Here is a 1,073,259-nt window from a genome sequence, read left to right as displayed (position 1 = left end):
AGCAAGAGAGGGAAGCAGGAAGAAGGCAGAACTGGAGGGGCCATCACCAGCAGGGCGGAGACCGTGAGTGGCCCTGTGGGTGGCTTGGGGCTGTTTAAGCCCACCTGCCCCCTCTAGGTTCTGGGCCAGCTGAGAACCAACAGGAGGATGAGGAAGCAGGGACTGTATCGTTTTCCTTGGTGCATCAGACCCAAGAGCCCTAGTCCAAAGCTTCCAGAACAGCTGAGTTGGAAGATGTTGTTCAGTGTGTTTTCGGTCAGAAAAGTCTGCAAGGATGGTCCACCACTTTCCCCAGCTGCCGCTGGACATAGGTTTCCAGCAGGTGACGGCCAGTGGTAAGAGCTGCACCCTCGCCGGCCAGTGCAATGGGAGGAGACTGCCCATGAGCCCATCTCCCCGGGCAAGCAGAAGAAGAATGGGCACCAGGCCCACACCGAAAACCCAGGCTTGAGACCTGGCCCAGGCATGGCTCCCACAGGAGGTGGAGAAGTGAATCAGCGTAGCATCGATTTCCAGCTCTCGCTCTCTGCCTCTCTCTGTTCTGAGCACCTGGGGTCCTTACAATAGTACCGTGAGATCCTTCCTAATCCCTACTCTACAGATGGGGAAACCGAGGCAGGAGGAAAGGTGACCCAGCTGGGAATGTCAGACAAAAGATCTAAAGCCTGCCCTCTGCATTTGGATAAGGGGCATTGTCCCACGGGAGCCTGCCTGAGCAAGCCTGCCTGAGACCCCTGGGCAGAGCTTGGGCTCAGATCATTCTAAGACCAGACCAGCGGCTCCCTGACCTCGCCGTCCAGAGAATCATCTGTTTGTGCGGACAGTCAGGGACACTCCCCGCTGTGCCAGTGATGGCAGCAGCCAGTTGTGTCCTGCATGGGGAGGACTTCGTCCCAGGCCAGGAGGCCTGGCCTTGTGGTACTGAGGTCACTTCCGGTCACACTTAGCTCATGAGGCTCCCTAGATGGCCCACCCGTCCCAGGGGCGCTGAGGTACCCTGATAGTCAGGCTTCCGTACGGGCTGGGTAGGGTCTTCCTGGCCCAGCCCTGCTCTCTCCTCCTAACCCCACTGCTCTCAGCTGTCCCCAGGCCTCCTCCAAGGCCGCCACCCTCCTTTCCAGACCCCTCCCTTACATCACCTCCACCCTTGTCATTGCCCCTATAGAGGGAAACCTGTCTACTACACAAGTGAAAGCTGGGTCATTCCAGAAGTCAGTTTCCCTCAACCCCTGGATCCATGATCTCCCCCTCCCCAACCCCCACCTTCCAGAGTGGAAGAAACCCTGGTGTTGGGTAAGTCATCACCAGGGCTGAGTGATCACAAACTGGCCCGGTTCCTGGCCCACGGGCTGAGACGGTGCGTTCCCAAGTGTAAGAGCACTTCTGACAAATTAAATGAGGGAGATCAGTGCCTCCCCGGTGACTGCCAGGCTGCAGGCTGTTATGGAGCCAGCTTTCATGAATAATAGAAGCTGCCTTTTCTCCTGTCTGCAGCCTGAGTCCCGTGAACCTTCCTCAGTGGCACGTCGTTTCTGAGCGCTCCACACAGCAAGTGTGGCCTCCGAAGCGTGCCTCCTGCCTCCAGTGCCCCAAATACCTCCCTGACCTGATACCCACGCACCACATCATTCTTCCAGTTTGTCCCATGCTCAGGGGTCTGCAGCAGCTGTCTGCAGTGCAGGCTGGACTGTGCCCGCCCCTGCCTGGAGACCTCACCATGGGGACTTCTGTGGCCTGTCTTCTGATTCCTTCATGGGCACCATCTGGCCACTGATCCCTTCTCCAGACTCTTCTTTACCTCTCCCTGTCTGGCACTCTTGTTTCTTGACCGGCATCTTCGCATCTCCCTCCCAAACTCATGTCCACCAAGTTGGTGATGCCATCCAACCATCTCACCCTCTGTCGCCCCCTTCTCCTCCTGCCTTCAATCTTTCCCAGCATCAGGGTCTTTTCCAATGAGTTGGCTTTTCACATCAAGTGGCCAAAGTATTGGAGCTTCAGCTTCAGCATCAGTCCTTCCAATGAGGAAACTGAGGCTCAGAGAAGTTAAGTAAATGGCCCAAGAGCATGCAGCTATTAACTGACAGGCTAGGATTCAGACCAAAGCCCACGTGTGCATCCTTTGTAATTGTCATGTACAATTGCATGTCGGGTGTGGGGCTAGGAGTTTCATTAATACACCCTTTATCATCTACTTAACTAGCACCCATTATATAAATGAGCAAACTGAGGCTCAGAAACACTAAGTAACTCACCTACAGTCACATGACTGCTTAGCAGAGGTGCTGGGATTGCAGCCCAGGACTACCAAGCTCTAAACCCAAGCACTCCCCAGGGTCCAGCACCCTGCTTCCTCCTTAACTGCCCCACACGAGGCTCAAATTCAGCAACACTGAGTGACGTCTGTTACATGATCATTTCATGATAAAGAGCCCAAGGGATGACTACGTATTGGCACAAGCTTTTAAGTGAATCGTTTTCTTATGTGAAGATGGGACAACTTAGGGACTCCCCTGATGGAACAGCGGATAAGAATCTGCCCACCAATGCAGGGGACATGGGTTCGATCCCTAATCTGGGAAGATCCCACATGCTGTGGGCAGCTGAGCCCGCACACCACAACTACTGAGCCTGTGCTCTAGAGCCCGGGAGCCGCAACTACTGAAGCCCATGCGCCTAGAGCCCGTGCCCCACAAGAGACACCGCCACAGTGAGAAGCCCACGTACCCCAACGAAGAGTAGCCCCTGCTCACGGCAACTAGAGAAAAGCCCACAAAAAGCAATGAAGACCCAGCACAGCTAAAAATAAACAAATAAATCTTAAAAAAAGATGCACAACTTACGGTGGTTGTGGTTTAGTCACTAACTTGTGTCCGACTCCTGCAATGCAATGGGCTGTAGCCCGCCAGGCTCCTCTGTCCATGGGATTTTCCAAGCAAGAATACTGGAGTGGGCTGTCATTTCCTTCTCCAGGGGATCTTACTCACCCAGGAATCGAACCTGCATCTCCTGCATTGCAGACGGATTCTTTACCAACTGAGCTATCAGGGAAGCTTGTTACCCACCAAAGATGAACCCTGAATGAACGTGTGCGTGAGTGGGTGCACATTCAATCAATGGCATTCATCACAGCCCAGAATCAGAGTGATGTCGGTGGTACAGAGGACCTTGGAGACCAGACAGTCTGACGTAAGGGGATATATTTAGGGTTTCCCCCACAGCCCCTTCCTCTTCTCTGCTGGCTGCCCCACCCTCTGATTGTCTGCATCTCCTCTTCCAGGTGCTCCCGAATGCTGATGCCCTCAGGTTCCTGTAAAGAGCAAGTTGGGCTCTCTTTGCTTCTCTGCCTCAGCACCCCCTCCCCATTGATGGGCAGTGAGTCTTCAAAACCAAAATTACCTTTCAAGGAGGCTACTGAGGTTCCGAGCAGCTCGAAGACTTGCCAAGGTCATACAGGTGTCAGAGCTGGGTTTCAAGAGATGATTGTTATCACTCAGATTTATGCTTTCTCCAAACACCAAGCCACCACATTAACTTGATAGACCAGTGTTTGCAAAGGCACCAAGCAGAGCGGGAGAATGACATGCTTAGGACCAGCTGGGAAGTGGTTCTTTTCCTACTATGCCACGTGCATGAAGGAGACAGAAGACAGTGCATGCAAGTGGTTGTTGGTTTTGGGGGGAGATGGACTGACACTTTTTTTTTCCTTTCAACATTATAAGACTGTTATCCCTTTGTGTTTTTTTTGGCTTCCATTATTTTGGGTAAGTAGTTATCTGTAAGTCTTACTGTTTTTTTTTTTAATAGATTTATTAATTTTATTATTATTATTTTTTGGACATGACACATAGCTGATGAGATACTAGCTCCCCAACCAGGGATCAGATGCATGCCTTCAGCAGCCAGAGCACAGAGTCCTAACCACTGGACCACTGGGGATTCCCTGTAAGTCTTATTGTTATTCCCCAGAATATGACGTTTGTTTTCTATGTTTGCTTTTAAGATTTTATTTTAACAGTAAGTTTTCAGCAGCTTGGTAGGCAGCCTCTGAGAAGACCCCCAATGATCCCTGCTTCCTGGTGTTTCCACCCTGTGTGGTCGCCTCCCATTGCCTGTGGGCTGGGCCTCCTGACTTGCTTCTGATAGAACACAGTGGAGTTACTGGACGTTCACTGCTGGTGAAATGTGTGGCTTCCATCTCAGGGGCTCTGGGGCAAGTCAGCTGCTGTGTTGTGAGTGGCCCTGTGCAGGCCTGGCATCTGTGAGGAATGTGGCCTTCGAGAAGCCATTGGAGTGACATGGAAACAGGTCATCCGCCATCAAACCAGCACGTCAAACCTCGGCCCCAGCCAACAGCCTGGTTGCGACTTTGCGAGAGACCTTGAACCAGAGGTGCCTGGTTGGGCTGTGCTAGATTGCTAACTCACCAAAATGGTGAGAGAAGGAATGTAAGTTTTGTTTTTTTTTTAAATTTTTTGGCCAATTGGCATGTGGGATCTTAGTTCCTTGACCAGGAATCAAACCCACATCCCTTGCATTGGAAGCACAGAGTCTTAACCACTGAATGGCCAGGGAAATCCCACTGTATGTTGTTTTAAACTGCTAGGCTTCAGGGTCATTTGTTACGAAGCGATACATGACCCGTGTGAGAGCCCTGTGGGTTTTCAGCTTTGGTGACTCACACCACATCCTAACATGGGCTTGGATTTCTCATTGCTGCCTAGTTGCCACAGGGGACCTCTGCTCCCTCTGGGTCTCAGAATTTAGGAAGACTGCGTCAAAAGTGCCATGGAGTAATGATGACCCTATATGCGAGACAGCAAAAGAGACACAGATATAAAGAACAGACTTTTGGACTCTGTGGAAGAAGGTGAGGGTGGGATGATCTGAGAGAATAGCATTGAAACATGTATATTACCATATGTGAAATGGATCGCCAGTCCAGGTTCGATGCATGAGACAGTGCACTCGGAGACAGTGCACTGGGACGACCCTGAGGGATGGGATGGGGAGACGGGTGGGAGGGGGGTTCAGGATGGGGGACACATGTACACCCATGGCTGATTCATGTCAATGTATGGCAAAAACCACCACACTATGGAAAAGTAGCCTCCAATTAAAATAAATAGATTAATTTTTAAAAAGTGCCATGGAAATGTAGCTTACCTTAAATTTACTTCCTCAAGAGATATATTAGTGGAAGAATCTGGAAGACGTCTAGGGTCACTAACTACCTATGATAGCCCTTCACAGTATCAAACTAGGTCAGGAGCTTCTACAAGGCAACCACCTTGGACACTGGGCAGGGTAGTACATGACTGGAGTGTCTCTAGCAGAGTGTGGCTGGGAAAGGAGGCCAGGAAGGGCAGCAGGGCCAGCAAGCCCACTGGTGGGTTGGCCTGCCTTTGGCCCACTGCCTAGAACAGAACTGAGTCGGGCGTTGAAGCACAGCAATGAGTAAGACACGCTCTGTTTCTATCTTCAAGTTTTTGTGCAAGCGGCAAGTGAGTGATGTGAACCAAGTAGAATCGTGGTGACTGCCAGAAAGAAGTACAGGCTATGAATGTACATATGGGGGAGGGGACCTAGTACTTGTTTTTTATGGTTTCATAAGAAATAATCACAAATGTAGCAGCTTAACGTAACCCATGTTTTTAAACTCAGTTTCTGTGGGTCGGAGTTTATCCCATTTTAGGTGGGTTCTCAGCTCAGCGCTCATCAGGCTTCACTCAACGCTTCGGCAAGGATGTGTCCTCCCCTGGAGGCTTCACCAGCGAAGAGTCCCTGCCAAGCTCCTTCAGGTTGGCACCTGGATTCATTTCCACGGGACTGCCTGGCTGGATCCCAGCTCTTTGTTGGCTGGAGGCGGTCCCCAGGTCTTAGCACCATCCAACCATCTCCAGGTGGGCTTCTTCAGAGGCCCTCTCATAGCACAGCCTATACATAGAGCCTCTCCCTATTGTCTAAGATGCGTTCTTTTTTTTTTTTTTAATAAATCTTTATCGGAGTATAGGTGGTTTACAATGCTGTTAGCTTCTGCTATACAGCAAAGTCATTTGGTTATACATGTATGTATATCCAGTCTTCTTTTTTTTAGCTTTTCCCCCCATATAAGTCATTACAGAGTACTCAGTAGAGTTCCCTGTGCTATAGAGTAGGTATCTATTAGTTATCTATTATATATATATATATATATATATATATATATATATATATTAGTATGGCATCACCGACTCAATGGACATCAGTTTGAGTAAACTCCAGGAATTGGTGATGGACAAGGAGGCCTGGCATGCTACAGTCCCTGGGGTCGCAAAGAGTCAGACACAACTGTGGATGGTTTAAAGCCTGGGAGAGTCTGAGATTTCCCAATAGGAGAGTCTATACCAGAGCCATGGGCCACCTTAATACCCCAGCATGGAGAGATTGGGCAGAGAAGGGGTGTCAACTCCAGAGAAGCTGCCGGTGGTGGGGGTTTAGTCACTAAATTGTGTCCAACTCTTGCAACCCAACGGACTATAGCTGTGGCCCCTCTGTCCATGAGATTCTCCAGGCAAGAATCCTAGAATGGGCTGCCATTTCCTTCTCCAGGGGATCTTCCCAACCCAGGGATCGAACCCAGGTCTCCCGAACTGCAGGTGGATTCGTTACCAGCTGAGCCACAAGGGAAGCCCAAGAATACTGGACCGGGTAGCCTATCCCTTCTCCAGTGGGTCTCCCAACCCAGGAATGGAACCCGGGTCTCCTGCATTGCAGGTGGATTCTTTATCGACTGAGCTACCAGGGAGGAGCCGCCAGTGACCTAGAGGAAAAGGGGGCGTCCCAGGATACTCAAGATCAAAGGCGGTGAGGACAGAGGTTTTATGGATGACTGGTACTTGGACTTACGGGGTGCCATGCAGGGCGAGGAGAGTGCTTCAGGTGGGGAAGAGCGTAGGAACAAAAGCTTTGTGGGAGGAAGGGGAAAGAGCTCTGTTCAGAGCACCAGTTTTGTGACTTCAAGTGACCTTTAGAAATCTCCGATCCTATCTGCGGGAGGTCTTTGAGGGCCAAATTTGCCTCTACTCCATTCTAACCACACATCTTTGGGGCTTCAAAAATGTAGCTCAGTTGGTAAAGAGTCTGACTGCACTGCAGGAGACCTGGGTTCGGGAAGACCCCCTGGAGAAGGAAATGGCAACCCACTCCAGTATTCTTGCCTGGAGAATCCCATGGACAGAGGAGCCTGGCTGGCTCCAGTCTATGGAGTTGCAAGAGTTGGACATGTCTGAGCAACTTTAGCACACTTGGTTTGGGGGCCAGGAGGTCTTCCTCCTTAGGCCTCAGTTTCCCTTTCTGTAAAGAAGGCCATCCTAAATGAAATCAGTCCTGTATTCATTGGAAGGACTGATCCTGAAGCTGAAGCTCCAACACTTTGGCCACATGATGTGAAGAAATGACTCATTGGAAAAGACCCTGATGCTGGGAAAGGTTGAAGGCGGGAGGAGAAGGGGACGACAGAGGAGATGGTTGGATGGCATTATCGACTCAATGGACATGACTTTGAGCAAGCTCCGGGAGTTGGTGATGGACAGGGAGGCCTGGCGAGCTGCAGTCCATGGGGTCGCAAAGAGTCGGACACGACTGAGCGACTGAGCTGAACTGAAAGAGGACCAATTCCATAAACTTGAGTTCCGGGTTTGGTATGGCCACGGTCTCACTGAGTGGACCCCGGGTGGACTTGACGCCCGGCCATCCCGGGTCGGAGCTGGGTGGGCCGAGGTTGCGGGAGCTCTCGGTGCGGGGAGCCCCGCAGCCCCGCCCCGGAGCGGCCCCGCCCCACCTCCCTTTGTTTCCGTAGGCCCCGCCCACCGCGGCCAGCTCCCTCCCTATTGGTTGGGGGGCGGGCCCCGAACGCCGGGGAGCCGCCGGGGGCGGGGCGTCGTGGCGCGGGCGGGGCGAGTGCGCCTGCGCGGAGCTCGAGCCCGGTCGCAGCCTCTCGGCGGCCGCTGCTCCTGAGGAGCCGGAGCGCTAGCCCGAGCGGGGACCGGCTGAGGCGGCTGCAAGGCGGCCCCGCCCCGGGGCTCCATTGTTGCGGCGGCGGCGGCTCTGCCGGCTACTCGGCTCCGCCTGGCTCGGCCAGGGCGGCCTCCGACTAGGAGCGATCGCTGCCCCAGCGGCGGCCTGAGGTGAGGCGGCGGGCGGCGGGCGGCGGGGCCGGGCCGGGCGGAGGGCCTCCCCGGCGGACACGGGCTCCGGGGCTGGGAGAGGGTCTCTCGGCCGGGCGGCGGTCCCGGGAGGTAGGGGGGATCCTTGGGAATCAGGGGTCCCAGAGCCGGGTGGGGTCCAGGGCGGGGCAGGGGTCTCGAGTCGGGCTGGAGTCCCGGAGCCGGACTGGGGTCCCCGAGCCGGACAGGGGTCCCCAGGGCCAGACTGGAGTCCCAGAGCCAGACTGGGGTCCCGGGGCCGGACTGGGGTTCCAGGGCCGGACGGGGATCCCCAGGGTCGAACTGGGGTCCAAGAGTCGGGCGGGGGTCCCCAGGGCCGGACTGGGGTCCCAGAGCCAGCCTGGGGTCCCGGGGCCGGAGGGGGACCCAGTTGGGCGGGGGTCTCGAGTCGGGTGTGAGTCCTAGGGCCGGACGGGGCTCCCGGGGCCGGACTGGGGTCCCAGGCAACAGGGGTCTCCGAAAAGGCAGGAGTCCCAGGCCGGGCGAGGGTCCCAGGGCCGGATTGGGGTCCCGGGCCGGGCGGGGGTCTCAGGGCCGGACTGGGGTCCCAGGCGGCAGGGGTCTCCGAGAAGGCAGGGATCCCAGGAGCCGGACGGGGGTCCCTCTCTGGGTGTGGCACATCCGAGCGGGGCGCCGCGGGGTCGCTTGCCCGAGATGTCGGCCGCCGCCGCCCTGAGCGCCAAGTGCGGACAGGGAAGCGGAGCGGGACCGACCGCCGCGCGTCTGGGCGCCGGGCATTGTTTCGGCCTCGGGGTGGCTCCGAGGGGGCTCCGCGCCCCCTGGGACTCCGCGGGGATCGGCCGGTGATGCCCCCCGCGCGGGGTCCTGGTCATCCTGAGGGCGGGGACACTGCCTCGGTCCCCGCTCCCTCCCTAGGGTGGCTGGCTCGCGTGGTGTGTCGCCCGAAGGCAGCTCTGGGTGGGCCCTCGCACGAGGGGATCCCGGACATCCTGGGAGTGGGAAACTGTCTTTGTCCCCGCACCCCCCCACCCCACCCCCGCCCCTTACCTCCACAGGGTGACTGGCTCGCAGTGTCTCACCGAGGGTAACTGCGTGGACCGCCGATCGTAGGGATTCTGGTCACTCCGAGAGTGAGGGGCTCTGAGTGTTTGAGGGTCACCGAGGGTGGCTCCGCGTGGACCCGTGCGCGCAGTGTCTTGGCCACCCTGCGAGTTGGGGGGCTGTGCCCCGTCCCTACCCCTCCCCTCCCTGAACCCCCGCGGCTTGTGGGGGTGTGATCGGCCCGGGGACACGCTCCCCTTTTCCCACAACAGTGCGTGCGCGCGCGTGTGTCTTAGGGGGGTTCCATGTGTCGACGGGTGTCCCTGCGCGGGGAGCGGCGCCCGTCGGGCTGTAACGGGCTTGTATGTGGGGGAGAAGCATTTGGCCCGAGTCGGACAGCTGAGCCGCTCGTTTATTTATTGTCTCCTTTGCCGTGTGAACAGAAGCGGCTGCACTGGCCCAGGAACCCGCCCCTCGCCCAGCCCCGGTCCCCGGGGAGCGCGGGGCTGTCACTGCGCCGCCGGGGGACCGCGCGTCGGGGCTGCGGCCGGAGTTTCCTGCTGGGGCGCGAGACTCGGCCGGCCGGGCGGGAGCCGGCTCTGATTGGAGGGAGCCTGGTCCCTCTGCCCGGCGCTTCTTGATTTCTTCCGTTAGGATTGGGAAGAAGAAGAAAAAAAAAAAAAAAGTCTGGAAAGCCAGATTTAACTTTGCAGCTCTCAGCGCCTGGAGAGTGGAAGAAAACTTTCCCAAGAATTTGGCGGGCTGGAGAGTGCGTTTGAAGGAGGGGAATCCACACCCGCGGAATGAGGCCAAGGCAGTTACAGTTAGGTCAGGTTTACGCAAGGAATAGAGGGGGTGAGGCTGTGGGTCATTCGTTTTACCCTTGTGTGAAAACACCTATTATGTTCCAGGAGAAGTGATTCTTTTCCCCTGGGGAATGCAGTGTCTAACAGGTCAGTCTTTTGCCTTTTCAAGAGCATCCTGGTCTAAGATAGGAAACTGTGCTATAGGCACAAGCAACTGTAATATCCAAATGGAAATTATCTGTGAAGGGACAGGGTATAAATAACAGAAATGCAAGATGGACAAGTGGCCATAACTGCAGCTGTCGCTGTTACCAAGTCCAGACAGCCGGCTGGCCTTTAACGCGGCCTGTCTCCGCTCACTCTCCCGTCTCCCCCATGCACCCGGCGGGCTTCCAGCTTCGTTTGCCCGTTCTTAGAGTATCAGTTTAGGTGACCGTTTCTTTCTCAAGGCTCCCCTGACATCTTCTCGTCCTGCCCTCTGAGAGCCGTGGTCCTCAAGGACAGAGTGGTTCGCTGCAGTACCCAGAGAGAATGAGGTCTGTCTGAACGAGAGGCCCCTTTTCTCCATCCCGGATCCAAGTCTTTCCTGTGATTTAAAATCTGCAGTTCCTCAACTCTCCTAAGGACTTTCAGATGAACAGTTGCTATTACTGAATTTGTTGCACAGTGTGGAGTACTTGAATTTATTTGGTCTGAGTCTGGCTCTGGAATGAAGCTGCTGTTTGTTCCTGCAAAACCACTGGGCTTCAGTTTCCTCACCTTCGAGGGTTTTAAACTAGGTAAGAACTTTGTCAGCCCTAAACCTTTAATTCTTTCAACCGAATACAGCAGAGGAAAGTTGTCTCAGTGGCAGTGGTATAAATAATGGAGATCCTTTAAAATGTAGGTTTCTAAAGTGAAAGTTTTGTTTTTTGTTTCTTTCCACAAAGTTTAGTTGTGGGTGTATTCTTTGTCTCAGGGTTGAAAGACACTGTCTATGATGGAAGCTTTGGCAACTACTTAATACTGTCTTGCATAGTCTTCATAATTGCATTTTACTTGCAACATCTGTGCTCTGTCAAATTGGTTTGAAGTTTTCCTTAATGAAGTTGTTGGGTTCAGATCTCTTGGCAGGAGTATGTTGCTGATCTTTTGAGTGTCATACGAAGTCGGCCAACTGCAGGCTTTTTTATGCCCCAGTCTCTCACAGAGATTTTATTTTTTTAATTTTATTTCCTGTTGCGGTATAGCTGATTTAACAATGTTGTGGTAGTTTCAGGCGAACATTGAAGGGACTCAGCCATGCATACACATATATCCATTCTGCCCCAAACCCCTCTCCCATCCAGGCTGGCACATAACATTGAGCAGGGTTCCGTGTGCTATTGAACAGTATTCTGTGTGCTATATAAGAGGTCCTTGTTGGTTATCCATTTTAAATATAGCAGTGTGTACATGACCTTCCCAAAGTCCCTAACTATCCCTTCCCTCCAGCAACCATAAGTTCATTTTCTTAGTCTGTGAGTCTCTTTCTAACGGAGATTTTAATTTGGAGAGTATGGAACCAGTGAACATGGGGAGTACCTTGAGTGGGTGTTTGTGGCTTTGTATAATGGATTAAAACATAGTTTAAAATGATTAGTTGCAAAGTTGCATCATGTTAAATGACCTATAAAGCTTCAATTCTAAAGAATATAGTAATTAGTCCTTAAAAATATTAATCTCCCTTCCAATTTATGTTTGGCAAGATGGGAATTTGATGTGCTTGATTCTTTCAAAGCCACATGTCTGTTGTTGAAAGGATAAACAGTTTTCTCTGCTATTCTTATTTGGGTGATTACAGGAATACAACATAGTTGGTAGCTGTTTGGTCAAGAAGTGATGCCACCAAATTATATTTTCATGTTAAGTAGCATTTTTTGTCTTTATTTTGATTTGCAGCCTTTAATTAATATAGCATATTAAAAAGTGCATTGTTTTATATATGTATGCACTCCACATGGTTTGTTTTGTTCCCTGGTGGCTCAGATGGTAAAGAATCTGTCTGCAATAAGGGAGACCCGAGTTTGATCCCTGGGTCAGGAAGATCCCCTGGAGAAGGGAATGGCTACTCTCTCCAGTATCCTTGCCTGGAGAATCCCAGGGACAGAGGAGCCTGCCGGGCTACAGTGCATGGGGTCACAAAGATTCGGACATGACTTAGCGATGAAGCACACACATGTTTTGGGAGCAGTCTTTAGAAATGCAAATGGGTTTTCTTTGCGGTTTTCTTAGATTGTCTTAATGTTTTCACTGAAAACTAGTTGCTACTTGTTCTGCAGGCAGGGCTGGTTTTTATATGGATTAGATGAAGAGGCAGCTTTCAGAGAAGAGGTCGCCTGGGGATGGAGGAGGTAGCATTGAGCTGTGCTTTTGGCGGTCATTCCTACTGTTCTTCACTGGAAGAAGACGGTTGACCGGCTCTTCCCTGGAGGCCTAATTAGAGTGCTGACTTAGCCTCACCTTAAAGAACTGATGGTGCTCCCCCCTTTTTTAGTTTATGATATTCTCTAAATCATCTTGTTTAAGCATTCTTTTTTTAGAGCTAGAAGTTCAGAGAGAAACTTTTTTCTTAAGCTATATAAATCTAAGTCTTTGCTGTTACCCGCTCCCCTCCCGCACCCCGCCTGCATCCCACATCAGCTACCAAATGGATTTTTCTTCTTGGTTTTTCCGTTTTAAAGATCTTATCATATATATGCCTATTATTACAGGCTACATCAAAGCCGTTTTGAATGCTGACAGGATGTCATATGAATAATATATTCAAGATAACTTACTCCAGTACTTTTGCACAGGAAGCTTGGCCCCAGGAAGGCTTTTGTTAAGGTCAATTACTTTCTTGAACTTTAGTTTCCCTCCCTAGCGGAAGAGATTGTCCTGAGGATAAAATGAAATCCTGTATATAACAGGATTTTGTAAGGTGTAAAATATGTTGCCAAGGATTAAAAGATAATGCTTCATTAAGAATGTAATGAGTCTGTTTTTTTTTTTTAAACTCCAATGTTTAATATACAGATGGTCCATAACATGAAGGATATCAGGCAACTTCTTGTAGGATTGTTTTCTATCTTTAATTGGCCAGTGTTGTTTGATATCTTAGCCTTTTGAGGGAACATCCAATTCAAGTTTCAGAGATGTTACTCTTTTTAAAGTAAGGCTATGGAACGCGCAGACTGTAGCCCTTAACGGTCTCTGTCTTGTGTCCCTCTCGTGTTCATGTTCCTGTGAGCCTTCCTTTTATGAAGCCTGATGGCTGGGCATTCCCGTTCCTAAGGGACCTGTCTTGAGGTTGGGAAAGGCAGGAGGCGTTGCCAGGTCACAATCAACGAGAGTTCACGTCTGCAATGCCCTGGAGTGCAAGCTGCGGGAGTCAGGGGGAACCTGACCTCAGCCCCCTGGCGTCCTCGGGCCTTCTCGCCTCATGGCACCTTGGAGACTGCAGGGTTTCCTGCCCACCAGGCGAGGCTGCCTTTCCCTTCCTCTCCCTCTCCCTCCTGCCCTTTCTTCCTCTCCCCCAGCTCTGAGTATCTCTGATGCCCCAGGCACTGGCAGGAGGCAAATACAAGGGCTGATAAAACACAGCACTGGTCCACAAAGCCTGTAGACACGGGGGTAAGTGACACTGTCACACAGCCTGACAGACGTGCGCCCAGAGTACCTGTGGTGTTCCTGCGGGCAGGCGACCTGTGGAGACTGGAAGGTGGGACCCAGTGCCTCACTGGAGGAGAGCTGGAGGCTTGTAGTGTAGTGGGAGAGGCAGACCTGGGTGCGACCCAGTGCGGGTAGTAGGTGCTGCCAGGGGTCTGCCAGAGAGTCTGGGGGCCAGGGCGCATTCTGCTGCTGCTGCTGCTAAGTCGCTTCAGTCGTGTCTGGCTCTGTGCGCCCCTATAGACGGTGCCCACCAGGCTCCCCCGTCCCTGGGATTCTCCAGGCAAGAACACTGGAGTGGGTTGCCATTTCCTTCTCCAGTGCATGAAAGTGGAAAGTGAAAGTGAAGTCGTTCAGTCGTGTCCGACTCTTCCTGACCCCATGGACTGCAGCCTCCCAGCCTCCTCCGTCCATGGGACTTTCCAGGCAAAAGCACTGGAGTGGGGTGCCATTGCCTTCTCCCAGGGCACACACAGTCCCACATTTATTCTCCTCTGTGGTGTTCGGAGTTCATTAGGTAAGACAGGCAACGGAAGGTTTACAACTTAAAGAAAAGGCAGTGAGTTACCCGAAGCCTGGACCTGAAGTAGACATTCTGGAGAGCTTATAATTTCCCACATCTGCATGTATCAGAACAAGTCTGTGATCTCTGTTGTTTTGGATGGAGTATGACCATTCCTTTGCTTTTTTTTTTGGCTGTACAGCATGTAGGATTTAAGTTCCCCAACCAGGGATCAAACTTGTGCCCCTTGCAGGGGAAGTGTGGAGTCTTAACCATTGGACCACCATGGAAGCCCCCATTCCTATCTTTTGATTTAAGGAAGTCAGTTGACTCTTGCTGAATGTCGAGGATGCGGCAGACACTGACGGGTGTTTTCACATATATGGCTGCATGGCTTTCCTCCGCTGCCGTAACAAATTGCCCCAAACTGAGTGGCTTAAAACAACACAGATTTATTATCCTACAGTAGATTAGAGGTCTAACTTGGGTCTCATCAGGCAAAAAACAAGGTGTCTGCAAGGCTGTGTTCACTACTGGAGAATCTGACGGACAGCTGCTTGCAAGCTCATTCACATTGTCCATCAAATATAGTTGCTGCCACCTGTCGGCCTGAGGCCTGTTTCCTTGCTGGCCGCCGGCTGGGAGGCTGCCCCCAGCTCCTAGGGGCGTCTGTCTGGGACCCTGTCTGAGGTCTGTAGCAAAGTGCTTTTTGCCAGGTAATGTGACATACTCACAGGGCCCAGGGATTAGCACGTGGTCATCTTGGGAAATCATTATTCTGCCTCCAACAATTACCCAATCCATTTATGACAACATCCAGTGACACTGTTATTATTGCCCTCAGTTCACAAATAAATAAAAGGCATCTGTATTTTAAGCAAATTGTTAGGACCATCAAGATTCCAGTTAAATGACAAGACAGTTCATCTGACTCACCCTTGAGCTGATGGTGGGGTTTAGAGCAGCAGGTCAGTGAGAAAGCAGCAGAGTAAATTTTGTGTTTTGGAGTATTTAAATGGATGGGCTGCTCTGATTATAGAAGTTTTGCCAAGAAGTCATTAAAGTAATTCCTCTGTTGGAAAAAACAGCCACGTGGGGGATTTGGGATGTGAAGGACTTTTCCTCTTGGGGTGAAGAGTGCACAATTCCATGTCCGGTTCTCCAGTGGAAACAGCTGAGTTGACCCAATGGGGATTCACGTTCCTGAACTTCAGAGCATCTGTTTCAAGATTGCAGCAAACCCAGGAAACAGAGTTCATACTTTCAGTGATGGTTTGAAGTGAGGTGCGTCTTGTGGTCAAGGAAGCAACAGGTGATGGTCACGAGCCTTTAAGACCAAGCATGACCTCATGGGGTCCCAAAGTCAGACACGACTTAGGGACTGAACAGCAACATGATCTTGTTTGTTTATGCTGCTGTTCACTTGCAAAGCCGTGTCTGACTCTTTGTGACCCCATGGACTGTAGCACGCCAGGCTCTCTGTCCTTCACTATCTCCTGGAATTTGATCATGTAGGTGTTTTTAATAGTTTTTCATTATATATATATTTTTTCCTTCTATAAGAAATCAGAATCTAGAATCCTAAGGCATTTTAACTCAGCCTTCAGGAATTTACTGACTGCCTGATACCCTGTGCAGAAACGTTGTGTGTCTTTGTCTGTGTGTATGTGTGCTGGGGGGAGGATTTATAGCTCTCTGTTCTTTTTTGAAGGCGTTGGATTCCAGAAAGTTTAAGAACACACTGCTTAATCTGATATTCTTGCCGGTTAAGTATCAGATTTTGTTTAAAAATGAAATACCCCATTTTAAACAGAGTTACACAGACGCATAGTTTTAAGAGTCAAAAGTTCTACAGGACTTAAAACAAAAACCCAGCAGTCACCCACCCCACCCTTCTCCACCCTGATTCCCGTCCCCCGAGGCCTCCCGCTTCAGTGTTTTAGCTGTTTCTTCCAGATTTTGTGTGAGACTTCCTGCTTAGGAAGAAGACAATTTGGGTCACCTATTCCCTCCTCTCACCACCCACATCTCTTTCCTCTGTCCCCTCAGTATAATTACGTTAAAGGTTTTGGTTAAATATTCAGCAGTACCCATTATGATTATGGAAACATTATTCACAGCTGAGATATATTGACTGTTTTGCTTACAGTTCCCTTCTTTTATGGTTTTTACCTTTTTTTCTAGAGTTGAGACTTGCCCTGCTTTGTTTTGCTTAGTTTTCTGTGCTGAAAACTAAGCCTCTCAAAGTGTAAATCTCCCCTGTGTAGGTCCACACACAGCAAGCAATGTTCCATTCTGTCCTTTTATTAGGATGATTGTGTCTGAACCTCTCACCCACCTGGTGGTGGTTTAGTTGCTTAGTTGTGTCCAACTCTGCGACCCTTTGGACTGTAGCCCTCCAGGTCCTCTGTCTATGAGATTTCCCTGGCAAGAATACTGGAGTGGGTTGCCATTATCCTCCTCTGGGGGATCCTCCTGACCCAGGGATCGAACCTGCGTCTCCTCTGTCTCCTGAACTGCAGACAGATTCTGCTGAGCAATACCCAGGTTCAGGGAAGCCCTGATTTTCTCTAAATTGGTTGCTTCCCAGGCCTGCTGCACATTCCCTGTTGCCCTGAGAATTTCTTTCACCTCTTTCCCAAATAAGATGCCGCCTTTTTAAAAGTTTTCTCTCTTGTTTTGGTTGAGCATGTTCAGCAGCAGCTTTCTAAGAAGTAATTTTTTTTTTTTTGAAAGCTTCTAAGGAAATGGCAACCCATGCCAATACTCTTGCCTGGAGAATCCCTTGGACAGAGGAGCTTGGCGGACTACAGTCCACGGGGTCGTGGAGCCGGACATGACTGAGCGACTGACGCACATGATGTTGGAACATTGTATGCTCGTGTTTGGTGGACAGTTTGGCTGAGTGTAGAATCCTGGGGTAGAAATCATTTTCCTGCGGAGTTTGGAAGACGCCGTTCAGTTGACTTTCAATGTCAAGGTGGCGGTCGATGTGCCCAGAGCCATGCCTTTGCTTGTGACCTGTGTCTTCCTCTGCGTAAATCCTGCAGGCTGCTGCTCGCGTTTGCAGATGGCATGGCGGCCGTGCCGAGACGCGGGCTTCGTGTCGGCCACTATGCTGGGAACCAGGAGGACCTCTTCCGCCTGTGGACTCCTGTCCTCCAGCCTGACTGTCCCTCAGGACTCCTCTTTTCCCATTCCTTTGTCTTTTGTTTTCCCACTGGGGAGATTTCTCCAACTTCTCTAAAGCCTTCTTTGAATTTTGTGTTGCCATGATTATTTCAATTTCAAGAGCCCTTCAAAGTCCCTGAAAATATTAAAAAAAATAAAAATACCATCTTTCCTTGTTTCAAGGATGGTGGTCAGGGGTTTCATTACACCCTGCATCCTGGAGGAAAGGTTTGTCTTTTCATGGCTTTTCAGCTTGATTATCTAATAAAACCCAAAGGATCTGAGAGTAGTTTCATCACACTGCTGTAGTTTGAAGGGAAATTTTTCCGTTCGGCCCATTGTTTATTGTATAATATGGAGAAAAGACTTAGCTTTTGGTCCTTGGTGGTATTAGATTATTTTTTGTTTTTTTGCCACACTCTGAGTCATACGGGATCTCACTTCCCCCACCAGGGATCGAACTTACAACCCCTTCAGTGGAACGCAGAGTCCTAACCGTTGGACCACCAAGGAAGTCCCTAGAAGATGGCTTTTGTATGTCTTCAGATACCTCCGTTGAGAACATTTCTTTTCCCCCCATGCCCAGGCTGTGGCTGACTCTGCCATCTGCTCTGTGCACTTAAGACTGTGCACTCTGATTCCTGTGAGAACCTGCCAGCAGTGGGTTCAGAGTTTGGAATCCTGTTTCCTTTTACTTGACCCGAGTGCTCAAGGCATATGCAGTCTCTGCGGGCAGTAGCATTGAGGAGCCTCCTTTTTTGGGTTATATTAATACTTGACTCATAGTTTATCAAGAAAAGGAATAAGAAGTAGTAATAATGGTGGATTCTTGCTCTGGACATTAAATTGCGGTGTGACAGATGAGAGTTTTTTTTTTTCCTTTCGGCCATGCTGTATGGTTTGTGGGATCTTATTTCCCCAGCAGCAGTGAAAGCTCAGAGTCCTAACCACCGAGCAGCCAGGGAATTCCCAAACGAGGGGCATTGTTAGCCATGGTAGCTAGACTTCCCTGGTGGCTCAGATGGTACAGCGTCTGCCAATGACTCAGGAGACCCAGGTTTAATCCCTGGGTCAGGAAGATCTGGAGAAGAAAATGGCAACCCACTCTAGTATTCTTGCCTGGACTATCCCATGGACGGAGGAGCCTGGTAGGCTACAGTCCATGGGATCACAAACAGTCAGACATGACTAACTTCACTTTCAGGTAGAGCTAGGTTTGAGGTTGTCATCTAGCGTGGACCTTTCTGTCAGGAAGTTATAGAAGTGACTTCTTGGGAACAGGACAGGATGCCTTCTAGGGGACGTTTGAGGAACAGCTTTGTGATGGATGTCCAAGACAAAGACTACATCTGAAAGTCGTTTTGGAGCCCTACTTTTTGAATAATTTTGAAACCCATAAAGGGTTTGCCTAAACATTTGCAGCATGTGATTCTGAATTAATTTAACTATGAGAGTCAGGGGTGGTTCTTGGGGACATGGGGCATGTTGCTTTCTTTTAAAATCCTGTCTTCCCAATGAATACAGATTTGTGTGTTGGGCAGTTGTAAGTGATTGAGTTTTTTCTCCAGATGGATCATTTGAGCCTTCCTGTGCTTAAAGTGTGACCCACTGTCTTAGTTTGTCCAGGTTGCTGTAACAGAACACGTAGACCGGGTGCTTTCTGAACAACAGGAATTTCCTTCTCGCCATTCTGCAGGCTGGGAGTCTGAGCTCAAGGTGCAGGCAGATTCTGTGTCCAGTGAGGACCTGCGTCCTGGCTCACAGGCAGCACCTCTGGCCGTGTCCGCATATGGTGGAGGGACACAGGCGCTGACTGGGGTCTCTTTTCTGAGGGAACTAATCCCCTCCAGGGATACCCCACCCTCATGACCTAATCACCTCCCAGAGGCCCCACTCCTCTAATACTGAGACACTGGGGCTAGGTTTCAACATATGAAGTCTGAGAGGACATGGACATTCGGTCTGTTGGACCCTCTGAGAAGTTCAGACGTGCTGTGTCTTCAGGATGCGTGTGTGCTAAGTCGCTTCAGTCGTGTCCGACTCTTTGCGACCCCATGGGCTGTGGCCCGCCAGACTCCTCTGTCCATGGGATTCTCAGGCAGGAATACTGGAGTGGGTTACCGTGTCCTCCCCCAGGGGATCTTCCTGACCCAGGGATGGAACCCCAGTCTCCTGCAGCTCCTGCACTGCACGTGGATTCTTTGCCACCGGGCCACCGGGGAAGCCGAGGCTTCATAGTGAGCGAGACTCAGTGGTCCCGAAAGGCCAGCGCTGCCTTTTGGAGTCTGAGATGGCACCCCCATCACGGCTGGCACTGTGTGCTGAGCGCTTACTATGTCTGAGGCACAGGGCCAGGCACTTTCCGCCTGTATCCCTTTTAACCTTTTCAGCAGCTCTTGGGGAGGTAATGTCCTCCTTTTGCAGTTGACAAAATGAGGCAAAGACTCACAGAGGCTAGAGTTCACAGTACTGTATTGTACGTTTAAAAGTTGCTGAGAGAGTAGATCGTAAGTGTTCCCATTACAAGAAAAAAAAAAATTGTAACTGCGTGTGGTGACTGATGCTAGGAGACTTACCGTGGTCCTCTCACAGTAGACGCAGTGTCAAGTGGTTAGGTCGTCAGCCTCAAATTAACAATGCTGGTGGTTACTTCGAGGTAAAAACGATGAGGTGAAGAGACAGAGAGGAACTTGCTCAAGATCATGAAGGAGGTGGGATTCCAGCGCCAACGCCAGGGCCGTGACGAGCGTGCGGCCCGGCCTCTTCGTTTGTTAGGACGTTCTGGTGGCCCACACCCAGGGGACCGGCGTGCCTGAGAGCTGTTCTCAGGTGGCCCCTCAGGACACAGCAGGGGGCAGAGCCAGCCCCGACGGGCAGGCCAGCCGCTGTTGCTGCTGTTGGCCCACCTGGCGGGTCTTCAGTGCCTGTGCCCCCGCCTCCCTTCCCTCCCCCGTTCAGTGGCCCAGAGGGTCTGTGTGCAGGGGTCCTTGCCCTGGTGGCTCCCAAAGCCGCACACATCGGGAGGGGCCGTGTACAGAGGCTGACCGTAGAGGCGAGACAGATGCCGTTAGGGAGGGCCGCGCAAGATGCTGGGGTTTCGGAAGGTGGGCGAAGGGACCACCGAGCGGTGGTCCTGTGGGGGACCTTGCAGGGGGCATTGGCTTTCCACAGCGGTACTGAAGATTCCAGCCACCCTGTCTCACTTGGATGTCTTTTCCTGAAATCTCTGTTTCTTAGAGCAGAAAAAGGCATCATCTCTGCACTGCTTATTTCTGAGTCCAGTTTTGGACATTCAGCAGGTTGCAGGTGCCTGGGCTGGACAGAGGAGCCTGCATCTCCCACCTGGCGGGACAGCTGGCGGATGTGGTACAGAGGTGTGTCAACGTGGCCTGGGTCCGGGCCTCTAGCTGCCCAAAGACGGCTGCCACCAGGGCTCAGAGAGTGTTCCCTGGAAAAGACAAGGCACAGAATAGTCAGCGTGTCCCCAGGACGACAGAAGGGTGGACAGATGGCCTCCTGGACAGAAGGCTGCTGTGACTGACTCCCACGCTGCCTGCTGTCTGAGACTGAGCCATCCTTTGTACCACAGTGGAAGGCGCTTCCAAGACCCCTGACGTCCTGGTGGTCTGTCCACATCGCCTGAGCCTCAGGGAGGGTGGCACCGCAGGCCCCCAGACTGACTCTGAAGAGGATTTCAGAGTTAATCAAGTCTACTGGGGATACAAGCGTGGGGTGGTGCAGAAAAACCACTTTCGTATCACGGCTCATGTAGCATGAGTTAGAAGCGTCTCATACCCAGGTGAAAAATGGAAACAAATCCTGTCCTTGGGTTGCAGTGGATACCACTGTGACTGTGTGAATGAAAGGTTTCGGGCATGGGGACCACCAGCTGCTGTTGGGGCATCTTGTGTTTCCCCCTGTGGGGGAAGGTGGGCCAGGAGGGGGGGCCCCACCCTTGCTGAGCACCCAGTACTCGCCAGCTGTCTTACAGAAGTGTCCCCTATAATATAGTTTTAGAGGTAAGTATTTTTGATGAAGATAAAGATGGAGGCATAGAGATGTTAAAGTTGCTCAAGGTCACATAATTACAAGTGAAGAAAATGAAATGCTTGATGAACTCAGGGGTTTGACCTCAAAAGCCCTTGATCTTTCCCAGACACTTGGTTACTTCCCTGGATAGCAGAGTCGTGACTCAAAGCTCCAGAAAGTGAGGTTTTGTGGAAAGAGGGCCCCGCGGACATGAGGTCTCTCCAGACTTGGAATCTGCCACATTGGGCTCCTAAATTAGGGACTGACCATCTGGAGCGAAGCCCCTGGTTTAAGATTTTTCTTTGCGGAAGTAGACGGAGACCAACCACATGAAAGAGGCGAAGGCTATGTATTCAGAGCTGGCTCATGGCAAAGGGGTTGGCCTCCGCCACTGGTGCTTGGCAGAGGCTCGGAGGAGGGCGCGAGGTTCTTAGTGGAGAAAAGGGGGCTCAGGGTCCCTGGAGGAGCTGGGGCGCTGCAGGGTCTCTGGAGGAGTGTCCAGATGACTGTTCAGGGGGCAGGTAGGTTGGTCCTGAGTTGGAAGCAGGACAGAGATTAGGAAGGCCATTAGATATTGGTCTGGTCCTGGCCGATTGTCACGGGGGCTGCTGTCTGGCTTCCTGGGTCGTCACTGAAGACAGCAGTCTGCCCTCCTGAAGGTCTGGCTCGCAGCAGGCTGGCTGGCTGGGCTGGCAGCTGCAGGCTGAGGGTCAGAGCTCTGCTTTTGCACGGTCTGGCCACTGTCACTGTATACTATCTTTCATCTTTCTCTTCTTGTTAGAAATATTAAAAAATTAGACGACTTCCCCAGTGGTCAGTGGTTAAGATCTGCCTGCCAAAGCAGGGGACACAGGTTCAATCCCTGGTCCAGGAAGACCCCACATGTTGCAGAGCAGCTAAGCCCGTGGGCCGTGACTGCTGAGCCTGCGCTCAGTGAAACCGAAGCAGAAAGCAGCTAAGTTGCTTGCCCAAGTTCTTGGCGTTATTTCTGAGAGACAGCGCCCTGCTAGTTTCAGGAAGTGTTTATTGAACACATCCTCTGTAATGGGTGCTGTCCTGAAATTGCATTTAGGGATGGGGTACAGGGCAAAAGACCCAAGTTTGATCCCTGGGTTGGGAAGATCCCTGGAGGAGGGCATGGCAACCCACGCCAGTATTCTTGCCTGGAGAATCCCATGGACGGAGGAGCCTGGCGGGCTGCAGTCCATGGGGTCACCAAGGGTTGGACGCGACAGAGCAGCTGACACTCACTTTCACACAGGGGGAGCAGTCCACGTGCACCTGACCTGCTCCTGGAAGGAGGGAGGGGCCCTGTGGGGAGCAGAGGGAGGGGTCTCTGGACAATGCACGTGGCTTTGATGTTCCTGCAGCCTGATCTGAGGCCCAGTTCTTGCAGGGATGCTTCCCAGAGAGCCTTGATTGTGATTTTGGCTCACCTGAGACTGAAAGTGAACGTCGCTCAGTCGCGTCCGACTCTCTGCGACCCCATGGACTATGTAGTCCGTGGTATTCTCCAGGCCAGAATACTGGAGTGGGTAGCCTCTCCCTTCTCCAGGGCATCTTCCCAACCCAGGAATCAAACCCAGGCCTCCCGCATTGCAGGCGGGTTCTTCACCATGAGCCACCAGGGAAGCCGGGCCTGAGTGGCCTTCAGTGTAAACAGCCTGAGTGGCGGCCTTGGAGCTGCTGCCCCCAGCTGGCCCGCTGCCGCCCGCCAACGCCCGTGGGGGCGCCGCAGGGCCTGGAGTGCTGAGCCTGCACGCGGCTCAGTGGGCGTCGCGTAGCGCGTGGACTTGATGCTGGTTGTGATGGATCCGACTTGTGCGCTCTTTCCCACTTGGAAGCGGGTTTACCCGTGTCCTGGTTTTGCTCCGAGGCCGCAGGGTCAGAGCAGGGCCTGGCAGTTTGCTGGCTGACACACATGTTGAGTGCTCAGTTGCTCAGTCGTGTCCGACTCTGCGACCCCAGGGACTGCAGCCCGCCAGGCTCCTCTGTCCATGGGATTCTCCAGGGAAGAGTACTGGAGTGGGTCACCATTTCCTCCTGCAGGGGATCTTCCAGACCAGGGCTTGAACCTGGGTCTCCCGTATTGCAGGCGGATTCCTTACTGCTGAGCCACCACGGGAGCCCGTGCTGTACGTGTGCAAGCAGAGAGCTTTGGACAGGGTGGCAAGAGGCAGTGCCGAGTGCCATGGGCTCATTGGTTGTAAACGTTCCTGCAACAGCGGCATCAGACTGACAGAGCGGCAGAGCTTTCTGCTCTGTGCTTCCTCTGCTCTTGCCAAGTTTTATTTGGGTGTCTCCTATATAGAAGGCATGACTTCAGCTTTTGTTACCAAGTAGTTGTAGCAGTTGGTACCTCCTCTGTGGGTCACTTTTTGTTCTGCGGTTTCTTTAAGGAAATTGTAACTCTCCTGCCCAAATCACCTGTCTGATTGAAGGTGTTGCTGATTTCTGAGCACCTTGGGAGGCGTGTTCTGGGGGAGGAAGCATTCCTGTGTGTTTGGTGGTCTCTGGTGACTGTCCAGGTCAACAGGGTCTGTAATGTGTTGTCTGAAGCCCCTGCCCACCCTCTGCCTCCCCTTCCTTCTCTGTCCTTCTCCCTGTTTTCTTTTCTTTCTTTTAAAATATTTTTTTTACTAAAAATTGAGCAAGTATTTTGGTTTCCTTCATTTGCTCTTCTTTGCTAATTGCATGTTGAGTGAGCCCGAGGAAATGAGCAAGATTTTACTTCCCTTCAATGATGATAACAGCTACTTTTAACCGAGAGGTGGACCGTGTGCCGGGCATTGAGAGGTGGCTTTTAATCCTCACACTCAGCCAGCTGGGATAGATGGTGCTCACCCCCAGTTAATTGGGAGGGGGATTAGCTCAGAGAGCTTGAGGCACCCTCCCAAAGTCACACAGCCAGGAAGTGGCAAAGCAGAATCAAACACAGGTTGTCTGTGTAGACGGATGGTCTGATTCAAAATGGGCTTATAACTCGTGGAGGCCATAGAGCTGAACTTAGGTCGGAATGGCCCTGACATAGTTGCCTTTATGTATTTTTATTATCGACAGATGTTTACTTAAAGTAAACTTCCTTGCCTTCAATAAATATGGAGTATTTGAAGGCTTGTATTTCAGTCTTGCATTTTATACTTTAGGTTTGCCGTTGATACACATGTTATTACTCAGTCACAGGGCTTTATAGTGATGACCTTTCCCCGACATCTGCTAAGTCGCTTCAGTCATGTCCAACTCTGAGCAATCCTATGGACTGTAGCCCACCAGGGTCCTCTGTCCATGGGATTCTCTAGGCAAGAATCCTGGAGTGAGTTGCCATTTCCTCCTCCAAGGGATATTCCAGACCCAGGGATCAAACCCACATCTCTTATATCTCCTGCATTGGCAGGCAAGCTCTTTAGCGCAGTACCACCTGGGAAGCCCAGTGGGAAATGAATCCCTAATTAATAGACACACATGCTAATTGTTTTAATTGTTACACATTTTAGCTGTTGCTTAGGCTTTGCTTGTGACTCATGTCAACAGGATCTGCTGTCATAGGTAGAAATCAGAATATTAAGCAAAGAATACTTACGGTTTCCAAACTTTCAAACTGGACATTTTACATTGTTCAGTATATAATTAGAATTAAAGCTTTACAAAAGAATACTTACTGTAATATAGATGATGAACCAGCATGATTTTTAATTTCATTAAACATGGAGCTGGTTGCCTGGAGCACTTAGACATCCACAGGCCAGGGGAAAAAAAAATGAACTTTGATCTCAGCCTCACACCTTATACAAAAATTAGCTCAAAATGGACCACAGCCTTAAATGTAAAATGTAAAACTATTAAACTCTGAGGAAAAAAGAAACAAAACAGAAAATCTTTAAGGTTTGTGCTCGGTTGCTCAGTCATGTCCGACTCTTTGTGACTCCATGGACTGTAGCCCACTGGGCTTCTCTGTCCATGGGATTTCCCAGGCAATAATCCTGAAGGAAATCAGCCCTGAATATTCGTTGGAAGGACTGATGCTGAAGCTGAAGCTCCAATACATTAGCCACCTGATGTGAAGAACTGACTCATTGGAAAAGACGCTGATGCTGGGAAAGATTGAAGGCGGGAGAAGGGGACGACAGAGGATGAGATGGTTGGATGGCATCACTGACTCAATGGACATATGTTTGAGCAAACTCCAGGAGATAGCAAAGGACAGGGAAGCCTGGCGTGCTGCAGTTCATGGGGTCACAAAGAGTTGGACATGACTGAGTGACTGAACTGAACTGAATACTGGAGGGTTGCCATTTCCTCCTCCAGGGGATCTTCCCAGCCCAAAGATCGAACCCAAGTTTCCTGCGTCTCCTGCGTTGGCAGGTGGGTTCTTTATCACTGTGCCACCTGGGAAGCCCTGTAAGGTTTAGGGCTAAGCAAAACATTCTTATTTGGACTTGATCCTGAAAGCACAACCCAGAAAAGGAAAACCTGATACATTGGACTCCATCAGGATTGAAACTTTTGCTCTGCTGAAGATTCTACCAGTGGGAAAAGGGAAGGGTGTGGGGAGAGAAAAGGGAAGGGTGGGAACTGAGAGGGGCAAACTACTCTTACATAAAAAAATCATAAAATAAGCTACAAGGATATATTGTAGAGCACAGAAAATACAGCCAGTGTTTTGTGATAGCTTTAAATGGAGCACAGTTATACAGCATTGAATCACTATGTTGTATATCTGAAAACTAATTTAATACTGTAAATCAACTATCCTTTAATAAAAATAAACCAGTTAATCAAACATGCCATCTTCCTGTGTAGAGGAAGAAACAAAAGACTGTGTTAAGAGGTTGAAAAGACAAGCTATGGACCAGGAGAAAATATTTACAAACCACGTATGTGATAAAGGACTAGTATTTAGAATATATATATTAAAAAAGAACTCTCAAAATTCAGCAGTAACATAAACAATCTAAATAGAAAAGACATGAAGAGACATTTCATTAAAGAGGATGAGAAGTAAACACATGAAAATATCTTGACTATCATTAACCATCGGGGAAATGCTGGTTAAGACTGCAGTGAGGTATTACTGCACACCTCCATGAACTGGCTAAAATAAAAAATTGACCCCACCAAATGCTGATGAGGATTCAGAAAAACTGGGTCATCCATGGCTGATGGGAACGTAAAGTAGTGTAACCAGTCTGGAGAACAGTTTGGCAGTTTCTTAAAAGAAAAAAGCAAAACACACATGTCGGATAGTTAGGGAGTTTGGATGGACAGGTACTCACTGCTATATGTAAAACGGATAACCAACAGGGACCTACTATATAACACAGGGAGATCCGCTCAATATTCTGTAACAGGATAAATGGGAAAAGAAATGGAAAAGAAACTGAAAAAGAGTAGACACATGTCTGTGTAAGTGAATTGCTTTACTGCACACCTGAAACCAACACAGCATTGGTAATCAACTCTCCTCCGATATTAAAAAGAAAACTAAAAACTAAACGTGCAACTGCCGCGGGACTCAGCACTTACACTTTGGGGCCAATTTATCCAGAGAGACAAGGACTTAGGTTCACACAGAAACCTGAGCGTGAATGTTCACGGCAACTTTGTTCATAATACCCAGAAATTGGAGACAACCCAGATGTTTTCAGGGGCTTAGTAGGTTTAAGGGATATGGTACATCCAATCCCATGGAACATAGCTCTGCAGTAAAAATAAATGAATTAATATATATAACAACCTGTGTGAATCTCCAGAGAATTGTTTTTCATTCAGTTGCTAAGTCGTGTCCGACTCTTTGCGACCCCATGGACTGTAGCACGCCAGGCTTCTCTGTCCTCCACTATCTTCTGGAGTTTGTTCAAACTCATGGCCATTCAGTCGGTGATGCTATCCAACCATCTCATCCTCTGCCACCCCCTTCTTTTGCCTTCAGTCTTTCCCAGCATTGGGGTCTGTCCCGTGAGTCTGCCCTTCATATCAGGTGGCCAAAGTATTGGAGCTTCAGCTTTAGCAACAGTCCTTCCAGTGAATATTTAGGATTGATTTCCTTTAGGATTGACTGCTTTGATCTCCTTGCTGTCCAGAGAATTATACTGAGTGAAAAAGAAAGCCAACTCCCGAAGTTTACACAGTGTGTGAGTCCATTTATATAGCATTCTTGAAATTACAGAATTGTATAAATGGTGAGCAAATTAGTGGGCTAGAGGTTAAGAAGGGAGGAGGAGGCGGGCAGGGAGGGGAGTGATTATCAAAGGGCGATGTGAGGAATCCTTGTGGTGCTGAAAGTGGCCTCTATTTTGACTGTTTTGATGCCAGCATCCTGGTGTGAGATTGTACTATGGTTTTGTAAGATGTTACCACTGGGAGAAAATAGGTAAAGAATATATGGAATTAGGGGCTTCCCTGGTGGCTCAGATGGTAAAGAATCTGCCTGCAATGCAGGAGACCTAGGTTTGATTCCTGGGTTGGGAAGATTCCCTGGAGTAGGGAACGGCAACCCGTTCCAATATTCTTGCCTGGAGATTTCCATAGACAGAGGAGCCTGGCAGACTACAGTCCACGGGGTTGTAAGTCAGACACGACTTAGCAACTAACACTTTATATGGGATTAGGGACTTCCCTATTGGTCCAGTGGTTAAGACTCTGTGTTCCCAGTGCAGGGGACCTGGGTTCGATCCCTGATTGGGGAGCTAGATCCCACACGCCAAAACTCAGATCTTGAGGGCCACAGCTAAGACCTGATGCAGCCAAATAAATATTTTTTAAAAGATCATATGGGATTATATATGTTTGTTTAACTGAATCACTTTGCTGTACACATGAGACTAACACATAAATATTATGAGTCAACAATGCTCCAATATAAAATAAAGATTAGAAAAGAGTATATGGGATTTCTTCTTTCTTATAATTACATGTAAGTCTACAGTTACTTCAAAGTAAAAAAGTTTAATAAAAATATGCTAGTTGCTAAGCATTCAGTTGATTGTTATTTGCTGGAGAACTCTTCTAGAGGAATTTAAGACCTTTTGGCTTTTCGAGAATCTTTATGATTCTTCTGAGATTTTACATGCCCATTATAGAGAAATCAAACAATGCAGAAAAGTGCACATGTGAATGTTTTTTAAAAAAACTCACCCTAATCCCATCCTTTGGAGATCACCATCAACTTGAAGGTGAAAGTTGCTCAGTCGTGTCCGACTCTTTGTGACCCCTGGACCATACAGTCCATGGAATTCTCCAGGCAGTATACTGAAGTGGATGGCTGTTCCCTTCTCCAGGGGATCTTCCCAACCCCGGAATCAAACCCAGGTCTCCCATACTGCAGGTGGATTCTTTACCAGCTGAGCCACAAGGGAAGCCCAAGAATTCTGGAGTGGGTAGCCTATCCCTTCTCCAGGGTATCTTTTCCAACCCACCACCATGACAGTCTTCAGGAGGAAATACTCTAAGTATTTCCTTCACACACATTCAGTTTGCTTTCCCTCTGAAGAGTGCCATGGCAGTGCATACCCTCATTTTTATATCAGGAAGCCAAAGCTCAGAGAATTTGGGTGACTTGATCACGGGCGCACACTGACTTAATGGCAGAGTTGGCTCCTCAGTGTTAAGACCCTTCCTAATACCTTGCCTGGGGCAGCCCTGCCCTTCTCCTTGTCCCTTGGAGCAGCTGTTCTCCAAGTGTGGTGGTCCTCCAGCCAGCACGCCTCTGTCACTTGGGAGCTTGTTACAAATGCAAATTATCATGCCCCCACCTCTGGAATCAGCATTTTTCTTTTTTGCCTTGCTGTGCGGCATGTGGGATCTTAGTTCCCTGATGAGGGATTGAACCTGCAGCTCCTGCACTGGAAGCTTGGCATCTTAACCACTGGACCACCAGGGCAGTCCCTTGAAGTCATAGTTTCTGTTTTGCTGAGGCCTCTGAATGGTTCTGAGGATCCTCTGCAGGACTGAAGGTGCTTTGCCTTGACAGTGGTGTTTGAACAGCAGGTTGGTGCGCATTAAGCAGACGTGTGCATGACCTCTCACCACGGCTTCTGCTGCTCCTTCCCTGCACTACTTCTGCTGAGATTCATGCATCGTCTGGTCATTTGTCTCCCCCATTCAGTTCTGAGCTCCCTGCTGTGTGAGCTCCCGGGGCTCTGCAGGGCTCTGCAGCTCCTATGTCCAGGCACTCAGAGTCACTGACTAAATAAAAGAGCTGGTGAACTTGACATTGGATTGATTGCTCAGTTTCTGTCCCAGCCCCTGGTGTCTGGATGGTCGCTTCTGCTGAGTTCACTCCTTGCTTTTCTTCCCTCCTCCCTTCCACAGTTTCAGGGGTCTAGTCTGCTCTGTGCTGGACTTTGGAAATAAAAAATGATCTAGTGGGTTGCTATATTTAAAGTGGATAACCAACAAGGACATACTGTACACCATATGGACTCTGCTCAGTGTTAGGTGGCAGCCTGGGTGGGAAGGGGTCTGGGGGAGGATGGATACGTATGCATATATGGATGAGTCTCTTCGCTGTTCACCTGAAACTGTCAACATTTGTTTCTTAATTGGCTTATACCCCAACACAAGATAAAAAAAATGGTTGAATGTTAAAAAATGACTATGTCCCTCAACTGGAGTTGCTTCTGCAGCTCAAGTCCAACCTCTTCCCCGTCTCTCTTCCAGATCCGACTCCCCTGCCCGGTTTGTTTTTACTGAGTTAATGCATCCTTACTCATTCGTTGCTCAGACTAGACCCCTCCATGGTTCTTACTCTCCTTTCACCTCTGGGTCTAATTAGACCTCATTGTACATTTCTTGCATGTGTATTTTTTTCTCTCTCTAGTCTTGCTGTTTCGGCTCTGGGCTAGAACCTCACTGTGTTGCATTTGAATCGTTGTAATAAACATTGAATACTTTCTGTATTTCATTTTCCACATTGCCCCTAGGATGATCTTTCCAAAACACAAATGAATTCTGTTCGCCTATGCAACCAGCTCAGCAAGGGTGCACGTTTTGTTAGAAATGTTATTACCTATCTTTGGGCATCCCAAGGACTCTAGGGAGACAAAGCTGCTCGTCTGTAAGGCCAGGGCGGATCCTGGGAGGGCCCCGTGGGATGCTGGCGGCAGCGCTGACGCTGCGGAGGCCTCTCCTCGCGGCTCTGGTCCGCGCTGGCTGTCGCTGCAGAAGTTCCTCCTCCATGTCTCTGCGTTTTGGTTTCATTCTCCCAAGAGAGGGGTGTGATGAAACCTCCTGGCCGATCACACACAGGGCTGCAGGGAGGAGCAGATGAGATGCGTGGAGGCGAAGCTCTGCAGTCTGTTAAGGCGTTTGCATGCTGTGGGGGTGACGTGGTGTAAACAGCGTTTCTGGAATAATTGAAAGCCCGGTCGTAGGTCTGCCTCAGGACGCCAGCGGGTCCTTGTGTGTGGTGGTTGACGGGGCACCGCCCACCGCCACCCAGCGCAGCACTAGGGTCTCTCTATTGCGGAGGTACAGCTGCCCGGGGACGTCCCTCCCCCACCCACAGCCTGGAAAGGAGGCTCTTTCCTGCCTGTATTTGTTGGCACCAGCTCAGCGCCTTAGGGACCGAACGCGCAGGGAGAGCCGTGAAGAGAGTTCACCGCCCACTCGGCAGTCCGCCTGCAGCCCACGGTCGGGAAGGACCGGGGGACCGGGCAGGCAGTCACTTCCTGGTAACTTGCCAAAGCCTTTCTCAACCCATCTGCTCACAGAAGTGACCCGCATAAAAAGTAAAAGATCTGCTGGAGACAGATGGACTGGATTAGTCCGGTACATTTATGGCTTTTGCGGCCTCAGAACAGCCTGTGACAGAGCTGCCAGGATCTAATAGCTTTCTGGGGAGGGCTGGGTCAGCCAAGGGGCTGGAGAGGGCGGGGGGGCCGTCCACACCCTGCGGCTCTGGCCTGGCCCTGGTCCCTGGAAAACGATGCCTAGGAGGGGTCTCTCAAGTCCGTTTCTTAACCTCCTTAGGCTGTGGTGACTTTCGTCCGCAGCAGCCACCCACAGCAAAGGGCTTGTCTGAGGGTCAGCCAGGGCAGCGTGGCGACACATGGGCGTGGAGAAGGCCTGCAGGAGACGGGCTGGGATCGGCGGCAGTGAGGAGCGTTAGGCACATGGAAGGCAGCCAGGCGTCTGAGGGACGGATGAATGGCTGAATGCATGGATGATAACCCCTCCGCTCTTGGGTCAGGACTCAGAGCACGTGCGTCCCGCTGACCCCGGCTACTAAGTAGCCTGGTTGCTTATTCTCTGCTTTCACTTGTGACGGCTTAAGAATGGGCAAAGTCCTTTGGTTATTTTTCTGGTCAGTGGCGGAAATTCCTTTTTATCACTCCTAGGCTCTGGAGGTGACTCCTGTCTTTTCATACTCGACCCTCTCGTTCAGCTGGTGGCCACCCTGAGACCAGACAGGACAATGGATGTTCCTAAGGTGACGCTGCTCATTGGCCCTGGGGCCAGGACTAGGGCTTAGGTGTCCCTGATAGCTCAGCCGATGCTGGGGAAGATTGAGGGCAGGAGGAGAAGGGGACAACGGAAGATGAGATGGTTGGATGGCATCACCGACTCAGTGGATGTGAGTTTGAGCAAGCTCCGGGAGTTGGTGATGGACAGGGAGGCCTGGCGTGCTGCAGTCCATGGGGTCGCAGAGTTGGACATGACTGAGCGACTGAACTGAACTGAACTGAACTGATAGCTCAGTTGGTAAAGAATCTGCTGCAATGCAGGAGATTCCTGGGTTGGGAAGATCTGCTGCAGAAGGGATAGGCTATCTACTTCACTATTCTTGGGCTTTTCTTGTGGCTCAGCTGGTAAAGAAGTCTACAGTGCGGGAGACCTGGGTTCGATCCCTGGGTTGGGAAGATCCCCTGGAGAAGGGAAAGGCTACCCACTCCGGTATTCTGGCCTGGAGAGTTCCACGGATTGTATATAGTCCATGGGGTCGCACAGAGTCGGACACGACTGAGCGCCTTTCACTCACTAGGACTGGAGTCCTCAGTCCGTTGAGCCCCAGCTGCTCTTTTTTCTATATTGTGTGAGTTTTCAGTTTCCATCCTTGACAATGAGGTAAACCTAAGACGCCCTGTGCTCTTTAGAGGGGAGGGTGCACTTCCAGGATGGAAAATGGCCCAGACTTGAATTTGTCTTTCATGCAGCTTTCTCGTGGCTCAGAGTTGATCCCTGGCTACTGATAGGGAACATAAAGGAAGTTGTTTTGTGTGTACACTTTCACCGGAGTCTTTTTTCACCTGGGAGTTTATTTGGTTTGGACTGGAATAAATCTCTGGAATTGGTTTCTTTATTCCAGAGGCACAGAGAACTGTACACTCTTTTCTAGGGCATTGAGCCAGACTTGTCTCACTCTGCCTCGTTCCCTCGTGCCTAGAGTTTCAGTGAGTGTTGGTGAACTGGCGGCAGTGTGCGAGGGCTGGGCTGTGGGTGGCAGCCCTCCTCCTCCACTGGAGGGTGTGTGCTCACTACACACCTGCTGGAATAGAATCCCTGGGAGTGAGCTTTGGCGCCGGTGTCCAAGGTGAGGGGAGTCCCAGGTAATGCAAGCGTCTTCTGCTTTCATCAGCTTAGAAGGGTTTGGGGTACTTTTGGGGTGACCAAGAATATTGTGCAAATAGATGTGGAAATTACATAAATGCTGCATCCTGATGGCTCAGATGGTAAAGAATCCTCTTGCAGTGCGGGAGACCCAGGTTTCATCCCCGGGTTGGGAAGATCCCATGGAGAAGGAAATGGCTACCCACTCCAATATTTTTGACTGTAGAATCCCATGGACGGAGGAGCCTGGCGGGCTACAGTCCCTGAGATCACAAAGAGTCAGACGCGGCTGAGCGACTAACACTTGCGCTGTTTTCACTGTTCACATCCTGTTAGTACTTACTGTGGGTATGTCCGTCAGCCCCTCAGTTATGCTGGGGGTCATCTACCCATCCTTCTTTCTCCTCGTGGAAAAACGCGATGACAGCTGGTTACGCAGAGCCAGAGCAAGTCTAGTCTGAGTGGCCTCGAACGACTTGGGGAGTCTAGTGCTGTGTCGGTATTTGTTGCCCCCTGTCTGCTCCAGCTCTGTGCCCAGCAGCTGATAAACGTTGCCTCTGAGCAAGGCCTGTAGAGGCCGGCTGCCTGGCTCTTGCTGATGAGCCGTGAGGTTTGGGGAAGGCTGTAAGACGCGTCTGAAGCTCGCTTTCAGGCAGGAGCCACTGTCATCTCACAGGACGGTTTGAGGTTCAAGTGCAAACGCATATAAAGCGCGCAGTTCAGCGCCCCTACCAGCACACAGCAAGTGTTCGGGAGCGTTGCCAGCAACTAATTGCATCACAGAGTTTTTCTTTCTTATTAGTTGTTTTTTTTAATCGTTTAGATTTTCAGTGTACGTATTCAAAGCTAATACATTTGTCAGAGATGGTTCATCCTTAGCCTTTGAACTCAAGGTTTCTTTAGCTCTAACTTGTGGAGTGAACTCAGGTATCAGCCCCGTGAACACCTTGCCTCCAGTACTGCAGCCAAGGGATTGACACCTGGAGCCCTCCTCTGAAAGCTGGTTTTAATGTTTGCGTGATGGGTCCTGGAGCTCCATTTGTTTCTTTGGTTTCTTCCTGGACACTCCTCTGCGGTGAGTTCGGGGACCCGGGGATGGTTTCCTCGCGGCCTCATTAGTAGCCTTAGGGGATGTGAGCTCACGCTAGAGGGAGCGCTGAGGTGCTGTTATTTATGTGTTAGGCGCTTCCTGTGGCCCCCTGTGCCTTTTCTTCTTAGCTGTCTCCCATCAAACTGATATTGTTTTCATCTGTTCCTCGACTGTGCTCAGTCGCTCAGTCCCGTCCCACTCTTTGCAACCCCACGGACTGAAGCCCCCCAGGCTCTTCTGTCCATGGGATTTTCTGTGCAAGAATACTGGAGTGGGTCGCCATTTCCTCCTCCAGGGATCTTCCCAACCCAGGGATCGAATCCACATCTCCCGTGTCTCCTGCCTTGACAGGCGGATTCTTTACCGCTGAGCCACCAGGGCGTCCCCACCCTTTCCCCATTAGACTCGAAGTTCTGTTTGAACCAGGACTCTGGTTGTTGCTGTCAGTGCCACATCCTCCTCACTTAGCAATATCTAGCACCTAGGAAGTGCTCACTAAGTGTTTGCTAATGCTAAGTCGCTTCAGTTGTGTCCGACTCTGTGACCCCATAGACGGCAGCCCACCAGGCTCCACCATTCCTGGGATTCTCCAGGCAAGAACACTGGAGTGGGTTGCCATTTCCTTCTCCAATGCATGAAAGAGAAAAGTGAAAGGGAAGTCGCTCAGTCGTGTCCGACTCTTAGCGACCCCATGGACTGCAGCCCACCAGGCTCCTCTGTCCATGGATTTTCCAGGCAAGAGTACTGGAGGGGGTGCCATTGCCTTCTCCACACTAAGTGTTTAGCAAATGGTAATACAGCAGAACGCAGGCTAAATCCACACGGTAACATTAAGCTACGTGGTATGAAATCTGCATTGACTCAATTTAGTACATCAGTTTTGTCGATGCCAGTTGAAAATGTTTTAGTAGCTAACGTAGTTCAGTAATCATTTATTGAGTGTTATATGGGCATTGGGGCTCGAAGGACAGTATCTGATCCCTGCCTTCGTGGACAGTGGCCTGGTGGGGTGGATGGACACATGGCCTTGATAGAAGATGGTCAGTGTTAAGATAATGGGGCGTACACCGTGTGCCCTTGGAACAGAGGGTAGCTGCTGCTGCTGCTGCTGCTAAGTTGCTTTAGTCGTGTCTGACTCTGTGCAGCCCCATAGACGGCAGCCCACCAGGCTCCACTGTCCACAGGATTCTGCAGGCAAGAATACTGGAGTGGGTTGCCCTTTCCTTTTCCAAACGGAGGGTAGGGTTTGTGCTTTATTAACACAGGTTAAGAAGTCCAAAGAATTGAAGTCACTTGTTACGTACTCATGCTTTTATATGTGATAGGAAGCACCTCCCTTGGAGTCTGTGCTAAATAAACTCTCAAATGGCTTTAGTGTGGATTGCATGGCTTTTGCCCAGGCCTCATTTTCCTTTCCTTCATTATGAAAAAAAAAAACAACAAAAACAAAAACGCAGGCTGGCGTTGCTGCAGGAGCTTGGACCAGAGCTTGGCGAGGAGGTTTTGGTTCCGGCTCTGTCACTAACCCTATTTACTTCCTTTTCCTGGGCGCCACATCCCACAGCCGTACCAGGAGGGTTGGGCCAGGTGATGTCGAGGGCTCTTTGAGTTCTGACTCTGAGACTGACCATTTCAATCCGTCTTCCTCGGGAGCAGAGAAAGAACAAAGCAGTTTGGGAATCGTTTACCTGTGTTCCTGGGACTTTGCAGCCTGATTTTGGGGGAAGGTGGCTGTCAGTTTGCTCAGGGAGAGGCATCAGCCGATCGTCTGCTCGGTGCTCTGCGAGGGGCCCTCAGTGTGTATTAACTCCCTGGTGTGAGTGGAGGCAGCTGCGAGGAGGGAGCACCCCGAGTGCTGAAGGTGATGCTGAGCGCGGTGATGGGGAACCCCGGGGATGTCTTCCGAGAGTCCGTCTTCAGGATCCCACCCTGCATGGCAACTCTGCTTTCAGCACAGGAAGTGGAGGGTTTTCACTTGACATCCGGATGCTCTTTCATCTTCGCTCCAGGAGTGAGCACATGATAGTTGTCGAGTCTAGCGGCAGCAATTCCCTTCTCTGCTCAGCCCTGCTCTAAGTTTGGGTGACTTGAGACCCTTGGAAGAGATAAAACTGGGTCTTGCATATCCGCTTGCTTCTCTCTTGGAGAACTCGGAGGGAATGACATAGCGTGCACTGTGGGCGTCCGGCCCGAGACCCCAGCTGTAGGCCATGTTGCTTTCGGTCGGGGGCGAAGGTGGGAGGAAAAGGCTGTCATCCTCTAACTCGGTTTTTACATGGTTGTTTTTAACGGTAATCATGGTGCCTTAAGTTTATGTTTTGCTTCATAGTTCACTAGGAATTTTTAAATCCATTAGCTCATTTTATCCACTCAGCTGTTCTGTGAAAAAGGCAAGTTCGTGCCTTCTGTTTTCCGATGACTTCACTGTGGCTCGCGGAACCTGAGCGCCTTGACCAAGGTCATGGGTTGAGCTAGCAGCTGGGCTGGGAGTAGATCTCGGGCCTCTGGGGACCCTGTTCCTCCCTTGCTGACACGGTGGTGCTCAGGACACGTTCGGGGTAGCCTTCTCTGGACCCCTTACATCTGGGGAATTTCAGTTCATTTCGGAGCCTTGAGATGGCCTGTCCTCTGCCCTCTTTCTCCCCGAGGCGTGGGCATTCTTGAAAACCTAGGCTGACCTTGTGTATGTGTTTGGGGTGGTTTTGAACCTTCTGAATGGACTGTCCTCCAGGAGGGACCCCTGTGCCCACTCCACACTCGTTAGAGCTTGACCTGAACATCCCTCTCATTATGGGAATGGGGTGTGGTGTGTGCTGGGTGCGTTTCGTTTTGATTCAGGCTAGTGAGGGCCAGAGCTGAAGCCGCTAATGCGGTCAGCGAGCTGTCTTACAGGCATGGGGTAGATACGTCCCCTCCCACTTTGGGCACCCGAGGGCGAAGCCAGGCCACGTTCGTGGGTGTCGTCTTGGCGGTGCTGCTTGCTGTCTGGGTCACAGTCTGTGTGCGGTGCTGAGCCCGAGGTAGAGAGGCCGGCAGAGGTGGCAATCTGGAGAAGGACATGTCAGTCACAGGAGTTTTAGCAGAAGACATGTGCAAAAGAAACCTTTTCAGAAGAGTGGGCCTGGGGTTAATTTCAGCTCTGAGGACCACTGTGTGCCCAGAGGGCCTTGGGGTTTCCCTGTGACAGAGGGACTTGATTCGATGCTGCGTGACCGTGTTCACTTTTCCCTGGACCTTTCTCCCGAATGGAGTGGGTTTTTCTCTCAGAGTCACACTGCCTGTCTGACAAGTCTTAATGGTAATTCTGTGGGCTGATCTCCCGCTTGTTCAACCCAAAGGACGACCTGCCAAGAACCATACTCACAGCTTTTCGGCTCTGGGAACTGGATTTGGGTTCCCGCTCTACTGCCCGAGGGAGAGGGTCACTTTTTGAGCTGAGAAATGACACGTGTCTTCATCCTGCTCCTTTCTCGTTGCTGTTCCACGTCCCTCGGTGGGCACCTGTTCTCGCTTTTAGGCGCCGAGGGGGCTGTGTGCGCAGACAGTGAGGAGTCAAATGTCCTGGGTAACATGCCGCTGGAGCCTGTTTTACCCCACCCAGCTCTCGGAATTTGGATAAGTCACCCGGAGTCTTGGGGCCACCTTCCTTTTCTGTGATGCTTTCCTCGAAGGGTATTTGCAAGAATCGATGAGGTAATCCTTGTGAAAGTGCTTTGTCCTTTTTTTAAAAAAAATTGAAGTATCGGATGATATATCAGTTTCAGATGTGCAGCGTCGTGATTCAGTATGTTTATAGATGACACTTCACGAAAAGTTACTACAAGATAATGGCTCCAATTCCCTGCCCTGTGTGCTTCTCCATTTTGGAAGCTCTCGAGCCTGTGTGTGTTACTGAAGCAGATGGAGTTGGCTGGGCTCTGGGAACGTGGGTCTCAGGCTGGCCCTCTGTCCTGCTGGCGGCAGTGCCCTCCTGGGCCCCGGCCGGGGTGCAGATGGCATGTGCTGTGTGGCACGTGGCCGACTCTCTGCGACCCCATGGACTGTAGCCGGCAGGCTCATCTGTCCACGGGGCTCTCCAGGCAAGAATACGCAGTGGGCTGCCATGCCCTCCTCCAGGGGATGTTCCTGACCCAGGGATCCAAGCCACGTCTCCTGCATTGGCAGGCGGATGCTTTACTACTGAGCCGCCGGGGAAGCCCTGAACACCTGCTTTCCTTCTGGGAGCCCGGGTTTGATGTGCCAGGCAGAGCGGGCCCATGTGGCCAGCCCGCAGTCAGACCCCTGGCACCGGGTCTCCGCGGGCTTCCCGTGGTCGGGGGGAGGGGAGCGTCACACGTGTTGTCGCTGTGTGGCTCCACAGGGGGGCTCCTGGGAGCTCGCGCCTGGTCTCCCCTGGGTCTCGCCCTCTGCGCCCTGTGGCTTGCCCACGCTGCCTTGTACCTTCCTGCTGTGATAAACCACAGCTCTGGGGGACGCCCCTGATGGAGCAGTGACTGAGACTCAACGCTTCCACGGGAAGGGGGCACCGGTTCGATCCCTGGTTGGAGACCTAAGGCCCCACATGCTGCACAGCGTGACCAGTTTAAGAGAGAACGAAACAAAAGCCCCGCAGCTCTTGAGTGTGTCTGTCTGTTGCCCTTTGAGTCCTCCCAGCTGACCATCGAGCCTGGGGGTGTTTGTGGGGACCCTTGACAAGAGGTCCTTTTCTAAGCTTTAGTAAGTATGTATATATTTTAAAAAATAAAATGGATATTGTATATTTTTGAGATCTCTTTTATTCAACAAGTACCAGTGAGCATTTTTATCATATCACGAAAACATTCTTTCAGAATGTGATTTATAATTGTCTCAAATTGCGACTTAAAGACATTAGAAACGTGACGTTTACAATTCACAGCGCCGTTATAAGTCATGAAAATGCTTGTTTGTAGAGCTGGGTGTGCATCTCTGATGATTTTCCTGGAACATGGTTCTGGGAGTGAGAAGATGGCAGGACGTGACCGTGGTCTGATCGCCGAGCCACACTGTTCATGGCAAAGGTGGTCTCCGCCCACATCCTCGTGCGCAGTGTGCAGGGGCGGCCCGCTTCCTGCGCCCTCACTGATGCCGTCTGATCATTTGAAGCCGTGGCTTGTCGATCTGACACGTAAGACGGTGTGTTTTACTTTGCGTTTTTGAGCGTCAGCGAGGCTGAATGGTTCATCGCGCGTTTGTGGCTCCTTTTTCTGACTTGTTTGTGCGGACCTTTTGGACGGAGAGTGGTGGACTCTTCCAGCTCCTGCTCAGATGTTTTCTGGCTCTTAGTCTGGGCTGTGGCAGGGATCTCCGAGACGGAAGGCCCTGCACCCACCCTCTGCTGTGTCTGCCGCAGGCCTGCAGACCGCGGCCGGTGCTGAGGAAGTGGGCTCTGGTTATGATAGAAGGCACGGCACCTTCAGCAACCGACGTGAGCGCCGTCCGAGCCGATGGAGCAGGGACACGCAGGAAGCAGGGAGTACCCGAGGGCAGGCTGTGGGTGCCTCGGGCCGCTGCCTCCTGTTCCTCACGTGGCCCCAGAGACCGGCCTTCTCGTGCCGTCTGTCTGACAGCCCTCTGATTTGGCCCGTTGTCGTTTGCTGTCATCACGGCAGCAGTGGCTGAAGGCACAGCTTGGCTTAATCTGAACATTTGGGTGTTTGTGCTATTTATAAACAATTAGAACAGGCGTGGAAGCCTCTTTACCGCAAGCTGGCAAATGCAGCAAAACAGGGACCGTCTGTTACCCCGTCTGCATGGGCGCGGGCACAAAGCAGTCACACAGGCACACACACATCTACCCATATTTAAATGTTTCTCATAAAAAAAAAAAAGGCCTTCAGCCATCGGCCATATGGTGTAGAGACTCTGCTTTGAAATGCACAACTTGGGCTATAAGACACCTGAAATCCGAAGCCGTCTTAGAACCTTGCCCTAATGTGATGGGTCCCATCCCTGTTCAGCAGACACACACTTCTCCCACCGTTTTGAGGAGGAAGGGTGGAGGGGAGGAGAGTGTCACCTCACAAAGGCTTTGGTTTCAGTCTGTCTGTCCCTCCCCCGGTGCCTGTTCCCTATGTATATTTCATGACATGAGCCTTCCCGTGCGGTGGACACATCCCTTCTCCTCTTTCCTGCTGCACTTTTTTTCTGGAGAATTTCTCACTCTCTAAGGTGTCGTTTGGTTTGTCTGTCTCCTCCTTCTCACCTCTGCCAAGGCCGAGATGACTGTCTCTTGCGTTCACTTGCTCTGTCACCAGGGCCCAGCATGTGGATTAATCAATACTTGTTGAATGGATGGGCTGAAAAACCTGTTCTTCCTTCTGCCACGTCATGACACACACTTTTGGCCAAAGCTGTCTGAAAGGGAACGGGGAGAGTGTCAGCAGCTTTGGTTGTGCGGGTGGCTGCCAACGGCTTTTCACCCCAGCTCTGTCACCTGGAGGAAGGCATGGGGCTGGAGTGCAGTCACGGAGACGGGCCCTGCAGGAGATCAGCCAAGAGTCCCAGCTTCTCACGGAGGGATGCGGTGCTGCCGTGTGTGCTATATGAAGAGCTGCTGGAGCCTAGAATCCCAGACTGACAAATTCCTGGGCAGATAAGAGCAAAGCTTGGGGCACAAGCATGTGATTTGCCCAGGGTCACTCAGGTAGATCACCGGGCTGTCCCAGGTGGCACAGTGCTAAAGAATCTGCCTGCCAATGCATGAGATGCCAGAGATGTGGGTTCCATCCCTGGGTCGGGAAGATTCCCCTGGAGAAGGAAATGGCAACCCACTGCAGTATTCTTGCCTGGAGAATCCCATGGACAGAGGAGCCTGGTGGGCTACAGTCTATGGGGTCCCAGAGAGTCGGACACGACTGAGCACACACACACACACACACACACACACACACACACACACACACACGCCCAGGTAGAGCTGGGATCAGTACCTCTGCCTGTCTTCCCAGAGCCTGTTTAACTGCTCACCACACATCCTGTTTGCTGCTGAAGCCATCTGCCTCGACTCTGAATCTGTAACAGCAAGGGAGAGACCGTTCTCTGGTGTCACACACGCAGGGGAAAACAAATAACCCAGCGGATAAAATGCTGTTCACAAGTCCTGTGTCCTGAGAGCGTGGCCGTTCTTCACAATGCTTTTATATTTCACAGTGCCTGTCGTTTTCTCCTGAATTTTGTAAACCAAGTAAGACCAGAGAAGATGTTGGAAGAACAGTAACTTAGGAAAAAAAAAAATCAATCAAACCAGGGAGTTACAGTTTCTCTTTTATATTCTCCATCCAGAACTTCAGGCTCCTGTGTCAGGAAGGGCTCGGAGCTGGTGAGGAGCAGCTCTGTGTGGCCGGGCGTTATACACCATTTTAGAATAACAGACGCAGCCACGACCCTGCCCTTTAACAGCGGGCTTATTAATTTTGAATTTGAATGACGGGGGAGCAGATGGTGCGGTGGGTGTGGATTTAGGCCTTTGGCCATCTGTAGGGTTTGGGGTCTGAGACTGGCTGCACCCCTCCCCCGCCAACAGCTGAGCTCTGTCTCATCTCTTCCTGGTCCAGAGGGGTTGCTCCTCTAGCAGTTGGTAAGGTCAGGTTGCTGATTGTTTTGGAAGCATCAGAGTTTATTTGCACCACCCAGATTCTGAAGCCGAGCTGTCGAAAGGTTGTCTTCTCTGTTGTCCTTCAAATCTGGGTGATGTTTTTGTTTAATTACAGAAGCACACACAAGCGGTCTTTCATCGTGCATCGTGTGTATTATTGATGTGAATGAGAGGTGAGCCCTGCTGCAGAGGCCCTGGGACTTGCTTACACGGAAGCGCGACACTTCTTGCATGATTGGATGTTTCTAAACGGTTACCCAGCACGACCCTGCACGCCAGAGACGCCCATTTATTAAAGAGATCTCCTGTTTTGTCTTGAGTTAAGCGTTTACTTCAGTGTTTAGAAAAAAGAGTAACAGAGCTACACCATTCAACCTGAAGGAGCGTGCACGTTCCCTGCCTCTCTCTCGAGGTTGGACGGCTCAGTCATCAGAGGTCCTCTCCTGCCTGCCCAGCCGTCCTGCCCGCCTTCCCTTCCCTCCTTCTTCCCCCTCTGCTCTCTCATCGGGGTGACGGCCCCGAGGCCCGGCAGGACTGCAGCCTGAGGCGTGGTGTTGCTGCGGCTCCTGCTGACCCAGCAGAGGTCAGCTTTGCCGCTGCCACAGTGAGGTCCTCCTGTAGCCTGGGAATTGTATCATTCCGCAAAAGGAGAGATGAAGGTGGTGGGAACAGGGACCTCTTCGTCCCTTGTGCTGGGTATTTTAACCGTGGCGAAAGCCTTGGAAAAGTCAGTGATATCTGAAACTGGATGTCGGAAGGAAGTCAGGGACGGGCATGAGAACAGAGAAGCTTCCATTGTAACAGGTGCATCAGTTGCACTACACGAGCCCCGCTTCCACCTCCCTCAAGGCAGACTCGGACAGACGGCTCCCTCACATCTCACTTGTGAATTTGCCTCGAAAGCGTATAACGTTACCTGACTGTGTTTGTGCTTGAAGAGTGGGCCTCAGACTGCATTTAACACAGAGGTTTGCTCTTGCTACAAGGGAGACGCTTCTGTGTACCAGCTGGGAGGTGAGTACTGAAATCTGGGCCAGTAGCTGGGATGGTGGAGCTAGATGGCACCAAGGTCACCGTGTCCAGCCTGTCCCATCTGGATGAGTCAGAAACAGGACCAGAGAAGCGAATTTGCCTTTGACCCTGATGCCTGCTCACGGTAGCACTGGAGCCAGGCTGCGTCTGGAGCTGTTGCTCTGCCCGTGACGCGCGCCTCCTCCCATTCCTGCATAATGTCACCCCGTCGTCCAGTCTCTTGTTCTGATGAATTGGTGCGTCCTTGCCATGTAACAGCAGGCCCGAGTTGAAGTGTGGCAGTGTGTACACAATTATGAAGGCTTGTACAGTTTTAAAAGTTGTGCTTACAGTTTCTTTTTTTAAAAAAAACAAGCACATTTATTTATTTATTTGGCTGTGTTGTGACGTGTGGGCCCCCTGCCTAGGGAGCGTAGAGTCTTAGCCGCTGGACCACCGAGGACGTCCTTGCCTATCGTTTCTTGCTGGTTGCCAGGCATTCTTTCAGAAGGGACTTCTGTGTGGCATATTTATATTTCTTTTCGAAGGCAACTTTGGTTAGAACCTCCTCAGAGGGAGTGGGGGCAGGTGGCCCTTGGTGACGGCTGCCCGCCTTGCGGGCAGACGTGAAGTCATCGTTCCCTGAGGGGGACCTGCTTTCCTGTCCTCATCCCGCCCCGCGCTTGACTCAGTCTGTGTTGGTCTCCTAGCATCTGGCCATTTCTGGCCACGTCTGGGTCTCCTCCCTTATTTTAGCACACGCTTTCAGGGGCCGGAAATCGATGGCCAGTTAGCTCAGACATCCCCGTGAAGGACGGTTTGCTGAGTAAACTGGAGCGGAGGCGTTGATTCGGAGTGTCGGTGCTCTGGTTCTCTGACGGGTGGGCCGGGAGGCGTTTGGCCGCGTGGCGTTTGGCCGCGTGTTCTTCCGCGCTTCTTCCTCCTCGCAGCGTTCCAGATTTTGGGAGCCATCCTTGTAATTGCCACGAATGTCATTCTCGAAGGTCTAGGAAGTCAGGACTTATTCAGTGTTAATTTCATATCGAGAGCTCATTCCTGGCCAAGTGTGTCAGTTAGCTGGTCCCTGGCAGCCTTGTGGGAGGCGTTTGCTATGGCTCAGGCGTACGGGAGTTTGAAGGCAGTTTAAGCCACGAATAACTGAGACACAGCCAGGTACTTTTTGGCTGTGTCATTTACTAATCACTGTTAGGCTTCTTGATCAGGCCTGTTGAATTCTTGAGCCCTCCTGCACTCTAAACACACACACGCGCGCACACACACACGCGCACACACACACACACTCAAACACGCACACACACACGCTTTTTTTTTTTAAGAAGACCATAGCCCCTGTGGTGGCCACTGTCAGTCAGGCCCCTGTTTGCTGTCTCTGGTTCAGAAGCATCCCAAGCCCAGGGCTCCTTCTGTTTTTCTCCCTTCCCTGGCATCACCGGCCAGCCTGCCTCTGCCCTGGGGATGGCATGGGCGGAGGGGGGGATTCCGTCAGAGACTGGGGCTCGTTCGGGGTATATTCGGTTTGTTAATGATGAGATTTATTCTGTGCCGGGAACTCACAAGTGTGCTGAGTAGAGTGGGGCATGTTTCGACTTCTGCCCTTCTTAGGGAGGGGGTGCTTGTGAACCCTTGCTTCCAACAAGAGAACACGGCTTGCGTATCTGCTGCGCGTTTCGTATCCCCTTCCTGCATGGTGACTGACAGCTGTTCTTGTCCTCGTTACTCGCTCAGCCACCGCTTCTTGAGCTGCACGCACGTTCCTGTCGCGGTCGGTGCTCTGTGAGGCTCTAGGACCAACCCTTAGGAGACGGCTGGTCAGGGAGCCGATCTGTGTGCTGGTTGGAGCTTTGTGAGTGCTGTGCCAGGAACGCCCTCAGGTGCAAGACAGCTCGTGGGTCACTTCAGGAGGTTCCGCATCTTATCAGCCTGACTCCGTAGCTCTGCCCCCCCTGTAAGATGCTCATCACATTGCTTAAAAATTCTCTGCTGTGTATCTCCTTTCCATTCAGTTGAGAACCGTGTAAGGATAGACTGTTGGCTATGAATACTTTTTTTCTTTAATATTCCCACTGCCAAGCACAGAAAGAAAGTCAAGGGCTCATTAATGTTTCATGAAAAAAGGGATGGGCTTAATGGGGGTTGTCCCCGGGTTGGCTGGGGGGAGACCGGGTGGGTTCACAGAGGGAGACTGGGTTTTGGTTTTCCTTTTACACCTCTTTTATTTGAAATAAGTCAGACTTACGGAACAGGTGCAAAAACAGTGCACAGAATTCTTGTAAGCTCTTCGCCCAGATTCTCCAAACATTTTATGACATTTGCTCCTTCTCTGTCTGTCTGTGTTTTCCTTAAATGTTTGAGGGTGGAGGACAGAGTACAGGGGTGGGGGGCAGAGCTGGAAGAGACGAGCTGAGCTGCGAGCCTTTCTGGGGTGAGAAGGGGGCCTGGTTGGAGTTTTCTGTCCTTAGGTCAGTTGTTTATCCTTCCTGAGAGTTTTCTGTTTATGAAATGACAGTGTCAATCATGCAGATTACATTGTTGTTAATGTTTCTGAATGATGTGTTTGGAAGAACAGTTCCCGTTAGGTTTATTGATGTTTCACAGAGTATGGGAGGGAAACTAGACTCAGTTTCTCTGGAGGAGGAAGATCTGTGGTTTATTGAGAGCTTACTGTGTGCTGTGAATGCTCTGTATCTTTGTTGAATCCTTATAACTCCCTTTAAGGTGGCTGCTGCTGCTGCTAAGTCGCTTCAGTCGTGTCCGACTCTGTGCAACCCCATAGACAGCAGCCCACCAGGCTCTGCTGTCCCTGGGATTCTCCAGGCAAGAACACTGGAGTGGGTTGCCATTTCCTTCTCCAATGCATGAAAGTGAAAAGTGAAAGTGAAGTCGCTCAGTCGTGTCCAACTCTTAGTGACCCTATGGCCTGCAGCCTACCAGGCTCCTCTGCCCATGGGATTTTCCAGGCAAGAGTACTGGAGTGGGGTGCCATTTCCTTCTCCAGTTTCCTTGACTGATGGTCTGCAATTCAGCACAGCTGGCCGGGGTCAAGGGAGAGGTTTAAGATGCGCTGTGGTTGCAGAGCTTTAGAAGGGCCGAGAAGGAAAGCCGGCATGCCAAGGTGTCACCATTTCCGTCTGTCACTGGGACAGTTCTGGGGACAAGTAGGCTGTTGAGTTTGCCCACTGGGAAGGTCTAAAGTCTTAGAGGTTCTGTTAGCCTCCGGGAAGCCTCTGCCTCCACTGTACCCACCAGATCCAAGGGTCTATTTTCACATGACTTAATTAAGTCAAGCTTTTTAAATTCACATCAAATAGTGGCCGCAGAGATGCAGTTAATCTAGTGGGAAGTGTGACACAGTGGCGTTTCATGGGAAACAGCTCTCGTCTCCATTGTGCCAAACATGATGTCTCACAGCTGGCAGCGCGGCCTGGTGGCCCTGGGCCCCCCTACTCCGCCCCGCTTCCGGAGTCAGCGGCTTTCTTACCCTGGACTCTCGCTGCTTCCTCCTCCCCGGGGCCTGCTGTTCCCGTGGTCACTCTGGACATCTGCGGAGCCTTAGTGTTCCGACTGGGCAGCTCGTGGCCTCAGCATGGGCTGGCAGGGAGGGCAGGCTTTCATTCTTCTTTGAGAGGCCTCCGTGTCTTTTGAGAAATGGAGTGTTCCTGCCTTAGCAGTAAACAAGGCCATCGCAGTCCTCAGCGATTCTGGCCCTCCGAATGTGAATTTCGCGATCCTAAGGGGACAGAGGAGCCTGGTGGGCTGCAGTCCATGGGGTCGCTAGGAGTCGGACATGACTGAGCGACTTCACTTTCACTTTTCACTTTCATGCATTGGAGAAGGAAATGGCAACCCACTCCAGTGTTCTTGCCTGGAGAAGCCCAGGGACGGGGGAGCCTGGTGGGCTGCCGTCTATGGGGTCACAGAGAGTCGGACACGGCTGAAGTGACTTAGCAGCAGCAGCAGCATTGGAGAAGGAAATGGCAACCCACTCCAGTGATCTTACCTGGAGAATCCCAGGGACGGGGGAGCCTGGTGGGCTGCCGTCTATGGGGTCGCACAGAGTCAGACACAACTGATGCGACTTAGCAGCAGCAGCAGCAGTAAGGGTGCTCAGGAAGGAGACAGATCCCTGCCATCAGGCAGCAGAGAGCACTGAGGATCGCAGGGTGTGAAAATCACAGGACACTGGCCCAGACTGCTGAGACACGGACATAGAAGGAGTGGCTTCAGTGAGCCCACTCTGGCATCGTTCCACACACAGAAAAACGCTAACTTCCTCAACTTGGGATACCTGGTTTTCTTTAATTAACCATAATCTTTTGATGTCCAGACTACCTGCCCTTTGTTGTAAGACTTCTATATAACCTGGCTCCTCCCCCTCGCCTCCTCAGAGCAGTTCTCTCAGCATCACTTGAGAGATGCTGTCTCCCGGACTTGAAGTCCTAAGAATTTCCACCGAATAAAACACATAACTCTCAACTTTTAGGTTGTGACTGGTGAGTCAGCACTGTCTAAGTGATGCTTCCCTATTTGGGGATGGTGCCAGGGCCCCTTTTGTGCCCAGTGGACTGAATGGGCACCGTCTCCAAGGGCTTTAAGGCAGGGTGGTGTCACAGGAAGCACCTAGACACAGGTGTGCCATCAGCTGGACTCGAGTCTGGAAGTCCCTGTTCCTTCCAGGGCTTCTAAGGCTACATCTGTGACCCCAGAGCTGCAGGGGAGAAGCACCTGTGGTGAGCATTCCACCAGGAGGGTGACAGACACACGTGTTCGCGAACGCTTCATTTCCTCTCTGCCTCGGTGTGACGCTGACCTTGGAAGGGATGCCGACAGAGGATGCAGGCCTGGGGGCCGGGGCTGGCTCCTCCCCTTCGCCCCCGGCCTGGTCTTTGCTTCCTCAGCAGGGTCTTTGGGAACCAGGGCAGCACGTGGTCTCCCCCCATGCCTGATGGAGAGGGTCCATGAACTCCTGTACTAGACGTCTCCCTCTGACCTTGCCCGCTGTAGGGTCTCTGTCATCTCTGGGAGGAGCCAGAGCTGGTTGGGGTGCTCCTTCCTCCCAGGTGTGTGGGCTGAGCTCATCCACCTCACCAGTGACATGTGGAGAAAGCCTGTGGTGGTTTCAACGAGGCCACGTTATCCGTTCAGTCTTCCTTTCCTTTCCCCTTTGTTGTTATTCCTTCCTCTGATTAGAAGGAAAACTCGTTCAGGCATAAAGGTGCAGTGCAGCTTTATGGTCGTGGAGAGAACTTGGTTCATTAGCGCTTTCTGAGTCTTTGCCTGAGACTGAAACTTGCTTCCATCCCTGCAGAGGCAGAGCTAGCTCTCTGTATGCTAGTCCAGTCCAGGGTTCTCACTCCTGGCTGTTGCTGCTGGGTGGCAGAATCTTTTCTTAAAATTCCATTTACCTGGATTTTCTTAAAACTTCACATATCAAAGCGTGATCACATAAAATACACACAGCGTCTTCTAATTTTACTTCACCTTGACTAGTTAGGGTTGTTTTTTTTTCTCTTATTCTTAATTCTCCACCTCTAACTCTTCAGCCCAGAGTTCCAAGCTATGAAGACAGAGGAATCAGCTGCTCAGACCGAGGCAGCCGCTGCTTTCTGTTACTGCAGATTACTTTTGCTGGTTCTAGAATTTCCTAAAAATGGGATCATGCAAGTCTGCCTTTTTGTGTGCCTCACTGTTCACTTATGTCCTTCTTTTAGGTGGGACCATGCAAGTGTGCCTCTGCGTCTTGCCCCGTCCTCTTACGTCCTTCTTTGAGATTCACCCGAGTTATGCAATTGGGTAGTGTGTTTCTGTTTTTGCTAAGAAATATTCCATCGTATGAGTACTTTGTTATTTGTGACCCGTATGTTTGTTGCTGGTTGTTATTTGTTGTTACCCACATGTTTCTTATTGGTTATTTAGCTTGTGTGCAGTTATTGGTTATTATGAGTAGAGCTGCTGTTTTTGTGTAGACCTGTGCACTAATTTCTTCTGGGTAGATACCTTCCAGGGGAATTCCTGGGTCAAACAGTAAATGTCTGTTCAGTTTTCTAAGAAACTGCCAGCTATTCTGGGACGTTGTACCACACGGACCCCCTGCAGGAAAGCTAGGGTTCTGCTGCCAAGGTTTGCTATGAGCCGTCTTCTGAATTCTGGTCATTCTGGTAGACGTATAAGGGCATCTCGCTGTGATTTAAATTTGCATTAACCCGATGATTAGTGAGTATATATGCAGATGCATATGAAATAAACAACTTCAGTGAGGATTCATAACCCTGTCTCTCTGATCTGTCCAGACACAATGCCACACGGGTTGGTTGTTGTAGGTGGAACTGAGCCTTGACACGAGGGGACTTGGGGTCTCCAACACGGCTTTTTTCTCTCCAGTGTTGGCTGTTCTAATCTGTTTAATTTTTGTGTATTTTACAGTCATCCCTGCAATACAGTTTTTCTAAAAAAAAAAGCTGCTGGGATTGTGTTGAGTCTATAGATTAATTTGGGGGAGAACCTCTCAAATGGATGCTTATAGTATCTCTCCTTTTGCTCGGCTCTTCACCAAGTGTTCTCAGCAGGACTTCACAGTTGTCAGTTTATAGGTCTCACACACGTTTTGCTAAGTTTATCCTTAAGTATTTCCTGTATTTTACTGCTATGAATAGTACTGGTTTTTCTTTTTCTTTCAATTATCAGTGTTCCTTGCCTAGTGAGGAGTTTTCCTGTTTTATAGAGAAGCTGACAAATAAGTAGACAGGTGAGGGGCATTCCCTCTCCACTGAGTCGGTTTGGGGAAGGCTTTGCGGAGGTGACGTTTGGTTGCACCTACAGAAATCTCAGTTGGAGGAGAAGGTGAGTGCCAGGGGCAAGGGTGTTGCAGAAAGTGGCACTGCCGAGGGCGGGCAGGAGCACAGGGAAAGCTCTGAGAATGAGAGGCAGCTGGATCAGGCCTCCCTGAAGCGCGAGCAGTGGAGTGTGGCAGGTGGTGAGCTTATAAGGACACCGGGGCCAGATTCACAGGGGTTTACTGCTGCACAAGGTTAGAACTTTATTCAGTGAGCACTTGGGAGTCCTTGCATGTTTATGAGCTTGGAAAATGAGCTGTTTTTTTTTCATTTTTGTATAAAAGTTGTGGTAAAATATATATAATGTAAAATGTACCGTTCTAGCCATTTTGAAGTTTCTAGTTCAGCGGTGTTAACTGCATTCACTTTGCTGTGTGGCCATCACCGCCACCATCTCCAGGGCTTTCCCATTTCCCAACTGAAACTCCACATCCGCTGAACACTAACCTTCCCCGCCTTCCCCCAGCTCCTGGCAACCACCGTCCTACCTACTGTCTCGAGGAGTTTGACTCCTCTGGGGCCTCACCTGAGTGGAATCCTAGGTGCTTGTCCTCTCTTGACTGGCTTATTAACTGAGCTTGGTACCCTCAAGGTTCACCCCTGTTGTAACATGTGTCAGAAGTTCCTTTTTTTCTTTTTTTTTTGAGGGCTGCATGGTGCATGGATGTTAGTTCCCTGACTAGGGATCGAACCTGTAACCCTTGCAGTGGCACTCGGAGTCTTAACGCCTGGGCCACCGGGAGGTCCAGAAGCTCCTTCCTTTTAAAGGCTGAGTCCTGTTTCACTGTGGCCGATTTTCATTTCATCCATTGGTGGACGCTTGTGTTGTTTCCACCTTTTCGCTATTGTTAGAAAGCAGAGGACCCCAGAGAGCAGGGATTAGGAGCAAGAAACGCTGACCTAAATTTCTCTGTGGAAGCTTTCTTCATAGTACCCACCATCATTTCTGGCTGTTTTTATTTATTTGCATACTGTTTTTCTTTCCAACATGAATGTTAAGATTGTGTTTGTTTTGCTTATCATTGCATGCTCTATAATTAGGTACTCAAGTATTTTTGCGAGTTGTTTTAGTAAATATTTTTTAAAAATCTTATAATAAGTAGAGCACTTTTTATAATCTTTTAATTGTAAGCTAATGTAGAGCAAATGTAATGGTTTGCGTTTTTCTCATCCACCCTTTTGCTGTCTCTTCGTGTTCTCTTGGTTGAGAACAGCCCTTCCTGCCCCAGCCTCTCCCTGTGCCTTTTCATCCTCAGTGCCGCTGCCAGAACGGGCTGCCTTTCCAAAGATGGAGCTCGATCGATGGCACTTTTCCTGACAACTCGGGACTCTCATGAGCCCAGGTGTTTATCTGCTGCTCTAGATTGCGATTCTTGGATGTCAGAGACTTGCCTTTGAACACATCGACTATAGTGTCTTAATCAAGGTCACATTTAACAACTTATTACTGAATTAAATTGAACTGATGTAAGTGGAATGAAAATATACACTCTTGATAGCATGTTTAAAACTCTTCTCAGCAACCAGCTTGATTTTTGTCAAGTCTCATATCAACTTAGGAATCAGGCTTCATGAATCAGAAAATCTGGTTCCTACGATGTCGTCAGGGTACACACATTAACATGATTAATTAAAAAACAAATCTAGGGTTTGTCTTTTGCTTTCTTCAAAACAATAGCTGGATATTTTTATTAGGGCTTTCATAATCCATCCCTGTATTAATCTGACCCTTAAGAATCACGATAATTTCTGGAGAGAAGGTATCCTGTGGATTTTTATACTGATGCCTTAGGGAGCTTCTTGCCCGCTGTGTATAATCCAGAAGGGAAGAGTCTTAGGACTCAGAACATACATACACGCACCTCCTCCTTTAAAGACACAGACTTTGTTCTGGGATATTGACAAATGTTTTAAAGATTCAGAATCTGTGCTGAAACCAAGCCCTCGTTGCCCTGAGTCCAGTTCCGACACTGTGACAAGTGGAGTAGGGACCTTATTTATTGACTTTCTCTTTGCAGACTCAGATTAAACTAGTACCCTCGATTGGATGTCCCTGAACTCAGAGGCCTTCCTCTATTCACAGCAGCTTCTGGAATCTCCACTGTGGTCTTGCCAAGCAGCCCAGGACTGTTATTATCCCCACGTTCTAGACGAGGGCACCGGGAGTCACAGAAGCTTAGTGGTCTATGCTCAGAGTCACCCGGTTACTCAAACAGCGGTCAGCTAGGGTTTGAGGGAATTTTAGACGTGGTCTGGCCGGGGGAAAACTTTCCAGCCAGACAGCATCTAAAGTGGTGCTGCTTTTCTGAGATTTCTCAGCTCAACCTTTGGGCAGCCCATTTAGATTATCTGCAGAGGCTGTGGAAATATTTGGAAGAGTCTGCATGAGGAGTCTCAACTGCAGCCCTATAAGGGAAAATATGCAAGTGCTCTGCTGAGCGCTGGCCCCTTGGCTTCGGTGCCACCGTTGTGTCCCCCGAGCCCCCCCGCGTGTTCTCCTGTGGTGTCAATGCGGCCTGAGCAGCGCAGACCCCGACCAGGAGATGCCTAGACTGCCTGAGAAGGCGAGCTTGCCAGAATCGTTCCTGCCCTGCCTTCCAGACTGTCCATAGGCGGTGTAGTCACTGACTATGAGAAGGCAATCCGTGGTATTTTTCCCTGCAACTGTCTCTTCAAATCTTAGGAATTTTGTCTGTTATGGAGATCTGGAAACGAGCAGGTGAATTAATCCACCAAACACATACTGAGGATCCTGCATTGTTCTAGCTCCCATGTCAGGCGTGTGCTCAGCATTCTAGGTAGAGAGAGAGGTCACACACGGTCCCTGACTTCAGCCTGCCTCGTGTCGGGTGAAGAGAGGGACGGATTAACCGTGGTCACAGCATACGGTGGGGGGTGCTCGCAGTGCAGGTGGGCTGGGGAATCCAAGGATAGATAGGTAAGAGGTGGCTGGTAAAAGGGGTGTGTGGGGGGAGGGACAGGGACACCCAGGGTTCAGGCGCAGCGCAGCAGTGTGAGCCGAGGTCCAGGGCAAAAGCAAGCCTGGTTTATGTGGGAAGTGAGTCATTCAGAAGAGCTGTGGGTGAGGGGTGGGGAAAACCGAGTCTGGAAAAATAAGCAGGGGCTAGTTCAGATTCTGCTACAAGGTCAGGAGAAGTCATTGAAAAGAAGAACGTAGGGGGGCATTTTCCGAGGCGCCTCCGGTGTTGCCCAGTGGTCCTTAGAGAGAGGGGTGAGGTGGGCCTTTGTGAAACCAGTGCTCCAGGGTCCCGACTGTGGACCCAGCCCCCGGAGACAGTCTTCGTGAAGGGCAGGTGTGTGGCTGCCCAGGCATTCTCAGCCGCACCCCCCTCCCCCCTCAGGAGTTTATGGGATGCGCTGTCTGTATGAGTTCTGTGCAGGGCGGGTGGAGGAGATGAGGTCCCTAGTTTGGTCCTTACCCTGGAGGCTCAGACTTTTATCTTCTTACAGGCTCATCAGTCGGCCTTTTCTTCTACATCTGATTTTGAGTCATAGTTAGAAAACTTTTTCCCACACCAAGGTTATAAAGGAATTTGCTTGCTATTTTTTTCTGGGACTTGAATGATTTCATTTTTCATAGTTAGATTCTAAAGTATCTTTAGCCTTTTTTCTTATGTCTGATGTAAGTGTTTGATTTTATCTTTTTTTTAATCCCCCCAAATGGTTACTAGTTGTCCTGACACCAATTTTTATTTTAAGAGGTCCATCTTTCCCCACTGATTTGACATACTGTCTTTATCACAGGCTGTATGTCTATGAAGCCTATGATACATAGGCTATCCTATGGGTCTGTTCCTGGACCTTCTGTTCCATACTGTGGATCTTATTGGAATTTGTGTATCAGTATAATACCATTTAAATGATAGAACTTTTCTGTTATGCTTTAGTAGAGGATATGGCTGACCCCCTTCATTGTCTTAGACATCTCTTATTTTTCCCTATAAATCTTAGAATTGATTTGTCTAGTTTGAGACACAAAAGAACATTTGTTACATGTGTATTGGGCTTGCATTAAATTTACCTGATAACTTGGAATGAACTGACGTCTTTGTGATGTTAAGTTTTCTGTCCAAAGGCAAGGGGCGCTTTCTGTTTGCTCAGGTTACTCCTTTGTCTTTCAGACGAGCTTTGAAATTTTCCTTATGTCAGCTTTATGTAAGGTAAATTAAGTATTTTATGTTTTAAGTCACCTTTTAAAATGGAATTTTCTCTTCTATTTATATCTTATTGTTTGGTATAAAATATTAGTGTTGGTCACTCAGTCGTGTCCGACTCTTTGCAACCCCATGGACTGTAACCTGCCGGGCTCCTCTGTCCATGGGGATTCTCCAGGCAAGAATGCTGGAGTGGATTGCCATTCCCTTCTCCAGAGGATCTTCCTGACCCAGAGATTGAATCCGGTCTCCTGCATTGCAGGTGGAATGCTATGCAAAAGCAACAGTTTTGAATATCCTACTTGATTAACATTTTTCGGTCACAGTTTTGCCTTTTATCGTGGATTCTTTCCTGTTCTCTAGGCATGCTTTCGTATCAGCTGTGCACAGAGACAATTTTATTCTTTTCCATTCTTAAGTTTCTGATTCCATTGACTAATATTCCAACGCAGTGTTAAAAGCGGTAGAAGAAATGGGCTTCCTTGACTTGTTTGTGACCTTACTGGGAATGCCCGGAGTGTCTCCTCATTAAGGAAGATGTAGTTTTTGTTGTGTGCTGATGTCTTAAGTCTGTTTGGGCTGCTGGAACAAAATAGCACATACAGGGTGGCTTACAGACAACAGAAATGAGTTTCTCATGGATCTGGAGGCTGGATGGCCAAGGTCAGGGTGCCTGCCTGGTCGAATCCTGATGAAGGGCCTCATCTGGGTTGCAAATGGCTGACTTTTCACTGTGACCTCACATGGTACAAGGGGCAAGAGCGCTTTCTTGAGTCTCTTTTGTAAGGTCACTCGTCCTGTTTGTGGGGGCTCCAGCCACAGGACCCGATCACCTCCCAAAGGCCCTGCCTCCTAATATCATCGCACTGGGGGTTAGGTTTCAGCAGAATTGGAAAGGGGGCACAAGCATTCGGCCTATGACAGTTACTGTGTGTATTTTATCAAACTAAGGCAGTATGTATCAATTCCCATTTTATTGGCTGAAGTCAGGACTGCGTGTTGAGTTTTCCTGAAGGCACTGTCATCCTCTATGGGGAGGATCCTCTGGTCTCATTAGGTCTGTTAGTCGTGAGTGGCATCAGCAGCTCTTCTAATGTGGAGCCGTCCTCGCTCCTGGAACGGACTTCTTCTGGTCATGTGTGCTATTAAGGTGTTGTGTTGGTTTCTGTTTGCTAATATTTTATTTAGGAGTTTTGCATTGATATTTGTAAGTAAGGTTGGCCTTTAGTTTTCTTTTTGGTGTTATCTGCATCAGGGTTAGGCATCGTTTTTATACCTGGTCCTAAAGAAAGAAAGGGTTGGAAAATTGTTTATCTGTTTCCATCCTTTGGAAAAATGTATGTAGTAATCTTGATGGTTAAGCTTTGGTACAATTCCCCTGTAAAACCATCTGGGTCTTGTGCTTTTTTTGTGAGGCTAGTTCTTTGTTAACTTTCTTTGCTTCCTCTATGGAAATTGGCCTGCATAAGGTTTCTGTAACGATTTGGTAAATTTTGTTCTTTTCTGTGAAATTGTCTATTTCACTTAGTTTCAGATCTGTTTGCGTATGTACATAGTAGTCTTTCGAGACTTTTCTTACACCGTGTGTAGGTATTTAAGGACTTCCTAGTTTTAGAAGATAAGGAAGTTGCGGGTTGTGTCCCTTGAAGTGTTCGTGGAGCCCGAGGCTTAGAGTGGCGCTCTGCTAACACGAGCGCATGCTGCAGTGGAGCGCGAGGCTTAGAGTGGCGCTCTGCTGGCACGAGCGCATGCTGCAGTGGAGCCCGAGGCTTAGAGTGGCGCTCTGCTGGCACGAGCACATGCTGCAGTGGAGCGCGAGGCTTAGAGTGGCGCTCTGCTGGCACGAGCACATGCTGCAGTGGAGCGCGAGGCTTAGAGTGGCGCTCTGCTGGCACGAGCACATGCTGCAGTGGAGCGCGAGGCTTAGAGTGGCGCTCTGCTAACACGAGCGCATGCTGCAGTGGAGCGCGAGGCTTAGAGTGGCGCTCTGCTAACACGAGCGCATGCTGCAGTGGAGCGCGAGGCTTAGAGTGGCGCTCTGCTGGCACGAGCACATGCTGCAGTGGAGCGCGAGGCTTAGAGTGGCGCTCTGCTGGCACGAGCACATGCTGCAGTGGAGCGCGAGGCTTAGAGTGGCGCTCTGCTGGCACGAGCACATGCTGCAGTAACAGTAAGGGCTGCCATTGGTGAGACACCGCCCCCGTGTGGGTGTCAGTGCACTTCATCCTCATTACAGTCCTGGGATACATAAGAATCATCTCATTTGAAGGATGACATAATTTGGGGGAGTTACCCACTTTTCAAAAACAGAAATAGACTCACAGACATAGAAAACAAACTTATGGTTACCAAAGGGGAAAGGGAGGGAGGAAGGATAAATTAGTAGTTTGGGATTAAAATGTGCACACTACGATATATAAAATCAGTAACTAATAAGGACCTACCGTGTAGCACAGGGAACTATATTCAATATCCCATAATGAACCATAATGGAAAGTAATCCAAAAAAGGACACACGTACATATATGACTGAATCAGTCTGCTGAGGCTAACAGCATTGTGAATCAACATTTCAATAACATCTTTTTCTTTTATTTCATGGCCATCGCTGCTCAGCAGGCCAGGCTTGTCTCAGGTCATCCACGGCGTGATTATCGTGAAATAGTCGGAGCAGGGCCTTTGAGTCAGAGCTGCGTTCAGACTTGTCCTGCTCCATTCCAGCTGTGTGGCTGTTAGCATATTGTTACCTGGAGGAGGGCCTCAGACACTTATTTACTTCATAACCTTAGGCCACCTCTGAGCCTCAGTTTCTTCGCCTATAAAATGGGGTGAGACCAGTTTCCACCTCCTGGGATTGTTGGGAGCCTGCATGAAGTCATGCATGTAAAGGGGCTAGAACAGTGTCCAGTGCCTGTGACTGCCGTGTCAGGGAACAAATGGGCCCTGGCCTCTGGTCCCCCTGTCTGTGGAGCCGAGTGAGTCTTTACAGCATTATTGTGAGAATTAAAGTGTCCCACGTAGATGCTGAGAACAATGCCTTTCACGCGACAGGTTCTCAGAAAGCACTCCTTCCCCTACTTTGTCCGTCACTCGCCCATCAACAATTCTTGCGTGGTTTCTTCGTGGCCTGTGCTGCTAGGCAGCTGTAAGGTGCTGGGAGATAAGCAGAGCATAAAGCCTGCTCCTAACCAGCTGACTTGCTATTTTGAGGAAAAAACAAATCTTAAGGTCAGTCAGCGCCTGGTTATCGGTGCAGCGGTTGAGAGGAAAGAATTTAGTGCCTTGGGAGGGTTTGAGTTGGGAGGAGCTTACTGGGGATGTTGAATTAGAGAAGGCTAGGGGAGAGGGGGTTTGAAGGGCCTGTTAAGGGTACATGTGGTTTGTTCCGTCTGTGGGAGATCCTAGATATGTGGAACTTTTCTAATGGTTTCGAGTCTAATCTGGGAATGTTTTGCATTCTGAGGTGCAAAAAAGAGCTTTGCTTTGAGAATCTTTTGGATGCAGTTTCAGGTGAAAAGAAAACCACGCAGTAGCTTAGTAAACAATGAAATGAAAATTTATGAGAAGGACGCAGGTATCTCAGGCAATTCACGTGCAGCCCAGGCTCACAGGTAACTGAAAAATTCCAGGACGGTCTCAGGAATCTATCCTGCGCCCTGTCTGCCTGGCGCATCCTCTCTCTTGCCTCTGAATGTCTGCGTGTCCTCTTCAGGGTGTAACTTCATTCTTTCTTCCTCTGTTAATGACTTTCACTCTCTGGCACGAATGTGCCTAAGCATGGCAGCTCCGTAGCTCCTGAGTTCACATGTCTTCAGTTCAAGAGATCGAAACTGGCTAAGAGTTCCTAGTCCCAGGCGAGATGTACAGAGGGAAGACTGACCAGCTTGAGCTAGGGTGGTCCAGCTATTATGACCTGGGAGCGGGGTTGGGGGCTGGTCTGCTGGGCCCGGTGGTATAGGTGCTGTTCAGAGTCCAGCTTGTAGTTGAGGGTGCTGTTGTCTGCAGGGCATGGACTGGGCAGGATCCCAGTGGTGATTCCAGGAAACCCCCAGCCCTGCAATGGATCCCCGAGGGGAGCTCTGTGAAAGCAGCACAGGGAGATGGGTTAGGGCAGGTGCTGTCTTTAGTCCTCCAGATATTTTGATGCTGCTAGACAAAACCCCAGGGAAGAATTGCAGGATAAATATGATTTGGCAAATGCGAGAGAGGCATTTTTGATAAAGGAGTATACAGATGGTGATGAAGAGTGGGTACTGCCAGCGTAACATAGATCCATAAACATTTTTAACATTTTTTGCTTATAGCTATTGGCAGCCCTTCAATTTCCGGGCAAGGTTGATTTTGTTTGTATTGTGGTAAAATAAACAGATACTTTGCCTACCTAATGTGAAGAGCTGACTCAACAGAAAAGACCCTGATGCTGGGAAAGATTGAGGGCAGGAGGAGAAGGGGACGACAGAGGATGAGATGGTTGGATGGCATCTCCTACTCACTGGACATGGGTTTGAGCAAGCTCCAGGAGACAGTGGAGGACAGGGAAGCCTGGCGTGCTGCAGTCCATGGGGTTGCAAAGAGCTGGACACGACTTAGTGACTGAACAGCACATGTAACATCCATTTTCCCATTTTAAGCCTTTTTGAGTATATAATTCAGTGTCATTACAGGTGTTCACAAGTGTGTGACTGTGAGCACCATCCATCACCAGAACTTTCATCCTGCCCACCTGTAGCTCTGTCCCCATCGACACTGACTCTCCATCCCCTCCCCCAGCACCTGGTACCCACTATCTTCCTTTCTCTTTGAGTTCTGGGCTTCCCTGGTGGCTCAGTGGTAAAGAATCCGCCTACAACGCAGGAGACACAGGAGACGCAGGTTCGATCCCTGGGTAGGGAAAATCCCCTGGAGGAGGGCATGGCAACCCATTTCAGTATTCTTTCCTGGTAAATCCCATGGACAGAGGAGCCTGGCGGACCACAGTCCATGGGGTCACAAAAAAGTCAGACATGACTTTGCAACTAAACACCAACAGCTTGTTTAACAGCTGTTTGACAGCTCTGGGGACCTCGTATACGTATAAGTGGGATCAGGCAGTATTCGTCCTTTTGTGACTGGCTTACCTCACTTGGCATAATGTCCTCAGAGTTCACCCATGGTGTAGCATGTGTCAGACTTTCCTTTCTTTTTCAGGCTGAATCATTTATCATTGTAAGAATGAACCACATTTTGTTTTTCCACTCACCCATTGATGGACATTGGGCTAGTTTCCACATATTTGGCTATTATGATTAATACTGGCAGCCCTTTGTTTCTGAAGTATAGATGAGATTGTTTTCTACTTAGAATCATCAGGAAATTGTCTTCCTGATGAAAAAGACCTTAAAGGCTGGCTTCTTCCAGCCACTTCATTTCATGGAGGGGAAATCAGGAAAAGGGAGCCACCGAGCACACACCTTGCCTACCCTGAACTCATTTGCCATTTCTCTGCCCACTTATCTAAAATGATGGGAACTTTGGCAGCTAAGAGTGGCCTCAGTTAAGATCCTTTTTTCTGGAGGGTGTTGTAGACTTCAGTAGATTTGGGAAGAATCCCATTGACCAGTGGTTCTTGAACTTTTTTGCTTAGGACTTTTTGGTTTCAAAATATGTGTCAAGAATCCCAAAGAGCTTTTTTTTATTTGTGTGGTTATATCTGTGGCTATTTATCATACTAGAATTTAAGTCTGGAAGATTTTTGAGATATTAAAAGCAGAGACATTACTTTGCCAACAAAGGTTTGTCTAGTCAAGGCTATGGTTTTTCCTGTGGTCATGTATGGATGTGAGAGTTGGACTGTGAAGAAGGCTGAGCACCGAAGAATTGATGCTTTTGAACTGTGGTGTTGAAGAAGACTCTTGAGAGTCCCTGGGACTGCAAGGAGATCCAACCAGTCCATTCTGAAGGAGATCAGCCCTGGGATTTCTTTGGAAGGAATGACGCTAAAGCTGAAACTCCAGTACTTTGGCCATCTCATGTGAAGAGTTGACTCATTGGAAAAGACTCTGATGCTGGGAGGGATTGGGGGCAAGAGGAGAAGGGGACGACAGAGGATGAGATGGCTGGATGGCATCACTGACTCGATGGACGTGAGTCTGAGTGAACTCCGGGAGTTGGTGATGGACAGGGAGGCCTGGTGTGCTGCGATTCATGGGGTCGCAAAGAGTAGGACATGACTGAGCGACTGATCTGATCTGATTAATATATTTATGCAAAGTAACTGCATTTACCAAAGTGATATAGTGTGTGGAAGAGTGACATTGTTTATGTTTCTGCAAGTATCTTCAGGATCTGGCTTAATGGAAGAAAGCTGGATTCTTGTGTCTGCGTCTGCATTTTGTTTGTTATGAACCATTGTTTTGGTGGAAGTACATAAAGATAGCCTGGCCTCACACAGATATGTACTCGGAAAACTGCAGAATATTTTAGTACCTTTCCAGAAAGTTGTGAGTATTCTTTGACACTGCACTGAAACTCAGCAAGTGGTAGTTTCTTAATGGTTTGTGGCAATGTGGACTCTGATGCTGTATCAGAGAGCACTTACTCTCAGTTATTGCTGTTCAGTTGCTAAGTCATGTCCGACTCCTTGCGACCCCATGGGCTGCAGCCCACCAGGCTTCCCTGTCCTTCACCATCTCCCGGAGTTTGCTGAGACTGATATCCATTGAGTCGGTGATTTCTCTGTTACATGAGGATATTTCAGCTTATTCTGCACCTTACTTGTATCTTTACCCACACATGATTTTATGACATGATGGTTTCCTGAGTTGCGTAGATCTTCCGAATGTGGACACACTGCATTATACACCAGGAGATCACGTTCCTCGGTGTCATTCCTAATCTCACTGGAAAAGTCTCTGTTGGGAAGCCATCATGCTCCTGGTGGTGGATGCCTGTGTTTGAAATTCTTATTTTCACCTGGAAGCGCAAATTGTATCCTTGGCAACAAATGCTGTCATTGTTTACCTGGACGTGATGAGGTTTGTTCATTTTTGAGGAAATGTTGGTCACATTCTCAGGTCTGGATAATTGTGGTTCGTCTCTCATTTCTTCTTCGGTGCTGCACGAAGACAGTGGCTCTGTGTAACTCGCGGCTCAGACGCTTGTCACGCGTTCTTCCTGCTTCATCACACAGCATATTAAAAAGGTTTCCTCCAGGGCCGAGATCTAATAACAGCAGTGATCTTTACTGCTTCATCAAAGGCGCTCTTAAGTGAAAGTAGCATCCTGTAAATTTTATTTATTTTTACTGCTAGTGTGTAAGTGAAGAATATATCGACCGAGAGTCCAGTTGGGTGTCACTGCTTTGATTTGCACTAAGATGCCGACAGCTTACCCTCCCCTTCACTTGCGCTGTTAGTGCAGGAAATAGTGAACGATGACACAGTGTTGTGAGAATAGTTTGACCTCGCAGATGCCCTGAAAGAACGCTGGTGTCTCTCAGAGGTTCACATCGTGGGGTGAAGCTCGCTGACGTCAGCCCTGCGGTCCAGTCCTGTGGGAGTCAGAGGGAGACTCTGCTTTAACCCTAGAAACGAAAGGCATGGCGGAAGTCAGGACTTGAGCTGCCATCGCGGTCCTCCCGGCACCCTTGTAACTAAACGCGCTCAGTCTTCCTGGGGAGGGAGCCAGCCCTGCAGAAGCACAGGGTTGCATGTTGAGTTTCTGAAACCACGTCCTAGTGGTTGTCTGAAAGCTATTTGGCATTTTAAACTCCCGTCTATCCTCCTGGACACTGAAATTTAATATCATGCAGTTAACACCAAATGATGGTGTCAGGCTCTCGGGTCGTGACTCCATCTGTTGGCAATGTGGCTTTGGAGCTCCTCCCAGCCGAATACCGTCGCCTCAGAGCAGGGAGCGACCAAGGAGCAATCGGTCTAGAAGATGATGCATGCGTCTCTGAGACGACCTGCGTTCAGCTCATTTGTTTTTCATGTTGGAAAACCAGAGTCGTCCATCGAGCTAAACACAGAGTGCTTTGAGTAAAACCCTGCGCTCATATTTTGACATTTGCAAATCGATGGGTCTCACAGTACCCTTCTCTCCTCTCCTTTATTTTCAGCAATGGAAGAGTTAATAGTTGAACTTCGTCTCTTTCTTGAACTCCTGGACCACGAGTATCTCACCTCAACTGTCAGGGAGAAAAAGGCAGTCATCACAGACATCCTGCTGAGGATACAGTCGTCCAGAGGTATGTCCCTCTCAGACTTCTGGTCTGTCTTCTTCCAGTCTCTTTTGGCCTCAAGTGCTAAGTCGCTTCAGTCGTGACCGACTCTTCTGCGACCCCATGGACCGTTACCCCCCAGGCTCCTCTGTCCGTAAGGGTTCCCAGGCAAAGATGCTGGAGTGGGTTGTCGTTTCCTTCTCCAGGGGATCTTCCCAATCCCGGGATCAAACCCTTGTCTCTTATGTCTCCTGCATTGACAGGCGGGTTCTTTACCACTAGTAACACCTTTTTGCCTCTAAGCCATCCTTAATTCTCATCTTTCTAGACCACATTCATGAATGAATCTATTTACTCCTCAGGTTTTCATCGAAGGCTTTACTATGTGCCAGGGTCTGTGTGAGTCTCTGGGTTTGGAAAGATAAAGCCTTTAAGGAGTTAATGGAATAGTAGGTTCATTGTGGGGGTCCCTAAAATCACCCAACATTGGGAGATTTGCTAGGACTCAGCATGGAGTTGTATTTTCTCATGGCTGGGATTCATCACAGAGGTTGTAAGGACACCCAGACAGGTTATAAAAGAAAAAGACTTCGGCCGAGTCTGGAGGGTTCCACGCACAGGCTTCCTCGTGCTCCTCCTCTCACGAGGCTCACACAGATCGCACTGTCTCCTCAGCGGCAAAAATGCAGCTGCCCGTGTGTCATGCTTCTATTCCGGGAAGCTCACTGGAGACTCAGTGCCCAAGGACTTTCCTGGGGGCTGGCCACATAGGCACCCTCTGCCTGGCACATACCCAAATCGCAGACTCGCAGGAGGGGAGGTTTGTTGGTCAGGGTTCCCTGGAGGAACAGAACCCACAGAGCTACCGAGTGAGATGGAAAGATCTGGGATAGGGTTGGCTCGTGTGGCCTCAGAGGCTGAGCAGTGACACAACTGCCCTCTGCAGGTTTGAGGCCCAGGAAAGCGGGTGGTGTAATTACCAGACTGTAATTCAGTCCAAGTCCGAAGGTCCGAGAAGGGGCGGTGGGGGCGGGAGGGTTGCTGCCCGTGTGCGTCCTGATCAGGGCAGCAGGAGCACCAGTGTCTGAAGGCAGGAGAAGACGGACGACTTGGCTCCAGCCCAGAGGGTGTGTCCACTCTTCCTCGGCCTTTCTGTTGTGTTCAGATTCTCAGCACACTGGAGGACGTCCACTCGCACGGGGAGGACCATCCTCTTTGCTCAGTTCTCCAAGTCAGATGCTCATCTCTCCCAGAAACATTCTCTCAGAAGCGCCCGGGATAGCATTCTGCCAGCTCTCTGAGCGCCCCTGAGCCCATCAGGTTGGCACACGGTGAGCCATCGCAGCCGGTGCTTGGCATCGATTGTGTTGTTTGCTCAGTCTAGGCACCAACGTTAGGTCAACCTCATCAATTAGGCAGTGTTGGAAACGCTTCTGAAATTCACGTTCCCCAATGCCAGCCAAGGGCACAGACTTGCCCGCAGGCCCTGGTAAAGACAGCAGGCTCAGGCCTGTTGTGTCCCCACTTTGGTGCGCGGTGGGTAAGACAGAGTAGCGAGGAGAGAACGTCCGTGTTAGGAGAGCACCCGAGAGGCGGATGCCCCCAGACCCGCTTAGTGAGAGAGAGTGAGTGGGGTAGGGGCCGGGGGCAGTTCCTGGGGGGGATATGGGGTTAGAATCTTGAAGGCAGGAGATACCTGGATGAAATGTGGAGGTTTACTGTAAACAGCTTCACTGAGATATAATTCCCATGCCATGCACTTCAGCCATCTAAATGTGCAGTTCTTTGCTTTTTAGTGTGCAAAGCCATGATTTGACAAAGATTGGCATTCCAGAAAGTTCTGCTGCTCAGTCTGGGCGGTGGGCTCAAGGATCTGGTAACAGGTGGAATGAGAGCTGCCTGAGTCTCTGAGACGGAAGTGCAGGATGAGCACGGTGTTTTGGGGTCAGTCAGATTGAAAGGGCCAGTAGGATGGAGAGAGAGCTCCATGTGCTCAGTCGTGGGATTGAGCTGAGAGAGACTGCTGTGCAGTCATTTGGGCTTTGCTCTCTGTCTCTGCCCATCACCCAGGCTGTGACCTTGAGCAAGTTACTTAACATGTCAATGCCCAGTCTCCACCCCTGTGGAAAAAAGGGGTAGCAGCATCTACCTCAGAGGGATGTTGTGCGGATTGACAAGATGATATAAAACTTCCAAAGATTGCCTGGCACGGCAGATAATGAGTAACTGTTGATTTTTATCTCCTACTCTTGCTTTTGCTGGTAGAGGCAACATGTCTCTCAGCCTCATCTCTTCTGTGTACGCCCGTGGGTCGGTCACCTGAGACCACTGGTCTGAACCGGCCGCAGTTTGGGCCTCCTGCCTCTGGAGTTGCTGTCTGCTCCCCCTGGTTTCCCTTCCTCTCTTCCTCTGCTCAGTGGGTTCCAACACCCTTTCCCTCCCTGCTTTGTTCTAGATGTAGAATACCTTTCCCCATACTTTCCAATTCACTGATTTTCTCTTCAGCTCTTTATTCTGCTTAAAACTCATCCACTGATTGTTTTGGCAGTAGAATTTCCATTCATCCTTTATCTTTCTTTTTTTCTTTTTTTTACTGTTTCCAGTCCTCTGCTAAGATTCTGGTCTTTGTTGTAGCTTCTGCAGCTCGGGGACTTTGTCTTTTCCCAGCCTGTGACATCGTGCTCAACCCCGTATAGGTGATCATTGAGCAGTTTTTTTCTAGGTCTAGGAAGTTGAGCCCTTGCATGTAAAGTGCACTGGGCCCAAATTAGCGCCTTCCGGTTCCCTGCTCCCCACATCTCCTGAGAGTCAAGCATACATATGTTTGTCTTCCCAACTTGAATACGCTGGCCTGAAGGTATGAGAGTGTGTCAGTCTTGTCAGCAGCGAGCAAGTCTGTTAACAGCATCCAGCCCCAGGAGGGTGCTCAATGCAGACTCACTGATTCCCAGGGAAGCGTCTGCCCCCTCGGTACGTGGGTAAGCACTAACCTGGGCAGGAGTTCAGGAGAGGCTGCTCTCCTTGAGAGACCGCCCGGCCTAGGGAAGGATGTCCACTTTGGTACCAGCTCCATTGTTCTTCCTGTCCGTGTTCTACTTAAGCGCTGTAACCTTTTTTTTTTCTTTTGGTCCAGCTGTAGATCTTTCACCTGTAGAATGAGGCAGAAGAATACTTACCTTGCAGGACTGTTGTAAAGGATTAGGGAAAGTAAATATTTGTGATGTGTTCAGTGTGGGGTCAAGGAGGTGGCAGCTTGCTCCTCTTCCTCATCCAGTTTAGTTCAGTTCAGTTGCTCAGTTGTGTCCAACTCTTTGTGACCCCATGGACTGCAGCCCACCATGCTTCCCTGTCCATCACCAACTCCCAGAGCTCGTTTAAACTCATGTCCGTTGAGTCACTGATGCAATCCAACCATCTCATCCTCTGTCATCCCCTTCTTCCCCTGCCCTCAATCTTTCCCAGCATTAGAGTCTTTTCAGATGAGTCAGTTATTCGAATCACGTGGCCAAAGTATTGGAGTTTTAACTTCAGCATCAGTCCTTCCAATGAATATTCAGGACTGATCTCCTTTAGGATGGACTGGTTGGATCTCCTTGCAGTCCAAGGGACTTTCAAGAGTCTTTTCCAACACCACAGTTCAAAAGCATCAATTCTTCAGGGCTCAGCTTTCTTTATAGTTCAACTCTCACATCCATATGGGCTTCCCTTATGGCTCAACTGGTAAAGAATCTGCCTGCAATGTGAGAGACCTGGATTGGGAAGATTCCCTAGAGAAGGGAACAGCTACCCACTCCAGTATCCTGGGCTGGAGAATTCCATGGACTATATAGTCCGTGGGGTCACAAAGAGTTGGACACGACTGAGTGACTTTCATTTTCTTTCACATCCATACATGACTACTGGAAAAACCACAGCTTTGACTAGACGGACTTTTGTTGGCAAAGTAATGTCTGTGCTTTTTAATGCTTTCTAGATTGGTCATAGCTAGTCTTCCAAGGAGCAAGCCTTCCTCATCCTCATTTGTGCTTTTGGTGCAGGTTTTGAAGTGAAGGATCATGCCACAAAGCCGGAGACCCCTAGCAGCCTGCCGGCCCCTCCCCAGATGCCTTTGCCCGAGATCCCACAGCCGTGGCTGGTGAGTGCAAGACCCACCATTAACTTTGTCAGAGTCCACATGTACGCATTAATATATAGTATCTGTTTTCCTCTTTCCGACTTAGTCACAGACTCTGAGTTCATCCATGTCTCTGCAAATGACCCAGTTTCATTCGTTTTTATGGCTGAGTAATATGCCATGGTATCTACATACCACATTGGTATAGATAGTGTGATATATGAAGCAGAAATAGAGATGCAGTCTTGGAGAATGGGCATATGGACACCAAGGGGGAAGGGGGTGGGTGAACTGGGAGGTTGGAACTGACATGTGCAGTTCTCTGCTACGTCCCTATTTATAAGTAGCTAACTGAGGAGAGGCTGCCGCACAGCACAGGCAGCTCCACTCCATGCTCTGTGGGACCTAAAGTGGGAAAGAAATCCAGAAAAACAGCGGACAGAGTCCCAAGGACGGGGGAGCCTGGTGGGCTGCCGTCTCTGGGGTCGCACAGGTTGGACACGACTGAAGCAACTTAGCAGCAGCAGCAGCTGATTCACTTTGCTGTACAGTGGAAACTAACAGCATTGTAAAGCAAGTATACTTCAATTAAAAAAAAAAAAAAAAGTCCCACAATCAGGAGAATCACTGGACACCTGGGTTATTTTTGGTTCCAGGGCAGGTGATAAAAGCCTGATTCTGCAAGAAAAGAGGCCTTGGTTTGCTCAGGGCATGCCTGTGAGTGTGTTTTGGGGAGCTAGTAATGGTTAAGTGGGAGGCTGTAGGTGTGGCCTTCCCATAGGAGGCTGCTGGGCCTCTGAAAATTGCTGGAGCTACAGGTCCATGGAAATCTGTTCTTAAATCGGATTAAAAAAAAAATCAGATGATTTATCAGCAAAATAATGGCAGTAGAGCCTAGTGACATGCCCGTCTCTGCGTTAGCTCTGAGTTTGAATATCCGTAGCCTGAAACTTCAATATTCACTGTTATGCTTCTTTCTGGGATTAAATATCCTTTTTTTTTTCCTCCAGAAGAAAAATATGTACATAGTCCAGGAATGTGTATTTTATTTGATTTTCTGCATTCAAAATTTGTTTTGGAATTCTCTGGCTACTTTTGTGATCTGGGGATATTCATGTTTGCCATTTTTCATGCCCCACTCAGCTTTTTCTGCCTTTTGCTATTTTCTAATTTGCTTACTCAGGAAAATTAGGCTCTCATTCAAAATTAGAGCAGTATCAGTTACCTAGCAACTCTTTTCCTAATGTTTGCTTTCTGTATGAATCATCTTATCATCTGTCCAGCCAGAGAAGAGCTGCAGGAAGACAGGGCCACAGCCTGTTTGTTTTGTCCCTGCCTGGGTCCCAGCACAGGGCCAGTGTCCTGTGGGCGCTCCGTGATGATCACTGGAGAGGGGACGGAAGGAGCTCGGCACTCACTGGGTCCCTACCACATGTCACAGGGCACGCTTATTCCTTTTCCACTTACAATTTCATTTAATCCATACAACCTGACCTCAGAGAACCCTGCAACACCTCTGAACACGTGAACAGTGTGTATATCCACTTTACAGAAAAGGAAATGTGGATCCACTGGCAAAGGGACAGCCCAAGGTTAGGAGGAAAGGCAAAAGCAGATTTTTATAACCTATTCTTTTGATTTCAAATCCAGCCTTTTCTCAATAATACTGTCAGTATCTGTGGAAGTGAGGCAGCAAAACCAACGTGAGCACTCACAAGCATTCACAGACGGAGAAGGTTTTGTCAGGAACCACGAGCCTGCTTCTGCATTGGGTGCTGAGGAGGCAGCAGGGTCCAGGGCACAGACGGGAGTGTGGCTGCCTGCTTCCAGGTACCAGCCTGACACTCGCTGTGTGGGTTCAGACTGTAGCTTTCACGTCTCCGTGTCTGAGAGGCCTCATTCTAAAACGAGTGTGCTGATGGCATCACCAGCTCGATGGACATGAGTTTGAGAAGCTCCGGGAGTTGGTGAGGGACAGGGAAGGCTGCTGCGCTGCAGTCCATGGGGTTGCAAAGAGTCGGACACAACTGAGTGGCTGAACTGAACTGAACTGAAGAGTACTTAGTGAGATTGTTGTGAAACTGAAAAGAGTTGGTGTGCCTCAAGTGCTTGGAATATCTACCTTGCATCTATTAAGCCCTGTGCAAGAGCCGGCTGTTACTGCGTAGGGCATTGCTTCTTAAAATTTCAGGGAACTTGTTAAAGTGAGCATTCTGGGCTTCCTTGGTGGCTCAGTGGTGAAGAATCCACCTGCCCAGTGCAGGAGACATGGGTTCAATCCCTGGTCTGGGAAGATCCCGCTTGCTGCAGAGCAACTAAGCCCGTGTGACATGACTGCTGAGCCTGTGCTCTAGAGCCTGGGAGCCACGACTGCTGAGCCTGCGTTCCAGAGCCTGGGAGCCACAGCTGCTGAGCCCGTGCTCCGGAGCCCGGGAGCCTCGACTGCTGAGCCTGCGCTCCGGAGCCCCGGAGCCTCGACTGCTGAGCCTGTGCTCCAGAGCCCGGGAACCACGACTGCTGAGCCTGCATTCCAGAGCCCGGGAGCCACAGCTGCTGAGCCCGCGCTCCGGAGCCCGGGAGCCGCGACTGCTGAGCCCGCGCTCCGGAGCCCGGGAGCCGCGACTGCTGAGCCCGCGCTCCGGAGCCCGGGAGCCGCGACTGCTGAGCCTGCGCTCCGGAGCCCGGGAGCCGCGACTGCTGAGCCTGCATTCCAGAGCCTGGGAGCCACAGCTGCTGAGCCTGTGCTCTGGAGCCCGGGAGCCTCGACTGCTGAGCCTATGCTCCAGAGCCCGGGAGCCGCGACTGCTGAGCCCGTGCTCCGGAGCCGGGGAGCTGCAACTCTGAGCCTGTGCTCTAGAGCCTGAGAGCAACAACTACTGAAGCCTGTGTGCCCTAGAACTTGTGCTCCACAACACGAGTATATTCCTGGTGGTTTTTCAGGGCATTTGTTACTCAGCAAGTAAGCCCGTCATTCCGTAAACGGCGTTTGGTGAGTTGGCTTCTGTCCAGTTGGTCATGTGCAGTTGGCACGTTGACTTCCAGGAGATTTGGCTGGTGGGAAAGTAGAGATGCGGTGGGTAGGAGTCTATGCCAGGCAGAGAGCGTATCATAAATTAAAGCACAAGCCCAAGAAAAAGACCCTGAAAGACTGAAGCCTGCAGACCCCTCTGTGTGGCTGAGTGATAGGGTTTGGGTGGCTCGTCTGTGCGTGAGGCTGGAACACACTGTGGCAGGGGTCAAACCTTGAGGGGCCGTGGGCCTGCCTGCAGAGCAGATCAGACCACCCTTAGAGCAGCTCTAAGTGACCGAGGGGGTCTGTTTCTAATGTAAGACTTGGGGCGCTCCCACCTGGTGTCATTTCATTCACTTGAGCCACAGTTGCATCTTCAACTCTTTTAAAAATGGCACATATCAAAGGAATACTGCCTTTTATCACAACTCTGTGTGTTCTGACCTCTGAGAAATGAGTCCTTTTCTCTTTTTCGCCCTTTTAGTGTTGAACATCGCTTTTTGCAATTGTTATTGTCTCTTGATGTCCTTTTTTCCTGGACATTCGAGAGGCTGGGCAGGCAGGCGGGGTCACATTGGCCACTTTTCTGAGCACACTTAGCATCCCATCACCCCCCCATTTCAGGCCTGACAGGCCCGTAACTGAGGGCCCTCACCTGGCTCTGTGAGGCCCTCTTGGGCATCAGCGCTCCTCTTTGGTTGGCTGACACCTAAGTGGGCACCACCCTCCCCAACAGGATGTGGCAGAGACCAGATGGGCCTCTATGCCCTACAGCTGGTGAATTACACTCAGGTGATAGAAGTGAAAGGGAGGGGAGGGCGGGATCCAGTGGGCCTCTAAAATTTATCCATCTGGGGTAATTGCAGCTTTATGCCTATTGATCAGCAGTGCTTCCTTTTGGCATTCTCCTCATTGCACTAGATTTTCACCTTCTGAAGATGGTGTGTGTTCTTCTCCTTTGTGTTCCTCACGTTGCAAAGCAGAAAATGGGACGACCGCTCAAGGTCAGGGCCGCATCAAAAAGCCCGCCTTGTCACGCTGATGATCCTTCTATACAGGAAGGGAGCAGTGCATGTTTCTCTTTTGCCCTTAGAGTCAACACGGCTGCAGCCCAGGGTCCCTGGATGAGCCGGTGACCCCCTCAGTATGGCCTGTAGGTCAGGCGGTGGGAGTGTGGGTGTGTGCTCTTCGAATTCAGATCTGCTCTCAACCCTTGAGGTCACAGGGCGGGGTGCAGTGTCTTTACAGCCCCTCCAGCTCCCTTGCTCTCCGGGGGGGACTGGAGCAAGCCAAAGTATGCATATGCATCATGAAAACATTTCTGGGAAGGGCCGCGCTTTTCAGCAGATTCTGGGTTTTGTTTCACACTGAGAGCTGTGCAGCTGTCAAAGGCCCGGTCCTTAGTACAGCCGGTGCAGAGGGGGCATCTGTGAAGGCGGCCCGGTCGTCCGGAAATGGGTCCCATCTGTGTTGACATTGGCCGCCCAGCCCTCCAGCCAGGGCTGATCCAGACCACTGGGGATTGTGCTTCCTGCCCTCCCCTCCTCCGCTCCAGAGTAGCAGGGGGTCCTCGGACAGGGAGACCTCACACTTCCCTGCTGAGCGAGGAGAGCAGGGCACGCTCCTCTGGGGGCTGCAGACGATACGGATGATACCTCATCAAGGCATTTTCCAGAAATGTTTTTATTTGCTCACTTGAGTGGTCACTCCAGTGTTCTTGCCTGGAGAAGTCCATGGACAGAAGAGCCTGCTGGACTACAGCCCACGGGATCGCAAAGAGTCGAACGCGACTGAGTGACTACATGGTACTTAGATGGGAGTGTGTGCGTGTGCGCTCAGTTGTGTCTGACGTGTTGTGACCCCATGAATTGTAGCCCACCAGGCTCCTCTGTCCATGGGATTTCCCAAGCAAGAATACTGGAGTGAATTGAAAGAGACACATGTACCCCAGTGTTCACTGCACAATAGCCAGGACACGGAAGCAACCTGGATGTCCATCGGCAGGTGAATGGATAAGAAAGCTGTGGCACACATACACAACGGAGGATTACTCAGCTATAACAAAGAATGCATCTGAGTCAGTTCTAGTGAGGTGGAGGAAACTGGAGCCTATTATACAGAGTGAAGTAAGCCAGAAAGAGAAACACCAATACAGTATGCTGCTGCTGCTGCTGCTGCGTCGCTTCAGTCGTGTCCAACTCTGTGCGACCCCATAGACGGCAGCCCACCAGGCTCCCCCGTCCCTGGGATTCTCCAGGCAAGAACACTGGAGTGGGTTGCCATTGCTTTCTCCAATGCATGAAAGTGAAAAGTGAAAGTGAAGTCGTTTAGTCATGTCCAACTCTTAGGGACCCCATGGACTGCAGCCTACCAGGCTCCTCTGTCCACGGGAGTTTCCAGGCAAGAGTACTGGAGTGGGGTGCCATTGCCTTCTCCCCAGTACAGTATATTAACACATTATATGGAATTTAGAAATACGGTGATGACAACCCTGTATGCAAGACAGCAAAAGAGACACAGATGTAAAGAACAGACTTTTGGACTATGTGGGAGAAGGCGAGGGTGGGACAATGTAGGAGAACAGCATTGAAATGTGTATATTACCATACATAAACTAGGTGATGCGTGCAAATTCAATGCATGAAGCAGGACACCCAAGGCTGGTGCTTTGAGACAACCCAGAGGGATGGGGTGGAGAGGGAGGTGGGAGGGGGCATCGGGCACTCATGGCTGATTCATGTCGATGTATGGCAAAACCCACAATATTGTAAAGTAGTTAGCCTCCAATTAAAAAAAAAAATGACTATTGGAGTGAGTTGCCATTTCCTCCTCCAGGGGATCTTCTTGACCCAGGGATTGAACCCGCGTTGACAGGTGGATTCTTTACCACTGAGCCACTGGGAAAGCCCCATTTAGATTGGGTAGAAGATAGCAATTTAGTGTTTTGATGTCTTTAGGCCAGACCCTGTGTAAATATGACTTATTATGCCAACAGGTAATAGGTCATTTTTTTTTATTATGGTAAAACATACGTAACACAGACTTGATCATTTCAATCATTGGTCAGTGTCCCATTTAGTGGTGTGAGAGTTTATTTTCTTGGGGTCCAAAATCACTGCCGATGGTGACTGCAGCCATGAAATTAAAAGACACTTCCTCCTAGGAAGAAAAGCTATAACCAACCTAGACAGCATATTAAAAAGCAGAGACATTACTTTGCCGACAAAGGTCCGTCCAGTCAAAGCTATGGTTTTTCCAGTAGTCGTGTATGGATGTGAGAATTGGGCTGTAAAGAAAGCTAAGCGCTGAAGAATTGATGCTTTTGAACTGTGGTGTTGGAGAAGACTCTTGAGAGTCCCTTGGACTGCAAGGAGATCCAACCAGTCCATCCTAAAGGAAATCAGTCCTGAATATTCATTGGAAGGACTGATGCTGAAGCTGAAACTCCAGTACTTTGGCTACCTGTTGTGAAGAACTGACTCATTGAAAAAGACTCTGATACTGGGAAAGATTGAAGGCAGGAGGAGAAGAGGGTGAAAGAGGATGAGATGGTTGGCTGGCCATCACCGACTTGATGGACATGAGTTTGAGCAAGCTCTGGGAGTTGGTGATGGACAGGGAAGCCTGGCGTGCTGCAGTCCATGGGGTCACAAAGAGTCGGACACGACTGAGTGACTGAACTGAACTGAGTTTAGTTGTGTAAAGTCCATACATATTGTCGTGCAGCCCTTAACATGATCTATCTCCAGAACTTTTCATCTTTCCAGACTGAAAGCCTGTCCCCAGTGAACAGGGCTCCCCTCCCCCAGCCCCAGGAGCCAGCATTCTAGTTCCTGTTTCTCGGAAACTGAGGTTTTAGTCCCAGCCCCTACCACCTGGCTGGATGGCATTTCGTCCTTCCTAAAGTACTTTCACAGCAACTTCGTTTTCTGTGTTTGACAGATGGGATCATGAGATTCTTTGAGATTATTATGAGAAAATTAGTTATTTTACCAGTTGCAGACTGGAGACTAAGCCTGAGATTTAAAACAAAATCATTTAATTCCCAGGGAAGTCAGATGTGATCCTTCTGGTGGATGTGACCCATCCGTTTCTTTTCTCCTTGTCTCTTGAAAACCTCAGAGTTTGGCGTCGCGTCTCATCCCTACAGCATCTTCATCATGGATCTATCCCGTGTCCTGTTGGCATGGCCGGAGGACTCTTCCCCCCTCCCTGCCTCGTGGTGGAGGAGGAGCGGACAAGAAAGTGGCTTCACGGCCTCTCATTCTGAGTTGTTTGTAAATAAAACTTGAGAAAATACGCGTGGATGATTTCCCAGTGTTTTCTCAAGTGCTGTTTGAATGCAAATTAAATAGTGATCAGAAGGGAATGGGTTGTCATTTGGATAAAAAAAAAAAACTTTTACTTTACCAAGAAGAGTACCTGCTCAAAATTCTTTTTTTTGAAAAGTTTTTAAATTTTTTTGGCTCTGCTGAGCAGCACACAGGACCGTAGTTCCCTGAGCAGGGATTGAACCCATGCCCCCTGCAGTGGCAGCATGGAGTCTTACCCACTGGATCGCCAGGGAAGTCCCATACTCGAAATTCTTTACGTTGGCCTTGAAACCATGTTTTGCAGTTTAGACCTTAAACTTTTGTTCCCTGTTGACAGTCATGAAGCTTAGCTGAAGCTGTGGAGTGCTGTCCTCGTGCCGGCGGAAAAGGGTTTTGCCAATGCATGGCTCTAGCGTGGGCCCTCTTCTCTTCTGTCAGATCCTATCTTTGGGCTGCTACTGAAGAGTCCACCTGCCAGTAAAAGAGATGCAGGAGACACGAGTTCAGTTCCTGGGTCGGGAAAATCCCCTGGAGAAGGAAGTGGCAACCTCCTCCAATATTCTTGCCTGGGAAATCCCACAGACAGAGGAGCCTGGCGGGCTACAGCCCATGCGGGGGTCACGGAGAGTCGGGCACACTGAGCCTGCACAGCCTCGCACACTTGTTCTTCCCGACGTGTGTGTGCTGGGCCCATCACACAACTTCACTTGAGATTTTAATCACCGTAACCAGAAGGACAGAATCTGGACGTACCCCTGTGTGGATAGAATTAAACTCAGAAAGAGATTCCACATTCTCAGGGGTTTTTCTCTGCTGAAGTCAGGTCTTCTGGTTCACTGGCCTATCTGGTACAAGGGCCTGAGTGATAAATTGGGGCTGGCGGAGGGGAAGGTGGTGGGGCGGGAAAGTGCAGTAGGGGAGAGAGGGGAGCGGAGGAGTGGGAGTGGAGACAGAGGCAGCGCAGATGCGTCTTCCTCCCGAGGGGACGAGAGGGCAGATGCCACGGAGCTGCAGGGGCTGGAAGCCTCAGGTTGCGCCCAGCGACCCTGAAGGCTGGCTGCTTTCCCTGCGTCTTACGTGGCTCGGCCACCACAGCGGTAGGTGTCCGGGCCTTGGTCCTGACACGGGGATGCATTCTTACTGCTGCAGTGCCCACCAGCTGGCTTCTCCTCCTCCACAAAGCAGCTCGGCTGCACCAGGGACGCTGGGCGACGTCTATCATCCCCTGAGCCTCAGTTTCCTTGTTTCCAAAATTATATTGAAAACACTAACCTCTCAGAGTTGTCTTCTGAACAAGAAAAAAAGATACAGAAAGTCTTCCAGAACAGCGTGTGGCACACAGAAGGCAGTCTGTGAATAGTAGTTAATATTGTTATTTTGCTGAAATAATAGCAAAATAATCATTGTATTTGTGCCATCTTGTTGTCGTTCAGTCACTCAGTCGTGGCCAACTCTTTGCGACCCCATGGACTGCAGGCAGCACACCAGTCTTCCCTGTCCTTCACCATCTCCTGGAGCTTGCTCAAACTCATCTCCATCGAGTCGACGATGCCATCCAGTCATCTCATCCTCTGTCCTCCCTTCTGCTCTCAGTCTTTCCCAGCATCGGGACTTTTTCCAGTGAGTTGGCTCTTCACACCAGGTGGCCAAAGTATTGGAGCTTCAGCTTCAGCATCAGTCCTTCTTCAGGGTTGATCTCCTTTAGGATGGGCTGGCTTCCTCTCCTTGCAGTCCAAGGGCCTCTCAGGAGTCTCCTCCAGCAAGGCCAGTGACTTGTGAGCTGCCGGAAGGATCTGAAGGACGCCTTCCCCTTGAAGGCAGTGGCGCTAAGCCGTGGCCCTCGCCGTCTTCTCTGCCTCTTCCCGCATCTGCCCTGTGACAGACACACCGTCACTCTGCCCGTGTCTGTAGCCCCGGAGGTGGAAGTTCACGGATCAGTGGCATTTGGGGGTGGAGCTTGAGATCCTCTTTGGAGAGGCAGGGTGCTTCTCTAGAAATATTATTTTTTGAGGAGTGTGATTTCAAAATGCACGTTTGTGTTTTTTTTCTTTTTAAAACAATAGTATACAGAAAATTCAGTGGACTTCCCTGGCCAGCCCGTGGTTATAACACTGTGCACTTCCAATGCAGGGGTCACGGGTTCAGTTCCTGGTCAGAGAACTACGCAAGGTACTGCTTAAAAAACAAAAGCAAGCAAGCAAACAAACAAAAAAACCCCCAAAGAAAATTCAAGCTCTACAGATGTGCATGAAACAGCCGTAACCTTGTGTTAGCATTTTGGGGAGTGACCCGTCTTTGTGTAGAGGTCCGCATAAGCACAGCTCCGATAGGCTAACAGGCACCTGTTTTCTTTCATGTAACAGCATCCAGTAGAGACTTTTCAAGTAAGTGACTGCAGGTGTGCACCGTCTTCCTTTTAAATGGCTGTGCGTGGATGTGTTGGAACACCTGAACAGTCTCATCTCAAGGAATATTTTGATTGCTTTTAAATTTGGAGGGAAAAACTTTTATTGAACATCCTTAAATGTTTTTGCTCATATGACCAGTTGACCTTCTTAGCATGTATTTCTATAAGTAGAATCGTGGATTTAGGGGCATACGTGTGGAGAGCTTGTGTGGAGTGCACACCAGCAGGGTCTGAGAGTCCGCTGAGAAGTCTCATTAGCTGAGTGCCGGCTCCTACCTCACGCACCTTAGCAGCCCTGGAAAGGAGGAGTGTGCTGTGCTAATTGATGAGTGTTTGATTCAGCCATTGGTAATGCTTTCCCAGAACATGAATAATTCCACTGTTTCAACACACTAAGAGGAAGCTGAAGCATTCTCATTTCATTAATAAAAACACTCAGGGACTCAAACAGCCATCTACTAAAAGCACCGAGCGGAGATGTTTAACCCTCCTGTGGACTTCTGTTCTGACCTCGCCCAGGGAGGATCGGGTATCAGGTTCCGCTGTCAGCACCACCCCTCGGGGACCTGGATGTGGTCCAGCATGAGAGCCCAGGGTGACGGCTGGTGGGCAGCAGCCTGGGGAGGGGCGTGTGCAGGGGGACCAGGGCCAGGACACTGCCTTCAAGGACGGGGCAGGGTGCTGTGCGGATGACCTGGAGTGAATTATCTCTCTTCATCTCCGAGAGGAAGGAGTGGGTTGAGCCCACAGTGGCGATTAGTCATTCGCAAAGGACTTCTTGGCTTCAGGCTTGAGTTACAGGGGAAAAAAAAAAAGGTGGAGTTTCGTGTTCTATGGGGTCATTGTTCTCCTTGGAAGCTGAACTTGGTTGCCCTTCAGTTTGGGGCCTCTGTTCTCCTCCATTCCCAGTGACATCTTTCCTGTTTGTTTATAGGATATAGGTGGTGTGAACTAGTTAGGAAAGGGGAAGAGAGTGAATAGGAATCTGAAAAAGGTCACTGCTGGGCAGACCCGGGCTTGAAGACCCCAGCTTGTCACGAAGCAGCGTCTGGTTTTGAGCAGATGTTTTTAGACACTGAGCCTCCCTCTCGGTGTCTGTGAAACGTAAGGTGATGTGGTGTTGGCCTTGCAGGGTCCCCGCACGGATGGCCGATGCAGCTTATAACCAGGGCCGCGGCTGCTCGGGGTGGTGCCAGCAGACAGCAGGTGTTGCTGCGTGTTGAATTTCCAGCCCTTCTGTCTCTGTTGTTCTGAGGTCCATGAGGGAGGGATGGAAGCAGCAGATTCTACACGTGTTCATGGGAGGAAGAGCTGGGTCTGCTTTAGTGTTGCCGGGCACGTTTGAGAGACCGGTGCTTCAGCTGGTCTAGCTAGAATTTGGATGGGCCTGAGCCTGCCAGCTTTCCATGTTGTGAAGTTACGGCTTCGAAAGCAGCCTGCCTGTCTCAGAGTCTGTCAAGGAACTGCGATGGGACTGGGTTGAGTGGTGAGCAGATACCTTCTCCAGAGAATAACGTGCAGTTTCTTTTAGAGCTGGCTTGTGGGTGATTTCCTCTTCCCTTTCTTTGTGAGTTACCCTGACACACAGGAGGGGTTTGGTGAGATAGAGGGCACACACGCTCATCTTTTCAGTTGCCACGTAATGAGCACTGCTCTGAGATGTGCACGGGCGATCTGAACCATCTCTGTGCCCCCCAGGGGTCTCCGGTGTGGGTGGTCCTAGGAGGAGGAAGTCAGCCTGGGGACCCGGGCCGGTCAGTGGTGTGGGGTGGGCCGTTGGGTGGAGGGGAGGAGAGATACCCGTCTCTGCTCTGGGGAGGGCTCTGCAAGGGCCAGTGACTGCAGCCTCTGCCTGAGTTTGTGTCTGGTGGTGGCTGGCAAGTGGCATCGATTGAGCGGCGTGGCCAGGGCCAGGCAGAAGGTGGTCGTGGGCAGGCGAGCAGTGGAGACCCCGCCAGGAGCCGAACTTTGGAAACTCTTTGTAGGATGATGTTATTTTTCGGTGGAGACATTACAGAGGAGAGAGGCATGTGCCCGCGGACGCCTGTTAGGTCAAACTCCAGAATTCTCTTCTAACTCTGGTGCTCTGTTGTTTTTCCTCCCTTCGCTCAGCCACCCGACAATGGGCCGCCACCGCTCCCAACGTCCTCTCTCCCGGAAGGCTACTACGAGGAGGCCGTGCCCCTGAGTCCCGGGAAAGCTCCGGAGTACATCACCTCAAGTGAGTGCCTCCTGTCCGGCCGGGCTGTTAGGGAGCCCCCCGTTTCCTGGGGTAAAGGGGAGTTGGAGCATACCCAGCAGCATGGGAGTTTAGAGTCAGGAGATCCTGAACCCAAGGGAGGGAATACAGGAAGGGCTTTGAGAAGTCTAAGGTGTCCTCTACATACCTGGGGTAATTTCAGATGGTTGTCCTTTTTTGTGACTCAAAATTAGTGAAATCCCGTTGCCATGGGAACATGTCTCAGCTAGTGAAATGTGTTCCCTTTGGTCAGAAGGGGGTGGCCTTTTGAGGCATGTGCCCATGGGGTCCCCGCCGGCTTGACCAGGGCGCATCCCTTGGAGGCTGCATTCATGGTGCCGCCAGGAGGGCATGTCTACAAGATACATACAAAACAAGCAGATGTATCATAGCTGTTTGTTTCGTTTTTAAATTTATTTCTTGTTCAAGTATGGTCAAATTACAGTGCTGTGTTAACTGCTGCTATACAGTGAAGTGACTCCGTTATGTCCTTTTTCATATTCATTCCTGTTAGGGTTTATCACAGGATATTGGGTAGAGTTCCCTGTGCTGTGCAGTAGGACCTTGCTGTTTATCTTTTCCCTATATAACCAGTTTACATCTGCTAACCCCAAGCTCCCAATCCAGCCCTCTCCCACCCCTACCCCCTTGGCCACCACCAGCCTGTTCTCTGAGTCCCTGCTTCTGTTGCTGTTTCACTGAGAGGTTCGTTTGTGCCATCTTCTACATTCCACATGTAAGTGATATCGTGTGGTCTTCGTCCTTCTCTGTCTGACTTAGTTCACTTAGTAGGATAATCTCTGTGTCCACCCATGCTGCTGCGAATAGTGTCATTTTGTGCTTTTTATGGCTGAGTAGTGTTCCATTGAATATGTGCTGCAGCTTCTTTGTCCACTCACCTGTTGACCGACATTCAGGTTGTTTCCTGTGTCTTTTCTTTTCCTTCATTCATACAGGTTTTACCAGAATGTTTTTGCCTAAGTTAGGGCTGTCATGACACGGCTGTTCTCTTCCTGCTGGGGACTCAGAAGTGCCTCTTTATTGGCAGCCAACTTTCACATTCACAGAAAGAAGGACATGCTGGCATTGAACACCTTTTTGGAGTGATGTCTAGAGTTTGTTTCTAGAGCTTTGGCTTTATTTCTCCCCCTCATACTCTGGAGTCTGTATAGTCAAAGCTATGGTTTTTCCAGTAGTCATGTATGGATGTGAGAGTCAAACCATAAAGGAGACTGAGCACCAAAGAACTGATGCTTTTGAACTGTGGTGTTGGAGAAGACTCTTGAGAGTCCCTTGGACAGCAAGGAGATCAAACCAGTCCATCCTAAAGGAAATCAGTCCTGGATATTCATTGGAAGAACTGATGCTGAAGCTCTAATACTTTGGCAAAGAAGTGACTCATTGGAAGAGACCCTGATGCTGGGAAAGATTGAACGCAGGAGAAGGGGACAACAGAGGATGAGATGGTTGGATGGCATCATCGACTCAATGGACATGAGCTTGAGTAAGCTCCGGGAGTTGGTGAAGGACAGGGAAGCCTGGCGCTACAGTCCACGGAGTGCAAAGAGTCGGACATAACTGAGCGACTGAACAACAACAAAAAGTGCTCTGGCGGCAGTATGTGTCGTCTCATAATGAGGCAGACGTGGCCTCTCCGAGTGTGCTGACTTAGGGAACCCAACTTGCCTTTCCCATAAACATGGATAAAATGGGAGTGAAAGAGTATTAACTCGTATCATAGAGAGACTCCCCTTGCCTGTCACCCCACTTCCGCTGTTTTCAGACATGATCTCCTTCATCCTCGCCATCTGCCTGCCACCGGAAGTCTCTGCTTCATGCAGACTTGGGCTTTGCCATCGTTCTCTCCCCTGGCAGCGCGCAAGCAGAGCCATTAGAGCAAAGCGGAATCTAGCTTGCTTGTTAGCAGAAGATCCCCTTGGGATGTTTTGTGAACATGAAGAGAGACACGCAGAAGCCAGGCGGGCTGGACTCCAAGGCCCAGGGGCCTTTCCTGCTCACTCACGCCTGCTCTCTCTGGAAACTTCCTACAAAGGCTCAGCCCAGCATCAGTAGGTCCTCATTGTTCTGAATGAGGTCTGAGTGAGAGAAGGGATTGTTCTCATGAGAGGGCTGTGAAATCTTGGGTCTTGAGATCTGGAGATTAAATATTTTAGAACCATTTGGCAAAAATGCATTTAAATCATTTCTTAAGCGTCAACTGCCTAAGGAGGTAGTAAATTAAGTAGAAAACACAGAAAAGTTAAATGGCTTGTTCATTGGATCCCTTTCTTTCTGAGAGCAGAGAATAAAGAACAAAAACATCTTGATGAGGGTATTTCCCAGCTCTGGGGACATTTGGTCCCAGCTGTCTCCCGCCTCCACTCCCCCTTCCTCCAACATGCTTTCAAGACTAGAAATTGATAGTCTTTTTGTTTCACCTGTGGGAGCCTGTGGTTATTTTCAGTCCAAGAATCCCCACCTGACTGGTGTGTCATGTCCTGAGTTGCTGACAGGCAGGCCCCTTGGGTTGAGCTAATTCCAAGGAAACAGTCATGGAAGGACTGCTGCTTGGGGAGACAGCGGGTCAGCAGAGCTCACACAGTGGGCTTCTTAACCCAAGCGTCTGTGGCCGAACCCTGGCTGCAGGCGTGGACCCCTCCCAGTGGACCCGTGGCAGGGGGCTGAGTCCGGGTCTGGCCAGGGTCACACACCCCTCACTTATTGTGGACTTGGGGAAACTTTTTTGGGCTTTATGTCATGTCCGGTTTGTCAGAGAAGCAGGACCATGATGAGTGTTGTAGAGTGAGGGGTGTGTGGTAGACACGAGACCCTGTGCAGTTGTGGGAACCCGGGAAGATGAGTGTTATAGGGCCAGCTGTCATCAAGGAGAGCTGGGCGAAGCCTGGGGGCAAGGAAGGTTGCTGGAAACCTCCTCTGCCTCTCACCTCCCCACACAGGGGCCCTGCATGAGAGGCTGGACCATGGCTCCACAGAGCTGCATGCCTAGCAGTCTCTTAACCTGCCCGTGTACTGGCAGCTGCTTCCCCGTTTGCCTTCCAGGTCATTCACAAACTTCCCGTGTGGCCAGTCCTAACCTAGAGGCATCCAGGGAGGGGAATTTAGGGGAATGCTGAGTTGATACAGTGTGAAAAGCACCACTGTTGGTCTTGGCTTGGTTTGGTATCCACGCACCTCTCTTTACCACGGTGAATTTCCAAACAAAGACAGGAGCAGAGTCATGGTTCAGTCTAACACAATTCAGCTGCGGCCAGAAACTCCCCAACTCCCCCAGAGGATACAGTGTCCTCTGTCCACTTTGGGTGACACTGTTCTCTCATAGCCAAGTTACGCTCTCCCCCTTGAGTGACTGTAACTGTTGGGCCTGATGGAGCCCGATGGAGGTGATGGAGCCCAGTGGAGATGATGCAGTTTGATGGAGCCCGATGGGGATGATGGAGCTGGATGGAGGTGATAGAGCCTGATGGGGATGATGTAACCCAATGGAGGATGATGGAGCCAGATGGAGGTGATGGAGATGATGGAGCTGGATGGAAGTGATGGAACCTGATGGAGGTGATGGAGCAGAGATGATGGAGCCTGATGGAGATGATGGAGCCAGATGGGATGGAACCAGATGGGGATGATGGAGCCCGATGGGGATGATGGAGATGATGGAGCCAGATGGGGATGATGGAGCCCGATAGAGAGGCACCTTCTCTGGTGTGATGCTGCATGCTCCTTGGTGGGTGGGATGACCCAGAGCCCAAGTGGGGCAACTTGGGTTGGTGGGAATGTGATCAAACTTTTAGACTCTCCTGGGGGTATTGGAGAGACAAAGCCATTTCCTGAAAATGATCGGGTTCTCATCGTCTTCAAAATCCCCCCTGGGAGAGCGTGCCAAAGGCTTCTGTGTCATTGTCTGAAACGGTTGAGCCGAGAAGCAGAAGCACCTCAAGGCGGCACGGGAGATTCACTCCAGGGCCTGGGCCTCACGTGATGTGGAGCTGCTGAAGGAGTCAGCGGGAGGCTATCCCCCAATGTGTGGAAGGAGATCTGGACTCAGTGGCAGAGGTGTGGATGCATCATTGGTGACTCTGTGCCCTCCTGCCCAACTCCATGTTTTTCTTCACTTTGCACAGGGTCCTCATTACCTCCTCACCAAATCATAAATTCCAGCGCCAACAGTGGACTCCTTGATGTCCTGTTTCAGCCTCCAGGAGGTACCCTGGACTCTGCTGGGAGACCGCCCAAGAGACTGATGTGTTGTCCTGCGTGCTCAGACTCTTAGTCCCAACTGCTTGGTTTGCGAAGTTGGCTGACATTCTTCTAGCATGATTCCGTCTGTCCTGCTCTCTCAGCAGAAGGCGGGTCATGAACTCACTGTCTTTTCAATGAGTGGACCTAAACCCGTGGACCTCAACCCATCCTCCCCTTGATGCGAAGGGCGGCCAGGGCATGGTTTGCTCGTTCAGTTCATAATCAGAATCAGCCAAAACCGTCTTCCTTCGTCAGGATGTGGTCTTGGGTGAGTCACCTGCTCTGCCGGCATCACCCTTCCCTCCCTCTGAGATAAGGACACAACTGTGCACCCACCTCCGGGCGGCTGAGAGGACCAGCGAGGCAGGGCGTGTGCCCGCGAAGCCAGCCTCCTCTTCTCACAGCTTTATCCCACAGCGTGCAAATAAAAATATAAAAAGTACTGCCTGGGGGCTTCCCTGGTGGCTCAGTGGTAAAGAACCCGCCTGCCAATGCAGGAGACACGGGTTTAATCTCTGATCCAGGAAGATCCCACGTCCCACGGAGCATCTAAGCCAGTGCTCCACGACTACTGAAGCCCATGCACCCTAGAGCCCATGCTCCTCAACAAGAGAAGCCTCCGCAGTGAGAAGCCTGCTCGCCACAGCTAGAGAAAAGCCTGCAGAGCACCAAAGACCCAACATGGCCAAAAATAAATCAATAAAATTATTTAGCAAAAAACACTGCCTGACACATTGGAAGTGCTCATTGAATATTTCTTGCCTGAATGAAATGAAATCTCCCCATCGCTGGTTGATTTAGCCCTTCATTCTCTTGTTGACTTGTTCACTCAGTGTTTACTGAATTTGATATTCTAGAAAGTGAGTTAAGCACTGAGGGTTTCGTGGCCCCCCAAGCGGCCATGAACATGGTCTTTCTAGGATAAAACAGGACTTGATCTGCTGCCCGACTGAAATCTGTCAGCAAGCCTTGGACCGTGGAGTAGCTCGTGGTCTTTCACAGGTTCATGCTTTCTTTCCTGGGCCCTATGTTCCAACCACACTAAAATTAAAAAAAAAAAAAAAAGCTTTTATTATAAAATGCATTTGTCAAAAAGCGCATAAAATATGAATTTATGCTTAATGACTCTCCATAAAATGGGACACCTAAGTGCCACCACCAGGTCAAGAAGGAGCACTGTCAGCCCCGGAAGCCCCTGCCTCCTCTTGACAGCCTCCTCCCCGCAAGGGTCAGCCCGGCTTGGCTTCGATGACAGTGACGTAAATTCTGTTGAAAAGCACATGGCTCGCCGCTGTTTGCGTAGTGTTCTATATTTTTCTTTGCTTTTGCAAGTCGTGTTCCTTCTCCTAGACTCTCCTGTCTGGTCGGCGCCATCTCATAAGCAGTGGAGGCTGATGGCTTTGTCCAGCCTCCCCTGTGTGCCGTGTGCACGGCCCTCTGGTCGCCTGCCTGTCTGAGTACTCGAAGTGTGGATCTGGAGACCAGTTTTATTTAACTTGAGTTAATATTTGAATTTAAATGGCCACCGTGGCTGCCATGTGAACAGAACTGTTGGGTAGATGTAGATGGTGGCATATGGGGGGTGGGGGTGAGTGTGCGCTTGCACATGTGTGTGTGTTACTGTGGGGAAAGGAGTGCAGAGAAGGAGGAGAAAGGCCTTGACTGAAGCAGCACGGCAGGGGAGCCTGAACTCTTCTCTCCATGGTGGTCTGTAACCTGGATCCTTCAGGCGCTCGAATCCCCCAGCCCCACACGCCTCTTGGCAGAGCATCCTTCCCACCATCACGACAGACGCCTCCTAACTGTCATCCCGGCTTTAGCCCACTCTCCCTGCCATCGCCAGAGTTACCTCTAGGGTCAGTCACCCTAGTCTAGACTAGTCACCCTAGTCTCTTCCGTAAAATTCTCCCCTGACTTCTTTATTAGGATTTAAAAGTTAAACCATCAATCACTCTATTCCCCGCCTCCCTTATTAAATAATTCTTTGCAAGAAAGTTAACATACACGCATGTCTCCTGATTACAGATTACAGTCCAGTTTCCAGCGAGTTCTATTCTGTAAAGGGTCGGCCAGTTCTTGTGCATCCAGTTGCTTCAGCCACAGATTCTCCTTATCTATCCTTCATTCCTCATTGAGGTGTTCACTCCTCACATGTATTATGAAAAGCAAATGCATTCCAGATGTGTCTGGGGTTGAGGGAATGCTGAGGTGAATCAGACACTGCCTCCGGGACCTTTCGATCCAGCAGGGCTGAAGCGATCAGGATCACGGACAGTCACTCGTGTTGATTCATCATTTTTAAGATGCCATCCATCCTTCTGAGGGCTTTGCATTTAAGTCGATCTAACAGTGCTCCGGATGGCGATGGCAGCATCGACTCAATGGACATGAGTTTGAGCCACACCTCTGGGAGATTATGAACGACAGGGGGTGTCATGTGCTCCGTTTCATGGGGTTGCAAAGAGTCGGACTAAGTGACTGAACAACAAACAAGTTCTCCCTTCTGCACATATGTATCACTTGCTCTGTGCCAGGCCCTTTGCGAAGCACTGGGACAGTCCCATCCAGCAAGGGGGTTTCCCTTCCTGCAGGGGAGACAGCTTGAGGCGGGACAGACAGACAGGGGTGGCAACACAGCGGCAAGTTGTGTGCTGAGTGTGGGGTGGATCCGAGGGGGTCGCCGCACCTGCACCTGAGCTCAGGCTGCCGTAACGCAATATCATCCGCTGGGTGGCAAAACGGTCCTTTTTATGTTCTCAGAGTTGTGTAGTCTTGAAGCCAAGATCAGGGCTCCAATGTGCTCAGCTTGTGGTGAGCGCTCTCTTCCTGGTGTGCAGGTGGCTGCCTTCTCGTCCTCACATGGCAGGGAGAGAGAACTCCAGGTCTCCCTCTTCCTCTTCTCAGTGGATTCGGACCCACTCACATAACCTCGTTTAACCATAATTACCTCCTAAAAGTCCTGTCTCCAAATACAGTAACATTGGGGTTGGAGCTTCAGCACATGAATGTGGGGGGCTCCCAGTTCAGTCTACAGCCGTCAGGGCTGGAGAGCCAGGGAGGGCTTCATGAGTTAAATCCTAAGTGATGAGCATATATCCAGGCAAGGGTAGGAGATGGAGTGGGATGAACAGGGAGCCTGGGTGAGAGCTGTGTGTGCACAGACCCTGAGGAAAGGAAAACGGGCTCCCGTGGGGACCCTGCAGACAACCCGGTATATAAGTGTTGACGCTCTGCAGAGTAGGAGGGGCGGGTGGACATCTGTGACAACCCCCAGGGTGGCCTGACTGAGAGGGGTGGTCTGGGTCTGGATCTTGAACCTTAAGAAGGGTTGGTGTGTGTGGTGATGCCCGGAGGAAGGAAGGCATTGCAGACTTGAAAGAACTTTTAAAAATATATTTATTTATTTGGTTTCCTTGAGTCTTTGGTTGCAGTGCATGGGCTCCCGAATAGCTGAAGGCTCTGGAGCACACAGGCTCAGCAGCTGTGGGGCATTGGCTTGCTTGCCTCTTGGCATGTGGGATCCTAGTTCCCCAAACAGGGATCACACTCAGGTTTCCAGCATTGGAAGGTGAATTCTAAATCACTGGACCACCAGGGAAGTCCTGAAAGAACTTTCACATCGAGGTGTGGGTGGGAGTTTCCTTTGGCAAAACCCATTGTTGAGTAGGGGTCATGGCACCCAGCGAGAATGTGGCGAGGATTTAACAGTGTGGGGCCTGCAGGTGCCGAAGTAGTTTTTATAAATGCAGAATTCTTAGTCACTTCATTTGAAAACTCTTTGTTGGGTTTCTACTACCCAAGTCTGAGTTATTTTCCCCCTAGTTTTGCCAGTTGGTGTTTTCCAAGCACCCTGAATGCTGAAACCCCTCCTCATTTACAAATAAAATGATGGAGCCCACAGGTCGTCCTCAAGATAAGGTTTTTGCTCACTTTTATTTCTCATCTTTGACAGATTATGACTCGGATGCGATGAGTAGCTCTTACGAATCCTACGATGAGGAGGAGGAGGATGGGAAGGGGAAGAAGACGCGGCACCAGTGGCCTTCGGAGGAAGCCTCCATGGACCTGGTGAAGGACGCCAAGATCTGTGCCTTCCTGCTGCGGAAGAAGCGCTTCGGGCAGTGGACCAAGCTACTCTGCGTCATCAAAGACACCAAACTACTGGTAAAGCCTCGCCACTCGGTTCTCTCTTGTGTAGAGTCGGTGAGGCGCAGTGGGCCATCTAACCGGGCGGAACCTATACCCAGGCGACATTCACATTGGTGGACACAGAGGGAGCAGCCTCGCCACTCGGTTCTCTTGTATAGAGTCGGTGAGGCGCAGTGGGCCATCTAACCGGGCGGAACCTATACCCGGGCGACATTCACACTGGTGGACACAGGGAGCTGAAGCGCTGGCCCGTGACCGGCCGTCAGCAGGCCTGGCTGAGGCTCCCGTGCCTTTAACGCCCTTTTCTTGCCAGCTCCCTAAGCACTCAGCGGGCAAAACCATCCCCGCCTCGGGCCAGCGTCTGCGGCTCGTGTCAGGGGAAATGCACGCTGCTGGAGCTTGCCAGACGTCGCAGGATGGATTTTCTCATTTGTAGTGAGTCAGTGAATTCCTCAAAGCCAGGTCATCGAAGGCGGACGGGCAGGCCAGGCGAGGTCTGGGGGACGGTGCCCAGGAAAGGAAATTCTTTTGGAGAGCTAAAGGCTGACTCTTTTTTCTTTTTTTGTAACTCAGGGAGGCAGACTAGAAAGAGTAAGTAGCAGAGGAGCGGGGGCAGGAGGACACACACCCTTTGCTGCAGGCGCCAGGCCACCGGGGAGCCTAGAGGGGAAGCCAGAGCCTTTGCCACGCATCCTCTGTCCCTCCTCCCTGCTTCCTTCCCAGCTTCAGAAATCACGGTTGGTTGTTGGCATTAAGAATGTTAGACTCTGCTTTTGTATTTTGTTTTTCCTTCAAATGAACCTTGGGGAACAAAAATCACTAAAAATTCTATCATTAAAACAACACGTGAGGGTGTATGGTTCTGTATCTCACTTTTCAGTGGAGCAGATAACCTCCCTTTAAAAAAAACAGTCTCATCTGTGAATTATGGGAATCTTATTTTACTAGATTCTTAGGACATAGTATGTTTTTTGATTCATGGTTTTGTAAAAAAAAAAAACAAAAAACTTTTTTTTAAGCAATGAGAATACATTTGTTTTTTTTCCACATGTGTGGCCTGAATTTCTCCCAAATTTAGACTATGCCAAAAAATGATTATGCCACGGGGGAATTTTAAAGTAAAGAACGAAAGAAAAAAAGATTAAAAAGATTAATATGGTCCGTATTTACAATCTGACATAATGGCTGCAAGATGTGGATATGTTATATAAACGCTTTAAAAATACACAGTTGGCTCTTGTGTAAAGGGCTTCCCTAGTGGCTTAGCTGGTAAACAATCTGTCTGCAATGCAGGAGACCTGGGTTCGATCTCTGGGTTGGGAAGATTCCCTGCAGAAGGGAAAGGCTACCCACTCCTGTATTCTGGCCTGGAGAATTCCAGGGACTGTATAGTCCATGGGGTCGCAAAGAATCAGACACTTGACTGAGCGACTTTCACTTCACTTCTCATGTAAAAGAAGTTTTAGAGCACGCTGTGGGAAGCCTGTGGTTGGAGTAGGGTCAGTAGTTGTCAGAGGTGCTGAGTCCACCCTTGGTCCCAGCCCCCGGCCCCAGCCCCTTCTCTTCCTGTCTCTTCCTTCCCTCACTCCTCATCTGCTTCTTCCATCACTTACCAGGTTTCCCATCTTCCAAACCGGGATGATGATACCATTTAGAGTAGCTGTAAATATTTAAGAAGGGATGAATGGAAAGCCATGCAAAAGCACTGTCTTTGATGAAATGCAGAATCAAAGTTTTGTTATGAAACTTTTTCATTCAAAATGACCTACGATCCAACTGCCCAGATTACTCCTGTTGACACTGAAAAAAAAAAAAAATCAACAGTGTTAAAAGCAAGTACTCTCTAAGTGTCACAGAACAGAAAGCTGTAAACGGAAAACGAAACAGCAGCCTTTTCCCCTAAATGCCCTCAGTGTGTTTTCCCACGGGCGCCACCATGACGAGCTTCTTTGAATGTCCTTCCAGAACCCGTTTGTCTCTGCGCCCAGGCAGCTCTCTCATGGGCACTGAGATGTGCCCAGACCCCTTCAGTGCTCTCCCGTGGACCCTGCACTCAACTGGAAGGCGCAGCTTGGCAGACGTTTCTGTCTATTAAATGCTGATATGTATACTCTTCATAAAATGATTCATCTGTGTTTCAGAAAGAGTAGGGATGAGATAGGTAGACATGAAATGAGGTAAATTGCCGTGTATCCAGGATGCTGTGTGCCCACGCTAGAGAAAATCTAATACATTCATGTCACCTGTAGAGGATGCTCCGCTAGAACATAAGATCCATCAGGACTTGACACCCCGCCGAGGCACGTCCCGGTGCTGGTTAACTCTGCTGAGTTACGAGCAGGTGTGTGTGCGCGTGCACAGAGGTGCGGTCTGGGTATACAGCGGGGCTCTGTGTGTGCTTCCCCGGATCTTCAGGGGCTCCAGCCTCCGAGCATCTCTGCCCTTCAGCTGGACCTCCAGGTGCTTCTCCAGCGCTGCTTCCACTGTGCCATAAAGGACTTCCTTATACCCTTACTCTGATCTCTCCTGTCCATCACAGTGCTACAAAAGTTCCAAGGACCAGCAACCTCAGATGGAACTGCCGCTGCAAGGTTGCAACATTACCTATATCCCGAAAGACAGCAAAAAGAAGAAGCACGAACTGAAAATCACCCAGCAGGGCACAGACCCGCTTGTCCTCGCCGTCCAGAGCAAGGAGCAGGCTGAGCAGTGGCTGAAGGTAACTTGTTGCTTTTGTTTCTGAGCCAGTTTCCTTCCCAAACCTCTTCCTGAGATCTGTTAGTTTTTGTTTAATGTGCATTTTTTTATGCAAGCACAGGCAAGCAGTGGATTAACCTGTCTTTGATGTCTTGAATATTCTGATTACTTTGAGGTTAATCATTTTAAATTTTGTCTTCAAAAGGGCATTCTGCCTCCTGTTTGCAATCTACTTCTAGAACTTTCTCTTTTGGCTTGGTTTTATCATTTTGCTTTGTCATGTCCGAAGTGAAGTGTTAGTTGCTCAGTTGTATCTGACTCTTGTGACCCCATGGACTGTAGCCTACCAGGCTCCTCTGTCCATGGAATTCTCCAGGCAAGGATACAGGAGTGGGTTGCCATTTCCTCCTCCAGGGGATTGAACCTGGGTCTCCTGCATTGCAAGCAGATGAGCCTTTACCGTCTGAGCCACCAGGGAAGCCCATCGTGTCTGGATGTAGTTTTTTTTTTTTTCCCCTGCTCAGGTTTCCCTGGTCCTTTTAAATCTGTGGATTTAAGTTTTTTCAAAGTTTTGGGAAAAGTTTTCAGCCATTTCCCTTAAAATATAACTGCCCCATTCCCTTCCCTCTCCCAAATAATTTAAATATATGTTAGACTTTTCCACTATTTTCTACTTTTATCTTCTCTTTTCGTTTCTTATCCTTAGTTTCCCTCTTTAGTCGTGTTAATTTTTTTCTTGTTACTTTCCAGATCACTGTTTCTGTCTTCAGCTGTATCTAATCTGCTAGTAAGTTTGCTCTTGTTCACCGGGTTCTTTATTTTGTCTATGGTAGTTTTCAATTCTGGAATTTCTAGTTGTTTCCTTTTTAGGAACTTTTGTTTGGCTTTTCTCTCCATGACAAGCACATACAGGCATGCTTCTTTTGACTGTGGTTTCGGTTGAGTTTGGACCTGGGTCTGTAACCTACGGTTCCTTTTCTTGTGTATGTCATTTTGTCTTCTTGTCAGGGTATCTGATGATCATGCTGGTCATTATATTAACATTTGGAAAAAAAAATATTGTAGTACATTTTTATGTCAGCTCTGCTGAAGGATAATTCAAATATCCTACAGTTCATCCTTTTAAAGTATGAATCATTGGTTTTCAGTTGATTCATAGAGTTGTGCAGCTATCAACATAATCTAATTTCAGAACGTTTTCATCAGCCCAAAGAGAAACGCTGTCCTTACTGTGTTAGCAGTCACTTCCCCTAACCCCAGCCCCAGCCAACTACTCATCCGCTCTCCATCCCTATAGATTTGCCTGTTCTCAGCATTTCCTGTAAACACACTCATGCGATATGTACCCTTTTGCGGCTGTCTTCCTTACTCAGCATGATGTTTTTAGATTCATCCACATTGTATCTGTATCACTCTGTCTTTCCCTCTTGGTGCTTTTTGTGTCTTTTCTAAGAAACCATTGTTTAATCCAAGGCCTGAAAGATTTATAACTATATTTTCCTCTAATAGTTTTGTAGTGTTAGCTTTTAAATTTAGTCTGTGGTCCATTTTGCTTTCATCTTTGGTTATACTGTGAAGGAGGGCTTTAGTCTCAGTCTTTTTCTTGTGGCATCCAGTTGTCCCTCTAGAAATAACTGGATTCTTAGCACAGGGCTTCCTTTCTTGGAGAGCATTTGCATTTGCCTGTGGCACAAGCTTTGCTAGGCACTAGGTCTCCAAAAGCAGTTTAATCTAATTTCAGAGCTTGAGATTTTTCAGAGCCCTCCAGATGACCTGAAGTCAGGCTGTAGTCCATTAAAAGGCAGGCTTATATTTATTTTAGTCTTACTCCAGCTCCTAATCTTGGGGTCCTACTCTTAAAGGTAGGGCTCCCCAGGTGACTCAGTGGTAAAGAATCCACCTGCCAAGGCAAGAGATGCAGGTTTGATCCCTGGATTGGGAAGATCCACTGGAGAAGGAAGTGGCCGCCCACTCCAGTCTTCTTGCCTAAGAAATCCCAAGGACAGAGGAGCCTGACAGTCCGTGAGGTCACAAAAGAGTCAGACGTGGCTTAGCAACTAAACAACAACTCAAGTGTGGGGTTTCGCCAGGGACCTGTCCTTTCTGTGCCCCAGACCCAAGCTTTTGGTTCCCGTTCCTCCAGATCTGCCAGAGTACTAGCTGGCTCCTCAGCTACCTCCTCTGGGAGCAGCAAAGGCAGTCCTAGCTGCTGGCTTGCCTCTCAGTATTTCCATCTACCTCTGGATCATGGCCGGGTAATTCCACACTATGCTCATAGCTGTTCTCTGCTTTTAGGAAGAGGCTGTGTGTATTTCATCTTGCTTTCCTGATGGTCTTTATCGGGGGATTGGTCCACACCTTCTAGTCCGTCATTGCCTGATAGTACTTGCTATGAAGAAAAAGACTGGGACGGGCTGGGAAAGCTTAATGAGACATTTTATAACGCTGCTTTTGTAATAAGATGCCAGCGCCCATTAAACCCAGAGCCCTACTTCCCTCTCCTCCCCTGGAAAAGCATAAGGCCAGACTCTGCAATGACAACAGTGATCATTTCTGCTGGGGCAGCGCACACAGATGTGGCTTTTCGCATGTCTGTAATTTGGGAGATGGAGCAGAGCATTTGTTTTTTTTAATGGGAGTCCTGTGATCGAGAGTTCCGGCTGCTGAGTTTGCTTCGCCTTCCAGACACAGAACCTAATATGTCACATGTCAACCCCTGCTGTTACCAAAGTACTTTTCCATCGTCAACAAAGCTGCCCAAAAAGGTTGTTACTTTTAGCCATTTCATTTTACAGGTGAGGTACTGAGTCCCAGATACACACAATGGCACACCAGTCAACCTGTGATGGAGCCAGGAGTGGACTTCAGAATTTCCTGACTTCATTTTCATCTTCGTTCTGCTGGGCCATCTGACAATTTGCCATTTTCTTTTCTTATTCCTGACTTCTGGGTTCTTAGCACCATTCCTTCATTAAGGAGGGAAAGAATGAGGAAATAGATGAAAAGCCTAATTTTGATTCTGTTTTCTTCACCTGGTTACCTGTATCTGGCCTTCTGCATCTCTGTGTTTACCTGTTTCTTAGGGGAGAACCGAGAAAGGATGCTCTGAAACCTAAGCTTTCTTCTCTTTTCACTCTGTTCTCACAGTTTGTTGACTGTTTAATGCGCACCGAGTCATAGCTCCCTTCTTAGTCACACTGGTCTGGTGTGAAATCAGAGTTCACTGGGTTTTACTACTTCATCGGGAAATAATATTGAGCTGACCGTGCTGCTCACAAACACGCAACTAAAGACAAAACTTTTTCAAGAAGTCAGATGCTAATGGAGTGAAACAACCTTACATCTATTTCACCAATGTGAAATACAGTTCAGGGTACTTAGCCAACTGCAGAGTGATGACTCTGGCAGTGGAAGTTGCATTGCAAGGACTTTTTAGCATTTGCTCATGTTTCTTTAAAAAGAAGTAAACACGTGGTAACTTACCTTTTCCTTAAGGATTTACCTTAATTACTCCATTTAATGTTTGTGTGTCACTCCCATTGCATGTTATAATACAGGAACCTAGGAAGTCTTGATTAGAAATGAAAGTCAGATGACAAAACTAGTTTTAATCAGATACAAAATTTTAATTTTTAAAACCAGCAGAGCTCTTGGATGGAGAAGGAAATGGCAACCCACTCCAGTATTCTTGCCTGGAGAATCCCAGGGATGGGGGAGCCTGGTGGGCTCCCGTCTATGGGGTTGCATAGGGTCGGACACGACTGAAGTGACTTAGCAGCAGCAACAGCAGAGATCTGGGATGATTTAGTTTAGTTTCATCCAGATATTGTCTTTAGATTGGCTGCCTTTTCCAAATCATCTGGAATTTAAAACAACAGAGATTTCTAATGATTTGGTGCCTAAGAATGTTTTCTTTTTAGTTTATGTCTTTTACCCCTTTTAAAATCCCCAAAGCCACAGGTATACTTGAAACATGCCTCCCCTATTAATTCTCTCTCCCTCTTCCAAGATAACTTTTATCTAGAATTTGGTCTTTATTATTATTATCTAGGTATGCTTTGCTGCTAAGTCACTTCAGTGGTGTCCGACTCTGTGTGACCGCATAGACGGCAGCCCACCAGGCTTCCCTGTCCCTGGGATTCTCTAGGCAAGAACACTGGAGTGGGTTGCCATTTCCTTCTCCAATGCATGAAAGTAAAAAGTGAAAGTGAAGTCGCTTTTACTTACACATGTACATACTCATAAACGAGGGGCAATATTATTTTTCATGTTTAAACTTTCTGCGTAAATGGCTCCAGCCTGCACGTGTCTCTCCGCCAGCTTTCTTCACTCAGCTGTTTGTTTGCACACTCTTGCTATCTTGGACCGTGTTCAGTGCGTGTTCTCACGCATGTCCCCTGGTCTGGGAGTCCTGGTTTCTCCAGGATGGGGACCATCTATTGGAATTGCTGAGTTTGGTATATGCTCATCTTCACCGTTACTGGAGCTTGGCAGGTTGTTTTCCAGGCTCCTGTGTATAATTGAGCCTCCTCCAGCGATGTGTGAGAGAAATCATTTTGTGTGTGTCCTTTCAGAGTTTCTTTGTACGTGTGCAAGCAAATAGAAATGCAGATTTCAATTCCCACCCTCCCACCCTCATAAAAAGGGTATATTCTGCACCTAGTCTTTTTTTTCCCCCCTAAATAATTTCGAGATTTTTTTTCCAAATTAAAGAATAGAACACTTCCTTTTTTCTCTCTTACACTACATAGCATTTCACTTTATAAACAGAATATGCTTAAAAAAAATCTGCCTCCATTTATGGATATTGGATTGTTGTCATCTTTTGATGTGACAGAGTTCTGTAATATTTATCCTGTGTCCACAGCATCTCACACTTCTGCTAGTCTGTAGGCTAAATTTCCAAAGAGAGTAATTATTTGTATGGAGGTTACAAGCATTTGTAATTTTGAGATACAGATGAACTACTCTTCATAGGAGGTTTACCGGTTCAGCTTCCCACCAACAGTATGTGTGCGCCTCTTTCCCCACTGTCTTGCAGCAGAGCATGTTACCAGCCTTTGAATTTTTGCCAGCCTGGGAGGGGAAAATGATATCTCATCTAGTTTTAATCTGCATTTATTGTCTTATGAATGGCATGGAGCATCTTTTTATAGAGTTTAAGAGCCTATGGCTATGTTACTGTTTCTGTGAACTGTCTGTTTATATCCTTGGGCCTCTTTGTAGATATCCTGCTCAGAAATCTCTTTTTAAGGAAACTCCCGATTCTGGAGGCCAAGCCAGGTTTGGTAGCCACAGCTCTAGCTCAGCCTGCTAATTTTCACTTGGATAGAAGTTCTCACGGAAGAAGCAGGGTTTGAGAGCACAAGTAAGCTCTCAGTCAGGTAGGCTGTGAAGGTAAATAGCATTCCATAGCCATTTTCACTAAAGTGTTATTTGGTTCTTATAATTGCTTCTGAAATTCATCATAATAAATATAAAAAAGGCAGGAGGGAGAAGAGGGTGAGCTAGTCCTGCACAGAGCGTGTGTCACTAGAGGGCTGACGGGAGCCTGACCCGGAGTTGTGATCTCAGCTCCAGCAGCCTCTTGCTGAATGTCTCAGGTGAGCTACTTGACTTCTCAAAACATAGAGTTTTCTCATCTATGAAATGAGAGGGGTGGAAAGGAGTATTTCCTTTTGGAGTTGTGGTGAGGATACAGCCATATGAAAATGAAAGTGTTAGTCTGACTCTTTGTGACCCCATGGACTATAGCCTCTGTCCACGGAATTCTCCAGGCAAGAACACTGGAATGGGTTGCCATTCCCTTCTCCAGGGGATCTTCTCAACCCAGGGATTGAACCCCAGGTCTCTTGCATTGCAGGCAGATTCTTTACTGTCTGAGCCACCAGCTTAAGACCTAAATTATTTAGAAGAGCACCTCGCCTGTATGAGCACGTATGTACGTGTGAGCTGCTCTTGGTGGTGGTGGTGTTAATCGATTTACAAGCTCCTGCTGACGTCAGGTTGGAAGTCAGGATGACAGAGGATGTTTTCCGGGGCCAGAGCTGCAAGCGTCCTCCTCCCTTCCTCCTGCCCTCCTTTGTCCAGACCTGCAGGGAGGCCAGGAAGCACTATCCTCCCGTGTTCCCTCAGACGGGACACCATGTGCCAATCATCTGCCACATCCCCTATTGCAAAATAAACTAATAAACATCCCAAACAGTCCTTAAATAGTTTATACCAAAGATAATTTTTTAAAAAAATTTGCCTACTCTGGATCTTTCTTGGTTGCCGCGTGCAAGATCTTTTTTTAGTTGTGGCATGTGAACTCTGAATTGTGGCATGTGGGATCTAGTTCCCTGAGCAAGGATGGCCCCCTGTGTTGGGAGCATGAAGTCTTAGCCACTGGACCACCAGGGAAGTCCCCAAAGAGAATGTTCAAAGGAAGTTGTCTGCACTGTAGACCCCGCTGACCTTTTCTGATGAGAATCTGTGAGACTTCTAGTGCTGACTTTGGTATAAATTTGGTGTTAATTTCATCCACCCTTTTCTTGCTCTTTCCCCCAAATCCCTGCTGGGCAGCATTGTCCTGTTCTTACAGCATTTCCTGATCTCTGGCTGCTTTAGAGGAATATAGTTGAGAAGAGTTTTCACCATGATTTAATGTGCTATGAGAGTATCGTGGTTTTGCCAGAGTTCTCAAGGAGAATCACAACATGGTTTATTGTATACATCAGCTCAGAGAACCCCGTCCTGTATGTCCTTTAATGAAGGTCTTTCAGGACTTTCTGGTGGCCCAGTGGTTAAGACTACCTTGCAATGCAGTGGGTGTGGGTTCAATCCCTGGTCAGGAAGCTAAGATCATCCCACATGCCTTTCAGTCAAAAATCCAAAACAAGCAACAGACGCAGTATTGTAAGAAATTCATTTGTGGTGGTTCAGTCTGTATGTCGTATCCAACTTGTGACCCTGTGGACTGCAGCACGCCGTGCCTCCCTGTCCCTCACAATCTCGCGGAGTTTGCCCAAGTTCATGTCCATTGAATCGGTGATGCCATCCCACCATCTCATCCTCTGCTGCCCTCTTCTCCTTTTGCCTTCAGTCTTTCCCAGCATCAGCGTCTTTTCCAATGAGTCAGCTGTTCACATCAATAGAGACTTAAAATAATGAAAAGTAAAATAAAAAGTTGAAAAATGTAGCATTAAAAAAAAATGGAAAAAAGAAAAGTCTTTGTGTTCACCCACGATCTCCCCTTTCTTTATTTCTTCTTGAAGTAGGGCCTCCATGTTAGTGTCTTCATTTTCACTCTGAAGAAATTACTAAAATGCAGTTATTTCTAACAGAGCAGATCTTCCTGAAACAACTCCTTTCAGCTTTGACTGGAAACGTCTTTATTTCACGTTAACTCTTTGTGGAAAGTTAGCCACCACTTATATCAATTGTACCTTTGAGTGTGATGTGTCTTTTTTTTCTGTGACTTCTTTTTTTTTTTTTAAACTTTACAATATTGTATTGGTTTTGCCAAATATCGAAATGAATCCGCCACAGGTATACATGTGTTCCCCATCCTGAACCCTCCTCCCTCCTCCCTCCCCATACCCTCCCTCTGGGTCATCCCAGTGCACCAGCCCCAAGCATCCAGTATCATGCATCGAACCTGGACTGGTGACTCGTTTCATACATGATATTATACATGCTTCAATGCCATTCTCCCAAATCTTCCCACCCTCTCCCTCTCCCACAGAGTCCATAAGACTGTTCTATACATCAGTGTCTCTTTTGCTGTCTCGTACACAGGGTTATTGTTACCATCTTTCTAAATTCCATATATATGCGTTAGTATACTGTATTGGTGTTTTTCTTTCTGGCTTACTTCACTCTGTATGATAGGCTCCAGTTTCATCCACCTCATTAGAACTGATTCAAATGTATTCTTTTTAATGGCTGAGTAATATTCCATTGTGTATATGTACCACGGCTTTCTTATCCATTCATCTGCTGATGGACATCTAGGTTGCTTCCATGTCCTGGCTATTATAAACAGTGCTGCGATGAACATTGGGGTACACGTGTCTTCTTTTAAGATTTGTTTGATCTTTGCTTTTTATCAGTTGACGATGATGTGTCTGGGTATAGCTCTATAGGTTGTAATCTTTCTCAGTGTTTGAGCTTTTTTGTTGTTCTGTGGGTTGAGGTCTTTCAGCAGTTTTGCACCATTTGGGGCTATGTCTCTTCAAGTGTTTTTCTGCCTCATTTTTTTCTCTCCTCCTGTAGTATGTGTTAGGTCACTGGGAATAGCCCAGGGATTTTTGGATACTCTGTTCTATTCTCTTCATTCTCCCGTGTATTTTGGGGTGGGTATTTAGCTTTACCTCTCCTCGAGTTTAGTGGTCCTTTGCTCCTCTGTGTCTAGTGTGCTTTTAAGCCCATCTCATGAATTATTCTTTTGTAACGTCCCATTTTTCATTTCTAGCATTTTTCTTAAAAAAAAAAAAAAATAGTTTTCATCTCTCTTCTGAAATTCCCTATGTCTTCACACATGTTGTATACCTTTTTCATGATCTCTTTTGACTTGCTATCATAGTTATTTTAAAGTCTCTTGTAATTTTAATGTTTGATTCATCTCTAGGACTACTTGTATTGAATTTATCTCTTGAGTTTACATCCTATTTCATGTGCTTTGTGTAAAAGAACAGTAAAGACGGAAGTAAATACTACTTCCTCCAGAAAAGGGTGTGTCCCGTCTCCTGTTTGCTGCCCGTAGGTGGGCTGCCTGAGTCTCACCTGCAGTGGAGGCAGATCTGGACTGGGGGCTGCAGCTCTGCTTTGACTCACGTTGTTACTGTTGTCACATGTTTTCAGGGCTGGTTCTGGAATTTTCCATCATCGTGCCTCAAGTTCTGAGCTGTCATGGGAGTCTGGAGCTCTCTGTGTGCTACAAACACAGGGCGGTGTTCTGGACCGCCCTGTTTTCCTCTTTGGCTTGACGAAGGCTAGCTCTTTGGTTTGCTGGGGTCTCCTCTCTGTTCTTCAGTTGGGCCTCTGGCCTCCCATGCCTTGGGAGGAATCTTTCTGTCCTGGTGTGTCTCTAGCTTTTGCAGGTTGGCTGCCTTGCACTCTGGGAGAGCCCAGGTCTCTCTGGAGGAGGGGATCGTCTTCACTGCTGCTGTGAAGCAGCTGCCTTGCACTTGGCCAAAGTCCCGTGTGTCTCGGGGGACATCCCTGAACTCAGCTTCTTTGGCTCTAGCCTTCCTGGCTGTTCTTACGCACTCAGTACAGAAGCAAGGGAAGGAGGTGGAGGTGGGTATAGACTTGTTCTGTCACTGCATCGCCTTGAGTTTTAAACGGTTATGCCAGCCTTCATGTGGCTGCTTGCCCTTCCCTGGTGGCTCAGCTGGTAAAGAATCCGCTTGCAGTGCAGGAGACCTGGGTTCGATCCCTGGGTTGGAAAGATCCCCTGGAGGAAGGCATGGCAACCCACTCCAGTACTCTGGCCTAGAGAATCCCATGGACTGTATAGGCCATGGAGTCACAGAGTCAAACACGACTGAGTGACTTTCACTTCACTCAGTCATGTGGCTGCTAGAAATTTTCTGGTTTCTCCTCCACCTCCCTGTGGTAGGTCCCCTCCTCCTGCTGTTCTGCCATTTGTGAGGCAGCTGGGGTCACTTCCTTCTTAAGAAGGACTCTTCACTTTTGAGAACTTATCTCACTTAGGCTTCTTTGTATCCTCAATGCTTTAGTGAGTTAAAAAAATGCTACAATTTTTTTTACAAAACATTATCCACACTGCTTCATCAAAGTGAAAGTGATGGCCTGTGTGCCTTTTTTGTGGCAACAGAGGTCAGGAGACCCTGTGCTGCGTTTTTATTCGTCAGTCTTGCCAGAAGTTTATCCATTTTATTAGTTCTTTCAGAAAAACCCCCAATTTTTCCACTGTTGATTTTTCTCTATGGCACTATTGCTTTCTATTTTATTAAGTTCTCTTCTTTCACTTTGTTTTGGCTTAATTTTCTACAATTATCCAAGTTTCTTGAATTGTATACTTAGAAAATTAATTGTTAGCCTTTATATATTTATTTATTTAAAGCTACGCATTTCCATCTAAGCACAATTTTAGCTACATCCTCAATTTTGATTTTTTGTGTTTTTTATCATTTAATTTAAAATATTTTCTAATTTCTCTTGTGAGTCCCCTTTTTAGTAATGGTTTATTTGGGAATATATAGCTGAGCTTCCAAGTATTGAGTGATTTTTAAAAAAATTTATCTAATTGTTTTAAATTTCTAGTTTAATTCCACACTAGTCCCAGAACTTTTTATGGTTTCACAAAGTAGACGTTTTGTAGACTTGACTTACTGCTCAGCATGTGCTCAGTTTCGGTATGCGTTCTATGTCTGCTTGAAAGGGGCGTGTATTATACATTTGCTGGGTGTACTCTTCTGTAGATGGTTATTCGATCACAGTCATGAATTGTCATGTGAAGATCTTCTACATCCTTACTAATTTATTTTTTATGAGTTACTCCAAGGGAGAGATGTGGGAATATCTACCGGTTTGATTATGAATTTATCTATTTGTCTTTATTATTTTCTTCAGTTTTTGCTTAATATTTTTGAGGCTGTGTTCTTTGTTACATACAGAATTTAAATGGCTATATTTCATTTCAGTTCAGTTCAGTCGCTCAGTCGTGTCCGACTCTTTGCGACCCCATGAATCGCAGCACACCAGGCCTCCCTGTCCATCACCAACTCCCGGAGTTCACTCAGACTCACGTCCATCGAGTCAGTGATGCCATCCAGCCATCTCACCCTCTGTCGTCCCCTTCTCCTCCTGCCCCCAATCCCTTCCAGCATCAGAGTTTTTTCCAATGAGTCAACTCTTCGCATGAGGTGGCCAAAGTACTGGAGTTTCAGCTTTAGCATCATTCCTTCCAAAGAAATCCCAGGGCTGATCTCCTTTAGAATGGACTGGTTGGATCTCCTTGCAGTCCAAGGGACTCTCAAGAGTCTTCTCCAACACCACAGTTCAAAAGTATCAATTCTTTGGCGCTCCAGCCTTCTTCATAGTCCAACTCTCACATCCATACATGACCACAGGAAAAACCATAGCCTTGACTAGATGGACCTTTGTTGGCAAAGTAATGTCTCTGCTTTTGAATACGCTATCTAGGTTGGTCATAACTTTCCTTCCAAGGAGTAAGCGTCTTTTAATTTCATGGCTGCAGTCACCATCTGTAGTGATTTCCACTGTCTCCCCATCTATTTCCCATGAAGTGATGGGACTGGATGCCATGATCTTCGTTTTCTGAATGTTGAGCTTTAAGCCAACTTTTTTACTCTCCACTTTCACTTTCATCAAGAGGCTTTTTAGTTCCTCTTCACTTTCTGCCATTAGGGTGGTGTCATCTGCATGTCTGAGGTTATTGATATTTCTCCCAGCAATCTTGATTCCAGCTTGTGTTTTTCCAGTCCAGCGTTTCTCATGATGTACTCTGCATAGAAGTTAAATAAGCAGGGTGACAATATACAGCCTTGACGTACTCCTTTTCCTATTTGGAACCAGTCTGTTGTTCCATGTCCAGTTCTAACTGTTGCTTCCTGACATGCATACAAATTTCTCAAGAGGCAGATCAGGTGTTCTGGTATTCTGATCTCTTTCAGAATTTTCCACAGTTTATTGTGATCCACACAGTCAAAGGCTTTGGCATAGTCAAGAAAGCAGAAATAGATGTTTTTCTGGAACTCTCTTGCTTTTTTGATGATCCAGCAGATGTTGGCAATTTGATCTCTGGTTCCTCTGCCTTTTCTAAAACCAGCTTGAACATCAGGAAGTTCATGGTTCACGTATTGCTGAAGCCTGGCTTGGAGAATTTTGAGCATTACTTTACTAGCGTGTGAGATGAGTGCAATTGTGTGGTAGTTTGAGCATTCTTTGGCATTGCCTTTCTTTGGGATTGGAATGAAAACTGCCCTTTTCCAGTCCTGTGGCCACTGCTGAGTTTTCCAAATTTGCTGGCATATTGAGTGCAGCACTTTCACAGCATCATCTTTCAGGATTTGAAATAGCTCAACTGGAATTCCATCACCTCCACTAGCTTTGTTCATAGTGATGCTTTCTAAGGCCCACTTGACTTCACATTCCAGGATGTCTGGCTCTAGGTGAGTGATCACACCATCGTGATTATCTGGGTCGTGAAGATCTTTTTTGTACAGTTCTTCTGTGTATTCTTTCCACCTCTTCTTAATATCTTGTGCTTCTGTTAGGTCCATACCATTTCTGTCCTTTATCGAGCCCATCTTTGCATGAAATGTCTCCTTGGTATCTCTAATTTTCTTGAAGAGATCTCTAGTCTTTCCCATTCTGTTGTTTTCCTCTATTTCTTTGCATTGATCGCTGAAGAAGGCTTTCTTATCTCTTCTTGCTATTCTTTGGAACTCTGCATTCACATGCTTATATCTTTCCTTTTCTCCTTTGCTTTTCGTTTTTCTTCTTTTCACAGCTATTTGTAAGGCCTCCCCAGACAGCCATTTTGCTTTTTTGCATTTCTTTTCCACGGGGATGGTTTTGATCCCTATCTCCTGTACAATGCCACGAACCTCATTCCATAGTTCATCAGGCACTCTATCTATCAGATCTAGGCCTTTAAATCTATTTCTCACTTCCACTGTATAATCATAAGGGATTTGATTGAGGTCATACCTGAATGGTCTAGTGGTTTTCCCTACTTTCTTCAATTTCAGTCTGAATTTGGCAATAAGGAGTTCATGGTCTGAGCCACAGTCAGCTCCTGGTCTTGTTTTTGCTGACTGAATAGAGCTTCTCCATCTTTGGCTGCAAAGAATATAATCAATCTGATTTCGGTGTTGACCGTCTGGTGATGTCCATGTATAGAGTCTTCTCTTGTGTTGTTGGAAGAGGGTGTTTGTTATGACCAGTGCATTTTCTTGGCAAAACTCTATTAGTCTTTTACTGGGAGTTAAAACCCGAAATGTTGTTCTTTCAGTTGTTTCTTGCTTAAAGAATTGCTCTCCGATTAATCTGTAGATTAACAATCTTCCCTAATGGTACCTTTTTGATGAACAGAACTTGTTAAATCTGAAATCCGCCATATCACGTCTTTACTTCTGTTGTTGCTTGTTGTTTATTTGCTAAGTCATGTCCGACTCTTTGTCCAACAGTATCGTGCCAGACTCCTCTGTCCATGGGAGTTCCCAGGCAAGAATCCTGGGGTGGGTTGCCATGTCCTTCTGCAGGGGACCTTCCCTAGCCAGGAATCGAACCCGCATCTCTTGTGTTTCCTGCGTTGGCAGGTGATTCTTTACCACTGAGCCACCGGGTAAATCCTTTTTTTACTGGTATAGTCCGTGCCTTTTGCATTCTGCCCCCCAAATTTTAGCATATCCCAAGTCATCGCGATAGAACCTGTGTTTTCTTCCAGAAGTTTTCTGGCTCTGTCCGTTTAGGTCTCTGATCCCTATGTTTTGGTTCTCCTGTACAGGATGAGATGTGGGAGTCAAGATTCACCGTCTTACGTATGTATAGTCAGCTGTCTTAGAACCACTGAGACAGCAGCTTCCGCGACTGGGGACGCGCTGCTCGTGCATGTGCGAGCCCTACTGGGCTCTGCGTGCTGCCTCCTCAGTCTGTTTGTGCGGCCACAGGCCAGTGCCACTGCGTCTTGCTTGTTGCATCTGTAGAGAGAGCCTTGAAATCCGCTATCATGTGGGTTCCAGCATGGTTCTCTGTTTTTCTAAATGATTAAAAACTTTGAAATCATGTTTTTATGTGTAAAAAAGTCAGGCTGTCATCCTAGTTTTTAATATCACCTTGTCAAGGCCACATCTTTGTGCTTGAAGCAGATGTTTTTTCCTTAAAAGAACTGTCATACAAGGAGCAGTGCGTGTTAATCTTGATGACAGCCGGTTAGAACGACAGAAGAGTGAGTGGAAAGCCTGGAAATCTGGAGTGTGTTCTAAGAATGCCTTTAACTCATTATGATATTTTCGGTCACACAATTTTCCCATTTATCTGTCAAGTGGAAGTTATTCTGATCAGAATGATCAAAAAGCTAGCATGGAAAAGGTATATAAATGCCCCCTTAGAATTATAATAAACAATTTAAATATATGATTTATTGGCATCACCTCTTAGGATTCCTTGCGTGAAAAGCTCTAAGAACTCTCTTACTTGAATTACTTTATAAAACAAATGTCAATTTCCCTTATTAATATAAACTCCTATTCTCCCATCTTGTCCTAAACCTTTCATCCCAGGCCTTCAGTATTTTGAAAGATGGCTTCAGTACGTCACACACATCCCTCTGTCAGGAATGAGAAGCCGGGGCCTGTGTTTGGCCAGGACATGACTTGACAGAAACTCCTTCAAGGGTAGCTGCCAAATCTGTTTCTCTCCTTTCGGTCTGCAACTTCCATTACCAACAACTCTTGCCAAAGTTAAATTTGTGTGTGTGTGTGTGTGTGTGTGTGTGTGTACAGATGTTGAAAACATGAGCCATCTTGTAGGGGTCAGTCAGAAGACAAGAGCCAATATTCCCAGAAATGGAGTGGTCAGGTTTCCTACAAAAATGTGCAGAGATTGTGTTTCTGAAGATGAGGGTTCAAGTTAAAAGCAAACAAAAATACCACAGAACATATAACAATTTGTTTTTCTTTTTTTGAAGGATTTGTAATTCTGAATTTGGATCCAGTTCCCTTAAATACTTATTGAACTTCCCTCTAAACGTGGCTGTTCCCGAAGAAGTATATTAATATAAAAACCTCCTTTGCAGCTATTAAAAAAAAATAGGTCAATAAACCCTTTATTTAGAACTTCTGAATTAACTCTGCAGGGGCAGCATGGCAGTACATAGCAATCAGAGCAGAAAGTTCCATGAAGCTATAACCTGAAAGAATCCGACCGTTTGCTGAAATCTGTGGAAACAAAGACCGGCCTCTGCCCGTGGGTCTTCTCCGCAGTGTCTTCCTCTGTGCCTGGGAGGATAGTCATGAATAATTCCTATTGTTAGATACTTTCCCGATGCTGAGAGGCCACAGGGAATCCCATGCAGCCCAGGTGCCGGGACCCCTCTGGCCTACCAGAGCTGCCTCCATCCGCTCCCTCTGCGGGGACAGTTTAGGTTCAGGAAGGGGAACCTGAAGGCGGGAGAACAGGCGTGCTTGGCCTGTGCGGTGTTGTGAGCGCGCAGACTCTGGGCTGGCTTCCTCAGGAGAGGCTCCCGTGAGTTACCTTCGATGGCTCAGTAACTGCCTCTGGCTGCAGGGGTCCAGAGACCCCTCGGCTCCTCAGACCTCTGTTTGATGGAGAAACAGGGCCTGGTAATGGGACAGGAGTGAGCGGAGGGGACGGCCAGGGACCAGGAGAGAGTGGGAGGGAGTCAGCGAGGCTGCGGTGTTGGCGATGCAGACGTGGCTTCTAGTTGATGCGCGCTCTCTCTTTCTCTTTTTTTTTTAAAAAGACTTCCCAGCTGCCTGAGGATTTTAGGAATCTGCATGGAGGACCGGGAAAACTGTCATGAGGCTTTACTTACCTCCTGTGGTGGTCTAGTCTCTTGCCTTCTGTTTTTCATTCACACCTTTTTTTTTTTCTCATAGAGAACTTCAAGTCCAGTTTATCTCTTCATTCCCTTCTCTTTTTTTTTTTCCTCTCAACAAACTCTTTTTTTTTAGTTGCTGTTACACATTAGGCATTGGGAAAACCAACCTGAGTGAGGCGGAGCCCCTTCTTTGAAAATGAGCCCAGCTTTAATAGAGGAAGCAGACCAGCGGGTTCATGATGCCCGTGACCAGGCCCTGAGTGTAGCACGTGGCCGCCCGTGCCCGTGGAGGGACAGCTGCACCGCGTCCCACGCAGGAGGGTCTGAACAGGCTTCCTGGTCACGTGGGAACTGGGCCGCCCTGGAAGGGTGAGTCCTATTCAGCCAAGAGGGGAGCACACCTCCCTGGGAGACCCCTGAGGTCTAACTGGAGCTGTGTTGATCCTCCACCTTTGGAAAAAAAAGAAAGAAAAAAAGACAGTTGTGTTTTGCATAAAACCTTTTGCCAGGGATAGATTTCTACAGGTTATGCTTTGCGGAGTTTAGCCTTTTAGTGTGAACTGAGTCCCTCAAGACCCTCAGGGTGTGTGTACAAATGGACACGCGTTCACGTCTGTACCGCTTGGATGGAGGAAGAGCGCACGCCGGCTGTGTCGTGAGCTGTTGTGGTGGCCGTCGCTTTCCGCACATTCTAGGTGGGGGGTGAGGCTCACAGGGAGGCTCTGCTATGTGTCTGGAGCCCACTGGGGGTGGGGCTGGGCTGGGATTCAGCCCTTGCTCCTGTCGGACAGGAGCCCGGGAGTTTCCTTTGCTGCAGTGATGTTGGCGTTGGTGAGTGCAGTCACGTCTCAGCGTGGATGAATACACGTGCAGGCGCTGGCTGAGCACCCAGGGTCACATTTTCTCTTACTCCAACCATAAGGACAAGACAGGTCGTCTTTCTCCAGAGGAAAGAAAAAGTCTCATCCTTAGATCAAGAGAGCTTGTTCCTTGTCAGCTGAAGGCATGATAAGCAAGGAAGTGGAGGACTAAAGACTCAGTGCAAAGATAGCAAAATTAGCATGAAACAGCCAAACTGAGGGAACCTTCCCGCCAGAGACGTTCAGGAGGGACAAGTCAGCTGCTTGGTGCACCTGTGCTGGTTTCCACACGTGAGACTCAGCAAGGAAACATCGGCGGCGAGCTCTCTGGTTTCTTCTCTTTCTTTTTTCCTGTTGTAGTCTCTGGTGTGGATTTCACCCCCGTTGCTTTTTCATAAAGCAGCTGAGCGGCGGGATGGCTGGAGACACCGTCCCAGCCTCCCCTCAGCTCCTGGCTCCAGTCCCAACCCCAGAGCAAGTCGAGGGAATCTGAATGTGTCTGCTGGGACCCTGTTGCAGAGTTCCTATACAGATAGCTGGGAGTCTGGCATTGCTGTTTTTCTTTTTTTTTTGCTCAGAAGGCACTTGGGTTGAACTCAGGTTGCATCTTAGCTCCAAAAGGAATAGTAGAGGTTTTGAAAGCTGTGTCTGCTAGCTCCTCATTCACAGGCGGGTATGTTGCACCAGGCCAGGAGCTTGTCTGTCTGGTTTCTTGTGTGTCCTCAGTGATCAGAGCACCTTGCAGGAGCTTAGGGAGGACGGACGGGACAGGGATGGCTGCGGGGTGGCTGTGGTCGGCGGTAGGTGCCACACGTGGCCCTCACACCTGAGGGTCTGAGCTGGGAGCCCTTCCTGAGCTCAGCGTGAACGGTACGGGTGTGGCAGTGACGGCGGAGGTGACCGCAGCCACCGCGTCTTCCCTGTATTGGTACACACGCAGGTGCTGCCTGAGGCATTTTGCATACAGGGTCACATTTGCTCTTAATTCAACCGCAAATACAAGACAGGTCATGTTGACAGACCTTTGTTTGCTAGTGAGGACCCTGAGGTCAGAGAGGGTGCGACTTGGCCACTCCTGCTGTGCTTGCCTCGCAGATGGGTCCGCAGGCGCCTTCTCAGACTCTTAGTGCTTATCTTCCCTGCTTCTCCAGACCCCAGCCGCCCCCTGGCTCTGCAGAGCCCCTCCTCAGGGGTCCCCTCTAGCCATGCCCACCCACAGTCTCTCCGCCTCTCTCACAGACACTCCTCCTCCAGGCAGCCTTTGCTGGGCTGTCCTGCTCAGCTTCCTTCCTCCCTCCCTCCTGCTCCCTGCTCCTGGAAAGTGTGCTGTCCTGCTTGGCTTCCGGCTTCCGAGTCCACTGCAGCTGGACTCTTGTAGCCACTCCCCTCCTTTGGCTCCATCCTGTGTACTGACCGTGTATCTTCCCCGAATCTCTGCCCTGCTTTATCTCCCCCTGCCCCACCCCAGATGTGCCCCCTCTAGAGCCGTGAGCACCAGCCTCAGCAATGGCTCCCGGGGTCCTGCTGGCCTCTCCTGGCCCATCTCCCCACACGGCACTCTGGGTTTTCCGTAAACTCTTCATGTCTACACTTTGCACCTCGTTCCCACTGCCTGGAGCCTTTTCTACCGGTTCTTCCCATGACCACGTCCTCTGGCCTTTTAGCTCAGCTTGCATCTCACATGTCATCCCAGGAAGGCCTCCCTTGATCTGAATCAGCCGCCCCTTCCTGTTAAAGACCGTTTTCTATTCTTCGTAGCGTTGGCGACTGTCTTACTTCACCTTCACTTCTTGGGCGATACTCATAGTTTGCTGTGATATCTAACTTTTACTGGAGTGGAAGCCCCATGAGGGCAGGACTCTCCTGTACATCATTCCCTTCTGTATCCCAGAACCTCTGTTGTTTTCAGGATGGTCTAGACATTTGGCAAATGATGAATGAATGTGTGGGGCTTCCCTGGTGACTCAGTCGATAAAGAATCTGCCTGCCAATGCAGGAATCCTGGGTTCAATCCACGGGTGGGGAAGATCCAAAGGAGAAGGAAATGGCAACCCCCTCCAGTATTCTTGCCTGGAGAATCTCCATGGACAGAATGACTGAGTGAGAGAAGGAACAAATTTATGCCTGGCCTCCCGAGGCTTAACTCCAGATGGCTCCGACCCTCGAGTTTTTCCGCCGCGCCTCTCGCCTCCGCTTCGACCCTCGTGTGAGCATCTCTGCCATTCTGCACTTGCCACAGGTGGTCAGAGAGATCTACAGCGGCTGCAGCGGGCCCGCCGAGCCGGAGTGCCCTCCCCCGCCGAGCTCCCCGGTGCACAAGGTGGAGCTGGAGAAGGTAAGGGGTGTGCTTCTTTCCAGGAATTAACCTTGCGGCTGATTTAGGCCTTCCTGAAAGTTTTAACAGCACCTCTGAGAATTTCAGCATTTCTAGTTGAAAAACAAAAAGAAAAAAAACAACAACAATGCACCCCTGCTGTGCCTCTGCCTGCCAGGTGGGAAGCGTAGGTCAGCTGCTCCACTGGCCACGTGGTCTTCATCCTCTCCAGCAGTAGATGCAGGAAAGGGCTGTGAAGGTGTCACAGGCCGCTGCCTGTAACACAGCAGCGTGCGATCAGCGGGCAGCTCCGTGTTCTTCTGGAATACGGCAGGTGCTTCCCGAGTGTCCCCTCCCAGAGGCTTATTCCCCACAGACAGGTTACAACCCGCCATGCCTGCTGTCTTTCCCTGATGGTGTTCTGACAACATCCCCACCACCCACAATCCCAGCTCTTCCTCTCAGCCCATACAGTGCAAAGGAAACCAGAAGTCAACCCACAGACTGGGGTAAGACATGTGCAAAAGACATCTGAGCGAGGACTTGCGTTCAGAACAGATAAAGAAGTCTCAGAAGTCAGTATGAACCAAAAATCCAATACGAATACAGATAAAGGTTTTAATAGATGTTTCCCTAAGGATGATGACCCTTCAGGGTCCCTTGGACAGCAAGGAGACCACACCAGTCAGTCCTAAAGGAAATCCACCCTGAATATTCATTGGAAGGACCGATGCGAAAGCTGAAGTGCTGATACCGTGGTCACCTGATGGCCACAGTTTGCCCGTATGTGCAAAGACCCCGTGTCCACGGCGAGCCCCAGCTTCCTGCCCCGTGGTGTTCTGTTGGTGGCCTGCCTCCCAGGAGCATCCTGAGCCCTCCCTGTTGACCCCTGCCCCACCTGTGGACAGTTCCTTTCTGTCTACTCTTGTGGCCAGGGCTCTCTAGAGAAACAGAACCAAAGAGTCTGTGTGTGTGTATATACATACACATATTTTATATGTATTATAAAATATAATTTAAATATAAAATTCTACACGCAGATGAGAGACTCATTGTGAGCAACTGGCTCAGATGATTATGGAGCCAGGTTAGGATGGTGTGGCTTGGTGAGGGAAATAGTTTATGTACTCCTAATATTTTTTCAAAATTTTTGGCCAGAAAAAGTGATGTGGTATGTGTCAGTGTAAGCTCAGTGAGCTTTTCCTTTGTTCTTTTGATGTTTTTAAAGCCTTTGTGGCAAACCAACCAGATAGTCTGTGTTATAGCTGAGCCCTAACCATCTCCAGATTATTGGAACGTGGCCCACATTTTCTTTCATTTTTGAGATAACATTTGGCTGATCCACGATACATCACTTGGTCAGTGTGGCCATGGGAAGGTAACTTAATCTTTTTATCCTCACAGAAACTGTCTTCAGAGAGACCGAGTTCAGATGGTGAGGGTGTTGCAGAAAATGGAATTGCTATGTGTAATGGAAAAGAACAAGGTGAGTTCTGCTCGTGCCAAAAATATATAAACCAAAAAAAAAAACCCAACTCCAAAACAGAAGCATGACGACCAGGTCTGTAAGTGCTTATTATGTAGCAATGTCCTCAGTGATTCAGTGATGCACGTGTCAGCGCCCCGGCTTACACAGACAGGAACCCAGAGGGCTCCCTGTGGTCGGCACTGTCTCTCCGGGTCTTCATTTTAGTGCCGCCAAGCCTTGGTCTAGGCATTCTCTTTTTGTCTGGGTATGTTCCCTGCATGAATTTATTGTATTGTATCTTTTTTTCTGGGGTTCGGGGTGGGCGCCGTGCCGCCTGGCTTATGGGCTCTTAGTTCCCATCTGAACCAAGACTGAACCTGGCCCCTGGCAGTGAAAGTGCCCGCGTTCTAACCACTGGGCAGCCAGGGAGCTCCCTGGGCCTCCTGTTTTACTGCATGACTCACAGCAGGCTACTTCCTCACTTGATTTATCACTGGGACAGATTTGCATCAGGGGCGGGGTGCCGGCATCTCGCTGGGAGACGTGGTTGGGGAGCGGGGGAACCTCATGTAAGTGGAATAGTCTAGCGTTTGTCCTTTTGTGGCTGGTAATTTGGCGTGGCATGGCGTCTTCAGGGCTCATCCCCGTTGCGGCAGGCACAGGACTCCCTTCCTTGTTAAGGTTGGGCAGAATTCCCTTGTGTGGGTGGATCACGTCTCCTTCTCCATTCATTCACCGATGGACATTTCGGTGGCTTCCACCTTTGGGCTATTGTCAGTAATGCTGCTGTGGGAATGGGGGTACAAATACTGATTTTTACTTTTTCCCTAAAGTCAACTTTATAAAGGTGTAAGTTACACATTGTCATATTCAGCCTTTTTGGCATATGACAGACACATACATGTAACCTGCATCGCAATCAAGAGGCAGAACACGGCTGTCACCCCCAAGATGTTCCCTGGCAACCACTGACCTGTTTGCTGTCTGGGAAGCGGAATCGTACGGGGTGCAGCCTTCTGGGTCTGGCTTCTCACTCTGGGTATTGCGATTGGGGCGGATCCACGAGCTGACTCAGTTGTCTGTTCTTTATCTAGGCTGAGAGGATTCCATTATGGATGGGCCAGTTAGGTATGCACTTCCCGACTGGAGAATAGCAGGGTGGTTTCCGGGTTTGAGCGGTTTATGAGTGAGGCTGTTGCAGACGTCCACAGCAGGCTTTTGTGTGAGCGTGTAAGGTCTTCACTTCTCTAGGCTGATGCCTCGGGTGGGGCTCTGCGGCCGCTGGCACTCATGCCTCCTCACCAGCCTTCTGTTGTCATCTTCATTTTGTTCTTTTTACTTTGGCCATTTTAATAAGTGCTGTGTAATTGTGCCTTTAGAATGCATTTTCCTGTGACAACAATGTTGAACATTTTTTAATAATTTTTTGCCTACTGTGTGTTGTCTTTAGTTGTTGTTGCTCAGTCGCTCAGTCGTGTCCCGCTCTTTGCGAGCCCATGGATGGCAGCACGCCAGGCTTCCCTGTCCTTCACTGTCTGCTGGAGCTCGTGCAAACCCACGTCCATCGAGTCAGCGCTGCCATCCAGCCATCTCATCCTCCGTCGCCCCCTTCTCCTCCTGCCCTCACTCTTTCCCAGCATCGGGGTCTTTTCCTGTAAGTCAGCTCTTCACATCAGGTGACCATAGTACTAGAGCTTCATCTTCCACATCAGTCCTTCCAGTGAATATTCAGGGTTGATTTCCTTTAGGACTGACTGGTTTGATCTCCTTGCTGTCCAAGGGACTCTGAAGAGTCATCATCCTTGGGGAAACATCTATTAAAACCTTTATCTGTATTCTTATTGGATTTTTGGTTCATACTGACTTCTGAGACTTCTTTATCTATTCTGAACACAAGTCCTCTTTCAGACGTCCTTTGCACACGTCTTACCCCAGTCTGTGGGTTGACTTCTGGTTTCCTTTGCACTGTGTGGGCTGAGAGGAAGAGCTGGGTTTGTGGTGGGGGGAATGTCTTCCCTGTGCACGGCCAGCCCTGTCTCTGCTCCCCAGGTGAGCGGCTCCACCAGCCCGGCTCGCCGCACTCTGTCACCGGGGCAGGGGACTGGGGCACAGACGTCTCCTGGCTCAGAAAGGAAGTCGCCGCAAACGGAAGAGCAGTCCACACCATTAAGAGTCTTGGAGCCCAGATCGTCTGGGCTGTTTTGATATGTCACAGTTTACCCCAAAGGGTCATGATCTCTGCCTCAGCCCACGAGATTTTCTAACTCCATTGTTTCTGTGTGTAATTTTAGTTCTTTGCGTCGGAAGTTGTTCGGTGGAAGGTATCATCTCTGTCTTCACAGGGCACATTATGTGTCATCAGAGCCAGGAAAGCTGTCTTTAAGTTGTGCCCTGAAATTGGACAGCGTGCAATCTCAGGGTTCCTGTTCAGACGCCAAGGCTCAGTGGGCACTGCTGTGGCTGGTCTCTTTCCTCGTTTGCCATTTCCTCCCCTAGTGTCCCTGCCTGAAATTAGGTTCTGCAGAATGATATCTTATGTCTGGACATACGGATCAGTGCCTGTGTCTGCATCTGACGGTCTCGTTTCCTTTTAACAGGACCAGCCTTCTCTGCTCTGTCAAGGTGACCTTGGTTCAGACACTTCTGCCTGGCATGGAACTTTGCATATAGTCAGACCCCCAGTGGATAACCACTGAAGGAAGCTAATAGCTTAAGTACATTCTGACCTGCTCCCCGAGCTTTTATCCTTGCTGCACACTCTTGGCCAATTTGCACTTGAGAAATTCCAATAAAGCCCCTTTGATCCCAGCCATGTGTCAGCTCAGACAGATTTCTCTGCTGGCTGCGTGGAGGAAATTCCGAACTCCTGCAGCTTCCCCAGAATGTTAGACTCTCAGCTGAACACGGACACAAGCCAGACTCTGTGACCAGAGCCATAGGGATTGACTCTAAACTCTGGTGGCTTCTTTCCAGGTGTCAGGCCCCGGCATGTAATGAACCAGTGCGGTGTGATTTTGGGTAAATTAGTAGAGTTGCTACTGATACTGCAGCTGACGTGAGAAAAGAGAATTGAGTCCCTGGGGCTGATCTGTGTGGGAGCGACGGTTGTCCCTAACTAGCCCTGCACGCGTTTACCATTTAATCACGGGCTAACGAGTCTGTTGGTGGACTTAGCAAGTGCTAAGTCGCTTCAGTCATGTCCAACTCTCTGAGACCCCATGGACTGTAGCCCACCAGGCTCTTCTGTCCATGGAATTCTCCAGGCAGGAATACTGGAGTGGATTGCCATGCCCTCCTTAGGGGATCTTCCCAACCTAGGGATCGAACCCACATCTCTTAAGTCTCCTGCACTGGGAGGTGGGTTCTTTACCTCTAGCGCCACCTGGGAAGCCCCCAGGTGGCATTATGGTAAAGCAAGTGAATAGTCTGATGGCATTAGCCCCATGTCCCCATTCCTCCCACCTGACTAAATGTCAGAACACCTAGACTCACTGGTATGGGTACCAGAGACCCGCCTGGGCTTACGGCACTTATGGCTGTAACATGCTGTCAGCGCCCCCTCCCCGCTCCCTTCCGCAGCTTCACAGTGCCGCTGTCTGGACTGTCCCTCCTCCACAAGGTCTGAGTGGAGAGTTCTGAGTTGTTAGGTTTTTCTTCGTAACTCTACTATGTGAATACCATCCACATATTCTTGTTCTATCAACATATTCTCCCGTTTCTACAGCTTTGGCTTTTTCTTCCAATGATGGCCTCCCTTCTGCTTTTGCAAAAACAAAACAAACAAAAAAATCAATCCATGGGCTTTCAGAGAATTAAAGGTCCTTGCTAACGTCTTTTCTTTGTAGTCGAGTCCAGCAAGAGCTTTCCCAACAGTAGCAAATCCTCATCAGATTGCAAGTCAGTCTGACGATTCAGCTTTCTCACGCATCACCTAGCAGGGAATGACTGATTCACGCTCCCGAGCTTTGCAGAAGGCGCCTTCTGAGCACAGAGCGCCCTCGCTGAGAGGACCTAATCAAAGCTTAGCTTGAGTGGGACTCTGGTCAGAGATGGTCTCGACGCTCTTGAGAAACCACGAAGAAGGGTCACCCACTGCCGCTTTCACTTTGGGTTTGGTAGAACTGAAATCAGTGGTTTGGGCATTGCAACCAGGGATTCCATGTCTGACGGCAGCTGGGGAGGGGCTGTGCCTTCAGATCGGGAGATGGAAGCAGGTTCCTGGTGCTTTATTTTACAGGGGGTTGCGTGCGGTGGGAGAGCATAAGGAGGGGTCAGAGTGACCACCCCGTCTTCTGTGTTTCTAACATGACCTGGTCCGTGTGAGATAGCACAGATGTGCTTGTCTTAGCCCAGGCTGCCTGCCGTAATGAGATGCCACAGGCCGTGCAGCTTAAACGACAGAGATGCATTTCTCACAGTCCCGGAGGCCGGAAGCCCAGGATCCAGGTGCCGTCGTGGCTGCCGGTGTTGGCTGCCGGTCGTGGCCCCCTTGCTGGCTTGCAGATGGCCATCCCCTCACTGGGTCCTCAAGCGGCCTTGCCCCCCATCCCACGAGGACACCAATCCTGTCGGACCAGGGCCCCACCCTTAGACCTCACCTAACCGTCAGTGCTTCCTGAGGGGCCCGTGTCCAAATACAGCTGCACGGGGGTTAGGGCTTCCCATGTGGGAGACATGGGAGACGCAGCCATTGTCCATCGTGCCGTTCACGCTGTAGTGTGGCTTCTTGCTCAACTACATTGTAACTCCTCCTGCCTTCAGACGCTGTTAACTGTCCCTTCTTCCTGGAGAAGAAATCAGGGTTCAAGCACAGGGACTGACCTCAGGGACCTCCCTGAGTCAGGGCGGGGAGAGGGGAAAAGGGACACGGAGCCCCGAGGAGGCTGGGCCTGGCCGTTACGCACATGGGGTGGGTGGCAGGGTGGAACCTAGAAGGGGGGCCCTCTGCCCCACTGAGCGGCCGGCGTGGGGGAAGGAAGTAGCGAGTGCCTCCACTTTTAGAGGGCGGGTGTAGTAATCAGGCCGACGGTTTATGGTCTCACATCCGAGTCCTCTTTCTCTGCGGATCCCGTGTGGTTGTGTGTGCTCCATCTCTGTGGGCAGAGGAATGCTTGAAGGAATGCTTGACTTGCGTTGCCTTTTCAAAGGGTCTGTGCCACCTTCTGGGTTACAGATAGCGAGATGAGGGGTCCTCCTGGAGAGGCCTGGTAAGGGGCTGTTGGGAGGGGTCTCGGGAGTCAGTGATGGCGTCTGGCCTTGATGCCCTGGGGGCCTCTGGGGCCCTCCCAGCTCATCCACACTGAGCGAGGCTGTACCTGACCCGCCTGGAGGCTCGGTGTCCTGTGAGGCCCTCGGCGGCTGTACCTGACCCGCCTGGAGGCTCGGTGTCCTGTGAGGCCCTCGGCGGCTCCAGGGTCAGACACAGAATAGCCCCCGGTGACGGCTCACTTCCCAGAGGTGCTGTCGGTCCTGGAGGATCCTCTTTGTCCACCCCGGTCTGCACCTGGTCCCCACCCTGTGATTCTGTTGGAGGTTGTGGACCAAGCCCGCAGGGGCTGGAGAGAGCAGATGGCCGGTGTGGGTCAGGCACGGGAGAGCAGCCGGTGGCCGGCGCTCAGTCTGCTGGGGGGCCCGGGGCTGTGGTCAGCCAGGCACGTCGGTCCTCACGCACAGCCGCTGGGTCTCGGGCCCTGCCCCTACCCGCCATCACTTACCAAACTGTGGGTTCAGAGTGGCTGGATCTTCCAGTTTTCCAGGGGAAGCCAGAGGTCATCTTTGTGCAAAACAGTCATGAGTTTTATGCGTACAACTGAGCCCTGCCAGCCAGACAGAACCCACAGGGCTGGGGCTGGGATGCGAGCCCGACAGGTTGGCGAGGGGCTGGCCGAGGCTCCCCGAGGACCGCCCCCTCCACCTGCCAGGCCGCGCCCTGTGCCGCCCAGGATGTGGGCGTCCAGCCTGCCTTCTGTCCCTTCTGGCGTCACAGGCTCTACGAGAGCTGATGCTCTTCCCGCCCGGACGGCTCTGCCCGGGGTTTCTGCACAGACGCAGCCTTGTGTTTAGCTCCTGACTGCTCGGTCCCTCTGCTGCGTAACCCTGCCTCAGGTCTACAGAGGCCTTGCCATTGTGAAGCCTCCCCCAGGGGTGTGTGTGGGTGTGTACACGTGTGTGTGAGCTCGTGTGTGCATGCTCATCCCCCTCTAGAACACAAGCTTCCTGGGAGCTCCTGTTTGTGCTGTGTTTTCTAGACTCTAGAATCGCAGACACAAAGCAGGTACTCGATGAGTGAAAATTCGGGGAAAGAAAGTTGGCCACGATGCATGCTTTATTTTGATTTTTTTTTTTTTCTCCATTAAAGTCTACCATTGAAACATGCCTTTTTGTCATTATCTTTTTTCTTCACAGTTAAGAGGAAAAAAAGTTCCAAATCAGAGGCCAAGGGAACTGTGTCTAAAGTCACTGGGAAAAAAATCACCAAGATCATCGGTTTGGGAAAGAAAAAGCCGTCGACGGACGAGCAGACCTCCTCGGCAGAGGAAGACGTGCCGACGTGTGGTGAGACAGGGGCGGGGGGCTGTATTACCAGATCCGCCCCTTCCCTGAGCACGGAGACCCTCTGCGGGTGACCTCTGTATTGCGTTCATCTGAGTCTCGTTGGTTGGGATTGTGATCGGTTAAGCTGAGGGAACGGATTACATTTTCACTGCTATTTTTTTTTAATTTATTTTTTTTACACTGCTTATTAATGAAGCCCTTGCAAGGGTTTGAGATGAGACCTCTGAGGTTCTCTCAAGGTGAAAAACAGAGTCTCTGTTTGATCCCACGAGGCTCTCCCAAATTCCTTTTAAGTGGCTTTAGAGGGAAATGTGTGTGTGTGCGGCTGGCCAGCAGAGGTGTGCCAGGTATGTAAATACGTCTACACAATCCCCAGCGGCTCCCCACTTAGCCTGAAGTCCTGCAACTCAGCTTTCAAGGAACGCTCTGCGCCTCAGACTCAGTCGGGCTGGCTGACCCCGCTCCCCTCGCCGGTCTTGGTCCAGTAAGAGGTCTCTGGGCAGCCCTTGTTGGCGAGGCTGGGGCTCCCCTCACCGGTCTTGGTTCAGTAAGGGGTCTCTGGGCAGCCCTTGTTGGTGAGGCCGGGGCTCCCCCCACCGGTCTTGGTCCAGTAAGGGGTCTCTGGGCAGCCCTTATTGGCGAGGCCGGGGAAGCACCAGGGAGGTGGTGGTGATGGCTGAGACTCCCCTACTGCCCCTGCTCGGCTGGGCCAGGGCACGGGAGAGGAATCTGCAGAGAAAACCATATCCGGTCTAGTGGCAGAGGGCTGGCCTGAAGCAAGGAGTCAGAGACAAGTGTGTGATGTCTGGCTTGTGGTCACAAACCCGAGGGGGAGCCAGGTCAGCCACGGGAGAGTCTGGTGGGGACGTGGCCTGGATGGGACAGTGTCGGGGACCATCTCCCTGCAGAAGTGGGACTGTCCGTGTGGTGTTTCCTAGGCAACCACGCTCCCGAGAGTTAGGCGACTCTTCTACGTGGAAAGTCTTCAGAGGCTGAAAGGTAGACATTCGCTCTTTAAGAAAACGGAGAGTGAGCTGTGCTTTTCAGTGGCCGCGGCTCATGGGCTGCTGTCCCTCAGGGCCAGCGCTGCGACGCCTGTGTGCGTGCTCCCTGTTCCACCCTCTCTCCCTCTCTGGCCGAGCCTCTCCTGTCCAGGTGTCAGGTTATTTGGTGATGCCAGGAGATAAACAGCTCTTAGATGCTGCCCATTGGTGCCCAAGTTGGGCCCCACACACACAAAGATGAGTTTATTCAGCTGATACCCCATCCTAGGGCGTGGCTTGTGCTGAGAGGGCGGTGTGAGCCCGGAGCCGTGTTGGTCGGGAGGAAGGGTTGATTGTGGAGCATGGGGCAGGTAGACTTGGGGTGGGGGTGCCTCCCGAGGGGCGGGCAGGGTGGGTTCACAACTTCCCCCTGACTTTCACAGGCATTGTCCTGAGAAGTCGTGATACACAGGAAGCCCCTGGGCCGTTGTGCAGAAGTGAGTGTGGAGCGGAAGACAGCGGGCAGGCAGTGGTGGGGCCTCCCGGGGTGGAGGCGTCATCTCGGGGAGGCCCCCATGAAGTGGCTGCTTGTGGGTTGAGCTGGGAGGGGAGGTGGTGACCCCAAAAGGAGACCAGGGGTCTGGGAGCGCCGTGCACACAGAGGTCCTGGCTTGGCCCTCGTCGGACAGTCGGGTCACAGAAGCGAGCGCACTGACCCACGTTCTTTGCACGGAGCACAGCCGCCCTGCAGAAGCTAAGCCAGCGGGCAGAGCTCGCGGAAGGATGCGGGGAGGGGGCATTGTTGGTGCCAGGGCCATGCCCTCTGCCTTCCTGGAGCAGCTCACAGCCCTAGCGGCTGGGCTGGTTTCCTCTTACATTGGCCACTGGAGCCATGATGGGAATTCGGGGTTAAGGTGGGAAACGGGAATTCTTCAACAAAAGGGGATTACTATTTTAGCTTTGTGTTTTTTTTTTGTTGTTGTTCTCAAAACTGCTCTAGACCAGTGGAGGAAAGAGAGGTTCTTTCATGAGAAATGTTCGTATGGAAGGGGACTTGGCCACTTGAGGTCCAGGCCGCTCGCTGTGTGGGAGGACGCTGAGCTGAGGAAGGCTGTGGAGCTCGTCCTGAGCCACCCAGGAGCTGGGGGCAGGACAGGGCTGGCCCGCGGGCCTGTCTTGCAGCCCAGGTCTGCCCTGCCCCTCCTGCCCCTCCCAGGGCTTGCCACCTTCGTGACTTCTGTTAACAGCTGGGGGGGTGGGGGGGAGGGGCGTGCTGGACGGCGCAGTTGCGGTGAGGCAGTCGTGGGGGTCTATAGCCCGTGTGGGTTTCCACCAGGCTCTGAGTGGACACCTGTCACCTGTACTAAGGGAACACTCTGTCCACATGGTCTTAAAATGATCATGCAGTTCTTGGCTGGGCCAGGGCACAGGAGAGGACTCTGCACAGAAACCCAGGGGGAGAGTGACTGTGTACCATGATGTTAGAACAGCTGCAAGCCCTCAGGCAGGAGAAGCTGCTGGATGAAGGCTCCCCGCCCAGCCTGCCCGAGGAGACTGCGCAGCTGCTGTCCTTGCCAGCAGGAAGGGTGGGGCCGTTCCGGGGACAGGGGACACTCCTGGGGAGGGGGCGACTGGGAGCTGAATTGAGATCTCTTCCCTGGCCTCTGGGTGCACCAGAGGAATGCCCGCGGTTAGGAGAGGGTCCTCTGCAGGTCCACACTGCCTGGCTGGCCGCGCCCCCGGCTCTGCCCGACCCAGCCAGCTCTCCCTCCCCCTCAGTCGGTGGGCGCTATGCCAGCATCAGCCAGGCCTGCTCCACCAGCAGTCACTCAGCCAAGCTGGTCCAAGACAGGCACGTGGCCCCCGAGCAAAGACTGCCGTGTCCTTTGCTTGCCCGTCTCCAGCGCTCAGGGTTCCAGCGTCGTCGTCACTGTGTAAGCTCAGCTGTGGTTCCCAGGAGATGTGCGTTTCGCGTCTTTCTTTCTTCCCCACCCCTTTTCTGTCTGTCTGGGCCAGCCCCCAGGCCTCTCAGCTGTCCACCTTCTCCTCCTCTGGACCCCTGCAGGCCACCCAGCGAGAGTTTTGAACCCTTGGACTAATGATGCTAATCGCGTCATCCTGTGCTGAGTCAGCTGAGGGCCTCTGACAATCTTGTCTCGGTTGGATTTTCCAGCTTTTCCCTCTAAGTTACTAGATGAAGATGCAGGTTGAATTCACCCCCCCCCCCCACCCAGTTTTGTCCCCAGTACCGAGCAAAGAGCCGGGGATACAGCACCTCAGTAAACACTTGTAGACCGAATAATTACCGTAAGCAAATTGCAGATTCTCTGAGCCTCGGGTTCTCTTCCTGTGAAATGGGCTCATACTCAAAATTACTTTGTTTTCCTTAAAATTGAAGGTAAAATTATGAAACATTAGGCACATTGCCTACTTCACAATTTACGCTCAGTGCATGGTCTCCATTATTCATGTGTTCACCTGAAAAAGCCTAAGCAGGCCGACATAGTCAGCCAGGTAGATGACTGACGCAGATAATGTCTGCACTAGGAACACAGAGACTGATGCGAGGGAAGGGCCCCAGGTGCCAGGATGGAGGCCTTCCTGGAGGCAGTGTAGCCTGGACAAGTTGGAGGGACTTCCTGGTTATTTCTCAGGCCCCTCCCAACTCTAATGTTCAGTGACTCTGATGTTTTCAGCAAGAGTTGTCGGTGGATATGCAGGAAGGTTATATGTCTCACTTTTTATCGTAATCCAGGCACAAAAGATCAGGCAACATTCAGTGAGGGAGAGGGAGGCAGGAGGCATTCTTGGCGTCTGTCACCACGTCAGGGGCGTCTGGAGCTCTTGGGCCCGTGTGCCCCCTGGAGGGCACACGCTTGGGGTGGAGGGAAGGTTCTGGCGTCAGTGTCTGTGGGGCCAGGGTCAGCTGTTGGCAGCGTCTGGACGTCGGGTCTCCCCTTCCGCCCTCCCTCTGGCAGCCCTTGTTGCTCCTCGACTGCCCTGTTCCCCCCTGCCAGTTACAGATGGAGGCCTGCGGAGATGAGAGGAGCAGTGGAAGTCCCCACAGACGTGTGCCCATAGCACAGAGGTCCCCTGGGCAGCACCACCCTTCCCCGTCCTAGAGAAGGAGGCAGTGGACCCTGGCCCCCCTTCAGCCAGGCCTCCTGCCTGCCCTTCTGCAGCGGCTGGGACTCAGGAGCCTCCTGGTCCGCGCACAGCGGGATGCGCGGGTGCCTGCAGCTGCCCCCTCCTCCTGAGCCCGAAGCTGTGCCTGTTGGGTCAGCCTCAGGCCGTCATGGAACTGCGCGCACGCTTGCCACCACGCTCTTATAAACAGCCTTCAAGAGTTCTTTCTTCAGGATTCGGAGCAAAGACAGTCTCAAAACATCAAACGGAACTTTGCAAATTGTTCAGATACAGTAACTTCTCACCATGACATGATAAGTGGGAACAAACAAGCAAGAAAAATCAAAGGATTCTGGCATTGCCTTACCAGCAGGGCACTGAAGTGACCAAGGCCAGCCTGTGCCCGGCCCTGGCTGCTCCTTGGTGCCCCCTGGTGGCGGGTGTCTGCTCGGGCTGACCGTCTCGGGGTGGACAGGTCCTGTGTTGGCAGCAATCCTGTCACAGACTGGCCGTGTGTGTGTATGTGCACGTGTATGCTCTGTGTGTGTGTGCATGTGCTGTGTGTGTGTGTGTGTGTGTGGTGGAGTGGGGGGCTGGCAGTGATCCCATCACAGACTGGCCGTGTGTGTGTGTCTGTCTGTCTGCCTGCCTGTCTGTGTGTGTGGGGGTGGTGTGTGTGTGTGTGTGTGAGGGGGGAGTGGGAAGAAGACTCTTAGGGGACACGGGGCCTGCCCTCTGGCTCCAGAGGCCTCAGATGGGCCGCCTGCCGTGTCCCTGCGTGGCCTCTCCCCACGCAGGAAGTAGGAATGAGGGCCGCCTCTTGGGAGCAGCCGGTGAGCCTGGCGGGGAGGCCACGAGCCAGATGTGGGCTCGTTTCCGTGGCGCTTGCTGTTTACAGAGACAGGCCTCTTACCCACTTTGGTTCTCATTTCACTTTTCCCTTTTGGGCACTGTAACTAAAGATGAGGAAGGCGTTAAAATATGGTAATTGCCTGTGAAGTCACGCTCTAAATAAAGTGTGAATCTGCCCAGCGTAATCATTCCTCCTGTGACTCGCATGTTGAGAAATTCACAGCATGTGGTGACTCGGTCAGGGAAGGCGGGCCCCTCCGCCGCTCCACGGGTTGGGTCGTTCTCTTGGCAGGCCGGGCCATGCTCAGAAGCTGCGGCACGCCGCACACACACACCTCCCCAGCCCTGCGCCGGGACAGGTGCGCCCGTGCGGTGATTCTAAACTCCTGAGGATTCTAAGCCCCGTGGAAGGCCAGAGGAGTCCTGGCACTGCTCCTGGCAAGCCAGACGTGCCTAAAGTCCTCCAGAAACTTTTCACTTCTCTTCCTTCACCGTCCCTCCCCGCCATCTTCTGCGTCAAGGCCAGGTCCCTACAATAGCGTCTGAGGTTTCCTGTGATCAGGTTCCTAGACGTCCCAAGTCTCAGTTTGCCGTGCTCCCCGCTTCTCCAGGCCTGAGGAGCTCCCCACACCTCCCAAGGCCCAGGTGAGAACATGCCCTGGCTACATGTGAGCCTGCACTCTGTTGGCCCCGGGGTGGCGGGGTGACTGCGCCCCCCCAGTGCCCTGCGCCCCAGAGCCCTTGCAAACGTGTGCCCAGGCAGGCTCAGGCAGCTGAGCTGCCCCAGGCTTCAGCTTATTTCTTCTTAATCACACACACTGTCCTGCTGTCCGTCGGCCATCCTGTGTATCCATTCACACCCGAACGCACACACAGTGGATCCAATTGGCAGCTGTTTCCATACAAGTCCAAAGACAGGCCTTCAGCGTGATTGATGACTTATAGGTGATATCAGGGAGACAGTAAATAGTTCTAATAGCCACCCCTTGGATGTTCGGGTATTATGTCTGACTGTGTGTTTTTAAGGAGAGCTTACAAAAGAATGTGTGTGAGAACCGGGCCGCTTAACAAATACTGCTTTCCAGATGAAAACTGAAGCTCTTTCTCTGCCATCTTTGGCTCTCTGAAGAACCTCAGGTGGGTCTTTGCTGGGAGGCCGTGAACAGGATCAGGCATGACCTCCCTCCTCCCCTTTGTGAACTCTGCTTCCCCAGCCTGTCTTCACGCCCCTTCAGTGTGTAAAATATAGGGGGCTTTGAGTCCCAGGCCCTTGAGCTGGGACTCGCTTCTCCATTTTCTCTGTAATTTTACAGATATGGCAGCTCGTGTCGCAAAACTGAGGTTTCAGTTCCCGGCGCCCTTTAGGGTAATATACTGGGAGAACTGGCATCACATTCAGGAATGTGGACCTTTAAGTACTGTTAAGTGTCTCCCCAGTAAACTCTCCGAGCAATTATTTATAGTAATATTTATATGGAAAATAGGAAGCACCATTCTGGGCCCTGAAAATATGTTTGGTTTTTTATTTTCCTTTGGTTTTTGCCTTTATAGTGTTGATCCATTGCTAACAAAGGGTGTAAGGTGTCGAAGAGAAAAGAAGCAAAAAGCATGGTCCAAATTGCCTTTGGGAAGACATTTAAAAATAACGGGGGTCAGAAAGGATGTATTTATTGAAAGTCTATCTATTTGTTTCTTGGCTGTGCTAGGTCTTCAGTGCTTTGTGCAGGCTTTCTCCAGTTGCGGCGAGCAGGGATGCCCTTCGTGCAGTGCGGGGGCTTCCCATGCCGGTGGCTTCTCGTGGAGGTGGCTTCTCGTGGCAGCGTTGCCTGAGAGCACCTTCTCTCATTGCAGAGCACGGGCTCTGGGCGCTCAGATGTCAGCAGTTGCAGCACGCGGTCTCGGTAGTTGCGGTGCGCAGGCTCGGTTGTTTATGGCACACGGGCTCAGCCGCGCTCGGGCACGTGGAGTCTTCCCAGAGCAGGGAATGAACCTGTGTCCCCTGCACTGGCAGGCGGATTCTTAACCACTGCACCACCAAGGAAGGACCCTCTTTTTTGAGTTGTGCATGTGTGATTGTGCATGTGTGTTTACATATGTGTGCACATGTGTGTGTGTGTGTGTATGTGTGTGTATGAGTTGAGAGCAGCCGGATAACCTAAGGAACCCTTGATTCTCTTCTTCCTCCTTGACCTGCCTTCCGCGTGCTGCTTCCCTCGCTGCCTCCCTCTCGCAGGCACAGTCCTGTGGACGGGTTAGAAGTCGCTGCCACCCGGTGATATCTGTTTTTCGTTCCTTGCTGCTTGTAGAAAAATGCATTGTATGTTTGTGGCGAATGAAAATGATGGGTTACTAGTGTTTGAGGAGATTAAAACATGACAAGAGCTCTTGTAATTCCACCCCATTCCATCCGTACTGCGCTGATACAGGGCAGCCCCAGAGACGTGGATGGCGGGCTTCCACGTGCGTCAGACCCAGGCCCTCAGACCTCAGCAGATCCTCCCATCAGAGGGCCGAGGAAGGGTGTGTCTGTTCTCTGGGCAGGAGTCTCATCCTGAAGACCTGCGGTCATTTGCTGGAATCCTCCAGCGGTGGGGAGCTCACCACCTCCCCAGGCCGCCTGTTGCCTGGAAAGCTTCCCTTTGCAGATAGTTTCATTCCTCGTGGGAAGCCGGAATCCGCCACCCGGGGCTTTTCCCTAGCTGTGTCCTTTGCAGCTTACTTGGAATGAACCCGGACACTTTCCTGGGTGAGGCCCCTTAGCTTTTTGAGGACAGCTGTGTGGCCTCATCCCCTCTCTCCTTCCACCCACCGATGCCTCAGCGAGCTGTCACACACCTGGTCGGGCTCCGGGGTCCCGAAGGCATCCGGGAGCTGGTGCTCAGCCACATCATGCAGTGCGGAGTGTCGGGCTCCGGGGAGGTCTGGGCTGTCCCGGCCCCTGGAGCTGATGGGAGCGGTCGCCTCGTGGTGGTGGCCCCTCTCGTCCCAGCAGCCTGCGCTTGCGGTGTGCGGCATGCGGGGCTTGTTCTCTCCTCACTGATGCCTCAGGCATGTCTGTCCCAGGGACTGACGGCCGCTCTCCCTGCAGGCTCCCTGGTTCCTTCCCTCCTCGGGGGCCTCCCTCCCGGGGTGCTGATGGCGGCTCTCCGTGCAGGCTCCCTGGTTCCTTCCCTCCTCGGGGGCCTCCTTCCTGGGGGGCTGATGGCCGCTCTCCTTGCAGGCTCCCTGTTTCCTTCCCTCCTCGGGGGCCTCCCTCCCAGGGACTGACGGCCGCTCTCCGTGCAGGCTCCCTGGTTCTTTCCCTCCTCGGGCGCCTCCCTCCTATCAGGCTGATGGCCGCTGTCCTTGGTTGCAGGCTACCTGAACGTGCTTTCCAACAGCCGCTGGCGGGAGCGCTGGTGCCGAGTCAAGGACAACAAGCTCATCCTGCACAAGGACAGGGCCGACCTGAAGACGCACATCGCCTCCATCCCGCTGCGTGGCTGCGAGGTCATCCCAGGCCTGGACTCCAAGCACCCGCTGACCTTCCGGCTGCTTCGCAATGGCCAGGAGGTGGCCGTGTTGGAGGTAGGGACCAGTTGCAGGGAAAGGCAATTAAAACTAATTTCTTCTTTACACACTAAAAGCTTTCATTTTTAAAATTTAAAATTTTTGTTTCTGGTCTATTATTATTTTCTGCTTCTCTATTAATTCAAATATTTTTTTCCTTTGTTTTTTTTTTCCACTTAGCATTAACATGAATAAGCTACAAAGATACACACAAATCTGTATACATATGTATACATACATATGTGTACACACATATATGTATACATAAATAGAGTGTAGAATTTCCAGTGTATGTGTAAGTATATTTATGTTGTACAGTCGATAGAAATAAGGATTTTTTGGATTTGGTAAAATGGCCAATGTGTGTTCAAAATTAATCAGTGTGTGTGTTAGTCGCTTAGTCGTGTCCAACTATTTGCGACCCCACGGACCATTGTCCGCCAGGCTCCTGTGTCCAGGCTCCTCTGTCAATGGAATTCTCCAGGCAAGAATACTGGAATGGGTTGCCAGTCCCTTCTCCAGGGGATCTTCCCAACCAAGGAGTCGAACGCAGGTCTCCTGCTTGGCACCCAGATTCTTTACCCTCTGAGCCACCAGGGAAGCCCAATCAGATGCAGAGCCAGATTCTAAATGGCTGCAGTGATGCTGGCCAGTGGAGGAAGTGGCCAGTTAGCCAACCTAGAAGGTCTTGGTAGGAGATAGGAGTTTGTTTCAGAGACTGCTTTTTTGGGGGGCGTGAGGGCAAAAAATGATTAACATCATAGTTCTTCCTCCCACGAGCTCCTTGCCCGATGGTTTGGATGGGTTGAGGTCATAGGTCAAAGGTCCGAGCCCACCGCGGTGGCTGACCTCACAGAAGGGAAGCAGGCCTGGCTGGGGCTGGGGTGTCTGGGCCCCAGTCTTGGTTCTGTTGCAGACTGTGATCACAACCCAATCTGCTTTTCTCTCTTGGCTTCTTTATTTGTCTGAAACGAGCACCAGGCTATGGTTGGTGTGCTTGGTGAGCATTTATACGGGCTGAACGCTGCGGGGCGGATGGCGGCAGAAAAAAGCTGAAAGCGTAAATGAGGAACCTGTACTCTTGGTGTGGAGCAACGCAGGTGTCCCATGAGAGCCTGGGCAGCGGGTCTGACGGGAGTGCGAGGTCAGGAAGGCGTGGGCTGGCGCACGCTGGGTTCAGGGGTGGAAAGGGAGCCTCTGGCCTGGACTCCGGGTGGAGACAGGAGGCCCCGGGGCGGGGCGGGGCAGGGAGGGGCTGGGTGAGCAGGACCCTGTCTGTCTCTGCTCCCCGCCCTGCATGTGCAGCCTCATGTCCCCGCAAGATGGTGGTTGTGTTTCATTGTTTTTCCCTATTCTAGGTGTGGAAGCAAACACACACACTCAGAAAAGTAACCACGCTCAGCGTTCCAGCATAAGCAGAGTCTGCCTGAATCAGTTAAGGAAATGCAGTGATGCAGGCAGTAAAATCGTATTCTGTACACTTTCTAAGACCATTTTATCCGAACTTCTGAGAGAAAGTTGTGAGCACAGTACACATAATTCCACGCACCCTTTACCCACAGCCCCAGATACCAACATGCTGCCACGTTTGGTATCTCTTGCATGGTCTCTCCCACCTCTCTTTTCTCTCTGTATGTTTTTTCAGGACCTTTGACAGACATGTTGCCCCTCTTTCCCTAAACACTTCAGGGTGAATTTGCTAAAAAACGAGAGCATTCCTTTACCAAAACCACTCCGTAATCATCAAAACCAGGGAATTCACCCTCACGCAATACAATCATCTGACTCACAGATTTTAATCAGATTCCCCCGGTTGTCCCAGTGATGTCCCTTGTGAGCAGAAGGAAACGCCGGGTGGTACTGCCCTGGGCTGCAGTCTCTTTGGCTTTCTCTGTCTGGTTTCATGACATTGATACTGGGCATGGTACAGAGCAGTTATCATGTAGAAGATCCCTCAGTCTGGGGATGTCTGCTGTTTTCATGGACATTTGCATGTGGGGTCGGCACGCTTGGCAGGGCCCGTGGAAGCAGTGGTGCGGTGTGCAGGACAGCCGTCAGTCTGCCCCGCGACTGGTGTTAACTCTGAGCCTGTGGGCGGGTCGTCTGCACGGCTTCCCCACCGCAGAGTTGCTGTGTTTCCCGTTTGTCTTTAACAAGCTTCTTGTGGGAAGATTCTTTGAGATGTCCTACCACGCACAGTTTTCCCCGCTGACTTTCAGCATTGGAGAGTAAGTCTTGCCTGAAGCAGTTGCTAAGTGACTTCCTAATTCCATTATTCCCTGAACATTTGGTAGTTGGTCTCTACTGTCAGGGAGATTTCCCTTCCTCTCATTTAATTAGTCACAATTTCATTCACTCATGTATGTTTATATATCAGCAAGGGGTCAGAGATTATTGTTCTAATCACTGAGTATAATCCTTTGTTGTCGGGATTTATCCTGGTCAGATTAACAGAGTTGGTCAGTGGAAAGCCCTTCCAGCTATATGACCTCTGCTGTGTCCCTGAAATAGACACTGAAGCTCCCGTCGTTCTGTGAGCTCCTTCCTCATATTATGATGCACCAAGATATTCCAGGCTCATCTCGGACTTTTCCCACCCCAGGCCTGTTGGAATCAGCCACGGTCCAGAGAGCTCTAGGGGACTCCTCCTGGTGGATGGTAGTACTTAGAAGCCAGCATCTGGGTGGCAGGTGTGCTCAAAGTTACTGGGGTGTCGTAGGAAACTGTGTGTATATTTATACGTACATGTGTTCAGGCATGTTTGTTACACGTATTACACACATGCATATGTATGTGTACACGTGTAGTAGTGGTAATAGTGTGAGTTGCTCAGCTGTGCTCAGCTCTTTGTGACCCCATGGACTGTAGCCCGCCAGGCTCCTCTGTCCATGGAATTCTCCAGGCAAGAATACTAGAGTGGGTTGCATTCCCTTCTCCAGGGGATCTTCCTGACCCAGGGATCAAACCCCGGTCTCCTGCATTGCAGGCGGAGTCTTTACCATCTGAGCCACCAGGGAAGCCCATATATGTTTACACTCACATCTCTACCTGAAAGTGAAAGTGAAAGGTGCTCAGTCGTTTCCGACTCTGCGACCCCATGGACTATTCAGTCCATGGAATTTTCCAGGCCAGAATACTGGAGTGGGTAGCCTTTCCCTTCTCCAGGATATTGTCCCAACTCAGGGATTGAACCCAGGTCTCCCGTATCGCAGGCAGATTCTTTTCCAGCTGAGCCACCAGGGAAGCCCAATCTCTACCTATTTATCCACTAAAAGCCACAAGATCGTAACTAGTGTTTTAAATTCAGTATATTATATCCACTATATCCACTGAGATAGTTGTTAAAAGTCTGAGGAAATTTCTGAAAATGAACAATGAGGAAAATAGTTAAGAGTGTAATAGTATCCACAACATCTTAGATATTGTATTAAAATGCTTTTAAAAATGCTTAGATGAAATAGTTATGGATGCATGGCTAGAGGATCAGTCACAGATATTCTTGACATAGAAGGGGAAGAGCAGAAGACCAGTGAAGAGAACCTATTTGTGATTTCTTTCTAGTAACCAGGTGTTCATTTCAGCTTAGCAGACGTTGGTTACATCCTGCTCTCTGCGAGGCACACAGTTGGGACCCCTTCACTCTGTCTGGTGGCCGCATACGACACTGGCCAGGCGTGGTCTGTCGCTTGAACAGCATCGCTGACCAACTCCATCGGCACACAGTCCCTCCTCAAGCGCTCCTCCCCTGAGAGGTTGTGTGCCCACCGCGGGGTATATGTGCTTGCCTGTGCTCTGATCCATGTTCAACTCGTCCAGGTTACGGTGTTGAAAACCCACTTTTCTTTAAGTGTTTAGGCTCAACTCATACATCTTTCTTTATATAAAAATTCTGTAAGTTTTACAAAAACTTTAAAAAATTATTTTTCTTTCACATTCAGGTACCTCATAACTCTGTTTCCCATAAACTTTAAACATTGCTCCCATATTTGATTAACGAAAGTATTTAGACATTTGAAATGCTAGTATGAACGTCACGTAATTGACCTTCTGAATCACATAACAGGGGCAGCTTAGAATTTTAATGCACTGAATCTTGAAGATCTATTTCAGACTTGTAAATCAGGCAGATGACATTTGGGGAGCATTTGAAATATCCTAAAAAAAAAAAAAAAAATAGCATGCACAAAGCAGCCCAGTGCTCGTCAACACAACTACACCTGTGTCCACACAGCTACTGTGAAAATGGAGGTGGGTGATTTACTGTGCCGTCCAGTTGGGGGATAGAATTGGTACTGCAGGCGCACGCCAGAGACCACAACAGGGGCTCCTGGTCAGCAACGTGGATGCCACAGTGGCCGAGGCCTGACACGCTGTCCAGGTCAGGCGCCTGTGGCTGGAGAGGCTCCTCCTGCTGCCCGGCTTTTATTGCCAAACTCAGGAGGCTTTCTAAACAGCTTCCTGTGGCTGAGATTTACATAATCCCATTAGCTTCTACGTCTTACACCCTAGTGCCTTTCCCCAAAATAATTGGGAGGCCTTTAGTACCTCTGGTTTTTATTTCCCGGGGCATAATCATGGTGCAGCTTCTGCATTCAGGCCTCGCGTGAAGGCGGGGTTGATCCCGTGGCGCGGGCGGTGACTGCGTCGTCGCCGCCGTCCGCGTCTGCACACGCCCCGTGTTAAGCGCCTCTCCTGTCGTGTTGTCGCTTTACTGACACTTTATGAAAGTGTGAAAACCATACTGTTACATAAAATGCTCTTTCCGCCTCTTCCCCTCACCAGGCATCTTCTTCTGAAGACATGGGCAGATGGATTGGGATTCTGCTGGCTGAGACAGGGTCCTCGACAGACCCTGGGGCCCTGCACTATGACTACATAGACGTGGAGATGTCCGCGAACGTCATTCAGACGGCCAAGCAGACCTTCTGGTAAGGTCCTCTGCCGTGAGAAACGGCACTGAAGTTAAACAACTTTATTCTTTTCCCTAATTTTTCCCCTTTTATGTAAGTATATAGCTTTAAAGGGGGAAAAAAAGAAAGACAACTGAAGACTCTTCTTTTCTGTATTAATGCAGATTTTGGTGAAATATTTGTCATTTCAACCATCTGTGTTTTCTATTAGAACAGGGTTTGGCAAGCTTTTTGTGCAAAAGGCATGACAGTAACATTTTTGGCTTTGCAGACCAAATGTTAAAACTGCTCAGCTCTGCCACTGCGGTCACACACATAAATGAATGGACATGGCTGCGTGCCAATAAAACTTTATTTGCACACACAGGCAGTGGGCCATATCTGACCCATGGACTGTAGTCTGCTGACCCCTGTATTAGGGAAACAGTTCTATAAAGCAGAAATAATTCTCCTTATTGTATAAGTAAGGACTGCATTTTCAAAGCCATCAATCATATACTTTTAAAACTTCAGTGTGATTTTTTTTTTTTAAGGGCTGTTATGTATAAAAACATTTAAACAATGAGTATTTCTTTCACATAATCATGGCCAGGATAATTAATGCAGCAGTTCTCAAAGTATGGTCCACAGACCACTGTGGGTATTCAAAACCCTTTTTAGGCAGTCCCAAAGGTCAAAACTGTTCCCATAATGACACTAAGAAATTATTCTTCTTCTTTGCATTTCCATCAGTGATGCAGAAGGAACCAGGGGCAGGGGGGTAAATTGGCAGGTACCTTAGTACTGTCTTAAGTGGTCGCTTAACAAGGTGCTGTGACCATGGTCAGCACCATGCCTTTGTAGCAAAAGAAGGTGGTGGGTTCACTTGAGACGTCCATGGTCAAGCATTGAAATTCTTCCTGTTTCTGTGAAGGGCCAGAGAGTAGATATTTTTTATTAACGCTCTTGGGTCCACGTCTTTTTGACATTTATGAGACGTGGCAGGCAGGACACACAAGCGCTTTATTGACTGAACTGTCGTGTTGTCCTGAGGAAACGCTCTTATGTGACAGAGTCACGAACTCAGCAGCTCCTCCCCAGCCCATCACCTTTTTTTTCTGTTTTTACCGGAAAGAACAATTCACAGGTGAACTGTTGTTATTCAGACGTAGGCATTTGCAGACACTTTTTCGAAAATGAACTGAGCGAGCGTCTCATCTCGAGGAAGGTGGCTGGCAGTGTTTGTTGCCTGCAATGGAGTTGAACTTTCACTGAGAATTGAGAACTCTAGGTGCGTTCCGTCTTCCACTTCGAGCCGACGTCTTCCCAGTACTCAGGCTTTTGTGATAACGTTGGTGGTGATGTTAAGTGTGATATCTGATATTATGTAATGAAGTGTGTGCATTTGGAAGGTCTGCGTCAGTCATGCACAGGTCAAACGTCCCTCCCACAAGCAAGATAAGTGAATGGGTGTTCATGTCAAAGCTGACAGCAAGTTCACTGATACAGTCTCAGATTCTACATGGCAACGAATCATTAAGAAATTACCACTCGTTGAGTTTTGGTGTAGTATCAAAAAATATCTTCCATGACCTGGAAAAGCTGTTAAAATACACCTCACTTTTCCAACTAAATATCTGTAGGAGGCTGGATTTTCTTTGCCTACTTCAACCAAAACAACATATTGCAACTGATTCAATGCAGAAACAAATTTGATAATCCATTGTCTTCTACTGAGCCAGACATGGAATAGATTTACAAGCATATCAAACAGTACCATTTTTCCCACTTAAAAAAATTTTTAAAAGGTATCGTTAACATTCATAAAAATATGTTGAAATACAGTGGATTTACTGCTGTTGTATTTGAACGAATAAAGGTGAACACATTCCTGAGTTTCAGTTGCAAGTGCCGTCAGCCTCGGTAGTGAACACCCACGTAAACCAAAGCTCTTCCGCGTCTTCAGTAGGGTGGAACATGGTGTAGAGACTTAAGATGCAGGAGGATGCTCGTCTGCTGGAACACGTCTGTGAAAGGAAAACACGGCTGGTTCCTGTTTCGTGCTGTGCAGAGCAGGGGTCGGGCACCCTTTTCTGTGAAGGGCAAGTCAGCGGGCACGTTCAGCTTTGCAGAAAGTATTCACCAGCACGACCACCCCCCTTTGTCACCATGCTCAGCTCCCCGCGTCGGGCAAAAGCAGCAGGGCGGTCCTGGAACCAGTGGACATGGTCACTCCTGGCAGGGGTTTGCTGGGTCCTTTGTGTAAAGTGATGCCCTGTGAGGTTATGCTGAAAGGAGCACCGGGCCAGGAAGAAGGGACCTGGGTTCTGTCCTGCCGCAGCAGGTACCAAACGGAAAGGTTTGAGACATGTCCGTCCTAACCTGTCAGCGTCCAGCTTCTTTTTGTAGAACACAGAGTTTAGGTAACGTGATATCTGAAACGTGGGGCTCTCGTAGCTCTGATCCCTGGATTCCCACTTCTGTCTCTCTTGTCCTTGGAGAATCTGGACTGGGACTCAAGGGAGGAGGATTGAAACAGAGCAGGTGATGAAGTTGTATGATCAGCAAGTAACGATAAACATACCAACAACTTGGCAAGCCCACCTGGGCCTCGAAGACTCTGAAACCCTTTGAGTAGGAAGAAGATAAACGCAGATATTTGCACTATTTGTCTGTTTAACATCAACACCACCATCTAACTTTCCCACACAAGTGGTGTTTGTGGGGGACTTGAGCAGTCTTGAATGGGGTTGTGGGATGAACGTTAACTTAATGCTTGGCTAGGGGGCTCAGTAAAGTAAAGATAACGTCAGCCTGTATTAGGAATCAGGCTTCCCTGGTGGCTCCTTGGTAAAGAATCTGCCTGCAGTGCAGGAGACCTGGGTTCGATTCCTGGGTCAGGGAGATCCTCTGGAGAAGGAAATGGCAACCCACTCCGATATCCTTGCCTGGAGAATTCCATGGAGAGAGGAGCCTGGTGGGCTACAGTCTGTGGGGTCACAAAGAATTGGACACGACTGAGCAATTGAGCATGCACTTGTTAGGAATCAAGCCACCATGTTCCACCCAACTAAGGTAAACGGCCTTGACAAAATGAGTTAATCCTATACAACTTTACCGGAAAACCTCCAGGAACGTTAGAGGATTTCTGAAGTCAGACCACGTGTACTGTCTCATCTCTGTTGTTTGAAAACCAGAGTGACAGTGATCAAGTGCTCACTGTTCTGTCCATTCTTGTTATTTTTTTTCTGATAATAAGATTCTAATTAGGAAAGTGTAAGTAAATTACAGTGAGTCTCCTAATTGTATAGTAAATAAAGCACATTTAAAGTTGCTTCTAAGGAAGCGTAATATCCTTAAGTCCAGTTTTGCACAATCCGCACATCTAGAGTGACATAAAAGAAAGGAGTTCATGGTCGTTAACTGTACCGTTTGGACGTTATTAGTTTCAAAAAGCCTCTCATGAGTCTACATGTAACTACAACAATAATAAGCAAACTGATAACAACATTTAAGAGAAACCTTGATGAAAAATATTTCCCCTAGGACCCAGATGAGTGGAATATTCATCTGAACCAAATATGAGAAGGTCACATTTTCGAAAAAGGAACATAGAGTGAAATTTTGAAAATTGATTTATTAAAAATATGCACAAGTTTATGGCTGCAAGAATCTTTGCCGCCCCATTAAAATCTTTATTGGACATGTCACTTAGCAGTAAAGTTTATTTTTATTTATTAGTTTTCTGTTAAACCTTCTGTAACAATTAAGAGAGAAGAGATTTAACAGGGAAACCGTGTTCAAAATATAAAATATGGTAGCCTGCCAGTGTAATAAATAATCTAAGATTAATTTCTGCCTTTATGTAATTGGCAGCTAGTTAGCAAATCTTTTCGAGGTCATTAGGGGAATATTGGGGGCATTAATTATGTCTGGAGAAAGGACAATGATATATTTTGGGAAGAGGCAGTAGAGGAAAGAATAGTAGTGTGAGGTCTCCTGGAAGTGGTCTGTTTGAGTATTAGTAGCGGTAAGGGGTCGAAGCATGCCTTTCTGTGGCCTGTTTTTAAATAGGACACAATATGCTGCTGCTGCTGCATCGCTTCAGTTGTGTCCGACTCTGTGCGACCCCATAGACGGCAGCCCACCAGGCTCTCCCATCCCTGGGAGTCTCCAGGCAAGAACACTGGGGTGGGCTGCCATTTCCTTCCATGGGAGTCTCCAGGCAAGAACACTGGGGTGGGCTGCCATTTCCTTCCATGGGAGTCTCCAGGCAAGAACACTGGGGTGGGTTGCCATTTCCTTCTCCAATGCGTGAAAGTGAAAGTGAAGTTGCTCAGTCGTGTCCGACTCTTCGCAACCCCATGGACTGCAGCCCACCAGGCTCCTCCATCCATGGGAGTTTCCAGGCAAGAGGACTGGAGTGGGGTGCCATTGCCTTCTCCGAAGACCCAATATAGAGGATATATGATAGAAGGCAGATGCTCTGAAGGTCTCTTCTGGAAGTCGTTCCACGTCGTGCTGGGCAGGAGCCGTGAGAGAGCTGAGCAGCAGTGGCGATGCTGAGAGCTGCGGGCCAGCGGGACACGGAGAGGGCGCAGACAGGCCGGCGGGAGGCCGCCGCCGCGAGCCGCCCTCCCAGCTGCGTCCCCGGAGACCTCACTCCAAAGTGCAGCTCCTGAGAGCACAGGCGAACCTTGAGAGCGTTAAGGCATCGTGAGAAGACGATGCATTCTGGAGACGGCTGGTGGTGCTGGCCGTACAGCAAGGCGAACGTGCCTGGGGCCCCGGAACGGGCACTGAAAGGTGCTTCAGCTGGTAGCATTTCTGTTGTGTGCACTTTACATATATATATACATTACGTATATATACACACACATTATAGATATATTATATATATATATAGACACCTCCCAGGGGCCCTAGTGGCAAAGAACTGGCCTGCAAATGCAGGAGACACGCGTTTAATCCCTGGGTCAGGAAGATCCCCTGGAGGAGGACATGGCAACCGCCTCCAGGATTCTTGCCTGCAGAATCACCATGGACCAAGGAGCCTGGCGGGCTACAGTCCATAGTGACTGAGCATGCACATGTATTTCTGTGTCTTACGTTTTGGGTTTAACAAGTGGCATGTGGCCTCTCGTCTCATTTTTATGTTTCTATGTGGCCAACAGTGGATTGCAGGAAGAGTGTCTGGTCAAAAGGCGAGGGACCTCGTATTTGGTCTTGGATCCCAGAGACCTAGCTGGGGGGCCCAGGTCCCCCTCCGAGAGATGACGGGCAGCCTGGCTGGTGGCCGAGGTCTCTTCCAGCTGGGACAGGACATCCTGTGTGTCTGTGGCCTCCCGTTAGGTCCTGTGGATCAGAAGTGACCTGCTGGTGTCTGCTCCTAGTGAGCGAGCTTCTGCCCCCCCCTCCCCCGTCGTGGTCCACGCTCCCTCCTGGCATCTGTGCCCAGTGGGGGCCATGCAGGGGCCGGAGCGCGGAGGCCCAGACCAGGCAGGAGACAGCCCCTGGGCAGGGCGTCTGTCTAGAGCAAGGAACAGCCCTGCAGTGCTCACAGAATTGGAGCACATCGGGCCACAGACAACCCGTGGGGCTGGGGTGGTCATCCTGTGGCCTGCCTCTCATCACCAGCCCTTCACTCCAAAATACCCTCTAATGGGGTGTTTAAACCAGAAAACGTTAAATGTGTATCTGAAAGCAAATCCAATCTGTCTTTCTTGTATTCTGTTTTTCCTATACATTGTTATTTCGTCGCTAAGTCCCGTCCGCCTCTTTTGCAACGCCATGGACTGTAGCCCGCCAGGTTCCTCTGTCCACGGGATTTCCAGAATACTGGGGTGGGTTGCCATTTCCTTCTCCAGGGGATCTCTCTGACCCAGGGCTTGAACCCATGTCTCCTGCATCTTTTCCTAAATATACGTTAAAGTATTTTAAGTACAGAACAATCATATGCATTTTTGTGTCAGGGAAAGAGTTACTTGTGAGATGGCTGTGTGCCCCGGGTGGGACTCGCTGTGCGTTCTGTGTTCTCCCAGCAGAGGGCAGCACTGCACCCGAGCCGCCGCCCGCGCTCAGGGGGTGGGTGGGAAATGCAGGTTTAACCCCAGGGCGGATCCTGTACAGCCCCTTCCTCTCATTCTCTCAGCAGCCAGGAATCCCAGGGCAGCTTTGTCTGAGAGGCAGGTCTCCCCTTCCCACTTATTGCCCACAGCTTTGCTCCTTTGCCCTGTTTTTTAAATTTACCATAGAAGTGTAAGATCCCAAGAAAAAGCAAAATTTGAAAAAACAGATTTTTTGTTTTGTTTTAAATTTCAGGCTATCTTAGGTTTTCCTGTTGGGAAAATTGGAGAATCTCCAGGGTAGTTCTTCCCTCGGCATTGAGGTTTTTCACTTGTACCACCAACAGACCGTTCACACGTTCCTTCCTTCCCTGCTTCCTTCATTCGTATTTGTTGAGCAGCCTTTATCTGCTGGCTGTCACCCCGGCACATGAGGAATAGAGCTGGTAGAGGCCGTGTCCTCCTGAAGCTGAGGTTCTAGTGGGGAAGGCGGACATCACTGTGTCACATGTCAGGGGATGATTAGTGGTAGGAAGGAGCAGGGACAGCAGAGAGGTGCAGAGGGGGAAGGGGACACACTTTACTTGGGGTGATTGGGAAAGAGGGGTCTCAGAGCTGCTGGCAGAGAGCCACTGGGAGCCTGGGGTGAAGAGCAGGGGGGGCGGGGGGCGCGGGGAGTGGGCTTGGTGCTCGGAGCCTCGCAAGTCACTAGCACGCGTGTGGGTCTCCCGAGGGCTGGGGGTGGCCGCCCTCAGGCCCCCAGAAGTTCGGGGCGGGGAGGGCGGGGGGGGGACAGACTCTCAAGGAGGGAGCAAAGCTCAAGAAAGGCTGTGGGATGGGCGCTCTAAGGCGCTTCTAGAACAAGGTCCATGAACTTGCCCTGAGAAGGGCCAGAGAGGAGATACTTCGGTTTTGCAGGCCAGATGGTCTCTGCCTTCCAGAATTACCAGGCTCATGAAAAAGGCATGTGGAGAAAAAGGAGACATAGTTTATCAGCGAAGGGTCCTGGTAAATAAAGGTGTTCCGGTCAAGCTTTATGGGCAGAAGCAGGCTGAGCCCCTGCTATAAACTGCTGAACGCCGGGTTATTTGTGGCACACCAGGCGTGTGCAGGGCCGCTTTCCGAGTCCCCGGCAGGCTCGTCCCCGGTCTCTGCTGCAGTCCCAGGCACAGATGACGTCCCATCCTGCAGGTGAGGGTCCCCCTGATGGCTGTAGAACACCCGGTCCTGCCCGGGTCCTGACGTTTCTCCACCCGCAGCCGCGGACAGAGCCCAGGCACCCGTCAGCGCCCCGGGAGGCTCGGTCATCCTCCGCAGGGTCGTAACCCGCTTCCTCTCTTTCAGCTTCATGAACCGGCGTGTTCTGTCCACTAACCCCTACGTGGGGAGCACCTCCAACGGCTACGCGCACCCCAGCGGGACGGCGCTTCACTACGATGACGTGCCCTGCATCAGCGGCTCGGTGAGTGTGGCGGGCAGAGCTGGGGGTGGGCTGTGCTGGAAGGCGGGCGCCCGCAGGTCCCTGTGACTTCCCCTCCTTTTGGCCTAAATGAGAGAGGCAGGATGAAGACCACACCCCACCTCTCTCGTGTTTGACACCCCATTTACCTTAATCCACGTGTGAACACGAGGGTCATTGGCCCCAGGAGCCGGTTTGTCATTCGCATCAATGCCGTTAGCCAAACACCATCGGAAATCTCCATCAAAAGGGAGACGTTGCCGCGGGGTAATGACCAAATCGCTGGCTTCGGACACCTTCCCGCATCCTCAGGGTAGCTGGCCTCCGAGTAGCTGGGACTCCCATCAGTGGAGAAGCCGGCCGGCCGGCCTGGCCTGCAAGGCCGTGTTCGAGTGTGGATTGAGATGAAAGGGGCTCCATATTAGGTCATGAAGGTCATGAAGGTCAGGGTGTAGGCAGGCTTGGGGATCCCGTCCCAGCTGCAGAGCCCCAAAATAGGGAGTCTGGACTGAGTCCAGGGTGGTCTGGGGTGGGCGGGACACAAGTCCTGTCCCACCCATCAGGCCCGGCCATTCGCCCCCTTGCCCCCCATCCCCACTGCACCTTCAGCTGGGGTCTCCAGGACTGGAGGGGCTCTGGTGCGTGCTGTGGCCGTAGCCGCCCGCCCTGCAGAGCGGGGGCCAGGAGCTCGGGGAAAGCCCGTGATGGCCCCACAGGAGCGGGTCCCAGGCCAGGCACTGGGCCCTTTCCCAGGAGGCCCGGCTCTTGGGGTCCACTTGCTAGTCTTGGGGGAGCCTTCCCCACCGTTGTAGACCAACCGCGTGGGACAGTCTGCTCCTCTCAGCCTCTGGCCTCAGCCCCAGATGTTTTGAGAACACGCAGCCCTGCCTCTGTCTCGCTGCCTCAAGGCCCCCTTGTGAACCTTGCCCCCAGAGGGGTTTCTCCCAGGGCGCATGGTGGGCAGAGTGGTGTAGAGAAAGCCAGGACCTCCACAGATGCTTGCCTGGGCCCCCCGTCCCCGCGCTCCAGTTAATGCCACGCAGGTTCGGGCACCCCAGGAACGAGCACAGCTCCCGCTGTCCCGGAGCTGAGAGGCTGCCGGCTCCCAGACTCCGCACCGAGGAGGCACTTGTGCCCGCGCGTCGCTAGGCAGGTGGAGTGAGTGATGGAGCATCCTGCGTTCAGGCTTCCCATTCCCTTGCCTAAGGGCTCCTTGGAGATCAGGCCTCTCTTTAGACTGTCGTGCCCTTTCCTGGGCGCAGTAACCAGGCCCTCTCTTTTGGAGGTGCCCTCACTCCTCAGTTTGACAAAGTTCATACTTTTGAGCCACGATACCTGCCGTTTTAGCCGTGTTTCAATTTCAGTGATTCTTTCCCTTCGCGTCTCCCCGAGGCCCAGGTGAACGTGCATCTCGAAAAGGAGCTTCTGACGGGCGCTCACGCACTTTTAACCTGCAGGTGCTGTGAGCTTGTTTTCCAAGTTTTCTATGTGACCTAATCCTTTGGTATTTTAGGAAGAGGATGGTCCCGTCTAGACCATCTTAATAACCTGGGACAAATATATGCTAGGTTGTCATTATGAAACACTCACATCCACGTTTATCTGCATGTATTGTTATTTTTAGATTATAGATGAGTCCCCAGCACACAAAAATAGACACACTGAAGTGACTGCAGCGGAACAAAAACATTCCTACAGTGAAATTTTAAGCCTTTTCTATTTTTATAACAAAAGGCCGTAATTGCATTCTGGCAGAAAGGAACTCTGCCAGGATATAAAAATAGACTAAAATAAGTATAGTACATGAATTAATATTTTCTCTCTCTCTCTTTTTTTTTTTAAATGCAAAGCAATTTATAAAGACCTTTAAAACTTAAACGAATCTGGCCGTGGTTGTGAGTTTGGGTTTTAATTTATACTTTAATGTCCATGTTCTAAAGTGGCTTGTAGCTATTTAAATCCTTTGTATAAAGGTTTCCACTGAAGTAGTGCCATTGTATCAATTAATAGTTTGAAGCATCCTGTTTTCTATGGTGATTGGATTTCTTTCTTGTAACAGCCTGTGATTTTGGCCATTGCGCTTTCTTCAGGCCTAACCAAGTATGGGATGCGGGGGATGTTGGCAGTCATGTGACCCACAGAGCGTACACCCGAAGCCCGCATGGCAAGCTTGGGAGGGTCCGCGGGTGGTCTGCGCCCAGCCCCTCCTGGCCTGGGGGGGCCTGAGGTGCAGATGCTTGAGGGCCGTGTAGTTACGGGCACGGCCGTTCGCTCCGGCTCTGCCTCCTACAGCTCCGCCTGAGCTCTGTGCCTTAGTCTCCCCTACTTTGTAAGATTCCTGGCAGAATTCTGTGCATTGTACATCAGTTTTACTGTGAAATAAGATAAAGTGCTTGCTGGGATCTTAAATGCACTATTGACCAGGGGATTTTTTTCAGAAACCAACGCCTGTCACCGGTAATCTGTTGTGTAAGTGACTATTGATATGTCTCCCGTCAGCAATGCTCGGGTGATGAAGGACGTATTAACACGTCTCTGATCAAGAAGTTAATACATTTTCTCAGGAGAACCAGAGCCCCTGATCTCCGGATGGACCCCAGTTCAGCATCCTTTTCCTTAAATCACTTTGTTCTTGCTTCCTGGATCAGGAGGACTTCCAAAACCCAGTTCTTTAAAGACATGTCAGTTTTGTTTTTTTATCCCCCCAACCCCACTTTAACAAACAAAACAAAACAAAAATATCATTAGCCAATAACCCTGGGAACAATTTAAGGAAAATCTTAAGTCCCCAAAGGTAGAAAGGCTCTTCTGAATCGGTTCACCTAGTCGGGGGTGTGTGTGTGTGTGTGTGTGTGTGTGTGTGTGTGTGTGTTGCTGACAACAGCGTGGGGCATGCACGCGTGTTCCGGGGTGCTTGCTAATAACATCTCTTGTGCTCTGCTTCCTGCGGCCGGGGCGCCAACTAACCACGCGCTGTGTGTGTTCCAGTGGGGCCCCGACGACGACGTTTCCGCGCCCCGCGGCCGAGGCCTGGGAGAAGAGGCGCTCTATGATAACGCCGTCCTGTACGATAACTTGCCGTCTCCGAAAATCTTTGCTCGCTACCCTCCCGCTGACAGGAAGGCTGCTAGGCCGTCTCCTGACAGGCTGTCCTGTAACCACTACAAACACCCCGCCTCCTCCGGCCTGCCCTCCTCCCCGTCTGTCACTAACACCTCTTCTGTGGGGAGGGCGTCTCTCGGGCTCAGCTCACAGGTACAGCACCCCCATTCTGTCGTCTCCTCAAGTCTCTCAGGCACGCTTCTCCTGCAGGGCCGGGCGGCGACAGAGTATCCGCCGGCTCGCCGTCACTGAGTCCCATCGGGCAGAGCGCAGTCTTCCCCTCAACTAGAGTGTGATCTGCAAATGCTCTCGGCGTCCGGCCACCCAGGGACGGGTTACAAGAGACGCAGAGCTTTAACCATCTTATGTACCAGCCCGACTAGTTCAGGGGGCTGCCCTGGGGACTCAGAGGTCAAGAATCTGCCTGCAATGCAGGAGACCTGGGTTCAGTCCCTGGGTCGGGAAGGTCCTCTTGGAGAAGGAAATGGCAACCCACTCCAAGTATTCTTGCCTGGAGAATCCCACGGACAGAGGAGCCTGGCGGGCTGCGGTCCATGGGGTCGTAAAGAGTCGGACACGACTTATTGACTAAGCAGCAACTACGAGCCCCTGGCTGCGTTGTTTGTCTTTTGCCTGCGCCCCCCTCTCTCTCCATTCAAAGTTCCCCAGGGAATTTTGTGAGTTTTGGGGATTAAAGGCAAAGTATTAAAGAGGATAGGGCAGTGGGTTTTCAGATTTCTGAGCTGCGGTTTCCTTTCCTGTGTTTTGGTTGCGTGAACTTGAGGAAGGGTGGGCTCTACTGGCAGCTGCTTTCAGGCCTTAAAGCAGGATTGACCCCAGGATTGCAGTAGGCTCCCGTCAGGAGTGTAGGAGTGTACTCCCTAAAATGGAGTAGGTAATAAGGCTCTTGGATCATCACTGAGTGGTCCGGAATCTTGACACTGAGCGACTGTCCATCCCACACCTGATATGTGTGGAACACTGTGGCGTTTCAGTGTGAACAGTAATCTTGTGTTGCATTTAAACTAAGATCCAAGCGGTGCCTGGAAGAGTGCTCTACAAACATAAAGCACAGGACCACATTTTAAACTATTTTCTTTTCCCTCCAGTGTTTGGGGTAATCTTGAGAAAATGATGAATGCCAAGTAAGATCCTAGAATTTCAGAGTGTGATAGTTTATAGTGGTTCTTCCAAACCTGCTCTTTTTATCAGTTACATAGGGAGATTTCTGTGTTTTATTTCTAACAATAGCTAGAGATGCTGATTCACTGAGTCTGAGGGCCCAGTCCAGTGTATCTTCAAACATAAGTACTTACATAGAAAGTTTTTTTATGAGTGAAAGTGATGTGAAAGTCACTCAGTTGTGTCCGACTCTTTGCCACCCCATGGACTGTACAGTCCATGGAATTCTCCAGGCCACAAGACTGGAGTGGGTAGCCTTTCCCTTCTCCAGGGGATCTTCCCAACCCTGTGATCGAACCCAGGTCTCCCGCATGGCAGGCGGATTCTTTAGCAGCTGAGCTACCAGGGAAGCCCCTGATACTTACGAGCACTTAGGTAAAAAGTCTCACAGGTCACATGCTTGACTTATTAGGTGAAGGTATTGACCTGTCTTTTTATTGGTATTGGAGTTCACTTTGGTAAAAACGATGGGACAAAATATCGTATCTTACTGTATCAGTGTCCCCTGATTAGTTTGGAATCACTTGACATGTGGTTCATTTGTGTTTCGTTTTTGTTCATGTTACTTTCAAGGGGGCAGCACGTTTGCAAGCCGCTTACCTTCAGTCTCCGTGCCCTCATTTGGCCGTTTGGTGGGCCCGCTACCCTTAACACACACCTGCCGTCCGGGCTCTCGGTGTGGGCGCTGTGTCGTTTAAGCTTTTTAGGAGCCCTGTGGGTGGCATCCGTGTCTTTACGTTTTCAAATGAGCACGCAGGCTCAGAATGCGTTCATGAAGCGCTCAACACCTCCTAAATGATGGAGTGGGAATTCGAAGCCCCGCCCCGGCCCCCCGCAAACCCAGGCCCCCAGCAGTAAGAAACGTGCGTATGGAGGCGCCTGGGCAGACGTGTGCTGTCAGCCTGACCGTCTAACTAGATCCATGGCCCAGCTAAGGTGCGCACACATCCCTTGAGCAGAATGCAGGGTTGGCCTGCACCCATCAAAGAAGTAGGGATACATTGAATTATTCTAAAATCCTGTAGTGAGTTAAAATGCAATTCATACTGTTCCTGTATTTAGCTTCTTCTGCTTCCTTCCTCAGACCCCATGAGCGAATCAAACGGTAGTTATTTATCCAGTTAGGACATCAGTATAAAGCCCTGGGAGCTGAAGACTTAAGTGCACATGGTCTGCTGCTTCCCCAAAGACCATTCCTCCACAGTAAAAGCTGCTTATCCTTGGAAGCAGACTGTCGGTAACCTCAGCCCAGTGCCCTCAGAAACCCACAGTCTGTGCCAGTGTCTTGATCGGCGTACGCCACCTCCCGGTAGAAATGGGTAACTTTGGCGCACTCCAACTGAGGACATCCTAGGGTTCCCTGTTTGCTCCGAACCTCGGTGCTAGAACCTTCTTAGCCGCTCCAGGAAGTTCACAGCCGTCCAATGTTGGGAAGCCAGACCGGTGTCTACTAAACACCTGCACTTTTTTTCTGTCTGTGCTACATTCAAAAGAGTCAGAGACTGAAACAGTTGACTGCAAAAAACCCCAGAAGTGTTCGCTTGCTTTTCATTCTCCCACATGTTTATTTCCACAGTCGAAGGGTAAGAAGCCCCCCGTGGCCTCCAATGGCGTCATGGGCAAAGGCAAGGCTCCGAGCGGGCAACAGAAAAAGGCTGACTCGGCGGCTGGCGTGAAGCGGACACCTTCGAGTAAGTCGACCCTTCCGTCTCCCATGTTCTGGCTTTGGGTGCAGCATGCAGAGCTGGGGCTGCGTGGCTGTCTCCCTTCCCACCTGGGAAGGTGGAGAGTGCCAGGTCTTGCGGGGGGCGGGGTGGGCAATTGGAGAGAGAGATCCGTTCACACCCAGATCCTTCCTTGTCTGCTGGGTTGCAGAATGGCCGTGACTTTTAACCTGGCTCTTAGGCTGCTGCATACACAAGCAGACAGAGCTGGTTCAGCTGTAGACTTGCTTCTGGGTTCGGAAGGTGGTGCTGCTGTGAGGGGTCCTGGTCAGTGGGTCAGACTCCTCCGTCGGTGTCCCCAGTCTACCGGGTGAGCCGCTTGGGTTGAGTCTCAAGCTGTCTGAGCTCAGTCTCTGTGTGTGGGAGGCATAGAAACGGTCAGCCGGGGCCTCTGGCTGAAACCAGAGGGTAGCGTGTGTCCCTCAGACCGCAGGAGCCTTTCAGGGTCTGTAAGGCGTCCTGCTCCCCCCACCCCACTGTGCTCTCTCTCCTGCCGTGTCGTCCCCCCGGCCCCACCCTGGATCGGGGCGGTGGCATCGTCCACCCCACTGTGCGAGTGTAGACGCAGGTTCAGGGAGTTGATGAGGCTCCCCGAGGTCTCCCCGAACCCGTGCATGGACCGGGTTTCCAGGCTGCAGATCCGGCAGGGGCTGGACTGAGCAGAGGAGCCCGCCTGCGCCCAGCATCCTTCGTGATCCACAGACGCGTGCCTCCAGGGCCTTGGTCGGCGTACGCATTTGTATTTGCTTCAGACCTGGCTGTGTTGGATCACTCTTCATCCAGCCAAGTCGGGCAGGGGCTGCAGACGGAAGACCAGGCGGTGGGCGCCCGGGGTTCTGTCCCTGAGGGTCCCGCAGGCAGACACTGCTCCAGATAGGCCTCAGCACGGGCTCTCAGCAGGCCCTGGAGTGCCTCGCTGAATGTGGGCCTGTTGGGGAAGTTTCCCTGGGAGGAACGTGGGAGTTAAGAGCTCAGTCTGACATGGCCACCTGGGAAGCCGGGCTGACACGTTCTGAGCTGGGCTCGGCGTAGCTCCCTCAAGGTAGTAGCCCCAACTCCACGTGACTCGGCACCTGGCTGCTGACCACGCTGAGTGCCGGGGGCTTGATTTCAGACTCAGCACGCGGCAGGTGAGACGGGGCTTCGTGCTTGGCTTCGGGTGTGCACGGGCCCACTGTCATTGCGGGGGGCTCGCAGCGCCTGCCCTGGGGAAGCTCGGGCCTCCCGTACGTCAGCTCCCCGGCTCTGCCCTTCTCCTCAGACACGGTCTCACTCCCCCGCTGGGCCTCCTCATCGTCACTTGTTTAAAGTGCTCTTTCTGACCTCGTTTTCCGGGCAGATCTTATTTCCCTCACGCAGTCAGGTGTTCTTACAGTGTCTTAGGCCCTCCTGGGGAGGGGCAGGTGGGGACAGAGTAGCATATCTGCAGTCCCCTGTGCTGCAGGGCCTGGGCGCAGGAAATGTGCCTCCTCCATCTCTCAGCACCCGCTCCTGTTCTGTTTCCCAATCGCTCTCCTTATTTCACGAGGCCTTCGGTAGGGAATCCTTGCTACCTTTGGTGACATCCAGTGATGAAAAAAGAGAAATTGCAGTCTGTTTTTGCCACGTCAGCCTGTTGCATTGCATCCCGGATGGCATTTATTTCACGGGGACCAAATGATGCGGGAGGCAGTAGGCGACTGTACACAGCTTTGTCAGGAAACAGCTTAGATCGGAAACGAGCCGGCTGAGTTTGGACTGCGCTCTATTTGTAGAATATGCGGTATCCACGCTCCCGAGAGCAGTGCTTTTCTTTCAAGCCTTTTTAAGATTTTTCTTTTTGATGTGGGCCATTTTAAAAGTCTATATTGAGTGTCTTACAATATTGCTTCTGTTTTATGTTGCGGTTTTCTGATCCTGAGACGCGTGGGATCTTTGCTCCCCAAACAGGGATTGAAGGGCCCCCCTACATTGGAAGGCGATGCCTTAAGCCCTGGACCACCAGGGGAGCCCCTTGCGTTTCAGGTTGTTGACTTGGTCATTCTCACGCTGTGATCCTTTTAATATCATCCTCTGGGGCAGGGAGGGGGGCGTTGGTGTGGGTTTTTAGTGAGGGGAAGATTGAGCCCAGATTGATGGCTGTGTACCTGCTTCCGTAATGCAGTTTCATGCGGGCACCATGGTTTGCCTTGCAAGAGCTGGTGAATGCTGGGTTTAGGAGCGGCACTAGAAGTGGCTGGAAAGGGCTCACCGTTGCCTGGGAGGGTGGACAGGGCTCTGGGGACTCCGATATCGCTGACCGGGATGAGAGCTGCCGGGGAGCATCCACCACCGCCCGGGCATCACGTGGTCCTGTCAGAGGGTGGAGTTTAGTAGGCATTGATTGTGTTGGTTTTTTTTTAACGCACAAGGTAGGCTTTAGCACTTCTGCTTTATGGGGGGTGAAGCTGAGGCTCCGGGAGACTAATTGCTGGCCCACAGTCATCACCTCTTCCCTCGTCCACTGCCTTCATTATTGAGCATGACACCCCTTTCCTCCCCCACGGCTTCTCCCCAGAAGTCATTTCCAGTTTAGTAACAGTGTCAGACATGCAAGTAAACCACTGTGGTGTCTCGTGGGACGTGAGTGCCCAAGGGCGGGGGTGCGGGGGCCCTGAGTTGTCAGGTGTGAGCGGTTAGCTTCAGGGGCATCGGAAGACCCTGGGAGCTACAGAATTGTTCCATCGCTCGGTCATGTTCCAGTCTGCGACCCCATGGACTGCAGCACGCCAGGCTTCCCTGTCCTTCACTGTCTCCCGGGGCCTGCTCAAAGTCATGTCCTTTGAGTCGGTGATGCCATCCAACCATCTCATCCTCTGTTGTCCCCTTCTCCTCCCACCTTCAATCTTTCCCAGCATCAGGGTCTTTTCCAATGAGTCAGCTCTTCACATCAAGTAGCCAAAGTATTGGAGTTTCAGCTTCAGCATCAGTCCTTCCAATGAGTATTCAGGACTGATCTCCTTTAGGATGGACTGGTTGGATCTCCTTGCTGTCCAAGGGACTCTCGAGAGTCTTCTCACAGAACTGTGAGCCCTGACTATTCTGGTAAGGCAGCGTAATTAGGGGAGACGAGCACAGGCGCAGGGCCTAACGTGATACTAGCTGGTGTGAGGTTGGCCAAGCCTCTCAATTGTCCTTAAGGCTAGTTTCCTCTCTGCTCAGTTTTCCGCTCTGTGTTTAATGAGCATTTATTTACCTAGTGCTCATTCTGTGCTTGCTCAGAGTTCTGATGAGTGTTAATTTACCCCTCAAAACAACCCTGTGAGGGCGTCCCTGGTGGCTCAGCGGTGAAGAATCCACCTTACAAGGCAGGAGACACAGGAGACTCCGATTCCATCCCTGGGTCGGGAAGATCCCGGGAGGAGGAAATGGCACCCCACTCCAGTATTCTTGTCTGGAGATTCCCATGGACGCAGGGAGCCTGGTGGGCTACGGTCCACGGGGTCACAGAGTCAGACACGACTGAACGACTACAAACAGCCACCACCCTGTGAACTGCCCCTCTCGCTCCCCCCGTCGCACAGGTGAGGAAACGGGCGCAGAGCGAGGCAGTGCCTTGTGGAGCCACACAGCACGGGCGGCAAGTTGGGAGCCCCTCCCAGGCCGTCGGGCTCCAGACGCGGCTCTGCGTGCCCCTTCCCTCTCTCACGAGTCCACGTGCCAGCAGATCCCTGTTGTGCGCTCTGTGCACGCAGGGCGGCCCTGCCACTCCTGCAGGGGCACAGGTGCCGGCAGAGCCGGTAGAAGCGCCAGCAGCGCCGTAGTCAGGCTCAGACGTGACGCTGAGAGCGCTGCGGGCACCGGGAGATTATTTCTGGCGCCGAGAGACCCCTCTTCTCAGATGGCAGAACGTTTGGTTCACTCTCGACCTTACTGAAGAGTATACGTGGCATCCTGTCTCAATGGGAGGAGTTAAAGAAATTTCCTAATATCCTTTTCTTTTTTTTTGCCTTTTCGTACTGTCCCTGGGGTCGCAAAGAGTCGGACATGACTGAGTGATTTTGAACCGAACATCCTGTTTTCATCTTTGAAATTCGTTTCAAAGAATATCGGATCATCGGAACCAGTCACTTTTCTGTTTGGTTCAAACCCGTCCTATTCTTTTTTCTCGTTAGATTAGCAAAATGACTCGCTTTGAGTTTATTTTATGGAGCTGGTGGACTAAACGGGCTTTATGAATTGGCCCGTCATCTGCTTGGTTAAACCTAATTTCCTACCGACGCTTTCTTGTTTGAAAGATGCCGACCAGTACAAATATGGCAAGAACCGGGTGGAAGCAGATGCCAAGCGGCTGCAGGCCAAAGAGGAGGAGCTGCTGAAGAGGCGGGAGGGCCTGCGAGACAGGCTGGCCCAGCTGCGCAAGGAGAGGAAGGGGCTGAGGGCGGCCATCGAAGTGAACACCGGTACGCGGGGCCCCTTCTGCAGGGCCAGCGCCTCCACACAGGGTCTGCCCCTCACCAGGCTCTCGTCCTTCCACGCGGTGCTTCTCGCAGTTCGGAAGCCTTGCTGGAAGCCCGGGGCGGGGGCCACGGTGTGGAGTAAGGACCAGGCAGGACGGGGCCCCCTGGCTGGGGCCCGGGTGGGTGCCGGGAGCTGTCCCAGCCTCGGGTGCTGACGGTCGGGTTGTCGGGGGCATGAGCCCCAGGGCTCCAGAGCTCTGGTCCCTGGCTGTGACGGCTGTCTCAGCAGGAGGACACGTCGTCCACAGAAGCCCAGGTGGGAGGCCCCCTGTGGGGCTGGAAGGGGCCCCCTGTTCCCTGCAGAGGGACCAGCGAGCGCGGGGAGGTGGCGCACTTGCGGATGGTATCTGGGAAGAGCCCAGGGGGACGGGAGCAACCCCGGGGGGTCAGGGAGGAGGAGGACACCCCTGTGTGGACTGCAGCCCGTCTGTCTCTAGGTCAGGCCTGTTGTCAGGCCTCCTGTAGGTCAGGCCTCCTCCCCGGGGGAGCTGGGCGAGCAGTGCCTGGCTCTGGGGTGGGTGCTGCAAAAACGTCTGTCCTCTCCGCTCAGGGCTGAGTCTGATCCTGGGGCGAGGATGACGCTGTCAGCTGTGATCCTTTGGCCTCGGGTCAGGGGTAGGGGTGAGGAGGAGGGACGCAGAGACCAGGGTGGTTTGGAGGGGAAGCTCCTGCTCTCCATCGGCGTCTGCGCTGGAGGAGCTGGCGGACGTGCAGCAGTTAGTAGGCAGCTCCAGCCATCCCTGACTTTGTGCCTAGGTGATTTTTTTAAGCAGGAAAGCGCTTTCAGAGCTTAAAGGATGGGAGGCCGGTGTGTGCCGGTCTGAGACAGCCTGTAGGAGGGGCAGGAGGGTGAGATGCACCCCCCTCAACCCTGGGACAGGGAAAGGGATCAGAGGCTCAGGCAGAGACCTGAACGGGAGCCCCCAGGTCAGCAGGACGGGAGGAGAGTCCTTCGCTCCGTGTTTCCAGTTTGCAGGTTAGTGAAGGTGCGGACAGATTAGACCAGCTTCGGGCCTGGGAGAAGAGAGCCTTCATGTGCTGCCAGGCGCCAGGCTGGGGCCTGCCCATCAGTTGGTCAATCCTTGGAGTCAGTTTCCTCATCTGTGCAATGGGCGCATTATCTGCCCTCCCATGTCACCACGACACATTTCAAATAAGATAAATACAGCGAATGTGCCGTATTCCATGGGGATGTGAGCTGTATTATATTTTGAGCACAGGGGCAAATAAGATGACTCGAGTAGAAAAAAATGAGAACAGAAAAATATTCAGACGTTTCAAGTCAGTGACACCTTTGGGAGCCACCTAGTCCAAATTCCTCAGTTTAAAATGAGGGTATTGAGGTCCAGGCCCCAAATTCCTGCCATTTGTGAGCATCAAGGTCTTCTACTTCCCAGTCCATATTCTCCCAGCTGCATGAAGGGGGGCGTTTGGGAAGGGACCCTGTTCCTTTCAGGAACTGCTGGATTGGAGTTTGGTGGGAAAGACTCTAGTTGGGTGGGGAGCAAGAACCCCAGGATTGGGCCGAGCGCCTCGCAGGGGGTCCCGAACGTCCGTCCTCGGATGCTTGGAAGTATTTGCCTTCAGCTGGAGCAGTAGTGTTCCTCTGGGATTCCAGGCAGGAAGACCCAGGTGGTCCTGGAAGAGAAGCTGAAGAAGCTGGAGGAGGAGTGTAAGCAGAAGGAGACGGAGCGCGTCAACCTGGAGCTGGAGCTGACGGAGGTCAAGGAGAGCCTCAAGAAGGCGCTGGCCGGCGGCATCACCCTGGGGCTGGCCATCGAGCCCCGCTCAGGGACGTCCAGCCCACAGGTACAGTCCACCCGCTCCCCGGGAGAGGGGCCGGGCATGCTCTCCCAGGTTGCGACTCATCCCTGTGCCCCAGCGTCAGCTTCGCCAAGACACAGCTCACGTGCCCGCCCGAAACAGGTTCCTTGGCTGTGTTTCAAGGTCACGGACCCTGAATTTTTTCTTCTCTGTCTCACTGAACTTTTTTTCAAAGGTGGTGGAAACCCCAAGTTGTTTTCTTCCCTTTGGCAACATCTGAGTACAATATTGGGTTGGTCAGGTTTTTTCTGTGTGACGTCATGTCTCTGGGTGCCGATCGCTGCTCTCGGTGTTTGGGGTGACCCCACGTTCTGGGGTCCTCCCTTCCTCTCGAGGGTCTCCCACTCAGCCCCCTCTTGTCAGCTCTCCTTCCCTGTGCCCTACCTCGGGTCTGCTCCTCTCTCTGGAGGGCCCCTCCTGGGACCCCAGAGCTGCCATCTGCCCGCGTGCGGCTCTCTGCCTTGTCCCCACCCTGACCACAGCCTGGGAACAGTGGCTGCCATGAGGCGCACCTGTCCTGGGGGAGGGCACGGGCTGCCTCCCTCAGAGCCCAGCTCGGCTTCCCAGGGGGTGGACGGAGCGGCTCCCTCCTCCCCACCCCACCCCTCAGCCAGAGTGGCCTTTGAAGGCATTTCCAAGTGAAGGAAAACGTGGGGAAAGCTGGCTGCAGCCCCTGGAGGGGGGGGTTCTCAGCGACCCCTGGGAATGGTCACTGAAGCACTGTCCTCCTAAAATGACGTTCTATGCGATCTAACTAGTGTTCTACATCCCACGTTACGCAGCGAGCACAGGGCGGTCAGTCCTTGAGACCTCGTTTGGGGAAGGACAGCAAATTACAGGAGCAGCTTGCGATCTCACTGGGGACCAGGTGACCTCAGGTTCGCTCCGCTGCATCTCAGGACTTGCTCTGACCTGTGGAGACCGTGCTGTAAGCGGTCAGGCATCCTCCAGATTGGACTGTGGCCACTACCGGGAGGGGCACCCCGTGGCTTCAGCATCAGCCCTTCCAGTACATGTCCAGGGTTGGTTTCCTTTAGGATTGACTGCACGGAGCTCCTTGCGGTCCCAAGAGGCTCTCCAGAGTCCTCTCCAGCACCACCACACAAGAGCATCAGTTCTTCGCTTGTCATTTTTGCCTATTTCCCAAGCCCGTTTTCTGCATCAAACATTTCCCTCATGGAAAATACTGTGGACCTGGAACCCGCACCTCACCTAGCGCCTCCTCTTTCTGTTAACAGTCTCCGGTTTTCAGGCATCGGACTCTGGAGAACTCGCCCATGTCCAGCTGTGAGACCAGCGACGCAGAGGGCCCAGTGCCTGTGAACAGTGCGGCCGTCCTGAAGAAGAGCCGGCCGGCCCCCGGCAACTCGCCCTGCCGGGGCCATGTGCTGCGGAAGGCCAAGGTGAGCGCCCACCCCGCCCGCTGGGGGAGCGGCAGTGCTGAAGGGGAGCAGGTATCCTGGGGGGCGGCGACCCCAGCGCCGATGCAGGCAGGAGGGGTGGGGGCACTTCAGCGCTGAGTTTGTTGGGGATGGTGGGGGCTGAGGAGCTAAGCATGGTCTCCTCATCCGGTTCTACAGCTTCTGTATATTAGATACTGTTCCACAAGTATCTTCCCAGTTCTTTTCTAAAGTCAGACCCTCCTTCAGGAAGCCGTCCTTTCAGAGTCAGGAACGGCCAAGACCTGGTCTCTAGGCCCACGCCATCTGTTGTCAGGAAAGTCTGCAGCTCTGGTTCTGCCTCCTGGCTTCTTCTGACTTGTATCTTCATTGATGAAGCAGAGATTGGCCAGGTGACCAACGGGATCCTTAAAACAAAAAAAAAAAGTCCAGGTGTGCTCTTCTCCAACCCCTCCCCGGCCTCCCCACCCTCACCCCATAAACCTCTGCCCGAGGGGCCATCCTGTCGTGCCTTTCAGCTGTTCGCTGGCACTGCCCACTGAAAAGTTTTGATGCCAAACTTAAAATCTCAGAAAATTAAACAACAAAAAAACTATAGATTATCAAAGTACACAGTCCTGGATGGTGTAGCTGACAGTGTGTGCTGTGGAAGCATCCTGCTTGGTCCAGTCACCCTGCTTCATCCGGACGAGTTTCATCTGTCCCGACGAACGTGGAGGCCGGCCGCCCTCCCCTCTCTCCCTGGGACCCTCTCCGAGCTGCTGTCACCTTTGTTCTCTGGCGGTTTTGGAGCCCAGGGCAGATCGGCTGGGAGATACTGTTTTCTGGAAAGTGGGTCTGGTGTTTGATGAGAGCCGGAGTTTTGAGCACCGGCCGCTCGCTGCTGCGTTCACGGGCGGGTCCGTGACGGTGGCGGTTATAAACAGCATCTGCGCTGTCTGCCTTCATAGCACACGCGTTCGACCGAGCCTGTGTGTGTTGGTAAATTTGGGGAAAAGAACGATTGTGTGCCATTGGTTACTTTGCTTCAGTTCAGTTCAATCGCTCAGTTGTGTCCAACTCTGCAACCCCATGGACTGCAGCATGCCAGGCTTCCCTGTCCATCACCAACTCCCAGAGCTTACTCAAACTCACATCCATCAAGTCGGTGATGCCATCCAGCCATCTCCTCCTGTCCCCTTCTCCTCCTGCCTTCCATCTTTCCTTGGCATCTGTTAAGTATCCTTAGTTTGCAGAGGAATATGTTTTGCCTGAGAGATATTTAGAATCGAGCTGTCCCATAAAGTCCCCCTAATTATTTGCAGAAGGGAAATGCGATAAAAATATTCCCTTTTTTTTCTTTACTGTCAAAGAAACCAGTGTATTACGGTTCTGTAGCTGCAGCCTCTGGAAGGCTCCGTCTCGCGGGCCTGCCCTCGCCATGCAGTTGCCCGTGCTCTGCGCGTCCCCCTCACAATAAACGTAACCTGTGTGGTTTTGGCTGCAGCAGACGCACAGCTGGCCACTCAGACCAGCCCAGGGCCTCCCTGACGGAATGGGGTTGAGCGGGGTTTTCCCGAGACTCCCGAGCATAGTGACTGGGGAGCTGTGGCTGGGGGAAAGGGGTGGTGGCCCGGCCCGGCCGCTGGGAGCGTCCGTCCACCTGTGAGTGCATCGCACGTGTGGTCTCTGCTCCCACCGTGGCCTTTCTTTCTGGGACTCCTCTGACTCATCCTGGGTTCTCATCGAGAATTGTCATCCCAGGCAGTGTTCCTAGGGTAATGCCCGACTCCCGAAGAGGGCTGCTCTGAGTGTGAGAGGGTGTGCCCACGAAGGCTGGGGAGTGGCAGGTCGCCCGTCACGGGGTTTCCCAGTGTGAGGAGGGCTGACGGGCCCCGACGTCCAGCTCTGGGCAGCCGCATCCTCCCCGTCTGGGCATCAGCGCATGCGGGAGGTGGCCTGGCCTGCCCCGGCCCCAGGCGTGCCCTGTGGACCTGTACATACCCCCTGTCCCCTCACTTGGCAGGAATGGGAGCTGAAGAACGGGACATAGAGCCGGAGGATGCCCGGTTCTCGCAGCGTTGAGTGGCCGCCCTGCGACTGCGCTCCGGTGCCAGGACCCGGGCCCACCGCGCATATCCTCTCTACTGTATAATGGTTCCCTGTAAAGAGATTTACTTGTAACTCTTTGGCTTCCAACTTCATTTGTGAAAAGACGGCAAGGGGTGGAAGGTGGGGAGCCTCCCCCTCCGGCAGATGAAGAAGCCACAGCTTCCAGCCCAGGTAGACGGCGGCTTCCACCCGTCCCCGCCCCTCCAGACCGAAGACCCGCAGGGACCTCGACGCAGACACGCTCTGCACGCTGGGCGCAGCGTGGGCCTCCGGCTGCCTGCTGCTCGGCCAGGCACCCTGGGGACACCCCAGCCACCCCCCCATTGCCCCCTGAGTCTCACAAGCGCCTCCCCCACACCTGGTAAAGTCACCACCGAGCTATGCTGTGAAGCAGTTTCTATCTGTTTTTACGAACATTTTACGAACAGATGATTTTGTCACCAGGACACTCTCCTTTAGGCCTTAAGGAAACGTCCTCTCTGTGTCCTGGGTTGCACCTAGCGCCCAGGGCTTGCCAGAGCTTCTGGGCCATGTTTTGTTAATGGTCTGTTCCGCTTTGCAAGGGCGGCAGAGGGTCTTGGTGCTTCACGTTGTGTGTGTCCTTTCCTGCTTTTTCCAGCATCCACGCCCCATCGACCCCCTCAGAGCCGGCGTGTGGTCTCAGAGCCCTGGGTGGCCTCAGGCTGACAGTCACACTCGTTCCCCAGGGGCCTGGCTTCCAGGCAGGGCCTCTTGCAGCATCCCTGTCTGCCTCCTGTGGGATGCTTCTGGAGCCTGAGACGTGACGGGGACAGGCCTGTCCACAGGTGGAGGTCATCTGGGTCTGAGGACCAGGCCAGCCCTCCCATCTGCAGACGGACCTCTCAGGAATACTCCTTGTGGGAAGCGTGGCCACTGCCCAGGACAGCCTTAGTCACCCTGGAGCCCCCTGCACGCTGACCGAAGGACCAGTCACATGCGTGCACGGGCTCTCTGCCCCCCGCCGCCGGAGCGGGCCTGGCGTCCGCTGCCCCACGGGTGTTTGTCGTCAGATACAGGAGCGGTAAGCGAGCAGGCAGCGTCCTGTGACCACGTCCTGGTGCTCACATTTTCTGCAGGCCACACGGTCAAGGTTGCTGTCGCCAGCAGGGTCAGAGTGGCCCCCGAGGCTGGCACGGGCCCTGGCTGGCTTTACCGACTAGAGCAGGGCAATGGTCTTGGTGCCTAGGAATTTCACAGCAGAACCGGAAGCTGTTTACCTGGACCATGTGAAGTCACTCAGTCGTGTTTGACTCTTTGCGATCTCATGGACTGTAACCTACCAGGCTCCTCTATCCATGGGATTTTATAGGCAAGAGTACTGGAGTGGGTTGTCATTACCTTCTCCAGGGGATCTTCCCGACCCAGGGATCGAACCCAGGTCTCTCGCCTTGCAGGCAGACTCTTCACCATCCGAGCCATCAGGGAAGCCTGTTTCCCCGGAGTCCACCTGAAAAGCCTGGATTTCTCGCAAAGCCGGCTGTCTGGTCTGCAAGCTGCTGCCTGGCGCCCAACGCTCAGGTTCATCCTTCGTAGTTGATACAGCAGGTGGGGCGCGTCTCACCCGCACCTGTGACCCCGCCCCCGGAAAGCCAGGTGGGAAGCGAGGAGCCCATCTCCCCAGTGCTGCCACCCCCCCGGCTCTCCCGTCCATGCAGGAGGCGGGACCACATGGCATCATATGAAGCTGAGCTTCCATAAACTGTGAGCTGCTGTAGATTCTCACTGCCTTGCGGTCAAATGAACGTTCTCTGTCGTGGCTCTCCGGCTCCTCTGATTGGTAGCCAACTTTGTCCAAGATGGTGGTCAGACTTCAACTGTTACTGAGAAGGGAAAAGGTGATCTTATCCTGGTGCAGGTGGGCAGAGTCAACCAGCAGTGGGCCGGCTGGCAGCGGTCACCGCAACCATCTCTGTGGGTCGCACCTGAGGACAGCGGTTGATACCAGAGGCAGGATTTGGGCCCTGGTATTTAGACTCCCGGTTATGTATTTCCTGCCTAAAAAACCCACGTTTTTAAATTCACTTTCACAACCATAAGCCTTTTAAAGAGAATGGAGGATTCAACCCTGTCTTGTTCCCCGAAGCCACGTAAAACGGGCCCCGTGGGGGTCAAGGCTGCCGGCGTCGGGCTGTGTGATGTCGTGTGTGTCCCTCGACATCTTAGATTCGATCAGAAAGTTAAGGCATTTGCTTCAAAATAAGTTATTTATTTGTATATGTTCAGTAAGTATAGGTTTTAATTTATATCTGTACATATTAGACACACCGTGGACATCCTGTCAGAATCCTGGCAGCGACAGCGATCTCTGTAGCCCACCCGAAACGTGCCCCAGGGGGCTGCCCCCTCGCCCCGGGGGAGACCAGGAGGCAGTGGTGACCGAGCCAGCCTCGGGGGACAGGCAGCCGGCCTGGACCCTTGCTCTGGGGTGCAGGCCCCCATCCCCTGGGAGAAGCGGATCCTTGGGCCATGTCCCCATCCCTCCAACAGACAGTCATGGTCACAGAGTGCTCGACAAATAGGATCCTGACCGAAATGAGATGAACGTGGTGGCCGGACCAGAGCCCTGGTGTGAGACGGTCCCCTCCCTGGGGTCTCAAGGTCCTTCCCTTAGGGTGGGGCGACCATCAGCCTCTCAGGCTTCTGTTCCTGGCTGTGTTTTGGCAAGGGTTCATCAACCTTGAAAATCCTTTCATTTTCACGTTTTTATGAAGTGAAGTGAAAGTCGCTCAGTCGTGTCCGCCTGTTTGCGACCCCATGGACTATACAGTCCATGGGATTCTCCAGGCCAGAATACTGGAGTCGGGTAGCCTCTCCCTTTTCCAGGGGATCTTCTCAACCCAGGGATGGAACCCAGGTCTCCTGCATTGCAGGCGGATTCTTTACCAGCTGAGCCACCAGGGAAGCCCAAGGATACTGGGGTGGGCAGCCTATACTACATTTCTATAGAGTTTTCATTCATTCACCAACCTCTTGCACAGACATAGAGGGCACGCCACGTCACCCTCGACGTGGGCTCAGGAGGTGGAGAGGGCCGCTCCTCCCAGGCACTGAGGGTCGAGCAGGGCCAGTCTGTGGGTCTGAGGAGCCAGCGGTGGCCCTGCCTCCCGACAGCCGTCTGCGGGAGCCTGGCGGGCGGGGCACCCGCACACGCATCTCCCCAGGCCCTCCTCCCGGGGACCGTGGAGAACCAGTCATGGCCCCTCGGTTCGCACACCTTGGCTTTGTCCAGCTGGACCGTCCCCTTGTCCATCTCCCCGGTCCCTGAGCTAGTTTGGGGTGTTTTCGTGAAAACCCAGATGACTCTGATGGGCTGGAGACATGCCAACTCGAAAAAATCTGTCACAGAAAGTGAAAGGCGTGTGTCCTGGCCCTGGAGGCCGGCCCCCCAGCGAGGGGTTTCAGGCTCCTGTTCACTGAGACAGACTGCTGGGCTTGTGTTTCCCAGGGGAGGGCGCAGGGCCGAAGCTGGGCTGGGCCCGAGGGTTGTGGGCAGAATGCTGTTGTCTGCGGCCCCAGCCTTTCTTTCCCGAAGAGTACGTGTCAGCACCCTGTTTGGAAGGAAATGTAAAGTTTGCCCACGGGCAGCCTTCTCTGATTATTCACCAGCATCTGTCCTGGGACTGGAGCCTTTGCAGCCTGGCCCAGGGACAGGCACTCGGGCAGGGCCTCCCCAACATGTCTGTACCCCAGCCCGGCCGCTCCGCCCAGCGACAGCTCCTCCAGGAGCCAGCAGGACGCCCGGGCGCCTCCACCTCCGCTCAGCAACACTTCAGTATTAAACTCTTGCCTTTCTCTCCTCCCCCCCCCCCCCAAATTAAGGTTTTTTAATGCAAAAATAGTAATTTCAGACCATGGCCCAGTTTTAAAGAGGGTATTTTGTTGTTCTTGTTGTCCTTACTGTCTTCTTTTTATCCCCACGATGGACTGGGTTGATACTGTGAAATAAACTAGAAATAAATTAACATTTTCATTCCCCCACCCACACACACACATACACATACTACACACAGCTCAGCATCCCAAAAAAAGAAGCAGCCTCCTGGTGGGCCCCAAGCTGTAGCAGGACTGCCTGTCCTGTGTCCTTGGTGAAGACGAGAGAGCTCATGCGCAGGGAATGTTGGCCTCACGTGCACCCCATCTTTTGTGAAATAATCCAGTTATGTCCTTCCAGATAAACCCAGCTTGGCAGCAGACAAGCATCACCAGGTATTTCTATTCATTGCCATGGAAGAAACTTTCCAGATAGAATCATCAGATCATATTTCTTAGGGACCAGAGGTGTTTTTAATAAGATAATCTTTGATTTTTTTTTTTCTAAAAAGAAAGGAAACACTAACTTTAAACTTTAACATCAACTTTTAAATTATGCGTGTTCAGCGTTAATTGACCATGGCTGTGAGTTGTAAGATGTTTTCATATTAAGAATGTAATTATTTCCTTATTGTATTTTTTAAAAGCTAAAGTCATATTTAAAATTCTCTTTGAAACAGGCAAGAAACGGGAAAGGTTTTTTTTAATTAAATATGTTGGCAATGTCCATTTTAAATAACTGTAAATATATTTTCACTGTTTCACCATGTATTTAATTCATAAAGTAAAAAAAAAATTTATCAGAAGAGACTCACATTGGAAATACTCATTTTCAGTCCATTTGCCCGATTTTGTAATAGCTTCACTTGACTTTTCTGCTTTGCTATGGATTTTCTACAGTTTTACACGGTGTAGCCCGCAGACTGGCGCCCTCGGGCGTGCCATCTTTGTGTATGCTAATAAACTCGACTCTCCCAATCCAGCCTCCGTGTCTTGACTGACTTGGTTAGTGGGCGGACGGGAAGGACTGTCCAGTGGATGGAGTTTTACCAACAAGGCATTTTGCTTTCCGGGGCTTCCCTGGTGGCTCGGATGGTAAAGAAAGTGCCTGCAATGCAGGAGACCCAGGTTTGATCCCTGGGTCGGGAAGATCCCCTGAAGAAGGAAATGGAAACCCACTCCAGTATTCTTGCCTGGAGAATCCCCATGGACAGAGGAGCCTGGTGGGCTACAGTTCATGGGGTTGTGAAGACTTGGACATGACTGAATAAGACTAACGCTTTCATTTTGCTGGCCGGGTTGAGAAGTGGTATAAGGAGGGGTCGAGGTGGGGCATGTGTTTTGTTTCTTTGGCAAAAATCTTTCATGAAAGAAGCACAGTGCTTTTAGTAGCTTTTAGCCCAAGGACCCAAATACTCGGATCAGGCAGCATCTGTGTCCCTTCTGAACGCAGCTCTGTGCCCGGCGCCAGAAACAGGGCCGATGGGAAGTGACTCTGGTTCTCAGGGTGCCTGCTCCAGCCAGGGAGACAGTCATGTCCGCAGTGTGGAGTATTCCAGAACCACAGGAGAAGGAGCAGCTGCCTTTAAGGTTGCTGCATTTGGTGGTGGGGTTTGCAGGGCTTCCCTTGTGGCTCAGCGGGTAAAGATTCCGCCCGCAATGTGGGAGACCTGGCTTCAATCGCTGGGTTGGGAAGATCCCCTGGAGAAGGGAAAGGCTACCCACTCCAGTATTCTGGCCTGGAGAATTCCATGGACTATATAGTCCATGGGGTCGCAAAGAGTCAGACACGACTGAGTGACTTTGACTTTTGCAGGGTGGGTATTTGAGCTGGGTTGTGGTGTTTAAAAAGGAGTTCAGCAGGGGGAGAGGGGCACCACAGGAGACCGTGGTGGCGGGTGAGCGCAGGTCCAGAGAGTGGGCGGGATCAGGCAGCGGGCCTCCTGTCTGCAGATGGGGGTTGGGGCGGGGCCTCTGTGGAGAGCATCCAAGCCTTTTGGTGGAGTGGGGGGGATGGCCAGGTTTCTGGTTTTAGAAAGACCACTGCCAGGGGGAGGGCAGGCGCGTGTGGCGCTCTGACCTCAGGGCCAGGAGCAGAAGGGCCACTGCCGGTGCACAGCCCACTGAGGGCTGATGGAGCTCAGACGGAGGAGCCCCTAGGGCTGGCCAACCTGCCGCCTGACATGGAACCCAGGGGAACAGAGCTTGGCCAGAGTGGCAAGAACAAAGTGTCAGCTTGGGCTCTGCAGGACGCCTGGGTCACCGAGGAGGGGTGGCCTGTGTCTCTGTGTGACTCGGAGACCCAAGTCATCACCCACCAGGACCCAACCTTTCAGGACTTTTTTTTTAGCCAGGCCATGCATGCAGCATACGGGATCCTAGTTCCCCGACCAGGGCTTGAACCCACACCCCTGAGTTAGAACTGTGGCGTCTAAACCACTGGACCACCAGTGAAGTCCCTGGACCCCCTTTCAGAGGTCAAGGATCAGGTGACCCGGGGGGGCCTCCTTCACCTTCACTCTCCCCTCCCTGGGACTGGGCTGGGTATTGTGCCCCTGATAATGAGGGCCCTTCCTGTGCTAGAAGGAAGCAACCGCCCTGAGTCAGGTAAGCTCACTTCTCCAGGCCCCCTTAAACGACAGGAAGGTGATGGCCCGCATGCTCTCAGCTGGCCTCTGCCCTCCAAGCCGTCCGCCAGGGCAGTCCTCTGCCCACCGTTCGCTGTCCAACGGCGGCGGGTGGTTCTGCTCGGCGAGGGGCCCGGTTAAGCTTCATTAGAACCGACTTTAACTGATGCTTTTTCCTCTGGCTTGCACATGGGCCATGTCCTGGCAGGCTTGCAAACGCGAAGGAAGTGCCTCTTTCATCTCTTTTAAAACTCAGCAAAAGGGACCCCAGAGTTCTTGGTTTTGCTTTCTACAACCAACGGAGACAAACTTGGGGACAGTTATACCTCCAGCTATAATTCTGGGAGCAGGTGACAGGAAGCCCTGATCGGCATAAATCAGGAGCCCGGCTCTTTAAGGGGAGGCAGGGAAAACGTGAGCTGCTGTCTGTGACCCAGGAACTTTTATGATGGGGACTTCATCAATTTTACGATGCTGTTAAAAATGACTATCTTTTCAGGGACCAGTTAGCCAGAAAACAGAGCAGGAGGCAAGTAGGGATGATGAAGCAGGTCAGGCGGACTTACCTCCAGGCCTGGGGGTCGGTCCTGGACACTGAGAAGTCAGTGTGGCCTGGGACAGCCCGCACGCCCAGGGGTGGAGGGCAGGGCATTGGAGATTGCCTTGTTCTGAGGCTTTGACAGCTGGGGCCTTGCTGACCCTGGAGGCACGGCCCTTCCCGGGACCACTCAATTCTTCGAGACATCGCCCGCAAACACCGCCCTCACGTGTGCAGCGACCCGTCCAGAGTCCACACCCCAGCCACCTCCTCTATGAGGTTCATATGCTCCGGGACCACTATCCCCTGACTTCATCGCCCCCGGGCCGGGTGCCACCCTGGTCCCAGAGTCTGCCGAGATTACTCAGGCCAGCCCAGCCCCTTTCCTTCCTGTGAAACTGCAGTGAATGAAGGCGCTTGTCCTCATCTCCCCCTGCCTCTGGCTCCTGACTGGCTCCAGGCCTGGCCCGGCCTGACGTGGTGCCGCCTTACGGGGAACGGGGACTGTGACAGACTTACCTCCTGACCCGCCCCGCAGCCCCCGTACTGGGCGATGATAAAACCTACGGTTTGAACACCCCAGTTTGTGGGAAAGGCTCGCTGAGTATCGTGTGATGGGAGATGCCCGTCCGTGAAACGTCCTACAGCCTCCGTAAGACTCTCGTCAAATGGAAATCCTTTCCTCCGTGGGTTCTCTTTCCAGCAGGATAAACACTGTCCTTTACTTCAACTGATCATGCATTCATTTCCTCATTCGGGGACGGTTTACTGAAACCCCCACGGCGCCTGGGGCCCTGGAGACGCAGAACTCTATAAACATGACTGTCAGCACCGGCTCCTCACCAGAGCCGGTGATGGACGCGTGTGTGACCCGGGCGACCTCGCTAATAAACACGTAATTATAAATGGTGAGATGCCACGAAGACACTCCCCCGCCACCGCCCCGTCTTCTGGTGGCGACAGACTCCAGCCACGGCCAACCCTCCATGGGAGGCACCAAAGACCCATCCCCACCCCTCTGGATCAGGGGACTCAGGGGTCCCCGGGGACACTCCCATACCGACCCTGGGAGGATGGGGGTTCCCGGCACAGGGGGTGTTTCTTGAAAAACTCTGTGTTGGCCGCTGAGAACAGGAGCCATCTCCCCCGAACCTGGGCCAGATGAAGGCGACTCTGGAGGAGGAGAGCCCAGGAGGTGTTTGGTGTGATTCACTGATCCCGGTGTCCCTAGGTTTGGGGTCACGGACATGCCACTAAGTTCTCAACTTGGCCTCTGTGGATCAAGCCATAAACACTGCTGGGCCTGGCGGTTCAAGACTGACTGGAGTCACCGCGACAGTGGGGAGCATTGTTGCTGCCTCTCAGATCTAGACGGTCACACACCCGGAGCCCCCAGAGCCCAGGGGAGCTTGCAGCCGTGACGCCTGATGCCAACCTGAGTCTGTAAGGGGCTTCGCCCCCAACCTCCCCACGGGTGTGCACGCAGCACGCGGGCAGAGGCAGTGCTGGGGCTGGGCGGGGAGCCCGCACACTCTGCGGGTGGTGGACACTGGCTCCCACCCCAGGCAGGTTCCTGGGGATCCCCAGTGCCATGGAGGCCCCCCTGCCAGAACCGGGGTCCTGGGGTTGAGAGTTTGGCGGAGCTTCGGCCTCTGCCTGGGTCAGAGGGTTTCTGCTGTGATGGCTCCTGACAGCGTTGGGGATACAGCCCGGTCCACAGGACGCATCTCCTCCTGGTTTCCAGACCCAGCGGTTCCCAGGGCAGGGACCCCGCCCCCCAACTCCATCAAAAGTTCTCTTCCTCCTAAAACAGTAAACAAAGCAGTCTTAGGCCCCAGAGGAACTGCAGGCCGCCATCCAGGACCTGGGAGCCGCAGGGCGGGGGCTCCGCCCACAGCCCCGCCGGGTTCTCCTGAGTTTTTCCGCCTGAGGGCCGGAGGTGAGCGCCCGGCAGCTGCTGGTGCAGTCGTGCCACTTCCTGTGGAATACGCATGGCTCCCAGCCTATTAAAAAGCAGAGACATCACTTTGTCAACAAAGGTCCCTCTAGTCAAGGCTATGGTTTCTCCAGTGGTCATGTATGGATGTGAGAGTTGGACTATAAAGAAAGCTGAGCACCGAAGAACTGATGCTTTTGAACTGTGGTGTTGGAGAAGACTCTTGAGAGTCCCTTGGACTGCAGGGAGATCCAACCAGTCCATCCTAAAGGAGATCAGTCCTGAATATTCACTGAAAGGACTGATGTTGAAGCTGAAGCTCCAGTACTCTGGCCACCTGATTCGAAGAGCCAACTCATTGGAAAAGACCCTGATGCTAGGAAAGATTGAGGGCAGGAGGAGAAGGGGACGACAGAGGATGGGAAGGTTGGGTGGCATCACCAGCTCAATGGGCATGAGTTTGAACAAACTCAGGAAGATGGTGAAGGACGAGGAAGCCTGGTGTGCTGCAGTCCATGTGGTCACAAAGAGTTGGACAGCTTCATGGTGGCTCAGTTGGTTAAGAGTCTGCCTGCAATGCAGGAGACCTGGGCTCAATCCCTGGGTTGGGAAGACCCCCTGGAGGAGGAAATGGCAACCCACTCCAGTATTCTTGCCTGGAGAATTCCATGAACAGAGGAGCCTGGTGGGCTAGAGTCCATGAGGTCCAAAGAGTTGGACACGACAGAGTGACTAACCTTCATTTTGTTCATTTCATTTAGCCACTGAACCACCCAGTGCCTGGGAGGCAGGTGATCCTTTTTGCTCTATGCCTATTGGTGAAGTTGCTCCCACCTGGCAGGAAGCAGCTGCCCTCACAGGTCTAGGCAAATGCTCCAGCTCTTTCTAAGCAGCCAGGGAGGCTGGCTTCTCCTCCTCCAGAACTCCAGCACCTTCAACCATGCTGGTCAGGTCTGGCGGGGAGAAAACAGCAGGTCCTCTCCACGCCTTGGTGGGACGCAGGTGACCAGCTGCCCTGGACGCGGCACATACAGAGGGTTTCAGAAAGGGCGCCGGAGGCATGTGTGACCGTGGACGGGCTGGTGACGAGCAAGTCGGGAACTGTCTTTGAAACGCCTTGGTCTTTGGCACGAAAGCGGGCAGCTCTGGAGAACTTGACCAGAAGCTGCTTGAATCTCAGGAACTGCTTGAAAGTTCCCAGCAGCCACCCGAGTCTACGGCAGCAAACAAAAGGCCTCCAACCGCGCGTCCATCACACGGCTACCTGTAGCCACCTCCCCAGAGGATGGCGCCCAGATCTGTCTGAATCCGCACCCCTGCCTCTTCTTGGCCAGATAGCACCTCTGCCCCAGCTTCTCAGGACACCTTCCACGGGGACATGAGTGATGCCGGGGGGAGGTGGATGACCGTCAGGCACGTGGGACGGCGGAACAAAGACAGGGATGCCACGTCACCCCGTGGGTCACTCCCGTCTCGACGCCAAAAGCAGAAGGCGCAGAGCCAGTCTGAGCGCCAGATCCCGCCGTGCAACTGTCCTTAAGCCCACCCCGAGCCTCGGGCCTCAGGGAGGTGCTCGGGAATCTTGCGGCTTCTTGCTCTCTTCTGTCTGCACGTCTCTTACCATGAACACTTACCTGGTCCGGAGGCGGCCGCCAGCCCCGCCTGCCTCCCAAAGTGCCCACCGAGGGGCGCTGGCTTTTGAATCACCTCTTCAGTTCAGTTCAGTCAGTCATATCCGACTCTTTGCGACCCCACGGACTGCAGCACGCCAGGCCTCCCTCACCAACTCCCGGAGTTTATTCAAACTCATGTCCATCGAGTCGGTGATGCCATCCAGCCATCTCATCCTCTGTCGTCCCCTTCTCCTCCTGCCTTCAATCTCTCCCAGCATCAGGGTCTTTTCAGATGAGTCAGCTCTTTGCATCAGGTGGCCAACCAATCCTTGGTTGATAGAAAGATGTCTTTGGGGGTATTTTTCCTGTGAAAGGTGCCCGGATCTTACAGTTTTGAACGCTTTCAAATCTACGTGAGCCCTTCTACTTTCCATATGAATGAGTCACACCCAGACTGAGCCCGGTCAGCACAGTCCCTGTACTTACCTCCCAGGCTCAGTCCTGCCCATCCCGCTCCTGGTAAGTATTCTGCGTATTTTGTGTAGACTTTGTAAGACTTTTTAATCTTTATGGTTCAATTCCTGACCTTCTTACAGGATGGACTTTGTCCTGATCCTGCGTAGGCCTTTTAACCTGCAGGTCCTGACTTTCTCCAGCTCGTGAGTGTGCACCAATTCCCAAGGAAGCCTGTGTTGAATGGGAGAGCTCTCTCCATCTCCCACAAGGCTTTTATTGACTCCATTCCCCATTCCTTTGTTATTTTTAGAGATAGGTAATCTCCTCTTCAGCCTTCTGCTCTCTATTACTTTCAATGCAAATAGATGCTAATTCCGCTCCTCCCTTTTCACTCTCCTGCCTTACCTCCCTCCAGTGGCGTCCCCGCCTCCTCAGCCTGTATCTCTTGTCTGGTCTCAAAAAGGCCACATCTTCTGACATTTCACACTGAGACATGACGCATACAGTCTCTAAAATTTCCTCCAGGTTCCTTTAATAAGCTCTTCTGCGCCAACCACGCTTCTCTCTGAACCTGCAGGGCAGGCCTCCAGGGGTCTCAGATGCAGGATTGTTCTTTGGGCCCCTTGAGGCTGTGGTTGTATTTCTTTCCAGTTATTTATCCTCGAATGAAGAGCACTCCCTCCAGACCAAGCGTTTTCTGGTTCACGAGCTCATGTCCTGTCTCCCCTCGCTGCATTCTTTGCTGCTGGGGGAACCCTCCTTTTGCACATTAATCCTAAAGGCAGCATGATGTTGCCCCAGACAAATCACGAGCGTCTAGCTGACCATCACCGTGTGTGCACCTCTGGAACTGACCTCCATCTGAGGTTAGGGCTGCAGGCTGAGCATTGAGTTTGGCATCATCATCAGCTCTCTGTGGTGGTTCTGTCCCAAATGCAGGGACGTGTGGTGACCCCGCCTCCTGCTTGAAAGTGCAGTAGCACGTGGCTGAGGATTAAGGCAGTGAGCTATATAGGGGTTCCTCCTGGGATGTCCATGTGACCTGACCAGCACGTCTAGACTTTATGAGAGGAAGATGTCCAGGCTGGAGCTGCTGCAGCCATTTTGTAGCCTGAGGTCGCCTTGGTGGCTCTGTTCCCGAGCAGTGGCCTGTGGCTTGGAGAAACAGAGCCACACCGGAGGGTCTCCACGGAGCACTGTGACGCCGACCTCCCATGAGACTTCCACCCTGCTGGAGAGCTTAACAACTTCCTTAGTCAATCTACTTTCTCACCGTCCCGATAAAATTTCACACCTTCTCCTGTTTCCCTGGCTCCCTTCCCTCTTCTCACTTTTGGGGATGACCTCACTTGTAACTTCCCTGAGAACGTGGAGCAGCTGGAAGAGAAGCTTCCAACCCAGGTGCTTCTGAGCCCTTCTGTTCCCCAGGGCCAGGGGTCCCCACTCCCACCTGATCTGACCCTCTGCTCACACTCAGGCTCGGGCCCCTCACCCCTCAGTTAGCATCTATATGCCCCACGCCTTGCTGCCCGGCATCCCCTGCTCTCCCTCCTGCTTTTTCTGTCTCCAGGTCTATTAACTCATCCCGTCCACACACCGCCTTAGCTGCTGCCCCGGCTCTCTGTCCTTGAGTTGCCAGGAAATTCTAGAGCACATCATTCCGTGCTTTGGCTGTCCAGTGCTTCACCTCCTGTGAGTCCCTCGACTGGCTCCCAGGAGGCCTCTGTCCTCACGCCCGCCTGCGATCTGTCCCCTTGATGCCGGGAGCCGGCATATTGCATATTGAGTGCAGCACTTTCCACAGCATCATCTTTCAGGATCTGGAATAGCTCAACTAGAATTCTATCACTGCCGGGAGCCAGCGTGAGGCACCCCACCCATGGCAAAGGTCATGAGGAAGGAGGCTCGGCACATGCAAAGGCGGGATCGAGCCTCAGGAGTCCCCCTGGAAATTCTCGAGCATCTACCCCCAAAACCAGAGTCTGCCTACTTTCTGCTTTGTGCTTTCACCTACACCTCTAACTTTATGGGGGGCTGTCCCCCACTACCTCTCTCTGAAAAAAGAGTTAGCTTACAGCTCCAGTTAATAACTCCTGGGTGTGACAGTGTTTAACCTACAAACTCCTTTGGAAGTCCTCTAGCCTGCCTGAATAGGTTTTTCTGGCCACATGTGATTGTTCAGAGCCTCCCAACTGTGAGAGGCAGGAGATGTTCTAAACTGTCTAAACACAGATTCCTTTGAGTAGTTAAAAGATTGATTAGAAATTGTATTGGTGAAGGGTTTTTCACTTATTGGGCCAATGTTTGCTGCCAAGTCTCCATACTCCTTACCTACTGTGTCCTTGGCAGTGTATTGATTGATATAATGGGTGTATAGAAATGTAAGTAGTAGCCTCAGTGTTTGTAACCTTGGACCCTTGAGTTAATTCTTTTCTTGATTGAGCCCACCTCACCTTTGCCCTATAGGAATGCAGCTTTGTCCAGTGCTTTTCTGGAGGCTGGTGCCTGACTTTGGAATAATCACCTTTAGAGAAAGATAAGTTTCTTAAAATGTTAACAGGCCTGCGGGCCAGAAGATGATGTAATTCACCTGAACTTTTGCATATGATAAGTTTGAAAGCCTGGCTTCAATTAGGACCAGGAACTGCTGTCCTTGCATGACTCCACCCCTTCCCCCATTATCCTCTATGCACAACTTAAGGTATAAAAACTACTTTGGAAAATAAAGTGCGGGCCTTGTTCACTGAAACTTGGTCTCCCCATGTCGCTCTCTCTCTCAAATTCTGGCTGAGTCTCCATCTGGAGCGTGGAACCCGCCATGCTTGCTAATTATGCCTGGGCTTCTAAGATCCGACCAGGGAGGCCTCAGTGTCTCCTCTCCTTCGGGAGAACGGAAGGACGCCTGCGGCCTACGTAAGTGGTGCAAACTTCTTGTCTTGAAGTTTTATTGGTCTCCCGCGTAAACCAAGCTACTCAGCCTCTTTTCTCCACTGAATTTTCCTACTGAGCTATTCTTATTCTATTACTCTTTATATCTTTAATTAATAATCTAATTGAAGCTATTGTATCCTGATCCTCGCCGACGCCGCTTCGAATACCCTGGATCAGCCAGGGCTGGACCCCGGCACCTTGACTCACCCTCTGGGCAGTCTCTGCACGGCTGACTCAGCCCCACTCTGAAGCACCCTTCATGTAGGACACAGTGGCCTCCCCCGCCTGCAGAAGCACTGTGGTCAGCAGAGGGCCTGGGCTGCCCAGTGATGTCGGGCTGAACCCCAACTCTAGATTGCTTTATGCCTCGCTGCCCTTGACTCTGGGGTGGGGATGTTGGCACCTGTCTCTGGGCTTGCTGCCAGCCCGGTTCACGGCTATGTGTGGGAAGTGCCTGCCTTGGACCCGATACACGGCAGAGACTGAGTGGGAGCCGCCGTCATCCCTGTGGTCACCTTGGCTCATGGTCCTGATGGCGGCAGGGGGATCCTGCTGGACCGCTGACAGGGCCAAGCACCGGCGCCGTAATCTGTGGGCTGCAAACCACGAGTGTGGTCCTTTGTCCCCGCGCAGAGCCAGGGCGGATTTTGGAATGAAGTGCCGTCTGCTGAGCTAGTACTGCCGGCTTAGCAACCTCATCATAACATCACACCAGTGCCAGGGGGTCATGGGCACGGGCCGTTAAGACGCCTGGGCTGGTGCACGCACTGCCTGCAGCTGGCAACTCTGAGCTCAAGGAGCTGCAAAGTCCCCTGGGCCTCACGGGCCCAGGTTGTGGGAATGAGGCCATGGAGGGTGGGCCATGCGCAGCCAGGAGAGGGGTGGCCGGGAGTGGCCGGGCCCACCCTGGTCAGCACGTCCCGTTGGAAACAGCAGTGCGGGGTGATCACTCCCACAGCCCGAGGCTTGGGTGAAGGTTTCACGCCAAATGGAATTGGGATGAGCAGGGGCCAAGGGCAGCTGCCCAAGAGCCTCCACCCCGGCCCCCACCACATTAGCAGGGTGGGCGCGTCTGGCCGCTCTCTTTGCCGCTGAGCTCGGAGGTCGGGGGTGGGGGGGCGGTTTCCTCCTTCAGCTGGTCCTGCTGAGTCAACAGCAACTACACACAGAGGCTACTCACTGCCCCCAGGGGCCCCCCCGCCCCTTCAGGAAGAAGGGAGCTGCTGAGGGCCCGGCTGGGGCTGGACACAGCGCGGGACACTGTGATTGGGTCTGGATCAGGTCTGAAGTGGGGCCTCAGGTGGGAGCCGCCCGCGAGCTCAGCCTGGAGGCGCGAGGTCAGCGCCGGCTGGTCCACGTTCAGCTGTGATCGCGACCGCTTTCAGCTCTGTGGCCGAGGCCTGGTCTGCCACTGGTGACGCTTTCTGTGTCGGACGCGGGAGGGCCCACCCTGCAGCATGCGCCTGGCTGGGCCAAGGGGTCGGGGCCGCTGTGCCCTCTCTCAGCTCGGTGGGGTCCTTCTCGTAGGGGTCCTGACCCTGACTCCCCACCAGAATGGGTGTTGGTCTCGACAGCAGCCTCTGTGCCTCCTGGGGGACGTGTCACCACGTGCCGGGGCGTCTTCTGTGGGGATCCCGGGGCCTTGCTGCTGAGGAAGGAGGTGATGGTCCCTTCTCGGAGATCCCACCTGAGTAGGGGCTGCTCCTCCAAACTCCGAGTCGCTTGCTGGCCCTGCGGCTGCACCCCTTTCCACCCCTCGCCCCCTGGTAGGGAAGGAGGCCTCCAAGTCCTTGGAAGTGAAACTCTGCTGTTGACGATGCAAAGCTGTTTGGGTTTCTGCGGGGACCGGCCAACAGTCTTACCGACCGAGCTGGAGGGACGAGCACAGCAGATCCTCGGAGTATTTTTCCTCCTCTGATTCTGATTTGTCGATGGCTCTGCGTGTTTCCGTCAGTCCCTCCGAGGTTCGTGGCTACCTGGTGACTCTGGACGCCAGACTTGGTGTCTTCGGTCAAAGTCAACTCGAGTCCACCTGGAATTTGGGGCTTTGCTGGAGTGTTAGAGCCACGCCTCTTATTTGAGCTAAAAATAACTTTCTCTGCCAGCGCCGCCATCTCCCTGTCTGTGGACAGGGGACACGCGGACCTGCACGGCCACAGGAGCTCAGGTGTGGTCACAGCACCCGCACTCGTAGCCGCCGCGGGCCACGTTTGTGTCCTCTTGGTCTGAGCAGGAGGCCGGCCTGGCTGTGCCCGGGGCCGTCCCAGGGACCATGGCCCCGCATGACTCCCCCGCACCCCCGCCTGGCCCTCCGTTCAGGAAGGGGCTCCAGATAGATCAACATGGGAGCTGCACACGTCTAATCACACCCGCTGGCCTCTCCGGGGGAGGCCCCCGACAAAACCCCGCACGCCAAGAGCTGGGGATCGCGATCCGCCAGCAGAGCAGCAGGGTCCTCACTCCCCCAGGCCTGGCACGTATACACGGACACCTGCTTGTGCGCCGTGGGCGCCAGCCCTTGAGTCCCCTGTCTGTCTCTCCTCTCATAGCACACATCACACACAGGCATGGACACACAGACGCAAATACAGGCACGACACACGTTCTCACAGACACAGACACAAAGTGCGCACACACACACAAATACATACACAGATACAAGTATACACACAGACCCACACATGCACAAAGACACAAGGAAGTGCAAACAGACACACACACAAATATATACACACACAGACACAAATACAGGCACATACATTCACGTGCACACACACACGCACACTCACGCACACACGCACACACACACAGCATACTCACACACACACGCGCACGCACATACACACTCACACACACACATACTTACACACACACACATACAGCACACTCACACACACGCACACACACATGCACACACTCACACACGTGCACACACACAGCACACTCACACGCACGCACACTCACACACTCACACACACTCACATGCACACAGCACACTCACACATATGCACATTCACACACTCACACACACACATACATGTGCACTCACACATATGCACACTCACACACATACACACACACACACACTCACACAGTCCTCTCCAGCCTCCCCACAGCATCCCCACCCTGGATGGCCCCGGCTCTATCCTGCAAATGCACACACTCTCACACACACACACACATACACACACACACACTCCTTTTGCCTCCCCGCCCTGCATGGCCGCGGCTCTGGCCTGCTTCCCACGCGTCCTCTCCTTCCTCATCCTGGAGACCTGGCTCCCACAGGGCCGCCAGCCCTCCCCTCCTGGTTGGGCCCTGCAATCATTGTCAGAGTCCCCACAGCTCCGGGGTCTCCTTTGGGCCCTAGGGGCGTGTCCTGTTCACTCGGCTCCAGCCTAGGGTCCGGCCCCGGTCCCGGGGGCACAAGATCTGGCCAGAAGGCTTTGAGGATATTGACGACACTGAACTCCATGTGCTGTGGTCCAGAGAAGGAAGGGGTGTGCCTGTGAGTCTGCGTGAGAGCTGTGTGTGTTGTGTGTCTCTGTGTGCAAGTATATCAATGTGTGTCTGTGTGAGTGTGTCTGTATGAGTGTGCGTGTGCATGGAGGTGGTGATCTGACCACATCAGGGCTTCCTCTATCTACTCCTGGCTCCTCGGTCTCCTCAAAGACAAGTGGGTGGCATTTCAGGGACCAGGGGCTTCCGTTCAGCTGGGGTGCACCTCCAGGCCCTCAACCCCTGGCCTCTGCACCCCACTGGGCAAACGGAGTGTGCTCCAGGGCCCCTCGCTGGCCACTGGGGGAGAAGTGAGGCGACCCATGTGAGGGCGTGGTGGCATCATTGCTTTGCAGGTGGCACATCTGGGTCCAGCGACCGAGATGGCCAACGTCACGGCACCCTCCCCCCCAAAGTGCAGAGACCCCTGGCCCGCCCCAGCCTCCGTGACACCACAGTTCTGGGGCCCTGGGTGTGTGTTTAGGGGAACATTGACAAATAGCTTCGTAATAAGGCAAACACCGATCGTATGCATTTAATCTTTGTTAAAAGCATCACAAATGATTTATTGATTTTTAAAAAGGAAAAATAAGAAAGAATTTATCGCATCTCTGTTATGTGCATATAGAAGTGTGGGCTCGATCCAGCTGAATGAGATGTTAGCGGTCCAAGCCCAGCCCGCTCTTCCCAGGGGCCCGTGAGTACCTGTACGGCAAAGACGCAGGACCTCAAAACGTGGAACCAGATAAACCCAGACCTACGTGTGGATCTACATGGTTATGGGGACGGAAACGTATTCAGTTATAGATGCCAACTTATTCCCAGGCTCTTGGGTCCGCATACCCAAAATGCTCTTCATAGAAATGATGACATAAAATACAAGAACACAAATAGCTAAAGGGAAGCCCTATCGCATCAGCAAGACAATGCAGCTGAGGGTCAGGAGGTCACAGAGGCATCATCACCGGGAAGCACTGCTGAGCTGCGTCCAGGGGGCTCCCTGCTGACCTTGACCTGGGACCTGGCCGGCGCTGAAGGTGTCTGACCCTGGAATGAGGCTCACGGGCTGGGTGGGGGTGGATGGCAGGACGCGGGGTTCCCTAAGGGTCTTTGGAGACTGCAGGCAGGCTGGCGGAGGCAGATGCCCTGAGAACCCAGCCTCTCCCTGCAGCGCCCCGCAACTCCCGCACTTCCCCGAGGAGGGTGTGGAGGACGCTGGCACAGCCAGCGGCTCAGCTGGGTGGGCTGCAGCAAGGGGAGGGGGCGCCTCTGCTGCCCTCCCAGCAATCTGCAGCGACCCCTTCTGAGCCGGTCTCAGACCCCATTTGCAACACATGGGGCTGGACGCCAGGGTCGCCCCCTCCCGCGTGCGGGAGCTGCTCTGGGGGTGCGGATGACCCTCTGCAGGCCGCCTTTCTTTTCTGTGGAAGCGGGCTAAGGCTTCCCACCGCCCCAGGCTTCATCCTGGGCTCCTCCTCGCAGCCAGCGGGGTCCTAGCCTGGGATCTGGGGTGTCCCCACCTCTGGGAGGACGCTCTGGCCACCGAGAGCCCAGGTGGGAGGGGAGGGGATGCTGACTTCCAGTTTCAAGGCAAAAGGTGAAACCCCGCCCCTAGATGCTCCCAGAGTCCCTGACTCTAGTCATCGGTGAGCGAGGGGGGTCAAACTGTGTGGGAAGTGCAGGGTGGAGGGGGGCTGGCTCCCGGGGCACCTCTGTGGCCCCCTTGCTGTGTGTGACCCTGGGGCAGCCACTCCCTCTCTGGGCCTCCGTGGCTCTGTCTTTAAGACAAGGTGGGCACCACTTGTCGCCCTTCGCGCTCTGCCTTTCTACCCTCTCCTGGTTCCTGGGTCTCTACACGGCTCCCTCTAGAAATGAGGAATCGCAAAGCACTGGGCATCTGTCTCGGCCGATCCTGGGCAAGAAGCCTGCACATGGGCCAGCCGTGGGGTGGGGGCGCTGGATCCCTTGGAGGGCGGGGCTGGGGGAGCTTTGCTTTTTTTTGGGAGGTGGGGCAGGAGAGAAGGCTGCCAGTGGGGGCGGAGGAGCATTCCTGGGCTTTCGGCAAGGGGGTTCCCAAGAACGGGGGCTACTGCCTGGCAATAAAAAGAGAAAACTTCCCCACCAAAAAAACCGCAAATGGCTACCTAGAGAGGTATTTACATCATCTCTGCAGGTTAAAAAGAGGAAGGGGAGCATGGAGGGAGGCCTGGAGGGTGGCTTGAGGGGGACCCTGCAGCAGGCTTTCCGGATTCTGGAGGGGGTGTGCACGACCCCCCGCAGAGGGACGGGCGTGGGAGCGGTGGGAGCTGCCCTCCTGGGGGTTCCGAGGAAGAAAGTGGTGGCGTTCCTCCGGGGGACAGGAGCCCACGATGCGGGTGATGGAGGCGGAGATGGGTGGGTGGGGGGTCTGCGTTTCTGAGAGTCCAGCAGGCTCACCCCCCAGCCTCAGGGGGCCCGGCCTCGCCTATGAGAAGTCAGGCCTCCTCGCCGGAGTGACGGGGTGTGGGCTGACAGTGTCCAGAGTTGGGGGCCGGGGCGAGGCGGGGCGGGCTTGAGCTGGACGGGGCGGGGGCAGCTGTCGGCTGGCGTGGACGCGGCGGGAGGAGGAGGAGGCTTTCCCGAGGTCTCCGCGGGGGTGCGGGTCCCACCCCGAGCCGAGGGGCGCGTGTGGTCCTGGGCCCTCCGCGGGGGATGAGCGTTCCGGGCGCGGCCGCCGCGGCCTCAGCTCACCAGGTAGCTGTGCATCTCCCGGGAGCTGACGCTCAGGACGACGCCCGAGTGGTTCCCTGGAGGAGAGACCGCCGTGAGCGCGCGGCCGGCCCAGCGGCGCGGGACAGGGGCGGCGGTGTGCGGGCGCGGTGCGTGCACGGTGTGCGGCTCCGCCGACGTGCGGGGCATCCCGAGCTTCCTCCCGCCGTGCGGGTCGTGCCTGGACGCGGGTGCGGAGGCGGTGGGGTGGCCGGGTGACTGAGGGCGGGTCTCTCGGTGCCGGCACAAGCAGTGGACCCAGGGGGCCTCGGGGGTGAGGCCGCGCCCGCCACCCGCCCCCACCGCCCCCACTGACCTGCAGAGGGGGCCGGCCCCGGCATCAGCAGCAGGGGGAGGTAGGCGGGGCTCTGTCCCCCCCTGGCAGGGGCCACTGCAGGGCGGCCCGACGAGGCCCCGGGCGGCGGCGGGAGAGAGAAGGGCACAGGGCACCGTCAGAAACGCAGGGGTCCACCAGGGTCCCGGGCGGGGCCGCGTCCTGAGACCCCCGGGGAGTAGAGGCGTGGCCGCTGGCCGCTGGCCGCTTGGAGCCCCCACCTCCCAGGCGCATCCAGACCGAGCGGCCCAGAGGTTCCAGCGGGGCAGTGGGGGCCACGGGGCCGTGAGCCGCACCGGGCTTTGGGTCCAAGGTCAGCCACCTGTCCACTGGGCCGCCTGGGTGGGCGACGTCACCTCTGAACCTCACTTCTAGCCGATTAAAAGGTGGGGACCGCGATTCCGCCTCCCACAGTCCCAGGGACACGGCAGATACAGGTTGAGGGGATAAAAGAGCAGCGAAGACACAACCCCTTCCCCCCAGGTGGCAGCTTCCTCGGGCCCCACTGGGGACGTCACAGCACCCCAGGGGCGGGGCGTGCAGGGCAGGTGGGGTGCAGAGCGACTGTTAAGGGTCGGGGGAGCTGGGGCCCCAGGGTCTGGACTCCATCCAGCCCCTGGACTCCCCACCAGCTGTGTGGCCCTGGCCCCGGGCCAGTCCAGGTCTCAGCTCTGAAAAGGAGCGCCCCTGCTGGGCTATAGAGGAAGCGATGCCGGCTGGAGCACTCAGTGCTCATGCAGCTGGGAGCATTCAGCATTCACGTGGTCTGGAGCACTCGGCGCTCAGGCCACCGGGTGGGCGGTTCCAGTACTCAGGCGGGACTCAGGGCTCCCGGGCCTCAGTCTCCCCATGGGTTGAGGAGGGAGTGGAGATGGGGCTTGCTCTCCCATCAGAGTGTGTGTCTCCCCCAAAGATGGACAGACTGTGGTCACCTCAACCACAGAGTCAGAACCAAGGGGCAGCAGTGACGGCCAGGCTGTCCCCTCCCTGGTCTCCACAGCGCAGAGGCCGCAGGCGGGCGCTGGGTGGACGGTGCAGCGGGCTGAGCCGGCTGCTGCGTTATCACTGGCAGAAGCTTTGACATGGTGGGGCTCAGCCCACGAATGCCAGCTCATGAGAGGCCCCAAGAGAGAACCGGAGGTGAACACAGACCCCCACCCCCAGAGGAGGCCACTAAGTGGGCAGCTGCTCTGTCCTCCCCCCTGGCCACTGGGGGGAGGCAATGGGGTCACGAAACAGAGATGCTGTGCAAACTGTAAAGGGCTGTGCACAGGTGGTTATGTCGTGTGCGCACGGCCAAGGGCATCGTCATCCCAGTGACGGGAGGGATGCCGGGAGCGTGGAGGGGGTGACTGTGGGGAGAGGACCCCGGGACCCCCCAGAACACAGCAGCTTTGCCATAGAAGCCAGCGCTCCTGTCTGCCCCACCCCTCAGGGGACTGTGGGGACAGGCGTCTGGGGTCCCGGTCCACTGGCAGCCCCAGGGGACTCCTGCCATCATCTGTCAGAAGGAGAGGACCCAGGGTAGGGCCCACCCAGCCCCAGGCCTGGTGGTGGTGGTGGAGGGGCTCCCGGCGGAGGGGGTGTTGGGGGCGGGCGTTACCTAGAGTCTGTGGGTGGAGCTCATCCTCTATGAACTCCTCACCCTGGATGGCGCTCTGCACACCCTGGCTGTGGCTCACGGGGCTTGTCATTTCCTGCTCCTTCTCGTTGTGCATCTGGGCATACACGGTCCTGCCGGGGCGTTTCCTGCAAAGCGGGGGGTGGTGGGTGGCAGGGAGATCAGGGCTCTGCCTGGGACGCCTGTCCCTGGAGGCCCCCAGCCCACCCTTCTGTGCGGTGTTCTCATCGCTCCTGGATCTGCCTCCTGTGCCACCTCTGCGCCATGCCACCTCCTCCAGGAAGCCCTCCGTCCTGTGAGCTCCCACAGCTCTGGGTTTGCCTCTGCCCCGTCAAGGACTGTCCATCTGTCTCCCCTGAGGCGTGCTGCAGGGAGAGGGTGTTTCTTTATCTCTTTCAGGTCCCTGTCACCCATCACCTCCAGGTTCTGATCAGGTCAGCAGGCGTGTGTTTCCACAAGGCATGCGATGCTGACAGGCTCTGAGAGGTGTTTGCTGAGCCCTGCCCAGGCCCTGGGGCGTCCTCTAGTGCCCATCCTCTCCAGGGCAGAGGGAAAGGAGATGGAGGGCACAGCCCCCCTCTGCCTCAGCTGGGACTGGGCTCAGGGCCCTGGGCCGGGCTCCTTCGTGTGTGACGCCCACTTAGTTGGAGTAAAACTCCAAAGGATGCATGGTTCCACTTTACAGATGAGGAAACTGAGGCTCAGTGGGAGGGTGGGCTTCCTCAGAGCCACCATCGGCAATTCGCCAACAGCGGCAGTTCTCTGGAAATACTGAGATGGCAGGATGCACATTCAGGCCCCGGGGGTGGGTTGGGTCATGATGGGCCCCAGGGGAATATAGCACTCTGAGACTTAGGAACTGCTTGTTATGCAGGCAGGCCCAGCCCAGGCTGACGGCTGCACCAGCTAGGAAAGTCCAGCTCCCCACAAAGCTTAAAGCGTCCGGACAAATGGCGCACTTCTGTCCATCTGTTCTGCTTTCTTCCCCAGGTGGACACCAGTGCTCTAGGGGGGCACACTCACCCCCAGAACTGTGCTCCGTCCACGGTTTCCATGGTAACCACCTCCCATGATTAATTCAGAAATAAGCCCTCAGAGCGCTGGGTGAGCCCAGCGGTCACACCCTTGCCTCTCCTGGGGCCAGCTCCTGGGCTGGGCTCAAGGTCTTCCCTTCCCCCCCGCCCCCTCTGGAGACAAGGTGCCTTTGGGACTATTTACACTGGGCGCCATAAATCTGGAGCAACTCATGGGAGCTGCACTCTGGGCCTCGGGGGGTCTGAAGATGGCAATGTAAAGAGACTGGAATCCTGCCCCTTTCATGCCTGACCGGCCAGGCCTGCCTTCTGCTGCCTGGGTAACTCCTGCCACCCTGCAGTTCTCAGGAGCCCTTCATTTGGGCTCAGTCACATCGGTCGTGTCCGACTCTTTGTGACTTTATGGGCTGTAGCCTGCCAGGCTCCTCTGTCCGTGGGATCCTCCAGGCAGGAGTACTGCAGTGGGTTACCCTGGGAGAAGCCCAAATTTGCCCCGACTAAGGTCTGAGGGGAAAGAGAAGGGGGTGGGGGCCCAAACCCCGAGTCCAGCCGGTGCCTCCAGCACAGCTCTAACCTGGGAGGCAGCGTCTCACCCGTCCTCTCTGCAGCCTCTCAGGACTCACCCTCTAACAGCCTGCCTCAGCCAGGCCAGGGCCGGGAGGTTTTCACAAGGTTCCAACTAAACACATCACGGTAAGAAGGGAGACGTGCTCAGGACAATGTGTGCAGGCGACAGGGCCCTGCCTCTGCACCTGCCTGCTTCTTCTTCTTCCCTTTTTCCTGCCTCCCTCCTGATTGGTCCCCTTTTACAGATGGGGAAACTGAGGTCCAGGGAGGGGAAGAGACTGGCCAGAGCCGCAGACTGGATGGCGAGCTGGTCTGGGAGGCTGACCCAGCCCTGCTACAGTCTGGGCTGCCCCGCAGGTCGGGAGGGTGGGTCGCCCAGTGTGAATGGTCCTGGAGCACAGAGACCCAGCAGAGTCCTGGGCGCAGGAGGGACCCTTGGCCTCCAAGGAGCAGGAGCCGGAGGGTCAGGATGTCTCCAGACTGTTCCCAATGGTGACCCTGAGCTAGGAGACCCTGAGGCCACTGGAGTCGAACCAGCCAGATGGGGTGTGACGCGGGGGTCGGATCTCACAGCTGGATTTGCAGGGCATGAGTCTGGCCTTTGTGTCCATCCCCAGGCCCCGTATCCGGGTAAGATCAGATTCTCCAGCCCCTTCGAAGGCGCCCATGAATAATCCTGGCACTGCGGGCTATTAAACCCATTTTACAGATGAGGATCGAGGTCAGAGGGGAGGAGGCACCACAGCCCCTCTGATGACCGCACACTGAGCTTGCCACCCACTCAGCCTCATCCTGAGCCCCTGCCTGCTCCCACCCTGGGTGTCACTACCCCACCCTGACTCCTCCCCAAAAGAAGCTGGAGTCCAACCCCCCACCTTGCTGTGGGGCGCCTGGCACAGGCAACTCTGGCTCAAGCTCGTGGAGGGAAGGGTGGCTTGTGAGCGCTGGGGGGAGCATGGGTGGTGGAGGACACAGCCTGGGGTCAGATCCTCACTGCTCAGCTATGTTGCTCTGGGACAATCGCTTGACCTCTCTGAGCCTGGGTTTCCTCATCTGTAAAATGGGTGTGGGGAGCAGAGGGGAGGATCGGGTGGAAGACGCTCCCTGGCTTGTGAGTGGCTGGCTGCCCTCAGGGACCGAGATGACTCAGGACCAGCATGCGGGTCCAGACGAGGCCCCCTCCCTGTCCCGTGGCCCATCAAGGGCACAGTCCCAGCCCTCTGTGGCCCTCCGGCCCTGCCCGCATGCCCTGTGAGCCCAGGGAGGCCAGGCGGCCTTGCCTTTTGAACTTGTACAGGATGAAGGCCCCGACCGCGAAGAGCCCGCTGACGAAGAGGATCGCCACTGCCCAGTAGCCGCCTCCGCCTCCCAGGCTGGGGAAATCTGTGGGCAGAATGGCCTGTGAGTGCTCAGAGTGGGAAGCGGCCACCCCTGGAACCTGGGACCCCACTGGGTAAAACCTGGCCCTGGTCCTTCGCCCCCTAGAAAGTGGACACAGCTCCATCCAGACCGATGCTGGCACGGACATGCGTCTTCACGGAGCAGAAAGCGGCCCTTCAGCTCCTGCCAAGATTCTTGCCCCAGAGCGGGGAGGAGAGTCCGTGGTGGGCCTGGGGGCAGAGTGCATCTGAGACCCTGCGTGCGTGCTCAGTTGCTTCAGTCACGTCTGACTCTGTGACCCCATGGACTGTAGCCCACCAGGCTCGTCTGTCCAAGTGATTCTCCAGGCAAGAATGCTGGAGCGGGGTGCCATGCCCTCCTCCGGGGGCCTTCCTGACTCAGGGATCGAACCCAGGTCTCTTACGTCTCCTTCACTGGCAGGTGGGTTCTTTACCACTGGCACCACCTGGGAAGCCCAATCTGAGACCCTAAATGATGTAAATTAAAGCAAGAGCTCTATGCGTCCATGGAGAGGGCAGCAAGGCTGACCAGGATTTAACTGAAGACGACCACCCGGCCAGGAGGGACATGTGGTCAGCAGAGGGGCCCCCTCTGCCCCCAGTGTACCCAGTAGCCAGCGTCGTCTGAGGGGCCTGGACGCCCGCCCATCCCATCTTGCAGAGGCGAGCCCGGCCCGGGCCCTCACCTGTGTCCACGTCCCTCATGGCCACCACGACCCGGACCCCACCGCGCAGGAGGAAGCTGATCTTCTGTGCGTTCAGCACCTGCTGGATGGCCGTGAGTCTCTGAAAGCACAGAGCGGGGGAGTGAGGGGTGTCTTCAGGGTCCCAGCAGGGGGAGTGGGAGAGCTGAGCAGACGTCCGCCCTGACCCTCTGGGGTCAGGGGGCTGGGGGGGGCCCTCTCCGGGTCTCAGTCACCCCATCTATAAAATGGGAATGCTAGCCACCAACCAACTCTCACCAAGAACCTCTGAAGGGACACAAGGTGATCCAAGCGTGGCCCTGCCCTCAGAGAGCTCCGGCTTTAGTAGGGACCACGGAGTGTGGTAATCCAGGGATGTCCAGGAGGCCCCCGACCCCAGAAGTAATCAGGGGAGGCTTCTTGGAGGTGGAAGATCAAGAAGAGGACAAGGCAGGGTCAGGGCAGGTGACCCAGGCATGCGAGTGACCCCACACCTGAGGCCGAGAACTCCCAGGGGTGGTGTTGCAAGATCGTGGGGTGGAGGAGGGGCAGTGGGCCTCTGGGCCACCCTACTGGTTTGGGAATTCACAAGCGGGGAGTTTCTGGGGCTCAGAAGGGACTCAATCAGCCCACATGGGTGTCAGGTGTCACCCTTCTGCACAGTTAGGGGCAGAGGTGCTGGGGAAGTAGGCCCCCAGGGATGGCAGTCCCATGGCTCCGCTCCTGGGACCTCTGGGCGGGGGACATTCCCTGGGGACTCTGGCCGAGCCTCAGCAGCATTTTGGCCTCTGGGACTCGGCTCCTGTTCACAGAATGAGGGTGCTGGCTTGGCCTGTCGCTTACACAGCTCCCCACCTGGAGGATCTGGGAAGCACCTGATTCTGCTGCTTGAACCAAGAACAGAAAGGTGCCAATACATGAATGGTTGCCAGGGGCTGGGGGCGGGGGCGGTGGGTGACAGCTGGTGGGGGCGGGGTTTCCTTTGGGAGGAGTTGGTAATAGTGGTCCCATGGCTATGAATATATTAAAAACCACTGAATGGTACACTTTACAAAAGTAAACGTTATCTTAAAGTAAAAAGAAGAATCAGAACCGCAGCCAAGCTCTGGACTAGTCGCGGGCACCGATGCCCACGCAGACGGTCTGGAGAGAGTGACCAGCGCTGAGGCGGGGCTGCAGCACGGCTTGCAGGACCCCTGAGGGTGGGTGGTAGTGCCCATTTTACAGACGAGGGAAGCGAGGCTCAGTGAGACCCCTGCCAGGAAGCACAGTGTGGGCATGGTGCCCACCCCCGCTCTGGCTGCAGGGCCGTGCTCGAGCCACGCCCGGGTGGCCTCCGGGTGGACCCTTGACTGTGCCAGCCTGACCCACAGCCCTTCCCGAAGGGCATCCACATCTGAACCCGGGGCTCCCAACCACGCCCCAGGCTCTCGGCACCTCTCTGTCCTCAGGTCATCGTGAGAATTCGTACAAGCATCTCGCATGGTGCCCCGAGACCTGAGCTCTGCACACAGCAGACTCCCCAGGATTGGCTGCTGGCAGTGGACGGGTGTGCGGCTAAGGCTTCTCCCTTACTTTGGGCACATGATTTACTCTGAGCACTCAGGACACTGGGGGAAGTTCAGTTCAGTCGCTCAGTCGTGTCTGACTCTGTGACCCCAAGGACTGCAGCGCGCCAGGCCTCCCTGTCCATCACCAGCTCCTGGAGTCCACCCAAACCCATGTCCATCGAGATGGTGATGCCATCCAACCCTCTCATCCTCTGTCGTCCCCTCTCCTCCTGCCCTCAGTCTTTCCCAGCATCAGGGTCTTTTCCAGTGAGTCAGCTCTAACCATCAGGTGACCAAAGTATTGGAGTTTCAGCTTCAGCATCAGTCCTTCCAATGAATATTCAGGACTGGTTTCCTTTAGGATGGACTGGTTGGATCTCCTTGCAGTCCAAGGGACTCTCAAGAGTCTTCTCCAACAGCACAGTTCAAAAGCATCAATTCTTTGGTGCTCACCTTTCTTATAGTCCAAATCTCACATCCATATGTGACTACTGGAAAAACCTAGCCTTCCTTAGATGGACCTTTGTTGTCTAAGGAATGTCTCTGCTTTTTAATATGCTGTCTAGGTTGGTTATAACTTTCCTTCCAAGGAGTAAGCGTCTTTTAATTTCATGGCTGCAGTCACCATCTGCAGTGATTTTGGAGCCCCCAAAATAAAATCTCTCACTGTTTCCCCATCTATTTGCCATGAAGTGATGGGACCGGATGCCATGATCTTCGTTTTCTGAATGTTGAGCTTTAAGCCAACTTTTTCACTCTCCTCTTTTACTTTCATCAAGAGGCTCTTTAGTTCTTCTTCACTTTCTGCCGTAAGGGTGGTGTCATCTGCATATCTGAGATTACTGATATTTCTCCCAGCAATCTTGATACCAGCTTGTGCTTCTTCCAGACCAGTGTTTCTCATGATGTACTCTGCATGGAAGTTAAATAAGCAGGGTGACAATATACAGCCTTGATGTACTCCTTTTCCTATTTGGAACCAGACTGTTGTTCCATGTCCAGTTCGAACTGTGGCTTCCTGACCTGCATACAGGTTTCTCATGAGGGAATGGGGGGAGTACCCTGCAGTTTACTCCGAGTACCCACGATGCTGGGGGAGTACTTTGTGGTTCACTCTAGCACTCAGAGTCTTTTCCAATGAGTCAACTCTTCACATGAGGTGGCCAAAGTACTGGAGTTTCAGCTTTTTTGCTGTGCTTCATGGGGTCGCAAAGAGTTGGACATGACTGAGCGACTGAACTGAACTAGCACTCAGGACAATGGGGAGAGTACCCCTTGGTTTACTCTGAGCACTCAGCACAATGGGGGCAGTACCCCCACCTCCTTTCCTTCCAACCCTCACTCTAAAGTGCCCCCAGTGGGTGCAGCCTCCGAGCCAAGTGCTGGCAGCCGGGACCCATGCAGTCTTCCCCAACCTTCACCCAGCCTCTACTCTCAGATCCTCATCTGAGAAGTGGGTCAATGACTCTCAACCAGCTGCTGACCAACGTCCGGAGACACCTATCATCAGGGCTCAGGCTTGGCTGGGAGCCCCGGGTTCAGATGTGGATGCCCTTCAGGAAGGGCTGTGGGTCAGGCCGGCACAGTCAAGGGTCCACCCGGAGGCCTCCCGGGCATGGCTCGAGCACGGCTCTGCAGCCAGAGCGGTGGTGGGCACCATGCCTACACTGTGCATCCTGGTGGGGGTCTCACTGAGCCTCACCCCCTCGTCTGTAAAATGGGGGCTACCACCCACACACAGGGGTGCTGCGGGCCGTGCTACAGCCCCGCCTCAGCATTGGTTACTCTCTCCAGACCATCTGCACGGGCATCTGTGTCCACAACTAGTCCAGAGCTTGGCTGCGGTTCTGATTCTTCTCTTTTTTTGAGATATTTACTTTTGTAAAGTGTACCATTCGGTGGTTTTTAGTATATATTCACAGTCACGTGATCACTACTACCGTTTAACTCCTCCCAAAGGAACCTTTCTATCCTCCCAGGGCAAACCCTGCCCCACCAGCAGTCACCCCCCTGCCCCCCCAGCCCCTGGCAACCACTCCTGTGTGGTCTCTGTGGATTTGCCAATTCAGACATTTCATATAAATGGCGTTGCACATCAATGGCTTTTTGTGACCGTCTTCTTTCATTTTGCATCATGCTTGGGTTCACCCAAGTTGCAGCCTGGATCAGAATGTCACTCCTGTTCGTGGCTGAGTAATGTTCCGCTGTGTGTCTGGGCCACCTCCTCCTTGCCCAATCGTCTGCGGGTGGGCATTTGGGTTGCTTCTGCTTTGGGTTCACGGACACTCATGCATGAGTGTGTGTGTACACACACACTTTTACTTCTTTTTGGTACATCCCTGGAGGGTGAAGCTGCCGTGTTATATGGTAGCTTCGTGTTTGAAGATCTGCCAGACAGCTTCTATGGCGGCTGCACCATTTCCCGTTCCATCTCAGCAGTGAACGAGGGGCCAAGTTTCTCCACGTCCTCATCCACACTCGTCACTGTCTGCTTGCTGTGGGATTACAGCTGCCCTGGAAGGCGTGAAGGGCTTCCCTTTCACCTTTCAGTCCCAATCCTAGTTGGATGTCCTGAAACCAGGTCCCGGAGTCCCCTGGGTGGTGCTCACCCCTTGTAGCGAGGCTGGGGTGGTGCGACCAGGTCCAGCCAAAGAAATGGGAGTGAAATTGGCACGTGCCCGTTGAGGGGCTGGTCCAGCCCGGTGCCCTGGCCCCCCGCACTCCTCCACCACCGTGATGCTGAGGTAGCCACAGAGGGGAGGAGGGACAGTGATTGGTGAGAGATAAACCTTTCCATGATGAAGAGTGACTGAGGTCCCCGTGCTTGTTGGGTATCACCATCAGACCCTACGCCATGCGGGGGGCACCCGGCCCAGCGGCCGCGGGAGGTACCTTGTCACTGGTGAGGCTCCTTTTCCTCGTGGGCCTGGGAGGGGGCAGGAGCACGTGCAGGTCGGCCAAGGTGGGCAGCCCCGGCTTTACCACCGTCACCATCAGCTCCTCAGGGATGCTGGTCTCCTGCGGGGACACAGAGCCCCTGCGATGCACCAGCGTGCCTCCTCTGTCCCCGGCCATGCTCCAGAGCCCCCGCGATCACTCCCCAACCCCGCGTGACCTGTCCTAGTCTTGGCCGTTCTTGACCCCTGCCCGGCATGGGGGTGGCCCCAGCACCCTTTGGCGTCATCGTCCACCTCCTGCATCCCTGCTCTCCTGGGCCCTCAGCCTTTTGTCCCCACCACGCTGTCTGCTTGCCCAGGGCTGCCCCCCTTCAGCTCAGTTCTCCCACCGCCTCTAGATGAGCAGACCCCTCCCTCGCTTGCTGTCCTCCCAGGCATCAGGGCTCCTGACCACGCAGCTCCCTCAACCCACAAAGCTCTGCTTCCGGGAAGTCCCACCCCATGCACATCCATCTGGCAAACTCCTATTCACCCTTCAGTGCCCAAGACAATACTGCCCAAATTCTTAATGGGCCAAAGGGAGGCACGGCCACAGTGAGCGTCAGCCTGGGACAACCCTGGATGACTCTAGGGGGCTGGGCTTTCTCCCACTGGGGGATCAGGGGCCTCGAGTGCCCTGTGCCCACCCTGCCTTTGTCTTCCGTGAGCTCCCTGATGGTAGACACCACAGAGACTTGTCTCTCTGTCTCCTGTATCCAGCAGTGAGTAAATGGAATCACTTTAAAGAGATTCTGGACCATTGGAGGAGGGCAACTGTGTCTCGTGCAAACAGCTGGTGCTCACTAGATGTGCATGGAGCATGCAGCCCTGCCCCTCCCCCACAAGAGGATGCTCCGACCCCATGTCCCCCAGGGCCAGGTGAAAGGATCCTAAGTGGCTTCCAAGCACTGTTGTTGGCGGACCCAAAGGACAGATAATTAGGATGCAGGGCAGCCTGCCCGTCCCGCCTGTCCCCTGCCGTGAGGACTCAGGCCCCCGCCCCCCACTTCCCCTGCCGTGAGGACTCGGGCCCCCGCCCCCCACTTCCCCGGGGTACCCACAACGCGTAAGAAGGGCGGCGGCTCTGCCACGGGCGGGCCGGGTACCTTGGAGAGGAGCCGGGACACCACGAGGCCAACGTCTTCCCTCCACTCGGGGGTGTTGGGGTTGTGAGCGTCCAGGTCCTTGGAAAACTGCAGAGGCACGACCTGAAATTGATCTGGAAAGAGGCGGAGTCGGGAGAGTGTTGCCGCCCTGTTCCCTTCACAGCTGGGGCCACACCCCCTGGCTGGTCCAGGGCTGGCCCTGGGGGTGGATCCTGCCGCCCACCGTGTCCTAGCAGCTGCCCCCGGCAGGGCCCACTGCACTGCGGCCGTTTAATAATAATAATAATAACAACAACAACGGTGATGATGATGAGGCCAGCGGTGCTGACCTGGGAGGGAGAGCCAAGCCTGCTCTGTGACTTCCCCATCAACCCTCGAGGACACACAAGCTTGGCCTTCCGTCTCCCAGGGATCCACGGAGTTTGACCGGGCTGTCCCCCCACCAGAATAAGAGTCCCTGGAGAGCAGAGTCCACCCGCCCCCCGCCCCCACCTTCTCTTTCCTCTCAAATTCCCCAGGGCCCCCAACTCAGACACCTCTTCTAAACCAACAAGCAGCAGGTGGTGAAAGAAAGACCCAGCCCTGGGAGCCTCAGAGTGAACTGTCCTCTCTCCATTTAGCTCCTGAGCCTCGGTTTCCTCATTTGTAAAGTGGGAGGGGGCTCTGCAAGGGTGAGCACTCAAAGGGACAGGTGCCTCGTGAACGTGCAGCATGGGTGGAGGTGAGTGTTTCAAGGCCCCAGGCTCGGGGCGCGGTGCCCACAGGCTCGGGAGTGAGCAATGACCAAGGGCTGCCCCCTGAATACTTAACTGATGGCTGCTGTCCATGCAGATGCTGTTCTTACAGCAAAATGAGCTTTTTATCAGGGTGATAAAGAGGGGAACGTGGCCCTGGGTGGTGGGACGCTTCCATTCTGAGGACTAATTTTCAGTTGCAACTGTCTCCTGGGGGCGAGGCTCAGAGCCTCCCAGCAGGGAATAGATAAATGGGACACAGATTCAGAGCAGGACTCCCAACAAAGTCAATATCCCATGTCCTTTGAGATAGAATCGCGTGACAGTCCTCAGATGTCAGGGTGCTGAGGACAGGTGCCTGCGGGCGGGTGGGGGCGAGGGGAGGGAGAGCTGGTGCCCAGTCCCAGCTCTGTCCCCTGATGCGTGACCTCGCCAAGCCCCTCAGCGGCATCGTCACTTGTGTCGTGTGGGGCCCGTGAGTGCCCCGTGCATAGGAGTCATCAGTGTTTATTTTACAGATGGCGAAACCAAGGCCGGGGAGCCCAGAGGTGTCGGAGACAAGGTGTCACCTCCGTCCAGCCGGGGCCACTCCGGGGTGACCGGCGCCTCGGTGGGTAACCTCCTGCCTGGCCCGACCCTGAGCTCCCAGGAAGGAGAAGCTGCGCTGCTTGCCGCGGTGGGGGAGAGGGCACTCACCCAGCACGCGGACCACCTTGGAGTCCTGCAGCACGGAGGTCCCGCAGGCAGCCTGCACCGTCACCCGCACGTCCCCCGGGTCCCCAAACCGCGTCGTCACAGAGTTCTCCAGGGACAGGCGGGGCTGCAGGCACAAGTGGGGCTCAGGACGGGGCCGGAGAGCTGGCTCCACGGGAGCCTGCTGAGAGCGCCCGGGGGGCGTGGGGAGGTACCCCCAGAGAGACACCTGGACCTGAGAGCTCCCCAGCACAGACACGCATCTCCCAGGGCCTCCTGCCCTCCAGAGGCACCGAGACCCCCTGTGTGGATGGTGTCGAAGGCCCAGCTGCTAGGCTGGGCGTCCCTCACCTTCCTGCCGCAGCCCAAGCTCAGCTGGGCTGTAGTACCTTCATGCTCAGACCCCAGGGCCTGGCTCAGCACCCACCCCATGGGGTGGGGCACCCACGTCGATCGTGGGGTCCGCACTATGACCTCGGGCCTTGCAGATGGGAAGACAGAGGCTCAAGGAGGCACAGTGACTCTCCAAGAGCTCAGCTGGAGGTGGCTGACTTGCCGCTCGAATCCGGAACCCGAGCACCTTCCTCACCCATCCCCGTGTTCCAGAACCACAGTCCTGAGCCCTGAGCCCCGCCCAGGCTGGGCCCTTGGCCGCTGTCTCAGGGGGCTGCAGGGCTGCCATTTGCTGAACGAGCAAAGGATCCCCTTTGGGTCTTGGGGTCCCTCCCCCCAGGCTAAGGGGCAGCCTTGTCCACAAAGGTCCTCAGGACCTCCCACCAGGCATCTGTCTTCGGTTCCCCATGGCTCACAGGACACAACCCACAACCTGGGTGATGCTTCTGAGGTCGGGCTCAGCCCAGGGACCCCCTCCTCCATGAAGCCCTCCCTAATCACCTCCACTCTGAAACTAGAAATGATCTGTCCCCTTCCTCTGACACTTGTCACACCCTAACTCAGGTCACCTACTCTGTTCACACGTCTTCCCCAGGAAAGAGAATGGTCTGGTCTGATCTGATTCACCACGTGTCCACCACACTCAGACACAGCCGGACCCTGAGCAGATAGACGCTCAGGGTGGCGGGAGGGCTGGTGTGCACCCGCCTCACCTTCATGGTGCCGCATGCTCTGTCCTGCCCGGTACAGAGGGTGGGATCTGCCCCACGCTCCACCCCAGATGGGAGCCTGTGGGGAGGAGGGGCCTCCAGGGGCCGGGCCTGCGTACCTGCAGGCTGTGGCCGATCCACCAGTAGAAGACGGTGAGGTTGGGGTTCAGGGGCAGCAGCACGGCCGTAAGGTTCACCTCCTGGTTGACGCCGATGACAGGAACCACTTCCAGGTAGAGGGCCTGCAGGGGGGCTGCAGGGGCCACACAAAGGTTATGGGTCAGAGGGCATCAGGGCACTGGCCATGTCACAGGTTGCTATTGGTCACTGTCACCATCAACCTCATCACCACCACCAACACCTCTACCGCCATCATCCCTACATCCACCATCAGCCCCACTAGAAACACTACCACTTTCATCACCACCATCACCATCCCCACCATCCCCACCATCCCCACCATCATCACCACAATCATCCCCATCATCACCATCAGCACCACCATCACCATCCCCATCATCACCATTAGCACCATCATCACCATCCTCATCATCACCATCAGCACCATCATCACCATTCCCATCATCACCATCAGCACCACCATCACCATCCTCATCATCACCATCAGCACCATCATCACCATCCCCATCATCACCATCAGCACCATCATCACCATCCCCATCATCACCATCAGCACCATCATCACCATCAGCACCATCATCACCATTCCCATCATCACCATCAGCACCACCATCACCATCCTCATCATCACCATCAGCACCATCATCACCATCCCCATCATCACCATCAGCACCATCATCACCATCCCCATCATCACCATCAGCACCATCATCACCATCAGCACCATCATCACCATTCCCATCATCACCATCAGCACCACCATCACCATCCTCATCATCACCATCAGCACCATCATCACCATCCCCATCATCACCATCAGCACCATCATCACCATCCCCATCATCACCATCAGCACCACCATCACCATCCTCATCATCACCATCAGCACCATCATCACCATCCCCATCATCACCATCAGCACCATCATCACCATCCCCATCATCACCATCAGCACCATCATCACCATCCCCATCATCACCATCAGCACCATCATCACCATCCCCATCATCACCATCAGCACCATCATCACCATCAGCACCATCATCACCATTCCCATCATCACCATCAGCACCACCATCACCATCCTCATCATCACCATCAGCACCATCATCACCATCCCCATCATCACCATCAGCACCATCATCACCATCCCCATCATCACCATCAGCACCATCATCACCATCAGCACCATCATCACCATTCCCATCATCACCATCAGCACCACCATCACCATCCTCATCATCACCATCAGCACCATCATCACCATCCCCATCATCACCATCAGCACCATCATCACCATCCCCATCATCACCATCAGCACCATCATCACCATCCTCATCATCACCATCAGCACCATCATCACCATCCCCATCATCACCATCAGCACCATCATCACCATTCCCATCATCACCATCAGCACCATCATCACCATCCCCATCATCACCATCAGCAGCAGCAGCAGCCCCATCACCACCATTGTTAGCATCACATCATCATCTCTATCATGACCACTATCACCACCACCACCATCATCTCTATCATGACCATCATCACCACCACCATCCCCACCACCATCGTCACCACCAACCGCGCTGTTGCACAAGCCACCGTGGGTGTGGCCTCCAGCCCCGCCTGGCGGCCTCCCTGCCCCTGGGCCCCCCGTGCTTCCCCAAGGACAGCTTTCTCACAGGGAGCCGCCCTGGGCCTGGCGGGGGCGATGGGCTCACCGGTGACCTGGACAAACAGCACTGCCTCGTCGTGCCCCGCCACGTTCTCTGCCCTGACGGACACGCGGTAGACGCCGGGGCTCTCGTAGCGGTGCCGGATGGGCTCCTCGGTCAGCGTGAGGTTCACGTACATGGCCTTGAAGCCGTCCCCCAGGTCCACCTGGTACTTGGTGGTCAGGACATCACCCTGTAAGACACACCAGAGGGCTGCTTAGGACCTGGCCGCAGAGCTGGGAGCCAGTGATGGGCCATTCACTGGCTTGTTCATTCATTCCCCCACTCCTTTTTTTCCTGAAAGCGAGCTCCCCGGGGACCCCAGGGAACCAGGTCTGTTCTATCCTTGCCCCCCACCCAGCCTGGAGGACAGGGCTCAGACCAAAAGAAGAGGATGGAAATGGTAGCCAGGGCCAGGTCTGCATTTCAGAAAGATGACCCAACCGCTGAGGCAGAGAGGCGTCAGCTCAGATGAGGTCAGGGAGGCCTGAGCCAGGGACCTCGGAGGCAGGGAGAGGCCCCCCACCTGCTGCACAGTTTAAGGAACAGGGAGATGTGCGTGCATAAAACTCTTAGTCTCCTAGGAAATTACAAAACAAAACAAAATGTTATCCTCCCCTCTGATGCTGTGATTCCTGCATTTTCTTTTATCTTCTCACTCTACGTGGTGCCAGGAGTGATGCTCGGGGGCACGCGCTCTATGCAGGGAGGGGGTCCCACATCTGTCACCCCTCCCCGGCATCTCCTCACCCACACGAGCCGTCTAATCACCCATCTAATCCCCACCACGAACATCGCCCTTCCAATAACCGTGCTTTCCTCATAGAGTCTTGGGAAAGGAAATTGAGGAAGCAAACAGGAACTTTTTCAACTTCGTGGCAAGAATGAGTTCTTCAGTTACTTCAGGTCCTCTCTCCCCATCACCTCCCTATCATATCTTCCTGCCACCCCTCTGCCCGCTGGGGGAACACCCAGGAAACCGTGTCCTAGGGGTCAGGAATGAAACATGACCATCATTAACTGTTTAGCGATGCTCTTGGTTTACACCTGCCAAACCCTAGAACTTGACAGAGAACCTTTATGTAAACTACGTTCATTCACCTTTCTTCACAAATACGGTGGAAAAAGTTGGATCACCCCTCCCCCATCCACACGCACTTGGAACCTCAGAACGTGACCGTATTTGGAAATAGGGTCTTTGCGGATGTAATTAGTTAACTCGAGGTCACATGGAATTAGAACAGGATCTAAGTTCAATGGCTGGGTCTTTATCAGAAAGAGGAGCGGCTCTGAGACACAGAAAGGAAGCCAGGGGACAACAGAGGCTGGAGGGGGTTCAGGCCTCGCCCAGGGCTGCCCGGAGCCCCCAGGAGCTGAGAGGTGAGGGAGGAGCCCCTTCCAGAGGGAGCACCGGAGCCCCCAGGAGCTGAGAGGTGAGGGAGGACACCCTTCCAGAGGGAGCACTGGAGCCCCCAGGAGCTGAGAGGCGAGGGAGGACCCCCTTCCAGAGGGAGCACAGCCCTGCTGACACTTTGAGTTTGGACTTCCAGCCTCCAGAGCTCTTGAGATGAGAAATCTCTGATATTTCAAGCCGCCCAGTCTGTGGCCACTGTCGTGATGGCCTCGGGGACCTCACACAAGTTTGTTCTATGACCCCCATTTTATAGGGTGAAGGACTGAGGCTCTGTAAGTCCAGAACCTGCAGGCTGGCTTGCGGTCAGGGCTCTCTCTGTTTTCAGGCAGCCTCGCAGATGGGGGTGGTCTCAAGGTCAACTTGCTCCAGGAGGGAGGGGTCTGCATGCAGCTTCCTGGGGGAAGAAGGGGCCTCTGGCTGAGTCTGGACGTGTGGCTTTGATGGGCAGGAGCCACACCACCTGGGGATGCTGCCTGTGAGCAGCTAAGAGGGTGTGTTTTAACTTCTGAAACACTTCCCTTGGTTAAAACACTTTATCACAGGGACTTCCTTGGCGGTCCAGTGGTTAAGACTCAGCACTTCCACCACTGGGGCCACAGGTTCGATCCCTGGTTGGGGAACTAAGATCCCATGTGCCATGTGGTATGGGTAAAAAATAAATAAATAAAAATAACCCTACCTTGTCAGCCTGAGCATCTCAACGAGAGAGTAGCCCCTGCTTGCCTCAACTAAGAGCCCTCACAGCAACAAAGACCCAGCACAGCCAAAATAAATAAGTAAAATTATATTAAAAATAATAATAATAATAAAAACCTTGTCATAATCAGGAAGGTAATAGTGGCAGTGTAAGAAAAAACAAAAAGGCAGAGAAGTAGCTAGAAAGGAAAAATGGTGATGTCAGCACAACACCCATCACCCACAGCGTAGTGTTTCCATGCAGACCTGTGTGTGTGTGTGTGTGTGTATTCCTGAGTGCTTCAAAAACACTCAGAAGTCTCATGCTGAGCCAACTGCCAATTCACATGTAATTGTCAAGGATATAACACAGAGAGACCCATGTTTGCAGTCTCCATGCGAACATCTTGCAGAACACGTATCATGGCTTGGAATCCACAGTGACTCAGCCATGATTCAGTCACCCCTGGGGTCCCTAGGGCTGCCCGCTCACACCCAGACGTGCCTCTCCGTCACATCCCCGACTCCGTGGGGTTAGAACCTCTAACCTGTTCTCCATTTCTACAATTTCGTTATTTGGGGAATATCCTCTGAGTAGAATCGCTGGGATTAGCTTTCTCATTCAGTATAATTCTCTGCAGATTTGCCCAAGCTGTGGTGTAGAGCCTGTTCCTTCTTACTTCAGAGCACTGCCCTTGGGATGGATGTACCAGCTCACCTCACATTTATCCACTCGTTCGTCGAGGACATCTGGCTGTCTCCCGTTTCTGGCTCTTATGAAGAAAGCTGCTGTGAACCTTGGTGTATACAGGTTTTCCTGTGAACCTCTTTGTTTCCCTGGGATAAAGGCCCATGAGTCTGGGATAAAGGCCCATGAGACTGCTGAGTCTCATGGATGTTGCATGCTTAGTTTTTAAGGAAATGACCAACTTTCCCAGAGCGGCTGTACCACTTCACGTCCATGTCAGCCATGCAGGAGGGACCCAGTTTCTCTGCATCCTCACCAGTGTTTGGTGGGACCACCATCCTTCATGTTAGTCATTCCTGTAGGCGCACAGGGACCCTCTTTACGCTGCATTGCCCTGATGGTTAAGGATGCTGAGCATGGTTCCCTGTGCTTCTTTGCCGTTCTCTTCGGGAACACGTTTCTCCATGTCTTCTGCTCATCTTCTGGTTGCTTGTCCTCTTACGGTTGGGTTCTGAGTCATCTTTATATATTCCAGGTACTAGTCCTTGTTGGATACGGTTTGTAATTATTTTCTCTGTGGTCGTCTTTTCACCTTCTCAGGCTCTGTCACAGATGAAACGTGTCGTATTCTGATGAAGTCCAGTTTATCACACTTCATTCGTGGATGGTGCTTATGGTGTCAATGCTAAGAACTCTGTCTAGCCCTAGAGCACAGGTTATTTCCCCTGCCTTTTTTCTACAAGCTTCACAGGTTTCCATTTAAGGCTGTGATCAACTTTGAGTCAACTCTGCATCAGGCATGAGGTTCGTTTTCACCGGCTCCTCGTTTGTTGACGCCCGTCCTTCCTTCGCTGAAATGCTTTTGCACCTGGGCCAGAATCAGCCGGACCCATCTATGTGGGTCTGTTTCTGGGTTCCCCATCAGATCTTATGTTTGGTTCTAAGATCTTCACAGAACTTGGATTCCTAAATCCAGGGCTGTTTCCACACCTGGACTGGGTGAGTATGTCTATGGCTGTGTACGAATGCGAGTGCGTGGTCACGTGTGAACATGTGTAAGTGTCCGTGTGTGTGTGTGTGTGAGAACAGGAGTGTTCACCAGTGCGTGTACCCACTCCAACCTTGCGCCCACTCCTTCCCAAGGCTTCGACGCGGGAGCCAGTGGCCTGTTCCGGACAGTGGAGGGCAAAGGACTCTCTTCCAAGAGCATCTTTCTGCTGTTCCCTCACCTCCGCCCCTGCAGGCGAGGGTCCCAGCCTGCTGGGACAGTGGGCTGCCACGCGTGTCCTGTCCTGGGTCTGGATGGAGCATCCCAGCAGTGACTAGCTGCTGGGAGTCTGGGCTCTAGAGGGCAGCAGGTGGCCATGTTTCCTGCAAGTCAGTCCTGGAGCTCTGGGTGGCAGGTGGGTCCCCTCTGAGAGTCCCCTCGAGGGTCTGCACAGGGGGCTGCACCCTCCTCTGCAGTGAACAGAGCCTCCCCCCCGCCCCCGCACACACACACACACACACACACACACACACCGCCCCAGGGTTGCCCAAGGCTGAAGCGTGACTCTCAGGGCCAGGCTCAATCATCGCAGGGCCAGCAGGTTGATGCACCCTCGGGTCAGGTCTGGGGGCTGCAAACCAGGAGGTGTCCACACGGAGCCCCCTGGCCTGGACCCAACGCCAGCTCTGTGCAGCCTCAGGTGGGTGGCTGCGCCTGTCTGAGCCTCGGCCTCCCCAGCCATAAAGCCGGCTGGTGGGAGCACAGCCCGTGGGCAGGCGAGGATGGAGGGGAACGCGCCCACGCAGGCACCCACGCATTCAGTTCTTCACACGGGACCAGAGCCCCCGCTTTCCAGCATCAGAGACTGCATCGGGTTCCCCGGTCCCACCTGGGCAGGCATGGACGGACATCTTCTGCACGGAGCCCCCTCAGTTCGCTCAGTACGTTTGTTAACTGAAGCCCGCAGTACTCGAGAGCTGTGAGCCGGGGGCTGGGGTCCCGGGTGGGAAGAGGGGGCTCTGCACCCCTTTGTGCTTTCCTGTCTGCTTGTGAGTGTTTTTAGTTTCTATATTTGGATTTTCTACAATGAGCATTTGTTACATCTATAATCAGAAAAATAAGCACATGCATATTAGTTTAAATAGACTCAGTTCAGCTCAGTTCAGTCACTCAATCGTGTCCGACTCTTTGCGACCCCATGAATCGCAGCACGCCAGGCCTCCCTGTCCATCACCAACTCCCGGAGTTCACCCAGACTCACGTCCATCAAGTCAGTGATGCCATCCAGCCATCTCATCCTCTGTCGTCCCCTTCTCCTCCTGCCCCCAATCCCTCCCAGCATCAGAGTCTTTTCCAATGAGTCAACTCTTCGCATGAGGTGGGCAAAGTACTGGAGTTTCAGCTTTAGCATCATTCCTTCCAAAGAAATTCCAGGGCTGATCTCCTTCAGAATGGACTGGTTGGATCTCCTTGCAGTCCAAGGGACTCTCAAGAGTCTTCTCCAACACCACAGTTCAAAAGCATCAATTCTTCGGTGCTCAGCCTTCTTCATAGTCCAACTCTCACATCCATACATGACCACAGGAAAAACCATAGCCCTGACTAGACGGACCTTTGTTGGCAAAGTAATGTCTCTGCTTTGGGAATAAATTAACAGTGGTCACCTTGAGAGAATAAGATTTTGGGTGACATTTATATCCTTGTGTTTTTAATGTGTTTCCCCAGTGTTCTACAATGAGTATATATGTTCTTAAAATCAGGAAAAAAAGTAACACTTATACTAAAAAAAGAAAGAAATACTAGGAGACAGGGAGGAAATTTATATGTTTATGTGTGTGTGTGTGTGTTAGTTGCTAAGTCATGTCCAACTCTTTGCAATCCATGGACTGTAGCCCACTAGGCTCCTCTGTCCATGGGATTCTCCAGGCAAGAATACTGGTGTGGGTTGTCATTCCTTTCTCCAGGGGATCTTCCCATCCCAGGGATCGAACTCAGGTCTGCCATACTGCAAGCAGATTCTTTACCACCTGAGCCACCTGGGAAGCCCCGCATAATATATGTGTGTGTGTATACATATACACATATATGAAATATTTCTATATCCGTCCATATATATTTGTATCTATGTCATCCATTACCTATCAATGATTTTTTTCATTAATCTATATCTATTTATCATTTATATCTATCTATCTATCTATGCATCACTATGAACAAAGCTAGTGGAGGTGATGGAATTCCAGCTGAGCTATTTCACATCCTGAAAGATGATGCTGTGAAAGTGCTGCACTCAATATGCCAGCAAATTTGGAAACCTCAGCAGTGGCTACGGCACTGCTGAAAAGGATCAGTTTTCATCCCAATCCCAAAGAAAGGCAACGCCAAAGAACGCCCAAACTACCGCACAATTGCACTCATCTCGCACGCTAGCAAAGTAATGCTCAAAATTCTCCAAGCCAGGCTTCAATAGTACGTTAATGGAGAACTTCCAGGTGTTCAAGCTGGATTTAGAAAAGGCAGGGGAACCAGAGATTAAATTGCCAACATCCATTGGATCATATAAAAAGCAAGAGAATTCCAGGAAAACATCTACTTCTGCTTCATTGACTATGCTAAAGCCTTGACTGTGTGGATCACAACAAACTATGGAAAATTCTTAAAGAGATGGGAATACCAGACCACCTGACCTGCCTCCTGAGAAATCTGTAAGAGGGACAAGAAGCAACCGATAGAACTGGACATGGAACAACAGACTGGTTCCAATTTGGAAAGGAGTACATCAAGGCTGTATATTGTTACCCTGCTTATTTAACTCATGCAGAGTATGTCATGCAAAATGCTGGGCTGGAGGAAGCACAAGCTGGAATCAAGATTGCTGGGAGAAATCTCAATAAACTCAGATATGCAGATGACACCACCCTTATGGCAGAAAGTGAAGAGGAACTAAAGAGCCTCTTAATGAAAGTGAAAGAGGAGAGTGAAAAAGCTGACTTAAAACTCAACATTCAACAAATGAAGATCATGGCATCCGGTCCCATCACTTCATGGCAAATAGATGGGGGAAACAATGGAAACAGAGACAGACTTTATATTTGGGGGCTCCAAAATCACTGCAGATGATGACTGCAGTCATGAAATTAAAAGATGCTTGCTTCTTGGAAGGGAAGCCATGATCAACCTAGACAGCATATTAAAAAGCAGAGATATTACTTTGCCAACAAAGGTTTGTCTAGACAAAGCTATGGTTTTTTCCAATAGTCGTGTATGGATGTGAGAGTTGGACCATAAAGAAAGCTGAAGAATTGATGCTTTTCAACTGTGGTGTTGGGGAGGACTCTTGAGAGTCCCTTGGATTGCAAGAAGATCCAACCAGTCCACCCTAAAGGAAATTAGTCCTGAATATTCATTGGAAGGACTGATGCTGACGCTGAAGCTCCAATACTTTGGCCACCTGATGCAAAGAACGGACTCATTGGAAAAGAGCCTGATGCTAGGAAAGATTGAAGGTAGGAGGAGAAAGGGATGACAGAGGATGAGATGGTTGGATGGCATCACCAACTCCATGGACATGGGTTTGGGTAGACTCCAGGAGTTGGTGATGGACACGGAAGCCTGGCATGCTGCAGTCCATGTGGTCACAAAGAGTTGGACATGACTAAGCAATTGAACTGAACTGATTTATCTGCCTATCACCTATTACAGAATTTGTGTTGGCTATGAGATTATAAAGTAATAATTTTTTTTTAAACTGCCTGTTTTTCTTAAGATTCCAAATTCACTATCAGTATAATGAGAGGTTTAAAACATTCTATTGCTGCTCACGGGAATGAATGAATCTGACATCACCATGCTGTCAACACCCAGGCAGACATGTTTGAAGCCCCTCTCCCTGGACCTGAGCTGGCAGCTCGCTGCTCCATTGCCCCTGCCCTCCACTCTCTCCCGAGTTTTCCATTTCATTGCTTCAGTGCTGGTCTGGACCTGGGCAGGGGTCTCCAGCGCACTGTTACCGCCCGCAGTCTGGAAACGCTGGTCCAGATGACTCCGCACTCCAGGACTCCGAGGGGGAGAGGACGCCGCCCACCGCCCCGTCTGCCCGGCCGAAGCGGCCCCTCACCTGCTCCTGCCGCACCACGAACAGGACGTCCTCCCCGGGCCGCACGGCCACCGCCTCGCCGCGGATGCTGATCTGCAGGCCCCGCGGAGGCAGGAGCGGGCACTGCAGCCGCACGGGGCTCTGCCGCGGGTCCACGCCGCCCTCGCACACGTTGGACACCAGCTTCCGGTACCTGCGGCCAGAAGGCGGGTCAGCGTCCGCCCGGACGGGCCGGGCCGGGGCGGGGCGGGGCCTGGTGCCCGGCTGACAGCTTCAGTAGCCGCGCGGGGGCTTTGGCGTGTCACCCCCGCGCTTCAACCCCCTCCCTCTTCCTGACTCCGTCTGTTTGCGCTTTCTGCCCCATTTTGGAGCTGGGGAAACTGAGGCTCAGAGAAGGGAATGAACTCTAATGGCAGGACCGCGGCCCTCACTGGTCCGAGCGTGTTCTCACGATGCTGAGAGTGGTTGTTGCTGGGGGACGACTAGAGGAGCCGGAATGGATACTGCAACTTTGCTGGGAAACGTGGTCCTGGGAAGACAGAGTGCCCCGGAGGGGCTGGGACTTCCCGATGACGCGCCACGTGGCCGTGGGCAAGCACAGTCCCACAGGAGGCCTCCTCCTCTTACACGGATGGACTGGGGCCAGACGACACCCGATTCACCAGCTCATTTATGCAACGCGAATTGACTGAGCATCTGCTACACGCCCGGTGCGAGGGCCGAGGTCATCCCTCGCAGCCCCTGCCCTTTGCGGAGAGGACTGTCCAGTGGGAAGGCAGCCCTCACCAAACCACCCCCCACATCAAAGCAACATTACGACCGTGACAGTATGGGGAAGGGGCTGCACCCGGGGCTGTGCTCCCCAAGAACGGGGCTTTCAGCTGGAGCAGAAGGTGGGCAGGAGAGTGAAGAGTGTCCTGGGCAGTGGAAACGGTGTGTGCCAAGGCCCTGTGGTTGGGGGGGTGCAGGTGTGAGATGAGGGTGGGGAGGGGCTGGCGGGGAGAGCCTCACGCGCTCTAGTAAACTTTTAGGGCCTCCCTAGTAGCTCAGTGGTAAAGAATCCACCTGCCAATGCAGGAGACGTGGGTTCAGTCCCTGGATCAGGAAGATCCCCTGGAGGAAGAAATGGCAACCCACTCCAGTACTCTTGCCTGGAGAGTCCCAGGGACAGAGGAGCCTGGCGGGCTGCAGTCTGTGCTGTTGCACAACGTCAGACATGACTCAGCGACTAAGCGATAACAACAAACTCTTAGGAGGCATTAGGAAAACCCTGCTAGGGAGGCACGGATTGTTATCATGCAAAGATGCGTGTGGTTAGTTGGGAAGAAAATACCCTCCCTAAGAGCCACCCTCCCACAGCCCCTTGGCATCCAGAGTGTGCAGATGGTGTGAAATGAAAGCCTTTGCCCTTGGTATGGGTCCTGACTCTGACATTTCAGACAAGAGTCCCTGCTTGCCAAGCCCTGGAGCAGCTGCCGTGGCTCCCTGATGGAGGGAGGGACGGACGATAGATGGATGATGGGTGAATTGTTGGAGGGACGGGAGGATGAACGGATGGCGGGCGAGTGAGTGGAAGAATAAAGAGATAGATGGATAGATGGATGGATGGGTGGATGGATGGGTGGATGGATGAATGCAGGATGGATGGGGAATACACAGATAGATGATTGGATGATTGGATGATGATGGATGGATGGGTGGGTGGATGATGGATGGATGAGGAATACACAGATAGATGACTGGATGATTGGATAGATAGATGGATGATGGATGTATGGGTGGATGGATAGATGATGGATGGATGATGGATGGATGGATGCTGGATGGATGCTGGATGGATGGATGGGGAATACACAGATGACTGGATAATTGGATGGATAGATGGATGATGGATGGATGGGTGGACAGATGGGTGGATGGATGAATGAATGAAGGATGGATGGGGAATACACGGGTGATTGGATGATTGGATGGATAGAGGGATGATGGATGGATGGAGAATACACAGATAGATGATTGGATGGATGGATGGATGGATAGGTGGATGATGGACAGATGGGTGGATGGATGAATGGATGATGGATGGATGAGGAACACATGGGTAGATGATTGGATGACTGGCTGGACGGATGATGGGATTTATGCTGCTGAGGTCCAAGCCTGCAGTCTCTGGCCCTACTTCTTGCTTCTTCAGGCTCTGTCCTGCCCCATCCCCAGAGGCAGCAACCAGGCTTGTCTAATAAGTCCATAGGCAGTTCACTCCCTCTCAGAACTTCCCCTCAGGGACACAGAGACCTTTACGATGAAGCTTGCTTAGGACCTGTGGAGTGGCGGGCTCCCAGCTGTTACACATAGAACGCTGTTATAGTTTGATCCCTGAGACGCAGCACGCTCAGCCTCTGCAGAGGGAAGGAGGTCCCACCTGCGGAGCACTTCCCTCCCCCTCACGCACAGCGTGTGTTCATCACACCACACACCGAGGGACACACCATGTGTCAGAAAGCTTAGTCCAGTCCAGGGGACAGCTGGGTGAGCGTGACAATAACTGGGGACGTTCTATTCCCACAGAGTAAGCTCGGGTCCCAGGGTGAGTCAGGGAAGGCTTCCTGAAGGAGGCACCATTCAAGCTGAGACCTAAAGGGAGTGTGACTATCTCTGGCCCAGCTCAGGCCTGGCTTGCTCAGGGTTGGCAGATGGGGAGGGGCTTTGGCACTGCAGGGGCTCAGGGGGCCAGGGAGGCAGTTTCCTTCTCTGGGTACAGCGGGTATGAGCGCCAAGGCTGGGGACCTCCTTGCTTTCTGTTTGGAGCCGGCTCAGGGTGTCTCTTCTCCCTGATGCTGACCCATCTGGGCTCCGAATGGAGAGCCCTGGCCGGGGGCAGAGTCTGGGTGACTTGCAGGAGCCCCAGCGCAAAGGGCGGTCAGCCCTGATTTCTCTCTCCCTGACTCCACGCGAGGAGCCGTGGGCACCAGGTGGGAAAGGCAGGGGTTACCATGGTTCTGCCCCGTGCGACTCACCCGAGACTGCTGGTGTAGGTCTGGCCCAGGACACAGTCGTCAGGGGGCGACAGGGGGTTAAACCAGAAGTTGGCAAAGCACTTGTTGGCATCGGACTCCGAGGAGGGGGCGCGCTCAAATCCATAGTCACTGGGAGGAGGAAGACACGGCGGTCAGGAGACGGGCAGTGGCGGGGGTGCGAGCCAGCCCAGGGTAGGTGCCCCACAGCAAGGACACACAGAGGCAGATCCACAGGCCCTGTCCCAGAGGGGAGAAGGACTGAAAGCTGATGGTTACGTTCCGGGTGAGAAGGGATGCAAAGGGGATTCTGGGAAATTACAGCGGAGCACTGAACCCAGCCTGGGCATCCTGGAGGGCTGCCTGGAGGAGGTAGCTGACTCTCAATGGAAGATCAAGAGAGAACCAGGGGAGGAGGGGGAAGGGCACTGCAGGTGGGGTCCAGCCCCTTCAGCGCCAGAGCCGGGAGACGCAGGTGGGAATGGCAGGACAAGGAAGGGCGAGGATGGCTGGGGAGGGAGCCAGCTTCCAGAACTCGGACATTCTCATGTGGGTGGTGGGCAAGCACAGGAGTCCTTGAGCGGGGCGGCGGGGCGGGGGGTGGTCAGGGGGTTTCCAGGCAGGTCTCTGGATGGTGGAGGGGGTTGCTGGCTGCCCTGGCTCCCCATGCTGCCCTCCGTCTTCCTCTGTGTTCCTGCCCTCCTGGGAGCAGGCCGCCCCTGCCGGCTTGGAAAGGACACCCACGGATTCTTGAATGTGGGCCGGACCGGGTGGCTGGGTGATCGGGCCCAGAATAAGGGGGCCGTGCTGGAGCGCGGCTCTCAGGTTGCCCGCAGGGCGGCGGCCACGGGGTCACTCAAGCAGCACCCCCCCACCCCCCACCCACCCCCAGGGCTGGGGCAGAGTGGGACCCTCACCAGAGGAAGTCCGAGGCCCGGCACGGGCACACGCGGGCCGTGAGCGCTGCCGTGAAGCTGCGGCCCGTGACGCACCAGGACGCGGGCTTCCTCCTGCGGAAGCTCCTCTGCTGGCCCATGACGCAGCGGTCACCCTGCGGGGGGACGCGGGGTGAGGGGCCGCCCCGCTGTGGCTCCCACTGCTGGTCTGGCCCGTTCCTTATTCCCCCGGCCCAGGTGGGCATCGGGGCAGGAAATCGGGGCCCAGGGGCAGGGCTGTGTGTGTGCCTGACGCTGACCCGGGGCAGCCCAGCCCCTGTCCAACCCCCCAGCACTCACTGAGTGCTGTGTACCTGGCCCTGCTGGGCTCTGAGGGGGCCTCAGGCCCCGGAAGAGAGGCCCCGTGCAATCCTCAGGCCCGAGGGTTTCAGGTGGGCCCTGTGAGGCTGGGACGAGCCACAGCCTCCAGGCCTCAGGGGCCACACAGCAGGTGTTCAGCCAACAATCTGAGCAGGACACACCGGTGTGAACAGGCACTACGCAGATACAGCTGTGGGCACCCCCCAACCCCAGCGATTCTGGGCCCCTCCACTCTGAAATCCTGAGCACCCAACCCGAACTGCAGCGGAAGACCATTTCTGGTCCTCACGTATTCCCCTCCGTGTGAATATTCCTCATTTTGCTGTAGGAAGTTTTGTGTGTCTGAGATTACGGCGTGGGGGCTGTCCCAGATCATTGGTGTTACCCAGTGTGTGATACCTGAGCCCTGCTACCTTCCCTCCATCCTGCAAATCCGGGACCCCGAGCACAGCTGGCTTCGGGCTGGGTCGGGCCCGTGCCCCTGTGCCCCTGGGTGTACCCGCAGACCCTGGCTCAGGCCGCCCAGAAGGGCCAGCACGCCCAACTGGAGGACCCACATCCGGGGGAGGCCGGCAGCCTGGCAGGACGGGGTTTGCGGGCAGAGGGGGTGCCCTGCGCGGGGCCGGGCCCACCTGCAGGTTGGTGAGGTCCCAGGAGCTGTAGTCATCCTCGCCGCACTGCCTGGAGAACCAGGGCCGGAAGTCCACCTTGACCAGCTCCCAGTCCGAGCGGAAGCTGATGTGGCCGAAGACGCTGGGGAGGGAAGGAGGGGGCGGGAAACCGCCTTGGTCCAGCCAGCCCCCCAGGCGCCCCCCAGTCCCCTGCGGCTTCCACCCACACTTTCCCAGTGGGTCCAGCGGTCTCTCCCCTGCCCCCGCCGGGCAGCCCCAGGATGGACCCTGCACTGGGCTGGGCAGGCTGCAGGCCTATGGGCATCAGCATCAAGCGTTCCCACCGCCATCGCCCGTTATCTACGTCTTGTGGATGGCGCTGCTGTGGGCCATCCCAGGTGCCCCCCACGGACGAGGACGCGGGCACAGTGGGGTCAGGAGCCCGGCCCTCCCTCAGTGGCCAGGCTGGTCCTGGCAGAACTGTTTCTCAGGATGACTCGTGGTCGGGTGTCTGCGTTCTGTGCTGTCTGGCTTCTCCCCGCCCGCGTCCCTGCCTCTGTCGGCCTGTCCATACCAGGGGGCTCATGCGGCAGAAACCCAGCTCCCTCTGCATAGCTGGGCCACAGAATTTCCCCCCAAGCAGACCGGACAATCCATGGAGAGGTAGGGAGTCATCCCCCGGCTCAGAGCGGGCTGGGAGCAGTGTGTTTGCATGCTGCTTGGTCTAAATCCTCACCACAGCCCACTTTACAGAAAGGAAAACTGAGGCACAGAGAGGCTGCATAGCTTGCTTAAGGTCACACAGCATGTTTGTGCCACTTCTTGGCCCACAGCTGTCATGAGTGCCTATCATGCGATGCCCAGATCCCTCGCTCTCCGAGAAGGCTGCTGCTTAAGGGGTTTCCTCCCAGCACCTCACACTTGGGCTCCAGAAGCCCAGCCTGCACTTCTCTGGTCCTTCTCCAGTTCACCCTATAGGACCCCGGCCATATTACCAGAGGTTGAGTGCCTGGATGGAGGAGCTGATGTACTCACTCCGGCCTTGGTCCCCATTCCAGGCTCACGGGTAGGAGCTGGATACTTGGGGAAGTCAGTTGTGGTCTAAAGGGCACAAACCCCAATCTAGGAGGGTCGTTGAGAAGGGTCCTGGAGTGTTTTCTGGGGGACATGATGGCTGGCTCTGCATATCTGAGGCTGATACCGGAAGAGGAGTTCTGGCTCCAAAGGACACCTCGGAGCCAGACAAGCCTGGGTTGACACCTGTTTACTTGTCTGTGACCTTTGGCATGTCCATTCCTCTCTGTACCTCAGTTTCCTTGGCTTTAAGATGGGGACAATGACACTGGGCTTTTGGGACCCATGGTGGATTGGCGATGGTTTGTGTAGGACGCTTGGTTGTAGAAGGTTCATAGACACACATGCACACCCACACTCACTCTTACACACACACCCCCGACACACATGCTCGGAGGTCCTCACACGCACACACATTACCTCCTTGCCCCAACCGTCCCCAGAAGCAGATACTGTGATCTTTACTTCACAGACGAGACCCCGAGCCTCTACAGGGGCCTCTTCTGGTCCTTGCAGCCTCCCTCTGCCTTGGCCTGGCTCCCCGCTCTGTGGTCCACCTCCCCGTCCGGGGCTCTGAGAGGCCTGATCGCTCTCCACCTTCCTGCCTTCCTTCCTGCCTGCCCACGGGCAGCCCTGGTATCTGGAGACACCCTGCGGTCCTCCTTCCAGCCTGAGCCTCTCACCCAATCGTGTTCAGCTGCCATAATCTATCCTGCTTTTCTGCTACCCGAGGCGTGAGCTCCCCCGTCACCCCAGCCTGGGCCTCTCCTGCTGCTGGTGGACGTGGCCCAGCATGGACCAAATGGCCCGCTTCTCCTCCACTTGGTCCAGCAGCTCTCAGAGGGGCTCCCGACAGAGAGGTCGTGGGCGGCCCAAATGGGGGTGATGACGGTGGTCATGAAGGTGTCCCGCTGGTCCGCTGTCCTGACTCCCATCCTGGCGGGGACAGTCCCCTCCCTGGGAGTCTCACTACATGGGGACTGTCTGCCACGGCAACCCCATCTCCCAAGCAGAGCCAGCTGGGTTGTTACTTAAATGGGGCATGAGGGTCTTAGCTCATTGAAGGGATGTCCTTAAGGGACATCTTCACTCCAGTACTCCAGCCTGGAGAACTCCATGGACTGAACAGTCCATGGGGTCGCAAAGAGTCGGACAGGAATGAGCGACTTTCACTCACTCACCCACTCCAGGCCCTCCACAGCCTGAGCCTGTCTCCCGCTCTTCTGGAAGCCGTGTTATGATGGAGGTGACCGCAGCGGTGACTGCCGGTGTGTCCTCTGCCCCTGCCAGACACCCGCCCCCCCATCCACTCCTCCTCACCACCCCAGGGGGCGTGCTGTTAGTATTCCCACCTTACTGACAAGGAGACTGAGGCCAGGGACCCCTCAGGATGGCACGGCCGTGGCCCACCTCCTGGGGAGCGGGATCAGTCTCCCAGCTGGTGGCTTTGGGGCTCTGATGCCTGGCCCGGGAAACACGCACTGGCTGGAGTGTGACCACCGCGAACTCCTGCGCGGGCTGCCCAAGCCCCACCTGGGAAGTCTCTGAAAAGAGGCTGGTTCACTTGATCTAACTAATCCCCTCCGTGTCTCTGAAGTCCTGCCTTTTATGAAGCCTAAACGTTCAGCTCATACTTTGAGAAATAGCTGGCATCTGGCTAACTCTGAGTTTTAGGAAGTTAGTGCCTTTAATGTGTGTGTGAAAGTGAAAGTGTTAATCACTCAGTCGTGTCCGAGAGTAGGTACTCATTCCCTTCTCCAGGGGCTCTTCCTGACCCAGGGATCGGACTGGCGTCTCCCACATCACAGGCAGATTCTTTACCATTGGAATCACCTTCTGAAAGTCGGAAAGTGAAAAATCACTCCAGTCATGTTCGACTCTTTGTGACCCCATGGACTATACAGTCCATGGAATTCTCCAGGCCAGAATACTGGAGTGGGTAGCCTTTCCCTTCTCCTGGGGATCTTCCCAACCCAGGGATCAAACCTAGGTTGCCCTCATTGCAGGTGGATTCTTTACCAGCTGAGCCACAAGGGAAGCTCAAGAATACTGAAGTGGGTAGCCTTTCCCTCCTCCAGCGGATCTTCCTGATCCATCACCTTCACCATCGACAGAATCACAATCTCAAAGGGCCAAGTGGGCAGTGATCCAGGGCTGACCCTTGCCTCTTAGTCCCACCCCTCACCAACCCAGTGATCCTGGGCAGATGACAGATGTTCTTGGTTAGGGAAGAGTGGCCACCTCCCAGTGGCAGAGGGTGAGAGGACGCAGAGGATGGTAAGAGACAAGGAGGCGGGTGTGACGATGGGGGTGAGAGTGGGGAGGATGGGGAGGGAGGCGGGGGGCAGTGCTGAACCCGCCTAGAGCAGCAGGGCCTGAGGGGCCCTCCGCCACGGCCCGCCTGGGGTTCGGCTCTGACCTGCCTGCCCACCTCCCGTGGGCACTCACGTCATGACCAGCGTCTCGTCCCCTGGCTCACTCAGCAGCCCATCCACAAACACGGAGGTGCTGGTGAAGTTGTGCGTGCTCCAGGTGAGGCCCTCGTCCACGCTGAACCTGCCAAGAGAAGGGGCAGCTGGGGACAGTCTGCGTCCAGGGCCAGCTGCCTTGTCAGGCCCAGCCCTGCCCACGCCCAGGGACCAGAGCTGTCGAGCTGAGGCGGCTGGGCGAACTGGCAGGGGCAGTGACCAACCCCAGGGCCAGTCCAGTGTCCCCAGCGCGACTGGGCCCCTGCCCTCACACTCTCATAGGACGGCAGCCACCTGCCAGCACCAGGTGGCACCCATGTCTGCTCAGGGACACTACAGTCAAGGAGCCCTGGGGGTGTGGCCTGAGATCCCCTGGATTGCCGTTATCCAGGTCTTGGAAACATCCAGGTCAGCCCTCCCCAGTGCCCAAGCCCAGCCCAGGGTCTGCAGGGTCACGTGTGGGAGCTTATGCCCCCAGGGTGGCGTATCAGTGTTGCCAGCTTGCCATGCAGAAAGATCTTTTTTAGACTAGAGTGATACTGGTTTCCTGACAGCTCCCTGGGCTCTGCCTCCCAAGTCCACAGTTCATGCCTGCCCTCACGTCCCCACAACAGCCCTTCACACATCTGAAGCTGATGCCAAACCCACTCTGGCCTGGACACACACAGCCGGCTTCCCTGTCTGGCCTCCACCTATCTAATTCAGGTCCATCCCGAAAAGTCGCCTCCTCTGGGAAGCCTTCCCTGCTCTCCCAGGAGGAGGGGCGGGTAGGGGCATCCTCACAGCCCCAGGCCTCCCTCTGGCCCACCCGACCACACTGGGTTGTCATTCCCCACCCCTTGTCTCCCCAGGCCTGGCAGCAAGCAGCTATCAGCAGCATGGGTGGGGGTGGGGGTGGGGGGGTGGTGAGGGGGGGGTGGTGGTGGGTGCTGGGGAGTGGGGTGTGGGTGGTGGCAGTGGGTGGTGGGAGAGGGTGCTGGTGGTAGGCAGGGTGATGGTGGGGGGTGGGGGGTGGACACTGTGCAGAGCCTGGCACTAACCCCCTTGGCGGGGTCTGGTGCCTTCGTCCTGGGGTCCTGCACGGGGGCCATCCTGGGGAATGCTCCGAGGGGTTCCCAAGTGGAGAGGACGGGACCCCGCCGCACTCAGCGCTGGGCACCCAGGGACTTACTTGAGGATCTTCAGGGGGATGGAGGTGTCCTTGATGGCCACGATCACGCCGCCGTGGTCCAGGTAGAGAATGTGGTGCTCCTCCTCGAACACCTGTAGCAGACCGTGGGCGGGGCTCTGAGGGCAGGACCCGGGGAGGGCTTGGAGGGCTTTCAGGGCCAGGGGTTGCTCTCCCAGGGATGGAACTGCCCACACGCTGGCTGGGGGGCTGCAGCAGAGTCCAGCTCCCTGAGGCAGGGCTGGTCAGAGGGCTCCTGCTGTCCCCAGGCCATCCCCTCCTTCCCCCAACCACCCAGACTCAGTACGTGTGGGATGAATGGCATGAATGCAAGCTGATGGCAATTTCTAGACCACTGACCAGAGAGCAAAATGCAAATAAACACTGCAAGTGTTTCTGCCTACAGGAAAACTCAGGCAGCACAAAGGCCAGCAACGTGAGGATGAGAAAGAAACTGTAGAATTTAGGAAAGCATTTAGGATAAGCATCCACTGGTAAAAGCAAACCTCTATTTATCATTGACTCAGTTCATGTGCCACCTCCTTCAGGAAGCCCTCCCAGATGCCACGCTGGGTGGGTGTGGGGAGTCTCTGGGCCCCCTGTCCCAGGGCTTACTGCATGAACTTGTCATTGTTTTCTCCAGCCAGGGACCTCCTCAAAGGCCCAGTCTGCCTCTGAGTCCTCTCTGTGGCCCAGTACTGGCTCAGCTCATGGCTGGAGGTGCCAGGGCTCAGGAAGTGTGTGTGGGATACATGAATGAGTGAGTGAGTGAGTGAATGAATCCCCACCAAGTCCTTAAGGGACAAAATGTCGAGAGACCTGGATAGGGCTCTCACAGGAGGAAACACCTCTGGTGGCCAGGGGGGCATAGCCCCAAATGTGCTCACAACCCTCACATGTGGTCAGACTCCCCATCTTCATACCCGCCTCCCACAAGGACAAGCAGGGGCATTTGCCCTGTCTACCCACTGGGGAGACGGGTGCCTCCCAGTCTCCCCATGGGAGCCCCACAGGCAATTCCACCCTCATTAGTAGGGACTTGGAAATCAGGCGACTCCAACCCCATGCAGCCATGAAATTAAAAGACTCTTGTTCCTTGGAAAGAAAGCTATGCCCAACCTAGACAGCATATTAAAAAGCAGAAACATCACTATGCCAACAAAGGTCCATCTAGTCAAAGCCATGGTTTTTCCAGTAGTCATGTATGGATGTGAGAGTTGGACTATAAAGAAAGCTGAGCGCTGAAGAATTAATGCTTTTGAACTGTGGTGTTGGAGAAGACTCACTTTGGCCCTGATGTGAAGCGCAGACTCATTGGAAAAGACCCTAATGCTGGGAAAGATTGAAGGCAGGAGGAGAAAGGGGATGACAGAGGATGAGATGGTTGGATGGCATCACCGACTGGATGGGCGAGTTTGAGCAAATTCTGGGAGATGGTGAGGGACAGGGAAGCCTGGGGTGCTGCAATCCATGGGGGTCTCAAAGAATCAGACACGACTTAGCAACTGAACTACAAAACAGCGCCCACAGGGAACCCGAGGGTCTGCGCATCCGTTGCTCTGGTCTTCTGCACCGTGAACAGTCAGCGGTCCCCCAACCCCACGCCCCGTCTTTCCCACTTCCCTGACACCCTGAGCTCTGGAGGGTGCTCCTTAAATGTTTTCTGGCTATTTGGGGATCATTCCAGGGAAGTCCTATTTTAAAAATATGCCCCTTTAGCAGTGTATATGCTGTCATTTGTAATTCACATACCCAGAGTTTTGTGGTAGAGACATCTCATGGCATCCTTGACAAGCCAGCCTGAGCTCTCCAGGTCTTCCTGCCTTTTTCCCACCCTGACCTCTGCCTCCTGCTTGCCTCCCACTGCAGTAAACTCCCCGCCTCTGACACAAGGGCGCCCCCTACTCTGTCAGGCACCCGGGCACTCCTGCACCCTCCTGTGCCCCCCACCCGGTACCCTCCTCCCATCACCATGGCTCAGCCCTAAACCGACGTTCTCCCACTTAATTCTGACAAGTTTCCAAGTTTGAAGCCTAAGCAAACGGCTTGCCAACAGTGGCCACTGTGAAAATACCTATGGTCAGTTTCTACAAAATACATCTCTCTGTTTCACCAGGTCTATTAAATCTAATAAGCTGGGGCCAGGGTGGGGGTGGTTTCTGTAATAAATGGACAGGCAGTGACCTTTAAGAGAGTTTTAGACATATCTCACTAGTTTTAGTGAAACAGAAATATTATAACATAATAAATCTCTTTTGCCCTTTTCAAAATTCCTAGTTTTTTGCATATTATTAAAAAAAAATGCCAGGACTTTAAACCAGGGTGCAGGTGAGCTCTGCACTCTGAGGATTCACGTCTTTGTCCAGAGCAGTAGCTGGGAGGAGTCTGTTAAGTGGGGGGCTCAGAGGTGCAAAAATCAACTTGAAAATAGAGCTGCTTCCATCCTCAGGAAGGGGAGACACAGACGAAAATTTAGTGCATTTTCTTAAGCGCTTAAGGTAGAAATTGCCACTCCATGAAGTCGGCAGACCACGTGAGGCTTTTTTTTTTTTTCTTTCTGGAAAGAAACAGCAAGTGCAGGGGGTCCGAGCCTCTCCTGGGGCGAGTGCTTGGGTTTGGCTGGATGCCCCGGCGTCAGACCATCAGCCACCCTGCTCCGTGGGACACCCTTTGGACAGCAGCCCCCACCAATCTAGTCTGAGACTCTGAGTCGCGTGCTGGGGTAGCGCTGACGGGCCCTCACAATGTGAACCCCCACCCGCCCCCAGCCCAGGGGGCCGTTTCCTGCATAACTGCTGTCTCCTGATTCTTGTCATTTTCCTGTTTTTCTTTTCTCAGGCGCACTGAACATCAGATCACCACCCCGTGGATGTGCCCGAGGGACCCTGAACCACACTCACCGCGACCCCCCCAAACCTGCTCCTCCCCATTTCTCCTTTCTCTCCCAAGTCTCTGCCATCCACCCAGCAGCTGCCCCTGCAGGACCCCGGGCCTGGTCTGTGGCCCCCATGTCCTGCTCTCGGGGAGTCTCCGTGTGCCTTCCTGCCGGGACAGCGCCTCCACCCCATCCCTGGCGGTTATTCCGTTTGGGTTGACGTTCAGGGTAGCCTGACCGTGGGGAGATGTGTCAGACCACGAATCCTCCAGGAGTGGTGCTGCAAGAGCAGCAGGAGGTGGGGGCCAGCCGGGCCTGGGCCCTCTTTTCCCCGATGGTGACGTAACTCCTAAAGGGAGCGGTGTCCAGCCGCTCAGGCCGGGGCAGAAACAGCAGCGTGTCTCAGAGCTCCTCCAGGAGGGAGGGGCTGAGAACAGACACGTCTCTGGGGGCCCCGGTGCGGTGAGCCCCTTCCTGCCACCTTACCTGCCGCCAGGTGTGGCCGCAGTCCGACGTGATGTACATTTCCTCTTTATATTCCACCAGCTGGGAGCCCAGGTTACCTGGTCCAGAAGAGAAGAGATGGAGCTGCTCTTAGGACTGGCCATTCTTCCACTGACCGAGGTCTGAGCACAGCTGGGGTCCCAAACCAGGGCTGGTGGTGGATGGGCCCTGGGTCTACGCCACCAAAGCCACCAGCGGACGCGCCTTCCGCCCTCCTGGGTGCCGACAGGCCTGCAGTCACCACTGCGGGTCCTAGTCTGCGCGGTAAAGGGTTAACTTTGCCCAGAGAAAGCCGGCCTCAGGCAGCTCCGGCAGAGCCCAGGTGCAGGCAGAGCGTGGGGGCCTCAGGAGACCCACGGGTGAGGAGCGGGGTTCAGGAACAAGAAGCGTGGCTGGGGACCACGCGGGCCAGGGGAGCAGCGTGTGGACCCGGCAGCCCGTGATGGGCTTTAAACTGGGGCAGGACATGGCTGGGTCTACATTTGGAGGTAGCCCCTGGGGGATGGGTAAGGGGAGGCCAGAGGCAGGTCCGGGCAGCGTGGGGCTGTCCAGGTGTGAGGCTGGGTAAGCATATAGTAGGTGCTCATTAAGCATCCATCAGGGGGCCGTTTGGAGGATGGGGAAGTGGGCGCCAAGTCAGCTGGGCGACCAACAGGCTCCTCCTGGGTCCTGGTTCACCTGACCCTATACCAGGCTGGCAGGTGGGTCACCAGCCTTGAGGGGGCCTCTGCGGGGCTAGGACTTAATCTGGGGGTGCTGCTGAGTGGGGGCAAAGAATCTCCGCTTAGTATCCAAGGTGACTGCAGTTTGAAGACCAGGAGGCTTGGCCGAGTGGACTCTGACAGGAAGAACTTAGGTCACCTGGAGGACACAGCTCCAGGATGGTCACGGCGGCCTCGGAACTGAGCTGGATGACCCCAGACAGCCTCCTGGGAAGGGGCTCGGACAGCAGAATTTTCTGACATATCAGATTTCACAGGCTTCTGCTCTGACCACGTGGTGATCGTGCGGGAGCCAGGGACCTGAGCTTCCTTCCAGGATGAAGGGACCTGCTTTGAGGACACGGCAGCCCTTCTGGACTCTTCCTGGAGCCCCAGAGGCCCCTGACCCGGCAACCTGAGCAGCCTTATCCACATGGTGCCCTCAGGAGCGGCTCCTCCAGAGCCAAGTGTAGATGTCAGTGGAAAGTCCCAAGGGAGAGGGGCCGTTCTCAGAGAGATGAGGCAAAGCCAGTTCAAGCAGAGCAGCTGAGGGCTTGTGTGCCTGCCTATTTTTTTGAGGTCCAACCAACATCTAGATCATCCATCCATCCTTCATCAATTTATTATCCATCCATCCATCCTTCATCAATTTATTATCCATCCACCCTTCATTTATTATCTATCCATTCATCCATCCTTTATCAATTTATTATCCATCCATCCATCCTTCATCAATTTATTATCCATACACCCTTCATTAATTTATCATCCATCCATCATCCTTCCATCCCCTCGTCTCTTCTTCATCAGTTCCACCCCTCCCCCTCCCCCTGCACTTATGCATCAGCATCTGTTGAGTGCCTGCTCTCTCCCCAGCTTTGTGCTATGCTGCAGGGGGTGCCAGCTGAGCAACCACGGCCCTGGCTCCCAGGGACCTCTCCTCCTAGCCAGGGAAGAAGGACGCCCTGCAACCGGGGCAGGGCCGAGGATGCCTGGGATCCTGGGGAACCGTGAAAGCAGAGAAGGGAAAGCTAATGGACCCACGAAGGAGGGGAATCCAGGAGCGATTCCTGCAGGAAGCGACCTCTGCCCCTTGCCTCGAAAGACGAATGCCACTGGCCAAGCGACAGGGGCAGGTGTGCCAGGCAGTGGGCCGGGTCTTGGCGATGGCAGCGAGGTGGGAGGGGAGGTTGGTCAGGGGAACTGGGGCAGAGGGGCAGGTGCCGAGCTGGGTTCCCTTCTACCTGCCCGGCCACCACAAGGCACTCAGGAAAAGCTGCTGAGAGCAGTCAGGGGGGTGACGGAATGAAGGCAACAGCTGGGGGTTAAGGGGGTGGGCAGAGGACGGAAGGGGCGCCCTTTATCTCCACCCCCCCCAGTCCTTCCAGACACCAACAGAGACGCCGGGACCCGTGCATCCAATACCTAAGCCGTGCAGCAAAGGCTGCGGGGTCAGCACAACCTCACAGGCAGATTTGCCGCCCGTGGTTTCAGGGGGAGTGATGTCTGTCTTTTAAGTGACACGATCTGTTTTCCTTGCTTCGTCTACCAAGGCTGTCAGGCTGCCAGTCACCTAACAGGCACCGGGGCGGGGGGCGGGACATCGGGGGACATCAGAGGACACGTCCACAGGCCATCAGAGCGGAGGGCTCTGCAGGAGCTCGGAGGCTGAGGCCCTCACGATAGGGAGGGGAAACTGAGGCCCAGGGGACGTCCCCGGTGCTGCGTCCCCTCCTGGCTGCTCTGGGCTCTCCTTGGGCCTCCTCCCCCTACAGCCCAGCCTCTCTGCCCTGCGTCCATGCTCTCAGGGCCTGGTATACAGTAAGCGCTCCCTGAATGCATGTTTCCTTTCTGACCTTGGCCCGCAGCTTGCAGAGTGGCCAAGACCTCAGGGCCTGAACAGAGCAGAAGCGCTACAAAGATCCACCCCCATGCCCTCTTGGCTGAGGAGCAAGGCGACCTGGACCAGGAGGCAGGGCTCCTACTGGGGACCCCGGGGGCTCTTCCCAACACAGAGAGGACGGGGGTGCTCCGAGCTCCCTGTCACGGCCCCTCAAGGTTTTCCCGGCCACAGGACTCCCCAGGCACTGTGTCCAGGAGGTGTCTGCGCCTTTGCTCTGCGTGGCCCTGAGGATTCACCCCCGGACGCGGAGCCGGAAGCAGCGTGTGCTGCGTGGGGGGCCTGGGACCCGGCAGGGTGGCTCCGGGAGGCGCAATGCCCACCCTACAGCAAGAGCTCGGGAAGGGCCGAGTCTGAACCGGACTGGCACCCTCAGTCCAGACCACGCATCTGTGTTGTGCTGCCTCCTTAGAAGCTCGTCCCCTTGACGCGGCCCAGTCGGGGACAGAACGTTCCAGTTGGCACCCTGGCCTGCTGCGCTTATTTCTGGGTTCACCCTCTGAGGCTGCTTCTTGACCCTGGCGGTTAGAAGCCAGTGTTCCCATCTTTGCTTCTTAAATTCTCCTTTCCTGACCTCACTGGAGTCACCGCTGTGGGTCTAGCCTCTCGTCCACGGTCCCGGAGGACAGGCTCCCAGCAGAAGGCACCTGGCATGGAGCCCGGCTCAAGGGCGGTGGTGCCCAGGTGCTGTCTAAGCGATAGGGAGAGCTGTGGAAACACGCCTGGCATCCGCCGAACTCCAGAGAGGTCGTTCTCTCTTTCTGCAGTTAAGGATGCTGAGGTTCGGAGGTACCAGTCACGCCCAGAGCCCAGCAGCTGGAAGCGGCAGAAGAGGGGTGTGTGGCAGCCTCTGCCTGTCCCAGGGTGAGGGGTGAGTGATGGGAGATCCGCGCAGAGGCTCCCTGGAAACAGACAGCCATCACCCCCGGCTGCCTTGGGCGACTCAGCCCAGACGGGGCCCTCATTTGGACCCACTGCTCCTGCCACGTTGCCCAGCCCATGGGGGGCCACCAGTGGGAAGCTGGTCCCTGCTTAGTGGCGGCGACGGGGCCCGAGGGAGCCCAGCTCACTCCACCTTCCCTCTCTGGTCCTCTGTTCCCAACAGACACCCAGGGCTGGCTGGGGGATGTAAAAGAATTCACACCTTGGTTGGCCCACATTGTACGGATGGCTCCATCTCCATCTCGGGAAAGCCGTGGCGAGGTTAAAAAGCCGTGGAATGAAGTATAAATGCAGCATCCTGCCCCTGGGCGGGGACAGTGAGGGGAGGGAGGGAGGGGCAGAGGGAGGCAGCCACCCACCCCCTGCGCTCCCCCTTCTGTGACTCTCACACGGTGAAGCGAAGCTCCTGCAGATCCTTGCAGCTTCCCTGGGGGCTGGAATGCTTGTCCTGAGCTTTCAAAGACTTTTGAGTGCTGGGAACATTTGAAACTGTGCCTTCTGCACCTTTGGTCAAGAATTTGAGGTTTCAAGCCATCACGAACGTGCATTTTAAATACACCGTTGCCTTCGGGTCCAGGGACCTGAGTCCACAAGACCGAGGGTGCCTGACACAGGTGGCCTGACCCCTCTGTGTGGGAGCTGGTACCCCACGAGTGGCACTGAAATCGAAGCTGATGCGCATTTTTGTCATTGACACCCATCCGTCAGTCATGGAAGCAGGTGGACCCCGCCCCAGTTGCAGCCACTGACTAAGACCCCTGGGGCACAGATGGGCAGAAGGAGGCCCAGAAGCTGAAAGCTCTTCCTTGCTGTCATCTCTGTCTGGTTGTATCACTCGCCACCCCTCACTGGAACCCCCTGGCTCCAGGATAACATGAGATGCCCATCCTGACCACCAAGGTCTCCTGCCTCCTGAGGTGCACAGTGCCCACAGGGGTCTCACCTCCCGGCCTGTTTGTGGGTTCTGATTGGGTCATTCTGAGAAGCATATTCCCTCCTCTGGAAGGACAGCCCTGTCGCCTCAACACGGCCATTCACTCATTCATTGGCTCACTCACTCATTCATTCACTCTCTCATTCACTCTCTCAGTCACTTATTCATTCATTACTCACTTATTCATTCCATCACTCCTTCATTCACTTATTCATTCATTTACTCATTCATTCATTCACTCACTCATTCACTCATTCATTACCACACTCATTCATTCACTCATTAACTTACTCACTCCTTCATTCACTCACTCATTCACTTATTCATTAATTCACTCATTCATTCATTCACTCTCATTCCTTCACTCATTCATCACTTACTCATTCACTTATTCACTCACTTACTTATTCATTCATTTACTCACTCATTCACTTATTCATTCACTCATTCATTAGCTTACTCACTCATTCATTCACTCTCTCACACACAGCCGCCAGGCTGGGATACATCTGCTGAAGGGTCAGATGCGTCATCCAGCCCAGGGTCTGGGGTCCAAATTCTCCAGGCTGCAGCTGGTGCTGGAGCAGAAAGAGGGATAGAGCCCCGGGTTCAGGCAGCCATGAGCCCTGGCCCAAGCCTTGGCAGTCCCTGCTCTGTGACGGGGCAGAGACACTGTCTCTCTGACTGCCACACGCCCCATCCACACCTGGGTGTGCCCAGCCCCAGCCTGGCCCTTCTGCCCCCAGGACCAGTGGCCAGCTGGTGGGCCTGCTCCAGAGTCTTGCTCTCTGCAGTTTCAAGGGGCACAGCAGCCCTCCCAGGGCAGGGGACTTCCTTTCCCAGAGGAGCCTGGCGTGGGTCTCAAGCTTCAGGAGGACACCTTGCAAGTTGCGAGCAAGTTTTCCCTCTCCTCAGGTTCATTACCTCCTCTGTGAAGTGGGGGTGCTGACCTCTCAGGGTCACGGTGGTGATGAGAGGGGTTCAGGGCCTGGCAGGGGAGAAATGGCCACCATGGCAACTGTGGACAGAGCGTCAGGGCTGAGCTGCTGAGAGCTGGTGAGGCTGTCCCCTCTCTGAAGGGTAAAAGGGAAGCCAGACGCCAGCCGCTGCCTGGCAGTGGACTTTTAAAACGTGATTTTATTTGCAATGATTCTTCTAACTCACATAAACCTTATTTTAGAGTTTTATTTGATCGGCACACATTTAGTGACCCCTGAATAAGTTTCTAGTTTAATGGGGTAGACAGACACAATCACAACGTATGTTTCTTTTTCCCCTTATGTAAGTTGTATACGTGTCTTTCTCTTCCAACTAGAAACTCCTTTAGGGAGCAATAACTATCAACCATGATACAGATTATCCTTCCATCCACTCACCCATCCATCCTTCCATGTACTCATTCACCATTTTGTTTTCCATCCTTCAATCGGGCCATTGGACTATTATTCTTTCAACTATTCAAGTATCCTTTGACCCATCCTGCCACCCACCCATGCATCCATCTTTCCATTCATCCATCCATCTGTTCTTCCCTTGGTCATCCACCCATCTATCCATCTTTCCATACATCTATCCATCCGTCCATCCATCCTTCCATTAGTCATTCATCCACCACCTATATTTGTGCTTCCATCCATCTATCCATCCATCCATTCATCCATCCATCCATCTGTCCATCCATCCATCCAGTCATTTAGTTAACACCTATCATTTGCCCACTCTGGACCATGCAGACATCCCTCGGGGGGAGGTGCCAAGAAACCTGGGCTTCCTGGGGATGCTATGGCACTGTCCCAGTGGACACACCATGGCCCCAGGCCTGTGACCGCCAAGTCCCACCCCTGAGCCTGGAGCTCCGCGCAGGCAGCGAGGCTCCCGCGGTCTGACCGCGGAGGCAGCGTCCCACCTGCGCCCGTGACCAGGCTCCCGCGGTCTGACCGCACAGACGGCGTCCTCCCTGCGCCCGTGACCGGGCTCCCTGCGCCCGTGACCAGGCTCCCGCGGTCTGACCGCACAGACGGCGTCCTCCCTGCGCCCGTGACCGGGCTCCCTGCGCCCGTGACCAGGCTCCCGCGGTCTGACGGCACAGGCGGCGTCCTACCTGCGCCGGTGACCAGGCTCCCTCGGTCCGACCGCGGAGGCAGCGTCCTCCCTGCGCCCGTGACCGGGCTCCCGCGGTCTGACCGCACAGGCGGCGTCCTCCCTGCGCCCGTGACTGGGCTCCCGCGGTCGGACCGCGGAGGCAGTGTCCTACCTGTGCCCGTGAGCGGGCTCCCGCAGCCTGACCGCACAGGCGGCTTCCTCCCTGCACCCGTGAGCAGTCCCGCGGCCTGACCGCACAGGCGGCGTCCTACCTGCGCCCGTGAGCAGGCCGGGGGCGCTGTCCTTGGTGTGCACCGTGCCCGACACGTAGGGGTTGTCTGCCCAGCGCAGGTGCAGGTGCAGGTGGCAGTCGGGCTGTAAGGGAGACAGGGAGTCGCGGTCAGCGCCTGGGGGGAGCAGTGGCCCGAGAAAAAGCAGGGCCCAGGCAGAGCGCAGCCCCGTGGGGGCTGGGCGGGAAGGCAGGGCCAGGGTGTTTTAGAGGAGTGGGAGGAAGGTGGGGAGGAGGCTTGGAGGCTGACCCCTGGGTGAAGGTCCGCAGGTCGGGGCCAGGTGGGCTTCTCCAGGGGAGGGGACTCCCGGCCCCGGTGCTGGAGGGTGGGTTCCCCAAAGTGGCTCCTGAGTGCAGAGCTGGGCCACAAAACGGGACTCCAGGAGCCTGCACGACCCATGGCCACATTCATCCACCCAGAACCTTCACTGGGGGCCTCTCAGGTGACCATGGGCATCAGGGGATAGCTGTGGGCAGCCCGTAAACTCCATGTCCTCTGGGAGAGGCAGGCGGTACGGTGGGTGTGTTAGAGCCCAGGTTACTCTCGAACATCAGCAGAGTACATCAGGGACGCAGCCTGGCGGGTGCCCTGGCAGAAGGGGCAGAAACACTGGCTGTTGGAAGCACTCCAGCACACCTCACGTCGCTTGGTGGCCACCTCTGGGCCAGCACCGAGCCACACGCTTCACGAGGTGCGTGTCACGGAACTCTCTCAGCACCCGTCCTGCCATCCCCTCTGTGCTGACAGGGAAACCGAGGCAGAGTGTGTTTAAGCAACTTCCCATGGCTGGGGCTGCCTGGTTCAAAGTCCACACTGTGAAACCTGCAGGTGGGACAGGGGGTCTGGCACTTCCAGGCAAACCAGGCTGGTGGCCCCCAGAACGAGGAAGCACCAGCTGTTTCTTGTCCAGCATCGTCAGACCCCCCCATCTGTCTTTGCCCCAGCTGCCTGCGCCCCGCCTCCCTACTCTGCTGAGATGGTAGAGGCCAAGCCAGCTCCCTGGGGTGGGACTGGGGGGCCCAGGGGAGTAGACGAGTGGAAAGGATGTATCCTCTGGACTGACCCTCCTGAGTCTCCCCAGGCCTCGGTGACTCACGAGCCCCACCAGCCCTCGGTCACATCTGTGTAGAACACAAAACCACAGGACCTAGGATGAGGCCCCAGGTCTCCATGCAGCTCCCCCTAGGCCACCAGACACGACACCAGGGAGTGACCTGCCAGCCACCAGCCAGGACTGCCGCTCACCCCTCCCAGGGTCATTCCATACTCTACCATCTACCGAAATCCATCTGAGAGATCTCTCTTTTCTCTACATTTAATGTTGCTTTAACACTTTCTTCTGGCCCGTGAACTGCGTACGTTTTATACAGATTATCCAAAGTTAAAAATCAAAGCGATCAATAAATTGGATATTGATCCGGGCCAAGTGCCCAGGGCCTGATCCAGTGGGAGAGGAGCTTGATTGGTCTGTGCCAGAGTTTTAAAATATATATTAGGTTCATCACACCCTGTATGATTTCATTCATCGTAAGTGTCCAGAGCAGGGAAGTCTATAGACAGGAAGTGGACTTCAGGGCAAGGCGTGGGGTGGGGAGAATGGGGTTGGTGACTAAAGGTTATAGGGTTTCTTTTTGAGTCTAAAGTGGACCGTGCTGATGGGCGCACAGCTCTGTGAAGATTCCAGAAACCACTGAATTGTCACCCTTTAAATGGGTGAATTGTATGGGATGTGACCCGCATCTCAGTCAAGCTGCTAAAAAATAAAGTAATATGTGGCAAATGAGCTGGAAGAGCCCCATTTTTAAAGCAGACTTGGTGGGCTAGAGACCCTCCCCAGGGCAGCCTGAAGTTGGCAGGGCCCCGTGGGCGGGTAGCTTGGTCACTGAGTACCCCCAGATGGGAGCCCCCCAGAGAAGGGGAATGCTTGGCTGAGCAGGATATACTTGACCCTCTGTGGCAGGTTAAGCTGCAGCCTGATCTGGATTTCTCCTGGTTTCTTATAACTGAGAAGCAGGTTGGTGACCTAACACTTTGGGGCACCTTCAGCCCCCTCTCCCCAGCGGGGAGGGTGTGTCTGGGGGAGGGGTGCCCATGACCTCTGTGAGCAGGGCCAGTCTCCAGCTGCAGAAGGAAGCTTGAGGCAGGAGGAGAAGGCACCTCGGCAGGGACATGGCCCGCCCTGCTGTGTCCATGGACACGCTCCTGGGCTGAGAAGGTCCGGCCCAGGCACGGCCCTGTTCTGACGCCCCAGGAGTCCCGGGTGCCAGGTCCTGGGTGAAGTAGCCATGCTCCCCAGCTTGCAGCCAGCCTTCTGCACGTCCCCTGACGCTCTGTGCTCACAGTATCACTATCTCTGGGAGTGGTGAGGCCTGACTTCCCTTTCCCATCCCCAGCCCACTGAGGCTCTGTCTTAACTGCTGGACGCTTGATGGGGGCACAGATAGAACACTCCTCAGGGGTCCCTGTGGTCATGAGTGGCCCACAGGACCCTGGCAGGGCTGTGGTCCCCTTTTGAGCCACACAGGTCCTTCCAGCAGGTCCTGGATCTGCTGGGGGCGCCCTGCCGGGGGTCTGACTCACTGACACAAGGCCCAGCCGTGTCTGCACTGAGCGGATGAAGGGATGGCAGGCCTGGAGAGGCCGACCCGCAGGGCCCTCAGCACCTGCACGTGTGACGGGAGGGGACGCACCGGGCACCAGGCTGCTCTCGAAGCGCAGAGTTAGACACGGCGGGGTCCTCCAGGGCCACCGAGGGCACAGGTGGGAAGACCTCAAGGGCAGGCTGGTGCCAGGGGAGGCGGTGCTGAGCGCCCAGTCCTGAAGAGTGGGCCTGGGTACCTGCAGGGCCTGGGTGGGTGTGACGGGCTGAGGGGGCAGCACCACGCTGCCCCTAGATACTCCTTTCTTGGCCCCTCCACACGCGGGAGCCAGCTGGTGCCCTAAAGGGGTGTCCATCAGAGACTGTCGGCTGGCTGGAAGGCCACGCTGCTGGCTGCTGTGAGCAAGGGGACCTGCTCACCTGCGCACGCCACCACTCGCTCAGCCAGTGTCTGAGAAGAGTGGCCACGGACAGCAAAATGGACAGGTTTTCATTCTGAGCCCAAAGGTCAAGAGAGGCAAAACCACCTCCAAGGGCAACTGAGCATCTGAAAACAGGCCTGATCCATGCTTGCCTGTTAAAGAGTCCCCTTCAGAATTTGCTCTGTGGCTCAGGAAACTCAAACAGGGGCTCTGCATCAACCTAGAGGGGTGGGATGAGGCAGGAGACGGGAGGGAGGTTCAAAAGGGAGGGGATATATGTACACCTATGGCTGATTCGTGTTGAGGTTTGACAGAAAACATCAAAATTCTGTAAAGCAGTTATCCTTCAGTTAAAAAAAAAAAAAAAAAGACTCCTTCACTTCCCTGTCACTAGAAGGTCATCTTCCCAGCCAGAGAACTGGTCATATGACCCAGGAAAATCTTTCTGACCCAGAGTTAAAAGAAAAACAGAAGACTCAGAAATCCCACGTGTCGGGATCCCCAGCGGAACTTTTTAACGTGACTGTTAGCCAAAGGACGGGGAAGAAAAATGCCTGATGCCGTCACTCCTGAGCGACGCGGTTGCAGGTGTAACTTACTCCCCTTTCTATACATTCCTGCATTTTCCAGGTATTCTGCAATAAGCAGGAATCACTTTTCCGATGAGAAGTAAAACCTCAAGCGCAGCCAGCCCTGTGCATTGAGAGTCTGCACAGCTGAGTGAAGAACACAGTCAGAGAACAGACCCAGGAGGAGGGCCGTGCGGACACCGCCCCGCACGCCCCGCCCACGGCCGCCAGGGTTGCACATGCAGGGGACGCCGGGGAGCCGGGGCCGCGGCTCCTGCCTTTCGGGCCCAGCTGGGCATCCCGATGCTTGTCCTCCTTCCGCTGTGCCCATCGGGCTCTTGGCCTGACTGCCTGCGGCCACGCACTTACCAGCTGGCTCCCAGTTTTATTATTTTAAGGCCGGGGCATAAATCTCGAAAGGTTATCTCCTTGCTGAGCTGCTTAATTGCAGACAAGAATCTATTCTTAGCGAAAACTTGCTTTGACAGATTAATATGGCTTAACTTTGTCGACGATGATACAAAAATTAGCCCTTTCACAGCAATTCTGTTCTCAGAAGCTCTTTTACAAGTGGCAGGTAATTAATCCTCCCTGTAGGTCGACAGGTGCTATTATCCCTTGTTGCTAGCTGGAGGGGGCTTATGCAGAGGCCAAGCGGAGCCCCCTAGTTGGTGAGGTCAGGGAGCGAGGACCTGAGGCTCTGCCCGGAGGGCGCAGAGCCCCACCTGGTCCTGGGGGGCGGTCACTGGCTGGTCAGGTGGGGTGCCTACCATCTTGAGGGGCCCTGCAGAGATCCAGGCAGGTCCCAAGAGGGCAGAACTGCTTGCTGTTTTGTGTATTGATGTATTCCCAACACCCAGAAGAGTGCCTTTCCATAATAGGTCCCGGTACATGTTTGTTGAATGAATATTCATGGAAAACAGGCACCATTGCTCTTTCTGTTTACAGAGGCACAGCAATGGATGGGGCCCCTGACTGTGAGGAGCTTCCAGTCAAGGCCAGTGGGAAACAGAAGCATGTTTCCCAGGGAAGGCTTCTCTGTAGAGGGGACATGCAGACAGGGTTTGCAGGTGTCAATAGGAGTTCACTGAACAAAGAGGAAAAGCCTTCCCCCATCCCCAAGGCAGCCAAGACACAGGGGCAGCCTACACTCATATTCATGTAGAAAGGCACCCTTGGAAGATCAGGGTCAGCTTGGAGATCATGAGATTTGGACTACGTCCTGGCCCCTTCTCTTATCCAGTCCCCGCCCCCAATTCCACAGGCAGAGTGTGCTGCTTGGCCCTTGACACTGGCCAACAGGGCTTAGCAAGTGCAGCACAAGCAGGCTTGCAACGTTCTTGCAATGTTTCTGCTCATCCTCCTGCACCTCTGCTATTGCCCAGAGCGTGACTGGGCTGGTCCCAGGAGGAGGATGCCAGATCCCTTCCTAAATCATAACCCCTGGGTGTGTGAGCGAGCCCAGCCTCTCGCAGATCTGAAAGAGTGAGTGCTGTTGGGGTGGTTTGTTACACAGCACCGTTGTGACCAGAGCTGACCAAGACACTCCCCTCTCTGACCTCTTTGTAAAGCAAGGAGTTTCTTCCTGCCTTCTCCACCACATCCAGAGAAACAGGTGGTTCAGTCTCTCAGATCCCCTTCTCAGACGTCAGCGTCTCTGACCCCGGATCCTGCAGTCGCGCCCGGTGCCCACCCCAGGGAAGGTGTGCCGTGAGAGGGCACTCACAGGCTTGCAGTCGGTTGGTTTCCCGTTCATGTCCGTGCTGGGAGGCCTCAGGTAACCCCAGTCTCGGCCCTTGTTGTAGGTTATGAGGGTCACCACCTTCCCGTTGACTTTCTGGTTTGCCAGGAAGACTCCTTTCACCCCTCGGACCTGGGACGGAAGCACAAGAAGGATGGTAAACGCCTGCCCGGCCCCTTGTGAGAGCTCTGTGTGCAAGGCCTCGTTTGTCCCGGACAACAGCCCTGAGCCAAGGCTGGCGTACACCCTGGAGGTTAGTGGGGCTCAGGGCACAAGGGAGCAGAGATGCAGTGTGAGCTCTGACTGGGAGATGGCTCTGTCTGCCCCCACTTTCCAAGTGCACTTCACGACACCGAGCTGTCCTCCCAGGTCCAGCCTCTGCTGCCAGACGGCGAGCAGAGCCCTGGTCCTTGACATGCGTGCACATCTTGGTCACCCCGTCTTTAGCCAGGGCTCCTGACTCAGAGTCCCAGTCCCTCGCCTCCTTCCCAGGGGACCCACAGGGCCTGGACCAGTGGAGTTGCTCTGGGCTTCCCTCCAGGGACTTCATCAGCTCAGCCCCACAGGAGGTTGCCACAGGAGGTTGGGGTAGGGGTCCATGCTGGTCCCAGCCTGCCCTGGACGAGGGTCAAATTTCCCCATGCCCCCTTTCTCAGGGTTCCTGGGGGGCCCAGGGAGGTGACCCACACACATGCCATAGTCAGTCACTGAGTCAGCTCATAAGAAATGGTCAAGCATCAGCAATTCCCAGTTGTTCAACCTACTGATTCTACAGAGATGAGTTTTTCTGGCAAATTCCTTGTGTGTGGAGGCCTGGGACCCAGTAACTGAGGCCCACTGGTGTGGCCTGAGTTCCTTGGAGCCCCCGTGGGCCTGAAGCAGCCTTTGCTGCTCTATAAATAGCATGAACCCAGGGCAACTGAGGCACGGAGTTACAGGATTTATCTGGAGTTCCCTGACCAAAGATGAAGCTCAGGGCAACAGTGATAATTCACAGTAAGTGCCTTCTGCGTGGCGGTCAAGGGAGTCAACAAGCGCCACTGCATTAAATTCTCAGACTCCACGAGATCGCCGCTTTCCTAGGCCTCCGTGGCAAGGGCCCGACAGGTGGGGAGCAGGCCGGGGAGGCGCTGAAGACTCTGAGTGAATGGTGTGCATGTTTCCTGTGGCTTCCGCGACAGGCGACAGGCGGATGGGGCTTAAACTTACAAGATCGTGTGACAGCTCTGGGGGCCGGGAGCCCAGCAGGAGTAAGTCCCACGGGCTGAGAGAAAGCTGTTGGGGGCCGGTTTGTCCTGGAGGCTCCAGGGAGACGCCGGGTCCTTGCCTTTCCCAGTGTCTAGAGGCACCGGAGGTGCTTGGCTTGCAGCCCCTCCGCCATCTTCAGCCAGTCATACAGCAGCTCCTTGGCCATTCTTCCATGATTCCTGGCCATTCTTCCGTGATTCTGTGTGCTTTTCTGTTCCCTTCTGCTCCTTCCACTCACGAGGACTCCTGAGATTGCAGTGGGCCTCGTGCAAAACGCTGGAAACTCTTCCCATCTTCTGTCTGCCAAGTCCATCCCCCTTTGCCTGTGTCTCTTAATAGGAGGCTGCTGTCTGGGATGGCAATGGCGGTCTGGCCCTCACTCCACAGATGATGCTTCAGGGATGGTCTTTCTTGGGGACGACCCGGGGGAGGAGGACCATGGCCCCTTCTCTCTCACTCGTGGTGACGTCACTCTGTCTCGGGCCCATCTGAGCATCGCTCGGGGGCAGGCTGCTGGGTCCAGACGCCTTCCCTGATGTCCCAGGGGCAGATTCGGTGCTGATTTGCCCAGTGATGGCTTGATGGAAAGTGCTCTTTTATATCCCAACTGGTCTCCATGAAAACACTCAGCAGTAAATAACCTAGACCCTCCTGTCCCAGAGAGGTAGGAGCAGGCCAAGTCTCCCTGGGGTGGGTCTGATCAGCTGAGCGCCAGGTTCCAAAGCTGACATGCCCGCTCCACGTGCCCACCCTTCTCACGGCTGTGCTCGATTCCTGGGGCTGACATGACAAAGCATCACAAAGTGGGAGGGGGCGGGGCTCAAACAACAGAAATTCGGTTTCCTCACAGTTGGGAAGCCGGAGGTCCACGATCAAGGCACTGGCAGGGTGGTCCTCTCTCTGAAATTTCTCAGGGAGGCTCCTTCCTCATCTCCTCCAGCTTCAGGGGTCTCCAGGTGTTCTCTGCTTGGTCTTCATGGACCCTTCTCTCTGTGTGTCCGTGTCTCCTCTTCTGATCCTTATAAGGACACTTGTCATGGGTTTAGGACCCAACACAAGCTCATCTCAAGACCCTTCACTTAGTGACGCTGCAAAGATCCTTTTCCCGAAGAAGCTCAAGTTCATGGCCTCGATGTGGTTTTACCTTTTTTTGGGGGGGGGGGGTTCACATTCAGCCCATTACAATGGCTGTCTCCTAGCTGTGGTCAGGACTTCTCAGGGTCAGGGCACAGGACTGGGGAACCCCATGAAAGTGTTAGTCACTCAGTCGTGTCCGACTCTTTGAGATTCCATGAACTGCAGCCCACCAGGCTCCTCAGTCCATGGGCTTCTCCAGGTAAGAATACTGGAGTGGGTAGCCATTCCCTTCTCCAACCTAGGGATCTTCCCAACCTAGGGATCAAACCTAGGTCTCCTGCATTGCAGGCAGTTTCTTTATCATCTTGAGCCACCAGAGAAGCCCCCATATCCCGCTTCCTAACTCAAGCTTCAACACAAGGAGGCCCCCAGAGAAGGGCTGTCATTTGGTCTAGAACCAGGACACCTCCCCCCGACCCCTGCCCACCCCGAGTAGTGGTGTGAGTTCACGGCCCTTCAAAGTCCAGGCCTCTCGGGGCCGTGTTTGTCTGTGATGTCTTGGACAAGACATTTTTCCTGGATCTGCCATTAGATGAGTGATAACCACGGAGATGGTGCAACTGGCACACGTGTAGACTCTCTAGGCCAGGCCTTCCCCACACACGATCTTGAATCCCCAGAAAGGGCCACTGCTGTGAAAACTGTCGAGAGCTCGCTGAGTAAGTGCTCAATGGAAACACAGGCCTCCTTCTGTGCCTCCAATTGGCACAGAAACCCTCTGAGGAAGGTATTACTGTCATCCTCGTTTCACTACGAGGAAACCGAAGCACAGAGAGGTTAAGCAACCTCCCTGAGGTCACACAGCAAATACATATCAGAACTGGGATTTGAGCCCAGGCAGTGGGGCTCCAGAGCTGTGCTCGTAACCACTACCCATGACTCACTTTAGGTGGATTTCAGAGAAGCCAAGTCACTTAGGAGGAGGCCCAGCTTTGGGGCTGGCCACGTGAGCTCCCTCCAGTGCCCCTGGCCTCTCACTGCCTGGTCCTTGGCATGAATTGCTGTTTCCTGGTTCCTCAAGCCTGGCTAACTTCAGCTTGGCCTTAAATCCATCCACATCCCTTCCTCCAGGAAGCACTCCCTGACCCCCATCCGTGCTGGCTAACTGCGCTCACGGTGTTCTCTAGATGCTGACTCACAGGGTGGGAATCACTGTCGGGGGGCTGATCTTCCTGTAGAGTATGAAATTCTGGGAGAAGTGGTCTACTCCTCCCTGCATCCTGGGGATGGGGCCTGGAGCTGGGCGTGTGCTACAGGCGGTACGGATACCCACAGAGGGCCAGGCCGTCCTGCGTGTAACTGCGGTGTCTGCGGTGCCCTCATCCTGAGTCAATGACATGCCCTTCCTGCCTGTAACTTTTAGCAAATGGCCCTAAGCCGTGGGCTGTGTCCAGCTGGGGCGGTAAACCCACAAATGGGTTCTCACTGTAAACCAATGCTTACATTCATCACTTCCTTGGAGAAGGCGGTCCGTGCTGCTGTTGACAACTGAGAGATGGAGGCTGCAGCCCCGGCTCTGTCCGGGAGGCCTGCTCCCACCTCAGCTGACCGGCTGTGTCTGCTTAAGGCTTGGCTGGCCACCCATGGGACTCTCTCTCCAGCCCGGCAGGGACAGCAGAGTCTGGCAGGCCCACCACCAGCATCTACTATGAAAACACACTGTCCAGGGGCTCCCCGAGGAAGGAGCTTAATGGTGAATGACCGAGGGAGGGAGTGCTGGCCAGGAGGGTGGACAGAGCCTGGGACGACAGACCGGGACTGGTCCTGGTTTTCTCACTTCCTCCCCAAGTACCTGGGCAGGCTGCCTACCCTGTCTGAGCCTCTGGTTCCTTACCTGTAAATCAGCTGAGGGAGCCCCTCCCTGGCTCTGGTGCGGACAAGGATACAAGAGGTGGCCCTGCAAGGCCGGGTCCCAGTTGGGCCGTTGTGGGTGTGGGGCTGACATTTATGGAATCCAAGCACATGGGAGCCAGGAGCCCCAGTTCAGAGCCTCTGACCTGATCAGGTCAGCCCCTCAGCATCACGCAACAAGAGCACGTGGAGGCTTAAATGGGACACAGATGGGGTGGGACCCCCAGGGAGGGCACTGGGGGATCTGGGAATCTCAGGCAGGGAGGCCCCAACCCCCAGTCTCAGAGACAAGAGCTGCAGGGCCAGGGCGGAGATAGGAAGCTAGAGAGAGCCGGACAGAGTGAGATACACAGAGCGGGGCTGAGACCAGTCCTGGGTGGGGGGAGGCAGCGAGGCCAGCAATGGGATGGCCCCACCCTCTGTCCCTCAGCCTGTTTTCGTGCAATGGCGCTCAAGGCACGCATGGCTCTGCAGATGACGGCTGACGAGTAAGTTGATGGTGGGGACGGCTAACCTGAACCTCAACTCAGCAACATGTCATCCCCACAAAAGAATTCCATTCTTCTCATGAGCAGTGTTACACAGTGCTCCTTGACTAGATTTTGAATTTCACCACAAACAGCGAGTTTTCTCTCTTGCTCTGAAAGTACCTGCATGGTATCCTCTAGATCTGCAAAGCCTGAATTAGGGCATTTTTGTAGGGTGAGATGGGGGCCAGGGTGGGAGTGGGAGGAGTCGGGGCGGGAGTGGGTGGAGCCGGGGAGGGACTGGGAGGAGTCGGGCCGGAGTGGGTGGAGCCGGGCAGAGTGGGAGGAGCCGGGGAGGGAGTGAGAGGAGTCGGGTGGTAGTGGGTGGAGCTGGGCAGAGTGGGAGGAGCTGGGGAGGGAGTGGGAGGAGTCGGGTGGGAGTGGGTGGAGCCGGGAAGGGAGTGGGAGGAGTCGGGCAGGAGTAGGCGGAGCCGGGCAGGAGTGGGAGGAACTGGGGCGGGAGTGGGAGGGTTTAGGTGGGAGTGGGAGGGGCAGGAGAGGGAGTGGGAGGGGCCGGGGCGGACGTGGGCGGAATCAGGGTGGGAGGAGCTGGGCATGAGTGGGAGGAGCCAGGTGGGAGTGGGCGGAGCTGGGGCAGGAGTGGGAGGGGCTGGGGCAGGAGTGGGAGGGGCCAGGGGGAGTGGGCGGAGCCTGGGCTGTGGGCCCGAGACGCCCCTCAGGTCCCACCTCCAGGATGTCGATGACCACGCTCTCCTCTGCTTGCCGTGAGCTGCGCACATCCTCCAGCACCAGTGAGTAGCGCACGCCGCGCGTGTCCGACTGGTATAGGTTGTAGGTGTCGGTCTGGTACCACTCCTGCACGGCCACGAACACCTGGCTCTCGTCCGTGCTGATGACCTGCAGATCCTGGGGGCGTGGGGGAGCGGGGTCAGTGCGGGCTGGGGGCCGGTGCGGGGGAGGGAAGCTGGCCTGGGCGTGGGGGGTAGGGGGATGGGGCAGGCCTGGGGGGAGGGGTGGGGGTTGGCTACAGCCCTCTTGGCGTCAGGCTGACCTAGATTTTCATCCCGGCTCTGCCCGCAGTGCTCTGTGGCCGTAGACAAGTCCCTTTACCTCTCTGGGCCTCCGTTCTCCCAGCTTCAAAATGGGGGTCATGTTCCCACCCTCCACGTTGGGTGGGGGGGCTGCCCAGGCACTGGGTGGGGCGTAGTGACACCTCCCCCCACCCCCTGCCCCTGCCATGCCATCTGCCTGCTTGTCCCTGCAGTTAGGAGGAGGCTGAGACTCCTATGCACCGCAGACCATCACCCCTGGGAGGCGGGGACTGGTCTCATTTGGGCCCCTCCCCGACCCCATCCTGAGGATCAGATAAGCTACATGTCAGTTCACTCACTCAGCACGTGTTCATTAAGTGCCTGCTGTGTGCCAGGCGCTGTGCTAGGCCCTGGGCCCCGCTGGGGACCCACCCTGGTCTCTGCCCTCCGGGTTGTACACTGGGAAGGAGGGCTGGATTAATTCGCTTCAGCCTCATTCCCAGGGCCTCCTCGATGGCCTGCTACATACAGAGAGCTGCCCTTTACCCACAGTTCCTCCAGGCCAGGACACCCCTGCCCTTGGCCCTCCCGCTGGACACACAGCCAACAAGGCCTGTGCAGGGCAGTGGGCGGCTCGGGGCCTGGCGGGAGCTGAGGGCAGGCACCTGGCCAGCAGGCGGGCAGGAGGCCTGACCTGAGAAGGTCAGCGGCCGAGGCCGAAGCCCACCTGGAGCAGGACACCTGGCAACTCTTGAGTGGGCCAGGCACCCCCTCTCAGGATTTGTTCCGGATTTGACAATTCAGAATAATAATAATAAAAAAAAATCCACAGTCGAATGAAAAGGAAGAAGAAACCCAGGGCTAAGCTGAATTTCTTGTTTTCCTTTTCACTCCCAGCCAGCGCCAAACGCTGCGTGGGAGCCACATGAAAAGGCATCTGAACAGGCCTGTTTCAAAGCCATAACGAGCTTTTATGCTGCAGCCTCTCCAGTTTGCCTTCTATCACTCCTAGACTTTTATTGTCCCTCTGGCGGCGGAGCTTCCAAGATCCAGGAGCCGAGGACAGATGGCAGAGGGGGCGGGGCAACGCTGGTCACGACCGCTGGTCCGCCCACCACGGCCAGTGTAGTTTGGGGGTTCTCTTCCCTTTACAGACCTTCAATCTGGTGAGGCCGCCTGGGCAGGGTGCAGGCTGGTGGTGGCCCCTCCCCTCCTGTCTGTTCCCACCCCCACCTCCCGGTGCTGTGCAGCCAAAAAAAAAGGGCTTTGCAAAAAAGAGGGGGCAGTGCTGTGAAACCTGCGATGCACCTCCCTCCCAGGGACAGCCCTGCAGCGCACCGGGGTCCTGGCCTGTGGACCCCAGCAGCTCACAGCCAGGGAGGGCTTACAGAGTCAGGGTCACAGGCCTGGCGGTTCCCTCTGTGAGATGGGACAGCAGGGTGATGGGGAGTTGGAGGGCTGCGCCTGAAGCCTGGGAAGTGGGGCATCTCTGCTCCTCTCGCCCACCTCCCCTCTCCTATTTCTCCATGCTAGGCCGCGGTGTCCTCCCGGGTATCGCTAATCCTGCAGCCCGGCACGAGAAAACCCTCTATCGGCCCGAGGTTCCGAGCTCACGCAGCGCCCCGCATCCGTCACACGGGGGCTGATCAGTATTTACTGCTATCACCTTCATTCTGACTTTGTCTTCCCCACACCCAGGTACATGTTTACAAAACCTGAGTAAATGTTTACTAGAACTTGGGAAATAAAGGAAAATGTATAAAGGGAGTAAAAGTTGCCTGTAGTACTGCTCCTAGAGAGACCTGGTATTAATATTTAAAAATGTTTACTTCTGGGCTTGTTCCCAAATGTGATTCATATATACTTTCTCAAGTATGGTTGGTAGCTTGCTCTTGCGTGTTCTATGAGGAGCATGTTTCTCTGTTGTTACAATTATTTATAAACACCACTTTTGGTGACTGCATGATATTCCCTTTTGTGGATGTACCATATTTCACTGAATATTTCCCCACTGGTGAGCTTTTTAGCATCTCCAGCATGATGTGCAAAACAGTCATAAACATTCCCAGACACAGATCTCTGTGCTCTCTGTATTTCCACAACATAAATCTAAAAAGGGAAATTGCTGCATCTGAGAGAAGGAACATTTTTAAAGTTCTTGTTACATTATGTTCCTTTCCCCCAAGCAGAGCTAGAGGGCGCTGGTTTCTCTCCACGCACTGAGACCAGTCTTTTAAAAATCCTTGGTGTTTAGAGAGTGATAAATAATATACAATTTTTCCCTTAAATTATTCATATTATTCTTCTTTTAAAAGGAAAGTTAGAAGCAGAGACATTTGTTAACTCCATTTCTAAACAAAAGACATTAAAATATCACACATATGTATATGTGTTTCCATGTGTGTATATACTTATATGGGCTTCCCAGGTGGCTCAGTGGTAAAGGGTCTGTCTGCCAATGCATGAGATGCAGGAGAGATTCCTGGGTGGGGAAGATCCCCTGGAAGAGGAAATGGCAACCCACTCCAGTATTCTTGCCTGGAAAATCCCATAGACAGAGGAGCCTGGCCAGGTACAGTCCATGGAGTCACAAAGAGTCTATGGGGTCACAAAGGACATGACTGAGAGACTGAGCATGCACGTGCGCGGGCACACACACACACACATATCCATATGTCTGGGGAAATATGTGGAAACATCAGAGTTGCCAGTGTTTGTTATCAGGTAGAATTACGTTTGATTATAAGTAATATAAACTGCAAAGTGACTCAAATGAGATAGAAACTCATTTTTCCCCAAATGTAAAAGGATTCCAGAGGTAGAGATCCCAGTGTAGAAGCTGGAATCACCAGGGACAGAGTCACCAGGAACAGAGGCTCCTTCTGAGTCACCATCCCACTGCCCAATTCTGCCCCATCTACTGATGGTCCGAGATGATTGCTAGAGCTCCAGCCAGCCATCTTGTCAATGTGTAAGGCAAAAGGAGGGAGAGAGGAAAGAGGAGGGAAAGGCTAGTCTTTAAAATAGGGCTCTGAGAAGTCTCCCAGACCTGATGATTCCACTTAATCTCATTGGCCAGATTTCAGAAATGACCACATGTAGCTGCAAGGGAAGCTGTAAAATTTAGTCCCAGCTGGGAAGCAAGGCACCAGCTAAGATTTAGGCTTTGTTAAACTAAGATGAAGAATAAGAATGAATATACAATTAACAAAGTTAGTGGAGGTGATGGAGTTCCAGCTGAGCTATTTAAGATCCTAAAAGATGATGCTGTTAAAGTGCTGCACTCAACATGTCAGCAAATTTGGAAAACTCAGCAGTGGCTACAGGACTGCAAAAGGTCAGTCTTCATTCCAATCCCAAAGAAAGGCAATGCCAAAGAATGTTCAAATTACCATACAGTTGTGCTCATTTCACATGCTAGTAAGGTAATGCTCAAAACCCTTCAAGCTAGGCTTTAGCAGTATGTGAACTGAGAACTTCCAGATGTATCAGCTGGATTTAGAAGAAGCAGAGGAACCAGAGATAAAATTGCCAACATCCATTGGATCAGAAAGAAAGCAAAGGAATTCCAGAAAAACATTTTCTTCTGCTTCATTGACGACACTAAAGCCTTTGACTGTGTGGATCACAACAAACTGTGGAAAGTTCTTAAAGAGATGGGACTACCAGACCACCTTACCTGCCTCCTGAGAAACCTGTTTGTGGGTCCAGAAGCAATGTTAGAACCAGACATGGAACAACATACTGGTTAAAAATTGGGAAAGGAGTATATCAAAGCTGTATACTGTCACCCTGTTTATTTAATTTCTATGCAGAGTACATCATGTGAAATGCCAGGCTGGATGAATCACAAGCTGGAATCAAGATTGCTGGGAGAAATATCAACTACCTTAAATATGGAGATGATGCTGCTCTAATGGCAGAAAGTGAAGAGGAACGAAAGAGCCTCTTGATGAAGGTGAAAGCGGAGAGTGAAAAAGGTGACTTAAAACTCAACATTCAAAAAACTTATATCATGGCATCCGGTCCCATTACTTCCTGGCAAATAGATGGGGGGAAAAGTGGAAGCAGTGACAGATTTTATTTTCTTGGGCTCCAAAATCACTGTGGATGGTGACTTCAGCCATGAAATTAAAAGATGCTTGCTCTTTGGAAGGAAAGGTATGACAAAATTAGACAACATCTTAAAAAGCAGAGACATCCCTTTGCCAACAAAGGTCTGTGGAGCCAAGGCTATGGTTTTCCCAGTGGTCATATACCGATGTGACAGCTGGACCCCGAGGGAGGCTGAGCATGAAAGAGCTGATGCTTTCACACTGCGGTGCTGGAGAAGACTCTTGAGAGTTCCTTGGACAGCGTGGAGATCCAACCAGTCCATCCTAAAGGAAATCAGTCCTGAATATTCATTGGAAGGACCGATGCTGAAGCTGAAGCTCCAATACTTTGGCCACCTGATGTGAAGAGCTGACATTTGAAAAGACCCTGATGCTGCGAAAGATTGAGTGCAGGAGGAGAAGGGGTGACAGAGGATAAGGTTGTTGGATAGCATCACTGACTCAGTGGACATGAGTGTGAGCAAATTCCAGGACATAGTGGAGGACAGGGAAGCCTGGTGACTGCAGTCCATGGGGTTGCAAGGAGTTGGACACAAATGAGCGAGTGAACAACAAGAGTTCCTACAACAGTTGCCTTGAGGAATGAAGTGAGGTGGTCATGGAAAGGAGGAATGGAGTGGTAAACAGGTAGAGATGGTATATATATTTGCATTATTCCATTAGTTGTAGTGAAACCATTTTAAAGAAGTACTTTTGGAAAGCTTAAAAACATTTTAGTAAGAATGACAGGGGAAATTTCCTCATAGATTTTTACTTAAAATTTAAGGAACAGCTGAATGAAGCAACATTGTCACCAAATTCTTTCAGCACTTGGAAGACTGCAGCTCACTTCCTTCTGGCCTCCAAGGTTCCTGTAACAAATCTCCCTAGAATCTCACTGATGACCCTGTGTGTGATGAGTGACTTCTCTCTTGCCGCTTTCAGGATTCTTTCTTTGTGTTTCCACAGCTTGAGTATAACGTCTTGGTGTGGAACTCTTCGTGTTTATGCTACTTGGAGCTCACCAAGCTTTTAAAGATCTTGATAGTTATGTTTTTCATCAGTTTTAAGGAAGTTTCGGGCTTTCAAATAATTCCTCTGCCCCTTTCTCTCTTTCTTCTTCCTCTGGGACTTCCATAGTTCATATATTGGCTTACTTGATGATGGCCCACAGGTCTCTTAGATGGTCTTCACTCTTCTTCACTTTTTTTTTTCTTTCTGTCCCTCAGGTTTTATCATTTCAATTGTCCCATCTTCAAAGTTCTCTGATTCTTTCTTCTATTTGCTCAAATCTGTTTTTGAATCTCTCTAGTGGATTTTCCATTTCAATTATTGTTCCTTTCAGCTTCAGGATTTCTTTATGGTTCCACGTGTTCTATCTATTTTTTGGTATGGGACACTTTAGAGATACTGTGGGTTCAGTTCCAGACCACCCCCTAAATCAAACATCACAATAAAGTGAGTCACACAGATTGCTCTGGTTTCTCAGTGTATATAAAAGTTACAGTCACACTATACTGTAATCTCTAAGTGCACAATAGCATTACGTCTTACAAAATGTATATACCTTAGCTAAAAAGTACTTTATTGTTAAAAAATGGGTAACCACCATCTTAGATTTCAGTGAGTCCTAATCTTTTTGCTGGTGGAGGGTCTGAACTGGATGTTGGCAGGTGCTGTGTGATCAGAGTGGTGGTTCTGGCAACTTCTTAGAATAAGACAACGATGAACAATGCCGCATCTATTCACTCTTCCCTTTTTGAATAATTCCTCTATAGAATGCAATGCTGTTTGATAGCATTTACCCACAGTAGACTTCTTTCAAAATTGGTGTCAATCCTCTCAAACTCTGCCATCGCCCCATCAACTAAGCTTGTGTAACATCTAAATCCTTTGCTGTAATTTCAGCAATCTTCACAGCATCTTCACCAGGAGTAAATTCCATCCAAGAAATCCCTTTCTTTGCTCGTCCATAAGGGGCACTTCCTCATTCCTTGAAGTTTTATCATGAGCTTGCAGAAATTCAGTCACATCTTCCAGCTCCACTTCTAATTCTGGTTCTCTTGCTGGTTCTACCACATCTGTAGTTACTTCCTCCTTTGCAGTCTTAACCCTTTCAAAGTCATCCATGAGGGTTGGACTCCACTTCTTCCAAACTCCTGTTGATGTTGACACTTTGACCTCTTCTCATGAATCACAAATGTTCTTAATGGCATCTAGAATGGCAGATCCTTCCTAGAAGGTCTTCGATGGACTTTGCCCAGATTCATCAGAGGAATCACTGTCTATAGCAGTTATAGCCTTGTGAGCTGTATTTATTAAATATTAAGACTTGAAAGTTGAAATCCCTCCTGGATGCATGAGCTGCAGAATGCACACTGTGTCAGCAGGTGTGAAACCAACATGCTGACATTAATCTCACTGTATATCCCATCAGAGCTCGTGGGAGCCAGGTGCACTGTCAAATGAGCAGTGATAGTTTGAAAGGAATCTTTCTCTGAGCACTAGGTCTCAAGAGTGGGGCTAAAATAGGCAGTAAACCATATTGTAAGTAGATACGCTGTCATTCAGGCTTTGTTTCATTTACAGAACACAGGCAGAGTAGATTTATCATGATTCCTAAGGGCCCTAACATTTTCAGAATGGTAAATGAGCACTGGCTTCAACTTCAAGTCATCAGCTTCATTAGCCCCTCCTAACAAGAGAGTCAGTCAGTCCTTGGAAGCTTTGCTGCCAGGCATTGACTTTTCCTCTCTACCTATGAAAGTCATCTTTCATAGGCATCTTCTGTAGATGATCCATAGATGTATATAGATATGTATATAGATGTATATCCATAGATCCAGGCATCCATAGATGGCATCTTCTTCCAACAGAGGCTGTATGTCTACAATGAAAATTCGTTGTTTACTGTAGCCGCCTTCATTAATAACCTTAGTCGTATCTGGATAACTTGTGGCAGCTTCTATTAGCACATTAGCACTTGCTTTGTCACTTTGCACTATGATGTTATGGAGGCGGCTTCTTTCCTTAAACCTCATGAACCAATCTCTGCCAGCTTCAGACTTTTCTTCTGCAGCTTCCTCACCTCTCAGCCTTCATAGAATTGAGGAGAGTTAGCACTTTCCTTGGGCTCCGCCTACAATGTGGGAGGCCTGGGTTTGACCCCTGGGTTGGGAAGATCCCCTGGAGGAGGGCGTAGCAATCCACCTTGGTATCCTTGCCTGGAGAATCCCCGTGGACAGAGGAACCTGGGATTGCAAAGAGTCTGACATGACTGAGCTACTTAGCACAGCACAGTGCTTTGTTCTGGGTTTAGGCTTTGTTTAATGGAATGTTGTGGTTGGTGTGATCTTCTATCCAGATGATTCAGACTTTCTCCATATCAGTGATAAGGCTGTTTGGTTTTCTCCATATCAGTGATAAGGCTGATTGTTCATGTGTTCATAGGAGTAGCACTTTTAATTTCCTTCAAGAACTTTTCCTTTCAATTCACAACCTGCTGTTTGCTGTAAAAGTCCTGACTTTCAGCCTGTCTTGGATTTCAACAAGTCTTCCTCACTAAGTGTAATCATTTCTAGGTTTTAATTTAAAGTGAAAGAAGTGTGACTCTTCCTTTCACTGGAACACTTAGAGGCCATTGTAATGTCAATTTTGTATGTCTGAGGGAACAGGGAGGTCAGAGGAGAAGGACAAAGATTGGGGAATGGCTGCTCAGTGGAGCAGTCAAAACGCACATAATGTTTATCAATTAAGTTGGCTCCAAGCAATTATAGCAGTCACATCAAAAGTCACTGATCATAATGAATATGGTAAGAATGAAAAGGTTTGAAATATTGTGAGATTTATCAAAATATGATGCAAAGACAAAAAGCAAATGCTGTTGGAAAAATGGCCCAATACACTGGCTCCACGCAGGGTTGCCACAAACTTATAACTTGTTAAAAAGAATGCAGTATCTGCTAGGTGCAATAAAACGAGGTATGCTTGTATTTCTAATTCATGAGCACACTGCTTTCCTGACTGTCTCCCCGTTTCTTTTACTTCTTTGAGCATCTTGAAGGCAGTTACATTAAAGTCTTTGTCTTGTACATCTGCCGTCTGGCCTTTCTCAGAGGCTGCTTCTGCTGGTGTTCTCCCCTTTGAACGGATGGCCCCTGCTTTGCTTGCCTTGTAATCTCCTTGCTGTTGAAAACCGGATATTGCAATCTAATAATGCAGGAACTCTGGAAATCAGATTTCCTCCCCTCTCCAGGGTTTGCTGGCTTTTTTGTTTGTTTTTTATTTTGATTTTATTGCTGCAGGCTGTGTGTGTCTTGGGAATCAGCCTGAGGTGTAAACTGAAGTTCTCCTCAAGTCTTGTCTGAGCGTGAGCTTTTTCCTGGGCATGCTTCGTGACTTTCTACATCCCTCCATATGGCTGTTGCTTCTGAATGTCCTCATCCTTAAATGGTTGTTCAGTTGTTGAGTCATATATGAATCTTTGTGACCCCATGGACTGCAGTATGTCAGGCTCCCCTGTCCTTCACTATCTCCTGGAGCTTGCTCAAATTCATGTCCATTGAGTTGGTGATGCCATCTGATCATCTCATCCTCTGTCCTTAAATGTTGGCTCCCAAAAGGGAAAAGAAGAAAAATAAATGTGGGGATGAGGGTGGAAACAGGCTCTGGCTGTAAGACCAGCAGAACCCTATGGGGCCTTCCCAGGACAGGCCCTTCCCCCGTATCCTCTGCTTTAGGTCCTCTCTGAAGGACCTAGATAATAGTGTCTGATGTACAATTCCTGAGTTGTTTTAAAGATGCTGAAACCACCACCAAGTGGAAGAAATTAAGTGCTTCATGATCAGGAGCACATAGTCCCAGACCTACTGGTGCCCAGGGATTAGCATCATGAATCCTGCAAGCTGTGTGTCCACGGCTCCAGGAACATGTGCATGGATGCTATCCTGTGGCTGAGGGAGAGGTCGGGAGAGATGTTTAGCTGCTACCTTGGGAAGAGCCAAAACTGTGGAAATTAATGACTTACCTTCCAAGCCTTCCCCTGGAAGCTGCAAGCCTTGGAACAGGCCAGGAGTTCCAAAATCACTACATTAGGAGGGTTCTGCCAGTGTGGTTGTTGGCCTAAGTGAGAAGAAGGACTCCGTGCTTCCACCCCACCCTCTTCCCTGACGTCACTTTCTCCTTTATTCCTACACTTTATGGATTTTATTTCATGTGAACATATTACAGATAAAAGACTATTTCACTTTAAAGTAAATTTGCATTCACTTTATGCTTATGAATGTTTTTATAGAATCAGTGGTTATTTGGATTTTTCCTCTCTTTTGTCTGTTTATAGCCTTTGCCTTCTTTTTTTTCTTTCTCTTTTTTCTCTTTTTTTTCTCTTGAGTATTTTTTTAAAATCTCTACAAGTAAACAATTTAAGCAAAGAATGCTGACAAATATAATAAAAACTGTTTACCCATTTTAGTTTTCAGAGATAGGTGAATTAAAACGACAGAATGAGGCCATTTATACCTTTTTAAGTAGAAGGAAGATAGAATTGATACAACACAAAATCTGGCGAAGCCATGTTAAAACAGGCCTATTCTAACTTTGCTGGTGGCAAGGTGGAACACTTTTAGAAACCAACTAAGCTCCACAAATATTTATATCCTTGGTCCAGAAATTCTTCTTAGACTAACTTGTGAAAATAAAAAAATAAATACCTGTGAGCGCAAATATATTCCTAGCAGCACAGTTTATAACTACGAAATATGGAAACAACCCAAATGCCTACACAACAGGAGTCTGGCTTGGCAGAACAAGGCACGGTCTCATTAGTTGAAAGTTTTGCCGTCATTTAAAAGGGGCTATCATGTATCATTCGGGAAAAATTCTCCCAAGACATTGTCATGTGAAAGCCAGGCTGCAGACAGAGTGACTGAGATAACGCAGCTGCAGAAAAGTCACTTTGGCTTGGGGCCAGGGACCAGAGGTAGTCAAACAGGGCTGGGGGAGGGCAGGGAGGGAAGGAGGTGGGGAGGACGTGGTGAGTTCCCCTCGGCTCTGATTTCTGTTGTTTTCATGATGTTACTTGGGCCATTAATGAAAGAAAAAAAAAAAAAAGATGGGAATGGTTTGAGTGGAGGAAAGAGGCAAGAGTCACAAATTCACCATATAACAACAAAATCTGATTAGGAAATTCAGTCAGGTAGCTCTCCACGTTGTTGGTGGGAACACGGGATCTGGCTGTTCTCCTGAATTTGGTGGAGCGGAAGCAGCCTGCTGCTTGGATGGGCAGTGTGCTCACAAGACCATATGTGGTCTTGGGACACCCCACCCTGGGCTCGGGGTTGGGGCATGATCCCTGAGAGCAGCCTGACTTGTGCATCACTCCCAACCCCCGGCCCATCACCGGTCCTGGGCAGGACTCCTGAGTGAGCTTAGGGACACTTAGCGCCAATACGAATGCCACCCCATGAGGAGGTCCTCAGTCATCCTTTGAAGCTGGGTGATAGGAACGATGGCCTCCTCTCACTTGGCCCCCACCCTCTGCCCTCCAGCCAGGTCTCTCGGGCCCCAGAGCTTTTGCACCTGCACCGTCCCACCCGTGAACAGCTTTCCCCCAGCCTTCGGGCTTCAGAGCAAACACTCCACTCAGGGAAGCTTCCCCCATCCTCTGTCATTCTCTGGCTTTGCCTCTTATCCCCTTTCAGCACACACCACAGCCGGCAATTATTCCACACATTTGTCTGCCTGACTTTCTGCCTGTTTCCTCTGAAAACCCAGCCAGGGAAGGAATTTGAGGTGTCTGACTCACAGCTGTAGAGTCAGTTCCCAGTTTATATGCGATGCTCAGTAAGCGTGTGGGTGAGGAAAGGCTGCTTCTATCTGTGTTTCTGAATTATGCACAGGGAGTGAAAACATCCTCCGGAGGGGGATGTGGCCGGAGGCTGGTCTCAGACCCCCGCACCCTCGACCTCAGTGTGAAATGTGCTTCGGCTTCTTACCAGCTGTGTGACTTCAGACAGGATACTTAGCCTCTCTGATCTTCAGTCACTTCCTTTGTAAAATTGGAATGCCATACCAGCAGGGAGGGGACTGTGGAGTTCACTCTGAAACAGGGCGGGGGCAGTGTCTGGGCAGCCTCCACGTCCCCTCTTCTTTGCTTTGCCAGGACTTGCCTGGTGGCTCAGATGATAAAGAATCTGTCTGCAATGCAGGAGACCCAGGTTCGATCCCTGGGTCAGGGAGATCCCCTGGAGAAGGGAATGGCAACCCAGTCTAGTATTCTTGTCTGGAGAATCCCATGGACAGAGGACTCTGGCGGGCTACAGTCCATGGGGTCACAAAGAGTCAGACACGACTGACCAACTCATACACACATACACACAAGGGGAAGAAAGTAGCATTAATTGAGCACCTACTGCGTACTAGGCACCATAGCAGACAGCTGGAATGCAGTGGTGAATAAAACAGAAACTGCGCCCCAGCCCCAGAAACTCCAGATGAAAGCAGGAGATGGACACAGGGCCTTCCTCACACCCTGAATGCCAGGAAAGAGAAGCCTAAGGTGTGAGCAGGACCAGCCTGGAGGCTCAATGGGAGGAGATACTCCTCTGAAACATCACATGTGCGGGAGTCTGGGGAAAAGGAAGAACAGGCAGAGGAAGGAGCATGGTGGAGGCCCTAGGACAGGATGCAGCTGGGCACATGCAAGGGTGGGGTGGAGGCGGAGGGGAGTCATTGCAGGAAGCAAGGCCGCCTCGCTCTTGTCCATCCTGAGCTGGCCATCACCAGGCACCTGCAGGCCCCCAAGTCCATGCAGGCTCAGGACACAGCTCAGGGCCAGGTGGAACAGGAACCCACTCTTACCTTTGGCAATGCATACTTTGGCAGCTTCATCAGGGCAAATTCATTGCGACGGTAAGAGATGTAGTATTTGGTCTGGTTTGCTGTGGTTGCCTAACAGGAGGGGGAAAAATACTTTTAAGGGGCTAGGTTTCCAGTTAAGCCAGATCTTCATGAATGAAAAACTACACGTTGTATTTCAGCTGGTGAAAATGCCCTTTTAAATTGTTTACATGTGCTTTGCCTGAATTAGACTCCTATTCATCCTTCAGAGCCCCATACCAAATGCCCCACCTCTGGGAAGTCTTCCTCCACCTCCCTTGGTTAGAACTAATCTCCTTCCCTTGTGCTCTTTCAGCACTTTGCTTCCCTATATCTGAGTTGCAGTACAAGGCAAAGAAAATTCTGTTCCCCAGAACTTCTTTTAGTGAGAATACTTGGTGAGCTGCTGAGTGGAGGAAGAGACAGGACAGAGGTAAGCTCAAGTCACACAAGATGCCACCAAAACACAAGGCAAGAGAAGCAACACGACAGGTAGGACTCCTGGGATGCCACATGTGTGACACAAGATAGTTCATCAGCATCAAGACCAGCAGCTCCACGAGCTGTGGTCACTTCCACTTTACAGATGAGAAAAGTGAGGTCCAGAGCTGGAGTAACTTGTCTCCCATGGGAGAGAATGGAAGAGCCAGGAAAAGAGCGGCGTTTGCTTCTTTGGGGGAAGGGGCACGTGGAGAGGAGGGAGAGGGAAAGAGGAGCAAGGGGGCAAACAGGCGATGGGAGACGGATTGGGCCAGGAGCTGGACAGAGCCCTGTGGCCCCTGACCTCAGCCCCTAGCCAGGCGCACCTCTCCCGTCTGACGCAGACAGTGTCACCAGCGGCAGACCAGGCCTCTGCGACAGAGCTGAGAGCGGTCACGATCACGCCTGAGCACCGCCAAGGCTGAGCACAGGGGTGGCTCCTTCACCCACCGCAACTCAGCTTCTTTAGCCCCCACTTCTAGACCTGGCCCCTGAGCTGTCTGATCATGGTGCCCCCTGCTTCCTTACAGCACCCCAGTCCTCCCTGAGCCCCCTCCCATGGCCCACCCTTGGCCTGGCCAGGCTTCCCAGCACCTCTAACCAAGCCCCCACCCCCACCCAGGGCCCCCTGCTGCACAAGGACCAGCCCAGCCCGTTCAGCCACAGCTGTGCCCCCAGGGTCTCAGGCTGGGGTGCTGGCGGACCAAGCAGTGTTTCGAAAACACTCCATGTGGGATTGATTGTCAAAGAAGCTGATGCCACTGTTGCTCCAACACTCAGCAGATGTTTGAGAAATGCAGTGGGAGGTGCTGAGTACAGACCTGGAGCACACCCTCCCTGCAGACTGCAGGGTCTACGGTAAATAGTAAAGCATGCCAGTGTGGCCTGGGCTGCAAAGAAGGAAGGGAGAGAGAGCTGGGGGCATTCCAAGGAGGCGATCAGCGGGCCTGAAGTAGGTGGAAGCCAAGGAAGGCTTCCTGGAGGAGGGGGTACATGACAGAGAATGGGAAGAGGAGGTGGAGAAGGGGCCGTGAGCACCCCAAGCCCAGGGAAGAGCACGTGCAAACAGATAGAAGGCATGGGAGGCTGAGGGGCTTCAGCAGTGGGTGAAGGAGAGTGAGAGCAGGGCTGGTGGTGGCAGGAGCCTCTTACTGACTGCCCTAATGGGGGCCGTGACACACCCTGCCAGTTCCAGCCCCCGCTCCACAGGAGGTGTTGGTCCACTCTGCTGGGGTGATGAAGTGTCTCTGAGATGGGGGAGCCTTCAGTGGAGAGAACGCCCAGCCAGTGCCCTTAGGGACCATCTCCATTACAGCCTGTGGTATTGTCCCCTGGGATCCTAGCAGGCAGAACAGGGGCCAGTGGATGAGAGTAGAGGAAACACTTTATCTCACTGCTGTAAGGACATTTCCAAAGATTTGGGTTGTTTCGGAGGGGATGGGCTGTTTTGAAAGGAGTAAGTTCCTCATCAGTGGAAGTAATCAAGAAGTGGTATGACCAGCTGCTCCCTGGAGTTTCTGGACAGTCAGATCACACGGTTTTTGAGGGTGGTCCCAACTGTGATCTGAGTGCCAGGCAGCAGGGCTTGGTCCCTGGGCTGTGGACAGCTGATGCCCAGTAGCCAAGAACAATGACCAGAAACAACCCATATCAACTCAAAGCCACCAGAACCAGATGGAGCAGCACGGGTTCGGGCTTGGGGGCCCTGAGCTGTGGGAGGGTCCTGGGGGGCAGAAGGGAGAAGGAGCGGATGGCAGCCCTGTGCCAGCGCTCTGGCCTTGTGGGGTTCGGGGGGGCGCCTCACCACAGGGGCAGTAGGAACTGAAGCAGGTAGCGCTTGAAGGTAAAGTAGCCGTTTTATGGCTTCCTGTTGGAGTGATTCCATTTCCCCCAGAGTGGCTTATATTCCACATCACCTCCTGCCCATTTCCAGGAGCCCCAGAAGCAAGCGCACCTTCACGAAGACGTAATCGTCCTGCACGGTCAGAGAGCCCTGGTCGATGGGGCCCGCGAAGGGCGTCGTCCGTGCGTTATCGGAGCAGTTGTGGATCTGGCAGGTGACGTAGCGAAAACCTGCAGGGGATAAGAGGCAGCCACGCAGGGCATGAAATCTCAAAACACCCAGACGCTAGCTGACGGAGTCAGACGCAGCCCCAGACATGATGAAGTGCCGAACCTTCTCGCTCCATCTGTGTTCCGATACCACCGACGCGGATGTTGTTTGTGGGTCTGAATTTTAAAGGGCTGGACCTGCGATTACCACAGCTGCTGCTGAGTGGGGATAGGGGGGCGGCTCTGTGCCTGGCGCTCTCCTGGGAGGGGCTCTTTCGATCCTCAGGACCATACTGTGGGGGGGGGGGGTCCCATCTTCCAGATGCAGAAACTGAGGCTGAGCGAGGTTAGAGACTTGTCTACTCAGGGCCACCCGGCCGGCCTCCAGGCTTTTCCCAAAGAAAGGCTCCATGGAACACAGCTACGTCTGCGTGTTTACGCATCACACACAGCGCCTTCACACTACCATGGTGGTCATGGGCAGCGTAGGCCACATGGCCAGCCAAGCTGAAACGTTTACCAGCTGGCCTTGATGGGAAGCGTTTGATGACCCTGGGCTAAAGTCGTGCAGGAGAGCACAGCTGTGTGAGTGCAGGACTAGGTCCACATTCTGCCCCGTCCACCCTCTGCTCCTGGCTTAGGCTACCCACAGACACACCACCTATACATCCCTGGACACCTGGATCCCCTCTCTGGGGGAGGGGCCACAGAGCAACCCCCAGAGACGTGGGCAGGAGATCCCCACACAACCCCCAGCCACTGGCCTTCCCCGGGCCCAGCGGGTGTGTGGTCACCAGGGAAGGGAGAGTCCAGGGCCACAGTGCCCGTCACGGCTGGGACCCCTCCCGCCCTCCAGACGTCTCTCCACTCACACCCAATCAAGAGGTGGGTGTGAGCAGGGACTCAGGGGGTTCTTTCCCCACTAGATTTAGGCAAACCCTTTCACCCTTTTTGAAACACCTATGGTTGAGTAAATTGAACACCAGCTTTGCCTGGAGATTCCCGTTTCCATCAAGCCCTCTGTCTCTGGGATGGGGGGCCCCAGGGAGTTGCCTGGAGCCTCTGCCCTGGGGACTCATCTCTCCCACGTGTGGGCAGGAGCAGAATTAACCACAGGGGCCAAATGGAGCCCAGCCAGGTGCTCAGAGACATCAGCACCTTTGGGGGCATATCCTGCCCACGGCCTGGGGTAGTTGGGCAGCACGGAGAGTGCCAGGGGGCCAGGCTGGGGGCTGGAAGCCCTGCCCTAACTCACCAGCAGGGGCCCCTGAAACAGTGCGCACAGTAGGCTCGCAATCAGCCATGGCTATGCCACAGCCCGATTCCTCTAGAACCACATCCTTCTCCCCTCTAAACGGGCCAGTCACTCCCTGTGGTCAACACTGAATATCCTGTCATGGGCTTGCCTGGCTGGGCATGCTGTGGAGTCGAACCCAGGCCAGACTCAGTGGACCGTCTGCTCACTCACCCACTCACTCATTCGCTCACTCACTCACCCACTCATTCAGCCATGCATTCGTCCGCTCATTTGCTCACTCATGTCACGATGGTCAGGTCCTCCCTGCTCCAGCTCTACCGCCAGCAAGACAGACAAAGACCACCTCTCACGGCGCTGACGGTCTGTGCAGTGGGAGAAGGGCTGATCCATAGCCCTTGCTAATCTCTGTGGCGTAAACCACTCTGTGGAGCCCCTCTGAGGCTGCCGAGGTGAAGTTTCTGACCACGGGGCTGAGAAGGGAGGTGGGCGCTTGGCTCTCATGAACAAGCCCCAGGGGACAGGAGTGACCGTCGTCCTGCCCACAGCCTGCACTGTCACCCCAGCGTCCTTCCGGGGACGGGGCCCAGCCTTCCCGCAGGGGCAATGGCAGGGGGCAGGTGACCTTGGGGAATGGTCAGTAGCTCAGGCTGGCTGGAGGGTAGGTGGGGGTGGCCAGTGCAGGGGGTCCTAAAGGCCGGGATTCTGTGCCACCAAGCTCGGCGGGATGGGGTTCTGGTGGGACTCCCAGGCCAGGGTGGCTGGGAGCAGGGGGTGATTTGGGATTTTTGCATGGAGGGTGGCAGGGCTGGGGTCTGCACCGGCTCCAGACCCCATGACTGAGCTCAAGAAGTGAAGCAGAAGCAACAGTAACACTGCCCTGCTCCCTGCAGGACAGGGGCTGGGGGCGTCCAGGGAAGAGCCAAGGGCTTGGACGTGGTCAGGGGACCCCCCGCCACTTGATGACCCATGCCGCCCCAGGCTGAGCACTACGCGTGGGACCCATTCCACAGAGAAGGATGCTGAGGGCGGGGAGCTGAGGTCACTTCCAGGGTCACCTGGCTGCCACATAGAGGGCTGGGAGCTCCCTCCAGAGCTTCGGTCACCAGCCAGGACTCCGGTGCCTGGCACTGAACCCGCCCTCCATGTACTACGTCCCCCCCAGGGACAGCAGCTTGCACTTGTCGGCACCCACTGTAGGTGAAGGGTGGCCCTGCCCAGGTCTGCATGCCAGTAGAAACCAAGGAGGTCCTGCCAGGCAAGGGGCAGGGCTGGGTCTTGTCCACCTGTGGGTCCTCAGCAGGGTCAGCCCTGGGCCTGGTCCACAGGGGGCTCAGCCAGTGTTTGTTGAGTGAAGACACAACCTGTAGGTCCTACTGGCTGTGATGTTCTAGAACCGTCCATGGTTCTGTCGGCAGTGAGCACAGAGGACCTTCCTCATAACAGGCATGGCCTCTGGGCTCATCTGCCAGGAAGGCTCCTGCCCCCTGGAGGCGGGGGGAGCCATCAGAGTCCCTGCCTCACCTCAACACCCAGTAAGTGCAGGGCGGGGATCGGGGCTGAGAAATGGGGAAGCACTCAGTGCTCAGAGGCCAGAACAAATCGCCCTCTTAATAGACTTTTCCACTGGAGTGGAGCTCCTTGACTTCGATTTATCCCTGGCTGGAAAACAAGCACATTTAAAAATTATGCCACATCGCAACACAGCGAGGTCAGCTGTTCAGGGCCAGTCGCCAAGGACAAGGGCGGCCGAGCCTGCCATGGGGTGAGCACTCGGGGTCCCTGGCTCCTACGTCCTCCCTGCTTACCTCCTCCGAGGTCCTGGGCCTCCAGGTGGACCAAGTCAGGGTCAGCGTCCACCCCAGACACAGCCCTGGAAAAGAACGGCAAAGGTTGGCTTTGGAAACAAAGCCCCCAAGCCCTTCCTCCTGGGCCTGTCTGCTGCCAGAACCCCTGGGAGCCTCGTGGCCTCCTGGGTCTGAGGCTCAGAGGGCACGGCCCTCCCCCAGAGCCCAGCTGCTCCTGGGACGCCGACGGAGCCTCCACCTCTGCCTTGCTGGGCATTCTTCCGTTTACAGTGGTTTAGAGAAGACTTGTGCATCCATGTCTGTACATGTGTGTATGCATGTGTGTGTGCACATGTGTGTTAGTGATCGAAATGATCTTAGGAGGCAGGAGAGGCCTGAGAATATCACCCTAGTTTCAGGGCTTCCCTGATAGCTCAGTTGGTAAAGAATCCGCCTGCAATGCAGGAGACCCCGGTTTGATTCCTGGGTCGGGAAGATCCGCTGGAGAAGGGATAGGATAACCACTCCAGTATTCTTGGGCTTCCCTGGTGGCTCAGCTGGTAAAGAATCCGCCTGCAATGAGGGAGACCTGGGTTCAATCCCTGGGTTGGGAAGATGCCCTGGAGAAGGGAAAGGCGACCCACTCCAGTATTCGGGCCTGGAGAATTCCAAGGCCTATACAGTCCATGGGGTTGCAAAGAGTCAGACACGACTGGACCAGGGGTTCAGGCAGCACAGCGGGGACCGTGGCTGGTGACGACGAGGGCTCAACGAGAGTGCTCAACGAGGGCTGAGAACGGGAGGAAGACGTGTCACAGGGACTGGGCTACATCCTCCATGGGAGGCAAGGCCAGTGCCGACTCCTGCCTGCCCAGCACGGGCACCCAGGAGGTGAAGTGCAGGTTTTCCACCTGAAAGGACACTTCGGGGTGATGTGCTGTGGTTCAGTGTTTCCCAGATTTTACTGGTTCCCCGTGTCAACTGGACGGTCACCTTCTGTCTGTCCACCCCCTTTAGAACCTTCTGTCTACTTCAGCCATCTCTTAGGCGAGAACACCCAGGAGGTCGTGGGTGTGATGAGCTGACTGCATCTGTTATAATGTGCATTCCAGACGATATGACCATTCCAAAGGCGTCCCCCGGCTGACCCTCTCACGGACACCGACCTGGTTGGTGCAGCACATTTACTTTGCCGAAGGGCAGACTGAGAATCTGACGCAGAGTCTCACTGCATCAGCGTGTCATAGCGGCACCACTCAGTGCTGCGGACAGGCACCCCCACGGCCCCTCCAGGCCAGTGAGACATCCCTACAGAGCACTCAGCTCCCACTGCTGGCAGCCCCTGGCCTCAAGCTGGCCCCTCAGTTCTCAACCCAATGCCCAGCAGGCTTGGTGCTGGGGTCCCTGAGCACTTCGTCTCCTCCGGGGCCAGGTGGTCCCCGCTGGACACGTGAAATCCACAGATGCTCTGGGTGGTGGGAAGTGCAGTCAGAGTGTTTCAGTGTGGGATCCAGCATCAATCACGCCGACCCTCCGGACAGTCTCGAGTGCAAGGCGAAGTGTTGATTTAGGCTTGCTGAACAGGCCATCTGTAAGCTCCTTGGGAGGAGGTCTCCTGCCTGACATTTTCCTCTCTTTTCTGAATAAAGTTAGACATTGTTCCCTACCAGGAGCGCTGACAGGTCCTCGGCTCAGCAGAGGAAGTTTAGTTTGACCATCCGTCATCTGTGAATGGGGTAATGACACCCGGCCTGTGGCTTGCTCACTCATTCACTCACTCATTCACTTTCTCATGCACTCACTCATTTATCTCACTTTTCATTCATCCATTCATTCCCTCTCTCATTCCCTCTCTCTCTCCACCGGAGTCTCTCCCCTCCCACTTCCCAGTGGGCCCACGCACCAGGCCCAGCAACAGGCTGGGAGCACGATGACCCTGAGGTCCCTGCCCCTAGAAACCCTCAACCACGGGTCTTGAAAGACCACGTGAACCTCTGCACTTACACAGCTCAGATGGAGCCTGGCTCCCTGCGGGAAGGGACAAGTGTTGCCCCCTAGACCTTCTTGTTTGTCAAGGTCCCCAAAGCTGGTGTCTGGGGAAGGCCCTCGGTCTGCTGTTTGGAAACAGCAGTTGCTTGAGAAGACCTGTGGCTGAGCAAGCTGTTGGAAAAGTCCATAGCTCTGGGAGCCTGGGGAGTTGACAGTTACTAAGGAAAGCTCTGATGCAAACAATTCCGCTGAACCCTCAAGACGCCCACCACCTGCCTCCAGGGCTGCAGTGGTCATCCCCTCACCTCCCCTCAGGACAGAGGCCCTGCCTCTTGCCGCCCACCTGGCAGGCACTGGAGCTCATGGAAGAGGAAGGCTGAGGCTTTATGGGTGGACCCGGGCCGAAGTGCCAAGGCCAACTTGGAAATGCCTGGGGAATGCAGGAAAGCAGACTGCTTGGCAGAGCGGCCAGTGGCATGCCCACGGGCCACAAGCAGAAGCAGCTATGGCCTGGGGCTGCTGCTTCCGGGCGGTGTGACTGAGGACACGTGCCCTGGCCCCTCTCCACTTCACCCTCTGTAACATGAAGGGGAGACAGTCGGGGCTGTTGTGTGGATTTCATAAGATGATGCACTTGGACCCATGGTCGGTGCCTGGTGGATGGTCAGTGTTCACAACGTGGCTGCTGCTGGGAGGCCCTCACGATTCTTTCCCAGTGCCATTTAGAGACTAGCAGGGAGGTGATGAGCCAGAGTCATCACGGTCCCAAAACACAGTAGGTCTCCCAGTCCCTGGCCATGGCCCCCGGAGGTCAATCTAATGAGCTCACTTGCTTAAGCGTCTCAAAACATGAAGGTCTTAGAACATGGGGCTTTGGCAATTCCCGCTGTCAGGTCAGAGACAGAAACTTGGGGAAGAAATCATTTGACTTGCCAGAGATAACAACGTGTCCGAATGAGCACAAACTCTGCTTTCAGTGTCTGTGGGCCGCTTCTCTTGGTGATCCCAGAGGTCTCCCTGGGACTGGACGCATCAGTGGAGCGGCCAGCTCTGCTAATCTCCCAGGCCACCAGCTCAGGGACCGCCCCTCCCTGACACCGCCCCCTCCTAGCCCCTGCCCTCCTCCTGACCCCTCCCACCTCCTAGCCCCTCACCTCCTCCTGACCCTCCCAGCTTCTGATCCCTCCCTCCTCCTGGCCTCTCCCCTCCTCCTGACCCCTCCCACCTCCTCCTGATCCCTCCCAGCTTCTGATCCCTCTCTCCTCCTGGCCTCTCCCCTCCTCATGACCCCTCCCTCCTCCTGACCCCTCCCTCCTCATGACCCCTCCCACCTACTAGCCCCTCCCCTCTCCTAACCCCTCCTACCTCCTAGCCCCTCCCCTCCTCCTGACCCTCCCCTCCTGACCCCTCCAACCTCCTGACCCCTCCCCTCCTCCCAGCTTTTCCCCACCTCCTGACCCCTCCCCACTTCCTTGAGCCCATGTTGACAGGAATGACAAGGCCTGACACTGGCGCCCTAGTTTCTGAGGAAGACCCGGGCCCTCGCTAGGGCAGCCATGTGGTGGAAGGCGCACCGACAGGCCATTGCTCCAGGGGAGAGACCAAGGCTTCCCTTCTGCGGCCTGTGGCCCTATGTCAGCCAGCTAGTTCCTGGTCCTGACTGGCATGAAGACACTGAAGAGGCAGGGGGGTGGGCAGGGAGTTGTTTCCACGTGTTTGTCCTGAGGAAACAGGATTGTGGCCTGGCGGGGAGTCCATGCGTTAGTGTGTGGCCCAAATGACATGCGAAGCAGAGAACACGAGTGTGTGTGTGCGAACACGTCCACACTCAGGAATCACACCTTGGTAGAAAGAGCTTGTCTCTCTGTGCACTTCTAGAGGCTGCGGGAACCCCGTGCTCAGCTCCCCTTCCCTCTGCCCGTGGACCTCGGCCAAGTCTCATCTTCCGTGGGCCTCACTCGCTCTCTCATCCAACAAGCATTTCCTGAGCACCGGAGCCCCATTGCTGGGGCAGTGAGACCAGAGAGTTTCCTACGCAGACCGATTTTGATCAGCTCCCAAGAGATGACAGAAATGGGGAGGGGGCCGGGGCGCTGGCTGGGGCTGCACAGCCCGGCAGTTAGTCAGGGGCTGAGTCAAGACCAGGCCAGGGGGAGGGAGGGGGCAAGAGAGGAGGGAGGGGGAAGGGGAGGCAGTGGAGGGAGGCAGAGGAGAGGAGGAAGGAGGCAGAGGGGATGAGGGAGGGGGCAGGGGAGGAGGGAGGGGGCAGAGAAGAGGAGGGAGGGGGCAGTGGGGTGGAGGCAGGGAGCAGAGGGGAGGAGGGAGGAGGCAGAGGGGAGGAGGGAGGGGGCATGGGAGGAGGGAAGGGGCAGAGAAGAGGAGGGAGGGGGCATGGGAGGCAGTGGGAGGGGCAGTGGGGAGGAGGGGGGGGAATGGGGAGGAGGCAGGGGGCAGAGGGGAAGAGGGAGGGGGCAGGGGAGGAGGGAGGGGCAGAGAAGAGGAGGGAGGGGGCACGGGAGGAGGGAGGGGGCGGTGGGGAGGAGGGAGGGGGCAGGACAGACCTGCCGAGCGTGGGTACTGTGCCAGGGTTATGGGCATTAACGCCCCCATCTACTGTCGAGGAAGCGGAGGCCCAGAGAGGGAGACTCACACGTAAACAAACACACGTGGCCTGGGAACACTGAGCCCCAGCCCTCGGCTGTTTCTGACACCGCCCAGCAGAGCAGAGAGGGTGCCCTGGAGGCCCCCCGGGGTGAGGAGGGCAGGGCTGGGGGCCCCCGGGTCCCGTGGGGCGCGCTCACCAGAACACGTGGTCTTTGGTCGCTCGCTCCTGCAGAAGGGTCCACTTCCTCCCCAGGTCAGACGACACGTAGAGCTTTAGGGCAGAAGGAGCAGAGAGGGAGGTCTGGTTATGACCGAGGAGCAAGCCTCTTCCTAGAGGCCCGTCTGCCCTGGACGCGGAGCGCCCCGTGGAGGCGGGTCAGGGGAGTGGGGAGGGCAGGCCCTGCAGACCAGTCTCCAAGAGGCAGAAGGTCCGGTGGGAACTCCACACCCGGCCGTTCTTGACCCCAGGCCGCTGGGAGGACCCTAGAGACGGCGGGTGGGGGTGTGCGTGGCAGAGGTCCTGGGCGCAGCGTGTCGGGGCACAGGCACGTGGGAGGGACCTGAAGGTCCCTTAAGCTCTCCTGGTGGGTGGGCGCTGGGGAGGAGGGGCAGGAAGGAGAGCCGGTCAGTGCAGCAACGACAGCAGCCCCTCTGCAGGCTGGCTGGGGCCTTGACCGCCGCAGTGACCCAGGGCCTGCGCTTAGGGTTCATGCTCTGCAATCACTGACTCCAAAGACCCAATCCTTTCAACTTTGAACTTGAGGTTTCGTGAGTGAAGCCAGGTGGAACAATGAGCTGACGTGGGGCTCGGGGTCCCTGGGGGGAGTGTTGGGCCCACCATTCTCCTGGACAGAGCTGCCTGGGGCGAGGCGGAGACCACAGGAGCCAGCACCCCATGCCCCGCTGATCCGTCCTGGGTCCACCCACACTGTCAGTCTGGGTGCCTGGACCTCTTTGCCCCCTTGCCAACAGTGGCTCTGAACGCTGCAGATCCTATAACTGCCTGGACGAGAAACTTCTGGAAAACGTTCCTTCTGTCTTTCCCACAGCTGCAGAAAAGCAGACAAGCTCCTGCATGAGTGCTTCCTCCTTGCCAAGAGCATCTCCAAACTTCCTAACCTCGGGGACTTGTGAGAAGACACCCCACTTCTTGGTGGCTGTCCCTGCTGTGAACATCCCCAAGAGCCTCCAGAGAGTCACTCTGAATGGTCGTCTGACGGACACACTGTGACCCTGGCAACAATCGTGAACACTTGTTCCTTTTTTTTTTTTTAAGATTGATTACTCCAGTTATTTTTCAAGTGTCTTCAAGTTTTTGGTACATTTTAAAAAATAATTTTATTTATTTATTTTTGGCTGTGCTGGGCCTTCATTGCTTCCTGGGCTTTTATTTAGTTGCGGCGAGCAGGGGCCACCGTCCCGTTGTGACACGGGGGCTTCTCATGGTGGGGGCTTCTCTTGCTGCAGAGCGCGGGTTCTGGTGTGCAGGGGCTTCAGGAGTTGTGGCATTGAGCTCCGTAGTCTTGGTTCCTGGTCTCTAGGGCACAAGCTCAATAGGTGTGGTGCACAGGCTTAGTCCTCACGGCACGTGGGATCTTTCCCTAACCGGGGATCGAACCTGCATCTCCTGCATTGGCAAGTGGCTTCTTTACCATGGAGCCACCAGGGAAGCCTGGTCCTTTTTCATAAACAAAACTTGGGAGTTGCTCAGCTACTCTCCTCTGCTCTCACCTGCAGGGAGAGAACGCCCAGTCTGCGAGGTTTTCTTGCCCAGTCTGTGAGGTTTTCTTACCGGAAGAAGCTGAGAGTCTGCATCTTAGTCGGTCTCCCACTCAGTGCTGGTCGCCCCCACCAGCTACCCCTCCAGGGCTTCCCAGCCCTGGGCTACCTAGAACCAGAGGCCCTTTTGCACCTTCCTCAATAGGCTCCCATTGTATTCAACCCTCGCTCTTTTCCGGGTCCATCTCCTTCCTCTCTCTTGCCTCTTGGCCTTCACACGTGCTGACCCCTCCACCTGGAACAGCCCTCCTCCCCTCTCCTGCCCCCAGGCTGACTCCTCTCCCTGAGGGCAGTCTCCCTTTACCATCTGCAAATTGAGAGAGCGTGGCTCAGATCCTCAGGCAGTCTAAGTGAATGAAAAAGGAGACGGTAGCTGTCAGTTTCCGGCTGCAGGTTATGAAACCCCCAGCTTAATGGATGGTGGGCTTGTTTCCATCGCTGCCGACGCTTCTGTGTTTATGACACCTGCCCGGAACTTTATGAAGGCTTTCCAATTTGCTCTCGTGGGAGGTGATTTCATAGTGCACAACCAGTCGCTGCAGAAATAGAACGTTTCTGCTGAGTAAAAGACCAATACCAGTGAATACACAAGAATAAACACATCAGGGAGGTCCTAGTTACCACAGCTAAAACCCGCATGGCAGCATCCTGGGGACAAGCAGTCTTGCTCTCGATGGATGCTTCAAGAAACAGAGTGGAATGGTAGCATGTGCTGATCTGACGTAAAGATGAAACTGAGTGGGAGTCAGGACGAGGGAGAAATAAAGGAGAAGGAGCGGGAGGAGGGCGGAGGGAAGGTGCGCCGTGTGCCGGGGGTCTCACGCAATTCTCAGAACCCGGCGTTCAGCAGCAGGTTGGACGTATGGTTGGAACTCAGCATCCTTTTCTCCCTTGCTGTACGGTACCTGGTCATGCCGCAAAGGCTGCAAAGCTGAAATTCAACGTTGCTCAGACTCCCTCGAAGCTAGACTTCTGGGTCAGACAGACGCACCGTGCAACGCAGACGCAGTCTGGCCTTTTGCCATGGAATCAGTTCCCTGCGGCCTTGGCCATCTATTTATTGAAATACACTTTTGATGTTCATGTCAGCTGTACAGTGCAGTAATTTTTATATATATATATAATTTGTTTATAAATAATGTATATAATTTTTTATATACATTCCCTTTCCCTTCTCCAGGGGATCTTCCCAACCCAGGGAATCGAACCCAGGTCTCCCGCATTGCAGGCAGATTCATTACCAGCTGAGCCACCAGGGAAGCCCAATGTATATAATAATATATAATAAATAATATATATATGTTTTATATATATATGTTCTTTGCTTCTCAGATTCTTTTCCTTATGAGTTATTACCAAATGCGAGGATGGTTCCCTGTACTATGCAGTAGCTTCTTCTGGTTTATTTATATATAGTAATGTGCACACGTTAGGCTTCCCAGGTGGTGCCAGTGGTAAAGAACCTGCCTTCCAATGCAGGAAGCGTAAGAGGTGTGGGTTTGATCCCTGGGTTGGGAAGATCCCACGGAGATGGGCATGGCAAGCCACTCCAGTATTCTTGCCTGGAGAATTCCACGGACAGAGGAGCCTGGTGGGCTACAGTCTATAGGGTCGCAAAGAGTCGGACACGACTGAAGCGACTTTGCATGCAGTGTCTGTGTGTTAATCGCAACCTCCTAATTTATTCTTCCTCCTTCAGTAACCATAAGTTTCTTTTCTATGTCTGTGGGTCTATTTCTGCTTTGTAAATAGATTTATTCGCACCTTTATTTTTAGATTCCACATGTCCGTGCTGCCATATGGTACTTGTCTTTCTCTGGCTTACTTCGTATGATAATCTCTAGATCCATCCATGTTTTTGCAAATGGCATTCTGTCATTCTCTCTTACTGCTGAGTAATATTCCATTGTGTGTATGGACCGCGTCTTCTCCATCCACCCCTCTGCTGATGGCCAGTCAGGCTGCTTCTATGTCCCGGCTCCTGCAGACTGTGCTGTAGTGAGCGCTGGGATGCACGTGTCTTTTCAAATTACGGTGTTCTCTGGATATATGCCGGGGAGTGGGATTGCTGGATCACGTGGTAACTGTTTTGCTGGCCAACAAGGTCATGGGGACATGCTTGGCATCCATCCTCCGGTTCTGGGGGCTGGAGGGGCATTTGTGGCGGAGGCAGCCGCAGGACCAATCACTGGCTTTGTGGACGTTCCCAGGCAGTGTGCGCTGCGGCAGTGATGACTTCCGATGCCTGGACCCCAGCATCAGCTGCGTGTTCTTGACCTTGGTGACCCCAGCAGAGCTCCTGGTACCCCGCCTTCCCCTGCTGGTCCAGGTCCTCAGGCTTCTGGGAGGATCCTTGGGAGTCTGGTCTGAAGCCCCCCTTCCAGAGTCCCAGCAGTTTAGAGAGGACCCAATTGCCCTAAATCCTAAATCCTTTTTCTACTAAAATATCCAGAGTGAGGCCTCTTTCCTGCCTGAGCCCCATCAGACACAAAGGTCGGAGCAAAAACAAACATACTCAGAGCTATAAGATTCTCACTGCTTACAAAGCTGTTCTCCTGACCACAGAGCCCCCTCATCCCTTCTTAGGAGAGCTCTTGTCTGCCCCACCACCAACCCCTGGAGGATTACTGGGGCTCATTTTCCTTTCTTTTCTTGTGCGATTATCTTTGTTGCTCAGAAGTTCTATTAAAAAGTAAACTTACATCCTGACTCATTCTCTAAGCACCTGTTCAACCCCTCCTCCAGGCAGGCTTCCCTGATTGGCCAAGGTGTCTTTTCTCCTCTACTAAGTTGTCAATCCTAAAGGAGATCAGTCATGAATATTCATTAGAAGGACTGATGTTGAAGCTGAAACTCCAGTCTTTGGCCACCTGATATGAAGAGCTGACTCATTTGAAAAGACCCTGATGCTGGGAAAGATTGAAGGTGGGAGGAGAAGGGGACAACAGAGGATGAGATGGTTGGATAGCATCACCATATCAATGAATGGTGAGTTTGAACAAGCTCTGGGAGTTGGTGATGGACAGGGAGGCCTGGTGTACTGCAGTCCATGGGGTTGCAAAGAGTTGGACACAACTGAACTGAACTGAACTGAAGTTTCCGGAAGGCAGTCTCATGCTCAGACCAATTTCTCACAGTGCTGGGAAGCGAGGAGGTTCTTGACAGGAAGCAGAATAAAACATAAGAGTGGGTCTATTGATGTTTTAGAGGTTAAGTGCCCAGGGCTCTGTCTGTAAGCGGGTCTGAGGCTCAAGCGGAAGGAAACAGACTGGTCAGTGTCATACCAGGGGTCCCTAGCGAGCTGACATGGGGGCCAGGCTGTCCGGCTCTGATATCCTTTTGATCCCAGGAGCCTAATGCAATTTGCTGAGCCTTGAAAGAAAAACCACTGCCTTTGGATCTCACCCAGGGAGCCTGTCCAGGATCCAAATAGGGTAGCCTCAGTGACGCAGTAAAGGAGGGAACTAGAAATAGGGAGTTAGGGCAGTCTGAGCAGGGGAAGAGGGTCTGTCTGCTAGAGGAGGCGGCAGGCATCTGAGCGGGGAGGGACGGGGAGAAAGCAGAGGAAGGTATTTGATTCTGTAGATATCTGTAAGCCCCATGTGAGCCGGATACTGATGTCCAGCCTGCGGTCCACATGCCTTTGGCATGTGACTTGCTTTGCCCGTGGGAGGGGATGTGATGTTTTCCAGGTATAAGGAGACACATGAAGGTCCCCGTGTGGCTTCCTCTGCCCCTCTGCCACGAGACTAGCATGTCCGCAAGTAACCACTGATTCCAGAACTAGAGACCCGAACCCTGCCCAGGAGCCACGACTAGCCAGTCCCAGCCAAGCCCGCCAGGACCCCCACTGACTCACAGACCCGGGAATGAGAAAGAATGCTTGCTGCTGGAGCCGTGGAGCTCTGGGGCTGTGTGTTCCTCAGCACTAGAGCAGCAGACGCCTGCCTACCACACCAGGTCTGTGGGCATCAAAGTCAACGTTGTCCGCCCACGCCATCCGGCTTCTGGGGAGTTACGAGCTTCCTGAACCCCGAAGCCTAAAAAGCCGAAAGCCCTGCTATCACTCTTATTGATGTCCTCAAATTCCTCATTCCCTTTACAACCACAACGAAGCCTGTCTTCTCCCCCTTTTCTTTCCTGATAGTCACAAAAAAGAACCAAAGAAAATAACTGAGATTTCAGCTCCATTAATTTTTCAGGGCACCATAAATTAAAGACCAATTGCAATGCAGTGGATTTCTGCAGGGAAATAAGTCCCTGTGATTGTGCTTTAGTCTAATTACATGGAAAGCTAAGTAGTGCTATTAATACCCCAGAGCACATGCTGTCCCAAAGGAGAGGACCCGGAGCAGAGGCAGCCCGCCAGGCCAGGGAATTTCAGGGACATCCCGAACTTCAGGCAGTCAGCGAGGACCAGGTCTTGGCACGAGACTTGCTTTGCCCAGTGGTGTGTGAGTGGGTGTGATGTATTCCAGGCCAAAGCAGACACACTAAATTGAGGACTACCAAGGAGGCCAGGTCCTGTAGACAGCCATGGCTCAGGCCAGACAAGAAGCTTCATTTGGAGGTCCCTGACCATGGTGGTCCCTACTGGTAGAAATCCATTCATTCATTCGTCCAACTGCCATTGATGCATCTACATCATCATCCACCCCCATGCATCCATCCTTCCATCCATCCACCATCCATCCTCCCACCCACCTATCCATCCACCCATCCATCCACCTACCCACCATCCATCCACCCCCATGCATCCATCCTTCCATCCATCCACCATCCATCCTCCCACCCACCTATCCATTCACCCATCCATCCACCCACCCACCCACCATCCATCTACCCCTATGCATCCATCCTTCCATCTATCCACTTATCCATCCTCCCATCCATCCATCCACCCACTACCATCCATCCATCCCTATGCACCCATCCTTCCATCCATCCACCTATCCATCCACCTTCCATCTACCCACACACCCACCCATCTAGCCACCCATCCACCCACCGATCCATCCATCCATCCACCCATCCATCCACCCATCCACCCATCCATCCAGTCATCTGCCCACTGATCTATCCACTGATCCACCATCCATCCATCCACCATCCATCCTCCCACCCACCTATCCATTCACCCATCCATCCATCCACCCACCCACCATCCATCCACCCCTATGCATCCATCCTTCCATCCATCCACCTATCCATCCACCTTGCATCTACCCACACACCCACCCATCTAGCCACCCATCCACCCATCCATCCACCCATCTGCCCACTGATGCATCCACCCATCCACTCATCCATCTATCCACCCATCCATCCACCCATCCACCCACCCATCCATCGCCCTTCCTTCTATTCCTCATTCATTATTTCCAGCCAGGAACTTGAGATAAAATTGTGAAAGAAATGGCCAGGCATAGCCCCACCCTCAAAGAGCTTACCTCAAGTGTGTGTGTAATGTACAGACAATAATCAAATAATGACACAAATATTTAATCGTGCATTGTGACTCGTCCTTGGAAAGAGAGTCAGTCACTGGAATCTGGAAGAGTGTGGAATGGTGAGTCCCAGGCAGGTCTGGGGGCACCCAAGGAAGCTTCTGACCCAGATAGCTTCCATCTGCTCCAGACCCGGGCTCTGCCTTTTCCACACTTTTCCAACCCTGGGAGCTGGCCTGTGTAGGAGGCATCCACAGGCCCCTTCTCCCTGGCTTCTGGTGGGATTCAGCTCACAGGAAACTGAGGACAGGAGGAGAGGGATGGGTACCAGGACTCCTGTTCTCCGACTGCCCACACACACAATTTCTCGGGGCTGAGTGACTCTCCCCAGGGCCAGCCTCCTCCCCAGCCCTTTTGCCACAATGGGGTGCCAGGCCTCCTATCGGGCAAGGTGGTTGGCTGAAAAGTGAAAGTGAAAGTCTCTCAGTCGTGTCCGACTCTTTGCGACCCCATGGACTATACAGTCCATGGGATTCTCCAGGCCAGAATACTGGAGTGGGTAGCCTATCCCTTCTCCAGGGGATCTTCCTAACTCAGGGATGGAACCAGGGTCTCCTGCATTGCAGGCAGATTCTTTACCAACTGAGCAATCAGGGAAGGCTGAAAAGGTCCCCCTCAAAATATCTGTCAGAATCCCTGGAAGCTGTGAAAGGGACCTTATGGACCGAAAAAGGACTTTGCGGTCAATTCAGTGAAGATGCTTAGATGGGAAGGGTGGTCTGGATTATCCAGGTGGGGCAGAGGGAACTCACACACACACACACACGGCAACGTGAAGACGGAACAGGAAGAGTTGAAGACGCTGCCTTTGAAGCTCAGCGTGACTCGCCACCAGCCACAGAATTCCAGAAGCTGGTGGAGGCGAGGGAGCCTCCAGGGGGAGAGTCACCCCACAGACCCCGTGACTTTGGCCTCATGAAACTGATTTGGGGCCTTTGGCCAATACACTTTTGTTGTTTTAAGCTGTCAGGTTTGTGGTTATTCCTTACGGTGTCTGTAGGAACCCGACCCAGGCCTCTCCTCCAGGGGCTCTCAGCCCACCCCCTCCCAGCCCCGGAGTCTCCCACCACACCCAGGCTGGCCCTGAAGAGAGCCCCTCACCATGTACTCCTCAGTCACCCGTGAAGGTGCCCTGGGCTCCTGCAGCCCTGCTGGACTGCCCTCAGAGGAGAGGATGCTGGTTTGGGGTCAGAAAGACAATTCCCTCTCCTGGTGAAGGTGGAAGAGGCTTCCAGGAGGAGGGAAGGGCCTGGGGTGGGAGGGTATGTGGAATGTTCTGGAAGTGGAGGGAGGCCCAACGGCTGGAGTGTGCTGGGGGGCAGAGTGGAGGGTCCTTATAATTATCCACTGTCCATCAACCATCTCGTGAGCCTGTTGTACCTCACCTCCATCCCACCGGCTCTCACTTGAACCCATGAACTTCTGAGGGGCACCTGACCACTCAGCCCTGGGGAGCAGGGGCTGAGGGGGTCCCCTACCCCAGCCCCGGGGAGCAGGGGGTGATGGGGTCCCAGACCCCAGCCCTGGGGAGCAGCAGGTGATGGGGTCCCTGACCCCAGCCCTGGGGAGCAGGGGCAGAGGGCGTTCCCAACCTCGGGGAGCAGCGGGTGATGGGGTCCCTGACCCCAGCCCCAGGGAGCAGGGGCTGAGGGGGTCCCCGACCCCAGTCCTGGGGAGCAGGGGGTGAGGGGGTCCCCGACCCCAGTCCTGGGGAGCAGGGGCTGAGGGGATTCCTGACCTCAGCGCCGGGAGCAGGGGTGATGGGGTCCTGGCTCCAACCCCGGGGAGCAGAGGTGATGGGGTCCCGGCCCCAGCCCCGCGGAGCCCTCCTGCTGCCCAGGGCTGCCGGGTCCCGGGTGATGGGAAGGCTCCCTGCCCTCTGGGCTGCCCGGGCGGCTCACCTTGCCCTCCTTTGTGTAGGCCAGCACCTTGTCCTCCTCCCGGGGGTGGAAGATGAGCGTCTCCACGGAGAAGGGGACAAGCTGCTTCTGGAAGGTGGCGCCCTCGTCCGCGCTGAGGAACAGGCTCTGGTCCCGGTCGCTGAGCGAGGAGCTCACGAGGATGATCTGAAAGACACGGATCAGGAGAAGCGTCTGCACTCTGGGGAGCCACTGCCTGCAGCGGGCTCCCCGCAGCCCCCAGAGGCAACCGGCCCAGGCGACACCTGACTCCAGACTTCCCGCCTGCAGAGCCCGGACGGCAGATTCCTGCGGTTCGAAGCCCTGTTTGTGTACGGCCGCCCCAGGACACTGACTTGTCCAGTGAGAGCTCTGCAAGGGCTGGGGCAGGGGGTGGGGAGGGCCCGGAGGAGGCTTATTGTGAAGAGCGTCGGGAGCAGGGGCCGTGTGCGAGGCTGCCTCGTCCTAGCTGGAGGCTTCGGGGTGGAGTCAGAGCCCACCCTCCGTATTCTCTCCCTGACCTCAAGCCCAGCATTGGATCGCGCTGAGATGACGGGAGATGCATACGTCTTAGAGTGGCTCCGATTCCACTCCGGCGTGAAACTGATGGCAAGGCGCCCCCCGAAAGGACGAGGGGCACCTCCACCATGCGCACCCCCCAGCCCCCACCCCGCGAGGTCCCTTCACATTTGCTTTCCTTCCAGGTTCCTCTTCTCACAGGTACAAGCCCTGCTGGGCTGTGTGTGAGGATTGTCTCCTCCGTCACAGAAAGGTCAGGACAGGCCAGCCAAGGGTCAGAACAGGGCGGCCCTGGGGCCACTGGGCAGAATGACAGGGCCTTGCAGAGGGACTCATGCGTGCCTGGTGCCTCAGAAGGTCGACCAGCTGAGACTGAGTCAGGAGCACCGGAACCCAGGGTGAGGGGCTGGGAGCCACGTGGTCCTGCCCCCTCCCCCCAGCACCGTGGCCCCACCTCCTGCTCCATCAGAAGAGCCATTCCTACGCACGGACCTTGGAGAAACTTCATGGCTCTTCACAGCCCCAGGAGATGCCAACACCCATATGGGGGTCCTAGGACCCTCCCGACTGCCTCCCTCCCAGCCTCACGTGCGGCCTGGCCTTGCCTGGCAAGGTCCACACCCCCACCCATGTCCCTTTCCACCTCGGTGCACACCCTGGGATGGCCTTCCTCCCCAGGCTGGTTGGCGCTCCTGCTGCAAGGCTGCTGGGGGCCCAGGACTTGTCCTCAACACACTCACCCCATTTCATGGAAGAGGCCTCCTGCACGGGGACTGCGGCCTTGTCGGGTCAGGGGTACATCTGTGGAGGTCACTACTGATGCCCTCCCCTCCCCAACCCCGCAGGGCCTGGGCGTTCCACACGCAGCATGAATGAGTGAGTGAATGAATGAGGGAGGGAATGAATGAATGAGGGGAGGAATGAAGGAACTATGTGTCGGTGGAGCAGGGGGCTGGGCACACACACTCCGTCTTTGGATCAGTTCACTTCAGTTCAGTTCAGTCACTCAATCGTGTCCGACTCTTTGCGACCCCATGAATCGCAGCACGCCAGGCCTCCCTGTCCATCACCAACTCCTGGAGTTCACTCAAACTCATGTCCATCGAGTCACTGATGCCATCCAGCCATCTCATCCTCTGTCGTCCCCTTCTCCTCCTGCCCCCAATCCCTCCCAGCATCAGGGTCTTTTCCAATGAGTCAACTCTTCACATGAGGTGGCCAAAGTACTGGAGTTTCAGCTTTAGCATCATTCCTTCCAAAGAACACCCAGGGCTGATCTCCTTCAGAATGGACTGGTTGGATCTCCTTGCAGTCCAAGGGACTCTCAAGAGTCTTCTCCAACACCACAGTTCAAAAGCATCAATTCTTCAGCGCTCAGCTTTCTTCACAGTCCAACTCTCACATCCATACATGACCACTGGAAAAACCATAGCCTTGACTAGACAGACCTTTGATAACCCAGCTCAAATTCCATGCCTGTGTGACCAGCACCCTCTGTGGCTCAGTCTCCTTGTCTGTAAAATGGGAAATGACAGGGTGCCCGACACCGTGAGCCCACCATGGAGGTCTAATATGAACGCAACCAGCCGGCCTGTATTACCATTCCTCGTGGCGACTGTCCTTGGGTCGCTGTCCCCTCTGCTTGGCAGGTGGGAGGACTGAGGGGAGGTGGGCTCCTGTGGTCACAGAGCCATGCTGGGTAGGGCCAGGGTTAGTGGCGATTCCACACAGGGTGGGGTTTTAGCTGGGCTGGAGCCGGCAGCCTGGTTGGGACTAGCCTGGCCCAAGATGAGCTCAGCTTTCCCTGGGAGGGAACCCTAACCCCCAGAATGACTTTCCCAAACCCCGACATGCCTCTGGAAGACAACAAAGCACGTGGAGCATAAATCAATGAGCTGCACAAAACTCCTGTTTCTTGTGAACAAAGGATACATCGGTGTGTTCTTTCTTTCCAAGGAAACCTTACTGGGCTCCTAGGTGAGGTCATTCACCTTCAGCAGAAAGCCTTCTGTCCCCCCAGCAAGCAGAGGGGCATGGAGCCTGATTCCTTGGTGACTCCGATCCCTGAAAGGTGGACACACGTGCTTGGAGATGTTCTTCATGGTGTGGTTTACATGCAGGAAAAATAGGAGCCGGTGGCGGAATGGTTGGGGGAGCCAGAGAGCATGTACAGATGTGTCCATGGTGTTTAGTGACAAGAGAACTAATGCACTCACACACGAAAAAGCAGGACATTATAAGCAAGTTCAGTTTCCGTACATTTCCCATTGACAAAATTGTAAGGCAGTATATAATAGTTTTGTCATGGTAGGTGTAGAAAAGTAAGTGTAATTTTGTCAGTGGAAAATGCATAGAAAGAAGGGTGGAAGGATTATTACTCAGCCATAAAAAAGAAGGAAACTTGGCATTTGTGACAACACGGATGGACTTGGAGGGCATTATGCTAAGTGCAATAAGTCGGATGGAGAAAGCAAATACCGTGTGATCTCACTTATATGTGGAATCTACAAAGAAAAAGGAAAAAAAAAAAGCTCATAGATACAGAGAAGAGACTGGTGGTAGCAGAGGTGGGGGATTGGGGATGGGCAAAATGGGTGGATGGGGTCAAAAGGTACAAACGTCCGGTTATAAGATGAAGAAGCCCTGGGGAGGGACTGCAGCACGCTGAGAACAGCCAACAAAACTCTACTGCATGTTTGAAAGTTGCTAAGAGAGTAGATCTTAAAAGTTTCATCACACAAAAGAATTCTGTAACCGTGTGTGGTGACCAACGTCACCTAGAATTGTGGTTATCATTTCACAATGCGAACAAATTTTATTATGTCGCACACCTGAAACTAACATTGCTTGTCAGTTACAGCTCTGTTTTAAAAAAGAGAAAGGAGAGAAACACAGGGATTATTAATAGTGGTTAGTCTTAAGTGGTGGGGTTAAGATTTCTTTTTAATTTGAAATAAACTTTTTAGTTTAGAATAGTTTGATATTTTTGAAGATTTTTTTTTGATGTGGACCATTTTTACAGTCTGTGTTGAATTTGTTACAATATCACTTCTGTTTTAGGCATGCGGGATCATCTTAGCCCCCCAACCAGGGATTGAACCTGCACCCCCTACATTGGAAGGCAAAGTCTCAACCACTGGACTGCCAGGGAAGTCTCAAACAGTTTTAGATTGATGGAAAAGCTGCAAAGATAGTACAGGACATTCCCACACAACGCATGCCCCGCTTCCTCTATTATTAACGGCCAGCATCAACATTATACGTTTGTCACAATAAGGACCCAACATTGATACATCGGTCGTATCTAAACCACACACTGCATTTCACACGTTTTCCCACTGATGTCTTTCTCTGTCCCTGTGCCAGGTTCCCACGTGACACTCAGTTGCCACTTCTCCTCGGGCTCCTCTAAGCTGTGACATTTTCTCAGACTTCCCTTGCTGTTGATGACCTTGGCGGTTTTGAGGAAGACTGGCTGGATATTTTGTAATTGTGTCTCCATTTGGGTTTGTCTGCTGTTTTTCTCTTGCTGATGCTGGGGTTCTGGGTTTGAGGGAAAAAGAGCCGGGGGGTGGGGGAGGTTCTATGTTCCCTGATCACAGGGGTAGGGACCTAACTCCTTTTGCTCCCTCCAGTATTCAGCACATGCCTGACCCCGAGCTGTGGGTCAACCCAGGCCTACGGGATGAAGGAGCTCACACATGCCTCCTTGAATGAGCAATTCCAGCTCACTCTGTGACTCCTCAGGAAACTGTTTGCTTGCTCTTCTCCTCTGGGTAGAAAACATCCCTGGGGATATTTAAGTTGCCTGGGGAGCAGAAATCATAAATAATCTCATTCACTTATTCCTGCTCACCACTCAGAATTTATATGTCAGTGAAGGCTCATTCATTCATTCATTCCTCCATGGTTAAAAGCTGCAGGATTTTAACCTAAATCATGCAAGAATTTAGGTTGCCCAGGGTTTACGGGAGCAGAGCAGGGGATGTCGGATTCAAGTGCAGAACAAAAGGAGGTCTTCGGGAGGAGGCGACGCCCAGATGAGCTTAGAAGAATGAACGGAAATTTGATCCAGACCTGGGGAAGGGGGTTCTCAGACAGAGAGGCCAGCAGGACGGAAGACAAGCAGATGGGGGTCCCTGCTGAGACCGTTCATGTCCTCCTCCCACCTCTGTGTACAGTTCCCTCTGGCTAGAACGCACAGCAGGACCGAGATCCCCCACCCTCTCGACCTCACCACTGGCAATGAAGAATCAGATTTCCCGATTTTTTAAATGTCACAAAATCCATGTGTGATAAAATGAAAAGTTTTGAAATTTTCTGAGCCTGGAATTCTGGGCAACTTCAACAAAGCTGAATGTTTCTCATTTATTTTTCATGTCCCTGCTTTGCAGGTGCCCCCAGCATGAGTTTAGCCTGTTTTTATCATGGGACATCCTCCGTCTTTTCCAGTGCTTCTCCAATACCTCTTCATTCGGCACAGCTAATTTCGAAGGTCACCTCCTCCAGGAAGACGTCCATGATATACATCCTCCAACAGAGTTTTTCTCATCCCTCCTCTGCCCCTTGCCCAGCATCTCATGTGTTCATTTGCTCCAGTCTAACATTCCTAGGGTTCTCTCTGTGAGTCTGCCTTTCCCTCCAGGTGAGGAGGCTGTGCAGCCTGGCAGGGCCCAGTCCTCATCCTTGCCATTCAGCCCAGAGGATGGGTGTTGGCATTCCCACACAGAATGAAGTCCCTGGGCACAGGGTCGCCTCTCCGTGACAGCCCTCAGTTACAGCTAAGGCCCTGTTCATGGTGTCACCCAGGCGGAAGGAAAAGGAACCTGAGAAAGTGATTCTGGCCAGGGCCCCAGCAATCTGGATCACGGGCTATTTTTGGCCTTGGAGTGGGACAAGCCAGGAAAGACAGGGGAAGAAGAAAGTGCTGACAAGGAAAGGATTATTGGAGCAAAGAAAACAAATCAATTAGCATTGTGCAGAGAGGAGGCTGGCAGATTGTTCCTCCAAATTGGGAACCAGACTATTTTCAATGGTATATTTTCACTGGTTACTATTCTGGGGAAACATATGGTACCCGAGCGAGGTTCTGGGGGCCCACAAGGCTGGATGCCTCAAAATCAGAGGCAACTCAGTTAAAGGGAATTATCTGATAGATTCACTGGACTAACAGCCAGCCCACATGAAGCCTGAGTTTCAGGGTCTAATTGGCCAGGCCACGTACATGGTGCAAGCATGGAGCTCCTTGTTCAAAGAGAATCAGGAATTTCAAGATGGGACCAGTAGAGCATCAGACCAAGCATGGATTCTCCTGTGATGGCTTGGGTCACACACCCACAGAGTGGACTCTTCCCAAAGCTATTCGGTTAATAAGTGCCAGGATCAGTGGTAGCAGCATCCTTGGAGACTGTCAGACTCGTGGTGCCTTGGCCCCACGGGGACCTGCATTTTCATGGCCCCTGGTGAGTCCCAGGCGCCCTCCCCTGGGTGGCGGGTGGGGTGGGGTGCTGCCTTAGGCTGCAGCTCCTGCTCGTTTCGGCCCTGTGCCCAACTCCAAGCACGCTGGCGGACCTGGCCTCTGCTCCCCACCAAGTGATGAGGAAATAACCAGGTGCCCTAGAGCCCTGCTCTCAGCCACTCCGATGCTGCCCCGCAGGATGGAGGCACCCACGACAGCCCCGGAGTCCAGGGAGGCCACGCCGCTCATGGAACACGGAGGCCACAGCAGAGGCCTGCCTGCACAGGGGCAGTGTAGGCTCTGGAGGCCTCACCCCTCCAGAGCTGGAGGTGAGGAGCTGGCCTCACCCCTCCTTTGCTCCTGCGAGGCGTGCAACCTTGGGCAAATCACTTCACGTCTCTGAGCCTGTTTCCTCCTCTGTAAAATGAAGATAGGGTTCCCATGGCAGAGGTGACTGGAAGAGATAAAGGAAGCAAAGTGCATAACAGACTGAGATGACAGCGGGTTTATTCTCGTGGCATTTTATTCTAAATAAGCTTGGTTCACCAAGCACCTCCTTGGGTCAAGGCCCTGGCGCTGAGGCAGCTCACAGGCGGCGGTGAGAAGGCCAGCACAGGAAGCGCACGGCTCCCTCCCATCAGGAAACTCCAGGACAGACGAGGACAAAGGCCAGCAAGCTGTCCCCAGGGCGACGAGCACTTTCTCTAAGGGGCGGGAGTTAGGCCAGGGCATGTGGGTTTGACTCCCTCCCTAACTGTGTACCCTGAGCTGCCCTTGCCCCAGCCCAGGCCTGGCCTGGGGTCGAGGGCTTCCTGGAGGTGACGTCACCTGAGTTGGGTCTTGAAGGATGAATAGGAGTTCACCAGGGGAAGCAGTGATGGTGGAGTTCGGGGGAACAGCACATTGATGCTGAGCGGGAATGACAGGGCCCTTATTTTGAAGAGAGTCCCCTGCTTGGGGATTTGGTTTTCGGTCACATTATTGACATGTGCTTTATTGGATATGCTCCAAGTAGGCTGGACATTGGCGGGTCGGTCGACCAGATTTGCTCCCCTGCATAGGATTTGTGGTAGAAATGGGGTGGGGGGAGGCCTGACACTGGGCAGTGGGCACAGAGGAGGGCCAGTCCAGTGCAGGACACAAACACAAGCCACTGTGACGTGGAGTGACAGGAGCTGGCCTGCAGCATGGGTGTGGGTGGAGAGAGCTCCCTGTGGTCCACTGCAGGCGAGGGGGGCATGGAGCTGGGGTGCTTGTCTCCCCAAGTTCCCCAGGCCTGCAGCCTCTGTGCCTCCCCCAGAGCCCCTGTCTGTGTTAAAACAGATCGATTAGCTCTCTCCGCCAGGATGTTCTGGGTGGGAAGCCTGCAAAGCGACCTGGCCTCGGAGGCCTGAAAATTAACAACCCTTCTGTTATTTCCCTGCCAAGCCCCGCAGGTGTCTCCAGGGTCCCACTCACATCTGGTTGGAGAGACGCAGGAAGTACTAAGCAGGGCAGCTCTGGGGCGGTGCAGAGATGAGCAGCAGGGGCAGGTGGGGGTGGTGTGAATCGCTGACTGCACTTAGTGGTCACCGCAGACCTGCTAAGCTTAGGTGTGATCATCCCCATTTCTCAGGTGGGGAAGCTGAGGCCAGAGAGGCCTTGCGGAAGATTGTGCTGTCAGCCGGGTTTGCACCCAGCACTTCCCTGCATCATTCATCCACACCACCTCATGACCAGTGATGTGACTGCATCAGCCTGGAACGTGGAAACGACATGAGGTAATGGGCTTGGAAGGGTCTAGACAGATTCGCTCCCCGTCCCCCACCACTGCTCCAAAGACTATTAGGCATGGCTTCCAGACAGCAGTTCACTCCTGAATTTGGGGGATTTCTGATCCCACAGGAAGAAGAGGAAGGCTGGGATGGTGGGGGAGGCAGGCTTTCTGTCCATCTTCATCTTTGTTTCCCCTGCTTGGTCCACCATCTATTCTCTGAGGCCATTCTGCACCCATTCAGTTGTGCCAGACCCCAGGCTGGGAGATGAATCTCACAGGACCCTGGCCCCCAGGGAGCCCACAGCAGGTGAGGGAAGCTGTTGAATGATGTGAGCCGTGCACTGGGACAGGCGACCCTGAGAAGGGGCTGGGATGGAGGCTGTCCGGAAAGTGTCCATGGAGGCAAGCTGTGTGCTCCCAGCAGGAGCGGGTCAGCGTCGGTCAAGTGCAGAGAGGTCCTCCAGGAAGGGCAGAATGTGCAAGACGCTGATGTGGGCCTACCACGACCAGGTCAGGAGGTTTCCCTGAACCTGGCACCCTGGACGCCCTTCTGGGGCCCTTTGACATGGGCCTGCCCCTCCCTGCCTGCGTGGATCGTGTCCACCTGGCCTCCTGCTCAGACCTGCCCTGCCTGAGTCAGCCCTGCATGATCCACTGTGGTCCACCTGCCAAGTCGCCGCCTCTGGTGCCCTGCTGGGCTTCCATTCCCCCATCTCCTCCAAAAGGTGGTGCCAACATCCCAGTCTGCCTTGCAGCGTTAACCCTAGCTCTGAAACCTTGAGTTAAAAAAGGAAAACAAACAGCACCCAGAAACTGGTTCTTACCTCTGCCAGAGCTCTGGCTGGGTATGCCACTGATCTTGGGTTTCCCTTCAGACTCTTTATCAAGGAGAAGACTTGTTTTTCATCTTCTCTTTACCAAGTGGAGCCCTCAGAGGCTTCCCTCTGCATCCCCGGGGATGGGGGTCCTCAGGAAATTACCTTCCTATTTAAAACGCAATTGTCCAATGCATTCCTTGCCAGACAGTTGCGCCCAGCTGGGGACACAGAAAACTGGGCTTTGACGCCCGGAGAGGCAGACAGAGGAGATAAACAGATACAGCAGCATCCACCCCCTGGGTCTCAAATTAGAATCTGTGCAGAGCATCTTACATACGCCGGTGTGAGTCATCATGAGCGAGAATAACTCTGCTACCCGGCGAGGAGAATGCGCGGATGAATGCCTCTCGCTGGGCTATTCAGCACACACTCGGATTGCTACCCAGGGTGTTGGCAGAAAGTCACTCCACATGACGGCTTTCAGTCTGGGGGGCGCCGAGAGAATGCAGAGCCTGGCAGAGATGCCGCTCTGCTCGGTAACCTTGGGCTCATCTCTCTCCTCACCTTCAACTCAGAAACAATCGTCTGTTCTGGGCTGAGGTCCTAAATTAGGCACCACGTGTGAAACTGTGGCAGAAATAGAAGGGCTCTTCATGGCTTTTGTGCTTTCTTAAGCCAGAAAGTAGGAAGTGACAGGCAACCCGCTCCAGTATCCTTGGCTGGAGAATTCCCTGGACAGAGGAGCCTTTGCTGGCTACAGTCCACGGGGTCGCAAAGAGTCAAATACGAGGGAGCACGCAGGCAACTAGAAAGATCTATTCTTGAAGAAGTCACAAATCATTGGAATTTGTGCAAATATAAGTCTACGGTGCTATGTCCCTGCTTGAAACCCTCAGAGCCTCTCCTGCCGGGGCTCCTGGGTCTGCTGTTCATGACTTGCCCTGGTGACCTCACCTGGCTGACTTTACTCCCCCTCCCCGGCCCAGGTCCAGCCATCAGACCACATCCACATCCCCAGATGTCCGCTGCACCTTCACACTCCTTTTCCCTGGGAAGCCCTGGCTGTCTTCTCTCTGACCGCAGTGAGGAGGCGGGCCTGGAGGGGGCAGGCAGAGGCTGAGTAGAAGGATTCAGGGGTTATCAGCTGAGATACGCTGGTGGCCTGGGCTAGGGCAGATGTCATGCAACTGGAGGGGAGAGGGCGGGTGACCGTGACATTTCATGGTCAGAGTTCAGTGGGTTTGGTGAAGGAAATAGATGGAGAAATAACGGAACCCTAAGCGCGTGGCTCGGGCGGGCGTGTGGACCTGAGGACCAGCCAGTGGCGGGGAGGGCTGGCTTTGGGGATGAAGAGGGGCCCAGGGTGAGCCTCACGCTGGGGCTGGGCTTCCTGAGGGTCACCCCAGATGGATAGAGGAGCTCGGGGTTAGAACTCGGGGTGAGTTCAGCAGAGAAACCTGCCCTGGGGTAGGCCTTTGGAAGGTCCGCGCTCAGATGTGTGACTGGGGGTCCTGGGAGTGGAGGACCCTCCCAAGGAGTGAGAAATGAACTGGCCAAGGATAGGGACCAGATAGACCTCCGCAGAGGGGAGCCTACGGGGAGAGCCCTTCCCCTGGGCCTTACGGCTGAGGGGGAGAGACAGGGAGTAAAACAAATGCAGGAACACGATGATTCAGATAGTGAGACGCACCATGAGAAAAGTAAAATCAGGTGATTAAACGACTGTATGTATATACATGTGTCCATGTGTATATACACACATGAGCTTGTATGCATGTATGACCATGAGAAAAATAAAATCAGGTGATTAGACGACTGTATGTGTATACATGTGTCCATGTGTATATACACACAAAAACTTGTATGTATATATGACACACAGGCATTCATATACATATGTATAAAGAGATACATACACATGAATATGGGCTTCCCCAGAGGCACAGATGGTAAAGAATCTGCCTGCCATGCAGGAGACCCGGGTTTGATCCCTGAGTTAGGAAGATCTCCTGGAGAAGGGAATGGCAACCCACTCCAGTACTATCGCCTGGAGAATTCCATGGACAGAGGAGCCTGGTGGGCTACAGCCCATGGGGTCGCACAGAGTCGGAGGCGACTAAGGGACTAACACACGTGAATGAACATCTATGGAAAGGTGAATGAAGCAGTCCAGAAGGACAGAAGCACTCCTTCCGCTTGCTTCTACTTCCGTTCTTACCATGTCATGGTTACCTAAGATGGGAAAGGTACTCAGTACATATCTGTGGGATCAACAGATACATTTTCATAAATTAATATTTTAAGATGAAAGTGTGATAAATGTGCAATCAGAAAAGAACAATATATACTTTACGAAAAGAATTGGCTTGTGGGCAAAGGCCTAAGAATGTATGTTCAGTTCTCTATCGAGTAAACAAGATAGGAAGATAATTTTTTTAAATGAAGGTTTACTTCTAGAAAAATCATGAACAGTTATTAATATGTTAAATTCAGTTGTATTTCCTTCTCTCTCTCTGCCTAGCATCCAACCATCATCCATCCATCCATCTATCATCCATCCATCCACCATGCATGCATCCAACCAACCATCATCCATCCATCCATCCATCCATCTATCCATCCATCTTCCACCTATCCACCCATCCATCCATCATCTACCCTTCCATCTATCCATCCATCATCCATCCATCCACCATCCATCTATCCATCCATCATCCACCTATCCACCCACCCACCCATCCGTCATCTACCCATCCTTCTATCCATCCATCATTCATCCATCCACCTAGCCATTCATTCAATCTTCCTTCCTTCCTTCCCTCCCTCCCTCCCTTTCTGCCTCCTTCCCTCTTCCAATTCACTAGTCATCCTCCATCCATCAACCCATTACAAATGGCTTTGGGGAGGGAGTGCCACACACTCTGAGCCCTGTGCACTCTTTAGCCACCGGCTGTAACCATCATCATGCAGCTCAACCCTCAACCCACCCCTCTTGACGTGGGCACCAGTGGCTTGTGCCTCCCAGTCTTGTCTCTGCATAAAGTTGAACTCCATCAAGTAGGGGTGAGGAAGCAAAAGGGAGATAACATTTACTGAACATGAACTCTGCGCTGCCCCGGCTCCCCTGGTGGCTCAGCTGGTAAAGAATGTGCCTGCAATGTGGGAGACCTGGGTTCGATCCCTGGGGTTGGGAAGATTCCCCGGAGAAGGGAATGGCTACTCACTCCAGTATTCTGGCCTGGAGAATTCCGTGGACTGTATGGTCCGTGGGGGTCACAAAGAGTCGGGCACGACGGAGCGACTTTCACTTCACTTTGCTCTGGGCCCTGCACTCGGCACCAGCCTTTTATCATCTTATTTTCACAACAGCCACGAGGCGGGAGGGGTTTTTGTTTCTATTTTAAAGACAGAAACAGGAGCCCAGAGGGGTGAAATGAGCCGCTCCAGCCCGCACCGTCTGCCTGCCTCTGCCCTGACACGGAGCTGACTCTGGTGCTGAGAACCCTTGTCCTGCTTCTGTGTCGAGATCGACAAGCATCTAGCACAATTTAGTAAAGCATCCGCTCAAACACAATTACAGAATTGATTGTCAGGAAAGGATTGGTTCAGTTTTAATTACCAGCTTGACAATCACTGAAATGCCAAGAAACATCCCCAAGAACATCTGTAAATTGAATGGAGGGGCAGACCTTTTCCCTTTGGCTGGACGCTGACTTGGAAGATCTCGTGTCTGATCAATAATAACCAGATAAGGCGAACCTATTGCAGGACCTATAACAACAACTCGTTGCCAATATTTTAGAGCCGAGGCTTATATATACAATCTTATCTGTAGCATTCGGGAAATATGAGGCCCCCATCTCCCCCGTAATTATTGATGATCTGAGTTCTCTAAAGGGGCTGACGCTGAGGCTCTGGAGTGAGTAGGGTGTAATAGTTCTGTTTGGCTGTCTGAGGATGTTTTGCAGACAAAGCTAAAAAGCCTGCCTGCTGGGCAGAGGGTGGCGGACTGTTAATTCTCTGGAGTGACTGTGTTTGGGAAAATTGTCTTTTATCAGGACAGTTGTATTAACAATGCATGGTTAGATCTGAGAACAATTTGCTCATTCATCTGCCCCTAACTGAACAGTAGAATGCGAGGGAATGATCTCCGTACCTTCTCGGGGTACGTTTTCCATGCTGGCTTGGGCAGCCTCCAGGGTACAGATGATAGCATTTGACTGTGGAGTGACTGTGAAATCTCCAAAGGCTCTCTCTTCCAGTATTTGTGATTAGAGACCAAGATTATTACTGCCATGCTTGTTGGGGAAAGCATGGCCAAAGCCATGTCCATCAGTGCAGGGACTGTTGATGTTCTGTGCTCGTAGAAGCCAGTAAGGACAGAGCAGAAAGGAGCAGTATTGTAGCTTCCTCGTATCTGTGGGAGGAAATTGACTACCAGGGAAGCCCCAGTCAATGGCCTGGAGCAGAAATCACCTGGATCATGGTTTTCCTGAATGAAACACTCCTGCCTCATGTGGACTGGATAACAGCGTTGGCAATAATCCTCAGTCAGTTCAGTCGCTCAGTCGTGTCCAACTCTTTGCGACCCCATGGACTGCAGCACGCCAGGTCTCCCTGTCTTTCAGCAACTCCTGGAGTTTGCTCAAACTCATGTCCATCGAGTCGGTGATGCCATCCAATCATCTCATCCTCTGTCATCCCCTTCTCCTCCCGCCCTCAATCTTTCCCAGCATCAGGGTCTTTTCCAATGAGTCAGTTCTTCTCATCAGGTGGCCAAAGTATTGGAGTTTCAGCTTCAGGATCAGTCCTTCCAATGAATATTTAGGGCTGATTTCCTATAGGATGGACTGGTTGGATCTCCTTGCAGTCCAAGGGACTCTCAAGCATGTTCTCCAACACCACAGTTCAAAAACATCAATTCTTCAGCACTCAGCTTTCTTTATGGTCTGATTCTCACATCCATATGTGACCACTGGATAAACCATAGCTTTGATTGGATGGACTTTTGTCCACAAAGTAGTGAGCCATGCTGTGTAGGGCCACCCAAGACGGATGGGTCATTGTGGAGAGTTCTGACAAAACGTGGTCCACTGGAGAAAGGAATGGCAAGCCACTTCAGAATTCTTGCCTTGAGAGTCCCATGAACAGTGTGAAAAGGCAAAAAGTAATCCTATGTGGCCTTTGTCAAGCACTTACTGTGTGCCGGGCGCTGTACTGAATACTCGACTCATGTTTTCAACAATCCTCTGATGAGGTGGGTGCTGTTATTATCCCTGTTTGCCGGATGAAGTGAATCCTAGAGAAGGCAGTGACCTCTCAGGTCACATGGTGGGAGCTGACCCAAGATGCAACCCAGGCAGCTTCCTTCCCACACACTGCAAAGATGGGGGGAGCATGTTGCCGACGTTAGGGGGTACAGGCTACAGAGATGAGGGGTGCACGCTGCAGACATGGTGGGGGCGCTCATGGCCCTTCCCTTGGTCTTTGCTTGTGCATCACAGAACCCATGTCGGCCAGTGATGAGGACAGAGGAAGCACAGCCGAGATGTCCTTGCCTTCATGGAGCACACCATCCAGCGATGAGATGGTGACCAAAGAAGCCCATAAATGAGCGGTCATGGACTCTGAGCAGGGCCCCAGCACTCGACGACAGGGTGGGGGTGGGGAGAGGGCCTGGCAAGAACACAGAGAGAGAGAGTCGGCTGGGTCCAGCAGGAAGGGATGGGGAGGCGGGAGATGGGGAAGACAGGACCACAGGAAACGTGGAGAAGGGAGACTTGGGGGCTGGATGCCCACTGGGTGGGGCAACAGGGAGCCTCCTGCCTGGGGTGCTGGGAGGAAGCAGTGAGCCACGTAGACCTGGGTCTGCCCTGGTGGCACTGATGGACTTTGAAGGAGAAAAGCCTGGGGAGGAGACTGAGAAGTGGGCACAGAGGTGAGATGAGAGCAGAGAGCACAGGGCCAGGGGGGCCTGGGCCCGAGGCAGGGGGGATGGGGGCAGCTCAGACAGGGCAGGATGGAGCAAGCACCACGACTGGTGCAGGTGGGGTGTCCCTGTCACAGGTGGGTGTCCCTGGGCACCACTGACTGTCACAGGTGGGTGTCCCTGGGCACCATGACGGTCACAGGCGGGTGTCCCTGGGCACCATGACGGTCACAGGCGGGTGTTGTTGGGTAACACTGACTGTTACAAATGGGGTGTCCTGAGGCACCAATGACTGTCACAGACAGGGTCCTGGGGGCCCTGGTGTCCTTGGGGGAGGGGCGATGCAGAGACGGTGCCATCTGCCCCCCTTCTTTCTGTCTCTTGACCATGTGCCATCAGGCATCAGTGAATCTTTCTGCCCCTTCGGGACAGGGAGTGGCCCTGGGGGCTGGCCCACAGCCCCTCTCAGAACAGACGCCTCGTAAGCGGTGGGTGAATTGAGCAAACTCTCGGCGATGATGGGAGACACCAGTCATCTGTCTTGTCAGTTTCTTCTCCTCCATCCGCAGATGAATGATGGTTTAATTAAAGTTCCCAGGGCAGCAGCCCTGCACCAGCGGACTCCCGAGGGCTTGGGATCACGTGGAGACCGAGGGGAGCCCAGGCGCTGATCTCCCGTAGGAGCCGTCAGTGTCCATGTTTCTGGATGGACAAGTGTGGACGTCCATCCTGCACGAAGGCTCCCAGAACCCTCCCCATGGCCCTCAAGGTGGAGGCCTGGCTGTACCTGTCCCGTAGGCACAGACCAGGGACAGTGGGGGTGGGGGGCAGATCCAGCCCTTCCTGTTGCTCAAGACGCAGAGATACCCAGAAATAGGTGGCCCAGGCCGAGTCGCAGAGCCTCAGAGCTGACTGCAGCCCCAGCTGAACTGGCATAGTCTCTAATGATGGAAGTGCTGTGACTAGCCCCTGTCCCTCTGCTGGACACCACGTGACAAGGCGGGGGGTCCCAGGGGGTCCCGCCTCACTCACTGGACCAGCATGCTTTCTGATGCTGAATCGCCACGGTAACACCCCTTTCCCCTTTCTTGGTTACCTCCGGAGACGACGGGCTCCCTACCTCACTGACTGTGCATTTGTTTTTAAAACAAGCTCAACCCTACAGACACACAACAAAGAGCTCGGGAGTCTGGCAGAGCTGCACTGACTTCTGGCCATGCATGTACGGCAGCGTGGCCTGAATCAGTTCAGCGGCCCTGGGGTCCCAGAGCCCACCCTTCAAGAAGGAGTGGCAACCCCCCCATCCTTGCTCCCCTGTCTGGTCTGTCCTTCCACTCGAGCCTCGGGATGAGGAGGGAGGGTGGGTGATGGGAGGAGGCCTTGGGAGGAGCATGGTGGTCCCGACCTTCCCCTGTAGCTGCTCTGTGGGCATCTCTCACTTGAGAGTTGACCTGGGTGAGGGGCTGCACTCAGGGGAGGGGGTGAGTATTTCCTACTCAGGTCAGAATGTCATTAAAATGCCCCAGCATCCCTGATCACAGACCCGCTGTCACACGTGCCGCTGTGACGATGTACAGCCCTCACCTAGCCAGGCAGCACTCGTGGCGATAACAGTCATCATGGCACTAATAGTAAGAGTAACTGCCCCGTGGACACCCGGTCCTGGCAGACGCTGCTCTGAGTGCTTCATCTGTGATCATTCGCTGGTCCCCCCTCCCAGAAGCGGCTCTGTCGTTGTCTCCAGTTTCCCCTGAAGTTAACCCCTTGCCCTGAGGTCTCCCAGCTCACGTGAGGCCGAGCTGGTGACAGGGACGTTCCAGGCCACTACGCCGAGCTGCCTTCTCTGATCTGATCTATTGATAGGATTTCTGTATAAGATTTTGTTCAGCAAAAAGTACTGACGTTTAAAAAAGAGACATATTTCCCCATGCTTGGTTCTGTCCAATCGTCCACCGTGCAACACTCACACACACACACACACATACACAGACACACACACACACACACACCACCTTATAAACCAGGGGAAGGAGCATTTAAGGAAAGCTTCTTGGGGAGAACTGAGGAGAAGATTGCTCTGCTCCACGTAGGGAGCACCGACCATGGGTGGGTTCTGGGCTGGGCAGACTGCCCTCATCTCTGCTGGACTGGCCACCCCACCCAGGGCAGACACAACCGCTCCCCCCCACACTGGGGAGGCGCTTGAGGTTCAGAGGACCTGGGGGTCTCTTCCGCACACTGGTCAGAGCTGAGGGGACCCAGATCTGTGTGTCTGTCCCATCCACAGCCAGTTACCTCCCTCTCTGCTGGCCACCGCCCGTCGGGGTCTCCTGCTGGTGGACTAACTACAGGGGTGGCAGACAGGAGAAGGACGGGGGACAGGGACCGCTCAGGGTGGCCTGGGATCCTCGGAGCATCCTCCTGGGTGAGAAGCAGGTGAGCCGGCGATGAGCTGTGCCAGGACCTTCAGTCCCGGCCGGCTCCTGGCCAGCCCCCAGACCTGGACTTCAGCATCTCACCTGTAGGAGAGGGCAGAGGCCTCTCGCCCTGCCAACCTCAGGCCGGCCTGTGGGGCCGAGACAAAGCCAGCTGCATCACAGCGTCAAGCTCGTAACACTCGCCTGTCCAGACGGCGCCCTGAGCCTCACGGCTGATGATGTGTTCAGTCCCAGACCTGGTGTTGGCCACCAACAGCTCACAGCTCAGCCCTTTCCGAGAAAACTGCCCGCAGTCTACGGGGGCCTCAGCCTGGAGATTTACACCCTCCGCTGGAGGACCCCAGACAGTGCCCCATGGACAGGGGAAGGCTGCCCCCACCTCAAGGAGGAGCACCTCTGAGCTGACCGTGGACCCCGCCTGGCCAGGCTCGGCCTGAGGGCACATCCCTCCTCATCCACTTCTTCCTTTGGCTCATCTCCCAGAGCCCCCGCTCAGGGTCATGTGCACCCAATCCCTGCCTCAGGCTCTGCTTCTGGGAACCTGATCTAAGGCTGCTGCCTTCTCTCCAAGCCATGGGCTCTGGAGGCGGGGCCAGGTCTGGGAGAGCGGGGACCAGCCATGCTGTCCCCTTGGGTCTGGCACGCAGCAGGAAGGACTCCTCAGACATGGGTTGCAGGAAGCAATCAGGACCCTTTGTGAAAATTTGGGTTCATAAGAGGCCAAAAAGCGCCAGAGACCAGTGTCTATGGGGTGGGATCTGGAAAATCTTTGCTGTCAGCAGAAGTTCAGGTGAAATGCCTCACATTCTTAACACTGTGTGTGTGTGTGTGTGTGTGTGTTAGCCGCTCAGTCGTGTCTGACTCTAGCTTGCCAGGCCCCTCTGTCCATGGGATTTCCTGGGCAGGAATACTGGAGTGGGTTGCCATCCCTTCACCAGGGGATCTTCCCTACCCAGGGATCAAACCTAGGTCTCCCACATCACAGGCAGATTCTTCACCATCTGAGTCACCACCATGGAAAACAGCAAACAGTGGTGGTGTGAGAGGGGCTGGTCTGGGAAAGGTCTTCTCCAACCAACTCCATCCTCCCAGCAGCTGGAGTGGTTTTGGTGTTGGGAAGGGCCCCATGGTTCCCAGCACTGGGGCAGGGGAGCCCTCCCCATCCGTGGAGTGGGGGAGAGTCAGGATCGGGGGAAGTGGAGGAGGCACTGACAGTCTGCTGAGACCACTTTTATTTTTCTCGGTGTGACGTCCTGACATGGCTGTAAAATCACATACACACATAAACACGTGAACGCACACACACGCAAGTACGTTCCTAAAAGTGGCCCCTGACACGGATGCATGATGACATCTGAGCGCAGCTGGACACTTGCTCTTGGCAGAGCCCCCGGACACCCTTGGGACAGTGGCAGGGAAATCTCACTAGCTGGTTTCACGCGGGGACTTGGGACCCAGAGGGCACATCGCCGAGTCCAAACGCCTCACTTTACAGTCAGCGACACTAGCGTCCTAGGAGCGGGGGCCACCTCCCCACGGCCCACAGGGCTGAGCCAAGGCGCCGGCTGCCTGATGCTGAGTCCAGGACAGGAGACTCCGCCCCATCTCTGAGCATGGACTCGGGAGGTGCCTGGTCAGAGTGAGGTCCTGCTGGCCCGAAGCTTCCAGTCTATTCTAAGAGAAATGCCTGCTAGAGGCATGAGGGTGGCTTGGGCTGGAGTGCCCACCTTGGGGTGGGACTTGGACGGGGCAGTGCGGTTTGGATGCATCAACATAGAACTTGATATGGGTGGTGAGGCAGAGGGGTCAAGAGTGACCCCAAAGCTTTTGGCCCAACTAGGGGTGGCCCCTTGTTCTGGATGCTTACTCCTTGGAAGAAAAGCTATGACCAACCTAGACAGCATATTAAAAAGCAGAGACATTACTTTGCCAACAAAGGTCCGTGTAGTCAAGGCTATGGTTTTTCCAATAGTCATGTATGGATGTGAGAGTTGGACTATAAAGAAAGCTGAGCGCTGAAGAACTGATGCTTTTCAACTGTGGTGTTGAAGACTCTTGAGAGTCCCTTGGACTGCAAGATCAAATCAGTCCATCCTGAAGAAAATAAGTCCTAAATATTCACTGGAAGAACTGGTGTTAAAGCTGAAACTCCAATACTTTGGCCACCTGATGTAAAGAGCTGACTCATTGGAAAAGACCCTGATGCTGGGAAAGACTGAAGGCAGGAGGAGAAGGGGATAACAGAGGATGAGATGGTTGGATGGCATCACCAACTCAATGGACATGAGTTTGAGCAAGGTCTGGGAAATGGTGATGAACAGGGAGGCCTGGCATGCTGCAGTCCATGGGGTCACAAAGTCGGACACTACTGAGCAACTGAACTGAATTGAACTGAACTTCTTCTGGAGAGGCAAAGGGTGGTGTTCTGACCACAGCTGATGGCTTGGAGATGCCTGTTAGTGATGCCCTGCAGGGGTCGTGTAGGCCACAGCAGATATGAGTGTGGAATCTGCAGGAGATGCCAGGGTGGTGGTATGTAGGGGGTAAGTATGGTATGTGAAGTCGTAAGACCAGGTGGGATTGGGAAGAGAGAGGGAAGAGACTTGGCATTGGGGAACATCCCGCCCCACTGCTGTAAATTCCAGAGGGAAGGTGAGCTGAGAAGGTGAGCAGAGCTGCTCAGGAGGCCAGTAGGCGGTGAGTCTCCCCTTTGACAGGTGAGGAGACTGAGACCCAGCCCCAGAAACACAGGTGGGACAGCGGAGCCAGATTGTGAACTCAGAGTCCTTAATCATGAACTTCAGAACATTTAAGCATTCCTTAGAATGCCCTACCCTCTTCTGGGTGGTCAACACCTATACATCCTTCAAGGGCCAACTTAAAAATCCCCTCGTCTACGAAACACTCCTTGCTCCCTCCGGTGCCCAGTTCCCCACTGTGGTTCCACAGAAGCTTAGTCACACCTCTACTTTAGAACTTAGCCCACCTCAGGATCATGGTTCATGAGCCCCCTGGGCCGTGAGCTCCTTGAGGTCAAGGAATGGGCTCTGTTTCCACCTTCTTCCCTCGACTTGCCCAGAAACTCAGCATTTGAGGGGTTCTCTGAAAGCTTGAGGGCTTGTTGAATGGATGGATGGATAGAGGGATGAATGAGTGAGTGGGTGGGTAGGTGGATGTGTGGATAGGTGTTCAGGCGGATAAAAGGGTGGATTTAATAGTGGATAAACACATGGAGAAGGAAATGGCAACCCACTCCAGTGTTCTTGCCTGGAGAATCCCAGGGACGGGGGAGCCTGGTGGGCTGCCGTCTATGGGGTCGCACAGAGTCGGACACGACTGAAGCGACTTAGCAGCAGTAGCAGCAGCAAACATATGGGTAAGTGGCTAGTTGAATGGATGGGTGAGTGGATGACAGATACATGGATGGATGGATGGATGACTATAGAGACAAATGGCCCATGGATGGGTGGATGGATGGATATATGGATGGGTGGGTAGGTGTATGGGTAGGTGATGAATGGGACCATGAATGGACAGATAAATATACAGGTAAGTGGCACTTGGATCGGCAGTTGGATGGATGAGTAGATGGTTGGATGGATGAATGCAGGCATGATATAAAGACAACAAAATTTGTAGTCAAGATATTTAAAATCCTGTCCTAGCCTCACTCTTGTGAGCTGCCTGGCAAGAATCACACATTTCCTATTGCTGGTCCCTTGGCTCCTCACCTTTCACACGGAGAGGGTGACCACTTGTCTGTCTGCTGGGACTCTGTGAGGCTCACAGTGGCCAGGAGAGTGGCTCAGGGATGGCACTGGGCCATGTACATGTGAGGCGGCCCCCAGGAACCTGGCAGAGTATGCACCACCGTGGAGTTCTCTTTGCCAGAAATCACCTCCAAAACGTACATCGAGGGAGCATAATTTCCACATGGCTGGTTTTAAAACCAAGTAATTAAATGGTTTTACAGTCAGTTTTTAAAACAAGCTCTTTAAGTTATGAGTATAAAGCATGTCCCTATAATAGCCAAGTTGTTCTGTTTTGTGATTTCTATTGCAATGGATTTTATAATTAGCAGGAAAAAAAAAATCTATCCAGGGCTGAGGCCACTCCACTGAACTTGATTTTTGGCTTCGTGTAATCTAGCCAACACACAGAGGTGGGGCTCCCTCGGGTCTTGGCCCATGTCGAGGCCTGTGGGGGTGTGAGGTGTAGGGGGTGACTGACGCAGATATAGGACCGCCCACCTAGGATGGAGGGAAGCCAGGGTTATGGCTGTGTGCATGTGTGTGTTCCTGTAGGTGTGAGTGGGAGGTGCTCAGAGGAGGGGGAGTGCAAGGAAGCCTCCTAATGAAGGTTATATCCCCAGAACCTACAGTAGTGCCAGGTAAGCCTCTGAAAAATAGTATTGAGAGGGAGGAGGAGTAGATGGATGGATGGGTGGATGGATGGGCAAGTGGATGGGTGGATGGTTGCGTGGGTGAATGGATGGATGCATGGATGGATGGGTGGATGGATGAGTGGATAGATGGATGGGTTGGTGGATGAATGAATAGGTGAGTGGATGAATGTGTGAATGGATGAATGGTTGGATGGGTAAATGGATGGATGGAGGGATGAATGGGTAAATGGATGGGTGGATGGATGGGTAGATAAATGGATAGGTGGATGGGTGGGTGGGTGGGTGGAGGGATGAGCAGATGAATTGCAAGTTTCAGGATGGCAGGGCCCAGATCCACCATCTAAGGCCTCCTACCTGAGCAGTGAGTAGCAGTTTGTACTAAGAAATCAGTGAGAATGTACAGAATTGGAGGAATTCCTAATTTGCCAGTTTCTGAGATATTTCCGCAAGCAGTGTTCCCAAGGATCATTTCTGGAAAACTGGGTTGCATTGCTCATTTGGTCCTAAACACCCCTCTTCTGTGATGCTAACCTCAGAGGCATCCTTCCACTGGGGCCAGTGTCCCTTAGTTCCTGAATGTGTTTTGGCACACTCCTATGAGCGGGGCTGAGTTGCCTCTCTGACTGGGTGGCCTGGGCTTGCCTTGCTGCACAACCATGACCAGCTGGGTCCAAAAAAAGAAAGTCTATCATGGTTTCCACTGTTTCCTTGATGGAGAGGTGTGTGTTAGCACACACAGGGAATCAATAAGTACATTTTAAATCCTGTTGTATTTTCAAGGCAGCTGACACAGCCTGAGATCCCTGATGTTTGTCTATTCATTCAGCAAACAGTCCCTCTGCCCCAAATGCTAGGTTCCCCTTCAGCGCCTAAGTGGCCCCAGTGTCCTGGGCCCGGCCAGGCCTGGGACCCTGAGTGCCTGGTAGGCAGCGTCTGCGGCATCTCGGCAGGAGGGAGGGGTGGGGAGGGAGGCCTCGCCTTCGGGAGAAGGAGCGCTGGCCCAGGGGCAGTGCTGCTGGCCTTGGTCCCGGCTCGCTTGAAGAAGGGCTCCTCCCTCCGCCTCCTCCCTCTCTCTTCCTCCCCTCCTCCCTTCCCCTCCCTCCTCTCCCCTCCTCTCCCCCCTCCGAGAGTTACAGCTTTCATTATTTCAGGTGCCTACTGTGGGGGCAGGCCCGTACCAGGGCTTAACTTGTATTATCTCCTCGTCTTGGCAGCTCCCCGCAGGGTGGGATTAAAGGCATCATGGATGGGAAGGTACACGGCAAATTGGAAATTGCTGTAGTGATGTGACGGGTTATTACCGATATTGCTTTCTGCCAACAGAACAGGCCTTGATGGAGAGGTGAGGTGTGGGGTGGGCAGAGGCGGGGGGGTACCCTGCCGAGACCTGAACACGCTGGCCCAGCCACTCCTTTGCAGGATTCAGGGGAGGATGGGGACCCCAGAGCAGGTCTGGTTCTTGGGAGATTCAGGTGAAAGCTTGGGGGCTGTGACCACACACTCCCCTCCCCAGCCCGGCATGTGAGGGGATGCACAGTCACTCTGCGGGGGACATCAAGGTGACTCAGGTCGAAGCCTGTCCCCGAGGAGATGGAGAAAGCCCTGTCTGCTCTCCCAGCACTGGCCATGGACCGGGCAGGGGGCAGCAGGAAGGCATGGCTGGCAGAAGCCCTAGGGGAGTGAACGAGGGGGCATCTCTGCCCCACCCCCAGGCTCCACACCCGCTCTTCCCTCCCAGGCCTTCTCCCTGCAGCCTCCACGAAACCGTCTCGGGTTCCTGTTCTGTCCCATCTGGACGAGCTCTTTATTTCATAACAAAACTCCAACATTCTGGCTGCAGCCACTCACATGGGCCTCCAGCCCAGCCTTCTCCTGGGCAGCCCGGGACCAGGCTTGGTGACCCTGCTCTGAAAGGACCAGAGAGTCACCCTTTTGGCCTGCAGGCCACACAGCCTCCATCCTTGCTTCTCATGGACGGACATGGCCTGGGAGCAGCCATGGCAGCTGATGGACAGATGGGGAAAACCCCGCAGCTGCGTGGAGCAGAACATCCGTTCACACGTCGGGAACGATGAGCACTCTTTAAAGTGTTAAAACCATTTAAATTGTTGTCCAACCATTTGGAGAAATAACCGGGCACGTCCTGATTTCCAGGGGCCGTCCCTCTGGAGGGATGCCGACGGGCAGGGCAGTGATGCCCTCTGCTCCAAGCATGCACGTGGACGAATGAAAGCCCTGCAGACAGAAAACACTGCCATTCTGTGGGCCCAGCTGGGCTCCCAAGGGGACTGGAGGGTGAGGGGGACCCCACGAACAGGAGGTCCCGGGCTTGTCCGAGTGCCCTGCCCCTGCCTACCCCAGCCCAGACTTGGCCCCAGTCACCCTGGCTCCGTGGTCCTCGTTCCTCTGGATTTTGCTGACCTCCAAGCTCCCAGCTTCAATGCTCCTGCCTCCCCGCAGTGCTAGGACCCACTGGACCCAGGCGGCTCACACAGGGTGCCAGGTGGCCACTCTCTCTGGTCCTGAGACGTGGTGCCCTTTGGAGAGAACCGTCACCCAGTCTCAGGGTGTCTGTGTTTTCCCTGGCATGAGCAGCAGGGGGAGCGGGACACTTACATGGGTAGGGCGCTGAGCTCCTTGGGGCCCCCGGCCCTCCCGCACCCACACGTGTGCACGTGTGTGTGGCCAGGTGCCCAGTGACGAGAAGTCCTTCCAAACCACCGGGAACAGAAGGACGGCCTGAATCAGCAGCTCAGAAAGCCCACTCTAGGGCCAGCATCCCTGGGCACCAGGAGCTCTGCATCCCTCCCACGCCTCCCCACTCGAGACAGTGCCCGTCAGGGCCCCCCCCCCCGCAGGAATGCGAGCGTCTCCTCACCTGGGCGGGGCCTGTGCGGGCAGGGATCCTGGACCTCCATGGCTGAGACCCCAAGGGGGCCTGACGGGGTGCTGGACGGGCTGCCGGGCAGTGAGCACCGAGTGTGTCCCTACACACACACACACGTTACACATGACACACCCCTGCACACACACCACACACCACACACACACCACACACACACACATTACACATAACACACACATGCACACACACCACACACACATGTTACACACCACACACCACACACAAATACACACACGTTACACATAACACACACACATTACAGATAACACACATCTGAACACACACCACACACTACACACACATGGACACACACCATACACCACACACAGTGCATGTACACACATCACACACACCTCACATAAACACACACACCATACATCACACACACACACACTATACACACACACATACACACCACACACCTCATATGCACACAAACATTACACACATACACACCACACACACATCATATATACACATTACACCACACACACACACACACACACACACAGTCCCCTTGGTCTGCAATTTTACGGCACTCGGGAACCTTAGGGACCCTGCAGTCACCCATCCACAGGAGAAAGGACCTCAGTTGTGGCCTGAGTGCTTCCCAGACAAGAACAGGCTGCTGGTCAGCTTCAACTCTGCAAACAAGTCAGGAAACGCAGCCTGCGGGCCTCATTCTGAGCGCCAGCCGAGCAGAGGGGAGGAGGGCGCAGAGGGGTGCAGACAGTGCCAAGGCAGGATGAAGCCCCATGCCCTCAGCCCCTGCCCTCACGCCCTCACATAGGGGGCGTCTCAGCACCACCCACCCAATGTCTGGGGGGTACCCAGGGGGGCCTGGGTGGTGGGGCGGGCTGGGAACCCGACTCCCAAAATTTTCTTCTCCAACAAGTCCCCACTTGACAACAGCTAATTGCATCTTTTGAACACACTAGCACTCAGTCCTTTCAGAGCTGGTAAGATTTCCAAAAAAAGTCCCTGACACCATGAACTTGACTTAGCATGTCTTGCGCTAATTAGTCTGGGGGCCCCACGGAGGCGGTCCAGGGAGAGGGCATTAGCGGGCTGATCATCAGCTTCATGATTGGAAAACGAGCCCAGGGATGATTATGGTCAAAAATTCATTGGACTATTCGCCCGGAGCACAATTGCCAAGTAATGAAGGAAATCAGATTCCAGGTTGCATTAGCCAAAAATGAAACACAAAGCGAGAGGCAGACAGCATTTGCGCTCGGAGACTGATGGACCCCATCCAAACAGGCTGCGGGGAGAAGACGCTGACCAGTGAGGCTCCAAAGACATGTCACCAAGAGCTCACCCTCCTGGCTCGGCTCATCTCACCTCCCCAAGCTTATCCTTAGCTGATGGGGGTTGGGGGGTGGAACATAAACAGTCCCTGACCCTTCCTCAGGCCCGTGTCCATGCTCAGGGCCACTCTGGCCCTGAGGCTTCCATTCTGATCATTTACCTGCCAGGCCCTGGGCCAAGGACACAGAGCAGGACATGGTCCCTGCCTCCAGAAGCCCTTTATAACACAGAGCAGGAGGTGGGGGGAAGGATGAGGAGAGGAAGCCCAGAGGTCTAGGGAAAAACCTAGAAGGGAGGCATCTGAGTCTGTGGGGTTATCAGGGAGGCTTCCTGGAAGTGGCGACAGCCGAGGTGGGTGCTGAAGACTAAGACTTCACCGAGGGGAACAGAGGATGGGGTGAGCAGGGCAGCCCGCCAGGATGACCAGGCGGTGGGAAGGCATGCATGGCGCATAGTGGTTGCCCGGGCAGGTCTGCAGGCTGGAGGGGCCCTGTGTCTAGACTTTCAGCTCCCATCACAATCTGTGAGAACGGAAGCCTTGTGTAGGAAGCACTGGAGTGGAGTGTTTGGGGAGGGCCATGAATGGAGAGGCTGTGAATGGGTGGGGCCAGTGGCTTTGAAGCAGGGCGGGGACGTGGTCAGATCTGGTTCTGGAGCAGGCCTGGCACCTAGAGGGTGGCTTATGGGCAGCTGCTAGCCCAGGGTGCAAGACCTCCCATCTCATCCTCCCTGCCTGTCTCCCTGAGTGGCCCCTGGCAGGCTCCAGCCTTGACCTTCTAATCAACAGAGTGAGCATGGGGATCAATGCTGCCTTGAGATCCCAACTGCTCTGTGATCCTAGTGATGCAGGGTGGCCCAGTGGAGAGAGCCAGAGAGACTTTGCTGGAATCTCAGACCCACCTGCAATTGGATAGAGCTGCCTTGAGAAATGGAGAAGGCAATGGTACCCCACCCCAGTACTCTTGCCTGGAAAATCCCATGGACGGAGGAGCCTGGTAGGCTGCAGTCCCTGGGGTCATGAAGAGTCGGACACAACTGAGCGGTTTCCCTTTCACTTTTCACTTTCATGCATTGGAGAAGGAAATGGCAACCCACTCCAGTGTTCTTGCCTGGAGAATCCCAGGGATGGGGGAGCCTGGTGGGCTGCCGTCTATGCGGTCACACAGAGTAGGACACAACTGAAGCGACTTAGCAGCAGCAGCAGCCTTGAGAAAAAGTCCCTTCCTTCTCCGACCTCCAGTTTTGTCTGTGAGGCCAGGGTCTAAATTCCTGGCACCTAGGACTGTTGTTGGAGTTGTGGTGTTGGAGAAGACTCTTGAGCGTCCCTTGGACTGCAAGGAGATCCAACCAGTCCATTCTAAAGAAATCAGCCCTGAATATTCATTGGAAGGACTGATGCTTAAACTGAAGCTCCAATCCTTTGGCCACCTGATGCGAAGAACTGACTCATTGGAAAAGACCCTGATGCTGGGGAAGATTGAAGGTGGGAGGAGAAGGGGACGATAGAGGGTGAGATGGCTGGATGGCATCACTGACTCAATGGATATGAGTTTGAGTAGTCTCCAAGAGTTGGTGATGGACAGGGAGGCGTGGCCTGCTGCAGTCCACGGGGTTGCAAAGAGTCAGAAACGATTGAGTGACTGAACTGAACTGAACTGAGGACCGTCGTTAAAGAGGAGATGAGGTCATCCCTGCAACATCAAGCATCCAGGAGTGCTTAGAGCCAAAGAAGGAGGGGCAGGAGAATGGAGGGCTTCCTGGAGGAAGTGACACAGGCTGAACTGGGAGGAGGGGACAGTCCATAACGCAAGACTTCTCCCAGGTGACCTCTCCACCTCACCCTGAGGACTCCAGAGCAGAGCGCGTCTTCCAAAATGAACTCATTTAAATGCTGGACACAAATTTCTTTTCTTTGCTGAAAGGTCAATGAAAGATACAAATGAACTCCAGAAACTCAGAAAGAGCGCTTTTGAGGATGGCAGCCCAAGTCTTTCTAAGTGCAAATCTGTGGCCAGACCACACAGTCAATTAAAATACCGAAGTCAAAAGCTAACAGCAGGGCTTTTCATCAGCAAACAGGTGACAGGGAGATGGATCCTGGTCTTGGGGCTCGTGGGCACTAAACTGGATGCTCATAGTTGGATAGCTTCAGAGGAAAACTCAGGGGCTTCCCTGGCGTACAGTGGATAAGACTCTGCCTGCCAATGCAGGGGGACGCGGGTTCGATCCCTGGTCCGGGAAGACTCTACATGCCATGGAGCAACCGGAGCCTGTGGGCCACAACTGCTGAAGCCCCCACAGCTCTAAAGCTTGTGCTCTGCAACGTGAGACGCCGTGGCCATGAGAAGCCTGCTCACCACAACCAGAGAAAGCCCAGCACAGCAGCAAAGGCCCAGTGCAGCCAGAGATTAATCAATTTAAAAAATATATCTTATATATATATATATTTAATTTATAAATGGGCTTCTCTTGTGGCCCAGATGGTAAAGGATCTGCCTGCAATGCGGGAAAACCTGTGTTCTATCCCTGAGTTGGGAAGATCCCCTGGAGGAAGGCACGGCAACCCAGTCTAGTAGTCTTGCCTGGAGAATCCCATGAATAGAGAGCCTGGTGGGCTATAGTTCATGAGGTTGCAAAGAGTCAGACACGATCATGTGACTAAGCGCACAATTTATATATATTTAATTTATTTATATATATAAAGGAAAGCTCACTATGGAGAATGATTCACCAGTGGCAGCTCCAGCCTCATCCCATTTATTCAGAAATGCAGTCAAGGGGTCCCCAACAGCCCTGGGGGCCCCCATAACATTTTGATGGAGGGTGTGACTACAGATGTCAATATACGCAGTGGATGCTACGCTTGCGGTCATGATCAACAGCTCAGCCCTCCCATCCTGGCAGCGCCGCTGCGTGCCGTGCCCACTCTGCAGAAGGCGGGATGAAGTAGGGACAAATGGGGCAGGGCCAGTGGAGCCCAAAGAGACAGCCCCAAGGACACACATGTCCCTGTGCTGGGGAAGGTGCAGAAGCTACGCCCTGTTAGAAGTCCGCCACCAGAAAGGCACCCTGGAAAATTCTGAGAGGAGTGAGTGAATCTTACAAAGCAACCGCTCTGAGCAAAAAGCCAAGAGTCAGACCAAGCCGCAGGCATGCCAGGGAACCGTCTCAGCTTGAGTGACAACCGCTGGGGCCTTGAGGCCACAGGGACAATCCTTTAATAAATACTAGAGAAATGCAATCCATAGTCAAATGGGTTTGAATGGATATCGTCCATGGCTAGAAAGACCCAAGCACTCTTCTCCAAAAGGCCATAAAGTGCAAATTGTTCCGTGATTTAAAGCGGCTCCTCATTGGAATAACTCAACTGCTGCTCAGCTTAAAGAGTCATAAGATCTTTATATCCAAGCCACTGAAACTCAGCTTTAAAGAGTAAATTATTATGGAGACGGGCTGGTCCGTGGGAATGGAAATGGACTGGCCCAAGTTCAAGGGCTTGAGATTAAAGGAGCACTTGCATAGCTGGTGCCCCCTCTCTGGCCTGAGGGGGCCCCACGCTCCTCGCCCTGGCACCCTCTGTGTGTGCCATCTGTGACTTGCTTGATGTAGGTCCCCGGACCATCTCTGCCAAGATCACCTGCTGGAGGACTGTCTGTGGGCTTTTGAGCTTGTTCTGCTGCCTGACCACCCACTAGCGGCAGCTTCCTGGCCATGTAAGGGGAGTCTATGTGATCTAACTGTGCATTCCCCACCCCAACCCTGACTTTGGCCCCCCCAGGATGGACACGGAGAGGCGCACGTGTTTTACAAACATGTGACAAATGGAACTGAACAGAGAGCAGAGGCTTGTGTGAAGTAGCAGGTTTTCCTGAAAAGTCCACCTGGGGAGACATCATTTGACTGGCAGGATGGCGCACTGAATGACGTCAAATTCCTCACTACGTGAACAACAGCCAAGCTTAATGCACCTTAAAGGATTTAAAAGGGCATCACTGAGCTGGCAAGGACATGGGGAGTTTTAGAGGTCAAAACGCAAAGCGTTCATGGGGTGGCTTAGAGCCAGCCTTCCTTAGTGGATCTGCCACATCCTGGAGGGACAGGTTCCAGAGCTGTAGCCATTCTCCTCCTCTTTCTAATGATAAAACCCTCAACCTTCAGCTAGACATAGGACCACACTTCTTAGACTCCCCTGAAGCTTGGGGTGACTATATGACTATGTTTGACCCAAGAACATGAGTAGAAGTGCTGTGTGAAGCACTGGAAAGTGTCCTTAAAGTGACAGCATGTTGTTCTTCACTCCCTTTCTCCTTCCCAAAAATTGGAATATGGACGCAATGGCTGGCATTGCAGCAGCCACTCTGGACTGTGAGGGACCTTGAATGAAGCATGAAGATGAAACCTGAATCCCTTATGCTGAGGATAATCAAACCAGCCCTGCAAAGACCACTGCCAGATTTATTGGTCATGAGAGAGAAACAGACTAGTAAACACCTATCCTAGTTAAGTCATGCTGCTTTGAGTTTGTATGGTAGTATTTATGCCTGAAATGAATTCTAGCACAATGGGAGACCTTGGGTGTCTGTTTTGATGGCTGCATGAGAGGAGGCGATCAGGAGACAAAGCCCAGAAAGGGAATCCAGTGAGAAGCCCTCTGCCCAAAGCTGGGACCCCAGAGGGCTATGTCTTTGGTGTAAGGGTTAGAGAGAAAATGATGATGTAGAAAAAAAATCTGGCCCATCTTTATCTGGTCCCTGGGAAGAAGAGTCAAGTGCATGCAAACACACACACACGAGAGACACACACCCATCTCAGGCAAGATCATGGCTAGACAGATAAAAGTTCACTAATTTAGTGATAAAAGTTTCAATTTACAAGAAAGATAAAACAATATGTAATATTCTAATCTCAGAATATAGCCTGAAAATAAATAAAAGTTGAGAGGACTACAAGCAAAAAAGTCACAAATCTACATTCACTGTAGAAATTTCGCACATCTCTCTCAACAATCAGTAGGCAAGTAGACAAAAAAAATCAGTGAGTCTATAGGAGATTCAAACGACAGTTTAAACAAGCTTGATCCAAGTATATGTTCGGGGTGCTCTAACCAACTGGGGAACACCGTTCTTTGGGGGAACTTAGGGAACGTCCAGCGGAATATACCACACACTGTGTCAAAAAGCAAGTTTCTACTGATTTAAAGGACTTGTGCAGGCCGCATGCTCTGTGGGGCCACCTGGGTGGATGGCAGAACAACGGCTGCCCAGAGACGGCTGGGCTGTAATCCTCGGAACCAGTAAGGACGTTGCCTTTCACGGACAAAGGGACTTCGCACGTGAGATTACATAGAAGAGCTTGAGATGGAAAATATCCTGGATTATCTGGGTGGGCCTCATACAATCACAAGTGTCCTTACGAGAAGGAGGCTGGAGGGTCAGAGTGTCCGTGGAAGCGGAGGGTCTGAATCAAGTTGGAGATGCTCTATTCCTGGCTTTGAAGATGAGGAAGCAGCCACAAGACAAGGAATGCAGCTAGAGGCTGGAGAGGGTCAGGAACAGAGTCTCCGCTAGAGTCCGTGCAAGGGGCGCGGCCCCATAAACGCCATGATATTAGCTCACTGAAACCCATTTCGGATGTTTGGCCTCGAGACTGTGAAAGAAGAGATTCCTAATGTTTCAGCCACCACCTTTGCATTGAGGTGCCGTGGCCGCTACCGGAAACTCATGCCATCACGTTAGCCACCGACGAAAGAAGGACGGTTACAGGGATTTCCCCGGCGGTCCAGCGGTTAAGACTCTGTGCTCCCACTGCAGAGGATGCAGGATGGATCTCTGGGCGGGGAACTAGGACCCTGCATGTCAGCAAAGCGGCCAAAAAAGAAAGAAAGAAAGGTTGCACAAAACCCTCATACTCGTAAACACGCAGGAAGCCTTCCCTGGCTCTCACTGACGTTCTTAGAACGATGTCTAAGCTCTAGAGCAAGCGCCCGGCTCTCCCCACAACCTGGCCCCTGCCCATCCTGCCCCCTCTCGAATCTCCCAGCTGTTCCCCATCAACATTCAGAGGGAGCAGGGAGCAGCCCTGGGCAGTACCGGACTCACAGGCAGTGTTGCCAGAGGGAACTGTGCCCGTATGAGGTGGGTGCAATTTGCGGGGCCGCCTGGGGACAGACAAGCCAGAGCAGTAAAGGAATCCACCACCTGGGCGATCTTTGGGGTGTGCGGCTTGGGGTCTGGGGTGACTCAGTGTTGAAGGCTCCAGTGTCACACCTGACTCCGCCTGGTGCCTGCCACACCCCCAGCCCGTGGACATGTCCTCCGAGATCCACGTGCGAGGGCAGGCGGGCCGGCTGGGGTGAGGACGGGCATCCCCAAGGCTGCTGAGGGAACCACCCGTGCCAAGTGCAGACAGCCTGGCTCGGTGCCTGGCGCTGGGACATCAGTCACTTTCCTGGTCACATGTGCTGCTCAGAGGCCACGCCGACCCCCTCCCAGCCCCGGCTGGCTAGGTTAGCAGCAGCTGAAGGGCTACGGCGGGCATTCTGGAGTCAGGATGATTCTACTCAGCAACTCACGTGCCCCGAGGGCCTGGGGGTTGGTGCTAGGCCTGGGCTCCCAGGCCAGCATCGGGCCCACTCTGCAGAAGGAAGCTTCATCCTCTCCTGACTAAGCCTGTTCCCCACGGAAGACGGGTCTCAGCGAGGCTTCTCCCAGCTAGCTGCCTTCCTCGCGCTGCGCTTCAGTCCAGGCATCTGCAAGAGCATCCGTGTGGGGCCACAGCAAAGCCAGGGCGGCCCAGGCCCCTCGGGGGCAGGGTTTCCACACAGGGCCAGCCATGACAGGACTTCTTTTCCGTCTGACAGAGGAAGCCAGCCCCCAGGCCCAGCCCCGTGTGACAGTTCCCCCATGACACTTTGTCATGACTCCTTGGGGGCTCCTCCTGGGGTTCTCCAAATGCAAAGAGCTGTGCCCCTTACTCTGAACCCCCAGAGTCCGGTGAGCCCCTCACCACTTGAATAGGGTAGCTTAAGGAGTCTCTCCACTCAGAGAGTGAGCCCCTGCATTCCGCCACAGGCGGGATTAGACTGGCCCCAGGGGTCCCCCGACACCTGTCTCAGCTGTCCCCCCCAGGGGGGGTTGCTGCATGGTGCCTGGTGTCAGGACCTGCTATAACTCTGGGTGGTGAGGGTGTGGATGAGAGAGAGCCCAGCATGGTCCCAAATGCCCATGGAGGCAGGGATGACTGAGCAGAGATGCATCCACTCCCGTGATCCCGGAGCTCCTGGAGCAGGCCCCCCTCTCAACGGCTCCCCAAAGGCAGGCAGGCTTCCTCCTGGGACATCCTTTTAAGATTACATTAAAAAAAAGTTAACAAGCTTGTCTGGGTGGGTGGGGCTGGAAATGGGTTAGTGCACAAAAGAAGAGAAAATTTGAAAGAACGGGTTCTTCCAGGCCAATTTACCCATAATTGGGTATCTTTTTGAGCCTGCTAATTAAACAGCGTTTTTCCCGGAGTCAAAGAGTAGAGTCTTGGCAGAGAAGGGGACTTTGAAGACAGAATGGGCAAGTCCCTACAAAGAGCCACCTGAGCCGAGAGCACCGTCTGGGGCAACAGAGAAAAGACGCTGCCCTCCGGAGACACAGTCGTAAGCCACACCCCCTGCCTTCAGCATCTTCCCGGGTCCCTCTGCACCCTCTTCTCTCCCAGAAAACGGTCCTCGAACACCTCCCACTGCACACTTCTGCGCCAGGCTCACAAACCCACTCTTTAATGTACTTGATTTCTGCTAATCCAGCATGGAGTTGTTGTACGTTTTCTGAAAGCAGCAGAACTGATGAAAAGGTGCCACGTGCTCCTGAGTCAGATCCGAGAGCAGGGACTCTGCGCGTGCCAATGAAGAGTCTCATTTGCGGCCTTACAGCCCGAATGAGTGCCTGCCACTTCCTGCAGCAGTAACGCACGATGGGGAGAGGTGGGAAGGGCAGCTGCTGGGCACTTGTGCGTCCCCCCAGACCCAGGGAGGGCAGTGCAGACTCTAGACCACGACCCTGAGGGCAGACACTGGCCTCCGCGCCTGGTGCACCAAGAAATATCCAAGGGTAGCCTGGCGCTGGCATCTAGAAGTGTGTAGTGCGCATCTGTGAGAGTGCAGATTAAACAGACCCACCGCCCACCCGTATCCGGCAGTGTAGACATGAGGAAGCCACCGAATCCTGGCGTCCAGGTACTGCGGTGGAGCAAGTCTTAATCCGTCTTCCTCCCAGTTTCCTGATGCACACACAGGTCCTAAAATCTGGGAAATCTCCAGGGTGATGAGAGTGTCTTTTGTATGCTGATGACACCGTGGGTGGCTGGTGGCCCCTGGATAGCTTCAGGATGGAGGCTCATCAGCAAACAGGTGAGATTAGAAGGTCCAAACTGACAGCCTCCCCCCACACTTGTCTTCAGCAAAGGGAGAGCTAGAGCTTCAGTTCAATAACCAAGGGTCAGTGATGGAAGCCATCAGACCATGTAGTAAAACCTCCACACAACCCCTAGAATGGGTCTCCAAAGCTTCCTGGCTGGCGAACCAGCATCTCCCATGCAGGTGCTAGGAGGGTGATGCTCCCAGAGAGGGCGTGGAAGCCCCGCATGCACCCTCACGCCACCTTGCCCCGTGCAGCTCTTCCCCTGCCTGTCCTGAGTGCAATCTTGTGTAACAAGCCAGCAGGAGTGAGTGAGGCTCCGGCCTGCTCTGTGATTTGTTCTAGCACGTCCTCGGCCCAGGTGGGGGTGGTGGGAACCCCCCGGGATTCATAGCAGATCCATCAGGAGCACAGGCCTGGAGGGTTGGGGGCCGCTTCCTGGGACTGAGCCCTTAACCTTTGGTCTCTGCTGACCCCAGGTAACCACGCAGAACTGAACTGGAGAGGCAAGAGGAGGGGTCGGGGCGGGGTCGTGCATTAGGAGACGCGTTGATCTGGTACATTTGTGTCTCGTCCCCTTTAGTCTTCAAAACAGGTGCAGGAAGCTGCCACTGCCATCGTCCTGGTTTTTCAGAGGAGGAAACTGAGGCAGCTGGACGATGCATGCTTAGATGACAGATGGCTGATGGGGGAGGATCAGAGCCCAGGGCACCTCTGAGATGCTCAGAACTGCACCCGGCACCCCCGTGCGGGCCGGTACTGGAGAGGCAGGCCCCCAACACCCCAGATCAGCGCCTCTTCCATGACTCCCGAGAGAGACCAGCAGGGCTCCGTTTATTCTGTAATTGATGAAAGTGCATTCACTTCACTGCCCACTCGAGGCCACGTGCAGATCCTGTTGCAGCAATGACCATTCGTGTTTGTGAATCCCATAGCCACCGAGCTGAACAACTGAACCTGTTTGGCCAACAGGGAAACTGAGGCACAGGGAGACTGAAGCTTGGGGCCAAAGTGTTTCCCCAAGGCGCATGGCTGGCAGCGTCCACACTGGGACAGGGGCCCAGCACCCTTGATCTGGACAATCCATCCAGCCCTCTTGAAGGCAGGAACTGAGTGTCTTTATTTTGGTATCTCCTGGTCTTTCCCAGCGGTGCTAGTGGTAAAGAACCCGCCTGCCAGTGCAGGAGACATAAGACATGTGAGTTCAGTCCCTGGATCTGGACAATCCCCTGGAGAAGGAAATGGCAACCCATTCCAGTATCCTTGCCTGGAAAATGCCCATGGACAGAGGAGCCTGGTGGACTACAGTCCACGGGTCACAAAGACTCGGATACGCCTGACGCAACTTGGCATACTGAAGCACGGTCTTTCCAGCTCCACGCAGATGAGCATGCTCAAGACGGGCCTAATAACGGAATGAATTAAAAACCACCTCCAAGTGGAGAATGTCTGGATGGTTCCAGTTTGGGCTGCCTTTCATTATGAGCAGTGTTCCTCCGAACGGTATCTTCTCCGCACAGGCTCCCAAGAGGGCAGAGGAGTCACTGCCGTTGACGGGGCTACCCGTCATGGCAGCATTTTTCATGTGAAATTGGGGGATTTCTGCACAGTAGGTTACAATGTCTCAGCTGCAGGTTCCTGTGCTAATTGGTGAATGGCTCCCGCCTGTTTCCGCAGAGTCTGCTCTTGTTTCTGTGGTCCACCTGGGGCCGCCCCCGCTCACAGGCGCCCTCGGTGTGGCCCGGTTTCTGCATGGCTCTGAGCACCAGCATCGCCTGGAACTGAGCTGCTCTTTAAAGGACCACGGAGGCCGCCAGGGGCGAAGGTGGCAGAGCCGACCCTCGGAGGCCGAGAGGCTGGGGACCAGAGAGAGCACTGGACAGCTGGTGCACTTATTGCCCCTGATGAGTCCATTTGCAGTGACATCAGCTGGTGTTTTTGCCCCTTGATTATAGGCACCTGAAGCAGACGGCGTTTTCCCACAACCTGCAGGGACATTGCCCATCTCACCCGATCCTGTCAGCAGGACCAGTCACAGGAAGCCTTGCGTGTCTATCTGGGCCTCTTGGGAAGCTCAGAAATGTTCCCTCTCAAAACACAGCCACCAGGACACCCAGACCAACGCAGAGGTCACGTGTAAGTGTGTCTGCGTTCCTGCGGAAGTCCGGCTGAGCTCTCAGCCAACTGCCAGCATCAACGGAGGAACCAACCTGGACGTCCAGCCCAGGACATTGAGCCTTCAGGTGAGAGCAGCCCAGCCAACATCCACCCTAAACCACACTGGAGACTCAAGTAAGAGCCTCGCAGCTGAGCCTAGGCAATGCACAGAACCCTGGGAGATAAGGATAAATGAGTGTTTAAGCCTGAGTTCTGGGGGACTTTGTTATGCAGTGGTACAGAACCAGAGCAACCCCTGGAAACTGGCATTACTTTCAAGTGCGGAAAATTCTAACATTTACTGTACACTCACCAGGGTGGCTCAGATGGTAGAGTCTGCCTGCAATGCAGGAGACTCGAGTTCAATCCCTGGGTCAGGAAGATCCCCTGGAGAAGGGAATGGCTATCCACTCTAGTATACTTGCCAGGAGCATCCCAGGGACAGAGGAGCCTGGCTGGCTATAGTCTATGGGGTCACAAAGAGTTGGACACAACTGAGTAACTAACACACTTCACGAGGAACCAGACATTCTGTTTGGTGGTTTATGTCATTCATTCACTCCCTCATTCAACAAATCCTCACAATATCATGAAATCAGCGTTATGTTTTAGAAACGACAGGTAGGTTTTGCGGCAAATTCAGGCTGAAGTCCCAGCGGCTTGACGCATTGAAGATTTATGTCTCTGATGTGCAGTGTCAGTCCAGACTCTGCTCCACACAGCCATGCCGGGATCCGGGCTCTGGAGCCCTTGGCCTTCTCAGCTGTCAGACAGGGAGGGAGGCTGGAGATTTGCATGTGGGCTTCTCACGGCGTATCACTTCCCCAGCCTCCCACAAGGCCACACCTGCTCTGTGGGTCTGGGGAGCGCCCATGCCCACACAGCTTAAGGAAAGGTGAAGTGGAAGTAATCTACCCCGGATCTTCTTCGGCTTTATGTGGGGACGGGAGGGACACCCAGGCTGGGGAGACCAAGTTCATGGCTGCGGTCAAGGCGTTACTGAGTCGGTGGTAGAATAGACCTATTTGGCTTGATACACCACCAGGGCCTCTGGGTACAGCTGGAGTTTTTCTTTTTTTTAAAAAAAAGATGCTCATTAGAGTAGCAACAGAGGGATGAAAGCCGCCAGTTGGTGGAGCCCACAAAAATAATGACCAGGACCGGCTGCTGTAAACACCAGAGCCCGGAGGGAATGAAAGGGGCTTTGTTGAGAGGTCTAAAGCAGATGCTGGTCCTTTGAAACCGTAAAGAGGAGAAGCTCAAGGCTGCGTGCTATGCTTAAAAGCCTCGAGCATGACAGCCCGGCGGCTTCCCGGGTGCTCGACCAATTTAAAGGAGGTTTTTTTCTCCCCCTCACCCGCGGCCTGCTGGGGTTTTCCGTTTGTCCGCTGAAATGGCCCCATAGAAACCTTTGAGGAGGTCTCGAATGCCTTTTGGAGGCTGACACAGAGGCACAGAGAAGTGTAACCGCTGTTCCAAGTGACCCAGATAAGTGCAGACAGGGCTGGAGGAGGGCAGCGGGCGTCGGTAGGAGACCCACCCACCCGTCCACGTGGTCAGAGGCCGCGGGGCTGCAGGCCTGCACCCGAACTCCGGGGCTTTAGGGCGGCTCCAGAAAGCCCTCTGGGGTGGGGCGGGGTGTGGAGCTGGGATCGGCTTTGCTTCAAAGCTAACACTTCCTCCCCCAACGACATCTTCAGTCCTCATGAGCCAGCTGCCCGAGGGAGCGGCTGAGCGTTGACCAGGCTGGACGCTCAGGCCCACAGAGGCTCCCAAAGTCAGTACGGGGGTCTGCTCCTGCCCAGTCCAGGGCCAGGAATGTCCTGTATTAATGGCTGAGCTTGGGCCTCGCGAGCTGTGCCAACGGCTCTCCCACCTGAAGCCTTCCAGTGGCTCCTCCTGAGATGCCCCCTGGACCAGATGGAGCTGAGGTTCCGCCAGCCTCGGAGGAAGAGAACTGCCCCCCCCCGCCACCCAGCTCAGGGACTCCAGACAGCTCCAGGCTGGGCTGCAAGACGGGGCGACAGCTGTACGTGTGAGTTGGAGAGAAGCCTTAGGCTGTGGACACACACCACACACGCAGGAAGTGGGAGCAGGAAGGAGAAAGGGAGGGAGAGACTCCAGATGGTTTGGAAGGGGGAGGAGGGAGGAAGTGGAGGTCGGAGGGGAGAGCCAGTTGGAAGGATGGAGGCAGGAAGGACAGACAGGGTGGGTCCAGTCCTGGCTTCCCGGCTGTGTGCCTGGGGGCTCCCTGAACCTGCCCCCCGGCAGAGAGTGGGCCTGGGCATGACGCATCAGCAAGTGTGCCACGGGGTCAGAAAACGTGGCTATCTGCACCAGCCCTGCATGACCCCTATTTGGTTTAAACCACTGGCAAGCTGCAAAGACATTTTCTACATTTTAAAGACAATGAACTTTTTGGTTGCTGAGGGAAGGCCTAGTTAGGGACTTTGGGAAGGTTATGCACACACTGCTGTATTTAAAATGGGTAACCAGCAAGGACCTATTGCATAGCACAGGGACTGTAGCCCACCAGGCTCCTCTGTCCATGGGATTCTCCAGTCAAGAATACTGGAGTGGGTTGCCATGCCCTTCTCCAGGGGATCTTCCCCACCCAGGGATCAAACCCAGGTCTCCCGCACTGCGGGCAGATTCTTTACCATTTGAGCTTCCCCAGGAAGCCCATTGCACAGGGAACTCTGCTAATGTTGCGTGCTAGCCTGGATGCGAGGGCGTTGGGGGAGAATGATACATGTATATGCATGGCTGAGTCCCTTTGCTGCTCACCAGAAACTACCAGAACATTCTTAATGGGCTAACCCCAATACAAAATAAAAGGGTTAAAGTTTGGGGAAAAATAAAGATGAGAAAGTTAAATCGTATAAACAGAGTGATGCCTTAGCGCCCTAACTCTTCCCTAACAAATGGCCACAAGCGAAGAGGCTTAAGACCAGACACATTTATTATTTTACGGGTCCAGTGGTCAGAGGTCGAACACAGGGCTCACGGAAGTAACGTCAAGCTGTGCGCAGGGCTGGTTCCTGCTGGAAGCTCTGGGGAGCTTTCTTGCCTTTTCCAGCTCCCAGGGGTGCCTGCATTCCTTGGCTCATGGCCCCTTCCTCCATCTTCAAATCCAGCCACTCTTCCAAGTCACTTCTCCCCACACCAGGCTCAGAAAGCATTTCTGCTTTTAAGGGCCAGTGTGACAGGATGGGGTCACCAGGATCCTCTGGGACCGCCCTTCTGCTAGGTCAGGTGGCTCAGGCACAGGCTCCGGGGAGAGGGGCCTTGACTCTGCCTTCCAAGGTGGGCTCTACAAACAGTGTGTAAAGATGAAGCCAAAGGCCAAGCAGCTGTGCTCAAGCGGAGGCTGGTTTTCTGCTCATAAACCTTCAGGTGGGAAGGGGGCGTGGGACCCGATTCAGCTGGGCTAACCTCCTGTGGGCAGGGCATGAGGCTTGGAGCTCAAGTGAAATCCACCAACTCCTTTCTATGGGTATTTGCGGCGAGCCTTTCCTGTGCCGGGACACAGTTAGGCAACCATCGTCCTGTGCCCCTGCTGGAGCTCGGTGACCTCTGTGCATCTGACAAGTGAAGGGAGGTCTCCAGGGCAGGGCTGGGGTCTCAGGATGAGGTGGCTCTGAGCCCACACCATTCCTTAGCAGCAGCGTGACCTTGCCAATTTGTTTCCCTCTCAGTTGCCACATCTCAAAAGTGGGTACCTTTATCTACCTCCTTCATCCACGCATTTGGAGGTGACAAGGCACGCGGCAATGATCCACAATGTACCCAGGGCCCCACGCCCCAGGACCTGCGAGGAGAGTCAAGTCCCTGGACTCCCGGGTCAGCGGAGCGTGTTCATAAGCCCTTTCCTCCTTGGAGTCAACAAATAACAAGGAGAATCCAGTTGGCAAGATTGAAAGCACAGCCATGAATATGCATGACTCATTGAGTAATCAAACACCCGGAATCCTTTCCAGAAGAAGGGATCGCAGCTTAATTTTCCACGACAGACTTAAATTCAAATTAGTCATTATTTAATGTTGGGACAAATCACAGCAGAAGGACATATTTTCAGTTTAATGTTTCTTTGTTAACAAGCGTGGCCGATTCCCCGACAGGATGTATATGCCCCGGTAACGCTGGGTTTCTTTTTCTCGTTCTACTTGTGCTGAAGAGCTGTGTCCTTGAAACAGCGGTGGACGGCCAGTCCCATTCTTGGCTTCCTTGTACCGACATCCTGCCAATGTCAGGATGTGTTTCCTCTCTCCTCCAGAGACATCATCGCTTCCCACCCACCCCGGTGCCGAATCTCCTTCTTTGTCTCCAGACACACCCAGACCGTCTGGGTTCAGGTCCTGCCCTGCCATTTCTCAGCCGTGTGACTTTAGCTGTATTACTTAACCTCTCTGAGTCTCAGTTTCCTCATCTGTAGAAGGGGGATGATGGTAGTTCCTACTGCCCAGGTCACCGTGAGGATTGCAACATGCAAGATGCTTAGAAAGGTGCTCATCCAAAGGTCACACCCACGGTGGTTCAGTCGCTAAGTCGTGTCCGACTTATCACGAGCCCATGGACTATAGCCCACCAGGCTCCTCTGTCCATGAGATTTTCCAGGCAAGAATACTGGAGTGAGTTGCCGTTTCCTTCTCCAGGGGATCTTTCCTACCCAGGGATTGAAGCTGGGTGTCCTGCTTTGCGGGCGGATTCTTTACCGACTGAGCCCCCAGGGAAGCCCATGTGTCGCCTCTAAATGTCACCATTAGCATCATGCTGCTCTTGTTATTATCACTAATACAGCCAGCCACCAAGACCACACCTTCTATGCCGAAGGCTCGCTCAGCCTCTCCACACTCATTCATTGTCAATTTCCCTGGGCTATTGCGCTGGCCCAGATGGCCTCTCAGATGGAAAATGTGGGCTCACCAGGAGGAGCTAAGACTCTGCAATGGGCTTTCGGGGCCCTCAAAGCCTCACCCTGCCCTGCAGAAGGGCTCACCCCCCACCCTCTGTGCACTAGACTCCCTGGAAGGCCCACCATCTCCCAAACAGGCTACGCTCTTTCAGTTCTCTGAGGCTTTGCACACACTGTTCCCTGGGCTCTCAATGCTTATCCACTTATGTCTGAATTATGAGTGACCCCCAGAGAAGCAATTCTGGGTCCTCTGTGAAGTGTCCCAACGCTGGCTGAGTTAGTCGCCAGCCCCTCTGGGCATGGAGAGAAAAAGAACAGAACAAAGTGAAAGCAGAATAATACAGAAATCTTGCCCACACCACTGTCTGAGCGTTTACTACACTGTGTTATAGATGGATGGATGGGTAGATGGATGGGTGGATGGATGGGTGGATGGATGGATGCAAGGGTGGATGGGTGAATGGATGGATGGATGGGTGGATGGATGGATGGATGAATGGATGGATGGGTGGATGGATGGATGGATGGGTGGGTGGGTGGGTGGGTAGGTGGATGGATGGGTGGGTGGGTGGCTGGATGGGTGGGTGGGTGGATGGATGGGTGGATGGGTGGGTGGGTGGATGGATGGATGGATGGTGGATGCGTGGATGGATGGGTGGATGGATGTATGGATGTATGGGTGGATGGATGTATGGATGGATGGGTGGATGGATGGGTGGGTGGATGGATGGATGGATGGATGGATGGGTAGATGGATGGGTGGGTGGATGGATGGATGGATGGACGGGTGGGTGGATGGATGGACGGGTGGGTGGATGGATGGATGGATGGATGGGTGGATGGATGGATGGATGGGTGGGTGGATGGATGGATGGATGGATGGGTGGATGGATAGATGGTTGGGTGGGTGGATGGATAGATGGTTGGGTGGGTGGATGGATGGATGGATGGGTGGGTGGGTGGATGGATAGGTGGATGGATGGATGGATGGGTGGATGGATGGATGGTTGGGTGGGTGGATGGATGGATGGGTGGATGGATGGATGGGTGGGTGGATGGATGGATGGATGGGTGGGTGGATGGATGGATGGATGGGTGGGTGGATGGATGGTTGGGTGGGTGAATGGATGGATGGGTGGGTGGGTGGATGGATAGATGGTTGGGTGGGTGGATGGATGGATGGATGGGTGGGTGGGTGGATGGATAGGTGGATGGATGGATGGATGGGTGGATGGATGGATGGTTGGGTGGGTGGATGGATGGATGGGTGGATGGATGGATGGGTGGGTGGATGGATGGATGGATGGGTGGGTGGATGGATGGACGGGTGGGTGGATGGATGGATGGATGGATGGGTGGATGGATGGATGGATGGGTGGGTGGATGGATGGATGGATGGATGGGTGGATGGATGGGTGGATGGATGGGTGGATGGATGGTTGGATGAATGGGTGGATGCATGGATGGATGCATGGATGGATGGATGGGTGGATGGATGGATGGATGGGTGGATGGATGGGTGGGTGGATGGGTGGATGGATGGGTGGATGGATGGATGGATGGATGGGTGGATGGATGGATGGACGGATGGATGGATGGACGGATGGATGGATGGATGGGTGGATGGACGGACAGATGGATCGGTGGATGGATGGATGGATGGGTAGATAGATGGATGGATGGGTAGATGGATGGATGGATGGATGGGTGGATGGATGGATGGGCGGGTGGATGGATGGATGGATGGATGGGTGGATGGATGGATGGATGGTTGGATGGATGGTTGGATGAATGGGTGGATGCATGGATGGATGCATGGATGGATGGATGGGTGGATGGATGGATGGATGGGTGGATGGATGGGTGGGTGGATGGGTGGATGGATGGATGGACGGATGGATGGATGGACAGATGGATGGATGGATGGGTGGATGGATGGATGGATGGATGGGTGGATGAATGGATGGGTGGATGGATGGATGGATGCATGCATGGATGGGTGGATGGATGCGTGGATGGATGGATATGTAACCATCTTCTCTACCAGGTCCTTCTCCAAGGCAAGAGCCTTAAGTAGTCTCTCCCTGAAGTCACGTCTGATACCAATATTCCAAGGTGGAAAACAAATGCCTTTACAATAATTTTTATACACAGCTACTGTTGAGTGTCTGTGGGTAAGACAAGCCCTGGCAAGTCCCCTGAAATGCAGTCAGAAGTGGGTCCATACCACAGAGGAAACCTCAGTCCTCTGGGTAGCATTCAGCAGATTCCCAAGCTGGGAACCCAGGTGTTGTTTCCTTAGTACCAACTTGACCCTAAAATCTCTGGGAAGCTGGTTCCTGGGGCCCCTAAATGTGCAGGGGCCACAGTGGACCCCAAGACCTACTCCCAGAGCCTAGTGACCCTGGGAGACATGGAGAGATTTCCACATAAAAGGGGCCACCTACTAAGAGTCCAAGTTAAAACACAGCCTTTCAGTTCAGTTCAGTTCAGTTGCTCAGTCATGTCCGACTCTTCATAACCCCATGGACTGCAGCATGCAAGGCCTCCCTGTCCATCACCAACTCCTGGAGCTTACTCAAACTCATGTCCATCGATTCAGTGATGCCATCCAACCATTGCACCCTCTGTCATCCCCTTCTTCTCCTGCCCTCAATCTTTCTCAGCATCAGGGTCTTTTCCAGTGAGTCAGTTCTTCGCAACAGGTGGCCAAAGTATTGGAGTTTCAACTTCAACATCAGTTCTTCCAATGAATGTTCAGGACTGATTTTCTTTAGGATGGACTGGCTGGATCTCCTTGCAGTCCAAGGGACTCTCTAGAGTCTTCTCCAACACCACAGTTCAAAAGCATCAATTCTTCGGTGCTCAGCTTTCTTTACAGCCCAACTCTCACATCCATACATGACTACTGGAAAAACCATAGCTTTGACTAGACAGACCTTTGTTGGCAAAGTAATGTCTCTGCTTTTTAATATGCTGTCTAGGTTGGTCATAGCTTTTCTTCCAAGGAGCAAGAGTCTTTTAATTTCATGGCTGCAGTCACCATCTGCAGTGATTTTGGAGCCCCCCGCAAAATAAAGTCCCTCACTGTTTCCACCGTTTCCCCATCTATTTCCCATGAAGTGATGGGACCAGATGCCATGATCTTAGTTTTCTGAATGAAGAGTTTTAAGCCAACTTTTTCACTCTCTTCTTTCACTTTCATCAAGAGGCTCTTTAGTTCTTCACTTTCTGCCATGAGGGTGGTGTCACACACAGCCTTTCCTTCTAATAAAAAACAAACCAGCAGCCACACGTTCCATCAACCTATAGAACCCGAGGCCAGCTTCACCTGGGACGTCTCGCAGCCCCAGGCCGCGCCCGGCAGGACACTTGAAAAATGGGCCATCGGTGCAGCATGGCCGTCCACCCGGGAGGACGCTTCCACCCATCAGCCCGGTCCTCGTGCAGGGAGACCGGCTGGGCGGGCGTGCTCACGTTCCTGCCCATTCGCTCCTCTCTCTGGGGACCCCGGACGGAGGACAGAGGACATTGTAGGCTGTCAGACAGACAGGAAAACTCTGTCCCTGGGGGCTGTGACAAATCCTTCGGGGCCGCTTCTTACAGTTAAAGAAATTGGTTTTAAAGGCCTGATAAAGTGCATTCTGTTGTTACAGAAAAGCAATCCATCTTCGTGCGTTGTTGCGACTGAGATGACAAATTGATTCTTTTAAAAAATGCCTGCCCTGTCTCCCCGAGGACAGTCCAGCTCATCAGAACACGGTCCTCGGGAGATGGGGACAAGTGTTCCCAGCCAGCTCTGCTCTGAGGGCTCCTGACCCGGGTGGGGTGGGGTCTTCTGAGCCAAAGAGGTTATCCTGAGAGCCCATGGGGCAGAGTGTCCCAGACTGGCCACTTCTTGGTTTCAGAGTGATGGGGAGACAGGGAAGAGACTGAAGCCCAGCCTGCAGGGGCACCCACCTTCTGCGAGTGCCAGATGGGGTGCCGGGTTGTGGTGACTCCAAGCAGTTACAGCAGAGTGGGTCTCTATGGAAACCCTTCAGGCAACCGCCTGGGGCCTCACCAACCCACCATCCCATGGACCAAGTCCCAGCTTGAGCCAGCCATCTGTCAGTCTTACCCTAAGCCTGGCAGTGGTCCTGTAGCCAGCAAGGTCCCCACTGTCAGAAGAGGGGACCAGGCTCAGCCCGAGGTCACAGAGCAGCTGAGCAGGTGGCAGTGACCTACAACCCGTAAACCCTTGGCCTGCCTCCTCTTCCAACCCTGACCCCCACCATGATCCAGAAACCCCACGTCGGAGAGCAGAGGCCATCCAGCCACCACCCAAGGCCAGACACACATCTATGGTATCCTTCTGAGGGGTTGCCCGGCCTCGGCTTGTACGTCTCTTGAGACAGGGCGTTCACTCCCTGCTGGCACCCCCATCCCATCTCTGAACACCTGTAGCTGCTCAGGGACTGTTCCTCTTTTCTGGTTGAGATCTGCTTCTCCGTCGCGCCCAGACATCTTCCCCTAGTTCAAAACAGAGTGGCCTTCGGAGGGAGAGCTTGGACCCTGAATGCCTCATGCTGGGTTCAAAGCCCTCCGCTACCATTTATTTCTGGAGAAGACTCTTGAGAGTCCCTTGGATAGCAAGGAGATCAAACCAGTCAATCCTGAAGGAAATAAATCCTGAATATTCATTGGAAGGACTGATCCTGAAGCCGAAACTCCAATACTTTGGCCACCTGATGTGAAGAGCTGACTTATTGGAAGAGACCCTGATGCTGGGAAAGATTGAAGGTGGGAGGAGAAGAAGGGGACAACAGAGGATGAGATGGTTGGATGGCATCACTGACTCGATGGACATGAGTTGAGCAAACTCCAGGAAATGGTGAAGGACAGGGAAGCCTGGAATGCTGCAGTCCATGGAGTCATGAAGAGTCAGACACGACTGAGCAACTGAACAATAGGTACTGCTGTTCATCACAGAGGCCTCTGTCATTACACTGAGCTTCAAAGGCCTTTGGCATTTTTTGAGAATAATGTATATCTGAGATATAAATCCCCAAACAATTAAAAACAAGCAAATGTTCAAAGCATTTAGGGTAGCACAGTTCATGAAAGCCAGAAGGAGAAAGAACCTACGTGTCCATCAGTGGATAAGTGGACACACAAAATGCAGCACATTGGTGCCAGCGGGATATTACTCAGTCCTCACAAGAAATAAAGCTGTGACCCTCGCTACGATACGTGCTCAGTCGCTCAGTCGTGTCCAACTCTTTGTGACCCCATGGACTGTGACCTGCCAGGCTCCTCTATCCATGGGGTTCTCCAGGCAAGAATACTGGAGGGGGCTGCCATGCCCTGGGATTGAACCCACCCTCTCATGCCTTCTGCATTGGCAGGCGGTGTCTTATCCACGAAGCCACCGGGGGAGCCTTGCTACAGTACAGAGAGGCTCAAAAGCCTGCCGCTAAATGAAAGAAGCCAGATGCCCTAGGCCACATACTCTATGACTCCATTGCTCCATGAGGTCTAGAACAGGCAGACAGATCCAGAGACACAGAAAGCCGATGACTGGCTGCTGGTGGTCCGAGGGGGTGCTTCCAGAGTGCCTGTCCGTCTGGGGAGATGAATGTTTCTTGGAACTAAATACAAATGGTGACTGCCCAACACCGGGAAAGTATGAAATGCCACAGAATTGTTCACCTGAAAGGGTTAATTGTACGTTATGTGAATTTCGTCTCAACTTTAAAACATATTATAGCAATAGTGATAGCAGAAGATCTAGTCGTTTCTTTCCAGTTAGAAGAAACACACGTCAATTACTGATGAGATAGGAAAAATATAAAGTGGAAAATAAAAACAAACAGAATATGTTCATAAATTTGGGCATTTCCCTTTTGCCTGTTTGCTTTGTACACGTATTTTACTTTTGGTAAATTAGGAGATGGACATACACACGTTTGGTGGCTCAGATGGTAAAGAATCTGCCTGCAGTGTGGGAGACCCAGGTTCGATTCCTTGGTCAGGAAGATCACCTGGAGAAGGAAATGGCAAACCACTCCAATGTTCTGGCCTGGAAAATCCCATGGACGGAGGAGCCTGGCAGTCTACAGCTCATGGGGTCCCAAAGGGTTGGACGCGACTGAGCGACTTCACTTCCATACACACATTTGGTTTCAACGTTTTCACTCGGGTACCTCCCTGGGGTCTCAAACATTCTTTGAAACATGCTTCTAAGCAACTGGACGCTTGGCCCTGGTGTGGACGCTGCGTAAACTATTTACCTTAGAGGGGCTGTGATGAGCCGACATCACCTTCTCCAGGGCAGTGTCCAGTGCCAGGGCCCTTGCCATCTGCACGGGACGCAGGCCACTTGGTCACCTGCCGGCGACCTGCACGGGGGCAGCGGGGGATGGGGGTGGGGGGAACAGCAGAAGCGGGGCTGGAGTCAGCCGGAACGGACCCCGGTCTGTGGCACTGCCCCTCTTCACAGTCAAGGAGGCTTTTCTGAGAAGGGGACCTGAGACTGGCTCACTTGAGACTCTAGATAAACCACTCACCTGCTTTTTCACCGCAATTTTCACCCCTCCCAAGACCTGGGGCCAGGAGAGGGTCTGAGTCTCTGAGCACTTCCTGTTTGTCTCCAAGGGCTGAGTGTCACTTGCCATTTTGATAATTTTTTTATCTCTAAGTGTGGCCTCGCCAGCTTTGGCAACGTCAGCTGAGCAGCCAGGGGGTGGGGTGGGCCTTGTCGCTTTCCCTCTGGGAGAATGGCGGAGGCCTGGGGTGTGGGGTGAGGGGAACATACCGAGTACCCTGCAGAGCTGGGGACCAGATTCCCGCCCTTGCTTTGGGTTGCAAGAGAAGATTTCTCCTAGCCACTCTGTATTTTATACAAGAAATACAGGAGGTATTTGAGCTTTGTTCTAAGGCGTGGCCCAGTAGAGTCCCCATCACAACCATGAGAAGCAGCAACCATCCTTGTCCTCATTATACACGTGAGGCAACTGGGCTCAGAGAGGTGAAGGGACTGGCCCAAGGTCACACGGCAGAGCCAGAGCTCACAGGAGCCCGAGGCTGTGCAGCTCCCTCCTTAACCTTGCGGGGCCCGGGCTTCCACCCCACCCCGGAGTTCTGACGGCCGCCAGGGGACTCGCGGCAGACATACACAGCACACGAGCAAGCTGTCGCGTTCTGCACACCGCCTGCGCTCAGATGCTGCCTTTGTAAGCTTCCTGGCTGTCAGGGGGCGCCCCCGCCCTGCAGCTTCCCCGTCCTCGTCCTCGCTGTTGTGACGGGGACCATAATGTTATGCAGAAAGGAAAGCTTGGGGACTTTTTAATTGCCTGCAATTAATTATCTGCAGAACGGCGTGAAACAACAGGAAGAGCGAGGCAGATGGGGAGACGCTGGCCGTATTTTTTCCTTCTTTTTTTTGTCAGGGAACAGAACCGGGACTGAGAGTCAGGGCTCTGGGCTCCCAGCCCCTGGCTGACCCCTTGTGTGGGCGTGACCGTCTCAGAGACCCCATCTCTTTATGGGGAAATGGGGTCAAGAAGCCTGCTCTCCGGCCCAGCGCAGAGGTCCTGGTATTACCGTAGGCATCGGGGCTCAGCTGCAGTGCTCTGTGGGCGGATCTCAGAGCCTGGGCACAGATGGGGCCTGGGGACCTTCCCAGACTTTCCGATTCAGCCCCATCAGGAATGGCAGGGCCACTTGGCTATAGTTTTGCCTCATCCCGAGCACGGAGCCACACCCTCCCATCAGACTCTCTTGTGCTAAGTCTCCAGGTGACAGAAGCCCCCTGGGAGCAGGTTACCACAGCCGGATGAGGTGGGGGGCTCTGATAAGGGGGTCTGCTGCAACTTGACAACAGGCAGATGGCACCACAGGGGGCAGGGCACGCGGCATTCATGACTTCTTGTGAATTCTCCAAGACCAGAGAGGAGGACACACGTCAAGGAGAGGTGACCCCACTGGCGGAGCTGTGGGCACCACGGAACAGGGCTTCCAAGGTTGAGACCGCCCTGCCAGGGCCCCGAGGACTGGGGCTCCTCAGATCCAAGCGGACAGCGGGTGAGGCTGGGCAAGCCCACGCCTCCCTTCTGCCCAGGGGTGACGTTCTCCTCCATCAAAGCTGGGGGAATAGAAAAATAGGAGGAAAAACCCAGCATGGTGCTTGTGAAAGAAAGCCACGGCTGAGTTCAAGAAATACTATCCCGAAAAGTCAGAAAAAGACCTTCTCTCTGAAGAGGACTTGCCTCCAAACCCTGAGTAAAATGGGAGGAAAGTTCTGCTGGCATCCTCGGGAGGATGTGGGAACAAAGAGGGGACTGAAAGGAAGCTCTCAGGGCAAGAGTGGGATTAAAATTGTCGGGGTAGGGGTGGGGGTGGGGGATGGTGAATGGGCAGCAGAGAAAGCGCATGTCAGAAAAGAATCGGGGACGTTCAGAGATGCTCGTGAAACCCCCTAGACGGTGGCAGAAAAAGGCACACAGAAAATTAACAGGAGAGGAAAACGGCCTTAACGATCAGAGTCGTCGGAGGTGGGGCCAGGCGGGGGACTTCTCTGGCGGTCCAGTGACTAAGACTCTGTGCTTTCCCTGCAGGCCGCCCGAGTTCCACCCCGGTCAGTAAAGTAGACCCCACATGCCGCAGCGAAGGGTTCCCATGCTGCAACCACAGATCCCGTGTACTGCAACCGAGTTCAAAGAGCCCATGTGCCACAGCTAAGGCCCGGTGCAGCCAAGTCAGTAAATACATTTTTAAAGAGGTTAGAGCCCAGGATCTATCCTCAAAACTGTAAGAGTTCCCGAGGAAGCAGTCAGAACACGTGTAAAAGAGCAATCACCAAAGTGTGTTAGTTACTCAGTGTCTGACTCTTTGTGACCCCACGGACTGTGGCCCACCAGGCTCCTCTGTCCATAAGATTCTCCAGGCAAGAATACTGGAGTGGGCTGCCATTTCTTCCTCCAATCACCGAGGACAAAGAAAAAATCTTACGGTTGGAGTGGCTCAGCTTGGCCAGGACCAGGTGTTGAGAGGATGCCAATGGCAGGCCCATCCTTGTGAATGAAGACATTTAACTGTATGCAGAGTGAACATCAGGCCAAATAAATGAACAATCAGATCGGGATAAGGCACCCCTGTAACTCTAAGTATCAAGCAAGCCGAGTACCCCCTTCCGATGCTTGAGACAAAAGGGCTGACTCAAAAATCTATATTCACAAGCTGTCATTCAGTAGAATCCCGAAAAGAAACTCTCAGAACACATGACCAACACCCGGAGTCAGAGCAACCTGGTTCTGTCGCCGCCGCTGTGCTCGTGGGCTTCCCTGGTGGCTCAGTGGCAGGCTGCCTGCCGACGCAGCACACTTGGGTTTGATCCCCAGGTCTGGAAGTTCCCCTGGAGAAGGAAATGGCAGCCCACTCCAGCATTCTGACCTGGAGAATTACAGAGGAGCCTGGCGGGCTACAGTCTACGGGGTCACGAAGAGTCGGACGCTGCTGAGTGCACGCGCGCACACACGCACGCGCACACACACACACACACTGTCCTGTGCCTTGTCAGCACGACCCCCACACTCATCCTGACACAGTCTTCAGGGTGCTTTCCTGACGACCCAGAGACGAGGGGAAGCCATGCACCTATGCGGCGGTCTTCACCACTGCAGCAAATATGATGATAAAACCATCGGACGTGCTGCCGGGGATTCTTGAATGCAAAGACATCTGGTGAGAAAGGCATAACTCAACGGCCACCATCTGCATGCTGTGTCTACCATCCCCGGGGTCCCCTGAGAGTCTGTTCTGGAGTTTCAGCCGTGCCTGGGCCATGGACAGATGAGAGAAGGGCTTTGCCTGATGCAGGGAGGAGGCCGTCCTATGAGAGTCCTCCTTCTCTGGCCGCTACGACCGTGCTCGCTTCCACGAGCTGGCCCAGACCCCTCCTCTGAAGCCCGATGGCTTTGCGGTGCTGCTGCCGGAATGTGACCCCATGGGGAGTGACCATTCAGCCAAACGCTCCATCTTCCTGAGAGACCCCACGACCCCACCTCAGGGAGATGCAAGAGGCTCCACAGCCCCTTATCTCCATTTTCTGCTGCAAAAAAAAAATTGTGGCCCCAAAAGGAAGAAATTACTTTTCTTCAGTTTCACGCTCTCAGATCTTTGCATCCCTCCTCCCGATGCTCTCGCCCATCAGAGAAAGCAATCTTTGAGGACCTGTGATGTATCGGAAGAGAATGTTGCCATTTCTTTCCCTTTTGGCGTGGGCACGTGGAGAGGCTAAGGGGTTCAGAGAAACCCAATAAGATACTGGCGATAAGGGCACCTCCCTCTGTGTTTCACCACGCGCGTTCCTTATTTTGACACCGCCCTCCCCACCCCGGCGCTGGCATCAGAGGCTATAAACAGAAACCACATCATGAGGCATGATGTCAAACGATATTGATGTTCTCAGCTCCACTGGCTGACGGCAGTGTTTATTTCACTCTGGAAACCTCACGCCCGTCTGTTGGGGCCACGGAGCTGTGATGCTCTCAGAACTCTGGCTGCCAGCCTTCCCGGGCACAGATTTCCTCCCTCCAGTGAAGCTCAGCCGTGGTTCTGTGGTTTTGGCCTTGGGTTGGGGAGGGGAGGCAGCACACGCTCTCGTTGGCACTCTTTGTTTCTACTGGGGAGGCGGCCTTGTTCCTTGGCTTAGGAGCGGCAGAGAGACTGAAAGGGCCCAAGTTGTCCTCGTTTATGTCACCCCACGACCCCGGGCAAGTCCTCTGTGTTCTCCAGACCCCAGCATGCCTCCTGTAAGATGAGGGCTGACGCTCGGGGGTGTGTCTAAGTTTCCGGTCCAGGACTCAATGCTGATGAAGCATCTCTTTCAGCCTGCCATGGCAGGCATGCTTCTTTTGCTGACATGTTACTCTCTGTTTCCAGAGTTTGGTGTGCGATGGACGCAGATCCCGGCTGTGGGGTCAGGAGATGGTGCCTCCTGATTTCTAACTCCGCTTTATCTGTGTTCTCTTCCTGCCCAGCTCAGAGGCCATGGGAATGCCCATTTTCTTGTCACTGATAAGAAGGAATTCCCACTCCTGATCAGCAAGTGACTTGTTACTATTAACACTTTATTCCGCTGGCATCTCTGGAACACCTGCCATGTGATAGACACCATGTTAGGAGCCAGCATATGGATTGTGAATTAAGAGGAAGATACTGCCGCTACGCCAACATTCGTGTGTTAGAGTCAGCAAAGCGCGTCCACAGACACTGTCTCAGTCCTCACGACATCCATGTCTGGAGCAGGTCTTATGAATCCTACTTCACAAATGAAGATGTGAGGAAACAGAGACATCAGGGATGCTCAGAAGACACTGGATATCAGAGGCAGAATCCAGGGCTTCTGGCCCCAGACCCTGTCCTCTCTGTGCTGTATCTAGGCTGTGGATGACACTGACCACATACGAGCCTCAAGTGGGCAAGGACTCCTGGTCTGAGGGTGAAGCCCAGGGCATAGCTCTGCTTTGCTCTTGTATGGTGAGTGACCTGTGTCAAATTGAGCCCATGTTTTTATTTATTTATTTTTAACTGAAGGATAATTGCTTTACCATATTGTGTTGGTTTCTGCCATTCATCAATACGAATTAGCCATAGGTGTACATCTGTCCCCTCCCTCTTGAACACCCCTCACACCCCACACCCAACCCCACCCCTCTAGGTTGTCGCAGAGCCCCAGTTTGAGCTCCCTAAGTCATAGAGCACATTCCCACTGGCTATCTATTTTACACATGGTAGTGTACATGTTTGGGCTTCCCCAGTGACTCAGATGGTAAAGAATCTGCCTGCAATGCAGGAGATGCAGGTTCCATCCTTGGGTCGGGAAGATCCCCTGGAGGAGCGCATGGCAACCACTCCAGTATTCTCGCCTGGAGAATCCCATAGATGGAAGAGCCTCGTGGGCTACAGTCCTTGGGACTGCAAAGAGTCGAACACGCCTGAAGTGACTTAGCATGCACGCACGCACATGCACAGTGTAAATGTTTCCATGCTACTTTCTCTGTCTGTCCCACCCTCTCCCTCCTCCTCCTCTCCACCCCATGTCCCAACCTTTTACGTCCTCTAGAGCCTGGAGAGAAGGGCTGGGATTCATAATAATGTCTTATCCAGAGCAGGCCACCGTGATGCCTGCCCACTCCCAAAGGCAAGCTCTCCAGTGGTGCCCCTCACATGCTCAGGAAAGGAAGGCTCGATGCTCTGGGATCATTTCAGACATTTGGACCCACCTGAGGTGTGTCACGGGCTCGGGATGGTGAGGGGCAGCTGTGCTGGGCCTTTCCACACCCCCTCATCTTCCCACTGGGCAGCTGCCATCCCAGGCTGATCTGGCATTGATCTGCCTGCTGTCCCGGGCAGAGGTGTTTCTGGGCAGTTCTCTGGAGCCCGGTTACATTTGCCAAGGTCATGAACACAGAGCCAGTTGTCATCACAGTAGATGTGTATCGAGCATCTGCTACGTGACGGAGGCCACACGATTGATGGATGAGCCCAGAGTGGGCAGGGGCCTGCCCTGAGGGCAACACCTTGTGTAGGGAGGGCAGTGAAGTGGGGCCTGGGTGATGGTGTTCAGCAGGACCACTCGGACTGCGTCTAGACTAAAGCCACAGCTGTGATTGCTGATGGAACTGACTCGCCCAGGCAGCAGGTTTCAGTGTGGCCGGGGGTGGGCGGGGTGTGGGCTCAAACAGGCTGCACACCCTCTTGCTGGACACGGCATACCCATAGAGGGGAAAGTGGAAAGACATCAACTTTGTCTCGGGGGTCTTCCAGTCTCAATCTTCTGTGATCCTTTCATCTCTAACAACACTCTACACAACAACGCAAAACCACCTAGATGCCCAGCTGCCTGGTGATGGGTAAGTGACCCACGGTGTATGCACGGTTTCTTTAGCCGTTTTGTGTAAGGGACTGTGGAAAGCAGTGTGGTGCAATGGTAAGACCATGGCCTTTGCCATCAGACATCTACGATTCAAAACCATCTCTGCCCCTGAATGAGCTGTGTGATCTAGGGCAATTCACTGACTCTCTCTGAACTGCAGTTTCAAGATCTGTAAAATTAGAAATAATAACATTTTCATGTCAAAGTTCTTTTGTGCATCAGAATCAATGTTTATAAATACCTGATATCATGTTCAGTGCATGTCTCCAATAAACAGCTGTAAAAATGGCTATGTCATCATTATCTAAGTCACAGGCTATTCTGAAGAATTTAAAATGATGCTTACAAAGCATTCTTAATAATGTGGAGAAAAATTACAAAATGAAAATTCAGAGTATAAAAGTGTCTCAGCAACCTACTAAAGATTCCTAGAAGAAAGACAAGAAGGAAATATATCAAGGTACTGCAAGAAGATACCTCCGGGGTGGGTTTATAGGTAGCATGCTTCTTTCAGTATTTGAGTTGTCTTTGTGAGCAAGCATGCAGAGGTGACGCAAGAGACTCAGATTCAGGAGGGGTTTCGGGCAGTGGAATCCATGCTTAGTGTAGGAGGACTTGACTGGGTCTCTGAGGGCACAAATCAAGTGTCACAGAGGCTTGGCTGGGTCAGCACCACGGAGAGCACCCAGGGCAGCCCAGACGCTGCTTGGCTTGGGGCTCCTGGCTCTGTTTGTTGAATCTCTGGTGACCAGGTGCAACCACCGTTAGGCGGGCTCTCTGCTCCTAGCAGGGGCTTCTGCGCCCCCAATGTCATATCAGCCAAGAAGGAGACAGATGACTTGTTTCCTCTTTAGGACAGAGTCGGCTATGGTCTTTGGTTGAAAGATCACTGCCTTTGGTTTAACGTTCTGTTTTACACATAACAATAAGGTGAGGAGAAGCACATACTGCCAGAAATCCTATTTTCTCACATCCTGATCAAGAAGGATATTACCACTGGGGCTGCCTTAGCTTTTTCCTATGGAAGAACTAAAAAGGGCATCAATTATTTAAGTCTGCTTTTCATTAAAAGACTGAACACCTTTTCATAGGTTTATTAAAATTTGTTATTTTTTGTACATTGCCTTATAAGCATCTTTTTCCATAAAATATCTTTTTGTGACTTTATTAAAAATTTAAGGACATGTGAAGGCCAAAACACTTTGGTGTTGGCAGATCTGGGTTCAAGCCTCAGGTTCACCCTCTCTCACTGGATAAACTTGAGCAAATCCCTTCTCTGGGTCTCAGTTTCCTCACCTGTAAAGAGGTGACATGTTTTTCCTCGTAGGCCGTTGTAAAGATTCGAGTATAAAACAAAGATTATATAAGGCTTTCCTAGTGGCTAAGTAGTAAAGAATTCCCCTGCTAATTCAGGAGACTTGGGTCCAACCATCCCTGGGTCAGGAAGTTGCCCTGGAGAAAGAAATGGCAACCCACTCCTGTATTCTTGCCTGGGAAATCCCACAGACAGAGGAGCCTGGCGGGCTTCAGTCCATGAGGTCGCAAAAGAGCTGGACACGACTTAGTGACTGAACAACTACAATGTACAACTCAGTGCATCAGTATTAATGACACTCGGGCGCGGCCTCCCCGCATCCTGCACCTCCTAAAGCCGGCCCGTAGCTCTCCAACACCATGCGAGAAATTCTCCTCCTCAGGAGTTTGGCATTTATGCTTTTGCCACACTTGGCTCCTACCCAAAATGAGTAGACTTTAGAGACGGTCGGTCCCTCCAATAAGACTTTCTATGGGAGAAATTTAGAAGGTCAAGAATTTTGGAAAGAAGTAGGTAAATACGCAAAGTAATTTCTATCTGCTGGGGGAAAAAAAATACTACTTGTTGAGTTGTATAGAAAATGACAAGTTAGACCTACCTGCCCTGAATTGGAAGGGTTTGCGTTAAGCCTGGGTTTTGGAAACATGGCTGACAGGGTGAACCAGTTTAACCAAACCTTCATTTACACACCTTCATAAGCACACACATCTAACTGCACAAACAAGTCATACCCAGAAACGTGAGGTTTAAGTCACTACCATCTTCCAGGAAGTATGAATTTGAGTAGGGTTCCAGGACTGGGGGAAGCTTTGAGACCAAATACCACACTTCTTCCACTTTATAGATGATGAAGGTCAGGCCCAGAGAGGTTGCCTGGCTTGGCCAAGGTCACGTGCCTGTCGCCGAGCTGGAACCCGCACCCAGCCTCTCTGCTAGGTCTGAGCCCCCCGGCATGCACTCTCGTCTCTGCTTGCCTTTAGACACACTTCAGATGTAGGGGAACTAAACACTCCCTTGAGCATATGATAAAAATTAAGAAAACTCATCAACCAACTCGAGCTGAGCGGACAAATTAACTGGAAGTAATTGTGATAGATAATTTGGTTGTAATTCACAGGCGCAGACGTGAGCTGCTGGCTGCTTACTGAGAACCCTTCAAAGTGCTTCTATAAGGCGCCCCTTCATCGGCCTGCCCGCCTGACTCCCCCTATCGGTCCCTCCTGCCTCATCCATATGCCCACCTGAGCTTATCTTATTCCACCTGTATGCCACCTAAGTGTATCTAGATGCCCACCTGACTTCACCTGTCTGTTCAGCTGAGCTCATCTCTATCTTTACCTGACTTCACCTGTCTGCCCACCTGACTTCACCTGCCTGCCCACTTCAAGCTGGTACCAGGAGATGCAAGGTGCCCATCTCTAAGGCACTCAGTCCTCCTTCCTTACATCTGTCACCTTCCTTCACCCCTTTCTGCTCTGGGAAAATGCAGCAAGCTCCTACCTGAACCCACTTGTAGCTTACCACCTCCCCCTGAGCCTTCTTGCATCAGAGCCAGGGTCTGTCCAGAGTAGGAGCCCGATTCCACCAGGCCTCTGCCTGCACCTTTCATTCCTGAAACCTAACACACACAGCAGACGGGCTGCCAGAGGACCACTTCTGTCCTCATGGGGCTTCAATGGTGGTGATGTTTCATGTGAATGTCCACAAAGCTGATTTCTCTTGTAACCTCAGAAGACTGTGGCGACCAGATGCATTCCCTGGTCAAGACTGAATGGAGCTGAGTAGCTGCAGTCTCAGGAGGGGCACGCACAAGGTCACAGTCCCTGCTGGCGCCATGAGCCAGGCCGACTCCATTTAGCAGCCCCATAGCCTCTGGAGCTGGCAGCCTCCAGCTCCCAGGACCGAGCCTCAACTCCTTGCCTTGCTGTTCCAGGCCCTTCCTCTCTGACGCTTGCTCCATTGTGCAGATGTTGCTCTCCCTCTCCACCCCTCCGTGGCTACACCTTACAAATGTGTCCCTCTGGCCCTACTTCTCAAATAAGCAAGCCTTTGTACACAAGCTCTTCAGATCATTGTCTGGCCAACTCCTATTCATCCCTCAATGCCCAGCACAAATGTCACCTCTGTGGTAGGATTCATGCCAGGTGGGATCTGACCTCTTTTCCATCACATGGGCTTGGCACCCAGGAGGCACTCATCTGATTGGCCCTTTCCTAATGCTTTTTTTTTTTTCCCCCTAATGCTTTTTTTTTGATGAATCCAAGCAGAAGCTAATATTACTTGATGAAGTTTACTCATTTTCTGAAAAGAGCTCCCCAGAAATGGTTGCTGAAAGGAAGCTCATAATTTAGAAGGAAATTTTTCATTAATAGAGCCCTACTGACTTGTTACTATGTGTAGGCAACCGACTCCTCCCAGTGACTCACAGAGCCTGGAAGCGTGGTTTCTCTTCGCTGCTCCGGTGCTTCAGCTGAGCTCAGGGTTCAACCTTGCCCCTCCAAAGTCGCCACAGCCTAATACACAGCTGTGCACCAGTCATTAAAATCTTGTCTCTTCATTGAGATGTAACTCCCCAACCCCGGAAAGGTGACAGTCCCAACTTCATCAATTCACAAGCCAATGGAGCTTTTCAAAAACCTAATTTCTCAGTTATGAACTCAGATCATTCATTTGTCAAATTGCTGGACAGAAGCAGAAACAGACAGTTTACCTTTCTCACCACACAGCAAGCAGTAGGCCATCAACACGTCAGCATCAGACACGGCCGCTGGCTTGATTCAGCTCAGAAAACAAGGCGGGCATGAGTTCACCTTCCCAGAGACGATGTGTAAACACCCCGCTTAATTCACGGGATAAACAAGAGCGAGGTCAGCGCTGTCCAATCCAGACGTGCCCGCGTGGCTGAACAATCATGGTCTCGATTTAACTTAACTGTAATTAATCTAAACTTAATTTTAAAAACTGACACTTGCTTCAGCTACTGGAAAACTCAAGTATCTTTGGAGCAACTCAGGCAGGCAAATCCACCTTTTCAACTGCAAATTTTATGATCTCTAAATATAGATCAAGTCTTTCCAATGAAAATTTAGAGGCTGAATCGAGATGCACTGTCAGAATAAAATAAAAACTGGATTCCAAAGAGTTAGCATGAGGAAAAGAGTGTCAAGGATCTCCTTGGTTACTTTACATCAGTTATTCATTGACATGATAATATTGCCTTAAATAAAATAGACTATTAAAATCAACTTCACTGTTTCTCCTTACTTTTCAAGTGTAGCTATTAGAAAATCTGAAATTTTGTATGTGGCTGGTGTGACATGTCTATGGACTGAGCTCCTTGGAACTGGGATGGGGAATGTGGACGGACACCTTCCTTTAACAAGAGAGCAGCTACAGCTGGCTCTGAGGACCGGCTCCCTCACCCAGGGTCTCCAGTGGAGGCTCAGGCTCCCTGCTCCAGGTCCAGGACCTGGGGGTGGGGCATCTCCCCAGGAATCCTCTGACTTCCGACTCTGTCTTGCCTCCCCCACTTGAAGGTCAGACAGCAGGACTCTCAAACATCAGAAATGTGCACAGCTGTTCAGCCCAGGCCTGGGAAGAGCCATCCACAGACACGAGACGGCCGTGATTCCATCTTTATGAGACGAGCGAGCTGACGAGAAAGCCTTGCAGGACAGGAGTGCCCACTCTGGGTGCCCTGGAGGGCAGCGGGCAGCAGCATGGCCCAAAGCATTTTTCACATGAACACGACCATCTCCTGGAACTCAGGCAATGAAGCTAGAGGTCCTCCTGCTAATGGGGACTGACCTTTCAGAGTCCTGAGCTGGGGGAAAGGGCCACTCTGCCTCCTCAGTAAGTGGCCCCCCATGTCTGTCTCTCCTTTAATGGAACGCAGTCCAGCTGCTGCCCCGCCCCGGCTTCTGCATCTCGCATGTGGGTCAGGGCTGTTGGGAACCACGATGACCAGCTTGCGGCCGGGGCAAGGGAGCCGGAGAATTTCATCTCACTCCTTAAGACCTGAATATAAACGACTTCCTGCTCTCCAAGTGAAGACATGTGTTTGGCTCTAAACATCCAAGCTCATGATACCATTCCCGATGAGGCCCCCTCCTCCCTCAGTCCATCCCTGAGGCGGGTAGGAAGGTCACCAAGGTCATCCATGGGGAGAAGGGTGGAAAAGCCACCAGGTACATCCTGTCACAGGAGCCGTGAAGGGACAGAGCCCTCCCGAGCTTGGATCGTACCCAAGCTTTCCTCACTCCCAAGCTTCGGGGAAAATGGGCTGAGAACAAGGAAACACACAGATAAGATCCAGTTGGGCCTGTGCAGCCGTGAATGCTGAACCAGTGGAACAGAACTTGCGAATACATGACCCGAGGATATGGAGGGCCAGCATCTGCACGTGGTCCTGGAACCAATTCCCCACAGATGCCGAGGGATGACTGTAATTTCCAAACTCAAAGCGCACTTTGAAGAAAACGCAGCCATGCAAAAATACTGGAAAGAAACGGGAGGAGAGGTCGGGGGCCATTTTAGACAGTTTTCTGCCAAAGTAAGACTTTGGAAGAGACAGAAAAGGGGCTGAGAAGGAGGGTCTGTGAGAACCTTGGAGACGATAGGCCCTGAGCAGAGGGAGTGAGTTGCAGTGAGCCAAGCCTGTGCTTCCCAGGCACAGCCAGGAGGTCACGGGACCCTGGTGAGCATGGAACACACGGCCCTGGGGGCCAGGACAGCAGTTTGACATTTATCCGGTATGTGTCAGTTAAGAGTTCAGAAGCCTGAAGCCACCGGGGCACCGGGCAGCTGGCAGCCTGGCTGGGGCGCTTACGTGTAGCTTCCAATCAGATGCTTTGCAGGAAGATTTCCCTTTGGGAACTTCTCGATGGTCCAATGGTTAAGAGCCTGCCTGCCAATGCAGGGGACACAGGTTCGGTCCCTGGTCTGGCAAGATCCCACATGCCACAGGCCAACCAAGCCCGTGTGCCACGACCACTGAGCCCGTGCACCTTAGAGCCTGTACCCTGCAACGAGAGACGCTGCCATGATGAGAAGGCTACACATCACACCTAGAGAGAAGTCCCACTCGCTGCAGCTAGAGAAAGCCCGTGTGCAGCACCAAACACCCAGTACAGCCAATATTTATAAATAAATAAAATAAATAAATAATAAATACAAATACAAATAAATAAAAATAAGACCTTGCCTTGGTCCTTGTAATTTCTTGAGGCTGGGGATGGGTGTACAAGAAACTAATAGAACTCTGCTTATGCTCATTTGATCTGAAGAGTAAAGAAGAAATTGGCTTTTCTAACTGGGTTGACAATGTCACTGCCATTCTACCTGCCTTGACACCCGCGGTGACCAGGGTCTTACCTCTGTGACCTGTTGACATTGACTTGCTGAGAGGTGTCCCAGAACTTGACTTTATAAAGACAGCACCCTTCACTAAGGGTGTAACAGGATGGGCACGCGTGTGAATTTGCTGAAGTCAGATGAGTATTTCGCAAACAAGGAGCTTTCAAGAGCCAATGAACTTGAAGATGAATTCTGAGTTTGTCTTTTACCAAAAGACACAAGTTCCAGATGAGGACTGCAGGCAGGCTGTTATCACTCCTGGGCTTACTTAGCTCGTGTTTTCAAAAGGGAATCAACGCAGGCAACTTACTCCCTCAAATCAAGAGTAGCTTGAATAATAAGGGAGAAAATATCTCCTTTCTGAAGAGACTGGGGCTGAAGGAGGAGCACTGGATGTTTGGCAGTATTTCCAGTGTTATAAAATGACGTGCATTGCTTACGAAATCTCTCAAAGTTGCAGACCTTACATTCTCAGAAATGAAAGCATCTAACCTGTGTGGAAACCTTCCAAAAGCGTTCAGCATGTGTTTCAGCCCATTTGTTAAAAACGTGAAAAATCCAACATTTATCAGTGGGCTTGCTGTGCAGAAGGGAGGGCCGGAAGGCTGCCCGCTTCCTGGTGGGGGTGGTGTTCCCTCACTCTGGGGAGGAGCCTTCGCCCCACCCCTGGACCTGCGGGAGGACGCTGCTTCCCTGGGCCATCCACCTATTCAGCCCGCAGTCACTGGGAGGACAGCTGGATGGCCACACGGGCCCCGGGCCTGGCAGGGATGGCACCCACCGTGAACCAGACCAACACGGTGGCCCTGAGCCCAGGGAGCAGATGGGCTGGAGGGAGACACAGAAGGAGCCTCACTGTCCTTTCAAGAGACGGAACAGGAGCACATAGGGCCCCAAGGAGGGACCAGGCTGGGTCAGGCTCCGGAAGGCTGCCCAGAGAAGGTGGTTTCTTCTGAGAGGACAGCTGAGGGTGTGCAGAGGCGGCTGAGAGGGGAGGATGCAGGGATCATGGTCCCCAGGCCGGCCTGACGCGGTCAAGGCCCTGACTTAAAGGCAGAGGCTGGAGCTCAAAGTGGGATGGTGGCAGGAAGCTCAGAGAGGGTGGAGCTCAAGGTTGGTTCTGGGCAGAAACGCTCCAGCCCGGGGGGTGACAATCAGACCTGCATGGGAACCTGTGGACACACCCTGCCAGGCCCTCCTGTGGTGGCCAGACCACGCCCAGTGCCCGATGGTCCGGGCTCATAGGCAGCCTCACTGCACTGGGTGAGGGAGGCTGAGAGACCCCTGAAGAGCAGTGACAGGACGGCCCATCACTGGTGGGACCCAGGAGGCCAGCTGGCTGCGCTTGGTCACAGGAGAAGCTTCCACCACTGATGAAATTCACCATTATTAACACAGCCTGCGGGCTCCGGTGTGTCCGACTCTTGGCGATCCCGCAGACGGCAGCCTGTTCTCTGTTCATGGGATTTTCCCGGCAAGAATACTGGAGTGGGTTGCCATTTCCTTCTCCAAACTAACGCTCGGTGAGCATAACTTCGTGCTGGGCCTCGTTTGGGGATGAGGCTTTGAAGCGGTCTCCCTGGGGGGCCATCCTCCCCACAGTGAGTCCCGCTGGCTGGCACAGAGCCCCACCCCCGCCCCCAGCTCTCAGCCCAGGTCTCTTCTGTAGCCCCGCCCCACCCCCATCACTCCGACCATCTTCTGCCGCTCCTTTCTCCTTCCATCTCACTCTGGGCTGCTGTGACGGGTCCCCCGATGTCCCCCACCTCGTTCATCTCAGATCCATCCCAACCACCTGCAGGGGCCCGGCCCAGAGCTACCATCAGCAGTCCCGGGGTGACCGGAAATTCCAGACCCAGGCTGGTCCAGGGATCCGCTCTGCACCTTTGCCCTGGCCATGCTGACCCCTGGGATCCCTTCCCGACTCCCCACCTGGCCCAAGTCTCCTCCATCATGGTCTAGCTTCAAGGCTATCTTTCAAAGCTACCAAAGACCTCTTCCTGTGTCTGCCTCTCTCAAGCCTGGGTCTGCATCTGCTCCATCTCCGTGTCTGCAGAACCCCTCTAGGCACAGAGGTGATGCACAGAGAGCATTTGCTGAAAAAAAACTAAAAGAACATATAATGCAAAAGCTCTTTGCCATTCTCTCTGCTTCCTGAGCAAACAGGATACATCCTTTTCATAAATACGGGATGCTCCAGCTCGGGCGATGGGGATCGTGGCTGGTTAAAGCCACGAGCACAGATTTCCAGGGAAAGCAGCCTCCAGCCTCACCTCTGAGGTCTCCCTGATGCTGCCTTGGAATGCAAGGGGGGCGGCCGGCACCTGGGACCCAGCCCTTCCTCCCAGCCAGGCTGCACAGGTGGCAAGTAAACTCACCGCCTTGCTTGTTCAAACAAATCCCCTCAGGAATGTTGGCCTCATTATCACTGCTCCCCCACCCTGCCCACCTTTGGAGGCTGGCTTCCTGCACCTGAGAAAACCTCGCCTTCTGAAAGAAAGCAGGAGCTTCCGGGGGACCAGAGGTACCGGTGTCAAAGCACAGCCGACGTGCAGACTGAAGGGAAGGACAGAAGGAGTGATAGGAAAGGCACCTCCAGGTCGCAGTGCCTCTCTGCATGCCCATCCCTGCCGCTCACATCCCCAGGGACCCCACAGCCCTCCCCGTCTTCAGGAAAGCAGGTGGGCCCACAGGGTGGTGTAGGGGGCTCAGAGATCAGATCCCCTCCCCCCAAGAACAGGGAAGAGTAGGGGGCTGGCTTTCTGGGGGTGCCTCCCCAGCCCGCACAGGAGGAAGACCAGGGTGGGCGTTGAGTGGTGACTGGCAGCCCCTGCAGAGGGTGTTGGAGGGTCTGAGTTCTTGGAGCACCTGCAGAGCCTGGCGATGGCCCAGGGCTCCCCGCTTTGTGGACACGCACGTTTGCTGCCCGCCTGTCCCAGGCTCCACTGGCCACTGCTTTACGAGCCCATAAATCGGGACTCCACTGGAGGCAGGCCGCTTCTCATCCATTACTTACTGACATCCCCTCCACAGCCATTGAAACCAAATTAATGAATTTCGCCACTCCCTCTGGCTGGCTTTATCAATAACACCTTAGACCAGGCAATCAGCATTTAGAACCGGGGTGGGATCTGGCGGGTGGGTGGAGGGCTGCTTTCATCCCTGTAGCAGCAAGCGCACCCCTCCCTCCTGGAAACAGGCTGCTTGCTCCTGTGCCCACCGGCAGAGCTGGAGAACAAAGCACCTTGTCCCCCCCGGCTAACAGATCACCCCCATTGTCGTTAAAAGCCACATCCATCAGGGTGGGGACAAGGAGGTCCCGGAGTGGCTGCATCCATCCTGGGGCCCAGAGAGGACAATTTACTTGCCCGGGAGCCGTTAGGCCGCGCCTCGCTGCTTGCGTAACATATCACTCCACCCGCCCTGGACCACTGCCCAGGGGTAGAGGGGAGTGCCTTGTCCCCGCCACGAGGTGGGCTTGAGAAAGTCAAAATGACCTTGAGGAGCCTGGTTGAGTCTCCACAAAGGAAGGAGCATCCTGTTGTGTGCGCAAGACACGCACATCTCACAAACGGAGCATTCCCTCTGTCGACAGCATGTCTGCGTGTCCGTGTGCTACGGACACGTGTAACACTGTGTGTGTACACTCATGCCGGTGTACAACGCAGGGAGTGACGGCCGGGATGAAAGGTAGATTCTTTTGTCCCCCAGAATCTTACAGCATCGATTCGTTAAGCTCCAGCCTCATGCTCAGCAGGTGGGGGCTCCCTGTGTGACCATCACCCTGGGGGGGCTCTGAGGGCAGAGAGTCTGGGTGGAGCCCCTCACCACACCTGGGCACTGGTTCCCTGGGGCAGTGGCGGGCAGAAACCGCGAAGCGCCTCAGCTGCTCTTTAATTTAAATAGTTAGGGAAAACAATTACTAATTAATTCATTAAATTTAAATAATCAGGGATAAATTCTAGACAATTTATGCAGACATTCTGCCCTCAAGGGGAGGGGCCCCTTAGGTACGGGCTTCCCTTCCGAACGTGGGGAACTATCCTCAGCGTTTTGTGATAACCTATAAGGGAAAAGAGTCTGAAGAGGGATGTGTGTATGTGACTGAATCGTTGTGCTGTACACCCGAAACCAACACCACACTGCAAATCAGCTACGTGTTGCTGTTGCTGTTGCTGTTAGTCGCTTCAGTCGTGTTTGACTCTTTGATACGCTATGGACTGTGGCCCTTCAGGCTCCTCTGTCCGTGGGACTCTCCAGGCAAGAGTACTGGAGTGGGTTGCCATGCCCTCCTCCAGGGGATCTTCCTGACCCGGGGATGGAACCCGGGTCTCCTGCATTGCAGGCAGATTCTTTACCGTCTGAGCCACCGGTTGGGATATAGCCACCCAACTATACTTAATTTAAAAAACTGAAATGATAGTAAAAGTGCGTCACCTACATAAGAAAGACAGGATAGAAAGACAGCACAAAATAGAGAGAAACTAAAACAAAAAACAAACAGAGAGGAAGTTTACAGCCTGAAACCTGAGAACAGCACCTTGGCCAGCTGATTAGGGTGAACGTCCACAGTGACAGGCCGTGCTGGCTGTATCTACCTCCACACGACGTGGTGAGAAGGACCCTTTACCTGTGGGCTTCCTCCCCCAAACCTGTAACCCAAGTCTAACATTAAAAAAAAAACAAAAACAGTCCCTATCGAGGCACATTTAAAAAAAAGACCCCCCCAGTACTCTTCAGAAATGTCAAGATCATTAGAAACAAGGAAAGTCCAAGAAGCTGTCGCTCTCCAGAAGTACGCAAGACCTGACAACTGAATGCAACATGATTCCACGTGGGATCCTGCACAGAATAAGTGAGCGGGAGCACTCAGTCGCTCAGCCGTGGCCGGCCGACTCTTTGCGACCCCATGGACTGGAGCCCACCAAGCTGCCCTGTCCATGGGATTCTCCAGGGAAGAACACTGGAGTGGGTTGCCATGCCCTCCTCCAGGGGATCTTCCCAACCCGGGGATTGAACCCGCATCTCCTGTATTGGCAGGTGGACCAGTGTGCCACCTGGGAAACCCCAGGTAGAATAAAAGCATTAGGTAGAAACCAAGGAAATCTGAATGCAGTGTCAAGTTTTGTTAACAACGCATCAGTACTGGTTCTTTATTTGTGGCAGATGTACAGTAGCAACCAAAGATATTAATAACAGAGGAAGCTCTATATTGTCTATACAAATTTTCCAGTAAGTTTAAAACTGCTACAAAATTTTAAAAACATGCACTGAAAAATAACAGTGGGTGATGAAGACATCAGTGCTGGGTGTGAACCTCGGCTCAGGTGCTTCCTAGCTCGGGTGAGGAGTGGGGTGACCAAGAAGTCAACAGCCACTAGCCACCCATGGGCCTATGGCTCCCAAAGCTCTCACAGGGCATGCTGGACCAGGCGATAGGGTTCCCTGGTGGCTCAGATGGTCAAGAGTCTGCCTGCACTGCAGGAGACTGGGGTTTGATCCCTGGGTCAGGAAGATCCCCTGGAGAAGGAAATGGCAACGCATTCCAGTGTTCTTGCCTGGAAAATCCCATGGATGGAGGAGCCTGGCGAGCTACAGTCCAGGGGGGTCATAGAGAGTCGGACACGACTGAGCGACTAACGCACACGGTTGACTGAGCGACAGCACGTGCGTCCCTTCCTGGCTGAGAGCTGAGAACCGGGTGGCTTTAGACTTTCTGAGTGGGGAATGGATTTGTGTTGAACGACTGAGACTTGTGGGTTGCTGGTCTGCACAGCAGCTGGTGTGAATTACTCCAAGCTCACCCCCCTGTGCAACCTCTGCTGGGCATTTCCCTCTGCATTAGATGGTGGTGAAGACAGGAATGTTCGGTGGCACTCTAGGCTCAGTAAATGATAAGGGTTACCATCTTCACCATCACCCCATCATCACCATCATCATATCTTCACCATCTTCATCATCACCAGTCCCTCATCATCATCATTGTCACTTTCTGAAGAAGATGCGGCCCATGGCCTTTGTCCCCAGCACGGGCAAGCCTCTCACCTTTCCATTAGCCTCCGAGCAGGGTGGGAGCTCCCGTCTTGGGGGCAAGCCAGGAAGCTGTTGCGAAGCTGTTCTTCTTCAGGGACTAGCTGTTCATTTTTAAAATCCTGTCTCATCAATCCTCCGTCAGAGGAAACAAATGTGGCCTGAGCAGGCAGGGCCCCCACAGGGTCCAGAGATGTCAGCCCCCCCTCCGCCCTCCCTCTGAACTCACGGCAGCAAACAAACAAGCCGTCAGAGTGACGTGGCTCCAGAGCCTGCCGGGGCACTGCGTTGTGATGGAAGGAGGGGTGGGCCACTCCCCAAGGTCAGGTCCCGTGATTAAGAGTGGGGAGGCTGCCGGGAAGTTGGGGTGCCCTCTCTTAATTGTAGGGACCACTTGCTTCTTCTTTCTAGAACGCTTAGTGTAACAGTGGCCGTGGCCTGGGTTCCCGTCTACAAAGGGTTTCACGCAGCCTGACGTTACGGAGACCAGCGCGGGAGGAAGGCCTCTGAGGGCGCGTTCCCTTCTCAGCAGGTAGCTCAGGCAGCCCCCTCCCCTCCAGGGCCACGGTGTCCTCATTTGTGAAATGGGAACACTGCCACCCATGACCAACGACACTGTGAATAACGTGCCCAAACTCCTGCGTCAGAGTCCTAACCCCCAGCACCCCAGGACTGGGCCTGATACACAGACAGGGTCTTTACGGAGGGAGCCAAGGGGAGAGGAAGTCATTACGGTGGGCCCGGATCCAACATGACTGGTGTCCTTATACACAGAGGCAATTTGAACACAGACGGGCCCACAGGGAGGAGGCCGTGTGAAGACAGAGGCGGAGATCAGGGTGATGTTTCTAGATGCCAAGGAATGAGAGTTAGCCAGCAGACGCCCAGAAGCTGGGACACATGGGAGGGACCCTCCCCTGTAGCCTCAGAGTGAAAGTGTTAGTGAAACTGTTAGTTGCTCAGTCGTGTCCAACTCTTTGAGACCCCATGGATTGCAGCCCACCAGGCTCCGCTGTCCATGGGGATTCTCCAGGCAAGAATACTGGAGTGGGTTGCCATGCCCTCCTCCAGCGAATCTTCCCGACCCAGGGATTGAACCAGGGTCTCCTACATTGCAGGTGGATTCTTTACCCTCTGAGCCACCAGGGAAGCCCAAGGAATGGCAGACATTACCAGCAGACCCCCAGAAGCTGGGAGAGGCAGGAAGGACCCTCCCCTGGAGCCTCGAGGGAGCAGAGAGCCCTGCCCACACCTTGATTTTGGATTTCTGACCTCGAGACCATGAGAGAAGACATTTCTGCTGCTTACACCCCGATCTGTGGTGGTTCCTTACAGCAGCCCCAGGACGTGAACAGAGGATCCTGGCAACAAACAGCCCCTCTGTGCAGGCGGGCAGGCTCCCGCCTCTGCCTCCCACTCTCCTGCCCCTCCCAGCCCTTCTCCTTTTTCCTCCCCACCATGACTTTTCATGTGTGCCAGCTGTCCTGCAGGGGCGGGAACCTCGGCCACTGTGACACACACAGGGATGTAATAGATGACCATTCACTGCCTAGCCCTGGCTTCATCTGGACGACGAGCAGATGAGGGGCTGTGGGGAGCACGGGTCCACGTACTTGTGGGCACCCCTTCTCAGGAGGACCTCAGAGAGGGCTCTGTGCAAGGCAGCTGGCTTGTTCTCATGGAACCATCAGTTCAGAGACAGGGGAATGAGACAGGGCTTCTTGGAGTAGGACACGGCCATCTGTGATCTCCCCCCAACATGTCAGAGCCCCTCCATGGACAGCTGCCCCTGACAGGGCTATGAGGGTCCAGTGACTCCGAGGATGCTTGGCCAAGTGAGGGCTCTATAAATGGGCCTCCTCGTTTCTGAGCACCCTGCATTTTCCAGAACGCTCTGATGGATGAGGCTGCATTCATTCATCAGGTATTTGTTATGTGCCTTCTTTCTGCTAAAGACAATCTCCCGTTCCAGGGACACAGGAATGAAAAACCCCTTGTTCTCACCATTGAAAGGTGACAATCCGCTAAAACAAGTGTTTTTAAGGAGAGCATTTGCTGAGCGCAAACTCTGTTTAGTGAAACAAAGCACAGTTTCACATAATCATCTCTTTTCATCCTCGAATGAAAGTCGCTCAGTCGTGTCCGACTCTTTGCGACCCCACACAGTCCACGGGATTCTCCAGGCCAGAATACTGAAGTGGGTAGCCTTTCCCTTCTCCAGGGGATCTCCCCAGACCAGGGACTGAAACCAGGTCCCTCGCATTTACACTTGTCAGTAAGGCTCAAAAGCTTGGATCTCCCCGCTTCATCCTCGAACCATCAACCAAGGGAAGAGACAGAAAAATCTCCTATTCATGGATGGCAAACAGCCTCAGTCATGAGGCTTACCCGACTCCCCTGCCCCAAGCTGGACAGAGGACGGCAGAGACTTGAGGCCAGGGCCGCAGCCCCACAGCCGTCCATGCGCAGGACACCACTGGCCAACAAGTTCTCGGCAAAGCAGAGATGAAGCTTTCCCCGCGCCCACCAAGAAGTACCCTAAGAGCTTTAAGCTAATACCTTATGCGGTTTCTCTGGCAGGTTTCTTTCTACTAAAGCAAAAACATCAACTTGTGGGGTAGGGGGGTGGGAAGCAAAGAAGAAACGTTATCAAATAAATTAAGCTGACACTTTACCTTTCACAAAGTAATTTCTAACAAGCACCATTTCACTGGAATTAGGATGTTTACATTTTAGCCAAATTGTTCCCACTTGCGTTGCTTAGCGATAGTCAAAAGCAACAAGGTGTTTCTGTATTGACAACAGTTTAAAAAACGAGCAGACAGTTTTGGATTCAAGAACACTGTCAGCGAACCTCAGATAAACAAGCCTGGACCTGTGCTGGTTTCGGGAGAGAGAAGAAGCTCATTCTGCTTAGACCAGAAACTGCAGGACTGAGCTTCTAGCCGAGCTGTGTGTTAGAGGCAGTGAGCACCCCGTCAGCGGAAGTATGTCTGCCGGGCTCCTCTGTCCATGGGATTCTCCAGGCAAGAATACTGGAATGGGTTGCCATTGCCTTCTCCAGGGGATCTTCTTGATCCAAGGATTGAACCTGTGTCTCTTGCATCTCCTGCATTGGCAGGCAGGTTCTTCACCACTAGCATCGCCTGGGAAGCCCACACTGGAGCAGGCTGAGCCCTAAATCCAGTGGCCATGGCCTCATAGGAGGGGCGGGTTGAGACACAGACACGCAGGGGGAGAAGCCATGTGACAACAGCAGAGGTTGGAGGGTGGCGGCCACAAGCCAAGGTTTGCTGACGCCACCAGAAGCCGGGAGAGGTGAAGAAGCCTTTCTCCCCAGAGAGTCTGGAGGGCACATGGCCCTACCAACACCTGAATTCCAGGCTTCTGGCCTCCAGAGCTGTGCAAGAATACATTTCTGTTGTTTTTAAGCCACCCAGATTGTGGTACTTGGCTACAGCAGTCATGGGAAACAGGTACTGGTTATATATTAAAACAATACAAATCAAAACAAAGAGAGTGAGAGAAATATGCAGTGCAGACCATGTGTGCCCCACAAAGCCATCACTATTCAATCTTTCATAGAAAAAGTTTGCCCACCTCTGTTCTTGAGTAAAACCAAGCTCGCTATCCACACCACAGCCTCAGGGCTCGCTGGCCTCCCAGCCCCATCCTGGGCCACCTCCTCCTCTCTGCCCCTGTCCCTCTGGCCCCAGGGCCTTTGCACAGGCAACTGATCACAGCTGACACACCACTTCCCCAGCACAACCCTCTCTTGTCAGGTGCTCCCAAAGTGGGGCCAAGTGATTTGCTATGTGGTCACAGGGGTAATTAAGTACAAGTAACAGTGAGTGATGAGTTAAAATTGATGATTAATTGTAATTAATCAGGCAATTGTGGAGTCAATGCTTCTACACTAGGCTGTCAACTCCATGAGGCAGGAGCTAAGCCATCAGTACCCACCATAGTGCTCTGGGCAGGTTAAATAAGCCCTTTAGATACAGTTGTGGGAGGGAGGGAAGGAGAGGGGGGAGGGGGGACGAAGGAGGAGGGAGGGGGAGAAGAAGGAGGATGGAAGGGGAGGGGGGAGGAGAAGGAGGGAGGTGGCGGGGGAGAGAGGGAGGGAGTTAGAGAAAGTCGTTCAGTTGTGTCCGACTCTTTGCCACCCTGTGGACTATACAGTCCATGGGATTCTCCAGGCCAGAATACTGGAGTGGGTAGCCATTCCCTTCTCCAGGGGATCTTCCCAACCCAGGAATCGAACAGGGGGTCTCCTGCATTGCAGCTGGATTCTTTACCAGCTGAGCTACCAGGGAAGCCACAGAGAGGGAGAGATACGGAGGAACCTAATTTCAGAAGCTCCGAGTCTCGAAGCTGAAGCTCCAATCCTTTGGTCACCTGATGCGAAGAGCTGACTCATTGGAAAAGACCCTGATGCTGGGAAAGATTGAAGGCGGGAGGAGAAGGGGACGACAGAGGATGAGATGGTTGGATGGCATCACCAACTCGATGGACATGAGTTTGAGCAAGCTCCTTGAGTTGGTGAAGGACAGGGAGGCCTGGCGTGCTGCAGGCCATGGGGTCGCAAAGCGTCGGACACGACTGAGCGACTCAGCAACTACAGCAACAGCCGTAGCTGCGGGCCTGACCCTGGCTTCCTACCTGGCTGGAGACTCACGTGAACCTCGGATTCGAGAGCTGCATGGAGCTCTAGTTCCCAGGTCTTGATGGCTCTGTGGGACTGTATACAAGATGGAGCAAATTTGAACCGAGTGGCAGGAGGCGCCCACTCTGGTCCAGGCTCCCACGGGGCCCCCACATTTACCACACACCAGCTGTTGTTTTGGGAGACAGGTTTTAAGTCACCCTGACTTGGGCAAGGAAGGTGGAGGGGATGCAGCTAAAACAAACAAACAAACAAACAAAAAAGTATGCCTGAGGCAATCTGGGAGAGCTTCAGGGGGGAAGTGACATTCAAATTGTTCACCGGGTGGGCTGGGAAAAAAAAGCTAGACAAGAAGCAGAGTCTGAGGTCCTGTCCAAACACCCACCCCTGCCAACCATTAACTGCTGTCTTGGAAAACGGCAGCCAAATCCACCTGGCTTCTCCCAGCCACTAACTGGGAGGGCTCGCTCCATCTTGCTTGGCAAACCTCCCTTTCTCTAACGGCCAAGGCTGCATCTTTAACCCACTACGAGTCTCTGTCGATAAGGAAACAAGGGTCTGACTCTGAGAGATGATCCACATGCTCGCAGGGACTCATGACCAAGGGGACTAACATCAAAAGGAGACTGAGATACTCCCGCCCCTTGGCATAAGCTTGCAGAAGAGCCAGAAGGAGGCACCAGCTCGAGGGCCTCGGCCAGCCACAGGGCTGCACGTGCCCCAGCCCTCACAGCTTCCTTCCTCCCTCTGAATCTGGCTGTGCTGTTGTGGGCGCAGGAAGAGCCCCATGATATTCGGGGTGCACGCTGCACACTGGGCATTGCCTGGGAGGCTGTGCATGGTGAATTCTTTCCTCCACCCCTCCCAGTGGCTCACGGAATGAGCGCTGGGATCCCCTCTTTAAAGGTGGGGACCAAGCCACCAGCCACCAGGGAGTGGACACACAGCCTCCGTCTGCCCGATCGTGGGGTCCACTGCCTTTCTTCCCACGACCACCCTCCCTCCAGCCAAATGAATTACCTTTCAGGTGAAGACCAACTCATCACTCTCCCGTCCCCCCCACCCCCACCCTCAGCTGTTATGTTCTTCATGGCTCTGTGGCCAGTGGAGTAAATAAAGACAACCAAATCCAGACAGTCTGCCTGGAGCTCCCCAGTCCTGGCCGTCCAGACAGGGATGAGTGAGACAGGACAAACAGATCGATAAAGGTAATTATGAGCCCTTTGGTGGGCTCGGCCGCCAGCATCTTTCCTGCAGTGCTCAGCTGCCAGGATGGGAGCGTTTGTCAGACCATCACACGTCCCTGGAGTCCCGGCCAGCCTTCCACAGAGGCCTTCAGTCCCGCTGGCCTGTCACCAACATGCATCAGAAGGATAGTCAGCCCCGCGCCTGCTTCCTAACCGGAAGGGCTGGGAACGAAGCCCGGCTCAACAGCGTCTGCGGTGCAGCCACAGGTCGCATCTCCTGACCACAGGTGACGGCGGCTGTAGATGTTGTTAAGGTTACTGGGTACCAGCCACTGGGCTAAGCCCGTGTGGGGCAGCTCGTTCCTCTCCTACAACCATCGGGGGGAGGGCACTGCTATCAGCCCCATTTTACAGATGAGGAGACTGAGGCACAGAGCGGATGGGAAGTCCTCCGAGCTGGCACTACGGGTTCCAACCCAGGCCCTTCGTCCTGTGCCACCTCCCAAGGCCTTGAAGCTCCAAGGTGATCGCCTACCTGGGCCTTCCCCATGCCATTCTTGGGCCTCTCTGCCTGTTAGAGACTGCCTGTCCCCCCAGCCCCGGGTGTTCCCTGGGCTCTAGAGTCCCCTGGGCACACCCTGCCCTCTGTCGGTCATGACAGTGGCTTGGGGCATCCACCAGGCTGGTGGCAGCTTCATTCCACTTCAATCCAGCTTCGCAGAGCTAGACCATCTCACCGGAGTCAGAGACAAACGAGGCCTGCCTAGGTCCGTGCAGAGCTCATAGTGGCTGCAAGGGGGACTCAGAGAACACTGGTGGGTTCAGGGACCACCAGCCTTCGTGGAGGAAGGGTCCGCAGGCTGGGCTTTGAGGACCGAGCAGAGTTCAGCAGGGAGGAGGGGAGACTGAGGGCAGAGAGCCCCAGAGACCCACCTTCCCGCCTGGCAGCTGGGACGGCAAGACACAGAGGAGAGATGGCTTCGAATGTGCAGAACCCGGGAAAACTGGCGTCAAGGCCAGGGGAGGCTTGAGCCTTGGCTGATCAAAGGGTGAGGGCAGGGCGGTGCAGAGGAGGACAGAGGAGAGCCCTGAGGTTGAGTCCTGTGGGGGCTGGAGGACATCAGCCTGGAATCTCGGGGACAGGCTGGGGCGGGGGGTGATGAGCTATGTGTGGGGCCAGCGAACTCCCCTCTGGAGTCTGCAAGCCAGTCCCAGAGCTGCCTGGTCAGTCAGTTTAGTCACTCAGTCGTGTCCAACTCTTTGCGACCCCATGGACTGCAGCATGCCAGGCCTCCCTGTCCATCACCAACTCCTGGAGTTCACTCAAACTCTTGTCCATTGAGTCGGTAATGCCATCCAACCATCTCATCCTCTTATCCTCCCACTTTCAGTCTCTCCCAGCATCAGGGTCTTTTCAACTGAGTTAGCTCTTCGCATCAGGTGGCCAAAGTATTGGAGTTTCAGCTTCAGCATCAGTCTTTCCAATGATTATTCAGGACTGGTTTCCTTTAGGATGGACTCGCAGTCCAAGGGACTCTCAAGATTCTTCTCCAGCACTACAGTCCAAAAGCATCAGTTCTTTGACACTTTATGGTCCAACTCTCACATCCATACATGACCACTGGAGAAACCATAGCCTTGACTAGATGGATCTTTGTTGGCAAAGTAATGTCTCTGCTTTTGAATATGCTATCTAGGTTGGTCATAACTTTCCTTCCAAGGAGTAAGCGTCTTTTAATTTCATGGCTGCAGTCACCATCTGCAGTGATTTTGGAGCCCAAGAAAATAAGTCTGTCACTGTTTCCATTGTTTCCCCATCTATTTGCCACGAAGTGATGGGACCAGATGCCAAGATCTTAGTTTTCTGAATGTTGAGCTTTAAGCCAACTTTTTCACTCTCCTCTTTCACGTTCATCAAGAGGCTCTTTGGTTCCTCTTCACTTTCTGCCACAAGGGTGCTGCCTGGGGAAGATGCCAAATGTCCCTGCAGACCCTGTGACAGGCGGGCGGGGCCACACTCACGTGAGCTCGTGCCCAAGTCGTGCTGCCAAATGCCCAAGGTCACGGCCCCACTCAGGGAGCTGGATACCCCTGCAGCTCTGCTCTGAGAGCTGGGTTCTCCCCCGTTGCCTGGGAGAGGGGTCCTCTCTCTGCGAGTGGCCAGTTCATCTGGTTTCCCTCAGTCTGAAGTTCTAGCTGCAGGCTTGTGCCCAGGGCCACTTGGCGACCTTTGGAGACATGTTTGGCCAACACCCAGGGCAGCGGTGCTGCTGGCATCTAGTGGGCAGAGCCCGAGAACGCTCCTAAGCACCTCGCAGTGCTGCACTGGACGGTGCCCTGCCCGCATCACAGAACCACCAGCCCCAGTGTCAACGGCGCCAAGGCTGAGAGAGCCAGTCCAAGGACATGTCTCCAAAAGGGCTTGTTTATCCCTCCGGCTCCCGTTGAAGCATCTCTGGTCACCTTGGCCGGCTGGAGAGAGAGTGTTCCAGCAGCCCAAGGCAGTCTTGGGGAGGTGGGGGCCGTGGTCAGGTGCCAGGGCCCCTCCTTCCTCCACCCCCACCATCTGCTCTGCTGCTGCAGGAAACCAGAGCCTTTTCCAGGGCCCCATCTGGCTGGACCCCGGTTCCATTGCTTATCTTCTCTGGGTCTGTAAGCAAGTCATCGCCTCCCTGAGCCTCTCTTTCCTTGTCTGGTTGTAGAATGAAATGTGCTAATGATACAAAGTGCTTAGAATGTGGCCAACGGGAGCTACAAAGTAATGCTCAAAATTCTCCAAGCCAGGCCTCAACAGTAGGTGAACTGTGAACTTCCAGATGTTCAAGCTGGGTTTAGAAAAGGCAGAGGAACCAGAGATCAAATCACCAACATCCGTTGGATCATCAAAAAAGTGAGAGAGTTCCAGAAAAACATCTACTTCTGCTTTATTGACTATGCCAAAGCCTTTGACTGTGTGGATCACAATAAAGTTGTGGAAAATTCTTCAAGAAATAGGAATGCCAGATCACCTGACCTGCCTCCTGAGAAATCTGTATACAGGTCAAGAAGCAACAGTTAGAACTGGACATGGAACAACAGACTGGTTCCAAATCGGGAAAGGAGTATGTCAAGGCTGTATATTGTCACCCTGCTTATTTAACTTTTATGCAGAGTACATCATGTGAAATGCTGGGCTGGAGGAAGCCCAAGCTGGAATCAAGATTGCCGGGAGAAATATCAATAACCTCTGATATGCAGATGACACCACTCTTATGGCAGAAAGTGAAGAGGAACCAAAGATCCTCTTGATGAAAGTGAAAGAGGAGAGTGAAAAAATTGGCTTAAAACTCAACATTCAGAAAACTAAGGTCATGGCATCTGGTCCCATCACTTCATGGCAAATAGATGGGGAAACAATAGAAACAGTGGTAGACTTTATTTTGGGGGGCTCCCAAATCACTACAGGTGGTGACTGCAGCCATTAAATTAAAAGACTCTTGCTCCTTGGAAGAAAAGCTATGACCAACCTAGACAGCATATTAAAAAGCAGAGACATTACTTTGCCAACAAAGGTCTGTCTAGTCAAAGCTATATGGTTTTTCTAGTAGTCATGTATGGATGTGAGAGATGGACCATAAAGAAAGCTGAACACCAAAGAACTGATGCTTTTGAACTGTGGTGTTGGAGAAGACTCTTAAAAGTCCCTTGGACTGCAAGGAGAGCCAACCAGTCCATCTAAAGGAAATCAGTCCTGAACATACATTGGAAGGACTGATGCTAAAGCTGAAGCTCCAATATTTTGGCCACCTGGTGCAAAGAACTGACTCATTTGAAAACACCCTGATGCTGGGAAACATTGAAGGCGGGAGGAGAGGGCACTACAGGGGATGAGATGGTTGGATGGCATCACTGACTCGATGGACATGAGTTTGTGTAAGCTCTGGGAGTTGGTGATGGACAGGGAGGCCTGGCGTGCTGCAGTCCATGGGGTCACAGAGTTGGACACAACTGAGTGACTGAACTGAACTGAACCAAATGGGAGCTACTCTTCATCCAACACCAGCCACTGGGCTTCCAGCTCCAGTCCTTCCCCAAACAAGGCATCACCGGGACTGGGGAGGGGAGGGGCGGCATCACATATACCAGGGCTCAGCACCCACCACCACTTCCTCCAGAGGAGCCCCAGGACCCCTGTGCTTTTCCCAGAGGCGTCTGCAAAGCACGGGGCTTTGAACGGCTCATCCACAGGAGGACGGAGCCTTTCTAAACGTGCTTGACATGGGAAAAGCACTCGGTAAATATTCACTGGGTGAACAAATGATTATCATTATGATAATAGAATCTAGCCCAGAGCAGTTAATCCAATTCTCAGGCTTCATGCTTGGCTATTAATCTCTATCTACTTAATCAGTGTGATGAAGAGTCCTCACATTGCCAGGACGCTCTACAGTCTGTAAAGCACAGACAGTCTTCAAAGCCTTTCCTGGTCTTTATGTCATTTGTATCTAACAACAGGCAGAAGCCAGAACAATGTCACCCACCCCAATTTACAGATGAATTAATTGAGGCTCAGATACGAGAAAAGATCTGCATCCTCCACATCCCCACCGTCTGTCCAGTTGGGTGATGCATCTGAGGTCAGTGTAAGAGGAAGAAAGATGGAAAAGACCTCGAACCCTCTCTGGGACAATGACTAATGGAGTGATTGATTGATTGATTTGCTGATTGAACTAAATGAGTGAATTCCGTGACTGTAAGGATATCAATGGTAAGTTTCATATACAGATAGTTTCGAGTCCCTGCAAACACTTAGGAGCACCAGTTTATTCATGCATCTTTGATAAACTAATGCAGTCTGTTCTTATCTACTCCTTGTCAAGCCCCACCCCCAAGGCGAGCCAGACCCAAGGTGGGCATTTTGCCCTCTGAGCCGTCACACAGGCACTTCTTGCCAGGATGCTGAGTACCCTTTCTCCTTTTCAGTCTCTGAGTGACCCTTCAAAATCCTCATGAGTCGTCCCTTCTCTGGGAAGCCTCTTACCCAATCCCTGACCCCTACAGACAAGGCAGATTAAACAGCCCCTCCTCTGTGCCCCTATGGGAGGACTTCATCATGACAACTGCCCCCCACCGCATGTCACGTTTGCACACTCGTCTCTCCATTGAGCGTAGAGTCCCTCAGTGGTATGCCTGGCACAGGTGAAGTGGGAGAAATGGGGGATGGATAGGATGGATGGATGGAAACAAAGAAGGAAGAGATGGAGGGAGGGAGGGAAGATATCTGGGTGGATGGAAGGCTAGAAGGATAGAGGGGTGGATGAACAGATGGATGGGTGGGTGGGTAGGTGGGTGGTGAATGAATGGATGGATGAAAGGATGAATGGGTAGATGGGTGGGTGGATGGATGGAAAATCCAAGGAATGTATGGGTGAGTGGATGGGCGGCTGGATGTGTGGGCAAATGGATGGTTGGATGTTGGGTGGGTAGGCGGATGGATGGATAGTGGTTGGATGGGTGGATGGAAAAATCACTAGATGGATGGATGTGTGGATGATGGATGGGTGCATGGATGGTTGGATGGGTGGGTGGATGGATGTTGGGTGGATAGGTGTTGGATGGGTGGATGGATGGATGAGTGGATGGATGGGTGGATGGATGGATGGGTGGACGGATGGGTGGGTGGTGGATGGGTGCATGGATGGTTGGATGGGTGGGTGGATGGATGTTGGGTGGATGAGTGGATGGATGGGTGGATGGATGGATGGATGGGTGTCTGGATAGATGGAAAACCCAAAGAATGTATGGGTGATTGGATGGGTGGATGGATGGGTGGGCAAATGGATGAATGGTATTGGGTGGTTAGGTGGATAGATGGATGGATGGATGGATGGTGGTTGGATGGGTGGATGGATGGATGTTGGGTGGATGGATGGATGTTGGGTGGATGGATGGATGAGTGGATGGATAGATGGATGGATGGATGGATGGAAAAGTCAATAGATGTATGGATATGTGGATAGATGGATGGGTGCATGGATGGTTGGGTGGGTGGGTGGATGAACAGCAAACTATGGAGCCTAATTTTGTGACTGTATGTTCTTGAACTCTTCTTCCTGTGAAGACTGGACTTGTGTAGATTTGCAATCAGCCTAGGACCAGGTCTTGGTCTCCTCTCTCTTTGCACAGTGTCTAGATCAATCCATCAGCTATGGACAAGGCATCTTCCTCTTTTGGTTCTCCACATCCCCTCTGGGAGAATTAATCTGTGCCCAAGTTCTAGCTGACACTTTCTACACGAGAGCCTCCAGCCCAACCCTTCCTCCAAGCTTCTCACTCACACACCCAAATGCCTGCTTCCCACTTGGACTTCTCAAGGTTCTCCAAAATCAACATGCCCCAGAGAAAATTCATTATTTTCACCACAAACCCACTCCTACCCCAGCATTTTCCCCTTCTGAGGGGTGACCCCATTGTTCCCATTGCTGAAGGCTGAAGACCACAGTGCAGACCTCCATCACCCTTCACCTGGACAAAAGCAGTGGCCTCCAGCTGGGCCTCCTTCCTATCCCACCAGAGCCGACTTTTCAGATAGAATCTCAATGTTGGCACCCTCTGTTTAGCAGAGACTGTGCCCAGAAGCTGTAGCCAATTCAGAGGCACTCTTCACTAGTGGGCAGTTACATGTGTGTGTGAGTGCTCAGGTGCTCAGTCATGTTCAACTCTTTACGACCCTGTGAACTGTAGCCAGCCAGGCTCCTCTGTCCATGGAATTCTCCAGGCAAGAATACTGAGTGGGTTGCCACTTCCTCGTCCAGGGGATCTTTCCAACCCAGGGATCAAACTCTTGTCTCCTGAGTCTCCCTCATTGGCAGGCAAAGTCTTTATCACTGTGACACCTCGGAAGCCCACACTAATTACAAGCCATCTCATCTATTTTTTTTGAACACTTTCCCCAGATAACTCTGCCTCTGCTGCCTTCCACCACGCTGGCCTTTCTCCAGCTCTCTCAGCCTCAGGACCTTGGCACCTGCTATTTCCTTCCCATTTTCCACCTGCTTCACTCCTGCTTTGGATCTTGGCTCAAGTGCCACTTTTGCAGGGAGGACTCCCCAGGACCCTCTACCAGAGAGACTTCTCTTTGTTTATTTTTTAAATGTACTTATTTGTCTGCAGTGGGTCTTAGTTGCAGCGCGCTGGATCCTTTTGATGTGGTACACGGGCTCGGTAGATGTAGCACACGGGCTCCAGAGCACAGGGGCTCAGCAGTTCCACCACATGTGGGATCGTAGTTCCCTGATCAGGGATCAAGCCCAAGTCCCCTGCATTGCAAGATGGGTTCTTTACCACTGGGCCACCAGGGAAGTCCCTACCAGAGCGACTTTGAAAGCGATGTGTTCTAACACTGTGCATTTCCTCCACTAACAGTTCATTTGAGTCACTGTCTCTGCCTCAGGGGAAGGAGATGGTGGATGGTGTCTCTTTTGTTCCCTTTCTGATCTCCAGCGCTAACTACCTGATGGATGGGTGAGAACCATGTGTGTGTGTGTGTGTGTGTGTGTGTCTGTGTGTGTGTGTTTGACTCACCCAGTCGTGTCTGACTCTTTGCAACCCCATGGACTGCAGCCCACCAGGCTCCTCTTCCATGGGATTCTCCAGGCAAGAACACTGGAGTGGGTTGCCATTCCCTTCTCCAGGGGACCTTCCCAACCCAGGAATTGAACCCGGGTCTCCTGCACTGCAGGCGGATTCTTTACCATCTGAGCCAACAGGGAAGCCTGAGAACTGGGTGCTTTCTCCAAATGTTGGCTTTGGCTGGCTTTGGGCACCAGTGAATGGACCCTTGCCCCCACCCCAGATCCTCCCCGCCACCTGCCTGGCCAGGGTGGTGGGGGCGCCATTGTCTTTCTCTGGGTCCCGCCAGCCCACGCAGGTGTGTGGGGAGTCCCCCTGGGCGTCTGCTAGCGAGCGCCATCAGAACCCTGCCCAGTGTAAACCATTCCCAGACAATTTCAAAGAGGATTATACCTAACTGCTCCTTGGGAAAGTGGCCATTAAAATGAGACAGGTTAATAGCGATCCACTCACACAGCCAGAGGTTCTGGAATGATCTGTCTCAGGCAATTACCATCACTTTAATGCCCAGGATGGGTTTATCCTGAAGGGGTCCTGGGCAGGTCATCTGCGTGTTTTCGATCTCAACTCCTGCTTCCAGGAGAGGCCTAAACAGGACCCGCACCTGGATGATACTTCTCCATCCTCCCCATGTGATGAGCTTGGTGACGGGCCAGGCCGAGCAGGACACTCCAGGCAGAGTCACAGCTGTGATGGCGTCTCCGCAATGTCCCCTGAGTCTTAGCACCTCGGCCTCCAGGCACTTAGCTTGCATTCCTCACACCTGTCCCCACACACCTGTCCCCACACACCTGTCCCCACACACCTGTCCCCGCACGCCTGTCTCCACACACCTGTCCCCACACACCTGTCTCTACACACCTGTCCCCACACACCTGTCCCTAGACACCTGTTTCCACACACCTGTCCCTAAACACCTGTCCCCACACACCTGTCCCCACACACCTGTCCCCACACACCTGTTTCTACACTTCAGTCCCCACACACCTGTCTCCACACACCTGTCCCCACACACCTGTCTCCACACACCTGTCCCCACACACCTGTCCCCACACACCTGTCTCCACACACCTGTCCCTACACACCTGTCCCCACACACCTGTCCCCACACACCTGTCTCCACACACCTGTCCCCACACACCTGTCCCCACACACCTGTCTCCACACACCTGTCCTCACATACCAGTGCATTTATGTCATGACCCTTTCTCGAGTGCCCCAGCCCTCCCTTCTCTCCCTGTGTGGCCAGCTCAGCCCGCATGGTATTTCTCTCAGGGACCTGGCCTGCCTTGGGACTCCCACACTCTCTGCAAACCTCTATGTTGGCACTTAACTCTGTGTCTCTGCCATGTATCCGAATGCCCTGCTGTCTCCACAAGCATGTGCAAGCACTCGAGTTTTTCATCTCCTCCTTCAAGATTTGATCTTTGCTTTGGAGAAAATCCTTCCTCATAACAGGGTCAGGAAAACATCCTCCTGCTTTATCTTCTAGGCGTTTTCTGGGTTTGCCTTCTTTGTACAGTGCCTAAACCACTAGGAATGAATGATCTGTAGTGGGCGTGGGGGTTCAGTCTCATTTCTTGTCAAGGGCATCCTCAACTTCCCTGCCACCATTTAAAACATGCCACCCCTTCCCTTGCCAACCACGGGCCTGAGGTTTCTGTACGTTATTTACATCTGTCTCCAGGCACTGGTTCAGCCACATCGGTCAACTTGTCTTTCCAAAATGCCAATCATTGTGATAATTCTGGGTATTTCCAGTGAAGCAAGGCACCCGCTTTGCCCTTCAGGGCTGCTGAGCCTTCTCTGGCTGCTCTTGGTCCTCTGGCTGCTCCTTGATTTGTTGTTCAGTTGCTCGTCGTGTCTGCCTCTGCAGCTGCAGCACGTGCTCATCTCCACATCGGCTGCTTAGGTTCAAACAGAACAAAACACCCCGAACCTATTGGTATTTAATGTAGAAGTGCCTTGTCTCCAGATGTATTTGAAAAGAATTGGCTTCTCTGCTAAACTGATTTTCCCCCATCAACACAGTATAGTCCTCCTTCATTGGCATCTTCTTAAGCGTGTTTCAATAACATTCAATAATTTGTCCATAAAAAACATGTCCTGAGGACAAGGCAGACATCTTTTTCATCTTCCTATTTCCACATATTCTAAATTGTGTACCTCTAACTACTTCAAGGAGGGTTGTTAAGTTAATTTGGGGACTTAAAACCTTAATGGCAGAATGTCTAGCAACAGAAAGTAGGCTGAAGCTGAGGTAGAAAGGGTTTGATGGGCTCCTTCTCCTAGCCCCTCTAATAATATCATAATGTCATTCACTGGTGTCATCTACCCATCCACGATAACAAACATCTTTCACACTTTACAGCTTGCAAAGCATCTCCAAGCTCACAGTATTCAACCCTCCAACATCAGAACCTATCAGGTGAGACCCCAGGAGTATTTTAAAGCAGGTGCGTTTCCCCCTTGACATCTTCTGTCCATGGTCCATCCCTCCCAGGAGGCCGAGTGCTCCCCTTGGAGGATCAGGGGCAAGGAGTCAGTGTCTGCTGCATGGTCACGAGGGACGTGTGTTCATATTTGCCATCTTGTCCTACGCAGCTCCTTGCTGTGTCATGCGCTTATATCTTTTGCCACATGGTGGTTCTACTTGCATTTCCCTTCTCCAGCAAAGTGAGCAATAAACTTCCTGATTTGAAACTTTAAAGAAAGATTCTTTTAAGTTTCTAAAAAATATTCTTCAACTTACGTTTTCCCAACTACCAAAATAAGGAATGAAGCATGGCTTTGGCTTCTGTCAATGTCTGGACAGGAGTCCAGAAGCTTCTTTTCCACTTTCATCTTCCTCCCCTAACTTTCCCAACAGAAGGCATGTGTGCTGAGTGTCTTAAGTCATGTCTGACTCTTTTCAACCCCACGGACTGTAGCCCGCCAGGCTCCTCTGCCCTTGGCCCTTGGGATTCTCCAGGCAAGAATACTGGAGTGGGTAGCTGTGCCCTCCTCCAGGGGATCTTCCTGACCCAGGGATCGAACTCGTGTCTCATGTCTCCTGCATTGGCAGGCGGTTCTTTACCTCTAGCACCCCCTGGCAGGCCCAACATACATCATAGTCCTTATTAATATTAACCAGATTTTGGATGATAGCTTTTTTTTTCCAAAAAATATATTTTTGACATGTGCGCTTGGCTTCCATCCAGTGTCACGGCATCTATTGAAGCTGAACCTGCTGTTTACCTGCCTCAGTCCTGCTCCTGGGTTTCTGTGCCAGACCTTCTCTGCCTTCAACACCCCTGAGCGTAACGCAACCCTCTGCTGCCAGAATGCCTTTTCTGGCGTTTTCCTTTCAAGACAGATGCCTGGCCCTCTAAGCTAGATGCCTCCGTATTCCCTAAAGCTACAAATGACAGCTGAGGTGCCGATAAAATCCTGAGGTCACAGCTTTTCTGTCCTTATCTGCAGACCCTGAAATCCATTCTGTTATTTTGAAATGTAATATTAGAAAGCATGTCTGTAATGGCCTGCTTCTTATTCTTTCATAAAGAGCTTTTCTTTCTTGAGAAAAATGACATTTTGCCCTCATAATTAAATAAAACAAGGCAGAATGGGAGGTAGGCTTAACAAGCACTTTTTAAAAAATTTCATTCAAGAATTTGCCCTCTCCACCCACCCCAGCCTCATCTATGATCACTGCTTATGGGCCTGTCGCTCTGAATTTTTATTTGAAAACACCTGCGGCTCTCAGGCTGGCCCTCTCTCCCCTCCTCTGTCTGGCATCTTCCTTCTTTTCTTTCTTAAAGCCTCTTCCTTCTGATGCCCATTTTGTCTCGAGCCTCTTCATTGGTGAGAACCCCTTGAGTCGGTTTCCCTGCTCTTTCGGGCCTCTGAAACACCCTTCGCCAGTCATTGAAATTCTGGGATCTCACAAGTGTTCCTCAACACCCTCACACCCATCCCACTTCTTCCTCCTTTCCAGGAGCTGCATATCATCACGGTCCTTTGTCCTAAGCGTCCCACTTCCATCCACAGTGACTGCCCTATGGGGACTGCGCACCGCAGGGAGTCAACGCCCCACAATGGCCCCCACACCCCTTCCTGCCTTATAGGCTGTGTGAGCACGGGGGTTTGGGGGGTGGGAACGGCCTTGGCCGGGATGCCCACCCAGCAGGGCTTTTGATGAGGGGTTTCCCAACCTCTTGCTGGTGGGCAGGACCACTCTGGTTCCTGAACTTGCTGCTGAGTGGGAGCTCACAGGTCCTAGCTTAGTCTCCATCTCTGGCAGTTTATCTATGCTCCGTCTTCCTAGTCAGTTTAGCGAGAACTTGAGAAAGCTGGGGCAGGGTCGGACGCTGCTTTGTCCGAGAAATCAGTGCCGTGGTCTAGAGATGCCCCTGCCCTGGTTTTATTTTTATTAAATAAAATAACTTTTATTTGACTAAAACCCCAACCAGGTTTGATCTTTTGGGCCACACAGTGCAGTATGTGGGATCTTAGTTCCCTGACCAGGAATCGAACCTGCGCCCTTTGTGTCGTAAGCGTGGAATCTTAACCACCAGGGAAGTCCCAGCCACCCAGGTTTTAGCACAAGATCACCTTCCTCGCCTTGGTGAAAGTGCCGGTGCCCGGGGGGAGCAAGGACGCCTTCCTGGAATCTTCATCTTCCACACAGAGGCCAGAAAAAGAACAGGTCAACTCAGAGGCCAGAAACCCCAGCGATATCACACATGCTGCTGAAGACCCTTAGAAATGACTGTGCTGGACTCACGTGGGCCCTCGCTCTAGGGGAGAAAAGACATGTATTTCTTTTCCCGACAACCACGTTTTGTTAAAAGTATCGCAGGACTTTGGAGGACATAAAGGCTGATTTATGTGGGACAAATAACTATTTAATTGCTGTCTAATTACATGACAATTAGAATTCCTATTGCGGCCGTGTCCTTAGGTATCTATTTATGGGCTGCGTGAGGCCGCTACAGCGCCCGCAGCCATTAAGAACACCAGGAACTGCGGAGCAGGCAGGGCTGCCGGCTACAGAGTATAATTACCCATGTAATGATTCTCCTATACCCGAGTAATTACAGGCTGGTATTATTTGTGTATTACCATTTATTCACACACCTAATCACAGTCTCCTTTCACTAACTGGGACTTGGCCCAGGAAGCGCTGATCAATTTTTTAAAAATAACATAAAAATCATCTGATGAGAAGCTTGGCTATCAGGCTCCCTTGTGTTCACAAGGGGAGGCGGCCAACATCTGCAGGGAGGGAGCTGGGAATCCACACCTGACATCAAGTTCATGGTGGCAAAGTCCACCCAGTCCAACCATGACCCAAGAGACAAGGACACTGCCCTGGGCATGGTGTCCACTTGGGTGGGCTCTTTGCTGCTGCGTGGGGCCGTGGCCTCTGCATGGTGCCTCTCTGCAGGTCGTGGCCCTTGTTACCCTCTGGTCCAGCACATACGATGCCTCCTGTGTTAGGACTGCCCATTTCCATGTCTGTTGGCTCTCCTGGGCTTTGAGACTCACCTTGGCCCAGGCCTAGAGGGGCTTTATTCTTTTCAGCAGTGCCTGGTGTTGAATTCTGAGCCAGACTTGGGGGTCTGTGTACCCACCAAACCAGGATGGAGGGACAGGCCTCACAGAGCTCTGGCCCAAAATCCCATTTATGAAAGCAATCATTTCTCAGGGTGGGAAGGGGGGAATGTTCTGAGAGATGCAGACGAGTAAGATCAAAGGTATTTTCCCTTGAGAATTTCAATCCCATTTTTTACAGGTCTATCCAGCATCTTTTAAATGGCCAGCTCAAAGCAACCAAGGGGGTGACCCAAAAACCTCAGGAATAGGGTAGCCAGAAAGAGGGGCCGAGTCATTGGCAGTCGCTACACCTGTTAGTGCAATTAACAGAGCTCAACTTTGAATCAGGCATCCCAGGCTGCCGTCCATATTGTGAGGAGGAGTTGCTGCCTCCCACCACCACCAGGCCCATGCCCCAGCCCTGTTCATCAGCAGATTCATGTTGGTGCTACATTTGATTCACCCCAGGCTTTGCGAACCAACCCTAGAGCTCACTCTCTCTGTCCATCCCATCCCGCCTTTCATAGCCAGCTTCCCTGTGCCCCTGGCGCTGGAGCTGATGTGTACATTCTAGTCAGTCCCCAGGGGCCTGTGACGTGGTTGTCCTGGGCAGGCCTAGGGGCAAAGATGGGTAAGCCATGGTGTGGGCCTGGAGGAGCCTTCGCCCATCTGGGGAAGATGGATGAGATGCACCCCGACGATGAGCTCTGTGCAGGCAGCGGGCTGTGAGTGTGCGTAGGAAGGAACAGGCATTAACTGAGCACCTACTATGCACCTGGCCAGGTGCTGGGCCCTTCCCAAACTCTACCATAGTCTTCCCTTCCTGTGCAGAGAACAACGGGCCCCATTGAGGACACAGGGTCTCGAGAGGCCAGTGGCTGCCAAAATTCACCCCACAGCAGTGAGAGCAGGGGAAGGGACCAGTGACAGGTAGATTACCAATGCCCTTAGTTCTGGCCTGGGTTCAGGGTCTGCTGGCATGGGGATCCCCCCAGCTCCTCACCCAAAGCCTCCCAGCTGCACTGGGGTCCACATCAGGAACACGGCAGGCAGGGCTCTTCCACAGGAAGGCAAGCTGGCTGAAAAGTCTAGCTGTGAGGTCTTTCTTTCAAGCTAAAAATATATACTTACTGCTGTGTTTAAAGAGACAGGAAGAGAGAGTTTGAGGCTTGAAAGAAAAATCCTCAAAAAAGGAATGACTTTTTAAACAGTATAGTTAGAAGTGACTCAACAGGAGCAATATCAGTAAATGCTGGTGGACATGGGCACAAGGCTGTTCTAGCTTTTACCTGCTCTTAAAAAACCTCACCTACCTGGCTGGAGACTCATCTTTTCCTCACTGTATTCCATCCTGGGTGGGCTGACCCCGCCTCTCAGAGAACACATGACCAGACCTGGCCAATCAGAGCACAAGCTCCCTCTGGCCACACCCACTGCTTCAGGACCAGGTCACACGATCCCAGCCCAGCCAATGAGAGTCTTCCCTGGGATCTGTGCTGAAACTACTTGGAAAAGGACCCCTGCTCCTTCTGAGATGTGGTGCTACAGATCATATGTGTCTGGGGTGGCCAGAGATCATTTGTTCTGCCAAACAGCCAAATGGTGCCTAGGACTGAAGTTGGGCTCCAGGAGAGCAAAATTAAGAAGTGGGGAGACAGACACTGAGTCCTAATGTCACTATTAAAGGTCCTGGATCAAACTGTGCCTGAAGGAAGATCTACCCTTGGTCTTCACAGTTACATAAGCCAAAGTGTTGCTCTTCCTGTTTAAGTGACTTCATATTCAGTTCAGTTCAGTCGCTCAGTCGTGTCCGATTCTTTGTGACCCTATGAATTGCAGCACGCCAGGCCTTCCTGTCCATCACCAACTCCCGGAGTTCACCCAAACCCATGTCCATCGAGTCAGTGATGCCATCCAGCCATCTCATCCTCTGTCATCCCCTTCTCCTCCTGCCCCCAATCCCTCCCAGCATCAGGGTCTTTTCCAATGAGTCAACTCTTTGCATGAGGTGGCCGAAGTACTGGAGTTTCAGCTTTAGCATCATTCCTTCCAAAGAACACCCAGGGCTGATCTCCTTTAGGATGGACTGGTTGGATCTCCTTGCAGTCCAAGGGACTCTCAAGAGTCTTCTCCAACACCACAGTTCAAAAGCATCAATTCGTTGGTGCTCAGCTTTCTTCACAGTCCAACTCTCACATCCATACATGACCACAGGAAAAACCATAGCCTTGACTAGACAGACCTTTATTGACAAAGTAATGTCTCTGCTTTTTAATATGCCATCTAGGTTGGTCATAACTTATCTTTCAAGGAGTAAATGTCTTTTAATTTCATAGCCGCAGTCACCATCTGCAGTGATTTTGGAGCCCCCCCAAAATAAAGTCTGACACTGTTTCCACTGTTTCCCCATCTATTTCCCATGAAGTGATGGGACCAGATGCCATAACCTTAATTTTCTGAATGTTGAGTTTTAAGCCAACTTTTTCACTCTCCTCTTTCACTTTCATCAAGAGGCTTTTTAGTTCCTCTTCACTTTCTGCCATAAGGGTGGTGTCATCTGCATATCTGAGGTTATTGGTATTTCTCCCAGCAATCTTGATTCCAGCTTGTGCTTCTTCCAGCCCAGCGTTTCTCATGATGTACTCTGCATAGAAGTTAAATAAGCAGGGTGACAATATACAGCCTTGACGTACTCCTTTTCCTATTTGGAACCAGTCTGCTGTTCCATGTCCAGTTCTAACTGTTGCTTCCTGACTTGCATATAGGTTTCTCAAGAGGCAGGTCAGGTGGCCTGGTATTCCCATCTCTTTCAGAATTTTCCACAGTTTATTGTGAGCCACACAGTCAAAGGCTCTGGCACAGTCAATAAAGCAGAAATAGATGTTTTTCTGGAACTCTCTTGCTTTTTCCATGATCTAGCGGATGTTGGCAATTTGATCTCTGGTTCCTCTGCCTTTGCTAAAGCCAGCTTGAACATCTGGAAGTTCACAGTTCACATATTGCTGAAGCCTGGCTTGGAGAATTTTGAGCATTACTTTACTAGCATGTGAGATGAGTGCAATTGTGTGGTAGTTTGAGCATTCTTTGGCATTGCCTTTCTTTGGGATTGGAATGAAAACTGACCTTTTCCAGTCCTGTGGCCACTGCTGAGTTTTCCAAATTTGCTGGCATATTGAGTGCAGCACTTTCACAGCATCATCTTTCAGGATTAATATATTTTTACTATTATCATTTTTTTAGTTTTTAAATTTTTTTATTTTTAAGTCCTTTATTGCTCCTTTAATTTTCATTTTTATAACTTACTGTTACCTTGAAAGAAAAAACTTAGTTTTAAAGCAAATTTCATATATATTTTTTATAATTTTTGTGATTTTTTTTTAATATTGTATTTTTGAGAGTCTAACCTCTATGCAAAGAGTTGACTCATTGGAAAAGACTCTGATGCTGGGAGGGATTGGGGGCAGGAGAAGAAGGGGACAACAGAGGATGAGATGGCTGGATGGCATCACTGACTCGATGGACATGAGTCTGAGTGAACTCCGGGAGTTGGTGATGGACAGGAAGGCCTGGCGTGCTGCAATTCATGGGGTCGCAAAGAGTCGGACATGATGAGCCACTGAATTGAACTGAACCTCTACTCTAGATTTTTAATCTTTGCTTTTTGTTATTTTTTGTCCAAGGAGTGGTGGCTGCGTGGGCGCAGGAGGGCCTAGAGGAGCTACTCCACATTCAAGGTCAGGAGGGGCGGCAGTGAAGAGATACTCCTCATCCAAGGTAAGAAGCAGCGGCTGCGCTTTGCTGGAGCAGCCGTGAAGAGATACCCCATGTCCACGGTAAGAGAAACCCAAGTAAGATGGTAGGTGTTGCAAGAGGGCATCAGAGGGCAGACACACTGAAACCATAATCACAGAAAACTAGTCAATCTAATCACACTAGGACCACAGCCTTGTCTAACTCAATGAAACTAAGCCATGCCCTGTGGGGCCACCCAAGACGGGCGGGTCATGGTGGAGAGATCTGACAGAATGTGGTCCACTGAAGAAGGGAATGGCAAACCACTTCAGTATTCTTGCCTTGAGAACCCCATGAACAGTATGAAAAGGCAAAATGATAGGATACTGAAAGAGGAACTCCCCAGGTCAGTAGGTGCCCAATATGCTACTGGAGATCAGTGGAGAAATAACTCCAGAAAGAATGAAGGGATGGAGCCAAAGCAAAAACAATACCCACTTGTTGATGTGACTGGTGATAGAAGCAAGGTCCGATGCTGTAACGAGCAATATTGCATAGGAACCTGGAATGTTAGGTCTATGAATCAAGGCAAATTGGAAGTGGTCAAACAGGAGATGGCAAGAGTTAACATCAACATTCTAGGAATTAGCAAACTAAAATGGACTGGAATGGGTGAATTTAACTCAGATGACCATTATATCTACTACTGCAGGCAGGAATCCCTCAGAAGAAATGGAGAAGCCATCATGGTCAAAAAAAGAGTCCAAAATGCAGTACTTGGATGCAATCTCAAAAACGACAGAATGATCTTTGTTAGTTTCCAAGGCAAACCATTCAATACCACAGTAATTCAAGTCTATGCCCCAACCAGTAAGACTGAAGAAGCTGAAGTTGAATGGTTCTATGAAGACCTACAAGACCTTTTAGAACTAACACTCAAGAAAGATGTCCTTTTCATTATAGGGGACTGGAATGCAAAAGTAGGAAGTCAAGAAACACCTGGAGTAACAGGCAAATTTGGCCTTGGAATACGGAATGAAGCAGGGCAAAGGCTAATAGAGTTTTGCCAAGAGAACGCACTGGTCATAACAAACACCCTCTTCCAACAACACAAGAGAAGACTCTATACATGGACATCACCAGATGGTCAACACCGAAATCAGATTGATTATATTCTTTGCAGCCAAAGATGGAGAAGCTCTATACAGTCAGCAAAAAGAAAACTGGGAGCTGACTGTGGCTCAGATCATGAACTCCTTATTGCCAAATTCAGACTTAAATTGAAGAAAGTAGGGAAAACCACTAGACCTTTCAGGTATGACCTAAATCAAATCCCTTATGATTATATAGTGGAAGTGAGTAATAGATTTAAGGGACTAGATCTGATAGATAGAGTGCCTGATGAACTATGGGCTGAGGTTTGTAACATTGTACAGGAGACAAGGATCAAGACCATCCCCATGGAAAAGAAATGCAAAAAAGCAAAATGCCTGTCTGGGGAGGCCTTACAAATAGCTGTGAAAAGAAGAGAAGCAAAAAGCAAAGGAGAAAAGGAAAGATATAAGCATCTGAATGCAGAGTTCCAAAGAATAGCAAGAACAGATAAGAAAGCCTTCTTCAGCAATCAATGCAAAAAAATAGAGGAAAACAACAGAATGGGAAAGACTAGAGATCTCTTCAAGAAAATTAGAGATACCAAGGGAACATTTCATGCAAAGATGGGCTCATTAAAGGACAGAAATGGTATGGACCTAACAGAAGCAGAAGATATTAAGAAGAGATGGCAAGAATACACAGAAGAACTGTACAAAAAAGATCTTCACGACCCAGATAATCACAATGGTGTGATCACTGACCTAGAGCCAGACATCCTGGAATGTGAAGTCAAGTGGGCCTTAGAAAGCATCACTATGAACAAAGCTAATGGAGGTGATAGAATTCCAGTTGAGCTATTTCAAATCCTGAAAGACTTCATATTACTTGGAATCAAATTAGTCCTAACTAATACAGCATGGGGGGAGGGGGGCAGGGCAGGTATTTATTTGGTGGCTGATTTGTCAAAGGAAGACAAGTAGAACAGAAAACACTAGAAATGGAAGGCTTCTCAAGGGTCATATAGAAACAGCTGCCCTGTGACATGGGAGCTGCCACTCTATCACTCCAGCACCCAAGCCTGACACCACGGACTGGTCAGGCCTCCTTCCTGCCGCACAAATGTGGCCCCAAGTCCTTCCCATAAAGACTTCCAGGGAGTGATGTAGGTAGGGGGTGATGTCCTAACTCACGTCTAGTTCAGAGGGAGGTGAAGCGGCTTGTCCCATTCTCCCTGCTAATCTAATCCCTGAAAGTACAGGAGACACTTCATTCCTTTGGTTGAAATCTTCCCTTGTGTCTAACGATTTCTCAGCCACACCTCTTGGATAAGCCACATGACTTGCCGGATTCCTGGAAACCGGAGTATTTGTATATAAGCGGAGGAAGGGCACGACTGTAAATTCCAGAACACAACTGCCAAAGCTGGGTGACAGGCAGATACCGAAGACATGCCTACAAAGCACTTGCCCTGGGCTCCCCTCTGCTGGCCCTCCCGACAGAGCCAGGAGCAGGGGGGACACGGTAAGAAGCTCTGCCCGGGTGGGGTCCAGCCGTGCCGTGCCTCCACACTATCCTGACCCTGAAGAATCCGTCCATCCCTCTGAGCTGCTGGCTGCTCACCTGTCCGTGGTCGCCTGTGGCTCAGCCCCTGTGTGGCTTCAGTGGATAACAGTCAGCGTCACCAAAACTGCTCCTGGGGTTGCCAACGGGATCGGTGCCACACCCCATGCCCAGCACCCCAGAAAGCACCTTGTGAATCTTCGCAGAAGCCCCTGATGACAGCGCCCGCTTCGCCAGCCGTGCTCAGAGGGGCTCAGGAAAATTTCCCAAGCCCCAGTTCTGCCTGGACCACCTGTGTCTCCACTGCCAAGACATCAGGGGGCCTCACCTTCCTCTCTCCAGGGCTGCTGTAAATGCCCGCTGCCTGAGGCAGCACCACCATGCCCATCATCACCACCAGCGTCCCCACAGACACAGGCCTGCCCATGGTCCCCTGTCCGGTCCCCACATTGCAAAGCTCCTTCCATTCTGAGGAGAAGCCCTTGAACCCTCACCCACTGTCAATGAGACTAAAAGGACGTGAAGCACCCTGGGGCCCCATGGAACCCCATGGTATTGGCTCTCCACAAGCACAGACATGATGGTGTTCCTGGTCCCCACCAACTCAGGGGCCTCGAGACCCCAGGACCCTGGGACTCTAATGCCTGAGTTCCCTGCCGTTGCTGTGGCCAATTACTACAGCCTCAGGACTTAAAATAACACAGGTGTATTGTCTTCAGTTCTGGAGGTCTGAGTCCAGGTGTGAGCAGGGCTGGTTCCTTTCTGGAGGCTCCAGGGGAGAATCCACTCCCAGCCTTTCCCAGCTCCTAGAGAAGCCTGCGGTCCTTGGCTCGCGGCCCCTCCCATCTTCAAAGCCAGCAGCATAACATCTTCCAGTCTCCCAGCTCCCTTCTCTCCTGACTACCCCCAGTCCTCCCACTCTGTGACCATCTGCTTCCCTTGTTACTTCTCCTCCTCTGATCCTCCTGCCTCCTCTTATAAGGATTAGTGTGACAACAGGGATTATCCAGGATAATCTCCCAACCTCAATTCTTAGCTTAATCACCTCTGCACAGTCCTCTTGGCCATGAGAAGTAAGGTATTCACAGGTCCGGAGGATTAGGGCTTGAACATCTTTGGCGGTCATGTTTTGACCCTAGCAAGGGGATGGAGAGGTGCCGTCTATCCTCACCACTTTAGGAGAGGCGGAACTCAGGAGCATGGGGAAGGGCCTGAGCTGGAAGGGAGTGCCCCTTCTGATGGCCAGTTGGTCAGCAGGCAGGAGCCTCTGGGCATGAGATGAGGCTGGGAGGCAGACAGCCTGGGTTTCACATGAAGAACGATAGGTCAGGTGCCCCGGCAGAGCTGAGCTCAGGAAGCTGAGGGACACAGGTCGGAGGGGACTGGAGTCATGAGGCAGCCGCTGGGGTGAACCAGGCAAGAGGAAGGGTAGCTCGGGAGGGGGTGACAGAGGAAGTGGAGAGAGGCCCAGGGCACTCACGAGCGTCCACGATGGGCAGGGTGTAGAGGGTAAGGAAGATGGCAGTGCTAACGACCACTCTCGGGGTTCTGCTTATGTGCCCGAGCTGACACATTACAGCAGGAGCCGATCTTGTAGCCTTGGGGTGGAGACACGGCAGTGGTTTGGGGAGGTGTGGACCCAGTACCGGTGCTAAATAAATGAATAAATAAAAGATAGCAGAAGCTGATGCTCTTGTTTATCAAGGGCCTCCTTGTTGGGATTGGGTTTCCCTCCCCCAGAAATCACATTCAATTTTAAGCCGCTTTTACCAGGCTATGGCCCGTCAAGCTTCCTAAGAGCCCACACCGCACAAGGACAAACTCTTCGCCCGCGTCTCTTTTCTGAGCATTTGTCTTTGAAGGGGAGAGAGATGAAATTCAGGCTGCAGCCAACAGCTGATCAGAAGCAGTTTTCTTAAGCGCTGATTCTTAATGGGGAAGCTGATTGGGGCACCAAGGGGAGCTAGGATGGGGTCTGTGCTCTTCAGAAGGCTCACACCAGTGCCCTCAGCCGGGGGCAGCATCTCCTCCTCCACCAGACACAGGACACAGTGCCTGACCTTCAGTGCCATGCAGCGTGCGCGGGCCCCCTCGGCAGCCCTGGGGCATGAGAGAAATAAACCATCGCCTCCTCTCCCACCCAAAGGACAGCACTGTCCATCATGTCCTGCGTCTTGAGCCAGCCAGGGCTTCTGTCACCGCAATGGAGACCACATCCAGTACAGAGACGCAGGACCACAATGGACTGGTGAGGGGGGGTGTCTACACCACCCACGAAGAGAAAGGAGCTTTCCCATTCTAGGGCTCCCTCTGGGCAGGCTGGAGGTGCAGCTGAGCAATGCCCCCTCTTTCTGGCATCCGAGATGGGGGAGAAACAGCAGGGCCAAGGGGGAGGCAGGCACTGGATTGAGCGTCCACCCCTGTTGGCTGACCTGGAGGCCAAGGCTCTCAAGGCGTCTGAGCTCCACGGGATGGTGATCAGCTGCCTCCCAGGGGCTCTGAGATGTGGCAACGCTGATTCTGGGCCAGCCAAAGGTGCACACCCTGGTTGGCCCTGAAGGCAGAGCCACCCAAAGCCTTTAATTTATCAAGGAAGGCCGGCAGGTCCAGCAAACACCAGGGCCTCCCAGGGCCTGCAGCAATGAAAGAGTAGACTCATGTAATGTGGGCCCCTGAGAAACATGTCCAAACCCTGGTCAGCACCCCATCACCTTGCCTGTGGGCCCCTGTTTTCTCATCTCTAACGCGGTGGCCACAATCACTGCTTTGGGGATGCTGCTGTGCCCTTGGGTGACCCAACGTGTCTCCCAGCCCAGCCTTTCTCCCCCTCACTCCACCAGCCTGGAAGGACAGACACGTGAGCATGGGGAGCACTGAGCAGAGCACCGCAGGTGTGCATCAGGAGGTCCCTGGAACCTGCGAACCCGGATGGAGTCCCTGACACACAGGTGGCCAGCCGCCAAGATGCACCCGGATGGCCTTTTTGATACACTCGAGTTGAGCTGTGGCTGTGGCTTTTGGGGTCTTAGACTCTGCATCACCTGCAGGAGAGAGAATAAATCCAGGATCCCTTTCCTTCTCTGTTTATTAGCTCCAGAGGCCAGAGCCCAGGAGGCATGTTTTCTGAGAAGGCTTTTTTCCTTTTCTCTCCTCTCTTCTGACAATAATCTACTGGTTTCAGGAGGGCATCATTTTCCACACATTAGCTGGAGATTTGAGGGCTTCACTCCATGTCTGAGATGGAAGCTCAGTGCACCGTCAGGCCCAATTGAGCTATTTTTCTCCTGGACGGGACGGGATGCCTGGCGCTCCAGGGAAATGGAGACCATCGCTGATTGGAAGCGAAGGCCTGTTTACCTCCAGGTCTACTTCCCCCTGCCTTGCAGGCCCTAAAACCTGGCTTGTTTTCCTACCAGGCAGGGGCTCCTACTCCTGGTAACTGGCCTCTGGGATCTGGCACCAAGCCGGGGCAGGGGGTGATGCCTGGGGACCACAGGGGGTTTCCAGGAGCCTTGACTTTGTTCTCAGAGAGCCGAGGGGGGTGGGGATGAATACACCACCCTGCTGGCCTCATCTTGTAAGCTGAGGCTGACCAGAGAACTCTGGAACAGGAAGGAGGGCTGGGAGGCCTGCCCAGGCTGAGGGGGGCCCCCTGAGAGATACCCCCCAGAATCAGAACCACAAGGGGCACACATGACTATTCTGTACCATGAGCCCTGATCACTGCCTCCCACTCCGGCCTGGCCAACCTGAGGGCATCCTGTGTATCACCTCTGGATGCCATGGGCATCAGAGGATGCCTATGGATTCAGCCTTCCCATCCTGGGCTCTTCATATGCCCCCTAAGGCCTGCCACCTCTCCAGGGCCCTCCCGTGTCCCTGTTAACCCACTGCTCAGACCAGAAGGCTGGGGCATCTTCTAAACACAACACATCTCCTGACTGTGTCCTTGTCTTCCCCGTGAACCTGCCCACCTAGGTTCAGCCTCTTTATCACTCAGCTGGCCCCCACCAGTGTTGGAGCCACACAGATGCCCATCAGATGGCTGGATGAGTGAGTGGATGGGTGGGTGGATGGATGGGGAATGGATAGACAGGTGGATGGGTGGGTGGTTGGGTGGGTGGGGGAATGGATGGATGGGTGCCTGGATGGATGCATGGATGGGTGGGTGGATGGATGGGTGCCTGGATGAATGCATGGATGGGTGTGGATGGATGGGTGGGTGGGTGGGTGGATGGATAAATGGGTGGGTGGGTGGGTGAATGGATAGATGGGTGGCTGGATGAATGCATGGATGGGTGGATGAATGGGTGAGTGGGTGAATGGACAGATGGGTGCCTGAATGAATGGATAGATGGGTGGGTGAATGGATGGGTGGGTGGCTGGATGGGTGGGTGGATGGATGGGTGAGTGGATGGATGGGTGAGTGAATGGATGAATGCATGGATGGGTGGGTGGGTGAATGGATGGATGGGTGGGTGGGTGAATGGATGGATGGGTGGGTGGGGAATGTATAGATGGGTGGATGGATGAATGGGTGGATGGATGGGTGGGTGAATGGATGGATGGGTGGGTGGGGAATGGATAGATGAGTGGATGGATGGGTGGATGGATGGGTGGGTGGATGGATGGGTGGGTGAATGGATGGATGGGTAGGTGGGGAATGGATAGATGGGTGGATGGATGGGTGGATGGATGGGTGGGTGGATGGATGGGTGGGTGAATGGATGGATGGGTAGGTGGGGAATGGATAGATGGGTGGATGGATGGGTGGGTGAATGGATGGGTGGGTGGCTGGATGAATGCATGGATGGATGGGTGGGTAGGCAGGTAGATGGGTGGAGAGTGGCTCTCCCTCAGTCCACTCCAGTCTCCCCACCACAGCAAAAGAGCTTTCTTAAAAAACAGGCAAACCAGCACATCTGATCTCATCCTGAGGACTCCTCCAGTCTCGCCCTTGAGAACAGCCTGCTCAGATGGTCCCGGGGGGCCTGGTCCCCCAACGGGTGGCCTGCAGGCATCCTGCCTGGAGAGCGCTCTCTGGACATGACTCACTTTGCAAGTAAGCAGGAGCACAGGGCACCATGAACACTCCCTGGGCGGCAAGCATCTGCAGACCTGCCCACCTCCCACCCCAGAGAACCGATGCCGCTGGCACCTAGTCCCTCTCCACCCCCACCCCTGGTGGAGCACACTCACTCCAAGGGAGCACCTGGTGGCTGCCGAGGGGTTTCTCATGGAGGTGGCAGCCCCCGGCCTGGCGCAGGTGGCAGCCCCCGGCCTGGCGCAGGTCCAGAGTGGCAGCCTGAGTGTAAGCACTGCCCGCGAGGGTGCCACAGCGGGGTGCCCACATCCCTACACTGCGGCAGGCCGCAGACACGGGTGTGGCCAGTTCTGCAGCTCCCCAGGACAGGCGCGGACACCCCTGAGCTTGCCGCCTGAAGCTCAGTGTGCATCTCAAGCCCATTTCCTGACAACAAGGAGATGGCGGGTCCTCCCAGGTTGATGGGAGGACAGAGCAGGGGTCCAGGCTCAGGCCTGAGAGCGCCGTCAGAAAGATGCAGAGTGACGCGGTTGGTCCTCCCACAGTCCCGTGGCGCGAGCACTGTGCCCGCAGGCCACGCACTGGCCTGGCTCGGTGGAGGGGCACCAGCCCCTGGCGCTGTCCAACACAGACGCAGCATCCTTACCACAGGGGCCAGCACTGTGCTACCCTGTGAGTTTCCTATGACCCCCAATTACACCCCAGAGAGCCAGGACAGGGAGATGCTGGCAAGCAAACCCCCTCAAGCCGGGTTCCCCCCCAACTCTGTGCCTCAGCCCTTTCTGGTCAGATGCTTCTGTGGAACAGGGAGATGCTGGTCAACACTCAGGAGATTTCAAAACAACAGCCACACAACCCATCTCAATGAGAGGAGGAACAAAATGAAGGCCTGATGCTTAGCACAGTCTTTTTTTTTTTTTTTTTTTGCACAGTCTTTAAAACACTGGAGCATACCTGGGCTTCCAAGCTCCCGGAAACAACCTCTGATTGACTATCTGGCATGGAGGTGGGGGTCTGGGGCGGGGGGTGGTGCAGCCGGCATGCCTTGGGTCTGCTGCTCTTAATGTGGTCAGGTCAGGCAGAGATCGCCCCACCTCGGAGTCCTCTGAGTGACAGCAGGAAGGTCTGCGAACGGCCAAGGCCATGGGACGGGGCTAATCTCGGCTCCCTCCTGAGGGCAGACCCCCACCGTGCACTGCGGAGGCCACAATGAAGAAGCAAGACAAGGGAACTGAGCCAGGAGCTCAGCTGCGAGAAGGGGGCGGGGTTCATGCCAGAAAAGGATGGAGCCTCCGCGGCAGGGAGGGGCGGGGCCTCTGTGCTAGAGGGGCGGGGCCTCCAGGTAAGTGGGCGGGGCGTGCATTCCAGGATGGGGCGGGGTCTCTACAGCGGGAAGGGTCTCTATACCAGCGAGGGGGCTCAGAGTTGGAGACCAGGTCTGGGACAAAACCCCAAGTATTTGAGGAGAGATAGAGACAGAGGCTGGAGAAGGACCTGGCAACCCACTCCAGTATTCTTGCCTGGGAAACCCCATGGGCAGAGAAGCCTGGCCGGCTACGGTCTAGGGGTCGCAAAGAGCCGGACATGACCGAAGCCACAAAACAACTGTTAACAAGAGACAGAGGCGGAGATGGAGAGACAGAGCGTGCCTATTACCTGTCCTACACGTGTGTCCTTAGAGGAGACCCTGGACCTGTTGGTTCCTTCGCCTGTGAGATGACGTACAAGCCCTTACTTTACAGGGGGTTGCAGGGATCAGAGGTAGCCTACATAAAACTCCTAATACGAGGCCTGCTACATCAGGGGCCTTCGGAACTTATGCCATTCTTCAGGACGACCAGTCTTTTCCCAGCCATGGTTTGTACTCTGCGACACCGAGTTTCTCGAGAGAGAGATTTGTGGCCTGATTCATTTCCATCCTGAGTGCCTGGCCCGTGGCAGTTTCTCAGGACGTCTCGGGTGAGTGAGCAGAATGAACAAGTAGATGAATTGATGGAGATCTTGTCCTGACCCCGTGCTTCCCAAAGGAGGAGCCACGGCCCCAGGAGGGCACCTGCTGGTGGCTGGGCCAGGGGTCCTGAGGCTTAAAACCACAGCCTTCTCCTGGGTCATCAGGTTAACAGAGATTTTTTTGTTGAAAGTGTGTGTGTCTCTGTGTGTGATTTTAGCATTCAAACCAGCGCTGATACATCATGAAGTAAAGTGAAAATTCACATGAATTTTTAATATAAACCATGACACTTGAAAGCAATTCCATGTCCCGGCCAGCTCCCCCTGGGCTGTGACTGCCCACCCTCTCGCCCTGACAAGGGGTTCTCCGGGCCGAGTCAGAAACACGCTGCTAGTCCAAAGCCAAATCAGGAATTCAGGCAGCACAGAAGGCATATGGGAACACTGAGGGATCCTCAGGGCCCCGGGGCCTCAGGCCATGCCATGACAATGGTAGAATGTCGTGCCCATGGGCATCAAGGCGGGAGCTCTGGTTATACTACAGGCAAGACAAAAATAAAAGGATATTCATTTTGTAAGACAGCTTGCAAAGTGGTCTCTTAAGGAGCTATAAAGTGCTGCTTAGTCTGTAATTGTTGCTAAATGGACTCCTTATAGCATTCACATCTTCCTGCAAAACCTATCCATTGCCAGTAACTGCAGAGGTAGCCCCTCCACGCACGCTCACGCAGGCGCCCCTGCAAATAAAGGACCTGATCTTTTCCCAGATCAGACTCACGCTGGGGTAACCTCTTGCACTGGAAGGGCTCACTTTGGGCCCTGTTCTTATTCCTCCCACAGAAATGCAGCAGCAAGAGAGGTTCGGTCTCCCAGGGTTCCACCAGAGCCTCAAAGGTTCAAGAAGGTTTGCACTGTCTGTCCAGCTCGCCTCCGTATCCCAGGGCCCAGCAAGGTGTTTAATCTGCATCTGATATCTGCAGCAGGTACTTAAACTACATCTGGTATCTGTACCACATAGTAGGTGCTTCATCTGAATCTGATATCTATACAATTGGACCAAGGGTTCTCACTCTCCAGCACCAAGCTTGTCGCCTGGCGCATAGTAGGACCTCAACCCACATCTGCTGAATGGATGGGGCTTGGTGTTGAGATGGAGCATGGAGACCTGGTGGAACTTGCCCCCTGTGGAGGAGAAGCCAGCACACGCGGTGGACAGAGCAGAGTCTGGGCTCTGCCCACGGGGATCTCACTCCCCACCTGCTGCTCCTCCGCGGGGAGGAGCCCAGGAGAGTCCAGAATGCTGGAGCTGGGAGGGGCTTTGGAGAACCCCTAGTGCAACCTCCTCATCTTACAGAAGGGGAAACTGATGCCTGAAGGAGAAATGGGATCTTCCAGAGTCACTCAGCTCAGCTGTGGTCAGATGGGGTCTGGTCCAGCCACCGCACATTACTGACACCCCCACCTCCAGCAAAGTGGGCTGGGCTGGGCTTGCACCGACATGGGTACCCCTATCTGCTCCCGGGAACTTTGCTGCAGGGTGCCCGGTGAGCTCGAGGGTGTGATAGAGCGTGCTCTGGCATCCAGCAGAACTGGATTCGAACCTTGCTCAATGCCAAGTACAGACACAATATGTTTACTGCATCGGTGACAGCTGAGCTACCCCACCAGCTGGGTGACCTGGACAGCTCGCCCAGCTTCCCGCGAGTCTCTGTTTTCTCATCTGAGCAGTACAGGTGATGATGCAAACCCCCAAGTCATGCCCCACGTCCAAGCAAATAAATGACGACTATTGACATCCGGTTCTGCACCAGGGCCTGGCGTGCTCTGCACGATTGCCAGGGCGTGGCTGAGGAGCAGGGAAGCTACAGAGCGAATGCATGAATGCAATGGTAAGAGGACGTTTCTGCTTTTCCTGACGGGGCCCCACCCCAGCCCCAGTCCAGCCCATTGCTCCCGTGTTTCCTGAGAATGGGCTGAGTGCTAAGGGTGGTGTGCAGTGTGCCTGGGCTGCCTGGCGACCCCTAGGACCACCCTTCAGAAGAGCGCAGACCAGCACGTGGCCCCCACGTCTGTCCCCTACCCTCACGGATCCCTGTGGCTTCCGGCTCTTCGTCTGACATGGTCTCACATCAGCCTTTTCTGTAACAGCGACTGCGGTTTTCTGCTTCCCGTGTTTCCTGAGAACGAGCTGAGCGCTAAGGCTGTGCACTGAACACACACGGCGACATCACAGGTGGCAGACGCTGGGGAGGGGACGCCTTCGGGAGCTGTCCATCAGTGTACACCGTGAGGGGCAGTAAAATGAGCGAGGTGCTTTCTGCATTCGCTTGGCACGTCTCCCCGTTAAGAGATGAGACACCTGGGGACCTCCCTGATGTCCCCTGGCTGGGGGGTCATGTCAGAGCTGGAATGAGGACAGGGGTCCCCAGTCTATGCTGCTCCCTGGACCCCCTCACATTCAGGTGGCCCCAGGCAACCCCAGGAAGGAGCCCCAGGCCTCACACACAAAGGCCCTTTCCGGGTGGTTGGGGGCTGTCGCCCAGCACACCACGGGCCCTCCACACCTGCTCTCCCAGGTGCAGGGGGAATCCGGGGATCAGAAAAAACTACGAGGCAATGGCATCTGTTCAGCAGGACCAGCTGCTGCTTGTGATGCTCACTCATTCATTCATTCATTCCTTCAACATCAGCTGAGTGCTTGTGCGGGGCACAGGTCTACCCCCAGCGGTATTTCCAGGCTAAATTCTCAAATACCCTCTCAAGGGCATCACCGATGAGTGTTCTCCTTTTCTCTAAACATGCAGATTTCTCTCTGCCTGCACCCCTGTCCAGATGTTGTTTGCAGAGGAGAGTCTGCTTCGTGCCCCAGTTGGAGCCCACCCACCCACCCTCCATCTGCCCGAGCCCCCAGGGGGCCAGCATGCATGCCTCAGTCCTGGTGCCCTTGGCCTGCTCGGATGCCCCATCTGAAGCCCCCTTGCTGAGTTCCTGCCCATTGTCTCATTAACGCCCACCCCACTGCCTTTGCCCTGGCCGCTGCTGCACGCAGGCCAGGGTCTGTCTGTCCTTCCTGCTGTAGGCCTGGCTCTACATGAAGCCTCCCCTGACCTCCCAGCCTCGGAGACGCCCTGCTGCATGCCTGCACAGTTGCCTCTGCCTGTCTCGTTTCCAAAGGTGGACACAGCCCTTGGGGCCAGCCCTGGAGCCATGATCACACCCCAGCTGGCGAGGCACAGTGGGGTCTCCTCTCACAGGGACCATGAACAGCAGCTTGGGGATGGCTTCAGGGCCAGGCTGGCCAGACAGACAGAACTTTGGGGATGCAAAGGGGATGAGTGGCGTGACCTCCTGTGTCCACTGCTGCCTAGAGTCTAGAGGTGGATGGGGCTCTCCAGCCTGGGTCAGCACCAGCCCCCAGGAGCCCTCCTTGGCCTCGCGTCTGAATCACAGTGACCCCAGGAAGAAAGAAGACAGCAGGCAGGAGGCAGGGTGTCTGTCCTTGCCTGTCCCAGCACTCAGCTCTCGTGGCCGATGAAGGGCCTCCTCGCTCCACACGCTGTTGTGCCCAGGCGTATCCCTCGCTGACCACCCCCCAAGAGGGCCCTGCGGCTCAGAGGGTGGGGGCAGCCCTCAGGAAAGGCGAGCTGCTCACAGCAGAATGAGGGTTTGATTCCAGCTGTCTTCTTACCAAGCTGGGCTGGAGTCGGACAGGGGATGAAGAGCTCTCGGGGGCAGGTGGGGCTGAGCTGTGGATGCTGTGAGTGGGGTAGTGGGTGGGGGTCACTCCCTCCCACTCACTGTCATTCCTCCACAAAGGAAACTCCCAGCTTTGGAGCCGGGTGAGGCTGGGGTCAAGCCCACGTCTCCCGCCACCAGCTGTGTGATGATCGGGTGGTAGCCTCACCTTCCCCTCAGTTTTCTGCCCTGGAAAATGGGATACTAACCCCTCCTTCCCAGGAAAAGAGTGAGACCATGCATGTGAGGACCCCAGGCAGGGTCTAGGGAGACTCAGGCACGGGTGAAACCAGCCCCTTGCCTTTCTCTCTTCAGTCCCGAGTCCCCTCCAGGTGCCAGTGTCCCCATGGACATGCCCCCTCCCCCCAGCAGCCCTCCCCACCTCCGCATTCCAATTCTGTCCATCAAGAAACCTTTACAGCAGTAAAAGTCAAGGAAAGGGGAGGGGGGACGACCTGCAGAAAGCTGACATCACATTAAAAGGTGCCACCAAGATGACCTGGACACCCCCAGCAAATGGCCACGCACACCAGTTCTCATGTTCTGTTAAACCCCGCAGAGGGGCCTTGGTCCCTGCAGAACCTGCCAAGTGCACGCACACACCGACTCCTCTGGGCCCTGTAACCCACCACGAGTTTAGCCATCACACCCTCCAGTGCCCTCCGCATGGAGTCCTCTGGCACCTATGACTCCCTTCCTGGGATGTCCTCAGCCTACACAGGCCTTCCCAGGCTTTACGCTGCTCCGCGCTGTCCATTAAGTCACCGTCAGAGCACCTATCCGTGCTGTGGGCCGCCCTTGTGTGAGCAAGCGTCAGGCTCTGTGTTCTAGTCCCCAGTGCGGGGTTACACCCCATTCCCCAGGAGGTGCCTGGCCTGTCCAGGCCCCTCTCTGTGACACGGATCTGTTTCTCTGGAGGGAGTCAAGCATGCAAACAGCTGGGGCACACCCGCGCTGCTTCCTCTGACTCATTCTGGGGTCCCAAGGGGGCCAGGAGGCAACCCTGGCTTTGCAAAAGCCCAAGTTCTCTTAGAACTTGGCATGAGTGCCAGTACCTGGAAATGCCAAGTTCCCTGACCCGCACCCAGGCAGAGAGCAGAGTCAGGAGACTCTCTTAGACCAAGTAAACAGGAAGTAAAGTTCAGATGAAAAACCAAATCAACAACAACAAAAAAGGCAGGAGATCCGACTGTTTTTCGCTGCTTTGCCAGGACTCCAGACCAGAAAGACTCTTTCTCCTGTCTAGAGCAGTCACTACACCCCCCCAACCCCCACTCTGCCTGGATGGAGGCTGGCCCAGGGCAGGGGCAGACACAGACATCAGGACAACCTTCCCTGCCCCCAGGCCCAGCCGCTGTTTTAAACCCCTTCGTCCAAATGAACGCAGGTGGAAGAGCGAAGGGAGACAGAGAGCTGGGAGGTAGACACCTCACTTCAGGGCCCGAGAGGAGCAAGGTGACACCTGCCCCCACCGCCTGCCATGCCCAGAGGTGGCGGGTGCAGCACCTACCTTCCTCTTGTTGGTCGGGCAGATGTAGAAGTTGTCGATGACAGTGGTGATGCCAGGCTGGAGGGTGAGCTTGGTGTAGGACGTCCCGAAATCCGACGACCTGGGGGGACAGGACGACTGCTGTCAGCAACGGGTCCCTGCCACGCCTGTGTGTACTGATGGTGTCCGGCACAGGCTGTGTGCCAGGGGTCTCTGGGGACGCCCAGGACTCGCCCAGCTCTGTCTTCCAGCGAGCCACCTGCCCTGGGCATTCCACAGTGTCCCACCCTCTCCACGGTCTGTGCGAGTTCTACCGTGGCTGCATCACTCTCGTTAGGAAGGGTCTCGCAGGTCCTGGCCACATTGTTTTGATTCCTCAGAAAACCCTGACAGATTATGTCCCTATGTCCATCTTGCAGAGGGCCAGAGGGGATCTGTTCCTGCCTGAAATCACTCAGCTAACAGGTGGCCAACTCAGGACGTGCATACTAGCCCGCGCACGAACAGCTGGAGTCCTGTTTGTTCTACAGAAGGTCCCCGCCACCCTGAGTCCTGTCTGCTTGTCCATTTCCCTTTCTGGACCATGAGTTCCTCCAGGGAGCTGCACCCTCCTCCCTGACCACGTGCACCCCCAGGGCCCCTGGGAATCAGACCCCTGTCCTCGAGCCAGCTGGTGGGCGTCAGCACCCGCTCTACTCAGCAGGGCCTGGGGGCCAATCCCTCCTGCCCAGGGGCCCATATTCCTGTCTGTAAGGCAAGGGCTGCAGGAAGGAACCTCCGAGCTCTAACCTCTGCCCAGAGTAGCCACAGCAGCGGAAGAGATACACCCACCAAGGGCGATTTCATAGCAGCCAGCACATCGGGACACAGAATTAATCCTATGTCGAAACTCAGCACCCTCAGCTGAGCTCAGCTCAGGGACCCTGGGCCCAGTGCTCCTTGGAACCAGCCAGTTAAAACGTGCAGTGACCACAGAGCCCGAGGCACCGTCCAACCCGGGCGGCACTTTCCACCCTCTCCCTAAACCGACATGTGGAGTCCCAGAGTCCTCAGTTTCTCCCAGAGTATCCAGTCTTCTGACCGGTCAGGAAGTTCACCTCGAGGTGGGGACAATGACAGGAGCGGGCCCAGGGCTGCTGAGGCCTGCTGAGGACTGCTGGGCTGCCACCCCTTGGACCTGTCCATCTGATCACCACTGAGACAGGCTTGGACGGAGCAGAGCTCCAGGGCTGAGGGCGGCCGATCCCAGCTATTGATGGGGCCTGTGTGGGGCCTGGGCTGCAGGTGGCCAGGGCAGCCCCTTGCCCTCTCTGGACTCATCGAAGGGCTGGGTCGGGCTATGAGTCTCAGGCTCCCCCAGTGTGGCTGGGGTCCAGGGGGAGGCTGGAGCTGCCCAGGGTGAGTGCCCCACCCCACCTGCAGTGCTGTGGCTCCATCCCATCATAGTACATCCTCACCTTTCTACAGGGATGTACCTCCTCCCTGCCTCTTCCCTAAGCCTGCCCTTTCCCTGAGGCTCCAGGAAGATGGGTCATGTTTATGGCCCTGGTGCTCAGTGGCCCCTTGTCCCCAGAGGCCTGAGGTCACAAGGTCCTTCCCCAGGCTAGGACAGAAAGCAGCCCCTGTGCCCCCTGACTCCCGGGAACTCCAGCAGGGGCTGCCCTCTCCCCAGTCTCCTTCCCCCAACAGGATCCTCTGACTCTCTACCCACTCCCCTCCCCAGGTATCATTAGGGAAGCACTTACTCTCAACACCTTGGAGAATCGATTTTCCTTGGGAAGGAGGAAGCTGGAGGCCCATTATGGGAGGAATCGATTTAAAGACCCAGGAAATTCCAGAACCCCCAGGGAAACAAACAGCTGTGCTTGGAAGCTCATGCCTGGCAACCTCCAGCCTCTTGATCCCCTCCCCTCTCCCTCCCACCCCCGACAAGCCACCTCTAAGACCTGTGAAAGGCTCTGCCTTCCAGACACTTGGGTGTCCACCCTTCCCTCCGTCCAGACGCCCCAGCCCAGCTGCCTCCCTTCCCCCATCTGTGGCCACAGCAGCCTGTTCACTCCTGCTCACTCAAGGGTGCCTGCTGGTGTGAGCCCTCAGCAGGGAGAGAGTGGGGCCCAGGCCCTGCAGCCTGGGAATCTGTATTCTATCAGGGCCCGGGGAGGTGGCTGATAAAAAAGCAAAAACACAGCTCTGTCAAAGGAGACAAGGACTGGGAAGAAGCATAAACAGGGTGGGGGACAGAAGGGGCAGTAGAGTGCTGTCTCAGAGCGTGGCAGGGAAGGCCCCTCAGACACTGGGCTGAGATGGGAAGGAAGAAAGAGAGGGTGCTACGTGCCAGCTACAGACACCAAGGACTGCCAGCGACCCCCAGGAGCTCAGAGAGGGAGGGAAGGAACAGATTTCCCCTAGATCCTCCAAGAGGACCCAACCCTTCCAACACCCAGAACCCAGGCTTCCAGTCTCCAGACCGTGGACAACAGTTTCCATTGTCTAAAGGCAGTATGGTACTTAATATGACAACCCCAGAAGCTAGCACTGTTCCAGGTAGACGGAGGTGCAGGCGCAAAGGCCCAAGGACAGGGCCTCCTCCCCTCTCTGGACAGGGAAGGAGGGGCCTGCTCAGAGCAGAGTCCAGCTGTGAAGCATCAGGAATGCCTCAGCCTACAGGACAATGCAATCCAATTCCCCAAACGGCCATTAGCACCAAGTTCCAGGCCACTTGCCAGGGGCGGGGCATCGGTTCATTCATTCATTCACTCTTTCATTTAACTCTTTTCTTTTATTTTGTTCAGTTCTTTTATGCTGTAAACTTCACACTAGGACTGGGAAGTGAAGTTTCTGTATTCAAGTCCATTCCCACCACACGTTTATTGCACATCTACTATGTGCTAGTCACTCCATCCCCTGGTGAGTAGGACAGACACTGCCCTGCCCTGTGGGGATGGCAAGCTGGCTGGTGAGACAGAGAGAGCAGACAGATGGACACATCCAGAGAACCTTGGGAGACTCTAAGGGGGGACGTCACCCCGCTCAAGGCCAGGAGCCATGCTCATCCCCATCTCAGGGCCAGGGGGCATGCTCAGCTCCCATGCCACCCTCAGTTCGGTTCAGGTCCGTCACTCAGTCGTGTCTGACTCTTTGCGACACCATGGACTGCAGCACGCCAGGCTTCCCTGTCTATCACCAACTCCAGGAGCTTACTCAAACTCACGTCCATCAAGTCAGTGATGCCATCCAACCATCTCATCCTCTGAGACCCCCTTCTCCTCCCACCTTCAATTTTTCCCAGCATTAGAGTCTTTTCAAATGAGTCAGTTCTTTGCATCAAGTGGCCAAAGTATTGGAGTTTCAGCTTTAGCATCAGTTCTTCCAATGAATATTCAGGACTGATTTCCTTTAGGATGGACTAGTTGGATCTCTTTGCAGTTCAAGGGACTCTCAAGAGTCTTCTCCAACACCACAGTTCAAAAGCAACAATTCTTCAGTGCTCAGCTTTCTTTATAGCCCAACTCTCACATCCATACATGACCACTGGAAAAACCATAGCTTTGACTAGATGGACCTTTGTTGGCAAAGTAATGGCTCTGCTTTTTAATATGTTGTCTAGGTTGGTCATAGCTTTTCTTCCAAGGAGCAAGTGTCTTAATTTCATGGGTGCAGTCACCATCTGCAGTGATTTTGAAGCCCCCCAAAACATACAGCCTGTCACTGTTTCCATTGTTTCCCCATCTATTTGCCATGAAGTGCTGGGACCAGATGCCATGATCTTAGTTTTCTAAATGTTGAGTTTTAAGCCAACTTTTACACTCTCCTCTTTCACTTTCATTAAGAGGCTCTTTAGTTCTTTTTCACTTTCTGCCATAAGGGTGGTTTCATCAGCATATCTGAGGTTATTGATATTTCTCCCAGCGATCTTCACTGCCCAGCCAATCCACAGATCCCCCATTTTGTCAACTGTTCCTCCTGAATTATTTACATTTCACCCCAACACCACCAGCACTCCACCCAGGCCCTCTTCATCTCCCATTGTCCTTGAGGGGGTCCCAGTGGATAATGGGATCAGAGGAGGAGGAGGCCAGTGCTGACTGGGTGGCTGGTGATCCTCAAGGCGGGGCGAGGGTTGGGGGGGCGGTGAATGAATTTCCAGTAGCTGCTGTAACAAATTACCAGAAACTTAGAGACTTACAACAAGACACATCCATTATTATGCAGCTCAGGAGATCAAAAGTCCAAAATGGTTTTCTGGGCTAAAACCAGGAACACCTGCTGGAAGGTTCGGGGTGGGCGCAATCCATTTCTTTGCCTTTTCCAGCTTCCAGAGGCCTCCTGCACTCCTGGGCTCATGGCCCCACCTCCATCTTCAAAATAGATGCCTCCAGTCTCTGCTTCCATAGTCAAATTGCCTTCAACTACAGTACGAGTTCTCTCTTACTCCTATGATGAAGACCCTTGGGATTACACAGGGCTCACACAGATCATCCAGGATAATCTCCCCACATTCTTTTTTTGTCCAAGCCACTTGGCTTGTGGGATCTTTGTTTTTGGATCAGAGATTGAACCCAGGCCCCTGGCAGTGAAAGTGGCCTAACCACTGGACCACCAGGGAACTCCCTGCCTGTCTCTCCATCTCATCACACCTGCAAAGTCCCCTTTGCCATGTGACGTATCCACAGGCTTCAAGGATTAGGATGTGGTATCTTTGAGGGTTCCTGGAGGAGGAAATGGCAACCCACTCCAGTATTCTTGCCTGGGAAATCCCACGGACAGAGGAGCCCAGTGGGCCTCAGTCCATGGGATGGCCAAGAGTCAGACATGACTGAGCACACACAGAAACAGCAACAGTCTTTGGGAGGTGTTACTTCTTCTTCCCCGAGTGGACATTTGAGCCAGGTCTTGGGTACCATGAGAAGCAGGGTGAGCAGCTGGAGGGGCTACTGTGGATCACGAGAGATGACAGGGCCAGGGACTGAAGAGGTGGACAGACCAGGCGTGAATGGCCCCAGACGCCACAGAGAGCCTGGACCTGCCCTGCATTACAGGCACCACTTAGTAGATTGAAAGAATGCAAAAGATTTCATATAATGTCATATTGGTTTCCGTACCAAGTTGCTTCAGTCGTGTCCGACTCTTTGCAACCCTATGGACTGTAGCCCGCCGGGCTCCTCCATCCGTGGGATTTCCCAGGCAAGAATACTGCAGTGAGTCGCCGTGCCCTCCTCCAGGGGATCTTCCCGACCCAGGGATCAAACCCACGTCTCCTGCGGCTCCTGCATTATGGGCAGATTCTTCACCGCTGAGCCACGGGGGAAGCCCCATATTGGTTGCCTGTTGACATAGTATTTTGGATATACCGAACTAAATAAAATCTATTACTAAGATGCATCACACCCGTTTCTTGAATGAATAGCTAATTTTTTAAGAGGACTTTTAGGTTCGGAGCTAGATGGAGAGGAAGGCACCGAGGTTTCCCGGGTCTTCGGGCCCCACACGTGCCTAATCTCCGCTCCCCGCCGGAGCAGCACGTGTGTCCCAGCTGCCGTGCCCGCTCTGACCACAGCATCGTCACCCAGAGCCTACAGCTCACACGGGGGCCACTCCTGGTTTGTACTTTCTATGGACAAAAGTGCGGTGACAAGGACCCACCGCCGTAGTGTTACAGAGAGCAGCGTCACCCCCTAAATCACCCTGGGCCCACCTGGGCACCCTCCCTCCCCGTCCCACCCCCGTAACCACTGATCCTTTCCCTGTCTCCATAGTTCTGCCTTTCCCAGAATATTACGTACAGTATTGGGATCATGCCATCTGTAGCCTTTTCAGACCAGCTTCTCTCCCTTAGAAATATACCTTCCAGGTGCCTCCAGGTCTTTTCAAGTCATCCATTTCTACTTTTTCATGACAATCCACAGGTGACTCGCATCTTATTTCTACTGGGCTCGCTGGTCTGGACACAGACTGAGGCCGTGGTGGGCTCTGCAGGGTGTGAGCAGGGCTCTGTGGTCAGGTCTGTGTCCCCGTCTGCAATGCGCCGTCTCAGGGGGATGAGCAGAATGACCAGGTGAAGCGTGTTAGACAACGTCTCGGAGCAGCCGGGAGGAGCTCGTCACCACTGCCCTCTTAGGAGGACTGGAGTGACTGGGGGGCAGGGGAGGAGCAGAAAGGAAGGCAGGATGTGTGCCCAGAGGGGTGGAATCGCTTAAGCAGGGGCAGGTGAAGCGTTAGATGGTGGGAGGCGGTGGAGAGTGACCTGGGTGGCATGGGAGATACTTCTCAGATGGGGTGTGGCCCCCGGGGTGGCTTAGGACTGGACTGGGAGTCAGGACAAACCTAAGGCTTGCTCACCAGCACCCGACCAAGCCTGCAGGACGCAGTGGAGCTGGAAGATGGGAGAGTTCAGAGAAGCACGTTTTCCCTGTGCCACAGCCTGGGCCACCCCTCACCTGGCACCAGTTGGGGAGTCCTGAGACCCCTGAGGTCGAGAAGTACTGTGGTATTGGGCTAACTGGGAACGAGGGGTCTAGTGGTAGGGGTCTGGGTTGTGCTCCCTCGCTGCTACTGGGTGTGAACTCCAGGCACACCCTCAGGGTTGGGCATCGGTTTCCCCTTCAGGCACCAGATGGATGCAGTCAGGGTCCCTGGGGCTCCTGTGAATGGAAAAGTTCGTGGTCACGTGCTCTTCTCCTGCAGCGTCCCTGCCTGTTATCTGCCTCCTGGCCTCCCCACTCTGAGGGTGATTTCCTTGGGGGAACCCTCACCCAGGCAGACCTTGTTTCCTGGGGGCCACACAAGTGTCCAGATTTCACTTCATTCTTTCCTCAGACCACCTGCTTCTCAAAGAAATACAAGTAGAGGAAGAAGTCCAGCAGGGACAGTGTCCGTGTTGAGAAGATTTATTCCAAGAAAAGAAAGTGGAAAGTGGGGTGCTGCGTGGTCCCTGCCTCTTCTTGTGGGTCCGGGCACTGCCAGAAATAAGCACCGCTCAGTATGCAAACCAGAGATGGAAATCAGAACTGCCTGAGGTCACCCCAGACGCCAGATGATGCACAGGGCAGGTCCTCGTCTCTTGGTACCTGGAGTGCGGTATCTCTATTATGAGCTCACCAAGCTTGAGGCACGGATGACTCAATTAAATGCCTTCCATTCCTGATTCTTCTCTAAGCTCCCCACAGCCCCAGGGTACCAACCCTGAACCTAATGCCGCCGCCTCCGCAGTACCACCAGGTACCAGAACAGGAAGGCTGTGACCTGCAGTGAGCAAGTACCCATCTCTGGGCAAGTTTCCCATAGAAACCAATCAGATTTGCCTGATGTCTGAACACCAGCCAACAAGTGCCCCCTGGACTTGCCTGTTGAGGGGAGACTCCCCGATTCATCTCAGGATGGTCAAAATTCCCATGAGAGCTGAGCATGTCCAGAAGGGAGAACAGGAGTGAGGGGAGGAGGGAAAAAGGAGGGTGGCGGGGGGGAGAGGGGGAAGAAGAGTGGAGGGCAGGGAACGGTGCCCAGCCAGGGTCTCCTCTGGGCCAGGCCTCCTCCCAATCTACACCCTGACCTTCCCCAGTGCTAAGACCGTCTCCAGGTTCTTCTGACTGTAACTCAAAAGTCATCATCCCATCTAGATTTATTCAAATTAAAAATTTTGCGTAAAAATAGACTCTACTTCTGGCAAATAGATATATGAAAGGCAAGTGCAGTTGGAAAATTGCTATTTGTAAATTGGCTGCTTAATTGCTAAGTGTTTGTACATATGCACTTTTTTTAAAAAAATTATTTAATTGAGCTGTTTTCATAGTCTATAATTATTTCATTGGCAGGGACATGTGTTCAGCTCCTGCCCCTCCCCCACAGGTGAGTCCTCGGCTCCGAGGATCTCCTTGGCTACCTTGGAAAACCACGCAGGTGGGAAGGGGGCCCCCCTGCATGGCTGGTGCCACCTGCAAGCTTGTGGTCTTGAGCAAGGCCTGGACCTCAGCGAGACTCAGTTTGTTTATCTGTAAAAGGGGCCAACAGCACAGACCTCAGACACCCACGATGAGACTGGACGTGGTGGGAGGGGGGCCTGTGAGGTGGGCTCACGGTCCTGGGGCCACCTGAGGGGTGCTGACCCCGCACCGCGCCTGTGTGGACCTCTCTCTGGCCAGATGCACGGCTGCATGGACTCACCTCCTGTGCCCTGGTGATCAGGACTCAGGACCAGCACCGCCTCTGCCTGGTCACTGTGCAAAGCCCCTGGACAGACCTCAGGGCTGTGCCAGGGGCCTGAGGCCCAGCTGGGAAGGGACGTGTGCAGAGTCCCCTGGGGATCCATGGCACAGCCAGGACTCAACTCTGGTCTCCGGGGACCTCCCCACCTCCCTCCCAGCAGAGGGGGCGTTGTGTGTTAGGACTGTTTCCCAGCTGACCATCCTGCTGATGTGAGATGAGAAGGGATGGAAGGTGAGGGGCCACCACCCTGGGGTTCTAAGGAACCGACAACCCCAGGGGCCCTGGAAAGATGAGGCTTTGATCTGCCACCCAGGGCAGACAAATACATCCTCATGGAATCATCGAGGGAAAGATCTGCCCAAGCTGCTGATAGACTGGTCAAGTCCTTGTAGAAAATTCCTTGATGTGACTTGAGATTTTGAGTGTGAAATGTGGAGTCAGGTGCCAGCTAGGTGGGTGAGCTGCTGGAAGGGGTCTCAATGCCCTTGACGGGGCATGACAGCAGTGATGGGGGAGATGCCAGGCAGGTTGCCCCAAGGCTCTGAGACCGTGGTCTCCCTCCAATGGGAAAGGCGTTTTGGGGGGAGATTAATAGACCTGGGGACTCAAACGCTCTGGACACCACACCTAGGGCAGAGCTCAACCTCGCTCGGACAGGATGACCACATTGGACCAGGAGCACGCCTTCCCATTTTACAGGTGGGAAAACTGAGGCTCAAGGCATATCACCTGCCTTGCGCAGGATCTCATGGCAACCACAGGAAGCTCAGTTTAAGCCCAGGCTGTTGGCTCAAGTTGCCTCCTCTGCTCCACCCCAGGCTGTGTCCAGACATGCACTCCTGTCCCTGGGGGCTTCACAGGGCCGGGCACTCACCCTGTGTGGCTGGACTTTCTGACTCCATCTCTCCCTCTCGCAGAGCCTGGCAGGCGGTGCTCTCTGCCGTGTCAGCTTTCACATGCTGGCCGCAGCCCACCCCCACTCCGGAGTCCTCTCAGTATTTCCTGTGGGTTTTCTCCCTGGTTTAAAGCTTCTCCTTAACTCAAGACTAGTCTTTTTTTTTTTTTTTAATCTCTTTTATTGAAGTATAGTTGATTGGCAATGTTGTGTTAATTTCTGCTGTATAGCAATATGACTCAGCATCTTCCCTGGTGGCTCAGATAGTAAAGAATCCGCCAGCAATGCAGGAGATCTGAGTTCGATCCCTGCGTCAGGAAGATCCCCTGGAGAAGGGAAAGGCTACCCACTCCAGTGTTCTTGCCTGGAGAATTCCATGGGCAGAGGAGCCTGGCAGGCTACAGTCCATGGGGTCACAAAGGGTCGGACATGACTGAGCGACTAACATTTTCACTTCTGTATACTTTTTCATATTCTTTTCCATTCCGACTTACCCCAGGATATTGGATACAGTTCCCTATGCTTTGCAGTGGGACCGTGTTGTCTACCCATCCTGTATATAACGGCTTGTGTCTGCTAACCCCAAATCCCACGCCATCCCCCATCTCCTCTCCTCACTGGCAACCACAAGTCTGTACTCTATTTCTGTGAGTCTGCTTCTGTTTCAGAGAGAAGTTCATTTGTGTCATATTTTAGATTTCACATGTAAATGATATCATACGGTATTTGTCTTTGTCTGACTTACTTCACTTAGTATGATAATCTCCAGGTCCATCCATGTTGCTGCAAATGGCATTATTTCATTCTTTTTTATGGCCGAGTGATATTCCGTTGTATATAAACACCACCCCTTCTTCATCCATTCATCTGTTGATGGACATTCAGATTGCTTCCATGTTTTGAGCCCAAATGTAAGCCCACGCGGTGTTTCCAGCCAGGCCCTTAGCAGGGGGCCCCCGGTTTTCCTTGCCAGCACTAATGATCACATGCCAGTGCCCGCCTCTCCATCCAGGACGTGTCTGTACCAGAAGCTCCCCTTCCAGCCAGCTCTTTCACATGTGGTTTCTAGCCGCCCTGCCACATCTCTGTGGGTGCTCTGTGCCCGCCTGTGTTAGGTGCTATGAAGCTTGTCAGCGGATCTTTCTAGAACGGAGCTGGGCTGGGCAGGGCCTGGCCCCAGGGCCTGCTTCCGTAGCCCCACCTGCAGCTCTGCCAACAGCTTAGGGATGAAAAGTGGTGCAGGGCCTGGGACCAGGCCACCCTGCCAGGCTGCCCGCAGGACGGTCTGCTCGAGCTGGCTCCTGACTGGCTGCATCCGCTTACTCCATAGTGAGGACCACTTCCCTTTCAATGAACCTGTCTTATCCTTCAGAATCCCTGAGAACGTGATTCCTTCGGCTCAAGAGTTCCTTCCAGCACACCTTTCCTGAGCGCCTGTTCTGTGCCGGCTTCGTGCTGAGTGTGGAGGGAAGGGGAGGGGGGTTCTGCGGCTGGTGGTGCCAGTGAGACTGTGCTTCCTGTTCAGATGCTGGAAACTCCACACCCACCAGCCAGCAGGCACTGCCTGAGCCACTGTTCCTGGACCCTGCCCCTCCCGAGACCTCCCCACAGACCAGCGGCAAAGGGCTTACACCCAGCTTAGCAGGGGGCCACCAGGAACCTGTTCTGGGCTGTCCCAGGGTCCACTCTGGATGAGCAATGCTCCTGCCATGTCTAGTGAGGAGCAGGGCAGGGTACCTGGCTCTGGGAGTCCAACATCCAGGAAAAGGACCTTGGATTTGGGGCCAAAGAGGAGCCTGGAGCCTGGAAAGGAGCTCTCAAAGCCTGGGGGCGGGGGGGCGGCAGTGTGGAGCCAGGGGCTCCTGGGGAACCTGAGCAGAGATGCCGGGGGTCCCAGAGAACCCAGGGGAGTGTCGAGGGGCTCCCGGGGAACCTGAGCAGAGGCGCTGGGGGCCCCAGAGAACCCGGGGGGAAATGTCGGGGGGCTCCCGGGGAACCTGAGCAGAGACGCCAGGGGTCCCAGAGAACCCGGGGGAGTGTCGGGGGGCTCCCGGGGAACCTGAGCAGAGACGCCGGGGGTCCCAGAGAACCCAGGGGAAGTGTCGGGGGGTTCCCGGGGAACCTGAGCAGAGGCGCCGGGGGCCCCAGAGAACCCGGGGGAGTGTCGGGGGGGCTCCTGGGGAACCTGAGCAGAGGCGCAGGGGGTCCCAGAGAACCCGGGGGGAGATGTCAGGGGGCTCCTGGGGAAACCAGGGGAGGTGGGGGTGGGGAGGGGGGCTCCCAGGGAACCTAGCAAACACTCTACGTGTGCCTGAGGGTCTGAGGAGGGCCAGTGGGGGAACTGGCAGGAACCGAGAAGGGAAGGGGAGAAAGAGGGCAAGGACAAAGCAGGAGTGTTTTTCCAGAAGCTTCCCTGACTATCAGCCCCACCCAGGTGCGGTAGGGAGTTGTTTGCTCTGCGCGGCAGCTGCGAAGCAGCGAAAGCTCGGGTCTCAGGCAGAGGCTGTGGAGCGGCGAGGCCTGGAGTCCAGAGGGGACACCATACTACACGGAGACCTCTGCCTGGACCGGCCACGGGGCTGAGGCTGCTCCAGGTCCAGGATAAAGATGCTGGGTTTCTGACCTCATCTGACCTTCATTCCCACCAGTGACCCTCACCGCACAAACGAAGACACTGAGATACACGCAGGTGGAGCCCCCTGCCCAGCTCTTGTAAAGGACAAAGTGAGAGACTCTGGGTTTTCAACTCGGCATCAGCTTCTTCAGCCGCCAGCTCTCTGGATGGTTCTGTTGGTTTTATTTCTGGGGGTGGGAAGATGACCCAAGGCAGAGAGGGGAACACCTTTGCAATGACTCTGTTCCCAGCTATGGGGTCTTTCAAACTGGGTTACAGCCATCGGGGCTAAATGAGGGTCGTGTTGCTGGACGTGTCCCTGGGCACCGTCCTGAGGGGGCAGGGCTCACTGGCACAGCCAAAGCCGCCTGCTTGCTCACCTTGACACACAGGCCTCGATCTCAAGGACCCTGCCCTTGCAGCCGCTCTGCACCCGTCAGCCGGGCATACCTGCCAAGGCCACGGTGAGTCTGGTGGCCCTGATAGAGGGGGGCTTTGGAGAGGCTGGGGGGTAGCCCATGTTGCTCTGGATTTGTTGGGAAGGACACACAAGCTCGTCTGACAGTGGGCCAGGCCAGTCGCTCCCTGGGGACAGCCCCTGCCATGTCCAGCTCCTCTCCCCCGCTGCCCAGGGTGAAGCGCACTGATGCACACCATCTCCCGGGGAGCCCATCGATTTGGGAGGACACCAGGCCCCTCCGAAGCCCAGAGTGTCATTTCAAATAGGAAGCGCCCAAATAGAACGAGACAAATAATGGCACAAGTGACTTGCTGCTGACCAGACCACGCAGCTCCTGAGAGCTTCCCAATTCCTCAACTGCCTCATTATGGGTGGTTGGGGGGTGCGGCTGGGAATTCCCAGCAGAAGTGGGGAGGGGGAGCAGAGGAGCTGGAAGAATGCTTGAGGTGGGGGGTGGGAGCCACAGCGTCATTGGGCACTGAGGCTTGGCATCAAAGCCTGGTGGGGGCTGGGCCAGGTTAGGCAACCATCGTGACCTGGAATCCATCCTTAGGAAAATTCCTGAAGTGTAACGATCCACAGCCGATAAAATGTCCTTCCTGATAAGCTGACACTCTCTCCACTCTTCTTGGAATCAATAACAGGAAAAGAATCTTCCAGTTCAACCAGCAACCGGGTCCCTTTATCCCAGTGAACCTGTTCAGTCCTTGTCCACAAGAGAGCGTGTTTCTATACGGGCTTTACATGAGCCCACATTCCGATCTGACTTTATAGTTGCAGGGTCAGCGTTTCCTGCCTGCTGTGCAATATTCCATCCAGCGCAGGTGGCGGTACTGATGGGTCATTGGTCAGGATGGACTCTTTAAAAGCCTTTCTAAAAACACTGAGTGCCCACTATCTGCTGTGCATTTTGGAAATTGGCTGTTATTTCTAATGTAAATCCCTCTGCCCCTTCCCTGGGATTAAGTCCCAGGGGCTTTAAGCTCCTGCATGGCTTTTAAAAAGTATATGCTTGGATCCTGTAAACTCTTAGAACTCAATAATTTAAAAGCAAGAGTATTCATTTATTCTTAGGGGGTCCTGGCATAAGATGGTAACATTTTTACATGCCAATTCCCAGGTTATAGAATCTGACAGTCTAAATTGATTTTTTGAGTAACTGTTGACTCTACCCAGCTTCTATTAAAGGCAGCCCAGATGATATATTGAACATTTTTAAAGAGGAAAAGAATGTAAAGAGACATTAGCAGATGAGATATGGGCGATCTGGAAGGAAATTCTATTTTAAATGTTCAGAGGAATATTTCAATACAAAGTACAAAAACTGAGTAGGAAATAAGATATTTTGAACACAACTCCCTATCTCAATAAACATCAAAGAAATGCTTGGAGTCATGAATTTGGGGACATTTGATTGACTTTTTTTTGAGGCGAAAAGTTCATGGAATACAAAACAAAGATTGATTCAATGATAAAACTGAGTAGATAATCCAGTAACCTACAGATTTCCATTTCCAAACTGTATCCTTAAAGACACACTCTCCCATACCTGCCCCTGGGTTTCTGCAGGCCCCTGGCCTCACATTCCTCAGCAGGAGAACCCATGACCTGCTCTGCGTTGACATTACAAGGTCCGGGCAGGCCTCCATCCTTCCGGGACCTTGGACAAGTCAACCAATATCTCTGAGACTTAACCTGCTTGTGATATCAGGTGGCAATAATGAAAATAATGGTCATCAATTGTCATCCATAAATAATCATCAATAATTATTCCCCCATAGGTCAAGTTCCACGCTCAGTGCTTTGATTGGATTAGCTCGCTTAATCCTCCCAACCCCTCTAAGAGGCAAGAATGAGGCACCAGCCCATTTCACAGAGTGCAAGGCTGAGTCCCAGAGAAGTGAGGTAACCCGTGGGGGGCTGAGTGTGAACCCCACACAGAGTGGTCTGGCTCTGAGCCCAAGGAATTTAGCCCCACCACATGTAACCCCCCACATTCTCACTACTACTTTCCAGAAGGGATGGTGTGAAAGAAGAGATTCTCCAACTTGTGTCTGCAAGTGTGACTGTGTGGGTGGGCAGTGGGGGGAGGCGGTCAACAGGGAGACCACCCAGAGAAGGAGGCCATGGCTCCGTGTGAGTCAGAAATCTCCCCTTTCTGGTCAGGCTGGGGGCCAGAGGTGAGCCTGGCCTAATACCTTCTGGGGGCGGGGGTGGGGAGCATGCCGTCTCCCCAGGAAGCACCCTGTCCCCCCACTCCTGCGGGCACCCTGTACGCATCAGCCACGTGCAAGGACAGGGCCTGCCATGGGGGGTGAGACGCGCCACTCGTTCACACCCTCGTGGCCCTTGTTTTCCCAGCTGATAGAACCTGCAGGCGTGTCAGCCAGACGCCCAGATGCTCTGTGTCCCATCAACATAGACTAGTTTCCTCTTCTCCCACGTCATGCCAATCACCCTCTGAACAGACGCCGATGTTTCCCTAGAACCGGAGTCCCTACCGAGAGCAGGGCCTGGGAAGGCTCACAGGGAGGACGCTGTCAGTACCCGTTCTGCAAGGAGAGAGGAGAGGCTCCGAGAGGGGACCCTTACTCACGGCAGAGGCCCCAGCGGTGCGGATACGACACAGGAAGGCCACAGTCCCTCCCGCGTGGGTCCCCTTGCCGCTCTTCTGCATGCCCCCGTGACACTTGCCCCACCATAAGTGGGTTCCCCGGCCCCTGGATCCACCTGAATGCCCCTCGATGGCTGGGACAGCATCTGGGCAGCCCTCTGGCCCAACAGACCCCATGCAGCGAGCACCGGTAGATGCCAGTTGAACAAGTGCCTGAATGAATGATACAGTTCTCACCCAGACACCGTCCCAGGTATTCTGACACCCCACATAAGCCATCAGCACTCAACCCCACTGCACGAGCCAAGAGGGCCCTCAAGACTTCCAGGTTTCTGACCACACCCCTCTTATGCAAAGGACACAGGCTCAGAGAAGGACAGTCACTTGTCCAAGGTCACACAGCAGCTGAGCAGCCAAGCAGCTAACTCTAACTGCGGTCTCCTGGCCCCCAGGGCAGTATTTCCCTATCCAGGCTGCCCTGGGTGGTTTTAGGCAGACAGCTGCAGGGTGGATGGTAGAATCGTCCCCACTCCTGCCTACAGTCGAGGAGACAAGACAGATCCAGCCCCTCGCACCTCCAGGCACCGGACACTTCTTCAGAATGCAGCAGGTGAGTGAGGTGGGGGCAGAGAGCAGGCAGTCTGCAGCAGCGTGTCCATCCCTGCAGCCCCAGGGAGGTGGCAGGACAGACAGGCTTCCAGACAGGCTTTCAGCATGCAGAAGAGGCAGCCAGGTGTCCACACTGGGTGGGCACCCAAGCCCGCGTTCCAGGCGCCCTGGGAGAGGGTGAACCGGGGCCGTGACAACAGCCTGAGAAGGTGATGGCTCAGCAGAGGCTGTGCGGTTGAGTGAGCCCCCTGAAGAACTCCCCACCCCTGCCAGGCACTTTCCTGGCTGAGCTGGTGGCCAGCCTGGGAGAGGACCCAGGAGCTTGAGCCAAGCTCCCACAGACGCCCCCCTGGCTAAAGCAATCTTTCCAAGAGAGCATCCATGGTCCACATCATGCTTACGTGGACAGGGCGTGGGGACAGGCTGATGCCACAGGCTGTGTGACCAGAAGCTGGCTGCTCAACTTAGTAGACTTCAGGTGTCCCTTCTGTACTGGGCCCTTCCACCCGGGGTGGTCACAAAGGTTAAATGAAGTGCGGAACCCAAACCTTCTAGCACAGCCCCTGGCCCTGGAGGGAGTCAGTTCCTTCCTCCCTCTCTGTTCCCTGCCCACCCCTCCTGGAAGCAGAGGGTAGGTGATGATGGTACAGTAAGGGGTTAGCTCAGCAGGGCTGGGTTGTCCAAACCCTGTACACTCCTAGTAAGGGTCTGGCCTTTTACTGGCACCAGGGAGTTTACCTCTAAGCCCTGGCAAGTTCCTGCCTGTTCAGAGCCTCTCTGTTTTCTGAGGCCTTGAGCCAGACAGTTAGTCTCAGCCCACAATAGGATTCCTGGTGGGGTCTTGGGTCAGCAGGCTTCCCAGGTGGTGCTAGTGGTAAAGAACCCACCTGCCAACACAGGAGACATAAGAGACCTGGGTTCAGTCCCTAGGTGGGGGAGATCGCCTGGAGAAGGGAATGGAAACCCACTCCAGCATTCTTGCCTGGACAATCCCATGGATGGAGGAGCCTGGCGGGCTCCAGTCCACAGGGTCGCAAAGAGTCGGACACGAATGAGCACTTATATAGTGGTAACTAACACACGATATCAACAGTTTATAATAAATATTAACACAGAAATGCTGGTTCAGTCCCTGGATCAAGAAGGTCCCCTGGAGGAGGGCATGGCAACCCACTTCAGTATTCCTGCCTGGAGAATCCCATGGACTGAGGAGCCTGGCGGGCTCCAGTCCATGGGGTTGCACAGAGTCAGACACGACTGAAGTGGCTGAGCACACATGTGCACACTTGGGTCAGTGGGTCTCAGCCTTACCTCGGGAGGGGCTGGAGACCGCGGCCAACCACAAAGCTACATGACTGACCTTAGTAAACACTTAGGACACCAAGACCCGGTGAGTTTCCCTGGTTGCAGCCTTTCCTATGCATTGTCACATGTCACTGAGTCACAGGGCTCAAAGCATGAAGCCTTGACCATATATGGCCAGCCAGGGTGACCAGGGCCTTTGCACATGCCATTATCCTTCCTGATGCCCACACAGACTGACTCCTCACTGCATTCCAGGCTCTGCTCAAACTCCCTCAGGCAGGAGAACACCCCACCCCACCCCCTCCCGGGGACTCTCCTGCCTGGCTGTGGTCCACGGTACATATTGCTACCTGACTTTGTACATGCATCTTGCTGATTTATTGTCTGTCTCGCTCTAGGACATTAGCTCCTGGGACGCGAGTGCTGGCTGGTGTCTGGTTTCCCTCCACCCTGGGAAGCTGCAGCCCTATCTCCCTGCCCGGGGAGCCCCCATCACTGACGCTGTCTTGGGGTTTTGTTTTATGAGTGATCCAGAGTCAAGTTTTATTTTCCCCCCACGGGCTGCTGCACGTCCTGAAAATCCGCCTTCCCTCACTGCCCTGGGTAGGAACCTTGCTTTTTAAGTCAGGGCTGGTCTGGGCCCTGGGCTTGCTGCCCCAGCATCTGTGACCCTGTAAAAGCTGGAAGACTGCGGCCCTCACCTCTGTGTTCCCTGCGCCCAGCCGAGCAGACAGGGGAAAGTGTGCTGACGTGAATTGGTGATGCCCAGACTGTTTCCATAATGGCAATAAATGGCAGTCAAAGTGCAGTGAGGAGCCGGTGGCGTCCCTGCCTCCCAAACACCCTGTCTCTGCAGAGGGGCCCTGTTCCTCCGCCTCTACCCACGGGTGCCCTGGAATCACTTAATGCACTTGGCTCTCCAGGCAAGGAAACCCAAGCGGGTGGAAACTGGCAGAACGTTATTTCTCCAATTCCTAAGAATCCCATTCAAGAGTTAAATAATGACAAGATGCCTTTAAGCGCTTGAAAATTATGAGCTAAGCCATTCTCAGGGAAGGTGCGTCATCCAGCAAGCATGCAGAATTGATGGTTCCAACCACACAGGTCTGTGGGCTGGGCGGGCAGGCGGGGAGGGAAGGCTAGCCTGGGATCTGGGCTTCTCCCTAGAACGTGGGTGTGACCCAGTCCCAGGACTCTCACCCCACAGGCAGGACTGGCCACCCCTGCTGTGTCTCCTTTTGGCTACCCCACGCCCCGGGTGTCTGCCAGCCTCCCTGGCACTAGCCTTGCGGTCCCTGGCTCTGGCCAATGTCCTGGTTCGGCTATGCATGGACACCGTAAGCTCCAAGCCTTGTGAATGGAGAATGTGACCCCTCATGCACATCTCACTCCTAGAACTAAGCTGGTGCAAAATTATTTTTTCAAAGGCCTGCAACTCACACCTGTGCCCATGCCCTGCTTTTTCAAAGTGCTTTCTCTTACCAGAGAGGGTCCCATTTTAGAGACTAGAAAATCAAGGCTCAGAGAGGTTAAGTGACTTGCTCACAAAAACCCAGAGTGAGCAGGTGGAGAGGCGGCGGGATCCAGGCCCATCGGATCCCACAGCCCTCGACCTTCCCCTTCTTCCTGCAGGGAAAGCAGTGGCTACGACCCCCCGAGTGCCCGTGTTCCCGAGACAGCGCCACTGGCTCCGCCGTCAGCCTCTCAGCTCACCTGCAGCCCGGGGGGGTGTGAGAACCTGCCGTGAAAAAGGAAGAAATAAGGCGGAGGTTCCAGGACCAGAGACAGCTTGGCCGAGGCCCTGCAGTCATCGACAAGAGTGCCTCTGGGGACAGGCTCGGATGTGGAGGGAAAGCTCCCACCCCTGGGGTTCCGGCCCTGCAGAGGTGTGGGGTTGGGTTGCACATTCTCTAAAGGACAGCCACACCTGCCTGTGCCCATCAGTAGAGGGTACTGCCCCTCGCATGGTATAAAGAACATGGAAAAGGAGGTGAACTCAGGCCTGAGTGGGTCCTGGGAGGAAGGGAGGAGGGAGCAGACTTTCTCTCAGGTCCTTGGGAAGCCTGAGGGTGGGTACCAGGCTGGTAGGTGAGGTTGGAGTCTGGGGGGCGGGGTTCTGGGGAGGAACCAGTCCCATGGCTCAGGCTGGGGACCAGTGAGCCTTTCCTTATGGGATTCCAGGTTTGTTTTTGGTTGGACACCCCCGGCCCTCTTGGAGCACACTTCCCCTCTGCTTCTCTCAGTGACTGTCCATCCACCCTTCCTTCCATCCCTCCATCCATCCTTCCATCATCTGCCACCCACCTGTCCATCTGTCCTTCATTTCCTCCCTCCCTGTCTCCCTCTCTTCCTTCCTTCCCACCCTCCTTCCATCCGGCTCATACAACACACATTACCGGGTCCCTGCTCCATGCCTGGCCCTGCCCTGGCCTCTGAGGCGGGGACACAGAGATGCCTTGGAGAGACTGCCTCCAGGCACACAGGGGATGTTTGACGAGTGCCTGGGGGAGCCCTTGAGATGCTCTCCCGGCCACTGCCTGCCTGGAAAGTCATCCCTGGTGCCCGTTGATGCCCTCGTCGCATCTCCTGGATCCCAGGACCTGCTTCTGGGCTGATCTCAGAACATGACGCAACTTTTCTCTTTTAAAGACACCAGTCTGCCCCTCACAGTGTCCTTCAGCGAGAGCCCAGGAATGAACCTCTGGGGCCCATCCCGCTGCCCACGTGGGGGCATCCCATGTCTACAACAGCTGGGTGCCACCTGCCAGGACCTGCTAAAGAAGAACGTGCGATTGGACCCCAGGGTGATGTCAGTTCGGTTTTCCTCCCCATTAAGGACATTTTCTCCCGAGGACAGATTCTCACCTGGAAACGGGCCAGGCCGAGGCGCATCTGAATTTTCTGCGTCTGAGTGTCTGGGGGAGCGGCAGACGGCTGACACTGGGATTCCAGACACAGCAAAGGAGAGACGCTCGATCTTTCAGCTCCGTGAGAAAACAGGCGGTTGCAGCCCTTGCCTGGCCTTGCCGGCACCTGCCTCCCAGCCCCCAGGGTCTCCTCCAGCCTCCGCCAGGTGCGCCTGTGCTGGGTCTGCAGAGACGCCCCAGAGCCTGTTTCTCTGTCCCTCTGGGCATGGACCTCCAGTTCTCTTACTGCATCTGGAATTCTGCCTCTTTCTCTCTGTGGGTATCTCTGTCTCCCCAGGTCCCTGAGGGTCTCCCCACACATGCAGCTCTGTCCTTGCCTCTCTCGGTCTCTCTGTCTGTCCACATCTGTATGAGCCAATCTCCTCCATTCACCCCTTCTACATCCCCCTTCCCTTTTCCCCTAAGGGCACCCCAAGAGAGGACGACCACGACAGAGAGACCTGGGGAACAACGTGTGGCATCTCCGCCTTGGCCACCCGGAAGCAGGAACCTTCCCTGCAGCGCTCCCGACCCCAGGAGCTGACTGATGGCCTGCAGGAGCAGGTGAACAAGAATAAACAGAGGAGCATAAGGGAGGTGCACTGCGCCCTGGGAATAAGGACAAAGGAGCAGTGGGGAGCTGGGGGGCCATCTCAGGCAGAGCAGCCTCTCTCAGCGAGGGGACATTGGAACAGAGGCTGGAGTGCACCCAGGAGCCAGTCCACGTGGGCATCTGGAAATGACAGCAGCGTGTGCAAAGGCCCTGAGGTGGGACTCCCTGACCAGGCTGCATTTCCCGGGCACGTCTCCTTTCTGGGGCCCTGGACCTGGCCTGTATCAGGAAACCAGGGCCCATCAGATTCAGCCTCAGCCTGCCTGGCCGATGTGCTAACCGAGGTACAGGGGACGGGGTGGGGGCCGCCACACACACAGGAGCGCTGACGGCTGGGAGCGCCGGGCCTCCGTGCAGCCTCAGGCCTCCTGCAGAACTCTCCCGGCCAGGACTCTGGAAACTTCGACAGGGGCAGCCTCAGTCCCCTTCCTCCGGTTAAGTTCGCCGGCCACCCCCACACTCAGGCGGGGTCCCACAAAGCCCTCAGGAAGGGGAGGCTTGGTGTCCGCGTCCCCGTCTTGACCTGGGGCTCTGAACAGAGCAAGGCCACGGACCCCATCAGAGCACCGGTTAAACCCCGCTTCACAAGACATCCCCGCGCTGTCTGCAGACATCACTCTGACACTAATAAGGCAAATAAACACGGCCTTTAATATCAGAGGTGCCGCGCTGCAGTCTACTCCATTAAACTCAGCGTCAAGGGTGAAAGAAAGACAGGCTGGGATTATTCTCGCTGTGGCAATTAAGAAGAAAAATAAGAAGGAGGAAGAAAGGGGTGTTTGGAGGGAGGTCATCTCACGGTGCCTGAAGCAACGATGGAGCTGCCTGGACGGAGTCTGTGATGGGGAGAGGCAGGCCTGGGCCAGGGCCTCCTCCCCCCTCCTCTGGCTCCACGCACACGGTCGGGGTGCCCTCCTGAGACACAGCCTCTCCCGGGGCCCCCAGGACACAGCCCCATAGGGTGGGAAGGCCGAACCTTCTCCCAGAGCCTGACGGGGTCACGGCCAAGAGGAGAGCCTGGCTTTCCTGGCCTCCTCGCAAGGCTGTTTTCTCTGCCCGGCCTACACAGCCAACCCCAGCCAGCAAAGCCTTTCCCTGGGGGCTTATCCAGCCCTCCTGAAGCCTCGGGGTTCCCATCTGTGAGATGGGAATGATAAGGGTGTCCTCCCTGTGGGGTCTGCCTCAGAGTCCTCCTGTTGGGGCGAATGAGCAGAGTGGACTTGGAAGGGTTTTCCTGGCTGCACCACCAGCCTCCTATTTCCCTCCGAGTCCATCCTCTGACCTGCTCTACTCTGAGCCCCAGGAGCCCCGGCCCTATTCCAGCCTGTCCATTTTCCAGCCCACTTCCTGTTGGGTTCAGCCAATGGGAGGCTCTGGTGGGGGGCCGGAGGGTTGGAGGAGCTAGAGTTCAGTTCAATTCAGTTCAGTCACTCAGTCGTGTCCGACTCTTTGCAACCTCAGGGACTGCAGCACGCCAGGCCTCCCTGTCCATCACCAACTCCGAGAGTTTACTCAAACTCTTGTCCATTGAGTCAGTGATGCCATCCAACCATCTCATCCTCTGCTGTCCCCTTCTCTTCCCGCCCTCAATCCCTCCCAGCATCAGTGTCTTTTCCAATGAGTCAGTCAGTTCTTTGCATCAGGTGGCCAAAGGATTGGCAGTTTAGCTTCAGCATCAGTCCTTCCAATGAATATTTAGGGCTGATTTCCTTTAGGATGGACTGGTTGGATCTCCTTGCAGTCCAAGGGACTCTCAAGAGTCTTCTCCAACACCACAGTTCAAAAGCATCAATTCTTCGGTGCTCAGCTTTCTTTACGGTCCAACTCTCACATCCATACATGACCACTGGAAACACCATAGCTTTGACTAGTCTGACCTTTGCTGGCAAAGGTTGGAGAACTCAGGGTTATTTCTCCCTCTGCCTCCAGGGTGTCTCCAGTGGAGGCTGCCTCTGCTCCGGCTCTGGTCCTTGCTGGCCCCCAGCCCCTAGCCTGCGGAAACGCCAGCCTCTGTTTTCGTCCTCCTGCTGCAGAGGAGGCAGCAAACCCCACCGGCCTCGTCTCAGTGGCCTCTTGCCCCGGGCGGCTCCCGGCCTCACCATCACAAAGTAACCCACTCTCTGTTCCCTGCATCTCAAGCAGGTGCTGATTTCCTCTTTGGGCCTTGTCATAGGCTGTCTCCAGCTTCCCAGGTGGTGCTCGTGGTAAAGAACCCGCCTGCCAATGCAGGAGACATAAGAGACCTGGGTTCAATCCCATGGAGGAAGGCAGGGCAGCCCACTCTGGCATTCTTGCCTGGAGACTCCCAAGGACAGAGGAGACTGGCGGGCTACAGTCCACGGGGTCGCAAAGAGTCGGACACGCCTGAAGTGACAGTGAGTACCACACGTGCTGTCTCCACAGAGACTTAACAGTGGGCGACGACGCTACCGTATGTATTCCACGTGTCCAGCACGGCCCGGGGCTCCTTCATGCCCTGCTCGCTGTGACACGCCTTCCCAGGGAACAGGGACCCCTCACGGGTCACCGCCAGGCTTACCAGTAGCCCTGCCATGCTCCAGCCCTTTCTTCTCTTTTCTGTTTTGTCTTCTTTCTGTGATAGTCTCTGTCGCTTTCTATCAATATCGGGTTTAATTTCAATCCTCTGGGTCTCTCCTTGGAGCTCGGACACACGGCACAGTCATTTTTTTCATGCAATGAGAATAGCTTTGCTGTTTAAATTCTGGTTTTATCAATCACACTTGGGCATTGTGGAAACCCAAGTGATGCTCACACATACAAGAAGAAAAAGATAAACAGTCTGCAATCCCACTGCCCTGCCGTGACCACAGTGGTAGGTGAGCCGGCGAGTGGGACTGGGCTGCACCTTTATGCTTGTCCCCCCCTTCCCTCCCTTTCTGCACCTTTTATAGAATTCACTGTCCCCCCCGACCCTGCCCATCTAGCTTCCCACTGCCCACTCTCAGATAAGCAAGCCAAAACAAACATCCCAGCAAGGACCCTCTGGATCTTTCTATGAGCTCACACGTGTGTGTGTCTGTGTTGCTCAGTCATGTCCGACTGTTTGCGACCCCGTGGACCGTAGCCCACCAGGCTCCTCTGTGCATGGGATTCTCCAGGCAAGAATACTGGAGTGAGTTGCCATTTCCTCCTCCAGGGCATCTTCCCAACCCAGGGATCGAACTCATGGCTCTTGTGTCTCCTGCAGGGGCAGGCGGATTCTTTACCACTGGGCCACCAGGGAAGTACAAGTTCACACATGTGCACACACAAACGTCAACACGGGGGTGGCTGTCCCTGTCTGTTTCTTTTCTCACTTAACACAAAGTGGAAGCCCCTTCGTGTCGACTGAGAACACCCCGCTCCACGGCTGCCTGAGGCCCCCTGGAGTGAGTGGCCTCCTGCAGAGCCCTGTGTATGGGCGTCCACCTTGCTCCCCGTCGTGCTTGTCTTTGTCCCCATCAGCCCTGCTGGATGGAAGGGACGTGTGTGCCAAGAGAACCTTCAAGGCTGCTGCCTTCACGGCTCCAGGAGGATCAGCAGGATGGGGACTGCAGAACACGGGTCTTCCCTGGCGTCGGATGTTGCTAGCGGGCTAGCGAGCACGGGGGATGCTCGCCGACTCCTCTCACACCCTTTCTAAAAGGTCACTGAGAAAAGGTTTCCTCTCTCTCTTTCTCTTCCTGTCTCGCCCTTATTTAAGTCTCTTTGATGGGCTAGTAGACAACGGCAAAGTCCTCCCCTTCCCTTGCATCTCCCTGCCGCCTGGAGACAGAGCATCTTTCCCCAGATAACTGGCTTCCACCAGGTAGCCCTGCCGTTCTGAGATTCTCCACCCACCTCCTATCCGTCTGCCCCTCTTCCCCTTACAAGAGCGGTCTAGAAACCCCTCAGGGCAAGTTATCACTCAGTAATAACCCTGTCCTCGTCGAAGTGCTGCATTTCTCATCAACCCATTTTATCTGTTGAGTTTAGCTTCAGTGTTCTTGTCTTACACGCAATTATGTTTTATATATCAAATGCGTCAAGATGGTCTCTTATGAATTCTGAATTTCCTGTCTTGCTTAAATGACTGTATGTATTCTCCTTTTCTTACAATATTCCTTACAATATTCTTCAAATATTTCCTTACAATATTCTCCAAATCTTTACAATATTTGGATTTTTTACCTTTCTTTAAATTAAAAAGCTTTTATTATTATTATTTTTTTTTATTTTTTAGGCTGTACCGTGCAGCATGTGGGATCTTAGTACCCCAACCAAGGATCAAATCCCTGCCCTCTGCATTGGGAGTACCGAGTCTTAACCAATGGGCCGCCAGGGAAATCCCCCTTTTAAACTTAAATTTCACTGATGTGTCTGAATTTTATTTGGGCACATGTCTTCAATCTAGACTACCCCGTGTTCACATCTAGTCCCTCACCAAAAACAGGGCACAATTCTCCCCTCATTGGGAGTACCAAATCGGCCGGTGACATTTTTCCCCACTGACTTGATAAGAGACCTTCCTCATTAATTCTTATCTGTCCATGTGCAAGTGTGTCCATCAGAGTCTATTTCGGAGAGAGGCTGATTCACCCACTGATAGACTGTTTCTGAGGGCAGCTACTTTAAGGTAAGTTTTAATAGCTTCTAAACAAGTTCCCTTTCTTTGGTTTCTTTTACTGTTTTTAGAAATGTTTGCTATTCTTGAATAGATACCCTTCCACTTAAACGTTAAGAGAATTTTATCCATGTTCATTTGTATACAGTAAAACTGCTAAGCCCAGGGATAAATAAATATTGAGTCTTAGTTGCCACAATCCTTGAATAAGCCAGAAGCGCTCAGAAACACACTTAATTCTAATAGTCACAACCTGCTGCCAATTATCATGGATTTTTGTGGGTATTCTGGACAATTAGATGCTGATGCACTCATTGGTTCAAACGATCTTGTAAAAAACCCGCTAACGTGGGGGAAACATTCTTAAAGTCTCAATATAATCGGTTATTGTAACTTTCAACTTGCGGCACTCACATTGCTTTGTTTTGTGGCTATGTACTGGTGGACGAGTGTCTATCTCTTAAGCTCTATTTCAGACTTTGCTGCCTCTAGGAAGCCCTCCCTGACTGCACAAGGTCTCGGGTGACGTTTATGCAGCTCCCACCGCATGCGCGGTCCATGCGCTTTCTCAGTGCTGTTTCAGTCGCACCTCCCAGCAGCCCTACAAGGCCAGAAATAAGGACTCACCTTCGAGAGGTAGGAGCACGGAGGCTCAGAGAGGCGAAATGACCAGCCCAGGGACACACGGTCAGCTCGGGGCTCCTTCACACTCCCGGTCATCTTGCTGCCCTAACACAGTGAGATCTCAGTAACGTCTGCTGAGGACTGACTAGCTGAATGGATGGACAGACACACAGATAAAACAACTCTGTCTGCGGCTTCTGGAAACTGCTAAGTGGAAAACTACACGTGCATTGCTGCGGGAAACAGGGAGTTAATTCCCCCCCATGGCACAAATACAGCCATGCCAAATGGAGCTGGATGCCAAATATTGCCCACTGGCCACAGCCCCCATGGCTGACATCTTCAGGCCTCATTAGGCTCAGACCACAGCAGCCTCCTATGCTTCGGTGGAAGCGGTCTATTCAGACTTCAAAAAGTTTGTTTTCCCACACGCTGCTTCCTCGGGTTCATGCAAGGAGGATGCCACAGCTGAAGCAAATGCAGCCCCTGTGCTGTTCCCCATGGCCCCCCAGTTCCCAGCACCCTCCCCTCAGCCCCAGATGACTGCCCGACTAGACAGTGGGGATTTAACCCTTAGCAGGGTGCTGTGTGACTTTTTGCTTTGCCTGACACCCTTGGAACCACTCTGGGAGTTCAGTGGTGTTACCCCAAGCACAGATGGGGAAATGGAGGCAGAGGGGAGTCAGGGGTTAGTAACACTCTCCAACAGGCTCTATTCAAAGCATGCTTCACGTGCCACCACCAGATCCTCACTCTAGTTCCAGGAGGCCCGCTCAACAACAGCCCTGTTTTTCCTATGGAAAAAACTGAGGCTCTTGAAGTTCATTAACTCCCAAAGTCGCACAGTAGAACCGGGCTTCTGACGCGAGCAGCCTGCAGCTAACCCTCTCACTGTCCACCCGCTGGGAGAGATGGCCTGGCGTGCTGAGCCTGGATGCAAACTGCTTCTGTGCAGGACTTTTATTTTTCCTTCTCTACAGTCCCAGCAAAACTGACTGGTCTACAAGGATCATTCAACTGTCCTGGGGCTGGTCAAGGACAATCTAGGTGGCAGTGCAGGGGGTTGAGGGGCAGGGGAGAGTGCCAGCCGGGGCGGGGGTGGGGGGGGTCAGTCATGTGAGCAGGGAGAAGAACAGGCAGACCCATAGAAGCGCCAAGAGCACTTTGGGGTCAAGAATACTTTGGGGCCAAGAGCACTTTGGGGTCAAGAACACTTTGGGGCCAAGAGTGGACTTCTGGAACTGGAATGAAGTAGGCAAGGAGAATCTGACGACAGTGATACCTACAGGGTCCGAGCTCCCTGTCCAAGGAGGGACAGGAAGAGGCAGAGACCCCCAAAGGGAAGAGCCAGGCCGGGGCCCAGCGTGGGGCTGGCAACTAGGGTGCCTCCTGGTGTGGGTGGACCAAGCTGTCTGCTGTCTTCATGGGCACACAGGGTTCACATGGCCCGCTTTGGGGGGACTGATGAAACAGTTCAGTGTGGACAGGCCCCAGGCCGGTGCCCGCCCCCCCCACCCCGCAGGCAGGATATGCAGCAGCTCTGCATGCCACCCCCGCCGACACGGACCGGCCAGCACCGCCTTGTTGGGCCCATCCCCTGCGCACCTTTCACAGGGAGTAGCCTTGCCCACTGATGCCGTCACACTTTCTCTTAAAGTTAAGTAGGTCTCAGTTAAGGGAAACCTGTTCATCAATTCCATACCTTCAAGTTTCCATATTTGTTGGTTCACCCAGTTTTTGCCATGGGGTCCATCATCGTGATTCCCAGTCCCATTTACACTCCAGATCTCCACCTTTAGGGACCCTGCTTACTTTACAGGTGAGAGACCAGAGCTTTGGTCCTTTGATTGGCCCTGGGCTGGAATTTCTCCACTTCAACCAGGAGCGTGTGCAGGAGGCTGGCAGGACAACCTGGCTCCTGCGTCGTCACACAGCCTCTGGGCTTCCCCACTCGTCTCTCGGGGTCCCTGATGGTCAGGGTCCAGCTCGACCAGAGCAAGAAGGTGGCATGTGGTGACAGAAATATCACAAGTTCAGGCAAGGCTGGCCGAGGGCAAAGTGAAACTTCTGACCCCGAGGTCAAAAGTGACCAGGAATTTCAAGATGGCAGCAGGAGAGCAGGCAAGCCTGTGGATCTGCTGAGTGTGGGGTCCTGGCGACCCCACAGGTCACCAGCCCCAGGGTCAGGAGTCGTCAGAAGGATGTGAGTTCAAATGTCTTCTCATTGACTGAATGATAGCACTGATTAACCTCTCCATGTTTGGCTTCCTAGTTTATAAAACGAAAAGCATTCATACTAAGATGAAATGGATTGATATTTATCAAAGGTCTTAGTGGAATCCTCAGCACCAAATAGATACTTAATACATCTCCTAGTCTTCCATTCTGTACCCCCAGCTAAGTCATGTGAACAGGGGAAGAACTGAGCCTAATGCCAAACTCACTTGAAGATATTCCAGGTTCTGTACTGGGTTCTAGGTTCACCAATGGCATTTGGGTTTGAATGATGTTGATGAACAACTGTCCAGTGTTTCAATGGCATATACTGTAATAAAAAGAGCCTTGAGCAGAAGCCAGAAGCCCCCCATCTGTCATTCCCAATTCCAATCTGATGGCTGAGCTGCAAAGAGCTTAGGGGAGACCACAACAGAAGCTGCACAGGAACGAGGCTACAGCCCTCACCCCTGGCACTTGCAGAGCAGTGAGAAGACCTACACAGGACCACGGTGAGGTCTGCAAGGGCTCAGGGCCGGTGGTGCGAACTCATAATAGCATCAGTTCCTCCTCTCCGCCCAGCGCCTTGGGGGGCGGATGCACCACAGTTCCGAGTCAGAGGGGAGGGGCCGGCAAAGGGAAACCTCTCTCTTCTAGGCCCCAGAACAAGCTTCGGAGGGGCTCCAGAAGCATCTGCCACGGCAACCAAAAACTCCCTGCACCTGGCCTCCACCCTATGGTTCTCTGTGAAGTTTAAAATGAAAAGTACTGAGATGTGATATCCAGCCAGCCAGAGGTCAGGCCTGTCTGTTTAGATCAAAGCATGCTGCAGGAACACCTATCCTGGGCTTGGGCCCGCGTTAGCCCTTGGGGAGCACATGGTCATTTCCATCAGCATCTGTGTCTGCGTCTAAGCCACCTCCACCCCTGACTCCATTTCCATCTGTATCTGTCTCTGATCTGCATCCGCCTCCATTTCTGTCTCCATCTGTATCTGTATCTCTCCCTGGACATCCATCTATACCCATCTCCCTCTGTTCCTGAATCTGTATCTTTATCTGCATCTTTATCTGTATCTCCATCTCCATCATCTTTGTCGTATTCTCTGTGGTTGAGGCTGGAGAATCTGTATGGACTAGATTCAAGTCACGGTCACCACCAGCTTTTTATTTCTCTGTGTGTTAGTCGCTCAGTTGTGTCCAACTCTTTGCGACCCCATGGACTGTAGCCCACCAGGCTCCTCTGTCCATGAAATTCTCCAACCAAGAATACTGGAGTGGGTTGCTATTTCTTTCTCCAGAGGATCTTCCCAACCCAGGGATTGAACCTGGGTCTCCTGCATTGCAGGCAGATGCTTTACAATCTGAGCTACTAGGGAAGCCCATAGCTCAGTTGGTGAAGCATCTGCCTGCAATGCAGGAGACTCCAGTTTGATTTCTGGGTTGGGAAGATCCCCTGGAGAAGGGAAAAAGCTACCCACTCCAGTATTCTGGCCTGGAGAACTCCCTGGACTGTATAGTCCATGGAGTCGCAGACAGTTGGACAAGAATGAGTGACTTTCACTTGTATTTCTAGAAGATATTAAAAATTTGTACCCCAAACTCTGTCACTTTATTTCTAAGCAAGTAGCCTCACTATTTTTTTTCAATAGGCCAGGAATTCCAAGGCTATGAATAGGGGTGACAAATGTCTGCATTTTTTCCCCATTTGAGTTTGGATTTCCCTGCTCTATGAAGGAAAAATACTCCTACTTGGGGGATCTTCTGTCATCTTCTGAAAAGATGACAAACATAAGATATATAAGTTTATGTAAAACATACATATTTTTTGAAATTTATTATTAGTTTTTGAATCTCCCAAGTCTCAGCTGAGTTTGGGCTCACATACAGAGATCAGTCTATGATCTAAGTGCCAGGATGCTATTATGGGCAAAGCCTCTCTGCTCAGCTGTTTAATTTTAAAACATGAAATCAGGTGGAACTTGTCCAATAAATGCACTGAGATTTAAGGAAGTAGCCAGATTCTTTTTTAAAAAGTGAAATAACATTTAAACAGGTTGCATTTCCCCATGGGTCACTGCCATCCTAATAGTTTTTGAATATTCTTTTCTCCCTGGGTTCCCAAGACTGAAGAAATAAACCTTGGAGCAAAGCGTGTTTCTGGGCTGCCTTGGAGGGAAGGGCCAGCCTCTCTTTCTCCTGCTCAGTAATTTTGAGCACAAAGGTCATATTTAAATTCTGGCTTTGCCCCTTCCTGCTGAGTGGTCTTGGGCAAGTCACTTCCATTCTCTGCACCTCCCGTGTGCTCCCTGTCTTCAAGGAGTTGTGGGCCAGAAGGAGACAGACCTGAAATCAGGAGTCACAGGAGGGACGAGGTGATCATGGGGGCTGAGGCCAAAGAGGAGACACAACAAAGGCTGCCGGAGTGCTTTTCATGGACAGGCCAACTGAGACCACCAGCTCTTCTTTATAAATGGTCATCACCATTCTCATCATAATCATCTCATCTCTTGCCGACAAAGGTCCATATAGTCAAAGCTATGGTTTTTCCAGTAGGCTTGTATGGTTATGAGAGTTGGACCATAAAGAACTGATGCCTTTGAACTGTGGTGCTGGAGAAGACTCTTGAGAGTCCCTTGGACTGCAAGGAGATCCAACCAGTCCATCCTAAAGGAAATCAACCCTGAATACTCAGTGGAAGGACGGATGCTGAAGCTGAAACTCCAATACTTTGGCCATCTGATGGAAAGAGTTGACTCATTGGAAAAGACCCTGATGCTGGGAAAGATGGAAAACAAAAGGAGAAGGGAGCGGCAAAGGATGAGATAGTTAGCATCACCGACTCAATGGAGATGAATCTGAGCAAAGTCCAGGAGACGGTGAAGGATCAGGGGGCCTGTGTGCTGCACTCCATGTGGTTGAAAAGAGTTGGACACGACTTAATGACTGAATAAAACCATTCTCATCACACCCTGACCATCCCATATCCACATTTTAATGACTTTCATTTGCATTCACATAAATTATCATTTTGAGAACAGAGATTGCTACCCAGCTCAGGATTCAGAATTGTTGATCAGACTCATGGGGACCACTATGACCACAGGATCCTCTTCCCCAGACAGAGATGCAAGGTACAATTTACTAAGCCCTGTGAGGTCTTGTTTGGACCTCCCAAGCCTCCTTACCTCCCTGATAAGACCCTTTGCTTTGAAGATCTCACGCTCCTTTTGAGGGACAGGTAGACCTCCAGAGCCTAGAGGCCATCTCACTTCTGACGGTGCTCTTCATGAAACAGGCCAACAACAACCCCAGCCCCTCCAGGCTACCTCACGAGGGAAGGAGCAAGGATACACGCAGAGCGTTTGGGCCAAGCATCCATCTCGAGTCCACAGGCAGAGTTCCTCAGAGTTCCTCAGGAGGTCGAGCTCCTCAGACACCCAGGCTGGCTGCTGGAGCCCATGCTTCCTTCCCGGGAGAGCCGGGGGTGACTGTTCTCCCGATGTAATTACAGCAAAATTAAGAAAATCACTAACCTTACTGTCAGGCGCATAGTTAATCTGAGAACCTTAATTGTGTCTTAGTGGGGGAGGATCTCCCTGGTCGAGACGAGACATACTTTAAAAAGAAAGCAAGAGAAAGAGGGGAGAACACAGTTCCAGATTCTTTCAGTCCCAAGGCTCAGAGACACAGTCAGACATCGAAAAGGTCCTCTTTTTTTGGGAGGATGCTGGGGTGCAGAAGTCTACTATCTGGCACTGGGCTTTGGTACACGAATTTTGGTATATTTGCCATGGAGGAAGGTGCCCAAGCCACTGTGCCCCACGAGGCCAGCCTTCAGTTCTGGCCACTAGCACCAGCCTAGTGCCTGAGACTCCGATGGGCCAACGGCACACAAATCCCACTGAAAGCAAGGATTTCAGGAGGGTGGCGATGGCCGGCTCCCCACCCACCTGCTCCTCCCGCTAGAACACACCAAAGCGCCCCTGCCACCTCCCCGTCTTATCTGTGTGCCGCCCAAGCCAGGAGGGAATCACAGCAGAAAACCATCTCTCAAAACTCTTCCTGTCTGTGCACTTATCTGCCCTTTTTTTTTTTTTAAACAAAATTCCCGGTGGCCCTCTGACCTCTGTGTTTCACGGCAAAGAAATTTCTGAAAAGAGGACGCAGGCCTTCCTGATTGTGAACGTTCACTTTATACCCCTCTGCTTTTTACAAAAGACATGCATTAGTACGTGTTTTCGCTAGCTGAAAACTATCTGAAGAGGGCTTCTGTTTTTATGGGGGGAAAAAAGGTGAAAAGTGAAGCTAACCTTCAGTGTGTGTTTTGCAGCAAGGTACTAGGGGCAGTGCACCGTCCCCCTCCCCCAAGCAGCAAGAGCGACACCCGCAGTCTCCTTGCCCAGAGACCACACTCAGCCTCTCAGCACGGAGCCGCCAGAGCTGGGAACCGCGTCTGTCAGCCTCTGCCCATTACCTCCAGGTATTGATAGTCCATGATGTGTTAGCAAGATGCGCCCTAAGGTAACAGCCACTTCGCTTTATGCCATTTTGACTTGGGAAAGGTTTCGTAGGATCACTCTGCTCTGGGACAGAGGAGTAACCTGTATGGGGTCTGGATCTGGCCCTCACACTGGGCAGCAATCGGGGAAGTCACTTCCCCTGGTGACCCTCAGTTTTACCCCTCTGTGCAGTGGGATCACAGAAGCACCACCTCCGTGGGTTGTGTGGGGATGAGCTGTGCTGGTTCCTGAGTGTGGAGCCCAGCACAGAGCTCCCCCTCACGGTGGCCGGGCCAGTGACTGTGAACGAACGGAGAAATCCATCCCGGGACCTTCCGGAGGTGACGGTGTGACTTGTGTGACCCTCGGCGGGCACCCAGCCAGGCAGTGAGGTCACTGGGGGGCAGGCTCTTGCAGAGATGCTGAGATGCTCCTGGATGGTGGGCAGCAAGACGGCTTCCCCCACGCGGTGGTGCTGGGTGCTGGCAGAGGGAGGAGCCTCCTGGTTTACAAAGTTCTGCAGCCCCGGGCAAGTAAGTCCCGGATCTCCCAGAGCCTCAGACTCCTCGTCTGACAACAGAAGCAACCCCATGGGGCTATGGGGAGGGCTGGCTAAGACCCTGCTCGGGGGAGGCGGGGCAGGGTGAGAGGCACAGCAGGCCTTTCATCACCATCACCCTCCTTCCTCTCCATCCTTCATGGACCAACCAGCCCGACCAAAGGAAGAAGGCATGTCAGAGCATGGCGGGTGGGGAAAGACAGTGGGCCGTGGGGCCCTCCATGCTGAGACCTCCGCCACTGATACTAGCCATGTGGCGCTTCTGTCTCTCTGTAACACTCTGACCCAAAGTGTCCTCTTCTGCAGAATGCCAGGAGGCGCTCACAGCATCTGGGTTTACAATAGATCAGGTCACGTGTGTAACAACAAGAGCCCCTGCCCAGGTTGTATTAGACCCTCCCACTACGTGTGGATAACTGCACAGACTAACCCGATGAGCAGGCACTCTGTACTGAGACCAGAGCTCAGTGGTGCTGGACAGGTAGCCCTGGCCTGTCTGACAGAGCTCAGCTGTGTCTGCAGCCACGGGATGTCCACAGCCCCTCGGCCCCCGCCCTGAGGACCAGGCCCCTCCCGGTGGCCACCACCCTCCGCCTGGCTCCCCGGCCAGGCCCCCCCTTCCAGCCACGGCCCTTCCACTCACGCCCACTTCCTTTCTGTGGCTTTGGCCTTTTCAAACGTGGCCCATGAATAATGAATCCCTGTTATAAATTTAGAAAACGTCCTTTCTCCCTGCAATTTGGCCTTTCTCTTTATTTTTATCATGCTGGTTTGTGAGAAAGAGAATCTCTTGGAAACTCATTTTTCTCTCAACTGATTATTCTGACAGCCAAAATTAAGTTGCTAATTTTACAGCGTCTGTGTGGAGCTCCAGTGGCTTTCTGCCCCACCCCACACCCCCATCGGGGGTCAGGGAATGGGTGAGGAGGGCCCCAGTAGCTTTCCAGAAAGTTCTAATTCCTGGGGGCGGGGTGGGGAGATGGGAAGGGAAGGGGCCTTGGAGTCAGACCCCATGGGAATCCTCACAGCCTGCTTCCTGGGCGGGCTGGGCAGGCATCTATCTCGCTTCTCTGGGCTTTGGGTCTCTTATCTGAGTAACACAGGAGAGGACGTTCTTTGCAGGCTTCCTGAGAGCTTTGTGATGTAAGGATGCATGGATGGGTGGTAATGTTGGCACAAAGTGGGCCCACTGCTTCTGTCTCCCCATTTATACTGCAAAATTCATAAGACACTAGACTCTTCTGGAACATTCTCAAGAGAGGTCCAAATTCCCTCCCTGTCCACTCTCCCCTGCGGGACTTAGGAGCTGACCTGTTCCTCCCAGGTCCTCTGAGGCTGGGCCTGCTCCCTCCTTGACCAGGCCTCACCTCCTCTTCCTTGCTTTGCTCTGCCAGGCCTGGGCAGGTGCCCAGGACACAGGAGAAGGCCAGGTGTGGGGCCCACCCTCCCAGAGCTTCTCTGCCCTCTGGGGGCAGCAGGGTGAGACAAGCAAAGGGGGTGCCCAGGAAGTCCCCAGGCCCTGAGCTACAAGGGGCAGGGGCCCAACCCCCTTTGCTGTGCTCCTGTCTGCCTCCTCAAGGCCCATCCTCCCCCTCAGTCAAGGTCGGCGCCAGCCTGGTGACTCAGCCCTCGTTAATTTAGGCCGTGGCCCTTGTCTTGTCCTGGCTAAGTCTGCAGTGGCATTGGTCCTCGGTGCTCTGCAGCCTCAGGCTTCCCTTGCCAGCTTCCCCACCCGACCCCACCCCACACACCCTTCTCCAGCCCACCAGCTGCCACACACTTAGGCTCCAAGGGTTTCAAGAAGTAGGCCCGGCCTCACGCCTCACCACCAGCCCTGACCCCGTCTTAGGCTCTTAGACCCAGTGCTCAGCACAGCTCCCGGCCAGTGTGAATGAATCTGAACGATGAGCCTGTTACCATGAGGACCTCATTGCTGGGCTTTTTGTGCAAATGGGCTGCAGCCTCTCCACTCAGACCCCACTCTAACCCCTAACCGGCTACCTGGACTTCCCAAGTCACTTAGCCCCTCCATAAAATGGAGAGAATGCAAGATGATGTTGAAAACCGAATTTAAAGTTCTTCCCTGTAAGTGTTAAATAATTCACATGAAGAATTAGCACAAGGCAAATACTCAATAAATGATGATAATGATGGTGGTGGTGATGGTGATAATGGTGATATTGGGGATGGTGGTGGTGATGGTGTTGGTGGTGATGCTGGTGATGATAATGGTGATATTGGTGGTGATGATGCAGGTGATGGTGGGGATGCTGGTGATGATAATGCTGATATTGGTGGTGATGATGCAGGTGATGCTGGTGATGATAATGGTGATATTGGTGGTGATGATGCAGGTGATGGTGGGGATGCTGGTGATGATAATGGTGATATTGGTGATGATGATGCAGGTGATGCTGGTGATGCTGGTGATGATAATGGTGATATTGGTGGTGATGATGCAGGTGATGGTGGGGATGCTGGTGATGGTGGTGAAGGTGCTGGTATGACATACTGGGGGAAGGTACAGGACCAGTGCTACTAAGGACCTTGATGTCCCAGATGCTGTGCCAGCTGTTTCACAACCAAGTATCGAAGTTCTGAACTTACTAAAGCCCCAATTCCCTGGGTCACCCCAGTAAAGCACCCAAGCTCTCTGGGGTTCAGGCTCTTTCCTGGGTCCCTTGGTCTGAAACATGTTCACGATGGTGTCAGGTGGCTCAGATAAGGAAGCTAAGAATCAAGAGTAAAGGGTTTCTGTTGAGCCAGAGCCTGGGCCCAGCATCAGGACCATGGACACTGCTGGCCACACCATTCCCTGCCCGGTCTCAGTTTCCCGATCTGCGCCACGAGGCTGCTGACGTCCATGGTCTGCCTGACCCTCCAGCTGCGCTGTGAGCTGACAGCCCTAGAGGCAGTAATCTGTTTCCAAGGTGAACAGGGAAAACTCAGGCTTGGGCGGGTGGGGGTGTCAAGGAGAGACTCTTCAAACCTGGGACCTGTGCTGGGACATCACTTGCCCTCATGACAACAGCCGTTCCCATTTAATGGACGACACACTGAGGCCCAGAGAAGGGGGGGACGAGAGCCGCCCAAGGACACTCAGATGTTCAGGGCAGAAGTCTGCCCCCAGGTCTCCCTCGGCTCATGTGGATTAGAGGAGGGTGTCTGAAAGGCAGCCCCAGACGCTGCCCTGAGGGCTCAGTGCTGGCCCCGTGGCCATGTATCTGCGCTCCTGACTTCCAGGGCGTGTGTTTCTCATCTTCTGCATTTTTGACTCAAGTCTGTTGGGTCCACCCTGTGCAATCTTGTGTGATCCTTGTATGGGGAGGGCCTTTCCCAAACCGTCGTGAGCTGGATGCAAGGCCCGGCGCCTGGATCGGGGGCTCCGAGCTCTCACCTCCCCCAGCACAGCGAGGGCAGCCTCCCCGCTTCTTCTGTTTGCTTTGGACGCGAGGGGCCGTGTTTGCTGGCTGACTGCACTCAGGAGCCCTCAAAGGAAGCAGAAGGCCATCTCACATCATTAATGGCCGGGCCTGAACAGGCAGCCTGGGGTCCTGGGACCAGCACCACGCTCAAGCCGAATGGACTGTGATTTGAATCCCAGCCTACCGCTAGGCAGCTGCATGACCCGAGGCAAGTTGCACACCCTCTCTGAGTTCCCGACTGCCTGATGGGGCTCCACCACAGCCTCGTGAGATTGCCTTGAGGTTGAAGGGAGGAGGCACACTTCAGGGCTCGGCGTGCCCTTTCCTGACTCCTCAAGGGGCCACTGCTGGGGCTAAAACATGCTCACTTGTGCTTGGCACAGACCAGGGGCTCAGGGAAGGGGACTGTCCATGGCATCCACTGTCCTTCTGAAGCTGGAGTTTCCTTTGTCAGCACCAGAAGTGGGAGGAGGTCCCTTGCTGGGGTCGGGGGGGGGTGCATACACCATTGTGGTCACCAGAGCCCCCGACTTCCCAGTCCATGGGGACACATCCACACACAGACTCTCCTGCGAGCAAGGCCAGGCCAGCCTAGGCCTTCCTGCTTTTCAGACGAAGATCCTGAGATTCCAAGAGGCACAAAGACTTCCCAGACCCCCAGCTGGTCAGGGCTGGAGAAAGACTTCAGCTTGGGTCTGGGAAAGTCCAAACACCAAGCTCGGCCATCTCTCCAGGGTCAGTGGGGCACATCCCAGTGATAGCTGGAGCCAGGGAGGGGACCAGGAAGGGGGACAGGGGGCCAAGAGGGGCAGCCTCAGAGAAAGCTGGAGGAGACCACAGCCCAACAGAGACCTAGCCCAGATCCCCCATGCCAGCCCCGCTAGGAAGCAGGTCATGGGGGCCGAAGCCAGCCGGGAAGGCCCGCCCCCCAGACCTCAGCTGACTGCAGCCTCGTCCCTGACCTGGGAGATTAGCTTTAAAAGACACGAGTGCAGGGCAATGCACATGAAGGGGATGCGAGGTAACATATACTGAGCCCAAACCATGTGCTGGGCATCTCCCCACGGGCATTCAGACCTCTCGGTGAGCAAGACGGGACTGCGCTCATTTTGCAGGTGATGAAACCGAAGCTCAGAGAGGCATGGGGACTTAGAGGGTCACACGGCTTGAAGGAAGCAGGTACTATCTGAGCCCAGCCTCGCCTCACTCCCAAGTCCTCACTTTCTGCCGCGTCTCCTGTTACTCTGCTGGATCCCAGAACCCCCCGGGGCCCAAATCAATGCAGATCCCAGATAGTTTCAGCATCTCACCTGGGTAAGCGAGGTCACGGTGCTGAGGCTGGATTATGGTCCAAGAGGCCACACCGTCTCCAAGTCCACTGCCCCTGGCCTGTGGGACCCCGAGCCAGCCTCCTAACCTCACCTGACAAACAGGGGTAACAGAAACAGTGCTGCCTCCTGGGATGGGGTGTGAGGCTTGGATGAGCTACCATGCATGCAGAAAGGGCTCAGAGGAGCTTGATAAAAGGACTTAATAAACGCTAAATAAACCCCAGCTGTCACTGCTAAAGGCGGTTCCTTTTACAGATACAAACATGGAAACTCAGAGAGGTTGAGTGACGTGAACAAGGTCACACAGCATCATGCTACACGTGTGCTAAGCGTGCGTCCAACTCTTTGCGAGACCCCATGGACTGTAGCCCCCCAGGCTCCTCTGTCCATGGGATTCCTCAGGCAAGAGGGTGCCATGCTCTCCTCCAGGGGATCTTCTCAACCCAGGGATGGAACAAGCGTCTCTTCTGTCTCCTGCATTGGCGGCAGGTTCTTTATCACTCACGCCACCTGGGAACCACCACATAGTGTCAGGAAGAGTCAAATCCAGACAGATCTTCATCACAGCGGCTGCTCTGCATTTATTCAGTCAACAGGCATGACATGAGCACCTACTGTATGCCACACACTGCCCCAGCACCTGGCTATCCGGGGACACCAGCATGCAAACTGCAGCTGCTATGTCTGCCCTCAGGGAGGACGTGCCCTCATGGGGACCCGGGACAGACGCGGCAGGTCTGATTCACAGTCAAGCGCAGGAAAGCATGTGACCAGAGTGCAGAGTGGCTGCGGGGGCAGAGGCAGGGGTGCCCCACCCTAACACGGCCTCAGGGTCACTCAGCACCACGGACAGCCTCCTGGGGGCTGTGTGCTCAGAGCTCGCTGCTGGTGCTCACCGCCCCTCCGCACCGGCTGTGCCCCGCCCTGCCGACCCCTCCACGTGGCTCTGGAGCCCGAGCTCACCCTGCAGGGTCCACACGCTGACCAGCAGGACCTCTGAGGGCTCAAGAGCCAGAGTATGGGGACAACTCTCGAGCATCACCCTAGTGATGGGAATCCCTGGTGGCTCAGACAGTAAAGAATCCGCCTACAATGCAGGAGACCCAGGTTCAATTCCTGGGTTGGAAAGATCCCCTGGAGAAGGGCATGGCAACCCACTCCAGTATTCTTGCCTGGAGAATCCCATGGACAGAGGAACCTGCTGGGCTACAGTCCATGGGGTCACAGAGTCGGACACAACTGAGCGATTAACACTTTCACTTCCCAGGGACAGAACCATAACTGCCTCCTTTTTATGTTAATGAGGTGACTTTTGGAGAGACCCTGGGTCACTAAGGATGCAGGCTGCTGGTCAGTGAAGCTGACACTTGATTGGAGGGTTGGAATTTTCCTTCCTCACCCCACCCCCAACACCTCCAGGGAGTGGAGTAGGCTGGAGGTTGAATCAATCAGCAGACGGCCAATGATTTAATCAATCGTGTCTGTATAATGAAGCCTCCATAAACCAGCCCCCGCAAAGGACAGCATTCTGAGAGCTTCCAGGTGGTGAACCCACCAAGGTGCAGGGAGAGAGGAGCCTGGGGGCTTGGAGGCTGCAGCCCCTTCCTTGAGCCTTGTCTTGAGCATCTCTTCCATCTGACCAGTCCTGAGTTTTATACCTTTTATAATAAACCAGTGATACAGTAAATAAAATGTTTCTCTGGGTTCTGTGAGCCATTCTGGCAAATTAATGGAACTCAAGAAGGGGACGCCCCGATCTGTAGCTGGATAGTCAGAAGCTGGTGTCAAAAGTTGCACGTTCTGGTGGGTTCAAGCCCTTCCCCTGTAGGGTCTGGTGCTATCTACAGGTAGACAGCGTCGGAAGTGAGCTGCACGGCAGGACACCCACCTGGTGTCAAGAGCTAGTGTTGGGAAGAATCCACCCTCCAGAATTGGTGTCAGCAGCACAATTACTCTGAGACGCAAGGGTCTCCTCACGTCTCCTGGGGGCTCAGAAGACAGAAGGGTGTCCTCTCATCTGCTGGGGCCTCAGAAGACAGAAGCACGGGCAGTGGTCAGCTTGGGTCACACGTCCACAAACACAGTGGGGTCTTTGAACATGAGGTGGCCAGTGACGTGGGTGCCACCGGTGGTCCCTCTGTAATGGAGCAGGGCTCTGCGTGGCCTTTCCAGGACAGACTCCCCCTCCACGTCCCGTGCCTGCCTCTTGTCTATAAGGAAACCAACTTCAGACAAAGAAAACATGTAGTCAGAGGGTGAGAAGATGCGGAAGCAAAGGAAACTAGTCAAACAAGAAAAAAGAATAGCCATTAAACAAAGCAAGGACCTTTGTTTTTCTTCCCAAGGCTTAGAGATCATATTCTAACCATATCCTGTGAGCAGTGTTACAGAGACTGAAACCCCACCAGGTGGAAGAACTTAGCTACACGATGACCAGACTGTCGCCATGACATGAAGTGGCCACAGGTCTGAGAACTGGCCTCAAGAAACAAAATCAACCCTGGAGCTAAAGATGAACTGTACTTAAAACAATCAAGTGGACGCTAATCAGACCACCATAGGACCAATTTCAAGACAACAGTCAGAGCTGACTGTGATGTTTCTACACGTAGCCCACCAGCTCCACCCCTGCCCACCTGTGCTCCCCTAAAATCCTCCTTTAAAAGCCTTGCTCCTGATCAGCAATGGGGAGCTGGTTCTTTGGGACATGAGTCCACCTTCTCCCCAGGACTGCTGGCTTCCTCAATAAAGCTATCTTTCCTTTTACCCTACACTCAGCTGGTAAAGAATCCGCTTGCAATGTGGGAGACCCTGGGTCCGATCCCTGGGTTGGGAAGATCCCCGGGAGAAGGGAAAGGCTACCCACTCCAGTATTCTGGCCTGGAGGATTCAATGGACTGCATAGTCCATGGGGTCACAAAGAGTCAGACACGACTGAGCGACTTTCACTCTCTCACTCACTAGCCCTCGGTATTGGATTCTTGAGCCATGAGCAGCCAAACCTGAGTTTGGGAACACCTTCACTGGGCCTGTAAACAGGCACTCACCCCTTTCCCGAGAGTCTCAGGGGTAGTGACCACCCCCGGCAGGGAGGTCTGGAAGAATCTGCGTAAGGAGCAGGAGCTTCAGGAAAACCCAGCCAAGGGTCAACAGGAGGCTGAGTCTACACCAGAGCGGGTCTGGGGGCCTACATAGGCGAGGGTGTCCATATCAGCAGTGCCCAACATTTTTGGCACCATGGACCAGGGCCTACATAGGTGAGGGCCTCTCTATCAGCGGTCTCCAAGGGGCACCGGGGACCAGTATCGTGGAGGACAATTTTTGTGCTGATGGAGGGCAGGAGACGGCCTTGCTTTTACCCTCAGCTCACCTCCTTCTGTGCAGCCTTGTGCCTAACAGGTCATGGTGGGTACCAGTCTGTGGCCCAGAGATTGGGGATCCCTGGTCTATACCATGTGGAGGGGGAAGCGGGACACATGGAGACAACTGCCCCTTCTTCCCAGCCTGATTCCCCAAACCCAGGCTTAAGCTGACCTATGGGGCCCCAATCAGAGCCCCATGACTCACTCGCTGTGGGATCCTCCCAAAGACAGCACAGCTGCGGCCCCCACCATGGGTCTAGGCAAGCTCTGGGAGCTGGAAATACTCCCTGGGTGACAGCAAACCAGGTTGGCCAGGCCTGAAAGACTTGGCCAGACAGGTAAATCGATGGTGCACGACCGCAGTGCCCTCCCCGAGTCCGTGGCAGACGTCACCAATCAATCACCACGCTGTTGCTGAAACCACGTTAATTTCAGCATCTCTCCCAGCTCAGAGTCCAGGTACCAGATGACCTATTAATAAATTACCTTTGATGCTGAAAACCCTCGCCCCCTCTAGGCTGAGCCGCTGGGAAGACGGCTCACAACTTGCTGGAGAGCAAGCTTCTCTGTCCTGGATTCTTCCTTCTCTGTCCCTGGGTGGAACTGGGCCGTGCCTGAGGTCTACAAAGAGGAATTTTCATGGAATCACGGCAAGCCTGGGAAATCATACCATTCGTCGTGACCCTGAATTAAGACACAGAGTGCACACAGCCAGCATCGCTCGGGGCCGGAGCTGCTGGGGCTTAATTGAGAGGAGGCGGCACAGAGGTGGCAAGCCAAGCAGCCTGGGGCTGGGGCAGGGGAGTCAAGGCCCCTCCAAGGTGACTCTGAGCTCCCGAAATGGGCCAGACCCTCACAGTAAGCAGAGTCTCATGGAAGCTGGTATTAGCAGGCGGTCTCCCCGCAGGCTGGCAATCCCCAGAGAGCAGAAAGGGCAGAGGCCAGAGGACTGCCGCCTGGTCTCTCCAACCCAGGCAGGTGAGAGAATTTTTGCAGCTCCGTTCTCGTAGCCTTCCCATATAATTTACATCGCAGCCAACAAGCCACCGCCCAGGTATTTGTGCTGGAGGAGATTCTCGGGGCAGCCTGGATAGGGCAGGAGTCTCAGGTTCAAGACCACACTCTGCCTCTCCCCACAGGAACCTTGGGCATGCCAGGGCCTCTCCAAGCCTCCATCCCTTCCCCTGAAAGATGGAGCAACTTGGCCCTCAGGTGAAGATCGTTCTGATGATGGAATGTACGGGGACCTGGGAAAGCAGAGCTTCAGTTATTTCTGAGAGATGACTCCTGCTGCTTCTGATGTCGTGGGCTTCTTGTTCAGGGAGAGGTCACACCGGGCCCCTCCTGTGCATGTGCAGAAGTTGAGTCACCCAGCCCCAGCCGGCGGGGGAGGGCGGAGGGGCTTTGTGCCCCCTGAGCTGGTCCTTGGGGAGGTGGGTGGTGGGGAGGACCTCCCCCTCCCAGGGGACCAGGGAGCATCCTGGCCAGAGGGACTGTAACCTCAGCATCTTCCCTCTGGGATTTGTAAGGGGCTTGAACTGTTGTCTTTCAGTCACGCAGTCGCATCTGACTCTTTGCGACCCCATGGACTGTAGCCTGCCAGGCTCCTCTGTCCATGGGATTTCCCAGACAAGAATACTGAACCAGGTTGTCATATCCTACTCCAGGGACAGAACCTGCCTCCCCTGCATTGGCAGGCAGATTCTTTACTGCTGAGTCACCAGGGAAGATCCAAGGGATTGAATAGCCACGTCCAAAAGATGTGTCTGAATCCTAATCCCTAGAACCTGTGAATGGGAACTTATTTGGTGGGGGGGGGGGGGGGGAGGAGGTCTTTGCAGATATAAGCAAGTTAAGCGTCTCAGGACAAGATCACCTGCATTATCCGAGAGAGTCTTAAGCCTTGTGACAAGTGCTCTTATAAGAGGCAGAAGAGGAAACACACAAGGAGGAGACTGTGTGAAGACACAGCCTGGAGTGATGTGGCCACAAGCCAAGGACACCGGGGGCCACCGGAAGCTGGAAGAAGCAGGAAGCGTCCCCTCTACAGCCTTCAGAGGGAGCCCAGCCTTGCTGACACCTTGTTCTCAGACATCTGGCCTCCACACCATGAGAGAAGCCGTTTTTAAGCCCCCAGTTTGCAGTAACTTGTTCCCTGGGACACTGATGCAGGCTTAGTTATTGGGGAGATCTCAGTTAGGCCACGGAGAAGGCAATGGCACCCCACTCCAGTACTCATGCCTGGAAAAATCCCATGGATGGAGGAGCCTGGTGGGCTGCAGTCCACGGGGTCACTAAGAGTCGGACTCGACTGAGCGACTTCACTTTCACTTTTCATTTTCATGCATTGGAGAAGGAAATGGCAACCCACTCCAGTGTTCTTGCCTGGAGAATCCCAGGGATGGGGGAACCTGGTGGGCTGCCGTCTATGGGGTCGCACAGAGTTGGACATGACTGAAGTGACTTAGCAGCAGCAGCAGCAGCTAGGCCAGGAGGGGAGTTCAGCCCCAGGTCCCCGGGAAGCACAGGCGGGAAGGCCCCTGAATGGGACCTTCTCGTGAGAAAAGGGGCTCCACCCTGGTGACCCTGCTCGGGGCCAGGGGGGTCCTCAAGGAGGAGGCTGAGTCCAGCCCTGAGTGCGGTTGAGGCCGGAAGACCCTCTGAACCCAGCTCCTCCAGCTCTGCCGACGGCCGCCTGCAGGCCCACGTGGACTCAGAGCAGTGTATTGTGGCCCCCAAGACTGGGCAAGACTCATTTTCAACCACTGGGAAGAGCATTTAGAAAAAAAGCCTCAAGAATGCTGGGGAGCCTGCTGTTATGGGCCCACGGAGCTCCAAGTGATTCAGTGGAAAACGAAAGAGATTTTTCTTCCTGGGAGCGGTAATCCAAGGTCATGGGGAGGTGCCTTCGAGGGCGCCATGGAGCCCGGTAGCTGGTGTAAGTCATCAGGCAGAGGCCAGGATGGAGACCGTGACGCAGGCAACGATGGGGCTGCGGGTGCCGGCGGGTTTAAGGGACGCACTCCCAGGGGCCGAGCTGCCACAGCCCAGCCCTGGTCCTGAGCCGCGGGCCTCCCCAGATCCTCCTTCCAGACCCTCCTCAACACCAGCCTTTCAATCCAGTATCTACAGTTTTCTCTTCTGCGTGCTCAGTCACTTCAGTCGTGTCCGACTCTTTGCAACCCCATGGACTGTAGCCCGCCAGACTCTTCTGTCCATGGGATTCTCCAGGCAGGAATACTGGAGTGGGTTGCCATGCCCTCCTCCAGGGGATCTTCCCGACCCAGAGGTCAAACCCATGTGTCTTACATCTGCTGCACTGGTGGGCGAGGGTTTTTTTTTTGCCACTAGGGTCACCTGGGAAGCCCTTCCTCTGCCTGTTCTAGGTCTCACCTAGTCTGGCTCCCCTTGGCCCAGGGCAGGCCCCTAGAGGCTCCCCCCACCTGCCTCCCTGGATCTCACAGGCTGTCTCCATGGAAGCTGCCCTTCCTGGAGAGGCTGGCCGTGGGGCCACCCACCCTGCCCCCCACCCCCAGCTCCCTGCCTCTGCTGTGTCCACACCAAGGCTCGAGCAGGAAGACCTGGAGCCCGGCCGACCCCTTGACCTCTGTTTCCCAGCTGGTGTTCTCCATCGTGAGGAAAGAGGAACAGCAGGCTGGGAGTTGTAAAGGCAAAGCTAGAGGAGGAAGCTTCCTGTGGGGCTTGATGGAGGCTATGTAGACGAAGCGGGCTCTGTGGAGCCAGGTTGGACCCCTGTGTGATGGACAAGTCGGGGGGCAGCCCCCCAGGCTCCGGGCTGGTGAGACCCTGGTGCTCTGCCTGCAGCCCATCCTGCCCAAGGCAGCTGTGTTCCCAGGGACTTGGGGTGCCTGTAAGAGCAGGACATGGCTGTCCACGGTGATAAAAGGGACAAGCGGGTCTCACCTGGAGATGGGCAGGGGGGTGCTTCTGTGAGGACCCAGAAAGGCAACGGGGGTGCTCAGGTTTCCCGCAGGGCTCTCGGGAGCTTGTGCCCACGGGGAGGTCCAGCCTGGGGCCTGAGTCCTGCGTCGCTTGCTCACTCATTCATTCAACAAACAACCCTTAAGCACTCAGCTCGTGCCCCTATGGGAAATAAGTCAGCCAGGCTCCACACTTGGGGAGGGGCCCCCCCTTTCAGCAGGAGCGGCAGACAATGCACACACACACGCGCACACACGTGTGCGCACACACATGCATGTACACACGCGCGCACACACGTGTGTGCACACACAAACGGGCATGCGCGCGCACACACGCACACACATGTACGCATGCACACACGTGCGCACACACATGCGCACGCACGCACAAGCACTCACACACGCACACACATGCACGAGCGCACACACACGCACAAACACACACGCGCACGTGCGCACACACACACACACACACACACATGAGAAAGGAAAAGGGGACCCGCAGAGGGATAGGGTTGTGTGCAGTGAAGGCTGACATTTAATCTGTAACGCCCCTTTCAGCTCAGCATCCTCTCATTTAAAGATAGCATCATTTGGGGTTTTTTCCTTTTAAATGAGATCAGAGTGGAGAAGGTAAAAAGGAGAAGAAAACCCCGCAGCGGTGCGAGCAGCAAGCAAGCTGAGGACTGAAAGCCTCCTCTTTCCACACTGTCATCAGCGCTTTCTAGCCAAAGCCTTTTAGATCTCACGGGGCCGCACTCCCGTCTGTTCCACAAATCTCGCTAAAGCAGGCTTCCCCGAGACCGTGTTCCTTCCCATGGCAAGGCCATCGTAATTCCATCCAGCCGCTCCATCTCGGCTCCGTCAGAAAGAAAATTCATGAAATATGAGGAAGATAAAAGTTGATGCTGTGCAGGCTCGCTCGTTCCTGACTCGGGAAATGCGGGGGTGTGTGAGTCGTGTGGCAGCGGTGGTCTTCCGTGGGGGAGACAGAGAGGTAACTCTCGCACACCTGAACCCACCACCTTGGAGAACACACTTGGAGGAGCGCAACCTGCAGGCGGCCGAGTCCCCCCGCGTGGATGGTGGGGCCTTGGGGCGGATAACTCTGAGACGCCTCTCATCACACATTGATTTTTACTGCGCTGTGTTTTCTAGGAAACACCAGAGAAGTGAAGGAAGGTAAAAGCCCTTGAGTGCTTGGAAAAAAAAAAAAGCTGGGAAGTAACATTTGTGGATCTAGAACAGCCTGACTTTCTGACGTCCAGAAATGCTACTTTCTAAGTCAGCGGGATTCAACATTTTTGGTTTGTTTCCCAAGTGCGGGGACTCAGGGATACTCCCTTTATTAAGAAACTGACAGACCCATAAAAGGGAAGCTGTTCGGGAGATGGTTGGCCTGGGACCTGGCCTGTAGTAAATGCTCAATAAGTGTGAGTTTCTCTTTACCCTGGAGGCCCCACCTCTGATAAGTGAAAGGTGTGCATTAGATTATCTCAAAGTCCCACAATTCTGAGAATCCAGGTGGAAAAAGTTCTGCTTAGACTTGACTTCCAAGTTATTTTCAGGGACTCCTCTGGCGGCCCAGCAGTTAAGAATCCGCCTTCCAAGGCAAGGGACGAGGGTTCAATCCCTGGTCGGGGAACTAAGATACCATATGCCACAGGGCAACTGAGCCCCTGCACAGCAACTGCTGAGCCTGCGATCTAGAGTCTACACGCCCCAACAAGACAGAGGCCAGCACTGCTCCCGGAAGAACCCGAACGCCAAAACCCGATGCTGAATGCCCGATGCAGCCAAGAATGAGTGAACGAATAAGTGAGTTCATATGAAACAAAGTTATTTTCATATTTACGTTAGTGGAAAACATTACCAAAAATGTCTTATCTTTCACCCACTTATTAAAAACACATACACACATCAAGGACCTGCCGTGAGCCAGTACTCTTGAACCTTAGCTCACTGGACCTTTCTAGAACCATGAGGCCAGCAGAGCAGCTGATACAAGAGGCCCGGAAAGTCCTGAGGGCACGTAGCAAATGGGTGGGGTCCAAGATGGACTATTCCCCAACTTGAGGGCCCGTGCCTGTATTTCTCGCCTGGCTAGCACACCATAAGGACTGTGTCAGAAGATACAAGGTCCAGGCGGTTCCAAGTGCTTTTCAACCGAGCATCTCATTTTCCGCCATCAACCCCCACAAGAAGGGGTTTTCTAAGTGCCCGTCTCTGCATTTCACAGACAAGAAACTGAGGCTGGGAGCTCTGCAGGGCCACCCGCGTCCAGGGGAGATGCACGTGGTTCCCTCCAGTCCCTTCCCGTCCAGAGCCGCCTGGGGAGGGCTCTCGCTGGTGAGGGCAGGCTCTGCCTGTCTGGCTGCGGCTGGTTGTGCCAGGCCTGGACATGGGCCCTCAGTGAACGGGTCATCTTCTCCCTCCTGGGAATTTGGAACTAGGCCTGGAGAAGCAGGCTGAGGGGGCCTTTGAGCTGTTCTCTGATAAGGCCTCTGGTGCGAGGCTGCTGTGATAAGCGGGTCTGTGGAGCAGACCAAGCGCCCAGCTGCAGGGCGTCCTCGGACGGAAAAAGGGGGGAGAAAGTGTCTGATGAAGCGGGGAGTGGACAGGCCCCGCCCCGCCCCCACGCCACGATGCTCGCCCCCCAGTACTGTCTGCCCAGCCACACCCCTCCCTATGATGCTTGCCCCCCAGTATTGTCTGCCCAGCCCTGTCCCCACGCCATGATCCACATCCCCCAGTACTGTCTGCCCCCTGGATCAGGAGCATGTCTGATTTCTAACTACCAGCCTCTCTGTACTTAAGTTAAATGGAGGCAGTTTCTATTTTGCAACCTGCAGAGCTCTAACTGGGACACGCCATGATTCCCCCTCAGCTCTTTCTGCTCCAGACACTGCAGGATTATACACCAGGAGAGAGAGCCAGAGAGGGGGGGGTCCCAGAGGCGTGCGCTGGCTTTGGCACGACCTCGGGGTGGGCGCTTGCCTCCCTTCCCTCCCCGGCACCCGCTGTCCTACCTGCACATCTTCCGAGTTACCCATTTTCGCACCTGCCACGTGACAATCCAGGCTATGATAAGCCTGTCTTTATGTGGCCCCTCCCATGCACCCCGGGACTGCTTGCAAAGTTCCTCCTCCCCTGATCCTAGGGACAGGCATCAGCAAACCCAGCTCTCACACCCTCCCTGCTCTGCCCAGGCTTGTGCACCCACAACATACATGGTGTGTGCCCCGTGCCCCTCTCTGTACTGAGCTCAGGGAGCAGGGACTGCCAGGCCACTTCCTCCATGTCCTGGAAACTGACCATAGAGTTACCAGGCACCCACAGCCAGGAATGAAGAAGGGAATGGCAACCCACTCCAGTATTGCTGCCTGGAGAATCCCATGGACAGAGGAGCCTGGCAGGTACAGCCCACAGGGTCGCAAAGAGTCAGACACGACTGAGCCACTGAGCACCCATGCACGCACAGCAAGGAAGCTCATCCCAGTCACACTGGGCGTGCTGGGGTAACTTAAGTAGACCTGTCCCCAGGCAGAAAAAGCCCCTGAAACATGTAGAGAGGGGGCTTCCAGGTGCCCTGTCCTCCAATGGGGGAAAGGACAGGACAGACCAAGCCCCCTGCCTCCTGGCAAGGAGAGTGGACACACACAGGAGCAACGTAGAGTCCGGGGGGTCAGTGCTCAGGGGAGAGTAGCAGCGTGCTGGGGGAGACGGAAGGCCTCTCCCAGAAGGACATTTCAACACAGGGCCCAGGAGGTGGGGGCAAGTCACAGAGACGTGGGGGTTTGGTCTCCTGGGCCGGCCACAGCCCCAAGAAGAAGCCCCCACTGCAGAGTTTCCTTCGCCACCAATGGATTTTCAACCATTTCTTTCTGTCTGGGAGCGCATGTTACTGCACACCTACTACGCACCGGGGGTCTTCTTACATCACCTCATTGAGCAAGCGTTCCAGCCGCTCACAGGACAGACTGACTTGGCACCTGGGTCCCGATCTTCTCACAGTGGGGCTGCTTAGCACACAGCCCCCTCAAGGAACCCTCATGCCCACCCGTGTGAGAGTGAAAGGGGCCTGGGGCTGGGGGGCTAGGAACACGGCCATGAGTCCCAGGGTCAGGGACATGTACATGTCTGCATGCAGCCTTCTGCACAGCTGACGCTGAATCTCGGCAGCAGCGGCTGCTCTGGGAAGGGTGCTGACGGCACCCTCCGCTGGTGTGAGGCTGGAGGAAGGGCGCTGGGCTGCTCAGGATCAAAGCCCCCTCCACCTGGTCATCCCCAGTCGTGCCACCTGTGCCTCGAGGAAGCTGGGTGCTGTCCAGCCCCTGGTCCCCCTGGGGTCCGGAACCACACTCGGCTGAGTCACCAGCTGCCCAAACTCTGCAAGAACACGGAATCCAGAACGGGGTGGGGGTCGCTCAGCTGCTCTGGTCCCTCGGCCGGGAGCCCTGGGGCTGAACAGTTCCCAATGTGTGTCCCCCACAAGCTCCCCCACGGCCACCAGGATCGCCCAGTGGGCTTTCCATGAGAGATGTTGGCTCCTTCCAAGACTGGGACCCACCTTCCACAAGAGGCCAAACACCATCCTGCCTCTGACCCTGTTGGCTGAGATCCCTCCCCAGGGCCCAGAGGGGATCCCGAGGGCGGTTGCCAATCTCTCGTGATCACTGCAAGGCCTCAGGTGGGGGGGGTCGTTGGCACCCTAGCCATGTCCCCAGTGGTGCCCTGGGGTTAAAGGAGACAGTCAAGTTCACAGCATCTTCAGGGAAATTGTCTTAGATGCCAGAAGAGCCAAGGAGGTGTGCACTTTCCCAGACCCAATGCTGAGACTGGCTTTCGGAACTGCTTGCTTGAGGAAGAGCAGCCCTTCCATTACGGGAAGCGGGAAGCGGACAGCAGGCCTGCGCCCTGGGATGGGATGTGAAACTACGACCAGGGCCGCAGGGAAAGAGCAGTGCAGGGAGAGCTGAGAGCAGGTGCTGGGGGAGCTCTGCTGTGCAGGGGTGGCCGGGGGTGAGGGGCAGGGGAGGAGGGGCACAGAGGGAGGGGCGGGGGGAGGAGGGGCTGAGGGGGAGGAGGGGCGGGGTGGGGGAGGGGCCGCAGGGGGAGGGGTGGGGTGGGAGGAGGGGTGAGGGGAGGAGGGACTGAGGGGGAGGGGCGGGGGAGGGGAGGGACTGCAGGTGGAAAGGCGGGTGGGAGGAGGGGCCAGTCCTGTGGACCTGGGCGCTGCTGGCCGGCCAGTGCGCTGGCTTCTCAGGAGCATTTTCCACTTTGCTTTTTCCCAGGCCCACGTCCCTGCTGCGTGTTGTCAGGAAAGTGTCCAGCTACCGGTGACAGTTCCTGGGTCCACCGGGCCAGACCACGGCCTCAGTGGTTCCCCCAAACCCACGTCTAGGCTTGGCTGTGAAGGAATCTTGTCGACGTGGTTCGCATCTATGACGCTCAGTCCTTCTACGCCAGACTTTAACTGAGGAGGTGACTCTTGGATCATGCCGGGGCACCTCCTCTAGCTTGGTCAAGGACTTGAGAGCAAGTTTCCCAAAGAAATTCTGCCTCAAGGCCACTCCATCAGCTCCTGCCTGAGGGTCCAGCCGGCAGGTCTGCCCTGCAGCTTTCTGACTTGCTAACCGCCAATTACAGTAGCCATGTCCTTAAAATAAATCCATTAACCTTCGCCTTCCCAGGTGCCACGAGTGGTAAAGAATCTGCCTGCCAATACAGCAGACGGGAGTTCGATCCCTGGGTCAGGAAGATCCCCTGGAGGAGGGCATGGCAACCCACTCCAGTGTTCGTGCCTGGAGAATCCCATGGACAGAGGAGTGGGCTACAGTCCACGGGGTCGCAAAGAGTCAGACACGACTGAAGTGACTTGGCATGGCACGCACACTTATGCCTGTTTCTTCCTATTATCTGTCTATCCATTCATCCATACCTGTCCATCTGTCTCCCATTGCTTTAGTCTCTCTGGAGGGTCCTGGCTGCCACGCTGCCTGAGCCCCTAGAGGGCCCACTGGGCACTGGCCAGAGACTGCCCTCAGCGCCCACCTGCCCCACTCTGGGCGTTGGCACGGTGCCCACTGCAGTGCGTTATTCGCTCCCTCAGGGCCAGGGACCCAGTCTGTCCTTCTCACCACAGCTTTCAGGTGCCAAGCCCCCACCGGACCTCTCTGAGCAGTACAGAAGGGTCAGTCACTGTGCTGTGCTCTGAAGGCCCGGGCCGGGCCCCAAACCACAGCAGCAGAGTCCACGCCAAAAACTGTGTGTGTGTGCATGCGTGCACGCGTGTGTACGCTTGCACTCACGTTCATGTATGTTCAGGGCCCTTTGTGAACTGATCCCATCTTGGGGTTCTGGCATCTTCCCACCAGGATCCCTATAGTATGACTCCTAGACTTCAGCTTACCAACCTTCTGGAAGGTTCCAGATGTCTTGCTTCTGACCCTTTGCGCCTGCTGCTGCCTCTGCCTGGTACAGTCACCCTCCAGCCCTACTTGAGCCCATCAGCTCACTCCCATCTCTGGAGCTGTCCTTGGCCGAGGCAGGCTCTTCCTACATGTCTCCTGACCACCCATCCCCCGCTGGAAATCACCGTCCCTTTAGGTACCTGAGTCACCCCACCGGCTCCCAGGCTCCCTGGGGACACACTCTCCTTTGCACCTCCATACACCCAGAGTGCAGGAGACCCCCGCCTCCCATCCCCAGCTGCTGACCCAATGCCTCACATTCAACTCAGCAAACACACACTGATGTTTTATTGATGGTACATTTGTTCTAGAAACAGCTTTTCATCTTTGCTCATTAGCTTTTTGCATTCCTGATAACATCCCTCCTTCAGATGCTTTAATATGAAAAAATTAATGATCAATGCTTAGAACAAAGGTTGGCGAACATCGTGAGCCTAAAGGTGTTAGTCTAGCAAATTCTTCCATGTCCAGCATACAGAGCTGCACACGCCAGGGGCCTGTACCATCTTTGTGAAAGAAATCAATGAAACAAAGTATCTAATTGGCAATTATGGTCTCAAGGATGAAATGTTTTTTGTTTTTTTTTAAATTGAGGCTCAAATTCCGCTTTCCTCCACAATCTGAGCTGATGAAGTTTTGTTCCGTTATCTGGTCCTGCCTCCCAGTCACATGGGTCCCCGAGGGTGGGGGCCCCCTGCTGCTAAGTCACTTCAGTCGTGTCCAACTCTGTGCGACCCCATAGACGGCAGCCCACCAGGCTCCCCCGTCCCTGGGATTCTCCAGGCAAGAACACTGGAGTGGGTTGCCATTTCCTTCTCCAATGCATGAAAGTGAAAAGTGAAAGTGAAGTCGCTCAGTCATGTCCGACTCTTAGCGACCCCATGGACTGCAGCCAACCAGGCTCCTCCGTCCATGGGATTTTCCAGGCAAGAGTACTGGAGTGGGGTGCCATCGCCTTCTCCCCCCTAGGGCGACGCTAATGACACACAGGATGAGGACCCACCCGCCCTGTCTCACTCAGGTAGCCCCTCCTGACGGGATCGCGGGAGGTGGGGCTGGAGGCTCTTGCACCTGGCTTGTGAGTCTCTGCTCCCGGCTCCTCTAAGAAGCGTGGATCCGGGAAAGCAACAGGATGGGGGGTGAAGGGTGGGCAGAGGGCTCTGTCCATCCCTCTGCCTCTTCACAGGCTGCTCTTAGAGGACGGTGACCGAGCACCAGGGTTTGACACTGACACGCTAGGTCCTTCAAGACCTGGGCTCCGTCCTTGCCACTGGCATCTCCCTATAGCTGGCCCCTGTGCCAGTTGCGGGCTCCCTTGAGGCTCCATGTCCGCTGAGGTGGGGCATCCACCTAGCCCAGTTCCTGCTCCTTGGCCCTTCCCCACCCAGTGAATTCCCAGCTGCCCACCAAACCCTCCCCAACCAGCAATCCGTCTGCACAGCCAGCCCAGGAGGCCCCGGGAAGAGAGCTGGCAGCCAGAGCATCCCTGGGTGCCCCGGGCCACCTGCCGGTGTCAACTACAAATTGGCACTCACCAAGAGCATTGCCAGGGCTTCCCTGGTGGCTCAGATGGTAAAGCATCTGCCTGTAATGCGGGAGACCCAGGTTCGATCCCTGGGTCGGGAAGATCCCCTGGAGAAGGAAAAGGCAACCCACTCCAGTATTCTTGCCTGGAGAATTCCGTGGATTGAGGAGCCTGTAGGCTATAGTCCACGGGGTCGCAAAGAGTCGGACACGACTGAGCGACTTCATTTCACTTCACTTCAAGAGCATTGCCAATGATTGAACAACAAAGGCGCTTGCCATCTGCCTCTATGGAGCTTGAACCTCATGCTGCTATATTGACCTTCAACACCCCCTGAGGGAGTTCAGGGTGGAGTGAGACCCTCTGTGCTCCAGGGAATCTGGTGGGACAGGTCTTTAGATAGTTGGATGTTTTTAGGAACAGATTTTATGATCTCCATCCTTGCATCTGCTCATATCTAGAGAAGCACTCAATCCCTTCATGGGGACATCAGACCCTCACAACTAACAAAAACCTTTTGTAAAATGAGTGCTTCATAGCGTTGAACTCCTCCTTCACTAAAACCTTATATATTGACTTTTTGGAGCAGGCTCTCAGAGCTCGCTGAGATGCTGCCTCCTGGGCTGCAGGCTTCATTTTGCCCCAAATAAAACTGAACTCACCCCTGGAGAAGGAAACGGCAGCCCACTCCAGTATCCTTGCCTGGACAATTTCATGGACAGAGGAGCCTGGTGGGCTGTAGTCCATGGGGCTGCAAAGAGTTGGGCATGGCTGAGAGACTAACACTTACTTACTTACACAACTCTCAAGTTGTACATCTTTCTTTAGTTGACACCAGGATCCCAGCAACCCAGGGTGGGGACACTCATACTGCTCTAGAGACAAGGAAATGGAGCCTCAGATGTCAGGGTCCAGGCGCTATGAACTGCCAAGTGAACTCGGATGCCCAGGCCTTCCTCCAGAGCCCAGCTTCCTACTCCTTAAGGTTTATGTTCTAGAAGCATGGGGCATGCAGGCAGGTGAGGCAAGACACCTTGGACCTTGACCTGCAAGTCCGTATCAGCAAAGCCTGTATAAAGGGTGCCCATTGGGGATCATTCTGCAAAGCAAGACCTGCGTCCAGACCCGGAGGAAGGAGCCTCATCGCTGGGCCAGCAGCACTCAGGACCCGCCTGGTCCACACACAGAACAGCCTCCTCCCAGGAACACCATGCATCAAGGGGACGAGAGCGGCTCAGACCTCCCCTGGGTGCCTGGTCAGCTTGCTGTGTGACAGAGGGTCAGGGGGCCCAGTGAGTCCTCTTTCCCTAGAAGGAAGGTGACGATGGCATGGCTGGGATGCCCAGCCCTGCCCCATCACCAACAAGTGCCACGTAGAAGACACATGGGCAGGGTGGCAGGCTTGGGTCTGCAGGCCTTTCTTATGAATTCATTACTGAAGGCCTGGCAGCATCAGCTTTAATTGAAAAGACGCTTACATGAGGGAGCACAGAGGCTCTGTCCTCGCGAAGGGAGAAGGCATGGAATGGCTCTCTGGCATCTGAAGTGGGTTCTGTGAGTCTGAAGGGTCGGGGCAGCGGGAAAAGATGCTCGCTGGGACACTGGGCAGAGGCAGCCCCTCCCGAGCTCCTCTGACCCGCAGGGCCTGACCTAGAGCTGCAGAAACATGACCCAGGCCTCCAGCCTTGGCCTCAGCTGTCCCTTGGCCTGGAACTCTCTCTCCTTTAGACCCTCCAGGGCTGGCCGCCGCCCTCAAATGGCTCCTCCTGGGTGTGGGGCCTCCCTGACCACCCATCTGAAATGCCAGCTCTCGTTCCCTCTGCCGTGGTCACCCCCCTCCTTCACCCATCAGTCTGACGTCACCGATCTTCACGCGCGAAATGTTCACCCAGCACTGAGAACAGCCGTGGGCTCGGGATGAAGCGGCAGGGCCATGGGGGTAAAGCATCAGTGTTTGTTCTTTTCGTGGCCCGCCTTCTGCATGGGTGGAGAGGGACATGGCAACCCACTCCAGTATTCTTGCCTGGAGAATCCCCTGGACAGAGGAGTTGGCAGCAAACAGTCCACGGGATCGCAAAGAGTCAGACACGACTGAGTGACTAAGCCCTTCTGCATGGACTTGTGAGTTCCGCGGGGCCAGGGCGCTTTGTTCAAATGCTCAGCCCTAATGGCTCTGTCCTCTCCTCCTGGCTAGGGTCCAGCCCGTGTGTCCCCAGGCATCTCCCCACCACTGCAACAGCTCCTCCTTCTAGAGCAGCCTGTGGCTCCCTCAGCCCCAGGCAGGCCGACTTAGCTTCCGGCAGCCAAGGCCCCCACAGCATGTCAATGCACCTGTCCAGCAGGCCCCCACCAGGCCCACCACCCTCCGGACTCAGGATGGCCCCAGACACTCCTGCCTTCTCTTTCCTGCCCAGGTTGTCCCTCCCATCCAGATCCCCCTCCTGAAAATTTTCAAGAGAAGTAACTCAGAAGCCAGCTACCTACAGTGACCTCAGACATCAACACAGGCAGAATAACTTTAAAAGCTATTAGCATCTCAAATAATCACACTGTCTCCAGATGCCCCAGGGAGAGACCCTCATGATGGCCCCAGTGAAGTACGAGGCAGCACCTCTGTGTGCATGAAGAAGGGGAGGTGCAGGGAGGTTGAAGCAGGTGTCCTGAGCCACACAGCCCTGAGCTGCTCATCTGAAGTCAGCCTCTCCCAGCCTCATTCTCTGACCTGGCTCCCTGCCTGGGTACCTTCTCCTCTGCCTCTCAGACAACCCTGATCACAACCTTGTGTCTGTTGGTGGTATCTGCTCCTCCCCAGACACAGCCACAGACCCCTTGAGGGTTGCATCCTGTCTCAGTCTCCTTTTAAATCCCAGCACTGCCTGGTCCAGGGGCCAGGAAAGAGCACATGTGCTGGTGAATGGGATGCCCGTAGGGGGGTACAGCCCGGGGTGCCCCTGGTCATCCCAGAACTCTGCTTCATTTTCTTCCCCTCTAACAAGACTGAGGTGGGAAAGTGAATGGACAAAAAAGTGGGAAGGTGGGTGGATGAATGGATAGGTGCTGGATGGGTGGGTGGATGGATGGATGGAAGGAAGGATGGTGGGAGAGTGAATGGATGGGTAGATGGGTGGGTGGGTAGATGGATGAAATGGGTGGATGGATGGATGGAAGGATGGATGGATGGGTAGATGGATGGACAGATGGGTGAATGGATGGATAGATGGATGAGTGGATGGATAGATGGAAGGATGGGTGGTAGGAGAATGAATGGATAGGTGGATGGATGGATGGGTGGATGGGTGGATGGATGGATAGATGGATGGGTGGATGGATGGATAGACGGATGGGTGGATAGATGGATGGAAGGATGGATGGTGGGAGAGTGAGTGGATGGGTGGATGGATGGATGGATAGATGGATAGGTGAATGGATGGATAGATGGATGGAAGGAAGGATGGTGGGAGAGTGAATGGATGGGTGATGAATGGATGGGTGGATGGATGAAATGGGTGGATGGATGGATGGATGGATGGAAGGATGGATGGATGGGTAGATGGATGGACAGATGGGTGAATGGATGGATAGATGGATGGGTGGATGGGTGGATTGAAGGATGGATGGTAGGAGAATGAATGGATAGGTGGATGGATGGATGGATGGATAGATGGATGGGTGGATGGATGGATAGATGGATGGGTGGATGGATGGATAGACGGATGGGTGGATGGATGGATGGAAGGAAGGATGGATGGTAGGAGAGTGAGTGGATGGGTGGATGGATGGATGGATAGATGGATAGGTGAATGGATGGACAGATGGATGGTAGGAGAATGAATGGGTAGGTGGATGGATGAATGGATAGATGGATGGGTGGATGGATGGATGGAAGGATGGATGGTGGGAGAGTGAGTGGATGGGTGGATGGATGGATGATAGACGGGTGGGTGGGTGGGTAGGTAGGTGGACGCATAGATATGGTAAGTTGCTGTGAGACCCTGAGTAACTCCCTAACCAAATCTGATCCCATTTATCCATTTGGGGAAAAGAGATGGTAAGGCCCAAGGAGGAGAAGGAAAGGCTTTCCCTTGGCCACAAACCTGCCTAAGGAAGACTGGAACCCCTAGTCCTGTGACTTCAGTTCATCTGTCTCCCTCCTTTGTGACCTCTGACCTCCTCTCTTTTCTTTCCTTTCAACATGACTGAATGTGAGGACCACCGTCTGGCAATAGCTGCCCCCCTCTCTCTGATGACAAACTCTGGCTGTGACGCTAATCTCACATCCCCACCAGATGTCAGGTGGGAGATTGTCTTTAAACAGGTCTGCAGTGTGAAAAAATGAAATTCCTTGCAGGGTTCTCAGCCTTGGCTGCAGATTGAAATCATTGGGGGAGCTTTTAAAACAGACACAAGGGCCCTACTGCAGTCCAATTTACTCAGAATCTCTGGGGGTGGGGACCAGGCTTGTAATTTTTAAAGCGCCCTCAGAGACTGGGGACCAATCAGCTAGAGACTTGGCAGCCCTTGGTGGCTAGAAGAATGCAACAGACTAGACAGGTGTTTGAGAACAGAATCTCTCTGGATACTCAAGATTCTTTCTGTAGCTTCTGATCCATCACCTGCTCTCCCAGGAAACACCCAGGGAGCCGAGGGAAGAGAAATAAACCACACCACTTACCATCAGGATCTGTGCCAAGCCAACTGTGACTTCTCGGAGTGCTGAAGGTCTTGAAGAAACAACTTTTATCCATCAGATTAATCACAGGACCCCTGTCTCTGTCATCGTCTTTTCAGTCCCTTGCTGTGATTTTCATTATCATCATCACCAACAAACCACCACCATCACCACCATCATGACCATCATGACCATCATGACCATCACCACCACCATCGACGTCATTGCTGTCTCACATCCATCGTCAAGCTCTGTGCTGAACGCCTTTGTTTTTCCTCACATCTGACCTCACAACAACTCTTCAAGATACTGCAGTTTATTTCCCAAATGAACACATGGTAGTTCAGAGAGGTTAAACAACTTGCTCGAGGTCACACAGCCACAAGATGGCACAGTGGGGATCTGGATGCACGTCTGCTTGACACCTGATTTGGTGCTTTTAGTGGGAAGGGAGGGCTTTCCAGGGGGCATTAGTGGTAAAGAATCCGCCTGCCATTGCAGGGGAGGCAAGAGATGCAGGTTCAATCCCTGGGTCAGAAAGATCCCCGGAGGAGGAAATGGCTCCACCAATTCCAGTATTCTTGCCTGGGGAATCCCATGGACAGAGGGGCCTGGTGGGTTACAGTCCATGGGGTCACAAAGAGTCAGACACGACTGAGCAGCTGAGTACACAGCAGCACAATGGAAAGGGAAAGGCATCAAGACTCAGACTCCTCAAAGCCCAAGAAGAGCCCTGCCTTTGCCTAACCGAATCCCCCACAATGCTGACAGTGAGAATCGATCAAGGTACAGGAGATGATTAGAATCCAAACAAACAACTGAGACTAGGCAGAGCATTTCAATTGAAGAAGATCAAGTTGGGTGTGGAGAAAAGTCAGGCCCTGCTCTTGCACGGTATCAGTTCATGCATTCATGCACCCATCCACCCCACGTACCTTCCCAAGTTACTGCCCTCCTCTCATACCCAGGACCTGGAGGCCACTCCAGCTCTCATCTGAGCAGAGGGTGACTCCATCCTCTGAAGCTTCTACCTCATCTTTTTGCAGAGCAGGCTCTTCACATCGTTCTGGAGCCCTGGCTCCATTCCAGGCCCAGGCTGGTCCCAGGGATGCTGAAATGACCGGGCTGTGGTTGAGGGAGATGAAGACAGTGCTTGACAGCAGCCTGTGCAAAAGGCCTGGGTGCCATGGGGCAGGGAGGCCAGCCAGGCATGGTGCAGGTGTTAGCTACCATAAGCAAGGCTGCGACCTGGGGCTACATTAGGAGACACCTCTCCATAGCTAGAAGCAGGCTGGGGCGTCCTCCTGGGACCAGGGCTATTCACACAGAAGCCTCATGAGCAGTGACTGCGGAGACACGGAGCCGGAGTAGGTTCACAAGAGGGTGGCGGAGACCCATGCCTTGCAGGAGACAGTGGAGCTGAACGCAAGCATGGGAGCTAGGTGTGGGGGTGGCGTGAGGGACAGGGACCTCCCTTCTGAAGCCAGGAGGGCAGAGCCTTAGACAGATGCCCGCCCCAACCAACCCTGTAAAAGTGAAAGTCGCTCAGTCATGTCTAACTCTGCGACCCCACGGAATATACAGTCCATGGAATTCTCCAGGCCAGAATACTGGAGTGGGTAGCCTTTCCCTTCTCCAGGGGATCTTCCCAGCCCAGGGATCCAACCCAGGTCTCCCACATTGCAGGTGGATTCTTTCCCAGCTGAGCCACCAGGGAAGCCCAAGAATACTGGAGTGGGTAGCCTATCCCTTCTCCAGCGGATCTTTCTGACCCAGGAATCAAACCACGGTCTCCTGCATTGCAGGCAGATTCTTTACCAGCTGAGCCACAAGGGGAAACCCTGTAGGCATCTCCAATGATGGGTCACTGGGCTGGAGCGGCCAGAGCCCGCCAGCAGGACAGACCGCTGAATGCAGGAAAAAGGGTCCCTGTGCTGGGGAAGGGCCTGGGGCCATGGTCTCCTCATCTCACGGGGCTGAGAAAGAAGAATGACGCATCCGAATTTTCTTGGAAAATTCCAGTCCGCTGCTGCCATCCCCAGCAAGGGTCCATGCAGACGAAGGTGGCAGTGTGGGGTGACCTGTCACTCGGCCACGCTCGGCAGCTTCTAGCAGCGGCACGTGGGCCCCGTGGATCACCCAGACTGCCGTCCAGATGCCCAGGGGCCCGTGTGACCTGCTGCACCAGGACAGCTGCAGCCGCCAGCACCTGGGCCAGAGCCAGGCTGGCCGGGCGGGGTGGCCACCCTGGGCAACACCAAGCCATGAAACCTCAACATCCCTCCAAGAAGCCTTGGGCACCCACAAGCCCCACACGACTCCAGAGGGAGACGCAGCCAGGTGTCACCCCCAGGCCCCCCGTGGACCCTTCCCAGGCAGCCACACCTCAAACAGAATCCAGGTGATGACATCTGCCCAGAGTTCTGGGCCCTCCCCAGGGCCTCTGTCTTGCAGGACCCACAGCCCAGCCAGGGCCCCGCTCCAGGAGTCTCCCTCCCTGTCACCCCCCATCTAAGGCATCAGCTGCCCCCTAGTTCTGCCTCTTAAATGGGTCATGAGCCTCCCCACCCCACCTCCCTGCTTCCCCAGCTCAGGCCTCACCAGCTTTCAGCCAGACTCTCCCTGAAACCCACTGTCTAACGGCGGCCAGAGGGATCTCACAGCCCTGACTCCACTTTGGGAAACGGGTGGTGTCAGAGGGTGGGAGGGTGTAACAGGGAAGATGCAATTTCCCTAAATGGTTCACCGAGCCACCCGCCACCTCCCCAACCCCGACAACCCCCCAGACATCATCTCCCAAACCACCTTGCATGAGGCAAGGCCGTAAGACAGAGTCCTGGTCAGCAGCCTGGGTCCCACTCTGGACTGGCCCCCCACCACGCGCCTCCCTGAGGACCTCAAGGAGGGCAGAGAAGGCACGAGACGGAAGGAGCCTGGGCCCCTGACTGACGGCAGGGAGTAGAGCCCAAGACCTCCCCGGCCACCCCACAGGCTGCAGCAGGCTGTGCAAGGCCAGGAAGACGCCAGGTAACGCCCTGGGACGGTTTTTGGCTTTGTGTCCCTGTGTGTGGTAAACACTTGGAGGAAGGTTCCCCATGTGCAGAGCGGAGGGTCTCCTGCCAGTGAGATCTGGGACCATCTGGTTTTAATTCTGCCAATCTGACTTCCAGCCCTGGCTCTGCCCAGGCCTCTCTGAATCTCAGTCTCCTCATTTGCAAAATGGGAACAAGAGAGAAGCACCCCTCTCGGGACGATTGTGCGGTAACCCTGTGACCATTCATCTCCGAAACAGGAGATGCTAGGAAGTCGTCTGTCTGCTTGGTTTGTTTTCTGTGTTTGTCTACAGAGATTAAACATTAGCCCTATTTAAAATGCATACCTGTTACAAGGAGCAAAGCCTCTCATCTTTGGCAAGTGGGATTAAAGGTGAGTCTTTTCTTGTCAACATGTCCTACATTTTCTTGGTATTGTTTATAAAGGAGACGTTATAAAGACTCTGTATTTTTATAAAGGAGAAAAAAACAAACTTGAAAAAAAAAAAGGTGAATGGATCTGTAAGCACAGCCCCCTGGGGATGGGAGACGTGTCACTATTAACATCAAAATCAGCAGAAACAAGGGCACGCGGCGCAGCCCAGCTCCTCCCCCACGGACTCGCTGCCTCCCTGCACTTGAGCCCAAGTCCCACCGGCTGTGGAACGAAGCCAAGACACCGCGCGTGGTACATTGTAAAGAAACCTGCAGGATTTGTACCGTTCCGCTAAATTAAAATGAAAGAGAGTATTAGCAGCGCAAAGGAGAATTGCAACCACGAAGATTAAATATTGATGCCCAGAGGATTCTTCAGGGCTAAACGTAGGAGGACATTCCTGATGCCGGGCCTCCTGGGCCGCGGGAAAGCTGGAACACACGGCAGTCCTCCACTTACGGCCAGGCAACTTGGCCGGGACCCCCAGGACCTGGGGCAAAGCCCCCGAGGGCTCCCTGCACCTCAGCATGAAGTGAGGGGGGCGATGCTGGGGGTCTCAGGGCGCGGTGGGTCGTGACCACAGCTGGGCCCAGCTGCCCACCTCCACCGGCCAGGCACACATTGGGCTCCTCACCTCTGCACCAGGTCCTACAGCTGCTGGAATTCCAGAAAGTCTGGGTACTGGGGAAAATTTAGGGTGGACTATTGTTCTGGTTTTCATTCTTCATTGATTTCAATGGAAATGGTCACAGCCCTGTTTCTGTGGGTCCCTGGGGGTGTGGGTCCTCCGGTTTTCTTACCTCCACTAAACGGAATCAAACACCTTAAAACAACCCATCATTGATTGCAACATGTGTCTTCCCAGACGGCAAATCTGGCCGAGGCCCTCCTCCGAGGCCCTCCTGCCATCAGGACTCGGTCTCCACCCGCGGGCATCCAGCATTCAGGCTCTCTTGTCAAGTCGGTTGCTCTCCTTCTTCCTCCCTCCACCCCATTCAACCTACTCCTCACCTGCAGGCTGCTGCTGTTTTCCTGAACAAACCGCAGTTCCTCGGGCACCCTGAGCTCAGGCTGTGTCCTCTCCTGTAGCACCTGCTTCCTGCCTTCCAGCGAACTTCTATTCATCCCTCAATGCCAATCACCAAACACTCCACCCGTCCCAGTCCCACAGAGGTGTCTCTGGCTCCCTCAGCTAGTCAGCAGCTCACCCACGAGGGTTCTGGCAGGTTCTGTGGGTTGGATCCTGACATCATGACCCCACAGGATAGTGGAGTGGTCTGGGTCCATCTCACTCCTCTAGACTGGAAACGTCTGGATTGCAGAGCTGTGTCCTGTTCATTGTGATACCTCCAGCTCTTAGCTCACTTCTGGCCAGAGGAGAAGCTCAACACACGCTTCTCGAGGGCAATGATCGAATTAATTAATGCTGTGGTTCACAAGTGGCCCCAAAACCAAATAAAGAAAGGATGCTCTTGCTTTCTCTCATTCTGCATCCCTCAACCTAGAGGCACAGCGGGGCTCAGGGGGGCAGTTTTGAAATCACGGCTGCCCCACACCCCGGTGTCTACTGCTGGATCTGGGCTCCCTGTGCGTCCACCAGGAAACCACGTCACGTCAGTCTGAAGCACATCAGTATGCAGGTGGCGTGGCCTCCTGCCGAACAATTAATCAGAGCCATTTGTATGCGCTGGGCTGTGCTTCGGAGCCACGAAGGAGCGGAACCATCGTCCCCCAAATCCTCCCAATCTTCCTGCCCACTATTTCCAGATTCAATAAACACAAATCACTGGTCTGATTTTTTTTTCTTCCCAAAGTTAAACAGCAAATTGCTTTGCCAGCTCCAATATTAGCAGTTTTTACAGGATGTGGGGACCAGCCCCTTTTCTCGCCGCGGTTTCACGGTTTCCACCTGGAGCCCCCGGGCCAGCCGAGGGGAAACTGCTTCACAGACTCTCCGAGCGTCACCCATCTGTCCTCTCCCTGACACTCTCACTGAGCTTGTCTGGAAGGTTCGGTTTTATTCCTCGGAGTTTTGGGCCCTGTGACTGTCAGACTCAAGCTGCGTCCAGCAGCCTTTGGACAGAGGGGAATCCAAGTGTTGAGAACCCAGCTCACACCACCGAGGCCTGGGAGAGGCGAACTGGGCTTATCTGGCAAGAAGTCACAGTCTGACGGGTACGTGTTGGAGGGAAACACCCCAAGAGAAGTGTCCCCACCGCCGCTCTGGAGCACTCAGCCCCTGAGAACACACAGACTGCTGTCTGCACACCACTGCTTCCCTCCTGGAAACCCAGCTGCCCCGCACATCACCATCTCCATGGAGCCCTTCCCAGCAAACCCACCTCCACACTCTCGCCACAAAGGCCCAACGTGAAAACTCCAAGCCTCTCTTCCCAACGCCCTCCTCCAGGAGAGGAGCCAATGGAGCCCTGTTCTGGAATGTTCTCACTGCCTGGCTCAAACGCCTGTCTGCATGCCTCTCAGAGTAGCGTCTCCCACACTCACTTCCCCGATTCCACTCTTGGGAGGATGGACTCTACCTGCCCCGTCCTGGCCTCTAGCCCTTGGCCCAGGGCCTGGGTGAGGAGGATCTGTGAACAGGACCGACCACCTACTACATGCAAGTCCAGTGCTGGGCTCTTTCACAGCCTTTGGTGACGTGATCTGCAGATCTCTCCGGCTAGATGGGTGTCAATAACCCCACTTCACAGAAACAGATGCTTTAGGAAAACACGACCCATTCAGCTGATGCGTGCAGATGCCCGGTTCGTGACCACAGGGCGGCAGGGCATGAGATGGTTGGATGGCATCACCGACTCGATGGACGTGAGTTTTGAGCAGGCTCTGGGAGATGGTGAAGGACAGGGGAGCCTGGCGTGCCACCGTCCACGGGGTTGCAAACAGTGGACACGACTGAGCGACTGAACAGTGACAATAACAACAGGGCGGGTCCTCAAAAGAATCAAAGGCAGAACTACCATACGAATCAGCACTTCTGCCTCTGGATAATATCCCCAAAGAGTTGAAAGCAAGGTCTTAACGAGGAATCTGTGTCCTCATAGCTGCTTTGTTCACAACAGCTGAAACGTGGAAGAAACCCAAGTGCCCACGGATGGAAGAACGGGCAAGCAAAATAAGACCTCTGCACACAGTGAACTGTTGCTCAGTCTTAAAGAGGAAGGAAATCCTGTCACAGGTTCCAACGGGATGAATCTTGAGGACATCGTGCTCAGTGAAATAAGGCAGTCACGCAAAGACAGACATGGTTCCATTTATACAAGGTCCCTGCTGCTACTGCTGCTGCTGCTGCTGCGTCGCCTCACTCGTGTCCGACTCTGTGCGACCCCATAGACGGCAGCCCACCAGGCTCCCCCGTCCCTGGGATTCTCCAGGCAAGAACATTGGAGTGGGTTGCCATTTCCTTCTCCAATGCATGAAAGTGAAAAGTGAAAGTGAAGTCGCTCAGTTGTGCCGGACTCTTAGCGACCTCATGGACTGCAGCCTACCAGGCTCCTCTGTCCATGGGATTTTTCCAGGCAAGAGTACTGGAGTGGGGTGCCATTGCCTTCTCTGATATGAGGTCCCGAGAGCAGTCAAACTTGGAGAGAGAGTAGGAGGGTGGGGACCAGGGGCTGGGGAAGCAGGAGAGGATGGGGGCGGGGTGGATGGGGACTGAGCTTCCGCTTGTCCCTGTCACCCCCAGGGGCAGGTCTGGGGCAGGCTCTGACCACACTGGGCCTAGCAAGGGTGTGAGAGTTAGGCAGGGGTCGGAGGCGCTGCACCCAGAATGCCCTGCCTAGCTTTTGGCTCCAACCCTGGAGGAGGCAGGTGGGCGGTGGAAGAGGAGCCCCAGTCAAGACCTCTGATCACTGGGCTGGCTCCTCCCCCAGCAGGGCTCCCAGAATGAGCCTTGCGCACGTGAAAACAGTAAAGGTCCATTTCACATTTTATCTCACCTTTCAAAATGTCTATTTTGAGCATGTTTTTTTAATCACATCCATAAAATCCTAGCTCTGGAATGAGAGTCCATCTCTGGATTGGAGGTTCCACCTTTTTCCTAGTGATCACGTAGAATCCGCGGCCACCATGCTGAGGACAGGCCAGGCTGGAGGCCTGGATTCGGCCTCAGCCACTTAGGGGCGGTGGGTGAGGCCGAATCCTGGCAGAAAGTCAGGGTGCAGGCAGGTGGCACAGCCCTAGGTAGCCCTAGTGCAGGGCTGGGGCCGCTGTACTAGCTTTAATAGCGTCTTCCACGTTCAGACGCAAAGTCAGTCCCTTTATAGACAGGAAATAAAGCAACGGGAGTAATTATTTTATTAAGGACCAGGGAATGATGAATAATTTAATTTGCAGAAAGAATTACACCACGGATTGAATCTCTACGTCCTCAGGCCTGACATTACTTTCTCTCCAATTTCTTTTGACATTTCTGGTGGGGTGTGGGGGGAAGCGGGTCTCAGAACCTTCCAGCATGCTTTAGCTCTGCCTCCAGGGTGGGCATTCCTGGACGGTCCCAGGTGGGAGGTGACCAGAAGGGAGAACAGGAGGATGGCGGGGGCAGGGAAGAGGAACAAAGTCCTTGCCTGAAACGTGGTGCCTTTGCTCAAGCGTGGCAGCATGGAACATGTAAAGAACTCACTCGGCCCGTGTATACTGAATGCACACTTACGTGTATACTAGGCCTCAGGAGTCGGGGGTCGGGGGGTGGGCAAGGCGAGTTTGCGGTGGGGTTGGGGTCAGTCAACATGCGCCATGAGCTGGGGCGGGATGCGGGAAGCAGGGTGGGGGATGCGTCTCTTACTCCCAGATCTGAACAGCCAGCCAAGTCATCTTGTTTTAACTTTCCCACCAGACTCCTGCTCCCAAGAAACGAGTCTTGCCCAATCTCGATTACACAGCTCTCTCCGCGTGTAATTCCGACAAGCCTGTGGTTGTTCCCACCCGACACGGAAATTCACTGTGCCACTCTGCTGAGCCACCCAGATGGCCGTGAAGGGCAGGCTCTGGATACAAGGGCACCATGGCGCTTGTGAAAGCCGAAAGGGAAAAGCGCTCTTGACGTTGCATGCCATGGAATAGAAGTCGGACCCTTAGGGGAGTCCGGGATTAAAGCTGCAACTGCAGGCTGTTTTTCCATCAGGGGGCAGCTCCAAAGGCTCGGGCTGGAGCCCAGCCTGTCTGGACCTCAGACGCGTGCGTGGAGGTCTCACGGCTGCACTGGCCACAGGCTGGAGGCCCCTACTTCGTGCCCTTGGGCCCTGGGCACACTTCGGTGCGGTAAGAGCCCTGGGACGCCTGGGGGGTGCCTCACTCCATCTGGGGTCTGAGATTACTGCCCCCCCACAATGTGGTGGGGGAGGTGGGCTCCTAAGACAAGTACCATCCAGAATGGTGAGTGCCAACCTTCGTTGGAGCCCTGGAGCCCTGTGGAAGGTGAGTGCGCGTGCCATCCAGGTAGGAGGAAGGGGCCAGGGAGGCCTTTGGGGGAAGAACATCCGCGCAGTACAGCACAGAGACAGAGAGGGAAGGACGGAGCCACCAGCTTTTCCTTCCACCCTCCCCGACATGCAAAGGAGCCCCTCCGAGCCTTGGTCTTCCCCCTGTAAGACGGGGGTGATGAGCATGAGTCCTCCTTGATTCCCACGCCCTGCGAGCTTCCTGCGCACAGCAGGTCCACAGGTGTTTGCCGAATGAATGAATGGCTGTTGGATGGACTGGAACAGAGGCTCCCTTACAAATGCGTCTGACTCGGGGAGGGGAGAGGGGGTGGGCAAGGAGAGCGGCTCTAGGAGACTGGGGAGAAAGGGTGCCAAAAAGGCCCTTGAAACGGCACAGTCCCCTCCCGGGGGCGTTTCCCACGAGGACAGTAGTGGAGCCAGAGCTGGGGAAGGGAAGTGAGAGGCTCTACACGTGGAAGGGTCCTCACGGGGGCACTGTGGCGGGACCCGCTGAGCTCCAGGAGCCTCGATCTGACCCCACGGAGTCCAGTGTCACGTAGTCTGCACTGCACTTCTCAAGGTGACAGTCTACAGGGCTCCTTCAAAACAGGGCTCGGGGAGACCAGGCTGGCCGCCTACCCAGAGGGGGCGATGTAGGGATGCTGCCAGGGCTTGGCCTTAGAGCCTCAGACTCATGCCAGCCCCCCTGCCCCTGCCCCGCACATCCCTTGCTAACCCATCACTCGGACCCTTACTCCACAGGCAGGAGCCCGGGTCCTCCCCCCACGGGCTGCCCTGTCCATCTGTGTGCCTTCCCACTTGCGGGTCCCACCTCCATCTCCTGCTCACCCTTTAGCGTTTTGCATAAGCATCACCTCCACCAAGGGCTTCCCTAGCAGCTCAGCTGGTAAAGAATCCACCCGCAATGCAGGAGACCCTGGTTCAATCCCTGGGTTGGGAAGATCCACTGGAGAAGGGAATAGCTACCCACTCCAGTGTTCTGGCCTGGAGAATCCTGTGGACTGTATACGTACATGGGGTCCTCCATGGGGGAGCCCCTGGGGTCGCAAAGAGGCAGACATGACAGAGCGACTTTTTCACTTTTCACTTTTCACCTCCACCAAGAAGCCTGCCAGGCAGGGCCCATTGCCCTGGTGTCGGGGCTCCCCTTGGCCCAGCCCTGAGCTCTGGGGCTCCTGCCGCCCCCACGGTGGGCTGCTCTTGGGCCAGGACTGTGTCTGAGTACCTGAGTTCCTAGCATCACCCAGGCTGGGCCCTGGAGGAAGGAGGCTTAGGTCACACCTGATGAATGAATAAATGACAACTGAATGATAAGACATCAGCCTCGCTTATCGAACAAGGCTGGGAAACTGCTATGGTGACGTGTAAGACTGGCTTGATACACAGCCTCCCTCGTGCAACAACATTCAATGTCTCCCCAGTACCCATAGGACTTCCCTGGTGGCTCAGACAGTAAATTGTCTGCCTGCAATGCGGGAGACCCGGTTCAATCTCTGGGTTGGGAAGATCTCCTGGAGAAGGAAATGGCAACCCACTCCAGTACTCTTGCCTGGAAAATCCCATGGACATAGGAGCCTGGTGGGCTACAGTCCATGGTGTCGCAAAGAGTCAGCACGACTGAGCGACTTCACTTTCAGTACCCACGGTGATTCCCCGCCTGATGTCCATAGCCCCCACCCTCCGACCTCAAACTTCCCTGCCGGCCCTGCCCGCAGCCCCACACATCCTGCCCCCTGCAAGGCCTTCGTGGGACCCTTGCCTTCACACAGGCAGGGCTGTTCTGTTCACACAGGCTATTCTCTGTCCCTGGAATGCTCTTCCCGCCCTCAGATTTTTCTGAGAAATACTGTGCCTCCCACAGTGCCCAAAAGGAGTAGGATGCCACCCATCCAGGTCAAGGCAGGCTTGTTTCAGCGTATCCCCTCCGCCGAGATCCACCCCGCCAAGCCTGCAGGTCAGAGATCCCCGGCCCTGGAGGTCAGGCCCCTCTGCAGAGGCCCAGTGTGTGCAAGGCCTGAGCACAGCCGCTCAGAAATGAAGCTCAAGGAGCTCTGGTCTCCCTTCCTGGCCTTTCCCCGAGGCCAAGAAAGCTGAGCTAGTCAAGCGGAGACGCACAAGGAAAGCGCGTCTGGTGCAGCCCCTGCTGAGTCGCCCGCCCCTCTCCAGCCCCGGGCCCATGTCTGTCACTTGGGATGACATCCGTGGGAGCACTCAGCTGGCTCCTGCCTGAAAGCCGCCTGGGGCCAGAGTGCCGGTGTCCCCTCCCCGTCCCAGCTGGGCCTGGCCTCCGAGTCTGCCTCCCGTCCTTTCTGGAGTAAAGTTGCCCAGCTCTGGGGCCCAGCAGTGCTGAGATGAGAGGTCAGAAGTCAGGCAGAACAAATGAGGTGCTCGGGAGAAGAAAACGCCCTCCAGGAAGGCCCGGGCTGTGGGGAGTCTGTCTGTGGCCCTACTAGGTGCTATGTTTGTGGAGCACCTACTGTGTGCCCACCCCCAGAAAGAATGGGGATGCCACGGAGGGGGGAATGGGAAGATGGCATCCACGTGGGGCTGCAATGCTGGGCACTGGGCTCAGGCCTTCATGCTGACTCTCTCTTATTCACCGGCCCCCCACAACTCAGTAGCAGGCACCCCTTATCTTTGTGGGGGACAAGATGGACCCAGACCAGGGGGGCCTGCCAGGGTCAGCAACCAGGAAACAGCAGGGCGGGGCGTTACGGGGTGTGAACATGGCCTTGCAGCCGGGCACCCCGAGTCCAGCGGCTAGGTATCAGCTTTCTCCACCTCCTGAGACCCAGGTGCACGGGAAGTCTCTGTTCACAGCAGCGATGATCCAAACGTCTGTGCCAAGAAGCCCCTTCCTGCTTTCCCATGCATGTGTACCAGCTGAGACGGAGCTGGTAGTCTCAAAAACCAAATCCCACAGGGACGCATGGCTTCTCTGTCCCCCTGCTCCAGGCTGCCTCTCGCCTACCGAGGTTTCTGTCCTGCAGAGGAGGTCCCTCCCACCTCCACACACCATGAGCTGATGGGTGGGAAACAGCGGAAAAATGCACAAAAAGGCAGATTCGTAACCTGCCCTGAACGTAAAACAGAGACCAGTTCTTTGGTGCCTCTGGTGTCCTGATCGGAAAGCAAGTATGTCATTCTCAACTCACAAACAAGGAGGGCCAGGACTGCCCTGGCAAGCCTGGGCTCTAACCTGGCATCACGGTCCCTGTGGGGGGTTGCTGTGGGAGTTGGGGTGTGGAGAAGGTTGCAGAGAGGTGGCTGCTTCCACCCAGCTCCTCCAAGGTGAAGGAAGACATGGGAGGCTCAGAGAGGCTGAGTCACCTGCGGAAGGTCACACAGCCCTGATGCCAGGGCCTCCCTACTGCTGCCTGCGTGAGTCTCTTTTCTCTGAAAAAAGGAAGGAGAGACCCCAGTGGCCCCCACACCATCCATGCTGCCCCGTTCAGGTGCCGCTAGGACCTGCAACCATCCCCCCCTAAAGCTCCACTCCAAAGCCCACTTCCTAGGCTGGACTGTTCTCAGCCTTGAGGGCGAGAATGGGTCACCTTGTGGCCCACTAAGGTCAGCCACCTGCCCGTCAACCCTGCTGGCTCCTGGGGGAGTAGAGCAAGGTGGCGCATGCCAGCCCGAGGGAGGCGGGGGTGTGAGCAGAAGGGACGCCTGACCCAGTGGCCTGTCTGCCGCTGAGGCCGCCTGTGTGTCCAGAGGACACGAGAAAATCCCCCTGATGGCTCAGAGCAGCTTCCAGGGCAGAGGTGGGGGAGGGGTCCCTGTCCCTCAGGGCCCACCTGGAAACAGAGGATCTCCTTCTGCTGTCCCTCAAAAAGCCTTGGGCCTCCTGGGAAAACACCCTTTGTGTCCCAGTTCCTAGGACTCAGGATAACTAAGATGCAGGAGGAACCGGTTTAGCTACACAAAAGGTCAGAACTAGCTGGTTCTGGCTGACTCTGGCCCCAGGACAGCCTAACTCTGTTTGGCAAACTGACTCTGGCAGTTTGGAGAGGGCTGCCTGTGTGTCGGGGGGATGCCGTGGGCTGACCGTCTGGCCAGGGCCTGCGGTGGCCAGGCTCCAGGCTTCCCACCTATGCCTGCAAGAAGCTCCTTGTCCCCAGCTACAGATGAGAAGAGTGAGGCCCAGCCTGACAAGGGACCTTGATTAAAACCCCCTGCCAGTTCAGAGCAGGGAGTGGGAGGACAGAGGCCGGCAACCCGCGTCGGGAGGCAGACTGAATTCCAGCTCTGCCGTTTACTAGCCATCTGCTGGCCTTGGGGGAAAGTCACCTGCTTCCCGGGCCTCAGCTTCCTCACCTGTAAAATGGGGATAACAGCATCAGTACCGTGAAAGGATGAAGGACGAGGATGAAGGGGAGGAGTCCACGGGGGCCAGCGCCAGGCAGAACCTGAGGGCCGGCTGGCCGCTTTCCCAGGCCCTCGACCTGTCCAACTCTCCTTTCTCCCCACCACCCACCTGCATCTGAAGAAACAGCAGCTCAGAGGGATTAGGGTTCTCCTGAGCCCATGCAAAGGTGGGAAGGAGGATGGTGGAGAGCAGAGAGATGGAGAGTGAGCTGAGATGAGCCGGCGGGCCTCACGGCCTCTTCCCCGCTGGGCAGCTGGGCCCACGGGCAGGGGACCCAGCGGCTCCTCTCGTTTATCGGTAGATCTCAGAGCACAGAGCTTCTTAGCGAGCCCGGCCCCAGGGCGGGGCAGGCTGTCAGCCACGCCTCTGCCTCGGTCTCTCCATCTGTCTGTCTCTCTGGCTGTCACACGCACACCCCTCTGAGACACCTGTCCCACCAACAGGGCCTCCAGGCTGTGTGCAGGTCCTCCCCCAGCGGACAAAGCTCAGACCATCGACACCTCTGCGGCCTCCCTACCTCCATGGCCTCAGCATTGGCAGCGCCGCCAGATGCATCTCTGGGCTCCCTGTCTCAGTCCGCCCTGCAGCTGTTCTGCGGCTCCCGCCGCCCTGGAGACCAAGCCCAAGCTCCCCTCCGGGCTGTCCAGGCTCATCCGACCCAGCCTGCTCAGAGCAGCCGTGTGTACCACTCAGCCGTCCACATCGTCCCGCTCCGGATGCCCAGGGCCTCCAGTCCTTGCAGGGCAGTGGGTGTGCAGGGGGCTGGGTCCCCTCCCCGGCCTGCACTTTCAGCACGGGGATCCGGGACAGGGGCCTGGGCCTTCCTAAGCCCCACACTGGGACCTGCACAGGGGTGCCCTGCACACATTTGGGAGTGGTTGGGACCAAGAGTCTACCTCCCCTGTGCCTGGAGGGGAGACTGGGACCCAGGGTGGGCCAAGGCTCAGCCTCAGGACTCCAGGCAACTCTGTGGTGGGGCCTGCCAGCCGCCGGGACAGGCTGCTTCTCCTGTTCAGTTCTAGCCCTGGGCCCACGTCACTACATTCATGCACCCACTCAGCTGTTCATTCATCAACCCACTCACCTGTTCATTAGTTCATTCACCCACTCACCTCTTCATTCATTCACCCACTCAACCGTTCATTCATTCACTCACTCACCTGTTCATTCATTCATTCACCCACTCACATGTTCATTCGTTCACCCACTCACATGTTCATTCGTTCACCCACTCACCTGTTCATTCACTCATTCACTCACGCACTCATTTATTCACCCACTCACTCATTTATTCCCTCACTCACTCATTCACTTACTCCTTCCCTCCCTCCCTCCCTCTGTGGCTCATGGACACCTCCCAGGTGCTGGGCCCCCCCGGCGTTGGACACCAGACAGGAGGGCCCTGGAAGGTTGGGGCACATGTGTTGGGAGAAGCAGGCATAGACTGGATCTTTAAGCAAAGAAGCCTGCAGCTGTGGTGGGCGCTACACAGCTGGGAACAGGGCCTCCAGATCGGGGAACAGTTGTTGGGGGGCTGGGAGCCCCTCACATGGTGTGGGAGCCTTGGCATGCAGGTTGACCATGCTTCTGAGCAGGCGTGAAGAGGAGATGGTCTCACCTGAACCCTCGCTCATGAAGTTTAACAGCCCCTGGGAACCGCAGGGTCCTGGGAGGGGCCGGGAGTGGGGGACTAGGGGAAAGGGGCTGCTCCCCCTGTTTCAGCTGTAACTCCCCTGGTTTCCCTAATTCCTCCCCTCTGCTGGCTGGTGGGGGGCGGGCGGCACCCACCAATGTGACACTGGGAAATGCAGCTTCACCAGGTAGATCTCACGAGTCAGAGAAGACCCTCCATCAAAGCGCCTAGACACAGATGAGGAACCTGAGGGCAGGGAGAGCTGAGGTCACGGCCGCTCCACAGACTGGGCACCAGAGCCCGGGTCCATCTGGCGGCTCCACAAGCCCCGCCCACACCCCTGCGGGGCCCTCCCCCATGGAACAGGAAGACCCAGTTGCCCATGCGTCCTGGGGGGCCCCAATTCTTCGGGTGGTTTGAAGGGCAAAGCAGAGAGCAAATGGTATTTGTGTAACTAATTTCAAGGGTCAAGAATTTCCAGATGTTTCCCAGGCCCAACCCTCTGCCTGGCCCAGGTGCCTTCCTCATAAACGACCCTCTGGGGCTGAAGGGGAGGCTCCCTGGAGAGCCCTGGGTGTGGTGGAATTTCTGGCTGTTGAAACTCCAGGGGAGGAGGCAGTCAGAATCCTGGAAAACTGGAGCGATTTTCCAGGCCGAAGACTTCGGTGACAAACACAGAACCCACCTGAGAACCTGACCTCGGGGCTCAGCTGGGGAAGGAGACAGGCGGGAGGCTTCAGGGGGCCGGGCGGGGAGCTGGCCCACCCTCATGAGCTCTGAGGGCTTGCAGCGTGAAAGAATGCAGCAATGAGTCGACGAGCGAGCAGAAGACACCTTCCAACATTTACTGAAAACCCTGTCCAGCGCACCGCCCATCTAGGGTGACTCTGGGTCCCAGCAACCTCCCCAAGGGAATTATCGCCCACCTCACAGCCAGGAGACAGAACCACAGCACCACATGGACACCTGCCCCAGTTCAACCACAAGTGGGTGGCAAAGCAAGGGTTTCCATCCTGGTTGGTGTGTATGGATCCCACGCTGCAGGTGCAGGGGAGAGGCGAAGGAAGGAGGGAGGGAAGAGGGAAAGGAAGGAGGAAGTGGGTGGGAGGGAGGAAAAAAATCTTTTGAACACATGAACTCCAGGTTTGGCTGGCACAGGGCTCTGGGGCGACCGCGGCCACGCCAGTGACTCAGGAGATGCGCTGTGCTCTGAACAGCAGTCCGCCTCCAGAGGACCACGCCTGATATCCTGGCTGGCTTACGCAGGTGTGCCGGGAGACCCACGCAAGGCTGTTGGCTGTGTTGGACTGGCCAAAATATCCAAAACAAAACAAAACAAAAACCGGAGGAAGAAAACACAGCATCCCTCCAAAGGGAAACAGATCAACTGTGGGTTATCCACACAACAGAATCCCACCTATCAACAGGGATCCGTCTCATAAACACAACGCCAAGTGAAGAAGAACAAGCCGCCAGCAGAGAGGTCCAGGCTGGGACCACGCATGCAGATTTAAGGCACACGACCCAAGGGCTGCCTTTGCGACACAGATGGACGTGCTGAAGCCACGGGAACACAGATGAGGCTGGAGCACATCAGAGTGAGAGTGGGGCTTCACATGGGCTGGGGTTGGGGGGCGGCCTCGCTGCGTCTGCAACGCTCCACTGCCCTCAAACAACCTGCAACATGCATGCAAGACGTTAACAGCTGCCTAGTGTCACTGCCATGTAAGGGTCGGTGATGTGCTTCCCCACAGCCAGGAACGCTTCGTAACTGCAGTGTTTTAACGTTAGCATCCATCTCTGAAGGCAGCAGGGTCCTCCAGACGGGTGGCAGAAGCCACACTCCGTCCTGAGCCCACCTTCCCGGCTGAAGGACCCCAGGGGCTGGCTCTGACTTCCACAGTTCCTGATATGAGGATTCATTTACTTATGTCAACCGTGCGTCTATCCCTCCATGGAAAATAGAACCTTTTTTCCTAGGACAGGGTTAGCAAACAGATAGAAGTGACAGGATCCAAGACGATGGCTGAGCACACCCTGGCTGTACCTAAGGAAAGGGGTTCGACCTCTCCGAGCCTCCATTTTCTCATCTGTGGAATGGATGAGAGTGGACACCATGCTGCCCCCAAGGTTGTCCTGGAGAAGCAGTGATCGTATCCAAGGGGTGAGCAGCTATCACACGGCCCTGCACATCCTGAATGACCAGGAAAGGGGAGGACAGGCCACCGTGAGGCAGGTCCTGCGAGCTGGGGGCCTTGGGACAGCAGGCCCTGTCAATCAGGGCTGTCTGCCCGACAGCCCCTCCCAGAAAAGGAGGCACCTCCGTCCAGGCACGGCAGCTGTGTCACGGACTCTCAGCCTCTCTTCCAGAATGAAAGGAAATCCCCTGCAGCATCAGTGCGGCTTGGGAGGGGGTGGGGATGGCGGCCAGCACCCTTTGGCCCTTAGAGGAAGCTGTCTTGCTCCCTCTCTATGGAGGGGTCCCCTGGCTGTGTCCCAGGAGCCCAGCCTGTGTACCCCCAGCCTGCCCAGGCTCCCAGCAGAGCCCAGGCCTGCCTAGCAAGGCTCTCCTGTGCTTTCGCAGCTCATATGGCTCCCTAGTGCCCTGCTAGCCACCCCCGCTCCAGATGAAGGGAGGAGAAAACAAGCTGGACGGGGAGGACTGGACCCGTGCCTGGGAGCACTCAGTCCAGTATGCTCAGTGACAGAACCAGAATAACCCTAACCCCTGCCCTCCTCCCCCGGCTGCCATGGGATCCAAAGATCCCAGGGTGTGGAGAGACAGGACGAGGGCAGAGGGTTCCCAGGGAGCCAGAGCCACAGGGCCTGGGGACTCAGAGGGCAGCCACCTGGCTGGAATCCTGGCCCTGGCTGCCACTAACTTTGTGGCCTACGGGTTCTTAAACCGTCCGATCACACTTTGGCATGGGGCAGGCACAGTGGGCCCCCATGTAGTACTCCCCTCCCCACCGTGGCCGTACCTGGGTGGGTTCAGCACGGCTCCTGGCACAGTTAGGTCCTCCACATCCTGTGGGCAGGATGGGGAGTCGGGGGGTCTCCTACACTCCTACATATGGAAATGGCCAAAGCTCTCCCTAGAATAAACAAAACAATTTTCTAAAGGGAGAACTTTAGAAGACTCACGTGGCCTGCTTTCAAGATCTACTATAATCCTAACAATATGGTCCAGACAGGAGAACTGACACGTGGATTCATGCAACAGAACAGACCGTCCAGAAACAGACCCACCCATATATGGTCAATTGAGTTTCTGACAAAACTGCAAGGAGAATTCAAGGAGGAAATGTTAAAATGAGGTCACGCTGCTGCAGGGGACAGTGAAAGTGTTAGTCACTCAGTCACGTCTGACTTTTTGGACTGTGGCCCGCCACACTCCTCTGTCCATGGAATTCTCCAGGCAAGAATCCTGGAGTGGGTGGCCATTTCCTTCTCCAGGGGATCTTCCCGACCCAGGGACTGAACCTGCATCTCTCACATTGCAGGCAGATTCTTTACCATCTGAGCCATGTAGGTGAGCCCCTTCTGATATGATTGGTGGTTCTCATGAAAAGTAGGAAATTAGACACAGGCAGGCACACAGGGAGGAGGCCGTGTGAAGAGGGAGGCAGAGACAGGGGTGATGCTTCTAGAAACCAGAGGTCGCCAATGAACCCCCAGACACCAGGGCAAAGGCCTGGGACAGTTTCCCTCTCAGCCTCAGAAGTGACCAATCCTGCCGACACCTTGATTTTGGACTTTGACTTCTGAAGCTGGCGACAATAAACTTATGTTGTTCATGCCCCCAGCCTGCTGTGTTATGCAGCCCAGGAAACCAACGTGAGGACCAATGGGAGGGAAACACAAGGCTGTCTGCTGACGCGCACGCTGCGTTTGGATGAGAAGTCCCTCTGGGAGGCCATTGGCAAGTTCTCAACCGCTGAGCACCTCAAAGACCACCCAGAGGTGGTCTTCTGCACTTTCACCCCGGCCAGGACCTTCCCGCTGAGGGCTGACTGCCTGTCCCAAATCCACTCTCACCATGGTCTGAGAGATCAGCATTTGCCCTCCCCCAAACCATGCCTTGCATGGCAAATAGATGGGGAAACAGTGGAAACAGTGTCAGACTTTATTTTGGGGGGGCTCCCAAATCACTGCAGATGGTGACTGCAGCCATGAAATTAAAAGACGCTTCCTCCTTGGAAGAAAAGTTATGACCAATCTAGACAGCATATTAAAAAGCAGACACAATACTTTGCCAACAAAGGTCTGTCTAGTCAAGGCTATGGTTTTCCCAGTGGTTATGTATGGATGTGAGAGTTGGACTATAAAGAAATCTGAGCAACAAAGAATTGATGCTTCTGAACTGTGGTGTTGCAGGAGACTCTTGAGAGTCCCTTGGGCTGAAAGGAGATCCAACCAGTCCATCGTAAAGCAGATCAGTCCTGGGTGTTCACTGGAAGGACTGATGCTGAAGCTGAAACTGCAATACTTTGGCCACCTCATGCGAAGAGTTGACTCATTGGAAAAGACCCTAATGCTGGGAGGGATTGGGGGCAGGAGGAGAAGGGGACGACAGAGGATGAGATGGCTGGATAGCATCACTGACTCAATGGACATGAGTTTGAGTGAACTCCTGGAGTTCATGATGGACAGGGAGGCCTGGCGTGCCGCAGTCCATGGGGTCGCAAAGAGTCGGACACGACTGAGCGACTGAACTGACTGAGTAAACCACACCTCCCCTCCTGGGAGGAGGCCCCGCCTCGTGCCCTCCTCCCTGTCTCAGCACCCAGGGCACAGGTCGGGTCCTCAGTGTCCCTCCCCATCTGTCCTCCTCCACCCCACGCCCTGGGTCAGGCACCTGCCTCTTGCCTGGATGTCACAACAACGGGCCAACAGGTCTGCCTGCCCGGGTCCCCCTCCTCCAGACCAGCCTCCCAGCTAGCTGCTCAGGTCAGACGTGCGGCTGGTCTACGACTCCTCTCTCCCACGTCCCACATCCAAACCCGCAGCACATCCTGTCTGCTCTAACTTCACAGATGTAGCAGAGCCCACAGCTGCCACCTCTCCCTGTCACCCAGGCCCTCCCCTGGAGCTCACCTGCCTCACTGCAGTGATCTCTGGCTCTTCCTAACCGGCCTGGCCCCCTTGCTGTTCCTGCCTCCCGCTGCCACGGGGCCTTTGCACAGTCCCTCTGAGGCATGCTCTCCCCAGACACCCACCTGGTTCTCACCCATCCCTTCTCAAGCCTTTACCCTAGGATTGTGGCATCACTGACCACCCCGACTTCTGACCCTGCCCGCCCTGCATGTAATTTCTCTCCCTCTCACTCATCACCTTTCCCCATCTTACAACACCTACTTGTGTTTTAATTGTTGTTTAATTTCTGCTCCCTCCCACCAGTTTCAGGAACCTGGAGCTTTCTCTGTTTCATTAATTAAAATGGCCCCAATACTCAGAACAGCAGCGCTCAGCCCCTAATAGGGCCGCAATGCCTCACTGTTGAACATGTACATGAAGGTCAAGCAAAACAGGCACAGTGTAGCCCATCTGTCCTTAGGACCTGCTTGTTTTCTCTCTTCTAACAGACTAAGAGCAACTCTGCCCACAACCAGCCTTCTCCCTGCACCCGTGGGGATGAGATGACCTATTTTACCTGCCAGGGAGGCCCTGCCAGCTCCCCAGGTGCTTTCCAGAGGCCACCCCCAACCTGGGGCGGGCAGGCCGGGTGAGGCTTGTTATGTTAAGACCCTGGTGGAGCTGCAGCCTGGCCCTGGAAGGCGGGGCGTGCCCCACTGGGAGGGGTAGGCAGGATGGCACCTGTGCAGCTGTGGGACACCGGGAGGAAGGCAGGACTCAGGGGACGCTACACAGGACCACCCCGAGGCACTGGGCGCAGGGAGACGCTCAGCCAGCGCAGACATGCAGCCCCTCAAGGGAAGGTCTCCGGGCTGTGGAGGCTCATCTGTCTAAGGCCCCGAGCCCCACACACCTGTGTCTACACCCCTTCCTCACGTCCCAGCTTCTCTGATCGCCAGTCTCCATCCTGGGGGCTATAGCTTTATAGCCTTCAAAAAGTGAAAGTGTTAGCTGCTCAGTCGTGTTGGACTCTTTACTACCGACCCCATGGACTGTAGCCCACCAGCCTCCTCTGTTCATGGCATTCTACAGGCAAGAATACGAGTGTGGGTTGCCATTCCCTTCTCCAGGGAATATTCCTGACCCAGGCATCAAACCTGGGTCTCCTGCAATGCAGGCAGATTCTTTACCATGCCTTTAGCTAAGCTAAGTCACTTCAGTTGTGTCCAACTCTGTGCGACCCCATAGATGGCAGCCCACCAGGCTCCCCCGTCCCTGGGATTCTCCAGGCAAGAACACTGGAGTGGGTTGCCATTTCCTTCTCCAATGCATGAAAGTGAAGTCGCTCAGTCGTGTCCAACCCTCAGTGACCCCATGGACTGTGCAGCCTTCCAGGCTCCTTCGTCCATGGGATTTTCCAGGCAAGAGTACTGGAGTGGGGTGCCATTGCCTTCTCCATGACCAACCTAGACAGAGATGTTACTTTTCCACAAAGATCCATCTAGTCAAAGCTATGGTTTTTCCAGTAGTCATGTATGGATGTGAGAGTTGGACTATAAAGAAATCTGAGCACCGAAGAATTGATGCTTTTGAACTGTGGTGTTGGAGAAGACTCTTGAGAGTCCCTTGGACTGCAAGGAGATCCACAGTCCATCCTAAAGGAAATCAGTCCTGGATATTCATTGGAAGGACTGATGCTGAAGCTGAAACTCCAATACTTTGGCCACCTGATGTGAAAAACTGACTCATTTGAAAACACCCTGAAGCTGGGAACAATTGAAGGCAGGAGGAGAAGGGGACGACAGAGGATGAGATGGTTGGATGGCATCACCAACTCAATGGAGCAAACTCCAGGAGTTGGTGATGGACAGGGAGCCTGGCGTGCTGCAGTCCATGGGGTTGCAAAGAGTCAGACACGACTGAGTGACTAAACTGGCTGTAGATGTAACTGGTTAAGACAAGGTCATGCTGCATCGGGGTGGGCCCAACCCTGATGATGAATGTGCTTATAAGAAGAGGACATTTGGACACAGACACAGACCCACAGGGAGAAGCCATGTGATGACAGAGGCTGGGGGTGGGGGGGCAGCCACAGGCTAAGGACACCAAGGGTTACTGCTGCTGCTGCTGCTGCTAAGTCACTTCAGTCGTGTCCAACTCTGTGCGACCCCATAGACAACAGCCCACCAGGTTCCCCCGTCCCTGGGATTCTCCAGGCAAGAACACTGGAGTGGGTTGCCATTTCCTTCTCCAATGCATGTTACTGCTGCTGCTGCTGCTAAGTCGCTTCAGTCGTGTCCGACTCTGTGCGACCCCATGGACTACAACCTACCAGGCTTCTCCGTCCATGGGATTCTCCAGGCAAGAACACTGGAGTGGGTTGCCATTTCCTTCTCCAATGCATGAAAGTGCAAAGTGAAAGTGAAGTCCCTCAGTCGTGTCTGACTCTTAGTGACCCCATGGACTGCAGCCTACCAGGCTCCTCCATCCATGGGATTTTCCGGGCAACAGTACTGGAGTGGGGTGCCATCCCCTAAAGCCCAGAACAGGCAAGGAAGGATCCCTCCCCCTACCCTGGAGCTCAGCCTCCCAACACCTTGTTCTCAGACTCTGATGGTACAAGTGGGGGCAGGCATGGTCTCCTCCTCTGTTGTTACTGTGAAGCTGAGGTCTCAGAGGGGACCCACGACGGCAGGCCATCCTGGTTGTGGGAGGCTGGGTGGGTGTCAGGCTCTGTGGGAGCAAGAGATGCCGATCCCCGCCCACTTTGGAGCCAAAGGTGCCACGCCACGCCCCTCGCCCCGCCCACATTGGAGCCGGGCTGCCGGGCCCCGCCCCTGCTCCGCCCACATCGAACATCTGTGAAATGAGGATCGCCGCAGCCCCTAAGTCCAGGGACGCGCCCTTACAGGAGCGCATGCGCCTCAATTCGAGGGGCGGGGCGGGAGAGCTGGCCGGTCCTTGGAAGAATGTTGGATGGTGCTGACCTGGGCTCGCTGGCCTTGCAGGTCCAGCTCCCCTCCAGGGCGCTGAAGATGCTCTGCAGGCTCCTGGCACACATCGCCCCCGCCCGCCCCATCCCAGCCCTGCGCAGGAATTCCACGGCCCCACTCTTGCTTGTAATTCTGCCCGGCTCACCCACGCGCCCACACCTGTTTGCTCAGGTACGAGTCCCGGCCGCCCACTCAGCTCCCGGGCAGCCCCCACTCACCGCCTGGCTCTGCCAGGCCACCCCAGGGCCTGGCTATGGGGACGGGCTCCACTTCCCTGCGGCTCTCTGGTGATCTTGGGTGCTCTCCTGGGGGAGGTCCTGACCCCTGCCTTGGGCTGCCCGCCCACGCCCGCTACCAGGAGGCTCACAAAGACCGAACTCAGGTAAAGCCGATGTCCACCATCTCGGAAACGACAGAGGGCTTCCCCTCTTGGGAAGGGGCTGGCTGACGCAGGAGGCTCTCACGCCCACCTCCTGGCCTCCTGGCCCTGCACCAATGGCAGCACGTAACACCTCTGGCCTCCTCCTCTGCCGTGCCTCCTTCCTGGGTGCCGCCGCTGGGTGCCCACCGCAGCCACTGCTGTGCTCGGGCCCCCTCCCCAGAGGGACCCCCCCAGGCCGCCGTCTGCAAAAGCACCCAGCAACCCGCACCGAACCTCGCCCGCTTTTCTTTACTGCATAGAAATCGTTTCCACCTGGCACCAGGAGAGGCACGAGTGTTTACACACCCATCAAATGTTTACACGTCCGTGGTCTGTCCCCAGGACCCGAATGTCCACTCCTCATCCGTCTCCTTCTCTGCTGAGCCCCAGCTCACAGCAGGGGCTGCAAACACAGGCAGGAAACACCCCCGCAGTATGGCCCAGCAGCACGGGAGTGTCCCCCAGAAGAGGCAGGAAAGGCAGAGAGAAAGAGAGGTGGCCCTGGGTTGGGCTGACGGGGGCAACAGCATCAGGCAGAATAGAGGAGAGGACTCAGAGGTCAGAGAAGCTGGCACCTCTGTGCTCAGAGATTCCAGAACACGGGCTAGGGAGCCCCACGGGGCTGGAGCCTGTGTCCCCCCGTGGGCAGAAGAGCACACGTGTCACCGTGTACCTGGGGACAGCCCCCCCCCCCCGCCCATACGGCAAGGCGGCCTTAGGACTGATGGTGAAGTGGAGGCCAGAGGGCCAGGCAAAGCGTTGACAAGTGGGCCCTGGTCCTGGTTCCCTTCCTCTCCTCGCTGGTCCTCTGGGAAGCAGGCCATCTTCAAGCTTCATGCCCACCTCCTGTGGGTCCCCTCCCTGACCCTGGCTCAACACATGGGGCCTCACCTACAAAATGCCCCCCTCTCACCCCCCGATCCCATTGGGACCAGCCTTATCTCTAGTTAGGAGGAAAAAGTAAATACCTTCCAGGGAAATGTTTTAAACAGATGGAATTTATAAAATATACAGCAAGTGCTGCATTTCATTGGATGGTGGGTAGTGGAGGAATGCTGGTCGTATCATTTCCAGCACTTTCTGCAGGGTTCTATCAGAGCCGTGTGGAGCAACGCTGCTGGGGGGACAGGCCCGGGGCCACCACATCAGAGCCTGGTGCATCTGCTCAGCACACACTGACCCCTGGCCCCCGCGGTCCTCCACCAGACACCCACCCAACAGAAATGCCCACTCTGCCCACTGCACAGTGTCCCTAAGAATGTACAAATCAGCGATACTTGAATAACCCCAAACTGGAAGTGCCCGATGCCAGCTCTCGGTGATGAGGACACTCTGGCAGCTGGCACAGGGGACACTGCCAGGTGGTAAGGCCCAGGGACCACAGGGCGGGCTCTTGTCCAGAGGGTGAAAGCGGTGGACACACCACCCCATCCCACTGATGCAGATTCAGGAAGAAGTGAAACTGATCAAAGGTGAAGAAAATCAGAAAAGCGATTGCTGTGGTTGAGGGCGATGGTTGTGGTTTACACACGTGTGTGTGTTTGCTAGAATACACCAAATTGCACAATTACAGCGTGTACATTTTACTACATGTAAATTTTATGTCAAAACGGTAAAGATAAATGTGAGCAAATGCAGAAGTCTAGTTGGTAAGTTTTTCTTTTCACAGTGGTAGGAGTTACGTGTTCTTTCTTATCTTTCTTTTTATAAAATATATATTTATTTGGCTGCACTGGGTCTTAGCTGTGGCACACAGCATCTTTAGTTGCAGCATGTGAGATCTAATTCCCTAACCAGGGAATCCAGGCCCCCTGCATTGGAAGCATGGAGTCTTAGCCACTGGACAACAAGGGAAGTCCCAGGATTAGGCATTCTGAAACTACTATTTTTATATTTTAGAGTTCAGCAAATGAGTAAGTGTCTTAAGGATAATGGGACGCAGACTCCTGACTACTGGCAGGAGAGTTAAGAATATGGAGAGGAAGAAAACTAGAATGTTGCCTAAGGATCAAAGTGAACCCATTGTCTGATGAAGACACGGTGAATGGGTGACAGTTGCAAGTACACATGTGTTTACATGTATGTACATGTCCGTCTTCATACCTACAAATGTCTGTGTCTCCATGTCTATGTGAACACAGCCTTCCTCCGTCACCCACATCAGTAAGAGGTAAGGTGTTCACTGCTCTGTTCACCAAGGCGGCCGTAATGACACCACAGTTTCAATGAGCACATCTGTGCCTGGATCGTGGTTTCTAAATACTATCTTCCATCAGCCAGGCTGGTTCCAGGGTTGGTTCAAGGAATGCAAAGATAAGCCTGAAGCAAGTCTTTGTTTAAAAGCAGAGACGCCCTCTAAGAATGGTGGACACATGTCAGAGACAGACAGGCCAGCTCAAAGGGCCCCACTGAGCTGATCTGGAGCCGTTTAGGCATCAGAGCAATTGTAGGCATGGACTCAGTTCAGTTCAGTTTAGTCCCTCAGTCGTGTCTCACTCTTTGCGACCCCATGGACTGCAGCACCCTCTTCCAACAACAAACAATAGCAAACACCCTCTTCCAACAACACAAGAGAAGACTCTACACACGGACATCACCAGACAGTCAACACTGAAATCAGATTGATTATATTCTTTGCAGCCAAAGATGGAGAAGCTCTATACAGTCAGCAAAAACAAGACTGGGAGCTGACTGTGGCTCAGATCATGGACTCTTTATTGCTCAATTCAGACTTAAATTGAAGAAAGTGGGGAAAACCACTAGACCGTTCAGGTATGAACTAAATCAAATCCCTTATGATTATACAGTGGAAGTGAGAAACAGATTTAAGGTACTAGATCTGATAGACAGAGTGCCTGATGAACTATGGACGGAGGTTCGTGACATTGTACAGGAGACAGGGAGCAAGGCCATCCCCAAGAAAAAGACATGCAAAAAAGGCATGGACTACAATCTGTTAAATAAAATAAGCATTCACAAGTCTACATAGGACGGAGGGAAGGAAGGCAGGAAAGGAGGAAGGAAGAGGGAAGGGAAGGAAAAGCTCTTTTTTATAGAAGAATACAAACCTAAAAATACAGAGGGAAGATGGGGTTAGCCAAGGACCAGTTATGCTAACAGTGACTGAACATTTGATGAGAACAGAATATTAACACACTCTCAAAGTACCTTTCTAAATATTATTAATTACAAAAAAGGAAACAGTAACTTCACAGAAGAAGAAGCAGCAGGTCTCCAGCAAGTGACCCCAGACTCGCAGTACTGGGCTGGCTCACATCCACCCTCCCCACCTGGGGCACAGAGGGGTCCTGCCATGTCTGAGTGTGAGGGAACCTGGGCAGACCCAAAAGGAGAGCATCCTACAAGCAACCCACCGGGACTCCAGTGTCAAGAAAAACACGCAAAAGGTGACCGAGGAGCCGTGGTGAGCGCACGTAGCCCCTGACCCTGGAGCTGGGACCAGGAGTGAAACACGGTCAGAGGGCAGCCCTGGGGCCGCTGCACAGTCCGAACAAGGGCTGCGGGTTAAACAGTGGGATTGTACCAACATCACAGCCCTGGATGCTGACAAATGCACTGTGATTATCTGAGAGGACGTCCTTGTCCTCCGGAAACACACTGGAGTAGCTGGAGTAAAGGGACATGACATCACTATACTCTCAACAGGTCAGGACACAGGTGTCTGTAGATACAAACGCAGGTGGATGGATGGGTAGACGAGAGGGAATCGGGCAGGGGAACCACAGAGCAAATCGGGCCAAGGTACCCGAGGGACCGCTGGCCGGGAGTTCCTTGCTCTATTTCTGCAGTGGTCCTCTAAGTTTGAAATTATATCAAAATAAAACATAACCTCCCCCCAGACAAAACGGACATGGAGCAACCAGACTCTGTGAGCCCTGTTGAGGGCAGTGGGCACGACCATGGTGGAAAACTGTCATGTCGGCATTTACTGGATGTCTGCCGTCTGACCCCTGCAATTCTGCTCCTAGAGAAAACCCAGCAGAGATGGGGGTACACACACATCCCTAGATGGGCACAGAAGTGTCCACGCCAGCCCCAAACTAACTGGACGTGATTCAAATGCCCACGAGGGTAGAATAGATTAGTAAAATGTGAATTCACCCGACGGATTCTGCACAGAAATGAGGACCCACCCAGCAGCCCAAACGGAGCTCAGAGGCCCAGTACCGCGCCAAAGAAGCCAGAGACAAAACAGTCGGGGTTCCCGGCAGTGGACGGGGCAGGGGTGGCTGGAAGGTGCGCTGGGGCTGCCCAGAATCTTGGACATTGTCTGGGCCTGGGCGCTTGCTCAGTCTATGGATCTTCCCTGAGCTGAACACTTATAATTTGTGCCTTTTCCTGTATGCATGACATATTTTAATAAAAATTTTAAAAGTAAGAGGGAATTCCCTGGCAGTCCAGCACTCAGAACCCTATGCCTCTCACTGTTGTGGGCCTAGATTCAATCCCTAGTCAGAGAATTAAGGTCTCACAAGTCACGTGGCTTGGTAAAATAACAAAATAAATAATTTTAAAAATATTAGAAAGTCCAGGAGAAAAGTCTCCTATGGCAGATTCTCCGACTGGACGGACATGAGTTTGTGCAAGGCCCGGGAGCTGGTGGTGGACAGGGCAGCCTGGAGTGCAGCCATCAGTGGGGTCGCAAAGAGTCAGACACGACTGAGCAACTGAACTGACTGAGTGACTGACTCATGTATTTTTCTATAAAATAAAAACCAATTTCGTGTTTCATCAGTGGGGAGAGATTTCTGGGCCTCTGGGTAGGGTGGTGCCTGGGGAAAGAGACCATGACAGTAGCCGTGAAGGCCGAGCAGGAGGTCTGGGGCTGCCTGGCAGGGGCCCTGGCACAGAGCGGCGGGCAGGGCCTCCTGCTTGCTGGCCTGGTGCCCACAGTCCTCGTAGGATGCGAGTGGGTGCTCAGGAATCTCAGGCGATGCACTCAGTGAGGAGCAGGCATGTGGAAAGGGTGTTAAAGTGAGCCAGCCCCTGCCTGCCCCAGGCACCCTGCGATGGGGCACCCATGTCTCCAGTCCCCGCTTTGCAAGTGAGACTCAGGAGCTGGGCATATGAGCGCCCAGGCTCACTTCAACCCAAAGGCTGTCCCTCCTCTGGTCCAGAAGGTCTACAGTCCTAGGGCCAGTGTGAAGAGCTCAGCGAGTCCTGTTTTCCATATGCTCTTCACAACCCCGGACCCGGAGGAGGTGGATGGAGCCACCCCGGCCACATTCCTCCACAAGCTGCTGCAATCTCGGGTCCCAAGTCCTGACCCACATAGCTGGGGGTACGGACTGCCCCTCTGAACCTGAGAGACAGCACCACGCAGGGGGCTTACACCCTCCGAGGGGCGCAGGCAACCCCAGGGGAGCCCCCTGCCCTCGGGCCCCCGACCCGTCCACCCCTGCGTGGGAGGGCCCCGTGGGAGCCATGAGGCAAGTGGAAAGCAGGCCAAAGGCGAGGCTGGCTGTGGAATCCTCCTTTTAATGAACCGGCTCCGGCTCGGGACGCCTGGGTGTGCCTGACATCTGATCCACTCGGCTGATAACTCATTTAAAAACTAAGCAAGAAAAATAAGAAGATAACAAGTGACACAGAAATGAAACAAATTCCTCCTGTGTGTGGGTACTTTCAACCAACACTTTCATATCTAGGGTGGGCCAGCCCACACTCAGCCCAGTTCCAGACCTGTTCCCTGGCGGCTGTCTCAGGAGGCCGACGGGCACTCGCATCGCAGATGAAGACATGAGGGGCCCTAGCGTGGCACTGCCGGCCAGGGCCAGGCGCAGAGCCAGCCAGGCGAGCCATTTCAAGGCCAGATGTAGGAAACAGAGCTTCTATACTTGCTCAGTCATTAAACTCACTTCATCTTCTGGCATTAAAAGGACAGAATGCCTGCGCCGCCCACAGGGGGACAAAAGGCCCCCCAAGAGTCTCTCATGCTGGGCTTGCCTGGTGGCTCAGACAGTAAAGAACCTGCCTGCCGTGCGGGAGACCTGGGTTCGATCCCTGGGCTGGGAAGATGCCCTGGAGAAGGGAAGGGTTACCCACTCCAGTATTCTTGCCTGGAAAATTCCGTGGAGAGGAAGATACCGTCCATGGGGTCGCAAAGAGTTGGACACCACTGAGCAACTAACAGGAACAGACATCAAAGGCTGTCTTTCTAGGAGGGGACCTAGCCAGCAGAAGACACCAGAGCGGGAGGTTGAGCCGTGGGGAAGGGGGCAGACGGGTTCCCAGGAAAGAGGTGGGTGAGTTGCGCTTTATTGAAGACTGAGCTGGGTTTTGAAAGCCGAGTGAGAGTTTATCCAGAGGGTGGGGGGGAGAGGGACGAACGGTGCTCCAGGGAGAGTGACCTGCACACACTGCTGGGAACCAGGCAACAACAGGGCAATGAGTCAGGCTGCGGAGGAGCCTGGAGGGTGGGGCCGCCCACCAGGCGGGCCGGGGCTTTATAGCAGCCGCGGGGCAGCCGCGCACGCAGTGGAGCTGGCCCCAAGAAGGCAAGGCATGCTCTGCGCGCTGCTGCTTCTGCCGGGCGTGCTGTGCGCCGCCCTGGCCGGCTCCATCTCTGGCCCCAAGGAGTGCGCCAAGGGCCCTGCCATGTGGTGTCGGGACCTGCAGGCGGCAACGAGATGCGGGGCGGTTGGGCACTGCCGCGTTGCCGTCTGGAGCCAGCCCACCGCCAGGTCCCTGCCCTGTGACCTGTGCCTGGACGTGGCAGCCACTGCCAGCAACGGGCTGAACCCCAAGGCCACCGAGACTGATGTCCTGGCTGCGGTGATGAAGACTTGTGAGTGGCTTCCCAGCCAGGAGTCTTTGGTCAAATGCAAGGGGATGGTGGATGCCCACGGCTCAGCCATCCTGAGCATGCTTGGCGGGGACCTGGGCAGTGCCCCGGGACAGGTGTGCATGGCTCTCACCCTCTGCCAGCCTCTGCAGAGGCACCCGGCCACCCCGGGGCCACTCTCTGAGGAGGACATATATGACGTGGTTGCCCCATTTGTGGCCAATGGCCTACTCAGCTCCCGCCGTCAGCGGATTGCCATGGGCACTGTGTGCCAGGACTGTGTCCGGCTGGTCACCCGGCTCCAGGGTGCCCTTGGGCCCGACCTGTCCAGCCTGGCACAGGTGACCACACAGGAGCAGTGCGAGTCCCTGGGGCCGGGCCTGGCTTTCCTTTGCAAGAACTACATCCACCAGTTTTTTGCTCCTGCTGAGCAAACACTGAGGTTCATGCTGCCCAGCAAGATCTGCGGGAAGGAGGGCTTCTGTGAGGAGTGGCAGGGACCCCCAGACTCGGCTCACGTGGCTGCCGTGGACGGGGTCCCCGCCCTGGAGCTGGCGTCTCCGTGGAAGAAGAGCGAGGTGCAGATGCAGGGTCCCGTGGCCTGTGACGTATGTCTGCAGGTGGTGCAGAGGCTGGACCACTGGCTGGAAAGCAGCAGCAGCAAGACCATCATCAGCCAGGCCCTGGAGCGTGTGTGCTCCGTGCTGCCCCCTCCCGTGGTCCGGGAGTGCATCAAGCTGGTGGACACCTACGTCCCCACCATGGTGGACGTCCTGAGCAGACTCACCCCAGAAAAGATGTGCACGGTCATCCGACTGTGCAAGGGATGGAGGCGGGCCCGGGCGGTCCACGAGGGCCCCACGAACCCACCCCCTGGCCTCCTGGACAAGGACAGCCTCTGCAGGGGGTGCCAGCGGCTGTTCGGTCTGTCCGTCCATAACCTGGAGCAGAAGACCACCGAGCGCCGCGTCCTGCGGGCCTTCAAGCTCGCCTGCGGCATCCTGCCCCTGCCCTTTGTGATGCAGTGTGGCCGCTTCGTGAGCGAATACCAGCCCGTGCTCATGACGACCCTCAGGGACATGATGGACCCCCCCACCCTCTGCACGAAGTTGCATGCCTGCCGCGACCCCAGGGACACGCTGCTGGGCACCGACCAGTGCGTCCTGGGCCCAAGCTTCTGGTGCCAGAGCCGGGAGGCAGCCCAGATGTGCAACACAGTGGAGCACTGCCAGAGCCACGTGTGGAAGGAGGCGCCCTCGCCAGCCGAGAGCGTGGGCGACCGCGGCTGCCCGAGCCAGGATCCCCCTCCCCTCAAGAGGCCCGCGTCTCCTTGATTCCCACGGCGCTGCCCCCTCGTCCCAGATGAGAACTGAGACTCCCAGCAGGGAGGCTGGAAAGGACCTGCACTCCATCCTGACCCCAGGCCTGTGGCTGTGCCTTTGCCCACACCTCAAGTGGACTGGAACCACCTGCTTCACTATCACCGCCAGCCACCCGCCCTGACTCTCCATTGCTGTGCTATCGCTGATGGTGGGGGGGTCTGGCACTGGCCTCTGGTGCCCCCACTACACTTTGCCGATGGGGTGCCGGCTGGGGTGAGCAGTGGCAGGACAGAGGGCAGGTGGGGAGGGGCCGTGACAGCTGGTGGGGAGGGGGCGGTAGGTCTTATCCACCAGCCATCATCATCTGCTCAGGCCACAGCTGCTCAACCTTGGGGTCCTGGCGGTGGCCTCAAAGGTGCATAAGACGTGTTAAGTGTCTCTCTGGGGAGGAGGCTGGGGTTTTGACTAAATGCCCCGAGGGGTTCTTGGGCTCAGCGCAGTCCTTCTGATGCCCCCTGCCCCCCGCCCACCACAGAAGCCTCTCCCTGCACCCCAGACTCTAGGCTGCAGGGAAACCTGTGCTGCGTTCCAGGTAAGGAGAGGAAAACGTGCCGTGAAAGAGCCCAGTGGGTCGCACGATGGTGGGCAGATCCTCCACCTGTCAGAGCCTCAGTTTTCTAATCTGTAGAATAGGGCGATAACACCTGTCTCATGTGGACGCTGAGACCGTTAGAGGAGATGTCCCTGAGCTTCTTCCTCTGAAAGGACCAGCATCCACCCATCTGCTGCGGCCAGAAAGACCCAGCTCAGGGTCCCCAGCAGAATCTGGCGATGCAGGTATTGAGTAAACTTCAACCTTCCTCCCAGTGGCATTTGCTGTCTTCTCCTTCTCCTGAGGCCCTGGCACGAGCTGCTATAGCACCCGCTTCTTTCTGGCCTCGCCCAGGCATTCCCCTCCTCCAGGAAGCCTTCCTGAGGCTCTCAGCCCAGTTTAGGCACCCTCTGTGGTTTCTCCTCATGCCATATTGTCATCATCGCCCCCCAGCACACAGTGGGTGCTAAAACATTCGTAGGTCACACACATGAGTGTTTCAGTGGAGGCCAGGCCTGGAGAGGCCCCGTGGCTGCTTTCAGATGAGTCCCTCTGGAGGAAGAGAAGTGCCCAGGCCTGGGTTACAGGAGACCCGAGTGGGCTCTGTTTTCTGAGAAGCCACGCCTGAGCACTTGGGTAAGTGTCCTGGGCCCCAGCCATCACCCCAGGGGGACAGGTGCACTCAGCCTGAGTTTCCAGCCTCCTCGGTGCTGGCATCTGTAGGCTGCGGCTGGGCCCACTGGTCTGCCCTGTCCATGGTGGTGAGGGCTCCAGCCCACGACCTGAGGGCCCAGATGTGGGTGGAGGAAGGCAGCCCTGGCCAGATTCCGCGACACAGACGCCTGTGATGGACGGACTTGCAGACTGTGGGACTGGGCATGGACCGCATCTCTGGGAACAGCCCCTGGGGCTGTCAGTCTGCGGGCACCTGTCCCCTCTCTGGCACAGGGTGGGCTGTGGCCCCTCCTCTGGCCTGTCTGGGGGACACCTCACAACGGTGAGACAGATCTCAGCTTCCTGGGACGTCACTGCTCACACACGACAGCCTGAGAGCGGCCAGGAGGGGGTGAGCACCACGTCTCACGGGTGCCCCATCCATGCAGAGCCGAGGTGCCCTCCCATCACCTCCCCCAGCCCAAAGCAGCCCGCAGCAGGCCGTCAGCGAGGGGGCTCCACGTGCCCCTCCCCCAGGCCTGGGAACCACCTCCCCTCACCCGCTGACTTCAGACCTGTGGCTGCACGTCAGCCCAGCCATGCACCTGGGCAAGCTGGTCATCCAAGGACACTGACCGCTGACCAGCCCCTGAGGGCTTCCCACCTGCCCCGAGAGCTCTGCCTGGCTTCACTGCTCACCCTCCACAACCACCTGAGGCAGGCACCATTATCACCGCATTTCATAGAGGTTCAGTAATTGGCCCAAGGTCACACAGTTAGGACACAGGGAAGCCAGGAGTCCAGCCCAGGCAGGAAGGGGCTCCAGGGCCTGTGTTCCTGACCCTCACCCTGCTGGGGGAGTTCAAGGCCTGACTCCAGCACCCTACGGCCTCTGCCTCAGTTTCTCCATTCCTGAATGGATGCCCCACCCCCAGGTCCTCAGTAGAAGGGCCCGCTCAGCGGACACACGGTCAAGGAAGGGGCTCTTCAGGCCTCCTCCCCCATAGGACTGGCCTCTCTGCGTTTCCAGGCTGCTTCCTACACTGTTTCCTTTTTGCATATCTTCCTCCTAAGACACGCACTGAGGTTTCTCGATCGGATACGGCTGATTTGTTTTCGCCGAGTGAGCGTCCTAACCACTCTCTGCTGCTGTTTCCTTATCATTTCCCACATCAAATTCCTTTTCGATTAGAAAGCTGGGCGGGGGGGGGCTAAATTAGCTGATTGCAGCTGCTGAGGCCACGAGAGCAAGCATGCAGGGGCGCCGGGACCCCCGGCCCCAGGGAGCCCGCGGAGGTCTCCACCGGGCAGTGGACAGAGGGCCTTGGGGAGCACTTGCTTAGCATGGGGGCCTGTGACCCCACCGTCATCCTCAGACCTCTCGGTAGGTGTGTCGCAGGCTTGTGTCTGCGTACACACTCGCTTCTGCACAGACGGTTTGCACAGAGCCAGAGTCTGCTGGGCCAACCCCATATCTGGGGAGGGTGGGGGGAGGACTGGGAGCAGGTCTGCCCTTCATGCTCCTTCCTCTGCCTCAATCTCTGTCTGGGAAATGGGCCACTAACCCCCAAAACGAATCCCAACAGTGGGAATGCTTCCCAAGCCAGCGCCCTGGATGGCTGTGACCAGTGCAATAGACGCCCCACCAGAGTCCTGCTTCCTCCATGGTCCTGCCCTTCTCGGTCCGTCTGCATCGCAGCCTCCCAGGCCTCTGCGAGGGTCCCACCCTCCTGCAGACCTCTGTCCCCCTGTCGCCTCCCTGGCAGCATCTGTACTCACCCCACCTAGATCAGCTCAGTTCAGTTCAGTTCAGTCGCCCAGTCATGTCCAACTCTTTGCAACCCCAGGGACTGCAGCATGCCAGGCCTCCCTGTCCATCACCAACTCCCGGAGCTTGCTCAAACTCATGTCCATCGAGTCGGTGATGCCATCCAACCATCTCATACTCTGTTGTCCCCTTCTCCTCCCACCTTCAATCATTCCCAGCATCAGGGTTTTCCTCGATGGTCACCCTCGAAGGCAGCCCAGCCCCTGAACCATGGGCATGCTCCAGCTCCTGGAGTGGCGCCCCACTCGGACACTCTGGGCTCGTCCCTCCTTCGCAGGAACTCAAGAGTGGCGGTGGGCGGTGGGCCAAGAGTGGCGGTGGGGGGTGGGCCAGGGGCAGAGGCAACCCTGAACTGAGTCAGTATCAGTTCTGTTTCATCCCCACCGGGTCCTAATGCTGCTGATGCATGGATGTTACAGACGCCCCGCCCAGCAGGCTCAAATCTCTGCGGCCCAGAGAGGGACTGCGTCTTGCCTGGGCCCTGTCGTGGGCGTTCGGGCCGCCAAGCTTAGGCTTCAGCTGCATTTAGGTCTGGCTCTGATGCAGCTAAAGGCGTGAGAAACAGCTGCATCCGGTCCCTCCAAGACCCTCAGGGGCCTGAGCCCCAACTTACAGGAGGGTCTGCTCTTCCTTCAAGAGGCCCCTAAGTACTGCTTCATGCCCCCTGCACTGACACAGGTGCCCGTGACACTGCCCTGGAGGCTTAGCCTGAGGTCTGAGAGGCTCACCTCTGGACCCCCGGGATGCTCCAGACCCAGGCACCTGTGCAGGGGCCCTGCTGATGGCAAGCAGGGCCCATCACGCCAGGTCCAGCAGTGACCTCGTCCCTGCCTCCTGCCACCATGGGGACCTCCCTGTCTAGATGGTCCAGCTTCCAGGGACCAAGCCCACCACCCCCGGGAAGGCTGCTCTTGTCTCACTGATCTGAAACCTCCCCCCACCCCAGATTCACCACATGCCCGCTGTCACTGGGGCCAGGCCTGATTTGGTGTGGTGGGACATTTCTGAGACAGTCAGGGAGTCTTGGGGGCAGAACGGAGAGAACGCAGGCCATGTGGAGGGGCACGTTTGAGCCTGGCTTCACCACTCACTGTGGTGTGGCCTTGGGCAGGTTCCTTAGCAAGTCTGAGCCTCTGTTGTCCTGTGCGTATGATACGGATAATAAAGGTGCCCCTCCCATGGCATCTGCTGGAGGACTGAGCAAGCTACCGCACTGGAGCTGGGCACACACGGCTGGAGATGCCACCAGCTGCGGCCTGAGCTAAATGTTCGCAAGTTCCTGCAGCTCGGAGCACCCGGGAACATGGGCCAAGACCCAGAGGAAGAGCCAAGGGCCTGAGGCCACAAAGTCGGCCTGAGACAGTCTGTCGGTCAGATGGTCCAGGCATTCCCACTGTCCCACTGAGTCCAGTGCAAAGTGTGAGGTTGGCCGGGAGAAGCTGCTGGACACGGGAGGAGTAGGCAGATGGGGAAAGAGAGGGCGGAGGGGAGAGAGACACAGAGATCGAGAAGGATCTTCCCATCTCTGTGATACCCCGGTTTCTCTCCAGAAAAACTAGCACCTTCAATGCTCTGACAGCATGTGCTTGGTCCCTGAGCCCCGACGGCCTCCCCCAGCTCAGCCGTGTGTGCTGGGAGGCCCGCTTCAGAGAAAACCCAGCTGCAAAGGCCTGCTCAGCCCTCCCGTTCTCCTCCTCGGGCTCCGGGCCACCAGCCACCATGGGATCCCAGCACATGCTCGCTGGCCGTGGGAAAAGACGTCTTGGGAATAGCAGGCTCGACCTGGGGCTCCCTGCCTGAGACAAACTGGGCCCTGACCCCCAGCAGCAGCCCCTCAGCCGTCCCCCTGGGCCTGCAGCCCAACAAGTGAGATGGTTCCTGCCGAGGGGTCACGAGCTGGGGTGTTGGAAAACCTTGGTGCTTTTCCTTCCTGGTCCCCTGGGGAAAGTTACAGGGCTCCCTGCCGGGTCCTTCCTGGTCCCCTGGGGAAAGTTACAGGGCTCCCCTCTGGGGCTCTGGGCTGCAGGCCAGACTCTCACAACCTGCCCGCTGCTCCTCTGCACCTCTGTTCCCGTCTGTAACTGGAAGAGGCTGGGCCAGATGGGGTCAGAGCACAGATACCCTGGGCCCGAGGGTCCTGGACAATGGCCGAAGCTAGGCCCCTCTATGGCCCATTTCTCTAGAGGTCAGAATGCCAGGCTGCCTGCGAGAGACCTTGAAATTCCTCCATGCTGACAGTGCAATAGCCTCATTTTAGAGTCCTCTTCTGGCCAAACCGAACATGCCTAAAGATGCGGCCTGGCCTGCCCAGCCCCCAGCACATGACCTCAGTAGGCTGGGAATCTCCTGCTGGAATTCAGTGCCTGAGCCTGCGGACCAGTCTCAGAGGCTCAGAAGCCCAGCCGGTTCTGATTCCTCAGGCAGCACAACCCCCTAGTCCCCCCCGAACCCCACTCCCCCGGGAGCCCTCTGGGGTCAGGTTCCTGGTGCAGGGACCCATTTATCCAGGACAACGGGAAGTGATGCAAAGGAACGGGAAAGCTCAACCCTGCCAGACCGGTTTCTCAGATTCCCTTTCCCAGGGGAGGGGCTAGATTATGAAACTGGGACAGCAGAAAGGGAGAGGGGGCCTTCCGGGGGCAGCTTACTCCGCTGGGCTGGGATGGGGAAGCGATGTGTGTTGCCCAAGGCCCCACCAGCCAGATCTGGAGGGCTCCAGACAGCTCACCATGGCCATTGCGGGCAGGGGTTGGGGCACCTGCAAAGGGCCGGTTGTAGGTGATGCTGGTTTAGCAGAACCTGGCACTCTGGGACGCGACCGGGTGAAGCAAGCGGGAGGGGGCCAAGGCAGGCCTGACTCCTCCGCACAGGGCTACCTGACCTGCACCTCTCCCTGCCCTCTGCCCCCAGCCCCAGGCTGGGGCTCAGCCCACGCGGCTAAGATAAGGGGCAGGGCTGAGTCGGTTCTGCCTTCCTGCTGGCCCCACCCCCAACACAGGCCAGCGAGCATCCTGCCAGGTGTGCCAGGGGGCAGCACCTGCCCCTCCAGAAGGCGGGGAGCACAGGGGTTGTGGTCTGAGGCCACTTACGCCCCGACTGTGGTGCTGGCTGTTGCGAGCCCTGGCTAGTGACCTTCCTGGGACAAGTGGGAGCCACTTATTGGGTCTTGAGTGCAGCCCTCAGGGAAGACAATGCGGGTCGCTTGCCCTGCTTCTCTTGCTAAGGCCCTCCCACACCGGGAGAAGCCATCACCCCCAGTGTGGGTGGGCTAAGGAGCTGCTGGGGGTCAGCCCTGCTGGGGGGCGGAACGAAAAGGGGTCACTACACACAGACGTGCTGGGTGACTTCAGGCGAGCTGCTGCCTGTCTGGGCCTTGTTTCCCCACCTAGTTCAGAGGGCTGTGCAGATCCGGATTCCACAGCCAAGAGGCAGGACTCAGTGTCCATATCGGGCAGACAAAGGCACCGAAGCCGAGAGAGGCAAAGGGACATCTTGGGGTGACATGGCTTTCAGCCAGGATCTCCCAGCTACAGACAGAGCTCCCCACTCCGTTCTGCCCTAGGCATTCCTGCTGGCAGAGGATTTTCTAAAGACGGGGCAGTTATTACCCCATTGTTCAGAAGAGGAGCCAAAGGCTGGGTCCAACCCCTTCCACCTCCTCCTCACAGACCGCTGACACCAGGGTTACTCGCCAGAGGGAGAGGGGCCAAGGTTCCTGGGAAAAGCCAGCAGTGCATATAGATCTGCAGAGTCCTAGGAGGCTGGAGGGTTCCAGAACCTTCCTCAACCTTGGTGTGCTGGGGCCAACTCACACCAGCTCCATCAGGACCAGCAGCTCCACCAGCTCACACCAGCTTGCATCTGCTCACATCAGTTCACACCTGCTCACACAAGCTCACATTGGCTCACACCAGCTCTACCAGCTCACACCAGCTCACACCGGCTCCACCAGCTCACACCAGCTCACACTAGCTCGCATCAGCTCACACCAATTCATATCAGCTCACACTAGTTCGCCCCAGCTCCGCCAGTTCACACCAGCTCGCACCCGTGAGCTCGAGTCAGTTGAATACATCTCCTCCCATGTTATGTCCAGTGACTTCCTGCTGGAAGCTTAAAACTGGCCATGATAAGAAACTACATCATGGATGTTGGAAAGTGCTTCACATTAGAAGGGGTTTTGTTGGTTTGCTTTTTGTTTCCTGGAGTGCCGGTGGTTAAACACTCACCAGTCTTCCTAAAGCTCCAGAATTCAAGAACCGAAGGCAGTCATGCCCCTGACATATCTGCCAGGCCTCTCCAGCCTTTCTGACTACCTACTCTGCCAAACGAAGGGGGAAGGTGGGCGCTGGTTCCAGAACCAAGGCAGGCCTGCCCCTACCCTCCCAGAGCCACTCACAGACCAGCCAAACAGAATGTCCAGTCTCTCTGCTTTCAACTCCGTGGGTGGACCTACTGTGTGCCAGGTGCTGTTCTAGGCACTGGGATACGTTGTGAGCCACACAGCTGAGGCTGCTGCTGCCTAATGGAGGCAGACAGACAAGCCATCTATGAAAAAGTCAGACCAACATTTGGAAATGGAAATTTTATTAAAGTAATATCAGCACAAATAATGCATTGAAACCCTGAGAGATTGTAATAAGCGTAATGCAGAGTAAAGAGGCTGGAGGAATAGTATCTAATGGGAAGAACTACTTAAGAGAATGTTGTCAGGGGCCCAGAAGAGGTGACACTCAGCTGACTTCTGGCTCACATCCAGGGAAGAGTTTTAGGAGAGGCATGAGCTGGGGCAAAGGCTGGGAGTGGGCGAGAGGGGTGGGGGAGGCAGGCATGGCTGGAGTGAGTACCAAGGCTGTGGGAGAAGTGACCAGGAGGTGAGAGGCGTTCTCTGGGGACCCCTGTGGGGTGCAGCGAGGGGCTGGTGGACTTCCAGGTGTGATGAAAGCCATGGGATGGTTATAAGCTGGGCAGTGACGAGTCCTTTTGCTGAGAGTCCGCTGTATTGCTGGGTGGACCTAAGGGGGCAGGGAAGGAGCCAAGAGACCCGAGTGTGGCTGGTGCAGACATCCAGGTGATGGAGGTGCTGTGGGGATCGAGCGGGCAGGGGTGCAGGTTCGGGACAGACCCTGGGGGAGGAACCACAGGCCCATTGCTGGATCAGACGGGGAAGAGATTAAGGAGGATGTGAGTCTGAGAATAGTGTGCAGAGATCCTGGTCCTAACACATCCTCGTCCTGACACGCGGGCCTGGGGCAGGGGCACCGATGGTGGCTGGGGGGTCTCCATACTCAGCTCCCCCAACCCAGCTCTGTGCTGCACTGCGAGGGGCCTCGTGCACGTGTGTGAACTGCAGCCTGCACATCCCCTCCACAGCCACCCCAGCCCCACCCACCGTCCATCCCTCTGGAGAGCCGGGGGAGGGGTCAACACCCATCCCAGGGCTTTGCACACTTCGGCAGCAGGATATCCCTCGTCCCGCGAGACCCTTGTCCCGTGAGAGGGAGTGGCCCCGAGGAGGCCCAGAGCAGGGTGCTCTGAGATGAAAGGGGCTCAGCTGCCAGGACTCAAGGTGGCACAGTCCACGGAGGTGAGGGGCCAGGAGCAGATTGGGGACCGGGAGGCAGCGGAGTTCGGTTGAGACATATTGACCCAAGGTCACATGTCCGATCAACCTGCAGAGTTTGGTGGCCTCTGTTTGCACCACGAGGGGTGCATGGAAGAAAATGCTGGAAGGTGGCATCAGCCAGGTTGGAATCTCCCCATCTCATCCTTCATTCCACATGGGAGGGGTCAGGGGTCAATGAGGGCAGTGAGCAGCCAAAGGTGACACCGGGGGGGGAGGGTGGGCCTCGGTCCATTCCTCCGCCACTGGCCACCCTTCCCTGCGGGCCCACCCTGCTCTCTGAGTGTCCTTCTCAGGGCAGCCAGGGCCTCAAGACACGATCTAAGCTTCACAAGGACTCAGGGGACCGGAGGAGGACAGTGTGGAGACAGGCACGCGGGGGGCCTCGGCGGCGTCCAGGGAGAGATGAGGGTGGCAGGGATGGTGGGGGGAGGACATGAGAGACGGTGACAGAGCCTCGAGGGCCGCGACTGTGGCGTAGTCACCCCACCGGCCCCAGCGCCGGGGGACAGAGACGCTGCCAGACCGGGGGCTTTGGAGTCCCCATTCAGGACATGGAGTCCCCATGCACAGAGGGACTCAGGCCTGATCCAGCAAAGCTGGCCGAGGGCAACAGCGCTGCTCAAACAATAAGGACGTAACGGCCACTGTCTCCCGTGAACCAGGCACAGGGTTACACGTTTCCCACCCGTTACCTCGTTGGACCCATTTTACAGATGGGATAAGCTGGGCTCAGAAAGGCAAGGTGGCTTCCCAAGGCCACACAGCCAATAAGACAGGAGGAACTCGTCTCTGGCCTGGAAGCCTGGGCTTTCGCACCTCTTGTGCAGGCTCCGCCAGAGGGAGAAAGCCGCAGAGGAGCTGCAAATACGGGCATCTCTCAGGAAACGCGTGGCACGGTGGTACATGGCGCGGGCTTTCCCTCTGACAGAGCCCAGACCCTCCGGGTGCCTGCAGGGGACACAGGCAGAATTTCAGCTGTGAGTACCGTGCAGAGCAGGGGCCGGCTCCCCAGTCTTGAGGGAACTGGGAACCTGGCTCGGGGCTCTGTCTCCGAGGACGGAGCAAAACCGACCAGCAGTGACGGGAGACACCTGGGCACGTGCCCTGGGCGGGCTCCCTGCTGTAGCTCAGGGCTAAGAACAGCATCCTGGCCGCCTGGCTGCCTACCCCCAGAATGGAAGCCCCAGCAGGGCAGAGGCCAAGTCTCTCCTTCAACTCTGAGAGCTCTGAGTCTAGAGGAGCACCCGGAGGGGTGAGCGCCCTGGAAAAGTAGCTGAAGGATGGAGGGAAGGGGGCGTGGAGGGGAAGGAGGGGTGATGTGTCTTAGGTTGGGCATGGCTTCGGGCTGATGGCGCCCAGTAGGTGCTTTGGGATCAGGTCTGACTGTGCGAAACCAGTGTGGAAACTCCACGGGCTTATTCCTGCACGTCCCAGTGTCGGGCGCTGAAACGTGAGCCACTTGCCTGAGGCCATTATAAACGACAGAGTTGGGCCATCCAGAATTAGGGTGCCCATCATGCTCCTGATACAACCAACGTTAGGTTTTCACCCCAAAACAGAGTAGCCTTCCTAGCATCATAGAAATAGCCAGCATCTTGGACCCTGTGCTGAGCAAACTCTACCTGGAGTATCAATCACTGATCCCAGGGGCTCCCTTTCTTAGATGAGGAAGCCAGGGCTTAGAGAGAGGGACTGACTGTCCCCAGAACCTGCTGCTGACGGCAGAGCTGGCCAAGCCCCTTGATGCCACTCAGCTGCCCGCACATTCCATGGACGCTGCTCGGCCCATAAACGGGTTTATGGCTCCATCCTTCAAAACACACTCAAGCGAGGTTTATTACATAATAGAAAACAAAGGTAGTTTGGTAATCTGTTTCCCACTCAGGGAGTTTTATTAAAATGCAGTAAATCTCCAGGACAGAGCTTGACTTTAAAGCAAAGGGCAGAGATGCAGGCCTGCTCCTCTACGGGGACAGGGTCGGGGAGAGGGGGATGCGGAGTGAGCATGGGGTGGGGGCGGGGTGGAAAGAAGGCAGCATTCTGGCCCCGCCCACTGCAGGTTCAGCCCGTCCCAAGAGCCACAAGGAATGGGACTTGGCACTCAGCTGGGCCCTGGAGGGCAAGGGGAATGAGGCTTTGAGGTGCCAGCACTTTGTCAAATACCCCTTTCCCTCAGTGGTTCTGCTAAACCATGCCTTCTACACTCTGCAGCCTTTCTGTCCACTCTGAATGCTGTAGGTATGTTCCTGTTCTAATCCACAAGCCCCACCACCTAGAGGATACAGTTCAATGCTCTTGGGCTGGCCTACAAGACTGGCCTTGGTCCAACTCTCCTGGGGCCTCACCAGCATGCTCTCCCACCCTCTTCTGCCCACCTTGCATTTTTGCCACTCCAAACGTCTTAGGGTTCCTCCCACAAGCAGGCTGGCAGGTGCCTCTGTGATTTTGCACGTACTGTTGTCTCTGTCTAGAATGCCTTTCCTCTGCCTGACTACCTGGAAAACTCCTATTCATCCTTCAAAACCCTATTCAGACATCACCTCCTCCAAATTGTCCAGTCACTCTCTCCCATGAGTTCCTTAACAGTAGACAGAATTCGGTCCCTCCTTCAGTCCCTTCCTCTCTGACAAGGTTGGTGTCTCATTCGTGGCCAATCCTAAGGCCTGAGGCTCAAGAAAAGTCTACAGGGTTCAATTATCTGAAAACTGTCTTACTGTGTCATGTTCAATATCGGTGCTCCAGCCAGGTCTTCAACTGACCAGAAACGCAGACAACCTCTGGATGCCTTCTTGCCCTGTGTGGTCAACAGAATAAGGAACCCCCAATCATGCCCACCTGCTGAAGCCCGGCGCTTGTGCATATGTCACCTTAGAGGCAGGGGGACCTGGATGTGATTACGTTCAGAACTCTGAGATGGAGAGCTTATCTTGAATTATGCAAACGAACCTAATTGAATCACATGGGTCGTGAAAAGGGAGACCCTTTCCAAGCTATGGGTAGAAAAAGAGGGGAAACGGATGAGCCGGAGGAGGGAACACTGGTGGCTTGAAGATGGAGGGAGGGGCAACGAGCCAAGGAAGGCAGGCACCTCTAGAAACCAGGAAAGGCCAGGAAAAACAACAAAAAACTTTCTCTAAAGTCTCAGGAAAGGAAGTGAGCCCTAGTCACACCTTCGTGTTAGCCAGCGAGACCCATATCAGCCTTCCGCCCTCCAGAAGTGCGCCCTAATAAATTTGTGTTGGTTTTGAGCCACGAATTTTCTGGTCACTGGTTACAGCAGCAAGAGAAAGCCAGGGCACCCAGGGCACCAGCCTGGCTGTTTACATGGGTTCTCCCAGTCCCTGGGCATCGCCAGCCTCTGCACCGTTGGCCACCTGCCTTTTTAAGATGTTTTTTAATGTGGACTGTTTTAATTCTTCATTGAATTTGTTACAACGTTGTTTCTGTGTTATGCTTTGGTTTTTTGGCCACAAGTCATGTGAGCTCTTAGCTCCCTAACTAGGGATCAAACCCGCACCCCCTACATTGGAAAGTGAAGTCGTAACCCCTGGACAGCCAGAGCAGTCCCTGGCCTACTCCCTTGACTGCCTTCTCCCCACTTCACTTGCCGTTTTCTGCCTAGTGAACTCCTATTCATCCTTCAGAACCCGTTTTCCAGGTCCCTCTGATGGGGCCTTGTGCTCTGGGGCTGGCCCGAGCACCACATGCCCTGAGGCTCAGCCGCGCCTCCCCGCACACACATGCAGAAGGGTGCTGTCTCGAGTTCCCTGCTCTCCAGCCAGCTGGCCAGATCGTGGGTGGCAAGTGCCGGTGCTCGGTTGATTCTGAATGTTTGGTGCCAAAGCGGAGCCTGACACATCGTAGCATCTCAGAAAGCAAGTTGCAAGTGACCTGACCGGGGCTTGGGTGGTCAGAGTCGGAGGCCTCCAGCCATTCGTGGAATTTGTTGAACAATAAGGAGGCCCCGACCTTGCTGCCAGAGCTTTACTTTAGCTGGAAGTACATTCGCACCAGCAGACGAGGCATATTTATCTTATTTTCTTGTACCTACACAGCTCTTTCATTTCTCTGCCCCCAGTACAATCAGTTACAGCCTCAGAGACAAACCCTCCATACACTCAAGTACATGGCAGAATCCTGATACCCTGTAATCCAACAGACAGGAAAGAAAGTCCCTGTTTAAAATACGTCCTAAGAAAATAATCAGCAACGTGGAATAACGTACATACGTTATTCCAAGGCCAAGAACACAGCTTTCTCTACATCTTTAGGTTAGCGAAAACTGAAAATGACGCAGATGTCTAAAAATGAGGATTTGGCTAAATAAATAATATCTCCTTCATCTGAGGCTACATTACACGGCCGCTAAAAATAGTGGTTTTGAAAATATGTGGGGGCATAGGAAAATGTTTAATACTGGGATTCAAAGTTTATAAAACGTGTATACGTTTGCATCTTAAAAAGACTGGTGAGAATTTTCATCTCAAACATTAACATTTGTTATCTCCTAAGGTGGCTTAACACAAGGGATTGTTCTTATGGTTCGTTGATGCCATAGTTTCTAAAATTTCTGTGATGAGCATGTGTTATCGCTTTTAAAAAATAAGATTTTTTTTAGGGAGAAGTTTCTGGAGAGGAATTTAGCAACACCCTTATCAGTACTATCTTTAAGATGTTACTAAACCTTTATAAGGTTGAATGGCATTATACAGAACCCAGTTATAAGGAAACGTGAGGTGGTTACCACTGAATCCAGGAGCGGAGTTTTGCGGGTTTCAATCCAGCTCAGGAAACCCCTGATACTGAGATGATGGGAAACTCAGATCCCAAGAAGAGATGAGGAGGGATTATGGGGAGGGTCTGCAAGGGCCCAGAGGAGGGGCCTGACTCAGCCAGGGTTGGGGCTGGGGTGGGGGACAGGAGGCTGCTGCTGAGACGTGGGTGTACGGGGGCTTGTGCTGAGGACTGTGGGGAGGTGCCCCGACAGATGGACGAAGGTGGGGTTTGGGGGAGAACTCTACAAGAATCCGTGGTGTCAGGGACCCCCACGAGATGGTTCTGGTTTAAGTGCCGGCCACAGCAACAGAGCGTCCACTCAGCATTCACAGGCTGGCCCTCCCCACAGAGCATCTGTCTCCCATCTCTCAAAAAAGCATCTGAGATGATTCTGTGGGCCGGGCAGCCATGCTGTGGGCTCACCGTGTTTCAGGGTCGCCTGCGTGGGCCGGGCTGTCATTGGTGCCGTGAGGGAAGCCAGATGCCCCTGCCAGCCGTCAGAAAGCTAAATTTAGAGCCCACACCTGGCTCGTTCAGGGTTGTCCTGCAGAACCTGGGAACCCGTCTGCCTTCCCCTCTGGTCTGCTCTTCCCCTGAGAAGTCTTCTAGAGCCCGAGGAAGGCCTATAGTAGCGGGGTCAGAGGAGCAGGACGCGGGAGAGGGAGAGAGAAAACCACAGCAGGCACGTGGCACGCAGGCGAGCCCAGATGGGAAGGGGCTCCCTTGGGGTAGGTACCACACAGGGAGCTGGGACTCGGGCGTGACTGGGAGGCAGAAGGCCAGATGTTCCCATCACCTTCCAAGGCCAGCAGCAGCATTCTGGAGATGCAGGGACTTTTGCTCTGTCCTGTAGGTGGCCCTGGCGGACCCCGGCGGGGTGGATACTAGGGAGGCTGAGGAGGAGCACACGGGAGACACCACAGTGGCCACGGCAACACGGAAGGCCCTGTGTACGCAGAGCTGCCCTGGAAGAGCCAGGAGCCCATGATACCCAAGGACCGGGGCGGAATCTTCTTCCAGAAGTCTTCCCCAACTACCACTTCCTATGCTCAACAGAGTGGGGCGGTCCAGTGCCTCCTGGCTCTCTCAGCTCCATCACAGTGCGGGCTCCCTGGTTGTCACTTATCTGTTAGCCCTGCTACACTATGAATCTCGGGGGTCGTTGATCGCAGTGATTCAAACACAGAGCCTGGATGGGAGGATGTGTAGACGGATGATGGATGGGGTGGTGGAGGGAGGAGGCGCAGCTGGATAGACAGCGCGTGATGGATGGATGGTTGGATGCGTGATGGACGGGAGAGATGGCAAGGAGGAGGCCAGGGAGGTGGGGAAGAGAAGAGGCGGAAAAGAAGAGAAAGCCAGATGGCAGAGAAGATGGTCAGCGCTAGTGACCAGCAGGGGTCCTCAGAGCTGGGACCCAGGACCTGCGGAAGGCCCGGCATTGGAGTCAAGACGGAGGAAGAAGAGGTTGGGGGACTGGGGACGCTGAGAGATTTCCTCAAAGTTCCTGTGACCTCTTGGCCACCCCAGATCTGTTTCGGAGCCTTTTACAGGCACCCCGAGGCCTCGGAGCCTGACCTCATCCAACTGTTGATCACAATTGAGTTACTTATTCGAGAGACTCAAGCCCTGGAAGCTTTCAAGTCAGCGCCTCCCTCGATCCCTATCGGGTCTGCGTCTTGTTTAAATCAAACTCAGGTCTCCATGGTGATGTTAAGCAAACACATAGAGAGAGACTGTTGGGGGGAGGGAGTCACAGCCAATGGAAAGGCAGCTGGATGCGTCAGGGGAAGAGATGGAGGAAGGAAGCCCCCTCTGACACCTCCCAGGCGCCATGCGTTGCACACGTAAGATCTGTTCATCCTCACGTCAAAACCGCGAGGTCTACGCCGTCAGACTCAGGGTATAGACAAGGCCCAGGGTGGGGGTGGGGGGAGCCACAAAGCAGGGAAGGTGCAGAGACAGACGGAATCCGGATCTGTCTGGGGGCACAGACCACCCGGCCTAGAGCACCTGCAGTCAGCCACAGAGCAGCCCATCACTGTCTAAGACTTTCTCTCTAAAATAAGGCCTGCTCTTCCCGCCCACAAAGAGCAAGCCTTGCCACCTGTTTAACAATCCCTGCAGACACTTAGCACATCCACCTGTAAGGACCTTAACAGCACAGCAGCGCTTTGTCTGCCTGGACATTTAAGGCCCCGAAGACACAGGCTTCGATGCTGGGGACTGCCTGTGGGCTTCCGGAACACTCTGGATTCAGCCTGGCTGTGTCCACCTCACCCTCAGGACAGTCCAGCTGGGAGGACGTCCCTGTCCCCAGCTATCATCTGTCTCCGCAGAAAAGGACCCTGACGCTCCTTTACATTAGTATGTATCAAGAGGTTGTCGTCCAGCTTGATGGCTCAGATTTTCTAAACTCTGCATCCTCAACACATAACCCCCAAATTCTCAATCTTAAAAAATGGAGGGAGAGAGGTATCCTAGGAACACAGAACCCAATCTGTTCGAAGCGGAATGGCATCAAAATCCAGTAGCATTGCAGGGAGGCAGATGTGGTCTGGAAACCTCAAAGACAGCTCATCTGGAAAAGAAGGCCTGTACAGTCGCTTCCCAAAGCTTGTTCCATGGAAAACCAACCCCAGGAAATGCTCAGAGGAGCCAGAGCAAAATTAAACTTAAACTGCATAAAACATTTAAACAAGCAAAATTAATTGAAGCAAGTAAAAATTAAAATAACATTTTAAATTAAACAATTTTTTTTTAATGAAAGCTCATGGAATCAGATGGGATTGGAGAAATGCCACATGACCTTCTCCTGGAGACGTACGGTGCCCAGTGCTGTGTTAGACTCTAATGTGTTCTTCTGCAAAGAAGCCTGATCTGTTTTCTTCCATCCGAGTATATTTGCCTGGCTTGTGACCATACAACATATATTTTCTGGAAGGATCGATGTGCACCTGTTGTACTTTTGAGTGTCATTGAGCAAACAAGTCCCTTCATTCCCCTCCCCTCCCCCACTGGTGCTGGGTTGGACTTGCATCGGCCGATGGAATTTAGCAACTGTGAGTAGCAGAAGCCTTAAGTGTGCTTAGAGGGGTGCTTGCCTCTCTCGCTCCCCTGTCAGTGCATGGGGTCCTGATGGCCTCTGGCCGGTCAGCTGGGGTCCCACACATAGGCACCAGAGCCAAGCCTGCCAACCTCAGCTCAGGGGGAGCAGTCCAGCCACCCCAGCCTACAGCAAACAAACCAGTCACCCCAGGGCGTGAGAAGGAGCCTGCCGGTGCCACCGAGTTTGGGGTGACTTGTTACACAGCACCACTGCACTGCAGCTGAGGAATACACCAGCCCACAGAGACACTCTCCTAAGAATGGCGCTTCTAAGAATCGCGTATTTCGAAATATGACTTAGAAGAACACTCTTGGGAGGACACATTCTTAGAAAGTGCCGGGAAAGAATAAATGACGATCGTAGGAGCTCAGGACACAGTTAGAGGATACCCATCTCAACATTAAGGGTCAGGAAAGGACTTGGGCTATTTGCAGCAGAGAGGCAGGGGTGAAGAAGGAATTTAGCAATAGAAAAAAGATGCGCAGGAAATACAACAGCTAAATCCCAGAGGAGGGGCCTCGAACAGTCAATAAGATACAATAAAAGAAAGTATGTTTCATTCCACGAAAAATCACACAATTACAAGATAGGATAACACTCTAACGCTCTAAGGTCCACTTGAATGCAGACATACAAAGTCTGATGATTCCAGAGACGCAAGGCAGGAGTCACTCTGCAGACAGACTCACAAAGGAAAGAGGAAGGTGGAGACACGAGCAGACACACTCCGCAACCCTGATGGGAACAGTGGAGCCTGGGGACGAAAACTCTCACACTCCACAGCAGGGGAAGGTGTGGCTCAGCCAGCTTACAGGGCTTACAGGGCTGCAGGGATGAATGACCAAAACCAAGGCGCGAGCATCAGTCACGTTTCTAAAGGCAGCATGATCCCATCTGCGCTAATTTGTAAATCACACTAAACCCTAGGACACATTGGTTGTGGATAGACACATACGTGTGTACTTAACACACGACACCCCCATGGGGATGACTTCTGGGGTGGGGGATGGGGGGCATGGGGGAGGTGGAAGGAAGGAGGGGAGAGCTGGGCTGGATCAGAACCTGGAAGAGTGTGTTCATTTAAGAGATGGAGAGCCCAGGAAGAGAAAAATTAACATTTGTTACGGATGGGGAGCCTGTGTTGGGCTAGACTGCAGTCTGCTGCAATAACAGCTGAAGCCCCAAACTTCAGTGGCTTAAGCCGCATTACTCCTGCTCATGGACCACTGGTTCAGATAAATGACGTGACCCCACAATAACCAAACGGGAGGCCAGGGGAGGGAGAAACGCTTGGATTATTTGGTGAGCACGGGCTTGTCTCTGGCACGTGGGTACTCAGGCAGCTGGCACACCACATTCCACACCTTCTGTGTCCGTTCAAGATTTCAGGATTAAAGTGAAGACGGAGGAAGAGAATCACCCTCCCCCTCCCCCTACCGGGTGCAAAGAGCTGACTCATTGGAAAAGACCCTGATGCTGGAAAGATTGAAGGCAGGAAAAGGGGACGACAGAGGATGAGATGGATGGATGGCATCACCGACTCAATGGACATGAGTTTGAGCAAACTCAGGGAGATACTGGAGGACAGAGGAGCCTGGCATGCTACAGTCCGTGGGGTCGCAAAGAGTCAGACATGACTGAGCGACTGAACAACAACAACAATCCCTAACAAAAGGGTGGGGTTCCACCAAGTCACTCAGAGAAAACTCGAGACCCCAATATTCCCACGCCAGTATTCCCGAGGTTGCCCCTACTAAAAGTCCTGCCCAAGGTCACATGTCGGGGTGCAAGGGCAGGGCTGGCAAGGCCTCCACACTGTCCAGGCAGTGTGTGAACGGTGCCGTGGGCTGGGGCTACATGACAGCAGAGGTAAGCAGAGCGTGGAGAGTGAGCCAAGGTCTGCTTTCTCCCTGGCTCAGGACTCCCCCAGCCCCTCTCACTCCATCTGATGGCATCTGGGCCGGCTCTGTGCTCCTCGCTCCCACCCTACCTGCTGGGATGACCTCTTAGGCCTGAAGGGTCTTCCTGGTCTCAGCAGTGTTTCCCAAGGACCACATCACCATATGTCCATCCATGCATCCATCTGTCATCTGTCGATCTGTCTCTCTGTCCTCCCAGTCATATGTTTATCTGTACATCTGTCCCTCCCTCCATCCATCTATCCATCCATCTGTATATCCATCTACCCATCCATTCATCCATCTACTCATCTATATATCCATCCACCCATCCACACATCTATATATCCATCCATCCACCCACCCATCCACCTGCCTGTGTATTCATCCATCCATCCACCCATCTATATATCCATCATCCACTCATCCACCCATCTATATACCCACCCATCCATCCACCCATCTGTATATCCATCCATCCACCCATCCATCCACCCATCTATATATCTATCCATCCATCCATCCACCCATCAATATATCCATCCATCCATCTACCCATCCACCCATCTATATATCCATCCATCCACCCACCCATCTGTATATCCATCCATCCACCCACCCATCCACCCATCGGTATATCCATCCACCCATTCACTCATCAGCATACCCATCCATCCTTCCCTCCATCCACCCATCTGCATATCCATCCATTCACCCACCCATCCACCCATCTGTATATCCATCCACCCATCCACTCATCTGCATACCCATCCATCCCTCCATCCACCCATCTGCATATCCATCCATCCATCCCTCCATCCACCCATACACCCAATGCCCAACATCACCTTCTGTACCAGATCTGATCTAGGTTCTGGGCATTGGGAAATAATTGCAGTGGACCCTGCTGGTCTCCATCCTCAACCTGTGTATGTTCTGGCAGCCAGGGGTCGAAGGGGGCACCATACCATACACAGGGGACAAATCATTCACAGGAACCCCCCACCCTCCAGGAGAGATGTGATAAAGAGTGCCGGGGGCTGCATTATGCTGAGCAGTGGGGCAGCTTCTTTGAGGAAAAGAGGTTTACACTGAGATGAAACGTCCACGAGGAGCCAGTACCTGAGGGTCAGCATCAAGGGCACAGCATGCAGGTGCTACGGAAGGGACGGACCATACACGATGGTCAAGGTTCAGCAGCAGGCTGGGTGGCCGGAGACCGAGGAGTGAGGTGAGAGTGGAGGAGCGGGTAGGGGGCGAGATGGGAGCCAGGGGCACAGCATCCCCACAGGGGGTGGGGCTCGGGAGCTGGTCCAGGTGCCCTGGGAAGCCAGCGGCATGCTGAGCCGCACTCTTGTCAGCCCAACCCCCGGCTACTCAAAGCGTGGTCCCTGGAGCAGCAGCCTGGGCCACACCTGGAAACCTGGTGGACACGCAGAGCAGGGAAGCCTGAGCACACCTGCTCTGGAGCGGCCTTTCCTGAGGCTGGTCTCCCCTGGGGCACTTCTGAGAGATCCCACACTGAGTCCACATCTGCCAAGGCAGGGTGGTAGGTTTTAAGAGCTTTTCAAGTGACTCTTATGTACCTCCTGCTAAGGACTCGCCATCTACACATTGGCCGCTGCTCAGCTCTTGAGGGCTTGCATCCACCTTGTTGGGAACATTTATGAGGCCGCAGAGCCCCACTGGCCATTTGGGATCCAGCTTCGGAGACCCCAAACAGGCGTCTCAGGACCCCAGCCTGGGTGGCTGGCAGCAACCTGGGCTCTTGAGACTCTGGGCCCTGCAGCTTCCCAGAGATGCCCAGAGATGCAGGCCATGGGCACTCTCCAGGGGGCTACGTACGGATCATTTTGTCCTAGAGTTTGTATTTCCAGGACTGTCTATCCTGACCTTAACGTCGTCACAGGCTGTCATGGAGGAAACAAACTGCACACCGGGCTTTAGGTGCCCTGTGAGCGCTTATGTTCTTCTGCACCTGCCCCCAGGTTTTGGCCCTGCCCACTGAACTCACCGGCCCGGGCTCGGACAGGGCACCAGGATACACGAGTGTCAGGCGTGGCGGCCGCCAGGGCGAGCGGGCAGGACCAGACGTGGGCGTGTGTGCATGCCACATGCCTCAGGCCTCACAAGGAGAGGGGTCTGGGGGGCAGCAGTGGGGAGAGCTGATAGGGCTGCTGGGACCGCCAAGCACAGAGCGGCCGGAGGGGAGGGTGGCCGAGGGAACAGGACCACAGGGCGCTGCTGCGAGAGCCACGGGGGAGGCCAGATCCAGGCAGTGGCCACGCAGCTTCGTGGTGGATGTGTCCTGGCCTGAGCGGGGGCATCAGAAAGGTGTGCGTGCTGAGTCACTTCAGTCGTATCCAGCCCTTTGCCACCCTACGGACTGTAGCCCACCAGGCTCCTCTGTCCATGAGATTCTCCAGGCAAGAATACTGGAGTGGGTTGCCATGCCCTCCTCCAGGGGATCTTCCCCACCCAGGGACTGAACCCTTATCTCTTAGTCTCCTGCACTGGCAGGTGGATTCTTTACCACTAGCACTTCCGTTCACATCCAAACCCCCTGAAGCTGCATGCGACCTAATTTGGAACAAGGCCTTTGCAGATGTCATGAAGTTACAGAGCTGGAGATGAGCTCACCCTGGATCACCCGGGTGGGCCTCAAATCCAAAGATAAGTGTCCTTATAAGGAACACATGGAGGAGCGACATGGAGGAGGCCATGTGAAGATGGAGGCAGAGACTGGAGAGACGTGACCGCTAGGAAGGCCCCCGGCCCCCAGCCCCCAGTCCCCAGGAGCTGGAAGAGGCAGGAAGGATCCTCCCCAGTGCCTCCAGAGGGAGGCCAGCCCTGCTGGCATCTCTATTTCAGACTACTGGGCCATAGGATGGTGGGAGAACATTCTTCTGGTTTTAAGCCCCTAGACTTTGGTCCTTTGCCCCAGCACCCTGGGACACTTGCAGAGATTGGACAGGTAGGCCAGGGCAGGGTCAGCCGGCTCCTCTAGTTACCACTCACCTCCAGATGGTCCAGGAGGGGAGGTAGACCAGCTCTATGCTTGTCCAACCCCTGAGGCCAATCAGCAGCTTTCTTGGGGGAAGGGCTCCCATGCTCCCCCCGCCTCCTGGCTGAGAGGCTGAGCAGAGAACAGTGCCCACGCAGAAGGAAGGGGCAGAGGGCTGGATCCTCAAAACCAGCCAGGGAGACAGGGAGAGACACTCCCGCCATGTGGCCCACGAAAGGCAGGACAATTAAAATTGCATCCAGCTTAGATTTCAGAGAGTCATTTCCAAACTGTAAATACCACATCTGTCAGTAAAAATGTATCTCGATTACACAGGAGAATTCTTGGGAGTCTGGGTGCACCTTCAATAAATGTGTCATTAATAACCCCACTGAAGACGTTTTGCTAGACAGCAGCACCCCGAACTGCCCTCCACGTGTGCCCTTAACAGCAGACAGAGGGTGGGTGACATCCTTACCGAGGGCCGATGGCAGTGTCTCCCCTTCTAAACAAGCTTGCACAGTCTCAACACGGGGGACGTGAGCAGGTGATGCTCGCAAGAGAAAACGCGATTAAACCCAGAAACCACTCGCCCTCGCTAAGGGTATGGAAACGGCACTGCCTCCCTCTGGGCCAGTAGGTTAGCAAGTTCTAGAAACGCTGTCAGCCTGAAGGTGGCCAGGAGGCAGGGCGCTGCCCCACGTGGAGGGTCGCGCGCCTCCTGGAGAAGAATTTGGTGCTGCCGCATGCCAGCCATGAATCTGCTCAGACCGTCTGGCTCAGAAATGGAACTCCCTAAGACGCTTCCCAGGGAACAAAGCAGAATGGAAAGCGACGTGCCGGAATGCCTCATGACCGCAGCAGGCCTAGGAGCTGTGTGAATGGCGTGAAAGTGTTGGTTGCTCAGTAGTGTCTGACTCTTTGTGACCCCATGGACTGCAGCCCACCAGGCTCCTCTGTCCACGGGATTCTCCAGGCAAGGATATAGTGCGGTGGGTTGCCATGCCCTTCTTCAGGGGATCCTCCCAACAAAGAGATCGAACCCAGGTCTCCTGCATTTCAGCAAGATTCTTTACTATCTGAGCCACAAGGGAGGCAGGGCTAGGAGTTAGAACAAATCAATCCTGGGGTGAATGCACAGCCATAAAAAATAATCATGTGGCCCGTGATACCGCACAGAAAAATGGGAAACTCCTTGCCTGTGTGAGAGAGACAAGGGGCGCAACTTGACTCTGTGTCTCACGGTACAGCAGTCTCAGCACAAGAGAGATGAGATGAACACAGAAATGAGGCCTGACAGGTGGGGATGTGGATGAACTTTCTGGAAATGACTGATGCTTCTGCATGTATTTTTAATAAAGGAGAGGAAACGTCTGAGTCTAGAGACTGATGAGAAAAGAATGTGGAAAATTAAAATCTGTTGATTTGCTTCGGAGGAAAACTAAATTTAGACTGCGTGCTGTTCTGGGGACGATTCGTATGCAGTCTCCCTCAGTCCTCACGATTTCCCATCCAGGGATGTTTCCACTTTACAGACAAGGAGACGGAAGCTCTTGAGAGGAAAAAGAGCTCCCTGTGGAGATCCTCTGAGGTGGGTGGTTTGTCTTCCTTGAGACAAGTTGGGACCGGGAACCCTTTGCGGCAGAACTTTCACCTGGACAAACGTCTCCTCGAGCAACAGAATACAAAGAGATACAAGGGACTAAAATCTGCTGCGTGCATGCACTGTTGGAGCAAATTCTGGACAACAAGATTCACAAAGACCAAAACCCCAACTGCCATGTCTGAAGCTACGTTGTTCTTTAGTCGCTCAGTCCTATCCGACTCTTCGTGACCCCATGGACTGTAGCCCACCAGGCTCCTCTGTCCTGGAATTCTCTAGGCAAGAGTACTGGAGTGGGGTTGCCATTTCCTTCTCTAGGGGATTTTCCCAACCCAGGGATTGAACCCGCATCTCCTGCATTGCAGGTGGATTCTTTACTGCTGAGTCAACCAGAGAAGCCATATCTGAAGAGCCAGGAGCAAAAAGAGGTTTTCGGGAGCAAAACAGGGTACTGCACCTGACCTCTGCACTCAACACCGCCAACAGGTGGGCAAACCGCCTAAGCCAGCCCTCCTGCCCGACCCTCAGACACAGCCCTAGCCTCACCCCATTTAAGGAACCAGCTTGGCCCCCCTCAGGGAGCGAGCAAAGGAACCTGTTACTTGATCTCACTCCCTCCTGCTGCAGCAGGGACCCCAGTAAAGCCTTGCCTGAATGTGTAGTCTGGCCTCTTGGACTTCAGTCGCTCAGTCATATCCAACTCTTTGGACCCCATGGACTGCAGCACACCAGGCTTCCCTGCCCTTTACTATCTCCCAGAGTTTGCTTAAACTCATGTCCATTGAGTCGATGATGCCATCCAACCATCTCATCCTCTGCTGCCCCCTTCTCCTCCTGCCTTCAGTCTTTCCCAGCATCAGGATCTTTTCCAATGAGTTCTTCACATCAGGTGGCCAAAGTATTGGAGCTTCAGCTTCAGCATCAGTCCTTCCAAAGATTAAGGAGGCCAGGAACCCTGTTTGGTAACAGCCTGGCTTCCCTACCTGTATATGAAGAATTCTGAGTCTTGAGGCCACACTGGAGGGCTAGCCAAGGTCATTTCCACCTCCACGAAGCCCCCATGAAGACTTGCCACAAATGTTAATTCCACCCAGCAACTCTGTGGGAAGCAGCACAATGACCCCAGGAAGGACTGCTGGCTACTCAAGCTACACTCACAATAACCTCACCTCCTCTGTCCCGGCTTGTGAAGATGCTGCAGGAGCAGACAGAACCCAGCTCCCACACTCCAGGGAATTAACAAACATTCATGGAGACCTGGCCTGACAGGCAGGGGCTGGGGACCGAGTTAACTTAGTAGAAGGACTCTGCTTGGAGCTAGAGAGGACAAGCGCCTCTCTCTACTTTGCAGCCAAGGGGACCTGTCCTTGGACCATCCACCTGGCCGGGGGGAGCCCTCCAGGAGCTGGCCCTTCTCAAGGAGCCTGGCCCGGAAACCAGTGCCCAAATGAGAACTTTTAAAGGGCAACCAATGAGATTTCACTGCAGCTTTAAAGCTCACGCCACTCTCCGCTCTCATCCCAAACAATGAACAAACAGCCTTATCTACCCCCGGAGGAGCATTTCTGAAAGCAGGTTCCTTGCTGGATGAGGTGCTTCGAGGCACGAAATTGAAACGTCCCAACACATAAAGAAGAGGGGATCCTGGCTACAAAGCATTGTGGCAGGCTCCTTATCCTGAGACTGGCGTGGAATTGGAAAGCAGGCTGGCGAGTCTGGGAGGCAAATCTGGGGCTGAAAGGGGCGGGTTCGGAAAGGCTCTTCTGCTGGAAAAGGGAAGGAAAATGCACGGCTGCCCACTCCCCACATCAGCACCAGGGCGACCACGCCCACACAAGGCCACCCTGCTCCTCATCTGGCAAAGGATGCAGCCAACTCAGGGGTCATTTCAGCAACTTCCAGGAGCATCAGGGCAATTCCTCGGTAAGAACCAACTAGGAATCAATCATGAGGCCCCTTCGCTAAAAGCAAAGCCAGAGGCCGACAGGAAATCAACTCAAGGTGGCGACATGCATGTCAGGAGTCCTGATCAGCAGGTTTCTGTGTTTTTAATAGATTTCAAATACAAAAAAAAAAAGAATTAATTATTACTTGAGAAACATGTCTTGGAAAGCAAAATGATTCAACACGCAGAGAATGTGAAAATATCGAGTGGTGCCCCCAGGACACAGCATCCTCACCTGAGAGATGCACTGAAACCCCAGCCCACGACGCTGGGACCCTTCCTTCCCCTTCCAGGGAGCTTGCATGTTAAGTCACTTCAGTCCCACTCTGCGACCCCATGGATTGTAGCCCGTCAGCCTCCTCTGTCCATGGGATTCTCCAGGCAAGAACACTCGAGTGCGTTGCCATGCCGCAGACACAAATACAAAGCTGATCATAACCCAAATGACATCTCCAGGCCTCCTCCTCACCCACCTCCTTGAAACCTTCAAAGAGGCCGCCTAACTCTTGGATTGAACTCACATTTCACATACAGACAGATAGCGCCCATCGGCAGTGGTGGGTTCTTTATTTTCCAAGCTCTTGGACTGAGCCAGAGAGAAAGACCCCCGGACCGTGAGGATAATCGGCGTGTCTGGGGGACTCCGGGAGCTGTGTCGGAAGCTCGGAGCACAAGCAGAGGAAATTGTGCACTGACCTGAATTCACAAGGCAGCCCCCCTTCCCCCAGGGAGGACAACAGCAGGGGGAAGGAGCACAGACAGAAAGGGAAGAAAGCAAAGACACCCTCCAACGCCTGTCTGTGCTGCAGCCCGTCGTGCGCCGCTGACGGGACTCCTAACTGGCCTTCACCTTCTCCTACACGCATTTTCCAGTGGAAGGGAAGTCGAGAGGCCTCCAGCGAGAGGAGGCTGCTCCAGCCCGCCCCCAGGATCTCAGCCCCAGCCTTGGAGATGCGCAGGTACCGGAGGAGATGAGGCCCGCCCTCGGGCTGACTTACCGCCACAGAGAACTTTCCAGAACCTTCCCCATGTCTGCGTGGTAATACTTGGTCAGGATCAAGATCACCTGTGATGGCAACAGAGATAAAGGCAGAGATCAGGGGCTTTCAGGGTTCTCGACAGGGTGGGGTATGATGACCCTCCCCTACCCAGGATGGGGTGGGGGGGCTCTTCCTATGAGTCCCAGACGCCAAGCCCCAGAGCATTCAGACCCCATGCTGGTTTCTGCTCCAAAAAGTCACTCTGCACTTCACAATGACTCTCGGAACGTCCCATGCTGGTGAGGTCCACCCAGCGGTATATGCCACTCAGCAGGAATCTCCCCAGCTCAGCCCTGGACTGTCTCAGACTGTGGCCCCAGGGAGCCGAGGAGAAGGTGGTCCCAGTGAGCAGGAACGTATCGGGTGAGGCTTTGTAAGAGGGGCGTTGTCCCCACCCACGCCTTCGAGAACAAGAAGGCGGCCAGAAAGAGCAGCTGGGGGCTTCAGGCAAGGCTAGGGCAGCCCTGAAGTATGTGCTGTTATTAACGTTCCCCGGAGCGGCAGCCGACGGCAGAGCCGATGACAGCGGGTTGGGAAGGCGGGCAGGGACAGCTGGGACCTGGGGGGGCATGGGGGGTGGGGAGGAGGCGGGCACGAATCATCAAAGGCACACACGATTTTTGTCGTTGGTGTTAAACTGTTCACCACACACACTGGGCCCTAACTTAACAAAGCGTCTCCATTCCAGGCCTGTGCAGAAAATACAGCTGTTTATAAAAATGAAAATAAATGCACATAAGCAGCCAAAAGTTCCCCATCCCCCCCGCCCCAGAATGTATGAACAGCAAGGTAACAAGACTTCATTCACCTGCCGGGCGAGAAAGGGGCCCCCTCTCCCCAATTTCTTCACAAGCCTCTGCATTTCCACGTACGTCAAATTTCATTTCACTCACTGCCAGACCCTATTAGCAGCTCCTAACATTTCCGTTGCCATGGGAGCCCCGGGAGGTGAAGCGGGACCAGCCCCCGGGGGCCCAGCAGAGCGGTCGGCCTGGTTAATTTGGGGTCACCACACGGGCCATCCCCAAGCTTGGCGCCTTCTGGCGAGCAGGACTTTGCTGCTCTCCGTCTTGGGGGCATAGTCACTGCTGGAGTCTGGCTGATCTTTCTTTCCCTGGTGATTAAAGCGGGGAAGATATAAGGAGGAGATGTCAAGTGAAATGGGACAGTATGCATTTTAGAGGTAGCGATGATTAAAAAAAAAACCCGAGGTCTTGTCAATGGAGGCGCGATCGGCCTGCCTTGCTCGGGAACAAAGCGATTTTCTCCTGCTGGGCTCTCGGGCTGCCCGAGTCAAGCAGGAATCCTCTGAAGATGGGGGAAGACAGCAGAGTGAGAGGCCCTGGACGTGCAGGAGACAAGCGTATTTTTAACCTATTGATTTATATTTTATCGTCTTGCTGTTCCCAGAGGGGATTTCAAGAAGCGGGAGCATGGCGGCTGGAAGGGACCTCAAAGTCTGTTTAGCCTGGCCCCGTCCAGGGCGGGATTGTCAGCCTCGCATCCTTGCAGAACAGCCGCCATCCGGGCTCTGCCTGCACGCCTGGACGGTGGGGGGCTCCGCCCCGGCCTGGGGCTCGGGCCCCTCTGTGCACCGAGCTCAGTCTCCCTGCAGCTTCTGCCGGTGTGGACTCTGTCCTGCCACAGTGGGCCACCGCCAAGGGGTACCCCCTCCCACCCCCTCTGGGTGAGACTCCCGACTCATGCCCACCCCCTTCATTCTAAGCTCCGGCCTTTGCACAAGCTGGTCCTCATCGTGGGACCCTCTTCCTCTCACCCCACCTCCCACCTCTAATGCCTGGGTTAAATCCTACTCAGCATTCAGATTGCAGACTGACACCACCTCCAGGAAGTCCCCCAGGCTCCTCCCGTGGATTCACTGTCTCTTCCAAAGTCCTTCAGACCCTGTGCTTCCCACTCCCCCAGCACAGCCCACAAGTCTGTCACCACCCTGAGTCACGAGCCCTTTGAGGGAGGGGGAGCTGTGTCTTGTTTTATGTCCCAGTGCTGGGCACAGAGCCTGCTGTATAGCAAGCACTCGAACCGCTCATTGGCAGAAATATAGACGGCATTTCCCAAAGTGACGACGATGAAGGCAGTGAGGCCAGGCAGAGGGGATGCCCTGGTCGCCTGCTCACAAGCCACTCTTCCATCAAGAGCATACCACCCCTCTTCCTGCTGGGGGGTAGACTCACCCTCCAGGCACCACACTAAGCAGGAGGAGAATAGGGGTCCAGAGGCCAGGACCCAGGTTGTGCCTGTCTGGGGGTGGACCCAAGGAACTGCCCAGCTGATCAGCCTGGCACCTGGGGAGAGCCGGACAGGCCCAGCTGACACCCCTGATTCTGCAGTTGGCAACGGGAAGAACCCTCTGCTCTGGGGGCAGACCCTTCAAGCTCCATGTCTCTCAGTCTCTGGGTCTATCCCCTGGAGGAGCAAGTGGCAGCCCACTCCAGCACTCTTGCCTGGAAAATCCCATGGATGGAGGAGCCTGGTGGGCTACAGTCCATGGGGTCCCAAAGAGTCGGACATGACTGAGCAATTGAGCATGCACACAGGCAAGCATTAGTTCCCAGGAGAAAAAAGAAAAGAAAAGTGTAGTTGCTCAGTCATGTCCGACTCTTTGCAACCCCATGGACTACAGCCCGCCAGGCTCCTCCGCCCATGGGATTCTCCAGGCAAGAACACTGGAGTGGGTTGTCATTCCCTTCTCCAGGGGATCGTCCCGACCCAGGGATCAAACTCGGGTCTTCCGCATTGCAGGCAGACGCTTTACTGTCTGAGCCAACAGGGAATCCCAGTTTCCAGGGGAACGGGCTGATGATCAAAACACAGGAGGGAGGCATTTTGACATCACTGACTGGAAAAAAAATAAAATCACCTGAACATTCACAGTGAATTGGAAATTGCACCAGTTTCATAAGAGTTCCATGTTCTGTTCTCAGGAGACCACCCTGGGGGCCCCAGAGGAGCCTGGACGCAGCCTAATTCAATGTAAACGAGGCGCCCGACTTTCTGTATGGATGGAGGTGCTAAGGCACCTCCCTACCTTGAGCCTTAGACCTGCTTCGTGTCGCCACGGCCTTTGGCCTCTCTGAGCCCAGCATCCCCCTTCATCCACGGGGATAATGTAGGACTCAGCCAACGCCTCACCCAACAGCAGAGCTGTTCTTGGGCCCACGTCTCGAGGATGAAGACCTCCTCCCGGACCAGCCCTGGCGGGCCCTGGTGTCCTCACTCACTCCCTGCGCTTAGAAGGATGCCCGTCCAGGGAGGTACAGGCTGGACCAGGACAGACGGGAGAGATGCGGGCAGGACGGGCTCACGACGGAGCTCTTTCCGGGCCCCGGGACACACTGCAGTGGGAACACGACAGCCGGCAGAATCAGGGCCCATCGCCCCATGGCCCGGCACTTCCACTCAGGGAGCTCTTCCATGGATGTCCCCGTACACATGAACTGAAGGGTGTCCCGAGTGACTGCCCGCAAACCATTTATAACAGCTGGAGACTGGAAGCTCCACGCAGACCCAGCCACAGGCCTGGCCCACTCACTGGGACGCAGCTGCCCACAGCAACGTGGGGCAGCGTCCAAGAGCAGACGTACCATGGAGACTCCAGAAAGGACCTCCTCCCAACCCCGCCAGGAGGCCAGCTCAGCGAGTGGGGCCGGGAAGGAACAGCGCCGTGTCCCTTCTGTGTTCCAAACAGGAGAGGCAGACCCCCTGAGCTGAACTCTGCAGCATGGTTCCAATGGTAGGTTTTATGTTCCTTGAATTTTACCTCCATTAAAAAAGGGAGCGAGGATAAGGGTCGATACTCATTTCTGCTTAAAGATGCATGATGACACGCTAGAGGGGACAGAAGGGACTTTTTACAGGGTGGCCTTTGGGGGAGGGGGAGGGCTGGCAGAGGGGAGGAGGAGTGATTTCCACTGGGGACCCTTTACTATCTGCAGCCCTCTGAACCATTGGCCTGTCAGCCACTCCACCTCCACACATCAGGGGCATGTGTGCATGTGTGTGTGTGTGTGTGTGTGACCTCGGACCACAGATCCACTGCAGGGCACCTCACCTCTGATGAACCCTCATATCTGGTCATAGTCTTTCTTCCTCCTACCTTCAAAACATGAAAAAAAAAATGCTCATTTTCATGCTGGTGGGGCTGGTGTACATGGTTGGCGAAGATTGGACCCTGATGAAAGCTTTCAGCTGGTGCTTAATAATTGCTTCCAGTGAAGCACGCTGACAAATCCCTTCCTAACTGAGCCAGGCTGCCTGGACTCTGAAGTAGTCCTGCTCCCTCGGGGGCAGCGAGGGGGTCGGACCAAGTGACGGAAAACCAAAGGAGGTCCCGACCCGGAGGGTCCCCACCCCCAACCCAGACATGGCTGTGAATCATGATACAGGGGCGGGTGCAGACCCCTGCCCCGCAGAAGCACCAGGCTTCTCCCCGAAAACTTGCACACAGGAGGCCAGGAGAGAACGCATGTTCTCCCACTGTTTCCCCCAGTTCAGTTCAGTTCAGTTCAGTCTCTCAGTCGTGTCCGACTCTTTGCGACCCCATGAATTGCAGCACGCCAGGCTTCCCCATCCATCACCAACTGCCGGAGTTCACTCAAACTCACGTCCATTGAGTCGGTGATGCCATCCAGCCATCTCATCCTCTGTTGTCCCCTTTTCCTCCTGCCCCCAATTCCTCCCAGCATCAGGGTCTTTTCCAATGAGTCAACTCTTCGCATGAGGAGTTTCCCCCAACAGCCCTGTAAATGGGCCCCTGGTTCCCACTTCGCATGGGAAGCCGTGGGAGGGGCAGTGGCCACCCCCAGAGGCACACTGGAGACGGCAGAACTAGAACCAGACCCTCCCGTGGCTCCTTCTAGAACAGCCTCCTGGGGAGTTCTCACCAGCCCAAGCTGAAGAGGAAGGGACTTCCTGCTGACCACAAGGCAGCCGGACAGCCCACTCCCCACCCCCCAGGAAGGCCGTGGGCTCAGCAGTGGACGCCTTTGCCCAGATGCATCCTCCATGAAGAAGTCAATTCTGGTTAAGAGAAATCAATTCCACATTTATTTACCCAGGAGAGGAATCCTGTTTCTCTCTGCTAAAGGCCCCGGAGGGGAAGGGTGGAGATTCATTAGGCTCAGAAAGCCACGTGGAGGGTGCTAGTTCTCCAGAGTCGGGCCTTGGCAGAGCCCAGCACTTTCCAGTAGACACCCGAGACTGTGTGGGTGTCCTCATTCACTGCCGCGACCCCAGGAGGCTCACCTGCCCCGTCCTTTCCCCCTCCTCCATGAAGCCCTCTTGGACTCTCCATGCTAGGGAACTCCCCACATGCTCCAGGAGCCTCCCTGGAGGGTCTCACTCCCAACTGGGCCATTAACGCACTAGTCAAGGCTGCCGATGGCACCAGACATTTGAAACCTCCGCAGAGCAGACAGCCTGGGTCCCCACCTGCCACACCCTCCCTCTGGATTCAGTGCCCAGGGCCCCCTGGCTCCAGGCTCCTCTGCAGAGCCCGGAGGACTTCACAAGGGGACGACCATGTTCCCAGAGCCCAAGGGGTCTGGTCTGAATCCTGGCTCCACTGTTGAGGAGCCCTGTGCTCCTGGGGGCTCAGTTTCCTCATCTGTGACACAGACGCTGTGTCGGATCCCAGGGCTGGAGCAGAGATGGAATGAGGCTGGTGGGTGCACAGTGAGCTAGGTTAGGGCCACAGTTAGAGCTGGGACTCGGAGAAGGCAATGGCACCCCACTCCAGTACTCTTGCCTGGAAAATCCCATGGACGGAGGAGCCTGGTAGGCTGCAGTCCATGGGGTCACTAGGAGTCGGACACGACTGAGCGACTTCACTTTCACTTTTCACTTTCATGCATTGCAGAAGGAAATGGCAACCCACTCCAGTGTTCTTGCCTGGAGAATCCCAGGGACGGTGGAGCCTGGTAGGAGGCCGTCTATGGGGTTGCACAGAGTCGGACACGACTGAGGCGACTTAGCAGCAGCAGCAGCAGAGCTGGGACTCAAGTTAGAGTTTGTGTGAAGTTTAGGGTGAGGGTTAGGTTTAAAGTTTGGGGACAAATAGGGTTCCAGCAAGTGCTAGATTCAGGGTTGGGGTGGGACAGGAGGTGGCATGGGACTTCTCTGTGAAATACTGTTCTGCATCTCATGGTCTGGGCAGCACTTGTTTGGTGATACTCCCGAGAAGCATTGTGTGTGGCAGTGTAGGTGAGTTGCTATGAAGTAAAAGTGAAAGTATTAGATACTCAGTCGTATCTGACTCTTTGAGACCCCCTGAACTGTAGCCCACCAAGCTCTTCTGTCCATGAAATCCTCCAGGCAAGAATACTGGAGAGGGAAGCCATGTCCTTCTCCAGGGGATCTTCCCAACCCAGGGATCAAACCTGGGTCTCCTGTTTTGCAGGCAGATTCTCTACCATCTGAGCCACCAGGGAAGCATCATATGCGTTAGTGTACGTGACAAGGAAATATCTATGAGAAGATTGTTAAATAAATCAGTGAACAGTCAGACCTACCTATCCACCACCATAGGCTCCTCTGCCCGCTTCTGCGCCCATCCGCCTTTATTCCCTGGCCCAGACCCCTGCACCTCTTCACCTGCTGGGCCAGCATAGCTGCCACCTCCTCCAGGAAGTCTTCCAGGATGTCTCCGGACTAGGCTGCTGATTTGATTACATCAGATTTTCCGACAGCGGGCGTGAGCTCAAGCACAATGTTTTGGGGGCTGAGCCCCATCCCCTCACCATCTGCTTTGCCCTGAAGCCCAGCACCAGGGTGAGACCCATGTCAGGGGAAGATACACAGCCCGTGGGTGAACCTACACTGCTGCGTCGTGCCCTTCCTTGCTCTGGTGTCACTTCCTCGCTTACAACACTGGAGGATTAAGGCCACACGCCTCCGAGTGGCTGTGATGACAAAGTGTGATGATAACACGTGTGAAGGGCCTGGCACCCCACCGACTCAACCGAGGGGGGCTGGCCAATGGACTGTGCCTTCCCTCCTCAACAATGAAGGTGACACCCAGGACCTTGGTGATGCCTCGCCACGCTCTGAGACACCCAGCCCGAAGTAGGATCCCTTTCTGAGGTCACAGAGCTTTGACCCCATTCAGCCATTCTGTCCTGGTCACAGGAATAGAGGTCAGAGGCCACCCAGCAAGTCCCTAGTAGGACCTCACTTCATCTCCCTGGTATCTGAGCAATCTCTCCTCCCTACCCTTACCCCCAAGCTTAGGAAAAGCAGGGAGAGAGCAGCTGGCGCTTCCAGGAGCAGAGGAGGTTGGAGGGGAGGTGGGCGGCCCTGGGAAGGGGCGACCGCTGCTCTCTGTGGATGCAGAAGCCAGGTGACCCTACAGAAGCCCTTGTTCAGAAGCTTCTGCCAAGACAACAAGGCAGTCTAAGGACGGCCTTTTGGAGGCTTGGGGAGGGGGAGGGGGGTTTCGTGAGGCTCTGGGTGGGAGGGCACTGGTTCCGCTCCCTCCTAGGAGGAAGGACACAGATGTACACAGAGGATGTTGGCCAAACAAGGGAGACACAGCAGTTTGGATCTGGGCACCAGCTTCAACCCAAAGGCAGGATTCCCTGCAAAGGAGGCTCAGATTCCAGTTTCCAGGTTCTGCTGGCTCGCTGAGGTGCATAGAGCAATGTCATCAGAAGAAGCCAGGTGAAGGGCACACGGGTCTTGGCACTATTTCTGTAACTTCTTGTTATTTTTAAATAAATAAAAAGAGAGGGAGACTTGGGAGACACACCAGCCGGATGCACACAGAAATAAACAGATGGAGACTGTGCAAGCTCCCACCTCCCCGCACCCCGAGGGCGCCTGGAGACACGGCTGAGCCTGCGGCCACCCCATCTCCGCTCTCCACCCGGTCCCGTGTTGGAGACCAAGGCCCATAAAAACACCTTCACAGCAGCAGCCATGGTGGGGTCCCTCCGCGTGATGGGCAGGCCCGGCCCAGGGGTGCCCAGCACGTGGGGACCAGCCAGGGCCGGGGATGCAAGAAGTAAAAAAGGACGTCGAGGCGAGGAAAAGAACAGCTCACAGGAGCCGTGGCCTTGAACCTGTGACCCCGCCCACCAGCGGCCACAGCCCCTTCTCCCTGGGAGAGACAGCAAGAGGCAGGCGCCCCGGGGTAGGGTCCCTGGGGGCTTCTCCAGGGCCCCGCGGTATCCACACTGGCAGCTGAAGTGCAGTCGTCTGCCGAGGCACACTGTTCACCTGAACCCATTTCCCGACGCAGCTGCCCGGCCCTCCTGGGCAGCAGGTGTGGCTCTAGACTCGCTTCCAGCCCACAGAGCCCAGCTCGGCAGCAGCAAGCGCACCGGACCAGGAAAACCTCCTCCTGATCATCATGATGCATGAAAAGCAGACGGATTTACTCTACTGGGTCCCACGCTGAGCACTTCCCAGATGTCAGCTCGTTTAATCCTCCCAAGAGCCCTGGTTGCCGGGAACCACTCTGTCCCCATTTTTCAGGTAGGCACGTGCGGGCACACCAAGGGAGGCTGCCCTGACGTGAGAACACAGCCCCGAGGCCTCTGGGAGTCCGGCTGGAAGAAAGGAGGCCCTCTGCCCAGCGCAACCTGGTTGGACTCGCCAGTGTGGGGCTGGAGGACACCAGAGCATGCTTCCTGCTGTAATCGAATGCCCATCCTGAGCTTTGGCCCCTGGAGGTGCCTGGTAAAGCAGACTCAGAGCTATCCTGGAGCTAAAGAGCTTAGCTGGCAGTGGAGCCCCGGGCTCACGGACCCCAGTGCTGCCTGACAGCTGACAGATTCCCCACACTGATGGGCTTTCCTCAACCTTGGAGGGTCAGGCCCTGGGCACCAGGCTGGGCTCAGGGTCGGGGCACCCATCCCACCCTAGCCCGCCGCAAGCCCACTGCAACCTGGCCAAGTCCCCAGTAGGCTCTCCACTGACTTTGCGCTGGATGTTTTACGGTTCCAATTTCAGATCGCAGCATGTCAGTGTTTCACCAATCCTCTGAGAGCCCTCGTCCAAACAAAAGGCTATATTAAGGCTGATTTATTCGTAATGCCTCAAAGCCACCACACAGACAGGCTGACCCCCAGAGCATCCGGAGCCAGGGCCGGGTCTCCAGCCCCACCTTTGTGGCAGCATTCGCCAGGGTTCGGGAATGAATGAGCAAGTGCACACACAGGTGGATGGCACGTGCCAATCAGGCAGGACAGACAGCTGCACACCTGGAAGAGACCCCTGCCTACCTGAACAGGCCCCGCCCACTGGAACAGGCCCCGCCCCTCATCCTTTCTCTTGATCCCACCCTGCTGCGCTCAGCCTTCAGCTTGCTGTATCTAAGCGCCCATGTCCTGCCGGGTCTTCCTCTCCCATCCGGGAACATCCTAACTCCTCCCAGGAGCTCCTCCCAGGCACATCTGTTTGGGAAGACTTCAGGAACCTTCTGCCCGCCTCCTGCTTTGAGCCCCCACAGACCCAGGACGTGGTGGGTTAGATGCAGCCCCCACAAAGGATGTCCCCCTGGAGCCTGTGGATGCATCTACCAGCCAAGGAACCCCAAGAATGGCCAGCAGCCCCCAGAAGCTGGGGGAGGGGCCTGGGGCAGACTCTCTCTCAACAGCTTGGGAAGGGACCAGCCCTGCCAACCCCTTGACTTTGGGTTTCCAGTCTCCAGACCCTGGGAGAATAAGTCTCTGCTGTTTGTGGTGTTTTGCTATGGCCATCCCAGGACACTGATACAGGCACTCGCCCATCTTCCAGATGGGGACACTGAGGCTCAGCTTGTAGGAGGTGACGGCTGGGAATGGGCAGGGCTGGGGTCTCCACTGGGGGCTGCCTGACTCCACAGTTAGGGACCCCTCCCACTGCTCCAGGTGCCCCTTCAAACAGAGAGCCAGCCCCAGATAGCAGGGGCCATTGGGAGGCTCTGCACAGCTGCCCAGCTCCCTGGAGGCCCCTGCTCACTCCCTGCTGCCAGTTCCCCTTGGGAGGTGCTGGGCTCCCGTCTTGGGCTGGGCCTTAACAGAGAGCAGGTGAGAGCCTGCTCAAGCCCTCCATCAATCAGCCGCCTTCACAGGCACGCAACCCAGTGTTTAAAAAAAAAAAAGAGAGTTGAGAACTAAGCTTTGAAAGGATCCCTATAAATCAAAATCAGTCAGCAGAAAATAAATGGAGGAACATTACTGATCTGCGGAAAACGGCATTTTTACATCAAATTTGTTTGAGGGATAAAGTGTATTTTAATAGGTGGGTCTTCATCGACGTTTCCACCTCAGCTGTCCTTTAAAAATATTATTTACCCTCCATTGCTCATGACCTGATTGAATTTTAATTTCACCCATCCCTCCTTTTTAACAGTCACTTGAAGTAAAATTTTTAATGAAATTACAGGACTTTTTTCCCCCCTCTTGGCCGTCACTCTTCAAAATGATGCTCGGCGTTTCTACTACCTGGAAGAGTTGGCATTTTTCAGATCTATTTATGGTACTAAAGGGTAATTGGAGAAACTGTGATGTTGCTGGGCCACCTTCTCTCGACATAAAACGCACCAGGGGAATCTCCTGGAGGGGGGTGGAAATTGCTGATACTGGTTCTAAAACAGAAAGCCCTCCCCAGGCTCCCATGCCCGCCGCCTCCCCACCCCCACCCGTCTGCTGTCAGAAAACTGCACGTTCCTTACTTCCAAGAATTTCTCTTTGGAGAAGATGCTGTCATATCGGAACAGAGGAGCTCGGAACAAAGGAACCACGGGTGATGGGGTAGTGAAGACTTTGGGTGCGTCCAGCCAGGAAGGCTGAGATTTTGGGGGGCACAGCAGCCCCTGAACGAGTCTCTTGACCTCACGGAGTCCAGACAGGCAGGTCACCCAGAAAGACCCATCCCTCAGGAGTGTCAGGAAAGCAGGGAGGCTGGTGGATCAGCTACCAGCTTGGAAAGAATCCACCAGGGCCCCTCTGAGACCTGCAAAGACGAATTTATCTCCCAAGAAAGCCAGTGGGAGAGACCAACGACGGATTCTCTCCCTGTTTCCAGAATCGGCTCCTCTCAGCCATCTAGGGGTGCAAAATGACTTCTGGGGGCCTCAGGCATTTGGGCCTCTGCGGGCCACTTCCTCCGTAAAAGATATTAACACTTCTATTTTGCAGCTGCATTGGCGTAAAAAAAAAAAAGAATATATTCCTATTATATATCGAAATGTTTCCGTGACCTAAAACTTTATTTATTCTTCTTCTGATTTTAAAGGACAGTAAAGCACTTTTGTGGGTCTCTAAATGGGTCGTGGGCCCTGGTAAGGAGCCCCGTGCCTGCAGGACACCCCCGCTGGCCCACCACCTCTGCTGTTCAGCTGCGGCCTGCCCCCCAGCCCCCCTCAACCTGCTGGGTTCTCTAGTGCAGGCCGGTCGGCAATACATGCCCCCTCGCCTGGGAGGACAGCGGCTATCACCTCTCCTCTGGAAGGGGACCCTGCTAAGAATCTCAGCAAACCTATAAACATACAAGCACATCAGCACCATTTTCCGCTCCATTCCAGGGTTTACAGACCAGCCTGGGACCCAGTATGGGGCTTCTCTGATGGCTCAGTTGGTAAAGAATCTGCCTGCAATGCAGGACACCCTGGTTCAATTCCTGGGTTGGGAAGACCCACTGGAGAAGGGATAGGCTACCCACTCCAGTATTCTTGGGCTTCCCTGGTGGCTCAGCTGGTAAAGAATCTGCCTGCAATGCGGGAGACCTGGGTTCGATCCCTGGGATGGAAAGATCCCCTGGAGAAGGGAAAGGCCAGTATTCTGCCTGGAGAATTCTGTGGACTATAAGTCCATGGGGTTGCAAAGAGTCGGGCATGGCTGAATGACTTTTTCAATGTCACTGGGACCCAGTCAATCTATGGGCCAATAAGCCCTTTCCACTTCGGCCGCAGGGCGGGCAGGAAATCAATTTCAAACTCATCTCGGTGGCCTTGACCAGTCATGGGGCCCATCCAGAGGGGCCTGGACTCTGTGCCTCGCGTTAGGTGTGGGACGGCCTGGAGACGTCACCCGGGGAACCCGCTTTACTCCCAGTGCTGCCGCATCAGTGTAGACGAGGAGGGCGAGGCCTGCACACCCAGGCGTGAGCGCCCCCGTGTCTCCTGCGGCCCAGACCCCTCACCTGCAGCCCAGACCTGTGGGCCAGTACTGTCCCCTCCATCACTCCCCCACTCAGCCCCTGGCACCAGCTTTACCCTACTCCTGGCCCTGAGATGCCTCCCCACCCCCGAGTGATGCCACCCACCCCTCGCGGTCCTCGGCACCTCTCCCGTCTCAGGCTTTCCCGATGACTCCCTGTCTTCTGACCTGTGTCACTTTCTTCCTCGTATCCCACCCTCGTTCACCATCCCATTTTCTCCCCAGAGGCTCCTGGAGAAGGGGGTTGGTTCCTCTTCGTTACTGCCGAACGCATGGCATCGTGTCTCCTCTGATACTTCACGGTTGGGGTCCGTCCCCCCGGGAGCACAGGGACCAAGGGCTTGCCCTTCCCGCCTCCCCAGCACCTGGCACACAGTAGGTCCTCTGGCTGTGAGCAGCTGCAGGCTACATACAGCTGGTACCCCAGAGTTGTCAGGCTGTCAGGGCAGAGGAGGGTGGGGATGACCCCACCGCTCTCATTGGGACGTCTCGGGAGGCTGGAGATTAGCCGTGTCCGCTACCCACTATTCCGGGACATTGCCTCAAAGAAGGTTTAAATTGTACTTTGAATTAGAAAGAGGATGGTAGGGGTGGGGGGCAGCTGGAGGGGCATTTCCTTCTGTCCAGAGCCCCCTCGCTCAGTCACCTTGGGGTGACTCAGCCTTCCCTGGGGAGGAGGAGGAGGAGGACTTTCTTCCGAAAGGGGACCTTGTAGGTGCAGCTGCCAGTGGTGGGGGCTGGGGGGCAGGCCTTTGATGTCACATCCTAGGGAAAGCTGTCCCTAATGTGAGTGAGGCTCGAGCACAGCCTTCCCCCTCCAGGGCTCATCTCCTGGCCCTGGGGTCCCCGTCTCTCTCACAGCGTGTGCCTGAACGCTCTCTTAGCTGGGCTGCAGGTCAAGGAGGCCACCCCAGTCCCCTTCAAACAGGGCCAGGAATCCTTGTCCTCAATTTATGAGAAGGGAAGCAGAGCATGGTCAGAGGCGTGCTCACCCCGTCCAGGCTCTAGGACAATGGACACAAGAGTGTGGCCCCTGCCAGGCCTCCAGGGTCACTGGATGCTCCTGTCCCACCCCCTCCACGGAGGCAGAAGTTCCACTTTTAAGAAAACACCCAGATTCTCTGATAACAGAATCCCTGGCATGCCCAGCTTCCTTGCCGTGGCCCCAGCAACCCGGAAATCCAGTGATGGGGAGCTCACCACCTCGCCAACAGAACTCCAACAGGACCAGGAGCATCAGTGAGATCATTGACAAGCCTCGGCAACTTCCGCTTCTGTAAGACCAGGCTGCCCACCGAAGCTCAGCTCCTGCGAGGGCTATTTCTATAAAGCCAAAAAGCTGGGGGACGTGCAGGCCAGATTCCTATCTGTGAGCAGCAGCTCCCTTCAAATAGAGCCACACAGGGCTTCCCCGGTGGCTCGGTGGAATAGGGTCTGCCTGCAGTGCGTGAGACACCAGAGACACGGGTTCAATCCCTGGGTCGGGAAGATCCCCTGGAGGAGAAAACGGCAACCCACTCCAGTATTCTTGCCTGAAAAATCCCATGGACTGAGGAGCCTGGAGGGCTACTGTCTATGAGGCCTCAAAGAGTCAGAGATGACTCAGTGTCTAAACAGAGAGAGCACAGAGGCTCAGGCTAAGCCCGGAATCCCAGGCTGATGCTGAGCGAGTCTTTGAGAACAGTGACCCACCCCCCACCTCCGTTGGCTGTTATCTCAGCTTCTGCTACACAAGCGTCCTCACCGAGGCAGCCTCTTTGCAAGACTCTGCCCCCAGAAGAAGGTTCTCCCAGTGACACTCCCAGAAACCGCCCCCCTGACCTGGGCAGCATCAGATGTTCACACTTTTTCTGGAAGTGGCTGATACTTTGGAGGCCCATAACCATAGATGTCTCACCTCTCCTAACCCGGCCCCCAGCTGGCACCGGGCGGCTGGGGAGGCAGAATGGAGCCGGCGGACTTGGGGGATGGGTGAGGGTAGGACCAGCTCCAGGAAGAAGCAAACCATCCCAGTGGATGCTTTGAACGTCTGAGACTAAGTATTTTAAGAAAAGAATTTTAAAAATAACATTGGGTGATTTCTAAAAAGCAAATGCCTGCAGCTCTCTTCACCATGTTTTCTGAGCATGCCACAGCCTGAAAGAATGCGGGACTTTCAGAGTGGCCTTAGTATAAATCTTCCAAACAAAGCAACCCATTGCTAGTGAGTCCCTTGTCTCTGCTGAGAAAAAGAGTCCAGAAAACCTCAGGGTCTATAAGATTCTGCCCCATTCTAGCTAAGCAGCTTGGGCAAGTTGCCTGTCACTCCCAGCCTTGGACATCCTATCTGTAAAATGGGACTCCAATAATATCTGCACGAGAAGAATGTTTAGTGGGGAGGTGAATACCACATAAATCTCACCATGGATGGTAAAGCCTCATTCACACACCGTTGTAACTGCAGCACCCCAGCCACGTGGCCGTTCAGCTCGCATACTTCATATGACGGGAGGCTGCCTACTTCCCAAAGCTCCTCCTTGTGTTTAGCTGAACCTGACTCCCCAAGGGTCTGCCCATCAGCCCCAGCTCTGCCTCGGGATAGCACAGGCTGCATCTGACCCCCGAACAGCAGTCCTGACCTCCCTCCCTACCCCGAGGCTCCAGTCTCCCAGCCCCCGTTGAACTTGCCACAAACCAGTGAACTAAGGAGTAAACCAGAGCCCACCTGCAATTTCTAAACGAGTCCTTCTTTTCAGAGCAAGTCCACACAGAGAGGTGACCTGTCCCCCAGTTTGCCTCCCTCCATCCCAGGCATCCTCAGCCACCCTCCCAGCACAGGGTCCAGGGCCACAGAATTCCGAGATACCCGCACACTTGCGTTTCGGATGTGTGATCGACGTGCTGATTACACCAGATCAAACAAAGATGGGTTCGGTATGATACTGAAAAATGGAGCGGGATCTGATAAAAGGCTCTCTTGCTGCCTTCTCAGCCAAGGTCAATTACAAATGCCAAGAATTCATCTGTGTCATGTGGCACAATGGGGCCACAAGAGAAACCTGACCTCTCCTCTAATGAAGACCGTCACAGATGGAACCCAGGCTTGGGTGGGGCGGACCTGGGCTTATCCTCAGCTGTCAGTGACAGTGGCGTGGGCAGTGGGTCTGGAGGGGAGTGGTGGAAATGGGCAGCAACCCGGGGATGCCGTGGGCAGAGCCTGGCTCAGGGGTCCCCTGAACAGCAGGAAGGGAAGGCGTCAGACAAGAGCTTTATGTCCTCTGAATGGATCCCTAATAATAACCATCAACCAGGAGAAGAAGCGGTCGAGTAAATTTCAACAGAGATGCCTCTTTCATTCAAGGTCACTTTCATCAGCCAAACTGGTTTCATTTTCATAGCCAAGAGCAGCCACCATCTTCCCATATACATATTATCTGTAATAAATAAAGTCGACCCTGCTTCCCTCCATACTTCAGGTTAGGCTAAGGAATTCTAGCTAAAAGTAGAGGGGGAAAATATATCTATATGTCTTCCATCGTGAAAACTGACATATATTGGTAACTTGTTTGAAGAGAAGGAAATGGTGGAATGGTTGGGTTCCTGAACACAAAAAGACCTTTATGTTTGAAATCTAATTTACAAGCTCTCCTCGGGGTGAAGTCACTTTATCTTCCTGCAAAGGACAAGGATGGGAACAATTCTGTTTGAGACCCAAACATCTGGCTGAATCGCATCTCGTGTATCTCAGGCAGAATGCTGCCTTCACAGGAGTGGCTTGTTACAAAGCAGACCTGTCAAATCCAGCTCCACACATGAACTTCCTGAGCTGATTTCCCTAAATCACAAGCCTGGCATTTCATCACCAGCTGTGGCGGAGGGTGTTCGACAGTCCCGGGTGAAGGAGCACCACCCCGTCACCTCCCACCAGAGCTAAAAACAGACCCATCTCCATCAACTTGACAAAGACAGAAAACTTGAATTAAGAGCCCTGTCTAAAATTAACAGTGATTGAAAGTTAATGATGGGGCAAATTTGGCAGAACGATTTCAACATGCATCAAGATGTGGTCTCGGCTTTCAGACGGGAGGCCCCAGTGGTAAATGTTGCGGGAGCTCCAGCTGAGACCGCAGCCATGTGGCTATGTGAGCGCCTTCCTTCCGCCAGGATCAGACCCTTGGCGAACGGTCTGATCTGTCAGCCCAAGGCTGCCCCCAGCTCTGGGGCTGGGCTAACACACCCGCTTGTCAACACCCGAAGCTGTGTCTGCGTGTCATCTTGGCATTCTTGACTTAGAATAGCAAGCCAGGAGCAGCGTCTGTCGGGTGAATCAACTGTGGCTCTACCATTTAACTCACTCAGCAAACACACATCACAGGAACAGAGTCAAACGCGATCAGAAAATACTCATACATGATGTTATGGGAGTTATTTGAGACTCGATCCACAGCAGGTCCTTCCTGCACTTTCACAAGTACGTGGAAAATCTCTGTGTGTGTCAGTTTCTGCCAGGAGACTATAAACTCCTGGAAGGCAGTCAGCACGACCCACGCCGTGTTCGGATCCCAGCCCTGGTGCAGGGCCAGTACCCTGTGGAGGAGACTCCTGATTAACTGGGAAGTTCTTTGTAACTGCTAACAACTATATTCACGCACACCTATGTGTGAATGCACAAAGATGTGTGTGCGCGAGGAAAACAGACCAGATAGAAACACATCTGAGCGTAAGAACAGGTTATTAGCAAATTGCTTTCTTTTCTCTTTTGCCTGCCTGCAGGTTTGTCTGTAATAGGCGTATATCGCATGATTTACAACCCGGTGGGGGGGCATCCTGTGACAGAAGAGGTGGGCACAGCTGTGCATGGTCACAGAGCTCTGTCCACATGAGCTTTGGGGCGGCCAGGAAGGCAGAGACCACTACCTGCTGCGCTCATGTTAGGCGTCAAGAACTGCCCGCACATCACCTTGCATTGAATTCACCCAGCTCTTGTGTTTATATGGCAGGCGCTAATCTGGAACTTTCTAAGCTGTAAGCATTCACCCAAATTAATCTTCATAACAACCCCATGACTATAATAGGTCCTCCTATTATCCCCGTGACTGTTGATGTGCAGAGCAGTTAAGTAACTCACACTTAGATCCCATGCAGCCGATGGGAGAGAAAGGGGTTTGAATGAGATGGAGAGCCCGGCCCTGTCTACCCGACAAGAAATCAGCCACATTCGTTCCCACCTCTCCCCACCCCGCGGACACGCTCTGATCTGTCATCTCCAAGGACGCTTGGGCAGGCGGATGTTCATTTCAGTGCGGCTGAAATGTGCAAATGTGTGTGTTGCTGAAGTGAAGTGGAACTTGCTCAGTCGTGTCTGACTCTTTGCGACCCCATGGACTGTACAGCCCGCCAGGTTCCTCTGTTTGTGGGATTCTCCAGGCAAGGATCCTGGAGTGGGCTGCCACTCCCTTCTCCAAAGGCTGCCATTTCCTTCTTCCTTTGTGCTGTTGCTTAGCTGTTATTATCGTGGGGCACACCAGGAGTTCCAGGCTGCCCAGCCAGCCTCTCAAGTGTCCTGGTTCATCTTCCAACACGAGGATCCTCAGGCCTCAGGGAGAAGGAAATAACTCTGGCTGCAACTCATCCATTTTTTTTTTCCATCAGATAATGTATGAATAAAGTCCCACCAAGACACCGAAGCCTGGTGGCTGAAGAAGGCGGAGCGCCAGACCCAAGCACGAAATGATGAACTTATAATCCCTCTCCGGAGCAGCCAGGATGGAAACCGACGTCACCATGGAAACCAGGGAGGCATCCTGAGGTTCTCCGGGAGGACGAGGCGGGCCCTTCAGCTGGCACTCGGGGCTGGAAGGAGCGAGTGAGCAGATCGCAGGATGGGGCCTCCCTGGTCTTGGAGTCTGCTCGGTACATCCGCCCGCCGGGGTGAGAACGGGCGGCCTCTCAAACCAGGATCAGGGGCCCCTGTGCCCTCAGAGTCTGCAGCCAGGACATGCGTGGGCACAGCCCTTGCGAACCTCCACAGAAACGCAGCAGAGGGACCTCGGGATAAACAGCCTGGCTCTGCGCAGGAGGCCCTCAGAATGTTCAGCAAAAGCCCGGTTCTGCTTGGTGCTAAGGACTCGCCTCTCTGCCTCCAGGAGCTCCCCAGAGCAGGGAGACACCCATGAGTTGGGCCGAGGCCTGGGGCAGGTTCCTGGGGTGGAGACACCCAGGAGAGACGTGCTGCCACAGCAGAGTGGTCTAGGGGGTGGGGTGTGGATGCTCCGGCAGACAGACCTCGGGAAGGAGGAACAAAGTGCACGGAGACGAACACCGAGGTGGGGATGGGCCGAGTGCACCAAGGCCGGGGCTCAGCTGGGACAAAGCGCAGCATGAAAGCAACTCCAGGCTGCAGCCAGAAGGCGCCGGGCAAATGGAAAACTGTCGATTCACCCTGAGAAACGCACCTCAGCTGGGCATGAGGCGGAGCAGCACGGGGTGTGGTGAGCAATTGCAGACGCAGGAGAAGGTCCACCTGCAGCGCCACAAACCAGCACGTTCGCTCACAGGCCAGGAGCGGCCAGGAGAACAGGAAAACAGCCGCCGACGGTCATGGGCAAACTTGTTTCTTTGGGGGGAAAGCTTTGACGGCGTTGATGTATAATTTTGCAATCAAAATTAAGTCAGCCGAGCTGCCAAGGACCCTCATTTGAAACGGTTTTACCCGAGCTGTAAATTCTATCCTCAGCTTCCGTATAACTCATTATCAACAACAGTAATGACGAAGCTCCCAGATGGACCGGTTGGTCCTCTGAATACAAACTTCTCCCTCCCGCCTCCTCCATGCCCGGCGCCAGCCTGCACACTCAGGGTGGGAAACTGGGGGCTCATCGCTCCCTCCCTCTGCCAGGCTCGCTCATCAGAATCGAAGAAAAACGGCGGCAATCCTGGTTCCCAGCCCTCCGGGTGTCCTCAGCACAGCTCTGGTTGGAGGTCAGGGGCTCGCATCCCATCTCAGACACGAGAGGCTGGTGACCGTGAGCAGAGCTCATGCCCTCTCTTGGCACAGTCTCCCCCAGGCTCTTCCTGGGTGCTGAAGGGGATGATCTGATAGGAAGCTCGCCTGTCCTGGGCACCCAGCAGGGGCCGGGGGCATGGCAGACGCTCCACAAGAGGACTTTCTCCCGCAGGAGCTGCAGGAGCTGTCTATTCACTATCCTAGCACTTCTGTTTATATTATTGTCACTATTATCCCAATTTCATAGATGAGGAAACGGAGCTTAGAGAGGGGGATTCACTTGCACTTGGCCAATTTCATCTGTAAACGCTGCTTCAGGGACCAAGAATCACAGCTTTCAAACCATAGGGGGGACACGACTTGACATGTCCTTTAAGCCTGAGGGGTGGTCCTCAGTGGGGGAGACTTCCAGGGGCTGTACCCAAAGGGGGCTCTGGATGGGAGCCCCGGAGGTGAATGGGGCACCTCCCCCAGGAGGCCAGGCCCTGTGATATTACAGACCCCCTGCACTCTCCCCTTCGCCCCCTCCATATGTGAAGAGGGGACATGTAATCTGGGGCAGGCGGTGATGGCTGAAAAGCCCTTTGTAGGAAAAGGGATCCTTCCGTCTTTAAACTGCTCTCCAATCCCCCATAAATCTTCCTGCAGCCCAGAGCAGAGGATTTGAGGCTCTAGGAAGCTCAGCCATTCAGAGGCAAAGCTGAAAATGTAGCTGACATGCAGCCCCCCGGGTGGCGTGGGAAGGCGGGCGGGCGGGCGGGGGTGTCTGTCACCAGCTCGCGCTCTGGAGCTGCGATTCGGGGTCAGGTTCTGGGCCCTTGCCAAAGCCTTCATTATGCTTGGAGAATGTTCTTTTTAAATTGTCTCTCTTTGTTTTCCCACTCCCCCAAATTTATTTAAAAATAAACTGCGTGAATTCAATGCACGGTTTCACAGCCCCATAATAAGCAATTTCCTAGCGAGTGTCAGGGCCAACGCCGCCTCCTGAGTGCGCGCGCACCCAGGCCTGTCAGCGGTTCGCGGACGCGGAACGACCAACCCCCAAGGGTGGCAACTGCGGTTGGAGAAGCCTCTGGAGCGTCCCCTGGACGGCAAGCAGATCCAACTGTCCAACCTCAAGGAGACCAGTCCTGGGTGTTCATCGGAAGCACTGATGCTGGAGCTGAAGCTCTAATACTTTGGCCACCCGATGCGAAGAACTGACTGATTTGAAAAGACCCTGATGCTGGGAAAGATTGAAAGGCAGGAGGAGAAGGGGGCGACAGAGGATGAGGTGGTTGGATAGCATCACCGACTCAATGGACATGAAGCTGAGCAAACTCCAGGAGATGGTGGAGGACGGAGGAGCCTGATGTGCTGCAGACCCTGGGGTCGCAAAGAGTCAGACACAACTTAGCCACTGAACAACGAGGGTGGCAGGGGTCCCCTGAGAACTTGCCCCAGAATCGCCCCTTTCTGTGTCCTGTCGTCCCTTACTGTGCTAGGCATCACAGAGATGCTGTTGTTTAATTCTCCAACAACCCTGCAGCAGAGATAAGATCAGTCCTATTTACAGATGAAGAACTCGCGACTCGGAGAGATTAATGACTTTGCTAAGGCTCACACAGTTAGCAAGCGGCAGAGCAGAAAGTCAGGAGCAGGTCGTCCGAGCCCCGCGCTCTGCGCCTCACAGCTGTATTTAGGAATGTGCCGGCTCGCCATTCTGGCCATGGTGTTCTGGACACCCCGAAGACTGTCGCCACCGCTCTTAAAGTGAGACCTCACTTGAACAGTATTCAGGGTAATCAGGTCATTGAAAAATACCACAGACTATCACCTCCTTTGCTGTTGGCCCAATACTTCTGTTAATGCGGCCTGGGATGGAAGTGTTACACAATTCCCCTTTGGGGAGCTGGTACTCCACAGAGAGCCTGGGACTATTCTAACCTGCTTCTGGGATGGCAGGACTGGGAACCTGGATGTACAAATTACAAGCATGCCCATAAAACTGCTTCCGTGACTTAAGTCCCTCCCGCCGGGTCACACTTTGGACTGCACATGGACTCGAGCCAGGGCCTCCCCTCATCTCCCAGTGGCCTGAGTCACGGTTTCTCCCACTTTCCTGAAGGCTGGACTGGGTGACTGCCCAACCAGGGCGTCTTAGGGGCAGGTGTTCAGGCGGTGCCTCAGGGACTAAGTAAAGGAATGAATGAATGGATGCTTTCAGCCCACGACTGTAGCCCAAGGGCCTGAGCCCACTGTGAGCCAGAGAGCTCCCTGCCTCCATAGAGTAGGCCATCTTGGGGGAGCAAGATAGACAAGCCCAGACCGGCGAGCACACAGCCCACCGATGGCCACGAAGGCTGTGGAGGGGCCAGGGTGAGGGATGTGGACAGTGTCTCAGAGACGGCGGTGCAGGGGAGGGGGGAGGGCAAGAGCAGGGGAGGAAGGAAGAGAGGCAGAGAGGAAGGTCGTCCGCAGATGGAACAGAGATGCCAAGGAGGACGGGGCTGCAGGGATGCTCTGACAGCCTCACCCAGACCCAGCCCTCCACGTCCGCCTCTTGGTGCCCAGGCTGACGGACATCGCTGAGACACACAAGAACAAGGGCCTCTCCCGTGCCTGCCAATGGCAAAAGGCATGCGCCGACAGCCCCGGGCTTGTTTTGTCTGATCGCGGTGGGGTGGGGGGGAGGCCCAGGCAGCCTCGTCTGTGGTCCCTGCCAAGCAAGGCAGACGCAGGTGGCTGTGAATTTATGAGATACTCTGTGGAGAAGGTGCCTGGTTTTCTCTCCTGGGGAGTCCCAGCGGGACGGCCCACACGTCATTTATTACCATCAGCGGCAGCCCTGGCTGCTGCAAGCGTGATCATGAGTAGCAGGTGCTTGTCAGGTTCCCGGGGCCACAAAGCTGCCCCTCCCCCCTCAGGGAGGCCCGGGGCTCCACAGGACACCTGTGGGCAGGACCAGCTGGTGGGACCACACCTCTGTTTTGCATGTCAGGCTCTGAGGTCCTTTTTGAAGAAATGCTTCTGGACCTTAAAAACATTTGAAAGCTGAAGACCACCCCGTCCAAACAGATCTCCTGACTGCACCGGATGCTCCAAGCCCAGCTCTCATCTAGGCCCCACCTCAGGCTGCGGCACAGTCCACTGAGATGCCCCATACAAAAGCTTGGGGGTCCTGTGCCACACCCTCTCCCCATGCCCCTGCCCAACTGCCACCATCCTGGCCCATTCTCATCTCCCCCAGAGCCTCCACCTTCCTCCCGCTTGGCTGATGTCATTCCCAGGGAGCCCCGCCCTTTCTCACCTGGACCACTCAGGTTCTCCTCAGCCCTCAAGGGACCCCTGGACCCCTCCCTTCCCCACCGCCCCCCACCACGCTGCAGCCAGGGCCATGTTTCCAAAACGCCAGTCTGATCAAACCCCCCTCTGTGGCCCCTGACTGATCTCCCCCCCAAAGCTCGCAGAGCTCTGCCTGGGTCCACGGACCTCTGCCTGCTCTGGGTCCATGGACCTCTCTCCCTCTTAAGGTACAGCACAAATCCCAGTTGCCACTGTTGAGTCACTGAGCTACCTGTGAGGCTGATGGCATTTCTGCCAGCAGCCATCAGCCTCACACAGACGAGATCTCAGAGGTACAGAAAGATCAGGAAGCATGTAGCTCGGATGTGGCGGGGCTGGGATTCGAACCCCGGCCAGCAGGCTTCCCTGGTGGCTCAGACGGGTTGGGAAGATCCCCTGGGGAGGGGAACGGCTACCCACTCCAGTATTGTTGCCTGGAGAATCCCCATGGACAGAGGAGGCTCGAGGGCTACAGTCCACGGGGTCGCAAAGAGTCGGACACGACTGAGCGGCTAACACAGGCAGCTCCAAAGGGGGACTCTTCCAGGCTGCTTCTGCAGGGAAACCTGAGCGCAGAGGAGCTTGAAGAGCCGCTGGTGTGAACACTTGTGACCCCAGGTCCTATCACTTATGCACCGTGTGACATCAGGTAAGCTTCCTGAGCCCCGGGACCTAAGGCTTTTCCTCCGCAAATGCAGCTGACAACCCTGGCCTCTGCGGTCACTGCCCAGTCCAAGGAACCAAGGCGAAAGCCGTCTGCACAACAAGGTCTGGTATGCAGTAGGTGCTCCTGCCAAGGTCAGTTCACCTCCCCTGACTCTCCTTCTGTCTCATTAAAGGGAACAAAACAAAAGCCATCCTCAAAGGAAGAGAAAATATTACGGCCAAGACTCCTCAGCCTGACCATTTGCTAAACCCCTGTGCATTGCACCAGTGGATCAGCGGTAAAGAATCTGCCTGCAGTGCAGGAGATGCAGGAGACATGGGTTCGATCCCTGGGTTGGGAGGATCCCCTGGAGGAGGAAATGGCAACCCACTCCAGGATTCTTGACTGGAGATTTCCAAGGAGAGAGGGCCCTGGTGGGCTACAGTCCACAGGGTCGCAAAAAGACACAACTGAGCACGCACTCATCAGACAGTGGGCCTTGCTCTGGGCGGGAGACTGAGATGGCCCAGGAAGGGCAACCTGCAGACGGACTCCCGGGCAGGGCCTCTCCAGCCCCGCTGCAGGGGGGCCCCTGGAAGCACACTCTGTGGACAAGCGGTGATCTCCGGGGGCTCCAGAGCCAGCCCAGAGAAAAGGTCAGTCCCGTGGCTCGTGTCACATTCAGAGGAACAAGAACAAGATGTCGCCATGAAGACAGGTGCGTTTGCCTGTCCAAGGACAGCCCGGGATGTTCCCACGTGGAAAGAAAGATGCCCACGAATCAACCCAGCTGATCTGAGGCAACTACTGTCAAGAAGACCTGGGTTGGACCTGGATTCTAAGCCCCAGCCTGTGTGAGGCTTCACAAGCTAAGAGGGTGGTGGTGGTGATGGTGATGATGGGTATGGTGTTGATGGTGGTGTTGATGCTGGTGGTGTTGTTGGTGGTGGTGGTGATGCTGATGTCATGACGGGGGTGCTGGTGATTAAGATGGTTGCTATGGTGATGTTGGTGGTGGTGGTGACGAAGGTGATCACTGACAGTTACTGAGCCCTCTGAAGTGTACAAAGTGCTGTATATGCTCAGTTCCCCTTGCCTTTCACAACAAACCAGTGAACGCTGTGCTATTACTATGCTATCATTGTTCCTGGTTCACAGATGGACACATGAGCCAGGAGGCCTAGGTGTGCTTCTTAAGGTCACATCTGCAATCAGTGGCAGAGTCAACGTTTATCCTCAGATCCGTCTGACCCCGGGGTCCACCTGAATGTAACTGGAGGGGTCTGCTGGTCGAACAGGGGGGCTGAGGAGCTGCGATAGGGCGGGGGGTACGTTCACAAGGAGTCACAAAGAGGCGCCGTGTATCAGAAGAAACCTCGGGAAGGTCCCTGACTGAGCTGGGTTAGTGTGGGGGCTTCTGGGGCAGAAGATACGGCTAGAGTTGGCCAGGAGAGCCTTGAAGTCCGGGCCGGGGGCTCAGGTGTGACATCTGGCAGCGGGTCGCCAGCCAGGGGTCAGCACCCAGTCGCGGTAAGCTCGGTGTCTGTGGTCAGCCTCCACCAGGCCTGCAGCTCTGCGGGGCAGGACCCTCTCCCTGGGCCCCGGAGCTCGGCCCCCAGTGGAGACAATCTTGTCCCAGGAGCCCGGAAGCCCATCCAGTACCTGCATGGGTGATGAGCACACAGGCTCAGCTCAGTGCTGCTGCTGCTGCTGCTAAGTCGCTTCGGTCGTGTCCGACTCTGTGCGACCCCATTGACGGCCGCCCACTAGGCTCCCCCGTCCCTGGGAGTGCCCACTAATTAATCCACCATGAAAAGTCACACAAAGAAAAAAAAAAAAAATCACCAATGGCCTTTTTCTTCCACATGGCAGGGAAAACTAGCCACCTGGACTGGGTGTTAGATAAAGTGGGATCTGGTTTGGGGACTCCATTTCTGAGCAAGCCTTGACCTCATTTGTTAAAAGGCCAGGACCCCTCACCACGCCTGGCTGAGATGCACATTCCGAGGGTAGGGAAGGGTCTGACATCTGGGATGTGGGTTCAATCATGTCCAGTCCCATCTTGCCATTCTCATCTCTCAGAGCCCTCCGCCTTCCCATGGGCTGTTCCCTCTGCCCTTCCATGTTCTGTCTGCCCGGCCCAAGATCACAGAGTGGGTCCTGGCGTGCAAGACCCAGACCCAGGTGTCCGGACCCCAAGTCTGGTGCCCTTCTAGCCCCACGCCTCCACCCATCAGACCATGTGTCATAGACCAGGATGGCATCAAAAGGAGGCGTGCTTGCCCCCCAGGGCAACCTCAGAAGGGCTCGGGCCTCCTGGAGGCCCTGGCGTGTGTGTGAGCCTCACATCCATGCAGGGGCACAGTCGTTAGGGCTCCATCTGCAGCGGTGCCTCAGTTTCCCTGTCCCTCCTTAGCCATCGTGTGAAGGTCAGTTTAATGAAAGCCTCACAGCTGCCAACAGCGGGGTCCCCAGCATCCCTTTTCTCCGTGTGTGGATGTCTCCTGTTGCTTTGGAGTCAAGCAAGCAGGTTCTGTATCTTTTCTTTATAAAATAGTATTATTCGTTGTCATCGGCTCCCTGGCACTGTAATAACAGAGGCAGGGGGTGGTGCTGCTATTATGCAGTCGGGCCGCATCAGGAAGCCGATCGGGGGTGGGGCCGGCACCGAGGGCCCGGGGGCTGGACCGGGCTTCCGGTGAGGGGCTGCTGATCTGGGCAAGGGCTGTAGGCACTGGCTTTCAAACAAACGCGCTAAACCGGAATCAGATCCCCGCCGCCTCGGCGCGCTGCTTGCTGGCAAGGGGTGAGGTTCATGGGGAAGCAGTCACCGGAGACACAGGCTCATCTCCAAAGTCAACGCACTGACAAGGTTTCCCTGAGGAAACTCAGAGGCGACCATCATTTTAAAAATCTGCTTGGCATCCACGTGCTACGATTAGGCATGATGAATTAACCTCCAAATGACTTATTTTGTTTGCTAAAATAACGATCCCACTGGTGGGGAGTATGGAGGGGGTGGGGTGGGGAAAAGCCATGAAGAGGAGGAGGAAGGGAAGGGGGCTCATAAACCCCGTGCGGCAGCGAGGAAGCCAAGGGCAGGGGATGGGCACGGAGCCGGGGCCTGGGTGGGCTCGGCGCAGAGAAACAGAACAAGGGGACCTTGGGGCTGCACTCTTGTCCTCAAACTAGAGGACATTTATCACCCCCAAGGGCAGAAAGACGCACGAAGAGGGGCCAGGACGGGCTTTGGGGGCCAGCCCTGTTCCATCAGTCTGGCACCAAGGTCCTCCAGCGGGAAGATGAAGCAGTGACCATGCAGAAACTTCAGGCTCCAGGGACAGGGACTTGCCTGGAAAGGCTGAGATAACACAGAGGAGCCGCCACCATTCCACATGGAGAAGAGGGAGACAGGTGTTGGAGCGGGGGCAGTGGCCAACACTTGTGAGCTCCCCCTTCTCCAGACATTCACCCACAGGACTCACGGAACACTCAGCCTCCACCCTCAGAGGTGGGGACTGGCGTACCCATTTCACAGATGGGGAAAACTGAGCCTCAGGTTCTCAGTCCAAAGTCAGACAATAGGCCGCTGATCTGGGACTCCAGCTAGATCCAGCTGACTGGGTTGCAACACCTGCTCGCAGTGAGAATGTGGGCTGCCAGAGGCCCTGAGAAGGGTAAATGTCCCTATTTTTTTTTTGAAAAAGAAGAATCTCTGAATTCAGAAAAAATGACCTAGTGAGCTTAGACTCAAACCCTGCATAATGGAATCAATGTTAAACAGAAACTTTTGAGATTTCAGAGACAGCGATACACCAATATGGACTCACCAAGAACAAAACAGTGTCCCCAGGAGTGAGTCTGGGGACCACGAGCTGAGTGGTCAGAGGCCGTGGACTGGGAGATGCAGTGGGTCCCGGGATCATGCCCACAGGATTTGCTCGTGGCCCAAGCTGTGACCACTTAGATCTGCCCCCACAGCTCCAGCGTCTCTAACTCACGGAGCCTCACACAACACAAGGGTCCCAGCAAATCCCTTAAGCCTTAGAGGGAAGAAGCAGAAAGATACACCAGAAGGTTAGCAAGACAGAGCTCGGGCATCACTGTGGACTCCTGTCCTCGTGGTCCACGGGACCCCCTGTGTTTCTGCTGCTTGGCAGTCAGAAAGTAAAGGAAAGTGAAGTCGCTCAGTCGTGTCCGACTCTTTGCAACCCCATGGACTGTAGCCTACTAGGCTCCTCCATCCATGGGATTCTCCAGGCATGAATACTGGAGTGGGTTGCCATTTCCTTCTCCAGGGGATCTTCCCAACCCAGGGATCAAACCCGGGTCTCCTGCATTGCAGGCAGATGCTTTACCCTCTGAGCCACAGGGAAGCCCATCGACAGTCAGAGGCAGACCCAAAAGAAACAGCATATGCGACTCAGCAGATGAGTTAGCCAGACACAGCCGAGTTCAAACCCCAGCATTACAACCTCCTCCTTGACCTCAGTGGTCATCCATTCACCCCTAGTTAGCTGGGTAACCTTGCATAAAACATTTAACTTCTCTGATCCTCCAAGTCCTCATTTTAAAAGAAGATGCTGAAGCTCCAATACTTTGGTTACCTGATGCTAAGAGCTGACTCATTAGGAAAGACCCTGATGCTGGGAAAAATTGAGGGCAGGAGGAGAAGGGGGCGACAGAGGATGAGATGGTTTGATGGCATCACTGACTCAATGGACATGGGTTTGAGCCAACTCTGGGAGATGGTGAAGGACAGGAAGCCTGGCGTGCTGCAGTACATGGGGTCGCAAAGGGCTGGACACGACTCAGTGACTGAACAGCAACAAGGGGAGATGACAAATCCCTGGTGCAGAGCCAGGTATGTTGCAAACACTCAAAGGTTTTGTCATTTTTCTCCTTTTGTTTTCATAACTCGCAACTTGTGAATGCAGCCTCACTGTGTTGTTTCAGAGGGGAGCATCTCCCCCTGTGGCTGGCGCCCGCCTGTACCAACCCCCTGGGGCCTGACCCCATCCTTGTGGTACTCAGCCTGCACAGCCCTGGCCTCAAGTCTTGCCAACACATCAGACGTGGTGAGTGTCGGCTCCTGTGGTCTCACAGCTTCCATCCAGCTGCTGAGTGTGGGGATTCCCTCCCCCAACCCCAGGCTGCAGGCCACACCCTAAAAGGTCAGCTGCTGCAGGCCCCCTACTCCAGGGCTGGCACGGGAGACATGGGCCCCCAGGAAGAGGGACAGTCTTCCCTGGCCCCCTACTGTACCCACGGGCCACGAGGCCATCTGTCAGGCCTTGGGGGCTGGGGCACAGAGGGCCCATGCCCACCCCGTTAGGAGGAGACAGGAGCAAACGTATCTCATAGCCTCCCCCCAGGAGCCCCACCCGTCCAGGCAGGCTGGAGCTGATCCAGACCGGTGACGTCAACCAGGCCCCTGTTCCAGCCATGGGCCAGGATGGGATACATGGCCTTTCTGTGGCTATGAGGATGGGCCAGTTGTCAGACAGCCTGATGGATCACTTCCTGTGGCCTCCAGGAGGGGTGATGCTCAGGAAGGCTTCGTCGTGCAGAAAGTAGGGAGGAGATGGTCCTGCTCCTCTCCGTCTGGTCAGACCACCTCCGGGGGCCCTTCTGAGCTGGCCTTGACCGCTGCTGGTGTCCAGGGAAGGAGGCCTGGATGGTGAGGGGAAGGATGCAGGGGCCAGGGAAGGGAGGCCGTGGTCAGCAGACCTTGATGCCATCCTGGGGAACAGGGCATGATGGCTGTAGAGGACTCTGGGTCGGGTGGGGGGAAGCTGGGGGCCAGAGGGCGCCACCCAGCATGGAGTAGACCTTGCAGGGGATGGGGGCCACCCAGGACCGCCCAGCAGAAAGGTTGGGGGGCGGGGGGACAATGCCAAGACTAGATGGCTTCCTTGTCACTCTCCTCTGCGACCCATGAGGCCAGGTCACCTCACCTCTCCGAGCCTCAGCTTCCTTGTCTGTAACATGGAAGTAAAGCAACGCTATGACGGATACTATGAGGGCTGCCTAAGCTACCGGTGGAAGAGCGCCGTGCGCTCTGTGGGGCAAACAGCAGGCAGATCAATGGCATTTGATATTGATCAACGGTGGAAATATTAAAGAGATAATCATCTACCTGATGGGGCATTAGCTGAAATAAAAAAAGCACTGTGAGGATTAATTAAAATAATGCCTGTGATCATTTTAACATGCCGGCTACTCAAGGGCGCGTGCTCAACGTGATAGTTACTATTACTACCCCTCGCATAATTGCTATTCTCGATGGCTCCTTTCCCAGCGGCAGCCCCAGCGCCACGGCTCCTCTGCCCCAGGTTGCCCTCCTCCCGGGCCCTCTGTTGCCTCCTGCAGCGCAAGTCCCCTGGGGACACCATCTTGACCCCAGAAGAGCCTCCTCTTGGCCGAGGCTGGCCCCTTGGCGGCCCGTTTGTATTCTGCAGGTTAAAGTGCTATTTATTCTCAATCCTCTTGACCCGATTTTAATCCCAGCTACATTCATGTCTACAGCCATTGAGCGGAATACGTTCCGTGGAAAAATAAATTCATTCTCACAGAACGATGCTCTAACAGCAGCCGGCAAAGGTCAAAGACTGAATGCATTTTCCGCCGGCTGTCGGGATCTCCAGCGTAGATCTTCAGAAACTCGATGGGTCCCTTCCAGGCAGGAGTGCAGAAGAGGAACTCGGCCGGGGTATTTTTAGATCCCTCCGTGGCCCCTGCTTACACAAAGCCAATTAAGCAAACAGCGGCACCCCGAGCACGTTTCCTGAGTGGTTTTTCCTAAAAATAAATTACCCAGCATCACGGAGCTCAGTGTCCCTGAGTGCCAGCAGCTGTCAGATAAAATATCTCAGTGGAGAAGCTTCAACACCTGCATTTGCAAATGGGGACCCTTGAGCGGGGTGTCTAAGCTTGACCCTGAATCCCCAGGCCCACCCAGGCCTGGACAGACTATTATCATCAATGATAAGGAGGACAGCCCCGAGCAGATCACGTGTACAATCCCGTGTCACCCGCTTTAATTAGGTCACAGGCTCCCCACCACAACCCTGAGAACGGAGATTGTGTGAATGTGATGGACACAATAGAAAGAGTCCAGCAAACTCCGTGACTGGCTGGAGGTCACCCAGCTGTGATGTGGGCCAACTGGGACTCAGCTCTAGGAGTGCAGACCACACAGCCTGTGCCTGCAGCTGGTGCCCCAAAGGTCCAGCGATGGAGCATGGAGAGCAGGAAGACCCCCACCCTGAAGTGTCCAGGATGCAAAGCTGGATGCCCAAGATGGCTAGACCCTCCTGATATTCAAGAGAACTTAAACATCCAGATGCTGAGTCATAGCTCCCACTTTTTAAAGGTCGCTAACTATGACAGATTGAATTGGGCCCCACCCCAAACTCATATCTTGATGTTCTAATGTCCCAGAGCCTCAGAACATGACCTTATTTGGAAAAAGAGTGTTGTAACCGTCTTAAATTAGTTATGATGAGGTCATGATGGTGGTGTTGTTTAGTTGCTAAGCTGTGTCTGACTCTTTGTGACCCCTTGGACTGTAGCCTGCCAGGCTCCTCTGTCTATGGGATTTCCCAGGCAAGAATGATGGAATGGGTTGCCGTGCCCTCCTCCAGGGGATCTTCCCGACCTAGGGATCAAACCCACACATCTCCTGCATTGGCAGGTGGGTTCTTTACCATCTGAGCCACCGGGGAAGCCCCATGCTGGGGTAGGGTGGTGCTAATCCACCCTGACTGGTGTCCTTAGAAAGAAGTACTCCTTGTGAAGAGAAGGAGACAGACACAGAGGGCAGATGATAGATCCAGTCAAGGAGGAAGACCTGGAGCAGACCCTCCCCAACGGCCTCAGAGGAGCCAGCCCTGCCGACACCTCGGCCTTGGGCTTCCAGCCTCCGGAGCTGGGAGAGAAGAGATTTCTACAGGCTGGGGTTCTCTGTCCTGGCAGCCCCCAGAAAACCGATAAAGTCACTCATCCTCAAGTGCTTGGAGTGCCGTGGGTGACAGACAGCAGTGCTGTGGATCAGGCTAGGCTGTGGGCCATGGCTCAGCAGCCTCTGTCCTGCCCTGACTTGCATAGACTCCTGGCTTCACAAGGGAGGTGACCTTCAGTTCGGTTCAGTCGCTCAGGCGTGTCCGACTCTGCGACCCCATGGATCACAGCACACCAGGCCTCCCTGTCCATCACCGACTCCCAGAGTTCACTCAAACTCATGTCCATTGAGTCTGTGATGCCATCCAGCCATCTCATCCTCTGTACGGGGTGACTTTAAGACTTTGAAAGAATAAGTCCAAAGCCAAGGCCAAGGCCTCACCAGTCCAGACCTCTGATGCTTAAACCTGCAAAGTCCCGAGTTGCAGGCCACCCCCACCCCCACCCCAAGTTATGGCAACAATTACCCTGCCTATTCTGGCTCCAGAGCCAGAAAGGTCACTTAACCTCTCTGAGCTCAGGGGTGTCCTCCTCCTCTATAATGAAGGGAGACGCTCACACCCTGTAGCATCGTGACCACAGTCCCAAGACACAGACACATCTAGCTCATTCTGTGCACCGGTGTGCATCTTCCAGAAGTTTTGCAGGGCGTGTCCACTGCTTCAACAGCCAGAACACAAGCCCCAAGCCCAGCACCCAGCCCGTCAGAGGCCTTTGGGAAGCGCACTGCACGAAGCCAGCGCTGTAATTCATGAGCAGGTACGACAGTTACGGGTGCCCTGTCATCAGACCACACAGCATCACTGGCACGAAGCAGAAACTACAACAGATGCCAGGAGAAAGAGACGTGAGGAGGTCGTGAAATCCGTGTGGGACCTTTTCACTTCCTGCTCTCAGTTCTGGTCAGATGGAAAGGAGAAAAATTAGGAAATGACACAAAAGATCTAAATTTTATTAAAAACACAGTGTTAACTGATAGGGCAAATAAAGCATCTTTTCTATTGCCCATGAGACAGTCACAAAAACTGACCCAGGGTGGGCTGTGAAGGGGCTTCCCAGTGGTGCTAGCGGTAAAGAACCTGCCTGCCGATGCAGGAGACCGAAGAGCTGCCAGTTCAGTCCCTGGGAAGGGAGGATCCCCTGGAGGAGGGCATGGCAACCCACTCCAGTATTCTTGCCTGGAGAATCCCCTGGACAGAGGAGCCTGGCGGGCTATAGTCTGTGGGATTGCAAAGAGTCGGACACGACTGAGCAACCAAACATGCTGCTCGTGACCACAACAACAGAAGGTCTCGCCCACAGGACTGTGACCTCTCTGGGCCTCAGTGTCCTCTGCTGTGAAATGGGAGTAAAGAGCAGATAGTCGTTATGACAACACCGCCAGCCGCTCAGGATCATGACTTTGGGAATGGTAACCTCTCTGAGCCTCAGTGTAGTCATCTGTAAAATGGGGTTAATGACAATACTAATACCAACCCAAGCGTTATTGCAAGAATCAGAGATGATGTGAGCCAAGTTCCAGTATGCAGCAGGCACTCCACGAATGTCAGCCAGCGACCCCCCATCCTTAACCAAGTCACATAGACTGATCCCTCGCTCGCTCTGTCACCACGGACAGCATTGCACTGACGCTAAGAAAGGTTTTCTCTGGGACCCTTCTGAAGGAGAACAGATTCCACATCAGCAAGACCATGTGTAATATTTCCTCTCCGACGTGTTCAGGAAACCAGAGCCTGCTCACTCCCCTCCTTGGGAACCGGAGGCAGTGGAAGCAGACAGAGTCCCACGCGGCCCACCTCGAAATGGTCCCCAACAGGAGGAACCCCTTTCCTTCTTTCTGGTCATCTGAGCCCATGCTGGCAGAACACACAGTCCACAGATGCTCCATCCCCACCCCAAGGTAGAGCAGGCCAGGGAGAGAGGCGGGGGTGTCTCCCCCACCCCCCACCCAGCCTGGAGCTGCGGGCCTGGACCCAAGGCATCACGCCAAAATTAAACCTCTCATTGCAAATCAAAGAAGGATTTGTATTTCTCTATCTTCCCCCGACAGAGCTCATATTAGCTCAAGGAATCTTCTTAAAAAGTCTCGCTTTGGAAAGGTTAAGTCACCTTGAAGGAACAAAATTACCACTCAATTAGCAGTGCTGCCGATTAGCGATTATTAACACTCTAAGCATGCAATTAGCACCTCCTTCAATCCAGTTCCTCAGCGAAGTGTCCCAGCCTCCGGAGTCTGGAAGGAACTCTGATAACCACCTCAGGGACCTCGCAGCACACATCAGTTACCATCAGCTGAAGTTTTAGACAAACTTTCAGGATCTATGAGTCTGTTATCTGCTCTGTCCCTCATTAAACAATCCAAATTTTCACATCTGGGACCAGGAGCCAATAGAAATGCCAATATGCACAGGCTTTATATTTTTAATTAGATTTTTCAAATAAAAGAGCAAAGGCCGGGCCCTGAAGGCAGATTTGAGCTGGAACCTTCCCGAGTCCCAGGGGCAGGCAGACACAGAGCTGGAGATATCCAAGCAGAAGAAGGTCATAGAGCAGCCAGGGCCCCCACCAGGCCCTGGAGCAAAGGGAGGGGGCAGGGTTCGAGCAAGCTCCAGTCCTACCCCAGTTCCCTCACTTCTACACAGGCTCAGAATGACTTCTCAGTTCACTGGAGAGATTCCCCGAGATCATGGATATAAAATGTCTGGCCTGCACTGGGGCCGAGCAGCTGGCTGGCCGGTCTCCCCCTGAATGTACTCGGGCCCAGGCCCGCAGGCACCTTCAGAAACCCCGGGGCCATCCATTCACAGACACAGGGGCTCTTCAGAAAACACTCCTGGCGCTACTCTGTGCCCGGGGCCGCCTCAGTCCCAGGACATGTGGCTTTGAGAGAACAGACTAGTCCCCCGCTCTTGTTAACACTGCAATGCATGCAGAGGAGGCCACTATGGGTTGAAAGTTTGTGTTCCCCTAAAACTCAGCCGCTAAAACCCTAACCCTCAGGTCATGTGTTAGGAGGTAGGGCCTTTGGGGTGATGAGGTTTAGATGGGATTATAAGGGTGGGGCCCTCATGCTGGGGTTAGCACCCTTATAGGAAGAAGAAGATGAGAGACAGCTCCCTCTACAGGATGAGAACACAGCAGGACGGTTAACAAACCAGGAAGAGGGTCTTAAGCTAGCCCTGAGTCTGCCCACACCTCAATGCCAGTCTTCCGGCCCCAAGAACTATGAGAAATAAACATCTGCTGTGTAAGCCCCTCTGTCTGTGGTGTTTTGTTACAACAGCCTGAGTGGACTAAGACAGGCCAACGAAGAAACAAAGCAATAAGTAAGCCATGTACATGCTACGCCAGATGGTGACAAGCTCTGGGGGGAAACAGCAGGAAAGGGGCCAGATCTGCAGGAGGCTGGCCCTGAGGTCGGGGAACAGCCCTGCTCTGGGTGGTCTGATGAGAAACCCTCTGAAGAGGTGACAATAAAGGCCTGCAGGAAGAAGCAGCCATGAGAAGACTGATCCGAGCAGAGGAAGTCAGTGCAAAGGCCCTGTGGCAGTTATAAGCTCAGGGGACCCAGTGGACAGAAAGGAGGCCCGAGTGGCTGGGAGAGGGGAGACCCTGGAGAGAGGGGAGAAAAAGAGGTCCAGAGATGGTGCAGGGCTGGGAGGGACCCCAGGGAAGGAAGCCCACCTCCCACCAGCTGGCCTGGGCTCCTTGATTCCCTGATCTCACTCAGGCAAGGAGAACAGACTGGGAAGAAGGAAGCACTCGCTCTCCCCCAGAGGCCATTCCCTTCTCCCCCAGGACTCACAACAAGACCACATTTCAGTCTCCCTGGAAGTGGAGTTGAGCCCTGGGGCAGAAAGTGGGTCCCCTCCTTCAGGTTCCTATTCCCACTATTCCGAGCGTTTAGCCCCTGCACTGGGAGCGTGCCCCTAGCCCTGGGTTTCATCCATAGCTGCTTCCACTGGATCTGCACTTTCTATGTGCACTCCCTCCTTCCCACCCACACAGCCGGAACGGAGGACTCTGGACTAGAGGACATAGCAGAGAGATGCAGGCTGAAGGCGCCTGGTCTCCATGTCACCCTCTGCGGGAGCCCCAGCCCCCTAGGACCACCTAGATTGGTTGCTGCATAAACAAAAAGAGTAAGCACTTAGAGTCTAAAACTATTAACTTGCGGGGAGTGGTTTGTTACAGTGGCACACCTACACCGGCTGATACAGACTGTGGGACAGAGCTGTTTGTCCACAGGTGTGCGAACATCGTCCTAAACCCGAAGAATGTGTCCCGAGGCCCGGGGAGGCCCCAGGGAAGCCTGGGGGACACCATAAACCCAGAGGAGCAGGAAGGGGTTCCCTGGAGGGTCTGCCTGAGGTGGGGAAGGGAGAGGGAAGGGGGAGGCCTCGCCTTAGTGTGGTTCCTGGCCCCGACTCGGGGTCCCTCCAAGTGAGCCCAGGGCCCCTCCCACAACTCGGGATTTATGCAAACCAGTAGAACATCATTAGCTGGATGGATAAAGTGTTGAACAGATTGAGTGTTGTCAGTAAAATGTGGGGTTTTTTTTCTGTGTATGTTTGTGTTTTCCTATCACTCGACATTGTTTGGAAACAGAAGATGAGACTGGGAGAAACAGACACTGATAAAAGCCACATATTTTGCATGGAGGCACCAAGCATCACCGACGGCAAACCTCCTCATCGTGTAAAAGGAGTCAGTCGACTGTTTAGCCGATTAATGAGGTCGAATCTGGGTTTTCGGGTTGCTTTGGCACTCTGGTTTTCCACTGGAGCCCCGGGGCCCCACAGGCTGCGGCTCCCGTGCACAGGGTCCCTCAGCTCCTCCCTCACTCACCTTCCAGCCCGGTGTGGCGGAAGAGGGGCAGGGGGCTCCCTCCAGCCCATTGGCCAGAGGCTGGGAGGGACTAAGGGCGGTGGGCGCAGTGAGTGCAAGCTGCAAGTTCACGGTCATGGCCCCCAAGCCCACTTGCCAGCAACATGGTCCAAGGCGAGGGCGATGTGCAAATGTAAGCGGTGAGACTAGGGGCACCCCGAGATGTGAACCCCAGCCTGGGGCGCCCCGACAGGAACGCAGGTGGCCCCATGCTGGCCAAGCACTCCCAGGGGGCCTCCTTGGTCTTTCCCAGGCCCCATCAGTGTCTCCCCGCTACCTGCTCCCCCAGACGACGCAGCGAGGAACGTTAGTGGGCCGGCCCCGTGTTCAGAGGGGCGCCAGGAACGGCGGCTGGGCCAAGCAAACAGATGAAGGAAGCCGACCCCTGGGGTACCTTCCTACGTGAGCTCAACTCTAATAACGAGATTAGCGATTGCAGTTGCAATTAAGAGCAGTGAATTTTTCAGAGCCACTTAAAAAAGCAGTTGTGGGCAATAGTCCTTTGTGAGTAAGGCAGGAGAGAAGGCTTGTGTGCGGCTTTGGTGGAAACCTCTACAGCCCCAGCCCTCCTGGTGGAGCTGGCCCAGGCCCCACCCTGACAGCCTCCCAGGTCTGGCCTTTGGGCCCCCTTCCCCACAGTCCTCTGGGTCCACCCAGCGGCCCCCCTGCTCCTTTGAAACATGCCTGTCTGACCGTCTGAGTGGCTCCCTGGGCTCTGCACGCTCTTGGGGAGCCTGGCTGCACCCTGGCACTGAGCAGGTAGCCTTCAGGAGGTCACTGCCAGGCCGGGATGTAGGGGGTCAAAATTCCCAAGCACAGCATTGGATGCCCTACCAAACCTGCCCAAGTATTCACCCCATTGTCCACATATCATAAGCTCTTTTTCCCATTAAAAAGTGAAAGTGAAATTCGCTCAGTCATGCCTGACTCTTTGCGACCCCATGAACTATAGCCTGCCGGGTTCCTCTGTCCATGCAAGTATATACTCCAGGCAAGCATACTGGAGTGGGTTGCCATTCCCTTCTCCAGGGGATCTTCTCAACCCAGGGATCGAACCCAGGTCTCTTGCATGGCAGGCAGATTCTTTACCATCTGAGCCATGAGGGAAGTCCATTGAATGGTCTTCCAAGTGGTCGTTTAAAATTATTGACCATTGATCGTAACAAGTCAATGAACTTACTTAAAGACAGTCGGACGGTAGGGCCCTGCTGTTGTCTCCTGCTTGGCGACACCATAAATAACACTGGGGTGAACATCTTGCTCGGAATGTCTTCCTGATTGCGAATGATCTAGTGTCTTCAGAGAAATTCAGAGTAGGGCTTTCCTGTCACAGGGCGAGTGTGCTTTCTTAAAAGAGGCTGCGTCAATTTACAGCAGGGCAGAAACTGGAAACATGTGGAAAAGACCCCTTCTGTTGCATTTTTGCTGGCCTTAGGTACTACCTTTGGTTCACGTGCTTCCAGCCCCTTTTTAAAAATGTGCTGCCAAGGCATCCAAGAGGATAATGTGTGGATAAAATGTATGTGGGGGAAGCAAAGGGATGTACAATGGGTTTGCAAAGGACCCTTCAGGGTATTTAAAATAGAAAGGCTGGGACGCTGCGGGGATGGCCTGAGACTGTCCGGTATTGTCACCGAGGCAGTGGGCCCTAGCCACTCCCCTGCCCCCACCTTGCCCAGGCACGGGAGGAAAGGGCAAGAGTGTGGGATGGACTGGAGCTCGCATGCATGTGTGCAAACGTGCATGCTAAGCTGCTTCAATCATGTCCGCCTCTTTGCGACCCTATGGACGGTAGCCTCCAGGCTCCTCTGTCTGTAGGATCCTCCAGGCAAGAGTACTGGAGTGGGTTGGGCTGGAGCTTGAAAGTCAGCAGCTCCGCTCAGCTGCCTCTGGGCGTCGGCTCCCCCGCGTAAGCAGCTCCTCTCTGGAAAGCCTGTTGTCAAGACGAAGCATCCGATGTACTCGGAGCGCTGGCTTAGCAACTGGCACATGAGGCAGCTGCTCCATGACGCTGAGTTTCTCGTTTGCAGGGCTAATAAATTACACGTATGGAGAAGGGTGTATCTCTCGGCATCCTCTGTGTAGGACCAAGGAGAATGCTAGCGTCATATTCCAAACGTGATTCCAGCGATGTAAGCCCTCTCCTTTTTGCTTTCTGATAGCAAAAAGGCAGAAAAAAGATGAGTGTTAAAAACACGATGGGGAGGGGCGTATGTCCCTGGTGGTCCAGTGGTTGAGAATCCACCTACCAGTGCAGGGGACGCGGGTTCCATCCGTGGCCGGGGAACTAGGATCCCACATGCCATGGGGCAACTAAACCCAGACAGCACAGCTACTGAGGCTGCGCACTCCAGAGTCCACACTCCGCAACAAGAGAAGCCTGTCCAATGGAACAAAGAGCCCACGCACCCGAAGGAAGACCCAGCACAGCCAAAACCTTGAAAAATAAAAACCGTGAAAATAAAAACAGAGAATCCACATCTGTTCTCTACCAGCCATGTGATTTGGTCCAGTTGCTTAGCATCTGGAAACTTGTTTCATCAACTGTAAAAACAGGGGTTTGATAAATGAGCCAGGCTTTGGGGGGCTCTGGGGGTGGGGGTTGAATACACACAGGCACCATGAACCTCTGATTCCAGTGTCTGACGTGTTGTCAGAACTCACGAAATGTGAGTTATTTTTATTATTCCTCAAGTTCACAGAAGAACGTCCTCACACGGTTTGCTTTCTCGGAACGAAATCCAATTTCCTAATTCTTGTGAGAGAGCCGGCAGCGCTGCAAGAATGAGCTGCCTGAAGGATTCGCAGTTAGCAGTGAGTCATTTCCCCAGGAATTCCGAAAGGGCGACCCAGGGAGGCCAGCTGATCTCACGTCACTGTTCAGCCTCACAGACAGGACCCTCTCAATTAGCTCCACGTTGGCAGCTGCTCTCAGGACGCAGTTAGATAATTGCAGGAAGCATCCTCACTCCAGTTCATCAGGACTGGTTGCCTGTTCATTTCATGCAATCCACAAAAATGTTGTCCTTTTGAACTAGCATGGTTTCTGGGTGTTAATCGCAAGTCTATTAGCACAGACACTGTAATAATGAATTGAAATTTACATCGTGTGTAATCTCATTAATTGTGTGATCATATCGGGTTTGACAGTTTTAATGCATTACTAAGGAGAAATAGTCTAATACATGACATTAAAGATCTTATCAGGGTTAATTTGCCTTAAAATGTTGTTACTACATAATTTTTCATCTCCGTTTTAGATGCTGTGGTTCAAATGCATGCGCTTTGATCTGGGGAGAAAGTATCCACACACACCCACAGAAGCAGAGTAGCATCCCTCACCTCTCAGGGGAGAAGGGAAGAGTGGAAATAAGCATGGGATTTGGAACCACTCAGGTGAGCTTTTCAGTTCTGCTTGTATGCGCTGTGTGACTTTGGGTAAAATGCGGAACCCCCCTGGGCCTTGAGTTCCTCAGGTGCAAAGGACTACAAGAAACCCTGTTTCATTGGACTGTCACGAGGCTGAAACAGGTGCATAGAAGGTCCAGGAGAATGCCTGACACGTGGTAGGTATGTTTTATTCTTATTCATCATTGCCTTGTCAACACCGGGCACAAGGCATGGCACACGGGAACTCCACTTGAAAAGGATCTAGGGTTGCCAAGGAGACCACTTGCAAAGAGACACATGGATAACATCAACAGAAAAGTCAATGACAAGTCAAATCCACAGTAGGGGAGACTGGGCCAGGTGCCCTGTCTCAGACAAGTGACCTTGAGCGGTCCCAAACACAGAAGACCTGGAGGAGCTGCCCTGACAGCCTTCCTCAGGACAAAGGCTTTACCTAAATCCATTCTGTTCAAGAAGCTTTCATATGGCACCTAAGTAGGCTGGGTCATAGCTGTCCTCAAGCGCTAGTTTTTTCATGTTTGTAGGTGAAGACAATGCTGCATGATAAGAATAAGAATAATGAACATTAATAAAGTATTTCTCATAGACATGATCTTATTTTTGATCAGCAGAGATTTCCAGAGTTCCTAGGACAGGCTCCATGTTAGGTGCTGGGTGTACATCGCTGATTAGGTTTGACAAGCTCCCTGGCTCCATGGTTCTTTCAAGCAGTTAGAGTTTGATGAATGTTATGATGGGGAAAATAAAAGGAGTCATAGGAACTCACAGCAGGAGAAATTGGTGCCAGTGAAGATCTGGGAACACCTCCTTGGAAAAGGGACAATTAAGTGAGGCAGGACGAGACGCGTCAATTCTGCAGGAAGATGGAACAAGCATAAATGTGTGTGCGCCTAACAACACAGCCTCAGTATAGGTAAAGAAAACCAGACAGAATTGAAAGGAGGAAAAGTAAATTCGACAGTCACTGCCAGAGCTTTCAATGCTCCACTTTCAGTAACGGTTAGAACAGAAGATCAGGACGGGTCTAGAAGACTGAGCAACACTATCAACCCGCTTGACCTAACTGGCACTTATCGGACTCTCAATCCAAAGACGGTAGGAAAAATGGCTTTTTCTAGGACACAGGGAACATTATCTCACATATGAGTCTGTAAAATAGAATTCAATAAGCACAAAAGGGTTGAAGCCATACAAAAAATGTTCTCTGACCACAATGGGACTAAATTAGAGTTCACAACAAAAACAAATCTAGGAAACCCCCAAACATTGAAAAATAAGCAACACACTTCTCAACACCCAAAAAGAAATCACAGGAAAAATTAGAAGAAAATCCTGAACTGAATGAAAACAAAACACAATGTATGGGATGCAGTTAAAACAGTGTGAAGAGGAAAATGTATAGCTTTAAATGTTTATCTTAGGAGGCAAGAAAAATCTAAAATCAAGCATCTAAGCTCAAGAATCTACAAAAAGAGGAGAAAAAAATCAAACTCAAAGCAAGCAGAAGGAAGGAAATAATAAAGATCACAGAAGAAAGAAATGAAATTGATGACAGAAGAGCAATAGAAAGAAATCAATGGAACCAAAAGACTGTTCCTGGAGAAAATAAAGAGACATGATAAACTTTTAGCTAGACTGACTTTGAAGAAAGAGAAGGAACTGGCCAGAGAAAAGGTTGCTGGGAGAAGATGAAGGGAGAGAGAGAGAGGAAGAAAGTATTTCAGGCAGAGGACTAACGAGAGTAAAAACGCAGAGACGAGAGGGCAGGAGGGACACGGTAGCACTCCAGAAACTGAAGCATGGGGTGGGGGAGAATCCTGAAGTCCCGAAAGTCTCGTGGCTTTGTCAGCGTGCTTCAGTTCTGTTCAGTCCCTTGGTCCTGTCCAACTCTGCAACCCCATGGACTGTAGCACTCCAGGCTTCCCTGCCCTTCACTACCTCCTAGGGCTTGCTCAAACTCATTCCCATCGAGTCAGTGATGCCATCCAACCATCTCATCCTCTGTCATGCCCTTCTCCTCCTGCCTTCAATCTTTCCCAGCATCAGAGTCTTTTCAAATGAGTCAGTTCTTCTCATCAGGTGAACAAAGTATTGGAGCTTCAGTATCAGTCCTTCCAGTGAATATTCAGGACTGATCTCCTTTAGGATGGACTGGTTTGATCTCTTTGCAGTCCAAGGGACTCTCTAGAGTCTTCTCCAACACCACAGTTCAAAAGCATCAATTCTACAGCGTTCAGCTTTCTTTATGGTCCAGCTCTCACATCTGTGCATGACTACTGGAAAGGGTGCTTAGATCACCTCAAATGTAATAAGCCATCACTTGAAGGTTTTAAGCAGAAAAGAGACACAGTCAGAGGTTTTTATGGTCACTTCATCTCAAATATGGGAAACTGAGATTTGGGGTGGTCTTGGGTGTTGCCTGAGGTCACAGAGCTGGCCAGTGGCATTGCCAGAGCACACAGTCAGCGACAACAAAAAGTCAGTCATCCTGGACAGCGCACTGGAAGGGCAGTTTGGAGACCCCCAAACGCCGTCCATCACTGGTTCTTGTGTTAGTCACTTAGTTGTGTCCAACTCTTTGCGACCTCACGGACTGTAGCCCACCAGGCTCCTCTGTCCATGGAATTCTCCAGGCAAGAGTACTGGAGTGGGCTGCCATTCCCTTTTCCAGGGGATCTTCCCAACCCAAGGATTACACCCACATCTCCCGTGTTGCAGGCAGAGGCTTTACCGTCTGAGCCACCACGGAAGCCGTCACTGGGGGCGGCTGTATTGATGGGGCTTCTGGCAAAGCTCCTGCAGCTCCTTCCAACTGCGGCATGCACGATTCTAAATAAAGACAAGTTCTGCTGTCCTGAAATCCTATCTAATCTGTGTTTTGTAGATTTATATTGGTCTTACGAGCACATCACAGCTCAGCCTTTCCTGTGCCACATACTACAAAGTTTTAAAACTTCAGAACAGATGCCAAGCAGGAATAAATACCACAGTCTCTGCTCTCTGGAACATGCTTCTGCAGCTCCCAAGTTCTCGGAAATTCAGGCCCCCTACCCGATCTGAGTGACATTTTTATCACAAGATAAAATCCTCAATCATCCCCCTGGAATCCATCCTAGTCCCTGGAGGGAGAGTCACAGTGCATTTCCCCAGCCAGGGACCCAAAGCAGGGCAGACGATGCCCCAGGCCCCTGGGAGCTGAGAGCAGCTGGAGGAACCCGGCAAGGAGGGACCCACAGTGTCAGTGTGTGTGTGGGGGGGCTAGGTGGCCCCCAGAGCTGGAAGGCAGAGCCCAAAGCTTCCAAAACCTTGACCCCCCCCCCAGAATCCTGGGCCCCACCCTGGTTCAGCTGGGTTCCTCTGTGCAGATAAACCATGAGTCTGGGTAAGGGTAGCTGGGTGGACATGGAACGGGCCTTTATGACCTTTGCAACATCAGCCTCGAGAGTCCCTTGGACAGCAAGGAGATCAAAAAAGTCAACCTTAAAGAAATCAACCCTGAATGTTCATTGGAAAGATTGATGCTGAAGATGAAACTCCAATACTTTGGCCACCTGATGCGAAGAGCTGACTCATTGGAAAAGACCCTGATGCTGGGAAAGATTGAAGGCAGGAGGAGAAGGGGGTGACAGAGAATGAGGTGATTGGATGGCCTCACTGACTCGATGGACATGAGTTTGAGCCAACTCTGGGAGATAGTGAAGGACAGAGAGGCCTGGAGTGTTGCAGTCCATGGGCTTGCAAAAGTTGGACACGACTGAGTAAACAATATCAGCTTCATTTCCAAGCCAGAACTCATGCTTCCAATTACCCATCAGCCCGCTCCCTACCTCCTGCCCGTGTCTAGAGAGGGCTTGCTGGTCAAGGGTGCATTTCTGCCCCTCACTTCATGCATCCCTCTCAGTCCCTCGGGGGCAGGGACCTCCCAGACTGCCCTCTCCCGGTGCCAGGAAAGTTGAGCAACACAGGGGTGGCACCTGTCTTTGTCATCCTCCCCCTCCTTGCTGCCCCCAGCTCCGATGCTGCATTCTAGAGTGTCCACTAGGGCTCTTCTGGCCCCCAGCTGACCAGGGCGGACCCCTGTTGTAACATAACAGCACCCTGACCATGACTCTCACTCCATCTAACCTTCTCCTTCCACCCAGAAGGAAAGCCCTGAGGGTGCTGGGCAAGTCACCCGGTTTTCCTCCATTTCTAGAATCTTCCATGGGATAAGCAAGGCCCAGCTGCTAGGGGCCCAGTGTCCCCTGGAGAACCCGTAACCTCTGCTCTTAAGGACCTGATGACTCAGCAGAGAGAGCTCACTGAGACCTCAGATCCCAGGGGGAGGGGAAGAGTAGGCACCATCGTACTGGCTGGTGTCCTGAGGTCCCCGCGACTGCCCAGCAGCGGTGGTTTTGCATAATGGACAGCGCAGGGCAGAGGGTGTCAGGACCCAGCGTCCAAACCACACCGTCCCCACCCCCCAAGGCACGTCTACTCTCACAGGCCTGGGGCAATGAACATCTGGGGCAGCTGCCGCGGAGGCTCACCAACTCCCTCCAACTTTACAGACGGCCACTCGGAGGTTGCTGGCCATGCCGCTTCCCAGCTGCCTGCCTTGGACTAGCCACTGAACCTGGAAACCTCACGCTGCTCCTAACAAGACCAGTCTACACCCCTCGGGGACGTAGCTGTGGCCAGGCAAGGTGCTGTGTAAGTGGAGAACAGCTTCCGTTTGGAATATTCCGTGTATCAACTCTCTGAGTCCTCCAAACACGACGCACACAGGTACTAGTATTATTAGCCCTATTTTCCAGATGGGGAAACGGAGGCAGGCAGGTCGGGAAATGTGCCCAGAGTCACTCAGGTAGAAATAGCCACTCTGGGCTCTGCAGCTGGAGCCAGACAGCTGGTTCTCTGCACTGTGCCACTTATGTAGGTCAAGTCCCTCTGCAGAGGGGGCGGGGGAAGAAGACTAGCTCCCAGGCACTCTTCGCGTGCCAGGCACAGGGCTACACTGCCCACATCGAATCACACCTGCCCCCTCCCGGTATCAGGACGGCTTCGTCTACCTTACATACGCCGAGGCCGAGGCTCAGACGTGCCACCTGCTTCACCAGCGTCACTCAGCCGAGCGTGCGGACATACCAGGAGCCAAAATGAGACCCCCGGGTTGCAAGTTCCAGGTACAGTGTTAACCTGCCCGCCACCGCTCAGGATGGTCCAGACCACCCGAATCTGTCCAAAACCCACATTCTCAGCCAGCGCTCAGAGTCCCCGTGAGCACCTGGGCATGTCTGCAAATGGCACAGTCAGACCAGGCTCATGCCAGGTGCTATCGTTTAAGCCGAGTGATCCTGGGCCAGACCCTGGGCTTATCTGAGGTTCAGTGTCACTGGTCCTGATTGCAGAGTCGTCTGATGGGAAGAGCCCCACAGAGGATGGTGCAGAGCGGCTGTCGAACAAACGTCACCCTGTTCCCGCCCCCACCCTTGCTTCCCCACACCCGTCCTCAGCATCTTTCCCGTGTCCCTCAGATCCACGTGCCCCCACAGGCCCCTCTGCGAGGCTGGCGCCCAGGGCATCAGGTGTCTCCACCTTCACGGTAACTGCATCTTCTTCCTGCCTCGGCACCTGCGATTCACCATTAAAGATGCCACATCCGCTCCACCTCCCCACTCATGGCTCTGGGGGTTAATGACCGACGCCATGACTGCCCATGTCAGCGGCCAATTACCCCTCCCAGCCCATTTCTTTAAGGCAAATTACTTTATGCGAACATTTATAGGGGACACGTCATTACCCAGGCTTCAGAAATCCTTCAGGGAGGGAAGTCTGCGAAAGGGAGGATGAGAAAAGTCTCGCGTGGCTGGCTCTTTGTGCTGAGCTCCAGAACACGGAGCGGGCTGGGCCAGGGGCCCTGCAGTTCACCCCGCCACCCCCCCACCGCCCTTGCAGACCAGAGTGTCCAAGGACGCCAGGACACAGCCTGGCTTGCCAGACAGCTGCCTCCGGGCATTCCCACCGCACCCCGCGCTCAGCTCTTGTTCGCTGAATGAAAACCAAAGAAAGGAAGCCAGTCACGCATCCCCGTTGGATCCCTCCAGGGCTGGCTGCATCGCTTGAGAGGCCAAATGCAAAATGAAGACGCGGAACCTTGTTAAGAAATGATTCAGAACGTCAAGACGGCAGCAGCAGCATAAACTAGACACCAGGCCCTCCCGATGGGGGTCCCCTGAATGTGAAGCCCTCCTGAGCATGGGCCCCCCCTCCGAGCCCGGGGCTGGGAGCTGAGGGTGGGCACCTGTGGAACAGCCCTGACAATGAAACGGGAAGTACTCTCTAGAGGCTGGGGCGCCCGACAACCATGCGGTCCCTGCAAACCGGCCCAGCCCAGCCTCCCCACTACGATGGCACTGGGTGGCACGTTGACACACCACTCCAGACAGTGCTGTGTGGGGCTCCGGGGTCACGCAGGCCCGCGTCCAGGTCCTGACCCAGCCTCTTACTACCTGTGGGGCCGAGGCGTTGTCAATCTGCCTCCCAGCCTCAGTCGCCACATCTATCAGATAAAAATGTGAGGGCGGACTCCCGTGGTGGTCCAGTGGTTAAGAATCTGCCAGCCAGTGCAGGGGGGACATAGGTTCGATCCCTGGTCTGGGAAGATTCTGCAGAGGCTGCAGAGCAACTGAGCCCGGGCACCACAACTCCTGAAGCCTTGAGTGCCTGGAGCCTCTGCTCCACAACGAGAGAGGCCACCGCGATGAGACGCCTGCATGGAGCAACGAGAGCAAGCCTGAACACAGCAATGAGGACCCAGTGCAGCCAAAGCAAACAAAACAGAAACAAGTGAAAAATAGATATGGGTGTCATCTTGCAGGCCCTTCCGGGTCCCTGAGAGGCGGCACTGGCAGGCTCAGCTTCGTGCTGGGCACCCGGGGGGCCTGCTGTGAGTCCACAGCACCAAAGTCACGGATGACCCCCTGATGCCCAGCGAGGTCAGGGCAGCTGTGGCAGGCTAGGCCCAGCTGCTGTAATTGCCGTGCCTGGCAGGGGCCAGCCCTACATGGTACAGAAAGCAGAGCAGGCCTCCCAGCTCCCGTCAGCCTGTACCTGCCACATATCCACACCTAGCTGGGTGCCAGCCTGCCCAGGTGGGCTGCAGGGGACAGGGGCAAGCCCAGGAAAGGGAGACACCCAGACAGCCTGCGGTTGTTTTCACTCGAAATCAACACCCCGGGAGCCCTCGCCCATCTCCTGGGAGCCCAGGAGCGAAAATTCTTTGAAAAGCCCAGGGGGCAACTCTCCTTCAAAGTCCCTGCCCCCCACCCCTGCCATGCCCTGGCCTCACCCACAGGGCGCCTCCTGCCCTCCCTGATGAGCCAGGTCTGCCTCGGCCAGCCTGTGGGTCTCTGGGGGTCCTGTCCTGTTCCTCCACCCTTCAACCCCATTACCGGCTGCCCCCCGCGCTAACATCCAAGTCAGAACCAGCCCAGCATCCATGCTGTGTCATCTCTGGCCCTGGCTAGGGCTTTCGCCTCTCCGAGCCTCAGCTGCTAACCTGTGGGATGGGGGTAACTGCCCCTGGTGGTTCTTGGCTGCGATCCGGCCTCAGCCCAGGGTCCAATTCTTTGCCCTAGACCCTCACCCCCTTAGGGGACAGTCATCCCACGAGTTCCCAGCCCCCAAAGTTGCAAATATGGAGACAACTGAGCCGGTTTTTGGTGGTTCGGATGGTAAAGAGTCTGCCCTCAACGTGGAAGACCCAAGTTCGATTCCTGGGTCCAGAAGATCCCCTGGAGAAGGAAATGGCAACCCACTCCAGTATTCCTGCCTGGAAAAGCCCATGGATGGAGGAACCTGGCGGACTACAATCCATGGGGTCGCAAAGAATCAGACACGACTGAGCGACTTCACTTGATTAGGAGTTGAACTGTGACCCCCAATTCACATGAGACCCCTAACGCCAGCACCACAGAATGTGACCTAATACGGAGATAAGGTCTTTACCAGGGCGATCAAGTTAAAATGAGTTCGATAGGAAGGGTCCTAACCTGATATGACTGCGGTCCTTACAAAGAGGGGACACAGGCACACGGGGGGAAGGTGTGTCATGAAGATGAAGGCAGAGATGGGGGCGATGCCTGAACAAGCCAAGGAACCCCGAAACTTGCCAGCAAACCCTCATCAGCTGGGGGAGAGGCTAGGACAGATTGTTCTCAGCCTCCGAAGGAGCCCAGCTGGCCGGGCCAGACTTCCGCCTTCAGGCCCAGAAGAGAGGAAATTTCAGCTGTTGAAACCACCCAGCCTGGGGCCCTTTGTTACCCAGCCCCGGCAGATGGATATACACCCCTGGTCACACTCTGGTTGCGAGTTGTGTTCCTGGGTAGTGGGACAGCTGCCCATGGGTCAACTGCATGGACCTGCTTCCCGGCAGAGGGCCGTTTCTCCAGGACAAAGCCGCTGACCGCACCAGGGGAGGCTCGGGCAGGTGGTGCTGGCCAGCCGATGCTGGACTTTCTCTCCTGCCGGTTGACACTCCGTCTGCCCAGCCCCCCGGGGCCACGCCCCCAATCCAGGCTTCAGCACAGTGACAGGTAACAACCCCCAGAGTCACACGTGAGGCATCAAAGTCGCGAGGATCAACCTCCTGGGAAGCCCCCAGGAAAGCTGGGGAGGCCCCTCTCAGAAGGGGTCTTTGTCGGGGTGGCTGAGAGGTGCTGCAGTGCCCCCAGAGTCTGCCCTGCAGCAGCCCAGCGGGTCTGCGGGTCTCGGCTTGTTTTCCGTGGAGGCAGCAGCTCTTGCTGTGGGAAGGGCTTTGGGGGGACCATGGGCTATGTGCTCCCCAGAAGCCACAGACGCGCCCCCCAGCAGCAGCTGCACAGCCCCAGGAACTGTAACCCATCACGCCAGCCGTCTGATGCCCTGCCACTCGGGATTAAATAAATGGTCTCCAACTGTGACTGAGGCAGCGCATAAAATATCTCACAATTAATTTTTAAAGAATAAGTGAGGGCGTGAACATTTTATGTGAGAGCTGAGGGATGAGGACAGCAGCGTTGCGGGGTGGGGAGCGGCGGGGGCGGGGAGGGGTGGGCCAGAATGTGCTGCAGAAAGAGCACTGGACCAGGAGTCCCCGAGCCTCCCACTCGGCCTCGCCCAGGCCTCTGGGTGACTCAGCCTCGGTTTCCACACTGGCTCAGAGGGACTCCGACCGGATGGCCTCTTAGCCTGTAAGCTCTGTTCAGCACAGACTAGACAGCCCAGCAGGCCAGTCGCTCAGTCAACCAGCGTGCACAGTGGCCCTGCCAGGTGCCAGGCTCCGTGCTGCCTCCAGGGAGCTCAGGCCCCGGAAGGAACCCGACAGCAGGGTGGGGGTGGGGTATACAGACAGCCGCAGAGCGTCTGCAGGCACCCGCAGGCGACCCCACGGGGAGCTCGCAGGCCAGCGAAGGGTGTTTCCCGCAGGGGCACAGCATGTGCAAACGCAGACCCGCAGAGAGGACGCTTGCTCCGGAAACTCCAAGGGGCCCCCAGGGGCCTGGAGGGGCGGCAGGATGGAAGGCTCAGGGCCGGCTCCTGGGGGGCCACGCACGCCCTGCCAAGGCGTGTGGACCTCACCACACATGCCGCCGAGGGCACGCAGACCCTCATCTTCCATCAGGATTTAGAGCCTGGCAACCGTTCTCCAAGGTGGCGTTAGAGGTAAAGAACCCAGCTGCCAATGCAGGAGATGCAAGAGACACGGGTTCGATCCCTAGGTCAGGAAGATCCCCTGGAGAAGGACATGGCAACCCACTCTGGTGTTCTTGCCTGGAGAACCCCATGGACAGAGGAGCCTGGTGAGCTACAGTCCGTGGGGTCACAGAGAGTCGGACACGACATGACTGTTTGAGCACTCACGCAACCATTCTCCACACCACAGCCAGGCTGCACAGCCGGCCCCGTCACTACACTGAGCAGCCACTTCAGGGGCTCCAGCCATCTTCAAAGCCCAGGCCCCTTCCTGTGGCTGGAAGGCACTGCAGGGCCTGCCCACCAGGCCCCTGGCCAGCCACTTGACTGCCTGCCGGTTCCTCCAACAGGCCAGGCTTCCTCCCACCACAGGGCCTTTGCACTTGCAGCCGTGCCCCTACCCAGCTCCGCGTGAACGCCCATCACATATCCATCCACAGGCCACGTTCCCAGGAAAGCCCTCGGGTCAGCCCCTGCCCCTCCCCCACACACTCTCTCTTGGCAGCAACGGCTATTGTCAACAATTACCTGTGCAATTATCTGCTTAGCGTTTCTCCCGGCCCCCAGCCTGCATGTCCCAGACAAGCTGGAGCACACCGTCCCCCCATGAATGCTGCACGCCGGCCCTTCGCACCGGGTCCCCACAGAGCAGGTATTTGTCAAATCCTTGTAAGTGAATGAACACATGGACAAATGAGTGGATTAATGAAAACCCCTGTGACCCCAACACTTTGAAATTCTACAGGGAATGTCTGTCTACAGGAATCCTCGGGTAGGAGGGAGATCCCACAGGGCTCTGATGTGTAGAGCAGGAGCTTGTCAAACTAAGCCTTCCTGCCTCTTTAGCCACCAGTATTTATTAAACTGACCACGGAATTCTCCAGGCAAGAATACTGGAGTGGGTAGTCATACCCTTCTCCAGGGGATCTTCCTGATCCAGGGATCGAATTCAGGTCTCCTGCATTGCAGGCAGATTCTTTACCAGTTGAGCCACCAGGGAAGCCCAAGAAAACTGGAGTGGGTAGCCTATCCCTTCTCCAACGGATCTTCCTGACTCAGGAATCAAACTGGGGTCTGCTGCATTGCAGGCAGCTTCTTTGCTGAGCTATAAGGCAAGCCCAAGATGATGGGGGGACTCAGACAACAGTCCAAAACAGCAGGAGCCACAGAAGGCTCTGGCGCCGGGACGTGTCCAGTCGGCGCTGGTTTTAGGATGCTCTCCTGGCAGACTGGAGGCCGGATCAAGGGGGCAGAGACAGAGGAAACATCGGCTCAAAGACCAGCCCTGCGGCTTCCCACCCCAGGAGGTGTGAGCTGGTTTCTCTGCCAGTTTCAGGTCCACAGCTTGCCTGGGCCCCTTCCCCCGCCCAGCTCAGTGAAGGAGAAATGTTTGGACAGAGAGAAACACTGACCACAAGATTCAGCTTCATGTTAAAGGCATTCCATCCACAGGCTGCTTCCTTATTACTTTCAGATGGTTTCAAAGAACCGGCTTGGAGCCTTCAGTGGGGAAACGCGGGCCACAGGCTGGGGGCTACAAGGCAGAGACCAGATCAGGCCTCAGGGAAACAGAGACACACAGGTCAGGGCCCCGGCTCCATTTTGGAGTGTCTCCTTTGCGCTCCCTTGAGCCCAGGAGGAGGCAGGTTTAGTGCGAGAGCCAGCCGACCCACACCCCCCGCAACACCAACATCTCATTTGAAAACAGCCACCGTTTTCACGGAACAAATGACCTCAGAGAAGCTGGGAGGCACCCAAAGCATCTGACGGGTTCACCGGGACTGCTGCGGCTTCCAGCAGGCACTTCTGACCCTCATGGGCCTGGCTGGGAGATGCCCTGAGTCATCGTGACCTTCCCTGGGCACCTACTGTGTGCTGAACGCTGCAGGAGCCAAGAGAAAGCAGCTGTCCCTGTATCAGGGATAAGCGAGGTGACACACGAGGGGGCTGGCATGTAGCGGGTGCTCATTAAATATGGCTCCCTTCCTGCTTCTTCTGCCTGTGGACACTGGTTCATGTAGAAGCTGCACCCCAAGCTGTGCCCCCCCGTTAAGAGCCTTGGCGAGGCTTCCCACTGGCTCCCCAGGACTGGCTGGGTGAGTTGGGCAAAAACCCACTCTCAGATTGGCCTGGTGGAGCCCCTGTGTTCAAACCTGGACCCCTCCCCTTCCTGTGAGACCTCCAGCAGCTCACGACCCCTCCAGGAGCCTCTGTGTCCCTGGGGCTCCCCAGGTCCACCCAGCAGGGTCTGGACATTCCCACCAGCTGGAGGGCCGAAGCCACTTGACCCCCTGCCTCTCACAGCACCCCACGGAACAGCCTTGTGGGTCACCTGGGAGCTCATTAGAAACAGAATCCGACCTCACCCGGACCCACTGAATCAGAACCTGAATTTTAACAAGATCCCTGGGGATGGTGGGCCTCTGAGAACCTGAGAGGCGCTGCCAGGAGGAGCTGGAAGTGGGGGCCCTTCCCTCCCCTGCCTCGCTTGGCTTTAAATCGATCCCCGACCTGCTGGCTCGCCAGCCCTCTGCTCCCACCTGAGGTTAGACTCTGCCTCGCTTCCACCAGCGTCTCTCAAGTCCCCCACCCGCTCACCTGTGGTCCTGTCACCCCCAGCTTCACAGACCCACACTGCCAGCCCCCAGGTGCCGGCACCTGCTCCCAGGTGCCCTGACCCAGCATCACGCCACCAGCTCTGGGCTCAGGGGGCAAGACCTGCCCCAGCTCTGCCCAAAGAACTTCCCTAAGCCCAAGGCTGCGGCTGTGAACAGGCCTGGATCACACAAGTTCCACACTGCTCCCGGCCCCTGTGGTTTCCAGGCCAAAGAGAAAGAACCCCAGATGCCCCAGTGTGAGCAAAGCCCCCACTGGAGGCTCTTTGCAGTGGGCTGACAAATAGCCCCAAAGGCGTCCACGTCCTAATTCCCTGAACCTTCAATATGTCGCCTCACGCAGCAAAAGGGACTTCGAAGATGGGATGGGGTTAAGCAAGAGGTGGGGATTTATCCTGCATGGTCCAGGTGGGCCCTAAATGCAGCCACAAAGTTCTCCTAAGACGGAGGCGGAGGGAGACTCGACTACCGAAGACTGGACTCGGCCTCCAGAATAAACGGGCCCTGTGCCATTGGTTTTAGCTCCTTGAGGCTCACCGCAGCCCCCGGCCTTCAGAACCGTAGGAGAGTGGGTCTGTGTTGTTTTCAGTCACTGCATTTGTGGTCTCTCTCTCAAGCACCCTCAGACTTCACATTTCCCTCCTGAGCTGAGCTTGGCACAGTGAGGCGGGATGAAGGTTTTCACTAAAGAAAACTAGATTGGGACCGACATATACACACTAAGCATTGATGCTTTAGAGCTGTGGTGATGGAGAAGACTCTCAAGAGTCCCTGGGACTGAAAGGAGATCCAACCAGTCCATCCTCAAGGAAATCAGTCCTGAACATTCATTGGAAGGACTGATGCTACAACTCTAATACTTTGGCCACCGGATGAGAAGAGCTGACTCATCAGAAAAGAGCCTGATGCTGGGAAAGATGGAAGGCGGGAGAAGGGGACGACAGAGGATGAGATGGTTGGAGGGCATCACTGACTCAATGGACGTGAACTTGGGCAAACTCCGGGAGATGGTGAGGGACAGGGAAGCCTGGCATGCTGCAGTCCATGGAGTCGCAAAGAGTCAGACACGACTGAGCGATTGAACTGAACTGATATGCACTACTCTACGGAAGACGGATAACTGATAAAGACTTACTGTTTAGCACAGGGAACTCTACTGCTCTGTAATGACCTAAACAGGAAAAGAACCTAAAAAGCGGTGAATATATGTATATGTACAAGTGATTCACTTTGCCGAACGCCTGAAACTAGCATGACACTGTAAATCAACTATGCTCCAATGAAACTTTTTTTAAAAAATTAAAAAGAAAACTGGATGTGAACTGGGCTCCCCTCCAGGCTGCACTGTGTTCAGGTGGGAGCGGGGTCCCACGACCCGCGGTTCTGAGGGCCCCTCAGCTGCACGTGCAGCCAGCGATGTGGACACCACCCTTTCCTCGCGTGGCTCCGTGTGGCTGGCGGACGTGTCCTTGGTGAGTGGGAGACTGGCCTGCTGACCTTTGGCTGTTCCCAAAGCTTGTCCCACTCCCTCAATTCCTGGACCCTTGGGAGCCTTCCCAGGAAAGCCATCATGAACCCGGCTTCCCCTGTGTGGGCAGTGGGAAGATCGGCCCTCCAGCAGCCGGGTCCCAGCCCAGGCCAGCTCCGAGGGGCTCTGAAAGCCCTTATTGAGTGTGGAACTTGACCTGGCGGCCTCACTGGGAGCTCTGAGTCACAGGACTTGGAAAGAGCCTCTGGATTCTTTCCCAGAGCCGGAACAGAGGCCCAGAGGGATTCAAAAACCACTTTTGCTCCACTTGGCCTTTGCGCAGGAGGCTTCTGAGCCTGCCGGGGACTCGGGGAGAACACACCCCACCTGATCACGGCTGTTGGTCAGCGGTGGGCCAGCTGGGGCCTCTCAGGATGCAGGACTCCAGTCCTACCTGAGCTAACAGACAAGGTGGATCCCACAAGCAGGGCTACTGGACACAGAAGGCTGCTTCTCAGGCTGCAAGGGCCCACAAGGATCAGCTGACCACACGTGGGGAAACCAAGGTCCCCCGAGGGGCTGCCCTTGGCCAAGGTCACAGAAGGGGGTCAGTGGCAAAGCCAGTGCCCTTCACAGTGTGGATAAATGATAAGGCATTTGTCTTTGTCTTCACAGATCATAAGTCCATGTGGCAAAGATAGGGGCTGCCAGCTACCTGCTAGGTCCCTAAGGCAGAGAACTTGGAAGGTGCTTGAGAAACAATTTTTGAATAAATGAACCAACTCCAGACTCTCTGCCTGGGGCCGGTCCTAGGATAGCCCACAAGGATCTCTCCCTGATGGACATGAAGAGATGTGAGTGTCAAGCCCAGCCAGCATCAATCATAGTGGGCCTGTGCCCGTGTCTCAGAGCCTCAGTTTCTTTATCTGTAAAGTGGGAATGACAACAGCCCTGCCTCCTGGAGTGGCTATGAGGATTCAACAGTGAACACAGGTCAAAAACCCAGTATGATGGCCAGCACAGAGCAGGCGCTGGACCTCTGAGGATAAAGAAGAGAAGGATAAAGTCGCAGTGAAGTCCCCAGCTCAGGAACCTGTGCATGGTCCAGGGTGGGGGGAGACAAGAAAAAACTTTACCTTCGATGGGGGAGAGTATGGGCAGCGGCCCCAGAGAGGCCAGAGTGAGAGTGCAGGGCCGTCACATGGGAGGAGCCCTCATGTGCCTGGGGAAGGAAAGAGGTTCCACGGAGGCAGCCACGTGGAGACTGATCCCCAAAGGGCAAGGAAGCTTCCAATGGGCCAACAGGAGGCAGAAGGCGAGAGCCCTCGAGTGGTTCAGGAGCAGACAGCAACACCAGGGGTGGGCGGGGTGGGGGGGCGAGCCTGGGCCTCATGATGAGTGAGGGGTTGAATGGCATCCCCCCAAATTCACACCTACCTGGGACCTCAGAGCATGAGCTGGTTTGGAAACAGGGTCTTTGTAGATGTGACCCATCTAAGATGGGGCTATATGAGGTAAGGATGGGCCCTGAATCCAATGCCTGATAAGAGCAAGGAGACGGGGGTGGGACACCGCACACAGGGAGGAAGGTCAATGGTGCCGCTGCAGGACAAGGACACGTGGGACAGCCAGGAGCCCCGGACACTGGACAAGGTGGGGAGGGCTCCTTCCCAGAGCCTCCGAGGACGCACGGGCCCAACACCGGAGCCCAGACGCCTGCCCGGCCGGTAGAGAACAAGTTTGGTTGTCTTGAGCCACTGTTGTGGGGTTGTTCACGCAGCCCTTGGAAACCCATGCAGCCCCCAGCCCCCGTCCTCCGGCTTGCCTGTGAACCAGAAGGGAGCAGGAGTAAGAACTTTGGCTCCCGTGGAGGTGACGCAGCCTGGGAACACCGGCTAAGCAGCTGGGAGCAGGGCGGAGGCCCCTGAGCCGCGGGGGATGGGGGACAACGGGAAGGCCACTGCGCCACCCCCTCCACCACCCACCCACCAATGGGGCCCTTCACGAGCCACCCGCTGGCCCCACTCCAGCCCCCGCCCTGCTGCCCTGCCCTTCCACCTCCGCAGCCACGCTTCCTGCCCGACGCCAGCCCTCGGAAGCCAGGATGGCCTCTGGCCAGGCCCAGTGGGACCACACTCAGCCTCCCTCCTGTCCAGGGCTGGGAGGGTGATGAGGACATCAGTCCGTCATCACGCTTGTCACCGGCCTGCCTGGGTGCCAGGGCCATGAGGGTCTAGCGGGGCCTGGTGGGGGAAAGTGAATGAGGCTGGGGTCAGGTCTCAGAGAGGCAGGCCAGTGTAGTGGGCCCTGGGCCTCAGTTTCTTCCTTGTGGGATGGGGAGAGTTCCTCTGCCCGGGGTTTGCCAGGGTCAGAAGAAGCAGCGCACGCACAGCCCCCTGAGTCCTGCACCTGGCAGCCTCCCTCTTTTGTCTCCTGGCACCTCAGTTTTTTTATTTGTAAAACCCGAGGGGAGAGGCCTGGGTGATGGCCCCATGGCTCCCAAGGACACAAGCCCACGTGCTATGGAGCCAACTCTTCCCTGTCCAGAAAGCAGATGCCGATGCTGGAAACCACGATGCCCTCATTTGGAAAGAAACTGCCACTGTGAGATGCCCCCATCCTGGCCTCGCAGAGCACATGGATCTGCTTGGGGCTGGGCCTCGTGTCCAGCAAAGGACACAGAAGTCCCTGTGTCTCAAGGTTCAGGGAGGAGGTGCAGCGGCGACTGTGGGCACCAGCTCTGCGGCCTCGAATGCTGACCCGAGACTTCAGGGAGCCCCCCAGCCCAGCATGCAGTCTGCACCCTGATACTCAGCTCCCCAGCAGAGGCAGAGTAAACACACACTGCTCAAACTCACGTATTGTGTCTCGAGCCAAGGGTCCTGGAGCCGGGTTGGGAGCGCAGGGCAGTGGGTCACTCTGAGCCCCAGAGCCCTCAAGGGATGCATAGCAGCTCTACACTGACTGAGGCAGAGATTCAGCTCAGACGACAAGCTTGCCCAAGAAAAAGACCTGAGCAAAGCCATCGCTGTTTCGGTAGCAGTGATAGTACAGCTTCAGGGAGGGATGGGAGAGGAATCAACAGCCACCAGCCCAGGGCCCCCTGCAGCCTCATGACAGCGGGGCCCTGTTGTCAGGGGAGGAAACTAAAGCCCAGGGTCTGCTTGGGAAGCCCTGGGTGACATGAAGCCTGACGCCCGTCTACTCAAAATCCCAGGAAGGACGCACCCACCTCAGGACAAGATCTCTTCATCTGGGGCCCCCAGTGACTGGCCCTAACCTGTCTGAAGCCTCCCAGCTCCTACTGTTCAGCTTGTGATTTGGTCAAACCCCAGGAACTCCAGAATGGCCTCTCATCACCTGCCTCTGAGCCTCTGTAAATGCCTATCCTTCTGTCCAGAACACCCTTCCCTGCTTCCCCATCCCATGGAATCCACTTGGCCATCACACAACGCCTCCTCTGAGAAGCACTCCGTGCTTACTCCCTTGCCCTTTCCTTGGGGGTGGTGGGGATCCCCCAGTCACCTGCCGCCCCTGGAGGGTGACCTTCCAAGGGCGGTGCCTGGCACACCGTAGGTGCTTGGCACACGCTTGCTGAGTGAAGATGGGTGGCATTGCAGGACCATCTGCATTCATGTGCCTGACAAGCAGAGACGCACAGGGGAAAGACCCAGCGCTCAGCTGGGAGGAAACCAGTGGTCACACAGTCCCCCGATCTGAGAAGGACTGTGCTTGAAAAATCCCTGCCTATGGGCCTTCCAGAGCTGTCTGCGTGCTCCCAGAGATGGTGAGCTCACTCCCTCTCTGAGAAAGCTTTGTCCACAATCACACAGTTAAAACTGTAAAACCATTGTTCATTGGAGCCGCCCCCCTCCCTGGCCCTTGGGGCATCTAGCAGAGGCCCCTGGGCAGACCTGTAAGGCCAAAAGAATCCCCTAACTTCTAGAGAGAACCAGTTACCGCGTTCAGCTGTTCCTTCCTCCCGCTTTCATTCATTCATTCACTCATTCGTTCCCTGGCAGTTAGGCAGCACAAGAGGTGTCTTTGCCTGCATCATCTAATTTAAACCTCACAATGGCGACAAGTCCCATTTTACAGATGGATACACTGAGGCTTTGGGGAGCAGGTAGGGGCTAGAGTTACACCCACCTCACCTGCTAGTCCCATCTCGCCTGCGCTCACCATATCCTCCAAGCATCTGCTGGCCTTTGTCCCAGGGAGATGGCCAAGGTGGGAAGCTCCTCCACAGGCCCCCAGCCTCCTGTGCCTCCTTGGTCCGGACAGCTCAGAAGTGCTGCCTGCTCTTCATCCGGGTCTGACCGCACCATCCAGAATCACACGGCCCCGCCTTCCCCTTCCCCTCTGGTCACTCCTCAGCTCCCAGACCTGCTCCTCAGTCTCTACGGCACTTACATTCGTGTGAAATTAACCTGTCCAATGACTTTTGTTTCCCTGTTAGCACATGGGCTCCCCGAGAGCAGGGACCCTGCTCTGCTCACCACTATGAAGGGGTTAGTCACTCAGTCGTGTCTGACTCTTTCCGACCCCGTGGACTGTAGCCCACCAGGCTCCTCTGTCCATGGAATTCTCCAGGCAAGAATACTGGAGTGGGTTGCTATGCCCTTCTCCAGGGGATCTTCCCAATCCGGGGATCGAACCCACGTCTCCTTCATTGCAGATTCTGCACCATCTGAGCCACCAGGGAAGCCTGTTCACCACTACATAAGAGCGGTAAGGCCGGGGCGCTTCTTTAAGTGAACGTGTGGCGTGTATGGGGGTGACCGGATGGCATAACCAAGCCTTGCTGTTCACATCACTCCACTGGACCCACCGCCGACCCTTTCCCGCGTCCACGGGCAAGTGACAGTGACATGGGGCCCCAGCCGCGTGGTGTTCGGAGCAACTCTGGCCAACATCATCAAACAGTCACAGGCTCTGCCCTTCCCTCCGGAAAGAGCGGCTCACCCGAACGTGTGGGTGTGTTTGCGTTTCTAAATCCCCCCCTGAGTAGCTGTCTGGCGCATGTCAGCTGTCTCTCTGGCCATCTGGCAGCAGACTCGGAAAGCCGAGTCCTCTAAATAAACTGTCACATGTGAGTCTTCCCAGCAGGTAATGCCAGACACCTCAGGTGGAGGTGGAAACCTAGCCTTTTCTGTGTTCACTGTGTCCAGACCTCAGTAAAAAGCCTTCTCAGCGGCGTTCATCCTAAACCCACAGCTCAGAAGGCAGAGGGTGTGCGGCCCCCCGTGCTCTGCACCGAGCTGACCTGGAGGGAATCAGAACAGGTAGGGCTTCCTGTGAGATGCCATGATACAGAAAGAAGGGCTCCAAAGTTGAGTTTTCTAAAACCTCCAGCATAAACCTCTCTATAGTTGTTGTTGCTGTTCAGTCACTCAGTCGTTTCTGACTCTTTGCAACCCCTTGGACTGTAGCCCACCAGGCTGTTCTGACCATGGGATTCTCCAGGCAAGAATACTGGAGTGGGTTGCCATTCCCTTCTCCAGAGGATCTTCCCGACCCAGGGATTGAATCAGGTCTCCTGCATCACAGGCAGATTCTTTACCATTTGAACCACCAGGGATAGTAAAACCTCCAGCATAAACCTCTCTAATCATTGCTTTAACTCTAACCAATGTGGTGGAAATCTATTTTTAAGTGATGCCTATCTTTCCCTCCCTTTTTAAGAAGAGTGCATTGAATACTGTGCAGTATCTGACATCACACACCCAACCACCTTCGAGAACCCGGAAGATTATAAAAAGGAGAAGCAAGACGGGAGCACACTCTAGGCTGGAGGACGCTGCAGCAAAGCAGAGGGCACAGGCCCCACCCGCGCTGCGGCAGCTACCACTGTGCACGAGCTAAGTGCTGATACGCAGTAATGAGGACCAGTGTTACCAAGCCCTCGACTTACCAATCTCTCGACTTTTCACGAGAATCCAGAATTCTAGATTTTTATGCCTTTTAAAAGCTAGAAAATGCCATATGAACTGCATAGGACAAGTCAGAGGGGCAAGTTTGGTCTTCAAGCAGCAAAACCCAAACCCACCTCAATTCCTGACTAGAAGGATTGAAACCTTGATACTAGCAGCCTGATAAAGTAGGAAGCAAGCCGTTTCTAGGCATAATACAATTTACCGCCAGTCTACAATATCTAGCACTCAATCAAAACTTACAAGACACATTTTTTTAAAAAACAGAAACAACCCAAATGGTGAGTGGAAAAGCATAAACTATGATCTCTTAGCACAATGGAACATTATTCAGAAATTAAAAAGGAGAAAAACAGATACATACTACGGGATGGACGCATCTCAAGCACATTGTATTAAATGAGAGAAGCTGGACTCAGAGGCTACAAGCCACATGGCTCCACTTACACGGCATCTGGAAAAGGCAAAACTATAGAAAAGACCAATTCAGTGGTTGCCATGAGTAAAATAGAGAGGAGGATTGACCACACAGGGACATAACGATATTTGGAGGAGCAGTAGAATCTCGCTTTATCTTAGCTGCAGTGGTGTTGCTATGACCATAAACGTTTATCAGAATTAACAATATTTTACACCTAAAGGGGTCCATTGCACGATATGTAAATTCTACCTTGGTAATCTGGAAGGAAAAAAGAATGGTCAGGCCATGGATGAGGAGCTCTGCAGGGAACAGCTTAATCATGGCACACACTGAGCAAGCACGATTACAGTTAAGTGCCAGTTATTGAACTAATTGTTTATCTCATTTAATCCTCCTCAGAACTCAAGGGGTAGCTTCCATCGAAGTGTTACGGACAAAATTGGGCATCAAAGAGGGCAGGTGAGTGGCTCACGTTCACGTAGCTATGAGTGGGGCTGTTCCTGGGATGTCTGACTCCCCAGAGTGTGCTTGCGGTGGCGAATCGATACCACGTCCTGGAGCTTGCAAGGTGAGGTCTATGAGCCCGGGAGCAAGCCGGGGCTCCCCACTGAGTCTCTGGGACCCAGCACAGTGCCTCGAGCCTACGAAGGGTCATAAACCAGACAGCCCCATGTGACACCAGCACCTCGGAGCCAACGACCAAGGGGACAGAGCCCAGCTTGGCCGCCTCCTGGCTGGAAGTCTCAGTGACATACTTCCCTGACTTCCACTTTCCCTGTCCGTAAAATGTAGACAATACATCTCAACAGGACCACTTGAGGACAAAACAAAATACACGTGCAAAATGACTAGCCGAGGACTTCCCAGGTGGTTCAGCAGCGAAGAATCCACCTGTCCATCAGGGGACACAGATTTGATCCCTGGTCTTGGAAGATCCCACATGTCTCAGAGCAACCAAGCCCGTGTGCCACAACTACGGAGCCCACACTCTCTGAGCCCACGCGCCACAGCTGCTGAAGCTCCCAAGCTCTAGAGCCCAGACTCCATGACCAGAGAAGCCACCACAAGAAGCCTGCCCACTGCAGTGAAGAGTAACCCCTGCTCCCTGCCTCTAGAGAAAGCCCAGTGCAGCCAAAATAAACAAAAATTTTTAAGTGACGAACCAACGTGTGACACACAGGAGATGCTTCACTCAACAGAGTTACCGTTGCTGCCGCTGCTACGTGTATCACGGCCCCAGCCTCTGTCCCCCTGTACCCCTCACACCAGCCTGGACACTTTTCTGAACGGTATTCATCGCTCCCGGGGCCAGGCCTGAACTAGAAATTTCTTCTACTCAGTGTTCCCTCCCACCAGCCATCACTACTTCCAACTGTTGGCTTCAAGACCAGCTCAAACAAAACCTTCTCCCCCTGCTGTAATTCAACCCATTAATAAGGACAAGCAAGGGCATGGGGCTCTCTTCTATCTTCACTGAGGCTCTCTCACACACACTCAGAAACCCCCAGCAAAATCTTACACCCCAAGCAGAGACTGCACCACACACCCCCTTCCAACCCTGGCGTTGCCAGCCTTGGGAGGCAGACTGTAGACCTTTGCTGTCTGGAGTTGAGGAGACGCTCGCAGGAGATAACCCCACCCCGGGCCCCTGGCAGATCTGGAGTAAGAGAAAAGGACCTGGACTGGGTTCTAGAGACCTGGGCTTGAATCCAGTCTGTGCCACCCCTCAGCTGGTCTGCTGAGCCCACTCTTGGATGCTCTTCCCTCGTGTGCAAAGTGATCCAGATGCTTCCAGAATTAAGATGCCGGTAAGGGAAAGCAATGGCCCACAAAACTATCTGAACCCTCTCCTGACCTTCAGGTTCGTGGCCACCTGCCTGGCCCTCCACCTCCCATCCCCACCAGCCCCCAGGCCCCGCCCCGACCTGTCCATCCCTCTCCTTCCAGAGTTTCCATCCTGGACACCCATCATGTGACAAATGTATGTTTATTATGCTTATCTATTTACCACCTGCCCCTGACCCCAGAATATCAACTCTCGGAGGGTAGGGTTTTTTCTGATTAATTCATTGCTCTGTTCCCGGAGCCTGGAGGTGTCTGGCCCACAGTAGGTGCTTCAGACCCACTTGCTGAAGACTTGGCTGGTCCCCCAACCTCTGTATTTGGAGTCATTGAATGTTTATGCCAACCTAGCCTCCCAAGCTTTGTGCAGACAAAAAATTCCAGATAACTGAAGCCCAAGATCCTACAGGGGCTTCCCTGGTGTCTTAGTGGTAATAAAACCCACCCACCAATGCAGGAGACACATGTTTGATCCCTGGGTGGGGAAGATCCCCTGGAGAAGGAAATGGCAACCCACTCCAGTATTCTTCTGGGAAATCCCAAGGACAGAAGAGCCTGGAGGGCTACACAGTCCATGGGGTTGTGAGAGTCAGACACCACTTAGTGACTAAACACCAAGGCCCTGTATTGAAGACTTGGAGATGGAAGGGTTAACTTCTGGTAAGGCTGAAGCAGGAGGGAGACCACAGGGCGGTCAGCACAGCGTGCTAGATGGCCGTGACCTTTCATTCTGAGCGCTACCACCACCTGCATCAATTACCCCTGACAGTCAAGCTGTGTGCAGCCTTGAGTGCTGGCGAATGTAGACTCGATGACCTGTGCCCTCTCCCCTGCCCGAGCCCGGAGGACTGAGGCTCCTGCAACCCCTCGTGCTGGGCTGGCGGGCGGATGCGGGACTCACACCAGGTGTGCTGGAGAACCCCTCCCCAACTAGGTACCTGGGCCTCCCCTGCCACCCGGAGCGTGTCTGAGCCGCTGTGTGAACCCCACCTGGGTCACCTACAGACTCCAGAAGCCCCATCCTGCAGGCGGCAGGCCCCCATGGGACCAGCTCCACGGAGCACCCACCTGCTGCATCCGAGCTGGGGACCAGGTGTCAGGGGGCCTTCCGCTCACCCACACGTTCATCACACCATACAAGAGGACCCGTCCACCCCGTGGTGTGGGGGCACCTCACACCAGGCCCACCCTCAGGGCCAGGCCATCTTGGACTCAGAAACATGGACGAGGTAGGGGGCTCCAATCCTGGCTTCCCTGTCCCTCGAGCTGGGTGGCCTGGGGCAATTGGCTCAACCTCTCTAGGCCTCCATTTCTCCAGCGGAAGATGGAGGGAATCCTGGGGAAGATCTTGGGAGAGAGGCTGACGGGCAGGGAGGGAGTATTAGCCATCACGGCTCGCGGCAGGTGCATTTCAGGCCCAGATGAATATACCTCCCGCCGAGCCACCGTCAGAGAACACGGTGGGGCCCTGAGCTAACAGGCTTCTGTGACAGAGCTCTGCAAGAATTCAGGCTCTCGATTCTGGAGTCTGAAGGCCCAAGACCAAGCTGTGGGCAGGGACGGATCGCTTGTGCCTCTTGCCTCAGCCTGGAGATGACCACCCTCTCCCCGGGTCCTCACGTGGAATCCCCTCTGTGTGTGTCTGTATCCTGATCACCTCACCGGTCACCCTGGATCGGAGCCATCCCAGTGACCTCACCTTACTTCAACCACGCCATCAATGCCCTCGGGCCTCCCAGGTGGTGCTAGTGGTAAAGAACCTGCCTGCCAAAGCAAGAGACCGGAGAGACAGATTTGATCCCTGGGTTGGGAAGATCCCCTGGAGGAGAGCATGGCAACCCACTCCAGGATTCTTGCCTGGAGAATCCCATGGACAGAGGAGCCTGGCGGGCTACAGTCCAGGGGGTTGCAGAGTCAGACCCGACTGAAGCGACTTAGCACATGCACAGAAAGCCCTCACTCCCAGTTCAGCCACATTCTGAGGGGTTGGAGCTTCAGCTTGCAGGTTTGGGCAGCTGCTCTTCAGCACGTGAGCCTGGGCACTTACTCAGCATTTAATCTGCTGGGCTTGGGGTTCCCACTGGGTTCTTGTGTCCTCTGTGAGCATGCCCAGCCTCCTGTTTGCGGGGCCCCAGCTCCCCCAGGAGCTGTCTCCTACTCCAGCCTGCCCGTGCCAATGCCTTATTCGTCCATCAGATCTCAATTTGGAGACCGTCCTTCCCTGGCCCCCAGGCTGGGTCTCCCCTTGGGCCCCCCCAGCCATACCCACTCCGTGTGTTACTACTGCCATAGGCGGCCCGGACGTCGCTCAGTCCCCAGTCTCTAACTCTGCACCAGGTATTAAAACGTCATTAGTGCTGTTCAGTCACTAAGTTGTGTCTGACTCTTTGTGACCCCGTGGGCTGTAACCCATCTGGCTCCTCTGTCCATGGGATTTCCCTGGCAAGAATACTGGAGTAGGCTGCCATTTCCTCCTCTAGGGCATCTTCCTGACCCAGGGATCGAACCCACGTCTCTTGTGTCTCCTGCACTGGCAGGCAGATTCTTTACTGCTGAGCCACCAGGGAAGACTTCTCAGGGCACTTGGGGACCACTGAAGCTTTGCTCTGGTGCTCTTAAGGGTCTCTGATGTGTGGTTGTTTGGGGAGAGTTACAAGGATTCTCTGTGACCTGGGGGGCTCCTGTGAAGGGCATATGGAAGTCTATTTCAGGGGGCACCAGTTCCAGTGATGGAAATGGAATACTGGAGGGACCCTATTCCCTCATTCAAGGGCTCCAGAGCGGGGTCTCACCTCCCTTCCACATGAGGCAGATGCTGCTCTTATCCGGCTATGTGTCCTGTTCAGGGGGCTGGGGCTGGGACTTCCTGGTACCCGTTCAGAATGGCCAGGAACCATTCAAGGACACTGCCCCCACTCCCCACTTGTTCCTTGTACAGAACATTTCATTGCTTACCCACAATTCACCCTGTCATCCTTAATACCTAATAACAGAGTCAACATTTTCTAAGCTGAGCACTTTATGGTCATCATCTCATTTAACCCATGTAAAGGCCCAGGGAGGTCTGATAACCTGTCCAGGGTCACGTCGCAAGTGCTAATGAGATCAGCTCTTCCAGAGCAATTACCTTGTGTGCTCCTAAGTGTTTAGTTTCCACTCACCTGTTTATCCCAGACGCTTTGTGATTGGGGGCTGGAGCTACACTGGTACACAAGAGGTGCTCAACAAAAGCTTCCTGAAAGGTCTTTTCTGTGTCTTTTCCTGTATCCCAGATAGTTATCACTGGAGATGCTCAATAAATATTTGTCTTTTGGAGTGGATGGAGGAACGAAGAAAAGGAGAAAGGGTGGAAGCGTAAAAGGATGGTGAGTGGGTGGATAAGCGGACGGACGGATGGACAGTAGGCTGGGTGGACAGGGGAAAGTGGATGGGAGAAAGGATAGATGAAATGACAGGTAAATGGGTGGGTGGGAGGGTGGCTGGCCGGCTGTGTAGGTGATCTAAAGGATAAATGAATGGGTGAAGAGGTGGATGGAGAGATCAGTAGATGGGTAGATGGAGAGATGATTGGATGAATGGATAGGTGGATAGGCAGATGACTGGATGGATGGACGGATAAATGAGTGGATGAAAGGTGGATGGTCCCTAAGCCTACCCCCCCCCACCCACGACCCCGACCATCAGTACTAGGGAAGAAAGTGATGTGGAAGACACAAAGCCACCAGCAAGCTGTGGGGTAGAGAAGCTGTGGGTATGACTCACGGGGGTAGAAGGCAGAAGCAGCGGAGGGACACAGGGGAGGTGAAGACCCAAGGGCCTCCAGAGGTCAGAGTCCTCCTAACTAGGAGAAAGAAAGGCTTCCTGGGAGAGGCGGCATTTGGGTTATACCTAGGAAAGTTTCCATGAGAGACAGAGGGGAAGGGTCCTCCTGGAAGGAGGCAGGACATGAGCAAAGTGACAGGGTGGGAGAGAGGCGGTGTGCACCTTGGAGTCAGCAGCCTCCTCACCTGACTCCCTCCTGGGCCCTGAGCTCCTGTAGGTCAAAGTTCATTCACATCCTTCTGCCGCAGCAGCAGAGCTGGCCTGACCCAGGGAGCCCATGACAGCTGGTGAGGACTTCCTGCTCTGATGGGTTCAGCTCCTGCTGCATGTCCATCTGCTCAGAGCCCAGGATGTGATGACGTGAATGGACAGAGAAACGAGGACATACTGAGCGCCTTGCTGCTGTTCAGTCACTCGGTCGTGTCCAGCTCTTTGCGACCCCATGGACTGCAGCATGCCAGGCTTCCCTGTCCATCACCATCTCCCGAAGTTTGCTCAGACTCACATCCATCGAGTTGGTGATGTCGTCAAACCATCTCATCCTCTGCTGCCCTCTTTTCCTTTAGCCCTCAATCTTTCCCATCATCAGGGTCTTTTCCAATGAGTCAGGTCTTCATATCACGTGGCCAAAGTATTGGAGCTTCAGCTTTAGCATTAGTCCTTCCAGTGAACATTCAGGGTTGATTTCTTTAGGACTGACTAGTTTGGGCACCTACCACATGCCGAATGCCTGACACGCCCGACCTCAGTGACCCTCAAAACTACCTGATCGTGCTTACAAATGGGAGACTGGCCTGCCCTGGGTCATGGAGTCAGGGGCTGGCAGAGGCCGGGTTTGAGCGCAGGTCAGCTGCCTGGAAAGCCCCGATGGTCTACAATGAGGACAGGAGAGGAACGGGGTGGGTGGTGAGTCCCGGGCACGGCTCACACACTGGCTTCACACCTGTCCCTAGGCAGCCTGGCAACGTCAATTTACAAGATCTCCAGGGCCTGCTCACTCTCCACTTAACATTTCCTAATGATTCATTAGGACACAGTGAGAAAATCCGTAATTTTCTTGGGAACGCTGGAGGAAGGAGTGGGAAGGAGCATCCCGTTCTGCTCCTGGTCCCGCGTCTGTGCTGAACGTGGACCAGGCCAGCCTGCCCGGCCTCCCCTCTCGCCCGGAGGGCTGGCTCAGCTGTGATCACCCATCACCGCCCCAGTGTACCCCATAAAGCAGTCAGGCTTCAGGTATAAAAAGAGAGAAGGTGGCTGTGCAGCTGAAAGGACAGGTCCCATGGGGAGAAGAGGAGGCTCGGAGGTCCCCAGGCTCCACATCAGTTTCTGGAATCTTCCCAGACAGAATCCCAGCTGCTACCCAGGTGTGTCCCCTGCCTGTCCCTCCTGTGTTCCCTGAGCATCCGCTGGGGTGGACTCTGGCGTCTGGAGGAGGTGAACCTGCTGCCCTTCCTGCTCTCAACGGCATGTCTTAGCCCATTTGCTACAACAGAAATCCCATCACCATGCCGCTGAATCAACCAACATTTCTTTCTCGCAGCTCCAGAGGCTGGAAGTCCATGATCAGGCTGCCCACAGGTCCAGCATCTGGTGAGGACCCCCTCCCTTCCTGGCCTCACATGGCGGGAGGGACAAGCGAGCTCTCGGGGGTCTCTTTGCTAAGGGCACTGATCCCATTCATGGGGGCTCCACCCTCACAATCCATTCACCTCCAAAGACCCCACCTCCCAACACCATCGCACTGTGGGGCTGAGATCTCAGCACGTGAATCTGAGGAGGGGAGGGGAACACAAATATTAAATCTGTGGCAGAGGCTTAGGCGGGTAGGGAAGGTGAGGAGGCAGAGACCCTCATCCAGCCAAAGTGGCGGGTGCGTGGAGAGGAGTGTGGACTCCTGGCTGGGAGAGGACCCAGGACGCCCCACAGAGGACGTGATGCTGGACTTTGCTGGAGTGAGGAGGACAAGCAGAGCCTTCCGGGCCAAGGGAGGCTACGTGTGTCAAAGGCAGGCCCTGTGAAGAATGAGCTGCTGAACTGAGTGCCATAGGCAGTGAGGGGGAGATGTCCCGAAAGCAGGGCAGGCCCACTGGACCCCATAGCACTGGGAGCCGTGGAAGGCCTTGGAGCCACGGAGCCACGCCAGCAGAACCATCTTTGGAAACATCCTCCAGGATGGCATGAATGTCAGGAAGGCTGGCGCAGCAAAGCCAGTGGCAGAGAGACAGGAGACAGACAGGAGAGAGACGGGAGAGAGACGGGAGAGAGACGGGAGGGAGACGGGAGGGAGACGGGAGAGAGACAGAGAGAGACAGGAGAGAGACAGGAGAGAGACGGGAGGGAGACGGGAGAGAGACAGGAGAGAGACGGAGAGAGACGGGAGAGAGACGGGAGAGAGACGCGAGAGAGACTGGTCCTGGGCTGAGCAGCTGCCACCCGTCTCCAGCAGTGACGGGCCCTGATTAGGTGAAAGACAAAACAACCGCAACTTCCTCATGCTTGCGCTCAAGGGCGTTGCCCCACCCGAAGCACATGTAGGAGAGGTCATCAGTCTAGGGGAGAGCCCAAACGGGGAGGGGGGGGGGGGGCGGGGTGGAGATGCCAGCCTGTAATAAGTCCTGCCAACCTCCCAGACACCTTCACGCTGGAATCCATCTTGGCTGAGAGATGCACATACATCCACCAGAAAGGACCTCAAGTCAGCCCAGATACAGGCACAAGCGAGGTGACTGGCCAGAGACAATCAGGAACCTGCCCCAGGCTGGGCTGTGCTGCGCTCAGTCACTCAGTCGTGTCCGACTCTTTGCGACCCCATGAACTGTAGGCTCCTCTGTCCATGGGGATATAAGCAACCTAAGCCACGCCTACTGCACACAGCTCACTCTGAGCTCATCTGTGTATTTTTCCACATGTGTGTTGCTTCTAACAAGCCTTGTCTCAATTTCACAATCTCGGTCTCTTTGCTGAATCCTTTCTTTGTGGAAAACAAAGACCGAGGCCCTTCTTCTAGCCGTTCCACTGCCAGAATCAATGAGGCTGCTCCAGATGAATAGGTGAGGCCACACGAGGGCCCAGAAAAGAGCTGTCTGGGATGGTCTCTTTGGCAAAGGGCGCTAATCTCATTCAGGAGGCCTCCACCCTCATGACCTAATCACCTCCCGAAAGCTGCCCTTAGTGACTCTTAGCTTGGGCCAAAGGGGTCTTTCTGTCCTCCTTACTCCCCACCTTACCCAGGCAGCCTCTCCCCACCTCCACTCCCTGCCCACCCCAAGTCTGCTCCTCTGCCCTCATCCTCAGGTGCTTCTCTCCCCTGACCACCCTGCAAAAAGAGAGCTGTGTCCCTGCTGCCTTTGCATCCCCAGGGCCTGGCACACAGTACGTGCTCCACAATTTTCTAACGACTGAACGGATGATAGATGAACACCCCACCAGACAGTGCTGCGGGGTGTGCTGATCTCAATCGATGGGGTTCGTTCCGTTGCTTTCCCACACATTGGAGCTCAACTAATGTTAGAACCTGAATCCGTCCAGTCAGCTCGTGTGCTGGAAGGAAATGGACCATCCTATTCTCCCCGAGTACAGGCACTGCACGCAGTAGGGAAGCATAAATACAGCATGGCCGGCAGGCACAGCACCACAGAAAACCACAGGGAGGCCCTCAAGCCCCCCAGCAAGCCTCCACCCAGCTTCATGGCCCATTCACAAGGCCTGGACAGGTCAGCCACCCCAGGGTCCAGCCACGCAAAACATTTATTGCCCAGCTCACTCCGGCTCAGCCCAGAGGCCTGGAGATCCAACAAGGACCTGGCACTGAAGCTGGAGTCTGGTAATGTCCAGTTATACAGAACATGCCTCTCGTTGCAGAGAAAAGAACCTCCCTCCTCAATCGTCAGAACAGTCAGTTCCAGGCCTGAGGCCTCTGCTGGGACCCATCAGAGACAAGGAGGGGTGTGATCTGCCCCGTCAGGCCCCTGGATGGACAGCACAGGGTCAGCCGCACAGTAGGACGTCTGCTCATCCCCCACCAACTCAGGCAGGTCCAAGGGCAGGACACCCGCATGGGCTGAGCACTGACTGTCCCCTCTGTCTCGAGTGGTTCATGCAATCCTTACAACTTCTGCCTGGGGTTGATGTCATGATTCCAAGCTCAGGAAACTGAAGCTCAGAAGCTGGAAGCTGCGTGCCCAGGGACACATAGCCAAGGAACGGCTGCTGCACGTCTGGCTTTAGCTCCCTGAGGCTCTTGTACCAAAACACCACAAACGAGGGGCTTACAGCAACTGAATGGGTCTTCCACGGTGTAGAGGCCAGAAGTCTTAAATCCAGGGGCTGGCAGAGCCAGGCCACCCCTGGAATCTCTCCATCCAAGAGGGTCCTTCCTGCCTCCTCCTCCAGGCCTCCCTTGGCTGGTGGACGCATCACCCTGACCTCTGCCTCCGTCTTCATGGGCCTCCCCTCTGGGTCTGCGTCCAATTCTCCCTCTTCTTAGGAGGACCCCAGTCACCGGATCAGGGCCCCCCACTCCAGCATCCCTACTCTTAACTAGATCACATGCACAGAGGCCCCACTGCTAACTAAGGTCACATCCACAGGCTCAGGTGGACGTGAACTTGGAGGGACACTGTTCATCCCAATGCAGCCTATGCTTCCTCCCCCACGCATGGCTGCCGTGCATGGAACAAGGTCATTTCACTTCTCATTTCATGAGCAGAGCACCCTGCTCCCTGTTGGACGGTTCACACGGAAGACAGAGGCTCCTCCATGGCTGGAGCTCATCTCGGTCTCGCCCCCCAGTTTCCCCACAAAGAACTTGCGTCTCCTCCCTCCCAGAGCTCAGAGCTCTAACGGCCTCATCTCCGGAGGTCGGGGGGCGGGGCACTCACGCGGGGAACTGACTACTCTCAGCAGCATCCACCTCCACCAGCGTCCCCAAGCATCTGGAACTTTCCGGGACATCTGGAGGGGAGGCTCCTGGCCAGGAAGGAAGCTGTTCATATCCGTCATTCTCCCTGGGGGGAAGCTGCACCTCCTTGCTGGAGCCGGGCCAACTCTGTGAGGCCGCCTGGTATCCCAGCTGTGGCCTCTGGCCGACCTTTCCGTGGGCCCTACGGACATGAGGGTTCTGGTGTGTCCCAAGTGGGCCCCGGGCTCTGGGGGGAATCTGAAGTGCCCCCACACCTGGCCCGTGAGCTCAGTTCCAGCAAGTTCTTCCTGTGAAAGACTGACAGGTGCTGCGTGGAAACAGGAATACGCCACGTGCGGGGCCGTGGGCCGTGGCAAGAGGCACAGAGGAGCTCCCTGAGATACAGCATGGGGACCCCTCTGCACGACCTGGCTCCCCAGAACACCCCCAACCACAGCAACAGATGTGGCAGAAGCCCTGGGGGGTGGGGGCCAGGATGGGGACTGCAGCACCCAGGAAAGAAGGCCTGGGTCTTGCTAACACCTGAGGCGGGCACAGATGGGAGGGGGATGTGGGGGACAAAGAGGATGGAGGGGCCACGGGAGAGGGTGGGAGGGCTCATCCTACACGCACACCCCCAGGGAAAAGCCACGAGGGCGCCCCAGCTCCAACGGGCCACAGGGCCGAAGTCAAGCGACCAGAGTGGGCCTGTCTCCAGTATCCAGCCAGGACTGATCAGAGCCCGAACATGAGCTCAAGATCCCCTAGTCACACCGCCAACAAGCAGGAGGCATAAAAGAGCAACAGAGTATCACCAGTAAAATCGAAGGACTGCACGTCTGCAAAGGCGAATACTGCTGCCTTTCACAAGGCACTGTTCTCTTCAAAAGAGGAGAAAGAAAAGGACATCCCATGGACTGGCAGAAAACGTTTGCAAATCACACACGTGATCAAGGACTCATAACCCTGCATGTATAGAGAACTCGCGAAACACGACCACCACCACCTTCAAAGCACCAGGGTCAAAGATGGACGAAGGAGTCTAGCAGACACCTCACCAAAAGAAGACGGAAAGAGAGACGGCAGAGAAGCACAAAGAGATGCGGACGTCACGGATCACCAGGGAAATGCAAATCTAAGCAGTAGATCCCACCACACACCGACTGGAAGGGCTGGGATCCAGGGGACGAGCATACCGAGGGCGGATGAGTGGGGCAGAGCTGGACTCTCACTCATTTCCATGTGAAATGGGACCACCTTTGGGAGCTTTCTCAGAAACTCAGCCTGCCTCGGCCATCCCATCCAAGCCTGGGTTTTACCCAAGAGAAAGGAAAGCACGGGTCCCCACGTAGACTCGCGCAGGAAGGCTCATGGCAGCAAAAAGCTAGAAACAAACCAAATCCCCACCCACAGGCTAATGGATCGACACGCTGCGGGATGTCCAAATAGCCGGATGAATGGAAGACACCATCGATGGATGGACAACGACAACATGCAAGAATCTCAGAGCAGCTTCAGGAAGTGACAGGGGGCCGACAAGAGGCTGGTACTACACGACTCCACGGAACCGTCGAGAAAGGCAAACTGACCGACAGTGATGGAGAGGAGGTGATCCGGGGAGCTGGCGGGGCAATGGTAAGAGGGCAAGAGGAGACCTCAGGGGTGACGGACACCTCGCCGACGTGACGACGGTTTCACAGGTATACATGCGTCCAGAGGTACCACATCGTGCACTTTAAATACACATCGCCTGCATATCAATTAAACCTCAGTAAACCTTTTTTAAACCTGCTGAAGGCTGGTCGGTCCCTCCAGCTCATGCAGAGCATTCTACTCTGGACCACGCTGAGCAGCATCATAGATGCACGAGGTGGTTCCATTCACAGCTCTCCCTTTGTAGATCTGCCAAGGTGTCCTGTTCAAAATCCATCTTTGCAACCTGAAATCTTCTCAGATCAGGGCAGCACAAACTCACAAGGAGGGTCGAGGTCCTGGAGGGGAGACCCCTCTCCTGGCCCACCCAGTTTCTGTCTGACTTGTGCCCCTGACCTGGGGTGAGCCTGCAGGAGGATCCCTGGTGCGGGGTGGTCCCGGAGATCACATCCTTGGTTTCTGGAATGGTCACTGCTCAAGTCTCTTATAGGTTTCTAGCCCCATGGTTCACAGACCATTTTTAGAATGACATCGATCTGCAAAAGCCAATTTACAAAGTGGACAGAAGTTTAACTTTATCAGTATGCAAGTGTATTAATAACTTCAGCTTTTAAAGCCAATCCAAGTGGAGAGGGAGGCTGCCCCCAAGAACAGGCCTTTCTGGGGACTGCCCCCCACCACCCACATCTCCGTCCGCCACATCCTGAGCTGTCTCTGTTTTGTGGGAAACCCTGATCCAGACGGGAAAGGCACATCACTCATAGAGTTCTCCCCGAGAGACGCAATCAGGCCTGAGACCTGTAATCTAGATGTGGGAGCTTTCTTGTGTATTCCCTACAAGCAGAAGACAGTTGGGGGGTGTCCGGGCTTCAGAGTGCTGAAACAGTCAAATGACTTCAAAACTGAAATCCAAATCGAATGCCTGTGGCACCCTGGAAGTCTGCCCCAAGGAACCCCAAGCTTCGGAATCCACGTTCCAGGTACACGTCCCACTTTGTCAATGGGCTGCTGAGGCCTGGAGGGGCGCACCTTCCGTCTTGGATGCAGGAGAGGAACCTGGCCCTGGAAGGATGCCTCGGGCCCTTACTTCTTCTCCCAAACTCACCACCTGCTTGCAAATGCGGGGAAAAGGGGCTGCAGCAAACCTCACCTGCACCCACGGGGCTGGGGCCCCACCAAGAGCTCAAATAAAGGTCCAGCCAAACTGACCACCCACCTGGTTCGGCCTCTAGAATCAAGAGCCCAGCGTTCAAATCTCTGTCTACCACTTTGTAGCTGTGCAACCTCAGACAACTGACTTAACCCCTCTGTGACTCAGTATCCTCGTCTCTAAAAGGGGATGGTGATGATCCATGCCTCTGAGAGTCATTGAGGAGATTAAACGTGAAGCTATGGGTGCAGGGCCAGGTTGGGGTTGGTGAGGGCGGTGGCGGAGGGCGGGTGGGTTGTGGGCAGATCACAATCAGCTCTCCACCCAGCCCTCTCAGGCCCGCCCACATCCTGCCGGTCGCCTCCTCTCTGGCCCCTGTTGCACCTACGCCTCTCTCCCCACTCAAAGTTCCCCAAAACCCCCCACCCACCCTTAAGCCTCCTCCTCTAGGAAATCTTTCCTACTCCATACAGCAGAAAATCCACACATAAGGAGTCCCACTGTTTCTGAATGCTGACATCTTGGTCACTTCAGCCGCCTCCCTGAAGCCCTGTTCCCTCCTCTGCCCCTTGGGGTGACACCCTACGCCTGCAGAGCTGCTGCAGAGAGGGAACGAGCGAGCCACGGAAACCCCTGCCTGGCGCCCATGGGGCACGGATGCCAGCAGAGCCCGGTCATAGTTTCCCCATGACTGTGTCACGCAGCCCCATCCCTCTGCCCCCCGCAGAGCTGCACGATGTGGGGGCTGAGTCTCTGCGTCCCCCTGGAGCCCAGCCCAGAGCTGAGAGGAGAGACGATGCATCGTCACCAGTGACTGAATGGAATTCAAGTCCCACAGCTTTGCAGCTCCATCCCAGAAGAACTCATATAAAGGAAAATGTCTCAAACATATTTAGCAGCCAGCAAAAGCCGTGTGCCTGTGTGGAGGGCTCGGGTCATGCTACCCTTTCAAATGCTGCTGGAAAAGAAGCCCGGCATCTCCGCACTCCTGATGTCAGTGAAGACATCCAAGTCGGCCCTTGACCAGAGCTGTGTCAGGGAAAGGTCTGACCTTTGGCTGCCGGGAGGGCCCAAGCCCTTGTGTGGGTTTCCGGTACACAAGAGGTGCTGAATCCCTGAGTCCCCACAGAAGTCAGAGCCCTAAATTCTATCACCCCACATGCCTCCAATTCGCTGGGTCATCTGGGTGGGCCACTTGACCTCTCTGGACTTCTCGCACATTCACACACACGAGTAAAACACCCACCGTTGGAGGGAGTTCACGGCTGTGCACCAAAGTGGCCATGGCCCCCGAGCCCCTCCCAAATGCCAGCGTCTGCGCCATCCTGGCCTTGGGGCTGGCAGGACGCTAGACTCAGACACCCACCACCCACCCAGCAGGCAGGGCCAGGTGGGTGGAAGGGGCAAAGGGAGGGAGGGTTCATGGGGGCGGTAGGGGCGGGCGGGGCGGCGTTCCAGGAAAGCTCCACAACAGCGGAGGCCATCAGGAGGAGAAAGCACGGTACACGGCCCTGTGGACAGTGGACCCCCGGGTTCAGGAGAAGCCTGGGGTGGGGCAGGAGGCCTTGCATAGAAGGTGCAGAGTCACGGGCGTGTGGACAGAGCTCACACAGGCCAGGCGAGGGAGGGTGCCCCCAGGAGAGGCAGGGGGAGGGGCAGAGAGGGCAGCGGGCCGGGGGGGTGCTTGAGGCCCAGCCCAGCCGGGGGCGGGCGGGGTGACCATCTGACTCCTCTAGGGACTGAGGTGCTCCCAGCCCTGAGGTTGCGGGTGTGTCTGTGGTATGCACCCCAACTCCATCACCCTCTGCAGGAGGCCCCCCTCATCAGAGTTCCAGGTAGCAGGCCAGTCTGAAGCTGCTCCAGACCCAAGAAAGGGAGATGGGCAGGTGCCAGCCCCACACGCAGCACCCAAACACACACACAGGCACGTACGCACGTGCCCCCACACACACACGCACACACACGCTCGTGTCTCTCAGCTCCGCGCCTGCCCGTGGCGTCCGGCTGGAGCTCAGCTGTCCCCCTAGTGCTCACAGAACACCTGTCAGCACCCACCCGCTGACGGTCCTTCCCCTGCCTGCGAGGCAAATGCAGGAACAATGCACGGCCCGGCCCAGAGAGGGGGCAGGCGAAGCCTGCAGGGAGCAGAGGCGGAGGCCCAGGCCTGCGGCCGGTGTGGCCGGCGTGGCTGCTGCAGCCGCTGCGGCCCAGTGTGGCTGGGATGGCCGGGCAGGCACGGGGCCCCCGAGCCTCCATTTCCTCTTTAACGACCAGAGGGAAGGCTCCCACGGCCCTAGCTGCCCGTGGGACTTGTCTGAGACAACGCACAGGAAGTCATGCACATCCAAGGGGCTGTTTTTCTTCTTTTCTGGATGAATCAGTTATGGAAGGAACTTCCAGGATGCTTGGAAGGGAAGCAGAGGCGAGTTATAGTCTGGAATCTTCCGGAATCCCCTTCCCGGGGTCTCTGCAGGTCCTTCCAGCACAGCGAGGCCTTTGTCTAGCTCTCAGTGCAGTTGGGGCCTGGAGATAAGAGGGCCGTACAGCCTTTCAAGGAATCTCTGGTCAGGCCCCGAGGCCTTGCCCAAACACAGCAGATCCCTGAGAAATGGACCATCTCAGAAAGCCCAAAGGGTGGACAGTGTGACTTTCAGGCTCTCCCCACCCTGCCCCCGGCAGCAAAGCAGCTTTGATCCCTCATGGTGGGGGAGCACGGAGGGGTCAAACAGACCCCCTCCCTCATCTGTCAAAAAACTTACTCCAGGGGCTGGCTGTTGGAAAGCTCCCCCCACCACCCCGCCAAGTCCAGCCCCCACGGCCTCTCAGGGACCACCTGCAAGCTGCTGTCCCACGGACCTGACCTCAGTCCTTGGGGCCTGCACCGTGCCCACACCCCTGCAGGGACCAGGCCTCACCCCTGGCCTCTGACGCAGCCCTGCGCATCATCCTGAGCAGAGATCTGTCTTCAGGAAGGGCCCCCAGGCTGGTCCCCCTGTCTGGTCCCCCTTCCCCAGCACAAGCTTCCGGGAAGAGAAGGTGATGGGCTGGGAGCCCCGGTGGTCCTGGGCGTGTTTCTCAGGCCCAGTGTCAGACGCCCCCATCCAGCCTCTGAGACTGCTGTTAACAGCGACGCCAGCCTCAGAACGGAAGTCACGGTGGGGAGTGACTGCAGTCAGGAGGGACCCAAGTGGCCCCGAGGGGCCCTGCAGCAGCCCCCTGCCTTCCAGCAACAGGGGGACAAGTATGAACACCCGAGGGTTCAGGGCTCTTCCTCCTTCTTATCATGTGAGCCTCCAGCCAGACTCCCTGCATCCAGCCTCACCAGGCCATCCACCTTCACACCCTGTTGTTCAACGAACAGAGTCCTCGATCCCCAGGGACTTTCCCAAGGACACAACTGATCAGGCACGTCCAGCTTACGTCCATTCAGGCCCTCCTGTGGCCCCAGGGGTGGATGGAGCCTGCTGGATGGATGCTTGGGGTCCTTATATTAGGGTGCAGGGGCCACCATAACAAAGCCCCACAAACCGGGTGGCTAAAACAACAGACGTGGTTTTCAGGAGGTGGAAGTCCATGATCACGCTGTGGGCAGGGCTGTGTCTCCTGACACTCTGCTCCCTGGGTCCCCACATGGGGGTGTCTGTGCCCTACCCCGCCCTTCTTGCGAGGACCAGGGCCCACCCCAGCGACCCCGCTAGACCTCGATCACCTTCTTCACAGCCCGTCTCCACACATAGTCACTCTGAGGTGCTGGGGGCAGAACCTGCACATGTGGATTTTGTGGGGCCACAGCTCAGCCGAAGAGAGCCCCTGAGAGCCTGCACTCCCTCCATGCGGCCACAGTTCCTACTGGTCCTTGGACAGCCCCCACCCAGGACATCTTGAATCAGAAGTCAGGGTTAGTGAGGGGTCTGGGGATCAGGTCAGTGGGCAGAAGCACCCCCTAGAGGCCTATTCCCCCTTGCACAGTTCAGTTCAGTTCATTTGCTCAATTGTGTCCGACTCTTTGCGACCTCGTGGACTGCAGCATGCCAGGCCTCCCTGCCCATCACCAACTCCTGGAGCTTTCTCAAACTCATGTCCATCGAGTCGGTGATGCCATCTAACTATCTCATCCTCTGCTGTCCCCCTCTCCTCCCACCTTCAATCTTTCCCAGCATCAGGGTCTTTTCAAATGAGTCAGTTCTTCTCATCAGGTGGCCAAAGGATTGGAGTTTCAGCTTCAGCATCAGTCCTTCCAATGAATATTCAGGACTTATTTCCTTTAGGATGGACTGGTTGGATCGCCTTGCAGTCCAAGGGACGCTCTCTTCTCCAACACCACCCTTCGAAAGCATCAATTCTTCAGAGCTCAGTTTTCTTTACAGTCCAACTCTCACATCCATACATGACTACTGGAAAAACCATAGCTTTGACCAGACAGACCTTTGTGGCAAAGTAATGTCTCTGCTTTTTAATATGCTGTCTAGATTGGTCATAGCTTTTCTTCCAAGGAGAAAGCATCTTTTAACTTCATGGCTGCAGTCACCATCTGCAGTGATTTTGGAGCCCAAAAAAATAAAGTATCTCACTATTTCCATTGTTTGCCATCCATTTGCCATGAAGTGATGGGACCAGATGCCATGATCTTAGTTTTCTGAATGTTGAGTTTTAAGCCAACTTTTTCACTTTCCTCTTTCACTTTCATCAAGAGGCTCTATAGTTCTTCGCTTTCTGCCATAAGGGTGGTGTCATCTGCGTACCTGAGGTTGTTTATATTTCTCCCAGCAAACTTGATTCCAGCTTATGCTTCATCCAGCCCAGCATTTCACATGCTGTACTCTGCATATAAGTTAAATAAGCAGATTCCCTTCTCCAGGGGATCTTCCCAACCCAGGGATCGAACCCAGGTCCCATGCATTGCAAGGGGATTCTTTACCAGCTGAGCCACAAGGGAAGCCCCCAGATGAGAATACAAGGCCAAAAAAAGGGCAGATTTGGCCTTTTGCTCTTGGCTGCATCTCCAGCCCTGAGACCATGCTTGGTATACAGCAGGTGCTCAGTAAGTACGTGGCGACTGAATGAATGATGCAAAGTATTAAAAAGGAAACTGTAGGTTGGTTTCAAGCTGTCAACTGAGGCTGACAGCTGCATTTCCTTCCTAGAGTTCCTGGGAGAAGCCCCCAGGGTCACAGGGCGCAGGGCCCAGCTGCCCGGCCACCCATCATGGTGACCTCCTGCCCTCTGACCCCTGGCCTCATTCCCCAGGCCACTGTCACAGTGGGCCCCATGGTGAATGGCTCCGTCACCTGCCAAGACAGTGAGCTCTGCTGAGGTCTGTGCCCAGAGCCCTGGCTGGTTTAGATGGTGTTTTCCTTCATCTGTGATTCAGCAAATGACAATTAAGCACCTACTGTGAGCTGACCCCATCCAAGGTCCAGAAACAAGGACCAGATGGTGGTACTCAGACTTTAGTACCATAAAGCCTCAGCTCCCCAAAGAGCGTGTGGGTCCGGAGGCCACCTCAGATACCAATATGAAAAGCCAAAATTCTCGTTCTAAATCACCACAGCCCAGATGAAAAAACAAAGAAGAAAGACCAGGAAGGGACCGAGCGGATGTGACTGCATCCAGAATGGTGCCAATCCACACCCAGTGCATTTCAAGACCAGCAAGAGGCGTGGAGCAATCTTGAAGCAGCAGAAAGGGATAAGCTAGCTTTCTTTTTAGATGAGGAAGAACTGGAGACAGTGGAATAAAAAAAGCATAGAGGATACCATCCAACAGATAAGATCCATTAATAACACACATGCGTACCTATGGTGGATTCATGTTGATGTATGGCAAAAAAACCATCACCATATTGTAAAGTAATTATCCTCCAATTAAAATAAGTAAATTTAAAAAAACTATGCTCCAAAAATAAATTTAAAAAATAAAAAAATAATAATTCCTTAAAGTCTGAGTTCCCGACACAGTTTAAAAGTTGCTGTCTTTCCTTAATGAAGGTGGGCACGCCTTGTTGCTCTGGAGACTGTGTCCCTGGGGGTACACTTCCTGGGTCGAGGCGTCTTCTCTGACCCCACGCCCACTGCTCCTCAAGAAGGCCCCCAGGACACTCATTTTGGAAAATCACGTTAGGCTTGCTTTCCATCCCCCTGTCTCAGCTCTGTTTTGGCCACGTGGGGGAGGACCAGGAGCACCTGCTGTGCTAACACCGCTCTATGGACACGGCACCCCGGGCCCACGGGCACCCTCGGCCCCAGAGCTCTGCAGATGGAGTCACCGCCTGGCTGGGACCTTCACACCCCCAGAGGCGTGCAAACTTAAGCTATTAAAATGCACGATTAGGGGAGCTTTGCAGCACTGGCACCCCACTCCAGTACTCTTGCCTGGAGAATCCCAGGGATGGGGGAGCCTGGTGGGCTGCCGTCTCTGGGGTTGCACAGAGTCGGACACAACTGAGGCGACTTAGCAGTAGCAGCAGCAGCACTAATCAGATGGCAGTCTTAAGTTTACTGACACCATAAAATGCTATTTGATATCTTCATTAGAGTGTGTAAAAGGAGGCACATGTATATTAGGGTTTTCCGATGGCTCGGTGGGTGAAAAAAAAATCTGTCTGCAATGCCGGAGACATAGAAGACTCGAGTTTGATCCCTGGGTTGGGAAGATCCCCTGGAGGAAGGTATGGCAACCCACTCCAGTGTTCTTGCCTGGAGAATCCCATGGACAGAGGAGCCTGGTGGGCTGCGGTCCATGTGGCCTCAGAGTCAGATTCAACTGAGCACAGACGCGTGCACACACACACACGCACGCACACACACCACCCGCATGGGCTAATTGCCCACTGTGTGCCTGACACTATTCTAGAAGCTGAAAGGACAGCAATGGACAAGCGAGCTTTTGTATAGAGGGGGAGACAGACAGTGCCCACGCAGCCAGGACTCGGTCATGTGCAGCTGGCGAATGCCACGGAGAAACCCCGAATGGAGGGAGGGTCCAAAGCCCACGGGGGAGCCCTGGCTTGCAATTCTACACAAGGAGGTCAGGGGCCTCGCTGAAGAGCATGATGCCCGTGCAGTACCCCCAAGAACTGGGCAGACGCTTGGCTGCAGGAAGGGCGTTTGGGTGGAGGAAATGGCAAGTGCAAAGGCCCTGAGGCTGGAGTGTGCTCAGCAGGCGCGGTTGTCATGGGAGATGGGGTGGGGTGGGCTGAGAGGAGAGGCAGTGTGGATCTCGGACGCCTGGTGGCGAGCTTGGCTTTTCTTTCTTTTTCATGTGGATCTTTTTTAGTCTTTATTGCATTTGTTACAATATTGCTTCTGTTTTAGGTTTTGGTGTTTTTGGCCTCGAGGTCTGTGGGGTCTTAGTTCCCTGACCAGGGTTCAAACCCACACTCCTTGCATTGGAAGGTGACGTCTTCACCGCTGGGCCACCAGGGAAGTCCCGAGAGCGGCTTCTCTGAGTGAAATGGAGCCCCTGCAGAGGTTCATGGTTTATACATCTTTCCTCCAGCCACGTGCCAGCTCTTGGAGGGTGGGGAGCACGACTGGCTCCACCTACCACTGGCCTTCCTGCAAATGCTGCCCCATAAATCTGGGGAACGAGACGGAGCCTGCAGTCGGGCCCTGGGGACAGGACTAGGGATGAGACACAGTGAACAAAACGCCATGCAATTCCGCTGAGCCAGGAAAGGCGGGCTGCGGGTGTAGACAGTGCAGGGTAGGCAGCTGGCCCACCCACCCACTTTCTGTGCTGCCTGTGGGTCCCAGGCGAACCACAGAGCCCACTGCAGGGGAGAGGGGAGAGGTCAGCGAGGGGAAGGCGAGGAGGGGGACCCCGGTGGTGGCCGTAGGATGCTGTGTCCATCGGGTTTACTCAAGAAGGATCTGCAGGAAGAAGGATCCGAGGTGTTAACCACATCCTCCCAGAGCAGCGAGAGGGCAATCCGGAAACGTGTGCCGGGGGACGAACCGCCTGGGAGGTCAGCTGAGCTAATGGAAAAAGAGGGGAAACGGCCCATTTTCACCTCGTTCTGAGGATTTCAGTAAACACTCTCCTTTAGGCTCCCCCACTATCCGCCCCAGGAATGACGACACTCAGGGCGGTGGAAGCAGCTGGGTGGGTTTCGAGCTGCCCCGTGGCTCAGACAGCAGCTAGGGCCAGCCTACACCCTTGTCCCGTGGGAAGGGGGTCCGGTGAGCTCTGGGCACAGCGCTCCCCCGGCCAGGCCAGTGTGAGTTTCTACCACGGACTGGACCACGCCCCACATGTCAGCTTGGCCCCGAGCCCCAGACTCTGCCCTCTGTTATGTAGAGAGCAGCTTCTGAGAACCTGTGCGACCCTGATCCGCGGCCCGTTCATCCGCTCGCTTATTCATTCTCGAGAGTATGAGGTCACCCCGTCTCCGTAGCCCTGGTCACCCCGAGTGTGTATAGAGAGTGATCTGATGCCTTCAGTGCTGGCTCCCTGACTCCCCCATCATAAGGCAGGCGCCATGAGGGTGGGGGGTTCTCTGTTTCCATTGCTGCTGCTGCTAAGTCGCTTCAGTCGTGTCCGACTCTGTGCGACCCCATAGATGAGGCCCAGTATATATAATGGATGATGGGCTCTCCTGGTGGCTCAGACACTAAAGAATCTGCCTGCAACATGGGAGACCCGGGTTCAATCCCTGGGTGGGGAAGATTCCCTGGAGGAGGGCATGGCAACCCACTCCAGTATTCTTGCCTGGAGAATCCCATGGACAGAGAAGCCTGGTGGGCTACAGTCCATGCTGTCGGAAAGCGCTGGACACAACTGGGTGACTAACACTTTCACCTCTGCATAGTAGACACTAAACATATTTGTGTGGGATGAATGAATGAGGTGGGTGAGAGGGCACTGAGGCTAAGCTCTGAGCTGTTGTAGGACCTATGGGTGAGGCAGAGAATGCCCCCCCAGGAAAGGGGTCCCCACTTCCGCCCACAGTGCCCCCTGCTCCATCCCTTGGAGAGAACTCTCTCCTCCTTTGGTCCTCCCACCCTGGGCCCCCTCCTCCAGGAAGCTCTCCAGGCTCCGGCACCACAAGAATCCAGCTCAGCTCCTGATCAAGCCACTGGTCAGTGGCTCTGAAGAACGGGACAGTGCCTTCCCCATCTACCAGTCAACGGCCCAGCAGAGGGCAGGCCGTTCTCTCCTGACCCAAATCTGCCAAACTTAAGCTGTCTTGCATGCATGCATGCTAAGTCTCTTTAGTCGTGTCCGACTCTACGATCCCGTGGACTGTGGCCCACCAGGCTCCTCTGTCCATGGGATTCTCCAGGCAAGAATACTGGAGTGGGGTGCAGTGCCCTCCTCCAGGGGATCTTCCCAATCCAGGGATCAAACCAGCATCTCTTATGTTCCCTGCATTGGCAGGCGAGTTCTTTATGACCAGAGCCACCTGGGAAGCCCTAAATTGTATTATCTGCTTCCAACAAGAAAAGCCAGTTCTATCAGCCCCTGACTCCTGTCCTAGCTCAGAAAAGTCTCTAGAACCTCTCTTGCCGCCCCTGCCCTATGCTACTGCCTCAGCTCAGGGGGCGACTAGAGTCAGGGAAGGCAATGGCACCCTACTCCGGTACTCTTGCCTGGAAAGTCCCATGGACGGAGGAGCCTGGGGGGCTGCAGTCCATGGGGTCGCAAAGAGTTGGACACAACGCAGCTACTTCCCTTTCATTTTTCACTTTCATGCACTGGAGAAGGAAATGGCAACCCACTCCAGTGTTCTTGCCTGGAGAGTCCCAGGGACGGGGGAGCCTGGTGGGCTGCCATCAATGCCATGCCCTCCTCTGAAGCGACTTAGCAGCAGCAGCAGCAGCAGAGTAAGGGCTAGCGGTTGCCTGGGGGAAGGACAAATCAAGGTCAAGGCTGCAGGCCGCGGCCAAGCCCATCAGCCCCCAGGGGATCAGATGAAGTGCCTGAGTGAGCCCTGGGCCACGGGGTCCCTGACTCCCCATTTTCAGATGACCGGACAACAGGGCTGTTTAAGGCCTCTCCCATATACCTTTAAGAAGAAAACAACAGAAATCAACCGAGTAGGAAATTCACCAGGATCTAACAGGCTCTCATTTCAGACACGTGCGGGTGCCTTCGCCTTGTTTTAAAAGGAAGGGAGGGCGTTATCCCCAGCTGTTCTTTGATGTCCCAGGCCAGATGGTCTCCTGGAGATTTATCCAGGGCCATGCGATCCATACCGCAAGGAACTGAGCCTTGCTCAGAGGAGAGCCGTCTGGGGCGGTCATCTCTCAGGGGAAAACCAGCAGCAGCGCTGAGTTGATTGGGGTCCGGGGCTCATCACCAAGGGCTCATCGCAGCCCAGCCCGCCAGCCCCTGAGCCCCCGGCCCCCACCTCGCTGGGCTCCCAGCTGCCAGGCCGCCCGCTGTGTCTGCAAAGTCCCTATTCATCCCCGCCAACCAAGCCGGAGTGGGTCCCCCACCCCCAGGCTCATTCCCCTCTTGTCTGCTCACCTCCCCCACCGGCTCACCACCATTCAGCTTTATGTGCCGAGCTGGGGGGCTGGGGGGCTGGGGGGGTGGTGTGGCAGGGCCGGGGTGGCCCTTTTGTGAGGCCTCCTGCTAATGCCGCCCCGCTAATCCCGCAGTTTGCACAACTCTGCAGTCCGAGGTCACTTTTAATTATCTGCCCACCAGGCTGGTCCGAGAGGAGGACAAACACTTGAGTGAAGGGAGGCCCGTGGCTCTGAGAAACGCGGTGCCCACAGAGGCTCAGCCCCAACACGGGGCGGAGGGGAGGGGCTTCCAGGCCACTGGTGCTGACCCCGGGCTGGGCCGTGGACCCCTCTGGGAGCCGAAGAAGGCTCCAGCTGCCCTCCTCAGAAAACTGTGCATCGTTGCCTACAATTTCCTGGCCTTGACACTCCTCCCAGAAGCCAGATGAGGACTCCAGACCAGCCTGATCTCTGGCCCTCCATGACCCCCTTTCCAACACCCCAGCCCCCCATTGTTCATCCCAGCTGGGGTACCTCTGTGTCCGGAACCCACCCCTGCCTCCCCTGGACACAAGCAGAGCCCAGGATTCGAGGACAAGAGGCTGCCCCCAAACGCCCCTTTCCCATCCCACGGCAGCCCCATCCTGAACCCTGAGTGGTCTTGCACACACGCTTGTGGACATCGGCGTGGACCCCCCAGATCCATTCCCCTCTGCACCCCCCCCCATAACCTCTCCCTTGGCCAGACCTCAGGCCTGGGGGCACACACTGGCCGCACAGCTCTCTCTGGGAGGACAGACCTGGAGAACCGGTTTCTCAGGCCCTGGAAGCAAGCTCAGGCCATCTGGGCACAGAATCACAGGGTTCAAGGTACCCCGGATGCGGATGTGGCCTGGAACCAGCTCCAGGAGGCCCCGTCCCCCCGCCCTACAGATTGTCTGGCCCTCTGGAAGCTCACGACTCAAGGGAAGTCAGAGCTGGGTGCTCCCAAGCGTGGGGCCAGGGCAGGCTCCCCAAGGGGCTTTGTGGATCCCAAGCAACTGCTTAGATGGGCGGGGCCCAAGTCTGGGGCCAGCCTTGCCTTGGGAGCCACAGAAAAGACATCTAACCTTCTCCTGGGCAGCTCTTCAGTCACTGGGTCTGAGACACAGATTCTAAGCCTCCAGAGCTCAGACAAGGACCTGCAAAAATGGGTCCGTGAACTCCAGACCCGGAAGGGAGCTTCAGGTCACACAGCACAATGATTCAGCCAGGAGGAGAAGCTCACCCAAGGACCCAGGGCCTTAGGGGGGCAGCAGGACTAGAGTTGGCTCCCCCTACCCAGCAGCATCCCCGGGAGAACAAACACAAAAGCGTCATTCATGCAGCAAGAGAGCCCCAGTGACGAGTGAGGTGGGGGAACTGGGGGGTGGGGGGGGCGCGCTGCTCCTTCCAGCCCAGTTCACCGCCTCCTCCCACAGCCGCGGGGCACCAAGCAACCCCGAGGCGGGCAGTGGGGGGTGCGGGGGTGATTCAGCCGGGGTGTCTGCCCATTGCACTGCTTCCTCCCACAGCCGCAGGGCACCAAGCAACCCCGAGGCGGGCAATGGGGGACGCGGGAGTGACTCAGCAGGGGTGTCTACCCTCCAGGAAGTAGGGGCGTGTGTGAGGAGTCCCTGCCCTGTCCCCCCAGGCGTGGAGCGGAGGCCCAGGGAGGGAGGTGGGAGGATGCCCCCAGAGACAGGGAGAGGTCAGCTGAGTCTTGGAGGCAGAGACCGTGGAGCCGGGGCGCCCCAGATGGGCAGTGGTGCAAGCGAACCCTGGGTGATGAAGATGTGTTGTCCGGGGAGGCCGTGGCTCTGGGCAGCTCAGACGCAGCCAGGCCTGTGGACTTTACCCCTGTGGTGACCAGAAGTGGAGGGCTCATGCCCCACCCGCCCCCACCACTGCGGGCACATCCTCCATGGGCACACAGAGGGCTCTGCTTCTAGAGGGGCTTGCTGTTTTTCAGCTGCTGACCTGCAGGAGGAGGGCTTCCCTGGCGGCTCAGTGGTAAAGAAGGACGGAGCCCTGCTGAGTGGTTTGCAGACATTAATTCCCCTCCCCATATCCCCGAGAGGCCCTGGTGTTGTGATTCCCATTTAACAGGTGGGAAAACTGAGGCTCAGAGAGACACAGTCACCTGACCAAGGCGCACACTCCAGCAGGGCTGAGTGAACGTCCTCAGGGGCAAAAGGGAGGGGGCTGCTCGGATTCCCGGGGCCCACAGGGCTTTCAAAGAGGCTGCACACGACACCCCACACTGTCACCCCTGGGGAAAAACAGTGTCCACCCCAGAGGAAGAGACTTCTGGTTCCTGGAGGCCGTGAGAGCTCGGGCCTTCAGCAGGGGTTTGCTGGGTGTCCAGGGAGAATAGGGCACCCCGCCAAGGAGCCCCAGCAATGAGGGGGTCAGCCTGAGACCCGCCAGCAGGTGGTGCTGCAGCCACAGGGCTGGGCGCTGGGTTCCACTTCCCCTGGGAGATGCCCCTGGGGCGGTCCATCCATCCCCAGGGGCATCAGACACTCAGGGGAGGCCCCAGGACCTGCTTCCGGTCTGCAAGACAGACCAGCCCCGATCGTGGGAGGGGTCGTCACCTTTGTCTTCGAGGGTCGTAAGGCAGCATGGGTGGCCGTGGGCTGGGCCCCCTGCGTCCACCACCGCCCAGCTGTGGCAGGTGAGAAGTCGAGGCTCGGTCCCAGAAAGCGCCCGCCTGACCCGTAGGGGTGCCACACCCACGCTGGGCACTTCCAGCCCCGCCGCCCCCAACCCCGCCTCCAGCCGCCACGTGAATCAGGACGATGGAGCTGTCCTGTCCACTCGCCTGCAACAGGGCTGCCCGGCAGGTGCCCCCACACACAGGACCCAGGCAGACCAGGTCTCCATCCGGAGCATCCAGCCCCTCGCCACCTGCAGATCCCTGCTCCGGGGCTCTGGCCCCTGCTGACCACCCCCCTCCAGTCCCCCAACTGCTGGGCATCCAGCCTTGGGCCCTGGGCCCCACCCCCACCACCAAGGCAGCGTGGCACCCAGCCAGGGCCCTTGATTCGCAGACAGAGCCCCGGAGCAAACCACCCGGCTGGCCGCCCCAGCTCAGGTTGCTGCCTGCAGTGGCCCCAGCTGATTATTCATGGAAATCAGGCCTCCACCATGTTCCCTGGGCTTCAGCTGGGGCTGGATTAACAATCGCCTCTTTGTGTGGACAACCGTAGTGGTGTCTCTGGAGGGGAAGGGAGGAGGGAAGGAAAGGCGGTGGGGGCGGGGGGAGGGTGGGCTGGGAGGAGAGGGGAAGAGGGGGAGGGGAGGAGGATGGAGAGGCAGGGAGAGGGAGAGGGGAGGGGAGAACCAGAGGGAGGAGGGACAACAGCAAGAGAAGCAGGGGAGTGGCAGAGGAGAAGGGGGGTGGAGGGTGAGGGTGAGGGGGGGTACCCATGGCGGGTACCAGTGGTAGATACTGGTTGGGCCCACGGAACAGAACACTCTTCCCTCCAGAGTTCCAGAACCCCAAGCCCCCACCATCGTCGAGGCTGGGGGGACGGTGCTCCCAGTCAAAGGTGCTCCCTGGACACTGTCAGAGGCCACGCTGTGTCTGAAGGTCTCCGCGCCGCCTCCCAGAAGGCCCCAGAGGAACATCCCAGGGTCTCTGTCCTGGGTGGGTGAAGGAGCAGCCCAGGGTGGTGGGAGACCTGGTTCTGGCCCTGGTGGGATTCATGCACGAACAACACAGTCCAGGACAGCTCGGCCATCCCAGACCAGAACAGCTCCCATTCACCCAGAATCCTGACGGCCAGGAGGCCCAAAGAACCAGCGCGGTTTTAGAGCATAAATAACAAAGAAACACGGTAAGGGTTTATTTCTTTTTTAAAATGAACTTATGGGAAATGAAATCAAATCAGGCCACGGAGCAGGGTGATAGCATCTTTGATACCCGAGACCCCTCTGTCCAGAAACAAGTCAACAGCTCCATGTTACCTACAGGATAAAAGCCAACCCCTCCCGTTGGCTGTTCAACACCAGCTCAAGGATGCTCAAGTCTTGTTCTGACCCCACTCCTGCCTCATCTCCCCCGCCCTCCTTCCCTTCAGCCCCCAGCCCCTCCCGGTGACTCCGGAGAACACGCTGCTCTCAAACTTGTCAGCCCCCTACACCCCATCACAGAACCTTACCTTCAGATTTTCCCTCTGCAAGAAACCTAGCCCGTATCTGCCCACCCCAGCCCTCCTGGCCATCCACACTGCTTGCAGGAAGCCTCCCAGATCATCATTTCTCCAGCCCCAGCACCACTTCTTGGACTCTCTCAGCTGTCACACGCTAGTGACCTGGGTGTGTGCACACGCAGGAGAGGTGCTCAGGACCTGTCGGTTAAGGAAGATGTACGTGAACCCCAGCCAGCTTTCCTGGGCCACCTCTGTGCCAACTTCTGGTGTGGACTGGGCGACAGCTGGGCCTGGATGGAAGGCGGCACAGCGGCCTCGGAGCATGGGAGACCGGGAACGAAAGCAAAATTGGACGAGGGTATGCTGACAGCCTTCGGAAGGAAGGAAAGAAAGATCCCGGCAGGCCAGGTGGTGCCATGCGTGCCGCCGGAGGAGGCCTCGGCTCTGTTAACCTAAGACATTTACCCCAGCAGTGCTCCGGAGAGTCCCTGGAGGAAGATGAGCCCTCCCAGGGGGAGCCTGGTTGACCCTCTCAGCCAAAGCAAGCCCCTCCTCACGACCTCAGTGGCCGTCCAGGGAGCAACTCCTGCAAAGAGGGGCTGCCTGCACTGGCATCGGAAATGTCAGCCCCTATCCGGCAGCCTGGGTGACATAGAGCCCTCCAGGGAGCAAGAGGTGGGCTTTACACACACTCCCCGCAAACGGTCACGCCTCTAGGAATCTCTCCTAAGGAAAATAATCTTCAACTCCAAAAGTGCTGTATTTATATCTGCGGAGAACTAAAAATAACCAACAGAAAAGGCACATGGAACACACCTGGGAATAGCCACTCGATGTACATGCAGGCCGCTGTCACAAAATACAGTAAGTCCCCTACATATGAATGAGTTCTATTCCAAGAACGCCTTTGTAAATCCAGTTTGATCAGAAGTCCAACAGAGTAAGCCAAGGTACCCAACTAACACGATCGGCTATGTGGTACCATCCTGTAATAGGTTATAACACTTTGCACACAAATAATACATAAAAAAACAACACAAAACATAAAGAAAACATTTCTAATCTTACAGGGCGGTACCTTGAAAAGTACAGGACTGCAGTACAACAGCTGACATGCAGGGACTGGCGTCTCTCGAACAGGCAGGAAGAGTCACTGCCTGGAGCAGGTGCAGGAGGTGGGAGAGGGTAGAGCTGACGGTTCGACAGCAACAGGAGACAGGGCGTCAGTCGCTCTTTGTGACCCTGTGGACTGTAGCCCGCCAGGATCCTCTGTCCATGGGGATTCTCCAGGCAAGAATACTGGCGGGGGTTGCCACTCCATTCTCCAGGGGACCTTCCTGGCCCAGGGATCAAACCTGGTCTCCTGCACTGCAGGCAGGTTAAGCTGCAATTTCACTCACACGATGTTGATGGAACGCACGCTCACATCTTTGAAAGTTCACAACTCGAAGTTTCGTATGTAAGGGAATTACCGGACCTGCAAGGACTGCAAAGCTCTGGTTTTTCCCGGAGTCAATGTATGGATGTGAGAGGTGGATCATGAAGAAAGCTGAGCGCCGAAGAACTGATGCTTTTGAACTGTGGTGTTGGAGAAGACTCTCGAGAGTCCCTTGGACTGCAAGGAGATCCAACCAGTCCATCCTTAAAGGAGATCAGTCCTGGGTGTTCATTGGAAGGACTGATGTTGAAGTTGAAGCTCCAATACTTTGGCCACCTGATGTGAAGAACTGACTCATTTGAAGAGACCCTGATGCTGGGAAAGATTGAAGGCGGGAGGAGAAGGGGCTGACAGGATGAGATGGTTGGATAGCGTCACTGACTCAACGGACATGTGGTGATGGGCAGGGAGGCCTGGCGTACTACAGTCCACAGGGTCGCAAAGAGTCGGACACGACTGAGTGACTGAACTGAACTGAACTGAAGGACTGTGGAGGGACAAGGGGAATGTATCTGATACGAAGCTAAGCAGAAAATAACTCAGGACATGAATTTGTGCAGTCAGGAACGTCTTAACCAGCAGACTCCTGACAGGGAAAAAAGACTGGAAGGAAACTAACCAAAGATAACGTGCCAGGGACTGGCTGCATGTGGTTACCGTGGCAACCCTCCTCCTTCCTGATTTTCTGTATTTTCTAATGAGTACAGACTATTTTTCCGTTTTTAATTAATAAGTGTCTTCTGGACAAAAACACTCAGCCCGCTGCCAAATCTCATGGCCGTTGTAGGCTCTCCGCCAACCTCATCTCCATTGGGGACAGATTTCTCAGGAACAGCTAGAGATTGCTGGCCACCAGGACCACCATGCAGGCCACCTCCCCCCACCCCCGGCTCTGGCCTGCCCAGCAGGATACGATGCACCTGGCTGGCAGACAGATGCCACCGAAGGCTGCAAACTCCTCCTTCTGTGAGCTCATTTCACTGGTGGCCCACCTCCTCTCCCTTAATGAGCTACAGAGGATGATAACAGAGAAAATAAACAAGGGGAACTTCAGACATACACAACCTCTTCGTCCTGTGCAGCCCGAAGACACAGTGACGCCCCCTCCCAGGTGCAGCGGGTTCCTGTGTGTCTGTCTGCAATCGTGGTCCCCACAGGGGCCCGCTTGGGGGCTGGGGTGTGGGAAAGGCAGGAGAGAGTGGGGGGCAGGGGCGGGGGGAACTCAGCTCCCTATCTCTGCGGAAGCCGAGTCCTGGCATCACTCACCCTGTGAGGTTGGGCTGGCTCTCTGGGCAAAGCCCGGCCCTGGCATGTCCTCCCCAGACCACACCCCACCCCTCCACACACTGTCCCCTGCCCCTTTCCTGGGCCCCTGTGGAGCCGGGGTGGATGTGTCCCCAGCCCAAATGCGGGGGCACTTCGGTGAACCTGGACGAGCTGAGTGGCCTTCCTCTCTGCCGATTGGCTTCCTTGCCTGAAAAGACAGGATTTCGCTGCATTCTCTGTGCCCCCGTAAGCATCACCCACAAAGATCTGACAGTGATGGCGGACACAGCTCCTGCAGCACCTCAACAACCCTCAACAACCGCCTGGATTCTGAGACACCAGCTCTTACTCCGCTCTCAGCTTACTGGTCCCTTCCACTCACACTGGGGCATTTCTACTTCTGGAGAAGAAACGCTAGCCTGGACCACACCCCCTTCCAAGGTCTCATTCCCAATGTCCACAGGGCTTTGCTCTCCTGAGAAGGGCATCACTCTACACCCAGGGTCCAGCCGGAAACCCTCGAGCCGTCCTGGAGGCCTCCCTGCTCGGGGTGCCCTGCAGTCCTTTGCCCGGGGCGGGGTCCCCTGGTCCCACAGACCCATTGGCCAGATGGGGAAACTGAGGCCTGGAAAGGCCAAAGACTTGCTGTGAACCACAGTGACTCAGTGACTCTGCCTGTCCTCGTCCTCTGCCCAGATGCCCGGCCTTCAAACTGGCCCAAGCCAAAGGCCTGACTGGATGGCAGTGGTTGCCTCGGGCCCAGGGCTCTGGCCTTCTCCCAGACCCCACGTCATCCGCTGAGTACCAGCAGCCAGAGGGATCGTAGAGAAAGCAAGCCTAACCACACACCCGTCCAGCCGATCTGCTGCGTGTGCTAAAAATCTCTCACTGGCTATGGGGCCCCTGTGCTCCCGTCTGAGACCCCCTGCTCTTCTGTTCTCCTGCAGCCGCCTCTGCCTTGAACAGCCATGGCCGTGCCCACCCCAGGACCTTTGCACATGCTTCGCCCACTGCCTGGACCGCTCATCCACATGCCGCTTCACTCAGCGTCTCCCATCCGTTCTCTGGGTCTCTGCTAACACGGCCCCTCCTCAGAGAGGCCCCCGATGCCCAGGGGAAGTGCTCTCCCAGCACCGTGCTCCTTTGCAATCGTGCTCTTGGCTGGCATCATTAAATCACTAACTGTGAAATTAGTTCTTTAATGTCAGAGTCCCCTGCCAAGCGGGCCAGGCCAGGACCACATCTGCCTGGTTCCCTTGTCCCTTCTGCAGTGCCAGGCTTAGGGTAGGCCCTCGACCTTCATTCTCTGAATGAATGAAGGAAGGAAGGATAAGTGCTGCCTCGGACGGTCACTTCAGTGAACAGAGCAGCTCAGAGACCACCCCCTGACCCCACGCCCCTGTGCGCACACACAGTGAGACATGGCAGCACAGGAAGAACACATCTGGGAGTCCGTAGACCCGGGTTCCAGGCTCTGGTCCTCCCACTGAGCCACTGTGGCCCACAGCAAGCCTTTGGCCTTTCCAGGCCTCAGTTTCCCCATCTGGCCAATGGGTCTGTGGGACCAAGGGACCCCACCCCTCCACCCCCGGACAAGGAAATAGCAACCCACTCCGGTACTCTTGCCTGGGAAATCCCATGGACAGAGGAGCCTGGTGGGCTGCACACCACGGAGTCGCCAAGAGTCGGACACGACTTAGCGATGAAAAAACAAGGGCCTCTCAGCACTAAAGCTTTCACCAACGATGCTAAAACCCCTGTCCAGGCCCAGGGCACCCAGTGGATGCTGCATCCTGCCCTGGGGAGCTGAGAGTCCGAGTCATTGCAGGAAATAGGCACCGGTGGGGACGGCCCAGAGGGGCAGCCAAGAGGAGATGGCCCAGAGGAGAGGCCTTACCACGCAGGGCCCACTGGCTGTGAGGTGAGCAAGAAAGGTTCCCATTTCACAGGTAAGGAGACTGAGGTCTGAGCAGAGGCAGCAGCCACGCATCTGCTCTCTCCGGGCGCCTTTGACCCCCCTGGCCTCAGCTCATGGAGTCCAAGGCCAGAAGAGTCAGGAGGGTTGGGGCCAGAGGAAATGAAGGGGCGACCTATCCACAGTGTGGAGAAAAGAAGAAAAAGACATCCCAGAGGTGACAAGAAAGAAATGGGCCCAGGAGCAAGGTTCAGTCTGCAGGTGAAGGCGGCAGGGGAGTGTAACCCCAGCGAGTCCAGACCACAGCCCTGGGATCAGGTGACAGGTCCCCACCCCGCGCCGCTGGCGATGATCTGTGCTCCTCTCCTCCTGTCCACAGGGCTGAGCCAAGGCCACGAGGCCGTGGAGCCACATGATGGAGGGGCCCGGGTCAACGGTCACGGCCCACGGCCCGCCCACACAAGGGAGGGTCACGGCCCACGGCCCGCCCACACAAGGGAGGGTCACGGCCCACGGCCCGCCCATACAAGGGCAAAGGCAGCAGTCACTGCGTGAGCACCGGGGGTGCTTGAGACGGCAGCTCTCGCCGGGCTTCCTAACTGGCACACAGCACACAGCGGTAGCCCTAACCTCACAGCCTCGCGACACGGCAGGGCTGCTCCTTGTCTTCCAGACGGGGAAGCTGAGGCTTCGGGAGGTTCGGTGGCCACGTGGTCCACGCGAACGGTCTCCTCTGTTTCTGCTCTGACTCCGCCGTCGGGGGGCAGGGGGTGAGGGAACTATATTTGGCATATTAAACAAGCACAGAGAAAACATCTACGTTCACAAGAAAGGAAGGTTCAAGGAGAGTTAGGGATGGTAGTGGCTCTTCACATGGCCCCAGGCCAACACCCGACTCTAACCCAACCACGGCCAGCCCCTCACTGTCACCCCAGTATCCAAAGGCCTGTGATGGACATAGGGCACAGACTGATGTTTGCCAAGGGGGAGGAGGTTCGGGGACGCATGGACTGAGAGGTTGAGGTTGGCAGATGTCAGCTTTTATATACAGGACAGATAAACAGCAACTCCTACTCTACATGCACAGGGAACTATGTTCACCATCCTGTGATGAGCCATAACGGAAAAGAATCTACTTTTTTTAAATGAATGTAACTGGATCGCTTTTCTGTACAGCAATAGTTAACACAAAGTTGCAAATCAACTATACTCCAATCAAATAAAAAAGAAGAAAATTAATGCAAAAATATACAAAAAGTATGTCATTGATAAGTGATGCACATCCCGTAAATGTAAGATTACTTTAACGTTTGCGAGAAAAAAAATAATAATAATGTGATTCACACACAGGCAGAAAAAAGGAAAATAAATAAAATATTCTCAATTGCAGCAGAAAAAAATAAAGTCCTATGACAACCTGAAAGTCTAGCCCAAGTTTGGGGCCAAAACTCATTTGGCAGCAAAGTGTGACACACACCCTCCCACCACCAAAACAGGAAAGGGCTTGGAGAAAGAGGGCAGCACCAAGATGGCAACAGGGGTGGTCTCAGCCTTAGAGAGACCGAGAAGTCGCTGCCCACTGCCCTGCGAACTGCACCCGCTTGTTTTCCTGCAACGAGCATACATGATGATTACCATAACGACAGCGGGAAATTGAGCAGCGGAATGCCACTTGGCGCGGTCTGGGGGCAGAAACGGCAGCTCTTGCAGACCTGCTGATGCTGTTCCCTGAGACGGTGGGGAGGAAAGCTTTGTGGGACTCCCCAGTAACTCCCACCACACCCCAGACATCTTGAAGACCACAATGCTGGGCCATAACGGAGTTGACCGGCCTCCCCTGGGGTCAGCCATCAAATCTTGCCAGCACAGGGTCACGCAGCTGCCTACCGCACAAAGGCAGCCCCCACCCACACCCCCACACCCCCGCCCAGCCCCCTGGAGGGTCGGGAGACGGTGAGGACTGCCTTTCTGTCACTCTGAAGGGGACTCTGTCCTCTCCCCCAGTAGTTGTCTGGTGGCTCCAGGTCATGGTGGTGAGGAGGAGTGTGTTAAGAGTCCTTTGCAGGCCTGGGCACGGTGAGGCCTCCAGCATCTCAGGAAGATGGTCCTGCCAACTTCCGTCTCCACGTGGGATGTGCAAATCCCCTGTGTTTGTTCTCCAACACCTGCCTTCTGCAGCTCACAGCTTTCATCCTTGAAGAGCTGCTGAGAAGGGAGTCTGAAAAATGCTAATACGGAGGAAACTCCCTACGGAGTTATAATGAAAAGCTTTACATAAATTGTGATATTTTACTAATGTCCCAGGTCTGGGAGGGCTTTATTAACTGCGGCTCAATCTCTTTGGCAGTTGCCACTAAGCCACATTGCCGACTTCAATGAATTCAATTCATCAAACACGCATTGAGTGCCCACTAGGTGTCAGACACTGTTCCAGGCATGGGGGGGAGCCTTCCTTCCACCAACAAATATTTACCCAGCACCCACTCGTGGTAGACACTGAACAGCAATGGTGAGGGAAGCCAGACCTTGTCTGCAAGGCACCAAAGACAGAGAAGTGATTACTCAAAGACACCGTGGTGCGGCTCTGAGCCGTGCACTCCGGAGGGCTTCCTGGAGGAAGAAACATCAGGCTGAATCCCAAGGAGAAGTGGGCCAAAGAGACGGGAAAGAGAGTGTTCCAGGCCCACAAAGGTTGGAAGGGATGAAGCCTCACAACCTGTCCAGAGAGTCGCAGAATCAGGGTAGCACAATCGCTAATCCTGAAAGCACCCAAATCTCCAGGAACACACCCCCAACTGCAACCAGGTTTCCTGGGTGGGAGATACAGCATCCTGCCCACACTAGATGGACGCTGGTCTCCCACTGTTAGCCCCTTCAGGTCTAACCTTAATGCCAAACCCAGACAGCAAAGCACTGATTGACCAATAGAGTCAACACAGAAGGCCATGGCCCAGGACAACACAGGGCACCCGGGAAGCCCAGAGGAGAGAAAGGAAGGCTTTCTGGAGGAGGTGGTGCCTGGGCTGGGTAGCGGCCACCCCAGTCAAGAAGGGCTGATGCCCACAACCCTGCCGTGGGCTGAACTGTGCCCCCCACAAGTTCATATGATGAAGACCTAACCCGCGACCTGATTGTTAAGAGGTGGTTGTCGTTGTTTAGTCCCTAAGTCGTGTCTGACTCTGTGCAACCTTATGGACTGTAGCCCGCCAGGCTCCTCAATCCATGGGACTTCCCAGGCAGAAATACTGGAGGGGGTTGCCATGTCCTTGTCCAGGTAATGAAGGTTAAATGAAGCCATTAGGGTGGGACCCTAAACCAATAGGAGTGTGTCCTTATAAGCAGGGCCCCCTAACCTCTGGGATTAACGCCTGATGATCTGAGGTGGAGCTGATGTCATAATAATAGAAATAAAGTGCACGATAAATGCAATGCATTTGACTCATCCAAAACCATCCCCCACCCCGTCCGTGGAAAACCTGTCTTCCACGAAGTTGGTCCCTGGTGCCAAAAAGGTTGGGGACCACCACTCAGAGAAAGAGGTCTCTCTCCACCACGTGACCACACAAGGCGGCGGGCATCTGCCGATCAGGACGAGACCCTCACCAGCCCTGGAGTCGGCCGGCACCTCGACCTTGGAGTTCAGTCTCCAGAACCGTGAGAAGGAACTGTCTGTGTTGAGTCCGGTCCTGATCACAGCAGCGCAAGCAGATTGAGGCAGACCCCCACCACCACTCCCTCTCTGTCTCCAGGGCCCCCCGACACAAAAGCAGCCTCGCAAGCGAGGGGACCCCAAGGCCAGACCCCGGCCCCGGGCGGAAGGTTCACGTTCTCACGGTCCAGCTGGCCTCGTCCTTCAGGTGCCCATCGGAGAACACGGTTGACGATTCTGGCTAATTCATGGAGCTTTTCCGCGGATTAACTCGTTAATTAATGTACCGCACTTCTGAATTTGCAAGCGGTGCATCGGAGCCCCAGGGACGCTGATCTGAAATCACGAGATGCAGCCCAGTGGCATGAATGGGTTTTCATAAAGGCCCCCTGCCTTCCCGAGCTGGGCTGACGAGCCTGCCACTCCGCTCCTCATCCCGTATGTCCAGAGCCACTGAACAAAGCCATCAGGAAGGGCTGGGTGTGGGGTTGGGATCTGATATGGCTATCAACGGACAGTTTAATGCTCTCCTCCAAACAAGACACCACTTTCAAAACAGCAGAAGTGGCCTTACCTTCAAAGCGAAAAACCACCTTAAATAAATCTACTGTGTCCTTCGCTCTTTAATCCCCTAAGATGGGAAGCCCACCTCTGCCTGCCATGCCACAGATCAATACTCTGAATTCCTAAGAAGCTATTTTTTTTTCTTTCAGTCAAGTGTCAAATTAAAGACAGTCAATAATGGTATTGTAATGCCTTTCTTTTAAAAAAAAAAAAAAAGACAAATAATCTATTGGATGAACTCTATACCTGTAAAATTAGACTTCTTCCCCAGAGGCTGGCGGGAAGAAGCGGGTGTCCCGGCCTGCGTGCTCCTCCCCTGGACCCAGGGGACGCACATCGGGGCCTTCCCACAGAGAAGCAAAACCCGGAGACCCCCAGGCCTGCCCTCAGGGAGGGTGCTGATTAAACTAACACGGAGGGCTGGGACCAGGGCAGAACCGGCAGCTTGAGACCCAGAGGACAACGGAGCGCTTCCTGGAGGAGGTGGCCTCCAGGCTGGGCTGCAGCCACTGTAAGCAGGAAGGGCTCATGCCAAGGCCTCCTGACTCCTGTCTCTGCCCACACTGACCGCTCCTTCCTCCATCAGACCCCTTGGCAGCACCACTTTCACCTTCTACAACTTCCCCCGACTTGCCCGGAAACTCTCACAACCTTCTGTGGCTCCCAAGGCCTGAGATGCCCAGTTTCCTGGCCGGGGACCTAAGCTCCACCCCTCGCCCCAAGTCTGCCTCAGTGAGCATCCGCTCTGTGAGCCTACTCCGCTCTGGTTAACTGAAGCCTGTGAGCACGCAAAAGATCTGACTTTCAGCCCTGACTCCGGACCTCTGTGCCCGTGAGCAAAGCTCTCTCTGAGCCTCTCTGCTTCAGTTCGGCAGCTGGCCTGGGACCAACGGCGGCCCCGCCCCCGCTTCTGGCCCTGGAACCAGCCCAGTTCTAGGCCAGGCCAGCCTGCCTCCGTTGTCCTGCCCGGCCCTGCAGCCCTGCAAGAGGAGAAAGGAAAACCGGCCTGGGAGACACTGCATCTCAAACCTCAGGCCTCTCCAGGACTCCCTCCCTTCTCACGCACCCCCGTTCTCTCTGTTTCCTGTAGTGCCCACCTTCCTGGCCAGGCTTGAGTGGGCAGCTGCTTCCCCGGGACCCCCCACCCCAGGCACAGGCTACTTCCACCACTGCCCTGCCCTGCCCTGGTTCTCTCCCGCAGCATCTCTTATCCATCTGAGTGCCTCCCGGAAGGCAGGGCCAGGCAGCCCCTGCCACGCCCATCACACAGGAGAAGGCTCAGGGTCGGAGCTGTGCAGTGAGAATAAACACAGGCTTGGGGACCCCGCTGGTGACTCTAGGAAATCATTTACAGGCTCCCGGGGCGGGGGAGGGGTGGAGAGGATGGGTGGACAGTAACACCTGGCCCGGAGGGGACCGGGAGGATGGACCAAAGACAGCAGGGGGGCAGCTGGCCCTCAGCACCCATAGGAGGGTGCCCGCTCGCCGTGATGGCTAACAGTGGGCCAGGGCCAGCACTAGGGCATCCAGGTCTGGATCCTGGGAGCTGGCCTGAGCCCCCAGGCTCATCAGGACTGCCCTGCACATCAGAGAAGCCCACCAGCTCATCAGGGGAATCTCTAATTTGCTGTCAGCTTCACTTTAATAGCCAGCGGCTCACGTGCTCCAGGGCCCCCTGGGACACCAAAGCCTGAGCCAGCCTGGAAGGGATTTGATACGGGTTGGGAAGGCTCTACAAGGCTCTGCTGGTGACCCTTGTCTCCCCAAGAGGAAGAAGGAAGGGCTGAGCCCCCAGGCGAATGCCCCCTGCCCTGTCACCCCTCCTGGGATTCCCCATGGATGACCCGGCTCGGTCATCCAGCGGGACCCGGCCAGCGGGCTGCAGAGCGCACAGGAAGCCCGGGGAGCCAGGGCTCAGAGCCTCAGCTCCCGGCAGCCAGGTCCCTGGGGAGGACAATGGCTCTCAACAGAAAATTCAAATCAGTCCCCCACTCCGGCCAGGCCCCTGCAGCGCAGGGTTGCTGCAGGGGTGTGACACAGCAGGCGGGTGTGGTAGGCTGAGCAATTTCCCCACCGATGTGTCCACCTCCTCACACCCATACCCCGCGATGCAAGCCCATTTGGACAAAGGGTCTTTGCAGGTGTTGAGATGTTAGTGAAGAATGTCGAGGTATGAGCACCCTGGATGATCCAGCTGGGCCCTGAGCCCAGTGACATGTGATGTTAGGAGGGCACGGTCCTGCCCCCTTCCTGCAGCTGTCCACAGGCCATCCCAGCAGGACTCCACAAGCATCCGTTTGACTTTGAGATGGCTCAGCATTGACCCGGTTCTCCGCAGCTCAGAGCGAGCAATCCCCACTCTGGGGCCCCCATCAGGGCTGCCAGGGAAGGAGCCTGCAAAATCAGGTCCCTGGAGGCCAAGGGATGAGGCCATGTCACAAAGGATGCCCTTGCTTCCTTGGCCCAAGTCCTTCAGGGCTCCCCAGTCTCGGCAGAAAGAGCTCCCATGTCCCTGCCCCGCCCCCTCTCCCACCTCCCTCAGCCCCAACTCCCCACCCTGGGTGCTCCAGCCAGACCGAGCTCCTCCCAACTCCCGAGTGTGCCCGCCCTGCACTTGCTGGAAATTGTTGGTGAGAAAGATGGGCATAAGTCACCCACCCGAGCCCCTGAGCTTCAAAACTTGCCTTAGACCTAGTGTCAACCCACAGGGTGGGCACTGCAGAAGGAAGGAAGCCACCCAGTACGCCTCCAGGCAACAGTCTGACAAAGCGGCCCTAGATTAGGGAGGCCCGAGAGACACCCATCCAGATGACACTCCAGCCCCTCCACCGCCACCCTGAGCCTGTGTGCCGTGACTTCAAAGTGCCCTCCACTCACCCATCCAGTCACTGCGTTCATTCATCCATCCATGAATGAATTCATTATGCCCTTCATCCCTTCATTCATTTCTCATGCCCTCCATTCACCCACCATGGTATGAACATTTGTGCCTCACTCGCCTCAAATTCACATGTTAAAATCCCCAGTGTAATGATGTTAAAAGCTGGGACCTTGGGTCACGAGGATGGAGCCTTCACAAGTCGGATTAGTGTCCTTATAAGAGGCTACCAGACAGCTAGCTACCCCTTTTCTCACCACGCAAGGATACAAGGACAAGGAGCTGTCTGCAGCCCAGAAGAGGGTTCTCACCAGAAATGGGCCATGCCGAAGCCATGTGTGTCTCGAAGCCTCCACAACTGTAAGTTTCTGTTGACATGAAGCTGCCACGTCTCATATCTTGTTATGCAGCCTGAACAGATGAACACAGCGCCTCCCCTTCACTCAGCACATACTCGGTTCACTCACTCAACACAAAAACATGTGCTAAGTGCCAGACGTTTGTCCCACCTCCCCACCCAGCCAGCACCCACTCTCTGCTCCCTGTTACAGCAAACCCAGAGGAGCACTCTCTCCACTGTTTGTTCACCTCCTCGCTTCACCTTGTCTCCCACCCTCTCCCATCAGGCGCTTGGACTCACACTCCTTATAGCCCACAGCTGCCTTACATCATCTCATCCCTGTTCTTGCTTATTATCTGTCCTCCCCCCTAGGAACCTTGTCTGACTCATCACGGTGCCTAGAATGGTACCACACAGTGGCTACTCCACCTACTGAATGAATGAGTGAGTGAGTGAATGAATGAGAGAATGAGGGAGTGATTGAATGAGTGAGTAAATGAGTGAGGGAGGGAGTAAACAAGTGAGTGAACAAATGAATAAGTGAGGGACTGAAAGAACGAGCAAGGGACTGAATGAGTGAGGGCGTGACTAAATGACTGAGGAGCAAATGACTGACTGAGGGGGTGAATGACTGACTGAGGAATGAATCACTGAGGAGTGAACGACTGACTGAGGGAGTGAATGACTGGCTGAGGAGTGAATGACTGAGTGAGGGGGTGACTGACTGAGGAGTGACTGAATGAGTAAGGAGTGAATGACTGACTGAGGGAGTGAACGACTGACTGAGGAGCAAACAACTGACTGAGGAGTGAATGACTGACTGAGGGGGTGAATGACTGAGGGAGTGAAAGACTGACTGAGGAGTGAATGACTGACTGAGGGAGTGACTGAATGAGTGAGGGCATGACTGACTGACTGAGGGTGTGACTGATTGAGTGAGGGAGTGACGGACTGAGGAGTGACTGACTGAGGGAGTGAACAACTGACTGAGGGGATGAACGACTGACTGAGGGAGTAGATGACTGACTGAGGAGTGAATGACTGACTGAGGGGGTGAATGACTGAGGCGTGAATGACTGACTGAGGCGTGAATGACTGAGGGAGTGAATGACTGACTGAGGGGGTGAATGACTGACTGAGGGGGTGAATGACTGACTGAGGGGGTGAACGACTGACTGAGGGGGTGAACGACTGACTGAGGGGGTGAATGACTGACTGAGGGGGTGAATGACTGAGGGAATGAATGACTGACTGAGGGAGTGAATGACTGACTGAGGGAGTGAATGACTGACTGAGGGAATGAATGACTGACTGAGGGGGTGAATGACTGACTGAGGGGGTGAACGACTGACTGAGGGGGTGAACGACTGACTGAGGGGGTGAATGACTGACTGAGGGGGTGAATGACTGAGGGAATGAATGACTGACTGAGGGAGTGAATGACTGACTGAGGGAGTGAATGACTGACTGAGGGAGTGAATGACTGACTGAGGGAGTGAATCACTGACTGAGGAGTGAATGACTGACTGAGGGAGTGAATGACTGAGGGGGTGAATGACTGACTGAGGGAGTGAATGACTGAGGGAGTGAATGACTGAGGACTGAACGACTGAGGAGTGACTGAGGGGATGAATGACTGACTGAGGAGTGAATGACTGACTGAGGGCGTGACTGATTGAGTGAGGGAGTGACTGACTGAGGGAGTGAATGACTGTTGAGGGCGTGAATGAATGAGTGGCAGAACCCGCGCCTCAGTGATGGCTCCTCACCTTGCCTTTCCACCACAGATGTCCGCGCCCTCCCTTCTCGGGCCCAGCAGGGACGGGAGCTGAGCGTGGCGCGTGTTGACAGAGGCCCCGCCTGCCACGTCTCCAGGGGCTGGGAACTGAGGCCTCAGGACAGACCCACCTGGGTGTGAACCCAACGCCGCCCGCTACTGAGTAAGCCTGGAAGTGAGGTCATTTCATTTCTGCCCGTCTTGGTTCCCTCACACACATGCTGAGGACCCAAGCATGTCCAATCTGGGGGCCTAAAGCCCTGACGTGACTGGCACCGCCCACAGACCAGCACCTCTGCCCTTAACCCCCAGCTCTTGCCAGGCTTGCCACATAATTAGTGAAGGAGCTAAGAACAGGTCCCACGGTCCAGGCCACTTTTGTGTCCTTGTAATATGCAACTACATCCTCGTTAAGTTAAAATAGTAAATGGCACCAAACAGTCCAATAATACAAACTGAGTTCATTTATACCTTGCAACCCCAAGTCCTTGCTGTTAGAATTAACAAGGCGCACGGCTTATGCATTCAAACCTTGATATTTTTTTCCCAAATGTCATCGCATGATCTACTTTTTAAAGGGGCGGAGGGCCACATTGTGTTTCGTAAACATGTCCACTGTCCTGACAAAGCTCCAAGCCCTCCAGAAAGTGCTTGAATCATTGTATGTTGACATTTAAACGTGCATCGGGAGGCAAAGGCCTCCCCGGGCCAGACGCAGACGGTAGCAACCTGTGGTGATAACATCGCCCTGTCAGAAACATCAACCTTCATCTCTGGGTCGTCAGCAAAGCCTGGGCACGGGGCAAGGAAGGTGGTCTGGGGCTGAGTAACATGGGAAGAACTGGGTAGTGAAACCAGACTCTGGTGAGAACCGGTACAGAGCAAAAGTGGGGCTGGATCGGGCTCCCTTCCTGACCAAGCCCCTGGGCAGAGGGGCTGTCCCAGGTCCCAGCAAAGGAGGCACTGTCAGAGCTGGAATGTGTTTGTGAGGCCTGGAGAAAATGCAGCCACTGAGGCACAATGAGTACTGAAGATGAGGATTCTCTGCATGGATTTCTGGTTAGAAAAGGAGTAAGAAGGAACCAGATGCTCCAGTTTCCACTGGTGGACAGCACTGAACCTCAGAGGCCACTGCCTTTTCATCACATGAGGCAAAAAGGGAGGGGACAAAAAGAGGGAAGAATCGACACAATCACTCCCAACAGAATAGCCCACCAGGGACCTGCCAGGCTGCAACACCACGGTCTGTACATGCTGCCCACACAGATGGCTCAATGGAGGCTTGAAAATTCTCCAGGTCTACGAGAACTGGTTGGCATGAAATGAAAGTGCCCAGCACAGGTCTGTGAGAAAGAGAGGATGGAAAGGTCTAGAATATGAGCAAGATGACCAGACCCAGGAAAAAGCCCAGAGGCTGGAAAGACTCTAAGAAAGCGCTTGTGCTCAGAGGCTGAGGGGAAGAGGGGTTGGGGAGGGGGGCAGTAAAAGAGGGGACACAGGCTTCCAGCAGGCAGCCCATGGATTCAGACCTTCAGGAGTTAAACGAGGCCTCGAGCCCAGCCAAGGGGACTATAAAGGAATTAGAGAGGTTTGCAAACATGTCAGGCAGTACTCGGCTGACAAGCAGACACAGGCGAAGCGGTCCACCCGAAAGATAATGATTTCTCGCCGAAACAGCCGTCCCATCTCAAGAGCAGGGCGCTGGCTGTCACAAACGTGACCCCTGTGCTCCAATTCCATCAATGAGAATGACAAGTAAGAATAGTTGTGTGCAGTGTGTAGAACGTGGAAGGAAGCACAGCCCTGACTGTCCTCGGTAGGTTCACCAGGACAGGGCTGTGAGTCTGCAATTCGGGGACATTCTGGGCGGGGCACGGTTCCACGAGAGACTTGATGTATGGTATGGAAGGGCCATCCTGTTTTCACGGAGCTAAGGCTCTTTGGGAGACGGGAGGAAAGGCCTCCATTATTCAGTCTCCAGTTAATTCATCGAAGCCTGCTGCACGCCTGCGAGTGACCCTTCTTGAGCACTTCCCAGGTACCAGGCGCTGGGTGAGCACTGTCCTTGGGTTAAATCCTCCTTTTCTCGCTACAGTGGGTCACGATCAGTACTAGCCATCTCTGCATTTTACAAAAGGGGAGGCTGAGGCCCCAAGAGGTTAAGTGACAATCAAGTTGGACTGGATAGCAGCACCTGCCCTCCTAACACACCCCAGTCCGCTTCCACCTGCTTTGCTTCATCAAATCAGATCCAAACATCCCACCAAACACTGGCCCTCCCAGAATTACAAGCAAAGTTTCCTCCTACTTAGGACAAAAGAGGAGCCACGCATGAAAGATGAAGGTGTTATCCTGCTTTAAGAAGGAAAAAAGAGAAAGTCCCCTAATGCCTGTTCTGCCACAGTTTAAGTACAAATAAAGACAAGCTTTCACACAAATTCTGAAAATGCAATCACAGTTCCAAAACCCAATTCATCCATCTTCACCTCTTGAGAATGCAGTTGTTTTTTAAAATGTTTCAGCACCCATTTGGAACAGTGACGAAGAACCTGCCTGCAATGCAGGAGACACAGGTTTGATTGCTGGGTCAGGAAGATCCCATGGAGGGGAGCATGGCAACCCACTCCAGTATTCTTGCCTGGAAAATCCCATGGACAGAGGTGTCTAGCAGGCTACAGTCCTTGGGGTTGCAAAGAGTTGGACACAGCTAAGCGACTAAGCACACACACACAGAACCGTTGTCCCCCTCCCTAAAAGGACACAGAAATAAGGTGACTTCTTGAATGTGGAATCCCTGTGGGTGGAGTTCTGTGGGTGCCTGATATGAAACTGGCAGGAGGCATGGCTGGGAGTGTCAACTGCTCCCCCACCCCCGAGTTCTGACTTCTCAGTATGAGTGACACTCCCCAAAAAGGAGGCAAGAGGCCTGGATTCCAGATAATCTCCAGACCTACAAGCCCCATAGCTGTCAGAGGCTGCAGCAGATGGCCATTTGATCTGAGTGCAGCCAGTTGTCAGGAAGAAAGTTCTGAGATTCAAAGATTAAGAGCAGCTGAGAGTCTATGTGTAACAACAGTGTCTCCTGGGCAGTGATCACACTCTGGAGCTCAAAGTTGCAGAAATGCAACACAAGAGGCTGTGTGCAGAAGTGAAAGGTGGACCATAAAGAAGGCCGAATGCCAAAGAAATGATGCTTTCAAATTATGGGACTGGAGGCAGTCCCTCCTAAAGGAAATCAATCCTGAATGTTCAGTGGAAGGAATATTGAAGCTAAAGCTCCAATACTTTGGCCACCTGATGTGAAGAGCTGACTCATTGGAAAAGACCCTGATGCTGGGAAAGACTGAAGGCAAAAGGAGAAGGGGCAAGATGGTTAGCTAGCATCACTGACTCAATGGACATGAATTTGAGAAAACAAGGAGACAGTAGAGGACAGAGGAGCCTGGCGTGCTGCAGTCCATGGGGTTGCAAAGAGTCGGACACGACTGAGTGACTGAACAACAGCAATGATGAGATGGGGCACTAATTGGGCAGGAGGCAAGAAAGGGGAGGGCAATCCAGAAAGAGACACTTTTAAACCAAGTTTTATTTTGAGTCTGTCCTGCTAGCTATAAATACAAACATTACCCACGACAGGTTGTTGAGCATATAGAATGCTCCCTTCATCCCCGTCTCCAAATGTAGCATATCTGTATCCCTGGAAACGGGCTCCCTCAGCATCTCCTGAACTCCTCCTGGTGAGTCTCCCTGTGCTGCAAGGCTGGTCAGCTACCGCCTACGTCTCTGATACCACATGGAGTGAATGCCTTCGCCACCCTTGACAATGCAGGGACTGGTGCATTTCAACTAGTTTTCCTGGTTTCTGGTACAGCCACGCTAGCAAACTGGGATTGGGAATAAAGTCATCATACCGCATTTTGATCCACTGTAGGTAATAGCTGAATGAAACTGACCATTGCATGCTCTGCAAGGATATGGGATCACCCCAACAGCCGTTGGTATCACTGCTCACTTCAGGGAAGCTCTCCAGAGCAATGGGTCTATATGCATCTGTTCCAATTTCTCTCTTGACTCCAGCTGCTAGGAAGATCAGAGCCAAATCTGTGACCCACCTTTAGCAACACAGCAAGTATTTTATGAGCTGAGCCTGTCCCTAGCTCCATCCTTTTCCTTTCCTTTTTTCCTCACTTATTTTCATGTTGCTTTTACATCTTCGGGTCTTCCCTGGTGGCTCAGTGGTAAAGAATTCTCCTGCAATGCAGGAGAGGCGCATTCGATACCTGGGTCGGGAAGATCCCCTAGAGGAAGAAATGGTTACCCACTCCAGTATTTTTGCCTGGAGAATTCCGTGGACAGAGGAGCCTGGTGGGCTCCACAATCCATGAGGTTGCAAAAGAGTCAGATGCAACTTAGTGACTAAACAACAACAAAGCCATCTCAATTCCTCTTTTTGAAAAACAACCAAAAAATAGAGAGAGAAAGAAGGTACATTAGTAAACAAAAAACTTATAAAATACATTTCAAGGACTCCCTTGCAGCTAGGGTCACAGCCAGAATGTCAGTTCTTGGAAGCACTTCAGCAAAACTTAAATCGGGGGCTGAGCTAGGTGGGGAGGGAGGGGGCTGCTTTGCAGGAATGGGTGGTGGCTGGCACGAGTGGCTCCATAAACGGACTTGTCTCCTGCTGGCTTCCTGACCTCGGACCAGACAGCAGGTTTTCTAGAAGCTTAGTCTTGGAGATTCAAGCTTTAAGGTGCTCTTCAAGCCTTTCCAAGCATCTTGAAAGCAGGTAATCCTGGTGTTAGATCTCCTTTCAGGGAGCCAGACAGAAGGATCTCTTTCTCTGCAGCCGCATCCCAATGGATCCATTCTGTGAGCAAAGAGGACCCTTTGGTGGTGATGAAGCCGCAATGCCTGGCTGCTCTCAGCTCTAACGCCCATCCCTGGTGGGAGGGCTGCCCCGGCAACACAAACCAGAGACACTCCATGACGCCTGTCCCCAGATCTACACACAGCTGCACTCTGAACCTCTATCGTCACCAACCTGGCACCATGCCCCGTTTCAAACATGATCCAACAGACCAGACCCACAGGAAGGAAGGGCTCAGAGGAGCGTTCGTGGTTGGAGCCTCCTGGAAACATGGACAGCTCTCTTGGGGAATCACAATAGCCCTGACTCGCTCCAGTATTCTTGCCTGGAGAATCCCCATGGGCAGAAGAGTCTGGTGGGCTATAGTCCAGGGGCTCACAAAGAGTCAGACACGATCGAGTGACTAACCCTCTGGCTTTCCCTAGTTGCTGCTCTCTCTCTTTATAAACAAATGCAAAGCCAGCATGACATCTGAGGAGCTGATGAGTATGAAGACTCTGATGCCTTCAGGGAAGTGACTCCCACCAGATAAATGTCAGGACCAACAAAGCACAGAAACCCCAGAGGGCTCCAGGGAGGGAGGGCTGCAGCTCTCCACCCAGCCCAGGATATGGCAGGGGGTTGCCAAGGATGGAGGTGGGTGCCCGGGAGCACCCGACTGGGAGACAGGCTCTCCCGCTTCTGCACACCCTTCAGTGGGTTGCTGAGCCTTGCCAATCCTGGTTTCTGCACCCATTACACAGGCATAATGACAGGGCCTCCCCCCTACAAGGGTGAGGGGCCAAGGAGCCACCCCGAGGTGTCCAAAGAGGCTTCAGGGACCAGGTGCAGCCTCTCACAGCCCTGCTCCACAAACTCTGCAGAGGTAGAAAGCCAGGGCTCAGCTCTCAGCCATCTCGAGGGGCAGACAGACGCTCCAGGGCACAGACAAGCACAGCTGGGCCTCGGAGGACCCACCACACTGTGGCTCTGCAGGAGGGAACTGGTGGGGGCACAGGCTGGTGCAGAGTGTCCCAGGACCTGGCCCAGAGGATGAGCTGCCATGGAGATGAGCTACCCCATGAGCCCAGGTGGGCAGCCACCCCGCCAAGATGCTAGCTGGCATCAACCCAGGAAGGGGCCCTGATTGAATTTTGGGGCTCAGTCGGCACCTCTACTGGAGTGCTGGTGCCCAGCAGAGGTGAGAACTCGGAGGCTGCAGGGGCAGGATGGCGCCTGCACCACCTTCAATTGGGGCGACCCTTGTCAAGCCCTCAGTCCCCACAACCAGTAAAGCGGGGTTGAGTGCCTCTCCCAGAGGCCGCCGTGAGAACACACATGGCTTTGGACGTGCTCACAAAGTGCTGAGCACATCCAGGCAGCTTCAGAAGCAGCCCTGGAGCCCAGGGTCAGGCTGCCAGCAGCACATCCTGCCCCTTGACGTGTACACCCCAGCCTCTGTCTTCTCATCCGTGAAATGGGGAGGACCCTAGAACCAAGGCAGGTGAGTGCACAGACAGGCCCGTGGGGTCTTCATGGACACACACTTTGCTCACAGCACATGTTTAGTCCGGCCCCAGATCCAAGAGCGATCTTCTGCAGAAGAGGAACTCCCAAAGCAAACTCCACTCCGGGAGGGGATGTATTCACGATGTTGGAAGGCCAAGAGGATCGCGGGTTGGAGAAGGGGGCTGGAGGGCCCAACAGCCCGGGACCTGACTCTGGGCACGATCCAGCCCAGCCCCTTGGCCTGGTACCCTGGGCAGTGGGGGCTCCCTCATGGGGGAACACATGGGCGGATGGGGACTTCTTTCCTTCTAGAAGCTCTCCTGAGAGTTTGGGGGGGCAGGGGGCAGAGTCTGGAGCCCAGATAGCAACTCTAATTTAATCCAACCATCTCTCCTTCTGACCTTCAAGCAAATCAACAGATTTGCAGATGGATAAGGAGATCTAGGTTTGCCCCAGGAATTTCCAAATGCAGAGGGCACGGCAGGGCCTCAAAGTCTCACGTTCTCCCATTCTCCCTGGGACTCCATGTTCCCTTTGCAGGGCTGTTTTTCTTGTCTTCCTCACGTCAAATCTGTCTGCCTTCGTTCGGCAGGCGGGGCTGCACCCACGGGTCTGCTGACGTGGGGGCCGAGCAGAAGTCATCAGCCGGTGACAGCGTGCCTGCATCCCGGGTTAGAAAGCGGAGCTTGAAGACTTCTCCTCCACAGACTCGTCGCACCTCAGAAAATCTGCCCCTGCCCCGGCCCCTCTTCACCTCCTCTTTCCTCCCCAACCCTTCCTGCCTCAACCCCCTACCTCCACCTCCTTTCCCACCACAGCCAAGTTTAAGCTGAGCTTCTGGAAACTCATTTTAAACTTCCCTGCTGGAGTGAGTGAGTGATAGTTGCTCAGTTGTGTCCAACTCTTTGCGACCCCATGGACTGTAGACCACCAGGCTCCTCTGTCCACGGAATTCTCCAGGCAAAAATACCTGAGTGGGTTGCCATTTCCTCCTCCAGGGGATCTTCCTGACTCAGGGATCAAACACGCGTCTCCTGCATTGCAGGCAGATTCTTTACCATCTGAGTCACCAGGGAAGGCTACTATTAGGAGACATTTCTAAGTATAAAGACAGGTCAACTTAAAAAGCATCAGCAGATACATCCTTGACTTTATCTTATAATCTATAAGCAACACATTAGAACATGTAATGAATCCATACACCTTTTCCAAAGGAATGCCTGAGACAGAAGCAGTGATAAAGTTATAAATGACAATCGTCAATCAGATGAAATAATTTAGATGAAGCTTATCTCTCTCAAAGAGATGGGGGACTGAGCAAGCGGTCAGGAAGGAAATACACGTGCATTTAACTTTGTATGAAAAATAATGTTCAGTTCCACGTTGCCGAACACAGTTCTGTTTTTGCCAAATAAATCCTGTACTTTAAATTACTGTCCCTGGTGGCTCAGATGATGAAGAATCCACCTGCAGTGCAGGAGATGCGAGAGACGTGGGTTCGATCCCTGGGTCAGGAAGATCCCCTGGAGAAGGGCATGACAACCCGTTCCAGCATTCTTGCCTGGGAAATCTGATAGACAGAGGAGACTGGCGGGTACAGTCCTTAGCGTCACAAGGAGTCAGACACAACTGAACTGACTGAGCCCACACAGCACATCTCAGTGGCATTCTAGAAAATTCTCCATACCGCCCAGCAAACTGGGGCTTGCCTCTGGGAGCCACAGAGGCTACGAGAGTGTCCAGTGGCTGGAAGGGAACCTGGAAGAGCCAGGGCACAGATCATCAAGGAAGCGTTCGTTTCCAGGGATTGACAGAAACCCCGCAGCTGCATGGCTGCCGCAGTCCCCTCCCCTCACTGGAGGTTTTCCACCCAGCACCTCGCACTCTCCAAGCCGAGGGCCTGGGCCCTTGTGTGGGCATGCTTGGCCTTGCACTCTTGCTCACTGCAGGCCTGAGGAATGGATGGATGAGTGAGACAGGACACAGCAGTCAGACCCCGGAGGGAAGCCTGGCGTGTGTCATGTCACGTCATTCCACCGGAAGTCCAGGTGCCTCATCACTGGAGAAACTCCTCAGACCCCGCTCAGAGCCTACCAACTCTTAGTTTGCGCACAGTGTTAGTAAATTTAGCAGTGCAGGTTTCCAGACCGTGCAAGACCAGAAGCACAACATGACCAGGGGAGGAATCCCAGGAGCAGTGAGAAGTGAGGGCTGGGAGCCCAGCCACTTCACTCTAAAGGAAAGGCCGTCTGTGACCCCGAGCCCCGAGAAACGCAAGAATCCAACCTGGTGAGACCTCTCACCCAGGCACCTGCTGGGTCCCAGGTGATAGTTCTCACCTAACGCTCCCTGCAGCCTAGAGATGCTCGCCCCAACTTACAGGTAAGGAGATTGCGGCTCAGCTGGTAGAATAACCAGGACACATTCGGCCATCAACAAGGCTGCCCCCCGATTTCCAGGAAACCACCCGAGGTGTTTTGGAAATTCTGTCATCAAAACTCATTAAAGAAAAGGCGTCAGAACTGCAAGGTGGTGCTTAGGGAGCCAGGGTTCACCGAGTACGCCCTGCTCATCTCATCACAGCTCCCCAAGCACCCTGAGAAACGCACACCAGCTCACCCGTCCTCGGCAAGAGGCAGCCGCGCTCGGAGAGGGGCGAGACGAGGTCAAGCGGTGCGGCTGGGACTCGAACCCAAGGCTCTGAGCCCAGTGCCAGCATCCTCGTCGGGCCGGCCCAGACCCCTTACTCCAGGAAAAACCACTTCGTGCTGGACCAGAGCTCCAGGAGCAGGCTCTGAGCACGAAACCTTAGGACCAGCAGACAAACGAATGATCCCTCCCTCCGCACGACAGAGAAGTGAAGTGGAACCATATTCAATCCAATACCAGCGCTGTTGAGGCTCAATATTTCACAGCCACAGCCTATGGAGAAAGGGCAGAGTAATGAAGCTGTTTTCAGGCTGACTGGACGCCAGAAGAGAGGAGAGAAGGGGCGAAAGGCCGCAGGAGGGAGACCGAGGAGTTAATAAAACCCAGGCTGCAGGGCTGCCAGGGAAGGTCCACTTTCATCTTGGAAACTTGGAGTGTCGGCTATTAAAGCACGGAGTCCAAGGCATGGAGGAGGGGACGGTCCACTTTGCCTGGAGGCCAGGCCGCTCCACTGGTCCCGTGGGTTCCCCCACTCCGCCAGGCACCCCGCTTTCTTGCACCCAAGCTTCCCAAACGGCATGGGAAGAGGCACTGGGCCAGAGCTCTGTTCACACACGGGACACCGAGGTTCGGTTCAGAGACGCTGGGAACGTGCCCGGAGTCACACAGCTTTCACGTGGTGGGGCCAGATATACCCCCTAGATGGCCTGTTTCAAAGCCACGCTCTTAACCCTTTGACCAAGTGCCACCTGCTCTCTCCTGGCACAAGCAGTAAACCCTGGAGGCGCAGGGCTGGCCTGACTTTCCAATCAGAGGGAGCGGTTCAGCATGGGGACTTTGCTACATCCCCACCGTGCCCCCTGTGGTGGCTTCTGAAATTTGGAGAGCCCTGTCCCCTCCAACTCTCCACAGACCCCTGGATCTCCCTGCATTCCTCTGCAGCCCAAAACACTGCGGGGGCGGAGAGTGAGAGAGGCACCCCCTGGGGCTCATGCTCCCCTTTCCCATGCGCCTGCCCCCCTCTTCTGCACAAAGCCCTCTCGCTCACAGTCATGGTCACGTGAACTGGATCTCCCCATTTCAAGGATGGGGAAGGGGGGTGTGCAGGCGGCCACAAGGGGACCCGACTGCCCTGGGAAGGGGGGTGTGCAGGCGGCCACACGGGGACCCGACTGCCCTGGGAAGGGGGGTGTGCAGGCGGCCACACGGGGACCCGACTGCCCCAGTCACAGTTACAACAGCGTCAGCAAATGTGACCGTCACGAGCAACATCTCACGACTTCGAAGTCCACGTGTCTACGCGCCCCTCAGAGGGGATGCAAAGACTAAGGATATGGTGTCTCCCTGTGCCCCTCCTCGGCCTCACTCCACACGTGGAGGGTGCTGACTAGACACGCCTGAGGCTCCCAGTGCGTGTTCCACACCGTCTCCCCAAGGCCCTGTCCCGGGGACTGAGCCCCGGTGCCCATGGCAGAGACCACTTGCCGATCCATGCTGCTGGCACGGTCCCTGCTCACTTCCTGCTCCCCTTAAATAAACAAGATACATTCCAAGCCTCAGCTCTGGGTCTGCTTCTGGGGGAACCTAACCATGATGGGGGAAGAGCCAGGATCCGTGACAGGTGGTTTCCACCGCGTGTCCACATGGGTCCCTGGGGGCAGGGGGACGGGCTTGGCCCCGGCCAGTGGAGAGCACCCGTGTTCCTTCTCTGCACTCCCCTCCCCAGCCTTTGCAAGACAGGTCACGCCCCCTGATTCCCCGGGTCTTCAGGTTTCTGTTTTCATTCTGGAGCGTTCCCATCTGCATCGTGTCCTCCCGAGTACTTCTAAGGGCGCTGGGAGATGATACTGCAAGCTGCTGGCCAAATGTGCTGGGGATCAAGCCCCATCCCCACCTCTGAAAGCTCAGGTTCTAATAGCGATGAGCACACAGCTCTTCCCACATCCCCAGAGAGCCCAGAGCCTCCCGCTCCACATGGCTCCTCCTACCCCGTGCTTGGCCATATCCGTCCAGAGCTCGCTAGGTGGGAAACACCGGCTCCCCTCACCCCAGGAGAATAAGTAGAAATAATGACAAAGGAAAGGGGAGGGGGTCTCGGACATCCCAGGCTGGTGGGGGACATTAGAATGGAAACTTTTGCCTCTCTTTGAATAAACATTCCTTCCTGCCTCCTCTGGGGTTCAGCTTACACCCCTGGAGCACAGGATCTGACGGCGATTATCCCCAGCCGGCTGCGGCAGATAGTATTACCCCGTCTCGAATCACCCATCCCCTGGAAATCCCCAGCCCATCTCACAGGGCAGGGGAGCCCCACTCCCCCATCCCCCACCGACAGGCTCTGCCCCAGGAAGCCCGCACACATGTGCCTGGGGATGTAGGCACATCTTGACTTGTTTGGTTTGGTCCAGAACATCAGTTGGACCAGATGCATTCACGGAAAGAAACTGGCATGCTCCCCCACATATCCCTACATTCCACTATTGCCATATTTCATTGATTCTAAGGCCTGAGGGCTTTTGTCGTTCCCCGCACACACATTTTAACTTCTTTGAAACTGGTATGTGGCTTATAATCAATGCCATTCCTGAGTGGGGAATGAAATAGTGATGCAATTCAGGGTGCAGCTAAGAGTTTAGAGTGCATGAAATACGGTAGCTGAAGTGCTCAAATACAGCAAGGCTAAGACTGCACCCCTTTTTCTTGCTGATACCCTACCTCGCTTCACCCAGATCAGTTCACTGCAGGCCTTTCATACCATCCTGTGGTCGCAAGAATGGAGCCCTTTATAATGGGCTCCCACTGGAAGTAGAAATGCTTAAGAAAGGTGGCAAAGGTGAGTCTGGTAAATCAGAGACCCTCCCCCACCTGCAGCCCCATCCATGTGACCTGAGCACATGTTCACACACTTCTCATACGTCAAGCTTGCTGCCTCCATGCTTAACTACCTCAGAAACTGCCCGTTGCCCCTGGGGTAAACTCAAGACTTCCTATCAAAGACCCGAGCCCATCCCCTCGCCCTTGCCAAGCTAAGTCTCCCATCCAGGGCCCACTCGCCCCTTCCCTGAACACAGACACTCTTTCCTGCCTCAGGCCCTTGGCACATGCTGTTCTCCTAGTTCTCTCCAGCTGGAAAACTCCTATTCATCCTTCAGGGCCCCAGGCTACTCATCAAGCAACCATCATTTATTCAGCACCTGCTCTGAGAAAGTGATAGCAAACAAAGTAGGCCGAGTCCTGCTCTCCTGGACTTTGCCTTCTAGGGGTGGGAGCCACAAAAAAATTACAGAATCCACAAGAAAAACAAGTGCCCTGGAGTGAAACCGTAGGGAAGAAGCCTCAGAAGGGTTGGAGAGTTGACATTTTAGATACAGTGGCCAGGGAGGCCTCCCAGAGAAGGTGATGCGGAAGTAAAGACCCGAAGGAGGAGGGAAGGGAGGCACGTGGTCATCTGAGGAGGGCATTCGAGGCTGGGGGAACAGCCAGGGCAAAGGCCTGAGATGGGATCGTGCTTGGAAGATTCAAGTGATAGCGAGGAGGCCAGAGTGCTTGCGAGGGAGAGGAACAAGAGAGGAGACTGCATGAAAATAGAGACTGGGCTCTCCGGGGCTTTGGGGTCCACTGGGATCACATAACTCTTTCCCCAAGAGAACTGGGATGGGGGGTGTGGGGCAGGGAGAGCTCAGAGGAGAGCTGGGACCTTCTCAGAGCACAAGATGGTGTTTTCACAGGATCCCTGTGTGCAGAGCAGACTGAAGGGACCAGGGCAGGAGCCGGGAGCCTGGCTGGGAGGCTGTTGCAATACCGCCCACCTCCATCAGACGCTTCCTGCAGAAAAGTCTCAGCATTTGGAGTTTGGCCTATTGTCGTCATGGAAACACCCACTTCCCTTAGCAAGAGAGGGTCTCCACTCCTCCAAGTGTCTGCCCGGTGCATACAACCACGAGAGGCACAGGCATGAGTGAATGAGTGAACGAACTGATGAATGAATGAAGGGACCTGGAGAGGACAGTGTCATCACCAACCCTTCGCTGGTTCTCCCACGAGGAAGGCCAGCTGAGCTGGGGGCGGGGCGCGGCCAGCCCAGAAGGGCTGGGTTTCTAACTGTGACCGCCATTCCCCAGAGAGGTATAGGGTTCTAACTCAGAAAACAGAGTCTTTTTTTCCCCCCTTGACGTCCCAAAATTTCTTCCTACTTATTTGACACTTGGTAAAACGCTTCACAGAAAGAGCACTCAAGCTCTATTTTGGTCCTCACCTCCTTGACAGCGGCTTTAAGGAGAACTGCTGGATCTAGGCGAGGCTTTGTTTTTTTTTTTTTTCATGGAAAGGCACATTTTAATTTTAGGTTAAGTTATTCTCAGCAACAATTTTCATAGCAACTATTAGTCCCCAGACGGTGACTCTGAACACATCCAACTTGGCATAGAGGTGGGGGTGGAATCTGTGTGGGAGCGGGCTGGACCACCCCTGCTCCGGGTCGGAGGGACCCAGGGAGCCGGGGGCGGGGGTAGGCACGGGCCACGCTGCGGTCGCCGCATCAGCTGGCGAGCACAGAGGGGCGGACGTGGGGTCTGCCAGGCGCTCCTCCTGCCAGAGTTCAGATCAAGCCCGCTCAGCGGGCCTGTCAGGGTGAAGGCGCCAGGAGGGAGTCGCGGCATTTCTGGAGCGTGATGTGCCTGCGTGGAACGCCCGCCCACACGCCTGCACTCTGTCCCCGCCGTCCGTTCATCTGCGACACGCAGATGTCCCTGGAGGAAAGGGCGAGACTCTAAAGCCACATCGCGTGCCTTTCCCGCGGCTGCCATACAAATAACCACAAACTGGGGCGGGGGGTGTGGGGGGCGGGGCAGGGATGCCTTAAGACAATAGAAATTCCTTTCCCTCCCCGATCTGGAGACCGGAAATCTGCAATCAGCATCCCTGCGCAGAATCCAGGTGTGGGCAGGGCTGGGTCTCCCCAGGGAGGGGGGCGGAGAAGGAGTTCTGGCCCCCCTCCCCAACTTCCTGATCTCTGGTGAGTGAAGTGAAAGTTGCTCAGTTGTGTCCGACTCTTTGCGACCCCATGGGCTATACAGTCCATGGAATTCTCCAGGCCAGAACACTGGAGTGGGTAGCCTTTCCCTTCTCCAGGGGATCTTCCCGACTCAGGGATCGAACCCAGGTCTCCTGAACTGCAGGCGGATTCTCTACCAGCTGATCTCTGGCAGCTCCCAGCAATTTTGGTGCTTCTCGACTCCTGCCCGCATCTTCCCATCTCCGCTTATGTTTGCACGGGGCCTTCTCCCTCCATGTGTCCCTACGTCTCAAACCTCCCTCTCCCCTCCCGGGTAAGGACACTTGTCACTGGGTTTTGGGCCTGGAGCATGTCACCGTGAAATCCTTAACATGATTACTTCTGCAAAGACCCTGCTTCCAAACAAGCTCTCATTCACGGGTACCGGGGTCAGGACCAGGACACACCTCTATGGGGACACCATTCAATCTTATACCCACCGTCAGGCCAGGGTGACATGGGCCCCGGTCAACACAGCACCCCACCCCACAGCCCCACCACTACCCCAGCAAACATAGGCGCCCCCAGACACACCCCCAACTTCCTTTGCCATTCACTATCCCACCTACTCAGGACCTCTGCTGTTTCAGAGAATGACAAGGCCATCCTCCTGGGACCCCACCAGTACCCTGATGTCTGGTGTTCCTCAGCCCAGCACTCGGACTTCAGCTCCACCAGGCCAGCGGCCCTGGGGACTGGAGAAGGCGGTGCTGGTTAAGTGGCTCCTGGACTCTGCTCCCTTCCACCTCCATCTGCCCCCTGCCAACCACCAGGTCCCAAGCCCTTTGCTTCCAGGCCAGGCCTCCTCGTCCGTCCCAGGATCCCTGCACTCGCTCCTCCCTGGAGTCCCAGCCTCAGCCCTGCCTCCAATCTGCTTCCCTTGGTCTCACTAATACCCCCATCCTAGAAGGCCTGATTATCAGACTCCCCCCTCCTTTCACCCCATCAACTTGCTAACTCAGCGATCATTGCCACCCCTACCCCATGCCCAGACCCTTCCGCAAGCTGACCAACTCTCCCCGGAAAGCCCACAGGCTTGCCACCCTCTGTACATGCTTTGAGACACATGTCCGGCATCACCTTGTCCAGGAAGCCCTCCCTGATTCTTCTTCATCCCGCAGGCTGACTTGGTCCCTCCTCAGTGCTCCCACCACCTTTTCAGCTTCCTTCACTTGCAGCCGGGTTCCCCACTCGTCCACCAGGGACCCCCAGAGGACAGGGTTGGGCCTCATTCTCTGAACAGCCCCGTCCCACTGATAAGCAGCAAGGCTGTGCCAGCCACGGGCCCCCGGCCATGGCCGTGATTACTACTGAGAGCACGCACAGTGGCCGCTTTGGGTGCCAGCACCTTCAACTCGTTGGCCGCCGTCACCTGACGGGTGGCTGGAGGAGGCGGGTGACTGACAGACTGGTATGTGGGTGAACCAGGAGCTGTCTGGACGGTCATCCCCTTCCAGAGAAGCCACCTTCGCCAGCTCTCCATGGAGCTCCGACTAAGGGAAGGGGCCACACAAAAGAAAGGAAGCCTTAGACCACTCGGCAAGACCCACTGGGTGTTTGCTGAAGGATGCTGAGCCCACGTCAGCTCACCCCCGGGTCCGCCCCCTTCCCTGTGCCGACGTATGAATATTGCCCCATCCAGGGATCTGAGGCTTGGGGTCCTTCCAGGGAGGAGGCCTGAGAGGCCCTGCCCTGCAGGCGGGGCCAGGCCCGCGACTCAGATCAGGTTTCAGGCTATGTAGATGACCCACCTGGATCCCTCCCGGAAAGCCCCTTGTCCCACAGCCGGCGCCAGCTGGCTCCAACGCGCTCACCCCAGGCAGGTGGTTCGCCAGCTCCTGAGCACAAAGGTCACCCACGGGTGCAGTTCTCACAAAGGAGACCTTTACCTGCGGCAGGTGCTCTAATTACTTATCAACAGACATGCCGACAGCCCCTGCCCGCCGGGCCCAGGACAAGCCCGGCTTTTCATGACTTCAAATCTCTCCCTCTTTCATCTACCAAGTAGGGCCAAGGAGGCTGGCAGGACCGGACAAGGAGGGAGCATGTCCCCAGTCGGCTCCAAGTGGGAGACAGAAGCCCCCCCAACTCCGAATGGGACACTCAGAGCTGGAACCACCTGCAGGAGGCTTCTCCAAGAACCCCAGGCGCTGCCCTTAATTAAGCAAAGTATCTTGTGCAAAGAACTGAAATAAACATCCCTGGATTTAATACACCACTTTATGTAAAAAGGAGGCGGTGGTGGGGGCGGGGAGTGGGCAGTCAACAGCCGCAGTAATACTAGAAAAGCAACAAAATTTTAAAGGCCTAAGGAAAAGGAAATGTCCGCCCATTTCTAACAATCCCTCTGTCTGTCCCTTATGGTAATAATTTTCCAGCTAAATCAGGAAGGAGGCACTGGTTTAACCCATTCATTCAGTCAATACACATTTACTGAGAGACCGCCAAGTGCTTTGAGGGGGCTGAGCCTGTGCTGGTCCTGATACCAGCCGTGCTCACCGGCCCTCCCAGGGATGCCCCAGCCTGCCACGCCTCCTCCCCCAAAAACCTCAGGACATCCCATGAGCAGGCTACGGCGAGGAGGGCACTGCAGCCAGGCAGGCAACTTCCGGGCTCCACTCCTGCGTCCCACAGACCCCACCGCAATCTTTGTCTCAGCATAGGAACCCCCACATGGTCTCTGTGACTGCCTGTCTGCTCCCCAACCTTCCTGGAGCCCCCCCAAAGACCCCGCCTGAGGCCTGGCACATTCGGGTCCTTAGGATGCAGGTTGGAATGTGCATGAATGAGAGTATGAGTGGAGGAAGGACGTTCTCAGCCGGCCCCCCACCACCCCCAACCTACAGTGGGGAGGAGACACAGGTGTGGTACCCGCTGCAGGCTCGGTGAGCATTCCCACATCAATGCCAGAGTCTGGCCATGAGGCCCCTCGCCTACCTGTTCGGGGGATCCCAGGAAGAGGGCGTCCACTGTGGATCCTGCCAGCCCCCCAAACCCAGCACAGAGGCGGGAAGCCCCAGATGTCACCAGTCCCCTGGCCACAGTTTCCTTGGAGCAGCGTCAGCAGAGAAGATGGGTTTAGTGACACCCACTGCCCATGGGGCTCCTCGCCCGAATGCAGGAGGACCCCCAAGCAGGGGAAGGGACCACATGAACCCTACACCAAGGTCACACACACACACACAGCAGCTTCCAAACCAGGTAGAGACATGCCAGCTCCCTCCCAGGACAATGGGGAAGTTGACAAAGCTCAGGGCAGATGCCCTGCTCAACTCCTATCACGGCGCTCACAGAACCAGGATCACAGGGCCTCCCGGGCAGGGTCCTGCCTGCCCTCCAAGCTGGGCTTTCCTGCAGGTGTGGACACAGTAATGGGGTGGAGGCAGGGCTTCCCAAGGCCCCAGAGGCACTCGGAGAGGAGCTGGACTCTTCCTGTCTCCCGAGTCCTCCTACTCCAGGTGGCCAGCCTCGCTACAGATCCAGCCATGGCCGGAGCCTCTCTCAGCGCCAATCCTCACCTCTGACACTGAATATTTACAACAGTCTGGGCCTTCTCCACGCACACCTGTGCCCTTCACAGGGTCATGCAGCCCACTTTACAGATAAGGAAACTGAGGCTTACCCAGGTGACATGATGCAGTCCGGCCCAGTCCCGGGTCTAGACTCTCTGGCTCCCTCCGCGTTGCTCTGGGAACAGCAGGTAAATGTGCTCGCTGTTGGGATGGGCCCCGGGAACCTCAGGGGACAAAGAGTCCAGCTGCAGGACCGCTCAGAGCTCCTCCAACCCAGATGGCAAAATCCCACGTAGGCTGGCTGAGCACTGCAGATATTTAGCCAAGAACATCTGGGCTGTGTCCTGAGGCCCGAAGACAGGCCCCGATTCCCCTCACCTCCCCGAGAGCTGGGCAAGGAGAACGATGCCCCAGTGCTGGCCAGAAGGCAGAACGAGACCCCCGTGCACAGGCCCAGGGTCCACTTGGCCCCCACAGGACGAAGGCTTCCCGGAGGCCAAGGCTTTCCCAGGGTGGGAGCAGGGCCGTTCATCCTCGGGTGCCCAGACACTGACCCCCGACGTCCCTGTGGGTGGAGGTCACGGCTGCCCCGTACTTGCTCCCTGGAGGGCATTGGAAGCAAACCTCGCCCACGGAGCTCCGGGTCTCCTGAAAGCCCTCGGGGGCCCTGCGGCCTGGAGACCCCCATCCTGAGCCCAGCGCACCTGCCTACGGACTCCGAGAGCTGGACCTCAAGCTCCCCGCCCAAGAAGAGGGGTTGCTAGGCAATCCTGCCTCGCCATCTCAGGGACGAGTGAAGGGAGAACGTGGGACTGACTCAGCACAGCCTCAGAGTCACCGTGTGACTCTTCACACACCATCTAAGGGCAAGGACCCCGAAGCCCAGGGGTAGTCAGCCAGGGAGCCCTGAGACGGCTGGGGTCCTCCGCTCACCGCTCTCCTGGTCCGCGACACATGGCCTCCATCAGTCAGCCTCGCCCCATCCCCTTTTGAGAGAGTGTCCCGCGGCCCCAGGACCCGGGCTGGGTGCAGAGGGCACCTGGCTGCGGGCGGGATCTTCTCTCACAGAGCAAGAAGAGAATTCAGCGAAACGGCTGCTGTTGAGGGGGACAGGGAGGGGGACCCCTGTTTCAGGTGGCGGTGATCACTCATGTCCCGGGAGGCCCGCACAGGGAGGCCAGGACCGCACAGGACAAGCAGCAGAGGGGCTGGGGTAGTGAGAGTGGAGGTGGAAGGAGCCCACGGCAGGGCTGGGTCCCCGGGAGGAGGGGCACACATGCCTGAATCCTTGGAACATCTCCCCGAAAAGGACCAAGGCTCAGGAAGGTTCCAGAACACTTCCAAGGTCACCGATCAGGGCAGAGACTTGGGGCAGACTGTCCTTCCTCTCCACACCACATGGCCTCGAGGGCCAGCACTTGGGGAAGAGATAGTCCCGACTCCCATGTGAGTGGGAGCCTTCGTCTTGGCAGGGAGGTGCGAGGGGTCCCCCTGGCAGTCGCAGTCCCTGGGGGCACTGCCCCCACTGCAGATCCGCCTGCCTCGGCCAGCCCCCCACGGCACATGCAGCTGGGCCGTCTCTGCTGCAGTCTGGACTCTGTACTGACACACACCCGGTCAAGCCACCCGTTGGAGGGCAGTGATAGCCACAGCCATGCCGTTGCTGTGGCCACGGTTGCTAAGGGGTGTCCTGGAGGTCACCACCACCACACGTGCCCAGTGGCCCCCGATGGGAACCCTTAGAAGGGTGGCCACGCGCTCTCAGCCTGCTCTCAGAGACCCTCCTTGACCGCCTCACCACCAAAGAGTCCCAGCCACCATCCAGGCTTTCTCTGCATATACAGCTGACCCTTGAACAATGAATGCAGGCACTGGGGTGCCAACCTTTCTCAGAGCCGAAAATCTGTGTATAACCTAGCGTCGGCCCCACACACCCACAGCTCTGCATCAGCAGATTCGACCAGCTGCAGGTCTGTTAGCACTTGATGGAAAAAATCCAAGTGTTTAAGTGGGCCCGCAAAGTTCAAACCTGTGTTGTTCAAGGGTCAAATGTATTTCCTTAGTAAAACCTACCCCCTACCAGCAGTTACCTGGGACTTCCGTTTGTTGATTTATCTCTTGTTTTGTGCCCTTCACACCAGACAGAAAGCTCTGAGAGGGCAGGGACCTGTAGGTGGCCTGTTATTTCTCTATCCTAGAGCTTAGAGAGCGGCCTGTAGGGAGAGGCCCTCAGTGCACTGTGGATGGATGGATGGAAGGATACATGGATGGACGGATGACAGTGATGGATGGATGACGGATGGATGATGGTTGGGCAGGTAGATGAGAGACTGATGGATGCATAGATAGATGCGTGGGTGGATGAATGGCTGGATGGTAACATGAGTGGATGGGTGGGTGGATGGACAGATAGGTAGATGGGATAGACAGATTGATGGACAGGTGAGTGGAAGAATGAATGAATAGAAAGAATAAAAGTCAAGAATAAGGGAAGGAAAGACGGAGGAAGAGAGCACCCACATCTCCTGCCACTCTTGGCAAAGACTAACAGCAGGGCTCTGTGCAGTTTCAAAAGGAAGAAAACAAGCCTGGAGTGCTTCTTGGAGGAGGTGGCCTTTGAGATACCCCCTGAATGCTGAGCACAGATTGGCTAGATGCGGAAGGTCCAACCAGATTCTGCATGTTAACTGGGGCCTTTTGGAGTTTTCCTGATCACCTTCCCACTGCATCAACACCGTTTTTATAAAGCTAATTTCCTGATGCACCTCCACTCCCAGGACCCCTAAATCTTGCTCAAATCTATTTTGTGTACACATAAAATGTATTTATCAATATTGTTTGTTTTTCTTCCCCCCCTGGATTGGAAAGCAAATTGCACCTCATACATAATGCAAATTCTCCGATCCACACAAATCAAACGAAAAGGAGCTTGGTTGGCTGGTTCTCCCGTTTCTTCACAGGACGCGTGGAGGGCCGCGCTTGGGGGATGCTGGCCTAGGCACAGCCTCTGCAGCGCCTGTCCTCACCAGGTAATGCTGCTGTAAAGGATGCTTCTTCCTTTCATTATTTCTCAACCCAGCATCTCAGGTGGTTTGCTGAGGAGCCTGATTCCCAATCCACTGTAACTGAATAATCAATTGCTGCTTCCTTAATAACTGAATTTATTAAATGCAGAATATATACAGCTGATCATTCAAGGAACTAATTTGCAAGTCAGAGCTTTTGAGGGATGCTCTAAAGAGAAGATCCATATGCTTCATAAATCTGGGAAGAGAAGGAAGAAGGGAGGAACAGCAAGACAGGGAAATAAATTTCCGAGGCATGATTTGCGTCAATAAATACAATATCACGCCTTGGCCCCGGGTGCCCTGACAGACAAGCGTCACACTTACTAACGAAGCAGCATGGTGAGCCTGGACCAAAACTCAAGACGTGGTGCACTGAGGCATTCATGGAGCCTCACCTGAGCTGCCCAGAGCCAGGCTCTTCCTTGGAGGGACTTCCGAATTCCAGAGCCTGAGGTCCTCTACATGGGAAGCACCAGCCCCCACGGCCGTCATGGGCTGGTTGGTCCAAAAACCTGCCTTAAAAATGTAATGTTAAAAGGATTTGCCTGGTGATCCAGTGGTTAAGACTCTGCGCTTCCACTGGAGGGGTCTCCTGGTCATCACTAAATTCACAGATGGCTCCAAGGCAAATGACGGAGCTACTGAAGTGCCCTGAGCCCACGACCCAGCACAGAAGGGAGGAGAAGACGCCCGAGCAGGGGGCAAGGGGGCCCAGGTGAGCGAGGCCGCCACCTCGCACCAGAGCAGGGCAGAGATGGGCAAATGGGTCTGGAGGAGGCGGGGGAGCTTGAGCCAAACAGAGCCTCAAACCTGTGCACACAAGGGTGTTAAGAGACTTGTCCAGAGAAACCTTCCCTCCCGGTCAGCAGGGGGTGAGGACGCCAGCCCAGCCCTGCTCCTTGCAGGGCACCAAGCCAGACAGCCCATCCTGCCTCTTCCAGATAAGGGTTCTGACCAGTGGGCGCCCCCGGCCTGGGCAGGCTGGCCTGACCGCCGGCTCCATCCTGCAGGTGAGGTCCTTGCACGTGTCAGGGAAGGAAAGACGGCTCCCCTGCACGAACACCTCCCGCTGCCCTCTGCTGCCCACGTCTCCAGGGCCAGAAGGAGAGGGCCAAGTGATTCACATGTTCTCACAACACCCTGCCCCCTCGCCCACCCTCTGGGCCCTGGATGGGAAAACCTCAAACCCTGCTCTGAGTAAGGACTGAGAAATTCCCGCTGAGTTTCTCAAATCACCAGCCAGCAAGCACCCCAGAGCCGCAAATTAACAGTGATGCCCTGTGACGGGTGACAGACCATCTCCATGGCGCCCTCGATGCCCATGTCTGCAGGGCACCAGGCTGAGCAGCCGGGGCTGGAGCCCGCACCCTGCCGGTGGATGCCAAGTGGCCCCAAGGAACGTGGGCAATATCTGGGGAGGAGCAGCAAGCAGGACTGAGGGAGACCCTCCAGGGGTGGGCACCTCCAGGGCCTTCTCTCATGGGGTGGACTTCCTCCCACCCCCCGGCCCCCCTGCAGGTGGAAGCCCTGTGAAAGCATCTGCCCACAGTGACTCAGGCCTCAGCGCTCCTGCAGGAAAGGCTGCTGGCACGCTGGGTACAACCATGCCGTCCAGAACTGGACAGCCTGGGTTCGAAGCTCAGCTCAGCCGCTTGCTAGCTGTGTGACTCGAGGCCAGTCGCTCAACCTCTGTGTGCCGCGGCTTCCCTACCTGTTCAATGAGCACAGTAATCAAGGCACCTGTCCCACTGGGGCGGTGGGAGTGTGAAGGGAGTCAGTTCACCCTGAGGCCCGGTGCGCAGTCAGCTCACAGGTGCCAGCCATCTGTGTCACTGCCCCTTAGGCTGCTGATACCCGAGGGCAGAGTCTGCTGGAAAGATTCAGATGCCCGCGCCCAATGGCCACACTTCTCAGCCGGGACCAGAAGTCTGCCTGCGCGGCGTCCTTCTGGAATGAGGGCCCTCGACTTCGGCAGTGCGGACTCTGGACGCGGTGATTCTTTGCTGTGGGCGTGCCTCGCAGGATGTCAGCAGTGCCCCGGGCCTCCACCCGCGAGGCGCCAGCAGCACGCCCTGCGAGTCGTGACAACTGGAAACTGCCCTTGAGTGAGAAGGCCTCCCGGATCCAAAGGGGGAGAAGGGGGAGGGGAGAAGGGGGAGGGGAGAAGGGGGAGGGGAGAAGGGGGAGGGGAGAGGGGGGAGGGGAGAGGGGGGAGGGGCCGGGGAGATGAGGGGGAGGGAAATACAAGGGGGAGAGTGTGACAACGGGGAGGGGAGACGAGGGGGAGGGGAGTCAAGATGGAAGAGAAAAGAATCTCTTCTGGGAACCACATCCCCACTGACAAAAGTCAAGTTCACATCCAAGACCATCCTCACGGCTGGTTCCACAAGGGGGGGCCTGTGAGAGGCTCTGATACAGAAGGGGTTTAGCCTTTGCTCCTGGACCCAGAGTGGAAAGGGAGTGATCTGGGGTGTTTTGTTTTAAATCAACTTCTCATATTAGAAAGTTCTAGAGTTAGGTTCAGTCGCTCAGTCGTGTCCGACTCTTTGCGACCCCAGGGACTGCGGCTCAGCAGGCTCCTCTGTCCATGGAATTCTCCAGGCAAGAATCCTGGAATGGGTTACCATTTCCTCCTCCAGGGGATCTTCCTGACGCAGGGATCGAAACTTCATCTCCCTGGTCAGGTGGGTTCTTCACCTGCTGAACCGGCGGGCAGTTTCTGGAGTTGTAGGAAAGTTGCAGAAACAGTTCGGAGAATCCCCGGAACGCCCGCACCCCAGCCCCGCCACTGTCGGCTGTCTGCGTTCCCACGGTGCATTTGTCAAAGCTAATGAGGCAAAACCGATGATACCGTGATAATTAACAAAAGCCCATGCTCCATTCCAGTTTCTTCAGCTTTCCCCTCGCGTCCCTTGGGTACCCCGGGACCCGTCCAGCACACCAGGCAACACGGTCCTCACATCCCCCAGGCCCTCGGGGCTGTGACCGCTTCTCACTGTCCGGGCACCTCACGACCTGGGCAGCTTTGAGAAGCTCTGTGCGGGCGTCTGGAAGACTGCCCCTCAGGGAGAATTTGCCGGATGTCTTCTCATGACCTGACAGGGGTCACGGGTTTGGGGGGAAGAGCCCGGAGGGGAGGTGCCCTCCCCCCATCATGTCAGGGGCGCTGCCTTCCACGTGACCCGGCACTGCGATTGACCTTGACCCAGCGGCAAAGGTCGTGCTGGCGCAGGATTCTCCACGTCCGGCTCCTGTCCCCTCACTCTGCGCTCTTTGCAGGGAAGCTGCTGGGCACAGCCCCCACCAGACGGTGGGGAGGCGGGCACCCCTCCAGGAGGGCAGAGGGTCCCCGTGAATCACTGGGGTCTCCACATGGTTTGTCTCTTCCCTGGTCTGGGTGTCTCCAAGTTGAGTCTCTCAAAACGACCAGCCTGTCTGAGCACTAACACCTCGAGCCCCAGACCATGGCCCTGAGTCCCTTCTGATGGGAAGGGAGGGGCTGTGGCCGACCCGCCCACAGGCCTCCGCAGCCCGGAGCCACTGGGGGAAGAAGTTGGTCCGGGCTCTCCAGCTAGATGTCACGGCCTCTTGTCGCAGTCCCAGCACCGGGGATCCATTCTGACCCTGACATGCTACCTCCCCACCCTACTCTGGCCAGAATGACCACCCTACCTTGCCCCCCAAGTGACCCCCCCTTCCCACCACTGTTCTTCTACTCCTCCCAGCCCTCCCCTCGCCCCCGCCCCTCTTATAAAACCCTCCCCCTTTCTGCAAGGTCCAGCTGGTGAGGACGGGCCAGCCCGCTGCCCCTGCTCATTGTAATCTGAACGTGCTGTTTCCGGGGCTAGAGGAGGCTGGACGCAGCCATGGATGGAACCCTGGAGACATTGCACCCAGAGCCGCCCCCTGGGGGGTTCCTCCTCCCCCCGAAAGGCCTGAGTGTCTGCTAACAAACCTCCGTGGGGAGGACTCCTAGGGATGAGGACTTGGATGTGGGAGGTGGGGGACAGGCTGTTCCGGAAAGCTCACAGCGGGGGAAGGCCGGGGGACTCACTATTTAAATGCTTAACTGCTGTCATGATCCTCCACCCAGATCTTTCAGATGCCTCTTTGCCGGGAGAAACCAGGCCTCTTGTGGTGGGGTCGGAGGGGAGGGGACTTAAGCCCAACTGGGTGAGGAAGGGGCTGAATCCAAGAAGTGCAGGGTGTCCAAGTGGGGTCTCCACCTGGAACACCGGCGCTGATTGGGACCACCACACCGCCTCCAGAGGCCCCATCTGGACAACAGAGACCAAGCCACTCAGCCCAGTGATCTGTCTGCTGGGGGGATTTTCCCGTTCGACTGTTTCAAACATTTTAAAACGAAATACAGCAACGATTTCAGATGCCCCCCTGGAGGACCCAGGCCGGCTGGAAACTCCTGCCCGTACTAATTGTTAGAATCACTCATCAGGAGCTGTGGCTGGGGAAAACCATTTGCTCCCACAGTAAACAGTGGTCCCTGCTTACAACTATCACCCTGGCGCTGTGAAAAACTTCCACTGAAACAGGAATATTTTTAAAGGGGTGGGGGGTAAGGAACACCCTCTTGACCCAGCCCCCCCGCCCCAAGAGCGGACATCTCACTGCAGACATAGGCACTTCTGGCCCCAGGGCTCTGCGCTCTGCCCTGCCCACCCAGGCCCCAACTGTACCAGGTCCAGAATTCCCTCTCTCCCAGCCACGCCCGTCTGCCAGATCCTTGAGCTCCCCGAGGTGCCTGCCACAGGCCCTTGGCTCAGGCAACAGCCTCTGCCTGGACGACCCTCGCCCCCTCCCCTGCCCTCCTTCCTCAAGGCCCCCCCCCGGCCAGCCCCGCTCCGTCCCCTCCGGGGCGTGCAAGGGCATTAGTCGCTCAGTCGAGTCCCACTCTTTGGGACCCCATGAACCATAGCCCACCAGGCTCCTCTGTCCATGGGATTCTCCAGACAAGAATACTGGAGTGGGTTGCCATTCCCTTCATCCAGGGGCCACTCCAGAGTAGCGGTTCTCAAACTGCAGGCGCATCAGCAGCAAGCCTGCCCCCGAGGGCATGAAAACACATCTCCAGGCCACGCCCTGCGGTTCTGATTCAGCAGGTCTGGGGCCCGGCGGAGAGCTTGCATTTCCAGCACAATCCTAGCGGATGCTGCGGTGGTAACTGGTCCAGGGAGCCCCACTCAGAACCACTGCCCTAGTGTGCTCGCCCCACACCCTCCCCACGCCTGACCCATAACAGAGGGCCCCCGAGATGGGGCTCAGGGCCACGCACCCCTCTGCTCTGCCAGACCACAATGCTAACTCACCAGTCAGCAGAGAGCGCTGGGCACCCTGGGGGGGCGTCTCTCTCGGTCACTGCTGGTCTCCCCAGGGCTGGGCATGGCGCCTGGCAGAGGAGGTCAGCACAGATCTATCAAATGGAGCAGAGACCACGACAGATTCTAGAAGGATGCTCCAGAAAGAAGACTGGGGGTAGAAGAGGGTCTTAGCCTCACGTAAGCTTGAGAGACAGAGGCGTAAGCGGAAGTAAACTGCTCCTTTACAGGACTCGTCAGGGCCTTTACTGGCCAGGGGACAATGCACCTCTTGAAGAGTTGCACCCAACCCCCACACGTGGATGACTGAGGATCTCTTTTTACACAGAGCACCTTACGGGGTTCCCGTCCCAAGGAACCTGTTGTTCGGAAGGGCTAATGGCACACGCTCACACACACACACACACACAAGTATGACACAGTTCTACATACAACACCAAATTAAACCCACATCAGTGCATCAGCTTCTCAGTCACTAACAGCCTTTGACGCCGGTTCCCGGGGCAGAAAGCCACGTGCTGTATCAGTGGCTGCAGAGACACCATTTCCGTAACCAGTCCCCTGCGGGAAACCAATTTGGGTCGTTTCCAATTTTTCACCATCACAAACCGTTACAAGAAGCATCTTCTTGTCTGTGCACATCAGGTCACTTGCGCGAGGGTCTGCTTTGCAGAACTTCGTGACGCTGTAAAGTTCTGTCCGTTGTACGTGCAGTAGTACTGGACACAGTGGAACACAGGTGCCCTGGAGTTGCGGGCTTATCCACAGGCCTCGTGGCAACCCGGGGTTCCTGACACGGAACTTGGTACTGTAGGTGGGAGCCGCCGCTTCCAGAGAATTCTCGACGGAATGAGGGGCCCCCAACAGGGAAGGGTCATCCTGGCGCCCACAGACGGCCCCCTCACCTCCTGGCCATGCTCCCACCCGGCCACCGCCCAGCCAGCCTGCCCTCTCAGACAAGTGACAGGTGACGATTCTCAGCCTCCAGGGACCCCAGGTTCCTGAGATGGGCGGCGGGTGCGCCGCTGCAGCTCAGAGGACCCGGGCCCGCCCCACCCTCTCGTCCCTGTGCCGGGCGCCTTGTGGGGACCCCTCCCAAGGAAGCATCTTGGAGAGCACACCCTCCCTCCTCACTCACTTCATCTCTGAAGGACTCCTGCATGCAATGGGGCCTTTCCCTGATCTGTTCCTCTTCCTTTTCTCGGGTGGCCCTGCCCAATTCCACCCCCTCAGCGACTCACCTAGGAAGCAGCCCACAAAGTGACTGCACAGATATATTCAGGGCTGCCAAGGCCTGAGAACGGAGCTCTTGCCAGAGCATGACCCCCGGGCCCCAAGTTGCTGATTAACTGGACTCTGGCTAAACTGAACACACACCCCAGTCCTTCCCCATTGCACAGATGGGGAAACTGAGGTCTGCAGGTTTCCTTCTTGTCAACGTAACCCAGTTAGGCTTCTGGGAAACAATGTGCTCAGCTGAAACCCCAGCCTCCTCAGACTCCATGCCTCCGGGGGTGGCGGTGTGGCCCGGTTCTGACCCAAAGAACAGAAATGAAAGTCACTGGGTGGGGCTTCTGAGATAGCTTTTTTAAAAGGTTAGGTTCTCTGAAGTCTTCCCTTTACTCATCACCTCCCTACCTCCCTCCATCCTGCTTGGAATATAGACGTGAGGCCTGGAGCTATGGCAGCCACCTTGTAAATGAAAGGGTAAAGCCACACATTGAGGCCAGCAGAGCAGGAAAGCAAGAGGCGCCTGGGACAGAAGCTGCCACCTCAGCAGTAGCTGGCTCGCCCCAGACATTTTCTAGAATGGGACAAATACAGTCTTAACCAGTTAAACCACCAGTGGCCAACTGCCCCCCAGAGCAAGGGGCTAAACTGAATTTGAATCCGATGGACAAGAGGCAGCTAAAAACTGATGCCAAAGGGATCCAGAGAGCTTTGAAGGATAGAGATGTCAGGGAGAGAGGTAACATTTGGGAGCATCTACTACACCCAGGCACCAGTCTATCTCTTCACAACTACCCAATCAAGACACCAATAGATCCTATTCTACCAATTACAGAAAGGAACACTAAGGCTTAGGGAGGAGAGAATTCTCCCACCTGAAGTCAAAAACACTGGGAAAATACCAGAGCAAAACTCAGCATCCTGGTCTTCTTGGTCCAAAACTTTCTTCCCACATAACAGCTTCCCCTCAATCAAGAACAGCATCTCATGACTTAGAGTGAGGCCTCCTGTGCCCATAAGATGAGATCCTCTAACAACGGGACAAGGCAAAATGTAGCCTCACTCCCCCAATCCATCCTCCATTCTGTTAATACTGGTGTGTGTATTTCTTTAAAAAACAAACAAACAAAAAAAAAAAACTCCTGGTTGTTTAATTCCTTAGGAAAATTTTATGATGACTCCTCACGAAACAAATTCCTCTAGAATTTGTTCCTTCACATTGAAGAGCCCAGAGACAGAACAAGAAAGGATGGAGCTCAGAAGACATTGTTTAAGTCCCTGGATCAAGTCATACCTGAAGCTAGATTTCTTCCCCTAGAATTGTCCATTACACCAACCCATATACTCCTCTGGATCAAGTCATACCTGAAGCTAGAGTTCTACCCCTAGAACTGTCCATCACACAAACCCACATGCTCCTCTTCTTTCTTTTTCTTAACTTGAGCTGGCCTTCTGTCATCTGCACATGAAAGGATATCATCCTACAGGACCCACTTTGGAGATGAAGAGCCTTAAGTCCAGAGAGTTCTGTCTTAGCCTGAGTCATTCAGCTTTTTGGCGGCAGAGGAGGGGACAAGGTCTCTGCTCTAACTCCTGCTCCAGGGTCCTCGACATCCTTCGTACTGCCTGGGGCTGCTCCCCTCAGCAGACCAACCAGCACCCTGGCACCACGGTGGTTCAGGTAACGTCTTAACCAAAAGGCCTGGTTCTTTTGGCTTCAGTGAGAGCCTGAGCTTTTCTCATTAGGTGGCAAAGCAAAAGGGAACCCGCTGTTCTTGGCAGACTCACGCTGACTTCTAAACAGCCCAACCACAGATGCAAGAGCCCCGCATGCCCAGATGTTTCTCGCCTGTTTGTACTCGACATCTCACCTTCTCAAGTACATGAAAGACCTTGGGCTGGCCACATCCCCGCTGTTTTTATTTCATACCCAAATATCCTGACATTTGCTTCTCGGCCGGGGAGACCTGCAGACTATCTGGGGATGTTTGGAAGATAATAATTCCATGGGATCCAAAGATATGTCTCATGGACATAAATCTTAGGAAGTCTCTATGGAAACACACGAAAATGCATGTTGTTTTTATTAATACTCACAACGAAACATCTCTGGGATACACCACTTGTTTAAACCACACCAGAACAGCCAACGTGTTTCCCGTTACAGAGGATCCGTGGGGTTTTTTTAATTACGGATGGAGCAACCTACAGAAAAGAAACCGCCCCAGTCCAGGAGGCCCGGGTGATGGGGTAATTGCTAGGTTGAAGCAGACTCTCACCCTTTCTTATGTAAGACGCGGTTCTGCCTTAGCCTGCGGAGTCCAAGGTCCTGCATGCGGAACCTCTCAGGGGCATGAGGATGACGTCCGTGGAGAAACTCAGCTCTTGCTGGAGAAAAGGAATCTGAAGGCCCCAGTCCCTTCTTGTTGCTGTTCACACACATCTGTGCCGCAGTGGGAGGGGAGCCTGGGTTCAAATCTGGCTCTCCCACATACCCCTGCGAGGCCTTGAGCAGGTTACCCCCCACCCGACCTTTATTTCCTCATCTATAAAATGGGCATCTTGTACTATTGGGTTGGCCAAAAAGTTCGTCCAGATTTTTCCATACCATCTTACACACATTCATGCTAAGTCGCTTCAGTTGCGTCCCACTTTGCGAACGTGTGGACTGTCGCCCGCCAGGCTCCTCGGCCCATGGGATTCTCCAGGAAAGAATCCTGGAGTGGGTTGCATGCCCTCCTCCAGGGCTTCCTCCCCACCCAGGGACCGAACCTGTGTCTCTTAGGTCCAGTGCGTTGGCAGGGGGGGTTCTTTACCACTAGCGCCACTTGAAATGGCAACCCGTTCCAGCATTCTTGCCTGGAAAATCCTGTGGACAGAGGAGCCTGGCGGGCTACAGTCCATGGGGTCACGAGAGCCGAACATGACTGAGCGACTAAAACCACTATCACCACTTGAGAAGCTCGTAACATCTCACCGAAAAACCCAAAAGAACTTCTTGGCCAACTCCATACCTATCTCCTAGGAAACATGGAGGCTTAGATGAGGTGAAAAGCCTTTGTAAACCTTTGGATCTGGTCCAGGGTAGACTCTCACCGGTGGTGGCCAAGGAAGACTAAAGAAGGCCACAGGTGGGAGGGAGGTCGGGATGGGGGACACATGTACACCCACGGCTGAGTCATGTGAATGTACGGCCAAACCACCACAATACTGTAAAGTAGTTAGCCTCCAATTAAAATTTTAAAAAGGAAAATAAATGAATAAATAAATAAAAATGGGTAATAAAAGGAACAAAAATAAAAACATTAAAAGAAAGAAAGAAGGCTACAATTGCTCTGGCATCCCTCCTGTCATGAGGGGAAATCTATGAGCACCACCCCGACCTTGAACCAGGGCGACTCTCAGTGTCTCCAACCAAAGAACACAGCGGAAGTGCCGCAGTGCCCATGTCTGGTTCCAGGCCTTAGGACACCAGCAGCCTCCACGTCTCGCCTTCTGGGATCCTTAACTCTTAGGACCACCACGTGAGGAAGCCCAATGTGGGAAGAGGCCACTCAGAGACAGACCAACGCCAGCTGGCCCGCCAACCTGTCCAGGCCGCTCCCGCCCAGGAGAAGAGTGAGGAAGCCACCGTGCATGTCCAGCCCCGTCAAGCCTTCAGATGACTCCAGCCCCACCACCATCTGACCACAGCCAAGCAAGACCCATGCAGGTGGGTCCAATTAACCCTGATAACCATTATAATATTAAATGACTATCTTAAGACACAGAGGCTGGGGGCTGTATGTCTCTAAAGCATCATTGAAACACCCTGACTGATAAAACTGCATCCACATACCATTGCTAAGGTGACTTAACAACAGGTAAGGGGCCCGAGGGGCTTCCCTGGTGGCTCAGACAGTAAAGAATCCGCCTTCGGTGCAGGAGACCTGGGTTCAATCCCTGGGTTGGGAAGATCCCCTGGAGAAGGAAACAGCTACCCACTCCAATATTCTTGCCTGGAAACTCCCATGGACAGAGGAGCCTGGCGGGATGTGGTCCATGGAGTTGCAAGGAGTCAGACATGACGGAGCAATTAAGCACACGAGTGCGTGCAAGGGGGCCCGAGATAGTTCAGATGGTGATGGCTAGGACCCTGCTGGCCTGATCTTCTGGCCCAAGTCATCATCCCTCCAGCCCCATACACCAGCTGTCAGGGGTCCCGCCCCTGAGCTGTCTCCATGCTCTGGCCTGACACAGAGGCTAATTTTTCCCACTAAGACCATGAGCAGGATGCTTTATCTCTGCAACACTGGCCTCTTAAGATATTGACGTATTTTCTGCAAAACTCTGAAGAAAGCACGGGGCTTCAAACACTGTAAATACTACCGAAGAATTACATATCTTGAAAGAGAAATGAAATTAAATAAAATTTAAAATCAACTAGTCAAGATAAGAAAACTGAGAATGAGACAGGCCAGGCACCCAGCCAAGGTCACGGAGGGTGAGACTGATAGCCATAACCATTTCCAGAATGCTTCCGCATGCCAGGCACTTCAGGACGCTGTCTCTACTTCTCCTAAGAAACCGACTAGACAAGGCCATCATCCTCTTTTTTAACAGGCGAGGAACCGGAGGCCCAGAGAGGTTGAGTAACTTGCTCAAAGTCACACAGAGGAGGTCACACACCTGGTGTCCGGATGTAAAGCCCGACTCCAGGCCATTGTCCTGCACTGCCCTGGTCGTCACCAGAAGCAGCGCCTGGCCCGTAACCTCAGCCAACGTACGCAGAGCATCCTCCAACTTGCCGTCTCTTCTCCACGCACCGCCTCTCCATCCAACCCTACCTGTGGGGTCACGGAATTGTCCCGATTTACAGACGAGCATCCTGGGCTGGGGAAGGCTCCGCTGCCACTGGCCGCACACGGCAAGAAGCTGAGCCGGCATGTGAGCTCGGGCCGGGTGACTCTCCACGGAGCCGGGGCCTCCCAGCTGTGTGACTGCTGGCCCCAGGTCTCAGGTCCTGACACCCCGGGATCCCCGTCCTTAGGGCACCTCTGCATATAACACAGGGAGTTCAGGAGCTTGGCTTTTTTGGTGACTAGGGCTGGAGAAGGGTAGGTATTTGGCACAAGAAGAAATCACGCCCTCCAGGGACCTGGATTCTAGTTACAAGAAGGGTTTATAAAGCACCTCCCTCCGCACCTTCATATACGACCCCTCAAGGTGGGCGCCTGGCTGACATCACTGGCGATGGGAGGACAGACAGGCCCTGGGAGGGAGGAACCTTGGCCATGACCCCTCGCCCGTCCTGGGCAAGGCCAGCCTCCCTGGACCTCAGTTTTCACGATCCACAAAAAGAGAGCTGGCAGTGTTCCAGCTCGGCTAAGACTCTGCATTTATACCCCAGAGCCTCCAAACAAAACATATAGCAAACGTCCCCATGAAGACTAATAAATTTGCTTCTTCGTTTTGTTTTACGACGCTGTTTAGGGTTGGCCAAACAGCCAAAACGCTTCAAGTGCTGAAGAAATGGTTTTCATTATATTTTAAAGGAATGTTTGGGTACAAATATTGCATTGTTTATTCATTCCAATAATTTTCTTTTCCAAGTATTCCACCGAAAACCAGATAATGGATTTCATTACCGAGAAACATTAAAGCTTCCAATAAACACACACAAAAAAAACATTGAAGACAGCGTCGTCCGTCTAGGGTATGTAATCCTCAGTCAGCCACATCAACTCCACCGGAAACAGAGGCTCTGCCTGAGAGTGCGCACACCTGCTGCCCAGGATCCGCTAGTGACCGGCGCCCGTGAGGCCTGCACACTGAGTCAGGGCCGGGGCAGCACACTGCCCCCCACCCAGTGCCTCCAGCTTTCAGAGCGAGGGTCTCACCTCTGCTTGCTTGGCACCCGCTGTGTGTCCCGAGGAGAAGGCTGGGACGGGGGACATCAGGGCAGACTGCCTGGAGGAGGAAGCCAATGGGCAGCACCGGACTGGATGGGGACCCTGCCCGTGGAGGAGGCGGGGTGGGAGGTGGACAGCAGGGTCAGGGGAGAGAGGGCTGGACGCTCATCTCCGTCTCTGTGCAGACACTCAGGTAGAAACCCTTCATGGTCAAGATGCAAGGACGGGGTGACTCACCCTGCGGGCACCGCTTACAGGAAAGGCAAGGCACTGCACAGGAGCTCAGAATGGCACCCCCAGACTCATCTCCAGCTCTGACCAGCACACACCCCACCCCGGGTGCTGCCCGGGGCCTCCACCAGGCCACCCATCCCCAGGCACCAATGCTTTGGCTTGTAGGAGAACCCGAGCGTTCCTTTTCTAACCAAGCCCTGCAGGGACCCGGACGTATTTGGTGAGGGTGCCGAAGAGGACAGGAAAGAGCCAGGTAGGGGGTGATGCCCCACGACCTGTAACTTCTGAATCCTGAAATCTACAGATTAGACGCAGAGTGCATGTTCCAGTGAAGAAAAAAAGGCGATGGTGCAGAAGCTTCCTGACTGGACGTGGTCGGGTACCCTGAATGCAGATTCGGAGGCACGTGTGGGGGGCGCAGAGGGCCCGGGCCGTGGAACCATCGAGTTTTCTCTCCCGGCCTTTTCTGCCTGGCTGTGGTTTCTGACATCATCCCAGGACTGAAATATACACAGTGTGGAATTGCTGGTGGGCAGATCTGTGTCCCCTCAAAATGGACTTTCAGGGAACTCCGGGTACCCAGGCCAGCCTTCTATCTACTGAACTGGGGCATTCGAGCCCCTGTGTGTGGAAAACCAGGCAGGTCAGCATCACGGCTGACACTCGGCCGCTAAGCGCAGTGAAAGCCAGGGTCTTAAATCAGAGCCCCTCACCCATTTCGTAGTGCCAAGTCACTAACGTGGTGGCTGTGGGTGCACTTTCCAGAGCAAAGAGAGGGAGCTATCCACCCATGGGAGACTCCACGGTAGGACTTCAAGGGCTCCTGAGTGTCTGGGATTTGAGAACCCCTCAGCAAAGAGGGTTCAAGGGGCCACAGGGCTGTGGGGTGTGTGCAGACAACAGAGTCACTCCCAAGACTCCCTGAGCACCTTGAGGGCCCAAAGGCATCCTCCAACTCAATGATGGGCTGCTTCCGAGCTGAATCCCAGCTCAGGCCCGACCTGTGGCCTCCTCCCCAGCCCCTGCCATCTGCCAGGGGCGGAGCCAGCCCTCCCCGCCCCACACGTGGCCCCCAGACCTTTCTCAACCCACCTGTGAGGTCGTCCCTACCCCACACCCTCCTGTGCATGGAAAACACTCCAGCCCCCTGCGGGCCAGACACAGGTCTGCGGTTCTGCTGGCTGACAGGGGCACGTGGTTTCCAGGGGCCAGAGGGGGCCATCCCCGCCACCCTTTGCCTTTATGGACGTAAAGTCAAGTCTGAGCCCAGCTCAGAGGCAGTGCCTTTCGGGGTTCCTAACTACGCTGCTTCCTACCCCCGATCATGGTCGCTCAGCCCCGCGGGAGTGTCCCTCAGGCGTGCCAGCAATCGCTGTGACGGTCTGCTCCATCATCGACCCAAGATTCCCTGAGCAACACTCCTGTGCCAACACTGCGGCCCCACGCATTTAACCCTGAGCTTTGGGACCTCGGTGGGTGGCCCCGCTTGCGTCACTCGCTGTTCCCTCCTCTGTAAAGCAGAGTAGTCCAGCCCACCCTTCAGGCCTCTCCAGGGCTATGCCCAGGCCCCTCACCCCTGGTAGGGACATATTGTGTCCACACAGCAGAGGGTGAGTCACCTGTTCAGCCCCACGCTGACTGAGCACTTGCCCACCCAGCCTTGCTCTAGCACTGGGGTGGGGCGGGGGGGGAACGGGAGGAAACAGAACCCCACCCACCGCAGCTGAGCCTCATCCAGCCCAAGCCAAGCACTTCCTCGGCGCCCCGGGCACATTTGAAACCCTCGACACAGGCTGCGCCGAGGCTCTGCTCCCATTTTACAGATGAAGAAACAGAGGCCTTGTGTGCAGTGGGGCTTCCCTAGTGGCTCAGATGGTAAAGAATCTGCCTATGATGCAGGAGACGCAGGTTCCCTCCCAGGGTCGGGACGATCCCCTGGAGGAGGAAATGACAACCCCACTCCAGTACTCTTGCCTGGAGAATCCCATGGGCAGAGGAGCCTGGTGGGCTAAAGTCCAGGGGGTCGCAAAGAGGTGGACACGACTCGGCCACTGAGAGTTTCACTTTCGCTTCACTCAGGAGAAGAGAGAGGCAGGCTTGAAGCCGGGTCCTTCTGAGCCTAAAGCCCGAGACGCTGCAGGGGAAAAAGCAGAACAGCCAGGAGGACGAGCGGGCTGGTCCCGCAGCAGGACCCCGAGGGCCCTGAAGCAGGTGCTTTGAGGAACACGGGGCCGTGTCCAGCACACAAGGGTGACGGGAGTAAGGATGCTCCCCGGGCGCCGGGCGGGCTATGCCGAGTCCCCTCCCCACCAGCCGGGAGACCCCGCTGGGGCAGCTGGGGTGGTGAGTGGGGAAAAAGGGGCTTCCTTCCAGGCTCCCGCAGAACTTGAGGTCGGGGAGAGGGGGTGGCCTGCCCTCCCCTTCTGCTCCCCCTGTTCCTGCACCTGGCACCTCCAGGGCACAAGGGCACCCATGTCCTCCACACCTGCCCACCCCCGGGGGTGGGGGGCAGCCCCTCGGGTTCCCGGCCTGCTTCCTCCCCTCCCCTCCCCGCTTTCCCACACAAGGACGGCCGGGTGCTGGCTGGCACGCAGGCTCACATCCTGGCCTTGCTGACTTGCATATTAAGGCACGGGGTCCCCCCCACCCCGCCCCCCAGCATTCTGGAAACCTTCCACTGGGCAGAACAATACAGTTGGAGGAGCCTGTTTGGCTGCAACTGCCTTTTCCTAATTGCCTGAAAAGGGTTTCCCCTAATTGTTTAAATAAGAGTTTGGGGTGGCGGGGGCAGCAGCACAGGCCGGTCTGCAGGGGCCCATGGGGGTGGGGGTGCTGGAGGGGGCCTTGGGTGCTCGGAACCAGGGGGGCTGTGCCAGCATGCCCCTTGTGCTCGCCTGCTCTCCACGCTTTTCACGGCCCCTGAGAACGCATGGGCCCTGAAAAGGCCTTGGCAGGCCTGCCGGGGACCCTGTGCTTAACATGCAGGGCAGACGCTGGGGTGGGGGGGGTGGGGATTGGGGGGGAGTGGCAGGGATGTCACCCGCAGGACAGATGTCACCCATGCCTGGGGGAACAACAGCATCACATTCAACAGCAGGTTGGCAGCGGCCGGGAGAGATGAGGCCACGTAAAGCCTCATCCATGGATCCTGGGAGGGATCTTGGGGATAAACCACCACGTGGGTTAGCGCCTGAGTCTAGGAAAACAACACTCACCTCTCCAAGCTCGGTCCAAGTGGAGGAGCCTCCGCTCCGCGGGTGGCTGAGCTGGGGCTTCAGCCAAGCTGGGCTCTGAGGATGGCGGGAGCCTGACCGGTCCTGGAGGGCGGGGGGCAGGATGTCCCTTTCCCAAAGACTTCAGAAAGGGGGGTGCCCCTTCTCGGCCCATGTGGGAAAGACAGGAGCCAATCAGGGGTGAAGAGGCAGGGAGGGCCGTGGTGACCCCACGGGGAGGGGCACGGCGAGTCACCGCCAAATGGACAGGGGCTTCCCTTCTGGCCACGGGCTGCGCCCAGCTCCAACAGCACCCCCACACGCAGTCAGGCCCCACTATGTTCCTGTGAAGGGCAGGGCTCGCGAGAGCAGGTGTGAGGTCAGGCTCTGCTTCCAGCCCCCTAGAAAGCTCCGCACGCCCAGGTGGGGTCTGAGCACCTGGGTGTCCAGAGGGTGCCCCCACCTCAACTGATGAGTGCGGTTCGCAGGGCCTAAGCTGTTTGTGCAGCGGTGTGGGCCACACTGCACGCCCCATCCCTCCGGGGGTCTACACATTTGGAAAAGTGCCAGGCGAAGGGTGCAGGCGTGACCAGCTCCCAGTAAAAAACCCTGGGAGGGCGGACGGACAACACTTTCCAGCAGTTGTAACCAGACGCGGGGGAACGTGTGTCCTGAGCCACCGCACCTGAGATGCCCCTGGAGTTGGTGTCTGATGCTCAGCCTCACCCCGCCCAGCTGCACCCCTGGATCCTGCCCTGCAATAAACCAGAGCTCTGAGGGCTCTATGCCCAGTCCCGTGAGTCCTCCTGTAGGCCACCAAATGTGGGACTGTGCTTGGGGACCCATTTCTCTGAACCCCAGTTCTCTGGCCAGGCCTAACAGGCAGAAAGATGGCTAGGGTCTCCTCTCCTAGAGCCCCCACCTTTGCCCCAAACCCAAGACTATGGCCAAGATCCAGCCCCGGCCAATTTCTCTAGCTCAGCGGGCAGCCTCAGGGTTGGGGAGACCAGAGTTGGGGAGACTAGACTAGTCCGTGTGATGATCAAGAGCATGGTCCCCCAGATTTGTACAGGGACCCACCCACAGTGCAAGAAAGTCCCTGGGAAACAGAGTTGCAAACGCAGGGCTGGGGAACCCACCTGACCACACGTTCAGAGGACCAGAGTCAATGTCCCTTCTGTAACTCGCCGGCAGGTGCCACTGGCCTTCCTGGGAGCACCCCATTTGACCAGGGTTTTCCAGGGATCAGAGCCCTGGGCACACGGTCATGTTCACAGCTAAGTCTGGTACAAGGTCAACTAGCTTCCGGCTCAAACTCTGGGATGAACAGCTGGCGATGGAGTTGGGGCAGAGGGCATTTTGGCCGAGGCACCAGGGAAAGCTGTCCCCAGGAGCTGACATTTGCACCGAGCCCTGCAGCATGAAGAGGCCTGTGAAAGCAGGAGGAAGATGGAGACTTGTTTTTCCCGAGAGAGAGAGGAAAGGACAGGCAAGTCTAATCGGTCGCTGGTCAAGGTGGAAAGGAAAGCGGGGTTGGGGCCAGCAGGATGGACGGTGTACATCCCGCTAAACGTTTAGGGACTGAATCAGGAGGCAACAGGGCTTCCAAAGCTCCAGAGCAGCGCATCCTCAGCCCCCATCCAGCTGCTTCCACAAGGCGGAGCCTGATTCAGGCCCCCTCGGAGGGTGGGTGAAAGAGCCTGGCGGAACCAATGTGGCAGCCAGGAGGGGCTGGGAGGCCAAAGCCAACCAAGGTGATGTCATAACCCCAAGAGACACCCCTGCTGGCAACTTCCTCATCAACCCAGGGAGGGCGGCCCCTCCCTGGTGCTGTGTGGGCTCCACCCGTGTGTTGGCATCCCCACCTCATGGTACAGAGAGGGCACACAACGCGGTCAGCTAACAGGCCACACGGCCAAGAAGGGGCACCCCAAAGCCAACCAGAGCTTTCCGTTCCTCCATCCACCAGCTCCCCCATTTGTTTGGCAGCCCCGTGACATCAGCAAGGAGATCCAGAAGACACAGAGAGGTGTGTCCAAAACAGCGAGCGAAGGAGGAAATAAGGACGGCCTGACTGGGGCCCCTCAAGAGTCTGCGATCACCAGTGTTCAACCAGCCCCAACTCCTGGGTCGGTGTTGTCCAGTCCCTTCTCTGTGGCGCTGACCAAGGTCCAAGAGGGACACGGAACAGCAAGGCCTGGACAGAGTGGAGAAGCCAGGATCTTACAAAACTGGGTGCTCTTGGTCCAAAGGCTAGGCCCCCACGAGCCCCTCTTAATACCCCGAATGAGATCGGGACCTCTGGAAAGAGCTCTGAGGCTGACAAGGGCTCATGGAGGGCATGGGTGAGCAGAGTGGGCATTTACAGATGCATGCGGGGCCACACTGCCTCACTGCTTCCACCCCCCCTGGGTAGTAAAGCATAGCTGGATTTATCATCCCCGCTCACCCCTGCGTGCCGAAGGGCAGGAGACCTGGCAGGTATGCAAGGTCCCAGGCCGCTACGGGTAGGTTGCAGATTTATCAGCTAAAAATGCAGGACCCACAGTTAAATTTGTATTCAGATGCAATATAGGTTATTCAAGTAGTTTCGTACTACAAGCATGACACTTGCAAACTTTGAATTTGAAGACTGAGTAAACAACTTTTTTTTTAGTATAGATGGTTAGATGGCATCAGTGGACACGAATCTGAGCAAACTCCGGGAGGTAGTGAAAGACAAAGAAACCTAGCGGGCTGCAGTTCATGGGGTCACAAAGAGTTGGACACAACTGAGCTACTGAAAAACAACATCCCAAATAGGACATGGGAGAACACTTACACTACCAAAGTATTCATTGTCCATTTGATTCAGATTGAACGGAGCGTCCTGTATCTGATGTGGCACCCCCAAATGAGGATCAAGCTGGGTCTGAAACCCATGTCTCCCACTGCAGCCGCTGTTTGTGAACAGGCCCTGGGGTGTGCCGTGTATCACCCACTGCCTCTCCAGGAGAGGGTGATCAGTTATGGCCATGAGACTCTAGCAGGAGCCAAGGCTGAGAAGGCTAAGTCCTCTTGCAAAGACAGTACCCCGCACTCCAGCATGACCCTGCCCGGGGAGACACGGACCCTACAGAGCCACCCAGAAGCACGGCCTTGGAGCAGGGCCCCGGGCGGCCAAGCTCTGCTCCTCCCCAACCTGGAGAAGCAGGGACGGGGAAGCGGTTGGGCAGAATCGGGAGCAGATAATCGCTCCTAATTACCGTCACTCCAGCCTCCGTGCTCCCCAGCAAATTAGAGTTTATCTTTCATTCCAGCTGACACCCTGGATTGGCTCCGCGTTCCATATCAAACAAATTACGAATCCCCAGGAAGGGCTCCTCGCCGGTAATTTGCTGGTAAAACACTTTTTGCAGAAGTAAAACCTGATTAGAACGAAGCTCGCCCGCAAACACTTCTCCTCCTTCCTCCAGAGCGGCAGAGCGGGTGGAGTGTTGGTACCCACCGTCGGGGCCTGGGTTTCCCAAGTGGCGCTAGTGGTAAAGAACTCACTTGCCAATTCAGGATATGTAAGAGACACATGTTCAATCCCCTGGAGGAGGGCATGGCAGCCCACTCCCATAGTCCAGGCATGCACACGCCCGCCCCTTCATTCCCCAGAGCAACCAAGCTGCCCCAGGTAGACAGTGCTCCTCAGGAGGACTCAGAAAAACTGCCTGCCCTGCGGTCTCTGGGACCCCAGCTGTTCTCCTAGACAGCCACAGTGCAGGAACAGGCCTTATTTCTTTGAAAAAGATCGACCCAGCCTGGATTTGCCCTTACAGATGGTAAAGAACACGGCCGCAGCATCCAAAGCCCTTCTGGTACCCAGGGATCGCCTTCCACTCCTCCACAAAGCCGCGCTCCACCTCCACCACCTCTTCTAATTAAATCTGTTCATCCTCAAGCCCCCGCATCCAAAATTAATGAAATCGCTGTTGGCTCTTTGTGGAGTAGTACATCTGGGCCATTGAACGGTCGTGTTCCAATCATGTCACTTGGCCTCTGCAAACTGCAACCTCACCTTGCAGATTCACCCTCACCACGAGTTAAATAGACTCTCGTCTCCATTGCCATTGCATCAGAAAGAGCATTGTCTCTGAGAGAAAAACAAATGCACTTCACGTTTCAGACGACAGACTTTTAGTAACACCCCTTGGTCCCCCGTCCGTTAGTGTCTTTTAAAACCCCTGAGTGTTTCGGCACCGCATTCCTACACCTGCGTTCTCTAATTCAGAAGCACAAGAGACATCCCCTCTCAGAAAAATCACATTTCAGGTGGATCGTGGTGCACATCTTAGAGAAATTCAGCTCAGTAAAATGTCCACAACGGAGCGAGGGCAGGAAAAGGAGGACTCAAAACGCCGCTTCCTTGGGCCCCATCACACGGCTTCCTAGGAGCTTTCTTACATGTGACGTGATGTGAATTTGCTCAAAACACCCCCGAGGAGTGTTATTGTTCCCATTCTACAGATGGGACACTAGAGGCTCAGAGACACCGACCAGACAGTCCAGGACACAGAATCTAATTAAATCTGTTCATCCTAATTTAATCTAATTAAATCTGCTCACCTCACCACAGCATCCGTGGCATCAAGCCCAAGAGCCTGGTCTGCAGCAAGGACTCAGCAAGATTGTTGAATAAACACGTGAATAAAGGAGAACAGAAAAGCAGTCCTGCCAGAGTCAGAGCCCCGTCCTGGGACTCCCGGGCTCACTTCACCTGCTGCTGGCTCCCCTCGACGGAGACGGACGCGGGTGGGATCCCGTCGGAGGGACAGCCAGGGCCCCTGCAGACGCCTGGGTGTCAAGCGGGATCTATTCTCAAGAGGAGCTGGTGGGTACAGCAGGACAGCCGTCAGAAGGAAGAGGCCTTTTCCTAACTCAAAAATCGCTTTAAGCGGGAGTTCCTCTGGATGGGGAGCTTTCACTGGGCATTTTGAAAGGCCATCTATTTTTATTGCAATCAATTTTGTTAACATTGGATTTCCTAAAGAAGAAGAGGGGAATTGCCCACGTTATCTGCTGCTTGTCAGAAACCACATTTCTATTTCCATTCGCGGCTGGACTGGAGGCCCCGGCACACCTCCTCCAGCTATGAAAAATAGCGGCCTGCCATCGAGGGGCCAGCCTCTGAGGCCAGTGGCCGATAGCTGAACTGGAGCTAAAGGGGCCCTGCTGGCCCCCCAGGGAGCCGTCCGACTCCCCAGGGCTCGGGGTTTCGGTCTAGATCAGGACAGCCACTTCTCACACCTGAGATGTAAGCCTGTGTCAGGAAGTTAAAACCACAGTTCATAAGCTACTCACAGTGGGGGCGGGGGGCCTGAGAACACAGCCTCCAGCCCCCGTCGCCTCTTGGCCTCGTCTCCCACCACCCTCAGCCCCTCACCCACTGCCCTCCACGACTGGCAGTCTGCTGGTCCATCACACAGAGAGACACACTCCTGCCCCTGGGCCTTTGCACCTCCTCCAACCTGAGCACTCCGGCACCAGACGCCCGCACGGCTCATCTCCTCACCTCCCCACAGCAAGGGTGCCTCTGGCCGCCCACCCTGAAGCGTCTCCTGCATTTCCAGAAGCTCCCCCCACCCCCGCTCCTTCTCCCCTCCCCCTTACCCCACCCCCAACACTTTATTCTCTCCATTGCACATTACATACTCTCACGGGGTGAATGTATGTCCATGCGTGTGAATGTCACGGGCATGTATTTTCTCGTTCCTGTGTGTGCAGCGAGCCCCTGCTCCACAGCGATGCTGGGAGAGAGGGACTTCAGCTATTTGGTTTCCTGCCTTGCTTTTTTTCCTTCCCCTCTCCGTGTTATAGTCAGAGAGAAAGTCCTGAGTGATGAGGTTGACCTGAGTTGCATTAGAGCAGGGAACAGGAGAAGAACAATGCTCCCCTAGAGAATCCCGTGGACAGAGGAGCCTGGTGGGCTGCCGTCTATGGGGTCGCACAGAGTCAGACACAACTGAAGCAACTTAGCAGCAGCAGCAGCAGCTATGATGGGAGTATTGGAACGACGCCTGCCTTGTTGCTCACACCTAGCACAGCGCCTGCACACAGCTGGAGCTCAGTAAGACGCATGACGCTTGTACTAAAGAACCTGCCTGCCAGTGCAGGAGACATAAGAGACTCAGGTTCGATCACCGGGTCCAGGAGATCCCCTGGAGAAGGAAATGGCAACCTACTCCAGTACTCTTGCCTGGAGAATTCCGTGGACAGGGGAGCCTGTCAGGCTACCATTTTTAGAGTCTCAAAGAGTCAGACACGACTGAGGCAACTGAGCACAAACAAGACTCCGTGGGGGTGGGCGTGCTCCCCCGGAGCTGGGCGGAACGTACAGCTGATGCTTCCTAGGTGCTCATGTCAGTCTGCAAACCAAACTCCAACACTAGCAGCGTGACCCAAAGGGCTTGCCCACGTCGAGAAGCTGCCCCTGGAATTCAGAGAGGTGCCTCTCCCTCGCTGTGAACTCTAAGAGTCTCTGTCCTGAGTGCTCATCAGCATAGCCCCCATGGACCCCAAAGGACACAGTCAGTCCCAGAACCCAGCCAGGACCTGGCCTCTCAACAGTCGCTGAGGCGCCAGAGGGGAACCCACGAGAGGCCGGCCAGGGGCTCACAAGCCACACCCTCTCCAGGAATCTGTACCCTCATGGCCTGGCTGCCCATACACTCCCCTCGAGTCAGGCAGGGGTTCCCACATGCCCACCCTGTGTTCACAGCTCCAGAGACATCTCGGTCAGAAACACTCATGGTCCAGAACCAAGGCGCGGAATTCAAGGCCAAGGGGACTGTGACAGGGCCCTCTGCATGACCCTGGACGAGTGGCCACAGCTCTCTCAGCCTGTTCTGCCCATCCCATCCTGGGGTGAACTCCCACTCCCCGCTCTGCACGAGCTTCAACCCGTCTCCTCTGCTAGGGTCCCCCAGCCATCAGTCCGGAGCAGCCCTGAGCTCATCCCGTACCCATGGCCGCAGGGGGCAGCCTGCCTCGCAGCCGGAGCCTGGGCAGCTGCAGAGGCGGTAAGACCAACTCCACCTAAGTGCCTGGCACCGTGATGATCAGACCCAGGACCCTGCCCCCAAGGGACCCAGGAGGCGCCTGAGGGGCAGATCACAAAAACGGTGGCAGAGGGCGGCCCCCTGGACCTCAGCGCCCACAGAGGGGGTGAAGCTGGTGTCTCCTCTGCTCCAGAGATGCCCCCCACCCCCCGGTAGGTGGTTATCTAACTTCCTGGCTGCACAATGCCACCCAGGGACACTCCAGAGCGGTCAGCACGTGGGGTCACCAGGATGAGCCTCCCAGAAATCCTCAGGCCCACAGCCCTCTAGGAGGCCCAGGACGTAACTCAAAGTCACGTTCTCTTGCTAAATACAGACCGATAAATTGACGGTGGCTGTCGACGTCTCAGGCAGCTGGGCGCCTCCCTTTCTGCAGCAGCAGAACAGGCCGCTGATGGACGGTGCAGGGGGTGGGGGGGGCCATCCTGCCACGGCTAAGCCCCAGCTACTCCGAATCAGTTCAGGAGAGCAGAGGAATGGACGCGCTCGCGGGTGATGGACAAACCTGCCGCTTTAGAGATGGAACACGCATTGGGTCACCTTTCCTGCTGGACACCTGTCACCATCCCAGCACCGTAACGCTTGGGGGGGACGGGGCTGCAAGGCTGGGGGGGAGGGCTCAGCAGGGTGACCGACCCAGCATCCTCACGCTCTCATCCCCAAGCCCAGGACCATCGGCGCCTGGCCTGCCCATCACGGCACGCAGCCCATGCAGAGGCTCAAGCAGCCCCCCTCAGGGGGGCTTCCCACCTGCCCCTCAGGGCCAACTGCCTTACCTACACATGAGGAAACCAGGCCTAAGAAGGGGCCGGGACGGTGTATCACATGTCACTCTCAGAATGCTCACAACCACCCTCTGGTGTGTGCGTGGTGATGGGGCCCGTTTTACAGATGGGGAAACTGAGGACAGAGGGGCAGGGCCTCCCTCGAAGCCCCAGCAGGCAGAACCAGGGACCAGACTGAAACACAGAAAGGGCGGCCAGGGAGCTGGGCTCTCACTGACCCGGAAGTTGCCTCATGGCACAGAACTGGGGCAGGGGGCCTTGCCAAGACCCCCTGGGGACTTGACGACACCCCATCTGAAAAGTGCTCACCACGCAGGAACCGCAGGAACCGGCAGCCTCACCTGGAGCCTCCCTCTGGCCCCAGAGGAGGGCCTGCCCCCATGGCAGCGGGAAGCTGCCCTGCTCTGAACCTCCCGAGGTGTGAGCCCACACCTGGCCCCAGGTATGAGTGGGAGGGCTGCAGGGGATGCAGCTGGGGGGCCTCTGTCTGCCGTGGAGTCGGGGCTCAGCGACAGCCAGGAGGTATGGTCATGGTCACCCTGACCGTGCTGATGGGGGTCCCATTCCCCCCCGGGGCTTCTGCAGACCAAGTCCGCAGCAGGTGGGCGGCCCCTGGACCATCCCTCCCGCTCTCCAGGATGGCCTGCCCCCTCTCCCGGCTCCAGCAGTTCCCCAGGCCATAATCACCTCCTCACTGTTGCCCCCGCCTGGGGCGCCTCACCCTCCTGTGACACGGGGGTGGGACCAGACCTGACCCCCGCCATCCGCCTCCACCCACAAGCAGGCCGGGGAGTCAGACTCTGGGGTGCAGACCCCAGCCCGGCCACTCTCAGCTGTAGAGCAACCCCCCAGGCTACCCCACCTGTACACAGGTGGTGATACATAGGTGTGCCGACCTCACGGGGCTGTCGTCACAACAGAGGAGCTGACCTGAGCCACAGGGACCCCGGCGCAGCGCCTGGCAGGGCAGCGGAGAGGTTTGGCTTTAATGCTGCACCCAGCGCCCTGCGGCCATCTCCCTGAGGGGCCCTGTGATCCCCGGCCCTGCCCAGCCTTGACCTGGACCCCTGGTGCCTGACAGTCCATTGAGTGGAATTAAACTGAGCGTCCCGGGGCTCCTCCACGGCATCTCTCATGGATGGGGGGTGGGGTGATGCTCCCCCGCCCCCCAGGAAGGAGGAAGCCAGGCATCTACACAGCACGGCGCCTGCCCCTGAGATGGAAGCAGCTGGCGCGGCAGGAGCCCCACGTCGTGCGAAGCCCGGCTGCCTGCCGAGGGCCCGATTAAAATGTCGGCACGCCGGAGCTGAGCGGGAGTCTAAAGGTCATGGACCATGAGGCTCGGCAGGGAAGCAAATTAAGAGCTCGGGACCAGAACCCGGGGTGGTGGGGGGTGGGCTTCAGAGATGATGAAAGAATGGATCCGCTGTCCGGGGCGCCGCAGGGACTGGCATAATGAGGCCACACGCCACGCCTCGCTTGCTAACTGGAGCTCTCGGTGGACAGAGCGCCAGGGGCCCAGGGCCCCAGGCTTGGACGCTGCGGGGGGAGGGTCGCTGGGAAGGGGCACCATGAGGCCCAAACGCGGCGGCCCCCAGCCCCCAGGCAGAGGCTGTGGCATCACCAGGTGACCCCCCTTCCCTCCCCTCTGCCTGCCCACCCATCCCTCCATCCTCCTCACCTGTCCTGCTCCCGGGATGTCAGGGCAGGTGGAGACTCTGGCCCCACAAGCAGGCCACCAAGAGTGGGGCCGGGATCCCGATCTGAGCATGTCACATGGGCTGCCACCAGGTGCCCTTGGCCACCTCCCATCAGGAAAGGCCACCGCACCCTCGGGCCCCTGAGGTTCCCTAGAGACAGTGAACCGTGCGGTTTCTCGTCCCAGTTCCGGCAATGGAAGCAAAGTCAGAGCCACAGATCAGAGCCCAGAGCCCGCAGTGACCCGAGTGCCAGGTGCCCTGACGGACACGGAAGCCATTCGGGTCCAGCCCGCAAGGCGTGGGCTCGCTCGGAGGGGTGAGTCCATCTCCTCTAGAGGTCAGATGGCAGGAAAGTCACAGCCGCCGAACAACTCACGTCCCAGAGTTGCTCAGACCGTGGGACACTTATCAGAACTCAGGAACTGACCTGAGCCACGGGGACCCCGGAGCAGCGCCTGGCAGGACAGCCGAGAGGTTTGACTTTAATCCTGCACCTGGCACTCTGAGCCCTGCCATGCCGCACCGTGGCCAATGGCCCCGAGTGCGTGTGAGTGTGATGGGCAGCGGGGGCGAGTGTGGACAGCGAGGTCACACTCATCCCAGCCCGATGCCCGGTCCATGTCCAGCTAGCTACGGCCTCTGAGTTGGAGAACTAACTTGCTCGCAGAGAGCTCTCCGTTCAGCTATGATGCTTGCGATCTTGGTGATAAGGAGGCTCCGAAGTGAGGAACCAAAAATAGGAAAAGCCCACCCTTGGCATTTCCTGGGGCTCCTCGAAGACACGGAACAGCTGTGCCATCCCCCCACCCCCAGCCCAAAACAGAGCAGGACCTGGCCACAAACTCTGGACTAGGGAGATTCCCTCCCACGGCGGAACCGCTCGTTCTTAACCTGAACGGCGTCCCTGAGCAGGAGGTGGCCTGTGGCGGCAGGGACAGATGGCAGTCCGGATCAGTGAACTCGGGGAGGGGCTGCAGCTTCCTTTATCCTGCCTGGTAGCCAGCAGGCTGTCAGGGCTGCACGGCCCTGCACCCTCCGCCCATTAGGAATAAATCCATCATGAATATCCCCCCGCTGGGTCCGTCCTAGACATCAGGACTTAGCCTGCCAGCAAACAGGGTAACACCGGCCATACCCGTGGGGCGCGTTCAACGCAGCTCCGTCAGCTTCTACTCTGGAGCCCCCCAGGGGCACGTATGTTGTCAGATGGACTCGGGTTCAAATCCAGTCTCTGCTCCTTAGGCTTTGTGACCTCGGGCCAGCTAGGTGGCCTCCTCCAGCCTCGGCTGTAAAGGAGGGGAGGGAGGCCATTCTCCGGGATCTGGAGCAAAGACAGCCTCGCACACACACCTTAAGCAGTGACTCGAGGCTCCTGACCCTCCTGGTGTGACGGGAACCGGAGATCAGAGGCCCCTGGGCTGCAGGGGTTGCCAGGGGGAGTTCCGACCCGCCACAGCCACCTTTTCTCACCCTCGTGGCTGGAAAATACAGCTCCAAACTCTGACTTGCTCCCATCGAGAGGCGCGGCCTGTGTTCCCCTCCCCCTCCCCCAAGCCCAGACAGGTTTCTGGCAGGGTGGTGATGGAGGTGACACTTTGGGACTTCTAAGGCTGCGTCCTGAAAGGCCATGGGGCCTCCACTTCTTGGCTGGAGCCCAGGACGTTCCCATGAGCGCCCCTCTGCTCTGAGGCCACGAAGCCAGGAGGCAGCTCAAACTGGTCCATGGGTGAAGCGCACCTGGAGAAGCTGAGAGTTCGTCTGGGGGGAGCATCTGGACCGACCCCGACGCTGGGAGCTCAAGCTAAGGCTGTTTAATCCGACAGTTCAGGGCACAGCAGGTCCCAGGGTCCCTGCTGCTTCCCAGGACTGGACGTGGCGCACACACAGTCCCACCCTGACAACTCCCGGGCTGGCTGGGCCATGCCGGTTCCAACAGGTAGGGAGGAGAAAGGCGGAAGCGTTCAGGAGGCAGCGACAAGCAGCCGCGCCACGCTCTGTTCTGGCCAAAGGCTGTTGTCAGTATCCTTTCAGTTCAGCAGTGGTTGTGGCCCATTCTCGGCCCAGAGCAATGTTCCCCAAAAATAAAGACGCACTGGTCCCTGCCGTCCAGAGTCAGACACCGAGGAACTATAATGACGGTTGAGTAGGACCCAGAAGGGCTTCCCAGGAGGTGCTAGTGGTAAAGAACCCGCCTGCCAGTGAGGAGACGCAAGAGACACGGATTCAATCCCTGGGTCGGGAGGATCCCCTGGAGGAGGAAATGGCAGCCCACTCCAGTATTCTTGCCTGGACAGTCCCATGGACAGAGAAGCCTGGCGGGCTACATACAGTCCACGAGGTCACAAAGAGTTGGAAACGACTGAAGTGATTTAGCACAGCACCAACAGGACCCCATAATGATAAAAACCATGAGTGCAGCAAAGCCCCGGTGTGAGCAACCAGCGTAAGTTCATCCAGGGAGTCAGAAAAGGCTTTGAAGAGAAGGTACTTCCTCTCAGTACCTCACATATTAGGGTTTTGAAGGTTGAATAGGAGTCTGCCAACGTCTATATACATATATATATATATATTTATAAGTGGAGCATCGCCTCGATCACGCCCTTCCCTCTCTTTAGAGCCTTTTATGGACATAACACTTGTACATCACTCCCTATAAGGTGGGCGGAAGCCGGGTCTGTTCGCTATCATGTAGAGGAAACACCCAAGGAAAGCTGGCAAGCATCTTCCCTAAATAAAATGTGTATGAAGCTCAGGACCCTCGGATTGGCCTGTGTGGCCCCAGCGAGCGGATGGGACAGGCCACAGTTCTCAGGGTTGCCCTGGAGGGAAGGGCAGGGGAGGTCAGACCGGACAACCTCCAGCCCCTCCCCCAGCCAGGAGGGCCACCATGATCGGGAGGTGTGGGCAGAAGGAGGAGCTGACCAAAGCAAAAACATCAAATGAAAGGCAGGGTTTTTAAGGCCAGGAAAGACGGCTGTCTGGTGCCTGCAGATGCAGCTTCCGTGAGTCTGGAGTCGCAGCTCTGCCTCCCGCCCACCCCACCCCCATCACAATTACTAAAAAGTAATTCCGCATTCGCTGTTTGGTGCCTTAATGGTGCATTTTCCTCACACTCGAGGATTCGGCTAGAGAAGGCAGATTTAGAAGAGAAAATTAAATGCTGTCAGACCTGCCTTCCCCAGCCTGCTCAGCCCCACTCTGGGGGCCGCCTCCAGGGCTGTGGTCTGCGAGGTTCCTGGACCACCTGGCCAGCACTGAGCTTCTGAGGAGTTTTCATCCTCCCAGAAGATGGTCTGATTGGGCTTCCTTCTCACGGTGCCTCGAGGGCCCACTGCAGACTTCCCCATCCAGCCCGGGGTGCCCGCCCCTGTGCCCACCACACTCTTTGCACAACTCTATCCACTGACCGATTGAGAGTCCCTTAGACAGCAAGGAGACCAAACCAGTCAGTCCTAGAGGAAATCAACCTTGAATAGTCCCTGGAAGGACTGATGCTGAAGCTGAAGCTCCAATACGTTGACCACCTGATGCGAAGAGCTGATTTATTGGAAAAGACTCTGACTCTGGGAAAGACTGAAGGAGGGGGGAGAAGCGGGGAGACAGAGGATGAGACGATTACGTAGCGTCACTGACTCAATGGACATGAGTTTGAGCAAACTCTGGGAGAGAAGGAAGGACAGGAAAGCCTGGCATGCCACAGTGTATGGGGTCGCAAACAGTCGGACACGACTGAACAACAATTGTGAGATCAAAGAGCCATCGAGCACCTATTTTGTGCCTCCGCAGTATCAGTAACCCCATTGAACAGATGAGAAAACCGAGGCCCAGAGACAGTAAGTACCCACCTCACAGCTGCTTCAGAGTGTGGAACCCGGAGTGAGGCGGCCACGTTCAAATTCCAGGGCTGATGGCTGAGCCGTGTGCCCTGGTGCAAGCTACCTAACACCTCTGTGCTGTGCCATGACTCTCCCACCTGCAAGTGGGGTGACGGGGGTCCCCGCAGCCCTGGTCTGCCTCCTTCCTTGGGCCCCTCATGCCAGCCCAGCAGCAGCAGCTCAGATCTGAGCCAAGCACGAGCCAAGGGCTGGCTCCCCCTGCCCTTTGCAAAAGGCCCCTTCTGGTGGATCCCCACCTTCCCTCCAGCGAGCGTTTCAAGCCGGAGCCTCCCAGGTACAGAGCCTGTTCTGTGCGAGGACACACCTGGAATCAGACACACAGCAGCCTGGGCCACCCACCCGGCTGCCGCTGCCTCCCACTGGCTGTGCCCCTCACCCAGCAGCCTCGAGCGCTTCCCCAGGGGCATCTGTTCTGCGCCCAACATCAGTCCATTTGGGAGGACGCAGGGAGGACTTCTGACACAAGTCTGGGTGTCACATGGGGCCTCTGATCCCTTACCAACCATCAGATCAAATTAGTTATCTGTGGAAACCAGGGACCCATGCAGGGGACCTCCATCTTCCCAGGACTCTGGAGTGACCGATGCCTGCTGGAGCAGCTGCTGAGGGCCCCGACCCTGAGCGCTCAGGGTGAGTCCCTTGGTGGTGCTCGTCCAGGAGCCCCCTGGAGCCCTCTCGGAAAGCTCATGTCCTCTGGGGATGAGCACGCTCGATGGACCAGGCCCGACCAACAAATGACCCTGGAATGCAGGTCACTCCCGAATAGAACCAGGCGGCCCCGCACTCAGAACACTTCGGAACCAAAGGAAAAAGTTTGAAGTCTCAGCACTGCAAGTCATTAAAGTCTTAATTAAGTAAAGATTCCTGGATCTCTTTTTTAATCTTTCAATAAAACTGCAGTAAAGACTCGGGCAGAGGGAGCCGAGGGAGCAGGGTAACCACAGCCACTATGAGATCACAGGAGAAACACTTCAGGGCTTGCTTCTCTTCCCACAAGAACAGACTCTAATAAATGCAGGCCAACCCAACGGGCTTCTCCCACGTGCGAAAACGACTGTGTGGATCCAGGCTCGGCGGGAGCCCAAAGCTCAGCATCTATGCTCACAAGAGGTGGCGGTCATATGGGGGGGCCGTGTACGGAGACGAGAGCGGTCAGCTCCCTGCTCCGTCCATCCTTGGGGGACCACTCAGCTCTGGACCCTCAGCTCCCTTACCCACCCACACAGCCCCCGCCGCCCCAGATAAAGGTGCTTGTTCCAGCCATGGAGACTTTGCACAAGTTGGTCCTCCCTGCGGGGCCTCCCAGAGTGGACCTTGCCTGACCGTGCCTCCTCCAAGAAGCCCTTCCCAAGCCCCACACTTCGCAGGAAGGGACCAGAGGCCCCGTGGGACACCTGGACTTGGAGCCACGCTGTGATTCCGGGACACACCAGCAGATCCTTCCAGAAGACATGAGTACAACTAGGCAGCTGGCGTGTTCCAGGTTCGTGGTCTTTGACTGATGACCTTTCAGCCAATCTGTCCTAGGAAACTCAGACACGTGGATAAAGAGTTGCATGCCAGGGTGTCGATTCGGTGAATGATGTCAGTACAATTGTTCATAATGAAATATGAGCTTCCTTCCAAGAATACAACGATGGGAAAACAATAAAGAGATGACAGGTCTCCAGATGTGCACACTCCCCGTCACAAAATAAATCAGCCACAGGCCTGAAATGCACAGCGTGGGGAGCACGGTCAGCAATCGAGTAACGTCTCTGTACGGTGTCAGGTCACATCCAGATTTATCACAGTGATGATTCTGACATGTATAGAAGTATCGAATCTCTGCGTCCTGTAACAGGAACTGAGACTGTGTTGTAGGTCAATTATATTGATACTTCAAAACCAGACTCATAGAAAAAGAGAACAGATCTGTGGTTACCAGAGGCAGAACAGCGTGGAGAGGGGCAGCGGGATAAAGACAGTCAAAAGGCACAAACTCCTAGTTGTAAATAAATAAGTACCATGGATGTAAAGTACAACGTGATAAATAACATCAGCACTGCTGTGTGTTACATACGAAAGTGGTCAAGAGACTAAATCCTAAGAATTCTCACCCCAGAAAAAAGAAGAGCCTTTTTTTTTTCCTAACGTAACCTGCCAGGCTCTCTGTCCATGGAATTCTCCAGGCAAGAATACTGGAGCGGATTGCCATTTCTTTCTCCAGGGGAACTTCCCGACCCAGGGATTGAAACCATGTCTCCTGTGTCTCCTGTGTTGGCAGGCAGATTCTTTTACCACTGAGCCACCTGGGAAGTCCTAAGAGTTCTCACCACAGAGAAAAAAAAGAGCTTTTTTCCTATTCCTTTAATGTTGTATCTATATATACAAGATGATGGATGTTCACTAAACCTGTTGCGGTCATCATTTCAAGAAGGATGTCAGACAGATCGTCAGGCTGTACACCTTAAACTCATACAGTGCTGTGTATCATTACATCTCAATAAAACTGGAAGAAAAAGCTTTAATAAAGCTCTAGCACAACAACAGAAGAAGTGATAGTTCAGTCACGGTCATTTTCAAACGATTTCCACTGATGGAGGAAAACGCTGACAAGATAAGGGTAACATGCATAGAATTCCAAACCATATCACAGGGTTCTAATCTTGGCTCAGAAAGGAAATGGTCATTAACAGGGCCAGCGGCGCAGTGGATAACGCATCTTACTACGGATCAGAAAGGGAACGATCAAAAGGTGGGACACTGTTGTCTCTGAAGGATTACCGGTAATTTCAGGCTTCTTCTTCCTTAGACATTTCCTCCCGCCAGATCTAAAATGAGCCTGGGTTACATCCTTACATCAACTGTAACATGAATCTGGACGTTCTGCCATTGGTTGATTGTCGGTGTTTAATGAACTACACACCTTGGCCAATTCAGGGCTCTGGAGGGCTGTGATTTCAGGCTCCCTGCCCAGTCAGGGAACAGAACCAAGCAGAGGAGCCCTCCACAGCCTGGCAGGGGTCTGCCCCAAGAGGAGACAGAAGTCCCTGCAGGGAGTTTTTATTGTTTAGTTGCTCAGTCATGTCCAGCTCTTTAAGACCCCATGAACTGTAGCCCACCAGGCTCCTCTGTCCATGGGATTTCCCAGGCAAAAATACTGGAGTGGGTTGCCATTTCCTCCTCCAGAGGAGCTTCCTGACCCAGGGATCGAAGCCCAGTCTCCTGCTTGGCAGGCAGATTCTTTACCACTGAGGCCCCAGGGAAGTCCCGCTGCAGGGTAACTAGTGGATTAACAGAGGCAGAGCGGTGCAAGGAGAGGAAGTTTCCCAGCCGCCATCTGGTTCCCCTGCAAGAAATCCATCCAGGCCTGCTGGTCCGTGAGCGCCCTCAGGGATGCCCAGACCTGCTGTGCCTGGCCGCACCCACCTGTGCAGTTCCACACCCAGCTCTGCCATCCAGAGCCTTACCAGTTGTTTCCTGACCCTCCAGCTCCCTACAGCCACTGCCCACTGTGCTCTTTCCCACCCCTGCCTGTCCCCCTGCCTAAGCACAACCCCTGGCCCCCATGCCTCTGCTCCAGCAGCACCACCTGCTTTTTACAACTTTGCTGAGATAAAATTCACACACCGTACGATATGTCTGTTTCAAGGCTACATGTCAATGAATCTTGGTGCATTCACAGACTTGCACAAACATCGCCATATTCATTTAGAATATTTTCATCATCTGGAAAGGAAACCCCGTACCTTTCATGCCCAACTCCCCATCCCTCCATGCCTCCATCCCCTCTCCCTGACCCCTGGCAACCACGTTCCTTCTTTCTGTCTCTACAGATTTGCCCATTCTAGACATCTCACACAAACAGGGGCGCACAATATGTGTTCTTCTGTGTCTGGCTTTCTTTGCTTAGCATCATGTTTCCAAAGTTCATCCACTTCGCAGGGTGTATCAGCACTTCCTTTTCTTTTTAATGGCCAAATAATATTCCACTGTGTGGGCTTGCTCATGCTCAGTCTCCAAGTCACATCCTACGCTTTGCGACCTCGTGGACTACAGCTTCACAAGGTTCCTCTGTCTGTGGGATTTCCCAGACAAGAATACTGCATTGGGTTGCCATTTCCTTCTTCAGGGGATCCTTCCGACCCAGGGACTGAACCTGCATCTTCTGCACTGCGGGCAGATTCTTTGCTGCTGAGCTGCCAGGGAAAGCCTGGCATGGATACAGTGCATTGCTTACCCATCATCCATTGGTGGATATCTGGGTTGTTTCCACTTTTGGCTATTGTGAATAATGATGCAATGAATATCATACATGTTTCTTTGCAGACACAGGTTTTTACTTCTCTTGATTATTCAGTTCAGTTCAGTCATGTCTGACTCTTTGCAAGTCAGGGACTGCATCACGCCAGGCTTCCCTGTCCATCACCATCTCCCAGAGTTTGCTCACACTCATGTCCATCAAGTCAGTGATGCCATCCAACCATCTCCTCCTCTGTCATCCCCTTCTCCTCCTGCCTTCCATCTTTCCCAGCAGCAGGCTCTTTTTCAATGAGTCAGCTCTTTGCATCAGGTGGCCAAAGTATTGGAGCTTAAACTTCAGCATCAGTCCTTCCAATGAATATTCAGGACTGATCTCCTTTAGGATGGACTGGTTGGATCTCCTTGCCATCCGAGGGACTCTCAGGAGTCTGCTCCAACCACAGTTCAAAAGAAATCAAAAAAGCAACTGGACACAAACACGTACACATATTTAAGGGATGAGACTGCTGAGTCAAGAGGCACCGCCCTTCCTCAAGCCTGCCAAGCCCATTCCCAGCTCAGACCCTCTGCCTGCAGGCTCCTAAGCCATCCATGACCGCCCTGCCCCCTGCAGATCATCATCAATTTGATCTTCCCCATGGCATTTACCACCATCGGAACCTACTTCACTAGTTTCTGGTTCTGTGTCCTTCCCTCTGCTAAAATACAAGCTCCATGAAGGCAGGGATTTGTCTGACTTGGTCATGAGTGAGCCTCTAATCACCTAGCACAGGGCTGGACACTCCCAGGATACTCAGTGCAAATGGCCTAAAGTAATTTAATTCCCTGCGTCTCAGTAAAGTGCCTCCTCTTTCAGGAAGCCTGCCCTGATCCCACCCCAGCAGTCTTGGTCAGTGTTTACCTGTCCATCTGCCCACTGGACTCAGGGTAGCTGGAGGGCCGGGTCTACTGGGTTTTCTTTCTCTGCCTCACACCTGCCCACAGGGGCCTGGCGCACAGCAGGTGCAGGCGAGTTTTGCCAAACCACAGATTCCCCCTGACGCAAGTCCACCTTGACGGGTCACACCCCTCAGGGAATCAGTGATTCTCACTCATCCTGGATTCAATTCGCCCACTCACACATCTCAAATTGGAAGGACGCTTGAAGGTAAACCCCGGCCACACCGGAAGTCACGACCAATTCTCTGATTCCACAGGTCACACTGCCTGCGAGAGGGTTCGCCGTAGAGGAGTGCCGCAGACAGCCCGGGAAAGAGCTCACGGAAATGCAGATGCTGGGCCCTCCTGGCCCACTCCCAGTCGGGACATCTAAGTGATGTGCCTTTATCACAAGTTCCCCCCAGGAGAGTCTGATGTACACCAGTTTGGAAAGAAGTCTTCAAGGACATCACTTCAGCAACCCGGGGAAAAACAGAAAAGAAAGAAGCTGATACTATCAGCCCATCAGAACCCGGGGACATCTGGTCAACCTAGGGGTGGGCAGTTGGCACGCCAGCACGAAGGAGAAAGTCGATGTGATTAGATGTTTAATTGGGCGCCTTCGTGAGCTGGCGCATTTGCCCACGTAAGTAATTATGATTTATTAAACAGCATCCTGCTTATTAAAGCCTTCTTTCCTCTCTCTGACAAATCAGTGGAGCATTGCTTTGTTTGGGAAAATCATTCCTTTTTTAAGAAGCTGTGTGGGTGCTGCTTAATTAATCATTTACTTCCTATAGCAACATGGAAACAAACTAAATGTGAACACTGCTGAAATCATTTCTTGAAAGTTTCACATAAGCTCATCCCCTGAATTCCTTCCCACTGCACAGGACCCAGAGAGCACCTGGAGAGGGACTGAAAACAGCTGCCTCTGAGCACCAGCCCAGGGACACCACCCCAAGTGCTGGACCCAGCGTAGGGCAGGGGTCTCCAACCTCCGGGATCTAATGCCTGGTGATCAGAGGTGGAGCTGACGCAATAATAATAGAAATAAAGTGCACGATAAATGGGAATTTGCTCGAATCATCTTGAAACCATTCCTCAACCCCTGGTCCATGGAAAGACTGTCTACCACAAAATCCGTCCCTGGTGCCAAAAAGGTTGGGGACCGCTGGTGTAGGGCATCTGCCCCCGAGTCAGGCAGCAGCCCCGGCCCTTGCTTGAATCGATCCCACCCTCACCGAAGTGAACAGAGTGGATATCTTCAGAAAATCGGTTTGAAGGGGGCACCAACATCTTGGCCTGCCTGGGACCCACCCACAGCCCCTCTAGGGTTTGAACCAGTGAACCAGTGAAGTTGCTCAGCCATGTCCAACTGTTTGCCATGCCATGGACTGTAGCCTACCAGGCTACTCCATCCATGGAATTTTCCAGGCAAGAGTACTGGAGTGGGTTGCTATTTCCTTCTCCAGGGGATCTTCCCAACCCAGGGATCGAACCCAGGTCTCCCAAAATGCAGGTAGATGCTTTACCGTCTGAACCACCAGGGAAGCCCAGGAATTAGGAAAACCAGCCTTTCCCTCTCCTTCTGCCTCTCCCCCATCCATGTATCTCTATACTCCAATTATTCCCTGAGGGCCTACTATGCACCAGGCTTTAACTTAGGGTGCAGAGTGAAACCTGATCCAACACTGCACCCCCCAGCAGTGGGAGGTCACGCCAACACCGATACGAACCCCAGAGCAGGAGCATGGCCCTGTGCCCTGTCATCCCTGAGCCTCGGTCTCTGCTTCAGGAGCTGGGAAAATAACCTGGAGCTGGCCTCCTCACTCCAGGGCAGCCTCCCCACATCACGCCTGCAGCCAAGCCGGGGCTTGATGACAAAGCCAGGCTCGCAATCTGCAGCCTCAGCCCAGCCCCGGGGGCACTAAGCCATCTGGGCCGGGTGGCCAACACTGGCTACTGTTTAAATGCTGCGAATGCTTTTCATGGAACTAGTACTCAAATCCATTCCATAAATCGGCTTCTTCCACTGAGTGAGCCAAACACTCCTCGATTTTCACACCGACAGGGAGACATGACTCTGAGGCTTCGTGGTGGCCCCCGAGGGGTGGTTAGGCTCCCATCTGCCCTGCGGGGTCTCCTGCTTTTCCTTCAAACTCCCAACTCAGGACAGCTGCAGATTAGAATCATCCAGGTGCCAGGCCTCTGCCCAGACCCACTAAACCAGGCTCCCTGGGGGGGCTGCCGGGGCTGCAGATACTGTAAAGGCAAGTTAGAGACTCCCAGACCTGCAGGGCTTCAGCACCCAGCTGTCCCATGCATCACTGCAACCTAAGTGTGGCCCCAAAATCTAAAACCATCTCTGCAGTCAGGAAATGACGATTTCTGATGGAGACGGAGAAATAGACAGACAGGCAGACAAAAAGATAAACCAAATACGGGTTGCCTGGTGTAATTAAAGAAACAGGTGGAGACTAGAAATACAAGTTTAAGGAGACTGATGGGAAGTCTTTGCTGCGAAGATCCTCAAAGTGAGATACATTCCAGGCAGAGGGAATCACGGGGACTCGGGCAATAAGGTGGGGAGGGCCTGACACGTCCAGAAGCTGGAAGAACACAGCTCTGTAGAGGGCAGAGGGCAGGGTGAGTGGAGGCCAGGCAAGGAGTCTGGATTTTACGTCAAGAGTGCTGGGAAGCCCCAGGGCGGTCCTCTGCATGTGAACACGGCTGGATGGATACGTATTAGAAACGAGCCACGACAGTCCCACCAGGATCCGTCAACACAACATTAAAGGGCGGCCTTCTAGACCTTTGCCGTCAATTCCCACCAGCTTCAGCGAAAACACACACGGAGTATGGAATCCACCACGAGTTAAATACAGAAAAGGTATCAAGTCATTTTTAAATTCCCCAGTCTCCTATTTCCACCCCATATGCTGAGCAGAAATAGAGAAAAAGAATATGCACTGTGTTTAACAAGGCAGAGCGTTTTAAATGTCTTTAATCTCTTGAGAGAGGAATTATTTCAGTGGGCTGAAGCCAATATCTATAATGAATATCTACAAAAAGTTGAACCCAAGAAAAAGACTTTGGGGGGCTAAAAATTTTCATGTGATTTCTAGGTAATTAACAGTTTGGTCTTCCCCAGGGCAAAAATAGGCTTTCACCTGAAACTAATTTCCTTTTTGGCTACCAAGGCCATTCTTTGAGTGATGGAGGAGAAGAAAGCTATTAGAATCCATTTACGCAGCGCAAATAGGAGGTGACACCCGGCCGGATGGGAGGTGAGCCGGCCAAGTGCAATTAGGAACAAGAATCTCCTTGTTTGGGTTTCTCCCGCTGTTTAACCCGATCTTCTACTTCAGCCAAGTCAGACGGCTCACAACCCTCCAAAGGTGAACTTCTGCTTCTGCAGGGGGCTGGCCCCTGACTCCTGGCCGGTCCAGCGGCTCAGCCCACCTTGGCCATCCTCTGGTCTGTGGGGAGAGTCCCACATCATGCGTGTGATGGTCCACCCTAGGTCACAGCTAATCAGCAGGAGGCGCAGGCCTGGGACCTTATTCTCCATGGGCGATGTGACCCCAGCCTGGCTTAGGTCCCCTCTCCAGGGCTCTCAGCCTTCCCCTAGACCCCTCAACCATCACCATCCTAAAACCCGAGCCTCTGTTCAAGACCCCAGCCTCCCAGGGGAAGTTGCTCACCAGTCTCCCCCTCAAGGCTTCCTTTCCTGCTCATTCAAGCCACCAGCTGTTTCTCCGTTTCATCCATTTGTGCACAGTTTTCGCACACAAGTGCATGCGTGCTAAGTCGCTTCAGTCGTGTCCGACTCTTTGTGACCCCATGGACTGTAGCCCGCCAGGCTCCTCTGTCCATGGGATTCTCTAGGCAAGAGTACTGGAGTGGGTTGCCATGCCCTCCTCCAGGGGATCTTCCCGACCCAGGGATCAAGCCTGCGTCTCTTACGTCTCCCGCATTGGCAGGCGGGTTCTTTACCACTGGTGCCACCTGGGAAGCCCTGTCACATACGCCCTCACTCACAAAACTAAATGAGTGACCTGAGGGGAGTCACGGGCCGTGGGCCTTTCTGTCGTGCATATGGGGACCGCTCCCTTCCACCCACCCCGGGGGATCTGCCTTCCATTCATAAACGTTCAATATTTGCGATTTGTTATTCAGAGTTGCCCATAGGACTTCCCTGGCCATCCAGTGGTTAGGACTCCAAGCTTCCACTGCCAAGGGCACCGGTTCCCTGGTCAGGGAACTAAGATCCTGCAAGCCACACACCACGGCCAAAACAAGTTGGCCAAACTTTTCCTCCAAGAGACTTAAAAACGTTCGTCTTCAGTAAAAGCATGCAGACTCAGGCTCAGGACAGGAGCTATCTGTTCTGTGGACCACCAAGCAGGTCGAACAGACCGAAGGATGGACACAAAAGGCCAAGTGCCATGCACGTCGGTTAAATGCACTTTAAAAACAGCTTTCATTTATCTGCAACTCACTACAGACACTTCCACTCAGCTGGTCCTTCCACATTCACTGAGACCAGCTATGCCCAAGGGCTCTGGCACCTGTAAGGCCACAGGGTCCTCGGGCCCTAAGCGGGGACCCCAGTGTCCCAGGGAGACAACAGAGGGCAGAACATTATGGTCTCCAGTACGGGCGATGGTGGGGGCAAAGCAGAGGAGGCCAGTGGTCAGGAGCCCAGGCTGGAAGGTTCCAGACCAGACAGAGGGGGTCGGAGGCACAGAGACCAAGACCAAAGTGGAGGATCGGCCAGAAGACAGTCCGTGGCAGCCTCAGTGTAAAGCCGGGCAAGGCTGGCAAAAGAAGAGGTGGGTGGCAGGCTGACGCCAGTCCCCAAAGATGCCCACATTGTAATGCCCAGAGCCGCCGCCTGCATGACCTCGTGAGGGATCCTGCAGCTGTGATGAGGGATCTTGAGACGGGGACATGGTCCTGAATTGTCCAGGTGGGCCCAGCATATGCACACGGGTCCTCGAAAGAGGGAGGCAGAGAGAGATTTGACACAGGGCAAGGGAACGTGGGCATGGAGGCAGAACTCGGGGTCCAGGGGCCCGGAGCTGAGGACTGTGGGGCGGAGTCAGTGAGGAGACGGAGAAGTGATGACAGCCCAGCGATCGCGGTCATGCAAGGAAGGGCCACAAGCCAAGGAATGAGGGCGCCTCCAGAAGCTGCAGGAGGCAGGGAGCAGATTCTCCCGGCAGGGGGAGGGTGGGGGGAGGCCCAGGAGGAACCAGCTCTGCCCACACCTGGACTCCAGCCCGGAGAGAACAACTCTGGACTTCTGACCTCCAGAACCGTAAGAAAATACATCCGTGCTGTTCTCAGCCACCGAGGTTGTGTCATTTGTTACAGCAGCCAGGAAGGAACCAGAGCACGTAGACACGGTCTGCAGCCAGAGAACGGCTGCAGCCCCACCCCTCTGCCCTGCACTGCTGGCCCCAGGTGGACCAGTCCAGGGCTGGGCTTCCACTTGGGGCCAGCGCTCACCATTCACAGAGACAAGGCCACCTGGTCTCACCTTCGGCTAATGTATGCCATCACGCGGAGGCAAAACTGGGGTCATTCAGCAGTGCTGGGGATCACCCTACTTTCCTCTTAAAAAAAAAAAATCTATTTATTTGTTGGCAGTGCTAGGTCTTAGTTTCGGCACATGGGGTCTAGCTCCCTAACCGGGGATCGAATCCGGGGCCCCTGCATTAGGAGCACAGAGTCTTAGCCACTGGATTGCCTGGGAAGTCCCCACCCTGCTTTTCGTGAAGTTCCTGAGTTGGACAGATTCACAGCCCGGAAACCCAACCAGCCAAGACAGGCCCCCTTCAGGTCCATCCGGACGACACGCCCTGCTTTCGTTAGCATCACCTTCTCAGGCGCCCTCGACTCGGTGCTGACCTCAGCTGCTCTCAGCGAGACCAGACACCTTGGAATGTGCTGTCTCAGGGAGGGGGTGAGCCTCCCGTCCCTGGAAAGATCCCCAGCTGGAACTCGGTGACCTCCGAGCACCCTGGAGATGCTGAGACCTCTGAGTCCACCCTGGACTTCTCCTGGGCAGCCAGCTTGTGCACAGTAGGTGCCCACGTGGCGTCTGCTGAATGATTCCGCCCCCCCTCCCCCCGCGCCAGAGCCTTCCCACCCAACAGCTGTCCTTTTGGCAGAAGAAGCCGTGAGTGCAGGCTGGCTTCCTTCTCAAAGACAAGACCCATCTGTGATTCACCTTCTCCTACGACTCCTGTCAGACACACTGGGCTGGAGACTGGAGGCAAAGACACCAAAACAAAGATTCGTAGCCGACTTCCTGGCAGAAGGAATCTCAGCACTGCCTACATCCCACTCCCAGCGGGGAACTCTGTACCTCAGGGGAGAGACATGAAATAAAAGCCCAGGAAGGTTGCTGCAATGGGCCCAAGCCCTGGAGACTCAGCCAGGGTGGGCTCGGGCGTCCGAGAGCCTTTCCTGGGGCTCCCCCACCCCTAGGCCCTCTGGGTCACCATCTGGAAAGGGCCCAGGCCTGGGATCCTGCAGACCTGGTCTAGCCCTGCTTTATCACCTGCAGCTCTGGACTCTGTTCAAACCACTGGACTTTCCAGCACCTCAGTTTTCTCATCTGGAACACAAGGCCAAGAGGCTTTAAGATGCCTGACGACGCCCGTCTTCCCTGGTTTAACTCAGGGGCTCTGGGCTTCTTCGGGTTGAGATTTTGGCAAAACGGGGGCAGAATGAGGGGGAACACAGACCCCACCCCCGGCTCCAGGCTAGGGTGACCACACCGTCCCAGCCCTATCTTCCCCCCATGACACGACCCAAGAGGGTCGCCTCCAGCCCTAACTGGGATGGTCCACGTCCAGGGCGCAAAGCCTCGGGTGTCCCAGGAAACTCTCACTCCTACTGGGGTGACATCAGCTGCCCCCCTGCACTTCACCGCAGTCCCCACAAAGCGCCCGTGGCCCCCCGCATGTGGGATGACCAACAGACAGCCCAGGCCACCTTGGAGGAACCACCAGGCCAGTGAGAGGCAGGGCGGGCCACGCCGGCGGGGCCTCCTCCACTCTGAGCTTGGTGCACGGGGGCGTGACTTCCGCAGATCCGGGGGGGACCCTGCAGACAGGCTGGGAGGCCTCACCACTCAGCACGCTGTCAAAAGCAGAAGTGAGGGGCAGTGCTGGCCTTGACCATGTGGAAATCACTAGCCCATAACTGACCCGTCTGGGAGTGCAGGACCCCGGGGAGGAGGCGGGGGGCATTATGGATGGCCACGGGAGTTCTCCCAGTATGGGAGGATGAGCAGTCAGGGAAATGCTGGCAGAGGCTCCGGGCTGCTTGCAGCCGGACCCCGTCACTTACCACAGAACCCTCTGCAGGGTCCCACCCAGAACTACGCGTCCAGTCTCCTCTGCAGGTTGTGGGGGAAGGGGGGAGGTGTCCAGGGTCAGCGCCCTGGCCTGGCAATCAGCACTTCACCTGGGAATCAGCATTTCCATCCTGAATATTCACTGGAAGGATGGACGCTGAAGCTGAAACCCCAATACTTTGGCCATCTGATGGGAAGACCTGGCTCATTAGAAAAGCCCCTGATGCTGGGAAAGATTGAAGGTGGGAGGAGAAGGGGATGACAGAGGATGAGATGGTTGGATGGCATCACTGACTTGATGGACATGAGTTTGAGCAAGCTCCAGGAGTTGGTGATGGACAGGGAAGCCTGGCGTGCTGCAGTCCATGGGGTCGCAAAGAGTCAGACACAGTTGAGTGACTGAACTGAGCTGATCTGGCCAAGATGATGGGTTCGGGGTGACATGTTCCCTGTGCCGGCCAGCAGGTCTCCATCTGGACTTCTGTTGGGAAGCACTGGTGAGAGGCAGCGTTCTTCAGCCTCGGGTGCTCGGGAGCCGTGACCAGATGGGCTGTCGGAGAAGGGGGCCAACACACAAGGACACAGAGCCCAGAGACAGAGGCCGGGGGACAGAGGCTGAGAGGCCACACCTGGGGCCCCTGGAGCCAGCCACGCCTGAAGCCAGCACCCTCGACGTTTAGGACCTGGGAGCTGACGAGTCCATTTCTTCGCTCAGGCAAGCTGGGGTCGGGTTTCTGTGACTTGTGACCAAGAATCTTGCTTAACACAGCCGCTTCTGCACAAAGAGTTACAGGAGCCACGGGAACAGCAGGAAGCGAGAACACACACCCCCTCCCTCCAGTATCCGTCGGCCCAACCGGGAAGGTCTCACCAGTCGGCCCAGACACACCAGGTGGGGACGCGTGTGACCAACACTGTCTGTTCGAGGCTGGGAGGAGAGGCAAACCCCGGAGTGCCGAGGGACAGGAGCCAGCCCTCATCCTGGGTCCCCTGCACTCTGCCCCTTGTCTTCCTCCCTGCAGGAATTCCTCCCCCAACACGGGGTTGAGGGGGCAAGGACAGGAAGTCCACCAGGGTGCCCACGGGGATGCCGGGCACAGAAGAGATTTGCACACACATCCGGCTGGGCACGTTCTTGACAGAATTAGGCAGAAACGGACACCAGATACCACTCTTCATAGACCTGCACTACTATGGACATGGCCATTGCATTTTCTTCCAGGTGGAGCAAGAATAAAAGGGATTAAGGATTAGTGGACAGACTCTTAGCTACCCGCCCAGCGTCACACCCACTTCCCTCTTAATGAGCTGGGGGCATGCATGCACTTGGTGGAATTTCAGGCGGACGATCCATACCCTTCAAAAGGCCCCGTGACAAATGTTAGGGCGGCGACCGTCCAGTGTCACCGCCCGGCTCCTCCCGGGGACTCTCCCTCCTGGTTCTCCCTTCTCCCAGCCCACCCTCAATTCCCAAACTCACCACACCACAGCCCTGCTGCTGCCACCACCTGAACGCCCTCCGTCCCTCCCCCCACCATCCTTCACCCCGCCACCACCTCTGGGAAGCCCCTCCAGGTTTCTCCAGACGGGGAGGTGCCGAGGGAAGCCGCGTTCCCTTCAGGAGGGTTAAGACCGAAAGTCAGAATCTACTGACTTCGGAAAGCAAGGCAGACCCATGAGATGTCTTGTACGGTGAGTCTGTGGCCCTGACTCAGCTCTGCTGTAAAATGTCAGCACCTCCTGAGGATAGCAGGAGCTTCGGGAAGAGCCCAGTGGGCATCGAGGCGCTGGGAGCTGGCTGCCCACCACCCCCTCCTCCTTCCCCGAAACGCCTCTCACGTTGCAGATCCATAAGTGGCGGTGTGTCCTCGGACCCCCTTCATGGGATAAGAGGGGAGCCAGGTGGCAAATGGGGCCACCCTCCAGGCTCCGCCCATTCCAAGCCAGGGCAGGGGAGACAGGCGGCTCTGCAAGCCCCTTCCCATGCTGAGGACATCCAGACCCAGGCTCGGCCACCAGCTCATCTAAGGGACTAGAGATGTCATAACCCCCACCCTCCCCCAGGACCCCGGGGACCCTAAGACAGGCAGAGAGGTAAGCCCAGCCCTGGGGCCTGGCAGGGCCCCAACCGAGGTGGAGAGGGGACAGACTCACAGTCTCTCATCCTTCACTACTGGGGGGCCCAGGCCCTGCATGCAGTGCCTCAGGACAGGCAGGACTGGGACCCCATCATGCGACAGGCACCTGGGCCACAGCCCCGCCCCCCATCCCATCCCACCCAGACACCCCCACCCCCGGCGATAATTCCCCATCACTCCAGTGGGCAGGGCCGCTTGGAAACGCTCCTGAAAGCAGGACTCTCACGAGCCCCGGGGAACAGAGGGCGGTCCGCTTCCTGCCTCCACATGCCGTGTGGACAGTCCCCCCACCTCCATGCTTCTCCCAGGTCAGAGGTCAAGGTGGCCAGCAGCAAAGTCAGCCAGACCTGCACATCCCAGAAGGGCAAGGTGGGGGTGCTGGCCAGGCAGCGTGAGGCGAGGTCACTCCAGCATCCAGGGCCCGTTTGGCTGGCTCCTCCGTGTCAGGACGGCGGTGGTGACCACAGGCCCAGCTCCCCTCCCTGGGGCCGGCAGTGCGGGGGGAGGGACACTGGAAAAGCGCGTCCCAAAGCACCCCTCCCACTAGACCCTCCTCCCCAAAAGGCCACGGACTTCAGGTTTCTCCGTGGCTGCTAGGCCTCTGTTTGGTGAGATAAAAAGAAAGTCTGATCGGACCTTAGGAGGTGAGCATTTCAGGCCATAATTCATATCAGGAAATTTACCAGAACCAGACGTCAAGAAAAAATACTTCCTTTAAAAGTGGGCTCTTGGAGACGACACTGCTGGACTTTGCTTTGTTTCAGCAAGCCCCTCAGGAAATGGGACAAAAATGGGACCACATCAAACTCCCTGTGGACGCCAGCACATTAGCACAGCCCTGGCCAGATGCTGGGGTGAGCTCCAAGCACCTCCTCAACCCCCCAGGGGTGCTGGTGTAAGGGGAGGGTGCGAGCACGTAGCCACAGCCTCCAGAGGCCACACCTCAACCTTTTAAAAGATGACCTGCTGATGCAACTTGGAAGAAAAGACGTAGGCAAATTTTCAGGGCTTCCCTCCCTCCCCAGGGCTGACATCAGAACCTGGTTATCCTTGTGAGCTCCAGTTCAGTTCAGTCGCTCAGTCGTGTCTGACTCTTTGCTTCCCCATGGGCTGCAGCATGCCAGTCCTCCCTGTCCATCACCAACTCCTGGAGTTCACTCAAACTCATGTCCATTGAGTCGGTGATGCCATCCAGCCATCTCATCCTCTGTCGTTCCCTTCTCCTCCTGCCCTCAGTCTTTCCCAGCATCAGGGTCTTTTCAAATGAGTCAGCTCTTCACATCAAGTGGCCAAAGTATTGGAGTTTCAGCTTCAGCATCAGTCCTTCCAATGAACATCCAGGACTGATCTCCTTTAGGATGGACTGGTTGGATCTCCTTGCAGTCCAAGGGACTCTCAAGAGTCTTCTCCAACACCACAGTTCAAAAGCATCAATTCTTTGGTGCTCAGCTTTCTTTATAGTACAACTCTCACATCCATCCATGGCTACTGGAAAAATCATAGCCTTGACTAGATGGACCTTTGTTGGCAAAGTGATGTTTCCACTTGTGAGCTTGGCCCGGAGGAAACATTTAGCCCACGATGGACGAATGAACAAGTGACCCCGCGAAAACACATGTTGAAAGACACCCATCGGGTTGACCTTCCAAATCCCGCATGCCGCCCCTCCAGGAAAGCTCCTCCGTGTTTAAAGTCTGTCCCGTTAAGCCACTTATTTTTGTTGAAAAGCTGAGCCAACCATCTCCCGGGTGCTGGGTTCTGTTCTATGTGAATGTATGACACTTGGACCCAGAGAAGCCATTTAAAAGCCCCACCTGAACTGGGGGACTGCCGCTGTCTCCTTGCTGAGTGCCCTGGCTCTCAGCTGACCCACCCCAGCCAGAGGGCAGAGGCGCCATGACCTGGCTGCGTGGCCACTGCTGCCAATCGAAGGTTCTGGATCCTCTCCTTCTGCCTCCTCCGGTCTCTCCATCTGCCCCCCAAAAAGAGCTCATCTCCACCAGGAAGGCTCAGGACCCTCGCTGCACACAGGCGGAGATCAACTAAGGTCTTGCAGAGCTTCAGAGGTCTCGTGAGGGGCAGGCAGCTGGACAGGGAGGCAGGGTCCATCACCCACCAGCCGTGCAGTCATGCCCAGACACTCAGCAGGGGAGGAGCCAGGCCGGGGAGCAGCGAGCTCCTCCTAGCCTCCTCAAGGTGCCAAACGTTCACTGAACATCTGCTATGCACCAGGCACTGGGGGACATCACAGAACAGACAGACCGAAGCCCTGCCCTCCTGGAGTCCACACCTGGGGGCTGGCGAGGACCAAGGAAAGGGCTGGGGCCTGGGGCACACAGGACGTTAGGACCAGGAGCTGGGGTCGGAGGTGGGGGGCAGAGTAATTTCCACGGGGTCCGTCTGTCCTTTCTCTTTCCCACCAGCCACGCCCTAAGTTAAGAGTTAGTCGCTCAGTCGTGTGCGACTCTTTGCGACCCCATGGACTGCAGCCCACCAGGCTCCTCTCTCCATTAGATTTTCCAGGCAAGGATACTGGAGTGGGTTGCCATTTCCTTCTCCAGGGGATCTTCCCAACCCAGGGATCGAACCCGGGTCTCCTGCACTGCAGGCAGATTCTTTACCGACTGAGCTACAAGGGAAGCCCATACCTGGCATTAACTACACTTCTACTCACCTGTGATTCACCTGTGATTCCCCAACCGCCCGTTCCAGGATCACAGGATCCAGGGACCCATGAACCGGGATGGAGAAATAATGACCTCAATATTATTTTCAATGTTTATTTATGTTATTGGCTGCGGCAGGTCTTAGCTGCGGCATGGGGGATCTAGTCCCCCGCCCAGAAGCTGAACCCAGGCCCCCTGCCCTGGTCGTGAGGAGTTTTAGCCACTGGACCTGCCAGGGAAGTCCCGGCAGTGACCTCCTTATGTTCATCAACTCCAGCTGCCGTGGGGCACTTCTCCCTGCATGAAGCAGGCAACAAGTCACAAGGGTGTCATTGGCACCTGGGACTTTGTCACCAACCACAGGTGCTTCCCAGGGCGTGTAGACAGGTGCCGCTGACCGCGAAATATCATTAACGCTCATCACAACGTCAAAGCTGTAGGACTTATCACACTTGCTGCTAACTCTCGTCGATGTGTGACTACAGGAAGTTAGTTTTAATATGTTGGTGACCTTGTGACCATAGAACTTATTTCCTTTCGGTCGTCTCTATTTTACTGTTGCGCTGGTTGTAACACCCACATTCTGAGAAAGTTCCATGGGGGCGCTGGGACACCCCAAGAGCTGAGGACCCCGTGCCAGGGTGAAGGGGTGGCCCTCGGAGCTGGGAGCCCTCCGTGTGCACCTGTGGTCAGCCCAGCAGCTACCTCCAATCACAGATGAAGAACAGCTTCAGGGATGAATAAAAACCCTAAAACCCCTCTACGGTCAAGTGATAAATCAGAACATCAAGTTGGATGGGGTTAAGTAGTACCGATGGGAATAAACTGAGAAAAACATACGATTTTTTTATTGAGTGTTTTATTTTTACGGAGTAAAAATTGAATTATTTAGCTAGTCAATGAGGTAGTCGATAGGGGAAAGGGCCTAAGGGGGAAAGGGAGGAAGTGAAGCTCACATGAACTTGAAATACAAAAGGTTAACCTAACTCCAGTACTTTGGCCACCTCATGCGGAAGAGTTGACTCATTGGAAAAGACTGTGATGCTGGGACGGATTGGGGGCAGGAGAAGAAGGGGACGACAGAGGATGAGATGGCTGGATGACATCACTGACTCGATGGACGTGAGTCTCAGTGAACTCCGGGAGTTGGTGATGGACACGGAGGCCTGGCATGCTTCGAATCATGGGGTTGCAAAGAGTGGGACACGATCTGATCTGATCTGAACCTTAGGGAGGCAGCAGCTCCAGGCCACGCCCCTCTGGACCACCCACCTCCCACCCCCACCCCTGGCCAGTCAGCCTACTCCTGACTTTCCCAGGAGACAGATCTGGATCTCCTGGGCTCCAGGTAACAGCCCCCTCCCCTCGGGTCTCAAAGGGCAGAATGGGGGTTATGGGAGGAAAGCAGAAACAGCAGCACTGCACGTCTCCCCGCTGTGTGATTCCCAGGTGTGGGGTGGCCCTGAGCACTGTGACGGTTCCTCCTCCAAAACCACAGGGCCGCAGGTTTCTTTAGGGATTGCAGCCTTGCAACTGACAAGTGGGCAAAGCTCAAGGCAGGCACAGGAGTGACATCTGTTGTGTCAGGCCACAGGCTCAACCCAAAAACTAACACAGAATTGCCATATGACCCAGCAATCCCCTTCTAGATACATTCCCAGAAGTGGTGAAAATGGGAGTTTCAGTAGCCGTTTATAGCCCCATGTCCATAGCAGCATTGTTCACGATAGCCCAGAGGTGGGAGCAGCCAAGTGTCCATGGATGGATGAACAGGTAAGCAAGTGTGGTCCATCCATGCGGTGGACTATGATTCAGCCTTGAAAAAGGAGGACACTCTAACACATGCTACAGCATGGGCGACCCTTCAGGACAGCACACCAAGTGAAACAGGCCAGATACAAAAAGGACAAACAGTGCATGCCTCCGCTTACACAAGGACCTTAGAAAAAATAGATTCACAGACAGAAGAATAATGCTGGTTTCCAGAGAAAGCGGGAGGTGGGAACGGATGGGGGTTCGTGTTTCGTGGGGACGGAGTTTCAGTTTGGGAAGATGACAAAGTTCTGGAGATGATGGTGGTGATGGGTGCACAACCATGTGAATGGACTTCATGCCACTGAATGTCCACGTAAAAACGGTTAGGAGGCTAAATTCTAAGTTATCTGTAATTCACCACCACTGCCAACAAAGGTCCATCTAGTCAAAACTGTGGTTTTTCCAATAGTCATGTATGGATGTGAGAGTTGTACCATAAAGAAAGCTGAGCACTGAAGAATTGATGCTTTTGAACTCTGCTGTTGAAGAAGACTCTTGAAGAGTCCCTTGGACTGCAAGGAGATCCAACCAGTCCATCCTAAAGGAAATCAGTCTTGAATATTCATTGGAAGGACTGATGCTGAGGTTGAAGCGCCAATACTTTGGCCACCTGATGCGAAGAGCTGACTCACTGGAAAGACCCTGATGCCGGGAAAGACTGAAGGCAGGAGGAGAAGGGGACGACAGAGGATGAGATGGTTGGATGGCATCACAGACTCGATGGACATGAGTTTGAGTAAACTCTGGGAGTTGGTGAGGGACAGGGAGGCCTGGCGTGCTGCAGTCCATGGGGTCGCAAAGAGTCAGACACGACTGAGCGACTGAACTGAACTGAACCACCGCTGAGAAACAATAAAGAAGAAAAAAGCGTAAAAATACTTTTTGCCCTAAAAAGGAGCGCTCAGGCTCCAGAGTGAAGAGTGGCATCACATCTCGGGCCTGTGTTAGCTCTGTGACTTTGGGCAAGCCCCCTGGATGCTGCGAACCTCACTTTCCTCGTGTGTAAAACGAGTGCAACAGCTGTATCCACGTCTTAGGACTGTTTGCACAAGTAAATGAGATGAGGCTTGTGATGCGCTTGGCACAGCCACGGGCACATAAAAGGGGGCTGTGATTATTAACTTCATGATTACTAATCAGAAGCAATATGTAAATGACGAGAAACTGTTATTCTAAGATAGAATTACCTCTGAAGCACAAGTATGGAGGCCATCCTACATGCCGCCTCTCCCTCTAAGGCCCGGGAGATGGTATCTCTCAGGCCTCAGAAATACACACGGCACAGACACTCATAAAGAACCCTTTCTGAATTAAAAGTCATTGGAATAGAAGCAGCCACACGCAGCCTGGCTCTTTTCTCCCTTTAATTTGAACTTAATTTATCTCCGAGCATCAGGACATGGCGTCATGCAAGAGATGTGCCCTGTTGGAGTCAAGGCGAGCTCGGCATTGAAGGGAATGATCGGCTTTTGCAAGAAAATCATGAAGGAAGGAGGGTGCTGTTATTTTAAGATCTTCGCGCTGGTGTGAAAAGAAATTAATTAAATGATCATAATTTTCTGGACGAATGCAGTAACTGACTGCTGCAGAGATGCAAAATTAAGAAGCACCTTTTCCACCTCAAAAGAACAGTGGAGTTTTCATTCTCTCTCTCCTTTATTTTTTTCTGGTTCTGCAGTGACAGCTCCCATTCCAGGATTCCCATTAAATGTTTAAAACAACAAACAGAGCTTAATTGGGATACAGATGATACAACGCTGTGTGTCCTGGAATCCCGGGGCTGCAGCAGGAAGGGTTTCCCTGCTACCCTCTGAGGGCTGTCCATCCGTCATCGCCAGCTCCCGGTGGGCCGGGAACAGGCTGAACGGGTCTGTGTTTTACAACCCACGGAGCGCGGGTCAGGGGTGGTCGCACCGCGGGAGCCCACGTGAGGTGGTTGGGGGCATTCGCCTGCCCGCCATCCACTGGGCACTCCCGGAAGAGCCACGGGTGCGTGTTTTCTTGGCGCTTCTGTCCCCCACATCCACGCTCATACCGAGGATGAGGCTTTCCAAGGATTCCCACGGCAAGAGCAGGCTGGGGATAGAACCCCCCAACGTGGGCTTCACCTTCCAGACCCCAGGGACGGAGACCTGACTGTGACCACGACGACAGGCAGGGCTCCCCCTGCTCCCTGAGCTTCCAAACCTGGGCACAGGCTGGCCAGGAACAGGGCTGCAGAAGCGGCTGGCTTCGAGGCTCACCAGCATTGCCCTGCACTCCATAAAGCACCCGTGCCAACTCAGGAATTAGTAGGGCGAGGGCGAAACGGGCCACTGGGAAGCACCTGTAAATAACTCACTCTTTGGATGCTGAAATAAGAAAAATGAGGAAGTTCCCCCCGCCCCAAACAGAAGGCAGCTTACAAGCTCCCACTCCGGGTCCTCCTGAACTGGGGGATCACGTGGGGGTGCCTGGCATGTTGCCAGCGCGTGATCTCACGGCTCCAGCCCCACACTCCCCGGTGTCATCCTCGGGGGCTGAGCCTGCCTCTGACCAATTATGCTAAAACCAAATGTTAAAACAACTGTAACTCTAAAGGAGGCCTACCAAGCGCTGGACTGCCTTCTAATCTGAAGGGGCGTGAAGAAGAATGAAGCTAATTTATGATCTCCTTAAAACACTCTCAGGAACCCTCATGCAACTACAAATTAAATAGCCACTTCATTAAAGTAAAAGTAGATTTGTGCAATGTGTCCAGGAACCTTATTAACAGAGCTGTTTTTGTGCCTTAGAGCCAAGCTTCCTGATTGACAGACCTGTTCTTTCTCTGCCTGGTGCACCGGACTTTTCCAGGACTCCGTACGTCACCATCGGCCTGCACCCTCTCACCCTCCCAACCTCCTCCTAGGCCCGGTGACGGTGACTCTCCCCACCCTTCAGAGCTGCTCAAGCATCACCTCCTCCAGGAAGTCCTCGGTGACTTCCGCAGCACAGATCCTTAGGGCACCAGAATTCTGTAATAAATTCCTGTCCAGTCCCAGTGACCCACCAGGACAGGAGTTGTGATTGGTTTTGCTCACCACTGCAGCCCAGCACCTAACAGAGCCTCTTCTTTTTAACTTTTTCTTTTATATTGGAATCTAGCCGATTCCCATGCTGTGAGAGTTGCAAGGGCACAGAAGAATGACTCAGCCTCGTACACACAGGTATCCGGTCTCCCCCAAACTGCCCTCCCAGACAGGCGGCCACATCACATCGAGCAGAGCTCCCTGTGCTGCACAGTAGGTCCCTGTTGGTTATCCACCTTTAATAGAGCCATGCAAACACGTCGATCCCCAACTCCCTAGCTATCTCCTCCCTCCACCCTCCCCACGCCATCCGCCCCCCACCCGCAACCATAAGTTCATTCTCTGAGTCCTAACAGACCCTCTTAGAAAGCGGCTGCTTTGAAGGCTAACGCGAGGTCTCTTCTCACCTGGGACTCTCAAACTTCGAATGAGTTCTCCAGGCACAGAAGAATGCCAAAGACCCCAGGTGGTCCTGCGCCCAAGACAGGCACTCTCCACCCCCAACTACAACTCTGCCAGCTTGCCTGCCAAGACTCTCCCAGACCCAGCCCGCCCAGCGTATGCGTCCACTGACCACCGCCTGCCTCACAGCACCGGCTGCCCTCACTCTCATCATTTGTGGTCCAGCCACCAGGCCCAGGCTGGCACAGCTGGCTTCCTGACAGCAAATGTGACGGCCGCTCAGTGCTGGTCACCACATCCCCCGACCTCTGTCTGCTTCTGTCTGTGTCTAGGTGGCCGCTGGCTGCCCTTGGTGAAGGCTGCGAGACAGAGAGGCAGCCCTGCATCTGGGAAGATGCCCACCAGCCAAGCAGAGACCAGCCACAGCTCAGCCACCGTGAACTAAACCTCTCTCTCCAGTCCAGTCCCCACCCCACAATGCTGCAGGCCAGCACTCTGGTGGCCTGGAATTCCGAAATATCTCACGGAAGGTTCTGTAGACTTAAATGGAAGGCCCTGGAGCCACAAAGCCCGCCCACAAGAGTGGACCTCAGCTGTCACCACAAAGCCCCCGCCATCAGATGCCAGCCTACAAATCAGCTTTGTCACCGGATTCATTCAAGAACCTGAAGGGCTTTCCATGAAGGCCCTTATGGTCCTCTGGACATGGAAGGCTGGCCATGAGCCAGGAGGCCAGTGCCACTCCAGGAAAGACAGAAGCCTGCAGGGGGGACAGGGAAGCCGGAGCGGAGGCGGGCAGCCACGCACTGCCCATCCTCCCCGGAGCCTGCTCTGAGATCCACTCTCCGCTCCCTCTGCCCCTCCCGGGCCCGGGCCAGGTCTCCACCACAGCAGCCTGCTCCCTGAGCCTCTGTGCAGGGTCTCCCCAAGCCCACCCCGCACGGAGCCTGCTCTCAGATCCACTCTCCGCTCCCTCTGCCCCTCCCGGGCCCGGGCCAGGCCTCAGCACCACAGCAGCCTGCTCCCTGAGCCTCTGTGCAGGGTCTCCCCAAGCCCACCCCGCACACTGCCTCCGGGGCGGCGGCTGAAACTCAGCCCAGCCCCCGCGGCCGCTTCCCGAGCCCCTGCTTCAGGCCGCGCCCTGTCGGAGCGCTTTACACAGACGATCCGGCACTGCAGACAGATGTTCGAGCCATCACTTCCCCCAGATCTAAGACACCGAGGCCTCGGGAGCTCAGTCCATCCAACCCAAACCGCAGAGCCAGAAAGGGGCAGGGCCGGTGCAAACCCAGGCAAGCACCCATAACCCACGCTGCCACAGTGGGCCCTTGGGCCTCGTGTTTGGGACCCATTCAGGGCTGACTTCAACCAGTTTTTTGTTTTCAAACTTCTTTCCTCTGGTTTCTCTTCATGCACAATGCACTCACTGTCTCCTTAGAGGGTGCATAGCACGCCTTCACATCCCCTCCCCCCAGATCTTGCTCAAGTAGCCCCTCCCCCAGGATGCCCCTCTCCATCCCCCATGTGCCCCCCCCACTCAACCTATAAGTTCACCCTGATAGCGACTCTTCCAGGCAGTCTTCCCTGATTTCCCCACTGGGGAAGATGGTGCTCAGCCCCCGTATCTTAACTGTGCATGTCCATCCCTTCTTTCCCCACAGGACTACTCTGAGCCCCCCTGCGTGAAGCTCAAGGGACACAAAAGTAAATGAGGCCCCTTCCCGGCTGTTATGAATTAAAGTGTGCCCCCCTCCCCTCACAAATCATATGTTTAACTCCTAACCACCAGGACCTCAGGATGTGACTATATTTGGAGATAAGGTCTTAAAAGAGGGGATTAAGGTAAAATGGAGCTTCTTAGTGGCTCAGATGGTAAAGAATCTACCTGCAACACAGGAGACCCAGGTTCAATTCCTGGTTCAGGAAGATCCCCTGAAGAAGGGAATGGCAACCCACTCCAGTACTCTTGCCTGGAGAATCCCATGGACAGAGGAGCCTGATGGGCTACAGTCTGTGGGGTCACAAAGAGTCAGACACAACTGGGTGACTAGCACAACTTAAAATGAGGCCACCGGAGTGGGCCCTGATTCCATATGACTGGTGTCCTTGTAGGAAGAGATTAGGACGCAGACACAAAGATAGCCAGTCCTAAAGGAAATCAACACTGGAAGGACTGAAGCTGAAGCTCCAATACTTTGGCCACCTGATGAGAGCCTACTCATTGGAAAAGACCCTGATGCTGGGAAAGATTGAAGGGGGGAGGAGAAGGGGACGACAGAGGATGAGACGGTTGGATGGCATCACCGACTCAACGGACATGAGTTTGAGCAAGCTCCGGGAGTTGGTGATGGACAGGGAAGCCTGGCATGCTGCAGTCCATGGGGTCGCAAAGAGTTGGACACGACTGAGTGACTGAACAACAACACAAAGACGGCCATCAACAAGCCAGAGGGAGAGGCCTTGGGAGCTACCAACCCTGCTGCCCCCTTGATCTCGGATGAAAGTGAAAGTGAAAGTCGCTCAGTCGTGTCCAACTCTTTGCAACCCCATGGACTATACAGTCCAAGGATTTCTCCAGGCCAGTATACTGGAGTGGGTAGCCATTCCCTTCTCCAGCAGATTTTCCCAACCCAGGGACTGAACCCAGGTCTCCCGCATTGCAGGCAGATTCTTTACCAGCTGAGCCACAAGGGAAGCCCTTGGATGACCAGCCTCCAAAACCCTGGGCGAAGCCCTGCTGTTTGAGCCATCCGGTCTGGCTCTTTGTTGTGGCAGCCCTGGGAGGCTGACACAACTGCCCTGAAGGAACCTGACCTCTGACAGGTGTGCCAGGTGTGACCCATTTCACACCTTCAGAAGCTCCACGCTCCGATTTGGAGCTCTGTGTCTCTGGGTATAAAACATGCACAAATGTTAGGTTCCCGAAGACCCCCCCATAGAGAGCAGGGATAGTCAGGGCAGAATTATCTCTGCTCCCCTAGACGTCTCCAATCCAACCCTGCAAACAGGACACAGAGCAGAGGCAGAAAAGGGAGCGGGCAGGGCAGGCCAATCCGTGGCCCAGCAGTAACAAAGCTAAACAAACCTGGCTGCAGGAAGCTCACATTCCAGTCCATTAACGTATCCAAGCTACAGTTCCACTGCCCTAAAGAAAGGCATGCAGATAAGCTGCACTTAAATATATAACTGTGGGATTTCCCAGAAGCGGGAAAATTGGGACAGGGCACAGCGCCGTCCCACTGGGGTAGCATCAAACCCTGAGCCTGGAGCCAGAGACCTGCATCCTGTCGTATTGTCCTGCGCGTGTGTGTGTGTGTGTGTGTGTGTGTGTGTGTTAGTTGCTCAGTCGTGTCCGACTCTTTGCAACCCCATGGATTTTAGTTCTCCAGGCTCTCGCCTCTGCCCATGGAATTCTCCAGGCAAGAATACTGGAGTAGGTTGCCATTCACCTTCCCCAGGGGATCTTCCCCACCCAGGGATGTAATCCAGGTCTCCTGCATTGCAGGTGGATTCTTGACTGTCTGAGCCACCTGGGAAGACTTCATTCTTGTCATATTTGCCTCTAAATCACCCCTCTGCCTCTGAGGGTAGCTAGCGAGACTCACAACCTGGAGCCTCTGTGCACCACCCCGTCTGGAAGCATCAAAGGTAACACCGGTTGGTTGCAATGAAACATTCATTTCACACCTAACAATTCATTTCTATGGCTAAACGGCAGACAGAAAGGCAGTGTCTGAACTTCCAAGCAAGTCCCCTTCTGCATCTCCATGGGAGCGGGAAGAAACCAAGCCTTGGGAAGGAAAAAGCACATATGTTCTCAGTGCTACAGCCACGGGGCCTGTCCTGGAGCCAGCTCACATCCTGTGATTCGCCATTCCTTTCTGCAGATGCTCTAAAATGCCGTTTTGAGCAGCTACCCCTCTCAGCAAATGCTTTTTCTATTAACTTGGAAAAACACCGGACACAGCGAAGCAAACACTTTCTCTGCTCACGCAAAGCACCTGGACAGGCCTAGCTCCTTGGGGCCGGATACCTGCGCAAACGAAGTGAAATGAAATTTTGAAAAGACTCTGCTCAGCAAATCAGCCTCGAGTCAGTTTCTTTCCTGTTGCCGCTTTCAAAGATGGGGCTTTCAAGCAGAGGAGCGGAGGTGATCCAAGTGCAGAATCCTGGCTAAAATCCTTGGCCCTGTGGCTGCCAGAGGGGCTTGGAGCGCATTTCTGAGTGCGGAGGAAATAACGTAAGGCATGCGCGGAGTACTAAGAAACCAGAGACTGGGCCGGGGGGGGGGGGGGGGGGGGGGGCGGTGTGGGGGTGTGGAATGGCTTTCCTCGGCGCTTGGTTACAGCTTTCACTCCTCTTGAGTTTTCCCCAGGCAAGCGAAACTCAGGCATCACCTGCTGCCAAAGCCAAAGAATGATGTGCTTTTCCAGAGAGGACTCCAGTCTCCCATTCCAGAGAATGGGTGAGCCGGGGGTGGGGGGAGTAGGCGGTGTTGACAAGCGGAGTGGGAGGTGCTTGAGCCAAACGCCTGGTCAGCGTCTCCAGGCTGCTCTGCCCGCCTTCTCACCCACAGACGCTAACAGCCGTGAGTACTTGGGCTTCCGCCTCCTGAGTGTCTTGCTAAGTGCCAGGCCACGCCGGGCTCCGCACAGTCACCCCTGCCCGCCCCCGCTTTCCTAGCTCCAGGGGAGCAAGGCATCTCTCAAAGCTCCTCTCCAGATCTGGACTTCCTGCGACCCACTAAAGAGAAACCAGCACCCCCCTCCCACTTCCCACACCCAACCTCCCACTTGCAGGCATTCACCTGCCAGCAGCCAGGAAACAGTCATAAGGGACCCACTCAACTCAGCCACTGTCCCCAAGGAGCAAAGGCAGGTGGGCTCCTCTGCCAGGCCCTGCCCCCTCGTCTCTCCAAGGAAACCCTGCACTCAATGGGGGTCGGCAGGCTGGCCCTCAGTGAGTCCTGAAGGTGCTGGTCCCCTCTGGGAGGCTGGTCTCCAACGCTCTGTGTCTCTCCCTAACTTCTTTCACCCCCACTGGCCACCCCCCACGAAGCTAAAATGAATTAGCTGTTGGATGAACCTGGGGCAGGGGTGGAGGGGAGGAGGGAGGCTTGGTTTGAATGTTCTGGCTCCACAGGATTGACTTAACAGTCAATATTTATTTGTTCCCTTGAGTTACTGGTGTCCAGGTTTTACCCTGCGGTCCCAAAGGTACAGCTTAGGGTACACAGGACAAGGTTTAGGAATGAAACGGGAATGAGGGAAGGGCAGGGCCCAGCTGCACATCTGGGGTCTGACCCCTCTCTCCAGACCGGTGCGGGTTTGGACCTCCAGGCACTTCCCTGGTGGCTCAGATGGTAATGAAACCGTCTGCAATGCAGGAGATTCAGGTTTGATCCCTAGGCCAGGAAGATCCCCTGGAGGAGGAAATGGCAACCCACTCAAGCATTCTTGCCTGGAGAATCCCATGGACGGAGGAGCCTGGTGGGCTACAGTCCACGTGATCGCAAAGGGTCAGATACGACTGGCTAGCAGGGCACTGAGCTCTGGACCACGCAGGCTCATCCAGCGCTGCCCCTGCACCAACAGGCTCACTCCCCCACCCCATCCCTCCTCCACCCCAGGGCGCCCAGCATGCAGGGCTAGACAGAGGAGCTGAGTAACAGTACCACCCAGCCCAGGCTACACTCCTGCCCTGCCTCGAGGAGCGCCTGGACCCCCACCCTTCCACTCCTGATGGACTGATGGACGCAGGGCCTGGCCCTATGCCGCCTCTCCAGAAGTTTGGGGGGCAGTGGTCAAGGAGAAGGGCTTGGGGCAGCCCCTGGAAAATGAGCGGACATGGATGCAAGGGAGTGAGGAGGGGTTCCCATCTCCTCTCCCCACAAACAGCCACTCCCACACACAGCAGCTGGCTGTGCTTCCCCGGCCCAACCCCACCCAGGGGAAGAACGTGAGGGTTAGCCCATACCCCTGACACACCGCCCAGAGGAGGAGCGGGTAGGACCCGCAGGGCTGGTGGAAGGACGCGTCAGAGGACCCTAACAGGAGTGTCTTTGCTGGGCAAGGGTGTCCAACTTCCAGCTGGAGCGAGGCCAAAGTAGCCGCGAAGGTGGGGGAGGGCGGGGAGTGCAGGAACCTGGCCCGAAGCGCAGCGCGGAGCCCAACTCCCCGGGTTAGCAGATCCCCGCACATCCAGGTGCCTCCGGCGGCGGGTCCTCCGGACCGGGAGAGGGGCTGCCCCAGAACCGGACGCCGGGCTGACCGCGGAGGTCCTGGAGCCCGTGGAGGTGCCAAGAGCGGGTACCGGGTAGACCAGGGTGGAGAGGGTCCTGGAACCAGAGAATCCCAAAGCAGCGCTGCGCGGACCCGGCGGAGCATGAAGGCGATAGAGGCGCAACACAGAGTTGGGAGTGATCTTAAAAGGCCTGGGGGCGCCCCAAGGTGGCCGGGGTCCCGAAACCTCCAGAGACACCCCCAACCTGCGGTCCGGAGGCCAGTGGGGGTGCCCCCGAGACGGCTCAGGGTCCTGGAAATCAGTGGAAATGTCCCCGAGGTGAGGCAGGGTGCTCACGTATCTGGAGACCTCTTCCCAAGTGGCCCAGGGCCAGCAGGGGCGCCGCCGGGCTAACTCCCGTCCCCAGGTCTCCGAGAACAGCGGGGTGACTGCGGGGCCGTCCAGAAGTGGAGGCTCCGAGGTGTCCGGGTCAGGGCTCGCGGGGGGCGCGCGGAGGTCACTTACACTGCTGTTCTCGCCCGTCCAGTGCACCATCGCCTGATTGTGCGTCGCGTCCCCCTTGAGCACGAACGACGTGCTGATGAGCGAGACTTGCGACCGCGAAGCCGCTCCGGCCATCGGCGCTGCCCGCGCCCAGCGCCCCTGGCCCGCGGCGGGGGCGCCGTCCTCGCCGGGACCCGGAGCCTGACCGGGACCCGGGGTACCGGGATCCTCGTCGCGCGCCTGCCGATCCTCGCCACCGCCGGGCAGCGCGCGCCCCGCAAGCGGGTTCGGCGGCGCCCGGATCAGCCGGGCGCGGGGACCCAGGCGCCCGGGCTCCGGGGAGCGCCCCGCCGCCCCGCAAGCGGCCAGCAACAGCAGCAGCAGCAGGAGCGGCCGCGAGCGCGGCGGCGGCGGCGGCGGCGCCCCTGGGCTCGGGGCTCGGGCGGTGGGGCCGGGGCCCTTCGGGGCGCGCGGAGATCCCCGGAGCGCCATGGTCGCCGAGGGGCGGCGGCGGGGCGGCGCGGGCGAGAGAGACCGCGGCCGGGAGAGCGGAGGGCGCTGGGGAGCGCGAGCGAGAGCGCAGAGAAAGGAGCCGGCGAGGGGAGGGCGCCGGCGGGAGGAGGGGACTCGGCGCTCCGCCGCCGCCACCGCGCAGCCGAGGGCGCACCGCCACCTGCCGGCCAGCCCCGCGCCCGCCCGGGCGAGCGCCAGACGCTCAGCAACCGGGCCGGCGGAGGTCCTGGGGCGCGCCCCCACCCTCCAGGGCCGCAGGCCACAGACCTCTGTCCTCAAGCCTTGCTCCTTTCCTCCTCCTCCCCGCCTCCTGCCCTCCGCCCTTCCTCTGCCCCTTTCTTCCTGTATTTACTGAGCACCTACTCTGGAAGAGTCAAGTGCCAGGCCCTGGGGATAACAGCGTGAACACAGCCAGGTGCCTAGTTCATCAGCTGAGAGTCTGCTGTCGGAGACAGACCACCCCCAAGTGGATGCGATCATGGACGAAATCACCCCAGGGAGACAGGATGAAGCCAGATCATAAGTAAAAAGGTGGTCTCTTACAGGGGCCTCTGAAGGAGTAGCAGTGGGTCGAACCGAACCCAGCACCTTGAGGATGAGAAGGAGACCGTTAGAAGTTGGGGCGGGGGAGGTACTTCGAAAACCCTAAGGCAGCTTCCAGACGACCTATTCCTGCAGCCATGCCTGGGGCTTAGCTTTCGGGACTTGCGGACAGTGGCTTTAAGTCCCAACCCTGGGGGCCACCAAGGGGGCTGCCTTGAACGTAAGCACAGACATCTGGGCGAGAAGAAGGTGCGGGCAAGGTCCCATTCCGAGCCTGGCAGGCCACCGAACAGAGTGGAGAGGGAGGCTCAGAGCATGGAAGCCCCCACCCAAGGTCATGAACCTGCTTTAGACGGAATTCAACGTAAGAGTCAGCTTTGCATCCTCTGCCAGGCCAGGGGCCACTCTGCCTCCATCCCCCTCCCCAGTGGCCCCTGCCTTAGAAATCCTCAGGCTTAGTGTCCTTGTCACGCTCTCCTCCCAGATGGGTCTCTGCTTCAGAAAGAGAATGCTCACAGAGAGAGCCTAACAGGGCAGAGCAGCAAAGCCTCAGACATTCGGGAAAGACAGACAGCGGGGCTTCCCGCTGGCCCCAAAAGAGCTCAACCACCCAGCACCCTCTCTTCTGCGGGCTCACCCAGGTTCAACCGGAATTCATGCCCAATGAGAGACTGGGCTTGCCCTGTGCCCAGCGCTGGGGTCAGGGGCAGGGGGCTGGCTAGATATCTACACTGCCATCTCCTACCTCAAAGTGTGCCCTCTCCCCTCCACGGTGTAAATTCCCAATCTGTCAGAGTCTGAATCTGCAGCTCAGGCCCAGGGTCAGGACAGGAGGGGAAGCCAACATCTGGAGGAACATCTGTCCAACACAGGGAAGAGAAGAACAGATAGGGGTCAGTGCGGGGCTGAGGTGGGGGGGGGGCGAGGTGTGGGGGTGCGTGTGAGCTCAGGTGCAAAGTCGTGTCCAACTCTGCGACTCCGTGGACTGTAGCCCACCGGGCTTCTCTGTCCATGGGAATTCTCCAAGCAAGAATACTGGAATGGGTTGCCATGCCCTCCTGCAGTGGATCTTCCTGACCCAGGGATAGAACCTATGTCTCTTATGTCTCCTGCATTGGCAGGCAGGTTCTTTACCACTAGCACCCCCTGGGAAGCCCTGATTCATCCCTTATCTGAATCCAAAGCTCAGAGATGTTGTTTCCCTCAGATTTCTCAGCTTACAAACATTTCTGGGCCTGGGGACCCAGTGATGAGAGAGGAAGACAAGGTCCCTGTTCTGGAGACAAGTGTCTGTCCGTGCGGACAGGCAGATCTAGGAGAAAACCCAAACAGTGCTACATGCCCAGGAGAAGCTAAGGCAGGTGCAGGGTGGTGATGAGGGGGTGCGGGGGGCCAGGTGACTTTGAGCAGAGAGGGAGAGGAGCTGCATGGGCTTGGCAAGAAGAGCCGTCCCAGCAGGGGGCAGCCCGAGAGCTCCAGCACGGCCCAGAGCAGCTGAGCGGTCAGAGGGGAGGCACCAGGCTTGATCTGTGTTCACAAAGCACAGCAAAGACTCAGGAGGGCTTCAAGCAGGGGGAGCAAGGCCAGCGGCGTTTTTATAGCGTCACTCTGGCCGGGGGGAGGACAGGTGCCAGGAGGCCGTAGGACGTGACTGTCCGGGACCTGAGAGAGGCCAGGGCGGCTGGGCACGGGTGACAGGCAGAGACAGGGGAGGAGGAGCGGAGGGAAGCCAGCTTCTGGGTGCCTCACACCCACCGTGCTCACCTTCCTTATGACCCACGTCAGGGACTCGGGGACATGGCTGCAAGAGAAAGACACAGGCAAGTGTAGAAAGCAAAGGAGAGCTTCAAGCAGCCTTCCTGTCTGACACCCCCAGTGCAGAGGGATCTTGAGAGGCCACAGAGGCCAAGTCTACAGTGCCCATCAAGGTGGCTGACAGCTGGGGCGTGAATGCTGACGGAGGCATCACAAAGCTGGGCAACGTGTGGACACTGGGTTCAGCACCTGGTGTTGGGTGCATGAAATAAATATTAAACCCTCTCCAGGTTTGTAACACCTCATTCTTCACAACAGCAAGATCCTAACACTGGGAACCCGTCCCAGCCACCCTCCTTCTTCACCTCCATAATGGGCACTGGACTCCAGACCAAATCAGGCCTGCTCCTGATCCTGGGGGAATTCACAATCTGATGGGGGAGGCGCACAGTCTGGTGGAGGAGATGCACAGTCTGATGGGGGAGGCACACAGTCTGATGCTGGAGTTCACAGTCTGATGGTGGAGTTCACAGTCTGATGGTAGAGTTCACAGTCTGATGGTGGAGTTCACAGTCTGATGGGGGAGTTCACAGTCTGATGTGGGAGGCGCACAGTCTGATGGGGGAAGCGCACAGTGTGGTGGGGGAGGCACACAGTCTGGTTGTGGAGTCTACAGTCTGATGATGGTAGAGGTGCACAGTCTGATGGTGGAGTTCACAGTCTGATGGTGGAGTTCACAGTCTGATGGTGGAGTTCACAGTCTGATGGGGGAGGTGCACAGTCTGATGGTGGAGTTCACAGTCTGATGGTGGAGTTCACAGTCTGATGGGGGAGGCGCACAGTCTGATGGGGGAGGCGCACAGTCTGACGGTGGAGTTCACAGTCTGACGGTGGAGTTCACAGTCTGATGATGGGGGAGGCGCACAGTCTGGTCGTGGAGTCTACAGTCTGATGATGGGGGAGGGGCACAGTCTGGTGGGGGAGGCACATAGCTGAACAGAGAGCGACATCAGGGAAGCAGGTGCCCCCAGGGAGGTGTCTGGGAGCCTAAAGGAAGGGGCGTTGCCTTCTGAGGTTCAGGGGGAAGTTGCTCAGAGGGGTGCCCTTCAACTCGTCCTCCCAGTAATAGTAACAGGAGTAATACATGGTCAGTGCCCCTTGTGGGGCAGCTCCTCTGGGCCGGGCACTGTTTGGATGGAAGCATTCACTGAACCTCTGATGTCCATATGGGGCAGTCCTGTTCTCCCCAATTTAAAGGTGAGGATGGTCACAGCAGGCAGGGGCAGTAATTTTTTTCATTTATTTTTTAATTGAAGGATAATTGCTTTACGGAATTTTGTTGATTTCTGTCAAACCTCAACATGAAGCGATCTGGTCGCGCCATTTTTCACCCCGCTGACCGCCAGGGTGGATTCAGCCAATCCACTGGCCAGGCCCTGTCCCTTTCCTCCCTCACAGCTCCACGTGCAGTCGAAGAGGATGCCCACCCCCGGTGGAGGAGGACCGGTCTCCCGTCAAGGTATACGAGTAGCTGGGCTCCCCTGCTGGAACCTCCGAACGAGCTCTCAAGGGGGCTGTGATTCACCCGAAGGGTTCCAAGGCCCACGTCCTCATGCACCAGCTGGGCGTCCTGGGAAGGGCCCAGCTTCACCTGCTTCAGAAACTTGCCTCGCCTGTAAAATGGGGCCAGAGCAGCCCTGACTCGGGGGAGCTCCGTGTGTCGTCTCTGGACCAGAGGCATCTGCGTTAATGGCAGCTGGTTAGAAACGCTGGTTCCTGGGCCCACCCCACACCCGCATGCTTAGTCGTGTCCGACTCTGCAACCCGGTGGAGAGTAGCCCGCCAGGCTTTGTCTCTCCAGCTTTTAATCAGACCACTTCCTCATTAAGCATCTCAAGATTTTTTTAATTATCAAAGGTCTCTTTGATAATATTTTAATATTATATTTTAATTTAATTTAGTGACATTTTATCTTTATAGTCATGGCAAAGCTCAACAGATACAGCTTCCCCAGCCTGACCATCTCAAAGATGGTCAAGAAATCATAAAAAACCTCACCAGGGACACTGGGGGGCCTAGTAGGAGGGAGGCTGAGCATCTGGACAGGCTGGTGGGGGGCTGGCTTCCACAGAGGGGAGCCCCAGCCACTCCCTCAGCCACCCCACTCAGCCCCCAGGGACCCTGAGACGTTCCGTACCTGCTCCGGGGCAGGGGGGCAGCTGTGACTTGCAGACAAGTCTCCTAATGACTGTCAGTGAACAACAGGGTTAGAGGGGACAGCTTTGAGGGGAAGGATCAGCGCTACAACCTCATTACCAGGTTGTCAAGGGAGACAGAGGTGGCAGTGGGGTTGGCCGGTTAGGAGAGAAGTCTGATCCCGAGACGGAAGGGAAGTGTATCCAGACAGAGAAGAAAGACGAGGCCCCATGGCCAGACTGATGGAGGGGAGAGAGAGGAAGCGGCGGTGGGCCCTTGGGTGCATGGTAAGGGGGCAGCCATGGCGGTGGTGGCTGCTTCCTGCTGGAGGCAGGGGTTTCCATCCTGGAGCATCAACGCTGTGGGCCCCCAAACCCTTGATGCATGAGAGACCAGCCAGGCAGGAGCCCGACCGGACAGGGCGCAGATGACCACCAGCCAGTTCCGGCCATCAGGGCTCGCTCTTTAATCACAAACGCCGCACAGCAGGTGCTGCAAACAGCTCGGTTCATTTCTCTCCTGCTCATCAAATGTTTGCTGAGCACCTACTGTGTGCCTGGCTTGAGTCCAGGCTCCCAGGAGAGAACAGGGAAGGGGTGAGACGAAATCATCGGAGGGCCAAAACAGGAGCTGATGGAGAGACAGGGAAGCATGGTCCTGGCAGAGGGAGCAGCATGGGGCAGGAGCTGGAGGAAAACCATGCAGGGACCTTAGAGGAAGAGCTTCCAGGGGCTGCATGCAGGGCGGAGCCGGGCGGGGAGAGAAGGCCCTGGTCCCTGGAGCATCCATCGTGGTTTCCGGGGGACCAGGCGGTGACCAGAGCCAGCGCCCAGACTCAGGAAGGTCAGCACCAGCGATGTCGGCAGGCGGGTCAATGACACGGGGGCAGAGACATGGAGGCGCTCTCCCTGCGCGGCCCCGCCAGCTCTGCCCCCGGCGCTTTGCAGGGAGGAGAGGGGGGCTCCCTCCTGAGTCACACCTCCACCCGGGAGGAGACGGGGGCTCCCTCCCGAGTCACATCTCCACCTGGTAGGAGAGGGGGGCTCCCTCCTGAGTCACACCTCCACCCGGGAGGAGAGGGGGGCTCCCTCCCGAGTCACATCTCCACCCGGGAGGAGAGGGGGGCTCCCTCCTGAGTCACACCTTTGTCCGGTAGGAGAGGGGGGCTGCACCACCCTACCCCTGGCGGGGAGGGCACCACCACCATCTCCTCTTCACAGTGGAAGAAGCTACAGCACAGCATAACAAGGTGGGGGGCTTGCCCAGGTCTCCACCAGCAGCACAGGGGTGGCCGTGAACTTGGGCTTCCCCACATGCCTATGAGCTCAGGGGTGGGGGGTGGGCCTGGGGGTGAGGGGGGTCCCTCCAGGCCAGGCTCCTCTGCCTTGGCTTTCACCTCTGTCTTCCCCCAAAGCCGGTGGGGCCGGGATCGGCTCCATTGACACCTGGTGAGACCAAGGCTCCCAGCGTGGACAGTGGCCAGCCCACCCCATGCAGCAGGGAAGTGCAGCTGTGGGGCCTGAGCCTGGGCCACCCCTGAGCCCTGTCGCTCCCATCTGTCCATGTCACACAGAGCCATGGGGGGCAGAGACCAGCACCGGCCCATTCAGGCAGGGTGCTGTCTCAGACACCCCTGCCCTACAGGGCGGAGGTGTGACTTGGGAGGGAGCTCCCCTTTCCTCCCAGGTGTAGGTGTGACTCAGGAGGGAGCCCTCGGGGCCTTGGACCACCGCAATACCAAGTCATCTCCTGTGGGTACCAGGGGAGGCCTGGGAACGTAGCCCCCATGGGCCCAGGAACATGGGGCCCCTCACCTGGGGCCAGAGCCCAGTTTGGTCCCTCTGGCAGGCAGGGCGGAGGGAGGAAGGCTGGACTCAGGAGTGACAGACCTTCAAACAAACAGAGACCGTCCTTGGGGTAAACGGCCGAGGCCAGAGTCTTGGCACAGGCCCGGGCCACGGTAGGAGCCCAATGAATGTGAAGGAGAAGACCAAAGCAGGGCAGAGGGCAAAGAGGGGGACACAGCTGGCCTTGGGGGGCCCACATCCTCCTCAGCCTCACCCGCGGCGGAAGGCCAAGTTTCCCCTACACACCCCCACCTCCACCACACACCAGGGTTCATTGGAATTGCAAGAGGGGGCAAAGCATGCCAGCTGCCCCCCATGTACCAGTGTTCTGGTGCACAGTTATTCTGATCTTAGAAGCAGAGAAGCCCAGAGAAGCTAAGTAACCTGTCTTGGATCCCACAGCTGGAGAGAGGCAGCCTGGACAAGGGTGCTCGCAGTCCTGGTTTGGACGCGGCTGTGAATGCACTGGCAATACCTTCCTGCCACGTGGGTGCCCCGTGTCTGAAAGTGCCCCCCTCGTGGAGGCGTAATCGGCGTTCATTGCGGGAAATGAGCTCAGAGTGGGGGTGAGGAGTGAGCCTGGAGCTGAGCGTGTTCTGGGCCCTGCAGGTGAGTCACTGAGTGTCTCTGGACTTCCATCTCCTCGTGTGTTCAGTGAGAATGGTCAATAGTTGTGTGGGGATAGATGAGCATCTGTGAGATGCTCAGAGGGTATTTCTGTGGGGTGCGTGGCTTAGGAAACACCCCAACTCTATGCTGTGACATGTGCAGATTAAGGACAGAAAAGTCCTGCAGTTTAGCAATCTGCTTGACTTTGATTAATTCAGTTTTTCCCCCGACTTTCTGACCCTGTAGTTCTTTACTTCCACTTAACAGCATGAACACCCCAGAGAACACGGGCTATTACAGAAATATGTGCTGAGCACAAGGAAGGCACAGGGAGGGAAGAATTTATTCTGCCTGAGGGGCTGTGTCAGAAAGAAATACATTTGAGCAGGTCTTGAGTGATGAGTTGGGACCCAGCTGGAGTAAAACAGAGAGTGCAGCACAGACAAGGGTCAAAGGAATGAAGGTGCCGGGTCCGCATGGGGGTGGGGGGGGGCACGTTAGGCTGACTGTGTAGGATGGAGCCATGCCCTTTAGATTGGAGGAGAGAATGGGCTTCTCCTGAGATCAAAGAGACCCTTCTAGGGTTTTCAGAAAAGGAACAGCATGATCAGATTTGTGTTTTGGAAAGCTGCTTCCAGCAGATTCTGAAAGCTGGAGCTTGGAAAGGAGACAGGAGACCAGCCAGGGACCATGGCACTGGTCCAGGAGAGTGGCAATGAGACCTGAGCAGAGTCATGGGCAGCCGTGGAGAGGAGGACGTCCCCAGAACCTGGGATTGTGCAAGATGAAAAGGAGGGGGGAGTCAAAGAGGCTCTGAGGTACTTGGGAGAACGAGGATGCCATGTTCCTCCTCGGGGAACAAATTTGAAGGAGAAGGTATCTGTGGGGCATCCTGGAGGTGTTAGGTGAGGCCAGGCTGGGCTGCAGTGGCAAAGTTTAACCCCAATTTCAGAGGGGTAACCCAGAAAAGGTGCAGCACATTAACTCACAAAGTCTGAGGCAGGTTGACGGGCCCTCCTCCATCCTGCGGTCCTCCGGTCACAACAGGTGACCCTGGAGGCAGAGGAGAGAGGACTGCATGGACATTTTGTGGAGACTGGACCTGGCAGGCACCCCAGCACTCACGCCCCACTGCCCAGAACCTGGGTTCATGGTCTCCTCCTCCCCACAGCACGTGGACGTTTGGCGAGCCCTACTTGTCACTGTCATGCTGGCAGGGAGGCTCCAGAGATCCTTGGAAATGGTGATCAGCAAAGTCTCCCGGCTTGAGGTGCAGATTTGGGCATGACTGTTGAATGAGATCACCCAGGGGAAAAAAGGAAAAGAGAACCCTAGGGTAAAATAAGCAACACCTCTGAGGTTGTACTGATATTTAGGAATTCCCAGAGGATGATAAGATTTAGTCCAAAATCTCTTGCTTCCAAATATCTGATTGTTTGTTGTCATATAGATAAGGCATCCAGCTCTTTCCTGAATTTTTCAGTTTCCATATGGTTCCTTGGCATCACACAGCCAGCCAAAAGCACTTGGCAAGTGTTTGAGTGCCGTGGTGCTCTGTAACACTCTCTGTGTAAGGCCAAGACCTCATGATGATAGATTGGTCTGGAGCAGAGGTTTTCAAAGCCTTCAATTCCAATAAACATTCTAAAAGGGAACTCACTGTATTCCTACCTTTAAGTGTCACTTTAGAAATCAAAATGTTTGCTTTAAAATTATTGTATATGAAACTGATTTTTTTAATGTAAACACTTTCTACACTTAGCATTTTTTCAAAAATAAAATTTTCCATGAATAAAATTTTGGTTGAAAATCATGGTTTGAGGGAAAACTTGCTGTTTTCCTTGGAAAGTGTTCCTGCCTTAACCAAGACTAGCAGAGGAAAATGGGATGCTTCTTTCAAATGGCTCTTGCAAAAGCCTTTCCCTGAGGCTGGGGTCCCCACTTAGAGACCATAAGCTTCCTGAGCCCTGGGACTGTGCCAGTTTTTGTTCTCCACTTGGCCTCACTGTCCAGCACCGTGGTGGGTATACAGTAGGCTCTCAATCCATATTGGATGGATGGATGGATGGATAGATGGATGAGTGTGTGGATGGATGGGTGGATGGGTAGATGGGTGAGTGGTTGGGTAGGTGGATAGGTAGATGGGTGGATGGATGGTGGATGGGAGGATGGATGGATGATGGATGGATGTGTGGATGGATGGGTAGATGGGTGGGTGGATGGTGGGTGGGTGGATGGATAGATGGATGGATGGATGGGTGTGTGGATGGATGGGTGGATGGTTGGGTAGGTGGGTGAATGGATGGATAGATAGATGGATGGGTGTGTGGATGGATGGGTGGATGGGTAGATGGGTAGATGGGTGATTAGGTGGGTGGATAGATGGATGGATGGATGGATAGATAGATGGATGGGTGTGTGGATGGATGGTGGATGGGTGGATGGATGGGGGGATCATTTACACTGTTACATTGGAAAATCCTAGACATTCAGACTTCTAAACTACAACTGCTAAAATAAACAGCAATTTGTGGAAGGAAAAAAGCACTGGACTAGGAGTCGGGAGACCCATGTCCCATGTCACCACTCCATGGACTGAGCTTTGAGAACTTGGAAAGATCCCTTCCATTGTGAATGTGACTATTTTCCTCGTCTGCTAAATGAGGTCTTATCCACTTGAGCCAACTTTTATAGCTTCATATCCAGCCTCTTCTCCCCTACCCCCATCCTCCCAAGGACCCTGAACTGTGCCCAGAACATTCACAATCGAAAATGCACTTCAGGGAGGCAGAACTTCCACTTAACAGCCAAATGAAGAGGTTGGCAAATCCTCTCTTCAAAAATCAATTCTAAAATTGCACAAATTGACAAAAAAAAAAAACAACAACAACCATTTCCATGCCCTGGAAGTCATCCAAAAGCATGCAACCACCAGAGAAGTGTTTATGCTTGAAAACTGCTGAACTTCAGGTACAAAGAGGGGCATTCTGGCCCAGGGCTGCTCTCACGCCACTGTCCCAGCTGGAGAGACTCAGAGATTCTGCAAGACAGGGCAGGTCATGAGGACCAGCAGCTGCAAGGCCACAGGCGAAGGGAAATCACACAGCTTGGAACAGTGGGTGATGGCCTTGCCAGTAGCCCTGTTCATGGAAATTAGTGTCTTGGAGATTGTGTAGAATGGCCAAAGCTGTGCGCCTCTAAAAAGGACCCAAGGCCACCCCAGACTCCTAGCTGACCCTATGACTATGTGCGTACACAGGAAACATACGAGGCCTGGTGAAAAGCAAAAGCCAGGCAGGCTATAAGGGCTTGAATTTTGAATGTGCTCCTCTATCCACACACAGGTCTTTGACAGAGCTTAGAAGGCGTCCTAGCTCAAGGTGTTTCAGAATGACCTCTGATCAAATGCCTCTAAGCTATGCAGAGACACGGACTCAAAGTGAAAGTGAAAGTGAACTCAGTCACTTCAGTTCAGTTCAGTCGCTCAGTCGTGTCTGACTCTTTGCGACCCCATGAATCGCAGCACGCCAGGCCTCCCTGTCCATCACCAACTCCCAGAGTTCACTCAGACTCATGTCCATCGAGTCAGTGATGCCATCCAGCCATCTCATCCTCTGTCGTCCCCTTCTCCTCTTGCCCCCAATCCCTCCCAGCATCAGAGTCTTTTCCAATGAGTCAACTCTTCGCATGAGGTGGCCAAAGTACTGGAGTTTCAGCTTTAGCATCATTCCTTCCAAAGAAATCCCAGGGCTGATTTCCTTCAGAATAGACTGGTTGGATCTCCTTGCAGTCCAAGGGACTCCCAAGAGTCTTCTCCAACACCACAATTCAAAAGCATCAATTCTTATCATGTCCAACTCTTTGCGACCCCATGGACTGTAGCCTACCAGGTTCCTCCATCCAAGGGATTTTCCAGGCAAGAATACTGAAGTGGGTTGCCATTTCCTTCTCCAGAAGATCTTCCCCACCCAGGGATTGAACCCAGGTCTCCCACATTGCAGGCAGACACTTTACCATGTGAGCCACCAGGGAAGTGCTGGTAAGCTATGCAGAGACAGGGACTCAAAAGCCAGACTTAAAAATTAGAAATTAAAAACAAAGGACCAGCATCAGAGACAAATTTCACAGATTTAACCCACGCATGTTTAAACAAATAAACAAAAAATAGCAACAATCATCTGGAGGAAATAAAAATCCAGAGTTGACACAAGATATAACCCAAAATGTCCAGTTTTCAACAACAAAATCATTAAGAAATGCAAATAAACAGGAAAATATGACCAATATCTGGGAGTAGGCAGTCTTTAGAGATCTCCAGAAACTGGTGGTAGTGAAAGATTTCAAAGTAGCTAATCAGATATGCAGATGACACCACCCTTATGGCAGAAAGTGAAGAGAAACTAAAAAGCCTGTTGAGGAAAGTGAAAGAGGAGAGTGAAAAAGTTGGCTTAAAGCTCAACATTCAGAAAACTAAGATCATGGCATCTGGTCCCATCACTTCATGGGAAATAGATGGGGAAACAGTAGAAACAGTGTCAGACTTTATTTCTGGGGGCTCCAAAATCACTGCAGATGGTGATTGCAGCCATGAATTAAAAGACGCTTACTCCTTGGAAGGAAAGTTATGACCAACCTAGATAGCATATTGAAAAGCACAGATATTACTTTGCCAACAAAGGTCCGTCTAGTCAGGGCTATGGTTTTTCCAGTGGTCATGTATGGATGTGAGGGTTGGACTGTGAAGAAAGCTAAATGCTGACGAATTGATGCTTTTGAACTGTGGTGTTGGAGAAGACTCTTGGGAGTCCCTTGGACTGCAAGGAGATCCAACCAGTCCATTCTAAAGGAGATCAGTCCTGGGTGTTCTTTGGAAGGACTGATGCTAAAGCTGAAACTCCAGTACTTTGGCCACCTCATGCGAAGAGTTGACTCATTGGAAAAGACCCTGATGCTGGGAGGGATTGGGGGCAGGAGGAGAAGGGGATGACAGAGGATGAGATGGCTGGATGGCATCACCGACTCAATGGACGTGAGTCTGAGTGAACTCCGGGAGTTGGTGATGGACAGGGAGGCCTGGCGTGCTGCGATTCATGGGGTCGCAAAGAGTCGGACATGACTGAGTGACTGAACTGAATTGAACTGAATCAGAAGTATGATCAAAAAATTAAAAGAAAGCATAGCAATAAAAAATGAATAAGTAAAGAGTCTCAATAAGGAGGAGGAATAATGTAAAAGAACCAGTGGCAGATTTGAGATAGCGAATCAGTGAACTTGAAGATAGAGTAAGGAAAACTATCAACATGAAGAACAGAAAGAAATAAAATATTGATGAAAAATGAACAGAGCCTCAGAGACCCATAGAACAACATCAAGCACACAAACTTATGGATTATGTAGGTCTCGGGGGGAGGAGAGAGAGAACAGGGCTGAAAAAACAGTTGAGAAGTAATGGGCAAAAGTTTTCAAAATTGATGAAAAAATTTTAAACATCCAAGAAACTCAAGAAACCCCAAGGAGGTTAAATACAGAAGTGTGCACCTAGGCACATCATCATCAGCTTATTAAAAGACAAGGAGAAAAACATGAAAGAAGGAAGAGAAAGCCAGCTCATTAGGTATTTGGGGAACAATGTGATTCACAGGGGAAAAAGCAGATGACAGATGCTGCAGAATGACATATTCAAAATGCTAAGTGAAAAAAAAAAAAACCTGCCACTAAGAATTCTATGTCCAGCAAAACTATCCTCCAAAAAATGTAGATGGAATTGAGATAGACAGAGTAATAGAATTCATGGCTAACAGACTTGTCTTACAAAAAATACTGAATGAAGTCCCTCAGGGTGAAAAGAAATGACACCAGATGGTAAAAGAAATCAATAAAAAGAAATAAAAAGCACCAGAAATGGTAAACGTGAGGGTTAATGTAAAATACCATACAAGTATTCTGTTAAATTCTGTAGAAGACATTCATAATAATCATGTCTTCTTATTGCTGGGCTTATAACACTAAAAATGTAATATATATGTGATACTCCGACGGAGGAGCCTGGTAGGCTGCAGTCCATGGGGTCGCAAAGAGTCGGACACGACTGAGCGACTTCACTTTCACTTTTATGCATTGGAGAAGGAAATGGCAACCCACTCCAGTGTCCTTGCCTGGAGAATCCCAGGGACCGGGGAGCCTGATGGGCTGCTGTCTATGGGGTCGCACAGAGTCGGACATGATTGAAGCGACTTAGTAGTAGCAGCATAGCACAAAGAGGGGGAAATTGAAACTATATTAGAGCAAAGCTTCCACATTTGATTGAAAATAAGTCAGTATTAATCTGAAGTAGATTGTGACAAATTAAAATATATTTTGCAGTCCCTAGGGCAACCACAAAGAAAATAATTTAAAATATGTTTAAAGAAATTAAAATAGGACATTAAAAATATTTAGCACAAAAGAGAACAATAAATGAAGAAGAGAAGAACTAGACAACAACAAGAAGAGCCCACAGGAAAAACAGAGAAAACAGCTAAATGACCAGTATAATGACGTATATATAAATTACATAAAACGTGAATAGACTAAACATCCCAGTCAAAAGGCAAGGATTGTCACACAAGATAAATAAGCAAGATACAACTACACACTATCTACAGGAGGCAATATATTAGATCCAAAGACACAAATCAGTTGAAAATAAAAGGATAGAACAAAGAAATACCATAAAACAATGCCATACCTGTCAGAATGGTCATCATCAAAAAGTCTACAATAGCAAATACTGGAGAAGATGTGGAGAAACGGGAACCCTCGTGCACTATGGAAAATAGTATGGAGTTTCTTCATAAAACTAAAAATAGAACTACCATATGATTCAGCAATTCCATTCCTGAGTATAAATCCAGAAAAAAATGCAGGCATTCAAATCAGATGTCACCACAGAGAGAAAGCTGTGGAAGTCCCAAATATTTCCATACCGAACAACATAGTTCTAATTAACTCAAGGGTCAAAGAGACAATCACAAGAGGATTAGAAACTAGTTTTAAATGGTCGAAAACCCCAACAATATATGACAGTTCACAGCATGCAGGTACAGAAGTGTGTAAAAGGGAATGCCTGTCTCTGAAAAGAGAATAAAATGTCTTAAGTAACTTAAAGAGACTAGAAAAAGAAGATTAAGCAGAAGAAAGGAAAACAGGAAAGATTAGAACAGAAGTCAGTGAAATAAAAAAACAGAAAAGCAATGGAGAAAATCAATGAAACTAAAAGCTGGTTCTTTAAAAAGACAACAAAAATTGGCAGTCTTTTAGCTAGATGGATGAAGAAAAACAAAAGAGACAAGATATACAAATTACCAAAATCAAGCATGAAAAGAGGGTATCATGGCCAATAACACAGAAAATAATTTCTAGAAATATACAAATCACCAACACTGGTTCAAGATGAAATATAAAATCTGGGACTCCCTGGTGGTCCAGTGGTTCAGAACCTGCCTTCCAATGCTTGGGATGTGGGTTTGACCTCGAGTCAGGCAACCAAGGTCCCACATACCACAGGACAACTAAGCCTGCTCGTGGCAACTAGACAGATGAACTGACATAGCCAAATAAACAACTAAATATTTTTTAAAAGGATGAAATATAAAATCTTAATAGACCTGCAACAAAGAAACTGAGTTAATTATCTTAAATCTTCCCACAAGAAAAGCCCAGACCACACAGCTTCACTGGCGAAGTCTACCAAATATTGCTATTTAAAGAAGAAATATTATCAATCCTTCACAAACTCTTCAGAAAATAGAGGAAGAGGGAAGATATTTTTAATTTATCTATTCCTTATTAAATTGATATCAAAACCCTAAGTATCAGTTCTGTTCAGTTCAGTCGCTCAGTCGTGTCTGATTCTTTGCAACCCCATGGACTGAAGCATACCAGGCTTCCCTGTCTATCGCCAACTCCCAGAGCTTGCTCAAACTCATGTCTGTCGAGTTGGTGATGCCACCATCCAACCATCTCATCCTCTGTCTCCCCTTTTTCTCCTGCCTTAAATCTTTCCCGGCTTCAGGGTCTTTTCAAATGAGTCAGCTCTTCCCCTCAAGTGGCCAAAGTATTGGAGTTTTAGCCACAGCATCAGTCTTTCTAATGAATATTGAGGACTGATTTCCTTTAAGATTGACTGGTTGTATCTCCTTGCTGTCAAAGGGACTCTCAAGAGTCTTCTCAAATACCACAGTTTAAAAGTATCAATTCTTCAGTCACCCATACGTGACTACTGGGAAAACCATGGCTTTGACTAGACAGATCTTTGTCGGCAAAGGAATATCTCTGCTTTTTGATATGCTATCTAAGTTGGTCACAATTGCATTCATCTCACACGCTAGTAAAGTAATGCTCAAAATTCTCCAAGCCAGGCTTCAGCAATACGTGCACCATGAACTTCTCGATGTTCAAGCTGGTTTTAGAAAAGGCAGAGAAACCAGAGGTCAAATTGCCAACATCCGCTGGATCATGGAAATAGCAAGAGAGTTCCAGAGAAACATCTATTTCTGCTTTATTGACTATGCCAAAGCCTTTGACTGTGTGGATCACAATAAACTGTGGAAAATTCTGAAAGAGATGGGAATACCAGACCACCTGACCTGCCTCTTGAGCAATCTGTATGCAGGTCAGGAAGCAACAGTTAGAACTGGACATGGAACAACAGACTGGTTCCAAATAGGAAAAGGAGTATGTCAAGGCTGTATATTGTCACCCTGCTTATTTAACTTATATGCAGAGTACATCATGAGAAATGCTGGGCTGGAAGAAGCACAAGCTGGAATCAAGATTGCCAGGAGAAATATCAATAACCTCAGATATGCAGATGACACCACCCTTATGGCAGAAAATGAAGAGGAACTAAAAAGCCTCTTGAGGAAAGTGAAAGAGGAGAGTGAAAAAGTTGGCTTAAAGCTCAACATTCAGAAAATGAAGATCATGGCATCTGGTCCCAACACTTTATGGCAAATAGATGGGGAAACAGTGGAAACAGTGTCAGACTTTATTTCTGGGGGCTCCAAAATCACTGCAGATGGTGACTGCAGCCATGAAATTAAAAGACGCTTACTCCTTGGAAGGAAAGTTATGACCAACCTAGATAGCATATTGAAAAGCAGAGATATTACTTTGCCAACAAAGGTCCGTCTAGTCAAGGCTATGGTTTTTCCTGTGGTCATGTATGGATGTGAGAGTTGGACTGTGAAGAAAGCTGAGCACCAACGAATTGATGCTTTTGAACTGTGGTGTTGGAGAAGACTCTTGAGAGTCCCTTGGACTGCAAGGAGATCCAACCAGTCCATTCTAAAGGAGATCAGTCCTGGGTGTTCTTTGGAAGGACTGATGCTAATACTGAAACTCCAATACTTTGGCCACGTGATGTAAAGAGTTGACTCATTGGAAAAGACTCTGATGCTGGGAGGGATTGGGGGCAGGAGGAGAAGGGGACGACAGAGGATGAGATGGCTGGATGGCATCACCGACTGGATGGACGTGACTTTGAGTGAACTCTGGGAGTTGGTGATGGACAAGGAGGCCTGGTGTGCTGCAATTCATGGGGTTGCAAAGAGTCGGACAGAACTGAGCGACTGAACTGAACTGAACTGAACTAGGTTGGTCATAGCTTTTCTTCCAAGGAGCAAGCGTCTTTTAATTTCAAAATATTAACAAACTGAATTCAGCAACATGTAAAAAGGATTCTACAACATGACCCAGTGGAATTTATCCTAGGAATTCAAGATTTGTTTACATCCACATATCAACTAATGTAATACACTATATCACGAGAACAAGGGAAAAATCACATGATTATCTCACAGAAAAAGCATTTTTAAAACACAGTACCCACTGATGATAAAACAAAAAAGAAAGAAAGAAAAAGCTCAAGAAAGTAGAAATAAAGGTGAACTTCCTCAGCCTGAAAAAGGACATCTACAAAAATCCATGGGTAATGTCATATTTAATGATGAAAACAAAAACAAAAACTGAATGCCTTCCCCTCAAAGATCAGGAAAAAGGCGAGGACATCTGTTTGTACCACTTTTATTCAATATTTGACCAGAGGTTATAAGCAGAGCAAAAAGACAAATAATCAAAGCATCCAGATTCAAAATGAACACATTAAACTATGTATATTCACAGATGATGCGATCCCTTATGTAGAAAATCCCCAGAGATCCGTAAAGACACATTAGAACTAATAAACAAGATTAGCAAGACTGCACAATACAAGATCAATATACAAAACTCAACTGTATTTCTATATACTAGGAACAAGCAATCCAAAAATGACATGAAGGAAACAATTCCATTTACAATTGCTTCGAAAAGAATAAAGTGCTTAGGAATAAATTTAACAAAAGAACTGCAAGACCTGAAAGACTGTAATCTACCAAACAATGCTGAGAGGGAGGTTAAAGAGGCTCTAAATGAATGGAGAAATAGTCCATGTTCATGGACTGGAAGACTCAATATTGCCAAAATGGCAATTCTTTACAAATTGATCAATAAATCCAATGTAATTCCTATAAAATCTCATTAGGCTTTTTTTTATGGAAATCTATACACTGATCCTAAATTTTATATAGCAATGCAAAAGACTTAGAATTGCCAAAATAATTTTTTAAAACAGCTAAGTTGGAAGACTTATTTTACCTGATTTATAACTTCCTGTTGCTGCTACCACTGCTAAGTTGCTTCTCTATGTCCGACTCTAGGCAACCCCATAGATGGCAGCCCACCAGGCTCCCCCATCCCTGGGATTCTCCAGGCAAGAACAATGGAGTGGGTTGCCATTTCCTTCTCCAATGTGTGAAAGTGAAAAGTGAAAGTGAAGCCACTCAGTCGTGTCCGACTCTTAGCAAACCCATGGACTACAGCCCACCAGGCTCCTCTGTCTGTGGGATTTTCCAGGCAAGAGTACTGGAGTGGGGTGCCATTGCTTTGGGTTACATGTGCTTTAATTTGCTTCCTGGGGGTCCTGGAGGCTGCTCTCCTGGCAGAGGCGCTAGGCTGGGCTCTCCTGCAGCAGGCCCCCAACGCCAGCCCTGCAGACAGTCGGGAAGGGCTGTGTTAAGCCTTAGTAATTAAGACACTGGGACACTCACGGAAGGAAAAACGTATAGATCAATGGAACAGAATTCAGAGTCCAGAAATAAATCCAGCTAGGTAATAGATTTTTGGCAAAAGTGCAGAGAGAACTCAGTAGGGTATAAAATAACCTTGTATCCAGAATATGTGAATTCTTAAACCTTGAGAAGACTCCACCAAAAATAAAAAGCAATTCAAACATGGACACAAGAACTGAATAGACATTTCACCAGAGGAGATACGTGAATGGATAATAAGCACATGAGAAGGCATTCAACATCATTAGTCATTAGAGAAATACAAATTAAAACTGCAGCGATCTGCTCCTACACACCCACAGAAGTAACCATAATAAAGAAGGCAGACGCGAATAAGATACACGGACGTGAGCGCAGCAGACATTGCTGCGGTGGAAATGTACACCCGGGTGGAAATGGCACAACCACTTTGGGAAAAAGAAGCTGACAAGTTTCTTAAACAGTGATAATTGACTTTGCACAACACATTCAATACCTCTGAGCCTTACTCCCCTCATTTGTAAAATGGGGGTGACTATAAGGGTACCCACCTCTCAGGGGTGTGAGAGCAAGTTCACTCAAGAATCCACTCGAGAGAGGGATTTCCCTGGTGATGCAGTGGCTAAGATTCAATGCGATCTATCTATCTATCTATCTCAATGTGATCCCTGGTCAGGGAACTAGATCCCATATGATGCAACTGAGAGTTGAAAGCCACAGCCAAAGACTCTGCATGCCACAACAAAAATCTGAGACTTTACATGCTGAGAGAGTCAATTAGTAGGCAGGTTGATAAGAAGTCCGGGGGTCCCCCAGGAGAGAGGGGTCTGGGGTTCTCAAGGAGGAGGAAAGGACAACCTTTTTTTTTCTCTACATTCCTTAGTCTTAGCCACATGAAACGTTTTTTTCTTTAAGCCCGGAACTGATGATTGATTACACAGCAAACAACTCAGTTTAAACTCTGTAGTAGGGATTCTATAGACTTCCCTGGTGGCTCAGACGGTAAAGCGTCTGCCTACAATATGGGAGACCCGGGTTTGATCCCTGGATTGGGAAGATCCCCTGGAGAAGGAAATGGCAACCCACTCCAGTATTCTTGCCTGGAAAATCCCATGGACAGAGGAGCCTGGTAGGCTACAGTCCATGGGGCCGCAAAGAGTCAGTTCTATAACAACAGTGTATCCTGCTTGAGGACAGTTTCTCTTTCCTGAAAACCTTCTGACTAATCCTATTATTTTAGAATGTAAATTATGGGAGTGGATCTGGTAGGATCTTTCTATTGTTAAATTCTAATCCTGTTATCCTAAAATGTAAATTGTGGGAATGGGTCTGGTAAAATTTCCACCAGCTTGAGACATTCTTTTGATTTATTGTAATAACTAATTAAAAAGTATATAATTCCCTTGCCAAAGACTAGGGAGTAGGGCGCTCTCTGTCCCATTCCGATGTCTGTCAGAAGCTTTCTCTGCCCCTCTCACTGTAATAAAACTTCTCCCACACAAGAGCCCTGAGTGGGCAAGCCTGCTCTCTGGTCCTGAAGCTAAATCTTTTTCAGAGATCTCAAATCTGACACTGTAATCCGAATCCGACTCTGTTCACCGTAAGCTATCAATGCCACAACGAAGACTCAGCAACGCCAGAAAAATAAATAAAAAGAATTCACCAGAGAGAAATAAAACATCCACCCACACCAAGACTATATGTGGATGTTCACAGCAGCATTATTCATTATCATTCATTACAGCCCCAAACTAGAAACAGCGCAGAAGTTCATCAAAGGAGCAGCGAATAAACAAAATATAGCCGACGCCTCCAAGGAAACGCTCTTTATCAATGAAAGGGAATGAGTGACTATCTGATGCGTCCCACACCACGGACAAACCTCCAGAACATCAAGCCAAGTGTGAGACAGCCAGACTCCAAACTGACATATTGTGAAATTCTATTTATTTCAAAATGTGCACACGAGGCCAATCCATCGAAACAGAAAGCAGACCCGTGGTCGCCTGGAGCCGGGGTGGGGTGGGGATTGACTGCAGACGGGCACTGGCTGGGTCCCAGGACCAGACCGAGGGCCGACTGCGAATCTAGAAATGTGCTGAACCTCACCGGATGGCACACTTAACAACGGTGGATTGCACCGTTGTGGGAATTGTGCCTCCGTAGAGCTGCTTTTCAAGAAGAAAGAAAAGTGCTTCGGGCTTTCTTCCTTCGGCGGTTCAACCAGCATTTTTTGAGTGTTTCCTGCGTTCAGCCTCCTCTGGATGCTGGGCACTGGGGGTAAATTATAGTACACGTTTCCTCACCTCGGTTCTCAGCCCTCTGTGATCCTCATCCCCAATTTACAGATGGAAAGAGTGAGGCTCCGAGGGGGAGCCCTGTGCTCAGTAACCCAGCAACCGTCAAAGCCGAAGTCTGAACTCTCACCTCTGCAGCCCCTTCACCTCCACCTCAGGACCCCAGGTCCTCAAACTTCCCCCATTCCAGTCCTGCTCAGCACCACAGAACCAGCGCGAAAGCCTGCACCCTGGGAGCTGGCCTCCACCCCTCCGGGAGACGACCCCCTCTTGCCCCTCTGTGCCTCTGCTCACACACCCCTTCGCCCTGCAGTGGCCTCCCCTGGCTGCCTCCTCGGTTCCCCCGTTCCCCTCTGCTCTTCAGGGGCCTGTTCTCGTGTACCCTCCTGTCCTGAGCTGCCTCCTTCCCCACCTCCATCTGCTTCCCCATCTTCTTGGACCCCATCACGAATTCAGGCTGGGATGGCTAATATCTTCCACCCACGTGCTAGCTGAGACCCAACGGGAGTGGCTGCCTGGAGCTGCTGGTGGAGATCAAGGCTTCACAGGTCCCTGTGCCAGATCAGTTAGTGGTGTCTGCCCCGGGCGAGGGCGTGTGAGTGACTGTTTAGCTCATCAGTCCTGGTTTAGGAAGTGCAGCCTCCCAAGGACATTTAACTGCAGCAGGCTTTGCGGGTTGTATGTTCAAGGGTGGAATTTGTAGCACCTCTACAAGCAGAAGCGCTTCCCTGGTGGTTCATTGGTAAAGAATCTGCCTGCAATACAGGAAACGCAGGAGACCGGGGGTTCAGTCACTGGGTTGGGAAGATCCTCTGTAAGAGGGCATGGCAACCCACTCCAGTGTTCTTACCTGGAGAATCCCATGGACAGAGGAGCCTGGCGGGCTACACAGCATGGGGTCACAAAGAGTCGGATACGACTGAGTGACTTCACATTTATGTTTGTTCATGAGAAGGCAGAGGGAACCTTCCTAGAGCTGACCCCTCCACGGAACTACAAAGTAATGTCCAATCCCACATAGAGGTCAGGGCTGCGATGGAACCTTCCACCGTCCTGCGGGACACCTGATTATCCAAGCCAAGTTGTGGGAGATTTTCCTGGCTTCCTTTTCAAATAGATGAAGTCAAGTACGGTTTGGATAGAGAAAGGATTGCCAGGCTGTCTTGGCAAGCCAATTTCCACAGTCACGTGGGGATCCTGAGAGGTAAGTCTGCTAAGAGGTGACGGGCCACATGATTGAAGCACATTTGCACTAAAAATATTTTAAAAGCCCTTCTCTTGATTTATACCCAAAAGAAAATATTGCCAAGGAGAATGAGTTTTCAACTCAAGTAGCACTTCTGCCTGATCTAACTAAATTAGCTCTTTTGAACGGGTGGTTTTGCTCTGATGCTGTAATAACAATAACAATAATGTGCATTTAGAGGGTGTTTTGTCCTCTCCAAAGCACAGATCTTTCGCGGTGTAGCATTCCCCTCATCCTGGATGATCAGCGGGGTGACAGGCAAGGAGGATGGAGGTTTGGGGGGCAGGCACTAACAGAGACTGATCACATTTAGCAAAATCAGCAAATTTCAAACATGGGAGGAAGCCAATGTCTGGGTGCTCAAAGAAGCCTGAAGATCAAGAGGCCAGAAACCAGCCTTCCACTCTGCTATGGACTGAATCGTTTCCCTCCTAAATTCAGCTGCTGAAGCCCCAGCCACTAACGTGATGGTATTTGGAGGTGGGGCCTTGGGGAGGTGATTAGATTACACAGCGTCATGAGAGCGGGTCCCCCAGGATGGAATTAGTGTCCGTATAAGAAGAGAAAGAGACTTGGGCCCTTCCTGTCTCCCTTGGCCACATGAGGACGCTGTGAGGAGGCGGCACCTGCCAAGCCAAGAGGGGAGCCCCCCTCCCCCAGATACTGAAACTTCTAGGAATCTTAGACCTTGATCATGGACTCCCCAGCTTCCAGAACTGTGAGAAATGAACAGCTGCTCTTCAAGCCGCCCATTCAGCGATGCCTTCAAGAGCATGAAACCTATACTTAGTGGCTCATCATTAGTCCACAGCCCAGGCCCCTGTTCAAAGACCCTCTGCCATGACCAGGACAGGTGCCGGGGGCCAGCTCTGTCCCCAAACACTACCCTAAACCACAGCCAGGACCATCTTTGAGTGAGTCGTACACAGCAGCCCACCTACTAGCTCTTACATGGGTCACCTCCATCTTGGGTGACAAGCATCATCACCCGTTTCCCAGATGAAGAAACTGAGGCTCCTGGAGGAACCTGTTCAGGCTCCCGCTGCTGGCAAGCGGCAGGGCTGGGACTGAATCCCACCTGTCTGACTCCACAGCCAGAGGTCTTCACCCAGGGCCTGGACCACTCTTGGGGTGGCTGGGTCCCTGGGAAGAGGGGGCTGGGGCCGTCTCCACAAAGAGTCTGACCTTTCCCACTGCTCTGGAGCTCATCTCTCCCGCGGGATGCTCTCACTCACTCACAAAGGACCAAGCTCTCCTCCCGTCTTACCCCTGACATTTTTCTTTATGTTGAGATTATTTTGATTGCAAGCGGCAGCAGCACAGCCAGAGCGCACAGCATGGGTGAAGGCGCGGAGGTGTGACGCGGGCACAATAGGTTCAGGAAGCTGACTCATTCACCGCCGGGCCGCCAGCCGTGGGCAGGAGGCTGGAGAAGCAGCATGACAAAGGGCTTCAGATGCTGTTCCCAGGTCTCAGGGGTCCCGTGGAGTCCTGAGACAGGGAGGGTGTCGCCCCACCTCCCATTGCTGCTCAGGAGCAGGGGGAGTTGATGGGTGACTCTGCACCTTCCCTAAATTCCTCACTCAGCCCTCTCCTCCCAGAAGTGTCAGCACCCAGGCAACGCCGGGAGCAGCCAACCACAGCCTGCCTCACATCAGCGACCACCGCTGCACCCAGGGGCCCCGGTCCTGCACTGACCATCCCCCCCCGGGCTGCCAGGCTTTCTTACCCTCAGGCAGCCTCTCTCCCCACCCTCTTCATTCACTGCAGTGACAGAATCCTCAGGTAAAGAAAATCCAGGCCGGGACATGCAAGGGCCTTGGCTTTCATTACAGAAAACAAGCAAGGGCCCAGAGTGCCACGGAGCTTACGTGGCAGAAATTCCAAGGCTCCTTGGATGAATAATATATGAATAATTACATAACTTTGCACTTTTTAAATGCTTTAATCCAAGAGCTTTGCCAACGAAGGTCCGTCTAGTCAAAGCTCTGGTTTTTCCAGTGGTCATGTATGGATGTGAGAGTTGGACCATAAAGAAAGCTGAGCGCCGAAGAATTGAGGCTTTTGAACTGTGGTGTTGGAGAAGACTCTTGAGAGTCCCTTGGACTTCAAGGAGATCCAACCAGTCCATTCTAAAGGAGATCAGTCCTGAATATTCATTGGAAGGACTGATGTTGAAGTTGAAGTCCCAATACTTTGGCCACCAGATGTGAAGAACTGACTCATTTGAAAAGACTCTGATGCTGGGAAAGATTGAAGGCGGGAGGAGAAGGGGACGACAGAGGATAAGATGGTTGGATGGCATCACCGACTTAATGGACATGAGTTTGAGTAAACTCCGGGAGTTGGTGATGGACAGGGAGGCCTGGCGTGCTGCAGTCCATGGGGTTGCAAAGAGTCGGACACGACTGAGTGACTGGACTGAACTGAACTGAATCCAAGAGCTTCAGGCCCTTTGAAAATCACATATTTGGTTCTGGGGGCATCCCCTAAACACCTCCTCTCCAAGCTGGGCACTGGGTAATTCTGGAATCATCTGTGCATTTGGGGGAGACTCAGGGGTGCTGTCTGGGTGCCTCGCTTGGAGGGCTGATGACAAGGTTTCAGCAAAAGGGCTTTGCAGGGACACGGGCTGGGGTTGAGGGACCCCCATGGGAAGCTGTGGCTGTTCAGGATCAACAGCAGGCACTGTCACCAGGGCTAGGCCTGAAGGGGCAAAAGGGTTGAAACCACAGAAATGTGCTGCCTCCCAGGTCTGGGGGTTAGCGGTCTGGGACCAAGCATCAGCAGGCTGGCTGCTTCTGAGGCTGAGAGGGGAGGGAGGGTGTCTCTCCCAGGCCTCTCTCCTAGTTCCCGGGGGCTTGCTGGCCATCCTCGGTGTTCCTTGGCCTGTAGACTTCTGCCCTCATCATCACTTGCTTTCTGTGTGGTGTGTGTGTGCATGTGAGACCCTGTATTTAAACATCCCCTTTTTAAAAGGATGCAGGCATGTTGGACCCACCCTAATGGCCTAACCTTAATTGGATCATCTGTAAAGACCTTGTCTCCAAAGAAGGTCCCATTTGAGGTCCTGAGGACTCCAGCATAAGAATCAGGCATCCAAGGGGACACCAAGGTTAAACCCACAACACAACATAAAACATACACCCAAGAGCATGTGAAACAGAAACGTTGGCCTCACTGGGGCGCTACGCAAGCAACCACAGCCCAGGACGAGAAGCAGCACATGCAGGCCCCCGAGGCCCCCGGGCCCTTCCCGAGGTGGCCAGGACCGGCTGTGACGTCATGGCGGCCTTGCGCGCTGTGTGGTTTCAGCCCCACACCCCCGGGGTGCATGAGACCCACGGCTCAGCTGCGATCTGACATCTCGTAAACGGAGGCACACGAGGGGCCCAGCTTCCTGCACCCAGCGTGTTTGTCAGGCTCGGCCCTGTCTCGGAGGGTGGCTCCCGTCGCAGGAGACTCGCCCAGGGCCCTGGCATGTGGACCCAGCCCTGCTGTTTCCACCACGTGGATGCGGCACCGGCCTCTCGGGCTGGCCACGTATCCCTGCCCACAGAACGACTGGGTGGGCTGCTGGACCCGAGGGGAGGGACATCCTGACTTCCCTGGAGAACGGCAAACCGTCTTCCCAAGTGCGGCCCCTCCTGTGAGCAAGTTTCAGCAGGGAGGATGGAGCCAAGCACCCAGAGGAAATGGAGCATCCGTTCTCCAGAGCGGTTGCCAGCGTCCTCGGGAGGGTGGCCTTTTCGGTATGCCGGCACCATGCCAGACATCCATCCACTTTGCCTGGAATCATCTAACGGCCCTGCAGGGTGTTGTCCAAAGGTCCCAGCTTCCCAGGTAAGAAGTGAGAGAGCTGAGTGACCAGGGTCACATGGCAGATCTGAGTTTGGAACCCCAAGCTGTCTGCGCAGCGTTAAAACACGAGGAAACACACGAAAGGCCATCGGGAGGAGAGCAGCTTTCAGTTCTAATGCCCTCATGCCAGGAGTGAGCTGGGAAAATAGCAGAACAGGACATGACATCTTGAAACAGGCAGAACACCGCCTAATTCTCCCTGGCCCTGAGTCCCTCCCTCTATTAGCTCCCGGATGTCCGGGAGCCTGAGCTCTGACTCCGACAAGCTGCCCCAGATGTGTTTAAACCTCGGGGCAATTTAAATGTGTTTTGTGTCTCATGATTTATAGATGAGGCCCCGGAGAAAGTCTGCTCAGATGGCCACAGTGAGGAACACGTTCATAGAGGACCAGTTACGTCAGTTATTTCTGGTCCAGTTAGCAAGCTGACCACGCTTCTCCCTTCCGGAGGCCTTGGAGGATCTCTTCTTACCGGGGGCATCTTGGGGCATCTGTTCTTAGGAGGAATCTGGGCTCTACTCTCCACTTTTCTCATCATCTCTCACGCTGTGATTTTCAGAACCATTCAGAGCAGTGAGAAGTGCCAGGAAATAATCCAAAACATGAATCCTCTGCAGACCTGTTTTCAGCCCGTCTTTGCACCCTGTTGAAGTCGTCAACATTGGCTGAGTCTGTCCTCGTGGCTTTGGCCCTGCCCTTCCCACCAGCTCCCCTGACTCCAGCGACTCCCAACCCAGGATGTTGCCCTCGGCCAGCCCAGGGAGAGGAGGCAGCGGGTGGCGTCATTTTGCCAGATGAGGAAACTGCATGTCAGACCAAGTAACCAGGCACAGAGCTGACCCCAGGACCGTAGCTGGGACCACCCTGCCCTTCCCCACAGCCATCGGAGCACTGCGGTCACCGGACCAAGGACATCCCAGTTTCCAGTCTACCTGGGGGCTTGACGTGGTGGGTTAACAACATTAACTGCTTGAGATGGTTTGAATTGCTTCCTGCCAGAATTGTACGCTGAAGTCCTAACCCCTGTGTCTCCAGACTTGACATTATTTGGAAATAATAAGTCCCACTGCGAGAGTACTTAATTAAGCTGAGGTCATGCTGAAGTAGGATGGTCAAATCCAGCATGACTGGAGTCCTTACAATAAGAGCACTTTAGGCTTCCCAGATGGCACCATGGTAAAGAATCTGCCTGCAATGCGGGACACCCATGTTCAATCCCTGGATCAGGAAGATCCCGCAGAGAAGGGAATGGCAACCCACTCCAGTATTCTTGCCTAGAGAATCCCATGGACAGAGGAGCCTGGCAGGCTACCGTCCATGGGGTCACAAAGAGTCTGACATGACTTAGCAACTTAGGGACTAAGCACGTACACACACATGCCCAGACTCAAGAAAGCATTTAAGATGCATAGAGGAAAAAATATAATCCAGCATCATTCTACAGAGACTCTTCTCTGAGTCAATGAGAGAGGATCCTCTTTCACTCTTTGATTCAACCAATGTTTCCTGAGAGCCTATCACGGAGCAGATGCTTCTTACCTGCTAGCATAGCAGGAATCCCTGTCTTCTTGAGCTTGTTTTCCAGTGGCGGGAAGGAGACAATAAACAGAGGAAATAAACAAAACTCTGGAGTGTGTCAGACACTAAGTTGCAAGGAGAAAAACAAGGCAGGAGAGGGAGCCAGGGGTGCAGCAGGGGGCCTGAGCGCAGACCTTGGGCACGGCTCGGGTCACTGGCCTGTCTCCTGCCCCCTTCTCTGTTGGCTCCCACCTGTGCCTGGGGCCCGGGCACGTTCATATCCAGAACAAACATCTGGGTTCTGGGTCCCTGAATGCCCAGCGAAGGTTGGGTGAAACAACCCAGACCCTCGAGTGGACTAGCTCCCTGGGCGTGGTCCTTGACCTTGAGAAAAAGGGTAGAGAGAGGTGAGCGGACACATCCCTGCTCTGTGCTCACACCTGTGAAAGGGTCAGTCACTCAGTCGTGTCCGACCCTTTGCAGCCCTGTGGACTGTAGCCTCCCAGGCTCCTCTGTCCATAGGATTCTCCAGGCAAGAACACCGGAGTGGGTTGCCATGCCCTCCTCCAGGACATCTTCCTGACCCAGAGATCCAACCCAGGTCTCCTGCATTGCAGGAAGATTCTTTACTGTCAGAGCCACTAGAGGGGTCCCCTGTGGACAACCTCTTCCTGAAAACTTTCTGGAGAATTCCTGTGGGCCAGGTGGCCTCCTGTGCATCTCACGGTTCACCCTGAGACCAGAGACACAGTGGTCCCTCCCCACCCCACAGGCTCCCTCCCTGCCTCATTCTCACCAGCCTGGACCTGCACCTCCCAAGTGAAGCGTGAACACCACAGTCCTCACCTGCATGTTCCTTTAGGACCGCAGCTCCAACAGGATGCAATTTTAAATGTTCCAATATCCTCACCAAGGAAGGTGAGGATATTGGAACATTTGACAAAAGCCTCAAAGAGGTGAGAGAAGCAGCCACGTGGGTATTTTGGGGAAAGAGCATTCCAGGCAGAGGAAACAGCAAGAGCAAAGGGCCTGAGGCAGCAGCATTTCAGGGGGTTTCCAGAGACAGCACGGAGGCTAGTGTGGTGGGAACACATGAGCAGGCAGGAGAGGAGGAGACGCGATCGGAGAGGAAGCAGGGGTGACGTCTAGGTGAGCCAACCACTGGAGGCCTTTGACTCAGGAGTAACTCGATCCAGCTTGAGCTTTAAAAAGATCAGTCTGGCTGCTGAGTTGAAAATAGGCTTGGGAGAGGGGTATAAGAAGGAGGCAGGGAGCCCTGATAATTCCATAATTCAGGTGTCAGAGGGTGGCGGCTTGAATTGGGATGGAAATGGCGAGAAGAGGGGACACTGGACGGAGGACTCTGGAAACATTTGGCTGGTAGAGTGGACAGGGTGGGTGGACATGTGGAAGATGGGTCATAGGAAAAAGATGAGATTCAAGAATGAGCCCCCCCAAGACTTCGGTCCGAGTAACTGAAAGGATGGAATCACCATCAACTAAGATGGGGAGAAAAGAGGGTGGAGCAAAGTGAGGGGAAAGGGCAGAAGTTTGCTGAGTTACTGATGAATACCAAGGGAGAACCCAAGCAGAGACCACGTTAAGCAGGCCAGCAAGGAAGACACAGTGACTCCATGTGCCTCCTGGCATGGTGTACCGGGAAAGACACAACAGATGCTGGGCCTGAATCTACAGTGAGGCAGCATCAGCAAATCCCAAGCAAGGGATGCTCTCCAAAATAAGTGGTCTGAATTCTTCTGAAGCATCAGTGTTATGGGCGGATTGGGGGTGGCGGCTGGGGTAGTGTTGCGTTAGGTTAAAATAGACCAGAAGGCATGATAATTAAATGCAATGTATTATCCTCTTTTAAAAAAAAATTTTATGTGAATCATTTTTAAAGTCTTTATTGACTCTGTAACAATATTGCTATTGCTTCTGTTGTTTATGTTCTGGGATTCTGGCCGTGATGCACGTGGGATCTTCGCTCCCTGACCTGGAATCAAACCTGCACCCTCTGCATGGGAAGGCAAACTCCTAACCACTGGACCACCAGGGATGTCCCTAATGGGATCCTTGATTGAATCTTGACTTAAAAAAAAAAAAAAAATCAGCCATAAGGAATATTATTTGGATGAGTGGGGAAACTTGAATATGGATTTATTCTACAAAACAACATTGTATCCGAACTAAATGTCTGGAGGGCGATCACTGTTGTGATGGTTACTTTTATGTGTCAGCTAGAAGGGTGTTCTGGATGAGATTAACATTTATATTGGTCAGTTGGAGGTAAAGTAGGTCGCCCCCCACATTGTGTGGGTGGGCTGCATCCAATCAGTGGAAGTCCTAAATAGAGCAAACTGGTCTCCCTGAGACCAGGGGCTTCCAGCAGAGCCTTGAGGCTCCTAGGCACCACTGACTCTCCTGGGGCTCCAGCCTGCTGGCCCATCTGCAGACTCTGGACCGCCGACCTCCATAGTCACAAGAACCAGTTTTTATAAAAAATCATGTATATACTATACATATATACACCCCAATCAGATGACTTCTGTTTCTCTGGAGAACCCTGGCCAACACAGTTATGGTGTGCTTGTGTTGGGGGACACCCTAGGACATGTGGGCCGAATTCTTTGGGAGCAAAGTGTCTGCAACTTGCTCTCAAATGGCTCAGCAAACCGGAAAGTGAGCAGGGGTGTGTGTGTGTGTGTGTGTGTATGTGTGCATGCATGCAGGGGGTGGTATGGTGTGTGTGTGTCTGTGTGTGTCTGTGTGTGTGTCTGTGTGTACAATCACCAGACCAAGGGAAGAGCACAGTTACATTGTTCTAGTCTTTCCATCTTTCTAGAGGTTCTAAATGTTTCAAAATAAAAATCAGAGGGAGGGGAAGGGGGCTTCTTTTGATGCCTCACTATTACCTTGGAGTCAAGTCTCCGGCACAGAAAACTCACCACTCTGGCACAGCAAATCCCCCCACCTACCCCGTGCTAAGTCACTTCGGTCGTGTCCAAGTCTTTGCCACCCCATGGACGGTAGCCCACAAGGTTCCTCTGTCCATGGGATTCTCCAGGCAAGAATACTGGAGTGGGTTGCCATTTCCTTCTCCAGGGGATCTTCCTGACCCAGGGATTGAAGCCACATCTCTTAGTCTTCTGCATTGGCAGGCAGATTCTTTACCGCTAGCACCACCTGGGAAGTCCCACCTACCCCCCTCCAGCCCCCGTGACGCTGCCTAAACCACATGCTAGATGCAGCTGCGACGTGAGTGTAAATAAGTCTGGGTGTGAAACTGACATCAGGGCTGAATCAACACACCTGTCTCGGAAGAGCCCTGGTGCCCCGGGTGAGGCCAGGGCTTACCCTGTGTCTCTCCTGGCTGCTGGCGCCTCTCTCTATATTCTCCTGGTCCCTGGTCTCCTCCTGGAGCCCCAGCTCTGACACCCTGAGTGGCACCTGGACCAGGTGGGGGCTCACCCAGGGCAGGGACACAGGGGACTCGCTGAAGCCACCAGGACCTCTGGATGATCCTAGGCGGCTGAGACCACTACTCTGTGACCGGCAATCCATCCCTGGTCATGTGGGCCAAAGAGATCCTCACGCTGGCCCACGAGGGCCCGATGTGAGCCTGCCCCCTACCGCATTGTGGGGGTGTCGGGAGTTGGAGGCGGCCTGGGGACCGCCGTGGTGGATCAGGCCAAGAGCACGATGCAGAGTGTGAATAGCGGAGTAAAGGCTGGGGGTGAATAGAGACAAGGGCCAGATCACGTGCAAAAGCAGAACTCTGACCCTTGGCCCACATCCGCGGGCCTGGGGAGCCAGACGCCTATGAGTCAGACTCCTGTCTCTGGTGACAGCCCAGGCAGCCAGGCAGCAACCCCGGTGACAATTGGCCAGGACTCGATCAATATCAGACAGCCTCCCTAATCATGGTCCTGCTCCCGACTCAGGACCAGCATGAGCAGGACCCATCTGCCCCCTGAACAGTCACCGAGGACACCCCCCCACCCTGACTTTGGGCAGCCCCCCCAGCTCCATCAGGCACCCGGAGCCCCCTTTTCTCCACTGGGAAGAAGCCCACCCACCCCTCTGCCTGCCTATGAGTCTCTGCCAAACACAAGTGACGAGGCTAATCCCTGGCTCAGCCAGCTCCAAGCCAACACCCTTTGGTTGTCTCCTTCTGTGGGTCTTTATTTCCAGGATGTACAGAGCAATAGGGACAAAGCTTTAAAACACAAAACTTTGTAAAACACCGCCAGCTGCACATCACAACCTCGCTGGCATGAATTCAACTTACACGCACACACGTGTTCACCTAAAGCCACAGCCAACCACAAGCAACCTCACAGTCCAGCCCCCGTGGAACATGGAGGGCAGCGAGGGGGCTTTGGGGTACGGCGTCATTCTGTTTCTTGATCTGGGTTGCTGATCACACTGGTTTAATAAATGTTGTGAAAATCTCTTCCAGCCACACACTCAACGATCTGTGTACGTTTCCGTATGTATTTTCTGTGTGCGTGATTTTTCCATTAAAAGTTTGCTCACAATCCCTGCCCCAAAAAGATCCGTGCACACTGGATAAAAATGAAGATGTGTGCTAGGCACTTGGAACAGTCGTCTGGGGGGAGGGAGGGAAACGGGGAGACTGAGGAATAAACAGATAAACAGACATGAGAGAGGCCTAAAGGAGACCGGGGTGGGGGGGGCGGTGGTCACAGGTGGGGGAGTGAGGACAAGCCCAGCCCTGGGCCCCTCGGGACAGGGCAGGGGGACCAGGTAGAACAGGAGTTTGGGCCTCGTCATGACTATCTCCACTGTGTTAAGAGCCCTCGCTTCTCAGACTACAAGAATCGCAAAGGCTGCCAACACTCGGAGTCGTGACAGTGTGGCTCGACCCTCACTGGACAGTGATTTTATTTTTTAACCTCCATCAAAGCTTTAAACACGTGGCTTTTTTGACCCGACAATTCATTCCACCTGTAGCAAGACACGCAGTGGAAAGCCGTTGGGCCCACGCCAGCAGGCTGGCACTGAGGCACCCTCGTGGCCACGCTGGTCAGCCGGGGACACCGAGCATCTCTCTGCATCAGCCTTGCGACGTGAACGGTGGACCGTCAGACCTAGACCCCACCGGCCCCCAGGCCCATGGACCAAGGCAGCCCAGCGTGCACGGGGTGACAGCCCAGGACAGAGTGACCTCCAGGAGGGGCGGACAGAGGGTGTGAGGTTCACTTTGGGAACAAAGTTCCATACTCATCTCTTTATGGAACAAATTGCAGCAAGTCTGAAATGCCACACATTTCAGGCTGTGGGGTGGGCCCTCTGGGCAGTGCTGGGCAGCCCGTGGAGGGTCCCGGGGCCCCTTGGATGCTCACGTTCCCCACGGCGGTATGCGGTACTCCTGCAGTTTTCAGATGAAACCTGGGTGGGAAGGGACAGGGCTGGCCGAATGGGACACTGGGTCCTCATCACAAGAGGGGGCCTGGAGAAACACACAAGGACCCGGTTTTGCCACGTGTCCCCAGGAGACACTGGCGGGAGCAGGGAGCTGGGTTCTCACCCATTCTGGGAACCTGACCCAGCCCCTCCTCTCTGGCCCCAGCTCACCGGCAGGCCAGGAGCCTGGGAGCTGGACGAGGTCGTTTCCTGCCACCGGTCAGAACCCGCTCCAACAGTCACCCTCTCCCCGGCCACCGCCCCCAGCTCAGCCCACCCTCCTTTCCCCTTGAAAACCCGCGTCCAGCCTCAGAAAGGCCTGTGGTCACCCCACCTGGCTGCAGGCCGTCAGCCACCAAGGGGACAATGAGTGGAGGGTGGGGGAGACGCCGGCCAGGTTCACTCACCCACACTGGCCTCGGAGGAACCGATTCTGTGGCTTCTCGCTCTGGCCTTGCTGGGCGGTTCCCTCCGGGTCCAGAACACACCGGCCACTCCCACCCCTGCCCCTTCCTGCCTGGCAGATCCTCCTCACCTCCTGCCACCCACAGGCCATCCCTGCCGCCCTCACGCATCTGGCTCATCACTGAGCTGCTTGTTAGCGAGGCCAGCGCCGTGTCAGGGTGCTGACTCACCTCGTTATCCCTGGAGCTCAGATGGAGTTATCCCTGAAGTTACAGAGCGGGAACACCTCTCCTGCCCTGTGGGGCCCCTCACCCCAGCACAACCCTGTAAACCATGCCCACAACAGCTCCTTCCAGTCCCTGCCCTCTGGAGTGGGGTTAAATGGGGGCCCCAGAAAGATACGCCCGCATCCTAACCCCAGAACCTGCCATTCTGAGCTTATTTCAGAACAGATGGGATTTGCCTGCAGGTGTAATTCAGGTCTTGAGTTCATCTTGATTTAGGTGGGCGCTTAATCTGACAACAGGGGTCCTAACACAAGAAAGGTGGTACTAGGGGCTTCCCTGGTGGCTCAGATGGTAAGGAATCTGCCCGCAATGCAGGAGACCCGGGTTCGAACCCTGGGTCAAGAAGATCCCCTGGATAATGGAATAGCTACCCACTCCAGCATTCTTGCCTGGAGAATCCCATGGGCAGAGGAGCCTGGCAGGCTGCAGTCTAGAGGGTCGCAAAGAGTCAGACACAACTGAATGACTTTCACTTCAAAGACATAGAAACACTGAGGAGACCGTGGGAGGCTGGAGGCCAAACCAAGCCGCTCTGAGAAAACCACCAGGAGCTGCAGAGGGACCTGGAATGGACCCTCTCTCTCAACCTCCAGAGAAGCCACCCAGGACAAGCTTGGTGTCAAGCTCCTGGCCTCCTGAGCCAGGAGGGCAAATATCTGTTGTCTTAAGGCCCTCACTTAGTGGCAACTTGCTCCACCAGCCCTAGGACGCTGACACGCCCTTGGAGCCCTGGTGACGGAAGAGGGGCTGCACCCCTCTGCTCTGGGCCCTTTGCCTGGAGAAATCACAGCAGCTTCCAGCATCCAGCGTGCCGTGGGTCTAGCTTTCCCAAAGCTGCTGCTGCTGCTGGCAACAGACGTCAGCACCCGAGGCTCAGGAGACCCTCTTGAAAATCCATCTCAGAGGCATATCCACGCCGCCTGGTGTGTGACAAGCCCACCTCATCTGCCAAAAGCCCTGCTCCAGCCCCCTTGGGGAGATGGGGGCCATGGGTGGCCAGGGGGGCAGCCCCCCCAAGCGCCCCCTGGCTGCCTTGGCTCCTCCCTGCAGCTCTGGGGGCCCACGGGCGGGCCGGGGCCTTGTGCCAGGACATCCGCCTTGGCATGTGCAGCTTCTACTTCTCCTTAGCTGCTCAGAGCCGCGTGAAGCCACATCTGGAGACAAACACTGTCATCTAGCAAAAGTGAGTGTTCCGCTGGGTCTTTCTCATCATGAGAAAACACAGCTGAAGCCTCTGGGTTTGGCCAATTTCGTGTTCTTTCTCCTTCCTGTCGTCAGCCTGTCATTAGTCACTGTCTGCGTCTCAGCCCAGCCTGTCATGTAACAAAATACGGCAAACACATCAAGGGGTTTCAATATCAGAAATGCATTTTCTCACAATTCTGGAGACCAGAGGTCCAAGATCAGGGTGTCATCAGGGTCATTTTCTGGTGAGGTTTCTGGTCAGTTTCTCCTTCTCACTGTGTTCTCCCAAGGCCGAGAGAGAGCCAGCTCGGATGTCCCTTCCTACAAGGACACTAACCCCCTGGGTCTGGGCCCCACCCTTATGGCCTCATATCACCTCAATCACCTCCTGAAAGCCCCTGTCTCCAAACACAGTCTCAGAGGTTGAAAATGCTTTAAGTTCTTAAACTGCACGTGTCCAAGAAAGACCACTGGTCTGCCTCACTTCTCTCGATGAAAATGTCTCATATCTGGGTGTGGCTTCCCTGGTGGCTCAGACGGTAAAGAATCTGCCTGCAATGCAGAAGACACAGGTTCCATCTCTGGGTCGGGAAGATCCCCTGGAGAAGGAACTGGCAACCCGCTCCAGTATTCTTGCCTGGAGAATCTCATGGACAGAGGAGCCTGGCGGGCTACAGTCCATGGGGTCACAAGGAGTTGGACACGACTGAGCGACTGACACTTGACTTTCACTTTTTTTGAAAAGAAAGAGCAGTGGTTAGGAGTACAGGGCTGCTCCTAGGGGCAGAGAGATGGTTCAGAAAGCAAATACCGTCCCACTGAGGCAGTGGCTTCAACATGTGACTCTGGGGACACAATTCAGCCCACAGCAGGCGTCTTTACGCCCTTGGGGCTTCCCTGGAGGCTCAGACGATAAAGAGTCTGCCTGCAATGTGGGAGACCAGGGTTCATTCCCTGGGTTGGGAAGATCTTCAGGAGAGGGAATGTGTACCCGCTCCAGTATTCTTGCCTGGAGGATCCCTTGGACAGAGGATCCTGGCAGGTTAGGGTCCATAGGGTTGCAAAGAGTCAGACACAACTGAAGTGATTTAGCACGCATGCACACCCACCCAGCACACATGGGGTCTCCATGGTGAAGCCAAATTCTCACACCAAACAGATCAGAGCATGAGGAATCAGCCCTTCAGTCCTCGAACAATCTTGTGTCCTACTGTGCACTGGCATTCACAGTGAATGCTCTTGAACTTGAACTGTTTGCATCAGGAGCCCAGGGCAATAGGTGCTGTGAGAGGGGACCAGCTGGCAGCGGGCTGGGGTCCCAGCAGGTGTAGAGAGCCAGGCTGATCATGACTCGGTGGGTGGAATGCGGTGCCTGGAGGCCCCCATGCAGACATACACCACTCCCGCCTGCTGACGGCCTGTCCCCTGACGGGCTGGCTGAGTTCCAAGGTTCTTCCCTCACCAGGGAAGCCTCACCATAGTCAGGAATCTTGACTGGCTCCATAAAGATCCAGAATACCTCCCCGGGCAGCAGGCCACACCCGAGAGCAGACAGTGACCGTGGAGGTGATGTGAGCCTTTGCAACGGGGACACGCCATGTCCACCGCCACGCCCCGTGTGGGGCTCCCATGATCTGGACAACAGCAAGGGCCAGAAGTGTCCGCTTCCCCAGGAGTCACACTGGGGCACACGTGTTAGGGGCTGGGGAGCGGGCAGGTGGAGGGCCCCACCCCGAGGCCTGCAGCCCGGCACAGCGTGTCTGCTGCTCTGCTGTGTGCCCTGGGGCAGCTTGCTCAGCCTCTCTGAGCCAGCCCACACAGAGGAGCGCACACCTGCCCTGTGGGCCAGTGTGCACGTGCGCTGGGTGAGGACCAGGGTGCCTGGGCCCCGGGAGGAAACTGTGTTCACCTTTCAAGGGGCGTGGCTTCTTCTCCCAAAGCCAGGGGCCCTGCTGTGGCTCACGTGGAAGGGACGGCCCCAGGGGTGAGGCAAGAGTTGCCGCTCTCTCCTCACAGGCCAAATATATTAACCCACCAAGCCCACCGACGCTATTGCCACTATTGTGTTATGCGCGGAAACCTGAACCAGGAAAGGAAGCACCATGCGCAGAGGCGAGAGAGGCAGGTTCACCCTCAGGACCACGGGCGTGGGACCTGGCCGAGCAAGGGCGCACGGGTGAGTGTGGCCTCCAGGGGCAGGCCAGGCCAGGGCCTCCCAACCGCAGTGGGGTCTGAACAGACACGGCGGAGTCAGATTTGCCTGCGAGCAGACTTGCTCTTACTAAAGTGTGAAGGGCACCCTGGAGTGGGAGAGGCCGATGAGAAAAGAGAAGGCTCTGAGGCTTCAGATGTGAGATGACGGGGTCTGGGCCTGGCAGGCCTGGGGGAAGGGGGAGGATGCCACAGAGACCAGACCTTTCTAGGAGCAGAAAACAGCCAGGCGTCTGTGTGGACTAAGTCACTTCAGTCGTGTCCGACTCTGAGACCCTATGGACTGTAGCCCCACCAGGCTCCTCTGTCCCTGGGATTCTGCAGACAAGAATACTGGAGTGGGTAGCCATGCCCTCCTCCGGGGGATCTTCCCCATCCAGGGATCAAACTCGCATCTCTTATGTCTCTTGCATTGGCAGGCGAGTTCTTCCCCACTAGAGCCACCTGAGAAGCCCAAACGGCAAGGCAGGCACGTGTTAAGGTGGGCACCGTGTGGCCGAGGGGACCGGAAGCACAGGTAGCGTCTTTCATCATCCTTGAACCCAGGGGCACAGCCTTGGCTGGCCAGGGCGCTCAGCTCCAAGGGCCAAGGACGCTGGGCTTGGGTGTTGGGAGACAGACTGGAGCGCTCCTGACTCCCGCAGCTCCACGTGCGCTGGGGGCCCAGCGATCCTTATCTCTGAGCACGCGGAAGGAGATAATCAATCTCTATTTGGGGTGGGAAAGGCGGATAAGCACTGTTACCCGCAGGAGAGAAGACACGAGACCGCTCCCAGAGACAAGCATGATTAATAGCCAGGGCGTTGATTTATGGGGGGGAGATTAGAGGAACATAGCCCGGATCTCTGGAGGGGTGAGGGGGACCTGCATGGAGGACCAAGGAGGGAGGCCCGGTAGCCTGAGAAATCCCATTTCGGGCGTGATCTGCAGGGGCAAGACAGGGAGGACAGCTGACAGATGAACAGGTCGTCTGAAGGTAGGAAAACGATTTTCCAAGATGGAGAGGGGATTTCCCTCCAGGAGTGGGGAATCAGGCCACAAGCAGCAGAGACCCGCGGTCCCCCACTCTGGACACGCAGACAGCACAGGACAGTCCATGCAGCTACGCTGTGGAAGCCCGGCCCTCGGGGTCCAGAAGTCGCAGACACGCAGGAGTCAGGTCCTAACAGAAGTGACAGGAGGTTCTCTGACCCAGCCCTCGAAGGGGCCTCTGGTCTCAGGGTTCTCCAGAGACACAGGACCAACAGACTGCGCATGTGTGCACACAGAGAGGGGTTTATTTTAAGGAATTGGTTCCTGAGATGGTGAGGGCTGGCAAATCCAAAATCTGCAGGGCAGGGCAGTGAGCTGGACACCCAGGCCAGAGCTGAAGGCCAGCTGCTGGCAGAGCCCCCTCTTCCTCGGGGACCTCAGTCTTTTTTCACTAATGCCTTCACTTGATTGGGCAAGGCCCACCCACACCACGATGGTTATTTGCGTTACTGAAAGTCTACTGATTTAAATGCTGTTCTTCAGTCACTCAGTCGTGTCTGACTCTTTGCAACCCCATGGACTGCAGCATGCCAGGCCTCCCTGTCCATCACCAATTCCCAGAGCTTGCTCAAACTCATGTCCATTGAGTTGGTGATGCCATCCAACCATCTCATCCTCTGTTGTTCCCCTTCTCCTCCCACCTTCAGTCTTTCCCAGCACCAGGGTCTTTTCCAATGAATCAGGTGTTCACATCAGGTGGCCAAAGTATTGGAGCTTCAGCTTCAGCATCAGTCCTTCCAATGAATATTCAGGGTTGATTTCCTTTACAGTTGACTGGTTGGATCTCCTTGCAGTCCAAGGGTCTCTCAAGAGTCTTCTCCAACACCACAATTCGAAAGCATCAGTTCTTCGGTGCTCAGCCTTCTTTATGGTCCAACTCTCACATCCATACATGACTACTGGAAAAACCATAGCTTTGACTATATAGGCCTTTGTCGGCAAAGTGATGTCTCTGCTTTTTAACACATGACCTAGGTTCGTCATGGTTTTTCTTCCGAGGAGCGTCTTTTAATTTCATGCTGCGGTCATCGTCAGCAGTGCTTTTGGAGCCCCAAAATAAAGTCTCTCACTGTTTCCATTCTTTCCCCATCTGTTTGCCATGAAGGGATGGGACCAGATGCCATGATCTTAGTTTTCTGAATGTTTAAGCCAGCTTTTTCACTCTCCTAGACGCCACCATTTAAAAGAATTTTTTCATCATCCCTATTTTTATTAAAATAATACAAAATCTTATAGCACATAAATATACAGCTTATCTGTTACCATCTATGACTGAACACACACACAGTTTTCAAATTTTTACTGTAGTAAATGATTTTCATAAACATCTTCTCACCTCTTTACTTCTTTGTCCAAATTCCTTTTCTTCCCTTAATTCCCCGAAGTGGAATTCCTAAAGCAAGTAGGAAGAAAGAAAGTGAAAGTGAAAGTCACTCAGTCATGTACAACCCTTTGCAACCCCATGGACTATACAGTCCATGGAATTCTCCAGGCCAGAATACTGGAGTGGGGTAGCCTTTCCCTTCTCCAGTGGATCTTCCCAACCCAGGGATCAAACCCAGGTCTCCCACATTGCAGGCAGATTCTTTACCAGCTGAACCACCAGGGAAGCCCCAGACTGTTGAATCCACCCTTTTTAGTGCATGGTTCTGCATCTTCACATATATTTACAGTCATGTAACCAGCATGATCAGGATGAAAAACATTTTCATCACCCCAAAAAGCTCCCTTGTGCCCTGAAGCTGTCCTCTTGGGCCAGTGTCCCGTGTACTCAGTGGAATGTGTATGGTACTTAGGACAGAACTCAGGCCCTCAGCCCCGTCCGATACCAAGGGGACTGAGCTTAGACAGGGTCAATGGTAACAGAGAACAGGAGAGATGAGAGATGTTCTATTAACGTGACCCTGCTGGATAAAAACGAATGCGTTTTGGGGCACAAAGCAGTTGGATGTTTTTGTACAGTGGGACAACAGCCTTCCCCACACCTTTGGATTTCTCCAACTTCTAGTCCTGAAGCCCAGAGAGGTGAAGACACTTACTTAGAGTCACACAGCAACTGTGGGGGCAGAAGTCCCAAACTCTGCCCATCCCCCGAGGCCACAGACCTCTCATTGTTCCCTCCACCATCACTTCCTCCCCACCATGAACTCTCCTTCCTGGCCATTTCTCCACCCCAGAGGCCCAAAGCATACGGAGGATAACGAGGGCAGGCTAATGCAAAAATCACTTGAGCACTTCATGGTGACTTTGAAATGTTTTGGTGAAACCAGGCCTCCAGTGGCAGATCTAAATTGTATCACATGAGGTCTGGAGGGTAGTGACCTCACGGAGGCAGAGACAACAGGAGGAGGTGCCAAGTCGGAGGGATGTCAGAGACTCAGCTGCCTCTGGGCCTCTGCCACCAAAACGCCTACCTCCCCAGCAGAAGGGGAACCTGGCTCCCTGACCCACCCCTGGAGACCCGGTGGGCCTCAGACGAGTAGAGGCCTCGTGCCCAGGGCTCCTCCAGGGCTCAGCGCCAGCTCGCTGGGCCTGTCCTTCCCATTGCCCTGGTCCCGGAAGAGCCCCCAGAGGGTAGGAGCCAAGCCCATCCAGGCCTTGACCCCCGCGGTCATTGCTGTAACTGCAGGGCACGTCTGCTATCTACAGAACAGAAGCAGGCTCACAGGTAGAGAACGGACTGGGCTGCCAACGGCAGGGGGATGGCGCGGGACGGTGAGATTAGCAGGTGCAAACTATCACGCACGGATTGGAAAAGCACCCAGGTCCTGCACAGGGAGCCATGTCCCACATCCCGGGATAAACCACACTGGAAAAGAAAAAATAACAATAATCGCACCTAACTTGCATGGGCTTTACTTTAGCAAATTAAAGAAGGGAATACATCAGTTCAGTTCAGTTGCTCAGTCGTGTCCGACTCTACGATCCCATGGACTGCAGCACACCAGGCCTCCCTGTCCATCACCAACTCCCAGAGTTGATTCAAACTCACCTCCATCAAGTTGGTGATGCCATCCAACCACCTCATCCTCTGTCATCCCCTTCTTCTCCCACCTTCAATCTGTCCCAGCATCAGGGTCTTTTCAAATGAGTCAGTTTTTCGCATCAGGTGGCCAAAAGTATTGGAGCTTCAGCTTCAGCATCAGTCCTTCCAATGTATATTCAGGACTGATTTCCTTTAGCATGGACTGGTTGGATCTCCTTGCAGTCCAAAGGACTCTCAAGAGTCTTTTCCAACACCACACTTCAAAAGCATCAATTCTTCAACGCTCAGCTTTGACTTCTACCATCTGTGTCCCCAGTGCCCAGGTCTCAGAAACACTTGTTGACTAACTGACCGGCCACTCCACCCGCCCCAGTCACCTAGCCATGGCCTCTGTCTGGTAATAACACTGCAGTTGCCAAGCTAAAGAATATAGACTCTGGAGTCAGGTTGCCGGGTTCCAGCCCCAGCCCCTCCGAGTCCTTGCTGTGTGAGTCCAGGTGGCCGCTCAACCTCTCTGTTTCTCTGCTGGAAATGGAAGTGGTTGAGTCTGTGCCCCGAAGAATGCCCAGGGGATGGTACAAAGGACGTGTAAAAGGAGCACGGTGAGCCCTCAAGAAGTCGCTGTTTTTACGACCATTGATAAACATAACTTTCCGTGCCCTCTGCCTGCCTTCCTCCCTGGAAGGGCTGGGACAGGAAGGTAGGGGTCCCAGACGGGAGAGCAATGAGACTGATCAGCCACGTTGGAGGGGCTGATAGATAGAGTGGAGTCCAGAGAGGGCTTAGCCAGCCCCTCCAGTCGGCTGTAAATAAAGTGCTGGAGCCCAGGATGGGGCTGCCTCGGTGGAGATGGATCTGGCGACAGATGGGCTGTCATCCATCTCCCCACGTGCAGCTGCAGACGGCCCCATCGAGGCCCCCAGGCTGGAGTGTCAGCGGGCGTCCGGAGGCTCAGGAACAACCACCCCCACCCCCAGGAAGGACACTGGCCAGGGGGGCCCCCGGTCCTATCCGGAAAGTGAGGAGGCTACGGACGCAGACAGGCCCGGGTCCTACAGCACCGCCCTAGGGCCTCACACATTCGCTGTCCTGACCCTACCTCACTCTTATCCCCACATACAGGCGAGGAGACCGAGGCACAGAGGAGCTAAGAAACTTGCCCAAGCCCGCTTGGCTAATACATTGACTGAGCCAAGATTTGACCCCCCCCCCCGCCCCCCACCAAAGCCAGTGTTTTAATGCCTCTTGGCCATAGGGAGCCACGGAAGGTTACTGAGAGAGAGAGGGACCTGGTCGCTCTGCATGGAGTTGGGTGGAGGATGAGGCTGGAGGGGGAGGTCTGGTCACAATCCCTCCATGTCTGTGATGGACAGCAGCCCTGGGACAGCAGAGTCTGGGCCCTACTTGGGGATCGGCAGTGATGGCCCTGAGTGGGGAGTGGGGTGGGGGGTCTGAGAGTCTCTTCTGATTGGCGTTTCGTACTCTTCCTCACGAGGTCAGGAACAAGTGGCCCACAAGTCCACTCCCAGTGCCGCTGCCAGGCCCGGCTGGCATCCATTTCCTCCCTCTTGGCTGAGCCCACATCCCACGTCCAAGGCCAGGCCTGCAGGCTGCTCTGAAACACAGCGACATTGACGGAGTTGGGACACCCCACTCCCAGACGTGCTCGCTGTACCTTGGCTGCAGGAGGTCGGCCCCAGTCCTTGCGGTTCTGACTTGTCGTTCAGCTGCGGCTGAATTATCCAGAGAGAAAAGCCGGCTCCCCTCCCGGGGGTGGGGGAGGGGCGGCAGGTGGGCATCGCCCCTCCGCCCCCCGCCGCCCTGCCGCAGAGCAGTCTCAGTGCTCCCTCACACTGCCTGGCACACACACTTGGCTGGGTCTGCAAAAATAACAAAATATGAAATGCAGATTAATGTTCTGTTTAGTCGGGATCTGAATTTCAAATCAGGACGAGCTGACTCAGATTGACTGCAGTCCATCTCCCAGAGCCCGTCAGCCAGCACCTGGGCCCTAAGCAAGGGGTTCTACCCAGGGGAGCCCAGCATATCCAGACGGGTGGGTGGGCGCTTTGTACCTAAACAGGCAGGTTGACAGGCCCCAGGCTCTGCCTTCGAAGGTCAGCAGGGTCCAGAGCCCCAGCCGGGCTTCCACACCAGCCTTCTCACCAAAAATCTCCAGTTGATGTGGGTTTTTCCAGCTTTATTGAGGTGCAGCTGACAGACTTGTGAGATATCTACAGTGTGTGTCATGGTGATTTGATATATAGATACACTGTGAAAAGATTCCTCCCATCTAGTTAATTACACATCAGTCACATCACACATTTATCTCTTTTCGGTTTGTGTGTGTGTGTGTGAGAATATTTAAGTTCTACTCTCTTAGCAAGGACTTCCCTGGTGGCTCAGATGGCAAAGAATCTGTCTGCAATGCGGAAGACCTGGGTTGAACCCTGGGTAGAGAAGTTCCCCTGGAGAAGGAAATGGCAACCCACTCCCATATTCTTGCCTGGAGAATCCCATGGACAGAGGAGCCTGGAGGGCTATAGTTCATGGGGTCGCAAACAGTTGGACACGACTGAGCGACTAACACACACACACACACACACACACACACACACACACACACACACGGACACTCTTAGCAAAGCTCAATTGTACATACAATGTATCCACCATAGTTGATATGACAAACCAAGACTGTGTTTTAAAAAGCAGACACATCACTTTGCCAACAAAGGTCTGTAGAGTCAAAGCTATGGTTTTTCCTGTGGTCATGTATGGATGTGAGAGTTGGACCATAAAGAAGGCTGAGCACCGAAGAACTGATGCTTTCAAATTGTGGTGTTGGAGAAGACTCTTGAGAGACCCTTGGACTGCAAGGAGATCCAGCCAGTCCTTCCTAAAGGAAATCAGTCCTGAATATTCACTGGAAGGACTGATGCTGAAGCTGAGGCTCCAATACTTTGGCCACCTGATGCAGGGAGCCAACTCATTGGAAAAGACCCTGATGCTGGGAGAGACTGAGAGCAGGAGGAGAAAGAGGCAGCAGAGGATGGGATGGTTGGATGGCATCACTGACTCAATGGACATGAGTTTGAGCATATTCTGGGAGACGGTGAAGGACAGGGAAGCCTGGTGTGCTGTAGTCCGTGGGGTCACAAAGAGTCAGACACAACTTAGCAAGTGAACGACACACACCGTCACCCGCAGACACCATGTTTTATGTTAGAGCCTCACCTCTTATTCATCTTACGGCTGAAGTCTGTTCCCTTTGATGAACCTCTCTCTCATCCCCAGTCACTCCTCCTCCACTCCTGACTGCCCGGCAACTACTTTCCTACTTTGTTTCTATGAATTTGACTGCTTAAAAAATATTCCACAAAAAAACATGCTCCATGTAGAAGTGAGACCATACAGTCCTTGTCTTTCTCTCCCTGACTTATCTCACTTAAGATAATACCCTCAAGTGCCAGCCATCCTTCTCTCTCGTGGCTGGATGATGTTTTGATTGCTTTTTTTCCCCCATTACTTTTGCTGCACTGGCTACCGTCGGTCCCCACCAGAGCTAAGAGAAGATGCACCCGCTGGCCCCTTCCCACATTCCCCTCTCGTGCGGCCCCTCCGGGCCTGGCACCGACCAGCTGGAGGCCAGCCCTGCCCCAGGACACCGAAGACACCGGGGACCCAACGGTGTGCCCCCTTCCTGGCACCTCCCTCTCCCACTCGGGTGCTCGACCCTCCTGAGCCTCATTTCCTCACCTGAGAAATGGGACGACAGCGCCTCCTGCAGGGACCTGGCTGGGCCCGCGTGCACTCTGCTCAGCGACACACAGCAGGACCTTATTCAGGATGCCCACGTCCCAGACCCCGTCCCCGGCAGGTGGGGGTCGGGGCTGGACTCCAGAGTGGACATACAGACCGAGCTTCCTGTCCTCATGCAGCTGACGCTGCGGGCTGTAGTTCTCCAGGCAGGGGCGGTTCGGTCTCCCGGAGGCCACCAGGCCAGGTGGAGATATGTCTGGTTTTCACAAAGCTGGGGGCGGGCCTGCTCATGGCCTCTACTGGGTGGAGGACACGGACTGGTAACACGCAGGACAGGCACCCCCAGGGAGTTACCCAGCCCCAAACATCCAGAGAGCCAAGGCAGAGGCGCACTGCTCTGGGGAGAGACAGTAGACCAGATGAACGAGGAAAACCAACAATTGCTAGACGGTGCTGAGAGCTAAGGAGTCAGCCCCACGCATGCAAGCAGGCAGACGAGCTTCCTCTTTCCCAGCACAGCAAGCATAAGGCTTCAAGAGGAGGAAACGCTCTCAGGCCTGAGACCCAGAGGCACGCTACCCGCCTGGCATTAAACCAGGCCACAGACGGTCCACGGCCCCCAGAGTCCCTGCTGCAGCCTTTGCCGCCGGCCCCAGGGGCCCAGAGGTAACTGGGGCCAGACCCCTGTGCCTGAGACCGCCAGGCCAGCAGAGGAAACACACACTCGGTGTCTGGCACCGTGGCCACCTGCAGACTGTGTGTTCAGCAGGTGGCCTGACCTGCTCTCCCAGGTGTAACATGGGGACCCTGGTGGGACTCTTTTGGGGTCAAATGGGACATGGTCGTATGAGGTGCTTAGTTGGGGTCACTGGTGTTATGGTACACAGTGGTGGGGGGGCATGGAAGGTTCTGGAACACTGAAAGGAGGGAATGGTGAGTCTGCCAGGACACAGAGGAGCTTAGGGAGGCTTCCCTGAGGAAGTGGCACCACCCCCCACCTCCCGGGGGTCTCACACCAGGTAAGCAGATCAGGAAGGAAGATAAGACAAACGGATTCACGGCGTGGGTGTCACTGGTGTGTATGTGTGTGTTTGTGAAGACAAAGCAGGGGATGGGGTAGGACACGACACTGGGGTTCAGCACCTACAAAACAGTGATTGCCACACCCAGGACACTACTTCATCCGCAGCTCCTAACTTCCCCTGGTGGTCTCATCTCAAATCAGCAGCCAGGGGTTCCCTTGAAACCTAAAATCAGACCTTTCCCTCTCATCACAGGCAGTGTACAAACCAGGTCCTTACAAAACCCCACATCTGCCCCACACAGACCTCATCCCATGAGCCCCTCTCTCCTGTGTCCCCCACACCCGCTGCTCCAGCCACACGGGCCTCCTCGCCCGTTCCAGAAACACTAATACCTCAGGGCCTTTGCACCCGCTGTGCCCTCAACCAGGAGTTCACTCCCATCAGTACTCCAGGGTTCGCTCCACCCTCCTTCAGGGCTTTGTGCAGGCAGTGATGATGTCACAGAGAACATGACCTCTGAGCTGGGCCTTGAAGGGTGAGTAGGAGTTTGCCAAATGGAGGAAGAGCGGCCTCTTCTGGAAGAGGGGTCCTGCATGGACAGAGGGTGCCATGTGGGAGATCAGGGCAGACCTGGGTCCGGGGCCCAGCAGGGAGACCTGTTGGAGCTGACCCAGAGGAGAGAACCAAGGAGGAGTAGCCACATCTCAAAGGTGTGGACTCTGGAGACCGGGAGCCATCAAGGAGGGGACTCTGAAAGTTGGCCCCACCTAGAAACAGCTGCTTCATTCCCTTGTTTTCCTTCACAGGTAAGTTGGCATCACTGTTAAGTTATTGTACTTATCCACTCTATAACCTTTTTTTTTTTTTTTTTGGAGTATATATGCAAGCCAAGAAGCAACAGTTAGAACTGGACATGGAACAACAGACTGGTTTAAAATTGGAAAAGGAGTATGTCAAGGCTGTATATTGTCACCCTGCTCATTTAACTTGTATGCAGAGCACATCATGTGAAATACTGGGCTGGATGAAGCACAACCTGGAGTCAAGATTGCTGAGAGAAATAGCAACAATCTCAGATATGCAGATGACACCACCATAATGGCAGAAAGCGAAGAGGAACTAAGAGCCTCTTGATGAAGGCGAAAGTTCAGTTCAGCTCAGTCGTGTTCAACTCTTTGCAACCCCATGGACTGTAGCATGCCAAGTTTCCCTGTCCATTCTCAACTCCCGGAGCTTGCTCAAATTCATATCCATCGAGTTGGTGATACCATCCAACCATCTCATCCTCTGTCATCCCTTTCTTCTCCTGCCCTCAATCTTTCCCAGTATCAGGGTCTTTTCAAATGAGTCAGCTCTTCCCAACAGGTAGCCAAAGTATTGGAGTTTCAGCTTCAACATCAGTCCTTCCAATGAATATTCAGGACTGATTTCCTTTAGGATGGACTGGTTGGATCTCCTTGCAGTCCAAGGGACTCTCAAGAGTCTTTTCCAACACCACAGTTCAAAAGCATCAATTCTTCCGTGCTCAGCTTTCTTTATAGTCCAACTCTCACATCCATACATGACTACTGGAATAACCATGGCCTTTTCTAGAAGACCCTGCCAAGCCTGTTTCCAAGAGAGTGGCACCAATTTGCATTTGCATCTGCTACAGACAAGCCTCCTGATTGGTTCACCTCCCTGCTAATGACTGGTCTGTTCACAGGCATGTGATGTCCATCTGGCCAATGAAGTTTGAGGAGAGGACTGCCCAAGGGATGCTGGGAGATTCCCTTATTTCCCAATGACTCACAGGAAGAGACCAGCTCTCCTCTTCCTATGGACACCCTTGTATCTGAATGAGATGCTCCAGCTACCTTGTGACCATCAGGAGGGCCCATCTGAGCAGAAAGATGGAAAGACCTGGGTCCTAGAGTCCATCATGGAGCCCCTGAATGAACCACCCCTGGAGCTTCCCTGCCTTTGGACTTCTGCTTGTTACTGGGAACTGTGAACCCTCCTTGTTGCTTCAGTCATTCTGAGCTGAGTTTACTGTTACTTTTTCAAGTAACAGCTGCCTTCCCGCCTCATTGTCCAGTAAATCTGTGGTCACTCACTCTCCTCTTCAGCAAATTCTTTCTGCTTAAATCAGCCAGAGTGGGTTTTGGTTACTTGCAGTTTAGAACTCTGATGATTCAGAGGAGAGTCTGAATGCAGGTCTGTTTGCCAATGAGCAGTGGTATTGAGACAGGGATGAGAGAGCGTGCCTGAGGTGGAGATGGGAAAAGGTGGCGCTCCAAGGGTTAACCACCACCCTCTCAGATGGGAACCTGGAAGGTCACAGGGCAAGAACACAGCTGGGGGCAGATACTGAAGGGACTTTAACACTGAGCAGAAGAATGCTGACTTGTTCTTAAAGTCGTGTGATTTTGACCAAAAGAGTCACCTACGAGAATTTACGTTTTAGGGAATTTACCTGGATGAGGTACTTAGGGGCCTTAGCGAGAGGGTCTGGCATCTTCTGAGCTCCTACTGTGTGGGTGATCAGCTCCCCACACCATCTCAGCAAATCCACACAAATCCCCTCTGAGGCAGAGATTAATCTCTTTTCCAGATGAGAGACCTGGGGTGCAAATCCAGGAAGTGACCGAGCCACATTGGCCAGCTGGTCAGGGCACAGGGAAAATCGACAGACACCAGACTTAGGCTTTTTCAATCCCATCCTGCTGTATTTCCACGCATCGGAAGAGGGTTTGCACTCCTGATCTGATCCTCCAAAAATCATCTGTGCTGCTCCAGGGAGGGTGAAACCTCTACCCCAATCAGCATCATGTTCTGTAACTCTTAAAAGCCAGTGACCAGGTCAGGAGCTTTACATCTGTCTCATCTCACAGCTGCTGAGGCTGATAAGTGATTTTCCGTCTTCTCATGCAACACTGATTTAAACAAAGCCTTTGCCAGGTGACGGTGCTTGTCTGCATGTTGTAAAGGAAGCTGAAAACATTTCGGAGCAATGTGGGAGCAGTGAGGGAGCAACCGGGCAACCGGGAGGTTGATCTTAGCCCCCTGCCTGGGAGGCAGAGTCCAGAACCTGTGCTGCTTTTGCAGAAGCTACAGAGAGGGGAGTCTGCCAGAAAACCTCAAACTGAGCTCACTGCCAGCCTCTTCCCAGCCTGAGCAGGGTGCATGGGTCATGGGAACTGCGATGATTTAGCAGAAACCCAGGGACCAGCGCAGTGGTAAAGAATCCACCTGCCAGTGCAGGAGACTCAGTCGCAGGTTTGACCCCTGGGTTGGGAAAATTCCCTGGAGTAGGAATTGGCAACCCACTCCAGTATTCTTGCCTGGAGAATCCCACGGACAGAGGAGCCTGGCGGGCTACAGTCCATGGGGTCACAACAGAGTTGGACAGGACTGAACATACATGCATGCATGTGCAGGGACAGTTATGAAGCAGCAGCAATTCCAAAAGCCTGTAGGGGCCAGGCACTCTGGTGACAGATGCTGTCTGACTGTTTGATTCTCCTGACCATCCCCTAAGGTGAGTGCTGCCCTTGCCATCCCCATGGTACAGGTGGGAAACAGGCCCAGGGTCACTGCGGGACTTGCTCGCACTGCTGGCAGGACCTGGACCCGAGCCCGGGGCTGTCTGATTCTGAATCCAATCCCACTTACCGGCCACTCACTGCATGTGCACAAAGTGATCAGGGAGGCTTCATGGAGGAGGAAGCATTTGTGCTGAGCCCTGAAGGGTAAGTAAGAGCCAGAGGTGTTAAGGGCAGAGAAAGGCCTTTCCCAGAAAGGAGAGAAGTGTGAGCTGAGGCACAGAGGTGGACAGCCAGGAAGACAAAGCTGCAGGTCAACACAGCGTCCCTTCAACCCTCCACGAACCTCTCCTTTAAACTCATCTCAAGACGGAAAGCTGGGAGAAGCTATGTCCCAAAGGAAGATTTGGGACTCAATTTCTCCCTGGAACAAAACTCTCAGGCCAAGATTTTAAAATTCTTTTCCTCTTGGAAAAAAAACAATCTCTGATTTCAAGTCTACGTTTTTGGCAACCTCACTGCCAGAGCCTCTTTCCATTCAGGAGAAACGATGTATCCCCAGCATCCGATGGGGAATGAGGTCTGGAAGGCAGTGAGCAGACAGGGTGGGTGCAGAGAAGGAAAAGGCAGAAAGGAGGCCTGTGAGGGGCTCTGATCCAGAGGTGGGGGGGTGGGGCTGGGGCACAGCAGAGGGAAGGAAAGGAACACCCGCTGAGCACCCACTACACGCAAACACCACTGGGGGTGCCGCTGCTCACGCCCGCCTGGCAGCCTGCTCGACCTGATGACACCCCAAATCCCAGTCTGCCTTCTGGCTGGCCAACATTCAGAAAGCACGTCCTGGGTGCGTGATGCTCCCCTGTATCAGAGGAAAGAACTCAGCCCTAACCCATCAGGAGAACAAATGTACTTCCTTGATCAGAAGGATCTAACAGAGCAGTAAGATGAGGCATTAATTAATTGAAGACATCCCCAGCAGAAGGAGGGCTTGTGTAGACAGACCCAGCAGCTGGTGAGGGGCAACAGAGGCCAGCAGGTGGCCTCAGGGGCGAGGCCAGTTCTTCAAAGACTCTGGGCACCTGCTGTTGATGGGGGCTGGGACCACAGGAGACTCAGACGCAGGCAGTGAGACGCTCACAGAATATACCTAGGTAGCGTGTGTGGAGGGCACCCCTCTGCCTCACCAGCTCTGGTTTGAGGCTGTGCGTGTTAGAGGAAGTGATGCAAACAGAGGCTTTCAATGCACCTGCCTCATGGGACTTGGCCTCCTGTGCTCTGGAGCTCCACCATGAGCCTGGCTCCCAGAATGACGCCTGGAAGAAACCTGAAGCCAACCCAAGGCCGGGAGCCAAGCCCTGCTGACCCGCAGCCTTGGCCAGACGTGCTGCAGCCGTCCTGCAGACCCATGAATAAGAAAACAAGTGCTTCCTGTAACAAGCCACCTAACCTGGGGGGATTACTTGTTATGCAGCATGAGTGGGGCGATACCTGACTGACACATGATGACGTGGCACCATCCGTGCTCGTTTGGAAGGCTCCTCCGACCGTGGGACTCTCCAGACAAGAATACTGGAGTGGGTAGCCATGCCCTTCTCCAGGGGATCTTCCCGACCCAGGTTTCGAACCCAGGTCTCTCACAAGGCAGTCAGATTCTTTACCATCTGAGCCACCAGGGAAGCCCCTTTTGGAAATAAACGCAGGCGAGCTCAAAGGAAGCCTTGAGCAGTTAGAGAAGGCCTCTGGGAGGAGGTGACATGTGGACTGAGCCTTGAAGGGTAAGTAGGAAAAGAAAGCTGGAAGTCTCTCTCAGCTGATGGAGTAACCACAGACAAGGAGCACAGGCAGGGAAGAACACGGACCCTGTAGGGAAGCTGCACTAGAGGATGGTGTAGTCAGGGCACGCGGGCCGTGCCCATCATGATTCCAGCCTGGCTGGACCACTGCAGAACAGGAAACCCACACGCTCCCTGGCAACCGTCAAGCCTGAGCAGTGATTCTGCCTTAGAGGGCGAACGGCCACCCCCGTTCTGCCCTGGGAGACGTTCTATTGCACAGTGTCCCCCATGGCCCCGGCTCAGTGCTCTGTGGAGCCAAGTCTGCTGGGCCACGGGGCTCCACGGCTGCCTGAGATGAGCACTGGGGAGAAGGCCATCTCTCCCGGGGGCCGACCCCTCCACTGCCCACCTCCTTCTGGTGCCACTTGGGGAGCCCGGGGACAGTCTGAGGGGTTCAACAGCCGTGAGCCCAGACAGGCCCAGGCTGCTTTAGTTACCGAGTTCCCTCAAAACCTAGGCAGTTTCCAGTCCACTCCACGTGCACACGTCCAGAGCCATGCCTAGACTCGAAGCCTGAACATCTGAGTATGTCCACCCTGTGCTGTGCCCATAGCCCGGGCCTCAGCCCAGCTGTGTTTGTCTTGAGGTCATTCAAGACACCAAGCTCCGGAGAGAAAGACCACCTTCAGCCGGATTATTACTGGGAGATTCTTTCAAGAGTTCCTGCTAGCTGGAGGACTGGGGCATCCGACCCATTTCCTGCTATGCCTGTGCCCACCCCATATAGAGCCACCCGCGTCACCCTCAGTCGGGGTGGCAAAGCACCGACCCTTTCACCCCGGAGGCCTGAGCTGGTGAAGGTAGATGGCAGGCATGGCCTCGTATGAGCTGTCCTCCTCCACCCCTCCTTATAGACGGGCCGGCTCTGGTCTCAGTTCACACGCGTCTCGAGACACCAGCACGTGCCAACGTTCTGAGCCTTGCCCTCCACCCCCTCACTCTACAACCCGCACAGCACAGCACAGCCGAGGACCGTCAGATTAAACCTCCTCCGCCGCATCTCCAGCCTTCCAACCATGCTGGGTCTGCCCGAACAGCCCCTCCTTCCTTTCCCATTCATCCAAGCCCACAGTTTCCATTTTGTTTCTCATCGCGTCCACCTCTGGCCACAAAGTCTGCTTCGGCCAGGATTCCATTCAGCGGCTCCTAACAGCAGCCCCCTTTACACAGTCAGAGCCCGGGCAGGGCTGGGGCTGCGCTGGACACTGACCATCCCCACTGGTGCCCACAGGCCCTAGGGACTCTCCTGGAGAGGAGGACAGGCCCTTGGAAGGGCACCAGTTGAGGGGTGTGCGGGGGTGGACTTTCCACTTTCACCAGGGGGTGAGGTTTCAAAAACCACATCGAGGGGACTGACCCCCTAGACTCCCCATCAAGGGCAGAGGTGGCCGGCCTTCAATCCCTACCCCTGCTCAGGACAGGCCTCTGCACCCGAGGCCACAACCCTGCGGGACAGCCCACATTCAAGGACAGTCCAGGCTGCAGAAGAAGGACCTGATGCTTCTCAGCTCGAAAGGGCCTTCGAGCTCTAGAGCCCTCTGCCAGGCTGAACCAGGCTGCCCTGGGCCTGAGCTCCGCTGAACAACTTCTGCCGAATCCTGCTTCCCTCCTCTCCCTTTCCTGGGGCTTGGTTCCTAAGGGCACCCTGGATACAGCCCCAGATCATCGTGCCACCTCGGGTCAGCTTCCCGGGGGCCCAGCCTGGGACTCCAAGATGTAGCACGTGTGTCCCTGGAGAGTGCTGGACGCTCTCAGGGACGACGCTGGAGGAACAGCCAAGACCTGATGGCAGACTAAGGGGGAAGCACAAGGGCCGCCCAGGGTCCAGAGCGGTGAAGACCCCCCCAGCGTCCAGGGAGAACAGGTCCTGGGGCCCAGGGTGCAGCCAGGGGAGAGGACGGGGCGGGGCCTGACCAGCCCAGCCTCCTCAGCAGAGCACTCACCTGTGCACGCACACCCGCGGCTGCTGGGGCGGCCCTCCAAACCCGGAGAATTGGGACAACCCTGTCCGCATGTGGGAAGGAGACACGCAGGCCGGCTGCCCAGGAGGCAGTGCTGGGCACGGCATTTCGGTCATCAGGTGTCTGAACAGCCGTGTCATCTGGAGAGACGTGGCAAACCATCACCCCCACCTGCTTGGACCCCAGCCCCTGGGCTGGAGGGGCCCCTTGGCCACCGGAGGTCCTAGGAGCCTGTGAACGCAGCTATCACATTACAGATGCCCAAACCCCCGTCTCTGTGTAGCTGCCGTGTCCTGAATCCAGGAGCCTCTGCCTGGGGACCGAGACCCCAGCATGTTTGGGCAGCAGCAGGGGTGGCAAAGGCTTGGCCCCTCCAGCTGGGGCAGAAGACAGGCATCAGAGAGGGGCTTTGGGGTCACCGTGGAGGTGAGGGGGCCCTCAAGGGGAGCTGAACTTGGAGGTGGAGGCTGGGAACGGGGGGCGGGGAAGGCTGGTCTCTCCTGAGTTCACCCTGGGATGCTCCATCAGGGACGGCAGGGCCAGAGGAACAGAGCAGAACGCCTCAGGCCAACAGCCAGGGAGACGTGGGGAGGCAACCCCTGCCTTGGCCTCTCCACTGTGTTCTTATCTCCATTCCTTGGAACAAGCTGTATCCCCCACTGTGAGGCTTTGGAAGGCTCGCTCTCCCACCACCCTTTCTTAGATAATAAGCAGGTTAGATAAGCACCAATCCAGGGCTCCTTGGGAAGTCCCAGAATTTGTTCAGGAATCCAGACTCTCTCTGTCTTTAGGATCCCGGAGATATGTTCTCTCCTGGTGGTCACAGGATGGCTGCCAGGACACCAGGCATCATGTCACCATTCCAGGCAGGAAGGAAGAGAACAGGCTAAGTAATAAAAGATGTTCCCGAAGCCCCACCCAGGATTTCCACTCACATTCTCATGGCCAGCACTGAGTCACGTGAACACCCACATGGCAACCAAGCCTGAGGAGTCTGCATTTTATCCAGACATGATGCGCCCCCCGCCTCCAACACAAAACCAGGGTTCTGCCTGATGTAAAGAGAGAAGGGAATATTGGGTAGGGGACTCAGCCTCTTCCAACTGTGGAGGGTGGGTGGGAAGGCTCGGAATGGAGGCGGGAGCCCAGGGAGAGGGCCAAGCAATGGCCCAGATGACAGCTGGGAAGACCTTGGGGATGGAGCAGGGGGAGCGGACAGTACGCCCCACAGCAGGGCCGCCCCACACTGGTCCATGGGAGGAACAAGCTGGAGAGGCCAAGGCTGCAGGAGGGTTCCCCTGCAGCCCGTGACCTTGCGAAGCTGGGTGTGTGGGGCCATCCCCGGCCACCCCCACGTGTCCTCCACCCTGCTTCTCCATCCTCCCGCCCCAGGGGACCTCCTGGCCTCTCCCTGGCGTCCTATCCTGGGTGCCCAACCCAGGCCCAGCCCAGGCCCAGAGGAGGGCAGGCAGGGGGAGCCTGGGCAGGATGAGCCCAGGGTGGCGGTGTGGGCCTGCAGCTGAAGCTGAATCCATCCTTTTATAAAGACTCCCAGGTCCACTCCCTTCCCTGTGTGGGCGGTATGCGCACGTTGAAGCCGCCTCGGACTGGAGGACTGTGGTCGTGGGTGCTTGGGTGGTTTTCTTAGTATTCTCTCAGGTTTAATCCTTTAGTCCAGTTGCTCAGTTGTGTCTGACTCTTTGCGACCCCATGGACTGCAGCACGCCAGGCCTCCCTGTCCATCACCAACTCCTGAAGTTTACTCAAACTCATGTCCATTGAGTCGGTGATGCCATCCAACCATCTCATCTTCTGTCGTCCCCTTCTCCTCCTGCCTTTAATCCTTTGGCATTGGCCAAAACCTCTGCCTCAGAAGCTGCCCAATCTCCAGCAGCTTTGCAGCTCTGCCTTCCCTGGCCGGGGTGGGACTGTGTGTGAGCACCGGTGGGGGGAGCAGAGCTCCCTGGCCGGGATCTGAGCCGGACTTTCTCCCTGCAGTGCCCCCCTGGCCCCCACAGTCAACAGCGGCAAGACCCTGACAGGGGCATTTGTTTGCCTGAAGCTGCCTCAGTTTCCCTCTGCGGCATCCCTTGCCTGCAGCCCTGCCTGCAGTGCATCCACCTCTGCCACCTCCACAGCCCCAGCCCCAAAAGGACACACGGTCACATGCAACTTGCACACACATGCCTGTGTACATATATACCACACATACATATGCACATGCAGACACATGTGCAGATACACACCACATAAACATGCTTAGATGTATGTGTACACACATGTACACACACGTATGCACAGGTGCACACACCATATACACATGCTTGAGTGTATGTGTATACACATTATACACATATATATGTGCACACACACATATGCCCAGGTACACACCACACACACATGCCCTGGTGCACACACTATACACACATGCGTGTGTGTACACACATTGCATTCACACGTGTGTGTACATTACACATATGTGCTTGTGTGCACCTGCACATGTTCACATGTACACACCATTACACGTGTGCATGCTCACATATTCACATACATCCTCTTCTCCACACGCTCCCATGCCCACCAGAGTGCACACCCACCCTGCCAGGATGTCCTGGCCTGGCCCAGTGGCCGGTCTCCTCTCCCTCCTCATCACGCAGGGCAGGGCTGCCCACCCCACGTCTTCTCCCACTGGGCCATCTCCCCCAGGCTCCTTCCCCGTGCAGGCGCCACGGTCCCGGCCCCACTCCAGCAAACTCCCCAGGCAACGCCTCTGCTCCCGCCGCCACAGCACAGCCAAGACCCTCCACAGCTGGCAGGCCAGCGTCTTCTCCCGGCTGCTCAGGAGCAGTCTGGCTGCCCCTGTCTCTGTCAGAACGTTCTGGCTGTGTTTGGGGGTCCCAGCGCCACCCCCTCCTCCCACCCCCAGGGGCCTTCTCGGGTTGGAGTCAGAACTCCACCGTCACTCCCTCCCTGCTCAGGGCCCAGGGTTCAGCCTCCTGCCCTTCTTCTGGAGGTGCCACAGCCTCGGGGGCCTCTCCATTTCTGGTCCCTGTATGTCTTAAGGCAGGTCACTGAACCTCTCTGGGTCTCAATAGCCACAGCTCAGGACAGGGACGCTGGACTCTGCCTCGGTTGTGCACTCAGCCTTGGCCCAATCATTCATGCAGGTGCACAGGGCGCTCCGACCTGCCTGCTGGGGGCTTGGGCCCAGCTTGTGCCCAGCTTGTGGCAGGGAGGTCATGGCCCCTCTCTGAAAACCCCTCTAGGGGTGGAAGCGTGGAGGAGTTCCCAAAACTTAGGGACACTGGACAGACGAATAGGGGTTGACAATCCTGCCTCCCCAGCATGGGAGTCATGAGGATCGTGCCCATATGGTGTTTTTACCTCCAAAGGGAAGTATAGCAAGACTACTTTTCTGAGACATTAACAGCCACCCCTTTCAAACAAAAGCCTTCCCCAGGGTTCAGGCTGGATGCTGGCTAGAAACCTCTTGGTTTTAGCTTAATCTCCAAAAGGGCTGGTTTCTGGACCTGGATGTGGAAGGAGGCGTGGACCAGATGGAAGGAAATGGGTCTGGACAGAAACTTGCTGTCTGTAGAAGGTGCAGGTGGGACCCCAAAGCAGGAAACGCCCCATAAAAATCCCACTCAGCTGCATTGCTGTCAAATTCTCATTCCCCCAGATAGTTCCTCCCATGCACACACATGAACACACATGTATGCACATGCATGAGCACATGTGTGAACACATGTGTGCACATGTGTGTGCGCACAAGTACACGTGCACTCACATATTCACATGTGCACGTGTCATGCACGCAAACATGCATGCACATATCTGTGACGTGTGTGTACACGGGACATGCGTGCGTGCACATGTGTTCACACAGAGGCTTCAAGACGACTTTTGCATTGCCAGGTTCCAGCTGGAAGCACTCCGGGTGACCGGGGCGCTCAGGGCGTGGAGTGGCATCCTTGTTAAGGAGAATCAGGCAGTCTCCTGTTTCCCTCATGTGCTGGGACAGGGCGGGGGCCTTGGTCCCCATTACCTCGTTCAGCACACACAGAACCCACCATACACGTGGTGGGGAGGCACCACACACCTGCGTCTTCCAGTCACACTCTGTACACGTGCCGCAAAAGATCACTCTGGCTCCTCCTCCCCGCCCTGCCTCTCTTTCTGTCCACACACCTCACAAAGTTGAGGCGACAGCCTGGCTTCAAGTTCCCGGCACACAGTTCCATGGCGGAGGCCACATGGAGACCAAGGAACCCGGGGAGGGGAGGAAAGGCAGGGGGAACCCAGGAGGTATAAGGCTTACCCGGGTCCCAAGGAAACACATTTGCAAGAGATTCTGGAATCCCCAGCAATGTTCACTGGTACAACGATGGGGAAAATTGAGCTGTTGTCCTGGGCAATAACTGAAAGATGAAATCTAGCAGAAACTCATTATCCTGCAAGTATTTCCAATGAAATTACCCCAGAAAGGGTGCTTCAAATTTAATGACCTGCCCCCATCGCCACACTGAGTTTCACATGATGGTTAATGCCCAGTGCCCATTTTCAGAGTTCTCCACTTAACAAATACTCACTGAAATCTCTGCTCTGCCCTAGGCCCTGCTCTGGGCACTGGTGCTTCAGCCGTGGCCAAGACACGCAGGACAGACCCTAGCCTCACAGGGCTAATGTTTTAGAGGAAAACAGTGAAAGGAATGCCAGGGAGGTTGCTCCTCTTTCATCTGTTCTCTTAGCAGCTTGGGAAGAGCAGCCGTGGGCCCAGCCTCTGCCTTTACTATGGCCTGCACGCAGTAGGTGTCTTGGGTTGAACAAATGAATAAACAAACGGAAACTAAAATGAGACCTGTGGAACCAATTTGCCAGATAGGAAGAGGGTAACCCTGACACAAATCATCAAGAACCAGCTGCAGCCCAGAAGTAGCTGATCCACCCCAGCCCCGCTTTCCTCTCCAGCCGAATCTCTCTCGTGGGCTGCTTTCTTTCCTTGGCAGCATTGCAGTTTCAGCAAAACAAACACAAGTGCTCAGCGACTTCAGTCGTGTCTGACTCTTGACGACCCCATGGACTGCCGACCTTCTCTGTCCATGAGATTGTCCTGGAAGAACACAGGAGTAGCCACGTCCTTCTCCAGGGGATCTCCCCGACCCAGGGATCAACCCCACCTCTCCTGCATTGCAGGTGGATTCCTTACCACTGAGCCACCAGGGAAGCTCCCCCACCAAAAAAAAAAAAAAAAAAATATATATATATATATATATATATACACATATAAGACAGCAAAATTTGAATTTCAGATTAAGTGACATGATTTGTAGTAACAAATATGTCCCCTACATTATTTGGGACATACTTATACAAAAAGTGACTCCCTGTTTATCTGGGATTCACATTTAACTGGGCACCCCATGTTTTACCAGCCCACTCTCTTCCCAGGTGAGGACAGGAGGGCCTGGGCGGGTCAGCAGAGGATGGGCTAGTGGTTGAGAAGGAGATGGATCTCTCAGGACACACCTTTTGTTTTGTACGTGAGTTACTTAACTTTTTAATTAGTTATTCTCATTGTGAGACTCACAGTTAACATTAGGGGAAGCTGATGTTTGGCCGTTCTGAAACTATCCCACGGTTAATCACACAGAGAGAGGGATGCTTGGCGGGGTCCGGTGCACCTGAGCCCACACTTCAAGCAAGTGCTGGGCTAGAAGGGGAGCTCCTCCACCCACATGGGGCCACCTGGGTTCCATCTTTCCATCTGGGGCTGACATTCCCTATTTCTGAACTTGCCCAAGAACTTCCGGTGTGAGCTGGAGTGTGACTCTCCTCCACCCAACACGTTGCCACCAGTGAGGGCGTGTCCATATGGTCATGTGTACACGAGTGTTCACAGAATCACCACCCACAGAAGCCAAACGGTGGAAACCACACTCCTCCACAGGGGATGAATGGGTGAGCTGAACATGGTCCATCCACATGGTGGAATACTATTCAGCCACGGAAAAGAGCAGGGTTGATGTCGGCTGCAACATGGATGAAACTCCAGGACAAGATGCTCAGCCGGACACAAAAGGCCACGCCCCATGGGATTCCATTCCTATGCAATGTCCAGAACAGGAAATGTGCTGAGGCAGAAAGCCGGTGAGAGCTGGTGCTCAGGGCTTGGGCGGCAGAATGGGAGTGACCAAGGCTAAACGGCGCGGGTTTCTTTTCGAGATGATGAAACTGGTCTATAATTGACTGTGGCTGCACAACCACCGAATATATTAAACCTGTTTAATTGTCTGTTTAATGGGTGGATTAAATGGTACGAGAATTATGCCTCAATAAAACTGTTAAAATTTCTTTATTAATTTTTACTGGAGCATGGTTGCGTTACAATGTCATGTTTAAACATTTTTTTTAAAAAGACGCCATGGCCTGTGTGTGCCTGGCCTCCTCTCACCCCCGTCCCGCCAGCCAGGCCCCTCCTGCCTTCGTGGCCCCTGCCTCCTCCCGGAATTTTCTCCCCCAGGTTCAGCTGCCTCACCCTGTCCCTGGGGGCTGCCCATGCCCCCCACCCTCCCCCGCATCTTCTAACACACGCAGCAGGCAGGTGACTTGTTTCTTGCTTGCCGTCACTTCTCCTCCCTGGATCATAAGCCCCGCTCAGGGAAGAAGGGCTGTCTCTGTTGTTGCCAGCTGTATACCCAGCTCCAGAGACAGGGCCGGGTACCCACCCAGAACTTAAAAATGTATTTTGGAAACGGAGAAGATAGGGGTGGGTCGGAGGGAACAGAAGCGAGGACCCTGAGTCCCCCCAAAAGAAGCAATGACCGGGAGTGTCCTCCAGAAATAAAGCAGAGGGGCCTGGAGATATGGTGGCCCCCGGCTTCCCACAGGTGTCCACGCGCAGGTCAGAAGGGCGGGTTCCACCGCACTCCCCACTCTGAGCCACAGCACCCCCGCCATGGGACCTCCCTCCATCCACTCCCCCAATCACACTGCCACCACCCTGGGCCAGGCCACCAAGCACCGCCTCTCCAATGAGTAGGTCTTAAAGATGCCAAGGGAAGCCCCCTGACAGTCAGCAGCTCCTTAAAAGTGCCAGCATCTGCAGGTGGGCAGTGGGCGAGGGTCCCGGGGTGGAGGGGTCTGCCTCCCTGCAGGCAGAGTGGGCACAGAAAACCGCAAGGCGGTTTGATTTCTCCTCACTCCCTCCATCTTCCAGGTTGCAAAGCCTCCTCACCCACGTTGTTTTTATTTAAACCTTACGCTGGGAATTGTGCATAACAACCTCCGCGTTAGAGGCGAGCGTGGATGTGGAGACGGGACCAGGCGTCTGGCCCCGGGGTCTCACACGCTCCACCCCCAGGAGGCAGGTGGTCAGCCTGATCGTGGCTAGCCCAGCCTGTGGGCAACACCCAGGAAAGGAATCGGAGGAGCACCTCTGCTTGGGAGGAAAAGTTGGCAGAGGTCTCCATCTGCACGCTGAAGAACCAAAGTTAAAATATTGTATCAAAAAACAAGAAAGGTTTTCCTACACGAATCCCTGCGGATGATAAACTTCCATGAGGTGCCTGGAAAGGCAGCTATTTTTACTGCAGCCATCTTCAGAGTGGGCTCGCACATAGGAGATGACAACCACGTGGGGCCTCTGGCACCCACGGTCGGCCTTTCATTTCCACTCTTGTTTGGGCTCTGCCGTCAGAGCGCTCCCTGTGAGGACTTCGTGACTTTCCTGCCAGCCTGCTTCTCCCCCTGTGAAGTCTGCCGGACCTGCAAGTCCAAAATCTGTCCTCTTGGCCCACGACTCACTCGAGCCCAGGCTCAGAAACCAAGCTAGGTCCCAGAAGGTCTCCAACAATTGGGCCCCTGGGCCAGGGGCGGGGTGGGGGGCTCTGGGATCTGAGTTCTGAGGACCACAGAAGCCTGGACTTCGGGGGGTCAGCTTCCCCAGCTGCCCAGAACTGTTAAATAAAGATCCAGAGGAAGGCAGCCCCCGCCGGAGAGAGCAGCAGAGGCAGCCCCCATCCCAAGCTTGGCAGAGCCGGGAGCCAGCCTAACACCTGGCCTTGCTAATTACACGCGCCATCAACTCCCTCCCTGGAGCCAGTGTGAGTTGCATTTGTCACCTGCAAGCGCAGCCAAAAATGTCTCAAACCAGCTGCATGGGGATCTTTTTCTAAAGAGCAGCCTGGTGAACTGGGTTCTTCGGACCTGAATTCTGGCAGTCGATCGCATGACTCACTAGGTGATCTCAGCCGAGGCGCTGCATCCCCCCGTGACTCAGTTTACCACCTATAAAAGGGAGCTGATGTTCGAGGCTGCTTCTCGGTGCCCATGAGGAAGTGATGAAGTAACAGATGAGACAGCACGCCAGAAAGTCAAAGTGCTGCTCAGAGGAACGGTTGGCATCTCCCACCCAGTGTCACTATCTGCCCATCCATTTCCACCTCCTGCTCCGGACTCCAGCTCCCTGAGGACAGAAACCTCCCCCTCCTCATCTCTTCGCCCCTGACACCCAGCACCAGGCCTGTTGTTGCTGTTCAGTCGCTCAGTCGTGTCCGACTCTTTGTGACCCCATGGACTGCAGCACGCCAGGCGCCCCTGTCCTTCACCATCTCCCGGAGCTTGCTCAAACTCATGTCCATCGAGTCAGTGATGCCATCCAACCATCTCATCCTCTGCCGTCCCCTTCTCCTCCTGCCTTCAGTCTTTCCCAGCATCAGGGTCTTTTCCAATGAGTCAGCTCTTCACATCAAGTGGCCAAAGTACTGGAGCTTCAGCTTCAGCATCAATGAGGTGCCAGGCCTGGAAGGTGTTAAAAACCTGGGTGGGTTTACACCCAAAAGAACAGAAAGCAGGGACTAGAACAGATATGTGCAGATCCATGTCCACAGCAGTGTTATTCACAAGAGCCAAGAGGTGGAAGCAACTCATGTCCCCGGATGGATGAATGGATCTGCAAAATGTGGTCCAACCACACAGCAGAACAGTCTTACAAAGGAAGGCAGTTCTGACACATGGTACAGCACGGATGAACCTTGAGGGCCTTCTGCTCAGTGAGGTAAGTGACTCATAAAAAGACAGAGCCACTTGTAAAAGTATGGTTCCTCTCATATAAGTCCTCAGAGCCGTCAAATTCCTGGAGACAGAAAGTAGAATGACGGGCACCAGGGGCTGGGGCTGGAGGAGCAGCGGGTGATGTTTGATGGGGACAGAGGTTTGGTTTGACAAGATGGGAAAACTCCGGGGGTGGATGGCAATGGTGGTTGTGCAAGCACGTGGATGCACGTGACGCCACCGAGCGCACGCCTAATGGCTCAGGTGGTTTTAGGTTATGGGCGTTTTATCACAATTTTTTAAAACCTGGAAAGCAGGGCTTGAAACACACTGAATGGGAGGCATTAAGCAACTTCAGCAAACAAAATAGGGAAGCCCAAAGCAACTTGTCTGCCATTAAAATCACTCTTGGAATTGTAACAAGAGTCCTGCTGTGTTTGGCCTTTGCAAATCGCTAGTTGGGAACCAAGCCTGCTCCATAAACGTACTGGGACCTTGGAGCCACAGTGGTGGAACTGCCTGCAATAAGGCCGTGCCTGGTGAATATCATTTAATCCCCACACAAAAGGTAGAGCCGACGCTCATCCCCAGTGTAAACTTGGCAAAGCCGAGGCTCGGGGTGCGGAGGGCGTCTGTAGCACCAAGAAAACACAGCAGAGAGCCCAGCCTCCACGCTTTCTGGATGTTTCTGCATCTACCCCGTAAAAAATGCTAACAGCGGAGAATCTTTGGATTCGGAGAGAAACCTTCCACGTTTTGTTTACCAGCTTGAGTGGGGCTCAGATTTTTTCAGCACACATGTTTTAGTTTAGCCATTTTAAATATATATTCAAACAAGAAAATTTCATTCACATGGGAAGGTAGAATTCCATGAATCAAAAATGTGCAGTGCCTTTGGTTATTTACAGAGAACTTGTACAGTCCCTGATTTATTTGGTCTTCAAAACCACCTGGGAGGCAGGATTCGCGCCCTGTTAGAGGTGGGGTAGGGATGGTGGTAAGATCTCAGCCTTCCTCCCACTGGACAGGGCTGACTCTGGCAGAGCCAGGACCAGCTCAGCACGTGCACCTCCCAATCCCAGGAACCAGACCTTTCTTTGTCACCTGGCTGCCTCTCACCTTCTCGACCTCTGACCTCCATGCTCCTTTCACACCTGTGTCATCACCCCGCCTTCAGTGCCTACCTTGGAGAGAACTGGAAGCACCCATAAAACCATAGCATAAGGGTGGGCTCATTCAGCCTGGAACCCTGAGCGAGCCGTGTTAAGTCGCTTCAGTCGTGTCCGACTCTTTGCCACCCCATTGACTGCGACCTGCCAGGCTCCTCTGTCCATGGGCTTCTCCAGACAAAAATACTGGAGTGGGTTGCCATGCCCTCCTCTGCCCTCCTCCAGGGGATTTTCCCAATCCAGGGATCAAAACCGACAGAGCCCACCAACTGGATAGAGCCCTCTCTCTGTCTCCTGCATTGGCAGGCAGGTTCTTTACCACTAGCGCCCCCTGGGAAGCCTCTGAGCACCTCTGAGCACAGGGGAAGGATGGGAGACCAGGAGGCAGGGGGAGGAGGGATGGAAGGAGGGGGAGGAAGGTTACGGGCCCAAGGCCAGCCTAATATTGACCTGGCAGGGGCTTTGCACATAAATCTCTAATTGCTGGTCATTTAGGCAAAGTAAAGCAGTATCAAATCTGCATCACAGGAGCGCGGAAAGGAACACACAAGAATCCCCAAGGCCAACAGCCAGGGCCCAGGAGGCAAGTGGCCAGCACACAGGGCCCGGGCCCTGGCTCCGGCAGCACCGCGGGTGGACGAATCCCAGCCTGGCCTTTGGGGAGCCCGTGGACAATCGGAGAGCAGACGGCGCACTGGCGGACCGAGAGCTTCCCTGACGACCCACCGGCCCGCCTGCTCAGACCTCAGACAACCCGGGAGCTCCCGCGGATCACTCCATCCCGCGGATCACTCCATCCTCCCACGCTCCCCGCCAGGTGGGGGCCAGAAGGTAGCAGAAGTGGGGGTGGGGGGGCGTTGGTGTGGGGGGAACCTGCGGGATAGGGGGGACCCAGAGCCCCGAGCCCCCCACCCCCAGCACTGACCCGCCTCTCCCTGGTGGGAGGGGTTAGGGAGGCTCCGGGGTGTTGATGGGGCCTGAGGCCCGAAGCGGAGGCGGAGCCAGGAGACGAGCCTCCCCACCTCCCACACCCCCCAACCCCCGGTGGAGTGCAGAGCAGGGCATGCGGCCGGAGCCAAAACCCATTCCGCGGCCTGGTGTTTAGGGAGTAAAGCAGGGAAGAGCTGACCTCACAGAGGAAGCTGAGGACCAGACCCGGGGCCCCCGAAACTGGGAAGCAGAGGTGCGTGCGTGCTAAGTCGCTTCCGTCGCGTCTGGCTCCTCTTTGGGAACACGGACTGTAGCCTGCCAGGCTCCTCTGTCCATGGGATTCTCCAGGTAAGAGCACTGGAGCAGGTTGCCATGCCTTCCTCCGGGGTATCTTCCTGACCCAGGGGTGGAACCTGCGTTTCTTCCGTGGCCTGCATGGAAGGCGGGTTCTTTGCCCCTAGTGCCACCCGGAACCCCGGGAAGCAGAGTTAATCTCCTGAAAATGTAACGAGGGGCGTGGCAGGGTGAGGCAGCTGGTGCAATGTGCGATGTGCCTTTTAGAAAGATGCTCTGGGTACCACATAGAAGGTAGGTTAGAGGAGAGGTGACCCGGTAGCTGCCGTCTTAGACCACTAGGACGGTGACCGCTGGGCTGGACACCCTCAGTGGACCGTTCTGGAGACTTCCCTCCCGGTGATCATAGAAGCTGCCCTGCAGGTGCTCAGAGCAGGCGCCGCTCTGCCCTATGACCATCACCAATAAAGAAGCGCTCACCCATTGCTTCACACCAGCAGGGGAGACAAAAATAGCAAGCGATCCAGGTAATCCTGGAGGAGGAAATGGCAGCCCGCTCCAGTATTCTCACCTGGAAATCCCATGGGCAGAGGAGCCTGGTGGGCTACCATCCACGGGGCCGCAGAGAGTCAGACACGACTGAGCGACCGAGCAGAGACACACAGGTAAACCAACAGAAGCTGCCACAAGAGAGGGCACACAGCACTCCAGTGCTCGGTACTGTGCCCATAAAGGAGAGGGGTCTCCTGTGAACTGAACGTTTTTGTCCCCCAAAAATTCATATGATGAGGCCCTAACATCTCGCCCCCCACCTCCTTGCATGAGGTGGTATTTGGAGGTGGGCCTTTGGGTGATTAGCTCATGAGGGTAGGGTTCCTGATGGGATTCGTGCCCTCCTCAGAGGAGGAGACACACAGGGAGAAGGCAGCCATGCCCAGGGTAGGAAGAGAAATCCCCTAGGAGCCCGACCACGCTGGCCCCCTGGCCTTGGACTGGGGTGTCCAGAGCTGTGAGAAGTAGCCTGGGCGGTCTGAGCCCCCAGTGGGTGGAGTTTCGCTGAGCTAAGACAGGCATGACCGCTGCAGCTTGGGATGTCAGCAGAGGGCCTTCTGGTCCAAGGTCACCTGCTCATGCTGAGGTGCACAGCCCAGGGGACTGTCCCCATCTACAGATGAGGAACTCAGAGCAGCAGAGTGACCAGTGCAAAGTCACACAGTTACCGAGGGGCAGACACACCCCTCTGTAAGATACTTGGCATAGACTATGAGACCCAGGCTGAAATCCTGAATCACCCTTTAGCCATATCACCCCAGGAAACTGACTTAACCATGAGCCTCAGTTTTACTCATCTGTGAAATAGGGACACTAATATTTGCCACAAAGAGTCGTTTTGACATGAATGAAATTACATGTCAGAAATGCTGCTGTAAACCGCCAGGTCGCAGGCATCGATGAGCTGTCATGACAGCAGTTTACTTCATGAGAAAAGCTATCTTTATTGAGACCCTCTGGAAGAGCTCCCAGCCATCCTTCAAAGCCCCACCCCAACATCCCCACTCTGGGAGGATTTTCATGACTCCTCCATGCAGGATTCCAGGGTACAGACTCCAGGCACAGCTCCCCCACAGCATCGCAATGATGTGCCAACGTGGCTCGCCCCTCCAGCCCGTGCTCACAGAGGGCAGGGGCTGGCACCAGCTCTATGCCTGGTTCCCACAAAGGGGCTCAGAAATGCTTGCTGAATTAATGCAAAAAAAGAAAATCACATTTACTTAGCTCCTACTTGGCATCAGACCCTTAAGCTGACGTAAACCCTGGAGCCCTCAGGGCAGATCCCAGTCTTTGGCCAATAATTATGAATGCTGGGTGCCCCCATCACTTCCGGCGGAAGCTTCAGAACCAGGGCAGGACACCTCGTCCCCTTGTCCTTCTGCAGAATCTCCGGCAGGACCCTGGCTCCCGGGCGGCCAGGGTTCCGGAGCCAAGCGGACAGCGTTGGTGCCCATGCTCAGTCACTGATGCTCGGGCCTCCCTGTAGAAGCCCTTTTCTGTCTCCAGGTGTCTGGCCTGGGTTTCTTCACAGGCAGATGAAAAGGCTGGGCAACCCATCTCCAGGACCCACAGCTTCCTCGCCCCGGACTAGATAACCTTGCGCTTGGGTGGGGCGGTCCTACACCTTCTCCCACGGCCCCGTAGGAATGAGCCTGCTGTCCACCGGGTTGTCAGCCCCAAAGAAAGCAACTTCGTGTGCCTCCTTCCCTCCCTCTCTCTTTCCCCTACTGGCCATCATCTCCCAGGTAAACTGCCTGCCCCGCAAAGCTTTATCTCGAGGACTGCTTTTGAGGACCCCAACCTCAGACGAGGGATGAGAAGGACTTCTCGCGGGGCCCTCATATTTCCTCCTCATGTTTGAGCAGGAAATAAACCTTTGCTCTAAGCCCCTGGGGCTGGAGAGCTTTTGTTACAGCAGCAAAACTCAGCTGAGCCGGGAACTGTGATCCCGTTTGGAGATGCAGGCGGAAGGCTCAGGGCGCCAGTGGCCGAGGAGGCTTGGCTGGCAGAGCTGCCCCATTGTGGATGCTCTTAACCACCTACTAGTGCAGGATGGGGTGTGGGGAGAAGGTGAGTCCCCCCAGTCTCCAGGCCCCCAGGCCCAGGTGGCGCTGGGAGCGCCAAGGCTCTCCAGCTGGCCCTCGCTCTCCTACACCCTGTGGGCGCTGCTCCCCTCCCCCTCGAGGACCGTTTCTGCTCTTGAGCCAGACCTTGCAAACCAGCACACAGACACTGGCCCAGGGTCTGGAAAAGACGACAGTCTCTGCGGGTGTTCACGGTCTCCTCCCAACAGAGAGTATCCCCTTTCTCTTCCACCCAGGGATCGCCCATCAGCCTCTGCCCACAGGACCCCTTGAGATCAGCCTTGGTGCCCCTACTTTGGAGCCTCCTGAGGACGGGGTTCTGTCTTTGGTGGGGAGTTTGGAGGGAGTAGATCTCTCCTCAGACCCTCCTTGGTCAGCCGAAGGACCATTGCCAGCTGTTTGTTTTCCAGAGTTTGCAGTTTTCTTGGCAGCTCCATCCAGGCCTTGGAAATTCTCAAGGTGTTTTTTGTTAAGTACTCTTTGAGCTTTAATGAGAGAGGAGACAGAAACAGGGTGAGACAGACAGAGAGGAGACACCTGAAGCCCCCCTTGGAGCTGATTTACCCTTCACAGCCTTGGGGACAGGGACCAGCCTGAGGGTGGGTGGAGGGCTGCAGAGATTTGCTTAACCATTTGAAAGCCAGGGGCTGGACGAGCCCACCCCTGACCCTTGGGTCTGGCTCAAAGGCTGCATTTTTCAAGGCTCTTTCTCTAGACACCCTGGCCAGAGCGCAGATGGTGTATAAAATTTTCCTGGCTGGATTTCCATTGTCTGTTCATTTTCCAGTCTCCCCAGGGACTGAGAGGTTCTTCCTGTGGCCACAGTGCCTGACCAGAGCTGCCAGTTCTGGACACGTGGAGAGCTCCCCATCACAGGAGGTGTGCAAGCCAGGGATGCCTCCAATGGCTCCCAGGGTCTTGATAGCCAGCTGGATGTAACACCATTTAAGTAACATCTCACCGGAGACCCCCCTGCCAGAGTCTCAGTTCCAGCATCTGCCAGGGGAACGTGATCAGGCGTGGACAGTGGTGGCCTGGGGCCAGTCCCCATCAGGTGTGGCCTTGCACACAGGACCAGGTCACCCATCCTCTTTGCTCTGTCTTTACAAGGCACAAGGGCATCTCCTGCCTAGGTAAGGCTACGCAAGCCTGAACTTTGCACTACCTCCCGGCTACCGGCCACCAGCCACCATGCTATCCTGACCCCCACATAGAAAGGTGGCAGACAGCACCTGGAGCTTTCAGCATCTCAAAGGCAGGGCCACCCATGAAAGGGATGAGCTGTGATTGGTCCACACAAGTCCTGGCACCACATCCCTCTGGCCTGTGATTGGTTAAAGGGTGGGCATGTGACCCAGTGATGACCAATGAGAGGTAAGGGGACTCTGCCCGCAGAGCTCCCCTTCTTGACCTCAAGGTCTTCCTGTCCTATGTCTTTCTGCCTGGGATGTGGATGTGATGTCCAGAGACACAGTAGCCTCACTCCTGGCAGCTTCATGCAGCAGCTTGAAATCACACCAGGGGCCGCTCCCCCCATGCACCTTCCTCTACATAACCTCAAGACCACACCCTCCTACAGATGAGGAAACTGAGGCTCAGAGTGGTTAAGCAACGTGTCCAAGGCCACACAGTTAGGAAGGGACAGAGCCTGTTTCAAGGAAACTAACAAACCAGCCTTCTCTCCCTCTACAACCACCCCAGAGTAGCTAGCTGCAGGGTCTGGATCAGGGGCCAGTTCCTGGGCTTCTCAGGGGGTGCACACTTCTGGAATATGTGGCTGCATCTTCACCCCAGTACACTGCCGTTCAGGGTTAAGACCAGTAACAGTGACCGCAGGGCTTCCCTGGTGGCTCAGCGGTTCCTGATCTGGGAAGATCCCACACGCCATGGAGCAGTTAAGCCCGTGAACCACAGCTACGGAGTCAGTGCTCTAGAGCCCGGGAGCAGCAACTACTGAGCCCGCACACCACAGCTACTGAAGTCCACGAGCCCTAGAGCCCGTGCTCTACCACCAGAGAAGCCACCACACTGAGAAGCCCGCGCGCTGTAACTAGAGCGTGGCCCCCCCACCTGCTCCGGCCAGGGCAGCCTTCTTCGGACTCCGTGTGTGCCCAGGGGAGGTGCTGAGAGGTCTAGAGGGAAGAGCAGGAGGGGAGCTGGAGCCAGGGGCCACCCTGCTCCGCTCCTCCGCACACGTGGGGACCCAGATGGGGTCCTGCCCCTCACTGGTGCAGCCCAGGCTCCGTTACCTGCAGGAACTCCTCCAGGGGGAGTGTTTAGGGCAGGACAAGGGCATGAGTGTTGGAGTCTGATGGACCCAAGTTTTAGCCCACCTCCACTCCTCCCTGGCTAGCAACACCCCCTGCCCCTCGTCTAACACTGACTTCTTCCCTTGAAGACCCTGGGAAAACAGCAGCAGCCCACAGGAGGCTGTGCAGGTTCAGGGAGGGTGCAGGTTTCAGCAGTGCAGGGGGTTCAGAGCAAGTGCTCTGTACACAGAACCAGTCACGCTTATTACTATTTTAATTTATTTTAATTTTTTGGCTGTGGTGAGTCTTTGTCGCTGCATGGAGGGCCCACAGAGGAGGTCCTAGCGAGCGGGCCTGATATATACGCCGCTTCTCTGACTGTCCGACCTGCAGCACTCCGAGGGCAGGGCAGGGTGTCTTACCACCTCCTCCAACACCGGAATCCACAGCAGAGCTGGGCACTGGCCAACACCCATAGTGTGTTGAATAGGCGTCTTCACTGGGGTGGACAGATACCCAGAACACGTGCATGTGGACAGTTGGGCCCAGAAGCCCAAAAAGGACTGGGCAAAAATGCGGGTTCCTGGAGCTGTGAGTCAGGTCCGCACACAGGCTGTCACCAGGCTCCGGGCTCACAGATGGAGCCCTCTGCTCCATGCCCCGAACAGCTCCCCACACCTGGACCCTCCGCGGCACCCCACCATTGTCTGCAAGATAGGACTCTGCCACGTTGTTGTTGCCTAGTCACTTGTTTCTGACTCTTTGTGGCCCCACAGACTGCGGCCCGCCAGGCTCCTCTGTCCATGGGATTCTCCAGGCAAGAATACTGGAGTGGGTTGCCATGTCCCTCTCCAGGGGATTTTCCCAACCCAGGGATCAAACCTGTGTCTACTGCATTGGCAGGCGGATTCTTCACCATTGAGCCACCTGGGAAGCCCACATGAACTGCCTTGTATGTTCTTTCTGAGAAATTGTCGCCTGCCTTGTGGCCAAACGCAGAGTATTTCTTCTCAGAGCTCCAGGGGCTATTCAGCTACCTTTCTGTGTCTGATGACCAGGTGTTTTCTTTCCTTTGCTTTGCTCCTTCCACACAAGCGTCCCTGCTGAGATGGCTCTGTGACCCAGGGGCACGTCCTCTGCCTCGGGTCCTGCAGGGGGGGTCACTCTGAGGGCACATTGTCACATTGTTCACTGGAAGCCTTCATGAGCTCAGAGATATTTAACACACATATTTTCCCGGCTGCACAAGGCAGCCGGAGCGCCTGCCCCTCCTCGGCTCTCTGAAGACAAATCCCAAACACCTGAGGTCATCCCTGTGGTCGGCGTCCATCAGCCCGCGTGCCTTCCCTGCCGGCAGGAATAGAAATGCCCAGGCAGAAAGGAGTCCATCTTTCCCAGCTAAGGAGTATATTGAGTGTAATTGTTACATGGATTTTTCAAAATATAGTGTGTGTGAGACATTTCCAGGAACAAAGAAGAATTGGAGGCAGCTTATTTAAATCATCTCTCTTCGGCTTTCCTTATAGATCAGTGGTAAAGAATCCACCTGCCAGTGCAGGCGACACGGGTTAGATCCCTGATTCGGGAAGATCCCACGTGCTGCAGAGCCACTAAACCCGTGTACCACAGCTACTCAGCCCACGTGTCACAACTGCTGAAGCCCACGTGCCCTGGAGCCCATATTCTGTGACAACAGAAGCCATCAGAGCGAGAATCATATGCACTTCAAAGAGGAATACCCCCTGCTCTCTGCAACCAGAGAAAAGCCCACGCAGCACTGAAGACCCAGCGCAGCCAAAAAAAAATAAATAAATAAAAGCATTTTTAAAGTGAGTAAATAAATCGTCTGTCTTGGCTAAACTCTTTGCAGAGATGGGGAGTGGGGGAACTACAAGGCATCTGGGGACTGACCTGGGAGCCACGGCTGGGCTGAGCTCTGTTGAGCCACATTTATCACCTCGAAGCTAACTGCTTGCTCATAGACAGGGCCAGACACCTGGCAAACAGCCCGACCCACGCAGTAAATCAAGGCTGGTGTGGAACTGAAGGCGGGGGCAGCTGGGAGAGAAGGCTGGATCTGAGAGGGGGTGTCAGCGGCTGGAGGGGAGGCCCCTTGCAGCTCTCTCATTATCCTGGCATGTGAGGGAATCAGCAGATTGAAGGAGGACCAGGTGAAGTCGAGGAGGAAGGAAGAGAAACTGGAGGGGGCAGTGATGGGGAGGATGGGAAGAAAAATGGTTCCTTCTGTTCTGCTCAGCACACTGAGAGGAGGCACGCAGAGCCCACAGCCGCAGCCAAGACAAGTGCAAAGACCTTCCCCTTCTCACTCCTGTGATCAGGGCCTTAATGAAGGAGGCCACAGAGAGAGACCTAAGCAGCCAGGGCAATCTAGGAATGCTTCCTGGAGGAGGGGACAGCCAGATTGGAAGCTGAGTTGAAAGATAGCTATCAGCCAGACTGGTTCAAAATTGGGAAAGGAGTATGTCAAGCCTATATACTGTCACCCTACTTATTTAACTTCTATGCTGAGTACGTCAAGTGAAATGCTGGGCTGGATGAATCACAAGCTGGGATCAAGATGGCTGGGAGAAATAGCAACAACCTCAGATACGCAGCTGATACCACTTTAATGGCAGAAAGCAAAGAGGAACTAATCAGCCTCTGATGAGGGTGAATGAAGAGAATGAAAAAGCTGGCTTAAAGCTTAGCATTCAAAAAACTAAGATCATGGCATCCAGTCCCATCACTTCATGGCAAATAGAAGGGGAAAAATCAGAAACAGTGACAGATTTTCTTTTCTTAGACTCCAAAATCACTGTGGACAGTAACTGTAGCCACGAAATTAAAAGATACTTGGTCCTTGGAAGGAAAACTATGACAAACCTACAACAAAACTGACAGCATATTAAAAAGCAAAGACGTGACTTTGCCAACAAAGGTCCATATAGTCAAAACTATGGATTTTCCAATAGTCATGTATGGATGTGAGAGTTGGACCACAAAGAAAGCTGAGCACCAAAGAATTGATGCTTTTGAATTGTGATACTGGAGAAGTCTCTTGAGAGTCCCTTGAACAGCAAGGAGATCAAACCAGTCAGTCATAAAGGAAATCAACCCTGGATATTCATTGGAAGGACTGATGCTGAAGCTGAAGCTCCAATCCTTTGGCCACCTGATGTGAAGAACTGACTCATTTGAAAAGACCCTGATGCTGGGAAAGATTGAAGGAGGGAGGAGAAGGGGATGACAGAGGATGAGATGGTTGGATGGCATCACCGACTCAATGGACATGAGTCTGAGCAAGCTCCGGGAGATAGTAAAGGACAGGGAGGCCTGGAGTGCTGCAGTCCACGGGGTGGCAAAGAGTCAGACATGACTGAGCAACTGAACAACAATACAACCATCAGCCAGGCAAAGGCCGCTTGGGGTCAGACGTCTAGGAGGAGAGGAAGGGATGCTCCAGGCTGGGACTCTAGAGAACAGAGGGTCTGCAAGATGTCAGTTCAGCATGCTGCTGGGGCCTGGAGGGCAAGGAGTTGAGGCTGGCCATCCTAGGAATGTGAGCTTTAGCCCACAGCCAGCAGGGAACCACCCTTGGGTGGCAGAAAGGAACCACGCAGTCAGATGTTCCCAGGGGCCCAGCCAATGGCGCCTCACCAATGTTCTCAACCAGGGGCGATGTCAGGAAAATGACTTGGCAGATGGGAAACCAAAATATTCCCTCTGTGGCTGGACAAGTTGATTTTGGAGAATGCGGCTTCTATCTGTGGGCCAATGGGTCTCCTGACACTGGGCCCCAGGCCTCCCCAGCGTGGACAGGCCTCCTTCATGGGGCCCAGAAAAGTGTGCTTGGACTCTGCTGGCCAACCTCACGAACTAGGACCGCCGCCTGTCAGTGGCTCAGAGCCCAGAAGCAGAAGTCTGAGTTTGTGCTTGTCAGGGCCCTGCAAAGACACAGAACCAGGGACAGATTTACACAAGAGCAGATTTATTAGAGGACTCGGTTCACAGGGTTGTGGAGGCTCAGAAGACCAACAGTCACACAGTTTGCAAGCTGGAGGCCCAGGAAAGCCGATGGTGTAATTCAGTCTGAGTGTAAAGGCCTGAGAATCATCACCCTGCTTCCACCCCATGCCTGTCAATACGACTTTACTTGGAAATGAGGTCTTTGTAGATGTAATCCGTGATGATGGAGAATGGTATGCCCTGACCCTATTTGACTGGTGCCCCTTGAGAAGAGGAACATTTGAACATGGTCACAGAGGGAGGAAAAGAAGGCCTGTTGTTTTAAGCCCTGTGTATTAGTTTTCTGAGGCTGCCATAACAGAACACCACAGACTGGTTGGCTTAATCGATGGAAATCTGTAGATTCAGAGTTCTGGAGGACAGAGGTGCAAGGTCGAGGTGTCACCAGGATGGCTCCTTCTGAGTCTGAGGGAGAACCTGTCCCCTGCCTCTCTACCGGCTTCTGGGGGTTTGCTGGCGATCTCTGGGGCTCCTTGGCTTGAAGAAGCATCACCCCACCTTCTGCCTTCATCTTCACATGACGTCTCCCCGTGTGTCCATGTCCAAATGTCCCCTTTTTATAAGGACATCAGTCATATTGGATCAGGGCCCAGCCTGATGACTCATCTTTTTATTTTAGTTGAAAGATAACTGCTTTACAATATTGTATTGGTTTCTGCCGTACAACATGAATCAGCCATAGGTGTACAGGTGCCCCCTTCCTCTTGAACCTCCCTCCCACCTCCCACCCCATCCCACCCTTCCAGGTGGTCCCAGAGCACCGGGCTGAACTCCCTGAGCCATACAGCACATTCCCACCGGCTGTCTATTGTACACATGGTAATGTGCGTGTTTCCACGCTACTCTCCTTTCGCCCTCCCTCTCCTTCCTCTCCCCGCACGTCCACAAGTCTTTTCTCTACGTCTGCGTCTCCACTGCTGCCCTGCAAATGTTTGATGATCTCATTTTAACTTGATTAATCTATAAAGACCTTATTTCCAAATAAGGTCACATCCTGAAGCCCTGGGGTTGAGACTTCAACATGTAAATTTTGACAGAACACAATTTAATCCATCACTTCTACTCAGAGTTCCAGAACGGGTTTATTTCTTGTCTTAATTGAAGATTTACAATGTTTAAGTGGGCCATAAAACTTTTCTGATTTTTTGAGAAGCATTTAAATTGTTGGTCTTGTATGTTTTTCTACTTAGAAGAAATTGAAACGGACTAAGCCATGGGTTACAGAGAGGTTTTAATTCACTTCCCTTCCTCCTGATGCTCTGCCAGGATTTTCCTAAGCATGTCCATGCCCACATCTAGTGAAACTTTTCCAAGCCTATCCTAGTTTTTTTTTCTTATATTATTGTCTTTAATTGTGGTAAAATATAGATAACATGGGGTTCCAGGTGGCCCTAGCGGTAAAGAACTCGCCTGCCAATGCAGGAGACGTAAGAGGTGACATCTCTGAACAGCTTGACTCAGCTGTCTTTAATCCTTCGGGGAGGTGGGGGTGAAGGGGTGCCCACCTGATGACTCGAAACTGGTTTGGGGTGGACGTGAGGGTTCCTGCGCAGTTTGCAGTCTGTTAGACTGATATTAAGACTCGCTCACATTGCCTGAGTTCTGGCTGTGTTCGGTTGGGATTAATGCCCAGCAGGAGCACTGTTAGGAAAAGGATCCTGAGGTGAAAAATGGGCAGTAAACATCGCAGGGGAAGTCAGATGGCTGACTTTTGAAAAGCAAGATGACACCGGGGTTGAGGCTCCCAGAGCCAGGACACACACACACACACACACACACACACACACACAGAGAAGACATACACACAGATATACACATACACACAGAGGAACACACAGAAAAGATATACACACAGGTATACACGCAGAGGAACACACAGAGAAGACACACACAGGTATACACATACACACAGAGGAACACACACACACAGACACTCTCAGGAGGGCGTGCTCTGTGTGCTGCCCCGTGTGCAGTGAGCAGCAGGGCCATCGAGACGGGCGTGAGAGAAGCCCAAGGCTCCCCTGTGGCCGGAAGGGATGGAAGGGTGGTGCAATATGACAGAGCAGAGACAGGCAGAGGCCCAGGAGCCCACAGAGCCGCTTACGCCAGAGGCCCCAGCGGGGGGTGGAGAAGCCCGCCGGGAGTGCCCGGCTCTCCCTGGGGTCCCGGCCCAGTAGGGCTCCAACTGGCTTTTCTGGCACCTCCGGACACTGGCTCTGTTCCTGCTGACGGGAGAATCCTCGGCTGTGAAAACTCCCCTTGGAGAAAGTGCTCTCCAGCGTTCCACCTGAGGGAAATGCAGTCAAATCCGAGAAGCCGCTTTAACTTGAGTCCCGGCAGGAACAGGGGCTTCCCGGTGGCGCTAGTGCTAAAGATCACGCCTGCCAACGCAGGAGATGTAGGCACACAAGCCGCATCCCTGGGTCGGGAAGATGCCCTGGAGGAGGAAATGGCAGCCCACTCCAGTATCCCTGCCTGGACAATCCCATGGGCAGAGAAGCCTGGGGGGCTACAGTCCATGGGGTCGTAAGGAGTCGGACACGGCTGAAGCAACTTAGCATGCATGCCCTCATGGACAGGGAAACGGTGTGGTTGTGAAAGGACTTTAGAAGGCCTTCACTCATCCATCCACTCACCCACAGGGGCTTGCGCTGAGCGCCAGGGGCAGTCGTGGGCTGTTGAGATCCACAGCAGATACAACAGACCCATTCTGCCCTCACAAACTTATGTGCTGGTCAGGAGAGGCCCACAAAAGGCGAGACGAATAAGCAAGACAGATGCACAGCAGGGTGGACCGGCGGGGGGGAGCAAAGTCTGGACGGAGCATGCTGGCCATCTGGACCAGACTTGGGCTCAAACACTGGTTCCACCGTGCACTGGCTGTGGACCGCTCTCAGTTTATCGGCCAGTGGGGTGGGGAGAACAGGCAGAGCCTAGAATTCATCAGTGTTGGACGAGTGGATGGAGAACCCAACCTCATAAGCTGGTGAGAGCACAACACTGGCTCGCAGGAGGTCTGGTCGGATCCCTAAGACGTTGAGGAGAGGGCTCTCCCATACCCGGAGCGGGTGGAGGGCCACAGCAGATCCCAGATAGAGCTGTTGCTGATATCCTCTGCAGGACTAGAATGTTAAGCTGGGAAGGGATTATGAGAATGAAGACCTCATTTCCCAGACTCCCTTGCAGCTAGGTGTGACCATGTGACTCAGGCCAACAGGGTGTGAGCTGCTATGGCACCTGGCACCTCCTCAGAAGACTCTTGCAGTGTGGTCTTTCCCTTCCCTTACCTCTGCCAGCCTGCTTTTTGGGATGTTGCTGTGAGAACCATGGTGAGGACAAGGGTCCCCCCCAGGGGAAGGCAGAGCTGTGAGCAGGAAGGAGCAGGGGACCCTGAAGACCTGGGGCCACAGAGCCACCTGGACTTTGGCAGATGGGGAATTAAACTTCTCTGGTTTAAGTTACTGTTGCTTTGGTTCCTAGTCCAGGAGGGTGTAAGGATGAGGGCAAGGGCAGGTGTGCCCACTGCTTCCATGGACCCCACGTCCATGTCCATGTTTTCTGACAGCCAGGCCACCAGTGGTGGGGAAGGAGGTTCTGAGGCACTCTGGGTTCAGCCACAGCTCCAGAGACCCCTCTGCCCTTCTGCCCTGCTTGTGGGAAGCCCAGGCTTTTCACGATTGTGTTTGGCCTCATGAAACAAGCAAGAGGTACACTTCACCTCTGCTCATCACAGGGTCACGGCTGTCACCTCAAGATGCCTCCGGCTCCAGCTTTGGATTTCTGATCAATCCAAGGTCAGGGTCAAGAGTTCAAGGGGAGACAAAGAGTGCAGGTGCCCAAGATCTCAACAGCGAAAAGAGAAAAAGGAACAAAGGTCCGTAGAGTCAAAGCTATGGTTTTACCAGTAGTCATGTGTGTATATGAGAGTTTGGACCATAAAGAGGACTGAGCACTGAAGAATTGATGCTTTTGAACTATGGTGTTGGAGAAGACTCTTGAGAGTCCCTTGGACTGCAAGGTGATCAAACTAGTCAATCCTAAAGGAAATCAGTCCTGTATATTCATTGGAAGGACTGATGCTGAAGCTGAAGGTCCAATACTTTGGCCACCTAATGTGAAGAACTGACTCATTGGAAAAGACCCTGATGCCTGGAAAGATTGAAGGCAGGAGGAGAAAGGGATGACAGAGGATGAGATCGTTGGATGGCATCACCGACTCAATGGACATGAGCTTGAGCAAACTCCAGTAGATAGTGAAGGACAGAGGACCCTGGCATGTGCGGTCCATGGGGTCAGAGCCGGACACAACTTAGCGACTCAAAAACAACATCCTACCATTTACATTTTCTAACATTTCTATAGTGGGCATCCACTATTTTCATAACGAGAAGCTCTCTCTCCTGCCAACCCGCATGCTTCACACAGCTCTCATTTTTCTTCTAACAGCTGATTCTGCTGATGCACAGGAGTATTCCAATCGCAGTGCACTGGTGATGAACAATTTAATCAGCCTCAGATTCAAATCCTCTCTCATGTCCACGGGCTTTGTAAGACACTCCTCTCGGGGTTCAGGAGTTTTCCACCACCCCCCCCTTCCCTGTCCTTCAGGCGTCTCTGCAGGAGGAGCCAACGGAGCCCTCCCCGCACCCAAGCCACACATGGAGGCCGCTGGTTCCAGATGCTCTCGACTGTCAGTTCACGTGTTTGTTAGTTCCTCATGCAACTGATTTGGCTCTTTCTGCAGAAGGTTATTTCAGCCTCAACATCTGTGGCCCCTTCTGGTGGCATTTTCTCACCAAAAATATACACTTCAGTTTGGAGCCCGTGTGCTCCAGAGGAATAGCAGTGCCATTTGCTGCTGGTTGTCAGGTCCCTCTTCCAGGAAAATATCTTAACCAGGAAGCCCCTGTCTCCTCCAGCTGGAGGGTTTTTTGTGTGTGTGTGTTTTTTTTTTTTTTTTTTTTTTTTTTGGTGGGGAGGGGTGGCTCTCCTGTAGCACTGAAACAAGTGAACAAACAGAAGTGGGCCAAGAATGAGACACTATGATGGGAATCGGAACAAGGTGTATGGTTAATCCATTCTGCGTACCAGGAGCCCAAATACAGTTAAAGTGGAGAGGGTGGCCGTAATGCCCACCTCCTAGGATAGAGATGTGGCTTAGTGAGCAGGTGGGGTTTCCATTTTGCCACATCTCACAAGGCCCGGCTCTGGTGTGGGGGCCTGGTCAGAAGGTCCATGGAGTCCAGCTCCTTGAGACAGCAGATCTGAGGCCCTCATGTCCTTGCTGGTGGCCAGATGGGGGCTGCTCTCTGCTCTGAGGCCACCTTCTCACTAGACCCACCCATCTTCACACCAGCTGCAGAGATCTGAGTCCTTCTCATGCCGTGAAGCATTCTGACTTTGCCCGCAGGAGGAAACTTTTTGCTTTTAAATGGCTCACCAAAATTGAGCCCACCAGATACTCTCTACAAAAGGTCACTGGCTTAGGACTCCAACTACATCTGCAAAGTCCCTTCACAGCAGCACCTGGATTAGTGTTTGACTGGAAAACCAGGGGTGGGTAGCTTGAGTCCATTTTTAGAATTCTGTCTGTCACACCCATACCATATATATTTTTTTAATTTGCGTATTTCAGAGTTGGATAAAAGATGCAAATCCATGCCCCTGCTGAGGGATAGTAATAATAAAGAGGATGATGCAGCTTGTGGCAGCAGCCAACACTCTGATGACGGTTCTGGCTTCAACTGTGATGGTTACGTGGGCTGGGATTGGTTGGGAAAAACAGGCAAAAGCTCTGCCTTTTTCCAAGTGTGCGATGAACCTGGCCCATCTCCTGTCTCCCCACCACGGCAGGGTGGGCTGGTCCAAGAGGAGACACCTGTGCGAAGCCTGGCACTTGCAGGCACTCAGCTCTCACAAGCATCACACCCATGGCCCACATGCTGTTGTGTCTTCTGCACGACCTTCTCCTGAGGACATTTTCTTTGACATGTGACCCCATCCTTGTTGGGCTTCCCTGATGGCTCAGTTGGTAAAGAATCCACCCGCAATGCAGGAGACCCCGGTTTGATCCCTGGGTTGGGAAGATCCCCTGGTGAAGGGAAAGGCTACCCACTCCAGCATTCTGGCCTGGAGAATTCCAAGGACTGTATAGTCCATGGGGTCACAAAGAGTCAGACACGACTGAGCGACTTTCACTTCTTTCCATCCTTGTTAGGGGCACCATGGGCTGTTCAGCTTGCTCTTCCTGCACCCCCTGCCCGGGCCACCCACTCCCTTTGCTGGAATTGCGTTTCCAGGCCTGACGCAGGAGTCTCCCCATGCGGGCAGCTTCACATCCAAGGGCTGATGACTTGCTCTGGGGTGAACTTGCAGACCTCACCAGGCTGTCAAGGATGCAGTTCCCAATGTGGCCACGAAGTGGCAGCACAGACAGGCCTCCGCTCGGGAAAACCGACCGTTCTGGATGTAGATCCAGGGCATGGCCTCTCGGCTGTCCTGGACCCGCGTTCAGTGACAGCAGAAACATCACGACTGCCACAGCCATCCAAAGTCTGCTTCAAGACACGGAAGCCATCACTGTTGATAGCCCCCATGCTGTACTGTGAGCTCTTTACAGCAGGGTTCCCATCTGATTCCCTTGAGTCCTGAGATAGGAAATGAGTATTTGCACCTCTTTTAATCCTCAAAATAAATGATATAGTACGAGTTTTACAGGTGAGCGGATCAATGCTGAGAGCAATTAAATGATACTGCCCAAGGTCACAGCCAGTGAGAAACATGTTTTAAATTTTATTAGCGTACAGCTTTTTGTTTTCTATTGGAGTATAATTGCTTCATAATGCTGTTAGTTTCTGCTGTACAACAAAGTGAACCAGCAGAGTGTACTGATTTACAACGCTGTTAGTTTCAGGTAAGCAGCAAAGTGATTCAGTTAAATATACACATATATTCATTCTTTTTCAGGCTGCTTTCCCATATAGGTGATAACAGAATATTGAGTAGAGATCCCTGTGCTATACTGTAGGTCCTTGCTGGTTATCTATTTTACATACAGCAGTGTACGTTAGTTCCAAGCTCCTAATTTATCCCTTCCCCATGACGTTTTTAATTTTACTATAGAAAACTTCACACAGAGAAGAAAATGATCATAATTCCCACACTATTTATCATCCAGCTACCATTATCAACATTTTGCCTGTGTTTCTTCCATCCTTTTTTTTTTTTAGCCTGCATAATCAAAAAGCAAATTCCAAATCCTGTGGCAATTAAAATACTTCCGTTGACATCTCCCAACAATTATGGTATTTTTATATAAACACTAGGTCACCTCTCCCTAACAAAAATATCAATAACTCCTATCATCTAACAGTTTATATTTGACTCTCCCCTTTATCTCACAAGTCTTTTTTCACAGTTGGTTTGTTCGATCATGATTCAAATAAAGGTCCACACATTCCATCTTTTATGCGCTCTAATTCTCAAACAGTCTTACTTCCTTTTTCCTTCTAGACCCCTAACTAATAAACTGGGTCATTTGCCCAACAGAACGTCTTACGTTCTGCATTTGACTTTTTGCCTCCTTCTGCGAGTGGCCCAGGGCCTAATATTCAACGTGATGAATGCTCTCAATGGAAGCAAAGCAGAACAGAGGTTTGGTCCTCACAGATGGGACACGAAGGCAGCGCTCCGTTGGGGACACCACGGGCTCTGCGATTCGGGCAGAGGGGACAGCAGCTGCGGGACGCAGGTACAAGCAGCACCTGGGCTCCTTCGTGGCACGAGACACAGCAGCAGTGGCATTTGTTAAGAGTAACGAAAACATTTGGATTTTATGAGCTTTGGTTGTGTTCCCAGAAGTCGTCTTCGATGCTGTTCTTGGTATGCTTTTCAGTCTTACTCTGAGAAAATTGGGCTTCCCTTGTAGCTCAGTCGGTAAAGAATCTGCCTGCCGTGCAGGAGACCCCGGTTTGATCCCTGGGTAGGGAAGATCCCCTGGAGAAGGAATGGCAACCCACGCCAGTATCCTTGTCTGGAGAATCTCATGGACACAGGAGCCTGGTGGGCTGCAGTCCATGGAGTCGAAAAGAGCCGGGCACGACTGAGCGACTCACACACTGAGAAAACTGAAGGTGGAAGAAGAGCGCAAACAAAACACACCACCCAAGTCTCCTCACCCAGCTCCGACGCCTCCGCGCTGGACCACAGAGGCCGCCCGGGTTTTGCGTTAATAAAACCCACAGTACCGACGGAGGCCCCCTCCGGCCACCAGTCCGCCCTCCTGCGCCGCGAAGTCGCCGGCAGGACGGGCGGTGACCGCCTAACGCTGTTTTAACCGACTTTCCCGGAGCCCTGCGGTCGCCCGTCCACGAGCTTTCGTCCTTGACCTATTTGCCTTTAGCCTACACTGAGCACCCAAAGTCTGGCTCGGTCCCAGGAGCTCGGGCTGGGAGGGAGAAAAGGACAAAAGCCCTGGCGTCTCGCCACCTCCCAGAGCAAAGAGTGCCCTGAAACTTCAGGTGCACGTACAGAAAGGGCGGGCCTCACTGGAAACCGCGCTCGAGAGTCTCCGCGCCACCTCAGTCCGCACTTCCGGCGCCCTCCCCCATGCTCTCTGTCTATTGGTTCTTCCCTTGACCACGCCCCCCCGGAGGAGTCTGTTTCCTTCACCTTTCACCTCAGCTTCACTTTCGGGGGTCTCTCAAGGCCTCAAACCCCGCCCACCGTCCAGGGCGGCAATTATTGGTGAATATGCCCTGTCCATCAGAGGAAGAACGGTGGTGGATTGGCTGAGGGGAAGCAATTGGGCGGGAGAAGCAAGAATAGAGTCTCGCGCATGCCCGGTGCGCGCACGCAGTGCCGGCAGCAGTCATGGCGGGTCGGTGCGTGCGGCTGGCGCGGCGCAGCCTCCCGGCTTTCGCGTTGTCTCTCAGGTAAGGGGCGCCGATGTGGGCGGCGCTGTCCCCGCTGACTCGGACGCGAGCCCTGCCCGGCTCCTGCCCGGGCGTCGTGGGGGGGCTTCCAGACGCGCGGCGCGGGCTCCGCTGGGTTCTCCTGTGGGGCCTGCCCGGCCGCCGCTCTGTCCCTGCTGCCCGCGGGGCGGACGGGACGGCGCCCCGCGCGAGGCGGCGGTGGCGAGCGGGCTCCTTCCGCCCGGCCCGAGCTTCCACCACCTCCGCGTGCTGCGGAGTCCGAGCACAAAAGGGCCGCAGCCCCTACCTAACCCACCGTGGGGAGAGCCGCTGACTTAGAGCAGTGACGCCGAGGCGGAGGTCACGAGGCCCTGCCCTCTCCTTGGCTTTTCCTTTGCCTTTTTTTTTTTTTTTTTTTAAACTTGCGGTTTCTGCCGTTTCAAAGTCCGGCCTCCTAACTTAGTTTAGCCCGTGCTTAGCGGACTGATGCTGAAGCTGAAACTCCCAGTACTTTGGCCACCTGATGCGAAGAACTGACTCATTGGAAAAGACGCTGGGAAAGATTGAAGGCGGGAAGAGAAGGGTTAGGGTTAGCATCACCGACTCAGTGGACATGAGTTTGAGTAAACTCCGGGAGTTGGAGATGGACAGGGAGGCCTGGCTTGCTGCAGCCCATGGGGTCGCAAAGAGTCGGACATGACTGAGCGACTGAACTGAAGTAGCACCTTCCACGTTGAGGGGAGCTTCGGGGAACCAGGTTATCTGTTAGGAGAAGCTGCTCTGGGCCGAACATGGGGTAGAAGCTGCGCGGAGCAGGACCCGGACTTTGCCCTCAAGGAGCTTTATTTAGTGATGGTGAGACGGTAAACGGGGACGAGGACAGGGCGAGGGGATGAAGCTGCTGTTCTAGCCTGATCCATTGTATAGACAGTGTGGGAACAAACCCACCTGGGGAGTCGAGTGAGGAGAAGCTGTTGGCTCAATTTGCGATTTTTGTAACTGGCATTGATTGCCTGGACTTGGGTGCGTGCTCAGTCGTGGCCGACTCTTTGCAATCATTTAGATTGTAGCCAGCCAAGCTCTTCTGTCCTTGGGGATTTTCCAGACAGAAATACTGGAGTGGGTTGCTAGGCCCGCCTCCAGGGGATCTGCCTGACCCAGGGATTGAACCCGCTTCTCTTATGTCTCCTGCATTGGCAGCTGGGTTATTTACCACTGGAGCCACCTGGGAAATCCAGTTGATTGCCAGGCCTGCATGCATTTCTGCCTCTAGGAACAGGTTTTGTGTAAGGAGGCTCAAGTAGGGGAGAGAGCAAATTGAATTGTGTGCGGAGCTCTGGAAGTAGCTGAGTTCTGGGAGCCAGTTCTGGAGCAAACCCAGACTGGCTGCTGCAGGAGGGCCTCTGCTGAGTAGAGCCGACGCGAAAGGCTGTGACTGTTACACCCAGACGCCAGGACAGCTGGAAACGAGGGCAGGTCACGGCAGCACACTCCGTCTTTAGATGGTTCGTGTTTCAGTCGCAGAAGTAAAAACAGCAGCATAAAGGCCACTGGTCTTCACCCCCAGGTGGTTGTTCAGCTGCTCGGTCGTGTCCTGCTCTTCGCGACCCCATGCACTGGAGCCTGCCAGGCTTCCTTGCCATCACTGTCTCCCAGAGTTTGCTCAAATTCACGTCCATTGAGTCTGTGATGCCACCCAACCCTCTTTTCCTCTGTTGTCCCCTTCCCCTCCTGCCCTCCATCTTTCCCAACATCAGGGTCTTTTCCAGTGAGTCAGCTCTTCACATAAGGTGGCCAAAGTATTGGTAACAGACTAGTGTATCCTTTTATTCTCCTCAAAATAGGATTTCTGGTTTGTGTTTATAAAACTGGGGTCATGTTCTGTGCATTTCTCTACGTTGCACTTCTTCCTGCACAGTACCCCCGTGGTGTAGCCAAAAGATGGCAGTCTAACACTGCTGTCCATTTGGTGGCTGCTCAGCATTCCAGACGGCGGAAGCCACGGTTTATCCCCCCATGTCCTTCTGAGCAGTGTTCTGTTTCAAGCTTTCCATCCTGGAAAACATCTGTACGTGCTGTCTTAAACACCCTTGTACACATGTTCTGTGTGCCCTTAGCTTTTCTGTTCACTGAGGCAGCTAGCTTTAATCTGGGGAGGAAATTGAATGTAGTTTATTTTCAGATTGGGCTGTGGCATACTTCAGAGCCCCACTGGGCCTGGTGAACAGATCCATATTTTTCATGAATGGCGCTGTGGCCTTGGGCTTATTACTTAACCTTTTCCATGTGGGGATCAGATTGGGTAATATCCCAAGTCACTCTCAGCGTTAGTTTTTAGAGCTTCTTGTGTTTTCCCCTGTACATAACCACCCCTGTGCTTTCCTGCCTCCATGCCTTTGTTCACGCCCTTCCTGAAGTGAGTCTGTCTTGTCTATTCCTGGCTCTGTATGTGAACTCTTGCCTGTTCTTCAAAGTCCCTCTGCCCAAATCCTTTCCCAGACTTCGATTTCTCCAAAGCTAGAAATACTCTACTCTGGGCCTCCCAAAGCACTTGGTTCCTCTTTGATCACTTTCAAACCCAAGTTAAAGTTCTGTGTATATAGATACCTTTTTGCATGACTTTGGCCACCTGATGCGAAGAGCTGACTCATTTGAAAAGACCCTGATGCAGGGAAAGATTGAGGGCAGGAGGAGAAGGGGGCAACAGAGAATGAGATGGTTGGATGGCATCACCGACTCAGTGGACATGGGTTTGGGTGGACTGCGGGAGTTGGTGATGGATGGGGAGGCCTGGCGTGCTGCGGTTCATGGGGTCGCAAGGAGTCGGACACGACTGAGCAACTGGATTGAACCGAAGTCGCCTGTGGGCAAGATGTCTGCCCACAAGGCTTTGTAAGGGACAGCAGCGCTGGACCTCAGCTCCAGTAGTAGCTCTTTCTTCAGCTTGTGGTGGGGTCTGGATGATCAGGAGTTGCTGAGGGGGAGGAGAAGGGGAGATTAGTGCTGTGGCCTTGGCGCGCTGACGTTTTGGTTTAGGCGTGTACTGCAGAAGACTCTACATAGACAGATGGCTTCCATACGCCACATGCAATTTGCCTTTATTGTATCTAAGACAAATCCTTTCTCCCCCATGTAGCAAGTAGTTTTAAATTACCTTTGATTTCCATCGTCCATTTGGATGATTTAAAGTCACCCGTCTGACTTTAACAAGCAGAAGAATCATGATCTTAATTTCTGTCGTGTGGACTTGCCTTCAGGTCTTCTCCTCGGCTTTTGTGCACAGCTACAAAACAGAAGAACAACGGCCAGAACCTGGAAGAGGACGCGGGTCAGAATGAACAGAAGACAGATCTTCCTTCCACGGAGAAGACACTCATGGAAGAGAAGGTCAAGCTGGAAGAGCAGCTGAAGGAGACCATGGTAAGGCTGTGGGCTCTTGTGAGGAGCGTGGTCTGTGGAACTCCAGGTCTGTCTCCTGGGGATGTCAAGATGGCCTCCCTGACAACAGAGGTGGAAGCCAGACAAATTCTGTCCCTGTTGGGTTCTAGCAAGTTACTGCTGAAGGAGGGATAGAACTCAAATCTGCTGTGACTCTGGTTGTCATGAGAATTATCTTCATGTGCTACATAGATTATATTGAATTAAGACTGAAAATGGCCTTTACAAGTGAGGAGTATTCAGTAGGACTTTTGAGCCTGGGTCTTTGGAAGGACAAAGGTGGGAACCAGAGGTAAAGTCACCTGGTGCTCTCCTAGGAATGTTGGAGGTTTTTGAACTAATTAGTAATACGGATTATGACCTCATGTGAAAAAGTGTTGTTCAGTCACTCAGTCGTGTCTGACTCTTTGCAACCGCAGGGACTGCAGCACTCCAGGCCTCCCTGTCCCTCACCATCTCCTGGAGTCTGCCCAAATTCATATCCCCCAAGTCGGTGATGCCATCCGGCCATCTCATCCTCTGTCTTCACCATCTTCTCCTGTCTTCAGTCTGTCCCAGCATCAGGGTCTTTTCCAATGAGTCAGTTCTCCGCAACAGGTGGCCAAAGTATTGGAGCTTCAGCATCAGTCCTTCCAATGAATATTCAGGACTGATTTCCTTTAGGATGGACTGGTTGGATCTCCTTGCTGTCAAAGGGACTCCCGAGAGTCTTCTCCAATGCTGCAGTAAAGTAGTATGGCACTCAGCCGTTTTTATTGTCCAGCTCTCACATCCAAATGTGACTACTGAAAAAACCATAGCTTTGACTGGATGGACCTTTGTCAGCAAAGTAATGTCTCTACGTTTTAATAAGCTGTCTAGGTTCGTCGTAGCTTCATTTCCAGGGAGCAAGCGTCTCTTAATGTCACGGCTGCGCTCCCCATCTGCAGTGATTTGGGGCCAGAAGACCGTGTGTCGCGGTTGCCATCGTATCCCCGCCTGTTTGCCATGAAGCACTGTGCTGGGGCTTTGCTAACCCCTTTGTTTATATGAATCCTCACAACAGCCCTGTGAGTCAGCTCTTAATACCCTTGTTTACAGATGAGGAAACTGAGGCCCAGGACTGTTTGGTAAACTTCCCAAGGTCACCTTACTACCCAGTGGCAGAGCCACGGTCTGAGCCTGTGAGACCTTGCTTTTAACTGTGGCACTAGAACCCCCAGAAAGCTGAAGGCAGTAACCTAGTGCCCATGAAAAATAGAAAGGCCAGGAGATGGATACGATTATAGGAAGAGTTGGTGCAAAATGAGGAAGATACAAGAATTCAAATGATTGTTACACAGTAAGTGTTCCAACTGAACCGTATCTGGGCAATATTAAAAATACCAAAGGTTCATTCCTGAGGTTTTTCCTCTTCTGTGGGGTAGAGGCCAAAGCTGTCTGCTAAGGGTGGTGGTTCTCCTGACCCTCTCCTTGGGGTGTGAGAACCAAGCCAGGTCAGCCCTTACCCTGGGTTCTAGGGTTCCCTTGAGCTGGAGATTCTGCAGAGGAATGACTGGTCCTTCCTTGCGAGGAACCATCAGAACCAGGGGAAACTAGCAGCTTTTCTTGTCCTTTGCTCAGCTGTACACAGAGTGAGAATGGCCTTGGGGGCTTATGAATATGTGACGCCTGGCCATCTTATTCCCCACGTAGTGGAAATAGTGGCACTGGTTAATTTACTTGTGTTTATTCCACAGTAGCTGTTTGTAATCCAGTCTCCAAAGTACTGATAGCTGTTGTTTGTATTTTGACTTGCACTTTATTATATCACATTTGTTTTCCGATGAATTTGTTCCAGATTTATTTCATGTGAATTTTTCTTCCTTTTTTTTTTTTAAGGAAAAATATAAGCGAGCTCTAGCAGATACTGAGAACTTGCGGCAGAGGAGCCAAAAATTGGTGGAGGAGGCAAAACTATATGGTAACTTTAAACACTACATGATATTGATCCTGGGAAACATGGACAAGAAAGTGGGGGTGTGTGTGGTCCTAGACAGCATGGTGGATCAGGTGGGGAGGTGGGGCGGCTGCTGGCTGCGTTCCTCCACTTGTTGAGATGAGTCAGCTGTTGCCTAGAAGGAGCAGAGCTGGCTTGTGACGCACACTTGTGGTGAGCGTGATTCCTTCCGTAGGAGAGGATCCTTCTCTCTTCCGCACAAGGACCTCAGTGTGAGGCTGCAGGTGCTAGCAGAGGTGCCCTGTGAGGCTCGGGTCCTCAGCTGGAGCAGCCCTGACGCTGGTCTCACTTGAGACCTCGTCAGTCGTTGCCTGTATTGACACCGTTGGATCCTTCTGTCGTCATGCTTCCCGCCTTGCAGTTGCGGTCAGTGAGGCTGCAGTGATTTGCACTGAAGTGGCGCTGGCGCCGAGGCCCGTCTCCCAGCCCCACATACGTTGTGCTGGTCACCCAGAAGACCGTCTGAGCACTTAGGGGACACAGCTTTCAGCCCCCTGTTCTGCACGCAGACCTGTAAGAGGTGAAACCCTCTGCCCAAGGACAGACCCAAGTTCAGCACAGAGAACAAACTTCTCTTTTTTTAATTTTATTGAAGTATATAGTTGGTTTATAATGTGTTAATTTCTGCTGTACAGCAAGGTGACTCAGTTATACATCTTTTTACATTCTTTTCCATTATTGTCTTAACATAGGATAATTAACTATAGTTCCCTATGCTCCACAGTGGTAACCTGTTGTTCATTCTGTATATAATAGTTTGCACTTGCTCATCTTCTGTAGAAGGTGTCACGGGTAATTTGATAGTGTGCATGCTCAGTCACTCAGTCGTGTCCAACTCTGTGACCCCATGGACTGTAGCTCACCAGGCCCCTCTGTCCATGGGCATCCTGGCAAGAATACTGGAGTGGGTTGCCATTTCCTCCTCCAGAGAATCTTGCCAACCCATGGATTGACCCAAGATTCCTGTGTCTCCTGCATTGGCTGGCAGGTTCTTTACCACCGAGCCACCTGGGAAACCCTGGTAATTTGATCGTGATCACATTAAATCTGTAGATTGCTTTGGGTAGTATGGCCATTTTAACAATGTTAATTCTTCCATGGAGAGCATGGAATATCTTTCCATTTCTTTGAATCATTTTCGGTTTCCTTCACTAATGATTTATGGTTCTCAGCATGTAAGTCTTTCACCTCCTTTCAGGTTTGTTCCTAAGTTTTTTATTATTTGATGTGATTTTAAAGGACATTGCTCTTTACATTCTCTTTCTGATATTTCATTGTTAGTGTAAAAAAATCCAGCCAGTTTCTGTATATTAATCTTATATCCTGCTACCTTGCTGAATTCATTTATTCTAGTAGTTTTTGTGTGGAGTCTCAGGGCTTTCAATAAGTATTTTATCATGTCATCTGTATATACTGACAATTTTACATCTTGTGGCTGAGACTCCCAATACTGTGTTGAAAAAGTTGTGAGTGGGCATCCTTATGTCATAAGTTTTTATTGTGAGTGGGTGTTGGATCAGATGCTTTTTCTTCAGCTGTTGAGATGATCATGTGGTTTTTGTCTTTTCTCTTGTTGACGTGGTGTATCTCATTGATTGATTTGCATCTGCTGAACTATTGTTATGACCCTGAGATGAGTCCATCTTGGTCGTGGTGTATGATCTTTTTTATCTGTTGTTAATTTCCATTTGCTAATATTTTGTTGAGAATTTTTGCATCTGTATTCATCAAGGATATTGGCCTGTAATTTTTTTTTTTTTTTTTTTTTAAGTAGGGTCTGTCTTTGGTTTTGGTATCAGGGTAATGGTGGCTTCATAGAATGTCTTTGGGAGTATTCCTTCCTCTTCATTCTTTTGAAAGAGTTTCAGAAGAATTGTTAGGAGTTCTTTCTATGATGGAATTCACCTGTGAAGCCATCTGGTCCTGGACTTTTGTTTGTAGGGAATTTCTTTTAATTACAGATTCTGTTCCACGTCTAGTTATCAGTTTGTTCAGATCATGTATATCTTGATTCAGTTTTGGTGGGCTGTATCTTTGTAGGAACTTGTTTTTGTCTTCTAGATTGTCAGGTTTGTTGGGATATAATTAATTGTTCATAATATTCTCTTAATGGTTTGTATTTCTGTGGCATCAGTTGTGATTTCTCTTTCATTTCTTATTTTCTTTATTTGGATCCTCTCCCTTTTCTTGGTGAGCCAGTTTTTTGGGGGGGTTTTTGTTTTTGTTTTTTTAATCTCTAGTTTCTCTCTGATCTTTATTTCCTCACTTCTGTTGACTTCAGGTTTTGTTTGTTCTTATTTTTCTAATTCTTTTAGGTGGTAAGTTAGGTTGTTCTGAGATTTTTCTTATCTCTTAAAGAAGTCCTGTATCACTGAACTTCCCTCTGAAAACCGCTTTTGCTGCATCATGTAGACTTTGTATGGCTGTGTTGTCATTGTCATTTGTCCCTAGGTAATTTTTAATTTCTGCTTTGATTTCATTGTTGACCCATTGGTATTTTAGTAGCGTGTTGTTTAATTCCATACAGTTGGGGTTTTTGTTTTGTTTTCATTTCTTTTTCTGTAGTTGATACCTAGATTCATGCAGCTCTGGTCAGAAAGATGCTGGAAATAGTTTCTGTTCTGTTAAAGTTGTCAAGGCTTGTTTTGTGCCCCAGTGTGTGGTCAGTCCTAGAAAAGGCTCTGTGTGCACTTGAACGTGTATTCTGTATTTTTGGATGGAATATCTTGAGCATATCAGTTAAGTCTGGCTGCTCTGTTGTATCATTTTGGATCTCTGTTGCGTTACTGACTTCCTGTCTAGCTCTGTCCATTGATGCGAGGTGGGCAGGAGAGTCTTCCGCTGTTGTATCCCATGAAGTTTCTCACTTTATGTCTGTAGCATTTGTTTTATGCACTTTGGGTGCTCTTGTGTGGGTGCATATATGTTGAGGAATATAATATCTTCTTGGATTGATTTTTAATATTATATAGTGTTTTTCTTTCTGTGTTTATAGCTTCTGTTTTAATGTCTGTTTTGTCTGATGAATATCGTGACCCCCCCCCACTTTTTTATTTACCTTTGCATGAAATAGTCCCCTCAACTTTCAACCTGTGTGTGTCCTTTGGTTAAAGTAGGTCTCTGGTAGACTGCGTATTGTAGTTTGATGTATTTTTGTTTTTTGTACTGTGCTTGTTATCGTTTTGTATTTTGTAAATCTAGTGTGCGTTGTTGATTTGTGGTTACCCTGTTTTTCAAGTATATTCAGTTCAGTTCAGTCGCTCAGTCGTGTTCAATGCTTTGCGACCCCATGAACCGCAGCATGCCAGGCCTCTGTGTCCATCACCAGCTCCCGGAGTCCACCCAAACCCATGACCATCGAGTCACTGATGCCATCCAGCCATCTCATCCTCTGTCGTCCCCTTCTCCTCCTGCCCTCAATCTTTCCCAGCATCAGAGTCTTTTCAAATGAGTCAGCTCTTTGCATCAGGTGGCCAAAGTATCGGAGTTTCAGCTTCAACATCAGTCCTTCCAGTGAACACCCAGGACTGCTCTCCTTTAGGATGGACTGGTTTGATCTCCTTGCAGTCCAAGGGACTCTCAAGAGTCTTCTCCAACACCACAGTTCAAAAGCATCGATTCTTCGGCACTCAGCTTTTTTTATAGTATGTTAATCTCTTTCTAGATCTGCTTGCTTTAGACTGGTGGTCATATAGGCTCAAACATATTCTAGGGGGAAAAAGTCAACGTTTTCTTACTCCTTCTCCACACTTTATGATTTTGATGTTGTCTTTTACATCTTTCCTGTTGACCCTTCAGGTGTTCATTGCGGTATCATTGATTTCACAGAATTTTTTTTTTTTTTTTAAATCTCTGTACTGGCTTTAGGTGATTCACTTTACAGTTGGGTTTTCTCTTGCCTATAGCTTCTTCTTTTCTACTTAGGGAAGACTTTTTTTAATGTTTCTTTTAGGATAGGTGTAGTATTGCTGTGTTAAAAGTACAAAAAGTTTCCTTGTCTAAGAAGTTCTTTGTCTCCTTGTAAATGATAACCTTGCTGGGTAGAGTTTCCAGGTTGCAGACTTTTCCCTTGCAGGCCTTTGACTGTGCCTTCCCCTCCCTTCTGGCACGCAGTGTCTCTGTGGGGACGCCGGCTGACAGCGCACGGGATCCCCTGTAGCTCACTCCCTCTTTTGCTGTCTTTAGAATCCTCTCTCTGACTGTTCCATTTTAAGTGATTTTTTTCCCATGTGGACCATTTTTAAAGTCTTTGCTAAATTTGTTACAGTATTGTTTCTGCTTTGTTTTTGACTTGAAGACGTGGGGTTTCAGCTCCCTGATCAGGGACTGAGCCCGCGCCTGCTGCGTTGTGAGGCAGTTTAAGCTCACTGGACCAGGGAAGGGCCCAGCCGTGAGGCATGCAAATACATCTGCACCGCCCCCTTTCTTTTCTGCTAGAATCCCTGTCATGTGTACATTGGCAAATTTTCCCATAGGTCTCTTATGTTGCTTTCATATTTTTTCATTTGGCTTTCTTGTCTGCTGTTCTGATTGGATGATTTTCATTATTCTGCCTTTCAGATTTCTTATATTGTTAGGAGAAACAGTTACTTACCATGGTCTTGGAGGGCTTTTTCTTCCTTGTGTGGGAGCCTCCCTGTGTAGTAGCCCGAGTGGGTCTATCATGTTTGGTGCAAGGCCTGCTTTTATAGTATAGGTGCTGCTGGGTGTCCTGGCCACTGTCCCATTGATGGGGGGTGTGACTGGTTGAGCGGGGCCTCCCCCCTGTGCTTGTCACAGCCCTGTCAGGGGAAGGATCTGCTCCCTCCTGGTCAGAGTGGATATCCCCCAGATCTGTTTTTGAGCTGCAGAGTGAGGTAGGCGGGAGTGAGCGCTCCCTCTGGGAGGGGAGCCACTGAACATGGCTCCACTGCGGCTGTGCACCAGGGAGCGTGCTGTGCGGTGGCCGCTGTTGTGTGAGCTTAATCGCGTCCGACTCTGTGGCCCTGTGGACTGACTGCAGCCCACCAGGCTCCTCTGTCCATGGGATTCTCCAGGCAGGAATACTAGAGTGGGGTGCCACGCCCTCCTCCAGGGGATCTTCCCGACCCGGGGATGGAACCTGCATCTCTTGCGTTGGCAGGCAGGTTCTTCACCTCCGAGCTACCGGGGAAGCCCTCCCATTGCCCGGCTCACAGGGTGTGCTGTCCTCACACTGCCCCAGGCCCCACCGCCATGTTCCCAGAGCTACCAATGCAGGCCTCCTGGAGCCCAGACCACCAAGCCCACAGATTCAGGCCTGAGTAGGCCGGGGCCGTCCGAGCCACGAGAGCACAGTCCCCTTGGATGTCCCACAGATGCTGCTGAGCTTACAGGTTGGGCGACAGTAGCGTGGATCGCATAGCCGCGTGTGTGTGGGGGTGAGCGGCCTGCGCTGGCGGGCTCCCAGGGCTCCGAGAGGCCGTGCTTAGCAGGAGGCTGCTGGGGCGGGCCCACCTTCCCTCCACGGGCCCTCTGACCATGGCGCCTCACTGCTTCTGCAGACGCGTTTCGCTCTCGGATGCCGTCACCTCCGCTCCTGTTTTTCTTCCTCTTCTCTGGTCATCCCCTGCACTGGCTGTGTGCCTGCTGCCCTCCAAATGTCCGTGTTCTTCAGGCCTCCCCTCACCACCCCCCACTGACTCGCCCTCCAACAGGGCTGAGTGGTGTCCACACACAGGTGAGCTGCCAGTTCAGACGTTTCTTCCCCATTCTAGTCCTGGCTGTCTTTACCTGGACGTCTCAGAGGTATTTTAAACTGAATTCTCCCCTTTGCTTCCCTTCCTCGTTTGAGTAAATGATACCGTCGCGCACGCAGGTGTTCAGGTCAGGCATCTGAAACTACGCTCTCCCCCCACGCCCACTCCCTTCCAGCCCTGGGGGCGGGGACGGCTGGACTCCGCCCACTGCCCTCCCGCCACGTCCTCCGCTCTGTCCAGGCCAGCTTCAGCTCCCGTGCTTCTGCTCCACACCCTTGGCAGAGTGGCCTCAGCTCCCCTCCACTCAGTCCACCACCCCACCCGGAGCTGTCAGCTTCTCTGGGTTTGTGTCTTCTTGGTGGACTGGCGCCCTGGGCTCCTGGAATGCTTGGCTCAGTCCTGACACTGAGTCCACACCCCAGGCTAAGTAAGCTATGTCTCTGAGGTTAATCGTCCTCAGCACTCACCAGGGCTCCATCCTGGAAGCATAATTGGTAATTGTATGTCTCACTGTGGCGATCGTGCGCTGCATGTCGCAGACCAACACTCCACGTTGGCAGATGTTTGTTTCCCCAGCAGCTCACACAAGGGGTTTGTCCTTACTAGATGCTCACATTTTTATTGGATGGGTAGACTTTTTAATTTACAGCAACTGGGTGAAAATACTGTGTAAAACAAGGGAAGCTGTAAACAAGCGTTGCCTTTTTCAAAGTGTAGAGCCTTTGAAACTTGAGAAGACGTGAGCGGGTTGTGCTGGAGCCTCGTTTCTGCGCCGCGGGGGAGGGGGACGGGCTGGCCCAGGGGGCGCCTCTCGTCAGCCCCAGCTTCCTGCATTCAGCATCTGAAGGGTTGTCTTGAAACCACAGACGTTTGCATTTATATAAAATTTTTTAAACTGTTACCTCTTCTGTTAGATCAAGGCTTGTGTCCTGGTAACTCTGGCCTCATGGTGCCAAGTAATGGTAGCGTGTATCGAGCACTTAGTGCTCTGGGTGCCGTGAGCTGCGTGACTTCCTGTCCTCATAAGCTCGCCGTGTGTCAGCCACTGTTGGCCCTGTGCTGTAAGCAAAGCAGCCTCAACCCAGAGGGGTTCCACACAGTCCCAGGGCCGTCTGTGACAGCCGGGGGTGTGGCTCCAGGCCCCGAGCTGGGCAGCTGACATGGGGCTGACGTGCTCGGGAGTCTATGTCCTCTTGGTCTCGAGCAGGACTGGGAGTTTTCAGTCTGGCTCTGCAGGTTTTCAGCTCCCTGTCTTTACACCTCATTGGCTTTTGTCTAAACCTCAGGAAAGTTTTTTGTTTAATCCAGCCCAGTGAAATTCTAGCACAAAGTAGTGATTTGAAAAAAGGTGACAGAAGGACTTCCCGGTGGCTCAGTGGTAAGGAATCCACCTGCCATTGCAGGAGACACGGGTTCAGTCCCTGGGTCGGGAGGATCCCCTGGATGAAGGGAATGGCAACCCACTCCAGTGTTCTTGTCTGGAGACTCCCACGGACAGAGGAGCCTGGTGGGCTGCAGTCTACGGGGTCACAAGAGTGGGACACGACCGAGCGAGTGAGCACGCACACGTCACATAAGGAGGGATTGTTCTGAGCTGCCTGTGCAGTCGATGCGGAATGCAGTGACGTTCTCCCTTACCTTACGCAGGCATCCAGGGCTTCTGCAAGGACTTGCTGGAGGTGGCAGACATCCTGGAGAAGGCCACGCAGTGTGTCCCGCAGGAGGAGATTCGGGACGACAACCCGCACCTGAAGAGCCTCTACGAGGGGCTTGTGATGACTGAGGTCCAGATCCAGAAGGTGTTCACGAAGCACGGCCTGCTCCGGCTGAACCCCCTGGGTGCCAAGTTTGACCCGTATGAGCATGAGGCGCTGTTCCACACGCCGGTCGAGGGGAAGGAGCCGGGCACTGTGGCACTGGTTAACAAAGTGGGCTACAAGCTGCATGGGCGCACCCTGAGGCCCGCCCTGGTGGGGGTGGTGAAGGAGGCTTAGCAGCCCGAGGGTGTCAGCGCTTTGTCGTAATCACTCGCTGACTCTTCCGGGGCGGGTTCGTCTTTTCTCACCTATGAATACTCTTGACCTTTTCCTAAACCTTGATGCAAGGCTTTGGTAACCGGCGGCCCCACAGAAAAGCCAGCCAATTGCACAGCTGCGTTAACGAACTGGAATACGGGAGTCTGTCTGTCCGTTGATTTTTAACACATGTTCCACGTGCTTACAGAGCAGGCTGATGGGATACTACTGGACTCTGGGGTATCACGAAAAACACTGTGTCTGCCCAGACTCTGGCGACGTCAGTGTTTGAAGTAAATAAAAGGCCTTCAGGAATCCCGTCTGCTGGCTGGCCGTGCCGGCTGCTCTGTGTCCCATGCGTCTCACTGTGGCCTGTGAGCTCCTGGGACGCTTGGCTTTCACTCGGGCAGTGGAGGGGACTGCTGAGGGAGGTTTATGACGCCCTTGGTGACAAACGTGATTTGAGCTCCTTATAATCAGTAACTGCCTGCCTGCCTGCCAAGAACAACCACGCCTCTCTACTTTGCCCGTTACTGAGGGTGATGGAGTCAGTCACCGTTGTCCTGTTTCGTTTGCCTTTGGAAATGTTGAAATCCATACCCAGCTAGTGAGTGACCAGTGACCTAAAGGTGATTCCCCTAGTAAGACGGACTTTCCTAGAGAAACCTGAGGACTGCGTGCTTGGTATATTTTAAATGTTACATTTTATTTAAGAGGATTAAAGCCCTGATACTATTTTCCTACATTCTGATAGCTGTTCTGTGTGCTTTGATGGCGGAGATCCTCACGTTAAGGACAGCGTGACAAAGCCTTCTGGGTCTCTGCTCAGACCCTGCAGCTGTGTGCCTGACACCCAGATGTGTTGGCTCGTGTCCCGGAAGGGCGAGAGCCTTCCTCCAGGCCTCCCCCTGGCTGGTGGCTGGCAGCCGGTGCTGGGGGCAGGCCTGGGTCCGCCCACAACCGTGAGGGGACCACGGACACTCGGGAGCGGCACCGGCAGAGGGACACGACCGGCAAATGCTGACCCTGTGATTCTCCTTAGGACCCTCCTTTCCTCACGCTAAGGGAAAAAGTGAATGATAGAGCCAGAGAAAAAGTAACCTCCCACAATCTTTGCTTCTGAGGGGTACTTTAGGGACTGAAGATCAGTTACATCTATTTACTGCATAAAAATGGGGGGCACACAAGTTTGAAAGGTACAGGTGATAATCCCATTATTAAAATTGCAAAAAAAATTTACCCTTTTTAAGTTGCTTTAAATTATTTGGTCAAAAGCACAGCCCAGGGATTTCCCTGGTGGTCCAGTGGTTAAGAATCCACCTCCCAATGAAGGGGACTTGGGTTTGATCCCTAGTTGAGGAACTAAGATCGCACATGCCACAGGGCGACTAAGCTACAACCAGAGAACCTGTGCTCCGAAGGAAACGTCCCGCTTGCAGCTACGACCGGAGGCGGCCCAATAAATACATGTTAACAGTATATAATGAAGGCGGTAGAGCTCCCTGAGGAAACCGCGCCAGGGGTCACGACCGGCTCTACACCGTGGCTGTGGGCACGCGGTTTTGCCTCTGGATGCATCTGCATGGTGAGCGTGGGTAACTGTCACGCTAGTTTCTGTGAGTGTTCCTCCCACCCCTTTTCAGCTGGAGCTGCACCTGCTAAAAGGTGCTAAACCCAGAGATGGTCTGGCTTCAGTGTGAACTGTTTGCGGTTTCACTCATCCACGGTCACCACCAACAGGAAAGCATTAACTGTGTCCATGCTGACACCGCAGTTAGGCCTGTGGGCTGCACCCGAGTCGGGTTCCCAGGTTTCCCTAACTGGCCCAGATCCGTTGCTCCGTGTAGGTGATGGAGCCGGCACTGTCTACTCACCACAGACTTGCGCAGCCTGGCTCCACGGAAGGTCTGGGTGTTTCGTTCCTTTCTGGGAAGGAGCGCTGACCTGAAGGGCTTTTCTGCTTAACAGGAAATCTATTTTAACTCAACAGTTTGGAGGGAAAACAGGCGCGACGTCCAAGAGCCACACTGAGACATGTCACAAGCTGTTCCCCATCCTGATTCCGAGACTGCCTCGCACCATCCACGAGACTGAAAGCTGTGGCTCCAGGGGCAGGCAGTAAAAAGCAGGCGGTCACACTGTTTGGTTCTCAACCTGTTTAATGTGTAAAAGGGGAAAAAAGAGGCGCTAGGCAGGGTTTCGGTCTGAATACATTCTCAGAATGCTGGCCATCCAGAGCATCATTCTGAACAGCTGATTATCTTCTGTGACTCGAGACTTTCAGTTTTGAAAAGACCTAATTCCATGGGATCATGGTGACTCATTTATCATAAGGATTAAATACAGAAATTTAAAGGCTCCAAGCAAACAGCAGGGGCGGGACTAATGCGACAGTAATAGCTGGAGTTGATGGGGCAAGAGGCAACCAATCATAAAATTACTTTTCCCTTGTAACAAAGGGTTCACACTTTTAACATAAATTATACATTCATTATGGTGTTTAAAAACAGTCAAGCCTAAATAAATTCTTCATCCCATCGAGAAGAGACACACACAACCTGCTTAAGCACAGAGCTTCTCGTCTGACAGCTCTTGGCCGGGGCCACGCACATTTTACAGGGAGCTTTTGCTTCTCAAGCTTAGTGAAAGTCTGGCAATCATTTTGTATAAAAATAAGACTTAAATTTAAAACCTCACCAAACTAGGAATCTGATGTAGAAAATCGGTGACACCGGAGCAGCTAAAGCCCACAGTTCTCAGACTTCAGCACGCATTCCAGTGACCTGCGAGGCCCCGCCCCGCGGTCCGAGGCCTGGGAGGGGAGGGGCCCAAGTCCCTGAAGGGCCAGCCGGTCCCCCCCGGGACACTGCGCTGCTGCTCCAGGAACCCTGGCTGAGAACCCCTGGCAGGGCATAGCACCGTCTCCGCCTCTGCTCAGCACAGACCGTGTCTGCGCTCTTGGCAGCCGCGGTTACCCTGCGGGCGACGGCGGGAGGCGGCGCTCGGGAGTGACACCACCATCCGCTGCTTTACGATCAGAGAGGTCGGTCCCTGCCCCGGGCTTGCGGTCAGGTCGCGGGGAGTGCTGCTCTGCCAGCACGTGATGCGGTTTACAACTAAAGCCACAGACGACGTGTTTGAGCGTCAGGCACTTAGTTGCCTCTGACTCTCTGCGACTCCGTGGATGGTGGCCTGCCAAGGCTCCTCTGTCCGTGGGGGTTCTCCAAGGCAAGAATACTGGAATGGGTTGCCATTCCCTTCTCCAGATCTTCCCGAGCCAGTGATTGAACCCAGGTCTCCTGCATTGCAGCTGGGTTCTTTACCATCTGAGTCACCAGGGAAGCCCCCAATATACTTGACGTGTATATTTAATGCTGGAAATTCACCCTAGGGGACAGACAGAGGATGTGAAAGGAAAAGGCACCATAATTAAGCCGTCCTTGGAAATGATGAGGTTTTTTGTTTTTTTTTTTCCTCTCTCAAATACCTTCACTTTAATGTAACTTCAGCCCAAGCATTCTGGGAGGTAAACAGTCTGGTAGCTACAGGGGATGAGAGGCAGGATGCGCCCCAGGACTACCGGAGAAGCACTGGGGTCTGGCCGCTCCACTGACTCTACAGCAGGGCCTTGGACACGAGAGCCCTGGGCAGCTGGAAGACACACGACTCCTCAGGTTCCCACGTGAAGGCACCGTGCCCATCACAAAAGGGTGCCCCTGAGAGCCTCTCTGAACCAGGCTGGGCAGAGGCAAACCAGAGTCTGGCTCAAGACTCTGAGCCCACTTCTTCCCAGAGAAGCAGTGCCTGGGCCTCCAGGCCACAGGGGTCCCTCTTGCCTAGCCCAGCGCCTGAGACCACACAAGACAAGACACGTGGCCAGTCTCAGAGAAAGAGGGGCTTACCACTGGGGTGAGAACCCTGGAAGGAGCTGACCCAAAACCCAGAACTCTCAACTCTCGGTGAACTTCATTTAAAATGAGTTCTTCCAAGTAAAATGCAAGGCCGAGTTCTAAGCCCAGCAAGAAGCACCCCCAGGGGAGGAGGCCCCGCGTTCTGCCAGTCTGCGCTGGGCCCCGCGTCCCCCTCCAGACACTGCGGTGAGCTCTCTTGAAGTGCCACCGCCAGCCATCGTGGGGAAGCTGTTTGGCCAAACCGTTCAACACCAGATTCCTCCTGGCAATTCCCTACGGATGCCCGTCCCGCCCTTCCCCAGCCTCTTATCCTGCCCGGCCCGGCGCCCTCCACCTAAAGTGCCACATGCCCGACGCCGAGCGCAGCCGCAGCGGAGCTCAGGTCACGGGGGTGAGCCAGCAGCCGGCAGGGAAGGGCTCCTCTCTGCCCATCTAACAGTCCTGTACCACTGGGAAGCAACAAAAAAAAAGGAAATTTCCTGATCTCATCATCATATGCTCCACACTGAACACTTAAAGGCAAATCGTCATCTTAAAGAACTACGTTTAGGGATTCAGTTAAAATATACACGGGTTTTGTCTTCCCCTTGATCCGACTGTTGCTATTGCTTCTTCAGAGGACCATAAAAAGAATTGATACCCTAAAAAAAGGACTCGATTTGTTTTAAAAAAAGAGCAACAATGCGGGTGGGGGTGAGGGCGGAAAAGCGTTTCCTCTCCCCCTCCCGCCCACCCCCTTTCGTTTGGCTCACAAAGCTTTTTTTTTTTTTCCCTCTTCACTGTCGGTGTGGCCCTCACGGCAACCATCCAGCCATCCGTCCGTCCATCCGTCTGTCCATTCCGGGTGCTCCAGGCGGCGGGCTTCAGGAGGCGTCCCTGGATATCCACCCACTCTCAGTGAGGAAGTTCAGGATCCTCTTCTTGAGGACTTTGTCCAGGTAGCTGGGCAGGCGGCTCTTGGAGGGGATGCCCTGGCGCTTCTGCAGGTGGTCCTTGATGATGATGGTCTTTACGGTCACGTAGCGCGCGGGGCTCAGGTTCAGCGAGCTGCACAGCACCTTCTCGCGGTCCGACAGGAGCTCGAAGCCCGGCAGGTGCTCGATGGCCGCGAACTCGCCGTCCCGGCCGTCCTCCTTGCCGCGCTTGGCGCCCCCCGCCGCCGCTGCCGCGGCCGCCGCCGCCTTGTTCTCCTTGCGCTTCTCGCGCTTGTGCCGGGCCGCCTCGTACTCGGCCGACTCTTCCATCTTGGTGATGCCGTTGCGCCGGTAGCGCTGCAGCTCGCGGATCTTGGCGCGCAGCATCTTCTCCTTGTGCATGTTCTCAAACAGGTCGTCGAACTCCTTGCACGACATGAACTGGTAGAGCGGCCGCAGCTTGAGCCGCAGCTCCTTCTCCTCCTTGGTGACCTTGCGCCGCGCTGCCCGCTCCTTCTCCTTCTTGTCCTTGCCCAGGAAGGCGGGCACCAGATTGTAGTCGCGTGCGATGTTCTTGCGCCGCTGCCGCTCGCGGAGCTTGCGCACGTACATGTCCACGTGTGCACGCTTCAGCTCGATCTCCACGTCGTCGTCGTCATAGTTGACCGAGAGCCCGCTGATGAGCGTCTCGGCGTCCTGGTCATACTCGATCTCATAGTCGTCCCGCAGCGGCATGTAGCCCAGCTGCTGCTGCTCGGCCACCGAGATGTCTAGGGGAGGCAAGGGGGTGGTGAGGCTGGGAGAGAGGGGGCCCCCACTGGGGCAGGTGTGGTCGGTCACCCGGTTGGGGATGGTGTCGGGGATGCAGGCCTTCCCCAGGTTGCCGTGGATGTACATGCTTACGTAATGCTCCATTACTTCCTGGGGGGTCCGGGAAGCGCCCACGTGAGCTGCCATGTCCTCCTGCAGAGAGAAGAAGCGTCAGAGGGTCAGACACAGGCTGGGCGCGGAGGTCCCTGGGCGCCGCCACCCCACGACCTGCAGGCGCTGTGCTGTCCGTCCCCCACAGCCACTCTGGATGCCGGCGCTGGGGTTAGGACCTTCGGGGAATCCATGCCCCGAGAACGTCAGTACCCAGATGGGCAACCGGCCTGGAGGGCAAAGCTGAAAGCCACATCCCAGACCCCCAGTATTCTCCTGGTTCTCTTAAGAGGACAAACAGAGGCTCCCTGGGGCTCAGGCCGCCCTGCCTGCCAGCAATTAGGCCTGGGTGGGCAGCCAGAGCCCCGGGGTGGGGGGGGGGGGTGGGGAGGGGTCCCCACTGGCTCCAGTGACCTCTCCGCTCTTTGAACCAGGAGAACAGATGCAGCCTGGGGCCTCCCCACCAGGGAGGGAGCCAGCTCACCCCGCCGCCTGCGTCCCAGCGCAAAGGGCCACGCTCCGTCTCTGATGCCCCGGCCCCGGGCCGGCGTGTTCCTTCCCTGGGTGGTGGTCAGATGACCCGGGCGTTGGGCCACCGCTTCTGCCGGCCCCTGGGGTCTAGCAACCAGCTGGAGACCGGCCCGGGCTGCAGGCAGGGGTCACGCCTCCAGAAGGGACCCGCCCTGCGCGCACAGGGTTATTAATGGGAGGAAATTGTACAAGTCCCTCAATCTTTTCCTTCTGCCAAGAGGCCTCTTCCTTAAAGGGAACCGCTAAAGCCACTTGAGAAAGCAGCCGCCTGCAGTGTGCACTCGCTCCCAGCAGCCACTCTGCGCCCCGCTGGCCTCATTCCCCTGGCTCTGCCCACCCGCCCAGAGACACTCAGCGTCCCCCCCATGGTCGGGATGGTCCCTGCACCCCCACAGGCCCGAATGGGAGCCCAGGAAACCAGCCGGTCCCCTGAGGGGCTGACCCTGCCGACCACCGGGCACAGAGGGGAGGAAGGTGTCAGGAAGGCCCTCAGAGAGACCAGACCGGCGTCCGCCCTGACAGCCTCTCCCCAGGGAGCGCCGCTCGGGGTGGGGGGTGGGGGGTACAGAGAAGGCCACATTGGGACCCACCCTGCCAGGCCACCTCTGCACCGTGAAGGGCAGCGGGGATCAGAGCTGAGAGCAGACTGTCTGCTGGAGAAACTACATGCTTCTTTCTTTAAAAACCTCTCTCAGCACCAAGTGTGCAGTTATCCTTTCCCAGGAAACGTTTCATCCAAAAAAACAAAAGGAAGTCACGGCCATCACTACCGTCACCGTCTCCCAGGCTGGCCACTCCTGCCTTGGAGCCCGCAGGCCTCACAGTAAAGGAGCAGGGGGCGCTGGGGAGCGCTCACACTCTCCCCCCAGCCCAGCCCAGCCCAGCCCACCCCAGCAGGGCCCAGGGAGCCCCCGGGACACATATCCTTCCAGGAGGAGAGGCTGTGCTCGCCAGGGAGCCGGGGGTGCCATCAGCCTGAGCTGAGCTGCCCACGCTGGGCGGGCGGCCAGGGGCGTGGGAGCCGCGCCCTCAGCATCCGACCCTCACCAGTGCAGCGCCGGGGCCCCAGGCCTGGTCCAGTGCGTGCGGCCCTGCGGGAGAGCTCTGCCCTCCGAGAGGCCGCTGGCCCCCGCGCCCCTCGGGTGCTCGGCGAGGGGGAGACTCACAGCCCGAGGGCGCGGGGAGAGGCCGAGCAGCGACGCGGCCTCTGAGCGAACCGAGGCAGCCCCGTGACCTGTCCGAGGGCCTCTCCGTCAGCTCGCGCCCTGCGGACGGAGCAGGCAGGGGCTGTGCAGCCGTCCTCCGGCAAGGCTGCCAGGCCCCCGTGAGCCCCCACGCGAGGCGGCGAGGACACGCGGGAGACGGCGGCGGCCCGCCTATGCGCGTCAGATACTCCCTCGGGGCCCGGGCCCCCAGCCCGGTGCTCAGGGCGCAGAGCGGGGTGTGTGGGGGTGCTGGGAGGGAGGCCCTCCGCCGTCTCTGCCTTCTGAGGACTTAGCGCTTTCCGCTGGACGCAGGCACAGCCCGTTTTGAAAACGAAGGACAAGTCCTGAGCATGGGAGAAGCAGGAGGGGGATCCCGGGCCGCTGGTGGCCGGGACGCGGGCCGCCCCCGACCACAGGCGCCCGCATGCCCCGCGCCAGCACCCCTGTGTGCCCCGGAGACACAGGAGGAAGTGTGCGCTCAGGCAGCCCCCTCAGGCTCCATCTGCGCGGAGTTACCGTTTCTGCGCACTTCCTGCCCTGAGACGCAGGACGCTCACGTTCTGAGGGTACAGGGAAGGGAGGTGAGGTTCTGTGCACGAGTTTTCACTTTCTTCAGTAAAACTAAAAGGGATTTTTTTTTTAAGTTAAATTCTGCCTCAATTCTCTGTTTAAACAGGTCTAAGATTTTCATGAAAAATCAGTTCAGTTTAGTCGCTCAGTCGTTTCCGAGTCTAAGACCCCATGGACTGCAGCAGGCCAGGGTTCCCTGTCCTTCACCATCTCCCAGAGCTTGCTCAAACTCATCGGTGATGCCATCCAACCATCTCATCCTCTGTCGTCCCCTTCGCCTCCCGCCTTCAATCTTTCCCAGCATCAGGGTTTTTTCCAGTGAGTTGGTTCTTCGCATCAGGTGGCCGGAGTTTCAGCTTCAGCATGAGTCCTTCCAATGAACATTCAGGACTGATTTCCTTCAGGACTGACTGGCTGGATCTCCTTGCATCAAATATGTATATAAAACACAGCGTCCTTAAAAGAGACGACCTCTGTTCCGGGAGGCAGCCCCGCCCCCCAGCATCGCGCAGGCGCGCTTCCTCGGGGTTCACGGGCTGGTGGCCCCCTACTCCGCGTCTTGCTCCGCAAATGTCCACACTCCTGGGGCCTCCTTCGTAGAGGCGGGTGGCCTGGGATAAGAAGCCAGACGGTTTCCAGACACACAGGCTGGGTTTCTCCAGCCCCGCCAGGCAAGGGGTTGCACAGCCGTGGGCCCTGCGTACACACCTCGGTGACCCAGCTCCTCTTCAGTTAACACAAGGGGTTTCTGGCTCCAGAGAGACCCAGGCAGTGGCTGTTCATGAAGCCACAAGTCAGCGGGGCTGGTGCCCTGTCACCAGGCCCCCAGGACCCCGCATCACCACCTTGGCCGCTGCCTAGGGTGAGGCCGCTACTCGGGGAGATGCCGGCCAGCGACTGCTGAGAATCGACCCTGGGACTGCCACGTCAGCTCGGCGCCAGTGAAAAAGGCCCAGGAAAGTCCACAGGAGCCTGACTTCCACGGGCTCTGAGACTGAGGGCAGTGACGGAAGGGGACGGCCAGGCTCTGACCCTGAGAGTCCACAGAGGACACACAGGTTCCGGGAAGCGGTGACGGACACACCCCGACGATGACGGTTCACGTCGGCCGCCAGCCCGGCATCCCGCTCTTCTCATCTCACGCGTCTCCAGTCCCCACGTGTCAGTGGGTCACACCAGGGAGGGACCGTCCCATCTGCGCCTTACAGCGGCCCGTGATGGCAAGGGGCAGGGTGGGCGGAGGGGAGGTCCTGTCCCTCGCATGTTCGAGGTCCAAGTTGTTTTGCTTCATCCAGATGGGTGGCTGGACAGACAGAACCGTTGGGCAGGCAAGGAGCAGCAGAAGTGAGTTTCGGGGAAAGAGACTTGAAGGGAAAGTTCAAGTACGACTGAAATGGAACAAGGCACCCAGCTGTAGCCTGAAGGTGGCCCCTTCCCCACTGCAGCTTGTGGTAACACCCCGGGAAGCAGCCCAAAGTCTGGAGGTTTGTTCTCCTATACGCGAACTTAAAAAAAAAAGGACTCCCATTTTTAGAACAAGATGAGGAGAGTTCGGTATGCTGCTTCCTGGAGTCCTTTGAAAAATAAAGAAAACGCATCTCTGAGACGCTGAGCTGGGCCCGTGAGGTCACCGAAGGGAAAAGACGTAGGCCAGTCCCATCGCGGGCCGGCCAACTCCTGGTGGGGCTGCCGAGGGGTCTCTCCCCTCTGGCCGAGGCCGCCCCTGCCCTATGACCTGGCCTCTGCCAACAAATGCCAGCTGCCCTCTCTGCACAGCCTGGGGCCGGGCCTCGGGCCCCGCTCCAGGCCCCACCCCTTCACTGCTGCGTGACCTGGACGTGTCACTAACTTCTCTGTGCCTCGGTTTCCTGGTCTGGATTACAAGGGTGCTACTAAATACCACCTTCACAGGACGGTTGGAGAGTAAATGAGGGAATACACGTTCTCAGTCCAGTGCTGGGCACGGCTTGGCCCATGGACGCTGGCTTTATTATTCCTACTACAAAGCTGTTAGCATCGTGTCCAGGGCCTGTGTTCACCCAGGTCACCTCCTCCAGGAAGGCTTCCGTGATGCCCAGAGTGAGGCTCACATCCTGGCTCGATTACTCACTGCTGTGAGACGTGCATCGTCTCTGCTCCTGCTTATGATCTGTAATTGCTCCTCTGAAGTGTCTGTCAGGATAAAACACATCATCGTGAACAACCGCAGTTAACGTGTACGGGTTTCACCTCATCTCATCCTCTGAGCAGCGTCCCCCGCCTCCCACATCGGGAGGACCACCTCGGGCGCGGCCACCCCAGGGACACAGGGCAGCTCTCGCGCACCCCGGCACAGGAGGTGCAGCCCACCCACAGGCAGGGCGGTGCCAGCGCTCCCCTTTCCGGACGGACCACCTCACAGGCGTGCAGCCGCGGCACCCTCTCTGACCCCTGGGACGTGTGGGGGACACCGCGGACCCACACCTTGCTGGTGCAGAGCATCCAGTCCCCCGTCTCTGTGCAAACCAGGGCCTCTATCAGGACGACTCTCAATCGTGTCGCAGGGCGCCCTTCCCGAGCAGGTCGGTGGGCCTGGTCAAGAAAGGGTGCATGTCCTTTCTTGACCAGCCTTGTGTCTGCCTCGGGGGCAGAGGCCACGAGGCTGGCTTTGTTCCCGAGGCTCCAGGGCCAGGCACACTACATTCCCTCAGGGAGATGCGGCTCCTGCTTCCTTCTTTAAAGGAAGACATCTCAAGGGGACAGAAGCAACCAGAGGGCCCACCGCGTGGGCAGCTGGGGTAGAGACCCCGGGGGCCAGCCAGGACGCTGCAGGGCCTCGGGAGGCAGCAGAGGGAGCCACCTGCGGGGCCAGGAGCACGGAGTCCAAGGCCAAGGAGGGGGCAGTGGGCCCACAGGACGGAGTGAAGTCAGAGCCGCAGGCCCAGGAGGGCGCTCCAGGCTGGCCGTCCCGCCCTGAGGACCCAACCTGGGCTCTGGACTCGGACTGGGGCCTGCAGCCCCGCCGGCCTCCCACATGCTCCAGTGCGCATGCACCCTTCCCGCGGCAAGGACTCCGGCCCATCACAGCCACACGGGGCCCTGAATGCGGCCACTTCCCTCTCCAGCCCGGCCGGTCACCTTTTACAGTGAGGGAAACGGCCCGCTGGCCTCTCGAGGGCTGGGAGGACGCCCTGGGCTGGCCGCCTGCATCTCCAGACCCTCCCCCTGACCTCCGGCCTAACCCGCCCCCACCATGCGCCGCTGGCCGGGTCAAGGCCAGCTGCCACGAGAACTGGTCTCCAGCCCATCCTTCCAGGCCACTCCAGGTGCCCTGTGTCCCTGGGCCACCGCTCCCGTTTGACGGGCCTTTTTTTTTTTTTTAAAGCTAGAATGCTCCATAAGCCTCCCCCTCTGTTCCAGGGTCCCCATCCTCCTCCGTGAACTCAGAATTCACCAGCTCATACCTGTGAATGCCCCTCGGGGGACTAAAGCTTCTCAGGTCAAATCAGGCTATACTTGTGAGAGAGCTTTACGAAGCCATGGGCCCCACTGCAAAAACCGCATGGCGGGGCCTCCAGAAACACACAGGATTACCTCACCATCCAGCAATTCCACCTCCTGGTGTTCACCCGAACTAACAAGGACTTCAGCGCTATCTGGACACCTGTGTTCACCGCAGAAGCATTCCTGACAGCAAGTGCCCACCCACAGACGACTGGATAAACAAAGCGTGGTCCGTCCACATCACCGACTATTACTCAGCCTTAAACACGAAGGAGGTTCCGACACCTGCTACAACACTGGCCAACCCGGGGGACGCTACCCTAAGACACAAGGCACAGACATGATGTGAACCACCGAGGTGAGGTCCCTACAACAGGTGAGCCCACAGCGACACCAAGCAGCACCACAGCTAAGAGGGGCTGCGGGGGACGGAGACAGGGCTAGCATGTAACGAGGAAGACTTTCTGTTCACGAAGACAAGAGTTGTGGCCAGCGGTGACGGCTGCCCAGCAGCACTAATGCGCTTCACGCCACTGAACTGGACACTGACAAATGGGTAAAACGGCAAACTTTACATTGTCAGTCAGTTCAGCTGCTCAGCTGTGTCCGCCTCTTTGCGACCCCATGGACTGCAGCATGCCAAGCCTCCCTGTCCATCACCACTCCCAGAGCTTGCTCAAATTCATGTCCACTGAGTCCGTGATGCCATCCAACCATCTCCTCCTCTGTCGTCCCCTTCACCTCCTGCCTTCAATCTTTCCCAGCATTGGGGTGTTTTCAAATGAGTCAGTTCTTCGCATCAGGTGGCCAAATATTGGAGCTTCAGCTTCAGCATCAGTCCTTCCAATGGATATTCAGGACTGATCTCCTTTAGGATTGACTGGTTGGATCTCCTTGCAGTCCACTGTATGTCTAATGTATACATAAACTTTATGTATACATGGATACATGCACCTAATGTATACATAAAGGATACATTGTGTATCATGATACATAAAGTATTAGGATACATACTTTATGTATACACTAGATACCTGTATCCATATACTTTATATATACATTATGTATACATAATATATACTTTACCACAATAAAAATATATACTTTGTTTTGAATAGTAAAAGTTTTACAAGCCGCATGCCTTACTCTAGCTACATCGGTGCTTCTTAAAGTAGGGTCCCTGGGGCAGCAGCATCATCGCCTGGGAACCTGTTGGAGCTGCAGCCTCGCATGCCACCCCCGACCTCCTGACTTCAGAAGGCTGGGGTGGCGGGGAAGAATGACAGGACTTGTGCCCAAGGAACCTCCCAGGGTGTCCTCACTCACTCTGCAAGTTTAAGACCCACTGCTCAGGGACTTCCTTTCCCTGGTACTCCGGGGGACTCCATGCTCCCATTGCAGGGCTACGGGTTCAACCCCGAGCCAGGGAACAAGGGTCCCACAGAACCTGCCCCCCAAACAATAAAAGCCCTGCTCTGCATAACCCTCTGAACTCTAGCTGGTTTCTCCAGCCAAGCTCTTCCCTGCCCCTTCTTGATGGCGATTAAAACCCCCACTCTCAGGAGGCTCACAGGATGTACCGATCCATCTCTCACCAACACACAGAAGGGCTCCACCGTGCTGAGGAGGAGACCATGCTAAGCACCCACTGTGTCAGAGGCCCTGGACTCTCTGTAACCCGCTGTGTCCAGCCCTCACCCGGGGACGCCCTGCGTGTAGCACAGGGTCCAACACAAAGTGGGTCTTCAGCAAGCGCCGGACGATGAAGGCACACAGCACGTCCGCATCACCCCGCGTGCCGGGCCCGCTGTCATCTACAAAAGGAAGCCGTTGTTCATGACGTTCCGCCCGCCTGCGGTAATCAGCCTGAACGTGCCGTTCACAGCACAGGGCCTCAGAGTCCACAGAGCACTCCGCATCCTTCTGCAACTTGAAATCGAGCTTCGGGGCGAGGGTGAACCCCACCTGCCCTGGAGTCCTCCTGACCACAGGAGGTGGGGGAGGCCCACACCTCCTTCAAACTGGTCGATGCTCCAGCAACCAGCTAACGCACAGCTTGGGGTTCACGTCTGTGCCTGCGTCCCCCCAGGATCCGTGTCTTCCAATCCTGAATCTGCACAGCACCCACCACACAACCAGCTGCCCGGGGCAGGGGGCTCAAAACCCACGGTGCTGGGACCCGGTGAGCCCCACCCACCCTGAGCCCTTTTCTGGTCTCCCGTCATGGGTGTCAGCCCCTCACCCCCATCCTCTCTGCTGCTTGTCCCCAAACCCTCCTGGCCTTGTGGCCAGCACCCCTCAGCCGGGCCGGGACCCTGGGACACACTGTGAGCAAATGATCCAGACTTCAGCAGGGCCTGTCCCCACGACCCCACGCCCATGAGCACCACCAGAGAAATCACAGCGGTCTCACCTGCCTCTCCACCACTGTCCCCACACCCACACCCACCCGTGGGACCCAGTCCCTGTCCCCGAGCCCCAGCCCCCACATTCACCCCCCACCCAGTCGGGTCAAGACCCGGCTCCAGCCAGGGGCGTGCAGCCCCCCAGTCACAGCAGATGCTGCTGCCTCACCAGGAGGTTAAGCCCGGGCTCTGCACCAGTGCCTTCCGTTCCCGGGGTCGCCACTCTTTAACCAAGAACCAGCCCACAGCCTGCTGAGCGGAGCACGTGGACACGCGTGCAAAGTGCCTCACCCAGAACCTGCAGCTGCTGACGGCAGCCTGCACGGGATGCGCGGCCCGGGGCTCACGCCTGGAACCGGCCTGCGCCCCAGCACTGCAGAGGAGCCTCTGAGGAAGCACGGCAAGCTCAGGGCAAAGACGCCCCAGAGAGGAGAGGGAGAGACGGGAGAGCTGCACCTCGGCCTGGCCCATGGACCTCCGACCCCAGACCACGACGCCTGCTGAGCAGGGAGAAGCCCCTGGCTTTGTCTCGGAACAGCTGAGCCTGCTGCTGCCCCGATTCAGAGCCTTTCAGCACGCTCTCCAGATGGCTCCGGTACAAGTTAAAGTAGTACTGCTTTCAGAGCACCCTCCCGGCCTCCCTCAGCACACTCTAATACATCTTTCAGTCCCGGGCTTGCTTTTTGAGTATTTTCCGCAGAGCTGCAGGGAGGCAGTGCTGACGGGGCGGCTCGGAGCACAGACTTGGTCACCAAACGATTCGGACCGAACCTGTGGCACAGACCTGCGCTGGGAGGCTCTCACAAGGAACCACGCGAGCTCAGCACAATGCCTGGCACCCAGCGAGCCTCTTGGTCCACGCCAGCTATTTTTAGTGGCGACTGCAGAGATAAGAGCTCCAAGAATGAAGTGGGGAAGGGAAGTCTCTCTGAAGCACTGATATGGAAGCAGAAAGACCAGTCACAAACCATGATTGGGGCGGTGGGGGGGAGTGCTCTCAACAGAAGAAATAACAAATGATCCAAAGGATCCCGGGGTAGGTAGACACTGAAAGGCCCCACAGGCCCTCAAGTTTCATCTCTGTGGAATTGGAAGCTGCTGCAGGCTGACAGGACAGGACCTGTCCTCAGAGACAGCTCCAATCCTGCTGCCTGGAATGGGCTGTGGGGCCCCGGGACCAAGCAGAGAGGCCAGTCCGGAGGCTCCAGGAGCAGTCAGGCAAGAGATGGACATCAGCCTACACTGAGGCTGTGAGAAGAGGCTAGCTTCTGGAGGATTCTGAAGACAGAGCTGCCGCTGAACTGGACCCTGAAGAAGACCCTGAGAACGGTACTCCATTTGCAGCCCAAGGAGCCAAGCGATCAAGGTGTGAGATTTGGGTCAAGGGAAGTGGAGGAGTCCAGGAGATACACACAGGGACAGCAGGGATGGGTTTGTGACTGGAGGCTGGACCTCAGGACCAGCCCACCACGACCCTGTAATGCCCATGAAGTCCAGGCTGACACCTTTCTTTCCGGACTCCTTCACAATTGCAGGACGAGCACAGAGCAGAGGCCCCATACGCATCCACAGGCAGCACTTCAGGACAGTGAGGGGGGTCCAGAGTGTGGCCTCTGTGATGCGGGCACTCAGCTGAGAACCCGGAGCAGGGTCTCTAAGGAGCTGGGAGAGGCTCGAGATTCCAGGGCTGTGGAATGGGCACGGGTCCCCGAAGACTGGCTCACTTGACCGATAGAATAAAGCTAACCTAAATACAGGCAGGGCAGGTCTGGGGATGCGGGGAGAAGCGTGGAACATCTCCACCAGCAAGCCCAGGAGAAGGGGCCGGCGGTCGGCCCCCAGTGTCCGTGGGCTCAACCCCGCTCCGCCATTTTAGACAAGGGACAGAGTATGGGATGATTCTGGTGGCCAGGGAGGATTCTGGAACAATCCCCCGTGGATAATGAGGGACGGCTGTGCTGCTGGAGAAGTGGTTCGAGGAGCTGGGGGACCAGCATGTGGAAGGGTCAGGAAAGATGAGGGAGTGGGCTCCCGTCTCTCCCCCCTGGCACTCCTCACAATGCCTGGAGGTGGCCACATGTCCCTGGTGGTTATGGGCCAAAAGCCAGCCAGGCCTTCTCCTCCTAACACGGACGAGAGCCTGCTCTTGCAGAGTGCGAAAAGCACTCCTCAGAGACCACCTGGAGAAGAGCCACCACGTGTCTCTCTCGAGAGCCCGATGTGAATGAGTCCAGTCCAGCTCTGTGTTCTCTCCGATAAACGTCCCCAAAGAAACCTCCTGAGGGAAAGAAAGTGAAGTTGCTCAGTGGTGCCTGACTCTTTGCGACCCCGTGGACTGTAGCCCGCCGGGCTCCCCTGTCCACGGGTATTCTCCAGGCGCGAACGCTGGAGTGGGTTGCCATTTCCCTTCTCCAGGGGATCTTCCCCATCCAGGGATCGAACCCCGGGGTCTACTGCAGGCAGACTCTTTACCAACTGAGCCCCCAGCGGAGAGACCCAAATGCAAAAGGTCAGGCGTGGCCCGGTCCATACACTCCATGGCAGAACCCACTCAGCCCGGGGCACACGAAGCCCAGGGTGTCGCGGGGACGCGAGGGTCAACAAGTGCCTGGCAGGGGACACAAAGCCACAAAGTGAGTGGTGGTGGCAGTGAGGGTGGCAGGGAGGACCAGGAACGCCTGCCTGCAGAGCAGAGGGCGTGGAGAGGAGCTCCTCTGGCCTTCAGCACACTGTCCTCCAGGCAAAACCCACTCCTTCCTGGGGCACCCTACTGCTGTCAAGTCTCAGAGCCGCCTGTGTCCCCCTGACTCCCTTCTGGGGAGTCCGGCCTCGGCCAAGGGGTGCACTCGGCAGACACCAGCGGAGGTCACCCCAAAAGGCTGGGAAAACAGTCCTGGGGTGGGGGGCAGCCAGCCGCGGCCCGATTCCCCCCCTCTCCGCGCCCCGCTCCGCTACTTCCTGCTGTGTGACCTTGGGCGGCTGGCTCACCCTCTCTGTGCGCCTGGCCCTGCCCGGGGAGGCGGGCGCGGGCCTCCCCGCCTCCACCGCCCATCGCCACCCCCCGCGCCCTCGCGGCGCCCACACCCCCGCAGGTGCGCCCGGGGCCCTGCGGCTCACCCAGTTCCCGAAGCCGAACTGCTCGATGGCATCCAGCAGCAGCTGCTCCTCGCGGCTGGTCCAGCCGCCCTCGGCCTCGGGCCCCCAGAGCGTGAAGCGCCCGCCGTCCACCAGCTGGTAGCCGTGGTAGCGGCGGTGGTGGCCGATCTCCGCGCCGGCGGAGAAGCACTCGGGGCACAGCTCGATGTCCTGGCACTCGGTGCAGCGGAAGCGCAGCGGGCTCACCTCGGCCAGGCAGTACACGCAGTACTTCTTGCCGAGCTCCGCCATCTTCCGCCACCGGGGCCCCGCCGCCCCGCGCTCCAGCGAAACCGCCGCGGCCGCCGCCGCCGCGGCCGCCCCGCCCCAGGCGCCCGCTGCAGCCGGCCTGCCGGGCCGCGCGTCCCGCCTCAGCGCGCAGGCGCCCCCGGGCCGGCCCGGCCGCGCACCGCGCAGGCGCCGCCGCGCGGAGGGGGGGTGGGAGTCGGGGGCGCCCGGCCCGCCGCTCTGCGCCTGCGCGCCCCCCCACCCAGCGCCAGCCGCCTCGCCTCAGAGGCCCAGAAGCTCTGGCAAGCGGGCGGAAAAGGAAGCCGGGGCGGTCCCGCCCCCTCTCGGTGCGAGCCTACGCCCTCCGCCAATCAAAGCAGCCCCCCGTCGTCCGGGGGTGGCCTCCCATTGGACTGCTCTGGCCGGGAGCCGGGGAGGAGAAGGGGGCGGAGCCCCAGGCCCTGGAAAGTGGGCGGAAAAGGAAGCGCGGAGGGACGCGCCCCGCCCCTTCTCGGTACGAGCCTACGCTCTTCGCCAATCAAAGCTGCCCCCCCGTAGTTCGGGAGCGGCCTCCCATTGGTCTGCTCCGGCCGGGAAGGCGGGGAGAAGAAGGGGCGGGGCGTGGGACAGAGATCCAGCCAATCGCCGGGCCCCTCCGCGCGCGCCCCTGGTTGCCCCTGGAAACCAGACAGCCAGCCGCTCCCCGCTGGAGGGTCTGCGGCGCTGACCGGGAGGAAGGGAGATGGATGACCACACTGGGGACCCCGAGACGGAAGATGGAGAGGTGGAGAGCCTGGCCTCGCGGCTGTCCGGGGTCAAGGCCAGCTCCGTCCCCCGGTCCCCGGTGGAACCCGTGGAGCCTGAGCCGGAGACGAAGACCGTAGAGGCTTCGGAGGAAGGCGCCGCCGCGCCGAAGCCGGCCAAATCCCAGGAAAGGCTGGCGGTCACCGAAGCTGCTGGCGAGGAGGGGCCCGGAGAGCTTGAGAGCCCGGCCGAGGCCCAGGAGGAAGCCGAGCCAGGGGAGCCGCAGGAGGCCGGGCCTGAGGAGCCAGCCGAGCCGGAGCCCGAGGAACCCGAGGAGGAGGAAGAGGAGGAGGAGGGCGAAGAAGAGGAGGCGGCGGCGGCGGCGGAGCCCGGGAGGAAGGAAGTCCCGTCGCAGGTCTCCCTGCAGCAGGCTACGGCCGGCAAGGAAGAGGCCGCGGCAGCCCGGGGTGCTGAGCGGGAAGGCCAGGTAGAAGAGGAGGAAGAGAGCGAGGCAAGCGAGGCGAGCGAGGAGGGGCTGGAGGCCCGGGTCCCACGGAAAGACGAGGACAAGCTGAGAAACCTGGACGAGGGACTTGTGCTCGAGCCTTACGACTGGAGCGAGGAGGTGCAGAAGCAGCAGGAGCAGCAGCTGCGCGCCGAGCTCCTGGAGCAGTACCGCGCCCTGGTGGTGGAGCGCGGTCGCTACCAACGCTACAACATCTACTTGCAGCACAAGATCTTCGAGGCGCTGCGCAAGAAAAAGGGTGTGGAGGCCGCCGCCGAGGCGCCCGGAGGCGACAGGGGCGCGGAGCCCGAAGCCCCCGAGAAAGAGCAGGCCTACCTCCGCCATCTGGCCGTCCTGGAGGACCTGCGGAAGCAGGAGGCCGACGACCTGCGCTGGTATCACCACGAGCTGGACCAGCTGAAGCTGCAGTGCCAAGAGAAGGTCTCCCGGGTGGACAAGGAGTGGCGGCGCTTCCAGGCGCTCAAGAAGCAGGTGGTGATGCAGGCCATGGGCAGCTGCCGGATGAGGGGCGGCCGCCAGGTCGCTCTGCGAGAGGTGGAGCAGATCCAGGCGCTGGAGGATAAAAAGGAGAAGGAGATGAGCGCCCTGAGGCTAGAGAACGTGCAGCTGAAACAGAGCCTGGTGCATTTTGAAACCAGGATGAGGACCCAGGAGGACCTGACCGAGGGCCTGCTCCTGATAGACTTTGAACAGCTCAAGATCGAGAACCAGACCTTCAATGAAAAGGTCGAGGAGCGGAATGAGGAGCTCCTGAAACTGCGCAGCAAGGTGACCAACAACGTGCAGATAATAACTCACGTAAAGGAAAAGTTACACTTTGTGGACATAGAAAACATGTGTAAAAAGGCAGAGCTCATGGAGATTGAGACTCAGGTGGCCCAGAAGAGGGACATCTTGACGAAGACTAAGCAAGCCCGAGATGGCCTGCGGCTTGACAACATCAGGCTGAATCAGAGGTGTGGGCTTCTGGGCAAGGAATCCCTCCTCCGGGACATGGAAGAGAAAGTGGACAGGACGGAGGTGCTCAACCAGTGCCTGGCGAGCCTGAAGCACCACCACGCCGGGCTCGTTCTATCCTGCAGAGGTGTGAAGCAGAAGATCAGGGAGGCCAAGGCCTTTCTGCCCTCCTGACTCAACTGATAGGCGACTTCCGTCTCAGCAAACTCCATCCTTCACTAACTCCTGTTCTCCCTTTGTTGCCACTCTTTAAAAGGCCCCTGATGACTGGGATGAAATTGTGTTTTGTATTCTTAATTTTTCAGCTTCCAAATTAATGCTGAGCACAGAATTGAGTTAAATATAGAAAAAATAGTAAAACAGGTACAGGGAAACAAACAGGGATGGCTTAATGTACCAACTTCTCATAAAAAGCTGTCACAGACCTTTTTCTATCTGAGCAATTTTATAATTTCAGTGTCCTGACACTGAGAACTGATCCTCCTCCATGTTCAAGAGGGTTCAACAAACGGGCAGGGTGCCCAGAAAATTCCTGTGCACTAAACTCATGAGTAAATCCTCTTTGAATGGACTGAACTGTGTGGTCCTGAATCGCTCGTTTCAGGTCAAACCTCACCAATTCCCTTAAAACTGTTTTGCATGTAAACAGTGCTAGCTTCTGGGGTAATCAACACCCAGGAAGAGGAGGGACGAAGAGCCTTGTCCAATGAAAGGAGGCTCAGTCTGTCTAACTGTGAATGTCTGTTTCTGGCTCAAGGACAGTCTTCAATGCTAATGAAACGTTTTCTTGGACCCACTAAAGAAATGCATTGATCCGTGCCAAAAATGAAATTTTGTTTTCCAGTGAAGACAAAATGGTGACTGTATTGTGTTTTGCAGGTGCAAAATACACAGAGTGGTGTGACTGATGAGTGTCCACAAGCCTTTCTTTTTCAGCAAGATATTTACAGATCTTAGACCGTCACTAAGCACATGATTTACTGTGTCAAATATTAAGATTTCTTTCATTCCTTGAGTTAATGTGAGAAACACTAGACAGGTCTATCCCCTTAACCTGAAGTCAGCGATGTCTGTTTTAAGGTTTCTTTGATGCTTTGGGAGTCAGGGGCTTTATTTCTTCTTAGTTTTAGCTTGAATTTTGAGATGTGCAGATTTGGGATTAAAAGTATTCTTCCATCCCTAAATTTAAGAAGGATCATAAGAAGGGTGATCTCTTCTTTGGTGCTAAATACCTTTAGGAAACCCCACTGCAGGCAGATGACTCGCTCGTGAGACTATCACAATAACTTTTGTCTTTTGATGTCATTTTGTTTTCTAAAGTGCTTTCCCTTTAAAGCCAATAAAGACTGATTAAAATTCCCTAACTTCCACAGCATGAATACTCTTTTATAATATCATAATCAAAGCACGCAAATGTAACAGTGAGGAGAGTAAAAAGCTTTGCCTTCCTGTTTCCCTTCTCTTTTTCCTCTACAATTTTTGTCTTCTCTCTATCCTATTCATCAAGACCAAAGTCAAATAGCGATTCCCTGGCGGATAGAACTTGGTTTTTCCTGTGCCTCAAACTGGGAAGAACAGTGGCTCACTCCTGTTTTGGCTGGGGGGTTCAAGCTGGCAGCAGGCTCGGTGCCCACAGCTTTTATTATGAGTCTCCAGCTTTTGGTTCACTTGAGAGAGAACAGGTATTTTCAGCTGACTTTGAACCACCGGCAATTACCCAGGTAGATTTCCTCATCAGCCTTCAACCTGGTGACCAGTAGGTCTCTGAGTGTGTGTGTGTGTGTGTATTCAGTCGTATTTACTGTGTGTGTGTGTGTGTATTCAGTCGTGTTTAAGCTGCAAAGTTACCGATGTCCTCTCAAATTATGTTACCTGTGCTGAAGATGTTCCAGCTGACTAGAACGTAATACTCTTCTGTTGACTATTTCATAACAAAGTTCTAATAACTCACAAGCTGTTTCACACAGACCACGTCCAAGGAAGAACGCCAGGGACCCAAAAATCATTGTCCCCCTCCCTCAGCGCCTGACAGCTGTCTGCAGGCACAGCCCCACCCCGGCCTGTGACCCACCCACCCCTCTGTGACTGCACCTCCAGGAGATAAAGACCCTGGAAGGCAGACAGTGGGTTTATCATCCTCCCTAGTGACCAACCAGCACAGTGTGCAGTAGAGTCGGGGTTCAATAAATTTGTTGGGTTAATAACATTCATGTTAGTCTCATTTGCTGAATATATTCGTTACTTGAATTCCTATTACGTGTCAGGCTATTACGTGTCAGGCAACAAGTCCCATGCCGGATTCAAAAATGATTACAGGTAGTAATGAGGATGTCTCAATGAAGTAGAGCCAATGAGGACAAGGACAGGGAGGCAGGCTCGTAGCTTTGGAAGGAGGACCCCAGAGACACACAGCTCTGCCCCCTTCCTTGAGGGGACAGTTACAGAGCAGTGCCCCAGTCCAGACTAGAAACCCCTAAAACTAAGATGATTCTTACGGACACTAAAAGGCTATAAAGATTTTTTTTTTCATCTCTTTGTCAAAAAGTACAGGGCCTGAAAAGTGGAGGCACAAGAAAATCTAAATGAGATGTCCATGAAGCTGGCCTCTTGGTTTTCTGCTTTCAACATTTTATCCTAATTTAGAAAATAAAATGACAACCACTTGCTAATCTTCGGGTAGATGGCCAAGGCCTTTCCTTAAGGGTAGAATCGTTGATTCTCGAATTGTCTATGGCATCTTAAATTTCTTGCAAAATAACCTCAGTGCAGACTGCATTATCCTCTTTCAAATCCTGGCCACACCACTTCATCAGGCAGGTTGCTCAGCCTCTGTGTACCTCGGTTTCCTCAGTACTGACTTCAGAGTTGTCGTGAGGATCAAACATACTTTAAATAAAGGCTTAATGTAGTGCCTGGCACACAGTTAACATGCAACAGATACTAAGTATTCTCCAGCTGTCTCTCCCACATCCCATTCAACAGCATTTGATAGATTTGCCTTTGAGACTTTTCAAAGCTTTTAGTGTTCTTAGAAGCAACAGTTTCTTTTCACAACACTGGTTTAACATAGCATTTAATTGAATTATGTAAATACAATAACTACCACCATTGGCATAAAAAAACTTGAGAACGATAATCAGTGACAGGCTCACCTCATGGACGTAGCTGCGTACGTGCCAGACAGCAGCCTACCAGGCAAGGGAGATTTAGGGTGAACTAGCCTTTTTTTTTTTAATGGTCTGAGCTGGATGTGGCCACTGTTACAGAGGGCTTTTTGTTTGTTGTTGGCATCGGTGGCAGGAGGGACGCAGGCACTACCTGGATAAAGCCCAAGGCCTCTGAAAAGGAAACACTTCTTCACTACTAAATGAAAACCATTTTTCGGTGACAGCACATGTGAGATTTTTTAGTTCCTCAGTGGAAATCCATGCTTTTCTTTTCGTGTGAGTTCATCTGCAGTCATTATTTAGATTTTCACCACTAGTCAGGTGCGCATCCTTGCTCAGTCGCTCAGCCGTCTCCGACTCTTTGTGACCCCCCGGACTGCAGCCCACCAAGCTCCTCTGTCCACGGGATTCTCCAGGCAAGAAGACTGGAGTGGGTTGTCACTTCCTTCTCCACAAGATCTTCCTGATCCAGGGATCGAATCTGTGCCTCCTGCATTTCCAGCAGATTCTTTACCCGCTGAGCCACCTGGGAAGCGTGTCTTCTATAAAAAGAGAGTTCATCCACCCCCAATACGGAGTTTGTTTTAAACTTTGAGATGGTCTTAGGGTGATGAAGATGCAGACGCTATGGATGAAAGGGACCCCAGGAACGACTTCCACCGTGTCCCGTCTGAGGACCTGGCTCTAAGGCCTCCCTCTGCTGGCCACACCCGTCTTCTGGTCCTCCTGGTGACCCGAAGCTCACCGCAAGGCCCAGCTGGGGGGCACCCGCCTCTCTGCCCTTCTGGCACAGCACCTCCTTCCCTCTCTTCTTGGCAGGCTGCACACTTCGGGGGGTGGTTGTCTTTGAACTGTCAGCCCCCTAGTTTCTCCTAGGAAAACACTCCCCAACTTTCACCCTTGCCACAACTTGGGCGTTGGCTGGGGGTCACCCCTCAGGGCCAGCCATCGGGCACGGCTCTGCCTCCCCAGAGCTGAGGTCAGAAGCCCCGGAGCAACACATTCTCTGGGGAGCTAGCCGTGTTTCTGAGCAAGGGCTGGGGAGCTGCAGGCCAGAGTCTGAGTCCCCACTCGGGTGGAGGGGCCCAAGCAGATCACTTCTGAGCCACACCTCTGAGGACAGGGCGTGACCTGCTGCGGAGATAAATGAGGTCATTCTGGAGACTGAGCCCCAGGCATGGTGTGGGTGGAGCAGTGAGCGAACCCCTAGCTGTCAACCCTCGATAACTCTCCACCAGTCTCAGCCTGCAGGGGTGGAGACCACAGGGCAGTGGCCCGGAGCCCTGGGGCAGGTCGCCCATGCACAGGAAAGGTGCTGTTTCTGAGCCGTGCAAGGCTCAGAGACGTGGGACCAAAGGGCCCAGAAGCCGGGAGCCTGATCCTGGAAGGACCAGCACGCACACCAGCAACGTGCGAGTCCATCACCCTGCCCGGCTCTGGGACCTGGAGGACCGCTTCACGCTCACCGCCACCGTGGCGGGGCAGCACCGCTGGTCTCTGCCCCCGAGACAGGGAGAGACCACAGGTACCCGCGGACACCACAGGGCACCCGGCAGGTTGGAGGTCAGGGGAAGAGCCTGGCGGCTGGCCCGGAGAACCTGACGCCCTGCTGGGATGGGGGGCAGGCGTGGGGGTGGGTTGTGAGCAGGTGAGCGGGGCAGGTGCGTGGGCCGGGTGACCAGGGGCTAAAGCTGCAGGCGGTCAGGCTCAAGGGGCAGCAAGCCTGGGGCTCCCCTTGGCCTGGAAGGAGGACAGCGCTAACTTTCCGATCCCCTGACCAAATCACGGTAACTGAACCACCTCTTTTATTTAACTGAGACTAGTAAGTGCATTTGAAAATATTCAAATAACATGATGCTCAAAGTCAATTTTTACCATACTTTGGGGTGAGAACTCTAACTTGAAACCAAATGGCAGTGAACGTAAGCAACAATTTTACATGACTTTTTATTTAATAAAACCACGTATTTACAATTCAAAAAGCCCTAGTTTGATACACTTTACTAAATAAAATTAAAGGTTAACTGTACAAGCAATTAAAACATGATATGTAGCAAGTGTTATCAGCAAACTATTTAAAATAGTCAAAACCAGAGCAGTTAAAAAGTACCCTTTAAAGTGGACGTTGTTCCAGATGGGATTTCAGTGACTGGTGGGGACACGGCAACCGACTCTTAGGTGCCAGCCGCAGAGGCCCCAAGCCTGACATCTCACCTTCTGAAAATCAGTGGCACCGGAAGTGGAGACGGCCGACTTCCCAAGGGGGCTGCGCTTCCAATTCTGTTTCCAGTTTTCCGAAACCAGAATGGTGAGCAGAGAAGCGCAGCCCTGTGCGGTCCAGCAGCCCTCTGCCCTCTGTGGCAAGTGGCTGAGCGACCCTGGACTGGGACCTTGAACTTCCCAGACTCCGAGGTGGACACATCAAGCCAGCAGAGAGCTCGTGTGGTCCCTGAACAGGTCATGAAAACTTCCTCTAAACTACAGATCTGGAAGAGCTGCAGAATGGCCTGGAATCCTGCTTAAAAACTCAATGCATATACAGTGCTATCCGAAGAGACTTACGTCGAGCCATCCGACAGCCACGTCGAGGGCTGGGGGGGCTGACGGCATGTGGAGGTGCACAAACGCATTCTCAGCAACTGCCCGCGGCCCCGGCTGCGGCGCCTTCTGTCACCACTTCGGGAATGTCTTTATGTACAGTAAGAAAATATATACATCTTTCACGAACAGAAAGCCCACGTCATGGGACGAGACCAGGTACGTCCTCGAGGAAGGGCATGACGGGGCTGGTGGCCCGTTTTCGGCCCGGTTACGCTCAGCCTCTTGAGGAGTCCGGGACCGGCTGCCTTGGCGCTCGGCGGAGACAGAAGGCCTCCTCCAAGGGGTCAGGCAGGTCAGCGCTTCAAGGCTGAGGCAGGAAGTGGTGGGGGATGCTCTGCAAGCTCCCCGGGGAGTTTAGCCAGGAACACGAGGGGGGAAAGGACACATGGGACAGAGCTGGGGTGGAGGGCATGAGGACGGCCAGCGGCTGGGCAGCTTGCTTTGTACCTGAAGTGTCATCGGCGGGCAAGGCAGGTGGAGAAAAACCTATAAAAGTAACACCGTGGTTAGGCTCCACCCTGCGGGCGGACGTATGGCTGAGAAGGGCGGCTGGGCGGCAAGTGCCCGCGGGCCTGGCCTCCCGAGCGCCCCAGAGACCGGCGCGTGCGCGCGTGGGAGCCGTGTCCATGCGGACGGGCCTGTCCTTTGGACTTCTCCGTGACGACGGTCTTCACGTCTCTGAATTCAGATAACCAAAGCTCTTAACGCAAAGTTCGCCAAATGAATCAAGAAAAGCTGGGACAAAAAGGTGGCTAATGAAGTGGGGAGGATGCTGAGAATTCCTGACAAGCTAACTGGACGCGTGCTGCTTGCCCCGGTCCCCACAGCCATCCACTGAGTCGACCGTGTCAGGGTCACCACCCCAGGGACCACGCCTGCCCTGCAGGGACAGGAGGAGCGCCCCGCCCCACGCGGGCTGGCCCGGCCTCCCGGGACCCAGCGGGCGGCCAGGGGCGGGGCGTCTTGCCTCCCCTCGCCCTGCTCAGAGAGGCTGGCTCTGCTCTAACGCCCTCTCTACTACCGCAGGGTCTGGGTGAGCCACCGCTGCTGGACAAACGGGGCTGCGGTCTCCGGGACAGCGGGGCACCCCCCGGAACCTGAGCGTGCACTGTCGGCCCGGGGCTGGAGTTTTGTCAAGGCAACGTGGTAAAAGGTCAGCCTGAAGGTCAGATCGTGTGTGCTCCGGGGAGCCCACGCACACCAGCGGCTGTCCTCCGAGAGCCCGTCTTCCCGTCCTGCTGTCTTTGGTAGGCAGGCTTTAAAAACATGATCTGCGGCTCTGGAAGGATGACCTCGGCAACTAAAATCAGCAGTCCCTTTTGGACTAAAATATGTAGATATAAGCCAATGCCATCTCTGAGGTCTCCCAAGTAACATTTCTCATGCACCTTGGCTAACGAAAAATTGTAATGTACTTTCTGGTAGTTGACATAAAAGCATTACAATTTAATTAACTTTTGCTGAAATGAGGGGAGGGAATTAGCCACTGCCCTATTTTTAAACCATGCAGAATACGCAGTGGTTGGCCATGGTGGTCATTCCACTGAGCTTCTTAAGGCTTAGCCTTGGTTTAATTCTTTCAAAGTGTTTGTTTGTTTGTTGTGTTGTGTTTAAGGCCAACTCCAGCATTAGGGATCAAACGTGGAAACAGCCCCTGTCCTCCGGAGCTGCCAGGGCATCCGCCTGAAGCCACACGGGTGCCACGTGGAGCCTGCTTCCCAGCTGATCACGAGTCCACCTGCCTCGTCAATGCCGCAGAGATGGGCTTCCTTTCTCCATTTCCCTGCTGTCCTTCTGCAAGGCGGTCAGCACCTGGGAATCACAGGGAGACACAGGTGGGCGACAGGCGACGCACGGACACAGGTCCTCATGGCCTCCCTGGAGGCCACTCCTCCGGTCCACCTTCCACATTCCTGCAGACTCATCTCTCTACCGAGGAATCCAGGTCACACCCTCTCTGGGCTAGGACGTTAGCCCAAGGACTTCCCTCCGAGCACCAGCCGCTGAAGTCAAGGCCGGGCTCCTGGGCTCTGCCCTTTCCAGTCTGGCTCCAGCCCCCCGCGCTTCCCACCAGCGGAGCCAGGCCCCGCCTCCAGAAGGCTCACACGCCCTCGCGCCTTCCCACGCTGCTGGTCTCTCTGCCCCGTCCCTCTCTCCTCACCAAGGAATGACCAATCCTTCAAAGGCCCATAAGACACCAGCTCCCGGCCAGGCCTCTCCACACATCCCCAGGGTGATTAGCTCCCTCCTCCTCGCTGCTCGGAGCTCTAAGTTAACACCTTCATTTTTAAAAGCATGACATCCCACTGTGATCGCTTAACAACAGCAGGGACAGGACAGGCCCAAGTGCTGCAGCCACGCAGAGCACCGCCAGGCACCTCCCACAGAGCAGCCGTGTAACCCGCACAGTGTGGAAGGCAGGGAGCGGTAGACACTCACTCGAGCGACCCGCTAAAGGCCTCACCACTCACACGGATCCACACTTACATGGGTCTTATTTCGGAACCAAGGGGATCTCCAGAGCACCAGTTCCTGAAACTCCTTGGGCCCAGCACTGGACCACTTCAGGCGAAGTACAAATTACAGGGGGTATGAGGGTTTCAAATACACGGCACAGAAGGGCTAACGGCAGACAGAAGCCCCCCTTCTCTTCCTGAGTGAGACGGCCAGCCAAACACAACCACTTAACTGTTTGCTAAAGCACAGCAGGATCTTAACCTTAAGAGTATTTAAGAGAAACGGGCACAAACCACAATTCCCTTGGCACCTGGGACTAAACAAACTCACTGGTGAAGCCCACTGCCAGGCTAACTCCTATCACCGCCCCACTATCAGAGAGCGTCCTACTCTCTAATAACCTTTGACCCAGTCTTAACCAGTAATTTTCACCTAAAATGCAATAAGCAGAATGACAGATCTGGACTCGGCCCGTCTGTCTGTGCGTGTTTCTGCCGGTGTGTGGGCGGGGGCGGACCAGTGAAACACAAAGGGAGGTCAGCAGACCACAGCTGTGCTCGATGGAAAGCCAAAGCAGCGATGGCTCTGAGTGACGGGCACGGTCTTCAGGAAGGGCCCTGGCTCTCTGCACCTACTTCAGAGCGTGAGTGGAAGAGGCCGAGTCCCGGGAGACTCCAGAGCACCCTCACGCACAGGTGGGCATGCACCTGTGCAGTCCAGCGGGGACCCACTCAGAGGCCCTGCCCAGCCCAGCGCTCTGCAGTCTCCATCCTCAAACCCTTGACACTAATTCTGAACACGAGGCCCCATACCTTCATCGAGTGTTGCCTATTTATTTCTTAATCAGAGAAAGGCTCTTCTTCCCTCTCACCAGATCCCTGATGATTATATAGCCGGTCCTGCTCGCACAGGAGCTGAGGTTTGTGTTTTTTAACAGCTTACTGGGACATAACTCACACATCATGCGTAAAATTCACCCACTTTGAGTGTTCAATTTGGTGGCTTTTAATATACTCACAAGTAACACGCAGCCCTCAGCACAGCCAATTTCAGGGCATTTTCACAGGGGCACGAGCAGCCCCTGCCCTCCAGCTGTCACAGCCCTGCCCCCACGCGCCCACCCCCTCAGCCCCCGCTCGCCACGACCCGTCTCTACAGCTCCCTTTCTGAAGCTGCATGGGAACGGGACCCCGCAGCGCGTGGTCTGCAGTCGGGCTTTCTCACTTAACGCCATGTTCTGCAGGTGCACCCGTGCTGTCGCATGGGTCAGTACCTCACCCCTTTTTATAAACTGAATGCATTTATTTCAGAACTGTAACTCATAGCACTTAGCTAAGCAGAGAGCAGTGCCCCCGCCCCCTGGCTGGTAAAACCAGGGCAGCGTTTCAGTGTTACCCAAGGGCCCACAGCAGCTGTGCTCTTTCCCTAAAGACCCAGCAGGAAGGAAGGCCACCAGCCAGAGAGCATCACAGCAGGCGAGAAAGGACCAGCTCGGGGGCCGATCGCAGGGCCCAGGGCAGAAGGGACCCTCTCTGGGTAATAAACTGTGTACTCTAAAAGAGGTGAAGTTTATGGTACTGTAAATTATTAAAGCTGTGAAACAAAAATAAATAGGCCGCTAACTAAGATCAGAGAGAGATAGTCAAATCACCTGTGACATAATCTGGCCAAACATAAAAACTGGGAACCTCCTCGAGCCTCCAGGTCTGCCAATTTACAGGAAAGAGAGCAGAAGGACACGATGAACACCACAGGGACAGAAGTAGCAAAATCCGGACTGTGACGACTGCTACTGGACGTGGCCTCGTTTCTTCAGTAAGTAAAGGGGGGGAGAAGTGGGAGGGGGGTCACCCTGTGCATTGTAAGAGGATGCCAAGACTGTCATCCAATTCCAACGTGTAGGCCTGATCCAGATCTTGATTCAAGCAAAAGACAAAGCTACTGCTGATGTCTGAAAACAGACATCTGAAAGCTGACGGGATACCTGACAGGCTCATGGGGGTTGGTTATTCTCTCTTCTTCTATTTTGAATGTACTTTAAATCTTCCACTAATAAAAAACCCGTAAATCAGGAACAAGCACTGCATGGCAAGGACAAGCCTCCCCCAGACTTGCTGCTCAGGCGGACTGAGCGCACACAGCTCCCGAGGCCGGGTGTTCTAGTTCCCTTTCATATGATAAGGACTAGGAACCAGGCCTAGGAGCGAAGTCCAGAGGGGAAGCGGGGAGCCCAGGAGGACGCGCCCCCATGCGGTCGCCAGACGGCCCTGAGGGCAGCTGCTGGAGCCCCAGCAACACGTCCGGGGAGCCCTCCCTGCCCCTCCTCTCCCACCACTGAGGACACACAGCCCCTCTCTGGGCCTCCTCCTCTGCTGGTGCGATGGTGACAGGTCAGCCCCTTGCTCTGCTCTGGGACTTAGAAACGGGGGGCTTGGTCACAGAGCACGGTGCGATGGTGACAGGTCAGCCCCTTGCTCTGCTCTGGGACTTAGAAACGGGGGGCTTGGTCACAGAGCGCGGTCTCCAGGCGCAGGGCTCTGTGCTGCCACTGCTGTTTAGTCGCCCGGTCGTGTCTGACTCCCTGCGACCCTGGGGACTGAACCCGAAGGCTCCTCTGTCCACGGGAGTATTCCAGGCAAGAACACTGAAGCAGGTTGCCCTTCTCTTCTCTAGGGGATCCTCCCAACCCAGGGATCAAACCTCCGTCTCCTGCATTGTAGGCAGGTTCTTTACCATCCGAGCCCCCTGGGAAGCCCCTGTAGGAGGGGTGGGGAGATTTTTCTTCTCCAGCTCCTTCGCTCAAAGAGGAAACGACTGTCTAAGACTCTGTGGCAGAGCCAGGCCCCAAATCCAGGGCACCTTCGAGAGGGCTGGCTCCTCACAGGGTGCTCTGCATAACCCGCTTCCTCAACCAGACGGGACAGGGAACAAAAGCCCACTCACCTGAGCCCACTTCTTGTTTCGACTTTGCATCTGAATGCTGGCAATGGAAGCAAAGAACTCCTCGGCGGGCAGGTCCTCCGGCAGCCGCGTGAGGAACTGCGCCACGTGAATGAAGTCCATCCTGGTCAGGACGTCCTGAAACAGCCTGAGGAGGCCCAGGGCCGTGCGGAACAGGAACTCCTCCCCGTCACGGCAGAACACGTCCCAGACCCGGCAGGCCAGGTCGAGGGGCAGGGACTTGCTGTAGAGAGTGAAGATCCTGGGGGAGAGAGGGGGTGTCAGGTCCTGGAGGCTCCACGACGGAACCCTGGCTCAGGGCCGATCCTCGCCGGCGCTCCTGAGCTTGGGCCCTCACACTCTAAGTCCTGGGAGTGGGGGGCTGGTGGAAGGGCTCTGGCCTGCACTCACGCTGAAGGTCAATTCAAACATCTTCTACAACAGCACGATCAGCTTTCACAAGAGTCTCAAACAACACACAGCTTCCGAATCAGACGCCGTACTGCACGCAACGCGTTAATCACGAACCTACTCTGTGTTCATTATCACTCTGAGGCAGGCGCTAGACGTTAAGTCAATAAGGCAGGCAGAGTTTCGCTTGGTGGGAAATAAAAACTGCAAACGGAAATGTGTAACTGAATCGACGTGCACGCCCCTGGCGTCTGAGGAGTGTTGCACACGTTCCTCCCGGCAGGGGCCACAAAGGAACAGGGTACAGTTTTCAAGTAAATCTGACGGTGGATCACAGGAAACTGATCTCATATTTAAAACTATCAGGTGAAAACAGTAAGTGAGACACAGCTATGCATTCCCTTAAAAAACTGTTGACAATCGCAATTCAAACCACCAAACACACAGTCTCGGGTGACCAGAGCACGTCAACAGGTAGGTGAGTCCAGGCTGACTGTGTGGAGCCCAGTCCTCCCGCCGCCCCGGGGCCAAATCCGGGGCATCTCCTGACTCCACACCCAGATGCGCCCACCCACCTGGGCTCCCTCGATCCCAGTGCTCTGAGGATGCGCTGCCCACCCCCACCCTCCCCACAGATGGCGCCCCCAGGCAGGGAGCCCCCCATCCCCACCCTACATCGGACCAGCACCTGGCGTCTCTGTGACACGCCTGTGTCCACAAGCTCCCAGGCCTCCAGGGTGCCGCAGGTGTCAGGGAGCCGGTCTCATGCCTTCCCATCAGACAGTCCTCACTGCTCCTGGGAAATCACTTTTCCACAGGCTGCAGTATTCCCTGAGTGCCCACGCTGACTCCAAGAGACACGCAAGGGCCGTGAAGGCACTTGAACTCAGGTGCTGTGCTCAGGCTGCAGGCCACCTTGGTGAGGAGGTCCTGTCACCCAGCCTTTACAGCAAGACTCTCTCCTGCAGCAGGGTCTACACCACGCTGCCAAGTCTGCTCACAAGTTGCAAGGCTCTCTGCCTGCCGAGACCTTCAGGGTGTGAACTCCACCCTCGCCCCTGGAAGGGTGCTCTGCCCCCAAAACAGCCTTTCCTCTAGGACCCGGGGGAACGGGCATGCTTGAAGGCAGTGCATTCAACCCAGCAAGCTAACGAAGACCCCATAATGCTCGCTACTTTGCCGACAAAGCTCCGTCTAGTCAAAGCTATGGTTTTTCCAGCAGTCATGTATAGACATGCGAGCTGGACCACAAAGGCAGCTTGAGTGGCAAAGAATTGATGCTTTTGAACTGCGGTGCTGGAGAAGACTGTTGAGAGTCCCACGGACTCCAAGGAGATCCAACCGGTCAATCCTAAAGGAAATCAAACCTGAATATTCATTGGAAGGACTGATGCTGAGGCTCCAATACTTTGGCCACCTGATGAGAAGAACTGACTCACTGGAAAAGACCCTGATGCTGGGAAAGACTGAAGGTAGGAGGAGAAGGGGACAGGATGAGATGATTGGATGGCATCACCGACTCAAAGGACATGAGTTTGAGCAAGCTCCGGGAGTTGATGATGGACAGGGAAGCCTGATGTGCTGCAGTCCATGGGGTCACAAAGAGTCGGACATGACTGAACAACAAACGTTCAGGGCCATCCCTTGTCAGTGCTTTGAAACTCAGAGATTCAAGAAAGGTTAGATTTCAAATCAGATGCTAGAAGAGGGACACAGAGGTCTGAGAAAAATCACTGCAGCTCCTAAAGAACTAGACCCTGCACACGTGGCCTGGAGTCCAGCGTGGGCCATGTGCCCTCGGGCACAGGCGAGGGAAGACCCCCTTACCTTTAAAGCCACAACAAACCTCTGCCTGAGCTTCCTACAGTCTCAAAAAACAGAAAGCCACCTCATCACTTGGTCTAGAAAACACAGTTTGAGAGCGCGCTAAGAGATCTTTGTTTTGAGTCCCAATCTGAACATTCTCAACTCTAGAGGACATTTTATTTTAAAAAAATGAAAAGCAAGTGACCTAATCCCCAATACCACTTACCTGCCGATTCACAAGTGAAAAATCATACCTTTACATCTTAAAAGCAGAGTAGTCTTAAGGGCAAAAAAAAAGACTGGTAAAACTGAGTGGCTACAGGCAGAGAGAGAGAGAAACAACAGAAGAAATTTCTCTAACACAATATTCTTCAGTTCAGATTTGTGTGTGGTCTTTGTAAACTGCTTCAGATCCATTGTGAAGCTGATGTCCTAGTGATCAAGAGTGCCACACTCACCCGCAGGGATTTCCGTGATATTTATTGTTACAGTGTTTTAAAAATGTATCCAAAAAAAGATACATTTTAAACACATTAGAAGAATTGTCTATGGAACAGAATGAGGATGGGATAAAAAGAGTAACTACAGACAAACAAGACTTAAATGAAATAGTGACTAGTTTACCATGAACTAAGAAGTATGATCAACCTAATCCTCTTCAACTAACATTTTTTAATAGATACTTTTTTTTTTAAACTTTATTTCTTGGCCACATGGCGTGTGGGAGCTTAGCTCCCCAACCAGGGATCAAACCTGAGCCCTCTGCATTGGAAGCGCAAAGCCTTGACCACTGGACCACCAGGGAGGTCCCTCAATTTACATTTTTTTTTTTTTAAATTCACAAGAATTCACCAGTCAAGCTGTTAGCAACCATCTGCCTTGCTGAGTTGGCAAATACAGATTATCTGCAGGTAGCATTTGTGGTGCAGAAACTGTTCAAAGTGCAAAAACTCACACTGAACTCAGGATGAACTAGCCACGTCCAGTCCTCCCCGCCACCCCCGAAAAGCAACGCCTCGTTGAAGGCTTGTGATGCCCTCCTGCTCGATCCTGCAGACCACCCCCCATCACTCCACGAGCAGCTCTTGAGATCTGAGCCCTGCTGATTTTAAGCCGCACATCATAAACGGCTTTTAAAGCCTGTTCTACGCCAGCCACTACTGTTCTTTGTGGTGAGAATACGCAGAATCCAGCAGAACAGACAGCTTTCCCTGCCCTCGTGGGTAGAAAGGCTGAATGAAGCGCACAGAACGTCAGATGTGGATTCAAATAAAAAGCAGGGTGGGAGGCAGGGACCGGCAGTCTGGGTGTGTGAACAGGACGGTCAGGGAGAGCGTGTGACTGAAAAGCGACACTTCCGCAAAGCCTGGAGGAGGAAGCCCCAGATAGAGCGCACCTGGAGCACTCAGCTCAGCTTGGAGGCAGAGGAACCCAGTGCGTCCGCTGACGGGCCAGGAGCCACTGCGCTCGAAGCCGTAACGGCCCAAGGGAGAACCCGTGAGGATGCCTGCGGGGACTGGGGTCCAGCGTGTGGGCCGTACAGGCTGCCGCAAGGCCTGCAGGCTTCCTTCTGCATGAGATGGAAAACGAGTGAAGGTGCTGAGCAGGGGAGGGGCCCGTCCACTGTGCTGAGCTCTTGCAGGGGAACACAGGCCTCGCCGGCGCGGCCACTGACCCACCAGGCAGGTCGGCACCGGACTGCAGCAGAGGGGGCAGCCCGAAGCAGAGCGGACGCGGACGCGCCTCACGGGAAACGCGGCAGACGGGTCTGAGGGCAACTCCACGCGTGGAGCTGTGGGACCTCTGGCTCGGACCTGAGCTCAAGTCACTGGACATCCAGGTGGATACGTGAATCAATCTGAAGTTCACACGAGGGCTCTGGGGCTGGTGACAGTTTGTGTATAGATGGTGCCAGATAAAGGAAATATTCTGGAATCACAGAGCAAAGAATGTCAAATGCTGCTGCAAAATCAAAGCAAGACAGAGAGCTGATCACCAAGCTTTTTGTATATGTGGAAAACTATAGACTGATACACAGTACCATTTAATATCTTCAGGTACTGAAATGGAAGCATTAAGGCCTTGAATCTTACTGTATCTTAAATAAAACGTGCCTTTTAAAGAAAAGCATGTAGAAGTTTTCCCCTGACAACATGTCTCCTCACCACTGCTCGGCCTTAGATGGCCCTCCCGGGAAGGCTGCTTCTAGCGCCTGGGCTGGGCTCGGCCTCTCCCATCAGCTGCTCACACGGCGCCTCACACGTCCGTCTCACAACAGCCATCAAATGGGGATGGAACCCTAGCCGCCCTCCCTACTCTGAGCCCTGAGACCCAGGAGGCCTTCCAGCAGCCAGCTCCCTGCCCCTGGGCTCCTGCCCAGGGCCACCTGTGCCCCACCCGAGAGTCCAGGGTCCCTGCCTGCCAGCCTCCTGCCTCCAAGGAAGTGTTCCCCTCCCATCCTCCCCTAGAGCGCGGCGTTCAGACGGCTCCAGGGTCCCCAGACTGCCTGCCTCCCCTCCCACCTCCCCTTTCACTGGAAAACCGTTCATCAGCAGCAGCTGTCAAACGCTTCCCTGTATCTTCAGCGGCTCAGAGTCAAAACCAGTGAGTGAACAGGACTCGGAAACAATGCTCTAGCGCTTACTATCGGAAAAGCTTATCAGGTGCCGGTGGACAGCCACTAGGCTACCGCAGGGCCGAGGTGAGCCCAGCATGGCCCGTAGCCCAGGACCTGCCGTCAGAGCACGTGGACGAGGGGGCTGCTGCGTGCACGTGCCCCCCCCCCCCCGCCCCGCCTCAGGGCTTCCCACCTGCTCCCCACAGGCAGCCCTGAGCATCATCCTTCTCCAAGCAGGATGAGTTCCAAGCAGGATGAGCGTGAGGAAGGCAGGACGGAAAGGGAAGGCTCCCCGGCCCTCCCAGGACTGTGGTGCACTTCCCACACAGGAAGCGGGAGCCCCAGGACTTCTCACCCGTGAGACAGGTGTCCTGTGCTCCCCAGTACGACTGCACGTTACTGCACTGGGTATCAAAAAAGGACAGCTTCAGGGCTGCTCTGGGGGCTCAGTGGCCCATGCAGGAGAGACAGGTTCAATCAGTGCTATGGGAAGCCCATGCCTGGAAGTAACTAAGCAACTGAGTAACTAAGAACTAAGTAAGAGAGTAACAGTTCTGAGAGTTCATCAGAACCGCTGAGCCTGTGCCAACAGCCCAGAAACCCCAACCACTGAGCCTAGGAGTGACAACTTCTGAAGCCCTTGTGGCCTGGAGCCTGTAGTCTGCACCACCACCACCACCACGAGAGCCCGCACAGCGCACGAGGGAGTAACCCCACCCGCCACAAGCGGAGGAAAGCCCGTGCAGCAGTGAAGACCCAGCTCTGGCAACTAAATAAAATTACTTTTTAAATGACAGCTTTAGGTATCAACTCAACTAATTACAAAAAAATGCCCTATATTGCTAAACTAACAAAGGGGCTAAGGGCACATAAAAGACAACGAAGACAAACCGTGTGTCCCCATTTCCCCTGTGACGTATGTAAACCGTGTTCCCACGTCCCCCGTGACGTACGTAAACCGCGTGTCCCCACGTCCCCCGTGACGTACGTAAACCGCGTGTCCCCACGTCCCCCGTGACGTACGTAAACCGCGTGTGTCCCCACGTCCCCCGTGACGTACGTAAACCGCGTGTCCCCACGTCCCCCGTGACGTACGTAAACCGCGTGTGTCCCCACGTCCCCCGTGACGTACGTAAACCGCGTGTCCCCACGTCCCCCGTGACGTACGTAAACCGCGTGTCCCCACGTCCCCCGTGACGTACGTAAACCGCGTGTGTCCCCACGTCCCCCGTGACGTACGTAAACCGCATGTCCCCACGTCCCCCGTGACGTACGTAAACCGCGTGTCCCCACGTCCCCCGTGACGTACGTAAACCGTGTCCCCACGTCCCCCGTGACGTATGTAAACGTGTCCCCACGTCCCCCGTGACGTATGTAAACCGCGTGTCCCCACGTCCCCGTGACGTATGTAAACCGCGTGTCCCCACGTCCCCCGTGACGTACGTAAACCGCGTGTCCCCATTTCCCCCGTGACGTATGTAAACCGTGTGTCCCCACGTCCCCGTGACGTATGTAAACCGCGTGTCCCCACGTCCCCGTGACGTATGTAAACCGCGTGTCCCCACGTCCCCCGTGACGTACGTAAACCGCGTGTCCCCATTTCCCCCGTGACGTATGTAAACCGCGTGTCCCCACGTCCCCGTGACGTATGTAAACCGCGTGTCCCCACGTCCCCCGTGACATATGTAAACCGTGTGTCCCCATTTTCCCCGTGACATATGTAAACCGTGTCCCCACGTCCCCCATGACGTATGTAAACCGTGTCCCCATGTCCCCCGTGACGTATGTAAACCGTGTCCCTACGTCCTCCGTGATGTATGTAAGGGGAACAGAACAATTTTGTTTTTGGTTTTCCTTTTTCCTGCCAAGGCTTCACGTTTCCAGTGGCGACGTCTCACCTAACTGCTGGCCTACAAACAGGGAGCAGGCCAGGGAAGGGAGATGGGGAAGCCAGGCCTGGAGGCAGAAGCTGCTTCTCAGAAATCGATGGTGGGAGAACTGACGCCGTCCTGCACTGCTCCTCAGAGTCAACAAGCAGCACACGCTCCCAGGCCTGGCGCTGCCCTACACGCTCCACCTGGGTCAGCCACGGCCACCCCTGAGGAAGAGCCGTCATCGTCTCCATTTTACATGTGGTGGTGGTGTTCAGTCCCTCAGTCGAGTCTGACGCTTTGAAACCCCGTGGACTGCAGCACGCCAGGCTTCTCTGTCCTTCACCATCTCCTAGAGCTTACTCTAACTCATGTCCATTGAGTCAGTGACGCTATCCAACCATCTCATCCTGTCAGCCCCTTCTCCTCCCGCCTTCAATCTTTCCCAGCATCAGGGTCTTTTCCAATGAGTCAGCTCTTCACATCAGGTGGCCAAAGTACTGGAGCTTCACCATCAATCCTTCCAATGAATATTCAGGACTGATTTCCTTTAGAATTAACTATTTGGATCTGCTTGCAGTCCAAGGGACTCTCAAGAGTCTTCTCCAGCACCACAGTTCAAAAGCATCAATTCTTCAGCGCTCAGCCTTCTTTGTGGTCCAACTCTCACATCCAAACATGACCACTGGAAAAACCCCAGGTGAGGAAATCACAAGTGAAGGGAGGATGCAGAAACATAGGTTTTAGCCTGAGGTAAAAGAGGAATCAAATCCCTTATGATTATACAGTGGAAGTGAGAAATCAATTTAAGGGCCTAGATCTGATAGCTAAGAGTGTCTGATGAACTATGGACTGAGGTTCGTGACATTGTACAAGAGACAGGGATCAAGACCATCCCCATGGAAAAGAAATGCAAAAAAGAAAAATGGCTGTCTGAGGAGGCCTTACAAATAGCTGTGAAAACAACAGAAGTGAAAGCAAAGGAGAAAAGGAAAGATATAAGCATCTGAATGCAGAGTTCCAAAGAACAGCAAGAAGAGATAAGAAAGCCTTCTTCAGCGATCAATGCAAAGAAATAGAGGAAAACAACAGAATGGGAAAGACTAGAGATCTCTTCAAGAAAATTAGAGATACCAAGGGAACATTTCATGCAAAGATGGGCTCAATAAAGGACAGAAATGGTATGGACCTAACAGAAGCAGAAGATATTAAGAATACGTGGCAAGAATACACAGAAGAACTGTACAAAAAGATCTTCACGACCCAGATGATCATGATGGTGTGATCACTCACCTAGAGCCAGACATCCTGGAATGGGAAGTCAAGTGGGCCTTAGAAAGCATCACTACAAACAAAGCTAGTGGAGGTGATGGAATTCCAGTTGAGCTATTTCAAATCCTGAAAGATGATGCTGTGAAAGTGCTGCACTCAATATGCCAGCAAATTTGGAAAACTCAGCAGTGGCCACAGGACTGGAAAAGGTCAGTTTTCATTCCAATCCCAAAGACAGGCAATGCCAAAGAATGCTCAAACTACTGCACAATTGCACTCATCTCACATGCTAGTAAAGTAATGCTCAAAATTCTGCAAGCCAGGCTTCAGCAATACGTGAACCGCGAACTTCCAGATGTTCAAGCTGGTTTTAGAAAAGGCAGAGGAACCAGAGATCAAATTGCCAACATCTGCTGGATCATCGAAAAAGCAAGAGAGTTCCAGAAAAACATCTATTTCTGCTTTATTGACTATGCCAAAGCCTTTGACTGTGTGGATCACAATAAACTGTGGAAAATTCTGCTGCTGCTAAGTCGCTTCAGTCGTGTCCAACTCTGTGCGACCCCATAGACGGCAGCCCACCAGGCTCCCCCGTCCCTGGGATTCTCCAGGCAAGAACACTGGAGTGGGTTGCCATTTCCTTCTCCAGGAAAATTCTGAAAGAGATGGAAATACCAGCCCACCTGACCTGCCTCTTAAGAAACCTGTATGCAGGTCAGGAAGCAACAGTTAGAACTGGACATGGAACAGACTGGTTCCAAATAGGAAAAGGAGTACGTCAAGGCTGTATATTGTCACCCTGCTTATTTAACTTATATGCAGAGTACATCAAGAGAAACACTGGGCTGGAAGAAGCACAACCTGGAATCAAGATTGCTGGGAGAAATATCAACAATCTCAGATATGCAGATGACACCACCCTTATGGCAGAAAGTGAAGAGGAACTAAAAAGCCTCTTGATGAAAGTGAAAGAGGAGAGTGAAAAAGTTAGCTTAAAGCTCAACATTCAGAAAACTAAGATCATGGCATCTGGTCCCATCACTTCATGGGAAATAGGTGGGGAAACAGTGGAAACAGTGGCTGACTTTATTTTTGGGGGCTCCAAAATCACTGTAGATGGTGACTGCAGTCATGAAATTAAAAGACGCTTACTCCTTGGAAGGGAAGTTGTGACCAACCTAGATAGCATATTCAAAAGCAGAGACATTACTTTGCCAACAAAGGTCCGTCTAGTCAAGGCTATGGTTTTTCCAGTAGTCATGTATGGATGTGAGAGTTGGACTGTGAAGAAAGCTGAGCGCTGAAGAATTGATGCTTTTTAACTGTGGTGTTGGAGAAGACTCTTGACAGTCCCCTTGGACTGCAAGGAGATCCAACCAGTCCATTCTAAAGGAGATCAGTCCTCGGTGTTCTTTGGAGGGAATGATGCTAAATCTGAAGCTCCAGTACTTTGGCCACCTCATGCAAGGAGTTTACTCACTGGAAAAGACTTTGATGCTGGGAGGGATTGGGGGCAGGAGGAGAAGGGGATGACAGAGAATGAGATGGCTGGATGGCATCACCGACTCGATGGACTTGAGTCTGAGTGAACTCCGGGAGTTGGTGATAGACAGGGAGGCCTGGCGTGCTGCAATTCATGGGGTCGCAAAGAGTCGGACATGACTGAGCGACTGAACTGAACTGAAAAGAGGAAAGGATCAAACCAGTCAGTTCCAAAGGAAATCAACCCTGAACATTCATTGGAAGGACTGATGCTGATGCTGAAGCTCCAATACTTTGGCCACCTGCTGATGCCGAAGCTCCAATACTTTGGCCACCTGATGAGAAGAGCTGACTTATTGGAAAAGACCCTGATGCTGGGAAAGACTGAAGGCAGGAGGAGAAGGGGATGACAGAGGACAAAATGGTTGGATGGCATCAATGCCTCAATGGAAGTGAGTCTGAGCAAACCCGGGATATTGTAAAGGACAGGGGAGCCTGGCATGCTGCAGTCCATGGGGTCACAGAGTCGGACATGACTTGGCAACTGAACAACAAGAGGGGAAAACTCACCTCGCAGTGTCCTCACTGAGAAGACACCTCCGGAGACCTGGGCCTTCAAGGCCTGACACCACCGACGTGCAGCTGCGCCCAGAGTGTTCCCCGCCCACTGGCTCCTACGAAGAAGCTTCCGCCCCCAGCGCTGGCTCGGGAAGCGGCCCTGAACCCCAGCCCACCCCACCACGGTGCTCCCAGTGTCCTAAAACCTCAGACAAGGAGCGTAGACACTGCTAGGTAACTACTCAGCCTCCTTGGATTCTGTGCGATTACATAAAACAACATGAAACAACAGAGAACCACATGCATTTAAAAACTGAAGGTAGTTATGTAAGTCTCCGTTGAAACTAACTAACAAGCCTAACTCTTCCCCCCACAATCCTGGAAGCAAGCAGAGAGAACCACCTCTGAGTCCCCAGAGCACCCTCCAGTTTGATCCCAAAGGTGTTTCCACCTTAGGCACCAGCCCTGAGCAGGGGCTGCAGACAGCAGGTAAGTCAATGTGAACCCTGCCTCAGCACCCAGGCTCTGTCATCCGCCAGGCGGGGGTGGGTGTGCCAGTGACCACAGACTATGTGAGTCCTTCTGCCTGAAGGTCCCCCAGCCTCAGGCTCCAAACCTTCCTCCCACCCTCCACACACACGCTGAGGAGGCCCCCACATGGGGTGCCAGATGCGACTTAAACACCTGCTGCTCAGCAAGACAACTTTGCTCTGGAGGAGTTTTTAGGTACTGGGCTGGATGAAGCACAAGTTGGAATCGAGATTGCCAGGAGAAATATCAATAACCTCAGATACGCAGACGACACCAGACTTATGGCAGAAAGCAAAGAAGAACTAAAGAGCCTCTTGATGAAAGTGAAGAAGTTGGCTTAAAACTTAACATTTAGAAAGCTAATAAGATCATGGCATCCGGTCCCATCACTTCATGGCAAATAGATGGGGAAACAATGGAAACAGTGGCTGACTTTATTTTTTTTGGATCCAAAATCACTGCAGATGGTGACCGCAACCATGAAATTAAAAGACGCTTACTTCTTGGAAGGAAAGTTATGACCAACCTAGACAGCATATTAAAAAGCAGAGACATTACTTTGCCAACAAAGATCCGTCTAGTCAAGCCTATGGTTTTTCCAGTAGTCATGTATGGATGTGCGAGTTGGACTATAAAGAAAGTTGGAGAAGACTCTTGAGAGTCCCTTGGACTGCAAGGAGGTTCAACCAGTCCATCCTAAAGGAAATCAGTCCTGAATATTCATTGGAAGCTCTGATGCTAAAGCTGAAACTCCAATATTTTGGCCACCTGATATGAAGAATTGATTCATTTGAAAATACCCTGATGCTGGGAATGATTGAAGGCAGGAGGAGAAGGGAACGACAGAGGATGAGATGGTTGGATGGCATCACCGACTCAATGGACATGACTTTGAGAGTAACCTCTGGGAGTTGGTGATGGACAGGGAGGCCTGGCGTGCTGCAGTCCATGGGGTCTCAAAGAGTTGGACACGACTGAGTGACTAAACTGACTGAAACTGGAAAGTAGAAGCTATGAATGAAAAGGATGCTGAATGCCATGGAAACAAAACTCTTCCGTCAGTAATTTCACCCCAACCTGCCTTTAAGGTAGAGACTCGGCATGATGACAGGATCTCCAAGTACCACCAAACGTTCAAGAAACATTAATCAGGATACAGAATGTTCTGCTTAATTATTTCATTAATTCAGGATTATCTATTACAAAACCTATTCATACCTCCTAATAACTCTAATATTTGACAGCAGTGGGAAATATTCTGACAAGTTAACTGACTGCATGTCAGTTCTCCCACAAAACATGGACATCTGATGGTCTGAATGCTGGAAACTCTGTAGGAAGCCAGGAATGGAGGGCGAGAGCCCGCTCGGCCCCCTGTGTCTGTGTGAGCTGAGAGGAGAGACGAGCACACTGGGTAAGATCCCTGCCAGGAGGACGGCCTCAGCAAGTGAATGTGAGTCTCCACCGTGAAGTCTCTGCAGCGCTGGGCAGACAGCAGCCCCCGAACACGTGGGGAGGCGGGCACCCGTGCGAGACGCAGGCTGGACTCCGTGCACCTCAGACCCGAGGAAGGGGCCCCTTGGGAGCGGGTGCATCCCTGGGTCCAGGACTCCAAGCCCAGCATGGGGCTGGGCACGGGGGTCACCGAGGACACTGACTGCACTGGGTCTACTGCGGGGGCAGCAAGAAACAGGGGTGCTCTCATGAAGGGAAGCCCCAACCGCTGTGGGGAGGGGACAGAGAGGGGGTTCTGGAAGAAGGGCTCTCAGACTGGGCAAGACCACACAGTGGTCTTGAAACTAACGCAATAACCCAGGGGGTGATGAGAGTGTCCCGTGATGGAAGAAGGAGCAAGTCCTAAACGGCTCCTGGCAGGCAGACAGGTCTCCTGTGAGTACCCACACGGCTCACCCAGGACACTCAGCAGCCAAACCGCGGGGGCCCACAGCCGTGCAGAGGGCCGGGCCCAGGGGTGGGGGTAGCGACCTCCATCTTCTGCAGACACATACACAGGTGTGTGTGCCCGAGGCAGCCCTGCCGCTGGGGAGCAGACGTGGCCGGGGAAGGGGCTGGGACACAGGAGAAGCAGGATGAGCAAGGACAGAGGGCCACCTGGGCCGCCCGCTGCAGGACGGGCCTCGCTGGCTCCCTCTGTGCTAAAAGGGGGCCTGCTCCAGGTGCTGTGAAGATGCAACAGGGCAGCGGTGTCTCTGAAACACCAGCCTCTGGGGCAGGTCCTGAGCAGCCCTTTCCCTGGGCTTCCTTCCCTCCTTGCTCCTGCTCTGAGCTTCCACCTGCCCGTGAGCACCGCACGGAGAGCCCAGGTCCCTGCGGACGCACTCAGATGTGCACTGCGCGATTTCCTGGGCTTAGATCAACTCAAATACCTACTAACGACCCCGTGCGCCCGGCCCCGCGCTGGGACTGCAAACACAGACAGGGCACCCGTGGCCCTGATTCCAGGAAGCAGCCAGGCCCCAGCACCAGCAGAGGCTGCACCCAGGCACCGCGAGCATCCACAGGGCCTCAGGCTCCAAGCACATCACGTCACAAGGTCTAAGGGCAGGAGTCCTCGGAGCGGCCCTGCACCCAGACACCTGCACTCTGCTCCACGTTCACCACCCACACATCCGACCCTCGCCGCCCACGCTCACCAGCACGTTGACTGCAGCTCTGCGGCCCTCTGCACGGGGTATGCTGCCTTGGTTAAGAAATCCCTCAGACTCAACCCACTCCGAGGGCACACACACAGGCTCTGGAGCTGGCCCTGAGCTCGAAAGCCAGCGCTGCCATCCAGCGAGCCAACGACCTCGGGCAAGTCATTCTGCCTCGCCGAGCCTCCATCTCCTCACGTGTCAAACAGATGTCTTATGATTCGCTCCCGGGGCCTGTTCTAAGGGTTGGATGAATGAGATACCGTGAGAAGTGCTAACAGACGCGAGGCCCCGTGGCCTGGGCCCCTCTCCCCCTCACCCTGGAATGAAGCAGAGACGCTCCCGGCAGTGCAGCACCCCTCACGCTGCCCGTCGTGACCGTCACTGACCGCTGCCCTGTAACACCATCAGCGTGGAGCAGCAGCAGCCTGTTTTTTTTTTGCACAAACAAAACAGAAAACTTCAGCATGCTCTCTACACATAATAAAGGCTGGTAAGTATTGTTTCTTAAAACTGTTTCTGTCACATACATTATCTTATATTGCTCCAAACACACGGCCACACGCTGCGTCACAACACACAACTCATCTATTTTTGCAAGTCAGGGCAAAACTAAGCTCAAGAGACACTGTTCCAGGACAGTGTTTTCCAAAGTTCCTCGTAAGCCTGGAATCCTAGGAATCTAACTCAGTGGCCTCAGCAGATAACGTCGAAGCTGAAGACTCTGGTCCCATATGACCCTCCATTGACACCCTCCAGGCCTGGGAATCTGCAAGGTCAGGGTTCACAGTCAAATCTCACAGCACAGGTGCACAAACAGGCGTGCAGCAGGACAGTCTGTGCAAGAGTTGAGTGTTCACAGTGTGGAGAAATCATTTGTTGGTTAAATGGAGGTGACCTTTAACCCTGGCCCCAAACACTCCCAGACAGGCCAGGCCAGCCCAGCCCCCCACCAGTGGCGGCTTCGTGGCCTCACGTCTGGACAGACCCACAGTGACACCAGCCCCGACCTCCACACCCTCATCCCCAGCACGAATTCAGCAGAATTGGAACGGTTCCGGGATTCAGGACATAAGCAACATCCCCCAGGCTCGCTCCCACGGAAGCAGACAAATCAGCTTTACTTAAAGGGCGGGGCCTCATTTCAGAAGACATTTGGCCTTTGCTTTCTAGAGGTAAGCCTTTGCCTCCTGAAACAAGTAGCACAGAGGAAAGCCAAGGCCACTGTGTGTTCCCAGCAGCTGTGGGCTCACTGCACACGTTGGTGCAAAAACCCAAACGGCCTCTCAGCCCAGAGACGCCTCCTTCTGTGAGCCGGAGGCCTTCGCAAGGCTGGTGCCCCGTACAGGGCCCTCAGAGGCCAGTTGTCTGGGTGGACAGACGAGGCCACAGGCTCAGGGAGGCTCCTCAGCCGTGCTCGGGCCACAGGGACTTAACGGGAGTGGCCGGAACTCAGGCGGGATTCCGGGACCCGAGACACCACTCCCTGTTCCCCAGGAGGCCCTGGCCTCCTCACCTGGTGCCTGGTGGGGGACACCCCAGCCTTTCCAGCCTCTCCTCAGGCAACTAATCCACCCTGCATGAAGACTTCCTGGTCTCGGCTCCAGCAGGAATCCTCTGGAACCCTGTATCTGTACGGCCACTTCGATGTCCGACAGGTGCCCTAAAACCAACGTGTCCAACACCGGCTACGCTCGCCATCCTGCCAAACCCAGCCTGGCGTGGCTGACGGCACCAGCGGCACCCCTCATGACCACAGTATGCCCCAGGGCCCCAGCCTCTGGCCAGTGCGACCCCTCCCAGCCCTCCACCCACTTCTGCGGCCTCAGCTCAAGCCCCAGTTTTTCCCCTTCACTGTCTCTGCCTCCTGGTTCCCCTGCCTCCCAGGGAACGGGAAACTCACTTCTGGGCGGAACCGGCCACGATCCTCGCCCCAAGTGGAAGCCGGCAGCCTCTCCCTCTGGCCCTTGGACCCCTGCCTGAGCCCCTTAGCTTGGCATCCACGACCCCTGACTCAGCTTCTGGAGCTCGCGCCTGCCACCCTGGCCCTTTGCGGGAAGTTCCCACGTCCCACCCCGCCAGCCGTGGCCTGCTGATCCCAGAGCGTGCATGCTCATGGCAGGCCTTGGCTCCAGCTCTGGGTCGTCCCCGTGGGCCCTGACGCCCCCACAGGCTGCATGGCCCCGGGTCCAGGTGCTCCTCCAGGTGGGAGCTTTGGACATAAAGTGCTGAGTCTGCCCCCGATCCCAGCGGAGAGCCCGCACAGGCCAAGGGCTGAGTGATGTCTTGGGGAGGAACAAGTAAATAGCATCTTGGAAACACAGAGGTCCAAGGCACCTTCCTCCCCTGGAGGGAGTTGGGAAGGACCGGTGAAAGTCACGTGGCATCAAGAGAGGATCAGAGCCGAGCCGATGACCGGCAGCCCGGGCTGTGAACACAGGGCGTCTGGGGCTCAGGACAGAAGGGAGACTGTAAAGCAGGAGGTGGGGGGCCAGCTGGGCCCCAAAAGAAGCCGGCAGTGAGGAATGAAGATGGGGGCACAGACATGAGAAAACACTCTCAAAATGCATAAAAATGCAGTCTTACCAATCAATTAGGTAGATGTCTGGAGTTAAGTTGTTTTTCTTGAAATGAGCAAATAATTTCGGCAAATTTTCTTCAAAGAATACCTCAAATGCAGCAAAGTACGTCAGCATCTGGGGAGAAAATGTGAAACACACCAATAAATACGTTATCAGCACATGTTTCCAATCTTCAGGGAAAGTCAGTATACTTAGTGCCCCTAGAATCCAACAATCACCTTTGTATGTAAACTGCTCACGTATATTTACTGGTAACCCTAAACCAGGCAGCGAACAGGTGATTTCTAAACAGGCACAATCTCTAACCTCCCTGTAACGTCACTGTAACTGACTACACCTCATCATTTCTCCAACCTGCAGATAATAGAACTGAAACCCAGAGTGTTAGAGAAAGTGTTAGTCACTCAGTCGTGTCCAACTTCGTGACCCCACGGACTGTGGCCCACCAGGCACCTCTGTCTGTGGGATTCTCCAGGCAGGAACACCGGGTGGGCGCCCTTCCTTTTGCAGAACAGGTGCGTAACTTGCCAAACGAGGGCGCCTCGCGCGCCTGCAAGGTGCGGCCTCCAACTCGCGCCCTGGCCCATGGCAAAGGCTGACCCCTGACGGCTCATTCTCCTCCAAGAACCAGAAAGGAATGCGCCATCTAAGGATGATCTGAGGAAACACACAGCCTCCGTGCCGACCCCCGGCCTTCCCAGAGGGGGTCTGATGCTGACACTCGGGCAAGGAAGACCGCGGGCCTCCTCACATGCAGCTCAGGAGACAGCTCGGGAGAAAATACAGAAGGGACAGGGAGCCGCCCCAGCCCGCGTCTCACCGGCACGGGCTCTTCAACTTCCTACAGGGTCTGCGGGAAAGCACGAGGCACCAACCAGGGTGCGGCGCCGAAACAGCTGCAGGGCACCGGCCTCCCCCACGGACCTCCACGTGGGGGAACCGGGCCGAGCGCCTGCTCTGACACAGAGCAAGGATGTCCGTGCGGGGGGCACCCCTCCCCTCTCACGCCAAGGCTTTATTCTCAGAAACACTTGCTGGAAGAATGCATTTCGAAATTCACATGTATGGCTCTTAACCGCCCGTTTTTCAGGGTCGACACAGTGCCCCGGTAATCCTCCACGCTGTACAGCACTACTTGCTGCAAGCAGCCCCGGGAGGGGAACGTGGAAGCTTCCCGCCGAACACAAGGGCCCAGCTGCTCTTGCTCTGTGTAGACACGGCACCCAGGGCACCACACACACACGGGGATACTTACAAGGCCATGGTCCACTCGGAAAAATGCCATTTGACAGGGTTTATTCAAAAGATTAGAAAAAGCAATGAAGGCATCTGCAGTATCCAAGTTCAAGATCAATACGGCTGCTATGAAGGACATGCCCTGAACCTGAGGGGAGGAGAGAGGGCGGTCAAACCACCGGCAGCCACCGCGGTTGGAGCAGCCCCTGCATCTCCCTGAAGGAGGAGCCCACATGCCCTCGCGCTGGAAGGGCCCACGCTGCCCCCACTCGCTGCCACCCCCGCAGGTTAGACCCATGGCCTCAAGGGCCCTGCCCATCCTGACGCAGCGTCACCGCCCTGCCACGCCGGCCACTGGTCTGCACTCCTTCATTCCCACACCCTCATTCTGCACCTCACAGACTCGCTGCCTTTGAGAAGGCACAGCGTCCGGGCACCATGGAAACGTACACCTAAGGGAACATGTCACTCTAAAGCCATGCAGGCACACGTCCGCTAAGCCGCAGAAACCTCAGCAGTGTAGTTTTAAAAACAGTTACAACTAAAAGGCTTTTTTGATTTAATGCTGGGGAAAAAAAAAAAAATCACATGCAAAAAATGAAAATCAAACCCAATTAAAACGTGATCTATGGAGAAGGAAACAGCCACCTGCTCCAGTATTCTTGCTGGGGAAATCTCACAGACCTAGAGGAGCCTGGTGGGCTATAGTCCACGCGGTCGCAACAAGAGTCGGACTCAACTGAGCGACTAGGCTCATATGTCAGGCTTTAAAAAAAAAAAAAAAAGATCGATGCCACAGAGCAGCCAGGGCAGCTCAATTTCCCTATAAGGAAACTGAGGCGAGTCATTGACCGTGAGCCTTTCATAGCTCACAAAAATGGGGGCACGTGACCCGCCATCTGCAGCTACGGTGAGATGGCGGAGAGCATGACTTTCTTTCTAGAGGAGAACGTCAGAAAATCTCGGAAAGGTTCACTTACATAACCCACATCCGGTCGGTAACAAGTGTACGCGCCCAAAACGCTGTGCAGCATGTCGTGGTACGGGCCACCCTACAAGGACCAACACACGAGACACGCGTCAGCCAGGTCAGCGTGCACAGGGCCTGCCGCCGCAGCAGCTCGGCGCCGCCACGGCACCGGACAAGTGAACCATCGGCCACGGCTGACGCGCTCGACCCACAAAGCCGCTCTGAAACCAGCTGGTGCGCCGGTGTGAGCACCACACTGGAACAACACCCTTAATCCAGCTGCTGCCGGGTGACTGTACTGCCCCGTCAAGTTCACGGCGACCGGTACCCAGGCTCTCCAGAGCAGGTAGGTGCCCATGGTCAGTCTGCCTCTGCCTCCCGCCGTACCCTCATCCTGATGGTCCTCTCTGCACCCTTGCCCCCCGCTGCCTGTCTCTGTCTGTGTTTACGATGCTTCAGCACGGCAGGTGCAGGCCGCTGACCCATCACCGCTGTTCACTCCACTATCCTTTACTGGTTACCCAGTGTGTGCAAAGCACGATGCTAGAAACACGGGCACGGCAGAACCAGACTGGGTATTCCGGAGTCACATTAACCATCTGTCGGAGAGGATTCAGTTCAGTTCACCTCAGTTGCTCAGTTGTGTCTGACTCTTTGCAACCCCATGGACTGCAGCACGCCAGGCTTCCCTGTCCATCATTAGTTATCCTTATTTTTAAGAGTCTGAAAGTATTAGCAAAAGACCCACCCTCCCAACAAAGATCCCCAGTACTTTTCAAACCTGATCACAAATGCATGCAATTTGGCATTTTAGACAAAACATACTGAAAGTAACAGATCACCACCACCTACTTGCTGGAAAATGCAGAGACTGGGGAATGTTCTGGAGATGTCCAGTTTAATCAGCTCCAGACTGGCTTCTCTGTCTGCTGCTGAAAAACCAGCATCTGTCAAAAGACCAGGAGTCATCACACCTCTCAGAGGCAAGTCCGTGGAGCGACTGCAAGGCTTCAAAGTCTTCAGAGAATCAAACAAGGAAGGGACAGTCTTCAGGAGCATGTGGACCTAATTACAACCTGAGCCTACAGCATCAACAGTTTGCAGAGTTCTTTACTTTAAGAGCAAAAATCTCACAGCACCGTCTAAGGCTAGGTCATCATCAGATATTTTCTAGGGTCTAAAATCACGATCTAATTTGATATTACCTTTTATCAACAACTGTTGATAGTTGGAATTAAGGAATTAAGGACAAGTAAGGGAATAAACACAAATGACTTCCAGACACAGATAACATCAGAAAAATCATTTGATCTAGAACATTGCTGCTATAAACGTAGAATATATGGGAGTTACTGCAGTATAACATCACTGTGTGTTATTTGTAACAAATAACTATGGATAACTTGCTTTATATTTTTAAAATTCCAGTACCACATGGTATAAAAAAAGATCAGCAGAAAAGACACTACTTAACCAACAGAAGCAACCACAATCATTTGTGTGTCGTGGAAAACTCTGAAAGCACAGCCTAGGAACAGGCAGTATTCCCGTCCTTTTGGAGGGCGCTCCAGCTCTCCTCTATAAACCGGCACTTGAGCCCTCCTGGGGGCCCGGCTACTGTCCATCAGCGACCACAGGAAGCTGTACATGATGACCAGCCCGCCAGCACGTCTGGACACAGACAACTCTCAGGAGCTGGTATCATCTGTCTTATAAAAGCTTTTTTTTAATTCATTTGATCTTAAAAAAAAAAAAAAAAAAAAAAAATCCCTTTTTGGGAATTCCCTGGTGGTCTACTGGTTAGGACTCAGGCGCTTAAACCCAGGTTCAAGCCCTAGTCAGGGAACTAAGATCTGGTGTGCCATACTACACAGCCAAAAAAATTTTTTTAATCCCTTTTCCCATGAAGCGTTCATAAATTTGCACCAACCACTATTTCAGTTAAGGAAGTTTTCCTTGTTATGTAATAATGATGTGCATAATATTTACAACTTGTATAGCTGACCAAAAGAACCCATTGGTGTTGCCGCCACACACACCTTCGATCTCTGTTTCGGAGCCTCCCGTGCTAAAGGACCGCCACCGCTCCTTTGCTCGGGCGAGACAGATGTCGAAGAGCTCTGGAAGAAAAGCCTTCGGTAAGTTATCACGTGCACACACATGTCTCCCCAGCACACCAGAGAATACACTGTCGCCTCGTTCAAATAATTAAAGTTCAACCACAGACTCCATGCTTATTATAGCTACTTCCTCCCTTCTGGCCGGAAGGCACTTCTGTTTACTAAAGACATCACCATATACAAAGAAATACACAAAATGCCACTATCGTGAAGTCGCTCAGTCGTGTCCAACTCTTTGTGACCCCATGGACTGCAGCCCACCAGGCTCCTCCATCCATGGAATTTTCTAGGCAAGAGCACTAGAGTGGGCTGCCATTTCCTTCTCCAGGGGATCTTCCCGACCCAGGGATCGAACCCGGGTCTCCTGCATTGTGGGCAGACGCTTTACTGTCTGAGCCGCCAGGGAAGCCCAAATGCCACTACGCCTGGTTTCTCACACCACCCACCCGTAAAGCTGTTTTGTTTTGATGTGTTGGATGAGGCTATGGCCTCACTAGACTCTGAGCTCCGGGGTAAGACTGTGAGGGTCTCTGGTCATGCCTGAATCCACAACAAACAGCACTGGGACGGACACAGACCAGGACACGCGGTGAGCACATGACCGATGGACAAAGCAGGAAACAAGCAGAAAACCCATCTGGTTTCAAATAAAGACAAGATAGAACCGCGACCCCCGGGCCCAGTCTTCCTGAGCTTGTTGCCTGAAAGTGCAGGAGGGGTGAAAGCAGCACAGGCAGAAGTTTCAAAAATAAATATTCTCAGTGGCAGCAAAGTAGCAAGGCTCACAAGACAACCGTCAATCTTCATATCTGGAACTTATTTATTCATTCTTCTATTTGGGCAGTCTGGCCATGGTGAAGTAACTTGAGCTCACAAACCTCACTGCCGTACGCAGACCTCCTTGGCTCACCCATCCTCAGAGACTGAACCCAGAGACACCTCCGAGCCTCTGATGCCCCCACCCAGCCCCCACGCCTCCCGGCTCCTCTGGCTCCAACACTGCCCAGCCACTGGCTGCCCTGGATCAGGAACAATCACTGAGACTTAACTGCTGCTACCCAGAGAATTCCTACTACTTTATTCTTTCCTTCAGTACTTCTGGAATATAAAGCGAAGCACAACTGCCTCCCAGAGAGTAAATGCTATTTTTAAAAATATAAGTCAAATTCTAGTAACACTATTGTGTTGTAACAAGCTCAATTCTGATTATCAACCTCCTGCTAACCTTGTGAAGGAAGGACCTGACGTACAATCTACGCTTGTCTGTAAGAGCAGAACAATTGTGAAACGTAACATCACATTCACGTCATATTAACCTGGAAGGCAGCGGGCGTCTGAACTCAGCTGCTTGTGGGACAAACCTGGGGGTGTGCTGAGCCGGAGGCCACAGGGCCTGGGGCGCCCCTGCCCACTCTGCTTCCAGGAGGCGGGCGGAGCTCTGCTCATCTTGGCAGGAGGTGGAGGAAAGCCACCACGTGGCCCCGGCCACCGGGAGCCGCTCCCCAGTGAGGCGCCCGACAGCTACAGCGCGGGCGCGGGCGGCCCTGGGGGGCTTGGGGCAAAGGGCGGCTTCCACAACACGCCACGCTGTAGCTGGCGTGCGCTTGTGGGGAGAGAGGGACTTCAAACAGTGACCCCACCTTCTTCCCAGAGGAGCTTCGAAGTACAAGGCTACCTCCCTCAAGGGTGAAGTAACGGTACTACCAGGCTGACTTTCAGTGCGTTTCCAATTGCACAGCCACAGAAACAGCAAAACCTTGGGGCTTCCCAAACCACAGCCTGGGCTTCAGGGTTAGCTGACTAACCTGTCAGGGTGGCTGACTTCCTCAGTAGGGAAACAAGGCCAACAGTCCCTGCCCCTCAGACTGTGGTCAACGTTCACGGAGACGTGAGAAAGGGCCTACCCGATGCCTGGCCTCAAGAGGGGGCTTCAAGCTCATCAGTGCAGCCACGGTGGCTTCAATACACAGCCAACCTTGAGGTTAAGGAGGACCCAATAAGGTGGCATTCACACTCATCCACCTGCTCCTTCATTCATCCAGCAAACACTTCCTGAGGGCCTGACTGCAGAGGTCGTGGAGGGTTTCAGGTGACGACGGGACAGCATGAGGACCCACCCTGCTGAGCACCAAGTGAGGTGGGCACTGACTTCAGGCAGCTAGCTACACGAGAAAGACACAATTTAAATAAAACTGGCCAGTGTCGAGACTTACGCAGACTGTCAAGGCATGGAACTGACTAATTAAGCCATTTAGCCTGACACACTGATACAGACTATGGAGGATTTTAATTTAAATGAAATCAGTGCAGCCAACGGTGAGAACGAAAAATTAAAGAGAATACACACACCCAGAGCATGCTGCATTGCGCCCAGCTGGCTTGGAGCCGCTGACACGTTTAGAAATTCTCAAGAACACGGACTGAGACAAACTGCTGTCCATTCTCCCAATGCTGACTTCTGGGGAAGCTTTTGTGAAACCATTTCCACAAGGACATGTTACCCATCTTTTCACCTACAGATGTTAAGTTTGGGGCAGGTATGGACTAACAACGACAAAAAAATGGAACTCTGAGGAGATGACAAAGAAAAGAACCGGTAGCCATCCACCCAACCAGCTGTCACTACTCAAGAGGAAGAACACTGCTGGCCAGGGCTGAAATCGCAGTGTAAGATCAGTATCTTACAAAATAAAACTCACAACAACAGTATGAACCCCAGCCACAGAGAAGCTACAAACCAATCTATTTTACACTCAAGGGCCTTCAAGAGGGTAAAAAAAAAAGCCATCCACCACCAACTCTACAAGCTGGGCACTAATACAGAGAAGATAAGGGAAGAGTTCCTGGCCCGGGCAGTGTAGACTGCAGACAGAGAGGAAATTGATATTACTTTTATCAACAACCGTCAGTAGAATTAAGGACAAGTAAGGGAATAAACACAAATGAATTCCAGACAAGAGAACACCAAAAAAAAAACAAAAAACCTGATCTAGAACATTGCAGGTCTAAACGTAGAATATGTTTATTCCAGACTGCAGACAGAGGGGAAGGGAGGGAAGTGAAGATTCCTGTTTCCCAGGCACTTCATTGAGAGCCTGAGCTCCTACGGTGGGTGTCACTCTGGGTCACAGCCTGCAGAGCGCTGGATAGGGAGGGAGCGAAGCCGTGGACACCCTCGTGGAAGAAAATCTCGCCCGAACTGTACGAGGGCATGCGGCAGGACAAACAGCCCTGAGAAAGCACGGCCCAGGGACTCCCTGGGGGTCGGTGGCTGGGATTCGGGGCTTTCACTGCTGTGGACCAGGGTTCCATCCCTACTCTGGGAACTAAGATCCCACAAGCTGCGCAGCATGGCACCTCCAAAAAATGAGGGTACAGAGCTCCTCTCCCTCTGGACTGAAGCTACTAGACCCTCAAGGACGCGGCAGTAGCACAGCGTGTCGTCCCCACTAAGCTGCTTACGTAGAAGACGCCAGGGCCAGGCGGGACCACAAACACCACAAACACGGCACCTCCACAGAGAGAAATACCCCCCACACCACTTTCCCGTCCCCGTTGAGCTTGCTTTCCACACAACTCAAGGAGAGATCCCGGCATGACTCAGCCCACCAATGTTCCGCCCCCGTGTGTCAGGGAGGATAACCGGCTCAGGAGGGAGGCGGGCGTCGGCTCTGAGCCACCAGATGGCTGAGGCACCCAGGGTGCACCCGGGGTCCCTAATGCACCACCTCCCGGAGGGCACACTGGCCTCTCGAAAGACACGGCTTCGTGGCAACGGCTGCCTTTCTTCCTGAGCGGGTACATGGGGAGAGAGACGCCCCAGGACGGAGGCCGGGCTCCCCGGGCTGAGGACCACGCGAGCCACTCACCGTGAGTGATGTTTAACTCGTTGCCAATGGCTAAGCTCCAGACCTTGCCTCTCACGCTGGGAGGGATTCCCTGCCACCACAAGTCTCGAACTTTTCTAGAGCACCACCTGGATGGAAACGGAAGCACGAGTTCATGAGTTTGTTCTCAGTGAAGAAACACTTGTCTGCCCACATGCTTAACCCCAAGCCACAGTGGTGTATGTCACAGCCCTGGCCTCAGGGGGCCCACAGTTCAGCGATCCGTACAGACCAGGAGACCAACGACTGCTTCCACTGGGCAGTGACCATGCCACTGCAGGCACTGCTCACGCAGAGACGGGCACCAGCAACCAGAGGGGCCCAGAGCGCGGATCCGAAGCCAGAGTCTGCCTGACAGCAGCATTCTGAGCAGACGAAGAGTGCGAAGGGCTTTCTGAGTGGAAAGCACAGCAGCAAGAGACGACCTGGCCTGCTCCGGGGACCGCGCACAGCTGGGCGAACACTGGCGGGGATGGGGGGTGGGTGGCACCACCACAGAGCGGCAGGGGCGGGCAGCCCCAGGGCCCCGTGACGGGAGCCGCCCACCACCGCACTGCTGCACGCGGGCGAAGCACTCAGGCAACGACTGCTGGACCCTAATGGCCGGAGCCCGCGAACTCACACTGCTCTGAGCTGCACAGAGGCGCTGCGTCTGCCATGCACAGAGAACACACACCGCTAACAGACAGGGACAAGTGCGAAGGTGCCGAAGACTCAACACAGCGCTTCTCAGCACGGGGTGAGGGCAGAGAGGAGCACGGGGTGAGGGGTGGAGGAGCACGGGCTGAGGGCGGAGGAGCAAGGGCTGAGGGTGGAGAGGAGCATGGGGTGGGTGGAGGAGCACGGGCTGAGGGCGGAGAGGAGCACGGGGTGAGGGGTGGAGGAGCACGGGCTGAGGGTGGAGAGGAGCAAGGGCTGAGGGTGGAGAGGAGCACGGGCTGAGGGTGGAGAGGAGCACGGGGTGAGGGGTGGAGAAGCACGGGCTGAGGGTGGAGAGGAGCACAGGGTGAGGGGTGGAGCACGGGGTGATAGGGCGGAGGAGCAAGGGCTGAGGGTGGAGAGGAGCACGGGCTGAGGGTGGAGAGGAGCACGGGGTGAGGGGTGGAGCACAGGGTGACGGCGGAGAGGAGCACGGGCTGAGGGCGGAGAGGAGCACGGGCTGAGGGTGGAGAGGAGCACGGGGGGAGGGATGGAGGAGCACGGGCTGAGGGCAGAGAGGAGCACGGGCTGAGGGTGGAGAGGAGCACGGGCTGAGGGCGGAGGGGAGCACGGGGGAGGGATGGAGGAGCACGGGCTGAGGGCGGAGAGGAGCACGGGCTGAGGGCAGAGAAGAGCACGGGGTGAAGGGTGGAGGAGCATGGGCTGAGGGCAGAGGAGAGCACGGGGTGAGGGCAGAGGGGAGCATGGGGTGAGGGGTGGAGGAGCACGGGGTGAGGGCAAAGAGGAGCTAGGGGTGAGGGCAGAGAGGAGCATGGGGTGAGGGCGGAGAGGAGCACGGAGTGAGGGGCAGAGGAGCACGGGCTGAGGGCAGAGAAGAGCACGGGGTGAAGGGTGGAGGAGCATGGGCTGAGGGCAGAGGAGAGCACGGGGGAGGGATGGAGGAGCACGGGCTGAGGGCAGAGAGGAGCACGGGCTGAGGGTGGAGAGGAGCACGGGGTGAGGGCAGAGAGGAGCATGGGGTGAGGGCGGAGAGGAGCACAGAGTGAGGGGCAGAGGAGCACGGGCTGAGGGCGTAGAGGAGCATGGGCTGAGGGTGGAGAGGAGCATGGGGTAAGGGGTGGAGGAGCATGGGCTGAGGGTGGAGATGAGCACGGGGTGAGGGGTGGAGGAGCACAGGCTTAGGGTGGAGAGGAGCACGGGCTGAGGGTGGAGGAGCACGGGCTGAGGGCAGAGAGGAGCACGGGCTGAGGGTGGAGGGGAGCACGGGCTGAGGGCGGAGGGGAGCACGGGGGAGGGATGGAGGAGCACAGGCTGAGGGCAGAGAGGAGCACGGGCTGAGGGTGGAGGAGCACGGGCTGAGGGCAGAGAGGAGCATGGGCTGAGGGCAGAGAGGAGCACGGGGTGACGGCGTAGAGGAGCACGGGGTGAGGGGCAGAGGAGCACGGGCTGAGGGCAGAGAAGAGCACGGGGTGAAGGGTGGAGGAGCACGGGCTGAGGGTGTAGAGGAGCACGGGCTGAGGGTGGAAAGGAGCATGGGGTGAGGGGTGGAGGAGCATAGGTTGAGGGTGGAGAGGAACATGGGGTGAGGGGTGGAGGAGCACAGGCTTAGGGCAGAGAGGAGCACAGGCTGAGGGTGGAGAGGAGCACAGGCTGATGGTGCAGGAGGGACAGCTGCAGCCCTGTCCCACCCTCACCTGGGACCCCGGAGCAAACCCCTTCTCCTCTCTCACTCAGCGCCCTCCTCCCTAAGGCCGAGATGATGAACCCTCCCCCTATACAGAGGGCCGGAGAGGATTAAGTGGGGAGGCCACAAAGGCAGCCGCCACAGAGCCTGGCGCCCGGCGCGGGTCACTAGCGGCGGTTCTGGTGTGCGCGCGCGCCTCTGGATGCCATCAAGCATCAGGCGGTGCGCGACGGGCCAGGCTGGGCCCTGCTGCCACACGGGGAGACAGTCCGGGCTTCTGAAGACCTCAACTCTCGTTACTGGGCCCCATTTGGGAAGAGGTGCTTTCTGACCATGTCTGGCCTATTAAAGACACCGCCGAGGAAAACAGGCTCTGGGTGCAGTGTGTCTTCCCAGCGGAAAGCACACAGTGATCTCCCCCCAACCCCACCCCCAGTGACGAAAGTGAATGACAGCCAGTAAGTGCCAGAGGAAGTCCCCAACTTCCTGACCCACGGCTCAGGTTGAAAGCAGAAAAGGAACTAGCACCCAAGCCCCTCACAGCTCCAGCTGATGGGGGTAGGCCCCAAAAGGAGCCACCAGCCTCTATGCGTGGGCCTGGGACTGCCGTCCATCCACACACTGGCCCTGGGACTGCCGTCCGCACGCTGGTCCCCAGCCATCCACACCAGGCCCCAGGAAGCCGTCTGCACGCAGGCCCCTAGCCATCCTGAACACACAGGAGGAAAAGGTCCACAGCGCCTCTTCAGACAGAAAGAAGACAGCAGCTGCAGGGCTCGAGTGGGTCCTGACTCCTGGAGGCTGTCATCAGAGCAGCTCCAGCACCCCGGCTCACTCAGAGGACAAAGACACTCGAGCAGACGATGCAGTGTACCCGGGGGTCCTCTGCTGGTACCTGGAGCCAGGGCCAGGGCAGAAAAGGCTTCTCCAAGGAAGACTGAGCTTTAAAGAACTTTAAAGTGTTAACTGGACAAGGAGATACGGGGCAAGAGCACTTGAGACAGCAGGACGAGAACATGCAATGGCCCTGAGCCTCCCCAAGGGAAAGACTCGCCCAAGCAAAGGAGAGGTGAAAGGCAGGGCCGCAGAGAAAGGGGCCGGCTGTGCCACGGGAGGCCCGTCAGCTAAGCCACGAAATTCACACCCTACACTGGAGTCACAGGAGGCTGCTGCAGTGTTGAGTGTGGAAGTGACACAGGTTTGTGCCCTAGACTGCTGAGGACAAGACGAGGCGGAAGGGGCTGGAGAGGAGGGCTGTCACAGCGCCCGTGCGAGGAACAAGGCTAAACCGAGGCAGGGGAAGGAGACCATGCGGCTCAAACTCATCAGGCAACTTCATCAAAGGCTGCGACGTGGCCACACCTAATACAGCTGCTTCCCATAAATTCTGCCAAGAAACAACATGCCATCTAGAGTGTCTGTGACGTCAGAGCTTACATTGTTTCCCAGTTGGGCAAAATCTCGTTGTTCCAAGTGAGGACTGCATTTCCAATACTTTCTTCCAGTCTGCATCTTTCTTCCAGCTGCTTTTTCCTCCTCTGGGCTTCTTTCAGCTCTAGACATCACAATTAAAAAGAAGAGGAAAACACCTGTTAGCTGATATCCACTGATTCCTGGCTGGGTGACTCTTCTCAAAGAGTCAGGCTGCAAAAACACCAGGAAGACAGCACTGAAGCACAGCAGTGTTTAAGGCCTGACCCGGTGCATCTCACAGCTTAGAAGTCTAGACCTTAGGTGTTACTTACCATGCAGTCAGCTTTTTGTAACACACGTACCGTATAACATGTATACAGAAAAGTACTCAGACAAGAACAAGACAAAACTATCACAAAACAGACAAACCCATGAAAGTACCAACCAAGCCGGGAGACCGGACACTAACAGACCAGAAGCTCTGAGCTCCTTCCGCCAGTCCCCTTTCCAACGGCACCTGCAACCTCGCCTCTCACAGCTTAAGAATAACTCTTAGTGTATAACAGCAACCTTGAGAAAGACCACGCTTTTTCATTTATATATACCTTTTGGGGGGTAAAATACACAAAACATAAAATGTACCGCTTTACGCCCGTTGAGTGTGCAGCTCAGCGGCATGAAGCACGTTCACACTGTTACGCAGCCGTCACAGCCACCTTCCACACTGGAACTCTGTCCCCATGGAACACCCCTTCCCATGCCGCCCCTTCCCGCTCCCCAGCCCCCGGCAACCTCCAGTCTCATTTCTGTGTCTGTGAATCTGACTTTTCTATTGGGTTGGCCAAAGAAGCTCATTTGGGTTTTTCTGTTGGAACTCTGGCCAACCCAACAGACGCCTCACATAGGTGGGATCGTACAGAATTTATCCTTTTGTGTCTGGTTTATTTCACTTAGAACAATGTCTTCAAGCTTCATGTTGTAGCACGTGTCAGAACTTCATTCCTTTTTAAGGCTGAACAATATTTTGTTGCATGGGCAGACCATGTCATTTTATCATATACACTTCTTAACCATCTAAGAATCATAGGGTTTTTAGGTGTCACGTGGCACTTTAACAAGTCCCAACACACCTCCTTCTAAGTGAGGAGAACTGAGCCTACGGAGGGCAGAGAGCCGCCTCCCCATCCCCGCAAACTAAAGCTCTGCCCACCCTAGTACATTCATCCCACACAGGCTCTCCCCTCACGTAAATCCCAAGTATCACCTCGAATAAAGTTACCAGGGATGAACAGTTGGCAGCAATGTACAATTTTTGATGAAAAATTATAAATTTCAAAATATTAAAGGCATTCACCAAAGTTCAGGTTCTAAAGCTTCAAAATGTAAAGAGAAAATACCTAGGAAGACACAGAGTCTTGTGCTGCCTTACACAACCAAACACGTGTGGATTCCATTACCTCGCTTTTTGGCCTGAACCACCATTTCTTCATACTGTTGCCTGTGTTTCTGAGCTTCTTCAGCTGGCTTCGCTGGGAGATTTCTTGATAGGAAAAAAAAAAAAAAAGATTTTCCACCATTTTAAATATTAAAGAGAAACTTGGAACATCGTTTACTAAAAAATGAGAAGCTCAAAGATGAAATCTACCTTTGTTAGATTATAAAGACACAGCTCTTTTAAAACCTAAAAATATATTTTTTTTACAAAAGTAAAATAAAGCTCATTTTTAAAAACTTGAAATCTGAAGGTTAGCAAAAAGAAGACATTAACAATTACCCACAAATCCAATAGAGATAAACACTTAAATCTTTTAGTGTCTTTTTTCACCCCAGGTCTCCAAAGGAACTTTGATTTGACCACATGCACTACTCACTGTCAGCGGTCACGGGTGAAGTACTCCAATGGTGTATGTTACGTATATGCACGAATCTACTCCCTGGCCTGTTTTTTAAGTGTGCAAGTTTCACACTAGCTATGCGGTTCATCTGTCCCATATCTATATCTATATATATACATACACACACACATAGATTCGTACAGCAATTCTAAACATCTAAATGTGGTGGACATCTTCGAATTCTGGTTAAAATAATAAAAGGCACGCTCTCTTTCTGAAGCGTGCTGGTGACTCCGCTGGCCCTGGAGAACCGGGCGGGCGGCCATGCCTGGCTGGCTGTGTGCCTCGCGGGGTCCCCCGCGCTCCCCGTGCTGAGCTGAACGACCATCTCTACTGCAGGGCACCAGCTCGCGTCTCAGGGAATGTCTCAAGGGCTGAGCTTCACAGGGTGGCAGCTGTTACCCACGGTCCCTACGTCCCTACCTACCTCTGAGTCCACCATGTCCGAGTTTCTCTTCCCATCTACCCATACATCCACAATGTCCAATGACCAAAAATTAACATTGGAAGACACATATTGCTGCTTCAGACTTCATCAATTTTAAATGTCAGGGTTGGCAGGGACCTTAGAAATTCTAGCTCAGCGTTTTACAATCTCTCTTAAGAAAAAAAAAAAAAAGCTGTGGAATCTTTATGTTCAAAAACAGGGTTCTATGGAAACCTGACGCTTAACTAGAGATAAGCTCTGGCCTGGTACGATGGAGCAATCCCTTTATCTAACTAGGGTCTCCAAACACGATCCGCAGGCCAGTCACCAAAACCGATCTCCTCGTCAGTTCGAGGCAAACCAGAGGTTGGAGGGGAAGACCCTTGCTAGGCCCAGCCAGCCCGTTTACTGCAGCATGTCCCAGAGAAGCAGCAGGCTGATGCAGGCACTGTCCTGCCACTGTCTAGGGCGCCTCCGAAACACCCTCTGCAGGGTGTTCGCTCTGCTGCTTCTTACAGTTACAAGCCAGTCTATAATAACAGTTCTGCAAGTGTTTAGACATGCTAAATTAAAGTCACTTAACGGAAAATCTGGGTTAAAACTTCTAGGTTAGGGCTTCCTTGGTGGCTCGGTGGTAAAGAATCTGCCTGCCAATGCAGGAGACTCGGGTTCAACCCCTGATCCGGGGAAGACCCACGTGCCACGGAGCAGCCACCCCTCTGTGCCACAGCTACTGGGTCTGTGCTCTAGAGCCCGGGAGCCGCAACGAGGGAAGTCACCGCAGCGAGAAGCCTGCATCCTGCAACGAGAGAGGAGCTTCTGCTCTCCATGTCCAGGGAAGAAAGCCTGAGCAGCAACGAAGACCCAGCAGAGCCACAAATAAAAAGTAATTAATGAAAAAAACCCACTTCTACGTTACACGAAACGTTTCCGAGTCAGTCGTGCTATCACACAGAACGCACACCAGCACAGGGCCGGGGAGGAGCCCCTGCTTTTAGCAAGTGTTGTGCTAACGTGTTCTCTCCCTCAGGACCCGGTCCTTTGCTAAAGAAATGGTGACCAGCAAGTGGACTGATCCCCCAGAACAAACTCTCTCGGTCAGACTCACGCTGGCCTGTCCTCCAGGATGAGTGCGGTGGTGGAGAGAGGCTCAAAGTCAAGATTCTTCCTCACATTCTGCTTCGGAGAGGGAGGCTTGCTAGGTCGTCCAGCCTTGTCTTCATATTCCTAGGACAAAGAGACCAGGGATAACTCCAGGCCTGGCTGTAACTTTGTAACTCTGAGGTTACAAAGCCCTTCTCAAAGTAAGAAAGCTGTTTTGTTATGAAACTGTCAAGTCCTTTAAGTTGACTTTGAGGATGACACATTGAAAATATTTCTTGCTCTTCAGAAGGAAAAACTGCCAACGAAAGGGTTCCTACAGCTCTGCAGTTCAGGTCGTCACTTCACAGGGCCTGTGGGCTTTCCACACGGGTAGGAAGTCACTAAAGATCTCATCATTCCAGCTGCCCCGTGGAGGGACCACAAACATCGACTCAGGTCTATGTGTCTTCCGGGTAAGAGGCGTGTGCTCCGTCTTCTGGACACGGCACATTTGAAATGGTTGTTGCAGTGGCCACCAGGAAGCTCGGAGTCAGAGCGCCAGCCAATTCTGGCACTCCTCTGAGCCCCTGGCTCCATCTCCCACGCCCATCCTAAATTTCTAATGCATTTCCATTTATCCCACTGCATTTTATCGATTTTTGTTAACTTTTCAAATCTTTTCCAAAATGAGGAAAGAGTTAAAAAGTTTTTGCTTGCAGGTGCTTAAAGCTGTTTCATTTTCTTAAAGCAGAAACATCAAAACAAGAAATTCTTTAACACCTTTGTATGCAGCCATCATTGCCAGTCGGTACATAAATAATTATGCTCTGCCCTGGAAACCCTGGAGCAGCCTCCGCACCTCCAGGTCACTCATCTGTCCTGGGAACTACAACCACAAAACCTCAGTCACACCTGTGGCCCACATTCCAAACACCCAACCAGCACAACTCAGGGGAGCCAAGTAACTTGGGCCAAAGAGTCCAGTTTCTAAAATTATGTGTGTGTGCGCACACACATGTATGTGTATATCCTTGTGTGCATAGGCACATGCTAAGTCACTCAGTCACACGGACTCTCTGTGACCCTATGGATTGTAGCCTGCTGGGCTCCTCTGTCCATGGGATTCTCCAGGCAAGAACAGTGCAGTGAGTTGCCATGCCTTCCTCCTCTGTACCCTTGCTGCTGCTGCTGCTAAGTTGCTTCAGTCGTGTCCGACTCTGTGCAACCTCAGAGACAACATCCCACTAGGCTCTCCTGTCCCTGGGATTCTCCAGGCAAGAAAACTGGAGTGGGTTGCCATTTCCTTCTCCAATGCATGAAAGTGAAAAGTCAAAGTGAAGTTGCTCAGTCTTGTCCTACTCTTAGCGACACCATGGACTGCAGCCTACCAGGCTCCTCCATCCATGGGATTTTCCAGGCAAGAGCACTGGAGTGGGGTGCCACTGGGTCTAGTGGAGACCTAATAACCTCAATGTATAGAGGTCACCTGGAAAAACACTGAATAAATTTCTCAGGACCAATTTTCTTTTTAAGGCTATATCTCTGAAAGTCACAATGGACATCTGTAGGAAAATATACACATTTTAATTGTACACAAAACCTTTTAAGAAAATACTTCATGTAAAGTACAAACAAGATGTATTTCTAGTTAGTTTAGTTTCTGTACCCTTAGCCTTCTGCAAAAATAAAACCCAGCATTTTCTTGTTGTCTATTACAGACAAGGCTCTCAGGACTCTCCCTTAAGTGAAGGCCACCTAGCTGGGAAGGTAGGATAAACAACAAAGCAGTTGGCCTAAGATTTAAGTGAGGAATCCAGACGCAACCAAAGCAGTATCAGGAGTGGAAAGTGATAAACTGCTAAGTGAATTTTATTACCTCTAGTTGTTAATTGGGTGTTACTGGTAAAATTCTTTGGCTAGCAATTGTTCTCTCAGACAGAAAAGCCTGTTGAGGTTTCTAGAAAGTTTAAAGGAACAACTACTTCCTCAGAACCCACAGGCTGTGAGAAGGGAGTGCACCGAGAAGCAGGTGGGAGGGGCAGTTTCTGTACAACTGGACGCACAGGGTTAGACGGCGCAGCATTGTTCGTTGCTGCTGTTCAGTTGCTGAGCCATGTCTGACTCTTTGAGACCCCCTGGACTGCAGCACACGAGGCTTCCCTGTCCTCCACCATCTCCCGGAGCTTGCTCAAACCCATGTCCACTGTGTCGGTGATGCCATCCAGCCATCTCATCCTCTGTCGCCCCCTTCTCCTCCTGCCCTCAATCTTTCCCAGCCTCAGGGTCTTTTCCAGTGAGTCGCCCTGATGTAAAACAGTTCCATTAAAATCCTAAAATGACCTCCGCTTACCCAAAGCTGGGAAAATGGACTCGTGTCCAGCCATTCATACACTTGGGCACCTCCATGTGCCAGGCACTCAGCTGCGACTCAACACGGTAATAAACAGCTATGAGGGAGTGTCATACGTAGCACCCGATGCAGAACCTTGAACTTATAGGAAAACTACCTAGAGCTATGCTCAGAAAGGTTCTGAGACATGTTGCGTTTTAACGAGCATTGTTAATGAACACCCTGTAAAGTGCTACTCATCTGCTGACCCTGGTCTGATGAACTACATGCCAAGGCCAAAAAAGCCGAGCCCCAAGTTAGATGCCCCAGAATGTGGATGCCCACTGCCACTTGCTTCTGTGTGCTTTATCTCCGTGACAATCTCTACGGCAGGTATCACCGTGTTTTACCAGCAGAGCCCCTGAGGTTGAGAGTGAAGTGACTTGCCCCCACACACAGCCAGCAAGGCGCTGAGCCTGCAGGACTCTCCTCTCCAGCCCTCCGCGCAGGCCCGACCTCCCCTGCGGATACACTCACACAGGTGTGCAGCCGTGGAGGGAAGGGCCCAGGGCCCGTTTGAGTCAAGTGTGGTCTCTGGGGCCAGAAAGGCCCAGCAGCAAATTCAGATCCACCGAGAACCAGCCTCGACCTTCGGCAAAGCACAGCCTAGCCTGCAGGTGCCTCACTTCCACATCTGCAAACAGGGTAACAGCACCTGGCAGAGGGGGCTGTCTCAGGAGTGGGGAGAGGCTGTGAAGAGCCAGCACAGCCCCGGGGCAGAGGGATGCTCCAGGAAGGCTGGCCAAACAACAGTCAAGGAGCCCTGCAAAGTCTGCAGAGAGCACAGATATGAAAAGGAGTTGTAACGTTAATTAAATGCCTTGATTTGTGATCTTTAAAAGATCGGTCTCTTCAGTGGGAGCTCAAAGGCTCCATCACAGATGATAAAACGCAGTACAGCTGTAACGAGCCACGTGCTTTCCAAGGGCTTTACACACACAGAACCGGCTCAACTCCCCAGCTCACACCACCCCCCACTGGGAGAGACAGGACCTGCAGGGGTGGTGGTCGGGAGGGGCTGGAGGAGACAGGAGCGCCCAGGCTCTGCAGCCACACAGCCCACCGCAGCCTGCCTGGGCCAGAAGCAACTCAGTCATTCACATTCAGTCTAAACGAAGCTTTCAACTATGACACAAACCTGTAACAGCCAATTAGGTGCAGACGCAAGGCAAATACTTATGATTTAATCACATACTGCACTTCATGATTAAAAAAACAGGCCTGTCCTGTCCACGCTTGCAATCCCAGGGAAAGCCTCTTCAACATTCTAAATGGCATTTCAGAATACGAACGGCTCTGGAGATGGTTAACAGGTCCTACTTCAAACCTAGTTCTCACACTGTTACCTAGAGACATCAACAGAAAGCTCATCTTCCAAACCAACATCAGGAACAAGAGAGGACGAGTCACTCCCAGGAAAAAAACAACTTTCAGCCATGAATTTATCAACATTGAGGTCAGCATGTGATGTGGCAAGAGCTGGGGATTTGGAAGCAGAAAGATTCAGTGGTAAGTCCTGGCTCTGATCTGAAGCAAATCATCTTGCTTCTCTCTCAGCCACGAAAAGGAGCGACTGTGAAGACTCCTGTGATGATGAGATGATGGACGTCCGTTCGATGGCTGCCCATAAAGTATGAGCCCTTTCCGTGTGCCAGGCAAACAGCGGGGTCGTCCCTGCCTCAGTCCAAGTCACCGTTCTAAAGTTTCTTCTCCTCCTGGGGCTCTTTGGGATCAAGTTTCAAAGTTTCCTGGTTTAAACCAAGTAACAATGCCATGCATTGCTGCGCTCATCTCAAGTCCTAGCGACTAATGAGGATAAAACATCCATTCAAGGAACGGCTACAGATTCCAACACCCTGTATAACCCGAGGGAATTTAGAACGGGGTTCTTCAAAGTTCTAGGGGCAAATCAGTTTAACTGGTCATGACAGTATTTTTTAAATCAAACAATTAAAAAAAAAAAAAACCAGGGCGCACACAGTAAGGAGAGTGTGTTTCAGCTCTATGCCTAGTTATAGCTGCGCCTTTTGACAGCACTGAGTCTCAACCCAAACCGTCTGACCCAGGGATAGGAGTCGGGGCTTGTGCCAAACCAGGATTGCAAGCCACTCATTTAGAACAGGTCACAGTCCCCGCCCGGAGTGGTTTACCTTGTATGCTGCTGGGAAGGAAAGACCGACACTAGAGAGAGACAAGAAACAAAACCTACTGTATCCCACCCCCCAAAACCTCCTGTACACAACCAGGGGCTAAGTGTGGGGCGTGTCTGATAACCCAGCAAAGGGTCAGGAAAAAAAGGAGTAAGCAGGTAAGCAGGCAGGGAGCCCAGGCAACTGAGCAGAGCCTCGACGCCACACAGGGGCAGGGACCTCATGTGTGAAGGGGACGGGCAGACCCCAGGCCTGAAGGGCTCATTCTGGCTGGGGCAGGAAGATGTCAGCAGAGGCGGCGAGGCCAGGGCAGATAATAAAACACGCCGTGAGAGGGCAAGCCACAGCTGCTGGAGCCCCAAGGACAGGACACTGAAGGCTGCAGAGAGGCAAAGAAAGCATTTCCTAAAGGGGCTATCTCAGCGGACAGAGGACGGGGGAGCCGGGCTAGAAGCCACGAGGGCCAGGCATCCTGACAGCACGAGAGCAGCCAAGAGACGACGCTCAGCAGGCCTCTCTGCAGGGGGAGCATGAGTACCTTAAACCGGGAATGATGCTGAGTCAAAGTTCTGTTCCAGATTTTACGGTCTCAATAACGAGCTACCTGGAAGCAATGGGACAGGCTGAGAGCAAAGGAGAGAGAGAAAAAAGGAAGAGCCAGACTTGGTGTACAGCCAGAGAGTCAACAGCCCAGGGTGCGACGAGCCCGTTAAATACATCCAACGGCAAGGTCTTCCTCCCATGCACGATCCGAACAGTGCTAAGGATGAGAACAGCGCATGAGACTCCGAAATTGTTTACTCTGCTAGTTAAAGAAGAAATGACAAAAGAAGTCTACCTCAACAGACATTTGCCTAAGAGGAAACGATCAAGATTCCCAAACGGTGAAAAGGAGGAATTCCTGGGAGGATGACCAGAGGGGTGTCACTGTTACTCCCAGCACTGGAAGAGCACGGTAAAAGGCAGCCATTTGCCCCAACGCGGCAACAGAAGCCCCTCGGCTTCCTGAAATCTACCCCAGCTATAAGCAGAGAGGGCCATCAGTTAAAACCTGTGCTTACACCTTGGACTCAACTGGTTACAGCATCAAGATGAGCTTTTTAAAACAAACACAAGGTTTCAGAGGTCCGTCTAGAATAAAAGCACAGCAGGTCACTACCTGGCACCTATTAGAAAACTGCCCCGAGCCAACAAGAGCGACACCACAGCCACCGCCTGGGCACAGGCGAGGCCCCTGCCGGAGAGGCACTGGAGTGGGCAGCAGGCCTGGGTCTGAACCAGCACTTCCCGACCGTCACCACCAGCAGCGCGACCTTGAGCGTGTTTCTTCAGGTCTCCAAGCCTGTTTCCCCATCTATTCAAAGGGAATGAATCAACCTAACACACAGCCATAGCAGGGGTCCAAAAAGTGCCAGGGAGTGGTACTGTCACTGTTACTACAAAATTATTTCTCACAGTATTTCCCCGCTAAGAGGGGTGCTTAATAAGGCTGCGCTGAAGATCAGCTGAATGTCAAGCACCCAGAACACTGCAGCGGGCTTTACGCTTTGCCCTTTGTCACGATCAACTTTTGGGGAGGGGCGAGCGTAGTGTTGGAATGTGGGGCACAAGACGGGTTTTGTTTTGCCATTTTCAGCTAGTAGGAGGAGCCTGAACAGGTCTTACAAACACTGGGACTTCCGAAATGACAGTCCTCTGTGACCAATGAGGCTGACCTCACAGTAAGAGGGACCCCGGGATCCTCTGAGGGGCCCCTCCTACTCCACCTCTTTCACCTACTTACCAGTCTTTTCCCCAGAAAGCATCCTCTAGGTTACCGGAAATGCTGGCATTTGGGAAACAACTCTCAGGAGGCCTGTCATAGTCCTTCCAAAACATGTAGAACACAGACGTTCATCTGTGGACTGGTGAATGAAATGGAATAAATCTGAACTATGGGTTTTAACAAGCCTGCTTACTGTTGCCATCTGACCACTTTTTATTTGCACGTGGAGCGAACAGGGGGAGGAAAAGGGGGGAATACAGCCCCGATCCCCGTACAAAGGCTTCCCCCACTCAGGCCTCTAAGAGGGGTGCCTGGCCTGTCCTCAATCTCAACACCGGTTTGCAATCCCCTTGTGGGTGATGAGAATCATGACGCGCCGGTGCTCTCTTTTACGTCTCCCACGGTACCCGTTAAAACTCAACCCTTTCCAGGGCACCACAGACAAAGCACGGCGGTTGAGGAAGGCGCAGCAACGCGGCCGCATGCAAGCTGCAGCTCGCTGGAGCAGATAAGATGCGTGGAGCGCCCACACATGGACACGGGTGCAACCACGCGGGGGCCTCCGGCCGGGGCCGGGCCGGCGGGCCCCGCGGAGGGGCGTGCGCAGGCCCGGCCCCACTCACCATGAACGCCGCGGGGCTCAGAGGCGCGCGGCCGGCGGCTCCATGCCCGAGCGGGCGAACGTGGCTCCGCGGCGGGACCTCGGGGCGGCGGCTCCGGCGGCTCCGGCGGACGGACGGGCGGGCGGGGGCGGCAGGCCGCTCAATCGCGCGCAGACGCCGCGCAGCCAATCCGCGGCTCGGGTTCGGCGCGTCAGGCCTGGCTCACCGAGGACCTGGGAGGTGGGGCGGGGCTGGGGCGAGGGGAGGACGCCGGGCCCTGCACCGCCGGCTAGGCAGGAGGGTCACGCGGCGCCCTCAGGACCCCTCGGGGCATGCCCACGCGGACTGGGGGTTCTAGATGCGGGATGCCGGCCCCGATACAACCGGGCCTGAGTGCTGCCAGCACTGAGCGAGTGACTCTGCGCGCTGAGCACAGACACCACGCTGCAAAACGCTCCCTCCGAAGGCCAGCGGCACAGCGCCCGGCTGCATGCGCAGACCTCTGCTTTGTGAGACTTTTGAAAACGAGAAGCGTATGCTACCAGAAGGAACTGCATAAAAATAGTAACACTGGTAACCTCTGGGGAGTGGGGTGACGGCTATTTTCTTCTCTTCTTTGTACTGTTCAGTTCAGTCGCTCAGTCGTGTCCGACTCTGCGACCCCATGGACTGCAGCACGCCAGGCCTCCCTGTCCATCACCAACTCCCGGAGTCTACTCAAACTCCTGTCCATCGAGTCGGTGATGCCATCCAGCCATCTCATCCTCTCCCGCCTTCAGTCTTTCCCAGCATCAGGGTCTTTTACCGTACTACGGTTCAAACGTTTTCCACAACAAGATCTGTTCAATTAAAACGTCAGGCTGCACACAAACATAATAGTAGAAACCTGGCGAGTGACAGCTTCTGGGGGACTGGCTGGGAAGGGGCAGAATGTATCACCCGGGGTGACAGAATTACTATCTTGATAAGCATTCCTCAAAACTAACTGAATAGTACGCTTCAGAGGAGAGCATTCCACTGTCTGCAGATCATACCTCAGTGCTTTAAGTCTTAAAATCTGCCGTGAGGTCAAAATGATTGCTGGTCAGCCCATGGGTCCAATGTTCACGGGCTGAGCTCTGGGTCTGAGACAGCACAGACCCTGCTTTCGTGATGGAAACTCCCAACTCCTCAGACCATGGAAGGAGGCTTTCCCCAGCTGACTTTCTGAATAATAATAGCATTACCAAGTTACCACTAGAAACTTCACTCAGAAACCTACAGTGTCCATCAAGCTGCGGTTGAGAAGTCAGCAACAAGAAATTTTCATAAGTCGCTGGCAGTTGCAGCCATTTTAGACAGAACCCGGCAGTGTCTTATATATACAGTTCAATACACACCAACACATCTGAGTGGCTAAACCACCACCACCACCACCACACTTGTAGGAATCTACCCAAAAGAAATAAAAAATACATCCACAAAAAGTCTTGCTAGCAAATATGCACAGCAGCATTATTCATTATAGCCCAACACCAAAAGAAAGCCACTAAGTGAGGACGGGATACACAGCATCCTCAGCAATGGACAGGGGCACTGATACATGCTGCACACGGACAGCACACGGGCGAGCCTCAGGGCACCGTGGGCTGAGAGGCAGCCAGAGGTAATGCGCGTGATTCCATTTATATGAAATGTCTTTGATAAGCAAATCTCTCCACATAAAGCAAATCAGTGTTCATCTGGAGCTGGAGGTGGAAGCAGAGATCCACTGCAAATAGGCATGAGGGAACTTTCTCGAGTGATGAAAATATTCCACATCTGGATTGCAGTGACTGTTGCGTAACTGTGTAAGTTTATTAAAAAATCATGACCATGCACACTGAGTGAATCTGATGGTATAATAATCACACCACAATAAAGCCATTTGTTAAAAGTAATAGGATAAAAAGGGAGAGGCTGATTCTGGCTGGAAGGATTAAGGAAAGCCTTGTTTACAAAACTTACTCAAAATTTGGAAGTAAGACAAATGCATGGGGGAGAAGTGTCTCTTCAATTTATACCTGGATGTTTTTAACAAGCCTGCCTGAAGTTTTTAATCCTCTAGGAGATAAGCCTGTGCTACCTACCACTTGATTAGAGCCCAGAAACTGTGAAGTGACGTATTAACTTGCACATTTATGTCCAACTGAAAACTTAACTCCAGAGGTGATGTTTTCTTACCGAATTTATTTAAACCTAACCTAGCAATCTTCTTCTAATTCCTTGTTTGGTTTTATGTCTATAACTATCTACTTCCTCAGATGTCTTTGGAATAAATTTTTCCATCTTACTGCTTCATTTCACACATCTCCTCAATGTGTTAAATGAATCTTTAACCCATGATCATTTTTTTAAAAAAGGTAAATGTCATCAGAGAATGGTAGAGTAACTGTTTTCCATGAAGAGAATGAAGTGACCAACAACTGAGGTCAGTACACAAACCTGGCTGGATGCTGGTTCACAAAGAACAGTTCGGCACAACTAGAGAAAGCAGGCACGATCTGGTCATGAACGTCGGCTGAACACGGTCGCGGCCAGCTGCTGTGGTGGAAATCACTGATGATTTTTTAAAGCCCGATGACAGCTTCATGGTTGTGTAGAGCGCTGAATGGTGCTGTATTTAGGGGTACAATGTCATGATACCTGCAAGTCACTTTCAAGTGATTCCATTTTTTAAAACTAGAGAGGCAGGATGAAATGAATACGGCAAAACGTCAACAACTGTTCAGTCTAAGCGGAGCATGATATACGGCTGTTCCTCATTAAATTCTTCCTTGAACCCTTCTCTAGGTTTAAGGTTTTTCTTCACAAGGGGACTAAACCAGTACGAAGCCCGACCTCATCTTCAGAGCTCATCTTAAACACCTTCCCTGCAGAAACACTCTCTCCCCTCCCCTGTAAACTACAGCAAGGCCCTGTTCGCCTCCCTCCTCGCATCAGGTTCTGTTTCCTCACAGCACTTAATCACACCTGGTAATTACATGACTGTCTGATTAGTACTTATTTCCCTCAGGAGACTTGGAAACCTCTGAGGGTGGGGACTGGCTGTTGTCTCTCCACCACTGAAGACGAGCAAAGCCCCCAGCACAGAGGAGACACACGGCCCGTGTGGATTCCGCCATTCTCCCATCCGTCTTTTCGTCTCTCCCAGAAGCACTCATGGTGCTTGGCCCTAGGACTAAAGATGACCAAGGCTCCTGTCCTCACGTCCCTCACAGAGCAGCAAATAGACGATTACCACACTCTGCGGGTGCTCAGTCCTGTGACGGAGAGGAATCAGGGGGCTCCAAGAGCCCCAGGAGAGGCAGCCGACCCAGCCTGAGGAGTTACTGTGTCCTTCCAGAGATAAGTCCTGAGACAGGAAGAGAGCTCCTTCTGGTCTCAAAGACAGGCGGGGTTCTCGGCCTCTCCTACCAACATCTAGTCCACGGTGAGCCCGCAGGCTTACTGAATTAAAAATGAGACGCACGTGTTAAGATATGCTTACCAAAAACACACTGCTGATCTCCTCTGGCAGGTTGTAACCTGCAAGTTACTTTAACAACAGTTCCTACCACATGTTTTACATCCGAGTACCATTTATAAAGTTTTAACTATATACCAGGTGAGGACAGGCTGAATTTACTAAAATTTGAAACTTAAAAATAAGAAGTCAACAGAGCCTCTTCTCTATCTCAGTATGGCATTAGATTTGACTTTTATCTTAATTCACCTGTAAAGAGTTCTGCCTCCTGAAGTTTCTGAGTTAGCCAGAGCTCATTCCCAGGCTACTAGCACACTGGATTTATTTCCTTATTGATTAACCTACAACACGGTGGTCTCCACCCTTTGAGGTCAAGGAGGTGAGACTGGGTGATACGTTCCATGCAACACCCTAACACACTGCTGACAAAACCCCCCTTGCTACAGGCCACTGGGTTTCCCAGGAAAGCACCGGCTCCAGTGCCCAGTTGAGGAAAACTGGTTAAATAAACCAAGATATGGCTACACAAAGGCCATAACTTAGTGTGTAGAAATGAGATCATGGGAGAATACTTAATGATATGGGGAAATGTCTATGATGTCATAGAGATAAGAAGAAAGTCTACAAAGTGGCGTGCTTTGAAATTTTGAAATTCATTCATCCATTTAACAGGCTTCCCTTGTGGCTCAGACAGTAAAGAATCCTCCTACAACGTGGGAGACCTGAGTTCGATCCCTGGGTTGGGAAGATCCCCTGGAGAAGGGAATGGGTGCCCACTCCAGTATTCTGGCCTGGAAAATTCCACAGACTGTACAGTCCATGGGGTCCCAAGGAGTGGGCATACCTGAGTGGCTTTCACTTTCATCCATTTAACAAATTTGTATTAACCATCCAATAAAGCCAGGTACTATTCTAGGCCCTGGGGAGAAAGTGACTGAAAAGCAAACAAGCTCTGCTCCTAAGCTTCGTGATTCATATTCCGGGAGGGGTCGAGAGGCAGGCACTAAAGAGGCAACAGCAAGTGCGCAAGAGCTTACGACGGAGAAGAGTGCTGCAGAAAACAGCGCTCTGGCAGAGGACGGGCCTTCAGACAGGGTGGCCAGGGAGAACCGCTTAGAAGACGCCACCTAGGAGGGAGCATCTGAGCTAAGACGGGACGCGTCTCATTCAGCCCCCTCAACCCCACGAGGTGAGTCAGTCCTGTGCTAGGCAGAGGGTCGGCCCCAGACACGCCATGTCAATCCCAGGGACCTGTGACTGTTAGCTTAGGTGGTAGAAGGGACGGCAGGCAGGGTTAACGTCATGGGCCCTGAGATGGGGAGATTATCCTCCATTATCTGGGTGGGCCCAAAATAACCCCAAGTGCCCTCAGAAGATCGAAGCAGAGGAGGATGTGAAGACGGAAGCAGGGGAGGCGACGCTGAAGTGCCCCCAGAAGATCGAAGCAGAGGAGGATTGAAGACGGAAGCAGGGGAGGCGACGCTGAGGGAACAACTGCAGCGCTGCAGCCACCAGCCGAGGAAGGCCGCAGCTGACAGAGCCCGGGGCAGCAGGCACAGGCGCTCTCTCCAGCTCTCTAAGGCGACCAGCCCCGCCTACACGTTGATTTCAGCCTGGAAGATGCATTTCAGATTTCTGACCTCCTAACTGTAGGAGGATAAATCTGTATTAAGTCACCAACTCTGGTGATGATTTATTGAGGAGCAGCAAGAAACGAGCATAGGTACCGTCAGCACCCTCTCCCCACCCCCTCTTTTCCCAGACGCAGCAGCTGAGGCTCTGAGGACCTTCCCGGTTAAGTGACAGCTGGTCAGGGCCAGGGCGCAATTCCAACCAGGGCAGTCTGGCTCCGAAGCCTCTTCCTATCAACTCCCCTGGTGCACGGCCTTTGAACTACGACTTCACTTTACCACAGATGTGCCCACTCTGTGGGCACAGGATCAAGGAACAAACGTAACACTTGCCTGTTAACTCAAGGATACCATGGAGTGCGAAAGACTGAGGGCAAGAGAAGGGGCAACAGAGGGTGAGATGGTTGGATGGCATCACTGACTCAATGGACATGAGTCTGAGCAAACTCCAGGAGACACTGAAGGACAGGGAAGCCTGGCCTGCTGCAGTCCATGGGGTCGCAAAGAGTCAGACACAACTGAGCGACTGAACAACAACAGTGGAGTTTCCAGTGGCAGAGAAAACTCCACCTGAAGCGCTTCCACACGCTGCTGCTGCTGCTGCTGCTAAGTCGCTTCAGTCGTGTCCGACTCCGTGTGACCCCACAGACGGCAGCCCACCAGGCTCCCCCGTCCCTGGGATTCTCCAGGCAAGAACACCGGAGTGGGTTGCTGACAAGATGCAAAGCGACATTCCGAGTGCAACTTAGACTAGTAATTTAAAGGACAGTTTAGAGGAAACTTAAAGCTCAGAGCCCTACTCCTCTCAAATCTGAGGTTTCTCCAAGTCCCACATGACCGCTTGCTGACTACACCCCCTCAGAAGGGTCAGCTATGCTCCACGCATCGCAGCCCAAGACAAGCCAGCCAGGCCTGTGCCCATCAACCCCTGGGAAAGGCCCAAGAAGCGTCTTCCCTGCTGATCCAACAGTGCTCAGAGACTATAAAATACTTTAAAAATCTCAGTCTTCCATTGGGAATTAGATTGATGTGGGGAAAAAAAAAGCAGTTTTCTCTGGCTGTCAATATTTTTATATCAACACATTAAATTGTTCAGGGAAGCGCAGGAGCATTTGAAAGCTCCCAAGGGCCACCTCCCTACATCTTCCTTGGAAGCGGCTTCGATTCAGCTGCTTGCCTGGAACACACTTTTCTGGTTCAGGTTATTCAACAGGCTACTCAGCTGCAGACATGATTACCAGAGCCCACAGTCAGTCACAGACCAGGTTCAGAAGATGGACGGTCCCCTCTGAACAATCCCGGCCACAGCGTCTTCAGGGTCAGACTGGGCAAGTCTCCTGAGAGCCGACCGTGGACACGCCAGAGAGAAGCTGCACAGCTCTATCACAAGCGTGTGCCCGTGAGCGAAGCCTACACCGTCCCCTGGCTCAGAGGAAGGCCAGGGAGGGTAGGCAGGCAGGGCGCAGAGTCTCAGGTGAAGAGGGCTTTCCTGTTAACCCTGCATGCCTCTGCCATTTGGGGATTCTACAGGTGTTTTTTTTCCTGAACTATTTTTTATAATTTGAAAAAAAAACACAATTTTTAAGCTATATCAGATGAAATTCAAGACTGATTTTGCCAACTATAAATTTCCAAAACACACTGAACACTCCTGACAGTAGCAAAGTTATTTTTTTTAAGATTTTTATCCAGTCACAAGAGTAAAGGTCCCTGAGGTGAGACCAGAACATGAGAAGCCACTGACGTTTACTGAGCTCTCACTGGACACCAAGCACTGCTCCAGGAACACGCACACTTACACACAAATGAATGCATAGTTTTTATTTATTTTGGCTGCACCACGCAGCACACAGGATCTTAGCGTATCAGGGGTTGAACCCGTGGAAGCACAGAGGCTTCTAACCACTGAACTGCTGTGATTACCGCCACTGGGGCCACTGCCACCCAGACTTCCTGCCCCTGAACCTTCACAAGCGCAGGCAAGACGGGCATTACCTTTGCAGAGAAGGAGACCAAGGGTTAGGAGAGGCAAAGTCAAGTCAGCGGCCTGAAGCCACGCAACTGACTGCGAGTGACCGAACCAGGACACAGACAAGGGGCTCCCTGCTCAAAGCAGAGTCCCTCCCAGGCCTGACCCCTCTGACCTCAGCAGGGTCTGTGCCCCCAGGAAAGACTGGCCCGTTTGTTTCCCGGTCTCGAGCGCCCACCTTCCCCTGGGAGCCCCAGCGGAAAGACTGGAATTGTGCCCCGAATTCTGCCCTCTGGGACTGATGGGGAGAGGCATCCCTTCCACACCTGGAAAAAGAAGCAAACCTCCTTTGAGAAGCACCGTGCACCGGGATCCAGTTTATACTAAGGTATCTGAGGCAAGAGAGTTAACTGCTCCGATGAATTAACTGGCACCATGACAAGAGTAGGAGACAATCCATGCACCAAATAAAAACTGTCCAAATTAAATGACCCACTGCCATTTCCCTCTCTCCTCGCTTCCCCCTTTCTTTCTCTTCCCCAAATGCCTCAAAGAAAAACCTGATACATAACGTGCTGCCTCTCTAAAATCCAAGATTAATAAGAATTAGACATTTTATACTCATAGCTCAGTCAGTAAAGAATCTGCCTTCAATGCAGCAGCCCCGGGTTCGATTCCTGGGTCAGGAAGATCCCCTAGAGAAGGAAATGGCAACCTACTCCAGTATTCTTGCCTGGAGGATCCCATGGACAGAGGAGCCTGGCAGGACACAGTTCGTGGGGTCGCAAGAGTCGGACATGACTTAGCGACTAAACCACCACCACAGACATTTTATGAGATAATCTCCTGCTAAGACTGAGACAGTCAATTCTTGGGTAGGTTGATAAGAAGTCCCCAAGGAGAAGAAAGGGGTCAGGAACCCTTGAGAAGGAGAAAGGGGTCCAGGTCTCTCAAGGAGGAGAAAAGGACAAACTTTTTCTACATTGCTTTGTCTTGGTCAATATAACAATGTATCTTCTTGAGAACATGTTTCTCCTTAACAAGAACCTTATGACTAATCTTGTTATCTTAAAATGTATATTGTGGAAATGGGTCTGGTTCGGTTCAGTTCAGTCGCTTAGTAATGTCTGACTCTTTGTGACCCCATGGACTGCAGCAGGCTAGGCTTCCCTGTCCATCACCAACTCCCGGAGCTTGCTCAAACTCATGTCCATCAAGTCGGTGATACCATCCAACCATCTCATCCTCTGTCGTCCCATTCTCTTCTTGACTTCAATCGTTCCCAGCATCAGGGTCTTTTCCAGTGAGTCAGTTCTTTGCATCATGTGGCCAAAATACTGGAGTTTCAGCTTTAGCATCAGTTCTTCCAATGAATATTCACAGTTGATTTCCTTTAGGATTGACTGGTTTGATCTCGTTGCCATACAAGGGACTTTCCAGCATCTTTTTCAACACCACAGTTCAAAAGCATCAATTTTTCAGCACTCAGCTTTCTTTATGGTCCAACTCTCACATCCATACACGACTACTGGAAAAACCATAGCTTTGGACGGACCTTTGTTGGCAAAGTAATGATTCTGCTTCTTAATATGCTGTCTAGGTTAGTCATAGCTTTTCTTCTAAGGAGCAAGCGTCTTTTAATTTCATGGCTGTAGTCACCATCTACAGTGATTTTGGAGTCCAAGAAAATAAAGTCTGTCACTGTTTTCATTGTTTACCCATCTATTTGCCATGAAGTGATGGCAACGGATGCCATGATCTTAGTTTTTTGAATATTGAGTTTTAAGCCAGCTTTTTCACTCTCCTCTTTCACTTTCATCAAGAGGCTCTTTAGTTCCTCTTCACTTTCTCCATAAGGGTGGTATCTGCATATCTGGGGATATTGATATTTCTCTCAGCAATCTTGATTCCAGCTTGTGCTTCCTCCAGCCCAGCATTTCTCTTGATGTGTACTCTGCATATAAGTTACATAAGCAGGGTGTCAAGATACAGCCTTGACATACTCCTTTCCCGATTTGGAACCAGTCTGTTGTTCCATGTACAATTCTAACTGTTGCTTCTTGACCTGCATACAGATTTCTCAGAAGGTAGGTTAAGCGGCCTGGTATTCCCATCTCTTTAAGAATTTTCCACAGTTTGCTGTGAATCACACAGTCAAAGGCTTCATTCAGCATAGTCAATAAAGCAGATGTAGATGTTTTTCTGGAACTCTCTTGCTTTTTTGATGATCCAACGGATGTTGGCAATTTGATCTCTGGTTCCTCTGCCTTTTCTAAATCCAGCTTGAACATCTGGAAGGTCACAGTTCACGTATTGCTAAAGCCTAGCCTGGAGAATTTTGAGCATTACTTTACTAGCGTGTGAGATAAGTGCAATTCTGCAGTAGTCGGCATTGCCTTTCTTTGGGATTGAAAACTGACCTTTTCCAGTCCTGTGGTCACTGCTGAGTTTTCCAAATTTGCCAGCATATTGAGTGCAGCACTTTCACAGCATCCTCTTTTAGGGCTTGAAATAGCTCGGCTGGAATTCTATCACCTCCACTAGCTTTGTTGGTAGTGATGCTTCCTAAGGCCCACTTGACTTTGGACTCCAGAATGTCTGGTTCCTAGGTGAGTGATCACACCAACATGGTTACCTGGGTCATTAAGATCTTTTCTGTATAGTTCTTCTGTGTATTCTTGCCACTCCTCTTAATATCTTCTGCTTCTGTTAGGTCCATACTGTTTCTGACCTTGACTGTGCCCGTCTTTGCATGAAATGTTCCTTTGGTATCTCTAATTTTCTTGAAGAGATCTCTAATCTTTCCCATTCTATTGTTTTCCTCTATCTCTTTGCATTGATCACTTAGGAAGGCTCTCTTATCTCTCCTTGCTATTTTTTTGAACTCTGCATTCAGATCGGTATCTTGCCTTTTCTTTATTGCCTTTAGCTTCTTTTGTTTTCCCAGCTGTTTGCAAGTCTTCCTCAGACCACCATTTTGCCTTTTTGCATTTCTTTTTCTTGGGGATGGTCTTGATCACTGCCTCTTATACAATGTCATGAACCTCCGTCTATAGTTCTTCAGGCACTCTGTCTATCAGATGTAATCCCTTGAATCTATTTGTGACTTCCACTGTAAAATCATAAGGGATTTGATTTAGGACATCCCTGAATGGTCTAGTGGTTTTCCCTACTTTCTTTAAGTCTGAATTTGACAATAAGGAGTTCATGATCTGAGCCACAGTCAGCTCCCAGTCTTTCTTTAAATATTTGGAAGACCTCATCAATGAAACCCCCTCTAGGCTTGGAGATTTCTTTTTTGGAAGGTTTTGAACTACAATTTCCATTTCATTAATAATTACAGCACAATTTGGGTTATCTATTGCATCCTGAATGAGCTCTGGTGATGTGTGACTTTCAAGGAAGTGGATCATTTCATCTAAGTTATCAAACTTATGTTTGGAGAGTTATTTATAACATTCTCTTATCCTTTTAATTTCTGCAGCATCTGCAGTATCTCGTCTTTTAACTTCTCTTACTGATAATTTGGTTCTCCTTTCTTATGTCAGTTTTGTTCACGTTTGATTTTGTTGATCATTTCAGAGAACCAGCTTGTGGTTTCTCTATTAATTTTTGTTTTCAATTTCAGTGTCTTCTGTTCTCATGTGTGTTATTTTCTTCGTTTTGCTTGTTTTGGGTTTATTTGCTCCTTTTACAGTTTCTTAAGGTAGAAAATTAGAGAACTTTTCTCTTTTCTAATCAGACTGGCTTAATGCTATAAATTCCCTTCTTGGGGAATTCCCCAGAAGTCCAGTGGTTAAGACACTGTGCTTTCACTGCCGAGGGCCCAAGTTTGATCCCTGGTTGGGGAACTAAGATCCCATAAGCCACACAGTGAGGCCAAAAACATAAAAATGTCCTTCTAAGCACTGCATCCCACAAATTTTGATAGACTGTATTTTTGTTCAGTTCAAAATATTCTCTCCTTTTCCTTGTGACTCTCTTATTGTCCCAAAACTTATCTAGAAGCATATGCTCAGTCGTGATCAACTATTATTTTGTGACTCCATGGACTGTAGCCCACCAAGCTCTTCTGTCCACGGGAGTCTCCACGCAACAATAATGGATTAGATTAGCATTTCCTTCTCCGGGGGTTTAGAAGCATGTTACGTGTTTAATTTCCAAGTGTGGAGAGATGTTCTTCTTATCTTTCTGACCCTGTAACTCCACTGAGGTACGGGAAGATATTTTGTATAAACTGAATCCTTTCAGGTTACGGTCTATCTCGGTGACCATCCACGTGAGCTTGCAAAGGTGTGTCGTGCTCTGCTGGGGTGTGGAGTCTCCTCCAACAGCAGCCCAGCAGCCTGGCTCGGTGACGGGAGGCCCTCCTGTGGGGCTGGCTCCCTCTGTCAGTAGTCCCATCAGTTACTCAGAGGGGCACTGGCGTTTCGGTTGTAACTGTGGATGCGCCGACCTGTTTCAGATCTGCCAGGTTCTGTGCTGTGCATTTTGCAGCTCTGCTGTTAGAATGCACTCAACGTGATTATGTCTTCATTGGTAACATCCCACCTTCTCCCTGGTGACTTTCTTTGCTCTGAAGTCTACTTTTCCTGATGTTACTCCATCTGCATTTTAAATAGTGTCTTCACGGCAGTGTTCTTTTTGCACCCTTTAACTGTAACTACATGTTTCATATTTGGAGTGAATGTCTTTTAGACGGTATATAGCTGGGTCATTGTTTCTGAACCCACTCTGACAATGTCACACACGATTGGTATGCTCAGACCGTTTATATTAAGGTAAATTATTGACACGTTTCAATTTGGGCCATCCATCTTATGTTTTCTATTTTTCCTTCCTACATTTCCTCTTGCCTGTCTTGATTTCACTTCCTGGAACTTTTTTTTTTAGAACTCCATTTTAAAATATTTCATTTTTCGCTCTCTTTCTGAAGTTTAGTGGTTGATCTGAAATTTACAATATATATCTCTCACAATCTTATTAGAATCAATATTTTAGCGCTTCAAGTGGAATGTAGAAACATTACCATCATACCCTCTCCCCCTTCATGGTCTAGCTGTAATACATACTGCATCGACATATGCTGCAAACCCCAGAGAAAAATATACTTTTTGCTTTCAACAAAACATATTTCAAAGACCTCATTGAGAGAACAATGCTCTGTTGTGCTCATCAGGACTTTTACCATTTCTGTTCCTCTTCCTTCCTAATGTTTCAGGTCTCTTCTAGTATAATGTCCCTATTGTCTGGAAAACTTCCTTCAGTAATTTTTTTTAGATCTGCTGGCAACAAATTCCCTCAGTTTTCCTTTATCCAAAAAGATCTGTATTTTACTTCCACTGCTGAAGGGTATTTTTGCTGGATATAGAATTTGGGGTTGATAGTTCTTTTCTTGAGTTAAGTAAGGCTTGCATTATTCAATAGAGCCCTAAGTCATGTCGAGTAGGTCCAGATGGACAGGTCACAGTGGAAAGTTCTGACAAAACACGGTCCAGTGGAGCAGGGAATGGCAAACCACTCCAGTATTCTTGCCATGAGAACCCCATGAACAGTATGAAAAGGCAAAAAGATATGACACTGGAAAATAAGCAACCCCCTAGGTCAGAAGGTGTCCAATATGCTACTGGGGAAGAAAAGAGGGCCATTACTGATAGCTCCTGAAAGAATGAGGTAGCTGGGCCAGTATGGAATCAACGCTCAGTCGTGGATGTGTCTGGTGGTCAAAGTAAAATCCGATGCTGTAAAGAACAATTCTGCATAGGAACCTGGAATGATAGGTTCATGAATCAAGGTAAATTGGATGTCAAGCAGGAGATGGCAAGAATGAACACTGACATGATAATTTAGGAATCAGTGAACTAAAATGGGCAGGAATGGGTGAATTTAACTCAGATGACCATTATATCTACTACTGTGGGCAAGAATCCCTTAGAAGAAATGAAGTAGCATCATAGTCAACAAAAGAGTCCGAAACGCAGAACTTGGGTGCTATCTTAAAAATGACAGAATGATCTCAATATGTTTCCAAGGAAAACCATTCAACGTCACAGTAATCCAAGTCTATGCCCTATCCACGAATGCCAAAGAAGCTGAAGTTGACCAGTTCTATGAAGACCTACAAGACCTACAACACCAAAAAAAGATGTCCTTTTCGTTAGAGGGGACTAGAATGCAAGAAATACCTGAAGTAACAAGCAAGTTTGGCCTTGGAGTATAAAATGAAGCAGGGCAAAGGCTAACAGAGTCTTGTCAAGAGAACACACTGGTCATAGCAAACATGCTTTGCCAACAACACAAGAGAAGACTCTACACATGGACATCACCAGATGGTCAATACCAAAATCAGATTATTATATTCTTTGCAGTCGAAGATGGAGGAGATCTATATAAGTCAGCAAAAACAAGACACGGAGCTGACTGTGGCTCAGATCATTAGCTCCTTGTTGCAAAATCCAGGCTTAAATTTAAGAAAGTAGGGAAACCACTAGGCCATCCAGATATGATCTAAATCAAATCCCTTATGATTATACAGTGGAAGTGAGAAATACATTCAAGGGGTTAGATCTGGTAGACAGAGTGCCCGAAGAACTATGGACAGAGGTTCATAACACTGTAGAGAAGGCAGTGACCAAAACCATCGCAAAGAAAAAGAAATGCAAGAAGGCAAAGTGGTTGTCTGAGGAGGCCTTACAAAGAGCTAAGGAAAGAAGAAAAGTAAAAAGCAAGGGAGAAAGGGAAAGATACACCTAACTGAATGCAAAGTTCCAGAGAATAGCAAGGAGAGATAAGAAGGCCTTCTTAAATGAACAATGCAAAGAAGTAGAGGAAAACAATAGAATGGGAAAGAACAGAAATCTCTTCAAGGAAATCAAAGATATCAAGGGAACATTTCAAGCTAGGACGGGCACAATAAACGACAGAAACGGTAAGGACCTAACAGAGGTAGAAGAGATTAATATGAGGAGGTGGCAAGAATACACAGAACTGTACAAAAACGGTCTTAATCACCAGGATAACAATGATGGTGTGGTCACTCACCTGGAGTCAGACATCCTAGTGTGAAGTCACATGGGCCTTAGGAAGCATCACTACGAACAAAGCTAGTGGAGGTGATGGAATTCCAGTCGAGCTATTTCAAGTCCTGAAAGATGATGCTGTCAAAGTGCTGCACTCAATATGCCAGCAAATTTGGAAAACTCAGCAGTGGCCACAGGACTGGAAAAGGTCCATTTTCATTCCAATCCCAAAGAAAGGCAATGCCAAAGAATGTTCAAACTACCGCACAATTGCACTCATCTCACACAGTGACAAAGTAATGTGCAAAATTCTCCGAGCTAGGCTTCAACAGTACATGAACCAAGAACTTCCAGATGTTCAAGCTGGATTTAGAAAGGGCAGAAGAACAGAGTCAAATTGCCAACATCCACTGGATCACAGAGAAAGGAGGGGAATTCCAGAAAAACATCTACTTCTGCTTCACTGACTACTTTAAAGCCTTTGACTGTGTGGATCACAACAAACTGGAAAATTTTTAAAGAGATGGGAACACCAGACCACCTTACCTACCTCCTGAGAAACCTGTATGTGGTTCAAGAAGCAACAGTTAGAACCAGACATGGAACAACAGACTGGTTCAAAATTGGGAAAGGAGTACAACAAGGCTATATATTGTCACCCTGCTTATTTAACTTGTATGCAGAGTACATCATGAGAAATGCCAGAACTGATGATGCACAAGCTGGAATTTAGATTGCTAGGAGAAATATCAACAACCTCAGATACGCAGATGATACCACTTTAATGGCAGAAAGAGAAGAGTATCTACAGAGCCTGCTGATGAGGGTGAAAGAGGAGAGTGAAAAAGCTGGTTTAAAACTCAACTTTCAAAAAACTAAGATCATGGCATCTGGTCCCATCACTTCATGGCAAATAGAAAGGGAAAATGTGGAGGTAGTGACAAATTTTATTTTCTTGGGCTCCAGAATTACTGTGGATGGTTACTACAGCCATGAAATTAAAAAACACACTTGCTCATTGGAAAGAAAGTTATGACGAACCTAGACATTAAAAAGAGTTAAAGTATTAAAAAGCAAAGACATCACTTTGCCAACAAAGATCCGTACAGTTAAAGCCATGGTTTTTCTAGTAGTCATGCATGGATGTGAGAGTTGGACCATAAAGAAAGCTGAGTGCCGAAGAATTGATGCTTTTGGACTGCGGTGCTGGAGAAGAGTCTTGAGAGTCCATTGGACTGCAAGGAGATCCAACCAGTCTATCCTAAAGGAAATCAGTCTTGAATATTCATAGGAAGGACTGATGCTAAAGCTGAAGCTCCAATACTTTGACCACCTGATGCAAAGAGCCAACTCCTTGGAAAAGACCCAGATGTGGGGAAAGATGAAGAGGAGCAGGGAAAGGAGAAGAGGCAGTCAGAGGATGAGATGGTAAGGTAGCATCACTGACTCAATGGACATGAGTTTGAGCAAACTCCGGGAGATGGTGAAGGACAGGGGCACCTGACGTGCTGCAGGCCGTGGGGTCGCAAAGAGGCAGACGCGACTCAGGGGCTGAACAACAACGAGAAGTTCTTTCCTTTCAGCGCTTTAAAAAATGCTGTTTCACTTCCTGCTGGCCTCCTCGGTGTCTGATGGGAAAAGCAAGTCATCCAAACTGTCCCTCCCCAGTAAGTGATATACTTTCTCTGGCTGCTTCTAAGATTTTTTTCTTTGTCTACATTTTCAGCAGCATGGTTATGACATGTCTGGGCACTGACTTTGTGAGTTCATCCTGTCTGGAGCTCACTGAGCCTCCTGGTCTCCCGAATCTGTAGGTTTATATCTTTTGCAAGATTTGCGACACAATCAGCCCTTATTTACACTACCCTGTGTCAAGCTGGGGATACCAGAGGACGCAGAGAGTGGTGAGTGTGGCCCGTTCAGCGGAGCTTCCAGTCTTCCTCTCCAAACCACCTGCTACTACTTCCTTTCCAGAATCCCACGCTGCTGCTCCAGGCACTGTGTTTACGTTCGAGTGGTACGGTTCCCTTCACTGGGAGAGACACTTTAGAGTATGATTTGTTCTTCTTTTCCGTAACTGAGACCTGATCTTTTTTGTAAACTGGTTCAAACTCATTTTCCAAATGCATAAGGGATTATAAGAATGAAGAAAGGTTTCCTTTTTAAATGAAATTAAATTGTTTTAGAATATACTTGTAGGCCAGCCACCAGTTACCTGCAGTGAGCACTCAAGGCTTTTCCTTTCTGCAGTTTATGATCATTCATGATTTCCTGAGAACCCAGAGGTGAGAATGAATGTCACTTTTAAGTTGTCCTGGTTTTGCCTTCTTCTGGGATTCTCTCTTTAACATCTAAGAGCTGACTTGAAATTCCAGAAGGCCACTGAAGACATCCCAGGTTATACGAACCCAAACACATGTACTCGTGCTCCCCTGACAGAGTTCTGTCCGGGACGGTGAAGCCTGCAAACTTGCCCCTGCTGCTGCTATCCTTGCCACCAGCAGCGGCTGCCTCAGAGCCCGCCCAGGACTGAAACGTGCTGCTCAACCTCACTTCCTGACAACACTGCCGGTCCCTCACATCTGTGCACACAGCGTGAGGCCTCACAGAGTCACAGACTCTGTTCTGAAGCATCATCCCAGGTGTTCACAGTCCGGAGTCCCTCTGACATGTACTCAAATTACAAAGACTCGCTATCACTTTTCAAATGGTCTTTTCTTTAAAAAAAAAAAAAGAAAAGCACATGGAAAAATATTCAAAGGAAAAACACCAAAATGCAAACAGTGATCATTTGGGGGGCAGTAAGATTCCAAGTGTTATTTTATTTCCTAATATTCTTATACATCGTCTACACATTACTATAACCAAGTCCAAGTGTTAGTCGCTAAAGTGAAAGTGAAGTCGCTTAGACATGTCCAACTCTTTGGGACCCCATGGACTGTAGCCTACCAGGTTCCTCTGTCCATGGGATTTTCCAGGCAAGAATACTGTGGTGGGTTGCCATTTCCTTCTCCAGGAGATCTTCCCGACCCAGGGATTGAACTTGGGTCTCCCACATTATAGGCAGATGCTTTACCGTCTGAGTCACCAGGTAAGTCACAAGTCATGTCCAACTCTTTCTGACCCCATGGACTGTAGCCCACCAGGCTCCTCTATCCATGGAATTTTCTAGGCAAGAATATTGGAGAGGGGTGCCATTCCCTTCTTCAGAGGATCTTCCCAATTCAGAGACTGACCTGGGTCTCCCACATTGCAGGCAGATTCTTTACCATCTGAGCCACCAAGGAAGCCCATAACCAAGTGAGTGTGACTAACTTATCTAAAGGAATCCACTCCCCATTTCCCAAAAACATAAGCAACTGGGAGACCACTCAGCCACAACCACCTCTGCCGCCTACGCCAGGAACACCTCTTTAGTAAGACTTTGTCCATGAGACTTCATTGGAGCAGAGGTTCAGAATTTTCCAGCAAGTCACTACTTCTCAAACCTGACTGCACATCGGATTTGCCTCACCCACAGCGCACAGACACAAACAAAACACCTGTCGGGCTGGGAGGCGGTGTCAGGAAAAGAAGCCCAGCAGGTCTAAAGCTGACCAGAAAGGCTGTCATCCACTGAAACGGGGGAAGCTGCAAAGGGAACAGGTCTGACAGATCAGAAAAAAAGAAAATCAGAGTTTAGCTTTGGTGCTTGTTCATCAGGAAAGGCCTACCAGACATCCAGAGGGAGGCCCATGTGTGAGGCAGAGCTGGGATCCAAACCCAGCAAGTCTGACTCCAAAGTCCATGTTTTTAAATCACCACAGGATGCCACTTCTACAAAATATTTCCAAAGAGAAAGGGGAAAGGAATGAAAAGTCTACTAAATACCTTAGTCACGCTTTACCCTACCTAGAGCCACTGCCACCATCTGGGGTCACCAGTCTGGACTCAGGCCCCAGGGACGGGCCCTCTGAAGCAGGAGGGGAGGCAGGGAGAACCGACGCCTTGGACAGCAGCCAGCTTCAGCCTGCACCCAGGAGCTTCCTCCCAGCTTGGGGGAGGGCCCAGGGTGAGGGATGGGTGGCCCAGATAGAAAGCTGGAGCAAACAGAACGGAGGCAGGGCTGTATGAGGCATGCAGGTACCGTTGCATCCTGTATTATTGATGCTCAGAGCCAGATGGTCCTCTTCTCTGCAGTATCATGTTACTACAGAATTAGCTGACCTAGTCACTTCAGTTCACAGAAACCCTCTAAGAACATAATCCACGTTCGCCTTTAAAAAAGGGGGGTACGACAAAGATAACAGAAATTCAAGCATGATGCAAGTGGCATTAAGAGCCATGGGAAAATCTATGCAGCATAATGTATATAAAAAGTATAACTTTTTAGAAGAGCGTAGATTTCTTTAAAAATTCTGTAACAGCTTAGCTACTGAGTTTCCTAAGAAACCGCAGAGCTAAGCTCTGCATGTGAATACACATTTTAATTGTGTGTTATTTTAACAACCTACACAATAAGTGATCCAAATTCAAAATGTAACAGTCTCTAAAAATGAATTTCAACACTGATTTATTTTCCAAGTCTCCTGGGTCCCAACAACTGCTGTAAGGAGCATTAGACACCGTTCGAAACACCATGAATTTGCCGAAACACAAACAATGAAATCTGTACAAAGCCGGTCTGCGGTCTGAGCCAGAGCCCTACACAGTGCACACCCGGACCTAACACGTCTGCACTTGGAGGGGCCACAAGACTTAGCAGTCCCACGACTTCCACGGGCACTGGGCCAGACCCCCTTCTCTCACCCGGACAAGTCCAAGAGCCGCACACTTGCCAGGGGGCCTCATCATTCCCTGCAAGCGTAAAGCCCTTGGTGGGGGGCTCCCCACAGCCTCCAGGTTAGGGGCGGGCTCCAAGCCCATCACGTCCCACCAAGAGGACCACCCGCCCTGTTCCCCGGGCTCCCACTGCATGAAGCCCGGAGCTCGGGCCGCCTGGCACCTGCCCCCCTCCACTTCCTGCAGAGGAAGAGCCACGGCGAAGGCCCTGGCACCCACAGGCCTGGGGCTGAACTCCAGTTCCTCTGCTTTCCAGCTGCACACTCATCGGTCTGCTCTCAGGGCTCTTTTGGTAAAATGAAGATGGTAACTAATTTCTTCATGAGGTTGCGGCGAGTTTTAAATGAACCAGAAACCCAAATGATGACTCATTTAACCCCAGTGTGTGTTCCCCATGGCGGCCCTGCCTCCCTCTCGGTGACCCTGCCCGGGAATCATTTGTGCACCAGAGGGGTGCTCTGGAGCCTGGGGGCAGCGCCATTTCTCTAACTCCAGGGCCACGCACGAGGCTGGCTCTTAGAGAAGCGTCTACTGAACAAGTGTCAGTGGATAAAAAACCGAGGTTTGGGCGAGGTCGGGGGGCCAGCTGCTGGCGGTGTCACGGCACTGGGCAAACGCCCCACTGTCAGGACAGCTGGGGCTTGGGGCCAACCAGAAGACGCAGGTGGTCACAGTCGGGGTGGCTGAGGCCACAAACACCCCCCGGCCTTGCTGAGTCTGTGCTGGAGCCCTCTCCCTGGAAGGATGAGCGCCTGCCTCCAGGGCTGGCACCCTCCCCGCCGCGGGGGGCAAAGGAGCCCACGGTGGTGAGACACCACAGGCGTGTTCTGACCCGGAACCCCACCCTCTCCCCCAGGACAGGTGGGCAGCCTCCGCCAGCGAGGGGAAGGGGGTCACACAGCAGCCTGGGTAACGAAGGCCCCAGCTGCCCTGCTCCCAGGCAGAACAGGAATGGGTAAGTCCCAAGAAGGGAGAATTCTTTAATACCAGACACAATAAAAAGTTTGATCACATTTGTAACTCTTATTGGAAAAAAACTGATTAAATTTAATCAAGTTCTAAACAGCCTGGGTGTTCACTGGAAGGACTGATGCTGAAGCCGAAATTTCAATACTTTGGCTACCTCATGCGAAGAGTTTACTCATTGGAAAAGACCCTGTTGCTGGGAGGGATTAGGGGCAGGAGGAGAAGGGGACGACAGAGGATGAGATGGCTGGATGGCATCACTGACTCGATGGACATGGGTTTGGGTGGACTCTGGGAGTTGGTGATAGACAGGGAGGCCTGGCGTGCTGCGGTTCATGGGGTCGCAGAGAGTCGGACATGACTGAGCAACTGAACTGAAGTGAACTGAATAAGCTAAAGCCCTTGGGATCAGGAAGGGAGAATTCTTTAATATCAAACACAATTAATAAAAATTTGATCACACTTGCAACTCTTATTGGGGAAAAAACTGATTAAATTTAATCAAGTTCTAAAGCCCAGCCGTCTCAACTTTCCCATGTGCGCATGCATACAAGCTGTAAGAAAAAAGTTGAAGTCACCCACGTTCTGAAGACAGACTTAAATAGCAGGTACTTCGCATGCAAGTTATAACAAAGCTTTCCAATTGCAAAGCCTCAATGATGGTCATTTATGCAAGGCTCATAAATGGATGCTGTACCCCATATTTCTGTGTCTTTGTATCTTGTATACCTTTTGTAACTTCTTTGCATCTTTCTGAGCATTCTCTCCAAGTGGTACTTTTCCAAATAACTTCCATCCCAAGTCATTTTGTTTGTCAAGTCTTGCATTCTGTTTTCTAGCAAGCAAATTCCTGTAAGAAGAAAATGAAAGAGTTAGGGAATTGTTGGACACTTACAGAAACACCAGGACCGCTGAATCACTCTAGTGAAAACAAGCAGACTTTCCTTAGAGATCAATGTGCTGAATCACAGACTTTAATTCTGCAGACTTGATTCTCATGTAGACACGGAATTATGAAGCAGGTGAAAAGCTCTTGAACCACAACAAGTAAGCTTTTTGTAATTCAATGAAAATATATACAAGTTGTATCACTGAGAGTAAGGATAGGCATTACAGCATAACAAAGTATATCCAGAAAAAGTGAGCTTTGAAGTCAGACCAAACTGAACTGAAACCCTGGCTCAGTCACTCACTAGCTGTGTGACTCTGATCTGTACATTAACCTCTCTGAGACTCAGTTTCCTTATGTTTAACAAGGGTCACTATATGAATTAAAGGTACAGGTACATGATCAGTGCTCAAAGGATAACAGCTGCTTTTGTACTGAACCTCTAACTTAGTTTAAATTATCTATAAGGTAAATCTACATTATCTATTTATAAAGTCTCCATGTATCATAAAAAGAAAACCACTCACGAGACAGTCACATGATCTTCTCTCATAACAACATGTAAACAAACCCAAATAACACAAATAAATTCTAAATGGTGCTACAAATAAACTGTTCTGGAACACACTGCATTGGCTCATTCATTGAAAATGAATGGTTTCTAGGGCTCACTGGAAAGTTTAAGATGAGCATGAAGCGTCTTGTATGCTATAAAGAAGGTGCTCAAAGAAATACTGCGACAGGTTTAACAAAAACAGTACCTGGCTTGAAAGGGCTCTCGCTGACTAAATCTGGAACGTAACCATCAAAACACATAATGAGAACAAGGGATTATAATCCACCCAATAAAAAAAGAAATCCATGAGCCCAAATAGATATGGATACAAATAGGAAAATGAACACATGAGTGAAGGTGGAAGGAAAATTCTTAGAATGCCCCAAGTATTCTTTCCTGAGAAATCCTATGGACAGAGGAGGCTGGCGGGCTACAGTCCACGGGGTTGCAAAGAGTCACACACGACTCAGCAGCTAAACAATGACAACAGTAAGCAGAGAAGGACTGATGGGCTTATGGATTAGTCAACGGATGCTAAACCAGTAGATGAAGCTGGATGGAGAGAAGGATTTTTACACAGTTTGAAAGTATCTCCCACAAATGACTTGTTAATTACAAATAAAAATTAATTAACTTCACAGTGGAGACACCTCACTAGCCAAGCGACCACAGTGGGCACCCTCAGCATCAGGACGGACAGCGCAGGTCACCTCCTCTGATGCTGAGAACCACACACCAGGTTGCCCGTAGTTACCAAAAAACGCATCACCTGAATATCACCGTGAAGAAACACAAACACACCAAAACAGGTGGACAGCCAAGGAAACGATAAATCTGACTCTGAAAATGTTAGGGTCCCGTGTGGACAAAAAAACACTGCCTAAAAAACACTGCCTTTGGTAAACTAAGAATGTTGCCTCCCACCAAGCCATCAGCCACTGTAGCCATCCCTAACGGTCCATCCTGAGGGGGTTCAAGATGCAGAAAAATCAGCTTACTGGCCCCATACAGTAATGATGTATTTCAAGGGAAGTGATTTCAATCAGCCCAGACTTCTGCATCTTCCCATACACAGAAAAGCTCTACAGTCATTAACACGAGACGGCTGTTTTTTGTGATTAGCAGTAATGTTTCGATGTTTCACTACGTGGTTTTTTGTTTTTGTTTTCTTCAGCAAAAACTCCTCTATACCCAGGTTCCTTGCTTATCTCTCTGGAACAGTCCATCAGAGCTATCAGAGAGGCTGCCTTCCCAGGCTATAGTCCTCAGTAAGGCCACCTAATAAAACAGAATTCTCAGCTTTTAGGTGGTGCATTTTCCTCAGCTGACAAAGACTGAAGAACTGTTCCAGCTTAAAAGGAGGCTAAAGAGACCTGGGGGCTTCCCAGGTGGTGCTAGTGGTAAAGAACCACCTGCCAATGCAGGAAACGTGAGAGACATGGGTGCTGTCCCTGGGTTGGGAAGATCCCTGGAGGAGGGCATGGCAACCCATGCCGGTATTCTTGCCTCGATTATCCTATGGAAAGAGGAGCCTGGTGGGCTACAGTCTATATGGTTGCAAAGAATCTGACAGGACTTGAGGCGACTCAGCACAGCACACACACAGAGACCTGACAATTAAAGGCAGGAGGAGAAGGAGGCGACAGAGGATGAGATGGCTGGGTGGCATCACTGACTCAATGAACCTGAGTGTGAGCAAACTCCAGGAGACACTGAGGATAGGGAGGCCTGGAGTGCCGCAGTCCATGGGGTCGCAAAGAGTCAGACACAACTCAGCGACTGAACAACAGCAGCAACAGGTGGATCCTGTACCACATCCTGGACCATGGGCCAAAAACAGTATAAAGAAGACTGCCGGGACAGCTGATGCAACGTGAACACGGACGATAGAGCACAACAGCCCTGGGGTGATGTTACATTTCCTGGTCTTGCTAACTCTGCTATGGTTATAGAAGAGAGTGCCCTTCTGGTATACTTTCCATTGGATCATACAGAAAGCAAGAGAATTTGAGAAAAACATCTGTTTCATTGACTATGCTAAAGCCTTTGACTGTGGATCACAGCAAACTGTAGAAAATTCTTAAAGAGATGGGAATACCAGACCACCTTACCTGACTCCTGAGAAACCTGTATGCAGGTCAAGAAGCAATATTTACAATCTTACATGGAACAATGAACTGGTTCAAAATTAGGAATGAAATACAACAAGGCTGTATATTGTCACCCTGCTTATTTAACTTGTATGCAGAGTACATCATGCAAAATGCTGGGCTGGATGAAGCACAAGCTGGAATCAAGATTGCTGGGAAAAATCTCAATAACCTCAGATATGCAGATGACACCACTCTTATGGAAGAAAGTGAAGAAGAACTAAAGAGCCTCTTGATGAACGTGAAAGGAGAATGAAAAAGCTGGCTTAAAAGTCATCATTCAAAAAAAACGAGATCATGGCATCTGGTCCCATCACTTCATGGCAAATAGATGGGGAAAACAGTGGAAGCAGTGACTGACTTTATTTTCTTGGGCTCCAAAATCACTGCAGACGGTGACTGCAGCCATGAAATTAAAAAGACGCTTGCTCCTTAGAAGAAAAGCTATGACAAACCTAAACAATATATTAAAAAGCAGAGATATTGCCGACAAAGGTCCAACAGTCAAAGTAATGGTTTTTCCAGTAGTCATGTGGATGTGAAAGTTGGATCATAAAGAAGGCTGAGGGCCGAAGAATTGATGTTTTTTAACTGTGGTGTTGGAGAAGACTCTGGAGAGTCCTTTGGACTGCAAGGAGATCCAACCAGTCCATCCTAAAGGAAATCAGTCCTGATTATTCTTTGGAAGGATTGATGTTGAAGCTGATGCTCCAATACTCTGTCCAACTGATACGAAGAACTGACTCACTGGAAAAGACCCTGATGCTGAAAAAGATTGAAGGCAGGAGGAGAAGGGGACAACAGAGGATGAGATGGTTGGATGGCATCACTGACTCGATAGACATGAGTTTGAGCAAGCTCCAGGAGACAGTGAAGGACAGGGAAGCCTGGCGTGCTGCAGTCCATGGGGTCTTAAAGAGTCGATATGATTGAGCAAACAAAGGGGGATATTTCCAATTGCCTCTTCTAATGCTTCCCCGAAATTCTCATACGCTTATGTAGAATAGATACCTTGTTCACAGAGTGAATAAAACAAACGGAATGGAATGTAAACAGCTAGTGAATTTGGATAAAGGATATATGGAAGTTCCTTATATTTTTCTTGCAAAGTCTCTATAAATTTAAAATTATATCCCTCAAATGTTACAAAAACTTTCAAAAAAGGTTCTTTGTATTCTTCCTTGCTTTCCTCTTGTGGTTTATAATGGAACCTATTCAGAAATTGGTATCATATCCCCAAGGCAACGTCTATTTACATTTGTAAGAAATGAAGTTTGAGGTGTCTCCAGGCCCAACCTGTTTGATGTGTTAAAACCACGCCGAATCCTTTGGCACCCAGAAGGGTTCTAAGAATTTGGGCATCCAGAGCTTGGGTTCTAAGGGCTTACATTTTGCTAAAGAGAGGAGGTGCCTCTGGGGAAGAGAACTGGGTGCCAAGGGACAAAGGTGAGGAAATCAAAGGCGCCTGGAAAGAAGGGCCAGGGACGAGAGGCCCGCCTTCCCGAGGACCCTGACCGGACTGCAGGGACAGACTGCAGGGACGGGAGTCGCTAAGGGTGTGGAGGGCTAACAGCAGAGAACCACTCAGAGGCGACTGGGCACAGGCAAACACAAAAGAGCCGTGGGCTTTGTGATCCGGGAGGCTGAGTGTAAACCGCGGTGCCATTCACTGAAGACGACTGACAGGAAGTGAACCAAGAACAACAGAAACCTTGGTTTCTCCATCCACTGCTAAGGCTGCACCATGTCACACAAACAGAGTGCAGATAAAGTTTATCAAAACTCAGAGTGGTGGGGCACTTCCCTGGCGGTCCAGAGGTTATAACTCTGCACTTTCAGAGCAGGGGCATGGGTTCCATCCCTGGTTGGGGAACAAAGATTCCACATGCCACCTGGTAAGGACAAAAAAACCCCAAAAAATCAGAGTTGTATAATTATTTTTAGCATAAGAGCTTAAGCTATACATCACAGGCCATGATTTTTGAAGGGTCTGTAAACAGTATCTTTGGATGTATTGTTTTTTGTGATGCTGAGGTCACCACAAGTACCCAGGAGCTCCGAGCAGAAAGGACTCCCTGCAAGCTTCAACTGCATGTCACCTGCAGCTCCGGCGCCGGCGCGGGGAACAGGGAGCCCAGCCAGCAAAGGCTTCCCGCCCCCTGCTCCCCTTTCAGGTCACGGTCACGGGGAGACTGGCGTGGAGCTGGTTGCTGGGCCCAGGAGCCAGGTGGAGCCAAGGGCGCACCTCTGCCCATCACAGGACCCACTCTGGGGGCCAGGGGCAGGGCAAGCTCCCAGGCCGACCTGTGCCTTCAGCCCTGTGCTGTGGTCCTAGTGTGGGGCTCAGAGACGCCCTTGGGGACGCCCACACATGGGGCTGCTCCTGCCAGTCCAACAGGGCCCAGAGGGAAGAGGTGTCTGGATCCCTGGGGGTGTCCCCACGTGAGCTCTGTGACCATGGTGTAGCCCAAGCCTGGGTCCCAGAGGCTGAGAGCACACGCGTGCTGCTGGAGAAGGCAGCGGTCCTTCCACCGCGTGTGTCCTCAGGGGGACAAGTACATGAGAGGAGGGGGCAGGCTGGGGCCCACCCAAGGCCAGGGGGAGCCGGCCACCTCCAAGGGTGGGGCCCACAGACGGGCATCCACGCAGGCTCAAGGCGACAGAGACAATCTGGACAAATCAGAGCTCAGATGAGACAGAGGAAACATCTGAGCAGGGGAGGATCCCCAGGGGCTCCTGGAAGGAGGGGCTGGCAGTCCGGGGAGGGGCGGCCGAGCAGGACACCCAACTCGCCTCCCAAGGGAGGCCGCCAGCAGGGGTGATGAGGGCTCGAGGCGGCGAGGAGGACCGGCCGCCACAGAGGAGGGCCCTGGGAGGGCGGGTGGAAGCCCCGCTGCAGGGAAACGAGCGCGTCCTGCACCGGCAGCACCGGGTCCTCCACTGCTGGCCTCCCTGCAGCCTCTGAGTGCAGAGCAGAAACAGCACGGAAACGGAGGGGACACGCCCCTGCACTGAAGGGAATGACGCCACCAGGGCTGATAGGGAACCAGGGCTGCGCCGTCTCCAGTCCGTGGGCACAACGGTCTTCTGTAACAAGACCGTCCACAGCCTCCCAGGACTCCGGACGACAAGTCCCGCGCCACCTACCCGCACACGCAGGCACACCAGCATGGCCCCCTGAACACACACACACACACACACACACACACTCAGCACACACACTCAACACATCCAACACACCACACACACACACCCCCAACACACCACACACACACACACTCAACACACCACACACACACACCCATTCATACACACACCATACAGTCAACACACCACACACACACACGCTTAACACACCACACACACTCAACACACCCAACACACCACATAGACACCCAACACACCACACACACACACGACACACATACGCACACACCCAACATACCCAACACACAGTCTGATACACGCACGTGGTGGGCACAACCTAACTCCCGCCGAGCCCCTCCCTCAAGGCTGGTGGGCGAGGGCTGCGGGCGTGGTGGCCGCAGGGACGCACCTGAAGACCCTAGGAGACCCTGGGGAGACAGAGGACTCACCTGCCCCGAGGCTGGCTGCAGCGTGGGGGCCTCGGCAGCGCTGCCCCAGAAGCATCCCCGGAGGCTGGGGGCGGTGCCGCTCCGCACCCCCCAGGCCGCGGGCCTTCACTGCACTGCGCGGCAGGGAGAGGCAGCCCTCCGGTGCTCAGAGACCGCCAGGCTCTCCTCCTCAACTCTGGTCTTGCCCCACTGCCCCTCCGCCCTGGGGCCTCCAGGGCCGGTCGCCCCACCTGTGCCTCAGCAGTCCCTCAGGCGCAGCTCCAAGGCCCGCGAGCCCTGGGCCCCCGCCGAACGCCACCGACCATCCCTCCCAGAGCCCAGGGCCCTCTCTGGAAAGCGCAGGTGGACCCGCCAGCCCCCGCCCCGACCCCTTCCGCGGCTCCCCTGAGCTCATGGCACTCGCACACTCGACGTTCCCTCCACCCGCTCAGATGGTGGAGTCTGCCTGCAAGGCAGGGGGCCCAGGTTCGATCCCTGGGTCAGGAAGATCCCCTGGAGAAGGAAATGGCTACCCACTGCAGTATGCTTGTCTGGGAAATCCCATGCACAGCGGAGCCTGGCATGGGGTCACAAGGGTCGGACACGACTTGCCGACTAAACCACCAACCCTCAAAGCGCTCCTGACAGGGAGCCAGGAGGGTTGGCCTCACAGGGAGGTGCTGGGCCTCACGGGCTGCACACAGGACCTGCACATGCATGGGGCCCCAGAAAGTCCACGGGGGACCAAGAAGGCAGCCACGGTCCCCTGGCTCCACCCACCTCTCCAAGCCAGCGCTCTGCACTCGGAGGCGGGTGTCAAAGCCGGCGGCTGAAGGAAGGTGACCCAGGGGGCGCGGGCCCCACCAGAGACCTATGGCTGACGCATGTCAGATCCACTTTCCAATAAAGCTGAAGTGCCTCAGGAAACACACCTTAGAGTCTGTAACAGGTGAGCCACATCCAGCTACAAGGGAAGAGCGTCATCCTCAGAGCCTGAGGGAGCAAGAAAGCCAAGGGCAAGAAAAGGGAGCCGGGGTCTCCCCCCGCATTTATCCATGGCTGGCAACGTATCTATTCTTGTCTCAACAGGCACGACTCAGAGGACAAGATACAGAACACCAGTGACCAAGTCACGCTGGCAATAACGGCGCGCCCAGACTCGGGGGCGAGCTTACGGCTGCCGGGAGGAGGGGACGGCTAGGCAGTCTGGGGTGGACACGCACACGCTGCTGTACTGAAGATGGATCACCAACAGGAACCCACTGTAAGCACAGGGAACTCTGCTCCATGTGGCAGCCTGGGTGGGAAGGGAGTTTGGGGAGAATGGACACCTGCTTATGTGTGGCTGTCCTTTAGCTGTCCATCTGAAACTATCACGACAGTTAACTGGCTATACCCCAATACAGAATAAGACGTTTTTAAAAAACATAAACCACAGTGTGTCAAGTCTGCCAGGTTCCCCGTGAGGCTGGATGCACACGCCCGGTGGATGCCAGGCCGCGAGAGACCAGCACCATCAGACGCAGCAACGAGGCCGCTCACTGACATTTACCTGGGACGGGCTGGACCTGTGGGACCCCAGTCCTCACCAGGAGCGGTCAGGCCGGAGCCCGCACAGATTCAGGCACAGCTTTCCCTTTCTCAGCCTCCTCCACACTCTGAGTCACCGGGGTCCTCACCGTCGAAGGCTCGTCCAGCGCGCCCTATCGGCAGGAGGCACAGGGGAGGCCGACATCGGGAGCGGCAAAAGGCAGCCGTGCGTGTGCGGGGAAATGACACCCGAGGCCTGACAGCCCTCCCCTTCTGACCAAAGGTGTGGCCCTGCGCTGGGGCCACCCGCCACACACGTGGCCACTGAGCGCTAGGAGTGTGCACAGCATCACGCGGAGACGATACACTGGCTAAGTAAGACCTTCTTTCAAGTGTCCCAGAAAGACTGAAGTGACCCAAGGGCTCGTGATCTACGTGTACGCAGCCTTAAAGGGTCAGGGGACACTTTGTGAAAGATGGTGAAGTGTCCATTTTTAAAGGAAAAAAAGCAAGGTCCATCACAGACCATCGTAAGGCATGCCGCATTTACACCTGCATCTGCACCCGCCTGACACGCACAGCACAGCCCTGGAGGACACAGACGGACCGCCGTCCCCACTGCTTCCGGGCGGGCTGCTGGGCGCAGAAGGCACAGAGCAAAGCGGGAAGCTTTCATCACATACTCTCCTGGGCTCTTTGAATTTGGAGCCGTGCAAATGCATCACCTATTGAAAAAAGTTAAAAAATAAAAAAGTCGCTGCTAAACGAGGAACTCCTGCCGATAAAAAAATGAACTGCTTCTGCACTGTTCTCACCCAATCCTTCAAATCAGAAAGCCCTCATCCAACTCCAGAGAGTGGCCGGTTTCTCTCCAGGCAGCTAGCAGCATTACGCACTGAGTTCACGGAACGCCTACTGTGTTAGGCGGAAGTGTCTGAAGCAAAAAAGCTGAAGAGAAAATGAAAATGTTCCGTGACTGCGCGACTGATATACAAACAAAAAGCCTCTTGGAAGAGAGGGCTGAAAATAGATGTTTATTCAGCTACTTAAGTAGATCACTGTGCCTTCTGCGCCTTCAGAGCGGGTCCTGCGAGGACCCTTGAGCAGGGCAGCCTGAAGGGCTGCGCCTGGGAGGGCACGGGTCCCTGGGCTTCAGAGGCCAAGCCAGCGAGCCAGAAACAGTGATGGTGTCCAAGGAAAACGGCCTCAGAGCAAGGTAAGCCCGCGAGGCCGCCCGCCAGGGCTCACAGCCAGGCCAGAACCGGCAGTCAGCTGGAGGCCGCCCCACCACGGGGCCCGGCTGCCCTGCGATACGAAGGCAGACTGGCTGCCTGCCGCCCTGCAGAGGCGCACAGAGCCAGCAAGCGGGCACCAGGGCACAGCAGGCACATTCCGGTCCCATCCCCATGCTTTTCCCACCGGAGAGCCAAAAAGCTGCAAGGGCGTGGGGTAGGGAGGAACGTGAAAGATGAAAAGGAGGAGACAGAAAGACCAAGGAGCAGGCCGCACCGGGCCTGGCTCCCGCGCAAGCGTGAGCCCAAGCTGAGCGGGGCCTCTGGCTGGGCCGCGGGCCGGGCACCCCCAGTGCCTCACCCCTCACCCTCTTCCCGCTGCCCGTCTGCAAGGGCAGAGCTACGTCTGGGGAGCCTCGAAGGTCACACACTTTGGGGCATGCTCTTCAAGGGAAAAAAAAAACTAATTAGGTACACAAAGTCACCCTGACTCATTTGAAAAGACCCTGATGCTGGGAAAGATTGAGGGCAGGAGGAGAAGGGGACGACAGAGGAAGAGATGGCTGGATGGCATCACCAACTCAATGGACATGGGTTTGGGTGGACTCTGGGAGCTGGTGATGGACAGGGAGGCCTGGCATGTTGCAGTTCATGGGGTCGCAAAGAGTCGGACACGACTGAGCGACTGAACTGGAACTGGAGAGGTCCTGACATCAGGCATCCCTAACATGTCATAAACCCAGTTTTATATGCTTCTGAACCCTGGGACGAGGGACACAGCGGCCACTAGAGCTCACAGGTCACCAAACTCTGGCACAGTCCAACATCCCACGTCTCTGCTTTTAGCTGAGTGATTACAGAGCCAAGGGCCGATACAAAGGTTGAGAGGCTGTCTTCACAGGTGGTGAGGCTGAGGCTGTTACCTTCACCTCCGCCCCCCGAGTTAACTTTCCCGAGTTACTGAAGCCTAAAGAAGGCGATTCGAGGAGCAAGTAAGAATGCTTGCTGACAAGAGGCCTGCGAGGCGCTCAACCTGGGTCCCTGGCCTTGCGGGTGTCAACGCGCCGCGTGTGAGCTGAGCCACACGCGGGCACGCGGATACATTCCTAGATGCTATCACTGCGGCTGTGTTTGTCTTCGTCACCAGCAGGCAGAATCCGTGGGCACACGAACACAGCCTCTTCCATTTGCTGTGGTGCCTCCAGTGTCTATCAGGGTTACCGGCCTGCAGGAAAAGACTCAAACTCATTAAACGTGTGCTTTTTCCTGTCCATTTAAAACCAAAGCAGCCAGGATTGGGAGAGGGCGAGGAGTCCTGCCCAGGGAGAGATGGAATGAGGCTGTCCCGGAGGGCGGAGGAGGGCTGGAACGGGAGGACAGTCCTCGCCGACCCGGTGGAGCAGGTTCCACAGGCCACCCACGCTCCCCAGGGTTTCTCAGAGTCTTGAGAAATAGACCTCCGATGTCTTCCTCCTTTGAGAGGCCGTACATTTGAACTCCTGGCTGTGAGTCAGTAATTACTTGGGGCTTCCCGCTCTCTCGCTCCTGTCTCAGTGACAAACTGCTGGCGACTTCTGATCCCACAGCAACCGGAAACCAGCAGAAACAGTGTTCGGCTCCCCCGAGGACTGGCTGGCCCAGCTGGGTATCTCCTTCAGCGTCTCCTGAGTCACAGACCACCTGTCAGGCTCCGGCAGCAGGCACTTCTTCTGTACTTTATGTGTGAAACCACGCTACGGGAACGGGCTATAGTTACTACGATACAGACAGCATAACCTCACACAGGCTCAGTGAGGTCAAAAAATTCACTCGAGAGACATCTAAACCCTGACACTCATCAGCGGCAGAGAAGGGGAGAAGCTCCACGGACTCCTTGGAAGTCCACCTCCCGTGTGTTTCTTCCAGATTCCCACACCTCCACGACTGACACGCTCTGCAGCTGCACAGACGCACACCGGGCCTCGGCTCTGCTCTGAAAGCACGAGGGGAAGAGGCTGGCCCACTTAGACCGTCAGAGAGACACCAGGGGAAAGCCGCAGTCTGCAGAGCAAACCTCCCGTGTGATCAGATTCTACCTACCTTGTGGGAAAAAGGAAGTAAGGGAGGCACCGAGGTCTTATGGCCACAAGCATTGTGGCCCAAATTCCTAGTTCCACACACAGTTAAAAGTACCCAGGAGTCCCTCTCCTTTTTCAAAAATGTTACCCAAGCAGCAGCTGGCGCTAAACCTTCAATCCACTAAAAGCAGTGCTAAGCCTAGGGGTGAGGGGTGAGGAGTGAGGGGTGGGGGCACGGACATGAGCACGGATGTAAAATCAGGCCCTCGAGCTCCTGGTACACACAGCAGACCCCCGCTGATCACCCCCATGTTAAACTGAGGAACAGCCGAGGAAACAAGTCTGCCCCACGCAGGCTTGGAGCGGGGGAGCTAAACCACGTTAAAAGCTATCTAACATGGGAGGAACCGTGCTCCAGTTAAGTCTGCAATTACAGAAGCAAGAAAGGCAAGACAGCAACCACTAACCTGTCCATCAACAGCAACGCAGGGGAGACGGCCATCACATCTCCGGGAAGCGCCTGGCTCTGAGGCAGCCACAGGAGCGCGCGCCTCCCCCAGGAACATTCCTGCCTGGCCCAAGCCGCAGTCCCAAGCAGCACCACGGGCGCCCTTCAGAGCCCGCTCCACGAAGTCCGGAAGGCTAAGGAAGGCTGGGTGGAGCGGCCCAGCTGGAAAGGCCAGGCGGTGGGGGTGTGCGGGGCTCTGACTCCTAGCCAGTCCTCAGGAGGCTGGGTGTGGGCAGTCTGAGAGGAAGGCTGATCGACCAGGCTTCCGAGGCCCCACACAGACCCACTCGTGCAGCTCAGCACCCGGCAGAAGCCCAGAGCCAAAGCACAGCAGGACAGGCTCGCCTGACCCCAAAACCCACGGGCGCTGCAGACTGAGAAGGCAGGCAAAGGGCACCTGGAATGACTGAGCACCTCCTCTGGCAGACACTGCGCTCTGTGCCGAAGCAACCAGGTGTTCCGGTGAGTCACAAACACGGTCACTGAATCTCTGTCCAAACACTTGCCTTAGAACCGCCACTCGGGGACTGTCCCTCCATGGCTTCAAATAGTGCTAAAGCTTTTTTAAGGGACAAGATCTAATTAACAACGTCAGGGTCTATAGAACTGATCTACTCTAAAGCCACAAGATACCATGGGTTGGCTGGCCCTTGGGGCAGGCATCATTCAATCATTTGTCAACAATCAGCCCACGTGCCCAGCTAGGGTTCACTTGCTACTGAGCAGCCCCATCGTCCATGCCTATCTGGCACATGTCTGTATGTCCAAAATTACACAAAAGACATCTGACTGGAGACAGCAGGCGGACATCTCTGGCAAGAGGAGCTGGTGAGGAACAGAGGAAAAAGTTACTTTATGTTACAAACTACTATACTGCCGCTTTATTTTTTTTAAAAATCAAACCTTTGCAACTAAAAAGAGAAGACAGCCAAGCATGGGCGGTAAGAGGGTACAGCGTGGCCCTGAGCACACGCCTGTCCCAGGACCTGGGACCAGGGAATAGATGGACACAACTCCCACCCCAGTGCAGCGGATGCTAACGAACACACTCTACAAAACCGGGGACCCCAGAGCAGGGGTCTGGACCAGGGGCAGCGTCACCTACCTGGGAGCTGGCGAGAAATACAAATCTTGACCCCATCCAGACCTACTGGGTCAGAAACTCGGGCGCGGCCCAGAGAGCTCTGTTTAACAGGCCCTCCAGGTGGCTTGAGAAGGTTTGAGCAGCTAAGGTTTGAGAAGCACTGTTCTGACTACATTTACACACTTCAAAAAATTCCTGCTCTCCTACTTAACAGTTCTGGTCAAATCCCTCACTGCCCGAGGAGTCAAACTGACATTTTTCCATCTGTAGCTCAGGGTGAGAACAGAGCAGTCATTCACAAAGTGAATATAAGAGATTCACTCTAAGAATCCACAAAGCCACTATAAGAGATTCACAAAGAGTTCACTTGAAGAGACTCCTCACAAAGCCACTGGATGAGATTAGTCAAAGCCCCCCAGCAACAGCCTGCTTTCCTGGCTTCATCTGCAGTCTTTGTCGGGAGGTGCTTTCCCGGCTTCATCTGCAGTCTCTTTCTCGGGAGGCGCTGTGCTTTCTACGCTCCAGAACACTCATGTTCCTGTAGTCCTTCCAAGTTCTTCCTCAACCTGCAGTATTCATGCTTTATAATTATACCTCAGCAAAAAAAATGCTTCCAGAAATATCCATAATTTTAAAACTCACAGAGAAAACTCAGGTCCAGATGGTCTCACTGGTGAATTCTTCTAAACATTGAAGGAAGAAACCTTCACAAACTCTTTCAGAGAACAAACCTTTTAGACCCCCCCCCACCACAGCAAATTTATTAGGTCACTCAACTGATGCATTTATACGTCTGATTCACCAAGAAAAACAGGACTTTCTGACGACCCTGGGAGGGTTATCTGACATGGGTTAGTACGTACATGTATACATGTTAAATTCCCACAAAGCCTTTTTATTATTTTTAAAAATTCATATATAATAGAACAGACTTTTTGGTGTGCAGGTCTCTGAGTTTTAACACACTGGTCAGTTCATTTAACCACCAGGGGAAAATCTTACAGAAAGTCTTTGAGAAAACAGAAACAAGAACATTCCTCAACCGATTTTATAAGGTTAACATAATCTTCACACCGAAACTGGACAGAGAATATTGTAAGAAAGGAAAATTACAGGCTATACTCTTATGAACAGAGGCAGAAAAAATTTCAAATGTATATATTAGCAAATCAAATCCAACGACAGATATAAAGGATGATCTATCAAGAACAGTTGAGATTATTCTAAGGAAGCCAAGTTAGTTTACTTAACATTAGAAAAATATGTTATTCACTACATGCAGAAAATAAAGGTAAAAACGCATGATCAATAGATGTGGGGAAAAGCATTTGATAAATGCAACACACTCATGATTTTTTAAATCGTAAAACTATGAATAAAAGCGAACAATTTTTATCAGAATCCTTAATCTGATTTTTAAAAAGTACTTCTTACTATAAAATAAGGCATCTAATAAAACACATCTTATTGCAAAAATCACACTTAGTGGGGAAACGGTGAAAGCTTTCCCCGAGACCGGCACCACACAAGGCTCTCTGCCAGCCCTACTTCAATTTAACCTGCATCGGAGATCCTGGTCACGCAGAAACTTAAGAAAAGTACATAAAAAGTGTAAGAATTGGAAAGAAACAAACCCCATCCACAGACAGCACAATATTCTACAGAGAAAAGTCAAAAGAAACCACAGATAAACTGTAAGAACTGAACTGAGCAAGATTCTGGGAGTCGAGGTCTACAGACAAAAATTAACTCCATTTCCAACTAACGCTTATAAAACGGCATTTTGAAAACCATCAAAAATAACAAGTATCTTGGAATAAATTTAATGAAACACAAAACCTGTACATAAAGAATTATAAAATACTGTGAAAAAAATTTTTTTAAACTAAATAAATGAAAGGACATAGCATATTCAGAGATTAGAAGTCTTCTACTATAGATTAGAAGTCTTCTACTGTACAAGTCTTCTATAGTAAAAAGTAACCAACAGATTCAATGTAATCCCAAACAAAATCAGAGCAGATTTCTGTGGTAATCGCCAAACTGACCTTTAAAATTTACAGAGAAATGAAAATGACCTAGAAAAACCAAAACAATGTTAAAGAAGAACGAAGCAGGAGGGCTTACTCTACAAATATCAAGACCTATGATACGGTAATAGTAATTAAGAGAAGATAAGTGAGAGAACAAACAGATGACAGAACACCCACAGTCACCTGACTTCTTTCAAAGGTTCAGTGGGATGGATGATCTCTACAAACCGCTCACTACCTCACACTCTAACAGAACATTAATTCTGATGGACTACGGCTCTAGTTGGAAAAGGCAAGACAAAGTCTCGAGAAGAGAACGTGCACGCACGCTAGGTCGCTGCCGTCGTGCTCGGCCCAAGGACTGAACCTGTGTCTCTCAGGTCTCCTGCATTGACGAGCAGGCTCTCGACCACTAGCACCACCTGGGCAGCCCAGAAGATAACTCAGACTTTCTTAAACAGGACACAAAGGGCACTAACCATAAAAAGAAAACTTCTATCAGGCAGAATTCATCACCATGAAGAACTTTTGCTAGTTAATAAAGCAAACTTTTAAAATATTAAGAGAATAAAAAGGTAAGCCATAGTGTAGAAGATATGGGCTTCCCTCGTGGCTCAGTCGGTAAAGAATCTGCCTGCAATGCAGGAGACCCAGGTTCAAATTCTGCACTGGGACGATCCGCTGGAGAAGGAAATGGCAGCACTCCAGTATTCTTGCCTAGAGAATCCCATGGACAGAGAAGCCGGGCAGGCTACAGTCCGTGGGGTCGCAAGAGTTGGACACAACTTAGTGACTAAACCACCACCACCAGAAGATGTTGCAACACACACCTCTCACAAAGGACTCTCCTTCTGAATACAGACAATACGCCTACAAACCAGTCAAGACACACCTCAACAGGCAAGCCACAAAGGGAGATTCTCAAACAATCAGCAAGATACGAAAAAGTGAATCGAATCATGAGTCATCAGAGAAATGTAAAGGAAAGCTAAATACCCCTATCCCATCACCAGAACGGCAAAAAGGGGAAAGAAGCCAGGAAACTGACACCACCAAGTCTGGGAGAGGAGGGAGCCATGTGCACACGCCAGTCCGAGCACGTTCTGGGACAGCCGCCCCGGAAGACCACACAGCCGCATCCACGAAAGCAGACCCAGCGAGTCCACCTGAGGTTTATGCACACAGAGAGACACTACGATCAGCGTTCTTCCCGGTGGTCACGAGCGGAACAAGCGAAACATCCACCCACGGCAGAACGCAAAGGGATAGGTCTATCTGCACACCTGAACACCCCCCAAAATGAGAGAATGGATACTGCTGCCGCACAGGAACCACCTGGGCGAGCCGCTGACAAAACCGAGCAAAAGCCGGAGTATACGCTGCGTGACAACATACATCTAAAGTTCAAAACGAGCGGAACACATCTATGGTGACAGAAGTCGGAACAGTGGTGGCCCCCGGGGAGTGAGGTCCTGACCGAGAAGGGGCGTGACTCTCCAGGGGCACACGAGTGGGTGCTCACTCTGTCCCCATTCGGCAAACACTAGTCAGCTGCAAGCTTGCTCCTCTGGAGCCTCTGGGCTGATGGAGTCCCTTTCCGCAAAGTCCCTCCTCTATGCCCCCAGTGCACTCACACTGTGACAGAGAACTGAGGGCTATGTTTCAGTTATTTATGCAACACTGCCCACTACATACACGGGAACCTTACTTGGTCTTTGTACCCCCAAGGCCTGGCATAACCTGCTGGATTTGCTGCATTAACAGGTAATTCATTAACTAACCCTGAAACTGCACCACCGCCTCAGAGCCTCCCACTGATAAGTCAGAGAGCAAAACAAGACCCGGTGTTATCCTGGGCCACAACCTCCTTGAAATCTCCTTCAAACACTCCCAACATTTAAATAGAGGAAGGGAAGATTAAACAGAGATGCCTTCTCTAACATCAGCTTAGGTTTTTAAGAAGAGAGAAAGAGAAGACACTGTGAAAATGCCTACATAATGTAGTGCAGAACACTGCTAAGGGGAAAAAACACACAGCTTTATTCTTAGTCTCTGTCTGGATACCAAAGAACAGAGGGAGAATGGAGCTGCTCGTTAGCGACAGGCTGCAAGCACCATGGACTGTGAGTGGGCTCAACCACAATGGCGGCTGAGCAAAGGGACGAAATGGCCACGCTCTCCCGTTTTAGGGATTCTGACAGGTAAGATCAGACCTCAGGTGGAAAAAGCATACACGGGAAAAAGCATTCAGCATCAGGCAGAGCTGGGCTCCCATCCCACCCTGGTAACAAGCTGCTGGACTCTGGGTAAGAAAAGAACCTCTTGGTTTTGAGGCACCACCTCCCAGTTACGCGCTTTGGGACTGTCAGGAGTGCTTATCAATGACACTGAAAGCAGTCTGCTCATCATATAGGGCCAAGCACCGCATCTCGTTGAATCCTTAGTCACACGGGGCTTCCCTGGTGGCTCAACGGTTACAAATCCACCTTTAATGCAGGAGACTGCCTGCAATGCAGGAGACATAGATTTGACCCCTGGGTTGGGACGATCCCCTGGAAAAGTAAATGGCTACCCACTCCAGTATTCTTGCCCAGGAAATCCCATGGACAGAGGAGCCTGGCGGGCTATAGTTCATGGGGTCGCAAGAGTTGGACACAACTGCACGGCTAACCACCACCACCTAGTCAGTCACACACGTTATTTCTTTCACTCAACAAATACATGTTGAGCAATGCTCATCTCCGAGGCAGGGCCAAGTTCAGGAAACACAATCAATGATGACCAGAGACACAGGTGTCCGTCCACCACAGGCTTATGCATAATTTTCCTCAAAATGAGGAAATTCAGAGACATAACCTTCACGCAGTAAACCAGAATGCTTGGATCTGGACTTAAGTCTGTATTTTCCAAGAGCGGTTCTCAATCCTGGCTGCAAACTATAATCACCTAGGCAGCTTTTTCAAAACCCCTAATGCCCCTCTCTCACCCTAAACCGATTAAAACTGGTCTCTGAGGGCAGGGCCTGGACAATTTTTTTTTTTTTCAAGTTTTCTGAATAATTCTATTGTGCTGCAAAGGCTGAGGACTTTGTTCCTTCACCAATAAATGTTCCCTTCCCCTGCTATCTGTTTAACTGATGCTTTAATCTACGCATTGAATTTAAGATTAACTCCTTTCCAGCAGTTTCCATGAACATCGAATTACTTTTAGAGTTTGCTTTAAACGGCCCAACAATTCTATCTGCTAAAGCAAAACCGAACTGTGAACACCTGCTTTGTAATGAGAACGTTTCCAGGATCTTGTTCCCAGGATCAGGCTAGTGCAGGTCCCCAACCCAGGGAGCCTGTGGAGCCCACCTGCCTGCGCCCTATCCCCCCACAGCAGCAAATCCAGGCCCTGCCCCAGGATTCGCTGGAGCCCAGCAGATCCTTGTCTTCTCTCGTATGGAAAACACTCAGCCCGGAGTGTGCACACCGCAGGCCTGGCCCGTGAGGATTAAGACAGACCAGTCTCTTACGTGCGGCTCCAGAACAAGAGCTCATGCTGGCCAAGTGAACAGAACCGAGTCACGTTCTAACACTCCAGGGCCAGGCAAGGACACCAGCTGGGCATCAGGGATGACTGAGCCCCAGGCCCTGTTTTTGAGGGGCTCACAGTAAGAGCGAGACAGAACACCACTGAACTAAACCAAGGAGGCTGCGGGAACAGAGGGCAGCACGCCTGGAGGAGGCTGCCTCTGCCCTGGCCACGGCGGGGTAGGCGTCACAGAAGAGGTGTCAGCTGGGCTGGGCCATGAAGCTGTGCAGAAATCGGCCCGGGGACCAGGGCAGAGGGAGAGAGAGCGTGTCAGGTCAAGGCAGGGCAGGGCGAGCCAGCGGTGCTGGGCTCAGAGCACACTGTCCCATGAGTCAGAGCAAGCGCCCGGGGGAAGGAGAAAAGGGGAAAGTGGAAATGTTAGCTGCTCAGTCGTATCTGACTCTGGGACCCCATGGACTGTAGCCTGCCAGGCTCCTCTGTCCACAAGATCCTCCAGGCAAGAATACTGGAGTGGGCTGCCATGCCCTCCTCCAGAGGATCTTCTCGACCCAGGGATCAAACCTGGGTCTCCTGCTTTGTAGGCAGATTCTTTACTGTCTGAGCCACCAGGGGAGCCCAAGGAAAGGAAGGGAGGAAGCTAAAGTCTCTGCATTCTGCAGACCGCAGGACGTGGAAGGACAAATCCTCTCAAACTTCAACTTAGTAACCAGAGGCCAGAGCTATGAATGCTTCTAACAGTCCGCCGGCCCTCACTGAGTTTCCTCGTTCACACAGCAGGGGCTGGACCTTCGCTGCCATCAACCTGCAGCCAGGACAGAGGGCTCCCGGAAGCTCTCATCCTCACCTCGGGAGGCGGCAGATCGGAGCCGACCGGGGTCAGGGCCGCGGTCAGGAAGCAGCAGCACTTCTGGGACTGTGCCCCAGGAAATCACCCGGAATGCACACAGCGCGCACTGAGGTGCCTTCAGCCCATTTTATCACCAGAAAGTAGGAACAAAAGCCATTTCCTTATTGTGAGATAAGTAAATGATTCACAGGATGGAATACCACCACAAAGACACCAATATGTATGAACAATTCATTTTTAATCATGTGAGAAAATGTTTTCAATAAGTAAAAAAAAAGCAGGATATCAAACTGTAGTGATAACACACATTTTTATGGATAAAATTCAGAGAAAGTCTGTAGGGAAATACAGTAAAGAGGAACATCAGCAGCAGATGTAAAAGTGGAAAGGACAAAAATAAAATGATAACATAAAAAGTCAAAATTTTCCTACATATTTCTAAACAAATAAAAGCTTTGGGAAAACATGTAAAAGAAGGTTTACCATTAAAAACAAAAGGCAAAAACCTCCCAGCAAGAACACGCCGTTTCACAGACACCACCGGCGTGGACGCCACACGAGCAACCTGAAACCTACACCGCGGGGTGACCTGATGCGGGAGCTCAAACTGTTGGGGGGGGAGCTTCTCTCAAATTCTAGAACAATAACAAAGCTGAGAAGAAAAATATTTAGATTTTAAGAGCTAAGTGTTCCAGATCTCTTTATTACTCTTTTAGATTTACAATCTATCCCTCATTCACTTAAAAGGATTTACTGAACACCTACTAAGCGCTTGCACTGGCCAGGAAAACAGAACCAGAACAAATAAGCCGCCTAAGACGCAGCCCCTGCCTTCAACCTGCAGGAAGCTCACGGTGAGGGGCTGCAGAGGCTGTGGGTGCTGTCGCAAAACAAGACCACGGACTGTGGATCCAAATGAGGGGGTCTGGGCGGGGGACAGCTGATCAGAGGAGGTTTTTCAGAGGCACAATGAGAGTTTGCCAGCATAGCAGGCCAAAGTGCAGGGGTAACCCATGCTGGCTCAGAGAACTCACTTTTTTTTTTTTTTTTTTTTTTTTGGGCTGAGTCGCACGGCTTGCAGGATCTTAGTTCCCCAGTTAGGGATGGAATGTGTGTGCCCTGCTTTAGAAGCACAGAGGCTTAACCACTGGACCACCTGGGGAGTCCCCGGAGAACTCTAAGTCACGTTTCGTCACGTTTTGTCTCTGTTACTGTAAGTCACATTTTGGTAGGGTTTTGTGGCTGTGGCATAGGACGAGGGCTGGATGCAGAATGCTCCCTGGGTCACGTCAGGCACTGAGGTGTTGATGCTGCAGATGGCGAGGACTACTGTTTAAGCAAGAGGGTGACAGAGCATTCAATGTACAGACCTCAGGCATTACTTCTTATGAAGAAAGGGGATCAAGAAAAATGATTCAGAAAAATGGCCAGCCAAGGCTCCTTGCTCTTCACCAAACCCACTTCCTCATTATCCAGGCACTGGGCCCGTTTCCCAGCCTCCCTCACAGGTGTGTGTGGCCACGGGTGGAGAAAAACAGCCAGCCAAGGCTCCGAGGTCACACTGCCAACATTTGCTGGATCACGAAAAAGCAAGAGTTCCAGAAAAACAGCTACTTCTGCTTTATTTGACTAAGCCAAAGCCTTTGACTGTGTGGATCACAACAAACGGGAAAATTCTTAGAGAGATGGGAATACCAGACCACCTGACCTGCGTCCTGAGAAATCTGTATCCAGGCAGTGGCCTGTTTCCCAGCCCAACTCACAGGTGTGTGTGGCCACGGGTCGGAGCGCCAGCCAATAAGCTGTGAGTGGGGTGATGTGCGCCCCCTCAAGTGCGCGCTCCCCAGGAAACCCCCCACATGCAGCGCGTTCAGACTCTGTCCCCTCTCCGGCTTGATGCAGAGGAGCCTGGAATCCTCAGGTTGAAATGGACAGAGCCCCGAGATGGGGAGGACATGGACGAGAGTGGAAATGAACCTCCGCTGTGTCTGAGTCTTCAAATATGTTTCAAGTTTGTTACAACAGCTAGCATTCACCTAAGCAAATAGGTATTTATGTCTTCTCCCCACAAACTCTGAAAGTGAAAAGTGAAAGTGAAGTCGCTCAGTCATGTCTGACTCTTTGCAACCCCATGGACTGTAGCCTACCAGGCTCCTCCGTTCACGCGATTTTCCAGGCAAGAGCACCAGAGTGGGTTGCCATTTGCTTCTCCATAATCTCTCACCACCACTCAATTTCCTCTGCTTTAAAAACAACTGCTGTCAAAGGAACTTCTAAAAAGAATGAAACCTGTTCGTTCCAGGGTAAAGGCTCAGAGTAAACAGTCAGATGCGAGGGTGGGGGCTGACCGGGAAACATTCCTTCTCGTCTAACTGGCTGCTTGCCCTCTTCTTCCTCCTCATACTAGGCTCTCTTCCACCTGTGAACAACAACAACAAAAAACATGCGACCCAGTAAACCCATGTAAATCCCAGTAAACCATGCGAGCCGCCACCCCAGTAAACACTAACGCTGCCTACCATCCGGCCAGCAGCTACTGCAGAAGACCCTCCGGTGCGCCCTGGGGGGTTCAGGGTGGAGAGAACCAGACGACTGGCCCTGGATAGTTAAGCGATGGTTTCAATCAGCACAGACTCTTGCATCTTCCCATACGTAGAAAAGCTCTAAAACCATTAACTTGAGATATCTTCTTTCTGTGATTAACAATAATCTTTTGTGTTTGACTACAAGTTGTTTCTTTCTCCCATCAAAAAACTCCAGACCCTGGCTCCTTGTTTATCTCTCTGGAACAGTCAGGCCATCAGAGCTATCAGAGAGGCTGCCTTCCTGGGCTATGGTCCTCAGGAATGCCACGGAATGAAACAGAATTCTCAGTTTTTGGGTGGTGCACTTTTTTCAGTCGACACAGCCCTGTAGGATGTGAACTGGGAGGCAGAGCCCATGCCCTCCTGACCTTTTCCCCTGGACCTCCCCTCCGAGGCTTCCCTGGTGCCTCAGATGGTAAAGAATCCGCCTGCAATACAGGAGACCCAGGTTTGATCCCTGGGTTGGAAAGATCCCCTGGAGAAGAGAATGGCAACCCACTCCAGTACTCTTGCCTGGAGAATTAGGAGCCTGGCAGGCTACAGGTCCAGGGGGTCTCGAAGAGTCGGACACGACTAAGTGACTAACACCTTCACTTCTTTCCCCTCCTGCTAGGAAATGTATTTAACCACCCAATCCTGAAACCTAAAGGAAATGAGAACTTAATTCCAAACCCTAGTTTTCAGACCCCTACAAACATTCACTCTTCCCTGTAACACTATACACAGAGCTTGAATTCTAAAAGCCTCTGGCTGAAAGCAAAGGGGAATGAATGGGAAAGTGGACTGTGGCGGGAGGGGGGGGTCACCACGGCCATTAGGCAAATCTGGATGACTCATCACTCCTCCATATATAGAGCCTTACAGGAATCCCGAGACAAACCACAACGACTCACAACAGAGAATCAGCAGAAGTGGAATTGAAACAACTCTCCCTTACAGACCCAGCTCAGTTCACATAAACAGGAACTAGCTGATCTGATGTGGCAATCCAGTAAGACGTGCACATGAAAAATGCAGAAGGCACAGCAGAGTTTAAATGTCAGCTACATCGAGTGTCCAGGGCTCTACAAGCAAACACGCAGTCGTTTTAAAATAGGCACTACTCAAGGTGGAAAACCGAGCAAGACAGGGTTAACCGCTCTGTCGTTCCACTAACATTTTTTAAGTAGAACAGCTCTTGTACTCAACTGGGCAGAGGGAAGTTTATTTCTGAGCAATGAGTAGCTGGCAGCTGAAGAAGTGTGTTGCAGGAATGGAATGGGTCAGCCTGTGGGTTCCTCCATGCCCTTGTACCCCCCCAGAGTGTCCTGAACTGCACACTGAGTCACCCTCCCAGGCTGACCATAACTTCAGTTTCCATAAAGATGCAGCATGCGACTTCCCGATAGTACAGGACACTATGGGTGTGGCATCAAGTCAGGAAGCCAAACGAATCTTGCAAAGAACAAAGACATTCTCTTCATCTCCCACTCCCCAAAACTGCCTTGCTTGTGGCTGTGGAGTTGCTAAGGACACGAACACCTTGCAGAAGCCAGGGCAGAAACGACACAGAGAAATCAGTGCAGCCCATGAGGTTTACCAGGAACATGGTCCGGTTACTGAACAGGGCAGATACAGAGCCGCTCCTGATTACTGGCTCCAGCACTCTGGAACAAAAAGTCCCTGACCGCCCCCACCTGAGGCCAACGGGCATGTCAAAGTCAGCACCGAACAGCAAGCAGCTGAACGTAAAGGCTTTCTTTCCTCGGGTATAGACAAGTTTCCTAATCCTCAAACAGGAAGGAAGCAGATCATCAGACCCAGCTGGGATTTCCCAGGACACCTTCCTGTTCCCTTGAGTTCCTCCACCTAACAGAGAACTAGTGAGACCACAGAAAACCAGCCGGTGGCCTGACTTTAATCAAGCCACCATAACGTGAAAGAGATCCTCAGGTTCACCCTCCAGGACCAACGGAACCCTTTGTTTCTCTTTTTTTGGCTGCTCATTTCTTGGGCAAGCTGGCACTTCCGAGCATTCCTTCACTCATTCGTTTACTCAACCAAGAAGCGGGGAAGAGACTCCTGATAAATTCTGGACAGGGCATAGCACTGACCACTATGCCAAGCAGTGTGTGTCGCCTGGTTATCGCCACGCCAGAGACGAGGAGACCAGGGTTCAGGAAAGCGAAGCCCAGGGCCCGCCCCAGCCCGAAGGGCAGGTCAGAGTCACGTCTCTGGCTCCAGGACGGCACTCTCTGAACCGCCCCTCCTCAAGTCGCTGGAGGGACAAGACACCTCAGAACACCCCTCGGAGGGGCAGGCTCCCCCCGTCAGTATCGGGGACTCTGAACCTCACCCCCGAGCTCACAGGCAGTGCCAGACTGGCCTCAGGTGAGACCCGCAACACGCAGCAGGTGGCTCTTGCCCCACCCCTCCTTCCAGAGGAGGAGGCAGGCCCCGTCTGCCAGCTCCCTCTCCACAGGGTCCCAGGGATGGCTCCTTCCACAGGCTCCCCTGGGCTTCACACACCTCCCTACTGACTCACTTGTTTTACAACCACCACGTGCTACTTTCACACGTGATAACAAAGGCTTAAAGTCAAGTCAGAGATGTCATCTGGACCACTTAGACCAGTGCTGGACAACACAACGCCCCACAGTGCCGGGAACATGCAAATCCAAGCCGTCTCATGTGGCAGACACTGGCCACGTGTGGCTGCTGAGCACTGGAATGTGGCCAGTGGCACTGAGAAGCCAAAATACCCATTTTAATTCCATTTAAACAGCCACACGTGGCCAGTGGCCAACATTCTGGACAGCACAGGTCTGGGGTCCAGCAGTAAGCGCCGCAGGGCACCTCGGGTGAAGGCTGCACAGGCCGCCATGGACCAGGGACGGGGAGCCCACCGCACCGGCTGCCTCTCAGGGAGGTGGGGAAAGGGCAGCAGAGCCCACACACCTCAGAGACCCGGCCAGTCCCTGGCAGCCTCAGAGCCTCTGGGCCTGCCGTGGCCTTCCTCATCTCGTGCAGACCACTGCTCACCTGTCCCTGCTCAGCGAGGCCCTCCCTGACTCCCCTATTCCAAACGGGCCCCCCAGCCCAGCCTTCCACCACCCCCATCCCTCTCCCCAGACTGTGCTTCTGATCCCCCACCAGCAGCTCAAGCCTGACAGGGAGCATCTCTCACAACCTGCGGTCACAAGAGACCACAAGGGCCCCATGGCACTTTCTGGGGGAAGGGGCTTATCGGCGGCTGCACCCCAGCACTGGGCCCCCACAGGTATCCATGGAGGAAATGGAGGAGGGTGAACTCAGCAACCTGACCAGCGTCTCCTGGGTTCTGACCGGGTGCCAGCACGGGACGAGGGAGACGGAGTCCCTCTGGGGGCACCCATCAATGACATCGCACAATGGCGCTGCCATAGCAACAGCAGGGAGCCGTGGAACCACAGCAAGGGGGCCCCCACCCTTCCCTGGGGACCTCAGCGAGTCTCCTCGCTCACAGCGTCCAGAGCACGAGGGGCAGACGTGGGACGTCCTCCAGGAGGGGTCGGCAGGCCCGTGGGGGGACAGAGGGGCGACCTGCAGATGAGACAGTTCCTCTTGCCGGACGGACTGCTGCACACACAGGACACAGCCCTGCAGAGCACCCTGCCGGCGCAGAGGCGGGGGCTGGGGGCGTAGAAGGCAGAGCTGCCAAGCAAGAGTGCGCCCTCTGACGCCAGCGAGGCTGCAGGCAGGTTTCTCCAGCCGAGCCCACCCTAGCCCTGGGAACGACAGCTGATGTCATGTCCCTGCACGTCTGGGCCTTTACTGGTGCGGACCCCACGCTGCCCTCATGTGGGCTCCAGCCCCTCTCACGTTTTGGGGAGTGCTGCTGCAGGGGGCCCCCGGACCTGGAGCAACCAGGCGATGGCCCCCCAGGAGGAGGGCAGCCAAAGCCGTAGTAGGGGCAGCTGAGGTGACACACACGAGCTCCCCCCAGGGTCTCCCGTGAGCCCCCCATGTGTACTCGAGCTCCTCAGGACACACGGAAGGTCACAGAAGGCCCGTGAGGCTGGTCCCCCACAGAGGCTGGACAAGCCCTCCCGAGAGTGGGTAAGCACTGCAGAAACGCTTCAGGGTGTGTGTGCACAGAGAAGCATGGAGGTGTCCCTGAGCGACCAGGCCTGGACCTGGGCTACAAGGGCCAAAGGGTCTTCTTGGGCAGCAGCTGGAGGAGGGCAGCTCCCCGGAGACCAAGGATGCAGACGAGGAGGGACACCTCACACCTCACACCCAGCCTGTGCCGGTCTCGCTCCCCTCGGACCTCTCTTCGTGGCATCTCCCAGGCCGTGAGCATCATTCAGCACCAAGAGGAGATGAGGCAGGCAGGCACTGAAGGCCACAGAGGCGCCTTAAAGGCCTATGAGTCAGTGAGAGAAGCCAGTCTGCAAAGGCTCTATACTGTATGCTCGCCATGAAGACCCGAGAGAGGTCAGCCGTCCCGGGGCTGAGGGGGAGAGGACAATGGGGGACAGACAGAGGGGCTGTCAGGGCCGGAAGCGACTGTCTGGCACCATGATGTGGACCTGTCGTTACACGTCTGTGCAAACCCACGGAACCTGCTGCGTGGAGAGTGAAGCCTCATGCAAGCGGAGGACTCGGTGCTGATGGTGCTGGGTGGGGCGGGGCAGATGCTGACAGCACGGGAGGCTGTGCATGTTGGGGGGCAGGTACACGGGGTCGCTGCCTCATTGTGCGGTGAACCTACAACTGCTCTGAAAGATACAATGACCTTTGAAAAACTAAATATGTTGATTAAAACCTACGTTTGCACATAGAAAAACAATCCAGCAGCCCTGAAAGCAATGGAGTCATCTATGTGCGCTGAACACAAGAGGACTCTGGACCCCGGTGGCCACGTCCAGCCTCCACAGCTGTGCCCACGCCCGGCTCCCCCGCCGGCCAAAGCCACCACCTCCATCTGAGCACCAGAACCAGCCCTGTGGAGGCAACGCCAGGACCAGGCACCGAGTTGGCTCCTCTCTCTCAGGTGAGCAGAAACAGTGACAGAAGCAAAAACACAGGTTTCCCCAACATTTAAAAGAGAAACCAACCCCATAGTGCTGCTCCCTCCAGCTCTCACCCAACTCTTGGCCCTGATGCAGAAAACCCACCTTAAGAATCGCTGTGCTGGCTGTTTCCAGCCTGCCTCCTCCCGTCCCGGTAGCTTCGCCCCGGTGATGCTTTGCCCAGCACCGCTCCGCTGGCACAGCTCTGGACCCCTTGCTGAGTCACGGGTCAGCCCGCATCTCCCCGACACCAGCACCCTGGGCCCAGCGGATCACGCCCTGCCCTGCCGCCCGGCTTCCGCCTGGCTTCCCGCCCCACAGCCGGCGGCCTCCTCTCCCCAGGCCTCTCAGCCCTCACGCGGCTTCAGGCTCACTCCTTGATGAGCGGTGACCTCATCTGTTCCAAACCCCGGACGAGGCCAACAACTCCAAACTTGAATCTCCTGCTCAGACCCCACTGCCCAAGTCCGGGTGTCCCTGCCATCACCGACTGCAGGCTCAGGCCCACATGGGACTGGGACCCACCAACCTCGCTGCGCCCCTCCTCATGGCTCACTTGGTCCATCTCACAGGCTCCTCGCTGCTCCTCTAACGCACCAGGCCTGCCCGCACCCCTCCTCAACCCAAGTTGCTCGGCTCCCAGACGTCTGCGCTCATGGCCTTCCTGACGCACTTCAAGTCTCTGCTAGAATCTCCCCTCCTCGTCCCCCTGAGAAGCACGGCTTCGCTGGGCACCCTGACCATTCCACAACCCGCCTTCTCCAGTGCCCCGTCCTGCCCACTGCCTCTACTCTCTCATTTTCTTCACAGCGCTTATCATGGCTTCATTCATTTATTCACTGTGAGTATTATCTGCAGCCCCCCACTAGAACACTGTCTAAGCTCTCTGAGGACAAAGGTCCTTGTTCCATCCAGAAATGAATCCCAAGCACCTAGAATGGTGTCTTGGCAAATGGCAGATGCTCACTAAGTATCCCTGGGAAGGACGGACGATGAGAAACACAGTGCCTAGCATGAGGCTTGGTCCACTGCAGGCCGTCGATGAAGAAACTATCATGCCTGTGACTTGCTGGCAAAGCAAACCCACAAAGCCTAGCAAAGCGCAAGGAGGCCACACACCCTCAGGGACCCAGCTGTCCCTTCCGAGCCCAGCTGTGTCCCGACAGAGGGCCCGCCAGACGCTCCCGTCCCGCATCTGCGAGCGATCCTATCCGCTGCACCCTCGCCACACCTGAAGGACAACCTCAGACCGAAGCGCAGGTGGAGCGAGAGAAACATCTCCGGTTAAGGCTGCCGATGACCTCCCTGGTGTCACAACCACAGCTGGTGAGAGCCGAGCTGCGAAACCGGGGTTGGAAAAGCAAAGCGCAGGCATTCCACAATCGAGGGAGCTGAGCTACTGCAAATCCATCTGGTGCAGGAATTCACATAGGAAGACAGAAAACCCTGCGCTGAGGGAACCAGGGTCAACGCGTGCCTGGGAAACCACCGACACGGAGCAGGAAGGACGGGCTGGGAGCACTGGAGACCCCGCAGATCTCTCACTGGCAACAACGGAGACCGCCTAAGGGGCGCCCTGCCTGCTGGGACCTTCCCTGCTTCTCAGGCTCAAGGCCGAGGCGGCACCGAGTCTAACCTCTCTCTGCCAAGGTCTCCCCGGCCCGGAGCCTGAGCCTCGGGACTCAGAGCTGAACGGGCCGCTCCACGCTCTGGAACACGCGGTCTAGATGAGTCCAACACTGGGGGAAAGGCGCGCTCCAACCATCAGCCTGCAGGGTCTCCAGGGCGCCTCTCCTCTTTCTCTCCCTGCCCCAGCCCCACATGCGAGCAGGGGCGGCGCGGGCCCCTGTGGCACCACAGGTGGGTGCTCGCCGGCTCGACCTGAGGGCTGGGAGGCGCCCTAGGGGGTGAAGCGCCCGCTGTGCGCTCAGTGTGCTGGGACCCGGGCCCCGCCTCTTCCAGGCTCCGCCCTCTCTCCTGGAGGCAGCTCAGCAGCTCAGCAGCCCTGCGCACACCTGTGTCTTCCTCCCTGTGGTGCTTACATGCTTCGGATCTGGGGTCTCCACATGCCGTGGTCCCCAGAAGCCCCACCTACTCTGGGCTCCACCACCTTCCCATCTCCTCTCCCAGCTCTGCGCTCCATCCTGAGCACCTCTTGTCAAGGCGCTTTCCAAGAAATGCTGTGCTTCTCCCCGCTCCCTTGACTCCCTGGCTCTAAACTAGGGCCCCAGGAATGGCTCCCTGAACACAACAGGACTGACGCACCGGGGGAGGGGTCACATCCGAGCTGCCGCAGGAAGGACCGAGTTCGAGGGAGCGACAGGGCCACCGCAACAGAACCAGGCCGCAGCCGCTGGCACATGGTCAGGGACACCAGGCGATGCTACAGGCAAGGCTCACATCTTGGCGACACCACCAGTCAGCGGGAAACAGCCCAAAGAGGAGAGAAACGGTCTCCGCCCGCCTCCTGCCTCCCATCTTTCATAAACGGGACCTGATTCCTGCCGGGAGCCCCAGCTGCCAGCGACCAGGGAAACACACATGTTTAACTCTCAGGCTTCCCCAGGGCAGGAAGGTCCCCTAGGAGGTTGAACAAGTCAGCCCACAGCAGCTAACACCCACCCTCTGCCTGAGTAGTTGAAGATCAAACCCAGAGGCCGCATGGAGGGGCTGAGAACGGCGCCCTGCGGGCCCTGCGCTCTGCCTGCTCCCCCCGCCCCAGGGGCTCCAGCCGCCACGTGTCTCTGGTTCCCGCTCACCTCCCTTATCAGAAAGCTAAGAGCAAACGTGTTCCTTAGCACTGCTCAGGTTGCCTTTCAAATGAACAAATCCCCAAAAGCCTAGACCAGTATAGGAACTAAAATTTCAGATGCGCACGTTCATGCCGAGTCAAAGTGCCCACACAAAGATTTAGTTCTCTTAGGCCAGTGGTTGCGAGCTTTTTCAGATGGCAGGCCCTTTTTAAAAAGAGCAACCTTGGTGAAACCCAACAAAAGCAAGAGAGCGGGCCCAGGAGCCCACATGCTCACACTGGGTGCGTGCTCTGCCCAGAGCTGCCCCTACGTGACCTCACTTCATCCCCACACCCACTCTTTACAAAAGGTACAGTCAACCCCGTCACCCAGCACGCTCTGGGGTCACAGAGGGTAACGAAGTTTCTGGAGGCCACAGCGGTCAAAAACGGCCAAGTGGAGGTTCAACAACTGGCATCAGAGCAGCACTGGCTCTCGCCCACCGACACCTCCTGTCTCCACCTTCGAGTCACGACTTGGTGCCAGGACAAACCACACACAGCGCGCTGCCGAGGAGCTCCCAGCCAGGCCAGGAAGCAGAGCAGAAAAACGCATCATTACAGTCCTTTAAACCCAGCCAGGTGCCCCACGCCTCCCGGCCACCCGCAGGCGGTTCCCTCCGCTCCACGTGGGAACTTGGCGCACTCCTCTCATCCTTCGGATGCAGCGCCAGCATCTCTTCTAGGCAGGGGACGCTCCGATCCCCTCTCCTGAGAGCTTTACGAGGGGCTGCGCAAAAGGAGATGGACGTGGTCAGAGCGAATCCCCTCCTCCCAGACCGGACCACAGCTGTCGGCCCTGGGCCTCACAGACGCCCCAGCCCTGTCTCCGCAGAGGCAAGCGTGTGGCCTGGCCCTCTTGCGGTGCTGCCAGCTCTCTAGAGGAAGGCTCTGACGTGCTCTGGGCTCAGAGGATCCCTTAACACTGTCCCTCTCTTCTATACAAGATGAGGGGCCTGCTCAAAACATACCACAGCAGTGGAAGGCCACCAACACTTTATAATAACTTTAAGTGGAGTGAAAAAGCGAAAATCTTCCAGTCATGTCCAACTCTTTGTGACCCCATGAACTATACAGTCTGTGGAATTCTCCAGGCCAGAATATTGGAGTGGGTAGCCTTTCCCTTCTCCAGGGGATCTTCCCAACACAGTGATTGAACCGGGGTCTCCTGCATTGCAGGTGGATTCTTTACCAACTGAGCCACGAGAGAAGCCCAAGAACACTGGAGTGGGTAGCCTATCCCTTCTCCAGCGGATCTTCCTGACCCAGGAATTGAACCGGGCTCTCCTGCATTGCAGGCAGACTCTTTACCAACTGAGCCACAAGGGAAGCCTTTAAATGAAGTAAATCTATTAAAATACTGAATCAATGAAAGTAATATTGTAAATCAACTACACTTTAATTAAAAGAATACATACAAAACATTAGTAAATTTCCCTCAAAGAAGCAATTAAATACCAACATTTGCAGCATGCTAGCTCAGTGGTTCTCAACAGCTGGGTGATTTTGCCCACCTCCTACCCCACCTGCCCTGGCCCTCTGGGGACACCCCCAACGGCTGAGGGTCTTTCTGGTGGCCACACTGGAAAGGTGCTGCTGAAAACTAGCGAGTAGAGGCCAGCAGCCTTCAATGAACAAGGCAGTCTCCACCACAAAGACTCACAGGGTACCAGCAGAGCCAAAGTGGAGAAACCCCAATTCTTTCCATTAACGGACCAATCAAAGCAAAGCACAATATGTGGACGAGAACTACAGAATGCGCCACAAAACATATTTTTTAGAAATGATCATATTTATGCTAGCATCATTGATAACTTCTACTTACAGAGTGCCAGAAGTGTCCTGGACGCTTTACCTATTCGAGCTGTGAACCTGCCCGGTAGTTTTACGCCCCTGAAGGCGCAGAGAGGTGAAGTAACTTGGCAAGGTCATATTAAGTAGGAGAGCTCACACTGAACCCAGCAAACCTGACTCCTTTACCAGCACTCCTGACTTCAGCACCCCCACCAACATGCGCGCGCGCACACACACACACACACACACACACACACGCCAAGACCCGGCACCCGCAGTCAGCCCCCAGAGCGCCCAGCTCCCTGAGCGCCTCCACGCCCCAGTCTCCTGACTGGCCTTCCCCCACACCGCCTGCGTCGCTGCCCACAAACACTGTGGAGAGTGGACTCGGTGAGGAACAGGAGAGCAGGCGGCCCAGGCTCCAGCGGGGGACAGTGGAGAAGCAGGATGACGCGGGGGCCTGGGCTGGGAGCCACAGTGGCCCAGCTCCAGCCCCAGCCCTGCCTGCGACAAAAAAGCACACGGTCCACCAGCCTCTGAGCGCCCGCTGTGGGCCAGCCTTCTCCGTAACTCACCTGTAAAATGTTTAGTGGGTCCCGAATATTTTGGGCACAGAACTGCCACCCTTTCTCCCCTCTGGGATTACAGGCTGAAACTCTTCTCTAACACTCAAGAGTCTAGCACAAAAAATTTGTGCCACAAAGTTTGTGCTACTACATTCGGCCCATGAGAGCACACATCTTGACTCATCTGTCATTAATATCCCAAAGGTACTTAGTAAAGGCTCCTAATTACAGTATCACAATCCTCAAAAACAAGGGTAAGGAGACAAGAAGTAAGAAACAAAACAAAGAGGAGATGTCTGATTTCCGTGGCACAAAGCTGAGAAAGATTTTCAAGAAACCATCTGCAGTGATGGATGGCGTCTGCTCTCAAAGGAGAAGGGGCTCCAACACGGTGAGACAAAGGCAGCAGACAAAGTGTTTGCCGTCAGGACGCTCACAACAAGCAACAGCCTCTTCCAAGTCTGCTCTATCTGGGTCTGCACCAAGCCTCACACACGGGAGCCCACCGCGTCCCCCAGCCCAGGGGACGAGGCGGTCTCATCGCACCCACTATGGAGATGAAGAGGCTGACATGGAAAGCAAACAATGACGACACGGGTAAGAGCACACAAGCCGCACGTCAACGACGAAACAGGCGCCTGTGCCAGGCACTTGCCACTGCCGTTCCAGAGACAAGAAAACTCAAGAGAGGTGAAGCAACTTGCTCAAGGTCACACAGCGATAACAGAGGTGCGGGTCTGCTGAACTCCAAAGCTAAGCTCTTTCCTCCATGCTGTTTCCCAGCCACCTCTATTTTCAAGCCAGGCTTCCCAAATCTGGCAAGAACCCCAGGGGATTCTAAAAACCCGTCTCCAAGGCATTTTCCCTGAGACTCTGATCCTGGAGACCTGCGCTGGGCCCTGAAGAGCCATATTTAACAGGCACCCAGATGGTATTCAGGCTTCCCTTGTGGCTCAGCTGGTAAAGACTCCGCCCGCAACGTAAGAGACCTGGGTTCGATCCCTTGGTTGGGAAGATCCCCTAGAGAAGGGAAAGGTTACCCACTCCAGTATTCTGGCCTGGAGAATTCCATGGCCTGTATAGTCTGTGGGGTCACAATGGGTTGGACATGACTGAGCGACTTTCACAGATGGTTTTCACAAACAGGGAAAGTTAGAAACTCTGATCTGAGCAAAGGGGGTGGTGTGGCCACTCGAATCTGAACCGCAGAGCAGTGTTTGAGGGGACCATGGGTGTCCCTGACAGTTCCTGGGCTCCACCACTGAAGGCGATGGTGGAGTCACCGAGGTCTGCAGCCGGGAATTCTCCTGGGGCTAGAGCAGTACCCATCGATGGATGCATCATGGAGAAGAGATGTCCCATGAAACCAGAGCCTATGTCGGGGAACCTTCTCACTCAGGACTGGACTCAGGCTCATGCAAGATGACTCCCACTTTGGCTGATGACACAGCTGAGGCAGCCATGAGTGGACGCGAGTGCGCACGGCCACAGAGGTCTCCAGCTGACTCCAGCCAGCACATCACGCCGTATTGAAGGGACACCCAGCACCACATGCCCAGCATGGGCTCCGCGACAGGCGTGCACAAGGCAGCCAGGCCGACCCCAGAAGCAGGCCCAGCCGCCCGGCCCTGGCTCCTACCCTCCAGAGAGCTGCTGGCGAGCCTACGGCCACTCCCGGCCCACTCTCCAGACCCCCCGGCACTTCCTCGCAGCGCTCCACAGTTTGGGAGCTTGTGCCTGCCTGTGTGACTGACCGCGTGTCCCCTCCCCACCACCGTCGGTCTGCAAGTCCCCCAGAATCACGGCCGTGTTACTCCTGCGTTCCCGGTCAGGAGCAGAGCCAAGGACACGCACACAAGACGCATGCTGAACGCAAATGTGAGGCACAAGAGACGGGCAGATGCTGCAGGAGCTGGAAGAGAGCCACGGGGAGACCAGCATCCCTGCTCAGCGCCCGGCTGGCGGGCCACTGTGGGGAAGGGGAGTGGGGTGCACGGCCCGCTCCTAGCACAGGTGGGAACGTGGGTGGCTGTGGGGCGGTGATCCGCACACCTCAGCAGGAGGCCCAGGAACAGACGCAAACAAAGGAACACGGCCATGCAGGAGTGCAGGGCACGCGCCCAGGGCCGCCCAGACATCCCAGCCCCCGGTCATACCAGCGGGGCCTGGGGCTGCTAACTCGATTATCACCCTCACCAGCACCTCCGCTTGGCCCAGGAAACTCCAGTTATCAGCCTGAAGGGCCCCTCAGAGGATAAGGCTGACAAAGGGTGCTGACTTAGTAACAGTGGCCACTTACAGGCCACCCTCAGCCACAGCACGTCAGAGGCCGGCGGCCAGGAAGCGACAAGAGACTGCGTGAGCCAGGGCCTCAGGAGTGACAGCCAGCAGTGAGGGATCAGACCGCAGAATCACCAACACGCCAGGCCTCCGCCGAGCTCACAGGATGCTGGGCTGCTGGGGACAGACTGCCCAGTTATCTGTACAACAGCATCTGCCCAACAGGCAGGAAACATGCGACACGCTCCGGACGGAACAGCAAGGCAACGGGTCTGAGCTGAACAGCCTGGCTCTGCTAGAGAGATGGAGACCACGGTACCTGGTAAAGAAGTGGCTGAACGGCCCCAGGAGTCTCAGCTTCCTCCCCTCCTCCGTCTCACCGGCACAGTCCCGCTGGAGGTCACGGGTCTCCCTGGTGGAGCTCAAGGTGACGTCGGTGAACTGCGGGTCGTCGTCGTTCTCCAGGGTCACGATGGCACTGGAGCTGCTCGTGACCACGAGGTCCAAGATGTCCTCGTTGCTGAGGGACAGCGCGGTGGATGGCTCCGTGCTGAGGCTGGACACGCTGCACACTGAGACATTGTTGCTGCGCTGCAGGGCCTGGGAGGCGGGGCTGTAGAGCTTCGCCGAGTCGTAGCCTGTCCTTGGAAACGTGGAGGACTTGCGCAGGCTCTGCTCCCTCTCGGCGCCGGCGGGAGCCGGGGGCGCGTAGGAGGGCAGCAGGCAGGCACTCTGGCAGGCTCGCTCAGGGACGATCTCCGACTCGGACGGCTTCCTCCTCACGTGGACCACACTGCAGGGGACAGGCTCCGGGTTGCCGATCTCGAGGGTAGGAATGCCCGAGTCCACCGATTTAAGGCTGTGCCGATCTTCTAAAGCACTGAGTTTCAGCTTGGGCCCATACTCGGGCAACGAGAGGGACCTGGGCGCCTTGAGAGCCAAGTGTTGCAGGTTCTGAATGTGGTTTCCTGGTCGACCGTCCAGAATGCCCATCAAGGCTACGCCATTTGTAGAGGTGGAAAGGTTTCCATCAGTCATCTTGGTCCAAGGAAAAACTAGGGGAAAAAAAACCCACAAAAATGGAAATTAAGACAGTGGATATAAAAGCCAAAGATGCAACTCCTCTGGAGTTCAAATGTTCTGATGCCCCCTTTTAAAAGAGGAATCCTTGAAAGATAAAATTTAAAAAAGCCCTACATACCAAAGTATGAATTCAGGACCAGACGCTAGCATGTTAACATACTACCATCACGATATAAAGTACCCCACCAATCACAACCGTGGGCCTCAGGCCAGCACTGGGAGCAGGAGGGCCGTGCCCAGCAGAGCAAAGGGGTTTGGTTTTCCTTGCTTTCTAAAATGATAAACACGTGATACCTCTGTCAAAAGTATGTGAGTTCATAACCCACACACAAGTCAAGGTGCAACATGTGTGGACAGCATAAACATCAAGACGTCTCCATCAGGACAGAAAACAAGATTGGCCGCGTGCGCCAGGTGCAACGAGATGATCCGAGACACAGGTGAGCGGCGGCTCTCCACAGTGCTTCAGTCATCTCACTCGAGTCTCCAAGGCAGGGCGTGTTATCCGCTTCCCCACAGACGAAACTGAGGCTCGGGTTCAGAAAAGCCTGCAGGGTCACGCTGTCACTTGGCGGTTCAGCTGGGATCTACAGGGCTGGCCCCAAACCAGCCACCCAGGGGACGAATGGCTCCGTTTGGGGCTATAAAACCCAGGTCAGAAGGCTGGTTCGATGAAGAAGGATAATCGATAAAAGAAAAAACTAAAGGCCACGAACCTGGAGAAACACCTGATGGGGAGAGTCCGAGCTGCTGGTGACACAGAGGCCCTGCCTACGGTTTCAGTCTCAGGCGGGGACGAGGGCGTGAGAGGCCCAGTCCTCACGGACTGAGAGCCTGGTGCGTTCCGCTGTGTTCCTTCCCACTGTCCTTTAAAATACCGAAAACTAAAGAAACCCGGTGGTGCATTTACATCTGATCCATGGAACAGAACAACATACAGAAGAGATCTCCGGACTCAGACATTCCTGGGTTCTAACCCCAACTCCACTAGACGGCTCGGGGGAATGAGAGAAAGTGCCGCTAGAAAGGCTTCAGCAGGCACCGACCACCGCCCCCCCACCCCGCCACCCCGAACTCCCACAAGCACTCTGCGGGCGGCTGCTATCATCAAACAGCAGGTTTTGAAGCCTGGCAGTGACACCGATAACCACTCCCTTTCGGGCGTTACTTTAGCTTCTGCAGTGAGCGTCCTGCTCCCCTTGAGGAAGCCTGGCCGGGCCTCTCAATGTCAAGTCGGCAAAAGCACATTCATTAAAAGCAGACAACAGGGGAGGGGTGAGGCCCCTCCTCCCCAGAAACTGAAGGGGCCTGTCACGCAGCGCAGCACTGGAGCAAAGATAGAAATAAGGGGCAAAGTCAAAATGCACAGTTCAGGAACAGACCAAACTGTGTATAAAACCTTGAAATGTGACCCAGTGGTAGGGAAGGATCATCTAACTGTGGTGTCGTACTAACTGGTTATCAGTTTTTCTTGGCAAGACGAAACCACATTGCACGACACCAAAACAAGACAGCAAACCAAAGGAGAGCTTAATACAAAAATGAGATCATAAAGGTGATCACGCTAAGTAAAGCGCTTTCCTAACCTACAGGGCTTCCCTACGGGCTCAGACAGTAAGCAATCTGCCTGCAATGTGGGAGATCCAGGTTCAGTCCCTGGGTCAGGAAGATCCTCTGGAGAAGGAAATGGCAACCCACTCCAGTATTCCTGCCTGGAGAATCCCATGGACAGAGGAGCCTTGTGGGCTACAAGTCCATGGGATTGCAAAGAGTCAGAGACGACCGAGCAACTAACACTTTCAACCTACAGAGCAAAAAGGACCAAAAGGACCTGGGCATCAGCTCACCACACGGAACACATTTTAAATGCTCTGCAGTTCACACTTCTCCCAATTCCCGGGGCTGCAGTTCCTACCCTGAGTCCCCAGCCACGAGTTCCTCCCAGGCAAAGTGAAAGTGAAGTCGCTCAGTCGTGTCCGACTCTTTGAGAGCCCGTGGCCTGTAGGCCACCAGGTTCCTGCGTCCATGGGATTTCCCAGGCAAGAATACTGGAGTGGGTTGCCATTTCCTTCTCCAGGGGATCTTCCCAACCCAGGGATCGAACCCCGGTCTCCCACATTGCGGGCAGACGCTTTAACCTCTGAGCCACCAGGGAAGCCCTCCCAGGCAAGGCCAGGGCAAACTGTCCCTGGAACCCTGACTTGGCAAAACTCCCAAACTGAACTACGCTGTCAAACCATAACATTGTCACAACAGGAAGACAGACCTGTGTACAAACTTTTAAAGTTCTAAAAAAAATTCTAATTAAAAGGAAAATACAGCAAGAAACATTTTTAGCACATAGTTAAGAGCTAATCTTGGGCAGTGGCAAAGGTGATGGGAATTATCCAGACACCATCAACATTCCAACAGGTCAAACTGACAAAAAAAAACCCATAAACACAAAAGGCCATACAGTCAGCAGAGCGGAGACCCTCTGGCAGGCCAGTGGAAAGCCTCCTGACTTGCCAGTGCGGGAGACACTTAACCTTTCTGAGAATCAACTCCCCTCCAGCCCAGAGTAAAATGGGGCAACAGCATGGAACTCCCGGGCAGGCCCCTGAGCGAGGAGGGGCCGCGGCGCGCCTGCCTCTGCCGCAGCAGGCGCCCTCCACTTCAGCCACAGGCTCAGCGGGCACGCACGGAGGGGCACGGATTTAAACTGGCATTTTGACACCAGAATAGACAGGAACAGGAACAAGTGTGCTAAGGGAACCCAAGGCCCCCTGCTCCTCCGCTGCGAAGACAGAAGCCCAGGGAAGAGAAGAACAGGTGGGATGGAGTTCGAAGCCACTTGGCCATGGCCCATCCCACAGCCTCGGGCTCGGGGCCACCGGGAACAGCCCCAGGGCCCCTTCTAAGAAGGAGCTGAGGGGCCTCTGAGGCTCCAAGGGTTCCAGGTCCAGTTTAAGTTCCTGAAACCTGGGAAACAGCCTCAGAGAACAGACTCTGGAAAAAGAAACTTAAAAGGGGAAAAAGTCCTTCCGCTTGCGACATTCTCTAAGACCGAACTCTGCGAGGGCCAAGCCACCCACCCTCAAGCACTTCCACCTGGGGCGGCCAGAGCACAAAGAGAAGCCGGCCTCCCGACCGGGCCCGCGTAGGGGGCTGCACAAAGAAAGGGCGTGCTTCCGAGCAAGGCAGCGGCGTGGACGCTGGAAGGCGGCCAGCAGGCAGCTGCCCATGGCCGGCCTCCAAGTCACACGTTTTCTCAAGACAGAGGAAGCCTCGACTCTGTGGGCTGGTGCCGGGCCCCCAGGACCCGTCCCCTGCCAGCCCTGCCAGTCTCGGGCCATCAGCGCGCCTGTCTCAACACCCACTGCCCTGGGGACTCTGTCTCCTGCTCAGCCACCAGCGCCCCAGGGGTTCGTGTCCCCGGAGACGGAGCACGCCCCCAAGGCAGCTCCTCTGAGAAGCCTTCCCCGCCCCCAGGAAGCTGCAGGCCCTCCACTCTCCAGGGCTCCTTGTGGCTGCACCCCACCTTCAGCAGTTCTGGGGTCCCCTCCCCGGGCTCCCGAGCTGCAGGCAAGGCACCTGGATGTCGATGCCTGGGCAAACGCCTCCAACGGTGAAGGATGAGAAAACCTATCAGCTGAATTAAGTATTCCCGACGACTAGATTCTAGCTGCGGGTGGGCGTCAGGGGCCGTCCATCCAAGAAACCTCTGTTGGGAGCTGGGTTGTGTTTCCACACCAAGGTGGGCAGGGGAGCTCACGGAAGAGAAGTAAATGCAACCACACTCTCCCGGCAAAGTGTGTGGATGGCAGACCCAGCCTGTGGGCCATGACCATCCTGCACGCCATGTCGCCTGCTAGACTAGACGGCAAGGGTTGACACACTCGACCTTTGGCGGCTCAGGACAGCAAAACAAAATTTCCCTCCGCGCCCTTTCCCAAAGTCACACATGACCCCTCGTGCTGCGGGCGTCATAGCACGCGACCTGGGCTCTCGGCGTCCCCGGGCACAGCCTGGCACCAGAGGCCAGTTTGACCATGAGCAGCCATCGCCGCCTGCGGGAGAGAAACACACATGCCGTCAAGCACAGGTAAGAGGAAGGCTTTTTATTCCAGGCGGCCGCCGGAATTTTATTTACCTGCCAGAAACTGAGTTGTGAAGGAAACAAAGAGGCAAAGGGCCGCCCCAAGAGGCTGGAACGATCTCGCTCTGCCAGGGGCCCACCTCTAGTTTAACACAGGTCAGGACAGGGGACAGCAGCTCTGCCACCAGTGACTGGGAATGAGGCTTTGGAAAACAAGCCCGGCCGAAGCAACAATTTAATTTTCTCCTCCTTACAAAGTAACAGGACTCAAACCAACTCTTCATAAATACAAAAAAAAAAAAAGAAACAGTTCATGAAACCACAGCTAAGTGATTTAGTTATACCCCCAGGGGAAAAAAAAAAATTCCACCCCTGGGTGGCCTCGGGCAGAAGCCGCTCTGCCCGTCCATGCACACATCCTCTGTGCTCGTCCCCCGTGGCTCCTTCCCGTCCACGGGGTGTGAGCCACACGTGGCCTCCCGTCCCGCCTCCTCTGCAGATACCGCGGGGAGAGCGGCCCCCTCACGCTCCCATCCCACGGGGACGGCGCTGCGCCCCCGACCCTCCAGGGAGGGTGCACTCCCCTTCGCTGCCAAGCCTCCCGCCAACCCAGCCCTGCCGCCTATTTCCGTGCCTTCCGCTTAAGAGTTGGGCGCACAGAGCTCCTTTCTGCCAGCCATGGTCTACGGGCACATCTGTCACAGATCCGAAGTTTCAGGAGGGCAGGCACTAGGCCTACAAGTCCAGACAACACCAGCTGTTGCTGTTGAGTCGCTCAGTCACGTCTGACTCTCTGCGACCCCATGGTCTGGAGCCCGCTGGGCTCCTCTGTCCATGGGGATTTTCTAGGCAAGAATACTGGAGTGGGTTGCCGTGCCCTGCTCCAGGGGATGGATCTTCCTGACCCAGAGCATCACCATAAAACTACAATCTCATGAGCACCAGGCACTGTTGGAGGCTCTTGACATACCAGTCTATTCTAGGGCCCTCAACAGTCCTCTGCCAGGCACTAACCCCACTGCATAGAGGAGGAAACCGAGGCACAGAGCCCACCCAGGTCTCCACTTGGATGCGGCAGCACCTGGGGCTTGAGCCCAAGTCTGCGACCCCACAGCCCCTCGGTAAGCTCTGCTCCTTGCAGCCCTCATGCAGACATGGAGCACCTCCTCAAATCCTCACCGCTCCAGCGAAAGAGCAGGATTTCACAGATGGGAACGATGACACAGCTTGCTGAGTCAGATGCGGCCACCTGCCCGAAGTTTCACATGCAGGGCCCCCCGACACTCCTCTCTCCAACATCCCATCACCCTCCTGAAGGCCTCTCCGGGGTCCTTCATGTCTCCCAGGGAGGATTCTGGTGGGACCACCAGGCTCCCCACAGGAGTGGCTCCCCCAGGCCTTCCACTCAAGCCTGGATGTAACATCAGGGAGAACCCACTGACACCTCCCATGAGAATCAGGCTGTTCGGGACTTCCTTGGTGGCCCAGTGGTTAAGAATCCACTTGCCAATGCAGGGGACATGGGTTCAATCCGTAGTCTGGGAGCTCAAATCCAACGCTGCAGGGCAACTAAGCCCACACACCGCAACTACCGAGCCCACGCACCCCAGAGCCCGTATCCCGCAACAAGAAAATCCACTGCGATGAGAAGCCGGTGCCCCGCAACTAGAGAAGCCCCCACTCGCCACAACTAGAGAAGGCCCACGCATAGCGACAAAAACCCAGCACAGCCATAAATAAATAAAATTTTTTAAAATATGTATTTTAAAATAAAAAAAAAAACCAGATTGTTCTGTAAAGGGTTCCCAAGCATCAACCACTGTGAGTGCCTTTCTCTTTTTAATTCAAGCCCTGGCTTAGCCAGAAAGGAGCCTGAAAAGAAAGGCACAGGCCATTCGGGACCTCGAGGGCCTCCGTAGGAGAAGTTACCCTGAGCAGCTGCCTCCACGCACCAGTGTGAGCTGTGTGTTGGGCACCGAGTCCAGCATCTACACCTGCTGTCTGTGGTCTCTGCTGCCTCCACAGCAACCCCCAGGGCTGAGAACACCGTCGTCACCATCTCACAGGCAAGACCAAGGCCCCGACAGAATGCAGGTGGATTGGTCCTGCTCTGACCTGGATCTGGATCTGACTGGATCCAGATCTCACCTGGATCTGACTCTAGGGTGCTTATTACTGTCTCCACTGCTGCACAAGCAAGCCGAAAACAATGGAGGAACGTGCGTTACACAGGATGGGCAAGTCGGGGCTTCCCTGATGGTCCAGTGGTTAAGACTTCATGCTTCTACTGTGGGAATCATGGGTTCAATCCCTGGTCAGGGAACTAAAATCCCGCATGCCAAGACGTGAAGCCAAAACACACAGAGACACACACACCGACACAAACACACACAGAAACTGAAAGGCAACTAGAAAGGTAGTTTGTTATTCAAATAAGTTACTCTTCAGGATAAAAACAACCATAAAAAAGAATTTTCTAGAAGCCCAATGTATTTCTCTGAAGAGTGAATGGCAACTCGGAGGCACCTGGAACTCAACACAATGGAGGTTAGTAAGTTTCCATCCAGCAGCAAATCAGGCGGAAACTGGTGTTAAACTGTTGAGGTTCCCCAAAGGCTCCTTCCCAACCCTAAAAAACAGATATTTCACTTAAACTGTCCAAAGGTAGTTGGGCTTAAAACGCACAGGTGGGACATTTTAGATCAAGGGCGCTCGGTGCACAGGGCGGTTGCCCCACCAGCCCAGAATGTTTCAGTTTCCTACAGTGATTTACCAAAACTAACCCTCATGAGGACCTGTACAGTGACCAATAAGGACCTGTATAGTGACCGAGAGGCAACTGACGGCTTACAGAGACACCACGCAGCAAGGCCAGCCCAGTTTACAACCTTAATTATTAATATGGTAAACAATTTACTGAACATTTGCCACAGACCAAACATATTAGGGGGCTTCCCTTGAGGCTCAGCTGGTAAAGAATCTGCCTGCAATGCAGGAGGCCTGGGTTTGATCCTTGGGTTTGGAATATCCCCTGGAGAAGGGAAAGGCTACCACTCCAGTATTCTAGCCTGGAGAATTCCATGGACTCTACAGTCCATGGGGTCGCAAAGAGTTGGACACGACTGAGAGACTTTCACACGCATATACATACACACATTAGGAGCTGTCACATTCTCTAATCATCACAAGCCTGTCAAGTACACCCAAGAAACTGAGATCCAGAGAGGCTGAGTGACTCACCCAAAGTCACACAGCAAGAGAACAGGATGCAAACCAGGTTCTGACGTCAAACCCCTCACCTGGCTTGCTGGAGTGCTTAGGAATACAGGTCCTAATCGCTGTGATAATAGAAGATAAACCCAACAATATTTAGACTTTTCTGTGTACTTCCACAGAAAGTTTCAAAAAGAAAATATGCAAGGGGTAAAGATAACGCCGGTTCTGGAGGTAGACTGCCTAGGTTTGAGTCCTGGCTCCTCCACTTAGCAGCTGTGTGATCCTGGATTAGTCTAACTTCTCTGTGCCTTAATTTCCACCTAGTAAGAGGTGGACAACAAACCCTATTTCATTAGGCAGTTGACAAGGTGGGGCGAAGAAATGCACATAAAGCCTTTAGAATCAAGCCTTAGAAGACGCCTGCTGGTGTTACTCTTCCTTGGGCACCCAGCTCAGGCCCACTATTTTAGCAACTTATTTGCATAAATAAGCCCAGACATAGCCAGTCTGCGTGGCCTCACTCTACACCTTCCGCCTGTCACCAACATCCTCCTCGCACCTTTGCTTCGGGCACTGACTGAGCCTAGCTCTCAGCTTCCCCACCTGTCCAATGAGGCAATTAGCCCAGCCAGTCTATCTGAGGTCCTTCCAACCTGACAGTCTAGAAGTCTAAAGCCAGGCCTTAGAAACTTTACACCCTCTCTGAAACAAACATGAACAGACAACACGTAACCACGTGCCTAAAATCCTCTCCTGTATTATGTATAAACGCCTGTTAGGATGACAGATCTTCTCTGAGGTCTCAAAGCTCCACCGGCACCCACAACATGCGGGGCATGCATCCTCAGTGCTAAGGGTGAGGACACGGTGGTCAGAAGCTCTGACCAAGGGAGGACAGATTCCAAAACAAGCTGTTGCTCTGACAAGCTGAATCCACTCCGTAGAGGTCTTCAGCGGAGCACAAGCAACGGCAAGCGGAGGGAAGATGGACAGGCATTCACCCGCTGGACAGAGGGGAGAAGGGCCGTGGGGGGTGGGGGCAATGGAGGAGTGGAGGGGTGAGAAGCAGAAGAGAGGGTGCCGAGGGGAAGGGCAGGGACCAGCGGAGGCCGGGTGAGGCGGTGCTGATGCAGAACGTGAGAGGAGCACTGGGGGCAGATTGCAAAAACTCAGCTTCACAAGCCCAGAGTAAGCCCAGCCCAGCAGCGCTGAGCAGGGACCTGCCAGGACTTGCCGGGACCACGAAGGACATTAAGTGAGTAGCGTCTGGCCCCGAGACCTCACTATTTGAATCTCATCCGTGCCTCTCTCCAGCTGTCCAGCTGCAAGACCCCGAACCAGTTACTGTACCTCTCTTGATGTTTCCCAAAGGGTGTATTCACTCAACAACCGTGAGTCCCAAGGACACGGGCAGGTTCTCACTAGGGCTGGAAATCAGGGGCTGGGAGTCCACAGTCTCAAGGGATCAAACATACCACAACCAAGACAGGAGTAAGACAGTCTTGGTTGGGGGAAGAGGGGGCGGGTTGAGGGAGAAGCACCCCAGTTAAGAGGGGAGGTGTGAAGTTGAGAAGAAATCATAGGCAAACACGAGACCCAGTTGTTCCTGGCCAGATAAACCGAGCAGGAGGAAGCAATGGCTGTAAGGTGTGCCTGGTCCATGCCAGGGACCTCACCGAGGCCAGCAGCAACCACCCTCTACAAAGGCAGCCAGGACAACAGGGTGAGGTGCCCACATCCGCAGGACACGGGCCCCCTCCACCGCCAGCCTGGGCACACGCGGCAGCCCCAGGGAGCCTGCCGCACAGGGAACTTTCCAAAGCTTCCACATCCACGCTGGAGCACACAGTGCCTCAGCAGTCTGGAAACAGACGTGGTCTCCCGGGGCCAGGCAAGGAGGCCTTCCAACTACCCGCGGCCCAGCCCACCGCTTCCTGGAGGGGCCGCCCCCACCCGCTCCTTGCCCCCTACCCTCAGAATGAAGGTCGCTGCGGTGGGATGCAGCCCCGGTCCGGGTCTGAGGCTGGGGGCTGCAGCCCAAGGGCGCAGGTCTCCGAAGAAAAAGGGAGTCCCTGGCCTGGGCAACGGGGATCCCAAGAGAATGGGGGGAGGACAGGACATGAGAAGCAAGGGGGCGGAAGCTCCGAGGTGGAGGGGATTGCGGGGGGGTGCTCCGAGGTGGACGGGACCCCGGACTCAGGGACTCTGAGGTGAAGTGGGTCCCGGGGCTCAGGGACTCAGGTGGAGGGGGTCCCAGGGCTCAGGGACAATGAGGTGGAGGGGGTTCCGGGGGGCTCCGAGGTTGGGGGGGCCGGGGCTCAGGGACCCTGAGGTGGCGGGATCCCGGGGCTCAGGGACTCTGAGATGGAGGGGGTCCCGGGGCTCTCGCGGGTCGGGGGAGCGGTTCCGCGCGCCGAGCCGGCTCCTCTCCCGCCCCGGAGCTCCGCGCGTCTGAGGGTGAAAACTTTCCGTCAAGTTCCGGAAACGGTGCGGTTAGGGGCGCGCGTTTCATGAAGGAGCGGTGCTCCCCGTGCCCCACGCACTCCCCCGGGCGCGGGAAAGAGCGGCGATCGCGCGGCGGCGAGGGGGTAGGACAGGCAGGACGCGCCCCGCCGCGCCTCAGGGCCGCCGCCTCCCCGCTCCGGCCGACGCGGCAGCAGGTGGCAGCGGCCCCGCGCGCGGCCCGGCCCCTTCCCTCCCTCGCGGCCCGGCTCCCGCCGCAGGCCCTCAGTACCGGAGTCAGCGTGGCTCCGACGCCATCCCCGGGGCCCGCGGGCCCGCAGCCCAGGCCCCGCGGGACCCGCAACGTGCGCGGCGAAGACCAGGGGCGCTGCAGGCAGCGAGCCGACCAGGCAGGTGCCGGCAAGGAGCCCGCGGCCAACGGCGGCGCGCGCCCTCGCCTCGCCTCGCCTCGCCTCGCCCCGCCCCGCCCCGCCTCGCGCGCCCTCGCCCCGCCCCGCCCCGCCCCGCGCGCCCTCGCCCCGCCCCGCCCCGCCCCGCGCGCCCTCGCCCCGCCCCGCCCCGCCCCCTGCCGGCACAGCCGCTCTTCCGCCCGGGCTGCCGCCCCACCCCCGCCGGGCCGCCGCTGCTCCTTAAGCTCGACGCTCGTCCCTCTGCCCCTTCTCCGGCCCGGTCGCCCGCTCTCCACAGGCCCCGGGACAGCATTACCCGCCCTTTTCTCTCCCGAAGGCCAAGAGGAGCCGCGAGGGGTGGCCTGAGGGGATCTTCATGCCCGCAGAGCCCCCGTGGACACCCACCAGGGGGCCTCCTTACCTGGTCGGCTCCACCCGCGGCCATCTTGGAAATGGGAAGCGGCTGGGAGGGGGAAGGGGCACGAGCGGGCAGCGACCAGGCGTGGGGAGCCGAGCGGCGGAGCGCATCGATGGGTGGCCCTGCCCACCCCCGGGCAGGTGTGTGGGAGAGGAAGGTGCCGCCCCTCACCTGGCCGCAAGCTGGAGGCCAGGTGGGCAATATCGGAGCTCGGGCCCGGGACTTGGAGCCTTGAGCCTTCCCGGCCGGGCCTTGTCTCTTCATCCGTAAAACGGGCTTTTCTGACAGTTCCCTTATTGAGCCGGTAGACAGGGCACAGCGCCGCGCCTCCCCAAACTTGTCTGCACTTCTCTATCACCTGCAGATCTTTGAAAATTTTAAAGGCTAGGCCACGCCTCAGACCAACTAAATCACAGTCTCTGGAGGTAAGATACGGTTTTGGAAGCTGCGTAATGTGCAGACAAGTTTAGGAACCGCTGGCCTAGTGTTCGTCGCATTATTTCTGTCAGTATTGCAGAATCTAGAGACACGGTCTGTGATCAGAACCGTCACGCAGGACTTCCCTGGCGATGCAGTGCTGAAGAGCTGCTGCTTCACTGCAGTGGCGCAGGTCCCTGGTGGGGCTTCCACACGAAGGCGCCCTCCCCCGACACCCCCCCCCAAAAAAAAAACAGGTGGTAGAGAGTGGACAAACCTAGACAGTATTACAAAGCAGAGACATCACTTTGCCGACAAAGATCCGTCTAGTCAAAGCTGTGGTATTTCCAGTAGTCATGTATGGATGTGAGAGTTGGACAAGAAGGCTGAGCACTGAATTGATGCTTTCGAACTGTGGTGCTGGAGATCTTGAGTCCCTTGGACTGTAAGGAGATCAAGCCAATGCATCCTAAAGGAAATCAATCCTGAATATTCATGGGAAGGACTGATGCTGAAGCTGAAGCTCCAATTCTTTGGCCACCTGATGCAAAGAGCTGACTCATTAGAAAAAAAACCCTGATTTGGGGAAAGACTGAAGGCAGGAGATGGGGGTGACAGAGGAGATGGTTGGATGGCATCACTGGCTCAATGGACAGGAGTTTGAGCAAGCTCTAGGAGATGGTGAAGGACAGGGGAGCCTGGCGTGCTGCAGTCCATGGGGTCGCAAAGATTTGGACACATCTGAGCAACTGAACAACAAAGAGTGAAAGATGAAGTCGCCTGCCCAAGGTCCAGGGCTGGTAAGTAGCTGAGAGAAGTTGGAGGCCAGATGCCCCGCCTCTAGGATCATGCAAAGCCCCGGAATAAGAGAGCTCTTGTTCGCTAGTTATTGACCCATTCCTCAATGTCCTCCAAGAATGTGGGCCGCCTGAGCCAAACCGGGCTTATCTTGTTTACTGGTATGTTCGCTGAGCCTAAAAGACTCCAGAGATTGGGAGCTGGAAGGCCTGGCTTCCAAGCGAGGCTTGGCGCCAGACTGCCAGGAGCGCTGAGGGTCGCCCCAGGCAGAAGTACCAGAGAAGAAACCTCAGAGGGACAGGAAGGGTGATCTGTCCATCAGAATATCTGGAAGCGTACAGTGAAGATTACTTTTGGCTCTAGTCATTAGTGTTGGTCCTGAGAAGCCCAGGCTTGTTTCTCCTGCTGGGGTCATAGCTCTAAAAACTCTGCGCACCTGCAGTCATGATGGCAGGAGGAGTGAGAGCTTTAAAAAGGAAATCTGTTAATAGAATACATTAACACCCTTCACAGTGCCTAGGGCATAATAGAAGCTTTATAAATGGTTGCATTTCTGGATGTTTTAAGGAAAGCTAATACCAGGGCTCCCCCAAAGCCCAGTGTCCCCTCCCGAGCTTATTTTAAGAAAACACCAGAGAACTACCGACTTGCTTTAGGCCTGACTTAATCCCCAATTTAATACCTCAGATTAATAAATCTGTTTTTACAGTGTTCTATGCGACTCTTCAAATTCCTACCTGCCCTCATTCTCAGTCTTAGGGTTTTGAAAGCCCGCAACGACAGAAACCATTGTTCTAAATCCAGAGCCTAGAAAGTTGTGGTCCACGGACTTGTGTTGGGCGCCCTCTGTTGCCTGCTCCTCCCTCTCTTGCCACCCTGCGGCCACCCATTCCAGCCCAGAGCTCCTCCCCGGAGCCCATGTGTCACTCATATCCTCTGTGATTTGACCCCCATCTCACCCCTTGTCACCAGCACCCACAAACATTCTAGACAAATCCTCATTGCAGTTTCAGTCTAACAATTAAAACTACAGTGAACAAGATTAGCCACATAGCAACAGGCACTCACGTCACTTCTCAGAACCTCACACCTCCTGGCCCCCATCTCCAATGTGGAGATGACAACTGGATGAGGGTGGTCAGCCCCCTGTCCCACTCTGCTGGCTCACCGCTGCCCATCAGGAGGGTGGGTAGCCATCCCAGTTACCCCGTGCAGACCTAACACCCGGGTACCAGACTGATCCTCACCTGGTCCCACCTCTGGGGGCTGTGGAGCCGCTGCTAGATGTAGAGAAGCTCCCGGCCTGCAGTTCCCTCACCTCCTTTCTGGGCCCAGGCCTGGTGGGTGGCGGCCTGGCCTCGCTAAGCCCCGAAACCTCCCCTCCCCAACTCTCCCCATCTCCACGAGGCTCATAGCATCTCCACCTCCTGAGCTGTGTGGTGATTAAATGTAAAACAGCTGTCTGGCTTTGTTGGTTTCTGGCATGTTTGGGGAGTTGTTGGCGCCTTCCTAGCAGTATAATGTATATAGAAAGTGTGTTGTCAAACTGCCAAGGTGAGGAGAGAGACACTGAGACCACCCCCCTCCAGGGGCCCCACGGAGGGACTTCTTTCTCCAAGCCCGACCTCTGAACCTCCCCGGACTTGCTCAGCAGGAGTGGGAAGCCCTTCCCAGGCTGTCTGATACCCATGGAAACCAGGCCTGAGCCCACTCTGTGCCAGCCTTCCGGGCTCCAGGAGCACCAGAGGAGTCCACAGCCCACGATTCCTGCCCCACAGAGCCCCAGGGCCAGACTGACGTGGCAACTTGTAAATGCAGCCACGTCCCCTTGCCAAGAAAATGGTAACTGACCAGGTGCAGGCCCCAGAAAGGTCACAAGGAGGGTGCTGGAGCTGACGGGACCCCTATGAGTCCTCAAGCCCACCCCTCTTGTTATTTAGCGGGGAATCGGAGGCTCAGAGAGAGATGTGCAGAGGGGCCCGAGTTCAGGTGGGGAAGCAGGTGGGCACCAGACCCAGGCTAGCAGCCCTGCCCTGCCAAACTGCCCTGGCATCGCTTCTCAGGAGGTGTGGGGATCCAGTCTCCCAAATGCATATTTTACCTTGACTTCCCCAGCACCCCTCCCCAAAGGTGAGCTCCTTAATACTTGTTGAATGGGTGAATAAGCCTTTCTCATACTTGCACTCACGTGAGCCCTCCAGGTAGCCTGTGCCGTGCCTGCTGTTTCACCCTCTCACCATACCTGCCAGGTGAGCCCCACACCTGCCAAGCTGGCACACCTACTTCACAGGTGAGGAAACACACTGGGAAGTGAGGCCGCTCAGCCCGGGTCTCACCACTCGCCCCCCACTGTCCAGAAGCTCCAGCCCACTCGCCCCCCTCCCACCCCCCTTGCCCCCACACAGCTTCTGGTCAGGGCCACTGCTGGTGGGGGGCAGGGTGTGAATGAAAGTATCTGCGACAGTCACTGTCCCCTCGGGCTGGCAGCGGGCCCGTCCCCACCGGGCAGAAGCAGGTTGTGCAACCATCATTTATTTCAGAAGAGCTTTCCTCTGGCCCAAGGGCTTGCAGAAATCCAGGAAAACCTATCCTTTCTGTCTTTATTCCTTGGCATACAGGAAATCACCGTCGAGGTGGACGTTCTCGTTTTTAGGACACAGTGCCTGGAACTTGGGTTTCTCTTGTTTCTGAAAACTGAGAAAAAAAAACAGCAACAACAACAAAGTCAGGAGTAGTCCAGGTAGCTGGAGGTAAGCCTTCTGGCAACCTCAGGCCCGTAGAAGACAGAGACAGAGACACAGAGATGCAGAAGAGTCATAACAAACAGGGTGGCCACCACGAGCCTCTGCGCTTTGCTCCTAGAAGCAGCATCCGACCCTCACCCCAGGCCATCAACTCGCATTTACTCAGCTTACCTGTTTCTTACCATCAGAGATTAAAATCAGAGGCTTCAGAGAGGCGGAACTCCCAGAAATAGCACATTTATAAGAGGGAGAAGGCATGGCTGCAGCAGAAAAGACGATTATAAGACAATGAATACTTTTTAATGGTACACTTGAAGGGAAACTAATAAAATTACCCCCAATTTCAGGCCAAAACTGTTGTAAAAAGATGCTCCCTGCAGTGTCACAACAGGGAAACAGATGTGATGTGGATGTCCAACCACGGGGGGAAAGGTTAACTAAACAGAGAAACTTCTACACAGCTATTTTAAAGCCTTCCAAATAGTGTAGTATACAACTTCTCTGGTGGTCTTGTGCTTAAGAATCTGCCTGCCAAGGCAGGGGACACAGGTTCGATCCCTGATCCGGGAAGACCCCGCGTGCCGTGGGGCAGCTAAGCCCGTGTTACATAACTCCTGAGCCTGTGCTCTAGAGCCCATGAGCTCAAAGCACTGGCGACCTCGCGCCCTGGAGCTTGCACTCCGCGACAAGAGAAGCCACCACGATGAGGACCCCGTGCACCGCAACTACCACGTAGCCCCCACTCCCCACCCCTACAGAAAGCCCACGCAAAGACCCAGCACAGCCACAAATAAATTAATGTTTTTGGAAACTCTGTTTTAAACAAGTTTATCATAGCAAACAGGAAATGCTTGTTATAAGAGTGACGCTGAATTTTAAATAAAATAGAAGACTATGAAATATCCACAAAAAGAAATGGGAAGACACCCCAAAATGATATCAGAACACACATAATTTCTTCTGGTGGTGTATTTCGAAACTTTTAGACGTCCCACAACAAACGCGTGCTGTGTGATGAGATGTGTTCAGATGCCAACTGATGGGTAACCAACAGGATTCAAGAGGCACAGGCGCCCGGGCCATCAGACGAGGGCTCTGCCGCCCGACCCTTCTCCCCAGAGCAAGCCAAGTCCTGTTAGCACTTTGTGAGAGGGAACACTCCTGCTCCAAGGGGTTAGGTAATCTGTGCTCAGCCAGACACACTTGCTGTGGCGGGATGGCCGACGACAGAGCCCTGCGACCGTGGTGTGTAGCCCAGGTCAGTCACAGCGTCTCTAGCAGCCCAGTGATGTATTGTTACCCTGTTTACTGGGGACACCTGACTCCTGGTGGGTGTGGATTCAAAGGTCACTAAATCTCAGGGTAGCCCACGTAATTGCTTGGAGGAGGAAATTATAATGAAATCAATAGACTCTGCAAAAAGCCTGGAACCCCCAGCCTGGCAATGGGATGTGGTGGCGGGGAGTGTTGCAGGGGACCCCCTGTGGCCTGTGGCCCCCTGATGCTTAAGAGGTGCCCGGGGCTGGAGGCCTGAACGCTCCGGGTACTGAGAAACGGCAGAGAGCCCGAGGGGGTGGGCTCCACGCTACAGTGCACCACAGTGGAATTTTCCAAATAGCCTTGTTTTTTCAAAGGCATCGCCCAGTCGCCTGCTGCTGCCTCCACCATCGGGAAGCTAAGCCCGATTTAGAAGCTGCGGGATTGGGTCTCCCGTGGGAGCCATGTGAGGTGGGGGCAGGGGAGGCAAACACTTCCAGGCCCGATGATGTGCCGTGGGAGACCCTCCCAGCACCCTTGCATGCGCGAGGCTCTCCCTCGGGTCCAGGGGCTCCCCAGAAGCATCTTGAAGTCTTGTTACATCCTCACCTTTGCGCCTGCCCTGCCCTCCACCCTGGGCCTGGACTTCCTGAGCTTCCCCACTCATACTTCCTGGTCCCCTTGGGGGGTGGGGGTGGCCCAGAACGGTGCTCCAGGTGCTCCCACCTTCAGAACAGCATCCCCAACTCTAATCCACCCCCATCCCCAGGCTGTACCAGGCTCCAGCACCCCCCACCTCTGGCCACTCTCCATATGCCTTATCGCCTTGCTGGGTCTCTCCACAGTCCCCAGGTCCCCAGTAGCAGCCAGGGCCCATGCGGGGGCCCCCCACTTCATCCTCACGGCCGTCGAGGGTGCACAGAGGACCTGAGGCTTCCAAGGCTGGGGAGAAACCTTCCTGCCCAGGCCCCACAGATGCCGAGGATACAGGCAGGATTTGCACCCAGGCCCTCTGGCTCCGGGTAACATCAGCTGGGGTGCTTGTTTGGGGGTGACTGATGGGACCCCTGGGCTGAGGTCCTGCTGCCTACACACCCTCCCCACCTTTCCTTCCCCGCTGTTCCTCCATCTGAGACCCCACTTTTTCCAGCCCCTGAGAAGAAGGCGATGATAGGAGAGGACGTGAGCCTTCAGACCAGGCAGGTCTAGGCTGGAGTCGCAGCTCTTCATGTTTTTACTGTGTGACTTTGGGCAAGTTTCTTAACCTCTCTGAGCCTCGGTTTCCTCTTTCAGAGGAAGGGGTGCCCCACATACCTCAGGTGGGGGAGTGGTTTGGATGTCACGCAAAGGAGGTGTTTGATATGTGTTGTCTGTCTTCCTGATGCATCCACCCGCCCTGACCTACTAACTTCAACCTCTTCCCTCGCTCCACCATCCTGAGACAACCTGAGGTCTCATGTACCTTAGAGGAACCTTCTCTGATGCACCCCACGTTCCTCCTCTTCTCAGACCTCAGCCCCTATTTCCTTCTAATCCATCCAACTCACCAATAAACAGCTACACACACATGCACACACACACACACACACATGCACACAGTTGGCCCCAGCCCCATCCTATCTATAAAAATCAGCTTCCTAAATGTCCCAGCATGGAGTCCAGCTCCCATCCTTCCTCTCTCCTACACCTGGAGTGGCAGGTGTTCCCAGGTCTCACAAAAACACTCCTGGAGGCTCCTTGTCTTTCCCTCTCCAGAGCAGCCCATCCACCTCTTTAGGAAGGGAGCAGGTCTATGACAAACCTAGACAGTGCATTAAAAAGCAGAGACATCACCTTTCCGACAAAGGTCCATCTAGTCAAAGCTATGGTTTTTCCAGTAGTCATGTATGGATGTGAGAGTTGGACCATAAAGAAGGCTGAGTGCCAAAGAATTGATGCTTTTGAACTGTGGTGCTGGAGAAGACTCTTGAGAGTCCCTTGGACTGCAAGAGGATCAAACCAGTCAATCTGAAAGGAAATCAACACTGAATATTTATTGGAAAGACTGACACTGAAGCTGAAGTTTCAATATTTTGGCCACCTGATGCAAAGAGCCAATTCATTGGAAAAGATCCTGATGCTGGGAAAGATTGAAGGCAGGAAGAGAAGGGGACGACAGAGGATGAGATGGTTGGATGGCATCACTGACTCAACAGACATGAACCTAAGCAAACTCTGGGAGATGGTGAAGGACTGGGGAGCCTGGCGTGCTGCAGTCCTTGGGGTTGCAAAGAGTTGGACAGGACTTAGCGATAGAACAACAACAAGACTTCAGCCTCCTCACCCTGGGTCTCTGCCGTGAGGGGCCCCAAGCCTGCTGACCCCCCTCCCTGGCCCAAGGCATCACCCATCAGGAGACCTGTCCCTCCCACTGCCAGTCCACCCTCAAGCCCCAGACCTTATAGGCACCCTCTCTGCACCAGGCCTTGTGCGAGGCTCCAATGTCCAACTGACACCCAGGTGAATGCATAAACCAGGTCCATCTTATGGACTCAGAAGTCTCCAAGAAAGACCCTGAGACTCTGCTAATCACGGTGATCCTCTGAGCACTGGCTGCCCACTGCCTGTGGAGGGCGAGCTCATGGCTGGGAGAGAGTTGGCGGCTAGGTTTTTGTTCTTGTTTGAATATGGGCAAGGGGGCTTCCCAGGGACGGGCCTGGAGAGGTGAGGGTGAGAGCGGGTGGGCTTGGGAGGAGCAAGGTGGAGCCTGGCTCAGTGTCCCAGGAGGCCAGCCGGGGCAACCCAGTAGACATATGGGCAGACGCACCTCCAGAGCGCGGCTCCTTTAAGTCCAGCCTCTAACAGCCACCAGAGTGTCTCCCTTAGCCACCAGCCTGACTTTCCAGCCCCTCCCTTCCCAATCTGGCTCCAGCCTGACCTCTCAGCCCCCCGCCTCCCCTCTCCCACCCAGACTGGCATTTTCTAGACAGGTCACAATCCTGGCTGCACAAACCGCACCTTTGCTTGTCCTGTTCCTTCTGCCTGGACCCCCTTCGTGCCTTCTTCAGCTGTCATGACCCAGGTGCCCCTCGGCCATGTGCCAACCCCAGCCCCCCCATTGCCCTTGCCTGGTGGAGCTGGTCTCTCCCTCCTGAGAGGCTGGGGAGCCCCTTACTCATGCCCTGTGGCCCTCCACAGTGGAGACGTGGCAGGTGAACCAGATTCTCCGAAGGAGCGTGGCCCCCGAATTAAGGGCCTCCCGACCCCACACAGCTCGGCCTGGGGAGTGCTGGGTCGTAAACACCTGCCAACCGGTCCAGTCCTCCTCCCATCTCTGGGGGTAAGGGATAGGTTTGGGGTGGAGAGGACCACTCCTAAAATCTAAAATGGGCCAAGAGATTCGCCAAGAACCGAAGGTGGTGAAGGGTGCTGTCCGGAGCCGCCGGGGTGCCAGGTTGAGCGCCCCGGAGACCCCTCCCTGCACCCTCAGAACTGGTCAGCAGTCTCTAGACCTGTCTGTCCATCTGTCTCCCCGTTAGGCTGTGAGTCTGACCCCAGCACACAGGCAGAGCTCAGGATGGTTGGAGGGCGGCTCTTTCGGAGGTCAGGGGCCCACCTCCAGGCTTCCCAATCCCAGGGGGCCCAGTCCTCCAGGGAGATCCAGGCTTCGCCCACCAAGTACAGCCACCGCCCCAGGGGAGACCCTGCCTGGGGCTGCCCTGGGATGCTGAGCAGAGCTGGATCTGGGCTTCAGGGGCAGGAAAGAGAAAGCTGGTCACCTGGCCTCCCCTGGGTCCACCAGGCCCCTTCCCTGCGGGCCCCCTAGCCCCCAGGTCCACCCCTCCCCCCAGCTCGAGTGTGGCTCAGCAGTTCCCGCCCCAGGAGACAAACCTCTTCCAAGGCTTGTTTCCAGCTGCCACCAAACCGGCCCGACCGAGCTTTCAGAAAGAGCAGTCCACACGCTGCTGTCCACGCTGCCTCCCGCCCTCTCGTGGCCCGTGAGAGGCAGGGCCGCACTTCCTCACTGCTGCACCCCCAGCACGCGGCGGGGTTTGGAGACACCTGTCTGGCATAGGTTTGTCTGGACTTTGCCCCTCTCTGAGCCTCAGTTTCCTCATCTGTAAAATGGGGGTGACCATTGCCACTCCCCCTGGCTCTTGGGAGCCCTTGGGTAGCTGTGTCTCTAGGGAGAGGCCGGAGCTGAGTGTAGACAGGGCAGGTGCAGCACCACCCAGAGGAGGCGAGTGGGTGGGTTTCGGGGGGCCCTGACCCGGGTTCCATCAAGGCTCCCAGCAGACGTCTATGTTGAAATTATAGGAAAGGCCCAAGAAGCCTTCCTGAGCCTCTCCAGAGTCTTATTCGGGGAGACAATGTAGGGCCAGAAAGAGGCCCAGGCTTAGAGCCAGGAGACCAGGGTCCCCATCCTGGGTGTGGTGCTCATTGTTCCCCGAGACGATGGGGTTGGTGTGTTTAACGTGCCCGAACTTAGTCTCCCCATCTGTGAAATGGGCTCATGAAGAGGTGTGGGGCTAGGACTTCCCTGGTGGTCCAGTGGTTAAGAATCACTTCGCAATGCAGGGGTTGTGGATTTGATTCTTGGTCAGGGAACTAAGATTCCACATGTCACCCAGCAACTAAGCTGGCACGCTATAATGAAAACCTAGCACAATCAAAAAAAAAAGCATGGATTTACCTGAGGCATAGAGCGTGCGGCACAGGCAAAACTCTAACATGTGCGTGTGGAGTGAATGAGCTAGACTCTCACAAGGATGATTTTAGAGGCACAGCGATAGGCGCTTACATTTTTATGCATTTTAGATAGTAAATGGAAATAAGTGGAAAAGGCTGGCCTTCCATTTGCAGAAGCTATTAATATAAAGCGTCTTCCTGGAGACCCTGAGTGGCCCTCGATGGGTCCAGGGCCCAGGTAGTCTGGGCCTCTGCTTACGGCTTGCGGCGGGTGGTGTGATTTTTGCCTACCGTCTATGGGTTAAGAAACTTGGTCTCAGTCAGTAAAGAATCTGCCTGCAGTGCAGGAGACCCAGGTTTGATCCCTGGGTTGGGAAGATCCCCTGGAGAAGGAAATGGAAGCCCACTCCAGTATGCTTGCCTGGAAAATCTCATGGACAGAGGAGCCTGGTGGGCTGCAGTCCATGGGGTCGCAAAGAGTCGGGCACGACTGAATGACTAACACTTACTTACTTCCTTAAAATTTCTCTCCTGTATGCCAGGTCATGTGCTCAAAGCTAAGGACCCAGGAATGATTCAGGAACAATCCTTTCTCCTCTTACGGAGGAGACAAGTGTGTAAAAGGATACTGCATTTTTTCAAACTTTTACTTTATCTCCATATGAGAGAGTAACTCCAGTTGTGGAAAGTCTGGCAAATGCAGACGTGTCCACAGAAGAGAACACAGGGGCCTGCAGTCCTGCCTTCCCGGCAGAACCACTGGAGAGCACACGGCTCCAACCTCCTTGTGTCCTCCCATGCGGTGGGGTGGGGGGCTCTGGGAGCTGAGGGCCGGGGCTGCCGAGGGGCCTATGAATTCACCAGGGTCCCCGGACAGAACCAGCAGAGCTCCCTTCTCTGAGGGAGGCAGAGATGGAGGCCCAGATGTCACGGCTTCTCCTGCTTTGGGTCCAGGCAGACTCCAGAATTAGGCTCCCCCGCTGCCCCAAAGAGCTTCCCCGGCAGGTCGGATGGTAAAGAATCTGCCTGCAATGCAGAAGCCACAGGAGACGCAGGTTCGATCCCTGGATCGGGAAGATCCCAGGAGGAGGAAATGGCAACTCACTCCAGTGTTCTTGCCTGGAGAATCCCATGGACAGAGGAGCCTGGCAGGCTATGGTCCATGGGGTCGCAGAGTTGGACATGACTGAAGTGACTTAGCACGCGTGCTGACCGAAAACCTCTCTTTGCACTAAGTTATTATTTTTTACCTCTTGAGAGTGTTTTTATTGTGAAAGTTTCACACACACACAGAGTAGAGTGAATGGTACAGGGGTCCCGGCGAGCCCATCTCAACACAGATCTGTACGCTGTCCCTCCTGTTCCCTCCCTCCACTCTTGTTATTTTTATTTTTCCTGGATTCATTTAGTGTGTATCTCTGATATATCAGAGCCCATGAAAATACTTCAGCTTGTTCTACACACATCTGTAGTGGTAAGTGGGTTTGTTTTTTTTTGAGGCATAATCACAATACCATCAGATACCTAATAAAATTAACAATTCCTCAATGTTTTATAATCCCCCAATCATCTCTAAAAATGTCTTTTTACAGTTTGTCCAAATCAAGTTCCAAAGTTGACACACTGCTCTTGGCAAACAGGTCCACACATATACGTTCATTTGTATTTATTTCTTATTTGGCTGCGCCGAGCTTTGTCAGAGCACACAGGATCCAGTTCCCTGACCAGGGCTGGAACCTGGGCCCCCACGTTGGCAGTGTGGAGTCTTAGCCACTGGACCGCCAGGGAAGTCTTTGGTAGAAGAGTCCTTTGTCTCTTTCACTCTGAAGGGCTCTCCCTTGGTTTTTCCTGAGCTGTGTATTTGTTGATGACCTAGCATTATCTGTCTTGCAGAATTCTCTGAAGTATGGATTAGCGGATTGTGTATGTGTGGCGGTGTTCAACAAGCTCCTCCTCTAGCCCCAGGATTCCCTTTCAACTTGGTTTTCATCTCAAGCACTGGGTCTCAATTTTGCCCCCAGGGGAACATTTTGCAGTGTCCTCCGAAGAGGGTCCCTTAGGAGGCACTGAGCTGGAGACAGGAGCAGGCCCGGGGGAGAGGTCACTTCTAGGGGTCACTCCCAGCGTCCACACGTGGCCACTGGGTCCACATCCATCCGGAGTGGACGGCTCATCCCCTGTCTCGGTGATGATGTCACCTTGGACCAGTTGGTCCAGTGCCGATAGCACGCGAGCTGATGAATCTGCAGCCATGGGTGATCATGGTCTTGCAGCCACGAGGGTTGCAGAACGGTGAGACCTGTTGTTTTGTGTGTGTGTGTGTGTGTGTGTGTGTGTAAGGACGGAGAAGGGACGACAGAGGGTGAGATGGTTGGATGGCATCACTGACTCAATGGACACGAATTTAAGCAAACTCAGGGAGATGGTGAAGGACAGAGAAGCCTGGTGTGCTGCCGTCCCTGGGGTCGCAAAGAGTCGGACATGCCTGAGCGACTCAACAACAACCATTATGACTTTAACACTTTCTCATGTACAGTTTGCAAAGGGCTTTCCCATCCAGGATGGAAAACCCAGGCTCTCTCACTGCTCTGCTGGAGGCAGGTACGATAAACCTCTAATAACTTTCTGCAGACAAGAAGACTGAGCTTAGAGGAAGGAAGTGACACAGGACCCCATGGCTTAGTAAGAGCACCAGGCTAAGCCTGAGCGGGACCACCCAGAGGGCCACTCGCAGACATGTACTGAGCTCACCCAGCAGCAGGGTATGGAGGAAGCGGTCTGTGATCTTTTTATTTTTTCTAGTTTTTTGCCAAGCCTCATGGCATACAGGATCTCCCGTGTGATTTTCTTTAAAAAAAAAAAAAAAAGCTACAAAAGTTCTAAGAGATTCTCTAAAATCCCCCTCCAACCTCGGAGACCACTGCTCAACCAGGACACAGCGGTGCCCGAATCACCCCCCTTCGGGCTCCCTGCCACCTCCAGGCTGAGATCCAGACCCTCTCAAGGGGCATTCAAGGCCCTCTCCCCACTGTCTCCCACCTCACTGCCCCCACCCCAGCCAAACCCACTGGGACAGGGAACTTGGACTCTTGTTCTGACCCTGTGGGCCCTAAGGAGGGGATTAGCCCCTGTTCAGCACCTACAGGTGCAGGCATGTTATTCTTTTTAATTCTGGGCCGTGCATTTCACTTTCCACTTTTTTCAGATGAGAAAACTGAGGCTTAGAGAGACTGACTGTCTCTTCAAAGGCCGCACGGTGGAGGCTAGGGGGAGACGGGCGGGCTGGCCCCACCCTGGGCTCCCCCGACAGCCCTCAGCCAGCCGTCCTGCCCGGGGCTGGGAGGGAGGTGGAGGCCCCCTGCGCCGCACTCTTATCGGACCTCTCAGGGAGGCGTCTCTGTTTCCTGTAATCTGCAGCAGCCCTGGAGGGCGGATCACCGCCAAGCAGGAAACCACGTTGTTAACGGCTGGTCTGCAGAGTCCCGTGGTGGAAACGGAGCCCCGAATGCTTCTTCCAGATGAAATAGGTAACTCATTCCGTAGGAAGGCCCTTTGAGGGTGTCAAGCCGAGGACTGTACCTCCTTCCTTCCCCACCTGCCCTGCTCAGGGACACCACGTGGCCTTGCCAAGACCATCCAGGGCAGAACTGGGTCCCTGGAAAGACCCTCAGAAGTTTATCTCGGAGAGATGGAAGAGGAAACTGTGGTCTCCTATGCCAAAGAAAGGCAACAATTGCACTCATCTCACACCCTAGTAAAGTAATGCTCAAAATTCTCCAAGCCAGGCTTCAGCAATACGTGAACCGTGAACTTCCTGATGTTCAAGCTGGTTTTAGAAAAGGCAGAGGAACCAGAGACCAAATTGCCAACATCTGCTGAATCATCAAAAAAGCAAGAGAGTTCCAGAAAAACATCTATTTCTGCTTTATTGAGTATGCCAAAGCCTTTGACTGTGTGGATCACAATAAACTGTGGAAAATTCTGAAAGAGATGGGAATACCAGACCACCTGACCTGCCTCTTGAGAAACCTGTATGCAGGTCAGGAAGCAACAGTTAGAACTGGACATGGAACAACAGACTGGTTGCAAATAGGAAAAGGAGTATGTCAAGGCTGTATATTGTCACCCTGCTTATTTAACTTCTATGCAGAGTACATTATGAGAAACGCTGGGCTGGAAGAAGCACAAGCTGGAATCAAGATTGCCGAGAGAAATATCAATAACCTCAGATATGCAGATGACACCACCCTTATGGCAGAAAGTGAAGAGGAACTAAAAAGCTTCTTGATGAAGGTGAAAGTGGAGAGTGAAAAAGTTGGCTTAAAGCTCAACATTCAGAAAACGAATATCATGGCATCTGGTCCCATCACTTCATGGGAAATAGATGGGGAAACAGTGGAAACAGTGTCAGACTTTATTTTTGGGGGCTCCAAAATCACTGCACATGGTGATTGCAGCCATGAAATTAAAAGACGCTTACTCTTTGGAAGGAAAGTTATGACCAACCTAGACAGCATATTGAAAAGCAGAGACATTACTTTGCCAACAAAGGTCCGTCTAGTCAAGGCTATGGTGTTTTCAGTGGTCATGTATGGATGTGAGAGTTGGACTGTGAAGAAAGCTGAGCGCCGAAGAATTGATGCTTTTGAACCATGGTGTTGGAGAAGACTCTTGAGAGTCCCTTGGACTGCAAGGAGATCCAACCAGACCATTCTAAAGGAGATCAGTCCTGGGTGTTCTTTGGAAGGAATGATGCTAAAACTGAAACTCCAGTACTTTGGCCACCTCATTCGAAGAGTTGACTCATTGGAAAAGACTCTGATGCTGGGAGGGATTGGGGGCAGGAGGAGAAGGGGACGACAGAGGATGAGATGGCTGGATGGCATCATCGACTTGATGGATGTGAGTTTGAGTGAACTCCGGGAGTTGGTGATGGACAGGGAGGCCTGGTGTGCTGCAATTCACAGGGCTGCAAAGAGTCGGACACGACTGAGCGACTGAACTGAATCATTGCACAAGTAGGGCCGAGGGAGGCTGACTGGCTTAGAAAGATGAACTTTATTGCCAGCATCAGGTTCAGGGTCTGGCACATCGTAGGCTCTAAACTGGAGAAGGAAAGAGCAACCCACTCCAACATTCTTGCCTGGAGAATCCCTTGGACATAGGAGCCTGGAGGGCATCTCAAGAGTCGGACACGACTTAGCAACTAAACCACCACCCCCACCAGGCTCTAAACATGTTTGTCAAACGAATGAATGCAAGTTTCCAAACTAGTTTTGCAACCAAGACCCAGAGACGTCCCTTTCTTCCTAATTGGTAGCTTAATGCCTACATGAAGAGACAGTGGCCCCCAGAAGGCCCCAGACTGTCCCTCCTTCCACGTGATGACTCAGGAAGGTCCAGGCATGGACTCCAGGGTCCTCTGCTCACCTGGCTTATCCAGCTAACAAAAGGCCCTCCCAGCGCGATGCCACCAGGCCTGGGAAAAGCGTTTTCGAGTGAGGACCAGAGTTCAGCATAAGGACAAGACTCAGAGGCTCAGGTCTCCCCACTTCCTCCCCAGTTCGGGAAGGGGAGGTCCACGTGAGGGACGAGCCTGAAGAAGTGAGGCGCCCAGAAGGATCCTTGAGATGCTACAAATGCCTGCATCCTGGGAGAGAGGCCAGACTCACCTAGCACCCTGGTAGGGCCTTACTGGGGCAGGGGAAGATAGCCAACTGGATGGAGTGCCCGGCAGTCTTAGGCTCCTGAGGCTGGGCATGGAGATAGGAACAGACGTGTGTGTGTGTGTGTGTGTGTGGTGACCAGTGCAGAGAGCCACGGTCTGCCACGATGAGGGCGTCTCTCCAGGGTCCCCAATCCCTCTGAGCCAGCCACCCTGGGGCCTGGACGGCTACCGGGGGGAACCCGAGAGCCCCGGTGAGCCTTGGCTGAGCAGGGCTGCCTGCGATTGCTGGGGAGCAGCTCTCAGGATGCGGGAGCACGCCTCGGTCACATCGGACGTGTGTGACGGGCAGGAGCTGGGTCCTGAGCAGGGCCGCGGGAGGGGCCCCAGGCCTGGGAGGAGAAGAGCTGGGAGGCAGGCCCGGAGGAGTGGCGGTACTTGAGCCTCAGTTAGCCTGGAGGTCTCAGCACACAGCCAGGCTTCCTCTTGGGCAGAGGGAGGGCCTGCCCCGAAGTTGGGCACCCGGCCTGGACCTGTGCTGCCACCCCTGGTCTCACAGCCTGTGGCCCCGAGGCTTCCCTGAGCCCACGGCTCTGCAGTCAGTTCCGCTCCCTCTGTGGGGGGGTTGGGGGGAGGTGGGAGGGGGGCAGTGCGAAGGCTGCTCGGGGTAGAGGCGGGAACCCCACCCGGGGGTGACCTCACAGCTGCTCACTCGGCCGAGTGGATGATGCTCCACGCCAGGCCCCTAGACTTACCAAGCCTTCCCAAGGCTGGAGGGGGTGGCTCAGAACAGGAGCCCCACCCTCAGGGACAGAGAGGAGTGGAGGGGAGGAGCAGGGTGGGTGGGGGGCTCAGGTGGGCTCGGGGCCTGTGCCCCCAACACCGGGGGGCGGTGGGGAGGAGGCAGGGTTCCCTGTCCGTCACCGGGGTGGCCCAGCCTGGCCCTGAGAGCCTGGGGAGGGGGGCGTCCTCAATCCGTGGTCAGGGAGAGGGTGCCCAGCCCAGGGCCACAGGCTGGCCAGTCCCCGTCTTGGGTGAACAAGCAGAAGGGCGGTCCGCAGGCCCTCACGTAGCCCCCTCTGGGACGAGGCTGGGGGTGGTCCAGGGCAGCCAGGGCCTGTTAGGGTGGCGGCCCAGAGGGTGGTGCCTCCTTGGTTCCCCCTGAAACAGACCTCCTCCGCTTGGGGGGCCCCCGCATGATCCCTGGGCTGTGGCAGGAAGTGGCCAGCTCCAGGTCTGAGCCGCAGAGGGCTGGGAGCCTGGAACCCTCCTGCCCACCTGGTGGCCCTGAACCAATGGGCACACTCGATCCTGCTGCTACCCACAGCCCCCCCCACCACTAGGAGGGACACGGTGATCTCGTGACAGGTGAGAGGAGGGCTAAGGCGCCGCCTGAAGGCCGCGTGACCACACTGAGCACCCAGCCCCCCGTGCTCTGCAGGGCCTAACCCTGAGGCAGGGCTGGGCAGCCACTGGGTGGAGGGAGGGGAGGAGGGGTACCCCGCCGTCCCAGGCTGGGCATGCCAGCTTCCACTGACAGCCAGGGTGGTGAGGAGTGGACGCTCACCCAGAAGTGCGTGGCCAGAGAGGGCCGGGGTAGGGGGCAGGTGGCTGGGCTGGGACTTGGCCCCCAACGGCCTCACTGCACAGGACCAGAAAGAGACCGCTTGCCGGAAGCGACTGGCGCCACACGCTTCATACAGTGGGGTTTTGGCGAGACACAGGCTTTCTTTGGCATGGTTCTGTGGTCGGAGTCCACTTTGAATGCTGGCTCCATCGTCCACCAGGTGTGAAGAGAGGGAAAGAAAACGTCAGGTCGCTCGGTTGCATCAGACTCTGTGTGACTCCATGGGCTGTGGCCCACCAGGCTCCTCCATCCGTGGAATCTCCAGGCCAAGAATGCTGGAAGCCATGCCCTTCTCCAGGGGAGCTTCCCGACCCAGGGACTGAATCCGGAGTCTCCTGCGATGCAGGCGCCAGGCTCCTCCATCCGTGGAATCTCCAGGCCAAGAATGCTGGAAGCCATGCCCTTCTCCAGGGGAGCTTCCCGACCCAGGGATTGAATCCGGAGTCTCCTGCGATGCAGGCGGATTCTTTAATCATCTGAGCCGTGTCACAAGCTGTGAGGCCTCAGCAAGCGATCGCTGTGTCTGTTTTCTCATCTGTAAACTGGGGCCAGTGTGCCTACCGCACAGGGCTGTGAGCAAACCCTGCTTGGACGAGCGCCGGGCACGTGGCGAGCCCCCAGCCAGCTGGCAGTGTTTCTGGTACAGACAGGTGACCCCTGCGACCCCACCAGGGGCCAGGTGCTGCCGCTAGTTCGGTAAACCAAGGCAACTGCCCCTGAAAAGCTGTTAACTCCCCACCAGCGATGAAGGCCAGCTGCAGTCTAAAGGCAGCAGCCCACGTCCTGGTCTCTGTGTTTCTTACAGCCCAGCCAGGGAGGCCGCCCACCTGCAGCGCTCGGGGGAAGCCGGGCCCCGCCTGCTGCCCCCCCAGACCACTGTGCAGACGAGCTGGCCTCCAGGCCCCTGCTCAGCCACTCAGCCCATGTGCCCGGGCCGCTGGGTGGCACCTGCAGTGGTACCCACTGAACCCCAGCTCTGCAGGCACACACCCACATGGGCCGCCACACCTTCGCCGTCCACTTGGCTGTGATGCGTCGATTCCTGGGAACAGAAAGTCTCCAGGTGACTAGTTACCGTGCCCAGGGCGCCCCCCTCCCCAACCCTGCTTTGGCAGGTGGGTGCCCTTGTGAAGCTCACGGTACTTTGTGAAAAGGTGGAGCTGATGGCTGGTGTGGCCGTAAGGCACACATCTGTGCCGGGAGGTGACGGACGAGAGAAGCCCTGGACACAGCGGAGGGCGTGCTCCTGGGACACCGCCCGTCTCCGCGGACACACGGCCCCTGCCGCACTGACCACCCAGCCGGTACCGGGGCCAAACGGAGGAAGAGGTATGGTCCGGCCGGCGAAGGTGATAGGGGCATGCCAGAGCAATGCTGCCCAGTGCTGGGCCTGCAAGTCGGTGCTCAGGGGCTCACCTGGTGCCAGGAGCTGGGCCCTGGGTGTCCCCTTACAGATGTGCTCTCACACTGGGCTGCCAACAGACTTCACAGAAAGCGGGGTTGAGGCGGGCTGGGAAAAGTGAGGCTGACCCCTTTAGCTTGCCTATGAGATGCATGCTTCAGATGCATTCTTCCACATTTATGCACCCCCCCATAAATGTGGGAGAGCAGCTCTACCCTCTTCAGAGGGAGATGTATATATGTATGCTAAGTCGCTTCAGTTGTGTCTGACTCATTGCAACCCCATGGACCGTAAGGCTCCTCTGTCCATGGGATTCTCCAGGCAAGAATACTGGAGTGGGTTGCCATTTCTTACTCCAGGGGATCTTCCTGACCCAGGTTTCTAACCTGAGTCTCTTGTGTCTCCTGCATTGGCAGCAGATTCTTGACCACTGCACTAATTGGGAAGTGTATAAAAACATGCCTGCACATCCCAGAAGCCAGAAGGACAGGCTAAACACAGCTCGAACCCTCTGTGCCGATGGAAGGTGAGTGCTCAGCGTCTGGATGGTGAGAGAAAAGGACGTCTGGGCTCACAATGGGTCCAGAGACCACGTGTCCGTGTGGATGTCCGTCCAGTGGCAGGCGTCCAGAGGGCTGGAACTGGCCTTCCAGAGCCGCTGCCCGAGGCCGCCTATGGTTAAAGGTCATCAGCAGAGAAATGTGACTTAGGACACTGAACAGACATGAGGGGAACTTTCTCCATGTTGGCAGAACTTATTAAATCCATGTAATAGAGTCATAAGCTGTAAAAGTGATGTAGATCGTTACTGACAATGGGAAGATCTCTTAAGGAAAAACCTATTTCTGAAGCTACAGAAGAGCAGGCGTAGTACAACGCTTACTGTAAATGTCTCTCTCTATACATATATCCACATATGCACTCAGCTGTCTAGGAAGGTGTTTTGCACAAAGCTTAGAAGCTATCCTCTCAGGGTGATGGAGGTATGGATGAGTTTTCTTTTATACTTTTAAAATAATATATTGCTTTCTTGAAATGTAGTCATTATGTTAATATAAATACACATTCCCCACCCCCCCACCCCCCCACCAACAAAAAGACTAAGCTTTTTCTACCACCACAGGACAAAAAGGTGTTTTTCTTTGCAAGATTCAGGCAGTAGTTCCTAGGGGTGGGAATAGAGAGGCGGGGGTAGCCTCTTTTCTCAGCAGGATTCAGGCAGTAGTTCCCAGAGGTGGGAATGGGGGGTGGAGGGGCGGGGTAGGTTCTTTTCTCAGCAAGGACCCACCCACTTTCTTCTCCAGCAAAGCAGACTCCAGGACTTTCAACAGTGCCCATAGGAAGAGCTAAGTAACCTTCATCTGGAATTTCACACATTATTGACTCAGGGTGATCTTTGCAGAAATTAACACCTGTGGGTGTTACTTAAGGTGATTTGTTACATAAGTGAATATCGACATGATTTCTGGTCAGTAAGCTGCTAAGAGGAGGCTGGTGTTCTTTTATAAAAGAATCTTTGCTGCCATAAACAAAGACAACCAACGGCTTTTTTAACTTTTTTATTTGGTGTTAACTCCACAAGAAAACAAAACAAAACAAAAAATCGGTTACTCTGGTGTACGTGAAATCAGAACGATACAACCACGGGAAAAGAGTCTCGGCCCAGGAAGGGGAAACGGGCGCTTCAGTGCCAAGAAGTGCAGCGCGCTTCATACCACAGTGCGTTTCAGCGTTTTGCCAACTTTTTAAAGAGATGCTTTTTTTCCTTGTGATCACTCACAAAACTGAAAGCCACAACTTTCAACTCTGTCGCTGAGAGCCTCCGGGCTTCAGCCACTTAGCTACAAAAACAAATAAATAAGTAATCTGTTCACTCCCTGGCCCATTTCTAATCCCCTCCCGTTCCCGTGGGCGGTGCGTCGCCTTCCCACCAGCTGTGAAGAAGTCTGCACGTGACCACCTGGAGCCTTTTCATGATAAAAAAAAAAAAAAAAAAAAGCAGCTGTCCAAAATCACCGAGCTAAAGGTTGTGTCTGAAATCTATTTATTTGGTCTCGGCTACACGAGCAACGATTTCTAGGATGATCGTCACTGTAGTGATTTTTTTTTTTAAGGAATTTTACAACTTCCAATTCTTTTTTTGCCTTTGCTGTTAAAAATTATATTTCAGTGCAGATGCTAATCAATTTTTAGGAAGCTCTGGAAGAAAGAAAAATACATAAACCCTTATAAAGTCTATAAATAAATAACAGCAACATAAAAACCTTACACACGCACACACACACACACACACAAACCCACTTTAAAGTGTCAAAGATGTGCTGTATAAAAACAAACCCTGACGTGTGGTGAGACCAAACCCCACGGCCCATCAGCTTTCCCACAGTGAGGACAGAGCGCGCCGGGGGAGGGGGTGACTCCACAGCCCTGGAGGGAGTTTCCTGTGTCATCATGAGGGCAAGGCAACGAAACCCAACGCTTGAAGCAAACCTCGTATTCTCGGCCAGCTCAGCTCCCAGCTAGAACACATTGCGTGTCTAGTGCCCGCCAGAATCAGTGGTGGGGCTGTCTCATCCAGTTAAGACTTCCCGACGTTACAGACACGCTCAACTGATCTCACACGTCGGTTAAAAAAAGAAAAGTAACTTTCAACATTTAGGTTTTGCAAATATTGCTCCTTCTAACTTCAGCCTGTTGCGCGGCGGTGTGAAAAGCTTGAGGAAGTGACCGTTGTGAAACGGTTGGGCCTGGACAAGATGGACCGAGCCCTGGCTTCCCGACGACACGGGCCAGCGGCCCCGTGGAGCCCTCACACCGGTACGGGAGAAACCAGGACTCTGCTCTCAGACCCGCCACACACAGAACTTGCCCAGAACGTTCTCTCAAACACAAAAGGAGATCTAAGCTACGCTAACTCAGCCAGGAGCGCAGCCAGCTGCTGCAGCCAAGGTCTCTTTGGGGTCGTGAGGTGGCCTTTGTTTCAGGTCAGACGTTTACAATCTCAAGTTCTGGGGCGGGGAGGGGGGAGGGAGGGGCTTGGATTCCATGTCGGTCACTGCAAGAATCTCACCGGCAACCCAGGTCCTCATCGAGTATTGCCAAGACTCACCGCAAACCCTGACCGGTGTCGGGGGCGGGCAAAGAGACTGCGACGAGAGCAGGCTGGGGGGCACTGCCCCGCCCTCCGCCCCACCTGGCCTTACATGCCACCCCATACCTCCAAGTCCTTGGCTGCCTCAGCTAGCGAGGAGGTCACCGACCATGGCACTGTCCATGGTACATACTCTAGGGGAAGATCCTAAGATAGAAAACACAGTATTTTTGTTAAGTCTCTAAAAGCACACCCTTGCAGTTCCTACGTTAAATGTACATGAGATTTTTTTTACTGAATGGAGACCGGGGATGAGTCACCCGGGCTGCCCTCTGGCCTCCGGAGACAGGCACTGACCCGCTGCGGGGGTAAGCATTCACACCCCAGTTCGGAGAGGACAGAGCCTGCGTGTCCCCGAAGCTAAAGTCTCTGAGGAGTGGACGTGGGCGCTGACGCTGCGGTGCTAGCAAGGGGGGGCGGTGACGGACTGCGGCCGGAGGTGGGGAGGGCTGCGGCAGCGAGAGGACGCGGAAGGCAGTGATGCTTCTAAGACGAGCACATGCACACCGGTTCTAGTCTAGTTCAGAGAGCCAAGAATTTTAACAGCTTGGAAGAAGAAGAAAAAAAAGAAAGAAAGAAAATCTTCAACAGGACAGCTGTCCTCAACTCTAAAATAAGCAAGAAGAGAAAGAGAATTACTGATCTGAACCAGTTAATTGAAGAAGAAACCTAAGTTGTTGTTTTAGATTAACAGGCCTCACAAAAGGGTACTTTCCCCCTCACGTAGCAATTAAAAAAAAAAGTTGTACTGCTCTGCGGGGGGGCGGGGTTAGAGATGAGTCCGGGAGAAGAGCGCCTCCGCGCCGGGGTCCGCCCACTCGCCTCCACCCTCCGAGCCGGAGTCCTCCGCGGCGGAGCCGGCGCTGCAGCTCGGCGTGCGGTGGAAGCCGTTGGGCTGGGCTCCGGCGTCCTGCTCTGCTGTGCACCTCGCTTCATAAACAGAAGACACCTGAGGGGAGAGGGACAAGGAACGAGTTTTCGAAAGGCCACAGAAGGGCCGGGGAGACGCTTTCTTCCACATACAGAAATTAAGGAACACACTGTTGGTGGATATTTTCCGGTGGAGAGTTACCAGACTCTGAAGTTTTCCTGTTTGAAAGCAAAACGAACAAGCTCTCCCTCCTGACCTGTAAAGGACCCCGGACCCTGATTCTCCAGGTTCCCGCCCTCTGGAGTCTCTGACCGCCGCCTTGCCCTCCTGGGGCTCCATTCCAGGGGCGGACAGCAAGCAGGCAGATCCACCCACACTCCTCCCGGCTTCCTGCTGTGCCGACCAGCTGGGGCGGGCAGGGGGGCGCTGATGGGGGTCCAGACAGGAGTGGCGGGGACAGCGGTTCTTTTGAGGAGGTGCTGAGAAGAGAGCTGGGCCACAAAAAAAGCAGAGCTAGCAGGGACCCTGGGGGCAGTGCTTCTCAATGGGGGGCCCACTGGCATGGGGGACGTTTTAGAGAAACTCTTGGCTGTGTGGGACTGCCCCCCACCCAGCAGACGGGCAACTTCCTGGCCCTCGGGACACTAGCTGCAAGTGGTGGTCCCTCCCGTCACAGTACCCAGCAGTGCTTCCCTGCATCATGGTTAATTAGCCAAGCCACCCTCCCCTGACAGTGACTGGGTAAATCTTCCCGTTCCCCCAGTGATGAGCAATGCCCCTCATTCATAGTAACTAACAAGTGGCTAGCAAAAAGCCCTCCCTCGTGATGACCAGCACCCCGTACTTACTATAGTAACTAGCAATGCCCCCCTCCCCCGCCAGTCACAGTGGCTTAGCAACACCCACCCCCCGCCCCCACCCCCATCTCCAGATGGCAGTACTGTCCCTGGTTGAGAGCCCCCCCCCAGGAAGGCACAGAAAGACTGCCACACCAACGGGGGAGCGGAGGGCATGGGAGCAGAGAGGCGCGCGAGGGCAGACACACAGGCCTGGCAGGGAGAGAGCACCCACTCCGTGCACAAGGGCGGAAGGACATCGCGGTCGGTGGTGGGGGCGTTGAACTCAGGGGCTGAGGGCACGGCTCGGTCTACGCGCAGGCTCTGGCTGTGCGACTTCAGAGGCGTGTTTGGAAAATCTGTGCTCGTGTGTGCTCGGTCGTGTTGGACTCTCTGTGACCCCATGGACTGAAGCCCCCCGCCCCCCCCACCCCTCCCCCCGCTCCTCTGTCCACAGGAGTCTCCAGGCAAGGATACTGGAGTGGGTTGCCATGTCCTCCTCCGGGGGGGAATCTTCCCGACCCAGGATTGAACCTGCGTCTCCTGCCTGGCAGGCGGGTTCTTTACCCCCTGAGCCAGCGGGGAAGCCCCTCGGAATCTTTCCAGGCCTTTAGTTTTCTCGTCTGCAGACTGGCAGAGCAGCACCCACCTCCTGGGCGACGGAGTGAGGTAACAGTGCGGCAGCTGTGCCTTGTGATGTGAGAGAGACTGTTGAGGGGTGGAGGGGCGGGTGGAAGCAGGAAGCCCGCGGCGAAGCGCACGGCAGCGGGGCGGGGCAGCGAAGGGGGCGGGGGAGTGCCAACGGTGGAGGCGAGAGAGCCCGGAGGAGCCCTGAGGACTGCGGTCGGCTACAAGGTGGGTGGGCGGGACGAGCACACCGGCTGTGTGCGGAGGTGAGGAGGAGGGACCAGCAGCCAGGCGGGCTGGGGACTGAAGTTGGGGTGGCGGTCGGGTCAGAACGGTCATGGAGCTGGATGCAGAGAACGCTGGGGATGCCCCAGACGCCTGTCTTGATGCGTTAAGTCCAGCAGGTCCACGGACACAAAGACCACGGGAGCGCTCGGGGCGGGGGCGGGGGACGGACGACTTTCACAAGACTTCCTCTGACACTGACAAATCACGCAGAGAAGCCAGAGGGGCTCCTTTGGACTCATTCAGCTTCCTGCCTAACCAGGCGAGGTCCGGGCCCTTCCTGAGCTGGCCCCCCAAGAGCTCGGGCAGGGCAGAAGGCGGGGCGGGGGGGGGGGGGGCGGCGGACACACGGTGCCTTCAACAGCTGCAGGGCCACTGTGGAGCTCTATGGGGGTAGGGGGCGGGCAGGGCACACCCCAGGGTGGGGGGGGGGGGTGGCCGGGAGAGGCAGGTGTGACTGGAGGGGCTCCTTCCTGCTGTGCATTTTGAAAGATGGAAAGGGCGTCCACCCGAGCATCTTAAGGGGGAACCACAGGGTCAGACGTGTGTGGGGCAAACACGCTCTGGCAGGAGGGACGGACTGCAAGGAGAAGGGGGGCGGCGGGAGGCCTTGGCAGTGAGTGGGAGGCGAGGCAGACCAAAGGGTCGCAGCCGCAGAGCTCGGTGACGGGAGAGGCAGCCGCGAGACTCCGGGGTTGTGCGGGGCGCTGGCGGCCACTGCGAGTTAGTAGTAAGGAGGAGGACAGTCCACTTACCCTATTAAAATCTAACAGACGCTCTTCATTACTGGGCATTTCTTTAACATCTGGATACTCTTCTATACCATTCTCTCCCTTGGCATTTGTATAACATTCTTAAATCATTTTGAATGGAGAAGGGAAAAGAGGGAAAGGGGGGGAGATTTCATTAAGACACAGTCATGAAACGTACCATTCTTGTTTCATTTTTCTTTGCTGAACAGTCAGATCACTAAAAGCAGACATGGTCAGCATCAGCTAGCCAGGTGTGCGCCAGGAAAACGTTAGGCCAGTTTAAAAAAAATGCTTCTAATGAATTGTTCATGGAGTAAAAAAAAAAAAAAAAGAGGCCAACATAACCTCACAGTCTTGTTAATCCCACCACGAGCCGCTCTCTCAACAACACACTCGCACCTCTCAAGTGACAGGCCCTGGGAACACAGGATAAAAAAGGCCCGCGAGGCCCTGGGGGTGGACGTGGTGTGGAGGGAGATGGAGGATGCACCAGGAACACGCTCCTGGAACAAGGGGACAGACGCATCTCAGACAAGAGGAGGGGTGAGAGGAGGGGCGACGGGAGAAAACAGGGCAGGGAACATCTTCTGTCCTTCCTCAGCTCAGCACCAAACTAAGCCATCTGACAGGGAGGAGGAGGAGGAGGGGGCTCGAGGGCTGACTGGGCGGGGCTCGGGACTGCACGCTGGGACTCAAGGCATCAAGCGCGAGTCACCTGGCCCTGTGGTTCTCAACCCTGCTTTTGCGTGAGGATCACCTGGGGAGTCTTAAGACCAGCCTGGAAGCCCCAGGCCCGCCTGAGACTCGGCGCACTCGGTCTGGGGCAGGCTCTGGTCTCAGCCGTTTCCGGCGGGGCTCCCAGGCGATCCTGACGCAGGGTTAGACTGAGGCCCAACTTAACCCAGATCAGCCCCCAGGCGCCTGTGCTCTGTGGGAAGGGTGCAGGGGAGGAGACCTGACGTCACGTGAGTCATCATCTGGCTGCCGGCAGTCCCTGTGCTGCGTGCGATGAAACGGGGCCCACTGTAGGCCAGCTTGAGGACCACTCCCTCCCGCCACCCCCGGGGGAGGGCCTGTGCGCCCCGTTTGGCCTCCCCACGAAAGGCTGCACTCTCCGCAACCTTCAGTTCCGACAGCCTGGGGCCCTCAACCTCCCTGGTGCTCCTTCGTGAGAAACCGCAGACTGTGTGATGAGACAGGTTATCAGCTGACTCAGGGAGATTCTACTTAACTGTGCTGTAACTGGGGGCAAGTTACTGAAAGAGCCCCAGTGCTCTCATCTCTAGAGAGATTTCTGTGCAAGTTAAGACAGGTGCGCGGCCTCAAGTACAAGGCTGGTACACACGGTAAACATCTTCTCGAGTGCTGCTACCCATAGCCTGGCCTTGGGCCCACCCGCCTTGGGACAGCTGGTTAAGACACTCTGGCTCCACCGAGGCAGGAACCCAGCACCCGGCCCAGGCCTCAGCTTTTCTCAGCTCACCTGCCAAGCTCTCATCATCCCGGCGCCCCACGGCACTCGGCTACCCCTTGGATGAGGTGGGAAGGTGACTATGTCCTTGGCTGGGACGTGCCAGTAGGTGGAACGGGTCTCCCCCAACCCCACTGCCGTCCCATTCTCTTCCTGCTTTAGGGGTTCTATGCAGACAGAAGGGGTCAGTGGATGCCACAGGCATCAGGAAAGGGCAATGCTGACTGCTGTCAGGGTTCTTCATGGTCCCCATGTCCCTGGTGACCACAGGCCAGGCCAGTTCTGGGCATTTCAGTCTTTACAACTATTCTCTAAGGGAGCCATCACTTTCAGCCTCTTTTTACAAATACAGACTGCGGAGGCACAGAAAGGCCTGTTATCGCCCGAGGTCTAGCAGCTGGTGAAGGGAAGCACTGGGTTCCAGCTCAGCTCTGTCTGCTGAACCCTTAACCGTCACCTGCACTGAGTCCCTGCAGGGCCCTCTCTCTAAGACCAAAAGAATACGCACACTTTTTTCGAACCCAGTGCGTGAGCCCTGCAGGCGGAAGCTCAGAACAGCCCAGCGGAGGCACAGTCCGCACAGCCCTCGTGGCCGGGTGCCCTGGGCACAGCAAGTGCGCTCCTGCTCCCCCAGCGGGCACCCTGGGCACAGCAAGTGCGCTCCTGCTCCCCCAGCGGGTGCCCCCGCGGGCACCTGTCTGCACACGGTCTCGGCTGTCACATGCCACCTGCCCCGGTCCCTGTGTGAACCGCGCCTGCAGGTAGTCCCGGCTTGGGTCCTGATTCCCTGGGGTCCCTGTGTTTCCAGCGCTCAGAACAGCGCCTGGCATGAGATGAGTGTGCAAGAAGGCTTTGACCAAAGGAGCATGTGTGTGGACACACAGCAGGGCAAGGGAGGGGGCGTTCCCTCACTGCCCTCCGGGGTCGTGCTGCTGCCCTCTGGGGCCTCCATCTCCCGACTCACTCTGAAAAAGGAACACTCCTCCTCCTCCCCCACAGGGAGGCTGGGGCTCCCCAGTCACGCCCTGACTCAGAGCTGCACACGCTTCTTATGAGGCGTAAGCGGCGTCAGAAGCTTCAGGAGCGAGGGGAGTCGGCAGGCCTGGCTGCTGAGCCGGTGAGAGGCTATCTGCTCTCCGGGCTGAGCTGCTCCTCAGACTGTACCCCGCCCTCTGGCCACCCCCAACAACCCCGGGCTGGAAGAACCAGGCTTCATGACATCACCACCAGGCAACCACCAGGGGTAGCTGAGAGTGGCAGGTCATCTGAAAACCTGGCTACCATGCTTTGTCCACTGAGAACGTTCCTGCACGCCACACCGCAATTACAAAGAGCTCTGTGTGCCACGAGCCGCGTGCAGCACCTACAAAGCACGGCACGGAAAACCACAGGCCAAGAGCTGGAGCGGCTGCCTCGCTAGTGACAGGAAACCAGGCCGAGGCCACCATGATGTCCCCGTGGCCCAGGGGAAGCCCACCCAGGGTGCTTGGGGGTCACCCCCACAGCCCAGGGATGAAGCCAACCCAGGGTGCTTGGGAGTCACCCCGTGCAGGCCCCCACCCGCCCCTGTTCCGGGCGGGCACTTCCTGGGTGTGGGGCCCCCTGGCCCTCCCCATCTGCATTCCCCGTGACCGCAGCTGGGACTCGCTCAGTCAGGGCGCCCACTGGACTCAGGTCAGGGTCCAGTCTGCACTCCTATCGTCCCTGCATCTCCAGAGCGCAGCGTGCGGAGGCCACTGGAGAGAGAGCACGCTTGGACCTCAGGGCTACGGCCAGCACTCAGGCCTGGGCTGCACAGCTGGAACCATTGAGATGGGTGCACCATCTGAGGCAAAACCAGGCTTTTTGTGGGGGCTATAAAGACTGAAGCACCTTGGAAATAATGAAGAGTGGCTAAATATTAGCTAATGGCAGAGGAGCTGGCCTTCAATAGAGGCTGTTAAATAAAAAAGATGCTGGAAATGAAGACTCTGCTGCCCTCATGACCCTTGGGGAGGCTGAGGTGGGGAGTCGCTTCTGTGCCCACAGGAAGAAGAGAAGACGTGGACAACCCCAGGTCCCCCTGTCAGCTGAGGCCAGGCTGCGAGGGCACTGCCCCGTGGGCGGGGAGGGGAGATGGGACGCACAGGTGAACACGTGAATACCAACCAGAGCCCGGACTCCTCCCAGGGCTCTGAACGGAAAGACCGAGAGATCAGCGCCACAGCCGGCGGAGCCCAGGCGACCACAGGTGGCCACACAGGATCAGCCCCGAGCTGACTGCTTGGCCACCTCCTCGATTCTGTCCTCCCCCAGAATGGCAGGCCCGGGCTGTTTATCGCTTCCGAGGAGGTGCCCCTGCCGGGAGGTTCATAAACAAGAAGCCCTTCCCCAGTCTGCCCCCATGTCCCTCTCCCTGGTCTGCCCAAGTGCCCTCCCACGGCTCGCTGTCACAGAAAGTCATTCAGCAAACTCTGGCCTCCTCCACACAGCCCCCCCAGGGCTGCTCTCTGCTCTCCTTCCCCAACAGGGGCCTTTATCTTGTCATCCCAGACCACGGCAAGAGCCCAGGAGCCCCAGCAGGTGTCCTCCAGTCTTTCTATTCCTTCCCCACTCTGATTCTGTTGCTAGAATTGCTTTAGAAAAAAAAAGCACCTGACCTGACACCCTCCAAGGTGAGCTCTTGCAAGCGGCCCTCTCCTCCTCCCTGTTCAAACTCCGCCTAACGCAGCAGAACTCATGAGCCTGCTGACCAACTCGGCTCATCCCCTGCTGGTCTCTCCAGCCTCGGCTGGGCCTGGGGGGATCTCTGATTCCCACCCTGACTGGCCACCGCCCCTCCCACCTTTGTCCCCCTCACTGGGGGCTTACGTGTCTCCACAGCCCACCCCGCCCTAGGCTGTTGGTGGGTGTAAGAGTGGGGTCCAGCCCGTGCTCACCTCTTGTGTCCCCAGTTGCCCCTGACCAACACCTGCCACACAAATGCTCCTGGACTGATATTCACAGCAAAAGGAACAGACTGCTCTTTACGGAGCTAAGAGATCTGAGCGGGGGAAAGACCGCGTCAGGCCTCCTTACCTTCACACTCCGAGGCGGGGAAGAGAGGCGAGTACAAGGCTTTTTCCCACCAGGTTTGTCTCTCTTGACTCCGGTTCATTCCATGCACGTCAGTGTTCAGTACAGGGAACTGCTTAGAGTAAACCAAACACAGATCAAGTTTACAAACTTTCAAGATAAAAGGGAAAATTCAGGCATTAGAAACTAGTGACTGCAAACCCAGGATTTTTTTAATTGATGGTTTTATTTTTTACCATTTTACTGGCTTCCCTGACAGCTCAGTTGCTAAAGAATCCGCCTGCAATGCAGGAGACCCTGGGTCCGATTCCTGGGTTGGGAAGATCCCCTGGAGAAGGGAAAGGCTACCCACTCCAGTATTCTGGCCTGGAGAATTCCACGGACTGTACAGTCTATGAAGTCGCAAAGAGTCAGACACGACTGAGCGACTTTCACTTTCACTGTTCTACTAGACAAGGTGAACAAAAAAAAAGCCACGTTCACAGCACATAAAGGAAGTTTTTCTTAAAAAAAGCACTGATACTGGAAATGGAATACGAAAAGTACAACAAGATTATCCCAAGACAAAAACAACAGGAAATAGACTTGAGGAAAGCAAGTTTCCAGATTTTGGAACAGCAGACCTAGCGGGGGTGGGGAGGTGTGTGGCCCTGAGCCCCTCCTCCCCACTCAAGTGTGGGGAGGACTCTCTTCTTCACACACTCAGGCAGGAGGGAGTCAAAGAAGCAATACCAAACTAATGGTCTTTACAGCAATGATCTGCTTCAGTGAGAACCAGAAGGAAGCTGAGACTAAAACCAAATAACCAAACGGACAGTAATTCAGCTTCAAAACAGGAAACATACATGGAAAAGAGAGGAAAGCGGGACTCTGGAGCACAGGAGAGACCCCACATCCTGTGCAGGCCCCAGGCCCCGGCACAGCGGAAGGCGCCCATGCTGGGGAGGGGGGACCAAGTCCGAGCCCAGGCCCCACCCTTCACTGGCAGAGCTCTTGAGCTCCAGCAGGACCTGCCCACCATCCTGGGCGGGGCCAGCCGCGGCCACCACAGATGCACCCCGGGATGCTGGGGACAAGGCTCCCCCCTTCCCTGCTCCTTTCCTGCTCGGCCTGACACCAGGCCCTCCAGGGTGAGGCCGGCTTTGGGCAAATCCGCACCTCCCACCACCCCTCACAGCCTCAACAAGGGTCTGCTGGACCGATGCACATGCTCTATGAACACTGCATAGACCTTTGTTTCAGAAGATGTTTCATCACAAGTTTAAAACCTGATCTGTTTCAGCAACCAATGATCTTCAATTCTCTGATAGGATTTTTTAAATTCTAAACAAACAACGTAAATCACTTTATCAAAAACTTTTTGGACTCAGGAATGTGTGTTTATTAAGCTAAATGGCAAATATATGTCAGATCCTGATTTTCATTTAACTTTTTAGAAATACTCTTCAATCAGAAGCTGAAGAGGACTTCGTTCTGTCCACCCAGAGCAGCCACTCAACCGCCACCATTCTCTCTTGCAGCGTATTCTAACAACAACGATTAGCAAAGCTATTAGACAAGCAGACACCAAGGTCAACTGCACCGAGGAGGCCAGGGCTCATGCAGATGAAGCCAGCAATGTGCCAGGGCTGCGGTTAATTCGAGGTGATGATTCCTGCATTGGGCACGCAGCTCACAGCACTGGAAGGCCTCGCTGGAAAGCCCCGGCCTTCTCTGCAAGGCACACCTGTCTGCGTGCAGATCCTCAGCACCTCAGTGCTAAGGACGGCTCCCTGGACAAATGTGTCTCCGCCACCCAAGGCACTACCGAGGGGCGATGGATTCGAAGGTGACCAGCTCCTACCTGTGAAGAAAAACACCTGGGGCGGCCGTGGGATGATCGAGTGTTTGTTCAGGTTGGCGCAGCTGGACTGCTCATCCTTTAATCCTTTCCTGGGATTCAGGGCATGGGGTAAAGAGTAGGAAGAGGGAGAGGACCCATCAGGACGGACAGGACAGGTGAGGAAGAGCAGGCTGGAGGGCGTCAAGGGACAGACAGGCGGCTGGGTTAGCAAGGACAGGAGGAGGAGATGAGGCAAACACAAGCCGACCGGACGGTGAGTGCAAGGGCAGGAGCCGCGTCTCACTGACGGGCACCCCTGCAGGAGGAGGGCTGGCACAGAGCGGGGACACCACGGCCGCTGGCCTTGAGAAAAGCTCCCCTCCCAGCCAGAGGCCCTGATGGTCCAGCACTCCGCTCCCGCGGCCCTGCTGAGACCACCGTTAGTTGGGTCGTGCAGTTTCTGCCATCGTCTTTTAAGTTTTTTTTTTCTGCATCCTTCCTTCGAGTGTCAATTCCAATGGCGAGGACTTATTTCTTCTGTTTTGTTTACATTGAATATGTGGTCAGTGAATATGCATTACGTTATGACATCTTTCCACTCAGCTATTTCCAGCGTTGAAGCCTGCATGCCAAAGATGACCAGGAGACCTTGCTTGACTAATGTCTGTTTAATGTATTAATTCACCTTCTGCCATGGCTGAGCATGAAATAACGAAGACATGCTGGAGGAGACGGAGAACAGAATGGGGCACAGCCCGGGGCACTCCCAGCACCTCTGCCTCAGCTCCGCTCCCTCCCCTCCAGGCCGCTTCAGGCTGACTGGCTACTGGGACACCTCTCTTCAACTGCCCCTCGGCCTCGAGGCCTGCCCTGACGCGGGGGTCCACTGCGGCACACTGCTCCGAGCACCCCCTCCCGCCACGTCCTCATCCACTCTGCCTTCCTGCGGCACAGGTGTTCTAACCTATGCGTAGCTTCACGCTGCTCGCAGAATGTACGTCCAAGGATGCAGGAGCCATCTCTCTCTCTGTTCCTTTATACCTGACACCTAGAGCGGTGCCCAGACAGAGTGGCTCTTAACAAACGTGTGATGGATGAAGGAAACGGTAAAGAGGGAAGACGTGAACACTACCCAGAAAGCCTTATCGAAAACGTCTGTAGCAGGAGACGTAACGGTCAGTAATTCTTCAGGAGATGAAAGTTGGGTAAATGCTTGCTGCTTTAAATTCGCACTGCACACTCCTGCTTCTGGTGACGAGACCGGAGTCCAGGCCCCCGCCCTGGGTTCTGTTCTGCAAACAGAGCGCTGAATGGTGCTCTCGGCCACAGCCAGCTCCCCTTATTCACGTCACAAAAGGAAGAGGAAATGAAGAGACGCCCTGTGCCAGAGAGCCCAGCAGGGGCACGACTGTCCTAGTCCTCCTTGCTGGTCAGGAAGTGCGTGGCGGTGGAAGGAACTCTGGCTCTGGCCCTCATGCAGGGATCTGGGGTGGGTGGCCCACCCTCCGGGCCCACGTGCCCTGAGCCATCCTGGGAGGGGTGGGGGATGTCACTGCGGGCAATCGGTAGGGGGGTGGTGGCAACAGAGGGCACAGCGTCTGGCGCAGGTAGGCTGGGCCCTCGCGCCCTTCACTGGTCAGAGCCCCTGACCCCCATGGCACTGCTGCCTGTCCCCAGGGACGCCTTCCCCTCCTGGACTGCAAACTCCTGGAGGCATGACGAAGCCTCTTGCTGCTGCTCTGCGCCTTCGAGGGCACGACGGAGCGGATGCTCCTGCCACAAGGGCACGCAGAGCTGGGTACTGAGGCCCATGGCTCCTCACCTGTCCTCACCTTTCCCTCACACCTCAGCTGCCGCGACCGCGTGCTGGCCGCCACCCTGCACAGGTGCTGGTCGCACCCGTGCGACCGCTGCTGCTTCTGCCTGGCGGGCCCCGCCTCCTCCCTTCCGCCCCGGGACACGCTGGTATGTGCACCAGCCTCCTCCGCACTCTCAGGCCGGGTCGGTCCTCCTCTGGGTCCCCACTCCTCCTGGGTTCACCCTCGCCAGGCTGTCACCCCTGCCACCTCAAATTATGTGGGCAGGAACACCCTCAAAGGACTTCCTGGTAGCAGGAGACCAGGATTTGATCCCTGGGTTGGGAAGTTCCTCTGGAGAAGGGAATTGCAATCCACTCCAGTATTCTTGCCTGGTAATTCCATTCCTGGACAGAGAAGCCCGGCAGGCTACAGTCCGTGGGGTCGCAAAGAGTTGGACACGACTGAGTGACTCACACACACAAACACCTTCAAATGTAAGGAACCAGCTAGGAAATTATAGTACCTTCAAATGATGGAGAAAATGCAGAATGTGCAGAAATAATATGCAGAAAATAAAGAAGGGTGATTCTAAATAAAGTGTCATTTCAGTCAAAAAAAAAAAAGCCGAACCAAATAAAACAGTAGACAGAACACATGTGAACACGTATGTACGTGCTTCCACAAGCATGCAGGGTCCTCAGAGGCAACACGCTGGGACTCATACTCGCGGCTAGGAGGGGACCGGTGCGCCACGGACATGCCCTCCTGGAGCGCCCGAATGGGAACCACGGCAGAGAATGACCTGCATGATGGAGAACAAATCAGCTGCTCTCGACTGGTCTTCAGGACCAGGCTGAATTCTCCCGGGGCAAGGACAGCCTCTGGTTCACTCAGGGCACCTGCCTCAGGGATGTGCCCAGGACGGGCGAGTGTTTAATAAATGTTTGCTGAACTCAACTCAACTAACCTTTTGAAAAGCATCGTTAATTCAGGCTCCTGGGTACCAATTCTATCAGAAATCCTACATTCTAGACCACCTATGCTCTAAAACAGATGGGAAACTAGTGACTTTTTAAAAAAACAGAGCCCTGCCCTCTGCAAAGACTGCCCTCACTCAGGGAAGTGGGGGGAAGACGACCTGGCTGGAGATCTCCGAGACGGACAGGCAGCGTGAGATTGAAGAGGCAAGATCCTGGCCCCAAACTGGGGCCTTTTGGGCCACCCTCAACCTTTTTGCAGCTCAGATGAAGCTACGAGGTGGGAGCTGTAGGCAACGATGCTGAGACGAGGGCTGAGAGGACCGGGGACAGTGAGGGTCCTCCGAGGACTTAGCTGGCACCCCAGACCTGTCAGGTTTGCTGGGAAAGAGGAGGGCAGGTGGAGAAGGGGGCAACAGAGGATGAGAGGGCTGGATGGCATCACCGACCCAACGGACATGAGTTTGAGTAAACTCCGGGAGTTGGTGATGGACAGGGAGGCCTGGCGTGCTGCAGTCCATGGGGTCGCAAAGAGCCGGACACGACCGAGCGACTGAACTGAACAGACCTGTCAGACAAGCCAGAGCTCTGATAACACACAGAGATGCCAACACCCCAGGAGGTGGAGGCCTGTCGTGGTGGCTGTGGTGTGGACTCGCTCTCACTCTTTTTCTGCCTTCCCCATCTGGGGCCAGGCGAGACACAAAGTACGTGAGGGAACTTTTAAGGATGAAAAGTGGGGTGGCCAGCAAACAGATGAAGGCTAACAGTGTTATACTTTTTTGCTGTTCTGAGCAGCTCAGATGTCAGTGTTTCGGTGGGATTCAATTCCTGGCTAAAGATCCCCAGGCAAGTGCCTCAGAGCGTGATTCTTGGGTTGCTGTGGGGGCTTCCCACCACCACCTGCGCTTAGGGCCACACCTGTGCACTGCCTGGACACATGGCTGTCATCTGAATCCACGAGAAGCTCACAACTTACCAAAGAAAGGACACCGATGACTCATGAAAAATGGCAAATGCAACTAAGAGGAAAGGCATAAAGCACATGAAAATTAAAAGGAAGCAGAAATGATTTCTGGAGAAGGCGATGGCACCCCACTCCAGTACTCTTGCCTGGAAAATCCCATGGATGGAGGAGCCTGGTGGGCTGCAGTCCATGGGGTCACTAGGAGTCGGACACGACTGAGCGACTTCACTGTCACTTTTCACTTTCATGCATTGGAGAAGGAAATGGCAACCCACTCCTGTGTTCTTGCCTGGAGAATCCCAGGGACGGGGGAGCCTGGTGGGCTGCCGTCTATGAGGTCGCACTGAGTCAGACATGACTGAAGCCAGCAGCAGAAATGATTTCTGCTGTGGGTGGAGCAGAGAGGAACGGGGGACGTGGGAGGGAGGGGCGCCTCCTGGGTCCAGCTGGACAGAACCACGTGGAGGGCGGGCAGGCAGGCGGAGCGTGCAGGACGACGGAGGCGAGGAAGGGATGACCCAGCTGCTCTCCAGCCACAGGTGGCCTGACTTCTCGATACCTCCACCTGACTTTTTAAAAAGCTGCCCCTGGAAAAGGGCCAGGGGGGCAGAGCTCCAGGCTTCTCCTTGGGAACAGGTCATCACCATCACTGTTTCTTCTTGTACAGTTTAACCTCAGATCACATCTCAGCAACATCAGATGGTACAATGACTCCTTTAAAAAACTATTCCTATTAACCTCATTTGATAGACTGACCCATACAGTTCAGGTAACTTCAGGAATACATACTTTGTAATAAGCAAGGATACACCCGCAGGGGTTCTATGGAAGTTATTTTGTTACATTTGTATTGAGGGTTAATTGCTACATGTACCACAAAAAATTTCAGAGAATTCTACAGAGATGTAATTTATCTTACATGTAAAACGTTAACTTTTTATAAACTAATCAGTGTTGCAGAGACAGACAGGCTCCCTACTTCAAGACACCCTTCGCCACCATTCCTGAGGAGCAAGGGGCCTTCCGAAGAGTGAACGGTCACTTCTGGATTCATCAGTTGGGAAAGCTTTGCTTTAAGCATAGCACATGCAGTTAAGACCACTCAGAAACACCTCATACACTGATTTATCTAAAAATGTCAATTGTCTAGTTCAAATTGATAAACATCAAATCCAAGGATGCTAAGTTTTAAGACGTTCAAGCTAAATTCCCAATAATTTAACCCTATCTTTTCTTTGCCTGAAATGGCTGTTCTTAAAGTCTGATCAAATCCTTTCACCAAGTACCAATCCCCACTGACACATACCTCTTCCAGCTGTCCTGAAGAAACTGGATTATCTTCATAAGCAGGGAACTGACAACCTGCTTTGCAGCTGCAGAAATGATTAATTTCTTCCTCGCACTGTGCCATTACTTTACAGTTTGCTTCTGGGCTTTCCAGGTCGATCTCCAGAGGCTCGCTCATGCTGCACTCCAGACACGGGTTCCGCTCTCCTGCTGGCAGGACCCCAGCCGACTCCTCCTGGGAATCCAGGGAGGTCTGGGCACTCTTCTCCATCCCAGACTTCTTTAACCTGGGGAGGAACTTCCCAGACTCAAGCTCGGACTTCCCATAGTAATGGCCTTCTTTCTCTGCGTCCTCTTCCAGCGGTTTGAGATCTGCCTGTGGATCTTCGAATGCGTCGACTTGAGAAGGAATGGGAACATTTGCTTCGTCTCTCTCGGATTCAAATTCTGACTCACTTCCTCCTCCGGGGGAGAGTTCAGATGCAGAGATAGGGCGAAAGTGAGTCCTGGGGGAGATCCGGATAGCCCGGTACTGTGTTCTGTCGACGTCGCATATCCTGGGGTGGAAAACTTCGCTGTCGGAATCAGAGCAGAGGATTGACTTCGGTTTGAAGCTTGGACTGAAAGATGCAATCCCTTCGGGTTCAAAGGAACACTCTACGTGGAGAACTTGTGAAAACGGATTGCTTAAGTCAAAGGAAGAGAAGGGATACTCGAGTCCAGGATCTTCAACTTGAAAGTTGCCACAAGCTCCTAGTAAGTCTTCATGGAAGATGAAGGAAAATCCCTTATTCAATCCGTTTTCCCCACTCTTCGGCTGGTCGTTCTGTTCCAAGGACACAAAGGGTTTCCATAACTGCCTGTGACCAGGAGCGAAGCTGTTTCCGGGGGTCATAAAGACATCTGTCCCCGCTATGGTCACCACGTCGGAAGCGGCACACTGCAGCAAACTCCCTTTGGCGTGACTGGGCGGTACGACTGCCCACCCTCCATCGCTGTTAAAGGTTTTGAGCTCCCCGTAAACTCCTCCCAGGATGAATGAGTTCTCTTTGTCTTGGGCCACATCCCAAGGTTTCGAGGGGGTGGTGTAGTCCCCACCATCCACCTTGGACAGCTCGCCGGACACAAAGGCTCTCTTCTCCAGGGTCTCTTTCTGGCCCTCCCACAGGTGGTATTCTGATCTCTGCACGGCCTTGTTCGGCTCCTGGAGGGGCTCCATTGGAGCCTCAGCATCCAAACAGCAGCAGTAGTTATTTACATCTGTCGGAAACAACTCATCATCAACGCTTTCTATTTCTAGCAGAGCTGCAGAATTTCTGTCTGCCATCTTTGTCCAAATGTCTTTAATAACCCCTGAGCTGTAGCCATCTCCACGCGGACTGCCTTCACTACACGCTTGCGTAGTTTCGAAGGCTTTGTTCTCTGTTTTTTGTTCTAGCTGAATACCACAGATAGATTCTAGTTTAGATTTTTTTTGGAAAACTAACGTTGGGATTTCTGCTAAAGTCCTACTGTTTTGCTGGCAAGTTTCATCCTGCAAAAAATCTAGGAGTTCTTCATCTACATAATTGGACGAGACTCTAGGAACTACATAATTAATATCCTCTGCGTTAAACTGTGTGGACTCTTCAAACTGGATATTTAACGTCTCATTGTCTGAACGTGTTTCTTCTGAATGGGACCACGGACTACAAGTTCTTGTTGAAAGATTAGAACAGTGTTCATTTTCTTCAAAGGCACTATTTTTGGTCCATATTAGTAATCTAGACTGTGTTTTCCCAAGCATGTTAGCACTAGAATCTGTATTTTCATTTCCCAAGTTGAGTGTTTCAAAAGAAAATGGTAAAACAGAATTACTGCATTGCACTTCAAACACTGAAAAACAGGAGTTTATACCAGATCCTTCATTAATATCTGAAAAGAGCTCTTGATTGCCGGCCAGCAAATGCGGATTGAGCGCTGTGCTGTCTAAGGTCGGGGAGAGTCGAACCGGGGAGTCTCCCGCAAAACTCTCCCCGTCGGCATCGCCAGAGCTGGACGAACAGCACTCCCAGAACTGGGCCAGGCTGCCAAGGTCTTGCAGGAGAAAGCCCTCGGCGCCCACAGAGCTGGTACAGTCTGCCCATATTGCACGTTCCCCTTGCAACTCCATTCCATCTAACACTATGCAACATTCTGCCTCAAAATCTGTCTTCTCTTTGCTTTTTTGTCGAATCATATTCAAAATCCGACTTTCTCCTTGCGTGGTTTCTGAGGCACCGGGATCCAACATGGATTGGTCAATATCCACTTCGTAGAAGTGTGTTAGTTCTGACAGATGAATATCATCCAAGTATTTGTCGTCCTCTGGCAGAGGACAGAATGAGGTCCCAGCGAGGTCGATGTCCTCATTTATGACTGCAGGCATTTCTACAAAATGACCATCGATGAAAGTACCTGCTGCGAGGTATGTTTTATGAATATTATTGTTGCTGATGCAGAGGCCGTGCACTGACTCGGACAACTCCTCCACGGCCGCTGAGGTCACGTCGCCGGCGTCTTGCCTGTTGCGGTACGTGGTCTCCAGCTTGCTTTTTCTGCTCAGAGGGACGAAGTACTCGGCGATGGGCTCGGTGTACCACAGCGGCTCCTCCTTGTACTCCCTGTCCGTCCTGCTCTCCAGGAACAGGTCTCTGCCCTCGGCGCCCCCCGCCTCCTTCCTGCCCAGCTCCTTCAGCGGCCGCTTGCCCCGCTTGCACAGCTGTCGGAAGGAACCGCCACCGCCGCTGCTGCTGCTGCTCCCCGCGGCATGTGGGCTTCTCTCCACCTTCTCGCCGCGCTTCAGCGAGAGCCGGCTCTGCCCGCTGCGCGCTCCTTTCTTGTTCCGGATCTCCCGCACCTTGTGCCTCAACTTCACGCACTTCGCGGACGCCTTGGGCTCCCCCTGGTTCCCGCTGGAGCTCGAGCCAGCTTCGCTGGAGCCGGATGACCAGGAGCGCGGGCGCGGCTTCCCGTCCGGCCGGTGCCGGCTCTGCTTCTTGGACGGCGGCTGCGGGGCGGGCCGCTCTTCGCCGGGCCCGTTCCTGAACCTGTTCTCCTTCTCGCTGTGGCTGCGGCCGCTCTGCGTTCTCTCGTGCAGGCTGGCGGGCGGCGCGTCGCCGCTTCTCTCCCGGATGACCTCGCCTTCGCTGTTGCAATCCTTGGGGGAGGGCGTGTCTGTGCTGGCTGGAGGGGCTGTGGACGAGGAGGACGAGCTCGAGTAGGAGCCGACTGCGGACTTGTTCCACACGGTCATGATTTCCTGCAGGCAAACTGGCTTCTCGGACAGCGGTGGAAATGCTTCATAGTACCTGGAAAAACAAGCAAGAGATTTCAGAAGTGGGCGCTCAGGACGTTACCCAATATAGAAAAACAGCATCACCCGTCTAGAAATGGGGTATTTCATTTCAACAGAGTCAGTGTTTACACGGCATCCATGAGTGAGCAACTTAAAAAAAAAAATTGACAATACAGTAAAACCTTTAAATTTAGGTCCGTGGATCAAGCACCTTCGAAGTTCAACACCGAGATAAGCGCTACAGGAATACTTAGAGAGTATGTTAAGCTGATGACTTTAAACTTTGGATTTTCGTAAAGTCACAAAGTACAAATGGGATACGGTGGGAAGAACGCTAACATTCTGATGAGGAATGTCTGAACGTGAGTCTCAGCTCATTTCCTCCGCTTGTGACGTTAGGCTGCTCGTGCAGTGGCACAGGCTGTCTCCTCACCTGGAAAACGGGGGTACCAGGGCCTCTCTCACACGGCTGCCGCGCGCACTAGAAAACCTGGAAAACGGGGGTACCGGGGCCTCTCTCACACGGCTGCCGCGTGCACTAGAAAACCTGGAAAACGGGGGTACCGGGGCCTCTCTCACATGGCTGCTGCGCGCACTAGAAAACCTGGAAAACGGGGGTACCGGGGCCTCTCTCACACGGCTGCCGCGCGCACTAGAAAACCTGTAAAACGGGGGTACCGGGGCCTCTCTCACACGGCTGCCGCACGCACTAGAAACATGCAGGTGAAGAGCTGGAGAGCAAAGTAGTTGCGAGCACACGCTCTGAAGCCACACTCCCTGGGCCTGAGTCCTCACTCTGCTTTCTGCCAGCTCCGTGACCTTAGGCACAGGTCCTAAACCCGTGGCTTAGAAAAGGCCTGAGCACAGTACCTACCTCACAGATCTGTGAAGAGGGGAGGAATTAACATGCACAGTGAGTCGCTGACTGCCACCGTGTCTCCTCCTCAGAAGCCAAGTGCGACGCCCCGCTGGTTAAGCAGGCCATCGGAAATGGCAGCGATCGTGGGATTCAAGGGTTCGGGAAAGGGGATGGATTCTGGTGAGGCCCGGAACAATCAGATGAGCTGGACTACACCTGAGCCTGATGCTCCAGGCATGCTGTGGTCTGGTGAGCGCCCGCTGTGCGGCGTGGGAACCTGGGCGAGGATACGAAGACGCTGGCCCCACGCCTCCGGAGAGCAGTGGCTCCTGCAACACGGGGCGGGAAACCAGGAGGCTGGCGTGGAAGCGCTTGGAGACAGGGTTTCGGTCTGCTAGGAAACTGGTAGCCACGGAAAGTTTCAGAGCGAGACAGACTAGACTGGCCAAGGAAGACTCGGGAGAGTCAGACTGGCTGCCAGAGTGGGGACTGTCATCGCAGAGGCCAGCCAAGGTCACACACGGAGTGATGCAGGGCCGGGTTTTCAAGGGCCTACGCTGGACTCTCCTTTTCAGTCTACACCAAGCTGTCTGACGGAAACATACTGTGAGCTTTGTAAGTCATTTTTAATGTTCTCGGAGTCCCGTTAGAAGTGTAAGAAAAAACAAGTGAAATTAATTTCACCAAATTAATTCAGCCAAATATATCCACATGATCATTTTACATATACGCAATAGTAAAAACGCTAATGTAATGCTTTACATTCTTTTTTATATGAAATCTTTGGACTCTGGGGGTCGGGATGCAACCCACACTGGACAGCACACGCCACCACGCCGGACAGTGCACGCCACCACACTGGACAGTGCACACCATGCCAGACAGCACACGCCGCCACGCGGACAGCACACGCCACGCTGGGCAGCACACACCAAGCCACGCCAGACAGCACACGCCACACCGGACAGCACACGCAACCACTCCGGACAGCACATGCCATGCCATGCCGGACAGCACATGCCACGACACTGGACAGCACGCACCACGCCACATCAGACAGCACATGTCACGCTGGACAGCACACGCCATGCTGGACAGCACGCGCCACACCGGATAGCACACACCACACGACCAACGACATCCTGCTTTCCGCTTAAGATTTACAAGTTTGGAAGATTCCAATGACCTGTATGATAAGGAAGTCTGCTTACAATGTGGCCAATTCAAATACAAACCATTTATGAAGAAAGTAGAAAAGCATCTTCAGGAAACAAGTCTGACACGGGTTCATGACTTGCCCAGGTTCCCTCGGTAATCAGCAGTGGGAAGCTGGCTTCCTTGTGTGTAAAACAAGGACAATCCTAATTCCCACAGCTGGCTCAAAGGACGGGCGTTGGATTTCAAAGGTCATGTGTGAACGGACCATAAATAATAACCTTGTTCATTTGATCAGTTTCACAAATATTGATTCAATGTGTGTGAAAAAAAGATAAGACCATCTCATTCACCTTTGAGCTCTCTGTGTCAGGCACACAGTAAGTGCTCAATAGATTCCTGAGTCAGAAAAGAGCAAACTAAACCGAAGATGGCAAACTAAACCTGTCACCCACGCGGCAGGGCAGGCGTTACGCGGTGCTATCGCGGGGCAACCTGACGTACATTTCCACTTGATCCTTCGCTGTGGGCGATAATTCTGCCTCTGGAGAGGGAGACCCCTCTAACTTCTTGTGAATCTTCTCTTCTGTTAACGAAACAAAAATTCAGAAAGATTTGTCTTGTATCAAGTCAGTAAATGCTCATGTTTTTAAAAGTTTCTCAAGTAAATTTAATCAGAAATTACACAGGCTTCTGTGGCTTAAAAAGAACTCTACACCAGTTTATCTTTTTAATAAAAATCTATTTCTTCAGGGACTTCCCTAGTGGTCTAGGGGTTAAGACTCTACGGCTCCACTGCAGAGGGTGTGGGTTTGATCCCTGGTCACGGAACTAAAATCCCACATGCTCCATGGCACGGCCAGAAAGAAAGAAACCTCTTTCTTCAGTGAGCCAGGGAAAACTCTGCTTAGCCACATTAACACTGGACTGAGATCTCTGACCTCATCACTGACAGAGCATGCTAGAGGCACTTAGTTACGAGACTGAAATCCCCTGGGTGCTTATTAATTACACTGCAAGAACAGAACATCTGTTTGCATTCCAAAAATACTTTCTCACAAGATTCCGCACTCACGGACTTTATATCGCCTCTTCCTGATTAAAACTGATATGTAAAGAAAGTTACTACAATTAGCTCTGTTACTTAGCATCTAGGGGAGCAAGGGCTGTGTTTCAACTCTTAGCTCACGATCCTGCCCTCAGATTAGAAACAAACTGTGCCTTTAAAAAGGCTCGAGACTTGGGGGTGCACAGCAAGATGACCATGAAGGGGACAAGCAAAAGAAACACCCTTAACAGGTAATTCTCATTCTACGGACATGCAGAAAAGCTGGGGAAAGAAGCTGTGAGCATTCACAGATCACAACGACTCGATGGGCCTGTCGAGTCTGCCTTTCCCAAACCGTCAAGACGCAAGGCAGAAATCCCTGCGCAAACCTAACTGACAGGCACCACCTCTGCAGGCCTCGCTGCCACACGGGCGAGTGTTAGTTTGGGATGATGGGGAGGAGAGGGGAGGATGGAAAAGACGACAGATGATTGCTCCCGATCCAGAGCTTTATCTCCTCTCTGGGAGTGCTCCGGCGGATGAAGTCACTCCTCTGAGAGCAGGGACCTCTCTGCAGAGGATGGCCATGGGCTGACCAGCAGCCCCCCCACAGCCAAAGACGGGGCAGGACACCGGCCTGGCGACACGCCGGGTATGAAGACTGTGGTTCCGTGCTCTTTCTTTCCGATCGGTTCTGAGACCTGTGCCCTGCGTGGTGGACGTGGACAGCCCACGGGGACAGCGCTCTCACCTTGCTGGCTCTGCAGGTCCTTCAGCCTGGAGCAGAGCTCCTCCACTAAAGTCTCAATGCCAGAGCTCTGTGGGGACAGAAACGCACACGGTGACTGCCAGGTACGGAAGAGTCAAGCTGTTTGTACACTGTCGTCTTAACAGGAAAGCTTTACAAATCTTTCACATTTCAAAAGAAATACACTGTCCATATTTAAATGAACACAGGAGTAGATTCAACCCAGCAGACGTAGTTTACTAATAAAGCATATTCACTGGCACTTGCAGATAGAATGTAAAAATAATTATGAAACTCCCGGACTGGCTCTGTCTTCCGGGGGGTACAGCAGCTTGCTCACGGCGGAGCCTCAGGACCTAAATGCCTGTCTTACTGCTAAGAGTCCGTCACTATCAAAAACACATTATTCAACATCTGTAACATCTGTGTGAGCAAAGGGCTTGTACGGGGCTCAATACAAATTAAAATCACAAAAATCACAAAAATTGCCTTCCGTTCCTCTTAGCAGTTGACAGTCTAAAGAAAACAGGTGATTTCTTTTTTTTTTTTTTTCTCTTTAAAGTGAACACTCATGACTGGAACAGAAAGAGCAGATGGAAAATATATGTCATCACTGTGAACACATGTGAAAGCTGCACCGCACGGGTCGTGGGTAGGGTGCTGGCCTCTGTACAGAATCAGGGTAAAATTTAAGGAGAGGGCGTGGAAGAGTCGGAAATTGGTGGGAGGGTGAGGGGAGAATAAGAGCCTCAGTTGACGGAAAAATGAATGATGCAAACAGGCGTGAGCAAACCTTTCACTACGCAGACTTTTAAACTTGTAAAATTCTCTCTCTCTCAAGGGAGGAAAAGGAAACAGCCTTTCACAAGGTACCGGAAAAGTGAACGCATTTCCCAGGAGCTCTGTGTTTACTCAGCAGCTGAAAAGTCCTACTTAAACTGGAACCGAATCCCTCTAGGTGGGCATGACCCGAGCGGACACACAGGACTCCAATGCCCTTCGCCCTTGCGGGGCCGCGAGGAGCTAAAAATAGAACGTTACCCCATTTGCGTCCCTCAAAATGACTCAGCACGAGCATTAGAGATATCCTAAAGGAGAAACCGCACAGTCACACAGTCTGAGCAGCGAGAAGGATCACAATGAGAACGGCTAATTGTACACACTGATTAAGTTACACGCTATCCACATCACAGCACAGCTTTTGACGGGAGACAGAAGGAGAAAAGGGAAAACGGGCCAGGAGAGAGCTGACCTTTCCTGAAGAAGCCCTAGAAACCACGGCAGGGACTAAGTCATAAACACGGCTCCAACTACACAATTCCACCGGGGAGACTCGCTTACCATAGTGTTCAAGGTGGGATGAGTATGGCTGCTTTATTCCATTTCCTCCGGACCATGAACCTAACACCAGTGTCAGCTGACTGCCGGCGGCACGCTGCTCTTCGGTGCAGCAAGCCTGTGTCGCCGTTCCTAAACCCGGCGCCAGCCTCCAGTGCCGAACACCGAGCCCGAGGGATCGCTTATTCCACTCCGGTCAGGGCTCTGAGCCGGCGGGCATGTACTGTCCTCCACAGGCCAGCCATGACAACAGTCACTGGACACTACTCGCTTTTTGGCTTTGTCTTGGAAATTCCTTCCAAGCAACTGTAAAATTCAGTTGCTCTGGACAGTAATGCAGCTTAGGAGTGCAAATGGGAGAGAAGCAACATGCGTGCTCCACAAGGGACAGGCACTCCCATCAGGCCTGTCTTCCTTCCTTGATTCCTGCAGCCTCCTAACTACATTTTCTCTCACACACACACACACACACACACACACACACAATCATTAGACCATGGATTATCACATGAGCAAACCGAGAGACAAAAAGGGTGTCAAAAGCCATACTGGACCCTGTCATCTCCCAGCAGGAGTTCTGAAGTGTGGATTTGGTGCTGCTAATGAGAAATCTTATCCTGCTTCCCAATTATATTAACTAGATAATTTTAATTATCATATTTTAATAACGTAGCATATCCACAAGGGCATTCAAGAACACCCAGAGCCTACAGTATTTCAAGGAAGAAGAAGAAGTATATTATATTCATGCTTTAGGGATAACTCAAAGGGAGAAAAATGCTGTAGATGAAAAAAAAAGAAACATTAACGTTCTACCACTTAACTCAAGAACCACTTTTCTGGCTGCAAGATGGATAATACCCATTTACCTCCCAGTATCAAACCAACATGAAAAATTTTTCTGCAGGCTATAGGATCACTCTAAAATGCAAATTACAGTATCCACGTCTTTACACTGGGAAACCAGACACAGAGCCTGGTGCTTTCAGGAGAGGTCCGGGAGGCAGTCTTCCGTAACGACCGTTCACTCATTTATTCCTCCCTCACTCAGAACAGCCGGCGAGATGAGCCCCTCGTCCCTGTGGAGCTTACACTCCACTAACTCCCATGTCCCAGGAGACAGCCCGGAGCAATGGACCTGGGCCTGGGTCCCCGAGTGCAGGCCCACTCCTCGTTTCTGAACACCCCCATCTCAAGGTTCCCCAGAGTAAACCAAGGTGAGCGTGCCTGTCACGTCAAGTCACCCGCATATGAGTGCCATCTCTAGACAGTGGATATGCTTTTCATTTCCTAGAGTCTCATTTTTGGATTCATCGCTTTTCCAACACCTTGTGGTTTTTGCTCTGAGTCTGAGGTTGGACGATTAAGAAAGAGAAACATGCCTGATCCGGAGAACGCAAGGTCCTCTGGGTCCTGCCTGGACCATGCGGTGCGGCCCTGCTGCCTTCACTCCCCCCGGGCTACAGGGCGGACCCAGGGGCACTTCCAGGATGAGGGAGCCCCCGGTCAGACCCTCAGCAACGTACCGTCCCTCTGCTTCTGGGAAAGCTTTTTCATTGGTTTCCCAACAAACTTCTATCATTTCCCACCCCACAGCATGGTGCTTCTTCCTCCTTTCTTCCCATCCTTCTCAGCTAAGGATTTTAATCTTTAGCATCAAGAAAACAAAGGCAGTCTTGACTTGTCCTGCCTGGTTATCCCTCCTCTCCACAAAGGTTTCTGTGGCTATGTTAATCATCTCAAAGGCTAACCTTTTATGGAGAACCTTTTTGGACCAGACAGCCCCTAAGTGCTGGACGGATAGCCCCACACCAACCCTGTGATCACTGACAGGTGTGACACGCAGGGACACTCAACGGCCTGTTCCATGCAGGACTGGGGGCTGGGGGGTGCAGCCAGATAGATGGGTCTGAATTTCACCTCAGGGTTAGCCACGTGGCTGCCCGTGAGTTATCCACCTATTGCAGCCTTACTTTCCACATCTGGGAATGGTAAGAGCGCCGCTTCCAAATAGCGGGGTTTTCACTTCATGCGTGTCAGTTGTTCAGTTGTGTTCGACTCTGCGATTCCATGGACTGTAACCCACTAGGCTCCTCTGTCAGCAGAATTCTCCAGGCAAGAATACTGGACTGGGTAGCCATTCCCTTCTCACGGAGAACTTCCCAACCCAGGGATTGAACCTGGGTCTCCTGCATTGCAGGCGGATTCTTTCTGAGCCACCAGGGAAGCTGACTTCTTGTACTGATTCCCAACTTCTTTTATCTTTTCTATTTGCTGCTGCGTCATTACTGGGTCTACTTCCTGGGAGGCTTCCTCAGCTGTACCTTCCCACCCTTCTTCCAGCCTTTCATTTCCATCATCACGTTTAGGATTTTCAGGAGACCATCTTGCCAGTTGACTGTTTCTTCTCTGCAGCAACCTTCTCCTCAGTGAGGAGCTCCCCAGGCTTCAGAGCTGTGGCAGCCAGGGAGAAGAGGGCCACGCAGCTCCACCGTCAGCCTCCGGGTTCACCGTGAGATCTCACACTTTCCCGCAGAGGCGCTGGCTGCTGCAGTCCTGCCTGGCTCCCACCTCTCCAAAGTACCGACGGGACGGGGAAGCCGCTCGCCGTGCACTCTGGGGACCAGGTCTCGGGCACTCGCCCCACGGGTCTGCAGGAACTCCTCGGCGAGACACGGGCAGGGGCGATGCCTGTCCTCTGGGGGTGCTGACTCCTGGCTCCATCTGCCATCAGCAGAGCCTCAGCCTCGTGCGGAGAGGGTCTCGGCTCTGAGCCGGCCCTGCGGAGGCGCCGGACAAGCCAGGAAGGCAAGCCCGGATGGCCCGGTCCCCACTCCGTGGGCAGCAACAGGCTGACCCCTCACACAGGGCCGGCATGGGGCCGCCCAGCAGGGCCCAGCCTGGCCCACAGCACCGTTCAGGAAGAAACAGACGGGAGAGCAGGGAGAGCGCCGAGAATGTACTCAGGCCTTGCGGTGGCCGGGGAGTCATACAAGCACACGGTGACTGTCACACACACGGCGACTGTCACACACGGTGGCTGTCACATACACGGCGGCTGTCACACACACGGCGGCTGTCACACACGGTGGCTGTCACACACACGGCGGCTGTCACACACGGCGGCTGTCACACACACGGTGGCTGTCACACACGGCGGCTGTCACACACGGCGGCTGTCACACACGGCGGCTGTCACACACACGGTGGCTGTCACACACGGCGGCTGTCACACACGGCGGCTGTCACACACACGGCGGCTGTCACACACGGCGGCTGTCACATACGGTGGCTGTCACACACACGGTGACTGTCACACACACGGTGACTGTCACACACACGGTGGCTGTCACACACACGGCGCCACAGGAAGCAGTGGGACACGTGGTCACGACGATGAGAACACATCCAACGGTAAGTAACTTGAAGGCTGTCTCTGCCCTCCCGTGAGGGCTCTGAGTCCCATCCCTGAACACAGGAGCATCGACACACACCCGCCCACAGCCTCATCCCCGGCTCTCACTGCTGAGCACTCTCTAGTCCGCGTTACAGAGGAGGAGAGAAGAGCCTACCACGGGCCAAGGGGGCGTGTAAGAAAAGACGATCTTTCCGGTGAGGTCCACAGCTTTCATCAGATACCCAGCCTGTGATGCCAAAAAATGGTGAAAAACAGCCGACTTGAGTTCAGCAGGCTGACGACGGAGGACATCCTTGAGGAAAAGCACTGCACAGGATGGGGACTCAGAAACAGTCCCTGCTGTGGTCTTTACCACGGTCAGAACTGGGAAACCCCTGAGAGGGCCATGATCCAGAGAAGAAACAGCCTTATAAATGTTACAATGGACAGTGAGCAGTGAAAAGAAGCAAGGTCATACTATCAACATAGATAAAATCTTTCAAAACGCTAACTAAAAACAAGTTATAAAACATACAGGACGATACCGTTCATTGAAAGTTTACATGCAGAACAGTCCCGCGTTTGGGTGCCGTCTCACAGAACATTCAGTAGAAGGATACAGATGTGCACAGGAGATGAACAGCGGGTTCTGAGTGGCGGTGCCCACAGAGAGAGAGAGGCCGTGCCCAGGGAGGGCACGTGGGCGCTCAAGCCCTGCTCACAGCTCCGTGTTTCCCTGGCCGTGTCCACAGGGGCTCAACGCTGCTCCGGGCTCCACACCGTAGCCCCCGTACACCTCTTTTCATGCCCTCACCCTCAGATGGTGAGGGGGTCACCTCCCATTTGTTTCCTTTTCCACACCCTCGCTTAGAGCGCTTAAGAGTTCAGGAAACTTCCTATAAACATCCCCACCTTTTCCTAAAGAGAGAAAAAGACCTGACACCCCCAGGATGGTGCTCCCCAACATCTCCCTCTCCCAGCAGCCGGCTCAGCCCCTGGACACGTGCGAGACCACAGACTCAGTCCCCGGCCAGACCAGCGTCAGGTGGGCTGTTACATGACTTCCTGGCCCAGACCACCAGCCCCTGCACCCCAGACACACATATCCAACTGCGTTTTCAAGATCTCTGCCGGCTCTCCCAGGCACCTCACGTTCAAATCTTAATTTATACCCATCCACTCAGAGCTAGTGTTCCCTCTCGAACTCCCTTTCCTTGGCAAGGGAAGTGTCCACTCCTGCAGTTGCTCAGGGCTGTCCTCCTTGATTCTTCCCTCCTTGCAGGGGTTGCATCCCCCCAGGGCTGGGGCCGCACAGCAGGAGGTTGGGGGGGGGGTGGCAAAGCTTCACCTGCCCTCCCCATGGCTCACAGGACGGCCTGAATCATCCCCCTTGCCCCCCATCCCATCAGAGGGAAAAACTGTCTTCCGCTAAATTGTTCCCTGGTACCAAAAAGGCTGGGGGCCGCAGCTCCACCCCACACCCGAGCTTGTCAGCTCTGCTTCCAAATATATTTAGAATCCAACCAGGCCTTCTCGTCGTCAGCCTTCTGGACTCCTGTAACAGCCTCTCACCTGCTTTTTGGGTCCACCTCTGCCCGGCAACCTCCCTGGCCTCACCTGACCCATACACTCTTCATGTACAGCCTGCGGCATGCTATTAGCAGATAAGTCAAGTTGCATTACTCCTCTGCTCCAAGCTCTCCAACATTCGAGGCTTCTCCGAGGAAAAGCCGGAGGCCTCATATGGGCCTATAGACTTCCTTGAAAGCCCAGCTCCATCTCTGCCCAAGGAGATAAGGCCTGGGCTTCCAGGCAGGGCTGGCTGTGAAACACAGAGACTGGGACCATCTCAGCTTTGAAACCCTCTGGCTTCTTGGGGGTCTGGCCTGTAGAGGGAGCACGGCATCGCCTCTCGCGGTGCACACAGGGCGCCCAGACGGGCCCTGCATGGTCAAAGGCTCGGTAAGTATCAGCTATCACTGGATGCTCTGTGATCCAGAATGAATTAAGTTCAGACGCTGGCGGGCAAAGAACAATAGACCTGGTCAAAATTCACCCTGACAGTAAACCGCCACGAACAACCTTATGTGCTTTTTTATACACATCTCTGTAGAGCATATACATGTGTGAAATACTGAGATGTACTGTGAACTTTTACTGGCAAAAAGAATGTCATTGGTGAACTTAGCTCATTGAGAAAACATGAGCAACTGCAATGAGACTCCACTGTACCAAAGACATAGATTCTTTACAAGGCTCTTCTCTTTAAATAACCAGATCGAGTCAGGGACCCGGGGGTAAGCAGCATGCTGTTACTTTCAAAACTAAGTTAACTGAAATAACTTACAATAAGTGATCATTGCATCCTAATTTTATTTCTTCCCCAAACAGGGCCCTTGTTGAGTTTCTAATATCCTAATCATTCCCCAAATGGGAGATGAAATACTAGCTTTGATTCAGTTTTAAGTAGCTCAATAAAAATGAAACAGAAATATAATTATTAAAGACAAAACCAAACGATACGAAAAGCTCTAACTCTACAGAGAGAAAACAAAACCAAGTAAACTTGAGGATTCAAGAAACAATCGCTGGCACAGTTCAACTTTCTGTTTTATGTTCTCGAAAGGGGGAAAGGGGGTCCACGTCCACTTAACCACAGCAGGCACACGCCCTTGTCCACAGCAGTTCAGGCTGACATCACGTGTGAGATATGCCCACTGGGGGACGTCCAGTGGCCATCACCGAGTCACAGCATCATTCCTCTCTACGGCCCCGGGACCAGCTGCACTCGAAGCGAATGCAAAATGTTACAGAGAACAATGAGTACCAGAGAATTCCATGCTATCTGCATGTGTGAATGAAGAGTGTAGCAAAGGCAGTTTCAGCTTGGACCTGACGAACAACGAAGTCCATTCCAGAGCAGGGTCCCCTGGAGGAGTGAGCAATGGCTCACGCAGCTTCACGGTGCCACCAAACTAACCAACGTACAAAGTTCTGACATAACTGAACTTGCATGTGGTTTTGAACTCTTCTCAGAGGACTACACGACGGAGCAGGTCCAGAGGCCTGCTCTAACGTGGGGACACCTTGATGCCAGGATTAAATGGGGACAAGCATCACATCACAGGGATGCAAAGTGCAGTCAGAGGAGCCCGCCGTTCTGCATAAACCACGGTGCAGCTGCGAGTCTGAAGATGGTGCGTGCTTTTACAGGAACAGCCAGCGTGGCAGCTGCAGTGGTTACATGTGCACACAGGCAAGAAACAAGAACTCATCTCACATGTAACACGTGACGTCACCGCTACCTATCTGCCTACCTAACAGAGCGAGAGCATCACCTGCGTCCCTGTCTCGCGATTGCGCCACTAACCCTGCAATCGATCAGCCTGTACTACTTAACAGAGCGAGAGTATCGCCTGCGTCCCTGTCTCGCGATTGCGCCACTAACCCTGCAATCGATCAGCCTGTAAACTTGTCGGTGGCTCTGGCCCTCATCGGTTTGCCGTGACCACACAGAGCTGCACGGAGAAGGGCATGAAGCTGGTATCAGACCTGTGTGGGAGAGAGCAAAGCGCAGAACCGCAGATATCACCGTCCTCAGTACTTGGGGAAGGAACAACACACCCGCATACAACAGGCACTGTGTCCAAAATAGAAGACATCTGTGTTGAAACTACCCACACGGGGCCTTCTCTGCTCTTTTCTTTTCAATGAAGCAGAGTCTAGAAAGAAAAACCAGGGGACTTGCAAACGGCCTACACCAAGCTCCTGGTGAATGCCTGGCACATCCACTTCCTCGGCCAACTTTCATTTGATAAGATTAGGAAAAAAAAAAAAAACCTTGTTAGGAAAAAGCAATGCAACAGTTTTTAATAAAAGGAGGAAAGAAGAAATATATTCTTCATTGGTTTTGAAAACAGAAACCCCACCTTTGACAGCCAGGCTAAAGAGCCGTCTTCTCTGCCTGACCAAGCTCCCGTGGGTACCCCCAAACCCCCACCAGCTCCTCGCTGCAGGAGGACAGGGTCCTGTCCTGCACTTCAGCTGTCTCTACTCCCCCTTCGCCCACTGACCTCAGCTCCTCATCTTTCGCTCCACTTTGCCATGAGTTAAAGGCTAGAGTCATTTCTCAGCAACTTTGGGCCAAAGCAGAAATAAGATCCTTTCCCAGATTGAAACTCCCTACTCAGATTTTCCTCCCAGCCATGACTCAGCAGTAGCGTCTTTGGATTTGGCCCAGAGAATTTACCTGAACTAACCTCTCACTTTTAAAAGCCATCTGCGTTTTGAATTCCTTTAAAAGCTCTGAATTCCTTTCCTAATCTACTACCCTCTTCAGGGTCACACAGGAAACACTCTTTGGGTAACTGTCCAACCACCCCTTTTCTCTGAGGACTTTCTATCACTCAGCCCCTGCTCCAGGTGGCTCTGTCCCCTTGATGCAGATTATCAAACCAGAGGTGGACAATGGCCTGAGTCCAGCCAATCAGATTTTCCCTCTAACTGAACGGGCTTGGATACCAGACTTCAGGTAGAGAAGGAATGACCCAGAAACAGGGAGAGGAGCAGATGAGAGACTGTGGGTCATTAGACACAATAACTCTGGCTGTCAATCATTGGGTTCCCAGCTCAGGCTGCTGCATTTGCAGTGAGAGACCCTTGTTTCCTTCACGTATATTTCCACTTTGTCTTAAACGAGGTTCATTACGTTTCTACGCTCTGTAACGAAAAGGTTCCTAAGACAGCCACCTGAGCGGTATTTCCAAACTCCTAGCCCACAGTCTATGAGGCAACAGCTTCAAGAAACCTTAAGTTAACAAAGTTGAAGTGGGGGAGGGAAAGGAAGAGGAGGACGGGGTGAACGCGGAACTCTTCCTGCAGAGACTGGGGTTCACTCAGCTCGAGAGACAGTCAGTACCTTCCACGTGACAGGCACGCACTCTGCTGGTACCTGGAGATGCAAAGCAGGGGAACGCAAGAGTCCTGGCACAGCTGTGAAGGGAAGACAGGAATGCACAGACAGGGCTCCCACAGACCACTCCGAGCGGGACGAGAACACACAGCTGGGAAGTGCTGAATGAGCTTGGAAAGACACGTATGGTAGGCAGCAGTCAGACAGAATATGCGTATTATCAAGTGCAGCGAAGCTGGCTACCCCAACGTCAGACCATGAGATAATTTAGGGAGGAAGTTTCTGAAGGCCAGAAGCCTCTCTATAATAGAAACGCTGTAATTTAACTCTGTATTATAAAGGCACCTAGAGCGCCTAGGTCAAATAGCATGGTAAAAGCAAAATAATTTTCTAGGTAGTTATGATCTTAGAGATTACATCTTATAGTGAGTAATAAAGTAAGAACTCGTAGCATGAATTTAAATAGGTGATTATACTCTAAAACGATTCTATTTCAGGTTGCTGAAGGACATGAGAAATATTTTACATGAAATGTTAAAACAGCAATAACATCATCCTACAGTATTTTCCTTAAAAACAAGCAAAAAGTTATGAATCAAGCAAATATAGTGATCTTAAATGTTAGAGTCGTTATCACACTTTTAGCAACGTGTCCAAAGGAAATAATAGAGATGCGGAAACAGCACACATGAAAATATTCTAGACAGTGTAACAAAAAATAAAGAGCAATCTACGCATCCAGTAACAAAGAGCATCAGTTCAGTTCAGTTCAGTCGCTCAGTCGTGTCCGACTCTTTGTGACCCCATGAATCGCAGCACGCCAATACCAGATGGCTATTGGAATATTACTGGATAATGCAACTTAGCCACTAAAAGGTAATGTAATAACAAAATGAAATATATATTGAGTGGGGAAAAGATATTAAATGAGGTATTCTCTAATCACAATAGTACTTAAAAAAACACATCATAGAAAACTCAATACATACAGAAAAATGCTACAAAGGAAAACAAGGTAATATTTACATAACAGTGGTAAGATAATGAGTACTTTATTTTTCTAAGTTTTTTTTTTTTTTTGGTCAAGACGTATTATTTATAAACTTTTAAGAAACACCTCCCCCCTTTTTCTCCCGTAAGTATTAGAAACCAAATGTAAACTCACTTCATCAGAAGCAGATCGAAGACACTGGACAGCGGCCTGCTTCTTCATTTCTTCCAGGGTTAGATCTGAGCACTTCTTCTTACTCTTCCCCCATTTCTTATAAGCTCCTTTTTCCCAGCCCAGGAAGATGTCATTCTCCTGAAATAAAATTAAGACCAGTTTCAATGATCGACATCAAGTTTCAAACACTTATTATTTCCCACATACTTACATACACATTTCCTCTACAAATATCTTCATTCACAAGTTGGTACACATTAATAAATTATGAGGCCATAGAACACTGTCAGAACAGTAATCAATAATCAACCAGACTATTCAGGATAATCCATCGTTTTAATACCTATTACTGAGATTACTATTAGATTATTATTTAGGATTTATGATCTCAACAAATCTCACCCATTTATGTTTGTAGGAAACACTAATAAACAACTCAGACATTCATATGCAAATGTCAGTGTTATTTAAATTTCAGTATAAACAACTATACACACAAATGTCCTCTTTTCTGTCCTTCCCACCTGTCAATAGCAAGTGTTCATATTACTAGCTTTTTTTTTTTTTTTTTTTTTGGCCATGCCACGTGACATGCGGGATCTCCAAACCCATGGCCCCCTGCAGTAGAAGGGCAAAGTCCTAACCCCTGGACAGCCAGGGAAGTCCCTTACTAACAGATTTTAACATTTAACAGTTGGATGGTTCATTCCTATTTCTATATCTTGCAGTCCAGAAAGCAACAGATATAAAATATTCTGTTAGTATTCTTATTTTCCCCTTGATTATATATGCCTGTTATAAAAACTAAGGAAAATTTGAAAAATAGGAAGAAAGCAAATCTTCCATGATCCTACCACCAGAGAAAATTAGAACAATTTTCACACACTTAAAAAAAAAAAAGAAAAAGCATGATTGAATTCACACTGTCTGTATAATTTTGCACTTAACTTATATTGTAAAAATTACCTGCATGTTACTACAAATTCTTTGGCTACATAATATTCCAATAGGTTTACTTCACTTCCCTAAACTGGAACTTGAATATTTTTAATTGCTCAGCTACTTCACTTTGCCTTTCATCTGGTAAGTTATTATTAAAACCAATGGACATACAACAAGAGTTAGGAAAAAAAAAAAAAGATTAGAAAGACAGACTAAGGCAAATTAAGAAAACTACTCCAAAGAATATCTGGCCTATGGTAAGCCCTCAGGAAATGGATATGAATTAATGAATGAGCTGGAATAAAGAAGGAAAAGCACAATAATAATTAATTCAAAAGATCTTTAAGGATCAAATTCATATACCATCAACTGTCTATCTAGTCTTTACTTTGATCAAATACATAAAAATTACTTTTCTAACACCAGGTAAAGAGTGGGAGGACCCTTCTCTCCATACACATTGTAATTAACATACTTTTTACATAATTTCTTGGGCACGTCTGATGATCTCATGAATCCAAAAACCATTTTCTGGCTGAGTGGTGTCGACTCCATTTGCCAAGGGAAAATGTGCCTGATGGCCAAGTGAGAGCTCTCAAGTCTGTTCCTGCTTATCTAATGTTTGGCTACATGACATCTAAAGCCTGACACTGACATTTCTTATCAGTGATATCTTCTGGAGATAGAGCTTGTCCTTTCACAGAATGGGAACGGACCCATGACAACGGAGAGCCAAAGCTTCTGAAGGCGGAGAACTGTCGTAATCTGGCTCTGCTGCTCATGGTGTATAAAATAAAGGTAGAAAACTTCTGTGTAATTACTCAGAACAGAGCTCCTTTCTGTTTCAGTTGCTGAGACTGGCTTTCCCTTTACCGAGCATTATGAACACGTTTCTCTACTGAAGCCATATTTAAGCTCAGCAGGATTAATAACACATTTAAAGGTCCAAATAAAGTTTTCATAGACAGACTGAGGGACTTTGAAAATTCACATGGACACTGTCCTCCGGGAGGGCAGTGTGACAACACACACCCAATGTCTTAAACACGTGTATGTACTTCTGATCAATAACTCTACTTCTGGGAATTTAGCCTAAAAAAAAAAACAACACCAAAATGTGCACAGATTTTGCTATAGTGATGTTCATCATATAGTTCTCAACAGCAAACATGGACAAACAACTTAAATGTCAAGCAAGGAGGACTTGGTGCATGAGTTATAACTGACCAGGCAGTAAGACACAGCCGTTAAGGAGATTATGAAGCACACCCACTGACATGAGAAGCTATTCCCAACATATATGAGACAAGGTGTTCATACAACAGTATGATTTTATTTTTGGTTCAAGTACACACACACACCTGTTAATGTGCATTCAAATGTCTGAGAGAAATGTACGAAGAGACCACCAAGGAGCCTGACTCTTGGTGAGCAGAAGAGGAGTCTACAATTTTTCTTGTAGGTCAGACTCCCTAAACAGTCAAAAGTTTTTTTTTTTTTAATGGAAAATTTGTAAGTCAAAAATAGAGAAATGAAAAGAGTTCCTATAGCTCTTCGCCTAGAACAAGTGTCTGGTACTTGCTTCGTCTGTCACACACCACAGAATTTACTTTTTAAATATACAATTCAGGGGTTTTGGGTATAATTCACAGGGTAATGCAAAATCATCATTATTTTAAAACATTTTTCACCACCCCAATTGGAAGCCCTGCACCCACCAGCGGTCACGTCCCATTCCTTTCTCCCCCGGCTCACTGGTAACTACCAACCTGCTGTCTCTATGGATTTTCCTGTGCTGGGTGTTTCGTATAAATGAAATTACACAATCCACTTCTTTTCCTGCCTGGTTTCTCTTGCTCAGTGTAATACCTGAAAGGCTCAGGCATGTTGTGACATATCATCAGCACTTCATCCTCTTTTACGACTAATGTTTCAGTGCATGGATGTACTGTATTTTGTTTATCCATTCTTCCACTGAGGGACATCTGAATTCTTCTCACCTTTTGGCTACTGTGAATAATACAGCTATGAACATTCAAATACAAGTTTTTCTAGGGACATATATTTCCAGTCTTGCTGGGGATATATCTAGGAGTGGAACTGCTGGGTCACATGGTTAACTCTAGGGTTCAACCTTCTGAAGAGACACCAGGCTTGTCTATTCACTTTCTTGATGATGTCCTTTTACGTATAAAAGCTTTTCACTGTGATGAAGTCAATTCACTGATGTCCTCTTTGGCTGTTTGTGCTTTGGTACCTTATCTAGAGAATCACTGCCTAACTCAAGTCATGTTTTCTCCCAAGTTTTACAGTTTCATTTCTTACATTTCAGCCGGTAACCCATTTTGACTTAATATTTACATGTGGTATGAGGCAGGAGTCCAACTTCATTCTTTTACACACGGTTGCCCTGTTGTCCCAGCACCTTTTACTGAAGGCGTTTCTTTCCCCACTGAAGGGTCTAGTTGGAAATTACAAAGGTTTATTTTTGAACTCTCAGTTCCATTATATACACCCAGTCACATGCAGGCCAGGATCAAACCGTCTTGCTTACAGGGGCCGTGCAGTAGGTTTTAAAATTGGAAGTGTGAGTCCTCCAACTTTGTTCTTTTTCAAATTCTTTTGGCTATTCTGGATCCCTTGCATTTTGCATGAATTTCAGGATTGGCTTGCCAATTTCTGCAACAAAGGCAGCTGGGATTCTGACAGGGGTTGCCTTGAACCTGCAGATCAGCTTAGTGAGCACTGAAACTTTATGGATATTGTTTTCTGACTATGAATATGGAATGCTTTTCTATTTATTAGGTTTTCTTTGATTTCTGTCAATGATGTTTGTAACTTTTACTGTGCAAGTCTTGACTTCTTTTGTTAAACTTATTCCTAGTAATTTAATTCTTTTTGATTCTACTGTAAATGGAATTTTTCTAATTTCCTTCCTTAGGATTTTCTATTATATAACACCACATCAAGTCATTAGAAAGAGTTTTCGTTCTTCCTTTCCAACCTGATGACTTTTTCCCCCTTACCTAACTGTCCTGTTAATGCTGATTTGTAGATTTTATGTATCTCATCTTTGAAAATGCCTTTTCACACAAATAGATACTGCCGAATACTGGTATTAATCAACAGGCATGGGTTTAATGGAAACTATTTGTTGCTTAGAAGGCATTTATAAAATTCTGCTCGCTTCCTCTCTTGATACGTGCCTTTTCAACATGTTATCACATTGCAGATCAATCACTCCCAAGTGAAAGTGAAGTGGGAGCTTTGCATCGAACCGTTACAGATTCCGAGATAAGACATTTTCCTCTGCCCTGTGTTAAGGCATGAAAGATGCTGCTGGGACTGCACAACATACCCAGTGCAGATTTGTGCGGGAATGGAGGTTTTGCTTCTTGTTTTAACTTTTGACATAATGAATGATGCAACCTGACATTAATTGTGACTCAAGCAACGTTAGCTGTTAGAGTGAGTCTGCTGCTGCTGCTAAGTCGCTTCAGTCGTGTCCGACTCTGTGCAACCCCATAGACTGCAGCCCACCAGGTTCCCCCATCCCTGGGATTCTCTAGGCAAGAACACTGGAGTGGGTTGCCATTTCCTTCTCCAATGCGTTAAAGTGAAAAGTGAAAGTGAAGTCGCTTAGTCGTGTCTGACTCTTAGCGACCCCATGGACAGCAGCCTACCAGGCTCCTCCATCCATGGGATTTTCCAGGCAAGAGTACTGGAGTGGGGTGCCATTGCCTTCTCCAGAGTGAGTCTACCGTATTACAAATTTTCATTTAAGTGCTATTTTGCCTTGTGATATTAGGCTGAATTCATGAAGAAACAGCATCAAGTCTATAGGTAAAGCTATACACATGCTAGCATATGCGATAACTATTCTATATTCTGCTCCTTCCACTTACTATATTTGAGAGCTCCCTTTTTCTATTTTCGGGCTTCATGTACTGTGTGAATGTATTATGACTTATTAACCTTTAGAATTAAACTAGCATTCAGGTTTTAAAAGAACACAGTATTAAAAAAGCTCTATACTTCTATTGTTATATTTTCTATGCTGCAAACTCATTAAAAGTCCACTTAGACATGAACGTATAACATTAAGCGTGTGCAGAATATGCACTAGGTAAACTCAGTAAAGCCTGGCATGCCGCAGTCCACGAGGTCGCCAAAGACTCGGACATGACTGAGCGACTGATCAACAATGAATTCACTACATCAAGTTATGGTTTTTCAAAGTCATAACCTTGAAGATAAAATGCAATTATCAAGTCCCCAAAGAAGCTATGGCCGAGAACCTATTAGGTACTTCTCTGGACACTATCGCGAGGGAACTTAAAAGCTAGAGTTTTGATTGACTTTGTCTTGCTGTCTTCTATCACAAAGGCAATTGAGAGCTGGAGGAAGAAAAAGAACACAACATTCTGAAATACAGCTGGGATCACTGACGTCTGCTGTCGTCGCCCACTCTTTCCCCTTAGCAGTCATGGAACTCCAGAACCACCAGCACCTGAATGGGACTAAGGCTCCTCCCAGCTCTGGGCTCTGATTGGCTGAATAGTAATAAGCACGTTTCATGCGTCTGGCCACAGGATTGGAGAGAGGCAGATGAGCAATCAGAAGTGAGCAGTTTAAATAAAGCACCTCCCCTGCCCTGAAAGGTTTCTGCTGGGAATGCAGGGACCACACCCTCTGGAGCCTGTGGTTCAGTTCAGTTCAGTCGCTTAGACTCTTTGCGACCCCATGGCCTGCAGCACGCCAGGTCTCCTTGTCCATCACCAACTCCCGGGGTGAACTCAAACTCATGTCCACTGAGTCGGCGATGTCATCCAACCATCTCCTCCTCTGTCGTCCCCTTCCCCTCCTTCCTTCAATCTTTCCCATCATCAGGGTCTGAATGAGTCAGCTCTTCGCATCAGGTAGCCGAAGTACTGGAGTTTCAGCTTCAACATCAGTCCTTCAAATGAATATTCAGGACTGATTTCCTTTAGGATGGACTGGTTGGATTGTCTTTCTGTCCAAGGGATTCTCAAGAGTCTTTTCCAACACCACAGTTCAAAAGCATCAATTATTCGGTGATCAGCTTTCTTTATGGTCCAATTCGCACATCCATACATGACCACTGGAAAAACCACAGCGTGTGCACAGGACGTCTGCCAAACGTGATGCTCACCTTCTTGTGCCCTCCAACCCTGGGGAGTAGCTGCAGAACTAAGCTGCAGAACCAAGGGGAGGCGGAGGCGGGGAGGGGGGCCAAGCCTACGCCCTGAGGACACCCAGGGAAGCTCTGCTGAACCAGGCGGGGGCAGTCCTGATTCCGGACTTCTAGATATATGACATTCCTTCCCAATTAAGCCAATGTATGCCAGATTTGTGACTGCGTGTGAATGAAAGATGCAGTTAGAATTTGAAGAGAGGCCTCAGTAATAAATTCACTTCTAACAGCTCAAAGGAACTGTAAATTGCCTCTCAGTGAGTAGCACAAATTAAATGAGCATAATGTCACCTTAAGTACATCCTTTTTTTCCTACTAGGTCATCAGCCAACATGTTCATCACTGGCCTTCCTGCTTTCAGCTGCCCAACCCAGCTCACCCACCACAACGCTGCCACTTGGCACTGCTGACTAAATGCAGCAGCAGGTCTTTTTGTCTCTGGGACTAAAATACCGATCCCCCGGTGGAGCACAATGACAGGTTCTTGCGAACCTGCTTCCTGCTCACCCTGCCCAGGCTGATCTCCTCCCACCCTTCACTGCACCCCCCGGGCTCCCAGCATCAGGCCCTGCTGCCTCTGCGACCGCTCGTTTGTTTCAAGACTGTTCTGCCCCAGACTCTGCAGCCAGAGCGTGGCAGGGACCCCTAACCTGGCAGCTGTTTCCCAGGGCCCATCCCCAGTCATCTCCACCATCCTGCCGCTATCAATGCCCAGCATGTCATAGGCACTCACGTGGTGAGTAAAAACCTATAAATGTGCACTAAATGCAGTATTTCTAGTCAGACCATTTTCTCTATTGCATGAAAAGATTTTACTGAAAAACCCCACCCTTTTTACTATGGTATCTGAGGGAGTTTGCCGACATGAACTTGTGCACCCACCATTATTACTAACTCCTACTCCTTATGTATAAAGTTAATTTAATGTCTGTTAAGTGAATGGTTGTTGAAATACAGTATATGCAGCAAGACACCTGAGGAACGAAGGATGGGTCAGTTGCTATTGTTAAAGACCATGGTAAAGGAAAACACTGCAAATGCTAGCCTTTCCAAGCCGTGAAATGCTAAGCTAATGGGGATATACTGCAAAGTACAAGTGGGCTAAAAGAACAAACAAGTTCTGCTGAATACAGAAATGATCCATCTCAACGAGCAATTAGTTCTAGGATTATTCTTTCTTAACCTGTAGGCAAAAATAGAAAATGCAGTAATCCAGCTACATTTGTAGAATGATGGACTCTGAGGGAGAAGATACAATTAATTAAATTAAGGGATTTAAAAGAAACTGAAACTGGGGCTCTCCTGGTAGTCCAGTGGTCTTCTGTACTTCCAGTGCAGACTCTGTACTTCCAATGCAGGTGGCTGGAGTTTTATCCCTGGTCAGCGAACTAAGATCCCACATGGCACATGGAGCAGCCAAAAAAGAGACAAGAAACTGTGACAAAGAGACAGAAATCGAGACAGTGAGGTACTGGTATAAAGACAGACATACAGACCAATGACTAGAACAGAGAGCCAAGTAACAGACCCTTACAGTCATGCTCAAAATGTTTTTCACAAGGGTGTCAAGGCCATTCAATGAGGAAAGGGCAGTCTTGTCAACAAATGATGCTGGGAAAACTAGATAACCACATGCGAAAGAAGGAAATTTGACTCTTAACACACAACATATATAAAAGTTAATTCAAAATGGATCAAAGACCTATACGTAAAAGCTAAAACTTAGAAATGCTGGGCAAAGATTTCTTGGATATGACACCAAAGACACAGGTAACAAAAGAAAAAACAGACAAACTGGGCTCATTAAGTTTTTTAAATTTAGTGCAATGAAAGACACTATGAACAGAGTGAAAAGGCAAACCCCAAGGAGGGGGAAATATCCACAAACCACATATCCGATAAGGGGTTAGTATCCAAAACCTGTAGAGAATACCTAAGATGCAACAACAAAGAGAGATTCAAAAATGGGAAAAAGACTTGAGAATCTCCAAAGAAGATACATGAATGGCCAATAAACACATGAAGAGATGCTCAACATCATTACTCATCAGGGAAATGTAAGTGAAACCTACAAGATACCGATTAGGATGACTACTGTGAAAAACTAACAAACCAACAGGACAGAACAAGTGCTGGTGAGGATGTGGAGAAACGGAACCCCATTCACCACTGGTGGGAGCGCACCAGAGTGCAGCTCACGTGAAAGCGGAACCACCGCAGGTCCAGCAGTTCCACTTCCAGACAAATAACTCTCAAAGCTGAAAGCAGTGTCTTGATGAGATATTTGCCCACCTGCATTCATACAACAGTACTGCTCACAGTAGCTTCAACATGCGAGAAACCCAAGTGTCCACTGTTGGATGGATGGATATGCAAAATGTGGCATATCCGTATGACAGAATACTGCTGCTGCTAAGTCACTTCAGTCGTGTCCGACTGTGTGCGACCCCATAGATGGCAGCCCACCAGGCTCCTGTCCCTGGGATTCTCCAGGCAAGAACACTGGAGTGGGTTGCCATTTCCTTCTCCAATGCATGAAAGTGAAAAGTGAAAGTAAAGTCGCTCAGTCGTGTCCGACTTTTAGTGACCCCATGGACTTTAGCCCACCAGGCTCCTCCATCCATGGGATTTTCCAGGCAAGAGTACTGGAGCAGGGTGCCATTGCCTTCTCCGATGATAGAATACTACTTGGCCTTAAAAAGGAAGGAAATTCTGACACCTGCTGCAATAGAGATGAACCCTGAAGACGTGATGCACAGTGAAATAAGTTGGTCACAAAAAAACAAATAAATATCATACGATTCCATTGATAAGAGGTCCTTAAGAGTAGTCAAAAATCATAAAGACAGAAAGCACTGGGTTTGCCAAAAAGTTCACTAGAGTTTATGTTAACATTTTTGGGGAAAAAACCCTCAACGAACCTTTTGGCCAACCGATATGATGGTGGTTGCCTGGGGCTGGGGGAAGGGGGAATTTTGTAAAGCTTCCATTTTATGAGATGAAAAGGGTTCGGAGACGGATGATGGCTGCATAACATTATGAATGCATATGATACCACAGAAATGTGTACACTTCAAGATGGGAGAGATGGCAGTGCTGAGGAGGGAAGAAACTTCAGTAGCTTCTCTGAAGGGCAGGCCCCAGTGTGCAGCTACGGCCTCTGCACTCACCTCCACCACGCTCCCCACCCGACCCACACACAAGTCACACGCCTGAGAAAGAAGCACACATCTGTTCCTTTCTTTAATAAACATCTGAGCCTCTCCTGCATCCCACGAATTGTCTCAAGGGCTACGAATAGAGCAGAAAACATGGCAGGCAAGGTCCCTAGCTCCGTGAACTGTATATCCCAGCGGAGGAGGCTTACAGATAGACAGAAAACACGGCCAACAATCCCACAATTCTGGGCAGTACCAAGTGTCATGGGCTTCCTGGTGGCTCAGACAGTAAAGCATCTGCCCGTAATGCAGGAGACCTGGGTTCAATGCCTGGGTTGGGAAGATCCCCTGGAGAAGGAAATGGCAACCCACTCTAGTACTCTTGCCTGGAAAATTCCACGGATGGAAGAGCCTGGTGGGCCAAAGTCCATAGGGTCGCAAAGAGTCAGACACAACTGAGCAACTTCACTGGTTAAACAAGTGTTATGAAGAAAAATAAAGCAGAAAACAAGACTGAAAATGGAAGGTTTCTTTTTAAATATTGTGGTCAAAGAAAGACTGAGGCTAAGACAAGCCAAATAAACACCTAACTAAACAGGTAAACAAACAAATACCCTCTTTTAAAAAGTAAACCAATTCAAGACGTGGCGGGAAGCGGCCGGCGGCACTGCGCCTGGCCTGAGGTCTGCTCTCCACACCACAGGAACACGAACGCTAAGACGAAGGCCCTTGCAAGCAGAACATCGACGACCGAAGGGGCGGGCATAACTGAGTCAGACAAAGAATCACCATTTCGTGACCATCAGAGTAACAACGGATCCAGGTGGGAGCCATCCATGGATGTAAGCTCATAAAGTCTCCTCTGAACAGGTGACCTGAAAACCACACAGCGAGGCGCTCAGCTTCGTAGTGCAGAAAGCTGGCAGCCACCAGTGGAACCAAATTCAGCGTCCACCAGAGCGAAACAGACTGGTGTTGCGTGCTGTCTGCCATGAAGCACCATGAAGGAGGCTCGCCGCCTGTGTAATGCCACTGCCCTGAGGCATACTGCTGCTGCTACTGCTAAGTCGCTTCAGTCATGTCTGACTCTGTGCGACCCCATAGACGGCAACCCACCAGGCTCCCCCGTCCCTGGGATTCTCCAGGCAAGAACACTGGAGTGGGTTTCCATTTCCTTCTCCAATGCATGAAGGTGAAAAGTGAAAGGGAAGTCACTCAGTCATGCCTGATTTTTAGTGACCCCATGGACTGCAGCCCACCAGGCTCCTCCGTCCATGGGATTTTCCAGGCAAGAGTACTGGAGTGGGGTGCCATTGCCTTCTCCCCACTGAGGCATAAGCGGACTCTAAATGGGAGGAAGCAGATGCACCCATAGGGGGACACTATAAGATAACTGGCCTGTATGCATCAAAAATGTCGTCATGAGACACAAAGGAAAGACGAGGAACCACTCCAGGTTAAAAGAAATTATAAAGAGACGTGACCACGAAAGTCAATGCATGACCCTAGGCGAGGAGAAAAACTGCAGTGGAGGACATCACTGAACATCACCAGTATACTAGGTCATAACGTGTTGGAGTTAATTTCCTGGATTTTGTAACTGTCCTGTGGCTTAGAGAAAATGCAATCAACAAATAATAGGCTGATTCATGTAGGAGAGATGGGCATCAAAAGGAGAGGGGAGAAATAAGCAAAAGTGGGAACATGTTAGCAATAAGGGGCTGACTGAAAGTCTTTGCTCTATTCTTCTAATTCTTCTGATGTTTGAAATTATTTCAAAAAATAAGTTAAAAAAATTTTAAGATGATTATATGATTTCTGCCATTAAACACCTTATAAATTACTGGGAGAGACACATTCAAATAACCATAATGAAGAGCAGAAACACGGTCAAGCTTGGAAGACGACGACACTGTTTTCGTCAGGAGCTGTCAGGAATGCATTCACAGAGAAAGGTGATCTGGGCCTTGAAGGATGGATTAGAAAAGTGGTTTATATTTACAGCTAAAAGTAGTTTATAGTGAATACCTGGTTTAGCTAAGCATGCGTTTATCAGAATATGGTAATCGTAACCAAAAAGGAAAAAAAAAAACGAAGAAAACTTTGTGGAAGTAAAATTACTGTGAGCCAACTACAGTATCTACACATTAGAAGGCGGTTGTTGCCCAGGACTACACAGGCATCAGCTGATGCCACAATGTACTCCCAGCCCCGCCCAGATCAGAGGGTTACACTTAAAACTCAGGCTGCCTGTCAGCCTCGACCTAGATGAGGGCCTGATCAGCTGCACTTCCTACCCGGTGGTCCAGGGATGCTGGGACAAGTACAGACCTGTTTCTTAGACCTCAGGAGCTCTGTTTCTTTTAACCAAAACTGAGAAAAGCCATGGATTCATCATGACAAATAAGGTCAGTAGTTGCAGCCATGACCTTAAAACTAGTCGTTTTCAAGGTCAGGCTAATTCAAGGACTGAGGGATGAGAAAGGATGTGAGAAAACAAACACCCCCAAGGCGGAGTCACCTGACCTCCAATGCACAGGGCGGGGGTTGGGGGGGTGAGGCCACCCTGGGTGTGACCCAGGGACCAGGGAGGTGGCACGCCTCGTTGCCTACAGTGGGCTCCCGAGCACACCTGCTGGCCAGAGTCTGAGCCACAGGAGGTCAGCTCAGCGCCTTCTGTGGCTCCCTGCCCTGACTCAGCATATCCTCCTCCTCCTCGAGGCTCGGAAAAGTTACCGAGGGGCTGGCTGACCCTTGGGTCCTCTTCTACGAAAGGGCATTTCCAATATGACCTTCCCCATCAGCATGAGACTTATTGGCACCGTGCTAGTCTGGGACGAGCAGAAAACGATTTCAGGATCCTTCTGGTTCCCAGTGGATTCTCCTTGTGATTCTCAGCATGCTGTTTCCACTGACCTTTATCTGTCCTGTGTCCTAAACATGAACCAGAACAGGGAGGAGAAACACGGAGCGTGCTGACGGCGGCCAGGACCCGTCCCCAGCTCCCTAGAGTGAAGAAAGAACTCAGGAGTTCACAGACAAGTCTGATCATCTAAGTGTTCAACTGGAATCTCAGCAGCAGTCCTGTGTTTTTTCCCTTTCAATGTCCTACAGCATCTAACACTTAAATACTTCTGACTTGTTTCATATGAGTATATATTTACAACTGAAGTATATGATTTCTAAGTTAACAGAAACACCTTCCTCATTTCTGGAAATAATAATTCTTGTACTTTGGTTGTTGCTCATTGTTCAGTCGCTCAGTCAGTTCTGACTCTTTGTGACACGCCAGGCTTCCCTGTCCTTCACTGTCTCCAGGAGTTTGCCCAAACTCATGAGTCAATAATGTCATCCAACCATATCATTCTCTGTCAACCCCTTCTCCTCCTGCCTTCAATCTTTACTAGCATCAGGGTCTTTTCCAATAAGTTGATTCTTCACATCAAGTGGCCAAAGTATTGGAGCTTCAGCATCGACATCAGTCCTACCAGTGAATATTCAGGGTTGATTTCCTTTAGGATTGACTGGTTGGATCTCCTTGCCATACAAGGGACTCTCAAGAGTCTTCTCCAACACCATTGTTCGAAAGCATCAATTCTTTGGTGTTCAGCCTTTTTTAGGGTCCAAATCTCACGTCCATACATGCCTACTGAAAAAACCATAGCTTTGACTAGACGGACCTTTGTCAGCAAAACAATGTCTCTGCTTTTAAATATGCTGTCTAGGTTTGTCATAGCTTTTTCTTCCAAGGAGCAAGCATCTTTTAATTTCATGGCTGCAGTCACCATCCACAGTGATTCTGAAGCCCAAGAATATAAAGTCTGTCACTGTTTCCATTGTTTCCCTATTTGTCAGGAAGTGATGGGACCGGATGCCATGATCTTAGTTTTCTGAATATTGAGTTTTAAGCCAGCTTTTTCAGTCTCCTCTTTCACCTTCATCAAGAGGCTCTTTAGTTCCTCTTCACTTTCTGCCATAAGGTGGTGTCATCTGCATATCTGAGGTTATTGATGTTTTTCCTGGCAATCTTGATTCCAGCTTGTGCTTCATCCAGCCCAGCATTTCGCATGATGTACTCTGCATACAAGTTAAATAAGCAGGGTGACAATATATAGCCTTGATGTACTCCTTTCCCAATTATGAACCAGTCTGTTGTTCCATGTCCGGTTCTAACTGTTGCTTCTTGACCTGCATACAAGTTTCTCAGGAGGCAAGTAAGGTGGTCTGGTATTCCCATCTCTTTCAGAATTTTCCACAGTTTGTTGTGATCTATACAAAGGCTTTAGTGAAGTCAATGAAGCAGAAGTAGATGTTTCTCTGGAATTATCTGTTTTTTTCCTATGATCCAACAGATGTTGGCAATTTGATCTCTGGTTCCTCTGCCTTTTCTAAATCAAGTTTGTACATGTGGAAGTTCTTGGTTCACATACTGTTGAAGCCTAGCTTGAAGGATTTTGAGCATTACCTTGTTAGCATGTGAAATATGTACAACTGTGCAGTGCATTTTGGGACTGGGATGAAAACTGACCTTTTCCAGTCCTGTGGCCACTGCTGAGTTTTCCAAATTTGCTGGCATATTGAGTGCAGCACTTCACAGCATCATCTTTTAGGATTTGAAATCGCTCAGCTGGTATCCCTTCCCCTCCACTAGCTGTGTTCATAGTCATGCTTCCTAAGGCCCACTTGACTTCATGTTCAGGATGTCTGGCTCTAGGTGAGTGATCACACCATCACAGTAATCCAGGTCATTAAGACCATTTTGCTACAGTTTTTCTGTGTATTCTTGCCACATCTTAATAGCTTCTCCTTTTGTTAGAATCATACAGTTTCTGTCCTTTATTGTGCTCACCTTTGCATGAAATGTTCCCTTGGTATCTCTAATTTTCTTGAACAGATCTCTAGTCTATTTGGTGGATTTAGCATTTTACTTGCCCCTAAAAAAGTATATTTACATTTACTGGAAATATGATGGAAAATAATAGAGCTTCGGCAAGAAAATCATACAAACTATTGACCACCAAAATAACACATTTTCTGATGATTAGGTTTTTACACGTCAACTCCCTCAAAACCTTACTTGACCCAATTGTCACCAGACAGGCCAGTAGCCAATCTGGAAGCAAGGAAAATGTAGAAAGAACGAGCAAACCCCAGCAGTGAAGAGAACGAGCAAACCCCAGCAGTGATGAGCACGCTGCACCACCAACACGTGACGAGCGGGGCTTGCCGTGAAGCCCCCGTGTTTATAAGACTCCTCTGTGGTTCGGAACGTCAAAGCCAGTTTCTTCTGTCAATGAAAGTGTTCCTGACAATGGTTTAAAACAACAACTAAAAACTGCCCACAAAACACTCTTTTTTTGGCTTGTCTGCGCCTTGCCACATGTGGGATCTTAGTTCCCCAACCAGGGATTGAACCTGCGGCCTCTGCAATGGAAGCGCGGAGTCCTAACCACCGGAACACCAGGGAAGTCCCCAACCACGCCCTTTTAGGTGAAATCTGTGCCCCGAAGTCACTCAGAAACCACCCGCTCCGCTGAGAGCTCTGCTTCCCTTTCAGCAAGCCTCATACTCAGCAGCTTCTCCTGGTGAGTGAGACCAAAGTTGAGATCTTTGTCAAGAACACAGATTTGTTTGCTTTATTCACCTATGCACCTAAGTCAAGTAATATGTATAATGGCTCATTTGAGGTCATTTTGTTATCGTTCAGTCGCAAAATCGTGTCCAATGCTTTGCGACTCCATGGACTGCAGCATGCCAGGCTCCTTTGTCCACCACTATCTCCCAGAGTTTCCTCAAATTCATATCCACTGAGTATTTAAGGTTATATGCTTTATCAAAATTTTAACTCTCCTGATTCAAAACACACACTTGGATTAATAAGCAGCTTACCATCACTGTTGGAGATGAAACATTAAAGTTTGAAACGTTAAGCAGTATTAATAGACACAATGATTAAAACTTGTAATCATCATGTCTCATCTTCCTAAACCAACATTCTGGAGCAGTGCTGCTCCAAGGCAGCAGTCACCTAACTACTACCATCCGTGAGAAGATCCAGAGTCTGCCAGAACGTCGGTCAAGTCTCGGAGACAGTGACTGCACCAGTGTGCTCGGTGGCCTGGCTCATCAGCTTAGAAGTTTCTGGACCACAGCCGTCTACCTGCTCCAGAGTACGAAAGCACTCTTGGGAGGAAAAATGCAGACATGCAGACACAATCATGAGCTTTCACGAAACATTTACAGCACGTAAATACCTGTTCCTGCAGGTCGCAGTCATAGCCGTCATGCAGCAGAAGACTGAGGACGTATCGAGTATAAATCATGGCATCAATGCCACATTTCTCTAGCTCTTGTCCCAGCCAGGTCTGCACGGGACCCAAAGCATGAAGCAGAGACATTTCAGAGACAGATACGGGGCCTGGGTAAGAGCTGGAGGAGCTTTCAGATGGTAAACCGTCCACAGCAACTGTACAGACAGGGCGCATGAACTTAGGTGGCTGACATCCTTAAAATGCGAAGCATTTTCTGCAGTGATGTTCTGTTGGTGTCTGGAGGGGATTTTCACTCCAGTAAAAAGGAGAGATGCTGGACATCTAGGGTAAACATTTATTTCTGCTGGCAGTCAGCCATCTACAACTGAATTTCCCTCTGCAGGCATGACCAATGAATCAACATCCTGATATTAACATACATGTAGATACGATTTTCTACTTTAATTTCACATCGAGGCCAAATGTAAGTCTCCAGCAGAACCTACAAAAATAAGAGAGAAAAAAGGTAGCATTATGTACAGATATAAATGATTGATCTTTTGACCAAAAAAATCCAAATAAACCATTCCTGTTTGACTCTCTGATCACTTGTGATACAGGCCACTCTTTTAATAGCTTTTCTCACTAAATTAACCCTTTCAACATGTCAAACTAATCTAACAATGGCTTTATTAAGTCATAATACTCTTTATGCTAGAGTTCTGATTAATTTATGCCACTAGAAAATGAAGACTAACAGTAATAGGTAAATCTCATTGGATCAGCTTTTATAGGAATTTTGGCAATCAGAGGGCTACCAAAAATGACTTTAAAAAAATGTATCAATAGTTATTTCTAGTAAGAGCATCAAGCCAGAAAGACAGACCCTCCTTACCAAAAATTTAAGACTCAGCTTCCTGCATTTCATCTAGGACTACACATTAGATGTTACATACAGGTTTAAATCCACCACAGGACGATGTTACTAGATTAATGTATCACTAGGTTAAAGTATTCTGGGCTTCCCAGGTGGCACAGTGGTAAAGAATCCACCTGCCAACACAGGAGACACAAGAGATGCGGGTCTGATCTCTGGGTCGGGAAGATCCTCTAGAGTAGGAAATAATAACCCACTCCAGTATTCTTCCCTGGAAAATTCCATGGACAGAGGAGCCTAGCAGGCTTCAGTCCATGGGGTCAGAAAGAGTTGGACACGACTGACCATGCACACACAGTCATATGGCTTCTGCTACTTTCTAAAATCTTCTTTACCATACTATCTTTTCTGAATTATAAAAACTAGATAAATCAAAGCAAAGATTTTCTGTTTTTACTTGCTAAACTTTTCCAGCTGACTTTCAAAATTAAAACATCTTCCGAAATTCTTTTAACATGTTTGGATCTCAGGATGCCAGGCGGATCATCAATTAAACAATACACTCAATTCGGGACACCACTTGAAGCAGGTAGACAAGGCAGTACTCATCCAATGAAGGCACCCCAAGACGATGCGGGGACCTGAAGCAGTGGCTCTAGGAGGTGAGAGAAGGTAAGGCAGCTGAAGATCACAGGGAAAATGTACCAGGAGGGGAAAGCTGCCCAGAGGAAATCAGCAGACACTGGCAAGGGCTGCTCCTGCACCTTCTGCAGAGTGTTGATCGGGGCATGCAGGCGAGGACCTGGCCAGTGCACAGGAGAGGGTCATCACGGAGCAAAGGTGGAGACGGGCCCAGGGCTCAGCACGGCCGGGGGCACTGCTCGCTGCCGCCAGTCGGGGCTGGAAGACCTCACAGTTCCGGCCACATCAGGCAGAGGGCTCAGTGGGCCTCAACTCTGTAATGGGGAGTCACTAGCCCTACAGTAAACACTGCTCTGGACTTGCCTAGTACATCTTAAAATTCAAGTCCCCACAGGCCACACTGCTTCCAACTATTTTCACTAAGGCCCCCGAACAAAGTTCAAGAAATTTACAGGAATGCAAAAATATCCACCGCCCAAGAAGATAAAATTTACCACATTTGGCACCTAATCAAAATTAGCAGACATGTGGGAATTCCCTGGCAGTCCAGAGGTTAGGGTCTGCACTCTCACTGCTGAGGGTCTGGGTTCAGTCCCTGGTCAGGGAACTAAGATCTAACAAACTGCACAGTGTGGCCAAAAAAATTAAAAAATTAGGAGGCGTGCAAAGAAATGGAACACAAAGGGAGTGGAAATGAGGAGAAAAATGAACTGAAACCAATCCAGAATTGACACAAAAGTTAGAAGAAGGAGAAAAAGACTTTAAAACAGCAATTATGACTATATTCCGTAAGTTCAAAAAGATAATAAAAATCAAATATCTAAAGATGAAAACTACAATGTCTGAGATTAAAAATATAGGATGCAACTATGGGCATACCAGACCACCTGACCCGCCTCCTGAGAAACCTGCATGTAGGTCAGGAAGCAACAGTTAGAACTGGACATGGAGCAACAGACTGGTTCCAAATAGGAAAAGGAGTACATCAAGGCTGTATATCATCACCCTGCTTATTTAACTTCTATGCAGAGTACATCATGAGAAACGCTGGGCTGGAAGAAGCACAAGCTGGAATCAAGATTGCCTGGAGAAATGTCAATAACCTCAGATATGCAGATGACACCACCCTTATGGCAGAAAGTGAAGAGGAACTCAAAAGCCTCTTGATGAAAGTGAAAGAGGAGAGTGAAAAAGTTGGCTTAAAGCTCAACATTCAGAAAATGAAGATCATGGCATCTGGTCCCATCACTTCATGGCAAATAGATGGGGAAACGGAAACAGTGTCAGACTTTATTTTTTTGAGATCCAAAATCACTGAAGATGGTGAATGCAGCCATGCAATTAAAAGACGCTTCCTCCTTGGAAGGAAAGTTATGACCAACCTAGATAGCATATTCAAAAGCAGAGACATTACTTTGCCAACAAAGGTCCGTCTAGTCAAGGTTATGGTTTTTCCAGTGGTCATGTATGGATGTGAGAGTTGGACTGTGAAGAAAGCTGAGTGCCAAAGAATGGATGCTTTTGAACTGTGGTGTTGGAGAAGACTCTTGAGAGTCCCTTGGACTGCAAGGAGAAACAACCAGTCCATTCTAAAGGAGATCAGTCCTGGGTGTTCATTGGAAGGAATGATGCTGAAGCTGAAACTCCAGTACTTTGGCCACCTCATGCAAAGAGTCGACTCACTGGAAAAGACTCCGATGCTGGGAGGGATTGGGGGCAGGAGGAGAAGGAGACGACAGAGGATGAGATGGCTGGATGGCATCACTGACTCGATGGACGTAAGTCTGAGTGAACTCCGGGAGTTGGTGATGGACAGGGAGGCCTGGCGTGCTGCGATTCACGGGGTCGCAAAGAGTCGGACACGACTGAGCGACTGAACTGAACTGATGGCTCATGAACACAGATGCAAAAAATTCTAAACAAAAGTTTAGGAACCTGAATCCAACAATATACGTCAGATCCAGAGTACAGTGGAATCAGAAAAACAGCATTAATGAAGGGAATGTTAATTGTCTTGGCCAGAGAACTTCTACAAATCTGTTTCACTGTGAGCAACTTAGTGGAAGGCTTTTCTCCATTGTTTATATGCATAAAGACTTTAAAAATTCACACAACAGACTGGTTCACTGTAAAGACTGATTAAAACAAAAAAAGAAACTATTTAGTGTACTATGTTTATTTTAAAATGGTTGTGGGATTCTCTCTGTTGTCATTAAGAGATTTAGCCAAGGGAAGGGATCCAAGAAGTAGGTGAGAGACAAAATAAAGCCAAACACACCGAATGCCCATAATCTCATCAAAGCCAGTTAAAACCTTGCATCATTACCCCTAAGAGAGTCTTGCTGTAATGTGTTCAATAGTCGATTTCATATAAATTTTAAATTGCCCATATCCTTACAGTCATTAGGGGTTATAGTTTGTTTTTACTGTCTACACAGAACAGACTCAGAGGCCTGGAGGAAAGAGAGGAAAGGCCGGTGTGTCGGGGAGGAGGGGCATGGGACTACGTGGTCAGCTGAGCAGCGCCGGGGAGAGGACCCTAACAACACGGGTCTGAGACAGAAGCACTCCAGTACCACAGTGACCGGTCCACACGTTCCTGAAGCTCCTCGCTGTGAACCTGAACTGTTAACAGGTGACCCAGGTATAAATAATGGGCTGTTAACTAAGCTTCCCTTCTAAGCTACAAGCCTTTGGCAAAGGAGCAAATATTTGACCCAGTGGAAGCCTTTATATTCTAGTTCTGAACTGAAAGTTACCTGTTTAACCACTTGGCCAAAATAATGCCGGGATCTAAAAAGCATATCGGAGAAGGCAATGGTACCCCACTCCAGTACTCTTGCCTGGAAAATCCCATGGGCGGAGGAGCCTGGTAGGCTGCAGTCCATGGGGTCGCAAAGAGTCAGACACGACTGAGCAACTTCACTTTGACTTTTCACTTTCATGCATTGGAGGAGGAAACGGCAACCCACTCCAGTGTTCTTGCCTGGAGAATCCCAGGGATGGGGGAGCCTGGTGGGCTGCCGTCTATGGGGTCGCACAGAGTAGGACACAACTGAAGGGACTTAGCAGCAGCAGCAACAAGCATATGCAAAACCCACTTATCATTCACCTGGCAAGTTCAAGAACACAACTGGCAAACACCAAAATGCCAAACTCTTGTCTATTTGCCTTCACACTCATTTCAGAACATGAAGTTTAGTTAGCATGAAGGTAAACTGCATTTAGTTCAAGTTCTCTAAGAAAAAGAAAAAGCACAACCGTATATATTCACAGGCTGTTTTGTCCCATTTTTCCAACTTTTTCTTCTACAAAGGTTTACACTGAGAAAAAAGGGCCTTCAAATTATCTTGAGCATCCTTCTCCCACGCAAAATTAACCCAAACCATCCTCAAGAGTGGGCTGCATAAATGATCATTTTAAAGGTCCAACAATAATACTCTCATTTTAGAATTTGTCTTTTTTACTTTAAATTTTAAATGGTTTGAAACCAAAAAATACATATATAGCTAATCAAATGCCCATGGAAGGATGCGCCTTCTTTAATTCATGAAGGCAAGACAGACGAGTGGAAAGCGCACCAACCTAGGTTTGGTGTCCATAACTTATCTGGAAAAGAGAATAGTAAATCCTTGCTCTCCCGACCCCTCGACTTCTCACAAGGCTGCTGCAAACGAGCAAGCGAGAAACTCCTCCAAGTATCTGTGGCCTCTGCATTTCACCAAATGTCACACCCATGGAAGGGGATATTATTGTAAACTCCCCTTGTCAACTGTCTGCTTACTCTTACAGGATTCTTCACTAATAAGATTATCTGAAGAACAGTAATTATGTAAAATACGTTAAGCTTTTTGTACAAAAAATACTCAATTACCTCACTATTCTTAAAAAAAAAAAAACAAACTATGAAATCACCTTCGTTTACAATAACCTAGTTCTAGTCATAGCAGAGTCTTTGCTTTTGTGAGGAACCGTCTTGTCTCTAGCACAAGTTCCAATGGGACTGTGAAGAGCTCAAGTGGTGGAGTGCAGAGGATGGACGCAGAAGCGCCATGGACCCCTCGGCCGCGTTTCCCGTGTTCCGGGCTGTGCGCATCCGCAGAAGCGCCATGGGCCCCTTGGATCCGTTTCCCGTGTTCTGGACCGCGCATCCGCAGGAGCACCGAGGACCCCTCGGCCCGGTTCCCGTGGTCTGGACCGCGCATCCGCAGGAGCACCGAGGCCCCCGAGGCCCGGTTCCCGTGGTCTGGACCGCGCATAGATGCACTGTTAGGCCACACTGATCCCAACAATACAGACACGGGCGCTCAGCACACAGCACTTTCCTTGTGCGGCCCACTGTACCGTTTCCACGTGTTTCAAGGGCTCTAGAATTAAAAATAGTCCTGGGAGTGAATGAACATCACCCCGCGAAGACTTGGGGGTTGAAGAGAGCCTCCAGGCCAAGTTATTACTGTAAGCCCGGTGGAGTGGGGGGCAGGGAGGGTAGTGTCCGTCAAGCCTTGCTCACTCTCACGCCCCCCCCGCACAAGAAAGCCCGCGTCACCCTCCGTGTCCAGCAGTCAGGGCCCTGGGGCCTGTGACACATTACGATCAGACAGGGAACCAGAACCACAAACTGAATCCTAAACATGAAAGCATTTAATTCTTTAATTATCTGGTCCACATGTTTTCAGAGTGATACAGTTAGTCCCAAATGATTTCTCTATCTAGAAGAAAACACGTCTAAGTACCTAAGTCATTACGTAAAAATTTTTTCAGCAAACTGCCAGACAAAACATGGTAATGCCACAATCTTCAAATGAGTAATTTAATGATGAAGCAGTTTTGGTTTTTTTCCTGCAGGGCTTGGGGGTGCTGATGGGGGGTTCTGAAGAAGTCCACTGACCTTTCAAATTTTCCTCCCCTATGTAACAATGTTGTAAGAAACACAGTGCCCTCCTCTTACACTCTTTGTAACACCACAAACAATGATGAAAAGAATTCAAACGCAGCTCCCATCAGTGTTCTCAAAGCTACAGGAGACACTCTCTGCAGCTCAGCTTCCTTAGTGCTCAAGTGGAAAAGACACGCGGCAGAAACTAAAACATACTAAGGTGCACCCCCCACTTCTTTTTTGGTGACATATATATTTTTAGGTTTGCTCAAAGACTCATAAAAATTATTTCAAAAAGCACACTCTCTTTCTGACACGGAACAAGTGTTACTCGTGGGCTGCCTTCTCAACTTAGCCATGTCACGGCACAGCCCATCACAGACAGCACCGGACCGTGGCCAGTCGTAAACCTGGCTTCTTTGGGCCAAGTGTAAATCTTGCACAGCTCTGCTCAAGCAAATATTCACTTGCTGAAGCATTCTTTTAGGGTCTCGGAGCCCTTTTCTTTATGTGCAAGTTTATAATACACATTTTTACTGTAAAGGTTTTTTAAAGGATTTTTTTAAAATATGGAAGCAGAAGGGCAGACATACACAACTTCTCCCCTCTAGTACAGTTCACTGTTATATACTGGTATGACTGTCAGTGTTTGTGGGCCTATTTTCACACAGAACTTAAAAGCTTTCATCACTTCTACTTATTAAATATGAATGTGTACTTTCATATCCTGCATTTTTCACCTAACATTATGTCACCCCAGTGTTGCTCCAGAGCCTTACTACGTTGTCTAATAGTGGCCCCTAGTCATACTGGCTATTTAAATAAAAAAATCAGTTCCTCAGCCACATTTCAAGTGCTCTTACAGCCACATGTGGCTAGTGGTGACCCTGCGAATACGCAACACAGGACATTTCTCTCATCACAGAAGTTCTACTTGACAAGGTTGGCTCTGACGCTCTCCAGCAGATGACTGTGTTGGGCTAAATGAGAACCGTCAGCTCTTTTTTCTCGAGTTCCCACGCCCCTCACGCGCCTGCAAACTGCACTGACAGTCCTCCTTGTACCAGAAGGTGGGGTGCCTACCCGCGCCCCAGAGGGGCTGTGTGAGGGACCTGGCCAAGCGCCACCCTTAGGTCTGAGAGGCCTCAAACGTCTCAACAAGCCAGACTCCATTACAGCAGAACATACTCACACAGCTATGATTATGGAACAACAAAGCCAGACTGTAGAGAATGGTAAGAGATGCAGTGAACTGTGGTGCTAGAGAAGACTCTTGAGAGCCCCTTGGACTGCAAGGAGATCCAACCAGTCCATCCTAAAGGAAATCAGTCCCGAATACTCATTGGAAGGACTGATGCTGAAACTGCAACTCCAATACTCTGGCCACCTGATGTGAAGAACCTATTCACTGGGAAAGACCCTGATGCTGGGAACAACTGAAGGCAGGAGGAGAAGGGGACGACAGAAGATGAGATGGTTGGATGGCATCAGTGACGTGATGGACATGCGTTTCAGTAGGCTCCGGGATGCAGTCCCTGGGGTCGCAAACAGACTGAGCGACTGAACTGAACAGAGCAAAAATAAAAGACAAAAGCAGGCTGACGATACACAGGACAGGGGGCCAAGGGCAACATCTGGGAGGAAGGTTATTTAGTCCAGGAGAGTGGGTGTGCTGCAGAAACCACTCCCAATGGCTGGAGACGAACACCAATGCCAGTATCCTTCTCATGCTACATGTCCGTCCTGGACGGGCAAGGGCGCCTGGGACAATCACTGAGCAGAACCACTCTGAGACACAGGACGACCCTGGCCGCCAGCCCTGAACCCTGCCAGTCCAGAAGTGAGAGAAAAAAAAGACTATCTGAACCCAAGCGTGTACCCGAGCTCTGAAAGCTTCTCCTGGAGCGAGTCACTCCCACCTCATCAACCAACCCAAGTCTCAGGGGCTCACTTCATTTACACAAGGGGTGTGGGTGGGTGGGTGGGGGTGCCAGGAAGGAGAAGGGCTGGCAGCAACAGGTGTCAACAGCCCCAGTCTCACTGTTACTTCAGGGGCAACAAATAGGGGGCTCGAAGAAACAACTCTACAGTCTGACATGGTAAGTCTAACGTTGACCCCAGCTGCTGCTGCTGCTAAGTCACTTCAGTCATGTCCAACTCTGTGTGACCCCATAGACAGCAGCCCACCAGGCTCCCCCATCCCTGGGATTCTCCAGGCAAGAACACTGGAGTGGGTTGCCATTTGCTTCTCCAATGCACGAAAGTGAAAAGTGAAAGTGAAGTCGCTCAGTTGTGTCCAACCCTCAGCGACCCCATGGACAGCAGCCTTCCAGGCTCCTCCATCCATGGGATTTTCCAGGCAAGAGTACTGGAGTGGGGTGCCATTGCCTTCTCCAAACATTGACCCCAGACATCTGGTAAACTCAGATGGAATATTCAAAGCCAAGGATGAATTAAAACATTGCAAAAAGAAAAAGAATCCATACAAGAGACTCATTTTAACACTCAGAAAGGTTTCTGGCAGGCATGAACGCTGCAGAGATAAGAGCAGCTAGGTGGTAATGGGGTGGAGTCCTGCCCTGGGCCCCTAAGCAGCCTTCTCCGCACAGGGCGATCTGTGCTCTCTGGCGACACTGAGGCCTCTCCCTGTCCTCAGCAGCCTCGTCCTTCAGTGACCCCCTATTCACACGCTTCTCCAAGCGCCTCCTGTGCGGGGGTTCCCTCCAAGGTCTTCAGGGCCTAGCCTGACATGGTCCAGGTGCTATACGGCAGAGTGCTGAGCCCTTTGGCAGGTGATCAAAACTGTCTGCCCAAATACTCCCCAGTCTAACTGGGGGAATGAATTCTGAAGGAGAGAGTCTGGGAGAGAAAACAATATCCATACACTGGCATGGGAGGGGGTGTCTGGGGGGGCACCTGGGAAGCCCCAAGCATGCACATGCCTCCCAGAGGCTTACCGCGTCCTGGGCACAACACAGACTTCTTCCCACTGAAGCCACTGCCCTCCCTGTGACCTAGTATGGGATAATTTATGCCTTCACTCTATTTTTAACTGGTCCTTCTTCACTACCAGTTTCACCAAAAAATTGTTAAAAAGTGCTCAGTATGCATCAAAGGGGCCTATAGTACCTGAGACTATGTTCTGATAATTTTTCAATTTGGGTGTCCAAAGGATTGAAAAGCCTTTGAAGGGGAAGGGTAAAGGGTATAAAATAGAAAAAAGAACACAGAAATGAGAATAAAGAGATAGACACCTGAAACACTATGACTCTTCATATTCTACTACTTTCACAAAATTCCTAAATAACTTTTGCCAGGAAACCAGAGAGGGCACTCATATAATGCGTGAGTTAAGCATATACATTTAATCCTTGCCAATTATTTTCAGATCTCAGTGCACCGATTTGGAACACAAGGTACAGCTTATTCTCTTTAGTAGGTAGCCTGGCTCCAGAGCCAATGTATGGCTAGAAGGGAAAACCCACAGAGAATCTATGGGTTCTACCCCATAGCTCTATCACTGAGGACAGGATCAGGGGCTAAAAGCTGGTCATGTACACCTATTCAGCCATGTAATTGGAAAACTACATAGAAATGGACAATCAGATCTACAGTCTCTTCCCCATCTAGAAGTGTGTCCAGACCTAGGAAATGAATAAGGTTCCATTATAAAATAACGCAATCAACGAATCTAGTGCGGGACATGAGTTCCTTCTGTGCAAACAGAAAGAACTGCATAATAAATTAAGAAATTCCACTTTTACTAGCCAGGTAATCAGAAATGATTAGTGTATATTCTTCAGGAACAAACAAAATGAATTTTTTTCATGAATGTAGGATAGTTCTTATAAATAAGACTACTACTGCTGCTGCTAAGTCGCTTCAGTCGTGTCCGACTCTGTGCTACCCCAGAGACGGCAGCCCACCAGGCTGCCCCGTCCCTGGGATTCTCCAGGCAAGAACACTGGAGTGGGTTGCCATTTCCTTCTCCAATGCATGGAAGTGAAAAGTGAAAGTGAAGTTGCTCAGTCGTGTCCGACTCTTAGCGACCCCATGGACTGCAGCCCACCAGGCTCCTCCGTCCATGGGATTTTCCAGGCAAGAGTACCGGAGTGGGGTAAAATAAGACTACTACCTGATAGCAAAAGTAACTAGCAAATGCCTTAATAAACTGCTGCATGTAACAGACCTTGGCTAGTATCTATGTTTAAAAGGAAGAACCAACTATATGAAGGTAAAGTACAGGTGAAAGTGCTCCGTTCTACGTAAGGATCAGAAGTACTAAACAGACTCCCATTAAAGCAAAACAAATGAGACATAGATCAAGTGTGAGATGAGAATGAATAAAAGGGAAGAACTGTCCAACTTGGAGGAATTCTCCTCTACTGACTGTGCTGTTGTCAAATGCTTATATAGAAATCAAAGTGCAGACCAGCCTTTATGTTCTGATAGCTTTACCTGGGCTAAACATGAAGGAGATGAACTGCTTACGTCAAATAACCCTGCTTTATTTCTAAGTTTTTACCTGACTGGCAGTTACTTGCTGATTCACTATTCACCACTTAATACTTCTGGTCTGAAAAGTTGAACTGCTTTTTCAAGGATTATAATTTATTTGCAGGTTGTCACAGTACAGTAACCAATGAGGTGTTTAGCTTAGACATCAGAATTCTTTAGCAGGGCTGTAAAATGGTAGTTTTTATGCCTTTAAAAAAGTCTTTACAGAGATTTAGAAAAATGCTCCCTTTTCCTCTAAAAGGGGCAAATTTCATGTCATACAGTTTATAGGATTAAAAAACATACATGAAGCCACATGGGCCAAAAGGAAAGTGCAGTTCTCAGTCATATCCGACTCTTTGCAACCCCATGGACTGTAGCCCACCAGGATCCTCTGTCCATGGGATTTTCCAGGCAAGAGTACTGGAGTGGGGTGCCATTTCCTTCTCCAGGAGATCTTCCCACCCCAGGGATTGAACCCGGGTCTCCCACATTTCGGGCAGACGCTTTACTGTCTGAGCCACCAGGGAAGGGAGATGGAAATGTATATGAAGTGAAGAAGTAGTCTCAAAGATTACAAAGCAGCTGTCAAAGAAAACCCAAAAATTCAAAGTTCACTACTATGAAATTCTAGACAGCTTTTAGAAAAAATGTTGGAAAAGAGACAAACAACTAAATTTTAGGAACCTAAAAACTTCAGTTAGGAGCAAGTTAAATTGATCTTACTCTAAGAAATGCATATTTTCACAAACCTAAAGTGATTTTATTAGTTTTGTTTTCACAGGGGTCTTCCCTGACCAGGGATGGCAACTGTTCCCCTGCACTGGAGTGCAGATTCCTAACCACTGGACCCCGGCGAAGTTTCAAAAGCAAGTTTATTTGGAAACAAAACAAAACAGGCAGATTTTTGGAATTTTTAAAAATGCAAAAAGCTCCAACATAATGAAAACTACTCTGTCAAGGATGAAACATTCTATCAAGTAAAAGAGCAGATCACTGTGTATTACAGCAAATTTTCAAATACTTGCTGCTTGTCAAAATGTCTATGTACAAAAATTTTACAGCTTTCAACTACTCATCTCAAAACTACAAAGTCATCTATCTTGAGTTTCAATGAGTGGGAGAAAAATGGCCGGAAATCCTACAACTCACTAAGAGTAAGACAAGTGAGCCAATTTTTTGGTAGTTACTATTAAAAGCCACTGTATTACTCAATACGCATTGTTGTTGTTCCATCACTAAGTCATGTCCAACTCTGTGTGACCCCATGGAATGCAGCATGCCAGGCTCCCCTGTCATGGATCACAGACTTGTTATGGAAGAAGCTGCTGCTGATGCTGCTGCTGCTAAGTCGCTTCAGTCGTGTCCAACTCTGTGCAACCCCATAGACCGCAGCCCACCAGGCTCCCCCATCCCTGGGATTCTCCAGGCAAGAACACTGGAGTGGGTTGCCATTTATGGAAGAAGGGCTTGTGTTAACTGAACGAAGCTATGAAATACGCCGTGCAGGGCCACCCAAGATGGACGGGTCACAGTGAAGAGTTCTGACAAAATGTGGCCCACTGGAGGAGGAAACGGCAAATCACTCCAGGATTCTTGCCGCGAGAACCCCATGAACAGTAGTACTAATACATATTACAGTTCTCTAAAATGAACCTAGGTAATAAACAATATTTGGGTAATGTTTTAGGTCTGTCAACGAGAGATACCTAATTCAGTATAAAAATTTTATACAGATTATCTGACTCGTATCTTACTAGTCAGAAATTTTAAAGAATCAAAATAAAATTGTCTATTTTATTTTGCAAAATGATATAGATTTGAGGACTCAGAACAGGTTTGCTGTACACACTTTCATTCTGCATCCACTAATCACATGCTTCAAAGATTAAATCAAGGTTTAGATGCAACTCTTAAGACAGCCATAGTATAGCCCCTAGGAAGCTATTTAAATGAACAGTGTCAAGGTTTAAAAGAGAGCCTGCTAGGTGGCATAAAAATGCATCACTTCTGTTACAGAACTACTTCCTTTTTGCGTGAGTTAGGAAAATACCAGGGCTGAAATGAAAGCCGTGTTTTCTTTTTTAATTTAGGACACCTTGAAACTCTTACTATGGGAGTAATACGCCTGTGGCGCCTCCAGGAAGGAGACGAAGCTGCATCTCCTCGCTTGCCGAAGACCGGCCGGTTCTGTGTGCCTCAGAATGTGCTTTGGTAAACATAATCTTCTAACCACAAAGAATTAACATTTTCTCTAAGGCCCACATTGTAAGCAAGACACAGACCACATAAGGTCCTAACAGCCTCAGTTTCCACAGGACTGAAAAGTTAACCTGGGACTTCCCTGGTGATCCAGTGGTTAGGAATGCACCTGCCAGTGGAGGGACGAGGCTTCGATCCCTGGTCTGGGAAGATCCCACACGCTGCGGGACAATTAAGCCTGTGCGCCGCAACTACTGAAGCCCGAGTGCTCCAGGGCCTGTGCTCTGCAACAGGAGCAGCCCTCGCGACGAGAAGCCCCCGCAACACAACTGCAGAGCACTCCCCGCTCTCTGCAACCAGAGGAAGCAGTCACAAGGACTCAGCGCAGCCAAAGCAATAATTTTCAAAAGTTTCTAATTTAAAAAAAATTTTAAAAATAAAACTGAAGATTAATTTAGGAATGAGATCATTAGGTGTATCCTTCTCCTTTTCTATAAAGAATCTGCATAAATTGTACTATTCTATTTAGTAAAATCAATCAGTACCCCTTTGTGGTATCGGAAACTTCCCGAGTCTCCCTTTTCCCCAGGCATGCCTGGGTCCTCATTTATTATCTTTGATGACATACATGTAGAGGCTACCAGCTGATGCCCGCATCCTCCGTGCTGTGACTATCTACCGGCTCACAAGACAAGCACAGCAGGAAGGCAGGCACCTGAACGCCGCGGGGCTGCCTACAGCCACTGAGACGGTCTCGGGTCTGTTTCTATTTCACACAACACCCAAGCTATTTTTCAGGGGATCAAGGCAGGCACCTGATGTTAACACAGGATGTTAAGGGCTGAACCACAGCCAAGAGTGAATCCAGCTGGCCAGTGGATCCACACTGGAGGAAAAAGGATGATTCTCAGAGGGTACACTCTGGGGCTGGTGGAGACTCGGGCTGGAAGTACAGTACCTGATCCAACAAATGTGCTGAAAACCTCAGAAATGCTATTGACTCAGTGTGCTTTGAGGCATTCCTGAATTTGGACAACACCCTGAGAGGCCCTATGATACTTGGAGCCCAAGTTCCTACTTGTCTTATGTAATTCTCCTTAGATCAGTGAAACAGATATTCTTTTCCAAAGCCCCCAAAATATAAGTACTTTAAAGACAGACTAATAGTACAACATTCCTAAAAATATATATTTAAAATACTGTACTCAGCAAAGTGTGATACTCAACAAAGGTGATACATTTTGGATTGGAATTTTACACTAATTAAAACTCTCTGGGATTTCCTTGGTGGTCCAGAGGTTAAGACTCATGCTTCCAATGCAGGGGGCGTGGGTTTGATCCTTGGTTGGGGAACTAAGATCCCACAAGCCACAAGGTGTAGCCAAAAAAACCTTTTTTTTTAAATTTAAAAAACAAAACCAAGTAACTCCTTCCCTCAAAAGACAGAGTGAAATGATTTATATAAAGAGCCCCAATACAGGTCAAAACTTTAAGATTTCATGGATGTGTTCAAATCGTTAAGTTTTTTACATGGACCATGGCTGTTAGCTTTATTCCCAGATACCAGGTTCCAGATGCTCCTAGGTCCTCTCCACGGCCATCATCTGCGCAGGCCGGCGGCTCTGTTCCCCGCATCCCGCCCCCACTGACGCACGGTCTGGTCTGCGGAGCGCGGGGAAGGGCAGCAGCACCAGCCGGGCGTCCTGTGTCATGTATGTGATTATTCAGGCAACGTTTCCACACTTCCTCACTAAGAAGGACGTCTGTCTAGGTTTTCCACAGACATTCTTTACTGGTTAAGCACATTTCCTGCTACTTGACATCTAAGATCACAGATACAGCTCAGTTACCTGTATCCAGAATGAGTGAGCAAAGATCCTTTCTTCCTTATAGCAGAAGCTGTGGTTTTCTTCCAGCAACAGCAGAAGCAGCTTATGCTTACTTAAGCCTTACCACCTAGCGTCCTCTTTTTACAGATGAAGAAACTGAAACTGAGGAAATGAACTTCCCCAGAAAGAAAAGAGGAAGAGCTGGGATTTGAAAGCAGGCTGAGCTGACGCCACAGTCAGTCAAGCTCCTCACCGCTGCAGACCATCCCGTAACGACTCACTACAACCCAAGAGGGTCCTCTGGCCCCAAAGGGGACGACCTCAGCGGCACTGGTCTGCATTCAAGTCTGGCTTCCCAGGGATTCCGTCCTGCATGAACACAGCACAAATGGACCACAGATTCTATAAGAGATCCTGTGATCATCAAAGCAGATGAATCAACAGGGGAGAGAGAGAGGCAGGATTAAATGAGATGAGAATTTAATTCACATTATACAGGGTTTCTGGAGAAGGCAATGGCACCCCACTCCAGTACTCTTGCCTGGAAAATCCCATGGACGGAGGAGCCTGGTAGGCAGCAGTCCATGGGGTCGCTAAGAGTCGGACACGACTGAGCGACTTCACTTTCACTTTTCCCTTTCATGCACTGGAGAAGGAAATGGCAACCCACTCCAGTGTTCTTGCCTGGAGAATCACATGGATGGGGGAGCCTGGTGGGCTGCCGTCTCTGGGGTCGCACAGAGTCGGACATGACTGAAGCAACTTAGCAGCAGCAGCAGCAGCATACAGGGTTTCAAATTTTTGAGAAGCTGTTGCTCCAAGGATCTCCATGCGACTGATAAATATTTGAAAACACGCAGAAAATCAAGGAAGTCTAGACCACACCAAAAAAACAGCGGGCCAACACAGATAACACGTGAAATAATGTAAGTTTCAGGAAGCCAGTGCGTTTAATCTGGGAAAGAAAAGCTTAATGTGAACCATCACTCTGTTCACCACCCAACCCCCCACCACATGCACAATACACACACGGTGAGGGGAGTCACTCCCACACACGTACATGTTACACACATGGGGGTTGTCTCCCCACACACATGTACATGTTACATACAGTGAGGGGAGTCACTCCCACACACATGGGGGCTGTCTCCCCACACACACACATGTACATGTTACATACAGTGAGGGGAGTCACCCACACACACGTACATGTTACACACATGGGGGCTGTCTCCCCCCCCATGTACATGTTACATACAGTGAGGGGAGTCACTCCCACACATGTACATGTTGCATACATGGTGGGGTGTCCCCCCCCCACATGTACATATTACATACACAGTGGGGGTGTCCCCCCCACATGTACATGTTACATACATGGGGGCTGTCCCCCCTATGTACATGTTACATACACAGTGAGGGTGTCACCCAGACACATGTACATGTTACATACATGTGGGGGTGTAGCCCCTCTCACATATGTACATGTTACATATACAGTGGGAGTATCACCCTTGCACACACATATGTACACATTACACACACAGGGGGTGTCACCCCCCTGCACACATATGTACATGTTACATGGACGGTGAGGGGGGCGGTGTTGAGTGGAGTCAGAGACAAACGGGAACAGCCCTATCCTGTATTTCTCCAGAAGCTCAACCAGTAAACCAAGTCACTCAAAAACGTTCTAAGAAAAACGCTGCCCCACTGGCCGCACTGTGCCCCTCCCCAGGACTGCCCCACATGCGGTGACTGACTGGCACACATACATGGCTCCCCTTGGCGGGAGGGGAGCAAGCCTGGGCTGGGCCTGCCCGGCAGCCCGACGGCTCCCTCCCGAGTGCAGGTGCGGCCCCCTCGGGCAGGTCCGAATCCCCACTCTGCATGCTAAACTGTCCGATTCTGCTTTCCAGAGCACCCGCCCACCAAAGGACTCACAAAGGAACCGAAGGCCTCATCAGAGTCACAGGTCCCTTAGCTGAAACATCAGAAACAGCCGCCACCTGGGGTGAGTCTACTTAGTGCAGGACACCATGGGGGGCACAGGCAGCTTCACCTGGAAGGCAGTGGCGGCGTGCTGCCCAGTGATTTAAAAGCTAAGAGAGCGTGACTTCAGCACATGCACGGAACGATCGTGCTTCCACATCGTTCGCTCTGCAGAAAAGGCAGAATCCACGATTCCGCTCTATGGAAACGCTGTTTTATGTTTAAGAACTCGAGTACGCTAACCAAAGTTCTAGGCAATGTAATCACTTTCAGTTAGTAACTCCTCCTCATTCTCCCACCAACCACTATTCATTTCTCGATCTACCTGTTTAGACCCTGTGTCAGCGACTGATGCCCTCAGAAGGAAGAGGAAATCTGGGCAGAGACACTCAAGGGCATCACACAAAGACAGAGGCAGAGACCAGACTGGTGTGCTTGCAGCCCAAGAAATGCAGTCCCAAAGGTTAGGAGAGGGGCACGCAGAGGGTCGTCCTGCAGAATCTCCAGGAGCCAACCCTGTCGACAACAGGGGACTGCTGACCCCAGGACCGAGCACGAACGTCTGTGGTTCGCAGCCGCCGGGGCAGTGGGACCCTATTTCAGCTGCGCCAGGAAACAACACAACACGTCTGCGGCACAGCCCACCCTACGTGTGACTCCAACTGCGTTTATTCTCCTGCAACTTCTATCCTGGTAAAAGGTGTCCAGGGAAGTGACAGGGGAAGCCTTGGAAGCACACCATCTTCACGTTCAGAGAGGGGTCACCTAACCCAGGGTTGTTCAAACATTTCTCCAAGTGGTAGAAAGTGAAAGTAAGAGTCGCTCAGTTGTGCCCGACTCTTTGCAACCCCACGGACTATACAGGCCATGGGATTCTCCAGGCCAGAATACTGGAGTGGGTAGCCTTTCCCTTCTCCAGGGGATCTTCCCAACCCAGGGATCGAACCCAGGTCTCCTGCATTGTGGGTGGATTCTTTACCAGCTGAGCCACCAGGGAAGCCCAAGAATATTGGAGTGGGTAGCCTAGCCCATCTCCAGGGGAATCTTCCCAACCCAGGAATCGAACCAGAGTCGCCTGCATTGTAGGCGGATTCTTTACCATGTGAGCTATCAAGTGGTAGATCCCAGGAGTAGATCTGAGAGGGGCTGAAGGGGCACAGGCAAGGGAGGGGTGGGGGGTCTGCCCATCACCCCCACCCCCTGCCTCATGCAGTAAGTCCCCTGGGCTAAGAATTCTTCTCCCCATTCATTCATTCAGCAAATGTTTGGGCCCCTAAGTTGTGCAGATCCTGCCTTCACAGCCATCAACGAGCACTGAGTTCAGCCAAACCCCCTCGTCTTATGGGTTAAGAAACTGAAGCGAGGACTCAAGGTCCCAGGTCAGGATCAGGGTCACTGTGGGCCCAGGTCCAAAGCTGTGTCCTCTCCACCATACCATTCACCCCTCATTTGACTTGCAGCCTTGCCAGCATACGATTTTGAAGAGTCAAAGACAAGCCGTTTTGCTTCACATCTAGCACATCCTTCTTTTTATTAATCTGCTCATCTGGTTGTGCTGGATCTTCACTGTCGCACCCGGGCTTTCTCTAAGCTGAGCCAAGCGAGGGCTCCTCTCCAGCTGCGGTGCCCAGGTCTCTCACTGCAGCGGATTCTCTGGTTGCAGAGCACAGGCTCCAGGGCTACGGCTGAGCTAGTGGTGGTGAACAGGCTTACTTGCTCCAAGGCAGGTGCCATCTTCCTGGACCAGGGATCGAACCTGTGTCCCCTGTGTTGGTAGGCAGATTCTTACCCCACCCCACCCCCAGCATATCTTTCTTAATTGTGGTTTCTGGATACGGTTCACTGTCCCCACAGGTCTGGAGGCATCTTGAGAAGCTGGGAGACCTGAGGCCCGAGCCGGAGAGAAAGCGAGATGGGCCCTGCTCCAGTGCAGCTCCAGTGCAGTGTCGAGACGGCAGGGTGCTCCCTAAGCCCTTTCAAGGCTACGGCCCGCCTGCACAGGCAGGGCCCGGATACATTCCACTTCAGACGCGTTTCAGTTCTGTGACAGTGTCTATCGCATGGTCAGTGAAAAAGCTTAGAAACACTGTTCTTCGATTTGCACGTGTGCTTTTCTGGAAACAAGAGAATGAAATGAAGGGGAAAAAAAGTATAACATTTAAGAGCAAAAACCTTCGCCTGATATAAGTTGTTGTTTAGTTGCTAAGTCATGTCCAACTCTTGGCGACCCCATGGACTGCAGCACACCGGGCCTCCCTGTCTTTCACCAATCTCCCGGAGCTTGCTCAAACTCACGTTAACTGAGTTAGTGATGCCACCCAACCATCTCATCCTCTGTTGCCCCCTTCTCCTCCTGCCCTCAAGCTTTCCCAAAATCAGGATCTTTTCCAATGAACTGGCTCCTTACACCAGGTGGCCAAAATATTGGAGCTGAAACATCAGTCCTTCTAATTAATATTCAGAGTTGATTTCTTCTGGATTGACTGGTTTGATCTCCTTGCAGTCCAAGGGGCTTTCAAGAGTCTCCTCTAGCACCACAGTTTGAAAGCATCAATTTTTCGGCTCTCAGCCTTCTTTACGGTCCAACTCTCACATCCACACATGACTACTGGTAAAACCATAGCTTTGACTCTACAGCTGTCTTGGTTTGTCAATAACTTTCCTTCCAAGGAGCAAGTGTCTTTTAATTTCATGGCTGAAGTCACCGTGCACAGTGATTTTGGAGCTCAAGAAAATAAAATCTGTCACTGCTTCTCCTTTTTTCCCATCTATTTGCCATGAATTTATGGGACCAGATGCCATAATCTTCGTCTTTTGAATGCTGAGTTTTAAGCCAGCTTTTTCACTCTCTTCCTTCATCCTAATCAACAGGCTCTTCAGTTCCTCTTCACTTGCTGCCATTAGAGTGGTGTCATCTGCATATCTGAGGCTGTTGACATTTCTCCTAGCTATCTTGATTCCCGCTTGTGAGTCATCCAGCCTGGCATTCTGCATGATGTCCTCTGTATAGAAGTTAAATACACAGGGTGCCAGTACACAGCTTTGACATACTCCTCTCCCAGTTTTGAAGCAGTCTGTTGTTGCATGTCGGGTTCTAACTGTTGCTCTTATCCTGCATGCAGGTTTCTCAGGAGACAGGTGCGGTGGTACAGGTTTCTCAGGAGATGGGTGCGGTGGTCTAGTATCCCCATCTTTAAGAAGTTTCCACAGTTTGTCGTGATCTACACAGTCAAAGGCTTTAGCACAGTCAGTGAAGCAGATGTTTTTCTGGAATTCCCTTGCTTTCTCTATGAACCAGTGGATGTTGGCAATTTGGTCTCTGATTCTTCTGCCTTTTCTAAACCCAGCCTGTTCATATGGAAGCTCTTGGTCCACAGACTGTTGAAACCTAGCTTGAAGGATTTTTAACATAACCTTACTAACACGTGAGATGAGTGCAATTGTGCGGTAGTTTGAACATCCTTTGGCACCTTCCTTCTTTGGGACTGGGATGAAAACTGACCTTTTCCAGTCCTGTGGCCACTGCTGAGTTTTCCAAATTTGATGGCATATTGCGTGCAGCACTTTCAAACCATCATCTTTTAGGATTTGAAATAGCTCAGCCAGAATTCTATCACTTCCACTAGCTGTGTTTGTAGTGATGCTTCCTAAGGCTCAATTGACTTCACAATCCAGGATGTCTGGCTCTAGCTGCGTGTCCACACCATCATGGTTACCTGGGTCACTAAGACCGTTTTTGTATAACTCTTCATGTATTCTTGCCGCCTCTTCGTAACCTCTTCTGTTTCTGTTGGGTCCTTACTGTTTCTGTCCTTTATTATACCCATCTTTGCATTAAGTTTCCTTGATACCTCCAATTTTCTTGAAGGGATCTCTAGTCTTTCCCATTCTATTGTTTTCCTCTATTTCTTTGCACTGTTCACTTAAGAAGGCTTTCTTATCTCTCCTTGCTATTCTCTAGAACTCTGCATTCAGTTGGCTATATCTTTCCCTTTCTCCCTTGCTTTTTGCTTCTCTTTTCTTAATTATTTGTAAAGCCTCCTCACTTCAGTTCAGTTGCTCAGTCGTGTCTGACTCCTCCTCAGAACACCACTTTACCTTCTTGCATTTTTTTCCTTTCAGATGGTTTTGGTCACTGCCTCCTGTACAATGTTACAAGCCAGGCTCCTCTGTCCATGGAATTCTCCAGGCAATAACACTAGAGAGGGTTGCCATTCCCTTCTCCAGGGGATCTTCCTGACCCAAGGATTGATCCCAGGTCTCCTGCACTTGCAGGCAGATGGCTTACTCTCTGAGTCACCAGGGACGCCTGGTGCACTTACTGACATACTAAAAAGAAGCCCCCGAGCGGCTCCGGGAAATCCTCAGGCCGCATGCTGCCAGCGAAGGCCCAGGCACACTCTGCAGCCCCGGAGCCCTGGGCAGGCCAGAAGTGGACTTGGGGGTGGGGAATGGGGGTGGGTGGAAATCACGCCGAGGAGGCACCAACCACCTGAGCTACCTGTAAACCAGAAAACCAAAGAGAAGTTTAGGCAGCGGACGGTAACATGGTAGCGAGGTTCACTCAGGGGCTAAGAACGGGAAAAGGAAGGCAATGAATTCTCACGGTCGTTTCATCAGGGGAAGGTTGCAAGATGAGAGGAAGCCTCGGGAGCAAGGCTTTGCGAGTTACACTCACTTGCCTGTGTGAACTGCGTCCAGCCCTCTGAATGTGGGCTCCTCCCTGCTGCCGAGGGCTGCGTACGCAGAGGCTATAACTCTTGTGGGAAAGGCTGCCTTCTTGTTCTGATGAGACGCACTTAAAACACAAAAACAAAACAGGGTAGGGGAGAGCCCACTTGACAGCCCAGCTCCAAGCCTTGCTCCCTCCTGGAATCACACCCGTCTGGGAGAGGGGCTCAGGGTGCCCTGCTCCCTGGCACTTTTCTTTCCCTCAAGCTGCAGAGACTACAACCATGCCCACCCCCACCCCGCCCCTCCTCTGCCCTGGCCTCACTGGCACTTCTCTATTTACACTCACTTCCTCCTTTGGCACGATCCAGTAGCAAAACCCGAGTCACACCAATGTAATTTAAAAGTTCCTAGCAGCCATATTAAAGAAGAAAAACAGATGAAATTCATTTTAATAATATATTTATAACTTGAGAGACCCCAAATATCACTCCACATATAATCAAGGTAAAAGTCATTAGTGACTTATTTTATGTTCTTTCCCCCCATACTAAGTCTTTGAAATCTGGTGCATATTTGACACAGAACATCTCAAGTCAATCTAGCCCCATTTCATGCACTCCGAAGCTGCATGTGGCTTAGGCGGCTACCTTCTAAATGGCCAGGCCTAGCTGACCTCCACTCCCATGACTGTAAATATGTCTACAAAGAGATCACTCCACACTTCTTCTCACCTCCTCCTCTCTCTTGAATCCCAAAACTATAGAGCCATCAAGCTACCGGACAGGTGTCTAATCAGTATCTCAACTCACAACGTCTCTTAAAAATAAAAAAAATAAAAACCCACACATTCTCACCACCACCACCAGCATCCTTGCCATGACCTTCCCAACATCAATCAAGGGCAAGTCCACTACTCGAGCCAAAGGCTCTGGAATCAGCCTCAACTCCTCCGGTCCCTCTCACGTTCCACATCATCCAACCCATCAGCAAGTCCTCCCGGTCCTGCCTTCATGATGACCCAGGATGGGGGTCTTCCACTTGCTCTGCCTTCCCGAGCACTGCTCTGCCTCTCAGATGGCTCTCCATCTGTCTCGTTTCCCCCAGGTGTCCGCTCAAGGGTCTTCTCACCAGGGAGCCATTCCCTGTCCACCCTAAACACACAGCAGCCCTCTGGCCTTACGTCTTCACATGGCTCGTGTATCCATCTGCTGACTCTCCCCCACCCCCACCCACTGGCACAGGATGGTGTGGGGGGCCACGGGTGGTCAGACAGCCCCCCAAGACCGCCTGCCATGGGGAGCCCAGCTGACCAGAGCCTCCAGCCGCTGCACATGCAGTGTCTCCAGGGCCAAGGCATCAGGCCACGTGTCCCTCGGGCTGCTTGCTCCCAGCAGTGCTGACCAAGAGGGGGTGCCAGCCCTCGTCTTCCAATAGAGCCGAAAGCCTGGCCAAGGCTGTCTCAAGACTGCCCAGCCCTCTGCCACCGCTCCTTCCTGGGCGAGCAGAATGGCGCCGGGGGAAGCCGAGGGCTCCTCCCAGCAGCCCGCTCCCTCCCTTGGCCCCTCGTGGAAGTCTCCCACACATCTAACCATCTCGGCATCTACGCCTGGGACACTGTGAGCGCAGCCAAGTACTGTGGAAATGAATGAATCTCCAGAAGAGCCAGGCCGTGGACAGGACATCCATTTTTAGGTTACAAAGACAGTCGCTGGGGCTCCTGCTCTGCCATGCACCGTGTGTTAACTTTAGGGAAGTGTCCTGAGACCTCCGGGCTCCAGCTTCCTCATCTGTAAAATGAAGACGCCACCACCTCTCTCAAGAGCTGTCAGGAGTACAACAGACAGTTCACCTAAGGTCCCCAACAAGAGGCCTCATGTGGAGGAAGTGCTTTAACAAGTGTGAGCTCAGTCTCCTCTGTAGCTGCTTCTAAGAATCCCTCGCCTGCCTCCTTCACCACCAACTCTGACCACTTGTAAATTAAATAAAGCCCCAAATGACCGTAAGCACCCTAAGGACTGTCACCCTCAGTGACAGACTTTATTTTCTTGGGCTCCAAAATCACTGCAGATGGTGACTACAGCCATGAAATAAAAAGATGCTTGCTGCTTGGAAGAAAAGCTATGACCAACCTAGACAGCATATTAAAAAGCAGAGACATTACTTTGCTGACAAAAGTCCATCTACTTGAAACTATGGTTTTTCCAGTAGTCATGCATGAATGTGAGAGTTGGACTATAAAGAAAGCTGAGCGCCAAAGATTTGATGCTTTTGAACTGTGGTTTTGGAAAAGACTCTTAAGAGTCCCTCGGACTGCAAGGAGATCCAACCAGTTCATCCTAAAGGAAATCAGACCTGAATATTCATTGGAAGGACTGATGCTGAAGCTGAAGGTTCAATACTTTGCCACCTGATGTGAAGAACTGACTCACTGGAAAAGACCCTGACGCTGAGAAAGATTGAAGGTGGGAGGAGAAGGGGTCGACAAAGGATGAGATGGTTAGATGGCATCACCGACTCAACGGACATGAGTTTGAGCAAGTTCCAGGAGTTGGTGATGGACAGGGAAGCCTGGTGTGCTGCAGTCCCTGGGATTGCAAAGAGTCAGACAAAACTGAGCGAATGAACTGAACTGAATCCTCACGACTACTTTAAAGAAGAAAATGCCCAGGATGATGTCCTAAAATTATTAAAACTAATAAAGCCACCAAGAAAATGTTTAATATGATCATTTAATCAATCACATTAATTGATCGATCAATTAATGATTGCAATCATTAATACTATGATTATGACAATTATTAATATGATCATAATCATTATCAATGATAATTTAAAGAAATCAGAAACTTGCTGGTTCATTTTTCTTTTTTTAGACTGCCTAGAGTAAGGGGGTTTCTCATCAAAGTTCACCAAAACATTATGTACAAAAATGTTGTTATTGTGTTACAATAACAACTTGGAAGTCCGCTCCATCAACTAAATTCTGGCACATCCATACCACAGAAAACCAGGCACATCAAAGAAAACAGTGAAGTGGATCTATACAAGCAATAAAGATGCAGACGCTGACACGGAAAGCACTCCAGATACAAAGTGTTTGTTTGCACATCGCACTCTCCACTATGGCTCCACAAGTTACAAGTACAGACATAATTCTTTTTCTATGACATCCAAGAAGTTTATCAGTCATTTTTCAAGATGAGTACAGGATGGGCAGGGAGTGAAAGAGGAGACTTTTCTAATCAACTTAAACTTACTGCTTTTTTAGATTTCAGTTCAGTTCAGTTGCTCAGTGGAGTCCGACTCTTTGCAACCCCATGAATCACAGCATGCCAGGCCTCCCTGTCCATCACCAACTCCCAGAGTTCACGCAAACTCATGTCCATCGAGTTGGTGATGCCATCCAGCCATCTCATCCTCTGTTGTCCCCTTTTCCTCCTGCCCCCAATCCCTCCCAGCATCAGAGTCTTTTCCAATGAGTCAACTCTTCGCATGAGGTGGCCAAAGTACTGGAGTTTCAGCTTTAGCATCATTCCTTCCAAAGAACACCCAGGGCTGATCTCCTTTAGAATGGACTGGTTGGATCGCCTTGCAACATGTACTTAAAAAAAAAAAAAAAAATTGGCTTAAAAAAATAAATAAACAAACAGGTTTTAACAGAGTTGCCTGTATTCAAAACAGGGGCTTCCCAGGTGGCTCAGTGAGTAAAGAATCCACCTGCAAGGCAGGATAAGCAGGAGACTGTAGGTTCAATCCCTGGGTCGGGAAGATCTGGAGGAGGCCATGGCAATCCACTCCAGTCCTCTTGCCTGGAGAATCCCATGGACAGGGGAGCCTGGCGGGCTACAGTCCATGGGGTCGCAGAGTCGGACTCGACTTAGTGACTGAGCACACACGCGTATTCAAAACAGCATTTTGGTAAATCATACAAAATACAGTTTTAATAAATTAAGCTTTATATTTTATAAAAATAAGAAACAGCTTTGATAATACTAACAAAAAATTAACAATATGATCAGTAATCATTATCCAGGGTGGTAATCAAAGGAAGTAGTGGCAAGTCACCACCACCACCATCACCAAATAAAGGACCACAAATGCGTCTATTCAATTTCCGCTTTCTCCTGGTGACATTCTGTCGATGTATAAAAATAACTGAATCAGTATGTCGTGAGACCAAACCTAATCCAGTTTTGTAAGTTGACTATACTTCAATGAAGTATTGTTTTCAACTTTCTCACCGTTAAAATCTTCAAGGAAGATGCTAACGAGGAGCAAAAGGTTATCAGACACCTAAGAAAAGGCTAGTAACCAAAGGAAAAAGAAATAAATAAAGAGTTTGACTAGATGCCCAAACTTGGGCAAACAGTTGTGAGACAGTCCTGCGTCTTGGGATTAAGACACCACAGGTACTTTGGGAAATGTAACTGGGCTAGAAACAGACTCCTGGCTGGAAGGGAAAACAAATCCCTGCCTGCCCTCCACCTCTCCCTGTTACTGAGGTTAACAACCGTTATCACTGAAAAAGAAATCTGAAGACGTGCCGAGGCCCGCCGCCGCCTCCACAAGTGACTGGCTCAGGGGGTGCACTGGGCTGAGTGACCACTGCCTGTGCAGAGACCGCACACACGTGCACGCGCGCGCGCGCACACACACACACGGAGCCCGGCCTTGCTTCCTGTCACATAACCACATGCAGATACACACGCACACACACACACAGAGCCCGCGCTCACAGAACGCACATTCTCCCACCACTCCCTTAACGAAGAGCACAGACACAAAGCCACACGCCTGCAGGCGGTTTCGCGACCATTCACCTTCTAAACTGTCCCACTGCTTTTAGTTCTAACTCACGCTAGGCCCCTCCCCTGGGATAGGCCTGTCGCCCTCAACTCTTTTGGGGCGGGTTTTAAGAGAGACTGATTAGGAATATATAGATTTCCAATGATTCTTTTTTTTTAAGTTCATAATCATAAGTAAGGTCAACATAAGTAAAAGAGCAATCGACACACACTCTTATGCTGCTCCAAGTTTAGGGAATTTCATATTACGTTAGAATCAAAGATACCACGCTGGATACAACCTGTCAAGCAGTAATGCGTATAATCTTACAAACAGTAACTTAATGTTTAATTAAAAGTTTCAGAATTACAGCTGGCTTTCAGCCCCAAGCTTCTCCCTCTCCAGCCCGGGAGCAAGACTGCTGAGCAGACACAGGAAGCGACAGAGAACTACGGAGAAGGCCCAGGGACAGGAAGGCGCTTCGGAGGTGATGGCAGCAACAGCGTTTCAAGTGCTGACAGACACTGCAGGAGGAGGACGGCCCTCTGGTTCAGTGCTTAAGAAGCTGCCCGTGGTGCAGGGGCCGTGGGCTCAACCCCTGGTCTGCGAAGAGTCCACATGCTGAGGGGCAGATAAACCTGGGCACCACACAGGCCAAACCGCAGTCCTCGGGCCCACGCTCCACAGCAGGAGCCCCCGCGGGGAGACGCCTGGGCACTGTGACCGGAGTGGCCCCACGTGCTGCAACCAGACCCCTCGCAGCCGGAGAGGAAAACAGAAACATAGGTGTAAGATTCTACTGCCAGATTACAACAAAAACACGTGCTTTACTAAAGAACAACAGAGGAGAAAACACGGCAATCCCTCTTCCACTCTCTTAAGCTCGCCGACAGAAAGACGTACTCGGTCTTCAGAGCAACTCCGGACCACCACCATGCTTCTGCTTCTGCAAAAGCGCCCTCCAACCCAACACTCACTTTTTCGCTTATTCCCAAAACCAATGGAAGAGTGAAGGTGGGGAGACCAGATGATTATTATTTTCCTTTACACAGGAGCCAGAAATAAATCTGGGAACACTGTTACAGTAAGCAACGTATACACTCAATCGACACACCTACCCAACCACTACACCTGCTGCAATTAACAGGTGAAGGCTGCCACTCCCTGAGCACTGACCATGAGCTGGGCCCTGCTCTGAGTGTCACGTGGATCCATGAAGCTTGCACGTGCAGCCATCCCAACCCCACTCCCCTTCTGCCTAGTTCAGAGAACGGAGCCTGCTTGCGTGAACTCAACCCAGCATTTAAACCAGCTAGAACTGCGTGAGAGACGGTGTGACACGCTAGACAGAGTCAGCCACGGCCAAGAACTTCCTCTCTTTCCTTAAGGAGTTTATACTCCATGGAACGAATAAACTAAAAAGTCGGAAAGAAAAAACAGCTGAGTGGGGCAGCCTCAAGCACTGTGTGAGCAAACAGTGAGGAGCTGATTCTGAAAGTCAGAGGAAGCTTCTTTCATAGACGCAGCAGCACTGAAGTCGAGCCTTCGGTATCAAGGATTCTGCTAAGAAGAAAAAAAAACGCTGAAAAGCCATTCCAGAGTAAAGAAGTCGGACAAATAACCATGGAAGTGGCCAGAGGTCTGAGAGTCGAAATACCAGGTGGTGAGAGATGAAGCTGAAAGTTACAATGGTGCCAGATGGCACAGGTCTCAATGATTTCCTAACCCTTTAACACTAATTCTCAGCTGGCCAGGTGGTGATGCCTCCAAGGTGAAAATCTTTGTGGGAGTAAGCCTACCAACAGAACTAGGTCATAACCCTCAGGTGTGATGGAATGGAGGGAAATGTTAAGAACCTCTGCTATATGCCTGGGGCGGGGTTGGGGGGGGCAGGTGTGATATGACCTGATTTTACATATTGAATAATTCTGGTAACAAAACACAGGAGGACTCAAGAAAGGGAGGCCGGTCAGCAGGCCTACCTACAGGAACAACCTCCACAAGGACAGACAAGAGCCAGGGAGGGAAGGGACAGAGGAACTGCTGGGGGAAGGAAAAAAAAAAAGGTTGGTGGAAAAGGCACATGGAGGCAGACTTGGTAAAAATCTCGTCAAGAAAAAAAAGACTCAAGAAAGTTTCCAGCCTGGGGGACGAGGAGGACGAACGTTCTGTGAATTATGCCATCCTCTTACCTTTTATCTGAACGAGGCCACACGGTACACAAAGAACAGCCACCCTAAGTGACACTGCAAAGCAAGAATAGCACAGACTCCTCACAAAATAAAGAAACAGAAGTTCAAGAGATTCCCTTAACCTGCCCACAGTGATCCAGGGGTGAGGGATGAGCCGAGACACAAACCTGAGTCTTCCAAATCCAGACCTGACGGACTCTAAACAAGCACACTCAAAAGCAGTTTACTTTTTATGAGTATAAAAATCTCCAAAAAATAAACCCACCCAAAATGTTTTAAACAAAAAGCTGGTAATCTGCTGGGAATGCAATTATATTTCAAAGGTAAGGAATGTTTTAAAACGTGTGCTCTGATCCCCTCTCCCAAGAGACTGGCTTCAGTAGGCAGTGCTGGCTTTGTGAACCCTGAAAGTTTCAACATACAGGGCAGAGGTGGTTGTTATTTTTGTATAAAAATACCACTTGGTGTTTTATGAGAGATCAAAAATAATTGAAAAGCAATATGCTCAGTATCTTCAACATCCTAAAACCTCATTCCCAGATTCCCAGTGCCGTGGTTGGTACCGATGTTTGTTATTAAAATACTTTATAATAATAATATTCTTCATAAGGTGGATTACAGACTTTGGCTTTATTCAGCAAACATTTAGACATTTTCATGTAGGGGATAAAACAATGACACGGTCACCACAGCCAGAGTTTAACAAGCACAACACGTGACACAGGCAATAATGAAAGTAAAAATAGAGGACTGTGACTGCAGAAATGAATAATTCACTTTGATAGGGTTTCCAAAGGGCTCCAGAGAGGACCTAAAATCAGATGTGGACTTTTAAAAAAGTGGAGTGGGTGGAAGAGAGACAGGGCATTCCAACCAGAGAAAAAAATTACAAAAGGGATGGAGCGGCTAGGCTGATCCGAAAACTGAGAGCCCTCTCGCGGGGCAGTGTGAGAAGGGAACCAAGATGACAGGTGAGGTTCAGAGCGGCTGGGGCCAGACTGCGGGGGCCTTAAACGCGTTGCTGCCGGGTCTGGATTCCGGTCTCCATACAACAGTCAGGCTTAGAAGCTTTCTGAGCCAGAGACTGACAAGATCCAATCTGTGTTTAGGAGACATGGCCTGACAGCCGGGCAAAGTGCAGGTAGGAAGGGTCGGGGAGGAGCCTAAGGAAGCTGTAAGCCAGAAAAGGAATCGGAAGCCCTGACACATTAGCACCAACTAATATTTTAAACGGGACTGAATCTTGACAGAACGACTTCACATCTCCCCTCACCTGATCATTCCAACCATCCTGTGAGACAGGTATCATTACTCTCCCCATTTTACAGATGAGAAAAGTGGCTCAGAGGGCCATTAACTGCTCCAAGTCAAATGCTGCTACAACAAGGAGAACCTAGGCTCCGCACTGCTCCACACAAAGCAAAATAAAAACAATCTTACTGCTTTCGAAAATGCTACTGCAAAATAAAGCACAGAGTGATCTATGACATCTTTAAGAGTTGCTAAAATTCCATTTACTTTTCTTAAATGGTTGCAACTTGTGTAACAAATAAGCTAATTACCCTTAAAACAGTTACAGATTTGCCTTGTGTTAGCCTCATGGTAAAGACCTGCACTTTCCCTAAAAAACAATGCATCTGTACCTCTACTTCTATCTTTTGCAATATTAAATATTTAAGAGTAATATTCTCTACTTCCTTCAATGTTTCAGTGGCCAAACTAGATGACACAGGCTTACGTAAAAACTGTTATACATGTGCCTAAACTGAAACAGTAAATATTTTTTGAATTACTAAAAATTATTTAGCAAGTACAGTAACTGAATATAGAACACAATAAGCATTCATTGCAAGAAGCTTCATGTAAGTATAAATGTTAGTCATTCAGTCGGGTCCAACTCTTTCGGACCCCAAGGACTGCAGCCCACCATGCTCCTCTTGTCCATGGGATTCTCCAGGCAAGAATACTGGAGTGAGTAGCCATTACCTTCTCCAGGGGACCTTCCCGACCCACGGATTGAACCAGGTCTCCTGCACTGCAGGCAGATTCTTTACCACTGAGCCACCAGGGAAGCCCCAATAGTGTATACCTACGCACACACATAGGCATGTAAAGACAATTTCAGGAATCACTGCTGTCACAAAGAAATGCCATCAAGAGCCTAAAAGGCACTTAGGAATGGATCAACCCACAATAACCGATGGAAGAATATTTGACCTTCAGGCTGGAAAGTGGGAGAACTCCCTACGTCGGATTCAAAGTCTTAGGAAATGGTCAAGGTGCTCTGGCACCTAGCTAGCTCTAGGATTTGACTGTATAGTTAGTTTTACCCCGGACATCACCTATTATCAAAACTGCTTGCCCCCAACCCTTCACCCATCTCCTACCACTTTTTTTTTTTTTAAACAAGCAAAGACCCAGACGTATAAAGCTCACTCTTAGGAACCTGGACCAAGTATCCGATATCCAAGTATCCTAGGCATCCAGGGGGCTTCCCTGGTGGCTCAGTCGGTAAAGAATCGCCCTGCAATGCGGGATACCCGGTTTCGATCCCTGGGTCGGGAAGATCCCCTGGAGGAGGGCATGTCAACGCCACCCCAGTATTCTCGCCTGCAGAATCCCCATGGACAGAGGAGCCTGGCGGGCTACATACAGTCCATGGGGAGTCGCAAAGAGTCGGAACGCGACTGAGCACAGCACACACGCACGGGCTAGACATCCAAGCATCCACCCGCAAGTGATTAGCAGAAACCATATTTAGTTCTGTCCCCCCAACCCGCTAAATCTACAGTTGTTGTTGTTGTTGTTGTTTTGGCTAGGTTGGCTCTCCTGAGCTTGCCTCTTGAAGACAAAAACTGAAAGGTAGCGAAGGAGAGAAATCGAAAACCCGGGTTCTGCCACGATTTCGGTGGTCTGCTCCAGGAGCCGGGGCAGGCCCGAGTACAAGCGCGCGCCGCCCCGCTCCGTCCCGGGGCGCAGGCATCTCTCCCCGGCGACCACCCCGCTCCTCGGTGGCGCCGGGGGGTACGCTCGCGCTGGAGGCCAGGGCAGGAGGCCGGCTCCGGCCCTCCAGAGCGCGCGCGCGCGGCCGTATAACCTTCGCCGGACCTGGCGCCGCAGGGCCCGCCCCGCACGCGCAAACAGCCACAGGCCCGCGCGCCCGCCCGCCGCCGCCGGCCGCTTCCCTTCCCGGGGTCGGGGGAGAGCCCCTAAAGGACAATGCAGGAAGGGAGGGGGCAGCGCCGCCGCGAGCGCCCACCCCGCCGGCCCGGCCCGGCCCGCGGGGCCCCTCGCGCCCCGCCTCGCCTCCCCGGAGAGCCGCTCCCAGCGCGGCCCATTGTGCGCACTCATCGTCCGGCCCGCGCGCCGCCGCCGCCCGCGCCCCCCAGGCGCCGGGGTCTCCGCGCCCGGAGCGCACCGCACGCCGGGGGCCTGGCCCCGCCCGCCCCGGCCCAACCCCGGCCCGGCCCCGGCCCAGCCCGCGGTACCTGCCGAGCGAGCGGCCGGGCGGCGCGGCGGCCGCGGCGGGGGCGCCTCCTCGCTCCGCGGGCTCCGAGCGGCTGCCGAGCGCCGGGCGGGCCGGGGCGGGCGCCTGACGTAAAGCGGTGGCGGCGGCAGCGGCGGCGGCGCCACTCGGCGGAGGGTGGGGGGGGGGGGGGGGGGGCGGTGCACCGCGGCCGCTCCGCTCCGTTACCCGGCAACCGGCCTCAGCGCCCCGCCAGCCGGCCGTGCTCCATATCCTTCCGCCCAGGCGCCGGGATTACATCAGCGCCGCCGCCCCGCCCCGGCGCCGCCCCTACGGCCGACTCCGGGGCGCCTCTGGGGGCGCGCGCGGGCGCGCCCGGAGGGGCTTTCTGCCTGGTGGGAGCGAGGCAGCCGCGGGTGGGTGCTGGGGTCGCAGGAGGGGAGGGGGTTGGAGGACTGGAGGCGGGAGCCCCACCACCACCACCCCCGGTGCGCGGGGCGTCGGAGCGGAGATGCATACCCTCCCCCCGCCCCCGGGTGCAGGGGCTCGTGGGGCTCCTGAACGCCGTCACCGCCCCTCCCCGCCCTCGGGCCGCCGCCGCCCGGGTCCCCGCCTTCGCAGGCACACGCTCCACCTGTCTGTGCATCCCCCTCTCCCCCCACCTCCTCTCCGCGTCCTGGGATGGCTGCAGTGGGCGGTTTAAAATACCGGTTTAAAAAAAAAAAAAAAAGAAAAAATCCAGAAGACAAGCTAAGGAAATGCGACAGGGCTCTTTTTATTAAGGAGGCAAAAATAAATTCTGGAAGATTCGGAAGTGGGAACCAAAAATAGGCACTAACCTTTGAAGCAGAGTCTCTTCACACCCACCTACTTTTCCTAAATGTGATTCCTAGACCTGTCCTGAAAAAAGGCACCAGACAGGAAGGAGCCTGGGAGGTTACCTACTTAAGTTCGGAGGGAGGGTGACCTGCCTAGATGTTATGGTGCCCTGATGGATTTGTTGAGCGCCTACTGGGTGCCGGGCTCTGAGCTTTGCTGTTCGGAACTTACAAGGCCAGGTTCCCGAACCAGCTCCTTGGGGGAGAAGCTGACCTGCGGGCTGGGATGAGAAACTGGACACTATGAGCTGCAGGTGCTGGAGAAATGACCATGAGCTACTGATATCTGCACAGTATCTACCCAGTCCTTCTCTGTACACTTGCCTTGTGTTCTTGAGAAGAATGCTGGATCAAGCATGATCATCCTTCAACCTGAGGTTCTGAGAAAGTAAAGGATTCCACCTCAATTGCTGGCTTCCCTGATAGCTCAGTTGGTAAAGAATCTGCCTGCGATGCAGGAGACCCCCGTTGTGTTTCCTGGCTTGGGAAGATCCACTGGAGAAGGGATGGTTACCCACTCCAGTGTTCTTGGGCTTCCTTGGTGGCTCAGCTGGTAACCAATCCGCCAGCAATGTGGGGGAGCTGGGTTCGATCCCTGGGTTAGGAAGATCCCCTGGAGAAGGGAAAGGTTACCCACTCCAGTATTCTGGCCTGGAGAGTTCCAGGGACTGTGTAATCCATGGGGTCCCAAAGAGTCGGACACGGCTGAGCGACTCTCACTTTTACTGTTTCTGACTAGATGAGGTCTTCTGGCTCCTCTGAACTGCACTCTGTTGTGGGATTTGAACCCAGGCGCCTGGCTCTAAGGTCTGGGGTCTGTCTGCTCCTTTACACAGCTCTCTCCCTTCATCAGCTTGCTCACCCTTTTATTTCAGTTGAGTGTGTCAACGTGAATCACAGTGCATTCAGCCAGTATCTTCTGAGCACCTATTCTGGGTCTGGCTGGAGGCCAAGCCCGGGTGGCTCTGCCCTCTTGGAAATCAAACTCTGGAAAGAGGGAGAGGATGAAAGGGTGTATGAAATCCAGGATGACTTGGGTGCAAAGAAGGGGCAAATAATGGAGTCTAGTTTTTAGGTGCCCCCAGACCTGGGATTTCACAGACCTCTGAAATTCCCTGCCAATGTAAGGGATTGACAGAGTGGTCAGCTTTTAATTTTTGCCACATTGTTAACTTTGCTGTCATCTATACTTATTATCATCGACTCAGTGCACATGAATCTGAGCATACTCCGGGAGATAGTGGAGAACAGGGGAGCCTGGCATGCTGCAGTCCATGGGGTCGCAGAATTAGACATGACTCAGCAGCTGAACAACAACGACATCCTCAGTATTTAGTGAAAAGGACTTGTTAACAGTAAAAAATAAAAATACCGTCGGCCCTCTGTATCCATTGGTCTGCCTCTACAGATTCAACCAACCATGGGTCAAAAAAAATTTCCAAAAAGTTTCAAAAAGTAAGATTTGAATTTGCCACAACTATTTACATAACATTTACATTGTAATAACTATTTACATTGCGTTAAGGGTTATAGGTAATCAAGGCAATGACACCCCACTCCAGTCCTCTTGCCTGGAAAATCCATGGATGGAGGAGCCTGGTAGGCTGCAGTCCATGGGGTCGCTAAGAGTCAGACACGACTTCACTTTCACTTTTCACTTTCATGCATTGGAGAAGGAAATGGCAACCCACTCCAGTGTTCTTGCCTGGAGAATCCCAGGGACAGAGGAGCCTAATGGGCTGCCGTCTATGGGGTCGCACAGAGTTGGACACAACTGAAGCGACTTAGCAGCAGCAGAGATGATTTACAGTATGGAGGAGGGGAATATGCATGGGTTATATGCAAACACTGTGCCATTTTATATAAGGAACTTGAGTATCCTCCAGTTTGGGTATCAAAAGGGTCCTGGGACCAACCATAGCTGAACAGAGGGGTGACTGTAGTAACAATAAATCTCAGAGGTTCTCAGAAAAAAGGCAACATGGTTGGCAACTTTGTACACACACACACACACACACACACACACACACGGTTCACTCACATTTTTCTCATTTTGCCACAGACAAGTTTTTTAAAACCATGAACTAGTAGAACCAGAAGTCTTCTTTGGTAGAAAAGGTATTTAAGCTGAGTAATAAACTTGGAGAAGGCAATGGCACCCCACTCCAGTACTCTTGCTTGGAAAATCCCATGGACGGAGGAGCCTGGTGGGCTGCAGTCCATGGGGTCACTGAGCGACTTCACTTTCACTTTTCACTTTCATGCACTGGAGAAGGAAATGGCAACCCACTCCAGTGTTCTTGCCTGGAGAATCCCAGGAACGGGGGAGCCTGGTGGGCTGCCGTCTATGGGGTCGCACAGAGTCGGATATGACTGAAGCGACTTAGCAGCAGCGGCAGCAGGAATGAACTAGGACTAAGTATGATTTTGAGGTGGCAGGGGAAGATAACAGGTGAGAGAATGAAAGCATCTTGTTTATTGTTTCCTTAACAGAAGTGCCCCCGTGCCTTCAGATTATTTGTTTTAATAAAAGTCCTAGAAGACTTGGGTGACTCCAGCCTTGGGCCTTAACACTTGCTGATTCCTCTTCACAGAACCCTCTCTCCTCAGATGTTTGCACAGCTGGCTCCTCCTTGCTCAAGGCTCAGCTACAGTGTCACCTGGGCCTTTATACTTGCTGATTCCTCTTCAAAAATCCGTCCTCTCTTCTCCTTGCTCCAGGCTCAGCTACAATGTCACCTGCTCAGAAACACCTTCCCTGTTCCCCACTTTAGAGAACCCAGCTCCCCAGTCACGATGTTTTGTGTTGGTGTTTTTTCGCAGCACTGGTCAGTATCTGAAACTATCTTGGTTGTATGTGTGTTTAGTCCTTAAGCTCAGCCTCCCTTCCTTCCAAGACCCGTATCCTTGTATCCTCGGAGAGCAGTCAGCTTGTCCGTGGTGCTCACCGACCCGCCACCGGCTCTGCCAGTTTGTAGATGAAGGACTGAGTGATCATCTGTAATGTGGTCCAAGTGGACACACGTGAAAACAGCTCTGTGTTCGTGGGCATGGTCGGGAATGGTCTTCCCAAGCACGAACCCACACTCTAGTGTGCCAGCCCGCCCTGGACATTCCTTACAGCCCCTGGGTAGAAATCAGCCTGGACAGACTGGGGATTACCGTGGCTTCTCTGCTCTTGTGGGCTAAGGTCCCCAGGGAGTGCAGAGGGGGCCCGAGGACTCTGGCATTAACGCACAGTTGGTGTGGAGACGGAGAGGTCCCGCTGCAGGCCTCTGTGTCTGGCTGCCATCATTCATTTCGCCAGGCTCAAAACCTCCTGCCTGGGCTCTCTGACCCCTGCATGAGGACAAGTCAGCAAGAGTGGAATGTGACAATTCCAAGTGCCCTCTGACTTAGATGTTCGGGATGCCAGCAAGGATTCCCGCGGGTGCCAGCTGGGGCGGCGGTTCTGCAGCCTGTGTGGGGACCAGGCTGAGCCCAGAGTACCTGGTGATGCTCTGCTGCCCCATGCTGACAGACAGAGAGCAGGGGCCGGTCCTCCTCGGCTCTGTGACCTTGGGTGTGTAATCTCCTGCTCTGGGCCTCAGTTTCCCCTTCCCAAGGGGACTTACGCAAGAAGATTTCAAAAGTCTCCTTTTTTTTTTTTTTTTTTTTTTAACTTTTTCCTGTGAACTTTGGAAACAAGGGCTTCCCTCGTGGCTCAGCTGGTAAAGAATTCGCCTGCAACACGGGAGACCTGGGTTCAATTCCTGGGTTGGGAAGATCCCATGGAGAAGGGAAAGGCTACCCACTCCAGTATTCTGGCCTGGAGAACTCCATGGACTGTATAGTCCATGGGGTTGCAAAGAGTCAGACAGGACTGAGTGACTTTTACTTTTGGAAAATTTCAGTGAAGCTACCCTTTGATGAAAGCGGGAGGCTGGGGAGGAGTGGCCAGAGGTGTATGGGAAATTTCTGACCTTCCCGCTCAATTTTGCTCTGAACCTTAAATTGCTCTAGGAAATAAAGCCTGGTTTGAAAAATAAAAGAATGTGTACACACTTCAGCTGGGTGCAACCCTGACACCAGCGGTCCCTTCGCTGACACGCCTCCCCACCCCCAACCATGTGTCAGGTACCTTCCTCACAGCATTCCGACCCCCACCCCAGCCGGCAGAGGAAGACACAATTAGAGACGCATGGGCTGAGGAGGGGTTAGGTGGCCCCCGGTCACGCTGCTGCTGTGTGGCGAGCGCCGGAATTTGACTGTAGCCTGCTTTTTGCCTTGCACTTCACTCTGTCCTGTGAGTCCACCCCAAGCCAGCTTTTATTTATTTTTTTAGTTCAATTTCTTAGTTGCAACATCCAGGATCTAGTTCCCTGATGAGGGATCGAACCTGGGGCCTCCTGCATTGGGAGTGCAGAGTCTTAGCCACTGGACCACTAGGGAAGTCCACAGAGTCAGCTTTTGATTGAATGATCTCTGACCAGAGAAGCTCCCCTTGGACTCCTTGTGTTCCTTCCCTTCCTATAAGATTCTCAGCTCGGACGCTGTCAGTCAAGGAGGCCCGCTGGGCCTACAGCCCCTCCCGACCAGCCATCCCTCCTCTGAGTGGCCCTGCATTCCTCTTAGAGGTGGCAGACACCCTTCCAGCATCTGAAGAGTTGAGATTAAGCCTCTGACGCAGCCTCCCAGTACGACCTTGCGGAGCCCACGGACTTCACAGGGCTTCCATTTCTGCGAGAAGATGGAGGGGTCATGGACCTGCCCTGCTCAGCTGTTGGTTATGTTCAAAGCCAAACAGAATCCATGATGTGGTGTCCTCTGCAGACTCTAAGATACCGTACAAATGTCAAGTCCATATGCTTCCAAATTTGGTCCGATGGCTGCTGGCTTTTCCCTCATTCCCGCCCCTCTGCCCCAATCCACAGGGAACCTCAGCAGTGGTACCAGGGACCGTCCAGTGCAGATGTCGGGGACCACAATGGTTAAGCCGACTGGGTTGAAGCCGTGCTCCACCGCTTAGTGGAGTTTTCTGACATGCATGAGCTGTTTAGCCTCACCAATTCGCTCATCTGCAAAATGGTCTCGTAATAAAATACCCAGTTGAGAGGGCTGTTATGTGGGGGATGTGCAAATCCATGGAGAGGGTCAGGATAGTGCCCGGAGCACAGGAAACACTGCCCACGCCGGCCCTTTCACTTGCTGCCAGCCTGTCCCAGCTCTGGCCTCTTCTTTCTCTGCCCGCCCCCGCCCCACGTACTGCTTCATGCCAGGGCTCAGCACACCCCTGGGGCAGTTTTATGCAGATGAAGGACTCGTGTGTCTCTCTCCTCACCCTGATCTCTGCCTGAGGCCTCAGACTTGCACCCCGCACTTGTCGCCTTGCTGGTGGGGCCCCCACCCCAGCGTGTCCGCGGATGACTCATCGCCTTCCCCAGTCAACCAGTGCCTCTTCCCCCAACCTGTCACAGTCCTATTAAATTTGCTCTGGCAATGCCCTTGCAGTCCGGCTCCAAGGTCCAGCAGACCAGAGTGGGAGCCCAATGCTGCCGTTTGGCCACGATGCAACCCTAAGCGAGTTACTTCCTCTCTCCGAGCTGGCTTTCAAACCTCAAAAATAGAAGCACACTCCAGGAGCAAGCACTGGTCTCTTGATGGGGCTGCCCGGGATCTGAAGCCCATCCTGAGACTGGGGAACCCCCCACCTTGTGAGTCTGGGAAAAGAAAGGCTGATATCCCTCTCCAGCAGCCTGGAGGCTGGACAGTGACGGCACTCCCAGCCTCAGCACAGTAATAATAAGTTTATTGTTATTAATAATGGGGGCTGCTTCTGCACTGGTTTGCTCTTCCATGCTCAGCAGGACCCTGCATCTGGGCGACTGAGACGCAAAGGGCTTGGGGGTGATTAATCAAGGGATTAGCTCAGCAGTTAGGAATCTGCCTGCAATGCAGGAGACCTGGGTTCGATCCCTGGGTCAGGAAGCTCCTCTGGAGAAGGAAATTGGCTACCCACTTCAGCATTCTTGCCTGGAGAATTGCATGGACAGAGGAGCCTGGCGGGCTACAGGCTATGAGGTTGCAAAGAGTCAGACATGACTTAGAGACTAAACAGCAATTAAACTGTGAGTATAGCCTACCAGCAGCTTGCCAGCACCCAGGCCTTCTATAGGAGAGGATGCTCCATCCAGGTGATATTTAAGAGCCTGGAGCAGGTGAGCAGGAAGGTAGTCATCTCATCAGAGGGGCTCCCTAGCTGCTGTCCCAGGGGGAGAGGCTGGGAAGTCATAAGAGAGGATGCTGTTCAGAAGAGCAGGTCCCACCCCTGGGAAGTCTGGGCAAACCCAAATTTTCTCCGTTTACCTCCAGGTCTTGGGCCGGCCAAGCTCGGCACCGTTCTTGTCAGCGCACAATGGGGAGGTGGTTCCCAGACAGGCAAGCCCGACAGGATGTGGGTCCTTGACCTCCCAGCACTCAGGGCACAGGGCCCTTACGAGGGCACTGCTGTGCTTGACTCCCACTTCCTAACTCTGGGGTCAGAGCCACGTGACGAGGATCAGACACTAAGATGCTTTGAGGACTGCACCCTCTCTCTGGGCCTCCGTGTATGTACCAGAACATGACAGAGCGAAAAAGGAGGAAGGTGCACTGACCTGATGCTGGGTGAGCGCCTACTGTATCCATGTCCTAGTGCTGCTGTAAAAAGTACAGCAGAATTGGTTGTCTTGCAGCAGCGGAAGCTGGAAGTCTGAAATCGAGGTATCAGCAGGCCTGTGTCCCTCCAAAGGCCCTGGGGGAGAATCCTCTCTTGCCTCCTCCAGCCGCTGTTGTTGTCCAGCCATTCTTGGTGTTCTGTGGCTTGCAGACCCAACAATCCAGCGTCTGCTTTGGACATCATGTGGCCATCTTCTCCACGTCTCTCTCTTCTTATAAGGATGCCAATCGTATTAGAGTAGGGCCCCAGCCTGCTCCAGTATGAGCTCATCTTTACTAATTATATCTGAAAAGACTACTTCCAAACAAGGTCACTGAGGGGTTGAGGATCAGGATCTCAACTTATCTTTTTTAGGGAACACACTTCGACCCGTAACATGGACTTGTGTATTACATGCACTGGGCACGTGTGCTTGCTCAGGCGTGTCCGACTGTTTGCGACCCCATGGACTGTAGCTCGCCAGGCTCCTCTGTCCATGGGATTCTCCAGGCAAGAATACTGGAGTGGGTTGCCATTTCCTTCTCCAGGGGATCTTCCCGACCCACAGGAGATGGAACCCACATTTCCTGTGGCTCCTGCATTGCAGGCAGATTCTCTACCACTGTGCCACCTGGGAAGCCCATTATACACACTGTCGCATTTAATTCTCATAAGAAAGGAAGAACTATTATTATCTTTGTTTTACAGATGGGGAAACTGAGGCTCAGGGAACTGAAGTAATTCTCACAAGTTTACTGGTCCACTGGTTCAGATTCAGGACCGGGAAACAGTAGGTCCCCATCAACCCAAATCTAGTTCTCTTCCCTCTCATCTTTCTGTCCACTGAGTCAGCAAGCCTGGCAGGCATTGATGGCAGACACTGGTAAGTAAGGCGAGCATGGCTCCATGAAGCCTACAATCTAAGGATGGAGATAAACCAACTATAAAAGAAAAATTCATGAATATACCATTACTAACCTGGACAGTAGAAAAGGCTGAGGGCTGAAGAATTGATGCCTTCAAACTATGGTGCTGGAGAAGACTCTTGGAAGTCCCTTGAACTCCAAGGAGATCAAACCAGTCAGTCCTAAAGGAAATCAGTCCTGAATGTCCATTGGAAGGACTGATGCTGAAGCCAAAGCTCCAATACTTTGGCCACTTGATGTGAAGAGCCGACGACTCATTGGAAAAGACACTGATGCTGGAAAGATTGAGGGCAGGAGGAGAAGGGGATGACAGAGGATGAGATGGTTAGATAACATCACCGACTCAATGGACAGGAGTTTGAGCAAGCTCTGGGAGATGGTGAAGGACAGGGAAGCCTGGTGTGCTGCAGTCCATGGGGTCACAAAGAGTCAGACACGACTAAGCGACTGAACAACAGCAACAACATGATAAATGCAACAAGAAGAGACCAATAGGGGGAATCTACTTAGCCTTTTATCAGCAAGAGGCTTCTATGAGGAAGTGATATATAGCTTGAGGTTCGGAAAATGAAGAGGATCCAGGTCTTTCTTTGTGATCAGTATGGGAAAGTAGGTTGAAGGGAGCATTTCAGGAAGAGGAATAGCAAATACAAAGGTCATGATGCAGGGCAGGTCATAGTGCAATGAGAGAGTGAAAGCAGTTTGGCATGGCTGGAGGATTCCAGAAGACACTGGAGATGTGTGTGTGTGTGTGTGTGTGTGTGTGTGTGTATGTATGAAGGGAGTGCAGGTCAAATCTGGCCTTGTAAGCTATGGCAAAGAGTTTGGAATTTATTCCTAGTGCATGACTCTATGATGAGTGTGCTATGGAATAATTCATTCACCTTTTCAATGTGTTCAGATTGAGCCCATATTATATGCTTCATGCTATGGTTGGTTTAAAGCAGAGAAAGACTAGTTCTTGGGTTTGTGAGGAGTTTCCGCTCTCCCAGATGCCAGTTCAAGTATCAGTTCAAAAATGCCCCCAAGACAAGGCCACCATTCAGGAGCTGTGCATTGGGAGAAAGAGCCAGGTTTCCGAGTCTCACTCACTGGTGATCCTGGGTGAGTTATGTCCCTTCCTGGGGCTCCTGCCTCCTCCCTTGCAGAGCTGTCTGTGGAGCGTGTGTTCCTAGAACCTCTGAAAGAGAAAGAAAAGCTTCCTCTCAATGATCCTCTGCCCTTGCCTTCTAACCGTATCTCAGACTCACGTGAAGTGGCAAGTTTGGATCGTGGCAAGTTTGGATTGTGCCAAGGGCCAGACTGTGGCCAATGCTGTCTGGGTGACCACTGAGCCTCAGTTTCCTCTTCTGTAAGAGAGGCTTAATAATATGTGCCTGGTGCAGAGAACGAGCATTCAGAAGGCTTGCTACGCCTGGAATTACCTCCAGGAAGGCTGTACATATTTGGACTGTTGGCAACGGATGCTTTTACAGAGCACCTACCATGTGCTCGGTCTGTGCAAAGACCGTTCAACTGTACTATTTCCTTCCAGTCTCACCCACTGCCCCACAAAAGCCCCATTTTACAGGAGAGGACACTGAGGCTCAGAAAGATGAAGTGACTGGTCCCAGGTGACTGGACCAAGCATCTTGGTCCAGTCTTTATATAACCCATCTTTCCCCTCCTGGCATTCCATTCACTTTAAATAGCCATGGGGGTCCAATGGCTAAAACTCCATGCTCCCAATGCAGGGGGCCCAGGTTTGATCCCTGGTCAGGAACTATATCCTGCGTACCACAGCCAAAGATCCTGCATGCTGTACCTCAGACCCAGCACAGCCAGAAAACAAAACAGAAAAAACCAGCATGGGTGTCCCAAGATGGGACTGAGCTTCTGAGGATTGGTGAGAAGCTTCTAAGTGGAGTATCTGTGTGTGGTCTGATCACTCAGCTGAGATCCTACAGGAGGAGAATTTGGTACGGGGTCTGGGCTGAATGAGCTCCAAGGGCTCCTTCAATCCTGCCAAGTTTGGGACAATAGGGTTGAAGACTGGCTAAAGAGAGCATCAATTAAGCTACAGCCTGGGGAGGAGGCAGAGAGGGTGGTGGTTACAGCTGGAGTCTGGAGGCCTGAGTCCCAGTCAACTGGGATATAGCCGGAGGCCTGGAAACTTCTGACACCAGAGAGGCCACTGTCGAGTCTCCCGGCTGCACTTGGTCACTTCCAAAGCCACCGTGAAAACTCAGAGAAAAGGGTGGCGGGCGGACGCCTTTGCTAGTTCACGCCTGTGCAAATACGTATCGACGCTTCCCCACCTCTGTCCAGTTGAAGCTAAATTGACACTCTCGCCCAAGTTCAAAGGACTGACTCCTGTCTTTGTCAGATGCATGGCCTTGGGCAGAGTCCCTGCCCCTCTCCGAGCCTTAGCTTTCTCATCTGTAAAATAGGTATGAGGGTTGTCGTTTCCACTTCCTAGGGTGTTATGAGTTTGGAGGGAGACAGATAATCTACCTGACTGCCTGCTCATGGTCTGGCTCCCCGTCTGAACCATAAGCAGATAACGAGAACAATGATAAGCGGGAAGGCTGGGGTCATTTCCCAGGGTTTGCAGGAGGCTTTGTTTGGCCATAAGAGACTTTGGAGAGAGGGAGATCCAGTAGTTTGACAGGGAAGCTCAGAAGGGAACTGGGAAGCATAAGGAGGAAAGCAGGAGCCTTGCTGGACGCTGTGCCGTGTAACTGCCCTGTTTTCCCATCAAACCTTCCGTAAGCCATAAGGCCTTGCAATGCTTTTGGAGTTGTGTTTGACTCGGAGCTCATGTCAAGGGGGCTTCCACAGCCCCATTCCCTCAGTCTACTCCCATCTCAGCTGCTAGAGTGGTCTGATTACAAATCACACCAGGTCATGTTACCCCTCCTACCCGGAACTCCCCAGCAGCTTCTCACGTCACACAGTAAATCTCAGTCCTTTCCCCACCAGGCCGCTTCTGACCTGCTCTGACATCCCCCCCGCACCCCCCACGCCCTCTGCTGTGGCCATATCAGCTTTTTGCTGTTCCCTGATTCTGCAGTCAGCCTCAGGGCCTTCGCACTTGCTCTTCCTTTGATCTGTAATACTTGTCTTCCCCACACTTGCATGATTACTTCCTCATTGCTTTTGAGCCTCAGTCAGAAATTATGTGTGTCCCTCTGCTGTGTTTGAAGTGGATAACCAACAAGGTCCTACTGTCCTTAGGTCCCCACTGAGTAGGAACTCTGCTCAGTGTCATAGCCTGGATGGGAGGGGAGTTTGGGGGAGAACGGATGCATGTATGTGTATGGCTGAGACCCTTTGCTATTCACCTAAAGCTATCACAACGTGGTTAATCGGCTAAATGCCAATATAAAATAAAAGGTTAAAAAAACGAGAGTTAATTACATCGAGAACATACGCGTACACACACAAGTGTACATAGCTGAATCGCTTTGCTGTACACCTGAAGCTAACACAACTTGACAAATCAACTACAGCTCAGTAAAGAAAAAAAATTCTAAGGAAAAGAAAAGAAATGATGTGTGTTTATTTCCTGTGGCTGCGGTGACAAATGACACAAATGGGGTGGCTTTAAACAGCAGAAATTGCTTCTCCCACAGTTCCGGAAGCCAGAAGTCCAAAGTCAAGGTGTCATCGGGGGCCATGCCCCCTCCAAGGCCTCTGAGGACAAGTGCCTTGTCTCTTCCAGCTTCTGGGGGCTCCAGGCATCCCTTGGCCTGTGGCCACATTGCTCCAATCTCTGCCTTTGTGGTCACATGGGGCCTTCACATGGCTTTCTCTGTCTTCTCTTCTTCTTATAAGGACACTTATTATTAGCTTTAGGGCCCACCTGGATAAACCAGGATGAACTCATCTTGATATTTGTATTACTAATTTAATTCCATTGGCAAAGACCCTTTTTCCAAATACAGTCATATTCACAGGTTCCAGATGGACGTATCTTTGGGGGGCACCATTGAACCCACTACACTATGGCCCTAAAAATGCTTCATGCTCACAAAATAGCACAGCCCCTTTTCCTTCCAGGTGTGTTTCTGGTTTTGTTCTTCACAGCGCTAATCACATGTGCTTTCCTGCATATGGATACGTGTGTCTCTCGCTTTTTTTCTTTGTTTTGTTTTTAAATTTTTGACTGGCTCATGGGGATCTTAGTTCCCTGACCGGGGACTGAACCCGTGCCCCTGCAGGGCTGCATGGAGCCCTTACCACGGTACCTCCAGGGAAGTCCCCAGGGCTCTGTCTATGTTGAGCATGACTGCATTCCCAGCCCCTAGCCAAGGGCCTCCCACACAGCAGGTGCTCAAAATAAATACCAGTTGAGTGAATAAATAAAGATCAGAGGATGCCAAAGATTTACAGTCCAGTTCGGGTCAATCCCTCACAGCCCATGATACTATGGTGTTTACAGGGGAAACGGGTGTAATTGATGCCTATTAAAATGGATACAATATTAACGGCTTGTGTGCCATAATTATGTCACAGTCTGATGACAATGCTTAAGTACCCTTAGCAGAAGCTGGCGTCTTCCAGAAAGTGGTGACCTGAGGTGAGAAGACACGTCAGGTAAGGCGCTTGGCACAGAGCCTGCCACAGAGCAAGCCGCCAGAGGCGGGGGGGCGGGGGGGCCCTGCATCTCAGAGCCTCTGCTTCCCACGTGGACAAGTTGGACTGGGCGGCAGATCCCTGAGGCCCCTTCTGCTCAACCTGGGAGACCTCGGTAGTAGGAGGTCCACCAGCCCTGCCTGTCCTGACCCCAAGCCTTTGGGGAGGCTCGCTTCTCAGGTCTGATGAGCACATCCATCCTCCAAAACTCAGCTCATGTGTCCGTTTGCCCAGGAAGCTCTCCCATCAGGTGGTCTGCAGCCTCCCCAATTCCCACCCCACAGCGGGAATGTGTTTGTTGCCATGTCTGTCTGCCCCAAAAGACTGGGCCCCTGACATCTTTATCTCTTGCACGTCCGGTTGGCTGGCACAGTCTGTGCTCAGTACGGGCTTGTGGAACCGGGTTCAAAGTTGGGGGCCCAAATGCCATCTCCTCCTGAACGCCTCCCTGGGGCCTAGGGAGGGCCACTTCCCTCCTCAGGAGCTCTGCTGGTCCTGCCAATGAAGACACCTGCCGTCTTATTCATCTTTATTTTTCATAGACTCGATTTCTGTTTATTTGTTTTCTAGCACCTGTCCTCTCCAATAGGACATCAGCCCCAGGGCAGGGACCTGGCCCAGAATGGTGCTTGGTATTAATGCATGGTAGGTGCCCGGGGGGAAGGCAGTCTCCGGCACCCAGCAAGGACCTTCAGGTGGGGCGGGCACTCAGGCCTGCTGGATCTGTCAGCATGTCCCTGGGTGTCTCGTCTCACTCCTCCCTAGACCTTAGAGCTGGACACATCAGGATGCCCTCTGACCTAACCCTCATCCAGGAGCACAGAGAGGGTGAGGGGTGTGCCCAAGCTCACGCAGAAGAAGTCGCCTGACACCCCACCCTCCTGATGTCATGCCCCCTGACCACTCCTCTCTCCCAGGTCGCCTTTTTCTTGTCTTTCCTCAGTAATATATTCAGCAGTCTGTCTGGGCACCACTCTCTTCCCCTGAATTGTACCCACTGATCAGACATAAGGCAGGGAGGTTTTGTGTTGGGGAGCCACTGGCTGGGTAGGGGGGTCACTCTGTCCTGAGTCCAAACCCTGCCTCTCACACTTCTCAGAAGAGGAAGGGACCTGGGAAAGTTGGGTCATTTCCTTTTTTTTTTTTTTTTTTAAAGTCTGGAGGCTCAGGTGGTAAAGAATCTGCTTGCAATGTGGGAGACCTGGGTTCAATCCCTGGGTCGGGGAGGTCCTCTGGAGGAGGGAATGGCAACCCACTCCAGTATTAGTGCCAGAGAAATCTCATGGACAGAGGAGCCAGGCGAGCTACAGTTTTACAAAAAATGTTAACTGTAGTAAAATACACATAACGTAAATTATACTGTCTTAACCATTTCTAAATATACAGTTCAGGGTATTAAATACGTTCATAATGTTGTGCAACCTTCACCACCAACCATCTCCATAATCTTCACCTTGCAAAACCGAAACTGCATGCATTAAACAATAACTTCCATCCCCCGCCCCTGGCCCCTGGGCCCTTGGCAGCCATCCCACTTTCTGTTTCTATGAGGGTGACTACCCTAGGGACCTCGTGGAAGTGAAATCATAGTTTCTCTTTGGGGGACTGGATTATTTCAGTTAGCAAAATGGCCCCAAGGTCCATCCATGGAGCGAGTGTCAGAACTTCCCTCCTTTTTAAGATTCTGTAGCATTCCCTTGTACGGATCCACTTTGTTTATCCATTCATCCTCAACGGACTGTTGATGGGTTCTCCTTGGCAGGAAAGTTATGAGAATTCTAGAGAGTGTATTAAAAAACAAAGACATCACTTTGCTGACAAAGGTCTGTACAGTCAAAGCTATGGTTTTTCCAGTAGTCATGTACAGATGTGAGAGTTGGACCATAGAGAAGGCTGAGAGCTGAAGAATTGATGCTTTTTAACTGTGGTGTTAGAGAAGACCTTTGAGAGTCCCTTGGACTGCAAGGAGATCCAAGCAGTCCATCCTAAAGGAAATCAACCCTGAATATTCATTGGAAGGACTGATGCTGAAGCTGAAGCTGCAATATTTTGGCCTCCTAATGTGAAGAACTGATTCATTGGAAAAGACCCTGATGCTGGGAAAGATTGAAGGCGGGAGGAGAAGGGGATGGCAGAGGATGAGATGGTTGGATGGCATCAACAACTCGATGGACATGAGCTTGAGCAAATTCTGGGAGATAGTGAAGGACAGGGAAGCCTGGCATGCTGCCCATGGGGTCGCAAGATTCAGACACAACTGAGCAACTGAACAACAAACAACTCCATGGACCCTCGGGCTGCTCCCCACTTGGGCTGCTCCCCACTTTTGCCTACTGTGAATAGTGATTCATTTCTTTTTAAGCCTCTTTCCTCGTTTGGAAAATGGTGTCCCTGTCCTGATATTTTAGATGAATTAATTTCCTCGACATTTGCTTAATAAGCCACGGAGGTCTCATAAATGGGGTAAAAATGCTTGTATTTGCCAGGTACTCTCTGCCTGCCCGGTGCCCTTCTGGACTTTACGTGTGTTGATTCATCAAATTCTCACAACCCTGCAAGGCAGGTGCCACTGTTATCCCATTTTACCGAAGCAGAGAGAAGCAGTGACCTTGCCCAAGGTTGCAGCAAGGAAGTGGCAGAACTGAGACAGAAAGTCACAGGCTCCAAAGTCCGGTATCTGTCAATTACGTATTCTCACACGTGACTAGGTTTTTCCTGTCCACGGTGCCTAAAGGCAGTGTGTTCACAAATTCACAGGGAACTGTCCTTATGACCCCTGGCTGCTGACTCCCCGACTCATCCCAAGCATTCCTGGTGGTGGAGAGCAAGTCACTGAGGGGGTCAGTCCTGGGAAGGAAGATGGGGAAAAGCACCAGAGGTCTCTGTGAACCATCTAGTCGGCAGAAACACACCCAGATGTTCCTAAAAGTAGAAGTGGTATGGAGCTAACAGAAGCAGAAGACATTAAGATATTTCTTTAACCCAAGTTTTCTTCTAATTTAAAATTAAAAAGAATTTTTTTGCCATGCCACGTGGCATGTGGGATCTCAATTCCCCCACAAGGGGTTGAACCTTCCCCCCTTCTGTTGGAAGTGCAGGGTCTTAGCCACTGGACCACCAGGGAAGTCCCTCAACCCAGCTTTTGAAAACCAAAACAACAACAAAACACATTCCAGAATCCTGTAGAAACTCCTATTTCATACAGCTCCTTGGAATAAAAGGCTAAAAACCACATTCCATCTAGTTGACATCATCAAGGGGAATATCTAACAATATTCTTAGGGAATAGCACATTAATTTAATGCCAAGAAACATAATACCCTATCATCTAACTTTATTTCCACTGTCAAATGGGAGGAAGAGTACACATTTCCAGGGACGACTCACCTGAAGGGGAAAGTTGATGTACAGTCAGATGTCCTTCCCATTTGGGGCTTCATACAGCAGAAGAGCTTGGGATTTCTCCCTCAACAGCATCTGGCCTAATTACCCTGCTGGCTGGCACAGGGCCCACTTTTAGGGCAAAGGTCCTTGTGGGTCCTCTGAAGAGCCCTCTCCTTCTCCTGTGTTAGCCCAATATTTCAGCTACCTTCCGATCTGTTCTGGGATAATTGTCAGTTGCACCAAGCTTGGAGAAATCAGCTGGTTCTTGGCATCCAGGAAACTAACACACTTCTTCAGGCCCCTAATCGGATTGGCAGTTCAGGATGGTAGCAAAGCAGTTGCTTATTTATCCTTGCTATTTTCTGTAAAGGAGAAAGGAACCACCTAGTTCTAGAACCACCTGGTCCCTGACAACAGCTCTTGTTTCCTGAGAGCCCGCTGTGCCCTAGGCACTTTCCACTCTCTAATCTACTTAGGGACCCCTTGAGACTCCTCCCTCCTTTGCCTGGTGAGGACCAGTGACTCTCCCAAGGCCACAGGGCAAGGAAGCTGCAGAGGCAGGATTTGAACCCAGCTCTGGCAGTGGGAAAGAATCCATTGGCAATGCAGGGGGACATGGGTTCAAGCCCTGGGTTGGGAAGACCCCCTGGAGGAGGAAATGGCAACCCACTCCAGTATTCTTGCCTGGGAAATCCCACGGACAGAGGAGCCGGGAGGACTACAGACCATGGGGTTGCAAAAGAGTCAGGCACGATTTAGCCACTACACGACAGCTGGCAGTGAGCAGCCCTGAGCCCTTTTCTCATCCCAGGTGTGACTCCAATTCTCTGCCTGGCTTTTCACCTCGGTTGTCCTAGATTAAGAGAGCCTCCAAGGGCTGTTGCCGAGGCCATGGTCAGGGGCTGTGGACTTGGAGGAGGCAATTCATGGTGAAAGGTCAGCTAAACCGAGTGTCTGTTGGAGCTGAACTGCCAAGATTCTCAGAGAAGGGGGAGCAATGCCGACTAGAGCTGGGGTATGAGGAAGGGGGCCAGGGGCCCACAAGTAAAGTTTGGGATCCTTAGTTGAGGGCCCCCATTTCAGACCTTGGGGCAGGGGTTTAAGTGCAAGTGGCTTAGTATCGAGATGGGTCAGTAGAATAATGGCTCCCAAAGGTGTCCACTTGCTCTTCCCAGGAACCTACGAATGTGTTAGGTTTCACGACAAAAGGAACTTTGCAGATGTGAATATAGTGTGGACCTTGAGAGGGGGAGATTATCCTGAATTATCTGGCCAATAACCTGATCACATGAGTCCTAAAATAGTGCCAGAGGGAGGGAGGTTTCCCTGGTGGTCCTGTGTTTAAGACTCCCGAGCTCCCAATGCAGGGGGCCTGGGTTCAATCCCTGGTCAGGGAACTAGGTCCCATGTGCCACAACTAAGACTTTGCATGCTACAAAGAAAGATCCCGTGTGCTGCAACGAAGCTGGAAGATTCTGCATGCTGCAGCTAGGACCCTGCGGCAGCCAAAGAAATAAATAAAAATGAATAATTCCTTTAAAAAGTGGAAGAAGGAAGACAGAAGAGTGGGTCAGTGAGAGGAACTTGACCGCTGGCTTTGAAGATGGAGGGAGGGGCCACGAGGCAAGGAATTCAGGAAGCCTCTGAAAGAAAGTGAAAGTGTGAATGGCTCAGTCCTGTCAGACCCTTTGTGTCCCCATGGACTGCAGTCTGCCAGACTCCTCTGTCCCAGGCATTTCCCAGGCAAGAACACTGGAGGGGGCTGCCATGCCCTTCTCCAGGGGATCTTCCCAACCCAGGGATCGAACCCGTGTCTGTCTCCTGCATTGGCAGGCGGGTTCTTTACCACTGGTCCCACCCGGGAAGCCTCAAGAGCTGCAGGTGCCAGGAACCAGAAGAGGCCTCCGTAGCTCCTGGGGCAGGTAGGCCAGGGACGGGTAGGGGACAGTGGAGTCTCAGCCTCTGTGAAGCTGTCTCACTGAACTCAGGAGCCCACAGCCTTTCTAAGGTGCTGATCTGACGTCTCCTCCCCTGGCTGCACGTCCTCCAGAGGCTCCCTACTCCCCACAGTCCCGTTTGGCCCCTGTCGTGGGGCCCCACCCCCAGCAGGCCCTCCACCCTCTAGATCTTGTGGCTAAAAGCACTTCTGGCCTTTGCAGACGCTGTTCCCACTGCCTGGAACGCACACTCCCCACCCCACCGCCTCCCGCCTCCCGTTCACACACCTCTCCTTAATCCCCGCGTTCACCCACATGACCTACTTCTGGAAGCCTTCCCGCCCCACCCCCGGGGCTGGGCCAGAGGCCTCTCTTGCACAGTCTGCTGCCCCCGGCCAATGCCGGCCCCTCCCGGGCCCCCGCCCCACCCCAGGGCGCTGCCCCGGACGTGGCCCGCCCCCAGGCAGCTGGGCCTGACTCAGCGCGGCCCTGGGGCCTGGCACGCAGCAGCCTCGGGGAAGGACTCTGCTCTGCAGAACCCAAGTCATGGGAAAGGCATGCCTTGCTGCCCGCAGCCCGGTGGCTGGCCGCTCGGCCCGGCTATTTTTACTTCTTCCCCTGCAGAGCTGAGGCCGGCGGGGCAGGTTCTCAAACAGAACCCGCGAGACCTGCTAGACCCAGAGAAGACACTGCCCCCTCTGCCGGGGAGGCTCCTCCCCGGGACGGAGCGACCGCAAGCAACCCGGAGAGCTGAAGGCTCCGAGCCGCCAACCCGAGGCCCCAGGAGAGTCCTGTAACATGGAGCTGGGTTCGGGGCCTGGATTAGCCATGCCCTCTCTGAGTGACCTTGAGCAAGTCATGGCACCGCCCTCCTCTGCCAGGTGGGCGGGAGCCTAGCTGCTCTCTCTGTCTTGCAGGTCATCCGGAGGACAGAATGATCAGAATGATAAACAGATACGTCTAATTTGAATGAGACTTTAAATAGGCAAAATGGTCACATGATTCAAAATTCAAAATATAGAAAGGGCTATTTACTCCCAAGTCCAGACCTTGTGCCCAGACACACAGCTACCTTCCCTAAAGTCCTCTTTCCCTTTCTCCCTCTCTCCTTTTCTCTCTGTCTCTCTATAGATATACAGATATAGTTAGATAGAGAAATATAGATAGGTAGATAGATAGAAACGTGCAGAGAAGGACTTCCTTGGTGGTCCAGTGGTTAAGACTCTGCACTTCCACTGCAGGGGACAAGGGTTCGATCCTCGGTTGCAGAAATAAGATCCCACATGTTGCACCACGTGGCCTAAAAGAGGGGGAAAAGGGACAGAGAGAGTGAGTCAGAGTTGTTATGAGAATCCGCGTGTTTATCTTTATACACAGGTAAACAAGCCCCAACTGGGGTGCTAGAGAAGACTCTTAAGAGTCCCTTGGACTACAAGGAGATCGAACCAGTCAGTCCTAAAGGAAATCAATCCTGAGTATTCATTGGAAGGACTGATGCTGAAGCTGAAGCTCCAATACTTTGGCCACCTGATACACAGAACTGACTCCTTAGAAAAGACCCTGAAGCTGGGAAGGATTGAAGGCAGGAGGAAAAGGGGACGACAGAGGGCGAGATGATTGGATGGCATCACCGACTTAATGGACATGAGTTTGAACAAACTCTGAGAGATGGTGAAGGACAGGGACGTCTGGGGTGCTGCAGTCCTTGGGGGTCACAGAGCTGAACACAACAGAGCGACTGAACAGCAGCGACGCGCACGCCTCGTTACTGGAGCAGCTATTCTTTGCCACACGCTTTGGCACATAGTCGTGCTCATAAATGTTAGCTTTGATGCTTCACCCCCTGACATCACCAGCTTCATAATTGTCAGTGTCAACTACTGTTTATGGACTGAGCACCTACCAGGCACTGTGCTGGGTTCCCTGAAAATATTCCCATTTTATGGATGAGGAAACGGAGGCTCAGGGAGGCTGGGTGACTTGACACAGTCACACAGCTGGCTGATGGCAGAGCCAGGAATCAGCCCTGGTTTTTGATTCCAAAACCTAGTGCTCAGAGCCACTTGGCTTCTGGTGACCCGGCTCCAGGCAAGTGTCCCAGGCTCCAAGAGTGTCAGGCACACCCAGGCTGTCCCTGTGAGGGCCCCACATCTCTGGACACGCTTTAGGGAGGAACGTGTCTGCCCAGCCACCCACACATCCAATGGGCCCCACCTTCCTTCTGAAGTCACCAGTGTCGGGCTGCAGGGCCCCGTGCCAGGCAGCCCACACCCTTGTGGTGCCCAAACGTCCAGAGATGACAAAGCCTCGCCCCAAGGCACATAGCAAGGGAATGACAAGCCCAGAACTAGGTTGCAGGGCAGGCCCTGAACAGCCCTGTCATACGGGAAGTGTTTAATCAACACCAGTATGGAAAGGTGTTCACCCATGCCTTATCAGAGCACCCCCAAAGCATCACTGGGACTCTGGTTCCCATCTAAGGTGCCCTTATTAAACCCTAAACTTCTGGAAGGCAGGGCCACCCACAGCTTATTCCTCATGGTGGGTACCCATCCCCACCCTGCCCATGCCACGACTCCTGGGACGGGGCCTAGAACCAGGCTGGATGGGTGCACGAAAGAATTCTCCTACTCCTCTGACATTAGGTATCGCTGATTTGAACCTTAAACTCATAAAATAAGAACTCTCAGAGTGTTTAAATCCTGTAACATCGTGTTCCCTCCACAATAGGACGTCCCGGACTTCTGTCAATTCAAGTTGTCTCATTTACCAGCTGTGTGACATTGGGCAAGCTGCTTAACCTCTCTGAGTCTCAGTTCCTCACCTGCAAGATGCAATTAATAAAATCTACTGTACGGGTTGTGGGGAGGGCAAAATCAGATGGTACAGGTAAAAGCATCCAGAAGATAAGACTAAAATCATATTAACCACAACAACCCTAATACACAGTGGGCCCTATTTCTGAGCAGATATTGTGGTGGGCTCTCGACATCCTTTCTGTGGAGGATGAGGTCATTCATAGAAACTTTGCGGTTTGCTCTGATGCTTTCTAACTGTGGTGCTGTAGAAGACTCTTGAGAGTGCCTTGGACAGCAAGGAGATCAAATCAGTCAATCCTAAAGGAAACCAACCCTGAACGTTCATTGGAAGGACTGACGCTCCAATATTTTGGCCACCTAATATGGAGAGCCGGACTCACTGGAAAAGACCCTGATGCTGGGAAAGACTGAAGGCAGGAGGAGAAGAGGGGCGACAGAGGATGAGACGGTGGGATGACATCCCGGACTCAGTGGAGGTGAATTTGTGCAAATTCCAGGAGATGGTGAAGGACAGGGGAACCTGGGGTGCTGCAGTCCATGGGGTCACAAAGAGTCAGACACGACTTACTGACTGAACGAGTATTTGCACCACAGACATTGTCAGATGCTGCACATTAGGGCTTCTCCCACCCGGCCCCTGTCCTGCCTGCTCACAGGTGCGCCACTGGCTGTAAGAATACGACAAGGACCCAACTTAGATTAGGGGCTGGGGGACTCAAGGAAGGCTTCTCAGAGTGACTAACATCTGAGTGAGGCCCGAAGGCTAACTGGGACTAAGCTAAGGGGGGAGCGAAGGGAAGGGCAACTGGGCAGAGGGAACAGCACGCGAGGAGACCCTGAGACGAGAAAGAGCTTCCTTGTCTCGTCACCGTCTCTCTCATCTGCATTTCCCTCCAGACTGGAGGCTCCTGGCAGGGGCGGGGAACCTGAGGTGCCCAGCGGAGCTATGCTAAGCTAGGTGACCTTGGTCTCATCATCACACCCAGCTTCCTCGACTGAAACCTGGGCGAGAATGGCAGGAGCTGAGAGTGGAAAGATCAGCTTGAAAGAAAGAAAGTGAAAGTCGCTCAGTCATGTCCGACTCTTTGCAACTCCATGAACTATACAGTCCATGAAATTCTCCAGGCCAGAATACTGGAGTGGGTAGCCTTTCTCCAGGGGATCTTCCCAACTCAGGTACCGAACCCAGGTCTCCCGCATTGCGGGAGGATTCTTTACCAGCTGAGCCACCAGGGAAGCCCAAGATCAGCTTGAGGTCAAGGTAAGGCATGCAGGTTCTTTCCCAAGGTCAGCGAGAAGTCACAAGGCAGAGACACGATCTGATTAATGTTTGTAAAGCAGCACTGAGGCTGCCGGAAGGGAAGTGGAAGCCAGGTGAGCAGCTAAGAGACCTGTCGCATCCCAGGGGGGAGGAGCTGTGACCTGGTCAGATGAACAATGACGGGAAAGAAGAGAAGTGGTTGCGTTAGGAATTTATTAACAGGACTGCTTGTGGGGCTCATAGATGAGAAAGAGCAGGTGGAGGATGCCAACTGTTTCTGTCATAAGAAACTGAGGGATGACGGTACATTGACAGAGATGGGGAGGATATGAGGGGATATGGGATTGGCATCAAGAGTTCTGAATAAGCTGGGCAAAGCTGAATGCTTTTCTGCTTGAGGCAGATAAAGGGTTAAGCCACCAGTCTGCCCAACAGCCTTGGACTGCTGGCCACTGGCTTGAGATCAGGAACAACTGACATGTCTCTTTGCTCTGCTTGCCTGAGTCCTGGCCTCTAGCCTGGGTGTCACCTCAGGGTCCAAAATAGCTGTTGGAGTGCCAACCATCACGTCATCCCAGGTGTGAAGCAGGAGAAAGAGGGGATGGGCAAAATAAGCCTTTACCAGCTCTCTGTCCCCTTTTCAATGAGCTTTCTGCAGAGTCCTGACCAAATTCTTCTATGGCTCACTGGTCAGAACTAGGTCACAGGCCACACACCTGGATGCAAGGGAGGCTGGGAAATGTAGTCTTTGGTGGGACAGATTTAAATCAGGGTTTCATTGGAATGGAGAAGAAGGATGCAGCCATCTCTGCAACACTGTCTTTCTCCCACAGCCTTCCCACTCTCTGGCTGAACCATCCCCCCTGCCCCTCGTGTGGACACGCAAAATTCAGACTTCTTGCTCAGAGCTGCAAGCCCTTCACTGTCGGGCTTCTACTGCCATGCCCCACCTCTCCCTAGGACTTTCCTTTCCTTGTCCCCAGGCCTGATTTTCATCCCCAGGTGAAAGTCCCGTGGCGGTCACTCCATGTTATCTTCAGTGTCCTGACCCAGCACTGGCAGCAGGCCAAGGCCAAGGTATACAGAAGGAACAGTGTGGAGGTGCTTTCTAGGCAAGTGCACGCTCCCGGGGTTATTGGTGATGTGGAAGAAGCAGTTCTGTTCACTGTGGGGGAGTTGTCACCACGGTCCCCTCGGGGTCCTCCCCCTGCCCCCTTGCAGATGGAAGCAGGGGACTCTGAGAGATGGGAGTGGATGACCGAGCCACGAGCCCTGGACCAAGGAGGAGCTGCCAGCTGCACGGTCCCAGGAGCTGAACACGGCTCAGCTGCAGATAGCTGTGAACTGCAATGCGCATGTGGAGCACGAACAAGAAGCGTTCTCCAGTTGATGTGTCTGGGGCAGGCAGCGGGATGCGAGGCTGGTTTGGGGCAGATGATCCTTGCGGAGCCGCGGGGGCCTCTCTAAGCTGCCATCAGCCCCTCGTCCGTTCACGGTGAGGAGGGTGTGGTTCAGAGAGGAGGGGAGGGAGAGTCCACAAGGGCCCGGGAGGAGCCCTGGGCACCAGGCTCTGTGAAGGGATCAGGTCTTATGGATGTAGCAGCTGGGGTGCAGAGAGGCTAAACGGCCTAGTTGAGGTCACAAGGCTGACTCCTTCCGTTTCTCTTTTATTTATTTTTCTATTTTGGCTGTGCTGGGTCTTCGTTGCTGCCGGAACCCTCCTCTAGCTGGAGAGAAGAGGGGCTTACTCTCTGGCTGCGCTACGCAGGCTTCTCACTGTGGTGGTCTCTCTCGCTGCGGCGTGCAGGCTCCAGGCACTCGGGCTTTAGTAGTCGTGGGGCGTGGACTGGGTATGTGAGGCTCCCGGGCTCTAGGACCCAGGCTCAATGGTTGTGGCCCACGGGCTTAGGTGCTCCATGCCATGTGGGATCTTTCCAGGCCCAGGATTGAACCCATGTCTCCCGCATCGGCAGGTGGAGTCTTAACTCCTGAGCCACCACGGAGGCCCCTATTTCATTTTTCTGATATTTCATCTCACATTTTCGTATTACTGCCTTTTTCTTCCTTCCCTCCCACTTTCCGTCTCTCTTTCCTTTCTCCCTGCCATCCTGAGCCCTCTCCGCTTCCATCTCTCTCCCTTTTATTTTGCTTTTAATTAATTCATTTTTACTTGGAGGATAGTTGCTTTATACTGTTGTGTTGATTTCTGCCATACATCAACATGATTCAGCCATAGGTGTACATACATCCCCTCCCTCCTGAGCCTCCCCCCAACCTCCCACCCCGCTCTCGCTTTTTGTAGGAATAATTTCATGCAGTAAAATGTGAAAGTGAAGTCGCTCAGTCATGTCCAATTCTTCACGACCCCATGGACTGCAGCCCACCAGGCTCCTCCATCCATGGGATTTTCCAGGCAAGAGTACTGGAGTGGGGTGCCATTGCCTTCTCCAAGTAAAATGCACAGAACTTAACTATTTGACGAGTCTCTCCAAACATATGCACTCTGTAACCTCCGCTCCCAAGAGAAAGAGTGTTTCCACCACCTGAATGAATCCATTGCCCTCACACCCCTTCTAATGGACTACCCTCCTTTTCCAAAAGCCACCCCGTTCCGATTCCTGCCCCATGGGTTTGGTTTTGTCTGTTTCTGAACTTCATATGCATGGATGCAGGCTGGCTCTTCTTTTGTTTCCTGGCCAAAGCCATGGGGAATAGCCGGGTGTCTGCGGAAGGGCTGTGGTCAGGGATGGTCAGCCAAGGGCACCGTGCGGCCTGCCCAGTGCATCCTTCAGGCCTGGCTCCCCCAGGACTGTGTGTCCAGATCACGCCTCTGCCTCCCTGCCAGCCGGGCTCCTGGCCTCTGCAAGCACACTGCCCCACTTTCTCTCTGGGAAGCGTCCCCTGACCGCCCACCAGCTGCTGTATGCTCCCCGCACCCAGAACTTTCCTTCAGGGCCCTTGGCACAATTGTGATGATATCACTGTGTTTATTTATTTATTTATTTTGAACACCTGTGTCCCCCACACGAGGTCAGATGTGTCCAGGTGGAGCTTGCCCCAGTGCTCACACATGCTCAGTGAAGATTCATTGAACAGTTGATTGTAGGAGAAGGTGTGTGTGTGTAAGGGTTGTTCCCTCGTCGTTGTCGTTCAGTCACTAGGTCGTGTCTGTTTGCGACCCCATGGACTGCAGCCTGCCAGGCTTCCCTGTCCTTCCCATCCCCCAGAGTTTGCTCAAATTCATGCCCTTTCAGTCGCTGATGCCATCCAACATCTCATCCGTTGTTCCCATAGGAGGCAGGAAAAGGGTTGTGGGTAAGTGTGGGTGAGGATCAGGGAGGGGCACAGGCAGCCCTGCCTGTGGACGCTACAGGGCAGGATTCCAGGGGGATGCCTGTTGAGTCTGGCGCTGACACACGCTTCAGTTCAGTTCCGTCTGTCAGTCGTGTCTGACTCTTCGAGACCCCGTGGACTGCAGCACGCTAGGCCTCCCCGTCCATCACTAACTCCCGAAGTCTGCTCGAACTCATGTCCGTTGAGTCAGTGATGCCATCCAACCATCTCATCCTCTATTGTCCCCTTCTCCTCCCACCTTCAATACACTTTACCCTCTGAGCCACCAGGGAAGCCCTACTGTATATTAGATTGCTGAAAAAATATCTAAAATTGTATTGCCTGCTCACTCAGAGGCAGGCCCTGGGCTAAATCTACTTACACAGATCATGTGATATAAAATGTACATTTATATTTGACATTTAAAATAAATAAATGCAATTAGGGTAAAATCTGCAAAAATACTGAATCACTATGCTGCACACCTGAAATTAATATTGCTGTACCCCTGAAATTAGTATAATACTGTAAATCAACTATACTTAAAGTAAACAAATATAAAAGTAAAATCATGCATATACAAATTACAGGAGCTGGGCTTCCCTGGTGGCTCAGTGGTAAAGAATCCACCTGCTGATGCAGGAGCCTCAGGAGACATGGATTCGATCCCTGGTTTGGGAGGATCCCACATTCGGAGGAGCCACTAAGCTCATGACCCACAACTTCTGAGCCTGTGCTCTAGAGCCTGTGATCCACAGCAGAAAGAGAAGCCACTGCAGTGAGAAAGCCAGTTCAGTGCAACTGGAGAGCAGACCCCGGTCTCCACAGCTAGCGAGAGGCCCTTGAAGCAATGAAGACCCAGCAGCACAGCCAAAAATAAACAAACGAATACAATTATTTTTGAAAAATGACAGGAACTGCGCTTCCTCTACTGGACATGCTGGTCATGGTGACATAGTGTTTGAGGACCTTCTAGTCCCCACGTGTGCCTGTGTCCGGGGCCGCCCAGCTCAGCCCAGCCCAGCCCTGCCCTGCAGGACACTCTGTTCTGGGTGGGCTGCCCAGCTCTTGATGAATCAGAGCCTCAAGCCCCCAGCCTGTATGTCCTCCTCCTGGTCCCTCTCCCCACTGCCTGCCAGGCCCAACTCGGAAGACTCTAAAGGCTCTTGGTGAATTCCTGATGCAGGAAATGGATCAGCAGCCAGAGTTTGAGGCTCAGCCCAGCCTCGAGGCCCAGAGGTGGGAAGGGGGGGCTGGGTGGTGAGAGGTCAGGGCTGCGCAGTGAAGCCGAGTAGCCACTGGGCTGGGGGACAGAGCTGCCTGCGCCCTTGGCCTGCCAGGAGGTGCCGCCCCTCGGAGGCTGGAGGACAGGGTGCAGATCAGGGTGGCGTTTCCCTGTTCCAAAAGTGGAGAGGGTGGGGACAGTGGGGTGGCAAGAACCACAGGGAGGTTACAACCCACTAACACTAGCCACAGGGAGTTACCTAGTCACAGGCAGGCCAGTGACAAGAAGGAGTCACGGCCATCTGGGCACGCCTAGGGGTGGGTGTGGGTGGAGAACCCTTGAGCCATACTTAGGTATATCCAGCATCATCCACCCCAGCCTCCCTACTTAGCCATGAAATTTAAAGACACTTGCTTTTTGGAAGAAAAGCAATGACAAATCTAGAGAGCGTATTAAAGAGCAGAGACATTACTTTGCCAACAAAGGTCCATCTCATCAAGGCTATGGTTTTTCCAGTGGTCGTATATGGATGTGAGAGTTGGACTATAAAGAAAGCTGAGCACTGAAGAATTGATGCTTTTTAACTGTGGCACTGGAGAAGACTCTTGAGAGTCCCTTGGACTGCAAGGAGATCCAACCAGTCAATCCTAAAGGAAATCAGTCCTGAATATTCATTGGAAGGACTGATGCTGAAGCTCCAATATTTTGGCCACCTGATGTGAAGGGCTGACTCATTAGAAAAGACCCTGATGCTGGGAAAGATTGAGAGCAGGAGGAGAAGGGGGTGACAGAGGATGAGATGGTTGGATGGCATCACCAACTCAATGGACATGAGTTTGAGCAAAGTCTGGGAGTTAGTAAGGGACAAGGAAGCCTGGCATGCTGCAGTTCATGGCTTCGAAGAGTCAACTGAGTGACTGAATCGCAATAATTCTGCTTTTGAAAAGGGGAAGCTGAGGTCCCCCGAGAGAAAAGTCTTTTCTGGGCTCACACACCAGTGGTTTCCGGGATCCAGTCCAGGCTGCCATACGTTGGGTCTGGTCCCTCAGCGACCTTGTGTTGTGTCAATTGTCTTCCTTTTTACCAGCCCATCCGTTCAAGGCTCTAAGCAGGGGTTGGTAGGGTGGGAAGGAGGGTATGAACTCTGACCAGGGAGTTCCTTGTCTCCCAGCACTCTGAAAAGTGAAAGTGAACACGGAAGTCGCTCAGTCGTGTCTGACTCTTTGCGACCCCATGGACTATAGAGTCCATGGAATTCTCCAGGCCAGAGTACTGGAGTGGGTAGCTGTTCCCTTCTCCAGGGGATCTTCCCAACCCAGGGACTGAACCCAGGTCTCATGCATTGCAGGAGGATTCTTTACCAGCTGAGCCACCAGGGAAGCCCAAGAACAGTGGAGTGGGTAGCCTATCCTTTCTCCAGTGGATCTTCCTGACCCAGGAATCGAACCGGGGTCCCCTGCATTGCAGGCAGATTCTTTACCAGGTGAGCTACCAGGGAAGCACTGTGGGCATGTACTCAATTCTTTAAAAAGAAAAAATATATGTATTTATTTAGCTGCACGGGGTCTTAGTTGCAGCTCTGGGATCTTTAGTTGCAACATGCAGAATTTCTAGCTGTGGCACGTGAACTTTTAGTTGTGGCGTGTGAGATCTAGTTCCCTGACCAGGGATCGAACCCAGGCCCCTTGCGTTGGGAGCACAGAGTCTTAGCTGATGGACCACCAGGGATGTCCCACTTACTCAGCTCTAACAGCAACCCGACGATGGACCCATGTGCTCTCACCCCATTTTACAGATGCAGACTGATGGTGAGTTGCAATCACCCAGGTGCAGGGAGTGTGCAGCGCGAGGCGGGAGCTGGGGGCAGGCAGGACCAGAGCACAGATGGCTGCTGTTGTTCAGTCGCTCCGTTGTGTCCGACTCTTTGAGACCCCATGGACTGCAGCACGCCAGTCCATCTCCCGGACTTTCCTCAAACTCATGTCCATTGAGTCGGTGATGCCACCCAACCATCTCATCCTCTGTCGCCCCCATCTCTTCCTGCCCTCAATCTTTCACCGCATCTGGGTCTTTTCCAATAAGTTGACTCTTCCCATCAGGTGGCCAAAGTATTGGAGCTGCAGCTCCAGCATCAGTCCTTCCAGTGAATGTTCAGGACTGATTTCTTTTAGGATTGACTGGTTTGATTTCCTTGCAGTTCAAGGGATTCTCAAGAGTCTTCTCCAACACCACAGTTTGAGAATATCAATTCTTTGGCGCTCAGCTTTCTTTGTAGTCCAACTCTCACATCCATACATGAGTACTGGAAAGACCATAGTTATGACTACATGGGCCTTTGTTGGCAAAGTGATGTCTTTGCTTTTTAATACACTGTCTAGTTTTGTCACAACTTTCCTCATTTCCAGGCTTATATCTATAACTTCAAAAAAGAGAAATAAAACCTACCTTGAACCACGTCTCACTTTAACTGTAAACAATATTCACCCATGGATATCATGAGCTAATTCAGCCTTAGCAAATTTAAAGCAAAATTTTACTTTTATGTTCAGTAATTAATTATCAAAATGTATCACATAAGACATTTTTATTAAGCATTGGTATTGATAACTCAACCCAAAAGTAAGTTTTTTTTTTTTAAGCCCGTAGAGTTCTGGAGTGAAAGGAAATTAATTTCAATTTATATAAGGATTTTTTGTTAGAGAAAAAATAATGATTGGATAACTGTAAATTACTCTAAGCATGCAAATATCTTCTATTAAATTAGGATAAAATTCTGGAGGGAGTAGGATGAAAATATAAAGTCACAGAGGAAAAGAAACAAAGCTATATATTTGATTGTCAAAGAGCTTGTCGCAAATTTTTAAGTGGATGATAAGTGGATATCAAAGAGTTATGGAATTTAGAGTCCATGGTTTATATTTGAGTGATGTAACAATTTTATTTTAAAATGTCAATATTGACAATACTTTGGAAGTTACGTTATTTGCAAATTGAGGACTAGAAAATTGAGAGAGTCAGGTTTACAAAGGAGGACATTGAAGGGGGGTGTCCCTCCTCCAAAATTTTTAAGGCTTTATATGAGCAAAAAGAAAAAAAAATTGAATCACGACTCAAAGGAAAACTCTTCAAAAGTCGATCACAGAAGGATGAGCTTATTTCCTTGAAATCTCTTCAGTCCAGACTGTGATCCATGCTTCGTGGGTCTCTGTTTTAAAACACCCAGATGAGGGACTTCCCTGGTGGTCCAGTGGCTAAGACTCTGTGCTCCCAATGCAGGGGATGCGGGTTTGATCCCTGATTGGGGAACTGAACCCCACACACGGCAACTGAGTTCTCATGCAGCCAACTAAAAATCTGAATACCTTAACTTAGACCCGGAGCAGCCAAATAAAAAAAAAGTCAGGGCGGTGGGGGGCAGATGATGCCTGCTGGTGGGAGACAGTCCGCTGAGAACACGTTTGCTAAGCACACTGCGAGGCTGAAGTCAGCCTGCTCTGGACAGGCCTGGCTCTCCGGCAGCGCTGATGGACCAGGGGCCAGCTGTTGGCCTTTGGGCAGGCAGGCCAGTCGCCAGCAGGAGTTAAGGGCGGCAGCCAGGCCAGGCGCTGCTCCTGAGATGGGCAGAGCTCCTGGAGGCCCCCAGCCCTCCTGGGCAGATCTGGAGGCTGGTGTGGCTCAGCTGGGAAAGAATCTGCCTGCAATTTGGGAGACCTGGGTTTGATCCCTGGGTTTGGGAAGATCCCCTGGAGAAGGGAAGGGCTACCCACTCCAGTATTCTGCCTGGAAAATTCCATGGACTGTACAGTCCTTGGGGTCGAAAAGAGTCGGACACGACTGAGTGACTTTTACTTTCCCAACTCTCACTGCGATGTGGGGGTGAGATGTCAATTTTCCCAAAGGGCAGATGAGCAGATGCTGCGAAGATCACCAGGAAGGACAAACGGACCCCAAGCTTCTGTCTCTGCACCCACAGCCACTGGCTTCCTTTGAACCGGGCGCTGGGCGGGGGGTGCTTGTATCGAATCCTCCCACAGCCTGTAAGTGAGGAGTGATTGGAGACCCAGGCAGCCCAGCTCCAGGAACATTGTGTATCAGGTGCCAGCGTGAACCCAGACATGTTCTGGTCTCCGAAGGGTCTTTTCTCCTCTACTTACAACTCTGTGATCTTCAAGTAAGGCATTAACCCTCTCTGCCTCGGTTTCCTCATCAGCAAAATGGTCCAGGCTAGGGCAATGTCTCTGCCTAAGAAGTGAAAGGGAAAAAGTGAAGTGAAAGTGTTAGTTGCTCAGTCATGTCTGATTCTGTGATCCCATGAACTGCAGCCTGCCAGTCTCCTCTGTCCATGGGGATTCTCCAGGTAAGAATGCTAGAGTGCGTTGCCATTCCCTTCTCCAGGGGGATCTTCCTGACCCAGGGATCAGACCCAGGGATCAATCCCAGGTCTCCTGCATTGCAGTCAGATGCTTTACCAACTGAGCCACCAGGGAAACCCAAGGAAGGACTCTGCTAAATCAGAAAAGCTTGAGCTGAGACTTCCCTGGTGGTCCAGTGGCTAAGACTCTGCACTCCCAGTGCAGGGGGCCTGGGCCTGATCCCTGGTTGGGGAGCTAGATCCCACGTGTTCATATGCCATGACCAAAGATCTGCATTGCCATAAGTAAAGATCCTGCATGCAACTAAGACCCAGCACAGCCAGGTAAACAAATGCAAATAAACATACAAAAATAAGAGAATGAAAAGTCTGTGCCTAAATTTAGAAGGCTGAAATCTCAGTTTTGAAGTGTCAGATAATACAGCATAGGAGGACAGACCAGCCTTGTTTCTGTGGCTTTTCTACTCGGCTCTGCTGGGAGCGAATTCTGGCATTTTCCACGCCCGGGGCATCCCCAGGTGCCTCTTGGAGCCTGAGCAACCTTTCCTCCCAAATCCCAAATCCCGTAGCAGCTGCACCAGGGCTGGCAGCCATTTGGACGATTCCCAGGCGTCCTCTTTGGGAAATTTATGGTGGGTGGGCAGGAACTGCGTTCCTACAACCTGGAGGATGAGGCCTGTCCCAGAGACGTGAGAGTGTGTGTGTGTGGTGGAGCCCAGGTCCAGAGGCCTGGGTCACTGACAAAACCAGTTGCTGTGTCATCTCGGGCAGATGCCTTAACCTTTCAGAGCCTCAGCCCTTCACTCAGCTGTACTCAAGGTTGGGCCCTGGGGACGCAGGCGTGAGTCACACAGGCCCTCCTCTGCAGGTCCTCCCAGTCTCACGGGAGAGGCCGCCAAGGACACAGACAGTGACAGGCAGTGGGCTCCTGCCTCCTGAGAGGCAGTGTGCCTGGACACCAGGAGGACTTCTTGGAGGAGGTGAGTTTGGGGCACCATTTTCCTCTTCTGTTAATTGAGAAGGCTAAAATAACTACCATTTTTAAAATCTGGAGAATTTTAAAATTTCAAACTGTTGTATCATAAACGTCATACGTGGACTTCCCTGGTGGCCCAGCGGTAAACAGCCCATCCGACAGTGCAGGCGGTATGGGTTCCGTCCCTGACCGGGGAAGATCCCACATGCCTCGGGGCAACTAAGCCTGAGCACCACAGCTAGTGAGCCTGTGCACCCTAGGGCCCGTGGTCCCCAGCAAGAGAAGGCACTGCAGTGAGAAGCCCGAGCACCACACCTGCAGAGCAGCCCCTGCTCGCTGCAACCTGAGAAAGCCTGAGCACAGCAATGAAAACCCAGTGCGGCAAAAACAAACAAACAGAAAACATAATGCAAGCTCCCGATGAAAACTTTCCAGAGAACAGAAAGATATTGGGTGCAAAGCCTCCTTCCCTGCTCATTCTAGAAGGAAGTAAGTGGCGTCCACAGTTTATTGTGTAGCCGTCCAGAAATGCTCTATGTGCGTGGAAACCTGTGTGGGCAAAACATTAAAAGCCCAAAGGCCTCAGTGGTAGAGTCTGCTTGCTGATGCAGGAGACGCAAGAGATGCGGGTTTGATCCATGGGACAGGAAGATGTTCTGGAGAAGGACATGGCAACCCGCTCCAGTATTCCTGCCTGGGAAATTCCATGGACAGAGGAGCCTGGCGGGCGATAGTCCCTGGGGTCGCAGAGTCAGACATGACTGAGTGGACGGGCACAAATGATAACAACACCTGCCACTTGTTGCATGCATTCCTCAGGTGCCAGGCTCAATGACGGTGCTTGCTTACTCTTATCAATGAACATCTCTCAGACATATTCCCTCATCCATAACCAGCTCTTCAAGATATTGCAGAAGGATGGGACTCCAGGCTTCACACTATGGGGGCGTGGGGGGTTAATCTCTGGTCAGGGGTCAGGGAACTGAGACGGTGCATGCAGAGTGGTGTAGCCAAAAAAAAAAAAAAAGAACATTTTTCATGACCTTTTCCAGACTTATCTGAATCCCACTGAAACCTTCCTATGGTTGAGTTACTGTTACCTCGATTTTCAGAGGGGGAACCTATGCCCAGCAAAGCACAGTGAGGATTTGAGTTCTCATGGCGACCAGAGGCAACTCCACGTCCTGATTAACCATGTGGGACTCTAGGGGCAGCGAGAGGCCACCCCGTCCTCAAGTCCTGGTTTCTGGATAAGAGCAGGGTTAGAGACAACCCTGGCAGATAGGAGTTGAGTGTCCAGAGCTCCGGCTTCACCAGAAAGTGCGGCCAGAGGGCCGGCCCGTCCTCCAGCCTCCCGGCTCTGGGACCACCTGCGCTGGCCGAGCTCTTGGAGTCCAGGCCGGTGGCCCTCACTCCAGCCCACCCAGGTGCCCACACAGGGTGAGTTTCCGTCCCCAAATGCGTCACTCTGCACCTGTTACCCCGTGACTCTGCTTCTAGAAATCGGGGTCAGGGTGATGGGTGTAAATCTTGATAAACCAAGGGCTCTGTGGTGTGGACTAAAAGTGGGTCCCACAGGAGAATCGTCTTGGCTGCTTTGATCTGGGCTACAGTCTATGGGGTTGCAAAGAGTCGGACACAACTGAGCGACTAACACACACACACACAAGGTATAAGCTACACAGTATATTGTGCAACACAAGGAATGTAGGCAGTGTTTCATAATAACTATAAATGCAGTATACGTTTGAAAATTGTGAGTCACTACATTGCACACCTGAAACTTACATAATATTCTACAGCAACTATATCTCAATTAAAAAAAATTTTTAACGTATCTACTGTGTGTGGGTTCTGGGAAGATAAAATGAGTTATGGATGTAAAGTTATTACCTGGCATGCCGCGACAGCACACCACAGCGTCTGTTGGGTGTTTGCTGCACAACGTGACATTGATTGAGCACTTACTGTGTACTCTTCTAAGCACTTACCTATTCTCAGTCATTTATGGAAATGCTTTTCATTCATTCGTTAATTCCTCCAGCAAACTTATGGGGTAGATCTCTCTGATCAAGTCCACTTTACAAAACAGTGCCCCCAGAGAGGTCAGTAACAAGCTGCCTGTGGCAGAGGGATCTGAAGCCAGCTGCCCTGATCCTGAAGCTGGTGCTGGTCTGCGCTGGTGGGGGGAGTGTACGCAGCTGTCTGTTGTGACCTTCCAGGTAGTCGCCTCCTGGCTGGAGACTGTGGGGGCACGTCCACTTTCTCGTTTCCCATGGACTTTCTTTGTTCCACATCTCTGATGGTGCCTGATTTGTTTGTTTTTGCCATGAGCAGGTTGCAATTTTGTGATCGGGAAGAAGCTGTAATGATTTTAGATGATGGCGTGTTATATGTTATGTGAGAAGAGCTGAACACAAAATTCCAGGTACAGCTTGATCCCAACTATGTTGAAAATTGTACAGGAAATGCCCAAGGTGGGCTGACTGTCCACATATTCATATGGTTTGTCACTAGAGGGCCGGATCAAGCGGTTACATGATTTTTTGGATGCGTTTGGTGTCTTTCTAACTTTTCCAACTTAAGTTTGACATCAAACAAGTGTCCCCCCTTTTCTTTAACGCGTGTGTGTCTGCTCAGTCGTGTCTGACTGTGACCCTATGGACTGCAGCCTGCTAGGCTCCTCGGTCCTTGGAATTCTCCAGGCGAGAACGCTGGAGTCAATTGCCATTTCCTTCTCCAGGGGACCTTTCCCACCCAGAGATTGAACCTGATTCGCCTGTGTCTCCTGTCTTGTAGGTGGACTCTTTACTATTGAGCCACCATGGAAACCCTTCTTTGGAAAATATTTATTTTTATGGATTTAGTTGGGCATGCCAGGTCTTCATTCTGGCACTCGGGATCTTCAAGCTCCGTCGCAGCACATGGGATCTGTAACCGTGGCATGTGGGATCTAGTTCCCTGATCAGGGATGGAACTCAGGCCCCCTGCATTGGGAACACAGAGCCTCCGCTGCTCACGGGACCACCAGGGAAGTCCCCAGTGTATCACTCTTATATTCAGAGAGAAAGTGATTCTAAAAGCAAAGGACAGAAGTTCTCAGCTGGGACCCATGGGTGTTTCTGCTTTGGACCTGTGCAGCCAGGTGGGTTTGACCGGCTGACAGGCTAGGGAACTCCTGGGGCAGCCGTCAGATCGGGGTTCCTGCACCGAGCAGCATGCCCAGGGCTTGCCAGCCTGACTGCCATTTGTCACCTGCTCCCCTCCCCCCGCCCACCCCAGGGCTCCCAGCACAGCCCCCAGAGGAGGGGCACCTCGGCCCTGGGCTGTGCCTGTGCTACCCACTGTCCAGCCGCCTTCCTTTGCTTCCACGCCGCCTCCCACCTGGAGTCCCCCTCCCCCTGGGGTGCACTTCCCAAATCCCCACCGTCCTCAGGCACAATCAGCAGAGCCCTGTGGAGTCTCGGTGCCCGTGGTGAAGAATCTGCCTGCCATGCAGGAGACACCAGAGACGTGGGTTCCATCCCTGGGTGGGGACGACCCCCTGGAGAAGAGAATGGCTACCCACTCCAGTATCCTTGCCTGGAGAATCCCACGGATGGAAGAGCCTGGTGGGCTACAGTCCATGGGGTCGCAAAGAGTTGGACACGGCTGAGCACATCCACTTCTGTGGAGCGTTAAACAGGGCCGCGCACCTCCGAAAGTGCGTGTCCTGGCTGGGGTGGACAAGGCCGTCTGCTGCCCTCGGGTGGTCCTCCCCACCTCTCTGGGGGGCAGGCCTGCCCTCATCCCACCCGTGTTCCTGGTGCTGGAACAGGGCCTGGCACAGAAGAGGTGCTTGGTACAAGCTGAACACATGGTATTGCCTCCTTCTTACTCTAGAATGCAGACGGCTGAGGCCCAGAGAGGTTAAGCAACTTGCCTAGAGCCACACAGCCAGCAGGACGCTGGACCATGGAGGCCAGATTGTCAGCTTCGACCCCAGTGCTCCAGGCCCCACGCCAGCCCTCCCTGCTCTGGGTTCTGATTCCAGGCTGAGTTGGTCCTCGGTGGTGAGCAAAGGGCTTGGTGAAGGAGCCGGGCAGCAGTATGTGGACTTGGCACCAGATGGCCTGTTTCCACCCCAGTTTTGCCAAACCAGCAGGGTGACTGAGCAAGCTTCCTTACCTCTCTGTGCCCCCAGTTCCCGCATCTATAAAATGGGCTTCACTGGTTTGTTGTTAAGTTGCTAACTTGTGTCTGACTCTTTTGTGACCCCAGGGACTGTAGCCCACCAGGATCCTCTGTCCATGGGGTTTCCCAGGAAAGAATACTAGAATGGGTTGCGATTCACTTCTCCAGGGATCTCCCTGACCCAAGGATCGAACCCAGGTCTCCTACATTGCAGGGAAGCCCTGGGGGGTCACTTTAAATCAGGACGTGTGAGGCATGGGGATTCCAGACTCGTGTGGGTCAGGCAGAGAGAGGGGGCTCTGGAGATGCCCAGTGAGGGGGCCCAGTGGTCACTTCAAGATGGGAGGAGGCCTGGCTGCCACCACACAGCCCAAATCCAACAGCCTCTGCTGCGATGGGTCAGGGTGCCCTGTTCCTCCCAGCAGCTCAGCTGACCCCTCAGAAGCTCAATTGCCTTGAATCAGCAAACACCAGACTTACTCTGGGCCAGGCACGGTTGGAGTACTCCTCACCGCAGTCGTGTAGGAGGGTGATAACACTGTACCCGTTTTACAGGTCTTCCTGGTGGCCTCGCCTCTCGTGTCTCCTGCTTTGGCAGGCAGATTCTTTACCACTGGTGCCGCTGAGAAGTCGAGATGCAGGCTCGATCCCTGGGTTGGGAAGGTCCTCTGGAGGGAAAAATGGCAAACAGATTCAGTATTCTTGCCTGGAAAATTCTATGGACAGAGGAGCCTGGCGGGGTCACAGAAGAGTCAGACACGACTGGGCTGCACGTGCACCTACCTGCCTGATGGTGCCAGCGGTAAAGAACCCGCCTGCCAAGGCAGGAGACACAAGCAACACCGGTTCGATCCCTGGGCTGGGAAGATCCCTCGACAATTCATGGGATCACAAAAGAGTTGGACAGGACCGAGGGATTAGCACTCTCACTTCACTTTTTCCCTCTCCTAGGAGAATGCCTCCCTGAAAGGGCGAAAGAAAGCCTTCCCAGGGTTGGGGACCTCCTTGTAGCCAGGGTGGTCAGAGAGGGGGCTAACCCATAATGACCGTCCAGCAGGGGCTGCGTGGCCAGACTGATTAGGTCTGGGGGGCAGTCCAGAAGACTCCTGAGGGTGGTGCTGTTCCCGCAGGGTCCTGCCAGCTGGGTGGGGAGTCTGACAAGAGAGCCCAGGATGGGAAACTTCTCAGCTGCGGAAGGGGCCGGTGTGCACCCCGGCCGGGAGGGCAGAGGACCGCGGCTCTGACCCCTGGGCCACCTCTGCTCTGGCAGGACACCCAGGGCTGGCCTGACCCAGCCCTGTCGGCGGCTGCCAGGAAAACAGGTCAGAGCGGGTCGGACCCTGGCGGCTTCACACGCCAGCGAGCTCGGCTGGGACACAAGCAGCCCGAGCGGGAGGAGGGGGCAGGTCGGGCAGGGAGGGTGGGCCCGGGCTGCCGCGCAGGCCGCTCCCGCCTCCCTGGGGCGGTCACTCCCTCCCTGCTGTCCAGCCCACCCAGGGAGCCGTGGCTGGCCGGCCGGCCGGCCCAGGAGGGGCGGAAAGGGCGCCGGCAGCGTGGGTGGGAGCCGGTTCCCACGCTGGAAGCCGGCCCAGCCTCGCGGGGGGCTGGGTCCGCCCCCTCCCACGGCGGGACCTGGCCTAGCGCGCAGCCCCTCGGGTCCGCAGCGCTCTGCAGTGGGCTTGCAGGGAGGCAGCTCGTCTACAAGCTGGGGAGCTGGCTGCGGCTGCTCCTCTACTATAAGGAGGCGGCTCCCGTCACAGGGAGGTCAGCCGCAGCTGGATTCCAGGTCCCCGCGGCTCCCGAGAAGCTGTGGATCTGCACGGATTTCTTCTTTGAACCTGAGTCTCCCCTCTGTCTCTGAACACCTCCCGGGGCGGGGGCGGGGTCTGGGGTGCGTCCCTAGGCTCTGCTGGTGGGGGGCGGGGTGGCCGGCCTCCAGGAAAGGTCAAGGTCATCCCGGGAGCGCAGGGCCCCCCGCTGGGGCCGCTCCCAGCCCAGGCCACCGTCCAGGTCTCCTGACGCCACCCCTCCCGCCCCCACCCGTCTGCAGCGCGCTCACAACCGGTCACCCCTGCGTGAACCCTCCCTGTTTACCTTCACCTAAAAGACGCTGTCGTCACTTCTTACACAAACAGCACCGTTGAGCTGCTGCGGGGGGCAGGCCCCCTTGCTGTGCCCGCAGGGCCACGGGCCAGGGGACACAGAGAGACAGCGGGAGCTGGTGCCCTCTGCCAGAAGGAAGGTCCGAGGGGTGGGGGCTTGGGGAAGGGTCAGGCAAGGTGTTTAGAAAGCAGCAGCCTTGGGCTGGGCCTTGGAGGGTCCCATGCCCAGGGCTTCTTCCCCTGGGACCATTTCTTTAGTCCAGGTTCCCTTACTGGCCCCCAAGGCCCAACGCATGCCTGGGGATTGGGAAGGTCCAGTGAGTGTTCCCCGGTAGCTCAGATGGTAAAGCGTCTGTCCACAATGCGGGAGACCTGGGTTCGATCCCTGGGTTGGGAAGATCTCCTGGAGAAGGAAACGGCAACCCACTCCAGTATTCTTGCCTAGGGAATCCCACGGTCGGAGGAGCCTGGTGGGCTACAGTCCCTGGGGTGGTGGAGAGTTGGACCCGACTGAGCGACTTCACTTTCACTTTCACTTTCTAGTGAGTGTTCACGCAAGGAATGAGTGAATGAGAACGTTTTACCATCTTTATGTCAGACTCAAGAGTTCTTGTCAGGGAGAGAACTCAGCTCTGGGAGGTTGCTTGGTCGAGCCTCTGAGGTGGTAATGCAAACGTCAGGGGACGCTGGTGACTGAAGGGTAGACAGCCCCTCTCCCAGCTACCAGGCCTTCTTCTCACTTGAGAGGCGAGGAGGGCCCTCCGCTGCCCAGACAACCACGGGCAGGGGAGTCCTGGCAACCGGAGCTCTTACTGGGCCGTGTGGCCTCAGTCTTCCCATCCGTGAAATGGGTTATGACCGCAGTGTTGCTCCCCCAGAGCTGGGTGTGGCTGCGAGCAGTCGGCAAGGCTCCGCTCCTGCAGATGGTTGGTCTGGGCTCTCTGGAGCCCCAGGCTCCGTGGGCAAGCTCGCGGGGGTGTCCAAAGCAGGCAGCTCCTCTCTGCATTCCTGCTCCTGGGGCACCCTGGTGCCAGCCATGCTGGGGCTGCTGGCACCCTCTGTAATTATCCCATCAGTCCCCAACCTGGTGCAGCCTGTCCACCTGAATCACGCATTAAGGCCCCATAAAATTGATGCAGACAATCAGTGGGATCGGATGTGAGGAGAGACAGCTCCCCACAAAACAGGCATTGGGAGGGGAGGCTAGGCTCCCAGGCTCGTGGCTGCCGGAAAGCCTGGTGGGGCCTGAGCCAGCCCTTCCTTCCAGGGGGAGGTGAGTGAGAGAGGCAGAGACACAGAGACAGATAGAGGGCGGGGGAGAGAGAGATGGAAGCCTGCAGACAGAGCTGGAGACAGAGACACGGCCCAGAGGGTGTGGGGAGAGGTGGGAGGGGAGGGGGGAAGCCGGCGATCTTGAGAGAGGCAGCCTGGACCGAGCCGCCTGGCCACTGAGGGCTGGGCAGCCCTGCAGAGCGTGCATAAGCCTGGGCTGCGGCTGGAGAGGGGAAGGGCCCCCTGCAGCCCGCCAGCAGGCCTGCCGCTCCGTTCCCGGCCCTGGACAAGCTCTACACTCTCGGCCTCCCCACCGACCCCGCTTTGTGACCTCCGGCAGTCACCCACTCACACGCACTCAGCATCACTCACGATTACACGTGTCCCCATGCTCAGCTCAGCCTCGTGCACACAATGACTGGCAGGACCCAGGGGCTCCCGATTGGCCAGGGAGGTGAGACCAGACAGGGGACACCTCCATGCCTGGGACCCTGTCCCCTGCGGCTGCTGGGGCCACAGCCACCACACCCCTGGAGCACCTGGACCTTCAGCAGGAGGGACGTTTCCCTGAAGCCGCTGCTTCAGAGTGGATTCTCTCCCCAACCCCTGCTGTTCCTTCCATACCGCAGACGGCAGCCAGGGCCCTGCCCCTCAGAGAGCCTCTACTCGGGGGTTTCCTTGTTGTGGGTCCACTGCTGGGTACAACCGACTGCTCCCCGCTGGTCCCAGGGTGACATGCAGCTTCCGGTTCACACTGGACCCCAAGAATCCACTCCCACCAGCACCGTGGACAGACCGGGACTCAGGGGATCTGGGGAGGGGCAGGCAGAACGGCCTCCCAGGACAGCAGCACCGACATGCCCAAACCAGCACTGCCCAGCAGCCACGCTGAGGACACGCAGACGCGGACGGCCAGCTGAGCGCACAGCCACCGTGGCCTGCGCCTGGCCCCCCCGTCTGCCCTCGCCCGAGGGCAGGGCAGGCCACACGCGCTGGGTCCACCCCACCCCAGCAGCCCTTGGCCCCTAACAGCTCAGAATGTCTGCCTTCAGTGGACGAGTGAGGTCTCTCACTTCTTTTATATATATATATATATATATATATCGGGTCACATCATGCAGCATGTGGGATCTTAGTTCCCTAACCAGGGATCAAACCCATGTCCCCTGCATTGGAAGCTCGGCGTCTTAACCACTGGACGGCCAGGGAAGCTCCCTCACTTCTCTTTTGATAAAGTCATCTCTGTGAAAATGGATTTGTAGCAGAAAATCCACGCAGCAGAATGACTCAAGACGCAGTCAATAAACAGGGTTCCCATGGGTTGGAAAAAGTGAAAATTAAAGTCGCTCAGTTGTGCCCGACTCTTTGCAACCCCTGGACTACATAGTCCATGGAATTCTCCAGGCCAGAATACTGGAGTGGGTAGCCTTTCCCTTCTCCAGGGGATCTTCCTGACCCAGGGATCGAACCCAGATCTCCTGAATTGCAAGCAGATTCTTTACCAGCTGAGCCACCAGCGAAGCCCAAGAACACTGGAGTGGGTCCGCTGGCCTGGAGGATCACAGAATAACTCAAGGTGGTCATCTCGGTACATTCACAAACTGTTTTCCTACATTTACTCCTTTAAGCTGTACTTTTACAGTCCATAGGGTTGCAAAGAGCGGGACAGGACTGAGCTTTCATGAAGATCTATTAATAGTTCTGGAGCCTTTTCCTCACCCTTAGGAGAAACCTGTACCCATTGACAACCACTCCCCATCCCTTCCTCCCCGAGCCCCGGGCCACCATCAGTCTACTTTCTGTCTCTATCGATTTGTTCCTTCGGACATTGCTGATAAATGGAGTCCTGCAGTTATGTGGCCCTTGGTGTCTGATCTCTTTCACTGACCATTAGCCCCTTCTTTTGAGGGCTTCTCCGGTAGCCCAGATGGTAAAGAATGCATCTGCAATGTGGGAGACCTAGGTTCGATCCCTGGGTCGGGAAGATCCCCTGGAGGAGGGCATGGCAACCCACTCTAGTATTCCTGCCTGGAGAATCCCCATGGACAGAGGAACCTGGGTGGCTACAGTTCATGGGGTCACAAAAAGTCGGACTAAGCACATTAGCACACGTCTTCATATATATTAGGGTTTTGACACAATAATGTTCCATGGTATGGCTATGCCACATTTTGTTTACCCATTCATCTGGCAGTGACTACTTGGGTTGTTTCAAACAAACTTTTTTTTTTACTTTTAATAGAAGGATAATTGCTTTACAGTGTTGTGTTGGTTTCTGCCACAGATCAACATGGATCAGCCATAGGAATACACATGTCGCCTCCCTCTTCAGCCTCCCTCCCACCCCATCCCTCGCTTCTTGGTTTGTCACAGACCACAAGTTTGAGCTCCTTGAGTCATACAGCAAATGCCCACTGGCTGTCTATTTTACATATACTTTGGCCACCTGATGCAAAGACTCACTGGAAAAGTCCCTGATGCTGGGAAAGATTGAAGGCGGGAGGAGAAAGGGACCACAGAGGATAAGATGGTTGGATGGCGCCGCCGACTCGATGGACACGAGTTCGAGCAAGCTTGGGGAGTTGGTGATGGACAGGGAGGCCTGGTGTGCTGCAGTCAATGGGGTGGCGAAGAGTCGGACACGACTGAGCAACTGAACTGAACTGAACATGTAAATTTCACTGCCGCTCTCTCCGTTCATCCCAGCATCTCCTCTGCTTCCTCCACTGAGTCCTCAGGGCGGTTCTTTTCGTCTGTGTCTCCACTGAGGCCCTGCAAGTAGGTCCATCGGTACCATCTTTCAAGATTCTATATATAAGCATTAACATTCAAAACGTGCTTTTCTCTTTGTGACTTACTTCACGCTGTATTATAGGCTTTAGGTTCATCCACCTCATTAGAACTGACCCAGATGCCTTCTTTTTTGTGGTGAATAATATTCCATTGTGTATACATACCACAACTTCCTTATCCATTCATCGGCCGATGGACATCTAGGCTGCTTCCATGTCCTAGCTATTGGAAACAGTGCTGCAGCGAACACTGGGGTGTGTGTCTTTTTCAATTACGGTTTTCTCAGGGTATGTGCCCAGTAGTGGGATTGTTGGGTCATATGGTAGTTTTATTCCTAATTTTTAAAGGAATTTCCACACTGTGTTCCATAGTGGCTATATCAGTTCACATTCCCACCAATAGTGCAAGAGGGTTCCCTTGTCTCCACGCTCTCTCCAGCATTTATTGTTTTTAGGTTTTTTGATGATGGCCATTCTGACCAGTTCAAACAAACTTTTAAGGTACTTTTTTCCAAAATTATTTTGGAAACAGCAGTGTGCAGTTGACAACTCTTCTTTCTTATTATCTCCCCTTTTCTGAGGTTCAGTCACTCAGTCATGTACGACTCTTTTCGACTCCATGGACTGTAGCAGGCCAGGCTTCCCTGTCCATCACCAACTCCCGGACTTTACTCAAACTCATGTCCACTGAGTAGGTGATGCCATCCAACCATCTCCTCCTCTGTCGTCCCCTTCTCCTCCTGCCTTCAATCTTTCCCAGCATCAGGGTCTTTTCAAATGAGTCAGCTCTTCGCATCAGGTGGCCAAAGTGTTGGAGTTTCAGCTTCAGCATCAGTCTGAGGTTAAATCCCTCCTATGTATAAATGCTTTTTTCTTTTGGGAAATGGGGGTGAATCTAGATGAAAGTTTTTTTTTTTGCTGTTTTGTTTTGGTTTTATTTTGACCTCCCCACATGGCAAGGTGGCCTGCGGGATCTTAGTTCCCTGACCGGGGCCTGAACCTGTGTACCCTGCGGTGGGAGCACAGAGTGCTAATCACAGGACTGCCAGGGAAGTTCCAGGAGGAGAGTCTGTAACAGAATGTCTTTGGTGGGAAGGAACGTGGTGAGAGCTCTAAATGGAGTCCCAAACCTTTTCTCCTGTCCTGACCTGGAAGCCGTGGGTCTGATGAGCCGGTAGGTCTTGCTGGGCTGAGACGTTAGCTGTGGTGCACACCGGGTTTCATCAGGGCGGCCTGGATCTGCATGTGGGTGGAGAAGGCGACTCGGAGCCTGTGAGGAAACAGGCATTCTTTGCGTTCCTCCTCCCCACCCTGGGGGCAGCTCTGCACTGGGCAGGGGCTGGGAGGAGGCATGGTGATCACAGCCACTGAGTCACCAAGATGTGGGGTCGGGGTGTGTGTCAAGCCTGCCGGTTTCACCTGTGTGCCCTGTTCCCTGCCTTGACTCAGAATAACAGGAAGAGACAGCTGTCAGTTGCAAGCTGTGGTCCCCAGATAAGTGTAGGTCCCAGGCATCTGGGCTCGGGGTGGACGGTGGGAAGATGATAAGGAAAGGGGCTTCATTGGGTGCTGGCAATTACGTGCACATGGAGTTTATTGTAACAATAATACAATAAAGCACATCAACGTTTTTAAAACAGGAAAAAAGTCACCTCTAATCTCACCCCCAACAGGAGCACCCTGACTTGCATTTTGATGAACTTTCAATTTGCCTGAAAGAAAAACAAGATTTAAGACAATACCGTAGGGAGTTCCCTGGCAGTCCAGTGGTTAAGAACCTGCCTTGCAATACAGAGGACATGGGTTCGATCCCTGGTCTGAGAAGATTCCACGTGCCACAGGGCAACTAAACCCATGCACCACGGCTACCGAGCCTGTGCTCTAGCGCCCGTGAGCCGAAGCAAGAGGAGCCACTGCGATGAGAAGCCCTGGCACTGAAACTGGAGAGCAGGCCCTGCTGGCCACAATGGGAGAAAGCCCAGGAGCAGCAGTGAAGACCTAGCACAGCCAGAAAGAAATACAATTATTATTTTTTAAAAGTTAAAAATTATAATAGCTGTACAGGCTGATGCTGTGTAACCATCACCATTATTTATTTTGAAACTTTTTTCATCATCCCAAACACAAACTCTGACCCATTGGATAACAATTCCCCACTCCTCTCTGCCCCCCACCCCACGTAACCTCTATTCTACTTCCCGTCTCTGTGATTTTCTCTATTACAGGTACTTCGTATAAGTACGATCACGCAGTATTTATTCTTTGTGTCTGGTTTATTCCACATGGCATGATGTTTTTAAGATGCATTCATGTTGTAGCATTCCTTTTTATGCATAGATAATATTCCATCATACACCTTTCCCAATTTGGAACCAGTCCTGAATATTCATTGGAAGGACTGATGCTGAAGCTGAAACTCCAATACCTTGGCCGCCTGATGTGAAGAATTGACTCATTTGAAAAGACCCTGATGCTGGGAAAGATTGAAGGCAGGAGAAGGGAATGACAGAGGATGAGATGGTTGGATGGCATCACTGACTCCATGGACATGGGTTTGAGTAAACTGTGGGAATTGGTGATGGACTGAGAGGCCTGGCATGCTGCAGTCCATGGGGTCACAAAGAGTCAGACACGACTGAGTGGCTGAACTGAACTGAATATTCCCTCATATGGATAGATCATGTTTCATTTACCTGCTCATCTGTGGTTGCACAGTTGGGCTGTTTCCATCTTTTTGACTGTTGTGAATAATGCTGAACACTGGTATACAAGTATCTGATTCTTGCTTTCAGTTTTCTGGGTACCTACCTAGGAGTGCTGGGTCACCTGGCAATTCTATGTCTCACCTTCTGAGGAACTGCCAAACTGTTTTCCACAGCAGATGCATGGTTAAGGACTATTTAAAAATTTTATCTTTAATATTGTTAAGATGTCAATACTGAAAAAATAAAAGATAATGTTGGACTTGCCTGGTGGTCCAGTGGTCAAGAATCCTCCTGCTGATGCAGGGGACGTGGGTTCCATCCCCTGTTCCGGGAAGACTCCACATGCCGCGGGGTAACTGAGGCCGTGTGCCTAGAGCCTGTGCTCTGTAACAAGAGAAGTCACTGCAATGAGAAGCCCGTGTGTGGCAACCAGAGAGGAGCCCTCCCTTGCCACGGCGGGAGAAAGCCTACGTGCAGCAACAAAGACCCAGTACAGGCAAAAATAACTAGCCAAGTAAATAAACATTTTAAGAAGTCAATGCTACCTAAAGTGATTTACAGATTCAACGGGATCCCCATAAAAATCCCAATGACATTTATTGTGGAAATAGAAAAAAATCCTAAAATTCATATAGACTCTCAAGGGACCCTGAATAGCGAAAACAATCTTGAAAGAGAACAAAGAAGTCTCACACTTCCTGATTTCAAAACTTTCATAAAGCTGCAGTTGTCAAAACAGCGTGGTAACGGCTTGAAGACAGGCATGTAGACCGGTGCAAGAGAATAGAGCGCCTGGAAATAAAGCCTCTCGTACATGGGCAAATATTTTCAATAAGTGTCAAGATCATTTAAAGAGGAAAGGACAGTCATTTTAACAAATGGTGTTGGGGAAACTGACTATCCACATACAAATGAATTAATTGGACCCTTACTAATACCATATACAAAATCTAACTAAAAATGGATCTCAACATAAGGCCTAAAAGTGTAAAACGCTTAGAAGAAAACTTGGGAAAAGCTCTATGACATTGGATTTGGCAATTATTTCTTAGATATGCCACCAAAAGCACAGGAGACAAAAAGAAAAAATAGATACACTGGACTTAATGAAGATTAAGAACTTGTATGCATCAAAGAACACCATCAACAGAGGGAAAAACCCATGGAATGGCAGAAAATATTTGGAGAACATACATCTAATAAGAGGTTGAGATCCAGACTATGTAAAGAGCTCCTACAACTCAACAACCACAGGTCCCCAAACAACAAGATTTAAAAATAGACAAAGGGCTTGAATTGACATTGGTAGGTCTGATCTTCTGGTTCCACCTGGCTCTGTGCACCCTGGATTTTCCAGTGATGGAGGTTTCCTCCAAGGAGGGAAAAGCTGGCAAGAAGCAGGCCTGAGCACACCTTGCCCCCTGGGCGATGGGCTGGAGGCTTTGAACGAAAAGCAAGAACCTGGAGAGAGCTAGTGGGCTCCTCTGCCTGCCTCCTCTTGATGGGCCTGGCACCAGACGCCCCTGGAGGACTCTGCCCAGCCCCAGCTGCGGGAATGGCTCACCCACTGGGGGCGCACCCCCAGCAGCAGTCACCCTGCTGGGGGAACCAGCCCTGGGATCTGAGCAGGGTGCAGTAGACCCCGCTGGGTGGCCACCCCAGCCTCCCTCCACATGGGGTGCCGGCTCCCTGGGAAGCCACTTCCTCAAGAGCAGGGACACCAAGTCAGGGCAAAGTAGGAGCTTGTGAAGGTGAGAGAGATGCAGGGTCCTTCCTGAGGTCCCTTCTGGTCACCAGCACTTCAGGTTTAAGCCAACAGGAGAGCTTGTCTCTTGGATTTGATGTCAAGAAAGTGGCAGGCAGCTTTGGAGAGGAGCCTTGGGATGGCGGGCCTCAGGGTGGCCGGAGAGATGCTGCAGCAGGAACAGGAGTGATGATGAGAAATAATAGCGCTGATGCCCACCGGCCTGCAAGCACCACGCCTTTGACACCATCTGTTGCTAGTCTCCTTCCCAGACTTCTGCAGGGTACTGTTGCCAAAATCTTGGCTGCCTGACCACTGGTGCCAAATTAAAAAAAAGAAAAAATTGGGAGACAGCTTGGAGGAAATATCTTTATTTCCTTTGCTTTATCTTTGCTTGGCAAAGGGGAATACACAGCAGGCTAGTGCCTTAAGAACAGTGCCCCCTCCCCTCCGACTCTTGCAACCCCATGGACTGTAGCCTGCCAGGCTCCTCTGTCCATGGCGTTCTCCAGGCAAGAACACTGGAGTGGGCTGCCATTTCCTTCTCCAGGGGATCTTCCCAACCCAAGAATCAAACCCAGTTCTCCTGCACTGCAGGCAGATGCTTTACCAACTGAGCTATGAGGGAAGCCCAGGGGAATAGGGATACATTTTATATCCTTATGAAGGTCTTGTACTGTTTTTTTTTCCTGTAAGTTTACAGCCAGACTCTGGGGTCAGGTGGCTCAGCAACCTGGTCTGGTGTTCCTGAAGTTATCCTCTGTGTCTCCCTTCTGAGCTGCCAGCATCCGACAAGGGAGTCGTGGGGGGGGGGGGGGGTGCGGGTGAGGTGGTGGAGAATGCCAGGTGCAGAGTAGAATGCATACGGACTCAGAGAGTAGTTAGCTTTGTGAAGGACAAGTCCAGCTACAAGTGTTTGCCAGTTGTGCCAGCTGAGGAATAACCAAGATTGTTCAACTCTTGCAGGCCTGTGTGGCTGGTATGCGCCAAAGGCTGTTCACTCATTTCTGCGTTGGCTGCAATAGGCGCCCCCTGCAGAGAGGCCGTCCTGACTACGTGCTGGCATTCCCCCGCTTCCCGTGGGTCCTTCGCTAGGATGATAGATCTGTTCCCTGCCCTGTCCTCAGTACCTACAGCAGCACCTGGCACTTTGAAAGTGCTCCAGAAATATACAGTGGAGGAATAGATGCATTCTGGGCAGGAAGTTCGCTTCCAACAACTTTCAACAATTTTTTTTTTTTTTTTCAGAGAGGTTGTATAACTTCTCCAAGAGCACACAGCCAGAAAGAGGGCTGGGATTTGAACCAGGCCTCCTCGTGGCTCAGATGGTAAAGAACCCACCTGTCAATGCAGGGGACCCAGGTTCGATCCTTGGATCAGGGAGAAGGAAATGGCAACCCACTCCAGTATTCTTGGCTGGAGAACCCATGGACAGAGAAGCCGGGTGGGCTACAGTCCGTGGGATCGCATAGAGTCAGACACGAGTGAGCTACTGACAGCACGCTCCTGGGAGCGGGGTCAGAACTCCGGGAGGCCTCTGCCGGGGTGGGTGATGCCTGCCTGTGCACCCCTCGGTGGGGGCTGACAGGACGCCCACACAGGCGCATGCTCCCCGGAGTCGAGCCCTGGGACTGGCAGCTCCTGTGTTGCTCTTGAGGGTGGTGGTCTGCTCCTCTCCCCCGTGAGGCTTTACCACCCCTCCGAGCCCTGGCTCAAGCTAGGCCTCCTCTAGGAAGGGGCTTCCCACATAGCTCAGTGGGTAAAGAATCTGCCTGTGATGCAGGAGACCTGGATTTGATCCCTGGGTTGGGAAGATGCCCTGGAGGAGGGCATGGCAACCCATCCAGTATTCTTGCCTGGAGAACCCCGTGGACAGAGGAGCCTGGCGGGCTACAGTCCATGGGGTCAAAAAGAGTTGGACACGACTTAGCGGCAAAACCACCACCACCACCTCTAGGAAGGTTTCCCTGGGTCCCCCCTTCCTCTTCTAGAGAATTCTAGAATCTTGTACAAATGGCTACCCGGTGACCATCATGGCAAAATACAGGTCTGGTAGGAAGGCTTGGGGCAGGCCCACCTGGACTGGAATCTGGACTTGCTGGTGGCGATGGGACCCTGAGAGTTTCCCTTCACCCCTCCGAGTGTGGCTTTCTCACCAGAACAGCTGAGACACTGGTACCCACCCTGCCAGGGCTGCCATAACAGAGGGCCAGAGACGGAGCTTACGCAAAGGAACTTATGTTCTCAGAGTTCTGGAGGCTGGAAGTCCGAGATCAGGATGAGGGTGCCTTGGTCTCCTGCAGCCTCTCTGCTTGGCTTGCAAGGGCTCTCTTCTTGGGTGTCCACGTCACCTTCTCTGTGTGTGCATCTACGTCCTGATCTGACCTTCTCATGAAGACACCAGACCTGATGGATTTAGGGCCCAGCTCAGTGACCTCATCTTAACTTGATCACCTCCTTAAAGGCACATTTCCAAATACAGTCACATTCTGGGGTATGGGGGCTAGGGCTCCACCATGGGGGTTTGTTGTTTGGTTACTAAGTCATGTCCGACTCTTTGTGACCCCATGAACTTCAGCATGCCAGGCTTCCCTGTCCTTCACCATCTCCTGGAGCTTGCTCAAACTCATGACCATTGAGTCATGATGCCATCCAACCATCTCATCCTCTGTCATCCCCTTCTCCTCCTGCCTTCAATTTTCCCCAGCATCAGGGTCTTTTCTGATGAGTTGGCGCTTCACATCAGGTGGCCAAAGTATTGGAGCTTCAGCTTCAGCATCAGTCCTTCCAATGAATATTCAGGGTGGATTCCCTTTAGGATTGACTGGTTTGATCTCCTTACAGTCCAAGGGACTCTCAATATGGATTTTGGGGGAACAGCATTCAGTCCTCGGCACTGCCCCTAACATGACCCTCAAATTCCCCACATAATGCCCCCAACAAGGGGTTCCCTGTCCTGGCTTCACACGTACAGTGTCAAGGAGTTGTGTACCTTCCTGGTAATAAATGGTGATGATGATTTCTAGTGGGTGGCCACCATTCTTCTGAGCAACCCTGCGTGGAGGCTAATTCCCTTTGGTCATGAAGAAATGGAGAGGACCATCTCACAGTCTTAAACAATTCAAAATAGGCTTGTTTCTCCCCAGCAGTGAGAGAGCTTGCTTGTTCTGGAAGACAAATTCAAAGGCAGACTCCTGTCAGCGGAGTTATCTGTGTTTTGTTATCTTCCTTGAGCAGACGTGCTTGGGAACACCCAAAGAGCCTGGATGCCTTGTTTGCACAGATAAATGTCAAGTCTGCATCCAAAGGAGGTTATGGAAAAGCCACCCCGAGAGGAGGGGATGGCTTTAGGGCTGGCCACAGCAAAACTGAAATTTATTTCTTTTCCCACCCTGCAGAGTTGGACTGTTCCTGTGTCATCCTAGCCAGATGGCGAAAGGCTGCCACTGGGGACTTTCTGATAGTCTTACATGATTCAGTTTGGCTTTAAAAATCCATTCTCAGAGTTCAGCAAATCAAGCTCCCTCCCTCTCTCTTTCTTTTTTACCCTGATGTCATTCTATTTTTTTCTTAAAAAATTTTCACACTCTAAGCATAATAGTTTTTTTATAGATAGTACAACAAAGAAGAAAATAAACATTACCTTTAATTCCATCTCCCAGAAACAGTCACTGTTAGCATTGATGTATCACTTGCATTTCTCTAGACTCTCCCCATTCTTGTTATTAAAAAATACAAGAAAAAATGTGCCCTGTATTTGATTTACCCACTAGATCTGACAGATAGAGCAGTGAAGAGGAGAGACAAGGGCCTATCCTCTTGGAGCTCAACTTACAGGGAGCCAGAAATAAACATATAAATGAACTTCCAGGCCATCTCCAATTCTTCTCTGTTACAAATAACATTGCATTGAGCATTCTTACAGCTGAGGGAGAAATATCAACAATCTCAGATATGCAGATTATTGCTGTTATTTTTCAGTTGCTACAATGTGTCCAGCTCTTTGCAACCCCACGAACTACAGCACCCCAGGCTTCCCTGTCCTTCACTGTCACCCAGAGTTTGCTCAAACTCATGTCCATTGAGTCAGTAATGCCATCCAACCATCTCATCCTCTGTTGCCCTCTTCTCCTCCTACCTTCCATCTTTCCCAGCATCAGGGTCTTTTCCAATGAGTCAGCTCTTCCCATCACGTGGCCAAAGTGTTGGAGCTTCAGCATCAGTCCTTCCAATGAATATTCAGGCTGGATTTCTTTTAAGATTGACTGGTTTGATCTCCTTGTAGCCTAAGGGGCACTCAAGAGTTTCCTCCTGCACCACAGTTCAGAAGCATCAATTCTTTGGCCCTCAGCCTTCTTTATGGAGGGCTTCCCCGAGAGCTTAGTTGGTAAAGAATCTACCTGCCAATGCAGGAGATACACATTCATTCCATCCTTGGGTCGGAAAATCCACTAAAGAAGGAAATGGCAACCTGCTTATACTCTTGCCTGGGAAATTGCATGGACAGAGGAGCCTGGCAGGCTACAGTCCATGGGGGTCACAAAGAGTCAGACATGACTTAGCGACTAAACAACACCAATGATACTTTTCATTATTAAAAAAAAGACACTGTGATGATCATCTGTATGCATATTTATATTAGCAGTATATGGATATTACCTGATAAATACCTTCTCTTTCTGTAGTTCTTTGAGTCCCTTTTTCTGGGGGGGTGGGGCAAGAATACTGGAGTGGGTTGCCATTCCCTTCTCCAGGAGATCATCACGACCCAGGGATTGAACCTGGGTCTCCCGCATTGTAGGCAGACCCTTTACTGTCTGAGCCACCAGGGAAGTTATGAACTCACATCATGAACTCCTTATTGCCAAATTCAGACTTAAATTGAAGAAAGTAGGGAAAACCACTAGACCATTCAGGTATGACCTAAATCAAATCCCTTATGATTCTACAGTGGAAGTGAAAAATAGATTTAAGGGACTAGATCAGATAGATGAGTGCCTGATGAACTATGGACGAAGGTTCGTGACATTGTACAGGAGACAGGGATCAAGACCATCCCCATGGAAAAGAAATGCAAAAAAGCAAAATGGCTGTCTGAGGAGGGCTTACAAATAGCTGTGAAAAAAAGAGAAGCAAAAAGCAAAGGAGAAAAGGAAAGATATAAGCATCTGAATGCAGAGTTCCAAAGAACAGCAAGGAGAGATAAGAAACCCTTCCTCAGCGATCAATGCAAAGAAATAGAGGAAAACAACAGAATGCGAAAGACTAGAGATATCTTCAAGAAAATTAGAGATTCCAAAGGAACATTTCATGCAAAGATGGACTCAATAAAGGACAGAAATGGTATGGACCTAACAGAAGCAGAAGATATTAAGAAGTGGCAAGAATACACAGAAGAACTGTACAAAAAAGATCTTCATGACCCAGATAATTACAATGGTGTGATCACTCACCTAGAGCCAGACATCCTGGAATGTGAAGTCAAGTGAGCCTTAGAAAGCATCACTACGAACAAAGCTAGTGGAGGTGATGGAATTCCAGTGGAGCTATCCCAAATCCTGAAAGATGATGCTGTGAAAGTGCTGCACTCAATATGCCAGCAAATTTGGAAAACTCAGCATTGGCCACAGGACTGGAAAAGGTCAGTTTTCATTCCAATCCCAAAGAAAGGCAATGCCAAAAAATGCTCAAACTACTGCACAATTGCACTCATCTCACACTCTAGTAAAGTAATGCTCAAAATTCTCCAAGCCAGGCTTCAGCAATACGTGAACCGTGAACTTCCAGATGTTCAAGCTGGTTTTAGAAGAGGCAGAGGAACCAGAGATCAAATTGCCCACATCCACTGGATCATCGGAAAAGCAAGAGAGTTCCAGAAAAATATCTATTTCTGCTTTATTGACTATGCCAAAGCCTTTGACTGTGTGGATCACAATAAACTGTGGAAAATTCTGAAAGAGATGGGAATACCAGACCACCTGACCTGCCTCTTGAGAAACCTGTATGCAGGTCAGGAAGCAACAGTTAGAACTGGACATGGAACAACCGACTGGTTCCAAATAGGAAAAGGAGTTCGTCAAGGCTGTATATTGTCACCCTGCTTATTTAACTTCTATGCAGAGTACATCATGAGAAACGCTGGGCTGGAGGAAGCACAAGCTGGAATCAAGACTGCCGGGAGAAATATCAGTAACCTCAGATATGCAAATGACACCACCCTTATGGCAGAAAGTGAAGAGGAACTAAAAAGCGTCTTGATGAAAGTGAAAGAGGAGAGTGAAAAAGTTGGCTTAAAGCTCAACGTTCAGAAAATGAAGATCATGGCATCTGGTCCCATCACTTCATGGGAAATAGATGGGGAAACAGTGGAAACAGCATCAGGCTTTATTTTGGGGGGCTCCAAAATCACTGCAGATGGTGACTGCAGCCATGAAATTAAAAGACGCATACTCCTTGGAAGGAAAGTTATGACCAACCTAGATAGCATATTAAAAAGCAGGAACATTACTTTGCCAACAAAGGTCCGTCTAGTCAAGGCTATGGCTTTTCCAATGGTCATGTATGGATGTGAGAGTTGGATTGTGAAGAAAGCTGAATGCCAAAGAATTGATGCTTTTGAACTGTGGTGTTGGAGAAGGCTCTTGAGAGTCATTTAGAGTGCAAGGAGATCCAACCAGTCCATTCTAAAGGAGATCAATCCTGGGTGTTCACTGGAAGGACTGATGCTAAAGCTGAAACTCCAATACTTTGGCCACCTCATTTGAAGAATTGACTCATTGGAAAAGACCCTAATGCTGGGAGGGATTGGGGACAGGAGGAAAAGGGGATGACAGAGGATGAGATGGCTGGATGGCATCACCAGCTAGATGGACATGGGTTTGAGTGAACTCCGGGAGTTGGTGATGGACAGGGAGGCCTGGCATGCTGCGATTCATGGGGTTGCAAAGAGTCGGATACGACTGAGCGACTGAACTGAACTGTCTGTATAGACAATTTTCTCTAATAGATCTGTAGGTTTTCTGGATTGAAGAGATTTTGCTGCTTTCAAGTCTCATCTAACCCCTCGTTCCTTTCCTTATGTAGCTTACTTAGGGCACAGAGGCCTTTTGGTCCCCCATTCCCTGTAGGCAAGACTCCAGCCTCCCTGTCCTTCTCTGAATTCTAAAGAGCAGAGCAATTGCTAATCAGAGGAGAAAGTGAAAGTATTAGTCGTTCAGTTGTGGCCGATTCTTTGTGATCCCATGGCCAGTAGCCCGCCTTTCTCTTCTGTCCATGGGGATTCTCCAGGCAAGAATACTGGAGTGGGTTGCCATTCACTTCTCCAGGGGGATCTTCCCGACCCAGGGATCAAACCCAGGTCTCCTGAATTGCAGCCATTCTTTACCAGCTGAGCCACCAGGGAAGCCCAATCAGAGGAGAAGCAGTCACGAAACCACCGGAGCGGGGGCTCATCAGAAGTAGGAGAGAAACCACCTAGGACCCTGCACACACCCTAATCTCATCAGCAACCCTGCCCTTTTCAAACTGCAGAGGAAAGAATGTAAGACTGTTTACTGCCTTGATCTTTATCCCATACCCCTGCCTGACTATATGTGTGTGCTTAGTCGCTCAGTGGTGTCTAACTCTTCGCAGCTCCATGGACTGTAGCCCGCCAAGCTCCTCTGTCCATGGGATTCTCCAGGCAAGAATATTGGAGTGGGTTACCATTCGCTTGTCCAGGGGATTTTCCCGACCCAGGGATCGAACCCGGGTTTCCTGCATCGCAGGCAGCGTCTTTACCATCTGAGCCACCAGGGAAGCCCGCCTGGCTTCTCCCTAACCACCAGGCAAGGGCACACAGCCCCTGAGACGCTGCACACTAAGTCGCTTCAGTGGTGTCCGAGCTTTTGCCGCCCACCAGGCTCCTCTGTCCATGGGATCAGGAATACTGGAGGGGATTGCCATCTTGAGGCACTAGCCTGCTGTGTTCCCCCTTTGTATGGCAAAGTAGTGAAGCCTCTCCTTCCTTCTCCTCCCTGTCTCTGCCTCTGTATCTCTGTTTGGCATTGGTGCACAGAGAGCCATGATATTGGCCACAATTCCATCTTTCCATGGCTCTGCCGTGGGACATGTTCCCCTGAACTGAAATGATCGATCCTCCTGGGCTTCCACCCCAACCCTGGCTCTCGAGACTGTGCAGAGGAAACCCAGATCTCATTCTTGCAGCAATCCTCAGAGCCCCAGGCTAGCCCCATGTCCCCTGAGAGGGCTGCTCACGCGCCTTCCACTCCCTGTGGCCTGGCAGTTCCTTTCTTGGGACTCCACCCACAGGGAGCCTTCCCTGACCAGTTCTGCCCAAGAGAGCCTGTCCCAGTTTACTCTCCATGGGAGCACTGGCCTCTTTCCTGCCTGTCTCCTTCACTCTGGGCTTTAGCTCCATCTCTGCATCCCCTTGCCCCACCACTGCCGTGGAAGGGATTAAAGGCGAGTGGGGGAAGATCAGATGATTAAAGATAGACATATTAGGTAAGGATTCCTGCCTGTGCACCCGCCCTTATCTCATGAACCAAGTAATTGATCCATTGACTCATGGATTCCCTGACTCACAGGTTGATTTCTCCATAGGGTGGTTGGTTTATTCATTGGTTTATCTGGCAAATCTTGATTGTGGCCTTCTTTTTTAAAATTTTATTGAAGTATAGTTTGGAAAGACTGGTGAAGCTGAATCTTCAATACTTGGGCCACCTGATGGTGAAAAGCTGACTTATTGGAAAAGACTCTGATGCTGGGAAAGACTGAGGGCAGGAGGAGAAGGGGGGCGACAGAGGATGAGATCGTTGGATGGTATTACTGACTCCATGGACATGAATTTGAGCAGACTCCAGGAGACAGTGAAGAACAGGGAAGTCTGGCATGCTGCAGGCCGTGGGGTCACAAAGAGTTGAACATGACTTAGTGACTGAACAGCGGCAATAGTTGATGTCAATGTTGTGTTAATTTCTGCTGTACTGCAGAGTGATTCAGTTATACGACTATATACATATCTATTCTTTTTCATATTCTTTTCCATTATGGTTTACTACAGGATAGTGAATCAAGCTCCCTGTACTATACAGTAGGACCTCTTGTTTATCCATTCTGTATGCACCAGTTTGCACCTGCTAACTCCAGCTCCCACTCCATTCCTCCCCAGTCCCCCTCCCTCTTGATGGCCACAAGCCCACTCTATGTCTGTGAGTGTGTTTCTGTTTCATGAAAAGTGAAAGCGTCAGTCACTCAGTCGTGTCCAACTCTTTGTGACCCCATGGACTGTAGCCCGCCAGGCTCCTCTGTCCATAGAATCCTCCAGGCAAGAATACTGGAGTGGGTTGCCATTCGCTTCACCAGGGGATCTTCCTGACCCAGGGATCGAACCTGGGTCTCCTGCATCGCAGGCAGATTCTTTACCGTCTGAGCCACCAGGGAAGCCCTCAGTTTCGTAGATAAGTTCATTCGTGTCATATTTTAGGTTCAACTGTGGCCTTCCAGGCACTGTGCTGGGCTTTGGGGACCAGGCATGAAAAAGACAGCTCTTTGATCCATGAAGCTTACCCTCTCAAGGGACAAGATAGATGCTAAATACACATGGAAAATCAAGCAGGGCTGAAAGATAGTGGTCAGTGACAGCACATCCCAGCTCCAGGAGGAATCACTTAAGCTCGGGCTTCCAGGCGAGGAGGAGGAGCCCCAGGAAGATCAGAGAGAAGCAGGCCACACAAGGGCCCAGCACCGGAGTGGACTCGGCACTCCAGGCTCAGAGGGGAAGCCTGCTCTCAAGCGAGCGAACAGCAGCCCTGCCTGATGAACACGGGTTTTGCTCTTAACAAATCACCCCTAATTCTAAGGGCTGCCAGCGAGGAGGTGCCCCCGTCTCCGGCCACACACAGCACGCATGTCTTCCTGGAAACCAGCGAAGGCAGCCTCCCCGCAGCTGGCACAGACTCCTCCCGGGGCGGCTGGCGGAGGGGAGAACAGGGCCGCATTGTGAGCATCCCACAGGAGGGCGTGGGGCAAACAGAAGGCCCGAGTGTGTCCAGGGCGGGCAGGCAGGAGCTCAGAATTGCCCACTGAGCCCTCAGTCTCCAGGCCAAGTGTGCGGCCAGGAAGAAACAGGTCTTTATTACCGGAGGCCCGGCACAGTCTGAACCAGAGCATGATCTGGGCCGTCCATCTGCAGGCTTCCAGAGGCTTCCAGGGGCTGGGGACTAGACACAGAGTCACGGGCTTGTGCAGACAAGGCGAGTCTAATCTGTGGTCCATGGGGGGCTCACACACATACATACACACACACCCACACACCCACACACACACACCCACACACACACAGAGTCTCTCTCTCTCATGGGTGCCCAGCCCCCTTTCCTTCTCCCCGTTCCCCTAGCACAGAGACATTTTAGGCAATTCTTACACTATGAGGCTTCCCTGGTAGCTCGGATGGTAAAGTGTCTGCCTGCAATGCAGGAGACCTGGGTTTGATCCCTGGGTCGGGAAGATCTCCTGGAGAAGGAAATGGCAATCCACTCCAGTATTCTTGCCTGGAGAATTCCATGGACAGAGGAGCCTGGTAGGCTACAGTCCATGAAATCTCAATGACTGAGTGACTTCCCTTCTCTTCTTTACACGATGGTGCTGGGTGGTGCCACTTGAGGGCCTGTGTGGCCCGGGTTCAGGGATCCTCAACAGTCCAGCGGAGCAGGTGCCTTAGTGACCCCCACACCGCTGCTGAGGAAGCAGAGGGTCCGAGGGTGTCGGGGACTCGGCCAGGTTCATGGCTGGAAACAGATGGACATGGATGGAGCCAAGGCCTGTCTGAGCCCAGCACCCGTGTAATCTCACCACCCTGGGGTGTGTCTGTGTGTGTGAGGTCTGGGTGTTCCTTCAGAAATCTGACTTGGTCAGGACACACAGTGTGGGCTTAGTCACTGCGACTGTCAGGGAAAAGTACCCTCAAAATGCCCTCTGCTGGTGACCAAAACAGAGTGCCCACTTCAGGCTGGGGCATTGCCTTCATGGGGTCAGAGTTCTGGGGAGCTGGGTTGGCCCCTGGAAGCCTGGTGGGCAGGAAATGGAACGGGAGGAGGGGGAGGGGAGGAGGGAGAGGGGTGGAGGGGAGGAGGGGGAGGGGAGGGGGTCTGCGGAACCTAAGGCAGGCCCACCTGCTTGGGAAGGGGGATTCAATGCTTTTGGGGATGTGACCTCCTCATGGTACACTGGCCTCTGACCCTCCCCCATTCCCACCACACCCCTCCCATCCCCTGTCCTCAGAGAGTTTTTCAGTCAAATCCACCTGCCCCCGTGCAGGTTCAGAGCTGTCTGAGGACAGATTCCAAGGTCGCTGGGCCTGCCCTTTCACTCCCCCACCTCCTGCCTCCCCTGACTTTGGACTCATTTGCATTTGAGGTGCTCTCCACTCACACGGGCCCAGACTCCCTGCCCGTGCTCCTGGGATGCTGTGCGGCATCCTCACCCTGAGGGCCCTCCTGGCAGGGCAGGGCCTCTCCCCTCCTCCAAGGCTCCTGCAGACTCCGCCCTGGCTCCCGGCCCTTGCACTTCCCCTGCCCAGCTCTGGTCACCATGATGAGTGACCACCCCCGAGCTGCTCCCCTCTAAAGGGTAGGGTAGGGGGGCATTACTCCGGCAAGTTACAGCCACATGTTGAGCTCACAGATTTCATGAGCTGGGAGTCTGGGCTCTTTTGGGGCCTCAGCCAGAGCTGGAGTCCCCTGAAAGTTTGATCAGGTCGAGAGGTTGGTGCCGGCTGTCTAGTTGGGGCTCCATTCCTGTCCAAGCAGGCCTTCAGTGTGGGCCAGCAGGGGGGCCAGCTTCCCCCAGAGTGAGCAGCCCAAAGATGGAGGCAGGTGGAGGGGTGCTCCCAGGGGAGGGGCTCCCCACCACTTGGTGGGAGCTGTGTAGGGAGGGTCCTTTAGGAAGACACAGGGCCCCCAGCAGGTTCTCTGGATGTTCTTGTTACTCTGTTGAGCTCACATACTGGGAAAGACCCTGATGCTGGGAAGGACTGAAGGCAGGAGGAGGAGGGGAGGGCGGAGGATGAGATGGTTGGATGGCATCACCGACTCAATAGACAGGAGTTTGAACAAACTCCTGGAGACGGTGAGGACAGGGAAGCCTGGTGTGGTGCAGCCCAGGCTGGGTCTCAGAGTCGGACAGGACTGAGTGACTGAACGACAAGCCCACGTAGTTCCGCTGCAGCTTCCAGAAAAGGGAACTGCGGCCCAGGGAACCTGCAGAAGGCCCTCTGTTCTGAGGATGCCGGTTCAGCAGCAGGATGTCGCCCTCTAGTGACGCGACATGTCCCTTAGCCGAGGCCTGAGAACCTGTGTGGAGGGCGGGGGGCTGGCCCTGCCCTTCCCGGACAAGTAGGAAGACTCTTGAATCTTGGCTGCTTCTGCACAGAGTGGGGTCAATGCACATTTATGTCATCAGGCTTGGTCCAACTAGTGACCCCAACTCCCATCAGTGACACCCTTAGAGATCTCCACTAGGGGGCAGTGTGGTACAGACTGGAACAGCTGCCTGCTGAGTGGCCAGCCAAATGGCCACAGGGTTAAAGTCCACTCTTAACCGTTGGTGAAAGTGAAAGTGTTAGTCGCTCAGTCACGTCCCACTCTTTGCAACTTCTCAGACTGTAGTCCTCCGGACTCCTCCATCCGTGGGATTTCTCAGGCAAGAATACGGGAGTGGGTTGCCATTTCCTTCTCCAGGGGACCTTCCTGACCCACGGATAGAACCCAGGTCTCCTGCATTGCAGGCAGATTCTTTACCATCTGAGCCACCAGGGAGAAACCATCAATGACTCCCGTGGTCCCAGGGTAAAGGCTACAGTCTTTGAAATGTCTTGGGAGGCCACACCCAGTCCCTGCCCCACCCCCCACCACAGACTCAAACTGTCAGCCCTCAGAGGTTCCCACCAATTAAGTCCACTGTCAGCAGAGGCCCAAGCTCCGCAGGCATGTGGGAGTCAGACCAACAGCCCAGCTGTGGGTTCCTTGGTCCCATCTCATGCTTAGCCAATTTTTTTTCTTTTTAAAAAAATGTAAAAATTGTTTGCCAAGCTGAATTTTCCGTAAGTTAATTGCACAGCGATGACCCCATTTTATTTTATGCTCTCCGTCTGTGTGTTTGCACATGCTGTTCCTTCTGCCAGGAGTGCCCTTCCCCTCAAATCTCTCTCCGGCAAACTTCAACTCATCCTGCAAGGCTCAGCTCAGTCATCACCTCCTCCAGGGAGTCATCCCTGACTGCCCACTCCAATCCTGGACCTCATGCAGAAGGTCAAGGTTTTTTCTCATGACCACTAGATGACTCTTTAGCAGTCTCCGCCCCCTGCTGTACCTTGAGGTCAGGGACTGGGTCTTATTCACCTTTGTATCCTTCCTGTCCAGACCGGTACCCAACATGTTATTATGAACTCAAAACAGTGTTGGGTGAATGAATCAAGAATTTCATGTATAAATGAGGCCGTCCAGGGGTGTGGCCAAGGGCTCAGATGCTGGAGCCAGCCGGCCTGGGTCCAACTTCCATTTTCCACCACTTACAGGCTGTGTGGCTTTAGGCAGTTTCTTTGGCTTCTCTGGGTCTCAGTCATCTGAAAGGCTGGAGAGTCAGAAAGGAGTTGGCCAGGTTCTATACAGGAGTTTTCATCAAGCAGTGAGTATTTTTTTTTTTTTTAACCCCAGCTGATTCTAAGACTGAATTTGGCAATAACGAGTTCATGATCCAAGCCGCAGTCAGCTCCTGGTCTTGTTTTCGCTGACTGTATAGAGCTTCTCCATCTTTGGCTGCAAAGAATATAATCAATCTGATTTCGGTGTTGACCATCTGGTGATGTCCATGTGTAGAGTCTTCTCCTGTGTTGTTGGAAGAGACCAGTGTGTTCTCTTGGCAGAACTCTATTAGCCTTTGCCCTGATTCATTCTGTACTCCAAGGCCAAATTTGCCTGTTACTCCAGGTATTTCTTGACTTCCTACTTTTGCATTCCAGTCCCCTATAATGAAAAGGACATCTTTTTTGGGTGTTAGTTCTAGAAGGTCTTGTAGATCTTCATAGAACTGTTCTATGATAATTAGAGATACCAAGGGAACATTTCATGCAAAGATGGGCTCAATAAAGGATAGAAATGGTAGGGACCTAAGAGAAACAGAAGATATTAAGAAGAGGTGGCAAGAATACTCAGAAGAACTGTACAAAACAGATCTTCATGACCCAGATAATCATGAGGGTGTGATTGCTCACCTAGAGCCAGACATCCTGGAATGGGAAGTCAAGTGGGCCTTAGGAAGCATCACTATGAACAAAGCTAGTGGAGGTGATGGAATTCCAGTTGAGCTATTTCAAATCCTGAAAGATGATGCTGTGAAAGTGCTGCACTCAACATGCCAGCAAATTTGGAAAACTCAGCAGTGGCCACAGGACTGGAAAAGATCGGTTTTCATTTCAATCCCAAAGAAAGGCAATGCCAAAGAATGCTCAAACTACCGCACAATTGTACTCATCTCACACGCTAGTAAAGTAATGCTCAAAATTCTCCAAGCCAGGCTTCAGCAATACGTGAACCGTGAACTTCCAGATGTTCAAGCTGGTTTTAGAAGCGGCAGAGGAACCAGAGATCAAATTGCCAACATCCGCTGGATCATCGAAAAAGCAAGAGAGTTCCAGAAAAACATCTATTTTCTGCTTTATTGACTATACCAAAGCCTTTGACTGTGTGGATCACAATAAACTGTGGAAAATTCTGAAAGAGATGGGAATACCAGACCACCTGACCTGCCTCTTGAGAAACCTATATGCAGGTCAGGAAGCAACAGTTAGAACTGGACATGGAACAACCGACTGGTTCCAAATAGGAAAAGGAGTACGTCAAGGATGTATATTGTCATCCTGCTTATTTAACTTCTATGCAGAGTACATCATGAGAAACGCTGGGCTAGAGGAAGCACAAGCTGGAATCAAGATTGCCGGGAGAAATATCAATAACCTCAGATATGCAGATGACACCACCCTTATGGCAGAAAGTGAAGAGGAACTAAAAAGCCTCTTGATGAAAGTGAAAGAGGAGAGTGAAAAAGTTGGCTTAAAGCTCAACATTCAGAAAATGAAGATAATGGCATCCAGTCCCATCACTTCATGGGAAATAGATGGGGAAACAGTGGAAACAGTGTCAGACTTTATTTTTGGGGGCTCCAAAATCATGCAGATGGTAATTGCAGCCATGCAATTAAAAGACGCTTACCCCTTGGAAGGCAAGTTATGACCAACCTAGACAGCATTTTAAAAAGCAGAGACATTACTTTGCCAACAAAGGTCTGTCTAGTCAAGGCTATGGTTTTTCCAGTGGTCATGTATGGATGTGAGATTTGGACTGTGAAGAAAGCTGAGTGTTGAAGTATTGATGCTTTTGAACTGTGGTGTTGGAGAAGACTCTTGAGAGTCTCTTGGACAGCGAGGAGATCCAACCAGTCCATCCTAAAGGAAATCTGTCCTGAATATTCATTGGAAGGACTGATGTTGAAGCTGAAACTCCAATACTTTGGCCACCTGATGCGAAGAGCTGACTCATTTGAAAAGACCCCGATGCTGGGAAAGATTGAGGGCAGGAGGAGAAGGGACGACAGAGGATAAGATGGTTGGATGGCATCACCGACTCGATGGACATGGGTTTGGGTGGACTCTGGTAGTTCATGATGGACAAGGAGGCCTGGCGTGCTGCGGTTCATGGGGTCACAAAGAGTTGAACAGGACTAAGCGACTGAACTGAACGAACTGATTCTAAGACTGGGAGGAAACATGAAAATGTATCAAGTACGCTGGGAACACTGAGATAGAGAAAGAAAGAGCACTGGCAATGGAGCCCCACAAAGTTGGGTGTGACCGAGGCCAGGTCCACGCCCTGTTCCCTTCTGGGAAATGTGGATCCTGCCCTTCTGAAATTAAATTATCTCACTGAATCCTCAGGTGATCCTTTATGAGTATGATCATAGACCTTCTATTGATGGGGAAACTGTTTCCCAGGGCAAGACAGCTGCACAGTGGTGGAGCTGGGATTTGAACCTACATACTCTGGCCCTTTTCCAATGAGCCAGCTCTTCCCATCAGGTGGCCAAAGTATTAGAACTTCAGCATCAGTCCTTCCAGTGAATCCTTCCAACTCACTGAAAAGACCCTGATGCTGGGAAAGATTGAAGGCAAAAGGAGAAGCGAGTGGCAGAGAATGAGATGGTTAGATAGCATCACTGATGGACATGAATTTGAGCAAACTTCAGGAGATAGTGCAGGACAGGGAACTCTGGTGTGCTGCAGTCTATGGGGTCGCAAAGAGTCGGACACGATTTACCGACTGAACAAGTCTGGCCCTTGCACCAGTCACTCAGCCTCTTCACGACCACCCTTTGTTTGCCGTTTCCTGTCTTGCGGAGATTCAGCCTCTCACCCTCCATAGCTGAGGTCTCCAGAAGCCCCCACACTCTTTACGTTGGGAAGCAGTGGACTGTGTCTCAACATACATGCACGTACATGCACACGTGGGCAAGCTGTGCAAGCATCTCTGCTTGAAAGAATGCGGCTTTCTGTCCTCTCTCTGTGCAATGGTCCTGGGTGAGCTCCACTGTCACAGGCTCAGGTTTATCCAGCCAGAGTCGGGATGAACAGCCAGGAAGTGGAATCCCCATCTCACCAAGGCACTGGGTGCCACAGCTGCTCTGCTCCCGATCAGGTCGGGCTGCTTCGCTCTCCTGGCTCAGGTCTCAGGGTGGATGGCACCTCTGGCCAGAGGTCTTTCATCCTGGACTATCCTGAGGATGGAAACAGAGCATCCCGCATGGTGAGTGGGATGGTGCGGTGGTCTGTGGGCATGGCGGGGCTGGGTTTCCAGCGTGCAGGGTGCCTCTGCTCACAGCCAGATTGAAAGAAAATGACAGGGACTTCCCTGGTGGCACAGTGGATAAGGCTCCGCCTGCCAACGCAGGGGGACACAGGGTCAATCCCTGGTCTGGGAAGATACCACGTGCTATGGAGCAGCTAAGCCCGTGCACCACAGCGACTGAAGCCTGAGTGCCTAGAGCCTGTCCTCCGCAGCAAGAGAAGCTGCTGCGATGAGAAGCCCATGCACCGCGGTGAGGAGTGGGCCTGCTGGCTGCAACTAGAGAGGGCCCGCCAGCAGCAGCAAAGATGCAACGCAACCATAAATACACAAAGTAGATTATTAAAAAATGACATCTTCTCTGTGCTTCTGCTCCCCATCTGAAACATGGGGGTCCATGGGGGTCAACTCTGGGTCCTCACCTGATAGTCTATGCTGGCTGTGGAATGTGGAGACAGGTCGAGGGGAATCACTGCCCAGTGTCCCTAGGAGCTCAGGGTCCTGCTGCCTGGAGCAGAGCATCCAGCTTGCATGGAGCCTGGAACCTGGGGGAGAGGAAAGGGGTCAAGGCCTCGTCCTGAGGTGGGAACAGAGACAGCAAAAGACCAAAAGGAATGAGTCCTGGACTCAGCCTGGATGGAGCTCAGGGGCTTGTGCTGTGTGGACAATGCCACTCTCAAAAGATGACATGCTGTGATTCCATTTACATAAGACTCTCAGCATTAAAACAAAATTATATATATATTTTGGAGAAGGAAATGGCAACCCACTCCAGTATTCTTGCCTAGAGAATCCCATGGACAGAGAAGCCTCACAAGCTACAGTCCACGGGGTCTCAAAAGTTGGACACGACTTAGCAACTAAAGATATATATATGTATATAAAACTGTGAAGAGCAGATCAGTGGTTTCCAGGGGCTGGGATGGGGAGGTGGATGGTCAGAGGAAATAGCATAAGGGAATTTTTTAGAATGGTGGGGCAGCTCTGTATCCTGATTGGGCAGGTGGTTACACAAATCTGTGTGCAACGAAATTCACAGAAGTATATACAAAGAGAAAAATTCAGTGTATGGAGAAGTGGGAGAAATCCAAATAAATTCTGTGGTTTCGTTGGCAGTTTCAAGCCAGTGTCAGTTTCTAGATCTTGCCATCGCCTTACAGTTTTGTAAGATGCCGTCATGGGGAGCTGGGTGAAGGGCACATGTGAGCTCTCTGAATTATATTTCTGCAACTTCTCTGCAAGTCTAAAACTACTTCAAAGTAAAAACATTAACACGACTTCGTCCAACAACAGAATATACATTCTTCTCAAACTCACATGGAATATTCGCCAAGATGGATCATATCTAAAACAAGCCACAGAACACACCTTAAATTTAAAACAAAACAAATTATGACCTCCTTGGTGGTCTGGGGGTTAAACTTCACACTTCCAGTGCAGCAGGCATAGGTTCAATCCCTGGTCAGGGAACCAAGATCTGGCAAGTCTCATGGTACAGGCAGGAAAAAAAAAAAAGTTTTTAATTAGAAAAAATAAGAATACAGATTATACAATGAATACTCTCAGACCTCAGTGGAATTAAAAAAGAAAGCAATAATGGAAAGATAGGTGGAAAACCCCAAGAGACTTGGAGATTAAACAACACTCTTCTAAATAGTCAAGAACTCTCAGGAGAATATTAAAACATTTTGAACTAAACGAGAGTGAAACAACAACTTATCAGAATCTGTGGGATTCAATGAAAGCAGTTCGTACAAGGAAACCTAAAATGCGTCTACTGGAGGACACTATTCTAAAATCAATCATCGAAGCTTCTAGAAAAAGAAGAGCAAATTCAATCCAAAGTAAGCATAGATGTAACTTATACGTAACTTATAACTTATATGTTATATAAGTTATAAATTCACTTATAACTAAGTAACTTGTAACTTATATGCAGAGTACATCATGTGAAACTCTGGGCTGGAGGAAGCACAAGCTGGAATTTTTCCGGGCGAAATCTCAATAACCTCAGATATGCAGATGACACCACCCTTATGGCAGAAAGGGAAGAACTAAAGAGCCTCTTGATGAAAGTGAAAGAGGACAGTGAAAAAGTTGGCCTAAAGCTCAACATTCAGAAAATGAAGATCATGGCATCCGGTCCCATCACTTCATGGGAAATAGATGGGGAAACAGTGGAAACAGTGGCTGACTTTATTTTTGGGGGCTCCAAAATCACTGCAGATGGTGACTGCAGCCATGAAATTAAAAGATGCTTACTCCTTGGCAGGAAAGTTATGACCAACCTAGACAGCATATTAAAAAGCAGAGACATTACTTTGCCAACAAAGGTCTGTCTAGTCGAGGCTATGGTTTTTCCAGAGGTCATGTATGGATGTGAGAGTTGGACTGTGAAGAAATCTGAGCACCGAAGAATTGATGCTTTTGAACTGTGGTGTTGGAGAAGACTCTTGAGGGTCCCTTGGACTGCAAGGAGATCCGGCCAGTTCATCTAAAGGAAATCAGTCCTGAATATTCATTGGAAGGACTGATGCTGAAACTCCAATACTTTGGCCACCTGATTCAAAGAACTGACTCAATCTGAAAAGACCCTGATGCTAGGAAAGATTGAAGGTGGAAGGAGAAGGGGATGACAGAGGATGAGATGGTTGGATGACATCACTGACTGGTGTCCTGGTGATGGACAGGGAGGCCTGGCATGCTGCAGTCCATGGGGTCACAAAGAGTTGGACGCGACTGAGCGACTGAACTGTCTGAAGCATAGATGGCCAATAGGCACATAAAAAGACGCTCAACATCGCCAATCACAGGGAAATGCAAGTCAAACCCACAAGGAGATCTTGTCTCACTCTGGTCAGAATGATTGTAATTCAGTAACTCCACCCGACTGAGAAACGAACCAGAGGTGCCCAAGTCTTGCACTCAGCACCCAGATAAATGACTCCTCCTGCTGGGTGGTGGTGGGGAGAGTGGACTGGAAGAGAGGGGGCTGGAGTGCCAGCTATGGCTGTTGGTACTCCTGTTGGCGTTTTCCCCATCATCACCATCATCATCAACCCTGAAAAACCTCTACCTCACTGCCTCACGCCGTCAGGGTTCAGTTCAGTCGCTCAGTCGTGTCTGACTCTTTGCAACCCCATGAACCACAGCATGCCAGGCCTCCCTGTCCATCATGAACTCCCGGAGTCCACCCAAACCCATGTCCATAGAGTCGGTGATGCCATCCAGCCATCTCATCCTCTGTCATCCCCTTCTCCTCCTGTCCTCAATCTTTCCCAGCATCAGGGTCTTTTCAAATGAGTCAGCTCTTCCCATTAGGTGGCCAAAGTATTGGAGTTTCAGCTTCAACATCAGTCCTTCCAATGAACATTCAGGACAGATTTCCTTTAGGATGGACTGGTTGGATCTCCTTGCAGTCCAAGGGACTCTCAAGAGTCTTCTCCAACACCACAGTTCAAAAGCATCAATTCTTTGGCACTCATTTTTCTTTATAGTCCAAATCTCACATCCATACATGACCACTGGAAAAACCAGAGCCTTGACTAGATGGATCTTTGTTGGCAAAGTAATGTCTCTGCTTTTTAATATGCTATCTAGGTTGGTCATAACTTTCCTGCCAAGGGGTAAGCGTCTTTTAATTGCATGGCTGCAATCACCACCTGCAGTGATTTTGGAGCCCAAAAAGATAAAGTCTGACACTGTTTCTACTGTTTCCCCATCTATTTGCCATGAAGTGATGGGACCAGATGCCATTATCTTAGTTTTCTTAATGGTCACCATCAGGGTGGCCATTGTCAAAAAACTCTGAAAATAGCAAGTGTTGGTGAGGATGTGAAGGAACTGGGACCCTCATGCACTGCTGGTGGGGATGCCAATGGTGCAACTGCGTGGGCAACAGTATGGAGGGTCCTCAAAAAAGACTGAAAATGCAGCCACCACGTGGTCCAGGAGTTCCACTTTGGAGAATAAGAAAGTGGAAAGTGAAAGTCGCTCAGTCATGTCCGACTCTTTGCGACAGTCCATGGGATTCTCCAGGCCAGAATACTGGAGTGGGTAGCCTTTCCCTTCTCCAGGGGATCTTCCCAACCCAGGGATCGAACCCAGGTCTCCTGCATTGCAGGTGATTCTTTCCCAGCTGAGCCACCAGGGAAGCCCAAGAACTCTTTTGAGTATATACACCTCTGAACTGACAACTGGGTCTCAAGCCCTCATGTTCATAGCAGTATTATTCATAAATGCCAAAAGCTAGAAGCAGCCTAAGGGCCCATCACCAGATGGATGGATATTGGGAATTCCCTGCCAGTCCAGTGGTTAGGACCAGATGCTTTCACTGTCGTGGACCTAGGTTCGATCCCTGGTTGGGGAACTAAGATCGCAAAAGCCACGTGGCACTGCCAAAAAAAACAAACAAACAAAACCCCCAGATGGATGGATAAACAAAGTGTGGCTTATCCATACAAGGGAATATGATTCCACCTTTATTAAAAAGGAAGGGACCCTTTCACACACTATGACGGGAGGAAACTTGAAGACATTACGCTCAGTGACATAAGTGAAAGTGTTAGTCGCTCAGTCGTGTCTGACTCTTTGCGACCCCATGGAGCCCACCAGGCTCCTCTGTCCATGGATTTCTCCTGGCAAAGATACTGGAGAGGGCTGCCATTCCTTTCTCCAGTGACAGTCACAAAAAGACAGATACTATGTGACTGTGCTTGTATGAGGCTTCCCAGGTGGCTCAGTGGGAAAGAGTCTGCTTGCCAACACAAGAGACGAGGTTTCCATCTCTGGGTCTGGAAGATCCGCTGGAGAAGGAAATGGCAACCCACTCCAGAATTCTTGCCTGGAAAGTCCCATGGACAGAGGAGCCTGGCGGGCTACAGTTCATGGGGTTGCAAATAGTCAGATATGACTGAGCACCAGCGTGCATGGATGTACTTGTATGAAGTCCTTAGAACTGTCAAGCTCAAGGAGACAGAAACGGTAATGGTGGTCACCAGGGGCTGGGAGGGAGGGAGTGGGGAGTTGTTTCATGCGGGCAGAGTTTCGGTTTTGCAAGAAGAGCTGTGGGCATGCATGGCGCTGATGGCTGCACAGCAATGTGAATGGACTTGATGCCACTGAACCGCACACTGAAAAACGGGTACGGTGGTCAGTTTATGTTATGTGCATTTTTTTGTGTGTGTGTTTTTTTTGTTATGTGCATTTTACCACTCTTTATTTTTTTTTTGGAAAAAACCAAAAACAATGATTGTACTAAAAATTGGGTTAAAAAATGTTAATACTTACATTTACAACTTAGGTGTGCTCAGCACTGTGCCAGGTGCCACGGATCTGGGGCTGCACCAAATGGACACAGACCACTCTCCGTGCCCTAGTAGGGGAGACAAAAAACACACAAAGATCCCCACATGCCACAAGGCAGCTTGAAGATCCAGTGTGCCGTGACTGAGACCCAGCGCAGCGAAAGAAATAAAATTCCTTTTTGAAAGTTAAAGAAAGAAAAGACAAGCACATAAATAAACAAACTTCCTTCCCACAGAGAGAAGAGCAGAGAGGACAACAAACAAGCTCTGCCTTGGAGCACAGCTGTGGTCCTCACATCGTGAGCCCCGGGGTTGGATAGCAGCTGGCGGCTCTGACTGCCAGATGCTGGCGTGTTTATTTTCTGAAGGCTGGTCTTGCTCCCACAGCGCCCCCTGCTGCACAGAAGCTGTTCCTGCCGCTTAGGGCACTCCCACAGTTACCACGGCAACAGGTGGACGACAGGGACTGTAGCCAGAGAGCTTCCTCTGTCCATGGGCTACTCCAGGCAAGAATACTGGAGTAGGTTGCCATTTCCCACTCCAGGGATCTTCCTGACCCAGGGATCGAACCTGTCTTTTGCATCTCCTGCATTGTTGTTCAGTGCCTCAGTCGTGTCTGATTCTTCGTGACCCCATGGACTGCAGCACACCAGGCTTCCCTGTCCTTCATCATCTCCCAGAGATTGCTCAAACTCATGTTCATTGAGTCGGTGATGCCATCCAACCATCTCTTCCTCCATCATCCCCTTCTCCTCCTGCCTTCAGTCTTTCCCAGGATCAGGGTCTTTCCCAACGAGTCAGCTCTTCGCATCAGGTGGCCAAAGTATTGGAGCTTCAGCTTCAGCATCAGTCCTTCCAGTTCAGGGTTGGTTTCTTTCAGGATTGACTGGATTGTCTCCTTGCATTGGCAGGCAGATTCTTTACCACTGCGCCACTCGGGCAACAGTACCCGGTTACTCCCCTCTTCCCATCCCAAGTCTCATGTGACCACAGACTGATCCCTCCCCTTTGAGGATGAAAATCATAAAGAAAAATCTCTCATTCTAAAAGAAATGCATTTCCTTGTTTATTACTGGGATCTAGGTCACTTTGGAAAACGCTTTTTAAAAAAACAAATAATTTTTAATTTTTTGATGTGTAAAAGAAGTCTCTTTGGAAAGATAGACCTAAAGTTCTGTACCTGTATCTCTGAGGCACAGTTAAGAACATGGTCTTCTTAGATCCCATAGGATTGCTTGTACGGATATAACAAGTTCAGTTCATGAGATGGGTTGGTCCAGGTTGGCGTCTGACCTTCTCTCCCACTGGCCTGTTGAGCTCCTGGGAGGAAGTCTTGTTTTCCTTGGGGTCCTCAGTCCTCCTGTGGTGACTGACTTGACTTCCCAGCAAACACGAGATTGAGTTACTGGATCTGCCTGCCTCCCATTCCTCAAGGAGGGGCTGGTCTTTATCTAGCTGTTGGTTCTTTCCGCCATCTGAGTCATTCATTCAACAGGTATCTGAGAGTGCTGGGCACTGGGAGAATACAGCTCAGGAGTTGGACCGGCTCAATAGTTCTGGGGCGTGGGCTTAGCTGCTCCGAGGCATGTGGGATCTTCCCGGATCTGGGATTGAACCTGTGTCTCCTGAATTGCTAGGCAGATTCTTTACCACTGAGCCACCACCAGGCAAGCCCAAGAAATACCTGCTTTTATAAGTAGTTTTATTTACTTATGTATTTATTTGTGTATTTATTACATACAGCTTGCACGTTTGTTTACATGTTGTCCATGGCTGTTTTTGCACAAGGATGGAGTGAGTAGTTGTGAGACCAGGTGGCTTGTAATTCTCTTCACTGGTCCTTTAAGGACTCTGTGGCCCCCTGTCCTAGCTCAGTCAGCAGCTCCACACCATGCTGACTCCAGGATATGGGCCAAGGCTCATATTCCTGCAAGTTCTAGCTTGGAGGATAAGCGACAGGTGCTTACTGCCTCATTTCACATGTGTGAACTTGCTATGTGTGAATTATCAGCACCCAATTTTATGAGTGTGTCCAGGGTGACTCCTGGGTGCCCAAGGCTGTCCTGGGGTGGATGAGACGATGTCCCAGGTACTCCCGACGTGCTAAGTGGTTCCTGTGCTCTTGGGTGTGGGAATGAAGAACAAGTTAATTGACTCCAGGGTGACTGGTGGGGTGCTCCCCTCAACCTTTATTAGACCCCATCCCAAACCCTGATTATTCTTCTAGAAAGTAAGGGAGCTCTAGACCCCAGAAGCAGACATGGTCTGCAGGGGTCACCAAGGCGTGACAGTGGGGCCTCCCTCCCAACTTGTTACTGACTTAGGAAGAGGGAGAAAGATCAGATTCATAGGATTCAGGAGGGCCCTCTTAACTCTCCAGATGGTCGGGGGGACGGGAGTGGGGAGAGGAGGGAACCAGGAGGTTTGAAGGCGACAGTGCCCAACAGGGCAGGGTGTCTGGCTCCCCAACCTCCATTCTGAAGACACAAAAGTAACCTTGGTCTAACAGCTGTCTTGCACTATGCAAACCAGCTTCAAGTCGCCATTCCAAATGAGGTCCTGCACTGATCTCTGTGCAGAAACGTCAGAAACAACATCAAATGACTAAGAGGATTTCAGAACCCTTTAGGGATAAGGTGCACAGATAATGATGTAAATTATCTCCCAAACCAGGACTTTTTGAGAACTCCTAGTGGTCCAGGGGTTAGGATACCACCCTTTTCACTGTGGAGGGCTTACCTTCAATCCCTGGTCAGAGAACTAGGGTCCTGAAACCTGTGAGGTGCGGCCAAAGAGACACAAAATTAATATAATTTGTCATAATTTGTCTTAATTACTACTTTTAAAATATTAACCACAAACAAAAAATATTTTAGTAATAGATATGTAAGGAAGCTATTTTCACATTCAGTGGATATGCCACATGTGCAGTGCCAAGTCGCTTCAGGCACGTCCAACTCTGTGTGACCCCATGGACTGTAGCCCGCCAGGCTCCTCTGTCCATGGGATTCTCCAGGAAAGAATACTGGAGTGGGTTGCCATTTTCCTCAGAACCAGGGATTGAACCCGTATTTCCTAACATCTCCTGCACGGGCAGGTGAGTTCTTTACCACTACGCCACCTGGGAAGCCTATACTAATTACTTACAGCAGGTACCCAAGTCACCAATTACTATATGTTGGTTACTTGTTCTTTTCCACTTCTAAATTCAGGAGTTCTTAGTTTGTAATTAGTGAACCACCTGAATAAAAAAATGTAAATATGTGACAGAGAAGGTCCATGAAAACTACGGTTAAAGATTACACAGTCAGTTTCTCACAATACACCGCTAAGTGAGAAGGTATCTACTTTACAAACCTTAAACATCTATGATAAACGACACAAAAGCAACCAAGGCGTACGCTTATTTGAGGACTATTATTACCTAGGAGGACTGAGTTTCCCAGGTGGCTCAGTGGTAAAGAACCTGCCTGCCAATGCAGGAGACACAGGTTAGATCCCTGGGCAGGGAAGAGTCCCTAGAGAAGGAAAAGGCAACCCACTCCAGGATTCCTGCCAGGGAAATCCCATGGACAGAGGGGCCTGGCAGCCGGGTCCATGGGGTAGCAAAAAGAGTCGCACACAAGGTAGAGGCTGAACTGGGACGACCACCTTATAAAACAGATTAGTCTACTGTGCCTTCAAGGGATGTTCAAGATTCCAGGTCCTCAGGGTGAAAGAACAAAGTCCTAATACCAGTTGTATCATCACACAAATGATTTAAATATTCATTTTGAGGAGAAATATCTAAAGCTGTGAACTTTATCCCACTCCTAAAATTACATACACAACATGTCTACTTTTGAACAAACAAAAAGCAAACATGTGAAGTCCTTTTCAGACAGAAAGCTTTTCCAATAAAATTTAAACTTTTTATTAATTTTTAAATTACAAACCAAACGTTGGTAATCATATATAGATGTGTTAGCTATGGACAAATTAAGACTGGAGTTATACTTTCAAATACAACTTCAGAATGAGTTGCAATAAAAACATTTTCTCAAAAATTGTATAATTTCCTTTGGTTTACAATCCATCATATGGAAAGTTTAATATAATTTAAAATACTTTACCATTTACCCTAAAGTATGCTATAGAGATCTGAATCACGATCAGCACTTTACTGATTGGAAGACATTTGCAGAAATTAACAGCTGTGGCCGTTGATTTGTTCTGTAAGAGAATATCGAACTGTCTCCAGGCAATAGTTTGGGTAACAAAAGACGTATGAATACGTCTCTGGTCAATAAGTTGTTAGGCTCCAATTAATTAACAAGGCTTTAAGGGCTCAGTAGTTTTCCTAAGAGTATTGCAAATACACAAATGTTGAAAAGGTAATAATACTGTTAGTTGAGCTGTAAAATGCCTAAAAGTAACAGTTCTGCCACAGTCCGCAGGAACTTCATACATTTTGCTTCCGGGATTCCCCCACCAAGCACCTTTCGTGTTTCAAGTTTGAACTGGAAGACACAGAAAACCATACATTCCACGTGAAATGAGGAGAGTGAGCAAAAACAAACTTTACAATTCCATACTCCAAAATCAGAGGTGTCCGGTAACAGGAATTTCAACTGATCTGATTAACAGTCGAGATAATTTCAGACCTGTCCTCTTGCAGGACTCAGACCTGAGGTCTTTCGCTGCAACAGGGAAAGTGGTCTTCCGTCCGAAAGACGACGGGGGGTTCGTAGCCGGTCAGCTGGGACCTGCCGGAGGGCGCCTTGTGGAAAAAGGAGGGCACGTTAATCGTGTGCAGCAATTTCCTGAACGTACTGGGGAACGTCCCCAGCTCGGCCTCCGCCCTGGCGACCTGCTCCTCCAGCCTGGCCACACTGGCGCTGACCATGCCCACGAAGGCCTCCAGCCGGTCGATCTTGCTGTAGACTCGCCGCATCTCGGTGGCTTTGGCGTAAATGAGAGGCACGCCCTCGCCGACTACGTGCGAGGAGTCGCCGCGCAGCATGTCCAGCATGCCCACAAACTCGTCCACCCTGGTGAGCAGGTCCTCCAAGCTCGCGTCCAGCGCCTCGATCTCGGGCCGCGCCCCCGCGCCGGGCAGCAGGCAGGAGGCGTAGCCCGCGGCGGCGCGGCGCAGCAGCGGCGGGTCCCGGCTCGGGGCGCCCGACTCCGGACCCTCGTCCTCCCACGGCCCCGAGGCGCTGCTGTGGCTCTGCGACACATTGCCGCTGTCCCCGCTCCAGGCCGCCACCTGGGCCTCGGCCTCCTCGGCCGGCTCCTCACCAACCGGCCCGCAACTCGGCGGGAAATCCTCCATAGCCCGCAACTGCCGGGCTAGACAGCCCCACTTCCGGGCTTTGCGCGCGCTTGCACCTGCGCACGCGCGGCACTACTTCCGGCCTCTGCGCGAGCACGTACCCGCACGTACACCCGCCCTTTCTAGGGAACACCCCCCACCAAACCCCTCGCCCGCGCATGCGCACACAGCTCTGCTTCCAGCCGTAGAACGGGCGTGCACGCGCACCGTGGTCTGCGCGCAGGTGCTCAGGCTCAGAAATCGTAAAAAAAAAAAAAAAAAAAGACTCTCCACCGAAGAGCCGTATGGGTAGAGCATCAGTTAGCATCACTCTCCTTTAGCCTCCAATTAAAAAAGATTTTTTAAATCTAACTTTAAAAAATTAAAAAAATCTTTAAAGATAAACACATTAAAAAATGTGTAACAGGAGTACAATAAAGTTTGTACATCTTATTAAGTGTACACACTGACTAGTTTTTCCATATCCATATAGCCATGTAACCTGCATCCAAGTCAAGATATAGAACACGTCCAGGAACCATGATGGTCTTCCCCCTCATTTACCTAGCTGCTTCTTGCTGTTTATAGTAAAATGAAAAAGAAGTCAGATAAGCAAAATGAAGGTCTGTTAAACCTTGACTTATTTTTTTGGCTGTGAGACTTGCGGGATTTTAGTTCCCTGACCAGGGATCGAATTGATGCCTCCTGCAATGGAATGGTGGAGAAGGCGATGGCACTCCACTCCATTACTCTTGCCTGGAAAATCCCATGGACGGAGGAGCCTGGTGGGCTGCAGTCCATGGGGTCGCGAAGAGTCGGACACGACTGAGCGACTTCACTTTCACTTTTCACTTTCATGCATTGGAGAAGGAAATGGCAACCCACTCCAGTGTTCTTGCCTGGAGAATCCCAGGGACGGGGGAGCCTGGTGGGCTGCCGTCTATGGGGTCACACAGAGTCGGACACGACTGAAGCGACTTAGCAGCAGCAGCAGCAGCAGCAATGGAATGGCAGAATCCTAATCACTGGACTGCCAGGAAAGTCCCAAACCTTGCTATTTTGGTGACTTTGAAAATTCTCAGCATTTCCAAATGGCAAAAGAAAAGTGAAAGTCGCTGTCGGCCGCTTTGCCACCCCATGGACTACACAGTCCATGGAATTCTCCAGGCCAGAATATTGGAGTTGGTAGCCTTTCCCTTCTTCAGGGGATCTGCCCAACCCAAGGATCAAACCCAGGTCTCCCGCATTGCAGGTGAATTCTTTACCAGCTGAGCTATCAGGGAAGCCAAAATAAGCAGAATTTAAAAATGGTTTTCTGGCAAAGATCACATCCAGGGTGATCTTGGGTGGCCTCAGCCTGCAGCGTCTTGAGTCAGGACTTGGGTGAGAGCCCAGATCCTGGCCACTAGACCAGTTGTCAGTGACAAGGGCCCTGGCCCTTCAGCTTTGCAAAGAATTCACACAAAGGTGGAAAGTAGTGAAACAAGTATTTATGAGGATGAAAAAGAGTGCATGTGTGGATAGACAGGAGTGGACTCAGAGAGAGTCGGTGAGACTTCATGGCAGTTTGAATTACTTTTATGGGGCATTTCCTCTGGGTTTCCTTTGGCCAGTCATTTTGACTTGCCTGGTTCACAGTCCATATTTGGTATATCTCAGGATCCTTCCATGTGTGCACACGCGTCTCTTAGCCAAGATGTATTCCACCAAAGAGCCGTATGGGTACAGCCTCAGTTAGCATCACTCCCTTTTGGCCTCCAAGGAGCCTTTCTGCATGTGTGTGGCTGAAGAGGTCTCCTGACTTTGGGAATGAGAACTATGTGGTTTAGATAGGGCCCAGCCTTCTCCCGTCTCATCCCTTCTCATGCTACTCTTGTCTTGGGGTTTTGATCCACATGGAATGAGTCTCCAGTTGCTGTACTCTAGGGGGACCATCTACTTCCTGCCTCAAGGGTACTGCCAGGAAAAAAGGGAGTTGAGACTATAAAATCCCTCTTAATCAATAGTTAACCAAAGAAAGAAATGGAAAATTTTATTCAAGCCAACCTAAGTATTATATTATAACCTGGGAGACAGTCTTTCAGAACGCTCTGAGGACTGTTCCACTAGTAAGAGAAAAAAGCACAATTATTTAGTTTTGAGACAAAGGATTATACACCAAAGTACCAAAGTAACATATTTACAGTTTACATAGTCCAGATCTGCATGTGCAAGGCAAGTTGTGGGTCATCCTGACCCCTCACAGTATTGAGAAAGAATGTCTTTTCCTAAAGAGTTACCTTGTTTGTGACAGGAAAAAACTACTTTTTTTTTTTTTTTTTTGCAAGCAGGCACTCCTGTGTCTTCTGAGGGAATCTGGTTAATGTGCAATGCAGAGGCACAGTGCACACTAAAGAGGGATAGTGGCCCAAATAGACATAGTGATCCAAACTATATTCAAATTTTTTTCTGTCCTGACCTAAAAGTAATTGTACTTCATCAAACACCCTCCCCTTTTTTTGCCTAATTTATTGTTAAATAAGAAAACATCATCTTTCTCTAAAAAAATTTCCCCCATTTTCCAGTTGCTCAATCATCATGTGTTGAATGGAGAAAACTTAGCAAACAGAGAGGCAAATGATGTAAAATCTTAGAAAAAAAAAAAAAACCCAGAAAAAGAAAAGATGGCCACTCAATGTACTGTTCAGCCAGAAAAGCAACATCTTAAAGAGGTCCTTTGTGTGCCTCTCAGAGCCTTGCAATCAGACAATAGGGTCTTTGGAAGGTTTTTGGGCCAGGGGGTGGCTCAGTGGTTTGCCCACCCCTGCAGTGGTGCTGTGTGCTGGGGCATGTCCTGCTTTTGCTCTTGACACCCCGTGTTTGCTCCTTGCTCTTCAAAAGTGGGAGTTGGGCTTTGAGTATTTTTTTTTTGTATCTTGTTGTGCATCATTTGGGCCAGCTGCTCACGTACACAGTTATTTTTAGTTCCTTATAGAAAGGGAGAAATGGGTGGGAGAGGATGAGATGGTTATCACTGACTCAATGGACATGAATTTGAGCAAACTCTGGGAGGAAGTGAAGGACATGAAAGCCTGGCATTCAGCAATCTATGGGGTCACAAAGCGCTGGACATAACTTGGTAACTAAACAATAGCAACAAATGGTTTCTTCATACTTTGTTGCTGGAGGAGACCATTTGTCCAGGTGCAAGCTCTGCATCAAATGGTCCCAGGTCCCAGCTTGTCTCATTATCTCTTACTCTTAAATCACTTGCTCTTACTTCTTGTGGACATCTATGAAGAAATCTACATAGCAAGAAACTGAGGTCTTTTCCCAACAGCCAGCAAAAAACAGCCTCCTTCCAATAACCACAGGAGTCAGCCATCTTGTAAGTGGATCCTCCAGCCGCATTCAAGCCCAGCGATGGCTTCAGACCTAACTGATACCTTGACTGCAGCCTAATTAAATGTTCTGAGCTGAAACTATGTGAGATAATAAATATCTGTTGTTTCCAGCTGCTAACTTTGGGGGTAATCTGTTACAGCAATATGGTTAACCTACCATTGAAGGAGTATACTACAATTTATTTGTTTTATTTATTTATTCTCTTACCTATGAACATTTATGTCATTTTAGCTTTAGGGAAATTATCATAAAGCAGCTATGAATATTCTTCTATATATCTTTCCATGGACACATCTGCTCAAAATGTCTTGAATGTTAACCAAGGCATCAAATCTGCTAGGTCACAGGCTTGGTATATGTTTAGTCTTAGTTATTGTTGTTGCTTAGTCGCTAAGTTATGTGTGACTCTTTTGTGATCCCACGAACTGTAGCCTGCCAGGCTTCTCTGTCCATGGGATTTCTCAGGCAAGAATACTGGAGTGGGTTGCCATTTCCTTCTCCAGGGGATCTTCCTGACCCAGTGGTCGGACCCTCAGCTCCAGCATTGGCAGGAGGCTTCTTTAGCCGATCTGTAGTCACTGCCAAATAATTTTCCAAAGTTGTGGCAATTTACATTCATATTTATGGACTGGACTGAATGTATGCATTTCCCCCAAATCATATGCTGAAGCCCTAACACTCGCTGAAGCCCTAACACTGGCTGAAGCCCTAACACTTGGTGCGGCTGTATTTGGAGTAAGGAAGTGATTAAGGTTAAATGAGGTCATAAAAATGGAATGCTGATCTGATAGGATTAGTTTCCTTGTAAGAAGAGACACCTGAGCTCACTGCCCTCTCTCTTCCCATCCCATCCCCGCCTATACATGCACAAAAATGTCACGTGAAGCCTGCAGCAAGAGTGTGGCCGTCCGCAAGCCAGGAAGTGAGAACTCACCAGACACTGAATATGCTGGCTCTTTGATCATGGACTTCTAGCTCCAGAACTGTGAAGGGGGAAAGCCTGATTTAGGCTGTGGTGTTTTTAGTCTGAGCAGACTCAGGCCCCCATCAAGAGTGTACGAGCATTCCTGGGGACTTGCCTGGTGGTCCAGTGGTTAAAACTCCGTGCTTCCAAGGCAGAGGGCATGGGTTCAGTCTCTGGTGGGGAACTAGATCCCACATGCTGTGTGGCAAAGTGTGAGTGTCTCAGATGCTCCACATCTTCCCCAGTGTGGAATCCTCCCAAGACCACAGGTGCGAGGCCCAGAACCTCCAAAATGTACTGTAACCATTGCCAAAAGCATCCTCCCCTGCCCCCCACCCGTGATCATCACCAACAGACTTCCTGACCCCAAATTAGGCAAAAATGCCCACCCTGGTACTTACCCTAGAGTGCCCTAACCAATCACCTAATGCCAACTTTCCAGCAGGACTTTTTTTTTTTGTCTTGAGGCTAAAAGTTGTCTCCCATTTAACCAATTGTACCTTATTTTCAAGGTAGTCAACCTGATAAGGGGTTAAATTCTGGATGAATATTATATCCAAATGAAAATATGATTTCTGTAAAAGGGAGTAATTTCTTTCTCAATGTTAATTTTCATGAAAAATTCTACAAATGTTTCAACATTCTTTCCTACTGTCCTACAACACTTAAGGATTCATTTGTTCTGGCCAAACCTGAGGAAAGGCAAGGTATTTGTTTTCTGTGAATCATTCTGAGATTATGCAAATAAAGATAGGATTGCAAGAAAAAAAAAAAAAAAAAAGTTGTCTGCTGCTGCTGCTGCTGCTAAGTCGCTTCAGTTGTGTCTGACTCTGTGCGACCCCATAGACGGAAAGCCCACCAGGCTCCCCCGTCCCTGGGATTCTCCAGGCAAGAACACTGGAGTGGGTTGCCATTTCCTTCTCCAATGCATGAAAGTGAAAAGTGAAAGTGAAGTCGCTCAGTCGTGCCCGATTCTTAGCGACCCTATGGACTGCAGCCCACCAGGCTCCTCCGTCCATGGGATTTTCCAGGCAAGAGTACTGCAGTGGGGTGCCATTGCCTGATCCACAAAAAGCATTCACTCTTCCTGGCCTGTCAGGAGGTGTTCGCCCACAATGCTTGCAGTGCTCACAGTATCTCTCCTCTTTGTTCTTAATAAAATCACTCCTTTCTGTAATACTCTGTGTCTGGAAGTTCTTATCCAACCCACGTCCATTGCCACGACTTGGAATTGTCAACATTTTACATTTATCCATTCTAGTGGATGCATTGCGTTATCTCACTGTGGTTTTAATTTGCATTTCCCTGTGAATTGTGAAGTTGAGCACCTTTTTACATTCATGCCTGTGTGCTAAGTTGCTTCAGTCATGTCCAGCTCTTTGCTACTTTAGGGACTGTAGCCTGCCAGGCTCTTCTGTCCATGGAATTCTCTAGGCAAGAATACTTGAGGGGGTTGCCAAGCCCTCCTCCAGGGGATCTTCCCGACCCTGGGATCAAACCTGCGTCTTTTATGCCTCCTTCATTGGCAGGTGTGTTCTTTACTACTAGGGCTACCTGGGAAGCCCACCTTTTAAAACACTTATTCGCTATTTGGATATTCCCTTTTGTGAAGTGCCAGTTCAAGTCTTTCCACCTTTTAAATATTGAGTTTTCTTTTTCTCATTGATCTGTAGAAATTCTCAGTACACCTTGAATACAGGGCTTTCCTGGTGGCTCAGTGGTAAAGCATCTTTCTGTCAATGTAGGAGACGTGGGCTTGATCCCTGGGTTGGGAAGATTCCCTGGAGAATGAAATGGCAACCCATTCCAATATTCTTACCTGGGAAATCCCATGGACAGAGGAGTCTGGCAGGCTGCAGTCCATGGGGTGGCAAAGAGTCAGACATGACCTAGTGACTAAACAACAACAACATTTGTCAGGAAATGACAAATCTATTGAAAATATCTTCTCCCGCTCTGCAATGTGACTTTTCACTCTCTTAGTGGTGACTTTTTTTTTTCTTCTATTAATAGTGTCTTTTGGTAAATAGAAGTTCATAATTTTAATAAAGTCCAATTTACCAAACTAGGAAAGTTTGGGGAGTGAAAGGGGACACTATTAACAATCACATCAAGACAGGAGGTGTAAAATCTTGGATAAATTATGCAATACGATTGTTATGAACCGTGCGGATCAAACTCTGATTCAGTTCAGTTCATTCGCTCAGTCGTGTCTGACTCTTTGCAACCCCATGAATCGCAGCACGCCAGGCCTCCCTGTCTATCACCAACTCCCGGAGTTCACTCAGACTCATGTCCATTGAGTCAGTGATGCCATCCAGCCATCTCATCCTCTGTCGTCCCCTTCTCCTCCTGCCCCCAATCCCTCCCAGCATCAGAGTGTTTTCCAATGAGTCAATTCTTCGCATGAGGTGGCCAAAGACTGGAGTTTCAGCTTTAGCATCATTCTTTCCAAAGAAATCCCAGGGCTGATCTCCTTCAGAATGGACTGGTTGGATCTCCTTGCAGTCCAAGGGACTCTCAAGAGTCTTCTCCAACACCACAGTTCAAAAGCATTAATTCTTTGGTGCTCAGCCTTCTTCACAGTCCAACTCTCACATCCATACATGGCCATAGGAAAAACCATAGCCTTGACTAGATGGACCTTCGTTGGCAAAGTAATGTCTCTGCTTTTGAATATGTATGCCTCATGCCCACCTTAGGGTAATAGGTGGACATTCAGATCCAGAGAGATGTATTCAGGTTAACCAACTTGTCCAAGTAATTGGACAACTGAACAAGTAATTGGAGGAACTAGGAACCAGTTCTGGATTTGTCCAACTCTAAAACATTTGGCATCAAATATCTCCATGAACTGC

The 1,073,259-nt window shown here is 53.3% G+C and overlaps 9 protein-coding genes and 1 non-coding gene across 25 annotated transcripts; 5 read left to right on the top strand and 5 right to left on the bottom strand.

The window, feature by feature from the left end:
* The first annotated feature begins 7,941 nt into the window (after positions 1 to 7,941).
* AFAP1 (actin filament associated protein 1) lies at positions 7,942 to 157,332 on the top strand. 3 transcript variants are annotated; one of them, XM_055589189.1, is made up of 18 exons: positions 31,238 to 34,008; positions 61,774 to 61,902; positions 65,913 to 66,010; positions 77,832 to 77,940; positions 86,168 to 86,379; positions 88,904 to 89,083; positions 107,699 to 107,794; positions 109,178 to 109,259; positions 115,647 to 115,796; positions 124,113 to 124,324; positions 129,089 to 129,234; positions 136,605 to 136,722; positions 139,708 to 139,974; positions 142,580 to 142,694; positions 146,984 to 147,148; positions 148,824 to 149,014; positions 150,268 to 150,432; positions 152,435 to 157,332. In XM_055589189.1, exons 1-18 carry the CDS (start codon positions 33,954 to 33,956, stop codon positions 152,459 to 152,461), a joined length of 2,517 nt encoding a protein of 838 aa, XP_055445164.1. In that variant the 5' UTR covers positions 31,238 to 33,953; the 3' UTR covers positions 152,462 to 157,332. The 3 variants fall into 3 exon arrangements, with proteins under 3 accessions (XP_055445162.1, XP_055445164.1, XP_055445163.1); XM_055589187.1 differs by lacking the exons at positions 31,238 to 34,008; positions 139,708 to 139,974 and adding an exon at positions 7,942 to 8,168 and having other exon boundaries at positions 153,936 to 157,332; XM_055589188.1 differs by lacking the exons at positions 31,238 to 34,008; positions 61,774 to 61,902; positions 65,913 to 66,010; positions 139,708 to 139,974 and adding an exon at positions 67,739 to 68,978 and having other exon boundaries at positions 153,936 to 157,332.
* Positions 157,333 to 177,266: 19,934 nt separating this feature from the next.
* Positions 177,267 to 507,262, bottom strand: SORCS2 (sortilin related VPS10 domain containing receptor 2). Its single transcript, XM_055587427.1, has 33 exons — positions 507,130 to 507,262; positions 506,907 to 506,928; positions 506,252 to 506,346; positions 503,536 to 503,663; positions 502,389 to 502,529; positions 502,119 to 502,178; positions 501,734 to 501,845; positions 499,413 to 499,498; positions 488,427 to 488,540; positions 477,710 to 477,777; positions 362,707 to 362,806; positions 258,411 to 258,575; positions 249,421 to 249,494; positions 244,652 to 244,716; positions 241,491 to 241,609; positions 239,039 to 239,128; positions 226,783 to 226,962; positions 221,318 to 221,464; positions 215,984 to 216,086; positions 209,135 to 209,211; positions 205,777 to 205,868; positions 204,586 to 204,693; positions 201,085 to 201,205; positions 200,114 to 200,247; positions 199,200 to 199,328; positions 196,204 to 196,375; positions 188,328 to 188,514; positions 186,579 to 186,712; positions 185,360 to 185,483; positions 183,930 to 184,042; positions 182,780 to 182,905; positions 178,341 to 178,440; positions 177,267 to 177,637 (listed from the first exon to the last, which is right to left on the bottom strand). Exons 1-33 carry the CDS (start codon positions 507,260 to 507,262, stop codon positions 177,453 to 177,455), a joined length of 3,804 nt encoding a protein of 1,267 aa, XP_055443402.1. The 3' UTR covers positions 177,267 to 177,452.
* On the top strand, positions 415,491 to 415,562 carry TRNAY-GUA (transfer RNA tyrosine (anticodon GUA)). The gene has a single exon. It is a non-coding gene; the product is annotated as a tRNA-Tyr (tRNA).
* On the top strand, positions 450,075 to 451,688 carry PSAPL1 (prosaposin like 1). The gene has a single exon (XM_055589184.1). The coding sequence runs from the start codon at positions 450,075 to 450,077 to the stop codon at positions 451,686 to 451,688; it is 1,614 nt and encodes a 537-aa protein (XP_055445159.1).
* On the top strand, positions 505,653 to 754,755 carry GRPEL1 (GrpE like 1, mitochondrial). Its single transcript, XM_055589186.1, has 5 exons — positions 505,653 to 505,657; positions 740,802 to 740,883; positions 744,120 to 744,282; positions 746,161 to 746,242; positions 753,643 to 754,755. Exons 2-5 carry the CDS (start codon positions 740,822 to 740,824, stop codon positions 753,987 to 753,989), a joined length of 654 nt encoding a protein of 217 aa, XP_055445161.1. The 5' UTR covers positions 505,653 to 505,657; positions 740,802 to 740,821; the 3' UTR covers positions 753,990 to 754,755.
* Positions 754,756 to 757,133: 2,378 nt separating this feature from the next.
* Positions 757,134 to 771,459, bottom strand: TADA2B (transcriptional adaptor 2B). The gene is made up of 2 exons (XM_055589185.1): positions 771,068 to 771,459; positions 757,134 to 759,798 (listed from the first exon to the last, which is right to left on the bottom strand). The coding sequence occupies exons 1-2, from the start codon at positions 771,335 to 771,337 to the stop codon at positions 758,785 to 758,787; spliced, it is 1,284 nt and encodes a 427-aa protein (XP_055445160.1). The 5' UTR covers positions 771,338 to 771,459; the 3' UTR covers positions 757,134 to 758,784.
* A 294-nt stretch (positions 771,460 to 771,753) lies between these two features.
* Positions 771,754 to 774,159, top strand: CFAP184 (cilia and flagella associated protein 184). The gene has a single exon (XM_055587534.1). It carries the CDS (start codon positions 772,056 to 772,058, stop codon positions 773,712 to 773,714), a length of 1,659 nt encoding a protein of 552 aa, XP_055443509.1. The 5' UTR covers positions 771,754 to 772,055; the 3' UTR covers positions 773,715 to 774,159.
* Positions 774,160 to 778,640: 4,481 nt separating this feature from the next.
* On the bottom strand, positions 778,641 to 891,979 carry TBC1D14 (TBC1 domain family member 14). 9 transcript variants are annotated; one of them, XM_055589179.1, is made up of 15 exons: positions 888,819 to 888,994; positions 878,027 to 878,762; positions 843,390 to 843,510; positions 815,890 to 816,008; positions 813,917 to 813,999; positions 812,484 to 812,601; positions 808,685 to 808,791; positions 804,735 to 804,815; positions 803,548 to 803,642; positions 802,706 to 802,777; positions 801,745 to 801,873; positions 800,494 to 800,603; positions 784,709 to 784,967; positions 781,051 to 781,120; positions 779,656 to 779,794 (listed from the first exon to the last, which is right to left on the bottom strand). In XM_055589179.1, exons 2-14 carry the CDS (start codon positions 878,743 to 878,745, stop codon positions 781,055 to 781,057), a joined length of 2,079 nt encoding a protein of 692 aa, XP_055445154.1. In that variant the 5' UTR covers positions 878,746 to 878,762; positions 888,819 to 888,994; the 3' UTR covers positions 779,656 to 779,794; positions 781,051 to 781,054. The 9 variants fall into 9 exon arrangements, with proteins under 9 accessions (XP_055445151.1, XP_055445157.1, XP_055445152.1 ...); XM_055589176.1 differs by lacking the exons at positions 781,051 to 781,120; positions 888,819 to 888,994 and adding an exon at positions 891,817 to 891,979 and having other exon boundaries at positions 778,641 to 779,794; XM_055589182.1 differs by lacking the exons at positions 781,051 to 781,120; positions 888,819 to 888,994 and adding an exon at positions 889,358 to 889,511 and having other exon boundaries at positions 778,641 to 779,794.
* A 17,496-nt stretch (positions 891,980 to 909,475) lies between these two features.
* KIAA0232 (KIAA0232 ortholog) lies at positions 909,476 to 991,524 on the bottom strand. 5 transcript variants are annotated; one of them, XM_055589170.1, is made up of 9 exons: positions 991,390 to 991,524; positions 959,339 to 959,837; positions 943,770 to 943,907; positions 932,961 to 933,027; positions 931,666 to 931,747; positions 925,851 to 929,160; positions 918,983 to 919,094; positions 914,458 to 914,555; positions 909,476 to 912,032 (listed from the first exon to the last, which is right to left on the bottom strand). In XM_055589170.1, the coding sequence occupies exons 2-9, from the start codon at positions 959,567 to 959,569 to the stop codon at positions 911,853 to 911,855; spliced, it is 4,218 nt and encodes a 1,405-aa protein (XP_055445145.1). In that variant the 5' UTR covers positions 959,570 to 959,837; positions 991,390 to 991,524; the 3' UTR covers positions 909,476 to 911,852. The 5 variants fall into 5 exon arrangements, with proteins under 5 accessions (XP_055445145.1, XP_055445146.1, XP_055445149.1 ...); XM_055589171.1 differs by having other exon boundaries at positions 918,983 to 919,091; XM_055589172.1 differs by lacking the exon at positions 914,458 to 914,555 and having other exon boundaries at positions 911,869 to 912,032.
* A 70,257-nt stretch (positions 991,525 to 1,061,781) lies between these two features.
* Positions 1,061,782 to 1,066,651, bottom strand: BLOC1S4 (biogenesis of lysosomal organelles complex 1 subunit 4). Of its 2 annotated transcripts, XR_008717285.1 has the most exons (3): positions 1,065,404 to 1,066,651; positions 1,063,500 to 1,063,535; positions 1,061,782 to 1,062,881 (listed from the first exon to the last, which is right to left on the bottom strand). XR_008717285.1 is itself a non-coding variant. In XM_055589169.1 (2 exons), the coding sequence occupies exon 1, from the start codon at positions 1,066,072 to 1,066,074 to the stop codon at positions 1,065,421 to 1,065,423; it is 654 nt and encodes a 217-aa protein (XP_055445144.1). In that variant the 5' UTR covers positions 1,066,075 to 1,066,651; the 3' UTR covers positions 1,064,631 to 1,065,259; positions 1,065,404 to 1,065,420. The 2 variants fall into 2 exon arrangements, 1 of the variants encoding a protein (XP_055445144.1); XM_055589169.1 differs by lacking the exons at positions 1,061,782 to 1,062,881; positions 1,063,500 to 1,063,535 and adding an exon at positions 1,064,631 to 1,065,259.
* Positions 1,066,652 to 1,073,259: the final 6,608 nt, after the last annotated feature.

The sequence above is a fragment of the Bubalus kerabau genome, chromosome 7 (assembly GCF_029407905.1).
Source record: "Bubalus kerabau isolate K-KA32 ecotype Philippines breed swamp buffalo chromosome 7, PCC_UOA_SB_1v2, whole genome shotgun sequence".
Classification (NCBI taxonomy): Eukaryota; Metazoa; Chordata; class Mammalia; order Artiodactyla; family Bovidae; genus Bubalus; species Bubalus kerabau.
This window is presented reverse-complemented; position numbering and strand designations above follow the sequence as displayed.

What these genes read in the sequence shown, in the direction of transcription:
- AFAP1 (XM_055589189.1), top strand. Translation starts at nt 33,954, where the DNA reads ATGGGTCCTGGAGCTCCATTTGTTTCTTTGGTTTCTTCCTGGACACTC. An exon ending in GAGGATACAGTCGTCCAGAG is followed by an intron (nt 61,903 to 65,912) that starts GTATGTCCCTCT and finishes CTTTTGGTGCAG; the next exon opens with GTTTTGAAGTGAAGGATCAT. An exon ending in CGTGAAGCGGACACCTTCGA is followed by an intron (nt 142,695 to 146,983) that starts GTAAGTCGACCC and finishes CTTGTTTGAAAG; the next exon opens with ATGCCGACCAGTACAAATAT.
- PSAPL1 (XM_055589184.1), top strand. Translation starts at nt 450,075, where the DNA reads ATGCTCTGCGCGCTGCTGCTTCTGCCGGGCGTGCTGTGCGCCGCCCTG.
- SORCS2 (XM_055587427.1), bottom strand. Translation starts at nt 507,262, where the DNA reads ATGGTGTCCCCAGGGGACTTGCGCTGCAGGAGGCAACAGAGGGCCCGG. An exon ending in GCCCGACCAACAAGAGGAAG is followed by an intron (nt 258,576 to 362,706) that starts GTAGGTGCTGCA and finishes CGTGTCTTTCAG; the next exon opens with ATCATCCTCGTGAGCTCCTC. An exon ending in CGGGCCTCGGACTTCCTCTG is followed by an intron (nt 199,329 to 200,113) that starts GTGAGGGTCCCA and finishes TCCTCCTCCCAG; the next exon opens with TGACTATGGATTTGAGCGCG.
- GRPEL1 (XM_055589186.1), top strand. Translation starts at nt 740,822, where the DNA reads ATGGCGGGTCGGTGCGTGCGGCTGGCGCGGCGCAGCCTCCCGGCTTTC. An exon ending in GCTTTCGCGTTGTCTCTCAG is followed by an intron (nt 740,884 to 744,119) that starts GTAAGGGGCGCC and finishes ACTTGCCTTCAG; the next exon opens with GTCTTCTCCTCGGCTTTTGT. An exon ending in GGAGGAGGCAAAACTATATG is followed by an intron (nt 746,243 to 753,642) that starts GTAACTTTAAAC and finishes TACCTTACGCAG; the next exon opens with GCATCCAGGGCTTCTGCAAG.
- TADA2B (XM_055589185.1), bottom strand. Translation starts at nt 771,337, where the DNA reads ATGGCGGAGCTCGGCAAGAAGTACTGCGTGTACTGCCTGGCCGAGGTG. An exon ending in AGTTCGGCTTCGGGAACTGG is followed by an intron (nt 759,799 to 771,067) that starts GTGAGCCGCAGG and finishes TTCTCTCTGCAG; the next exon opens with GAGGACATGGCAGCTCACGT.
- CFAP184 (XM_055587534.1), top strand. Translation starts at nt 772,056, where the DNA reads ATGGATGACCACACTGGGGACCCCGAGACGGAAGATGGAGAGGTGGAG.
- TBC1D14 (XM_055589176.1), bottom strand. Translation starts at nt 878,745, where the DNA reads ATGACTGATGGAAACCTTTCCACCTCTACAAATGGCGTAGCCTTGATG. An exon ending in TTGCCCAACTGGGAAACAAT is followed by an intron (nt 808,792 to 812,483) that starts GTAAGCTCTGAC and finishes GTTTCCATCCAG; the next exon opens with GTGGTGCTCTAGAAAAGTTC. An exon ending in CGAGTTAAACATCACTCACG is followed by an intron (nt 804,816 to 808,684) that starts GTGAGTGGCTCG and finishes CTTTTCTTCCAG; the next exon opens with AGCTCTTCGACATCTGTCTC.
- KIAA0232 (XM_055589170.1), bottom strand. Translation starts at nt 959,569, where the DNA reads ATGCGCCCTGTCTGTACAGTTGCTGTGGACGGTTTACCATCTGAAAGC. An exon ending in CCCCGCCTCGGAGTGTGAAG is followed by an intron (nt 914,556 to 918,982) that starts GTAAGGAGGCCT and finishes AAATGATTTAAG; the next exon opens with AATGTTATACAAATGCCAAG. An exon ending in GTCTGTTAGATTTTAATAGG is followed by an intron (nt 912,033 to 914,457) that starts GTAAGTGGACTG and finishes CTCTCCCCTCAG; the next exon opens with GTGTCTTCTGTTTATGAAGC.
- BLOC1S4 (XM_055589169.1), bottom strand. Translation starts at nt 1,066,074, where the DNA reads ATGGAGGATTTCCCGCCGAGTTGCGGGCCGGTTGGTGAGGAGCCGGCC.